We start from the raw sequence: 1073092 nt of genomic DNA, 5'->3' as shown, positions 1-1073092 counted from the left end.
CCTTGCTCGGGGCCCATCGAGCACCCAGACAGCTCGGAGCTACCCTGCCGGGGCGCACAGGCCAAGGGGACTTATATTCTGGTCTCTTCTTACCTTCTGTTTCCCCGGTGCCCTGGAAAAGCCATGTGTATACCGAAGCAGCTCAATAAATGTGTGTTGAATAAATGAGTGATTGAGATCTATGTGTTTTAAGCTTTAGAATTGATCCTGGCATCTTGGTGGCACTACGCATGTTCTTTAAGAGACCACGGAGGTTAAGCGTGCTGACTCAAACCAGTGAGCCTGTGCTTCACATCCTGCCACTTTCTTTGCTGTGTGACCTTGGACAAATTACTTCACCTCTCCGTGCCTCCATTTCCAAGAGGAAATAATTAATAGGCCTCATTTCATAAGGTCATTAGGAGAAAATGTTCTCATGGAGAGCAGCATCGGACAGGAAGTGCCAGATAAGTGCTGTTATTCTTGACTATTATAGAAAAAGGAAACTTGATCAATTCCAGAAGTGAACACGTGTTGCCCCAAACATAAGACAGTGGTCAGTCTATAACTCATATAGTTATAGTAGTCATCCATGGCCCACTGAGGTATGTGACCCTTCCAGGAACAGCAACATACAAGGACATTATTTTTGTGCAGCTTGCCCTTCCATTTGCTAAGATTGAGCCACTGGGCTACACCTTGGGTATTCATTTACCTGGATGCCATTTTTCCAGTCTTCACCAAGAACAGACCTCCAGGAACTGCCATCTAGAGACCTTTAGCTATTCCCACCTTGCAGTGTAGAAAACTAAATTGGCTCAGAGAGGGGGAGCGTTTTGCCCAAGGTCACACAACTGGGAAGTGGGACCTGATCTGAGCTGGGTGGCACTGATGTCTCTTTGTTATAACTGCCAACCCTGGGGGACTCGGAACTAGGGAACTGACTGGGGTTCAAAGGTAGCAGACCTGAGGCATTGCGGGGGGGTGACTGTCCAAGTTTATTCATTCATACAGAAAGTATTGTTTATGGGTATCCAGTGTGTGCCAGGAATATAGCAGTGACCAAGAACACCCTGTTTCCTGCCCCATCGCTACCCCCCACCCCCATTCCGCAGCTCACAGTCGATTAGGGGACACAGACAATGAGCAAGTAAGCAAATCAGTTTCCCCTGCCCTCTGTAGCAGGTTCCAGGTTTCTTAGGTGCATTATGGTATCTACCCCCCCCACCCCCCCAACACACAGCCCAGAACAGTGCTTGGCACTTAATAAGGGCTCAAGAAAGATCTGCTGAGCAATGAGATAACACCCACCTTTCCACAGGCATACCTGACCTCTTAGGAGATGGTCTTGAGGCCAGGCGGCCTGGAATGGGCATGGGTGTGAAAGAAGCCCCCAATCTAGCCATGGCTGGCAAAGGCCTGGGAGGTCAAATGTCCAAGGCCAGAGGAGGGGTCTATATGGGCCCAAATGGGAAGAGACCTGCTATTCTTTAGGGGGTGACACACCCCTGCCCTTTGAAAATCAGATGTAAGTTGTAAGTTCCAGGTTCAGAATCGGGTTGGCAGTGAGACCCAGATAGGTTCAGCAACTTGCCCCAGGGATACCCAGCCAGGGGAGGGACTAATCCCAGATGTTCTGTTACGAGTCACCACATGAACCTGGGGCAAGTCACTTCTCCAGCTCCTCCATTTTCTCATCTGTAAAATGGGACCGTATAGTCAGACACCAAAATCCATCGCCCCCCAACATTTTATTCTGAACATTTTCAAATACGGAAAAGTGGAAGAAATAGGATAAATACCCACCACCTAGATTCAACCATCAGCATCCTACTCTACTAGCTTAATCACACATCTGTGCATCTAGCCATCCATCAAATCCATCTCAGTTTTTGATGCATTGCAGCCATCTGTTTATCTCCCCCGAACACACCATTAAGCTGGTAATCCTAACTAACTCTTCGCTTTGATAAACACTCTGACAACTGTTAATACCAACCCCTGGGCCAGCCGCTGACTCTCATTTAAACCTCAATTCTAACTTTTTTGTGTGGAGAAACCGGTATGGGGAGGGTAAGAAACCGGATCAATGTCACACAGCCCGGGAGTCAAACCCGGCTCTGTTTGTCCCGAGTCCAGACGTTATGAAGGCCATGGAAAGGATGAAATGGGACGAGGCACATAGAAGCTCTTATGGGACAGGGACAGAGCAGCATCCAGATGCAAGAAATTAGGACGGGAGAAGATGCACCCACCTTTTCTCATCTACCAAATACGCTACACCTCTGTGCTCAGCTGGGCTCTGGACACAGGGTCCTTGCCTGCCAATAGGGAACTTAATCCCATATAGGTCATGATATTTTCTCTCTCCTAACATAGGTCTGGGCAGGAGACAGACACCTCACAAATATTTGCTGAATGAGCTTGGATTTCTGGACCCCTCATCTCAACGTTTAATGGACTGTTTTAATTATAACCGTGCAGCTGAAAAGGAACAGCAGGAAACCCATTTGCTGTGGAAAGTCCAGGACACTGGAGAATTAACCTGCCCTCTCCCAGGGGCTGTGATACCTTGTTCCACTTTTAGCCCACCGGCTCCAAGTCCCCCTGGTCCTCCCAACCCTCCAGCCCAGAAACCTCCCCTCTCCCACCCCCAGTACCAGCGCATTTTCTAACCCCTCAAATTTCTAGTCCCCTCCAATTTCTAGTCCTTCCCCACCCCACCCTCAGCTCTCCCAACCAGATCCTAATACCCTTTATCTCTGACTCCTACACCTCCTACCCGTCCAACAGCCCAGTTCCTACCCTGAGGGAGCCTGGCCTGATTCCCGGTTCTCTACAGAGGCGTGGTTTTCCTTTTGCTCCCTCCCTCCCTCCCTCCCTCCCTTTCTTTCTTAACAAGTCGTTTGTGCCTCTGAAAGTCAAAAGAACGGCCTTCGCGGCTCCTCCCTCGCACCCGCAACTGCAAAGTCTAAAACTTGGCCAACCCAAGTTCTGTTTCTTGATCTGGCAAGCTGTTTCCACGGGTGTTTTTCGTTTTCAGTTGAGCAGCACGCTTAGGATCCGTGCACTTTTCTGGAGGCATGTAACACTTCAATAACAAGAAGGAACAAAGCAAGAAAAAGCCTTGCCCAAAACACCCCTGCTGGTCCCTCCACTTCTCGTTCAATCCGACTTCAGGGGAAAGTTTTCATCAAAGACCTCTCCAGGATCCGAATTCTAGCCGCCAGGAGGGGAAAAATAGGAGGACTAGGAGAGCACTGCCTCCGGAGCGACCTGCGCCCTCTGACCGCGCCCTTTAACTATGGCTCGTACAGCGGGACAGTGCTACTCCAGCACGCAGCTACGCTGGCTCGCCTGGAGCGCCAAGACCGCGAGCGGCGGCAAATCAGACAGCTACAAGCCCACCCGGACCTTGGGTCCTCAGAGCGGCAGGGGCGGGGGGCGGGGCCTAGTCGCCCGTTGGCCCACGCCGGGGGGCGGGGCCACATCTCCGTCCCGCCCCCATCCCCCGCCTAGTTAAATAGGCTTCGCGCCGGCCCGGGGAATTATTCATCGTGGGGCGGGCCTGGGTTTGTTTACACGCTGCCATTGGCTGGATTTGAATCGGCCCGACTGCGGGCCGGCCGCGGGGCGGGGCGCCAGAGGGCCCCGGCCTGCGCCTGACAGCTTCAGCTAGGCAACCCACGTAAGACGCGCCGCCCAAGCACTGGAACCCTGGAGATGGGGATACTCTAAGTGGAGGCTGGCAGTGGGGGCGGGCAGGTTGAGGCTTCCGCAGGTTTCTTGATAAATGCTAACCAAGGGGGTAGGGAACATTGTTTCTGTTTTCATAAAAAAGTGGTAAGGATAAACAAACCCGAAAACAACCTAGCTGTCCATGGATAGGGGACTCACTAAATGAGCTGTGGTCTGGCCCACAGGGGGACATGAACTAACCGTAAAATGAGGAAGTAATACATGAACCGACGCGGAATAAGCTATGAATTCAGTTAAGGGGGAAAGGCAATGAAGGAAGAAGAGTGTATAATAATTTAAGGGGGAGGTGAGAAAATCTAAGCTGCTGCTTGCTAAATGCACAGAATATCTTCGAAAGCAGAAACAAACTGGTAACTGCAGCGTCTGTGGGGAGGGAGACCGGGGTGCGTGGAGGGTAGATCTATTTGGACCTTTGTAAAGTTAGAAACTTGTAAACAAATAGTAAGTTCTGAGAACTCTCCCTTTTCATCCACGTACCTCGAAGCAACGGCCCCTAGGAAAATTCTTGAGTTGGCTATAGAGGCCATGGACCCCCGACCTGCGCCCCCTACAACCCACAATGGTATTTGGGGAATTGAGCTGCTTCACGTACTCAGGACCAACAGAAATCCAGATTCAATGAAGAGTGGCTTTATTTATTAGTAATCACTGCAGGATTTAACATCCCAACGGAGAGGGAGGGGCCGCTTCCTGAGAGATGCTAAGTGGGGGATGAGGAAGAGAAACCAGCCAGGCCCTCTTAGGAGAGAGAAGAGAAAGTCAAAACTAGGAGAGGCCCCTTTAAGAAGGGAAGCCTGCCTCCTCCGGACAGCGACGCTGGCGGAATTGACCTGCAGAAGGGAGAGTTGTCCGGGTTTTGACTTTTATTATTCCTCTGTGTTCCGGGAGATCTGGAGCAGAGAATGAGAACGACTTCCTGCAGCTGAGATTTGACCTGTTATGGATCTTACTTGTTAAGAATTCCTGTGTATAAGTTCGCTACAGGGTTTGTGAAACATTGTTTTTAGATGGCTGGGAAAGTCACCCAGGCCTGGAGTGAAAACTTGACCTGCTACGAGATGTTCTAAGTTAACGCCTACCAGCCAGAGCTGGAGCTGCCAACCCAGGTACATAGATAAACTCGGTGAATGCCCAGAAAGATCCTAGCAGCTTCTACCAGACTCCCGTTTTACGCCTGTGGAAACTGAGGCACAGAGAGTTATAGAATTGCCCACATCAGGCGTCACAGGGATTCGGACCCAGGCAGCCCTTCTCCAAAGTTCATACTTTTTTTTTTTTTTGCGGTACGCGGGCCTCTCACTGTTGTGGCCTCTCCCGCCGCGGAGCACAGGCTCTGGACGCGCAGGCTCAGCTGCCATGGCTCACGGGCCTAACCGCTCCGAGGCATGTGGGATCTTCCGAGACCGGGGCACGAACCCGTGTCCCCTGCATCGGCAGGCAGACTCTCAACCACTGCGCCACCAGGGAAGCCCCAAAGTTCATACTTTTAACCACCATATGACACTTGCCCCTAAAAACTTTTTTGTCTTTTGATGCATTGTTTTAAAAGCTATAAGAAGCTTAATGCAGATTTTTTTTTGAATCTTTGAATTTTATTTATTTTTTTATACAACAGGTTCTTATTAGTTATCTATTTTATATATAGTAGTGTGTATATGTTAATCTCAGACTACTAATTTATCCCTACCCCCCTCCCCTTTCTCCTTTGGTAACCATAAGTTTGTTTTCTATGTCCGTGAATCTCTTTCTGTTTTGTAAATAAGTTCATTTGTATTTCTTTTTTTCTTTTTAGATTCCACATATAAGCGATATCATATGATATTTGTCTTTGTCTGACTTACTTCACTTCGTATGATAATCTCCTGGTCCATCCATGTTGCTGCAAATGGCATTATTTCATTCTTTTTTATGGCTGAGTAATATTCTTGTGGGGGTTTTTTTAATAAAAGAATTTCTGATGGTGTTTCCTAAAATTCTGTATCAGGGCAAGCTTTTAAATTTTATTTTATTTTTTCACCCTCCAGCTTTTTAATTTTTTTAAGTACCTTTCACGAGGAAATGTTCTGCCCTCAGCCCTCCTACTCCTCTCACCATTAAATAATTCCCTGATCGTTACTAGGTAATCATCAGGCACACTTCTAAGCTCATTGAATTGTTACAACAACCAAGAAGTCGAAATAGTTAGTGGTCTCATTTCACAGATGAAAAAACCGAGGCACAGAGAAGTTAAATAACTGGCCCAAGGTCCCACATCTCTCTCCAGAAAAAGAAGAGGAAGACCAAGAATGGGTAGGTCATGGTGGGAGAGAGAGGAAGGCCTCCAGAGTTGCTGAGAGACAGGAAAAAATGGGAATTAAGATAAGCCAGTGGATAAACAACAAGGTCCTACTGTATAGCCGAAGAAACTATATCCAATATTGTGTAATAAGCCATAATGGAAACAAGTATGAAAAAGAGTATATATATATAGATACATATATAGATATAGATATATATATATATGAATCACTTTATCACTTTGCTGTACAGCAGAAATTAATACAACATTGTAAATCAACTATTCTTCAATAAAATAAATTTTAAAAAAAATTTTTAAAAAGGGAAGCCAGTGGACTGGTGAATATGGGGAAAATGGCTTTAGCAAGGTGGTAGGAGCTGAGGTCAGTTTGCAAAAGGTAGTGAGAAAATGACCAAGAAGCACATAAAAAGATGTTCAAGGTTATTAGTTATTCGTGAAATGCAAGTCAAAACCATGAGAGGCCACTTCGCCCTTGCTAGAATGGCCATAATCCAAAAAAGGGACAATACCAAGTGTTAGGAAGGATGTGGGGAGATCAGAATCCTCACACACTGCTGCTGGGTAAAGGGGCCACCAATACGGACAACAGTTTGCTGTTTCCTCCATAAGTTGCACCTGGAATTACTACATGGCCACACCTATGTGTATACCCAGAATAGTTGAAAACAGGTGTTCAAACAATAACTTGTACATGAATGTTCCCAGCAGCATTATTCACAATAGCCAGAAGGTGGAAACAACCCAGATGTCCACCAGCAGATGAATGAATCAACAAAATGTGGTCTATCCACACAATGGAATATTATTCAGCCACAAAACGGAACGGATCCGTGCTATGACATGGAACCTCGAAAACATGATGCTAAGTGTAAGAAACTAGATCCAAAAGGCCACATATTGGGTGAGTCCATTATATGAACTGTCCAGAAGAGGCAAATCCATAGAGACAGAACGCAGAGGTGGCCAGGGCCTGGGGGGAGGGGGGAGTGGCTAGTAACTGCTACATGGGCATAGGGTTTCCTTTGGGGGTGATGGGAAATTTCGAGAATTAGATAGTGGTGATGGTGGTACAACACTGTGAATGTGCTTAATGCCACTGAATTGTACATTTTAAATGGTGACAACAGTCAATTTCAGGACACAAAAATTGTTTTTAAATTTTAAATGGTGAGAAAGCAGTGGTGTTAAGCACACGATTTTAAAAATAATACACAGGGCAGTGTATACGAGGAGAGGATCCAAATACAGCTAGGGAGGGACTGGTGGAGGAAAATAATGGAGGGAGATCTGGGGACATGGCAGTGGAGAGGGGTCCAGTCAATGCACCTGCTCTGGAGTGGTTCCTGAGAGCCTAGGGCAGAACTGGTGGAGATCTCACAAGTCTCTGGAGGATACAGACCCACCCCCAGGGTAGACAGGGCTGTGATGGGGGAAGGTGGGGGATTGTGGAAGCCCAGAGCAGGCACCTGACCCAGCCTGCAGTTCAGGAAGGCTTCCTGGAGGAGGAGAAGGGTAAAGAGGAGTCTGATAGGAAAGGTCAGACGGGGAGGCATGTGGATTTTCCGGGTGCAAAGTAGAAAGGGGGCCTGGAATTTGTAAAGCACAGATCAACCTGGACACTCCCCTGATTGAAACCCTCCTAAGGCTCCCTAGTGCCCTTGGGGGTAGTCCACAGTCCGGAACAGCTTGGCCTCAGTTTATTCAGCACACCCTGTCTGAGCACCTGCTCCATGCCCCGCCCTGCGCGGGCAGTGCTAGGGAAACAGCGGGGAAGAGCCAGGCCCAGCCCTGCCTTCATGGGACTCACACCCCAGTGCGGGAGACAGACATAAAACAAATCATTTCGCGGTGTGACAGATATTAGCCTGACGGCTGCTATGGGAGGTCAGGTGGAGTTAACTCAGCCCCCCGGGGTTTCCCCACTTCTATTATTCCTAAAGGTCTATTTCACAACTTTTGCCGAGTACTGCCTCTATTGTCTGTACCTTGAGAATGTGTTCTCTCATAAACAACAAGGTCCTCCTGTATAGCACAGGGAACTATATTCAGTATCCTGTGATAAACCATAATGGAAAAGAATATGAAAAAATATATATGTATCACCAAATCACTTTGCTGTACAGTAGAAATCAACACAACATTGTAAATCAACTATACTTCAATAAAATAAAATAAAATTTGTTCCTTGTTCATTCAACCAACTTTTTTTCTTCCTTTGATGGGTTCCCCTGGGGCTACCTTAGGCTGATCCCAGGGAACAATAGTCATGAAGTCACAGGTGTGAAGGGCCAGTTCCTTTTTTCCCCAACGTGCTTTAAAATACATGCATAACAATTAAAATGTCACCTGGAGGGCTTCCCTGGTGGCACAGTGGTTGAGAGTCCGCCTGCCGATGCAGGGGACATGGGTTCGTGCCCCGGTCTGGGAAGATCCCACATGCCACGGAGCGGCTGGGCCCATGAGCCATGGCCGCTGAGCCTGCACGTCCGGAGCCTGTGCTCCGCAATGGGAGAGGCCACAACAGTGAGAGGCCCGTGTACAGCAAAAGAAAAAAAAAAAAAAAAGTCACCTGGAAATCATCCCAAATGCTACTTTGGGAACCCGGTGACTTAGACTCTGGGGATTAAGGGGCAACATCGTGAAGGAAGTCAGTTGTAAGCTAAGACTTGCAAGATAAATAGAGTTAGTCAGACAAGGTTGGAGGGGAAGGGCAGGTGCAAAGCCCCAGAGGTGGCAGCGGCAGGGAAAGAAGGCAGGTTGGGCTGCTGGAGTCTTGAGAGCTTGGCTGAGAGAGGCTTAGGGACTGGGTGACCTTACACCGGGGATTTGGGGTTTGATCCCAAAAGCCATACACAGTCATTGAAGGGTTTGTTGTCACTGTCGTTATTACTTTTAACTGCTATGCAATTCACATACCATAAAACTTATTCATGTAAAGTGGACCATTCCATGGTTTATTGTATATTCACAAGGCTGTGCAACCATCACCACTATCTAGTTCCAGAACATTTTCATCACCCCAAGAAGAAATCCTGTACCATTAGCAGTCCTTCCTATGTCCCCCTCCCCACCAACCCTAGGCAACCACGAATCTGCTTTCTATCTCTATGGATTTGTCTATTCCAGACGTTTCATATAACTGGAATCCTACAATATATGGCCTCTGTGTCTGGCTTCTTTCACTTAGCATGATGTTTTCTTTTTGGCCACCCCTCATGGCTTGTGGGATCTTAGTTCCCCAACCAGGGATTGATCCCAGGCCCTTGGCAGTGAAAGCGCAGAGTCCTAACTATTGGACTGCCAGGGAATTCCCAGCACAATGTTTTCAAAGTTCACCCATGCTGTAGCATGAATCAGAACTTCATTCCTTTTTATGGCGGAATAATATTCCCCTGTTGGGTCTCCCAAGGCAATAGAGATAAAAGCAAAAATAAACAAATGGAACCTAATCAAACTTATGAGCTTTTGCACAGCAAAGGAAACCATAAGCAAAACAAAAAGACAACCTATGGATTGGGAGAAAATATTTGTAAATGGTGCAATTGACAAGGGCTTAATTTCCAAAATATACAAATAGCTCATACAACTTGATAACAAAAAAACAAACAACCCAATCAAAAAATGGACAGAAGGCCTAAATAGACATTTCTCCAGAGAAGACATACATATGGCCAATAGGCACATGAAATGATGCTCAACATTGCTCATTATTAGTGAAATACAAATCAAAACTACAGTGAGGTAGGGGACTTTCCTGGCAGTCCAGTGGTTAAGACTCCACACTTCCAATGCAGGGGGTGTAGGTTCGACCCCTGGTTGGGGAAGTAAGATCCCACATGCCACATGGTGCAGCCAAAAAAAAAAAACAACAACAACAACTACGATGAGGTATGACTTCACACTGGTCAGAATGGCCGACATTAAAAAGTCCACAAATAATAAGTGCTGGAGAGGGTGTGGAGAAAAGGGAATCCTTCTACACTCTTGGTGGAAATGTAAATTGGGACAAGCACTATGGAGAACAGTATGGCAGTTCCATAAAAAACTAAAAATAGAGCTACCATATGATCCAGCAATCCCACTCCTGGGCATATATCCAGAGAAAACTGTTCATTGCAGTGCTGTTTACAATAGCCAGGACATGGAAGCAACCTAAATGTCCATTGACAGAGGAAAGAATAAAGAAGATGTGGTACACATATACAATGGAATATTACTCAGCCATAAAAAAGAATGAAATAATGCCATTTGCAGCAACGTGGCTGGACCTAGAGATTGTCATACTGAGTGAAGTAAGTCAGACAGAGAAGGACAAATATCGTATGATATTGCTTATACGTGGAATCTAAAAAAATGGTACAAATGAACTTATTCACAAAACACAAATGGGGTCGGAGATGTAGAAAACAATCTTATGGTTACAAGGGGGGAGGTATAAAACGGGAGATTGGGATTGATATATACACACTACTATATATAAAATAGATAACTAATAAAGGCCTACTGTATAGCACAGGGGACTCTACTCAATACTCTGTAATGACCTATATGGGAAAAGAATCTTAAAAAGAGTGGCATATGTATATGTATAACTGGTTCACTTTGCTGTACAGCAGAAAGTAACATAACATTGTAAATCAACTATACGGCAATAAAAAATTTTTAAACATAAAATAGATAAACAACAAGGTCCTACTGTATAGCACAGGGAACTATATTCAATATCTTGTAATAACCTATGATGGAAAAGGATATATATATATATATATATATATATATATATATATATATATATATATATATACATAAAACTGAATCACTTTGCTGTGCACCTGGAACTGACACAACATTGTAAATCAACTATACTTCAATAAAACAATATTTCTACTGTTGGGATACACCACATTTGGTTTATCCAGTCATCAGTTGATAGACATTTGGGTTGTTTCTGCTTTTTGGTTGCTGTGAATAATGCTGCTTTGAACCTTCGGGTACAAGTGTCTGTGTGGACATAGATTTTCCTTTCTCATGGGTACCTACTGAGGAGCAGAATGAAGAGTGTGTTTTTGCTGATTTGTTTTTCACCTGAAATAAGATCAAACTACAGAACTCTTTGACAGTTTACTCTTCTCAAACAAGAAGAGTAAAAAGAACCCCATCCTCCTAGGTTCATCAGTCAATAATACTTAACCACATGTGTTTTATCTCACTCTTTTTGGAACATTTGAGAGGCAGCGGCAGACATCCTGTCCCTTGATCCCTATAAATACTTCAGCATGGAGCTACAGAACAAAGACATTCTCTTCAAAAACCCCAGGACAGTTATCAAAATCAGGAACTGTAACACTGATACAGTAATACTGTTGTTTAATCCACAAATTCAAATCTCTCGCTTCCCTTCAGTAACGTCCTTTATAGCCATGTTTTCGCCAGTATAGGATCCAATCTTGGATCATGCATTGGACTGAGTCATGTTGCTGAAAAATCTTAGGAAGGGGGAGACTTGATTAGCTTGACCCCTTCTTTGCCTCCCTTTGGCGGACTGGGGAGCAGAGACTGGGGGGTCAGAGGGGAAGCGGGGAGACAAGGGAGAAGCCGGTGCTCACAGTCAGAAAGAGAAACTTAGGAATCAGATGGATCTCAGTTCAAATCGTGGCCCAGTTATTCAGTAACCGTGACCTTGGGCAACCGTGACCTTGAGGCTCTCTGCGCCTCAGTTGTCTCATCGGGAAAATGGAACTGACCCCTAGGCTCACTGGGAGGACCAGTGACATACTGAGCACAGACCTAGTACATCGGATGGAATGAATCCCCCCACCCCCATCCTATCATCGCCATTTATCCCTGTCAATTTCCAGGACCAGAAGAGTCCCAAGTGCTTCAGATCTTCAGATGAGGTTGCTGTTCGGATCCTTACAGCAAACAACCTTATAAGCAGATACTATTATCATCACTAATCTGTAGAAGTGAGGTGTCTTATAGAAGAGGTATTTTAGTCTGTTCAGGCTGCTGGAACACAATACCATAGACTGGGTGGCTTGTAAACAACAGAAATTTATTTCTTACTGTTCTAGAGGCTGGGAAGTCCAAGATCAAGGTGCTTCCTGGTTCACAGACAGCCATCTTCTTGCACGTCCTCGCGTGGCAGAAAGGGTGAGGGAGCTCTCTGGGGTCTCTTTTCTAAGGGAACTAATCTCATACATGAGAATGCCACCCTCATGACCTAATCACCTCCTAAAGGCCCCATCTACAAATACCATCACATTGGGGATTAGGTTTCAACATATAGAGTTTGAGGGCTGGGGGGGAAATAAACATTCAGTCTCCAGCAGGAGGAAACTGAAGCACAGAGAGGCAAAGTCAGGTCCCTGAGGTCACCCAGCAGATCAACAGCAGAACCAGGATTAAAAAGCAGACACCGGGCTTCCCTGGTGGCGCAGTGGTTGCGAGTCCGCCTGCCGATGCAGGGGACACGGGTCCGTGCCCGGGTCCGGGAAGATCCCACGTGCCACAGAGCGGCTGGGCCCTTGAACCGTGGCCGCTGAGCCTGCGCATGCGGAGCCTGTGCTCCGCAACGGGAGAGGCCGCAACAGTGATGTTAGTCTAGGGCAAGAGATAATGGTGGGGCCTGGACCGGGATGGAAACGTGGGGATGGAAACAAGAGGACTGACCCACAGGGAGGTAGAAGGGTGACTAACTTGGGGCTGTTGGGGGGGGAATCTGAGAAAGTGGGAGGAGTCCAGTTTGAACCCCTCCCTCATGAGCATTCAAGAACAAACACCTCCCACAGGAGATGGAAGAAATAAACAAAAGGCAGGGAAGCTGGAATCGGCCTTATCCTGAAGTAGGAGGGGGATTCATCAGCCTCCAATGATGGGTGGAGGTGGGGTTGGGGGCTTGGAGAGTAAGGAATGGGATAGAGCTGCCCCAAAAGAGACCTAAGGGACTCACAGAAAGAAGTGAAGGTTAAAGTCAGATAATAGGACTGTGGGGCAGATGAGGCAACTGTGGACAATGGGAATCAGACTTTCATTGGCTCATGGGAGAAGCAGAAATAAGAAGGACCACTCTTCCCTGCCTTGAGGCTGCCCTTCTCCACCCCTCCCTTTATCCGGGCGCTTTGCGGTGTGCTTTCGCAGCTCCTCCCATCAAGACATGGAGTCTCTTGGGACTCCCCTTGTGGTCCAGTGGGCAGGACTTCGCGCCCTCAATGCAGGGAGCCCAGGTCCGATCCCTGATGGGGGAACTAGATCCCAAATGCATGCCGCAACTAAAGATCCCGCATGCTGCAGCGAAGATCCTGCATGCCGCAATTAAGACCCAGCAGGGCCAAAATAAATAAATAAATATTTTTTAAAAATTAAAAAAAAGAGAGATGGAGTCTCTTTTCCCGTCCCCTGAACTGAAATTTACAACTTGCTTTAGCCGGTAGAATACAGCAGGAGTGCACAAATTCCAAGGCTAAGCCTTAAGAGGCTCAGAGTATTTCTCTTCTCTCTCTTCTTCTCCACCTTTGCCATGAGAACATGCCTGGGCTAGCTTGCTGGAGGGATGTGGGGGAGAGGTAAAGAAGAACTGAGTCATCCCAGCTGAAGTAATTCGAAACCAGCCAGCCTCTAGTTAACCTGCCAGAGGATGATGGCAGGTTCACGAGTGAAACCAGCCAAGGTCAGCCAAGCCTGGCCCAGATTAGCAGAACTGTCTAGACGACCCAAATACACGTGAGAGAAAAAGAAAAAGTTGTTGTGTTAAGCTACTAAATTTCAAGATGGTTTCTTACACAGCTGTAGCTAACTGATACAAAGGAGAGGCTAAGCACTAGGATGAACGTGTGGGCATCCCCAACACCCAGTATTTTAGTATTTATTGAATGGCAAAAGAAATCCAAAATTATCTCTCACCTTTCCCTCAACAACTTCCTCTTGAAACTCTTATTCTGATATTCAGCTTGTAGCTTGCTGCTAATAATACAAAATATGTCCCTTCCAGGGATGCTGAATTAACATTTCAAGAGAGAATGGCAGGGACAAAGAACAACAGCTTTGAAACTTGGACCATGTTTTGGTGAGAGCTATGATTATCATTGCAATCAAGGAACAATGGTCTTGATTTCAGAGCAGTTGATGATCTTGCTGAATCTCAGGAAATAAGGTGAGAGGTACTAGTGGAAGGGAGAGAAGCACACTTCCTCCTCAGCCACCCACATCACCTGCGCAAAGATGGCTTTGGCCAAATTGCCTTTGTTACACCCTTTCCTCTTTTCTGGACCCCACACAGGGAAACTTCAACGACTTTGGTTAAGGAAGGGACAGTATCTGTGAATCTGGAGTTTTCTGTTAGGAAAATGAATATCCTGGGTGGCCTCAGACATAGGACACACTTGAATTTTTTTCTTCATGGAAGGAGCTGCACTTTGGAATCTTGGAGCCTTGTGCCCTAAAGGACCTGGCATGGCAGAGCAGGGACCCATCTGCCAGGCTGGCCCAGTGCTACTCGTGCTCAGAAAACGCATTCTGTGAAGGCTGGACGTTTCCCATCATTGAAAAAAAGCCCAGCAAACGAGACAAGAGTCCCCCTTTAAAGGATTTGAAGTAGAGGGAGCTGAAATGACCTGGAACACATTTCCCAAACTCCCCACCCCCCATCCTCTCCACACCCTGCAGCGTTAACTCATTCAATAAATTTTTACTGCAGTTTCTTCTGTTATTTGCTTTGTTTTGTTTAAGGAGAATATCTTTATTATTATAGTCTCAAAGGATTTCTGTTTTTATTGAAGTATAGTTGATTTACAGTGTTGTGTTAATTTCTGCTGTACAGCAAAGTGATTCAGTCATATATACATTCTTTTGCACATTCTTTTGTGATAAACTCTCATGGTTTATCACAGGGTATTGACTATAGCTCCCTGTGCTCTACAGTAGGGCCTTGTTGTTTATCCATCCCCTATATAATAGTTTGCATCTGCTAATTCCAAACTCCCAATCCTTCCATCCCCCACTCCCCCTCCCCTTTGGTGATCACAGGTCTGTTCTCTATGTCTGTGCATCTGTTTCTGTTTTGTTGATAGGTTCATTTGGGTCATATTTTAGATTCCACACATAAGTGATATCTTATGGTATTTGCCTTTCTCTGTCTGACTTCATTTGGTATGATCACTTTTAGGTCCATCCATGTTGCTGCAAATGGCATTATTTCATTCTTTTTATGGCTGAGTAGTACTCCATCGTGTATATGTATTGACACCACCTCTTCTTTATCCATTCATCTGTCGATGGACATTTAGGTTGCTTCCATGTCTTGGCTATTATAAATAGTGCTGCTATGAACACTGGGGTGCATGTATCTTCTCGATTATGGTTTTCTCCAAATATATGCCCAGGAAAGAGATTGCAGGAACATACGGCAATTCTACTTTTAGTTTTCTGAGGAACCTCCATACTGTTTTCCAGAGTGGCACTGCAGCTTCTTTCTTTCTTCTTTTTGAATTTATTTATTTTATTTCTATTTTTTTGGTTGCATTGGGTCTTTGCTGCTGTGCGCGGGCTTTCTCTAGTTGCAGCGAGCAGGGGCTACTCCTCGTTGTGGTGAACAGCCCTGTGGTGGCTTCTCTTGTTGCAGAGCACGGGCTCTAAGCACGTGGTCTTCAGTAGTTGTGGCTCGTGGGCTCTAGAGCGCAGGCCCCGCAGTTGTGGCGCACGGGCTTAGTTGCCCTGTGGTATGTGGGATCTTCCCAGACCAGGGCTCGAACCCGTGTCCTCTGCATTGGCAGGCAGATTCTTAACCACTGCGCCCCCAGGGAAGCCCTGCAGCTTCATTCTGAAGCCAGAGAGTATGATATCGAAGAGTGCAGGCTCTGGAATGAGGCTTCCAGGTTCATACCCCAGCTCTGCCACCTACTGGCTCTGTGCCTTGAGCAAGTTAGTCTCCTCTCTGTGCCTCATTTTCCTCATCTGTACAATGGGCATAGCAGCAACCCTCCTTGCTCAAAGAGGGAGTGGATGTGAAGTGCTAGAACACTACCTGGTGCTTTTATATTATTGTTACTGGAAGGTCCTCTTAGGTACTGGAGACGCAGTGACCAAGACCTGCATGGCCCCCATCCTCATGGAATGAGCAAAAGAGATGCGTACTTAGTCATTAGTTACACAGTGAGGGATTGATTTCATTGCAATTAAACCGAGAGTCATCATCTTTGTCCATCTCCATTCTGACTACTTGACTTCAGGCTGCTATCATCTCTGACGTGGTCAACTGCTGGGAAACGTTGTTCCAGGCGAAAGGCAGAATGACATGCCAACATCCCTGGGGAAAGGTTGGTGGGGTGCAGGATGCTCACACGGTCTCAAAGCATCACGTCTCAGATTGCTGTTCGCCAAGGAGAAGAGATTCCTTTACTACGGAGGGAGCTAACAGTCACCACCTAAACACATTTAGACAAGACAGTAGCGGCTAAATCTGTCCGCAGTACTGTGACCCTTCTTCCCGCCAAGAGGTGGAGGGTCCCCATCTGCCTTTTAGAAAGGATTGCAGCAGCTGGCATGGGGCCAGATTGTACAGGAAGCGGGGAGGAGGAGGAGAGTTAGAAGGAGGAGAAGTAGAAGCAGCAGCAGAAGAGGAAATGGGGAAGGAAGGAAAGAAGGGAAAGAAGAAAGGAAATAACCTCAGTCCTTGAGAAACAGGATGGACCCCAAGGGTTGCGGGACTGGTAACCAACGGGAAAATGAGGGGGCTTGGGCTCTCGGGCTAGGCAATGAGGGGGTTCCCTACTGTCGGGTTCAGTTTGCACAGAGAAGCACGGGACATGGCCATCAGCTGGATGGCAGGGGTGGGTGGGTGGGAGGCCTGGAAGGAAAGAGTCTTATTGTGATGGAGCGAAAGCAAGCTCCCCAGAGACACAGAGAGAGTGCCCTGTGCCCCCTTGAGGTCTGTGATTTCTGTGATTCAGGTAAAACATGCCAGGCTGGCTGGGTGGTTTCCTTTCGCTGTGTTCAGCTGGCTTGGGGGGCAGATGGCGGAGTTTGGCAACGTGCCTACTGCAGATTGTGAGGGGCATGGGCTTTGAGGATGCTTGAAGGAAGTGACTCAAGGGATGAATGTGAGGAAAGGAAAGCAGGGTGGAGAGCAGAAACCGGTGGCCAGGGTGGACCCCTCATTCCTTCTGGAGAGCATCTTTTTCCTTCGCTTCACCAGGGCTTACTTTTTCATGGTTTTCCTTCCACTTCTCTGGTTCTTCTTTTGCAGTGTCCTCACTGATTGACTTCTCCTCAAATGCCTGCACTTTTCCGAGTGCAAATCCGGGCACCCCACCCTCATCCCCACCCCCCCGACCCCTTGACTCTCCTTTTCTGCCTGGGCTTCCTAAGCATTCTCACGCCTTCCAAAGTTTCGGTGACCAGATGACCTTCCTGATCCCAGTATCAGAAGCACTGTCATGACCTGTTGAAAAAAGCAGGTGGTCTGCATGCAGGTCAGGCAGTGGTGGGAGGCGGAGAGGACCCCAGGGGCAGCTTTATCCACCAACATGCCAGGGAGAGCATGGTGAGGATTTGACTTCTGAGACAGGCAGGTTTTCCTGCAGCCACAGCAGTGATTCCCAAACCAGGATGCACGCTGGGACCACCTGGGGAAGCTTTCAAACCAAACAATGCCCTTGTCATGGGCTTGTCAATTCATTCACAATCTCCAGGCATGCATGAGATGTGCATTTCCCATCACACCATTCTGTGTAGGGCTGGTTGTGTAAAATCGGGTCACTCCAAGGGGAGAAACCATTGGAAGATGCTGTTTGCCACCCCTAACAAATTTTTTTTTTTGCCATTATGTATGATCAACCTTAGGACAGCTCTAATTGTCACGTGGAATATTATTCATCTTAATATTATTAAGGTGAGATATTTGGACGATGATTGGGAAATCTGAACATGGATTAACATTAGATAAAAGTCACTGAATGAGAGGCTTCCCTGGTGGCGCAGTGGTTGAGAGTCCACCTGCCGATGCATGGGACACGGGTTCGTGCCCCGGTCCGGGAAGATCCCACATGCCGCGGAGCAGCTGGGCCCGTGAGCCATGGCTGTTGTGCCTGCGCGTCCGGAGCCTGTGCTCCGCAACGGGAGAGGCCACAACAGTGAGAGGCCCGCGTACCGAAAAAAAAATAAAAATAAAAAATCACTGAATGAATCTTAATGTTGTGTGGATTTCTCCTCTGGCCAAGCCTAACCCAGACCACATATGGAAGGGAATCCTGAGAACTGTGGTTCCAGCTTAGATAACTTGTCACAGTATGAGGTCCCTCAGGCCCAGAGGGACATTTTTGTAAATGCCCATCAGATTGTGTCTCTCTTCGCATATAGCTCTTCAGTGGATTCTGTTGATTTCACATGCTATCCAAACTCCTTCCCAGGGCCCACCAGGCTCTGGTTGGCCCTCAGCCACTTCTTTAACCACATCAGTATCCTCAACTTGCTTGCCATAGCCACACGGGTCCTCTTTGAGCTCCTCAGACCTCTACTTGGTATAATGACCTTTGTACTTGAAGTTCCCTTTGCCTGGAATTCTTGCTCCAGACCTCTGCTTGACAGCCTGACTCTTAACCTTCAGGTCTCCATTCAAATGCCACCTCCCCTGAAAAGTCTTCGTGGATCATGTGTCTAAGGCAGTTCTTTTCAAAATTCAAGGTACACATGAATCCCATGGGAATGTTGCTAAAATGCAACAATTCCTGCCTTAGGAGGTCTGGGATAGGGCCTGAGCTTCTGCATTTCTAACAAGCTGTTGATGCTGCTGGTCTGGGTACCGTGCTTTGAACAGACAGGTTCTAAAGCACCCAGACCCTCTCTATCACACTGTCGTGTTCATTTCTTTCATAGCTCTCATCTCATTTTGGAGTTAAGTTGTTATCTCTTTCCTTGTTTATTGCTTGTCTTCTGCACAAGAACATAAATTCCATGAGACCAGGGAGATTGTCTGATTGTTTACTGCGGTATTCTGGCACAGAGCAGGTGTTCAATATTTGTTAAATGTTTGACTGCAGGAGACTCAAAGATAAAAAGAAATGGTGTCCATCTAGAAGATACTGAAGGGCAAATGCACTTATAAGATGATGGAGGTGTGGCAGAGTACAGCAAAGACTTGCCTAGTGTTATTTTTAATCATGGCCAATCCTAACCTTGATCATTGTTCTTTATTATTTTATGTGGCTCTTTTTACTTCTCCAACCTTATCTGACAACAATTGTGAAGCTGGAAAGGGTGGGTCTTAGTCCATTCAGGCTGCTATAGCAAATATACTACAAACTGGTGGCTTATAAACAATAAACATGTATTTCTCATAGTTCTAGAGGCTGGAAAGTCCAAGATCATGGTGCCGCCAGATTCAATGTCTGGTGATATTGCTTCCTCATGGACAGCTGGTTTTTTTTTTTTTTGCTATAACATCACATGGCGGAAGGGGTGAGGGAGCTCTCTAGGGTCTCTTTTAAAACGGTACTAATCCCATTCATGAGGGCTCCACCCCCATGATCTAATCGCGTCCAAACATGGATGAGCCTAGAGATTATCATACTAAGTGAAGTAAGCCAGACAGAGAAAGACAAATATACGATACTGCTTATATGTGGAGTCAATAAAAAGATACAAATGAACTTACATACAAAACAGAAAGAGACCCACAGACATAGAAAACAAACTTATGGTTACCAAAAGGGAAAGGAGAGGGATAAATCAGGAGTTTGGGATTAACATGTACACACTACTATATATAAAATAGATAATGAACAAGGACCTACTGTATAGCACAGGGAGCTATACTCAATATTTTGTAATAACCTACAAGGGAAAAGAATCTGAAGAAGAACATTTTATATATATATATATATATATATATATATATATCTGAATCATTTTGTTGTACACCTGAAACTAACACAACATTGTAAATCAACTATACTTCAATAAAAAAAATTTAATAAAAAATAAATTAAAAGGGCACTAATCCCATTCATGAGGGCTCTACCCCCATGATCTAATCATATCTCAAAGGCCCACCTCCTAATACCATCACATTGGGAGTTAGGTTTCAGCATATGAATTTAGGGGGGGGACAAAAACATTAAGACCTAACAAGGTGGGACAATTTCTTGGGTCTTTGTCTATAATCTCCTTTGGTGCTTAGCTTACTGGAGATATAGTAGAGACTTAGGAAATACTTGGTTGAATCATTTATTCAGTAAAATGGCTGAATGTCAAACTTAAAAATAATTTAATAGCATGGCGGTTGTTGTTTACTGTCAAGGCAAGCACCACCCAATTCTCCTTTAGTGCAATATGGCTGGCAGCTCCCCTCCCCTGCTCCCATCTGTTCAATTCATGTGAATACCCAGATACTCCCATACACAAACCTGGGGGAGAGGAAAAAGCACAGGTCCAGGAGTCAACATAGCTGCATCTGGCCCTGTTTCTGCCACTGACTTGCTGTGTAAATTTAGGCAAGTCCCTTGCCCTCTCTGGGCCTCAGTCTCCTGATCTGCGTATATTGAAAGGGTTGGACCAGATGACATCTCTGGTCCTTTCCAGTTCTACAACCTATTTCGCTTTCCTAAATTGAGGTGAGTTTTCTCTGGGGGTTTGGGGGGAATTCTGAGACTCCACCGGAGATAATGGGACATGTCTTCAGGGTGGGAGGCCCTGACCCAAGGAGCTGACCCCCCTCAGAGTCACACTGCCCCCACCCATGGGAACCAGCATTACCAGAAGAGTGCCCTGCCCTGTGGCCACCAAGTGGCACACTCACTAAGCACCAGAAGGAAGAAGGCTGCTCCAGGAGGCATCCAGGATTCAGGCACAAACACACCTCACTCCCCATCTCCTGTAGCAACTTCCACACAGCCATACTGGCCCGGCCTTCAAGGTGAGGCCTCAGTACCTTTGCTCCTGCCTTCTTCCCTGCCAGGACTGCCAGCCTCCCTCCTGGCTCTTTAACCATTCACATATGTTCAGCATATGTTAGGATTCAGTGAGGGCTTTCTTCCAAGTATTCCCATTTTCTCTTTGTGACCTCCAACACAGTGGGTCGCTGTCCTCAATCTGTGGGGCAGAAACTGAGGTTCGACTGAGGCCATATAGCTTGTGGGTTAGGCTGGGTTCAAATCCAGGTCTTTGGATCCTGACTCCTCCATTGATTCGATGAGTGTCTCTGTGCCTCAGTTTACTCATCTGGAAAACGGGGATAAGAATACTATCTGCCTCATAGGGTGCTTATAAGGATTCAAGTGAGTTAATATATGTAAAGGGCTTCAAACAGTGCCTGGCACATGGCAGAGATGCTGCTGCTTCTGATAAATATTTGATTCAGAGCTCATGCTCCTTCCACCATGGCGTGTGGTCTCTGGCAAGAGGTTAGCATCCCCAGCTTCTAAGCCTGAGCTCACGTCCTACCTCGAAACTCACCCATCAGAGCATCTCCCATGCACCAGGCCCTGCATTTGGTACCTTCACACACATGTTGCATGAATTCCTTTCATTGTAGAATTAAAATTGTAAAACATCATCTGCAGAAAATGTAATTTTATAATTTAAAATTTAATTTTAATTCACTGTTTACTTTTATTTACTACATTTTAATCAAAATTTAGTAAAAAAGGATAATCTAATCACTAACATTTAAGTTTAATGTGACTACCGAATTTTAGTTTAACTTTCATCAATAATTTAATTTTTTTTTTCTTTTTTGCCTGCGTTGAGTCTTCGTCGCTGCACGCGGACTTTTCTCTCGCTGTAGCGAGCGGGGGCTGCTCTTGGTTGCGGCGCGCAGGCTTCTCATTGCGGTGGCTTCTCTTGTTGCAGAGCACAGTCTCTAGGTGCGTGGGCTTCAGTAGTTGTGGCACGTGGGCTCAGTAGTTGTGGCTCGCGGACTCTAGAGCGCAGGCTCAGTAGTTGTGGCACACGGGCTTAGTTGCTCCGCGGCATGTGGGATCCTCCCAGACCAGGGCTCAAACCCGTGTCCCCTGCATTGAATTTCAGTCTTTAAGATATCACTAGTTTTTCGACTAATGTCCTTTTTCTGTTCCAGAATCATCCAATCCAAGTTGGTTTTTTTGTTTGTTTTTATTACAAACCTTGCTGCTTATGACTATTCTTGTGCACATCTCCTAGTGCATATGAGCAAGTTTCTCTACTGTCAATCCCTGGATTGCTGGGGCATGGGACACATCACATCTTTTATTTTATTCAATATCTTCAATTTGTACTCCACTGTGATTGTACCAAGTTTACCCATGACCAGTACTGTGAGTTCCCCTTGCTCTGCGTGATAGAAAAAAGGTACAAATTTGCCAAACTGGTGGGTGTGACCTAATATCTGTGGTTTTAATTTGCATTAAAATCTTGCTACAATTAGGCCCCTTTTCCTATGTTTCCTCTTGTAGGAAGTGCCTCTTCATATCTTTTATTTGTTCATTGGGCTGTCGCATTAACTTGTAGTCTTCTAAAATAATTTCTGAATGCTACTTTGTGTTAGGTGTTGCAAGGATCTTGTCTCTGTCCCTAAAGTGAGCAATGTTTGTCAAAGGACAGGAAAATGTCAGTGTCCTTCAGGAGCTTAAGTCCTGTTCTTTAAACTCTCATCTACCCATTGGCCAGGGTTCTCATTTCTTCCACCAAGAGATCACACTGCTGAAACTCAGTATTTTTTAGTGTTTGCTATATAAATGAAGAATCCCTCCTAAAACGAAGGCAGGTTTTTAATCCCTGTCTTTGCATAACCTACAAGGCCCTACATAATATGCCCCTAGTTTACGCTTTCCTTTACTCACATCGTTCTAACCACACTGGTCACTGCTGTTCAAATGGATCCCACCTCTTCCTGCCTCAGGGCCTTTGCACTTGCTCCTCCCCCAGATATTTTTATAGCTCCCTTCCTCATGGCTTTCCAGTCTCTGCTCAGTGTAACTTTGCCAGAGAGGCTTTTATTGACCTATATAAAATAGAATCCTCGGACAGTCTCTACCTTCTTTCCTTACATTTTCCAAAAAGGATAACCACATTGCATTCTAAATGTATTTGCCTGTCCCCCACTAAAGGTATGCTTGCTGTTCAGTACAAAAGCCATTAGCTGCATTGGGCTATGGAGCCTTTGAAATGTGGCTGGTCTGAACTGAGATGTCCTGTAAATGTAAAATATACACCAGATTGTAAAGTCTCCCCCAAAGTAAATTATCTCATTAAAAATTTTTGTATTGATTACCTGTTGAAATAACATTTAGGGTTAAATTGTATTATTAAAGTTAATTTCACTTTTTTTTAACCTTTAAAAAATATGCCTACCAGGAAATGTAAAACTTTGTGACTGGCACTTGGGGCTTGTATTCTATTTCTACCAGACAGCGTTGCTCTAGAACATAAACCAGAGCAGGGATGTTTGACTCATATACTGCGGTATTTCAGAACAAAACGGAAACTCCATAAACAATATTTGTTGAATGAAGGAATCCAAAAGTGGAATGCCAGTCCTTTTCCTCTCCTCTCTGCTCTACCTACTCCAGGGATCAATTTTTTAAAACATCAAAACTTTATTGGGATAGAAGTTACATGAAAGTCACCCATTTGAAGTGTAAAATACAAGGATTTTTAGTAAAGTCACCACGTTGTGCGGCCATTGCTACAACCCACTTTCAGAATATTTCCATCACCCCAATCAGATCCCCTCGAGTTTGTTTACTAGTCGATACCCATTCCCGCCCCCAGGCAACCACAAATCTGCTGTCTCCATAGGTTTTCAGTGCGCAATTTCTAAGGAATGAATTCCCTTTCTAAGTCATTCCACGGTTCAGACTTCTTGGCCGATCAGCACGCCCCCAACTTCCACCCCGGGCCATTGCTCTTCCCGGTTTCCCTCTGTCCGGCGGCACAGCTCAGGACATAGCCGGACCCACAGGTGGTTCAGGGTTTGCTTAAAGAAAGGCGGAGCAGATCGCGTCCCGCTTTGTGCTTCTGCAGCCCCACATCTTCCCAACCCACTGCCAGGAAGGCCTCGGTGGCCCCTCGGGAGCACGGGGGACTGCCTCGCTCGGCCCCACGACAATGCGAGGGCGGCCCCTACTCTCAACACCCTCCTCTGCATCGCGGGAGGTTGCAGCTCAGAGCGGCCCGCGGGGAGCCGCAGCTCCCCATGCTGCGTCTCAAGGAACAATGGCCGGAGCTGCCCGGCTCTCGGCCTCGGTGTGTGGGTCGTGGGGGGCCGGCCCCGCCCCACGCAGCTCCTTTCCCGCTGCCCCTTCACACTCTCCCGCCTTCAACCGCCCTCCTTCCAAAATGGCGACCAACCGCCTCCTTTCCCGCCCGCCACTGGTCACCTGACCACGCCAAGACCCGCCCCCCGCGGGGCCCCGCCCCTCGGCGCCGGCCTAATAGCCTCAGAGCATGCGCGGCCGGGCGGCACGCGCCGGAAGCTCGGGCGCTGCGAGGCGGCGAGCGGCCACGCACGCGCGCCTGCGCTGCGGGTGAGCGGGCAGCCCCAGGAGCGGGCCCGGCTGCGGCCGGCCGGCGGGCGGCGAAGGGGAGGCGGCGGCTGCCGGCAGGCCCGCAAGGCACGAGGCCCGGCGCGCGAGACCCCAGGGTCGGGTAAAACCCGGTTGCTGCTGCCCCTGCCCCCCTCCCCTTCCTCCCTACCCCGTCCTTTCCCGCCCCTTCCTCATTCTTCAACCCCTCCCCCCTTTTAAAATCGAATGCGTTTATATTTCTTCTTCAGGGGGGCCCAATCTCCCTTTCGAGGGGCGCAGCAGGCGCGGCGGGTGCCCCTCGCACCGCGTCACGCACCTTCTGCATCCCCGCAGCCCCTTCCCCCTTGGAGAAGACTCTCCTTAGAGGCCCGGGCCGACTTTTCTTTCCTATCCCGCCCCGCCCCCGAGGCCCCAACTGCCCCCTCACAGCTCCCCAGCTCGCGCCGCGGGCCCTACCCGACCTCCGCACTTTCTGCATGTCGGCCTTGCATTCGCCCTCTGCTTTCTAGGCCCCTGGTGCTAAAATCTCCTTTCCTTCTGAAGAGACCCCCTCCCTTTAGGGGACCCAGATTTGTTTCCTTTTAGGATCTTCCAGCAAAACCAAAGAGCCCTCCCAGACTCCTTGATTACGCCCCTCCCGCTCCTTTTAGGAGCTTCCTCTAGCAAAGAAATTATTTTTTCTTTCCCAGATTTCTCCTGCATTGAGGATCACTTTCCAGCAAAAATTCTTTCTTCCCACCAAGAGTCCCCCTGTTTGGAAGATGTTTCCACTGATAACCAACCAGCTCAGTCCTTCCATTTTCTCTCTCGTCTAGTATTTATTTTTCCAACCGCCTTCCCCAACTCTCCATCGAAAACCCCTTTTCCTCACCAGTTCCACCCCTATTAGGCTTCTCCCAGCAAAGCTCTCCAGGTTCCTTCCCAAGGGAGGAAAAATACGGAAAGAAAGAAGATAACTCCTCTAACAACAAAATCCCTTTTCCTACCTAGATCTCCCCAGTTCAGTATTGCTTTCTTCTTTCTTCCCCAAATTGCCAATCTCCCCCAGTTTTACACCTGTGCCCTTGCTTTGGCGACCCAAGTTCTGATTGCCCCTGCCTTTCCACCACCTGCTTTCAGGGCAAAAGAAGTTGGATGAGTGTCCCGAATTGATTATCCAGCATTCCAGGAGGAAATATCTAATGGTCTGTCACCTGAACCCCCTTCACTGTGCGACCTAAACTGGGCCCTCCTGTTCCCTCGAGGTTCTTTCATTCACTCGCACTTCTCCTGGTGAGTTTCCTCCCTTTGCATTTGTCTGAGGACATCCACTTTGTCAGATGGATTCCTTTCTTTCGCAGAAGGGTTTCTCATCAATGCAAGGGTCTCTGTACCAATGGTGAAACCATTAGAAGTTGCTGCTTTGGGAGGTCAGATGAGGGAAAGGGTTATTTCTCGTACATGTTGACTGCTCTGTAGGAATGCAGACATTTATTCGATTGGTGTATGTTTTATCATTTATTGCAAAGAAACCCTTTTTTCCCCTCTAGCTCAGCAACTTAGATACCTGCAGGGGATGGGCAGGTAAAGGCCCAGACTGGCAAACCTAAGATTGTGTTCCCCATCTAAGCGATGCCAGCCAGTGGAAATGGCCAAGTGGAAATGTCGGGGCAGTGTTGCCAGAACTTTTACTTTCTTTTTTTTTTTTTTTCCAGAAGAAACCAGAACACTGTCTTTATGTGAAGCTTTTTGATCTTTAAATGTTGACAACCAATTTAATAAGTATTTAAAGACCTTTATTTAAATATTTAATATATTTATTAAAATTATTAAATTTTAAATTATTAAAGTATTTAAATATAAGTATTTAAAGACCTTATTAAAGACCACACCAAGGTGTGGGAGCTTGCAAAACATGTTACTGGCCACCAGTTTGGAATTTTGGTTTTAGGTTAGACACATATACACACCTATTTGGACCCATGCGGCCATGCTGGACTTTTTCTCTTCAGAGCAGCAGTTCTCAGACTTTTTTATCTTAGGACCCCTTTACACTTAAAAATTATTGAAGACCTCAGGGTATTTTTGTGCATGTGAACTGTATCTGCTGATATTTGCTGTATTAAAAGTTTAAACATAAATTTTTAAAAATTAATTCATTTAAAAATAGCAATAGTAAACCCATTATATATTAACATAATTGACATTTTAATTAAAAAACTATATTTCAGAAGATAAAAAATTTAGCAAGAATAGTGGCATCGTTTTGGGGGGTGCTGCGTTCGGTCTTTGTTGCTGTGCGCAGGCTTTTCTCTAGTTATGGTGAGCGGGGGCTGCTCTTCATTGCAGTGAACAGGCTTCTCATTGCAGTGGCTTCTCTTGTTGCAGAGCACGGGCTCTAGGCACATGGGCTTCAGTTGTTGTGGTTCACGGGTTTAGTTGCTCTGTGGCATGTGAGATCTTCCCGTACCAGGGCTCGAACCTGTGTCCCCTGCATTGTTAGGTGGATTCTTAACCACTGTGCCACCAGGGAAGTCCCGTTTTACATTTTTAGAGTGATCTGGAGTCTTATATCTGCTTCTGCATTCAGCCTTTTGAGATAAGTCCTGTAGCCCCTGGAAAGTTTCACTGAATGGGAAGGGCAGATAACATCTAAATATTGTTATGAAAATAATTTTGACCTCAGAGACTCCGTGAAAGACTCTCGAGGACCCCGGGGGTCCTCTCATTGTCCTCACTACGAAAATGTCTATTCTAGATTTTAACGATTGTCTGCATTTTCTGGTAGGAAGAGCTTGTGGAGTGAGAAACTTTGATGTCTCTTTTCCTCGTTTAGTTAATTCTATGTAAGAAGTCTCTCTGGCAAGTGCAGTCATAGCCTTCTGATTCCTCTATGTCGTTCTGTTTTCCAGCATAAGCTTTATATCTGCTTTTTAAATGAGCGATCAGAGGAAATGAGTGAAACTTACGGTTAAAATTATATATTGGTTCCATGGCTAGAGGAGGAGTTTTCCTTGGTTGTTCAACTGAAGAATGTAAGTGCAGAGTATAGGGCAGGAATCCCAGCGTCAAGCGTGGAATCACAGCACAGTGAGTGGTTAAGGGTGAGGGCTTTGAAGTCAGACTTCCCAGGGTTGAATGCTAAGCTTGATTTGGGACAAGTTACTTAACTTGTGTGGACTTTATTCACCTCATCCATAAAATCGGGTCAATAATACAGTTTATGCCTCAAAGGGATGTTGTGGGAATTAAATGAAGTGATATATAAGTGATTGCAGTGATGCTTGAAACATGATAACGCTTTGGTAAATGTTTGCTGCTATTCTTAGTCTTATGATGGTGGTTATTATGGGGGCCAGGCTGGAAGGTAAGTGGGGACTGTGGGACCTGGAGGCCATTGCCCCATCCAGAGATGGCCGTTGTCCCTCACTCTATCCTATTATTACCTATCCGGGAATATCAAATCTAATCATTTTCAAGAGAAGCCAGAAAGCCATATCTCTAGGTGTAATCTCCCCATTAAAAAAAATGTTGGTGGCTGATCCAATTTTTATTTATTTTTTATTTTTGGGGTATTCAGGCAATCTGATCCAATTTTTTTTTCTTTTCTTTTTTTTTTGATCCAATTTTTTAAAACCCTGTGTAGGTTAAACAAAAGAAGCCTGTAGTTTACAACAATGTTTGGAGTGGGAAAATAAGGAAAGAATTGGCATCGGCGGGGTAAAAGCTGCAAGTCTCTCCTACCTCCCAGCTCCCAACAACCTGATGTTACTGAGACATGATCACTGTCTCCCTGGTAACACTGATGCACAGAGAGGAAGAGAAGGTGGCTCTTGGTGGGGAGGGGGAGGTGGCAAAGCTGACACACCAACAGGTTAGGGCTGCTCAAAGAGGAAGAGAGGTGGCCCAATGGAATCCTGTCACTCATAAGGAAAGGGATGCTGAGAGCCTTCTTTGATCAGAGTGCTGTGACCAGCAAGATGCTATAAGAAGTATAGACACATAAGGTAGAGTCAAAGTCATCCTAGAGCTTATAGTCCGGGGGAAAATAGAAGAACCTGAAAGATAATTAAAATTTGAAGCCATTCAGGATGAGTGTTACATGGATTTTCAGACAAGTGCTTATCAGAGTTCAGAGGAGGGGGAAATAATCTCAGACTTAGTTATGTTGGGAGTATTCTCTGCAGTAGAGGGGGCGTTTCGGTCTTATTTGGAAGCGTTTCATTTGGTAAAGCCGAGTGAAGAGAAGGTGGTCAAGGGCAACGGCACAAATGAGTGTCATAAATTCAGATGTCTCGAGGGGCTGGGCAGGGCATATAGATGAGCTTTATGGCCAGGTGTGAGAGGTTAGGGAGTGGTGAGGACTGTGGCAAACTGGAGAGTGCATGCTGTGTCTAAAGGCAGCTGTGGCTTCTCAGCTCCAGCCAGTTGTTGCTTTGTGGACTCAGTGTTGACAGAGCATCAGATATTTTTCCCCAGGTTTTTAAATAGAATTTGGATAACCTTATTTTCAATGCAGTGTCCCAGGTGGTAGCCACAAGCCATTTGTAGCTAACTTAATTAAAATTCAATAAAATAAAGAACTTAGTCAGTTCTTGTCAGTTGCACTAGCTGCATTTCTAGCTGCTCATTAACTGCACGTGCTGAGTGGCTGTCATTGGACAATGCAGATTTAGAACATTTCCAGCAGCTCAGAAAGTTCTTTTGGACGGTGATACTCTGTCCAAAGAAACTCTGACAGATTTTTCAACTTGGTAACTAATTGAAAAATATTGAAATTTACTGCAGGCTGAGTAAAACATTTTTATAGAACAGGTAGATATTGAAATTGTTCTCTCCCTTCCCTCCAAACAAGGCCTCAGTAAATATTATTTACCTAATTGTGGATTTATGGCTGCGGTCTAGAATCTATGGTGGGTTACTTTCCCACGAGGTTGTAGCATTTCACAGGAGAATCTCTTTCTCCTCCTACCCCACCAGTCGTGGAATGATAGGCCTTTTTATTATTTTTATTTTTATTTATTTTATTTTATTATTTTGTAGTACGCAGGCCTCTCACCGCTGTGGCCTCTTCCGTTGCGGAGCACAGGCTCGGGACGCACAGGCTCAGCGGCCATGGCTCATGTGCCCAGCCGCTCCGTGGCATGTGGGATCCTCCCGGACTGGGGCACGAACCCGTGTCCCCTGCCTCGGCAGGCAGACTGTCAACCACTGTGCCACCAGGGAAGCCCCGATAGGCCTTTTTCAAAAGAAAAAAAAAATTTCTTTGGATCCTCAGTGTTGACTTAAACTGTTTTTTAAACAATTAAACAAGGCCTAAATGATGCTAAAATGAGGCACAAGTTCCTAAAGCTTACAGCTCTCATGCCACCATAAAGCCAGTCAATTTGCCAATCAAATAGAAACAAAGCAACCAAACTAATGTAACTCAAATTACAAACATTAATTTAATGAGAGGGCTGCTATTTTGCTGGAATTTAACGGCTTCCTTGAAACAAATACTTTGCAGACTGCCACACCGGGCCCTTTTGGGTTTAACAGGCCCTGTGGTATCTCAGATCTCCCATCCCTTTTTCAGTTTGAACTGCAGCAAAACCTCCACTTGTACCATGATGTCCACTGGCTTTAGTTGAGCCCAAAAGCATTATCATGAGCTCAGTCCACCTCTGTCCCCTTCTCATTAGCCTGCGGCAATTAAAGTAGTCCTAGTCAGCGTCAGTGGCATTAGTGCAATCACAAACAAAGCCCGGGCATTGAAACCAAATGGTCGTATTACTGGGTTACAAAGTGGTAATCCAGTAATCCAGATCTACAGATTTTCTTGTTTAGATTGTTCTCAAAACGAAAGCACAAAATTACAAAATTCTTGTAAAGAGTAGTTGGACGCTTGGGAATGTCTCCCGGGGACCAGAAACCCTGCCCTACAGGGAGTAGCGGGGAGCTCTGTGCATAGAAGGTGCTAAAACTTGTTGAATTGAATGTATCTGTTGACAGAACAAGAGCAAGTTCAGTACTGGTTGAGCGGGGGGGGCGGGGGGGGTGTTGTTTTACTATCTGGAAAAGGATGTAAATGTCAAAGCCCAGCCTTTGGACTTCTGGCGTGCCTGCCTGAGGTTGTAACCGGACCAGTTTGTTCTATGGACTGTAGGAGTATGTTGGAAGGAAGGCGATTTCGGCATTGGGGAAATCCCGAGACATAATCCTGTGTTCCACCCCGCCCCCACTGGCACCTTTTGTGTTTTCTAGTATAATTGGTGCAGTGCGGTCTACAGATTAATTTATAGGGAGTCAGTATTGTGCAGCGGGTAAGAACACAAGCTCTAAAGTCAAGATATCTGGGTTTGGGCTTCCCTGGTGGCGCAGTGGTTGAGCGTCCGCCTGCCGATGCAGGGGACACGGGTTCGTGCCCCGGTCCGGGAAGATCCCACATGCAGTGGAGTGTCTGGGCCCGTGAGCCATGGCCGCTGAGCCTGTACGTCCAGAACCTGTGCTCCGCAACGGGAGAGGCCACAACAGTGAGAGGCCCGCGTACCGCAAAAAAAATATATACAAAAAAAATAATAATCTGGGTTTAAGATCTGGTTCAACTACCTGTTAGTTGTGTGGCTGTGGACAAATGATTTACCCTCTCAGAGTCCCTTTTCTTCTCTGCAAAGTGGGAGTAATGATAGAACCGACCTCGGGGTCGTTGCGAGGGGTGAGTGAATTAAGGCCCGAAGAGCACTTGGTGTGCTGCCTGACCAGGAGAAAACGCTTACAGCTTTACTTTAGAAGACGTTGCTTTATGTTCCTTTTAAGTAATGCTTTATGTTTTATATTATTTGCTTGTTTTTATAGTCGGGAGGTGAAGGAGATGGGCTCTTTTCCCCTTGGAGTGCTGGGAACACTTTAGAGCAGCACTGTAGAAGAAACTTTGGAATTGGCAGAGAAATTCACTTTGCCTTAAAATATAAACTTCTGTCATCCACATTCCCTTGTCTGCAATTTAGAATTCCCAGAAGCTCTGAAAATGCTGAGGTGGCTCAGACCTCTTTGTGGCCACACCTGAACTCACATATTGCTCGTTCCTGTCTTTATTTATTCTGTTTACTCTGAGCTGTCAGGGTTTCAATGCAGAAAGAATGATTTGGTCACCAGGTGCTGCCCTGGACCCACTGGCGGTTACTTACAGTGTGGCGTATGCATTGATTTACCTTTCTGAATCCCTCAGATTGTGAATTCTGAAACTCACTTGGGTCCCGGAGTTCTGGTACAGGATTTCAGACCTGCACTGAACTTTAATTTGAGCCCCCTCAGTAGGCTACTTAACACAGACACACAGGTGGACACATAATGTGACACTCAGACGTTACACTTGCAGCTAGTCTATTCCATTGCAACATGAAAGGTTTAAAAACAGTCGAAACCTATGGTCTAGGAAACTAGCCCAAACTCCAGTTATTCTAGGATCCACTCGATTTATCAGTGAGTCGTCAAGCGTTTATTAAATGTCTCGCTGTGGACAGAATTACGCGTGATAGCCCAGAATGGAAACAACCCGAATACTCATCAGCAGATGAATGGATGAAGAAAATGTGTTCTATCCACACAGTGGAATAGTGTTCATCCATAAAAGGGAATAAAGTGATGATATGTGCCCCAAGGGGGGGATCAAACTCGAAAATGCTATGCTTAGTGAAAGCAGCCGGACAGAAAAGGCTGCATATTGTTTGATGCCATTTATGTGAAATGGATGGCCCTCTCCATACTTTGCATATGTCATAACTTTTTGTTGAAAAACTGGACATTTTGAATATTATAATATGGTACCTCTGGGAATCAGATCTCCCCCGCACCTCCACCCCAGGCTTTGCTGTTGTCCAGTGTGGGTTCTAATTGTTTGTTCGTTTAGTGACTTCTCTAGGCTATTTTTAGAAAGACTGTATTTTTTGTCATGTGTGGTCAGTGAAGTCTCTCTTCTGAGATTTGACAGAGATTTCCTTAAGTGTCCAAAGAGACATTTGACAGAGATTTCCTTAAATATTCAAAGCAAAACAAACAAACCCCACATCAAACAACTCACAGTCTCTGCAGTTGACATCTGGGTGAGTGTTGGGACAGGCCTTCAACATTCAGCAGGCAGCTTACAGCTTACATCGGGTCTTCATTGCTGTGCGCAGGCTTTCTCTAGTTGCGGCGAGCGGGGGCTACTCTTCATTGCGGTGCACGGGCTTCTCATTGCGGTGGCTTCTCTTGTTGCGGAGTGTGGGCTGCAGGCATGCGGGCTTCAGTAGTTGTGGCACGTGGGCTCAGTAGTTGTGGCGCACGGGCTTAGTTGCTCCGTGACATGTGAGATCTTCCCGGATCAGGGATCGAACCCGTGTCCCCTGCAGCGGCAGGCGGACTCCTAACCACTGCACCACCAGGGAAGTCCAATAGCTCTTTGTTTTTTATTACTGGATAATATCCCATTATATGATGTACCGCAGTTCGTTTATGCATTCTTCTGTTGAGAGACATCTTGGTTGCTTCCAGTTTTTGGCAGTTACGAATAAAGCTGCTATAAACATTTGTATGGACATAAGTTTTCAGCTTATTGGGGTGGATACCTAGAAGTGCGATGGCTGGATGGTATGGTAAGGCCCTGTTTATGTTTAGCTTTGTAAGAAACTGCCAGTGTGGAGCCCTTTCAGAGCCCTTGTTCCCCAAAGCATCTCACTCTCCAGCTTTTCTCCCTGGCTTTCAGTGCTGTCTGTTGTCGGCCTCAGTTAATATCCTTTGCCCCAGGCTGCAGTGACTGGTTGACTGCCTTGAATGTTTTTGACAAATGCCTTCCCCATGGCCACTCTCTGCTCTGAGCAAATTCTGAGTTAGACACAACTCAGAAGGCAACTCCCAAAGGCAACACCTTTTCATTAGACCTTCAGCAGCTATTTGACAGGTCAGGACAGACAGCCTCAGTTCTTTGAGAACAAGGTCCCGTCTGCTGCCTCCCACACCAGGAACCCACAAGAGAAGGGGGGTGCTGTCTTCAGAATCACTGCTGAGCTGGAGAGTGGGGAAGCGGGGGTGGTTCATTCACCTTTCTCTTGATAAGTGTTTGCTTGGTTGCTGTAAACCTTACTATTTTCCACAGTTCAGACAAGGTAGATTGTTTTCACTGTTTCTATGCTGGCATGGGTGGGAAGTTTTTCAATTAGTAATTCAAGCTTTTTACCCTTATAGGTCTTTTCAGATAGTCTGTTTCCTCGAGTCAGTTTTGGTAATTTCTATCTTTCTAGAAATCTGTCCGTTTTTCTCTGAGTTGCCTAATTTGTTGGCATGCAGTTGTTTATAGTATTCCTTTACAATCCTTTTAATTTTGTAAGATCATGAGTGATGTCCCTTCTTTAATTTCTGATTTTAATATTTTGACTCTTTTCTCTCTTTTTCTTTTTAGGATCAGTTCTACTAGTTTACATGTTACATAGTTTATTCCTTTTGTCTGGCGGTTACGGTTAGATTCTTTGAGTGTGAATACTTAAAGTATGAAGTTGATCTTCATCTTTCTTTTTGTTTTTACTAAATGATTCAAAACCTGTGGTAGTGTTTGAGCCAAAGTCTACAAGGTACAGTCTTATGCCTTGTCTGGAAAAGTCTGTGTAGACTCTTGAATACTGGTTTTCCTGTGCATTGAGTTCTGCGCTGACTCCTGCCTTTCCTCACTCTGCAGGTGGTGGTAGTCCTTGTCTTCTAGCCTCGTTTCTGTTGAGAAGTTGTAAATGCTCTGCCTGGTCTTCCTGGTAGTCTTTAGGGTTTTCTCTTGGTCTTTAGGGTTCTGCAGTTCTGCTTGTGTGTCGAGGAGTGAATTCATTTTTTTTTTGTCCTGCTCTGGCCTTGCAGTGCTTGTTCATGATTAACCATATACCTTCAAGAATCATATCTTTAAGTCTGGAGCCCTGTGTTTCCGCAGTTCTGGAAATCCCTCCGCCATCCTGAGGTACCATGTCTTCTCCATCCTCTCCTCTTCCCTTTCAGGACCCCGTTTAGGCATATGTTGGGCTTTTGCATTTGCTTCTTCATTTGTATTTTCCATTTGTTTCTCTCTCTGCACTGAATTCTGGGGGAGAATTATCTTCAGATTGCTCTGCCCGTTCATTATTTGTCTCTTCAGCACTGTTTATCTGCTGTTTAACCCTCCCAGTGAGTTTTAAATTTAAAAGTCTTTCATTTCTAGAAGTTTCATTTGTTTCTTTTAAAAAAGTCTTTGCCCCTTGTGTCTTCTTCTTTTCTCTGCTAGGTTTTGTTGTCTCTCGTCCTGTTTTGAACTAGTTCTTGTGATGCTTTTCAAGGCTTGTGTGCGGTGTTTTTCTTTCATTTATTTAGTTTTCCTGTGGATGGCTTGGCTCTTCCAGGGTCCCAGGTCTCCCTTGCCTGTGAACTCAAGTCCCTGTTTCCTTTTCCATGTGTTTGTTACAACCTCAGGTCCCAGCCTCCAGGGTAGTGCCCTTTAAGAGAAATATAATATGAGCCATGTATATAATTTAAAATTTGCAAATAGCCACATTAAAAAATAAAGAGGTAGATGAAATTAATTTTAATAACATATTACGTTTAAGCCAGTAGATCCGAAATATTCTCATTTCAACATGTAATCAATATGAGAATGAATTATTTGGGGTACTAAGTCTTCCAAATCCAGTGTATTTGACACTCACAGCAGGTCTCAATTCGGGGCCACATTTCAAGTGTGTCATCACCACATGTGACTGGTGGCCACCATATTGGATGACAGTTCCAGGCCCTGTATTGGAGTCTGACTTTCCCCTTGGGCCAACTTGTGCTCGCACCTGTGGCTTTGAGTTTCCTCATTGTTGCTGGCACTTGGGGTCTTACCTGTCTCTTGAGCTTGACTCTGTATTAAAAATGGTCTTTTCTCATATCTCTATGTGTTTATAGTTGGAGAAAGAGGTCAGTTTAGTCCACCATGTTGCCAAAATCCTTTCATTTATTCCTTACAACAATCTTTTTTTTCTTCTTCTTCTTTTTTTTTTAATTTTTATAGGAGTATAGTTGATTTACAATGTTGTGTTAGTTTCAGATGTACAGCAAAGTGAATCAGTTATACATATACATATATCAACTCTTTTTTGAGATTCGTTTCCCATATAGGCCATTACAGAGTATTGAGTAGAGTTACCTGTACTATACAGTAGGTTCTTATTAGTTATCTGTTTTATATATAGTAGTGTGTATGTCAATCCCAATCTCACAATTTATCCCTTCCCCCCACCATCCCCTGGTAAACATAAATTTGTTTTCTACATCCATGACTCTACTTCCGTTTTATAAATAAGTTCATTTGTATCCCCCTTTTTTTAGATTCCACATATAAGTGATATCATATGATATTTGTCTTTCTGTGTCTGACTTACTTCACTCAGTATGACAATCTCTAGGTCCATCCATGTTGCTGCAGATGGCATTAGTTTGTTCTCTTTTATTGCTGAGTAATATTGCATTGTATATATGTACCACATCTTCTTTATCCATTCGTCTGTTGATGGACATTTCGGTTGCTATTTCCTTACAACACTCTTATGATGGAGGTACTCTTACGCTCAGTTTACAGATGAGGAAACGAGGGCTCATGGACCTTAAGTGACTTGCCCAAGGTCATGTGGCTGTTAAGTGGCCTAGAACAAACCCCCATACAGGTCTGTTTGAATTCCAAGTCCACGCTCTATCCACCATGTGTGTTGCCATCTCATAATTGTGATTCCTCCTCGTTCATTCTCAGGAAATAAACACCACCAAGAGCTCTCTCCTCCCTGACTCCTTACACAGCCTTGCTTGTCTAGAGAGTAGCTGTTGGCTGAGACCTGGTAGTGGAGAGCCATGGACCAGTGCAGCCTGGGGGACAAGGGCACCCTTCCATCTGAGATGCACCTCCCTTCGTTTCCCGAGAGCCAGGCACTCAAATGCAGTGACACCCTCAACCGGGATCTGGGGCCTGGCTCACGAGACCTGCTGTACGACGGCCTGAGCCACTTGGACCTGGAGCCCAGCCTCCTGATGCCTGACGCGCCCAGCGAGATGCTGGAGGACAACTTGGATGCCCTGTCCGTGTATTCAGGGAAGGACAGTGACTCCATGAAGCCGCTGGTGGAGTATGCAGATCCGGAATCTCAGACTGCCTTACAATAATACCCACTCTGCTTTCCCCCCAGAGTGCCAGCGGTAAGAAGCAAAAGAAGAAATGAAAGTAAAAGCGCTTTGCAGGCTGGGAAGCACTGGACAGATGGTAGTGATTTTTACCAATACTGTTAGAATACCTTCCCACAGTCCATTGATGCAGTTCTAAGTCTTTCTCTTCCGCAGCGGAGGAGCAAAGGGAGAACTAGTGGAACAGTCAGAGACGTTGGTTACATCACCTTTTGGTTTACCTTTGTTTTTAACCCACTTCATGGGTTCTTGGGTAAGTTGCTTAGAGCTCCTTCGTATTTATAATCACACCACACGCATGGAAGGCCACATCCGGAACAGCCCTGCAGAACAAATGTCAATGTTAATTGGGATCAGCAGCTCAAGAACTGTCCTGCATACTCGCTAGAATGAAAGACTGCCGAGGCCCGCACTCCACACAATGTAGACAGGCCGTTAGCCTTGTCCCCGTGTTGGAACCATGGCTAAATGTGAAATCCTAGAAACCAAGGCCATCCTTGGTATTGCAGGTGCTGGGCCAGGCCTGGTTACAGTAATTCAGGTTCTCAACCTGAACCACAGAAATTACCTAAAAATGCTGCTAGGGTGAGTACGTGTGCGTTTTGCTGGGCAGAGAAACTGTGATATTTCACCAGATTTTCATATGGGTCTGTGCCCCCCAGTGAATGTTACAAAGCATTAATCTAGTTCAATTTTTCCTAATTTGTTTTAAACTTGAGGATTGTTTTTTTGGTTACCTTATTTAAAAAAATCCACTGAACGTTAAATTTTAACTCTTTACACTTCTCTAACTTAAATTCAGATTCATACAAATGGACATGCTTATATATTTTAATTAGAAAGTGATATATATTTGTATAGAAAAGTTAGAAAATAAAGAAAAGTAATAACAATTAAAATCCCCACCATGGCTCCCACACGTGGATTTTTAAAAAACGTAGGTGAGGCCACTAGGGTACACATGGTTTTGCAGAGATGTATTAAGTGTCTAATTCATTTGAAGTTTCTAAAACTTAGTGAGTCTGCTTTCTTATATGAAGGTAGACTATTCGGTTGTCATTGTAATGGTTATTCCATTGTATTGTCGGACCATATTCTTGCCTGATAGACTGTTAGAGTGGATCTGTGAATAACTTGTCCATTGACTTTTCTCTTGGATGAGTTCTTCGCACATATTCCTCCCTGTAGGCTTGCTGGTCGGAGAACACACACAGTTTTAGAGCTTGTGCACATGCTTTCTGGGAAGAGCAAGTGGCTTCCCGGGCCAGTGACTCAATGTGCCTGTTTTTCAGTGTCCCTGCCAATTTTTTTGAAACCACATTTTGTTCTCTAGTTTAACAGTTGCTTTAATAAGCATTTAATTAATTTATTTATTTTTAGAGAAAACCTTCTGTTTGTTTATTTAGGCTGCGTTGGGTCTTCGTTGCTGCACGCGGGCTTTCTCTATTTGTGGCGAGCGGGGGCTACTCTTCTTTGCGGTGTACGGGCTCTTCACCGCGGTGGCTTCTCGTTGCAGAGCACGGGCTCTAGGTGCACGGGCTTCAGTAATTGTGGCACGTGGGCTCAGTAGTTGTGGCTTGCGGGCTGTAGAGTGCAGGCTCAGTAGTTGTGGCGCACGGGCTTAGTTGCTCCGCAGCATGTGGGATCTTCCCAGACCAGGGCTCGAACCCGTGTCCCCTGCATTGGCAGGCGGATTCTTAACCACTGTGCCACCAGGGAGGTCCTAATGAGCATTTGATTTGATTTGATTTGATTTTTATTTATTTATTTTAAATACTCATCTTTTTAAAAAATAATACTTATTATTTATTTATTTGGTTGCACCAGGTGTTAGTTGTGGCAGGCGGGCTCCCTAGTTGTGGTATGCGAACTCTTAGTTGCCACATGCATATGGGATCTAGTTCCCTGGCCAGGGATCGAACCCGGGCCCCCTGCATTGGGAGCGCGGAGTCTTATCCACTGTGCCACCAGGGAAGTCCTCTAATGAACATTTTAAAAGTAAGTTATCAAGGCAAGGACTTTCCTACATGGGAGTCCTATTTTCCCTCATTTAAACTGTTAGAATCATTCGACCACTCAACACAGCAGCTTTTCGTATGAAGAAGATGTAGACCAGACAGGTTAAGTGACAAATGGCCAGAGACAGAGTTGGGATGAGAGTCAAGGTTCCTTTCTGCTGTGTCTCTCAAGCTACATCTCAGCCACAGAGAATTAGCATTTGGGGTCCTTTAGTGCAGTATGCACGCCCTGACCTGTTGGATTCTTGGGTCCAGCCTCTGCTGCATCCTAGATGAAGGGCAGTTTTTAAACTTGCTATCACGTGAGGCAGTCTAATCCATCTTAAGGGGTAGAAAACTCTTCCATGATTCATCCATCCAATAGTTACTGTGTGCCTACGAGTACAGGAATGGGAATCCCAGGAGCTAGGAACACAGCAGCAAGCCTGCAGAGTTCTTAGGTCTTGTATCCACTGTCCTTACGTCTCTAGTGATTTAAAATCAGCTTCCCTATACTTTTTTTTACACATCTTTTTAATATAAATTTATTTATTTATTTTTGGCTGCATTGGGTCTTCGTTGCTGCATGTGGGCTTTCCCTAGTTGCAGCAAGCGGGGGCTACTTTTCGTTGCGGTTCACGGGCTTGTCATTGAGGTGGCTTCTCTTGTTGCGGAGCACGGACTCTGGGCGCGTGGGCTTCAGTAGTTGTGGCTCGTGGGCTCTAGAGCGCAGGCTCAGTAGTTGTGGCGCACGGGCTTTGCTGCTCCGCAGCATGTGGGATCTTCCTGGACCAGGGCCCGACCCCATGTCCCTTGCATTGGCAGGCGGATTCTTAATCACTGCGCCACCAGGGAAGTCCCTCTCTTTACCTTTTATTCATCAAATCTAGCTCTGCCCCTTGTAGCAAGACAGAAGCAGTGTGCTCCCTCCTCCACATCCTGGCCCTTCAGCTACTTGAAGACATCTCCCTCTCCCACATGGACATTCCCAGCCTCTTCACCTGTTCCTCTGATGAGGTGATTCGTGGAAATACCTTTTATCATTTACCCAAGAAGTACATAAACATGGAAAATTCAGATATACAGGAAAAGGAAAATTAAGTTGATCCATGATGCTACCAATGAATCCCATTCTGTTTGTTTGTATTCAAATTTATTTGTCCCTTCTAAAGACTAGATCATTCCGTTTTTCAGCAATCCTCTTGTTAGTGGCACAGCACTTAGTGGTATGGCATGAACATCCTTTCACGTCATCAGATATTTTCCTACAGTTGTATCTTAAATGCCTGAGCCATAGACCATTGAGACCAGAATACAGTCACCCACCTGCCCTCGTGTCAGTTATTAGGTGGTTTCTCACATTTCACCAGGAAAAACAATGCTGCAGTTAACTCGCTTGCAGTTCACTGCAAGATCTCCGTTAATTTGTACAGATCTGCCTTAATTTCCTTAATTAAAAACCCAGAGTGGAATTGGCTGGGAGAAAGGACTTAAACTTTTCTAAGATTTTGCATTGTGCATTTCTGGATTGCACTTGCAAGTGTGCTGTTGATGTTACTGTCATGAAGTCCTGCCTGTCGAGTCACTCTGTCCTGGAAGCACTCAGACTGTTGCTGTCCCCTCCCTTACGCCCCAAGTGTGGCTTGAAGCTTGGGTGCTGCCCTGGAGGAGTGGCCTGACCAGGGTCCCTTCTCCCCCTCACCTGGTGCTAAGCCTGGTCTTCTCTGCGAGTGAAGCTGCTGAAGTTGGGGTTCTTGGCCAACTCCCTGAGTTGGACTCGGCTGCTGAAGTTGGTGCGAGGGTGGTAGAGTGCTTCCGCCTGGGCTCCGATGTCCCCGGATGTCATAACCTGTGCTTTCTCCCTCTGTCTAGACCTGGGGCTAGGCGTGTTCAAGGTGCCCAAAGAGGCTAACGAAGGAGACAGGGCCACGTCTGGGAGCACAAGGAAAGGAAAGCGGCAGCACAGGTCCCCTCAGAACCCACTCCTGGACTGCAGCCTCTGCGGGAAGGTGTTCAGCAGCGCCAGTCCTCTCAGCAAGCACTACCTGACCCACAGCCAGGAGAGGAGACACGTGTGCAAAATGTTCAGCAAGGCCTTTAAGCGTCAGGACCACCTGTATGTAGGAGTCTGGTCGGGACGTCTATTCAGGGGGTTGCTGGGGGCTGGGCGTGTTCCTGGTTCTTTTGCATCCCCTCCCATCCACCTGCACCGCCCCCCACCGTCAGGTGTCCCAGGTGTGTGCAACCTGTTCTCCTCCCACGGCCAGTGTTTGTGGGGGGCAGGGCCTACACTGCCCTGGACAGCCCGCCCTCCCCAGCCTCCAGATTCACTCCAGTGAGGAGAATGCTGCTGCGATTTGCAGACAGGACCCTTGTGCTTTAAAAACACACTCCAGAGGCTATTTTGTCATGGAGGGAGTTTGGCTAACTCTGTAGAGAACTTTTCAGAGTCCCTGGTAGGTGTCTGAGCAGAACAGATATGCACTCCATGAGGAATATATGTTGGGATAACACCAGGGCATAAGGGGTTCTGAGATGCCTGTTTCTAGAACATGGCAATGGAGTGTTCACTCTTTTTTTTTCCGTTTTTAATTCCCCCTTTTATTAACTCAGTTTTTGTTTAAACTTGACTTTACAAAGCAGGATCAGTGCAAGAGGAGCAGAATTCCATTTGTTCTTCATGTCTTAGAAATGATAAGCTTTTCTTGCTGCCGAGGGAGGAGAGACAGACTTTCAAACTGAGAGACTGGTACGTGGGAGAGGTCGATCCCTTGCATGTTTACAGCTCGCCCAGCCTTTACTGACGCTTCGATGGATCCCGCTTTCATTGTATCCTCTCCCCTCTCGCCATTAAGGATGGGAAATGATTTACTCCTGTCACAAGCTGGTAACAGGGCTAGAAAGTGGGTCTCCAGATGCCCTCTCTGCTGCTTCCTTCAGATGGAGGCCAAGGGTCCACGTTTGGGAAAGGGTTTCATTATTTACTGGGTCCCATTGATTAGAACCATCCGGAGTAGGATTGTTGGGAACCCAGAGGGTGATTTACCCATTTGTTTATATTTATAATATATTAATGCAGATATAAGTATGATGTAAATATAATACATACTTGCATTCGTTTATGTTTGCAGAAATTATAGGCAAATTTGGCTTTTTCTTTTTCTTTTTTTTTTTTTCTGCTGTGGGGCTCCCAGGTCACTGTCTAGAGGACTCCTGTGGGAAGGCAAAGACTCTTTGTTCAAGGAAGGATCATCCCCAAGTTAGCATTTCCTCAAGTGCGTTCTCAGAACTCTGGTTCTCTGGTTCTCGGGGATGCTAAACGGGTCTATTTAAAAAAATGGTTTTGTGGGCAAATAAGTTTGAGAGACATGGAAAGTTCAACAGATCTCTCCTTATCTGCTCTGTGGCTTTTCAGTTTGCTCCTAGGAACCTCCAAGAAGTAAAGAGTGTTTTTCCCAAACTTATTTGCCAGCTGAGCCCAAGTCCTCAGGGAGCAACTCTGGAGACTGGTGTTCCTTAGGAACCCACTTTGGGGAACTCTGACTTGGCTCCCACTGATTTTTTTAATCTCAGATTAGGGGTTTGCTTAGGGGTGAGGGCAAGAGCTCCCCCTTCCAGAGGGCTTTGGCCGTAGCAGGGGTCTTTCCTCATAGGGTCTGAGCACAGTTTCTGAGTTGCGATGCTACTGCCCCCTGGGGACACACCTGGGTTCCTGCAGTTAGTGACCCTCGCCAAGACACCCACTAACTTTCTCCTCATGTGATTCCAGGACTGGGCACACGCTCACTCACCAGAAGACCAAGCCCTTTGTGTGCATTGAGCAGGGCTGCAGCAAGAGCTACTGCGACTACCGCTCCGTGCGCCGGCACTACGAGGTCCAGCACGGCCTGTGCATCCTCAAGGAGCCCCCCCCCCGGAGGAGGAGCCCTGCGGGAACTCACCCCATACGCACGAGGTGGCAAGCCAGCCCGCACCCGCGAGCCTGTGGTCCCTGGTGCCCCCGGAAACCCCATTCCCCAGCTCCCTCTTGCCCAACCGAGACCTCCTGTCCTGTATCATGAGCAGCATCGTCTGCCAGAAGATCCCTTCTCCCGGGCCAGCCCCGGGAGGGCCTTCAGACAGCGGCGAAGGGAGGAACACGGCCTGTTCCTCCCTTCCCTCGTCAGGGTCCTCCTTCTGGGGCCCAGCCAGCACCCCGGCGGCCCCAGGAGCCCTGGGCACTGAGGTTCCCTAGGAGCCCCGTCCCCCACGGAAGGAGCCGGGCACGGACGTGTTCACAGCCATCCACTCGTGGGCAGCGGAGAACAGCGGCCCAACCCAGCTGAGCCGGAGCTGCCCCTGCTCCAGCCCCCATCATCCCTGGAGAGCTGGCCCGAGGGCGCTCCCCTGCCCGCCTGCCTGCCTCTGTTCCATAGCCAGACTGTCCCCGCCAGTTCCCAGCCATCAAGCCACAGTTTCCAGTGGCTCTGAAACCTGTCGGGCTGCCCTAAGAGCAAAGGAAACAGTATGTTTGTCGTCCACAAGCCCTCGGCAGTGTCGTCCCGGGAGGGCTCCGAGCCTGGCCCCGGGCTCAGCAGCGACTCCCCTGCGGGGGAGCCCTCACCCAGTCGGGGCACCTGTCTGGAGGCCATGCCGCCCTTCCCTCTCACGCTCCTGAAGGCACCAGGGGAGGCCGCCCTTCCCTCTCACGCTCCTGAAGGAACCAGGGGAGGCCTGGGCTTCCAAGAGGCGCAAGTTCGACTGCGACTCCTCGCGGCAGAACCCTGGTGAGCCTGTCCCCCAGGGCAGCCCAAAGTCCAGCGGCCTCCCGTCCGATGCCACTCCGCTCTTCCGGCAGCTGTTCCTGAGGTCTCAGGAGTCTCTGGTGAGCCACGAGCAGATGCAGGTGTTCCAGATGATCACCAAATCCCAGCGGATCTCCTCCCACACCCAGGTGCCGCCGCCTCCTCCCAGCTTCCCACACCCGACGGCAAGCAAATTGCCCTGAAGTCACTGCAGGGGCCGTGGCCACATTAGCCCCCGCCTATGGCGCCCACTGTTGACTTTCTCCATGCTGGCCCCGTGAACCCTGAGCCAGAGGGATCCCTAACCCGCAGTAGAAAATCCAAACCTGCTTTCCCCACAGAAGCCTCCCCCAGCAGCGTGAGCCAGGACACAAAGGGAAGACCAAAAGTGGCTGCTGCTCCACCTGCCCTCACAGTGTCGTCCCTGGACCCTCCTGGGAAGCCAGACATCTCTCTGGCCAAGCAGTTGAGATCCTCGAAAGGGACCTTGGGCCCGTGGGACATCTTCTCCCCCGGGGCCCTGCGTCAGACCCAGTTAGGAGGAGAGGAGCCATCCAGAGCCCACCTCACAGGGAAGCAGGCCCAGGCTGAGAATTGCATGGCTTCCAGGGCCACAAAAGGTGAAGAGGGCCCGGCCTGCTCCAAGGGCCGAGGATATAGGCTCATCTCTGGCAACTCCAGGGCCCAGCACTTTTCAGGCTTCCGGAAGGAGAAGGTGAAAATGGATATGTGCTGTGCGGCTTCTCCAAGCCAGGTAGCCATGGCCTCATTCTCATCGTCGGCCGGGCCTCCAGCGGATCCTCCCTGGGACTCCAAGTCCAAGCTGACGATATTCAACAGGATCCAGGTACCAGGGCCCTCTCACGGGAGCTGACCATGCGGGAGGCAGAGTCTCGTCCTTACCTGTGTCCGTGTTTCTGACTTGTCCAGGCACTGTATTTAACCTCAGCAAATCCTCAGATGCAGTTTGTTTACAGAGGGGGGAATGAAGGTCCAGAGAAGTGATGGTTCCTCCCATCACCCTCCACCCTGCAACACACACACACAAAACAGAACAGGGCTTTAGAGTTGTCAGAGACACTTTGCATCATGTTTCTTCACTAACCTTTTTCTATTTGCTTTCTTTCTGCCTTTCGCTTCCTTTTGGATTTGCCTCCTTCACTTCTTCAGAGAATGTAAAGGCAGAGCTCCTTTGCCCTTGATATTTGTACGTGAAATGCTGTGTCTATTCTGGTTGTGAATCACAGGTCCATAAGTCCGACTTGGCCCTTGCTGCAGGCCTGGCGCCGGTCCGCCCTTGTGGAGCAGCTTGGGTCCTCCCACATCGTGCCCATGAGGTCCTGGTCGCAGAGAGCTCGGCCACGTCTCTTCGTGATGTTCCGAGGTCCAGCATCCTTCCTGTCGCACCACAGCTACCTCCTCCTCTTTTTTTTTTCACAGCTTTAATATTCACGTGCCATCTAATTCGCCATCTTGAAGTGCACCATCCAGTTTGTTTACGAGGTTGTGCACCCATTGCCACTCTTTGCCAAAACACTTTCATCACCGCAGAAAGAAACCCGACACCCTTGGTTGTCACCCACAATCTCTCCATCCCTCCCAGCCCCTGGTAACCATGCATCTACCTTCTGTCTCCATGGATTTGCCTATTCTGGACACTTCATGTGATTGGAATCATAATGCTGCGTGGCCTTTTGTGTCTTTTGCTTCTTTCACTTCACATGATGTTCTCAGAGTTCCTCTGTGCTGTAGCATGGGTCAGAACTTCAGTCCTTTTTATCGCTGGTAAGTTGTTCATTGTATGGATACACCGTATTTTATTTATCCATTCATCAGCTGATAGATATGTGGGTTGTTTTCACTTCTTGGCCATTGTGATAACGCTGCTATGAACATTTGTGTACAGATTATTGTTTACACATATGTTTTCATTTCTCTTTGGAAATACCTAGGAGCGGAATTGCTGGGCTCTAGGGTAATTCTATTGGAGGAAGTGCCAGACTTTTCCAAAAAGCTGTGCTGTTTTATATCCCTACCCAGAGTGTATGAGGCCTGCAGTTTCTCTGCATCCTCACCAACACTTGTTATTGTCCAGTTGGTTCTTTTGATTACAGCCACCTTAGTGGGTGGGAAATGATAATCTTATTATGGTTTAATTTGCATTTCCCCGATGGCAAATAATCCTGAGCATCTTTTAATGTGTTTATTGGCCATTTGTATATCCTCTTTGGATAAGTGTCTCTTCAGAGTCTTTGCCCATTTTTAAATTGGGTTGTGATTTTATTTTTGAGCTGTGAGAGTTCATTATGTATCACAGATACAGAAATATACAGTCCCTTATCAGATACATGATTTGCAACTTCTTTCTCTTATTCTGTTCTTTCACTTCTTGATGATGTCCTTTGAAGCACAGAAGTTGTAAGTTTTGATGAACTCCAATACGTTTGTCTTTTGTTTGGTTTTGGAGTCATCCGAGAAACCACTGCTTACTCCAGGGTCACCAAGAATTATACCTGTGTTTTCTTCCAAGTCTTATAGTTTTCACTCTTGCATCTCATTTCTTTTATGTTGGCTCAGATGTATTTTCGTCTTCAGGGCGGAAATATCTACCGGCTCCCGCACCGGATGAAGGAGGAGAACGTGGAGGGTGGCTGGTAAGTTCCGAAGCCCCTCGGGAATCCTCTGGTGGCTTTGTTGTGCTAGCCCTGGGTGAGCGAGCTCTGGATGCTTCACTGCTGAAGGGGCGAGCACCAGGTCACAGAGAATCGGGGGCATCATCTCCATTTCTTTAGGGTTCGTCCAAATCTGTCAGAGGATCAGTGTTTGGGGACAGAGTCCCATTCTCCCTTTCTTCCCCACAGTAACCAGCACAATGGTGTTCCCACAGACTGGGCAGAGCCAAGGAGCATTTACGTCTGCAAGAATTGTAGCCAGATATTTTATACCGAGAAAGGGCTGAGCAGCCACATGTGTTTTCACAGCGACCAGTGGCCGTCACCTCGAGGGAAGCAGGAGCCGCAGGTGAAGGGGCTCGAAGCTGCCATTCATCTCAGGATGGAGCCGTCCTCCTGCGGGGAGCCTGGCTGGGGGCCGGGAGTCAGGGCTGTGCTGCTCTGGAGAGGCCCCTTTCTCCCTACGTACTGTGTCTCTTAAAGGGCTGGCTCTTCTCTGTGTGTAGGTGTGTGGCATGGAGTTTTGCAAGCCACGAAGACAGGTGCTGAGGCCGGAGGGGGACAGGCAGAGTTCCCCGAGAGCCAGGAAGTCCTTGGACAACATGACCGCCGCCCCTTTGGTGGTCCCTGTGTCGGTGCCTGTGGCTCCAGCGAACCATCCCCCGGGGAGCAAGGTGGGTGCACTTCCTTCCAGCTGCTTTCCAGCTGCCAGTGGGAGCTGTGAGAAAAGCCCCCAAATCCTGACTCCATAAGAGCTTGATTTGCGTGTTCATTCATCCATTCAACCTCCAGTGAACTTCTTTTGTGCCTGGCCCTGTGCTGGGCAGGGCTGGGGACACTGCAGCGACCACAACAGGCCTGCCTCCGTCTCCTGGGGCTCCCAGCCCAGCGGGGTAGATAGACCCATCCCCGGACACTGACGACCCAGAACGGGCCGGGCTGGGAGAGGGAGCTGTAGGAGCCCCGAGGGCACCAGAGACCCTGCCTGAGGAAGGGGGTGTTGCAGCTGAGAGCTGGAGGGTGAGGAGGGGTAAGATGGGCAGAGAGGAGGGGAGATTGCGTGGAGGTAAGAGAGAGTGTAGCAAGCTCAAGCCGTCGTCTCTTCAGCCTGTGCTGGAAGACCCCACCTGGAGAAGTCCATGCTGGACTCGGGTACGGGGTGCATGGAGCCCACTGTTTGTCTCCCAGGAGCTGCTGTCATTTTGAGGGCAACAGGTTTTCCTTTTGTCATGCTGTTGCATCCGTCTGGCCCCCACACTTTAAGTGCCAGTCACTTTAACAACGGACATGAGTTTCCAAAATGGTCTGAGTGAGGGCCTCTCCTTGCGGGGTGTGGGTGCCTGAGAAGGCCCCAGCCTCAAACATCGCCCGGCTTAGGGTCTGGAGTCTGGCTCAGGCGTGGTGGCCCTGCCCGGCTTCCTGTGCTGAGGACTCTTTGCACGGCCATGCTGGGTGTGCGTCTGGCTGGTCAGTACCCTTTCCCACTCTCAGGCCATCTTGAGGACTGAGCTGTGGGGCCGGTGGCCTCAGGTGACCCCTGTGGTTCTGAAGTCTCTTCTTCTCCAGGGACAGGAGAAGGACGGGGAAGAGAGAGACAGGAGAGCAGCCAACACAGGAAGCGGAAGAAGCTCCCACGGCCCAAGGCACTGCTCATCCCTCCTCCGCCCTCCATGTCTGGGGAGCCGGGCCCGGGAGGATGCCGCCAGAGCTGCCTGTGCTCGCCCGTGTTCCTGGTGGACCGTCTCCTGAAGGGAGTGTCCCAGTGCCCTGCCTACACGCCGCCCCCGATGCTCAGCCCCATCCGGGAGGGCTCTGGGCTGTATTTCAACACTCTGTGTTCCACATCTGCCCGGGCCCGTCCCGACAGGCTCATCAGCGCCATGCTTGGTGAGTGAGCTTGATCACCCCATGATAGGCCTGTGGGGGGCCAGACCCCCGCCCCCTGTAGAATTCGGTCCAGCCATTCCCTCTGGCCTACGCTTGGGTCTGGTCTGGGTGTCCTGTTGCTGTTCAGAACTATCCCAGGACCATCTGGGACCAGCAGCCTTCTAGGTGCTTATAATTTTGTAGCCAGAAAGAAAATAGACGCAATTTAGCCTAACCACCATTCTGCCTGCCCTTTCGAGTAATTGTTTAAACAGCTTTATTGAGGTATAATTCACATGCCATATGAATCACCCATTTAAAGTGTACAGTGATTTTTTAGTGTATTCTTAGGATTGTACACCCATCCCACAATCTAGTTCTAGAGCATTTTCATCACCCCAGAAGATTATATCCACGAGCGGTGACACACAGGCCCTGTAGCCCCCAGCTCCTCTGCCCTGGGCAACCACCAGTCTACCAACCTACTTTTTCTATGGGTCTCCCTATTCTGGACATTTCATATACTTGGGATCATACAATATGTGCCATTCTGTGTCTAGTTTGTTCACTTAGAATAATGTTGTCAAGGTTCATCCATGTTGTACCATGCATCAGTGCTTCATTTCTTTTTATGGATGAATGATATTCCATTCTCTGGAGAGACAACATTTTATTTATCCATTCATCAGTTGAGGGGCATTTGGGTTGTTTTCGTCCTTTGGCTATTGCAAATAGTGCTGTTAAGAACATTTATGTATAAGTTGTTTTTGGACATAAGTCCTCATTTCTCTTGGGTATACAGCTCAGAGTGGAATTGCTGGGTCAAAGGGTAACTATGTCTAACCGTTTAAGGAACTGCCGGACTGTTTTCCAAAATGGCCGGGTCATTTTAAATTTCCACCAGCATTGTATGAAAGTTCCAGTTTCTCCACATCCTTGCTAAACACTTCTTATCTGTCTTTTTCATTATAACCATCCTAGTGGGTGTAAAGTGGTAGCTCGTTGTGGGGTGTTTGTTTATTTGTTTGTTTGTTTGTTTTGCGGTACGTGGGCCTCTCAGTGTTTGTGGCCTCGCCCGTTGTGGAGCACAGGCTCCGGATGCGCAGGCTCAGCGACCATGGCTCTCGGGCCCAGCCGCACCGCAGCAAGCGGGATCCTCCCGGACCGGGGCACGAACCTGCGTCCCCTGCATCGGCAGGCGGACTCTCAACCACTGCGCCACCAGGGAAGCCCCCTCATTGTGGTTTTGATTTACATTTCCCTGATGGCTAACGATGTTGAGCATCTTTCCATGTGCTTATTATCCATTTGTATATCTTCTCGGGAGAAATGTCTGCTCAGATCCTTTGCCCATTTTTTAAATTGAATTCTTATCTTTTTATCATTGAGTTGTCTCAGTTCCTTATATAGTCTGGATGCAAGCCCCTTATCAGATATATGATTTGCAAATTCTCTCCAATTTTGTGGGTTGTCCTTTCATTTTATTTATGATATGGTTTGCAGTACACAAGTTTTTAATTTTGATGAAGTCCAACTTATTCTTAGGCCTGCGATCAATCTTTAGTGAACTTTTATATACTGTATGAGGTAGGAGTCCAAATTTATTCTTTTGCATGTATGTATCAGTTCTTCCAGCACTTGAAAATACTGTTCTTTTCTCATTGAATAGTCTTGGTACTTTGTTTTGTTTTGTTTTCTTTTGCGGTACACGGGCCTCTCACTGTTGTGGCACTCCCGTTGCGGGGCACAGGCTCCGGACGCGCAGGCTCAGTGGCCATGGCTCACGGACCCAGCTGCTCCGCGGCACGTGGGATCTTCCCAGACCGGGGCACAAACCCATGTCCCCTGCATCGCCAGGCAGACTCTCAACCACTGCGCCACCAGGGAAGCCCTGTCTTGGTACCTTTGTGGAAAATCAGTTGACCATAAATGATTTGAGATTTTTCTTCTTTTTTAATACAGGCATTTTACAGCTATAGATTTCCTTCTGAACATTGCTTTAGCTACATTTTGTAAGTTTTAGTATGTTGTGTTTTTATATTCATTCAGCTAAAGTATTTTCTAATTTATCATTCCACTTCTTGTTTAACACACTGACTATTAAAGAGTGTGTTGCTTAATTTTCACATATTTGTGAATTTTCCAAATTGCTGCCTTTTATTGATTTGTAATCTAATTCTCTTGTGGTCAGAGAACATACTTTGTTTCTTTTTCAATTGAATTTATTAAATTTTTTTTAATTTGTTTGGCTGTGCTGTGTGGTTTGCAGGATCTTAGTTCCCCCACCAGGGATCGAACCCATGCCCCCTGCAGCGGAAGCGTGGAGTCCTAATGACTGGACCGCCAGGGAATTCCCTTAAATTTATTTTAAAATTTAAAACTTATTGAGGCATGTTATATGGGCTAGAATCCGGTCTGTCTTGAAGAATGTTCCATGTGAATTTGAGAAGAATGTATTCTACTGATGTTTGGTGGAATGCTGTATTTTGTCTGTTTTGTCTAGTTAGTTTCAATTTCCTTGTTGATCTTCTGCCTAGCTGCCCTATCCACTGTTGAAAGTATTGAAATCTCCAACTATTATTTTGTAATGGTTTATTTCATCCTTCAGTTCTGTCGTTTGTTGCTTGGTGTATTTTGGGGTTCTGTTTTTAGGTGTGTATATGTTTGTAATTGTCACATCTTCCTCACGGCTTGACCTTTTACCATTATGATGTGATTGTGACTTCATTTGTCATTACTACAATAATTTTATCATTATCTCTGGTAATATTTTTTTGTTTTAAAGTCTAATGTGCCTGACATCAGTATAGTCATTCCATTCTCTTTTTTGGTTGTTGTTTTCTTGGTATATATTTTTCTCTTCTTTTACTTTCAGCCTATTTGTGTCTTTGAAAATAAAGCATGTTACCTCTAGACACCATTAGTTGGATCATGTGTTTTTTTATCCAGTCTTAGAAACTCTGCCTTTTGGCTTGGTTTGTTTAATCCATTCTTGTTTACTGTTATATTGATATGGTTGCATTTACATCTGCCATTTTGCTTTCTATTTTCTATATGTTACATGTCTTTTTCTCCCTCTGTTCCTCCTTTCCTGCTTTCTTTTGTATTGTGTAACATTTTAATTCTGTTAATTTTTCACTTTTTCTTAGTCATTTCTTAGTGGTTGCTCTAGGACTTAAAATATATGTCTTATCAGAATCTGTTAGGATGTGTAATAACTCACTAACAATGAAATATAGAAACACTGCTCCTATCTAGCTCTCTTCCTTCTAACTCTTTTGCTATTATATGTGAGAGACCCAGTAATACCTTACTGGTCATGTTTCTTGCTTTATATACTTTTATTTCGTGTAAAAACACTGAGAGAATAAAGGAAAACAAGCATGATTTATAGAGGTTGTTATATTAACCTTCTTATTGACCATTTCTGATCTCTTCATTTATTCTTGTGGATTTGAGTTACTGTCTGAGGTGATATTCCTTTACTCCAATGCAGCTGTGCTCCTTGTGCAGTTACTGTCACATATATTATATTTCTATATGTTAGAGGCCCACAATACATATTGTTTTATGCAGTTATTTTTTAAGGCACTTAAGAAAAGAAAAGAAATATGTAATCATACTGATTTTTATAGTTACCCATATTTACTAGCGCTTCGCTTTTTTTTTTTTTTTTTTGGTTTGGATTCAAGTTACCATCTGATGTCATTTGCTTTCAATCTGAAGGACTTTCTTTACTATTTATTTTTATTAGGCATGTATAATTCACATACCATACAATTCATCCCTTTAAAGTATAGAATTCAATGGTTTTTAGTATATTCACAGAGCTGTGCAACCATCACTACCATCAGTTTTCAGAAATTTTCATCATCCCCAAAAGAAGCCCTGTACTTATTAGCAGTCCCTCCTTTCCATCCTCCCCATCCCCAGCCATGGGTAACGACTAATCTACTTTGTCTCTATCGATGTGGCTATCCTGCATATTTCATATGAGTGGAATCATACAGTATGTGGTCCTTTATGAATGCCTTCTTTTAGTTAGCATGATGTTTTTACGTTTCATCCACGTTGCACTATGTATCAGTACTTTGTTCCATTTTGCGGGCTGAATAATATTTCACCTTTAATATTTCTTGTAAGAGAGGTCTGCCAGCAACAGGTATTCTCAGTTTTTATTTATCTGGGAATGTCTTTATTTTACCTTCATTTTTGCAAGATAATTTGCTGAATATAAGATACTTGGTTGACACTCTTTTACTTTCAGTAATTTGAATATATTATGCCATTGCCTTGTAACCTACATCGTTTCTGTTAAGAAGTTAGCTGTTAATTTTACTGTAGTGCCCTTGTATGTAACAAATTGTTTTTCCCTTTTTGCTTTCAAGATCTTATCTTTATTTTTGCTTTCCAGATTTTGCCTATGTTATGTCTGGATGTAGATCTCTTTGTGTTCATCTTTCTTGGAGTTTATAGAGTTTGCTGGATATACATATTGTTTTTCATCAACTTTGGGAAATTTTCAGCCATTAATACTTTAAATATTCTGTCCCTTTCTCCCCTCTTTCTGGTACTCCCACTACATATATATTGTTGCATGTAATGACATCTCACATTTCTCTGAGGCTCTCTTCACTTTCCTACATTGTTTTTCTCTCTGTTCTTCAGATTTCATAGTCTCCATTGTTCTATCTTCAGGTTTGCTGATCGTTTCTTCTGCCAGCTCAGATGTACTGTTGAGCCTTATTTTGGTTATTGTACTTTTTAAACCCCTGAATTATTTCCATTTGGTTCTTCTTTTTTTTTCTTTTTTGACTACATCACACAGCATGCAGGATCTTAGTTCCTCGACTAGGGATCAAACCCATGCCCCCTGCAGTGGAGGCACGGAGTCTTAACCACTGGACCCCCAGGGAAGTCCACATTTGTTTCTTTTTAAAAAAATAATTTCCATCTCTTGACGGCATTTTCTCTTTGATGAGAAATTTTTATTTTATCTTACTTTAATTCTTTAAGCATGGGAGCCAGGGGAAGAAGAAGCCCCCATCTCCTTGGCTGCACCTACCTGGGTAGAGCTTCCATTACAAAGAGCTGGGGGCTAGGTGGGTAAGGGAGTGGGCCATGGCTCCAGTGCCACAGACTCTCACTGTTCTTCCCAAGATTTAGTGGATTTTCTTGAATGAGTATTTCTTAAAATGCTGTATGCCTTTAGGACAACTTGCAGAGACTTTGGCTTACTGTCCTTTTTTTTTTTTTTTAATGATTTTTATCAGTAAATGTGTTGTTTTGCCGAGTTCCTTACTCTACTTTTTCAGAAGTCTTATCCCCCTTCCATGCAATCTCTTTTTTATGCAGATATTTTAACAGCTTTATTGAGATATAACTAGCATACAAGAAACTGCACATCTATAAAGTATAGTATTTTTTTTCTTTATAACAGATTTAATCAGCTATACATATACATATGTTCCCATATCCCCTCCCTTTTGCGTCTCCCTCCCACCCTCCCTATCCCACCCCTCCAGGCGGTCACAAAGCACCGAGCTGATCTCCCTGTGCTATGCGGCTGCTTCCCACTAGCTATCTACCTTACGTTTGGTAGTGTATATATGTCCATGCCGCTCTTTCACTTTGTCACAGCTTACCCTTCCCCCTCCCCATATCCTCAAGTCCATTCTCTGGTAGGTCTGTGTCTTTATTCCTGTCTTACCCCTATGTTCTTCATGACATTTTTTTTCTTAAATTCCATATATATGTGTCAGCATACAGTATTTCTCTTTCTCTTTCTGACTTACTTCACTCTGTATGACAGACTCTAGGTCCATCCACCTCATTACAAATAGCTCAATTTCATTTCTTTTTATGGCTGAGTAATATTCCATTGTATATATGTGCCACATCTTCTTTACCCATTCATCCGATGATGGACACTTAGGTTGTTTCCATCTCCGGGCTATTGTAAATAGGGCTGCTATGAACATTTTGGTACATGTCTCTTTTTGAATTATGGTTTTCTCAGGGTATATGCCCAGTAGTGGGATTGCTGGGTCGTATGGTAGTTCTATTTGTAGTTTTTTAAGGAACCTCCATACCGTTCTCCATAGTGGCTGTACCAATTCACATTCCCACCAGCAGTGCAAGAGTGTTCCCTTTTTTCCACACCCTCTCCAGCATTTATTGTTTCTAGATGTTTTGATGATGGCCATTCTGACTGGTGTGAGATGATATCTCATTGTAGTTTTGATTTGCATTTCTCTAATGAGTAAAGATGTTGAGCATCCTTTCATGTGTTTGTTGGCAGTCTGTATATCTTCTGTGGAGAAATGTCTATTTAGGTCTTCTGCCCATTTTTGGATTGGGTTGTTTGTTTTTTTGTTATTGAGCTGCATGAGCTGCTTATAAATTGTGGAGATTAATCCTTTGTCAGTTGCTTCATTTGCAAATATTTTCTCCCATTCTGAGGGTTGTCTTTTGGTCTTGTTTATGGTTTCCTTTGCTGTGCCAAAGCTTTGAAGTGTCATTAGGTCCCATGTGTTTATTTTTGTCTTTATTTCCATTTCTCTAGGAGGTGGGTCAAAAAGGATCTTGCTGTGATTTATGTCATAGAGTGTTCTGCCTATGTTTTCCTCTAAGAGTTTGATAGTGTCTGGCCTTACATTTAGGTCTTTAATCCATTCTGAGCTTATTTTTGTGTATGGTGTTAGGGAGTGATCTAATCTCATACTTTTACATGTCCCTGTCCAGTTTTCCCAGCACCACTTATTGAAGAGACTGTCCTTTCTCCACTGTACATTCCTGGCTCCTTTATCAAAGATAAGGTGACCATATGTCCGTGGGTTTATCTCTGGGCTTTCTATCCTGTCCCATTGATCTATCCTTCTGTTTTTGTGCCAGTACCATACTGTCTTGATTACTGTAGCTTTGTAGTATAGTCTGAAGTCAGGGAGCCTGAGTCCTCCAGCTCCATTTTTCGTTCTCAAGATTGCTTTGGCTATTCGGGGTCTTTTGTGTTTCCATACAAATTGTGAAATTTTTTGTTCTAGTTCTGTGAAAAATGCCAGTGGTAGTTTGATAGGGATTGCATTGAATCTGTAGATTGCTTTGGGTAGTAGAGTCATTTTCACAATGTCGATTCTTCCAATCCAAGAACATGGTACATCTCTCCATCTATTTGTATCATCTTTAATTTCTTTCATCAGTGTCTTATAATTTTCTGCATACAGGTCTTTTGTCTCCTTAGGTAGGTTTATTCCTAGATATTTTATTCTTTTTGTTGCGATGGTAAATGGGAGTGTTTCCTTGATTTCACTTTCAGATTTTTCATCATTAGTATATAGGAATGCCAGAGATTTCTGTGCATTAATTTTGTATCCTGCAACTTTACCAAATTCATTGATGAGCTCTAGTAGTTTTCTGGTAGCATCTTTAGGATTCTCTATGTATAGTATCATGTCATCTGCAAACAGTGACAGCTTTACTTCTTCTTTTCCGATTTGGATTCCTTTTATTTCCTTTTCTTCTCTGATTGCTGTGGCTAAACCTTCCAAAACTATGTTGACTAAGAGTGGTGAGAGTGGGCAACCTTGTCTTGTTCCTGATCTTAGTGGAAATGGTTTCAGTTTTTCACCATTGAGGACGATGCTGGCTGTGGGTTTGTCATATATGGCCTTTATTATGTTGAGGAAAGTTCCCTCTATGCCTACTTTCTGCAGGGTTTTTATCCTAAATGGGTGTTGAATTTTGTCGAAAGCTTTCTCTGCACCTATTGAGATGATCGTATGGTTTTTCTCCTTCAATTTGTTAATATGGTGTATCACGTTGATTGATTTGCGTATATTGAAGAATCCTTGCATTCCTGGAATAAACCCCACTTGATCATGGTGTATGATCCTTTTAATGTGCTGTTGGATTCTGTTTGCTAGTATTTTGTTGAGGATTTTTGCATCTATGTTCATCAGTGATATTGGCCTGTAGTTTTCTTTCTTTGTGACATCCTTGTCTGGTTTTGGTATCAAGGTGACGGTGGCCTCGTAGAATGAGTTTGGGAGTGTTCCTCCCTCTGCTCTATTTTGGAAGAGTTTGAGAAGGATAGGTGTTAGCTCTTCTCTAAATGCTTGATAGAATTCGCCTGTGAAGCCATCTGGTCCTGGGCTTTTGTTTGTTGGAAGATTTTTTATCACAGTTTCAATTTCAGTGCTTGTGATTGGTCTGTTCATATTTTCTATTTCTTCCTGATTCAGCCTTGGCAGGTTGTGCATTTCTAAGAGTTTGTCCATTTCTTCCAGGTTGTCCATTTTATTGGCATAGAGTTGCTTATAGTCATCTCTCATGATCTTTTGTATTTCTGCAGTGTCAGCTGTTACTTCTCCTTTTTCATTTCTAATTCTATTGATTTGAGTCTTCTCCCTTTTTTTCTTGATGAGTCTGGCTAATGGTTTATCAATTTGGTTTACCTTCTCAAAGAACCAGCTTTTAGTTTTATTGATCTTTGCTATCGTTTCCTTCATTTCTTTTTCATTTATTTCTGATCTGATTTTTATGATTTCTTTCCTTCTGCTAACTTTGGGATGTTTTTGTTCTTCTTTCTCTAATTGCGTTAGGTGCAAGGTTAGGTTGTTTATTCGAGATGTTTCCTGTTTCTTAAGGTGGGATTGTATTGCTATAAACTTCCCTCTTAGAACTGCTTTTGCTGCATCCCATAGGTTTTGGGTCGTCGTGTCTCCATTGTCATTTGTTTCTAGGTATTTTTTAATTTCCTCTTTGATTTCTTCAGTGATCACTTCGTTATTAAGTAGTGTATTGTTTAGCCTCCATGTGTTTGTATTTTTTACAGCTCTTTTCCTGTGATTGACATCTAGTCTCATAGCATTGTGGTCGGAAAAGATACTTGATACAATTTCAATTTTCTTAAATTTACCAAGGCTTGATTTGTGACCCAAGATATGATCTATCCTGGAGAATGTTCCATGAGCACTTGAGAAAAATGTGTATTCTGTTGTTTTTGGATGGAATGTCCTATAAATATCAATTAAGTCCATCTTGTTTAATGTATCATTTAAAGCTTGTGTTTCCTTATGTATTTTCATTTTGGATGATCTGTCCATTGGTGAAAGTGGGGTGTTAAAGTCCCCTACTATGAGTGTGTTACTGTCGATGTCTCCTTTTATGGCTGTTAGTATTTGCCTTATGTATTGAGGTGCTCCTATGTTGGGTGCATAAATATTTACAATTGTTATATCTTCTTCTTGGATCGATCCCTTGATCATTATGTAGTGTCCTTCTTTGTCTCTTGTAGTAGTCTTTATTTTAAAGTCTATTTTGTCTGATACGAGAATTGCTACTCCAGCTTTCTTTTGGTTTCCATTTGCATGGAATATCTTTTTCCATCCCCTTACTTTCAGTCTGTATGTGTCTCTAGGTCTGAAGTGGGTCTCTTGTAGGCAGCATATATATGGGTCTTGTTTTTGTATCCATTCAGCCAATCTGTGTCTTTTGGTGGGAGCATTTAGTCCATTTACATTTAAGGTAATTATCGATATGTATGTTCCTATTCCCATTTTCTTAATTGTTTTGGGTTCGTTATTGTAGGTCTTTTCCTTCTGTTGTGTTTCTTGCCTAGAGAAGTTCCTTTAGCATTTGTTGTAAAGCTGGTTTGGTGGTGCTGAACTCTCTCAGCTTTTGCTTGTCTGTAACCGTTTTAATTTCTCCATCCAATCTGAATGAGATCCTTGCTGGGTAGGGTAATCTTGGTTGCAGGTTTTTCTCCTTCATCACTTTAATTATGTCCTGCCACTCCGTTCTGGCTTGTAGAGTTTCTGCTGAGAGATCAGCTGTTATCCTGATGGGAATTCCCTTGTGTGTTATTTGTTGTTTTTGCCTTGCTGCTTTTCATATGATTTCTTTGTGTTTAATTTTTGACAGTTTGATTAATATGTGTCTTGGCGTATTTCTCCTTGGATTTATTCTGTATGGGACTCTCTGTGCCTCCTGGACTTGATTAACTATTTCCTTTCCCATATTAGGGAAGTTTTCAACTAGAATCTCTTCAAATATTTTCTCAGTCCCTTTCTTTTTCTCTTCTTCTTCTGGAACCCCTATAATTCGAATGTTGGTGCGTTTAATGTTGTCCCAGAGGTCTCTGAGACTGTCCTCTGTTCTTTTCATTCTTTTTTCTTTATTTTGCTCTGCAGCAATTATTTCCACTATTTTATCTTCCACCTCACTTATCCGTTCTTCTGCCTCAGTTATTCTGCTATTGATCCCATCTAGAGTATTTTTCATTTCACTTATTGTGTTTTTAATCGATGCTTGATTCATCTTTAGTTCTTCTAGGTCCTTGTTAACTGTTTCTTGCATTTTGTCTATTCTATTTCCAAGATTTTGGATCTTGGAAATAGAATCTTGGATCATCTTTACCATCATTATTGTGAATTCTTTTTCAGGTAGACTGCCTATTACCTCTTCATTTGTTAGGTCTGGTGGGTTTTTATCTTGCTCCTTCTCGTGCTGTGTGTTTTTCTGTCTTCTCATTTTGCTTATGTTACTGTGTTTGGGGTCTCCTTTTTGCAGGCTGCAGGTTCGTAGTTCCCGTTGTTTTTGGTGTCTGTCCCCAGTGGCTAAGGTTGGTTTAGTGGGTTGTGTAGGCTTCCTGGTGGAGGGGACTAGTGCCTGTGTTCTGGTGGATGAGGCTGGATCTTGTCTTTCTGGTGGGCAGGTCCAGGTCTGGTGGTGTGTTTTGGGGTGTCTGTGGACGTTTTATGATTTTAGGCCACCTCTCTGCTAATGGGTGGCATTGTGTTCCTGTGTTGCTAGTTGTTTGGCATAGGGTGTCCAGCACTGTAGCTTGCTGGTCGTTGAGTGAAGCTGGGTGCTGGTGTTGAGATGGAGAGAGACCTCTGGAAGATTTTCGCCGTTTGATATTATGTGGAGCTGGGAGGTCTCTTGTGGACCAGTGTCCTGAAGTTGGCTCTCCCACCTCAGAGGCACAGCAGTGACTCCTGGCTCCTCAATCTGGGATGATTTGTTGTCTATTCATGTATTCCACAGATGCAGGGTACATCAAGTTGATTGTGGAGCTTTAATCTGCTGCTTCTGAGGCTGCTGGGAGAGGTTTCCCTTTCTCTTCTTTGTTCTCACAGCTCCTGGGTCTCAGCTTTGGATTTGGCCCCGCCTCTGCGTGTAGGTCGCCGGAGGGCGTCTGTTCTTCGCTCAGACAGGACAGGGTTAAAGGAGCAGCCTCTTCGGGGACTGTGGCTCACTCAGGCCGGGCGGGAGGGAGGGGCACGGAGTGCGGGGCGAGCCTGCAGCGGCAGAGGCCCGCGTGACGTTGCACCAGCCCGAGGCGCGCCGTGCGTTCTCCCAGGGAAGCCGCCCCTGGATCCCGGGACCCCGGTAGTGGCGGGCTGCACAGGCTCCCGGCAGGGCGGTGTGGACAGTGACCTGCGCTCGCACACAGGCCTCTTGGCGGCGGCAGCAGCGGCCCCAGCGTCCCACGCCCGTCACTGGGCTCCGCGCTTTCAGCCGTCTGTGGAGCTCCTTTAAGCAGCGCTCTTAATCCCCTCTCCTCGCGCACCAGGAAACCAAGAGGGAAGAAAAAGTCTCTTGCCTCTTCGGCAGCTCCAGAGTTTTCCCGGACTCCCTCTCGGCTAGCTGTGGCACATTAGCCCCCTTCAGGCTGAGTTCTCGCCGCCAGCCCCAGTCCTCTCCCTGCGCTCTGCCCGAAGCCCGAGCCTCAGCTTCCAGCGCCGCCCGCCCCAGCGGGCGAGCAGACAAGCCTCTCGGGCTGGTGAGTGCCGCTCGGCACCGATCCTCTGTGCGGGAATCTCTCCGCTTTGCCCTACCCAGGTATGTGGGGAGTTTCTTGCCTTTTGGGAGGTCTGGGATCTTCTGCCAGCGTTCAGTAGGTGTTCTGTAGGAGTTGTTCCACGTGTAGCTGCATTTCTGGTGTATCCGTCAGAAGTTGTAAGTTTTGATGAAGTCCAACATGTCTGTCTTTTGTTTGGTTTTGGAGTCATCCAAGAAACCACTGCTTACTCCCGGGTCACCAAGAATTATACCTGTGTTTTCTTCCAAGTCTTATAGTTTTCACTCTTGCATCTCATTTCTGATATGTTGGCTCAGATGTATTTTCGTCTTCAGGGTGGAAATATCTACCGGGTCCCCCACCCGATGAAGGAGGAGAACATGGCGTGTGGCTGGTAAGTTCCGAAGCCCCTCGGGAATCCTCTGGTGGCTTTGATGTGCTGGGCCTGGGTGAGCGAGCTCTGGATGCTTCACTCCTGAAGGGGTGAGCACCAGGCCACGGGGAATCGGGGGCATCATCCCCATTTCTTTAGGGTTCGTCCAAAGCTGTCAGAGGATCAGTGTTTGGGGACAGAGTCCCATTCTCCCTTTCTTCCCCACAGTAACCAGCACAATGGTGGTCCCACAGACTGGGCAGAGCCAAGGAGCACTTACGTCTGCAAGAATTGCAGCCAGATGTTTTATACAGAGAGAGGGCTGAGCAGCCACATGTGTTTTCACAGCGACCAGTGGCCGTCACCTCGAGGGAAGCAGGAGCCGCAGGTGAAGGGGCTCGAAGCTGCCATTCATCTCAGGATGGAGCCGTCCTCCTGCGGGGAGCCTGGCTGGGGGCCGGGAGTCAGGGCTGTGCTGCTCTGGAGAGGCCCCTTTCTCCCTACGTACTGTGTCTCTTAAAGGGCTGGCTCTTCTCTGTGTGTAGGTGTGTGGCATGGAGTTTTGCAAGCCACGAAGACAGGTGCTGAGGCCGGAGGGGGACAGGCAGAGTTCCCCGAGAGCCAGGAAGTCCTTGGACAACATGACCACCGCCCCTTTGGTGGTCCCTGTGTCGGTGCCTGTGGCTCCAGCGAACCATCCCCCGGGGAGCAAGGTGGGTGCACTTCCTTCCAGCTGCTTTCCAGCTGCCAGTGGGAGCTGTGAGAAAAGCCCCCAAATCCTGACTCCATAAGAGCTTGATTTGCGTGTTCATTCATCCATTCAACCTCCAGTGAACTTCTTTTGTGTCTGGGCAGGGCTGGGGACACTGCAGCGACCACAACAGGCCTGCCCCCGTCTCCTGGGGCTCCCAGCCCAGCGGAGTAGATAGACCCATCCCCGGACACTGACGACCCAGAACGGGCTGGGCTGGGAGAGGGAGCTGTAGGAGCCCCGAGGGCACCAGAGACCCTGCCTGAGGAAGGGGGTGTTGCAGCTGAGAGCTGGAGGATGAGGAGGGGTAAGATGGGCAGAGAGGAGGGGAGATTGCGTGGAGGTAAGAGCGAGTGTAGCAAGGTCAAGCCGTCGTCTCTTCAGCCTGTGCTGGAAGACCCCACCTGGAGACGTTCATGCTGGACTCGGGTACGGGGTGCATGGAGCCCACTGTTTGTCTCCCAGGAGCTGCTGTCATTTTGAGGGCAACAGGTTTTCCTTTTGTCATGCTGTTGCATCCGTCTGGCCCCCACTCTTTAAGTGCCAGTCACTTTAACAACGGACATGAGTTTCCAAAATGGTCTGAGTGAGGGCCTCTCCTTGGGGGGTGTGGGTGCCTGAGAAGGCCCCAGCCTCAAACATCGCCCGGCTTAGGGTCTGGAGTCTGGCTCAGGCGTGGTGGCCCTGCCCGGCTTCCTGTGCTGAGGACTCTTTGCACGGCCATGCTGGGTGTGCGTCTGGCTGGTCAGTACCCTTTCCCACTCTCAGGCCATCTTGAGGACTGAGCTGTGGGGCCGGTGGCCTCAGGTGACCCCTGTGGTTCTGAAGTCTCTTCTTCTCCAGGGACAGGAGAAGGACGGGGAAGAGAGAGACAGCAAGGAGAGCAGCCAACACAGGAAGCGGAAGAAGCTCCCACGGCCCAAGGCACTGCTCATCCCTCCTCCGCCCTCCATGTCTGGGGAGCCGGGCCCGGGAGGATGCCGCCAGAGCTGCCTGTGCTCGCCCGTGTTCCTGGTGGACCGTCTCCTGAAGGGACTGTCCCAGTGCCCTGCCTACACGCCGCCCCCGATGCTCAGCCCCATCCGGGAGGGCTCTGGGCTGTATTTCAACACTCTGTGTTCCACATCTGCCCGGGCCCGTCCCGACAGGCTCATCAGCGCCATGCTTGGTGAGTGAGCTTGATCACCCCATGATAGGCCTGTGGGGGGCCAGACCCCCGCCCCCTGTAGAATTCGGTCCAGCCATTCCCTCTGGCCTACGCTTGGGTCTGGTCTGGGGGTCCTGTTGCTGTTCAGAACTATCCCAGGACCATCTGGGACCAGCAGCCTTCTAGGTGCTTATAACTTTGTAGCCAGAAAGAAAATAGACGCAATTTAGCCTAACCACCATTCTGCCTGCCCTTTCGAGTAATTGTTTAAACAGCTTTATTGAGGTATAATTCACATGCCATATGAATCACCCATTTAAAGTGTACAGTGATTTTTTAGTGTATTCTTAGGATTGTACACCCATCCCACAATCTAATTCTAGAGCATTTTCATCACCCCAGAAGATTATATCCACGAGCGGTGACACACAGGCCCTGTAGCCCCCAGCTCCTCTGCCCTGGGCAACCACCAGTCTACCAACCTACTTTTTCTATGGGTCTCCCTATTCTGGACATTTCATATACTTGGGGTCATACAATATGTGACATTCTGTGTCTAGTTTGTTCACTTAGAATAATGTTGTCAAGGTTCATCCATGTTGTACTATGCATCAGTGCTTCATTTCTTTTTATGGGTGAATGATATTCCATTCTCTGGAGAGACAACATTTTATTTATCCATTCATCAGTTGAGGGGCATTTGGGTTGTTTTCGTCCTTTGGCTATTGCAAATAGTGCTGTTAAGAACATTTATGTATAAGTTGTTTTTGGACATAAGTCCTCATTTCTCTTGGGTATACAGCTCAGAGTGGAATTGCTGGGTCAAAGGGTAACTATGTCTAACCGTTTAAGGAACTGCCGGACTGTTTTCCAAAATGGCCGGGTCATTTTAAATTTCCACCAGCATTGTATGAAAGTTCCAGTTTCTCCACATCCTTGCTAAACACTTCTTATCTGTCTTTTTCATTATAACCATCCTAGTGGGTGTAAAGTGGTAGCTCTTTGTGGGGTGTTTGTTTATTTGTTTGTTTGTTTGTTTTGCGGTACGTGGGCCTCTCAGTGTTTGTGGCCTCGCCCGTTGTGGAGCACAGGCTCCGGATGCGCAGGCTCAGCGACCATGGCTCTCGGGCCCAGCCGCACCGCAGCAAGCGGGATCCTCCCGGACCGGGGCACGAACCTGCGTCCCCTGCATCGGCAGGCGGACTCTCAACCACTGCGCCACCAGGGAAGCCCCCTCATTGTGGTTTTGATTTACATTTCCCTGATGACTAACGATGTTGAGCATCTTTCCACGTGCTTATTATCCATTTGTATATCTTCTCGGGAGAAATGTCTGCTCAGATCCTTTGCCCATTTTTTAAATTGAATTCTTATCTTTTTATCATTGAGTTGTCTCAGTTCCTTATATAGTCTGGATGCAAGCCCCTTATCAGATATATGATTTGCAAATTCTCTCCAATTTTGTGGGTTGTCCTTTCATTTTATTTATGATATGGTTTGCGGTACACAAGTTTTTAATTTTGATGAAGTCCAACTTATTCTTAGGCCTGCGATCAATCTTTAGTTAACTTTTATATACTGTATGAGGTAGGAGTCCAAATTTATTCTTTTGCATGTATGTATCAGTTCTTCCAGCACTTGAAAATACCGTTCTTTTCTCATTGAATAGTCTTGGTACTTTGTTTTGTTTTGTTTTCTTTTGCGGTACACGGGCCTCTCACTGTTGTGGCCTCTCCCTTTGTGGGGCACAGGCTCCGGACGCGCAGGCTCAGTGGCCATGGCTCACGGACCCAGCTGCTCCGCGGCACGTGGGATCTTCCCAGACCGGGGCACAAACCCATGTCCCCTGCATCGCCAGGCAGACTCTCAACCACTGCGCCACCAGGGAAGCCCTGCCTTGGTACCTTTGTGGAAAATCAGTTGACCATAAATGATTTGAGATTTTTCTTCTTTTTTAATACAGGCATTTTACAGCTCTAGATTTCCTTCTGAACATTGCTTTAGCTACATTTTGTAAGTTTTAGTATGTTGTGTTTTTATATTCATTCAGCTAAAGTGTTTTCTAATTTATCATTCCACTTCTTGTTTAATACACTGAGTATTAAAGAGTGTGTTGCTTAATTTTCACATATTTGTGAATTTTCCAAATTGCTGCCTTTTATTGATTTGTAATCTAATTCTCTTGTGGTCAGAGAACATACTTTGTTTCTTTTTCAATTTAATTTATTAATTTTTTTTTTATTTGTTTGGCTGTGCTGTGTGGTTTGCAGGATCTTAGTTGCCCCACCAGGGATCGAACCCATGCCCCCTGCAGCGGAAGCGTGGAGTCCTAATGACTGGACCGCCAGGGAATTCCCTTAAATTTATTTTAAAATTTAAAACTTATTGAGGCATGTTATATGGGCTAGAATCCGGTCTGTCTTGAAGAATGTTCCATGTGAATTTGAGAAGAATGTATTCTACTGATGTTTGGTGGAATGCTGTATTTTGTCTGTTTTGTCTAGTTAGTTTCAATTTCCTTGTTGATCTTCTGCCTAGCTGCCCTATCCACTGTTGAAAGTATTGAAATCTCCAACTAATATTATTATTATTTTTTTTTTTTTCTTTTTGCGGTATGCGGGCCTCTCACTGTTGTGGCCTCTCCCGTTGCGGAGCACAGGCTCCGGATGCGCAGGCCCAGCGGCCATGGCTCACAGGCCCAGCCGCTCCGCGGCATATGGGATCCTCCCAGACCGGGGCACGAACCCGTATCCCCTGCATCGGCAGGCGGACTCTCAACCACTGCGCCACCAGGGAGGCCCCAACTATTATTTTTTAATGGTTTATTTCATCCTTCAGTTCTGTCGTTTGTTGCTTGGTGTATTTTGGGGTTCTGTTTTTAGGTGTGTATATGTTTGTAATTGTCACATCTTCCTCACGGCTTGACCTTTTACCATTATGATGTGATTGTGACTTCATTTGTCATTACTACAATAATTTTATCATTATCTCTGGTAATATTTTTTTGTTTTAAAGTCTAATGTGCCTGACATTAGTATAGTCATTCCATTCTCTTTTTTGGTTGTTGTTTTCTTGGTATATATTTTTCTCTTCTTTTACTTTCAGCCTATTTGTGTCTTTGAAAATAAAGCATGTTACCTCTAGACACCATTAGTTGGATCATGTGTTTTTTTATCCAGTCTTAGAAACTCTGCCTTTTGGCTTGGTTTGTTTAATCCATTCTTGTTTACTGTTATATTGATATGGTTGCATTTACATCTGCCATTTTGCTTTCTATTTTCTATATGTTACATGTCTTTTTCTCCCTCTGTTCCTCCTTTCCTGCTTTCTTTTGTATTGTGTAACATTTTAATTCTGTTAATTTTTCACTTTTTCTTAGTCATTTCTTAGTGGTTGCTCTAGGACTTAAAATATATGTCTTATCAGAATCTGTTAGGATGTGTAATAACTCACTAACAATGAAATATAGAAACACTGCTCCTATCTAGCTCTCTTCCTTCTAACTCTTTTGCTATTATATGTGAGAGACCCAGTAATACCTTACTGGTCATGTTTCTTGCTTTATATACTTTTATTTCGTGTAAAAACACTGAGAGAATAAAGGAAAACAAGCATGATTTATAGAGGTTGTTATATTAACCTTCTTATTGACCATTTCTGATCTCTTCATTTATTCTTGTGGATTTGAGTTACTGTCTGAGGTGATATTCCTTTACTCCAATGCAGCTGTGCTCCTTGTGCAGTTACTGTCACATATATTATATTTCTATATGTTAGAGGCCCACAATACATATTGTTTTATGCAGTTATTTTTTAAGGCACTTAAGAAAAGAAAAGAAATATGTAATCATACTGATTTTTATAGTTACCCATATTTACTAGCGCTTCGCTTTTTTTTTTTTTTTTGGTTTGAATTCAAGTTACCATCTGATGTCATTTGCTTTCAATCTGAAGGACTTCCTTTACTATTTATTTTTATTAGGGATATATAATTCACATACCATACAATTCATCCCTTTAAAGTATAGAATTCAATGGTTTTTAGTATATTCACAGAGCTGTGCAACCATCACTACCATCCGTTTTCAGAAATTTTCATCATCCCCAAAAGAAGCCCTGTACTTATTAGCAGTCCCTCCTTTCCATCCTCCCCGTCCCCAGCCATGGGTAACGACTAATCTACTTTGTCTCTATCGATGTGGCTATTCTGCATATTTCATATGAGTGGAATCATACAGTATGTGGTCCTTTATGAATGCCTTCTTTTAGTTAGCATGATGTTTTTAGGTTTCATCCAAGTTGCAGTATGTATCAGTACTTTGTTCCTTTTTGCGGGCTGAATAATATTTCACCTTTAATATTTCTTGTAAGACAGGTCTGCCAGCAACAGGTAGCCTCAGTTTTTATTTATCTGGGAGTGTCTTTATTTTACCTTCATTTTTGCAAGATAATTTGCTGAATATAAGATACTTGGTTAACACTTTTTTACTTTCAGTAATTTGAATATATTATCCCATTGCCTTGTAACCTACATCGTTTCTCTTAAAAAGTTAGCTGTTAATTTTACTGTAGTGCCCTTGTATGTAACAAATTGTTTTTCCCTTTTTGCTTTCAAGATCTTATCTTTATTTTTGCTTTCCACATTTTGCCTATGTTATGTCTGGATGTAGAGCTCTTTGTGTTTAATCTTTCTTGGAGTTTGTAGAGTTTGCTGGATATACATATTGTTTTTCATCAACGTTGGGAAATTTTCAGCCATTAATACTTTAAATATTCTGTCCCTTTCTCCCCTCTTTCTGGTACTCCCACTACATATATATTGTTGCATTTAATGACATCTCACATTTCTCTGAGGCTCTCTTCACTTTCCTATATTTTTTTCTCTCTGTTCTTCAGATTTCATAGTCTCCATTGTTCTATCTTCAGGTTTGCTGATCATTTCATCTGCCAGCTCAGATCTACTGTTGAGCCTTATTTTGGTTATTGTACTTTTTTAACCCCTGAACTATTTCCATTTGGTTCTTCTGTTTTTTGGCTGCATCGCACAGCATGCAGGATCTTACTTCCTCTACTAGGGATCACAGCCATGCCCCCTGCAGTGGAAGCGTGGAGTCTTAACCACTGGACCGCCAGGGAAGTCCACATTTGTATCTTTTTAAAAAATAATTTCCATCTCTTGATGGCATTTTCTCTTTGATGAGAAATTTTTATTTTATCTTACTTTAATTCTTTAAGCATGGGAGCCAGGGGAAGAAGAAGCCCCCATCTCCTTGGCTGCACCTACCTGGGTAGAGCTTCCTTTACAAAGAGCTGGGGGCTAGGTGGGTAAGGGAGTGGGCCATGGCTCCAGTGCCACAGACTCTCACTGTTCTTCCCGAGATTTAGTAGATTTTCTTGAATGAGTATTTCTTAAAATGCTGTATGCCTTTAGGACAACTTGCAGACTTTAGCTTACTGTTCTTTTTTTTTTAATGATTTTTGTCAGTAAATCTGTTGTTTTGCCGAGTTCCTTACTCTACTTTTTCAGAAGTCTTATCCCACTTCCATGCAATCTTTTTATTTTATTGTGATGTGAACAGTTAATCTGTGATCTGCCCTTTTAACAAATATTTAAGTGTGCAATACAGTATTGTTGACTATAGGTACAATGTTATACAGCAGATTTCTAGAGCTTGATTAATTGAAACTTTATGCCCATTGATTAGTAACCTCCCATTTCCCACTGCCCCAACCCCTGGTAACCCCTATTCCACTCTTTGATTCTATCAATATGAATTCAACTACTTTAGATACGTTATATAAGTGGAGTCATGCAGTATTTCTCTTTCTGTGACTGGCTTATGTCACTTAGTATAATGTCCTCAATGGTCATCCATGTTGTTGCATATTGCAGAATTTCTTTTTAAGGCTAAATGGTATTTCATTGTATGTTTATGTCACATTACCTTTATGTGCTCATCTGTCAGTGGACATTTAGGTTGTTTCCACATCTTGGCTATTATGAATGGTGCTGGAGTGAACATGGGAGTTCAGATATCTTTTTGAGGTCTTGACTGCAGTTCTTTTGGATGAATACCCAGAAGTGGGTTTGCTGCATGATATGGTAGTCCTACTTTTAATTTTTGAGGAAACTCCATACCATGCAATCTTTTTTTTCCAATTTTCAATTTTATATTGGATTAGAGTTGATTTACAATGTGTTAGTTTCAGGTATACAGCAAAGTGATTTTGTTATACATAATCACATATCTATTGTTTTTTAGATTCTTTTCCCATATAGGTTATTACAGAGTATTGAGTATAGTTCCCTGTGCTATACAGTAGGTCCTTTTTGATTATCTATTTTATATACAGTAGTGTGTGTATACCATGCAATCTTGAAGAGCCTGCTTTTAGCTGCTCTGGAAAGGCAGGCAAAAAGGGCCTCATGGGTCAGTTGTAGCCAGTCTCCTTGAGCCTCTTCTTTGGGCGTTTTCCAGATCACATGGACGGCTCTTTTGGCATCAGTGTGGTGAAGGACAACAGCAAGATCAGCACTGAACCGTGAGTTGGAACAGACTTAGAACCTGAGGGTCCTTGCAATGTGGGGATGCTTTTACCCTCCTTGCATTCCAGTGTCGGTTTTTCCCAAGGGAGCCTTCATCACGGGAAAGTCAGGTCTAGACCCAGAACCTCTCTAGGAGAGAAGTGGTGGATTTCTCCAGGTGTTTCCCCAATATTCCTTCTGTCCAGACATACCATAGTTGGATGTCTGCAGACAGAATGCCCAGCACCCTGGGGTTCTAGATAGAATTGGTGATGGCGCAGTGAGATACTGTTTTGTAGCTTGGATGTTACCTTGGATACAGCAGAATGCCAGGTATCAGCACATACCTCCCCTGTCCTAGACCCCAAACGCCTGAAGCCAGAAATCTGGCGATAAAGCAAATTGGAGGAAGGAAGGAAGTATCCCTCAAGAGGTCTCTGGAATACCAGAGCGTGTCTACTGGGCTGATGAGCACTCCCTGTGTCTGAGAGATGGCCAAAAGGTGGGTTCCACAGCCCTGGTGAGCAGGGCTCACCGCACATCTCTCTTGTATTTCCCATCTTGGTCACACACATATGCCTTTTATGTCCGTGTGTGTGGCCTCATTTCAGACACATCAACATAGGGAGCCAGTTTCAGGCTGAGATCCCAGAGCTCCAGGACAGATCACTGGCTGGAAGTGACGAGCATGTAGCTACTCTGGTCTGGAAGCCATGGGGAGATGTGATGACCAACCCGAAGACGCAGGATAGAGGTGACTGAGACTTTGGGGCCAGGTTCCTGAGAGCCCTCCTCCATGTCCAAGGGGTTTCTCCTCCCAGTTCTCACCTTGACCAAGAAGCAGTGATCCCCAGGCGGGGGTGGGGTGGGCAGAGCTGGCCTTCAGCGCAGGACTGCTTTGCTGTGCTGCAGTCCCTTGCCCCACCTCTCCTCTCACCCAGTAGCTGGCCAGGCCATCCAGAGCAGGTGCCAGGAGCAGGGTTTCTGCCCATCCTCCTTGTCCCTCCCTTCCCTCAGCCTGCTTGTAACAGAGAGGTGAGGGAGATGGTGACAGGAGCCCCCCACCCCATCTGTGCTGTTGGGGAGGTTTCCTCTCTGGCACTTGCTGACCCTCTGTGTCTCCTCTCCTTCTCGCTGCCGGGCTGCCTGCTGGAAACAGTGACCGAACTCTGCAACCTGGCCTGCTCCAACGTGATGCCGGGCGGGGGCACCAACCTGGAGCTCGCTCTGCACTGCCTGCATGAAGCCCAGGGCAACATCCAGGTGCGGTGCAGGCGAGGGGGGTGCTCAGAGGAGCTGTGGGAAGCTCCCTGCTCTCTTAGGGCCAGGGGCTCTAGGCGCAAGACACGTGCCTTCTACCTGGGGCTTTGCAGCTCACGAGAACCAAAGGCTGGCCACCCACCCTTCTCCCTGGTCGCTTTGGGACTGGTGGTGTCCTTTTGAACGTAGGGGAAATGCACACATACGGGCTCAATCAGTTATTTCTCTGGGGTGACAGCAGAGCACCAGGGTTCCTCCAGCGTTACCTCATCTCAGCGCAGCACTGGGGAGGCGGTGCCTAGCAGAACCAACTCAGGGCCTGCATTAATCTGGTTTATTTACTGAACATTGACTTTTGGATTAAAAATGGTGTATGCAAACCTCTGATGCAACAGAAATGCCTCTGCCTCCTCCAAGGACCCTCCTCACAACCCTGAAGTTTAGACAATGAAGAAGTCCAACTGTGTGTAGTGGGAGAGGAAGTCACGTCACCCGAGTTGGAGACCCAAGAGTCAGGGCTACATGGTGCTTTTTCTCAAGCTGAGAGGCAGTGGCTGGCACGTGGTGGGTGCTCAGCAGAGTAATCAGCACACGTTTACTGGGTCCTCCTGATACCTGGTGATGTCATGGTATCAGGCTGGGGCCAGCTCAGGGGCCCATTCTTGGTTTAATGCTCTGCTGCCACCATCTTGAAATTCTTAATAGTTTCTGAGCACAGGGCCCCGTGTTTCCATTTTGCGCGGGGTCCTGCAAACTGCATAGCGAGTCCTGACCGGGGTTATGCTGTTGAGCAAGACAAATGCCCCCTCTTTGCAGGGCTTACATTTTAGGAGAGTGAGCACATGAAATACATTTTTTAAAAGTGATAGATAATGATGAGTGCTATGAGGACCATAACATGGGGTAGGGCGGGGGCAGTGCCGCTCCAAATGCTGCTCCCTGAAGAAATAAGGAGCTTGTGCCAGAATAAGTCCACACACTGTTTCGTCATCAAGTAAATCTTGCTATGAAAAAGGTAACGTCAGCTGCACTCAACAGTCCGCTTAGTGCTGTAGGCAATGTGTCCCAAGTGGTTCACAGCTGGTGGCCAGTCCACAGACCGACCACACTTTGAGTCGCCCTGGGGTAGGGGTGGCTTTAGGGAGGGCTGCACATATTTTCTGAATGGATGAAAGAATGAAGGCGGGCCTCTACCTCACCTTCCCTCCCTCAGAGAGTTGCCCACCACTCCTCTCGTTCCAGGTTGCCCTGGAGACCCTGTTACTGAGAGGACCCCAGAAGCCACGGACTCACCCTCTCGCCAACTATCACTACACAGGTAACGAGCGTGGCTGCCCGCGTGGTTTTGGCCTGGCTGAGGCCCCTGCGAGCCAGTCACTTTCCATGGCAAGCTCTGCACGTGCCTCCCGGAGTTCTCTTGGGGCCTACACCTGCCCTCCCAGAAGGGCCCGTCCTCTCTGGGGGACTCAGTGGGTGCTGTTCTCTAGTTGGATCCAACCTTCCCCTTTCCACTGGTTCCCTCGTGGGCTCTTCCTGGCCAGAAGGGGGGTGCCAGGTTGGGGTGGGCTCAGGTTTCCCAGTTGAGCACTCCAGCCTTGGAGTCAGGCAACCAGGGGCCCACGGCTGCCCTTGGCAAGTCTCTTAACCAGAGGAAGCCTCAAGTTGCTGCACCTGTCAAGTGGGGATGGTAATAGCCCCTACCTGCTAAGGTTTTTGTGAGGATTGTGTGAGATAAAGCAAGTAAGGGGCTTAGCAGAAATCTTGGCATATAAGTGGCGCTCAGTGGCCTGAAAAAGGAGGGGAGTCTGCACTTCAGCCGTGGCTGTGGTCCCAGAAGGAGAAACAGCCTTCCTCCTCTTGGCTGTTTCTCCAATAGGTTCGGACATCTGGACCTCCATGGAGAAGAGGCTCTTTAAGAAGGCGTTCTGTGCCTACAAGAAGGACTTCTACTTGATACACAAGATGGTAAGGCGAACATGGCAGGCTGGTGTAGACAAGGCTCCTTCACACGGCCGAGGCGCTAGAACTGCAGGGCCTGTCAGGGGCGATACTCTGCTCATGCTGTGAACAGTTGACAACTGAAATGCCATTGCTTGGAACAACCTGAAACGGTACAGAAATGAATCCCATGTTCCAAATAAAGCCCTCCAGACCCCTCCCCACAATCCTACTTCTGATTGATAACCTGACAGGTATTTACTGCCCATACGGATTTTACACACCTATATGCACTTTCTCAAAAAAGGATGACATCATATACTTAATATCCTGCTGATTAATTTGTTTTTTAACTTGATGTACGCAAAATTGCACATAATCGAAGTGTAAGATTTAATGTTTTTGACATAGTTATACACTTGTAAGACCACCACCATGATCAAGATAATGAGAGTATCCTTCACCCCCAAAAGTTCCCTCCTGCCCCTTTGCAACCCTTCCTTCCTGCCACCCGGGTCCCTAGTCAACTCTTGTCTACTTTCTGTCACTCTAAATGAGTTTGCATTTTCTAGAGGTTTATATAAATGGAATAATCATACAGCATGTGATCTGCTTTGTCTGGCTTCTTACACTCAACCTAATGATTTTGAGATTCATCCATGTTGTCGTGTGTACCCATAGTTCATCCCTTTACTGTTGAGGAGTATACCACTGTGTGGACGGACCACCGTTCATTTAATCATCCACCTGTTGGTGGTTTCCCGTTACTGATGACTACAGATAAAGCTGCTCTGCACATTTACATACAAGTCTTTGTACGGACATGTACTGGGTTTTTTTTTTTGTTTTTTTTTTTTTGCGGACACGGGGTTGGGATTATAAATACCTAGGAGGGGAATGAGGGTAACTTATAGTAGATGTATGTTTAACTTTTTAAGAAACTGCCAAACTGTTTTCCAAAGTGGCTCTACCACTTCCCATTCCCACCAGCAGGTTATGAAAGGTCCAGTTGCTCCACACCCTCGTCGACACGTGGTATGCTAAGTCTCTTTAATTTTAGCCATTCTAATGAGTGTACAGTAGCATCTGACTCCATTTTCCTAATGACTAATGATGCTGAGCATCTTTGTGTTTTTTTGCTCTATGTGCACCTTCTCTGGTGAGCTGTCTGTTCATATCTTTTGCCTCTGTTTTTATTGGAGTGTCTGTGTTTTTATTGAGCTGTAGGAGTTCTTATTTTGTTCTGAACACCAGTCCTTTATCCAGATATATGCTTTGGAAATATTTTCTCCCAATATGCCATTTGTCAGTCTTCTAACAGTGTCTTTTGAAGAAAAGTTTTAAATTTTGCTTAAGCATAACTTACTAGTTTCTCTTTTATAGACTGTGCTTTTCGTGTTGTATCTAAGAAATCTTTGCCTAACCCAAAGTCACAAAGATTTCCCCCTATGTTTTCTTCTGGAGGTTTTACAGTTTTAGGTTTTATTTCTAGATTTATGATCCATTGTAAGTTTATTTTTGTATGGGGTGCGAGGTGAGTTCATTTTTGCATATGGATATTTATTCCAATACCTTTTGATGGAAAGACCATACTTTCTCCACTCAGTTGCTTTTGTACCTTTGTTAAGTATCAGTTGGCCATATATATATGCATCTACTTCTGGACCCTGTATTCTGTTCCATTGATCTGTTTGTCTTTTATTAAGCTATTCCCATACTGTCTTTATTACTGTAGCTTTATTCTAAGTCTTGAAATTAGAAAATGTTAGTCCTTCAACTTTGTTATTCTTTTTCAAAGTTATTTTTTGTATTCTACATCCTTTTTAATTCCCTATGAATTTTAGAAATAACTTGTCAATTTGAAAATAAACATTCCTGCTAGGAACTTGATTGGTACTGTTTTTGACTCTCTACGTCAACTGGGGAGAGTTGTTACCTTAACAATATTGAGTCTTCTGACTCGTGAACAGGGTATATCTCTCTATTTCAATCTTTAATTTTTCAGCAATGTTTTGAAGTTTTCAGTGTACAGTTGTTGCATACATTTTGTCAGATTTATTCCTAAGCGCTTGGTTTTTTTCTGTTTTGTTTTTGTTTTTTCTTTTGCGGTATGCGGGCCTCTCACCATTGTGGCCTCTCCCGCCGCGGAGCACAGGCTCCGGACGCGCAGGCCCAGCGGCCATGGCTCACGGGCCCCACCGCTCCATGGCACGTGGGATCCCTCCAGGACCATTGCACGAACTCGTGTCCCTTGCATCGGCAGGCGGACTCTCAACCACTGCGCCACCAGGGAAGCCCAGTACTTGTGTTTTTTATGATGTTATAGAGTTCTTTTTTATTTCAGTTTCCAATGGTTTGTTGCTACTATGTATAGAAATAAAATTGATTTTTATATTGATCTTGTGTTCTGAAATGTTGCCAAACTAACTTACTAGTTTTGGTAACTTTTTTGTGGATTCCACTGAATTTTCTACATAGACAGTCATATCATCTGTAAATAAAGACACTTTTCTTTCTTCCTTTCCAACCTGGATGCCTTTACTTTTTTTCTTGCCTTTTTGCACTCTAGAACCACCAGTACAGTATTGAGTAGAAGTGGTGAGAGTGGAAATCCTTGTGTTGTTCATGATATTTGAGGGGAAAACACTCCACCGTTAGCTGTAGGGATTTTGTAGGTATCATTTATCAGGTTGAAGAGAAGTTCCTTCTATTCCTATTGTGCTGAGAGTTTCCATCAGGAATGGACATTGGATTGTATCAAATGCTTTTTCTGCACCTATCAAGATGCTCATATGATTTCTCTTTTTTAAGTTTAATATGATGAATTACATTGATTTTCGATTGTTAAACCAACCTCACGTTTCTGGGATGAGCTCCACTTAGTCATGGTATATTCTCCTTTATATATATATATATATATATATATATATATATATATATATATATATATAGTTGGATTCTGTTCGTTAAAGTTTTGTTTAAAAATTTTCATCTATGTTCATGAGGGACATTGGTCTGTAGCCTTCTTTCCTTGTAATATCTTTGTCTGGCTTTGGTATCAGAGAAATGTTGAACTTACGGACTGAGTTGGGAAGTATTCCTTCCTCTTCAGTTTTTTGGAGGGCTCTGCCTAGCTGTCGCATAAGGCTATGAGGTATCCAACACGTAAGGACACTCTGGTTTAATTAGTCCCAGTCGGTAGTCATGTGGCTCCACATGTCGTCACAGTGAGCGTCCTCGTGTGTACCTTTGTGTGCGTTTTCCTGGAGAGAAGCCTTCTTGGGCCAGCCTTGTTGCTCAGAGCGTGCAGAGCTTAGATGGTGTTGACTCTGGTGGCTTCTCTCTGAACTCCTTCATCCCCAGGAGGACTTTGTGATTCTCTGTCTCCCGTAGCAGTGGAGCATACCAAGCCGTAGGGGAGACACGTTTCAGGAGGGCTTTCAAAAAGTGGCGGCTGGCCCCATGGGGAGGGGATTTAGGGCGTCAAGGCCATTCTCACTGCTACTCCTGAGGCACTGTCCTTAGTCGGCTTCTGTCTTCCTCCACTAGGTCCAGACAAAAACAGTAGCCCAGTGTGTCGAGTTCTACTACACGCAGAAGAAAATGATCAAGTTTGACTGCGGCCGAGCCCCAGTGCCGGAAAAGAGGGTCAAGAGAGAGCTGGGTGAAGCAGACAGGACAGAAGCGAAGGTAGAGGGTCTCGGGATAGGGCTTCAGGAGTTCAGCACGGATCTGGATGCCCGGTGCCCATCCAAGCTGGGTGGCGGTGGGGGGGTGCACCCCGCGACGTCTGGACGCTCTGGACACCTGCTTCTCCCTTAGAAGGGCGGCGGGGCGGTCAGCACCCTTTCATCACCTCTGCCCCCTGTGCAGGTCACTCGTAGCCCTTGGAGGAAACCCAGCCACCGCCCAACCCCCGAATTACAGAGGACTACTGAGAGTTACAGGAGGGAGTCCATCCCCAACTCCAGCCCAAACACCGGCTCGAAGCGGACCCCTGAGCTGCCGGGGAGCAGCAAGGGCCAGGGCTTCTTTCCCTGCCAGAAGTGTGAGAGGTACCGCCCTTTCCTTAGATGCTCCCACACCGCCTGCCCTCAGCCCTCTGGGGTGCCCCCCTCAGGGCTACCCGCCTCCCCCTGCTCTGACCCCTGTGTCCTCTGGTGCCTCCTCAGGGTGTTTGGCAAGATCAAGGGTCGGAATGCCCACATGAAGTGGCACCGGCTTCAGGACCACGTGGATCCCACCGCCAGGGCAAGGGGGCCCATGGAGCCCTTCCAACTGTAGGAGGAGGAGGGCGAGCTAGGGGCTGGCATCGGCCCTCTGCGTGGGCAGCTAGTTGGGATGGGCACCTCCAGCCCTGTTGCGTCTCCTTTGTTGTTTCTGTACGTTTTCCCTTGTATATAGTATTAAATTTGTTTCTTAAGAAGCTGTCTTCTGGCTTCCCTGCCTGTTGATCCAGCGAAGGCTTTTGAGCCCCTGCTGCTCCCAGAAGCCACAGTGACTGAGTCCCTGCTCTGGAGGACCCTCATACATTAATGCAGCCAGCATTTATCAAGCACCTGCTGTAGCTGTGCCAGACAATGCCCAGTCCACGTGATGGGGACATAGTGATGGAGGGACAGGCCCCTCCCCTCACAGAGCTTACATTTTAGGAGCGGGAAGGTAGGAGTGATAAAGCAGCAAAAAGGTGAGTTTAGATATCTATAGTGCATATGCTTTGGGCCGTAATAACAGAGGAGTCAGCGTAGGTTTAAGCTCTCAGGACACGTGGTGGTGCCAGTGGCTCCACGGTGAAGTCCAGGCCTGCCAGCAGTGGCCAGCGTCTGCAAGTCGGCTGCAGCAGCAGCAGCAAGAATCCCCTCTTGTACACAGAGCACCCAAACCTTCGGAGGGTGCAGGGCAGAGAGCAGCTCCCTCCCTTCCTTGTTCCCCTTTTTAAAAGTGAGGAAAGCTTGTAGCAGCGCCCAACAGAACGCCCCTCACGTCTCCTCGGCCAGAACTGTAGCCCGTGCTCTTTCTAAACTGATCCGTGGCAGTGGAAAGGGAAGTGGCCACCGTTATCCCGGACCCTCAAGATTTGTCTCCAGGGCAAAAGCGTAAGTTGTGTTCCCCCCTGGTTTTCCCCAGTTCCAGGACTGGGGAGAACCAGTGTGTTCCCTCAAATTTGTTGTCACCCGATCCAAACTGGAATCCCATTTGCCAGGAAAAGAAGAGGAAGCAGAAACAGCCACTGGGGAGTCAGACCTTGTGTCTACCACAAAGCGACATGAGGAAAGTACAGCAGGGGGCCAAGTCCGAGGGAGTGACAGGGAGTGGCAGACGCTGGCAGGTGGATGGCGCGGGGGTGGGAAGCCACACTGAGGAGGCTGCTGAGGCTGAGACCCACTTCCAGGCCACGGTGCGGCAAAGCACAGACTCTGCCACGGGAACCAGGGGAGGTTGTGCAAAGCTCTAGCTGCTGTGAGGGTGCCGTGGGCGGCAAGACAGGAATCCTGGAGAGTAGCTGGAAGGCTCTCAGCGGAGATGGTGGCCTGGGCTGGAGTAGCAGTGAAGAGGCCAGAAGCGCAAGGATTAGGGATCATGTTAGAAGTAGATTCAGACATGCTGATGGGTCACACATCACAGGGAGAGCTGGTAAGGAAAAGGACAGATCGAGGTTGGCAGGGCAGGTTGGGGTTTGAGCAACTGAGTAGATGCTGTTAACTGAGATGAGGAAGAGGGACACCTCAGAGGATTGATGGCTTAAAGGCGTGACTGTGTCTGTAACTGTGTGCTGCCTTCGGAGGGACTGGCTAGGGGAGCAGGGCAAACGCTGGTGTCAGGAGGCTTCACAGAAGGGCCAGGTTTCAGCTCAGTCCATCTGAAAAGACGGGGAGGGAGGAGGAGCAGAGGAGGAAGTTGAGTTGGAAGCGGTGCGGGCACTTTGGTTGGGGAAAGGACTCTGGCATCAGATGAACCAGAATCTACAGCCTGGCTCTTCTTCCTTCTTTGCCACCTTGGGCAAGTCATTTGCCCTGTTTGAGTCTCAGTTTTCTCATTCTGTAACTGGGATGGAAAATGCCTACCCACATATATCTGGTTGGTTTGTTTTTAATGCCCTTTAACTTTTTCTTGTTGTTGTTGTTTTGCTGTGTTGGGTCTTCGTTTCTGTGCGATTGCTTTCTTTAGTTGCGGCGAGCGGGGGCCACTCTTCATTGCGGTGCGCGGACCTCTCACCGTCACGGCCTCTCGTTGCGGAGCACAAGCTCCAGACGCGCAGGCTCAGTAGTTGTGGCTCACGGGCCTAGTTGCTCTGCGACATGTGGGATCTTCCCAGACCAGGGCCCTGCATCGGCAGGCAGACTCCCAACCACTGCACCACCAAGGAAGTCCCGAACCTGATGTTTCTTAAATGCTTTCCGGGATGGCAATCCAGGACACGAGTGTGTAATCTATACATGCATTTTAGAGCAAATATTCCACAAGTAATAATTATGCCAAGGGCATGGAAAACCCACTGATACTTGACCAGGCGATGGATCAAAACCTGTAGTTCGGGGGCTTCCCTGGTGGCACAGTGGTTAAGAATTGCCTGCCAATGCAGGGGACACGGGTTCGAGCCCTGGTCCGGGAAGATCCCACATGCCGCGGAGCAACTAAGCCCATGCGCCACTAGTGAGCCTGCGCTCTAGCGCCCGCAAGCCACAACTACTGAAGCCCGCACGCCTAGAGCCCATGCTCTGCAACAAGAGAAGCCACTGCAACCAGAAGCCCGCGCACTGCAACGAAGAGTAGCCCCCACTCGCCGCAACTAGAGAAAGCCCACGCACAGCAATGAAGACCCAGCGCAGCCAAAAATAAATAAATAAAATAAATAAAATTTAAAAAAAATAACACCACCTGTAGTTTGAAGGATTCCGAGTTAATCCTAGTGGAGGGCTCAGAGCAGTACGTGGCTCTTGGCTGGCACGCGAGAAACATCATCTATCGTTGTTACCGTCATTATTACTGTCCATGTTGTCGTTAATAACAGCTCAGTGAGGTGGGCACTGCTCCCTCCTTGCCTCCCAGACCGGGGAAAGGGGTCACCCTGCTGCTGAGTGGAGGGCAGTGCCTGGCAGGATGGGGCTCCGGCTCAGCCCCCAACCAAGGACCAGGCAGTTCTGAGTTCCTAACCGCTAAATGGCCATAACCAAACCCGCCTCCTAGGACAGTCGTGACGTTCACTGACGTCACGTACAGGAGGTGCCGAGAACCTGACCAGGGACGTTATGGGCATTAAGAGGACGGCACGGGTAAGAATAATACACATTGTTACTCTTCCGTAAATGTAATAACATGAACATAATGTGTATTTGTTGGGTTCTGGATTTAGTCATTTATATTATGCCAGATAAATTATTTGGAATGTTACTGTGGTTGTTGTGAGGACTAAATGAAAATTACTGTAAAGGGCCTGGCATATGATAGGTATTTGGTAACTGATAGTTATGTTAATGAAGACGGAGGAGGGGGGAGTGGGAGGGAGAGAGAAGAGGGGGGAGGAGGAAAAAGGAGGGGGAGGGATGGGGAGCGAAGCGGGGAGGGGAGAGGCCACACAAGAGGAAGAAGAGGGAGGGACGACTGGCACTGAGTAATGGGCCCGGCACACAGTAGGTGCTCAATAAAAGTCCACTGTGTTCCCCGCTCTGGGCTTTGCTCATCACCCCTGCCTTCATCTTCCAGGTGGACACTGAGGTCCACAACAGTCGATCCCCTTCCCCCAGGTCACACACCCCACCCATGGCTGGGCCGGGACAGGACCCCCCAGCGCCCCCGCCCTGCCCACTGTGAACTCCAGAGCCAGCCTCTGCCTCTGTTCCAGCTCTGTAGCAGCTGCCCTCCAAGGCCAGGGACTCAGGACCACACCTCCTTCTCTGAGGGGCCGGAGGGCACAGCTGGGGGTCCAGCAGCTCCGGCCTCACCTCCACCCCACACTGCTCCTCAGTGACTGCCCCCTGCCCCCCTCCCGGCAAAGTGCCTCAGGGGACGAGTGCGACCCCTTCTCCCCTCCCCCACTGGCTGCCACCACAGGCGACTTGGGTGATGCCTGGAGCCCACGGCCTTCCCCGAGCCCCCGGGCCACTTACCCCAGGACCTTCATAGAAGGCACTTCGACGGGCCTCCCCGGGATTATCCAGGAGCTCATCACTGTCAAGCTGCACCAAGACCCGCCCCCACCCAAGGTCAAAGGTCAGCTGGGCAGTGGGCCGGCCCACCTCTAGAACAAAAACCAATTGAGGGTTACATGGGACAAAAAGACAAAGACGAGGTGGGGGGGTTGCGGGGGGAGATTCGAGGGGTACAGGAAACTCCGCCTCCAGAAAAGTCGCCCCAAAGAAAGGGGCTTGGCTGCAAGATTAAAATGTGAGGCAACCCCAGCACTGAGTCCGAGCCTCTCCTGACATGCCTGCCTTGAACTCTAGAATCCTGCCTCCGTGGCTTTGCTCAAGCGTCTTTGGTAACACATCTGGCAGGGCCTGTCACATTTGTCACCTCCTCCCGACAACTGTCCGTCCCTTCCTACTAAGTCACTCCTTCCACTGCCCAGCCCAAGCACCCGGCACGCCCTGCCACCCGGGCGCCTAACGTGCGTGCTGTTCCCGTGTCTGGGAGCACAGGGACCTGTCTCGTTCCTGCAGACATAGGCAATGTCTACAACAGGCCCTAAGCGCCCAATGAATGGCTGTCCACAGCCAAGCCTCCCCAGTTTCTCTGTCCAGCTGATCTTTTTCCAGAACCCCAGACTGCTATATCCAATAGCCGCCCTTGGACTTCTGGCATCCACCTCGAACTCCCAGTCTCAGAGAACGGTACCACCACCCACTCAGCTGCTCAGGTCAAGTCCAGGAGGCATTCTGGATGCTCTTTCTTCCTCACCGTCTAAGCCACCAGCAAGTCTAGTGATCCTGCCTCCCAGACAGATCCCAGAGCCAGCGTCTGGTACCTCCTCCCGTGCCTGCCCTGGGGCCCAGGCCACCAACTTCTGCTCCGCACTCGCCTCCGCTCCACAGATTATTTGATACATCCCCTCTCAAGGAGCTGAGCTCCGTCCCCTCCCTGTGAGTGTGGGCGGGCTTAGTGACTCGCTTCTAGCAAATGCAGTATGACGGAAGTAACAGTGTGCGACTTTGGAGACTAGGTCATAAAAGGCACTGAGCTTCCTCCTGGCTCTCTCCCTTGGGCCACTTGCTCTGGGGGAACCAGCTGCCATGCTGTGAGGACACTCAAGCAATCCTAGGGGGAGGCCCACATGGTGAGGAGCTGAGGCCTCCAGCCAACTGCCACGGCAGTGAGTCACTGTGGAGGCACATCCTCCAGCCCCAGACAAGCCCTCAGATGACAGTGGCTCCAGGCAACATCCTGACTGCTACTCAGGGGAGACACTGAGCTAGACACCCAGCTAAGCACTCCCCAGTTCCTGACCCTCAGAAACTGAGAGCTCTAACAAATGTTGTTTTAAGTCACTAAGTGATGGGATAACTTGTTATGCAGCTGTGGGTGACTGATACAGCTCCTCATGGCTCAACAGACATCCACTCTCCCCCACTTTGTTCCATTCCCTGGAGGGCAAACGGAATGTGGCATTCTCCTGCTTAATAACCCGTCAGAACTGCCTGTCACGTTCAGAATAAAGTCTGAACTCCTCGATCAAGTCCTCCAAGCCCTTCATGACCTGGTGATTTTTGTCCACTCCAGTCTTACCACCTTCTAGTTTCCCCTTCATTCCGGCCCCACTGGCCTTCTTTCTCAAACTTTCCAACCTTCCTACCTGTCCTTCCCCTGCCCAGAGCGCCATGGGCACCTCCCTTTGATCCTTCAGCTTCACACCAGCTAGAGAAGAAGCCCCTGCTTCCGCCTCCCATTCATTTTCTTTTAAACCTCTTTTGTTGTGCAAGTGACATTATTATTTCTTATGCTGCTCTGCATGGTGCTTTCCACCATCACCTTTATTAGCTCTCGGTTGCTTTGTTTACCAAGGAAATGTGTATGGAGTGAGGGCAGGGATTTGCCATCTCTTTCACTCTCTGCCATAACCCTGGGGCCTGGCTCATGGAAGGCAAGGGGCAGATGTCTACTGAATCAGCGGGGAGTGTCTCTCAGCTCCCAATTCCACAGGCCCCTGCCCTGGGGATGCTTCTCCCTGCCCCAGCACTCACCTTCTCAGATCCATGTAAGAAGTCACTGAGGGCCTGAGGGTCACTGAAAGAGAGAAGGGGAGAGACATTTGAGGACATGAGGGACAGGGGAGGGGAGGGAGAGGGTGGGGGAGGGTGGGGTGGGGTGGGGTGGGGAGCCCATTACTCACCAAATCACGTCTAGTAAGCATCTCCCATCCTCATCATCCATCGCCACTGGACGGGGCAGGGCGGGAAGAGGGCAAGGGAGACAAGTTAGATGTCGGCAGCGTGCCAGGACCCTCCCTGCAAGGACCATTCCCTGGGGCCAAGACCCCTGGAGGGGTCAGGCTTTCTGTCCCCTTAAGTCTAGGGGCATGGGTAGGGGTGGGGCAGGTGCCCTCCGTACCAGAGCCTCCTGATCAGAGACAGACAGCTGCCTTTTCCTCCTCCCTCTCTCTCCCCAGCGTCTGATGACGATGGTGATGACATCAACCCAGACTGAGTCCTGATCACATGCAGGCCCCGTGCTAAGTGCTTCACACACATGTATCTCATTTAATCCCCACAGTATCCCTCGAGGTGGGTCCTGCCACCCCCGCTTTGCAGATGAGTAAAAGGAAGAGCTGAGACCATGGTTCTCTGTCTCCCAGCTAGCAGGTGGCAGAGCCAGCCCTGAACCCACAAGTCTGGCCCCAAGCCTGTGCTCCTGTCCTACACGTGACTGGGTGAAAGAGGGAGGGAGGGGAGGCGGCATGAAGGGGCCCAGGCTCTGGGTCCCCCTGGAAGACACATGCAGCGTGGTTCTCAAGGAAGGGAACAGAGAGGGAGAGGGGCCAGGAGGGCAGGCGCTCTGAGTCAGAGGAACCGCCAGAGCCGGGCCGAGCCTGTCAGAATGATGAGGATGAGGACGGCTAACATTTGGCTCCTGCTTACCATGTGCCAGGCACTGTCCCAAGCGTTTCACAAATGTTAGCTTGTTCAGCCCCCATGGGAAAGGGATGCCGTGTGCCCCAGTTTACAAGTGAGAAAACAAGTTCTCTGTTTGCCCATCCACCCCCGCGCCAACCACCACTGCTCCAGACATCCTACCAAGCTTCCACGCACCCATCTTTACAAACTTCCACCCAACCGCCCATCTTTCTTGTCTTCCAAACACACAAACTGACGCGTCCTTCCATCCGCTCCTCCTTTTTACTGTTTTGGGCCGCACTGAGAGGCTTGCGGGATCTCAGTTCTCCGATCAGGGACTGAACCCGGGCCCGGGCAGGGAAAGCACTGAGTCCTAACCACTGGACCGCCAGGGAAGTCCCCATCCGCCTATCCTTCCATCAGCCCACGCATCCTTCCCTCCCAACCACGCAGACAGAACACGATGAGAAATCACACACAATCCCGGTCCAGGGCCATGGAGTTGTTACCCTCTCTTTTTCTTCTTGGTAGGGGGAGGGGGATGGTCCCGAACTCACTGAGGACATGGTGACTGTCGTGCCCCCCCCCCCCAGCTGGGTCACCATCCCTAACCCTCAATAGCATTCTCTGAACTTCCTGATCACCACTACAGCCCCTATTACCCTCGACGGCTCTGTGACGTAAAGAATCTCAGGGAGGGAACCCATATGGTTATTTCAGGGGCTCCTCTGGACAGTACCCTGGAGAGTCTGATGAAAACAAAGGACCCTCTTGCCAGAAACATGCATGTGGGCCAGAAATGTTACACGTTCTTTCCCAGGGGAAGTGTGTCATGGGACACACACACACACACACGTATGCACACACGTACACACTTCACGGGCCCTGGGTTAACAAGCCCAGTCTAGAACAGAAACACATGGCTCCGGAGCCTCACACACCCATCACGCTCGCCTCTAGAGCTGGCCCCGGGGACTGTCCCCAGAGAGGCCCTTCCAAGGCTCTTGCTGCATCCGTGCGGCAAGATAACACACTCTCTCTGGCTTCATATCTCCGCCCACACCCACTGTCTTCCCATGTCACCAGCTCTGTGGCCTACGAGCCCCTGCCCTTCCCAACCAGCCTAAGGTGGGCAAGGCCTGGCCAGGGAATGACAAGGCAGGATCTGCAGAGAATCTGGAGAAGACGGAAAGGGGGGAGGGAGATCCTGCCTGCAGATGGCATGGAGGTTGGGGGGGAATGGCCCGAAGGACCCAGGGGGCCCAGGCTGGAGAGGGCGGGGCTGAAGGATGTGGCTGAGCCAGGCTCTTCCAAGAAGGAACGTCCCTTCCGGGGAGGTGGACGGGAGACCACGGCCCCTCCGGGAATGAGCAGGATGCTTGGCTGGTTACCTGCGCTACAAACGAATCATGAAGGGAAGGAGGGGGCGTCCACTCCAGCTCTACGCAGGGCCCCCAGCTGGGGATGTGGGGAGGGTCCTTTTGGGGGCCAGCTGTGGAGAGAGAATGAGAGAGAGGCTGTGAGTGAGACAGTCAGTGAAAGGGAGAAAGATGTAGCCAGAGAGACGAGAGGTCAAATACCAGTTTAAAACCACAGGAAAGGGGCTTCCCTGGTGGTGCAGTGGTTGAGAGTCCGCCTGCCGATGCAGGGCACGTGGGTTCGTGCCCCGGTCTGGGAAGATCCCACATGCCGTGGAACGGCTGGGCCCATGAACCATGGCCGCTGAGCCTGCGCGTCCGGAGCCTGTGCTCTGCAAGGGGAGAGGCCACAACAGTGGGAGGCCCGCATACCGCAAAAAAAAAAACAACAAAACAAAAACCCACAGGAAACAACACTGTACATTATCACATATATATATGCAGACACACTGCACTATATCTACATACAGTGTGTGTACATATATATATATATATTCACACACACACACATCATGCAATAGTATATAACATTATATGATATAATCCATCAGCACTTCAATCTAGCAAACTACAGTCAGGTCTCATCATCTGAGGTGCTTATGTCCTATAAGGTCACCGTGAATTTGCGATTATGGCCGCTGAGCCGCAGCCCCTGGGGAAAGACAGGGTTAGCTTCCTGCCAGCCTCTGGTCCCATTCTCATCAACCCATCAATATATCCCCTTGGCTTATGTGTGTTTCTGTTTAAAGGCACCTTGTTTGGGACTTCCCTGGTGGCGCAGTGGTTGAGAGTCCGCCTGCCAATGCAGGGGACACGGGTTTGAGCCCTGGTCCGGGAAGATCCCGCATGCCGTGGAGCAACAGAGCCCGTGCGCTACAACTACTGAGCCTGCGCGCCTAGAGCCCGTGCTCCGCAACAGGAGAAGCCACCGCAATGAGAAGCCCGCGCACCACGAGAGTAGCCCCTGCTCGTCGCAACTAGAGAAATCCCACGCACAGCAACGAAGACCCAACTCAGCCATAAATAATAAATAAATAAATAAATTTATTTTAAAAATAATTTAAAAAAACAATAAAGACACCCTGTTTAACATAAACGGTTGATTCGCTCACACCGAGCTCAAGGCCCACAGCGCTGTAACTCATGCCTGAGGGCAGGTCACCTCACACGCGCGATCTCTCCAGAGCACATCGCAGCCTTCCTGTGCTTATGGACAGTGGGCGGCCCTTCAGCCCTACACGGGAGGGGCCGGGTTTAACAGCAAAACCACCCACAAAAAGCACAAAAGTGCAAAACAACAGGGCGCTAAAGAGGATGCTTCTTTATAGCTCTCGAGCTGAACAGAGAGGCAGAGGGTCGCCGCGTTCAACCTCAGCTGGTAGCACGTGCATCGGGAGACTCAAGATAGACTCACGGCTCTGCACACGTCTGCAAGTGACCAGGAAAGCGCCGTGAGTACTGATTTGGGGGTTAACAATGTTAGCAAACAGGCGGATTCACAAATATGGAATCCACGAATAACAAGGATTGACCTGATGACAGTAATGATGGTGGCTGTGATGACGATGATGATGGCTGCTGGTTTGAAGTACTCTGCACGTATCAGCCTGTTCACCGTCTTTGAATCCCTATGAAGCAGGTGCTTTTCGCAGCCCCATTCCACAGATGAGGAAGGCGAGGCTCAGAACGGTGAGCCATACGCCCTATATCCCTCCAGTGGTCAGTGGTCAGGCTGGGGTCTGAGCCAAGGTCGGCTGACTCCAGAGTCCCCGCCCTTAACCACTATCCCACAGACGGTCCTCTCGTCATATTGTTTCTCTTTTAAATGTGAAGCCAACACGCCACAGGGTCAAGATAAGACGAAGCTGGGTGACAGCCTTTGTTAGCATTTTGTGAATGCCTGGGATAGCTCAGATCCAAAAAAGCGATAAAGCGAGCAGATGGAAGAGAGAGCAGGAACGAGAGCTGCTTCTCCTTTTTATGGAGAGCCCCAGGCCCTGGAAAGAGCTAGAAAGCATCTGTCACAAGACCCTGGAACACGGGATCCTGGCCCATCTAGATTCCAGGTGCACTGCCCTGGACCAGGGTGATCACAAGCGCCCAAGGTGGCTTTGGGAGCGCCGCCAGCTCCATGTGGGTTCCCCCCTCCTCCATGCCCCAAGCTTTGGGTGTGGCCCAAGTTCTGTAAACGTCGGACCAGAAGTAGAGCCAGGAGGTGGGTGTCTCCTGAACAGGGCTCTCCAAAGGGGATCTGCGGGTGAATGTCCAGTGGGAGGCTCCAGCCTGTGAGAATCTGTTATCCATGTGTTTTCATTCAGATGCTAACAGCAGAGCAATGGACGAGGGGGACTTTCCGGGGAGAGGGCAAGGTTCTGCATGGTGATGGGGTGTCTGTTACATGGGGGTTTAAAAATTCACAGCTCAGGTTTCTGTATGTCAACACATATCAATTCAACCATGTTAATTTTACCTTTAAAAAACTGTACAAAACAGGGCTTCCCTGGTGGCGCAGAGAGTCCGCCTGTCGATGCACGGGACGCGGGTTCGTGCCCCGGGCCGGGAAGATCCCACATACCGCGGAGCGCCTAGGCCTGTGAGCCATGGCCGCTGAGCCTGTGCTCCGCAACGGGAGAGGCCACAACAGTGAGAGGCCCGCGTACCGCAAAAAAAAAAAAAAAAAAAAAAACCAAAACCGTACAAAATAAATAATCAGCATAGAGTTGTAGTGGGGGAGGAGAGCTAACAGACATGGCAAATGTTGGTAACTGTTAGAGCTGGATGATGGCTACCTGGGGGCTCAGTACACCGTTCTAGTTAATGTACATCTTCTCGAAAGTTTCCATAATAAAAAGAAAACCATTTGTCAATGATCAGCAGGTCCGGGGTTCCTCTGAGATGGGTCCCCTGTTCAGGTGCCAGGGTTGGCATCTATGTCGCCTATCAGGTTGATGCCAAGAGGCCCAGCATGGGGTTACAGTTTGGGGTTGGAGTCAGCAGTTCAAATCTCCACTTCCCCACACGTGGGCTGAAGTCGGGCAAGTGACTTCACCGCTCTAGGCTTCAGTGCCCTCATCTGTAAAATGGGCACAATCATAGTCCTTATTTTCACGTATGGCAGTGGAGAGGCTCTTAGGCCTTTAATCCTCTGGTGTAGTAAAGTATTTTGTAAGCGATAGATACTGTTACACAATCATTTTAGCTGCCATTGTGAATCTTACCTAGTGGGGCAACTCCCAAAGCTTTCTGGCCACAGCACAGTCAGGTTGGACAAAAGTCCCCAGGCCCCAGCTTTTCCACCTGGTGCCTTTTGTCACATTTGGCCCTTGAGCACATTTTGAAGGGTTTACACCCAAGGCAATAGAAATGAAAGCAAAAATAAACAAATGGGACCTAATCAAACTTATATGCTTTTGCACAGTAAGGGAAACCAGAAACAAAAGGAAAAGACAACCTATAGCCTGGGAGAAGATACTTGCAAATGATGTGACTGACAAGGGCTTAATTTCCAAAATATACAGACAGCTCATACAACTCAATAACAACAAAACAAACAACCCAATCAAAAAGTGGGCAGAACACCTGAATAGTCATTTCTCCAAAGAAGACATACAAATGGTCAACAGGCACATGAAAAGATGCTCAACATTGCTAATTATCAGAGAAATGCAAATCAAAACTACAATGAGGTATCACCTCACACCAGTCAGAATGCCATCATCAAAAAGTCTACAAATAATAAATGCTGGAGACAGTGTGGAGAAAGGGGAACCTTCCTGCACTGTTGGTGGGAATGGAAATTGGTGCAGCCAATATGGAGAACAGCATGGAGGCTCCTTAAAAAACTAAAAATGGAGTTACCATATGGAAGGGTTTACATATCATTTGATTATGCACGTGGTCCGACTTCAACTGCCAGGTACCAGGTCTCCTTGGGTCCTTCCAAACCCCTGTTGTTACCCCATTTGTCAGGTGAGATAAACGAGGCTAAATAGAGTGGTGAATGGGAAACCATGCGCCACACACAACCAGTGATACGTGCCCCCTACCCACTCATGCACAGGGCTACCCAGGAGCCTGCAGCTCTCAACCCGGCAGACAGAGGGAGCCTTGAAAGACACAAATGAACCCACTGAGAGTGGAAAGACAGAATTTGAATGCTGTCTGGATATCTGATGATACTAAGAAATTGTGATGAAGATTCTAGGTATAACAATGGCATAGTGTTTTTGTTTTTCTGCTTTTTTTCCTTTAGAGTTCTTACCTTTTAGTAATACATCCTAAAATACATAGGGGTGAAGTGATCAAATGTCTGTGATTTACTGCAAAATAATCCAGTTCTGGGAGGTCAGGGGCATACTGACCTGCGCTGTCCAATACGGAAGCCACTAGCCATGTGTGACTACGCGCATTTAAGTTCAAGCTAATGAAATGAAATTAGGGCAAATGACTTGAGTAGCTATTTGTCCAAAGAAGATATACAAATGGCCATAAGCACAGGAAAAGATGATCCACACCACCAATCATTAGGGAAATGCAATCAAAACCACAGATGCCGCCCCACCCCCATTAGAAGGGCTACTATCAAAAAACCAAAAATTAACAAGTCTTGCCGAGGACCTGGAGAAACTGGAACCCTGGTGCTCTGTTAGTTAGTGGAAATGTAAAATGTTGCAGCTGCTGTGAAAAACACTTGGGCGGTTCCTCAAAAAATTAAAAATAGAATTAGCATATGACCCAGCAAGTCCACTTCTGGATATATACACAAAAGAATTGAAAGCAGGCTCTTGAAGACAGATTTATACACCCACGATCACAGCAACACTATTCACAAGAGCCAAAAGGTAGAAACAACCCAAGTGTCCATCAACAGATGACTGGATAAGCCAAATGTGCTGTCTATTTACAATGGAATAGCATTCAGGGAGGAAATTCTGAAACACGCAACAGCATGGATGACCTTAAGCTAGGTGAAGTGAGCCAGTGACAAAAAGACAAAGATACCATCTGATGCCACTTATGACGGAGAGACAGGAAGTAGAATGGCAGCTGCCAGGGACTGGGGGCAGGGGAGGAGAAACCGGGAGTTATTGTTTAGTGGGTGCAGAGTTTCAGTTCTGCAAGATGCTACAAGTTCTGGAGAAGGATGGGGGTGAAGGTTGCACAACTATGCAAACGCACTTACTGTCGCTGAATCGTACACTTCGAAATGGCTGAGATGGTAGGTTGTGTTATGTATATTTTACTGCAATAAACACATGGGAAAAAAAGGGGGACAAGGAGGAATGTGAAAGTTTTAAATAAAAAAGATTTACCTTAAGAGTGTAAAGGAAATTAAACATTTAGTTTGCGGTCACGGTGGCGACATTTCGTGGGCTTGACAGCCACACGTGGCTGCTGGCTACCACACAGGACACCGCAGATCTAGAATATTCCCACGGTGGCAGAAAGCTCTCTTGGACAGCGCTGGTCTGTCAGAGTGGCGGAAAACTGAAAATTGGCAAAGAGTTGGTTGATGGGGTCCATGTTTTACTATTCTACTTTGTGCACGTTTGCAGTTTTCCAAATTGAAAATTTTTTATTTTGAAAATACTTGAACATCAAAAAATCATACGTCTCTCTGATTTTTTGTCGTCTGTCTCCCCCACCAAAATGTCAACCCCCCCCCCGCCCCGAGGACAGGGATTTTGTCTGTTTTGTTCCCTGTGGGACACCCAGAGCCTGCACAGAGCATGGCACATGGTAGGGGGTCACTAAATATTTGTGGGGTGAACAAATGAATTTGCACAGGTGGTTAAACAAACCCAATCATTCGTTCAAAGAGCAGCCTGGTGAGAAGGGCATTTACTAATTGCCCGCTCTGTGTCCAGCATGGGGGAGAGCTGAGGATACCGTAACGAACAAAAGCAGACCCAGTCCTTGACTTTGGGCAAGATCAGGACTAGTGGTTCTCAACCAGGGGTGACATTAGACGCCCCTCTCCTTCCTCGACACACACATACTCAAAAAGCTTTTGAAAAAGTGACCGGGGAGGTGGGGGACACACAATTAGCATGCAAAGCTGCAACCCCAAATTACGCACAGGGGAGCGGACGCCTTGCGCTCCTTCAGAGCAGAAGCTTTAAAAGCCATCGCACGGTTCTGCCCAAGTCCTGGCATGACAATGGGTACGTGGACGGAGCCACAGCCAATGCACGAAGCTCGGACACACGAGCGAGAGAGGAGCCTTTGCTGCTGTCAGCTGCTGAGATCTAGGGCTCACTCATTACTGCAAAGCACTCAGCCGAAGCTGGCTGATACATCTAGGAAGAGCCTACCCTGCCCCAGTGCTTCCTTGGTATCAGGCCCTGTGCTAACCCCACACCTATTGATTCCTCCCAGGCCCCGGGGAGGCAGGAGGAACATTTCCCACAGCGCAGGAAACTGAGGCTCCCAGGGGTCAGGACACTTGCCCCAAACCACACTGTGAGGCCAGAATTTGAACTCAGACCCTGTGATTCTGAAGAACCTCCTTCTCCACCACTGGGCTATCAAAAGCACGAAAAGATGGGCTTGCGAAACCACAACCAGCTCAAGAGAACAGCCAGGATGCAACAATGACCAAGTGTCCTTCCAGAAAATCCTGTGAATTCCTCCGGCACTTGGAATGCCATCGGAGTTTTGCGTTGTCATCAGGAGTTGTGCAGAAGCCAGGCTGCTGAGCAGGATACAGAATTAAAAGTCCCCGCAAAGCCCCAGAAACAGGCTAATTTTAATTTAGATTTAATTTAATGCTAGTAACCCTCAGGTTATTTGCAAGTCATAAAAATCAAAGTCGACGGGACACTACCATTTGCTCATGGGAAGTGATAGGTGAAGAGGATGTGGCAAAGTCTAGCTGTTGCTTTTCCAAACACCATTTCCCCACCCCTCCTCGCCTTGCTCACAGAAGCCTGATGCTGCTCGGGGTAACCCCTGCCAATTCCAAGATGTAAACAAACGCTGTTCTGAGTCAGTCAGTCTTTTTCCAACTATGGGTCATGCCTTTGAGGGTTGTGAAATCCAATTAGCAGGTTGTGACAAGGAATTTTGTTTTAAGTTAAAGAGTATGGGGTCAAATGGAATGGGATAGAATAGGAAATATTCAAAGGCATCACACAGGGTAAGCAAAAGGATCAGTTTGTGATACTCGTTTCAATTTTGTGTGTCTCTGTGTGTACATATTTCCGACTGTGGGTTGTGGCCAAAATAGCTTTAAAATAATTGGACGAGGCCAGTGGCACTGCTCTCCCCTTTATCAGCCATTCACTTTCCCAGGCTTCCTAGCAGCTAGGCTAGCCATAGTTTTGCAAATAAGTAAAAGCCAAAGTGTACAGAGTTGGGTTCTGCTCAATGAATCTTTTGGGGAAGACAGAATTTGGGAAAGGTTTTCTTCCAGAATATAAAGACAGAGCTTCTCTAGGGAGAAAGTCTTTTGCTTCCTGCTTCCAGCTTTGAATACAGTTGAGAAGACTGGAGCTGTGGCAGCTATTTTGCAATCATGAGGCAATAAATCTGAGGCTGGTAAGCCCACCTACGGAGGATAACTGATGAGAGGAGAGAAAAAGACTAGGTTCTTAACACTCCTCATGGGTTGCCTGCCTCCAGACTTCTTAATCCTTACAGTTTAAGCCACTGTTAGGTTTTCCGTTATTTGCAGTCAAACACAACCTGACACAAACGAGTTGGCATTTCTACACATCTTTGCAGCCCATCACAAGGACTCTCAAAGCCTTCCGTGGGTCAAGGACTGTACTCTGTGAATCCGCTGATTGAGAAGAGAGGCCCAGCAAAATGGGAGAGGGCTGATGGCAAGGGGATCTGGAAAAAAGACCACTGGGGCCAAAAACTCTTCTTCTCCCTAGTCCCACTGTTTACAGCTCCTCCTATTTATTATCCAACCCTTGAACTTGGGCTGGCCTTCTGACTGGCCTTGGCCAACAGAATGTGGTGGAAGTGATGGTGTGCGTTTCTGAGCCTACTCTTTGCCCAGCTGCCATGTGACAAAGTCCAGGCTAGCCTTTCGGAGGACAAGAGACACATGCCCATCACCTCTATCATCCCAGCTCACAGCCAGCCAAGCCCTAGAAGCAGAGCTGCCTAGCTGACCTACAGCTGACCACACCCAGGTAAGACAGAAGTAACCAGAGGTACCCAAGGCCAAATTCTAACCAGTGGAACCACCGTTTTGTTTTAATCCACTGTGGCGCATCGTGTTTTCCAAACATGGCTGAAATAATGTCTACAACCTCCCATGATCTACCAAGGTGGGATCTTGCCAGTCCCCTTGAATTGAGGAAACTTTGTGACTACTTCAACCAGGACAAGGCAACAGAAGTGCCACTATGTGACTTCTGAAGCTAGGTCATAAAAGTCAACTCAGTTTCTGCCATGTCCACCAGGACATTGACCCTGGAAGCCCTAAGCCACCTTAATAGAATTCTTACCGCTCTGAGGCCACCATGCTATGGGGAAGCCTAAGCTAGACACATGGAGAGACCATGAGTAGATGCTCTGGTTGATGGTCTTATCTTCAAGTCATCCCAGCCCAGGTGCCATGCATGGCATATGAACAAGCCCTCAGCCCCCAGCCTGCGAGTCTTCCCAGCCAAGACTGCAGACATCATGGAGCAGAGACCCACTATGTCAAATTCCATGTCAAATTCTTGGCCCATAAAACCTGTGAGCATAATACAGTTGTTCCATTAAGCTGCTACATTTTGGGGTAATCTGTTAAACAGCAACAGTAACCAGAACAGCCTCTCAACTTGGGGGTTATTTGTTATGTGGCAGCAGCTAGCTGATACAGCCCTCTCTAGAGACTAAGTACCAACTTTGACCTCACACCTCTGACTCACCCAACTCTTTCTTTTTTTTTTTTTTTTAATTAATTCATTTATTTTTGGCTGCATTGGGTCTTCATTGCTGCGTGCAGGCATTCTCTAGTTGCGGCGACGGGGGCTCTTCTTTGTTGTGGTGCACGTGCTTCTCACTGTGGTGGCTTCTCTTGTTGCGGGGCATGGGCTCTAGGTGCATGGGCTTCAGTAGTTGTGGCATGCAGGCTCAGTAGTTGTGGCTCACGGGCTCTAGAGCGCAGGCTCATTAGTTGTGGCACATGGGTTTAGCTGCTCCGCAGCATGTGGGATCTTCCCGGACCGGGGATTGAACCCATGTTCCCTGCATTGGCAGGTGGATTCTTAACCACTGTGCCACCAGGGAAGTCCCTCACCCAAGTCTTACCCATTCCACCTCCCAAATCTCTCCACTTTATCTCTTCCTCTCCATGACCACTATTCCTGCCCAGATCCAGGCCTCACCATCTCTCTTTTCATCTATCCATCCACCCAGACTTTTGGGGAGAGAGAAAGAAAGAGCTCTTTGGAGAGCAATTAAAATCGACACCACCTTTATGTTCAGCGACCTTTAGAGTTCTAAAATCACTGAATTAGTTTAACAACATAAAAGCGTGCCCTATAAAACTTGGATTGCTCATAAAGCAACTGGTGTCTAGCTCCTAAAAGCCTTGTTTACACAGGTAGTCACACACTAGAAATGTTTGGTATGTTCTCTCTTTCCCTTTTTGCCATTCACCGCTGTTCTAAATGAAGCTATAAAGCCACAGACTTGCCAAGAAAATCAGGCATCTGAAAAGGTTTTTGAATTTTTTCTTAATACTAGTGTGTAAAAAACAGGGGGGAAACTCTGAGGAGTGAAACAGGTAACGGGGTGGGGTGAAGGGAACAAAAGCAGCGATTACACTGACCAGACACAGGGCTGCCCAGGGCATCAAGCAGAAGAGAACACTTCAAGTTCAGGAAAAAATGGAGTTAAGAGAAGCGAAGGGGAAAGAAAAGCCCCTACAACATTCCACACATGCTTTAGACCACTTGTTCCTAAACGTGGGCAGGCACCAGAATCACCTGGAAGGCTTTTAAAAGAAAGAATGAAAGAATGGACTTCAGAATCAGCAGGTTGGGGGCAGGGGCGGGGGGTGCTGAAAATTTGCATTTCTAACAAGTTCCCAGGTGATGCTGATGCTGCTGGTCCAAGGACCACTGCTCTAGAAGCTTTTGTCTCTTTAGTTTTCCTTCTGGGGCTCTTGCTCTTGCATAGAACACAAGCCACCAGTTCCTAGCCAGTGCCCAGGCCCCTGACAATGTGGCCTCGCAGGGTCCCCTCCGAGGCTCAGGAGGGTCCAACAGCCAGTCTCAGTCTGATATCCTTTTAAACAGAACTTGGATTTGGTTCCATTCAGCAATGTACCCTCCTAAGAGGACGACTCACAGTGAGTACAGGCCTTTTGCCCCTTTGCCAGAGACTTCCTTTCTCAGCCTCCTTTGCAGCCAAGTGTGGACATGGGAAGATGTTTACATTTGGATAAAAAAGACAGAACCTTACATTGGGAAGATTATTTGCCCCTACTCTTTCCTGCTTGAGAGAATGATGTGAAGCATGGTGACAATGGCCAGTGCTACAGCAGCCATTTTGCACTCCTGAGGGGGAAGGCCCAGTGAATCAGAGACAGACCCAGCATCCTGGCAATATTGAGCTGCCAAATATGCCTGGAATGGCCTTCAACTAGATGTGTTGTTCCAGAAGAGAACTAAAAGCCTGAATTAACTAAGGTTAAACATACACCTACTCTATGACCCAGAAATTCCACTTCAAGGAATTGACTTAATGGATGTGAAAAGTATGTCTACAAAAACATTTGTACAGAAGTTTTCATAGCAGCATTATTCACAAAAGCCCCAAATTGGAAACAGCACAGTGTCCATCGACTGGTAGATGGAGAAACAAACTATGTTATATCCACGCACTTGAATACAGCTTGATAATGAAAGGGAATAAACTACTGATACACGCAAGGTCATGGATGAATCTCAAATCCACCATGCTGAGGAAAGGAAGCCAGACACAAAAGACCATTCACTGTGCGATCCCCTTGAAGTAAAGTTCTAGTGAAAAAAATCGGAGGTGTGATTGCCTTAAGCGAGCAGCAGGAGGGGGAGAGGGCTAAGTACTGACTAGGAAGGTCCACGAGGAAATCTTCTGGGATGATGGAAATGGTCTGTAGCTAGATCTGGGTGATGGTTACATAGGTAATATTGGCCAAAATTCATCAAGCAGTGCACTTAAGGTTTGTGCCTTTTATTATACTTACTTTGTATCCCAGTAAAGCACAGCTTAAAAAAACAAAAAACAAAAAAACCCTACACAATCCATTCTTGTTATTCGTGGTAGTTATGTTCGACAAAGTTGCCACAAACACTGAATTAGAGAATAAGGAACTATTGCTCCTGGGGGAAATACAGGTTCTTATGAGCCTCTGGTCCCAACATTTTCATCAACTGATCAATACATAACCTTGTTTTTACATGTGTTTCTGTTTAAAGACGCCTGATTTAATATATACGGCTGATTCATTCGCAGTAAACCCATAACCAACGGCGCTGTAACTCACACCTGAACGAAGCTCATCTGAGACACATCACAGCCTTCTGGAACTTAGGAACACTAGCCAACACTTCAGCACAATGTTTGCGGGGCATTTTAAACAGCTAAACCAGCAACCAAAAGCCCCCAAATGTGAAAAACGTGGCACTAAACAGACCAAGAAAAAGCCACTTGGCTACAGTAAGAACTGAAACAAGAAGACAGAGGGTCGCCCTGGTTGATCTCAGCTGGGAACAGGCACACAGCACAACTCAAATTTTTCACTTGCTCTGCACATGTCTGTAAATGACTGGGAAAGCACCCGGTGTGCTGATCTGGGGGTTACAAAGAAATTTTAGCAGGTAGATGAATTCACAAATATGGCATGTGGGAATGAGAATCAACAGTACAGGGAAATATTGGTCAAGATTATAGCACACTTATTTACCCTTTACCTGGAGATTTCACTCATGGTCTGATCCTACAGGTACAACCTGATATATCCAAAATTATACATTTAGGAGGTTTTTAGGGCAAGGTGTGTGTCTACCAGCGAGATATTGGAAGTAATCCACTGGCCATCACTGGAAAACAGGTTAAATAAACTGGGTCCATCTAAATGGGAATACTATGCAGCTGTAAAAAAGAATGAAGAATACAAATGGCCACCTATATGGGAAAAGAATCTGAAAAACAATACATATATGTACATATATAACTGAATCACTTTGCTGTATACCTGAAATTAACACAACATTGTAAATCAACTATACTCCAACGTAAAATTTAAAAAAAAATTTTTTTTAAAGAATACAAACGGCCAACAAGCCCATGAAGAGATGCTCAACATCAATAGCCACCAGGGAAATGCAAATCAAAACCACAAGTGGATGGGCTTCCCTGGTGGCGCAGTGGTTGAGAGTCCGCCTGCTGATGCAGGGGACACGGGTTCGTGCCCCGGTCTGGGAAGACCCCACATGTCACGGAGCGGCTGGGCCTGTGAACCATGGCCGCTGCGCCTGCACGTCCACAACGGGAGAGGTCACAACAGTGAGAGGCCCGTGTACCGCAAAAAAAAAAAAAAAAAAAAAAAAAAAAAACCCACAAGTGGAGACTGCTTCACCCACTAGGATGGCTACAATCAAAAAGACAGACAATAATCAGTGCTGGTGAGGATGTGTAGAAATCAGAACACTCATACACTGCTGGTGGGAATGGAAAATGGCGGGGCCTCAGTGGAAAGTAGTCTGGGAAACTCCCCAAACAGTTAAACACTGTTACCATGTGACCCAGCAATATCACTCCTACATATAGACCCAAGAGAAATGAATACATGCATTCACACAAAAACCTGTATACAAATGTCCATAGCAGCATTATTCATAATAGCCAAAAGGTTGAAATAACCCAAATGTCCACCAACGGATGCATGGATCCACAAAACGTGGTCTCTCAATTTGGTGGGATATTACTCAGACATCAAAAGGAATGAGGTACTGATATACCACAGTACAACATGGATGATCCTTGAAAGCATCATGCTGAGTGAACGAAGCCAGACACAAAGGACCATATATTGTATGATCCCATTTTATGAACTGTCCAGAATAGACAAATCCACAGAGACAGAAAGATTAGTGGTTGCCAGAGGCTGTGGAGAGGGAGGAATTTGAAGTGGCTGTTCTTGGGCACAAAATTTTGGGGGGGGGGTGATAAAATTGTTCTGAAACTAGATAGTGGTGATGGTTGCACATTATAGAATCTTGAATATATAACCTGTGAATCTACTAGAAAGTGCTGAATTGTACACTTTAGATGGGTGAATTTCATGGTATGTGAATTATATGTTAATAAAGATGCTATTTTTTAAAAAGGAACAAGGATGTTCTCCATATACTGACAGAGAAAGTTCTCCACGACTATTGTTCTGTGCGAAAGTAAAATGCAGAACAGTGTATAAAACGTTACCATCTGCTTAAAGACAGTAGGGAGGAGATACAAGAATATATATTCTAGTAAATCAACTATACATCTACTTAAAAAAAAAAGACTATATATCCTAAATGCCTTTCTAGGTCTAAAGAACTTCCAGAAGGATCTCTACAGCACTAAACCCACTTATGAACTAGGAGGGGGACCCAGCAGATGGGACAAAGATGGGACGGAGACACTCCGCTGCAAATGTTTCAAAAATAGCTTTTGGTTTTTTATAATTTGTTTTTTGTTTTGGGGGGTTTTTTTTTGGCCATGCCCCGAGGCTTGTGGGATCTTTGTTCCCTGACCAGGGATTGAACACGGGCCACAGCAGTGAAGGCTCCAAGTCCTAACCACTGGACCACCAGGGAATTCCCCAAAAAGTACATTTTAAAAAATGTGTTAAAAAAAATAAGAGGACAGTTTCCACCATCACTCATCAGCGTAAACTGTTACTTGCAGCCGAATGCACACAAACTAAAAAGCTATTCAGTGGTAAAAGGAAGAACTGGGATTTGAACCCAGACTTCGGGACACCAAATCCTTGGACAGCCTTCCAGGACTCCCCACTGCCTCAACTCCAGTGTCCATGAAAATGCTGGGAAACTGGGCATCTGCTGGCACGACCTCCCTTCCCTCTACCCTTCCCCGGCAGAAATTCTTTTCTTCCTGAACTTGTCAGGAGCCTTCCCTAATCATGGCCCGATTTCTCTCACATGATGCTTGAGGCAGAACCACTGGGGAGTCCTGAGAAGTGGGAGCCTGAGGTCTACCCCACGAGGGCCAGGGAGCTGGGTGGGCAGGTCCTGAGCCAGCCATGGGTTTGTGGTCCTGGTTTCAAGATGTCACACTTCATCCTGTTTCTTAACAAATGCCCCCCACCCTCCTCCAGGGCTTACTTACAAGCAGCAACGTCCGTCTAACCCTGTCTGTGCTCACCGTCTGGAGGGCTGCAGGGGAGTGGCTAACCGGCCTCCAGCTTCCTCTCGGGTCCCTTCTAAACTCAGCTCCCCACTCGGGCCAAAGAGGTCCATTTGATTTGAGGTCACGTGGTTTCCCCTTCCCAGGACTCTCCACTGCCCCACTCAACAAAACAGTGCTGGGGAGACAGCGGCAAGGACAACAGACATCCCTACTCTTCCTGGTGACGTTCTAGGGCAGGAGTCAGATGACAAACAGAGAACAGAGACATGGTGCCGAGAGGAGGAAAGCAAGAAGGCGGGAGAAAGGTGCTGTGGGGAGGGGGCAGGGAGGGCTGCGGGTGCATTTTTAGTGAAAGTGGTTGGGGCGGCCTCATAGAGAAAGGGGAGTCTGAGTTGATGTGCAGGAGGTAAGGGAAGGAGTGATTCAGACACCCAGGGAAGGGTGGTCCAGGAAGAAGGAACAGCAGATGCAAAGGTCCTGTGGCAGAAACATGCTGGGGTTGCTTGAGCAACAGCAAGGAGGTGAAGCGGGGTTGAGGAGACGATCAGGGTCAGCCACAGAGGGCCTGGTGGGCCGTGGTGAGGACTCGGGCTTTTATTCTGGGTGAGTCCAGGGACGTGACCTGACTTGGGTTTTCACAGGATCCCTCCGGCTGCTGAGTGGAGAAAGAATTGCACGAGGCAAGGATGGGAGCAGGGAGCCCAGAGAGGTGGCAATGGTGGCAGGGGAAGAGGCGAAAAGTGGTTGGAGTCTGGATTTAATGGCAAAGCAATAGGGTCTGCAGACGGATTGACCAGGAGGTAGGAGGTGTAGGGGAAAGAGCAGAGTCAAGGGCCCGCTGGAATTTGAGCCGGACAGCAGGGCAGAGCAGCTAAAAGTGGGCAGCCAGGCAGGATGTGAAGTGCACACGCACCCTTACACCAGCTCTCCTGGTTGATCAAGCAGCTGCTCCAGCTAAGGCCATTTCTCGCTAAGGTATTCTGATGGTCCCAAAGCTACTAATTATGTTATTAGAAGAGGGGTTGGCCTCCCACCCAGGACAAAGCAGGGAGGGCTGCTGCTCAGAGCCTCAGAGACAGAGAAAACTAGCTGAGATATGCAAGGCCTTCAAATCTTCCTCACCCAGCAGCTCTTTGTGTGTCTTGTTTCAGAATCTGGCCTTTCCCCAAAGTCTAAACTGAGATCGGCAGTTTACATCTGACTTTGAATCCTTAAACCATCTGGGGCTATATGGTGTAAGGTAGGGATCCCATTTCATCTCTTTCCAAATGAATGACTGGTTTTTGGTCCCCAGCTTGGTTTATTAAGTCTCTCCCTTCCCCATCAATGTGACCACTGGCCACTTTGGCCTCAGACCACATGTCCGTATCTTGCCTGGCTCTCATCCTGGGCTCTCTGTTCTTTTCCATTGGTAAAATGTCAATTTCTATTTATTCCCTAATCTTGGAGATAAAACATATTCAGCTGGACGGGTAATCAATATATGCATTGATGCTGGGCAGAAGGTGATGGATAGTCCAGGCAGCAAGGTGCCTCAGAAGGGTACAAGGTCCCCAAAGCAGAGACCGTGATGTCCCTTTGCTTAACAATACATTCTCGAGTAACTTGACTTATATATCACGTTATCAACTTTTAATGAAACTATCCTCACAAGAAGAGACAGAAGGCATAAGTACTCACAAAGAAACCAAAAGGTTACAAATCATAATCTACAGACACAAAAGGTCACATATCGTATGATGCCATTTCTAAGAAATGTCCAGAAAAGGTAAATCCATAGAGACAGAAAGCAAATTAGTGGTTGCCAGGGGCTGGGGGGAGGAGAAATGAAGAGAAACTGCTTAATGGGTATAGGGTTTCCTTTTGGGCAAACGAAATTATCCCAGATAGGTGGGTTGGCAGGAAACTAGATAGAGGTGATGGTTGCATAACATTATTAGCGTACTAAAAGCCACTGAAAAAGTGATTCAGATATATATATATATATATATATATATATAATTTTTCAGTTGCTTTTCCCCTTATAGGTTATTATAAAATATTGAGTATAATTCCCTGTGCTACAAAGTAGGTCCTTGTTGTTTATCTCTTTTATATATAGTAGTGTGTATCTGTTAATCCCAAACTCCTAATTTATCCCTTCCCCCTCAAAATGGTTAATTTTTATGCTATGTGAATGTTATCTCAAAAAAAGAAAACACAGTTAATGTAAGCAGAAAATAAAGACGATGGTCCCATTCCTATTGTAAGCTGTTCCTATTGTAAGCTCTTTTTAAGCCACATTAAAAAGTAAAGTCAGGGACTTCCCTGGTGGCGCAGTGGTTAAGAATCTGCCTGCCAATGCAGGGGACTCGGGTTTGAGCCCTGGTCTGGGAAGATCCCACATGCCACGGAGCAACTAAGCCTGTGTGCCACAACTACTGAGCCTGCGCTCTAGAGCCTGCGAGCCGCAACCACTGAGCCCATGTGCCACAACCACTGAAGCCCGTGTGCCTAGAGCCTGTGCTCCGCAGCAAGAGAAGCCACTGCAATGAGAAGCCCGCGCACTGCAAGGAAGAGTAGCCCCCGCTCGCCGCAACTAGAGAAAGCCTGCGCAGCAACGAAGACCCAACGCAGCCAAAAATAAAGAAAAAAGAAAAGAAAAAAAAAAAAGGAAAATCAGTGATGTTTTCAGCAGAACTGGCAAAAAGCTGACTGAAACTTTAATTATCAAGAACATCATTCAAAATAGAGCCTTTAGGTTTTATCATTAGTAATGACTATTGATAAATATAATGCTATGTAAAATGTTTGATTTTTAAAAATCTTCCTCACCTGTTTTTAATCTACTTTTTATGTATTTTTTTATAATGTACCAAAGTGGAGTCATGTACGTATACAGTTTATAAAAAACAGGTGACGGTTAAGGCCTGGACTTTGGAGCCAGACCTTCTGGGTTCAAATGCCACTTAATTGATGTGTGACCTCAGGCGAGTCACTTCAGTCTCCCTTTCCCTATAGTTTCTTTCTCTATAAAATGGGATTAAAAGTAGTGCCCACCTCAGAGGGTTGTGAGGATTAAAACGAATGGATGCATGTAAATAGATATGCATTAGGCACATGCTTACCATTTTTACTGCCATGAGTGTAGAGTCACAAGTATTGTGGCCTCCGCCAGGCGATCAAGGTCAACATCAGCCATAAGTCAAGGGCATAGTATGTACCTTTGATGTGATAAGATGGGAAGGGCACTTTATCTCTGTGGTCTTCCTCCCAAACCCCCTAACCCCTTATCGAATCACGAGAAAGACATCAGACTAATCCCGAGAGAGGCACATTCTCCAAAATCCCTGGCCAGTTGTGCCCCAAAATGTCGAGGTCATCAGCAGTAAGGAAAGTCTGAGAAACTGTCACAGCCAAGAGAGGTCTAAGGAGACATGAGGACGCAGTGTAATGTGGTGTGCTGGGTGGAGTCCTGGAACAGAAAAAGGACATTAGGGGGAAACTAAGGAAATCTGAATCAATTCTGGAGTTGGGTTCATAGTGATGTTGGTTTTTCGCTGTGACAAACATCAACCAGGTTCTGTCCCCTCTGTCCCCCTGATTCTGCCCTGGTTCTCCTACAATCTCATCCCCACATGGTGACCAAAGGGATCATGTTAGAATGCAAGTCCGCTCACACGTCCCTCCTCTGCTCGGAGCTCTCCCATGGCTCCTGCCTCACTCTGAATCAAAGTCCAAGTTCTTACTGTGACCATCTGCCCCCATCCCACCTCTGCCCTCACCTCTCACCCTCTCTCCCTCCTTCACTCCCCTCCACCCACACCAGCCTGCTCCACATTCCTCCAATGCACCAGGCACACACCTGCCTCAGGACCTTGGCACCAGATCGGCGAGGCTCAACCTGATTCTGTTGGCAGTCGTGATCCCCACCCCCTCACCCAGCACTTCCACCTCCCTCTCCTGCTTTGCTTTACTTCAAAGCTCCGATTACTAGCTCACGTGTGACTCTGATTTGTCTTATCTATTGCCTGGCTCTGCAAGGAGGAGCGGGTGAGCCCAGGTTTCGGTCTGTTTTGTTCCCTCTGTGTAAACATGGACTGAATGACAGAGGGGGACCGTTCTCCGTGGTCACAGCTGATTCTGAACAGAGTAGGTGTGGGACCAGGTTTGGGGGTGGGCGTGGTGGGCAGGGGGGGCACATCACAGGCTGACCAGGGAACCATCGGGCAGGGCTCACAATGGGGGACCGGCCACTGGGATGAGAGCAAGGCCCAGGGGCCCAGAGGGAACCTGTCAGGGGCAGATGGGAGAGGAGGTGAAAGGTCACAGGTGGGGGAGGGGTGGAATTGGGCCCCACCACAGAAAGCTGCTCAGAGAAGGGAGAACTGAGCAGAGGTGCTGATGGGGCCGATGCCATAGAGAACGTCTCAGAGACAGACTCGGAGAGAGAGAGGAGGTGGGCGCATCTTCCCAGGACAGTGGGGGGATGCTCCACAGGACTTACCCACCCGCCCCACCCTGCACACCAACCCAGGAGGCAAATTAAGCCAATCAGTCTACACCAGTGGCTCCTGCCCCAAATGCCAGGAGCCACCCCAATATGGAAGACGAGAAAAACTCCAGGCAAGTGTGCAGAATGTGTACAGACACCACCACCCGGATGAACCCTGTCAAGCTGGTTAGGAACCCTCCACAGGGACAGGACGCCCAGACAACACCCGCATCCCCACCGACATCGTGGACGGCTCGTTCACAGGTGCTGTGGAAGAGAACATCTCTCAAGTCCACAGAGCAAGAGCTAAAGAACCAACAACAGCAGCAGGGACTGCCATGATGGCTTTCAACCCTCACTCAGAAAGGAAGGTTCTAGAACATGCGATGGGGGGGCACACCTCCGTCAAGAAGGGAGGGGAGTCTACAGATAATTTCTACCTGGCATCACACAGAGCCTGCGGCTACTCTAAGTCCACCCTTATGAATAATGGGGCAGATGTAGAACATTCTAGAATGTTCACAGCACCCTTGAACTGGAAACAACCCAGATGTCCATCAACGGAAGAATGCACGAATACGCTGCGGTCCATCACATAATGGAATACTACACAGCAACGAAAAAGGAACAAACTACTGGTATGTACAACATGGAATCATCACACCAACATCGTGTTGAGTGAAAGAAAACACCACTGTACGGTTTCATGTGTAAAGTACACACCCACTTTTAACTATGGAGTTAGAATCAGGATGGCGGTTCCCTGGGGGTCGGAGGGGCGGGGGGCAGATGGAGGGGCCAGAAAGGTTTGGGGCATCTTTTGGCAGGAGGTCATGTTCTGGGCGTTTTTTGTGTGTTTTGTTTTTAAATCTGGGAGCCAGTTACATGGGTGTGGCCAATGTGCAAAAAATTCATCCAACTGGACATTTATGATGTGTGCTCTTTTCTCCATGTTGTAATTCAACAACAAGTTCCCCCAAAGGGGGAGAAGACAGAAGAATACAAAAGAATAACTGTCTTCCTCATCTACTACTGGTAGAATGTAACATGGTGTGATCGCGTGGGAAACAGTCTGGCAGCTCCTCGAAGGGTTAAACAGAGTTACCCTATGACCCAGCAATTCCACTCCTGGGTACATTACCCAGGAAACATGAAAATATGTATGCACTGAAAAACATGTACACAAATGTTCACAGCAGCATTATTCATAATGGCCAAAAGGTAAAAGCAATCCAAATGCCCATTAACTGATGGATGGAGAAACAAAATGTGGTCCATCCACACAACGGAATATTACTCAGCCACGAAAAGGAATGAAGCACTGACACATGCTACAGCATGGATGAACAGAGAAACCATCATGCCAAGTGAAAGAAGCCAGGCACAAAAGACCACATATTATATGATTCTCTTTATATGAAATGCCCAGAATAGACAAATCCAGAGACAGAAAGTACATCAGTGGTTGCCAGGCCTGGGATGGATGGGAGTGGCGGGGGTGGGTGATGGCTCAGGGGCACAGTGTTTATTTTGGGGGTGATGAAAATGTTTTAAATTGAAATGGTGATGGTTACACATCTCTGCGAATGTACCATAAACCAGAGTCGTACATTTTATTTTATTTTATTTTATTTTTTTTCTTTTTGCGGTATGCGGGCCTCTCACTGTTGTGGCCTCTCCCGTCGGAGCACAGGCTCCGGATGCGCAGGCCCAGCGGCCATGGCTCACGGGCCCAGCCGCTCCGCGGCATATGGGATCCTCCCAGACCGGGGCACGAACCCGCATCCCCTGCATCGGCAGGCGGACTCTCAACCACTGCGCCACCAGGGAGGCCCGAGTCGTACATTTTAAATGGCTGAATTGTATGATACGTGAACTGAAGCTCAATAAAGCTGTTTAAAAACAAAGTAACTGTGAGAGCGTTAGTTGATCATTGCTAGGCGGAAGACACGTTTTCTACTCTTCTGTATGAACCCTCTATTTCAAAATTTAAAAAAAAAGAAAACTAGCAAACATGTACTGACCACACCCAGGCACCTGATTATTCCCATTTTACAGAATGAAAATTGAGGCAACACCCCCCGAGCATGCCCCAGGTCAGAGTAGGTCTGCCTGGAAGCCGGGCTTTTGGTTGTTAAGTGGCTGGGTCCTCCCGATACCCTGCTGGTTCTAGGGGGCAGAAGCATGAGAGACTGCTTTTGGGGTGTGGCTGGGACAGACCTTCCAGCCCTCTCCCCTGCGCATTTGCTTCAGCAAATGCCTCCTACTGCTTTGCTGAAATCATTCCTTCCTTCAATTCAAAAATCAATAAATATTTCCCGAACCCACATTATGCCTGAATTTCTTCAGCGGCCTCCTCAACAGTCTCCCCACCCCCACTCCCAGTCTAGAGATCTGGTTTGATCCTGAGTCACCTCCTGTCCCTCCTCTGCCCTGAATCCGAGCAGAGTTCTTGTTTCACTCGGAGTCAAAGCAAACTCCTCACTGAGGCCCACCAGGCCACATAGGAACTGGCCCTGCTCCCACTGCCCCCATTCCCTGCCCTCCCTCCTTTTTCCACTCAGCTCCAGCGACATGGGCCTCCTCAACTTTCTTCTCCCTTGCCTGTCTGTCCAGGGCCACCTGGCAGGGGACTGTTCCCAGTTTCTTTTGGGGGGGAATGAAAATGTTCAAGAATTGATTGTGGTGATGGTCGTACAACTCTGTGAATATACGAAGAGCCACTGGTGAAATGGAGGGTATACGAATTACATCCCATAAAGCCATTTAAAGAGAAGCACCAGAGGAGGCATAAGGTGGGAACGGGGATGCCTGGGTGCTTGCAGAAGAGACAGGGTGGTCTTGAGAGGTATCTGAATTGGGATGTAGGCTGGTGGGGGGAGTCACCACAGCGGCACATCAGCTGGGGGGCCTCAGTTAGCTGCCCGCCACTTGGAAAGCCAGCAGGATCTCTGAAAAGACCCCAGTGTGGTGACTTTGTCAACTTTACAGAACACACCTACTGCAAATAACAAGAATGGACTCACATGTTGTGAGAAAATGTTCACAACACATATATCAGACCAGGACATATATTCAGAAATACTACAACACAATAAGAAGACCAACAACCCAATTTAAAAATGAGCGAAAGGAGACCTACAAATGGCGCATAAGCCAATGAGATATTCGACATCTTTAGTCAGGAGGGAAATTTCAATTAAGACCATAGTGACACCACTACATACCCATCTGAAAATTTATAAGACTGATAACAGCAAGTGGTGGTGAGGATGTGGAGCAACTGGAACTCTTATGCACGGCTGGGGGTGATGTTAAATGTTCCGGGCACTTTGGAAAATGGCTTGACAGTTTCTAATAAAGTTAAACGTATCCTCATCCAACCCAGCCATTCCACGCCTAGGTCTTTACCCGAGAGAAAGGATGGCATATGTCACACAATGATTAGTACCCGAATGTTCACAGCAGCTTCATGTGTGATGGCCAAACACTGGCAACAGCCCAAAGGTGCACCCACAGCCGAAAGGATAAACACATCGCAATGTATTATATCTGCACAATGGAATTGCTGCACAGCAACAAACAAAAAGGAACGAACCACTAAGATGTGCAACATAGATGAACCTCAAAATCACTGTGCTGGGTGGCAGGAGCCAGACACCACAGAATACAGGCTGTGTGATTCTACTTACATCAAACGCTAGAAAATGTTCTGTGCCTTGACTGGGAAGGCGGTTACACAATAGTACTGATTTGTCAAAATGCAACCAATAAGTACCCTTAAAATGGATGCATCACTTGGGGGGAGGGATAAATTAGGAATTTGGGATTAACAGATACACACTACTATATACAAAATAGATACACAAGAAGGACCTACCGTATAGCACAGGGAACTACACTCAATATCTTGTAAGAATCTATAATGGAAAAGAATCTGAAAAAGAATATATATATATGGGGCTTCCCTGGTGGCGCAGTGGTGAAGAATCCACCTGCCAATGCAGGGGACACAGGTCGAGCCCTGGTCTGGGAAGATCCCACATGCCACGAAGCAACTAAGCCTGTGTGGCACAACTTCTGAACCTGTGGTCTAGAGCCCACGAGGCACAACTACTGAAGCCAGTGAGCCACAACTACTGAAGCCCGCGCGCCTAGAGCCTGTGCCCCGCAACAAGAGAAGTCACCACAATGAGAAGCCCGCGCGCAGCAACGAAGACCCAATGCGGCCAAAAATAAATAAACAAATGAATGAATGAATGAATAAATAAATAAAAGAATATACATATGTACAACTGAATCACTTTGCTGTACACCTGAAACATGGTAAATCAACTACACTTCAATTTGAAAAATTAAATTAAAAACATTTTTAAATGGATGTATCACATTAAATATAAATTATATCTTAATGAAGTTCATTACAAAACAAAAACAAAAACAGGCTCCAACTCCAGACTGCCTGGTTCAAACTGTGGCTCCACAAGTTACCAGCTGTGAATTGGGGCAAGTATCTTCACTTCCCTGCCTCAGGACCTTTGCACTTGCTGTTCTCTGTCAGGAACACCCTTCCTGCAGATAGCTACGGGGCTTCCAGCTCACCTTCTTCAGGTCTTTGCTCAAATGTCACATTTTCAGCGAGGGCAGGTTAAAATGACCACTCGCACCACCAGCCCTCTCCACCCACTTTCCCTTTTGCTCCACTGCATTCAGTACCTTCTGATGAGTCCTATCATGGGTCTCCCCCACCAGCCAGCCAGTCCCCAGACAGCGGGGATTTTTGTCTTGTTCATGCTATATCCCCCCTCCTAGAATAGTGCCTGGCACACAATAGGCACTTAGTAAATAACTGCTGAATAAGTGAGCTAAGGGATACATGCTACTCCCATTTGGGGATGTGAATTGCAAAATGCCCAATAAGTATCTAGTCAAGGAAAGAAGGAGAAAGCACAAGGGAAGATGGAAAGAAATGGGCTTCACCACTAACCTCAAGGATCTGAATGAAGCTCAGAGAGGCAAAGGCACTGGCCCCAAGTCACACAGCAAGGAAGGGGTGGAGCTTGGGTCCCCACTGGGCAGGCTGACACCACCAACTACCTACACTGCACACTGCACGCTGCCCCAGAGAAGGGCATGAGCCCAGACTACCATGAAGCCCAGATTTCCTCCCCTGAATGACAGGCAGCAAGAAGGACTGGCGGTCTCTGTACACAAAGACTACTCAGTCAAGACAGAGAAAGCAGGGGCAGAGAAAACAGGCAGGGAAGAGGGAAGGAGAGTGTTTCGGGGAAAATTAAAGACAAGCCAGTGAAAACCAGTGGTCCCATCCGCCAAGTGGAAACAGAGATGAGAATTTAGATGCACACCCCCACCCCATTTAAAGATGTTCAACATCATTAGCCATTAGAGAAATGCAAGTCAAAACCATAATGGGGGGTTTCCCTGGTGGCGCACTGGTTAAGAATCCACCTGCCAATGCAGGGGACACGGGCTCGAGCCCTGGTCCAGGAAGATCCCACATACCGCGGAGCTACTGAGCCTGTGCGCCACGACTACTGAGTTTGCACTCTAGAGCCCACGTGCCACAACTACTGAAGCCCACGTACCTAGAGCCCGTGCTCCGCAATAAGAGAAGCCACCGCAGTGAGAAGACTGCGCACCGCGACGCAGAGTAGCCCCCGCTCACCGCAACTAGAGAAAGCCCATGCGCAGCGACAAAGACCCAATGCAGCCAGAAATACATTTAAAAAATTTTAAAAACAAAACATAATGGGATACCACCTCACACCCAGTAGGATGGTTATGTTAGAAAAGAGATATTGGAATCCTCATGCATTACTGGTGGGAAAGTAAACTGGTGCAGCCGCTGGGGGAAAAGGTCTGGCAGTACCTCAATACCTGAACACAGAATTATCATTTAACCCAGGAATTCCACTCCTAGGTATAGACCCAAGAGAATTAACATACATCCACACAAAGACTTGTGCACAAATGCCCATACCAGCGTATTCACAAGAGACAAAAAAGTGGCAACAACCCAAATGTCTATCAATGGATAAATAAAACCTGGTATAGTCATATAATAGAACATTAATCAGCCAGGAAAAAGAATGAAGCACCGATCCATGCTACGACATGGACGAACCTTGAAAACATTATACTCAGTGAAAGATGCCAAGTACAAAAGGCCACACACATACTGGATGATTCCATTCATGTGAAATGTCCAGACAGGCAAATCTATGGAAACAGAAAGTAGATTAATGGTGATCACGGGCTTGTAGTGGGGAAGGAGGGCTGGGGGAAATGAGGAGATTTCTCATGGAAATGGGATTTCTTTTGAGGGTGATGAAAATATTCTAGAATCAGATAACGGTGATGGTTGTACAACCTTGTAAATATACTAAAAACCACTGAACTGTATACTTTCAAACAGTGAATTTTATGGCATGTGAATTACATCTCCATAAAAAAAAGTAATTAAAAAAAGCACATCCCTTGATGATACCAAATGACCGTAATTTTTACTAGGTTTGACAATGTCATTGTGGCTATGTAAGAAAATGCTTAGTTTTGCTTTTTAAATACACACTTGAGTTTGTAGAATTAAAATGACAGGAGATCTGGGATTTGCTTTAAAATATTGATACTTCAACGGCAACAAAAAAGATATCGATACAAGCAAGTGTGGCCAGATCTCCATCTATGGAACCTGGGGATAAGTAAGGAGGGTTCATTATGCAGTTCTCTCTAATTTTGTATACAGTTGGAATTTTTCATTAATAAATTTTATTTTCTTCTGCACACCCTTTGCCCCAGCAATTCCACCTCTGGGCTTTTAACTTACACGGTACTCACGTTGCTTGCATTCATGCAAATCAACAGTGGTACACACGGTACCTCACTGTAGTCTTGTTTGTGATAGCCTAGAACTAACCTAAGTGTCCAGCAGATGGGGACTGCTTCAGCAAGCTAGGGCCCTCCAATGGAATAAATACCATGCAGCTGAGAAAGACACAGAACTTGACAAGTTAGAACCTCCAGGATATATCATTAAAAGCTAAAGGCAAAGGGCAGAACGGTGTTAGAATAACTTGTCATTAGTGCCTTAAAAAATGGGGGGAGGTGGGGCATGAAGAGAGACGGAGGGAGGGAAGGAGGGGGAAGGAGAGAGAGAGAGAGAGAGAGAGAGGGAGAGATGCTTACACATGCACAGAATGTCTGTTTGAAAAGAGGCCCCCAAACAATAACCATTTACCTCTGGGAAGAGGATATGGGTACAGATAGCTGGGAGGTGGGAGAGGGAGGGAGACTCTTGACTAGAAATCTCTGATATTATTCGAGTTTTCTACTTGGGTGCGTTGTTCCTATTTAAAAAAAAGAAAAAAAAATTTTTTTAAGCCCCAAAGAAAAGCTGTTTCCTACATGTGGCCCTGTCCCCACACATCTCCCCTGGGGCTGGATTAGAAGGATCAGGTTGTCCCCTCTGTTCCCTCCCAGGGGTGGGAGGCCAGGCAGGGCTGAGGCGTTCCTGCTGGGAGAGCAGAACCGCCCTGTGGGACTGCCCAGGGCTCCCTGGAAAAGATTTCCAGACTCCTAAGCCCTGGGCTGAGGCTGGGGGAGGAGGAGATACAACACAAGAAGAACAGGAAGACTAGGAAGAGAAAGGAAAAGAGGAAGGGGAGGCGGGGAGGGAGAGAGGGAAAGGGAAGCCTGTGTACCTGTAAGCACACAAAGGAAGAACAGGCCTGGGCAGGGGGTGGCTGGAAATGCCATCTTCCACCTCAACTGAAGAAACAGCCACCAAGTAGCTTTATTCATAGTTGACAAAAAGTGGAAACAACCCAAATGTCCACCAATTGACAAGCGGATAAACCAGATGCGGTACATTTGTACAACAGAATATTATTCAGCCATAAAAAGGAATGAAGCACTGATCCATGCTACAACATGGATGAACCTTGGAAACAATACATGAAATGAAAGCAGCCAGACGCAAAAGACCACATCTTGCACGATTCCATTTGTACGAATGTTCAGAAAAGGCAAATGCCCAAAGACAAAGTAAATTAATGGTTGCCAGGGATTAGAGGAAAATATACAGGGTTTCCTTTTGAGTGAAATTGTTCTAGAACTAGATTGTGAGGATGGTTGCACAACTCTGTAAATGTACTAAAACCCACTGAGTTGTACGCTTAAAGGGGAGAAATTAATGGCATGCAAATATCTCAATGTTTAAAAAGAAAGAAAAAAAGGAATGAAGCTCTGACACATGCTACAACATGGATGAACCTTGAAAACACACTGCATGAAAGCCAGACCCAAAAGGCCGCATAGTGTAGGGTTCTATTTATAGAAAATGTCCACAACAGGCAAATTCATGAGACAGAAAGCAGGTTAGGGGTTGCCAGGGGCTGGATGGAAGGGGGAATGGGGAGCAACTGTTAAGGAGACAGGGTTTCCATTTGGGGGGATGAAAATGTCCTGGAACTAGACTGTGGGGATGGCTGCACAACTCTGCGAATGTACCAGAAAACCACTGAACTGTATGCTTTAAATGGGGGAATTTTATGGTATGTGAATTATATCTCAATAAAGCTGCTCAAGATTTTAAGCAAGCAAAAACGGAAGGAAGGGAGGAAGGGAGGGAGGGAGGGAGAGAGGGAGGGAGGGAGGGAGGAAGGAACTGGTCACATGGCCCATCCCCACCCCCACCCCCACCCCCACCTGGACCATGACTCCCAACCTGCACTTACCAGGCTGCACATCCTCCCAGAACATGTTCCCTCAGCACGGCCCCCGCCCCTCAAACGCATGGGGCAGCGCCGGGACCCCCGCCTCCAGCCCTGGATGAATTTCCTGGGTGCCCTCCATGACCCAGGTGGGACACCCCCAGCACGGCCCTGGGTCACCTCCCTCGGTACCCACTACTGGCCCTGGGATGGGGGCGCCACGTGTGAGAGAGGTGAGTATGAAGCTTTAGCCTCTCATTCCATCCACCACACCCCGCCCCCCAACCCCACCAAAGCCAAAAATGGGCAAGAAAACACAGAAACCACAGAGGCATGTGAAATGTGCTGGGTTTGTAGAATTTTCTAAGTGTGACAAGTGCTGATTTCGGAGGCAGAAATACCTTTATACTTCAAAACACAGAACCAAGCAAACATAGAAACCTTTAGACTTCAACAAAAAGTGAAAACACACACACACATAGCAAGTCAGGCCAGAGGGACCTGAGGGAACCCCCCCTCTGCCCCGCCACGCTCTGCGGTGCCTTGGGAGATTAAGTTGGTTAGGAGGTGAGATTTAGCACTGTTATTTCAGCAGGGGGGACAGAAAAACCCACACAGTTCCTAAGCGATTCTTTTTTTTTTTTTCTAAGCGATTCTTTTATGAAATAATAATCTATAGACATATGTTCTCACGTCAAGCAACCAAGCTATTGATTCCACAGAATTCCTGGGAACAGCTTTCCCAGCTCGGTTCTCTCCCTCCCACCCGACCCCCACCCAGACCCTCTCTTACAACACCTGGTGGACAATTCACCTTCCCAAAATGCTGATGAGCGGAAGCTGCTTTCCCACTGGGCAGGGAGAAAAAACCACAAAACCAAAACATGTGCATTCATTCACTCAACAAATATTCAGTGAACACCCACTATGCCCCAGGCCCTGGGAGACCCCTCATAGAGCTAAATTCTCCTGGAAGAAGCAAACCATAAATTGGTAAACAAAGTCATCTACGACGTGATATTGGCTAGTGGCAAGTGGCCAGAAGGAGCTCAAAAAGCAGGCATGATGGGGAAGGGGAGGCTTTAGTTTTAAAACAGGGTGGTCAATACATGTGACACTGAAGCAGAGACTGAAATGAAGGGAGCCGTGCAAATAGATGCGGGAAAAGCATCCCAGGCTGAGGGAACAGTGAGTGCAAAGGCCCCAAGGCAGGAATGTGCCTGACAGGCACCAAGAACAACTAGATCACTGTGAGGTGGGGGGAGGGCGCTGGGAAGGACATCAGAGAAGTAGCTGGGGCGGGGGGGTCGGGGGGGCAGTAAGCACGGGAAGCCAGTAGATTTTGTCCTAAGTGTTCTAACCTTCCAGAGTTGCCCCAATGCCTCCAACACGCTTCTGGAACTGGGCTTGGGACACATGGGGAACTGAGGTGGTACGCTCTCAGGAGCGTAGAAGTTGCCCATAGGGTTCCTCACATTTCTACTTTCATTTTCAGCGCTTTTCAAATTGTGAGTTGGAAAATTTGAGCAGTGATGAAATCAGTATAGTGAGTCTCAACCATCACTGAAACAAATGAAGGAAAAAGAACAGAGTAAAATTGAAAAAACAGATTGAATGACTCAAAGGTGGTTTAGCTAAGTATTCCACAAAACTTTGTTTCAGGTGTGTGTGTGTGTGTGTGTGTGTATCTCTCCTGGATCATGGTGTGAAATATATATGTCTTATCAGAGACTGCAGGTCCAAAGGTCAGGAAAACAGCTAATCCAGATGCCTCCTCCCATAGATCTGAGACCTTCCCACTCATTCCACTGGCCACCCAGGGCATCTACAAATACACACCCACTATGGTGAAGACTGCTCTATGTTTCTCCCAACCATTCTCTTTCCCTGGACTACATTTCCCAGCATCCCTTGTAGCTGGGTGTGGTCACATGACTGAATTCTGGCCAACAGAATGTACTTGGAAGTGACATTCACATTCCTACTTTCCAGGCCTGGCACAAAAGACATCCCTCCACACTTCTTCATCTAAAGTGGACTCCACAGACTTAGGGAGGGCAAAGACACTCTAGGGAAGAAGTCTGGTTCTCTCAATGAGTTCACATGAGGCTGCCCCACCAGAAACACCCTCACTGGTCTATAACACGTGTGAGAAAAATGCTTGGAAGCCATTTAGTACACTGAAGCCACTCAGAAGAAAGGGCTTATTTGTTACAGCAGCTAGCATGACCTGTGCTAACTTACACACCCCCCAAACGAAGGTTGGTTAACTCAGCAGCCTGCTGAACGCAGAATCTTTTGCTGAAGTTCCAGAGAGGAGAGGAGAGGAAACTGAGTCTCTGGACGCCTCACAGTACAACAGGTGTGCCCAACTCAGAAAAGCCTAGTGAAGCATCAGGGTCACGTCCAAGGCCAGAGATTTAGCATCCACAAAATGTGTTCTAAGCCACGCCAAGTTCATATTTTGAAAAGAAACATAAGCTCCATGGGAATTCCCTGGCGGTCCAGTGGTTAGGACTCAGCGCTTTCACTGCCTGGGGGGCCCAGGTTCAATCCCTGGTCGGGGAACTAAAATCCCGCAAGCTGCGTGGCGTGGTCCAGAAAAAAAAAGAAAAGAAAAGAAACATAAGCTCAATGATGAAGGATCCAAGTTGCATCTCGAGCCCAAGACCACACCAATAACAAAGCCCCCATTTAGAAATCGCCATTACCATACACGGGGTACCGGGCTTCCATGACAACCACGCACGGTGGGTACCTCTATCCCTACCTTACCGATGAGGAAAGCTGAAGCCTACAGCTAACCTGACGACAGGAACTGCGGTTCACCACAGGCCACCACAGTGCTTAATTCTACATGACCCTGGAGGTGGGGGCCTGGAATAGATCAATGAGGGTGAGGACGCTGCCTGCCTCATCTACCACAGTGCCCGGCACATGGCAGGAATGCAGGAAATATGTATGTTCATGTCGCATTCATGAACGAACAGCTGCTCTTCTCCCCTTTTACAGATGAGGCAATGAGGCCCAGAGAGGACAAGTCACTGACTCAAGGTTACCCAGCAAATGAGGGAACCACATTTCGGGCAAAGCTCAGACCTCCACCACCCCCAAAGCACGCACTGTGTCTCTTCTGCCGGCCTGTTCCCTAGTGTCCCTCACACTCACCCAGGGCCTGATCACACCAGCTTTTAAGCCTCGGGGCCCTTTTGCTGCTCTTCCCAACTTCCTCTCCTCTCCCCGATTAACACACTTTCTTTTGGCTCATTCACATCCTCCCGGGTTCCTCATTCACGAAATATCCAGCCATTCAGCAATTAAGGCTTGGGATATGTGCTGCGTGCCAGGCTCTGTGCTAGAAGCTGGAGGGATGGCTGTGAACAAAACAAAGATCCCTGTTCACGTGGAGCTTACATTTTTGAGGAGAGTAAGGAGGGAAACAAAGAAAGAACAATATAACAGATTATACTAAGTATTTACAAATATTTAATTTACATGTATTTAGCTTTTATTTATTGAATAAATATTTAATAGATATTAGAATATATGTCATGTATAGAATTATCTATCATATTTAAAATACAAATGTTATAAAAGATTAGGACATGTAAAATCAATATAAATGTAAAATAAATATTATGTCAGAAGTTGCTAAGTGCTGTGGAGGAAAAGCAACGAAAAGGAAGGACAAGGTATTTGTAATTTTAACTAGAGTAATAAAGGCAGGCTTGATTGAGGAGGGGAGGGAGGGAATCATGGAGCAGAGGAATAGCAAGTGCAAAGGCCCTGAGGTGGATACGTGTCTGAGTCAAGGAAGGAGGCCAGTGAGGCTGAAGCGGAGTGAGTAAGGGGGAGAGTAGTTAGTGGGAGATGAGGTTAGATAGATAGATAGAAAGCCAGGGGTCAGATCATGAACTAAAAATAATATCAGTTAAAAGGCAGAAACGACCCACGTGCCCATCACCTGAGGGGTGTAGAAACAAAATGCGGTACAGCCACACACTGGATGTATTATTCAGTCTTGGAAAGGAATGAAATTCTGATACATGCTACATTAGCAATGAACCTTGGCAACATTATGCTAAGTGAAATAACTCAGACTCAAAAGGACAAATATGGTATGATTCCATTTACATGAGACCATACGGGACCTCCCTGGCGGTCCAGTGGATAAGACTCTGTGCTTCCACTGCAGGGGGCACGGGTTCCATCCCTGGCCGGGAAGCTAAGATCCCACATGCCGCAGGGTGCAGCCAAAAGATTAAAAAAATTTAAAAAATTTTTAAATGAGGTGCATAAAATAGGCAAATTCATGGAAACAGAAAGTAGATGAGAGGTTACGAGGGGCTGGTGGGAGGGGAGAACAGGGAGTTATTGTTCCATGGGTACTGAGTTTCTGTTTGGAATGACGAAAAAGTTCTGGAAATGGATACAGATGATGGCTGCACAACACCATAAACGTACTTAGTGCCACTGAACTGGACACTTAAAAATGGTGAAAATGGTCAATGTTATTATGGTATGCACATTTTCCCACAATTAAAAAGCAATAACAGGACTTCCCTAGTGGCGCAGTGGTTAAGAATCCGCCTGCCAATGCAGGGGACACGGGTTTGAGCCCTGGTCCAGCAAGATCCCACATGCCGCGGAGCAACTAAGCCCGTGTGCCACAACTACTGAGCCTGTGCTCTAGAGCCCATAAGCCACAACTACTGAGCCCGTGTGCCGCAACTACTGAAGCCCGTGCGCCTAGAGCCCGTGCTCCACAACAGAAGCCACCGCAATGAGAAGCCTGTGCACCGCAACAAAGAGTGGCCCCCGCTCGCTGCAACTAGAGAAAGCCCACACGCAGCAACAAAGACCCAACACAGCCAAAAATAAATGAATAAAATAAAAAAATAATAAAAAAATATCCTAGCAGTTAAATATCTATTTAAAAAAAAAAGCAACAGCTAACATGTTGCATTAGACGTATCAGGCACTGTCCTCAAAGCTTTACGTATGTTCATTCATTCACCCCTCCGACAGCCCAATAGGGGAGGTGCCTTCTAAACCAGTGCTGCCCCCCAGAAAGGCAATGCAAGCCACATATGTCATTCTAAATTTTCTAGTGGAAAGAAGAGGTGAATTTAACGTATGTTAATTTCAAGAATACATTTTATGTAATATGATATATACAAACACGATCATTTCAACGTGTCATCAACATAAAAATAGTATTAATGGGGAACTGACTTTTTCCCCCTTCCTTCGAAGTCTTTGAAATCCAGTGTGTTTGTTTTTTTTTTTTTAACACTTACACTCACCCAGTGGTTAGTGCATTGGTGAGCGGAGTTCTTGGGCGAGCACGGGAGGGCTCTGAGCAGAGAAGGGCCCTGAGCTGACTCAGGTTACAACAGGGTCTGGTTGGCTGAGTGAGGGAAATAGCCGGTGGGGGGCAGGGGATGGAGGGAGCCCCAGGAGGAGGAGACTGAGATGGTCCAGGCAGGAGGTGATGGTGGCTGGACCGGGGTGGGCGCAGCCGGGGTGGGGAGACAGGCCAGACGGTGGAGATCTTCCACAAGCAGAGCTCACAGGCTACACTGCTGGACTGACGGGGTGCAGAAGACAGAAGGATAAGGGGCATCCACACAGCAATGTGACTAAACAGGGCTTAAGATGGTAAGTTTTATGTCATGCGTTGTTTATCACAATAAGAAAAATTAAAATCGGGAGTTCCCTGGCGGTCCAGTGCTTAGGACTTGGCGTTTTCACTGCTGCAGCCTGGGTCTGATCCCAGGTTGGGGAACTAAGATCCCGCAAGCTGAGCAGCACCCATAAATAAATAAGTCAATAAAATTTAAAAAGAGAGAGGAAAAAAAAGAGTCAAGGATGATGCCAAAGTACCTGACCCAGGCCACTGGGAGGATGAACCGAGATGGTGACAAACTGGAGGGGGCAGGCTTTACTTTTGTTTGTTTGCTTGGGGGGTGGGGGTGAGGGGTCCGATGTGTTAAGTTTGAGGTGCCTCTGAGACAACCCAGTGGAGGGCTCGGCAGAGCGGGACGGGCTGGAGACAAAAGTGAATAAAATCTGCCCTTAATTCCACTCCTGCCCATTTCTAGGGCCTGGCTTCTCTCTTGGTTCCCTTGACACAGTGTCCAGCTGCGCAGGAGCATCCTGTCACAGGGCAGGCCCCAGTCTGGCCCATCATCACGTTCCCCCTTCCTCCCTCATCACCAGTCACAGCGCAACACAGCCTCCAGGCTCCCAGCTTTCAGGGAACAGGCTTCCAGAAACCTCCCTGCCCACTCCTACCACCCACCCGGCTTCCTCGCCTTTGGAGCCCATGAAGGCCCGATGCGGCTGCTTGTTCCGCATCATCTAGCAAGGAGCGCGGAATCTGAATAGTAAACAACATCCAACGTCGCCAAACAGTACAGGCAACACGCACCCTGGGGGGTGGGCAAGCGCGAGACAGAATATATATTCTAAGGGGTCCAAGAGCCTTTATTCGAAACCTTTGAGGGGAGATGCTTTCCGAAAAGCAGATTCTTTTCCAGACTTTGCCAGGTGCTGGGATGCGCACCTGTCTATGGCGGAACACCCACAGCCAGCTCTGAGACGCCACCCAGTAATCAAACACTAATATTTCTGCAGCCAAATGTATGAATATTCACATGGAGAGCAAAGAGAGACTACGAATAGCTTGGCTTCGGGTCAGGTCCTGCTGCCTGTTGAGTCACAGCGGGCGAGCTGCCCTCATCATCACTGATGGAGGTGGTGTCACTGTGATAGCACGCCTTGCTCGCTGGTTGATCTAAGAAGGGAAGAGTCTTTGTGCTAAGCCCAAGGCTCCCCCAAGGCCTGCAAGCAGGGAGCCCCTGAGCTCAGGTCAGACACACCTGGCTTCAAATCCCTGCTCTGCGATTTCCTGACCCTGAGCAACCGACCTCATTTCTCCAGGGGTCTCAGTCCTGGGGGGGCAGGTCTGGAAGGATCTGGCTGTCGCCTGTAAGCCTTAAATCAACAACAATGACAACAGCAGCAGCAGCAATAATAATAATAGTGGCTAACCTTCATGGAACCCTACTCTGGTCCAGGAGGCCCCTGCGCTCCATGTGGTGACCGTCTCATTGCCTGACCCTCATCACTCTCCTGAGAAGCAGCTTCTACTGTTATGTATCCTCTTTTAACAGAGGCCTGGCGCAGCTGGCCTGAAGAAGGAGACAGCTGGGACTCCAAGTCCAAGTCTATCTGCCACAGGGCCTAAACATGTCCAAAGCATGGATCATGCCTGTCCCTAGGTCAGGCCGCCCCGTCCCTGATACTGATCCCCTCCCAGGGGGGATAAGTTAGCCAAACAACAACCGTGTGCTGTCTGCTTCCTGCTGAACCCTCCCAGACAAGCCCCAAGGAGGAGGTGCTATTATTTTACTCCTTAGCTGTACCTCGCTATGTCCCACATGGATGGGGGGCCCACACACGCAGTCTCTCCAGGCCAATACACTCCACTTCTTGGTCCAGCCAGAGCTCACACCAGGGCTGTGCCAGGCCTCCTTCTGCCACCTAGAATAGCCTCTGGCCTCTCCTTTTTTGGTTCCTCCGAAAGCTTCACCTTCCTTTGAGCTCAGAGGCCACTCCAGAGACTGCCCTGCGTTTCCAGGACCAAGAGTTATTTAAGCAGCAGGACTTGGGCTGATTCTCGCCAGCATCTCTAGGGCCTGGCACCAAGCAGTCACTCGGTAAATTCTGGCTGCTCTTTGCAAGGGATGAGAACAGTGAGGCCTTTCTGGAATGCCATTTGCCAGGGCCTCCTCAAACCTCAGCACACGCTTCCCTTGGCCTTAGCAAGTCCTCTTCCAGGAATCTGGCCAGCAGAAACGCTCCTGCACAAGCAACTGCAGATGTGGATACAAAAATGCCAGGTCGGGTCACTCCCCTGCTCAAAAGCCTGCCATGGCTCCCATCTCACTCAGGAGCAGAGCCCAGGTCCTGGTCAAAGACGCAGAATGGAAACTCCAGAGTAGTAAAGAGGTAGCATGAATCAGCTCCTAATGGAGATAAGATGGAAGGCCAAATTACTCAATTAATCTAAAGGAGGCAGGAAACGAGAGAATAAGGAACAAAGAACACCAGAGATAAACCAAAAATGAACAGTAAGATAGAAGATTTCAATGCAGCCACATCAGTAATGAGGGCAAATACGAACGGTCTAACCCTGCACCGTCCACTCAGAGAGGCCTCATGTGACTGCCCAGCCCTGGGAACGGAGCTAGTCCAATAAGATGTTCTGAGTGGAAAACACACACTGGATTTCAAAAACTCAGTGCGGGATGGAAGGCGGAAAACAGTGTACAACACGTGTTGGCGAGGATGTGGAGAAATCGGAACCCTTGTGCATTACTCGTGGGAATGTGAAATGGTGCAGCCACCGTGGACAACAGTGATTCCTCAAAAAGTTAAAAAGAGGGCTTCCCTGGTGGCGCAGTGGTTGAGAGCCGCCTGCCAATGCAGGAGACACGGGTTTGCGTCCCGGTCCGGGAAGATCCCACATGCCGCGGGGCAGCTGGGCCCGTGAGCCATGGCCGCTGGGCCTGCGCGTCCGGAGCCTGTGCTCCGCAACCGGAGAGGCCACAACAGTGAGAGGCCCGTGTACCGCAAAACAAACAAACAAACAAAAGTTAAAAAGAGAATTACCAGATGACCAAGCGACTCCATTCCTAGGTGTATATCCAAAAGCACTGAAGGCAGACTCAGATTCTTGTATGCCAATGTTTATAGCAGCGCTATTCACAATATCCAAAAGGTGGAAATAACCCAAGTGTCTGTCTATTATTGGATGGATAAACACGGTGTGGGCTATTCAGACAATGGAATAGTATTCGGCCTTAAAAAGGAAGGAAATTCTGATAGATGCTACGAATGTGATGACTATCCTTGAAGACATTACGGTAAGTGAAATAAGCCAGACACAGAAGGATAAATACTGTATGATTCCACTTATATGAGGAAGAAGTGGTCAAATTCATAGAGAAAGAAAGTAGAATGGAGGTTACCAGTAGGTGGTGGGAGAGGGGGATGGGGAATTATTGTTTAAGGGGCACAGAGTTTCTGTATGGAAGGATGAACAAGTTCTGGAAATGGAGAGTGGTGACGGTTACACAACATTGCAAATATACATAATGCCACTGAATTGTGCACTTAAGAATGGTGAAAATGGGAAATTTTAGGTCACGTGCATTTTACCACAATAAAAAAGACTGTAAAATATCTCATTAGTGACTTCTAGACTGATTACGTGTTGAAATAATAGTATTCTGTATATAACAGGTTGCATAAAATATATTCACATTAATTTTCCCTATTTCTTTCTCCTGTGGCTACTAGAAAATTTTAAGTAACGTATAAGTGGCTAGGGTTTTCTTACTGGACAGCACTGGTCTCGACATTCCAATCATCAAAAGGACATAGACTATTTGCTGTCTGCAAGAGACACACTTTAAATGTAAGCACACTTTAAATATAAAGACATATATAGGCTCACAGTCAAAGTTCGAACCAAAAAAAAAAAAATCCATAGAGTAGAGGTTAAATAAGTTATGGAATACTACTCCTCCTTTAGTTTGCTAAAAGAACGGATTCTGGGGGGGAGGGGTGGGGGACGGACGAATTGGGAGTTTGGGATTAGCAGATGCAAACTATTATATACAGAATGGATAAACAACAAGGTCCTGGGACTTCCCTGGCGGTCCAGTGGTTAAGACTCTGTGCTTCCAATGCAGGGGATGTGGGTTTGATCCCGGGTTGGGGAACTAAGATCCCACGTGCGGCACAGTGCAGCCACACACACACAAAAAACTTAAAAAACAAATGAACAAACAAACAAAAACAACAACAACAAAAAAAACAAGCTCTTGGGGACTTCCCTAGTGGTCCAGTGGTTAAGAATCTGCTGTCCAGTGCAGAGGACGTGGGTTCGATCCCTGGTCAGGGAGCTAGGATCCCACATGCCTTGGGGCAACTAAGCCCGCACACCACACCTAAGCCCGCGTGCGCGGCAACTACTGAGCCCACGTGCTCTGGAGCCCACGTGCCACAACTGGAGAGAGAGGCCCATGCACCACAGTGAAGAGCTCATGTGCCACAACTAAGACCCGACAAAGCCAAAAAGTAATTAATTAATTAATTAATTAAATATTAAAAAAAAAACAAGGTCCTACTGTATAGCACAAGGAACTGTATTCAATATTCTGTAATAAACCACAATGGAAAAGACTATGAAAAAGAATGTAAATATATATGTATAACTGAATCACTTTGCTGTACAGCAGAAATTAACACAACATTGTAAATCAACTATACTTCAATTAAAAAAAAAAGAGTGGAGCTCTAGATTGCTGCCATGGAAATAATTCTAAGACACTTGTTCAAGTTAAAAAGCAAGCTGTAGAATAATTCATATGGTACGTGTGAGCAAGAGGAAAAAAATGTATGCACAGAATAGAGGGGTAGAAAGAATGCACCCAAACTCCTCACATAGGGCTCCTCTGGAGAGGGCAGGACAAGGGGACAGTGAAAAGACTTTCATAGTGTTATATATGACTTTTTTCCGTGTCGAATTAATTCATACAGATCTGCCCTCAAACTGGCAAACCCCAAAGAGTTAAGGAACCTGATCTTAGCCTCCGCATCCAGTGCAGGGCCCTTGAAGCAACTCGGAAATCGTCCGGAAACCACTCTACCCCTTGCTACTCAAAGGAGCGGCCTCAGTGTCCCCTGGGAGCCTGCTAGAAATGCAGAGTCTCACGCCTGCCACAGACCCGCTGAATCAGACCCCGCATTTGAACAGGCTCCCCAAGGGATTCGTGTGCACGTTCAAGTTTGAGAAACTGTTGATCTGCAACACAGCCCAATCTGTCTGCACAGACTTAGTAGGTACAGACTAAAGGCTGGTCAGTGATAATAATAGCAGCCAGCACTTACAACGGGCTTATTAAGTGCCAGGCGGTACCTTATCTCAATGAAACGCCACAGACATCCCACCATGTCCCAGATCATCTCGATCTACAACCCCATATCTGCAATTCCAACCTCCAAAAATCTCTAAAAACCATCCCTTTGTTTTCCCCTTTACTCACTGTGGGGCAAAAGCTAACCTGCAATGACTATCCTTATGTATCCTTCTTAGTGTAGAACAGCCACAGATATATTAGCAGCAGGAATAGTATTTGCTGCAGAAATCTTTAGCCTATTTGGGGAAGGGGAGCTGCCCTGCCTGGCTGAGGGCTGTTCCACCTCACTGCAGCCTGCGCTGTGGTCTGAAATATTCTGAATGTTGACACACCTCGGAAGCTGCTTACTGCCATAAATTTGCAGCACATCTGTTGACATGTGACGTCATCTATGAAACCTCCGAGAGGAAGGCATCAGGCCCCCCCCCTCGCTGATGGGGAAACTGAGGCTGCGAGAGGTGGTGGGCCCCTGCTCCAAGTCCCGCAGCTGCCTCCAGGCCAGATCTGCCTCCGGGGTCCTGACCCCTTCCTTGCAGGTCTCCCTGTCAGTCACCCACCGGGGTTCCCTCACAAACTCACAAACACATCCGAGGAAGCTGGGGGCGCCACAGTTATGTTAATGAAGACACCACGGAGGGTAAAAAGGGAAAGAGGAGGGTGGGACGGCACCCTGCTGAGCCGGGGCCTCCACTGGCTAAGCTGAGACCCAAGCTGGATCCCAGGGCAAAAAGCGGAGTGGAGGGGGGCGGGGCAAAGGCAACTTCCTGACTGTGGGCTTTCAGTCCTGGTCCCTGTAACAAGCAAACAGTGAGGCTTTATGGCTAAAAGCCTGGGCTTTGGGGCCAGACTGCGACCCCCAGGGTGGGGTGGGGGATCCCCAGTATACCCTTTAGCAGATGTGTGACTCTGGGCAAGTCACTTAACCGCCCAGTGCCTCAGTTTCCTCATCTGTAAAATGGGGATGCTCACCGCACCTACCTCCTAAGGTCCTAACGTAACTGAGTCAGGACTTGTGAGGGCCCTAGACTGGTGCCCATGGCCGTGTGGGCTGTTATTATTATTCTTGCTACGGTCATGAGCTGTGGAAAGCTCCTAACTGGATCCACAACACCCCTGAAATCCTCCGCCAAAGGTTGCGATGTAGAGTCAAGCATGCGTTTCTCTGGGGGAAAGGTCGGAGGCCTCCGAGCAGGTTCCCCAAAGGACCTGAGCCCTCCTTCCCCCCAACTAAGGACCACCTCGTGCTCTTAAGACCTTGTCCTGGAAAAGATAAAAGGCGGCTGCCTCTCCCAGCTGGGGCAGGACGGCCAAAGCTCTCGCCCTCCCAACAGCTGGCAATACCACCGGCCTCCCCCGCTCCCGCCCCCCACCTCCTGCCACCCCCTCCTGTCTCCAAGCAGCTTTGCACTGGCCTCCTGAACTCCTTCCCAACTGCACAAACATCTTTCTTCTGCCTTCACACCCCTCTCTTCCTCACCTCCTGACCTGTAAGGAAGCTTCACTCTTGAGCCCAACCCACCACCCCCCTTCCTCCCTCTTCTTCTAGAATCTTCCTTTGCTCCTTTCCTTTTCTCTAAGCCTGCTCAGATCCTAAAACTCTCTAAGCCTGGTCCCTCACTCATGCAGTGAATACTGAGTCTGGACGCATTCCCAGTCAGGTCCGGGGGATGAATCCTCACACAGAAGCAAACCGCATGACATGGAGAAAGTTGGACAGGGGCGTCAAGGAAGGCTTCCCAGAGGAGGCGGTATTTAAGCAGAGGCCTGCAGGACAGGACGAGGAGCCCAGAGACAGGAAGGAATGGGAGAAGGTCATGGCAAGTAGAGGCAAGGGCAAAGGTGGGGAGGCAGGAACAAGCTGGGTGTGGGAAGAAAGCAAGGTGAAAGGGCAGGAGATGAGGTCAGGGAGATAAGCCCAGGCCAGACTAATGGGGCTCTGTGGGGGGAGGTGAGATTAGACTTTCACCTGAGGGCACTAGGGAGCCATAAAGGGTAGCAGGATTTTTTTTTCCAATCTCTGGCTGCCAAGAGCTCCATCTGCCTGCCTTCCGTCCGTCCATCCGTCCATCCATCCATCCATCCATCCACGAAGCCATCCTTCTCTCATGACTCCTCACCATATTCCAGTCTGGCTTCTGCCCCTACATACCCATCAAACCCAGGAAACCTTTGCTTCCACAACAGCCTCATCCAACCCAGGAAGCCTGTCCTCAGGTCCATGGAAGTTAAACCTTTCTAAAAACTCTCCCCCTTTGTTCCTGAGAAGCTGATCCTGCCTTATCCTGCTCCTCCTCCCTTTCTCTGTTTTGGCCAGAGAAGCTCCCACCCCTCCCTACACGTGGGTGGCCCGCCTAAGCTGACTCTCCACCCTCTCCTGTCCTCTCCCTGGGGAATCATCCCCATCCCTGGGACTTCAGTGATCACTCCATGTCACCGTCTCTCACTCATGATGCCTCCAGCTCATTCATTCATTCCGTCTGCACCTCACCACCAGCCGAGAGGGTGCTGGAGCTTTACTCTCTGGGGTTTGTGTTCCCCAAACTATAGACACCACTACAGCATCTCAAGAAAGGGCACCTGCATCCACTCAGTTGCTCAGGCCAGTGACTTTGGATCATCCTGGACTCCCTCCTTCCCTTACCTCCCATCAACAAAACCAAAGCACCCCAGATCTCAGCCCCAGTGTCCTGGGTCCTCTTTCCCCGTGAAGCTTCAACTGGCCTTTGTGCAAAGTATCCCAGGTTTCTCTCTGCTAGAAATGGCATGGAGCCCAAAGCCTGCCCCCAGAAGCCCTCTCCTCCAGGAAGCCTGCCCTGATGCACCAACATACCCCACAAGCAATGCCTCCTCCTGGCCTTCACCAGCCCGGCTGACACTCCTGAGACACTGATCTCACCTTGCAGGGAGGATGGGTGTGTTTTGGGTTTACCCCCCTCCTCTGTCCCGAGTGCAGAGCTCTGAGGCCCGGCACAAGAGAGGCCTGCTATGTGGGTCTGAATTAACCAGTACAATGCGCCTGGATTCACATCCCTGCTGTGCCAGCAGCTAGCTGTGTAACCTTGGACAAGGCACCTCACCTCTCACTGTAACTGGGAAAGGAAGGCAACCCAGGGGTCTGGCCCTTGGGAAAATTCTAAGCAAACCATGAAAACTGCACCGCACGGAGTCCCACAGCCAGGAGAAGCAACAGACAAGATGCACAAGTAGCAACACAGGAGGCCTGAGAGTGGGTGTTGGGCGACAAAGACTCAGAAAGAGAAATACAGCAGGATCCTCTGTAGAAAGCAAAAATCCACCACACAAAGCAAACAATTTGCCAGGGCACAGAACAATTTGCCAGGGCACTGGGCCAGGGAAGGAAATGAGAATACAAGGGAATCTTATACAGATAGATATATATAGATATATATATATACACATATGCACTTGCATATATGTGTATATAATATACACATTTACTACATGCCTATTATACTGCTAAGTTTAAATTTACCACTAAATTATTACATAAAGTATAATAATATGTAACATATATTAATGTATGTGTGTGGGTATATATAGTTTACTGTTCATTTGCTTAAAGCAGACTTCTGTTAGGAACTCCCTTAAATAAATCTCCCTATTCTGCTACAGAGTCTGGCCGGGGGCTCTTCAGGCCCAGAAGTTGGCTCAGTGTCCCCTGTGACCAATGCACACACGACTCCCTGCCCCTTAAAGGTCGCAAAGAAAAAATAGGACTGTGGAAGGGGGACGGGCTCGGGGACGGGCAAGGGCTGGGCAGATGTCAGGGAATTCTGCTGGTCCAACTAAGGAGACAGAAATCTGACAAAGGAAAACAGCTCCTCACGGAACAGCTTTGAGACTTTAGGTGGCAAAGCACAGGCAGCCCGGAAGGGCCGCAGAAACCAGAGGCAAAGACGGAGCAGAAGTTTCCCGGACATTTTTATCAACTTCGAGACCTGAGTCTTTGCCCATTTTAGCATCTCTGTAAAAGGAGGCGTAACTTACAGCAAATGGCTTGTGTGAACACAGCATGTGTGGCTTCCAGTCCTGGCTGAACTGAGGAGGGCAGCACCTGAGCGCCCCCCTCCAGCCTCAGTCTCCCTGCTGAGCAGTGGGCAGTCCTGACCTGTCCCATGGGCCGATTCACTCCGTCTCTGAAGACACTGAGGGAGCGAGTACTGGGCAGTGGGGAGGTGGCTAGGGCAGGATGGGCAATGTCCATGGACCAAGTGTCAAGTGCAGTTGGGAGACCCATGGCTGCCTGTCCTGGGTGAGGGGCCTGCCGGTGGAGCTTTGCCACTGCAGGCAGAGCCCTGCAGCTTTGAGGGCTGGGCTTCCTGAGCCAAGGAGCCACTCAGGGGTCGGGCTTCATAAAAGTGGTGGGGGGATGGGCCCGGGGGGGGGCGGGCAATGAAGGCAGCTGAGCCTGGCTGGGGGCCTCTCGGGCCCTACCCACCAGGACTCCCAGGAGATGCGTGGCACCCCGAGATTGGCATTTTTGGTGCTTTGGAAGCAGGTGGGTCACACTTTTTAAGAAACAGAATAGCGACCGCAAGCACAGGCTCTCTGCTCCCTTTCTCCATGCCTGTGACATGTCCATCCTTCAGTCAGTCAGTGAGTCAGGCAACAAACATTACACGATTCCTACTGCACACCAGGAGCTGAGAACACGGGGCACATCATTTCCCTCCTTCTGTAGTTTATAGAATCTAGTGAGAAAGCCAGGCCTGAAGAAAAGCTCACGGGACACCTACATCCCAATGGGCCTACGAGGGGTGGAGCAGTGAAATGGGAGAGCGTCCCTAGGCCGGAGGCTGAGGCTGGGAAGGGCACCCAGGGGAGGGACAAATGGGATGATGAGACTTCAAGGGGGGGCGGGGGGTCAGATTTCTCTCTCCCGAGAGAAAGGAGGTAAAGCCTTCCCAAGGACTCCTGCTCAGTGATAAAAAGGCTAAATCTCGAAACAGTGATGCTGAGCTGAGGTGCTCAACCCAAAGGACCACACACGTCTGCGAGATTCAAGAAGAGGCAAGGCAGATCCACAACAGGATAAACGAGCAGAGGGCCAGTGACCCGCTGCTCTGGGAGGGGGTGTTGACGGTGAAGGGGCACAAAGGAACTTTTTGGCTGTGATGCGAATGCTCTGGATCTCGATGGGGTGTGGATTACACACGCTGCTATGGTTTGGCAACACTCATGGAGAAGCACCCTTAATCTGTGTATTTCATTGTATGCCAATTACACTCAATGAGAGGTTGGGGGAGAAATACATACACACATACACACACACACACAAAACTTTCTGTGAAAGGGGATGCATGGGGGCTTCCCTGGTGGCGCAGTGGTTGAGAGTCTGCCTGCCGATGCAGGGGATGCGGGTTTGTGCCTCGGTCCGGGAGGATCCCATGTGCCACGGAGCGCCTGGGCCTGTGAGCCATGGCCGCTGAGCCGGCGCGTCCGGAGCCTGTGCTCTGCAACGGGAGAGGCCGCAGCAGTGAGAGGCCCATGTACCGCCAAAAAAAAACAAAAAAAAAAAAAACAAAAAAAAAAACGGGGGATGCATGTCCACAAAAGCGGGAGGGCACTGGGCATGTTCTGGGGAGAGAAGTGAGGCCACCGTGGCCAGAGCCTGCTAGGCCGAGGGGAGCCTGGCCTGAGAGGGTAAAGAGCTGAGAACTCTTCTGGGGGCCCCCGTCACCTAGCCTGGAGGGCTTGGTGTTCGAAGATGGGTGAGGTGCCTTGAAGGACAGGAGGGAGGTTACAATCTAGCCACCCGCCACAATCATCCCGTGAGCATCTGCGAGCAACAGCCTGCCCAGTACCACATAGTGGACGAGAGGCAGGGCGGCATCCATCCTCTGGAAAGGGGGCTCCAGGCACCTTCGATCTGCAGGTGTCCTGGAGGAATGGACCGCCCTTCACCTCCAAGCTGCGGAGGCCACCGGGGCTCCCTCCAGGGCCCCAGGGGTCATTAACGAGAGTCCCACAGCCATAGAGATGGTCCTCCCTCACTCTGCACCCAAGACTGCCAGGATGGGACATAGGGGACACAGGAGGCTGGGGCGGGGGTGGTTACCTAGAAGCCAACAGCCCCCTCCAGCCCCTCGAAGGACAAGAAACACTTTGAAGGAGAATTATAGAGGATGGAGTGAGCAAAAGCGGGGGATTAAGGCAGCCAGGCCTGGTCAGGGGCTCCAGGGATATAACCCTTCCTCTGACCCTCTTACCCCTGGAAGGAGCGTTTGGTTACAGCCTCCATGGAACTGATAACTAACTACAGTGACAATGGTGACTGCTACCTTCTGCAGAGCGCTTACTCTGAGCCAGGCACTTGCAAAACACTTTTCCACTCAGGACCTGATTTAACTGATGCAAAAGCTCTTGAAAGAAGCATCGATTTATTATTCCTGTACTTCTGGTTCTCTAATCTGGAATTAGAGAAAGGAAGTAACTTGCCCCCAAGTCACAAGGTTAGAAGGGGCAGAAAGAGGACTCGAACCCGGGCGGCTGACCCAGTAACCCCTCATCTGCCGGGGTCATCTGTCCATCCCCCTGCCACTGGCCCACCTTCTCTGACTGTGATTTCTGCACAGAATATCAGAACCCACATCTAGGCATAAATCCCCAAGCCCGTGTGATCAGAAACAGCCACCAAGGTGCAAAGCCTGGGCTGGCCAAGACAGGATGGGAACACAGATCAAGGACAACCTGACCAAAGTTTACGGCCTGCAGCCTCGATTTCCCCAATCTATGAAATGGGCCTAATGTCTCTTCCAGCACAGAACAGGATAGAACCCGGAGGTGATGAAACAGATTCTGGATACCAAAAATAATAACACCATTAGTAACGATAATGATACAATTGAACTGATATGCTATCTGGAATTTGCTTAAATGTACTCCAGCAGAAAAGGGAAAAGAAAGTGCAGGGTGGCGCGGGGGTGGGGGGGGGCGGGAGGAGGGATCAGCGGAAAATTGGTGAAGCTGGCGATGGGTACACAGGGGGTGATTATTTTATTCTCTCAACTCTTGGTAGGTACTTTAAAATTTCCATGATAAAAAATTTAAATAATAACAAGCAAAGTGAATTTTCACCGCACTCCTGCAAGCCGGGGCCTGTCTTAAAAGCTTTCTACATCTTCACTCATTTAAGCTTCACAAAGACCCCATGAGTTCTGTTACAGATGAGGAAACTGAGGCCCAAAGGGTATTTGATTGCCTTGGAACCTTCCCTCTGATTGAAATGCCAACATTGACTGCCCGGGGTTTTAGGGGAAGGAGGCAAGGACGCAGGTATCTAATTCCACAGGAGATTTCTCTCCATCATCATCATCATCATCATCACCACCATCATGACCATCATCACCACCAACACCATCACCACCACCACCACCACCACCATCACAGCCACGGACATTTTCTGAGCACTTGTGACATGTCAGGCACTGTGTTAAGCACTGAACATCCGTGAGCACACAGGTAGGTCTCCCATCACAGCCGTTCTTCCAGATGAGGAAAGCGAGACCCAGAGCAGGACAGCCCTGTCTGTCCCCAGGGCCATGCCGCCGCAGCAGCCTGCCCTGTGCCCTCCGCTGCTGTGCGGTTTAGAATGCCAACAGTGTTCCCTATGTGCCTTTCAGGAAGACAATGGAGAGCTTTCAGAGTGGCGAAGTCAGCGTGGGGCCCACAGGAGAACAGTAACCATAGTGAAAATAACAGCAACATCAGATGCTCCTTCCCGAACAGCTACTGCACGCCCGGCTGGGGAGGGCGGTGCCTCCTTCGGCCCTCACAGCCCACCTGCCAGGGAGCCATCATGGGCCCATTTTACAGACAAGGAAATCGAGACCCAGAAAAGGATCGCTTGCCCAAGGTCACGCTGCAGGTAAGTGCAAAAGCCAGCATTCCCTCCCCTGCCTGCCAGTAAGGGGGCTCACAGCCCAGAATTAAGGGGCTCCTCACCCCAGGAGACAGAACTGCCATAGAATGACAGATGACACCTCCACCGAATGACTCAGCTAGGCTACCCATGCACCTTGATGGGTATTATTTAATCCTCACGACAACCTTTCCAAAAGTAGGTACTGAGGTGAACCCATTTAACAGAGGGGACAACTCAGGCCCAGAGCCAGCAAGCCCCCTGCCTGCATCCATTCAGCCAGCAAGCGGCAGAGCCGGGATTCGAATCAACAGCGCCCCCACCCTTGACCTCTACACCAAGTGGCAAGCACAGGGTGCAGGCCACAGGCAGGAAGGAAGGGGCAAGGAGGTCACAAGAGGCAAAGACAATGGATGGATGGGTGGGATGACTTGAACAGGAGGGGAAACGATTTCCTTCAAGATACAGCTCCACAGGTGCCTCCCAAGAGTGACCGAATGACAAACCACAGGCTCTTGACCCAGCAATCCCGCCTCCAGGAGTTCACCCCGCTGGCATACCCACTTCCCAGTAAGACAAATGGATGCATGCCCTCTGGCTCTGCACGCTGAAACTTTAGGAAACACCTCCATATCCGTGTTGAGTCAAGGAGGATTTGCCCACACTGAGGAATACAATGCAGCTGAGAAAAAGCCAAAGAAACGCCTCCATGTATTGTGCACATCTCCCAGGGAGATGAAGTGAAAAAAGCAACGTGCACAACGACGGGAAGAGGGGGCTACCATCTGTGCAAAATAAATATTTTTTAAGACATACACAGGTATATAAATGTGTGCGCACAGAACATCAGGATTGAGGAGGTGCTCTGGGGAGGCGAGTTGGGGGACCAGGGATGCCCCGGAGGGTAAAGGGGGAGACTTACTATGTTTGAGGTTTTGAATTTGTCCCATGTGGATGTATCACTTAGAAAAAAAGAGAAAGAGAGAAAGAAGCTGCTTCCCCCTTGGAGCCTTTGCAAACCACCCAGACAGAAGGCATCAAAGTCCCCCAGCAGCCTTGAAGACAACACTTCTCTCGAGCCTTCTCCCGGATCGGGTCCCAGTATCATAACTGGGCCCCAGGTCCGTGGCACACAGTAGGCCCTCAGGAAGTTTAATCGGGAACAATTACAGACAGACAGGCCCTCTCTCCAGCTTCTCCTGCCAACAGATCCCCCGCCACCATGAATACCTGCAAACTCAGGACACAAAACTGTCGCCAAACGAGAAATGTCTTAGAAAACCTTCTCTTTTCCCGTTGGGGGATCTTGCATGCCACTGAGACACAAAGGCTTCAGTCAATCGGGATAAAACTCTATTGGTGGTACCCCAGGCAGGGGAGAAGTCTAGGGAAGGAAGGAGGAGGGAATCCTTGGGGACCAGTCAACCAAACATTTCCCATGTGTCTCTAGTGTGACACAGCCTACGCTGGGGAGCCAACTGAGACGGGCCCTCCGCCCTCAGAGAGCGGGGACAAACTTGGATATGACCTGGTGAAAAAGGGGGGCAAGTCATTCTGATTGGTGGGAGAACATTTTACATCATGGACGTAAAACAGGCAACTTGCTGTTTCCACTAAGAGTCAGGGAGCCTGGTGGGGGAAAGACCCCGAAGAGACAGAGGTGAGAGAACCATGCTCCCCCCCAACCTCTCCCCTGCAGGGCGGGAGAGGGAGAAAGGCAGCCCCTCACTGCTTTCCAGGCCCAGGCCAGCTAGAAAGGAATGTCATGTTTTCCTGTTTCCTATTAACTTCCCCCCACCAGCAGCCCTCCGCATTCTTGAGACCAGGAATCAAGACAGCCACGGGGGGGCTTCCCTGGTGGCGCAGTGGTTGAGAGTCTGCCTGCCGATGCAGGGGACACTGGTTCATGCCCCGGTCTGGGAAGATCCCACATGCCGCGGAGCGGCTGGGCCCGTGAGCCATGGCCGCTGAGCCTGAGCGTCCGGAGCCTGTGCTCCGCAACGGGAGAGGCCACAACAGTGAGAGGCCCATGTACTGCAAAAAAAAAAAAAAAAAAAAAAAAAGACAGCCACGGGGGAATGCTGGGAGAGCAGGCAGGAACTCTGAGGGTGGCTGGGCCTGGGGCTCAAAGGTGACCCCCCCAGGACCCCGGGGTACCCACACCACACCCCAGGACCCTCCTGCCAGGCCCCCTAGCCTTGGTGCTGACCCCTGGACCCTTTCACAGCCTCTCAGAGGGGAGAGGGGCAAGACCCCACATCCCCAGGGAAGGTTGGGGAAGGCCCCTGAGGCCTCTGGGAAGGAAGCGGGCAAAAAAGGGGGGCGGAGCATAGGCCTGTCACTCTTGGGCCTCACATTTCCCCCCTTTTCCACTGCCACCCTGCCCCCCCAAAATCAGTTCCAACTTTCAGGAAGCACTCACCCTAGAGAGACCTACAGCCCCTCCCCTCCTGCCCCCACCCCACAGGAATTATGATTACTTATGATGCCTGTCACCTCAGGAAGGTATTTGCAGGGTGTCCCTCAAAGTGTTAGCTTCTCTCCAATCACACCCCGGTCCCTGAAGTCTGGGCTGGAGTCCCCTCTCAGCCATGGAACAGGTTTCCGCTGGACTCAGTTTCCTCATCTGTAAAATGACAAGATCGCCCGTATTGCCCCCCTCACTGGGTAAGCTGGGCCCTCCCCAGCCCTTCCTCCTCCTCCCCCCCGCCCCCCCCCCCGCCACCAAATGTGTATTTGGCACCAGTAAGTGCTGAAGGGGCGGGGTCCCAGAGAGCTGGAGGCTGCTGAAGGGGTGGGGTCCCAGAGAGCTGGAGATGGAGGGTCACCAAAGCAGAACTCCTTACTTACTGCCTGCCCTCACCCACCACCACAGGGAATTCCTCCAAGGCAGATGCCTTTTGCCATTCACCCGAAAATACCCAGCACCCAACTTTCCTCCCCACCCTACAGGCCTGCCATATCCCCGTATGCTGAAGGAGAAATAAAAATAACACGCTTGGATAAAACTTTCAGTCACCGCAAGGTCAGCTAAGGAAGCTCTACTGATCCCCACCTGCAGATGAGGAAACTGAGGACTAGTGAGTTGAATCTAGTGCCTGAGGTTACAGAGTGGGACAGGGAGTCTGCCACCCAGGCCCAGGGGAGAACGGACAGGGGAGTTCTCTGCCAGCTACATCACGGCGCCACGGAGGGTCACAGGGCAGAGCGACGACGAAGGTCCCTGGCAGCTCAGATTCCCTCCCAGCGGGGCTGAGTCCCAGCTCAGATGGAAGAGGAAGAGGATGACAGAGGGGCCACCGACCAAGTGCCCCCCAAACCCCAGACAGCGAGGCCTGGGGCCCCCCTTCTCCTGACTCCACACCTCCAATCCTCAGCTTCTGCAGGCAAACGCTCTGCTCCAGCCACAGGTGAAAGCATCCTGCCCTCAGCCCAGCTTCCAGATGCTCCTTACTCCTTCCCCAAACGATCACTCGGGGGGCTGGGGGCTGGGGGGGATTCGGAGGCTCCTTCCTGGTATTATCTACATTTGAGACTCAACTGAAGTCACAGGGACAAATTGCCAAAGAGGGGTACAGGAGAACCTAAGAGTTTTGAGCTGAGTTGGAAAAACTTGAGACGGTTACAGATTGGGGCTGTGTGACCCCGGGCAAGTCACTTAGCTTCTCTGAGCCTCCATTAGCTTGTCTGCAAAATGGGAATCACATAACTGACCCAACTTCCTCCTCGGGTGGGGGCCAGTGGGTAGCGCACCTAACAGTAGCCAATCCCTAATGCTCTCTGGGTAGGAGATGTTATTTCCACCTTCCAGGAGTGGGGGAGCTCTGGGGGAGGGGGGCTGTAGCTAAGCACACCCCTTAAGTCTCACTGGACGCTGGCACATGGGAAGGGGGTGACTCCTCAGCTGTCCTCCTCCCCTGTTCTCCCACCACCCTAGCAGGTCGGCGTTGACTGAGGCCCCCATCCCCACCCCAGGCGAGGGGAGAGGTGTGAAAGCACAGAGCACTTCTCAGAAATCTCAGGCGTGAAGTCTGGGGGTGTTTCTAAAAACTGTTTCCCTGACAAGCGCCCTGGGAAAGGAGGTGTGAGGGAAAAGCAAACCCTCAATACATCCCCAGATCTAGACTATCGGAGGGCTGTGTGACAAAAGGGGCTGCCTGTCCGGGCAGAAGGCCGAGCACGGGCAGGAGCCCCGGTCCGGGTACACCAGAGGGCTGGGACCTGTCACCCCGGCCTCCGGGGAGAGCTGACACAGCGGCCTCTGACCCCACCTCCCGGGAAGTTCAGCTGCTCAGAACCACAAAGCAAAACAAAGGCGTGCGGAGAGGAAGGAGCCGCCGTGCCTTCCAATCACCGCTGCCTCCCGAGCCCGCCCGCGGCTGCTCGCCCCGCTCGCCGCTGGCCTCGGACCAAGGCCTGGGCAGACCGCGGTCCCTGCTCTCCCCGCGGCCGCCCGTGACAGGAGCCGGAGAAGCAGCCGAGGGGCAGCGAGGGATGGGAAAACCAGATGGCTCCATCCCTCCGCCCTCCTGCTCCATCCCTCCCTCCGGGGGCCCGCGGCCCGGCCGCCCTCCGCAGGGGTCCGGGGAGGCCTCAGGCCCGGCTCGTCCGGGCTCACCACAGGGAAAGGGCTGCCTTTGGCTAAAGGTCAACACCCGAGCGCGGTGCCCGGGCTGGGCCTGGTGCCTCCCATTGCTAGGCCGAGGGGGTGGAGATGGGGGGCCGCCCCAAATCTCGCAGGTGACAGGGGTAAGCCTCACCTCCCTCTCCCCCCACCCCCCGTAGCGGCCCCCTCCGGGAACAACCAGCTAGCGGGGGTGGGGGACCAAGTCAACTCCTTTCATTGTTTCGGGGCAGTGGGGAGGAGGAGACCCAGTGGCTTCCTTCCGCATCCATCCCTCCCCAGCAGGCCGGAGGCCCCGTTTCTCTCCGGCACCCCCGGAGGGATCTGAGAAGGGAGCGCAGGGGACGGGCGAGAGGGGGAGACGAAGGCTCGCCAGCTCCAGCCGGGAAACCACCATCCGCTGCCCCATTGCCCTCTTCTTCCCCAAAAGGCAGGGAGCAGGGCGAGGGGAGGGGAGGGGAGGCCCCCCCGCACGGGGGTCTCCCCACCCCTCCCCCCGTGGGACGTTAGGTCTCGTTTTTCCGCCGCTCCATTGTATCCCCGGCAGCCGGCGGGAGGGCCGGGGAGGCACCGGGCGCCGGGTTTGGGCAGGGGAGCCCGGGGTGGGGGGGGGTCCCCGCAGAATCGGGGCGGCGCTGATGGAGAGACGCGCGGGGTGAGGGGGGGCTGCCGGGGGTGGTGGGCGCCGAACAGAAAAACAGGCAGCGGGCGATGCGCCCCGGTTGGGGGGCTAAGTGTGTGAGTGTCGGGGGAGTGGGTTCGGCCCCGGCTCCGGCTCCTCGCCGCCAACCCCCACTCCCCCCTCGCTTTTGCGCCCTGTCACAGCCCCGACTCGCAGATAGAGAGAGTTAAGAGATTTAAAGAGAAATTGCTACATTGTGAGAAACTCACCCTGATGTTTGAGCAGCCGTCGACGCGGGCTCTCCGAGACGGCCCCGCACGGGCTGCAAAGGGAGGACCCAGAAGGGGCCGAACGGCCGGGCCGGTCAGCGCACTGCCTGATCGCATGGCGGCCGCCCGGCAGCCTCCGCCAGGCCCCTGCCGCCGCCCCGCGCCGCGGACCGGGCGCCCCGGACAGGCGCCCGCTCCGGGCGGGACCCCTCGGGTTTGCACAAAAAAAAAAAAAAAAAAAAGAAAAATATTTTTTAATTACGTGCAAAAGAAAAAAAAAACCTTGCAGGTTTTGTGTTCCGCACCCCCCTTTCCTCCTCCTCCTCCTCCTCCTCCTCCTCCCTCCGCCCTCGCCGAGGGACGGGCTTGGGGGAGGCCCCGCCCCGCGACTCAGCAAACCAGCTTCGGCTCTGGGCTTCGAGCTGCGGGCCCGCGAACGAATGGGAGGCTACGAACGCCCCGGGAGGGTGACCTCCGCACCGGCACCGCCCCCTCCCCAGCCCTAGTCCCGGGGGTTCGGGGGCGTGCCTTCCCAGGCTACTGTGGAGTCTGCCGACTGCATCGAGCGATGCTCCGGATTAGGGGGAAAGGCTAAAGGGATTCGCCCTCCCGTATCCCGGGCGCCCAGCCCGTCTGGGGAGCGGGCGCGGTGCGCGCTGGGCGCGCCCCGACGCGGGGGATGGTCGCCGGGCGGGAGGACGCGACCAGGGGGAGCGCCGAAGGTTCGAAAAGGTAGCGAGAGTCGTGGCTGGAGGAGAGGGGAGGCCCCGCAGGTGGAATCGCGAAGGAGCCGGGAGTCGGAGCCAAAAGGGTGGAAGGCGCGGGGGATGGGGGTGCTTTGGGGCTACTGGCCGGGACTCCGAACGCGGCTCGCTCACTCACCTCAATCGGTCTTTTGAGCTGCTACGCCCCGGGGAGGGCGCCGGGGACGTGGGTCCGACCTGTCTTAGAGCCTCCTCGAGGCCTCTGGGGCCGCGCAGATGGGACTCCCAGAAGCCCCGGGACGCCTCGGTGGTGTTGGGTCTGTTTCCGCCCCGCGGGGCCGTGTACGCCTTGCGGGCGTGACACTTCGATTAGCGCGTTCGTTCAGGGAACGCTTGCTGAGCGCCTGCTGTGTGCCCTGCGCCTTGCTCGGGGCCCATCGAGCACCCAGACAGCTCGGAGCTACCCTGCCGGGGCGCACAGGCCAAGGGGACTTATATTCTGGTCTCTTCTTACCTTCTGTTTCCCCGGTGCCCTGGAAAAGCCATGTGTATACCGAAGCAGCTCAATAAATGTGTGTTGAATAAATGAGTGATTGAGATCTATGTGTTTTAAGCTTTAGAATTGATCCTGGCATCTTGGTGGCACTACGCATGTTCTTTAAGAGACCACGGAGGTTAAGCGTGCTGACTCAAACCAGTGAGCCTGTGCTTCACATCCTGCCACTTTCTTTGCTGTGTGACCTTGGACAAATTACTTCACCTCTCCGCGCCTCCATTTCCAAGAGGAAATAATTAATAGGCCTCATTTCATAAGGTCATTAGGAGAAAATGTTCTCATGGAGAGCAGCATCGGACAGGAAGTGCCAGATAAGTGCTGTTATTCTTGACTATTATAGAAAAAGGAAACTTGATCAATTCCAGAAGTGAACACGTGTTGCCCCAAACATAAGACAGTGGTCAGTCTATAACTCATATAGTTATAGTAGTCATCCATGGCCCACTGAGGTATGTGACCCTTCCAGGAACAGCAACATACAAGGACATTATTTTTGTGCAGCTTGCCCTTCCATTTGCTAAGATTGAGCCACTGGGCTACACCTTGGGTATTCATTTACCTGGATGCCATTTTTCCAGTCTTCACCAAGAAGAGACCTCCAGGAACTCCCATCTAGAGACCTTTAGCTATTCCCACCTTGCAGTGTAGAAAACTAAATTGGCTCAGAGAGGAGGAGCGTTTTGCCCAAGGTCACACAACTGGGAAGTGGGACCTGATCTGAGCTGGGTGGCACTGATGTCTCTTTGTTATAGCTGCCAACCCTGGGGGACTCGGAACTAGGGAACTGACTGGGGTTCAAAGGTAGCAGACCTGAGGCATTGCGGGGGGGTGACTGTCCAAGTTTATTCATTCATACAGGAAGTATTGTTTATGGGTATCCAGTGTGTGCCAGGAATATAGCAGTGACCAAGAACACCCTGTTTCCTGCCCCATCGCTACCCCCCACCCCCATTCCACAGCTCACAGTCGATTAGGGGACACAGACAATGAGCAAGTAAGCAAATCAGTTTCCCCTGCCCTCTGTAGCAGGTTCCAGGCTTCTTAGGTGCATTATGGTATCTAACCCCCCCAACCTCCCCAACACACACCCCAGAACAGTGCTTGGCACTTAATAAGGGCTCAAGAAAGATCTGCTGAGCAATGAGATAACACCCACCTTTCCACAGGCATACCTGACCTCTTAGGAGATGGTCTTGAGGCCAGGCGGCCTGGAATGGGCATGGGTGTGAAAGAAGCCCCCAATCTAGCCATGGCTGGCAAAGGCCTGGGAGGTCAAATGTCCAAGGCCAGAGGAGGGGTCTATATGGGCCCAAATGGGAAGAGACCTGCTATTCTTTAGGGGGTGACACACCCCTGCCCTTTGAAAATCAGATGTAAGTTGTAAGTTCCAGGTTCAGAATCGGGTTGGCAGTGAGACCCAGATAGGTTCAGCAACTTGCCCCAGGGATACCCAGCCAGGGGAGGGACTAATCCCAGATGTTCTGTTACCAGTCACCACATGAACCTGGGGCAAGTCACTTCTCCAGCTCCTCCATTTTCTCATCTGTAAAATGGGACCGTATAGTCAGACACCAAAATCCATCGCCCCGCAACATTTTATTCTGAACATTTTCAAATACGGAAAAGAGGAAGAAATAGCATAAATACCCACCACCTAGATTCAACCATCAGCATCCTACTCTACTAGCTTAATCACACATCTGTGCATCTAGCCATCCATCAAATCCATCTCAGTTTTTGATGCATTGCAGCCATCTGTTTATCTCCCCCGAACACATCATTAAGCTGGTAATCCTAACTAACTCTTCGCTTTGATAAACACTCTGACAACTGTTAATACCAACCCCTGGGCCAGCCGCTGACTCTCATTTAAACCTCAATTCTAACTTTTTTGTGTGGAGAAACCGGTACGGGGAGGGTAAGAAACCGGATCAATGTCACACAGACGGGGAGTCAAACCCAGCTCTGTTTGTCCCGAGTTCAGACGTTATGAAGGCCATGGAAAGGATGAAATGGGACGAGGCACATAGAAGCTCTTATGGGACAGGGACAGAGCAGCATCCAGATGCAAGAAATTAGGACGGGAGAAGATGCACCCACCTTTTCTCATCTACCAAATACGCTACACCTCTGTGCTCAGCTGGGCTCTGGACACAGGGTCCTTGCCTGCCAATATGGAACTTAATCCCATATAGGTCATGATATTTTCTCTCTCCTAACATAGGTCTGGGCAGGAGACAGACACCTCACAAATATTTGCTGAATGAGCTTGGATTTCTGGACCCCTCATCTCAACGTTTAATGGACTGTTTTAATTATAACCGTGCAGCTGAAAAGGAACAGCAGGAAACCCATTTGCTGTGGAAAGTCCAGGACACTGGAGAATTAACCTGCCCTCTCCCAGGGGCTGTGATGCCTTGTTCCACTTTTAGCCCACCGGCTCCAAGTCCCCCTGGTCCTCCCAACCCTCCAGCTCAGAAACCTCCCCTCTCCCACCCCCAGTACCAGCGCATTTTCTAACCCCTCAAATTTCTAGTCCCCTCCAATTTCTAGTCCTTCCCCACCCCACCCTCAGCTCTCCCAACCAGATCCTAATACCCTTTATCTCTGACTCCTACACCTCCTACCCGTCCAACAGCCCAGTTCCTACCCTGAGGGAGCCTGACCAGAGCCTGGCCTGATTCCCGGTTCTCTACAGAGGCGTGGTTTTCCTTTTGCTCCCTCCCTCCCTCCCTCCCTTTCTTTCTTAACAAGTCGTTTGTGCCTCTGAAAGTCAAAAGAACGGCCTTCGCGGCTCCTCCCTCGCACCCGCAACTGCAAAGTCTAAAACTTGGCCAACCCAAGTTCTGTTTCTTGATCTGGCAAGATGTTTCCACGGGTGATTTTCGTTTTCAGTTGAGCAGCACGCTTAGGATCCGTGCACTTTTCTGGAGGCATGTAACACTTCAATAACAAGAAGGAACAAAGCAAGAAAAAGCCTTGCCCAAAACACCCCTGCTGGTCCCTCCACTTCTCGTTCAATCCGACTTCAGGGGAAAGTTTTCATCAAAGACCTCTCCAGGATCCGAATTCTAGCCGCCAGGAGGGGAAAAATAGGAGGACTAGGAGAGCACTGCCTCCGGAGCGACCTGCGCCCTCTGACCGCGCCCTTTAACGATGGCTCGTACAGCGGGACAGTGCTACTCCAGCACGCAGCTACACTGGCTCTCCTGGAGCGCCAAGACCGCGAGCGGCGGCAAATCAGACAGCTACAAGCCCACCCGGACCTTGGGTCCTCAGAGCGGCAGGGGCGGGGGGCGGGGCCTAGTCGCCCGTTGGCCCACGCCGGGGGGCGGGGCCACATCTCCGTCCCGCCCCCATCCCCCGCCTAGTTAAATAGGCTTCGCGCCGGCCCGGGGAATTATTCATCGTGGGGCGGGCCTGGGTTTGTTTACACGCTGCCATTGGCTAGATTTGAATCGGCCCGACTGCGGGCCGGCCGCGGGGCGGGGCGCCAGAGGGCCCCGGCCTGCGCCTGACAGCTTCAGCTAGGCAACCCACGTAAGACGCGCCGCCCAAGCACTGGAACCCTGGAGATGGGGATACTCTAAGTGGAGGCTGGCAGTGGGGGCGGGCAGGTTGAGGCTTCCGCAGGTTTCTTGATAAATGCTAACCAAGGGGGTAGGGAACATTGTTTCTGTTTTCATAAAAAAGTGGTAAGGATAAACAAACCCGAAAACAACCTAGCTGTCCATGGATAGGGGACTCATTAAATAAGCTGTGGTCTGGCCCACAGGGGGACATGACCTAACCGTAAAATGAGGAAGTAATACATGAACCGACGCGGAATAAGCTATGAATTCAGTTAAGGGGGAAAGGCAATGAAGGAAGAAGAGTGTATAATAATTTAAGGGGGAGGTGAGAATATCTAAGCTGCTGCTCGCTAAACGCACAGAATATCTTCGAAAGCAGAAACAAACTGGTAACTGCAGCGTCTGTGGGGAGGGAGACCGGGGTGCGTGGAGGGTAGATCTATTTGGACCTTTGTAAAGTTAGAAACTTGTAAACAAATAGTAAGTTCTGAGAACTCTCCCTTTTCATCCACGTACCTCGAAGCAACGGCCCCTAGGAAAATTCTTGACTTGGCTATAGAGGCCATGGACCCCCGACCTGCGCCCCCTACAACCCACAATGGTATTTGGGGAATTGAGCTGCTTCACGTACTCAGGACCAACAGAAATCCAGATTCAATGAAGAGTGGCTTTATTTATTAGTAATCACTGCAGGATTTAACATCCCAACGGAGAGGGAGGGGCCGCTTCCTGAGAGATGCTAAGTGGGGGATGAGGAGGAGAAACCAGCCAGGCCCTCTTAGGAGAGAGAAGAGAAAGTCAAAACTAGGAGAGGCCCCTTTAAGAAGGGAAGCCTGCCTCCTCCGGACAACGACGCTGGCGGAATTGACCTGCAGAAGGGAGAGTTGTCCGGGTTTTGACTTTTATTATTCCTCTGTGTTCCGGGAGATCTGGAGCAGAGAATGAGAACGACTTCCTGCAGCTGAGATTTGACCTGTTATGGATCTTACTTGTTAAGACTTCCTGTGTATAAGTTCGCTACAGGGTTTGTGAAACATTGTTTTTAGATGGCTGGGAAAGTCACCCAGGCCTGGAGTGAAAACTTGACCGGCTATGAGATGTTCTAAGTTAACGCCTACCAGCCAGAGCTGGAGCTGCCAACCCAGGTACATAGATAAACTCGGTGAATGCCCAGAAAGATCCTAGCAGCTTCTACCAGCCTCCCGTTTTACGCCTGTGGAAACTGAGGCACAGAGAGTTATAGAATTGCCCACATCAGGCGTCACAGGGATTCGGACCCAGGCAGCCCTTCTCCAAAGTTCATACTTTTTTTTTTTTTTTTTTTTTTGCGGTACGCGGGCCTCTCACTGTTGTGGCCTCTCCCGCCGCGGAGCACAGGCTCTGGACGCGCAGGCTCAGCTGCCATGGCTCACGGGCCTAACCGCTCCGAGGCATGTGGGATCTTCCGAGACCGGGGCACGAACCCGTGTCCCCTGCATCGGCAGGCAGACTCTCAACCACTGCGCCACCAGGGAAGCCCCAAAGTTCATACTTTTAACCACCATATGACACTTGCCCCTAAAAACTTTTTTGTCTTTTGATGCATTGTTTTAAAAGCTATAAGAAGCTTAATGCAGATTTTTTTTTGAATCTTTGAATTTTATTTATTTTTTTATACAGCAGGTTCTTATTAGTTATCTATTTTATATATAGTAGTGTGTATATGTTAATCCCAGACTACTAATTTATCCCTACCCCCCTCCCCTTTCTCCTTTGGTAACCATAAGTTTGTTTTCTATGTCCGTGAATCTCTTTCTGTTTTGTAAATAAGTTCATTTGTATTTCTTTTTTTCTTTTTAGATTCCACATATAAGCGATATCATATGATATTTGTCTTTGTCTGACTTACTTCACTTCGTATGATAATCTCCTGGTCCATCCATGTTGCTGCAAATGGCATTATTTCATTCTTTTTTATGGCTGAGTAATATTCTTGTGGGGGTTTTTTTAATAAAAGAATTTCTGATGGTGTTTCCTAAAATTCTGTATCAGGGCAAGCTTTTAAATTTTATTTTATTTTTTCACCCTCCAGCTTTTTAATTTTTTTAAGTACCTTTCACGAGGAAATGTTCTGTCCTCAGCCCTCCTACTCCTCTCACCATTAAATAATTCCCTGATCGTTACTAGGTAATCATCAGGCACACTTCTAAGCTCATTGAATTGTTACAACAACCAAGAAGTCGAAATAGTTAGCGGTCTCATTTCACAGATGAAAAAACCGAGGCAAAGAGAAGTTAAATAACTGGCCCAAGGTCCCCCATCTCTCTCCAGAAAAAGAAGAGGAAGACCAAGAATGGGTAGGTCATGGTGGGAGAGAGAGGAAGGCCTCCAGAGTTGCTGAGAGACGGGAAAAAATGGGAATTAAGATAAGCCAGTGGATAAACAACAAGGTCCTACTGTATAGCCGAAGGAACTATATTCAATATTGTGTAATAAGCCATAACGGAAACAAGTATGAAAAAGAGTATATATATATATATATGAATAACTTTATCACTTTGCTGTACAGCAGAAATTAATACAACATTGTAAATCAACTATTCTTCCATAAACTAAATTTTAAAAAAATTTTTTAAAAAGGGAAGCCAGTGGACTGGTGAATATTGGGAAAATGGCTTTAGCAAGGTGGTAGGAGCTGAGGTCAGTTTGCAAAAGGTAGTGAGAAAATGACCAAGAAGCACATAAAAAGATGTTCAAGGTTATTAGTTATTCGTGAAATGCAAGTCAAAACCATGAGAGGCCACTTCGCCCTTGCTAGAATGGCCATAATCCAGAAAAGGGACAATACCAAGTGTTAGGAAGGATGTGGGGAAATCAGAATCCTCACACACTGCTGGTGGGTAAAGGGGCCACCAATATGGACAACAGTTTGCTGTTTCCTCCATAAGTTGCACCTGGAATTACTACATGGCCACACCTATGTGTATACCCAGAATAGTTGAAAACAGGTGTTCAAACAATAACTTGTACATGAATGTTCCCAGCAGCATTATTCACAATAGCCAGAAGGTGGAAACGACCCAGATGTCCACCAGCAGATGAATGAATCAACAAAATGTGGCCTACACACACAATGGAATATTATTCAGCCACAAAAAGGAACGGATCCGTGCTATGACATGGAACCTCGAAAACATGATGCTAAGTGTAAGAAACTAGATCCAAAAGGCCACATATTGGGTGAGTCCATTATATGAACTGTCCAGAAGAGGCAAATCCATAGAGACAGAACGCAGAGGTGGCCAGGGCCTGGGGGGAGGGGGGAGTGGCTAGTAACTGCTACATGGGCATAGGGTTTCCTTTGGGGGTGATGGGAAATTTCGAGAATTAGATAGTGGTGATGGTGGTACAACACTGTGAATGTGCTTAATGCCACTGAATTGTACATTTTAAATGGTGACAACAGTCAATTTCAGGACACAAAAATTGTTTTTAAATTTTAAATGGTGAGAAAGCAGTGGTGTTAAGCACACGATTTTAAAAATAATACACGTGGCAGTGTATACGAGGAGAGGATCCAAATACAGCTAGGGAGGGACTGGTGGAGGAAAATAATGGAGGGAGATCTGGGGACATGGCAGTGGAGAGGGGTCCAGTCAATGCACCTGCTCTGGAGTGGGTCCTGAGAGCCTAGGGCAGAACTTGTGGAGATCTCACAAGTCTCTGGAGGATACAGACCCACCCCCAGGGTAGACAGGGCTGTGATGGGGGAAGGTGGGGGATTGTGGAAGCCCAGAGCAGGCACCTGACCCAGCCTGCAGTTCAGGAAGGCTTCCTGGAGGAGGAGAAGGGTAAAGAGGAGTCTGATAGGAAAGGTCAGACGGGGAGGCATGTGGATTTTCCGGGTGCAAAGTAGAAAGGGGGCCTGGAATTTGTAAAGCACAGATCAACCTTGACACTCCCCTGATTGAAACCCTCCTAAGGCTCCCTAGTGCCCTTGGGGGTAGTCCACAGTCCGGAACAGCTTGGCCTCAGTTTATTCAGCACACCCTGTCTGAGCACCTGCTCCATGCCCCGCCCTGCGCGGGCAGTGCTAGGGAAACAGCGGGGAAGAGCCAGGCCCAGCCCTGCCTTCATGGGACTCACACCCCAGTGCGGGAGACAGACATAAAACAAATCACTTCGCAGTGTGACAGATACTAGCGTGACGGCTGCTATGGGAGGTCAGGTGGAGTTAACTCAGCCCCCCGGGGTTTCCCCACTTCTATTATTCCTAAAGGTCTATTTCACAACTTTTGCCGAGTACTGCCTCTATTGTCTGTACCTTGAGAATGTGTTCTCTCATAAACAACAAGGTCCTCCTGTATAGCACAGGGAACTATATTCAGTATCCTGTGATAAACCATAATGGAAAAGAATATGAAAAAATATATATGTATCACCAAATCACTTTGCTGTACAGTAGAAATCAACACAACATTGTAAATCAACTATACTTCAATAAAATAAAATAAAATTTGTTCCTTGTTCATTCAACCAACTTTTTTTCTTCCTTTGATGGGTTCCCCTGGGGCTACCTTAGGCTGATCCCAGGGAACAATTGTCATGAAGTCACAGGTGTGAAGGGCCAGTTCCTTTTTTCCCCAACGTGCTTTAAAATAAATGCATAACAATTAAAATGTCACCTGGAGGGCTTCCCTGGTGGCACAGTGGTTGAGAGTCCGCCTGCCGATGCAGGGGACATGGGTTCGTGCCCCGGTCTGGGAAGATCCCACATGCCACGGAGCGGCTGGGCCCATGAGCCATGGCCGCTGAGCCTGCACGTCCGGAGCCTGTGCTCCGCAATGGGAGAGGCCACAACAGTGAGAGGCCCGTGTACAGCAAAAGAAAAAAAAAAAAATAAGTCACCTGGAAATCATCCCAAATGCTACTTTGGGAACCCGGTGACTTAGACTCTGGGGATTAAGGGGCAACATCGTGAAGGAAGTCAGTTGTAAGCTAAGACTTGCAAGATAAGTAGAGTTAGTCAGACAAGGTTGGAGGGGAAGGGCAGGTGCAAAGCCCCAGAGGTGGCAGCGGCAGGGAAAGAAGGCAGGTTGGGCTGCTGGAGTCTTGAGAGCTTGGCTGAGAGAGGCTTAGGGACTGGGTGACCTTACACCGGGGATTTGGGGTTTGATCCCAAAAGCCATACACAGTCATTGAAGGGTTTGTTGTCACTGTCGTTATTACTTTTAACTGCTATGCAATTCACATACCATAAAACTTATTCATGTAAAGTGGACCATTCCATGGTTTATTGTATATTCACAAGGCTGTGCAACCATCACCACTATTTAGTTCCAGAACATTTTCATCACCCCAAGAAGAAATCCTGTACCATTAGCAGTCCTTCCTATGTCCCCCTCCCCACCAACCCTAGGCAACCACGAATCTGCTTTCTATCTCTATGGATTTGTCTATTCCAGACGTTTCATATAAATGGAATCCTACAATATATGGCCTCTGTGTCTGGCTTCTTTCACTTAGCATGATGTTTTCTTTTTGGCCACCCCTCATGGCTTGTGGGATCTTAGTTCCCCAACCAGGGATTGATCCCAGGCCCTTGGCAGTGAAAGCGCAGAGTCCTAACTATTGGACTGCCAGCGAATTCCCAGCACAATGTTTGCAAAGTTCACCAATGCTGTAGCATGAATCAGAACTTCATTCCTTTTTATGGCTGAATAATATTCCCCGTTGGGTCTCCCAAGGCAATAGAGATAAAAGAAAAAATAAATAAATGGAACCTAATCAAACTTATGAGCTTTTGCACAGCAAAGGAAACCATAAGCAAAACAAAAAGACAACCTATGGATTGGGAGAAAATATTTATAAATGATGCAACTGACAAGGGCTTAATTTCCAAAATATACAAATAGCTCATACAACTTGATAACAAAAAAACAAACAACCCAATCAAAAAATGGACAGAAGGCCTAAACAGACATTTCTCCAGAGAAGACATACATATGGTCAATAGGCACATGAAATGGTGCTCAACATTGCTCATTATTAGTGAAATACAAATCAAAACTACAGTGAGGTAGGGGACTTTCCTGGCAGTCCAGTGGTTAAGACTCCACACTTCCAATGCAGGGGGCGTAGGTTCGACCCCTGGTTGGGGAACTAAGATCCCACATGCCACATGGTGCAGCCAAAAAAAAAAAACAACAACAACAACTACGATGAGGTATCACTTCACACTGGTCAGAATGGCCGACATTAAAAAGTCCACAAATAATAAGTGCTGGAGAGGGTGTGGAGAAAAGGGAATCCTTCTACACTCTTGGTGGAAATGTAAATTGGGACAAGCACTATGGAGAACAGTATGGCAGTTCCATAAAAAACTAAAAATAGAGCTACCATATGATCCAGCAATCCCACTCCTGGGCATATATCCAGAGAAAACTGTAATTCGAAAAGATACATACACCCCAATGTTCATTGCAGTGCTGTTTACAATAGCCAGGACATGGAAGCAACCTAAATGTCCATTGATAGAGGAATGAATAAAGAAGATGTGGTACATATATACAATGGAATATTACTCAGCCATAAAAAAGAATGAAATAATGCCATTTGCAGCAACGTGGATGGACCTAGAGATTGTCATACTGAGTGAAGTAAGTCAGACAGAGAAGGACAAATATCGTATGATATTGCTTATACGTGGAATCTAAAAAAATGGTACAAATGAACTTGTTCACAAAACACAAATAGGGTCGCAGATGTAGAAAACAATCTTATGGTTACAAGGGGGGAGGTATAAAACGGGAGATTGGGATTGATATATACACACTACTATATATAAAATAGATAACTAATAAAGGCCTACTGTATAGCACAGGGAACTCTACTCAATACTCTGTAATGACCTATATGGGAAAAGAATCTTAAAAAGAGTGGCATATGTATATGTATAACTGGTTCACTTTGCTGTACAGCAGAAAGTAACATAACATTGTAAATCAACTATACGGCAATAAAAAAATTTTAAACATAAAATAGATAAACAACAAGGTCCTACTGTATAGCACAGGGAACTATATTCAATATCTTGTAATAACCTATGATGGAAAAGGATATATATATATATATATATATATATATATATATATATATATACATAAAACTGAATCACTTTGCTGTGCACCTGGAACTGACACAACATTGTAAATCAACTATACTTCAATAAAACAATATTTCTACTGTTGGGATACACCACATTTGGTTTATCCAGTCATCAGTTGATAGACATTTGGGTTGTTTCTGCTTTTTGGTTGCTGTGAATAATGCTGCTTTGAACCTTCGGGTACAAGTGTCTGTGTGGACATAGATTTTCCTTTCTCATGGGTACCTACTGAGGAGCAGAATGAAGAGTGTGTTTTTGCTGATTTGTTTTTCACCTGAAATAAGATCAAACTACAGAACTCTTTGACAGTTTACTCTTCTCAAACAAGAAGAGTAAAAAGAACCCCATCCTCCTAGGTTCATCAGTCAATAATACTTAACCACATGTGTTTTATCTCACTCTTTTTGGAACATTTGAGAGGCAGCGGCAGACATCCTGTCCCTTGATCCCTATAAATACTTCAGCATGGAGCTACAGAACAAAGACATTCTCTTCAAAAACCCCAGGACAGTTATCAAAATCAGGAACTGTAACACTGATACAGTAATACTGTTGTTTAATCCACAAATTCAAATCTCTCGCTTCCCTTCAGTAACGTCCTTTATAGCCATGTTTTCGCCAGTATAGGATCCAATCTTGGATCATGCATTGGACTGAGTCATGTTGCTGAAAAATCTTAGGAAGGGGGAGACTTGATTAGCTTGACCCCTTCTTTGCCTCCCTTTGGCGGACTGGGGAGCAGAGACTGGGGGGTCAGAGGGGAAGCGGGGAGACAAGGGAGAAGCCGGTGCTCACAGTCAGAAAGAGAAACTTAGGAATCAGATGGATCTCAGTTCAAATCGTGGTCCAGTTATTCAGTAACCGTGACCTTGGGCAACCGTGACCTTGAGGCTCTCTGCGCCTCAGTTGTCTCATCGGGAAAATGGAACTGACCCCTAGGCTCACTGGGAGGACCAGTGACATACTGAGCACAGACCTAGTACATCGGATGGAATGAATCCCCCCACCCCCATCCTATCATCGCCATTTATCCCTGTCAATTTCCAGGACCAGAAGAGTCCCAAGTGCTTCAGATCTTCAGATGAGGTTGCTGTTCGGATCCTTACAGCAAACAACCTTATAAGCAGATACTATTATCATCACTAATCTGTAGAAGTGAGGTGTCTTATAGAAGAGGTATTTTAGTCTGTTCAGGCTGCTGGAACACAATACCATAGACTGGGTGGCTTGTAAACAACAGAAATTTATTTCTTACTGTTCTAGAGGCTGGGAAGTCCACAATCAAGGTGCTTCCTGGTTCACAGACAGCCATCTTCTTGCACGTCCTCGCGTGGCAGAAAGGGTGAGGGAGCTCTCTGGGGTCTCTTTTCTAAGGGAACTAATCTCATACACGAGAATGCCACCCTCATGACCTAATCACCTCCTAAAGGCCCCATCTACAAATACCATCACATTGGGGATTAAGTTTCAACATACAGAGTTTGAGGGCTGGGGGGGAAATAAACATTCAGTCTCCAGCAGGAGGAAACTGAAGCACAGAGAGGCAAAGTCAGGTCCCTGAGGTCACCCAGCAGATCAACAGCAGAACCAGGATTAAAAACCAGACACCGGGCTTCCCTGGTGGCGCAGTGGTTGCGAGTCCGCCTGCCGATGCAGGGGACACGGGTTCGTGCCCAGGTCCGGGAAGATCCCACGTGCCACAGAGCGGCTGGGCCCTTGAGCCATGGCCGCTGAGCCTGCGCATCTGGAGCCTGTGCTCCGCAACGGGAGAGGCCGCAACGGTGATGTTAGTCTAGGGCAAGAGATAATGGTGGGGCCTGGACCGGGATGGAAACGTGGGGATGGAAACAAGAGGACTGACCCACAGGGAGGTAGAAGGGTGACTAACTTGGGGCTGTGGGGAGGGGGGAATCTGAGAAAGTGGGAGGAGTCCAGTTTGAACCCCTCCCTCATGAGCATTCAAGAACAAACACCTCCCACAGGAGATGGAAGAAATAAACAAAAGGCAGGGAAGCTGGAATCGGCCTTATCCTGAAGTAGGAGGGGGATTCATCAGCCTCCAATGATGGGTGGAGGTGGGGTTGGGGGCTTGGAGAGTAAGGAATGGGATAGAGCTGCCCCAAAAGAGACCTAAGGGACTCACAGAAAGAAGTGAAGGTTAAAGTCAGATAACAGGACTGTGGGGCAGATGAGGCAACTGTGGACAATGGGAATCAGACTTTCATTGGCTCATGGGAGAAGCAGAAATAAGAAGGACCACTCTTCCCTGCCTTGAGGCTGCCCTTCTCCACCCCTCCCTTTATCCGGGCGCTTTGCGGTGTGCTTTCGCAGCTCCTCCCATCAAGACATGGAGTCTCTTGGGACTCCCCTTGTGGTCCAGTGGGCAGGACTTCACGCTCCCAATGCAGGGAGCCCAGGTTTCACCCCTGATGGGGGAACTAGATCCCAAATGCATGCCGCAACTAAAGATCCCGCATGCTGCAGCGAAGATCCTGCATGCCGCAATTAAGACCCAGCAGGGCCAAAATAAATAAATAAATATTTTTTAAAAATTAAAAAAAAGAGAGACGGAGTCTCTTTTCCCATCCCCTGAACTGAAATTTACAACTTGCTTTAGCCGGTAGAATACAGCAGGAGTGCACAAATTCCAAGGCTAAGCCTTAAGAGGCTCAGAGTATTTCTCTTCTCTCTCTTCTTCTCCACCTTTGCCATGAGAACATGCCTGGGCTAGCTTGCTGGAGGGATGTGGGGGAGAGGTAAAGAAGAACTGAGTCATCCCAGCTGAAGTAATTCGAAACCAGCCAGCCTCTAGTTAACCTGCCAGAGGATGATGGCAGGTTCACGAGTGAAACCAGCCAAGGTCAGCCAAGCCTGACCCAGATTAGCAGAACTGTCTAGACGACCCAAATACACGTGAGAGAAAAAGAAAAAGTTGTTGTGTTAAGCTACTAAATTTCAAGATGGTTTCTTACACAGCTGTAGCTAACTGATACAAAGGAGAGGCTAAGCACTAGGATGAACGTGTGGGCATCCCCAACACCCAGTATTTTAGTATTTATTGAATGACAAAAGAAATCCAAAATTATCTCTCACCTTTCCCTCAACAACTTCCTCTTGAAACTCTTATTCTGATATTCAGCTTGTAGCTTGCTGCTAATAATACAAAATATGTCCCTTCCAGGGATGCTGAATTAACATTTCAAGAGAGAATGGCAGGGACAAAGAACAACAGCTTTGAAACTTGGACCATGTTTTGGTGAGAGCTATGATTATCATTGCAATCAAGGAACAATGGTCTTGATTTCAGAGCAGTTGATGATCTTGCTGAATCTCAGGAAATAAGGTGAGAGGTACTAGTGGAAGGGAGAGAAGCACACTTCCTCCTCAGCCACCCACGTCACCTGCGCAAAGATGGCTTTGGCCAAATTGCCTTTGTTACACCCTTTCCTCTTTTCTGGACCCCACACAGGGAAACTTCAACGACTTTGGTTAAGGAAGGGACAGTATCTGTGAATCTGGAGTTTTCTGTTAGGAAAATGAATATCCTGGGTGGCCTCAGACATAGGACACACTTGAATTTTTTTCTTCATGGAAGGAGCTGCACTTTGGAATCTTGGAGCCTTGTGCCCTAAAGGACCTGGCATGGCAGAGCAGGGACCCATCTGCCAGGCTGGCCCAGTGCTACTCGTGCTCAGAAAACGCATTCTGTGAAGGCTGGACGTTTCCCATCGTTGAAAAAAAACCCAGCAAACGAGATAAAAGTCCCCCTTTAAAGGATTTGAAGTAGAGGGAGCTGAAATGACCTGGAACACATTTCCCAAACTCCCCACCCCCCATCCTCTCCACACCCTGCAGAGTTAACTCATTCAATAAATTTTTACTGCAGTTTCTTCTGTTATTTGCTTTGTTTTGTTTAAGGAGAATATCTTTATTATTATAGTCTCAAAGGATTTCTTTTTTTATTGAAGTATAGTTGATTTACAGTGTTGTGTTAATTTCTGCTGTACAGCAAAGTGATTCAGTCATATATACATTCTTTTGCACATTCTTTTGTGATAAACTCTCATGGTTTATCACAGGGTATTGACTATAGCTCCCTGTGCTCTACAGTAGGGCCTTGTTGTTTATCCATCCCCTATATAATAGTTTGCATCTGCTAATTCCAAACTCCCAATCCTTCCGTCCCCCACTCCCCCTCCCCTTTGGTGACCACAGGTCTGTTCTCTATGTCTGTGCATCTGTTTCTGTTTTGTTGATAGGTTCATTTGGGTCATATTTTAGATTCCACACATAAGTGATATCTTATGGTATTTGCCTTTCTCTGTCTGACTTCATTTGGTATGATCACTTTTAGGTCCATCCATGTTGCTGCAAATGGCATTATTTCATTCTTTTTATGGCTGAGTAGTACTCCATCGTGTATATGTATTGACACCACCTCTTCTTTATCCATTCATCTGTCGATGGACATTTAGGTTGCTTCCATGTCTTGGCTATTATAAATAGTGCTGCTATGAACACTGGGGTGCATGTATCTTCTCGATTATGGTTTTCTCCAAATATATGCCCAGGAAAGAGATTGCAGGAACATACGGCAATTCTACTTTTAGTTTTCTGAGGAACCTCCATACTGTTTTCCAGAGTGGCACTGCAGCTTCTTTCTTTCTTCTTTTTGAATTTATTTATTTTATTTCTATTTTTTTGGTTGCATTGGGTCTTTGCTGCTGTGCGCGGGCTTTCTCTAGTTGCAGCGAGCAGGGGCTACTCCTCGTTGTGGTGAACAGCCCTGTGGTGGCTTCTCTTGTTGCAGAGCACGGGCTCTAAGCACGTGGTCTTCAGTAGTTGTGGCTCGTGGGCTCTAGAGCGCAGGCCCCGCAGTTGTGGCGCACGGGCTTAGTTGCCCTGTGGTATGTGGGCTCTTCCCAGACCAGGGCTCGAACCCGTGTCCTCTGCATTGGCAGGCAGATTCTTAACCACTGCGCCACCAGGGAAGCCCTGCAGCTTCATTCTGAAGCCAGAGAGTATGATATCGAAGAGTGCAGGCTCTGGAATGAGGCTTCCAGGTTCATATCCCAGCTCTGCCACCTACTGGCTCTGTGCCTTGAGCAAGTTAGTCTCCTCTCTGTGCCTCATTTTCCTCATCTGTACAATGGGCATAGCAGCAACCCTCCTTGCTCAAAGAGGGAGTGGATGTGAAGTGCTAGAACACTACCTGGTGCTTTTATATTATTGTTACTGGAAGGTCCTCTTAGGTACTGGAGACGCAGTGACCAAGACCTGCATGGCCCCCATCCTCATGGAATGAGCAAAAGAGATGCGTACTTAGTCATTAGTTACACAGTGAGGGATTGATTTCATTGCAATTAAACCGAGAGTCATCATCTTTGTCCATCTCCATTCTGACTACTTGACGTCAGGCTGCTATCATCTCTGACGTGGTCAACTGCTGGGAAACGTTGTTCCAGGCGAAAGGCAGAATGACATGCCAACATCCCTGGGGAAAGGTTGGTGGGGTGCAGGATGCTCACACGGTCTCAAAGCATCACGTCTCAGATTGCTGTTCGCCAAGGAGAAGAGATTCCTTTACTACGGAGGGAGCTAACAGTCACCACCTAAACACATTCAGACAAGACAGTAGCAGCTAAATCTGTCCTCAGTACTGTGACCCTTCTTCCCGCCAAGAGGTGGAGGGTCCCCATCTGCCTTTTAGAAAGGATTGCAGCAGCTGGCATGGGGCCAGATTGTACAGGAAGCGGGGAGGAGGAGGAGAGTTAGAAGGAGGAGAAGTAGAAGCAGCAGCAGAAGAGGAAATGGGGAAGGAAGGAAAGAAGGGAAAGAAGAAAGGAAATAACTTCAGTCCTTGAGAAACAGGATGGAACCCAAGGGTTGCGGGACTGGTAACCAACGGGAAAATGAGGGGGCTTGGGCTCTCGGGCTAGGCAATGAGGGGGTTCCCTACTGTCGGGTTCAGTTTGCACAGAGAAGCACGGGACATGGCCATCAGCTGGATGGCAGGGGTGGGTGGGTGGGAGGCCTGGAAGGAAACAGTCCTATTGTGATGGAGTGAAAGCAAGCTCCCCAGAGACACAGAGAGAGTGCCCTGTGCCCCCTTGAGGTCTGTGATTTCTGTGATTCAGGTAAAACATGCCAGGCTGGCTGGGTGGTTTCCTTTGGCTGTGTTCAGCTGGCTTGGGGGGCAGATGGCGGAGTTTGGCAACGTGCCTACTGCAGATTGTGAGGGGCATGGGCTTTGAGGATGCTTGAAGGAAGTGACTCAAGGGATGAATGTGAGGAAAGGAAAGCAGGGTGGAGAGCAGAAACCGGTGGCCAGGGTGGACCCCTCATTCCTTCTGGAGAGCATCTTTTTCCTTCGCTTCACCAGGGCTTAATTTTTCATGGTTTTCCTTCCACTTCTCTGGTTCTTCTTTTGCAGTGTCCTCACTGATTGACTTCTCCTCAAATGCCTGCACTTTTCCGAGTGCAAATCCGGGCACCCCACCCTCATCCCACCCCCCCGACCCCTTGACTCTCCTTTTCTGCCTGGGCTTCCTAAGCATTCTCACGCCTTCCAAAGTTTCGGTGACCAGATGACCTTCCTGATCCCAGTATCAGAAGCACTGTCATGACCTGTTGAAAAAAGCAGGTGGTCTGCATGCAGGTCAGGCAGTGGTGGGAGGCGGAGAGGACCCCAGGGGCAGCTTTATCCACCAACATGCCAGGGAGAGCATGGTGAGGATTTGACTTCTGAGACAGGCAGGTTTTCCTGCAGCCACAGCAGTGATTCCCAAACCAGGATGCATGCTGGGACCACCTGGGGAAGCTTTCAAACCAAACAATGCCCTTGTCATGGGCTTGTCAATTCATTCACAATCTCCAGGCATGAGATGTGCATTTCCCATCACACCATTCCGTTTAGGGCTGGTTGTGTAAAATCTGGTCACTCCAAGGGGAGAAACCACTGGAAGATGCTGTTTGCCATCCCTAACAATTTTTTTTTTTTGCAATTATGTATGATCAACCTTAGGACAGCTCTAATTGTCACGTGGAATATTATTCATCTTAATATTATTAAGGTGAGATATTTGCACGATGATTGGGAAATCTGAACATGGATTAACATTAGATAAAAGTCACTGAATGAGGGGCTTCCCTGGAGGCGCAGTAGTTGAGAGTCCACCTGCCGATGCAGGGGACACGGGTTCGTGCCCCGGTCCGGGAAGATCCCACATGCCGCGGAGCAGCTGGGCCCGTGAGCCATGGCTGTTGAGCCTGCGCATCCGGAGCCTGTGCTCCGCAACGGGACAGGCCACAACAGTGAGAGGCCCGCGTACCGAAAAAAAAATAAAAATAAAAAATCACTGAATGAATCTTAATGTTGTGTGGATTTCTCCTCTGGCCAAGCCTAACCCAGACCATATATGGAAGGGAATTCTGAGAAATGTGGTTCCAGCTTAGCTAAGTTGTCACAGTATGAAGTCCCTCAGGCCCAGAGGGACATTTTTGTAAATGCCCATCAGATTGTGTCTCTCTTCGCATATAGCTCTTCAGTGGATTCTGTTGATTTCACATGCTATCCAAACTCCTTTCTAGGGCCCACCAGGCTCTGGTTGGCCCTCAGCCACTTCTTTAACCACATCAGTATCCTCAACTTGCTTGCCATAGCCACACGGGTCCTCTTTGAGCTCCTCAGACCTCTACTTGGTATAATGACCTTTGTACTTGAAGTTCCCTTTGCCTGGAATTCTTGCTCCAGACCTCTGCTTGACAGCCTGATTCTTAACCTTCAGGTCTCCATTCAAATGCCACCTCCTCTGAAAAGTCTTCGTGGATCATGCGTCTAAGGCAGTTCTTTTCAAAATTCAAGGTACACATGAATCCCATGGGAATGTTGCTAAAATGCAACAATTCCTGCCTTAGGAGGTCTGGGATAGGGCCTGAGCTTCTGCATTTCTAACGAGCTGTTGATGCTGCTGGTCTGGGTACCGTGCTTTGAACAGCCAGGTTCTAAAGCACCCAGACCCTCTCTATCACACTGTCGTGTTCATTTCTTTCATAGCTCTCACCTCATTTTGGAGTTAACTTGTTATCTCTTTCCTTGTTTATTGCTTGTCTTCTGCACAAGAACATAAATTCCATGAGACCAGGGAGATTGTCTGATTGTTTACTGCGGTATTCTGGCACAGAGCAGGTGTTCAATATTTGTTAAATGTTTGACTGCAGGAGACTCAAAGATAAAAAGAGATGGTGTCCATCTAGAAGATACTGAAGGACAAATGCACTTATAAGATGATGGAGGTGTGGCAGAGTACAGCAAAGACTTGCCTAGTGTTATTTTTAATCATGGCCAATCCTAACCTTGATCATTGTTCTTTATTATTTTATGTGGCTCTTTTTACTTCTCCAACCTTATCTGACAACAATTGTGAAGCTGGAAAGGGTGTGTCTTAGTCCATTCAGGCTGCTATAGCAAATATACTACAAACTGGTGGCTTATAAACAATAAACATGTATTTCTCATAGTTCTAGAGGCTGGAAAGTCCAAGATCATGGTGCCGGCAGATTCAATGTCTGGTGATATTGCTTCCTCATGGACAGCTGGGTTTTTTTTTTTTTGCTATAACATCGCATGGCGGAAGGGGTGAGGGAGCTCTCTAGGGTCTCTTTTAAAACGGTACTAATCCCATTCATGAGGGCTCCACCCCCATGATCTAATCGCCTCCAAACATGGATGAGCCTAGAGATTATCATACTAAGTGAAGTAAGCCAGACAGAGAAAGACAAATATACGATACTGCTTATATGTGGAGTCAATAAAAAGATACAAATGAACTTACATACAAAACAGAAAGAGACCCACAGACGTAGAAAACGAACTTATGGTTACCAAAGGGGAAAGGAGAGGGATAAATCAGGAGTTTGGGATTAACATGTACACACTACTATATATAAAATAGATAATGAACAAGGACCTACTGTATAGCACAGGGAGCTATACTCAATATTTTGTAATAACCTACAAGGGAAAAGAATCTGAAGAAGAACATTATATATATATATATATATATATATATATATATACATATATATATATATATATGAATCATTTTGTTGTACACCTGAAACTAACACAACATTGTAAATCAACTATACTTCAATAAAAAAATTTTAATAAAAAATAAATTAAAAGGGCACTAATCCCATTCATGAGGGCTCTACCCCCATGATCTAATCATATCTCAAAGGCCCACCTCCTAATACCATCACATTGGGAGTTAGGTTTCAGCATATGAATTTAGGGGGGGGACAAAAACATTAAGACCTAACAAGGTGGGACAATTTCTTGGGTCTTTGTCTATAATCTCCTTTGGTGCTTAGCTTACTGGAGATATAGTAGAGACTTAGGAAATACTTGGTTGAATCATTTATTCAGTAAAATGGCTGAATGTCAAACTTAAAAATAATTTAATAGCATGGCGGTTGTTGTTTACTGTCAAGGCAAGCACAACCCAATTCTCCTTTAGTGCAATATGGCTGGCAGCTCCCCTCCCCTGCTCCCATCTGTTCAATTCATGTGAATACCCAGATACTCCCATACACAAACCTGGGGGAGAGGAAAAAGCACAGGTCCAGGAGTCAAGATAGCTGCATCGGGCCCTGTTTCTGCCACTGACTTGCTGTGTAACTTTAGGCAAGTCCCTTGCCCTCTCTGGGCCTCAGTCTCCTGATCTGCGTATATTGAAAGGGTTGGACCAGATGACATCTCTGGTCCTTTCCAGTTCTACAACCTATTTCGCTTTCCTAAATTGAGGTGAGTTTTCTCTGGGGGTTTGGGGGGAGTTCTGAGACTCCACCGGAGATAATGGGACATGTCTTCAGGGTGGGAGGCCCTGACCCAAGGAGCTGACCCCCCTCAGAGTCACACTGCCCCCACCCATGGGAACCAGCATTACCAGAAGAGTGCCCTGCCCTGTGGCCACCAAGTGGCACACTCACTAAGCACCAGAAGGAAGAAGGCTGCTCCAGGAGGCATCCAGGATTCAGGCACAAACACACCTCACTCCCCATCTCCTGTAGCAACTTCCACACAGCCATACTGGCCCGGCCTTCAAGGTGAGGCCTCAGTACCTTTGCTCCTGCCTTCTTCCCTGCCAGGACTGCCAGCCTCCCTCCTGGCTCTTTAACCATTCACATATGTTCAGCATATGTTAGGATTCAGTGAGGGCTTTCTTCCAAGTATTCCCATTTTCTCTTTGTGACCTCCAACACAGTGGGTCGCTGTCCTCAATCTGTGGGGCAGAAACTGAGGTTCGACTGAGGCCATATAGCTTGTGGGTTAGGCTGGGTTCAAATCCAGGTCTTTGGATCCTGACTCCTCCATTGATTCGATGAGTGTCTCTGTGCCTCAGTTTACTCATCTGGAAAACGGGGATAAGAATACTATCTGCCTCATAGGGTGCTTATAAGGATTCAAGTGAGTTAATATATGTAAAGGGCTTCAAACAGTGCCTGGCACATGGCAGGGATGCTGCTGCTTCTGATAAATATTTGATTCAGAGCTCATGCTCCTTCCACCATGGCGTGTGGTCTCTGGCAAGAGGTTAGCATCCCCAGCTTCTAAGCCTGAGCTCACGTCCTACCTCGAAACTCACCCATCAGAGCATCTCCCATGCACCAGGCCCTGCATTTGGTACCTTCACACACATGTTGCATGAATTCCTTTCATTGTAGAATTAAAATTGTAAAACATCATCTGCAGAAAATGTAATTTTATAATTTAAAATTTAATTTTAATTCACTGTTTACTTTTATTTACTACATTTTAATCAAAATTTAGTAAAAAAGGATAATCTAATCACTAACATTTAAGTTTAATGTGACTACCGAATTTTAGTTTAACTTTCATCAATAATTTAATTTTTTTTTTCTTTTTTGCCTGCGTTGAGTCTTCGTCGCTGCACGCGGACTTTTCTCTCGCTGTAGCGAGCGGGGGCTGCTCTTGGTTGCGGCGCTCAGGCTTCTCATTGCGGTGGCTTCTCTTGTTGCAGAGCACAGTCTCTAGGTGCGTGGGCTTCAGTAGTTGTGGCACGTGGGCTCAGTAGTTGTGGCTCGCGGACTCTAGAGCGCAGGCTCAGTAGTTGTGGCACACGGGCTTAGTTGCTCCGCGGCATGTGGGATCCTCCCAGACCAGGGCTCAAACCCGTGTCCCCTGCATTGAATTTCAGTCTTTAAGATATCACTAGTTTTTCCACTAATGTCCTTTTTCTGTTCCAGAATCATCCAATCCAAGTTGGTTTTTTTGTTTGTTTTTATTACAAACCTTGCTGCTTATGACTATTCTTGTGCACATCTCCTAGTGCATATGAGCAAGTTTCTCTACTGTCAATCCCTGGATTGCTGGGGCATGGGACACATCACATCTTTTATTTTATTCAATATCTTCAATTTGTACTCCACTGTGATTGTACCAAGTTTACCCATGACCAGTACTGTGAGTTCCCCTTGCTCTGCGTGATAGAAAAAAGGTACAAATTTGCCAAACTGGTGGGTGTGACCTAATATCTGTGGTTTTAATTTGCATTAAAATCTTGCTACAATTAGGCCCCTTTTCCTATGTTTCCTCTTGTAGGAAGTGCCTCTTCATATCTTTTATTTGTTCATTGGGCTGTCGCATTAACTTGTAGTCTTCTAAAATAATTTCTGAATGCTACTTTGTGTTAGGTGTTGCAAGGATCTTGTCTCTGTCCCTAAAGTGATCAATGTTTGTCAAAGGACAGGAAAATGTCAGTGTCCTTCAGGAGCTTAAGTCCTGTTCTTTAAACTCTCATCTACCCATTGGCCAGGGTCCTCATTTCTTCCACCAAGAGATCACACTGCTGAAACTCAGTATTTTTTAGTGTTTGCTATATAAATGAAGAATCCCTCCTAAAACGAAGGCAGGTTTTTAATCCCTGTCTTTGCATAACCTACAAGGCCCTACATAATATGCCCCTAGTTTACGCTTTCCTTTACTCACATCGTTCTAACCACACTGGTCACTGCTGTTCAAATGGATCCCACCTCTTCCTGCCTCAGGGCCTTTGCACTTGCTCCTCCCCCAGATATTTTTATAGCTCCCTTCCTCATGGCTTTCCAGTCTCTGCTCAGTGTAACTTTGCCAGAGAGGCTTTTATTGACCTATATAAAATAGAATCCTCGGACAGTCTCTACCTTCTTTCCTTACATTTTCCAAAAAGGATAACCACATTGCATTCTAAATGTATTTGCCTGTCCCCCACTAAAGGTATGCTTGCTCTTCAGTACCAAAGCCATTAGCTGCATTGGGCTATGGAGCCTTTGAAATGTGGCTGGTCTGAACTGACATGTCCTGTAAATGTAAAATATACACCAGATTGTAAAGTCTCCCCCAAAGTAAATTATCTCATTAAAAATTTTTGTATTGATTACCTGTTGAAATAACATTTAGGGTTAAATTGTATTATTAAAGTTAATTTCACTTTTTTTTAACCTTTAAAAAATATGCCTACCAGGAAATGTAAAACTTTGTGACTGGCACTTGGGGCTTGTATTCTATTTCTACCAGACAGCGTTGCTCTAGAACATAAACCAGAGCAGGGATGTTTGACTCATATACTGCGGTATTTCAGAACAAAACGGAAACTCCATAAACAATATTTGTTGAATGAAGGAATCCAAAAGTGGAATGCCAGTCCTTTTCCTCTCCTCTCTGCTCTACCTACCCCAGGGATCAATTTTTTCAAACATCAAAACTTTATTGGGATAGAAGTTACATGAAAGTCACCCATTTGAAGTGTAAAATACAAGGATTTTTAGTAAAGTCACCACGTTGTGCGGCCATTGCTACAACCCACTTTCAGAATATTTCCATCACCCCAATCAGATCCCCTCGAGTTTGTTTACTAGTCGATACCCATTCCCGCCCCCAGGCAACCACAAATCTGCTGTCTCCATAGGTTTTCAGTGCGCAATTTCTAAGGAATGAATTCCCTTTCTAAGTCATTCCACGGTTCAGACTTCTTGGCCGATCAGCACGCCCCCACCTTCCACCCCGGACCATTGCTCTTCCCGGTTTCCCTCTGTCCGGCGGCACAGCTCAGGACATAGCCGGACCCACAGGTGGTTCAGGGTTTGCTTAAAGAAAGGCGGAGCAGATCGCGTCCCGCTTTGTGCTTCTGCAGCCCCACATCTTCCCAACCCACTGCCAGGAAGGCCTCGGTGGCCCCTCGGGAGCACGGGGGACTGCCTCGCTCGGCCCCACGACAATGCGAGGGCGGCCCCTACTCTCAACACCCTCCTCTGCATCGCGGGAGGTTGCAGCTCAGAGCGGCCCGCGGGGAGCCGCAGCTCCCCATGCTGCGTCTCAAGGAACAATGGCCGGAGCTGCCCGGCTCTCGGCCTCGGTGTGTGGGTCGTGGGGGGCCGGCCCCGCCCCACGCAGCTCCTTTCCCGCTGCCCCTTCACACTCTCCCGCCTTCAACCGCCCTCCTTCCAAAATGGCGACCAACCGCCTCCTTTCCCGCCCGCCACTGGTCACCTGACCACGCCAAGACCCGCCCCCCGCGGGGCCCCGCCCCTCGGCGCCGGCCTAATAGCCTCAGAGCATGCGCGGCCGGGCGGCACGCGCCGGAAGCTCGGGCGCTGCGAGGCGGCGAGCGGCCACGCACGCGCGCCTGCGCTGCGGGTGAGCGGGCAGCCCCAGGAGCGGGCCCGGCTGCGGCCGGCCGGCGGGCGGCGAAGGGGAGGCGGCGGCTGCCGGCAGGCCCGCAAGGCACGAGGCCCGGCGCGCGAGACCCCAGGGTCGGGTAAAACCCGGTTGCTGCTGCCCCTGCCCCCCTCCCCTTCCTCCCTACCCCGTCCTTTCCCGCCCCTTCCTCATTCTTCAACCCCTCCCCCCTTTTAAAATCGAATGCGTTTATATTTCTTCTTCAGGGGGGCCCAATCTCCCTTTCGAGGGGCGCAGCAGGCGCGGCGGGTGCCCCTCGCACCGCGTCACGCACCGTCTGCATCCCCGCAGCCCCTTCCCCCTTGGAGAAGACTCTCCTTAGAGGCCCGGGCCGACTTTTCTTTCCTATCCCGCCCCGCCCCCGAGGCCCCAACTGCCCCCTCACAGCTCCCCAGCTCGCGCCGCGGGCCCTACCCGACCTCCGCACTTTCCGCATGTCGGCCTTGCATTCGCCCTCTGCTTTCTAGGCCCCTGGTGCTAAAATCTCCTTTCCTTCTGAAGAGACCCCCTTCCTTTAGGGGACCCAGATTTGTTTCCTTTTAGGATCTTCCAGCAAAACCAAAGAGCCCTCCCAGACTCCTTGATTACGCCCCTCCCGCTCCTTTTAGGAGCTTCCTCTAGCAAAGAAATTATTTTTTCTTTCCCAGATTTCTCCTGCATTGAGGATCACTTTCCAGCAAAAATTCTTTCTTCCCACCAAGAGTCCCCCTGTTTGGAAGATGTTTCCACTGATAACCAACCAGCTCAGTCCTTCCATTTTCTCTCTCGTCTAATACTTATTTTTCCAACCGCCTTCCCCAACTCTCCATCGAAAACCCCTTTTCCTCACCAGTTCCACCCCTATTAGGCTTCTCCCAGCAAAGCTCTCCAGGTTCCTTCCCGAGGGAGGAAAAATACGGAAAGAAAGAAGATAACTCCTCTAACAACAAAATCCCTTTTCCTACCTAGATCTCCCCAGTTCAGTATTGCTTTCTTCTTTCTTCCCCAAATTGCCAATCTCCCCCAGTTTTACACCTGTGCCCTTGCTTTGGCGACCCAAGTTCTGATTGCCCCTGCCTTTCCACCACCTGCTTTCAGGGCAAAAGAAGTTGGATGAGTGTCCCGAATTGATTATCCAGCATTCCAGGAGGAAATATCTAATGGTCTGTCACCTGAACCCCCTTCACTGTGCGACCTAAACTGGGCCCTCCTGTTCCCTCGAGGTTCTTTCATTCACTCGCACTTCTCCTGGTGAGTTTCCTCCCTTTGCATTTGTCTGAGGACATCCACTTTGTCAGATGGATTCCTTTCTTTCGCAGAAGGGTTTCTCATCAATGCAAGGGTCTCTGTACCAATGGTGAAACCATTAGAAGTTGCTGCTTTGGGAGGTCAGATGAGGGAAAGGGTTATTTCTCGTACATGTTGACTGCTCTGTAGGAATGCAGACATTTATTCGATTGGTGTATGTTTTATCATTTATTGCAAAGAAACCCTTTTTTTCCCTCTAGCTCAGCAACTTAGATACCTGCAGGGGATGGGCAGGTAAAGGCCCAGACTGGCAAACCTAAGATTGTGTTCCCTATCTAAGCGATGCCAGCCAGTGGAAATGGCCAAGTGGAAATGTCGGGGCAGTGTTGCCAGAACTTTTACTTTCTTTTTTTTTTTTTTTTTCCAGAAGAAACCAGAACACTGTCTTTATGTGAAGCTTTTTGATCTTTAAATGTTGACAACCGGGCCTCCCTGGTGGCGCAGTGGTTGAGGGTCTGCCTGCCGATGCAGGGGATGCGGGTTCGTGCCCCGGTCTGGGAGGATCCCATATTGCCGCGGAGCGGCTGGGCCCGTGAGCCATGGCCGCTGGGCCTGCGCATCCGGAGCCTGTGCTCCGCAATGGGAGAGGCCACAACAGTGAGAGGCCCGCATACCGCAAAAAAAAAAAAAAAAAAAAAAAAAAATGTTGACAACCAATTTAATAAGTATTTAAAGACCTTTATTTAAATATTTAATATATTTATTAAAATTATTAAATTTTAAATTATTAAAGTATTTAAATATAAGTATTTAAAGACCTTATTAAAGACCACACCAAGGTGTGGGAGCTTGCAAAACATGTTACTGGCCACCAGTTTGGAATTTTGGTTTTAGGTTAGACACATATACACACCTATTTGGACCCATGCGGCCATGCTGGACTTTTTCTCTTCAGAGCAGCAGTTCTCAGACTTTTTTATCTTAGGACCCGTTTACACTTAAAAATTATTGAAGACCTCAGGGTATTTTTGTGCATGTGAACTGTATCTGCTGATATTTGCTGTATTAAAAGTTTAAACATAAATTTTTAAAAATTAATTCATTTAAAAATAGCAATAGTAAACCCATTATATATTAACATAATTGACATTTTAATTAAAAAACTATATTTCAGAAGATAAAAAATTTAGCAAGAATAGTGGCATCGTTTTGGGGGGTGCTGCGTTCGGTCTTTGTTGCTGTGCGCAGGCTTTTCTCTAGTTATGGTGAGCGGGGGCTGCTCTTCATTGCAGTGAACAGGCTTCTCATTGCAGTGGCTTCTCTTGTTGCAGAGCACGGGCTCTAGGCACATGGGCTTCAGTAGTTGTGGTTCACGGGTTTAGTTGCTCTGTGGCATGTGAGATCTTCCCGTACCAGGGCTCGAACCTGTGTCCCCTGCATTGTTAGGCGGATTCTTAACCACTGTGCCACCAGGGAAGTCCCGTTTTACATTTTTAGAGTGATCTGGAGTCTTATATCTGCTTCTGCATTCAGCCTTTTGAGATAAGTCCTGTAGCCCCTGGAAAGTTTCACTGAATGGGAAGGGCAGATAACATCTAAATATTGTTATGAAAATAATTTTGACCTCAGAGACTCCGTGAAAGACTCTCGAGGACCCCGGGGGTCCTCTCATTGTCCTCACTACGAAAATGTCTATTCTAGATTTTAACGATTGTCTGCATTTTCTGGTAGGAAGAGCTTGTGGAGTGAGAAACTTTGATGTCTCTTTTCCTCGTTTAGTTAATTCTATGTAAGAAGTCTCTCTGGCAAGTGCAATCATAGCCTTCTGATTCCTCTATGTCGTTCTGTTTTCCAGCATAAGCTTTATATCTGCTTTTTAAATGAGCGATCAGAGGAAATGAGTGAAACTTACGGTTAAAATTATATATTGGTTCCATGGCTAGAGGAGGAGTTTTCCTTGGTTGTTCAACTGAAGAATGTAAGTGCAGAGTATAGGGCAGGAATCCCAGCGTCAAGCGTGGAATCACAGCAGAGTGAGTGGTTAAGGGTGAGGGCTTTGAAGTCAGACTTCCCAGGGTTGAATGCTAAGCTTGATTTGGGACAAGTTACTTAACTTGTGTGGACTTTATTCACCTCATCCATAAAATCGGGTCAATAATACAGTTTATGCCTCAAAGGGATGTTGTGGGAATTAAATGAAGTGATATATAAGTGATTGCAGTGATGCTTGAAACATGATAACGCTTTGGTAAATCTTTGCTGCTATTCTTAGTCTTATGATGGTGGTTATTATGGGGGCCAGGCTGGAAGGTAAGTGGGGACTGTGGGACCTGGAGGCCATTGCCCCATCCAGAGATGGCCGTTGTCCCTCACTCTATCCTATTATTACCTATCCGGGAATATCAAATCTAATCATTTTCAAGAGAAGCCAGAAAGCCATATCTCTAGGTGTAATCTCCCCATTAAAAAAAATGTTGGTGGCTGATCCAATTTTTATTTATTTTTTATTTTTGGGGTATTCAGGCAATCTGATCCAATTTTTTTTTCTTTTCTTTTTTTTTTGATCCAATTTTTTAAAACCCTGTGTAGGTTAAACAAAAGAAGCCTGTAGTTTACAACAATGTTTGGAGTGGGAAAATAAGGAAAGAATTGGCATCGGCGGGGTAAAAGCTGCAAGTCTCTCCTACCTCCCAGCTCCCAACAACCTGATGTTACTGAGACATGATCACTGTCTCCCTGGTAACACTGATGCACAGAGAGGAAGAGAAGGTGGCTCTTGGTGGGGAGGGGGAGGTGGCAAAGCTGACACACCAACAGGTTAGGGCTGCTCAAAGAGGAAGAGAGGTGGCCCAATGGAATCCTGTCACTCATAAGGAAAGGGATGCTGAGAGCCTTCTTTGATCAGAGTGCTGTGACCAGCAAGATGCTATAAGAAGTATAGACACATAAGGTAGAGTCAAAGTCATCCTAGAGCTTATAGTCCGTGGGAAAATAGAAGAACCTGAAAGATAATTAAAATTTGAAGCCATTCAGGATGAGTGTTACATGGATTTTCAGACAAGTGCTTATCAGAGTTCAGAGGAGGGGGAAATAATCTCAGACTTAGTTATGTTGGGAGTATTCTCTGCAGTAGAGGGGGCGTTTCGGTCTTATTTGGAAGCGTTTCATTTGGTAAAGCCGAGTGAAGAGAAGGTGGTCCAGGGCAACGGCACAAATCCGTGTCATAAATTCAGATGTCTCGAGGGGCTGGGCAGGGCATATAGATGAGCGGTATGGCCAGGTGTGAGAGGTTAGGGAGTGGTGAGGACTGTGGCAAACTGGAGAGTGCATGCTGTGTCTAAAGGCAGCTGTGGCTTCTCAGCTCCAGCCAGTTGTTGCTTTGTGGACTCAGTGTTGACAGAGCATCAGATATTTTTCCCCAGGTTTTTAAATAGAATTTGGATAACCTTATTTTCAATGCAGTGTCCCAGGTGGTAGCCACAAGCCATTTGTAGCTAACTTAATTAAAATTCAATAAAATAAAGAACTTAGTCAGTTCTTGTCAGTTGCACTAGCTGCATTTCTAGCTGCTCATTAACTGCACGTGCTGAGTGGCTGTCATTGGACAATGCAGATTTAGAACATTTCCAGCAGCTCAGAAAGTTCTTTTGGACGGTGATACTCTGTCCAAAGAAACTCTGACAGATTTTTCAACTTGGTAACTAATTGAAAAATATTGAAATTTACTGCAGGCTGAGTAAAACATTTTTATAGAACAGGTAGATATTGAAATTGTTCTCTCCCTTCCCTCCAAACAAGGCCTCAGTAAATATTATTTACCTAATTGTGGATTTATGGCTGCGGTCTAGAATCTATGGTGGGTTACTTTCCCACGAGGTTGTAGCATTTCACAGGAGAATCTCTTTCTCCTCCTACCCCACCAGTCGTGGAATGATAGGCCTTTTTATTATTTTTATTTTTATTTATTTTATTTTATTATTTTGTAGTACGCAGGCCTCTCACCGCTGTGGCCTCTTCCGTTGCGGAGCACAGGCTCGGGACGCACAGGCTCAGCGGCCATGGCTCATGTGCCCAGCCGCTCCGTGGCATGTGGGATCCTCCCGGACTGGGGCACGAACCCGTGTCCCCTGCCTCGGCAGGCAGACTGTCAACCACTGTGCCACCATGGAAGCCCCGATAGGCCTTTTTCAAAAGAAAAAAAAAATTTCTTTGGATCCTCAGTGTTGACTTAAACTGTTTTTTAAACAATTAAACAAGGCCTAAATGATGCTAAAATGAGGCACAAGTTCCTAAAGCTTACAGCTCTCATGCCACCATAAAGCCAGTCAATTTGCCAATCAAATAGAAACAAAGCAACCAAACTAATGTAACTCAAATTACAAACATTAATTTAATGAGAGGGCTGCTATTTTGCTGGAATTTAACGGCTTCCTTGAAACAAATACTTTGCAGACTGCCACACCGGGCCCTTTTGGGTTTAACAGCCCCTGTGGTATCTCAGATCTCCCATCCCTTTTTCAGTTTGAACTGCAGCAAAACCTCCACTTGTACCATGATGTCCACTGGCTTTAGTTGAGCCCAAAAGCATTATCATGAGCTCAGTCCACCTCTGTCCCCTTCTCATTAGCCTGCGGCAATTAAAGTAGTCCTAGTCAGCGTCAGTGGCATTAGTGCAATCACAAACAAAGCCCGGGCATTGAAACCAAATGGTCGTATTACTGGGTTACAAAGTGGTAATCCAGTAATCCAGATCTACAGATTTTCTTGTTTAGATTGTTCTCAAAACGAAAGCACAAAATTACAAAATTCTTGTAAAGAGTAGTTGGACGCTTGGGAATGTCTCCCGGGGACCAGAAACCCTGCCCTACAGGGAGTAGCCGGGAGCTCTGTGCATAGAAGGTGCTAAAACTTGTTGAATTGAATTTATCTGTTGACAGAACAAGAGCAAGTTCAGTACTGGTTGAGCGGGGGGGGCGGGGGGGGTGTTGTTTTACTATCTGGAAAAGGATGTAAATGTCAAAGCCCAGCCTTTGGACTTCTGGCGTGCCTGCCTGAGGTTGTAACCGGACCTGTTTGTTCTATGGACTGTAGGAGTATGTTGGAAGGAAGGCGATTTCGGCATTGGGGAAATCCCGAGACATAATCCTGTGTTCCACCCCGCCCCCACTGGCACCGTTTGTGTTTTCTAGTGTAATTGGTGCAGTGCGGTCTACAGATTAATTTATAGGGAGTCAGTATTGTGCAGCGGGTAAGAACACAAGCTCTAAAGTCAAGATATCTGGGTTTGGGCTTCCCTGGTGGCGCAGTGGTTGAGCGTCCGCCTGCCGATGCAGGGGACACGGGTTCGTGCCCCGGTCCGGGAAGATCCCACATGCAGTGGAGTGTCTGGGCCCGTGAGCCATGGCCGCTGAGCCTGTGCGTCCAGAGCCTGTGCTCCACAACGGGAGAGGCCACAACAGTGAGAGGCCCGCGTACCGCAAAAAAAAATATATACAAAAAAAATAATAATCTGGGTTTAAGATCTGGTTCAACTACCTGTTAGTTGTGTGGCTGTGGACAAATGATTTACCCTCTCAGAGTCCCTTTTCTTCTCTGCAAAGTGGGAGTAATGATAGAACCGACCTCGGGGTCGTTGCGAGGGGTGAGTGAATTAAGGCCCGAAGAGCACTTGGTGTGCTGCCTGACCAGGAGAAAACGCTTACAGCTTTACTTTAGAAGACGTTGCTTTATGTTCCTTTTAAGTAATGCTTTATGTTTTATATTATTTGCTTGTTTTTATAGTCGGGAGGTGAAGGAGATGGGCTCTTTTCCCCTTGGAGTGCTGGGAACACTTTAGAGCAGCACTGTAGAAGAAACTTTGGAATTGGCAGAGAAATTCACTTTGCCTTAAAATATAAACTTCTGTCATCCACATTCCCTTGTCTGCAATTTAGAATTCCCAGAAGCTCTGAAAATGCTGAGGTGGCTCAGACCTCTTTGTGGCCACACCTGAACTCACATATTGCTCGTTCCTGTCTTTATTTATTCTGTTTACTCTGAGCTGTCAGGGTTTCAATGCAGAAAGAATGACTTGGTCACCAGGTGCTGCCCTGGACCCACTGGCGGTTACTTACAGTGTGGCGTGTGCATTGATTTACCTTTCTGAATCCCTCAGATTGTGAATTCTGAAACTCACTTGGGTCCCGGAGTTCTGGTACAGGATTTCAGACCTGCACTGAACTTTAATTTGAGCCCCCTCAGTAGGCTACTTAACACAGACACACAGGTGGACACATAATGTGACACTCAGACGTTACACTTGCAGCTAGTCTATTCCATTGCAACATGAAAGGTTTAAAAACAGTCGAAACCTATGGCCTAGGAAACTAGCCCAAACTCCAGTTATTCTAGGATCCACTCGATTTATCAGTGAGTCGTCAAGCGTTTATTAAATGTCTCGCTATGGACAGAATTACGCGTGATAGCCCAGAATGGAAACAACCCGAATACTCATCAGCAGATGAATGGATGAAGAAAATGTGTTCTATCCACACAGTGGAATAGTGTTCATCCATAAAAGGGAATAAAGTGATGATATGTGCCCCAAGGGAGGGGATCAAACTCGAAAATGCTATGCTTAGGGAAAGCAGCCAGACAGAAAAGTCTGCATATTGTTTGATGCCATTTATGTGAAATGGATGGCCCTCTCCATACTTTGCATACGTCATAACTTTTTGTTGAAAAGCTGGACATTTTGAATATTATAATATGGTACCTCTGGGAATCAGATTCTCCCCCGCACCTCCACCCCAGGCTTTGCTGTTGTCCAGTGTGGGTTCTAATTGTTTGTTCGTTTAGTGACTTCTCTAGGCTATTTTTAGAAAGACTGTATTTTTTGTCACGCGTGGTCAGTGAAGTCTCTCTTCTGAGATTTGACAGAGATTTCCTTAAGTGTCCAAAGAGACATTTGACAGAGATTTCCTTAAATGTTCAAAGCAAAACAAACAAACCCCACATCAGACAACTCACAGTCTCTGCAGTTGACCTCTGGGTGAGTGTTGGGACAGGCCTTCAACATTCAGCAGGCAGCTTACAGCTTACATCGGGTCTTCATTGCTGTGCGCAGGCCTTCTCTAGTTGCGGCGAGCGGGGGCTACTCTTCATTGCGGTGCACGGGCTTCTCATTGCGGTGGCTTCTCTTGTTGCGGAGCGTGGGCTCCAGGCACGCGGGCTTCAGTAGTTGTGGCACGTGGGCTCAGTAGTTGTGGCGCACGGGCTTAGTTGCTCCGCGACGTGTGAGATCTTCCCGGACCAGGGATCGAACCCGTGTCCCCTGCAGCGGCAGGCGGACTCCTAACCACTGCGCCACCAGGGAAGTCCAATAGCTCTTTGCTTTTTATTGCTGGATAATATCCCATTATATGATGTACCGCAGTTCGTTTATCCATTCTTCTGTTGAGAGACATCTTGGTTGCTTCCAGTTTTTGGCAGTTATGAATAAAGCTGCTATAAACATTTGTATGGACATAAGTTTTCAGCTTATTGGGGTGGATACCTAGAAGTGCGATGGCTGGATGGTATGGTAAGGCCCTGTTTATGTTTAGCTTTGTAAGAAACTGCCAGTGTGGAGCCCTTTCAGAGCCCTTGTTCCCCAAAGCATCTCACTCTCCAGCTTTTCTCCCTGGCTTTCAGTGCTGTCTGTTGTCGGCCTCAGTTAATATCCTTTGCCCCAGGCTGCAGTGACTGGTTGACTGCCTTGAATGTTTTTGACAAATGCCTTCCCCATGGCCACTCTCTGCTCTGAGCAAATTCTGAGTTAGACACAACTCAGAAGGCAACTCCCAAAGGCAACACCTTTTCATTAGACCTTCAGCAGCTATTTGACAGGTCAGGACAGACAGCCTCAGTTCTTTGAGAACAAGGTCCTGTCTGCTGCCTCCCACACCAGGAACCCACAAGAGAAGGGGGGTGCTGTCTTCAGAATCACTGCTGAGCTGGAGAGTGGGGAAGCGGGGGTGGTTCATTCACCTTTCTCTTGATAAGTGTTTGCTTGGTTGCTGTAAACCTTACTATTTTCCACAGTTCAGACAAGGTAGATTGTTTTCACTGTTTCTATGCTGGCATGGGTGGGAAGTTTTTCAATTAGTAATTCAAGCTTTTTACCCTTATAGGTCTTTTCAGATAGTCTGTTTCCTCGAGTCAGTTTTGGTAATTTCTATCTTTTCTAGAAATCTGTCCGTTTTTCTCTGAGTTGCCTAATTTGTTGGCATGCAGTTGTTTATAGTATTCCTTTACAATCCTTTTAATTTTGTAAGATCATGAGTGATGTCCCTTCTTTAATTTCTGATTTTAATATTTTGACTCTTTTCTCTCTTTTTCTTTTTAGGATCAATTCTACTAGTTTACATGTTACATAGTTTATTCCTTTTGTCTGGCGGTTACGGTTAGATTCTTTGAGTGTGAATACTTAAAGTATGAAGTTAATCTTCATCTTTCTTTTTGTTTTTACTAAATGATTCAAAACCTGTGGTAGTGTTTGAGCCAAAGTCTACAAGGTACAGTCTTATGCCTTGTCTGGAAAAGTCTGTGTAGACTCTTGAATACTGGTTTTCCTGTGCATTGAGTTCTGCGCTGACTCCTGCCTTTCCTCAGTCTGCAGGTGGTGGTAGTCCTTGTCTTCTAGCCTCGTTTCTGTTGAGAAGTTGTAAATGCTCTGCCTGGTCTTCCTGGTAGTCTTTAGGGTTTTCTCTTGGTCTTTAGGGTTCTGCAGTTCTGCTTGTGTGTCGAGGAGTGAATTCATTTTTTTTTTTGTCCTGCTCTGGCCTTGCAGTGCTTGTTCATGATTAACCATATACCTTCAAGAATCATATCTTTAAGTCTGGAGCCCTGTGTTTCCGCAGTTCTGGAAATCCCTCCGCCATCCTGAGGTACCATGTCTTCTCCATCCTCTCCTCTTCCCTTTCAGGACCCCGTTTAGGCATATGTTGGGCTTTTGCATTTGCTTCTTCATTTGTATTTTCCATTTGTTTCTCTCTCTGCACTGAATTCTGGGGGAGAATTATCTTCAGATTGCTCTGCCCGTTCATTATTTGTCTCTTCAGCACTGTTTATCTGCTGTTTAACCCTCCCAGTGAGTTTTAAATTTAAAAGTCTTTCATTTCTAGAAGTTTCATTTGTTTCTTTTAAAAAAGTCCTTGCCCCTTGTGTCTTCTTTTCTCTGCTAGGTTTTGTTGTCTCTCGTCCTGTTTTGAACTAGTTCTTGTGATGCTTTTCAAGGCTTGTGTGCGGTGTTTTTCTTTCATTTATTTAGTTTTCCTGTGGATGGCTTGGCTCTTCCAGGGTCCCAGGTCTCCCTTGCCTGTGAACTCAAGTCCCTGTTTCCTTTTCCATGTGTTTGTTACAACCTCAGGTCCCAGCCTCCAGGGTAGTGCCCTTTAAGAGAAATATAATATGAGCCATGTATATAATTTAAAATTTGCAGATAGCCACATTAAAAAATAAAGAGGTAGATGAAATTAATTTTAATAACATATTACATTTAAGCCAGTAGATCCGAAATATTCTCATTTCAACATGTAATCAATATGAAAATGAATTATTTGGGGTACTAAGTCTTCCAAATCCAGTGTATTTGACACTCACAGCAGGTCTCAATTCGGGGCCACATTTCAAGTGTGTCATCACCACATGTGACTGGTGGCCACCGTATTGGATGACAGTTCCAGGCCCTGTATTGGAGTCTGACTTTCCCCTTGGGCCAACTTGTGCTCGCACCTGTGGCTTTGAGTTTCCTCATTGTTGCTGGCACTTGGGGTCTTACCTGTCTCTTGAGCTTGACTCTGTATTAAAAATGGTCTTTTCTCATATCTCTATGTGTTTATAGTTGGAGAAAGAGGTCAGTTTAGTCCACCATGTTGCCAAAATCCTTTCATTTATTCCTCACAACAATCTTTTTTTTTCTTCTTCTTCTTTTTTAAAAATTTTTGTAGGGGTATAGTTGATTTACAATGTTGTGTTGGTTTCAGGTGTACAGCAAAGTGAATCAGTTATACATATACATATATCAACTCTTTTTTGAGATTCGTTTCCCATAGAGGCCATTACAGAGTATTGAGTAGAGTTACCTGTACTATACAGTAGGTTCTTATTAGTTATCTGTTTTATATATAGTAGTGTGTATGTCAATCCCAATCTCACAATTTATCCCTTCCCCCCACCATCCCCTGGTAAACATAAATTTGTTTTCTACATCCATGACTCTACTTCCGTTTTATAAATAAGTTCATTTGTATCCCCCTTTTTTTAGATTCCACATATAAGTGATATCATATGATATTTGTCTTTCTGTGTCTGACTTACTTCACTCAGTATGACAATCTCTAGGTCTATCCATGTTGCTGCAGATGGCATTAGTTTGTTCTCTTTTATTGCTGAGTAATATTGCATTGTATATATGTACCACATCTTCTTTATCCATTCGTCTGTTGATGGACATTTCGGTTGCTTTTTCCTTACAACACTCTTATGATGGAGGTACTCTTATGCTCAGTTTAAAGATGAGGAAACTAGGGCTCATGGACCTTAAGTGACTTGCCCAAGGTCATGTGGCTGTTAAGTGGCCGAGAACAAACCCCCATACAGGTCTGTTTGAATTCCAAGTCCACGCTCTATCCACCATGTGTGTTGCCATCTCATAATTGTGATTCCTCCTCGTTCATTCTCAGGAAATAAACACCACCAAGAGCTCTCTCCTCCCTGACTCCTTACACAGCCTTGCTTGTCTAGAGAGTAGCTGTTGGCTGAGACCTGGTAGTGGAGAGCCATGGACCAGTGCAGCCTGGGGGACAAGGGCACCCTTCCATCCGAGATGCACCTCCCTTCGTTTCCCGAGAGCCAGGCGCTCAAATGCAGCGACACCCTCAACCGGGATCTGGGGCCTGGCTCACGAGACCTGCTGTACGACGGCCTGAGCCACTTGGACCTGGAGCCCAGCCTCCTGATGCCTGACGCGCCCAGCGAGATGCTGGAGGACAACTTGGATGCCCTGTCCGTGTATTCAGGGAAGGACAGTGACTCCATGAAGCCGCTGGTGGAGTATGCAGATCCGGAATCTCAGACTGCCTTACAATAATACCCACTCTGCTTTCCCCCCAGAGTGCCAGCGGTAAGAAGCAAAAGAAGAAATGAAAGTAAAAGCGCTTTGCAGGCTGGGAAGCACTGGACAGATGGTAGTGATTTTTACCACTACTGTTAGAATACCTTCCCACAGTCCATTGATGCAGTTCTAAGTCTTTCTCTTCCGCAGCGGAGGAGCAAAGGGAGAACTAGTGGAACAGTCAGAGACGTTGGTTACATCACCTTTTGGTTTACCTTCAGACTTCCGCCAGAGGATAAATTTGATTTTTGTTTTTAACCCACTTCATGGGTTCTTGGGTAAGTTGCTTAGAGCTCCTTCGTATTTATAATCACACCACACGCATGGAAGGCCACATCCGGAACAGCCCTGCAGAACAAATGTCAATGTTAATTGGGATCAGCAGCTCAAGAACTGTCCTGCATACTCGCTAGAATGAAAGACTGCCGAGGCCCGCACTCCACACAATGTAGACAAGCCGTTAGCCTTGTCCCCGTGTTGGAACCATGGCTAAATGTGAAATCCTAGAAACCAAGGCCATCCTTGGTATTGCAGGTGCTGGGCCAGGCCTGGTTACAGTAATTCAGGTTCTCAACCTGAACCACAGAAATTACCTAAAAATGCTGCTAGGGTGAGTACGTGTGCGTTTTGCTGGGCAGAGAAACTGTGATATTTCACCAGATTTTCATATGGGTCTGTGCCCCCCAGTGAATGTTACAAAGCATTAATCTAGTTCAATTTTTCCTAATTTGTTTTAAACTTGAGGATTTTTTTTTTTTGGTTACCTTGTTAAAAAACATCCACTGAACGTTAAATTTTAACTCTTTACACTTCTCTAACTTAAATTCAGATTCATAGAAATAGATATGCTTATATATTTTAATTAGAAAGTGATATATATTTATATAGAAAAGTTAGAAAATAAAGAAAAGTAATAACAATTAAAATCCCCACCATGGCTCCCACACGTGGATTTTTAAAAAACGTAGGTGAGGCCACTAGGGTACACATGGTTTTGCAGAGATGTATTAAGTGTCTAATTCATTTGAAGTTTCTAAAACTTAGTGAGTCTGCTTTCTTATATGAAGGTAGACTATTCGGTTGTCATTGTAATGGTTATTCCATTGTATTGTCGGACCATATTCTTGCCTGATAGACTGTTAGAGTGGATCTGTGAATAACTTTTCCATTGACTTTTTCTCTTGGATGAGTTCTTCGCACATATTCCTCCCTGTAGGCTTGCTGGTCGGAGAACACACACAGTTTTAGAGCTTGTGCACATGCTTTCTGGGAAGAGCAAGTGGCTTCCCGGGCCAGTGACTCAGTGTGCCTGTTTTTCAGTGTCCCTGCCAATTTTTTTGAAACCACATTTTGTTCTCTAGTTTAACAGTTGCTTTAATAAGCATTTAATTTATTTATTTATTTTTAGAGAAAACCTTCTGTTTGTTTATTTAGGCTGCGTTGGGTCTTCGTTGCTGCACGCGGGCTTTCTCTATTTGTGGCGAGCGGGGGCTACTCTTCTTTGCGGTGTACGGGCTCTTCACCGCGGTGGCTTCTCGTTGCAGAGCACGGGCTCTAGGTGCACGGGCTTCAGTAATTGTGGCACGTGGGCTCAGTAGTTGTGGCTTGCGGGCTGTAGAGTGCAGGCTCAGTAGTTGTGTCGCAGGGGCTTAGTTGCTCCGCGGCATGTGGGATCTTCCCGGACCAGGGCTCGAACCCGTGTCCCCTGCATTGGCAGGCGGATTCTTAACCACTGTGCCACCAGGGAGGTCCTAATGAGCATTTGATTTGATTTGATTTGATTTTTATTTATTTATTTTAAATACTCATCTTTTTTAAAAAAAATTATTATTATTTATTTATTTGGTTGCACCAGGTGTTAGTTGTGGCAGGCGGGCTCCCTAGTTGTGGTATGCGAACTCTTAGTTGCCACATGCATATGGGATCTAGTTCCCTGGCCAGGGATCGAACCCGGGCCCCCTGCATTGGGAGCGCGGAGTCTTATCCACTGTGCCACCAGGGAAGTCCTCTAATGAACATTTTAAAAGTAAGTTATCAAGGCAAGGACTTTCCCACATGGGAGTCCTATTTTCCCTCATTTAAACTGTTAGAATCATTCGACCACTCAACACAGCAGCTTTTCGTATGAAGAAGATGTAGACCAGACAGGTTAAGTGACAAATGGCCAGAGACAGAGTTGGGATGAGAGTCGAGGTTCCTTTCTGCTGTGTCTCTCAAGCTACATCTCAGCCACAGAGAATTAGCATTTGGGGTCCTTTAGTGCAGTATGCACGCCCTGACCTGTTGGATTCTTGGGTCCAGCCTCTGCTGCATCCTAGATGAAGGGCAGTTTTTAAACTTGCTATCACGTGAGGCAGTCTAATCCATCTTAAGGGGTAGAAAACTCTTCCATGATTCATCCATCCAATAGTTACTGTGTGCCTACGAGTACAGGAATGGGAATCCCAGGAGCTAGGAACACAGCAGCAAGCCTGCAGAGTTCTTAGGTCTTGTATCCACTGTCCTTACGTCTCTAGTGATTTAAAATCAGCTTCCCTATACTTTTTTTTACACATCTTTTTAATATAAATTTATTTATTTATTTTTGGCTGCATTGGGTCTTCGTTGCTGCATGTGGGCTTTCCCTAGTTGCAGCAAGCGGGGGCTACTTTTCGTTGCGGTTCACGGGCTTGTCATTGAGGTGGCTTCTCTTGTTGCGGAGCACGGGCTCTGGGCGCGTGGGCTTCAGTAGTTGTGGCTCGTGGGCTCTAGAGCGCAGGCTCAGTAGTTGTGGCGCACGGGCTTTGCTGCTCCGCAGCATGTGGGATCTTCCTGGACCAGGGCTCGACCCCATGTCCCTTGCATTGGCAGGCGGATTCTTAATCACTGCGCCACCAGGGAAGTCCCTCTCTTTACCTTTTATTCATCAAATCTAGCTCTGCCCCTTGTAGCAAGACAGAAGCAGTGTGCTCCCTCCTCCACATCCTGGCCCTTCAGCTACTTGAAGACATCTCCCTCTCCCACATGGACATTCCCAGCCTCTTCACCTGTTCCTCTGATGAGGTGATTCGTGGAAATACCTTTTATCATTTACCCAAGAAGTACATAAACATGGAAAATTCAGATATACAGGAAAAGGAAAATTAAGTTGATCCATGATGCTACCAATGAATCCCATTCTGTTTGTTTGTATTCAAATTTATTTGTCCCTTCTAAAGACTAGATCATTCCGTTTTTCAGCAATCCTCTTGTTAGTGGCACAGCACTTAGTGGTACAGCATGAACATCCTTTCACGTCATCAGATATTTTCCTACAGTTGTATCTTAAATGCCTGAGCCATAGACCACTGAGACCAGAATGCAGTCACCCACCTTCCCTTGTGTCAGTTATTAGGTGGTTTCTCACATTTCACCAGGAAAAACAATGCTGCAGTTAACTCGCTTGCAGTTAACTGCAAGATCTCCGTTAATTTGTACAGATCTGCCTTAATTTCCTTAATTAAAAAACCAGAGTGGAATTGGCTGGGAGAAAGGACTTAAACTTTTCTAAGATTTTGCATTGTGCATTTCTGGATTGCACTTGCAAGTGTGCTGTTGATGTTACCGTCATGAAGTCCTGCCTGTCGAGTCACTCTGTCCTGGAAGCTCTCAGACTGTTGCTGTCCCCTCCCTTACCCCCCAAGTGTGGCTTGAAGATTGGGTGCCGCCCTGGAGGTGTGGCCTGACCAGGGTCCCTTCTCCCCCTCACCTGGTGCTAAGCCTGGTCTTCTCTGCAAGTGAAGCTGCTGAAGTTGGGGTTCTCGGCCAACTCCCTGAGTTGGACTCAGCTGCTGAAGTTGGTCCGAGGGTGGTAGAGTGCTTCCGCCCGGGCTCCGATGTTCCCGGATGTCATAACCTGTGCTTTCTCCCTCTGTCTAGACCTGGGGCTAGGCGTGCTCAAGGTGCCCAAAGAGGCTAACGAAGGAGGCAGGGCCACGTCTGGGAGCACAAGGAAAGGAAAGCGGCAGCACAGGTCCCCTCAGAACCCACTCCTGGACTGCAGCCTCTGCGGGAAGGTGTTCAGCAGCGCCAGTCTTCTCAGCAAGCACTACCTGACGCACAGCCAGGAGAGGAGACACGTGTGCAAAATCTGCAGCAAGGCCTTTAAGCGTCAGGACCACCTGTATGTAGGAGTCTGGTCGGGACATCTGTTCAGGGGGCTGCTGGGGGCTGGGCGTGTTCCTGGTTCTTTGGCATCCCATCCCATCCACCTGCACCGCCCCCCACCGTCGAGTGTCCCAGGTGTGTGCGACCTGTGCTCGTACCACGGTCAGTATTTGTCGGGGCAGGGCCTACACTGCCCCGGACAGCCCGCCCTCCCCAGCCTCCAGATTCACTGCAGTGAGGAGAGCGCCGCTGCGATTTGCAGGCAGGACCCATGTGCTTTCAAAACACACTCCAGAGGCAATTTTGTCATGGAGGGAGTTGGGCTAACTGTGTAGAGAAAGTTTCAGAGTCCTTGGTAGGTGTCTGAGCAGAACAGATATGCACTCCATGAGGAATATATGTTGGCATAACACCAGGGCGTGAGGGGTTCTGAAATGCCTGTTTCTAGAACATGGCAATGCAGTGTTCACTCTCTTTTTTCCTCTTTTAATTCCACCTTTTATTAACTCGATTTTTTTTAAACTTGACTTTCAAAAGCAAGCTCAGTGTAAGAGGAGCAGAATTCCGTTTCTTCTTCATGTCTTAGAAATGATAAGCTTTTCTTGCTGCCGAGGGAGGAGAGACAGACTTTCAAACTGAGAGACTCGTAAGTGGGAGAGGACGATCCCTTGCATGTTTACAGCTCCCCCAGCCTTTACTGAGCCTTCGATGAATCCCGCTTTCATTGTATCCTCTCCCCTCTCGCCATTAAGGATGGGAAATGATTTACTCCTGTCACAAGCTGGTAACAGGGCTAGAAAGTGGGTCTCCGGATGCCCTCTCTGCTGCTTCCCTCAGATGGAGGCCAAGGGTCCACGTTTGGGAAAGGGTTTCATTATTTACTTGGTTCCATTGATTAGAACCATCCGGAGTAGGATTGTTGGGAACCCAGAGGGTGATTTACCCATTTGTTTATATTTATAATATATTAATGCAGGTATAAGTATGATGTAAATATAATACATACTTGCATTCGTTTATATTTGCAGAAATTATAGGCACATTTGGCTTTTTGTTGTTGTTGCTGTGGGGCTCCCAGGTAGCTGTCTAGAGGACTCCTGTGGGAAGGCGAAGACTCCTTTGTTCAAGGAAGGATCATCCCCAAGTTAGCGTTTCCTTAAGTTTGTTCTCAGAACTCTGGTTCTCTGCTTCTCGGGGATGCTAAAAGGGTCTATTTTAAAAACATGGTTTTGTGGGCAAATAAGTTTGAGAGACATGGAAAGTTCAACAAATATCTCTTTATCTGCTCTGTGGCTTTTCAGTTTGCTCCTAGGAACCTCCAAGAAGTAAAGAGTGTTTTTCCCAAACTTATTTGCCAGCTGAGCCCAAGTCCTCAGGGAGCAACTCTGGAGACTGGTGTTCCTTAGGAACCCACTTTGGGGAACTCTGACTTGGCTCCCACTGATTTTTTTAATCTCAGGTTAGGGGTTTGCTTAGGGGTGAGGGCAAGAGCTCCCCCTTCCAGACGGCTTTGGCCGTAGCAGGGGTCTTTCCTCATAGGGTCTGAGCACAGTTTCTGAGTTGCGATGCTGCTGCCCCCTGGGGACACGCCTGGGCTCCTGCAGTGGGTGACCCACGCCGAGACACCCACTAACTTTCTCATGTGATTCCAGGACTGGGCACACGCTCACCCACCAGAAGTCCAAGCCCTTTGTGTGCATTGAGCAGGGCTGCAGCAAGAGCTACAGCGACTACCGCTCCGTGCGCCGGCACTACGAGGTCCAGCACGGCCTGTGCATCCTCAAGGAGGCCCCTCCGGAGGAGGAGCCCTGCGGGAACTCACCCGCACGAGGTGGCCTGCCAGCCCGCACCCGCGAGCCTGTGGTCCCTGGTGCCCCCGGAAGCCCCATCCCCCATCTCCCTCTTGTCCAACCGAGACCTCCTGCGCTGTATCGTGAGCAGCATCATCTGCCAGAAGATCCCTTCTCCCGGGCCAGCCCTGGGAGGGCCTTCAGACAGCGGCGAAGGGAGGATCACGGCCTGTTCCTCCCTGCCCTCGTCAGGGTCCTCCTCCTGCGGCCCAGCCAGCACCCCGGCGGCCCCAGGAGCCCTGGGCACTGAGGTTCCCGAGGAGCCCCGGCCCCCACGGAAGGAGCCTGCCATGGACGTGTTCACAGCCGTCCACTCACGGGCAGCGGAGAACAGCGGCCCCGACCCAGCCGAGCCGGAGCTGCCGCTGCTCCAGCCCCCATCATCCCTGGAGGGCTGGCCCGAGGGCGCTCCCTGCCCGCCTGCCTGCCTCTGTTCCATGGCCAGACTGTCCCCGCCAGTTCCCAGCCATCAAGCCACAGTTTCCAGTGGCTCTGAAACCTGTCGGGCTGCCCTAAGAGCAAAGGAAACAGTATGTTTGTCGTCCACAAGCCCTCTGCAGTGCCGTCCCGGGAGGGTTCCGAGCCGGGCCCTGGGCTCAGCAGCGACTCCCCTGCTGGGGAGCCCTCACCCAGCCAGTGCACCGGTCTGGAGGACACGCCGTCTTTCCCTCCCACTCTCCTGAAGGCCCAGGGGGAGGCCTCGGGCGACCCCAGATATGTCAGCACCAGCGGGGAAGACGATTCCTGGGCTTCCAAGAAGAGCAAGTTCGACTGCGACTCCTTCTCGTGGCAGAACCCTGGTGAGCCTGGCACCCAGGACGGCCAGAAGTCCAGTGGCCTCCCGTCGGATGCCACACCGCTCTTCCAGCAGCTGGTCCTGAAGTCTCAGGAGTCTCTGGTGAGCCACGAGCAGATGCAGGTGTTCCAGATGATCACCAAGTCCCAGCGGATCTTCTCCCACACCCAGGTGGCCGCCGCCTCCTCCCAGCTTCCCACACCCGACGGCAATCGAGTTGCCCTGAAGTCACTGCAGGGGCCGTGGCCACAGCAACCCCCACCTGTGGCACCCACTGTTGACTCTCTCCATGCTGGCCCCGTGAACCCTGATCCAGAGGGATCCCTAGCCCGCAGGAGAAAATCCACACCCGCTTTACCCACAGAGCCCTCCCCCAGCAGTGTGAGCCAGGACACAAAGGGAAGACCAAAAGTGGCTGCTGCTCCACCTGCCCCCACGGCGGCGTCCCTGGACCCTCCTGGAAACCCAGACATCTCCTCTCTGGCCAAGCAGTTGAGATCCTCGAAAGGGACCTTGGACCTAGGGACATCTTCTCCCTCGGGGCCTGCATCAGACCCAGTTAGGAGGGGAGGAGCCATCCAGAGCCCACCTCCCAGGGAAGCAGGCCCAGGCTGAGAATGGCACGGCTTCCGGGGCCACAAAAGGTGGAGAGGGCCCGGCCTGCTCCTGGGGCGGAGGCTACAGGCTCTTCTCTGGCAACTCCGGGGCCCAGCACTTCCGGAAGGAGAAAGTGAAAATGGATATTTGCTGTGCAGCTTCTCCAAGCCAGGTAGCCATGGCCTCCTTCTCGTCGTTGGCCGGACCTCCAGCGGATCCCCCCTGGGACTCCAAGTCCAAGCTGATGATACTCAACAGGATCCAGGTACCAGGGCCCTCTCACGGGACCTGACCATGCGGGGGGCAGAGTCTCGTCCTTACCTGTGTCCGTGTTTCTGACTTGTCCAGGCACTGTATTTAACCTCAGCAAATCCTCAGATGCAGTTTGTTTACAGAGGGGGGAATGAAGGTCCAGAGAAATGATGGTTCCTCCCATCACCCTCCGCCCTGCAACACACACACACAAAACAGAACAGGGCTTTAGAGTTGTCAGAGACACTTTGCGTCATGTTTCTTCACTAAACTTTTTCTGTTTGCTTTCTTTCTGCCTTTCGCTTCCTTTTGGATTTGCCTCCTTCACTTCTTCAGAGAATGTAAAGGCAGAGCTCCTTTACCCTTGATATTTGTACGGGAAATGCTGTGTCTATTCTGGTTGTGAATCACAGGTCCACAAGTCCGACTAGCCCCTACTGCAGGCCTGGCACTGGTCCGCCCTTTTGGAGCAGCTTGGGTCCTCCCACATCGTGCCCACGAGGTCCTGGGCACAGAGAGCTTGGCCACGTCTCTTCGTGATGTTCCGAGGTCCAGCATCCTTCCTGTCGCACCTCAGCTACCTCCTCCTCTTTTTTTTTCCACAGCTTTAATATTCACGTGCCATCTAATTCGCCATCTTGAAGTGCACCATCCAGTAGTTTTTAGTTTGTTTACGAGGTCGTGCTCGCATCGCCACTCTTTGCCAATACACTTTCATCACCGCAAAAAGAAACCCCACACCGTTGGTTGTCACCCGCAATCTCTCCATCCCTCCCAGCCCCTGGCAACCATGCATCTACTTTCTGTCTCCATGGATTTGCCTATTCTGGACACTTCATGTGACTGGAATCCTAACGCTGCGTGGCCTTTTGTGTCTTTTGCTTCTTTCACTTCACATGATGTTCTCAGAGTTCCTCTGTGCTGTAGCACGGGTCAGAACTTCACTCCTTTTTATTGCTGGTAACTTGTGCATTGTTTGGAAACACCATATTTTATTTATCCATTCATCAGCTGATAGATATTTGGGTTGTTTTCCCTTCTTGGCCATTGTGATAACGGTGCTATGAACATTTGTGTACAGATTATTGTTTAGACATATGTTTTCATTTCTCTTGGGAAATACCTTGGAGGGGAATTGCTGGGCTCTAGGGTAATTCTATTGGAGGAAGTGCCAGACTTTTCCAAAAAGCTGTGCTGTTTTATATCCCTACCCAGAGTGTATGAGGCCTGCAGTTTCTCTGCATCCTCACCAACACTTGTTACTGTCCAGTTGGTTCACCTTAGTGGGTGGGAAATGATAATCTCATTATAGTTTAATTTGCATTTCCCCGATGGCTAATAATCCTGAGCATCTTTTAATGGCCATTTGTATATCCTCTTTGGGTAAGTGTCTACTCAGACTCTTTGCCCATTTTTAAATTGGGTTGTGATTTTATTTTTGAGCTGTGAGAGTTCATTATGTATCACTGATACAGAAATATACATAGTCCCTTATCAGATACATGATTTGCAACTTCTTTCTCTTATTCTGTCTTTTCACTTCTTGATGATGTCCTTTGAAGCACAGAAGTTGTAAGTTTTGATGAAGTCCAATACGTCTGTCTTTTGTTTGGTTTTGGAGTCATCCAAGAAACCACTGCTTACTCCAGGGTCACCAAGAATTATACCTGTGTTTTCTTCCAAGTCTTACAGTTTTCACTCTTGCATCTCATTTCTGATATGTTGGCTCAGATGTATTTTCGTCTTCAGGGTGGAAATATCTACCGGCTCCCCAACCCGATGAAGGAGGAGAACATGGCGGGTGGCTGGTAAGTTCAGAAGCCCCTCGGGAGAACTATGGTGGCTTTGATGTGCTGGCCCTGGGTGAGCGAGCTCTGGATGCTTCACTCCTGAAGGGGTAAGCACCAGGCCACGGAGAATCGGGGGCATCATGTCCATTTCTTTAGGGTTCGTCCAAAGCTGTCTGTCAGAGGATCAGTGTTTGGGGACGGAGTCCCATTCTCCCTTTCTTCCCCACAGGAACCAGCACAGTGGTGGTCCCACAGACTGGGCAGAGCCAAGGAGCACTTACGTCTGCAAGAATTGCAGCCAGATGTTTTATACAGAGAGAGGGCTGAGCAAGCCACGTGTTTTCACAGCGACCAGTGGCCGTCACCTCGAGGGAAGCAGGAGCCCCAGGTGAAGGGGCTCGAAGCTGCCATTCATCTCAGGATGGAGCCGTCCTCCTGCAGGGAGCCTGGCTGGGGGCCGGGAGTCAGGGCTGTGCTGCTCTGGAGGGGCCCCTTGCTCCCTACGTACTGTGTCTCTTAAAGGGCTGGCTCTTCTCTGTGTGTAGGTGTGTGGCATGGAGTTTTGCAAGCCACCAAGACAGGTGCTGAGGCCAGAGGGGGACAGGCAGAGTTCCCCGGGAGGCAGGAAGTCCTTGGACAACATGACCGCAGCCCCTTTGGTGGTCCCAGTGTCGGTGCCAGTGGCTCCAGCAAACCATCCCCCGGGGAGCAAGGTGGGTGCACTTCCTTCCGGCTGCTTTCCAGCTGCCAGTGGGAGCTGTGAGAAAAGCCCCCAAATCCTGACTCCAGAAGAGCTTGATTTGCGTGTTCCTTCATCCCTTCAACCTCCAGTGAACTTCCTTTGTGTCTGGCCCTGTGCTGGGCAGGGCTGGGGACACCGCAGTGACCACAACAGGCCTGCCCCCGTCTCCTGGGGCTCCCAGCCCAGCGGAGTAGATAGACCCATCCCCGGACACTGACGACCCAGAACGGGCCGGGCTGGGAGAGGGAGCTGTAGGAGCCCCGAGGGCACCAGAGACCCTGCCTGAGGAAGGGGGTGTTGCAGCTGAGAGCTGGAGGATGAGGAGGGGTAAGATGGGCAGAGAGGAGGGGAGATTGCGTGGAGGTAAGAGAGAGTGTAGCAAGGTCAAGCCGTCGTCTCTTCAGCCTGTGCTGGAAGACCCCACCTGGAGAAGTCCATGCTGGACTCGGGTACGGGGTGCATGGAGCCCACTGTTTGTCTCGCAGGACCTGCTGTCGTTTTGAGGGCAACAGGTTTTCCTTTTGTCATGCTGTTGCATCCGTCTGGCCCCCACACTTTAAGTGCCAGTCACTTTAACAACGGACATGAGTTTCCAAAATGGTCTGAGTGAGGGCCTCTCCTTGGGGGGGGGGTGGTTGCCTGAGAAGGCCCCAGCGTCAAATGTCGCCCGGCTTAGGGTCTGGAGTCTGGCTCAGGCGTGGTGGCCCTGCCCGGCTTCCTGCGCTGAGGACTCTGGGCATGGCCATGCTGGGTGTGCATTTGGCTGGTCAGTACCCTTTCCCACTCTCAGGCCATCTTGAGGTCTGAGCTTTGGGGCCGGTGGCCTCAGGTGACCCCCGTGGTTCTGAAGTCTCTTCTTCTCCAGGGACAGGAGAAGGACGGGGAAGAGAGAGACTGCAAGGAGAGCAGCCAACACAAGAAGCGGATGAAGCTCCTCCGGCCCAAGGCACTGCTCATCCCTCCTCCGCCCTCCATGTCTGGGGAGCCGGGCCCGGGAGGATGCCGCCAGAGCTGCCTGCGCTCGCCCGTGTTCCTGATGGACCACCTCCTGAAGGGACTGTCCCAGTGACGTCCCTACACACCGCCCCCCGATGCTCAGCCCCATCCGGGAGGGCTCTGGGCTGTATTTCAACACTCTCTGTTCCACATTCTGCCCGGGCCCGTCCCGACAGGCTCATCAGCGCCATGCTTGGTGAGTGAGCTTGATCACCCCATGATGGGCCTGCGGGGGGCCAGACCCCCGCCCCCTGTAGAATTTGGTCCATCCATTCTCTCTGGCCTACGCCTGGGTCTGCTCTGGGGGTCCCGTTGCTGTTCAGAACTATCCCAGGACCATCTGGGACCAGCAGCCTTCTAGGTGCTTATAACTTTGTAGCCAGAAAGAAAATAGACGCCATTTAGCCTAACCACCCTTCTGCCTGCCCTTTCGAGTAATTGTTTAAACAGCTTTATTGAGGTATAATTCACATGCCATATGAATCACCCATTTAAAGTGTACAGTGATTTTTTAGTGTATTCTTAGGATTGGACACCCATCCCACAATCTAATTCTAGAGCATTTTCATCACCCCAGAAGATTATATCCACGAGCGGTGACACACAGGCCCTGTAGCCCCCAACTCCTCAGCCCTGGGCAACCACCAGTCTACCAACCTACTTTTTCTACGGGTCTCCCTATTCTGGACATTTCATGTAATTGGAATCATAAAATACGTGACATTCTGTGTCTAGTTTGTTCACTTAGAATAATGTTGTCAAGGTTCATGTTGTAGTATGCATCAGTGCTTCATTTCTTTCTATGGATGAATGATATTGAATTCTCTGGATAGACAACATTTTATTTATCCATTCATCAGTTGACGAGCATTTGGGTTGTTTGTGTCCTTTGGCTATTGCAAACAGTGCTGTTAAGAACATTTATGTGTAAGTTTTTGTTGGACATAAGTCCTCATTTCTCTTGGGTATATAACTCAGAGTGGAATTGCTGGGTCAAAGGGTAACTATGTCTAACCATTTAAGGAACTGCCAGACTGCTTTGCAAAATGGCCGGGTCATATTAAATTTCCACCAGCATTGTATGAAAGTTCTAGTTTCTCCACATCCTTGCTCACACTTCTTAGCTGTCTTTTTTATTACACCCATCCTAGTGGGTGTAAAGTGGTAGCTCATTGTGAGGTGTTTGTTTGTTTGTTTGTTTTGTGGTACGTGGGCCTCTCACTGTTTGTGGCCTCACCCGTTGTGGAGCACAGGCTCCGGATACTCAGGCTCAGCAGCCATGGCTCACGGGCCCAGCCGCTCCGCGGCATGTGGGATCTTCCCAGACCGGGGCACGAACCCATGTCCCCTGCATCGCCAGGCAGACTCTCAACCACTGCGCCACCAGGGAAGCCCTGTCTTGCTACCTTTGTGGAAAGTCAGTTGACCATAAATGATTTGAGATGTTTCTTCTTTTTTAATACAGATATTTTACAGCTATAGATTTCCTTCTGAACATTGCTTTAGCTACATTTTGTAAGTTTTAGTATGTTGTGTTTTTATATTCATTCACCTAAAGTATTTTCTAATTTATCATTCCACTTCTTATTTAATACACTGACTATTAAAGAGTGTGTTGCTTAATTTTCACATATTTGTGAATTTTCCAAATTGCTGCCTTTTATTGATTTGTACTCTAATTCTCTTTTGGTCAGAGTACATACTTTGTTTCTTTTTCAATTTAATTTATTTAATTAATTTATTTTTTTTTGGCTGTGCTGTGTGGTTTGCAGGATCTTAGTTCCCCCACCAGGGGTCGAACCCATGCCCCCTGCAGCGGAAGCGTGGAGTCCTAATGACTGGACCGCCAGGGAATTCCCTTAAATTTATTTTAAAATTTAAAATTTATTGAGGCATGTTATATGGGCTAGAATCCAGTCTGTCTTGAAGAATGTTCCATGTGAATTTGAGAAGAATGTATTCTACTGATGTTTGGTGGAATGCTGTATTTTGTCTGTTTTGTCTAGTTAGTTTCAATTTCCTTGTTGATCTTCTGCCTAGTTGCCCTATCCACTGTTGAAAGTATTGAAATCTCCAACTATTATTTTTTAATGGTTTATTTCATCCTTCAGTTCTGTCGTTTGTTGCTTGGTGTATTTTGGGGGTCTGTTTTTAGGTGTGTATATGTTTGTAATTGTCACATCCTCCTCACGGCTTGACCTTTTATCATTAGGATGTGATTGTGACATCATTTGTCATTATTACAATAATTTTATCATTATCTCTAGTAATATTTTTGGTTTTAAAGTCTAATGTGCCTGACATTCATATAGCCATTCCATTCTCTTTTTTGGTTGTTGTTTGCTTGGTCTGTATTTTTCTCTTCTTTTACTTTCAGCCTATTTGTGTCTTTGAAAATAAAGCATGTTACCTCTAGACACCATTAGGTGGATCATGTGTTTTTTATCCAGTCTTAGAAACTCTGCCTTTTGATTGGTTTGTTTAATCCCTTCTTGTTTAGTGTTATATTGATATGGTTGGATTTACATCTGCCATTTTGCTTTTTATTTTCTATACGTTACATGTCTTTTTCTCCCTCTGTTCCTCCTTTCCTGCTTTCTTTTGTATTAAGTGAGTATTTTCTAGTGTGACATTTTAATTCCATTAATTTTTCACTGTGTCTTAGTCATTTCTTAGTGGTTGCTCTAGGACTTAAAATATATGTCTTATCAGAATCTGTTAGGATGTGTAATAACTCATTAACAGTGAAATATAGAAACACTGCTCCTATCTAGCTCTCTTCCTTCTAACTCTTTTGCTATTACATGTGAGAGACCCAGTAATACCTTACTGGTCATGTTTATTGCTTTATATATTATTATTTTGTGTAAAAACACTGAGCGGATAAAGGAAAGCAAGCATGATTTATAGAGGTTGTTATATTAACCTTCTTACTGACCATTTCTGATCTCTTCATTTATTCTTGTGGATTTGAGTTACTGTCTGAGGTGATATTCCTTTACTCCAATGCAGCTGTGCTCCTTGTGCAGTTACTGTCACATATATTATATTTCTATATGTTAGAGGCCCACAATACATATTGTTTTATGCAGTTATTTTTAAGGCCATTAAAAAAAGAAAAGAAATATGTAATCATAGTGATTTTTATAGTTACCCATATTTACTAGCGCTTCGCTTTTTTTTTTGGTTTGGATTCAAGTTACCATCTGATGTCATTTGCTTTCAATCTGAAGGACTTTCTTTACTATTTATTTTTATTAGGGATATATAATTCACATACCATACAATTCATCCCTTTAAAGTATAGAATTCAATGGTTTTTAGTATATTCACAGAGCTGTGCAACCATCACTACCATCCGTTTTCAGAAATTTTCATCATCCCCAAAAGAAGCCCTGTACTTATTAGCAGTCCCTCCTTTCCATCCTCCCCGTCCCCAGCCATGGGTAACGACTAATCTACTTTGTCTCTATCGATGTGGCTATTCTGCATATTTCATATGAGTGGAATCATACAGTATGTGGTCCTTTATGAATGCCTTCTTTTAGTTAGCATGATGTTTTTAGGTTTCATCCAAGTTGCAGTATGTATCAGTACTTTGTTCCTTTTTGCGGGCTGAATAATATTTCACCTTTAATATTTCTTGTAAGACAGGTCTGCCAGCAACAGGTAGCCTCAGTTTTTATTTATCTGGGAGTGTCTTTATTTTACCTTCATTTTTGCAAGATAATTTGCTGAATATAAGATACTTGGTTAACACTTTTTTACTTTCAGTAATTTGAATATATTATCCCATTGCCTTGTAACCTACATCGTTTCTCTTAAAAAGTTAGCTGTTAATTTTACTGTAGTGCCCTTGTATGTAACAAATTGTTTTTCCCTTTTTGCTTTCAAGATCTTATCTTTATTTTTGCTTTCCACATTTTGCCTATGTTATGTCTGGATGTAGAGCTCTTTGTGTTGAATCTTTCTTGGAGTTTGTAGAGTTTGCTGGATATACATATTGTTTTTCATCAACGTTGGGAAATTTTCAGCCATTAATACTTTAAATATTCTGTCCCTTTCTCCCCTCTTTCTGGTACTCCCACTACATATATATTGTTGCATTTAATGACATCTCACATTTCTCTGAGGCTCTCTTCACTTTCCTATATTTTTTTCTCTCTGTTCTTCAGATTTCATAGTCTCCATTGTTCTATCTTCAGGTTTGCTGATCATTTCATCTGCCAGCTCAGATCTACTGTTGAGCCTTATTTTGGTTATTGTACTTTTTTAACCCCTGAACTATTTCCATTTGGTTCTTCTGTTTTTTGGCTGCATCGCACAGCATGCAGGATCTTACTTCCTCTACTAGGGATCACACCCATGCCCCCTGCAGTGGAAGCGTGGAGTCTTAACCACTGGACCGCCAGGGAAGTCCACATTTGTATCTTTTTAAAAAATAATTTCCATCTCTTGATGGCATTTTCTCTTTGATGAGAAATTTTTATTTTATCTTACTTTAATTCTTTAAGCATGGGAGCCAGGGGAAGAAGAAGCCCCCATCTCCTTGGCTGCACCTACCTGGGTAGAGCTTCCTTTACAAAGAGCTGGGGGCTAGGTGGGTAAGGGAGTGGGCCATGGCTCCAGTGCCACAGACTCTCACTGTTCTTCCCGAGATTTAGTAGATTTTCTTGAATGAGTATTTCTTAAAATGCTGTATGCCTTTAGGACAACTTGCAGACTTTAGCTTACTGTTCTTTTTTTTTTAATGATTTTTGTCAGTAAATCTGTTGTTTTGCCGAGTTCCTTACTCTACTTTTTCAGAAGTCTTATCCCACTTCCATGCAATCTTTTTATTTTATTGTGATGTGAACAGTTAATCTGTGATCTGCCCTTTTAACAAATATTTAAGTGTGCAATACAGTATTGTTGACTATAGGTACAATGTTATACAGCAGATTTCTAGAGCTTGATTAATTGAAACTTTATGCCCATTGATTAGTAACCTCCCATTTCCCACTGCCCCAACCCCTGGTAACCCCTATTCCACTCTTTGATTCTATCAATATGAATTCAACTACTTTAGATACGTTATATAAGTGGAGTCATGCAGTATTTCTCTTTCTGTGACTGGCTTATGTCACTTAGTATAATGTCCTCAATGGTCATCCATGTTGCATATTGCAGAATTTCTTTTTAAGGCTAAATGGTATTTCATTGTATGTTTATGTCACATTACCTTTATGTGCTCATCTGTCAGTGGACATTTAGGTTGTTTCCACATCTTGGCTATTATGAATGGTGCTGGAGTGAACATGGGAGTTCAGATATCTTTTTGAGGTCTTGACTGCAGTTCTTTTGGATGAATACCCAGAAGTGGGTTTGCTGCATGATATGGTAGTCCTACTTTTAATTTTTGAGGAAACTCCATACCATGCAATCTTTTTTTTCCAATTTTCACTTTTATATTGGATTAGAGTTGATTTACAATGTGTTAGTTTCAGGTATACAGCAAAGTGATTTTGTTATACATAATCACATATCTATTGTTTTTTAGATTCTTTTTCCATATAGGTTATTACAGAGTATTGAGTATAGTTCCCTGTGCTATACAGTAGGTCCTTTTTGATTATCTATTTTATATACAGTAGTGTGTGTATACCATGCAATCTTGAAGAGCCTGCTTTTAGCTGCTCTGGAAAGGCAGGCAAAAAGGGCCTCATGGGTCAGTTGTAGCCAGTCTCCTTGAGCCTCTTCTTTGGGCGTTTTCCAGATCACATGGATGGCTCTTTTGGCATCAGTGTGGTGAAGGACAACAGCAAGATCAGCACTGAACCGTGAGTTGGAACAGACTTAGAACCTGAGGGTCCTTGCAATGTGGGGATGCTTTTACCCTCCTTGCATTCCAGTGTCGGTTTTTCCCAAGGGAGCCTTCATCACGGGAAAGTCAGGTCTAGACCCAGAACCTCTCTAGGAGAGAAGTGGTGGATTTCTCCAGGTGTTTCCCCAATATTCCTTCTGTCCAGACATACCATAGTTGGATGTCTGCAGACAGAATGCCCAGCACCCTGGGGTTCTAGATAGAATTGGTGATGGCGCAGTGAGATACTGTTTTGTAGCTTGGATGTTACCTTGGATACAGCAGAATGCCAGGTATCAGCACATACCTCCCCTGTCCTAGACCCCAAACGCCTGAAGCCAGAAATCTGGCGAAAAAGCAAATTGGAGGAAGGAAGGAAGTATCCCTCAAGAGGTCTCTGGAATACCAGAGCGTGTCTACTGGGCTGATGAGCACTCCCTGTGTCTGAGAGATGGCCAAAAGGTGGGTTCCACAGCCCTGGTGAGCAGGGCTCACCGCACATCTCTCTTGTATTTCCCATCTTGGTCACACACATATGCCTTTTATGTCCGTGTGTGTGGCCTCATTTCAGACACATCAACATAGGGAGCCAGTTTCAGGCTGAGATCCCAGAGCTCCAGGACAGATCACTGGCTGGAAGTGACGAGCATGTAGCTACTCTGGTCTGGAAGCCATGGGGAGATGTGATGACCAACCCGAAGACGCAGGATAGAGGTGGCTGAGACTTTGGGGCCAGGTTCCTGAGAGCCCTCCTCCATGTCCAAGGGGTTTCTCCTCCCAGTTCTCACCTTGACCAAGAAGCAGTGATCCCCAGGCGGGGGTGGGGTGGGCAGAGCTGGCCTTCAGCGCAGGACTGCTTTGCTGTGCTGCAGTCCCTTGCCCCACCTCTCCTCTCACCCAGTAGCTGGCCAGGCCATCCAGAGCAGGTGCCAGGAGCAGGGTTTCTGCCCATCCTCCTTGTCCCTCCCTTCCCTCAGCCTGCTTGTAACAGAGAGGTGAGGGAGATGGTGACAGGAGCCCCCCACCCCATCTGTGCTGTTGGGGAGGTTTCCTCTCTGGCACTTGCTGACCCTCTGTGTCTCCTCTCCTTCTCGCTGCCGGGCTGCCTGCTGGAAACAGTGACCGAACTCTGCAACCTGGCCTGCTCCAACGTGATGCCGGGCGGGGGCACCAACCTGGAGCTCGCTCTGCACTGCCTGCATGAAGCCCAGGGCAACATCCAGGTGCGGTGCAGGCGAGGGGGGTGCTCAGAGGAGCTGTGGGAAGCTCCCTGCTCTCTTAGGGCCAGGGGCTCTAGGCGCAAGACACGTGCCTTCTACCTGGGGCTTTGCAGCTCACGAGAACCAAAGGCTGGCCACCCACCCTTCTCCCTGGTCGCTTTGGGACTGGTGGTGTCCTTTTGAACGTAGGGGAAATGCACACATACGGGCTCAATCAGTTATTTCTCTGGGGTGACAGCAGAGCACCAGGGTTCCTCCAGCGTTACCTCATCTCAGCGCAGCACTGGGGAGGCGGTGCCTAGCAGAACCAACTCAGGGCCTGCATTAATCTGGTTTATTTACTGAACATTGACTTTTGGATTAAAAATGGTGTATGCAAACCTCTGATGCAACAGAAATGCCTCTGCCTCCTCCAAGGACCCTCCTCACAACCCTGAAGTTTAGACAATGAAGAAGTCCAACTGTGTGTAGTGGGAGAGGAAGTCACGTCACCCGAGTTGGAGACCCAAGAGTCAGGGCTACATGGTGCTTTTTCTCAAGCTGAGAGGCAGTGGCTGGCACGTGGTGGGTGCTCAGCAGAGTAATCAGCACACGTTTACTGGGTCCTCCTGATACCTGGTGATGTCATGGTATCAGGCTGGGGCCAGCTCAGGGGCCCATTCTTGGTTTAATGCTCTGCTGCCACCATCTTGAAATTCTTAATAGTTTCTGAGCACAGGGCCCCGTGTTTCCATTTTGCGCGGGGTCCTGCAAACTGCATAGCGAGTCCTGACCGGGGTTACGCTGTTGAGCAAGACAAATGCCCCCTCTTTGCAGGGCTTACATTTTAGGAGAGTGAGCACATGAAATACATTTTTTAAAAGTGATAGATAATGATGAGTGCTATGAGGACCATAACATGGGGTAGGGCGGGGGCAGTGCCGCTCCAAATGCTGCTCCCTGAAGAAATAAGGAGCTTGTGCCAGAATAAGTCCACACACTGTTTCGTCATCAAGTAAATCTTGCTATGAAAAAGGTAACGTCAGCTGCACTCAACAGTCCGCTTAGTGCTGTAGGCAATGTGTCCCAAGTGGTTCACAGCTGGTGGCCAGTCCACAGACCGACCACACTTTGAGTCGCCCTGGGGTAGGGGTGGCTTTAGGGAGGGCTGCACATATTTTCTGAATGGATGAAAGAATGAAGGTGGGCCTCTACCTCACCTTCCCTCCCTCAGAGAGTTGCCCACCACTCCTCTCGTTCCAGGTTGCCCTGGAGACCCTGTTACTGAGAGGACCCCAGAAGCCACGGACTCACCCTCTCGCCAACTATCACTACACAGGTAACAAGCGTGGCTGCCCGCGTGGTTTTGGCCTGGCTGAGGCCCCTGCGAGCCAGTCACTTTCCATGGCAAGCTCTGCACGTGCCTCCCGGAGTTCTCTTGGGGCCTACACCTGCCCTCCCAGAAGGGCCCGTCCTCTCTGGGGGACTCAGTGGGTGCTGTTCTCTAGTTGGATCCAACCTTCCCCTTTCCACTGGTTCCCTCGTGGGCTCTTCCTGGCCAGAAGGGGGGTGCCAGGTTGGGGTGGGCTCAGGTTTCCCAGTTGAGCACTCCAGCCTTGGAGTCAGGCAACCAGGGGCCCACGGCTGCCCTTGGCAAGTCTCTTAACCAGAGGAAGCCTCAAGTTGCTGCACCTGTCAAGTGGGGATGGTAATAGCCCCTACCTGCTAAGGTTTTTGTGAGGATTGTGTGAGATAAAGCAAGTAAGGGGCTTAGCAGAAATCTTGGCATATAAGTGGCGCTCAGTGGCCTGAAAAAGGAGGGGAGTCTGCACTTCAGCCGTGGCTGTGGTCCCAGAAGGAGAAACAGCCTTCCTCCTCTTGGCTGTTTCTCCAATAGGTTCGGACATCTGGACCTCCATGGAGAAGAGGCTCTTTAAGAAGGCGTTCTGTGCCTACAAGAAGGACTTCTACTTGATACACAAGATGGTAAGGCGAACATGGCAGGCTGGTGTAGACAAGGCTCCTTCACACGGCCGAGGCGCTAGAACTGCAGGGCCTGTCAGGGGCGATACTCTGCTCATGCTGTGAACAGTTGACAACTGAAATGCCATTGCTTGGAACAACCTGAAACGGTACAGAAATGAATCCCATGTTCCAAATAAAGCCCTCCAGACCCCTCCCCACAATCCTACTTCTGATTGATAACCTGACAGGTATTTACTGCCCATACGGATTTTACACACCTATATGCACTTTCTCAAAAAAGGATGACATCATATACTTAATATCCTGCTGATTAATTTGCTTTTTTTTAACTTGATGTACGCAAAATTGCACATAATCGAAGTGTAAGATTTAATGTTTTTGACATAGTTATACACTTGTAAGACCACCACCATGATCAAGATAATGAGAGTATCCTTCACCCCCAAAAGTTCCCTCCTGCCCCTTTGCAACCCTTCCTTCCTGCCACCCGGGTCCCTAGTCAACTCTTGTCTACTTTCTGTCACTCTAAATGAGTTTGCATTTTCTAGAGGTTTATATAAATGGAATAATCATACAGCATGTGATCTGCTTTGTCTGGCTTCTTACACTCAACCTAATGATTTTGAGATTCATCCATGTTGTCATGTGTACCCATAGTTCATCCCTTTACTGTTGAGGAGTATACCACTGTGTGGACGGACCACCGTTCATTTAATCATCCACCTGTTGGTGGTTTCCCGTTACTGATGACTACAGATAAAGCTGCTCTGCACATTTACATACAAGTCTTTGTACGGACATGTACTGGGGTTTTTTTTTTGTTTTTTTTTTTTTGCGGACACGGGGTTGGGATTATAAATACCTAGGAGGGGAATGAGGGTAACTTATAGTAGATGTATGTTTAACTTTTTAAGAAACTGCCAAACTGTTTTCCAAAGTGGCTCTACCACTTCCCATTCCCACCAGCAGGTTATGAAAGGTCCAGTTGCTCCACACCCTCGTCGACACGTGGTATGCTAAGTCTCTTTAATTTTAGCCATTCTAATGAGTGTACAGTAGCATCTGACTCCATTTTCCTAATGACTAATGATGCTGAGCATCTTTGTGTTTTTTTGCTCTATGTGCACCTTCTCTGGTGAGCTGTCTGTTCATATCTTTTGCCTCTGTTTTATTGGAGTGTCTGTGTTTTTATTGAGCTGTAGGAGTTCTTATTTTGTTCTGAACACCAGTCCTTTATCCAGATATATGCTTTGGAAATATTTTCTCCCAATATGCCATTTGTCAGTCTTCTAACAGTGTCTTTTGAAGAAAAGTTTTAAATTTTGCTTAAGCATAACTTACTAGTTTCTCTTTTATAGACTGTGCTTTTCGTGTTGTATCTAAGAAATCTTTGCCTAACCCAAAGTCACAAAGATTTCCCCCTATGTTTTCTTCTGGAGGTTTTACAGTTTTAGGTTTTATTTCTAGATTTATGATCCATTGTAAGTTTATTTTTGTATGGGGTGCGAGGTGAGTTCATTTTTGCATATGGATATTTATTCCAATACCTTTTGTTGGAAAGACCATACTTTCTCCACTCAGTTGCTTTTGTACCTTTGTTAAGTATCAGTTGGCCATATATATATGCATCTACTTCTGGACCCTGTATTCTGTTCCATTGATCTGTTTGTCTTTTATTAAGCTATTCCCATACTGTCTTTATTACTGTAGCTTTATTCTAAGTCTTGAAATTAGAAAATGTTAGTCCTTCAACTTTGTTATTCTTTTTCAAAGTTATTTTTTGTATTCTACATCCTTTTTAATTCCCTATGAATTTTAGAAATAACTTGTCAATTTCAAAATAAAAATTCCTGCTAGAAACTTGATTGGTACTGTTTTTGACTCTCTACGTCAACTGGGGAGAGTTGTTACCTTAACAATATTGAGTCTTCTGACTCGTGAACAGGGTATATCTCTCTATTTCAATCTTTAATTTTTCAGCAATGTTTTGAAGTTTTTAGTGTACAGTTGTTGCATACTTTTTGTCAGATTTATTCCTAAGAGCTTGTTTTTTTTGTTTTGTTTTTTCTTTTTGCGGTATGCGGGCCTCTCACCATTGTGGCCTCTCCCGCCGCGGAGCACAGGCTCCGGACGCGCAGGCCCAGCGGCCATGGCTCACGGGCCCCACCGCTCCATGGCACGTGGGATCCCTCCAGGACCATTGCACGAACTCGTGTCCCTTGCATCGGCAGGCGGACTCTCAACCACTGCGCCACCAGGGAAGCCCAGTACTTGTGTTTTTTATGATGTTATAGAGTTCTTTTTTATTTCAGTTTCCAATGGTTTGTTGCTACTATGTATAGAAATAAAATTGATTTTTATATTGATCTTGTGTTCTGAAATGTTGCCAAACTAACTTACTAGTTTTGGTAACTTTTTTGTGGATTCCACTGAATTTTCTACATAGACAGTCATATCATCTGTAAATAAAGACACTTTTCTTTCTTCCTTTCCAACCTGGATGCCTTTACTTTTTTTCTTGCCTTTTTGCACTCTAGAACCACCAGTACAGTATTGAGTAGAAGTGGTGAGAGTGGAAATCCTTGTGTTGTTCATGATATTTGAGGGGAAACCACTCCACCGTTAGCTGTAGGGATTTTGTAGGTATCATTTATCAGGTTGAAGAGATCCTTCTATTCCTATTGTGCTGAGAGTTTCCATCAGGAATGGACATTGGATTGTATCAAATGCTTTTTCTGCACCTATCAAGATGCTCATATGATTTTTCCTTTTTAAGTTTAATATGACGAATTACATTGATTTTAGATTGTTAAACCAACCTCACGTTTCTGGGATGAGCTCCACTTAGTCATGGTATATTGTCCTTTATATATATATATATATATATATATATATATACATATATATATTGTTGGATTCTGTTCGTTAAAGTTTTGTTTAAAAATTTTCATCTATGTTCATGAGGGACATTGGTCTGTAGCCTTCTTTCCTTGTAATATCTTTGTCTGGCTTTGGTATCAGAGAAATGTTGAACTTACGGACTGAGTTGGGAAGTATTCCTTCCTCTTCAGTTTTTTGGAGGGCTCTGCCTAGCTGTCGCATAAGGCTATGAGGTATCCAACACGTAAGGACACTCTGGTTTAATTAGTCCCAGTCGGTAGTCATGTGGCTCCACATGTCGTCACAGTGAGCGTCCTCGTGTGTACCTTTGTGTGCGTTTTCCTGGAGAGAAGCCTTCTTGGGCCAGCCTTGTTGCTCAGAGCGTGCAGAGCTTAGATGGTGTTGACTCTGGTGGCTTCTCTCTGAACTCCTTCATCCCCAGGAGGACTTTGTGATTCTCTGTCTCCCGTAGCAGTGGAGCACAGCAAGCCGTAGGGGAGACACGTTTCAGGAGGGCTTTCAAAAAGTGGCAGCTGGCCCCATGGGGAGGGGATTTAGGGCGTCAAGGCCATTCTCACTGCTACTCCTGAGGCACTGTCCTTAGTCGGCTTCTGTCTTCCTCCACTAGGTCCAGACAAAAACAGTAGCCCAGTGTGTCGAGTTCTACTACACGCAGAAGAAAATGATCAAGTTTGACTGCGGCCGAGCCCCAGTGCCGGAAAAGAGGGTCAAGAGAGAGCTGGGTGAAGCAGACAGGACAGAAGCGAAGGTAGAGGGTCTCGGGATAGGGCTTCAGGAGTTCAGCACGGATCTGGATGCCCGGTGCCCATCCAAGCTGGGTGGCGGTGGGGGGGTGCACCCCGCGACGTCTGGACGCTCTGGACACCTGCTTCTCTCTTAGAAGGGCGGCGGGGCGGTCAGCACCCTTTCATCACCTCTGCCCCCTGTGCAGGTCACTCGTAGCCCTCGGAGGAAACCCAGCCACCGCCCAACCCCCGAATTACAGAGGACCACTGAGAGTTACAGGAGGGAGTCCATCCCCAACTCCAGCCCAAACACCGGCTCGAAGCGGACCCCTGAGCTGCCGGGGAGCAGCAAGGGCCAGGGCTTCTTTCCCTGCCAGAAGTGTGAGAGGTACCGCCCTTTCCCTAGATGCTCCCACACCGCCTGCCCTCAGCCCTCTGGGGTGCCCCCCTCAGGGCTACCCGCCTCCCCCTGCTCTGACCCCTGTGTCCTCTGGTGCCTCCTCAGGGTGTTTGGCAAGATCAAGGGTCGGAATGCCCACATGAAGTGGCACCGGCTTCAGGACCACGTGGATCCCACCGCCAGGGCAAGGGGGCCCGTGGAGCCCTTCCAACTGTAGGAGGAGGAGGGCGAGCTAGGGGCTGGCATCGGCCCTCTGCATGGGCAGCTAGTTGGGATGGGCACCTCCAGCCCTGTTGCGTCTCCTTTGTTGTTTCTGTACGTTTTCCCTTGTATATAGTATTAAATTTGTTTCTTAAGAAGCTGTCTTCTGGCTTCCCTGCCTGTTGATCCAGCGAAGGCTTTTGAGCCCCTGCTGCTCCCAGAAGCCACAGTGACTGAGTCCCTGCCCTGGAGGACCCTCATACATTAATGCAGCCAGCATTTATCAAGCACCTGCTGTAGCTGTGCCAGACAATGCCCAGTCCACGTGATGGGGACATAGTGATGGAGGGACAGGCCCCTCCCCTCACAGAGCTTACATTTTAGGAGCGGGAAGGTAGGAGTGATAAAGCAGCAAAAAGGTGAGTTTAGATATCTATAGTGCATATGCTTTGGGCCGTAATAACAGAGGAGTCAGCGTAGGTTTAAGCTCTCAGGACACGTGGTGGTGCCAGTGGCTCCACGGTGAAGTCCAGGCCTGCCAGCAGTGGCCAGCGTCTGCAAGTCGGCTGCAGCAGCAGCAGCAAGAATCCCCTCTTGTACGCGGAGCACCCAAACCTTCGGAGGGTGCAGGGCAGAGAGCAGCTCCCTCCCTTCCTTGTTCCCCTTTTTAAAAGTGAGGAAAGCTTGTAGCAGCGCCCAACGGAACGCCCCTCACGTCTCCTCGGCCAGAACTGTAGCCCGTGCTCTTTCTAAACTGATCCGTGGCAGTGGAAAGGGAAGTGGCCACCGTTATCCCGGACCCTCAAGATTTGTCTCCAGGGCAAAAGCGTAAGTTGTGTTCCCCCCTGGTTCTCCCCAGTTCCAGGACTGGGGAGAACTGTTCCCTCAAATTTGTTGTCACCCGATCCAAACTGGAATCCCATTTGCCAGGAAAAGAAGAGGAAGCAGAAACAGCCACTGGGGAGTCAGACCTTGTGTCCACCACAAAGCGACATGAGGAAAGTACAGCAGGGGGCCAAGTCCGAGGGAGTGACAGGGAGTGGCAGACGCTGGCAGGTGGATGGCGCGGGGGTGGGAAGCCACACTGAGGAGGCTGCTGAGGCTGAGACCCACTTCCAGGCCACGGTGCGGCAAAGCACAGACTCTGCCACGGGAACCAGGGGAGGCTGTGCAAAGCTCTAGCTGCTGTGAGGGTGCCGTGGGCGGCAAGACGGGAATCCTGGAGAGTAGCTGGAAGGCTCTCAGCGGAGATGGTGGCCTGGGCTGGAGTAGCAGTGAAGAGGCCAGAAGCGCAAGGATTAGGGATCACGTTAGAAGTAGATTCAGACATGCTGACGGGTCACACATCACAGGGAGAGCTGGTAAGGAAAAGGACAGATCGAGGTTGGCAGGGCAGGTTGGGGTTTGAGCAACTGAGTAGATGCTGTTAACTGAGATGAGGAAGAGGGACACCTCAGAGGATTGATGGCTTAAAGGCGTGACTGTGTCTGTAACTGTGTGCTGCCTTCGGAGGGACTGGCTAGGGGAGCAGGGCAAACGCTGGTGTCAGGAGGCTTCACAGAAGGGCCAGGTTTCAGCTCAGTCCATCTGAAAAGACGGGGAGGGAGGAGGAGCAGAGGAGGAAGTTGAGTTGGAAGCGGTGCGGGCACTGTGGTTGGGGAAAGGACTCTGGCATCAGATGAACCAGAATCTACAGCCTGGCTCTTCTTCCTTCTTTGCCACCTTGGGCAAGTCATTTGCCCTGTTTGAGTCTCAGTTTTCTCATTCTGTAACTGGGATGGAAAATGCCTACCCACATATATCTGGTTGGTTTGTTTTTAATGCCCTTTAACTTTTTCTTGTTGTTGTTGTTTTGCTGTGTTGGGTCTTCGTTTCTGTGCGATTGCTTTCTTTAGTTGCGGCGAGCGGGGGCCACTCTTCATGGCGGTGCGCGGACCTCTCACCGTCACGGCCTCTCGTTGCGGAGCACAAGCTCCAGACGCGCAGGCTCAGTAGTTGTGGCTCACGGGCCTAGTTGCTCTGCGACATGTGGGATCTTCCCAGACCAGGGCCCTGCATCGGCAGGCAGACTCCCAACCACTGCACCACCAAGGAAGTCCCGAACCTGATGTTTCTTAAATGCTTTCCGGGATGGCAATCCAGGACACGAGTGTGTAATCTATACATGCATTTTAGAGCAAATATTCCACAAGTAATAATTATGCCAAGGGCATGGAAAACCCACTGATACTTGACCAGGCGATGGATCAAAACCTGTAGTTCGGGGGCTTCCCTGGTGGCACAGTGGTTAAGAATTGCCTGCCAATGCAGGGGACACGGGTTCGAGCCCTGGTCCGGGAAGATCCCACATGCCGCGGAGCAACTAAGCCCATGCGCCACTAGTGAGCCTGCGCTCTAGCGCCCGCAAGCCACAACTACTGAAGCCCGCACGCCTAGAGCCCATGCTCTGCAACAAGAGAAGCCACTGCAACCAGAAGCCCGCGCACTGCAACGAAGAGTAGCCCCCACTCGCCGCAACTAGAGAAAGCCCACGCACAGCAATGAAGACCCAGCGCAGCCAAAAATAAATAAATAAAATAAATAAAATTAAAAAAAAAATAACACCACCTGTTATTAATCCTAGTGGAGGGCTCAGAGCAGTACGTGGCTCTTGGCTGGCACGCGAGAAACATCATCTATCGTTGTTACCGTCATTATTACTGTCCATGTTGTCGTTAATAACAGCTCAGTGAGGTGGGCACTGCTCCCTCCTTGCCTCCCAGACCGGGGAAAGGGGTCACCCTGCTGCTGAGTGGAGGGCAGTGCCTGGCAGGATGGGGCTCCGGCTCAGCCCCCAACCAAGGACCAGGCAGTTCTGAGTTCCTAACCGCTAAATGGCCATAACCAAACCCGCCTCCTAGGACAGTCGTGACGTTCACTGACGTCACGTACAGGAGGTGCCGAGAACCTGACCAGGGACGTTATGGGCATTAAGAAGACGGCACGGGTAAGAATAATACACATTGTTACTCTTCCGTAAATGTAATAACATGAACATAATGTGTATTTGTTGGGTTCTGGATTTAGTCATTTATATTATGCCAGATAAATTATTTGGAATGTTACTGTGGTTGTTGTGAGGACTAAATGAAAATTACTGTAAAGGGCCTGGCATATGATAGGTATTTGGTAACTGATAGTTATGTTAATGAAGACGGAGGAGGGGGGAGTGGGAGGGAGAGAGAAGAGGGGGGAGGAGGAAAAAGGAGGGGGAGGGATGGGGAGCAAAGCGGGGAGGGGAGAGGCCACAGAAGAGGAAGAAGAGGGAGGGACGACTGGCACTGAGTAATGGGCCCGGCACACAGTAGGTGCTCAATAAAAGTCCACTGTGTTCCCCGCTCTGGGCTTTGCTCATCACCCCTGCCTTCATCTTCCAGGTGGAGACTGAGGTCCACAACAGTCGATCCCCTTCCCCCAGGTCACACACCCCACCCATGGCTGGGCCGGGACAGGACCCCCCAGCGCCCCCGCCCTGCCCACTGTGAACTCCAGAGCCAGCCTCTGCCTCTGTTCCAGCTCTGTAGCAGCTGCCCTCCAAGGCCAGGGACTCAGGACCACACCTCCTTCTCTGAGGGGCCGGAGGGCACAGCTGGGGGTCCAGCAGCTCCGGCCTCACCTCCACCCCACACTGCTCCTCAGTGACTGCCCCCTGCCCCCCTCCCGGCAAAGTGCCTCAGGGGACGAGTGCGACCCCTTCTCCCCTCCCCCACTGGCTGCCACCACAGGCGACTTGGGTGATGCCTGGAGCCCACGGCCTTCCCCGAGCCCCCGGGCCACTTACCCCAGGACCTTCATAGAAGGCACTTCGACGGGCCTCCCCGGGATTATCCAGGAGCTCATCACTGTCAAGCTGCACCAAGACCCGCCCCCACCCAAGGTCAAAGGTCAGCTGGGCAGTGGGCCAGCCCACCTCTAGAACAAAAACCAATTGAGGGTTACATGGGACAAAAAGACAAAGACGAGGTGGGGGGGTTGCGGGGGGAGATTCGAGGGGTACAGGAAACTCCGCCTCCAGAAAAGTCGCCCCAAAGAAAGGGGCTTGGCTGCAAGATTAAAATGCGAGGCAACCCCAGCACTGAGTCCGAGCCTCTCCTGACATGCCTGCCTTGAACTCTAGAATCCTGCCTCCGTGGCTTTGCTCAAGCGTCTTTGGTAACACATCTGGCAGGGCCTGTCACATTTGTCACCTCCTCCCGACAACTGTCCGTCCCTTCCTACTAAGTCACTCCTTCCACTGCCCAGCCCAAGCACCCGGCACGCCCTGCCACCCGGGCGCCTAACGTGCGTGCTGTTCCCGTGTCTGGGAGCACAGGGACCTGTCTCGTTCCTGCAGACATAGGCAATGTCTACAACAGGCCCTAAGCGCCCAATGAATGGCTGTCCACAGCCAAGCCTCCCCAGTTTCTCTGTCCAGCTGATCTTTTTCCAGAACCCCAGACTGCTATATCCAATAGCCGCCCTTGGACTTCTGGCATCCACCTCGAACTCCCAGTCTCAGAGAACGGTACCACCACCCACTCAGCTGCTCAGGTCAAGTCCAGGAGGCATTCTGGATGCTCTTTCTTCCTCACCGTCTAAGCCACCAGCAAGTCTAGTGATCCTGCCTCCCAGACAGATCCCAGAGCCAGCGTCTGGTACCTCCTCCCGTGCCTGCCCTGGGGCCCAGGCCACCAACTTCTGCTCCGCACTCGCCTCCGCTCCACAGATTATTTGATACATCCCCTCTCAAGGAGCTGAGCTCCGTCCCCTCCCTGTGAGTGTGGGCGGGCTTAGTGACTCGCTTCTAGCAAATGCAGTATGACGGAAGTGACAGTGTGCGACTTTGGAGACTAGGTCATAAAAGGCACTGAGCTTCCTCCTGGCTCTCTCCCTTGGGTCACTTGCTCTGGGGGAACCAGCTGCCATGCTGTGAGGACACTCAAGCAATCCTAGGGGGAGGCCCACATGGTGAGGAGCTGAGGCCTCCAGCCAACTGCCACGGCAGTGAGTCACTGTGGAGGCACATCCTCCAGCCCCAGACAAGCCCTCAGATGACAGTGGCTCCAGGCAACATCCTGACTGCTACTCAGGGGAGACACTGAGCTAGACACCCAGATAAGCACTCCCCAGTTCCTGACCCTCAGAAACTGAGAGCTCTAACAAATGTTGTTTTAAGTCACTAAGTGATGGGATAACTTGTTATGCAGCTGTGGGTGACTGATACAGCTCCTCATGGCTCAACAGACATCCACTCTCCCCCACTTTGTTCCATTCTCTGGAGGGCAAACGGAATGTGGCATTCTCCTGCTTAATAACCCGTCAGAACTGCCTGTCACGTTCAGAATAAAGTCTGAACTCCTCGATCAAGTCCTCCAAGCCCTTCATGACCTGGTGATTTTTGTCCACTCCAGTCTTACCACCTTCTAGTTTCCCCTTCATTCCGGCCCCACTGGCCTTCTTTCTCAAACTTTCCAACCTTCCTACCTGTCCTTCCCCTGCCCAGAGCGCCGTGGGCACCTCCCTTTGATCCTTCAGCTTCACACCAGCTAGAGAAGAAGCCCCTGCTTCCGCCTCCCATTCATTTTCTTTTAAACCTCTTTTGTTGTGCAAGTGACATTATTATTTCTTATGCTGCTCTGCATGGTGCTTTCCACCATCACCTTTATTAGCTCTCGGTTGCTTTGTTTACCAAGGAAATGTGTATGGAGTGAGGGCAGGGATTTGCCATCTCTTTCACTCTCTGCCATAACCCTGGGGCCTGGCTCATGGAAGGCAAGGGGCAGATGTCTACTGAATCAGCGGGGAGTGTCTCTCAGCTCCCAATTCCACAGGCCCCTGCCCTGGGGATGCTTCTCCCTGCCCCAGCACTCACCTTCTCAGATCCATGTAAGAAGTCACTGAGGGCCTGAGGGTCACTGAAAGAGAGAAGGGGAGAGACATTTGAGGACATGAGGGACAGGGGAGGGGAGGGAGAGGGTGGGGGAGGGTGGGGTGGGGTGGGGTGGGGAGCCCATTACTCACCAAATCACGTCTAGTAAGCATCTCCCATCCTCATCATCCATCGCCACTGGACGGGGCGGGGCGGGAAGAGGGCAAGGGAGACAAGTTAGATGTCGGCAGCGTGCCAGGACCCTCCCTGCAAGGACCATTCCCTGGGGCCAAGACCCCTGGAGGGGTCAGGCTTTCTGTCCCCTTAAGTCTAGGGGCATGGGTAGGGGTGGGGCAGGTGCCCTCCGTACCAGAGCCTCCTGATCAGAGACAGACAGCTGCCTTTTCCTCCTCCCTCTCTCTCCCCAGCGTCTGATGACGATGGTGATGACATCAACCCAGACTGAGTCCTGATCACATGCAGGCCCCGTGCTAAGTGCTTCACACACATGTATCTCATTTAATCCCCACAGTATCCCTCGAGGTGGGTCCTGCCACCCCCGCTTTGCAGATGAGTAAAAGGAAGAGCTGAGACCATGGTTCTCTGTCTCCCAGCTAGCAGGTGGCAGAGCCAGCCCTGAACCCACAAGTCTGGCCCCAAGCCTGTGCTCCTGTCCTACACGTGACTGGGTGAAGGAGGGAGGGAGGGGAGGCGGCATGAAGGGGCCCAGGCTCTGGGTCCCCCTGGAAGACACATGCAGCGTGGTTCTCAAGGAAGGGAACAGAGAGGGAGAGGGGCCAGGAGGGCAGGCGCTCTGAGTCAGAGGAACCGCCAGAGCCGGGCCGAGCCTGTCAGAATGATGAGGATGAGGACGGCTAACATTTGGCTCCTGCTTACCATGTGCCAGGCACTGTCCCAAGCGTTTCACAAATGTTAGCTTGTTCAGCCCCCATGGGAAAGGGATGCCGTGTGCCCCAGTTTACAAGTGAGAAAACAAGTTCTCTGTTTGCCCATCCACCCCCGCGCCAACCACCACTGCTCCAGACATCCTACCAAGCTTCCACGCACCCATCTTTACAAACTTCCACCCAACCGCCCATCTTTCTTGTCTTCCAAACACACAAACTGACCCGTCCTTCCATCCGCTCCTCCTTTTTACTGTTTTGGGCCGCACTGAGAGGCTTGCGGGATCTCAGTTCTCCGATCAGGGACTGAACCCGGGCCCGGGCAGGGAAAGCACTGAGTCCTAACCACTGGACCGCCAGGGAAGTCCCCATCCGCCTATCCTTCCATCAGCCCACGCATCCTTCCCTCCCAACCACGCAGACAGAACACGATGAGAAATCACACACAATCCCAGTCCAGGGCCATGGAGTTGTTACCCTCTCTTTTTCTTCTTGGTAGGGGGAGGGGGATGGTCCCGAACTCACTGAGGACATGGTGACTGTCGTGCCCCCCCCCCCAGCTGGGTCACCATCCCTAACCCTCAATAGCATTCTCTGAACTTCCTGATCACCACTACAGCCCCTATTACCCTCGACGGCTCTGTGACGTAAAGAATCTCAGGGAGGGAACCCATATGGTTATTTCAGGGGCTCCTCTGGACAGTACCCTGGAGAGTCTGATGAAAACAAAGGACCCTCTTGCCAGAAACATGCATGTGGGCCAGAAATGTTACACGTTCTTTCCCAGGGGAAGTGTGTCATGGGACACACACACACACACACGTATGCACACACGTACACACTTCACGGGCCCTGGGTTAACAAGCCCAGTCTAGAACAGAAACACATGGCTCCGGAGCCTCACACACCCATCACGCTCGCCTCTAGAGCTGGCCCTGGGGACTGTCCCCAGAGAGGCCCTTCCAAGGCTCTTGCTGCATCCGTGCGGCAAGATAACACACTCTCTCTGGCTTCATATCTCCGCCCACACCCACTGTCTTCCCATGTCACCAGCTCTGTGGCCTACGAGCCCCTGCCCTTCCCAACCAGCCTAAGGTGGGCAAGGCCTGGCCAGGGAATGACAAGGCAGGATCTGCAGAGAATCTGGAGAAGACGGAAAGGGGGGAGGGAGATCCTGCCTGCAGATGGCATGGAGGTTGGGGGGGAATGGCCCGAATGACCCAGGGGGCCCAGGCTGGAGAGGGCGGGGCTGAAGGATGTGGCTGAGCCAGGCTCTTCCAAGAAGGAACGTCCCTTCCGGGGAGGTGGACGGGAGACCACGGCCCCTCCGGGAATGAGCGGGATGCTTGGCTGGTTACCTGCGCTACAAACGAATCATGAAGGGAAGGAGGGGGCGTCCACTCCAGCTCTACGCAGGGCCCCCAGCTGGGGATGTGGGGAGGGTCCTTTTGGGGGCCAGCTGTGGAGAGAGAATGAGAGAGAGGCTGTGAGTGAGACAGTCAGTGAAAGGGAGAAAGATGTAGCCAGAGAGACGAGAGGTCAAATACCAGTTTAAAACCACAGGAAAGGGGCTTCCCTGGTGGTGCAGTGGTTGAGAGTCCGCCTGCCGATGCAGGGCACGTGGGTTCGTGCCCCGGTCTGGGAAGATCCCACATGCCGTGGAACGGCTGGGCCCATGAACCATGGCCGCTGAGCCTGCACGTCCGGAGCCTGTGCTCTGCAAGGGGAGAGGCCACAACAGTGGGAGGCCCGCATACCGCAAAAAAAAAAACAACAAAACAAAAACCCACAGGAAACAACACTGTACATTATCACATATATATATGCAGACACACTGCACTATATCTACATACAGTGTGTGTACATATATATATATATATTCACACACACACACATCATGCAATAGTATATAACATTATATGATATAATCCATCAGCACTTCAATCTAGCAAACTACAGTCAGGTCTCATCATCTGAGGTGCTTATGTCCTATAAGGTCACCGTGAATTTGCGATTATGGCCGCTGAGCCGCAGCCCCTGGGGAAAGACAGGGTTAGCTTCCTGCCAGCCTCTGGTCCCATTCTCATCAACCCATCAATATATCCCCTTGGCTTATGTGTGTTTCTGTTTAAAGGCACCTTGTTTGGGACTTCCCTGGTGGCGCAGTGGTTGAGAGTCCGCCTGCCAATGCAGGGGACACGGGTTTGAGCCCTGGTCCGGGAAGATCCCGCATGCCGTGGAGCAACAGAGCCCGTGCGCTACAACTACTGAGCCTGCGCGCCTAGAGCCCGTGCTCCGCAACAGGAGAAGCCACCGCAATGAGAAGCCCGCGCACCACGAGAGTAGCCCCTGCTCGTCGCAACTAGAGAAATCCCACGCACAGCAACGAAGACCCAACTCAGCCATAAATAATAAATAAATAAATAAATTTATTTTAAAAATAATTTAAAAAAACAATAAAGACACCCTGTTTAACATAAACGGTTGATTCGCTCACACCGAGCTCAAGGCCCACAGCGCTGTAACTCATGCCTGAGGGCAGGTCACCTCACACGCGCGATCTCTCCAGAGCACATCGCAGCCTTCCTGTGCTTATGGACAGTGGGCGGCCCTTCAGCCCTACACGGGAGGGGCCGGGTTTAACAGCAAAACCACCCACAAAAAGCACAAAAGTGCAAAACAACAGGGCGCTAAAGAGGATGCTTCTTTATAGCTCTCGAGCTGAACAGAGAGGCAGAGGGTCGCCGCGTTCAACCTCAGCTGGTAGCACGTGCATCGGGAGACTCAAGATAGACTCACGGCTCTGCACACGTCTGCAAGTGACCAGGAAAGCGCCGTGAGTACTGATTTGGGGGTTAACAATGTTAGCAAACAGGCGGATTCACAAATATGGAATCCACGAATAACAAGGATTGACCTGATGACAGTAATGATGGTGGCTGTGATGACGATGATGATGGCTGCTGGTTTGAAGTACTCTGCACGTATCAGCCTGTTCACCGTCTTTGAATCCCTATGAAGCAGGTGCTTTTCGCAGCCCCATTCCACAGATGAGGAAGGCGAGGCTCAGAACGGTGAGCCATACGCCCTATATCCCTCCAGTGGTCAGTGGTCAGGCTGGGGTCTGAGCCAAGGTCGGCTGACTCCAGAGTCCCCGCCCTTAACCACTATCCCACAGACGGTCCTCTCGTCATATTGTTTCTCTTTTAAATGTGAAGCCAACACGCCACAGGGTCAAGATAAGACGAAGCTGGGTGACAGCCTTTGTTAGCATTTTGTGAATGCCTGGGATAGCTCAGATCCAAAAAAGCGATAAAGCGAGCAGATGGAAGAGAGAGCAGGAACGAGAGCTGCTTCTCCTTTTTATGGAGAGCCCCAGGCCCTGGAAAGAGCTAGAAAGCATCTGTCACAAGACCCTGGAACACGGGATCCTGGCCCATCTAGATTCCAGGTGCACTGCCCTGGACCAGGGTGATCACAAGCGCCCAAGGTGGCTTTGGGAGCGCCGCCAGCTCCATGTGGGTTCCCCCCTCCTCCATGCCCCAAGCTTTGGGTGTGGCCCAAGTTCTGTAAACGTCGGACCAGAAGTAGAGCCAGGAGGTGGGTGTCTCCTGAACAGGGCTCTCCAAAGGGGATCTGCGGGTGAATGTCCAGTGGGAGGCTCCAGCCTGTGAGAATCTGTTATCCATGTGTTTTCATTCAGATGCTAACAGCAGAGCAATGGACGAGGGGGACTTTCCGGGGAGAGGGCAAGGTTCTGCATGGTGATGGGGTGTCTGTTACATGGGGGTTTAAAAATTCACAGCTCAGGTTTCTGTATGTCAACACATATCAATTCAACCATGTTAATTTTACCTTTAAAAAACTGTACAAAACAGGGCTTCCCTGGTGGCGCAGTGGTTGAGAGTCCGCCTGTCGATGCACGGGACGCGGGTTCGTGCCCCGGGCCGGGAAGATCCCACATACCGCGGAGCGCCTAGGCCTGTGAGCCATGGCAGCTGAGCCTGTGCTCCGCAACGGGAGAGGCCACAACAGTGAGAGGCCCGTGTACCGCAAAAAAAAAAACAAAACAAAACCAAAACTGTACAAAATAAATAATCAGCATAGAGTTGTAGTGGGGGAGGAGAGCTAACAGACATGGCAAATGTTGGTAACTGTTAGAGCTGGATGATGGCTACCTGGGGGCTCGGTACACCGTTCTAGTTAATGTACATCTTCTCGAAAGTTTCCATAATAAAAAGAAAACCATTTGTCAATGATCAGCAGGTCCGGGGTTCCTCTGAGATGGGTCCCCTGTTCAGGTGCCAGGGTTGGCATCTATGTCGCCTATCAGGTTGATGCCAAGAGGCCCAGCATGGGGTTACAGTTTGGGGTTGGAGTCAGCAGTTCAAATCTCCACTTCCCCACACATGGGCTGAAGTCGGGCAAGTGACTTCACCGCTCTAGGCTTCAGTGCCCTCATCTGTAAAATGGGCACAATCATAGTCCTTATTTTCACGTATGGCAGTGGAGAGGCTCTTAGGCCTTTAATCCTCTGGTGTAGTAAAGTATTTTGTAAGCGATAGATACTGTTACACAATCATTTTAGCTGCCATTGTGAATCTTACCTAGTGGGGCAACTCCCAAAGCTTTCTGGCCACAGCACAGTCGGGTTGGACAAAAGTCCCCAGGCCCCAGCTTTTCCACCTGGTGCCTTTTGTCACATTTGGCCCTTGAGCACATTTTGAAGGGTTTACACCCAAGGCAATAGAAATGAAAGCAAAAATAAACAAATGGGACCTAATCAAACTTACATGCTTTTGCACAGTAAAGGAAACCAGAAACAAAAGGAAAAGACAACCTATAGCCTGGGAGAAGATACTTGCAAATGATGTGACTGACAAGGGCTTAATTTCCAAAATATACAGACAGCTCATACAACTCAATAACAACAAAACAAACAACCCAATCAAAAAGTGGGCAGAACACCTGAATAGTCATTTCTCCAAAGAAGACATACAAATGGTCAACAGGCACATGAAAAGATGCTCAACATTGCTAATTATCAGAGAAATGCAAATCAAAACTACAATGAGGTATCACCTCACACCAGTCAGAATGCCATCATCAAAAAGTCTACAAGTAATAAATGCTGGAGACGGTGTGGAGAAAGGGGAACCTTCCTGCACTGTTGGTGGGAATGGAAATTGGTGCAGCCAATATGGAGAACAGCATGGAGGCTCCTTAAAAGACTAAAAATGGAGTTACCATATGGAAGGGTTTACATATCATTTGATTATGCACGTGGTCCGACTTCAACTGCCAGGTACCAGGTCTCCTTGGGTCCTTCCAAACCCCTGTTGTTACCCCATTTGTCAGGTGAGATAAACGAGGCTAAATAGAGTGGTGAAGGGGAAACCATGGGCCACACACAACCAGTGATACGTGCCCCCTACCCACTCATGCACAGGGCTACCCAGGAGTCTGCAGCTCTCAACCCGGCAGACAGAGGGAGCCTTGAAAGACACAAATGAACCCACTGAGAGTGGAAAGACAGAATTTGAATGCTGTCTGGATATCTGATGATACTAAGAAATTGTGATGAAGATTCTAGGTATAACAATGGCATAGTGTTTTTGTTTTTCTGCTTTTTTTCCTTTAGAGTTCTTACCTTTTAGTAATACATCCTAAAATACATAGGGGTGAAGTGATCAAATGTCTGTGATTTACTGCAAAATAATCCAGTTCTGGGAGGTCAGGGGCATACTGACCTGCGCTGTCCAATACGGAAGCCACTAGCCATGTGTGACTACGCGCATTTAAGTTCAAGCTAATGAAATGAAATTAGGGCAAATGACTTGAGTAGCTATTTGTCCAAAGAAGATATACAAATGGCCATAAGCACAGGAAAAGATGATCCACACCACCAATCATTAGGGAAATGCAATCAAAACCACAGATGCCGCCCCACCCCCATTAGAAGGGCTACTATCAAAAAACCAAAAATTAACAAGTCTTGCCGAGGACCTGGAGAAACTGGAACCCTGGTGCTCTGTTAGTTAGTGGAAATGTAAAATGTTGCAGCTGCTGTGAAAAACACTTGGGCGGTTCCTCAAAAAATTAAAAATAGAATTAGCATATGACCCAGCAAGTCCACTTCTGGATATATACACAAAAGAATTGAAAGCAGGGTCTTGAAGACAGATTTATACACCCACGATCACAGCAACACTATTCACAAGAGCCAAAAGGTAGAAACAACCCAAGTGTCCATCAACAGATGAATGGATAAGCCAAATGTGCTGTCTATTTACAATGGAATAGCATTCAGGGAGGAAATTCTGATACACGCAACGGCATGGATGACCTTAAGCTAGGTGAAGTGAGCCAGTGACAAAAAGACAAAGATACCATCTGATGCCACTTATGACGGAGAGACAGGAAGTAGAATGGCAGCTGCCAGGGACTGGGGGCAGGGGAGGAGAAACCGGGAGTTATTGTTTAGTGGGTGCAGAGTTTCAGTTCTGCAAGATGCTACAAGTTCTGGAGAAGGATGGGGGTGAAGGTTGCACAACTATGCAAACGCACTTACTGTCGCTGAATCGTACACTTCGAAATGGCTGAGATGGTAGGTTGTGTTATGTATATTTTACTGCAATAAACACATGGGGAAAAAAGGGGGACAAGGAGGAATGTGAAAGTTTTAAATAAAAAAGATTTACCTTAAGAGTGTAAAGGAAATTAAACATTTAGTTTGTGGTCACGGTGGCGACATTTCGTGGGCTTGACAGCCACACGTGGCTGCTGGCTACCACACAGGACACCGCAGATCTAGAATATTCCCACGGTGGCAGAAAGCTCTCTTGGACAGTGCTGGTCTGTCAGAGTGGCGGAAAACTGAAAATTGGCAAAGAGTTGGTTGATGGGCTCCATGTTTTACTATTCTACTTTGTGCACATTTGCAGTTTTCCAAAATGAAAATTTTTTATTTTGAAAATACTTGAACATCAAAAAATCATACGTCTCTCTGATTTTTTGTCGTCTGTCTCCCCCACCAAAATGTCAACCCCCCCCCCCGAGGACAGGGATTTTGTCTGTTTTGTTCCCTGTGGGACACCCAGAGCCTGCACAGAGCATGGCACATGGTAGGGGGTCACTAAATATTTGTGGGGTGAACAAATGAATTTGCACAGGTGGTTAAACAAACCCAATCATTCGTTCAAAGAGCAGCCTGGTGAGAAAGGCATTTACTAATTGCCCGCTCTGTGTCCAGCATGGGGGAGAGCTGAGGATACCGTAACGAACAAAAGCAGACCCAGTCCTTGACTTTGGGCAAGATCAGGACTAGTGGTTCTCAACCAGGGGTGACATTAGACGCCCCTCTCCTTCCTCGACACACACATACTCAAAAAGCTTTTGAAAAAGTGACCGGGGAGGTGGGGGACACACAATTAGCATGCAAAGCTGCAACCCCAAATTACGCACAGGGAAGCGGACGCCTTGCGCTCCTTCAGAGCAGAAGCTTTAAAAGCCATCGCACGGTTCTGCCCAAGTCCTGGCATGACAATGGGTACGTGGACGGAGCCACAGCCAATGCACGAAGCTCGGACACACGAGCGAGAGAGGAGCCTTTGCTGCTGTCAGCTGCTGAGATCTAGGGCTCACTCATTACTGCAAAGCACTCAGCCGAAGCTGGCTGATACATCTAGGAAGAGCCTACCCTGCCCCAGTGCTTCCTTGGTATCAGGCCCTGTGCTAACCCCACACCTATTGATTCCTCCCAGGCCCCGGGGAGGCAGGAGGAACATTTCCCACAGCGCAGGAAACTGAGGCTCCCAGGGGTCAGGACACTTGCCCCAAACCACACTGTGAGGCCAGAATTTGAACTCAGACCCTGTGATTCTGAAGAACCTCCTTCTCCACCACTGGGCTATCAAAAGCACGAAAAGATGGGCTTGCGAAACCACAACCAGCTCAAGAGAACAGCCAGGATGCAACAATGACCAAGTGTCCTTCCAGAAAATCCTGTGAATTCCTCCGGCACTTGGAATGCCATCGGAGTTTTGCGTTGTCATCAGGAGTTGTGCAGAAGCCAGGCTGCTGAGCAGGATACAGAATTAAAAGTCCCCGCAAAGCTCCAGAAACAGGCTAATTTTAATTTAGATTTAATTTAATGCTAGTAACCCTCAGGTTATTTGCAAGTCATAAAAATCAAAGTCGACGGGACACTACCATTTGCTCATGGGAAGTGATAGGTGAAGAGGATGTGGCAAAGTCTAGCTGTTGCTTTTCCAAACACCATTTCCCCACCCCTCCTCGCCTTGCTCACAGAAGCCTGATGCTGCTCGGGGTAACCCCTGCCAATTCCAAGATGTAAACAAACGCTGTTCTGAGTCAGTCAGTCTTTTTCCAACTATGGGTCATGCCTTTGAGGGTTGTGAAATCCAATTAGCAGGTTGTGACAAGGAATTTTGTTTTAAGTTAAAGAGTATGGGGTCAAATGGAATGGGATAGAATAGGAAATATTCAAAGGCATCACACAGGGTAAGCAAAAGGATCAGTTTGTGATACTCGTTTCAATTTTGTGTGTCTCTGTGTGTACATATTTCCGACTGTGGGTTGTGGCCAAAATAGCTTTAAAATAATTGGACGAGGCCAGTGGCACTGCTCTCCCCTTTATCAGCCATTCACTTTCCCAGGCTTCCTAGCAGCTAGGCTAGCCATAGTTTTGCAAATAAGTAAAAGCCAAAGTGTACAGAGTTGGGTTCTGCTCAATGAATCTTTTGGGGAAGACAGAATTTGGGAAAGGTTTTCTTCCAGAATATAAAGACAGAGCTTCTCTAGGGAGAAAGTCTTTTGCTTCCTGCTTCCAGCTTTGAATACAGTTGAGAAGACTGGAGCTGTGGCAGCTATTTTGCAATCATGAGGCAATAAATCTGAGGCTGGTAAGCCCACCTACGGAGGATAACTGATGAGAGGAGAGAAAAAGACTAGGTTCTTAACACTCCTCATGGGTTGCCTGCCTCCAGACTTCTTAATCCTTACAGTTTAAGCCACTGTTAGGTTTTCCGTTATTTGCAGTCAAACACAACCTGACACAAACGAGTTGGCATTTCTACACATCTTTGCAGCCCATCACAAGGACTCTCAAAGCCTTCCGTGGGTCAAGGACTGTACTCTGTGAATCCGCTGATTGAGAAGAGAGGCCCAGCAAAATGGGAGAGGGCTGATGGCAAGGGGATCTGGAAAAAAGACCACTGGGGCCAAAAACTCTTCTTCTCCCTAGTCCCACTGTTTACAGCTCCTCCTATTTATTATCCAACCCTTGAACTTGGGCTGGCCTTCTGACTGGCCTTGGCCAACAGAATGTGGTGGAAGTGATGGTGTGCGTTTCTGAGCCTACTCTTTGCCCAGCTGCCATGTGACAAAGTCCAGGCTAGCCTTTCGGAGGACAAGAGACACATGCCCATCACCTCTATCATCCCAGCTCACAGCCAGCCAAGCCCTAGAAGCAGAGCTGCCTAGCTGACCTACAGCTGACCACACCCAGGTAAGACAGAAGTAACCAGAGGTACCCAAGGCCAAATTCTAACCAGTGGAACCACCGTTTTGTTTTAATCCACTGTGGCGCATCGTGTTTTCCAAACATGGCTGAAATAATGTCTACAACCTCCCATGATCTACCAAGGTGGGATCTTGCCAGTCCCCTTGAATTGAGGAAACTTTGTGACTACTTCAACCAGGACAAGGCAACAGAAGTGCCACTATGTGACTTCTGAAGCTAGGTCATAAAAGTCAACTCAGTTTCTGCCATGTCCACCAGGACATTGACCCTGGAAGCCCTAAGCCACCTTAATAGAATTCTTACCGCTCTGAGGCCACCATGCTATGGGGAAGCCTAAGCTAGACACATGGAGAGACCATGAGTAGATGCTCTGGTTGATGGTCTTATCTTCAAGTCATCCCAGCCCAGGTGCCATGCATGGCATATGAACAAGCCCTCAGCCCCCAGCCTGCGAGTCTTCCCAGCCAAGACTGCAGACATCATGGAGCAGAGACCCACTATGTCAAATTCCATGTCAAATTCTTGGCCCATAAAACCTGTGAGCATAATACAGTTGTTCCATTAAGCTGCTACATTTTGGGGTAATCTGTTAAACAGCAACAGTAACCAGAACAGCCTCTCAACTTGGGGGTTATTTGTTATGTGGCAGCAGCTAGCTGATACAGCCCTCTCTAGAGACTAAGTACCAACTTTGACCTCACACCTCTGACTCACCCAACTCTTTCTTTTTTTTTTTTTTTTTTAATTAATTCATTTATTTTTGGCTGCATTGGGTCTTCATTGCTGCGTGCAGGCATTCTCTAGTTGCGGCGACGGGGGCTCTTCTTTGTTGTGGTGCACGTGCTTCTCACTGTGGTGGCTTCTCTTGTTGCGGGGCATGGGCTCTAGGTGCATGGGCTTCAGTAGTTGTGGCATGCAGGCTCAGTAGTTGTGGCTCACGGGCTCTAGAGCGCAGGCTCATTAGTTGTGGCACATGGGTTTAGCTGCTCCGCAGCATGTGGGATCTTCCCGGACCGGGGATTGAACCCATGTTCCCTGCATTGGCAGGTGGATTCTTAACCACTGTGCCACCAGGGAAGTCCCTCACCCAAGTCTTACCCATTCCACCTCCCAAATCTCTCCACTTTATCTCTTCCTCTCCATGACCACTATTCCTGCCCAGATCCAGGCCTCACCATCTCTCTTTTCATCTATCCATCCACCCAGACTTTTGGGGAGAGAGAAAGAAAGAGCTCTTTGGAGAGCAATTAAAATCGACACCACCTTTATGTTCAGCGACCTTTAGAGTTCTAAAATCACTGAATTAGTTTAACAACATAAAAGCGTGCCCTATAAAACTTGGATTGCTCATAAAGCAACTGGTGTCTAGCTCCTAAAAGCCTTGTTTACACAGGTAGTCACACACTAGAAATGTTTGGTATGTTCTCTCTTTCCCTTTTTGCCATTCACCGCTGTTCTAAATGAAGCTATAAAGCCACAGACTTGCCAAGAAAATCAGGCATCTGAAAAGGTTTTTGAATTTTTTCTTAATACTAGTGTGTAAAAAACAGGGGGGAAACTCTGAGGAGTGAAACAGGTAACGGGGTGGGGTGAAGGGAACAAAAGCAGCGATTACACTGACCAGACACAGGGCTGCCCAGGGCATCAAGCAGAAGAGAACACTTCAAGTTCAGGAAAAAATGGAGTTAAGAGAAGCGAAGGGGAAAGAAAAGCCCCTACAACATTCCACACATGCTTTAGACCACTTGTTCCTAAACGTGGGCAGGCACCAGAATCACCTGGAAGGCTTTTAAAAGAAAGAATGAAAGAATGGACTTCAGAATCAGCAGGTTGGGGGCAGGGGCGGGGGGTGCTGAAAATTTGCATTTCTAACAAGTTCCCAGGTGATGCTGATGCTGCTGGTCCAAGGACCACTGCTCTAGAAGCTTTTGTCTCTTTAGTTTTCCTTCTGGGGCTCTTGCTCTTGCATAGAACACAAGCCACCAGTTCCTAGCCAGTGCCCAGGCCCCTGACAATGTGGCCTCGCAGGGTCCCCTCCGAGGCTCAGGAGGGTCCAACAGCCAGTCTCAGTCTGATATCCTTTTAAACAGAACTTGGATTTGGTTCCATTCAGCAATGTACCCTCCTAAGAGGACGACTCACAGTGAGTACAGGCCTTTTGCCCCTTTGCCAGAGACTTCCTTTCTCAGCCTCCTTTGCAGCCAAGTGTGGACATGGGAAGATGTTTACATTTGGATAAAAAAGACAGAACCTTACATTGGGAAGATTATTTGCCCCTACTCTTTCCTGCTTGAGAGAATGATGTGAAGCATGGTGACAATGGCCAGTGCTACAGCAGCCATTTTGCACTCCTGAGGGGGAAGGCCCAGTGAATCAGAGACAGACCCAGCATCCTGGCAATATTGAGCTGCCAACTATGCCTGGAATGGCCTTCAACTAGATGTGTTGTTCCAGAAGAGAACTAAAAGCCTGAATTAACTAAGGTTAAACATACACCTACTCTATGACCCAGAAATTCCACTTCAAGGAATTGACTTAATGGATGTGAAAAGTATGTCTACAAAAACATTTGTACAGAAATTTTCATAGCAGCATTATTCACAAAAGCCCCAAATTGGAAACAGCACAGTGTCCATCGACTGGTAGATGGAGAAACAAACTATGCTATATCCACGCACTTGAATACAGTTTGATAATGAAAGGGAATAAACTACTGATACACGCAAGGTCATGGATGAATCTCAAATCCACCATGCTGAGGAAAGGAAGCCAGACACAAAAGACCATTCACTGTGCGATCCCCTTGAAGTAAAGTTCTAGTGAAAAAAATCGGAGGTGTGATTGCCTTAAGCGAGCAGCAGGAGGGGGAGAGGGCTAAGTACTGACTAGGAAGGTCCATGAGGAAATCTTCTGGGATGATGGAAATGGTCTGTAGCTAGATCTGGGTGATGGTTACATAGGTAATATTGGCCAAAATTCATCAAGCAGTGCACTTAAGGTTTGTGCCTTTTATTATACTTACTTTGTATCCCAGTAAAGCACAGCTTAAAAAAACAAAAAACAAAAAAACCCTACACAATCCATTCTTGTTATTCGTGGTAGTTATGTTCGACAAAGTTGCCACAAACACTGAATTAGAGAATAAGGAACTATTGCTCCTGGGGGAAATACAGGTTCTTATGAGCCTCTGGTCCCAACATTTTCATCAACTGATCAATACATAACCTTGTTTTTACATGTGTTTCTGTTTAAAGACGCCCGATTTAATATATACGGCTGATTCATTCGCAGTAAACCCATAACCAACGGCGCTGTAACTCACACCTGAACGAAGCTCATCTGAGACACATCACAGCCTTCTGGAACTTAGGAACACTAGCCAACACTTCAGCACAATGTTTGCGGGGCATTTTAAACAGCTAAACCAGCAACCAAAAGCCCCCAAATGTGAAAAACGTGGCACTAAACAGACCAAGAAAAAGCCACTTGGCTACAGTAAGAACTGAAACAAGAAGACAGAGGGTCGCCCTGGTTGATCTCAGCTGGGAACAGGCACACAGCACAACTCAAATTTTTCACTTGCTCTGCACATGTCTGTAAATGACTGGGAAAGCACCCGGTGTGCTGATCTGGGGGTTACAAAGAAATTTTAGCAGGTAGATGAATTCACAAATATGGCATGTGGGAATGAGAATCAACAGTACAGGGAAATATTGGTCAAGATTATAGCACACTTATTTACCCTTTACCTGGAGATTTCACTCATGGTCTGATCCTACAGGTACAACCTGATATATCCAAAATTATACATTTAGGAGGTTTTTAGGGCAAGGTGTGTGTCTACCAGCGAGATATTGGAAGTAATCCACTGGCCATCACTGGAAAACAGGTTAAATAAACTGGGTCCATCTAAATGGGAATACTATGCAGCTGTAAAAAAGAATGAAGAATACAAATGGCCACCTATATGGGAAAAGAATCTGAAAAACAATACATATATAACTGAATCACTTTGCTGTATACCTGAAATTAACACAACATTGTAAATCAACTATACTCCAACGTAAAATTAAAAAAAAATTTTTTTTTAAAGAATACAAACGGCCAACAAGCCCATGAAGAGATGCTCAACATCAATAGCCACCAGGGAAATGCAAATCAAAACCACAAGTGGATGGGCTTCCCTGGTGGCGCAGTGGTTGAGAGTCCGCCTGCTGATGCAGGGGACACGGGTTCGTGCCCCGGTCTGGGAAGACCCCACATGTCACGGAGCGGCTGGGCCTGTGAACCATGGCCGCTGCGCCTGCACGTCTGCAACGGGAGAGGTCACAACAGTGAGAGGCCCGTGTACCGCAAAAAAAAAAAAAAAAAAAAAAAAAAAACCCACAAGTGGAGACTGCTTCACCCACTAGGATGGCTACAATCAAAAAGACAGACAATAATCAGTGCTGGTGAGGATGTGTAGAAATCAGAACACTCATACACTGCTGGTGGGAATGGAAAATGGCGGGGCCTCAGTGGAAAGTAGTCTGGGAAACTCCCCAAACAGTTAAACACTGTTACCATGTGACCCAGCAATATCACTCCTACATATAGACCCAAGAGAAATGAATACATGCATTCACACAAAAACCTGTATACAAATGTCCATAGCAGCATTATTCATAATAGCCAAAAGGTTGAAATAACCCAAATGTCCACCAACGGATGCATGGATCCACAAAACGTGGTCTCTCAATTTGGTGGGATATTACTCAGACATCAAAAGGAATGAGGTACTGATATACCACAGTACAACATGGATGATCCTTGAAAGCATCATGCTGAGTGAAAGAAGCCAGACACAAAGGACCATATATTGTATGATCCCATTTTATGAACTGTCCAGAATAGACAAATCCACAGAGACAGAAAGATTAGTGGTTGCCAGAGGCTGTGGAGAGGGAGGAATTTGAAGTGGCTGTTCTTGGGCACAAAATTTTGGGGGGGGGGTGATAAAATTGTTCTGAAACTAGATAGTGGTGATGGTTGCACATTATAGAATCTTGAATATATAACCTGTGAATCTACTAGAAAGTGAATTGTACACTTTAGATGGGTGAATTTCATGGTATGTGAATTATATGTTAATAAAGATGCTATTTTTTAAAAAGGAACAAGGATGTTCTCCATATACTGACAGAGAAAGTTCTCCACGACTATTGTTCTGTGCGAAAGTAAAATGCAGAACAGTGTATAAAACGTTACCATCTGCTTAAAGACAGTAGGGAGGAGATACAAGAATATATATTCTAGTAAATCAACTATACATCTACTTAAAAAAAAAAGACTATATATCCTAAATGCCTTTCTAGGTCTAAAGAACTTCCAGAAGGATCTCTACAGCACTAAACCCACTTATGAACTAGGAGGGGGACCCAGCAGATGGGACAAAGATGGGACGGAGACACTCCGCTGCAAATGTTTCAAAAATAGCTTTTGGTTTTTTATAATTTGTTTTTTGTTTTGGGGGGTTTTTTTTTGGCCATGCCCCGAGGCTTGTGGGATCTTTGTTCCCTGACCAGGGATTGAACACGGGCCACAGCAGTGAAGGCTCCAAGTCCTAACCACTGGACCACCAGGGAATTCCCCAAAAAGTACATTTTAAAAAATGTGTTAAAAAAAATAAGAGGACAGTTTCCACCATCACTCATCAGCGTAAACTGTTACTTGCAGCCGAATGCACACAAACTAAAAAGCTATTCAGTGGTAAAAGGAAGAACTGGGATTTGAACCCAGACTTTGGGACACCAAATCCTTGGACAGCCTTCCAGGACTCCCCACTGCCTCAACTCCAGTGTCCATGAAAATGCTGGGAAACTGGGCATCTGCTGGCACGACCTCCCTTCCCTCTACCCTTCCCCGGCAGAAATTCTTTTCTTCCTGAACTTGTCAGGAGCCTTCCCTAATCATGGCCCGATTTCTCTCACATGATGCTTGAGGCAGAACCACTGGGGAGTCCTGAGAAGTGGGAGCCTGAGGTCTACCCCACGAGGGCCAGGGAGCTGGGTGGGCAGGTCCTGAGCCAGCCATGGGTTTGTGGTCCTGGTTTCAAGATGTCACACTTCATCCTGTTTCTTAACAAATGCCCCCCCACCCTCCTCCAGGGCTTACTTACAAGCAGCAACGTCCGTCTAACCCTGTCTGTGCTCACCGTCTGGAGGGCTGCAGGGGAGTGGCTAACCGGCCTCCAGCTTCCTCTCGGGTCCCTTCTAAACTCAGCTCCCCACTCGGGCCAAAGAGGTCCATTTGATTTGAGGTCACGTGGTTTCCCCTTCCCAGGACTCTCCACTGCCCCACTCAACAAAACAGTGCTGGGGAGACAGCGGCAAGGACAACAGACATCCCTACTCTTCCTGGTGACGTTCTAGGGCAGGAGTCAGATGACAAACAGAGAACAGAGACATGGTGCCGAGAGGAGGAAAGCAAGAAGGCGGGAGAAAGGTGCTGTGGGGAGGGGGCGGGGAGGGCTGCGGGTGCATTTTTAGTGAAAGTGGTTGGGGCGGCCTCATAGAGAAAGGGGAGTCTGAGTTGATGTGCAGGAGGTAAGGGAAGGAGTGATTCAGACACCCAGGGAAGGGTGGTCCAGGAAGAAGGAACAGCAGATGCAAAGGTCCTGTGGCAGAAACATGCTGGGGTTGCTTGAGCAACAGCAAGGAGGTGAAGCGGGGTTGAGGAGACGATCAGGGTCAGCCACAGAGGGCCTGGTGGGCCGTGGTGAGGACTCGGGCTTTTATTCTGGGTGAGTCCAGGGACGTGACCTGACTTGGGTTTTCACAGGATCCCTCCGGCTGCTGAGTGGAGAAAGAATTGCACGAGGCAAGGATGGGAGCAGGGAGCCCAGAGAGGTGGCAATGGTGGCAGGGGAAGAGGCGAAAAGTGGTTGGAGTCTGGATTTGATGGCAAAGCAATAGGGTCTGCAGACGGATTGACCAGGAGGTAGGAGGTGTAGGGGAAAGAGCAGAGTCAAGGGCCCGCTGGAATTTGAGCCGGACAGCAGGGCAGAGCAGCTATAAGTGGGCAGCCAGGCAGGATGTGAAGTGCACATGCACCCTTACACCAGCTCTCCTGGTTGATCAAGCAGCTGCTCCAGCTAAGGCCATTTCTCGCTAAGGTATTCTGATGGTCCCAAAGCTACTAATTATGTTATTAGGAGAGGGGTTGGCCTCCCACCCAGGACAAAGCAGGGAGGGCTGCTGCTCAGAGCCTCAGAGACAGAGAAAACTAGCTGAGATATGCAAGGCCTTCAAATCTTCCTCACCCAGCAGCTCTTTGTGTGTCTTGTTTCAGAATCTGGCCTTTCCCCAAAGTCTAAACTGAGATTGGCAGTTTACATCTGACTTTGAATCCTTAAACCATCTGGGGCTATATGGTGTAAGGTAGGGATCCCATTTCATCTCTTTCCAAATGAATGACTGGTTTTTGGTCCCCAGCTTGGTTTATTAAGTCTCTCCCTTCCCCATCAATGTGACCACTGGCCACTTTGGCCTCAGACCACATGTCCGTATCTTGCCTGGCTCTCATCCTGGACTCTCTGTCCTTTTCCATTGGTAAAATGTCAATTTCTATTTATTCCCTAATCTTGGAGATAAAACATATTCAGCTGGACGGGTAATCAATATATGCATTGATGCTGGGCAGAAGGTGATGGATAGTCCAGGCAGCAAGGTGCCTCAGAAGGGTACAAGGTCCCCAAAGCAGAGACCGTGATGTCCCTTTGCTTGACAATACATTCTCGAGTAACTTGACTTATATATCACGTTATCAACTTTTAATGAAACTATCCTCACAAGAAGAGACAGAAGGCATAAGTACTCACAAAGAAACCAAAAGGTTACAAATCATAATCTACAGACACAAAAGGTCACATATCGTATGATGCCATTTCTAAGAAATGTCCAGAAAAGGTAAATCCATAGAGACAGAAAGCAAATTAGTGGTTGCCAGGGGCTGGGGGGAGGAGAAACGAAGAGAAACTGCTTAATGGGTATAGGGTTTCCTTTTGGGCAAACGAAATTATCCCAGATAGGTGGGTTGGCAGGAAACTAGATAGAGGTGATGGTTGCATAACATTATTAGCGTACTAAAAGCCACTGAACTGTGCACTTTAAAATGGTTAACTTTTTAAAATTGAAGTATAGTTGATTTACAATGTTGTGTTAGCTTCAGGTGTACAGCAAAGTGATTCAGATATATATATATATATATATATATATATATATATATATATATATATATATATATAATTTTTCAGTTGCTTTTTCCCTTATAGGTTATTATAAAATATTGAGTATAGTTCCCTGTGCTACAAAGTAGGTCCTTGTTGTTTATCTCTTTTATATATAGTAGTGTGTATCTGTTAATCCCAAACTCCTAATTTATCCCTTCCCCCTCAAAATGGTTAATTTTTATGCTATGTGAATGTTATCTCAAAAAAAGAAAACACAGTTAATGTAAGCAGAAAATAAAGACGATGGTCCCATTCCTATTGTAAGCTGTTCCTATTGTAAGCTCTTTTTAAGCCACATTAAAAAGTAAAGTCAGGGACTTCCCTGGTGGCGCAGTGGTTAAGAATCCGCCTGCCAATGCAGGGGACTCGGGTTTGAGCCCTGGTCTGGGAAGATCCCACATGCCACGGAGCAACTAAGCCTGTGTGCCACAACTACTGAGCCTGCGCTCTAGAGCCTGCGAGCCGCAACCACTGAGCCCATGTGCCACAACCACTGAAGCCCGTGTGCCTAGAGCCTGTGCTCCGCAGCAAGAGAAGCCACTGCAATGAGAAGCCCGCGCACTGCAAGGAAGAGTAGCCCCCGCTCGCCGCAACTAGAGAAAGCCTGCGCAGCAACGAAGACCCAACGCAGCCAAAAATAAAGAAAAAAGAAAAAAAAAAAAAAAAGGAAAATCAGTGATGTTTTCAGCAGAACTGGCAAAAAGCTGACTGAAACTTTAATTATCAAGAACATCATTCAAAATAGAGCCTTTAGGTTTTATCATTAGTAATGACTATTGATAAATATAATGCTATGTAAAATGTTTGATTTTTAAAAATCTTCCTCACCTGTTTTTAATCTACTTTTTATGTATTTTTTTATAATGTACCAAAGTGGAGTCATGTACGTATACAGTTTATAAAAAACAGGTGACGGTTAAGGCCTGGACTTTGGAGCCAGACCTTCTGGGTTCAAATGCCACTTAATTGATGTGTGACCTCAGGCGAGTCACTTCAGTCTCCCTTTCCCTATAGTTTCTTTCTCTATAAAATGGGATTAAAAGTAGTGCCCACCTCAGAGGGTTGTGAGGATTAAAACGAATGGATGCATGTAAATAGATATGCATTAGGCACATGCTTACCATTTTTACTGCCACGAGTGTAGAATCACAAGTATTGTGGCCTCCGCCAGGCAATCAAGGTCAACATCAGCCATAAGTCAAGGGCATAGTATGTACCTTTGATGTGATAAGATGGGAAGGGCACTTTATCTCTGTGGTCTTCCTCCCAAACCCCCTAACCCCTTATCGAATCACGAGAAAGACATCAGACTAATCCCGAGAGAGGCACATTCTCCAAAATCCCTGGCCAGTTGTGCCCCAAAATGTCGAGGTCATCAGCAGTAAGGAAAGTCTGAGAAACTGTCACAGCCAAGAGAGGTCTAAGGAGACATGAGGACGCAGTGTAATGTGGTGTGCTGGGTGGAGTCCTGGAACAGAAAAAGGACATTAGGGGGAAACTAAGGAAATCTGAATCAATTCTGGAGTTGGGTTCATAGTGATGTTGGTTTTTCGCTGTGACAAACATCAACCAGGTTCTGTCCCCTCTGTCCCCCTGATTCTGCCCTGGTTCTCCTACAATCTCATCCCCACATGGTGACCAAAGGGATCATGTTAGAATGCAAGTCCGCTCACACGTCCCTCCTCTGCTCGGAGCTCTCCCATGGCTCCTGCCTCACTCTGAATCAAAGTCCAAGTTCTTACTGTGACCATCTGCCCCCATCCCACCTCTGCCCTCACCTCTCACCCTCTCTCCCTCCTTCACTCCCCTCCACCCACACCAGCCTGCTCCACATTCCTCCAATGCACCAGGCACACACCTGCCTCAGGACCTTGGCACCAGATCGGTGAGGCTCAACCTGATTCTGTTGGCAGTCGTGATCCCCACCCCCTCACCCAGCACTTCCACCTCCCTCTCCTGCTTTGCTTTACTTCAAAGCTCCGATTACTAGCTCACGTGTGACTCTGATTTGTCTTATCTATTGCCTGGCTCTGCAAGGAGGAGCGGGTGAGCCCAGGTTTCGGTCTGTTTTGTTCCCTCTGTGTAAACATGGACTGAATGACAGAGGGGGACCGTTCTCCGTGGTCACAGCTGATTCTGAACAGAGTAGGTGTGTGACCAGGTTTGGGGGTGGGCGTGGTGGGCAGGGGGGGCACATCACAGGCTGACCAGGGAACCATCGGGCAGGGCTCACAATGGGGGACCGGCCACTGGGATGAGAGCAAGGCCCAGGGGCCCAGAGGGAACCTGTCAGGGGCAGATGGGAGAGGAGGTGAAAGGTCACAGGTGGGGGAGGGGTGGAATTGGGCCCCACCACAGAAAGCTGCTCAGAGAAGGGAGAACTGAGCAGAGGTGCTGATGGGGCCGATGCCATAGAGAACGTCTCAGAGACAGACTCGGAGAGAGAGAGGAGGTGGGCGCATCTTCCCAGGACAGTGGGGGGATGCTCCACAGGACTTACCCACCCGCCCCACCCTGCACACCAACCCAGGAGGCAAATTAAGCCAATCAGTCTACACCAGTGGCTCCTGCCCCAAATGCCAGGAGCCACCCCAATATGGAAGACGAGAAAAACTCCAGGCAAGTGTGCAGAATGTGTACAGACACCACCCGGATGAACCCTGTCAAGCTGGTTAGGAACCCTCCACAGGGACAGGACGCCCAGACAACACCCGCATCCCCACCGACATCGTGGACGGCTCGTTCACAGGTGCTGTGGAAGAAGACATCTCTCAAGTCCACAGAGCAAGAGTTAAAGAACCAACAACAGCAGCAGGGACTGCCATGATGGCTTTCAACCCTCACTCAGAAAGGAAGGTTCTAGAACATGCGATGGGGGGGCACACCTCCGTCAAGAAGGGAGGGGAGTCTACAGATAATTTCTACCTGGCATCACACAGAGCCTGCGGCTACTCTAAGTCCACCCTTATGAATAATGGGGCAGATGTAGAACATTCTAGAATGTTCACAGCACCCTTGAACTGGAAACAACCCAGATGTCCATCAACGGAAGAATGCACGAATACGCTGCGGTCCATCACATAATGGAATACTACACAGCAACGAAAAAGGAACAAACTACTGGTATGTACAACATGGAATCATCACACCAACATCGTGTTGAGTGAAAGAAAACACCACTGTACGGTTTCATGTGTAAAGTACACACCCACTTTTAACTATGGAGTTAGAATCAGGATGGTGGTTCCCTGGGGGTCGGAGGGGCGGGGGGCAGATGGAGGGGCCAGAAAGGGTTGGGGCATCTTTTGGGAGGAGGTCATGTTCTGGGCGTTTTTTGTGTGTTTTGTTTTTAAATCTGGGAGCCAGTTACATGGGTGTGGCCAATGTGCAAAAAATTCATCCAACTGGACATTTATGATGTGTGCTCTTTTCTCCATGTTGTAATTCAACAACAAGTTCCCCCAAAGGGGGAGAAGACAGAAGAATACAAAAGAATAACTGTCTTCCTCATCTACTACTGGTAGAATGTAACATGGTGTGATCGCGTGGGAAACAGTCTGGCAGCTCCTCGAAGGGTTAAACAGAGTTACCCTATGACCCAGCAATTCCACTCCTGGGTACATTACCCAGGAAACATGAAAATATGTATGCACTGAAAAACATGTACACAAATGTTCACAGCAGCATTATTCATAATGGCCAAAAGGTAAAAGCAATCCAAATGCCCATTAACTGATGGATGGAGAAACAAAATGTGGTCCATCCACACAACGGAATATTACTCAGCCACGAAAAGGAATGAAGCACTGACACATGCTACAGCATGGATGAACAGAGAAACCATCATGCCAAGTGAAAGAAGCCAGGCACAAAAGACCACATATTATATGATTCTCTTTATATGAAATGTCCAGAATAGACAAATCCATAGAGACAGAAAGTACATCAGTGGTTGCCAGGCCTGGGATGGATGGGAGTGGCGGGGGAGGGTGATGGCTCAGGGGCACAGTGTTTATTTTGGGGGTGATGAAAATGTTTTAAATTGAAATGGTGATGGTTACACATCTCTGCGAATGTACCATAAACCAGAGTCGTACATTTTAAATGGCTGAATTGTATGATACGTGAACTGAAGCTCAATAAAGCTGTTTAAAAACAAAGTAACTGTGAGAGCGTTAGTTGATCATTGCTAGGCGGAAGACACGTTTTCTACTCTTCTGTATGAACCCTCTATTTCAAAATTAAAAAAAAAAGAAAACTAGCAAACGTACTGACCACACCCAGGCACCTGATTATTCCCATTTTACAGAATGAAAATTGAGGCAACACCCCCCTGAGCATGCCCCAGGTCACAGAGTAGGTCTGCCTGGAAGCCGGGCTTTGGGTTGTTAAGTGGCTGGGTCCTCCCGATACCCTGCTGGTTCTAGGGGGCAGAAGCATGAGAGACTGCTTTTGGGGTGTGGCTGGGACAGACCTTCCAGCCCTCTCCCCTGCGCATTTGCTTCAGCAAATGCCTCCTACTGCTTTGCTGAAATCATTCCTTCCTTCAATTCAAAAATCAATAAATATTTCCCGAACCCACATTATGCCTGAATTTCTTCAGCAGCCTCCTCAACAGTCTCCCCACCTCCACTCCCAGTCTAGGGATCTGGTTTGATCCTGAGTCACCTCCTGTCCCTCCTCTGCCCCGAATCCGAGCAGAGTTCTTGTTTCACTCGGAGTCAAAGCAAACTCCTCACTGAGGCCCACCAGGCCACATAGGAACTGGCCCTGCTCCCACTGCCCCCATTCCCTGCCCTCCCTCCTTTTTCCACTCAGCTCCAGCGACATGGGCCTCCTCAACTTTCTTCTCCCTTGCCTGTCTGTCCAGGGCCACCTGGCAGGGGACTGTTCCCAGTTTCTTTTGGGGGGGAATGAAAATGTTCAAGAATTGATTGTGGTGATGGTCGTACAACTCTGTGAATATACGAAGAGCCACTGGTGAAATGCAGGGTATACGAATTACATCCCATAAAGCCATTTAAAGAGAAGCACCAGAGGAGGCATAAGGTGGGAACGGGGATGCCTGGGTGCTTGCAGAGAGACAGGGTGGTCTTGAGAGGTATCTGAATTGGGATGTAGGCTGGTGGGGGGAGTCACCACAGCGGCACATCAGCTGGGGGGCCTCAGTTAGCTGCCCGCCACTTGGAAAGCCAGCAGGATCTCTGAAAAGACCCCAGTGTGGTGACTTTGTCAACTTTACAGAACACACCTACTGCAAATAACAAGAATGGACTCACATGTTGTGAGAAAATGTTCACAACACATATATCAGACCAGGACATATATTCAGAAATACTACAACACAATAAGAAGACCAACAACCCAATTTAAAAATGAGCGAAAGGAGACCTGCAAATGGCGCATAAGCCAATGAGATATTCGACATCTTTAGTCAGGAGGGAAATTTCAATTAAGACCATAGTGACACCACTACATACCCATCTGAAAATTTATAAGACTGATAACAGCAAGTGGTGGTGAGGATGTGGAGCAACTGGAACTCTTATGCACGGCTGGGGGTGATGTTAAATGTTCCGGGCACTTTGGAAAATGGCTTGACAGTTTCTAATAAAGTTAAACGTATCCTCATCCAACCCAGCCATTCCACGCCTAGGTCTTTACCCGAGAGAAAGGATGGCATATGTCACACAATGATTAGTACCCGAATGTTCACAGCAGCTTCATGTGTGATGGCCAAACACTGGCAACAGCCCAAAGGTGCACCCACAGCCGAAAGGATAAACACATCGCAATGTATTATGTCTGCACAATGGAATTACTGCACAGCAACAAAAAGGAACGAACCACTAAGATGTGCAACATAGATGAACCTCAGAATCACTGTGCTGGGTGGCAGGAGCCAGACACCACAGAATACAGGCTGTGTGATTCTATTTACATCAAACGCTAGAAAATGTTCTGTGCCTTGACTGGGAAGGCGGTTACACAATAGTACTGATTTGTCAAAACGCATCCAATAAGTACCCTTAAAATGGATGCATCACTTGGGGGGAGGGACAAATTAGGAATTTGGGATTAACAGATACACACTACTATATATAAAATAGATACACAAGAAGGACCTACCGTATAGCACAGGGAACTACGCTCAGTATCTTGTAAGAATCTATAATGGAAAAGAATCTGAAAAAGAATATATATATATGGGGCTTCCCTGGTGGCGCAGTGGTGAAGAATCCGCCTGCCAATGCAGGGGACACAGGTCGAGCCCTGGTCTGGGAAGATCCCACATGCCACGAAGCAACTAAGCCTGTGTGGCACAACTTCTGAACCTGTGGTCTAGAGCCCACGAGGCACAACTACTGAAGCCAGTGAGCCACAACTACTGAAGCCCGCGCGCCTAGAGCCTGTGCCCCGCAACAAGAGAAGTCACCACAATGAGAAGCCCGCGCGCAGCAACAAAGACCCAATGCGGCCAAAAATAAATAAACAAATGAATGAATGAATGAATAAATAAATAAAAGAATATACATATGTACAACTGAATCACTTTGCTGTACACCTGAAACATGGTAAATCAACTACACTTCAATTTGAAAAATTAAATTAAAAACATACCGCGGAGCTGCTGAGCCCGTGCGCCACAACTACTGAGTTTGCACTCTAGAGCCCACGTGCCACAGCTACTGAAGCCCACGTACCTAGAGCCCGTGCTCCGCAATAAGAGAAGCCACCGCAGTGAGAAGACTGCGCACCGCGACGAAGAGTAGCCCCCGCTCACCGCAACTAGAGAAAGCCCATGCGCAGCGACAAAGACCCAATGCAGCCAGAAATACATTTAAAAAATTTTAAAAACAAAACATAATGGGATACCACCTCACACCCAGTAGGATGGTTATGTTAGAAAAGAGATATTGGAATCCTCATGCATTACTGGTGGGAAAGTAAACTGGTGCAGCCGCTGGGGGAAAAGGTCTGGCAGTACCTCAATACCTGAACACAGAATTATCATTTAACCCAGGAATTCCACTCCTAGGTATAGACCCAAGAGAATTAACATACATCCACACAAAGACTTGTGCACAAATGCCCATACCAGCATATTCACAAGAGACAAAAAAGTGGCAACAACCCAAATGTCTATCAATGGATAAATAAAACCTGGTATAGTCATATAATAGAACATTAATCAGCCAGGAAAAAGAATGAAGCACCGATCCATGCTACGACATGGACGAACCTTGAAAACATTATACTCAGTGAAAGATGCCAAGTACAAAAGGCCACACACATACTGGATGATTCCATTCATGTGAAATGTCCAGACAGGCAAATCTATGGAAACAGAAAGTAGATTAATGGTGATCACGGGCTTGTAGTGGGGAAGGAGGGCTGGGGGAAATGAGGAGATTTCTCATGGAAATGGGATTTCTTTTGAGGGTGATGAAAATATTCTAGAATCAGATAACGGTGATGGTTGTACAACCTTGTAAATATACTAAAAACCACTGAACTGTATACTTTCAAACAGTGAATTTTATGGCATGTGAATTACATCTCCATAAAAAAAAGTAATTAAAAAAAGCACATCCCTTGATGATACCAAATGACCGTAATTTTTACTAGGTTTGACAATGTCATCGTGGCTATGTAAGAAAATGCTTAGTTTTGCTTTTTAAATACACACTTGAGTTTGTAGAATTAAAATGACAGGAGATCTGGGATTTGCTTTAAAATATTGATACTTCAACAGCAACAAAAAAGATATCGATACAAGCAAGTGTGGCCAGATCTCCATCTATGGAACCTGGGGATAAGTAAGGAGGGTTCATTATGCAGTTCTCTCTAATTTTGTATACAGTTGGAATTTTTCATTAATAAATTTTATTTTCTTCTGCACACCCTTTGCCCCAGCAATTCCACCTCTGGGCTTTTAACTTACACGGTACTCACGTTGCTTGCATTCATGCAAATCAACAGTGGTACACACGGTACCTCACTGTAGTCTTGTTTGTGATAGCCTAGAACTAACCTAAGTGTCCAGCAGATGGGGACTGCTTCAGCAAGCTAGGGCCCTCCAATGGAATAAATACCATGCAGCTGAGAAAGACACAGAACTTGACAAGTTAGAACCTCCAGGATATATCATTAAAAGCTAAAGGCAAAGGGCAGAACGGTGTTAGAATAACTTGTCATTAGTGCCTTAAAAAATGGGGGGAGGTGGGGCATGAAGAGAGACGGAGGGAGGGAAGGAGGGGGAAGGAGAGAGAGAGAGAGAGAGAGAGGGAGAGATGCTTACACATGCACAGAATGTCTGTTTGAAAAGAGGCCCCCAAACAATAACCATTTACCTCTGGGAAGAGGATATGGGTACAGATAGCTGGGAGGTGGGAGAGGGAGGGAGACTCTTGACTAGAAATCTCTGATATTATTCGAGTTTTCTACTTGGGTGCGTTGTTCCTATTTAAAAAAAAGAAAAAAAAATTTTTTTAAGCCCCAAAGAAAAGCTGTTTCCTACATGTGGCCCTGTCCCCACACATCTCCCCTGGGGCTGGATTAGAAGGATCAGGTTGTCCCCTCTGTTCCCTCCCAGGGGTGGGAGGCCAGGCAGGGCTGAGGCGTTCCTGCTGGGAGAGCAGAACCGCCCTGTGGGACTGCCCAGGGCTCCCTGGAAAAGATTTCCAGACTCCTAAGCCCTGGGCTGAGGCTGGGGGAGGAGGAGATACAACACAAGAAGAACAGGAAGACTAGGAAGAGAAAGGAAAAGAGGAAGGGGAGGCGGGGAGGGAGAGAGGGAAAGGGAAGCCTGTGTACCTGTAAGCACACAAAGGAAGAACAGGCCTGGGCAGGGGGTGGCTGGAAATGCCATCTTCCACCTCAACTGAAGAAACAGCCACCAAGTAGCTTTATTCATAGTTGACAAAAAGTGGAAACAACCCAAATGTCCACCAATTGACAAGCGGATAAACCAGATGCGGTACATTTGTACAACAGAATATTATTCAGCCATAAAAAGGAATGAAGCACTGATCCATGCTACAACATGGATGAACCTTGGAAACAATACATGAAATGAAAGCAGCCAGACGCAAAAGACCACATCTTGCACGATTCCATTTGTACGAATGTTCAGAAAAGGCAAATCCCCAAAGACAAAGTAAATTAATGGTTGCCAGGGATTAGAGGAAAATATACAGGGTTTCCTTTTGAGTGAAATTGTTCTAGAACTAGATTGTGAGGATGGTTGCACAACTCTGTAAATGTACTAAAACCCACTGAGTTGTACGCTTAAAGGGGAGAAATTAATGGCATGCAAATATCTCAATGTTTAAAAAGAAAGAAAAAAAGGAATGAAGCTCTGACACATGCTACAACATGGATGAACCTTGAAAACACACTGCATGAAAGCCAGACCCAAAAGGCCGCATAGTGTAGGGTTCTATTTATAGAAAATGTCCACAACAGGCAAATTCATGAGACAGAAAGCAGGTTAGGGGTTGCCAGGGGCTGGATGGAAGGGGGAATGGGGAGCAACTGTTAAGGAGACGGGGTTTCCATTTGGGGGGATGAAAATGTCCTGGAACTAGACTGTGGGGATGGCTGCACAACTCTGCGAATGTACCAGAAAACCACTGAACTGTATGCTTTAAATGGGGGAATTTTATGGTATGTGAATTATATCTCAATAAAGCTGCTCAAGATTTTAAGCAAGCAAAAACGGAAGGAAGGGAGGGAGGGAGGGAGGGAGGAAGGAACTGGTCACATGGCCCATCCCCACCCCCACCCCCACCCCCACCTGGACCATGACTCCCAACCTGCACTTACCAGGCTGCACATCCTCCCAGAACATGTTCCCTCAGCACGGCCCCCGCCCCTCAAACGCATGGGGCAGCGCCGGGACCCCCGCCTCCAGCCCTGGATGAATTTCCTGGGTGCCCTCCATGACCCAGGTGGGACACCCCCAGCACGGCCCTGGGTCACCTCCCTCGGTACCCACTACTGGCCCTGGGATGGGGGCGCCACGTGTGAGAGAGGTGAGTATGAAGCTTTAGCCTCTCATTCCATCCACCACACCCCGCCCCCCAACCCCACCAAAGCCAAAAATGGGCAAGAAAACACAGAAACCACAGAGGCATGTGAAATGTGCTGGGTTTGTAGAATTTTCTAAGTGTGTCAAGTGCTGATTTCGGAGGCAGAAATACCTTTATACTTCAAAACACAAAACCAAGCAAACATAGAAACCTTTAGACTTCAACAAAAAGTGAAAACACACACACACATAGCAAGTCAGGCCAGAGGGACCTGAGGGAACCCCCCCTCTGCCCCGCCACGCTCTGTGGTGCCTTGGGAGATTAAGTTGGTTAGGAGGTGAGATTTAGCACTGTTATTTCAGCAGGGAGGACAGAAAAACCCACACAGTTCCTAAGCGATTCTTTTATGAAATAATAATCTATAGACATATGTTCTCACATCAAGCAACCAAGCTATTGATTCCACAGAATTCCTGGGAACTGCTTTCCCAGCTCGGTTCTCTCCCTCCCACCCGACCCCCACCCAGACCCTCTCTTACAACACCTGGTGGACAATTCACCTTCCCAAAATGCTGATGAGCGGAAGCTGCTTTCCCACTGGGCAGGGAGAAAAAACCACAAAACCAAAACATTTGCATTCATTCACTCAACAAATATTCAGTGAACACCCACTATGCCCCAGGCCCTGGGAGACCCCTCATAGAGCTAAATTCTCCTGGAAGAAGCAAACCATAAATTGGTAAACAAAGTCATCTACGATGTGATATTGGCTAGTGGCAAGTGGCCAGAAGGAGCTCAAAAAGCAGGATAAGGGAATGATGGGGAAGGGGAGGCTTTACTTTTAAAACAGGGTGGTCAATACATGTGACACTGAAGCAGAGACTGAAATGAAGGGAGCCGTGCAAATAGATGCGGGAAAAGCATCCCAGGCTGAGGGAACAGTGAGTGCAAAGGCCCTAAGGCAGGAATGTGCCTGACAGGCACCAAGAACAACTAGATCACTGTGAGGTGGGGGGAGGGCGCTGGGAAGGACATCAGAGAAGTAGCTGGGGCGGGCGGGGGGGTGGGCAGTAAGCACGGGAAGCCAGTGGATTTTGTCCTAAATGTTCTAACCTTCCAGAGTTGCCCCAATGCCTCCAACGCGCTTCTGGAACTGGGCTTGGGACACATGGGGAACTGAGGTGGTATGCTCTCAGGAGCGTAGAAGTTGCCCATAGGGTTCCTCACATTTCTACTTTCATTTTCAGCGCTTTTCAAATTGTGAGTTGGAAAATTTGAGCAGTGATGAAATCAGTATAGTGAGTCTCAACCATCACTGAAACAAATGAAGGAAAAAGAACAGAGTAAAATTGAAAAAACAGATTGAATGACTCAAAGGTGGTTTAGCTAAGTATTCCACAAAACTTTGTTTCAGGTGTGTGTGTGTGTGTGTGTGTGTATCTCTCCTGGATCATGGTGTGAAATATATATGTCTTATCAGAGACTGCAGGTCCAAAGGTCAGGAAAACAGCTAATCCAGATGCCTCCTCCCATAGATCTGAGACCTTCCCACTCATTCCACTGGCCACCCAGGGCATCTACAAATACACACCCACTATGGTGAAGACTGCTCTATGTTTCTCCCAACCATTCTCTTTCCCTGGACTACATTTCCCAGCATCCCTTGTAGCTGGGTGTGGTCACATGACTGAATTCTGGCCAACAGAATGTACTTGGAAGTGACATTCATATTCCTACTTTCCAGGCCTGGCACAAAAGACATCCCTCCACACTTCTTCATCTAAAGTGGACTCCACAGACTTAGGGAGGGCAAAGACACTCTAGGGAAGAAGTCTGGTTCTCTCAATGAGTTCACATGAGGCTGCCCCACCAGAAACACCCTCACTGGTCTATAACACGTGTGAGAAAAATGCTTGGAAGCCATTTAGTACACTGAAGCCACTCAGAAGAAAGGGCTTATTTGTTACAGCAGCTAGCATGACCTGTGCTAACTTACACACCCCCCAAACGAAGGTTGGTTAACTCAGCAGCCTGCTGAACGCAGAATCTTTTGCTGAAGTTCCAGAGAGGAGAGGAGAGGAAACTGAGTCTCTGGACGCCTCACAGTACAACAGGTGTGCCCAACTCAGAAAAGCCTAGTGAAGCATCAGGGTCACGTCCAAGGCCAGAGATTTAGCATCCACAAAATGTGTTCTAAGCCACGCCAAGTTCATATTTTGAAAAGAAACATAAGCTCCATGGGAATTCCCTGGCGGTCCAGTGGTTAGGACTCAGCGCTTTCACTGCCTGGGGGGGCCCAGGTTCAATCCCTGGTCGGGGAACTAAAATCCCGCAAGCTGCGTGGCGTGGTCCAGAAAAAAAAAGAAAAGAAAAGAAACATAAGCTCAATGATGAAGGATCCAAGTTGCATCTCGAGCCCAAGACCACACCAATAACAAAGCCCTCATTTAGAAATCGCCATTACCATACACGGGGTACCGGGCTTCCATGACAACCACGCACGGTGGGTACCTCTATCCCTACCTTACCGATGAGGAAAGCTGAAGCCTACAGCTAACCTGACGACAGGAACTGCGGTTCACCACAGGCCACCACAGTGCTTAATTCTACATGACCCTGGAGGTGGGGGCCTGGAATAGATCAATGAGGGTGAGGACGCTGCCTGCCTCATCTACCACAGTGCCCGGCACATGGCAGGAATGCAGGAAATATGTATGTTCATGTCGCATTCATGAACGAACAGCTGCTCTTCTCCCCTTTTACAGATGAGGCAATGAGGCCCAGAGAGGACAAGTCACTGACTCAAGGTTACCCAGCAAATGAGGGAACCACATTTCGGGCAAAGCTCAGACCTCCACCACCCCCAAAGCACGCACTGTGTCTCTTCTGCCGGCCTGTTCCCTAGTGTCCCTCACACTCACCCAGGGCCTGATCACACCAGCTTTTAAGCCTCGGGGCCCTTTTGCTGCTCTTCCCAACTTCCTCTCCTCTCCCCGATTAACACACTTTCTTTTGGCTCATTCACATCCTCCCGGGTTCCTCATTCACGAAATATCCAGCCATTCAGCAATTAAGGCTTGGGATATGTGCTGCGTGCCAGGCTCTGTTCTAGACGCTGGAGGGATGGCTGTGAACAAAACAAAGATCCCTGTTCACGTGGAGCTTACATTTTTGAGGAGAGTAAGGAGGGAAACAAAGAAAGAACAATATAACAGATTATACTAAGTATTTACAAATATTTAATTTACATGTATTTAGCTTTTATTTATTGAATAAATATTTAATAGATATTAGAATATATGTCATGTATAGAATTATCTATCATATTTAAAATACAAATGTTATAAAAGATTAGGACATGTAAAATCAATATAAATGTAAAATAAATATTATGTCAGAAGTTGCTAAGTGCTGTGGAGGAAAAGCAACGAAAAAGAAGGACAAGGTATTTGTAATTTTAACTAGAGTAATAAAGGCAGGCTTGATTGAGGAGGGGAGGGAGGGAATCATGGAGCAGAGGAATAGCAAGTGCAAAGGCCCTGAGGTGGATACGTGTCTGAGTCAAGGAAGGAGGCCAGTGAGGCTGAAGCGGAGTGAGTAAGGGGGAGAGTAGTTAGTGGGAGATGAGGTTAGATAGATAGATAGAAAGCCAGGGGTCAGATCATGAACTAAAAATAATATCAGTTAAAAGGCAGAAACGACCCACGTGCCCATCACCTGAGGGGTGTAGAAACAAAATGCGGTACAGCCACACACTGGATGTATTATTCAGTCTTGGAAAGGAATGAAATTCTGATACATGCTACATTAGCAATGAACCTTGGCAACATTATGCTAAGTGAAATAACTCAGACTCAAAAGGACAAATATGGTATGATTCCATTTACATGAGACCATACGGGACCTCCCTGGCGGTCCAGTGGATAAGACTCTGTGCTTCCACTGCAGGGGGCACGGGTTCCATCCCTGGCCGGGAAGCTAAGATCCCACATGCCGCAGGGTGCAGCCAAAAGATTAAAAAAATTTAAAAAATTTTTAAATGAGGTGCATAAAATAGGCAAATTCATGGAAACAGAAAGTAGATGAGAGGTTACGAGGGGCTGGTGGGAGGGGAGAACAGGGAGTTATTGTTCCATGGGTACTGAGTTTCTGTTTGGAATGACGAAAAAGTTCTGGAAGTGGATACAGATGATGGCTGCACAACACCATAAACGTACTTAGTGCCACTGAACTGGACACTTAAAAATGGTGAAAATGGTCAATGTTATTATGGTATGCACATTTTCCCACAATTAAAAAGCAATAACAGGACTTCCCTAGTGGCGCAGTGGTTAAGAATCCGCCTGCCAATGCAGGGGACACGGGTTTGAGCCCTGGTCCAGCAAGATCCCACATGCCGCGGAGCAACTAAGCCCGTGTGCCACAACTACTGAGCCTGTGCTCTAGAGCCCATAAGCCACAACTACTGAGCCCGTGTGCCGCAACTACTGAAGCCCGTGCGCCTAGAGCCCGTGCTCCACAACAGAAGCCACCGCAATGAGAAGCCTGTGCACCGCAACAAAGAGTGGCCCCCGCTCGCTGCAACTAGAGAAAGCCCACACGCAGCAACAAAGACCCAACACAGCCAAAAATAAATGAATAAAATAAAAAAAAAATAATAAAATATCCTAGCAGTTAAATATCTATTAAAAAAAAAAAGCAACAGCTAACATGTTGCATTAGACGTATCAGGCACTGTCCTCAAAGCTTTACGTATGTTCATTCATTCACCCCTCCGACAGCCCAATAGGGGAGGTGCCTTCTAAACCAGTGCTGCCCCCCAGAAAGGCAATGCAAGCCACATATGTCATTCTAAATTTTCTAGTGGAAAGAAGAGGTGAATTTAACGTATGTTAATTTCAAGAATACATTTTATGTAATATGATATATACAAACACGATCATTTCAACGTGTCATCAACATAAAAATAGTATTAATGGGGAACTGACTTTTTCCCCCTTCCTTCGAAGTCTTTGAAATCCAGTGTGTTTGTTTTTTTTTTTTTAACACTTACACTCACCCAGTGGTTAGTGCATTGGTGAGCGGAGTTCTTGGGCGAGCACGGGAGGGCTCTGAGCAGAGAAGGGCCCTGAGCTGACTCAGGTTACAACAGGGTCTGGTTGGCTGAGTGAGGGAAATAGCCGGTGGGGGGCAGGGGATGGAGGGAGCCCCAGGAGGAGGAGACTGAGATGGTCCAGGCAGGAGGTGATGGTGGCTGGACCGGGGTGGGCGCAGCCGGGGTGGGGAGACAGGCCAGACGGTGGAGATCTTCCACAAGCAGAGCTCACAGGCTACACTGCTGGACTGACGGGGTGCAGAAGACAGAAGGATAAGGGGCATCCACACAGCAATGTGACTAAACAGGGCTTAAGATGGTAAGTTTTATGTCATGCGTTGTTTATCACAATAAGAAAAATTAAAATCGGGAGTTCCCTGGCGGTCCAGTGCTTAGGACTTGGCGTTTTCACTGCTGCAGCCTGGGTCTGATCCCAGGTTGGGGAACTAAGATCCCGCAAGCTGAGCAGCACCCATAAATAAATAAGTCAATAAAATTTAAAAAGAGAGAGGAAAAAAAAGAGTCAAGGATGATGCCAAAGTACCTGACCCAGGCCACTGGGAGGATGAACCGAGATGGTGACAAACTGGAGGGGGCAGGCTTTACTTTTGTTTGTTTGCTTGGGGGGTGGGGGTGAGGGGTCCGATGTGTTAAGTTTGAGGTGCCTCTGAGACAACCCAGTGGAGGGCTCGGCAGAGCGGGACGGGCTGGAGACAAAAGTGAATAAAATCTGCCCTTAATTCCACTCCTGCCCATTTCTAGGGCCTGGCTTCTCTCTTGGTTCCCTTGACACAGTGTCCAGCTGCGCAGGAGCATCCTGTCACAGGGCAGGCCCCAGTCTGGCCCATCATCACGTTCCCCCTTCCTCCCTCATCACCAGTCACAGCGCAACACAGCCTCCAGGCTCCCAGCTTTCAGGGAACAGGCTTCCAGAAACCTCCCTGCCCACTCCTACCACCCACCCGGCTTCCTCGCCTTTGGAGCCCATGAAGGCCCGATGCGGCTGCTTGTTCCGCATCGTCTAGCAAGGAGCGCGGAATCTGAATAGTAAACACCATCCAACGTCGCCAAACAGTACAGGCAACACGCACCCTGGGGGGTGGGCAAGCGCGAGACAGAATATATATTCTAAGGGGTCCAAGAGCCTTTATTCGAAACCTTTGAGGGGAGATGCTTTCCGAAAAGCAGATTCTTTTCCAGACTTTGCCAGGTGCTGGGATGCGCAGCTGTCTATGGCGGAACACCCACAACCAGCTCTGAGACGCCACCCAGTAATCAAACACTAATATTTCTGCAGCCAAATGTATGAATATTCACATGGAGAGCAAAGACAGACTACGAATAGCTTGGCTTCGGGTCAGGTCCTGCTGCCTGTTGAGTCACAGCGGGCGAGCTGCCCTCATCATCACTGATGGAGGTGGTGTCACTGTGATAGCACGCCTTGCTCCCTGGTTGATCTAAGAAGGGAAGAGTCTTTGTGCTAAGCCCAAGGCTCCCCCAAGGCCTGGAAGCAGGGAGCCCCTGAGCTCAGGTCAGACACACCTGGCTTCAAATCCCTGCTCTGCGATTTCCTGACCCTGAGCAACCGACCTCATTTCTCCAGGGGTCTCAGTCCTGGGGGGGCAGGTCTGGAAGGATCTGGCTGTCGCCTGTAAGCCTTAAATCAACAACAATGACAACAGCAGCAGCAGCAATAATAATAATAGTGGCTAACCTTCATGGAACCCTACTCTGGTCCAGGAGGCCCCTGCGCTCCATGTGATGACCGTCTCATTGCCTGACCCTCATCACTCTCCTGAGAAGCAGCTTCTACTGTTATGTATCCTCTTTTAACAGAGGCCTGGCGCAGCTGGCCTGAAGAAGGAGACAGCTGGGGCTCCAAGTCCAAGTCTATCTGCCACAGGGCCTAAACATGTCCAAAGCATGGATCATGCCTGTCCCTAGGTCAGGCCGCCCCGTCCGATACTGATCCCCTCCCAGGGGGGATAAGTTAGCCAAACAACAACCGTGTGCTGTCTGCTTCCTGCTGAACCCTCCCAGACAAGCCCCAAGGGGGAGGTGCTATTATTTTACTCCTTAGCTGTACCTCGCTATGTCCCACATGGATGGGGGGCCCACACACGCAGTCTCTCCAGGCCAATACACTCCACTTCTTGGTCCAGCCAGAGCTCACACCAGGGCTGTGCCAGGCCTCCTTCTGCCACCTAGAATAGCCTCTGGCCTCTCCTTTTTTGGTTCCTCTGAAAGCTTCACCTTCCTTTGAGCTCAGAGGCCACTCCAGAGACTGCCCTGCGTTTCCAGGACCAAGAGTTATTTAAGTAGCAGGACTTGGGCTGATTCTCGCCAGCATCTCTAGGGCCTGGCACCAAGCAGTCACTCGGTAAATTCTGGCTGCTCTTTGCAAGGGATGAGAACAGTGAGGCCTTTCTGGAATGCCATTTGCCAGGGCCTCCTCAAACCTCAGCACACGCTTCCCTTGGCCTTAGCAAGTCCTCTTCCAGGAATCTGGCCAGTAGAAACGCTCCTGCACAAGCAACTGCAGATGTGGATACAAAAATGCCAGGTCGGGTCACTCCCCTGCTCAAAAGCCTGCCATGGCTCCCATCTCACTCAGGAGCAGAGCCCAGGTCCTGGTCAAAGACGCAGAATGGAAACTCCAGAGTAATAAAGAGGTAGCATGAATCAGCTCCTAATGGAGATAAGATGGAAGGCCAAATTACTCAATTAATCTAAAGGAGGCAGGAAACGAGAGAATAAGGAACAAAGAACACCAGAGATAAACCAAAAATGAACAGTAAGATAGAAGATTTCAATGCAGCCACATCAGTAATGAGGGCAAATACGAACGGTCTAACCCTGCACCGTCCACTCAGAGAGGCCTCATGTGACTGCCCAGCCCTGGGAACGGAGCTAGTCCAATAAGATGTTCTGAGTGGAAAATACACACTGGATTTCAAAAACTCAGTGCGGGATGGAAGGCGGAAAACACGTGTTGGCGAGGATGTGGAGAAATCGGAACCCTTGTGCATTACTCGTGGGAATGTGAAATGGTGCAGCCACCGTGGACAACAGTGATTCCTCAAAAAGTTAAAAAGAGGGCTTCCCTGGTGGCGCAGTGGTTGAGAGCCGCCTGCCAATGCAGGAGACACGGGTTTGTGTCCCGGTCCGGGAAGATCCCACATGCCGCGGGGCGGCTGGGCCCGTGAGCCATGGCCGCTGGGCCTGCGCGTCCGGAGCCTGTGCTCCGCAACCGGAGAGGCCACAACAGTGAGAGGCCCGTGTACCGCAAAACAAACAAACAAACAAAAGTTAAAAAGAGAATTACCAGATGACCAAGCGACTCCATTCCTAGGTGTATATCCAAAAGCACTGAAGGCAGACTCAGATTCTTGTATGCCAATGTTTATAGCAGCGCTATTCACAATATCCAAAAGGTGGAAATAACCCAAGTGTCTGTCTATTATTGGATGGATAAACACGGTGTGGGCTATTCAGACAATGGAATAGTATTCGGCCTTAAAAAGGAAGGAAATTCTGATAGATGCTACGAATGTGATGACTATCCTTGAAGACATTACGGTAAGTGAAATAAGCCAGACACAGAAGGATAAATACTGTATGATTCCACTTATATGAGGAAGAAGTGGTCAAATTCATAGAGAAAGAAAGTAGAATGGAGGTTACCAGTAGGTGGTGGGAGAGGGGGATGGGGAATTATTGTTTAAGGGGCACAGAGTTTCTGTATGGAAGGATGAACAAGTTCTGGAAATGGAGAGTGGTGACGGTTACACAACATTGCAAATATACATAATGCCACTGAATTGTGCACTTAAGAATGGTGAAAATGGGAAATTTTAGGTCACGTGCATTTTACCACAATAAAAAAGACTGTAAAATATCTCATTAGTGACTTCTAGACTGATTACGTGTTGAAATAATAGTATTCTGTATATAACAGGTTGCATAAAATATATTCACATTAATTTTCCCTATTTCTTTCTCCTGTGGCTACTAGAAAATTTTAAGTAACGTATAAGTGGCTAGGGTTTTCTTACTGGACAGCACTGGTCTCGACATTCCAATCATCAAAAGGACATAGACTATTTGCTGTCTGCAAGAGACACACTTTAAATGTAAGCACACTTTAAATATAAAGACATATATAGGCTCACAGTCAAAGTTGGAACCAAAAAAAAAAAATCCATAGAGTAGAGGTTAAATAAATTATGGAATACTCCTCCTCCTTTAGTTTGCTAAAAGAACGGGTTCTGGGGGGAGGGGTGGGGGACGGACGAATTGGGAGTTTGGGATTAGCAGATGCAAACTATTATATACAGAATGGATAAACAACAAGGTCCTGGGACTTCCCCGGCGGTCCAGTGGTTAAGACTCTGTGCTTCCAATGCAGGGGATGTGGGTTTGATCCCGGGTTGGGGAACTAAGATCCCACGTGCGGCACAGTGCAGCCACACACACAAAAAAAACTTAAAAAACAAATGAACAAACAAACAAAAACAACAACAAAAAAAAAAACAAGCTCTTGGGGACTTCCCTAGTGGTCCAGTGGTTAAGAATCTGCTGTCCAGTGCAGAGGACGTGGGTTCGATCCCTGGTCAGGGAGCTAGGATCCCACATGCCTTGGGGCAACTAAGCCCGCACACCACACCTAAGCCCGCGTGCGCGGCAACTACTGAGCCCACGTGCTCTGGAGCCCGCGTGCCACAACTGGAGAGAGAGGCCCATGCACCACAGTGAAGAGCTCATGTGCCACAACTAAGACCCGACAAAGCCAAAAATTAATTAATTAATTAATTAATTAAATATTTAAAAAAAAAACAAGGTCCTACTGTATAGCACAAGGAACTGTATTCAATATTCTGTAATAAACCACAATGGAAAAGACTATGAAAAAGAATGTAAATATATATGTATAACTGAATCACTTTGCTGTACAGCAGAAATTAACACAACATTGTAAATCAACTATACTTCAATTTAAAAAAAAGAGTGGAGCTCTAGATTGCTGCCATGGAAATAATTCTAAGACACTTGTTCAAGTTAAAAAGCAAGCTGTAGAATAATTCATATGGTACGTGTGAGCAAGAGGAAAAAAATGTATGCACAGAATAGAGGGGTAGAAAGAATGCACCCAAACTCCTCACATAGGGCTCCTCTGGAGAGGGCAGGACAAGGGGACAGTGAAAAGACTTTCATAGTGTTATATATGACTTTTTTCCGTGTCGAATTAATTCATACAGATCTGCCCTCAAACTGGCAAACCCCAAAGAGTTAAGGAATCTGATCTTAGCCTCCGCATCCAGTGCAGGGCCCTTGAAGCAACTCGGAAATCGTCCGGAAACCACTCTACCCCTTGCTACTCAAAGGAGCGGCCTCAGTGTCCCCTGGGAGCCTGCTAGAAATGCAGAGTCTCACGCCTGCCACAGACCCGCTGAATCAGACCCCGCATTTGAACAGGCTCCCCAAGGGATTCGTGTGCACGTTCAAGTTTGAGAAACTGTTGATCTGCAACACAGCCCAATCTGTCTGCACAGACTTAGTAGGTACAGACTAAAGGCTGGTCAGTGATAATAATAGCAGCCAGCACTTACAACGGGCTTATTAAGTGCCAGGCGGTACCTTATCTCAATGAAACGCCACAGACATCCCACCATGTCCCAGATCATCTCGATCTACAACCCCATATCTGCAATTCCAACCTCCAAAAATCTCTAAAAACCATCCCTTTGTTTTCCCCTTTACTCACTGTGGGGCAAAAGCTAACCTGCAATGACTATCCTTATGTATCCTTCTTAGTGTAGAACAGCCACAGATATATTAGCAGCAGGAATAGTATTTGCTGCAGAAATCTTTAGCCTATTTGGGGAAGGGGAGCTGCCCTGCCTGGCTGAGGGCTGTTCCACCTCACTGCAGCCTGCGCTGTGGTCTGAAATATTCTGAATGTTGACACACCTCGGAAGCTGCTTACTGCCATAAATTTGCAGCACATCTGTTGACATGTGACGTCATCTATGAAACCTCCGAGAGGAAGGCATCAGGCCCCCGCCCTCGCTGATGGGGAAACTGAGGCTGCGAGAGGTGGTGGGCCCCTGCTCCAAGTCCCGCAGCTGCCTCCAGGCCAGATCTGCCTCCGGGGTCCTGACCCCTTCCTTGCAGGTCTCCCTGTCAGTCACCCACCGGGGTTCCCTCACAAACTCACAAACACATCCGAGGAAGCTGGGGGCGCCACAGTTATGTTAATGAAGACACCACGGAGGGTAAAAAGGGAAAGAGGAGGGTGGGACGGCACCCTGCTGAGCCGGGGCCTCCACTGGCTAAGCTGAGACCCAAGCTGGATCCCAGGGCAAAAAGCGGAGTGGAGGGGAGCGGGGCAAAGGCAACTTCCTGACTGTGGGCTTTCAGTCCTGGTCCCTGTAACAAGCAAACAGTGAGGCTTTATGGCTAAAAGCCTGGGCTTTGGGGCCAGACTGCGACCCCCAGGGTGGGGTGGGGGATCCCCAGTATACCCTTTAGCAGATGTGTGACTCTGGGCAAGTCACTTAACCGCCCAGTGCCTCAGTTTCCTCATCTGTAAAATGGGGATGCTCACTGCACCTACCTCCTAAGGTCCTAACGTGAGTAACTGAGTCAGGACTTGTGAGGGCCCTAGACTGGTGCCCATGGCCGTGTGGGCTGTTATTATTATTGTTGCTACGGTCATGAGCTGTGGAAAGCTCCTAACTGGATCCACAACACCCCTGAAATCCTCCGCCAAAGGTTGCGATGTAGAGTCAAGCATGCGTTTCTCTGGGGGAAAGGTCGGAGGCCTCCGAGCAGGTTCCCCAAAGGACCTGAGCCCTCCTTCCCCCACACTAAGGACCACCTCGTGCTCTTAAGACCTTGTCCTGGAAAAGATAAAAGGCGGCTGCCTCTCCCAGCTGGGGCAGGACGGCCAAAGCTCTCGCCCTCCCAACAGCTGGCAATACCACCGGCCTCCCCCGCTCCCGCCCCCCACCTCCTGCCACCCCCTCCTGTCTCCAAGCAGCTTTGCACTGGCCTCCTGAACTCCTTCCCAACTGCACAAACATCTTTCTTCTGCCTTCACACCCCTCTCTTCCTCACCTCCTGACCTGTAAGGAAGCTTCACTCTTGAGCCCAACCCACCACCCCCCTTCCTCCCTCTTCTTCTAGAATCTTCCTTTGCTCCTTTCCTTTTCTCTAAGCCTGCTCAGATCCTAAAACTCTCTAAGCCTGGTCCCTCACTCATGCAGTGAATACTGAGTCTGGACGCATTCCCAGTCAGGTCCGGGGGATGAATCCTCACACAGAAGCAAACCGCATGACATGGAGAAAGTTGGACAGGGGCGTCAAGGAAGGCTTCCCAGAGGAGGCGGTATTTAAGCAGAGGCCTGCAGGACAGGACGAGGAGCCCAGAGACAGGAAGGAATGGGAGAAGGTCATGGCAAGTAGAGGCAAGGGCAAAGGTGGGGAGGCAGGAACAAGCTGGGTGTGGGAAGAAAGCAAGGTGAAAGGGCAGGAGATGAGGTCAGGGAGATAAGCCCAGGCCAGACTAATGGGGCTCTGTGGGGGGAGGTGAGATTAGACTTTCACCTGAGGGCACTAGGGAGCCATAAAGGGTAGCAGGATTTTTTTTTCCAATCTCTGGCTGCCAAGAGCTCCATCTGCCTGCCTTCCGTCCGTCCGTCCGTCCATCCGTCCATCCATCCATCCATCCATCCACGAAGCCATCCTTCTCTCATGACTCCTCACCATATTCCAGTCTGGCTTCTGCCCCTACATACCCATCAAACCCAGGAAACCTTTGCTTCCACAACAGCCTCATCCAACCCAGGAAGCCTGTCCTCAGGTCCATGGAAGTTAAACCTTTCTAAAAACTCTCCCCCTTTGTTCCTGAGAAGCTGATCCTGCCTTATCCTGCTCCTCCTCCCTTTCTCTGTTTTGGCCAGAGAAGCTCCCACCCCTCCCTACACGTGGGTGGCCCGCCTAAGCTGACTCTCCACCCTCTCCTGTCCTCTCCCTGGGGAATCATCCCCATCCCTGGGACTTCAGTGATCACTCCATGTCACCGTCTCTCACTCATGATGCCTCCAGCTCATTCATTCATTCCGTCTGCACCTCACCACCAGCCGAGAGGGTGCTGGAGCTTTACTCTCTGGGGTTTGTGTTCCCCAAACTATAGACACCACTACAGCATCTCAAGAAAGGGCACCTGCATCCACTCAGTTGCTCAGGCCAGTGACTTTGGATCATCCTGGACTCCCTCCTTCCCTTACCTCCCATCAACAAAACCAAAGCACCCCAGATCTCAGCCCCAGTGTCCTGGGTCCTCTTTCCCCGTGAAGCTTCAACTGGCCTTTGTGCAAAGCATCCCAGGTTTCTCTCTGCTAGAAATGGCATGGAGCCCAAAGCCTGCCCCCAGAAGCCCTCTCCTCCAGGAAGCCTGCCCTGATGCACCAACATACCCCACAAGCAATGCCTCCTCCTGGCCTTCACCAGCCCGGCTGACACTCCTGAGACACTGATCTCACCTTGCAGGGAGGATGGGTGTGTTTTGGGTTTACCCCCCTCCCCTGTCCCGAGTGCAGAGCTCTGAGGCCCGGCACAAGGGAGGCCTGCTATGTGGGTCTGGATTAACCAGTACAATGCGCCTGGATTCACATCCCTGCTCTGCCAGCAGCTAGCTGTGTAACCTTGGACAAGGCACCTCACCTCCCACTGTAACTGGGAAAGGAAGGCAACCCAGGGGTCTGGCCCTTGGGAAAATTCTAAGCAAACCATGAAAACTGCACCGCACGGAGTCCCACAGCCAGGAGAAGCAACAGACAAGATGCACAGGTAGCAACACAGGAGGCCTGAGAGTGGGTGTTGGGCGACAAAGACTCAGAAAGAGAAATGCAGCAGGATCCTCTGTAGAAAGCAAAAATCCACCACACAAAGCAAACAATTTGCCAGGGCACAGAACAATTTGCCAGGGCACTGGGCCAGGGAAGGAAATGAGAATACAAGGGAATCTTATACAGATAGATATATATAGATATATATATATACACATATGCACTTGCATATATGTGTATATAATATACACATTTACTACATGCCTATTATACTGCTAAGTTTAAATTTACCACTAAATTATTACATAAAGTATAATAATATGTAACATACATTAATGTATGTGTGTGGGTATATATAGTTTACTGTTCATTTGCTTAAAGCAGACTTCTGTTAGGAACTCCCTTAAATAAATCTCCCTATTCTGCTACAGAGTCTGGCCGGGGGCTCTTCAGGCCCAGAAGTTGGCTCAGTGTCCCCTGTGACCAATGCACACACGACTCCCTGCCCCTTAAAGGTCGCAAAGAAAAAATAGGACTGTGGAAGGGGGACGGGCTCGGGGACGGGCAAGGGCTGGGCAGATGTCAGGGAATTCTGCTGGTCCAGCTAAGGAGACAGAAATCTGACAAAGGAAAACAGCTCCTCACGGAACAGCTTTGAGACTTTAGGTGGCAAAGCACAGGCAGCCCGGAAGGGCCACAGAAACCAGAGGCAAAGACGGAGCAGAAGTTTCCTGGACATTTTTATCAACTTCGAGACCTGAGTCTTTGCCCATTTTAGCATCTCTGTAAAAGGAGGCGTAACTTACAGCAAATGGCTTGTGTGAACACAGCATGTGTGGCTTCCAGTCCTGGCTGAACTGAGGAGGGCAGCACCTGAGCGCCCCCCTCCAGCCTCAGTCTCCCTGCTGAGCAGTGGGCAGTCCTGACCTGTCCCATGGGCCCTGATTCACTCCGTCTCTGAAGACACTGAGGGAGCGAGTACTGGGCAGTGGGGAGGTGGCTAGGGCAGGATGGGCAATGTCCATGGACCAAGTGTCAAGTGCAGTTGGGAGACCCATGGCTGCCTGTCCTGGGTGAGGGGCCTGCCGGTGGAGCTTTGCCACTGCAGGCAGAGCCCTGCAGCTTTAAGGGCTGGGCTTCCTGAGCCAAGGAACCACTCAGGGGTCGGGCTTCATAAAAGTGGTGGGGGGAAGGGCCCGGGGGGGGGCGGGCAATGAAGGCAGCTGAGCCTGGCTGGGGGCCTCTCGGGCCCTACCCACCAGGACTCCCAGGAGATGTGTGGCACCCCGAGATTGGCATTTTTGGTGCTTTGGAAGCAGGTGGGTCACACTTTTTAAGAAACAGAATAGCGACCGCAAGCACAGGCTCTCTGCTCCCTTTCTCCATGCCTGTGACATGTCCATCCTGCAGTCAGTCAGTGAGTCAGGCAACAAACATTACACGATTCCTACTGCACACCAGGAGCTGAGAACACGGGGCACATCATTTCCCTCCTTCTGTAGTTTATAGAATCTAGTGAGAAAGCCAGGCCTGAAGAAAAACTCACGGGACACCTACATCCCAATGGGGCTACGAGGGGTGGAGCAGTGAAATGGGATAGCGTCCCTAGGCCGGAGGCTGAGGCTGGGAAGGGCACCCAGGGGAGGGACAAATGGGATGATGAGACTTCAAGGGGGGCGGGGGGGCAGATTTCTCTCTCCCGAGAGAAAGGAGGTAAAGCCTTCCCAAGGACTCCTGCTCAGTGATAAAAAGGCTAAATCTCGAAACAGTGATGCTGAGCTGAGGTGCTCAACCCAAAGGACCACACACGTCTGCGAGATTCAAGAAGAGGCAAGGCAGATCCACAACAGGATAAACGAGCAGCGGGCCAGTGACCCGCTGCTCTGGGAGGGGGTGTTGACGGTGAAGGGGCACAAAGGAACTTTTTGGCTGCGATGCGAACGCTCTGGATCTCGATGGGGTGTGGATTACACACGCTGCTATGGTTTGGCAACACTCATGGAGAAGCACCCTTAATCTGTGTATTTCATTGTATGCCAATTACACTCAATGAGAGGTTGGGGGAGAAATACATACACACATACACACACACACACAAAACTTTCTGTGAAAGGGGATGCATGGGGGCTTCCCTGGTGGCGCAGTGGTTGAGAGTCTGCCTGCCGATGCAGGGGATGCGGGTTCGTGCCTCGGTCCGGGAGGATCCCATGTGCCACGGAGCGGCTGAGCCTGTGAGCCATGGCCGCTGAGCCTGCGCGTCCGGAGCCTGTGCTCCGCAACGGGAGAGGCCGCAACAGTGAGAGGCCCATGTACCGCCAAAAAAAAAAAAAAAAAAAAAACGGGGGATGCATGTCCACAAAAGCGGGAGGGCACTGGGCATGTTCTGGGGAGAGAAGTGAGGCCACCGTGGCCAGAGCCTGCTAGGCCGAGGGGAGCCTGGCCTGAGAGGGTAAAGAGCTGAGAACTCTGCCGGGGGCCCCCGTCACCTAGCCTGGAGGGCTTGGTGTTCGAAGATGGGTGAGGTGCCTTGAAGGACAGGAGGGAGGTTACAATCTAGCCAACTGCCACCATCATCCCGTGAGCATCTGCGAGCAACAGCCTGCCCAGTACCACATAGTGGACGAGAGGCAGGGCGGCATCCATCCTCTGGAAAGGGGGCTCCAGGCACCTTCGATCTGCAGGTGTCCTGGAGGAATGGACCGCCCTTCACCTCCAAGCTGCGGAGGCCACCGGGGCTCCCTGCAGGGCCCCAGGGGTCATTAACGAGGGTCCCACAGCCATAGAGATGGTCCTCCCTCACTCCGCACACAAGGCTGCCAGGATGGGACATAGGGGACACAGGAGGCTGGCGGGGGGGGGGTTACCTAGAAGTCAACAGCCCCCTCCAGCCCCTCGAAGGACAAGAAACACTTTGAAGGAGAATTATAGAGGATGGAGTGAGCAAAAGCGGGGGATTAAGGCAGCCAGGCCTGGTCAGGGGCTCCAGGGATATAACCCTTCCTCTGACCCTCTTACCTCTGGAAGGAGCGTTTGGTTACAGCCTCCACGGAACTGATAACTAACTACAGTGACAATGGTGACTGCTACCTTCTGCAGAGCGCTTACTCTGAGCCAGGCACTTGCAAAACACTTTTCCACTCAGGACCTGATTTAACTGATGCAAAAGCTCTTGAAAGAAGCATCGATTTATTATTCCTGTACTTCTGGTTCTCTAATCTGGAATTAGAGAAAGGAAGTAACTTGCCCCCAAGTCACAAGGTTAGAAGGGGCAGAAAGAGGACTCGAACCCGGGCGGCTGACCCAGTAACCCCTCACTGCCGGGGTCATCTGTCCATCCCCCTGCCACTGGCCCACCTTCTCTGACTGTGATTTCTGCACAGAATATCAGAACCCACATCCAGGCATAAATCCCCAAGCCCGTGTGATCAGAAACAGCCACCAAGGTGCAAAGCCTGGGCTGGCCAAGACAGGATGGGAACACAGATCAAGGACAACCTGACCAAAGTTTACGGCCTGCAGCCTCGATTTCCCCAATCTATGAAATGGGCCTAATGTCTCTTCCAGCACAGAACAGGATAGAACCCGGAGGTGATGAAACAGATTCTGGATACCAAAAATAATAACACCATTAGTAACGATAATGATACAATTGAACTGATATGCTATCTGGAATTTGCTTAAATGTACTCCAGCAGAAAAGGGAAAAGAAAGTGCAGGGTGGCGCGGGGGGTGGGGGTGGGGGCGGGAGGAGGGATCAGCGGAAAATTGGTGAAGCTGGCGATGGGTACACAGGGGGTGATTATTTTATTCTCTCAACTCTTGGTAGGTACTTTAAAATTTCCATGATAAAAAATTTAAATAATAACAAGCAAAGTGAATTTTCACCGCACTCCTGCAAGCCGGGGTCTGTCTTAAAAGCTTTCTACATCTTCACTCATTTAAGCTTCACAAAGACCCCATGAGTTCTGTTACAGATGAGGAAACTGAGGCCCAAAGGGTATTTGATTGCCTTGGAACCTTCCCTCTGATTAAAATGCCAACATTGACTGCCCGGGGTTTTAGGGGAAGGAGGCAAGGACGCAGGTATCTAATTCCACAGGAGATTTCTCTCCATCATCATCATCATCATCATCACCACCATCATGACCATCATCACCACCAACACCATCACCACCACCACCACCATCACAGCCACGGACATTTTCTGAGCACTTGTGACATGTCAGGCACTGTGTTAAGCACTGAACATCTGTGAGCACACAGGTAGGTCTCCCATCACAGCCGTTCTTCCAGATGAGGAAAGCGAGACCCAGAGCAGGACAGCCCTGTCTGTCCCCAGGGCCATGCCGCCGCAGCAGCCTGCCCTGTGCCCTCCGCTGCTGTGCGGTTTAGAATGCCAACAGTGTTCCCTATGTGCCTTTCAGGAAGACAATGGAGAGCTTTCAGAGTGGCGAAGTCAGCGTGGGGCCCACAGGAGAACAGTAACCATAGTGAAAATAACAGCAACATCAGATGCTCCTTCCCGAACAGCTACTGCACGCCCGGCTGGGGAGGGCGGTGCCTCCTTCGGCCCTCACAGCCCACCTGCCAGGGAGCCATCATGGGCCCATTTTACAGACAAGGAAATCGAGACCCAGAAAAGGATCGCTTGCCCAAGGTCACGCTGCAGGTAAGTGCAAAAGCCAGCATTCCCTCCCCTGCCTGCCAGTAAGGGGGCTCACAGCCCAGAATTAAGGGGCTCCTCACCCCAGGAGACAGAACTGCCATAGAATGACAGATGACACCTCCACCGAATGACTCAGCTAGGCTACCCATGCACCTTGATGGGTATTATTTAATCCTCACGACAACCTTTCCAAAAGTAGGTACTGAGGTGAACCCATTTAACAGAGGGGACAACTCAGGCCCAGAGCCAGCAAGCCCCCTGCCTGCATCCATTCAGCCAGCAAGCGGCAGAGCCGGGATTCGAATCAACAGCGCCCCCACCCTTGACCTCTACACCAAGTGGCAAGCACAGGGTGCAGGCCACAGGCAGGAAGGAAGGGGCAAGGAGGTCACAAGAGGCAAAGACAATGGATGGATGGGTGGGATGACTTGAACAGGAGGGGAAACGATTTCCTTCAAGATACAGCTCCACAGGTGCCTCCCAAGAGTGACCGAATGACAAACCACAGGCTCTTGACCCAGCAATCCCGCCTCCAGGAGTTCACCCCGCTGGCATACCCACTTCCCAGTAAGACAAATGGATGCATGCCCTCTGGCTCTGCACGCTGAAACTTTAGGAAACACCTCCATATCCGTGTTGAGTCAAGGAGGATTTGCCCACACTGAGGAATACAATGCAGCTGAGAAAAAGCCAAAGAAACGCCTCCATGTATTGTGCACATCTCCCAGGGAGATGAAGTGAAAAAAGCAACGTGCACAACGACGGGAAGAGGGGGCTACCATCTGTGCAAAATAAATATTTTTTAAGACATACACAGGTATATAAATGTGTGCGCACAGAACATCAGGATTGAGGAGGTGCTCTGGGGAGGCGAGTTGGGGGACCAGGGATGCCCCGGAGGGTAAAGGGGGAGACTTACTATGTTTGAGGTTTTGAATTTGTCCCATGTGGATGTATCACTTAGAAAAAAAGAGAAAGAGAGAAAGAAGCTGCTTCCCCCTTGGAGCCTTTGCAAACCACCCAGACAGAAGGCATCAAAGTCCCCCAGCAGCCTTGAAGACAACACTTCTCTCGAGCCTTCTCCCGGATCGGGTCCCAGTATCATAACTGGGCCCCAGGTCTGTGGCACACAGTAGGCCCTCAGGAAGTTTAATCGGGAACAATTACAGACAGACAGGCCCTCTCTCCAGCTTCTCCTGCCAACAGATCCCCCGCCACCATGAATACCTGCAAACTCAGGACACAAAACTGTCGCCAAACGAGAAATGTCTTAGAAAACCTTCTCTTTTCCCGTTGGGGGATCTTGCATGCCACTGAGACACAAAGGCTTCAGTCAATCGGGATAAAACTCTATTGGTGGTACCCCAGGCAGGGGAGAAGTCTAGGGAAGGAAGGAGGAGGGAATCCTTGGGGACCAGTCAACCAAACATTTCCCATGTGTCTCTAGTGTGACACAGCCTACGCTGGGGAGCCAACTGAGACGGGCCCTCCGCCCTCAGAGAGCGGGGACAAACTTGGATATGACCTGGTGAAAAAGGGGGGCAAGTCATTCTGATTGGTGGGAGAGCATTTTACATCATGGACGTAAAACAGGCAACTTGCTGTTTCCACTAAGAGTCAGGGAGCCTGGTGGGGGAAAGACCCCGAAGAGACAGAGGTGAGAGAACCATGCTCCCCCCCCACCTCATCCCTGCAGGGCGGGAGAGGGAGAAAGGCAGCCCCTCACTGCTTTCCAGGCCCAGGCCAGCTAGAAAGGAATGCCATGTTTTCCTGTTTCCAATTAACTTCCCCCCACCAGCAGCCCTCCGCATTCTTGAGACCAGGAATCAAGACAGCCACGGGGGAGAGCTGGGAGAGCAGGCAGGAACTCTGAGGGTGGCTGGGCCTGGGGCTCAAAGGTGACCCCCCCAGGACCCCGGGGTACCCACACCACACCCCAGGACCCTCCTGCCAGGCCCCCTAGCCTTGGTGCTGACCCCTGGACCCTTTCACAGCCTCTCAGAGGGGAGAGGGGGAAGACCCCACATCCCCAGGGAAGGTTGGGGAAGGCCCCTGAGGCCTCTGGGAAGGAAGCGGGCAAAAAAGGGGGGCGGAGCATAGGCCTGTCACTCTTGGGCCTCACATTTCCCCCCTTTTCCACTGCCACCCTGCCCCCCCAAAATCAGTTCCAACTTTCAGGAAGCACTCACCCTAGAGAGACCTACAGCCCCTCCCCTCCTGCCCCCACCCCACAGGAATTATGATTACTTATGATGCCTGTCACCTCAGGAAGGTATTTGCAGGGTGTCCCTCAAAGTGTCAGCTTCTCTCCAATCACACCCCGGTCCCTGAAGTCTGGGCTGGAGTCCCCTCTCAGCCATGGAACAGGTTTCCGCTGGACTCAGTTTCCTCATCTGTAAAATAACAAGATCGCCCGTATTGCCCCCCTCACTGGGTAAGCTGGGCCCTCCCCAGCCCTTCCTCCTCCTCCCCCCCGCCCCCCCCCCGCCACCAAATGTGTATTTGGCACCAGTAAGTGCTGAAGGGGTGGGGTCCCAGAGAGCTGGAGATGGAGGGTCACCAAAGCAGAACTCCTTACTTACTGCCTGCCCTCACCCACCACCACAGGGAATTCCTCCAAGGCAGATGCCTTTTGCCATTCACCCTAAAATACCCAGCACCCAACTTTCCTCCCCACCCTACAGGCCTGCCATATCCCCGTATGCTGAAGGAGAAATAAAAATAACACGCTTGGATAAAACTTTCAGTCACCGCAAGGTCAGTTAAGGAAGCTCTACTGATCCCCACCTGCAGATGAGGAAACTGAGGACTAGTGAGTTGAATCTAGTGCCTGAGGTTACAGAGTGGGACAGGGAGTCTGCCACCCAGGCCCAGGGGAGAACGGACAGGGGAGTTCTCTGCCAGCTACATCACGGCGCCACGGAGGGTCACAGGGCAGAGCGACGACGAACGTCCCTGGCAGCTCAGATTCCCGCCCAGCGGGGCTGAGTCCCAGCTCAGATGGAAGAGGAAGAGGATGACAGAGGGGCCACCGACCAAGTGCCCCCCAAACCCCAGACAGCGAGGCCTGGGGCCCCCCTTCTCCTGACTCCACACCTCCAATCCTCAGCTCCTGCAGGCAAACGCTCTGCTCCAGCCACAGGTGAAAGCATCCTGCCCTCAGCCCAGCTTCCAGATGCTCCTTACTCCTTCCCCAAACGATCACTCGGGGGGGCTGGGGGGTGGGGGGGATTCGGCGGCTCCTTCCTGGTATTATCTACATTTGAGACTCAACTGAAGTCAAAGGGACAAATTGCCAAAGAGGGGTACAGGAGAACCTAAGAGTTTTGAGCTGAGTTGGAAAAACTTGAGACGGTTACAGATTGGGGCTGTGTGACCCCGGGCAAGTCACTTAGCTTCTCTGAGCCTCCATTAGCTTGTCTGCAAAATGGGAATCACATAACTGACCCAACTTCCTCCTCGGGTGGGGGCCAGTGGGTAGCGCACCTAACAGTAGCCAATCCCTAATGCTCTCTGGGTAGGAGATGTTATTTCCACCTTCCAGGAGTGGGGGAGCTCTGGGGGAGGGGGGCTGTAGCTAAGCACACCCCTTAAGTCTCACTGGACGCTGGCACATGGGAAGGGGGTGACTCCTCAGCTGTCCTCCTCCCCTGTTCTCCCACCACCCTAGCAGGTCGGCGTTGACTGAGGCCCCCATCCCCACCCCAGGCGAGGGGAGAGGTGTGAAAGCACAGAGCACTTCTCAGAAATCTCAGGCCGTGAAGTCTGGGGGTGTTTCTAAAAACTGTTTCCCCGACAAGCGCCCTGGGAAAGGAGGTGTGAGGGAAAAGCAAACCCTCAATACATCCCCAGATCTAGACTATCGGAGGGCTGTGTGACAAAAGGGGCTGCCTGTCCGGGCAGAAGGCCGAGCACGGGCAGGAGCCCCGGTCCGCGTACACCAGAGGGCTGGGACCTGTCACCCCGGCCTCCGGGGAGAGCTGACACAGCGGCCTCTGACCCCACCTCCCGGGAAGTTCAGCTGCTCAGAACCACAAAGCAAAACAAAGGCGTGCGGAGAGGAAGGAGCCGCCGTGCCTTCCAATCACCGCTGCCTCCCGAGCCCGCCCGCGGCTGCTCGCCCCGCTCGCCGCTGGCCTCGGACCAAGGCCTGGGCAGACCGCGGTCCCTGCTCTCCCCGCGGCCGCCCGTGACAGGAGCCGGAGAAGCAGCCGAGGGGCAGCGAGGGATGGGAAAACCAGATGGCTCCATCCCTCCGCCCTCCTGCTCCATCCCTCCCTCCGGGGGCCCGCGGCCCGGCCGCCCTCCGCAGGGGTCCGGGGAGGCCTCAGGCCCGGCTCGTCCGGGCTCACCACAGGGAAAGGGCTGCCTTTGGCTAAAGGTCAACACCCGAGCGCGGTGCCCGGGCTGGGCCTGGTGCCTCCCATTGCTAGGCCGAGGGGGTGGAGATGGGGGGCCGCCCCAAATCTCGCAGGTGACAGGGGTAAGCCTCACCTCCCTCTCCCCCCACCCCCCGTAGCGGCCCCCTCCGGGAACAACCAGCTAGCGGGGGCGGGGGTCAACTCCTTTCATTGCTGGGGGGTGGGGGACCAAGTCAACTCCTTTCATTGTTTCGGGGCAGTGGGGAGGAGGAGACCCAGTGGCTTCCTTCCGCATCCATCCCTCCCCAGCAGGCCGGAGGCCCCGTTTCTCTCCGGCACCCCCGGAGGGATCTGAGAAGGGAGCGCAGGGGACGGGCGAGAGGGGGAGACGAAGGCTCGCCAGCTCCAGCCGGGAAACCACCATCCGCTGCCCCATTGCCCTCTTCTTCCCCAAAAGGCAGGGAGCAGGGCGAGGGGAGGGGAGGGGAGGGGAGGCCCCCCCGCCGGGGGGAGGGGGTCTCCCCACCCCTCCCTCCGTGGGACGTTAGGTCTCGTTTTTCCGCCGCTCCATTGTATCCCCGGCAGCCGGCGGGAGGGCCGGGGAGGCACCGGGCGCCGGGTTTGGGCAGGGGAGCCCGGGGTGGGGGGGGGGTCCCCGCAGAATCGGGGCGGCGCTGATGGAGAGACGCGCGGGGTGAGGGGGGGCTGCCGGGGGTGGTGGGCGCCGAACAGAAAAACAGGCAGCGGGCGATGCGCCCCGGTTGGGGGGCTAAGTGTGTGAGTGTCGGGGGAGTGGGTTCGGCCCCGGCTCCGGCTCCTCGCCGCCAACCCCCACTCCCCCCTCGCTTTTGCGCCCTGTCACAGCCCCGACTCGCAGATAGAGAGAGTTAAGAGATTTAAAGAGAAATTGCTACATTGTGAGAAACTCACCCTGATGTTTGAGCAGCCGTCGACGCGGGCTCTCCGAGACGGCCCCGCACGGGCTGCAAAGGGAGGACCCAGAAGGGGCCGAACGGCCGGGCCGGTCAGCGCACTGCCTGATCGCATGGCGGCCGCCCGGCAGCCTCCGCCAGGCCCCTGCCGCCGCCCCGCGCCGCGGACCGGGCGCCCCGGACAGGCGCCCGCTCCGGGCGGGACCCCTCGGGTTTGCAAAAAAAAAAAAAAAAAAAAAAGAAAAATATTTTTTAATTACGTGCAAAAGAAAAAAAAACCTTACAGGTTTTGTGTTCCGCACCCCCCTTTCCTCCTCCTCCTCCTCCTCCTCCCTCCGACCTCGCCGAGGGACGGGCTTGGGGGAGGCCCCGCCCCACGACTCAGCAAACCAGCTTCGGCTCTGGGCTTCGAGCTGCGGGCCCGCGAACGAATGGGAGGCTACGAACGCCCCGGGAGGGTGACCTCCGCTCCGGCACCGCCCCCTCCCCAGCCCTAGTCCCGGGGGTTCGGGGGCGTGCTTTCCCAGGCTACTGTGGAGTCTGCCGGCTGCGTCGAGCGATGCTCCGGATTAGGGGGAAAGGCTAAAGGGATTCGCCCTCCCGTATCCCGGGCGCCCAGCCCGTCTGGGGAGCGGGCGCGGTGCGCGCTGGGCGCGCCCCGACGCGGGGGATGGTCGCCGGGCGGGAGGACGCGACCAGGGGGAGCGCCGAAGGTTCGAAAAGGTAGCGAGAGTCGCGGCTGGAGGAGAGGGGAGGCCCCGCAGGTGGAATCGCGAAGGAGCCGGGAGTCGGAGCCAAAAGGGTGGAAGGCGCGGGGGCGGGGGGTGCTTTGGGGCTACTGGCCGGGACTCCGAACGCGGCTCGCTCACTCACCTCAGTCGGTCTTTTGAGCTGCTACGCCCTGGGGAGGGCGCCGGGGACGTGGGTCCGACCTGTCTTAGAGCCTCCTCGAGGCCTCTGGGGCCGCGCAGATGGGACTCCCAGAAGCCCCGGGACGCCTCGGTGGTGTTGGGTCTGTTTCCGCCCCGCGGGGCCGTGTACGCCTTGCGGGCGTGACACTTCGATTAGCGCGTTCGTTCAGGGAACGCTTGCTGAGCGCCTGCTGTGTGCCCTGCGCCTTGCTCGGGGCCCATCGAGCACCCAGACAGCTCGGAGCTACCCTGCCGGGGCGCACAGGCCAAGGGGACTTATATTCTGGTCTCTTCTTACCTTCTGTTTCCCCGGTGCCCTGGAAAAGCCATGTGTATACCGAAGCAGCTCAATAAATGTGTGTTGAATAAATGAGTGATTGAGATCTATGTGTTTTAAGCTTTAGAATTGATCCTGGCATCTTGGTGGCACTACGCATGTTCTTTAAGAGACCACGGAGGTTAAGCGTGCTGACTCAAACCAGTGAGCCTGTGCTTCACATCCTGCCACTTTCTTTGCTGTGTGACCTTGGACAAATTACTTCACCTCTCCGCGCCTCCATTTCCAAGAGGAAATAATTAATAGGCCTCATTTCATAAGGTCATTAGGAGAAAATGTTCTCATGGAGAGCAGCATCGGACAGGAAGTGCCAGATAAGTGCTGTTATTCTTGACTATTATAGAAAAAGGAAACTTGATCAATTCCAGAAGTGAACACGTGTTGCCCCAAACATAAGACAGTGGTCAGTCTATAACTCATATAGTTATAGTAGTCATCCATGGCCCACTGAGGTATGTGACCCTTCCAGGAACAGCAACATACAAGGACATTATTTTTGTGCAGCTTGCCCTTCCATTTGCTAAGATTGAGCCACTGGGCTACACCTTGGGTATTCATTTACCTGGATGCCATTTTTCCAGTCTTCACCAAGAACAGACCTCCAGGAACTGCCATCTAGAGACCTTTAGCTATTCCCACCTTGCAGTGTAGAAAACTAAATTGGCTCAGAGAGGGGGAGCGTTTTGCCCAAGGTCACACAACTGGGAAGTGGGACCTGATCTGAGCTGGGTGGCACTGATGTCTCTTTGTTATAACTGCCAACCCTGGGGGACTCGGAACTAGGGAACTGACTGGGGTTCAAAGGTAGCAGACCTGAGGCATTGCGGGGGGGTGACTGTCCAAGTTTATTCATTCATACAGAAAGTATTGTTTATGGGTATCCAGTGTGTGCCAGGAATATAGCAGTGACCAAGAACACCCTGTTTCCTGCCCCATCGCTACCCCCCACCCCCATTCCGCAGCTCACAGTCGATTAGGGGACACAGACAATGAGCAAGTAAGCAAATCAGTTTCCCCTGCCCTCTGTAGCAGGTTCCAGGCTTCTTAGGTGCATTATGGTATCTACCCCCCCCAACCCCCCCAACACACACCCCAGAACAGTGCTTGGCACTTAATAAGGGCTCAAGAAAGATCTGCTGAGCAATGAGATAACACCCACCTTTCCACAGGCATACCTGACCTCTTAGGAGATGGTCTTGAGGCCAGGCGGCCTGGAATGGGCATGGGTGTGAAAGAAGCCCCCAATCTAGCCATGGCTGGCAAAGGCCTGGGAGGTCAAATGTCCTAGGCCAGAGGAGGGGTCTATATGGGCCCAAATGGGAAGAGACCTGCTATTCTTTAGGGGGTGACACACCCCTGCCCTTTGAAAATCAGATGTAAGTTGTAAGTTCCAGGTTCAGAATCGGGTTGGCAGTGAGACCCAGATAGGTTCAGCAACTTGCCCCAGGGATACCCAGCCAGGGGAGGGACTAATCCCAGATGTTCTGTTACCAGTCACCACATGAACCTGGGGCAAGTCACTTCTCCAGCTCCTCCATTTTCTCATCTGTAAAATGGGACCGTATAGTCAGACACCAAAATCCATCGCCCCCCAACATTTTATTCTGAACATTTTCAAATACGGAAAAGTGGAAGAAATAGGATAAATACCCACCACCTAGATTCAACCATCAGCATCCTACTCTACTAGCTTAATCACACATCTGTGCATCTAGCCATCCATCAAATCCATCTCAGTTTTTGATGCATTGCAGCCATCTGTTTATCTCTCCCGAACACACCATTAAGCTGGTAATCCTAACTAACTCTTCGCTTTGATAAACACTCTGACAACTGTTAATACCAACCCCTGGGCCAGCCGCTGACTCTCATTTAAACCTCAATTCTAACTTTTTTGTGTGGAGAAACCGGTACGGGGAGGGTAAGAAACCGGATCAATGTCACACAGCCGGGGAGTCAAACCCAGCTCTGTTTGTCCCGAGTCCAGACGTTATGAAGGCCATGGAAAGGATGAAATGGGACGAGGCACATAGAAGCTCTTATGGGACAGGGACAGAGCAGCATCCAGATGCAAGAAATTAGGACGGGAGAAGATGCACCCACCTTTTCTCATCTACCAAATACGCTACACCTCTGTGCTCAGCTGGACTCTGGACACAGGGTCCTTGCCTGCCAATAGGGAACTTAATCCCATATAGGTCATGATATTTTCTCTCTCCTAACATAGGTCTGGGCAGGAGACAGACACCTCACAAATATTTGCTGAATGAGCTTGGATTTCTGGACCCCTCATCTCAACGTTTAATGGACTGTTTTAATTATAACCGTGCAGCTGAAAAGGAACAGCAGGAAACCCATTTGCTGTGGAAAGTCCAGGACACTGGAGAATTAACCTGCCCTCTCCCAGGGGCTGTGATACCTTGTTCCACTTTTAGCCCACCGGCTCCAAGTCCCCCTGGTCCTCCCAACCCTCCAGCCCAGAAACCTCCCCTCTCCCACCCCCAGTACCAGCGCATTTTCTAACCCCTCAAATTTCTAGTCCCCTCCAATTTCTAGTCCTTCCCCACCCCACCCTCAGCTCTCCCAACCAGATCCTAATACCCTTTATCTCTGACTCCTACACCTCCTACCCGTCCAACAGCCCAGTTCCTACCCTGAGGGAGCCCGACCAGAGCCTGGCCTGATTCCCGGTTCTCTACAGAGGTGTGGTTTTCCTTTTGCTCCCTCCCTCCCTTTCTTTCTTAACAAGTTGTTTGTGCCTCTGAAAGTCAAAAGAACGGCCTTCGCGGCTCCTCCCTCGCACCCGCAACTGCAAAGTCTAAAACTTGGCCAACCCAAGTTCTGTTTCTTGATCTGGCAAGCTGTTTCCACGGGTGTTTTTCGTTTTCAGTTGAGCAGCACGCTTAGGATCCGTGCACTTTTCTGGAGGCATGTAACACTTCAATAACAAGAAGGAACAAAGCAAGAAAAAGCCTTGCCCAAAACACCCCTGCTGGTCCCTCCACTTCTCGTTCAATCCGACTTCAGGGGAAAGTTTTCATCAAAGACCTCTCCAGGATCCGAATTCTAGCCGCCAGGAGGGGAAAAATAGGAGGACTAGGAGAGCACTGCCTCCGGAGCGACCTGCGCCCTCTGACCGCGCCCTTTAACTATGGCTCGTACAGCGGGACAGTGCTACTCCAGCACGCAGCTACGCTGGCTCGCCTGGAGCGCCAAGACCGCGAGCGGCGGCAAATCAGACAGCTACAAGCCCACCCGGACCTTGGGTCCTCAGAGCGGCAGGGGCGGGGGGCGGGGCCTAGTCGCCCGTTGGCCCACGCCGGGGGGCGGGGCCACATCTCCGTCCCGCCCCCATCCCCCGCCTAGTTAAATAGGCTTCGCGCCGGCCCGGGGAATTATTCATCGTGGGGCGGGCCTGGGTTTGTTTACACGCTGCCATTGGCTGGATTTGAATCGGCCCGACTGCGGGCCGGCCGCGGGGCGGGGCGCCAGAGGGCCCCGGCCTGCGCCTGACAGCTTCAGCTAGGCAACCCACGTAAGACGCGCCGCCCAAGCACTGGAACCCTGGAGATGGGGATACTCTAAGTGGAGGCTGGCAGTGGGGGCGGGCAGGTTGAGGCTTCCGCAGGTTTCTTGATAAATGCTAACCAAGGGGGTAGGGAACATTGTTTCTGTTTTCATAAAAAAGTGGTAAGGATAAACAAACCCGAAAACAACCTAGCTGTCCATGGATAGGGGACTCACTAAATGAGCTGTGGTCTGGCCCACAGGGGGACATGAACTAACCGTAAAATGAGGAAGTAATACATGAACCGACGCGGAATAAGCTATGAATTCAGTTAAGGGGGAAAGGCAATGAAGGAAGAAGAGTGTATAATAATTTAAGGGGGAGGTGAGAAAATCTAAGCTGCTGCTTGCTAAATGCACAGAATATCTTCGAAAGCAGAAACAAACTGGTAACTGCAGCGTCTGTGGGGAGGGAGACCGGGGTGCGTGGAGGGTAGATCTATTTGGACCTTTGTAAAGTTAGAAACTTGTAAACAAATAGTAAGTTCTGAGAACTCTCCCTTTTCATCCACGTACCTCGAAGCAACGGCCCCTAGGAAAATTCTTGACTTGGCTATAGAGGCCATGGACCCCCGACCTGCGCCCCCTACAACCCACAATGGTATTTGGGGAATTGAGCTGCTTCACGTACTCAGGACCAACAGAAATCCAGATTCAATGAAGAGTGGCTTTATTTATTAGTAATCACTGCAGGATTTAACATCCCAACGGAGAGGGAGGGGCCGCTTCCTGAGAGATGCTAAGTGGGGGATGAGGAGGAGAAACCAGCCAGGCCCTCTTAGGAGAGAGAAGAGAAAGTCAAAACTAGGAGAGGCCCCTTTAAGAAGGGAAGCCTGCCTCCTCCGGACAACGACGCTGGCGGAATTGACCTGGAGAAGGGAGAGTTGTCCGGGTTTTGACTTTTATTATTCCTCTGTGTTCCGGGAGATCTGGAGCAGAGAATGAGAACGACTTCCTGCAGCTGAGATTTGACCTGTTATGGATCTTACTTGTTAAGAATTCCTGCGTATAAGTTCGCTACAGGGTTTGTGAAACATTGTTTTTAGATGGCTGGGAAAGTCACCCAGGCCTGGAGTGAAAACTTGACCGGCTACGAGATGTTCTAAGTTAACGCCTACCAGCCAGAGCTGGAGCTGCCAACCCAGGTACATAGATAAACTCGGTGAATGCCCAGAAAGATCCTAGCAGCTTCTACCAGCCTCCCGTTTTACGCCTGTGGAAACTGAGGCACAGAGAGTTATAGAATTGCCCACATCAGGCGTCACAGGGATTCGGACCCAGGCAGCCCTTCTCCAAAGTTCATACTTTTTTTTTTTTTTTTTTTTTTTTGCGGTACGCGGGCCTCTCGCTGTTGTGGCCTCTCCCGCCGCGGAGCACAGGCTCTGGACGCGCAGGCTCAGCTGCCATGGCTCACGGGCCTAACCGCTCCGAGGCATGTGGGATCTTCCGAGACCGGGGCACGAACCCGTGTCCCCTGCATCGGCAGGCAGACTCTCAACCACTGCGCCACCAGGGAAGCCCCAAAGTTCATACTTTTAACCACCATATGACACTTGCCCCTAAAAACTTTTTTGTCTTTTGATGCATTGTTTTAAAAGCTATAAGAAGCTTAATGCAGATTTTTTTTTGAATCTTTGAATTTTATTTATTTTTTTATACAGCAGGTTCTTATTAGTTATCTATTTTATATATAGTAGTGTGTATATGTTAATCCCAGACTACTAATTTATCCCTACCCCCCTCCCCTTTCTCCTTTGGTAACCATAAGTTTGTTTTCTATGTCCGTGAATCTCTTTCTGTTTTGTAAATAAGTTCATTTGTATTTCTTTTTTTCTTTTTAGATTCCACATATAAGCGATATCATATGATATTTGTCTTTGTCTGACTTACTTCACTTCGTATGATAATCTCCTGGTCCATCCATGTTGCTGCAAATGGCATTATTTCATTCTTTTTTATGGCTGAGTAATATTCTTGTGGGGGTTTTTTTAATAAAAGAATTTCTGATGGTGTTTCCTAAAATTCTGTATCAGGGCAAGCTTTTAAATTTTATTTCATTTTTTCACCCTCCAGCTTTTTAATTTTTTTAAGTACCTTTCACGAGGAAATGTTCTGCCCTCAGCCCTCCTACTCCTCTCACCATTAAATAATTCCCTGATCGTTACTAGGTAATCATCAGGCACACTTCTAAGCTCATTGAATTGTTACAACAACCAAGAAGTCGAAATAGTTAGTGGTCTCATTTCACAGATGAAAAAACCGAGGCACAGAGAAGTTAAATAACTGGCCCAAGGTCCCACATCTCTCTCCAGAAAAAGAAGAGGAAGACCAAGAATGGGTAGGTCATGGTGGGAGAGAGAGGAAGGCCTCCAGAGTTGCTGAGAGACAGGAAAAAATGGGAATTAAGATAAGCCAGTGGATAAACAACAAGGTCCTACTGTATAGCCGAAGAAACTATATCCAATATTGTGTAATAAGCCATAATGGAAACAAGTATGAAAAAGAGTATATATATATAGATACATATATAGATATAGATATATATATATATGAATCACTTTATCACTTTGCTGTACAGCAGAAATTAATACAACATTGTAAATCAACTATTCTTCAATAAACTAAATTTTAAAAAAAATTTTTAAAAAGGGAAGCCAGTGGACTGGTGAATATGGGGAAAATGGCTTTAGCAAGGTGGTAGGAGCTGAGGTCAGTTTGCAAAAGGTAGTGAGAAAATGACCAAGAAGCACATAAAAAGATGTTCAAGGTTATTAGTTATTCGTGAAATGCAAGTCAAAACCATGAGAGGCCACTTCGCCCTTGCTAGAATGGCCATAATCCAAAAAAGGGACAATACCAAGTGTTAGGAAGGATGTGGGGAAATCAGAATCCTCACACACTGCTGGTGGGTAAAGGGGCCACCAATATGGACAACAGTTTGCTGTTTCCTCCATAAGTTGCACCTGGAATTACTACATGGCCACACCTATGTGTATACCCAGAATAGTTGAAAACAGGTGTTCAAACAATAACTTGTACATGAATGTTCCCAGCAGCATTATTCACAATAGCCAGAAGGTGGAAACAACCCAGATGTCCACCAGCAGATGAATGAATCAACAAAATGTGGCCTACACACACAATGGAATATTATTCAGCCACAAAAAGGAACGGATCCATGCTATGTCATGGAACCTCGAAAACATGATGCTAAGTGTAAGAAACTAGATCCAAAAGGCCACATATTGGGTGAGTCCATTATATGAACTGTCCTAAAGAGGCAAATCCACAGAGACAGAACGCAGAGGTGGCCAGGGCCTGGGGGGAGGGGGGAGTGGCTAGTAACTGCTACATGGGCATAGGGTTTCCTTTGGGGGTGATGGGAAATTTCGAGAATTAGATAGTGGTGATGGTGGTACAACACTGTGAATGTGCTTAATGCCACTGAATTGTACATTTTAAATGGTGACAACAGTCAATTTCAGGACGCAAAAATTGTTTTTAAATTTTAAATGGTGAGAAAGCAGTGGTGTTAAGCACACGATTTTAAAAATAATACACAGGGCAGTGTATACGAGGAGAGGATCCAAATACAGCTAGGGAGGGACTGGTGGAGGAAAATAATGGAGGGAGATCTGGGGACATGGCAGTGGAGAGGGGTCCAGTCAATGCACCTGCTCTGGAGTGGTTCCTGAGAGCCTAGGGCAGAACTGGTGGAGATCTCACAAGTCTCTGGAGGATACAGACCCACCCCCAGGGTAGACAGGGCTGTGATGGGGGAAGGTGGGGGATTGTGGAAGCCCAGAGCAGGCACCTGACCCAGCCTGCAGTTCAGGAAGGCTTCCTGGAGGAGGAGAAGGGTAAAGAGGAGTCTGATAGGAAAGGTCAGACGGGGAGGCATGTGGATTTTCCGGGTGCAAAGTAGAAAGGGGGCCTGGAATTTGTAAAGCACAGATCAACCTGGACACTCCCCTGATTGAAACCCTCCTAAGGCTCCCTAGTGCCCTTGGGGGTAGTCCACAGTCCGGAACAGCTTGGCCTCAGTTTATTCAGCACACCCTGTCTGAGCACCTGCTCCATGCCCCGCCCTGCGTGGGCAGTGCTAGGGAAACAGCGGGGAAGAGCCAGGCCCAGCCCTGCCTTCATGGGACTCACACCCCAGTGCGGGAGACAGACATAAAACAAATCATTTCGCGGTGTGACAGATATTAGCCTGACGGCTGCTATGGGAGGTCAGGTGGAGTTAACTCAGCCCCCCGGGGTTTCCCCACTTCTATTATTCCTAAAGGTCTATTTCACAACTTTTGCCGAGTACTGCCTCTATTGTCTGTACCTTGAGAATGTGTTCTCTCATAAACAACAAGGTCCTCCTGTATAGCACAGGGAACTATATTCAGTATCCTGTGATAAACCATAATGGAAAAGAATATGAAAAAATATATATGTATCACCAAATCACTTTGCTGTACAGTAGAAATCAACACAACATTGTAAATCAACTATACTTCAATAAAATAAAATAAAATTTGTTCCTTGTTCATTCAACCAACTTTTTTTCTTCCTTTGATGGGTTCCCCTGGGGCTACCTTAGGCTGATCCCAGGGAACAATAGTCATGAAGTCACAGGTGTGAAGGGCCAGTTCCTTTTTTCCCCAACGTGCTTTAAAATAAATGCATAACAATTAAAATGTCACCTGGAGGGCTTCCCTGGTGGCACAGTGGTTGAGAGTCCGCCTGCCGATGCAGGGGACATGGGTTCGTGCCCCGGTCTGGGAAGATCCCACATGCCACGGAGCGGCTGGGCCCATGAGCCATGGCCGCTGAGCCTGCACGTCCGGAGCCTGTGCTCCGCAACGGGAGAGGCCACAACAGTGAGAGGCCCGTGTACAGCAAAAGAAAAAAAAAAAAAATAAGTCACCTGGAAATCATCCCAAATGCTACTTTGGGAACCCGGTGACTTAGACTCTGGGGATTAAGGGGCAACATCGTGAAGGAAGTCAGTTGTAAGCTAAGACTTGCAAGATAAATAGAGTTAGTCAGACAAGGTTGGACGGGAAGGGCAGGTGCAAAGCCCCAGAGGTGGCAGCGGCAGGGAAAGAAGGGAGGTTGGGCTGCTGGAGTCTTGAGAGCTTGGCTGAGAGAGGCTTAGGGACTGGGTGACCTTACACCGGGGATTTGGGGTTTGATCCCAAAAGCCATACACAGTCATTGAAGGGTTTGTTGTCACTGTCGTTATTACTTTTAACTGCTATGCAATTCACATACCATAAAACTTATTCATGTAAAGTGGACCATTCCATGGTTTATTGTATATTCACAAGGCTGTGCAACCATCACCACTATCTAGTTCCAGAACATTTTCATCACCCCAAGAAGAAATCCTGTACCATTAGCAGTCCTTCCTATGTCCCCCTCCCCACCAACCCTAGGCAACCACGAATCTGCTTTCTATCTCTATGGATTTGTCTATTCCAGACGTTTCATATAAATGGAATCCTACAATATATGGCCTCTGTGTCTGGCTTCTTTCACTTAGCATGATGTTTTCTTTTTGGCCACCCCTCATGGCTTGTGGGATCTTAGTTCCCCAACCAGGGATTGATCCCAGGCCCTTGGCAGTGAAAGCGCAGAGTCCTAACTATTGGACTGCCAGGGAATTCCCAGCACAATGTTTTCAAAGTTCACCCATGCTGTAGCATGAATCAGAACTTCATTCCTTTTTATGGCGGAATAATATTCCCCTGTTGGGTCTCCCAAGGCAATAGAGATAAAAGCAAAAATAAACAAATGGAACCTAATCAAACTTATGAGCTTTTGCACAGCAAAGGAAACCATAAGCAAAACAAAAAGACAACCTATGGATTGGGAGAAAATATTTGTAAATGATGCAACTGACAAGGGCTTAATTTCCAAAATATACAAATAGCTCATACAACTTGATAACAAAAAAACAAACAACCCAATCAAAAAATGGACAGAAGGCCTAAATAGACATTTCTCCAGAGAAGACATACATATGGCCAATAGGCACATGAAATGATGCTCAACATTGCTCATTATTAGTGAAATACAAATCAAAACTACAGTGAGGTAGGGGACTTTCCTGGCAGTCCAGTGGTTAAGACTCCACACTTCCAATGCAGGGGGCGTAGGTTCGACCCCTGGTTGGGGAAGTAAGATCCCACATGCCACATGGTGCAGCCAAAAAAAAAAAAAACACAACAACAACAACTACGATGAGGTATCACTTCACACTGGTCAGAATGGCCGACATTAAAAAGTCCACAAATAATAAGTGCTGGAGGGGTTGTGGAGAAAATGGAATCCTTCTACACTCTTGGTGGAAATGTAAATTGGGACAAGCACTATGGAGAACAGTATGGCAGTTCCATAAAAAACTAAAAATAGAGCTACCATATGATCCAGCAATCCCACTCCTGGGCATATATCCAGAGAAAACTGTTCATTGCAGTGCTGTTTACAATAGCCAGGACATGGAAGCAACCTAAATGTCCATTGACAGAGGAATGAATAAAGAAGATGTGGTACACATATACAATGGAATATTACTCAGCCATAAAAAAGAATGAAATAATGCCATTTGCAGCAACGTGGATGGACCTAGAGATTGTCATACTGAGTGAAGTAAGTCAGACAGAGAAGGACAAATATCGTATGATATTGCTTATACGTGGAATCTTAAAAAATGGTACAAATGAACTTATTCACAAAACACAAATAGGGTCGCAGATGTAGAAAACAATCTTTTGGTTACAAGGGGGGAGGTATAAAACGGGAGATTGGGATTGATATATACACACTACTATATATAAAATAGATAACTAATAAAGGCCTACTGTATAGCACAGGGAACTCTACTCAATACTCTGTAATGACCTATATGGGAAAAGAATCTTAAAAAGAGTGGCATATGTATATGTATAACTGGTTCACTTTGCTGTACAGCAGAAAGTAACATAACATTGTAAATCAACTATATGGCAATAAAAAATTTTTAAACATAAAATAGATAAACAACAAGGTCCTACTATATAGCACAGGGAACTATATTCAATATCTTGTAATAACCTATGATGGAAAAGGATATATATATATATATATAAAACTGAATCACTTTGCTGTGCACCTGGAACTGACACAACATTGTAAACGAACTATACTTCAATAAAACAATATTTCTACTGTTGGGATACACCACATTTGGTTTATCCAGTCATCAGTTGATAGACATTTGGGTTGTTTCTGCTTTTTGGTTGCTGTGAATAATGCTGCTTTGAACCTTCGGGTACAAGTGTCTGTGTGGACATAGATTTTCCTTTCTCATGGGTACCTACTGAGGAGGAGAATGAAGAGTGTGTTTTTGCTGATTTGTTTTTCACCTGAAATAAGATCAAACTACAGAACTCTTTGACAGTTTACTCTTCTCAAACAAGAAGAGTAAAAAGAACCCCATCCTCCTAGGTTCATCAGTCAATAATACTTAACCACATGTGTTTTATCTCACTCTTTTCAGAACATTTGAGAGGCAGCGGCAGACATCCTGTCCCTTGATCCCTATAAATACTTCAGCATGGAGCTACAGAACAAAGACATTCTCTTCAAAAACCCCAGGACAGTTATCAAAATCAGGAACTGTAACACTGATACAGTAATACTGTTGTTTAATCCACAAATTCAAATCTCTCGCTTCCCTTCAGTAACGTCCTTTATAGCCATGTTTTCGCCAGTATAGGATCCAATCTTGGATCATGCATTGGACTGAGTCATGTTGCTGAAAAATCTTAGGAAGGGGGAGACTTGATTAGCTTGACCCCTTCTTTGCCTCCCTTTGGTGGACTGGGGAGCAGAGACTGGGGGGTCAGAGGGGAAGCGGGGAGACAAGGGAGAAGCCGGTGCTCACAGTCAGAAAGAGAAACTTAGGAATCAGATGGATCTCAGTTCAAATCGTGGCCCAGTTATTCAGTAACCATGACCTTGGGCAACCGTGACCTTGAGGCTCTCTGCGCCTTAGTTGTCTCATCGGGAAAATGGAACTGACCCCTAGGCTCACTGGGAGGACCAGTGACATACTGAGCACAGACCTAGTACATCGGATGGAATGAATCCCCCCACCCCCATCCTATCATCGCCATTTATCCCTGTCAATTTCCAGGACCAGAAGAGTCCCAAGTGCTTCAGATCTTCAGATGAGGTTGCTGTTCGGATCCTTACAGCAAACAACCTTATAAGCAGATACTATTATCATCACTAATCTGTAGAAGTGAGGTGTCTTATAGAAGAGGTATTTTAGTCTGTTCAGGCTGCTGGAACACAATACCATAGACTGGGTGGCTTGTAAACAACAGAAATTTATTTCTTACTGTTCTAGAGGCTGGGAAGTCCAAGATCAAGGTGCTTCCTGGTTCACAGACAGCCATCTTCTTGCACGTCCTCGCGTGGCAGAAAGGGTGAGGGAGCTCTCTGGGGTCTCTTTTCTAAGGGAACTAATCTCATACATGAGAATGCCACCCTCATGACCTAATCACCTCCTAAAGGCCCCATCTACAAATACCATCACATTGGGGATTAGGGTTCAACAGATAGAGTTTGAGGGCTGGGGGGGAAATAAACATTCAGTCTCCAGCAGGAGGAAACTGAAGCACAGAGAGGCAAAGTCAGGTCCCTGAGGTCACCCAGCAGATCAACAGCAGAACCAGGATTAAAAACCAGACACCGGGCTTCCCTGGTGGCGCAGTGGTTGCGAGTCCGCCTGCCGATGCAGGGGACACGGGTCCGTGCCCGGGTCCGGGAAGATCCCACGTGCCGCAGAGCGGCTGGGCCCTTGAACCGTGGCTGCTGAGCCTGCGCATCCGGAGCCTGTGCTCCGCAACGGGAGAGGCCGCAACAGTGATGTTAGTCTAGGGCAAGAGATAATGGTGGGGCCTGGACCGGGATGGAAACAAGAGGACTGACCCACAGGGAGGTAGAAGGGTGACTAACTTGGGGCTGTGGGGAGGGGGGATCTGAGAAAGTGGGAGGAGTCCAGTTTGAACCCCTCCCTCATGAGCATTCAAGAACAAACACCTCCCACAGGAGATGGAAGAAATAAACAAAAGGCAGGGAAGCTGGAATCGGCCTTATCCTGAAGTAGGAGGGGGATTCATCAGCCTCCAATGATGGGTGGAGGTGGGGTTGGGGGCTTGGAGAGTAAGGAATGGGATAGAGCTGCCCCAAAAGAGACCTAAGGGACTCACAGAAAGAAGTGAAGGTTAAAGTCAGATAATAGGACTGTGGGGCAGATGAGGCAACTGTGGACAATGGGAATCAGACTTTCATTGGCTCATGGGAGAAGCAGAAATAAGAAGGACCACTCTTCCCTGCCTTGAGGCTGCCCTTCTCCACCCCTCCCTTTATCCGGGCGCTTTGCGGTGTGCTTTCGCAGCTCCTCCCATCAAGACATGGAGTCTCTTGGGACTCCCCTTGTGGTCCAGTGGGCAGGACTTCGCGCCCCCAATGCAGGGAGCCCAGGTTCGATCCCTGATGGGGGAACTAGATCCCAAATGCATGCCGCAACTAAAGATCCCGCATGCTGCAGCGAAGATCCTGCATGCCGCAATTAAGACCCAGCAGGGCCAAAATAAATAAATAAATATTTTTTAAAAATTAAAAAAAAGAGAGACGGAGTCTCTTTTCCCGTCCCCTGAACTGAAATTTACAACTTGCTTTAGCCGGTAGAATACAGCAGGAGTGCACAAATTCCAAGGCTAAGCCTTAAGAGGCTCAGAGTATTTCTCTTCTCTCTCTTCTTCTCCACCTTTGCCATGAGAACATGCCTGGGCTAGCTTGCTGGAGGGATGTGGGGGAGAGGTAAAGAAGAACTGAGTCATCCCAGCTGAAGTAATTCGAAACCAGCCAGCCTCTAGTTAACCTGCCAGAGGATGATGGCAGCTTCACGAGTGAAACCAGCCAAGGTCAGCCAAGCCTGACCCAGATTAGCAGAACTGTCTAGACGACCCAAATACACGTGAGAGAAAAAGAAAAAGTTGTTGTGTTAAGCTACTAAATTTCAAGATGGTTTCTTACACAGCTGTAGCTAACTGATACAAAGGAGAGGCTAAGCACTAGGATGAACGTGTGGGCATCCCCAACACCCAGTATTTTAGTATTTATTGAATGACAAAAGAAATCCAAAATTATCTGTCACCTTTCCCTCAACAACTTCCTCTTGAAACTCTTATTCTGATATTCAGCTTGTAGCTTGCTGCTAATAATACAAAATATGTCCCTTCCAGGGATGCTGAATTAACATTTCAAGAGAGAATGGCAGGGACAAAGAACAACAGCTTTGAAACTTGGACCATGGTTTGGTGAGAGCTATGATTATCATTGCAATCAAGGAACAATGGTCTTGATTTCAGAGCAGTTGATGATCTTGCTGAATCTCAGGAAATAAGGTGAGAGGTACTAGTGGAAGGGAGAGAAGCACACTTCCTCCTCAGCCACCCACATCACCTGCGCAAAGATGGCTTTGGCCAAATTGCCTTTGTTACACCCTTTCCTCTTTTCTGGACCCCACACAGGGAAACTTCAACGACTTTGGTTAAGGAAGGGACAGTATCTGTGAATCTGGAGTTTTCTGTTAGGAAAATGAATATCCTGGGTGGCCTCAGACATAGGACACACTTGAATTTTTTTCTTCATGGAAGGAGCTGCACTTTGGAATCTTGGAGCCTTGTGCCCTAAAGGACCTGGCATGGCAGAGCAGGGACCCATCTGCCAGGCTGGCCCAGTGCTACTCGTGCTCAGAAAACGCATTCTGTGAAGGCTGGACGTTTCCCATCATTGAAAAAAAACCCAGCAAACGAGACAAGAGTCCCCCTTTAAAGGGTTTTAAGTAGAGGGAGCTGAAATGACCTGGAACACATTTCCCAAACTCCCCACCCCCCATCCTCTCCACACCCTGCAGCGTTAACTCATTCAACAAATTTTTACTGCAGTTTCTTCTGTTATTTGCTTTGTTTTGTTTAAGGAGAATATCTTTATTATTATAGACTCAAAGGATTTCTGTTTTTATTGAAGTATAGTTGATTTACAGTGTTGTGTTAATTTCTGCTGTACAGCAAAGTGATTCAGTCATATATACATTCTTTTGCACATTCTTTTGTGATAAACTCTCATGGTTTATCACAGGGTATTGACTATAGCTCCCTGTGCTCTACAGTAGGGCCTTGTTGTTTATCCATCCCCTATATAATAGTTTGCATCTGCTAATTCCAAACTCCCAATCCTTCCGTCCCCCACTCCCCCTCCCCTTTGGTGACCACAAGTCTGTTCTCTATGTCTGTGCATCTGTTTCTGTTTTGTTGATAGGTTCATTTGTGTCATATTTTAGATTCCACACATAAGTGATATCTTATGGTATTTGCCTTTCTCTGTCTGACTTCATTTGGTATGATCACTTTTAGGTCCATCCATGTTGCTGCAAATGGCATTATTTCATTCTTTTTATGGCTGAGTAGTACTCCATCGTGTATATGTATTGACACCACCTCTTCTTTATCCATTCACCTGTCGATGGACATTTAGGTTGCTTCCATGTCTTGGCTATTATAAATAGTGCTGCTATGAACACTGGGGTGCATGTATCTTCTCGATTATGGTTTTCTCCAAATATATGCCCAGGAAAGAGATTGCAGGAACACATGGCAATTCTACTTTTAGTTTTCTGAGGAACCTCCATACTGTTTTCCAGAGTGGCACTGCAGCTTCTTTCTTTCTTCTTTTTGAATTTATTTATTTTATTTCTATTTTTTTGGTTGCATTGGGTCTTTGCTGCTGTGCGCGGGCTTTCTCTAGTTGCAGCGAGCAGGGGCTACTCCTCGTTGTGGTGAACAGCCCTGTGGTGGCTTCTCTTGTTGCAGAGCACGGGCTCTAAGCACGTGGTCTTCAGTAGTTGTGGCTCGTGGGCTCTAGAGCGCAGGCCCCGCAGTTGTGGCGCACGGGCTTAGTTGCCCTGTGGTATGTGGGATCTTCCCAGACCAGGGCTCGAACCCGTGTCCTCTGCATTGGCAGGCAGATTCTTAACCACTGCGCCCCCAGGGAAGCCCTGCAGCTTCATTCTGAAGCCAGAGAGTATGATATCGAAGAGTGCAGGCTCTGGAATGAGGCTTCCAGGTTCATACCCCAGCTCTGCCACCTACTGGCTCTGTGCCTTGAGCAAGTTAGTCTCCTCTCTGTGCCTCATTTTCCTCATCTGTACAATGGGCATAGCAGCAACCCTCCTTGCTCAAAGAGGGAGTGGATGTGAAGTGCTAGAACACTACCTGGTGCTTTTATATTATTGTTACTGGAAGGTCCTCTTAGGTACTGGAGACGCAGTGACCAAGACCTGCATGGCCCCCATCCTCATGGAATGAGCAAAAGAGATGCGTACTTAGTCATTAGTTACACAGTGAGGGATTGATTTCATTGCAATTAAACCGAGAGTCATCATCTTTGTCCATCTCCATTCTGACTACTTGACTTCAGGCTGCTATCATCTCTGACGTGGTCAACTGCTGGGAAACGTTGTTCCAGGCGAAAGGCAGAATGATATGCCAACATCCCTGGGGAAAGGTTGGTGGGGTGCAGGATGCTCACACGGTCTCAAAGCATCACGTCTCAGATTGCTGTTCGCCAAGGAGAAGAGATTCCTTTACTACGGAGGGAGCTAACAGTCACCACCTAAACACATTTAGACAAGAGAGTAGCGGCTAAATCTGTCCGCAGTACTGTGACCCTTCTTCCCGCCAAGAGGTGGAGGGTCCCCATCTGCCTTTTAGAAAGGATTGCAGCAGCTGGCATGGGGCCAGATTGTACAGGAAGCGGGGAGGAGGAGGAGAGTTAGAAGGAGGAGAAGTAGAAGCAGCAGCAGAAGAGGAAATGGGGAAGGAAGGAAAGAAGGGAAAGAAGAAAGGAAATAACCTCAGTTCTTGAGAAACAGGATGGAACCCAAGGGTTGCGGGACTGGTAACCAACAGGAAAATGAGGGGGCTTGGGCTCTCGGGCTAGGCAATGAGGGGGTTCCCTACTGTCGGGTTCAGTTTGCACAGAGAAGCACGGGACATGGCCATCAGCTGGATGGCAGGGGTGGGTGGGTGGGAGGCCTGGAAGGAAGAGTCTTATTGTGATGGAGCGAAAGCAAGCTCCCCAGAGACACAGAGAGAGTGCCCTGTGCCCCCTTGAGGTCTGTGATTTCTGTGATTCAGGTAAAACATGCCAGGCTGGCTGGGTGGTTTCCTTTGGCTGTGTTCAGCTGGCTTGGGGGGCAGATGGCGGAGTTTGGCAACGTGCCTACTGCAGATTGTGAGGGGCATGGGCTTTGAGGATGCTTGAAGGAAGTGACTCAAGGGATGAATGTGAGGAAAGGAAAGCAGGGTGGAGAGCAGAAACCGGTGGCCAGGGTGGACCCCTCATTCCTTCTGGAGAGCATCTTTTTCCTTCGCTTCACCAGGGCTTAATTTTTCATGGTTTTCCTTCCACTTCTCTGGTTCTTCTTTTGCAGTGTCCTCACTGATTGACTTCTCCTCAAATGCCTGCACTTTTACGAGTGCAAATCCGGGCACCCCACCCTCATCCCCCCCCCCCGACCCCTTGACTCTCCTTTTCTGCCTGGGCTTCCTAAGCATTCTCACGCCTTCCAAAGTTTCGGTGACCAGATGACCTTCCTGATCCCAGTATCAGAAGCACTGTCATGACCTGTTGAAAAAAGCAGGTGGTCTGCATGCAGGTCAGGCAGGGGTGGGAGGCGGAGAGGACCCCAGGGGCAGCTTTATCCACCAACATGCCAGGGAGAGCATGGTGAGGATTTGACTTCTGAGACAGGCAGGTTTTCCTGCAGCCACAGCAGTGATTCCCAAACCAGGATGCACGCTGGGACCACCTGGGGAAGCTTTCAAACCAAACAATGCCCTTGTCATGGGCTTGTCAATTCATTCACAATCTCCAGGCATGAGATGTGCATTTCCCATCACACCATTCCGTTTAGGGCTGGTTGTGTAAAATCGGGTCACTCCAAGGGGAGAAACCATTGGAAGATGCTGTTTGCCACCCCTAACAAATTTTTTTTTTTGCCATTATGTATGATCAACCTTAGGACAGCTCTAATTGTCACGTGGAATATTATTCATCTTAATATTATTAAGGTGAGATATTTGGACGATGATTGGGAAATCTGAACATGGATTAACATTAGATAAAAGTCACTGAATGAGAGGCTTCCCTGGTGGCGCAGTGGTTGAGAGTCCACCTGCCGATGCATGGGACACGGGTTCGTGCCCCGGTCCGGGAAGATCCCACATGCCGCGGAGCAGCTGGGCCCGTGAGCCATGGCTGTTGTGCCTGCGCGTCCGGAGCCTGTGCTCCGCAACGGGAGAGGCCACAACAGTGAGAGGCCCGCGTACCGAAAAAAAAATAAAAATAAAAAATCACTGAATGAATCTTAATGTTGTGTGGATTTCTCCTCTGGCCAAGCCTAACCCAGACCACATATGGAAGGGAATCCTGAGAACTGTGGTTCCAGCTTAGATAACTTGTCACAGTATGAGGTCCCTCAGGCCCAGAGGGACATTTTTGTAAATGCCCATCAGATTGTGTCTCTCTTCGCATGTAGCTCTTCAGTGGATTCTGTTGATTTCACATGCTATCCAAACTCCTTCCCAGGGCCCACCAGGCTCTGGTTGGCCCTCAGCCACTTCTTTAACCACATCAGTATCCTCAACTTGCTTGCCATAGCCACACGGGTCCTCTTTGAGCTCCTCAGACCTCTACTTGGTATAATGACCTTTGTACTTGAAGTTCCCTTTGCCTGGAATTCTTGCTCCAGACCTCTGCTTGACAGCCTGACTCTTAACCTTCAGGTCTCCATTCAAATGCCACCTCCCCTGAAAAGTCTTCGTGGATCATGTGTCTAAGGCAGTTCTTTTCAAAATTCAAGGTACACATGAATCCCATGGGAATGTTGCTAAAATGCAACAATTCCTGCCTTAGGAGGCCTGGGATAGGGCCTGAGCTTCTGCATTTCTAACAAGCTGTTGATGCTGCTGGTCTGGGTACCGTGCTTTGAACAGACAGGTTCTAAAGCACCCAGACCCTCTCTATCACACTGTCGTGTTCATTTCTTTCATAGCTCTCATCTCATTTTGGAGTTAAGTTGTTATCTCTTTCCTTGTTTATTGCTTGTCTTCTGCACAAGAACATAAATTCCATGAGACCAGGGAGATTGTCTGATTGTTTACTGCGGTATTCTGGCACAGAGCAGGTGTTCAATATTTGTTAAATGTTTGACTGCAGGAGACTCAAAGATAAAAAGAGATGGTGTCCATCTAGAAGATACTGAAGGACAAATGCACTTATAAGATGATGGAGGTGTGGCAGAGTACAGCAAAGACTTGCCTAGTGTTATTTTTAATCATGGCCAATCCTAACCTTGATCATTGTTCTTTATTATTTTATGTGGCTCTTTTTACTTCTCCAACCTTATCTGACAACAATTGTGAAGCTGGAAAGGGTGTGTCTTAGTCCATTCAGGCTGCTATAGCAAATATACTACAAACTGGTGGCTTATAAACAATAAACATGTATTTCTCATAGTTCTAGAGGCTGGAAAGTCCAAGATCATGGTGCCGCCAGATTCAATGTCTGGTGATATTGCTTCCTCATGGACAGCTGGGTTTGTTTTTGTTTTTTTTTTTTTTTTTTTTTTGCTATAACATCACATGGCGGAAGGGGTGAGGGAGCTCTCTAGGGTCTCTTTTAAAACGGTACTAATCCCATTCATGAGGGCTCCACCCCCATGATCTAATCGCGTCCAAACATGGATGAGCCTAGAGATTATCATACTAAGTGAAGTAAGCCAGACAGAGAAAGACAAATATACGATACTGCTTATATGTGGAGTCAATAAAAAGATACAAATGAACTTACATACAAAACAGAAAGAGACCCACAGACATAGAAAACAAACTTATGGTTACCAAAAGGGAAAGGAGAGGGATAAATCAGGAGTTTGGGATTAACATGTACACACTACTATATATAAAATAGATAATGAACAAGGACCTACTGTATAGCACAGGGAGCTATACTCAATATTTTGTAATAACCTACAAGGGAAAAGAATCTGAAGAAGAACATTATATATATATATATATATATATATATATATATATCTGAATCATTTTGTTGTACACCTGAAACTAACACAACATTGTAAATCAACTATACTTCAATAAAAAAATTTAATAAAAAATAAATTAAAAGGGCACTAATCCCATTCATGAGGGCTCTACCCCCATGATCTAATCATATCTCAAAGGCCCACCTCCTAATACCATCACATTGGGAGTTAGGTTTCAACATATGAATTTAGGGGGGGGACAAAAACATTAAGACCTAACAAGGTGGGACAATTTCTTGGGTCTTTGTCTATAATCTCCTTTGGTGCTTAGCTTACTGGAGATATAGTAGAGACTTAGGAAATACTTGGTTGAATCATTTATTCAGTAAAATGGCTGAATGTCAAACTTAAAAATAATTTAATAGCATGGCGGTTGTTGTTTACTGTCAAGGCAAGCACCACCCAATTCTCCTTTAGTGCAATATGGCTGGCAGCTCCCCTCCCCTGCTCCCATCTGTTCAATTCATGTGAATACCCAGATACTCCCATACACAAACCTGGGGGAGAGGAAAAAGCACAGGTCCAGGAGTCAAGATAGCTGCATCGGGCCCTGTTTCTGCCACTGACTTGCTGTGTAACTTTAGCCAAGTCCCTTGCCCTCTTTGGGCCTCAGTCTCCTGATCTGCGTATATTGAAAGGGTTGGACCAGATGACATCTCTGGTCCTTTCCAGTTCTACAACCTATTTCGCTTTCCTAAATTGAGGTGAGTTTTCTCTGGGGGTTTGGGGGGAGTTCTGAGACTCCACCGGAGATAATGGGACATGTCTTCAGGGTGGGAGGCCCTGACCCAAGGAGCTGACCCCCCTCAGAGTCACACTGCCCCCACCCATGGGAACCAGCATTACCAGAAGAGTGCCCTGCCCTGTGGCCACCAAGTGGCACACTCACTAAGCACCAGAAGGAAGAAGGCTGCTCCAGGAGGCATCCAGGATTCAGGCACAAACACACCTCACTCCCCATCTCCTGTAGCAACTTCCACACAGCCATACTGGCCCGGCCTTCAAGGTGAGGCCTCAGTACCTTTGCTCCTGCCTTCTTCCCTGCCAGGACTGCCAGCCTCCCTCCTGGCTCTTTAACCATTCACATATGTTCAGCATATGTTAGGATTCAGTGAGGGCTTTCTTCCAAGTATTCCCATTTTCTCTTTGTGACCTCCAACACAGTGGGTCGCTGTCCTCAATCTGTGGGGCAGAAACTGAGGTTCGACTGAGGCCATATAGCTTGTGGGTTAGGCTGGGTTCAAATCCAGGTCTTTGGATCCTGACTCCTCCATTGATTCGATGAGTGTCTCTGTGCCTCAGTTTACTCATCTGGAAAACGGGGATAAGAATACTATCTGCCTCATAGGGTGCTTATAAGGATTCAAGTGAGTTAATATATGTAAAGGGCTTCAAACAGTGCCTGGCACATGGCAGGGATGCTGCTGCTTCTGATAAATATTTGATTCAGAGCTCATGCTCCTTCCACCATGGCGTGTGGTCTCTGGCAAGAGGTTAGCATCCCCAGCTTCTAAGCCTGAGCTCACGTCCTACCTCGAAACTCACCCATCAGAGCATCTCCCATGCACCAGGCCCTGCATTTGGTACCTTCACACACATGTTGCATGAATTCCTTTCATTGTAGAATTAAAATTGTAAAACATCATCTGCAGAAAATGTAATTTTATAATTTAAAATTTAATTTTAATTCACTGTTTACTTTTATTTACTACATTTTAATCAAAATTTAGTAAAAAAGGATAATCTAATCACTAACATTTAAGTTTAATGTGACTACCGAATTTTAGTTTAACTTTCATCAATAATTTAATTTTTTTTTTCTTTTTTGCCTGCGTTGAGTCTTCGTCGCTGCACGCGGACTTTTCTCTCGCTGTAGCGAGCGGGGGCTGCTCTTGGTTGCGGCGCTCAGGCTTCTCATTGCGGTGGCTTCTCTTGTTGCAGAGCACAGTCTCTAGGTGCGTGGGCTTCAGTAGTTGTGGCACGTGGGCTCAGTAGTTGTGGCTCGCGGACTCTAGAGCGCAGGCTCAGTAGTTGTGGCACACGGGCTTAGTTGCTCCGCGGCATGTGGGATCCTCCCAGACCAGGGCTCAAACCCGTGTCCCCTGCATTGAATTTCAGTCTTTAAGATATCACTAGTTTTTCCACTAATGTCCTTTTTCTGTTCCAGAATCATCCAATCCAAGTTGGTTTTTTTGTTTGTTTTTATTACAAACCTTGCTGCTTATGACTATTCTTGTGCACATCTCCTAGTGCATATGAGCAAGTTTCTCTACTGTCAATCCCTGGATTGCTGGGGCATGGGACACATCACATCTTTTATTTTATTCAATATCTTCAATTTGTACTCCACTGTGATTGTACCAAGTTTACCCATGACCAGTACTGTGAGTTCCCCTTGCTCTGCGTGATAGAAAAAAGGTACAAATTTGCCAAACTGGTGGGTGTGACCTAATATCTGTGGTTTTAATTTGCATTAAAATCTTGCTACAATTAGGCCCCTTTTCCTATGTTTCCTCTTGTAGGAAGTGCCTCTTCATATCTTTTATTTGTTCATTGGGCTGTCGCATTAACTTGTAGTCTTCTAAAATAATTTCTGAATGCTACTTTGTGTTAGGTGTTGCAAGGATCTTGTCTCTGTCCCTAAAGTGAGCAATGTTTGTCAAAGGACAGGAAAATGTCAGTGTCCTTCAGGAGCTTAAGTCCTGTTCTTTAAACTCTCATCTACCCATTGGCCAGGGTTCTCATTTCTTCCACCAAGAGATCACACTGCTGAAACTCAGTATTTTTTAGTGTTTGCTATATAAATGAAGAATCCCTCCTAAAACGAAGGCAGGTTTTTAATCCCTGTCTTTGCATAACCTACAAGGCCCTACATAATATGCCCCTAGTTTACGCTTTCCTTTACTCACATCGTTCTAACCACACTGGTCACTGCTGTTCAAATGGATCCCACCTCTTCCTGCCTCAGGGCCTTTGCACTTGCTCCTCCCCCAGATATTTTTATAGCTCCCTTCCTCATGGCTTTCCAGTCTCTGCTCAGTGTAACTTTGCCAGAGAGGCTTTTATTGACCTATATAAAATAGAATCCTCGGACAGTCTCTACCTTCTTTCCTTACATTTTCCAAAAAGGATAACCACATTGCATTCTAAATGTATTTGCCTGTCCCCCACTAAAGGTATGCTTGCTCTTCAGTACCAAAGCCATTAGCTGCATTGGGCTATGGAGCCTTTGAAATGTGGCTGGTCTGAACTGACATGTCCTGTAAATGTAAAATATACACCAGATTGTAAAGTCTCCCCCAAAGTAAATTATCTCATTAAAAATTTTTGTATTGATTACCTGTTGAAATAACATTTAGGGTTAAATTGTATTATTAAAGTTAATTTCACTTTTTTTTAACCTTTAAAAAATATGCCTACCAGGAAATGTAAAACTTTGTGACTGGCACTTGGGGCTTTCTACCAGACAGCGTTGCTCTAGAACATAAACCAGAGCAGGGATGTTTGACTCATATACTGCGGTATTTCAGAACAAAACGGAAACTCCATAAACAATATTTGTTGAATGAAGGAATCCAAAAGTGGAATGCCAGTCCTTTTCCTCTCCTCTCTGCTCTACCTACTCCAGGGATCAATTTTTTAAAACATCAAAACTTTATTGGGATAGAAGTTACATGAAAGTCACCCATTTGAAGTGTAAAATACAAGGATTTTTAGTAAAGTCACCACGTTGTGCGGCCATTGCTACAACCCACTTTCAGAATATTTCCATCACCCCAATCAGATCCCCTCGAGTTTGTTTACTAGTCGATACCCATTCCCGCCCCCAGGCAACCACAAATCTGCTGTCTCCATAGGTTTTCAGTGCGCAATTTCTAAGGAATGAATTCCCTTTCTAAGTCATTCCACGGTTCAGACTTCTTGGCCGATCAGCACGCCCCCACCTTCCACCCCGGACCATTGCTCTTCCCGGTTTCCCTCTGTCCGGCGGCACAGCTCAGGACATAGCCGGACCCACAGGTGGTTCAGGGTTTGCTTAAAGAAAGGCGGAGCAGATCGCGTCCCGCTTTGTGCTTCTGCAGCCCCACATCTTCCCAACCCACTGCCAGGAAGGCCTCGGTGGCCCCTCGGGAGCACGGGGGACTGCCTCGCTCGGCCCCACGACAATGCGAGGGCGGCCCCTACTCTCAACACCCTCCTCTGCATCGCGGGAGGTTGCAGCTCAGAGCGGCCCGCGGGGAGCCGCAGCTCCCCATGCTGCGTCTCAAGGAACAATGGCCGGAGCTGCCCGGCTCTCGGCCTCGGTGTGTGGGTCGTGGGGGGCCGGCCCCGCCCCACGCAGCTCCTTTCCCGCTGCCCCTTCACACTCTCCCGCCTTCAACCGCCCTCCTTCCAAAATGGCGACCAACCGCCTCCTTTCCCGCCCGCCACTGGTCACCTGACCACGCCAAGACCCGCCCCCCGCGGGGCCCCGCCCCTCGGCGCCGGCCTAATAGCCTCAGAGCATGCGCGGCCGGGCGGCACGCGCCGGAAGCTCGGGCGCTGCGAGGCGGCGAGCGGCCACGCACGCGCGCCTGCGCTGCGGGTGAGCGGGCAGCCCCAGGAGCGGGCCCGGCTGCGGCCGGCCGGCGGGCGGCGAAGGGGAGGCGGCGGCTGCCGGCAGGCCCGCAAGGCACGAGGCCCGGCGCGCGAGACCCCAGGGTCGGGTAAAACCCGGTTGCTGCTGCCCCTGCCCCCCTCCCCTTCCTCCCTACCCCGTCCTTTCCCGCCCCTTCCTCATTCTTCAACCCCTCCCCCCTTTTAAAATCGAATGCGTTTATATTTCTTCTTCAGGGGGGCCCAATCTCCCTTTCGAGGGGCGCAGCAGGCGCGGCGGGTGCCCCTCGCACCGCGTCACGCACCGTCTGCATCCCCGCAGCCCCTTCCCCCTTGGAGAAGACTCTCCTTAGAGGCCCGGGCCGACTTTTCTTTCCTATCCCGCCCCGCCCCCGAGGCCCCAACTGCCCCCTCACAGCTCCCCAGCTCGCGCCGCGGGCCCTACCCGACCTCCGCACTTTCTGCATGTCGGCCTTGCATTCGCCCTCTGCTTTCTAGGCCCCTGGTGCTAAAATCTCCTTTCCTTCTGAAGAGACCCCCTCCCTTTAGGGGACCCAGATTTGTTTCCTTGTAGGATCTTCCAGCAAAACCAAAGAGCCCTCCCAGACTCCTTGATTACGCCCCTCCCGCTCCTTTTAGGAGCTTCCTCTAGCAAAGAAATTATTTTTTCTTTCCCAGATTTCTCCTGCATTGAGGATCACTTTCCAGCAAAAATTCTTTCTTCCCACCAAGAGTCCCCCTGTTTGGAAGATGTTTCCACTGATAACCAACCAGCTCAGTCCTTCCATTTTCTCTCTCGTCTAGTATTTATTTTTCCAACCGCCTTCCCCAACTCTCCATCGAAAACCCCTTTTCCTCACCAGTTCCACCCCTATTAGGCTTCTCCCAGCAAAGCTCTCCAGGTTCCTTCCCAAGGGAGGAAAAATACGGAAAGAAAGAAGATAACTCCTCTAACAACAAAATCCCTTTTCCTACCTAGATCTCCCCAGTTCAGTATTGCTTTCTTCTTTCTTCCCCAAATTGCCAATCTCCCCCAGTTTTACACCTGTGCCCTTGCTTTGGCGACCCAAGTTCTGATTGCCCCTGCCTTTCCACCACCTGCTTTCAGGGCAAAAGAAGTTGGATGAGTGTCCCGAATTGATTATCCAGCATTCCAGGAGGAAATATCTAATGGTCTGTCACCTGAACCCCCTTCACTGTGCGACCTAAACTGGGCCCTCCTGTTCCCTCGAGGTTCTTTCATTCACTCGCACTTCTCCTGGTGAGTTTCCTCCCTTTGCATTTGTCTGAGGACATCCACTTTGTCAGATGGATTCCTTTCTTTCGCAGAAGGGTTTCTCATCAATGCAAGGGTCTCTGTACCAATGGTGAAACCATTAGAAGTTGCTGCTTTGGGAGGTCAGATGAGGGAAAGGGTTATTTCTCGTACATGTTGACTGCTCTGTAGGAATGCAGACATTTATTCGATTGGTGTATGTTTTATCATTTATTGCAAAGAAACCCTTTTTTTCCCTCTAGCTCAGCAACTTAGATACCTGCAGGGGATGGGCAGGTAAAGGCCCAGACTGGCAAACCTAAGATTGTGTTCCCCATCTAAGCGATGCCAGCCAGTGGAAATGGCCAAGTGGAAATGTCGGGGCAGTGTTGCCAGAACTTTTACTTTCTTTTTTTTTTTTTTTCCAGAAGAAACCAGAACACTGTCTTTATGTGAAGCTTTTTGATCTTTAAATGTTGACAACCAATTTAATAAGTATTTAAAGACCTTTATTTAAATATTTAATATATTTATTAAAATTATTAAATTTTAAATTATTAAAGTATTTAAATATAAGTATTTAAAGACCTTATTAAAGACCACACCAAGGTGTGGGAGCTTGCAAAACACGTTACTGGCCACCAGTTTGGAATTTTGGTTTTAGGTTAGACACATATACACACCTATTTGGACCCATGCGGCCATGCTGGACTTTTTCTCTTCAGAGCAGCAGTTCTCAGACTTTTTTATCTTAGGACCCGTTTACACTTAAAAATTATTGAAGACCTCAGGGTATTTTTGTGCATGTGAACTGTATCTGCTGATATTTGCTGTATTAAAAGTTTAAACATAAATTTTTAAAAATTAATTCATTTAAAAATAGCAATAGTAAACCCATTATATATTAACATAATTGACATTTTAATTAAAAAACTATATTTCAGAAGATAAAAAATTTAGCAAGAATAGTGGCATCGTTTTGGGGGGTGCTGCGTTCGGTCTTTGTTGCTGTGCGCAGGCTTTTCTCTAGTTATGGTGAGCGGGGGCTGCTCTTCATTGCAGTGAACAGGCTTCTCATTGCAGTGGCTTCTCTTGTTGCAGAGCACGGGCTCTAGGCACATGGGCTTCAGTTGTTGTGGTTCACGGGTTTAGTTGCTCTGTGGCATGTGAGATCTTCCCGTACCAGGGCTCGAACCTGTGTCCCCTGCATTGTTAGGTGGATTCTTAACCACTGTGCCACCAGGGAAGTCCCGTTTTACATTTTTAGAGTGATCTGGAGTCTTATATCTGCTTCTGCATTCAGCCTTTTGAGATAAGTCCTGTAGCCCCTGGAAAGTTTCACTGAATGGGAAGGGCAGATAACATCTAAATATTGTTATGAAAATAATTTTGACCTCAGAGACTCCGTGAAAGACTCTCGAGGACCCCGGGGGTCCTCTCATTGTCCTCACTACGAAAATGTCTATTCTAGATTTTAACGATTGTCTGCATTTTCTGGTAGGAAGAGCTTGTGGAGTGAGAAACTTTGATGTCTCTTTTCCTCGTTTAGTTAATTCTATGTAAGAAGTCTCTCTGGCAAGTGCAGTCATAGCCTTCTGATTCCTCTATGTCGTTCTGTTTTCCAGCATAAGCTTTATATCTGCTTTTTAAATGAGCGATCAGAGGAAATGAGTGAAACTTACGGTTAAAATTATATATTGGTTCCATGGCTAGAGAAGGAGTTTTCCTTGGTTGTTCAACTGAAGAATGTAAGTGCAGAGTATAGGGCAGGAATCCCAGCGTCAAGCGTGGAATCACAGCACAGTGAGTGGTTAAGGGTGAGGGCTTTGAAGTCAGACTTCCCAGGGTTGAATGCTAAGCTTGATTTGGGACAAGTTACTTGTGTGGACTTTATTCACCTCATCCATAAAATCGGGTCAATAATACAGTTTATGCCTCAAAGGGATGTTGTGGGAATTAAATGAAGTGATATATAAGTGATTGCAGTGATGCTTGAAACATGATAACGCTTTGGTAAATGTTTGCTGCTATTCTTAGTCTTATGATGGTGGTTATTATGGGGGCCAGGCTGGAAGGTAAGTGGGGACTGTGGGACCTGGAGGCCATTGCCCCATCCAGAGATGGCCGTTGTCCCTCACTCTATCCTATTATTACCTATCCGGGAATATCAAATCTAATCATTTTCAAGAGAAGCCAGAAAGCCATATCTCTAGGTGTAATCTCCCCATTAAAAAAAATGTTGGTGGCTGATCCAATTTTTATTTATTTTTTATTTTTGGGGTATTCAGGCAATCTGATCCAATTTTTTTTTCTTTTCTTTTTTTTTTGATCCAATTTTTTAAAACCCTGTGTAGGTTAAACAAAAGAAGCCTGTAGTTTACAACAATGTTTGGAGTGGGAAAATAAGGAAAGAATTGGCATCGGCGGGGTAAAAGCTGCAAGTCTCTCCTACCTCCCAGCTCCCAACAACCTGATGTTACTGAGACATGATCACTGTCTCCCTGGTAACACTGATGCACAGAGAGGAAGAGAAGGTGGCTCTTGGTGGGGAGGGGGAGGTGGCAAAGCTGACACACCAACAGGTTAGGGCTGCTCAAAGAGGAAGAGAGGTGGCCCAATGGAATCCTGTCACTCATAAGGAAAGGGATGCTGAGAGCCTTCTTTGATCAGAGTGCTGTGACCAGCAAGATGCTATAAGAAGTATAGACACATAAGGTAGAGTCAAAGTCATCCTAGAGCTTATAGTCCGGGGGAAAATAGAAGAACCTGAAAGATAATTAAAATTTGAAGCCATTCAGGATGAGTGTTACATGGATTTTCAGACAAGTGCTTATCAGAGTTCAGAGGAGGGGGAAATAATCTCAGACTTAGTTATGTTGGGAGTATTCTCTGCAGTAGAGGGGGCGTTTCGGTCTTATTTGGAAGCGTTTCATTTGGTAAAGCCGAGTGAAGAGAAGGTGGTCCAGGGCAACGGCACAAATCCGTGTCATAAATTCAGATGTCTCGAGGGGCTGGGCAGGGCATATAGATGAGCGGTATGGCCAGGTGTGAGAGGTTAGGGAGTGGTGAGGACTGTGGCAAACTGGAGAGTGCATGCTGTGTCTAAAGGCAGCTGTGGCTTCTCAGCTCCAGCCAGTTGTTGCTTTGTGGACTCAGTGTTGACAGAGCATCAGATATTTTTCCCCAGGTTTTTAAATAGAATTTGGATAACCTTATTTTCAATGCAGTGTCCCAGGTGGTAGCCACAAGCCATTTGTAGCTAACTTAATTAAAATTCAATAAAATAAAGAACTTAGTCAGTTCTTGTCAGTTGCACTAGCTGCATTTCTAGCTGCTCATTAACTGCACGTGCTGAGTGGCTGTCATTGGACAATGCAGATTTAGAACATTTCCAGCAGCTCAGAAAGTTCTTTTGGACAGTGATACTCTGTCCAAAGAAACTCTGACAGATTTTTCAACTTGGTAACTAATTGAAAAATATTGAAATTTACTGCAGGCTGAGTAAAACATTTCTATAGAACAGGTAGATATTGAAATTGTTCTCTCCCTTCCCTCCAAACAAGGCCTCAGTAAATATTATTTACCTAATTGTGGATTTATGGCTGCGGTCTAGAATCTATGGTGGGTTACTTTCCCACGAGGTTGTAGCATTTCACAGGAGAATCTCTTTCTCCTCCTACCCCACCAGTCGTGGAATGATAGGCCTTTTTATTATTTTTATTTTTATTTATTTTATTTTATTATTTTGTAGTACGCAGGCCTCTCACCGCTGTGGCCTCTTCCGTTGCGGAGCACAGGCTCGGGACGCACAGGCTCAGCGGCCATGGCTCATGTGCCCAGCCGCTCCGTGGCATGTGGGATCCTCCCGGACTGGGGCACGAACCCGTGTCCCCTGCCTCGGCAGGCAGACTGTCAACCACTGTGCCACCAGGGAAGCCCCGATAGGCCTTTTTCAAAAGAAAAAAAAAATTTCTTTGGATCCTCAGTGTTGACTTAAACTGTTTTTTAAACAATTAAACAAGGCCTAAATGATGCTAAAATGAGGCACAAGTTCCTAAAGCTTACAGCTCTCATGCCACCATAAAGCCAGTCAATTTGCCAATCAAATAGAAACAAAGCAACCAAACTAATGTAACTCAAATTACAAACATTAATTTAATGAGAGGGCTGCTATTTTGCTGGAATTTAACGGCTTCCTTGAAACAAATACTTTGCAGACTGCCACACCGGGCCCTTTTGGGTTTAACAGGCCCTGTGGTATCTCAGATCTCCCATCCCTTTTTCAGTTTGAACTGCAGCAAAACCTCCACTTGTACCATGATGTCCACTGGCTTTAGTTGAGCCCAAAAGCATTATCATGAGCTCAGTCCACCTCTGTCCCCTTCTCATTAGCCTGCGGCAATTAAAGTAGTCCTAGTCAGCGTCAGTGGCATTAGTGCAATCATAAACAAAGCCCGGGCATTGAAACCAAATGGTCGTATTACTGGGTTACAAAGTGGTAATCCAGTAATCCAGATCTACAGATTTTCTTGTTTAGATTGTTCTCAAAACGAAAGCACAAAATTACAAAATTCTTGTAAAGAGTAGTTGGACGCTTGGGAATGTCTCCCGGGGACCAGAAACCCTGCCCTACAGGGAGTAGCGGGGAGCTCTGTGCATAGAAGGTGCTAAAACTTGTTGAACTGAATGTATCTGTTGACAGAACAAGAGCAAGTTCAGTACTGGTTGAGCGTGGGTGGGGGGTGCTTTACTATCTGGAAAAGGATGTAAATGTCAAAGCCCAGCCTTTGGACTTCTGGAGTGCCTGCCTGAGGTTGTAACCGGACCAGTTTGTTCTATGGACTGTAGGAGTATGTTGGAAGGAAGGCGATTTCGGCATTGGGGAAATCCCGAGACATAATCCTGTGTTCCACCCCGCCCCCACTGGCACCTTTTGTGTTTTCTAGTATAATTGGTGCAGTGCGGTCTACAGATTAATTTATAGGGAGTCAGTATTGTGCAGCGGGTAAGAACACAAGCTCTAAAGTCAAGATATCTGGGTTTGGGCTTCCCTGGTGGCGCAGTGGTTGAGCGTCCGCCTGCCGATGCAGGGGACACGGGTTCGTGCCCCGGTCCGGGAAGATCCCACATGCCGTGGAGTGTCTGGGCCCGTGAGCCATGGCCGCTGAGCCTGTGCGTCCAGAGCCTGTGCTCCGCAACGGGAGAGGCCACAACAGTGAGAGGCCCGTGTACCGCAAAAAATATATATATACAAAAAAAATAATAATCTGGGTTTAAGATCTGGTTCAACTACCTGTTAGTTGTGTGGCTGTGGACAAATGATTTACCCTCTCAGAGTCCCTTTTCTTCTCTGCAAAGTGGGAGTAATGATAGAACCGACCTCGGGGTCGTTGCGAGGGGTGAGTGAATTAAGGCCCGAAGAGCACTTGGTGTGCTGCCTGACCAGGAGAAAACGCTTACAGCTTTACTTTAGAAGACGTTGCTTTATGTTCCTTTTAAGTAATGCTTTATGTTTTATATTATTTGCTTGTTTTTATAGTCGGGAGGTGAAGGAGATGGGCTCTTTTCCCCTTGGAGTGCTGGGAACACTTTAGAGCAGCACTGTAGAAGAAACTTTGGAATTGGCAGAGAAATTCACTTTGCCTTAAAATATAAACTTCTGTCATCCACATTCCCTTGTCTGCAATTTAGAATTCCCAGAAGCTCTGAAAATGCTGAGGTGGCTCAGACCTCTTTGTGGCCACACCTGAACTCACATATTGCTCGTTCCTGTCTTTATTTATTCTGTTTACTCTGAGCTGTCAGGGTTTCAATGCAGAAAGAATGACTTGGTCACCAGGTGCTGCCCTGGACCCACTGGCGGTTACTTACAGTGTGGCGTGTGCATTGATTTACCTTTCTGAATCCCTCAGATTGTGAATTCTGAAACTCACTTGGGTCCCGGAGTTCTGGTACAGGATTTCAGACCTGCACTGAACTTTAATTTGAGCCCCCTCAGTAGGCTACTTAACACAGACACACAGGTGGACACATAATGTGACACTCAGACGTTACACTTGCAGCTAGTCTATTCCATTGCAACATGAAAGGTTTAAAAACAGTCGAAACCTATGGCCTAGGAAACTAGCCCAAACTCCAGTTATTCTAGGATCCACTCGATTTATCAGTGAGTCGTCAAGCGTTTATTAAATGTCTCGCTATGGACAGAATTACGCGTGATAGCCCAGAATGGAAACAACCCGAATACTCATCAGCAGATGAATGGATGAAGAAAATGTGTTCTATCCACACAGTGGAATAGTGTTCATCCATAAAAGGGAATAAAGTGATGATATGTGCCCCAAGGGAGGGGATCAAACTCGAAAATGCTATGCTTAGGGAAAGCAGCCAGACAGAAAAGGCTGCATATTGTTTGATGCCATTTATGTGAAATGGATGGCCCTCTCCATACTTTGCATACGTCATAACTTTTTGTTGAAAAACTGGACATTTTGAATATTATAATATGGTACCTCTGGGAATCAGATTCTCCCCCGCACCTCCACCCCAGGCTTTGCTGTTGTCCAGTGTGGGTTCTAATTGTTTGTTCGTTTAGTGACTTCTCTAGGCTATTTTTAGAAAGACTGTATTTTTTGTCACGCGTGGTCAGTGAAGTCTCTCTTCTGAGATTTGACAGAGATTTCCTTAAGTGTCCAAAGAGACATTTGACAGAGATTTCCTTAAATGTTCAAAGCAAAACAAACAAACCCCACATCAGACAACTCACAGTCTCTGCAGTTGACCTCTGGGTGAGTGTTGGGACAGGCCTTCAACATTCAGCAGGCAGCTTACAGCTTACATCGGGTCTTCATTGCTGTGCGCAGGCCTTCTCTAGTTGCGGCGAGCGGGGGCTACTCTTCATTGCGGTGCACGGGCTTCTCATTGCGGTGGCTTCTCTTGTTGCGGAGCGTGGGCTCCAGGCACGCGGGCTTCAGTAGTTGTGGCACGTGGGCTCAGTAGTTGTGGCGCACGGGCTTAGTTGCTCCGCGACGTGTGAGATCTTCCCGGACCAGGGATCGAACCCGTGTCCCCTGCAGCGGCAGGCGGACTCCTAACCACTGCGCCACCAGGGAAGTCCAATAGCTCTTTGCTTTTTATTGCTGGATAATATCCCATTATATGATGTACCGCAGTTCGTTTATCCATTCTTCTGTTGAGAGACATCTTGGTTGCTTCCAGTTTTTGGCAGTTATGAATAAAGCTGCTATAAACATTTGTATGGACATAAGTTTTCAGCTTATTGGGGTGGATACCTAGAAGTGCGATGGCTGGATGGTATGGTAAGGCCCTGTTTATGTTTAGCTTTGTAAGAAACTGCCAGTGTGGAGCCCTTTCAGAGCCCTTGTTCCCCAAAGCATCTCACTCTCCAGCTTTTCTCCCTGTCTTTCAGTGCTGTCTGTTGTCGGCCTCAGTTAATATCCTTTGCCCCAGGCTGCAGTGACTGGTTGACTGCCTTGAATGTTTTTGACAAATGCCTTCCCCATGGCCACTCTCTGCTCTGAGCAAATTCTGAGTTAGACACAACTCAGAAGGCAACTCCCAAAGGCAACACCTTTTCATTAGACCTTCAGCAGCTATTTGACAGGTCAGGACAGACAGCCTCAGTTCTTTGAGAACAAGGTCCTGTCTGCTGCCTCCCACACCAGGAACCCACAAGAGAAGGGGGGTGCTGTCTTCAGAATCACTGCTGAGCTGGAGAGTGGGGAAGCGGGGGTGGTTCATTCACCTTTCTCTTGATAAGTGTTTGCTTGGTTGCTGTAAACCTTACTATTTTCCACAGTTCAGACAAGGTAGATTGTTTTCACTGTTTCTAGGCTGGCATGGGTGGGAAGTTTTTCAATTAGTAATTCAAGCTTTTTACCCTTATAGGTCTTTTCAGATAGTCTGTTTCCTCGAGTCAGTTTTGGTAATTTCTATCTTTCTAGAAATCTGTCCGTTTTTCTCTGAGTTGCCTAATTTGTTGGCATGCAGTTGTTTATAGTATTCCTTTACAATCCTTTTAATTTTGTAAGATCATGAGTGATGTCCCTTCTTTAATTTCTGATTTTAATATTTTGACTCTTTTCTCTCTTTTTCTTTTTAGGATCAATTCTACTAGTTTACATGTTACATAGTTTATTCCTTTTGTCTGGCGGTTACGGTTAGATTCTTTGAGTGTGAATACTTAAAGTATGAAGTTAATCTTCATCTTTCTTTTTGTTTTTACTAAATGATTCAAAACCTGTGGTAGTGTTTGAGCCAAAGTCTACAAGGTACAGTCTTATGCCTTGTCTGGAAAAGTCTGTGTAGACTCTTGAATACTGGTTTTCCTGTGCATTGAGTTCTGCGCTGACTCCTGCCTTTCCTCAGTCTGCAGGTGGTGGTAGTCCTTGTCTTCTAGCCTCGTTTCTGTTGAGAAGTTGTAAAGGATCTGCCTGGTCTTCGTGGTAGTCTTTAGGGTTTTCTCTTGGTCTTTAGGGTTCTGCAGTTCTGCTTGTGTGTCGAGGAGTGAATTCATTTTTTTTTTGTCCTGCTCTGGCCTTGCAGTGCTTGTTCATGATTAACCATATACCTTCAAGAATCATATCTTTAAGTCTGGAGCCCTGTGTTTCCGCAGTTCTGGAAATCCCTCCGCCATCCTGAGGTACCATGTCTTCTCCATCCTCTCCTCTTCCCTTTCAGGACCCCTTTTAGGCATATGTTGGACTTTTGCATTTGCTTCTTCATTTGTATTTTCCATTTGTTTCTCTTTCTGCACTGAATTCTGGGGGAGAATTATCTTCAGATTGCTCTGCCCGTTCATTATTTGTCTCTTCAGCACTGTTTATCTGCTGTTTAACCCTCCCAGTGAGTTTTAAATTTAAAAGTCTTTCATTTCTAGAAGTTTCATTTGTTTCTTTTAAAAAAGTCCTTGCCCCTTGTGTCTTCTTTTCTCTGCTAGGTTTTGTTGTCTCTCGTCCTGTTTTGAACTAGTTCTTGTGATGCTTTTCAAGGCTTGTGTGCGGTGTTTTTCTTTCATTTATTTAGTTTTCCTGTGGATGGCTTGGCTCTTCCAGGGTCCCAGGTCTCCCTTGCCTGTGAACTCAAGTCCCTGTTTCCTTTTCCATGTGTTTGTTACAACCTCAGGTCCCAGCCTCCAGGGTAGTGCCCTTTAAGAGAAATATAATATGAGCCATGTATATAATTTAAAATTTGCAGATAGCCACATTAAAAAATAAAGAGGTAGATGAAATTAATTTTAATAACATATTACATTTAAGCCAGTAGATCCGAAATATTCTCATTTCAACATGTAATCAATATGAAAATGAATTATTTGGGGTACTAAGTCTTCCAAATCCAGTGTATTTGACACTCACAGCAGGTCTCAATTCGGGGCCACATTTCAAGTGTGTCATCACCACATGTGACTGGTGGCCACCGTATTGGATGACAGTTCCAGGCCCTGTATTGGAGTCTGACTTTCCCCTTGGGCCAACTTGTGCTCGCACCTGTGGCTTTGAGTTTCCTCATTGTTGCTGGCACTTGGGGTCTTACCTGTCTCTTGAGCTTGACTCTGTATTAAAAATGGTCTTTTCTCATATCTCTATGTGTTTATAGTTGGAGAAAGAGGTCAGTTTAGTCCACCATGTTGCCAAAATCCTTTCATTTATTCCTCACAACAATCTTTTTTTTTCTTCTTCTTCTTTTTTAAAAATTTTTGTAGGGGTATAGTTGATTTACAATGTTGTGTTGGTTTCAGGTGTACAGCAAAGTGAATCAGTTATACATATACATATATCAACTCTTTTTTGAGATTCGTTTCCCATAGAGGCCATTACAGAGTATTGAGTAGAGTTACCTGTACTATACAGTAGGTTCTTATTAGTTATCTGTTTTATATATAGTAGTGTGTATGTCAATCCCAATCTCACAATTTATCCCTTCCCCCCACCATCCCCTGGTAAACATAAATTTGTTTTCTACATCCATGACTCTACTTCCGTTTTATAAATAAGTTCATTTGTATCCCCCTTTTTTTAGATTCCACATATAAGTGATATCATATGATATTTGTCTTTCTGTGTCTGACTTACTTCACTCAGTATGACAATCTCTAGGTCTATCCATGTTGCTGCAGATGGCATTAGTTTGTTCTCTTTTATTGCTGAGTAATATTGCATTGTATATATGTACCACATCTTCTTTATCCATTCGTCTGTTGATGGACATTTCGGTTGCTTTTTCCTTACAACACTCTTATGATGGAGGTACTCTTATGCTCAGTTTAAAGATGAGGAAACTAGGGCTCATGGACCTTAAGTGACTTGCCCAAGGTCATGTGGCTGTTAAGTGGCCGAGAACAAACCCCCATACAGGTCTGTTTGAATTCCAAGTCCACGCTCTATCCACCATGTGTGTTGCCATCTCATAATTGTGATTCCTCCTCGTTCATTCTCAGGAAATAAACACCACCAAGAGCTCTCTCCTCCCTGACTCCTTACACAGCCTTGCTTGTCTAGAGAGTAGCTGTTGGCTGAGACCTGGTAGTGGAGAGCCATGGACCAGTGCAGCCTGGGGGACAAGGGCACCCTTCCATCCGAGATGCACCTCCCTTCGTTTCCCGAGAGCCAGGCGCTCAAATGCAGCGACACCCTCAACCGGGATCTGGGGCCTGGCTCACGAGACCTGCTGTACGACGGCCTGAGCCACTTGGACCTGGAGCCCAGCCTCCTGATGCCTGACGCGCCCAGCGAGATGCTGGAGGACAACTTGGATGCCCTGTCCGTGTATTCAGGGAAGGACAGTGACTCCATGAAGCCGCTGGTGGAGTATGCAGATCCGGAATCTCAGACTGCCTTACAATAATACCCACTCTGCTTTCCCCCCAGAGTGCCAGCGGTAAGAAGCAAAAGAAGAAATGAAAGTAAAAGCGCTTTGCAGGCTGGGAAGCACTGGACAGATGGTAGTGATTTTTACCACTACTGTTAGAATACCTTCCCACAGTCCATTGATGCAGTTCTAAGTCTTTCTCTTCCGCAGCGGAGGAGCAAAGGGAGAACTAGTGGAACAGTCAGAGACGTTGGTTACATCACCTTTTGGTTTACCTTCAGACTTCCGCCAGAGGATAAATTTGATTTTTGTTTTTAACCCACTTCATGGGTTCTTGGGTAAGTTGCTTAGAGCTCCTTCGTATTTATAATCACACCACACGCATGGAAGGCCACATCCGGAACAGCCCTGCAGAACAAATGTCAATGTTAATTGGGATCAGCAGCTCAAGAACTGTCCTGCATACTCGCTAGAATGAAAGACTGCCGAGGCCCGCACTCCACACAATGTAGACAAGCCGTTAGCCTTGTCCCCGTGTTGGAACCATGGCTAAATGTGAAATCCTAGAAACCAAGGCCATCCTTGGTATTGCAGGTGCTGGGCCAGGCCTGGTTACAGTAATTCAGGTTCTCAACCTGAACCACAGAAATTACCTAAAAATGCTGCTAGGGTGAGTACGTGTGCGTTTTGCTGGGCAGAGAAACTGTGATATTTCACCAGATTTTCATATGGGTCTGTGCCCCCCAGTGAATGTTACAAAGCATTAATCTAGTTCAATTTTTCCTAATTTGTTTTAAACTTGAGGATTTTTTTTTTTTGGTTACCTTGTTAAAAAACATCCACTGAACGTTAAATTTTAACTCTTTACACTTCTCTAACTTAAATTCAGATTCATAGAAATAGATATGCTTATATATTTTAATTAGAAAGTGATATATATTTATATAGAAAAGTTAGAAAATAAAGAAAAGTAATAACAATTAAAATCCCCACCATGGCTCCCACACGTGGATTTTTAAAAAACGTAGGTGAGGCCACTAGGGTACACATGGTTTTGCAGAGATGTATTAAGTGTCTAATTCATTTGAAGTTTCTAAAACTTAGTGAGTCTGCTTTCTTATATGAAGGTAGACTATTCGGTTGTCATTGTAATGGTTATTCCATTGTATTGTCGGACCATATTCTTGCCTGATAGACTGTTAGAGTGGATCTGTGAATAACTTTTCCATTGACTTTTTCTCTTGGATGAGTTCTTCGCACATATTCCTCCCTGTAGGCTTGCTGGTCGGAGAACACACACAGTTTTAGAGCTTGTGCACATGCTTTCTGGGAAGAGCAAGTGGCTTCCCGGGCCAGTGACTCAGTGTGCCTGTTTTTCAGTGTCCCTGCCAATTTTTTTGAAACCACATTTTGTTCTCTAGTTTAACAGTTGCTTTAATAAGCATTTAATTTATTTATTTATTTTTAGAGAAAACCTTCTGTTTGTTTATTTAGGCTGCGTTGGGTCTTCGTTGCTGCACGCGGGCTTTCTCTATTTGTGGCGAGCGGGGGCTACTCTTCTTTGCGGTGTACGGGCTCTTCACCGCGGTGGCTTCTCGTTGCAGAGCACGGGCTCTAGGTGCACGGGCTTCAGTAATTGTGGCACGTGGGCTCAGTAGTTGTGGCTTGCGGGCTGTAGAGTGCAGGCTCAGTAGTTGTGTCGCAGGGGCTTAGTTGCTCCGCGGCATGTGGGATCTTCCCGGACCAGGGCTCGAACCCGTGTCCCCTGCATTGGCAGGCGGATTCTTAACCACTGTGCCACCAGGGAGGTCCTAATGAGCATTTGATTTGATTTGATTTGATTTTTATTTATTTATTTTAAATACTCATCTTTTTTAAAAAAAATTATTATTATTTATTTATTTGGTTGCACCAGGTGTTAGTTGTGGCAGGCGGGCTCCCTAGTTGTGGTATGCGAACTCTTAGTTGCCACATGCATATGGGATCTAGTTCCCTGGCCAGGGATCGAACCCGGGCCCCCTGCATTGGGAGCGCGGAGTCTTATCCACTGTGCCACCAGGGAAGTCCTCTAATGAACATTTTAAAAGTAAGTTATCAAGGCAAGGACTTTCCCACATGGGAGTCCTATTTTCCCTCATTTAAACTGTTAGAATCATTCGACCACTCAACACAGCAGCTTTTCGTATGAAGAAGATGTAGACCAGACAGGTTAAGTGACAAATGGCCAGAGACAGAGTTGGGATGAGAGTCGAGGTTCCTTTCTGCTGTGTCTCTCAAGCTACATCTCAGCCACAGAGAATTAGCATTTGGGGTCCTTTAGTGCAGTATGCACGCCCTGACCTGTTGGATTCTTGGGTCCAGCCTCTGCTGCATCCTAGATGAAGGGCAGTTTTTAAACTTGCTATCACGTGAGGCAGTCTAATCCATCTTAAGGGGTAGAAAACTCTTCCATGATTCATCCATCCAATAGTTACTGTGTGCCTACGAGTACAGGAATGGGAATCCCAGGAGCTAGGAACACAGCAGCAAGCCTGCAGAGTTCTTAGGTCTTGTATCCACTGTCCTTACGTCTCTAGTGATTTAAAATCAGCTTCCCTATACTTTTTTTTACACATCTTTTTAATATAAATTTATTTATTTATTTTTGGCTGCATTGGGTCTTCGTTGCTGCATGTGGGCTTTCCCTAGTTGCAGCAAGCGGGGGCTACTTTTCGTTGCGGTTCACGGGCTTGTCATTGAGGTGGCTTCTCTTGTTGCGGAGCACGGGCTCTGGGCGCGTGGGCTTCAGTAGTTGTGGCTCGTGGGCTCTAGAGCGCAGGCTCAGTAGTTGTGGCGCACGGGCTTTGCTGCTCCGCAGCATGTGGGATCTTCCTGGACCAGGGCTCGACCCCATGTCCCTTGCATTGGCAGGCGGATTCTTAATCACTGCGCCACCAGGGAAGTCCCTCTCTTTACCTTTTATTCATCAAATCTAGCTCTGCCCCTTGTAGCAAGACAGAAGCAGTGTGCTCCCTCCTCCACATCCTGGCCCTTCAGCTACTTGAAGACATCTCCCTCTCCCACATGGACATTCCCAGCCTCTTCACCTGTTCCTCTGATGAGGTGATTCGTGGAAATACCTTTTATCATTTACCCAAGAAGTACATAAACATGGAAAATTCAGATATACAGGAAAAGGAAAATTAAGTTGATCCATGATGCTACCAATGAATCCCATTCTGTTTGTTTGTATTCAAATTTATTTGTCCCTTCTAAAGACTAGATCATTCCGTTTTTCAGCAATCCTCTTGTTAGTGGCACAGCACTTAGTGGTACAGCATGAACATCCTTTCACGTCATCAGATATTTTCCTACAGTTGTATCTTAAATGCCTGAGCCATAGACCACTGAGACCAGAATGCAGTCACCCACCTTCCCTTGTGTCAGTTATTAGGTGGTTTCTCACATTTCACCAGGAAAAACAATGCTGCAGTTAACTCGCTTGCAGTTAACTGCAAGATCTCCGTTAATTTGTACAGATCTGCCTTAATTTCCTTAATTAAAAAACCAGAGTGGAATTGGCTGGGAGAAAGGACTTAAACTTTTCTAAGATTTTGCATTGTGCATTTCTGGATTGCACTTGCAAGTGTGCTGTTGATGTTACCGTCATGAAGTCCTGCCTGTCGAGTCACTCTGTCCTGGAAGCTCTCAGACTGTTGCTGTCCCCTCCCTTACCCCCCAAGTGTGGCTTGAAGATTGGGTGCCGCCCTGGAGGTGTGGCCTGACCAGGGTCCCTTCTCCCCCTCACCTGGTGCTAAGCCTGGTCTTCTCTGCAAGTGAAGCTGCTGAAGTTGGGGTTCTCGGCCAACTCCCTGAGTTGGACTCAGCTGCTGAAGTTGGTCCGAGGGTGGTAGAGTGCTTCCGCCCGGGCTCCGATGTTCCCGGATGTCATAACCTGTGCTTTCTCCCTCTGTCTAGACCTGGGGCTAGGCGTGCTCAAGGTGCCCAAAGAGGCTAACGAAGGAGGCAGGGCCACGTCTGGGAGCACAAGGAAAGGAAAGCGGCAGCACAGGTCCCCTCAGAACCCACTCCTGGACTGCAGCCTCTGCGGGAAGGTGTTCAGCAGCGCCAGTCTTCTCAGCAAGCACTACCTGACGCACAGCCAGGAGAGGAGACACGTGTGCAAAATCTGCAGCAAGGCCTTTAAGCGTCAGGACCACCTGTATGTAGGAGTCTGGTCGGGACATCTGTTCAGGGGGCTGCTGGGGGCTGGGCGTGTTCCTGGTTCTTTTGCATCCCATCCCATCCACCTGCACCGCCCCCCACCGTCGAGTGTCCCAGGTGTGTGCGACCTGTGCTCGTACCACGGTCAGTATTTGTCGGGGCAGGGCCTACACTGCCCCGGACAGCCCGCCCTCCCCAGCCTCCAGATTCACTGCAGTGAGGAGAGCGCCGCTGCGATTTGCAGGCAGGACCCATGTGCTTTCAAAACACACTCCAGAGGCAATTTTGTCATGGAGGGAGTTGGGCTAACTGTGTAGAGAAAGTTTCAGAGTCCTTGGTAGGTGTCTGAGCAGAACAGATATGCACTCCATGAGGAATATATGTTGGCATAACACCAGGGCGTGAGGGGTTCTGAAATGCCTGTTTCTAGAACATGGCAATGCAGTGTTCACTCTCTTTTTTCCTCTTTTAATTCCACCTTTTATTAACTCGATTTTTTTTAAACTTGACTTTCAAAAGCAAGCTCAGTGTAAGAGGAGCAGAATTCCGTTTCTTCTTCATGTCTTAGAAATGATAAGCTTTTCTTGCTGCCGAGGGAGGAGAGACAGACTTTCAAACTGAGAGACTCGTAAGTGGGAGAGGACGATCCCTTGCATGTTTACAGCTCCCCCAGCCTTTACTGAGCCTTCGATGAATCCCGCTTTCATTGTATCCTCTCCCCTCTCGCCATTAAGGATGGGAAATGATTTACTCCTGTCACAAGCTGGTAACAGGGCTAGAAAGTGGGTCTCCGGATGCCCTCTCTGCTGCTTCCCTCAGATGGAGGCCAAGGGTCCACGTTTGGGAAAGGGTTTCATTATTTACTTGGTTCCATTGATTAGAACCATCCGGAGTAGGATTGTTGGGAACCCAGAGGGTGATTTACCCATTTGTTTATATTTATAATATATTAATGCAGGTATAAGTATGATGTAAATATAATACATACTTGCATTCGTTTATATTTGCAGAAATTATAGGCACATTTGGCTTTTTGTTGTTGTTGCTGTGGGGCTCCCAGGTAGCTGTCTAGAGGACTCCTGTGGGAAGGCGAAGACTCCTTTGTTCAAGGAAGGATCATCCCCAAGTTAGCGTTTCCTTAAGTTTGTTCTCAGAACTCTGGTTCTCTGCTTCTCGGGGATGCTAAAAGGGTCTATTTTAAAAACATGGTTTTGTGGGCAAATAAGTTTGAGAGACATGGAAAGTTCAACAAATATCTCTTTATCTGCTCTGTGGCTTTTCAGTTTGCTCCTAGGAACCTCCAAGAAGTAAAGAGTGTTTTTCCCAAACTTATTTGCCAGCTGAGCCCAAGTCCTCAGGGAGCAACTCTGGAGACTGGTGTTCCTTAGGAACCCACTTTGGGGAACTCTGACTTGGCTCCCACTGATTTTTTTAATCTCAGGTTAGGGGTTTGCTTAGGGGTGAGGGCAAGAGCTCCCCCTTCCAGACGGCTTTGGCCGTAGCAGGGGTCTTTCCTCATAGGGTCTGAGCACAGTTTCTGAGTTGCGATGCTGCTGCCCCCTGGGGACACGCCTGGGCTCCTGCAGTGGGTGACCCACGCCGAGACACCCACTAACTTTCTCATGTGATTCCAGGACTGGGCACACGCTCACCCACCAGAAGTCCAAGCCCTTTGTGTGCATTGAGCAGGGCTGCAGCAAGAGCTACAGCGACTACCGCTCCGTGCGCCGGCACTACGAGGTCCAGCACGGCCTGTGCATCCTCAAGGAGGCCCCTCCGGAGGAGGAGCCCTGCGGGAACTCACCCGCACGAGGTGGCCTGCCAGCCCGCACCCGCGAGCCTGTGGTCCCTGGTGCCCCCGGAAGCCCCATCCCCCATCTCCCTCTTGTCCAACCGAGACCTCCTGCGCTGTATCGTGAGCAGCATCATCTGCCAGAAGATCCCTTCTCCCGGGCCAGCCCTGGGAGGGCCTTCAGACAGCGGCGAAGGGAGGATCACGGCCTGTTCCTCCCTGCCCTCGTCAGGGTCCTCCTCCTGCGGCCCAGCCAGCACCCCGGCGGCCCCAGGAGCCCTGGGCACTGAGGTTCCCGAGGAGCCCCGGCCCCCACGGAAGGAGCCTGCCATGGACGTGTTCACAGCCGTCCACTCACGGGCAGCGGAGAACAGCGGCCCCGACCCAGCCGAGCCGGAGCTGCCGCTGCTCCAGCCCCCATCATCCCTGGAGGGCTGGCCCGAGGGCGCTCCCTGCCCGCCTGCCTGCCTCTGTTCCATGGCCAGACTGTCCCCGCCAGTTCCCAGCCATCAAGCCACAGTTTCCAGTGGCTCTGAAACCTGTCGGGCTGCCCTAAGAGCAAAGGAAACAGTATGTTTGTCGTCCACAAGCCCTCTGCAGTGCCGTCCCGGGAGGGTTCCGAGCCGGGCCCCGGGCTCAGCAGCGACTCCCCTGCTGGGGAGCCCTCACCCAGCCAGTGCACCGGTCTGGAGGACACGCCGTCTTTCCCTCCCACGCTCCTGAAGGCCCAGGGGGAGGCCTCGGGCGACCCCAGATATGTCAGCACCAGCGGGGAAGACGACTCCTGGGCTTCCAAGAAGAGCAAGTTCGACTGCGACTCCTCGTGGCAGAACCCTGGTAAGCCTGGCACCCAGGACGGCCAGAAGTCCAGCGGCCTCCCGTCGGATGCCACACCGCTCTTCCAGCAGCTGGTCCTGAAGTCTCAGGAGTCTCTGGTGAGCCACGAGCAGATGCAGGTGTTCCAGGTGATCACCAAGTCCCAGCGGATCTTCTCCCACACCCAGGTGGCCGCCGCCTCCTCCCAGCTTCCCACACCCGACGGCAATCGAGTTGCCCTGAAGTCACTGCAGGGGCCGTGGCCACAGCAACCCCCACCTGTGGCACCCACTGTTGACTCTCTCCATGCTGGCCCCGTGAACCCTGATCCAGAGGGATCCCTAGCCCGCAGGAGAAAATCCACACCCGCTTTACCCACAGAGCCCTCCCCCAGCAGCGTGAGCCAGGACACAAAGGGAAGACCAAAAGTGGCTGCTGCTCCACCTGCCCCCACGGCGGCGTCCCTGGACCCTCCTGGAAACCCAGACATCTCCTCTCTGGCCAAGCAGTTGAGATCCTCGAAAGGGACCTTGGACCTAGGGACATCTTCTCCCTCGGGGCCTGCATCAGACCCAGTTAGGAGGGGAGGAGCCATCCAGAGCCCACCTCCCAGGGAAGCAGGCCCAGGCTGAGAATGGCACGGCTTCCGGGGCCACAAAAGGTGGAGAGGGCCCGGTCTGCTCCTGGGGCGGAGGCTACAGGCTCTTCTCTGGCAACTCCGGGGCCCAGCACTTCCGGAAGGAGAAAGTGAAAATGGATATTTGCTGTGCAGCTTCTCCAAGCCAGGTAGCCATGGCCTCCTTCTCGTCGTTGGCCGGACCTCCAGCGGATCCCCCCTGGGACTCCAAGTCCAAGCTGATGATACTCAACAGGATCCAGGTACCAGGGCCCTCTCACGGGACCTGACCATGCGGGGGGCAGAGTCTCGTCCTTACCTGAGTCCGTGTTTCTGACTTGTCCAGGCACTGTATTTAACCTCAGCAAATCCTCAGATGCAGTTTGTTTACAGAGGGGGGAATGAAGGTCCAGAGAAATGATGGTTCCTCCCATCACCCTCCGCCCTGCAACACACACACACAAAACAGAACAGGGCTTTAGAGTTGTCAGAGACACTTTGCGTCATGTTTCTTCACTAAACTTTTTCTGTTTGCTTTCTTTCTGCCTTTCGCTTCCTTTTGGATTTGCCTCCTTCACTTCTTCAGAGAATGTAAAGGCAGAGCTCCTTTACCCTTGATATTTGTACGTGAAATGCTGTGTCTATTCTGGTTGTGAATCACAGGTCCACAAGTCCGACTAGCCCCTACTGCAGGCCTGGCACTGGTCCGCCCTTTTGGAGCAGCTTGGGTCCTCCCACATCGTGCCCACGAGGTCCTGGGCACAGAGAGCTTGGCCACGTCTCTTCGTGATGTTCCGAGGTCCAGCATCCTTCCTGTCGCACCTCAGCTACCTCCTCCTCTTTTTTTTTCCACAGCTTTAATATTCACGTGCCATCTAATTCGCCATCTTGAAGTGCAACATCCAGTAGTTTTTAGTTTGTTTACGAGGTCGTGCTCGCATCGCCACTCTTTGCCAATACACTTTCATCACCGCAAAAAGAAACCCCACACCGTTGGTTGTCACCCGCAATCTCTCCATCCCTCCCAGCCCCTGGCAACCATGCATCTACTTTCTGTCTCCATGGATTTGCCTATTCTGGACACTTCATGTGATTGGAATCCTAACGCTGCGTGGCCTTTTGTGTCTTTTGCTTCTTTCACTTAACCTGATGTTCTCAGAGTTCCTCTGTGCTGTAGCACGGGTCAGAACTTCACTCCTTTTTATCGCTGGTAACTTGTGCATTGTTTGGAAACACCATATTTTATTTATCCATTCATCAGCTGATAGATATTTGGGTTGTTTTCCCTTCTTGGCCATTGTGATAACGGTGCTATGAACATTTGTGTACAGATTATTGTTTAGACATATGTTTTCATTTCTCTTGGGAAATACCTTGGAGGGGAATTGCTGGGCTCTAGGGTAATTCTATTGGAGGAAGTGCCAGACTTTTCCAAAAAGCTGTGCTGTTTTATATCCCTACCCAGAGTGTATGAGGCCTGCAGTTTCTCTGCATCCTCACCAACACTTGTTACTGTCCAGTTGGTTCACCTTAGTGGGTGGGAAATGATAATCTCATTATAGTTTAATTTGCATTTCCCCGATGGCTAATAATCCTGAGCATCTTTTAATGGCCATTTGTATATCCTCTTTGGGTAAGTGTCTACTCAGACTCTTTGCCCATTTTTAAATTGGGTTGTGATTTTATTTTTGAGCTGTGAGAGTTCATTATGTATCACTGATACAGAAATATACATAGTCCCTTATCAGATACATGATTTGCAACTTCTTTCTCTTATTCTGTCTTTTCACTTCTTGATGATGTCCTTTGAAGCACAGAAGTTGTAAGTTTTGATGAAGTCCAATACGTCTGTCTTTTGTTTGGTTTTGGAGTCATCCAAGAAACCACTGCTTACTCCAGGGTCACCAAGAATTATACCTGTGTTTTCTTCCAAGTCTTACAGTTTTCACTCTTGCATCTCATTTCTGATATGTTGGCTCAGATGTATTTTCGTCTTCAGGGTGGAAATATCTACCGGCTCCCCAACCCGATGAAGGAGGAGAACATGGCGGGTGGCTGGTAAGTTCAGAAGCCCCTCGGGAGAACTCTGGTGGCTTTGATGTGCTGGGCCTGGGTGAGCGAGCTCTGGATGCTTCACTCCTGAAGGGGTAAGCACCAGGCCACGGAGAATCGGGGGCATCATGTCCATTTCTTTAGGGTTCGTCCAAAGCTGTCTGTCAGAGGATCAGTGTTTGGGGACGGAGTCCCATTCTCCCTTTCTTCCCCACAGGAACCAGCACAGTGGTGGTCCCACAGACTGGGCAGAGCCAAGGAGCACTTACGTCTGCAAGAATTGCAGCCAGATGTTTTATACAGAGAGAGGGCTGAGCAAGCCACGTGTTTTCACAGCGACCAGTGGCCGTCACCTCGAGGGAAGCAGGAGCCCCAGGTGAAGGGGCTTGAAGCTGCCATTCATCTCAGGATGGAGCCGTCCTCCTGCAGGGAGCCTGGCTGGGGGCCGGGAGTCAGGGCTGTGCTGCTCTGGAGGGGCCCCTTGCTCCCTACGTACTGTGTCTCTTAAAGGGCTGGCTCTTCTCTGTGTGTAGGTGTGTGGCATGGAGTTTTGCAAGCCACCAAGACAGGTGCTGAGGCCAGAGGGGGACAGGCAGAGTTCCCCGGGAGGCAGGAAGTCCTTGGACAACATGACCGCAGCCCCTTTGGTGGTCCCAGTGTCGGTGCCAGTGGCTCCAGCAAACCATCCCCCGGGGAGCAAGGTGGGTGCACTTCCTTCCGGCTGCTTTCCAGCTGCCAGTGGGAGCTGTGAGAAAAGCCCCCAAATCCTGACTCCAGAAGAGCTTGATTTGCGTGTTCCTTCATCCCTTCAACCTCCAGTGAACTTCCTTTGTGCCTGGCCCTGTGCTGGGCAGGGCTGGGGACACCGCAGCGACCACAACAGGCCTGCCCCCGTCTCCTGGGGCTCCCAGCCCAGCGGAGTAGATAGACCCATCCCCGGACACTGACGACCCAGAACGGGCCGGGCTGGGAGAGGGAGCTGTAGGAGCCCCGAGGGCACCAGAGACCCTGCCTGAGGAAGGGGGTGTTGCAGCTGAGAGCTGGAGGATGAGGAGGGGTAAGATGGGCAGAGAGGAGGGGAGATTGCGTGGAGGTAAGAGCGAGTGTAGCAAGGTCAAGCCGTCGTCTCTTCAGCCTGTGCTGGAAGACCCCACCTGGAGAAGTCCATGCTGGACTCGGGTACGGGGTGCATGGAGCCCACTGTTTGTCTCGCAGGAGCTGCTGTCGTTTTGAGGGCAACAGGTTTTCCTTTTGTCATGCTGTTGCATCCGTCTGGCCCCCACACTTTAAGTGCCAGTCACTTTAACAACGGACATGAGTTTCCAAAATGGTCTGAGTGAGGGCCTCTCCTTGGGGGGGGGTGGTTGCCTGAGAAGGCCCCAGCGTCAAATGTCGCCCGGCTTAGGGTCTGGAGTCTGGCTCAGGCGTGGTGGCCCTGCCCGGCTTCCTGCGCTGAGGACTCTGGGCATGGCCATGCTGGGTGTGCATTTGGCTGGTCAGTACCCTTTCCCACTCTCAGGCCATCTTGAGGTCTGAGCTTTGGGGCCGGTGGCCTCAGGTGACCCCCGTGGTTCTGAAGTCTCTTCTTCTCCAGGGACAGGAGAAGGACGGGGAAGAGAGAGACTGCAAGGAGAGCAGCCAACACAAGAAGCGGATGAAGCTCCTCCGGCCCAAGGCACTGCTCATCCCTCCTCCGCCCTCCATGTCTGGGGAGCCGGGCCCGGGAGGATGCCGCCAGAGCTGCCTGCGCTTGCCCGTGTTCCTGATGGACCACCTCCTGAAGGGACTGTCCCAGTGACGTCCCTACACACCGCCCCCGATGCTCAGCCCCATCCGGGAGGGCTCTGGGCTGTATTTCAACACTCTCTGTTCCACATTCTGCCCGGGCCCGTCCCGACAGGCTCATCAGCGCCATGCTTGGTGAGTGAGCTTGATCACCCCATGATGGGCCTGCGGGGGGCCAGACCCCCGCCCCCTGTAGAATTTGGTCCATCCATTCTCTCTGGCCTACGCCTGGGTCTGCTCTGGGGGTCCCGTTGCTGTTCAGAACTATCCCAGGACCATCTGGGACCAGCAGCCTTCTAGGTGCTTATAACTTTGTAGCCAGAAAGAAAATAGACGCCATTTAGCCTAACCACCCTTCTGCCTGCCCTTTCGAGTAATTGTTTAAACAGCTTTATTGAGGTATAATTCACATGCCATATGAATCACCCATTTAAAGTGTACAGTGATTTTTTAGTGTATTCTTAGGATTGGACACCCATCCCACAATCTAATTCTAGAGCATTTTCATCACCCCAGAAGATTATATCCACGAGCGGTGACACACAGGCCCTGTAGCCCCCAACTCCTCAGCCCTGGGCAACCACCAGTCTACCAACCTACTTTTTCTACGGGTCTCCCTATTCTGGACATTTCATGTAATTGGAATCATAAAATACGTGACATTCTGTGTCTAGTTTGTTCACTTAGAATAATGTTGTCAAGGTTCATGTTGTAGTATGCATCAGTGCTTCATTTCTTTCTATGGATGAATGATATTGAATTCTCTGGATAGACAACATTTTATTTATCCATTCATCAGTTGACGAGCATTTGGGTTGTTTGTGTCCTTTGGCTATTGCAAACAGTGCTGTTAAGAACATTTATGTGTAAGTTTTTGTTGGACATAAGTCCTCATTTCTCTTGGGTATATAACTCAGAGTGGAATTGCTGGGTCAAAGGGTAACTATGTCTAACCATTTAAGGAACTGCCAGACTGCTTTGCAAAATGGCCGGGTCATATTAAATTTCCACCAGCATTGTATGAAAGTTCTAGTTTCTCCACATCCTTGCTCACACTTCTTAGCTGTCTTTTTTATTACACCCATCCTAGTGGGTGTAAAGTGGTAGCTCATTGTGAGGTGTTTGTTTGTTTGTTTGTTTTGTGGTACGTGGGCCTCTCACTGTTTGTGGCCTCACCCGTTGTGGAGCACAGGCTCCGGATACTCAGGCTCAGCAGCCATGGCTCACGGGCCCAGCCGCTCCGCGGCATGTGGGATCTTCCCAGACCGGGGCACGAACCCATGTCCCCTGCATCGCCAGGCAGACTCTCAACCACTGCGCCACCAGGGAAGCCCTGTCTTGCTACCTTTGTGGAAAGTCAGTTGACCATAAATGATTTGAGATGTTTCTTCTTTTTTAATACAGATATTTTACACCTATAGATTTCCTTCTGAACATTGCTTTAGCTACATTTTGTAAGTTTTAGTATGTTGTGTTTTTATATTCATTCACCTAAAGTATTTTCTAATTTATCATTCCACTTCTTATTTAATACACTGACTATTAAAGAGTGTGTTGCTTAATTTTCACATATTTGTGAATTTTCCAAATTGCTGCCTTTTATTGATTTGTACTCTAATTCTCTTTTGGTCAGAGTACATACTTTGTTTCTTTTTCAATTTAATTTATTTAATTTATTTATTTTTTTTTTGGCTGTGCTGTGTGGTTTGCAGGATCTTAGTTCCCCCACCAGGGGTCGAACCCATGCCCCCTGCAGCGGAAGCGTGGAGTCCTAATGACTGGACCGCCAGGGAATTCCCTTAAATTTATTTTAAAATTTAAAATTTATTGAGGCATGTTATATGGGCTAGAATCCAGTCTGTCTTGAACAATGTTCCAGGTGAATTTGAGAAGAATGTATTCTACTGATGTTTGGTGGAATGCTGTATTTTGTCTGTTTTGTCTAGTTAGTTTCAATTTCCTTGTTGATCTTCTGCCTAGTTGCCCTATCCACTGTTGAAAGTATTGAAATCTCCAACTATTATTTTGTAATGGTTTATTTCATCCTTCAGTTCTGTCGTTTGTTGCTTGGTGTATTTTGGGGGTCTGTTTTTAGGTGTGTATATGTTTGTAATTGTCACATCCTCCTCACGGCTTGACCTTTTATCATTAGGATGTGATTGTGACATCATTTGTCATTATTACAATAATTTTATCATTATCTCTAGTAATATTTTTGGTTTTAAAGTCTAATGTGCCTGACATTCATATAGCCATTCCATTCTCTTTTTTGGTTGTTGTTTCCTTGGTCTATATTTTTCTCTTCTTTTACTTTCAGCCTATTTGTGTCTTTGAAAATAAAGCATGTTACCTCTAGACACCATTAGGTGGATCATGTGTTTTTTATCCAGTCTTACAAACTCTGCCTTTTGATTGGTTTGTTTAATCCCTTCTTGTTTAATGTTATATTGATATGGTTGGATTTACATCTGCCATTTTGCTTTTTATTTTCTATACGTTACATGTCTTTTTCTCCCTCTGTTCCTCCTTTCCTGCTTTCTTTTGTATTAAGTGAGTATTTTCTAGTGTGACATTTTAATTCCATTAATTTTTCACTGTGTCTTAGTCATTTCTTAGTGGTTGCTCTAGGACTTAAAATATATGTCTTATCAGAATCTGTTAGGATGTGTAATAACTCATTAACAGTGAAATATAGAAACACTGCTCCTATCTAGCTCTCTTCCTTCTAACTCTTTTGCTATTACATGTGAGAGACCCAGTAATACCTTACTGGTCATGTTTATTGCTTTATATATTATTATTTTGTGTAAAAACACTGAGCGGATAAAGGAAAGCAAGCATGATTTATAGAGGTTGTTATATTAACCTTCTTATTGACCATTTCTGATCTCTTCATTTATTCTTGTGGATTTGAGCTACTGTCTGAGGTGATATTCCTTTACTCCAATGCAGCTGTGCTCCTTGTGCAGTTACTGTCACATATATTATATTTCTATATGTTAGAGGCCCACAATACATATTGTTTTATGCAGTTATTTTTAAGGCCATTAAAAAAAGAAAAGAAATATGTAATCATAGTGATTTTTATAGTTACCCATATTTACTAGCGCTTCGCTTTTTTTTTTGGTTTGGATTCAAGTTACCATCTGATGTCATTTGCTTTCAATCTGAAGGACTTTCTTTACTATTTATTTTTATTAGGGATATATAATTCACATACCATACAATTCATCCCTTTAAAGTATAGAATTCAATGGTTTTTAGTATATTCACAGAGCTGTGCAACCATCACTACCATCCGTTTTCAGAAATTTTCATCATCCCCAAAAGAAGCCCTGTACTTATTAGCAGTCCCTCCTTTCCATCCTCCCCGTCCCCAGCCATGGGTAACGACTAATCTACTTTGTCTCTATCGATGTGGCTATTCTGCATATTTCATATGAGTGGAATCATACAGTATGTGGTCCTTTATGAATGCCTTCTTTTAGTTAGCATGATGTTTTTAGGTTTCATCCAAGTTGCAGTATGTATCAGTACTTTGTTCCTTTTTGCGGGCTGAATAATATTTCACCTTTAATATTTCTTGTAAGACAGGTCTGCCAGCAACAGGTAGCCTCAGTTTTTATTTATCTGGGAGTGTCTTTATTTTACCTTCATTTTTGCAAGATAATTTGCTGAATATAAGATACTTGGTTAACACTTTTTTACTTTCAGTAATTTGAATATATTATCCCATTGCCTTGTAACCTACATCGTTTCTCTTAAAAAGTTAGCTGTTAATTTTACTGTAGTGCCCTTGTATGTAACAAATTGTTTTTCCCTTTTTGCTTTCAAGATCTTATCTTTATTTTTGCTTTCCACATTTTGCCTATGTTATGTCTGGATGTAGAGCTCTTTGTGTTGAATCTTTCTTGGAGTTTGTAGAGTTTGCTGGATATACATATTGTTTTTCATCAACGTTGGGAAATTTTCAGCCATTAATACTTTAAATATTCTGTCCCTTTCTCCCCTCTTTCTGGTACTCCCACTACATATATATTGTTGCATTTAATGACATCTCACATTTCTCTGAGGCTCTCTTCACTTTCCTATATTTTTTTCTCTCTGTTCTTCAGATTTCATAGTCTCCATTGTTCTATCTTCAGGTTTGCTGATCATTTCATCTGCCAGCTCAGATCTACTGTTGAGCCTTATTTTGGTTATTGTACTTTTTTAACCCCTGAACTATTTCCATTTGGTTCTTCTGTTTTTTGGCTGCATCGCACAGCATGCAGGATCTTACTTCCTCTACTAGGGATCACAGCCATGCCCCCTGCAGTGGAAGCGTGGAGTCTTAACCACTGGACCGCCAGGGAAGTCCACATTTGTATCTTTTTAAAAAATAATTTCCATCTCTTGATGGCATTTTCTCTTTGATGAGAAATTTTTATTTTATCTTACTTTAATTCTTTAAGCATGGGAGCCAGGGGAAGAAGAAGCCCCCATCTCCTTGGCTGCACCTACCTGGGTAGAGCTTCCTTTACAAAGAGCTGGGGGCTAGGTGGGTAAGGGAGTGGGCCATGGCTCCAGTGCCACAGACTCTCACTGTTCTTCCCGAGATTTAGTAGATTTTCTTGAATGAGTATTTCTTAAAATGCTGTATGCCTTTAGGACAACTTGCAGACTTTAGCTTACTGTTCTTTTTTTTTTAATGATTTTTGTCAGTAAATCTGTTGTTTTGCCGAGTTCCTTACTCTACTTTTTCAGAAGTCTTATCCCACTTCCATGCAATCTTTTTATTTTATTGTGATGTGAACAGTTAATCTGTGATCTGCCCTTTTAACAAATATTTAAGTGTGCAATACAGTATTGTTGACTATAGGTACAATGTTATACAGCAGATTTCTAGAGCTTGATTAATTGAAACTTTATGCCCATTGATTAGTAACCTCCCATTTCCCACTGCCCCAACCCCTGGTAACCCCTATTCCACTCTTTGATTCTATCAATATGAATTCAACTACTTTAGATACGTTATATAAGTGGAGTCATGCAGTATTTCTCTTTCTGTGACTGGCTTATGTCACTTAGTATAATGTCCTCAATGGTCATCCATGTTGCATATTGCAGAATTTCTTTTTAAGGCTAAATGGTATTTCATTGTATGTTTATGTCACATTACCTTTATGTGCTCATCTGTCAGTGGACATTTAGGTTGTTTCCACATCTTGGCTATTATGAATGGTGCTGGAGTGAACATGGGAGTTCAGATATCTTTTTGAGGTCTTGACTGCAGTTCTTTTGGATGAATACCCAGAAGTGGGTTTGCTGCATGATATGGTAGTCCTACTTTTAATTTTTGAGGAAACTCCATACCATGCAATCTTTTTTTTCCAATTTTCACTTTTATATTGGATTAGAGTTGATTTACAATGTGTTAGTTTCAGGTATACAGCAAAGTGATTTTGTTATACATAATCACATATCTATTGTTTTTTAGATTCTTTTTCCATATAGGTTATTACAGAGTATTGAGTATAGTTCCCTGTGCTATACAGTAGGTCCTTTTTGATTATCTATTTTATATACAGTAGTGTGTGTATACCATGCAATCTTGAAGAGCCTGCTTTTAGCTGCTCTGGAAAGGCAGGCAAAAAGGGCCTCATGGGTCAGTTGTAGCCAGTCTCCTTGAGCCTCTTCTTTGGGCGTTTTCCAGATCACATGGACGGCTCTTTTGGCATCAGTGTGGTGAAGGACAACAGCAAGATCAGCACTGAACCGTGAGTTGGAACAGACTTAGAACCTGAGGGTCCTTGCAATGTGGGGATGCTTTTACCCTCCTTGCATTCCAGTGTCGGTTTTTCCCAAGGGAGCCTTCATCACGGGAAAGTCAGGTCTAGACCCAGAACCTCTCTAGGAGAGAAGTGGTGGATTTCTCCAGGTGTTTCCCCAATATTCCTTCTGTCCAGACATACCATAGTTGGATGTCTGCAGACAGAATGCCCAGCACCCTGGGGTTCTAGATAGAATTGGTGATGGCGCAGTGAGATACTGTTTTGTAGCTTGGATGTTACCTTGGATACAGCAGAATGCCAGGTATCAGCACATACCTCCCGTGTCCTAGACCCCAAACGCCTGAAGCCAGAAATCTGGCGATAAAGCAAATTGGAGGAAGGAAGGAAGTATCCCTCAAGAGGTCTCTGGAATACCAGAGCGTGTCTACTGGGCTGATGAGCACTCCCTGTGTCTGAGAGATGGCCAAAAGGTGGGTTCCACAGCCCTGGTGAGCAGGGCTCACCGCACATCTCTCTTGTATTTCCCATCTTGGTCACACACATATGCCTTTTATGTCCGTGTGTGTGGCCTCATTTCAGACACATCAACATAGGGAGCCAGTTTCAGGCTGAGATCCCAGAGCTCCAGGACAGATCACTGGCTGGAAGTGACGAGCATGTAGCTACTCTGGTCTGGAAGCCATGGGGAGATGTGATGACCAACCCGAAGACGCAGGATAGAGGTGACTGAGACTTTGGGGCCAGGTTCCTGAGAGCCCTCCTCCATGTCCAAGGGGTTTCTCCTCCCAGTTCTCACCTTGACCAAGAAGCAGTGATCCCCAGGCGGGGGTGGGGTGGGCAGAGCTGGCCTTCAGCGCAGGACTGCTTTGCTGTGCTGCAGTCCCTTGCCCCACCTCTCCTCTCACCCAGTAGCTGGCCAGGCCATCCAGAGCAGGTGCCAGGAGCAGGGTTTCTGCCCATCCTCCTTGTCCCTCCCTTCCCTCAGCCTGCTTGTAACAGAGAGGTGAGGGAGATGGTGACAGGAGCCCCCCACCCCATCTGTGCTGTTGGGGAGGTTTCCTCTCTGGCACTTGCTGACCCTCTGTGTCTCCTCTCCTTCTCGCTGCCGGGCTGCCTGCTGGAAACAGTGACCGAACTCTGCAACCTGGCCTGCTCCAACGTGATGCCGGGCGGGGGCACCAACCTGGAGCTCGCTCTGCACTGCCTGCATGAAGCCCAGGGCAACATCCAGGTGCGGTGCAGGCGAGGGGGGTGCTCAGAGGAGCTGTGGGAAGCTCCCTGCTCTCTTAGGGCCAGGGGCTCTAGGCGCAAGACACGTGCCTTCTACCTGGGGCTTTGCAGCTCACGAGAACCAAAGGCTGGCCACCCACCCTTCTCCCTGGTCGCTTTGGGACTGGTGGTGTCCTTTTGAACGTAGGGGAAATGCACACATACGGGCTCAATCAGTTATTTCTCTGGGGTGACAGCAGAGCACCAGGGTTCCTCCAGCGTTACCTCATCTCAGCGCAGCACTGGGGAGGCGGTGCCTAGCAGAACCAACTCAGGGCCTGCATTAATCTGGTTTATTTACTGAACATTGACTTTTGGATTAAAAATGGTGTATGCAAACCTCTGATGCAACAGAAATGCCTCTGCCTCCTCCAAGGACCCTCCTCACAATCCTGAAGTTTAGACAATGAAGAAGTCCAACTGTGTGTAGTGGGAGAGGAAGTCACGTCACCCAAGTTGGAGACCCAAGAGTCAGGGCTACATGGTGCTTTTTCTCAAGCTGAGAGGCAGTGGCTGGCACGTGGTGGGTGCTCAGCAGGGTAATCAGCACACGTTTACTGGGTCCTCCTGATACCTGGTGATGTCATGGTATCAGGCTGGGGCCAGCTCAGGGGCCCATTCTTGGTTTAATGCTCTGCTGCCACCATCTTGAAATTCTTAATAGTTTCTGAGCACAGGGCCCCGTGTTTCCATTTTGCGCGGGGTCCTGCAAACTGCATAGCGAGTCCTGACCGGGGTTACGCTGTTGAGCAAGACAAATGCCCCCTCTTTGCAGGGCTTACATTTTAGGAGAGTGAGCACATGAAATACATTTTTTTAAAGTGATAGATAATGATGAGTGCTATGAGGACCATAACATGGGTTAGGGCGGGGGCAGTGCCGCTCCAAATGCTGCTCCCTGAAGAAATAAGGAGCTTGTGCCAGAATAAGTCCACACACTGTTTCGTCATCAAGTAAATCTTGCTATGAAAAAGGTAACGTCAGCTGCACTCAACAGTCCGCTTAGTGCTGTAGGCAATGTGTCCCAAGTGGTTCACAGCTGGTGGCCAGTCCACAGACCGACCACACTTTGAGTCGCCCTGGGGTAGGGGTGGCTTTAGGGAGGGCTGCACATATTTTCTGAATGGATGAAAGAATGAAGGTGGGCCTCTACCTCACCTTCCCTCCCTCAGAGAGTTGCCCACCACTCCTCTCGTTCCAGGTTGCCCTGGAGACCCTGTTACTGAGAGGACCCCAGAAGCCACGGACTCACCCTCTCGCCAACTATCACTACACAGGTAACGAGCGTGGCTGCCCGCGTGGTTTTGGCCTGGCTGAGGCCCCTGCGAGCCAGTCACTTTCCATGGCAAGCTCTGCACGTGCCTCCCGGAGTTCTCTTGGGGCCTACACCTGCCCTCCCAGAAGGGCCCGTCCTCTCTGGGGGACTCAGTGGGTGCTGTTCTCTAGTTGGATCCAACTTTCCCCTTTCCACTGGTTCCCTCGTGGGCTCTTCCTGGCCAGAAGGGGGGTGCCAGGTTGGGGTGGGCTCAGGTTTCCCAGTTGAGCACTCCAGCCTTGGAGTCAGGCAACCAGGGGCCCACGGCTGCCCTTGGCAAGTCTCTTAACCAGAGGAAGCCTCAAGTTGCTGCACCTGTCAAGTGGGGATGGTAATAGCCCCTACCTGCTAAGGTTTTTGTGAGGATTGTGTGAGATAAAGCAAGTAAGGGGCTTAGCAGAAATCTTGGCATATAAGTGGCGCTCAGTGGCCTGAAAAAGGAGGGGAGTCTGCACTTCAGCCGTGGCTGTGGTCCCAGAAGGAGAAACAGCCTTCCTCCTCTTGGCTGTTTCTCCAATAGGTTCGGACATCTGGACCTCCATGGAGAAGAGGCTCTTTAAGAAGGCGTTCTGTGCCTACAAGAAGGACTTCTACTTGATACACAAGATGGTAAGGCGAACATGGCAGGCTGGTGTAGACAAGGCTCCTTCACACGGCCGAGGCGCTAGAACTGCAGGGCCTGTCAGGGGCGATACTCTGCTCATGCTGTGAACAGTTGACAACTACAATGCCATTGCTTGGAACAACCTGAAACGGTACAGAAATGAATCCCATGTTCCAAATAAAGCCCTCCAGACCCCTCCCCACAATCCTACTTCTGATTGATAACCTGACAGGTATTTACTGCCCATACGGATTTTACACACCTATATGCACTTTCTCAAAAAAGGATGACATCATATACTTAATATCCTGCTGATTAATTTGCTTTTTTTTAACTTGATGTACGCAAAATTGCACATAATCGAAGTGTAAGATTTAATGTTTTTGACATAGTTATACACTTGTAAGACCACCACCATGATCAAGATAATGAGAGTATCCTTCACCCCCAAAAGTTCCCTCCTGCCCCTTTGCAACCCTTCCTTCCTGCCACCCGGGTCCCTAGTCAACTCTTGTCTACTTTCTGTCACTCTAAATGAGTTTGCATTTTCTAGAGGTTTATATAAATGGAATAATCATACAGCATGTGATCTGCTTTGTCTGGCTTCTTACACTCAACCTAATGATTTTGAGATTCATCCATGTTGTCATGTGTACCCATAGTTCATCCCTTTACTGTTGAGGAGTATACCACTGTGTGGACGGACCACCGTTCATTTAATCATCCACCTGTTGGTGGTTTCCCGTTACTGATGACTACAGATAAAGCTGCTCTGCACATTTACATACAAGTCTTTGTACGGACATGTACTGGGTTTTTTTTTTTGTTTTTTTTTTTTTGCGGACACGGGGTTGGGATTATAAATACCTAGGAGGGGAATGAGGGTAACTTATAGTAGATGTATGTTTAACTTTTTAAGAAACTGCCAAACTGTTTTCCAAAGTGGCTCTACCACTTCCCATTCCCACCAGCAGGTTATGAAAGGTCCAGTTGCTCCACACCCTCGTCGACACGTGGTATGCTAAGTCTCTTTAATTTTAGCCATTCTAATGAGTGTACAGTAGCATCTGACTCCATTTTCCTAATGACTAATGATGCTGAGCATCTTTGTGTTTTTTTGCTCTATGTGCACCTTCTCTGGTGAGCTGTCTGTTCATATCTTTTGCCTCTGTTTTTATTGGAGTGTCTGTGTTTTTATTGAGCTGTAGGAGTTCTTATTTTGTTCTGAACACCAGTCCTTTATCCAGATGTATGCTTTGGAAATATTTTCTCCCAATATGCCATTTGTCAGTCTTCTAACAGTGTCTTTTGAAGAAAAGTTTTAAATTTTGCTTAAGCATAACTTACTAGTTTCTCTTTTATAGACTGTGCTTTTCGTGTTGTATCTAAGAAATCTTTGCCTAACCCAAAGTCACAAAGATTTCCCCCTATGTTTTCTTCTGGAGGTTTTACAGTTTTAGGTTTTATTTCTAGATTTATGATCCATTGTAAGTTTATTTTTGTATGGGGTGCGAGGTGAGTTCATTTTTGCATATGGATATTTATTCCAATACCTTTTGTTGGAAAGACCATACTTTCTCCACTCAGTTGCTTTTGTACCTTTGTTAAGTATCAGTTGGCCATATATATATGCATCTACTTCTGGACCCTGTATTCTGTTCCATTGATCTGTTTGTCTTTTATTAAGCTACTCCCATACTGTCTTTATTACTGTAGCTTTATTCTAAGTCTTGAAATTAGAAAATGTTAGTCCTTCAACTTTGTTATTCTTTTTCAAAGTTATTTTTTGTATTCTACATCCTTTTTAATTCCCTATGAATTTTAGAAATAACTTGTCAATTTCAAAATAAAAATTCCTGCTAGAAACTTGATTGGTACTGTTTTTGACTCTCTACGTCAACTGGGGAGAGTTGTTACCTTAACAATATTGAGTCTTCTGACTCGTGAACAGGGTATATCTCTCTATTTCAATCTTTAATTTTTCAGCAATGTTTTGAAGTTTTTAGTGTACAGTTGTTGCATACTTTTTGTCAGATTTATTCCTAAGAGCTTGTTTTTTTTGTTTTGTTTTTTTTTTTTGCGGTATGCGGGCCTCTCACCATTGTGGCCTCTCCCGCCGCGGAGCACAGGCTCCGGACGCGCAGGCCCAGCGGCCATGGCTCACGGGCCCCACCGCTCCATGGCACGTGGGATCCCTCCAGGACCATTGCACGAACTCGTGTCCCTTGCATCGGCAGGCGGACTCTCAACCACTGCGCCACCAGGGAAGCCCAGTACTTGTGTTTTTTATGATGTTATAGAGTTCTTTTTTATTTCAGTTTCCAATGGTTTGTTGCTACTATGTATAGGAATAAAATTGATTTTTATATTGATCTTGTGTTCTGAAATGTTGCCAAACTAACTTACTAGTTTTGGTAACTTTTTTGTGGATTCCACTGAATTTTCTACATAGACAGTCATATCATCTGTAAATAAAGACACTTTTCTTTCTTCCTTTCCAACCTGGATGCCTTTACTTTTTTTCTTGCCTTTTTGCACTCTAGAACCACCAGTACAGTATTGAGTAGAAGTGGTGAGAGTGGAAATCCTTGTGTTGTTCATGATATTTGAGGGGAAACCACTCCACCGTTAGCTGTAGGGATTTTGTAGGTATCATTTATCAGGTTGAAGAGAAGTTCCTTCTATTCCTATTGTGCTGAGAGTTTCCATCAGGAATGGACATTGGATTGTATCAAATGCTTTTTCTGCACCTATCAAGATGCTCATATGATTTTTCCTTTTTAAGTTTAATATGACGAATTACATTGATTTTAGATTGTTAAACCAACCTCACGTTTCTGGGATGAGCTCCACTTAGTCATGGTATATTGTCCTTTATATATATATATATATATATATATATATATATATACATATATATATTGTTGGATTCTGTTCGTTAAAGTTTTGTTTAAAAATTTTCATCTATGTTCATGAGGGACATTGGTCTGTAGCCTTCTTTCCTTGTAATATCTTTGTCTGGCTTTGGTATCAGAGAAATGTTGAACTTACGGACTGAGTTGGGAAGTATTCCTTCCTCTTCAGTTTTTTGGAGGGCTCTGCCTAGCTGTCGCATAAGGCTATGAGGTATCCAACACGTAAGGACACTCTGGTTTAATTAGTCCCAGTCGGTAGTCATGTGGCTCCACATGATGTCACAGTGAGCGTCCTCGTGTGTACCTTTGTGTGCGTTTTCCTGGAGAGAAGCCTTCTTGGGCCAGCCTTGTTGCTCAGAGCGTGCAGAGCTTAGATGGTGTTGACTCTGGTGGCTTCTCTCTGAACTCCTTCATCCCCAGGAGGACTTTGTGATTCTCTGTCTCCCGTAGCAGTGGAGCACAGCAAGCCGTAGGGGAGACACGTTTCAGGAGGGCTTTCAAAAAGTGGCAGCTGGCCCCATGGGGAGGGGATTTAGGGCGTCAAGGCCATTCTCACTGCTACTCCTGAGGCACTGTCCTTAGTCGGCTTCTGTCTTCCTCCACTAGGTCCAGACAAAAACAGTAGCCCAGTGTGTCGAGTTCTACTACACGCAGAAGAAAATGATCAAGTTTGACTGCGGCCGAGCCCCAGTGCCGGAAAAGAGGGTCAAGAGAGAGCTGGGTGAAGCAGACAGGACAGAAGCGAAGGTAGAGGGTCTCGGGATAGGGCTTCAGGAGTTCAGCACGGATCTGGATGCCCGGTGCCCATCCAAGCTGGGTGGCGGTGGGGGGGTGCACCCCGCGACGTCTGGACGCTCTGGACACCTGCTTCTCTCTTAGAAGGGCGGCGGGGCGGTCAGCACCCTTTCATCACCTCTGCCCCCTGTGCAGGTCACTCGTAGCCCTCGGAGGAAACCCAGCCACCGCCCAACCCCCGAATTACAGAGGACCACTGAGAGTTCCAGGAGGGAGTCCATCCCCAACTCCAGCCCAAACACCGGCTCGAAGCGGACCCCTGAGCTGCCGGGGAGCAGCAAGGGCCAGGGCTTCTTTCCCTGCCAGAAGTGTGAGAGGTACCGCCCTTTCCCTAGATGCTCCCACACCGCCTGCCCTCAGCCCTCTGGGGTGCCCCCCTCAGGGCTACCCGCCTCCCCCTGCTCTGACCCCTGTGTCCTCTGGTGCCTCCTCAGGGTGTTTGGCAAGATCAAGGGTCGGAATGCCCACATGAAGTGGCACCGGCTTCAGGACCACGTGGATCCCACCGCCAGGGCAAGGGGGCCCGTGGAGCCCTTCCAACTGTAGGAGGAGGAGGGCGAGCTAGGGGCTGGCATCGGCCCTCTGCGTGGGCAGCTAGTTGGGATGGGCACCTCCAGCCCTGTTGCGTCTCCTTTGTTGTTTCTGTACGTTTTCCCTTGTATATAGTATTAAATTTGTTTCTTAAGAAGCTGTCTTCTGGCTTCCCTGCCTGTTGATCCAGCGAAGGCTTTTGAGCCCCTGCTGCTCCCAGAAGCCACAGTGACTGAGTCCCTGCCCTGGAGGACCCTCATACATTAATGCAGCCAGCATTTATCAAGCACCTGCTGTAGCTGTGCCAGACAATGCCCAGTCCACGTGATGGGGACATAGTGATGGAGGGACAGGCCCCTCCCCTCACAGAGCTTACATTTTAGGAGCGGGAAGGTAGGAGTGATAAAGCAGCAAAAAGGTGAGTTTAGATATCTATAGTGCATATGCTTTGGGCCGTAATAACAGAGGAGTCAGCGTAGGTTTAAGCTCTCAGGACACGTGGTGGTGCCAGTGGCTCCACGGTGAAGTCCAGGCCTGCCAGCAGTGGCCAGCGTCTGCAAGTCGGCTGCAGCAGCAGCAGCAAGAATCCCCTCTTGTACGCCGAGCACCCAAACCTTCGGAGGGTGCAGGGCAGAGAGCAGCTCCCTCCCTTCCTTGTTCCCCTTTTTAAAAGTGAGGAAAGCTTGTAGCAGCGCCCAACGGAACGCCCCTCACGTCTCCTCGGCCAGAACTGTAGCCCGTGCTCTTTCTAAACTGATCCGTGGCAGTGGAAAGGGAAGTGGCCACCGTTATCCCGGACCCTCAAGATTTGTCTCCAGGGCAAAAGCGTAAGTTGTGTTCCCCCCTGGTTCTCCCCAGTTCCAGGACTGGGGAGAACTGTTCCCTCAAATTTGTTGTCACCCGATCCAAACTGGAATCCCATTTGCCAGGAAAAGAAGAGGAAGCAGAAACAGCCACTGGGGAGTCAGACCTTGTGTCCACCACAAAGCGACATGAGGAAAGTACAGCAGGGGGCCAAGTCCGAGGGAGTGACAGGGAGTGGCAGACGCTGGCAGGTGGATGGCGCGGGGGTGGGAAGCCACACTGAGGAGGCTGCTGAGGCTGAGACCCACTTCCAGGCCACGGTGCGGCAAAGCACAGACTCTGCCACGGGAACCAGGGGAGGCTGTGCAAAGCTCTAGCTGCTGTGAGGGTGCCGTGGGCGGCAAGACGGGAATCCTGGAGAGTAGCTGGAAGGCTCTCAGCGGAGATGGTGGCCTGGGCTGGAGTAGCAGTGAAGAGGCCAGAAGCGCAAGGATTAGGGATCATGGTAGAAGTAGATTCAGACATGCTGACAGGTCACACATCACAGGGAGAGCTGGTAAGGAAAAGGACAGATCGAGGTTGGCAGGGCAGGTTGGGGTTTGAGCAACTGAGTAGATGCTGTTAACTGAGATGAGGAAGAGGGACACCTCAGAGGATTGATGGCTTAAAGGCGTGACTGTGTCTGTAACTGTGTGCTGCCTTCGGAGGGACTGGCTAGGGGAGCAGGGCAAACGCTGGTGTCAGGAGGCTTCACAGAAGGGCCAGGTTGCAGCTCAGTCCATCTGAAAAGACGGGGAGGGAGGAGGAGCAGAGGAGGAAGTTGAGTTGGAAGCGGTGCGGGCACTGTGGTTGGGGAAAGGACTCTGGCATCAGATGAACCAGAATCTACAGCCTGGCTCTTCTTCCTTCTTTGCCACCTTGGGCAAGTCATTTGCCCTGTTTGAGTCTCAGTTTTCTCATTCTGTAACTGGGATGGAAAATGCCTACCCACATATATCTGGTTGGTTTGTTTTTAATGCCCTTTAACTTTTTCTTGTTGTTGTTGTTTTGCTGTGTTGGGTCTTCGTTTCTGTGCGATTGCTTTCTTTAGTTGCGGCGAGCGGGGGCCACTCTTCATCGCGGTGCGCGGACCTCTCACCGTCACGGCCTCTCGTTGCGGAGCACAAGCTCCAGACGCCCAGGCTCAGTAGTTGTGGCTCACGGGCCTAGTTGCTCTGCGACATGTGGGATCTTCCCAGACCAGGGCCCTGCATCGGCAGGCAGACTCCCAACCACTGCACCACCAAGGAAGTCCCGAACCTGATGTTTCTTAAATGCTTTCCGGGATGGCAATCCAGGACACGAGTGTGTAATCTATACATGCATTTTAGAGCAAATATTCCACAAGTAATAATTATGCCAAGGGCATGGAAAACCCACTGATACTTGACCAGGCGATGGATCAAAACCTGTAGTTCGGGGGCTTCCCTGGTGGCACAGTGGTTAAGAATTGCCTGCCAATGCAGGGGACACGGGTTCGAGCCCTGGTCCGGGAAGATCCCACATGCCGCGGAGCAACTAAGCCCATGCGCCACTAGTGAGCCTGCGCTCTAGCGCCCGCAAGCCACAACTACTGAAGCCCGCACGCCTAGAGCCCATGCTCTGCAACAAGAGAAGCCACTGCAACCAGAAGCCCGCGCACTGCAACGAAGAGTAGCCCCCACTCGCCGCAACTAGAGAAAGCCCACGCACAGCAATGAAGACCCAGCGCAGCCAAAAATAAATAAATAAAATAAATAAAATTTAAAAAAAAATAACACCACCTGTAGTTTGAAGGATTCTGAGTTAATCCTAGTGGAGGGCTCAGAGCAGTACGTGGCTCTTGGCTGGCACGCGAGAAACATCATCTATCGTTGTTACCGTCATTATTACTGTCCATGTTGTCGTTAATAACAGCTCAGTGAGGTGGGCACTGCTCCCTCCTTGCCTCCCAGACCGGGGAAAGGGGTCACCCTGCTGCTGAGTGGAGGGCAGTGCCTGGCAGGATGGGGCTCCGGCTCAGCCCCCAACCAAGGACCAGGCAGTTCTGAGTTCCTAACCGCTAAATGGCCATAACCAAACCCGCCTCCTAGGACAGTCGTGACGTTCACTGACGTCACGTACAGGAGGTGCTGAGAACCTGACCAGGGACGTTGTGGGCATTAAGAGGACGGCACGGGTAAGAATAATACACATTGTTACTCTTCCGTAAATGTAATAACATGAACATAATGTGTATTTGTTGGGTTCTGGATTTAGTCATTTATATTATGCCAGATAAATTATTTGGAATGTTACTGTGGTTGTTGTGAGGACTAAATGAAAATTACTGTAAAGGGCCTGGCATATGATAGGTATTTGGTAACTGATAGTTATGTTAATGAAGACGGAGGAGGGGGGAGTGGGAGGGAGAGAGAAGAGGGGGGAGGAGGAAAAAGGAGGGGGAGGGATGGGGAGCAAAGCGGGGAGGGGAGAGGCCACAGAAGAGGAAGAAGAGGGAGGGACGACTGGCACTGAGTAATGGGCCCGGCACACAGTAGGTGCTCAATAAAAGTCCACTGTGTTCCCCGCTCTGGGCTTTGCTCATCACCCCTGCCTTCATCTTCCAGGTGGACACTGAGGTCCACAACAGTCGATCCCCTTCCCCCAGGTCACACACCCCACCCATGGCTGGGCCGGGACAGGACCCCCCAGCGCCCCCGCCCTGCCCACTGTGAACTCCAGAGCCAGCCTCTGCCTCTGTTCCAGCTCTGTAGCAGCTGCCCTCCAAGGCCAGGGACTCAGGACCACACCTCCTTCTCTGAGGGGCCGGAGGGCACAGCTGGGGGTCCAGCAGCTCCGGCCTCACCTCCACCCCACACTGCTCCTCAGTGACTGCCCCCTGCCCCCCTCCCGGCAAAGTGCCTCAGGGGACGAGTGCGACCCCTTCTCCCCTCCCCCACTGGCTGCCACCACAGGCGACTTGGGTGATGCCTGGAGCCCACGGCCTTCCCCGAGCCCCCGGGCCACTTACCCCAGGACCTTCATAGAAGGCACTTCGACGGGCCTCCCCGGGATTATCCAGGAGCTCATCACTGTCAAGCTGCACCAAGACCCGCCCCCACCCAAGGTCAAAGGTCAGCTGGGCAGTGGGCCGGCCCACCTCTAGAACAAAAACCAATTGAGGGTTACATGGGACAAAAAGACAAAGACGAGGTGGGGGGGTTGCGGGGGGAGATTCGAGGGGTACAGGAAACTCCGCCTCCAGAAAAGTCGCCCCAAAGAAAGGGGCTTGGCTGCAAGATTAAAATGCGAGGCAACCCCAGCACTGAGTCCGAGCCTCTCCTGACATGCCTGCCTTGAACTCTAGAATCCTGCCTCCGTGGCTTTGCTCAAGCGTCTTTGGTAACACATCTGGCAGGGCCTGTCACATTTGTCACCTCCTCCCGACAACTGTCCGTCCCTTCCTACTAAGTCACTCCTTCCACTGCCCAGCCCAAGCACCCGGCACGCCCTGCCACCCGGGCGCCTAACGTGCGTGCTGTTCCCGTGTCTGGGAGCACAGGGACCTGTCTCGTTCCTGCAGACATAGGCAATGTCTACAACAGGCCCTAAGCGCCCAATGAATGGCTGTCCACAGCCAAGCCTCCCCAGTTTCTCTGTCCAGCTGATCTTTTTCCAGAACCCCAGACTGCTATATCCAATAGCCGCCCTTGGACTTCTGGCATCCACCTCGAACTCCCAGTCTCAGAGAACGGTACCACCACCCACTCAGCTGCTCAGGTCAAGTCCAGGAGGCATTCTGGATGCTCTTTCTTCCTCACTGTCTAAGCCACCAGCAAGTCTAGTGATCCTGCCTCCCAGACAGATCCCAGAGCCAGCGTCTGGTACCTCCTCCCGTGCCTGCCCTGGGGCCCAGGCCACCAACTTCTGCTCCGCACTCGCCTCCGCTCCACAGATTATTTGATACATCCCCTCTCAAGGAGCTGAGCTCCGTCCCCTCCCTGTGAGTGTGGGCGGGCTTAGTGACTCGCTTCTAGCAAATGCAGTATGACGGAAGTGACAGTGTGCGACTTTGGAGACTAGGTCATAAAAGGCACTGAGCTTCCTCCTGGCTCTCTCCCTTGGGTCACTTGCTCTGGGGGAACCAGCTGCCATGCTGTGAGGACACTCAAGCAATCCTAGGGGGAGGCCCACATGGTGAGGAGCTGAGGCCTCCAGCCAACTGCCACGGCAGTGAGTCACTGTGGAGGCACATCCTCCAGCCCCAGACAAGCCCTCAGATGACAGTGGCTCCAGGCAACATCCTGACTGCTACTCAGGGGAGACACTGAGCTAGACACCCAGCTAAGCACTCCCCAGTTCCTGACCCTCAGAAACTGAGAGCTCTAACAAATGTTGTTTTAAGTCACTAAGTGATGGGATAACTTGTTATGCAGCTGTGGGTGACTGATACAGCTCCTCATGGCTCAACAGACATCCACTCTCCCCCACTTTGTTCCATTCCCTGGAGGGCAAACGGAATGTGGCATTCTCCTGCTTAATAACCCGTCAGAACTGCCTGTCACGTTCAGAATAAAGTCTGAACTCCTCGATCAAGTCCTCCAAGCCCTTCATGACCTGGTGATTTTTGTCCACTCCAGTCTTACCACCTTCTAGTTTCCCCTTCATTCCGGCCCCACTGGCCTTCTTTCTCAAACTTTCCAACCTTCCTACCTGTCCTTCCCCTGCCCAGAGCGCCATGGGCACCTCCCTTTGATCCTTCAGCTTCACACCAGCTAGAGAAGAAGCCCCTGCTTCCGCCTCCCATTCATTTTCTTTTAAACCTCTTTTGTTGTGCAAGTGACATTATTATTTCTTATGCTGCTCTGCATGGTGCTTTCCACCATCACCTTTATTAGCTCTCGGTTGCTTTGTTTACCAAGGAAATGTGTATGGAGTGAGGGCAGGGATTTGCCATCTCTTTCACTCTCTGCCATAACCCTGGGGCCTGGCTCATGGAAGGCAAGGGGCAGATGTCTACTGAATCAGCGGGGAGTGTCTCTCAGCTCCCAATTCCACAGGCCCCTGCCCTGGGGATGCTTCTCCCTGCCCCAGCACTCACCTTCTCAGATCCATGTAAGAAGTCACTGAGGGCCTGAGGGTCACTGAAAGAGAGAAGGGGAGAGACATTTGAGGACATGAGGGACAGGGGAGGGGAGGGAGAGGGTGGGGGAGGGTGGGGTGGGGTGGGGTGGGGTGGGGTGGGGAGCCCATTACTCACCAAATCACGTCTAGTAAGCATCTCCCATCCTCATCATCCATCGCCACTGGACGGGGCGGGGCGGGAAGAGGGCAAGGGAGACAAGTTAGATGTCGGCAGCGTGCCAGGACCCTCCCTGCAAGGACCATTCCCTGGGGCCAAGACCCCTGGAGGGGTCAGGCTTTCTGTCCCCTTAAGTCTAGGGGCATGGGTAGGGGTGGGGCAGGTGCCCTCCGTACCAGAGCCTCCTGATCAGAGACAGACAGCTGCCTTTTCCTCCTCCCTCTCTCTCCCCAGCGTCTGATGACGATGGTGATGACATCAACCCAGACTGAGTCCTGATCACATGCAGGCCCCGTGCTAAGTGCTTCACACACATGTATCTCATTTAATCCCCACAGTATCCCTCGAGGTGGGTCCTGCCACCCCCGCTTTGCAGATGAGTAAAAGGAAGAGCTGAGACCATGGTTCTCTGTCTCCCAGCTAGCAGGTGGCAGAGCCAGCCCTGAACCCACAAGTCTGGCCCCAAGCCTGTGCTCCTGTCCTACACGTGACTGGGTGAAGGAGGGAGGGAGGGGAGGCGGCATGAAGGGGCCCAGGCTCTGGGTCCCCCTGGAAGACACATGCAGCGTGGTTCTCAAGGAAGGGAACAGAGAGGGAGAGGGGCCAGGAGGGCAGGCGCTCTGAGTCAGAGGAACCGCCAGAGCCGGGCTGAGCCTGTCAGAATGATGAGGATGAGGACGGCTAACATTTGGCTCCTGCTTACCATGTGCCAGGCACTGTCCCAAGCGTTTCACAAATGTTAGCTTGTTCAGCCCCCATGGGAAAGGGATGCCGTGTGCCCCAGTTTACAAGTGAGAAAACAAGTTCTCTGTTTGCCCATCCACCCCCGCGCCAACCACCACTGCTCCAGACATCCTACCAAGCTTCCACGCACCCATCTTTACAAACTTCCACCCAACCGCCCATCTTTCTTGTCTTCCAAACACACAAACTGACGCGTCCTTCCATCCGCTCCTCCTTTTTACTGTTTTGGGCCGCACTGAGAGGCTTGCGGGATCTCAGTTCTCCGATCAGGGACTGAACCCGGGCCCGGGCAGGGAAAGCACTGAGTCCTAACCACTGGACCGCCAGGGAAGTCCCCATCCGCCTATCCTTCCATCAGCCCACGCATCCTTCCCTCCCAACCACGCAGACAGAACACGATGAGAAATCACACACAATCCCAGTCCAGGGCCATGGAGTTGTTACCCTCTCTTTTTCTTCTTGGTAGGGGGAGGGGGATGGTCCCGAACTCACTGAGGACATGGTGACTGTCGTGCCCCCCCCCCCAGCTGGGTCACCATCCCTAACCCTCAATAGCATTCTCTGAACTTCCTGATCACCACTACAGCCCATTACCCTCGACGGCTCTGTGACGTAAAGAATCTCAGGGAGAGAATCCATATGGTTATTTCAGGGGCTTCTCTGGACAGTACCCTGGAGAGTCTGATGAAAACAAAGGACCCTCTTGCCAGAAACATGCATGTGGGCCAGAAATGTTACACGTTCTTTCCCAGGGGGAAGTGTGTCATGGGACACACACACACACACGTATGCACACACGTACACACTTCACGGGCCCTGGGTTAACAAGCCCAGTCTAGAACAGAAACACTTGGCTCCGGAGCCTCACACACCCATCACGCTCGCCTCTAGAGCTGGCCCCGGGGACTGTCCCCAGAGAGGCCCTTCCAAGGCTCTTGCTGCATCCGTGCGGCAAGATAACACACTCTCTCTGGCTTCGTATCTCCGCCCACACCCACTGTCTTCCCATGTCACCAGCTCTGTGGCCTACGAGCCCCTGCCCTTCCCAACCAGCCTAAGGTGGGCAAGGCCTGGCCAGGGAATGACAAGGCAGGATCTGCAGAGAATCTGGAGAAGACGGAAAGGGGGGAGGGAGATCCTGCCTGCAGATGGCATGGAGGTTGGGGGGGAATGGCCCGAATGACCCAGGGGGCCCAGGCTGGAGAGGGCGGGGCTGAAGGATGTGGCTGAGCCAGGCTCTTCCAAGAAGGAACGTCCCTTCCGGGGAGGTGGACGGGAGACCACGGCCCCTCCGGGAATGAGCGGGATGCTTGGCTGGTTACCTGCGCTACAAACGAATCATGAAGGGAAGGAGGGGGCGTCCACTCCAGCTCTACGCAGGGCCCCCAGCTGGGGATGTGGGGAGGGTCCTTTTGGGGGCCAGCTGTGGAGAGAGAATGAGAGAGAGGCTGTGAGTGAGACAGTCAGTGAAAAGGAGAAAGATGTAGCCAGAGAGACGAGAGGTCAAATACCAGTTTAAAACCACAGGAAAGGGGCTTCCCTGGTGGTGCAGTGGTTGAGAGTCCGCCTGCCGATGCAGGGCACGTGGGTTCGTGCCCCGGTCTGGGAAGATCCCACATGCCGTGGAACGGCTGGGCCCATGAACCATGGCCGCTGAGCCTGCGCGTCCGGAGCCTGTGCTCTGCAAGAGGAGAGGCCACAACAGTGGGAGGCCCGCATACCGCAAAAAAAAAAAAAAAAAAAAAAAAAACCCACAGGAAACAACACTGTACATTATCACATATATATATGCAGACACACTGCACTATATCTACATACAGTGTGTGTACATATATATATATATATTCACACACACACATATCATGCAATAGTATATAACATTATATGATATAATCCATCAGCACTTCAATCTAGCAAACTACAGTCAGGTCTCATCATCTGAGGTGCTTATGTCCTATAAGGTCACCGTGAATTTGCGATTATGGCCGCTGAGCCGCAGCCCCTGGGGAAAGACAGGGTTAGCTTCCTGCCAGCCTCTGGTCCCATTCTCATCAACCCATCAATATATCCCCTTGGCTTATGTGTGTTTCTGTTTAAAGGCACCTTGTTTGGGACTTCCCTGGTGGCGCAGTGGTTGAGAGTCCGCCTGCCAATGCAGGGGACACGGGTTTGAGCCCTGGTCCGGGAAGATCCCGCATGCCGTGGAGCAACAGAGCCCGTGCGCTACAACTACTGAGCCTGCGCGCCTAGAGCCCGTGCTCCGCAACAGGAGAAGCCACCGCAATGAGAAGCCCGCGCACCACGAGAGTAGCCCCTGCTCGTCGCAACTAGAGAAATCCCGCGCACAGCAACGAAGACCCAACTCAGCCATAAATAATAAATAAATAAATAAATTTATTTTAAAAATAATTTAAAAAAACAATAAAGACACCCTGTTTAACATAAACGGTTGATTCGCTCACACCGAGCTCAAGGCCCACAGCGCTGTAACTCATGCCTGAGGGCAGGTCACCTCACACGCGCGATCTCTCCAGAGCACATCGCAGCCTTCCTGTGCTTATGGACAGTGGGCGGCCCTTCAGCCCTACACGGGAGGGGCCGGGTTTAACAGCAAAACCACCCACAAAAAGCACAAAAGTGCAAAACAACAGGGCGCTAAAGAGGATGCTTCTTTATAGCTCTCGAGCTGAACAGAGAGGCAGAGGGTCGCCGCGTTCAACCTCAGCTGGTAGCACGTGCATCGGGAGACTCAAGATAGACTCACGGCTCTGCACACGTCTGCAAGTGACCAGGAAAGCGCCGTGAGTACTGATTTGGGGGTTAACAATGTTAGCAAACAGGCGGATTCACAAATATGGAATCCACGAATAACAAGGATTGACCTGATGACAGTAATGATGGTGGCTGTGATGACGATGATGATGGCTGCTGGTCTGAAGTACTCTGCACGTATCAGCCTGTTCACCGTCTTTGAATCCCTATGAAGCAGGTGCTTTTCGCAGCCCCATTCCACAGATGAGGAAGGCGAGGCTCAGAACGGTGAGCCATACGCCCTATATCCCTCCAGTGGTCAGTGGTCAGGCTGGGGTCTGAGCCAAGGTCGGCTGACTCCAGAGTCCCCGCCCTTAACCACTATCCCACAGACGGTCCTCTCGTCATATTGTTTCTCTTTTAAATGTGAAGCCAACACACCACAGGGTCAAGATAAGACGAAGCTGGGTGACAGCCTTTGTTAGCATTTTGTGAATGCCTGGGATAGCTCAGATCCAAAAAAGCGATAAAGCGAGCAGATGGAAGAGAGAGCAGGAACGAGAGCTGCTTCTCCTTTTTATGGAGAGCCCCAGGCCCTGGAAAGAGCTAGAAAGCATCTGTCACAAGACCCTGGAACACGGGATCCTGGCCCATCTAGATTCCAGGTGCACTGCCCTGGACCAGGGTGATCACAAGCGCCCAAGGTGGCTTTGGGAGCGCCGCCAGCTCCATGTGGGTTCCCCCCTCCTCCATGCCCCAAGCTTTGGGTGTGGCCCAAGTTCTGTAAACGTCGTCGGACCAGAAGTAGAGCCAGGAGGTGGGTGTCTCCTGAACAGGGCTCTCCAAAGGGGATCTGCGGGTGAATGTCCAGTGGGAGGCTCCAGCCTGTGAGAATCTGTTATCCATGTGTTTTCATTCAGATGCTAACAGCAGAGCAATGGACGAGGGGGACTTTCCGGGGAGAGGGCAAGGTTCTGCATGGTGATGGGGTGTCTGTTACATGGGGGTTTAAAAATTCACAGCTCAGGTTTCTGTATGTCAACACATATCAATTCAACCATGTTAATTTTACCTTTAAAAAACTGTACAAAACAGGGCTTCCCTGGTGGCGCAGTGGTTGAGAGTCCGCCTGTCGATGCACAGGACGCGGGTTCGTGCCCCGGGCCGGGAAGATCCCACATACCGCGGAGCGCCTAGGCCTGTGAGCCATGGCCGCTGAGCCTGTGCTCCGCAACGGGAGAGGCCACAACAGTGAGAGGCCCGCGTACCGCAAAAGAAAAAAAAAAAAAAAAACCAAAACTGTACAAAATAAATAATCAGCATAGAGTTGTAGTGGGGGAGGAGAGCTAACAGACATGGCAAATGTTGGTAACTGTTAGAGCTGGATGATGGCTACCTGGGGGCTCAGTACACCGTTCTAGTTAATGTACATCTTCTCGAAAGTTTCCATAATAAAAAGAAAACCATTTGTCAATGATCAGCAGGTCCGGGGTTCCTCTGAGATGGGTCCCCTGTTCAGGTGCCAGGGTTGGCATCTATGTCGCCTATCAGGTTGATGCCAAGAGGCCCAGCATGGGGTTACAGTTTGGGGTTGGAGTCAGCAGTTCAAATCTCCACTTCCCCACACATGGGCTGAAGTCGGGCAAGTGACTTCACCGCTCTAGGCTTCAGTGCCCTCATCTGTAAAATGGGCACAATCATAGTCCTTATTTTCACGTATGGCAGTGGAGAGGCTCTTAGGCCTTTAATCCTCTGGTGTAGTAAAGTATTTTGTAAGCGATAGATACTGTTACACAATCATTTTAGCTGCCATTGTGAATCTTACCTAGTGGGGCAACTCCCAAAGCTTTCTGGCCACAGCACAGTCGGGTTGGACAAAAGTCCCCAGGCCCCAGCTTTTCCACCTGGTGCCTTTTGTCACATTTGGCCCTTGAGCACATTTTGAAGGGTTTACACCCAAGGCAATAGAAATGAAAGCAAAAATAAACAAATGGGACCTAATCAAACTTACATGCTTTTGCACAGTAAAGGAAACCAGAAACAAAAGGAAAAGACAACCTACAGCCTGGGAGAAGATACTTGCAAATGATGTGACTGACAAGGGCTTAATTTCCAAAATATACAGACAGCTCATACAACTCAATAACAACAAAACAAACAACCCAATTAAAAAGTGGGCAGAACACCTGAATAGTCATTTCTCCAAAGAAGACATACAAATGGTCAACAGGCACATGAAAAGATGCTCAACATTGCTAATTATCAGAGAAATGCAAATCAAAACTACAATGAGGTATCACCTCACACCAGTCAGAATGCCATCATCAAAAAGTCTACAAGTAATAAATGCTGGAGACGGTGTGGAGAAAGGGGAACCTTCCTGCACTGTTGGTGGGAATGGAAATTGGTGCAGCCAATATGGAGAACAGCATGGAGGCTCCTTAAAAGACTAAAAATGGAGTTACCATATGGAAGGGTTTACATATCATTTGATTATGCACGTGGTCCGACTTCAGCTGCCAGGTACCAGGTCTCCTTGGGTCCTTCCAAACCCCTGTTGTTACCCCATTTGTCAGGTGAGATAAACGAGGCTAAATAGAGTGGTGAAGGGGAAACCATGGGCCACACACAACCAGTGATACGTGCCCCCTACCCACTCATGCACAGGGCTACCCAGGAGCCTGCAGCTCTCAACCCGGCAGACAGAGGGAGCCTTGAAAGACACAAATGAACCCACTGAGAGTGGAAAGACAGAATTTGAATGCTGTCTGGATATCTGATGATACTAAGAAATTGTGATGAAGATTCTAGGTATAACAATGGCATAGTGTTTTTGTTTTTCTGCTTTTTTTCCTTTAGAGTTCTTACCTTTTAGTAATACATCCTAAAATACATAGGGGTGAAGTGATCAAATGTCTGTGATTTACTGCAAAATAATCCAGTTCTGGGAGGTCAGGGGCATACTGACCTGCGCTGTCCAATACGGAAGCCACTAGCCATGTGTGACTACGCGCATTTAAGTTCAAGCTAATGAAATGAAATTAGGGCAAATGACTTGAGTAGCTATTTGTCCAAAGAAGATATACAAATGGCCATAAGCACAGGAAAAGATGATCCACACCACCAATCATTAGGGAAATGCAATCAAAACCACAGATGCCGCCCCACCCCCATTAGAAGGGCTACTATCAAAAAACCAAAAATTAACAAGTCTTGCCGAGGACCTGGAGAAACTGGAACCCTGGTGCTCTGTTAGTTAGTGGAAATGTAAAATGTTGCAGCTGCTGTGAAAAACACTTGGGCGGTTCCTCAAAAAATTAAAAATAGAATTAGCATATGACCCAGCAAGTCCACTTCTGGATATATACACAAAAGAATTGAAAGCAGGGTCTTGAAGACAGATTTATACACCCACGATCACAGCAACACTATTCACAAGAGCCAAAAGGTAGAAACAACCCAAGTGTCCATCAACAGATGAATGGATAAGCCAAATGTGCTGTCTATTTACAATGGAATAGCATTCAGGGAGGAAATTCTGATACACGCAACGGCATGGATGACCTTAAGCTAGGTGAAGTGAGCCAGTGACAAAAAGACAAAGATACCATCTGATGCCACTTATGACGGAGAGACAGGAAGTAGAATGGCAGCTGCCAGGGACTGGGGGCAGGGGAGGAGAAACCGGGAGTTATTGTTTAGTGGGTGCAGAGTTTCAGTTCTGCAAGATGCTACAAGTTCTGGAGAAGGATGGGGGTGAAGGTTGCACAACTATGCAAACGCACTTACTGTCGCTGAATCGTACACTTCGAAATGGCTGAGATGGTAGGTTGTGTTATGTATATTTTACTGCAATAAACACATGGGAAAAAAAGGGGGACAAGGAGGAATGTGAAAGTTTTAAATAAAAAAGATTTACCTTAAGAGTGTAAAGGAAATTAAACATTTAGTTTGTGGTCACGGTGGCGACATTTCGTGGGCTTGACAGCCACACGTGGCTGCTGGCTACCACACAGGACACCGCAGATCTAGAATATTCCCACGGTGGCAGAAAGCTCTCTTGGACAGCGCTGGTCTGTCAGAGTGGCGGAAAACTGAAAATTGGCAAAGAGTTGGTTGATGGGGTCCATGTTTTACTATTCTACTTTGTGCACATTTGCAGTTTTCCAAAATGAAAATTTTTTATTTTGAAAATACTTGAACATCAAAAAATCATACGTCTCTCTGATTTTTTGTCGTCTGTCTCCCCCACCAAAATGTCAACCCCCCCCCCCGAGGACAGGGATTTTGTCTGTTTTGTTCCCTGTGGGACACCCAGAGCCTGCACAGAGCATGGCACATGGTAGGGGGTCACTAAATATTTGTGGGGTGAACAAATGAATTTGCACAGGTGGTTAAACAAACCCAATCATTCGTTCAAAGAGCAGCCTGGTGAGAAAGGCATTTACTAATTGCCCGCTCTGTGTCCAGCATGGGGGAGAGCTGAGGATACCGTAACGAACAAAAGCAGACCCAGTCCTTGACTTTGGGCAAGATCAGGACTAGTGGTTCTCAACCAGGGGTGACATTAGACGCCCCTCTCCTTCCTCGACACACACATACTCAAAAAGCTTTTGAAAAAGTGACCGGGGAGGTGGGGGACACACAATTAGCATGCAAAGCTGCAACCCCAAATTACGCACAGGGGAGCGGACGCCTTGCGCTCCTTCAGAGCAGAAGCTTTAAAAGCCATCGCACGGGGTTCTGCCCAAGTCCTGGCATGACAATGGGTACGTGGACGGAGCCACAGCCAATGCACGAAGCTCGGACACACGAGCGAGAGAGGAGTCTTTGCTGCTGTCAGCTGCTGAGATCTAGGGCTCACTCATTACTGCAAAGCACTCAGCCGAAGCTGGCTGATACATCTAGGAAGAGCCTACCCTGCCCCAGTGCTTCCTTGGTATCAGGCCCTGTGCTAACCCCACACCTATTGATTCCTCCCAGGCCCCGGGGAGGCAGGAGGAACATTTCCCACAGCGCAGGAAACTGAGGCTCCCAGGGGTCAGGACACTTGCCCCAAACCACACTGTGAGGCCAGAATTTGAACTCAGACCCTGTGATTCTGAAGAACCTCTTTCTCCACCACTGGGCTATCAAAAGCACGAAAAGATGGGCTTGCGAAACCACAACCAGCTCAAGAGAACAGCCACGATGCAACAATGACCAAGTGTCCTTCCAGAAAATCCTGTGAATTCCTCCGGCACTTGGAATGCCATCGGAGTTTTGCGTTGTCATCAGGAGTTGTGCAGAAGCCAGGCTGCTGAGCAGGATACAGAATTAAAAGTCCCCGCAGGGCCTCCCTGGTGGCGAAGTGGTTGAGAGTCCGCCTGCCGATGCAGGGGATACGGGTTCGTGCCCCGGTCTGGGAGGATCCCATATGCCGCGGAGCGGCTGGGCCCGTGAGCCATGGCCGCTGGGCCTGCGCATCCGGAGCCTGTGCTCCGCAACGGGGGAGGCCACAACAGTGAGAGGCCCGCATACCGCAAAAAAAAAAAAAAAAAAAAAAAAAAAAAAAAAAAGTTCCCGCAAAGCTCCAGAAACAGGCTAATTTTAATTTAGATTTAATTTAATGCTAGTAACCCTCAGGTTATTTGCAAGTCATAAAAATCAAAGTCGACGGGACACTACCATTTGCTCATGGGAAGTGATAGGCGAAGAGGATGTGGCAAAGTCTAGCTGTTGCTTTTCCAAACACCATTTCCCCACCCCTCCTCGCCTTGCTCACAGAAGCCTGATGCTGCTCGGGGTAACCCCTGCCAATTCCAAGATGTAAACAAACGCTGTTCTGAGTCAGTCAGTCTTTTTCCAACTATGGGTCATGCCTTTGAGGGTTGTGAAATCCAATTAGCAGGTTGTGACAAGGAATTTTGTTTTAAGTTAAAGAGTATGGGGTCAAATGGAATGGGATAGAATAGGAAATATTCAAAGGCATCACACAGGGTAAGCAAAAGGATCAGTTTGTGATACTCGTTTCAATTTTGTGTGTCTCTGTGTGTACATATTTCCGACTGTGGGTTGTGGCCAAAATAGCTTTAAAATAATTGGACGAGGCCAGTGGCACTGCTCTCCCCTTTATCAGCCATTCACTTTCCCAGGCTTCCTAGCAGCTAGGCTAGCCATAGTTTTGCAAATAAGTAAAAGCCAAAGTGTACAGAGTTGGGTTCTGCTCAATGAATCTTTTGGGGAAGACAGAATTTGGGAAAGGTTTTCTTCCAGAATATAAAGACAGAGCTTCTCTAGGGAGAAAGTCTTTTGCTTCCTGCTTCCAGCTTTGAATACAGTTGAGAAGACTGGAGCTGTGGCAGCTATTTTGCAATCATGAGGCAATAAATCTGAGGCTGGTAAGCCCACCTACGGAGGATAACTGATGAGAGGAGAGAAAAAGACTAGGTTCTTAACACTCCTCATGGGTTGCCTGCCTCCAGACTTCTTAATCCTTACAGTTTAAGCCACTGTTAGGTTTTCCGTTATTTGCAGTCAAACACAACCTGACACAAACGAGTTGGCATTTCTACACATCTTTGCAGCCCATCACTAGGACTCTCAAAGCCTTCCGTGGGTCAAGGACTGTACTCTGTGAATCCGCTGATTGAGAAGAGAGGCCCAGCAAAATGGGAGAGGGCTGATGGCAAGGGGATCTGGAAAAAAGACCACTGGGGCCAAAAACTCTTCTTCTCCCTAGTCCCACTGTTTACAGCTCCTCCTATTTATTATCCAACCCTTGAACTTGGGCTGGCCTTCTGACTGGCCTTGGCCAACAGAATGTGGTGGAAGTGATGGTGTGCGTTTCTGAGCCTACTCTTTGCCCAGCTGCCATGTGACAAAGTCCAGGCTAGCCTTTCGGAGGACAAGAGACACATGCCCATCACCTCTATCATCCCAGCTCACAGCCAGCCAAGCCCTAGAAGCAGAGCTGCCTAGCTGACCTACAGCTGACCACACCCAGGTAAGACAGAAGTAACCAGAGGTACCCAAGGCCAAATTCTAACCAGTGGAACCACAGTTTTGTTTTAATCCACTGTGGCGCATCGTGTTTTCCAAACATGGCTGAAATAATGTCTACAACCTCCCATGATCTACCAAGGTGGGATCTTGCCAGTCCCCTTGAATTGAGGAAACTTTGTGACTACTTCAACCAGGACAGTGCAACAGAAGTGCCACTATGTGACTTCTGAAGCTAGGTCATAAAAGTCAACTCAGTTTCTGCCATGTCCACCAGGACATTGACCCTGGAAGCCCTAAGCCACCTTAATAGAATTCTTACCGCTCTGAGGCCACCATGCTATGGGGAAGCCTAAGCTAGACACATGGAGAGACCATGAGTAGATGCTCTGGTTGATGGTCTTATCTTCAAGTCATCCCAGCCCAGGTGCCATGCATGGCATATGAACAAGCCCTCAGCCCCCAGCCTGCGAGTCTTCCCAGCCAAGACTGCAGACATCATGGAGCAGAGACCCACTATGTCAAATTCCATGTCAAATTCTTGGCCCATAAAACCTGTGAGCATAATACAGTTGTTCCATTAAGCTGCTACATTTTGGGGTAATCTGTTAAACAGCAACAGTAACCAGAACAGCCTCTAAACTTGGGGGTTATTTGTTATGTGGCAGCAGCTAGCTGATACAGCCCTCTCTAGAGACTAAGTACCAACTTTGACCTCACACCTCTGACTCACCCAACTCTTTCTTTTTTTTTTTTTTTAATTAATTCATTTATTTTTGGCTGCATTGGGTCTTCATTGCTGCGTGCAGGCATTCTCTAGTTGCGGCGACGGGGGCTCTTCTTTGTTGTGGTGCACGTGCTTCTCACTGTGGTGGCTTCTCTTGTTGCGGGGCATGGGCTCTAGGTGCATGGGCTTCAGTAGTTGTGGCATGCAGGCTCAGTAGTTGTGGCTCACGGGCTCTAGAGCGCAGGCTCATTAGTTGTGGCACATGGGTTTAGCTGCTCCGCAGCATGTGGGATCTTCCCGGACCGGGGATTGAACCCATGTTCCCTGCATTGGCAGGTGGATTCTTAACCACTGTGCCACCAGGGAAGCCCCTCACCCAAGTCTTACCCATTCCACCTCCCAAATCTCTCCACTTTATCTCTTCCTCTCCATGACCACTATTCCTGCCCAGATCCAGGCCTCACCATCTCTCTTTTCATCTATCCATCCACCCAGACTTTTGGGGAGAGAGAAAGAAAGAGCTCTTTGGAGAGCAATTAAAATCGACACCACCTTTATGTTCAGCGACCTTTAGAGTTCTAAAATCACTGAATTAGTTTAACAACATAAAAGCGTGCCCTATAAAACTTGGATTGCTCATAAAGCAACTGGTGTCTAGCTCCTAAAAGCCTTGTTTACACAGGTAGTCACACACTAGAAATGTTTGGTATGTTCTCTCTTTCCCTTTTTGCCATTCACCGCTGTTCTAAATGAAGCTATAAAGCCACAGACTTGCCAAGAAAATCAGGCATCTGAAAAGGTTTTTGAATTTTTTCTTAATACTAGTGTGTAAAAAACAGGGGGGAAACTCTGAGGAGTGAAACAGGTAACGGGGTGGGGTGAAGGGAACAAAAGCAGCGATTACACTGACCAGACACAGGGCTGCCCAGGGCATCAAGCAGAAGAGAACACTTCAAGTTCAGGAAAAAATGGAGTTAAGAGAAGCGAAGGGGAAAGAAAAGCCCCTACAACATTCCACACATGCTTTAGACCACTTGTTCCTAAACGTGGGCAGGCACCAGAATCACCTGGAAGGCTTTTAAAAGAAAGAATGAAAGAATGGACTTCAGAATCAGCAGGTTGGGGGCAGGGGCGGGGGGTGCTGAAAATTTGCATTTCTAACAAGTTCCCAGGTGATGCTGATGCTGCTGGTCCAAGGACCACTGCTCTAGAAGCTTTTGTCTCTTTAGTTTTCCTTCTGGGGCTCTTGCTCTTGCATAGAACACAAGCCACCAGTTCCTAGCCAGTGCCCAGGCCCCTGACAATGTGGCCTCGCAGGGTCCCCTCCGAGGCTCAGGAGGGTCCAACAGCCAGTCTCAGTCTGATATCCTTTTAAACAGAACTTGGATTTGGTTCCATTCAGCAATGTACCCTCCTAAGAGGACGACTCACAGTGAGTATAGGCCTTTTGCCCCTTTGCCAGAGACTTCCTTTCTCAGCCTCCTTTGCAGCCAAGTGTGGACATGGGAAGATGTTTACATTTGGATAAAAAAGACAGAACCTTACATTGGGAAGATTATTTGCCCCTACTCTTTCCTGCTTGAGAGAATGATGTGAAGCATGGTGACAATGGCCAGTGCTACAGCAGCCATTTTGCACTCCTGAGGGGGAAGGCCCAGTGAATCAGAGACAGACCCAGCATCCTGGCAATATTGAGCTGCCAACTATGCCTGGAATGGCCTTCAACTAGATGTGTTGTTCCAGAAGAGAACTAAAAGCCTGAATTAACTAAGGTTAAACATACACCTACTCTATGACCCAGAAATTCCACTTCAAGGAATTGACTTAATGGATGTGAAAAGTATGTCTACAAAAACATTTGTACAGAAGTTTTCATAGCAGCATTATTCACAAAAGCCCCAAATTGGAAACAGCACAGTGTCCATCGACTGGTAGATGGAGAAACAAACTATGCTATATCCACGCACTTGAATACAGCTTGATAATGAAAGGGAATAAACTACTGATACACGCAAGGTCATGGATGAATCTCAAATCCACCATGCTGAGGAAAGGAAGCCAGACACAAAAGACCATTCACTGTGCGATCCCCTTGAAGTAAAGTTCTAGTGAAAGTGATGGGGAAAAAAATCGGAGGTGTGATTGCCTTAAGCGAGCAGCAGGAGGGGGAGAGGGCTAAGTACTGACTAGGAAGGTCCACGAGGAAATCTTCTGGGATGATGGAAATGGTCTGTAGCTAGATCTGGGTGATGGTTACATAGGTAATATTGGCCAAAATTCATCAAGCAGTGCACTTAAGGTTTGTGCCTTTTATTATACTTACTTTGTATCCCAGTAAAGCACAGCTTAAAAAAACAAAAAACAAAAAAACCCTACACAATCCATTCTTGTTATTCGTGGTAGTTATGTTCGACAAAGTTGCCACAAACACTGAATTAGAGAATAAGGAACTATTGCTCCTGGGGGAAATACAGGTTCTTATGAGCCTCTGGTCCCAACATTTTCATCAACTGATCAATACATAACCTTGTTTTTACATGTGTTTCTGTTTAAAGACGCCTGATTTAATATATACGGCTGATTCATTCGCAGTAAACCCATAACCAACGGCGCTGTAACTCACACCTGAACGAAGCTCATCTGAGACACATCACAGCCTTCTGGAACTTAGGAACACTAGCCAACACTTCAGCACAATGTTTGCGGGGCATTTTAAACAGCTAAACCAGCAACCAAAAGCCCCCAAATGTGAAAAACGTGGCACTAAACAGACCAAGAAAAAGCCACTTGGCTACAGTAAGAGCTGAAACAAGAAGACAGAGGGTCGCCCTGGTTGATCTCAGCTGGGAACAGGCACACAGCACAACTCAAATTTTTCACTTGCTCTGCACATGTCTGTAAATGACTGGGAAAGCACCCGGTGTGCTGATCTGGGGGTTACAAAGAAATTTTACCAGGTAGATGAATTCACAAATATGGCATGTGGGAATGAGAATCAACAGTACAGGGAAATATTGGTCAAGATTATAGCACACTTATTTACCCTTTACCTGGAGATTTCACTCATGGTCTGATCCTACAGGTACAACCTGATATATCCAAAATTATACATTTAGGAGGTTTTTAGGGCAAGGTGTGTGTCTACCAGCGAGATATTGGAAGTAATCCACTGGCCATCACTGGAAAACAGGTTAAATAAACTGGGTCCATCTAAATGGGAATACTATGCAGCTGTAAAAAAGAATGAAGAATACAAATGGCCACCTATATGGGAAAAGAATCTGAAAAACAATACATATATGTACATATATAACTGAATCACTTTGCTGTATACCTGAAATTAACACAACATTGTAAATCAACTATACTCCAACGTAAAATTTTAAAAAAAAATTTTTTTAAAGAATACAAACGGCCAACAAGCCCATGAAGAGATGCTCAACATCAATAGCCACCAGGGAAATGCAAATCAAAACCACAAGTGGATGGGCTTCCCTGGTGGCGCAGTGGTTGAGAGTCTGCCTGCTGATGCAGGGGACACGGGTTCGTGCCCCGGTCTGGGAAGACCCCACATGTCACGGAGCGGCTGGGCCTGTGAACCATGGCCGCTGCGCCTGCACGTCCGCAACGGGAGAGGTCACAACAGTGAGAGGCCCGTGTACCGCAAAAAAAAAAAAAAAAAAAAAAAAAAAAAACCCACAAGTGGAGACTGCTTCACCCACTAGGATGGCTACAATCAAAAAGACAGACAATAATCAGTGCTGGTGAGGATGTGTAGAAATCAGAACACTCATACACTGCTGGTGGGAATGGAAAATGGCGGGGCCTCAGTGGAAAGTAGTCTGGGAAACTCCCCAAACAGTTAAACACTGTTACCATGTGACCCAGCAATATCACTCCTACATATAGACCCAAGAGAAATGAATACATGCATTCACACAAAAACCTGTATACAAATGTCCATAGCAGCATTATTCATAATAGCCAAAAGGTTGAAATAACCCAAATGTCCACCAACGGATGCATGGATCCACAAAACGTGGTCTCTCAATTTGGTGGGATATTACTCAGACATCAAAAGGAATGAGGTACTGATATACCACAGTACAACATGGATGATCCTTGAAAGCATCATGCTGAGTGAACGAAGCCAGACACAAAGGACCATATATTGTATGATCCCATTTTATGAACTGTCCAGAATAGACAAATCCACAGAGACAGAAAGATTAGTGGTTGCCAGAGGCTGTGGAGAGGGAGGAATTTGAAGTGGCTGTTCTTGGGCACAAAATTTTGGGGGGGGGGTGATAAAATTGTTCTGAAACTAGATAGTGGTGATGGTTGCACATTATAGAATCTTGAATATATAACCTGTGAATCTACTAGAAAGTGCTGAATTGTACACTTTAGATGGGTGAATTTCATGGTATGTGAATTATATGTTAATAAAGATGCTATTTTTTAAAAAGGAACAAGGATGTTCTCCATATACTGACAGAGAAAGTTCTCCACGACTATTGTTCTGTGCGAAAGTAAAATGCAGAACAGTGTATAAAACGTTACCATCTGCTTAAAGACAGTAGGGAGGAGATACAAGAATATATATTCTAGTAAATCAACTATACATCTACTTAAAAAAAAAAGACTATATATCCTAAATGCCTTTCTAGGTCTAAAGAACTTCCAGAAGGATCTCTACAGCACTAAACCCACTTATGAACTAGGAGGGGGACCCAGCAGATGGGACAAAGATGGGACGGAGACACTCCGCTGCAAATGTTTCAAAAATAGCTTTTGGTTTTTTATAATTTGTTTTTTGTTTTGGGGGGTTTTTTTTTGGCCATGCCCCGAGGCTTGTGGGATCTTTGTTCCCTGACCAGGGATTGAACACGGGCCACAGCAGTGAAGGCTCCAAGTCCTAACCACTGGACCACCAGGGAATTCCCCAAAAAGTACATTTTAAAAAATGTGTTAAAAAAAATAAGAGGACAGTTTCCACCATCACTCATCAGCGTAAACTGTTACTTGCAGCCGAATGCACACAAACTAAAAAGCTATTCAGTGGTAAAAGGAAGAACTGGGATTTGAACCCAGACTTCGGGACACCAAATCCTTGGACAGCCTTCCAGGACTCCCCACTGCCTCAACTCCAGTGTCCATGAAAATGCTGGGAAACTGGGCATCTGCTGGCACGACCTCCCTTCCCTCTACCCTTCCCCGGCAGAAATTCTTTTCTTCCTGAACTTGTCAGGAGCCTTCCCTAATCATGGCCCGATTTCTCTCACATGATGCTTGAGGCAGAACCACTGGGGAGTCCTGAGAAGTGGGAGCCTGAGGTCTACCCCACGAGGGCCAGGGAGCTGGGTGGGCAGGTCCTGAGCCAGCCATGGGTTTGTGGTCCTGGTTTCAAGATGTCACACTTCATCCTGTTTCTTAACAAATGCCCCCCCACCCTCCTCCAGGGCTTACTTACAAGCAGCAACGTCCGTCTAACCCTGTCTGTGCTCACCGTCTGGAGGGCTGCAGGGGAGTGGCTAACCGGCCTCCAGCTTCCTCTCGGGTCCCTTCTAAACTCAGCTCCCCACTCGGGCCAAAGAGGTCCATTTGATTTGAGGTCACGTGGTTTCCCCTTCCCAGGACTCTCCACTGCCCCACTCAACAAAACAGTGCTGGGGAGACAGCGGCAAGGACAACAGACATCCCTACTCTTCCTGGTGACGTTCTAGGGCAGGAGTCAGATGACAAACAGAGAACAGAGACATGGTGCCGAGAGGAGGAAAGCAAGAAGGCGGGAGAAAGGTGCTGTGGGGAGGGGGCGGGGAGGGCTCCGGGTGCATTTTTAGTGAAAGTGGTTGGGGCGGCCTCATAGAGAAAGGGGAGTCTGAGTTGATGTGCAGGAGGTAAGGGAAGGAGTGATTCAGACACCCAGGGAAGGGTGGTCCAGGAAGAAGGAACAGCAGATGCAAAGGTCCTGTGGCAGAAACATGCTGGGGTTGCTTGAGCAACAGCAAGGAGGTGAAGCGGGGTTGAGGAGACGATCAGGGTCAGCCACAGAGGGCCTGGTGGGCCGTGGTGAGGACTCGGGCTTTTATTCTGGGTGAGTCCAGGGACGTGACCTGACTTGGGTTTTCACAGGATCCCTCCGGCTGCTGAGTGGAGAAAGAATTGCACGAGGCAAGGATGGGAGCAGGGAGCCCAGAGAGGTGGCAATGGTGGCAGGGGAAGAGGCGAAAAGTGGTTGGAGTCTGGATTTGATGGCAAAGCAATAGGGCCTGCAGACGGATTGACCAGGAGGTAGGAGGTGTAGGGGAAAGAGCAGAGTCAAGGGCCCGCTGGAATTTGAGCCGGACAGCAGGGCAGAGCAGCTAAAAGTGGGCAGCCAGGCAGGATGTGAAGTGCACACGCACCCTTACACCAGCTCTCCTGGTTGATCAAGCAGCTGCTCCAGCTAAGGCCATTTCTCGCTAAGGTATTCTGATGGTCCCAAAGCTACTAATTATGTTATTAGGAGAGGGGTTGGCCTCCCACCCAGGACAAAGCAGGGAGGGCTGCTGCTCAGAGCCTCAGAGACAGAGAAAACTAGCTGAGATATGCAAGGCCTTCAAATCTTCCTCACCCAGCAGCTCTTTGTGTGTCTTGTTTCAGAATCTGGCCTTTCCCCAAAGTCTAAACTGAGATTGGCAGTTTACATCTGACTTTGAATCCTTAAACCATCTGGGGCTATATGGTGTAAGGTAGGGATCCCATTTCATCTCTTTCCAAATGAATGACTGGTTTTTGGTCCCCAGCTTGGTTTATTAAGTCTCTCCCTTCCCCATCAATGTGACCACTGGCCACTTTGGCCTCAGACCACATGTCCATATCTTGCCTGGCTCTCATCCTGGGCTCTCTGTTCTTTTCCATTGGTAAAATGTCAATTTCTATTTATTCCCTAATCTCGGAGATGAAACATATTCAGCTGGACGGGTAATCAATATATGCATTGATGCTGGGCAGAAGGTGATGGATAGTCCAGGCAGCAAGGTGCCTCAGAAGGGTACAAGGTCCCCAAAGCAGAGACCGTGATGTCCCTTTGCTTGACAATACATTCTCGAGTAACTTCACTTATATATCACGTTATCAACTTTTAATGAAACTATCTTCACAAGAAGAGACAGAAGGCATAAGAAAGTACTAACAAAGAAACCAAAACGTTACAAATCATAATCTACAGACACAAAAGGTCACATATCGTATGATGCCATTTCTAAGAAATGTCCAGAAAAGGTAAATCCATAGAGACAGAAAGCAAATTAGTGGTTGCCAGGGGCTGGGGGGAGGAGAAACAAAGAGAAACTGCTTAATGGGTATAGGGTTTCCTTTTGGGCAAACGAAATTATCCTAGATAGGTGGGTTGGCAGGAAACTAGATAGAGGTGATGGTTGCATAACATTATTAGCGTACTAAAAGCCACTGAACTGTGCACTTTAAAATGGTTAACTTTTTAAAATTGAAGTATAGTTGATTTACAATGTTGTGTTAGTTGCAGGTGTACAGCAAAGTGATTCAGATATATATATATATATATATATACATATAATTTTTCAGTTGCTTTTTCCCTTATAGGTTATTACAAAATATTGAGTATAGTTCCCTGTGCTACAAAGTAGGTCCTTGTTGTTTATCTCTTTTATATATAGTAGTGTGTATCTGTTAATCCCAAACTCCTAATTTATCCCTTCCCCCTCAAAATGGTTAATTTTTATGCTATGTGAATGTTATCTCAAAGAAAGAAAACACAGTTAATGTAAGCAGAAAATAAAGACGATGGTCCCATTCCTATTGTAAGCTGTTCCTATTGTAAGCTCTTTTTAAGCCACATTAAAAAGTAAAGTCAGGGACTTCCCTGGTGGCGCAGTGGTTAAGAATCCGCCTGCCAATGCAGGGGACTCGGGTTTGAGCCCTGGTCTGGGAAGATCCCACATGCCACGGAGCAACTAAGCCTGTGTGCCACAACTACTGAGCCTGCGCTCTAGAGCCTGCGAGCCGCAACTACTGAGCCCACGTGCCACAACCACTGAAGCCCGTGTGCCTAGAGCCCGTGCTCCGCAGCAAGAGAAGCCACTGCAATGAGAAGCCCGCGCACTGCAAGGAAGAGTAGCCCCCGCTCGCCGCAACTAGAGAAAGCCTGCGCAGCAACGAAGACCCAACGCAGCCAAAAATAAAGAAAAAAGAAAAAAAAAAAAAAGGAAAATCAGTGATGTTTTCAACAGAACTGGCAAAAAGCTGACTGAAACTTTAATTATCAAGAACATCATTCAAAATAGAGCCTTTAGGTTTTATCATTAGTAATGACTATTGATAAATATAATGCTATGTAAAATGTTTGATTTTTAAAAATCTTCCTCACCTGTTTTTAATCTACTTTTTATGTATTTTTTTATAATGTACCAAAGTGGAGTCATGTACGTATACAGTTTATAAAAAACAGGTGACGGTTAAGGCCTGGACTTTGGAGCCAGACCTTCTGGGTTCAAATGCCACTTAATTGATGTGTGACCTCAGGCGAGTCACTTCAGTCTCCCTTTCCCTATAGTTTCTTTCTCTATAAAATGGGATTAAAAGTAGTGCCCACCTCAGAGGGTTGTGAGGATCAAAACGAATGGATGCATGTAAATAGATATGCATTAGGCACATGCTTACCATTTTTACTGCCATGAGTGTAGAGTCACAAGTATTGTGGCCTCCGCCAGGCGATCAAGGTCAACATCAGCCATAAGTCAAGGGCATAGTATGTACCTTTGATGTGATAAGATGGGAAGGGCACTTTATCTCTGTGGTCTTCCTCCCAAACCCCCTAACCCCTTATCGAATCACGAGAAAGACATCAGACTAATCCCGAGAGAGGCACATTCTCCAAAATCCCTGGCCAGTTGTGCCCCAAAATGTCGAGGTCATCAGCAGTAAGGAAAGTCTGAGAAACTGTCACAGCCAAGAGAGGTCTAAGGAGACATGAGGACGCAGTGTAATGTGGTGTGCTGGGTGGAGTCCTGGAACAGAAAAAGGACATTAGGGGGAAACTAAGGAAATCTGAATCAATTCTGGAGTTGGGTTCATAGTGATGTTGGTTTTTCGCTGTGACAAACATCAACCAGGTTCTGTCCCCTCTGTCCCCGATTCTGCCCTGGTTCTCCTACAATCTCATCCCCACATGGTGACCAAAGGGATCATGTTAGAATGCAAGTCCGCTCACACGTCCCTCCTCTGCTCGGAGCTCTCCCATGGCTCCTGCCTCACTCTGAATCAAAGTCCAAGTTCTTACTGTGACCATCTGCCCCCATCCCACCTCTGCCCTCACCTCTCACCCTCTCTCCCTCCTTCACTCCCCTCCACCCACACCAGCCTGCTCCACATTCCTCCAATGCACCAGGCACACACCTGCCTCAGGACCTTGGCACCAGATCGGTGAGGCTCAACCTGATTCTGTTGGCAGTCGTGATCCCCACCCCCTCACCCAGCACTTCCACCTCCCTCTCCTGCTTTGCTTTACTTCAAAGCTCCGATTACTAGCTCACGTGTGACTCTGATTTGTCTTATCTATTGCCTGGCTCTGCAAGGAGGAGCGGGTGAGCCCAGGTTTCGGTCTGTTTTGTTCCCTCTGTGTAAACATGGACTGAATGACAGAGGGGGACCGTTCTCCGTGGTCACAGCTGATTCTGAACAGAGTAGGTGTGTGACCAGGTTTGGGGGTGGGCGTGGTGGGCAGGGGGGGCACATCACAGGCTGACCAGGGAACCATCGGGCAGGGCTCACAGTGGGGGACCGGCCACTGGGATGAGAGCAAGGCCCAGGGGCCCAGAGGGAACCTGTCAGGGGCAGATGGGAGAGGAGGTGAAAGGTCACAGGTGGGGGAGGGGTGGAATTGGGCCCCACCACAGAAAGCTGCTCAGAGAAGGGAGAACTGAGCAGAGGTGCTGATGGGGCCGATGCCATAGAGAACGTCTCAGAGACAGACACGGAGAGAGAGAGGAGGTGGGCGCATCTTCCCAGGACAGTGGGGGGATGCTCCACAGGACTTACCCACCCGCCCCACCCTGCACACCAACCCAGGAGGCAAATTAAGCCAATCAGTCTACACCAGTGGCTCCTGCCCCAAATGCCAGGAGCCACCCCAATATGGAAGACAATAAAAACTCCAGGCAAGTGTGCAGAATGTGTACAGACACCACCCGGATGAACCCTGTCAAGCTGGTTAGGAACCCTCCACAGGGACAGGATGCCCAGACAACACCCGCATCCCCACCGACATCGTGGACGGCTCGTTCACAGGTGCTGTGGAAGAGAACATCTCTCAAGTCCACAGAGCAAGAGCTAAAGAACCAACAACAGCAGCAGGGACTGCCATGATGGCTTTCAGCCCTCACTCAGAAAGGAGGGTTCTAGAACATGCGATGGGGGGGCACACCTCCGTCAAGAAGGGAGGGGAGTCTACAGACAATTTCTACCTGGCATCACACAGAGCCTGCGGCTACTCTAAGTCCACCCTTATGAATAATGGGGCAGATGTAGAACATTCTAGAATGTTCACAGCACCCTTGAACTGGAAACAACCCAGATGTCCATCAACGGAAGAATGCACGAATACGCTGCGGTCCATCACATAATGGAATACTACACAGCAACGAAAAAGGAACAAACTACTGGTATGTACAACATGGAATCATCACACCAACATCGTGTTGAGTGAAAGAAAACACCACTGTACGGTTTCATGTGTAAAGTACACACCCACTTTTAACTATGGAGTTAGAATCAGGATGGTGGTTCCCTGGGGGTCAGAGGGGCGGGGGGCAGATGGAGGGGCCAGAAAGGTTTGGGGCATCTTTTGGCAGGAGGTCATGTTCTGGGCGTTTTTTGTGTGTTTTGTTTTTAAATCTGGGAGCCAGTTACATGGGTGTGGCCAATGTGCAAAAAATTCATCCAACTGGACATTTATGATGTGTGCTCTTTTCTCCATGTTGTAATTCAACAACAAGTTCCCCCAAAGGGGGAGAAGACAGAAGAATACAAAAGAATAACTGTCTTCCTCATCTACTACTGGTAGAATGTAACATGGTGTGATCGCGTGGGAAACAGTCTGGCAGCTCCTCGAAGGGTTAAACAGAGTTACCCTATGACCCAGCAATTCCACTCCTGGGTACATTACCCAGGAAACATGAAAATATGTATGCACTGAAAAACATGTACACAAATGTTCACAGCAGCATTATTCATAATGGCCAAAAGGTAAAAGCAATCCAAATGCCCATTAACTGATGGATGGAGAAACAAAATGTGGTCCATCCACACAACGGAATATTACTCAGCCACGAAAAGGAATGAAGCACTGACACATGCTACAGCATGGATGAACAGAGAAACCATCATGCCAAGTGAAAGAAGCCAGGCACAAAAGACCACATATTATATGATTCTCTTTATATGAAATGCCCAGAATAGACAAATCCATAGAGACAGAAAGTACATCAGTGGTTGCCAGGCCTGGGATGGATGGGAGTGGCGGGGGTGGGTGATGGCTCAGGGGCACAGTGTTTATTTTGGGGGTGATGAAAATGTTTTAAATTGAAATGGTGATGGTTACACATCTCTGCGAATGTACCATAAACCAGAGTCGTACATTTTAAATGGCTGAATTGTATGATACGTGAACTGAAGCTCAATAAAGCTGTTTAAAAACAAAGTAACTGTGAGAGCGTTAGTTGATCATTGCTAGGCGGAAGACACGTTTTCTACTCTTCTGTATGAACCCTCTATTTCAAAATTTAAAAAAAAAGAAAACTAGCAAACATGTACTGACCACACCCAGGCACCTGATTATTCCCATTTTACAGAATGAAAATTGAGGCAACACCCCCCGAGCATGCCCCAGGTCACAGAGTAGGTCTGCCTGGAAGCCGGGCTTTTGGTTGTTAAGTGGCTGGGTCCTCCCGATACCCTGCTGGTTCTAGGGGGCAGAAGCATGAGAGACTGCTTTTGGGGTGTGGCTGGGACAGACCTTCCAGCCCTCTCCCCTGCGCATTTGCTTCAGCAAATGCCTCCTACTGCTTTGCTGAAATCATTCCTTCCTTCAATTCAAAAATCAATAAATATTTCCCGAACCCACATTATGCCTGAATTTCTTCAGCGGCCTCCTCAACAGTCTCCCCACCCCCACTCCCAGTCTAGAGATCTGGTTTGATCCTGAGTCACCTCCTGTCCCTCCTCTGCCCTGAATCCGAGCAGAGTTCTTGTTTCACTCGGAGTCAAAGCAAACTCCTCACTGAGGCCCACCAGGCCACATAGGAACTGGCCCTGCTTCCACTGCCCCCATTCCCTGCCCTCCCTCCTTTTTCCACTCAGCTCCAGCGACATGGGCCTCCTCAACTTTCTTCTCCCTTGCCTGTCTGTCCAGGGCCACCTGGCAGGGGACTGTTCCCAGTTTCTTTTGGGGGGGAATGAAAATGTTCAAGAATTGATTGTGGTGATGGTCGTACAACTCTGTGAATGTACGAAGAGCCACTGGTGAAATGGAGGGTATACGAATTACATCCCATAAAGCCATTTAAAGAGAAGCACCAGAGGAGGCATAAGGTGGGAACGGGGATGCCTGGGTGCTTGCAGAAGAGACAGGGTGGTCTTGAGAGGTATCTGAATTGGGATGTAGGCTGGTGGGGGGAGTCACCACAGCGGCACATCAGCTGGGGGGCCTCAGTTAGCTGCCCGCCACTTGGAAAGCCAGCAGGATCTCTGAAAAGACCCCAGTGTGGTGACTTTGTCAACTTTACAGAACACACCTACTGCAAATAACAAGAATGGACTCACATGTTGTGAGAAAATGTTCACAACACATATATCAGACCAGGACATATATTCAGAAATACTACAACACAATAAGAAGACCAACAACCCAATTTAAAAATGAGCGAAAGGAGACCTGCAAATGGCGCATAAGCCAATGAGATATTCGACATCTTTAGTCAGGAGGGAAATTTCAATTAAGACCATAGTGACACCACTACATACCCATCTGAAAATTTATAAGACTGATAACAGCAAGTGGTGGTGAGGATGTGGAGCAACTGGAACTCTTATGCACGGCTGGGGGTGATGTTAAATGTTCCGGGCACTTTGGAAAATGGCTTGACAGTTTCTAATAAAGTTAAACGTATCCTCATCCAACCCAGCCATTCCACGCCTAGGTCTTTACCCGAGAGAAAGGATGGCATATGTCACACAATGATTAGTACCCGAATGTTCACAGCAGCTTCATGTGTGATGGCCAAACACTGGCAACAGCCCAAAGGTGCACCCACAGCCGAAAGGATAAACACATCGCAATGTATTATATCTGCACAATGGAATTGCTGCACAGCAACAAACAAAAAGGAACGAACCACTAAGATGTGCAACATAGATGAACCTCAAAATCACTGTGCTGGGTGGCAGGAGCCAGACACCACAGAATACAGGCTGTGTGATTCTACTTACATCAAACGCTAGAAAATGTTCTGTGCCTTGACTGGGAAGGCGGTTACACAATAGTACTGATTTGTCAAAATGCAACCAATAAGTACCCTTAAAATGGATGCATCACTTGGGGGGAGGGATAAATTAGGAATTTGGGATTAACAGATACACACTACTATATATAAAATAGATACACAAGAAGGACCTACCGTATAGCACAGGGAACTACACTCAATATCTTGTAAGAATCTATAATGGAAAAGAATCTGAAAAAGAATATATATATATGGGGCTTCCCTGGTGGCGCAGTGGTGAAGAATCCACCTGCCAATGCAGGGGACACAGGTCGAGCCCTGGTCTGGGAAGATCCCACATGCCACGAAGCAACTAAGCCTGTGTGGCACAACTTCTGAACCTGTGGTCTAGAGCCCACGAGGCACAACTACTGAAGCCAGTGAGCCACAACTACTGAAGCCCGCGCACCTAGAGCCTGTGCCCCGCAACAAGAGAAGTCACCACAATGAGAAGCCCGCGCGCAGCAACAAAGACCCAATGCGGCCAAAAATAAATAAACAAATGAATGAATGAATGAATAAATAAATAAAAGAATATACATATGTACAACTGAATCACTTTGCTGTACACCTGAAACATGGTAAATCAACTACACTTCAATTTGAAAAATTAAATTAAAAACATTTTTAAGTGGATGTATCACATTAAATATAAATTATATCTTAATGAAGTTCATTACAAAACAAAAACAAAAACAGGCTCCAACTCCAGACTGCCTGGTTCAAACTGTGGCTCCACAAGTTACCAGCTGTGAATTGGGGCAAGTATCTTCACTTCCCTGCCTCAGGACCTTTGCACTTGCTGTTCTCTGTCAGGAACACCCTTCCTGCAGATAGCTACGGGGCTTCCAGCTCACCTTCTTCAGGTCTTTGCTCAAATGTCACATTTTCAGCGAGGGCAGGTTAAAATGACCACTCGCACCACCAGCCCTCTCCACCCACTTTCCCTTTTGCTCCACTGCATTCAGTACCTTCTGATGAGTCCTATCATGGGTCTCCCCCACCAGCCAGCCAGTCCCCAGACAGCGGGGATTTTTGTCTTGTTCATGCTATATCCCCCCTCCTAGAATAGTGCCTGGCACACAATAGGCACTTAGTAAATAACTGCTGAATAAGTGAGCTAAGGGATACATGCTACTCCCATTTGGGGATGTGAATTGCAAAATGCCCAATAAGTATCTAGTCAAGGAAAGAAGGAGAAAGCACAAGGGAAGATGGAAAGAAATGGGCTTCACCACTAACCTCAAGGATCTGAATGAAGCTCAGAGAGGCAAAGGCACTGGCCCCAAGTCACACAGCAAGGAAGGGGTGGAGCTTGGGTCCCCACTGGGCAGGCTGACACCACCAACTACCTACACTGCACACTGCACGCTGCCCCAGAGAAGGGCATGAGCCCAGACTACCATGAAGCCCAGATTTCCTCCCCTGAATGACAGGCAGCAAGAAGGACTGGCGGTCTCTGTACACAAAGACTACTCAGTCAAGACAGAGAAAGCAGGGGCAGAGAAAACAGGCAGGGAAGAGGGAAGGAGAGTGTTTCGGGGAAAATTAAAGACAAGCCAGTGAAAACCAGTGGTCCCATCCGCCAAGTGGAAACAGAGATGAGAATTTAGATGCACACCCCCACCCCATTTAAAGATGTTCAACATCATTAGCCATTAGAGAAATGCAAGTCAAAACCATAATGGGGGGTTTCCCTGGTGGCGCACTGGTTAAGAATCCACCTGCCAATGCAGGGGACACGGGCTCGAGCCCTGGTCCAGGAAGATCCCACATACCGCGGAGCTACTGAGCCTGTGCGCCACGACTACTGAGTTTGCACTCTAGAGCCCACGTGCCACAACTACTGAAGCCCACGTACCTAGAGCCCGTGCTCCGCAATAAGAGAAGCCACCGCAGTGAGAAGACTGCGCACCGCGACGCAGAGTAGCCCCCGCTCACCGCAACTAGAGAAAGCCCATGCGCAGCGACAAAGACCCAATGCAGCCAGAAATACATTTAAAAAATTTTAAAAACAAAACATAATGGGATACCACCTCACACCCAGTAGGATGGTTATGTTAGAAAAGAGATATTGGAATCCTCATGCATTACTGGTGGGAAAGTAAACTGGTGCAGCCGCTGGGGGAAAAGGTCTGGCAGTACCTCAATACCTGAACACAGAATTATCATTTAACCCAGGAATTCCACTCCTAGGTATAGACCCAAGAGAATTAACATACATCCACACAAAGACTTGTGCACAAATGCCCATACCAGCGTATTCACAAGAGACAAAAAAGTGGCAACAACCCAAATGTCTATCAATGGATAAATAAAACCTGGTATAGTCATATAATAGAACATTAATCAGCCAGGAAAAAGAATGAAGCACCGATCCATGCTACGACATGGACGAACCTTGAAAACATTATACTCAGTGAAAGATGCCAAGTACAAAAGGCCACACACATACTGGATGATTCCATTCATGTGAAATGTCCAGACAGGCAAATCTATGGAAACAGAAAGTAGATTAATGGTGATCACGGGCTTGTAGTGGGGAAGGAGGGCTGGGGGAAATGAGGAGATTTCTCATGGAAATGGGATTTCTTTTGAGGGTGATGAAAATATTCTAGAATCAGATAACGGTGATGGTTGTACAACCTTGTAAATATACTAAAAACCACTGAACTGTATACTTTCAAACAGTGAATTTTATGGCATGTGAATTACATCTCCATAAAAAAAAGTAATTAAAAAAAGCACATCCCTTGATGATACCAAATGACCGTAATTTTTACTAGGTTTGACAATGTCATTGTGGCTATGTAAGAAAATGCTTAGTTTTGCTTTTTAAATACACACTTGAGTTTGTAGAATTAAAATGACAGGAGATCTGGGATTTGCTTTAAAATATTGATACTTCAACGGCAACAAAAAAGATATCGATACAAGCAAGTGTGGCCAGATCTCCATCTATGGAACCTGGGGATAAGTAAGGAGGGTTCATTATGCAGTTCTCTCTAATTTTGTATACAGTTGGAATTTTTCATTAATAAATTTTATTTTCTTCTGCACACCCTTTGCCCCAGCAATTCCACCTCTGGGCTTTTAACTTACACGGTACTCACGTTGCTTGCATTCATGCAAATCAACAGTGGTACACACGGTACCTCACTGTAGTCTTGTTTGTGATAGCCTAGAACTAACCTAAGTGTCCAGCAGATGGGGACTGCTTCAGCAAGCTAGGGCCCTCCAATGGAATAAATACCATGCAGCTGAGAAAGACACAGAACTTGACAAGTTAGAACCTCCAGGATATATCATTAAAAGCTAAAGGCAAAGGGCAGAACGGTGTTAGAATAACTTGTCATTAGTGCCTTAAAAAATGGGGGGAGGTGGGGCATGAAGAGAGACGGAGGGAGGGAAGGAGGGGGAAGGAGAGAGAGAGAGAGAGAGAGAGAGAGGGAGAGATGCTTACACATGCACAGAATGTCTGTTTGAAAAGAGGCCCCCAAACAATAACCATTTACCTCTGGGAAGAGGATATGGGTACAGATAGCTGGGAGGTGGGAGAGGGAGGGAGACTCTTGACTAGAAATCTCTGATATTATTCGAGTTTTCTACTTGGGTGCGTTGTTCCTATTTAAAAAAAAGAAAAAAAAATTTTTTAAGCCCCAAAGAAAAGCTGTTTCCTACATGTGGCCCTGTCCCCACACATCTCCCCTGGGGCTGGATTAGAAGGATCAGGTTGTCCCCTCTGTTCCCTCCCAGGGGTGGGAGGCCAGGCAGGGCTGAGGCGTTCCTGCTGGGAGAGCAGAACCGCCCTGTGGGACTGCCCAGGGCTCCCTGGAAAAGATTTCCAGACTCCTAAGCCCTGGGCTGAGGCTGGGGGAGGAGGAGATACAACACAAGAAGAACAGGAAGACTAGGAAGAGAAAGGAAAAGAGGAAGGGGAGGCGGGGAGGGAGAGAGGGAAAGGGAAGCCTGTGTACCTGTAAGCACACAAAGGAAGAACAGGCCTGGGCAGGGGGTGGCTGGAAATGCCATCTTCCACCTCAACTGAAGAAACAGCCACCAAGTAGCTTTATTCATAGTTGACAAAAAGTGGAAACAACCCAAATGTCCACCAATTGACAAGCGGATAAACCAGATGCGGTACATTTGTACAACAGAATATTATTCAGCCATAAAAAGGAATGAAGCACTGATCCATGCTACAACATGGATGAACCTTGGAAACAATACATGAAATGAAAGCAGCCAGACGCAAAAGACCACATCTTGCACGATTCCATTTGTACGAATGTTCAGAAAAGGCAAATGCCCAAAGACAAAGTAAATTAATGGTTGCCAGGGATTAGAGGAAAATATACAGGGTTTCCTTTTGAGTGAAATTGTTCTAGAACTAGATTGTGAGGATGGTTGCACAACTCTGTAAATGTACTAAAACCCACTGAGTTGTACGCTTAAAGGGGAGAAATTAATGGCATGCAAATATCTCAATGTTTAAAAAGAAAGAAAAAAAGGAATGAAGCTCTGACACATGCTACAACATGGATGAACCTTGAAAACACACTGCATGAAAGCCAGACCCAAAAGGCCGCATAGTGTAGGGTTCTATTTATAGAAAATGTCCACAACAGGCAAATTCATGAGACAGAAAGCAGGTTAGGGGTTGCCAGGGGCTGGATGGAAGGGGGAATGGGGAGCAACTGTTAAGGAGACGGGGTTTCCATTTGGGGGGATGAAAATGTCCTGGAACTAGACTGTGGGGATGGCTGCACAACTCTGCGAATGTACCAGAAAACCACTGAACTGTATGCTTTAAATGGGGGAATTTTATGGTATGTGAATTATATCTCAATAAAGCTGCTCAAGATTTTAAGCAAGCAAAAACGGAAGGAAGGGAGGAAGGGAGGGAGGGAGGGAGAGAGGGAGGGAGGGAGGGAGGAAGGAACTGGTCACATGGCCCATCCCCACCCCCACCCCCACCCCCACCTGGACCATGACTCCCAACCTGCACTTACCAGGCTGCACATCCTCCCAGAACATGTTCCCTCAGCACGGCCCCCGCCCCTCAAACGCATGGGGCAGCGCCGGGACCCCCGCCTCCAGCCCTGGATGAATTTCCTGGGTGCCCTCCATGACCCAGGTGGGACACCCCCAGCACGGCCCTGGGTCACCTCCCTCGGTACCCACTACTGGCCCTGGGATGGGGGCGCCACGTGTGAGAGAGGTGAGTATGAAGCTTTAGCCTCTCATTCCATCCACCACACCCCGCCCCCCAACCCCACCAAAGCCAAAAATGGGCAAGAAAACACAGAAACCACAGAGGCATGTGAAATGTGCTGGGTTTGTAGAATTTTCTAAGTGTGACAAGTGCTGATTTCGGAGGCAGAAATACCTTTATACTTCAAAACACAGAACCAAGCAAACATAGAAACCTTTAGACTTCAACAAAAAGTGAAAACACACACACACATAGCAAGTCAGGCCAGAGGGACCTGAGGGAACCCCCCCTCTGCCCCGCCACGCTCTGCGGTGCCTTGGGAGATTAAGTTGGTTAGGAGGTGAGATTTAGCACTGTTATTTCAGCAGGGGGGACAGAAAAACCCACACAGTTCCTAAGCGATTCTTTTTTTTTTTTTCTAAGCGATTCTTTTATGAAATAATAATCTATAGACATATGTTCTCACGTCAAGCAACCAAGCTATTGATTCCACAGAATTCCTGGGAACAGCTTTCCCAGCTCGGTTCTCTCCCTCCCACCCGACCCCCACCCAGACCCTCTCTTACAACACCTGGTGGACAATTCACCTTCCCAAAATGCTGATGAGCGGAAGCTGCTTTCCCACTGGGCAGGGAGAAAAAACCACAAAACCAAAACATGTGCATTCATTCACTCAACAAATATTCAGTGAACACCCACTATGCCCCAGGCCCTGGGAGACCCCTCATAGAGCTAAATTCTCCTGGAAGAAGCAAACCATAAATTGGTAAACAAAGTCATCTACGACGTGATATTGGCTAGTGGCAAGTGGCCAGAAGGAGCTCAAAAAGCAGGCATGATGGGGAAGGGGAGGCTTTAGTTTTAAAACAGGGTGGTCAATACATGTGACACTGAAGCAGAGACTGAAATGAAGGGAGCCGTGCAAATAGATGCGGGAAAAGCATCCCAGGCTGAGGGAACAGTGAGTGCAAAGGCCCCAAGGCAGGAATGTGCCTGACAGGCACCAAGAACAACTAGATCACTGTGAGGTGGGGGGAGGGCGCTGGGAAGGACATCAGAGAAGTAGCTGGGGCGGGGGGGGGTCGGGGGGGCAGTAAGCACGGGAAGCCAGTAGATTTTGTCCTAAGTGTTCTAACCTTCCAGAGTTGCCCCAATGCCTCCAACACGCTTCTGGAACTGGGCTTGGGACACATGGGGAACTGAGGTGGTACGCTCTCAGGAGCGTAGAAGTTGCCCATAGGGTTCCTCACATTTCTACTTTCATTTTCAGCGCTTTTCAAATTGTGAGTTGGAAAATTTGAGCAGTGATGAAATCAGTATAGTGAGTCTCAACCATCACTGAAACAAATGAAGGAAAAAGAACAGAGTAAAATTGAAAAAACAGATTGAATGACTCAAAGGTGGTTTAGCTAAGTATTCCACAAAACTTTGTTTCAGGTGTGTGTGTGTGTGTGTGTGTGTATCTCTCCTGGATCATGGTGTGAAATATATATGTCTTATCAGAGACTGCAGGTCCAAAGGTCAGGAAAACAGCTAATCCAGATGCCTCCTCCCATAGATCTGAGACCTTCCCACTCATTCCACTGGCCACCCAGGGCATCTACAAATACACACCCACTATGGTGAAGACTGCTCTATGTTTCTCCCAACCATTTTCTTTCCCTGGACTACATTTCCCAGCATCCCTTGTAGCTGGGTGTGGTCACATGACTGAATTCTGGCCAACAGAATGTACTTGGAAGTGACATTCACATTCCTACTTTCCAGGCCTGGCACAAAAGACATCCCTCCACACTTCTTCATCTAAAGTGGACTCCACAGACTTAGGGAGGGCAAAGACACTCTAGGGAAGAAGTCTGGTTCTCTCAATGAGTTCACATGAGGCTGCCCCACCAGAAACACCCTCACTGGTCTATAACACGTGTGAGAAAAATGCTTGGAAGCCATTTAGTACACTGAAGCCACTCAGAAGAAAGGGCTTATTTGTTACAGCAGCTAGCATGACCTGTGCTAACTTACACACCCCCCAAACGAAGGTTGGTTAACTCAGCAGCCTGCTGAACGCAGAATCTTTTGCTGAAGTTCCAGAGAGGAGAGGAGAGGAAACTGAGTCTCTGGACGCCTCACAGTACAACAGGTGTGCCCAACTCAGAAAAGCCTAGTGAAGCATCAGGGTCACGTCCAAGGCCAGAGATTTAGCATCCACAAAATGTGTTCTAAGCCACGCCAAGTTCATATTTTGAAAAGAAACATAAGCTCCATGGGAATTCCCTGGCGGTCCAGTGGTTAGGACTCAGCGCTTTCACTGCCTGGGGGGGCCCAAGTTCAATCCCTGGTCGGGGAACTAAAATCCCGCAAGCTGCGTGGCGTGGTCCAGAAAAAAAAAGAAAAGAAAAGAAACATAAGCTCAATGATGAAGGATCCAAGTTGCATCTCGAGCCCAAGACCACACCAATAACAAAGCCCCCATTTAGAAATCGCCATTACCATACACGGGGTACCGGGCTTCCATGACAACCACGCACGGTGGGTACCTCTATCCCTACCTTACCGATGAGGAAAGCTGAAGCCTACAGCTAACCTGACGACAGGAACTGCGGTTCACCACAGGCCACCACAGTGCTTAATTCTACATGACCCTGGAGGTGGGGGCCTGGAATAGATCAATGAGGGTGAGGACGCTGCCTGCCTCATCTACCACAGTGCCCGGCACATGGCAGGAATGCAGGAAATATGTATGTTCATGTCGCATTCATGAACGAACAGCTGCTCTTCTCCCCTTTTACAGATGAGGCAATGAGGCCCAGAGAGGACAAGTCACTGACTCAAGGTTACCCAGCAAATGAGGGAACCACATTTCGGGCAAAGCTCAGACCTCCACCACCCCCAAAGCACGCACTGTGTCTCTTCTGCCGGCCTGTTCCCTAGTGTCCCTCACACTCACCCAGGGCCTGATCACACCAGCTTTTAAGCCTCGGGGCCCTTTTGCTGCTCTTCCCAACTTCCTCTCCTCTCCCCGATTAACACACTTTCTTTTGGCTCATTCACATCCTCCCGGGTTCCTCATTCACGAAATATCCAGCCATTCAGCAATTAAGGCTTGGGATATGTGCTGCGTGCCAGGCTCTGTTCTAGAAGCTGGAGGGATGGCTGTGAACAAAACAAAGATCCCTGTTCACGTGGAGCTTACATTTTTGAGGAGAGTAAGGAGGGAAACAAAGAAAGAACAATATAACAGATTATACTAAGTATTTACAAATATTTAATTTACATGTATTTAGCTTTTATTTATTGAATAAATATTTAATAGATATTAGAATATATGTCATGTATAGAATTATCTATCATATTTAAAATACAAATGTTATAAAAGATTAGGACAGGGCCTCCCTGGTGGCGCAGTGGTTGAGAGTCCGCCTGCCGATGCAGGGGATGCGGGTTCGTGCCCCGGTCTGGGAGGATCCCATATGCCGCGGAGCGGCTGGGCCCGTGAGCCATGGCCGCTGGGCCTGCGCGTCCGGAGCCTGTGCTCCGCAACGGGGGAGGCCACAACAGTGAGAGGCCCGCATACCGAAAAAAAAAAAAAAAAAAAAAAAAAAAAGATTAGGACATGTAAAATCAATATAAATGTAAAATAAATATTATGTCAGAAGTTGCTAAGTGCTGTGGAGGAAAAGCAACGAAAAGGAAGGACAAGGTATTTGTAATTTTAACTAGAGTAATAAAGGCAGGCTTGATTGAGGAGGGGAGGGAGGGAATCATGGAGCAGAGGAATAGCAAGTGCAAAGGCCCTGAGGTGGATACGTGTCTGAGTCAAGGAAGGAGGCCAGTGAGGCTGAAGCGGAGTGAGTAAGGGGGAGAGTAGTTAGTGGGAGATGAGGTTAGATAGATAGATAGAAAGCCAGGGGTCAGATCATGAACTAAAAATAATATCAGTTAAAAGGCAGAAACGACCCACGTGCCCATCACCTGAGGGGTGTAGAAACAAAATGCGGTACAGCCACACACTGGATGTATTATTCAGTCTTGGAAAGGAATGAAATTCTGATACATGCTACATTAGCAATGAACCTTGGCAACATTATGCTAAGTGAAATAACTCAGACTCAAAAGGACAAATATGGTATGATTCCATTTACATGAGACCATACGGGACCTCCCTGGCGGTCCAGTGGATAAGACTCTGTGCTTCCACTGCAGGGGGCACGGGTTCCATCCCTGGCCGGGAAGCTAAGATCCCACATGCCGCAGGGTGCAGCCAAAAGATTAAAAAAATTTAAAAAATTTTTAAATGAGGTGCATAAAATAGGCAAATTCATGGAAACAGAAAGTAGATGAGAGGTTACGAGGGGCTGGTGGGAGGGGAGAACAGGGAGTTATTGTTCCATGGGTACTGAGTTTCTGTTTGGAATGACGAAAAAGTTCTGGAAGTGGATACAGATGATGGCTGCACAACACCATAAACGTACTTAGTGCCACTGAACTGGACACTTAAAAATGGTGAAAATGGTCAATGTTATTATGGTATGCACATTTTCCCACAATTAAAAAGCAATAACAGGACTTCCCTAGTGGCGCAGTGGTTAAGAATCCGCCTGCCAATGCAGGGGACACGGGTTTGAGCCCTGGTCCAGCAAGATCCCACATGCCGCGGAGCAACTAAGCCCGTGTGCCACAACTACTGAGCCTGTGCTCTAGAGCTCATAAGCCACAACTACTGAGCCCGTGTGCCGCAACTACTGAAGCCCGTGCGCCTAGAGCCCGTGCTCCACAACAGAAGCCACCGCAATGAGAAGCCTGTGCACCGCAACAAAGAGTGGCCCCCGCTAGCTGCAACTAGAGAAAGCCCACACGCAGCAACAAAGACCCAACACAGCCAAAAATAAATGAATAAAATAAAAAAATAATAAAAAAATATCCTAGCAGTTAAATATCTATTTAAAAAAAAAAGCAACAGCTAACATGTTGCATTAGACGTATCAGGCACTGTCCTCAAAGCTTTACGTATGTTCATTCATTCACCCCTCCGACAGCCCAATAGGGGAGGTGCCTTCTAAACCAGTGCTGCCCCCCAGAAAGGCAATGCAAGCCACATATGTCATTCTAAATTTTCTAGTGGAAAGAAGAGGTGAATTTAACGTATGTTAATTTCAAGAATACATTTTATGTAATATGATATATACAAACACGATCATTTCAACGTGTCATCAACATAAAAATAGTATTAATGGGGAACTGACTTTTTCCCCCTTCCTTCGAAGTCTTTGAAATCCAGTGTGTTTGTTTTTTTTTTTTTAACACTTACACTCACCCAGTGGTTAGTGCATTGGTGAGCGGAGTTCTTGGGCGAGCACGGGAGGGCTCTGAGCAGAGAAGGGCCCTGAGCTGACTCAGGTTACAACAGGGTCTGGTTGGCTGAGTGAGGGAAATAGCCGGTGGGGGGCAGGGGATGGAGGGAGCCCCAGGAGGAGGAGACTGAGATGGTCCAGGCAGGAGGTGATGGTGGCTGGACCGGGGTGGGCGCAGCCGGGGTGGGGAGACAGGCCAGACGGTGGAGATCTTCCACAAGCAGAGCTCACAGGCTACACTGCTGGACTGACGGGGTGCAGAAGACAGAAGGATAAGGGGCATCCACACAGCAATGTGACTAAACAGGGCTTAAGATGGTAAGTTTTATGTCATGCGTTGTTTATCACAATAAGAAAAATTAAAATCGGGAGTTCCCTGGCGGTCCAGTGCTTAGGACTTGGCGTTTTCACTGCTGCAGCCTGGGTCTGATCCCAGGTTGGGGAACTAAGATCCCGCAAGCTGAGCAGCACCCATAAATAAATAAGTCAATAAAATTTAAAAAGAGAGAGGAAAAAAAAGAGTCAAGGATGATGCCAAAGTACCTGACCCAGGCCACTGGGAGGATGAACCGAGATGGTGACAAACTGGAGGGGGCAGGCTTTACTTTTGTTTGTTTGCTTGGGGGGTGGGGGTGAGGGGTCCGATGTGTTAAGTTTGAGGTGCCTCTGAGACAACCCAGTGGAGGGCTCGGCAGAGCGGGACGGGCTGGAGACAAAAGTGAATAAAATCTGCCCTTAATTCCACTCCTGCCCATTTCTAGGGCCTGGCTTCTCTCTTGGTTCCCTTGACACAGTGTCCAGCTGCGCAGGAGCATCCTGTCACAGGGCAGGCCCCAGTCTGGCCCATCATCACGTTCCCCCTTCCTCCCTCATCACCAGTCACAGCGCAACACAGCCTCCAGGCTCCCAGCTTTCAGGGAACAGGCTTCCAGAAACCTCCCTGCCCACTCCTACCACCCACCCGGCTTCCTCGCCTTTGGAGCCCATGAAGGCCCGATGCGGCTGCTTGTTCCGCATCGTCTAGCAAGGAGCGCGGAATCTGAATAGTAAACACCATCCAACGTCGCCAAACAGTACAGGCAACACGCACCCTGGGGGGTGGGCAAGCGCGAGACAGAATATATATTCTAAGGGGTCCAAGAGCCTTTATTCGAAACCTTTGAGGGGAGATGCTTTCCGAAAAGCAGATTCTTTTCCAGACTTTGCCAGGTGCTGGGATGCGCAGCTGTCTATGGCGGAACACCCACAACCAGCTCTGAGACGCCACCCAGTAATCAAACACTAATATTTCTGCAGCCAAATGTATGAATATTCACATGGAGAGCAAAGACAGACTACGAATAGCTTGGCTTCGGGTCAGGTCCTGCTGCCTGTTGAGTCACAGCGGGCGAGCTGCCCTCATCATCACTGATGGAGGTGGTGTCACTGTGATAGCACGCCTTGCTCCCTGGTTGATCTAAGAAGGGAAGAGTCTTTGTGCTAAGCCCAAGGCTCCCCCAAGGCCTGGAAGCAGGGAGCCCCTGAGCTCAGGTCAGACACACCTGGCTTCAAATCCCTGCTCTGCGATTTCCTGACCCTGAGCAACCGACCTCATTTCTCCAGGGGTCTCAGTCCTGGGGGGGCAGGTCTGGAAGGATCTGGCTGTCGCCTGTAAGCCTTAAATCAACAACAATGACAACAGCAGCAGCAGCAATAATAATAATAGTGGCTAACCTTCATGGAACCCTACTCTGGTCCAGGAGGCCCCTGCGCTCCATGTGATGACCGTCTCATTGCCTGACCCTCATCACTCTCCTGAGAAGCAGCTTCTACTGTTATGTATCCTCTTTTAACAGAGGCCTGGCGCAGCTGGCCTGAAGAAGGAGACAGCTGGGGCTCCAAGTCCAAGTCTATCTGCCACAGGGCCTAAACATGTCCAAAGCATGGATCATGCCTGTCCCTAGGTCAGGCCGCCCCGTCCGATACTGATCCCCTCCCAGGGGGGATAAGTTAGCCAAACAACAACCGTGTGCTGTCTGCTTCCTGCTGAACCCTCCCAGACAAGCCCCAAGGGGGAGGTGCTATTATTTTACTCCTTAGCTGTACCTCGCTATGTCCCACATGGATGGGGGGCCCACACACGCAGTCTCTCCAGGCCAATACACTCCACTTCTTGGTCCAGCCAGAGCTCACACCAGGGCTGTGCCAGGCCTCCTTCTGCCACCTAGAATAGCCTCTGGCCTCTCCTTTTTTGGTTCCTCTGAAAGCTTCACCTTCCTTTGAGCTCAGAGGCCACTCCAGAGACTGCCCTGCGTTTCCAGGACCAAGAGTTATTTAAGTAGCAGGACTTGGGCTGATTCTCGCCAGCATCTCTAGGGCCTGGCACCAAGCAGTCACTCGGTAAATTCTGGCTGCTCTTTGCAAGGGATGAGAACAGTGAGGCCTTTCTGGAATGCCATTTGCCAGGGCCTCCTCAAACCTCAGCACACGCTTCCCTTGGCCTTAGCAAGTCCTCTTCCAGGAATCTGGCCAGTAGAAACGCTCCTGCACAAGCAACTGCAGATGTGGATACAAAAATGCCAGGTCGGGTCACTCCCCTGCTCAAAAGCCTGCCATGGCTCCCATCTCACTCAGGAGCAGAGCCCAGGTCCTGGTCAAAGACGCAGAATGGAAACTCCAGAGTAGTAAAGAGGTAGCATGAATCAGCTCCTAATGGAGATAAGATGGAAGGCCAAATTACTCAATTAATCTAAAGGAGGCAGGAAACGAGAGAATAAGGAACAAAGAACACCAGAGATAAACCAAAAATGAACAGTAAGATAGAAGATTTCAATGCAGCCACATCAGTAATGAGGGCAAATACGAACGGTCTAACCCTGCACCGTCCACTCAGAGAGGCCTCATGTGACTGCCCAGCCCTGGGAACGGAGCTAGTCCAATAAGATGTTCTGAGTGGAAAACACACACTGGATTTCAAAAACTCAGTGCGGGATGGAAGGCGGAAAACAGTGTACAACACGTGTTGGCGAGGATGTGGAGAAATCGGAACCCTTGTGCATTACTCGTGGGAATGTGAAATGGTGCAGCCACCGTGGACAACAGTGATTCCTCAAAAAGTTAAAAACAGGGCTTCCCTGGTGGCGCAGTGGTTGAGAGCCGCCTGCCAATGCAGGAGACACGGGTTTGTGTCCCGGTCCGGGAAGATCCCACATGCCGCGGGGCGGCTGGGCCCGTGAGCCATGGCCGCTGGGCCTGCGCGTCCGGAGCCTGTGCTCCGCAACCGGAGAGGCCACAACAGTGAGAGGCCCGTGTACCGCAAAACAAACAAACAAACAAAAGTTAAAAAGAGAATTACCAGATGACCAAGCGACTCCATTCCTAGGTGTATATCCAAAAGCACTGAAGGCAGACTCAGATTCTTGTATGCCAATGTTTATAGCAGCGCTATTCACAATATCCAAAAGGTGGAAATAACCCAAGTGTCTGTCTATTATTGGATGGATAAACACGGTGTGGGCTATTCAGACAATGGAATAGTATTCGGCCTTAAAAAGGAAGGAGATTCTGATAGATGCTACGAATGTGATGACTATCCTTGAAGACATTACGGTAAGTGAAATAAGCCAGACACAGAAGGATAAATACTGTATGATTCCACTTATATGAGGAAGAAGTGGTCAAATTCATAGAGAAAGAAAGTAGAATGGAGGTTACCAGTAGGTGGTGGGAGAGGGGGATGGGGAATTATTGTTTAAGGGGCACAGAGTTTCTGTATGGAAGGATGAACAAGTTCTGGAAATGGAGAGTGGTGACGGTTACACAACATTGCAAATATACATAATGCCACTGAATTGTGCACTTAAGAATGGTGAAAATGGGAAATTTTAGGTCACGTGCATTTTACCACAATAAAAAAGACTGTAAAATATCTTATTAGTGACTTCTAGACTGATTACGTGTTGAAATAATAGTATTCTGTATATAACAGGTTGCATAAAATATATTCACATTAATTTTCCCTATTTCTTTCTCCTGTGGCTACTAGAAAATTTTAAGTAACGTATAAGTGGCTAGGGTTTTCTTACTGGACAGCACTGGTCTCGACATTCCAATCATCAAAAGGACATAGACTATTTGCTGTCTGCAAGAGACACACTTTAAATGTAAGCACACTTTAAATATAAAGACATATATAGGCTCACAGTCAAAGTTCGAACCAAAAAAAAAAAAATCCATAGAGTAGAGGTTAAATAAATTATGGAATACTCCTCCTCCTTTAGTTTGCTAAAAGAACGGGTTCTGGGGGGAGGGGTGGGGGACGGACGAATTGGGAGTTTGGGATTAGCAGATGCAAACTATTATATACAGAATGGATAAACAACAAGGTCCTGGGACTTCCCTGGCGGTCCAGTGGTTAAGACTCTGTGCTTCCAATGCAGGGGATGTGGGTTTGATCCCGGGTTGGGGAACTAAGATCCCACGTGCGGCACAGTGCAGCCACACACACAAAAAAAACTTAAAAAACAAATGAACAAACAAACAAAAACAACAACAACAAAAAAAAAACAAGCTCTTGGGGACTTCCCTAGTGGTCCAGTGGTTAAGAATCTGCTGTCCAGTGCAGAGGACGTGGGTTCGATCCCTGGTCAGGGAGCTAGGATCCCACATGCCTTGGGGCAACTAAGCCCGCACACCACACCTAAGCCCGCGTGCGCGGCAACTACTGAGCCCACGTGCTCTGGAGCCCACGTGCCACAACTGGAGAGAGAGGCCCATGCACCACAGTGAAGAGCTCATGTGCCACAACTAAGACCCGACAAAGCCAAAAATTAATTAATTAATTAATTAATTAAATATTAAAAAAAACACAAGGTCCTACTGTATAGCACAAGGAACTGTATTCAATATTCTGTAATAAACCACAATGGAAAAGACTATGAAAAAGAATGTAAATATATATGTATAACTGAATCACTTTGCTGTACAGCAGAAATTAACACAACATTGTAAATCAACTATACTTCAATTAAAAAAAAAAGAGTGGAGCTCTAGATTGCTGCCATGGAAATAATTCTAAGACACTTGTTCAAGTTAAAAAGCAAGCTGTAGAATAATTCATATGGTACGTGTGAGCAAGAGGAAAAAAATGTATGCACAGAATAGAGGGGTAGAAAGAATGCACCCAAACTCCTCACATAGGGCTCCTCTGGAGAGGGCAGGACAAGGGGACAGTGAAAAGACTTTCATAGTGTTATATATGACTTTTTTCCGTGTCGAATTAATTCATACAGATCTGCCCTCAAACTGGCAAACCCCAAAGAGTTAAGGAATCTGATCTTAGCCTCCGCATCCAGTGCAGGGCCCTTGAAGCAACTCGGAAATCGTCCGGAAACCACTCTACCCCTTGCTACTCAAAGGAGCGGCCTCAGTGTCCCCTGGGAGCCTGCTAGAAATGCAGAGTCTCACGCCTGCCACAGACCCGCTGAATCAGACCCCGCATTTGAACAGGCTCCCCAAGGGATTCGTGTGCACGTTCAAGTTTGAGAAACTGTTGATCTGCAACACAGCCCAATCTGTCTGCACAGACTTAGTAGGTACAGACTAAAGGCTGGTCAGTGATAATAATAGCAGCCAGCACTTACAACGGGCTTATTAAGTGCCAGGTGGTGGTACCTTATCTCAATGAAACGCCACAGACATCCCACCATGTCCCAGATCATCTCGATCTACAACCCCATATCTGCAATTCCAACCTCCAAAAATCTCTAAAAACCATCCCTTTGTTTTCCCCTTTACTCACTGTGGGGCAAAAGCTAACCTGCAATGACTATCCTTATGTATCCTTCTTAGTGTAGAACAGCCACAGATATATTAGCAGCAGGAATAGTATTTGCTGCAGAAATCTTTAGCCTATTTGGGGAAGGGGAGCTGCCCTGCCTGGCTGAGGGCTGTTCCACCTCACTGCAGCCTGCGCTGTGGTCTGAAATATTCTGAATGTTGACACACCTCGGAAGCTGCTTACTGCCATAAATTTGCAGCACATCTGTTGACATGTGACGTCATCTATGAAACCTCCGAGAGGAAGGCATCAGGCCCCCCCCCCTCGCTGATGGGGAAACTGAGGCTGCGAGAGGTGGTGGGCCCCTGCTCCAAGTCCCGCAGCTGCCTCCAGGCCAGATCTGCCTCCGGGGTCCTGACCCCTTCCTTGCAGGTCTCCCTGTCAGTCACCCACCGGGGTTCCCTCACAAACTCACAAACACATCCGAGGAAGCTGGGGGCGCCACAGTTATGTTAATGAAGACACCACGGAGGGTAAAAAGGGAAAGAGGAGGGTGGGACGGCACCCTGCTGAGCCGGGGCCTCCACTGGCTAAGCTGAGACCCAAGCTGGATCCCAGGGCAAAAAGCGGAGTGGAGGGGGGCGGGGCAAAGGCAACTTCCTGACTGTGGGCTTTCAGTCCTGGTCCCTGTAACAAGCAAACAGTGAGGCTTTATGGCTAAAAGCCTGGGCTTTGGGGCCAGACTGCGACCCCCAGGGTGGGGTGGGGGATCCCCAGTATACCCTTTAGCAGATGTGTGACTCTGGGCAAGTCACTTAACCGCCCAGTGCCTCAGTTTCCTCATCTGTAAAATGGGGATGCTCACTGCACCTACCTCCTAAGGTCCTAACGTGAGTAACTGAGTCAGGACTTGTGAGGGCCCTAGACTGGTGCCCATGGCCGTGTGGGCTGTTATTATTATTCTTGCTACGGTCATGAGCTGTGGAAAGCTCCTAACTGGATCCACAACACCCCTGAAATCCTCCGCCAAAGGTTGCGATGTAGAGTCAAGCATGCGTTTCTCTGGGGGAAAGGTCGGAGGCCTCCGAGCAGGTTCCCCAAAGGACCTGAGCCCTCCTTCCCCCACACTAAGGACCACCTCGTGCTCTTAAGACCTTGTCCTGGAAAAGATAAAAGGCGGCTGCCTCTCCCAGCTGGGGCAGGACGGCCAAAGCTCTCGCCCTCCCAACAGCTGGCAATACCACCGGCCTCCCCCGCTCCCGCCCCCCACCTCCTGCCACCCCCTCCTGTCTCCAAGCAGCTTTGCACTGGCCTCCTGAACTCCTTCCCAACTGCACAAACATCTTTCTTCTGCCTTCACACCCCTCTCTTCCTCACCTCCTGACCTGTAAGGAAGCTTCACTCTTGAGCCCAACCCACCACCCCCCTTCCTCCCTCTTCTTCTAGAATCTTCCTTTGCTCCTTTCCTTTTCTCTAAGCCTGCTCAGATCCTAAAACTCTCTAAGCCTGGTCCCTCACTCATGCAGTGAATACTGAGTCTGGACGCATTCCCAGTCAGGTCCGGGGGATGAATCCGCACACAGAAGCAAACCGCATGACATGGAGAAAGTTGGACAGGGGCGTCAAGGAAGGCTTCCCAGAGGAGGCGGTATTTAAGCAGAGGCCTGCAGGACAGGACGAGGAGCCCAGAGACAGGAAGGAATGGGAGAAGGTCATGGCAAGTAGAGGCAAGGGCAAAGGTGGGGAGGCAGGAACAAGCTGGGTGTGGGAAGAAAGCAAGGTGAAAGGGCAGGAGATGAGGTCAGGGAGATAAGCCCAGGCCAGACTAATGGGGCTCTGTGGGGGGAGGTGAGATTAGACTTTCACCTGAGGGCACTAGGGAGCCATAAAGGGTAGCAGGATTTTTTTTTCCAATCTCTGGCTGCCAAGAGCTCCATCTGCCTGCCTTCCGTCCGTCCGTCCGTCCATCCGTCCATCCATCCATCCATCCATCCACGAAGCCATCCTTCTCTCATGACTCCTCACCATATTCCAGTCTGGCTTCTGCCCCTACATACCCATCAAACCCAGGAAACCTTTGCTTCCACAACAGCCTCATCCAACCCAGGAAGCCTGTCCTCAGGTCCATGGAAGTTAAACCTTTCTAAAAACTCTCCCCCTTTGTTCCTGAGAAGCTGATCCTGCCTTATCCTGCTCCTCCTCCCTTTCTCTGTTTTGGCCAGAGAAGCTCCCACCCCTCCCTACACGTGGGTGGCCCGCCTAAGCTGACTCTCCACCCTCTCCTGTCCTCTCCCTGGGGAATCATCCCCATCCCTGGGACTTCAGTGATCACTCCATGTCACCGTCTCTCACTCATGATGCCTCCAGCTCATTCATTCATTCCGTCTGCACCTCACCACCAGCCGAGAGGGTGCTGGAGCTTTACTCTCTGGGGTTTGTGTTCCCCAAACTATAGACACCACTACAGCATCTCAAGAAAGGGCACCTGCATCCACTCAGTTGCTCAGGCCAGTGACTTTGGATCATCCTGGACTCCCTCCTTCCCTTACCTCCCATCAACAAAACCAAAGCACCCCAGATCTCAGCCCCAGTGTCCTGGGTCCTCTTTCCCCGTGAAGCTTCAACTGGCCTTTGTGCAAAGCATCCCAGGTTTCTCTCTGCTAGAAATGGCATGGAGCCCAAAGCCTGCCCCCAGAAGCCCTCTCCTCCAGGAAGCCTGCCCTGATGCACCAACATACCCCACAAGCAATGCCTCCTCCTGGCCTTCACCAGCCCGGCTGACACTCCTGAGACACTGATCTCACCTTGCAGGGAGGATGGGTGTGTTTAGGGTTTACCCCCCTCCCCTGTCCCGAGTGCAGAGCTCTGAGGCCCGGCACAAGGGAGGCCTGCTATGTGGGTCTGGATTAACCAGTACAATGCGCCTGGATTCACATCCCTGCTCTGCCAGCAGCTAGCTGTGTAACCTTGGACAAGGCACCTCACCTCCCACTGTAACTGGGAAAGGAAGGCAACCCAGGGGTCTGGCCCTTGGGAAAATTCTAAGCAAACCATGAAAACTGCACCGCACGGAGTCCCACAGCCAGGAGAAGCAACAGACAAGATGCACAAGTAGCAACACAGGAGGCCTGAGAGTGGGTGTTGGGCGACAAAGACTCAGAAAGAGAAATGCAGCAGGATCCTCTGTAGAAAGCAAAAATCCACCACACAAAGCAAACAATTTGCCAGGGCACAGAACAATTTGCCAGGGCACTGGGCCAGGGAAGGAAATGAGAATACAAGGGAATCTTATACAGATAGATATATATAGATATATATATATACACATATGCACTTGCATATATGTGTATATAATATATACATTTACTACATGCCTATTATACTGCTAAGTTTAAATTTACCACTAAATTATTACATAAAGTATAATAATATGTAACATATATTAATGTATGTGTGTGGGTATATATAGTTTACTGTTCATTTGCTTAAAGCAGACTTCTGTTAGGAACTCCCTTAAATAAATCTCCCTATTCTGCTACAGAGTCTGGCCGGGGGCTCTTCAGGCCCAGAAGTTGGCTCAGTGTCCCCTGTGACCAATGCACACACGACTCCCTGCCCCTTAAAGGTCGCAAAGAAAAAATAGGACTGTGGAAAGGGGACGGGCTCGGGGACGGGCAAGGGCTGGGCAGATGTCAGGGAATTCTGCTGGTCCAGCTAAGGAGACAGAAATCTGACAAAGGAAAACAGCTCCTCACGGAACAGCTTTGAGACTTTAGGTGGCAAAGCACAGGCAGCCCGGAAGGGCCACAGAAACCAGAGGCAAAGACGGAGCAGAAGTTTCCCGGACATTTTTATCAACTTCGAGACCTGAGTCTTTGCCCATTTTAGCATCTCTGTAAAAGGAGGCGTAACTTACAGCAAATGGCTTGTGTGAACACAGCATGTGTGGCTTCCAGTCCTGGCGGAACTGAGGAGGGCAGCACCTGAGCGCCCCCCTCCAGCCTCAGTCTCCCTGCTGAGCAGTGGGCAGTCCTGACCTGTCCCATGGGCCCTGATTCACTCCGTCTCTGAAGACACTGAGGGAGCGAGTACTGGGCAGTGGGGAGGTGGCTAGGGCAGGATGGGCAATGTCCATGGACCAAGTGTCAAGTGCAGTTGGGAGACCCATGGCTGCCTGTCCTGGGTGAGGGGCCTGCCGGTGGAGCTTTGCCACTGCAGGCAGAGCCCTGCAGCTTTGAGGGCTGGGCTTCCTGAGCCAAGGAGCCACTCAGGGGTCGGGCTTCATAAAAGTGGTGGGGGGATGGGCCCGGGGGGGGGGCGGGCAATGAAGGCAGCTGAGCCTGGCTGGGGGCCTCTCGGGCCCTACCCACCAGGACTCCCAGGAGATGCGTGGCACCCCGAGATTGGCATTTTTGGTGCTTTGGAAGCAGGTGGGTCACACTTTTTAAGAAACAGAATAGCGACCGCAAGCACAGGCTCTCTGCTCCCTTTCTCCATGCCTGTGACATGTCCATCCTGCAGTCAGTCAGTGAGTCAGGCAACAAACATTACACGATTCCTACTGCACACCAAGAGCTGAGAACACGGGGCACATCATTTCCCTCCTTCTGTAGTTTATAGAATCTAGTGAGAAAGCCAGGCCTGAAGAAAAACTCACGGGACACCTACATCCCAATGGGGCTACGAGGGGTGGAGCAGTGAAATGGGAGAGCGTCCCTAGGCCGGAGGCTGAGGCTGGGAAGGGCACCCAGGGGAGGGACAAATGGGATGATGAGACTTCAAGGGGGGCGGGGGGGCAGATTTCTCTCTCCCGAGAGAAAGGAGGTAAAGCCTTCCCAAGGACTCCTGCTCAGTGATAAAAAGGCTAAATCTCGAAACAGTGATGCTGAGCTGAGGTGCTCAACCCAAAGGACCACACACGTCTGCGAGATTCAAGAAGAGGCAAGGCAGATCCACAACAGGATAAACGAGCAGCGGGCCAGTGACCCGCTGCTCTGGGAGGGGGTGTTGACGGTGAAGGGGCACAAAGGAACTTTTTGGCTGCGATGCGAACGCTCTGGATCTCGATGGGGTGTGGATTACACACGCTGCTATGGTTTGGCAACACTCATGGAGAAGCACCCTTAATCTGTGTATTTCATTGTATGCCAATTACACTCAATGAGAGGTTGGGGGAGAAATACATACACACATACACACACACACACAAAACTTTCTGTGAAAGGGGATGCATGGGGGCTTCCCTGGTGGCGCAGTGGTTGAGAGTCTGCCTGCCGATGCAGGGGATGCGGGTTCGTGCCTCGGTCCGGGAGGATCCCATGTGCCACGGAGCGGCTGAGCCTGTGAGCCATGGCCGCTGAGCCTGCGCGTCCGGAGCCTGTGCTCCGCAACGGGAGAGGCCGCAACAGTGAGAGGCCCATGTACCGCCAAAAAAAAAAAAAAAAAAAACGGGGGATGCATGTCCACAAAAGCGGGAGGGCACTGGGCATGTTCTGGGGAGAGAAGTGAGGCCACCGTGGCCAGAGCCTGCTAGGCCGAGGGGAGCCTGGCCTGAGAGGGTAAAGAGCTGAGAACTCTTCCGGGAGCCCCCGTCACCTAGCCTGGAGGGCTTGGTGTTCGAAGATGGGTGAGGTGCCTTGAAGGACAGGAGGGAGGTTACAATCTAGCCAACTGCCACAATCATCCCGTGAGCATCTGCGAGCAACAGCCTGCCCAGTACCACATAGTGGACGAGAGGCAGGGCGGCATCCATCCTCTGGAAAGGGGGCTCCAGGCACCTTCGATCTGCAGGTGTCCTGGAGGAATGGACCGCCCTTCACCTCCAAGCTGCGGAGGCCACCGGGGCTCCCTCCAGGGCCCCAGGGGTCATTAACGAGGGTCCCACAGCCATAGAGATGGTCCTCCCTCACTCCGCACACAAGGCTGCCAGGATGGGACATAGGGGACACAGGAGGCTGGCGGGGGGGGGGGTTACCTAGAAGTCAACAGCCCCCTCCAGCCCCTCGAAGGACAAGAAACACTTTGAAGGAGAATTATAGAGGATGGAGTGAGCAAAAGCGGGGGATTAAGGCAGCCAGGCCTGGTCAGGGGCTCCAGGGATATAACCCTTCCTCTGACCCTCTTACCTCTGGAAGGAGCATTTGGTTACAGCCTCCACGGAAGTGATAACTAACTACAGTGACAATGGTGACTGCTACCTTCTGCAGAGCGCTTACTCTGAGCCAGGCACTTGCAAAACACTTTTCCACTCAGGACCTGATTTAACTGATGCAAAAGCTCTTGAAAGAAGCATCGATTTATTATTCCTGTACTTCTGGTTCTCTAATCTGGAATTAGAGAAAGGAAGTAACTTGCCCCCAGGTCACAAGGTTAGAAGGGGCAGAAAGAGGACTCGAACCCGGGCGGCTGACCCAGTAACCCCTCACTGCCGGGGTCATCTGTCCATCCCCCTGCCACTGGCCCACCTTCTCTGACTGTGATTTCTGCACAGAATATCAGAACCCACATCCAGGCATAAATCCCCAAGCCCGTGTGATCAGAAACAGCCACCAAGGTGCAAAGCCTGGGCTGGCCAAGACAGGATGGGAACACAGATCAAGGACAACCTGACCAAAGTTTACGGCCTGCAGCCTCGATTTCCCCAATCTATGAAATGGGCCTAATGTCTCTTCCAGCACAGAACAGGATAGAACCCGGAGGTGATGAAACAGATTCTGGATACCAAAAATAATAACACCATTAGTAACGATAATGATACAATTGAACTGATATGCTATCTGGAATTTGCTTAAATGTACTCCAGCAGAAAAGGGAAAAGAAAGTGCAGGGTGGCGCGGGGGGTGGGGGTGGGGGCGGGAGGAGGGATCAGCGGAAAATTGGTGAAGCTGGCGATGGGTACACAGGGGGTGATTATTTTATTCTCTCAACTCTTGGTAGGTACTTTAAAATTTCCATGATAAAAAATTTAACTAATAACAAGCAAAGTGAATTTTCACCGCACTCCTGCAAGCCGGGGTCTGTCTTAAAAGCTTTCTACATCTTCACTCATTTAAGCTTCACAAAGACCCCATGAGTTCTGTTACAGATGAGGAAACTGAGGCCCAAAGGGTATTTGATTGCCTTGGAACCTTCCCTCTGATTAAAATGCCAACATTGACTGCCCGGGGTTTTAGGGGAAGGAGGCAAGGACGCAGGTATCTAATTCCACAGGAGATTTCTCTCCATCATCATCATCATCATCATCACCACCATCATGACCATCATCACCACCAACACCATCACCACCACCACCACCATCACAGCCACGGACATTTTCTGAGCACTTGTGACATGTCAGGCACTGTGTTAAGCACTGAACATCTGTGAGCACACAGGTAGGTCTCCCATCACAGCCGTTCTTCCAGATGAGGAAAGCGAGACCCAGAGCAGGACAGCCCTGTCTGTCCCCAGGGCCATGCCGCCGCAGCAGCCTGCCCTGTGCCCTCCGCTGCTGTGCGGTTTAGAATGCCAACAGTGTTCCCTATGTGCCTTTCAGGAAGACAATGGAGAGCTTTCAGAGTGGCGAAGTCAGCGTGGGGCCCACAGGAGAACAGTAACCATAGTGAAAATAACAGCAACATCAGATGCTCCTTCCCGAACAGCTACTGCACGCCCGGCTGGGGAGGGCGGTGCCTCCTTCGGCCCTCACAGCCCACCTGCCAGGGAGCCATCATGGGCCCATTTTACAGACAAGGAAATCGAGACCCAGAAAAGGATCGCTTGCCCAAGGTCACGCTGCAGGTAAGTGCAAAAGCCAGCATTCCCTCCCCTGCCTGCCAGTAAGGGGGCTCACAGCCCAGAATTAAGGGGCTCCTCACCCCAGGAGACAGAACTGCCATAGAATGACAGATGACACCTCCACCGAATGACTCAGCTAGGCTACCCATGCACCTTGATGGGTATTATTTAATCCTCACGACAACCTTTCCAAAAGTAGGTACTGAGGTGAACCCATTTAACAGAGGGGACAACTCAGGCCCAGAGCCAGCAAGCCCCCTGCCTGCATCCATTCAGCCAGCAAGCGGCAGAGCCGGGATTCGAATCAACAGCGCCCCCACCCTTGACCTCTACACCAAGTGGCAAGCACAGGGTGCAGGCCACAGGCAGGAAGGAAGGGGCAAGGAGGTCACAAGAGGCAAAGACAATGGATGGATGGGTGGGATGACTTGAACAGGAGGGGAAACGATTTCCTTCAAGATACAGCTCCACAGGTGCCTCCCAAGAGTGACCGAATGACAAACCGCAGGCTCTTGACCCAGCAATCCCGCCTCCAGGAGTTCACCCCGCTGGCATACCCACTTCCCAGTAAGACAAATGGATGCATGCCCTCTGGCTCTGCACGCTGAAACTTTAGGAAACACCTCCATATCCGTGTTGAGTCAAGGAGGATTTGCCCACACTGAGGAATACAATGCACCTGAGAAAAAGCCAAAGAAACGCCTCCATGTATTGTGCACATCTCCCAGGGAGATGAAGTGAAAAAAGCAACGTGCACAACGACGGGAAGAGGGGGCTACCATCTGTGCAAAATAAATATTTTTTAAGACATACACAGGTATATAAATGTGTGCGCACAGAACATCAGGATTGAGGAGGTGCTCTGGGGAGGCGAGTTGGGGGACCAGGGATGCCCCGGAGGGTAAAGGGGGAGACTTACTATGTTTGAGGTTTTGAATTTGTCCCATGTGGATGTATCACTTAGAAAAAAAGAGAAAGAGAGAAAGAAGCTGCTTCCCCCTTGGAGCCTTTGCAAACCACCCAGACAGAAGGCATCAAAGTCCCCCAGCAGCCTTGAAGACAACACTTCTCTCGAGCCTTCTCCCGGATCGGGTCCCAGTATCATAACTGGGCCCCAGGTCTGTGGCACACAGTAGGCCCTCAGGAAGTTTAATCGGGAACAATTACAGACAGACAGGCCCTCTCTCCAGCTTCTCCTGCCAACAGATCCCCCGCCACCATGAATACCTGCAAACTCAGGACACAAAACTGTCGCCAAACGAGAAATGTCTTAGAAAACCTTCTCTTTTCCCGTTGGGGGATCTTGCATGCCACTGAGACACAAAGGCTTCAGTCAATGGGGATAAAACTCTATTGGTGGTACCCCAGGCAGGGGAGAAGTCTAGGGAAGGAAGGAGGAGGGAATCCTTGGGGACCAGTCAACCAAACATTTCCCATGTGTCTCTAGTGTGACACAGCCTACGCTGGGGAGCCAACTGAGACGGGCCCTCCGCCCTCAGAGAGTGGGGACAAACTTGGATATGACCTGGTGAAAAAGGGGGGCAAGTCATTCTGATTGGTGGGAGAGCATTTTACATCATGGACGTAAAACAGGCAACTTGCTGTTTCCACTAAGAGTCAGGGAGCCTGGTGGGGGAAAGACCCCGAAGAGACAGAGGTGAGAGAACCATGCTCCCCCCCCACCTCATCCCTGCAGGGCGGGAGAGGGAGAAAGGCAGCCCCTCACTGCTTTCCAGGCCCAGGCCAGCTAGAAAGGAATGCCATGTTTTCCTGTTTCCAATTAACTTCCCCCCACCAGCAGCCCTCCGCATTCTTGAGACCAGGAATCAAGACAGCCACGGGGGAGAGCTGGGAGAGCAGGCAGGAACTCTGAGGGTGGCTGGGCCTGGGGCTCAAAGGTGACCCCCCCAGGACCCCGGGGTACCCACACCACACCCCAGGACCCTCCTGCCAGGCCCCCTAGCCTTGGTGCTGACCCCTGGACCCTTTCACAGCCTCTCAGAGGGGAGAGGGGGAAGACCCCACATCCCCAGGGAAGGTTGGGGAAGGCCCCTGAGGCCTCTGGGAAGGAAGCGGGCAAAAAAGGGGGGCGGAGCATAGGCCTGTCACTCTTGGGCCTCACATTTCCCCCCTTTTCCACTGCCACCCTGCCCCCCCAAAATCAGTTCCAACTTTCAGGAAGCACTCACCCTAGAGAGACCTACAGCCCCTCCCCTCCTGCCCCCACCCCACAGGAATTATGATTACTTATGATGCCTGTCACCTCAGGAAGGTATTTGCAGGGTGTCCCTCAAAGTGTCAGCTTCTCTCCAATCACACCCCGGTCCCTGAAGTCTGGGCTGGAGTCCCCTCTCAGCCATGGAACAGGTTTCCGCTGGACTCAGTTTCCTCATCTGTAAAATAACAAGATCGCCCGTATTGCCCCCCTCACTGGGTAAGCTGGGCCCTCCCCAGCCCTTCCTCCTCCTCCCCCCCGCCCCCCCCCCCCGCCACCAAATGTGTATTTGGCACCAGTAAGTGCTGAAGGGGTGGGGTCCCAGAGAGCTGGAGATGGAGGGTCACCAAAGCAGAACTCCTTACTTACTGCCTGCCCTCACCCACCACCACAGGGAATTCCTCCAAGGCAGATGCCTTTTGCCATTCACCCTAAAATACCCAGCACCCAACTTTCCTCCCCACCCTACAGGCCTGCCATATCCCCGTATGCTGAAGGAGAAATAAAAATAACACGCTTGGATAAAACTTTCAGTCACCGCAAGGTCAGTTAAGGAAGCTCTACTGATCCCCACCTGCAGATGAGGAAACTGAGGACTAGTGAGTTGAATCTAGTGCCTGAGGTTACAGAGTGGGACAGGGAGTCTGCCACCCAGGCCCAGGGGAGAACGGACAGGGGAGTTCTCTGCCAGCTACATCACGGCGCCACGGAGGGTCACAGGGCAGAGCGACGACGAAGGTCCCTGGCAGCTCAGATTCCCGCCCAGCGGGGCTGAGTCCCAGCTCAGATGGAAGAGGAAGAGGATGACAGAGGGGCCACCGACCAAGTGCCCCCCAAACCCCAGACAGCGAGGCCTGGGGCCCCCCTTCTCCTGACTCCACACCTCCAATCCTCAGCTCCTGCAGGCAAACGCTCTGCTCCAGCCACAGGTGAAAGCATCCTGCCCTCAGCCCAGCTTCCAGATGCTCCTTACTCCTTCCCCAAACGATCACTCGGGGGGGCTGGGGGGTGGGGGGGATTCGGCGGCTCCTTCCTGGTATTATCTACATTTGAGACTCAACTGAAGTCAAAGGGACAAATTGCCAAAGAGGGGTACAGGAGAACCTAAGAGTTTTGAGTTGAGTTGGAAAAACTTGAGACGGTTACAGATTGGGGCTGTGTGACCCCGGGCAAGTCACTTAGCTTCTCTGAGCCTCCATTAGCTTGTCTGCAAAATGGGAATCACATAACTGACCCAACTTCCTCCTCGGGTGGGGGCCAGTGGGTAGCGCACCTAACAGTAGCCAATCCCTAATGCTCTCTGGGTAGGAGATGTTATTTCCACCTTCCAGGAGTGGGGGAGCTCTGGGGGAGGGGGGCTGTAGCTAAGCACACCCCTTAAGTCTCACTGGACGCTGGCACATGGGAAGGGGGTGACTCCTCAGCTGTCCTCCTCCCCTGTTCTCCCACCACCCTAGCAGGTCGGCGTTGACTGAGGCCCCCATCCCCACCCCAGGCGAGGGGAGAGGTGTGAAAGCACAGAGCACTTCTCAGAAATCTCAGGCCGTGAAGTCTGGGGGTGTTTCTAAAAACTGTTTCCCCGACAAGCGCCCTGGGAAAGGAGGTGTGAGGGAAAAGCAAACCCTCAATACATCCCCAGATCTAGACTATCGGAGGGCTGTGTGACAAAAGGGGCTGCCTGTCCGGGCAGAAGGCCGAGCACGGGCAGGAGCCCCGGTCCGCGTACACCAGAGGGCTGGGACCTGTCACCCCGGCCTCCGGGGACAGCTGACACAGCGGCCTCTGACCCCACCTCCCGGGAAGTTCAGCTGCTCAGAACCACAAAGCAAAACAAAGGCGTGCGGAGAGGAAGGAGCCGCCGTGCCTTCCAATCACCGCTGCCTCCCGAGCCCGCCCGCGGCTGCTCGCCCCGCTCGCCGCTGGCCTCGGACCAAGGCCTGGGCAGACCGCGGTCCCTGCTCTCCCCGCGGCCGCCCGTGACAGGAGCCGGAGAAGCAGCCGAGGGGCAGCGAGGGATGGGAAAACCAGATGGCTCCATCCCTCCGCCCTCCTGCTCCATCCCTCCCTCCGGGGGCCCGCGGCCCGGCCGCCCTCCGCAGGGGTCCGGGGAGGCCTCAGGCCCGGCTCGTCCGGGCTCACCACAGGGAAAGGGCTGCCTTTGGCTAAAGGTCAACACCCGAGCGCGGTGCCCGGGCTGGGCCTGGTGCCTCCCATTGCTAGGCCGAGGGGGTGGAGATGGGGGGCCGCCCCAAATCTCGCAGGTGACAGGGGTAAGCCTCACCTCCCTCTCCCCCCACCCCCCGTAGCGGCCCCCTCCGGGAACAACCAGCTAGCGGGGGCGGGGGTCAACTCCTTTCATTGCTGGGGGGTGGGGGACCAAGTCAACTCCTTTCATTGTTTCGGGGCAGTGGGGAGGAGGAGACCCAGTGGCTTCCTTCCGCATCCATCCCTCCCCAGCAGGCCGGAGGCCCCGTTTCTCTCCGGCACCCCCGGAGGGATCTGAGAAGGGAGCGCAGGGGACGGGCGAGAGGGGGAGACGAAGGCTCGCCAGCTCCAGCCGGGAAACCACCATCCGCTGCCCCATTGCCCTCTTCTTCCCCAAAAGGCAGGGAGCAGGGCGAGGGGAGGGGAGGGGAGGGGAGGCCCCCCGCCGGGGGGAGGAGGTCTCCCCACCCCTCCCCCCGTGGGACGTTAGGTCTCGTTTTTCCGCCGCTCCATTGTATCCCCGGCAGCCGGCGGGAGGGCCGGGGAGGCACCGGGCGCCGGGTTTGGGCAGGGGAGCCCGGGGTGGGGGGGGGGGTCCCCGCAGAATCGGGGCGGCGCTGATGGAGAGACGCGCGGGGTGAGGGGGGGCTGCCGGGGGTGGTGGGCGCCGAACAGAAAAACAGGCAGCGGGCGATGCGCCCCGGTTGGGGGGCTAAGTGTGTGAGTGTCGGGGGAGTGGGTTCGGCCCCGGCTCCGGCTCCTCGCCGCCAACCCCCACTCCCCCCTCGCTTTTGCGCCCTGTCACAGCCCCGACTCGCAGATAGAGAGAGTTAAGAGATTTAAAGAGAAATTGCTACATTGTGAGAAACTCACCCTGATGTTTGAGCAGCCGTCGACGCGGGCTCTCCGAGACGGCCCCGCACGGGCTGCAAAGGGAGGACCCAGAAGGGGCCGAACGGCCGGGCCGGTCAGCGCACTGCCTGATCGCATGGCGGCCGCCCGGCAGCCTCCGCCAGGCCCCTGCCGCCGCCCCGCGCCGCGGACTGGGCGCCCCGGACAGGCGCCCGCTCCGGGCGGGACCCCTCGGGTTTGCAAAAAAAAAAAAAAAAAAAAAAGAAAAATATTTTTTAATTACGTGCAAAAGAAAAAAAAACCTTACAGGTTTTGTGTTCCGCACCCCCCTTTCCTCCTCCTCCTCCTCCTCCTCCTCCCTCCGCCCTCGCCGAGGGACGGGCTTGGGGGAGGCCCCGCCCCGCGACTCAGCAAACCAGCTTCGGCTCTGGGCTTCGAGCTGCGGGCCCGCGAACGAATGGGAGGCTACGAACGTCCCGGGAGGGTGACCTCCGCTCCGGCACCGCCCCCTCCCCAGCCCTAGTCCCGGGGGTTCGGGGGCGTGCCTTCCCAGGCTACTGTGGAGTCTGCCGGCTGCGTCGAGCGATGCTCCGGATTAGGGGGAAAGGCTAAAGGGATTCGCCCTCCCGTATCCCGGGCGCCCAGCCCGTCTGGGGAGCGGGCGCGGTGCGCGCTGGGCGCGCCCCGACGCGGGGGATGGTCGCCGGGCGGGAGGACGCGACCAGGGGGAGCGCCGAAGGTTCGAAAAGGTAGCGAGAGTCGCGGCTGGAGGAGAGGGGAGGCCCCGCAGGTGGAATCGCGAAGGAGCCGGGAGTCGGAGCCAAAAGGGTGGAAGGCGCGGGGGCGGGGGGTGCTTTGGGGCTACTGGCCGGGACTCCGAACGCGGCTCGCTCACTCACCTCAGTCGGTCTTTTGAGCTGCTACGCCCCGGGGAGGGCGCCGGGGACGTGGGTCCGACCTGTCTTAGAGCCTCCTCGAGGCCTCTCGGGCCGCGCAGATGGGACTCCCAGAAGCCCCGGGACGCCTCGCTGGTGTTGGGTCTGTTTCCGCCCCGCGGGGCCGTGTACGCCTTGCGGGCGTGACACTTCGATTAGCGCGTTCGTTCAGGGAACGCTTGCTGAGCGCCTGCTGTGTGCCCTGCGCCTTGCTCGGGGCCCATCGAGCACCCAGACAGCTCGGAGCTACCCTGCCGGGGCGCACAGGCCAAGGGGACTTATATTCTGGTCTCTTCTTACCTTCTGTTTCCCCGGTGCCCTGGAAAAGCCATGTGTATACCGAAGCAGCTCAATAAATGTGTGTTGAATAAATGAGTGATTGAGATCTATGTGTTTTAAGCTTTAGAATTGATCCTGGCATCTTGGTGGCACTACGCATGTTCTTTAAGAGACCACGGAGGTTAAGCGTGCTGACTCAAACCAGTGAGCCTGTGCTTCACATCCTGCCACTTTCTTTGCTGTGTGACCTTGGACAAATTACTTCACCTCTCCGCGCCTCCATTTCCAAGAGGAAATAATTAATAGGCCTCATTTCATAAGGTCATTAGGAGAAAATGTTCTCATGGAGAGCAGCATCGGACAGGAAGTGCCAGATAAGTGCTGTTATTCTTGACTATTATAGAAAAAGGAAACTTGATCAATTCCAGAAGTGAACACGTGTTGCCCCAAACATAAGACAGTGGTCAGTCTATAACTCATATAGTTATAGTAGTCATCCATGGCCCACTGAGGTATGTGACCCTTCCAGGAACAGCAACATACAAGGACATTATTTTTGTGCAGCTTGCCCTTCCATTTGCTAAGATTGAGCCACTGGGCTACACCTTGGGTATTCATTTACCTGGATGCCATTTTTCCAGTCTTCACCAAGAACAGACCTCCAGGAACTGCCATCTAGAGACCTTTAGCTATTCCCACCTTGCAGTGTAGAAAACTAAATTGGCTCAGAGAGGGGGAGCGTTTTGCCCAAGGTCACACAACTGGGAAGTGGGACCTGATCTGAGCTGGGTGGCACTGATGTCTCTTTGTTATAACTGCCAACCCTGGGGGACTCGGAACTAGGGAACTGACTGGGGTTCAAAGGTAGCAGACCTGAGGCATTGCGGGGGGGTGACTGTCCAAGTTTATTCATTCATACAGAAAGTATTGTTTATGGGTATCCAGTGTGTGCCAGGAATATAGCAGTGACCAAGAACACCCTGTTTCCTGCCCCATCGCTACCCCCCACCCCCATTCCGCAGCTCACAGTCGATTAGGGGACACAGACAATGAGCAAGTAAGCAAATCAGTTTCCCCTGCCCTCTGTAGCAGGTTCCAGGCTTCTTAGGTGCATTATGGTATCTACCCCCCCCAACCCCCCCAACACACACCCCAGAACAGTGCTTGGCACTTAATAAGGGCTCAAGAAAGATCTGCTGAGCAATGAGATAACACCCACCTTTCCACAGGCATACCTGACCTCTTAGGAGATGGTCTTGAGGCCAGGCGGCCTGGAATGGGCATGGGTGTGAAAGAAGCCCCCAATCTAGCCATGGCTGGCAAAGGCCTGGGAGGTCAAATGTCCAAGGCCAGAGGAGGGGTCTATATGGGCCCAAATGGGAAGAGACCTGCTATTCTTTAGGGGGTGACACACCCCTGCCCTTTGAAAATCAGATGTAAGTTGTAAGTTCCAGGTTCAGAATCGGGTTGGCAGTGAGACCCAGATAGGTTCAGCAACTTGCCCCAGGGATACCCAGCCAGGGGAGGGACTAATCCCAGATGTTCTGTTACCAGTCACCACATGAACCTGGGGCAAGTCACTTCTCCAGCTCCTCCATTTTCTCATCTGTAAAATGGGACCGTATAGTCAGACACCAAAATCCATCGCCCCCCAACATTTTATTCTGAACATTTTCAAATACGGAAAAGTGGAAGAAATAGGATAAATACCCACCACCTAGATTCAACCATCAGCATCCTACTCTACTAGCTTAATCACACATCTGTGCATCTAGCCATCCATCAAATCCATCTCAGTTTTTGATGCATTGCAGCCATCTGTTTATCTCTCCCGAACACACCATTAAGCTGGTAATCCTAACTAACTCTTCGCTTTGATAAACACTCTGACAACTGTTAATACCAACCCCTGGGCCAGCCGCTGACTCTCATTTAAACCTCAATTCTAACTTTTTTGTGTGGAGAAACCGGTACGGGGAGGGTAAGAAACCGGATCAATGTCACACAGCCGGGGAGTCAAACCCAGCTCTGTTTGTCCCGAGTCCAGACGTTATGAAGGCCATGGAAAGGATGAAATGGGACGAGGCACATAGAAGCTCTTATGGGACAGGGACAGAGCAGCATCCAGATGCAAGAAATTAGGACGGGAGAAGATGCACCCACCTTTTCTCATCTACCAAATACGCTACACCTCTGTGCTCAGCTGGACTCTGGACACAGGGTCCTTGCCTGCCAATAGGGAACTTAATCCCATATAGGTCATGATATTTTCTCTCTCCTAACATAGGTCTGGGCAGGAGACAGACACCTCACAAATATTTGCTGAATGAGCTTGGATTTCTGGACCCCTCATCTCAACGTTTAATGGACTGTTTTAATTATAACCGTGCAGCTGAAAAGGAACAGCAGGAAACCCATTTGCTGTGGAAAGTCCAGGACACTGGAGAATTAACCTGCCCTCTCCCAGGGGCTGTGATACCTTGTTCCACTTTTAGCCCACCGGCTCCAAGTCCCCCTGGTCCTCCCAACCCTCCAGCCCAGAAACCTCCCCTCTCCCACCCCCAGTACCAGCGCATTTTCTAACCCCTCAAATTTCTAGTCCCCTCCAATTTCTAGTCCTTCCCCACCCCACCCTCAGCTCTCCCAACCAGATCCTAATACCCTTTATCTCTGACTCCTACACCTCCTACCCGTCCAACAGCCCAGTTCCTACCCTGAGGGAGCCCGACCAGAGCCTGGCCTGATTCCCGGTTCTCTACAGAGGTGTGGTTTTCCTTTTGCTCCCTCCCTCCCTTTCTTTCTTAACAAGTTGTTTGTGCCTCTGAAAGTCAAAAGAACGGCCTTCGCGGCTCCTCCCTCGCACCCGCAACTGCAAAGTCTAAAACTTGGCCAACCCAAGTTCTGTTTCTTGATCTGGCAAGCTGTTTCCACGGGTGTTTTTCGTTTTCAGTTGAGCAGCACGCTTAGGATCCGTGCACTTTTCTGGAGGCATGTAACACTTCAATAACAAGAAGGAACAAAGCAAGAAAAAGCCTTGCCCAAAACACCCCTGCTGGTCCCTCCACTTCTCGTTCAATCCGACTTCAGGGGAAAGTTTTCATCAAAGACCTCTCCAGGATCCGAATTCTAGCCGCCAGGAGGGGAAAAATAGGAGGACTAGGAGAGCACTGCCTCCGGAGCGACCTGCGCCCTCTGACCGCGCCCTTTAACTATGGCTCGTACAGCGGGACAGTGCTACTCCAGCACGCAGCTACGCTGGCTCGCCTGGAGCGCCAAGACCGCGAGCGGCGGCAAATCAGACAGCTACAAGCCCACCCGGACCTTGGGTCCTCAGAGCGGCAGGGGCGGGGGGCGGGGCCTAGTCGCCCGTTGGCCCACGCCGGGGGGCGGGGCCACATCTCCGTCCCGCCCCCATCCCCCGCCTAGTTAAATAGGCTTCGCGCCGGCCCGGGGAATTATTCATCGTGGGGCGGGCCTGGGTTTGTTTACACGCTGCCATTGGCTGGATTTGAATCGGCCCGACTGCGGGCCGGCCGCGGGGCGGGGCGCCAGAGGGCCCCGGCCTGCGCCTGACAGCTTCAGCTAGGCAACCCACGTAAGACGCGCCGCCCAAGCACTGGAACCCTGGAGATGGGGATACTCTAAGTGGAGGCTGGCAGTGGGGGCGGGCAGGTTGAGGCTTCCGCAGGTTTCTTGATAAATGCTAACCAAGGGGGTAGGGAACATTGTTTCTGTTTTCATAAAAAAGTGGTAAGGATAAACAAACCCGAAAACAACCTAGCTGTCCATGGATAGGGGACTCACTAAATGAGCTGTGGTCTGGCCCACAGGGGGACATGAACTAACCGTAAAATGAGGAAGTAATACATGAACCGACGCGGAATAAGCTATGAATTCAGTTAAGGGGGAAAGGCAATGAAGGAAGAAGAGTGTATAATAATTTAAGGGGGAGGTGAGAAAATCTAAGCTGCTGCTTGCTAAATGCACAGAATATCTTCGAAAGCAGAAACAAACTGGTAACTGCAGCGTCTGTGGGGAGGGAGACCGGGGTGCGTGGAGGGTAGATCTATTTGGACCTTTGTAAAGTTAGAAACTTGTAAACAAATAGTAAGTTCTGAGAACTCTCCCTTTTCATCCACGTACCTCGAAGCAACGGCCCCTAGGAAAATTCTTGACTTGGCTATAGAGGCCATGGACCCCCGACCTGCGCCCCCTACAACCCACAATGGTATTTGGGGAATTGAGCTGCTTCACGTACTCAGGACCAACAGAAATCCAGATTCAATGAAGAGTGGCTTTATTTATTAGTAATCACTGCAGGATTTAACATCCCAACGGAGAGGGAGGGGCCGCTTCCTGAGAGATGCTAAGTGGGAGATGAGGAGGAGAAACCAGCCAGGCCCTCTTAGGAGAGAGAAGAGAAAGTCAAAACTAGGAGAGGCCCCTTTAAGAAGGGAAGCCTGCCTCCTCCGGACAACGACGCTGGCGGAATTGACCTGGAGAAGGGAGAGTTGTCCGGGTTTTGACTTTTATTATTCCTCTCTGTTCCGGGAGATCTGGAGCAGAGAATGAGAACGACTTCCTGCAGCTGAGATTTGACCTGTTATGGATCTTACTTGTTAAGAATTCCTGCGTATAAGTTCGCTACAGGGTTTGTGAAACATTGTTTTTAGATGGCTGGGAAAGTCACCCAGGCCTGGAGTGAAAACTTGACCGGCTACGAGATGTTCTAAGTTAACGCCTACCAGCCAGAGCTGGAGCTGCCAACCCAGGTACATAGATAAACTCGGTGAATGCCCAGAAAGATCCTAGCAGCTTCTACCAGCCTCCCGTTTTACGCCTGTGGAAACTGAGGCACAGAGAGTTATAGAATTGCCCACATCAGGCGTCACAGGGATTCGGACCCAGGCAGCCCTTCTCCAAAGTTCATACTTTTTTTTTTTTTTTTTTTTTTTGCGGTACGCGGGCCTCTCGCTGTTGTGGCCTCTCCCGCCGCGGAGCACAGGCTCTGGACGCGCAGGCTCAGCTGCCATGGCTCACGGGCCTAACCGCTCCGAGGCATGTGGGATCTTCCGAGACCGGGGCACGAACCCGTGTCCCCTGCATCGGCAGGCAGACTCTCAACCACTGCGCCACCAGGGAAGCCCCAAAGTTCATACTTTTAACCACCATATGACACTTGCCCCTAAAAACTTTTTTGTCTTTTGATGCATTGTTTTAAAAGCTATAAGAAGCTTAATGCAGATTTTTTTTTGAATCTTTGAATTTTATTTATTTTTTTATACAGCAGGTTCTTATTAGTTATCTATTTTATATATAGTAGTGTGTATATGTTAATCCCAGACTACTAATTTATCCCTACCCCCCTCCCCTTTCTCCTTTGGTAACCATAAGTTTGTTTTCTATGTCCGTGAATCTCTTTCTGTTTTGTAAATAAGTTCATTTGTATTTCTTTTTTTCTTTTTAGATTCCACATATAAGCGATATCATATGATATTTGTCTTTGTCTGACTTACTTCACTTCGTATGATAATCTCCTGGTCCATCCATGTTGCTGCAAATGGCATTATTTCATTCTTTTTTATGGCTGAGTAATAGTCTTGTGGGTTTTTTTTTTAATAAAAGAATTTCTGATGGTGTTTCCTAAAATTCTGTATCAGGGCAAGCTTTTAAATTTTATTTTATTTTTTCACCCTCCAGCTTTTTAATTTTTTTAAGTACCTTTCACGAGGAAATGTTCTGCCCTCAGCCCTCCTACTCCTCTCACCATTAAATAATTCCCTGATCGTTACTAGGTAATCATCAGGCACACTTCTAAGCTCATTGAATTGTTACAACAACCAAGAAGTCAAAATAGTTAGTGGCCTCATTTCACAGATGAAAAAACCGAGGCACAGAGAAGTTAAATAACTGGCCCAAGGTCCCACATCTCTCTCCAGAAAAAGAAGAGGAAGACCAAGAATGGGTAGGTCATGGTGGGAGAGAGAGGAAGGCCTCCAGAGTTGCTGAGAGACAGGAAAAAATGGGAATTAAGATAAGCCAGTGGATAAACAACAAGGTCCTACTGTATAGCCGAAGAAACTATATCCAATATTGTGTAATAAGCCATAATGGAAACAAGTATGAAAAAGAGTATATATATATAGATACATATATAGATATATATATATATATATATGAATCACTTTATCACTTTGCTGTACAGCAGAAATTAATACAACATTGTAAATCAACTATTCTTCAATAAAATAAATTTTTAAAAAAATTTTTAAAAAGGGAAGCCAGTGGACTGGTGAATATTGGGAAAATGGCTTTAGCAAGGTGGTAGGAGCTGAGGTCAGTTTGCAAAAGGTAGTGAGAAAATGACCAAGAAGCACATAAAAAGATGTTCAAGGTTATTAGTTATTCGTGAAATGCAAGTCAAAACTATGAGAGGCCACTTCGCCCTTGCTAGAATGGCCATAATCCAAAAAAGGGACAATACCAAGTGTTAGGAAGGATGTGGGGAAATCAGAATCCTCACACACTGCTGCTGGGTAAAGGGGCCACCAATATGGACAACAGTTTGCTGTTTCCTCCATAAGTTGCACCTGGAATTACTACATGGCCACACCTATGTGTATACCCAGAATAGTTGAAAACAGGTGTTCAAACAATAACTTGTACATGAATGATCCCAGCAGCATTATTCACAATAGCCAGAAGGTGGAAACAACCCAGATGTCCACCAGCAGATGAATGAATCAACAAAATGTGGCCTACACACACAATGGAATATTATTCAGCCACAAAAAGGAACGGATCCATGCTATGTCATGGAACCTCGAAAACATGATGCTAAGTGTAAGAAACTAGATCCAAAAGGCCACATATTGGGTGAGTCCATTATATGAACTGTCCTAAAGAGGCAAATCCACAGAGACAGAACGCAGAGGTGGCCAGGGCCTGGGGGGAGGGGGGAGTGGCTAGTAACTGCTACATGGGCATAGGGTTTCCTTTGGGGGTGATGGGAAATTTCGAGAATTAGATAGTGGTGATGGTGGTACAACGCTGTGAATGTGCTTAATGCCACTGAATTGTACATTTTAAATGGTGACAACAGTCAATTTCAGGACGCAAAAATTGTTTTTAAATTTTAAATGGTGAGAAAGCAGTGGTGTTAAGCACACGATTTTAAAAATAATACACAGGGCAGTGTATACGAGGAGAGGATCCAAATACAGCTAGGGAGGGACTGGTGGAGGAAAATAATGGAGGGAGATCTGGGGACATGGCAGTGGAGAGGGGTCCAGTCAATGCACCTGCTCTGGAGTGGTTCCTGAGAGCCTAGGGCAGAACTTGTGGAGATCTCACAAGTCTCTGGAGGATACAGACCCACCCCCAGAGTAGACAGGGCTGTGATGGGGGAAGGTGGGGGATTGTGGAAGCCCAGAGCAGGCACCTGACCCAGCCTGCAGTTCAGGAAGGCTTCCTGGAGGAGGAGAAGGGTAAAGAGGAGTCTGATAGGAAAGGTCAGACGGGGAGGCATGTGGATTTTCCGGGTGCAAAGTAGAAAGGGGGCCTGGAATTTGTAAAGCACAGATCAACCTGGACACTCCCCTGATTGAAACCCTCCTAAGGCTCCCTAGTGCCCTTGGGGGTAGTCCACAGTCCGGAACAGCTTGGCCTCAGTTTATTCAGCACACCCTGTCTGAGCACCTGCTCCATGCCCCGCCCTGCGCGGGCAGTGCTAGGGAAACAGCGGGGAAGAGCCAGGCCCAGCCCTGCCTTCATGGGACTCACACCCCAGTGCGGGAGACAGACATAAAACAAATCACTTCGCGGTGTGACAGATATTAGCCTGATGGCTGCTATGGGAGGTCAGGTGGAGTTAACTCAGCCCCCCGGGGTTTCCCCACTTCTATTATTCCTAAAGGTCTATTTCACAACTTTTGCCGAGTACTGCCTCTATTGTCTGTACCTTGAGAATGTGTTCTCTCATAAACAACAAGGTCCTCCTGTATAGCACAGGGAACTATATTCAGTATCCTGTGATAAACCATAATGGAAAAGAATATGAAAAAATATATATGTATCACCAAATCACTTTGCTGTACAGTAGAAATCAACACAACATTGTAAATCAACTATACTTCAATAAAATAAAATAAAATTTGTTCCTTCAACCAACTTTTTTTCTTCCTTTGATGGGTTCCCCTGGGGCTACCTTAGGCTGATCCCAGGGAACAATAGTCATGAAGTCACAGGTGTGAAGGGCCAGTTCCTTTTTTCCCCAACGTGCTTTAAAATAAATGCATAACAATTAAAATGTCACCTGGAGGGCTTCCCTGGTGGCACAGTGGTTGAGAGTCCGCCTGCCGATGCAGGGGACATGGGTTCGTGCCCCGGTCTGGGAAGATCCCACATGCCACGGAGCGGCTGGGCCCATGAGCCATGGCCGCTGAGCCTGCACGTCCGGAGCCTGTGCTCCGCAACGGGAGAGGCCACAACAGTGAGAGGCCCGTGTACAGCAAAAAAAAAAAAAAAAAAAAAGTCACCTGGAAATCATCCCAAATGCTACTTTGGGAACCCGGTGACTTAGACTCTGGGGATTAAGGGACAACATCGTGAAGGAAGTCAGTTGTAAGCTAAGACTTGCAAGATAAATAGAGTTAGTCAGACAAGGTTGGAGGGGAAGGGCAGGTGCAAAGCCCCAGAGGTGGCAGCGGCAGGGAAAGAAGGCAGGTTGGGCTGCTGGAGTCTTGAGAGCTTGGCTGAGAGAGGCTTAGGGACTGGGTGACCTTACACCGGGGATTTGGGGTTTGATCCCAAAAGCCATACACAGTCATTGAAGGGTTTGTTGTCACTGTCGTTATTACTTTTAACTGCTATGCAATTCACATACCATAAAACTTATTCATGTAAAGTGGACCATTCCATGGTTTATTGTATATTCACAAGGCTGTGCAACCATCACCACTATCTAGTTCCAGAACATTTTCATCACCCCAAGAAGAAATCCTGTACCATTAGCAGTCCTTCCTATGTCCCCCTCCCCACCAACCCTAGGCAACCACGAATCTGCTTTCTATCTCTATGGATTTGTCTATTCCAGACGTTTCATATAAATGGAATCCTACAATATATGGCCTCTGTGTCTGGCTTCTTTCACTTAGCATGATGTTTTCTTTTTGGCCACCCCTCATGGCTTGTGGGATCTTAGTTCCCCAACCAGGGATTGATCCCAGGCCCTTGGCAGTGAAAGCGCAGAGTCCTAACTATTGGACTGCCAGGGAATTCCCAGCACAATGTTTTCAAAGTTCACCCATGCTGTAGCATGAATCAGAACTTCATTCCTTTTTATGGCTGAATAATATTCCCCTGTTGGGTCTCCCAAGGCAATAGAGATAAAAGCAAAAATAAACAAATGGAACCTAATCAAACTTATGAGCTTTTGCACAGCAAAGGAAACCATAAGCAAAACAAAAAGACAACCTATGGATTGGGAGAAAATATTTGTAAATGATGCAACTGACAAGGGCTTAATTTCCAAAATATACAAATAGCTCATACAACTTGATAACAAAAAAACAAACAACCCAATCAAAAAATGGACAGAAGGCCTAAATAGACATTTCTCCAAAGAAGACATACATATGGCCAATAGGCACATGAAATGATGCTCAACATTGCTCATTATTAGTGAAATACAAATCAAAACTACAGTGAGGTAGGGGACTTTCCTGGCAGTCCAGTGGTTAAGACTCCACACTTCCAATGCAGGGGGTGTAGGTTCGACCCCTGGTTGGGGAAGTAAGATCCCACATGCCACATGGTGCAGCCAAAAAAAAAAAACACACAACAACAACAACTACGATGAGGTATCACTTCACACTGGTCAGAATGGCCGACATTAAAAAGTCCACAAATAATAAGTGCTGTAGAGGGTGTGGAGAAAAGGGAATCCTTCTACACTCTTGGTGGAAATGTAAATTGGGACAAGCACTATGGAGAACAGTATGGCAGTTCCATAAGAAACTAAAAATAGAGCTACCATATGATCCAGCAATCCCACTCCTGGGCATATATCCAGAGAAAACTGTTCATTGCAGTGCTGTTTACAATAGCCAGGACATGGAAGCAACCTAAATGTCCATTGACAGAGGAATGAATAAAGAAGATGTGGTACACATATACAATGGAATATTACTCAGCCATAAAAAAGAATGAAATAATGCCATTTGCAGCAACGTGGATGGACCTAGAGATTGTCATACTGAGTGAAGTAAGTCAGACAGAGAAGGACAAATATCGTATGATATTGCTTATACGTGGAATCTTAAAAAATGGTACAAATGAACTTATTCACAAAACACAAATAGGGTCGCAGATGTAGAAAACAATCTTTTGGTTACAAGGGGGGAGGTATAAAACGGGAGATTGGGATTGATATATACACACTACTATATATAAAATAGATAACTAATAAAGGCCTACTGTATAGCACAGGGAACTCTACTCAATACTCTGTAATGACCTATATGGGAAAAGAATCTTAAAAAGAGTGGCATATGTATATGTATAACTGGTTCACTTTGCTGTACAGCAGAAAGTAACATAACATTGTAAATCAACTATATGGCAATAAAAAATTTTTAAACATAAATTAGATAAACAACAAGGTCCTACTATATAGCACAGGGAACTATATTCAATATCTTGTAATAACCTATGATGGAAAAGGATATATATATATATATATAAAACTGAATCACTTTGCTGTGCACCTGGAACTGACACAACATTGTAAATCAACTATACTTCAATAAAACAATATTTCTACTGTTGGGATACACCACATTTGGTTTATCCAGTCATCAGTTGATAGACATTTGGGTTGTTTCTGCTTTTTGGTTGCTGTGAATAATGCTGCTTTGAACCTTCGGGTACAAGTGTCTGTGTGGACATAGATTTTCCTTTCTCATGGGTACCTACTGAGGAGGAGAATGAAGAGTGTGTTTTTGCTGATTTGTTTTTCACCTGAAATAAGATCAAACTACAGAACTCTTTGACAGTTTACTCTTCTCAAACAAGAAGAGTAAAAAGAACCCCATCCTCCTAGGTTCATCAGTCAATAATACTTAACCACATGTGTTTTATCTCACTCTTTTCAGAACATTTGAGAGGCAGCGGCAGACATCCTGTCCCTTGATCCCTATAAATACTTCAGCATGGAGCTACAGAACAAAGACATTCTCTTCAAAAACCCCAGGACAGTTATCAAAATCAGGAACTGTAACACTGATACAGTAATACTGTTGTTTAATCCACAAATTCAAATCTCTCGCTTCCCTTCAGTAACGTCCTTTATAGCCATGTTTTCGCCAGTATAGGATCCAATCTTGGATCATGCATTGGACTGAGTCATGTTGCTGAAAAATCTTAGGAAGGGGGAGACTTGATTAGCTTGACCCCTTCTTTGCCTCCCTTTGGTGGACTGGGGAGCAGAGACTGGGGGGTCAGAGGGGAAGCGGGGAGACAAGGGAGAAGCCGGTGCTCACAGTCAGAAAGAGAAACTTAGGAATCAGATGGATCTCAGTTCAAATCGTGGCCCAGTTATTCAGTAACCATGACCTTGGGCAACCGTGACCTTGAGGCTCTCTGCGCCTTAGTTGTCTCATCGGGAAAATGGAACTGACCCCTAGGCTCACTGGGAGGACCAGTGACATACTGAGCACAGACCTAGTACATCGGATGGAATGAATCCCCCCACCCCCATCCTATCATCGCCATTTATCCCTGTCAATTTCCAGGACCAGAAGAGTCCCAAGTGCTTCAGATCTTCAGATGAGGTTGCTGTTCGGATCCTTACAGCAAACAACCTTATAAGCAGATACTATTATCATCACTAATCTGTAGAAGTGAGGTGTCTTATAGAAGAGGTATTTTAGTCTGTTCAGGCTGCTGGAACACAATACCATAGACTGGGTGGCTTGTAAACAACAGAAATTTATTTCTTACTGTTCTAGAGGCTGGGAAGTCCAAGATCAAGGTGCTTCCTGGTTCACAGACAGCCATCTTCTTGCACGTCCTCGCGTGGCAGAAAGGGTGAGGGAGCTCTCTGGGGTCTCTTTTCTAAGGGAACTAATCTCATACATGAGAATGCCACCCTCATGACCTAATCACCTCCTAAAGGCCCCATCTACAAATACCATCACATTGGGGATTAGGGTTCAACAGATAGAGTTTGAGGGCTGGGGGGGAAATAAACATTCAGTCTCCAGCAGGAGGAAACTGAAGCACAGAGAGGCAAAGTCAGGTCCCTGAGGTCACCCAGCAGATCAACAGCAGAACCAGGATTAAAAACCAGACACCGGGCTTCCATGGTGGCGCAGTGGTTGCGAGTCCGCCTGCCGATGCAGGGGACACGGGTCCGTGCCCGGGTCCGGGAAGATCCCACGTGCCGCAGAGCGGCTGGGCCCTTGAACCGTGGCTGCTGAGCCTGCGCATCCGGAGCCTGTGCTCCGCAACGGGAGAGGCCGCAACAGTGATGTTAGTCTAGGGCAAGAGATAATGGTGGGGCCTGGACCGGGATGGAAACAAGAGGACTGACCCACAGGGAGGTAGAAGGGTGACTAACTTGGGGCTGTGGGGAGGGGGGATCTGAGAAAGTGGGAGGAGTCCAGTTTGAACCCCTCCCTCATGAGCATTCAAGAACAAACACCTCCCACAGGAGATGGAAGAAATAAACAAAAGGCAGGGAAGCTGGAATCGGCCTTATCCTGAAGTAGGAGGGGGATTCATCAGCCTCCAATGATGGGTGGAGGTGGGGTTGGGGGCTTGGAGAGTAAGGAATGGGATAGAGCTGCCCCAAAAGAGACCTAAGGGACTCACAGAAAGAAGTGAAGGTTAAAGTCAGATAATAGGACTGTGGGGCAGATGAGGCAACTGTGGACAATGGGAATCAGACTTTCATTGGCTCATGGGAGAAGCAGAGATAAGAAGGACCACTCTTCCCTGCCTTGAGGCTGCCCTTCTCCACCCCTCCCTTTATCCGGGCGCTTTGCGGTGTGCTTTCGCAGCTCCTCCCATCAAGACATGGAGTCTCTTGGGACTCCCCTTGTGGTCCAGTGGGCAGGACTTCGCGCCCCCAATGCAGGGAGCCCAGGTTCGATCCCTGATGGGGGAACTAGATCCCAAATGCATGCCGCAACTAAAGATCCCGCATGCTGCAGCGAAGATCCTGCATGCCGCAATTAAGACCCAGCAGGGCCAAAATAAATAAATAAATATTTTTTAAAAATTAAAAAAAAGAGAGACGGAGTCTCTTTTCCCGTCCCCTGAACTGAAATTTACAACTTGCTTTAGCCGGTAGAATACAGCAGGAGTGCACAAATTCCAAGGCTAAGCCTTAAGAGGCTCAGAGTATTTCTCTTCTCTCTCTTCTTCTCCACCTTTGCCATGAGAACATGCCTGGGCTAGCTTGCTGGAGGGATGTGGGGGAGAGGTAAAGAAGAACTGAGTCATCCCAGCTGAAGTAATTCGAAACCAGCCAGCCTCTAGTTAACCTGCCAGAGGATGATGGCAGCTTCACGAGTGAAACCAGCCAAGGTCAGCCAAGCCTGGCCCAGATTAGCAGAACTGTCTAGACGACCCAAATACACGTGAGAGAAAAAGAAAAAGTTGTTGTGTTAAGCTACTAAATTTCAAGATGGTTTCTTACACAGCTGTAGCTAACTGATACAAAGGAGAGGCTAAGCACTAGGATGAACGTGTGGGCATCCCCAACACCCAGTATTTTAGTATTTATTGAATGACAAAAGAAATCCAAAATTATCTCTCACCTTTCCCTCAACAACTTCCTCTTGAAACTCTTATTCTGATATTCAGCTTGTAGCTTGCTGCTAATAATACAAAATATGTCCCTTCCAGGGATGCTGAATTAACATTTCAAGAGAGAATGGCAGGGACAAAGAACAACAGCTTTGAAACTTGGACCATGGTTTGGTGAGAGCTATGATTATCATTGCAATCAAGGAACAATGGTCTTGATTTCAGAGCAGTTGATGATCTTGCTGAATCTCAGGAAATAAGGTGAGAGGTACTAGTGGAAGGGAGAGAAGCACACTTCCTCCTCAGCCACCCACGTCACCTGCGCAAAGATGGCTTTGGCCAAATTGCCTTTGTTACACCCTTTCCTCTTTTCTGGACCCCACACAGGGAAACTTCAACGACTTTGGTTAAGGAAGGGACAGTATCTGTGAATCTGGAGTTTTCTGTTAGGAAAATGAATATCCTGGGTGGCCTCAGACATAGGACACACTTGAATTTTTTTCTTCATGGAAGGAGCTGCACTTTGGAATCTTGGAGCCTTGTGCCCTAAAGGACCTGGCATGGCAGAGCAGGGACCCATCTGCCAGGCTGGCCCAGTGCTACTCGTGCTCAGAAAACGCATTCTGTGAAGGCTGGACGTTTCCCATCATTGAAAAAAAACCCAGCAAACGAGACAAGAGTCCCCCTTTAAAGGGTTTTAAGTAGAGGGAGCTGAAATGACCTGGAACACATTTCCCAAACTCCCCACCCCCCATCCTCTCCACACCCTGCAGCGTTAACTCATTCAACAAATTTTTACTGCAGTTTCTTCTGTTATTTGCTTTGTTTTGTTTAAGGAGAATATCTTTATTATTATAGTCTCAAAGGATTTCTTTTTTTATTGAAGTATAGTTGATTTACAGTGTTGTGTTAATTTCTGCTGTACAGCAAAGTGATTCAGTCATATATACATTCTTTTGCACATTCTTTTGTGATAAACTCTCATGGTTTATCACAGGGTATTGACTATAGCTCCCTGTGCTCTACAGTAGGGCCTTGTTGTTTATCCATCCCCTATATAATAGTTTGCATCTGCTAATTCCAAACTCCCAATCCTTCCATCCCCCACTCCCCCTCCCCTTTGGTGACCACAGGTCTGTTCTCTATGTCTGTGCATCTGTTTCTGTTTTGTTGATAGGTTCATTTGGGTCATATTTTAGATTCCACACATAAGTGATATCTTATGGTATTTGCCTTTCTCTGTCTGACTTCATTTGGTATGATCACTTTTAGGTCCATCCATGTTGCTGCAAATGGCATTATTTCATTCTTTTTATGGCTGAGTAGTACTCCATCGTGTATATGTATTGACACCACCTCTTCTTTATCCATTCATCTGTCGATGGACATTTAGGTTGCTTCCATGTCTTGGCTATTATAAATAGTGCTGCTATGAACACTGGGGTGCATGTATCTTCTCGATTATGGTTTTCTCCAAATATATGCCCAGGAAAGAGATTGCAGGAACATACGGCAATTCTACTTTTAGTTTTCTGAGGAACCTCCATACTGTTTTCCAGAGTGGCACTGCAGCTTCTTTCTTTCTTCTTTTTGAATTTATTTATTTTATTTCTATTTTTTTGGTTGCATTGGGTCTTTGCTGCTGTGCGCGGGCTTTCTCTAGTTGCAGCGAGCAGGGGCTACTCCTCGTTGTGGTGAACAGCCCTGTGGTGGCTTCTCTTGTTGCAGAGCACGGGCTCTAAGCACGTGGTCTTCAGTAGTTGTGGCTCGTGGGCTCTAGAGCGCAGGCCCCGCAGTTGTGGCGCACGGGCTTAGTTGCCCTGTGGTATGTGGGATCTTCCCAGACCAGGGCCCGAACCCGTGTCCTCTGCATTGGCAGGCAGATTCTTAACCACTGCGCCACCAGGGAAGCCCTGCAGCTTCATTCTGAAGCCAGAGAGTATGATATCGAAGAGTGCAGGCTCTGGAATGAGGCTTCCAGGTTCATATCCCAGCTCTGCCACCTACTGGCTCTGTGCCTTGAGCAAGTTAGTCTCCTCTCTGTGCCTCAGTTTCCTTATCTGTACAATGGGCATAGCAGCAACCCCCCTTGCTCAAAGAGGGAGTGGATGTGAAGTGCTAGAACACTACCTGGTGCTTTTTTTTTTTTTTTTTTTTTTTTGCGGTACGCCGGCCTCTCACTGTTGTGGCCTCTCCCATTGCGGAGCACAGGCTCTGGACGCGCAGGCTCAGCAGCCATGGCTCACAGGCCCAGCCGCTCCGCGGCATGTGGGATCCTCCCAGACCGGGGCACGAACCCGTGTCCCCTGCAACGGCAGGCGGATTCTCTACCACTGCGCCACCAGGGAAGCCCTACCTGGTGCTTTTATATTATTGTTACTGGAAGGTCCTCTTAGGTACTGGAGACACAGTGACCAAGACCTGCATGGCCCCCATCCTCATGGAATGAGCAAAAGAGATGCGTACTTAGTCATTAGTTACACAGTGAGGGATTGATTTCATTGCAATTAAACCGAGAGTCATCATCTTTGTCCATCTCCATTCTGACTACTTGACTTCAGGCTGCTATCATCTCTGACGTGGTCAACTGCTGGGAAACGTTGTTCCAGGCGAAAGGCAGAATGACATGCCAACATCCCTGGGGAAAGGTTGGTGGGGTGCAGGATGCTCACACGGTCTCAAAGCATCACGTCTCAGATTGCTGTTCGCCAAGGAGAAGAGATTCCTTTACTACGGAGGGAGCTAACAGTCACCACCTAAACACATTTAGACAAGACAGTAGCAGGTAAATCTGTCCACAGTACTGTGACCCTTCTTCCCGCCAAGAGGTGGAGGGTCCCCATCTGCCTTTTAGAAAGGATTGCAGCAGCTGGCATGGGGCCAGATTGTACAGGAAGCGGGGAGGAGGAGGAGAGTTAGAAGGAGGAGAAGTAGAAGCAGCAGCAGAAGAGGAAATGGGGAAGGAAGGAAAGAAGGGAAAGAAGAAAGGAAATAACCTCAGTCCTTGAGAAACAGGATGGACCCCAAGGGTTGCGCGACTGGTAACCAACGGGAAAATGAGGGGGCTTGGGCTCTCGGGCTAGGCAATGAGGGGGTTCCCTACTGTCGGGTTCAGTTTGCACAGAGAAGCACGGGACATGGCCACCAGCTGGATGGCAGGGGTGGGTGGGTGGGAGGCCTGGAAGGAATCAGTCCTATTGTGATGGAGTGAAAGCAAGCTCCCCAGAGACACAGAGAGAGTGCCCTGTGCCCCCTTGAGGTCTGTGATTTCTGTGATTCAGGTAAAACATGCCAGGCTGGCTGGGTGGTTTCCTTTTGCTGTGTTCAGCTGGCTTGGGGGGCAGATGGCGGAGTTTGGCAACGTGCCTACTGCAGATTGTGAGGGGCATGGGCTTTGAGGATGCTTGAAGGAAGTGACTCAAGGGATGAATGTGAGGAAAGGAAAGCAGGGTGGAGAGCAGAAACCGGTGGCCAGGGTGGACCCCTCATTCCTTCTGGAGAGCATCTTTTTCCTTCGCTTCACCAGGGCTTAATTTTTCATGGTTTTCCTTCCACTTCTCTGGTTCTTCTTTTGCAGTGTCCTCACTGATTGACTTCTCCTCAAATGCCTGCACTTTTCCGAGTGCAAATCCGGGCACCCCACCCTCATCCCCCCCCCCCGACCCCTTGACTCTCCTTTTCTGCCTGGGCTTCCTAAGCATTCTCACGCCTTCCAAAGTTTCGGTGACCAGATAACCTTCCTGATCCCAGTATCAGAAGCACTGTCATGACCTGTTGAAAAAAGCAGGTGGTCTGCATGCAGGTCAGGCAGGGGTGGGAGGCGGAGAGGACCCCAGGGGCAGCTTTATCCACCAACATGCCAGGGAGAGCATGGTGAGGATTTGACTTCTGAGACAGGCAGGTTTTCCTGCAGCCACAGCAGTGATTCCCAAACCAGGATGCACGCTGGGACCACCTGGGGAAGCTTTCAAACCAAACAATGCCCTTGTCATGGGCTTGTCAATTCATTCACAATCTCCAGGCATGAGATGTGCATTTCCCATCACACCATTCCGTTTAGGGCTGGTTGTGTAAAATCTGGTCACTCCAAGGGGAGAAACCATTGGAAGATGCTGTTTGCCAACCCTAACAATTTTTTTTTTTTGCAATTATGTATGATCAACCTTAGGACAGCTCTAATTGTCACGTGGAATATTATTCATCTTAATATTATTAAGGTGAGATATTTGGACGATGAGTGGGAAATCTGAACATGGATTAACATTAGATAAAAGTCACTGAATGAGGGGCTTCCCTGGTGGCGCAGTAGTTGAGAGTCCACCTGCCGATGCAGGGGACACGGGTTCGTGCCCCGGTCCGGGAAGATCCCACATGCCGCGGAGCAGCTGGGCCCGTGAGCCATGGCTGTTGAGCCTGCGCATCCGGAGCCTGTGCTCCGCAACGGGAGAGGCCACAACAGTGAGAGGCCCGCGTACCGAAAAAAAAATAAAAATAAAAAATCACTGAATGAATCTTAATGTTGTGTGGATTTCTCCTCTGGCCAAGCCTAACCCAGACCATATATGGAAGGGAATTCTGAGAAATGTGGTTCCAGCTTAGCTAAGTTGTCACAGTATGAAGTCCCTCAGGCCCAGAGGGACATTTTTGTAAATGCCCATCAGATTGTGTCTCTCTTCGCATATAGCTCTTCAGTGGATTCTGTTGATTTCACATGCTATCCAAACTCCTTTCTAGGGCCCACCAGGCTCTGGTTGGCCCTCAGCCACTTCTTTAACCACATCAGTATCCTCAACTTGCTTGCCATAGCCACACGGGTCCTCTTTGAGCTCCTCAGACCTCTACTTGGTATAATGACCTTTGTACTTGAAGTTCCCTTTGCCTGGAATTCTTGCTCCAGACCTCTGCTTGACAGCCTGATTCTTAACCTTCAGGTCTCCATTCAAATGCCACCTCCTCTGAAAAGTCTTCGTGGATCATGCGTCTAAGGCAGTTCTTTTCAAAATTCAAGGTACACATGAATCCCATGGGAATGTTGCTAAAATGCAACAATTCCTGCCTTAGGAGGTCTGGGATAGGGCCTGAGCTTCTGCATTTCTAACGAGCTGTTGATGCTGCTGGTCTGGGTACCGTGCTTTGAACAGCCAGGTTCTAAAGCACCCAGACCCTCTCTATCACACTGTCGTGTTCATTTCTTTCATAGCTCTCACCTCATTTTGGAGTTAACTTGTTATCTCTTTCCTTGTTTATTGCTTGTCTTCTGCACAAGAACATAAATTCCATGAGACCAGGGAGATTGTCTGATTGTTTACTGCGGTATTCTGGCACAGAGCAGGTGTTCAATATTTGTTAAATGTTTGACTGCAGGAGACTCAAAGATAAAAAGAGATGGTGTCCATCTAGAAGATACTGAAGGACAAATGCACTTATAAGATGATGGAGGTGTGGCAGAGTACAGCAAAGACTTGCCTAGTGTTATTTTTAATCATGGCCAATCCTAACCTTGATCATTGTTCTTTATTATTTTATGTGGCTCTTTTTACTTCTCCAACCTTATCTGACAACAATTGTGAAGCTGGAAAGGGTGGGTCTTAGTCCATTCAGGCTGCTATAGCAAATATACTACAAACTGGTGGCTTATAAACAATAAACATGTATTTCTCATAGTTCTAGAGGCTGGAAAGTCCAAGATCATGGTGCCAGCAGATTCAATGTCTGGTGATATTGCTTCCTCATGGACAGCTGGGTTTTTTTTTTTTTGCTATAACATCGCATGGCGGAAGGGGTGAGGGAGCTCTCTAGGGTCTCTTTTAAAACGGTACTAATCCCATTCATGAGGGCTCCACCCCCATGATCTAATCGCCTCCAAACATGGATGAGCCTAGAGATTATCATACTAAGTGAAGTAAGCCAGACAGAGAAAGACAAATATACGATACTGCTTATATGTGGAGTCAATAAAAAGATACAAATGAACTTACATACAAAACAGAAAGAGACCCACAGACGTAGAAAACGAACTTATGGTTACCAAAGGGGAAAGGAGAGGGATAAATCAGGAGTTTGGGATTAACATGTACACACTACTATATATAAAATAGATAATGAACAAGGACCTACTGTATAGCACAGGGAGCTATACTCAATATTTTGTAATAACCTACAAGGGAAAAGAATCTGAAGAAGAACATTTTATATATATATATATATATATATATATATATATATATATATATATATATATATATATATCTGAATCATTTTGTTGTACACCTGAAACTAACACAACATTGTAAATCAACTATACTTCAATAAAAAAAATTTAATAAAAAATAAATTAAAAGGGCACTAATCCCATTCATGAGGGCTCTACCCCCATGATCTAATCATATCTCAAAGGCCCACCTCCTAACACCATCACATTGGGAGTTAAGTTTCAGCATATGAATTTAGGGGGGGACAAAAACATTAAGACCTAACAAGGTGGGACAATTTCTTGGGTCTTTGTCTATAATCTCCTTTGGTGCTTAGCTTACTGGAGATATAGTAGAGACTTAGGAAATACTTGGTTGAATCATTTATTCAGTAAAATGGCTGAATGTCAAACTTAAAAATAATTTAATAGCATGGCGGTTGTTGTTTACTGTCAAGGCAAGCACCACCCAATTCTCCTTTAGTGCAATATGGCTGGCAGCTCCCCTCCCCTGCTCCCATCTGTTCAATTCATGTGAATACCCAGATACTCCCATACACAAACCTGGGGGAGAGGAAAAAGCACAGGTCCAGGAGTCAAGATAGCTGCATCGGGCCCTGTTTCTGCCACTGACTTGCTGTGTAACTTTAGCCAAGTCCCTTGCCCTCTCTGGGCCTCAGTCTCCTGATCTGCGTATATTGAAAGGGTTGGACCAGATGACATCTCTGGTCCTTTCCAGTTCTACAACCTATTTCGCTTTCCTAAATTGAGGTGAGTTTTCTCTGGGGGTTTGGGGGGAATTCTGAGACTCCACCGGAGATAATGGGACATGTCTTCAGGGTGGGAGGCCCTGACCCAAGGAGCTGACCCCCCTCAGAGTCACACTGCCCCCACCCATGGGAACCAGCATTACCAGAAGAGTGCCCTGCCCTGTGGCCACCAAGTGGCACACTCACTAAGCACCAGAAGGAAGAAGGCTGCTCCAGGAGGCATCCAGGATTCAGGCACAAACACACCTCACTCCCCATCTCCTGTAGCAACTTCCACACAGCCATACTGGCCCGGCCTTCAAGGTGAGGCCTCAGTACCTTTGCTCCTGCCTTCTTCCCTGCCAGGACTGCCAGCCTCCCTCCTGGCTCTTTAACCATTCACATATGTTCAGCATATGTTAGGATTCAGTGAGGGCTTTCTTCCAAGTATTCCCATTTTCTCTTTGTGACCTCCAACACAGTGGGTCTCTGTCCTCAATCTGTGGGGCAGAAACTGAGGTTCGACTGAGGCCATATAGCTTGTGGGTTAGGCTGGGTTCAAATCCAGGTCTTTGGATCCTGACTCCTCCATTGATTCGATGAGTGTCTCTGTGCCTCAGTTTACTCATCTGGAAAACGGGGATAAGAATACTATCTGCCTCATAGGGTGCTTATAAGGATTCAAGTGAGTTAATATATGTAAAGGGCTTCAAACAGTGCCTGGCACATGGCAGGGATGCTGCTGCTTCTGATAAATATTTGATTCAGAGCTCATGCTCCTTCCACCATGGCGTGTGGTCTCTGGCAAGAGGTTAGCATCCCCAGCTTCTAAGCCTGAGCTCACGTCCTACCTCGACACTCACCCATCAGAGCATCTCCCATGCACCAGGCCCTGCGTTTGGTACCTCCATACACATGTTGCATGAATTCCTTTCATTGTAGAATTAAAATTGTAAAACATCATCTACGGAAAATGTAATTTTATAATTTAAAATTTAATTTTAATTCACTGTTTACTTTTATTTACTACATTTTAATCAAAATTTAGTAAAAAAGGATAATCTAATCACTAACATTTAAGTTTAATGTGACTACCGAATTTTAGTTTAACTTTCATCAATAATTTAATTTTTTTTTTTCTTGTTTGCCTGCGTTGAGTCTTCGTCGCTGCACGTGGACTTTTCTCTCGCTGTAGCGAGCGGGGGCTACTCTTGGTTGCGGCGCGCAGGCTTCTCATTGCGGTGGCTTCTCTTGTTGCAGAGCACAGTCTCTAGGTGCGTGGGCTTCAGTAGTTGTGGCACGTGGGCTCAGTAGTTGTGGCTCGCGGGCTCTAGAGCGCAGGCTCAGTAGTTGTGGCACACGGGCTTAGTTGGTCCGCGGCATGTGGGATCCTCCCAGACCAGGGCTCAAACCCGTGTCCCCTGCATTGAATTTCAGTCTTTAAGATTTCACTAGTTTTTCCACTAATGTCCTTTTTCTGTTCCAGAATCATCCAATCCAAGTTGGTTTTTTTGTTTGTTTTTATTACAAACCTGCTGCTTATGACTATTCTTGTGCACATCTCCTAGTGCATATGAGCAAGTTTCTCTACCGTCAATCCCTGGATTGCTGGGGCATGGGACACATCACATCTTTTATTTTATTCAATATATTCAATTTGTACTCTACTGTGATTGTACCAAGTTTACCCATGACCAGTACTGTGAGTTCCCCTTGCTCTGCGTGATAGAAAAAAATGTAAAAATTTGCCAAACTGGTGGGTGTGACCTAATATCTGTGGTTTTAATTTGCATTAAAATCTTGCTACAATTAGGCCCCTTTCCCTATGTTTCCTCTTGTACGAAGTGCCTCTTCATATCTTTTATTTGTTCATTGGGCTGTCGCATTAACTTGTAGTCTTCTAAAATAATTTCTGAATGCTACTTCTTTGTGTTATGTGTTGCAAGGATCTTGTCTCTGTCCATAAAGTGATCAATGTTTGTCAAAGGACAGGAAAATGTCAGTTTCCTTCAGGAGCTTAAGTCCTGTTCTTTAAACTCTCATCTACCCATTGGCCAGGGTCCTCATTTCTTCCACCAAGAGATCACACTGCTGAAACTCAGTATTTTTTAGTGTTTGCTATATAAATGAAGAATCCCTCCTAAAACGAAGGCAGGTTTTTAATCCCTGTCTTTGCATAACCTACAAGGCCCTACATAATATGCCCCTAGTTTACGCTTTCCTTTACTCACATCGTTCTAACCACACTGGTCACTGCTGTTCAAATGGATCCCACCTCTTCCTGCCTCAGGGCCTTTGCACTTGCTCCTCCCCCAGATATTTTTATAGCTCCCTTCCTCATGGCTTTCCAGTCTCTGCTCAGTGTAACTTTGCCAGAGAGGCTTTTATTGACCTATATAAAATAGAATCCTCGGACAGTCTCTACCTTCTTTCCTTACATTTTTCAAAAAGGATAACCACATTGCATTCTAAAAGTATTTGCCTGTCCCCCACTAAAGGTATGCTTGCTGTTCATTACCAAAGCCGTTAGCCGCATTGGGCTATGGAGCCTTTGAAATGTGGCTGGTCTGAACTGAGATGTCCTGTAAATGTAAAATATACACCAGATTGTAAAGTCTCCCCCAAAGTAAATTATCTCATTAAAAATTTTTGTATTGATTACCTGTTGAAATAACATTTAGGGTTAAATTGTATTATTAAAGTTAATTTCACTTTTTTTTAACCTTTAAAAAATATGCCTACCAGGAAATGTAAAACTTTGTGACTGGCACTTGGGGCTTGTATTCTATCTCTACCAGACAGCGTTGCTCTAGAACATAAACCAGAGCAGGGATGTTTGACTCATATACTGCGGTATTTCAGAACAAAACGGAAACTCCATAAACAATATTTGTTGAATGAAGGAATCCAAAAGTGGAATGCCAGTCCTTTTCCTCTCCTCTCTGCTCTACCTACCCCAGGGATCAATTTTTTCAAACATCAAAACTTTATTGGGATAGAAGTTACATGAAAGTCACCCATTTGAAGTGTAAAATACAAGGATTTTTAGTAAAGTCACCACGTTGTGCGGCCATTGCTACAACCCACTTTCAGAATAGGTCCATCACCCCAATCAGATCCCCTCGAGTTTGTTTACTAGTCGATACCCATTCCCGCCCCCAGGCAACCACAAATCTGCTGTCTCCATAGGTTTTCAGTGCGCAATTTCTAAGGAATGAATTCCCCTTCGAAGTCGTTCCACGGTTCAGACTTCTTGGCCGATCAGCACGCCCCCACCTTCCACCCGGGCCATTGCTCTTCCCGGTTTCCTTCTGTCCGGCAGCACAGCTCAGGACATAGCCGGACCCACAGGTGGCTCAGGGAGGGTTTGCTTAAAGAAAGGCGGAGCAGATCGCGTCCCGCTTTGTGCTTCTGCAGCCCCACATCTTCCCAACCCACTGCCAGGAAGGCCTCGGTGGCCCCTCGGGAGCACGGGGGACTGCCTCGCTCGGCCCCACGACAATGCGAGGGCGGCCCCTACTCTCAACCCCCTCCCCTGCATCGCGGGAGGCTGCAGCTCAGAGCGGCCCGCGGGGAGCCGCAGCTCCCCATGCTGCGTCCGAACGACGCTCTCAAGGAACAATGGCTGGAGCTGCCCGACTCTTTGCCTCGGTGTGTGGGTCGTGGGGGGCCGGCCCCTCCCCACGCAGCTCCTTTCCCGCTGCCCCTTCACACTCTCCCGCCTTCAACCGCCCTCCTTCCAAAATGGCGACCAACCGCCTCCTTTCCCGCCCGCCACTGGTCACCTGACCACGCCAAGACCCGCCCCCCGCTGGGCCCCGCCCCTCGGCGCCGGCCTAATAGCCTCAGAGCATGCGCGGACGGCCGGCACGCGCCGGAAGCTCGGGCGCCGCGAGGCGGCTAGCGGCCACGCACGCGCGCCTGCGCTGCGGGTGAGCGGGCAGCCCCAGGAGCGGGCCCGGCTGCGCGTGCGCGCCCGGCCGGCCGGCCGGCGGGCGGGCGGGCGGCGAAGGGGAGGCGGCGGCTGCCGGCAGGCCCGCAAGGCACGAGGCCCGGCGCGCGAGACCCCAGGGTCGGGTAAAACCCGGTTGCTGCTGCCCCTGCCCCCCCTCCCCTTCCTCCCTACCCCGTCCTTTCCCACCCCTTCCTCATTCTTCAACCCCTCCCCCCTTTTAAAATCGAATTCGTTTATATTTCTTCTTCAGGGGGGCCCAATCTCCCTTTCGAGGGGCGCAGCAGGCGCGGCGGGTGCCCCTCGCACCGCGTCACGCACCTTCTGCATCCCCGCAGCCCCTTCCCCCTTGGAGAAGACTCTCCTTAGAGGCCCGGGCCGACTTTTCTTTCCTATCCCGCCCCGCCCCCGAGGCCCCAACTGCCCCCTCACAGCTCCCCAGCTCGCGCCGCGGGCCCTACCCGACCTCCGCACTTTCTGCATCTTGGCCTTGCATTCGCCCTCTGCTTTCTAGGCCCCTGGTGCTAAAATCTCCTTTCCTTCTGAAGAGACCCCCTCCCTTTAGGGGACGCAGATTTGTTTCCTTTTAGGATCTTCCAGCAAAACCAAAGAGCCCTCCCAGACTCCTTGATTACGCCCCTCCCGCTCCTTTTTAGGAGCTTCCTCTAGCAAAGAAATTATTTTTTCTTTCCCAGATTTCTCCTGCATTGAGGATCACTTTCCAGCAAAAATTCTTTCTTCCCACCAAGAGTCCCCCTGTTTGGAAGATGTTTCCACTGATAACCAACCAGCTCAGTCCTTCCATTTTCTCTCTCGTCTAATACTTATTTTTCCAACCGCCTTCCCCAACTCTCCATCGAAAACCCCTTTTCCTCACCAGTTCCACCCCTATTAGGCTTCTCCCAGCAAAGCTCTCCAGGTTCCTTCCCAAGAGAGGAAAAATACGGAAAGAAAGAAGATAACTCCTCTAACAACAAAATCCCTTTTCCTACCTAGATCTCCCCAGTTCAGTATTGCTTTCTTCTTTCTTCCCCAAATTGCCAATCTCCCCCAGTTTTACACCTGTGCCCTTGCTTTGGCGACCCAAGTTCTGATTGCCCCTGCCTTTCCACCACCTGCTTTCAGGGCAAAAGAAGTTGGATGAGTGTCCCGAATTGATTATCCAGCATTCCAGGAGGAAATATCTAATGGTCTGTCACCTGAACCCCCTTCACTGTGCGACCTAAACTGGGCCCTCCTGTTCCCTCGAGGTTCTTTCATTCACTCGCACTTCTCCTGGTGAGTTTCCTCCCTTTGCATTTGTCTGAGGACATCCACTTTGTCAGATGGATTCCTTTCTTTCGCAGAAGGGTTTCTCATCAATGCAAGGGTCTCTGTACCAATGGTGAAACCATTAGAAGTTGCTGCTTTGGGAGGTCAGATGAGGGAAAGGGTTATTTCTCATACATGTTGACTGCTCTGTAGGAATGCAGACATTTATTCGATTGGTGTATGTTTTATCATTTATTGCAAAGAAACCCTTTTTTTCCCTCTAGCTCAGCAACTTAGATACCTGCAGGGGATGGGCAGGTAAAGGCCCAGACTGGCAAACCTAAGATTGTGTTCCCCATCTAAGCGATGCCAGCCAGTGGAAATGGCCAAGTGGAAGTGTCGGGGCAGTGTTGCCAGAACTTTTACTTTCTTTTTTTTTTTTTCCAGAAGAAACCAGAACACTGTCTTTATGTGAAGCTTTTTGATCTTTAAATGTTGACAACCAATTTAATAAGTATTTAAAGACCTTTATTTAAATATTTATTTATTAAAATTATTAAATTTTAAATTATTAAAGTATTTAAATATAAGTATTTAAAGACCTTATTAAAGGCCACACCAAGGTGTTGGAGCTTGCAAAACACGTTACTGGCCACCAGTTTGGAATTTTGGGTTTAGGTTAGACACATATACACACCTAGTTGGGCCCATGCGTCCGTGCTGGACTTTTTCTCTTCAGAGCAGCAGTTCTCAGACTTTTTTATCTGAGGACCCCTTTACACTTAAAAATTATTGAAGACCTCAGGGTATTTTTGTGCATGTGAACTGTATCTGCTGATATTTGCTGTATTAAAAGTTTAAACATAAATTTTTAAAAATTAATTCATTTAAAAATAGCAATAGTAAACCCATTATATATTAACATAATTGACATTTTAATTAAAAAACTATATTTCAGAAGATAAAAAATTTAGCAAGAATAGTGGCATCGTTTTGGGGGGTGCTGCGTTCGGTCTTTGTTGCTGTGCGCAGGCTTTTCTCTAGTTATGGTGAGCGGGGGCTGCTCTTCATTGCAGTGGCTTCTCTTGTTGCAGAGCACGGGCTCTAGGCACATGGACTTCAGTAGTTGTGGTTCACGGGTTTAGTTGCTCTGCAGCATGTGAGATCTTCCCGTACCAGGGCTCGAACCTGTGTCCCCTGCATTGTTAGGCGGATTCTTAACCACTGTGCCACCAGGGAAGTCCCGTTTTACATTTTTAGAGTGATCTGGAGTCTTATATCTGCTTCTGCATTCAGCCTTTTGAGATAAGTCCTGTAGCCCCTGGAAAGTTTCACTGAATGGGAAGGGCAGATAACATCTAAATATTGTTATGAAAATAATTTTGACCTCAGAGACTCCGTGAAAGACTCTTGAGGACCCCGGGGGTCCTCTCATTGTCCTCACTACGAAAATGTCTATTCTAGATTTTAACGATTGTCTGCATTTTCTGGTAGGAAGAGCTTGTGGAGTGAGAAACTTTGATGTCTCTTTTCCTCGTTTAGTTAATTCTATGTAAGAAGTCTCTCTGGCAAGTGCAGTCATAGCCTTCTGATTCCTCTATGTCGTTCTGTTTTCCAGCATAAGCTTTATATCTGCTTTTTAAATGAGCGATCAGAGGAAATGAGTGAAACTTACGGTTAAAATTATATATTGGTTCCATGGCTAGAGAAGGAGTTTTCCTTGGTTGTTCAACTGAAGAATGTAAGTGCAGAGTATAGGGCAGGAATCCCAGCGTCAAGCGTGGAATCACAGCAGAGTGAGTGGTTAAGGGTGAGGGCTTTGAAGTCAGACTTCCCAGGGTTGAATGCTAAGCTTGATTTGGGACAAGTTACTTAACTTGTGTGGACTTTATTCACCTCATCCATAAAATCGGGTCAATAATACAGTTTATGCCTCAAAGGGATGTTGTGGGGATTAAATGAAGTGATATATAAGTGATTGCAGTGATGCTTGAAACATGATAACGCTTTGGTAAATGTTTGCTGCTATTCTTAGTCTTATGATGGTGGTTATTATGGGGGCCAGGCCGGAAGGTAAGTGGGGACTGTGGGACCTGGAGGCCATTGCCCCATCCAGAGATGGCCGTTGTCCCTCACTCTATCCTATTATTACCTATCCGGGAATATCAAATCTAATCATTTTCAAGAGAAGCCAGAAAGTCATATCTCTAAGTGTAATCTCCCCATTAAAAAAAATGTTGGTGGCTGATCCAATTTTTATTTATTTTTTATTTTGGGGGTATTCAGGCAATCTTATCCAGTTTTTTTTTCTTTTCTTTTTTTTTTTTTTGATCCAATTTTTAAAAACACTGTGTAGGTTAAACAAAAGAAGCCTGTAGTTTACAACAATGTTTGGAGTGGGAAAATAAGGAAAGAATTGGCATCGGCGGGGTAAAAGCTGCAAGTCTCTCCTACCTCCCAGCTCCCAACAACCTGATGTTACTGAGACATGATCACTGTCTCCCTGGTAACACTGATGCACAGAGAGGAAGAGAAGGTGGCTCTTGGTGGGGAGGGGGAGGTGGCAAAGCTGACACACCAACAGGTTAGGGCTGCTCAAAGAGGAAGAGAGGTGGCCCAATGGAATCCTGTCACTCATAAGGAAAGGGATGCTGAGAGCCTTCTTTGATCAGAGTGCTGTGACCAGCAAGATGCTATAAGAAGTATAGACACATAAGGTAGAGTCAAAGTCATCCTAGAGCTTATAGTCCGGGGGAAAATAGAAGAACCTGAAAGATAATTAAAATTTGAAGCCATTCAGGATGAGTGTTACATGGATTTTCAGACAAGTGCTTATCAGAGTTCAGAGGAGGGGGAAATAATCTCAGACTTAGTTATGTTGGGAGTATTCTCTGCAGTAGAGGGGGCGTTTCGGTCTTATTTGGAAGCGTTTCATTTGGTAAAGCCGAGTGAAGAGAAGGTGGTCCAGGGCAACGGCACAAATCCGTGTCATAAATTCAGATGTCTCGAGGGGCTGGGCAGGGCATATAGATGAGCGGTATGGCCAGGTGTGAGAGGTTAGGGAGTGGTGAGGACTGTGGCAAACTGGAGAGTGCATGCTGTGTCTAAAGGCAGCTGTGGCTTCTCAGCTCCAGCCAGTTGTTGCTTTGTGGACTCAGTGTTGACAGAGCATCAGATATTTTTCCCCAGGTTTTTAAATAGAATTTGGATAACCTTATTTTCAATGCAGTGTCCCAGGTGGTAGCCACAAGCCATTTGTAGCTAACTTAATTAAAATTCAATAAAATAAAGAACTTAGTCAGTTCTTGTCAGTTGCACTAGCTGCATTTCTAGCTGCTCATTAACTGCACGTGCTGAGTGGCTGTCATTGGACAATGCAGATTTAGAACATTTCCAGCAGCTCAGAAAGTTCTTTTGGACGGTGACACTCTGTCCAAAGAAACTCTGACAGATTTTTCAACTTGGTAACTAATTGAAAAATATTGAAATTTACTGCAGGCTGAGTAAAACATTTCTATAGAACAGGTAGATATTGAAATTGTTCTCTCCCTTCCCTCCAAACAAGGCCTCAGTAAATATTATTTACCTAATTGTGGATTTATGGCTGCGGTCTAGAATCTATGGTGGGTTACTTTCCCACGAGGTTGTAGCATTTCACAGGAGAATCTCTTTCTCCTCCTACCCCACCAGTCGTGGAATGATAGGCCTTTTTATTATTTTTATTTTTATTTATTTTATTTTATTATTTTGTAGTACGCAGGCCTCTCACCGCTGTGGCCTCTTCCGTTGCGGAGCACAGGCTCGGGACGCACAGGCTCAGCGGCCATGGCTCATGTGCCCAGCCGCTCCGTGGCATGTGGGATCCTCCCGGACTGGGGCACGAACCCGTGTCCCCTGCCTCGGCAGGCAGACTGTCAACCACTGTGCCACCAGGGAAGCCCCGATAGGCGTTTTTCAAAAGAAAAAAAAAATTGCTTTGGATCCTCAGTGTTGACTTAAACTGTTTTTTAAACTATTAAACAAGGCTTAAATGATGCTAAAATGAGGCACAAGTTCCTAAAGCTTACAGCTCTCATGCCACCATAAAGCCAGTCAATTTGCCAATCAAATAGAAACAAAGCAACCAAACTAATGTAACTCAAATTACAAACATTAATTTAATGAGAGGGCTGCTATTTTGCTGGAATTTAACGGCTTCCTTGAAACAAATACTTTGCAGACTGCCACACCGGGCCCTTTTGGGTTTAACAGGCCCTGTGGTATCTCAGATCTCCCATCCCTTTTTCAGTTTGAACTGCAGCAAAACCTCCACTTGTACCATGATGTCCACTGGCTTTAGTTGAGCCCAAAAGCATTATCATGAGCTCAGTCCACCTCTGTCCCCTTCTCATTAGCCTGCGGCAATTAAAGTAGTCCTAGTCAGCGTCAGTGGCATTAGTGCAATCATAAACAAAGCCCGGGCATTGAAACCAAATGGTCGTATTACTGGGTTACAAAGTGGTAATCCAGTAATCCAGATCTACAGATTTTCTTGTTTAGATTGTTCTCAAAACGAAAGCACAAAATTACAAAATTCTTGTAAAGAGTAGTTGGACGCTTGGGAATGTCTCCCGGGGACCAGAAACCCTGCCCTACAGGGAGTAGCGGGGAGCTCTGTGCATAGAAGGTGCTAAAACTTGTTGAATTGAATGTATCTGTTGACAGAACAAGAGCAAGTTCAGTACTGGTTGAGCGGGGGGGCGGGGGGGCGGTTGCTTTACTATCTGGAAAAGGATGTAAATGTCAAAGCCCAGCCTTTGGACTTCTGGCGTGCCTGCCTGAGGTTGTAACCGGACCAGTTTGTTCTATGGACTGTAGGAGTATGTTGGAAGGAAGGCGATTTCGGCATTGGGGAAATCCCGAGACATAATCCTGTGTTCCACCCCGCCCCCACTGGCACCTTTTGTGTTTTCTAGTATAATTGGTGCAGTGCGGTCTACAGATTAATTTATAGGGAGTCAGTATTGTGCAGCGGGTAAGAACACAAGCTCTAAAGTCAAGATATCTGGGTTTGGGCTTCCCTGGTGGCGCAGTGGTTGAGCGTCCGCCTGCCGATGCAGGGGACACGGGTTCGTGCCCCGGTCCGGGAAGATCCCACATGCAGTGGAGTGTCTGGGCCCGTGAGCCATGGCCGCTGAGCCTGTGCGTCCAGAACCTGTGCTCCGCAACGGGAGAGGCCACAACAGTGAGAGGCCCGCGTACCGCAAAAAAAATATATACAAAAAAAATAATAATCTGGGTTTAAGATCTGGTTCAACTACCTGTTAGTTGTGTGGCTGTGGACAAATGATTTACCCTCTCAGAGTCCCTTTTCTTCTCTGCAAAGTGGGAGTAATGATAGAACCGACCTCGGGGTCGTTGCGAGGGGTGAGTGAATTAAGGCCCGAAGAGCACTTGGTGTGCTGCCTGACCAGGAGAAAACGCTTACAGCTTTACTTTAGAAGACGTTGCTTTATGTTCCTTTTAAGTAATGCTTTATGTTTTATATTATTTGCTTGTTTTTATAGTCGGGAGGTGAAGGAGATGGGCTCTTTTCCCCTTGGAGTGCTGGGAACACTTTAGAGCAGCACTGTAGAAGAAACTTTGGAATTGGCAGAGAAATTCACTTTGCCTTAAAATATAAACTTCTGTCATCCACATTCCCTTGTCTGCAATTTAGAATTCCCAGAAGCTCTGAAAATGCTGAGGTGGCTCAGACCTCTTTGTGGCCACACCTGAACTCACATATTGCTCGTTCCTGTCTTTATTTATTCTGTTTACTCTGAGCTGTCAGGGTTTCAATGCAGAAAGAATGACTTGGTCACCAGGTGCTGCCCTGGACCCACTGGCGGTTACTTACAGTGTGGCGTGTGCATTGATTTACCTTTCTGAATCCCTCAGATTGTGAATTCTGAAACTCACTTGGGTCCCGGAGTTCTGGTACAGGATTTCAGACCTGCACTGAACTTTAATTTGAGCCCCCTCAGTAGGCTACTTAACACAGACACACAGGTGGACACATAATGTGACACTCAGACGTTACACTTGCAGCTAGTCTATTCCATTGCAACATGAAAGGTTTAAAAACAGTCGAAACCTATGGCCTAGGAAACTAGCCCAAACTCCAGTTATTCTAGGATCCACTCGATTTATCAGTGAGTCGTCAAGCGTTTATTAAATGTCTCGCTATGGACAGAATTACGCGTGATAGCCCAGAATGGAAACAACCCGAATACTCATCAGCAGATGAATGGATGAAGAAAATGTGTTCTATCCACACAGTGGAATAGTGTTCATCCATAAAAGGGAATAAAGTGATGATATGTACCCCAAGGGGGGGATCAAACTCGAAAATGCTATGCTTAGTGAAAGCAGCCAGACAGAAAAGGCTGCATATTGTTTGATGCCATTTATGTGAAATGGATGGCCCTCTCCATACTTTGCATACGTCATAACTTTTTGTTGAAAAACTGGACATTTTGAATATTATAATATGGTACCTCTGGGAATCAGATTCTCCCCCGCACCTCCACCCCAGGCTTTGCTGTTGTCCAGTGTGGGTTCTAATTGTTTGTTCGTTTAGTGACTTCTCTAGGCTATTTTTAGAAAGACTGTATTTTTTGTCACGTGTGGTCAGTGAAGTCTCTCTTCTGAGATTTGACAGAGATTTCCTTCAGTGTCCAAAGAGACATTTGACAGAGATTTCCTTAAATGTTCAAAGCAAAACAAACAAACCCCACATCAGACAACTCAGTCTCTGCAGTTGACCTCTGGGTGAGTGTTGGGACAGGCCTTCAACATTCAGCAGGCAGCTTACAGCTTACATCGGGTCTTCATTGCTGTGCGCAGGCTTTCTCTAGTTGCGGCGAGCGGGGGCTACTCTTCATTGCGGTGCACGGGCTTCTCATTGCGGTGGCTTCTCTTGTTGCGGAGCGTGGGCTCCAGGCACGCGGGCTTCAGTAGTTGTGGCACGTGGGCTCAGTAGTTGTGGCGCACGGGCTTAGTTGCTCCGCGACGTGTGAGATCTTCCCGGACCAGGGATCGAACCCGTGTCCCCTGCAGCGGCAGGCGGACTCCTAACCACTGCGCCACCAGGGAAGTCCAATAGCTCTTTGCTTTTTATTGCTGGATAATATCCCATTATATGATGTACCGCAGTTCGTTTATCCATTCTTCTGTTGAGAGACATCTTGGTTGCTTCCAGTTTTTGGCAGTTATGAATAAAGCTGCTATAAACATTTGTATGGACATAAGTTTTCAGCTTATTGGGGTGGATACCTAGAAGTGCGATGGCTGGATGGTATGGTAAGGCCCTGTTTATGTTTAGCTTTGTAAGAAACTGCCAGTGTGGAGCCCTTTCAGAGCCCTTGTTCCCCAAAGCATCTCACTCTCCAGCTTTTCTCCCTGTCTTTCAGTGCTGTCTGTTGTCGGCCTCAGTTAATATCCTTTGCCCCAGGCTGCAGTGACTGGTTGGCTGCCTTGAATGTTTTTGACAAATGCCTTCCCCATGGCCACTCTCTGCTCTGAGCAAATTCTGAGTTAGACACAACTCAGAAGGCAACTCCCAAAGGCAACACCTTTTCATTAGACCTTCAGCAGCTATTTGACAGGTCAGGACAGACAGCCTCAGTTCTTTGAGAACAAGGTCCTGTCTGCTGCCTCCCACACCAGGAACCCACAAGAGAAGGGGGGTGCTGTCTTCAGAATCACTGCTGAGCTGGAGAGTGGGGAAGCGGGGGTGGTTCATTCACCTTTCTCTTGATAAGTGTTTGCTTGGTTGCTGTAAACCTTACTATTTTCCACAGTTCAGACAAGGTAGATTGTTTTCACTGTTTCTAGGCTGGCATGGGTGGGAAGTTTTTCAATTAGTAATTCAAGCTTTTTACCCTTATAGGTCTTTTCAGATAGTCTGTTTCCTCGAGTCAGTTTTGGTAATTTCTATCTTTTCTAGAAATCTGTCCGTTTTTCTCTGAGTTGCCTAATTTGTTGGCATGCAGTTGTTTATAGTATTCCTTTACAATCCTTTTAATTTTGTAGGATCATGAGTGATGTCCCTTCTTTAATTTCTGATTTTAATATTTTGACTCTTTTCTCTCTTTTTCTTTTTAGGATCAATTCTACTAGTTTACATGTTACATAGTTTATTCCTTTTGTCTGGCGGTTACGGTTAGATTCTTTGAGTGTGAATACTTAAAGTATGAAGTTAATCTTCATCTTTCTTTTTGTTTTTACTAAATGATTCAAAACCTGTGGTAGTGTTTGAGCCAAAGTCTACAAGGTACAGTCTTATGCCTTGTCTGGAAAAGTCTGTGTAGACTCTTGAATACTGGTTTTCCTGTGCATTGAGTTCTGCGCTGACTCCTGCCTTTCCTCAGTCTGCAGGTGGTGGTAGTCCTTGTCTTCTAGCCTCGTTTCTGTTGAGAAGTTGTAAATGCTCTGCCTGGTCTTCCTGGTAGTCTTTAGGGTTTTCTCTTGGTCTTTAGGGTTCTGCAGTTCTGCTTGTGTGTCAAGGAGTGAATTCATTTTTTTTTTGTCCTGCTCTGGCCTTGCAGTGCTTGTTCATGATTAACCATATACCTTCAAGAATCATATCTTTAAGTCTGGAGCCCTGTGTTTCCGCAGTTCTGGAAATCCCTCCGCCATCCTGAGGTACCATGTCTTCTCCATCCTCTCCTCTTCCCTTTCAGGACCCCGTTTAGGCATATGTTGGGCTTTTGCATTTGCTTCTTCATTTGTATTTTCCATTTGTTTCTCTCTCTGCACTGAATTCTGGGGGAGAATTATCTTCAGATTGCTCTGCCCGTTCATTATTTGTCTCTTCAGCACTGTTTATCTGCTGTTTAACCCTCCCAGTGAGTTTTAAATTTAAAAGTCTTTCATTTCTAGAAGTTTCATTTGTTTCTTTTAAAAAATGTCCTTGCCCCTTGTGTCTTCTTCTTTTCTCTGCTAGGTTTTGTTGTCTCTCGTCCTGTTTTGAACTAGTTCTTGTGATGCTTTTCAAGGCTTGTGTGCGGTGTTTTTCTTTCATTTATTTAGTTTTCCTGTGGATGGCTTGGCTCTTCCAGGGTCCCAGGTCTCCCTTGCCTGTGAACTCAAGTCCCTGTTTCCTTTTCCATGTGTTTGTTACAACCTCAGGTCCCAGCCTCCAGGGTAGTGCCCTTTAAGAGAAATATAATATGAGCCATGTATATAATTTAAAATTTGCAGATAGCCACATTAAAAAATAAAGAGGTAGATGAAATTAATTTTAATAACATATTACATTTAAGCCAGTAGATCCGAAATATTCTCATTTCAACATGTAATCAATATGAAAATGAATTATTTGGGGTACTAAGTCTTCCAAATCCAGTGTATTTGACACTCACAGCAGGTCTCAATTCGGGGCCACATTTCAAGTGTGTCATCACCACATGTGACTGGTGGCCGCCATATTGGATGACAGTTCCAGGCCCTGTATTGGAGTCTGACTTTCCCCTTGGGCCAACTTGTGCTCGCACCTGTGGCTTTGAGTTTCCTCATTGTTGCTGGCACTTGGGGTCTTACCTGTCTCTTGAGCTTGACTCTGTATTAAAAATGGTCTTTTCTCATATCTCTATGTGTTTATAGTTGGAGAAAGAGGTCATTTTAGTTCACCATGTTGCCAAAATCCTTTCATTTATTCCTTACAACAATCTTTTTTTTTTGTTCTTCTTTTTTTTTTTAATTTTTATAGGGGTATAGTTGATTTACAATGTTGTGTTAGTTTCAGGTGTACAGCAAAGTGAATCAGTTATACATATACATACATCAACTCTTTTTTGAGATTCGTTTCCCATATAGGCCATTACAGAGTATTGAGTAGTTACCTGTACTATACAGTAGGTTCTTATTAGTTATCTGTTTTATATATAGTAGTGTGTATGTCAATCCCAATCTCACAATTTATCCCTTCCCCCCACCATCCCCTGGTAAACATAAATTTGTTTTCTACATCCATGACTCTACTTCCGTTTTATAAATAAGTTCATTTGTATCCCCCTTTTTTTAGATTCCACATATAAGTGATATCATATGATATTTGTCTTCCTGTGTCTGACTTACTTCACTCAGTATGACAATCTCTAGGTCCATCCATGTTGCTGCAGATGGCATTAGTTTGTTCTCTTTTATTGCTGAGTAATATTGCATTGTATATATGTACCACATCTTCTTTATCCATTCGTCTGTTGATGGACATTTCGGTTGCTTTTTCCTTACAACACTCTTATGATGGAGGTACTCTTACGCTCAGTTTACAGATGAGGAAACTAGGGCTCATGGACCTTAAGTGACTTGCCCAAGGTCATGTGGCTGTTAAGTGGCCGAGAACAAACCCCCATACAGGTCTGTTTGAATTCCAAGTCCACGCTCTATCCACCATGTGTGTTGCCATCTCATAATTGTGATTCCTCCTCGTTCATTCTCAGGAAATAAACACCACCAAGAGCTCTCTCCTCCCTGACTCCTTACACAGCCTTGCTTGTCTAGAGAGTAGCTGTTGGCTGAGACCTGGTAGTGGAGAGCCATGGACCAGTGCAGCCTGGGGGACAAGGGCACCCTTCCATCCGAGATGCACCTCCCTTCGTTTCCCGAGAGCCAGGCGCTCAAATGCAGCGACACCCTCAACCGGGATCTGGGGCCTGGCTCACGAGACCTGCTGTACGACGGCCTGAGCCACTTGGACCTGGAGCCCAGCCTCCTGATGCCTGACGCGCCCAGCGAGATGCTGGAGGACAACTTGGATGCCCTGTCCGTGTATTCAGGGAAGGACAGTGACTCCATGAAGCCGCTGGTGGAGTATGCAGATCCGGAATCTCAGACTGCCTTACAATAATACCCACTCTGCTTTCCCCCCAGAGTGCCAGCGGTAAGAAGCAAAAGAAGAAATGAAAGTAAAAGCGCTTTGCAGGCTGGGAAGCACTGGACAGATGGTAGTGATTTTTACCACTACTGTTAGAATACCTTCCCACAGTCCATTGATGCAGTTCTAAGTCTTTCTCTTCCGCAGCGGAGGAGCAAAGGGAGAACTAGTGGAACAGTCAGAGACGTTGGTTACATCACCTTTTGGTTTACCTTCAGACTTCCGCCATAGGATAAATTTGATTTTTGTTTTTAACCCACTTCATGGGTTCTTGGGTAAGTTGCTTAGAGCTCCTTCGTATTTATAATCACACCACACGCATGGAAGGCCACATCCGGAACAGCCCTGCAGAACAAATGTCAATGTTAATTGGGATCAGCAGCTCAAGAACTGTCCTGCATACTCGCTAGAATGAAAGACTGCCGAGGCCCGCACTCCACACAATGTAGACAAGCCGTTAGCCTTGTCCCCGTGTTGGAACCATGGCTAAATGTGAAATCCTAGAAACCAAGGCCATCCTTGGTATTGCAGGTGCTGGGCCAGGCCTGGTTACAGTAATTCAGGTTCTCAACCTGAACCACAGAAATTACCTAAAAATGCTGCTAGGGTGAGTACGTGTGCGTTTTGCTGGGCAGAGAAACTGTGATATTTCACCAGATTTTCATATGGGTCTGTGCCCCCCAGTGAATGTTACAAAGCATTAATCTAGTTCAATTTTTCCTAATTTGTTTTAAACTTGAGGATTTTTTTTTTGGTTACCTTATTAAAAAAAATCCACTGAACGTTAAATTTTAACTCTTTACACTTCTCTAACTTAAATTCAGATTCATACAAATGGATATGCTTATATATTTTAATTAGAAAGTGATATATATTTGTATAGAAAAGTTAGAAAATAAAGAAAAGTAATAACAATTAAAATCCCCACCATGGCTCCCACACGTGGATTTTTAAAAAACGTAGGTGAGGCCACTAGGGTACACATGGTTTTGCAGAGATGTATTAAGTGTCTAATTCATTTGAAGTTTCTAAAACTTAGTGAGTCTGCTTTCTTATATGAAGGTAGACTATTTGGTTGTCATTGTAATGGTTATTCCATTGTATTGTCGGACCATATTCTTGCCTGATAGACTGTTAGAGTGGATCTGTGAATAACTTGTCCATTGACTTTTCTCTTGGATGAGTTCTTCGCACATATTCCTCCCTGTAGGCTTGCTGGTCGGAGAACACACACAGTTTTAGAGCTTGTGCACATGCTTTCTGGGAAGAGCAAGTGGCTTCCCGGGCCAGTGACTCAATGTGCCTGTTTTTCAGTGTCCCTGCCAATTTTTTTGAAACCACATTTTGCTCTCTAGTTTAACAGTTGCTTTAATAAGCATTTAATTAATTTATTTATTTTTAGAGAAAACCTTCTGTTTGTTTATTTAGGCTGCGTTGGGTCTTCGTTGCTGCACGCGGGCTTTCTCTATTTGTGGCGAGCGGGGGTTACTCTTCTTTGCGGTGTACGGGCTCTTCATCGCGGTGGCTTCTCGTTGCAGAGCACGGGCTCTAGGTGCACGGGCTTCAGTAATTGTGGCACGTGGGCTCAGTAGTTGTGGCTTGTGGGCTGTGGAGTGCAGGCTCAGTAGTTGTGGCGCATGGGCTTAGTTGCTCCGCGGCATGTGGGATCTTCCCGGACCAGGGCTCGAACCCGTATCCCCTGCATTGGCAGGCGGATTCTTAACCACTGTGCCACCAGGGAGGTCCTAATGAGCATTTTATTGTATTTTATTTTATTTTTATTTATTTATTTTAAATACTCATCTTTTTAAAAAATTATTATTATTTATTTATTTGGTTGCACCAGGTGTTAGTTGTGGCAGGCGGGCTCCCTAGTTGTGGTATGCGAACTCTTAGTTGCCACATGCATATGGGATCTAGTTCACTGACCAGGGATCGAACCCGGGCCCCCTGCATTGGGAGCGCGGAGTCTTATCCACTGTGCCACCAGGGAAGCCCTCTAATGAACATTTTAAAAGTAAGTTATCAAGGCAAGAACTTTCCCACATGGGAGTCCTATTTTCCCTCATTTAAACTGTTAGAATCATTCGACCACTCAACACAGCAGCTTTTCATATGAAGAAGATGTAGACCAGACAGGTTAAGTGACAAATGGCCAGAGACAGAGTTGGGATGAGAGTCGAGGTTCCTTTCTGCTGTGTCTCTCAAGCTACATCTCAGCCACAGAGAATTAGCATTTGGGGTCCTTTAGTGCAGTATGCACGCCCTGACCTGTTGGATTCTTGGGTCCAGCCTCTGCTGCATCCTAGATGAAGGGCAGTTTTTAAACTTGCTATCACGTGAGGCAGTCTAATCCATCTTAAGGGGTAGAAAACTCTTCCATGATTCATCCATCCAACAGTTACTGTGTGCCTACGAGTACAGGAATGGGAATCCCAGGAGCTAGGAACACAGCAGCAAGCCTGCAGAGTTCTTAGGTCTTGTATCCACTGTCCTTATGTCTCTAGTGATTTAAAATCAGCTTCCCTATACTTTTTTTTACACATCTTTTTAATATAAATTTATTTATATATTTTTGGTTGCATTGGGTCTTCGTTGCTGCTGCATGTGGGCTTTCCCTAGTTGCAGCAAGCGGGGGCTACTTTTCGTTGCGGTTCACGGGCTTGTCATTGCGGTGTCTTCTCTTGTTGCGGAGCACAGGCTCTGGGCGCGTGGGCTTCAGTAGTTGTGGCTCGTGGGCTCTAGAGCGCAGGCTCAGTAGTTGTGGCGCACGGGCTTTGCTGCTCCGCAGCATGTGGGATCTTCCTGGACCAGGGCCCGACCCCATGTCCCTTGCATTGGCAGGCGGATTCTTAATCACTGCGCCACCAGGGAAGTCCCTCTCTTTACCTTTTATTCATCAAATCTAGCTCTGCCCCTTGTAGCAAGACAGAAGCAGTGTGCTCCCTCCTCCACATCCTGGCCCTTCAGCTACTTGAAGACATCTCCCTCTCCCACATGGACATTCCCAGCCTCTTCACCTGTTCCTCTGATGAGGTGATTCGTGGAAATACCTTTTATCATTTACCCAAGAAGTACATAAACATGGAAAATTCAGATATACAGGAAAAGGAAAATTAAGTTGATCCATGATGCTACCAATGAATCCCATTCTGTTTGTTTGTATTCAAATTTATTTGTCCCTTCTAAAGACTAGATCATTCCGTTTTTCAGCAATCCTCTTGTTAGTGGCACAGCACTTAGTGGTACAGCATGAACATCCTTTCACGTCATCAGATATTTTCCTACAGTTGTATCTTAAATGCCTGAGCCATAGACCATTGAGACCAGAATGCAGTCACCCACCTGCCCTCGTGTCAGTTATTAGGTGGTTTCTCACATTTCACCAGGAAAAACAATGCTGCAGTTAACTCGCTTGCAGTTCACTGCAAGATCTCCGTTAATTTGTACAGATCGGCCTTAATTTCCTTAATTAAAAAACCCAGAGTGGAATTGGCTGGGAGAAAGGACTTAAACTTTTCTAAGATTTTGCATTGTGCATTTCTGGATTGCACTTGCAAGTGTGCTGTTGATGTTACCGTCATGAAGTCCTGCCTGTCGAGTCACTCTGTCCTGGAAGCACTCAGACTGTTGCTGTCCCCTCCCTTACCCCCCAAGTGTGGCTTGAAGATTGGGTGCTGCCCTGGAGGGGTGGCCTGACCAGGGTCCCTTCTCCCCCTCACCTGGTGCTAAGCCTGGTCTTCTCTGCGAGTGAAGCTGCTGAAGTTGGGCTTCTCGGCCAACTCCCTGAGTTGGACTCAGCTGCTGAAGTTGGTCCGAGGGTGGTAGAGTGCTTCCTCCCGGGCTCCGATGTCCCCGGATGTCATAACCTGTGCTTTCTCCCTCTGTCTAGACCTGGGGCTAGGCGTGTTCAAGGTGCCCAAAGAGGCTAACGAAGGAGACAGGGCCACGTCTGGGAGCACAAGGAAAGGAAAGCGGCAGCACAGGTCCCCTCAGAACCCACTCCTGGACTGCAGCCTCTGCGGGAAGGTGTTCAGCAGCGCCAGTCCTCTCAGCAAGCACTACCTGACCCACAGCCAGGAGAGGAGACACGTGTGCAAAATGTTCAGCAAGGCCTTTAAGCGTCAGGACCACCTGTATGTAGGAGTCTGGTCGGGACGTCTGTTCAGGGGGTTGCTGGGGGCTGGGCGTGTTCCTGGTTCTTTTGCATCCCCTCCTATCCACCTGCACCGCCCCCCACCGTCAGGCGTCCCAGGTGTGTGCAACCTGTTCTCCTCCCACGGCCAGTGTTTGTGGGGGGCAGGGCCTACACTGCCCCGGACAGCCCGCCCTCCCCAGCCTCCAGATTCACTCCAGTGAGGAGAGTGCCGCTGCGATTTGCAGACAGGACCCTTGTGCTTTAAAAACACACTCCAGAGGCTATTTTGTCATGGAGGGAGTTTAGCTAACTCTGTAGAGAACTTTTCCGAGTCCCTGGTAGGTGTCTGAGCAGAACAGATATGCACTCCATGAGGAATATATGTTGGGATAACACCAGGGCATAAGGGGTTCTGAGATGCCTGTTTCTAGAACATGGCAATGGAGAGTTCACTCTTTTTTTTTCCGTTTTTAATTCCCCCTTTTATTAACTCAGTTTTTGTTTAAACTTGACTTTACAAAGCAAGATCAGTGCAAGAGGAGCAGAATTCCATTTGTTCTTCATGTCTTAGAAATGATAAGCTTTTCTTGCTGCCGAGGGAGGAGAGACAGACTTTCAAACTGAGAGACTGGTACGTGGGAGAGGACGATCCCTTGCATGTTTACAGCTCGCCCAACCTTTACTGACGCTTCGATGGATCCCGCTTTCATTGTATCCTCTCCCCTCTCGCCATTAAGGATGGGAAATGATTTACTCCTGTCACAAGCTGGTAACAGTTAGGGCTAGAAAGTGGGTCTCCAGATGCCCTCTCTGCTGCTTCCCTCAGATGGAGGCCAAGGGTCCACGTTTGGGAAAGGGTTTCATTATTTACTGGGTCCCATTGATTAGAACCATCTGGAGTAGGATTGTTGGGAACCCAGAGGGTGATTTACACATTTGTTTATATTTATAATATATTAATGCAGGTATAAGTATGATGTAAATATAATACATACTTGCATTCGTTTATATTTGCAGAAATTATAGGCACATTTGGCTTTTTCTTTTCCTTTTTTTTTTTTTTGCTGTGGGGCTCCCAGGTCACTGTCTAGAGGACTCCTGTGGGAAGGCAAAGACTCTTTGTTCAAGGAAGGATCATCCCCAAGTTAGCATTTCCTCAAGTGCGTTCTCAGAACTCTGGTTCTCTGGTTCTCGGGGATGCTAAAAGGGTCTATTTAAAAAAATGGTTTTGTGGGCAAATAAGTTTGAGAGACATGGAAAGTTCAACAGATCTTCTCTTTATCTGCTGTGTGGCTTTTCAGTTTGCTCCTAGGAACCTCCAAGAAGTAAAGAGTGTTTTTCCCAAACTTATTTGCCAGCTGAGCCCAAGTCCTCAGGGAGGAACTCTGGAGACTGGTGTTCCTTAGGAACCCACTTTGGGGAACTCTGACTTGGCTCCTACTGATTTTTTTAATCTCAGATTAGGGGTTTGCTTAGGGGTGAGGGCAAGAGCTCCCCCTTCCAGACGGCTTTGGCCGTAGCAGGGGTCTTTCCTCATAGGGTCTGAGCACAGTTTCTGAGTTGCGATGCTACTGCCCCCTGGGGACACACCTGGGTTCCTGCAGTTAGTGACCCACGCCAAGACACCCACTAACTTTCTCCTCATGTGATTCCAGGACTGGGCACACTCACCAGAAGTCCAAGCCCTGAGCAGGGCTGCAGCAAGAGCTACTGCGACTACCACTCCCTGCACTGGCACTACGAGGTCCAGCACGGCCTGTGCATCCTCAAGGAGGCCCCCCACCTGGAGGAGCCCTACGGGAACTCACCCCACGCGCACGAGTTTGCCAAGCAGCCCACACCCACGAGCCTGTGGTCCCTGGTGCCCCCGGAAGCCCCATTCCCCAGCTCCCTCTTGCCCAACCGAGACCTCCTGTCCTGTATCATGAGCAGCATCGTCTGACAGAAGATCCCTTCTCCCGGGCCAGCCCTGGGAGGGCCTTCAGACAGCGGCGAAGGGAGGATCACGGCCTGTTCCTCCCTGCCCTCGTCAGGGTCCTCCTTCTGTGGCCCAGCCAGCACCCCGGCGGCCCCAGGAGCCCTGGGCACTGAGGTTCCCTAGGAGCCCCGGCCCCCCCGGAAGGAGCCGGGCATGGACGTGTTCACAGCCATCCACTCGTGGGCAGCGGAGAACAGCGACCCAACCCAGCTGAGCCGGAGCTGCCCCTGCTCCAGCCCCCATCATCCCTGGAGGGCTGGCCCGAGGGCGCTCCCCTGCCCGCCTGCCTGCCTCTGTTCCGTGGCCAGACTGTCCCCGCCAGTTCCCAGCCATCAAGCCACAGTTTCAAGTGGCTCTGAAACCTGTCGGGCTGCCCTAAGAGCAAAGGAAACAGTATGTTTGTCGTCCACAAGCCCTGTGCAGTGCCGTCCCGGGAGGGCTCCGAGCCTGGCCCCGGGCTCAGCAGCGACTCCCCTGCGGGGGAGCCCTCACCCAGCCGGGGCACCTGTCTGGAGGCCATGCCGCCCTTCCCTCTCACGCTCCTGAAGGCACCAGGGGAGGCCGCCCTTCCCTCTCACGCTCCTGAAGGTACCAGGGGAGGCCTGGGCTTCCAAGAGGCGCAAGTTCGACTGCGACTCCTCGTGGCAGAACCCTGGTGAGCCTGGCCCCCAGGGCAGCCCAAAGTCCAGCGGCCTCCAGTCCGATGCCAGGCCGCTCTTCCGGCAGCTGTTCCTGAGGTCTCAGGAGTCTCTGGTGAGCCACGAGCAGATGCAGGTGTTCCGGATGGTCACCAAATCCCAGCGGATCTCCTCCCACACCCAGGTGCCGCCGCCTCCTCCCAGCTTCCCACACCCGACGGCAAGCAAATTGCCCTGAAGTCACTGCAGGGGCCGTGGCCACATTAGCCCCCGCCTATGGCGCCCACTCTTGACTCTCTCCATGCTGGCCCCGTGAACCCTGAGCCAGAGGGATCCCTAACCCGCAGGAGAAAATCCAAACCTGCTTTCCCCACAGAGGCCTCCCCCAGCAGAGTGAGCCAGGACACAAAGGGAAGACCAAAAGTGGCTGCTGCTCCACCTGCCCTCACAGTGTCGTCCCTGGAGCCTCCTGGGAAGCCAGACATCTATCTCCTCTCTGGCCAAGCAGTTGAGATCCTCGAAAGGGACCTTGGGCCTGTGGGACATCTTCTCCCCCGGGGCCCTGCGTCAGACCCAGTTAGGAGGAGAGGAGCCATCCAGAGCCCACCTCCCAGGGAAGCAGTCCCAGGCTGAGAATGGCATGGCTTCCGGGGCGACAAAAGGTGAAGAGGGCCCGGCCTGCTCCAAGGGCCGAGGATATAGGCTCATCTCTGGCAACTCCAGGGCCCAGCACTTTTCAGGCTTCCGGAAGGAGAAGGTGAAAATGGATATGTGCTGTGCGGCTTCTCCAAGCCAGGTAGCCATGGCCTCGTTCTCGTCGTCGGCCGGGCCTCCAGTGGATCCCCCCTGGGACTCCAAGTCCAAGCTGATGATACTCAACAGGATCCAGGTACCAGGGCCCTCTCACGGGAGCTGACCATGCAGGAGGCAGAGTCTCGTCCTTACCTGTGTCCGTGTTTCTGACTTGTCCAGGCACTGTATTTAACCTCAGCAAATCCTCAGATGCAGTTTGTTTACACAGGGGGGAATGAAGGTCCAGAGAAATGATGGTTCCTCCCATCACCCTCCGCCCTGCAACACACACACACAAAACAGAACAGGGCTTTAGAGTTGTCAGAGACACTTTGCGTCGTGTTTCTTCACTAAACTTTTTCTATTTGCTTTCTTTCTGCCTTTCGCTTCCTTTTGGATTTGCCTCCTTCACTTCTTCAGAGCATGTAAAGGCAGAGCTCCTTTGCCCTTGATATTTGTACGTGAAATGCTGTGTCTATTCTGGTTGTGAATCACAGGTCCACAAGTCCGACTTGGCCCCTACTGCAGGCCTGGCACTGGTCCGCCCTTTTGGAGCAGCTTGGGTCCTCCCACATCGTGCCCATGAGGTCCTGGGTGCAGAGAGCTTGGCCACGTCTCTTCGTGATGTTCCGAGGTCCAGCATCCTTCCTGTCACACCACAGCTACCTCCTCCTCTTTTTTTTTTCACAGCTTTAATATTCACGTGCCATCTAATTCTCCATCTTGAAGTGCACCATCCAGTAGTTTTTAGTTTGTTTACGAGGTCGTGCACGTATCGCCACTCTTTGCCAAAACACTTTCATCACTGCAAAAAGAATCCCCACACCATTGGTTGTCACCCGCAATCTCTCCATCCCTCCCAGCCCCTGGCAACCATGCATCTACCTTCTGTCTCCATGGATTTGCCTATTCTGGACACTTCATGTGATTGGAATCCTAACGCTGCGTGGCCTTTTGTGTCTTTTGCTTCTTTCACTTAACCTGATGTTCTCAGAGTTCCTCTGTGCTGTAGCACGGGTCAAAACTTCACTCCTTTTTATCGCTGGTAACTTGTCCATTGTATGGATACACCATATTTTATTTATCCATTCATCAGCTGATAGATATGTGGGTTGTTTTCCCTTCTTGGCCATTGTGATAACGGTGCTATGAACATTTGTGTACAGATTATTGTTTAGACATATGTTTTCATTTCTCTTGGGAAATACCTTGGAGGGGAATTGGTGGGCTCTAGGGTAATTCTATTGGAGGAAGTGCCAGACTTTTCCAAAATGCTGTGCTGTTTTATATCCCTACCCAGAGTGTATGAGGCCTCCAGTTTCTCTGCATCCTCACCAACACTTGTTATTGTCCAGTTGGTTCACCTTAGTGGGTGGGAAATGATAATCTCATTATAGTTTAATTTGCATTTCCCCGATGGCTAATAATCCTGAGCATCTTTTAATGGCCACTTGTATATCCTCTTTGGGTAAGTGTCTATTCAGACCCTTTGCCCATTTTTAAATTGGGTTGTGATTTTACTTTTGAGCTTGTGAGAGTTCATTATGTATCACAGATACATAAATCTACATAGTCCCTTATCAGATACGTGATTTGCAACTTCTTTCTCTTATTCTGTCTTTTCACTTCTTGATGATGTCCTTTGAAGCACAGAAGTTGTAAGTTTTGATGAAGTCCAATACGTCTGTCTTTTGTTTGGTTTTGGAGTCATCCAAGAAACCACTGCTTACTCCAGGGTCACCAAGAATTATACCTGTGTTTTCTTCCAAGTCTTATAGTTTTCACTCTTGCATCTCATTTCTGATATGTTGGCTCAGATGTATTTTCGTCTTCAGGGTGGAAATATCTACCAGCTCCCCCACCCGATGAAGGAGGAGAACATGGCGTGTGGCTGGTAAGTTCCGAAGCCCCTCGGGAATCCTCTGGTGGCTTTGTTGTGCTGGCCCTGGGTGAGAGAGCTCTGGATGCTTCACTCCTGAAGGGGCGAGCACCAGGTCACAGAGAATCGGGGGCATCATCTCCATTTCTTTAGGGTTCGTCCAAATCTGTCAGAGGATCAGTGTTTGGGGATGGATTCCCATTCTCCCTTTTCTTCCCCACAGTAACCAGCACAATGGTGGTCCCACAGACTGGGCAGAGCCAAAGAGCACTTACGTCTGCAAGAATTGCAGCCAGATGTTTTATACAGAGAGAGGGCTGAGCAGCCACATGTGTTTTCACAGCGACCAGTGGCCGTCACCTCGAGGGAAGCAGGAGCCGCAGGTGAAGGGGCTCGAAGCTGCCATTCATCTCAGGATGGAGCTGTGCTCCTGCGGGGAGCCTGGCTGGGGGCCGGGAGTCAGGGCTGTGCTGCTCTGGAGGGGCCCCTTGCTCCCTACGTACTGTGTCTCTTAAAGGGCTGGCTCTTCTCTGTGTGTAGGTGTGTGGCATGGAGTTTTGCAAGCCACCAAGACAGGTGCTGAGGCCAGAGGGGGACAGGCAGAGTTCCCCGGGAGGCAGGAAGTCCTTGGACAACATGACCGCAGCCCCTTTGGTGGTCCCAGTGTCGTTGCCAGTGGCTGCAGCGAACCATCCCCCGGGGAGCAAGGTGGGTGCACTTCCTTCCAGCTGCTTTCCAGCTTCCAGTGGGAGCTGTGAGAAAAGCCCCCAAATCCTGACTCCAGAAGAGGTTGATTTGCGTGTTCCTTCATCCCTTCAACCTCCAGTGAACTTCGTTTGTGTCTGGCCCTGTGCTGGGCAGGGCTGGGGACACTGCAGCGACCACAACAGGCCTGCCCCCGTCTCCTGGGGCTCCCAGCCCAGCGGAGTAGATAGACCCATCCCCCGGACACTGACGACCCAGAACGGGCCGGGCTGGGAGAGTGAGCTGTGGGAGCCCCGAGGGCACCAGAGACCCTGCCTGAGGAAGGGGGCGTTGCAGCTGAGAGCTGCAGGATGAGGAGGGGTAAGATGGGCAGAGAGGAGGGGAGATTGTGTGGAGGTAAGAGAGAGTGTAGCAAGGTCAAGCCGTCGTCTCTTCAGCCTGTGCTGGAAGACCCCACCTGGAGAAGTCCATGCTGGACTCGGAGACGGGGTGCATGGAGCCCACTGTTTGTCTCGCAGGAGATGCTGTCCTTTTGAGGGCAACAGGTTTTCCTTTTGTCATGCTGTTGCATCCGTCTGGCCCCCACTCTTTAAGTGCCAGTCACTTTAACAACGGACATGAGTTTCCAAAATGGTCTGAGTGATGGCCTCTCCTTGGGAGGTGTGGGTGCCTGAGAAGGCCCCAGCCTCTACCATCGCCCGGCTTAGGGTCTGGAGTCTGGCTCCGGCGTGGTGGCCCTGCCTGGCTTCCTGCACTGAGGACTCTTTGCACGGCCATGCTGGGTGTGCGTCTGGCTGGTCAGTACCCTTTCCCACTCTCAGGCCATCTTGAGGACTGAGCTGTGGGGCCGGTGGCCTCAGGTGACCCCTGTGGTTCTGAAGTCTCTTCTTCTCCAGGGACAGGAGAAGGACGGGGAAGAGAGAGACAGCAAGGAGAGCAGCCAACACAGGAAGCGGAAGAAGCTCCCACGGCCCAAGGCACTGCTCATCCCTCCTCCGCCCTCCATGTCTGGGGAGCCGGGCCCGGGAGGATGCCGCCAGAGCTGCCTGTGCTCGCCCGTGTTCCTGGTGGACCATCTCCTGAAGGGACTGTTCCAGTGCTCTGCCAACACGCCGCCCCCGATGCTCAGCCCCATCCGGGAGGGCTCTGGGCTGTATTTCAACACTCTGTGTTCCACATCTGCCCGGGCCCGTCCCGACAGGCTCATCAGTGCCATGCTTGGTGAGTGAGCTTGATCACCCCATGATAGGCCTGCGGGGGGCCAGACCCCCGCCCCCTGTAGAATTCGGTCCAGCCATTCCCTCTGGCCTACGCTTGGGTCTGGTCTGGGGGTCCTGTTGCTGTTCAGAACTATCCCAGGACCATCTGGGACCAGCAGCCTTCTAGGTGCTTATAACTTTGTAGCCAGAAAGAAAATAGATGCCATTTAGCCTAACCACCCTTCTGCCTGCCCTTTCGAGTAATTGTTTAAACAGCTTTATTGAGATATAATTCACATGCCATATGAATCACCCATTTAAAGTGTACAGTGATTTTTTAGTGTATGCTTAGGATTGTACACCCATCCCACAATCTAATTCTAGAGCATTTTCATCACCCCAGAAGATTATATCCACGAGCGGTGACACACAGGCCCTGTAGCCCCCAGCTCCTCTGCCCTGGGCAACCACCAGTCTACCAACCTACTTTTTCTATGGGTCTCCCTATTCTGGACATTTCATATACTTGGGATCATACAATATGTGACATTCTGTGTCTAGTTTGTTCACTTAGAATAATGTTGTCAAGGTTCATCCATGTTGTACTATGCCTCAGTGCTTCATTTCTTTTTATAGATGAATGATATTCCATTCTCTGGAGAGACAACATTTTATTTATCCATTCATCAGTTGAGGGGCATTTGGGTTGTTTTCGTCCTTTGGCTATTGCAAATAGTGCTGTTAAGAACATTTATGTATAAGTTGTTTTTGGACATAAGTCCTCATTTCTCTTGGGTATACAGCTCAGAGTGGAATTGCTGGGTCAAAGGGTAACTATGTCTAACCGTTTAAGGAACTGCCGGACTGTTTTCCAAAATGGCCGGGTCATTTTAAATTTCCACCAGCATTGTATGAAAGTTCCAGTTTCTCCACATCCTTGCTAACACTTCTTATCCGTCTTTTTCATTATAACCAACCTAGTGGGTGTAAAGTGGTAGCTCATTGTGGGGTGTTTGTTTGTTTGTTGGTTTGTTTTGCGGTACGTGGGCCTCTCAGTGTTTGTGGCCTCGCCCGTTGTGGAGCACAGGCTCCGGATGCGCAGGCTCAGCGACCATGGCTCTCGGGCCCAGCCGTACCGCAGCAAGCGGGATCCTCCCGGACCGGGGCACGAACCTGCGTCCCCTGCATCGGCAGGCGGACTCTCAACCACTGCGCCACCAGGGAAGCCCCCTCATTGTGGTTATGATTTACATTTCCCTGATGGCTAACGATGTTGAGCATCTTTCCATGTGCTTATTATCCATTTGTATATCTTCTCGGGAGAAATGTCTGTTCAGATCCTTTGCCCATTTTTTAAATTGAATTCTTATCTTTTTATCATTGAGTTGTCTCAGTTCCTTATATAGTCTGGATGCAAGCCCCTTATCAGATATATGATTTGCAAATTCTCTCCAATTTTGTGGGTTGTCCTTTCATTTTATTTATGATATGGTTTGCAGTACACAAGTTTTTAATTTTGATGAAGTCCAACTTATTCTTAGGCCTGCGATCAATCTTTCGTTAACTTTTATATACTGTATGAGGTAGGAATCCAAATTTATTCTTTGGCATGTATGTATCAGTTCTTCCAGCACTTGAAAATACTGTTCTTTTCTCATTGAATAGTCTTGGTACTTTGTTTTGTTTTGTTTTCTTTTGCGGTACACGGGCCTCTCACTGTTGTGGCACTCCCGTTGCGGGGCACAGGCTCCGGACGCGCAGGCTCAGTGGCCATGGTTCACGGACCCAGCTGCTCCGTGGCATGTGGGATCTTCCCAGAACGGGGCACGAACCCATGTCCCCTGCATCGCCAGGCAGACTCTCAACCACTGCGCCACCAGGGAAGCCCTGTCTTGGTACCTTTGTGGAAAATCAGTTGACCATAAATGATTTGAGATTTTTCTTCTTTTTTAATACAGGCATTTTACAGCTATAGATTTCCTTCTGAACATTGCTTTAGCTACATTTTGTAAGTTTTAGTATGTTGTGTTTTTATATTCATTCAGGTAAAGTATTTTCTAATTTATCATTCCACTTCTTGTTTAATACACTGACTATTAAAGAGTGTGTTGCTTAATTTTCACATATTTGTGAATTTTCCAAATTGCTGCCTTTTATTGATTTGTCATCTAATTCTCTTGTGGTCAGAGAACATACTTTGTTTCTTTTTCAATTGAATTTATTTTATTTTTTTTAAATTTGTTTGGCTGTGCTGTGTGGTTTGCAGGATCTTAGTTGCCCCACCAGGGATCGAACCCATCCCCCCTGCAGCGGAAGCATGGAGTCCTAATGACTGGACCGCCAGGGAATTCCCTTAAATTTATTTTAAAATTTAAAATTTATTGAGGCATGTTATATGGGCTAGAATCCGGTCTGTCTTGAAGAATGTTCCATGTGAGTTTGAGAAGAATGTATTCTACTGATGTTTGGTGGAATGCTGTATTTTGTCTGTTTTGTCTAGTTAGTTTCAATTTCCTTGTTGATCTTCTGCCTAGCTGCCTTATCCACTGTTGAAAGTATTGAAATCTCCAACTATTATTTTTTAATGGTTTATTTCATCCTTCAGTTCTGTCGTTTGTTGCTTGGTGTATTTTGGGGTTCTGTTTTTAGGTGTGTATATGTTTGTAATTATCACATCTTCCTCACGGCTTGACCTTTTACCATTATGATGTGATTGTGACTTCATTTGTCATTACTACAATAATTTTATCATTATCTCTGGTAATATTTTTTTGTTTTAAAGTCTAATGTGCCTGACATCAGTATAGTCATTCCATTCTCTTTTTTGGTTGTTGTTTTCTTGGTATATATTTTTCTCTTCTTTTACTTTCAGCCTATTTGTGTCTTTGAAAATAAAGCATGTTACCTCTAGACACCATTAGTTGGATCATGTGTTTTTTTATCCAGTCTTAGAAACTCTGCCTTTTGGCTTGGTTTGTTTAATCCATTCTTGTTTACTGTTATATTGATATGGTTGCATTTACATCTGCCATTTTGCTTTCTATTTTCTATATGTTACATGTCTTTTTCTCCCTCTGTTCCTCCTTTCCTGCTTTCTTTTGTATTGTGTAACATTTTAATTCTGTTAATTTTTCACTTTTTCTTAGTCATTTCTTAGTGGTTGCTCTAGGACTTAAAATATATGTCTTATCAGAATCTGTTAGGATGTGTAATAACTCACTAACAATGAAATATAGAAACACTGCTCCTATCTAGCTCTCTTCCTTCTAACTCTTTTGCTATTATATGTGAGAGACCCAGTAATACCTTACTGGTCATGTTTCTTGCTTTATATACTTTTATTTCGTGTAAAAACACTGAGAGAATAAAGGAAAACAAGCATGATTTATAGAGGTTGTTATATTAACCTTCTTATTGACCATTTCTGATCTCTTCATTTATTCTTGTGGATTTGAGTTACTGTCTGAGGTGATATTCCTTTACTCCAATGCAGCTGTGCTCCTTGTGCAGTTACTGTCACATATATTATATTTCTATATGTTAGAGGCCCACGTTTTATGCAGTTATTTTTTAAGGCACTTAAGAAAAGAAAAGAAATATGTAATCATACTGATTTTTATAGTTACCCATATTTACTAGCGCTTCGCTTTTTTTTTTTTTTTTTGGTTTGGATTCAAGTTACCATCTGATGTCATTTGCTTTCAATCTGAAGGACTTTCTTTACTATTTATTTTTATTAGGCATGTATAATTCACATACCATACAATTCATCCCTTTAAAGTATAGAATTCAATGGTTTTTAGTATATTCACAGAGCTGTGCAACCATCACTACCATCAGCTTTCAGAAATTTTCATCATCCCCAAAGGAAGCCCTGTACTTATTAGCAGTCCCTCCTTTCCATCCTCCCCATCCCCAGCCATGGGTAACGACTAATCTACTTTGTCTCTATCGATGTGGCTATCCTGCATATTTCATATGAGTGGAATCATACAGTATGTGGTCCTTTATGAATGCCTTCTTTTAGTTAGCATGATGTTTTTACGTTTCATCCACGTTGCACTATGTATCAGTACTTTGTTCCATTTTGCGGGCTGAATAATATTTCACCTTTAATATTTCTTGTAAGAGAGGTCTGCCAGCAACAGGTATTCTCAGTTTTTATTTATCTGGGAATGTCTTTATTTTACCTTCATTTTTGCAAGATAATTTGCTGAATATAAGATACTTGGTTGACACTCTTTTACTTTCAGTAATTTGAATATATTATGCCATTGCCTTGTAACCTACATCGTTTCTGTTAAGAAGTTAGCTGTTAATTTTACTGTAGTGCCCTTGTATGTAACAAATTGTTTTTCCCTTTTTGCTTTCAAGATCTTATCTTTATTTTTGCTTTCCAGATTTTGCCTATGTTATGTCTGGATGTAGATCTCTTTGTGTTCATCTTTCTTGGAGTTTATAGAGTTTGCTGGATATACATATTGTTTTTCATCAACTTTGGGAAATTTTCAGCCATTAATACTTTAAATATTCTGTCCCTTTCTCCCCTCTTTCTGGTACTCCCACTACATATATATTGTTGCATGTAATGACATCTCACATTTGTCTGAGGCTCTCTTCACTTTCCTACATTGTTTTTCTCTCTGTTCTTCAGATTTCATAGTCTCCATTGTTCTATCTTCAGGTTTGCTGATCGTTTCTTCTGCCAGCTCAGATGTACTGTTGAGCCTTATTTTGGTTATTGTACTTTTTTAACCCCTGAATTATTTCCATTTGGTTCTTCTTTTTTTTTCTTTTTTGACTACATCACACAGCATGCAGGATCTTAGTTCCTCGACTAGGGATCAAACCCATGCCCCCTGCAGTGGAGGCGCGGAGTCTTAACCACTGGACCCCCAGGGAAGTCCACATTTGTTTCTTTTTAAAAAAATAATTTCCATCTCTTGATGGCATTTTCTCTTTGATGAGAAAATTTTATTTTATCTTACTTTAATTCTTTAAGCATGGGAGCCAGGGGAAGAAGAAGCCCCCATCTCCTTGGCTGCACCTACCTGGGTAGAGCTTCCATTACAAAGAGCTGGGGGCTAGGTGGGTAAGGGAGTGGGCCATGGCTCCAGTGCCACAGACTCTCACTGTTCTTCCCAAGATTTAGTGGATTTTCTTGAATGAGTATTTCTTAAAATGCTGTATGCCTTTAGGACAACTTGCAGAGACTTTGGCTTACTGTCCTTTTTTTTTTTTAATGATTTTTATCAGTAAATGTGTTGTTTTGCCGAGTTCCTTACTGTACTTTTCCAGAAGTCTTATCCCCCTTCCATGCAATCTCTTTTTTATGCAGATATTTTAACAGCTTTATTGAGATATAACTAGCGTACAAGAAACTGCACATCTATAAAGTATAGTATTTTTTTTCTTTACAACAAATTTAATCAGCTATACATATACATATGTTCCCATATCCCCTCCCTTTTGCGTCTCCCTCCCACCCTCCCTATCCCACCCCTCCAGGCGGTCACAAAGCACCGAGCTGATCTCCCTGTGCTATGCGGCTGCTTCCCACTAGCTATCTACCTTACGTTTGGTAGTGTATATATGTCCATGCCGCTCTTTCACTTTGTCACAGCTTACCCTTCCCCCTCCCCATATCCTCAAGTCCATTCTCTAGTAGGTCTGTGTCTTTATTCCTGTCTTACCCCTATGTTCTTCATGACATTTTTTTTTCTTAAACTCCATATATATGTGTCAGCATACAGTATTTGTCTTTCTCTTTCTGACTTACTTCACTCTGTATGACAGACTCTAGGTCCATCCACCTCATTACAAATAGCTCAATTTCATTTCTTTTTATGGCTGAGTAATATTCCATTGTATATATGTGCCACATCTTCTTTACCCATTCATCCGATGATGGACACTTAGGTTGTTTCCATCTCCGGGCTATTGTAAATAGGGCTGCTATGAACATTTTGGTACATGTCTCTTTTTGAATTATGGTTTTCTCAGGGTATATGCCCAGTAGTGGGATTGCTGGGTCGTATGGTAGTTCTATTTGTAGTTTTTTAAGGAACCTCCATACCGTTCTCCATAGTGGCTGTACCAATTCACATTCCCACCAGCAGTGCAAGAGTGTTCCCTTTTTTCCACACCCTCTCCAGCATTTATTGTTTCTAGATGTTTTGATGATGGCCATTCTGACTGGTGTGAGATGATATCTCATTGTAGTTTTGATTTGCATTTCTCTAATGAGTAAAGATGTTGAGCATCCTTTCATGTGTTTGTTGGCAGTCTGTATATCTTCTGTGGAGAAATGTCTATTTAGGTCTTCTGCCCATTTTTGGATTGGGTTGTTTGTTTTTTTGTTATTGAGCTGCATGAGCTGCTTATAAATTGTGGAGATTAATCCTTTGTCAGTTGCTTCATTTGCAAATATTTTCTCCCATTCTGAGGGTTGTCTTTTGGTCTTGTTTATGGTTTCCTTTGCTGTGCCAAAGCTTTGAAGTGTCATTAGGTCCCATGTGTTTATTTTTGTCTTTATTTCCATTTCTCTAGGAGGTGGGTCAAAAAGGATCTTGCTGTGATTTATGTCATAGAGTGTTCTGCCTATGTTTTCCTCTAAGAGTTTGATAGTGTCTGGCCTTACATTTAGGTCTTTAATCCATTCTGAGCTTATTTTTGTGTATGGTGTTAGGGAGTGATCTAATCTCATACTTTTACATGTCCCTGTCCAGTTTTCCCAGCACCACTTATTGAAGAGACTGTCCTTTCTCCACTGTACATTCCTGGCTCCTTTATCAAAGATAAGGTGACCATATGTCCGTGGGTTTATCTCTGGGCTTTCTATCCTGTCCCATTGATCTATCCTTCTGTTTTTGTGCCAGTACCATACTGTCTTGATTACTGTAGCTTTGTAGTATAGTCTGAAGTCAGGGAGCCTGAGTCCTCCAGCTCCATTTTTCGTTCTCAAGATTGCTTTGGCTATTCGGGGTCTTTTGTGTTTCCATACAAATTGTGAAATTTTTTGTTCTAGTTCTGTGAAAAATGCCAGTGGTAGTTTGATAGGGATTGCATTGAATCTGTAGATTGCTTTGGGTAGTAGAGTCATTTTCACAATGTCGATTCTTCCAATCCAAGAACATGGTACATCTCTCCATCTATTTGTATCATCTTTAATTTCTTTCATCAGTGTCTTATAATTTTCTGCATACAGGTCTTTTGTCTCCTTAGGTAGGTTTATTCCTAGATATTTTATTCTTTTTGTTGCGATGGTAAATGGGAGTGTTTCCTTGATTTCACTTTCAGATTTTTCATCATTAGTATATAGGAATGCCAGAGATTTCTGTGCATTAATTTTGTATCCTGCAACTTTACCAACTTCATTGATGAGCTCTAGTAGTTTTCTGGTAGCATCTTTAGGATTCTCTATGTATAGTATCATGTCATCTGCAAACAGTGACAGCTTTACTTCTTCTTTTCCGATTTGGATTCCTTTTATTTCCTTTTCTTCTCTGATTGCTGTGGCTAAACCTTCCAAAACTATGTTGACTAAGAGTGGTGAGAGTGGGCAAGCTTGTCTTGTTCCTGATCTTAGTGGAAATGGTTTCAGTTTTTCACCATTGAGGACGATGCTGGCTGTGGGTTTGTCATATATGGCCTTTATTATGTTGAGGAAAGTTCCCTCTATGCCTACTTTCTGCAGGGTTTTTATCCTAAATGGGTGTTGAATTTTGTCGAAAGCTTTCTCTGCACCTATTGAGATGATCGTATGGTTTTTCTCCTTCAATTTGTTAATATGGTGTATCACGTTGATTGATTTGCGTATATTGAAGAATCCTTGCATTCCTGGAATAAACCCCACTTGATCATGGTGTATGATCCTTTTAATGTGCTGTTGGATTCTGTTTGCTAGTATTTTGTTGAGGATTTTTGCATCTATGTTCATCAGTGATATTGGCCTGTAGTTTTCTTTCTTTGTGACATCCTTGTCTGGTTTTGGTATCAAGGTGATGGTGGCCTCGTAGAATGAGTTTGGGAGTGTTCCTCCCTCTGCTCTATTTTGGAAGAGTTTGAGAAGGATAGGTGTTAGCTCTTCTCTAAATGCTTGATAGAATTCGCCTGTGAAGCCATCTGGTCCTGGGCTTTTTTGTTTGTTGGAAGATTTTTTATCACAGTTTCAATTTCAGTGCTTGTGATTGGTCTGTTCATATTTTCTATTTCTTCCTGATTCAGTCTTGGCAGGTTGTGCATTTCTAAGAGTTTGTCCATTTCTTCCAGGTTGTCCATTTTATTGGCATAGAGTTGCTTATAGTCATCTCTCATGATCTTTTTTGTATTTCTGCAGTGTCAGTTGTTACTTCTCCTTTTTCATTTCTAATTCTATTGATTTGAGTCTTCTCCCTTTTTTTCTTGATGAGTCTGGCTAATGGTTTATCAATTTTGTTTACCTTCTCAAAGAACCAGCTTTTAGTTTTATTGATCTTTGCTATCGTTTCCTTCATTTCTTTTTCAGTTATTTCTGATCTGATTTCTATGATTTCTCTCCTTCTGCTAACTTTGGGATGTTTTTGTTCTTCTTTCTCTAATTGCTTTAGGTGCAAGGTTAGGTTGTTTATTCGAGATGTTTCCTGTTTCTTAAGGTGGGATTGTATTGCTATAAACTTCCCTCTTAGAACTGCTTTTGCTGCATCCCATAGGTTTTGGGTCGTCGTGTCTCCATTGTCATTTGTTTCTAGGTATTTTTAAATTTCCTCTTTGATTTCTTCAGTGATCACTTCGTTATTAAGTAGTGTATTGTTTAGCCTCCATGTGTTTGTATTTTTTACAGCTCTTTTCCTGTGATTGACATCTAGTCTCATAGCATTGTGGTCGGAAAAGATACTTGATACAATTTCAATTTTCTTAAATGTACCAAGGCTTGATTTGTGACCCAAGATATGATCTATCCTGGAGAATGTTCCATGAGCACTTGAGGAAAATGTGTATTCTGTTGTTTTTGGATGGAATGTGCTATAAATATCAATTAAGTCCATCTTGTTTAATGTATCATTTAAAGCTTGTGTTTCCTTATTTATTTTCATTTTGGATGATCTGTCCATTGGTGAAAGTGGGGTGTTAAAGTCCCCTACTATGAGTGTGTTACTGTCGATGTCTCCTTTTATGGCTGTTAGTATTTGCCTTATGTATTGAGGTGCTCCTATGTTGGGTGCATAAATATTTACAATTGTTATATCTTCTTCTTGGATCGATCCCTTGATCATTATGTAGTGTCCTTCTTTGTCTCTTGTAGTAGTCTTTATTTTAAAGTCTATTTTGTCTGATATGAGAATTGCTACTCCAGCTTTCCTTTGGTTTCCATTTGCATGGAATATCTTTTTCCATCCCCTTACTTTCAGTCTGTATGTGTCTCTAGGTCTGAAGTGGGTCTCTCGTAGACAGCATATATATGGGTCTTGTTTTTGTATGAATTCAGCCAATCTGTGTCTTTTGGTGGGAGCATTTAGTCCATTTACATTTAAGGTAATTATCGATATGTATGTTCCTATTCCCATTTTCTTAATTGTTTTGGGTTCGTTATTGTAGGTCTTTTCCTTCTGTTGTGTTTCTTGCCTAGAGAAGTTCCTTTAGCATTTGTTGTAAAGCTGGTTTGGTGGTGCTGAACTCTCTCAGCTTTTGCTTGTCTGTAACCGTTTTAATTTCTCCATCCAATCTGAATGAGATCCTTGCTGGGTAGGGTAATCTTGGTTGCAGGTTTTTCTCCTTCATCACTTTAATTATGTCCTGCCACTCCCTTCTGGCTTGTAGAGTTTCTGCTGAGAGATCAGCTGTTATCCTGATGGGGATTCCCTTGTGTGTTATTTGTTGTTTTTGCCTTGCTGCTTTTCATATGATTTCTTTGTGTTTAATTTTTGACAGTTTGATTAATATGTGTCTTGGCGTATTTCTCCTTGGATTTATTCTGTATGGGACTCTCTGTGCCTCCTGGACTTGATTAACTCTTTCCTTTCCCATATTAGGGAAGTTTTCAACTAGAATCTCTTCAAATATTTTCTCAGTCCCTTTCTTTTTCTCTTCTTCTTCTGGAACCCCTATAATTCGAATGTTGGTGCGTTTAATGTTGTCCCAGAGGTCTCTGAGACTGTCCTCTGTTCTTTTCATTCTTTTTTCTGTATTTTGCTCTGCAGCAGTTATTTCCACTATTTTATCTTCCACCTCACTTATCCGTTCTTCTGCCTCAGTTATTCTGCTATTGATCCCATCTAGAGTATTTTTCATTTCACTTATTGTGTTTTTAATCGATGCTTGATTCATCTTTAGTTCTTCTAGGTCCTTGTTAACTGTTTCTTGCATTTTGTCTATTCTATTTCCAAGATTTTGGATCTTGGAAATAGAATCTTGGATCATCTTTACCATCATTATTGTGAATTCTTTTTCAGGTAGACTGCCTATTACCTCTTCATTTGTTAGGTCTGGTGGGTTTTTATGTTGCTCCTTCTCCTGCTGTGTGTTTTTCTGTCTTCTCATTTTGCTTATGTTACTGTGTTTGGGGTCTCCTTTTTGCAGGCTGCAGGTTTGTAGTTCCCGTTGTTTTTGGTGTCTGTCCCCAGTGGCTAAGGTTGGTTTAATGGGTTGTGTAGGCTTCCTGGTGGAGGGGACTAGTGCCTGTGTTCTGGTGGATGAGGCTGGATCTTGTCTTTCTGGTGGGCAGGTCCAGGTCTGGTGGTGTGTTTTGGGGTGTCTGCGGACTTTTTATGATTTTAGGCCACCTCTCTGCTAATGGGTGGCGTTGTGTTCCTGTCTTGCTAGTTGTTTGGCATAGGGTGTCCAGCACTGTAGCTTGCTGGTCGTTGAGTGAAGCTGGGTGCTGGTGTTGAGATGGAGAGAGATCTCTGGAAGATTTTCGCCGTTTGATATTATGTGGAGCTGGGAGGTCTCTTGTGGACCAGTGTCCTGAAGTTGGCTCTCCCACCTCAGAGGCACAGCAGTGACTCCTGGCTCCTCAATCTGGGATGATTTGTTGTCTATTCATGTATTCCACAGATGCAGGGTACATCAAGTTGATTGTGGAGCTTTAATCTGCTGCTTCTGAGGCTGCTGGGAGAGGTTTCCCTTTCTCTTCTTTGTTCTCACAGCTCCTGGGTCTCAGCTTTGGATTTGGCCCCGCCTCTGCGTGTAGGTCGCCGGAGGGCGTCTGTTCTTCGCTCAGACAGGACAGGGTTAAAGGAGCAGCCTCCTCGGGGACTGTGGCTCACTCAGGCCGGGCGGGAGGGAGGGGCACGGAGTGCGGGGCGAGCCTGCAGCGGCAGAGGGCGGCGTGACGTTGCACCAGCCCGAGGCGCGCCGTGCGTTCTTCCAGGGAAGCCGCCCCTGGATCCCGGGACCCCGGTAGTGGCGGGCTGCACAGGCTCCCGGAAGGGCGGTGTGGACAGTGACCTGCGCTCGCACACAGGCCTCTTGGCGGCGGCAGCAGCGGCCCCAGCGTCCCACGCCCGTCACTGGGCTCCGCGCTTTCAGCCGTCTGTGGAGCTCCTTTAAGCAGCGCTCTTAATCCCCTCCCCTCGCGCACCAGGAAACCAAGAGGGAAGAAAAAGTCTCTTGCCTCTTCGGCAGCTCCAGAGTTTTCCCGGACTCCCTCTCGGCTAGCTGTGGCACATTAGCCCCCTTCAGGCTGAGTTCTCGCCGCCAGCCCCAGTCCTCTCCCTGTGCTCTGCCCGAAGCCCGAGCCTCAGCTTCCAGCGCCGCCCGCCCCAGCGGGCGAGCAGACAAGCCTCTCGGGCTGGAGAGTGCCGCTCGGCACCGATCCTCTGTGCGCGAATCTCTCCGCTTTGCCCTACCCAGGTATGTGGGGAGTTTCTTGCCTTTTGGGAGGTCTGGGATCTTCTGTCAGCGTTCAGTAGGTGTTCTGTAGGAGGTGTTCCACGTGTAGCTGTATTTCTGGTGTATCCGTCAGAAGTTGTAAGTTTTGATGAAGTCCAACATGTCTGTCTTTTGTTTGGTTTTGGAGTCATCCAAGAAACCACTGCTTACTCCCGGGTCACCAAGAATTACACCTGTGTTTTCTTCCAAGTCTTATAGTTTTCACTCTTGCATCTCATTTCTGATATGTTGGCTCAGATGTATTTTCGTCTTCAGGGTGGAAATATCTACCGGGTCCCCCACCCGATGAAGGAGGAGAACATGGCGTGTGGCTGGTAAGTTCCGAAGCCCCTCGGGAATCCTCTGGTGGCTTTGATGTGCTGGCCCTGGGTGAGCGAGCTCTGGATGCTTCACTCCTGAAGGGGTGAGCACCAGGCCACGGGGAATCGGGGGCATCATCTCCATTTCTTTAGGGTTCGTCCAAAGCTGTCAGAGGATCAGTGTTTGGGGACAGAGTCCCATTCTCCCTTTCTTCCCCACAGTAACCAGCACAATGGTGGTCCCACAGACTGGGCAGAGCCAAGGAGCACTTACGTCTGCAAGAATTGCAGCCAGATGTTATATACAGAGAGAGGGCTGAGCAGCCACGTGTGTTTTCACAGCGACCAGTGGCCGTCACCTCGAGGGAAGCAGGAGCCGCAGGTGAAGGGGCTCGAAGCTGCCATTCATCTCAGGATGGAGCCGTCCTCCTGCGGGGAGCCTGGCTGGGGGCCGGGAGTCAGGGCTGTGCTGCTCTGGAGAGGCCCCTTTCTCCCTACGTACTGTGTCTCTTAAAGGGCTGGCTCTTCTCTGTGTGTAGGTGTGTGGCATGGAGTTTTGCAAGCCACGAAGACAGGTGCTGAGGCCGGAGGGGGACAGGCAGAGTTCCCTGAGAGCCAGGAAGTCCTTGGACAACATGACCGCCGCCCCTTTGGTGGTCCCTGTGTCAGTGCCTGTGGCTCCAGCGAACCATCCCCCGGGGAGCAAGGTGGGTGCACTTCCTTCCAGCTGCTTTCCAGCTGCCAGTGGGAGCTGTGAGAAAAGCCCCCAAATCCTGACTCCATAAGAGCTTGATTTGCGTGTTCATTCATCCATTCAACCTCCAGTGAACTTCTTTTGTGCCTGGCCCTGTGCTGGGCAGGGCTGGGGACACTGCAGCGACCACAACAGGCCTGCCCCCGTCTCCTGGGGCTCCCAGCCCAGCGGAGTAGATAGACCCATCCCCGGACACTGACGACCCAGAACGGGCTGGGCTGGGAGAGGGAGCTGTAGGAGCCCCGAGGGCACCAGAGACCCTGCCTGAGGAAGGGGGTGTTGCAGCTGAGAGCTGGAGGGTGAGGAGGGGTAAGATGGGCAGAGAGGAGGGGAGATTGCGTGGAGGTAAGAGCGAGTGTAGCAAGGTCAAGCCGTCGTCTCTTCAGCCTGTGCTGGAAGACCCCACCTGGAGACGTTCATGCTGGACTCGGGTACGGGGTGCATGGAGCCCACTGTTTGTCTCCCAGGAGCTGCTGTCATTTTGAGGGCAACAGGTTTTCCTTTTGTCATGCTGTTGCATCCGTATGGCCCCCACTCTTTAAGTGCCAGTCACTTTAACAACGGACATGAGTTTCCAAAATGGTCTGAGTGAGGGCCTCTCCTTGCGGGGTGTGGGTGCCTGAGAAGGCCCCAGCCTCAAACATCGCCCGGCTTAGGGTCTGGAGTCTGGCTCAGGCGTGGTGGCCCTGCCCGGCTTCCTGTGCTGAGGACTCTTTGCACGGCCATGCTGGGTGTGCGTCTGGCTGGTCAGTACCCTTTCCCAGTCTCAGGCCATCTTGAGGACTGAGCTGTGGGGCCGGTGGCCTCAGGTGACCCCTATGGTTCTGAAGTCTCTTCTTCTCCAGGGACAGGAGAAGGACGGGGAAGAGAGAGACAGCAAGGAGAGCAGCCAACACAGGAAGCGGAAGAAGCTCCCACGGCCCAAGGCACTGCTCATCCCTCCTCCGCCCTCCATGTCTGGGGAGCCGGGCCCGGGAGGATGCCGCCAGAGCTGCCTGTGCTCGCCCGTGTTCCTGGTGGACCGTCTCCTGAAGGGACTGTCCCAGTGCCCTGCCTACACGCCGCCCCCGATGCTCAGCCCCATCCGGGAGGGCTCTGGGCTGTATTTCAACACTCTGTGTTCCACATCTGCCCGGGCCCGTCCCGACAGGCTCATCAGCGCCATGCTTGGTGAGTGAGCTTGATCACCCCATGATAGGCCTGTGGGGGGCCAGACCCCCGCCCCCTGTAGAATTCGGTCCAGCCATTCCCTCTGGCCTACGCTTGGGTCTGGTCTGGGGGTCCTGTTGCTGTTCAGAACTATCCCAGGACCATCTGGGACCAGCAGCCTTCTAGGTGCTTATAACTTTGTAGCCAGAAAGAAAATAGACGCAATTTAGCCTAACCACCATTCTGCCTGCCCTTTCGAGTAATTGTTTAAACAGCTTTATTGAGGTATAATTCACATGCCATATGAATCACCCATTTAAAGTGTACAGTGATTTTTTAGTGTATTCTTAGGATTGTACACCCATCCCACAATCTAATTCTAGAGCATTTTCATCACCCCAGAAGATTATATCCACGAGCGGTGACACACAGGCCCTGTAGCCCCCAGCTCCTCTGCCCTGGGCAACCACCAGTCTACCAACCTACTTTTTCTATGGGTCTCCCTATTCTGGACATTTCATATACTTGGGATCATACAATATGTGCCATTCTGTGTCTAGTTTGTTCACTTAGAATAATGTTGTCAAGGTTCATCCATGTTGTACTATGCCTCAGTGCTTCATTTCTTTTTATGGGTGAATGATATTCCATTCTCTGGAGAGACAACATTTTATTTATCCATTCATCAGTTGAGGGGCATTTGGGTTGTTTTCGTCCTTTGGCTATTGCAAATAGTGCTGTTAAGAACATTTATGTATAAGTTGTTTTTGGACATAAGTCCTCATTTCTCTTGGGTATACAGCTCAGAGTGGAATTGCTGGGTCAAAGGGTAACTATGTCTAACCGTTTAAGGAACTGCCGGACTGTTTTCCAAAATGGCCGGGTCATTTTAAATTTCCACCAGCATTGTATGAAAGTTCCAGTTTCTCCACATCCTTGCTAAACACTTCTTATCTGTCTTTTTCATTATAACCATCCTAGTGGGTGTAAAGTGGTAGCTCGTTGTGGGGTGTTTGTTTATTTGTTTGTTTGTTTGTTTTGCGGTACGTGGGCCTCTCAGTGTTTGTGGCCTCGCCCGTTGTGGAGCACAGGCTCCGGATGCGCAGGCTCAGCGACCATGGCTCTCGGGCCCAGCCGTACCGCAGCAAGCGGGATCCTCCCGGACCGGGGCACGAACCTGCGTCCCCTGCATCGGCAGGCGGACTCTCAACCACTGCGCCACCAGGGAAGCCCCCTCATTGTGGTTTTGATTTACATTTCCCTGATGACTAACGATGTTGAGCATCTTTCCACGTGCTTATTATCCATTTGTATATCTTCTCGGGAGAAATGTCTGTTCAGATCCTTTGCCCATTTTTTAAATTGAATTCTTATCTTTTTATCATTGAGTTGTCTCAGTTCCTTATATAGTCTGGATGCAAGCCCCTTATCAGATATATGATTTGCAAATTCTCTCCAATTTTGTGGGTTGTCCTTTCATTTTATTTATGATATGGTTTGCGGTACAGAAGTTTTTAATTTTGATGAAGTCCAACTTATTCTTAGGCCTGCGATCAATCTTTAGTGAACTTTTATATACTGTATGAGGTAGGAGTCCAAATTTATTCTTTGGCATGTATGTATCAGTTCTTCCAGCACTTGAAAATACTGTTCTTTTCTCATTGAATAGTCTTGGTACTTTGTTTTGTTTTGTTTTCTTTTGCGGTACACGGGCCTCTCACTGTTGTGGCCTCTCCCTTTGTGGGGCACAGGCTCCGGACGCGCAGGCTCAGTGGCCATGGCTCACGGACCCAGCTGCTCCGCGGCACGTGGGATCTTCCCAGACCGGGGCACAAACCCATGTCCCCTGCATCGCCAGGCAGACTCTCAACCACTGCGCCACCAGGGAAGCCCTGCCTTGGTACCTTTGTGGAAAATCAGTTGACCATAAATGATTTGAGATTTTTCTTCTTTTTTAATACAGGCATTTTACAGCTCTAGATTTCCTTCTGAACATTGCTTTAGCTACATTTTGTAAGTTTTAGTATGTTGTGTTTTTATATTCATTCAGCTAAAGTGTTTTCTAATTTATCATTCCACTTCTTGTTTAATACACTGAGTATTAAAGAGTGTGTTGCTTAATTTTCACATATTTGTGAATTTTCCAAATTGCTGCCTTTTATTGATTTGTAATCTAATTCTCTTGTGGTCAGAGAACATACTTTGTTTCTTTTTCAATTTAATTTATTAAATTTTTTTTTATTTGTTTGGCTGTGCTGTGTGGTTTGCAGGATCTTAGTTGCCCCACCAGGGATCGAACCCATGCCCCCTGCAGCGGAAGCGTGGAGTCCTAATGACTGGACCGCCAGGGAATTCCCTTAAATTTATTTTAAAATTTAAAACTTATTGAGGCATGTTGTATGGGCTAGAATCCGGTCTGTCTTGAAGAATGTTCCATGTGAATTTGAGAAGAATGTATTCTACTGATGTTTGGTGGAATGCTGTATTTTGTCTGTTTTGTCTAGTTAGTTTCAATTTCCTTGTTGATCTTCTGCCTAGCTGCCCTATCCACTGTTGAAAGTATTGAAATCTCCAACTATTATTTTGTAATGGTTTATTTCATCCTTCAGTTCTGTCGTTTGTTGCTTGGTGTATTTTGGGGTTCTGTTTTTAGGTGTGTATATGTTTGTAATTGTCACATCTTCCTCACGGCTTGACCTTTTACCATTATGATGTGATTGTGACTTCATTTGTCATTACTACAATAATTTTATCATTATCTCTGGTAATATTTTTTTGTTTTAAAGTCTAATGTGCCTGACATCAGTATAGTCATTCCATTCTCTTTTTTGGTTGTTGTTTTCTTGGTATATATTTTTCTCTTCTTTTACTTTCAGCCTATTTGTGTCTTTGAAAATAAAGCATGTTACCTCTAGACACCATTAGTTGGATCATGTGTTTTTTTATCCAGTCTTAGAAACTCTGCCTTTTGGCTTGGTTTGTTTAATCCATTCTTGTTTACTGTTATATTGATATGGTTGCATTTACATCTGCCATTTTGCTTTCTATTTTCTATATGTTACATGTCTTTTTCTCCCTCTGTTCCTCCTTTCCTGCTTTCTTTTGTATTGTGTAACATTTTAATTCTGTTAATTTTTCACTTTTTCTTAGTCATTTCTTAGTGGTTGCTCTAGGACTTAAAATATATGTCTTATCAGAATCTGTTAGGATGTGTAATAACTCACTAACAATGAAATATAGAAACACTGCTCCTATCTAGCTCTCTTCCTTCTAACTCTTTTGCTATTATATGTGAGAGACCCAGTAATACCTTACTGGTCATGTTTCTTGCTTTATATACTTTTATTTCGTGTAAAAACACTGAGAGAATAAAGGAAAACAAGCATGATTTATAGAGGTTGTTATATTAACCTTCTTATTGACCATTTCTGATCTCTTCATTTATTCTTGTGGATTTGAGTTACTGTCTGAGGTGATATTCCTTTACTCCAATGCAGCTGTGCTCCTTGTGCAGTTACTGTCACATATATTATATTTCTATATGTTAGAGGCCCACAATACATATTGTTTTATGCAGTTATTTTTTAAGGCACTTAAGAAAAGAAAAGAAATATGTAATCATACTGATTTTTATAGTTACCCATATTTACTAGCGCTTCGCTTTTTTTTTTTTTTTTTGGTTTGGATTCAAGTTACCATCTGATGTCATTTGCTTTCAATCTGAAGGACTTTCTTTACTATTTATTTTTATTAGGCATGTATAATTCACATACCATACAATTCATCCCTTTAAAGTATAGAATTCAATGGTTTTTAGTATATTCACAGAGCTGTGCAACCATCACTACCATCAGTTTTCAGAAATTTTCATCATCCCCAAAAGAAGCCCTGTACTTATTAGCAGTCCCTCCTTTCCATCCTCCCCATCCCCAGCCATGGGTAACGACTAATCTACTTTGTCTCTATCGATGTGGCTATCCTGCATATTTCATATGAGTGGAATCATACAGTATGTGGTCCTTTATGAATGCCTTCTTTTAGTTAGCATGATGTTTTTACGTTTCATCCACGTTGCACTATGTATCAGTACTTTGTTCCATTTTGCGGGCTGAATAATATTTCACCTTTAATATTTCTTGTAAGAGAGGTCTGCCAGCAACAGGTATTCTCAGTTTTTATTTATCTGGGAATGTCTTTATTTTACCTTCATTTTTGCAAGATAATTTGCTGAATATAAGATACTTGGTTGACACTCTTTTACTTTCAGTAATTTGAATATATTATGCCATTGCCTTGTAACCTACATCGTTTCTGTTAAGAAGTTAGCTGTTAATTTTACTGTAGTGCCCTTGTATGTAACAAATTGTTTTTCCCTTTTTGCTTTCAAGATCTTATCTTTATTTTTGCTTTCCAGATTTTGCCTATGTTATGTCTGGATGTAGATCTCTTTGTGTTCATCTTTCTTGGAGTTTATAGAGTTTGCTGGATATACATATTGTTTTTCATCAACTTTGGGAAATTTTCAGCCATTAATACTTTAAATATTCTGTCCCTTTCTCCCCTCTTTCTGGTACTCCCACTACATATATATTGTTGCATGTAATGACATCTCACATTTCTCTGAGGCTCTCTTCACTTTCCTACATTGTTTTTCTCTCTGTTCTTCAGATTTCATAGTCTCCATTGTTCTATCTTCAGGTTTGCTGATCGTTTCTTCTGCCAGCTCAGATGTACTGTTGAGCCTTATTTTGGTTATTGTACTTTTTTAACCCCTGAATTATTTCCATTTGGTTCTTCTTTTTTTTTCTTTTTTGACTACATCACACAGCATGCAGGATCTTAGTTCCTCGACTAGGGATCAAACCCATGCCCCCTGCAGTGGAGGCGCGGAGTCTTAACCACTGGACCCCCAGGGAAGTCCACATTTGTTTCTTTTTAAAAAAATAATTTCCATCTCTTGATGGCATTTTCTCTTTGATGAGAAAATTTTATTTTATCTTACTTTAATTCTTTAAGCATGGGAGCCAGGGGAAGAAGAAGCCCCCATCTCCTTGGCTGCACCTACCTGGGTAGAGCTTCCATTACAAAGAGCTGGGGGCTAGGTGGGTAAGGGAGTGGGCCATGGCTCCAGTGCCACAGACTCTCACTGTTCTTCCCAAGATTTAGTGGATTTTCTTGAATGAGTATTTCTTAAAATGCTGTATGCCTTTAGGACAACTTGCAGAGACTTTGGCTTACTGTCCTTTTTTTTTTTTAATGATTTTTATCAGTAAATGTGTTGTTTTGCCGAGTTCCTTACTGTACTTTTTCAGAAGTCTTATCCCCCTTCCATGCAATCTCTTTTTTATGCAGATATTTTAACAGCTTTATTGAGATATAACTAGCGTACAAGAAACTGCACATCTATAAAGTATAGTATTTTTTTTCTTTACAACAAATTTAATCAGCTATACATATACATATGTTCCCATATCCCCTCCCTTTTGCGTCTCCCTCCCACCCTCCCTATCCCACCCCTCCAGGCGGTCACAAAGCACCGAGCTGATCTCCCTGTGCTATGCGGCTGCTTCCCACTAGCTATCTACCTTACGTTTGGTAGTGTATATATGTCCATGCCGCTCTTTCACTTTGTCACAGCTTACCCTTCCCCCTCCCCATATCCTCAAGTCCATTCTCTAGTAGGTCTGTGTCTTTATTCCTGTCTTACCCCTATGTTCTTCATGACATTTTTTTTTCTTAAACTCCATATATATGTGTCAGCATACAGTATTTGTCTTTCTCTTTCTGACTTACTTCACTCTGTATGACAGACTCTAGGTCCATCCACCTCATTACAAATAGCTCAATTTCATTTCTTTTTATGGCTGAGTAATATTCCATTGTATATATGTGCCACATCTTCTTTACCCATTCATCCGATGATGGACACTTAGGTTGTTTCCATCTCCGGGCTATTGTAAATAGGGCTGCTATGAACATTTTGGTACATGTCTCTTTTTGAATTATGGTTTTCTCAGGGTATATGCCCAGTAGTGGGATTGCTGGGTCGTATGGTAGTTCTATTTGTAGTTTTTTAAGGAACCTCCATACCGTTCTCCATAGTGGCTGTACCAATTCACATTCCCACCAGCAGTGCAAGAGTGTTCCCTTTTTTCCACACCCTCTCCAGCATTTATTGTTTCTAGATGTTTTGATGATGGCCATTCTGACTGGTGTGAGATGATATCTCATTGTAGTTTTGATTTGCATTTCTCTAATGAGTAAAGATGTTGAGCATCCTTTCATGTGTTTGTTGGCAGTCTGTATATCTTCTGTGGAGAAATGTCTATTTAGGTCTTCTGCCCATTTTTGGATTGGGTTGTTTGTTTTTTTGTTATTGAGCTGCATGAGCTGCTTATAAATTGTGGAGATTAATCCTTTGTCAGTTGCTTCATTTGCAAATATTTTCTCCCATTCTGAGGGTTGTCTTTTGGTCTTGTTTATGGTTTCCTTTGCTGTGCCAAAGCTTTGAAGTTTCATTAGGTCCCATGTGTTTATTTTTGTCTTTATTTCCATTTCTCTAGGAGGTGGGTCAAAAAGGATCTTGCTGTGATTTATGTCATAGAGTGTTCTGCCTATGTTTTCCTCTAAGAGTTTGATAGTGTCTGGCCTTACATTTAGGTCTTTAATCCATTCTGAGCTTATTTTTGTGTATGGTGTTAGGGAGTGATCTAATCTCATACTTTTACATGTCCCTGTCCAGTTTTCCCAGCACCACTTATTGAAGAGACTGTCCTTTCTCCACTGTACATTCCTGGCTCCTTTATCAAAGATAAGGTGACCATATGTCCGTGGGTTTATCTCTGGGCTTTCTATCCTGTCCCATTGATCTATCCTTCTGTTTTTGTGCCAGTACCATACTGTCTTGATTACTGTAGCTTTGTAGTATAGTCTGAAGTCAGGGAGCCTGAGTCCTCCAGCTCCATTTTTCGTTCTCAAGATTGCTTTGGCTATTCGGGGTCTTTTGTGTTTCCATACAAATTGTGAAATTTTTTGTTCTAGTTCTGTGAAAAATGCCAGTGGTAGTTTGATAGGGATTGCATTGAATCTGTAGATTGCTTTGGGTAGTAGAGTCATTTTCACAATGTCGATTCTTCCAATCCAAGAACATGGTACATCTCTCCATCTATTTGTATCATCTTTAATTTCTTTCATCAGTGTCTTATAATTTTCTGCATACAGGTCTTTTGTCTCCTTAGGTAGGTTTATTCCTAGATATTTTATTCTTTTTGTTGCGATGGTAAATGGGAGTGTTTCCTTGATTTCACTTTCAGATTTTTCATCATTAGTATATAGGAATGCCAGAGATTTCTGTGCATTAATTTTGTATCCTGCAACTTTACCAACTTCATTGATGAGCTCTAGTAGTTTTCTGGTAGCATCTTTAGGATTCTCTATGTATAGTATCATGTCATCTGCAAACAGTGACAGCTTTACTTCTTCTTTTCCGATTTGGATTCCTTTTATTTCCTTTTCTTCTCTGATTGCTGTGGCTAAACCTTCCAAAACTATGTTGACTAAGAGTGGTGAGAGTGGGCAAGCTTGTCTTGTTCCTGATCTTAGTGGAAATGGTTTCAGTTTTTCACCATTGAGGACGATGCTGGCTGTGGGTTTGTCATATATGGCCTTTATTATGTTGAGGAAAGTTCCCTCTATGCCTACTTTCTGCAGGGTTTTTATCCTAAATGGGTGTTGAATTTTGTCGAAAGCTTTCTCTGCACCTATTGAGATGATCGTATGGTTTTTCTCCTTCAATTTGTTAATATGGTGTATCACGTTGATTGATTTGCGTATATTGAAGAATCCTTGCATTCCTGGAATAAACCCCACTTGATCATGGTGTATGATCCTTTTAATGTGCTGTTGGATTCTGTTTGCTAGTATTTTGTTGAGGATTTTTGCATCTATGTTCATCAGTGATATTGGCCTGTAGTTTTCTTTCTTTGTGACATCCTTGTCTGGTTTTGGTATCAAGGTGATGGTGGCCTCGTAGAATGAGTTTGGGAGTGTTCCTCCCTCTGCTCTATTTTGGAAGAGTTTGAGAAGGATAGGTGTTAGCTCTTCTCTAAATGCTTGATAGAATTCGCCTGTGAAGCCATCTGGTCCTGGGCTTTTTTGTTTGTTGGAAGATTTTTTATCACAGTTTCAATTTCAGTGCTTGTGATTGGTCTGTTCATATTTTCTATTTCTTCCTGATTCAGTCTTGGCAGGTTGTGCATTTCTAAGAGTTTGTCCATTTCTTCCAGGTTGTCCATTTTATTGGCATAGAGTTGCTTATAGTCATCTCTCATGATCTTTTTTGTATTTCTGCAGTGTCAGTTGTTACTTCTCCTTTTTCATTTCTAATTCTATTGATTTGAGTCTTCTCCCTTTTTTTCTTGATGAGTCTGGCTAATGGTTTATCAATTTTGTTTACCTTCTCAAAGAACCAGCTTTTAGTTTTATTGATCTTTGCTATCGTTTCCTTCATTTCTTTTTCAGTTATTTCTGATCTGATTTCTATGATTTCTCTCCTTCTGCTAACTTTGGGATGTTTTTGTTCTTCTTTCTCTAATTGCTTTAGGTGCAAGGTTAGGTTGTTTATTCGAGATGTTTCCTGTTTCTTAAGGTGGGATTGTATTGCTATAAACTTCCCTCTTAGAACTGCTTTTGCTGCATCCCATAGGTTTTGGGTCGTCGTGTCTCCATTGTCATTTGTTTCTAGGTATTTTTAAATTTCCTCTTTGATTTCTTCAGTGATCACTTCGTTATTAAGTAGTGTATTGTTTAGCCTCCATGTGTTTGTATTTTTTACAGCTCTTTTCCTGTGATTGACATCTAGTCTCATAGCATTGTGGTCGGAAAAGATACTTGATACAATTTCAATTTTCTTAAATGTACCAAGGCTTGATTTGTGACCCAAGATATGATCTATCCTGGAGAATGTTCCATGAGCACTTGAGGAAAATGTGTATTCTGTTGTTTTTGGATGGAATGTGCTATAAATATCAATTAAGTCCATCTTGTTTAATGTATCATTTAAAGCTTGTGTTTCCTTATTTATTTTCATTTTGGATGATCTGTCCATTGGTGAAAGTGGGGTGTTAAAGTCCCCTACTATGAGTGTGTTACTGTCGATGTCTCCTTTTATGGCTGTTAGTATTTGCCTTATGTATTGAGGTGCTCCTATGTTGGGTGCATAAATATTTACAATTGTTATATCTTCTTCTTGGATCGATCCCTTGATCATTATGTAGTGTCCTTCTTTGTCTCTTGTAGTAGTCTTTATTTTAAAGTCTATTTTGTCTGATATGAGACTTGCTACTCCAGCTTTCCTTTGGTTTCCATTTGCATGGAATATCTTTTTCCATCCCCTTACTTTCAGTCTGTATGTGTTTCTAGGTCTGAAGTGGGTCTCTTGTAGACAGCATATATATGGGTCTTGTTTTTGTATCCATTCAGCCAATCTGTGTCTTTTGGTGGGAGCATTTAGTCCATTTACATTTAAGGTAATTATCGATATGTATGTTCCTATTCCCATTTTCTTAATTGTTTTGGGTTCGTTATTGTAGGTCTTTTCCTTCTGTTGTGTTTCTTGCCTAGAGAAGTTCCTTTAGCATTTGTTGTAAAGCTGGTTTGGTGGTGCTGAACTCTCTCAGCTTTTGCTTGTCTGTAACCGTTTTAATTTCTCCATCCAATCTGAATGAGATCCTTGCTGGGTAGGGTAATCTTGGTTGCAGGTTTTTCTCCTTCATCACTTTAATTATGTCCTGCCACTCCCTTCTGGCTTGTAGAGTTTCTGCTGAGAGATCAGCTGTTATCCTGATGGGGATTCCCTTGTGTGTTATTTGTTGTTTTTGCCTTGCTGCTTTTCATATGATTTCTTTGTGTTTAATTTTTGACAGTTTGATTAATATGTGTCTTGGCGTATTTCTCCTTGGATTTATTCTGTATGGGACTCTCTGTGCCTCCTGGACTTGATTAACTCTTTCCTTTCCCATATTAGGGAAGTTTTCAACTAGAATCTCTTCAAATATTTTCTCAGTCCCTTTCTTTTTCTCTTCTTCTTCTGGAACCCCTATAATTCGAATGTTGGTGCGTTTAATGTTGTCCCAGAGGTCTCTGAGACTGTCCTCTGTTCTTTTCATTCTTTTTTCTGTATTTTGCTCTGCAGCAGTTATTTCCACTATTTTATCTTCCACCTCACTTATCCGTTCTTCTGCCTCAGTTATTCTGCTATTGATCCCATCTAGAGTATTTTTCATTTCACTTATTGTGTTTTTAATCGATGCTTGATTCATCTTTAGTTCTTCTAGGTCCTTGTTAACTGTTTCTTGCATTTTGTCTATTCTATTTCCAAGATTTTGGATCTTGGAAATAGAATCTTGGATCATCTTTACCATCATTATTGTGAATTCTTTTTCAGGTAGACTGCCTATTACCTCTTCATTTGTTAGGTCTGGTGGGTTTTTATGTTGCTCCTTCTCCTGCTGTGTGTTTTTCTGTCTTCTCATTTTGCTTATGTTACTGTGTTTGGGGTCTCCTTTTTGCAGGCTGCAGGTTTGTAGTTCCCGTTGTTTTTGGTGTCTGTCCCCAGTGGCTAAGGTTGGTTTAATGGGTTGTGTAGGCTTCCTGGTGGAGGGGACTAGTGCCTGTGTTCTGGTGGATGAGGCTGGATCTTGTCTTTCTGGTGGGCAGGTCCAGGTCTGGTGGTGTGTTTTGGGGTGTCTGCGGACTTTTTATGATTTTAGGCCACCTCTCTGCTAATGGGTGGCGTTGTGTTCCTGTCTTGCTAGTTGTTTGGCATAGGGTGTCCAGCACTGTAGCTTGCTGGTCGTTGAGTGAAGCTGGGTGCTGGTGTTGAGATGGAGAGAGATCTCTGGAAGATTTTCGCCGTTTGATATTATGTGGAGCTGGGAGGTCTCTTGTGGACCAGTGTCCTGAAGTTGGCTCTCCCACCTCAGAGGCACAGCAGTGACTCCTGGCTCCTCAATCTGGGATGATTTGTTGTCTATTCATGTATTCCACAGATGCAGGGTACATCAAGTTGATTGTGGAGCTTTAATCTGCTGCTTCTGAGGCTGCTGGGAGAGGTTTCCCTTTCTCTTCTTTGTTCTCACAGCTCCTGGGTCTCAGCTTTGGATTTGGCTCCGCCTCTGCGTGTAGGTCGCCGGAGGGCGTCTGTTCTTCGCTCAGACAGGACAGGGTTAAAGGAGCAGCCTCTTCGGGGACTGTGGCTCACTCAGGCCGGGCGGGAGGGAGGGGCACGGAGTGCGGGGCGAGCCTGCAGCGGCAGAGGCCGGCGTGACGTTGCACCAGCCCGAGGCGCGCTGTGCGGTCTCCCAGGGAAGCCGCCCCTGGATCCCGGGACCCCGGTAGTGGCGGGCTGCACAGGCTCCCGGAAGGGCGGTGTGGACAGTGACCTGCGCTCGTACACAGGCCTCTTGGCGGCGGCAGCAGCGGCCCCAGCGTCCCACGCCCGTCACTGGGCTCCGCGCTTTCAGCCGTCTGTGGAGCTCCTTTAAGCAGCGCTCTTAATCCCCTCCCCTCGCGCACCAGGAAACCAAGAGGGAAGAAAAAGTCTCTTGCCTCTTCGGCAGCTCCAGAGTTTTCCCGGACTCCCTCTCGGCTAGCTGTGGCACATTAGCCCCGTTCAGGCTGAGTTCTCGCCGCCAGCCCCAGTCCTCTCCCTGCGCTCTGCCCGAAGCCCGAGCCTCAGCTTCCAGCGCCGCCCGCCCCAGCGGGCGAGCAGACAAGCCTCTCGGGCTGGAGAGTGCCGCTCGGCACCGATCCTCTGTGCGGGAATCTCTCCGCTTTGCCCTACCCAGGTATGTGGGGAGTTTCTTGCCTTTTGGGAGGTCTGGGATCTTCTGCCAGCGTTCAGTAGGTGTTCTGTAGGAGGTGTTCCACGTGTAGCTGTATTTCTGGTGTATCCGTCAGAAGTTGTAAGTTTTGATGAAGTCCAACATGTCTGTCTTTTGTTTGGTTTTGGAGTCATCCAAGAAACCACTGCTTACTCCCGGGTCACCAAGAATTATACCTGTGTTTTCTTCCAAGTCTTATAGTTTTCACTCTTGCATCTCATTTCTGATATGTTGGCTCAGATGTATTTTCGTCTTCAGGGTGGAAATATCTACCGGGTCCCCCACCCGATGAAGGAGGAGAACATGGCGTGTGGCTGGTAAGTTCCGAAGCCCCTCGGGAATCCTCTGGTGGCTTTGATGTGCTGGGCCTGGGTGAGCGAGCTCTGGATGCTTCACTCCTGAAGGGGTGAGCACCAGGCCACGGGGAATCGGGGGCATCATCTCCATTTCTTTAGGGTTCGTCCAAAGCTGTCAGAGGATCAGTGTTTGGGGACAGAGTCCCATTCTCCCTTTCTTCCCCACAGTAACCAGCACAATGGTGGTCCCACAGACTGGGCAGAGCCAAGGAGCACTTACGTCTGCAAGAATTGCAGCCAGATGTTTTATACAGAGAGAGGGCTGAGCAGCCACATGTGTTTTCACAGCGACCAGTGGCCGTCACCTCGAGGGAAGCAGGAGCCGCAGGTGAAGGGGCTCGAAGCTGCCATTCATCTCAGGATGGAGCCGTCCTCCTGCGGGGAGCCTGGCTGGGGGCCGGGAGTCAGGGCTGTGCTGCTCTGGAGAGGCCCCTTTCTCCCTACGTACTGTGTCTCTTAAAGGGCTGGCTCTTCTCTGTGTGTAGGTGTGTGGCATGGAGTTTTGCAAGCCACGAAGACAGGTGCTGAGGCCGGAGGGGGACAGGCAGAGTTCCCCGAGAGCCAGGAAGTCCTTGGACAACATGACCGCCGCCCCTTTGGTGGTCCCTGTGTCGGTGCCTGTGGCTCCAGCGAACCATCCCCCGGGGAGTAAGGTGGGTGCACTTCCAGCTGCTTTCCAGCTGCCAGTGGGAGCTGTGAGAAAAGCCCCCAAATCCTGACTCCATAAGAGCTTGATTTGCGTGTTCATTCATCCATTCAACCTCCAGTGAACTTCTTTTGTGCCTGGCCCTGTGCTGGGCAGGGCTGGGGACACTGCAGCGACCACAACAGGCCTGCCCCCGTCTCCTGGGGCTCCCAGCCCAGCGGGGTAGATAGACCCATCCCCGGACACTGACGACCCAGAACGGGCCGGGCTGGGAGAGGGAGCTGTAGGAGCCCCGAGGGCACCAGAGACCCTGCCTGAGGAAGGGGGTGTTGCAGCTGAGAGCTGGAGGGTGAGGAGGGGTAAGATGGGCAGAGAGGAGGGGAGATTGCGTGGAGGTAAGAGCGAGTGTAGCAAGCTCAAGCCGTCGTCTCTTCAGCCTGTGCTGGAAGACCCCACCTGGAGAAGTCCATGCTGGACTCGGGTACGGGGTGCATGGAGCCCACTGTTTGTCTCCCAGGAGCTGCTGTCATTTTGAGGGCAACAGGTTTTCCTTTTGTCATGCTGTTGCATCCGTCTGGCCCCCACACTTTAAGTGCCAGTCACTTTAACAACGGACATGAGTTTCCAAAATGGTCTGAGTGAGGGCCTCTCCTTGCGGGGTGTGGGTGCCTGAGAAGGCCCCAGCCTCAAACATCGCCCGGCTTAGGGTCTGGAGTCTGGCTCAGGCGTGGTGGCCCTGCCCGGCTTCCTGTGCTGAGGACTCTTTGCACGGCCATGCTGGGTGTGCGTCTGGCTGGTCAGTACCCTTTCCCAGTCTCAGGCCATCTTGAGGACTGAGCTGTGGGGCCGGTGGCCTCAGGTGACCCCTGTGGTTCTGAAGTCTCTTCTTCTCCAGGGACAGGAGAAGGACGGGGAAGAGAGAGACAGGAGAGCAGCCAACACAGGAAGCGGAAGAAGCTCCCACGGCCCAAGGCACTGCTCATCCCTCCTCCGCCCTCCATGTCTGGGGAGCCGGGCCCGGGAGGATGCCGCCAGAGCTGCCTGTGCTCGCCCGTGTTCCTGGTGGACCGTCTCCTGAAGGGAGTGTCCCAGTGCCCTGCCTACACGCCACCCCCGATGCTCAGCCCCATCCGGGAGGGCTCTGGGCTGTATTTCAACACTCTGTGTTCCACATCTGCCCGGGCCCGTCCCGACAGGCTCATCAGCGCCATGCTTGGTGAGTGAGCTTGATCACCCCATGATAGGCCTGTGGGGGGCCAGACCCCCGCCCCCTGTAGAATTCGGTCCAGCCATTCCCTCTGGCCTACGCTTGGGTCTGGTCTGGGTGTCCTGTTGCTGTTCAGAACTATCCCAGGACCATCTGGGACCAGCAGCCTTCTAGGTGCTTATAATTTTGTAGCCAGAAAGAAAATAGACGCAATTTAGCCTAACCACCATTCTGCCTGCCCTTTCGAGTAATTGTTTAAACAGCTTTATTGAGGTATAATTCACATGCCATATGAATCACCCATTTAAAGTGTACAGTGATTTTTTAGTGTATTCTTAGGATTGTACACCCATCCCACAATCTAGTTCTAGAGCATTTTCATCACCCCAGAAGATTATATCCACGAGCGGTGACACACAGGCCCTGTAGCCCCCAGCTCCTCTGCCCTGGGCAACCACCAGTCTACCAACCTACTTTTTCTATGGGTCTCCCTATTCTGGACATTTCATATACTTGGGATCATACAATATGTGCCATTCTGTGTCTAGTTTGTTCACTTAGAATAATGTTGTCAAGGTTCATCCATGTTGTACCATGCATCAGTGCTTCATTTCTTTTTATGGATGAATGATATTCCATTCTCTGGAGAGACAACATTTTATTTATCCATTCATCAGTTGAGGGGCATTTGGGTTGTTTTCGTCCTTTGGCTATTGCAAATAGTGCTGTTAAGAACATTTATGTATAAGTTGTTTTTGGACATAAGTCCTCATTTCTCTTGGGTATACAGCTCAGAGTGGAATTGCTGGGTCAAAGGGTAACTATGTCTAACCGTTTAAGGAACTGCCGGACTGTTTTCCAAAATGGCCGGGTCATTTTAAATTTCCACCAGCATTGTATGAAAGTTCCAGTTTCTCCACATCCTTGCTAAACACTTCTTATCTGTCTTTTTCATTATAACCATCCTAGTGGGTGTAAAGTGGTAGCTCGTTGTGGGGTGTTTGTTTATTTGTTTGTTTGTTTGTTTTGCGGTACGTGGGCCTCTCAGTGTTTGTGGCCTCGCCCGTTGTGGAGCACAGGCTCCGGATGCGCAGGCTCAGCGACCATGGCTCTCGGGCCCAGCCGCACCGCAGCAAGCGGGATCCTCCCGGACCGGGGCACGAACCTGCGTCCCCTGCATCGGCAGGCGGACTCTCAACCACTGCGCCACCAGGGAAGCCCCCTCATTGTGGTTTTGATTTACATTTCCCTGATGGCTAACGATGTTGAGCATCTTTCCATGTGCTTATTATCCATTTGTATATCTTCTCGGGAGAAATGTCTGCTCAGATCCTTTGCCCATTTTTTAAATTGAATTCTTATCTTTTTATCATTGAGTTGTCTCAGTTCCTTATATAGTCTGGATGCAAGCCCCTTATCAGATATATGATTTGCAAATTCTCTCCAATTTTGTGGGTTGTCCTTTCATTTTATTTATGATATGGTTTGCAGTACACAAGTTTTTAATTTTGATGAAGTCCAACTTATTCTTAGGCCTGCGATCAATCTTTAGTGAACTTTTATATACTGTATGAGGTAGGAGTCCAAATTTATTCTTTTGCATGTATGTATCAGTTCTTCCAGCACTTGAAAATACTGTTCTTTTCTCATTGAATAGTCTTGGTACTTTGTTTTGTTTTGTTTTCTTTTGCGGTACACGGGCCTCTCACTGTTGTGGCACTCCCGTTGCGGGGCACAGGCTCCGGACGCGCAGGCTCAGTGGCCATGGCTCACGGACCCAGCTGCTCCGCGGCACGTGGGATCTTCCCAGACCGGGGCACAAACCCATGTCCCCTGCATCGCCAGGCAGACTCTCAACCACTGCACCACCAGGGAAGCCCTGTCTTGGTACCTTTGTGGAAAATCAGTTGACCATAAATGATTTGAGATTTTTCTTCTTTTTTAATACAGGCATTTTACAGCTATAGATTTCCTTCTGAACATTGCTTTAGCTACATTTTGTAAGTTTTAGTATGTTGTGTTTTTATATTCATTCAGCTAAAGTATTTTCTAATTTATCATTCCACTTCTTGTTTAACACACTGACTATTAAAGAGTGTGTTGCTTAATTTTCACATATTTGTGAATTTTCCAAATTGCTGCCTTTTATTGATTTGTAATCTAATTCTCTTGTGGTCAGAGAACATACTTTGTTTCTTTTTCAATTGAATTTATTAAATTTTTTTTTATTTGTTTGGCTGTGCTGTGTGGTTTGCAGGATCTTAGTTCCCCCACCAGGGATCGAACCCATGCCCCCTGCAGCGGAAGCGTGGAGTCCTAATGACTGGGCCGCCAGGGAATTCCCTTAAATTTATTTTAAAATTTAAAATTTATTGAGGCATGTTATATGGGCTAGAATCCGGTCTGTCTTGAAGAATGTTCCATGTGAATTTGAGAAGAATGTATTCTACTGATGTTTGGTGGAATGCTGTATTTTGTCTGTTTTGTCTAGTTAGTTTCAATTTCCTTGTTGATCTTCTGCCTAGCTGCCCTATCCACTGTTGAAAGTATTGAAATCTCCAACTATTATTTTGTAATGGTTTATTTCATCCTTCAGTTCTGTCGTTTGTTGCTTGGTGTATTTTGGGGTTCTGTTTTTAGGTGTGTATATGTTTGTAATTGTCACATCTTCCTCACGGCTTGACCTTTTACCATTATGATGTGATTGTGACTTCATTTGTCATTACTACAATAATTTTATCATTATCTCTGGTAATATTTTTTTGTTTTAACGTCTAATGTGCCTGACATCAGTATAGTCATTCCATTCTCTTTTTTGGTTGTTGTTTTCTTGGTATATATTTTTCTCTTCTTTTACTTTCAGCCTATTTGTGTCTTTGAAAATAAAGCATGTTACCTCTAGACACCATTAGTTGGATCATGTGTTTTTTTATCCAGTCTTAGAAACTCTGCCTTTTGGCTTGGTTTGTTTAATCCATTCTTGTTTACTGTTATATTGATATGGTTGCATTTACATCTGCCATTTTGCTTTCTATTTTCTATATGTTACATGTCTTTTTCTCCCTCTGTTCCTCCTTTCCTGCTTTCTTTTGTATTGTGTAACATTTTAATTCTGTTAATTTTTCACTTTTTCTTAGTCATTTCTTAGTGGTTGCTCTAGGACTTAAAATATATGTCTTATCAGAATCTGTTAGGATGTGTAATAACTCACTAACAATGAAATATAGAAACACTGCTCCTATCTAGCTCTCTTCTTTCTAACTCTTTTGCTATTATATGTGAGAGACCCAGTAATACCTTACTGGTCATGTTTCTTGCTTTATATACTTTTATTTCGTGTAAAAACACTGAGAGAATAAAGGAAAACAAGCATGATTTATAGAGGTTGTTATATTAACCTTCTTATTGACCATTTCTGATCTCTTCATTTATTCTTGTGGATTTGAGTTACTGTCTGAGGTGATATTCCTTTACTCCAATGCAGCTGTGCTCCTTGTGCAGTTACTGTCACATATATTATATTTCTATATGTTAGAGGCCCACAATACATATTGTTTTATGCAGTTATTTTTTAAGGCACTTAAGAAAAGAAAAGAAATATGTAATCATACTGATTTTTATAGTTACCCATATTTACTAGCGCTTCGCTTTTTTTTTTTTTTTTTTGGTTTGGATTCAAGTTACCATCTGATGTCATTTGCTTTCAATCTGAAGGACTTTCTTTACTATTTATTTTTATTAGGCATGTATAATTCACATACCATACAATTCATCCCTTTAAAGTATAGAATTCAATGGTTTTTAGTATATTCACAGAGCTGTGCAACCATCACTACCATCAGTTTTCAGAAATTTTCATCATCCCCAAAAGAAGCCCTGTACTTATTAGCAGTCCCTCCTTTCCATCCTCCCCATCCCCAGCCATGGGTAACGACTAATCTACTTTGTCTCTATCGATGTGGCTATCCTGCATATTTCATATGAGTGGAATCATACAGTATGTGGTCCTTTATGAATGCCTTCTTTTAGTTAGCATGATGTTTTTACGTTTCATCCACGTTGCACTATGTATCAGTACTTTGTTCCATTTTGCGGGCTGAATAATATTTCACCTTTAATATTTCTTGTAAGAGAGGTCTGCCAGCAACAGGTATTCTCAGTTTTTATTTATCTGGGAATGTCTTTATTTTACCTTCATTTTTGCAAGATAATTTGCTGAATATAAGATACTTGGTTGACACTCTTTTACTTTCAGTAATTTGAATATATTATGCCATTGCCTTGTAACCTACATCGTTTCTGTTAAGAAGTTAGCTGTTAATTTTACTGTAGTGCCCTTGTATGTAACAAATTGTTTTTCCCTTTTTGCTTTCAAGATCTTATCTTTATTTTTGCTTTCCAGATTTTGCCTATGTTATGTCTGGATGTAGATCTCTTTGTGTTCATCTTTCTTGGAGTTTATAGAGTTTGCTGGATATACATATTGTTTTTCATCAACTTTGGGAAATTTTCAGCCATTAATACTTTAAATATTCTGTCCCTTTCTCCCCTCTTTCTGGTACTCCCACTACATATATATTGTTGCATGTAATGACATCTCACATTTCTCTGAGGCTCTCTTCACTTTCCTACATTGTTTTTCTCTCTGTTCTTCAGATTTCATAGTCTCCATTGTTCTATCTTCAGGTTTGCTGATCGTTTCTTCTGCCAGCTCAGATGTACTGTTGAGCCTTATTTTGGTTATTGTACTTTTTTAACCCCTGAATTATTTCCATTTGGTTCTTCTTTTTTTTTCTTTTTTGACTACATCACACAGCATGCAGGATCTTAGTTCCTCGACTAGGGATCAAACCCATGCCCCCTGCAGTGGAGGCGCGGAGTCTTAACCACTGGACCCCCAGGGAAGTCCACATTTGTTTCTTTTTAAAAAAATAATTTCCATCTCTTGATGGCATTTTCTCTTTGATGAGAAAATTTTATTTTATCTTACTTTAATTCTTTAAGCATGGGAGCCAGGGGAAGAAGAAGCCCCCATCTCCTTGGCTGCACCTACCTGGGTAGAGCTTCCATTACAAAGAGCTGGGGGCTAGGTGGGTAAGGGAGTGGGCCATGGCTCCAGTGCCACAGACTCTCACTGTTCTTCCCAAGATTTAGTGGATTTTCTTGAATGAGTATTTCTTAAAATGCTGTATGCCTTTAGGACAACTTGCAGAGACTTTGGCTTACTGTCCTTTTTTTTTTTAATGATTTTTATCAGTAAATGTGTTGTTTTGCCGAGTTCCTTACTGTACTTTTTCAGAAGTCTTATCCCCCTTCCATGCAATCTCTTTTTTATGCAGATATTTTAACAGCTTTATTGAGATATAACTAGCGTACAAGAAACTGCACATCTATAAAGTATAGTATTTTTTTTCTTTACAACAAATTTAATCAGCTATACATATACATATGTTCCCATATCCCCTCCCTTTTGCGTCTCCCTCCCACCCTCCCTATCCCACCCCTCCAGGCGGTCACAAAGCACCGAGCTGATCTCCCTGTGCTATGCGGCTGCTTCCCACTAGCTATCTACCTTACGTTTGGTAGTGTATATATGTCCATGCCGCTCTTTCACTTTGTCACAGCTTACCCTTCCCCCTCCCCATATCCTCAAGTCCATTCTCTAGTAGGTCTGTGTCTTTATTCCTGTCTTACCCCTATGTTCTTCATGACATTTTTTTTTCTTAAACTCCATATATATGTGTCAGCATACAGTATTTGTCTTTCTCTTTCTGACTTACTTCACTCTGTATGACAGACTCTAGGTCCATCCACCTCATTACAAATAGCTCAATTTCATTTCTTTTTATGGCTGAGTAATATTCCATTGTATATATGTGCCACATCTTCTTTACCCATTCATCCGATGATGGACACTTAGGTTGTTTCCATCTCCGGGCTATTGTAAATAGGGCTGCTATGAACATTTTGGTACATGTCTCTTTTTGAATTATGGTTTTCTCAGGGTATATGCCCAGTAGTGGGATTGCTGGGTCGTATGGTAGTTCTATTTGTAGTTTTTTAAGGAACCTCCATACCGTTCTCCATAGTGGCTGTACCAATTCACATTCCCACCAGCAGTGCAAGAGTGTTCCCTTTTTTCCACACCCTCTCCAGCATTTATTGTTTCTAGATGTTTTGATGATGGCCATTCTGACTGGTGTGAGATGATATCTCATTGTAGTTTTGATTTGCATTTCTCTAATGAGTAAAGATGTTGAGCATCCTTTCATGTGTTTGTTGGCAGTCTGTATATCTTCTGTGGAGAAATGTCTATTTAGGTCTTCTGCCCATTTTTGGATTGGGTTGTTTGTTTTTTTGTTATTGAGCTGCATGAGCTGCTTATAAATTGTGGAGATTAATCCTTTGTCAGTTGCTTCATTTGCAAATATTTTCTCCCATTCTGAGGGTTGTCTTTTGGTCTTGTTTATGGTTTCCTTTGCTGTGCCAAAGCTTTGAAGTTTCATTAGGTCCCATGTGTTTATTTTTGTCTTTATTTCCATTTCTCTAGGAGGTGGGTCAAAAAGGATCTTGCTGTGATTTATGTCATAGAGTGTTCTGCCTATGTTTTCCTCTAAGAGTTTGATAGTGTCTGGCCTTACATTTAGGTCTTTAATCCATTCTGAGCTTATTTTTGTGTATGGTGTTAGGGAGTGATCTAATCTCATACTTTTACATGTCCCTGTCCAGTTTTCCCAGCACCACTTATTGAAGAGACTGTCCTTTCTCCACTGTACATTCCTGGCTCCTTTATCAAAGATAAGGTGACCATATGTCCGTGGGTTTATCTCTGGGCTTTCTATCCTGTCCCATTGATCTATCCTTCTGTTTTTGTGCCAGTACCATACTGTCTTGATTACTGTAGCTTTGTAGTATAGTCTGAAGTCAGGGAGCCTGAGTCCTCCAGCTCCATTTTTCGTTCTCAAGATTGCTTTGGCTATTCGGGGTCTTTTGTGTTTCCATACAAATTGTGAAATTTTTTGTTCTAGTTCTGTGAAAAATGCCAGTGGTAGTTTGATAGGGATTGCATTGAATCTGTAGATTGCTTTGGGTAGTAGAGTCATTTTCACAATGTCGATTCTTCCAATCCAAGAACATGGTACATCTCTCCATCTATTTGTATCATCTTTAATTTCTTTCATCAGTGTCTTATAATTTTCTGCATACAGGTCTTTTGTCTCCTTAGGTAGGTTTATTCCTAGATATTTTATTCTTTTTGTTGCGATGGTAAATGGGAGTGTTTCCTTGATTTCACTTTCAGATTTTTCATCATTAGTATATAGGAATGCCAGAGATTTCTGTGCATTAATTTTGTATCCTGCAACTTTACCAACTTCATTGATGAGCTCTAGTAGTTTTCTGGTAGCATCTTTAGGATTCTCTATGTATAGTATCATGTCATCTGCAAACAGTGACAGCTTTACTTCTTCTTTTCCGATTTGGATTCCTTTTATTTCCTTTTCTTCTCTGATTGCTGTGGCTAAACCTTCCAAAACTATGTTGACTAAGAGTGGTGAGAGTGGGCAAGCTTGTCTTGTTCCTGATCTTAGTGGAAATGGTTTCAGTTTTTCACCATTGAGGACGATGCTGGCTGTGGGTTTGTCATATATGGCCTTTATTATGTTGAGGAAAGTTCCCTCTATGCCTACTTTCTGCAGGGTTTTTATCCTAAATGGGTGTTGAATTTTGTCGAAAGCTTTCTCTGCACCTATTGAGATGATCGTATGGTTTTTCTCCTTCAATTTGTTAATATGGTGTATCACGTTGATTGATTTGCGTATATTGAAGAATCCTTGCATTCCTGGAATAAACCCCACTTGATCATGGTGTATGATCCTTTTAATGTGCTGTTGGATTCTGTTTGCTAGTATTTTGTTGAGGATTTTTGCATCTATGTTCATCAGTGATATTGGCCTGTAGTTTTCTTTCTTTGTGACATCCTTGTCTGGTTTTGGTATCAAGGTGATGGTGGCCTCGTAGAATGAGTTTGGGAGTGTTCCTCCCTCTGCTCTATTTTGGAAGAGTTTGAGAAGGATAGGTGTTAGCTCTTCTCTAAATGCTTGATAGAATTCGCCTGTGAAGCCATCTGGTCCTGGGCTTTTTTGTTTGTTGGAAGATTTTTTATCACAGTTTCAATTTCAGTGCTTGTGATTGGTCTGTTCATATTTTCTATTTCTTCCTGATTCAGTCTTGGCAGGTTGTGCATTTCTAAGAGTTTGTCCATTTCTTCCAGGTTGTCCATTTTATTGGCATAGAGTTGCTTATAGTCATCTCTCATGATCTTTTTTGTATTTCTGCAGTGTCAGTTGTTACTTCTCCTTTTTCATTTCTAATTCTATTGATTTGAGTCTTCTCCCTTTTTTTCTTGATGAGTCTGGCTAATGGTTTATCAATTTTGTTTACCTTCTCAAAGAACCAGCTTTTAGTTTTATTGATCTTTGCTATCGTTTCCTTCATTTCTTTTTCAGTTATTTCTGATCTGATTTCTATGATTTCTCTCCTTCTGCTAACTTTGGGATGTTTTTGTTCTTCTTTCTCTAATTGCTTTAGGTGCAAGGTTAGGTTGTTTATTCGAGATGTTTCCTGTTTCTTAAGGTGGGATTGTATTGCTATAAACTTCCCTCTTAGAACTGCTTTTGCTGCATCCCATAGGTTTTGGGTCGTCGTGTCTCCATTGTCATTTGTTTCTAGGTATTTTTAAATTTCCTCTTTGATTTCTTCAGTGATCACTTCGTTATTAAGTAGTGTATTGTTTAGCCTCCATGTGTTTGTATTTTTTACAGCTCTTTTCCTGTGATTGACATCTAGTCTCATAGCATTGTGGTCGGAAAAGATACTTGATACAATTTCAATTTTCTTAAATGTACCAAGGCTTGATTTGTGACCCAAGATATGATCTATCCTGGAGAATGTTCCATGAGCACTTGAGGAAAATGTGTATTCTGTTGTTTTTGGATGGAATGTGCTATAAATATCAATTAAGTCCATCTTGTTTAATGTATCATTTAAAGCTTGTGTTTCCTTATTTATTTTCATTTTGGATGATCTGTCCATTGGTGAAAGTGGGGTGTTAAAGTCCCCTACTATGAGTGTGTTACTGTCGATGTCTCCTTTTATGGCTGTTAGTATTTGCCTTATGTATTGAGGTGCTCCTATGTTGGGTGCATAAATATTTACAATTGTTATATCTTCTTCTTGGATCGATCCCTTGATCATTATGTAGTGTCCTTCTTTGTCTCTTGTAGTAGTCTTTATTTTAAAGTCTATTTTGTCTGATATGAGACTTGCTACTCCAGCTTTCCTTTGGTTTCCATTTGCATGGAATATCTTTTTCCATCCCCTTACTTTCAGTCTGTATGTGTTTCTAGGTCTGAAGTGGGTCTCTTGTAGACAGCATATATATGGGTCTTGTTTTTGTATCCATTCAGCCAATCTGTGTCTTTTGGTGGGAGCATTTAGTCCATTTACATTTAAGGTAATTATCGATATGTATGTTCCTATTCCCATTTTCTTAATTGTTTTGGGTTCGTTATTGTAGGTCTTTTCCTTCTGTTGTGTTTCTTGCCTAGAGAAGTTCCTTTAGCATTTGTTGTAAAGCTGGTTTGGTGGTGCTGAACTCTCTCAGCTTTTGCTTGTCTGTAACCGTTTTAATTTCTCCATCCAATCTGAATGAGATCCTTGCTGGGTAGGGTAATCTTGGTTGCAGGTTTTTCTCCTTCATCACTTTAATTATGTCCTGCCACTCCCTTCTGGCTTGTAGAGTTTCTGCTGAGAGATCAGCTGTTATCCTGATGGGGATTCCCTTGTGTGTTATTTGTTGTTTTTGCCTTGCTGCTTTTCATATGATTTCTTTGTGTTTAATTTTTGACAGTTTGATTAATATGTGTCTTGGCGTATTTCTCCTTGGATTTATTCTGTATGGGACTCTCTGTGCCTCCTGGACTTGATTAACTCTTTCCTTTCCCATATTAGGGAAGTTTTCAACTAGAATCTCTTCAAATATTTTCTCAGTCCCTTTCTTTTTCTCTTCTTCTTCTGGAACCCCTATAATTCGAATGTTGGTGCGTTTAATGTTGTCCCAGAGGTCTCTGAGACTGTCCTCTGTTCTTTTCATTCTTTTTTCTGTATTTTGCTCTGCAGCAGTTATTTCCACTATTTTATCTTCCACCTCACTTATCCGTTCTTCTGCCTCAGTTATTCTGCTATTGATCCCATCTAGAGTCTTTTTCATTTCACTTATTGTGTTTTTAATCGATGCTTGATTCATCTTTAGTTCTTCTAGGTCCTTGTTAACTGTTTCTTGCATTTTGTCTATTCTATTTCCAAGATTTTGGATCTTGGAAATAGAATCTTGGATCATCTTTACCATCATTATTGTGAATTCTTTTTCAGGTAGACTGCCTATTACCTCTTCATTTGTTAGGTCTGGTGGGTTTTTATGTTGCTCCTTCTCCTGCTGTGTGTTTTTCTGTCTTCTCATTTTGCTTATGTTACTGTGTTTGGGGTCTCCTTTTTGCAGGCTGCAGGTTTGTAGTTCCCGTTGTTTTTGGTGTCTGTCCCCAGTGGCTAAGGTTGGTTTAATGGGTTGTGTAGGCTTCCTGGTGGAGGGGACTAGTGCCTGTGTTCTGGTGGATGAGGCTGGATCTTGTCTTTCTGGTGGGCAGGTCCAGGTCTGGTGGTGTGTTTTGGGGTGTCTGCGGACTTTTTATGATTTTAGGCCACCTCTCTGCTAATGGGTGGCGTTGTGTTCCTGTCTTGCTAGTTGTTTGGCATAGGGTGTCCAGCACTGTAGCTTGCTGGTCGTTGAGTGAAGCTGGGTGCTGGTGTTGAGATGGAGAGAGATCTCTGGAAGATTTTCGCCGTTTGATATTATGTGGAGCTGGGAGGTCTCTTGTGGACCAGTGTCCTGAAGTTGGCTCTCCCACCTCAGAGGCACAGCAGTGACTCCTGGCTCCTCAATCTGGGATGATTTGTTGTCTATTCATGTATTCCACAGATGCAGGGTACATCAAGTTGATTGTGGAGCTTTAATCTGCTGCTTCTGAGGCTGCTGGGAGAGGTTTCCCTTTCTCTTCTTTGTTCTCACAGCTCCTGGGTCTCAGCTTTGGATTTGGCTCCGCCTCTGCGTGTAGGTCGCCGGAGGGCGTCTGTTCTTCGCTCAGACAGGACAGGGTTAAAGGAGCAGCCTCTTCGGGGACTGTGGCTCACTCAGGCCGGGCGGGAGGGAGGGGCACGGAGTGCGGGGCGAGCCTGCAGCGGCAGAGGCCGGCGTGACGTTGCACCAGCCCGAGGCGCGCTGTGCGGTCTCCCAGGGAAGCCGCCCCTGGATCCCGGGACCCCGGTAGTGGCGGGCTGCACAGGCTCCCGGAAGGGCGGTGTGGACAGTGACCTGCGCTCGTACACAGGCCTCTTGGCGGCGGCAGCAGCGGCCCCAGCGTCCCACGCCCGTCACTGGGCTCCGCGCTTTCAGCCGTCTGTGGAGCTCCTTTAAGCAGCGCTCTTAATCCCCTCCCCTCGCGCACCAGGAAACCAAGAGGGAAGAAAAAGTCTCTTGCCTCTTCGGCAGCTCCAGAGTTTTCCCGGACTCCCTCTCGGCTAGCTGTGGCACATTAGCCCCGTTCAGGCTGAGTTCTCGCCGCCAGCCCCAGTCCTCTCCCTGCGCTCTGCCCGAAGCCCGAGCCTCAGCTTCCAGCGCCGCCCGCCCCAGCGGGCGAGCAGACAAGCCTCTCGGGCTGGAGAGTGCCGCTCGGCACCGATCCTCTGTGCGGGAATCTCTCCGCTTTGCCCTACCCAGGTATGTGGGGAGTTTCTTGCCTTTTGGGAGGTCTGGGATCTTCTGCCAGCGTTCAGTAGGTGTTCTGTAGGAGGTGTTCCACGTGTAGCTGTATTTCTGGTGTATCCGTCAGAAGTTGTAAGTTTTGATGAAGTCCAACATGTCTGTCTTTTGTTTGGTTTTGGAGTCATCCAAGAAACCACTGCTTACTCCCGGGTCACCAAGAATTATACCTGTGTTTTCTTCCAAGTCTTATAGTTTTCACTCTTGCATCTCATTTCTGATATGTTGGCTCAGATGTATTTTCGTCTTCAGGGTGGAAATATCTACCGGGTCCCCCACCCGATGAAGGAGGAGAACATGGCGTGTGGCTGGTAAGTTCCGAAGCCCCTCGGGAATCCTCTGGTGGCTTTGATGTGCTGGGCCTGGGTGAGCGAGCTCTGGATGCTTCACTCCTGAAGGGGTGAGCACCAGGCCACGGGGAATCGGGGGCATCATCTCCATTTCTTTAGGGTTCGTCCAAAGCTGTCAGAGGATCAGTGTTTGGGGACAGAGTCCCATTCTCCCTTTCTTCCCCACAGTAACCAGCACAATGGTGGTCCCACAGACTGGGCAGAGCCAAGGAGCACTTACGTCTGCAAGAATTGCAGCCAGATGTTTTATACAGAGAGAGGGCTGAGCAGCCACATGTGTTTTCACAGCGACCAGTGGCCGTCACCTCGAGGGAAGCAGGAGCCGCAGGTGAAGGGGCTCGAAGCTGCCATTCATCTCAGGATGGAGCCGTCCTCCTGCGGGGAGCCTGGCTGGGGGCCGGGAGTCAGGGCTGTGCTGCTCTGGAGAGGCCCCTTTCTCCCTACGTACTGTGTCTCTTAAAGGGCTGGCTCTTCTCTGTGTGTAGGTGTGTGGCATGGAGTTTTGCAAGCCACGAAGACAGGTGCTGAGGCCGGAGGGGGACAGGCAGAGTTCCCCGAGAGCCAGGAAGTCCTTGGACAACATGACCGCCGCCCCTTTGGTGGTCCCTGTGTCGGTGCCTGTGGCTCCAGCGAACCATCCCCCGGGGAGTAAGGTGGGTGCACTTCCAGCTGCTTTCCAGCTGCCAGTGGGAGCTGTGAGAAAAGCCCCCAAATCCTGACTCCATAAGAGCTTGATTTGCGTGTTCATTCATCCATTCAACCTCCAGTGAACTTCTTTTGTGCCTGGCCCTGTGCTGGGCAGGGCTGGGGACACTGCAGCGACCACAACAGGCCTGCCCCCGTCTCCTGGGGCTCCCAGCCCAGCGGGGTAGATAGACCCATCCCCGGACACTGACGACCCAGAACGGGCCGGGCTGGGAGAGGGAGCTGTAGGAGCCCCGAGGGCACCAGAGACCCTGCCTGAGGAAGGGGGTGTTGCAGCTGAGAGCTGGAGGGTGAGGAGGGGTAAGATGGGCAGAGAGGAGGGGAGATTGCGTGGAGGTAAGAGCGAGTGTAGCAAGCTCAAGCCGTCGTCTCTTCAGCCTGTGCTGGAAGACCCCACCTGGAGAAGTCCATGCTGGACTCGGGTACGGGGTGCATGGAGCCCACTGTTTGTCTCCCAGGAGCTGCTGTCATTTTGAGGGCAACAGGTTTTCCTTTTGTCATGCTGTTGCATCCGTCTGGCCCCCACACTTTAAGTGCCAGTCACTTTAACAACGGACATGAGTTTCCAAAATGGTCTGAGTGAGGGCCTCTCCTTGCGGGGTGTGGGTGCCTGAGAAGGCCCCAGCCTCAAACATCGCCCGGCTTAGGGTCTGGAGTCTGGCTCAGGCGTGGTGGCCCTGCCCGGCTTCCTGTGCTGAGGACTCTTTGCACGGCCATGCTGGGTGTGCGTCTGGCTGGTCAGTACCCTTTCCCAGTCTCAGGCCATCTTGAGGACTGAGCTGTGGGGCCGGTGGCCTCAGGTGACCCCTGTGGTTCTGAAGTCTCTTCTTCTCCAGGGACAGGAGAAGGACGGGGAAGAGAGAGACAGGAGAGCAGCCAACACAGGAAGCGGAAGAAGCTCCCACGGCCCAAGGCACTGCTCATCCCTCCTCCGCCCTCCATGTCTGGGGAGCCGGGCCCGGGAGGATGCCGCCAGAGCTGCCTGTGCTCGCCCGTGTTCCTGGTGGACCGTCTCCTGAAGGGAGTGTCCCAGTGCCCTGCCTACACGCCACCCCCGATGCTCAGCCCCATCCGGGAGGGCTCTGGGCTGTATTTCAACACTCTGTGTTCCACATCTGCCCGGGCCCGTCCCGACAGGCTCATCAGCGCCATGCTTGGTGAGTGAGCTTGATCACCCCATGATAGGCCTGTGGGGGGCCAGACCCCCGCCCCCTGTAGAATTCGGTCCAGCCATTCCCTCTGGCCTACGCTTGGGTCTGGTCTGGGTGTCCTGTTGCTGTTCAGAACTATCCCAGGACCATCTGGGACCAGCAGCCTTCTAGGTGCTTATAATTTTGTAGCCAGAAAGAAAATAGACGCAATTTAGCCTAACCACCATTCTGCCTGCCCTTTCGAGTAATTGTTTAAACAGCTTTATTGAGGTATAATTCACATGCCATATGAATCACCCATTTAAAGTGTACAGTGATTTTTTAGTGTATTCTTAGGATTGTACACCCATCCCACAATCTAGTTCTAGAGCATTTTCATCACCCCAGAAGATTATATCCACGAGCGGTGACACACAGGCCCTGTAGCCCCCAGCTCCTCTGCCCTGGGCAACCACCAGTCTACCAACCTACTTTTTCTATGGGTCTCCCTATTCTGGACATTTCATATACTTGGGATCATACAATATGTGCCATTCTGTGTCTAGTTTGTTCACTTAGAATAATGTTGTCAAGGTTCATCCATGTTGTACCATGCATCAGTGCTTCATTTCTTTTTATGGATGAATGATATTCCATTCTCTGGAGAGACAACATTTTATTTATCCATTCATCAGTTGAGGGGCATTTGGGTTGTTTTCGTCCTTTGGCTATTGCAAATAGTGCTGTTAAGAACATTTATGTATAAGTTGTTTTTGGACATAAGTCCTCATTTCTCTTGGGTATACAGCTCAGAGTGGAATTGCTGGGTCAAAGGGTAACTATGTCTAACCGTTTAAGGAACTGCCGGACTGTTTTCCAAAATGGCCGGGTCATTTTAAATTTCCACCAGCATTGTATGAAAGTTCCAGTTTCTCCACATCCTTGCTAAACACTTCTTATCTGTCTTTTTCATTATAACCATCCTAGTGGGTGTAAAGTGGTAGCTCGTTGTGGGGTGTTTGTTTATTTGTTTGTTTGTTTGTTTTGCGGTACGTGGGCCTCTCAGTGTTTGTGGCCTCGCCCGTTGTGGAGCACAGGCTCCGGATGCGCAGGCTCAGCGACCATGGCTCTCGGGCCCAGCCGCACCGCAGCAAGCGGGATCCTCCCGGACCGGGGCACGAACCTGCGTCCCCTGCATCGGCAGGCGGACTCTCAACCACTGCGCCACCAGGGAAGCCCCCTCATTGTGGTTTTGATTTACATTTCCCTGATGGCTAACGATGTTGAGCATCTTTCCATGTGCTTATTATCCATTTGTATATCTTCTCGGGAGAAATGTCTGCTCAGATCCTTTGCCCATTTTTTAAATTGAATTCTTATCTTTTTATCATTGAGTTGTCTCAGTTCCTTATATAGTCTGGATGCAAGCCCCTTATCAGATATATGATTTGCAAATTCTCTCCAATTTTGTGGGTTGTCCTTTCATTTTATTTATGATATGGTTTGCAGTACACAAGTTTTTAATTTTGATGAAGTCCAACTTATTCTTAGGCCTGCGATCAATCTTTAGTGAACTTTTATATACTGTATGAGGTAGGAGTCCAAATTTATTCTTTTGCATGTATGTATCAGTTCTTCCAGCACTTGAAAATACTGTTCTTTTCTCATTGAATAGTCTTGGTACTTTGTTTTGTTTTGTTTTCTTTTGCGGTACACGGGCCTCTCACTGTTGTGGCACTCCCGTTGCGGGGCACAGGCTCCGGACGCGCAGGCTCAGTGGCCATGGCTCACGGACCCAGCTGCTCCGCGGCACGTGGGATCTTCCCAGACCGGGGCACAAACCCATGTCCCCTGCATCGCCAGGCAGACTCTCAACCACTGCACCACCAGGGAAGCCCTGTCTTGGTACCTTTGTGGAAAATCAGTTGACCATAAATGATTTGAGATTTTTCTTCTTTTTTAATACAGGCATTTTACAGCTATAGATTTCCTTCTGAACATTGCTTTAGCTACATTTTGTAAGTTTTAGTATGTTGTGTTTTTATATTCATTCAGCTAAAGTATTTTCTAATTTATCATTCCACTTCTTGTTTAACACACTGACTATTAAAGAGTGTGTTGCTTAATTTTCACATATTTGTGAATTTTCCAAATTGCTGCCTTTTATTGATTTGTAATCTAATTCTCTTGTGGTCAGAGAACATACTTTGTTTCTTTTTCAATTGAATTTATTAAATTTTTTTTTATTTGTTTGGCTGTGCTGTGTGGTTTGCAGGATCTTAGTTCCCCCACCAGGGATCGAACCCATGCCCCCTGCAGCGGAAGCGTGGAGTCCTAATGACTGGGCCGCCAGGGAATTCCCTTAAATTTATTTTAAAATTTAAAATTTATTGAGGCATGTTATATGGGCTAGAATCCGGTCTGTCTTGAAGAATGTTCCATGTGAATTTGAGAAGAATGTATTCTACTGATGTTTGGTGGAATGCTGTATTTTGTCTGTTTTGTCTAGTTAGTTTCAATTTCCTTGTTGATCTTCTGCCTAGCTGCCCTATCCACTGTTGAAAGTATTGAAATCTCCAACTATTATTTTGTAATGGTTTATTTCATCCTTCAGTTCTGTCGTTTGTTGCTTGGTGTATTTTGGGGTTCTGTTTTTAGGTGTGTATATGTTTGTAATTGTCACATCTTCCTCACGGCTTGACCTTTTACCATTATGATGTGATTGTGACTTCATTTGTCATTACTACAATAATTTTATCATTATCTCTGGTAATATTTTTTTGTTTTAACGTCTAATGTGCCTGACATCAGTATAGTCATTCCATTCTCTTTTTTGGTTGTTGTTTTCTTGGTATATATTTTTCTCTTCTTTTACTTTCAGCCTATTTGTGTCTTTGAAAATAAAGCATGTTACCTCTAGACACCATTAGTTGGATCATGTGTTTTTTTATCCAGTCTTAGAAACTCTGCCTTTTGGCTTGGTTTGTTTAATCCATTCTTGTTTACTGTTATATTGATATGGTTGCATTTACATCTGCCATTTTGCTTTCTATTTTCTATATGTTACATGTCTTTTTCTCCCTCTGTTCCTCCTTTCCTGCTTTCTTTTGTATTGTGTAACATTTTAATTCTGTTAATTTTTCACTTTTTCTTAGTCATTTCTTAGTGGTTGCTCTAGGACTTAAAATATATGTCTTATCAGAATCTGTTAGGATGTGTAATAACTCACTAACAATGAAATATAGAAACACTGCTCCTATCTAGCTCTCTTCTTTCTAACTCTTTTGCTATTATATGTGAGAGACCCAGTAATACCTTACTGGTCATGTTTCTTGCTTTATATACTTTTATTTCGTGTAAAAACACTGAGAGAATAAAGGAAAACAAGCATGATTTATAGAGGTTGTTATATTAACCTTCTTATTGACCATTTCTGATCTCTTCATTTATTCTTGTGGATTTGAGTTACTGTCTGAGGTGATATTCCTTTACTCCAATGCAGCTGTGCTCCTTGTGCAGTTACTGTCACATATATTATATTTCTATATGTTAGAGGCCCACAATACATATTGTTTTATGCAGTTATTTTTTAAGGCACTTAAGAAAAGAAAAGAAATATGTAATCATACTGATTTTTATAGTTACCCATATTTACTAGCGCTTCGCTTTTTTTTTTTTTTTTTTGGTTTGGATTCAAGTTACCATCTGATGTCATTTGCTTTCAATCTGAAGGACTTTCTTTACTATTTATTTTTATTAGGCATGTATAATTCACATACCATACAATTCATCCCTTTAAAGTATAGAATTCAATGGTTTTTAGTATATTCACAGAGCTGTGCAACCATCACTACCATCAGTTTTCAGAAATTTTCATCATCCCCAAAAGAAGCCCTGTACTTATTAGCAGTCCCTCCTTTCCATCCTCCCCATCCCCAGCCATGGGTAACGACTAATCTACTTTGTCTCTATCGATGTGGCTATCCTGCATATTTCATATGAGTGGAATCATACAGTATGTGGTCCTTTATGAATGCCTTCTTTTAGTTAGCATGATGTTTTTACGTTTCATCCACGTTGCACTATGTATCAGTACTTTGTTCCATTTTGCGGGCTGAATAATATTTCACCTTTAATATTTCTTGTAAGAGAGGTCTGCCAGCAACAGGTATTCTCAGTTTTTATTTATCTGGGAATGTCTTTATTTTACCTTCATTTTTGCAAGATAATTTGCTGAATATAAGATACTTGGTTGACACTCTTTTACTTTCAGTAATTTGAATATATTATGCCATTGCCTTGTAACCTACATCGTTTCTGTTAAGAAGTTAGCTGTTAATTTTACTGTAGTGCCCTTGTATGTAACAAATTGTTTTTCCCTTTTTGCTTTCAAGATCTTATCTTTATTTTTGCTTTCCAGATTTTGCCTATGTTATGTCTGGATGTAGATCTCTTTGTGTTCATCTTTCTTGGAGTTTATAGAGTTTGCTGGATATACATATTGTTTTTCATCAACTTTGGGAAATTTTCAGCCATTAATACTTTAAATATTCTGTCCCTTTCTCCCCTCTTTCTGGTACTCCCACTACATATATATTGTTGCATGTAATGACATCTCACATTTCTCTGAGGCTCTCTTCACTTTCCTACATTGTTTTTCTCTCTGTTCTTCAGATTTCATAGTCTCCATTGTTCTATCTTCAGGTTTGCTGATCGTTTCTTCTGCCAGCTCAGATGTACTGTTGAGCCTTATTTTGGTTATTGTACTTTTTTAACCCCTGAATTATTTCCATTTGGTTCTTCTTTTTTTTTCTTTTTTGACTACATCACACAGCATGCAGGATCTTAGTTCCTCGACTAGGGATCAAACCCATGCCCCCTGCAGTGGAGGCGCGGAGTCTTAACCACTGGACCCCCAGGGAAGTCCACATTTGTTTCTTTTTAAAAAAATAATTTCCATCTCTTGATGGCATTTTCTCTTTGATGAGAAAATTTTATTTTATCTTACTTTAATTCTTTAAGCATGGGAGCCAGGGGAAGAAGAAGCCCCCATCTCCTTGGCTGCACCTACCTGGGTAGAGCTTCCATTACAAAGAGCTGGGGGCTAGGTGGGTAAGGGAGTGGGCCATGGCTCCAGTGCCACAGACTCTCACTGTTCTTCCCAAGATTTAGTGGATTTTCTTGAATGAGTATTTCTTAAAATGCTGTATGCCTTTAGGACAACTTGCAGAGACTTTGGCTTACTGTCCTTTTTTTTTTTAATGATTTTTATCAGTAAATGTGTTGTTTTGCCGAGTTCCTTACTGTACTTTTTCAGAAGTCTTATCCCCCTTCCATGCAATCTCTTTTTTATGCAGATATTTTAACAGCTTTATTGAGATATAACTAGCGTACAAGAAACTGCACATCTATAAAGTATAGTATTTTTTTTCTTTACAACAAATTTAATCAGCTATACATATACATATGTTCCCATATCCCCTCCCTTTTGCGTCTCCCTCCCACCCTCCCTATCCCACCCCTCCAGGCGGTCACAAAGCACCGAGCTGATCTCCCTGTGCTATGCGGCTGCTTCCCACTAGCTATCTACCTTACGTTTGGTAGTGTATATATGTCCATGCCGCTCTTTCACTTTGTCACAGCTTACCCTTCCCCCTCCCCATATCCTCAAGTCCATTCTCTAGTAGGTCTGTGTCTTTATTCCTGTCTTACCCCTATGTTCTTCATGACATTTTTTTTTCTTAAACTCCATATATATGTGTCAGCATACAGTATTTGTCTTTCTCTTTCTGACTTACTTCACTCTGTATGACAGACTCTAGGTCCATCCACCTCATTACAAATAGCTCAATTTCATTTCTTTTTATGGCTGAGTAATATTCCATTGTATATATGTGCCACATCTTCTTTACCCATTCATCCGATGATGGACACTTAGGTTGTTTCCATCTCCGGGCTATTGTAAATAGGGCTGCTATGAACATTTTGGTACATGTCTCTTTTTGAATTATGGTTTTCTCAGGGTATATGCCCAGTAGTGGGATTGCTGGGTCGTATGGTAGTTCTATTTGTAGTTTTTTAAGGAACCTCCATACCGTTCTCCATAGTGGCTGTACCAATTCACATTCCCACCAGCAGTGCAAGAGTGTTCCCTTTTTTCCACACCCTCTCCAGCATTTATTGTTTCTAGATGTTTTGATGATGGCCATTCTGACTGGTGTGAGATGATATCTCATTGTAGTTTTGATTTGCATTTCTCTAATGAGTAAAGATGTTGAGCATCCTTTCATGTGTTTGTTGGCAGTCTGTATATCTTCTGTGGAGAAATGTCTATTTAGGTCTTCTGCCCATTTTTGGATTGGGTTGTTTGTTTTTTTGTTATTGAGCTGCATGAGCTGCTTATAAATTGTGGAGATTAATCCTTTGTCAGTTGCTTCATTTGCAAATATTTTCTCCCATTCTGAGGGTTGTCTTTTGGTCTTGTTTATGGTTTCCTTTGCTGTGCCAAAGCTTTGAAGTTTCATTAGGTCCCATGTGTTTATTTTTGTCTTTATTTCCATTTCTCTAGGAGGTGGGTCAAAAAGGATCTTGCTGTGATTTATGTCATAGAGTGTTCTGCCTATGTTTTCCTCTAAGAGTTTGATAGTGTCTGGCCTTACATTTAGGTCTTTAATCCATTCTGAGCTTATTTTTGTGTATGGTGTTAGGGAGTGATCTAATCTCATACTTTTACATGTCCCTGTCCAGTTTTCCCAGCACCACTTATTGAAGAGACTGTCCTTTCTCCACTGTACATTCCTGGCTCCTTTATCAAAGATAAGGTGACCATATGTCCGTGGGTTTATCTCTGGGCTTTCTATCCTGTCCCATTGATCTATCCTTCTGTTTTTGTGCCAGTACCATACTGTCTTGATTACTGTAGCTTTGTAGTATAGTCTGAAGTCAGGGAGCCTGAGTCCTCCAGCTCCATTTTTCGTTCTCAAGATTGCTTTGGCTATTCGGGGTCTTTTGTGTTTCCATACAAATTGTGAAATTTTTTGTTCTAGTTCTGTGAAAAATGCCAGTGGTAGTTTGATAGGGATTGCATTGAATCTGTAGATTGCTTTGGGTAGTAGAGTCATTTTCACAATGTCGATTCTTCCAATCCAAGAACATGGTACATCTCTCCATCTATTTGTATCATCTTTAATTTCTTTCATCAGTGTCTTATAATTTTCTGCATACAGGTCTTTTGTCTCCTTAGGTAGGTTTATTCCTAGATATTTTATTCTTTTTGTTGCGATGGTAAATGGGAGTGTTTCCTTGATTTCACTTTCAGATTTTTCATCATTAGTATATAGGAATGCCAGAGATTTCTGTGCATTAATTTTGTATCCTGCAACTTTACCAACTTCATTGATGAGCTCTAGTAGTTTTCTGGTAGCATCTTTAGGATTCTCTATGTATAGTATCATGTCATCTGCAAACAGTGACAGCTTTACTTCTTCTTTTCCGATTTGGATTCCTTTTATTTCCTTTTCTTCTCTGATTGCTGTGGCTAAACCTTCCAAAACTATGTTGACTAAGAGTGGTGAGAGTGGGCAAGCTTGTCTTGTTCCTGATCTTAGTGGAAATGGTTTCAGTTTTTCACCATTGAGGACGATGCTGGCTGTGGGTTTGTCATATATGGCCTTTATTATGTTGAGGAAAGTTCCCTCTATGCCTACTTTCTGCAGGGTTTTTATCCTAAATGGGTGTTGAATTTTGTCGAAAGCTTTCTCTGCACCTATTGAGATGATCGTATGGTTTTTCTCCTTCAATTTGTTAATATGGTGTATCACGTTGATTGATTTGCGTATATTGAAGAATCCTTGCATTCCTGGAATAAACCCCACTTGATCATGGTGTATGATCCTTTTAATGTGCTGTTGGATTCTGTTTGCTAGTATTTTGTTGAGGATTTTTGCATCTATGTTCATCAGTGATATTGGCCTGTAGTTTTCTTTCTTTGTGACATCCTTGTCTGGTTTTGGTATCAAGGTGATGGTGGCCTCGTAGAATGAGTTTGGGAGTGTTCCTCCCTCTGCTCTATTTTGGAAGAGTTTGAGAAGGATAGGTGTTAGCTCTTCTCTAAATGCTTGATAGAATTCGCCTGTGAAGCCATCTGGTCCTGGGCTTTTTTGTTTGTTGGAAGATTTTTTATCACAGTTTCAATTTCAGTGCTTGTGATTGGTCTGTTCATATTTTCTATTTCTTCCTGATTCAGTCTTGGCAGGTTGTGCATTTCTAAGAGTTTGTCCATTTCTTCCAGGTTGTCCATTTTATTGGCATAGAGTTGCTTATAGTCATCTCTCATGATCTTTTTTGTATTTCTGCAGTGTCAGTTGTTACTTCTCCTTTTTCATTTCTAATTCTATTGATTTGAGTCTTCTCCCTTTTTTTCTTGATGAGTCTGGCTAATGGTTTATCAATTTTGTTTACCTTCTCAAAGAACCAGCTTTTAGTTTTATTGATCTTTGCTATCGTTTCCTTCATTTCTTTTTCAGTTATTTCTGATCTGATTTCTATGATTTCTCTCCTTCTGCTAACTTTGGGATGTTTTTGTTCTTCTTTCTCTAATTGCTTTAGGTGCAAGGTTAGGTTGTTTATTCGAGATGTTTCCTGTTTCTTAAGGTGGGATTGTATTGCTATAAACTTCCCTCTTAGAACTGCTTTTGCTGCATCCCATAGGTTTTGGGTCGTCGTGTCTCCATTGTCATTTGTTTCTAGGTATTTTTAAATTTCCTCTTTGATTTCTTCAGTGATCACTTCGTTATTAAGTAGTGTATTGTTTAGCCTCCATGTGTTTGTATTTTTTACAGCTCTTTTCCTGTGATTGACATCTAGTCTCATAGCATTGTGGTCGGAAAAGATACTTGATACAATTTCAATTTTCTTAAATGTACCAAGGCTTGATTTGTGACCCAAGATATGATCTATCCTGGAGAATGTTCCATGAGCACTTGAGGAAAATGTGTATTCTGTTGTTTTTGGATGGAATGTGCTATAAATATCAATTAAGTCCATCTTGTTTAATGTATCATTTAAAGCTTGTGTTTCCTTATTTATTTTCATTTTGGATGATCTGTCCATTGGTGAAAGTGGGGTGTTAAAGTCCCCTACTATGAGTGTGTTACTGTCGATGTCTCCTTTTATGGCTGTTAGTATTTGCCTTATGTATTGAGGTGCTCCTATGTTGGGTGCATAAATATTTACAATTGTTATATCTTCTTCTTGGATCGATCCCTTGATCATTATGTAGTGTCCTTCTTTGTCTCTTGTAGTAGTCTTTATTTTAAAGTCTATTTTGTCTGATATGAGACTTGCTACTCCAGCTTTCCTTTGGTTTCCATTTGCATGGAATATCTTTTTCCATCCCCTTACTTTCAGTCTGTATGTGTCTCTAGGTCTGAAGTGGGTCTCTTGTAGACAGCATATATATGGGTCTTGTTTTTGTATCCATTCAGCCAATCTGTGTCTTTTGGTGGGAGCATTTAGTCCATTTACATTTAAGGTAATTATCGATATGTATGTTCCTATTCCCATTTTCTTAATTGTTTTGGGTTCGTTATTGTAGGTCTTTTCCTTCTGTTGTGTTTCTTGCCTAGAGAAGTTCCTTTAGCATTTGTTGTAAAGCTGGTTTGGTGGTGCTGAACTCTCTCAGCTTTTGCTTGTCTGTAACCGTTTTAATTTCTCCATCCAATCTGAATGAGATCCTTGCTGGGTAGGGTAATCTTGGTTGCAGGTTTTTCTCCTTCATCACTTTAATTATGTCCTGCCACTCCCTTCTGGCTTGTAGAGTTTCTGCTGAGAGATCAGCTGTTATCCTGATGGGGATTCCCTTGTGTGTTATTTGTTGTTTTTGCCTTGCTGCTTTTCATATGATTTCTTTGTGTTTAATTTTTGACAGTTTGATTAATATGTGTCTTGGCGTATTTCTCCTTGGATTTATTCTGTATGGGACTCTCTGTGCCTCCTGGACTTGATTAACTCTTTCCTTTCCCATATTAGGGAAGTTTTCAACTAGAATCTCTTCAAATATTTTCTCAGTCCCTTTCTTTTCCTCTTCTTCTTCTGGAACCCCTATAATTCGAATGTTGGTGCGTTTAATGTTGTCCCAGAGGTCTCTGAGACTGTCCTCTGTTCTTTTCATTCTTTTTTCTGTATTTTGCTCTGCAGCAGTTATTTCCACTATTTTATCTTCCACCTCACTTATCCGTTCTTCTGCCTCAGTTATTCTGCTATTGATCCCATCTAGAGTATTTTTCATTTCACTTATTGTGTTTTTAATCGATGCTTGATTCATCTTTAGTTCTTCTAGGTCCTTGTTAACTGTTTCTTGCATTTTGTCTATTCTATTTCCAAGATTTTGGATCTTGGAAATAGAATCTTGGATCATCTTTACCATCATTATTGTGAATTCTTTTTCAGGTAGACTGCCTATTACCTCTTCATTTGTTAGGTCTGGTGGGTTTTTATGTTGCTCCTTCTCCTGCTGTGTGTTTTTCTGTCTTCTCATTTTGCTTATGTTACTGTGTTTGGGGTCTCCTTTTTGCAGGCTGCAGGTTTGTAGTTCCCGTTGTTTTTGGTGTCTGTCCCCAGTGGCTAAGGTTGGTTTAATGGGTTGTGTAGGCTTCCTGGTGGAGGGGACTAGTGCCTGTGTTCTGGTGGATGAGGCTGGATCTTGTCTTTCTGGTGGGCAGGTCCAGGTCTGGTGGTGTGTTTTGGGGTGTCTGCGGACTTTTTATGATTTTAGGCCACCTCTCTGCTAATGGGTGGCGTTGTGTTCCTGTCTTGCTAGTTGTTTGGCATAGGGTGTCCAGCACTGTAGCTTGCTGGTCGTTGAGTGAAGCTGGGTGCTGGTGTTGAGATGGAGAGAGATCTCTGGAAGATTTTCGCCGTTTGATATTATGTGGAGCTGGGAGGTCTCTTGTGGACCAGTGTCCTGAAGTTGGCTCTCCCACCTCAGAGGCACAGCAGTGACTCCTGGCTCCTCAATCTGGGATGATTTGTTGTCTATTCATGTATTCCACAGATGCAGGGTACATCAAGTTGATTGTGGAGCTTTAATCTGCTGCTTCTGAGGCTGCTGGGAGAGGTTTCCCTTTCTCTTCTTTGTTCTCACAGCTCCTGGGTCTCAGCTTTGGATTTGGCCCCGCCTCTGCGTGTAGGTCGCCGGAGGGCGTCTGTTCTTCGCTCAGACAGGACAGGGTTAAAGGAGCAGCCTCTTCGGGGACTGTGGCTCACTCAGGCCGGGCGGGAGGGAGGGGCACGGAGTGCGGGGCGAGCCTGCAGCGGCAGAGGCCGGCGTGACGTTGCACCAGCACGAGGCGCGCCGTGCGGTCTCCCAGGGAAGCCGCCCCTGGATCCCGGGACCCCGGTAGTGGCGGGCTGCACAGGCTCCCGGAAGGGCGGTGTGGACAGTGACCTGCGCTCGTACACAGGCCTCTTGGCGGCGGCAGCAGCGGCCCCAGCGTCCCACGCCCGTCACTGGGCTCCGCGCTTTCAGCCGTCTGTGGAGCTCCTTTAAGCAGCGCTCTTAATCCCCTCCCCTCGCGCACCAGGAAACCAAGAGGGAAGAAAAAGTCTCTTGCCTCTTCGGCAGCTCCAGAGTTTTCCCGGACTCCCTCTCGGCTAGCTGTGGCACATTAGCCCCGTTCAGGCTGAGTTCTCGCCGCCAGCCCCAGTCCTCTCCCTGCGCTCTGCCCGAAGCCCGAGCCTCAGCTTCCAGCGCCGCCCGCCCCAGCGGGCGAGCAGACAAGCCTCTCGGGCTGGAGAGTGCCGCTCGGCACCGATCCTCTGTGCGGGAATCTCTCCGCTTTGCCCTACCCAGGTATGTGGGGAGTTTCTTGCCTTTTGGGAGGTCTGGGATCTTCTGCCAGCGTTCAGTAGGTGTTCTGTAGGAGGTGTTCCACGTGTAGCTGTATTTCTGGTGTATCCGTCAGAAGTTGTAAGTTTTGATGAAGTCCAACATGTCTGTCTTTTGTTTGGTTTTGGAGTCATCCAAGAAACCACTGCTTACTCCCGGGTCACCAAGAATTATACCTGTGTTTTCTTCCAAGTCTTATAGTTTTCACTCTTGCATCTCATTTCTGATATGTTGGCTCAGATGTATTTTCGTCTTCAGGGTGGAAATATCTACCGGGTCCCCCACCCGATGAAGGAGGAGAACATGGCGTGTGGCTGGTAAGTTCCGAAGCCCCTCGGGAATCCTCTGGTGGCTTTGATGTGCTGGGCCTGGGTGAGCGAGCTCTGGATGCTTCACTCCTGAAGGGGTGAGCACCAGGCCACGGGGAATCGGGGGCATCATCTCCATTTCTTTAGGGTTCGTCCAAAGCTGTCAGAGGATCAGTGTTTGGGGACAGAGTCCCATTCTCCCTTTCTTCCCCACAGTAACCAGCACAATGGTGGTCCCACAGACTGGGCAGAGCCAAGGAGCACTTACGTCTGCAAGAATTGCAGCCAGATGTTTTATACAGAGAGAGGGCTGAGCAGCCACATGTGTTTTCACAGCGACCAGTGGCCGTCACCTCGAGGGAAGCAGGAGCCGCAGGTGAAGGGGCTCGAAGCTGCCATTCATCTCAGGATGGAGCCGTCCTCCTGCGGGGAGCCTGGCTGGGGGCCGGGAGTCAGGGCTGTGCTGCTCTGGAGAGGCCCCTTTCTCCCTACGTACTGTGTCTCTTAAAGGGCTGGCTCTTCTCTGTGTGTAGGTGTGTGGCATGGAGTTTTGCAAGCCACGAAGACAGGTGCTGAGGCCGGAGGGGGACAGGCAGAGTTCCCCGAGAGCCAGGAAGTCCTTGGACAACATGACCGCCGCCCCTTTGGTGGTCCCTGTGTCGGTGCCTGTGGCTCCAGCGAACCATCCCCCGGGGAGCAAGGTGGGTGCACTTCCTTCCAGCTGCTTTCCAGCTGCCAGTGGGAGCTGTGAGAAAAGCCCCCAAATCCTGACTCCATAAGAGCTTGATTTGCGTGTTCATTCATCCATTCAACCTCCAGTGAACTTCTTTTGTGCCTGGCCCTGTGCTGGGCAGGGCTGGGGACACTGCAGCGACCACAACAGGCCTGCCCCCGTCTCCTGGGGCTCCCAGCCCAGCGGGGTAGATAGACCCATCCCCGGACACTGACGACCCAGAACGGGCCGGGCTGGGAGAGGGAGCTGTAGGAGCCCCGAGGGCACCAGAGACCCTGCCTGAGGAAGGGGGTGTTGCAGCTGAGAGCTGGAGGGTGAGGAGGGGTAAGATGGGCAGAGAGGAGGGGAGATTGCGTGGAGGTAAGAGCGAGTGTAGCAAGCTCAAGCCGTCGTCTCTTCAGCCTGTGCTGGAAGACCCCACCTGGAGAAGTCCATGCTGGACTCGGGTACGGGGTGCATGGAGCCCACTGTTTGTCTCCCAGGAGCTGCTGTCATTTTGAGGGCAACAGGTTTTCCTTTTGTCATGCTGTTGCATCCGTCTGGCCCCCACACTTTAAGTGCCAGTCACTTTAACAACGGACATGAGTTTCCAAAATGGTCTGAGTGAGGGCCTCTCCTTGCGGGGTGTGGGTGCCTGAGAAGGCCCCAGCCTCAAACATCGCCCGGCTTAGGGTCTGGAGTCTGGCTCAGGCGTGGTGGCCCTGCCCGGCTTCCTGTGCTGAGGACTCTTTGCACGGCCATGCTGGGTGTGCGTCTGGCTGGTCAGTACCCTTTCCCACTCTCAGGCCATCTTGAGGACTGAGCTGTGGGGCCGGTGGCCTCAGGTGACCCCTGTGGTTCTGAAGTCTCTTCTTCTCCAGGGACAGGAGAAGGACGGGGAAGAGAGAGACAGGAGAGCAGCCAACACAGGAAGCGGAAGAAGCTCCCACGGCCCAAGGCACTGCTCATCCCTCCTCCGCCCTCCATGTCTGGGGAGCTGGGCCCGGGAGGATGCCGCCAGAGCTGCCTGTGCTCGCCCGTGTTCCTGGTGGACCGTCTCCTGAAGGGAGTGTCCCAGTGCCCTGCCTACACGCCGCCCCCGATGCTCAGCCCCATCCGGGAGGGCTCTGGGCTGTATTTCAACACTCTGTGTTCCACATCTGCCCGGGCCCGTCCCGACAGGCTCATCAGCGCCATGCTTGGTGAGTGAGCTTGATCACCCCATGATAGGCCTGTGGGGGGCCAGACCCCCGCCCCCTGTAGAATTCGGTCCAGCCATTCCCTCTGGCCTACGCTTGGGTCTGGTCTGGGTGTCCTGTTGCTGTTCAGAACTATCCCAGGACCATCTGGGACCAGCAGCCTTCTAGGTGCTTATAATTTTGTAGCCAGAAAGAAAATAGACGCAATTTAGCCTAACCACCATTCTGCCTGCCCTTTCGAGTAATTGTTTAAACAGCTTTATTGAGGTATAATTCACATGCCATATGAATCACCCATTTAAAGTGTACAGTGATTTTTTAGTGTATTCTTAGGATTGTACACCCATCCCACAATCTAGTTCTAGAGCATTTTCATCACCCCAGAAGATTATATCCACGAGCGGTGACACACAGGCCCTGTAGCCCCCAGCTCCTCTGCCCTGGGCAACCACCAGTCTACCAACCTACTTTTTCTATGGGTCTCCCTATTCTGGACATTTCATATACTTGGGATCATACAATATGTGCCATTCTGTGTCTAGTTTGTTCACTTAGAATAATGTTGTCAAGGTTCATCCATGTTGTACCATGCATCAGTGCTTCATTTCTTTTTATGGATGAATGATATTCCATTCTCTGGAGAGACAACATTTTATTTATCCATTCATCAGTTGAGGGGCATTTGGGTTGTTTTCGTCCTTTGGCTATTGCAAATAGTGCTGTTAAGAACATTTATGTATAAGTTGTTTTTGGACATAAGTCCTCATTTCTCTTGGGTATACAGCTCAGAGTGGAATTGCTGGGTCAAAGGGTAACTATGTCTAACCGTTTAAGGAACTGCCGGACTGTTTTCCAAAATGGCCGGGTCATTTTAAATTTCCACCAGCATTGTATGAAAGTTCCAGTTTCTCCACATCCTTGCTAAACACTTCTTATCTGTCTTTTTCATTATAACCATCCTAGTGGGTGTAAAGTGGTAGCTCGTTGTGGGGTGTTTGTTTATTTGTTTGTTTGTTTGTTTTGCGGTACGTGGGCCTCTCAGTGTTTGTGGCCTCGCCCGTTGTGGAGCACAGGCTCCGGATGCGCAGGCTCAGCGACCATGGCTCTCGGGCCCAGCCGCACCGCAGCAAGCGGGATCCTCCCGGACCGGGGCACGAACCTGCGTCCCCTGCATCGGCAGGCGGACTCTCAACCACTGCGCCACCAGGGAAGCCCCCTCATTGTGGTTTTGATTTACATTTCCCTGATGGCTAACGATGTTGAGCATCTTTCCATGTGCTTATTATCCATTTGTATATCTTCTCGGGAGAAATGTCTGCTCAGATCCTTTGCCCATTTTTTAAATTGAATTCTTATCTTTTTATCATTGAGTTGTCTCAGTTCCTTATATAGTCTGGATGCAAGCCCCTTATCAGATATATGATTTGCAAATTCTCTCCAATTTTGTGGGTTGTCCTTTCATTTTATTTATGATATGGTTTGCAGTACACAAGTTTTTAATTTTGATGAAGTCCAACTTATTCTTAGGCCTGCGATCAATCTTTAGTGAACTTTTATATACTGTATGAGGTAGGAGTCCAAATTTATTCTTTTGCATGTATGTATCAGTTCTTCCAGCACTTGAAAATACTGTTCTTTTCTCATTGAATAGTCTTGGTACTTTGTTTTGTTTTGTTTTCTTTTGCGGTACACGGGCCTCTCACTGTTGTGGCACTCCCGTTGCGGGGCACAGGCTCCGGACGCGCAGGCTCAGTGGCCATGGCTCACGGACCCAGCTGCTCCGCGGCACGTGGGATCTTCCCAGACCGGGGCACAAACCCATGTCCCCTGCATCGCCAGGCAGACTCTCAACCACTGCGCCACCAGGGAAGCCCTGTCTTGGTACCTTTGTGGAAAATCAGTTGACCATAAATGATTTGAGATTTTTCTTCTTTTTTAATACAGGCATTTTACAGCTATAGATTTCCTTCTGAACATTGCTTTAGCTACATTTTGTAAGTTTTAGTATGTTGTGTTTTTATATTCATTCAGCTAAAGTATTTTCTAATTTATCATTCCACTTCTTGTTTAACACACTGACTATTAAAGAGTGTGTTGCTTAATTTTCACATATTTGTGAATTTTCCAAATTGCTGCCTTTTATTGATTTGTAATCTAATTCTCTTGTGGTCAGAGAACATACTTTGTTTCTTTTTCAATTGAATTTATTAAATTTTTTTTTATTTGTTTGGCTGTGCTGTGTGGTTTGCAGGATCTTAGTTGCCCCACCAGGGATCGAACCCATGCCCCCTGCAGCGGAAGCGTGGAGTCCTAATGACTGGACCGCCAGGGAATTCCCTTAAATTTATTTTAAAATTTAAAATTTATTGAGGCATGTTATATGGGCTAGAATCCGGTCTGTCTTGAAGAATGTTCCATGTGAATTTGAGAAGAATGTATTCTACTGATGTTTGGTGGAATGCTGTATTTTGTCTGTTTTGTCTAGTTAGTTTCAATTTCCTTGTTGATCTTCTGCCTAGCTGCCCTATCCACTGTTGAAAGTATTGAAATCTCCAACTATTATTTTGTAATGGTTTATTTCATCCTTCAGTTCTGTCGTTTGTTGCTTGGTGTATTTTTGGGTTCTGTTTTTAGGTGTGTATATGTTTGTAATTGTCACATCTTCCTCACGGCTTGACCTTTTACCATTATGATGTGATTGTGACTTCATTTGTCATTACTACAATAATTTTATCATTATCTCTGGTAATATTTTTTTGTTTTAACGTCTAATGTGCCTGACATCAGTATAGTCATTCCATTCTCTTTTTTGGTTGTTGTTTTCTTGGTATATATTTTTCTCTTCTTTTACTTTCAGCCTATTTGTGTCTTTGAAAATAAAGCATGTTACCTCTAGACACCATTAGTTGGATCATGTGTTTTTTTATCCAGTCTTAGAAACTCTGCCTTTTGGCTTGGTTTGTTTAATCCATTCTTGTTTACTGTTATATTGATATGGTTGCATTTACATCTGCCATTTTGCTTTCTATTTTCTATATGTTACATGTCTTTTTCTCCCTCTGTTCCTCCTTTCCTGCTTTCTTTTGTATTGTGTAACATTTTAATTCTGTTAATTTTTCACTTTTTCTTAGTCATTTCTTAGTGGTTGCTCTAGGACTTAAAATATATGTCTTATCAGAATCTGTTAGGATGTGTAATAACTCACTAACAATGAAATATAGAAACACTGCTCCTATCTAGCTCTCTTCCTTCTAACTCTTTTGCTATTATATGTGAGAGACCCAGTAATACCTTACTGGTCATGTTTCTTGCTTTATATACTTTTATTTCGTGTAAAAACACTGAGAGAATAAAGGAAAACAAGCATGATTTATAGAGGTTGTTATATTAACCTTCTTATTGACCATTTCTGATCTCTTCATTTATTCTTGTGGATTTGAGTTACTGTCTGAGGTGATATTCCTTTACTCCAATGCAGCTGTGCTCCTTGTGCAGTTACTGTCACATATATTATATTTCTATATGTTAGAGGCCCACAATACATATTGTTTTATGCAGTTATTTTTTAAGGCACTTAAGAAAAGAAAAGAAATATGTAATCATACTGATTTTTATAGTTACCCATATTTACTAGCGCTTCGCTTTTTTTTTTTTTTTTTGGTTTGGATTCAAGTTACCATCTGATGTCATTTGCTTTCAATCTGAAGGACTTTCTTTACTATTTATTTTTATTAGGCATGTATAATTCACATACCATACAATTCATCCCTTTAAAGTATAGAATTCAATGGTTCTTAGTATATTCACAGAGCTGTGCAACCATCACTACCATCAGTTTTCAGAAATTTTCATCATCCCCAAAAGAAGCCCTGTACTTATTAGCAGTCCCTCCTTTCCATCCTCCCCATCCCCAGCCATGGGTAACGACTAATCTACTTTGTCTCTATCGATGTGGCTATCCTGCATATTTCATATGAGTGGAATCATACAGTATGTGGTCCTTTATGAATGCCTTCTTTTAGTTAGCATGATGTTTTTACGTTTCATCCACGTTGCACTATGTATCAGTACTTTGTTCCATTTTGCGGGCTGAATAATATTTCACCTTTAATATTTCTTGTAAGAGAGGTCTGCCAGCAACAGGTATTCTCAGTTTTTATTTATCTGGGAATGTCTTTATTTTACCTTCATTTTTGCAAGATAATTTGCTGAATATAAGATACTTGGTTGACACTCTTTTACTTTCAGTAATTTGAATATATTATGCCATTGCCTTGTAACCTACATCGTTTCTGTTAAGAAGTTAGCTGTTAATTTTACTGTAGTGCCCTTGTATGTAACAAATTGTTTTTCCCTTTTTGCTTTCAAGATCTTATCTTTATTTTTGCTTTCCAGATTTTGCCTATGTTATGTCTGGATGTAGATCTCTTTGTGTTCATCTTTCTTGGAGTTTATAGAGTTTGCTGGATATACATATTGTTTTTCATCAACTTTGGGAAATTTTCAGCCATTAATACTTTAAATATTCTGTCCCTTTCTCCCCTCTTTCTGGTACTCCCACTACATATATATTGTTGCATGTAATGACATCTCACATTTCTCTGAGGCTCTCTTCACTTTCCTACATTGTTTTTCTCTCTGTTCTTCAGATTTCATAGTCTCCATTGTTCTATCTTCAGGTTTGCTGATCGTTTCTTCTGCCAGCTCAGATGTACTGTTGAGCCTTATTTTGGTTATTGTACTTTTTTAACCCCTGAATTATTTCCATTTGGTTCTTCTTTTTTTTTCTTTTTTGACTACATCACACAGCATGCAGGATCTTAGTTCCTCGACTAGGGATCAAACCCATGCCCCCTGCAGTGGAGGCGCGGAGTCTTAACCACTGGACCCCCAGGGAAGTCCACATTTGTTTCTTTTTAAAAAAATAATTTCCATCTCTTGATGGCATTTTCTCTTTGATGAGAAAATTTTATTTTATCTTACTTTAATTCTTTAAGCATGGGAGCCAGGGGAAGAAGAAGCCCCCATCTCCTTGGCTGCACCTACCTGGGTAGAGCTTCCATTACAAAGAGCTGGGGGCTAGGTGGGTCAGGGAGTGGGCCATGGCTCCAGTGCCACAGACTCTCACTGTTCTTCCCAAGATTTAGTGGATTTTCTTGAATGAGTATTTCTTAAAATGCTGTATGCCTTTAGGACAACTTGCAGAGACTTTGGCTTACTGTCCTTTTTTTTTTTTTAATGATTTTTATCAGTAAATGTGTTGTTTTGCCGAGTTCCTTACTCTACTTTTTCAGAAGTCTTATCCCCCTTCCATGCAATCTCTTTTTTATGCAGATATTTTAACAGCTTTATTGAGATATAACTAGCATACAAGAAACTGCACATCTATAAAGTATAGTATTTTTTTTCTTTATAACAGATTTAATCAGCTATACATATACATATGTTCCCATATCCCCTCCCTTTTGCGTCTCCCTCCCACCCTCCCTATCCCACCCCTCCAGGCGGTCACAAAGCACCGAGCTGATCTCCCTGTGCTATGCGGCTGCTTCCCACTAGCTATCTACCTTACGTTTGGTAGTGTATATATGTCCATGCCGCTCTTTCACTTTGTCACAGCTTACCCTTCCCCCTCCCCATATCCTCAAGTCCATTCTCTGGTAGGTCTGTGTCTTTATTCCTGTCTTACCCCTATGTTCTTCATGACATTTTTTTTCTTAAATTCCATATATATGTGTCAGCATACAGTATTTGTCTTTCTCTTTCTGACTTACTTCACTCTGTATGACAGACTCTAGGTCCATCCACCTCATTACAAATAGCTCAATTTCATTTCTTTTTATGGCTGAGTAATATTCCATTGTATATATGTGCTACATCTTCTTTACCCATTCATCCGATGATGGACACTTAGGTTGTTTCCATCTCCGGGCTATTGTAAATAGGGCTGCTATGAACATTTTGGTACATGTCTCTTTTTGAATTATGGTTTTCTCAGGGTATATGCCCAGTAGTGGGATTGCTGGGTCGTATGGTAGTTCTATTTGTAGTTTTTTAAGGAACCTCCATACCGTTCTCCATAGTGGCTGTACCAATTCACATTCCCACCAGCAGTGCAAGAGTGTTCCCTTTTTTCCACACCCTCTCCAGCATTTATTGTTTCTAGATGTTTTGATGATGGCCATTCTGACTGGTGTGAGATGATATCTCATTGTAGTTTTGATTTGCATTTCTCTAATGAGTAAAGATGTTGAGCATCCTTTCATGTGTTTGTTGGCAGTCTGTATATCTTCTGTGGAGAAATGTCTATTTAGGTCTTCTGCCCATTTTTGGATTGGGTTGTTTGTTTTTTTGTTATTGAGCTGCATGAGCTGCTTATAAATTGTGGAGATTAATCCTTTGTCAGTTGCTTCATTTGCAAATATTTTCTCCCATTCTGAGGGTTGTCTGTTGGTCTTGTTTATGGTTTCCTTTGCTGTGCCAAAGCTTTGAAGTGTCATTAGGTCCCATGTGTTTATTTTTGTCTTTATTTCCATTTCTCTAGGAGGTGGGTCAAAAAGGATCTTGCTGTGATTTATGTCATAGAGTGTTCTGCCTATGTTTTCCTCTAAGAGTTTGATAGTGTCTGGCCTTACATTTAGGTCTTTAATCCATTCTGAGCTTATTTTTGTGTATGGTGTTAGGGAGTGATCTAATCTCATACTTTTACATGTCCCTGTCCAGTTTTCCCAGCACCACTTATTGAAGAGACTGTCCTTTCTCCACTGTACATTCCTGGCTCCTTTATCAAAGATAAGGTGACCATATGTCCGTGGGTTTATCTCTGGGCTTTCTATCCTGTCCCATTGATCTATCCTTCTGTTTTTGTGCCAGTACCATACTGTCTTGATTACTGTAGCTTTGTAGTATAGTCTGAAGTCAGGGAGCCTGAGTCCTCCAGCTCCATTTTTCGTTCTCAAGATTGCTTTGGCTATTCGGGGTCTTTTGTGTTTCCATACAAATTGTGAAATTTTTTGTTCTAGTTCTGTGAAAAATGCCAGTGGTAGTTTGATAGGGATTGCATTGAATCTGTAGATTGCTTTGGGTAGTAGAGTCATTTTCACAATGTCGATTCTCCCAATCCAAGAACATGGTACATCTCTCCATCTATTTGTATCATCTTTAATTTCTTTCATCAGTGTCTTATAATTTTCTGCATACAGGTCTTTTGTCTCCTTAGGTAGGTTTATTCCTAGATATTTTATTCTTTTTGTTGCGATGGTAAATGGGAGTGTTTCCTTGATTTCACTTTCAGATTTTTCATCATTAGTATATAGGAATGCCAGAGATTTCTGTGCATTAATTTTGTATCCTGCAACTTTACCAACTTCATTGATGAGCTCTAGTAGTTTTCTGGTAGCATCTTTAGGATTCTCTATGTATAGTATCATGTCATCTGCAAACAGTGACAGCTTTACTTCTTCTTTTCCGATTTGGATTCCTTTTATTTCCTTTTCTTCTCTGATTGCTGTGGCTAAACCTTCCAAAACTATGTTGACTAAGAGTGGTGAGAGTGGGCAAGCTTGTCTTGTTCCTGATCTTAGTGGAAATGGTTTCAGTTTTTCACCATTGAGGACGATGCTGGCTGTGGGTTTGTCATATATGGCCTTTATTATGTTGAGGAAAGTTCCCTCTATGCCTACTTTCTGCAGGGTTTTTATCCTAAATGGGTGTTGAATTTTGTCGAAAGCTTTCTCTGCACCTATTGAGATGATCGTATGGTTTTTCTCCTTCAATTTGTTAATATGGTGTATCACGTTGATTGATTTGCGTATATTGAAGAATCCTTGCATTCCTGGAATAAACCCCACTTGATCATGGTGTATGATCCTTTTAATGTGCTGTTGGATTCTGTTTGCTAGTATTTTGTTGAGGATTTTTGCATCTATGTTCATCAGTGATATTGGCCTGTAGTTTTCTTTCTTTGTGACATCCTTGTCTGGTTTTGGTATCAAGGTGATGGTGGCCTCGTAGAATGAGTTTGGGAGTGTTCCTCCCTCTGCTCTATTTTGGAAGAGTTTGAGAAGGATAGGTGTTAGCTCTTCTCTAAATGCTTGATAGAATTCGCCTGTGAAGCCATCTGGTCCTGGGCTTTTTTGTTTGTTGGAAGATTTTTTATCACAGTTTCAATTTCAGTGCTTGTGATTGGTCTGTTCATATTTTCTATTTCTTCCTGATTCAGTCTTGGCAGGTTGTGCATTTCTAAGAGTTTGTCCATTTCTTCCAGGTTGTCCATTTTATTGGCATAGAGTTGCTTATAGTCATCTCTCATGATCTTTTTTGTATTTCTGCAGTGTCAGTTGTTACTTCTCCTTTTTCATTTCTAATTCTATTGATTTGAGTCTTCTCCCTTTTTTTCTTGATGAGTCTGGCTAATGGTTTATCAATTTTGTTTACCTTCTCAAAGAACCAGCTTTTAGTTTTATTGATCTTTGCTATCGTTTCCTTCATTTCTTTTTCAGTTATTTCTGATCTGATTTCTATGATTTCTCTCCTTCTGCTAACTTTGGGATGTTTTTGTTCTTCTTTCTCTAATTGCTTTAGGTGCAAGGTTAGGTTGTTTATTCGAGATGTTTCCTGTTTCTTAAGGTGGGATTGTATTGCTATAAACTTCCCTCTTAGAACTGCTTTTGCTGCATCCCATAGGTTTTGGGTCGTCGTGTCTCCATTGTCATTTGTTTCTAGGTATTTTTAAATTTCCTCTTTGATTTCTTCAGTGATCACTTCGTTATTAAGTAGTGTATTGTTTAGCCTCCATGTGTTTGTATTTTTTACAGCTCTTTTCCTGTGATTGACATCTAGTCTCATAGCATTGTGGTCGGAAAAGATACTTGATACAATTTCAATTTTCTTAAATGTACCAAGGCTTGATTTGTGACCCAAGATATGATCTATCCTGGAGAATGTTCCATGAGCACTTGAGGAAAATGTGTATTCTGTTGTTTTTGGATGGAATGTGCTATAAATATCAATTAAGTCCATCTTGTTTAATGTATCATTTAAAGCTTGTGTTTCCTTATTTATTTTCATTTTGGATGATCTGTCCATTGGTGAAAGTGGGGTGTTAAAGTCCCCTACTATGAGTGTGTTACTGTCGATGTCTCCTTTTATGGCTGTTAGTATTTGCCTTATGTATTGAGGTGCTCCTATGTTGGGTGCATAAATATTTACAATTGTTATATCTTCTTCTTGGATCGATCCCTTGATCATTATGTAGTGTCCTTCTTTGTCTCTTGTAGTAGTCTTTATTTTAAAGTCTATTTTGTCTGATATGAGACTTGCTACTCCAGCTTTCCTTTGGTTTCCATTTGCATGGAATATCTTTTTCCATCCCCTTACTTTCAGTCTGTATGTGTCTCTAGGTCTGAAGTGGGTCTCTTGTAGACAGCATATATATGGGTCTTGTTTTTGTGTCCATTCAGCCAATCTGTGTCTTTTGGTGGGAGCATTTAGTCCATTTACATTTAAGGTAATTATCGATATGTATGTTCCTATTCCCATTTTCTTAATTGTTTTGGGTTCGTTATTGTAGGTCTTTTCCTTCTGTTGTGTTTCTTGCCTAGAGAAGTTCCTTTAGCATTTGTTGTAAAGCTGGTTTGGTGGTGCTGAACTCTCTCAGCTTTTGCTTGTCTGTAACCGTTTTAATTTCTCCATCCAATCTGAATGAGATCCTTGCTGGGTAGGGTAATCTTGGTTGCAGGTTTTTCTCCTTCATCACTTTAATTATGTCCTGCCACTCCCTTCTGGCTTGTAGAGTTTCTGCTGAGAGATCAGCTGTTATCCTGATGGGGATTCCCTTGTGTGTTATTTGTTGTTTTTGCCTTGCTGCTTTTCATATGATTTCTTTGTGTTTAATTTTTGACAGTTTGATTAATATGTGTCTTGGCGTATTTCTCCTTGGATTTATTCTGTATGGGACTTTGTGTGCCTCCTGGACTTGATTAACTATTTCCTTTCCCATATTAGGGAAGTTTTCAACTAGAATCTCTTCAAATATTTTCTCAGTCCCTTTCTTTTTCTCTTCTTCTTCTGGAACCCCTATAATTCGAATGTTGGTGCGTTTAATGTTGTCCCAGAGGTCTCTGAGACTGTCCTCTGTTCTTTTCATTCTTTTTTCTTTATTTTGCTCTGCAGCAGTTATTTCCACTATTTTATCTTCCACCTCACTTATCCGTTCTTCTGCCTCAGTTATTCTGCTATTGATCCCATCTAGAGTATTTTTCATTTCACTTATTGTGTTTTTAATCGATGCTTGATTCATCTTTAGTTCTTCCAGGTCCTTGTTAACTGTTTCTTGCATTTTGTCTATTCTATTTCCAAGATTTTGGATCTTGGAAATAGAATCTTGGATCATCTTTACCATCATTATTGTGAATTCTTTTTCAGGTAGACTGCCTATTACCTCTTCATTTGTTAGGTCTGGTGGGTTTTTATGTTGCTCCTTCTCCTGCTGTGTGTTTTTCTGTCTTCTCATTTTGCTTATGTTACTGTGTTTGGGGTCTCCTTTTTGCAGGCTGCAGGTTCGTAGTTCCCGTTGTTTTTGGTGTCTGTCCCCAGTGGCTAAGGTTGGTTTAGTGGGTTGTGTAGGCTTCCTGGTGGAGGGGACTAGTGCCTGTGTTCTGGTGGATGAGGCTGGATCTTGTCTTTCTGGTGGGCAGGTCCAGGTCTGGTGGTGTGTTTTGGGGTGTCTGCGGGCTTTTTATGATTTTAGGCCACCTCTCTGCTAATGGGTGGCGTTGTGTTCCTGTGTTGCTAGTTGTTTGGCATAGGGTGTCCAGCACTGTAGCTTGCTGGTCGTTGAGTGAAGCTGGGTGCTGGTGTTGAGATGGAGAGAGATCTCTGGAAGATTTTCGCCGTTTGATATTATGTGGAGCTGGGAGGTCTCTTGTGGACCAGTGTCCTGAAGTTGGCTCTCCCACCTCAGAGGCACAGCAGTGACTCCTGGCTCCTCAATCTGGGATGATTTGTTGTCTATTCATGTATTCCACAGATGCAGGGTACATCAAGTTGTTTGTGGAGCTTTAATCCGCTGCTTCTGAGGCTGCTGGGAGAGGTTTCCCTTTCTCTTCTTTGTTCTCACAGCTCCTGGGTCTCAGCTTTGGATTTGGCCCCGCCTCTGCGTGTAGGTCGCCGGAGGGCGTCTGTTCTTCGCTCAGACAGGACAGGGTTAAAGGAGCAGCCTCTTCGGGGACTGTGGCTCACTCAGGCCGGGCGGGAGGGAGGGGCACGGAGTGCGGGGCGAGCCTGCAGCGGCAGAGGCCGGCGTGACGTTGCACCAGCCCGAGGCGCGCCGTGCGTTCTCCCAGGGAAGCCGCCCCTGGATCCCGGGACCCCGGTAGTGGCGGGCTGCACAGGCTCCCGGAAGGGCGGTGTGGACAGTGACCTGCGCTCGCACACAGGCCTCTTGGCGGCGGCAGCAGCGGCCCCAGCGTCCCACGCCCGTCACTGGGCTCCGCGCTTTCAGCCGTCTGTGGAGCTCCTTTAAGCAGCGCTCTTAATCCCCTCCCCTCGCGCACCAGGAAACCAAGAGGGAAGAAAAAGTCTCTTGCCTCTTCGGCAGCTCCAGAGTTTTCCCGGACTCCCTCTCGGCTAGCTGTGGCACATTAGCCCCCTTCAGGCTGAGTTCTCGCCGCCAGCCCCAGTCCTCTCCCTGCGCTCTGCCCGAAGCCCGAGCCTCAGCTTCCAGCGCCGCCCGCCCCAACGGGCGAGCAGACAAGCCTCTCGGGCTGGAGAGTGCCGCTCGGCACCGATCCTCTGTGCGGGAATCTCTCCGCTTTGCCCTACCCAGGTATGTGGGGAGTTTCTTGCCTTTTGGGAGGTCTGGGATCTTCTGCCAGCGTTCAGTAGGTGTTCTGTAGGAGGTGTTCCACGTGTAGCTGTATTTCTGGTGTATCCGTCAGAAGTTGTAAGTTTTGATGAAGTCCAACATGTCTGTCTTTTGTTTGGTTTTGGAGTCATCCAAGAAACCACTGCTTACTCCCGGGTCACCAAGAATTATACCTGTGTTTTCTTCCAAGTCTTATAGTTTTCACTCTTGCATCTCATTTCTGATATGTTGGCTCAGATGTATTTTCGTCTTCAGGGTGGAAATATCTACCGGGTCCCCCACCCGATGAAGGAGGAGAACATGGCGTGTGGCTGGTAAGTTCCGAAGCCCCTCGGGAATCCTCTGGTGGCTTTGATGTGCTGGGCCTGGGTGAGCGAGCTCTGGATGCTTCACTCCTGAAGGGGTGAGCACCAGGCCACGGGGAATCGGGGGCATCATCTCCATTTCTTTAGGGTTCGTCCAAAGCTGTCAGAGGATCAGTGTTTGGGGACAGAGTCCCATTCTCCCTTTCTTCCCCACAGTAACCAGCACAATGGTGGTCCCACAGACTGGGCAGAGCCAAGGAGCACTTACGTCTGCAAGAATTGCAGCCAGATGTTTTATACAGAGAGAGGGCTGAGCAGCCACATGTGTTTTCACAGCGACCAGTGGCCGTCACCTCGAGGGAAGCAGGAGCCGCAGGTGAAGGGGCTCGAAGCTGCCATTCATCTCAGGATGGAGCCGTCCTCCTGCGGGGAGCCTGGCTGGGGGCCGGGAGTCAGGGCTGTGCTGCTCTGGAGAGGCCCCTTTCTCCCTACGTACTGTGTCTCTTAAAGGGCTGGCTCTTCTCTGTGTGTAGGTGTGTGGCATGGAGTTTTGCAAGCCACGAAGACAGGTGCTGAGGCCGGAGGGGGACAGGCAGAGTTCCCCGAGAGCCAGGAAGTCCTTGGACAACATGACCGCCGCCCCTTTGGTGGTCCCTGTGTCGGTGCCTGTGGCTCCAGCGAACCATCCCCCGGGGAGCAAGGTGGGTGCACTTCCTTCCAGCTGCTTTCCAGCTGCCAGTGGGAGCTGTGAGAAAAGCCCCCAAATCCTGACTCCATAAGAGCTTGATTTGCGTGTTCATTCATCCATTCAACCTCCAGTGAACTTCTTTTGTGCCTGGCCCTGTGCTGGGCAGGGCTGGGGACACTGCAGCGACCACAACAGGCCTGCCCCCGTCTCCTGGGGCTCCCAGCCCAGCGGGGTAGATAGACCCATCCCCGGACACTGACGACCCAGAACGGGCCGGGCTGGGAGAGGGAGCTGTAGGAGCCCCGAGGGCACCAGAGACCCTGCCTGAGGAAGGGGGTGTTGCAGCTGAGAGCTGGAGGGTGAGGAGGGGTAAGATGGGCAGAGAGGAGGGGAGATTGCGTGGAGGTAAGAGCGAGTGTAGCAAGCTCAAGCCGTCGTCTCTTCAGCCTGTGCTGGAAGACCCCACCTGGAGAAGTCCATGCTGGACTCGGGTACGGGGTGCATGGAGCCCACTGTTTGTCTCCCAGGAGCTGCTGTCATTTTGAGGGCAACAGGTTTTCCTTTTGTCATGCTGTTGCATCCGTCTGGCCCCCACACTTTAAGTGCCAGTCACTTTAACAACGGACATGAGTTTCCAAAATGGTCTGAGTGAGGGCCTCTCCTTGCGGGGTGTGGGTGCCTGAGAAGGCCCCAGCCTCAAACATCGCCCGGCTTAGGGTCTGGAGTCTGGCTCAGGCGTGGTGGCCCTGCCCGGCTTCCTGTGCTGAGGACTCTTTGCACGGCCATGCTGGGTGTGCGTCTGGCTGGTCAGTACCCTTTCCCAGTCTCAGGCCATCTTGAGGACTGAGCTGTGGGGCCGGTGGCCTCAGGTGACCCCTGTGGTTCTGAAGTCTCTTCTTCTCCAGGGACAGGAGAAGGACGGGGAAGAGAGAGACAGGAGAGCAGCCAACACAGGAAGCGGAAGAAGCTCCCACGGCCCAAGGCACTGCTCATCCCTCCTCCGCCCTCCATGTCTGGGGAGCTGGGCCCGGGAGGATGCCGCCAGAGCTGCCTGTGCTCGCCCGTGTTCCTGGTGGACCGTCTCCTGAAGGGAGTGTCCCAGTGCCCTGCCTACACGCCGCCCCCGATGCTCAGCCCCATCCGGGAGGGCTCTGGGCTGTATTTCAACACTCTGTGTTCCACATCTGCCCGGGCCCGTCCCGACAGGCTCATCAGCGCCATGCTTGGTGAGTGAGCTTGATCACCCCATGATAGGCCTGTGGGGGGCCAGACCCCCGCCCCCTGTAGAATTCGGTCCAGCCATTCCCTCTGGCCTACGCTTGGGTCTGGTCTGGGTGTCCTGTTGCTGTTCAGAACTATCCCAGGACCATCTGGGACCAGCAGCCTTCTAGGTGCTTATAATTTTGTAGCCAGAAAGAAAATAGACGCAATTTAGCCTAACCACCATTCTGCCTGCCCTTTCGAGTAATTGTTTAAACAGCTTTATTGAGGTATAATTCACATGCCATATGAATCACCCATTTAAAGTGTACAGTGATTTTTTAGTGTATTCTTAGGATTGTACACCCATCCCACAATCTAGTTCTAGAGCATTTTCATCACCCCAGAAGATTATATCCACGAGCGGTGACACACAGGCCCTGTAGCCCCCAGCTCCTCTGCCCTGGGCAACCACCAGTCTACCAACCTACTTTTTCTATGGGTCTCCCTATTCTGGACATTTCATATACTTGGGATCATACAATATGTGCCATTCTGTGTCTAGTTTGTTCACTTAGAATAATGTTGTCAAGGTTCATCCATGTTGTACCATGCATCAGTGCTTCATTTCTTTTTATGGATGAATGATATTCCATTCTCTGGAGAGACAACATTTTATTTATCCATTCATCAGTTGAGGGGCATTTGGGTTGTTTTCGTCCTTTGGCTATTGCAAATAGTGCTGTTAAGAACATTTATGTATAAGTTGTTTTTGGACATAAGTCCTCATTTCTCTTGGGTATACAGCTCAGAGTGGAATTGCTGGGTCAAAGGGTAACTATGTCTAACCGTTTAAGGAACTGCCGGACTGTTTTCCAAAATGGCCGGGTCATTTTAAATTTCCACCAGCATTGTATGAAAGTTCCAGTTTCTCCACATCCTTGCTAAACACTTCTTATCTGTCTTTTTCATTATAACCATCCTAGTGGGTGTAAAGTGGTAGCTCGTTGTGGGGTGTTTGTTTATTTGTTTGTTTGTTTGTTTTGCGGTACGTGGGCCTCTCAGTGTTTGTGGCCTCGCCCGTTGTGGAGCACAGGCTCCGGATGCGCAGGCTCAGCGACCATGGCTCTCGGGCCCAGCCGCACCGCAGCAAGCGGGATCCTCCCGGACCGGGGCACGAACCTGCGTCCCCTGCATCGGCAGGCGGACTCTCAACCACTGCGCCACCAGGGAAGCCCCCTCATTGTGGTTTTGATTTACATTTCCCTGATGGCTAACGATGTTGAGCATCTTTCCATGTGCTTATTATCCATTTGTATATCTTCTCGGGAGAAATGTCTGCTCAGATCCTTTGCCCATTTTTTAAATTGAATTCTTATCTTTTTATCATTGAGTTGTCTCAGTTCCTTATATAGTCTGGATGCAAGCCCCTTATCAGATATATGATTTGCAAATTCTCTCCAATTTTGTGGGTTGTCCTTTCATTTTATTTATGATATGGTTTGCAGTACACAAGTTTTTAATTTTGATGAAGTCCAACTTATTCTTAGGCCTGCGATCAATCTTTAGTGAACTTTTATATACTGTATGAGGTAGGAGTCCAAATTTATTCTTTTGCATGTATGTATCAGTTCTTCCAGCACTTGAAAATACTGTTCTTTTCTCATTGAATAGTCTTGGTACTTTGTTTTGTTTTGTTTTCTTTTGCGGTACACGGGCCTCTCACTGTTGTGGCACTCCCGTTGCGGGGCACAGGCTCCGGACGCGCAGGCTCAGTGGCCATGGCTCACGGACCCAGCTGCTCCGCGGCACGTGGGATCTTCCCAGACCGGGGCACAAACCCATGTCCCCTGCATCGCCAGGCAGACTCTCAACCACTGCGCCACCAGGGAAGCCCTGTCTTGGTACCTTTGTGGAAAATCAGTTGACCATAAATGATTTGAGATTTTTCTTCTTTTTTAATACAGGCATTTTACAGCTATAGATTTCCTTCTGAACATTGCTTTAGCTACATTTTGTAAGTTTTAGTATGTTGTGTTTTTATATTCATTCAGCTAAAGTATTTTCTAATTTATCATTCCACTTCTTGTTTAACACACTGACTATTAAAGAGTGTGTTGCTTAATTTTCACATATTTGTGAATTTTCCAAATTGCTGCCTTTTATTGATTTGTAATCTAATTCTCTTGTGGTCAGAGAACATACTTTGTTTCTTTTTCAATTGAATTTATTAAATTTTTTTTTATTTGTTTGGCTGTGCTGTGTGGTTTGCAGGATCTTAGTTGCCCCACCAGGGATCGAACCCATGCCCCCTGCAGCGGAAGCGTGGAGTCCTAATGACTGGACCGCCAGGGAATTCCCTTAAATTTATTTTAAAATTTAAAATTTATTGAGGCATGTTATATGGGCTAGAATCCGGTCTGTCTTGAAGAATGTTCCATGTGAATTTGAGAAGAATGTATTCTACTGATGTTTGGTGGAATGCTGTATTTTGTCTGTTTTGTCTAGTTAGTTTCAATTTCCTTGTTGATCTTCTGCCTAGCTGCCCTATCCACTGTTGAAAGTATTGAAATCTCCAACTATTATTTTGTAATGGTTTATTTCATCCTTCAGTTCTGTCGTTTGTTGCTTGGTGTATTTTTGGGTTCTGTTTTTAGGTGTGTATATGTTTGTAATTGTCACATCTTCCTCACGGCTTGACCTTTTACCATTATGATGTGATTGTGACTTCATTTGTCATTACTACAATAATTTTATCATTATCTCTGGTAATATTTTTTTGTTTTAACGTCTAATGTGCCTGACATCAGTATAGTCATTCCATTCTCTTTTTTGGTTGTTGTTTTCTTGGTATATATTTTTCTCTTCTTTTACTTTCAGCCTATTTGTGTCTTTGAAAATAAAGCATGTTACCTCTAGACACCATTAGTTGGATCATGTGTTTTTTTATCCAGTCTTAGAAACTCTGCCTTTTGGCTTGGTTTGTTTAATCCATTCTTGTTTACTGTTATATTGATATGGTTGCATTTACATCTGCCATTTTGCTTTCTATTTTCTATATGTTACATGTCTTTTTCTCCCTCTGTTCCTCCTTTCCTGCTTTCTTTTGTATTGTGTAACATTTTAATTCTGTTAATTTTTCACTTTTTCTTAGTCATTTCTTAGTGGTTGCTCTAGGACTTAAAATATATGTCTTATCAGAATCTGTTAGGATGTGTAATAACTCACTAACAATGAAATATAGAAACACTGCTCCTATCTAGCTCTCTTCCTTCTAACTCTTTTGCTATTATATGTGAGAGACCCAGTAATACCTTACTGGTCATGTTTCTTGCTTTATATACTTTTATTTCGTGTAAAAACACTGAGAGAATAAAGGAAAACAAGCATGATTTATAGAGGTTGTTATATTAACCTTCTTATTGACCATTTCTGATCTCTTCATTTATTCTTGTGGATTTGAGTTACTGTCTGAGGTGATATTCCTTTACTCCAATGCAGCTGTGCTCCTTGTGCAGTTACTGTCACATATATTATATTTCTATATGTTAGAGGCCCACAATACATATTGTTTTATGCAGTTATTTTTTAAGGCACTTAAGAAAAGAAAAGAAATATGTAATCATACTGATTTTTATAGTTACCCATATTTACTAGCGCTTCGCTTTTTTTTTTTTTTTTTGGTTTGGATTCAAGTTACCATCTGATGTCATTTGCTTTCAATCTGAAGGACTTTCTTTACTATTTATTTTTATTAGGCATGTATAATTCACATACCATACAATTCATCCCTTTAAAGTATAGAATTCAATGGTTCTTAGTATATTCACAGAGCTGTGCAACCATCACTACCATCAGTTTTCAGAAATTTTCATCATCCCCAAAAGAAGCCCTGTACTTATTAGCAGTCCCTCCTTTCCATCCTCCCCATCCCCAGCCATGGGTAACGACTAATCTACTTTGTCTCTATCGATGTGGCTATCCTGCATATTTCATATGAGTGGAATCATACAGTATGTGGTCCTTTATGAATGCCTTCTTTTAGTTAGCATGATGTTTTTACGTTTCATCCACGTTGCACTATGTATCAGTACTTTGTTCCATTTTGCGGGCTGAATAATATTTCACCTTTAATATTTCTTGTAAGAGAGGTCTGCCAGCAACAGGTATTCTCAGTTTTTATTTATCTGGGAATGTCTTTATTTTACCTTCATTTTTGCAAGATAATTTGCTGAATATAAGATACTTGGTTGACACTCTTTTACTTTCAGTAATTTGAATATATTATGCCATTGCCTTGTAACCTACATCGTTTCTGTTAAGAAGTTAGCTGTTAATTTTACTGTAGTGCCCTTGTATGTAACAAATTGTTTTTCCCTTTTTGCTTTCAAGATCTTATCTTTATTTTTGCTTTCCAGATTTTGCCTATGTTATGTCTGGATGTAGATCTCTTTGTGTTCATCTTTCTTGGAGTTTATAGAGTTTGCTGGATATACATATTGTTTTTCATCAACTTTGGGAAATTTTCAGCCATTAATACTTTAAATATTCTGTCCCTTTCTCCCCTCTTTCTGGTACTCCCACTACATATATATTGTTGCATGTAATGACATCTCACATTTCTCTGAGGCTCTCTTCACTTTCCTACATTGTTTTTCTCTCTGTTCTTCAGATTTCATAGTCTCCATTGTTCTATCTTCAGGTTTGCTGATCGTTTCTTCTGCCAGCTCAGATGTACTGTTGAGCCTTATTTTGGTTATTGTACTTTTTTAACCCCTGAATTATTTCCATTTGGTTCTTCTTTTTTTTTCTTTTTTGACTACATCACACAGCATGCAGGATCTTAGTTCCTCGACTAGGGATCAAACCCATGCCCCCTGCAGTGGAGGCGCGGAGTCTTAACCACTGGACCCCCAGGGAAGTCCACATTTGTTTCTTTTTAAAAAAATAATTTCCATCTCTTGATGGCATTTTCTCTTTGATGAGAAAATTTTATTTTATCTTACTTTAATTCTTTAAGCATGGGAGCCAGGGGAAGAAGAAGCCCCCATCTCCTTGGCTGCACCTACCTGGGTAGAGCTTCCATTACAAAGAGCTGGGGGCTAGGTGGGTCAGGGAGTGGGCCATGGCTCCAGTGCCACAGACTCTCACTGTTCTTCCCAAGATTTAGTGGATTTTCTTGAATGAGTATTTCTTAAAATGCTGTATGCCTTTAGGACAACTTGCAGAGACTTTGGCTTACTGTCCTTTTTTTTTTTTTAATGATTTTTATCAGTAAATGTGTTGTTTTGCCGAGTTCCTTACTCTACTTTTTCAGAAGTCTTATCCCCCTTCCATGCAATCTCTTTTTTATGCAGATATTTTAACAGCTTTATTGAGATATAACTAGCATACAAGAAACTGCACATCTATAAAGTATAGTATTTTTTTTCTTTATAACAGATTTAATCAGCTATACATATACATATGTTCCCATATCCCCTCCCTTTTGCGTCTCCCTCCCACCCTCCCTATCCCACCCCTCCAGGCGGTCACAAAGCACCGAGCTGATCTCCCTGTGCTATGCGGCTGCTTCCCACTAGCTATCTACCTTACGTTTGGTAGTGTATATATGTCCATGCCGCTCTTTCACTTTGTCACAGCTTACCCTTCCCCCTCCCCATATCCTCAAGTCCATTCTCTGGTAGGTCTGTGTCTTTATTCCTGTCTTACCCCTATGTTCTTCATGACATTTTTTTTCTTAAATTCCATATATATGTGTCAGCATACAGTATTTGTCTTTCTCTTTCTGACTTACTTCACTCTGTATGACAGACTCTAGGTCCATCCACCTCATTACAAATAGCTCAATTTCATTTCTTTTTATGGCTGAGTAATATTCCATTGTATATATGTGCTACATCTTCTTTACCCATTCATCCGATGATGGACACTTAGGTTGTTTCCATCTCCGGGCTATTGTAAATAGGGCTGCTATGAACATTTTGGTACATGTCTCTTTTTGAATTATGGTTTTCTCAGGGTATATGCCCAGTAGTGGGATTGCTGGGTCGTATGGTAGTTCTATTTGTAGTTTTTTAAGGAACCTCCATACCGTTCTCCATAGTGGCTGTACCAATTCACATTCCCACCAGCAGTGCAAGAGTGTTCCCTTTTTTCCACACCCTCTCCAGCATTTATTGTTTCTAGATGTTTTGATGATGGCCATTCTGACTGGTGTGAGATGATATCTCATTGTAGTTTTGATTTGCATTTCTCTAATGAGTAAAGATGTTGAGCATCCTTTCATGTGTTTGTTGGCAGTCTGTATATCTTCTGTGGAGAAATGTCTATTTAGGTCTTCTGCCCATTTTTGGATTGGGTTGTTTGTTTTTTTGTTATTGAGCTGCATGAGCTGCTTATAAATTGTGGAGATTAATCCTTTGTCAGTTGCTTCATTTGCAAATATTTTCTCCCATTCTGAGGGTTGTCTGTTGGTCTTGTTTATGGTTTCCTTTGCTGTGCCAAAGCTTTGAAGTGTCATTAGGTCCCATGTGTTTATTTTTGTCTTTATTTCCATTTCTCTAGGAGGTGGGTCAAAAAGGATCTTGCTGTGATTTATGTCATAGAGTGTTCTGCCTATGTTTTCCTCTAAGAGTTTGATAGTGTCTGGCCTTACATTTAGGTCTTTAATCCATTCTGAGCTTATTTTTGTGTATGGTGTTAGGGAGTGATCTAATCTCATACTTTTACATGTCCCTGTCCAGTTTTCCCAGCACCACTTATTGAAGAGACTGTCCTTTCTCCACTGTACATTCCTGGCTCCTTTATCAAAGATAAGGTGACCATATGTCCGTGGGTTTATCTCTGGGCTTTCTATCCTGTCCCATTGATCTATCCTTCTGTTTTTGTGCCAGTACCATACTGTCTTGATTACTGTAGCTTTGTAGTATAGTCTGAAGTCAGGGAGCCTGAGTCCTCCAGCTCCATTTTTCGTTCTCAAGATTGCTTTGGCTATTCGGGGTCTTTTGTGTTTCCATACAAATTGTGAAATTTTTTGTTCTAGTTCTGTGAAAAATGCCAGTGGTAGTTTGATAGGGATTGCATTGAATCTGTAGATTGCTTTGGGTAGTAGAGTCATTTTCACAATGTCGATTCTCCCAATCCAAGAACATGGTACATCTCTCCATCTATTTGTATCATCTTTAATTTCTTTCATCAGTGTCTTATAATTTTCTGCATACAGGTCTTTTGTCTCCTTAGGTAGGTTTATTCCTAGATATTTTATTCTTTTTGTTGCGATGGTAAATGGGAGTGTTTCCTTGATTTCACTTTCAGATTTTTCATCATTAGTATATAGGAATGCCAGAGATTTCTGTGCATTAATTTTGTATCCTGCAACTTTACCAACTTCATTGATGAGCTCTAGTAGTTTTCTGGTAGCATCTTTAGGATTCTCTATGTATAGTATCATGTCATCTGCAAACAGTGACAGCTTTACTTCTTCTTTTCCGATTTGGATTCCTTTTATTTCCTTTTCTTCTCTGATTGCTGTGGCTAAACCTTCCAAAACTATGTTGACTAAGAGTGGTGAGAGTGGGCAAGCTTGTCTTGTTCCTGATCTTAGTGGAAATGGTTTCAGTTTTTCACCATTGAGGACGATGCTGGCTGTGGGTTTGTCATATATGGCCTTTATTATGTTGAGGAAAGTTCCCTCTATGCCTACTTTCTGCAGGGTTTTTATCCTAAATGGGTGTTGAATTTTGTCGAAAGCTTTCTCTGCACCTATTGAGATGATCGTATGGTTTTTCTCCTTCAATTTGTTAATATGGTGTATCACGTTGATTGATTTGCGTATATTGAAGAATCCTTGCATTCCTGGAATAAACCCCACTTGATCATGGTGTATGATCCTTTTAATGTGCTGTTGGATTCTGTTTGCTAGTATTTTGTTGAGGATTTTTGCATCTATGTTCATCAGTGATATTGGCCTGTAGTTTTCTTTCTTTGTGACATCCTTGTCTGGTTTTGGTATCAAGGTGATGGTGGCCTCGTAGAATGAGTTTGGGAGTGTTCCTCCCTCTGCTCTATTTTGGAAGAGTTTGAGAAGGATAGGTGTTAGCTCTTCTCTAAATGCTTGATAGAATTCGCCTGTGAAGCCATCTGGTCCTGGGCTTTTTTGTTTGTTGGAAGATTTTTTATCACAGTTTCAATTTCAGTGCTTGTGATTGGTCTGTTCATATTTTCTATTTCTTCCTGATTCAGTCTTGGCAGGTTGTGCATTTCTAAGAGTTTGTCCATTTCTTCCAGGTTGTCCATTTTATTGGCATAGAGTTGCTTATAGTCATCTCTCATGATCTTTTTTGTATTTCTGCAGTGTCAGTTGTTACTTCTCCTTTTTCATTTCTAATTCTATTGATTTGAGTCTTCTCCCTTTTTTTCTTGATGAGTCTGGCTAATGGTTTATCAATTTTGTTTACCTTCTCAAAGAACCAGCTTTTAGTTTTATTGATCTTTGCTATCGTTTCCTTCATTTCTTTTTCAGTTATTTCTGATCTGATTTCTATGATTTCTCTCCTTCTGCTAACTTTGGGATGTTTTTGTTCTTCTTTCTCTAATTGCTTTAGGTGCAAGGTTAGGTTGTTTATTCGAGATGTTTCCTGTTTCTTAAGGTGGGATTGTATTGCTATAAACTTCCCTCTTAGAACTGCTTTTGCTGCATCCCATAGGTTTTGGGTCGTCGTGTCTCCATTGTCATTTGTTTCTAGGTATTTTTAAATTTCCTCTTTGATTTCTTCAGTGATCACTTCGTTATTAAGTAGTGTATTGTTTAGCCTCCATGTGTTTGTATTTTTTACAGCTCTTTTCCTGTGATTGACATCTAGTCTCATAGCATTGTGGTCGGAAAAGATACTTGATACAATTTCAATTTTCTTAAATGTACCAAGGCTTGATTTGTGACCCAAGATATGATCTATCCTGGAGAATGTTCCATGAGCACTTGAGGAAAATGTGTATTCTGTTGTTTTTGGATGGAATGTGCTATAAATATCAATTAAGTCCATCTTGTTTAATGTATCATTTAAAGCTTGTGTTTCCTTATTTATTTTCATTTTGGATGATCTGTCCATTGGTGAAAGTGGGGTGTTAAAGTCCCCTACTATGAGTGTGTTACTGTCGATGTCTCCTTTTATGGCTGTTAGTATTTGCCTTATGTATTGAGGTGCTCCTATGTTGGGTGCATAAATATTTACAATTGTTATATCTTCTTCTTGGATCGATCCCTTGATCATTATGTAGTGTCCTTCTTTGTCTCTTGTAGTAGTCTTTATTTTAAAGTCTATTTTGTCTGATATGAGACTTGCTACTCCAGCTTTCCTTTGGTTTCCATTTGCATGGAATATCTTTTTCCATCCCCTTACTTTCAGTCTGTATGTGTCTCTAGGTCTGAAGTGGGTCTCTTGTAGACAGCATATATATGGGTCTTGTTTTTGTGTCCATTCAGCCAATCTGTGTCTTTTGGTGGGAGCATTTAGTCCATTTACATTTAAGGTAATTATCGATATGTATGTTCCTATTCCCATTTTCTTAATTGTTTTGGGTTCGTTATTGTAGGTCTTTTCCTTCTGTTGTGTTTCTTGCCTAGAGAAGTTCCTTTAGCATTTGTTGTAAAGCTGGTTTGGTGGTGCTGAACTCTCTCAGCTTTTGCTTGTCTGTAACCGTTTTAATTTCTCCATCCAATCTGAATGAGATCCTTGCTGGGTAGGGTAATCTTGGTTGCAGGTTTTTCTCCTTCATCACTTTAATTATGTCCTGCCACTCCCTTCTGGCTTGTAGAGTTTCTGCTGAGAGATCAGCTGTTATCCTGATGGGGATTCCCTTGTGTGTTATTTGTTGTTTTTGCCTTGCTGCTTTTCATATGATTTCTTTGTGTTTAATTTTTGACAGTTTGATTAATATGTGTCTTGGCGTATTTCTCCTTGGATTTATTCTGTATGGGACTTTGTGTGCCTCCTGGACTTGATTAACTATTTCCTTTCCCATATTAGGGAAGTTTTCAACTAGAATCTCTTCAAATATTTTCTCAGTCCCTTTCTTTTTCTCTTCTTCTTCTGGAACCCCTATAATTCGAATGTTGGTGCGTTTAATGTTGTCCCAGAGGTCTCTGAGACTGTCCTCTGTTCTTTTCATTCTTTTTTCTTTATTTTGCTCTGCAGCAGTTATTTCCACTATTTTATCTTCCACCTCACTTATCCGTTCTTCTGCCTCAGTTATTCTGCTATTGATCCCATCTAGAGTATTTTTCATTTCACTTATTGTGTTTTTAATCGATGCTTGATTCATCTTTAGTTCTTCCAGGTCCTTGTTAACTGTTTCTTGCATTTTGTCTATTCTATTTCCAAGATTTTGGATCTTGGAAATAGAATCTTGGATCATCTTTACCATCATTATTGTGAATTCTTTTTCAGGTAGACTGCCTATTACCTCTTCATTTGTTAGGTCTGGTGGGTTTTTATGTTGCTCCTTCTCCTGCTGTGTGTTTTTCTGTCTTCTCATTTTGCTTATGTTACTGTGTTTGGGGTCTCCTTTTTGCAGGCTGCAGGTTCGTAGTTCCCGTTGTTTTTGGTGTCTGTCCCCAGTGGCTAAGGTTGGTTTAGTGGGTTGTGTAGGCTTCCTGGTGGAGGGGACTAGTGCCTGTGTTCTGGTGGATGAGGCTGGATCTTGTCTTTCTGGTGGGCAGGTCCAGGTCTGGTGGTGTGTTTTGGGGTGTCTGCGGGCTTTTTATGATTTTAGGCCACCTCTCTGCTAATGGGTGGCGTTGTGTTCCTGTGTTGCTAGTTGTTTGGCATAGGGTGTCCAGCACTGTAGCTTGCTGGTCGTTGAGTGAAGCTGGGTGCTGGTGTTGAGATGGAGAGAGATCTCTGGAAGATTTTCGCCGTTTGATATTATGTGGAGCTGGGAGGTCTCTTGTGGACCAGTGTCCTGAAGTTGGCTCTCCCACCTCAGAGGCACAGCAGTGACTCCTGGCTCCTCAATCTGGGATGATTTGTTGTCTATTCATGTATTCCACAGATGCAGGGTACATCAAGTTGTTTGTGGAGCTTTAATCCGCTGCTTCTGAGGCTGCTGGGAGAGGTTTCCCTTTCTCTTCTTTGTTCTCACAGCTCCTGGGTCTCAGCTTTGGATTTGGCCCCGCCTCTGCGTGTAGGTCGCCGGAGGGCGTCTGTTCTTCGCTCAGACAGGACAGGGTTAAAGGAGCAGCCTCTTCGGGGACTGTGGCTCACTCAGGCCGGGCGGGAGGGAGGGGCACGGAGTGCGGGGCGAGCCTGCAGCGGCAGAGGCCGGCGTGACGTTGCACCAGCCCGAGGCGCGCCGTGCGTTCTCCCAGGGAAGCCGCCCCTGGATCCCGGGACCCCGGTAGTGGCGGGCTGCACAGGCTCCCGGAAGGGCGGTGTGGACAGTGACCTGCGCTCGCACACAGGCCTCTTGGCGGCGGCAGCAGCGGCCCCAGCGTCCCACGCCCGTCACTGGGCTCCGCGCTTTCAGCCGTCTGTGGAGCTCCTTTAAGCAGCGCTCTTAATCCCCTCCCCTCGCGCACCAGGAAACCAAGAGGGAAGAAAAAGTCTCTTGCCTCTTCGGCAGCTCCAGAGTTTTCCCGGACTCCCTCTCGGCTAGCTGTGGCACATTAGCCCCCTTCAGGCTGAGTTCTCGCCGCCAGCCCCAGTCCTCTCCCTGCGCTCTGCCCGAAGCCCGAGCCTCAGCTTCCAGCGCCGCCCGCCCCAACGGGCGAGCAGACAAGCCTCTCGGGCTGGAGAGTGCCGCTCGGCACCGATCCTCTGTGCGGGAATCTCTCCGCTTTGCCCTACCCAGGTATGTGGGGAGTTTCTTGCCTTTTGGGAGGTCTGGGATCTTCTGCCAGCGTTCAGTAGGTGTTCTGTAGGAGGTGTTCCACGTGTAGCTGTATTTCTGGTGTATCCGTCAGAAGTTGTAAGTTTTGATGAAGTCCAACATGTCTGTCTTTTGTTTGGTTTTGGAGTCATCCAAGAAACCACTGCTTACTCCCGGGTCACCAAGAATTATACCTGTGTTTTCTTCCAAGTCTTATAGTTTTCACTCTTGCATCTCATTTCTGATATGTTGGCTCAGATGTATTTTCGTCTTCAGGGTGGAAATATCTACCGGGTCCCCCACCCGATGAAGGAGGAGAACATGGCGTGTGGCTGGTAAGTTCCGAAGCCCCTCGGGAATCCTCTGGTGGCTTTGATGTGCTGGGCCTGGGTGAGCGAGCTCTGGATGCTTCACTCCTGAAGGGGTGAGCACCAGGCCACGGGGAATCGGGGGCATCATCTCCATTTCTTTAGGGTTCGTCCAAAGCTGTCAGAGGATCAGTGTTTGGGGACAGAGTCCCATTCTCCCTTTCTTCCCCACAGTAACCAGCACAATGGTGGTCCCACAGACTGGGCAGAGCCAAGGAGCACTTACGTCTGCAAGAATTGCAGCCAGATGTTTTATACAGAGAGAGGGCTGAGCAGCCACATGTGTTTTCACAGCGACCAGTGGCCGTCACCTCGAGGGAAGCAGGAGCCGCAGGTGAAGGGGCTCGAAGCTGCCATTCATCTCAGGATGGAGCCGTCCTCCTGCGGGGAGCCTGGCTGGGGGCCGGGAGTCAGGGCTGTGCTGCTCTGGAGAGGCCCCTTTCTCCCTACGTACTGTGTCTCTTAAAGGGCTGGCTCTTCTCTGTGTGTAGGTGTGTGGCATGGAGTTTTGCAAGCCACGAAGACAGGTGCTGAGGCCGGAGGGGGACAGGCAGAGTTCCCCGAGAGCCAGGAAGTCCTTGGACAACATGACCGCCGCCCCTTTGGTGGTCCCTGTGTCGGTGCCTGTGGCTCCAGCGAACCATCCCCCGGGGAGCAAGGTGGGTGCACTTCCTTCCAGCTGCTTTCCAGCTGCCAGTGGGAGCTGTGAGAAAAGCCCCCAAATCCTGACTCCATAAGAGCTTGATTTGCGTGTTCATTCATCCATTCAACCTCCAGTGAACTTCTTTTGTGCCTGGCCCTGTGCTGGGCAGGGCTGGGGACACTGCAGCGACCACAACAGGCCTGCCTCCGTCTCCTGGGGCTCCCAGCCCAGCGGGGTAGATAGACCCATCCCCGGACACTGACGACCCAGAACGGGCCGGGCTGGGAGAGGGAGCTGTAGGAGCCCCGAGGGCACCAGAGACCCTGCCTGAGGAAGGGGGTGTTGCAGCTGAGAGCTGGAGGGTGAGGAGGGGTAAGATGGGCAGAGAGGAGGGGAGATTGCGTGGAGGTAAGAGAGAGTGTAGCAAGCTCAAGCCGTCGTCTCTTCAGCCTGTGCTGGAAGACCCCACCTGGAGAAGTCCATGCTGGACTCGGGTACGGGGTGCATGGAGCCCACTGTTTGTCTCCCAGGAGCTGCTGTCATTTTGAGGGCAACAGGTTTTCCTTTTGTCATGCTGTTGCATCCGTCTGGCCCCCACACTTTAAGTGCCAGTCACTTTAACAACGGACATGAGTTTCCAAAATGGTCTGAGTGAGGGCCTCTCCTTGCAGGGTGTGGGTGCCTGAGAAGGCCCCAGCCTCAAACATCGCCCGGCTTAGGGTCTGGAGTCTGGCTCAGGCGTGGTGGCCCTGCCCGGCTTCCTGTGCTGAGGACTCTTTGCACGGCCATGCTGGGTGTGCGTCTGGCTGGTCAGTACCCTTTCCCAGTCTCAGGCCATCTTGAGGACTGAGCTGTGGGGCCGGTGGCCTCAGGTGACCCCTGTGGTTCTGAAGTCTCTTCTTCTCCAGGGACAGGAGAAGGACGGGGAAGAGAGAGACAGGAGAGCAGCCAACACAGGAAGCGGAAGAAGCTCCCACGGCCCAAGGCACTGCTCATCCCTCCTCCGCCCTCCATGTCTGGGGAGCCGGGCCCGGGAGGATGCCGCCAGAGCTGCCTGTGCTCGCCCGTGTTCCTGGTGGACCGTCTCCTGAAGGGAGTGTCCCAGTGCCCTGCCTACACGCCGCCCCCGATGCTCAGCCCCATCCGGGAGGGCTCTGGGCTGTATTTCAACACTCTGTGTTCCACATCTGCCCGGGCCCGTCCCGACAGGCTCATCAGCGCCATGCTTGGTGAGTGAGCTTGATCACCCCATGATAGGCCTGTGGGGGGCCAGACCCCCGCCCCCTGTAGAATTCGGTCCAGCCATTCCCTCTGGCCTACGCTTGGGTCTGGTCTGGGTGTCCTGTTGCTGTTCAGAACTATCCCAGGACCATCTGGGACCAGCAGCCTTCTAGGTGCTTATAATTTTGTAGCCAGAAAGAAAATAGACGCAATTTAGCCTAACCACCATTCTGCCTGCCCTTTCGAGTAATTGTTTAAACAGCTTTATTGAGGTATAATTCACATGCCATATGAATCACCCATTTAAAGTGTACAGTGATTTTTTAGTGTATTCTTAGGATTGTACACCCATCCCACAATCTAGTTCTAGAGCATTTTCATCACCCCAGAAGATTATATCCACGAGCGGTGACACACAGGCCCTGTAGCCCCCAGCTCCTCTGCCCTGGGCAACCACCAGTCTACCAACCTACTTTTTCTATGGGTCTCCCTATTCTGGACATTTCATATACTTGGGATCATACAATATGTGCCATTCTGTGTCTAGTTTGTTCACTTAGAATAATGTTGTCAAGGTTCATCCATGTTGTACCATGCATCAGTGCTTCATTTCTTTTTATGGATGAATGATATTCCATTCTCTGGAGAGACAACATTTTATTTATCCATTCATCAGTTGAGGGGCATTTGGGTTGTTTTCGTCCTTTGGCTATTGCAAATAGTGCTGTTAAGAACATTTATGTATAAGTTGTTTTTGGACATAAGTCCTCATTTCTCTTGGGTATACAGCTCAGAGTGGAATTGCTGGGTCAAAGGGTAACTATGTCTAACCGTTTAAGGAACTGCCGGACTGTTTTCCAAAATGGCCGGGTCATTTTAAATTTCCACCAGCATTGTATGAAAGTTCCAGTTTCTCCACATCCTTGCTAAACACTTCTTATCTGTCTTTTTCATTATAACCATCCTAGTGGGTGTAAAGTGGTAGCTCGTTGTGGGGTGTTTGTTTATTTGTTTGTTTGTTTGTTTTGCGGTACGTGGGCCTCTCAGTGTTTGTGGCCTCGCCCGTTGTGGAGCACAGGCTCCGGATGCGCAGGCTCAGCGACCATGGCTCTCGGGCCCAGCCGCACCGCAGCAAGCGGGATCCTCCCGGACCGGGGCACGAACCTGCGTCCCCTGCATCGGCAGGCGGACTCTCAACCACTGCGCCACCAGGGAAGCCCCCTCATTGTGGTTTTGATTTACATTTCCCTGATGGCTAACGATGTTGAGCATCTTTCCATGTGCTTATTATCCATTTGTATATCTTCTCGGGAGAAATGTCTGCTCAGATCCTTTGCCCATTTTTTAAATTGAATTCTTATCTTTTTATCATTGAGTTGTCTCAGTTCCTTATATAGTCTGGATGCAAGCCCCTTATCAGATATATGATTTGCAAATTCTCTCCAATTTTGTGGGTTGTCCTTTCATTTTATTTATGATATGGTTTGCAGTACACAAGTTTTTAATTTTGATGAAGTCCAACTTATTCTTAGGCCTGCGATCAATCTTTGGTGAACTTTTATATACTGTATGAGGTAGGAGTCCAAATTTATTCTTTTGCATGTATGTATCAGTTCTTCCAGCACTTGAAAATACTGTTCTTTTCTCATTGAATAGTCTTGGTACTTTGTTTTGTTTTGTTTTCTTTTGCGGTACACGGGCCTCTCACTGTTGTGGCACTCCCGTTGCGGGGCACAGGCTCCGGACGCGCAGGCTCAGTGGCCATGGCTCACGGACCCAGCTGCTCCGCGGCACGTGGGATCTTCCCAGACCGGGGCACAAACCCATGTCCCCTGCATCGCCAGGCAGACTCTCAACCACTGCGCCACCAGGGAAGCCCTGTCTTGGTACCTTTGTGGAAAATCGGTTGACCATAAATGATTTGAGATTTTTCTTCTTTTTTAATACAGGCATTTTACAGCTATAGATTTCCTTCTGAACATTGCTTTAGCTACATTTTGTAAGTTTTAGTATGTTGTGTTTTTATATTCATTCAGCTAAAGTATTTTCTAATTTATCATTCCACTTCTTGTTTAACACACTGACTATTAAAGAGTGTGTTGCTTAATTTTCACATATTTGTGAATTTTCCAAATTGCTGCCTTTTATTGATTTGTAATCTAATTCTCTTGTGGTCAGAGAACATACTTTGTTTCTTTTTCAATTGAATTTATTAAATTTTTTTTTATTTGTTTGGCTGTGCTGTGTGGTTTGCAGGATCTTAGTTCCCCCACCAGGGATCGAACCCATGCCCCCTGCAGCGGAAGCGTGGAGTCCTAATGACTGGACCGCCAGGGAATTCCCTTAAATTTATTTTAAAATTTAAAATTTATTGAGGCATGTTATATGGGCTAGAATCCGGTCTGTCTTGAAGAATGTTCCATGTGAATTTGAGAAGAATGTATTCTACTGATGTTTGGTGGAATGCTGTATTTTGTCTGTTTTGTCTAGTTAGTTTCAATTTCCTTGTTGATCCTCTGCCTAGCTGCCCTATCCACTGTTGAAAGTATTGAAATCTCCAACTATTATTTTGTAATGGTTTATTTCATCCTTCAGTTCTGTCGTTTGTTGCTTGGTGTATTTTTGGGTTCTGTTTTTAGGTGTGTATATGTTTGTAATTGTCACATCTTCCTCACGGCTTGACCTTTTACCATTATGATGTGATTGTGACTTCATTTGTCATTACTACAATAATTTTATCATTATCTCTGGTAATATTTTTTTGTTTTAAAGTCTAATGTGCCTGACATCAGTATAGTCATTCCATTCTCTTTTTTGGTTGTTGTTTTCTTGGTATATATTTTTCTCTTCTTTTACTTTCAGCCTATTTGTGTCTTTGAAAATAAAGCATGTTACCTCTAGACACCATTAGTTGGATCATGTGTTTTTTTATCCAGTCTTAGAAACTCTGCCTTTTGGCTTGGTTTGTTTAATCCATTCTTGTTTACTGTTATATTGATATGGTTGCATTTACATCTGCCATTTTGCTTTCTATTTTCTATATGTTACATGTCTTTTTCTCCCTCTGTTCCTCCTTTCCTGCTTTCTTTTGTATTGTGTAACATTTTAATTCTGTTAATTTTTCACTTTTTCTTAGTCATTTCTTAGTGGTTGCTCTAGGACTTAAAATATATGTCTTATCAGAATCTGTTAGGATGTGTAATAACTCACTAACAATGAAATATAGAAACACTGCTCCTATCTAGCTCTCTTCCTTCTAACTCTTTTGCTATTATATGTGAGAGACCCAGTAATACCTTACTGGTCATGTTTCTTGCTTTATATACTTTTATTTCGTGTAAAAACACTGAGAGAATAAAGGAAAACAAGCATGATTTATAGAGGTTGTTATATTAACCTTCTTATTGACCATTTCTGATCTCTTCATTTATTCTTGTGGATTTGAGTTACTGTCTGAGGTGATATTCCTTTACTCCAATGCAGCTGTGCTCCTTGTGCAGTTACTGTCACATATATTATATTTCTATATGTTAGAGGCCCACAATACATATTGTTTTATGCAGTTATTTTTTAAGGCACTTAAGAAAAGAAAAGAAATATGTAATCATACTGATTTTTATAGTTACCCATATTTACTAGCGCTTCGCTTTTTTTTTTTTTTTTTGGTTTGGATTCAAGTTACCATCTGATGTCATTTGCTTTCAATCTGAAGGACTTTCTTTACTATTTATTTTTATTAGGCATGTATAATTCACATACCATACAATTCATCCCTTTAAAGTATAGAATTCAATGGTTTTTAGTATATTCACAGAGCTGTGCAACCATCACTACCATCAGTTTTCAGAAATTTTCATCATCCCCAAAAGAAGCCCTGTACTTATTAGCAGTCCCTCCTTTCCATCCTCCCCATCCCCAGCCATGGGTAACGACTAATCTACTTTGTCTCTATCGATGTGGCTATCCTGCATATTTCATATGAGTGGAATCATACAGTATGTGGTCCTTTATGAATGCCTTCTTTTAGTTAGCATGATGTTTTTACGTTTCATCCACGTTGCACTATGTATCAGTACTTTGTTCCATTTTGCGGGCTGAATAATATTTCACCTTTAATATTTCTTGTAAGAGAGGTCTGCCAGCAACAGGTATTCTCAGTTTTTATTTATCTGGGAATGTCTTTATTTTACCTTCATTTTTGCAAGATAATTTGCTGAATATAAGATACTTGGTTGACACTCTTTTACTTTCAGTAATTTGAATATATTATGCCATTGCCTTGTAACCTACATCGTTTCTGTTAAGAAGTTAGCTGTTAATTTTACTGTAGTGCCCTTGTATGTAACAAATTGTTTTTCCCTTTTTGCTTTCAAGATCTTATCTTTATTTTTGCTTTCCAGATTTTGCCTATGTTGTGTCTGGATGTAGATCTCTTTGTGTTCATCTTTCTTGGAGTTTATAGAGTTTGCTGGATATACATATTGTTTTTCATCAACTTTGGGAAATTTTCAGCCATTAATACTTTAAATATTCTGTCCCTTTCTCCCCTCTTTCTGGTACTCCCACTACATATATATTGTTGCATGTAATGACATCTCACATTTCTCTGAGGCTCTCTTCACTTTCCTACATTGTTTTTCTCTCTGTTCTTCAGATTTCATAGTCTCCATTGTTCTATCTTCAGGTTTGCTGATCGTTTCTTCTGCCAGCTCAGATGTACTGTTGAGCCTTATTTTGGTTATTGTACTTTTTTAACCCCTGAATTATTTCCATTTGGTTCTTCTTTTTTTTTCTTTTTTGACTACATCACACAGCATGCAGGATCTTAGTTCCTCGACTAGGGATCAAACCCATGCCCCCTGCAGTGGAGGCACGGAGTCTTAACCACTGGACCCCCAGGGAAGTCCACATTTGTTTCTTTTTAAAAAAATAATTTCCATCTCTTGATGGCATTTTCTCTTTGATGAGAAATTTTTATTTTATCTTACTTTAATTCTTTAAGCATGGGAGCCAGGGGAAGAAGAAGCCCCCATCTCCTTGGCTGCACCTACCTGGGTAGAGCTTCCATTACAAAGAGCTGGGGGCTAGGTGGGTAAGGGAGTGGGCCATGGCTCCAGTGCCACAGACTCTCACTGTTCTTCCCAAGATTTAGTGGATTTTCTTGAATGAGTATTTCTTAAAATGCTGTATGCCTTTAGGACAACTTGCAGAGACTTTGGCTTACTGTCCTTTTTTTTTTTAATGATTTTTATCAGTAAATGTGTTGTTTTGCCGAGTTCCTTACTGTACTTTTTCAGAAGTCTTATCCCCCTTCCATGCAATCTCTTTTTTATGCAGATATTTTAACAGCTTTATTGAGATATAACTAGCGTACAAGAAACTGCACATCTATAAAGTATAGTATTTTTTTTCTTTACAACAAATTTAATCAGCTATACATATACATATGTTCCCATATCCCCTCCCTTTTGCGTCTCCCTCCCACCCTCCCTATCCCACCCCTCCAGGCGGTCACAAAGCACCGAGCTGATCTCCCTGTGCTATGCGGCTGCTTCCCACTAGCTATCTACCTTACGTTTGGTAGTGTATATATGTCCATGCCGCTCTTTCACTTTGTCACAGCTTACCCTTCCCCCTCCCCATATCCTCAAGTCCATTCTCTAGTAGGTCTGTGTCTTTATTCCTGTCTTACCCCTATGTTCTTCATGACATTTTTTTTTCTTAAACTCCATATATATGTGTCAGCATACAGTATTTGTCTTTCTCTTTCTGACTTACTTCACTCTGTATGACAGACTCTAGGTCCATCCACCTCATTACAAATAGCTCAATTTCATTTCTTTTTATGGCTGAGTAATATTCCATTGTATATATGTGCCACATCTTCTTTACCCATTCATCCGATGATGGACACTTAGGTTGTTTCCATCTCCGGGCTATTGTAAATAGGGCTGCTATGAACATTTTGGTACATGTCTCTTTTTGAATTATGGTTTTCTCAGGGTATATGCCCAGTAGTGGGATTGCTGGGTCGTATGGTAGTTCTATTTGTAGTTTTTTAAGGAACCTCCATACCGTTCTCCATAGTGGCTGTACCAATTCACATTCCCACCAGCAGTGCAAGAGTGTTCCCTTTTTTCCACACCCTCTCCAGCATTTATTGTTTCTAGATGTTTTGATGATGGCCATTCTGACTGGTGTGAGATGATATCTCATTGTAGTTTTGATTTGCATTTCTCTAATGAGTAAAGATGTTGAGCATCCTTTCATGTGTTTGTTGGCAGTCTGTATATCTTCTGTGGAGAAATGTCTATTTAGGTCTTCTGCCCATTTTTGGATTGGGTTGTTTGTTTTTTTGTTATTGAGCTGCATGAGCTGCTTATAAATTGTGGAGATTAATCCTTTGTCAGTTGCTTCATTTGCAAATATTTTCTCCCATTCTGAGGGTTGTCTTTTGGTCTTGTTTATGGTTTCCTTTGCTGTGCCAAAGCTTTGAAGTTTCATTAGGTCCCATGTGTTTATTTTTGTCTTTATTTCCATTTCTCCAGGAGGTGGGTCAAAAAGGATCTTGCTGTGATTTATGTCATAGAGTGTTCTGCCTATGTTTTCCTCTAAGAGTTTGATAGTGTCTGGCCTTACATTTAGGTCTTTAATCCATTCTGAGCTTATTTTTGTGTATGGTGTTAGGGAGTGATCTAATCTCATACTTTTACATGTCCCTGTCCAGTTTTCCCAGCACCACTTATTGAAGAGACTGTCCTTTCTCCACTGTACATTCCTGGCTCCTTTATCAAAGATAAGGTGACCATATGTCCGTGGGTTTATCTCTGGGCTTTCTATCCTGTCCCATTGATCTATCCTTCTGTTTTTGTGCCAGTACCATACTGTCTTGATTACTGTAGCTTTGTAGTATAGTCTGAAGTCAGGGAGCCTGAGTCCTCCAGCTCCATTTTTCGTTCTCAAGATTGCTTTGGCTATTCGGGGTCTTTTGTGTTTCCATACAAATTGTGAAATTTTTTGTTCTAGTTCTGTGAAAAATGCCAGTGGTAGTTTGATAGGGATTGCATTGAATCTGTAGATTGCTTTGGGTAGTAGAGTCATTTTCACAATGTCGATTCTTCCAATCCAAGAACATGGTACATCTCTCCATCTATTTGTATCATCTTTAATTTCTTTCATCAGTGTCTTATAATTTTCTGCATACAGGTCTTTTGTCTCCTTAGGTAGGTTTATTCCTAGATATTTTATTCTTTTTGTTGCGATGGTAAATGGGAGTGTTTCCTTGATTTCACTTTCAGATTTTTCATCATTAGTATATAGGAATGCCAGAGATTTCTGTGCATTAATTTTGTATCCTGCAACTTTACCAACTTCATTGATGAGCTCTAGTAGTTTTCTGGTAGCATCTTTAGGATTCTCTATGTATAATATCATGTCATCTGCAAACAGTGACAGCTTTACTTCTTCTTTTCCGATTTGGATTCCTTTTATTTCCTTTTCTTCTCTGATTGCTGTGGCTAAACCTTCCAAAACTATGTTGACTAAGAGTGGTGAGAGTGGGCAAGCTTGTCTTGTTCCTGATCTTAGTGGAAATGGTTTCAGTTTTTCACCATTGAGGACGATGCTGGCTGTGGGTTTGTCATATATGGCCTTTATTATGTTGAGGAAAGTTCCCTCTATGCCTACTTTCTGCAGGGTTTTTATCCTAAATGGGTGTTGAATTTTGTCGAAAGCTTTCTCTGCACCTATTGAGATGATCGTATGGTTTTTCTCCTTCAATTTGTTAATATGGTGTATCACGTTGATTGATTTGCGTATATTGAAGAATCCTTGCATTCCTGGAATAAACCCCACTTGATCATGGTGTATGATCCTTTTAATGTGCTGTTGGATTCTGTTTGCTAGTATTTTGTTGAGGATTTTTGCATCTATGTTCATCAGTGATATTGGCCTGTAGTTTTCTTTCTTTGTGACATCCTTGTCTGGTTTTGGTATCAAGGTGATGGTGGCCTCGTAGAATGAGTTTGGGAGTGTTCCTCCCTCTGCTCTATTTTGGAAGAGTTTGAGAAGGATAGGTGTTAGCTCTTCTCTAAATGCTTGATAGAATTCGCCTGTGAAGCCATCTGGTCCTGGGCTTTTTTGTTTGTTGGAAGATTTTTTATCACAGTTTCAATTTCAGTGCTTGTGATTGGTCTGTTCATATTTTCTATTTCTTCCTGATTCAGTCTTGGCAGGTTGTGCATTTCTAAGAGTTTGTCCATTTCTTCCAGGTTGTCCATTTTATTGGCATAGAGTTGCTTATAGTCATCTCTCATGATCTTTTTTGTATTTCTGCAGTGTCAGTTGTTACTTCTCCTTTTTCATTTCTAATTCTATTGATTTGAGTCTTCTCCCTTTTTTTCTTGATGAGTCTGGCTAATGGTTTATCAATTTTGTTTACCTTCTCAAAGAACCAGCTTTTAGTTTTATTGATCTTTGCTATCGTTTCCTTCATTTCTTTTTCAGTTATTTCTGATCTGATTTCTATGATTTCTCTCCTTCTGCTAACTTTGGGATGTTTTTGTTCTTCTTTCTCTAATTGCTTTAGGTGCAAGGTTAGGTTGTTTATTCGAGATGTTTCCTGTTTCTTAAGGTGGGATTGTATTGCTATAAACTTCCCTCTTAGAACTGCTTTTGCTGCATCCCATAGGTTTTGGGTCGTCGTGTCTCCATTGTCATTTGTTTCTAGGTATTTTTAAATTTCCTCTTTGATTTCTTCAGTGATCACTTCGTTATTAAGTAGTGTATTGTTTAGCCTCCATGTGTTTGTATTTTTTACAGCTCTTTTCCTGTGATTGACATCTAGTCTCATAGCATTGTGGTCGGAAAAGATACTTGATACAATTTCAATTTTCTTAAATGTACCAAGGCTTGATTTGTGACCCAAGATATGATCTATCCTGGAGAATGTTCCATGAGCACTTGAGGAAAATGTGTATTCTGTTGTTTTTGGATGGAATGTGCTATAAATATCAATTAAGTCCATCTTGTTTAATGTATCATTTAAAGCTTGTGTTTCCTTATTTATTTTCATTTTGGATGATCTGTCCATTGGTGAAAGTGGGGTGTTAAAGTCCCCTACTATGAGTGTGTTACTGTCGATGTCTCCTTTTATGGCTGTTAGTATTTGCCTTATGTATTGAGGTGCTCCTATGTTGGGTGCATAAATATTTACAATTGTTATATCTTCTTCTTGGATCGATCCCTTGATCATTATGTAGTGTCCTTCTTTGTCTCTTGTAGTAGTCTTTATTTTAAAGTCTATTTTGTCTGATATGAGACTTGCTACTCCAGCTTTCCTTTGGTTTCCATTTGCATGGAATATCTTTTTCCATCCCCTTACTTTCAGTCTGTATGTGTCTCTAGGTCTGAAGTGGGTCTCTTGTAGACAGCATATATATGGGTCTTGTTTTTGTGTCCATTCAGCCAATCTGTGTCTTTTGGTGGGAGCATTTAGTCCATTTACATTTAAGGTAATTATCGATATGTATGTTCCTATTCCCATTTTCTTAATTGTTTTGGGTTCGTTATTGTAGGTCTTTTCCTTCTGTTGTGTTTCTTGCCTAGAGAAGTTCCTTTAGCATTTGTTGTAAAGCTGGTTTGGTGGTGCTGAACTCTCTCAGCTTTTGCTTGTCTGTAACCGTTTTAATTTCTCCATCCAATCTGAATGAGATCCTTGCTGGGTAGGGTAATCTTGGTTGCAGGTTTTTCTCCTTCATCACTTTAATTATGTCCTGCCACTCCCTTCTGGCTTGTAGAGTTTCTGCTGAGAGATCAGCTGTTATCCTGATGGGGATTCCCTTGTGTGTTATTTGTTGTTTTTGCCTTGCTGCTTTTCATATGATTTCTTTGTGTTTAATTTTTGACAGTTTGATTAATATGTGTCTTGGCGTATTTCTCCTTGGATTTATTCTGTATGGGACTCTCTGTGCCTCCTGGACTTGATTAACTATTTCCTTTCCCGTATTAGGGAAGTTTTCAACTAGAATCTCTTCAAATATTTTCTCAGTCCCTTTCTTTTTCTCTTCTTCTTCTGGAACCCCTATAATTCGAATGTTGGTGCGTTTAATGTTGTCCCAGAGGTCTCTGAGACTGTCCTCTGTTCTTTTCATTCTTTTTTCTGTATTTTGCTCTGCAGCAGTTATTTCTACTATTTTATCTTCCACCTCACTTATCCGTTCTTCTGCCTCAGTTATTCTGCTATTGATCCCATCTAGAGTATTTTTCATTTCACTTATTGTGTTTTTAATCGATGCTTGATTCATCTTTAGTTCTTCTAGGTCCTTGTTAACTGTTTCTTGCATTTTGTCTATTCTATTTCCAAGATTTTGGATCTTGGAAATAGAATCTTGGATCATCTTTACCATCATTATTGTGAATTCTTTTTCAGGTAGACTGCCTATTACCTCTTCATTTGTTAGGTCTGGTGGGTTTTTATGTTGCTCCTTCTCCTGCTGTGTGTTTTTCTGTCTTCTCATTTTGCTTATGTTACTGTGTTTGGGGTCTCCTTTTTGCAGGCTGCAGGTTTGTAGTTCCCGTTGTTTTTGGTGTCTGTCCCCAGTGGCTAAGGTTGGTTTAATGGGTTGTGTAGGCTTCCTGGTGGAGGGGACTAGTGCCTGTGTTCTGGTGGATGAGGCTGGATCTTGTCTTTCTGGTGGGCAGGTCCAGGTCTGGTGGTGTGTTTTGGGGTGTCTGCGGACTTTTTATGATTTTAGGCCATCTCTCTGCTAATGGGTGGCGTTGTGTTCCTGTCTTGCTAGTTGTTTGGCATAGGGTGTCCAGCACTGTAGCTTGCTGGTCGTTGAGTGAAGCTGGGTGCTGGTGTTGAGATGGAGAGAGATCTCTGGAAGATTTTCGCCGTTTGATATTATGTGGAGCTGGGAGGTCTCTTGTGGACCAGTGTCCTGAAGTTGGCTCTCCCACCTCAGAGGCACAGCAGTGACTCCTGGCTCCTCAATCTGGGATGATTTGTTGTCTATTCATGTATTCCACAGATGCAGGGTACATCAAGTTGATTGTGGAGCTTTAATCTGCTGCTTCTGAGGCTGCTGGGAGAGGTTTCCCTTTCTCTTCTTTGTTCTCACAGCTCCTGGGTCTCAGCTTTGGATTTGGCCCCGCCTCTGCGTGTAGGTCGCCGGAGGGCGTCTGTTCTTCGCTCAGACAGGACAGGGTTAAAGGAGCAGCCTCTTCGGGGACTGTGGCTCACTCAGGCCGGGCGGGAGGGAGGGGCACGGAGTGCGGGGCGAGCCTGCAGCGGCAGAGGCCGGCGTGACGTTGCACCAGCCCGAGGCGCGCCGTGCGTTCTCCCAGGGAAGCCGCCCCTGGATCCCGGGACCCCGGTAGTGGCGGGCTGCACAGGCTCCCGGAAGGGCGGTGTGGACAGTGACCTGCGCTCGTACACAGGCCTCTTGGTGGCGGCAGCAGCGGCCCCAGCGTCCCACGCCCGTCACTGGGCTCCGCGCTTTCAGCCGTCTGTGGAGCTCCTTTAAGCAGCGCTCTTAATCCCCTCCCCTCGCGCACCAGGAAACCAAGAGGGAAGAAAAAGTCTCTTGCCTCTTCGGCAGCTCCAGAGTTTTCCCGGACTCCCTCTCGGCTAGCTGTGGCACATTAGCCCCGTTCAGGCTGAGTTCTCGCCGCCAGCCCCAGTCCTCTCCCTGCGCTCTGCCCGAAGCCCGAGCCTCAGCTTCCAGCGCCGCCTGCCCCAGCGGGCGAGCAGACAAGCCTCTCGGGCTGGTGAGTGCCGCTCGGCACCGATCCTCTGTGCGGGAATCTCTCCGCTTTGCCCTACCCAGGTATGTGGGGAGTTTCTTGCCTTTTGGGAGGTCTGGGATCTTCTGCCAGCGTTCAGTAGGTGTTCTGTAGGAGGTGTTCCACGTGTAGCTGTATTTCTGGTGTATCCGTCAGAAGTTGTAAGTTTTGATGAAGTCCAACATGTCTGTCTTTTGTTTGGTTTTGGAGTCATCCAAGAAACCACTGCTTACTCCCGGGTCACCAAGAATTATACCTGTGTTTTCTTCCAAGTCTTATAGTTTTCACTCTTGCATCTCATTTCTGATATGTTGGCTCAGATGTATTTTCGTCTTCAGGGTGGAAATATCTACCGGGTCCCCCACCCGATGAAGGAGGAGAACATGGCGTGTGGCTGGTAAGTTCCGAAGCCCCTCGGGAATCCTCTGGTGGCTTTGATGTGCTGGGCCTGGGTGAGCGAGCTCTGGATGCTTCACTCCTGAAGGGGTGAGCACCAGGCCACGGGGAATCGGGGGCATCATCTCCATTTCTTTAGGGTTCGTCCAAAGCTGTCAGAGGATCAGTGTTTGGGGACAGAGTCCCATTCTCCCTTTCTTCCCCACAGTAACCAGCACAATGGTGGTCCCACAGACTGGGCAGAGCCAAGGAGCACTTACGTCTGCAAGAATTGCAGCCAGATGTTTTATACAGAGAGAGGGCTGAGCAGCCACATGTGTTTTCACAGCGACCAGTGGCCGTCACCTCGAGGGAAGCAGGAGCCGCAGGTGAAGGGGCTCGAAGCTGCCATTCATCTCAGGATGGAGCCGTCCTCCTGCGGGGAGCCTGGCTGGGGGCCGGGAGTCAGGGCTGTGCTGCTCTGGAGAGGCCCCTTTCTCCCTACGTACTGTGTCTCTTAAAGGGCTGGCTCTTCTCTGTGTGTAGGTGTGTGGCATGGAGTTTTGCAAGCCACGAAGACAGGTGCTGAGGCCGGAGGGGGACAGGCAGAGTTCCCCGAGAGCCAGGAAGTCCTTGGACAACATGACCGCCGCCCCTTTGGTGGTCCCTGTGTCGGTGCCTGTGGCTCCAGCGAACCATCCCCCGGGGAGCAAGGTGGGTGCACTTCCTTCCAGCTGCTTTCCAGCTGCCAGTGGGAGCTGTGAGAAAAGCCCCCAAATCCTGACTCCATAAGAGCTTGATTTGCGTGTTCATTCATCCATTCAACCTCCAGTGAACTTCTTTTGTGCCTGGCCCTGTGCTGGGCAGGGCTGGGGACACTGCAGCGACCACAACAGGCCTGCCCCCGTCTCCTGGGGCTCCCAGCCCAGCGGGGTAGATAGACCCATCCCCGGACACTGACGACCCAGAACGGGCCGGGCTGGGAGAGGGAGCTGTAGGAGCCCCGAGGGCACCAGAGACCCTGCCTGAGGAAGGGGGTGTTGCAGCTGAGAGCTGGAGGGTGAGGAGGGGTAAGATGGGCAGAGAGGAGGGGAGATTGCGTGGAGGTAAGAGAGAGTGTAGCAAGCTCAAGCCGTCGTCTCTTCAGCCTGTGCTGGAAGACCCCACCTGGAGAAGTCCATGCTGGACTCGGGTACGGGGTGCATGGAGCCCACTGTTTGTCTCCCAGGAGCTGCTGTCATTTTGAGGGCAACAGGTTTTCCTTTTGTCATGCTGTTGCATCCGTCTGGCCCCCACACTTTAAGTGCCAGTCACTTTAACAACGGACATGAGTTTCCAAAATGGTCTGAGTGAGGGCCTCTCCTTGCGGGGTGTGGGTGCCTGAGAAGGCCCCAGCCTGAAACATCGCCCGGCTTAGGGTCTGGAGTCTGGCTCAGGCGTGGTGGCCCTGCCCGGCTTCCTGTGCTGAGGACTCTTTGCACGGCCATGCTGGGTGTGCGTCTGGCTGGTCAGTACCCTTTCCCAGTCTCAGGCCATCTTGAGGACTGAGCTGTGGGGCCGGTGGCCTCAGGTGACCCCTGTGGTTCTGAAGTCTCTTCTTCTCCAGGGACAGGAGAAGGACGGGGAAGAGAGAGACAGGAGAGCAGCCAACACAGGAAGCGGAAGAAGCTCCCACGGCCCAAGGCACTGCTCATCCCTCCTCCGCCCTCCATGTCTGGGGAGCTGGGCCCGGGAGGATGCCGCCAGAGCTGCCTGTGCTCGCCCGTGTTCCTGGTGGACCGTCTCCTGAAGGGAGTGTCCCAGTGCCCTGCCTACACGCCGCCCCCGATGCTCAGCCCCATCCGGGAGGGCTCTGGGCTGTATTTCAACACTCTGTGTTCCACATCTGCCCGGGCCCGTCCCGACAGGCTCATCAGCGCCATGCTTGGTGAGTGAGCTTGATCACCCCATGATAGGCCTGTGGGGGGCCAGACCCCCGCCCCCTGTAGAATTCGGTCCAGCCATTCCCTCTGGCCTACGCTTGGGTCTGGTCTGGGTGTCCTGTTGCTGTTCAGAACTATCCCAGGACCATCTGGGACCAGCAGCCTTCTAGGTGCTTATAATTTTGTAGCCAGAAAGAAAATAGACGCAATTTAGCCTAACCACCATTCTGCCTGCCCTTTCGAGTAATTGTTTAAACAGCTTTATTGAGGTATAATTCACATGCCATATGAATCACCCATTTAAAGTGTACAGTGATTTTTTAGTGTATTCTTAGGATTGTACACCCATCCCACAATCTAGTTCTAGAGCATTTTCATCACCCCAGAAGATTATATCCACGAGCGGTGACACACAGGCCCTGTAGCCCCCAGCTCCTCTGCCCTGGGCAACCACCAGTCTACCAACCTACTTTTTCTATGGGTCTCCCTATTCTGGACATTTCATATACTTGGGATCATACAATATGTGCCATTCTGTGTCTAGTTTGTTCACTTAGAATAATGTTGTCAAGGTTCATCCATGTTGTACCATGCATCAGTGCTTCATTTCTTTTTATGGATGAATGATATTCCATTCTCTGGAGAGACAACATTTTATTTATCCATTCATCAGTTGAGGGGCATTTGGGTTGTTTTCGTCCTTTGGCTATTGCAAATAGTGCTGTTAAGAACATTTATGTATAAGTTGTTTTTGGACATAAGTCCTCATTTCTCTTGGGTATACAGCTCAGAGTGGAATTGCTGGGTCAAAGGGTAACTATGTCTAACCGTTTAAGGAACTGCCGGACTGTTTTCCAAAATGGCCGGGTCATTTTAAATTTCCACCAGCATTGTATGAAAGTTCCAGTTTCTCCACATCCTTGCTAAACACTTCTTATCTGTCTTTTTCATTATAACCATCCTAGTGGGTGTAAAGTGGTAGCTCGTTGTGGGGTGTTTGTTTATTTGTTTGTTTGTTTGTTTTGCGGTACGTGGGCCTCTCAGTGTTTGTGGCCTCGCCCGTTGTGGAGCACAGGCTCCGGATGCGCAGGCTCAGCGACCATGGCTCTCGGGCCCAGCCGCACCGCAGCAAGCGGGATCCTCCCGGACCGGGGCACGAACCTGCGTCCCCTGCATCGGCAGGCGGACTCTCAACCACTGCGCCACCAGGGAAGCCCCCTCATTGTGGTTTTGATTTACATTTCCCTGATGGCTAACGATGTTGAGCATCTTTCCATGTGCTTATTATCCATTTGTATATCTTCTCGGGAGAAATGTCTGCTCAGATCCTTTGCCCATTTTTTAAATTGAATTCTTATCTTTTTATCATTGAGTTGTCTCAGTTCCTTATATAGTCTGGATGCAAGCCCCTTATCAGATATATGATTTGCAAATTCTCTCCAATTTTGTGGGTTGTCCTTTCATTTTATTTATGATATGGTTTGCAGTACACAAGTTTTTAATTTTGATGAAGTCCAACTTATTCTTAGGCCTGCGATCAATCTTTAGTGAACTTTTATATACTGTATGAGGTAGGAGTCCAAATTTATTCTTTTGCATGTATGTATCAGTTCTTCCAGCACTTGAAAATACTGTTCTTTTCTCATTGAATAGTCTTGGTACTTTGTTTTGTTTTGTTTTCTTTTGCGGTACACGGGCCTCTCACTGTTGTGGCACTCCCGTTGCGGGGCACAGGCTCCGGACGCGCAGGCTCAGTGGCCATGGCTCACGGACCCAGCTGCTCCGCGGCACGTGGGATCTTCCCAGACCGGGGCACAAACCCATGTCCCCTGCATCGCCAGGCAGACTCTCAACCACTGCGCCACCAGGGAAGCCCTGCCTTGGTACCTTTGTGGAAAATCAGTTGACCATAAATGATTTGAGATTTTTCTTCTTTTTTAATACAGGCATTTTACAGCTCTAGATTTCCTTCTGAACATTGCTTTAGCTACATTTTGTAAGTTTTAGTATGTTGTGTTTTTATATTCATTCAGCTAAAGTGTTTTCTAATTTATCATTCCACTTCTTGTTTAACACACTGACTATTAAAGAGTGTGTTGCTTAATTTTCACATATTTGTGAATTTTCCAAATTGCTGCCTTTTATTGATTTGTAATCTAATTCTCTTGTGGTCAGAGAACATACTTTGTTTCTTTTTCAATTGAATTTATTAAATTTTTTTTTATTTGTTTGGCTGTGCTGTGTGGTTTGCAGGATCTTAGTTGCCCCACCAGGGATCGAACCCATGCCCCCTGCAGCGGAAGCGTGGAGTCCTAATGACTGGACCGCCAGGGAATTCCCTTAAATTTATTTTAAAATTTAAAACTTATTGAGGCATGTTATATGGGCTAGAATCCGGTCTGTCTTGAAGAATGTTCCATGTGAATTTGAGAAGAATGTATTCTACTGATGTTTGGTGGAATGCTGTATTTTGTCTGTTTTGTCTAGTTAGTTTCAATTTCCTTGTTGATCTTCTGCCTAGCTGCCCTATCCACTGTTGAAAGTATTGAAATCTCCAACTATTATTTTGTAATGGTTTATTTCATCCTTCAGTTCTGTCGTTTGTTGCTTGGTGTATTTTTGGGTTCTGTTTTTAGGTGTGTATATGTTTGTAATTGTCACATCTTCCTCACGGCTTGACCTTTTACCATTATGATGTGATTGTGACTTCATTTGTCATTACTACAATAATTTTATCATTATCTCTGGTAATATTTTTTTGTTTTAAAGTCTAATGTGCCTGACATCAGTATAGTCATTCCATTCTCTTTTTTGGTTGTTGTTTTCTTGGTATATATTTTTCTCTTCTTTTACTTTCAGCCTATTTGTGTCTTTGAAAATAAAGCATGTTACCTCTAGACACCATTAGTTGGATCATGTGTTTTTTTATCCAGTCTTAGAAACTCTGCCTTTTGGCTTGGTTTGTTTAATCCATTCTTGTTTACTGTTATATTGATATGGTTGCATTTACATCTGCCATTTTGCTTTCTATTTTCTATATGTTACATGTCTTTTTCTCCCTCTGTTCCTCCTTTCCTGCTTTCTTTTGTATTGTGTAACATTTTAATTCTGTTAATTTTTCACTTTTTCTTAGTCATTTCTTAGTGGTTGCTCTAGGACTTAAAATATATGTCTTATCAGAATCTGTTAGGATGTGTAATAACTCACTAACAATGAAATATAGAAACACTGCTCCTATCTAGCTCTCTTCCTTCTAACTCTTTTGCTATTATATGTGAGAGACCCAGTAATACCTTACTGGTCATGTTTCTTGCTTTATATACTTTTATTTCGTGTAAAAACACTGAGAGAATAAAGGAAAACAAGCATGATTTATAGAGGTTGTTATATTAACCTTCTTATTGACCATTTCTGATCTCTTCATTTATTCTTGTGGATTTGAGTTACTGTCTGAGGTGATATTCCTTTACTCCAATGCAGCTGTGCTCCTTGTGCAGTTACTGTCACATATATTATATTTCTATATGTTAGAGGCCCACAATACATATTGTTTTATGCAGTTATTTTTTAAGGCACTTAAGAAAAGAAAAGAAATATGTAATCATACTGATTTTTATAGTTACCCATATTTACTAGCGCTTCGCTTTTTTTTTTTTTTTTTGGTTTGGATTCAAGTTACCATCTGATGTCATTTGCTTTCAATCTGAAGGACTTTCTTTACTATTTATTTTTATTAGGCATGTATAATTCACATACCATACAATTCATCCCTTTAAAGTATAGAATTCAATGGTTTTTAGTATATTCACAGAGCTGTGCAACCATCACTACCATCAGCTTTCAGAAATTTTCATCATCCCCAAAGGAAGCCCTGTACTTATTAGCAGTCCCTCCTTTCCATCCTCCCCATCCCCAGCCATGGGTAACGACTAATCTACTTTGTCTCTATCGATGTGGCTATCCTGCATATTTCATATGAGTGGAATCATACAGTATGTGGTCCTTTATGAATGCCTTCTTTTAGTTAGCATGATGTTTTTACGTTTCATCCACGTTGCACTATGTATCAGTACTTTGTTCCATTTTGCGGGCTGAATAATATTTCACCTTTAATATTTCTTGTAAGAGAGGTCTGCCAGCAACAGGTATTCTCAGTTTTTATTTATCTGGGAATGTCTTTATTTTACCTTCATTTTTGCAAGATAATTTGCTGAATATAAGATACTTGGTTGACACTCTTTTACTTTCAGTAATTTGAATATATTATGCCATTGCCTTGTAACCTACATCGTTTCTGTTAAGAAGTTAGCTGTTAATTTTACTGTAGTGCCCTTGTATGTAACAAATTGTTTTTCCCTTTTTGCTTTCAAGATCTTATCTTTATTTTTGCTTTCCAGATTTTGCCTATGTTGTGTCTGGATGTAGATCTCTTTGTGTTCATCTTTCTTGGAGTTTATAGAGTTTGCTGGATATACATATTGTTTTTCATCAACTTTGGGAAATTTTCAGCCATTAATACTTTAAATATTCTGTCCCTTTCTCCCCTCTTTCTGGTACTCCCACTACATATATATTGTTGCATTTAATGACATCTCACATTTGTCTGAGGCTCTCTTCACTTTCCTACATTTTTTTTCTCTCTGTTCTTCAGATTTCATAGTCTCCATTGTTCTATCTTCAGGTTTGCTGATCGTTTCTTCTGCCAGCTCAGATGTACTGTTGAGCCTTATTTTGGTTATTGTACTTTTTTAACCCCTGAATTATTTCCATTTGGTTCTTCTTTTTTTTTCTTTTTTGACTACATCACACAGCATGCAGGATCTTAGTTCCTCGACTAGGGATCAAACCCATGCCCCCTGCAGTGGAGGCGCGGAGTCTTAACCACTGGACCCCCAGGGAAGTCCACATTTGTTTCTTTTTAAAAAAATAATTTCCATCTCTTGATGGCATTTTCTCTTTGATGAGAAATTTTTATTTTATCTTACTTTAATTCTTTAAGCATGGGAGCCAGGGGAAGAAGAAGCCCCCATCTCCTTGGCTGCACCTACCTGGGTAGAGCTTCCGTTACAAAGAGCTGGGGGATAGGTGGGTCAGGGAGTGGGCCATGGCTCCAGTGCCACAGACTCTCACTGTTCTTCCCAAGATTTAGTGGATTTTCTTGAATGAGTATTTCTTAAAATGCTGTATGCCTTTAGGACAACTTGCAGAGACTTTGGCTTACTGTTCTTTTTTTTTTTTTTTAATGATTTTTATCAGTAAATGTGTTGTTTTGCCGAGTTCCTTACTGTACTTTTTCAGAAGTCTTATCCCCCTTCCATGCAATCTCTTTTTTATGCAGATATTTTAACAGCTTTATTGAGATATAGCTAGCATACAAGAAACTGCACATCTATAAAGTATAGTATTTTTTTTCTTTATAACAAATTTAATCAGCTATACATATACATATGTTCCCATATCCCCTCCCTTTTGCGTCTCCCTCCCACCCTCCCTATCCCACCCCTCCAGGCGGTCACAAAGCACCGAGCTGATCTCCCTGTGCTATGCGGCTGCTTCCCACTAGCTATCTACCTTACGTTTGGTAGTGTATATATGTCCATGCCGCTCTTTCACTTTGTCACAGCTTACCCTTCCCCCTCCCCATATCCTCAAGTCCATTCTTTGGTAGGTCTGTGTCTTTATTCCTGTCTTACCCCTATGTTCTTCATGACATTTTTTTTTCTTAAACTCCATATATATGTGTCAGCATACAGTATTTGTCTTTCTCTTTCTGACTTACTTCACTCTGTATGACAGACTCTAGGTCCATCCACCTCATTACAAATAGCTCAATTTCATTTCTTTTTATGGCTGAGTAATATTCCATTGTATATATGTGCCACATCTTCTTTACCCATTCATCCGATGATGGACACTTAGGTTGTTTCCATCTCCGGGCTATTGTAAATAGGGCTGCTATGAACATTTTGGTACATGTCTCTTTTTGAATTATGGTTTTCTCAGGGTATATGCCCAGTAGTGGGATTGCTGGGTCGTATGGTAGTTCTATTTGTAGTTTTTTAAGGAACCTCCATACCGTTCTCCATAGTGGCTGTACCAATTCACATTCCCACCAGCAGTGCAAGAGTGTTCCCTTTTTTCCACACCCTCTCCAGCATTTATTGTTTCTAGATGTTTTGATGATGGCCATTCTGACTGGTGTGAGATGATATCTCATTGTAGTTTTGATTTGCATTTCTCTAATGAGTAAAGATGTTGAGCATCCTTTCATGTGTTTGTTGGCAGTCTGTATATCTTCTGTGGAGAAATGTCTATTTAGGTCTTCTGCCCATTTTTGGATTGGGTTGTTTGTTTTTTTGTTATTGAGCTGCATGAGCTGCTTATAAATTGTGGAGATTAATCCTTTGTCAGTTGCTTCATTTGCAAATATTTTCTCCCATTCTGAGGGTTGTCTTTTGGTCTTGTTTATGGTTTCCTTTGCTGTGCCAAAGCTTTGAAGTTTCATTAGGTCCCATGTGTTTATTTTTGTCTTTATTTCCATTTCTCTAGGAGGTGGGTCAAAAAGGATCTTGCTGTGATTTATGTCATAGAGTGTTCTGCCTATGTTTTCCTCTAAGAGTTTGATAGTGTCTGGCCTTACATTTAGGTCTTTAATCCATTCTGAGCTTATTTCTGTGTATGGTGTTAGGGAGTGATCTAATCTCATACTTTTACATGTCCCTGTCCAGTTTTCCCAGCACCACTTATTGAAGAGACTGTCCTTTCTCCACTGTACATTCCTGGCTCCTTTATCAAAGATAAGGTGACCATATGTCCGTGGGTTTATCTCTGGGCTTTCTATCCTGTCCCATTGATCTATCCTTCTGTTTTTGTGCCAGTACCATACTGTCTTGATTACTGTAGCTTTGTAGTATAGTCTGAAGTCAGGGAGCCTGAGTCCTCCAGCTCCATTTTTCGTTCTCAAGATTGCTTTGGCTATTCGGGGTCTTTTGTGTTTCCATACAAATTGTGAAATTTTTTGTTCTAGTTCTGTGAAAAATGCCAGTGGTAGTTTGATAGGGATTGCATTGAATCTGTAGATTGCTTTGGGTAGTAGAGTCATTTTCACAATGTCGATTCTCCCAATCCAAGAACATGGTACATCTCTCCATCTATTTGTATCATCTTTAATTTCTTTCATCAGTGTCTTATAATTTTCTGCATACAGGTCTTTTGTCTCCTTAGGTAGGTTTATTCCTAGATACTTTATTCTTTTTGTTGCGATGGTAAATGGGAGTGTTTCCTTGATTTCACTTTCAGATTTTTCATCATTAGTATATAGGAATGCCAGAGATTTCTGTGCATTAATTTTGTATCCTGCAACTTTACCAACTTCATTGATGAGCTCTAGTAGTTTTCTGGTAGCATCTTTAGGATTCTCTATGTATAGTATCATGTCATCTGCAAACAGTGACAGCTTTACTTCTTCTTTTCCGATTTGGATTCCTTTTATTTCCTTTTCTTCTCTGATTGCTGTGGCTAAACCTTCCAAAACTATGTTGACTAAGAGTGGTGAGAGTGGGCAACCTTGTCTTGTTCCTGATCTTAGTGGAAATGGTTTCAGTTTTTCACCATTGAGGACGATGCTGGCTGTGGGTTTGTCATATATGGCCTTTATTATGTTGAGGAAAGTTCCCTCTATGCCTACTTTCTGCAGGGTTTTTATCCTAAATGGGTGTTGAATTTTGTCGAAAGCTTTCTCTGCATCTATTGAGATGATCGTATGGTTTTTCTCCTTCAATTTGTTAATATGGTGTATCACGTTGATTGATTTGCGTATATTGAAGAATCCTTGCATTCCTGGAATAAACCCCACTTGATCATGGTGTATGATCCTTTTAATGTGCTGTTGGATTCTGTTTGCTAGTATTTTGTTGAGGATTTTTGCATCTATGTTCATCAGTGATATTGGCCTGTAGTTTTCTTTCTTTGTGACATCCTTGTCTGGTTTTGGTATCAAGGTGATGGTGGCCTCGTAGAATGAGTTTGGGAGTGTTCCTCCCTCTGCTCTATTTTGGAAGAGTTTGAGAAGGATAGGTGTTAGCTCTTCTCTAAATGCTTGATAGAATTCGCCTGTGAAGCCATCTGGTCCTGGGCTTTTTTGTTTGTTGGAAGATTTTTTATCACAGTTTCAATTTCAGTGCTTGTGATTGGTCTGTTCATATTTTCTATTTCTTCCTGATTCAGTCTTGGCAGGTTGTGCATTTCTAAGAGTTTGTCCATTTCTTCCAGGTTGTCCATTTTATTGGCATAGAGTTGCTTATAGTCATCTCTCATGATCTTTTTTGTATTTCTGCAGTGTCAGTTGTTACTTCTCCTTTTTCATTTCTAATTCTATTGATTTGAGTCTTCTCCCTTTTTTTCTTGATGAGTCTGGCTAATGGTTTATCAATTTTGTTTACCTTCTCAAAGAACCAGCTTTTAGTTTTATTGATCTTTGCTATCGTTTCCTTCATTTCTTTTTCAGTTATTTCTGATCTGATTTCTATGATTTCTCTCCTTCTGCTAACTTTGGGATGTTTTTGTTCTTCTTTCTCTAATTGCTTTAGGTGCAAGGTTAGGTTGTTTATTCGAGATGTTTCCTGTTTCTTAAGGTGGGATTGTATTGCTATAAACTTCCCTCTTAGAACTGCTTTTGCTGCATCCCATAGGTTTTGGGTCGTCGTGTCTCCATTGTCATTTGTTTCTAGGTATTTTTAAATTTCCTCTTTGATTTCTTCAGTGATCACTTCGTTATTAAGTAGTGTATTGTTTAGCCTCCATGTGTTTGTATTTTTTACAGCTCTTTTCCTGTGATTGACATCTAGTCTCATAGCATTGTGGTCGGAAAAGATACTTGATACAATTTCAATTTTCTTAAATGTACCAAGGCTTGATTTGTGACCCAAGATATGATCTATCCTGGAGAATGTTCCATGAGCACTTGAGGAAAATGTGTATTCTGTTGTTTTTGGATGGAATGTGCTATAAATATCAATTAAGTCCATCTTGTTTAATGTATCATTTAAAGCTTGTGTTTCCTTATTTATTTTCATTTTGGATGATCTGTCCATTGGTGAAAGTGGGGTGTTAAAGTCCCCTACTATGAGTGTGTTACTGTCGATGTCTCCTTTTATGGCTGTTAGTATTTGCCTTATGTATTGAGGTGCTCCTATGTTGGGTGCATAAATATTTACAATTGTTATATCTTCTTCTTGGATCGATCCCTTGATCATTATGTAGTGTCCTTCTTTGTCTCTTGTAGTAGTCTTTATTTTAAAGTCTATTTTGTCTGATATGAGACTTGCTACTCCAGCTTTCCTTTGGTTTCCATTTGCATGGAATATCTTTTTCCATCCCCTTACTTTCAGTCTGTATGTGTCTCTAGGTCTGAAGTGGGTCTCTTGTAGACAGCATATATATGGGTCTTGTTTTTGTGTCCATTCAGCCAATCTGTGTCTTTTGGTGGGAGCATTTAGTCCATTTCCATTTAAGGTAATTATCGATATGTATGTTCCTATTCCCATTTTCTTAATTGTTTTGGGTTCGTTATTGTAGGTCTTTTCCTTCTGTTGTGTTTCTTGCCTAGAGAAGTTCCTTTAGCATTTGTTGTAAAGCTGGTTTGGTGGTGCTGAACTCTCTCAGCTTTTGCTTGTCTGTAACCGTTTTAATTTCTCCATCCAATCTGAATGAGATCCTTGCTGGGTAGGGTAATCTTGGTTGCAGGTTTTTCTCCTTCATCACTTTAATTATGTCCTGCCACTCCCTTCTGGCTTGTAGAGTTTCTGCTGAGAGATCAGCTGTTATCCTGATGGGGATTCCCTTGTGTGTTATTTGTTGTTTTTGCCTTGCTGCTTTTCATATGATTTCTTTGTGTTTAATTTTTGACAGTTTGATTAATATGTGTCTTGGCGTATTTCTCCTTGGATTTATTCTGTATGGGACTCTCTGTGCCTCCTGGACTTGATTAACTCTTTCCTTTCCCATATTAGGGAAGTTTTCAACTAGAATCTCTTCAAATATTTTCTCAGTCCCTTTCTTTTTCTCTTCTTCTTCTGGAACCCCTATAATTCGAATGTTGGTGCGTTTAATGTTGTCCCAGAGGTCTCTGAGACTGTCCTCTGTTCTTTTCATTCTTTTTTCTGTATTTTGCTCTGCAGCAGTTATTTCCACTATTTTATCTTCCACCTCACTTATCCGTTCTTCTGCCTCAGTTATTCTGCTATTGATCCCATCTAGAGTATTTTTCATTTCACTTATTGTGTTTTTAATCGATGCTTGATTCATCTTTAGTTCTTCTAGGTCCTTGTTAACTGTTTCTTGCATTTTGTCTATTCTATTTCCAAGATTTTGGATCTTGGAAATAGAATCTTGGATCATCTTTACCATCATTATTGTGAATTCTTTTTCAGGTAGACTGCCTATTACCTCTTCATTTGTTAGGTCTGGTGGGTTTTTATGTTGCTCCTTCTCCTGCTGTGTGTTTTTCTGTCTTCTCATTTTGCTTATGTTACTGTGTTTGGGGTCTCCTTTTTGCAGGCTGCAGGTTTGTAGTTCCCGTTGTTTTTGGTGTCTGTCCCCAGTGGCTAAGGTTGGTTTAATGGGTTGTGTAGGCTTCCTGGTGGAGGGGACTAGTGCCTGTGTTCTGGTGGATGAGGCTGGATCTTGTCTTTCTGGTGGGCAGGTCCAGGTCTGGTGGTGTGTTTTGGGGTGTCTGCGGACTTTTTATGATTTTAGGCCACCTCTCTGCTAATGGGTGGCGTTGTGTTCCTGTCTTGCTAGTTGTTTGGCATAGGGTGTCCAGCACTGTAGCTTGCTGGTCGTTGAGTGAAGCTGGGTGCTGGTGTTGAGATGGAGAGAGATCTCTGGAAGATTTTCGCCGTTTGATATTATGTGGAGCTGGGAGGTCTCTTGTGGACCAGTGTCCTGAAGTTGGCTCTCCCACCTCAGAGGCACAGCAGTGACTCCTGGCTCCTCAATCTGGGATGATTTGTTGTCTATTCATGTATTCCACAGATGCAGGGTACATCAAGTTGATTGTGGAGCTTTAATCTGCTGCTTCTGAGGCTGCTGGGAGAGGTTTCCCTTTCTCTTCTTTGTTCTCACAGCTCCTGGGTCTCAGCTTTGGATTTGGCCCCGCCTCTGCGTGTAGGTCGCCGGAGGGCGTCTGTTCTTCGCTCAGACAGGACAGGGTTAAAGGAGCAGCCTCCTCGGGGACTGTGGCTCACTCAGGCCGGGCGGGAGGGAGGGGCACGGAGTGCGGGGCGAGCCTGCAGCGGCAGAGGGCGGCGTGACGTTGCACCAGCCCGAGGCGCGCCGTGCGTTCTTCCAGGGAAGCCGCCCCTGGATCCCGGGACCCCGGTAGTGGCGGGCTGCACAGGCTCCCGGAAGGGCGGTGTGGACAGTGACCTGCGCTCGCACACAGGCCTCTTGGCGGCGGCAGCAGCGGCCCCAGCGTCCCACGCCCGTCACTGGGCTCCGCGCTTTCAGCCGTCTGTGGAGCTCCTTTAAGCAGCGCTCTTAATCCCCTCCCCTCGCGCACCAGGAAACCAAGAGGGAAGAAAAAGTCTCTTGCCTCTTCGGCAGCTCCAGAGTTTTCCCGGACTCCCTCTCGGCTAGCTGTGGCACATTAGCCCCCTTCAGGCTGAGTTCTCGCCGCCAGCCCCAGTCCTCTCCCTGCGCTCTGCCCGAAGCCCGAGCCTCAGCTTCCAGCGCCGCCCGCCCCAGCGGGCGAGCAGACAAGCCTCTCGGGCTGGAGAGTGCCGCTCGGCACCGATCCTCTGTGCGCGAATCTCTCCGCTTTGCCCTACCCAGGTATGTGGGGAGTTTCTTGCCTTTTGGGAGGTCTGGGATCTTCTGTCAGCGTTCAGTAGGTGTTCTGTAGGAGGTGTTCCACGTGTAGCTGTATTTCTGGTGTATCCGTCAGAAGTTGTAAGTTTTGATGAAGTCCAACATGTCTGTCTTTTGTTTGGTTTTGGAGTCATCCAAGAAACCACTGCTTACTCCCGGGTCACCAAGAATTACACCTGTGTTTTCTTCCAAGTCTTATAGTTTTCACTCTTGCATCTCATTTCTGATATGTTGGCTCAGATGTATTTTCGTCTTCAGGGTGGAAATATCTACCGGGTCCCCCACCCGATGAAGGAGGAGAACATGGCGTGTGGCTGGTAAGTTCCGAAGCCCCTCGGGAATCCTCTGGTGGCTTTGATGTGCTGGCCCTGGGTGAGCGAGCTCTGGATGCTTCACTCCTGAAGGGGTGAGCACCAGGCCACGGGGAATCGGGGGCATCATCTCCATTTCTTTAGGGTTCGTCCAAAGCTGTCAGAGGATCAGTGTTTGGGGACAGAGTCCCATTCTCCCTTTCTTCCCCACAGTAACCAGCACAATGGTGGTCCCACAGACTGGGCAGAGCCAAGGAGCACTTACGTCTGCAAGAATTGCAGCCAGATGTTATATACAGAGAGAGGGCTGAGCAGCCACGTGTGTTTTCACAGCGACCAGTGGCCGTCACCTCGAGGGAAGCAGGAGCCGCAGGTGAAGGGGCTCGAAGCTGCCATTCATCTCAGGATGGAGCCGTCCTCCTGCGGGGAGCCTGGCTGGGGGCCGGGAGTCAGGGCTGTGCTGCTCTGGAGAGGCCCCTTTCTCCCTACGTACTGTGTCTCTTAAAGGGCTGGCTCTTCTCTGTGTGTAGGTGTGTGGCATGGAGTTTTGCAAGCCACAAAGACAGGTGCTGAGGCCGGAGGGGGACAGGCAGAGTTCCCTGAGAGCCAGGAAGTCCTTGGACAACATGACCGCCGCCCCTTTGGTGGTCCCTGTGTCAGTGCCTGTGGCTCCAGCGAACCATCCCCCGGGGAGCAAGGTGGGTGCACTTCCTTCCAGCTGCTTTCCAGCTGCCAGTGGGAGCTGTGAGAAAAGCCCCCAAATCCTGACTCCATAAGAGCTTGATTTGCGTGTTCATTCATCCATTCAACCTCCAGTGAACTTCTTTTGTGCCTGGCCCTGTGCTGGGCAGGGCTGGGGACACTGCAGCGACCACAACAGGCCTGCCCCCGTCTCCTGGGGCTCCCAGCCCAGCGGAGTAGATAGACCCATCCCCGGACACTGACGACCCAGAACGGGCTGGGCTGGGAGAGGGAGCTGTAGGAGCCCCGAGGGCACCAGAGACCCTGCCTGAGGAAGGGGGTGTTGCAGCTGAGAGCTGGAGGGTGAGGAGGGGTAAGATGGGCAGAGAGGAGGGGAGATTGCGTGGAGGTAAGAGCGAGTGTAGCAAGGTCAAGCCGTCGTCTCTTCAGCCTGTGCTGGAAGACCCCACCTGGAGACGTTCATGCTGGACTCGGGTACGGGGTGCATGGAGCCCACTGTTTGTCTCCCAGGAGCTGCTGTCATTTTGAGGGCAACAGGTTTTCCTTTTGTCATGCTGTTGCATCCGTATGGCCCCCACTCTTTAAGTGCCAGTCACTTTAACAACGGACATGAGTTTCCAAAATGGTCTGAGTGAGGGCCTCTCCTTGCGGGGTGTGGGTGCCTGAGAAGGCCCCAGCCTCAAACATCGCCCGGCTTAGGGTCTGGAGTCTGGCTCAGGCGTGGTGGCCCTGCCCGGCTTCCTGTGCTGAGGACTCTTTGCACGGCCATGCTGGGTGTGCGTCTGGCTGGTCAGTACCCTTTCCCAGTCTCAGGCCATCTTGAGGACTGAGCTGTGGGGCCGGTGGCCTCAGGTGACCCCTATGGTTCTGAAGTCTCTTCTTCTCCAGGGACAGGAGAAGGACGGGGAAGAGAGAGACAGCAAGGAGAGCAGCCAACACAGGAAGCGGAAGAAGCTCCCACGGCCCAAGGCACTGCTCATCCCTCCTCCGCCCTCCATGTCTGGGGAGCCGGGCCCGGGAGGATGCCGCCAGAGCTGCCTGTGCTCGCCCGTGTTCCTGGTGGACCGTCTCCTGAAGGGACTGTCCCAGTGCCCTGCCTACACGCCGCCCCCGATGCTCAGCCCCATCCGGGAGGGCTCTGGGCTGTATTTCAACACTCTGTGTTCCACATCTGCCCGGGCCCGTCCCGACAGGCTCATCAGCGCCATGCTTGGTGAGTGAGCTTGATCACCCCATGATAGGCCTGTGGGGGGCCAGACCCCCGCCCCCTGTAGAATTCGGTCCAGCCATTCCCTCTGGCCTACGCTTGGGTCTGGTCTGGGTGTCCTGTTGCTGTTCAGAACTATCCCAGGACCATCTGGGACCAGCAGCCTTCTAGGTGCTTATAACTTTGTAGCCAGAAAGAAAATAGACGCAATTTAGCCTAACCACCATTCTGCCTGCCCTTTCGAGTAATTGTTTAAACAGCTTTATTGAGGTATAATTCACATGCCATATGAATCACCCATTTAAAGTGTACAGTGATTTTTTAGTGTATTCTTAGGATTGTACACCCATCCCACAATCTAATTCTAGAGCATTTTCATCACCCCAGAAGATTATATCCACGAGCGGTGACACACAGGCCCTGTAGCCCCCAGCTCCTCTGCCCTGGGCAACCACCAGTCTACCAACCTACTTTTTCTATGGGTCTCCCTATTCTGGACATTTCATATACTTGGGATCATACAATATGTGACATTCTGTGTCTAGTTTGTTCACTTAGAATAATGTTGTCAAGGTTCATCCATGTTGTACTATGCCTCAGTGCTTCATTTCTTTTTATGGGTGAATGATATTCCATTCTCTGGAGAGACAACATTTTATTTATCCATTCATCAGTTGAGGGGCATTTGGGTTGTTTTCGTCCTTTGGCTATTGCAAATAGTGCTGTTAAGAACATTTATGTATAAGTTGTTTTTGGACATAAGTCCTCATTTCTCTTGGGTATACAGCTCAGAGTGGAATTGCTGGGTCAAAGGGTAACTATGTCTAACCGTTTAAGGAACTGCCGGACTGTTTTCCAAAATGGCCGGGTCATTTTAAATTTCCACCAGCATTGTATGAAAGTTCCAGTTTCTCCACATCCTTGCTAAACACTTCTTATCTGTCTTTTTCATTATAACCATCCTAGTGGGTGTAAAGTGGTAGCTCGTTGTGGGGTGTTTGTTTATTTGTTTGTTTGTTTGTTTTGCGGTACGTGGGCCTCTCAGTGTTTGTGGCCTCGCCCGTTGTGGAGCACAGGCTCCGGATGCGCAGGCTCAGCGACCATGGCTCTCGGGCCCAGCCGTACCGCAGCAAGCGGGATCCTCCCGGACCGGGGCACGAACCTGCGTCCCCTGCATCGGCAGGCGGACTCTCAACCACTGCGCCACCAGGGAAGCCCCCTCATTGTGGTTTTGATTTACATTTCCCTGATGACTAACGATGTTGAGCATCTTTCCACGTGCTTATTATCCATTTGTATATCTTCTCGGGAGAAATGTCTGTTCAGATCCTTTGCCCATTTTTTAAATTGAATTCTTATCTTTTTATCATTGAGTTGTCTCAGTTCCTTATATAGTCTGGATGCAAGCCCCTTATCAGATATATGATTTGCAAATTCTCTCCAATTTTGTGGGTTGTCCTTTCATTTTATTTATGATATGGTTTGCGGTACAGAAGTTTTTAATTTTGATGAAGTCCAACTTATTCTTAGGCCTGCGATCAATCTTTAGTGAACTTTTATATACTGTATGAGGTAGGAGTCCAAATTTATTCTTTGGCATGTATGTATCAGTTCTTCCAGCACTTGAAAATACTGTTCTTTTCTCATTGAATAGTCTTGGTACTTTGTTTTGTTTTGTTTTCTTTTGCGGTACACGGGCCTCTCACTGTTGTGGCCTCTCCCTTTGTGGGGCACAGGCTCCGGACGCGCAGGCTCAGTGGCCATGGCTCACGGACCCAGCTGCTCCGCGGCACGTGGGATCTTCCCAGACCGGGGCACAAACCCATGTCCCCTGCATCGCCAGGCAGACTCTCAACCACTGCGCCACCAGGGAAGCCCTGCCTTGGTACCTTTGTGGAAAATCAGTTGACCATAAATGATTTGAGATTTTTCTTCTTTTTTAATACAGGCATTTTACAGCTCTAGATTTCCTTCTGAACATTGCTTTAGCTACATTTTGTAAGTTTTAGTATGTTGTGTTTTTATATTCATTCAGCTAAAGTGTTTTCTAATTTATCATTCCACTTCTTGTTTAATACACTGAGTATTAAAGAGTGTGTTGCTTAATTTTCACATATTTGTGAATTTTCCAAATTGCTGCCTTTTATTGATTTGTAATCTAATTCTCTTGTGGTCAGAGAACATACTTTGTTTCTTTTTCAATTTAATTTATTAAATTTTTTTTTATTTGTTTGGCTGTGCTGTGTGGTTTGCAGGATCTTAGTTGCCCCACCAGGGATCGAACCCATGCCCCCTGCAGCGGAAGCGTGGAGTCCTAATGACTGGACCGCCAGGGAATTCCCTTAAATTTATTTTAAAATTTAAAACTTATTGAGGCATGTTGTATGGGCTAGAATCCGGTCTGTCTTGAAGAATGTTCCATGTGAATTTGAGAAGAATGTATTCTACTGATGTTTGGTGGAATGCTGTATTTTGTCTGTTTTGTCTAGTTAGTTTCAATTTCCTTGTTGATCTTCTGCCTAGCTGCCCTATCCACTGTTGAAAGTATTGAAATCTCCAACTATTATTTTGTAATGGTTTATTTCATCCTTCAGTTCTGTCGTTTGTTGCTTGGTGTATTTTGGGGTTCTGTTTTTAGGTGTGTATATGTTTGTAATTGTCACATCTTCCTCACGGCTTGACCTTTTACCATTATGATGTGATTGTGACTTCATTTGTCATTACTACAATAATTTTATCATTATCTCTGGTAATATTTTTTTGTTTTAAAGTCTAATGTGCCTGACATCAGTATAGTCATTCCATTCTCTTTTTTGGTTGTTGTTTTCTTGGTATATATTTTTCTCTTCTTTTACTTTCAGCCTATTTGTGTCTTTGAAAATAAAGCATGTTACCTCTAGACACCATTAGTTGGATCATGTGTTTTTTTATCCAGTCTTAGAAACTCTGCCTTTTGGCTTGGTTTGTTTAATCCATTCTTGTTTACTGTTATATTGATATGGTTGCATTTACATCTGCCATTTTGCTTTCTATTTTCTATATGTTACATGTCTTTTTCTCCCTCTGTTCCTCCTTTCCTGCTTTCTTTTGTATTGTGTAACATTTTAATTCTGTTAATTTTTCACTTTTTCTTAGTCATTTCTTAGTGGTTGCTCTAGGACTTAAAATATATGTCTTATCAGAATCTGTTAGGATGTGTAATAACTCACTAACAATGAAATATAGAAACACTGCTCCTATCTAGCTCTCTTCCTTCTAACTCTTTTGCTATTATATGTGAGAGACCCAGTAATACCTTACTGGTCATGTTTCTTGCTTTATATACTTTTATTTCGTGTAAAAACACTGAGAGAATAAAGGAAAACAAGCATGATTTATAGAGGTTGTTATATTAACCTTCTTATTGACCATTTCTGATCTCTTCATTTATTCTTGTGGATTTGAGTTACTGTCTGAGGTGATATTCCTTTACTCCAATGCAGCTGTGCTCCTTGTGCAGTTACTGTCACATATATTATATTTCTATATGTTAGAGGCCCACAATACATATTGTTTTATGCAGTTATTTTTTAAGGCACTTAAGAAAAGAAAAGAAATATGTAATCATACTGATTTTTATAGTTACCCATATTTACTAGTGCTTCGCTTTTTTTTTTTTTTTTTTTGGTTTGGATTCAAGTTACCATCTGATGTCATTTGCTTTCAATCTGAAGGACTTTCTTTACTATTTATTTTTATTAGGCATGTATAATTCACATACCATACAATTCATCCCTTTAAAGTATAGAATTCAATGGTTTTTAGTATATTCACAGAGCTGTGCAACCATCACTACCATCAGTTTTCAGAAATTTTCATCATCCCCAAAAGAAGCCCTGTACTTATTAGCAGTCCCTCCTTTCCATCCTCCCCATCCCCAGCCATGGGTAACGACTAATCTACTTTGTCTCTATCGATGTGGCTATCCTGCATATTTCATATGAGTGGAATCATACAGTATGTGGTCCTTTATGAATGCCTTCTTTTAGTTAGCATGATGTTTTTACGTTTCATCCACGTTGCACTATGTATCAGTACTTTGTTCCATTTTGCGGGCTGAATAATATTTCACCTTTAATATTTCTTGTAAGAGAGGTCTGCCAGCAACAGGTATTCTCAGTTTTTATTTATCTGGGAATGTCTTTATTTTACCTTCATTTTTGCAAGATAATTTGCTGAATATAAGATACTTGGTTGACACTCTTTTACTTTCAGTAATTTGAATATATTATGCCATTGCCTTGTAACCTACATCGTTTCTGTTAAGAAGTTAGCTGTTAATTTTACTGTAGTGCCCTTGTATGTAACAAATTGTTTTTCCCTTTTTGCTTTCAAGATCTTATCTTTATTTTTGCTTTCCAGATTTTGCCTATGTTATGTCTGGATGTAGATCTCTTTGTGTTCATCTTTCTTGGAGTTTATAGAGTTTGCTGGATATACATATTGTTTTTCATCAACTTTGGGAAATTTTCAGCCATTAATACTTTAAATATTCTGTCCCTTTCTCCCCTCTTTCTGGTACTCCCACTACATATATATTGTTGCATGTAATGACATCTCACATTTGTCTGAGGCTCTCTTCACTTTCCTACATTGTTTTTCTCTCTGTTCTTCAGATTTCATAGTCTCCATTGTTCTATCTTCAGGTTTGCTGATCGTTTCTTCTGCCAGCTCAGATGTACTGTTGAGCCTTATTTTGGTTATTGTACTTTTTTAACCCCTGAATTATTTCCATTTGGTTCTTCTTTTTTTTTCTTTTTTGACTACATCACACAGCATGCAGGATCTTAGTTCCTCGACTAGGGATCAAACCCATGCCCCCTGCAGTGGAGGCGCGGAGTCTTAACCACTGGACCCCCAGGGAAGTCCACATTTGTTTCTTTTTAAAAAAATAATTTCCATCTCTTGATGGCATTTTCTCTTTGATGAGAAAATTTTATTTTATCTTACTTTAATTCTTTAAGCATGGGAGCCAGGGGAAGAAGAAGCCCCCATCTCCTTGGCTGCACCTACCTGGGTAGAGCTTCCATTACAAAGAGCTGGGGGCTAGGTGGGTAAGGGAGTGGGCCATGGCTCCAGTGCCACAGACTCTCACTGTTCTTCCCAAGATTTAGTGGATTTTCTTGAATGAGTATTTCTTAAAATGCTGTATGCCTTTAGGACAACTTGCAGAGACTTTGGCTTACTGTCCTTTTTTTTTTTAATGATTTTTATCAGTAAATGTGTTGTTTTGCCGAGTTCCTTACTGTACTTTTTCAGAAGTCTTATCCCCCTTCCATGCAATCTCTTTTTTATGCAGATATTTTAACAGCTTTATTGAGATATAACTAGCGTACAAGAAACTGCACATCTATAAAGTATAGTATTTTTTTTCTTTACAACAAATTTAATCAGCTATACATATACATATGTTCCCATATCCCCTCCCTTTTGCGTCTCCCTCCCACCCTCCCTATCCCACCCCTCCAGGCGGTCACAAAGCACCGAGCTGATCTCCCTGTGCTATGCGGCTGCTTCCCACTAGCTATCTACCTTACGTTTGGTAGTGTATATATGTCCATGCCGCTCTTTCACTTTGTCACAGCTTACCCTTCCCCCTCCCCATATCCTCAAGTCCATTCTCTGGTAGGTCTGTGTCTTTATTCCTGTCTTACCCCTATGTTCTTCATGACATTTTTTTTTCTTAAACTCCATATATATGTGTCAGCATACAGTATTTGTCTTTCTCTTTCTGACTTACTTCACTCTGTATGACAGACTCTAGGTCCATCCACCTCATTACAAATAGCTCAATTTCATTTCTTTTTATGGCTGAGTAATATTCCATTGTATATATGTGCCACATCTTCTTTACCCATTCATCCGATGATGGACACTTAGGTTGTTTCCATCTCCGGGCTATTGTAAATAGGGCTGCTATGAACATTTTGGTACATGTCTCTTTTTGAATTATGGTTTTCTCAGGGTATATGCCCAGTAGTGGGATTGCTGGGTCGTATGGTAGTTCTATTTGTAGTTTTTTAAGGAACCTCCATACCGTTCTCCATAGTGGCTGTACCAATTCACATTCCCACCAGCAGTGCAAGAGTGTTCCCTTTTTTCCACACCCTCTCCAGCATTTATTGTTTCTAGATGTTTTGATGATGGCCATTCTGACTGGTGTGAGATGATATCTCATTGTAGTTTTGATTTGCATTTCTCTAATGAGTAAAGATGTTGAGCATCCTTTCATGTGTTTGTTGGCAGTCTGTATATCTTCTGTGGAGAAATGTCTATTTAGGTCTTCTGCCCATTTTTGGATTGGGTTGTTTGTTTTTTTGTTATTGAGCTGCATGAGCTGCTTATAAATTGTGGAGATTAATCCTTTGTCAGTTGCTTCATTTGCAAATATTTTCTCCCATTCTGAGGGTTGTCTTTTGGTCTTGTTTATGGTTTCCTTTGCTGTGCCAAAGCTTTGAAGTTTCATTAGGTCCCATGTGTTTATTTTTGTCTTTATTTCCATTTCTCTAGGAGGTGGGTCAAAAAGGATCTTGCTGTGATTTATGTCATAGAGTGTTCTGCCTATGTTTTCCTCTAAGAGTTTGATAGTGTCTGGCCTTACATTTAGGTCTTTAATCCATTCTGAGCTTATTTTTGTGTATGGTGTTAGGGAGTGATCTAATCTCATACTTTTACATGTCCCTGTCCAGTTTTCCCAGCACCACTTATTGAAGAGACTGTCCTTTCTCCACTGTACATTCCTGGCTCCTTTATCAAAGATAAGGTGACCATATGTCCGTGGGTTTATCTCTGGGCTTTCTATCCTGTCCCATTGATCTATCCTTCTGTTTTTGTGCCAGTACCATACTGTCTTGATTACTGTAGCTTTGTAGTATAGTCTGAAGTCAGGGAGCCTGAGTCCTCCAGCTCCATTTTTCGTTCTCAAGATTGCTTTGGCTATTCGGGGTCTTTTGTGTTTCCATACAAATTGTGAAATTTTTTGTTCTAGTTCTGTGAAAAATGCCAGTGGTAGTTTGATAGGGATTGCATTGAATCTGTAGATTGCTTTGGGTAGTAGAGTCATTTTCACAATGTCGATTCTTCCAATCCAAGAACATGGTACATCTCTCCATCTATTTGTATCATCTTTAATTTCTTTCATCAGTGTCTTATAATTTTCTGCATACAGGTCTTTTGTCTCCTTAGGTAGGTTTATTCCTAGATATTTTATTCTTTTTGTTGCGATGGTAAATGGGAGTGTTTCCTTGATTTCACTTTCAGATTTTTCATCATTAGTATATAGGAATGCCAGAGATTTCTGTGCATTAATTTTGTATCCTGCAACTTTACCAACTTCATTGATGAGCTCTAGTAGTTTTCTGGTAGCATCTTTAGGATTCTCTATGTATAGTATCATGTCATCTGCAAACAGTGACAGCTTTACTTCTTCTTTTCCGATTTGGATTCCTTTTATTTCCTTTTCTTCTCTGATTGCTGTGGCTAAACCTTCCAAAACTATGTTGACTAAGAGTGGTGAGAGTGGGCAACCTTGTCTTGTTCCTGATCTTAGTGGAAATGGTTTCAGTTTTTCACCATTGAGGACGATGCTGGCTGTGGGTTTGTCATATATGGCCTTTATTATGTTGAGGAAAGTTCCCTCTATGCCTACTTTCTGCAGGGTTTTTATCCTAAATGGGTGTTGAATTTTGTCGAAAGCTTTCTCTGCATCTATTGAGATGATCGTATGGTTTTTCTCCTTCTATTTGTTAATATGGTGTATCACGTTGATTGATTTGCGTATATTGAAGAATCCTTGCATTCCTGGAATAAACCCCACTTGATCATGGTGTATGATCCTTTTAATGTGCTGTTGGATTCTGTTTGCTAGTATTTTGTTGAGGATTTTTGCATCTATGTTCATCAGTGATATTGGCCTGTAGTTTTCTTTCTTTGTGACATCCTTGTCTGGTTTTGGTATCAAGGTGATGGTGGCCTCGTAGAATGAGTTTGGGAGTGTTCCTCCCTCTGCTCTATTTTGGAAGAGTTTGAGAAGGATAGGTGTTAGCTCTTCTCTAAATGCTTGATAGAATTCGCCTGTGAAGCCATCTGGTCCTGGGCTTTTTTGTTTGTTGGAAGATTTTTTATCACAGTTTCAATTTCAGTGCTTGTGATTGGTCTGTTCATATTTTCTATTTCTTCCTGATTCAGTCTTGGCAGGTTGTGCATTTCTAAGAGTTTGTCCATTTCTTCCAGGTTGTCCATTTTATTGGCATAGAGTTGCTTATAGTCATCTCTCATGATCTTTTTTGTATTTCTGCAGTGTCAGTTGTTACTTCTCCTTTTTCATTTCTAATTCTATTGATTTGAGTCTTCTCCCTTTTTTTCTTGATGAGTCTGGCTAATGGTTTATCAATTTTGTTTACCTTCTCAAAGAACCAGCTTTTAGTTTTATTGATCTTTGCTATCGTTTCCTTCATTTCTTTTTCAGTTATTTCTGATCTGATTTCTATGATTTCTCTCCTTCTGCTAACTTTGGGATGTTTTTGTTCTTCTTTCTCTAATTGCTTTAGGTGCAAGGTTAGGTTGTTTATTCGAGATGTTTCCTGTTTCTTAAGGTGGGATTGTATTGCTATAAACTTCCCTCTTAGAACTGCTTTTGCTGCATCCCATAGGTTTTGGGTCGTCGTGTCTCCATTGTCATTTGTTTCTAGGTATTTTTAAATTTCCTCTTTGATTTCTTCAGTGATCACTTCGTTATTAAGTAGTGTATTGTTTAGCCTCCATGTGTTTGTATTTTTTACAGCTCTTTTCCTGTGATTGACATCTAGTCTCATAGCATTGTGGTCGGAAAAGATACTTGATACAATTTCAATTTTCTTAAATGTACCAAGGCTTGATTTGTGACCCAAGATATGATCTATCCTGGAGAATGTTCCATGAGCACTTGAGGAAAATGTGTATTCTGTTGTTTTTGGATGGAATGTGCTATAAATATCAATTAAGTCCATCTTGTTTAATGTATCATTTAAAGCTTGTGTTTCCTTATTTATTTTCATTTTGGATGATCTGTCCATTGGTGAAAGTGGGGTGTTAAAGTCCCCTACTATGAGTGTGTTACTGTCGATGTCTCCTTTTATGGCTGTTAGTATTTGCCTTATGTATTGAGGTGCTCCTATGTTGGGTGCATAAATATTTACAATTGTTATATCTTCTTCTTGGATCGATCCCTTGATCATTATGTAGTGTCCTTCTTTGTCTCTTGTAGTAGTCTTTATTTTAAAGTCTATTTTGTCTGATATGAGACTTGCTACTCCAGCTTTCCTTTGGTTTCCATTTGCATGGAATATCTTTTTCCATCCCCTTACTTTCAGTCTGTATGTGTCTCTAGGTCTGAAGTGGGTCTCTTGTAGACAGCATATATATGGGTCTTGTTTTTGTGTCCATTCAGCCAATCTGTGTCTTTTGGTGGGAGCATTTAGTCCATTTACATTTAAGGTAATTATCGATATGTATGTTCCTATTCCCATTTTCTTAATTGTTTTGGGTTCGTTATTGTAGGTCTTTTCCTTCTGTTGTGTTTCTTGCCTAGAGAAGTTCCTTTAGCATTTGTTGTAAAGCTGGTTTGGTGGTGCTGAACTCTCTCAGCTTTTGCTTGTCTGTAACCGTTTTAATTTCTCCATCCAATCTGAATGAGATCCTTGCTGGGTAGGGTAATCTTGGTTGCAGGTTTTTCTCCTTCATCACTTTAATTATGTCCTGCCACTCCCTTCTGGCTTGTAGAGTTTCTGCTGAGAGATCAGCTGTTATCCTGATGGGGATTCCCTTGTGTGTTATTTGTTGTTTTTGCCTTGCTGCTTTTCATATGATTTCTTTGTGTTTAATTTTTGACAGTTTGATTAATATGTGTCTTGGCGTATTTCTCCTTGGATTTATTCTGTATGGGACTCTCTGTGCCTCCTGGACTTGATTAACTCTTTCCTTTCCCATATTAGGGAAGTTTTCAACTAGAATCTCTTCAAATATTTTCTCAGTCCCTTTCTTTTTCTCTTCTTCTTCTGGAACCCCTATAATTCGAATGTTGGTGCGTTTAATGTTGTCCCAGAGGTCTCTGAGACTGTCCTCTGTTCTTTTCATTCTTTTTTCTGTATTTTGCTCTGCAGCAGTTATTTCCACTATTTTATCTTCCACCTCACTTATCCGTTCTTCTGCCTCAGTTATTCTGCTATTGATCCCATCTAGAGTATTTTTCATTTCACTTATTGTGTTTTTAATCGATGCTTGATTCATCTTTAGTTCTTCTAGGTCCTTGTTAACTGTTTCTTGCATTTTGTCTATTCTATTTCCAAGATTTTGGATCTTGGAAATAGAATCTTGGATCATCTTTACCATCATTATTGTGAATTCTTTTTCAGGTAGACTGCCTATTACCTCTTCATTTGTTAGGTCTGGTGGGTTTTTATGTTGCTCCTTCTCCTGCTGTGTGTTTTTCTGTCTTCTCATTTTGCTTATGTTACTGTGTTTGGGGTCTCCTTTTTGCAGGCTGCAGGTTTGTAGTTCCCGTTGTTTTTGGTGTCTGTCCCCAGTGGCTAAGGTTGGTTTAATGGGTTGTGTAGGCTTCCTGGTGGAGGGGACTAGTGCCTGTGTTCTGGTGGATGAGGCTGGATCTTGTCTTTCTGGTGGGCAGGTCCAGGTCTGGTGGTGTGTTTTGGGGTGTCTGCGGACTTTTTATGATTTTAGGCCACCTCTCTGCTAATGGGTGGCGTTGTGTTCCTGTCTTGCTAGTTGTTTGGCATAGGGTGTCCAGCACTGTAGCTTGCTGGTCGTTGAGTGAAGCTGGGTGCTGGTGTTGAGATGGAGAGAGATCTCTGGAAGATTTTCGCCGTTTGATATTATGTGGAGCTGGGAGGTCTCTTGTGGACCAGTGTCCTGAAGTTGGCTCTCCCACCTCAGAGGCACAGCACTGACTCCTGGCTCCTCAATCTGGGATGATTTGTTGTCTATTCATGTATTCCACAGATGCAGGGTACATCAAGTTGATTGTGGAGCTTTAATCTGCTGCTTCTGAGGCTGCTGGGAGAGGTTTCCCTTTCTCTTCTTTGTTCTCACAGCTCCTGGGTCTCAGCTTTGGATTTGGCCCCGCCTCTGCGTGTAGGTCGCCGGAGGGCGTCTGTTCTTCGCTCAGACAGGACAGGGTTAAAGGAGCAGCCTCCTCGGGGACTGTGGCTCACTCAGGCCGGGCGGGAGGGAGGGGCACGGAGTGCGGGGCGAGCCTGCAGCGGCAGAGGGCGGCGTGACGTTGCACCAGCCCGAGGCGCGCCGTGCGTTCTTCCAGGGAAGCCGCCCCTGGATCCCGGGACCCCGGTAGTGGCGGGCTGCACAGGCTCCCGGAAGGGCGGTGTGGACAGTGACCTGCGCTCGCACACAGGCCTCTTGGCGGCGGCAGCAGCGGCCCCAGCGTCCCACGCCCGTCACTGGGCTCCGCGCTTTCAGCCGTCTGTGGAGCTCCTTTAAGCAGCGCTCTTAATCCCCTCCCCTCGCGCACCAGGAAACCAAGAGGGAAGAAAAAGTCTCTTGCCTCTTCGGCAGCTCCAGAGTTTTCCCGGACTCCCTCTCGGCTAGCTGTGGCACATTAGCCCCGTTCAGGCTGAGTTCTCGCCGCCAGCCCCAGTCCTCTCCCTGCGCTCTGCCCGAAGCCCGAGCCTCAGCTTCCAGCGCCGCCCGCCCCAGCGGGCGAGCAGACAAGCCTCTCGGGCTGGAGAGTGCCGCTCGGCACCGATCCTCTGTGCGCGAATCTCTCCGCTTTGCCCTACCCAGGTATGTGGGGAGTTTCTTGCCTTTTGGGAGGTCTGGGATCTTCTGTCAGCGTTCAGTAGGTGTTCTGTAGGAGGTGTTCCACGTGTAGCTGTATTTCTGGTGTATCCGTCAGAAGTTGTAAGTTTTGATGAAGTCCAACATGTCTGTCTTTTGTTTGGTTTTGGAGTCATCCAAGAAACCACTGCTTACTCCCGGGTCACCAAGAATTACACCTGTGTTTTCTTCCAAGTCTTATAGTTTTCACTCTTGCATCTCATTTCTGATATGTTGGCTCAGATGTATTTTCGTCTTCAGGGTGGAAATATCTACCGGGTCCCCCACCCGATGAAGGAGGAGAACATGGCGTGTGGCTGGTAAGTTCCGAAGCCCCTCGGGAATCCTCTGGTGGCTTTGATGTGCTGGCCCTGGGTGAGCGAGCTCTGGATGCTTCACTCCTGAAGGGGTGAGCACCAGGCCACGGGGAATCGGGGGCATCATCTCCATTTCTTTAGGGTTCGTCCAAAGCTGTCAGAGGATCAGTGTTTGGGGACAGAGTCCCATTCTCCCTTTCTTCCCCACAGTAACCAGCACAATGGTGGTCCCACAGACTGGGCAGAGCCAAGGAGCACTTACGTCTGCAAGAATTGCAGCCAGATGTTATATACAGAGAGAGGGCTGAGCAGCCACGTGTGTTTTCACAGCGACCAGTGGCCGTCACCTCGAGGGAAGCAGGAGCCGCAGGTGAAGGGGCTCGAAGCTGCCATTCATCTCAGGATGGAGCCGTCCTCCTGCGGGGAGCCTGGCTGGGGGCCGGGAGTCAGGGCTGTGCTGCTCTGGAGAGGCCCCTTTCTCCCTACGTACTGTGTCTCTTAAAGGGCTGGCTCTTCTCTGTGTGTAGGTGTGTGGCATGGAGTTTTGCAAGCCACAAAGACAGGTGCTGAGGCCGGAGGGGGACAGGCAGAGTTCCCTGAGAGCCAGGAAGTCCTTGGACAACATGACCGCCGCCCCTTTGGTGGTCCCTGTGTCAGTGCCTGTGGCTCCAGCGAACCATCCCCCGGGGAGCAAGGTGGGTGCACTTCCTTCCAGCTGCTTTCCAGCTGCCAGTGGGAGCTGTGAGAAAAGCCCCCAAATCCTGACTCCATAAGAGCTTGATTTGCGTGTTCATTCATCCATTCAACCTCCAGTGAACTTCTTTTGTGCCTGGCCCTGTGCTGGGCAGGGCTGGGGACACTGCAGCGACCACAACAGGCCTGCCCCCGTCTCCTGGGGCTCCCAGCCCAGCGGAGTAGATAGACCCATCCCCGGACACTGACGACCCAGAACGGGCTGGGCTGGGAGAGGGAGCTGTAGGAGCCCCGAGGGCACCAGAGACCCTGCCTGAGGAAGGGGGTGTTGCAGCTGAGAGCTGGAGGGTGAGGAGGGGTAAGATGGGCAGAGAGGAGGGGAGATTGCGTGGAGGTAAGAGCGAGTGTAGCAAGGTCAAGCCGTCGTCTCTTCAGCCTGTGCTGGAAGACCCCACCTGGAGACGTTCATGCTGGACTCGGGTACGGGGTGCATGGAGCCCACTGTTTGTCTCCCAGGAGCTGCTGTCATTTTGAGGGCAACAGGTTTTCCTTTTGTCATGCTGTTGCATCCGTATGGCCCCCACTCTTTAAGTGCCAGTCACTTTAACAACGGACATGAGTTTCCAAAATGGTCTGAGTGAGGGCCTCTCCTTGCGGGGTGTGGGTGCCTGAGAAGGCCCCAGCCTCAAACATCGCCCGGCTTAGGGTCTGGAGTCTGGCTCAGGCGTGGTGGCCCTGCCCGGCTTCCTGTGCTGAGGACTCTTTGCACGGCCATGCTGGGTGTGCGTCTGGCTGGTCAGTACCCTTTCCCAGTCTCAGGCCATCTTGAGGACTGAGCTGTGGGGCCGGTGGCCTCAGGTGACCCCTATGGTTCTGAAGTCTCTTCTTCTCCAGGGACAGGAGAAGGACGGGGAAGAGAGAGACAGCAAGGAGAGCAGCCAACACAGGAAGCGGAAGAAGCTCCCACGGCCCAAGGCACTGCTCATCCCTCCTCCGCCCTCCATGTCTGGGGAGCCGGGCCCGGGAGGATGCCGCCAGAGCTGCCTGTGCTCGCCCGTGTTCCTGGTGGACCGTCTCCTGAAGGGACTGTCCCAGTGCCCTGCCTACACGCCGCCCCCGATGCTCAGCCCCATCCGGGAGGGCTCTGGGCTGTATTTCAACACTCTGTGTTCCACATCTGCCCGGGCCCGTCCCGACAGGCTCATCAGCGCCATGCTTGGTGAGTGAGCTTGATCACCCCATGATAGGCCTGTGGGGGGCCAGACCCCCGCCCCCTGTAGAATTCGGTCCAGCCATTCCCTCTGGCCTACGCTTGGGTCTGGTCTGGGTGTCCTGTTGCTGTTCAGAACTATCCCAGGACCATCTGGGACCAGCAGCCTTCTAGGTGCTTATAACTTTGTAGCCAGAAAGAAAATAGACGCAATTTAGCCTAACCACCATTCTGCCTGCCCTTTCGAGTAATTGTTTAAACAGCTTTATTGAGGTATAATTCACATGCCATATGAATCACCCATTTAAAGTGTACAGTGATTTTTTAGTGTATTCTTAGGATTGTACACCCATCCCACAATCTAATTCTAGAGCATTTTCATCACCCCAGAAGATTATATCCACGAGCGGTGACACACAGGCCCTGTAGCCCCCAGCTCCTCTGCCCTGGGCAACCACCAGTCTACCAACCTACTTTTTCTATGGGTCTCCCTATTCTGGACATTTCATATACTTGGGATCATACAATATGTGACATTCTGTGTCTAGTTTGTTCACTTAGAATAATGTTGTCAAGGTTCATCCATGTTGTACTATGCCTCAGTGCTTCATTTCTTTTTATGGGTGAATGATATTCCATTCTCTGGAGAGACAACATTTTATTTATCCATTCATCAGTTGAGGGGCATTTGGGTTGTTTTCGTCCTTTGGCTATTGCAAATAGTGCTGTTAAGAACATTTATGTATAAGTTGTTTTTGGACATAAGTCCTCATTTCTCTTGGGTATACAGCTCAGAGTGGAATTGCTGGGTCAAAGGGTAACTATGTCTAACCGTTTAAGGAACTGCCGGACTGTTTTCCAAAATGGCCGGGTCATTTTAAATTTCCACCAGCATTGTATGAAAGTTCCAGTTTCTCCACATCCTTGCTAAACACTTCTTATCTGTCTTTTTCATTATAACCATCCTAGTGGGTGTAAAGTGGTAGCTCGTTGTGGGGTGTTTGTTTATTTGTTTGTTTGTTTGTTTTGCGGTACGTGGGCCTCTCAGTGTTTGTGGCCTCGCCCGTTGTGGAGCACAGGCTCCGGATGCGCAGGCTCAGCGACCATGGCTCTCGGGCCCAGCCGTACCGCAGCAAGCGGGATCCTCCCGGACCGGGGCACGAACCTGCGTCCCCTGCATCGGCAGGCGGACTCTCAACCACTGCGCCACCAGGGAAGCCCCCTCATTGTGGTTTTGATTTACATTTCCCTGATGACTAACGATGTTGAGCATCTTTCCACGTGCTTATTATCCATTTGTATATCTTCTCGGGAGAAATGTCTGTTCAGATCCTTTGCCCATTTTTTAAATTGAATTCTTATCTTTTTATCATTGAGTTGTCTCAGTTCCTTATATAGTCTGGATGCAAGCCCCTTATCAGATATATGATTTGCAAATTCTCTCCAATTTTGTGGGTTGTCCTTTCATTTTATTTATGATATGGTTTGCGGTACAGAAGTTTTTAATTTTGATGAAGTCCAACTTATTCTTAGGCCTGCGATCAATCTTTAGTGAACTTTTATATACTGTATGAGGTAGGAGTCCAAATTTATTCTTTGGCATGTATGTATCAGTTCTTCCAGCACTTGAAAATACTGTTCTTTTCTCATTGAATAGTCTTGGTACTTTGTTTTGTTTTGTTTTCTTTTGCGGTACACGGGCCTCTCACTGTTGTGGCCTCTCCCTTTGTGGGGCACAGGCTCCGGACGCGCAGGCTCAGTGGCCATGGCTCACGGACCCAGCTGCTCCGCGGCACGTGGGATCTTCCCAGACCGGGGCACAAACCCATGTCCCCTGCATCGCCAGGCAGACTCTCAACCACTGCGCCACCAGGGAAGCCCTGCCTTGGTACCTTTGTGGAAAATCAGTTGACCATAAATGATTTGAGATTTTTCTTCTTTTTTAATACAGGCATTTTACAGCTCTAGATTTCCTTCTGAACATTGCTTTAGCTACATTTTGTAAGTTTTAGTATGTTGTGTTTTTATATTCATTCAGCTAAAGTGTTTTCTAATTTATCATTCCACTTCTTGTTTAATACACTGAGTATTAAAGAGTGTGTTGCTTAATTTTCACATATTTGTGAATTTTCCAAATTGCTGCCTTTTATTGATTTGTAATCTAATTCTCTTGTGGTCAGAGAACATACTTTGTTTCTTTTTCAATTTAATTTATTAAATTTTTTTTTATTTGTTTGGCTGTGCTGTGTGGTTTGCAGGATCTTAGTTGCCCCACCAGGGATCGAACCCATGCCCCCTGCAGCGGAAGCGTGGAGTCCTAATGACTGGACCGCCAGGGAATTCCCTTAAATTTATTTTAAAATTTAAAACTTATTGAGGCATGTTGTATGGGCTAGAATCCGGTCTGTCTTGAAGAATGTTCCATGTGAATTTGAGAAGAATGTATTCTACTGATGTTTGGTGGAATGCTGTATTTTGTCTGTTTTGTCTAGTTAGTTTCAATTTCCTTGTTGATCTTCTGCCTAGCTGCCCTATCCACTGTTGAAAGTATTGAAATCTCCAACTATTATTTTGTAATGGTTTATTTCATCCTTCAGTTCTGTCGTTTGTTGCTTGGTGTATTTTGGGGTTCTGTTTTTAGGTGTGTATATGTTTGTAATTGTCACATCTTCCTCACGGCTTGACCTTTTACCATTATGATGTGATTGTGACTTCATTTGTCATTACTACAATAATTTTATCATTATCTCTGGTAATATTTTTTTGTTTTAAAGTCTAATGTGCCTGACATCAGTATAGTCATTCCATTCTCTTTTTTGGTTGTTGTTTTCTTGGTATATATTTTTCTCTTCTTTTACTTTCAGCCTATTTGTGTCTTTGAAAATAAAGCATGTTACCTCTAGACACCATTAGTTGGATCATGTGTTTTTTTATCCAGTCTTAGAAACTCTGCCTTTTGGCTTGGTTTGTTTAATCCATTCTTGTTTACTGTTATATTGATATGGTTGCATTTACATCTGCCATTTTGCTTTCTATTTTCTATATGTTACATGTCTTTTTCTCCCTCTGTTCCTCCTTTCCTGCTTTCTTTTGTATTGTGTAACATTTTAATTCTGTTAATTTTTCACTTTTTCTTAGTCATTTCTTAGTGGTTGCTCTAGGACTTAAAATATATGTCTTATCAGAATCTGTTAGGATGTGTAATAACTCACTAACAATGAAATATAGAAACACTGCTCCTATCTAGCTCTCTTCCTTCTAACTCTTTTGCTATTATATGTGAGAGACCCAGTAATACCTTACTGGTCATGTTTCTTGCTTTATATACTTTTATTTCGTGTAAAAACACTGAGAGAATAAAGGAAAACAAGCATGATTTATAGAGGTTGTTATATTAACCTTCTTATTGACCATTTCTGATCTCTTCATTTATTCTTGTGGATTTGAGTTACTGTCTGAGGTGATATTCCTTTACTCCAATGCAGCTGTGCTCCTTGTGCAGTTACTGTCACATATATTATATTTCTATATGTTAGAGGCCCACAATACATATTGTTTTATGCAGTTATTTTTTAAGGCACTTAAGAAAAGAAAAGAAATATGTAATCATACTGATTTTTATAGTTACCCATATTTACTAGCGCTTCGCTTTTTTTTTTTTTTTTTTTGGTTTGGATTCAAGTTACCATCTGATGTCATTTGCTTTCAATCTGAAGGACTTTCTTTACTATTTATTTTTATTAGGCATGTATAATTCACATACCATACAATTCATCCCTTTAAAGTATAGAATTCAATGGTTTTTAGTATATTCACAGAGCTGTGCAACCATCACTACCATCAGTTTTCAGAAATTTTCATCATCCCCAAAAGAAGCCCTGTACTTATTAGCAGTCCCTCCTTTCCATCCTCCCCATCCCCAGCCATGGGTAACGACTAATCTACTTTGTCTCTATCGATGTGGCTATCCTGCATATTTCATATGAGTGGAATCATACAGTATGTGGTCCTTTATGAATGCCTTCTTTTAGTTAGCATGATGTTTTTACGTTTCATCCACGTTGCACTATGTATCAGTACTTTGTTCCATTTTGCGGGCTGAATAATATTTCACCTTTAATATTTCTTGTAAGAGAGGTCTGCCAGCAACAGGTATTCTCAGTTTTTATTTATCTGGGAATGTCTTTATTTTACCTTCATTTTTGCAAGATAATTTGCTGAATATAAGATACTTGGTTGACACTCTTTTACTTTCAGTAATTTGAATATATTATGCCATTGCCTTGTAACCTACATCGTTTCTGTTAAGAAGTTAGCTGTTAATTTTACTGTAGTGCCCTTGTATGTAACAAATTGTTTTTCCCTTTTTGCTTTCAAGATCTTATCTTTATTTTTGCTTTCCAGATTTTGCCTATGTTATGTCTGGATGTAGATCTCTTTGTGTTCATCTTTCTTGGAGTTTATAGAGTTTGCTGGATATACATATTGTTTTTCATCAACTTTGGGAAATTTTCAGCCATTAATACTTTAAATATTCTGTCCCTTTCTCCCCTCTTTCTGGTACTCCCACTACATATATATTGTTGCATGTAATGACATCTCACATTTGTCTGAGGCTCTCTTCACTTTCCTACATTGTTTTTCTCTCTGTTCTTCAGATTTCATAGTCTCCATTGTTCTATCTTCAGGTTTGCTGATCGTTTCTTCTGCCAGCTCAGATGTACTGTTGAGCCTTATTTTGGTTATTGTACTTTTTTAACCCCTGAATTATTTCCATTTGGTTCTTCTTTTTTTTTCTTTTTTGACTACATCACACAGCATGCAGGATCTTAGTTCCTCGACTAGGGATCAAACCCATGCCCCCTGCAGTGGAGGCGCGGAGTCTTAACCACTGGACCCCCAGGGAAGTCCACATTTGTTTCTTTTTAAAAAAATAATTTCCATCTCTTGATGGCATTTTCTCTTTGATGAGAAAATTTTATTTTATCTTACTTTAATTCTTTAAGCATGGGAGCCAGGGGAAGAAGAAGCCCCCATCTCCTTGGCTGCACCTACCTGGGTAGAGCTTCCATTACAAAGAGCTGGGGGCTAGGTGGGTAAGGGAGTGGGCCATGGCTCCAGTGCCACAGACTCTCACTGTTCTTCCCAAGATTTAGTGGATTTTCTTGAATGAGTATTTCTTAAAATGCTGTATGCCTTTAGGACAACTTGCAGAGACTTTGGCTTACTGTCCTTTTTTTTTTTAATGATTTTTATCAGTAAATGTGTTGTTTTGCCGAGTTCCTTACTGTACTTTTTCAGAAGTCTTATCCCCCTTCCATGCAATCTCTTTTTTATGCAGATATTTTAACAGCTTTATTGAGATATAACTAGCGTACAAGAAACTGCACATCTATAAAGTATAGTATTTTTTTTCTTTACAACAAATTTAATCAGCTATACATATACATATGTTCCCATATCCCCTCCCTTTTGCGTCTCCCTCCCACCCTCCCTATCCCACCCCTCCAGGCGGTCACAAAGCACCGAGCTGATCTCCCTGTGCTATGCGGCTGCTTCCCACTAGCTATCTACCTTACGTTTGGTAGTGTATATATGTCCATGCCGCTCTTTCACTTTGTCACAGCTTACCCTTCCCCCTCCCCATATCCTCAAGTCCATTCTCTGGTAGGTCTGTGTCTTTATTCCTGTCTTACCCCTATGTTCTTCATGACATTTTTTTTTCTTAAACTCCATATATATGTGTCAGCATACAGTATTTGTCTTTCTCTTTCTGACTTACTTCACTCTGTATGACAGACTCTAGGTCCATCCACCTCATTACAAATAGCTCAATTTCATTTCTTTTTATGGCTGAGTAATATTCCATTGTATATATGTGCCACATCTTCTTTACCCATTCATCCGATGATGGACACTTAGGTTGTTTCCATCTCCGGGCTATTGTAAATAGGGCTGCTATGAACATTTTGGTACATGTCTCTTTTTGAATTATGGTTTTCTCAGGGTATATGCCCAGTAGTGGGATTGCTGGGTCGTATGGTAGTTCTATTTGTAGTTTTTTAAGGAACCTCCATACCGTTCTCCATAGTGGCTGTACCAATTCACATTCCCACCAGCAGTGCAAGAGTGTTCCCTTTTTTCCACACCCTCTCCAGCATTTATTGTTTCTAGATGTTTTGATGATGGCCATTCTGACTGGTGTGAGATGATATCTCATTGTAGTTTTGATTTGCATTTCTCTAATGAGTAAAGATGTTGAGCATCCTTTCATGTGTTTGTTGGCAGTCTGTATATCTTCTGTGGAGAAATGTCTATTTAGGTCTTCTGCCCATTTTTGGATTGGGTTGTTTGTTTTTTTGTTATTGAGCTGCATGAGCTGCTTATAAATTGTGGAGATTAATCCTTTGTCAGTTGCTTCATTTGCAAATATTTTCTCCCATTCTGAGGGTTGTCTTTTGGTCTTGTTTATGGTTTCCTTTGCTGTGCCAAAGCTTTGAAGTTTCATTAGGTCCCATGTGTTTATTTTTGTCTTTATTTCCATTTCTCTAGGAGGTGGGTCAAAAAGGATCTTGCTGTGATTTATGTCATAGAGTGTTCTGCCTATGTTTTCCTCTAAGAGTTTGATAGTGTCTGGCCTTACATTTAGGTCTTTAATCCATTCTGAGCTTATTTTTGTGTATGGTGTTAGGGAGTGATCTAATCTCATACTTTTACATGTCCCTGTCCAGTTTTCCCAGCACCACTTATTGAAGAGACTGTCCTTTCTCCACTGTACATTCCTGGCTCCTTTATCAAAGATAAGGTGACCATATGTCCGTGGGTTTATCTCTGGGCTTTCTATCCTGTCCCATTGATCTATCCTTCTGTTTTTGTGCCAGTACCATACTGTCTTGATTACTGTAGCTTTGTAGTATAGTCTGAAGTCAGGGAGCCTGAGTCCTCCAGCTCCATTTTTCGTTCTCAAGATTGCTTTGGCTATTCGGGGTCTTTTGTGTTTCCATACAAATTGTGAAATTTTTTGTTCTAGTTCTGTGAAAAATGCCAGTGGTAGTTTGATAGGGATTGCATTGAATCTGTAGATTGCTTTGGGTAGTAGAGTCATTTTCACAATGTCGATTCTTCCAATCCAAGAACATGGTACATCTCTCCATCTATTTGTATCATCTTTAATTTCTTTCATCAGTGTCTTATAATTTTCTGCATACAGGTCTTTTGTCTCCTTAGGTAGGTTTATTCCTAGATATTTTATTCTTTTTGTTGCGATGGTAAATGGGAGTGTTTCCTTGATTTCACTTTCAGATTTTTCATCATTAGTATATAGGAATGCCAGAGATTTCTGTGCATTAATTTTGTATCCTGCAACTTTACCAACTTCATTGATGAGCTCTAGTAGTTTTCTGGTAGCATCTTTAGGATTCTCTATGTATAGTATCATGTCATCTGCAAACAGTGACAGCTTTACTTCTTCTTTTCCGATTTGGATTCCTTTTATTTCCTTTTCTTCTCTGATTGCTGTGGCTAAACCTTCCAAAACTATGTTGACTAAGAGTGGTGAGAGTGGGCAACCTTGTCTTGTTCCTGATCTTAGTGGAAATGGTTTCAGTTTTTCACCATTGAGGACGATGCTGGCTGTGGGTTTGTCATATATGGCCTTTATTATGTTGAGGAAAGTTCCCTCTATGCCTACTTTCTGCAGGGTTTTTATCCTAAATGGGTGTTGAATTTTGTCGAAAGCTTTCTCTGCATCTATTGAGATGATCGTATGGTTTTTCTCCTTCAATTTGTTAATATGGTGTATCACGTTGATTGATTTGCGTATATTGAAGAATCCTTGCATTCCTGGAATAAACCCCACTTGATCATGGTGTATGATCCTTTTAATGTGCTGTTGGATTCTGTTTGCTAGTATTTTGTTGAGGATTTTTGCATCTATGTTCATCAGTGATATTGGCCTGTAGTTTTCTTTCTTTGTGACATCCTTGTCTGGTTTTGGTATCAAGGTGATGGTGGCCTCGTAGAATGAGTTTGGGAGTGTTCCTCCCTCTGCTCTATTTTGGAAGAGTTTGAGAAGGATAGGTGTTAGCTCTTCTCTAAATGCTTGATAGAATTCGCCTGTGAAGCCATCTGGTCCTGGGCTTTTTTGTTTGTTGGAAGATTTTTTATCACAGTTTCAATTTCAGTGCTTGTGATTGGTCTGTTCATATTTTCTATTTCTTCCTGATTCAGTCTTGGCAGGTTGTGCATTTCTAAGAGTTTGTCCATTTCTTCCAGGTTGTCCATTTTATTGGCATAGAGTTGCTTATAGTCATCTCTCATGATCTTTTTTGTATTTCTGCAGTGTCAGTTGTTACTTCTCCTTTTTCATTTCTAATTCTATTGATTTGAGTCTTCTCCCTTTTTTTCTTGATGAGTCTGGCTAATGGTTTATCAATTTTGTTTACCTTCTCAAAGAACCAGCTTTTAGTTTTATTGATCTTTGCTATCGTTTCCTTCATTTCTTTTTCAGTTATTTCTGATCTGATTTCTATGATTTCTCTCCTTCTGCTAACTTTGGGATGTTTTTGTTCTTCTTTCTCTAATTGCTTTAGGTGCAAGGTTAGGTTGTTTATTCGAGATGTTTCCTGTTTCTTAAGGTGGGATTGTATTGCTATAAACTTCCCTCTTAGAACTGCTTTTGCTGCATCCCATAGGTTTTGGGTCGTCGTGTCTCCATTGTCATTTGTTTCTAGGTATTTTTAAATTTCCTCTTTGATTTCTTCAGTGATCACTTCGTTATTAAGTAGTGTATTGTTTAGCCTCCATGTGTTTGTATTTTTTACAGCTCTTTTCCTGTGATTGACATCTAGTCTCATAGCATTGTGGTCGGAAAAGATACTTGATACAATTTCAATTTTCTTAAATGTACCAAGGCTTGATTTGTGACCCAAGATATGATCTATCCTGGAGAATGTTCCATGAGCACTTGAGGAAAATGTGTATTCTGTTGTTTTTGGATGGAATGTGCTATAAATATCAATTAAGTCCATCTTGTTTAATGTATCATTTAAAGCTTGTGTTTCCTTATTTATTTTCATTTTGGATGATCTGTCCATTGGTGAAAGTGGGGTGTTAAAGTCCCCTACTATGAGTGTGTTACTGTCGATGTCTCCTTTTATGGCTGTTAGTATTTGCCTTATGTATTGAGGTGCTCCTATGTTGGGTGCATAAATATTTACAATTGTTATATCTTCTTCTTGGATCGATCCCTTGATCATTATGTAGTGTCCTTCTTTGTCTCTTGTAGTAGTCTTTATTTTAAAGTCTATTTTGTCTGATATGAGACTTGCTACTCCAGCTTTCCTTTGGTTTCCATTTGCATGGAATATCTTTTTCCATCCCCTTACTTTCAGTCTGTATGTGTCTCTAGGTCTGAAGTGGGTCTCTTGTAGACAGCATATATATGGGTCTTGTTTTTGTGTCCATTCAGCCAATCTGTGTCTTTTGGTGGGAGCATTTAGTCCATTTCCATTTAAGGTAATTATCGATATGTATGTTCCTATTCCCATTTTCTTAATTGTTTTGGGTTCGTTATTGTAGGTCTTTTCCTTCTGTTGTGTTTCTTGCCTAGAGAAGTTCCTTTAGCATTTGTTGTAAAGCTGGTTTGGTGGTGCTGAACTCTCTCAGCTTTTGCTTGTCTGTAACCGTTTTAATTTCTCCATCCAATCTGAATGAGATCCTTGCTGGGTAGGGTAATCTTGGTTGCAGGTTTTTCTCCTTCATCACTTTAATTATGTCCTGCCACTCCCTTCTGGCTTGTAGAGTTTCTGCTGAGAGATCAGCTGTTATCCTGATGGGGATTCCCTTGTGTGTTATTTGTTGTTTTTGCCTTGCTGCTTTTCATATGATTTCTTTGTGTTTAATTTTTGACAGTTTGATTAATATGTGTCTTGGCGTATTTCTCCTTGGATTTATTCTGTATGGGACTCTCTGTGCCTCCTGGACTTGATTAACTCTTTCCTTTCCCATATTAGGGAAGTTTTCAACTAGAATCTCTTCAAATATTTTCTCAGTCCCTTTCTTTTTCTCTTCTTCTTCTGGAACCCCTATAATTCGAATGTTGGTGCGTTTAATGTTGTCCCAGAGGTCTCTGAGACTGTCCTCTGTTCTTTTCATTCTTTTTTCTGTATTTTGCTCTGCAGCAGTTATTTCCACTATTTTATCTTCCACCTCACTTATCCGTTCTTCTGCCTCAGTTATTCTGCTATTGATCCCATCTAGAGTATTTTTCATTTCACTTATTGTGTTTTTAATCGATGCTTGATTCATCTTTAGTTCTTCTAGGTCCTTGTTAACTGTTTCTTGCATTTTGTCTATTCTATTTCCAAGATTTTGGATCTTGGAAATAGAATCTTGGATCATCTTTACCATCATTATTGTGAATTCTTTTTCAGGTAGACTGCCTATTACCTCTTCATTTGTTAGGTCTGGTGGGTTTTTATGTTGCTCCTTCTCCTGCTGTGTGTTTTTCTGTCTTCTCATTTTGCTTATGTTACTGTGTTTGGGGTCTCCTTTTTGCAGGCTGCAGGTTTGTAGTTCCCGTTGTTTTTGGTGTCTGTCCCCAGTGGCTAAGGTTGGTTTAATGGGTTGTGTAGGCTTCCTGGTGGAGGGGACTAGTGCCTGTGTTCTGGTGGATGAGGCTGGATCTTGTCTTTCTGGTGGGCAGGTCCAGGTCTGGTGGTGTGTTTTGGGGTGTCTGCGGACTTTTTATGATTTTAGGCCACCTCTCTGCTAATGGGTGGCGTTGTGTTCCTGTCTTGCTAGTTGTTTGGCATAGGGTGTCCAGCACTGTAGCTTGCTGGTCGTTGAGTGAAGCTGGGTGCTGGTGTTGAGATGGAGAGAGATCTCTGGAAGATTTTCGCCGTTTGATATTATGTGGAGCTGGGAGGTCTCTTGTGGACCAGTGTCCTGAAGTTGGCTCTCCCACCTCAGAGGCACAGCACTGACTCCTGGCTCCTCAATCTGGGATGATTTGTTGTCTATTCATGTATTCCACAGATGCAGGGTACATCAAGTTGATTGTGGAGCTTTAATCTGCTGCTTCTGAGGCTGCTGGGAGAGGTTTCCCTTTCTCTTCTTTGTTCTCACAGCTCCTGGGTCTCAGCTTTGGATTTGGCCCCGCCTCTGCGTGTAGGTCGCCGGAGGGCGTCTGTTCTTCGCTCAGACAGGACAGGGTTAAAGGAGCAGCCTCCTCGGGGACTGTGGCTCACTCAGGCCGGGCGGGAGGGAGGGGCACGGAGTGCGGGGCGAGCCTGCAGCGGCAGAGGGCGGCGTGACGTTGCACCAGCCCGAGGCGCGCCGTGCGTTCTTCCAGGGAAGCCGCCCCTGGATCCCGGGACCCCGGTAGTGGCGGGCTGCACAGGCTCCCGGAAGGGCGGTGTGGACAGTGACCTGCGCTCGCACACAGGCCTCTTGGCGGCGGCAGCAGCGGCCCCAGCGTCCCACGCCCGTCACTGGGCTCCGCGCTTTCAGCCGTCTGTGGAGCTCCTTTAAGCAGCGCTCTTAATCCCCTCCCCTCGCGCACCAGGAAACCAAGAGGGAAGAAAAAGTCTCTTGCCTCTTCGGCAGCTCCAGAGTTTTCCCGGACTCCCTCTCGGCTAGCTGTGGCACATTAGCCCCCTTCAGGCTGAGTTCTCGCCGCCAGCCCCAGTCCTCTCCCTGCGCTCTGCCCGAAGCCCGAGCCTCAGCTTCCAGCGCCGCCCGCCCCAGCGGGCGAGCAGACAAGCCTCTCGGGCTGGAGAGTGCCGCTCGGCACCGATCCTCTGTGCGCGAATCTCTCCGCTTTGCCCTACCCAGGTATGTGGGGAGTTTCTTGCCTTTTGGGAGGTCTGGGATCTTCTGTCAGCGTTCAGTAGGTGTTCTGTAGGAGGTGTTCCACGTGTAGCTGTATTTCTGGTGTATCCGTCAGAAGTTGTAAGTTTTGATGAAGTCCAACATGTCTGTCTTTTGTTTGGTTTTGGAGTCATCCAAGAAACCACTGCTTACTCCCGGGTCACCAAGAATTACACCTGTGTTTTCTTCCAAGTCTTATAGTTTTCACTCTTGCATCTCATTTCTGATATGTTGGCTCAGATGTATTTTCGTCTTCAGGGTGGAAATATCTACCGGGTCCCCCACCCGATGAAGGAGGAGAACATGGCGTGTGGCTGGTAAGTTCCGAAGCCCCTCGGGAATCCTCTGGTGGCTTTGATGTGCTGGCCCTGGGTGAGCGAGCTCTGGATGCTTCACTCCTGAAGGGGTGAGCACCAGGCCACGGGGAATCGGGGGCATCATCTCCATTTCTTTAGGGTTCGTCCAAAGCTGTCAGAGGATCAGTGTTTGGGGACAGAGTCCCATTCTCCCTTTCTTCCCCACAGTAACCAGCACAATGGTGGTCCCACAGACTGGGCAGAGCCAAGGAGCACTTACGTCTGCAAGAATTGCAGCCAGATGTTATATACAGAGAGAGGGCTGAGCAGCCACGTGTGTTTTCACAGCGACCAGTGGCCGTCACCTCGAGGGAAGCAGGAGCCGCAGGTGAAGGGGCTCGAAGCTGCCATTCATCTCAGGATGGAGCCGTCCTCCTGCGGGGAGCCTGGCTGGGGGCCGGGAGTCAGGGCTGTGCTGCTCTGGAGAGGCCCCTTTCTCCCTACGTACTGTGTCTCTTAAAGGGCTGGCTCTTCTCTGTGTGTAGGTGTGTGGCATGGAGTTTTGCAAGCCACGAAGACAGGTGCTGAGGCCGGAGGGGGACAGGCAGAGTTCCCTGAGAGCCAGGAAGTCCTTGGACAACATGACCGCCGCCCCTTTGGTGGTCCCTGTGTCAGTGCCTGTGGCTCCAGCGAACCATCCCCCGGGGAGCAAGGTGGGTGCACTTCCTTCCAGCTGCTTTCCAGCTGCCAGTGGGAGCTGTGAGAAAAGCCCCCAAATCCTGACTCCATAAGAGCTTGATTTGCGTGTTCATTCATCCATTCAACCTCCAGTGAACTTCTTTTGTGCCTGGCCCTGTGCTGGGCAGGGCTGGGGACACTGCAGCGACCACAACAGGCCTGCCTCCGTCTCCTGGGGCTCCCAGCCCAGCGGGGTAGATAGACCCATCCCCGGACACTGACGACCCAGAACGGGCCGGGCTGGGAGAGGGAGCTGTAGGAGCCCCGAGGGCACCAGAGACCCTGCCTGAGGAAGGGGGTGTTGCAGCTGAGAGCTGGAGGGTGAGGAGGGGTAAGATGGGCAGAGAGGAGGGGAGATTGCGTGGAGGTAAGAGCGAGTGTAGCAAGGTCAAGCCGTCGTCTCTTCAGCCTGTGCTGGAAGACCCCACCTGGAGACGTTCATGCTGGACTCGGGTACGGGGTGCATGGAGCCCACTGTTTGTCTCCCAGGAGCTGCTGTCATTTTGAGGGCAACAGGTTTTCCTTTTGTCATGCTGTTGCATCCGTATGGCCCCCACTCTTTAAGTGCCAGTCACTTTAACAACGGACATGAGTTTCCAAAATGGTCTGAGTGAGGGCCTCTCCTTGCGGGGTGTGGGTGCCTGAGAAGGCCCCAGCCTCAAACATCGCCCGGCTTAGGGTCTGGAGTCTGGCTCAGGCGTGGTGGCCCTGCCCGGCTTCCTGTGCTGAGGACTCTTTGCACGGCCATGCTGGGTGTGCGTCTGGCTGGTCAGTACCCTTTCCCAGTCTCAGGCCATCTTGAGGACTGAGCTGTGGGGCCGGTGGCCTCAGGTGACCCCTATGGTTCTGAAGTCTCTTCTTCTCCAGGGACAGGAGAAGGACGGGGAAGAGAGAGACAGCAAGGAGAGCAGCCAACACAGGAAGCGGAAGAAGCTCCCACGGCCCAAGGCACTGCTCATCCCTCCTCCGCCCTCCATGTCTGGGGAGCCGGGCCCGGGAGGATGCCGCCAGAGCTGCCTGTGCTCGCCCGTGTTCCTGGTGGACCGTCTCCTGAAGGGACTGTCCCAGTGCCCTGCCTACACGCCGCCCCCGATGCTCAGCCCCATCCGGGAGGGCTCTGGGCTGTATTTCAACACTCTGTGTTCCACATCTGCCCGGGCCCGTCCCGACAGGCTCATCAGCGCCATGCTTGGTGAGTGAGCTTGATCACCCCATGATAGGCCTGTGGGGGGCCAGACCCCCGCCCCCTGTAGAATTCGGTCCAGCCATTCCCTCTGGCCTACGCTTGGGTCTGGTCTGGGTGTCCTGTTGCTGTTCAGAACTATCCCAGGACCATCTGGGACCAGCAGCCTTCTAGGTGCTTATAACTTTGTAGCCAGAAAGAAAATAGACGCAATTTAGCCTAACCACCATTCTGCCTGCCCTTTCGAGTAATTGTTTAAACAGCTTTATTGAGGTATAATTCACATGCCATATGAATCACCCATTTAAAGTGTACAGTGATTTTTTAGTGTATTCTTAGGATTGTACACCCATCCCACAATCTAATTCTAGAGCATTTTCATCACCCCAGAAGATTATATCCACGAGCGGTGACACACAGGCCCTGTAGCCCCCAGCTCCTCTGCCCTGGGCAACCACCAGTCTACCAACCTACTTTTTCTATGGGTCTCCCTATTCTGGACATTTCATATACTTGGGATCATACAATATGTGCCATTCTGTGTCTAGTTTGTTCACTTAGAATAATGTTGTCAAGGTTCATCCATGTTGTACTATGCCTCAGTGCTTCATTTCTTTTTATGGGTGAATGATATTCCATTCTCTGGAGAGACAACATTTTATTTATCCATTCATCAGTTGAGGGGCATTTGGGTTGTTTTCGTCCTTTGGCTATTGCAAATAGTGCTGTTAAGAACATTTATGTATAAGTTGTTTTTGGACATAAGTCCTCATTTCTCTTGGGTATACAGCTCAGAGTGGAATTGCTGGGTCAAAGGGTAACTATGTCTAACCGTTTAAGGAACTGCCGGACTGTTTTCCAAAATGGCCGGGTCATTTTAAATTTCCACCAGCATTGTATGAAAGTTCCAGTTTCTCCACATCCTTGCTAAACACTTCTTATCTGTCTTTTTCATTATAACCATCCTAGTGGGTGTAAAGTGGTAGCTCGTTGTGGGGTGTTTGTTTATTTGTTTGTTTGTTTGTTTTGCGGTACGTGGGCCTCTCAGTGTTTGTGGCCTCGCCCGTTGTGGAGCACAGGCTCCGGATGCGCAGGCTCAGCGACCATGGCTCTCGGGCCCAGCCGTACCGCAGCAAGCGGGATCCTCCCGGACCGGGGCACGAACCTGCGTCCCCTGCATCGGCAGGCGGACTCTCAACCACTGCGCCACCAGGGAAGCCCCCTCATTGTGGTTTTGATTTACATTTCCCTGATGACTAACGATGTTGAGCATCTTTCCACGTGCTTATTATCCATTTGTATATCTTCTCGGGAGAAATGTCTGTTCAGATCCTTTGCCCATTTTTTAAATTGAATTCTTATCTTTTTATCATTGAGTTGTCTCAGTTCCTTATATAGTCTGGATGCAAGCCCCTTATCAGATATATGATTTGCAAATTCTCTCCAATTTTGTGGGTTGTCCTTTCATTTTATTTATGATATGGTTTGCGGTACAGAAGTTTTTAATTTTGATGAAGTCCAACTTATTCTTAGGCCTGCGATCAATCTTTAGTGAACTTTTATATACTGTATGAGGTAGGAGTCCAAATTTATTCTTTGGCATGTATGTATCAGTTCTTCCAGCACTTGAAAATACTGTTCTTTTCTCATTGAATAGTCTTGGTACTTTGTTTTGTTTTGTTTTCTTTTGCGGTACACGGGCCTCTCACTGTTGTGGCCTCTCCCTTTGTGGGGCACAGGCTCCGGACGCGCAGGCTCAGTGGCCATGGCTCACGGACCCAGCTGCTCCGCGGCACGTGGGATCTTCCCAGACCGGGGCACAAACCCATGTCCCCTGCATCGCCAGGCAGACTCTCAACCACTGCGCCACCAGGGAAGCCCTGCCTTGGTACCTTTGTGGAAAATCAGTTGACCATAAATGATTTGAGATTTTTCTTCTTTTTTAATACAGGCATTTTACAGCTCTAGATTTCCTTCTGAACATTGCTTTAGCTACATTTTGTAAGTTTTAGTATGTTGTGTTTTTATATTCATTCAGCTAAAGTGTTTTCTAATTTATCATTCCACTTCTTGTTTAATACACTGAGTATTAAAGAGTGTGTTGCTTAATTTTCACATATTTGTGAATTTTCCAAATTGCTGCCTTTTATTGATTTGTAATCTAATTCTCTTGTGGTCAGAGAACATACTTTGTTTCTTTTTCAATTTAATTTATTAAATTTTTTTTTATTTGTTTGGCTGTGCTGTGTGGTTTGCAGGATCTTAGTTGCCCCACCAGGGATCGAACCCATGCCCCCTGCAGCGGAAGCGTGGAGTCCTAATGACTGGACCGCCAGGGAATTCCCTTAAATTTATTTTAAAATTTAAAACTTATTGAGGCATGTTGTATGGGCTAGAATCCGGTCTGTCTTGAAGAATGTTCCATGTGAATTTGAGAAGAATGTATTCTACTGATGTTTGGTGGAATGCTGTATTTTGTCTGTTTTGTCTAGTTAGTTTCAATTTCCTTGTTGATCTTCTGCCTAGCTGCCCTATCCACTGTTGAAAGTATTGAAATCTCCAACTATTATTTTGTAATGGTTTATTTCATCCTTCAGTTCTGTCGTTTGTTGCTTGGTGTATTTTTGGGTTCTGTTTTTAGGTGTGTATATGTTTGTAATTGTCACATCTTCCTCACGGCTTGACCTTTTACCATTATGATGTGATTGTGACTTCATTTGTCATTACTACAATAATTTTATCATTATCTCTGGTAATATTTTTTTGTTTTAAAGTCTAATGTGCCTGACATCAGTATAGTCATTCCATTCTCTTTTTTGGTTGTTGTTTTCTTGGTATATATTTTTCTCTTCTTTTACTTTCAGCCTATTTGTGTCTTTGAAAATAAAGCATGTTACCTCTAGACACCATTAGTTGGATCATGTGTTTTTTTATCCAGTCTTAGAAACTCTGCCTTTTGGCTTGGTTTGTTTAATCCATTCTTGTTTACTGTTATATTGATATGGTTGCATTTACATCTGCCATTTTGCTTTCTATTTTCTATATGTTACATGTCTTTTTCTCCCTCTGTTCCTCCTTTCCTGCTTTCTTTTGTATTGTGTAACATTTTAATTCTGTTAATTTTTCACTTTTTCTTAGTCATTTCTTAGTGGTTGCTCTAGGACTTAAAATATATGTCTTATCAGAATCTGTTAGGATGTGTAATAACTCACTAACAATGAAATATAGAAACACTGCTCCTATCTAGCTCTCTTCCTTCTAACTCTTTTGCTATTATATGTGAGAGACCCAGTAATACCTTACTGGTCATGTTTCTTGCTTTATATACTTTTATTTCGTGTAAAAACACTGAGAGAATAAAGGAAAACAAGCATGATTTATAGAGGTTGTTATATTAACCTTCTTATTGACCATTTCTGATCTCTTCATTTATTCTTGTGGATTTGAGTTACTGTCTGAGGTGATATTCCTTTACTCCAATGCAGCTGTGCTCCTTGTGCAGTTACTGTCACATATATTATATTTCTATATGTTAGAGGCCCACAATACATATTGTTTTATGCAGTTATTTTTTAAGGCACTTAAGAAAAGAAAAGAAATATGTAATCATACTGATTTTTATAGTTACCCATATTTACTAGCGCTTCGCTTTTTTTTTTTTTTTTTGGTTTGGATTCAAGTTACCATCTGATGTCATTTGCTTTCAATCTGAAGGACTTTCTTTACTATTTATTTTTATTAGGCATGTATAATTCACATACCATACAATTCATCCCTTTAAAGTATAGAATTCAATGGTTTTTAGTATATTCACAGAGCTGTGCAACCATCACTACCATCAGTTTTCAGAAATTTTCATCATCCCCAAAAGAAGCCCTGTACTTATTAGCAGTCCCTCCTTTCCATCCTCCCCATCCCCAGCCATGGGTAACGACTAATCTACTTTGTCTCTATCGATGTGGCTATCCTGCATATTTCATATGAGTGGAATCATACAGTATGTGGTCCTTTATGAATGCCTTCTTTTAGTTAGCATGATGTTTTTACGTTTCATCCACGTTGCACTATGTATCAGTACTTTGTTCCATTTTGCGGGCTGAATAATATTTCACCTTTAATATTTCTTGTAAGAGAGGTCTGCCAGCAACAGGTATTCTCAGTTTTTATTTATCTGGGAATGTCTTTATTTTACCTTCATTTTTGCAAGATAATTTGCTGAATATAAGATACTTGGTTGACACTCTTTTACTTTCAGTAATTTGAATATATTATGCCATTGCCTTGTAACCTACATCGTTTCTGTTAAGAAGTTAGCTGTTAATTTTACTGTAGTGCCCTTGTATGTAACAAATTGTTTTTCCCTTTTTGCTTTCAAGATCTTATCTTTATTTTTGCTTTCCAGATTTTGCCTATGTTATGTCTGGATGTAGATCTCTTTGTGTTCATCTTTCTTGGAGTTTATAGAGTTTGCTGGATATACATATTGTTTTTCATCAACTTTGGGAAATTTTCAGCCATTAATACTTTAAATATTCTGTCCCTTTCTCCCCTCTTTCTGGTACTCCCACTACATATATATTGTTGCATGTAATGACATCTCACATTTCTCTGAGGCTCTCTTCACTTTCCTACATTGTTTTTCTCTCTGTTCTTCAGATTTCATAGTCTCCATTGTTCTATCTTCAGGTTTGCTGATCGTTTCTTCTGCCAGCTCAGATGTACTGTTGAGCCTTATTTTGGTTATTGTACTTTTTTAACCCCTGAATTATTTCCATTTGGTTCTTCTTTTTTTTTCTTTTTTGACTACATCACACAGCATGCAGGATCTTAGTTCCTCGACTAGGGATCAAACCCATGCCCCCTGCAGTGGAGGCGCGGAGTCTTAACCACTGGACCCCCAGGGAAGTCCACATTTGTTTCTTTTTAAAAAAATAATTTCCATCTCTTGATGGCATTTTCTCTTTGATGAGAAAATTTTATTTTATCTTACTTTAATTCTTTAAGCATGGGAGCCAGGGGAAGAAGAAGCCCCCATCTCCTTGGCTGCACCTACCTGGGTAGAGCTTCCATTACAAAGAGCTGGGGGCTAGGTGGGTAAGGGAGTGGGCCATGGCTCCAGTGCCACAGACTCTCACTGTTCTTCCCAAGATTTAGTGGATTTTCTTGAATGAGTATTTCTTAAAATGCTGTATGCCTTTAGGACAACTTGCAGAGACTTTGGCTTACTGTCCTTTTTTTTTTTTAATGATTTTTATCAGTAAATGTGTTGTTTTGCCGAGTTCCTTACTGTACTTTTTCAGAAGTCTTATCCCCCTTCCATGCAATCTCTTTTTTATGCAGATATTTTAACAGCTTTATTGAGATATAACTAGCGTACAAGAAACTGCACATCTATAAAGTATAGTATTTTTTTTCTTTACAACAAATTTAATCAGCTATACATATACATATGTTCCCATATCCCCTCCCTTTTGCGTCTCCCTCCCACCCTCCCTATCCCACCCCTCCAGGCGGTCACAAAGCACCGAGCTGATCTCCCTGTGCTATGCGGCTGCTTCCCACTAGCTATCTACCTTACGTTTGGTAGTGTATATATGTCCATGCCGCTCTTTCACTTTGTCACAGCTTACCCTTCCCCCTCCCCATATCCTCAAGTCCATTCTCTAGTAGGTCTGTGTCTTTATTCCTGTCTTACCCCTATGTTCTTCATGACATTTTTTTTTCTTAAACTCCATATATATGTGTCAGCATACAGTATTTGTCTTTCTCTTTCTGACTTACTTCACTCTGTATGACAGACTCTAGGTCCATCCACCTCATTACAAATAGCTCAATTTCATTTCTTTTTATGGCTGAGTAATATTCCATTGTATATATGTGCCACATCTTCTTTACCCATTCATCCGATGATGGACACTTAGGTTGTTTCCATCTCCGGGCTATTGTAAATAGGGCTGCTATGAACATTTTGGTACATGTCTCTTTTTGAATTATGGTTTTCTCAGGGTATATGCCCAGTAGTGGGATTGCTGGGTCGTATGGTAGTTCTATTTGTAGTTTTTTAAGGAACCTCCATACCGTTCTCCATAGTGGCTGTACCAATTCACATTCCCACCAGCAGTGCAAGAGTGTTCCCTTTTTTCCACACCCTCTCCAGCATTTATTGTTTCTAGATGTTTTGATGATGGCCATTCTGACTGGTGTGAGATGATATCTCATTGTAGTTTTGATTTGCATTTCTCTAATGAGTAAAGATGTTGAGCATCCTTTCATGTGTTTGTTGGCAGTCTGTATATCTTCTGTGGAGAAATGTCTATTTAGGTCTTCTGCCCATTTTTGGATTGGGTTGTTTGTTTTTTTGTTATTGAGCTGCATGAGCTGCTTATAAATTGTGGAGATTAATCCTTTGTCAGTTGCTTCATTTGCAAATATTTTCTCCCATTCTGAGGGTTGTCTTTTGGTCTTGTTTATGGTTTCCTTTGCTGTGCCAAAGCTTTGAAGTTTCATTAGGTCCCATGTGTTTATTTTTGTCTTTATTTCCATTTCTCTAGGAGGTGGGTCAAAAAGGATCTTGCTGTGATTTATGTCATAGAGTGTTCTGCCTATGTTTTCCTCTAAGAGTTTGATAGTGTCTGGCCTTACATTTAGGTCTTTAATCCATTCTGAGCTTATTTTTGTGTATGGTGTTAGGGAGTGATCTAATCTCATACTTTTACATGTCCCTGTCCAGTTTTCCCAGCACCACTTATTGAAGAGACTGTCCTTTCTCCACTGTACATTCCTGGCTCCTTTATCAAAGATAAGGTGACCATATGTCCGTGGGTTTATCTCTGGGCTTTCTATCCTGTCCCATTGATCTATCCTTCTGTTTTTGTGCCAGTACCATACTGTCTTGATTACTGTAGCTTTGTAGTATAGTCTGAAGTCAGGGAGCCTGAGTCCTCCAGCTCCATTTTTCGTTCTCAAGATTGCTTTGGCTATTCGGGGTCTTTTGTGTTTCCATACAAATTGTGAAATTTTTTGTTCTAGTTCTGTGAAAAATGCCAGTGGTAGTTTGATAGGGATTGCATTGAATCTGTAGATTGCTTTGGGTAGTAGAGTCATTTTCACAATGTCGATTCTTCCAATCCAAGAACATGGTACATCTCTCCATCTATTTGTATCATCTTTAATTTCTTTCATCAGTGTCTTATAATTTTCTGCATACAGGTCTTTTGTCTCCTTAGGTAGGTTTATTCCTAGATATTTTATTCTTTTTGTTGCGATGGTAAATGGGAGTGTTTCCTTGATTTCACTTTCAGATTTTTCATCATTAGTATATAGGAATGCCAGAGATTTCTGTGCATTAATTTTGTATCCTGCAACTTTACCAACTTCATTGATGAGCTCTAGTAGTTTTCTGGTAGCATCTTTAGGATTCTCTATGTATAGTATCATGTCATCTGCAAACAGTGACAGCTTTACTTCTTCTTTTCCGATTTGGATTCCTTTTATTTCCTTTTCTTCTCTGATTGCTGTGGCTAAACCTTCCAAAACTATGTTGACTAAGAGTGGTGAGAGTGGGCAACCTTGTCTTGTTCCTGATCTTAGTGGAAATGGTTTCAGTTTTTCACCATTGAGGACGATGCTGGCTGTGGGTTTGTCATATATGGCCTTTATTATGTTGAGGAAAGTTCCCTCTATGCCTACTTTCTGCAGGGTTTTTATCCTAAATGGGTGTTGAATTTTGTCGAAAGCTTTCTCTGCATCTATTGAGATGATCGTATGGTTTTTCTCCTTCAATTTGTTAATATGGTGTATCACGTTGATTGATTTGCGTATATTGAAGAATCCTTGCATTCCTGGAATAAACCCCACTTGATCATGGTGTATGATCCTTTTAATGTGCTGTTGGATTCTGTTTGCTAGTATTTTGTTGAGGATTTTTGCATCTATGTTCATCAGTGATATTGGCCTGTAGTTTTCTTTCTTTGTGACATCCTTGTCTGGTTTTGGTATCAAGGTGATGGTGGCCTCGTAGAATGAGTTTGGGAGTGTTCCTCCCTCTGCTCTATTTTGGAAGAGTTTGAGAAGGATAGGTGTTAGCTCTTCTCTAAATGCTTGATAGAATTCGCCTGTGAAGCCATCTGGTCCTGGGCTTTTTTGTTTGTTGGAAGATTTTTTATCACAGTTTCAATTTCAGTGCTTGTGATTGGTCTGTTCATATTTTCTATTTCTTCCTGATTCAGTCTTGGCAGGTTGTGCATTTCTAAGAGTTTGTCCATTTCTTCCAGGTTGTCCATTTTATTGGCATAGAGTTGCTTATAGTCATCTCTCATGATCTTTTTTGTATTTCTGCAGTGTCAGTTGTTACTTCTCCTTTTTCATTTCTAATTCTATTGATTTGAGTCTTCTCCCTTTTTTTCTTGATGAGTCTGGCTAATGGTTTATCAATTTTGTTTACCTTCTCAAAGAACCAGCTTTTAGTTTTATTGATCTTTGCTATCGTTTCCTTCATTTCTTTTTCAGTTATTTCTGATCTGATTTCTATGATTTCTCTCCTTCTGCTAACTTTGGGATGTTTTTGTTCTTCTTTCTCTAATTGCTTTAGGTGCAAGGTTAGGTTGTTTATTCGAGATGTTTCCTGTTTCTTAAGGTGGGATTGTATTGCTATAAACTTCCCTCTTAGAACTGCTTTTGCTGCATCCCATAGGTTTTGGGTCGTCGTGTCTCCATTGTCATTTGTTTCTAGGTATTTTTAAATTTCCTCTTTGATTTCTTCAGTGATCACTTCGTTATTAAGTAGTGTATTGTTTAGCCTCCATGTGTTTGTATTTTTTACAGCTCTTTTCCTGTGATTGACATCTAGTCTCATAGCATTGTGGTCGGAAAAGATACTTGATACAATTTCAATTTTCTTAAATGTACCAAGGCTTGATTTGTGACCCAAGATATGATCTATCCTGGAGAATGTTCCATGAGCACTTGAGGAAAATGTGTATTCTGTTGTTTTTGGATGGAATGTGCTATAAATATCAATTAAGTCCATCTTGTTTAATGTATCATTTAAAGCTTGTGTTTCCTTATTTATTTTCATTTTGGATGATCTGTCCATTGGTGAAAGTGGGGTGTTAAAGTCCCCTACTATGAGTGTGTTACTGTCGATGTCTCCTTTTATGGCTGTTAGTATTTGCCTTATGTATTGAGGTGCTCCTATGTTGGGTGCATAAATATTTACAATTGTTATATCTTCTTCTTGGATCGATCCCTTGATCATTATGTAGTGTCCTTCTTTGTCTCTTGTAGTAGTCTTTATTTTAAAGTCTATTTTGTCTGATATGAGACTTGCTACTCCAGCTTTCCTTTGGTTTCCATTTGCATGGAATATCTTTTTCCATCCCCTTACTTTCAGTCTGTATGTGTCTCTAGGTCTGAAGTGGGTCTCTTGTAGACAGCATATATATGGGTCTTGTTTTTGTGTCCATTCAGCCAATCTGTGTCTTTTGGTGGGAGCATTTAGTCCATTTACATTTAAGGTAATTATCGATATGTATGTTCCTATTCCCATTTTCTTAATTGTTTTGGGTTCGTTATTGTAGGTCTTTTCCTTCTGTTGTGTTTCTTGCCTAGAGAAGTTCCTTTAGCATTTGTTGTAAAGCTGGTTTGGTGGTGCTGAACTCTCTCAGCTTTTGCTTGTCTGTAACCGTTTTAATTTCTCCATCCAATCTGAATGAGATCCTTGCTGGGTAGGGTAATCTTGGTTGCAGGTTTTTCTCCTTCATCACTTTAATTATGTCCTGCCACTCCCTTCTGGCTTGTAGAGTTTCTGCTGAGAGATCAGCTGTTATCCTGATGGGGATTCCCTTGTGTGTTATTTGTTGTTTTTGCCTTGCTGCTTTTCATATGATTTCTTTGTGTTTAATTTTTGACAGTTTGATTAATATGTGTCTTGGCGTATTTCTCCTTGGATTTATTCTGTATGGGACTCTCTGTGCCTCCTGGACTTGATTAACTCTTTCCTTTCCCATATTAGGGAAGTTTTCAACTAGAATCTCTTCAAATATTTTCTCAGTCCCTTTCTTTTTCTCTTCTTCTTCTGGAACCCCTATAATTCGAATGTTGGTGCGTTTAATGTTGTCCCAGAGGTCTCTGAGACTGTCCTCTGTTCTTTTCATTCTTTTTTCTGTATTTTGCTCTGCAGCAGTTATTTCCACTATTTTATCTTCCACCTCACTTATCCGTTCTTCTGCCTCAGTTATTCTGCTATTGATCCCATCTAGAGTATTTTTCATTTCACTTATTGTGTTTTTAATCGATGCTTGATTCATCTTTAGTTCTTCTAGGTCCTTGTTAACTGTTTCTTGCATTTTGTCTATTCTATTTCCAAGATTTTGGATCTTGGAAATAGAATCTTGGATCATCTTTACCATCATTATTGTGAATTCTTTTTCAGGTAGACTGCCTATTACCTCTTCATTTGTTAGGTCTGGTGGGTTTTTATGTTGCTCCTTCTCCTGCTGTGTGTTTTTCTGTCTTCTCATTTTGCTTATGTTACTGTGTTTGGGGTCTCCTTTTTGCAGGCTGCAGGTTTGTAGTTCCCGTTGTTTTTGGTGTCTGTCCCCAGTGGCTAAGGTTGGTTTAATGGGTTGTGTAGGCTTCCTGGTGGAGGGGACTAGTGCCTGTGTTCTGGTGGATGAGGCTGGATCTTGTCTTTCTGGTGGGCAGGTCCAGGTCTGGTGGTGTGTTTTGGGGTGTCTGCGGACTTTTTATGATTTTAGGCCACCTCTCTGCTAATGGGTGGCGTTGTGTTCCTGTCTTGCTAGTTGTTTGGCATAGGGTGTCCAGCACTGTAGCTTGCTGGTCGTTGAGTGAAGCTGGGTGCTGGTGTTGAGATGGAGAGGGATCTCTGGAAGATTTTCGCCGTTTGATATTATGTGGAGCTGGGAGGTCTCTTGTGGACCAGTGTCCTGAAGTTGGCTCTCCCACCTCAGAGGCACAGCACTGACTCCTGGCTCCTCAATCTGGGATGATTTGTTGTCTATTCATGTATTCCACAGATGCAGGGTACATCAAGTTGATTGTGGAGCTTTAATCTGCTGCTTCTGAGGCTGCTGGGAGAGGTTTCCCTTTCTCTTCTTTGTTCTCACAGCTCCTGGGTCTCAGCTTTGGATTTGGCCCCGCCTCTGCGTGTAGGTCGCCGGAGGGCGTCTGTTCTTCGCTCAGACAGGACAGGGTTAAAGGAGCAGCCTCCTCGGGGACTGTGGCTCACTCAGGCCGGGCGGGAGGGAGGGGCACGGAGTGCGGGGCGAGCCTGCAGCGGCAGAGGGCGGCGTGACGTTGCACCAGCCCGAGGCGCGCCGTGCGTTCTTCCAGGGAAGCCGCCCCTGGATCCCGGGACCCCGGTAGTGGCGGGCTGCACAGGCTCCCGGAAGGGCGGTGTGGACAGTGACCTGCGCTCGCACACAGGCCTCTTGGCGGCGGCAGCAGCGGCCCCAGCGTCCCACGCCCGTCACTGGGCTCCGCGCTTTCAGCCGTCTGTGGAGCTCCTTTAAGCAGCGCTCTTAATCCCCTCCCCTCGCGCACCAGGAAACCAAGAGGGAAGAAAAAGTCTCTTGCCTCTTCGGCAGCTCCAGAGTTTTCCCGGACTCCCTCTCGGCTAGCTGTGGCACATTAGCCCCCTTCAGGCTGAGTTCTCGCCGCCAGCCCCAGTCCTCTCCCTGCGCTCTGCCCGAAGCCCGAGCCTCAGCTTCCAGCGCCGCCCGCCCCAGCGGGCGAGCAGACAAGCCTCTCGGGCTGGAGAGTGCCGCTCGGCACCGATCCTCTGTGCGCGAATCTCTCCGCTTTGCCCTACCCAGGTATGTGGGGAGTTTCTTGCCTTTTGGGAGGTCTGGGATCTTCTGTCAGCGTTCAGTAGGTGTTCTGTAGGAGGTGTTCCACGTGTAGCTGTATTTCTGGTGTATCCGTCAGAAGTTGTAAGTTTTGATGAAGTCCAACATGTCTGTCTTTTGTTTGGTTTTGGAGTCATCCAAGAAACCACTGCTTACTCCCGGGTCACCAAGAATTACACCTGTGTTTTCTTCCAAGTCTTATAGTTTTCACTCTTGCATCTCATTTCTGATATGTTGGCTCAGATGTATTTTCGTCTTCAGGGTGGAAATATCTACCGGGTCCCCCACCCGATGAAGGAGGAGAACATGGCGTGTGGCTGGTAAGTTCCGAAGCCCCTCGGGAATCCTCTGGTGGCTTTGATGTGCTGGCCCTGGGTGAGCGAGCTCTGGATGCTTCACTCCTGAAGGGGTGAGCACCAGGCCACGGGGAATCGGGGGCATCATCTCCATTTCTTTAGGGTTCGTCCAAAGCTGTCAGAGGATCAGTGTTTGGGGACAGAGTCCCATTCTCCCTTTCTTCCCCACAGTAACCAGCACAATGGTGGTCCCACAGACTGGGCAGAGCCAAGGAGCACTTACGTCTGCAAGAATTGCAGCCAGATGTTATATACAGAGAGAGGGCTGAGCAGCCACGTGTGTTTTCACAGCGACCAGTGGCCGTCACCTCGAGGGAAGCAGGAGCCGCAGGTGAAGGGGCTCGAAGCTGCCATTCATCTCAGGATGGAGCCGTCCTCCTGCGGGGAGCCTGGCTGGGGGCCGGGAGTCAGGGCTGTGCTGCTCTGGAGAGGCCCCTTTCTCCCTACGTACTGTGTCTCTTAAAGGGCTGGCTCTTCTCTGTGTGTAGGTGTGTGGCATGGAGTTTTGCAAGCCACAAAGACAGGTGCTGAGGCCGGAGGGGGACAGGCAGAGTTCCCTGAGAGCCAGGAAGTCCTTGGACAACATGACCGCCGCCCCTTTGGTGGTCCCTGTGTCAGTGCCTGTGGCTCCAGCGAACCATCCCCCGGGGAGCAAGGTGGGTGCACTTCCTTCCAGCTGCTTTCCAGCTGCCAGTGGGAGCTGTGAGAAAAGCCCCCAAATCCTGACTCCATAAGAGCTTGATTTGCGTGTTCATTCATCCATTCAACCTCCAGTGAACTTCTTTTGTGCCTGGCCCTGTGCTGGGCAGGGCTGGGGACACTGCAGCGACCACAACAGGCCTGCCCCCGTCTCCTGGGGCTCCCAGCCCAGCGGAGTAGATAGACCCATCCCCGGACACTGACGACCCAGAACGGGCTGGGCTGGGAGAGGGAGCTGTAGGAGCCCCGAGGGCACCAGAGACCCTGCCTGAGGAAGGGGGTGTTGCAGCTGAGAGCTGGAGGGTGAGGAGGGGTAAGATGGGCAGAGAGGAGGGGAGATTGCGTGGAGGTAAGAGCGAGTGTAGCAAGGTCAAGCCGTCGTCTCTTCAGCCTGTGCTGGAAGACCCCACCTGGAGACGTTCATGCTGGACTCGGGTACGGGGTGCATGGAGCCCACTGTTTGTCTCCCAGGAGCTGCTGTCATTTTGAGGGCAACAGGTTTTCCTTTTGTCATGCTGTTGCATCCGTATGGCCCCCACTCTTTAAGTGCCAGTCACTTTAACAACGGACATGAGTTTCCAAAATGGTCTGAGTGAGGGCCTCTCCTTGCGGGGTGTGGGTGCCTGAGAAGGCCCCAGCCTCAAACATCGCCCGGCTTAGGGTCTGGAGTCTGGCTCAGGCGTGGTGGCCCTGCCCGGCTTCCTGTGCTGAGGACTCTTTGCACGGCCATGCTGGGTGTGCGTCTGGCTGGTCAGTACCCTTTCCCAGTCTCAGGCCATCTTGAGGACTGAGCTGTGGGGCCGGTGGCCTCAGGTGACCCCTATGGTTCTGAAGTCTCTTCTTCTCCAGGGACAGGAGAAGGACGGGGAAGAGAGAGACAGCAAGGAGAGCAGCCAACACAGGAAGCGGAAGAAGCTCCCACGGCCCAAGGCACTGCTCATCCCTCCTCCGCCCTCCATGTCTGGGGAGCCGGGCCCGGGAGGATGCCGCCAGAGCTGCCTGTGCTCGCCCGTGTTCCTGGTGGACCGTCTCCTGAAGGGACTGTCCCAGTGCCCTGCCTACACGCCGCCCCCGATGCTCAGCCCCATCCGGGAGGGCTCTGGGCTGTATTTCAACACTCTGTGTTCCACATCTGCCCGGGCCCGTCCCGACAGGCTCATCAGCGCCATGCTTGGTGAGTGAGCTTGATCACCCCATGATAGGCCTGTGGGGGGCCAGACCCCCGCCCCCTGTAGAATTCGGTCCAGCCATTCCCTCTGGCCTACGCTTGGGTCTGGTCTGGGTGTCCTGTTGCTGTTCAGAACTATCCCAGGACCATCTGGGACCAGCAGCCTTCTAGGTGCTTATAACTTTGTAGCCAGAAAGAAAATAGACGCAATTTAGCCTAACCACCATTCTGCCTGCCCTTTCGAGTAATTGTTTAAACAGCTTTATTGAGGTATAATTCACATGCCATATGAATCACCCATTTAAAGTGTACAGTGATTTTTTAGTGTATTCTTAGGATTGTACACCCATCCCACAATCTAATTCTAGAGCATTTTCATCACCCCAGAAGATTATATCCACGAGCGGTGACACACAGGCCCTGTAGCCCCCAGCTCCTCTGCCCTGGGCAACCACCAGTCTACCAACCTACTTTTTCTATGGGTCTCCCTATTCTGGACATTTCATATACTTGGGATCATACAATATGTGACATTCTGTGTCTAGTTTGTTCACTTAGAATAATGTTGTCAAGGTTCATCCATGTTGTACTATGCCTCAGTGCTTCATTTCTTTTTATGGGTGAATGATATTCCATTCTCTGGAGAGACAACATTTTATTTATCCATTCATCAGTTGAGGGGCATTTGGGTTGTTTTCGTCCTTTGGCTATTGCAAATAGTGCTGTTAAGAACATTTATGTATAAGTTGTTTTTGGACATAAGTCCTCATTTCTCTTGGGTATACAGCTCAGAGTGGAATTGCTGGGTCAAAGGGTAACTATGTCTAACCGTTTAAGGAACTGCCGGACTGTTTTCCAAAATGGCCGGGTCATTTTAAATTTCCACCAGCATTGTATGAAAGTTCCAGTTTCTCCACATCCTTGCTAAACACTTCTTATCTGTCTTTTTCATTATAACCATCCTAGTGGGTGTAAAGTGGTAGCTCGTTGTGGGGTGTTTGTTTATTTGTTTGTTTGTTTTGCGGTACGTGGGCCTCTCAGTGTTTGTGGCCTCGCCCGTTGTGGAGCACAGGCTCCGGATGCGCAGGCTCAGCGACCATGGCTCTCGGGCCCAGCCGTACCGCAGCAAGCGGGATCCTCCCGGACCGGGGCACGAACCTGCGTCCCCTGCATCGGCAGGCGGACTCTCAACCACTGCGCCACCAGGGAAGCCCCCTCATTGTGGTTTTGATTTACATTTCCCTGATGACTAACGATGTTGAGCATCTTTCCACGTGCTTATTATCCATTTGTATATCTTCTCGGGAGAAATGTCTGTTCAGATCCTTTGCCCATTTTTTAAATTGAATTCTTATCTTTTTATCATTGAGTTGTCTCAGTTCCTTATATAGTCTGGATGCAAGCCCCTTATCAGATATATGATTTGCAAATTCTCTCCAATTTTGTGGGTTGTCCTTTCATTTTATTTATGATATGGTTTGCGGTACAGAAGTTTTTAATTTTGATGAAGTCCAACTTATTCTTAGGCCTGCGATCAATCTTTAGTGAACTTTTATATACTGTATGAGGTAGGAGTCCAAATTTATTCTTTGGCATGTATGTATCAGTTCTTCCAGCACTTGAAAATACTGTTCTTTTCTCATTGAATAGTCTTGGTACTTTGTTTTGTTTTGTTTTCTTTTGCGGTACACGGGCCTCTCACTGTTGTGGCCTCTCCCTTTGTGGGGCACAGGCTCCGGACGCGCAGGCTCAGTGGCCATGGCTCACGGACCCAGCTGCTCCGCGGCACGTGGGATCTTCCCAGACCGGGGCACAAACCCATGTCCCCTGCATCGCCAGGCAGACTCTCAACCACTGCGCCACCAGGGAAGCCCTGCCTTGGTACCTTTGTGGAAAATCAGTTGACCATAAATGATTTGAGATTTTTCTTCTTTTTTAATACAGGCATTTTACAGCTCTAGATTTCCTTCTGAACATTGCTTTAGCTACATTTTGTAAGTTTTAGTATGTTGTGTTTTTATATTCATTCAGCTAAAGTGTTTTCTAATTTATCATTCCACTTCTTGTTTAATACACTGAGTATTAAAGAGTGTGTTGCTTAATTTTCACATATTTGTGAATTTTCCAAATTGCTGCCTTTTATTGATTTGTAATCTAATTCTCTTGTGGTCAGAGAACATACTTTGTTTCTTTTTCAATTTAATTTATTAAATTTTTTTTATTTGTTTGGCTGTGCTGTGTGGTTTGCAGGATCTTAGTTGCCCCACCAGGGATCGAACCCATGCCCCCTGCAGCGGAAGCGTGGAGTCCTAATGACTGGACCGCCAGGGAATTCCCTTAAATTTATTTTAAAATTTAAAACTTATTGAGGCATGTTGTATGGGCTAGAATCCGGTCTGTCTTGAAGAATGTTCCATGTGAATTTGAGAAGAATGTATTCTACTGATGTTTGGTGGAATGCTGTATTTTGTCTGTTTTGTCTAGTTAGTTTCAATTTCCTTGTTGATCTTCTGCCTAGCTGCCCTATCCACTGTTGAAAGTATTGAAATCTCCAACTATTATTTTGTAATGGTTTATTTCATCCTTCAGTTCTGTCGTTTGTTGCTTGGTGTATTTTGGGGTTCTGTTTTTAGGTGTGTATATGTTTGTAATTGTCACATCTTCCTCACGGCTTGACCTTTTACCATTATGATGTGATTGTGACTTCATTTGTCATTACTACAATAATTTTATCATTATCTCTGGTAATATTTTTTTGTTTTAAAGTCTAATGTGCCTGACATCAGTATAGTCATTCCATTCTCTTTTTTGGTTGTTGTTTTCTTGGTATATATTTTTCTCTTCTTTTACTTTCAGCCTATTTGTGTCTTTGAAAATAAAGCATGTTACCTCTAGACACCATTAGTTGGATCATGTGTTTTTTTATCCAGTCTTAGAAACTCTGCCTTTTGGCTTGGTTTGTTTAATCCATTCTTGTTTACTGTTATATTGATATGGTTGCATTTACATCTGCCATTTTGCTTTCTATTTTCTATATGTTACATGTCTTTTTCTCCCTCTGTTCCTCCTTTTCTGCTTTCTTTTGTATTGTGTAACATTTTAATTCTGTTAATTTTTCACTTTTTCTTAGTCATTTCTTAGTGGTTGCTCTAGGACTTAAAATATATGTCTTATCAGAATCTGTTAGGATGTGTAATAACTCACTAACAATGAAATATAGAAACACTGCTCCTATCTAGCTCTCTTCCTTCTAACTCTTTTGCTATTATATGTGAGAGACCCAGTAATACCTTACTGGTCATGTTTCTTGCTTTATATACTTTTATTTCGTGTAAAAACACTGAGAGAATAAAGGAAAACAAGCATGATTTATAGAGGTTGTTATATTAACCTTCTTATTGACCATTTCTGATCTCTTCATTTATTCTTGTGGATTTGAGTTACTGTCTGAGGTGATATTCCTTTACTCCAATGCAGCTGTGCTCCTTGTGCAGTTACTGTCACATATATTATATTTCTATATGTTAGAGGCCCACAATACATATTGTTTTATGCAGTTATTTTTTAAGGCACTTAAGAAAAGAAAAGAAATATGTAATCATACTGATTTTTATAGTTACCCATATTTACTAGCGCTTCGCTTTTTTTTTTTTTTTTTTTGGTTTGGATTCAAGTTACCATCTGATGTCATTTGCTTTCAATCTGAAGGACTTTCTTTACTATTTATTTTTATTAGGCATGTATAATTCACATACCATACAATTCATCCCTTTAAAGTATAGAATTCAATGGTTTTTAGTATATTCACAGAGCTGTGCAACCATCACTACCATCAGTTTTCAGAAATTTTCATCATCCCCAAAAGAAGCCCTGTACTTATTAGCAGTCCCTCCTTTCCATCCTCCCCATCCCCAGCCATGGGTAACGACTAATCTACTTTGTCTCTATCGATGTGGCTATCCTGCATATTTCATATGAGTGGAATCATACAGTATGTGGTCCTTTATGAATGCCTTCTTTTAGTTAGCATGATGTTTTTACGTTTCATCCACGTTGCACTATGTATCAGTACTTTGTTCCATTTTGCGGGCTGAATAATATTTCACCTTTAATATTTCTTGTAAGAGAGGTCTGCCAGCAACAGGTATTCTCAGTTTTTATTTATCTGGGAATGTCTTTATTTTACCTTCATTTTTGCAAGATAATTTGCTGAATATAAGATACTTGGTTGACACTCTTTTACTTTCAGTAATTTGAATATATTATGCCATTGCCTTGTAACCTACATCGTTTCTGTTAAGAAGTTAGCTGTTAATTTTACTGTAGTGCCCTTGTATGTAACAAATTGTTTTTCCCTTTTTGCTTTCAAGATCTTATCTTTATTTTTGCTTTCCAGATTTTGCCTATGTTATGTCTGGATGTAGATCTCTTTGTGTTCATCTTTCTTGGAGTTTATAGAGTTTGCTGGATATACATATTGTTTTTCATCAACTTTGGGAAATTTTCAGCCATTAATACTTTAAATATTCTGTCCCTTTCTCCCCTCTTTCTGGTACTCCCACTACATATATATTGTTGCATGTAATGACATCTCACATTTCTCTGAGGCTCTCTTCACTTTCCTACATTGTTTTTCTCTCTGTTCTTCAGATTTCATAGTCTCCATTGTTCTATCTTCAGGTTTGCTGATCGTTTCTTCTGCCAGCTCAGATGTACTGTTGAGCCTTATTTTGGTTATTGTACTTTTTTAACCCCTGAATTATTTCCATTTGGTTCTTCTTTTTTTTTCTTTTTTGACTACATCACACAGCATGCAGGATCTTAGTTCCTCGACTAGGGATCAAACCCATGCCCCCTGCAGTGGAGGCGCGGAGTCTTAACCACTGGACCCCCAGGGAAGTCCACATTTGTTTCTTTTTAAAAAAATAATTTCCATCTCTTGATGGCATTTTCTCTTTGATGAGAAAATTTTATTTTATCTTACTTTAATTCTTTAAGCATGGGAGCCAGGGGAAGAAGAAGCCCCCATCTCCTTGGCTGCACCTACCTGGGTAGAGCTTCCATTACAAAGAGCTGGGGGCTAGGTGGGTAAGGGAGTGGGCCATGGCTCCAGTGCCACAGACTCTCACTGTTCTTCCCAAGATTTAGTGGATTTTCTTGAATGAGTATTTCTTAAAATGCTGTATGCCTTTAGGACAACTTGCAGAGACTTTGGCTTACTGTCCTTTTTTTTTTTAATGATTTTTATCAGTAAATGTGTTGTTTTGCCGAGTTCCTTACTGTACTTTTTCAGAAGTCTTATCCCCCTTCCATGCAATCTCTTTTTTATGCAGATATTTTAACAGCTTTATTGAGATATAACTAGCGTACAAGAAACTGCACATCTATAAAGTATAGTATTTTTTTTCTTTACAACAAATTTAATCAGCTATACATATACATATGTTCCCATATCCCCTCCCTTTTGCGTCTCCCTCCCACCCTCCCTATCCCACCCCTCCAGGCGGTCACAAAGCACCGAGCTGATCTCCCTGTGCTATGCGGCTGCTTCCCACTAGCTATCTACCTTACGTTTGGTAGTGTATATATGTCCATGCCGCTCTTTCACTTTGTCACAGCTTACCCTTCCCCCTCCCCATATCCTCAAGTCCATTCTCTAGTAGGTCTGTGTCTTTATTCCTGTCTTACCCCTATGTTCTTCATGACATTTTTTTTTCTTAAACTCCATATATATGTGTCAGCATACAGTATTTGTCTTTCTCTTTCTGACTTACTTCACTCTGTATGACAGACTCTAGGTCCATCCACCTCATTACAAATAGCTCAATTTCATTTCTTTTTATGGCTGAGTAATATTCCATTGTATATATGTGCCACATCTTCTTTACCCATTCATCCGATGATGGACACTTAGGTTGTTTCCATCTCCGGGCTATTGTAAATAGGGCTGCTATGAACATTTTGGTACATGTCTCTTTTTGAATTATGGTTTTCTCAGGGTATATGCCCAGTAGTGGGATTGCTGGGTCGTATGGTAGTTCTATTTGTAGTTTTTTAAGGAACCTCCATACCGTTCTCCATAGTGGCTGTACCAATTCACATTCCCACCAGCAGTGCAAGAGTGTTCCCTTTTTTCCACACCCTCTCCAGCATTTATTGTTTCTAGATGTTTTGATGATGGCCATTCTGACTGGTGTGAGATGATATCTCATTGTAGTTTTGATTTGCATTTCTCTAATGAGTAAAGATGTTGAGCATCCTTTCATGTGTTTGTTGGCAGTCTGTATATCTTCTGTGGAGAAATGTCTATTTAGGTCTTCTGCCCATTTTTGGATTGGGTTGTTTGTTTTTTTGTTATTGAGCTGCATGAGCTGCTTATAAATTGTGGAGATTAATCCTTTGTCAGTTGCTTCATTTGCAAATATTTTCTCCCATTCTGAGGGTTGTCTTTTGGTCTTGTTTATGGTTTCCTTTGCTGTGCCAAAGCTTTGAAGTTTCATTAGGTCCCATGTGTTTATTTTTGTCTTTATTTCCATTTCTCTAGGAGGTGGGTCAAAAAGGATCTTGCTGTGATTTATGTCATAGAGTGTTCTGCCTATGTTTTCCTCTAAGAGTTTGATAGTGTCTGGCCTTACATTTAGGTCTTTAATCCATTCTGAGCTTATTTTTGTGTATGGTGTTAGGGAGTGATCTAATCTCATACTTTTACATGTCCCTGTCCAGTTTTCCCAGCACCACTTATTGAAGAGACTGTCCTTTCTCCACTGTACATTCCTGGCTCCTTTATCAAAGATAAGGTGACCATATGTCCGTGGGTTTATCTCTGGGCTTTCTATCCTGTCCCATTGATCTATCCTTCTGTTTTTGTGCCAGTACCATACTGTCTTGATTACTGTAGCTTTGTAGTATAGTCTGAAGTCAGGGAGCCTGAGTCCTCCAGCTCCATTTTTCGTTCTCAAGATTGCTTTGGCTATTCGGGGTCTTTTGTGTTTCCATACAAATTGTGAAATTTTTTGTTCTAGTTCTGTGAAAAATGCCAGTGGTAGTTTGATAGGGATTGCATTGAATCTGTAGATTGCTTTGGGTAGTAGAGTCATTTTCACAATGTCGATTCTTCCAATCCAAGAACATGGTACATCTCTCCATCTATTTGTATCATCTTTAATTTCTTTCATCAGTGTCTTATAATTTTCTGCATACAGGTCTTTTGTCTCCTTAGGTAGGTTTATTCCTAGATATTTTATTCTTTTTGTTGCGATGGTAAATGGGAGTGTTTCCTTGATTTCACTTTCAGATTTTTCATCATTAGTATATAGGAATGCCAGAGATTTCTGTGCATTAATTTTGTATCCTGCAACTTTACCAACTTCATTGATGAGCTCTAGTAGTTTTCTGGTAGCATCTTTAGGATTCTCTATGTATAGTATCATGTCATCTGCAAACAGTGACAGCTTTACTTCTTCTTTTCCGATTTGGATTCCTTTTATTTCCTTTTCTTCTCTGATTGCTGTGGCTAAACCTTCCAAAACTATGTTGACTAAGAGTGGTGAGAGTGGGCAAGCTTGTCTTGTTCCTGATCTTAGTGGAAATGGTTTCAGTTTTTCACCATTGAGGACGATGCTGGCTGTGGGTTTGTCATATATGGCCTTTATTATGTTGAGGAAAGTTCCCTCTATGCCTACTTTCTGCAGGGTTTTTATCCTAAATGGGTGTTGAATTTTGTCGAAAGCTTTCTCTGCACCTATTGAGATGATCGTATGGTTTTTCTCCTTCAATTTGTTAATATGGTGTATCACGTTGATTGATTTGCGTATATTGAAGAATCCTTGCATTCCTGGAATAAACCCCACTTGATCATGGTGTATGATCCTTTTAATGTGCTGTTGGATTCTGTTTGCTAGTATTTTGTTGAGGATTTTTGCATCTATGTTCATCAGTGATATTGGCCTGTAGTTTTCTTTCTTTGTGACATCCTTGTCTGGTTTTGGTATCAAGGTGATGGTGGCCTCGTAGAATGAGTTTGGGAGTGTTCCTCCCTCTGCTCTATTTTGGAAGAGTTTGAGAAGGATAGGTGTTAGCTCTTCTCTAAATGCTTGATAGAATTCGCCTGTGAAGCCATCTGGTCCTGGGCTTTTTTGTTTGTTGGAAGATTTTTTATCACAGTTTCAATTTCAGTGCTTGTGATTGGTCTGTTCATATTTTCTATTTCTTCCTGATTCAGTCTTGGCAGGTTGTGCATTTCTAAGAGTTTGTCCATTTCTTCCAGGTTGTCCATTTTATTGGCATAGAGTTGCTTATAGTCATCTCTCATGATCTTTTTTGTATTTCTGCAGTGTCAGTTGTTACTTCTCCTTTTTCATTTCTAATTCTATTGATTTGAGTCTTCTCCCTTTTTTTCTTGATGAGTCTGGCTAATGGTTTATCAATTTTGTTTACCTTCTCAAAGAACCAGCTTTTAGTTTTATTGATCTTTGCTATCGTTTCCTTCATTTCTTTTTCAGTTATTTCTGATCTGATTTCTATGATTTCTCTCCTTCTGCTAACTTTGGGATGTTTTTGTTCTTCTTTCTCTAATTGCTTTAGGTGCAAGGTTAGGTTGTTTATTCGAGATGTTTCCTGTTTCTTAAGGTGGGATTGTATTGCTATAAACTTCCCTCTTAGAACTGCTTTTGCTGCATCCCATAGGTTTTGGGTCGTCGTGTCTCCATTGTCATTTGTTTCTAGGTATTTTTAAATTTCCTCTTTGATTTCTTCAGTGATCACTTCGTTATTAAGTAGTGTATTGTTTAGCCTCCATGTGTTTGTATTTTTTACAGCTCTTTTCCTGTGATTGACATCTAGTCTCATAGCATTGTGGTCGGAAAAGATACTTGATACAATTTCAATTTTCTTAAATGTACCAAGGCTTGATTTGTGACCCAAGATATGATCTATCCTGGAGAATGTTCCATGAGCACTTGAGGAAAATGTGTATTCTGTTGTTTTTGGATGGAATGTGCTATAAATATCAATTAAGTCCATCTTGTTTAATGTATCATTTAAAGCTTGTGTTTCCTTATTTATTTTCATTTTGGATGATCTGTCCATTGGTGAAAGTGGGGTGTTAAAGTCCCCTACTATGAGTGTGTTACTGTCGATGTCTCCTTTTATGGCTGTTAGTATTTGCCTTATGTATTGAGGTGCTCCTATGTTGGGTGCATAAATATTTACAATTGTTATATCTTCTTCTTGGATCGATCCCTTGATCATTATGTAGTGTCCTTCTTTGTCTCTTGTAGTAGTCTTTATTTTAAAGTCTATTTTGTCTGATATGAGACTTGCTACTCCAGCTTTCCTTTGGTTTCCATTTGCATGGAATATCTTTTTCCATCCCCTTACTTTCAGTCTGTATGTGTCTCTAGGTCTGAAGTGGGTCTCTTGTAGACAGCATATATATGGGTCTTGTTTTTGTATCCATTCAGCCAATCTGTGTCTTTTGGTGGGAGCATTTAGTCCATTTACATTTAAGGTAATTATCGATATGTATGTTCCTATTCCCATTTTCTTAATTGTTTTGGGTTCGTTATTGTAGGTCTTTTCCTTCTGTTGTGTTTCTTGCCTAGAGAAGTTCCTTTAGCATTTGTTGTAAAGCTGGTTTGGTGGTGCTGAACTCTCTCAGCTTTTGCTTGTCTGTAACCGTTTTAATTTCTCCATCCAATCTGAATGAGATCCTTGCTGGGTAGGGTAATCTTGGTTGCAGGTTTTTCTCCTTCATCACTTTAATTATGTCCTGCCACTCCCTTCTGGCTTGTAGAGTTTCTGCTGAGAGATCAGCTGTTATCCTGATGGGGATTCCCTTGTGTGTTATTTGTTGTTTTTGCCTTGCTGCTTTTCATATGATTTCTTTGTGTTTAATTTTTGACAGTTTGATTAATATGTGTCTTGGCGTATTTCTCCTTGGATTTATTCTGTATGGGACTCTCTGTGCCTCCTGGACTTGATTAACTCTTTCCTTTCCCATATTAGGGAAGTTTTCAACTAGAATCTCTTCAAATATTTTCTCAGTCCCTTTCTTTTTCTCTTCTTCTTCTGGAACCCCTATAATTCGAATGTTGGTGCGTTTAATGTTGTCCCAGAGGTCTCTGAGACTGTCCTCTGTTCTTTTCATTCTTTTTTCTGTATTTTGCTCTGCAGCAGTTATTTCCACTATTTTATCTTCCACCTCACTTATCCGTTCTTCTGCCTCAGTTATTCTGCTATTGATCCCATCTAGAGTATTTTTCATTTCACTTATTGTGTTTTTAATCGATGCTTGATTCATCTTTAGTTCTTCTAGGTCCTTGTTAACTGTTTCTTGCATTTTGTCTATTCTATTTCCAAGATTTTGGATCTTGGAAATAGAATCTTGGATCATCTTTACCATCATTATTGTGAATTCTTTTTCAGGTAGACTGCCTATTACCTCTTCATTTGTTAGGTCTGGTGGGTTTTTATGTTGCTCCTTCTCCTGCTGTGTGTTTTTCTGTCTTCTCATTTTGCTTATGTTACTGTGTTTGGGGTCTCCTTTTTGCAGGCTGCAGGTTTGTAGTTCCCGTTGTTTTTGGTGTCTGTCCCCAGTGGCTAAGGTTGGTTTAATGGGTTGTGTAGGCTTCCTGGTGGAGGGGACTAGTGCCTGTGTTCTGGTGGATGAGGCTGGATCTTGTCTTTCTGGTGGGCAGGTCCAGGTCTGGTGGTGTGTTTTGGGGTGTCTGCGGACTTTTTATGATTTTAGGCCACCTCTCTGCTAATGGGTGGCGTTGTGTTCCTGTCTTGCTAGTTGTTTGGCATAGGGTGTCCAGCACTGTAGCTTGCTGGTCGTTGAGTGAAGCTGGGTGCTGGTGTTGAGATGGAGAGAGATCTCTGGAAGATTTTCGCCGTTTGATATTATGTGGAGCTGGGAGGTCTCTTGTGGACCAGTGTCCTGAAGTTGGCTCTCCCACCTCAGAGGCACAGCAGTGACTCCTGGCTCCTCAATCTGGGATGATTTGTTGTCTATTCATGTATTCCACAGATGCAGGGTACATCAAGTTGATTGTGGAGCTTTAATCTGCTGCTTCTGAGGCTGCTGGGAGAGGTTTCCCTTTCTCTTCTTTGTTCTCACAGCTCCTGGGTCTCAGCTTTGGATTTGGCCCCGCCTCTGCGTGTAGGTCGCCGGAGGGCGTCTGTTCTTCGCTCAGACAGGACAGGGTTAAAGGAGCAGCCTCTTCGGGGACTGTGGCTCACTCAGGCCGGGCGGGAGGGAGGGGCACGGAGTGCGGGGCGAGCCTGCAGCGGCAGAGGCCGGCGTGACGTTGCACCAGCCCGAGGCGCGCCGTGCGGTCTCCCAGGGAAGCCGCCCCTGGATCCCGGGACCCCGGTAGTGGCGGGCTGCACAGGCTCCCGGAAGGGCGGTGTGGACAGTGACCTGCGCTCGTACACAGGCCTCTTGGCGGCGGCAGCAGCGGCCCCAGCGTCCCACGCCCGTCACTGGGCTCCGCGCTTTCAGCCGTCTGTGGAGCTCCTTTAAGCAGCGCTCTTAATCCCCTCCCCTCGCGCACCAGGAAACCAAGAGGGAAGAAAAAGTCTCTTGCCTCTTCGGCAGCTCCAGAGTTTTCCCGGACTCCCTCTCGGCTAGCTGTGGCACATTAGCCCCGTTCAGGCTGAGTTCTCGCCGCCAGCCCCAGTCCTCTCCCTGCGCTCTGCCCGAAGCCCGAGCCTCAGCTTCCAGCGCCGCCCGCCCCAGCGGGCGAGCAGACAAGCCTCTCGGGCTGGAGAGTGCCGCTCGGCACCGATCCTCTGTGCGGGAATCTCTCCGCTTTGCCCTACCCAGGTATGTGGGGAGTTTCTTGCCTTTTGGGAGGTCTGGGATCTTCTGCCAGCGTTCAGTAGGTGTTCTGTAGGAGGTGTTCCACGTGTAGCTGTATTTCTGGTGTATCCGTCAGAAGTTGTAAGTTTTGATGAAGTCCAACATGTCTGTCTTTTGTTTGGTTTTGGAGTCATCCAAGAAACCACTGCTTACTCCCGGGTCACCAAGAATTATACCTGTGTTTTCTTCCAAGTCTTATAGTTTTCACTCTTGCATCTCATTTCTGATATGTTGGCTCAGATGTATTTTCGTCTTCAGGGTGGAAATATCTACCGGGTCCCCCACCCGATGAAGGAGGAGAACATGGCGTGTGGCTGGTAAGTTCCGAAGCCCCTCGGGAATCCTCTGGTGGCTTTGATGTGCTGGGCCTGGGTGAGCGAGCTCTGGATGCTTCACTCCTGAAGGGGTGAGCACCAGGCCACGGGGAATCGGGGGCATCATCTCCATTTCTTTAGGGTTCGTCCAAAGCTGTCAGAGGATCAGTGTTTGGGGACAGAGTCCCATTCTCCCTTTCTTCCCCACAGTAACCAGCACAATGGTGGTCCCACAGACTGGGCAGAGCCAAGGAGCACTTACGTCTGCAAGAATTGCAGCCAGATGTTTTATACAGAGAGAGGGCTGAGCAGCCACATGTGTTTTCACAGCGACCAGTGGCCGTCACCTCGAGGGAAGCAGGAGCCGCAGGTGAAGGGGCTCGAAGCTGCCATTCATCTCAGGATGGAGCCGTCCTCCTGCGGGGAGCCTGGCTGGGGGCCGGGAGTCAGGGCTGTGCTGCTCTGGAGAGGCCCCTTTCTCCCTACGTACTGTGTCTCTTAAAGGGCTGGCTCTTCTCTGTGTGTAGGTGTGTGGCATGGAGTTTTGCAAGCCACGAAGACAGGTGCTGAGGCCGGAGGGGGACAGGCAGAGTTCCCCGAGAGCCAGGAAGTCCTTGGACAACATGACCGCCGCCCCTTTGGTGGTCCCTGTGTCGGTGCCTGTGGCTCCAGCGAACCATCCCCCGGGGAGTAAGGTGGGTGCACTTCCAGCTGCTTTCCAGCTGCCAGTGGGAGCTGTGAGAAAAGCCCCCAAATCCTGACTCCATAAGAGCTTGATTTGCGTGTTCATTCATCCATTCAACCTCCAGTGAACTTCTTTTGTGCCTGGCCCTGTGCTGGGCAGGGCTGGGGACACTGCAGCGACCACAACAGGCCTGCCCCCGTCTCCTGGGGCTCCCAGCCCAGCGGGGTAGATAGACCCATCCCCGGACACTGACGACCCAGAACGGGCCGGGCTGGGAGAGGGAGCTGTAGGAGCCCCGAGGGCACCAGAGACCCTGCCTGAGGAAGGGGGTGTTGCAGCTGAGAGCTGGAGGGTGAGGAGGGGTAAGATGGGCAGAGAGGAGGGGAGATTGCGTGGAGGTAAGAGCGAGTGTAGCAAGCTCAAGCCGTCGTCTCTTCAGCCTGTGCTGGAAGACCCCACCTGGAGAAGTCCATGCTGGACTCGGGTACGGGGTGCATGGAGCCCACTGTTTGTCTCCCAGGAGCTGCTGTCATTTTGAGGGCAACAGGTTTTCCTTTTGTCATGCTGTTGCATCCGTCTGGCCCCCACACTTTAAGTGCCAGTCACTTTAACAACGGACATGAGTTTCCAAAATGGTCTGAGTGAGGGCCTCTCCTTGCGGGGTGTGGGTGCCTGAGAAGGCCCCAGCCTCAAACATCGCCCGGCTTAGGGTCTGGAGTCTGGCTCAGGCGTGGTGGCCCTGCCCGGCTTCCTGTGCTGAGGACTCTTTGCACGGCCATGCTGGGTGTGCGTCTGGCTGGTCAGTACCCTTTCCCAGTCTCAGGCCATCTTGAGGACTGAGCTGTGGGGCCGGTGGCCTCAGGTGACCCCTGTGGTTCTGAAGTCTCTTCTTCTCCAGGGACAGGAGAAGGACGGGGAAGAGAGAGACAGGAGAGCAGCCAACACAGGAAGCGGAAGAAGCTCCCACGGCCCAAGGCACTGCTCATCCCTCCTCCGCCCTCCATGTCTGGGGAGCTGGGCCCGGGAGGATGCCGCCAGAGCTGCCTGTGCTCGCCCGTGTTCCTGGTGGACCGTCTCCTGAAGGGAGTGTCCCAGTGCCCTGCCTACACGCCGCCCCCGATGCTCAGCCCCATCCGGGAGGGCTCTGGGCTGTATTTCAACACTCTGTGTTCCACATCTGCCCGGGCCCGTCCCGACAGGCTCATCAGCGCCATGCTTGGTGAGTGAGCTTGATCACCCCATGATAGGCCTGTGGGGGGCCAGACCCCCGCCCCCTGTAGAATTCGGTCCAGCCATTCCCTCTGGCCTACGCTTGGGTCTGGTCTGGGTGTCCTGTTGCTGTTCAGAAGTATCCCAGGACCATCTGGGACCAGCAGCCTTCTAGGTGCTTATAATTTTGTAGCCAGAAAGAAAATAGACGCAATTTAGCCTAACCACCATTCTGCCTGCCCTTTCGAGTAATTGTTTAAACAGCTTTATTGAGGTATAATTCACATGCCATATGAATCACCCATTTAAAGTGTACAGTGATTTTTTAGTGTATTCTTAGGATTGTACACCCATCCCACAATCTAGTTCTAGAGCATTTTCATCACCCCAGAAGATTATATCCACGAGCGGTGACACACAGGCCCTGTAGCCCCCAGCTCCTCTGCCCTGGGCAACCACCAGTCTACCAACCTACTTTTTCTATGGGTCTCCCTATTCTGGACATTTCATATACTTGGGATCATACAATATGTGCCATTCTGTGTCTAGTTTGTTCACTTAGAATAATGTTGTCAAGGTTCATCCATGTTGTACCATGCATCAGTGCTTCATTTCTTTTTATGGATGAATGATATTCCATTCTCTGGAGAGACAACATTTTATTTATCCATTCATCAGTTGAGGGGCATTTGGGTTGTTTTCGTCCTTTGGCTATTGCAAATAGTGCTGTTAAGAACATTTATGTATAAGTTGTTTTTGGACATAAGTCCTCATTTCTCTTGGGTATACAGCTCAGAGTGGAATTGCTGGGTCAAAGGGTAACTATGTCTAACCGTTTAAGGAACTGCCGGACTGTTTTCCAAAATGGCCGGGTCATTTTAAATTTCCACCAGCATTGTATGAAAGTTCCAGTTTCTCCACATCCTTGCTAAACACTTCTTATCTGTCTTTTTCATTATAACCATCCTAGTGGGTGTAAAGTGGTAGCTCGTTGTGGGGTGTTTGTTTATTTGTTTGTTTGTTTGTTTTGCGGTACGTGGGCCTCTCAGTGTTTGTGGCCTCGCCCGTTGTGGAGCACAGGCTCCGGATGCGCAGGCTCAGCGACCATGGCTCTCGGGCCCAGCCGCACCGCAGCAAGCGGGATCCTCCCGGACCGGGGCACGAACCTGCGTCCCCTGCATCGGCAGGCGGACTCTCAACCACTGCGCCACCAGGGAAGCCCCCTCATTGTGGTTTTGATTTACATTTCCCTGATGGCTAACGATGTTGAGCATCTTTCCATGTGCTTATTATCCATTTGTATATCTTCTCGGGAGAAATGTCTGCTCAGATCCTTTGCCCATTTTTTAAATTGAATTCTTATCTTTTTATCATTGAGTTGTCTCAGTTCCTTATATAGTCTGGATGCAAGCCCCTTATCAGATATATGATTTGCAAATTCTCTCCAATTTTGTGGGTTGTCCTTTCATTTTATTTATGATATGGTTTGCAGTACACAAGTTTTTAATTTTGATGAAGTCCAACTTATTCTTAGGCCTGCGATCAATCTTTAGTGAACTTTTATATACTGTATGAGGTAGGAGTCCAAATTTATTCTTTTGCATGTATGTATCAGTTCTTCCAGCACTTGAAAATACTGTTCTTTTCTCATTGAATAGTCTTGGTACTTTGTTTTGTTTTGTTTTCTTTTGCGGTACACGGGCCTCTCACTGTTGTGGCACTCCCGTTGCGGGGCACAGGCTCCGGACGCGCAGGCTCAGTGGCCATGGCTCACGGACCCAGCTGCTCCGCGGCACGTGGGATCTTCCCAGACCGGGGCACAAACCCATGTCCCCTGCATCGCCAGGCAGACTCTCAACCACTGCACCACCAGGGAAGCCCTGTCTTGGTACCTTTGTGGAAAATCAGTTGACCATAAATGATTTGAGATTTTTCTTCTTTTTTAATATAGGCATTTTACAGCTATAGATTTCCTTCTGAACATTGCTTTAGCTACATTTTGTAAGTTTTAGTATGTTGTGTTTTTATATTCATTCAGCTAAAGTATTTTCTAATTTATCATTCCACTTCTTGTTTAACACACTGACTATTAAAGAGTGTGTTGCTTAATTTTCACATATTTGTGAATTTTCCAAATTGCTGCCTTTTATTGATTTGTAATCTAATTCTCTTGTGGTCAGAGAACATACTTTGTTTCTTTTTCAATTGAATTTATTAAATTTTTTTTTATTTGTTTGGCTGTGCTGTGTGGTTTGCAGGATCTTATTTCCCCCACCAGGGATCGAACCCATGCCCCCTGCAGCGGAAGCGTGGAGTCCTAATGACTGGGCCGCCAGGGAATTCCCTTAAATTTATTTTAAAATTTAAAATTTATTGAGGCATGTTATATGGGCTAGAATCCGGTCTGTCTTGAAGAATGTTCCATGTGAATTTGAGAAGAATGTATTCTACTGATGTTTGGTGGAATGCTGTATTTTGTCTGTTTTGTCTAGTTAGTTTCAATTTCCTTGTTGATCTTCTGCCTAGCTGCCCTATCCACTGTTGAAAGTATTGAAATCTCCAACTATTATTTTGTAATGGTTTATTTCATCCTTCAGTTCTGTCGTTTGTTGCTTGGTGTATTTTTGGGTTCTGTTTTTAGGTGTGTATATGTTTGTAATTGTCACATCTTCCTCACGGCTTGACCTTTTACCATTATGATGTGATTGTGACTTCATTTGTCATTACTACAATAATTTTATCATTATCTCTGGTAATATTTTTTTGTTTTAAAGTCTAATGTGCCTGACATCAGTATAGTCATTCCATTCTCTTTTTTGGTTGTTGTTTTCTTGGTATATATTTTTCTCTTCTTTTACTTTCAGCCTATTTGTGTCTTTGAAAATAAAGCATGTTACCTCTAGACACCATTAGTTGGATCATGTGTTTTTTTATCCAGTCTTAGAAACTCTGCCTTTTGGCTTGGTTTGTTTAATCCATTCTTGTTTACTGTTATATTGATATGGTTGCATTTACATCTGCCATTTTGCTTTCTATTTTCTATATGTTACATGTCTTTTTCTCCCTCTGTTCCTCCTTTCCTGCTTTCTTTTGTATTGTGTAACATTTTAATTCTGTTAATTTTTCACTTTTTCTTAGTCATTTCTTAGTGGTTGCTCTAGGACTTAAAATATATGTCTTATCAGAATCTGTTAGGATGTGTAATAACTCACTAACAATGAAATATAGAAACACTGCTCCTATCTAGCTCTCTTCTTTCTAACTCTTTTGCTATTATATGTGAGAGACCCAGTAATACCTTACTGGTCATGTTTCTTGCTTTATATACTTTTATTTCGTGTAAAAACACTGAGAGAATAAAGGAAAACAAGCATGATTTATAGAGGTTGTTATATTAACCTTCTTATTGACCATTTCTGATCTCTTCATTTATTCTTGTGGATTTGAGTTACTGTCTGAGGTGATATTCCTTTACTCCAATGCAGCTGTGCTCCTTGTGCAGTTACTGTCACATATATTATATTTCTATATGTTAGAGGCCCACAATACATATTGTTTTATGCAGTTATTTTTTAAGGCACTTAAGAAAAGAAAAGAAATATGTAATCATACTGATTTTTATAGTTACCCATATTTACTAGCGCTTCGCTTTTTTTTTTTTTTTTGGTTTGGATTCAAGTTACCATCTGATGTCATTTGCTTTCAATCTGAAGGACTTTCTTTACTATTTATTTTTATTAGGCATGTATAATTCACATACCATACAATTCATCCCTTTAAAGTATAGAATTCAATGGTTTTTAGTATATTCACAGAGCTGTGCAACCATCACTACCATCAGTTTTCAGAAATTTTCATCATCCCCAAAAGAAGCCCTGTACTTATTAGCAGTCCCTCCTTTCCATCCTCCCCATCCCCAGCCATGGGTAACGACTAATCTACTTTGTCTCTATCGATGTGGCTATCCTGCATATTTCATATGAGTGGAATCATACAGTATGTGGTCCTTTATGAATGCCTTCTTTTAGTTAGCATGATGTTTTTACGTTTCATCCACGTTGCACTATGTATCAGTACTTTGTTCCATTTTGCGGGCTGAATAATATTTCACCTTTAATATTTCTTGTAAGAGAGGTCTGCCAGCAACAGGTATTCTCAGTTTTTATTTATCTGGGAATGTCTTTATTTTACCTTCATTTTTGCAAGATAATTTGCTGAATATAAGATACTTGGTTGACACTCTTTTACTTTCAGTAATTTGAATATATTATGCCATTGCCTTGTAACCTACATCGTTTCTGTTAAGAAGTTAGCTGTTAATTTTACTGTAGTGCCCTTGTATGTAACAAATTGTTTTTCCCTTTTTGCTTTCAAGATCTTATCTTTATTTTTGCTTTCCAGATTTTGCCTATGTTATGTCTGGATGTAGATCTCTTTGTGTTCATCTTTCTTGGAGTTTATAGAGTTTGCTGGATATACATATTGTTTTTCATCAACTTTGGGAAATTTTCAGCCATTAATACTTTAAATATTCTGTCCCTTTCTCCCCTCTTTCTGGTACTCCCACTACATATATATTGTTGCATGTAATGACATCTCACATTTCTCTGAGGCTCTCTTCACTTTCCTACATTGTTTTTCTCTCTGTTCTTCAGATTTCACAGTCTCCATTGTTCTATCTTCAGGTTTGCTGATCGTTTCTTCTGCCAGCTCAGATGTACTGTTGAGCCTTATTTTGGTTATTGTACTTTTTTAACCCCTGAATTATTTCCATTTGGTTCTTCTTTTTTTTTCTTTTTTGACTACATCACACAGCATGCAGGATCTTAGTTCCTCGACTAGGGATCAAACCCATGCCCCCTGCAGTGGAGGCGCGGAGTCTTAACCACTGGACCCCCAGGGAAGTCCACATTTGTTTCTTTTTAAAAAAATAATTTCCATCTCTTGATGGCATTTTCTCTTTGATGAGAAAATTTTATTTTATCTTACTTTAATTCTTTAAGCATGGGAGCCAGGGGAAGAAGAAGCCCCCATCTCCTTGGCTGCACCTACCTGGGTAGAGCTTCCATTACAAAGAGCTGGGGGCTAGGTGGGTAAGGGAGTGGGCCATGGCTCCAGTGCCACAGACTCTCACTGTTCTTCCCAAGATTTAGTGGATTTTCTTGAATGAGTATTTCTTAAAATGCTGTATGCCTTTAGGACAACTTGCAGAGACTTTGGCTTACTGTCCTTTTTTTTTTTTAATGATTTTTATCAGTAAATGTGTTGTTTTGCCGAGTTCCTTACTGTACTTTTTCAGAAGTCTTATCCCCCTTCCATGCAATCTCTTTTTTATGCAGATATTTTAACAGCTTTATTGAGATATAACTAGCGTACAAGAAACTGCACATCTATAAAGTATAGTATTTTTTTTCTTTACAACAAATTTAATCAGCTATACATATACATATGTTCCCATATCCCCTCCCTTTTGCGTCTCCCTCCCACCCTCCCTATCCCACCCCTCCAGGCGGTCACAAAGCACCGAGCTGATCTCCCTGTGCTATGCGGCTGCTTCCCACTAGCTATCTACCTTACGTTTGGTAGTGTATATATGTCCATGCCGCTCTTTCACTTTGTCACAGCTTACCCTTCCCCCTCCCCATATCCTCAAGTCCATTCTCTAGTAGGTCTGTGTCTTTATTCCTGTCTTACCCCTATGTTCTTCATGACATTTTTTTTTCTTAAACTCCATATATATGTGTCAGCATACAGTATTTGTCTTTCTCTTTCTGACTTACTTCACTCTGTATGACAGACTCTAGGTCCATCCACCTCATTACAAATAGCTCAATTTCATTTCTTTTTATGGCTGAGTAATATTCCATTGTATATATGTGCCACATCTTCTTTACCCATTCATCCGATGATGGACACTTAGGTTGTTTCCATCTCCGGGCTATTGTAAATAGGGCTGCTATGAACATTTTGGTACATGTCTCTTTTTGAATTATGGTTTTCTCAGGGTATATGCCCAGTAGTGGGATTGCTGGGTCGTATGGTAGTTCTATTTGTAGTTTTTTAAGGAACCTCCATACCGTTCTCCATAGTGGCTGTACCAATTCACATTCCCACCAGCAGTGCAAGAGTGTTCCCTTTTTTCCACACCCTCTCCAGCATTTATTGTTTCTAGATGTTTTGATGATGGCCATTCTGACTGGTGTGAGATGATATCTCATTGTAGTTTTGATTTGCATTTCTCTAATGAGTAAAGATGTTGAGCATCCTTTCATGTGTTTGTTGGCAGTCTGTATATCTTCTGTGGAGAAATGTCTATTTAGGTCTTCTGCCCATTTTTGGATTGGGTTGTTTGTTTTTTTGTTATTGAGCTGCATGAGCTGCTTATAAATTGTGGAGATTAATCCTTTGTCAGTTGCTTCATTTGCAAATATTTTCTCCCATTCTGAGGGTTGTCTTTTGGTCTTGTTTATGGTTTCCTTTGCTGTGCCAAAGCTTTGAAGTTTCATTAGGTCCCATGTGTTTATTTTTGTCTTTATTTCCATTTCTCTAGGAGGTGGGTCAAAAAGGATCTTGCTGTGATTTATGTCATAGAGTGTTCTGCCTATGTTTTCCTCTAAGAGTTTGATAGTGTCTGGCCTTACATTTAGGTCTTTAATCCATTCTGAGCTTATTTTTGTGTATGGTGTTAGGGAGTGATCTAATCTCATACTTTTACATGTCCCTGTCCAGTTTTCCCAGCACCACTTATTGAAGAGACTGTCCTTTCTCCACTGTACATTCCTGGCTCCTTTATCAAAGATAAGGTGACCATATGTCCGTGGGTTTATCTCTGGGCTTTCTATCCTGTCCCATTGATCTATCCTTCTGTTTTTGTGCCAGTACCATACTGTCTTGATTACTGTAGCTTTGTAGTATAGTCTGAAGTCAGGGAGCCTGAGTCCTCCAGCTCCATTTTTCGTTCTCAAGATTGCTTTGGCTATTCGGGGTCTTTTGTGTTTCCATACAAATTGTGAAATTTTTTGTTCTAGTTCTGTGAAAAATGCCAGTGGTAGTTTGATAGGGATTGCATTGAATCTGTAGATTGCTTTGGGTAGTAGAGTCATTTTCACAATGTCGATTCTTCCAATCCAAGAACATGGTACATCTCTCCATCTATTTGTATCATCTTTAATTTCTTTCATCAGTGTCTTATAATTTTCTGCATACAGGTCTTTTGTCTCCTTAGGTAGGTTTATTCCTAGATATTTTATTCTTTTTGTTGCGATGGTAAATGGGAGTGTTTCCTTGATTTCACTTTCAGATTTTTCATCATTAGTATATAGGAATGCCAGAGATTTCTGTGCATTAATTTTGTATCCTGCAACTTTACCAACTTCATTGATGAGCTCTAGTAGTTTTCTGGTAGCATCTTTAGGATTCTCTATGTATAGTATCATGTCATCTGCAAACAGTGACAGCTTTACTTCTTCTTTTCCGATTTGGATTCCTTTTATTTCCTTTTCTTCTCTGATTGCTGTGGCTAAACCTTCCAAAACTATGTTGACTAAGAGTGGTGAGAGTGGGCAAGCTTGTCTTGTTCCTGATCTTAGTGGAAATGGTTTCAGTTTTTCACCATTGAGGACGATGCTGGCTGTGGGTTTGTCATATATGGCCTTTATTATGTTGAGGAAAGTTCCCTCTATGCCTACTTTCTGCAGGGTTTTTATCCTAAATGGGTGTTGAATTTTGTCGAAAGCTTTCTCTGCACCTATTGAGATGATCGTATGGTTTTTCTCCTTCAATTTGTTAATATGGTGTATCACGTTGATTGATTTGCGTATATTGAAGAATCCTTGCATTCCTGGAATAAACCCCACTTGATCATGGTGTATGATCCTTTTAATGTGCTGTTGGATTCTGTTTGCTAGTATTTTGTTGAGGATTTTTGCATCTATGTTCATCAGTGATATTGGCCTGTAGTTTTCTTTCTTTGTGACATCCTTGTCTGGTTTTGGTATCAAGGTGATGGTGGCCTCGTAGAATGAGTTTGGGAGTGTTCCTCCCTCTGCTCTATTTTGGAAGAGTTTGAGAAGGATAGGTGTTAGCTCTTCTCTAAATGCTTGATAGAATTCGCCTGTGAAGCCATCTGGTCCTGGGCTTTTTTGTTTGTTGGAAGATTTTTTATCACAGTTTCAATTTCAGTGCTTGTGATTGGTCTGTTCATATTTTCTATTTCTTCCTGATTCAGTCTTGGCAGGTTGTGCATTTCTAAGAGTTTGTCCATTTCTTCCAGGTTGTCCATTTTATTGGCATAGAGTTGCTTATAGTCATCTCTCATGATCTTTTTTGTATTTCTGCAGTGTCAGTTGTTACTTCTCCTTTTTCATTTCTAATTCTATTGATTTGAGTCTTCTCCCTTTTTTTCTTGATGAGTCTGGCTAATGGTTTATCAATTTTGTTTACCTTCTCAAAGAACCAGCTTTTAGTTTTATTGATCTTTGCTATCGTTTCCTTCATTTCTTTTTCAGTTATTTCTGATCTGATTTCTATGATTTCTCTCCTTCTGCTAACTTTGGGATGTTTTTGTTCTTCTTTCTCTAATTGCTTTAGGTGCAAGGTTAGGTTGTTTATTCGAGATGTTTCCTGTTTCTTAAGGTGGGATTGTATTGCTATAAACTTCCCTCTTAGAACTGCTTTTGCTGCATCCCATAGGTTTTGGGTCGTCGTGTCTCCATTGTCATTTGTTTCTAGGTATTTTTAAATTTCCTCTTTGATTTCTTCAGTGATCACTTCGTTATTAAGTAGTGTATTGTTTAGCCTCCATGTGTTTGTATTTTTTACAGCTCTTTTCCTGTGATTGACATCTAGTCTCATAGCATTGTGGTCGGAAAAGATACTTGATACAATTTCAATTTTCTTAAATGTACCAAGGCTTGATTTGTGACCCAAGATATGATCTATCCTGGAGAATGTTCCATGAGCACTTGAGGAAAATGTGTATTCTGTTGTTTTTGGATGGAATGTGCTATAAATATCAATTAAGTCCATCTTGTTTAATGTATCATTTAAAGCTTGTGTTTCCTTATTTATTTTCATTTTGGATGATCTGTCCATTGGTGAAAGTGGGGTGTTAAAGTCCCCTACTATGAGTGTGTTACTGTCGATGTCTCCTTTTATGGCTGTTAGTATTTGCCTTATGTATTGAGGTGCTCCTATGTTGGGTGCATAAATATTTACAATTGTTATATCTTCTTCTTGGATCGATCCCTTGATCATTATGTAGTGTCCTTCTTTGTCTCTTGTAGTAGTCTTTATTTTAAAGTCTATTTTGTCTGATATGAGACTTGCTACTCCAGCTTTCCTTTGGTTTCCATTTGCATGGAATATCTTTTTCCATCCCCTTACTTTCAGTCTGTATGTGTCTCTAGGTCTGAAGTGGGTCTCTTGTAGACAGCATATATATGGGTCTTGTTTTTGTATCCATTCAGCCAATCTGTGTCTTTTGGTGGGAGCATTTAGTCCATTTACATTTAAGGTAATTATCGATATGTATGTTCCTATTCCCATTTTCTTAATTGTTTTGGGTTCGTTATTGTAGGTCTTTTCCTTCTGTTGTGTTTCTTGCCTAGAGAAGTTCCTTTAGCATTTGTTGTAAAGCTGGTTTGGTGGTGCTGAACTCTCTCAGCTTTTGCTTGTCTGTAACCGTTTTAATTTCTCCATCCAATCTGAATGAGATCCTTGCTGGGTAGGGTAATCTTGGTTGCAGGTTTTTCTCCTTCATCACTTTAATTATGTCCTGCCACTCCCTTCTGGCTTGTAGAGTTTCTGCTGAGAGATCAGCTGTTATCCTGATGGGGATTCCCTTGTGTGTTATTTGTTGTTTTTGCCTTGCTGCTTTTCATATGATTTCTTTGTGTTTAATTTTTGACAGTTTGATTAATATGTGTCTTGGCGTATTTCTCCTTGGATTTATTCTGTATGGGACTCTCTGTGCCTCCTGGACTTGATTAACTCTTTCCTTTCCCATATTAGGGAAGTTTTCAACTAGAATCTCTTCAAATATTTTCTCAGTCCCTTTCTTTTTCTCTTCTTCTTCTGGAACCCCTATAATTCGAATGTTGGTGCGTTTAATGTTGTCCCAGAGGTCTCTGAGACTGTCCTCTGTTCTTTTCATTCTTTTTTCTGTATTTTGCTCTGCAGCAGTTATTTCCACTATTTTATCTTCCACCTCACTTATCCGTTCTTCTGCCTCAGTTATTCTGCTATTGATCCCATCTAGAGTATTTTTCATTTCACTTATTGTGTTTTTAATCGATGCTTGATTCATCTTTAGTTCTTCTAGGTCCTTGTTAACTGTTTCTTGCATTTTGTCTATTCTATTTCCAAGATTTTGGATCTTGGAAATAGAATCTTGGATCATCTTTACCATCATTATTGTGAATTCTTTTTCAGGTAGACTGCCTATTACCTCTTCATTTGTTAGGTCTGGTGGGTTTTTATGTTGCTCCTTCTCCTGCTGTGTGTTTTTCTGTCTTCTCATTTTGCTTATGTTACTGTGTTTGGGGTCTCCTTTTTGCAGGCTGCAGGTTTGTAGTTCCCGTTGTTTTTGGTGTCTGTCCCCAGTGGCTAAGGTTGGTTTAATGGGTTGTGTAGGCTTCCTGGTGGAGGGGACTAGTGCCTGTGTTCTGGTGGATGAGGCTGGATCTTGTCTTTCTGGTGGGCAGGTCCAGGTCTGGTGGTGTGTTTTGGGGTGTCTGCGGACTTTTTATGATTTTAGGCCACCTCTCTGCTAATGGGTGGCGTTGTGTTCCTGTCTTGCTAGTTGTTTGGCATAGGGTGTCCAGCACTGTAGCTTGCTGGTCGTTGAGTGAAGCTGGGTGCTGGTGTTGAGATGGAGAGAGATCTCTGGAAGATTTTCGCCGTTTGATATTATGTGGAGCTGGGAGGTCTCTTGTGGACCAGTGTCCTGAAGTTGGCTCTCCCACCTCAGAGGCACAGCAGTGACTCCTGGCTCCTCAATCTGGGATGATTTGTTGTCTATTCATGTATTCCACAGATGCAGGGTACATCAAGTTGATTGTGGAGCTTTAATCTGCTGCTTCTGAGGCTGCTGGGAGAGGTTTCCCTTTCTCTTCTTTGTTCTCACAGCTCCTGGGTCTCAGCTTTGGATTTGGCCCCGCCTCTGCGTGTAGGTCGCCGGAGGGCGTCTGTTCTTCGCTCAGACAGGACAGGGTTAAAGGAGCAGCCTCTTCGGGGACTGTGGCTCACTCAGGCCGGGCGGGAGGGAGGGGCACGGAGTGCGGGGCGAGCCTGCAGCGGCAGAGGCCGGCGTGACGTTGCACCAGCCCGAGGCGCGCCGTGCGGTCTCCCAGGGAAGCCGCCCCTGGATCCCGGGACCCCGGTAGTGGCGGGCTGCACAGGCTCCCGGAAGGGCGGTGTGGACAGTGACCTGCGCTCGTACACAGGCCTCTTGGCGGCGGCAGCAGCGGCCCCAGCGTCCCACGCCCGTCACTGGGCTCCGCGCTTTCAGCCGTCTGTGGAGCTCCTTTAAGCAGCGCTCTTAATCCCCTCCCCTCGCGCACCAGGAAACCAAGAGGGAAGAAAAAGTCTCTTGCCTCTTCGGCAGCTCCAGAGTTTTCCCGGACTCCCTCTCGGCTAGCTGTGGCACATTAGCCCCGTTCAGGCTGAGTTCTCGCCGCCAGCCCCAGTCCTCTCCCTGCGCTCTGCCCGAAGCCCGAGCCTCAGCTTCCAGCGCCGCCCGCCCCAGCGGGCGAGCAGACAAGCCTCTCGGGCTGGAGAGTGCCGCTCGGCACCGATCCTCTGTGCGGGAATCTCTCCGCTTTGCCCTACCCAGGTATGTGGGGAGTTTCTTGCCTTTTGGGAGGTCTGGGATCTTCTGCCAGCGTTCAGTAGGTGTTCTGTAGGAGGTGTTCCACGTGTAGCTGTATTTCTGGTGTATCCGTCAGAAGTTGTAAGTTTTGATGAAGTCCAACATGTCTGTCTTTTGTTTGGTTTTGGAGTCATCCAAGAAACCACTGCTTACTCCCGGGTCACCAAGAATTATACCTGTGTTTTCTTCCAAGTCTTATAGTTTTCACTCTTGCATCTCATTTCTGATATGTTGGCTCAGATGTATTTTCGTCTTCAGGGTGGAAATATCTACCGGGTCCCCCACCCGATGAAGGAGGAGAACATGGCGTGTGGCTGGTAAGTTCCGAAGCCCCTCGGGAATCCTCTGGTGGCTTTGATGTGCTGGGCCTGGGTGAGCGAGCTCTGGATGCTTCACTCCTGAAGGGGTGAGCACCAGGCCACGGGGAATCGGGGGCATCATCTCCATTTCTTTAGGGTTCGTCCAAAGCTGTCAGAGGATCAGTGTTTGGGGACAGAGTCCCATTCTCCCTTTCTTCCCCACAGTAACCAGCACAATGGTGGTCCCACAGACTGGGCAGAGCCAAGGAGCACTTACGTCTGCAAGAATTGCAGCCAGATGTTTTATACAGAGAGAGGGCTGAGCAGCCACATGTGTTTTCACAGCGACCAGTGGCCGTCACCTCGAGGGAAGCAGGAGCCGCAGGTGAAGGGGCTCGAAGCTGCCATTCATCTCAGGATGGAGCCGTCCTCCTGCGGGGAGCCTGGCTGGGGGCCGGGAGTCAGGGCTGTGCTGCTCTGGAGAGGCCCCTTTCTCCCTACGTACTGTGTCTCTTAAAGGGCTGGCTCTTCTCTGTGTGTAGGTGTGTGGCATGGAGTTTTGCAAGCCACGAAGACAGGTGCTGAGGCCGGAGGGGGACAGGCAGAGTTCCCCGAGAGCCAGGAAGTCCTTGGACAACATGACCGCCGCCCCTTTGGTGGTCCCTGTGTCGGTGCCTGTGGCTCCAGCGAACCATCCCCCGGGGAGCAAGGTGGGTGCACTTCCTTCCAGCTGCTTTCCAGCTGCCAGTGGGAGCTGTGAGAAAAGCCCCCAAATCCTGACTCCATAAGAGCTTGATTTGCGTGTTCATTCATCCATTCAACCTCCAGTGAACTTCTTTTGTGCCTGGCCCTGTGCTGGGCAGGGCTGGGGACACTGCAGCGACCACAACAGGCCTGCCCCCGTCTCCTGGGGCTCCCAGCCCAGCGGGGTAGATAGACCCATCCCCGGACACTGACGACCCAGAACGGGCCGGGCTGGGAGAGGGAGCTGTAGGAGCCCCGAGGGCACCAGAGACCCTGCCTGAGGAAGGGGGTGTTGCAGCTGAGAGCTGGAGGGTGAGGAGGGGTAAGATGGGCAGAGAGGAGGGGAGATTGCGTGGAGGTAAGAGCGAGTGTAGCAAGCTCAAGCCGTCGTCTCTTCAGCCTGTGCTGGAAGACCCCACCTGGAGAAGTCCATGCTGGACTCGGGTACGGGGTGCATGGAGCCCACTGTTTGTCTCCCAGGAGCTGCTGTCATTTTGAGGGCAACAGGTTTTCCTTTTGTCATGCTGTTGCATCCGTCTGGCCCCCACACTTTAAGTGCCAGTCACTTTAACAACGGACATGAGTTTCCAATATGGTCTGAGTGAGGGCCTCTCCTTGCGGGGTGTGGGTGCCTGAGAAGGCCCCAGCCTCAAACATCGCCCGGCTTAGGGTCTGGAGTCTGGCTCAGGCGTGGTGGCCCTGCCCGGCTTCCTGTGCTGAGGACTCTGCACGGCCATGCTGGGTGTGCGTCTGGCTGGTCAGTACCCTTTCCCAGTCTCAGGCCATCTTGAGGACTGAGCTGTGGGGCCGGTGGCCTCAGGTGACCCCTGTGGTTCTGAAGTCTCTTCTTCTCCAGGGACAGGAGAAGGACGGGGAAGAGAGAGACAGGAGAGCAGCCAACACAGGAAGCGGAAGAAGCTCCCACGGCCCAAGGCACTGCTCATCCCTCCTCCGCCCTCCATGTCTGGGGAGCTGGGCCCGGGAGGATGCCGCCAGAGCTGCCTGTGCTCGCCCGTGTTCCTGGTGGACCGTCTCCTGAAGGGAGTGTCCCAGTGCCCTGCCTACACGCCGCCCCCGATGCTCAGCCCCATCCGGGAGGGCTCTGGGCTGTATTTCAACACTCTGTGTTCCACATCTGCCCGGGCCCGTCCCGACAGGCTCATCAGCGCCATGCTTGGTGAGTGAGCTTGATCACCCCATGATAGGCCTGTGGGGGGCCAGACCCCCGCCCCCTGTAGAATTCGGTCCAGCCATTCCCTCTGGCCTACGCTTGGGTCTGGTCTGGGTGTCCTGTTGCTGTTCAGAAGTATCCCAGGACCATCTGGGACCAGCAGCCTTCTAGGTGCTTATAATTTTGTAGCCAGAAAGAAAATAGACGCAATTTAGCCTAACCACCATTCTGCCTGCCCTTTCGAGTAATTGTTTAAACAGCTTTATTGAGGTATAATTCACATGCCATATGAATCACCCATTTAAAGTGTACAGTGATTTTTTAGTGTATTCTTAGGATTGTACACCCATCCCACAATCTAGTTCTAGAGCATTTTCATCACCCCAGAAGATTATATCCACGAGCGGTGACACACAGGCCCTGTAGCCCCCAGCTCCTCTGCCCTGGGCAACCACCAGTCTACCAACCTACTTTTTCTATGGGTCTCCCTATTCTGGACATTTCATATACTTGGGATCATACAATATGTGCCATTCTGTGTCTAGTTTGTTCACTTAGAATAATGTTGTCAAGGTTCATCCATGTTGTACCATGCATCAGTGCTTCATTTCTTTTTATGGATGAATGATATTCCATTCTCTGGAGAGACAACATTTTATTTATCCATTCATCAGTTGAGGGGCATTTGGGTTGTTTTCGTCCTTTGGCTATTGCAAATAGTGCTGTTAAGAACATTTATGTATAAGTTGTTTTTGGACATAAGTCCTCATTTCTCTTGGGTATACAGCTCAGAGTGGAATTGCTGGGTCAAAGGGTAACTATGTCTAACCGTTTAAGGAACTGCCGGACTGTTTTCCAAAATGGCCGGGTCATTTTAAATTTCCACCAGCATTGTATGAAAGTTCCAGTTTCTCCACATCCTTGCTAAACACTTCTTATCTGTCTTTTTCATTATAACCATCCTAGTGGGTGTAAAGTGGTAGCTCGTTGTGGGGTGTTTGTTTATTTGTTTGTTTGTTTGTTTTGCGGTACGTGGGCCTCTCAGTGTTTGTGGCCTCGCCCGTTGTGGAGCACAGGCTCCGGATGCGCAGGCTCAGCGACCATGGCTCTCGGGCCCAGCCGCACCGCAGCAAGCGGGATCCTCCCGGACCGGGGCACGAACCTGCGTCCCCTGCATCGGCAGGCGGACTCTCAACCACTGCGCCACCAGGGAAGCCCCCTCATTGTGGTTTTGATTTACATTTCCCTGATGGCTAACGATGTTGAGCATCTTTCCATGTGCTTATTATCCATTTGTATATCTTCTCGGGAGAAATGTCTGCTCAGATCCTTTGCCCATTTTTTAAATTGAATTCTTATCTTTTTATCATTGAGTTGTCTCAGTTCCTTATATAGTCTGGATGCAAGCCCCTTATCAGATATATGATTTGCAAATTCTCTCCAATTTTGTGGGTTGTCCTTTCATTTTATTTATGATATGGTTTGCAGTACACAAGTTTTTAATTTTGATGAAGTCCAACTTATTCTTAGGCCTGCGATCAATCTTTAGTGAACTTTTATATACTGTATGAGGTAGGAGTCCAAATTTATTCTTTTGCATGTATGTATCAGTTCTTCCAGCACTTGAAAATACTGTTCTTTTCTCATTGAATAGTCTTGGTACTTTGTTTTGTTTTGTTTTCTTTTGCGGTACACGGGCCTCTCACTGTTGTGGCACTCCCGTTGCGGGGCACAGGCTCCGGACGCGCAGGCTCAGTGGCCATGGCTCACGGACCCAGCTGCTCCGCGGCACGTGGGATCTTCCCAGACCGGGGCACAAACCCATGTCCCCTGCATCGCCAGGCAGACTCTCAACCACTGCGCCACCAGGGAAGCCCTGTCTTGGTACCTTTGTGGAAAATCAGTTGACCATAAATGATTTGAGATTTTTCTTCTTTTTTAATACAGGCATTTTACAGCTATAGATTTCCTTCTGAACATTGCTTTAGCTACATTTTGTAAGTTTTAGTATGTTGTGTTTTTATATTCATTCAGCTAAAGTATTTTCTAATTTATCATTCCACTTCTTGTTTAACACACTGACTATTAAAGAGTGTGTTGCTTAATTTTCACATATTTGTGAATTTTCCAAATTGCTGCCTTTTATTGATTTGTAATCTAATTCTCTTGTGGTCAGAGAACATACTTTGTTTCTTTTTCAATTGAATTTATTTAATTTTTTTTTATTTGTTTGGCTGTGCTGTGTGGTTTGCAGGATCTTAGTTGCCCCACCAGGGATCGAACCCATGCCCCCTGCAGCGGAAGCGTGGAGTCCTAATGACTGGACCGCCAGGGAATTCCCTTAAATTTATTTTAAAATTTAAAATTTATTGAGGCATGTTATATGGGCTAGAATCCGGTCTGTCTTGAAGAATGTTCCATGTGAATTTGAGAAGAATGTATTCTACTGATGTTTGGTGGAATGCTGTATTTTGTCTGTTTTGTCTAGTTAGTTTCAATTTCCTTGTTGATCTTCTGCCTAGCTGCCCTATCCACTGTTGAAAGTATTGAAATCTCCAACTATTATTTTGTAATGGTTTATTTCATCCTTCAGTTCTGTCGTTTGTTGCTTGGTGTATTTTTGGGTTCTGTTTTTAGGTGTGTATATGTTTGTAATTGTCACATCTTCCTCACGGCTTGACCTTTTACCATTATGATGTGATTGTGACTTCATTTGTCATTACTACAATAATTTTATCATTATCTCTGGTAATATTTTTTTGTTTTAACGTCTAATGTGCCTGACATCAGTATAGTCATTCCATTCTCTTTTTTGGTTGTTGTTTTCTTGGTATATATTTTTCTCTTCTTTTACTTTCAGCCTATTTGTGTCTTTGAAAATAAAGCATGTTACCTCTAGACACCATTAGTTGGATCATGTGTTTTTTTATCCAGTCTTAGAAACTCTGCCTTTTGGCTTGGTTTGTTTAATCCATTCTTGTTTACTGTTATATTGATATGGTTGCATTTACATCTGCCATTTTGCTTTCTATTTTCTATATGTTACATGTCTTTTTCTCCCTCTGTTCCTCCTTTCCTGCTTTCTTTTGTATTGTGTAACATTTTAATTCTGTTAATTTTTCACTTTTTCTTAGTCATTTCTTAGTGGTTGCTCTAGGACTTAAAATATATGTCTTATCAGAATCTGTTAGGATGTGTAATAACTCACTAACAATGAAATATAGAAACACTGCTCCTATCTAGCTCTCTTCCTTCTAACTCTTTTGCTATTATATGTGAGAGACCCAGTAATACCTTACTGGTCATGTTTCTTGCTTTATATACTTTTATTTCGTGTAAAAACACTGAGAGAATAAAGGAAAACAAGCATGATTTATAGAGGTTGTTATATTAACCTTCTTATTGACCATTTCTGATCTCTTCATTTATTCTTGTGGATTTGAGTTACTGTCTGAGGTGATATTCCTTTACTCCAATGCAGCTGTGCTCCTTGTGCAGTTACTGTCACATATATTATATTTCTATATGTTAGAGGCCCACAATACATATTGTTTTATGCAGTTATTTTTTAAGGCACTTAAGAAAAGAAAAGAAATATGTAATCATACTGATTTTTATAGTTACCCATATTTACTAGCGCTTCGCTTTTTTTTTTTTTTTTTGGTTTGGATTCAAGTTACCATCTGATGTCATTTGCTTTCAATCTGAAGGACTTTCTTTACTATTTATTTTTATTAGGCATGTATAATTCACATACCATACAATTCATCCCTTTAAAGTATAGAATTCAATGGTTTTTAGTATATTCACAGAGCTGTGCAACCATCACTACCATCAGTTTTCAGAAATTTTCATCATCCCCAAAAGAAGCCCTGTACTTATTAGCAGTCCCTCCTTTCCATCCTCCCCATCCCCAGCCATGGGTAACGACTAATCTACTTTGTCTCTATCGATGTGGCTATCCTGCATATTTCATATGAGTGGAATCATACAGTATGTGGTCCTTTATGAATGCCTTCTTTTAGTTAGCATGATGTTTTTACGTTTCATCCACGTTGCACTATGTATCAGTACTTTGTTCCATTTTGCGGGCTGAATAATATTTCACCTTTAATATTTCTTGTAAGAGAGGTCTGCCAGCAACAGGTATTCTCAGTTTTTATTTATCTGGGAATGTCTTTATTTTACCTTCATTTTTGCAAGATAATTTGCTGAATATAAGATACTTGGTTGACACTCTTTTACTTTCAGTAATTTGAATATATTATGCCATTGCCTTGTAACCTACATCGTTTCTGTTAAGAAGTTAGCTGTTAATTTTACTGTAGTGCCCTTGTATGTAACAAATTGTTTTTCCCTTTTTGCTTTCAAGATCTTATCTTTATTTTTGCTTTCCAGATTTTGCCTATGTTATGTCTGGATGTAGATCTCTTTGTGTTAATCTTTCTTGGAGTTTATAGAGTTTGCTGGATATACATATTGTTTTTCATCAACTTTGGGAAATTTTCAGCCATTAATACTTTAAATATTCTGTCCCTTTCTCCCCTCTTTCTGGTACTCCCACTACATATATATTGTTGCATGTAATGACATCTCACATTTCTCTGAGGCTCTCTTCACTTTCCTACATTGTTTTTCTCTCTGTTCTTCAGATTTCATAGTCTCCATTGTTCTATCTTCAGGTTTGCTGATCGTTTCTTCTGCCAGCTCAGATGTACTGTTGAGCCTTATTTTGGTTATTGTACTTTTTTAACCCCTGAATTATTTCCATTTGGTTCTTCTTTTTTTTTCTTTTTTGACTACATCACACAGCATGCAGGATCTTAGTTCCTCGACTAGGGATCAAACCCATGCCCCCTGCAGTGGAGGCGCGGAGTCTTAACCACTGGACCCCCAGGGAAGTCCACATTTGTTTCTTTTTAAAAAAATAATTTCCATCTCTTGATGGCATTTTCTCTTTGATGAGAAAATTTTATTTTATCTTACTTTAATTCTTTAAGCATGGGAGCCAGGGGAAGAAGAAGCCCCCATCTCCTTGGCTGCACCTACCTGGGTAGAGCTTCCATTACAAAGAGCTGGGGGCTAGGTGGGTAAGGGAGTGGGCCATGGCTCCAGTGCCACAGACTCTCACTGTTCTTCCCAAGATTTAGTGGATTTTCTTGAATGAGTATTTCTTAAAATGCTGTATGCCTTTAGGACAACTTGCAGAGACTTTGGCTTACTGTCCTTTTTTTTTTTTAATGATTTTTATCAGTAAATGTGTTGTTTTGCCGAGTTCCTTACTGTACTTTTTCAGAAGTCTTATCCCCCTTCCATGCAATCTCTTTTTTATGCAGATATTTTAACAGCTTTATTGAGATATAACTAGCGTACAAGAAACTGCACATCTATAAAGTATAGTATTTTTTTTCTTTACAACAAATTTAATCAGCTATACATATACATATGTTCCCATATCCCCTCCCTTTTGCGTCTCCCTCCCACCCTCCCTATCCCACCCCTCCAGGCGGTCACAAAGCACCGAGCTGATCTCCCTGTGCTATGCGGCTGCTTCCCACTAGCTATCTACCTTACGTTTGGTAGTGTATATATGTCCATGCCGCTCTTTCACTTTGTCACAGCTTACCCTTCCCCCTCCCCATATCCTCAAGTCCATTCTCTAGTAGGTCTGTGTCTTTATTCCTGTCTTACCCCTATGTTCTTCATGACATTTTTTTTTCTTAAACTCCATATATATGTGTCAGCATACAGTATTTGTCTTTCTCTTTCTGACTTACTTCACTCTGTATGACAGACTCTAGGTCCATCCACCTCATTACAAATAGCTCAATTTCATTTCTTTTTATGGCTGAGTAATATTCCATTGTATATATGTGCCACATCTTCTTTACCCATTCATCCGATGATGGACACTTAGGTTGTTTCCATCTCCGGGCTATTGTAAATAGGGCTGCTATGAACATTTTGGTACATGTCTCTTTTTGAATTATGGTTTTCTCAGGGTATATGCCCAGTAGTGGGATTGCTGGGTCGTATGGTAGTTCTATTTGTAGTTTTTTAAGGAACCTCCATACCGTTCTCCATAGTGGCTGTACCAATTCACATTCCCACCAGCAGTGCAAGAGTGTTCCCTTTTTTCCACACCCTCTCCAGCATTTATTGTTTCTAGATGTTTTGATGATGGCCATTCTGACTGGTGTGAGATGATATCTCATTGTAGTTTTGATTTGCATTTCTCTAATGAGTAAAGATGTTGAGCATCCTTTCATGTGTTTGTTGGCAGTCTGTATATCTTCTGTGGAGAAATGTCTATTTAGGTCTTCTGCCCATTTTTGGATTGGGTTGTTTGTTTTTTTGTTATTGAGCTGCATGAGCTGCTTATAAATTGTGGAGATTAATCCTTTGTCAGTTGCTTCATTTGCAAATATTTTCTCCCATTCTGAGGGTTGTCTTTTGGTCTTGTTTATGGTTTCCTTTGCTGTGCCAAAGCTTTGAAGTGTCATTAGGTCCCATGTGTTTATTTTTGTCTTTATTTCCATTTCTCTAGGAGGTGGGTCAAAAAGGATCTTGCTGTGATTTATGTCATAGAGTGTTCTGCCTATGTTTTCCTCTAAGAGTTTGATAGTGTCTGGCCTTACATTTAGGTCTTTAATCCATTCTGAGCTTATTTTTGTGTATGGTGTTAGGGAGTGATCTAATCTCATACTTTTACATGTCCCTGTCCAGTTTTCCCAGCACCACTTATTGAAGAGACTGTCCTTTCTCCACTGTACATTCCTGGCTCCTTTATCAAAGATAAGGTGACCATATGTCCGTGGGTTTATCTCTGGGCTTTCTATCCTGTCCCATTGATCTATCCTTCTGTTTTTGTGCCAGTACCATACTGTCTTGATTACTGTAGCTTTGTAGTATAGTCTGAAGTCAGGGAGCCTGAGTCCTCCAGCTCCATTTTTCGTTCTCAAGATTGCTTTGGCTATTCGGGGTCTTTTGTGTTTCCATACAAATTGTGAAATTTTTTGTTCTAGTTCTGTGAAAAATGCCAGTGGTAGTTTGATAGGGATTGCATTGAATCTGTAGATTGCTTTGGGTAGTAGAGTCATTTTCACAATGTCGATTCTTCCAATCCAAGAACATGGTACATCTCTCCATCTATTTGTATCATCTTTAATTTCTTTCATCAGTGTCTTATAATTTTCTGCATACAGGTCTTTTGTCTCCTTAGGTAGGTTTATTCCTAGATATTTTATTCTTTTTGTTGCGATGGTAAATGGGAGTGTTTCCTTGATTTCACTTTCAGATTTTTCATCATTAGTATATAGGAATGCCAGAGATTTCTGTGCATTAATTTTGTATCCTGCAACTTTACCAACTTCATTGATGAGCTCTAGTAGTTTTCTGGTAGCATCTTTAGGATTCTCTATGTATAGTATCATGTCATCTGCAAACAGTGACAGCTTTACTTCTTCTTTTCCGATTTGGATTCCTTTTATTTCCTTTTCTTCTCTGATTGCTGTGGCTAAACCTTCCAAAACTATGTTGACTAAGAGTGGTGAGAGTGGGCAAGCTTGTCTTGTTCCTGATCTTAGTGGAAATGGTTTCAGTTTTTCACCATTGAGGACGATGCTGGCTGTGGGTTTGTCATATATGGCCTTTATTATGTTGAGGAAAGTTCCCTCTATGCCTACTTTCTGCAGGGTTTTTATCCTAAATGGGTGTTGAATTTTGTCGAAAGCTTTCTCTGCACCTATTGAGATGATCGTATGGTTTTTCTCCTTCAATTTGTTAATATGGTGTATCACGTTGATTGATTTGCGTATATTGAAGAATCCTTGCATTCCTGGAATAAACCCCACTTGATCATGGTGTATGATCCTTTTAATGTGCTGTTGGATTCTGTTTGCTAGTATTTTGTTGAGGATTTTTGCATCTATGTTCATCAGTGATATTGGCCTGTAGTTTTCTTTCTTTGTGACATCCTTGTCTGGTTTTGGTATCAAGGTGATGGTGGCCTCGTAGAATGAGTTTGGGAGTGTTCCTCCCTCTGCTCTATTTTGGAAGAGTTTGAGAAGGATAGGTGTTAGCTCTTCTCTAAATGCTTGATAGAATTCGCCTGTGAAGCCATCTGGTCCTGGGCTTTTTTGTTTGTTGGAAGATTTTTTATCACAGTTTCAATTTCAGTGCTTGTGATTGGTCTGTTCATATTTTCTATTTCTTCCTGATTCAGTCTTGGCAGGTTGTGCATTTCTAAGAGTTTGTCCATTTCTTCCAGGTTGTCCATTTTATTGGCATAGAGTTGCTTATAGTCATCTCTCATGATCTTTTTTGTATTTCTGCAGTGTCAGTTGTTACTTCTCCTTTTTCATTTCTAATTCTATTGATTTGAGTCTTCTCCCTTTTTTTCTTGATGAGTCTGGCTAATGGTTTATCAATTTTGTTTACCTTCTCAAAGAACCAGCTTTTAGTTTTATTGATCTTTGCTATCGTTTCCTTCATTTCTTTTTCAGTTATTTCTGATCTGATTTCTATGATTTCTCTCCTTCTGCTAACTTTGGGATGTTTTTGTTCTTCTTTCTCTAATTGCTTTAGGTGCAAGGTTAGGTTGTTTATTCGAGATGTTTCCTGTTTCTTAAGGTGGGATTGTATTGCTATAAACTTCCCTCTTAGAACTGCTTTTGCTGCATCCCATAGGTTTTGGGTCGTCGTGTCTCCATTGTCATTTGTTTCTAGGTATTTTTAAATTTCCTCTTTGATTTCTTCAGTGATCACTTCGTTATTAAGTAGTGTATTGTTTAGCCTCCATGTGTTTGTATTTTTTACAGCTCTTTTCCTGTGATTGACATCTAGTCTCATAGCATTGTGGTCGGAAAAGATACTTGATACAATTTCAATTTTCTTAAATGTACCAAGGCTTGATTTGTGACCCAAGATATGATCTATCCTGGAGAATGTTCCATGAGCACTTGAGGAAAATGTGTATTCTGTTGTTTTTGGATGGAATGTGCTATAAATATCAATTAAGTCCATCTTGTTTAATGTATCATTTAAAGCTTGTGTTTCCTTATTTATTTTCATTTTGGATGATCTGTCCATTGGTGAAAGTGGGGTGTTAAAGTCCCCTACTATGAGTGTGTTACTGTCGATGTCTCCTTTTATGGCTGTTAGTATTTGCCTTATGTATTGAGGTGCTCCTATGTTGGGTGCATAAATATTTACAATTGTTATATCTTCTTCTTGGATCGATCCCTTGATCATTATGTAGTGTCCTTCTTTGTCTCTTGTAGTAGTCTTTATTTTAAAGTCTATTTTGTCTGATATGAGACTTGCTACTCCAGCTTTCCTTTGGTTTCCATTTGCATGGAATATCTTTTTCCATCCCCTTACTTTCAGTCTGTATGTGTCTCTAGGTCTGAAGTGGGTCTCTTGTAGGCAGCATATATATGGGTCTTGTTTTTGTATCCATTCAGCCAATCTGTGTCTTTTGGTGGGAGCATTTAGTCCATTTACATTTAAGGTAATTATCGATATGTATGTTCCTATTCCCATTTTCTTAATTGTTTTGGGTTCGTTATTGTAGGTCTTTTCCTTCTGTTGTGTTTCTTGCCTAGAGAAGTTCCTTTAGCATTTGTTGTAAAGCTGGTTTGGTGGTGCTGAACTCTCTCAGCTTTTGCTTGTCTGTAACCGTTTTAATTTCTCCATCCAATCTGAATGAGATCCTTGCTGGGTAGGGTAATCTTGGTTGCAGGTTTTTCTCCTTCATCACTTTAATTATGTCCTGCCACTCCCTTCTGGCTTGTAGAGTTTCTGCTGAGAGATCAGCTGTTATCCTGATGGGGATTCCCTTGTGTGTTATTTGTTGTTTTTGCCTTGCTGCTTTTCATATGATTTCTTTGTGTTTAATTTTTGACAGTTTGATTAATATGTGTCTTGGCGTATTTCTCCTTGGATTTATTCTGTATGGGACTTTGTGTGCCTCCTGGACTTGATTAACTATTTCCTTTCCCATATTAGGGAAGTTTTCAACTAGAATCTCTTCAAATATTTTCTCAGTCCCTTTCTTTTTCTCTTCTTCTTCTGGAACCCCTATAATTCGAATGTTGGTGCGTTTAATGTTGTCCCAGAGGTCTCTGAGACTGTCCTCTGTTCTTTTCATTCTTTTTTCTTTATTTTGCTCTGCAGCAGTTATTTCCACTATTTTATCTTCCACCTCACTTATCCGTTCTTCTGCCTCAGTTATTCTGCTATTGATCCCATCTAGAGTATTTTTCATTTCACTTATTGTGTTTTTAATCGATGCTTGATTCATCTTTAGTTCTTCCAGGTCCTTGTTAACTGTTTCTTGCATTTTGTCTATTCTATTTCCAAGATTTTGGATCTTGGAAATAGAATCTTGGATCATCTTTACCATCATTATTGTGAATTCTTTTTCAGGTAGACTGCCTATTACCTCTTCATTTGTTAGGTCTGGTGGGTTTTTATGTTGCTCCTTCTCCTGCTGTGTGTTTTTCTGTCTTCTCATTTTGCTTATGTTACTGTGTTTGGGGTCTCCTTTTTGCAGGCTGCAGGTTCGTAGTTCCCGTTGTTTTTGGTGTCTGTCCCCAGTGGCTAAGGTTGGTTTAGTGGGTTGTGTAGGCTTCCTGGTGGAGGGGACTAGTGCCTGTGTTCTGGTGGATGAGGCTGGATCTTGTCTTTCTGGTGGGCAGGTCCAGGTCTGGTGGTGTGTTTTGGGGTGTCTGCGGGCTTTTTATGATTTTAGGCCACCTCTCTGCTAATGGGTGGCGTTGTGTTCCTGTGTTGCTAGTTGTTTGGCATAGGGTGTCCAGCACTGTAGCTTGCTGGTCGTTGAGTGAAGCTGGGTGCTGGTGTTGAGATGGAGAGAGATCTCTGGAAGATTTTCGCCGTTTGATATTATGTGGAGCTGGGAGGTCTCTTGTGGACCAGTGTCCTGAAGTTGGCTCTCCCACCTCAGAGGCACAGCAGTGACTCCTGGCTCCTCAATCTGGGATGATTTGTTGTCTATTCATGTATTCCACAGATGCAGGGTACATCAAGTTGTTTGTGGAGCTTTAATCCGCTGCTTCTGAGGCTGCTGGGAGAGGTTTCCCTTTCTCTTCTTTGTTCTCACAGCTCCTGGGTCTCAGCTTTGGATTTGGCCCCGCCTCTGCGTGTAGGTCGCCGGAGGGCGTCTGTTCTTCGCTCAGACAGGACAGGGTTAAAGGAGCAGCCTCTTCGGGGACTGTGGCTCACTCAGGCCGGGCGGGAGGGAGGGGCACGGAGTGCGGGGCGAGCCTGCAGCGGCAGAGGCCGGCGTGACGTTGCACCAGCCCGAGGCGCGCCGTGCGTTCTCCCAGGGAAGCCGCCCCTGGATCCCGGGACCCCGGTAGTGGCGGGCTGCACAGGCTCCCGGAAGGGCGGTGTGGACAGTGACCTGCGCTCGCACACAGGCCTCTTGGCGGCGGCAGCAGCGGCCCCAGCGTCCCACGCCCGTCACTGGGCTCCGCGCTTTCAGCCGTCTGTGGAGCTCCTTTAAGCAGCGCTCTTAATCCCCTCCCCTCGCGCACCAGGAAACCAAGAGGGAAGAAAAAGTCTCTTGCCTCTTCGGCAGCTCCAGAGTTTTCCCGGACTCCCTCTCGGCTAGCTGTGGCACATTAGCCCCCTTCAGGCTGAGTTCTCGCCGCCAGCCCCAGTCCTCTCCCTGCGCTCTGCCCGAAGCCCGAGCCTCAGCTTCCAGCGCCGCCCGCCCCAGCGGGCGAGCAGACAAGCCTCTCGGGCTGGAGAGTGCCGCTCGGCACCGATCCTCTGTGCGGGAATCTCTCCGCTTTGCCCTACCCAGGTATGTGGGGAGTTTCTTGCCTTTTGGGAGGTCTGGGATCTTCTGCCAGCGTTCAGTAGGTGTTCTGTAGGAGGTGTTCCACGTGTAGCTGTATTTCTGGTGTATCCGTCAGAAGTTGTAAGTTTTGATGAAGTCCAACATGTCTGTCTTTTGTTTGGTTTTGGAGTCATCCAAGAAACCACTGCTTACTCCCGGGTCACCAAGAATTATACCTGTGTTTTCTTCCAAGTCTTATAGTTTTCACTCTTGCATCTCATTTCTGATATGTTGGCTCAGATGTATTTTCGTCTTCAGGGTGGAAATATCTACCGGGTCCCCCACCCGATGAAGGAGGAGAACATGGCGTGTGGCTGGTAAGTTCCGAAGCCCCTCGGGAATCCTCTGGTGGCTTTGATGTGCTGGGCCTGGGTGAGCGAGCTCTGGATGCTTCACTCCTGAAGGGGTGAGCACCAGGCCACGGGGAATCGGGGGCATCATCTCCATTTCTTTAGGGTTCGTCCAAAGCTGTCAGAGGATCAGTGTTTGGGGACAGAGTCCCATTCTCCCTTTCTTCCCCACAGTAACCAGCACAATGGTGGTCCCACAGACTGGGCAGAGCCAAGGAGCACTTACGTCTGCAAGAATTGCAGCCAGATGTTTTATACAGAGAGAGGGCTGAGCAGCCACATGTGTTTTCACAGCGACCAGTGGCCGTCACCTCGAGGGAAGCAGGAGCCGCAGGTGAAGGGGCTCGAAGCTGCCATTCATCTCAGGATGGAGCCGTCCTCCTGCGGGGAGCCTGGCTGGGGGCCGGGAGTCAGGGCTGTGCTGCTCTGGAGAGGCCCCTTTCTCCCTACGTACTGTGTCTCTTAAAGGGCTGGCTCTTCTCTGTGTGTAGGTGTGTGGCATGGAGTTTTGCAAGCCACGAAGACAGGTGCTGAGGCCGGAGGGGGACAGGCAGAGTTCCCCGAGAGCCAGGAAGTCCTTGGACAACATGACCGCCGCCCCTTTGGTGGTCCCTGTGTCGGTGCCTGTGGCTCCAGCGAACCATCCCCCGGGGAGCAAGGTGGGTGCACTTCCTTCCAGCTGCTTTCCAGCTGCCAGTGGGAGCTGTGAGAAAAGCCCCCAAATCCTGACTCCATAAGAGCTTGATTTGCGTGTTCATTCATCCATTCAACCTCCAGTGAACTTCTTTTGTGCCTGGCCCTGTGCTGGGCAGGGCTGGGGACACTGCAGCGACCACAACAGGCCTGCCTCCGTCTCCTGGGGCTCCCAGCCCAGCGGGGTAGATAGACCCATCCCCGGACACTGACGACCCAGAACGGGCCGGGCTGGGAGAGGGAGCTGTAGGAGCCCCGAGGGCACCAGAGACCCTGCCTGAGGAAGGGGGTGTTGCAGCTGAGAGCTGGAGGGTGAGGAGGGGTAAGATGGGCAGAGAGGAGGGGAGATTGCGTGGAGGTAAGAGAGAGTGTAGCAAGCTCAAGCCGTCGTCTCTTCAGCCTGTGCTGGAAGACCCCACCTGGAGAAGTCCATGCTGGACTCGGGTACGGGGTGCATGGAGCCCACTGTTTGTCTCCCAGGAGCTGCTGTCATTTTGAGGGCAACAGGTTTTCCTTTTGTCATGCTGTTGCATCCGTCTGGCCCCCACACTTTAAGTGCCAGTCACTTTAACAACGGACATGAGTTTCCAAAATGGTCTGAGTGAGGGCCTCTCCTTGCGGGGTGTGGGTGCCTGAGAAGGCCCCAGCCTGAAACATCGCCCGGCTTAGGGTCTGGAGTCTGGCTCAGGCGTGGTGGCCCTGCCCGGCTTCCTGTGCTGAGGACTCTTTGCACGGCCATGCTGGGTGTGCGTCTGGCTGGTCAGTACCCTTTCCCACTCTCAGGCCATCTTGAGGACTGAGCTGTGGGGCCGGTGGCCTCAGGTGACCCCTGTGGTTCTGAAGTCTCTTCTTCTCCAGGGACAGGAGAAGGACGGGGAAGAGAGAGACAGGAGAGCAGCCAACACAGGAAGCGGAAGAAGCTCCCACGGCCCAAGGCACTGCTCATCCCTCCTCCGCCCTCCATGTCTGGGGAGCCGGGCCCGGGAGGATGCCGCCAGAGCTGCCTGTGCTCGCCCGTGTTCCTGGTGGACCGTCTCCTGAAGGGAGTGTCCCAGTGCCCTGCCTACACGCCGCCCCCGATGCTCAGCCCCATCCGGGAGGGCTCTGGGCTGTATTTCAACACTCTGTGTTCCACATCTGCCCGGGCCCGTCCCGACAGGCTCATCAGCGCCATGCTTGGTGAGTGAGCTTGATCACCCCATGATAGGCCTGTGGGGGGCCAGACCCCCGCCCCCTGTAGAATTCGGTCCAGCCATTCCCTCTGGCCTACGCTTGGGTCTGGTCTGGGTGTCCTGTTGCTGTTCAGAACTATCCCAGGACCATCTGGGACCAGCAGCCTTCTAGGTGCTTATAATTTTGTAGCCAGAAAGAAAATAGACGCAATTTAGCCTAACCACCATTCTGCCTGCCCTTTCGAGTAATTGTTTAAACAGCTTTATTGAGGTATAATTCACATGCCATATGAATCACCCATTTAAAGTGTACAGTGATTTTTTAGTGTATTCTTAGGATTGTACACCCATCCCACAATCTAGTTCTAGAGCATTTTCATCACCCCAGAAGATTATATCCACGAGCGGTGACACACAGGCCCTGTAGCCCCCAGCTCCTCTGCCCTGGGCAACCACCAGTCTACCAACCTACTTTTTCTATGGGTCTCCCTATTCTGGACATTTCATATACTTGGGATCATACAATATGTGACATTCTGTGTCTAGTTTGTTCACTTAGAATAATGTTGTCAAGGTTCATCCATGTTGTACCATGCATCAGTGCTTCATTTCTTTTTATGGATGAATGATATTCCATTCTCTGGAGAGACAACATTTTATTTATCCATTCATCAGTTGAGGGGCATTTGGGTTGTTTTCGTCCTTTGGCTATTGCAAATAGTGCTGTTAAGAACATTTATGTATAAGTTGTTTTTGGACATAAGTCCTCATTTCTCTTGGGTATACAGCTCAGAGTGGAATTGCTGGGTCAAAGGGTAACTATGTCTAACCGTTTAAGGAACTGCCGGACTGTTTTCCAAAATGGCCGGGTCATTTTAAATTTCCACCAGCATTGTATGAAAGTTCCAGTTTCTCCACATCCTTGCTAAACACTTCTTATCTGTCTTTTTCATTATAACCATCCTAGTGGGTGTAAAGTGGTAGCTCGTTGTGGGGTGTTTGTTTATTTGTTTGTTTGTTTGTTTTGCGGTACGTGGGCCTCTCAGTGTTTGTGGCCTCGCCCGTTGTGGAGCACAGGCTCCGGATGCGCAGGCTCAGCGACCATGGCTCTCGGGCCCAGCCGCACCGCAGCAAGCGGGATCCTCCCGGACCGGGGCACGAACCTGCGTCCCCTGCATCGGCAGGCGGACTCTCAACCACTGCGCCACCAGGGAAGCCCCCTCATTGTGGTTTTGATTTACATTTCCCTGATGGCTAACGATGTTGAGCATCTTTCCATGTGCTTATTATCCATTTGTATATCTTCTCGGGAGAAATGTCTGCTCAGATCCTTTGCCCATTTTTTAAATTGAATTCTTATCTTTTTATCATTGAGTTGTCTCAGTTCCTTATATAGTCTGGATGCAAGCCCCTTATCAGATATATGATTTGCAAATTCTCTCCAATTTTGTGGGTTGTCCTTTCATTTTATTTATGATATGGTTTGCAGTACACAAGTTTTTAATTTTGATGAAGTCCAACTTATTCTTAGGCCTGCGATCAATCTTTAGTGAACTTTTATATACTGTATGAGGTAGGAGTCCAAATTTATTCTTTTGCATGTATGTATCAGTTCTTCCAGCACTTGAAAATACTGTTCTTTTCTCATTGAATAGTCTTGGTACTTTGTTTTGTTTTGTTTTCTTTTGCGGTACACGGGCCTCTCACTGTTGTGGCACTCCCGTTGCGGGGCACAGGCTCCGGACGCGCAGGCTCAGTGGCCATGGCTCACGGACCCAGCTGCTCCGCGGCACGTGGGATCTTCCCAGACCGGGGCACAAACCCATGTCCCCTGCATCGCCAGGCAGACTCTCAACCACTGCGCCACCAGGGAAGCCCTGTCTTGGTACCTTTGTGGAAAATCAGTTGACCATAAATGATTTGAGATTTTTCTTCTTTTTTAATACAGGCATTTTACAGCTATAGATTTCCTTCTGAACATTGCTTTAGCTACATTTTGTAAGTTTTAGTATGTTGTGTTTTTATATTCATTCAGCTAAAGTATTTTCTAATTTATCATTCCACTTCTTGTTTAACACACTGACTATTAAAGAGTGTGTTGCTTAATTTTCACATATTTGTGAATTTTCCAAATTGCTGCCTTTTATTGATTTGTAATCTAATTCTCTTGTGGTCAGAGAACATACTTTGTTTCTTTTTCAATTGAATTTATTAAATTTTTTTTTATTTGTTTGGCTGTGCTGTGTGGTTTGCAGGATCTTAGTTCCCCCACCAGGGATCGAACCCATGCCCCCTGCAGCGGAAGCGTGGAGTCCTAATGACTGGACCGCCAGGGAATTCCCTTAAATTTATTTTAAAATTTAAAATTTATTGAGGCATGTTATATGGGCTAGAATCCGGTCTGTCTTGAAGAATGTTCCATGTGAATTTGAGAAGAATGTATTCTACTGATGTTTGGTGGAATGCTGTATTTTGTCTGTTTTGTCTAGTTAGTTTCAATTTCCTTGTTGATCCTCTGCCTAGCTGCCCTATCCACTGTTGAAAGTATTGAAATCTCCAACTATTATTTTGTAATGGTTTATTTCATCCTTCAGTTCTGTCGTTTGTTGCTTGGTGTATTTTTGGGTTCTGTTTTTAGGTGTGTATATGTTTGTAATTGTCACATCTTCCTCACGGCTTGACCTTTTACCATTATGATGTGATTGTGACTTCATTTGTCATTACTACAATAATTTTATCATTATCTCTGGTAATATTTTTTTGTTTTAAAGTCTAATGTGCCTGACATCAGTATAGTCATTCCATTCTCTTTTTTGGTTGTTGTTTTCTTGGTATATATTTTTCTCTTCTTTTACTTTCAGCCTATTTGTGTCTTTGAAAATAAAGCATGTTACCTCTAGACACCATTAGTTGGATCATGTGTTTTTTTATCCAGTCTTAGAAACTCTGCCTTTTGGCTTGGTTTGTTTAATCCATTCTTGTTTACTGTTATATTGATATGGTTGCATTTACATCTGCCATTTTGCTTTCTATTTTCTATATGTTACATGTCTTTTTCTCCCTCTGTTCCTCCTTTCCTGCTTTCTTTTGTATTGTGTAACATTTTAATTCTGTTAATTTTTCACTTTTTCTTAGTCATTTCTTAGTGGTTGCTCTAGGACTTAAAATATATGTCTTATCAGAATCTGTTAGGATGTGTAATAACTCACTAACAATGAAATATAGAAACACTGCTCCTATCTAGCTCTCTTCCTTCTAACTCTTTTGCTATTATATGTGAGAGACCCAGTAATACCTTACTGGTCATGTTTCTTGCTTTATATACTTTTATTTCGTGTAAAAACACTGAGAGAATAAAGGAAAACAAGCATGATTTATAGAGGTTGTTATATTAACCTTCTTATTGACCATTTCTGATCTCTTCATTTATTCTTGTGGATTTGAGTTACTGTCTGAGGTGATATTCCTTTACTCCAATGCAGCTGTGCTCCTTGTGCAGTTACTGTCACATATATTATATTTCTATATGTTAGAGGCCCACAATACATATTGTTTTATGCAGTTATTTTTTAAGGCACTTAAGAAAAGAAAAGAAATATGTAATCATACTGATTTTTATAGTTACCCATATTTACTAGCGCTTCGCTTTTTTTTTTTTTTTTTTGGTTTGGATTCAAGTTACCATCTGATGTCATTTGCTTTCAATCTGAAGGACTTTCTTTACTATTTATTTTTATTAGGCATGTATAATTCACATACCATACAATTCATCCCTTTAAAGTATAGAATTCAATGGTTTTTAGTATATTCACAGAGCTGTGCAACCATCACTACCATCAGTTTTCAGAAATTTTCATCATCCCCAAAAGAAGCCCTGTACTTATTAGCAGTCCCTCCTTTCCATCCTCCCCATCCCCAGCCATGGGTAACGACTAATCTACTTTGTCTCTATCGATGTGGCTATCCTGCATATTTCATATGAGTGGAATCATACAGTATGTGGTCCTTTATGAATGCCTTCTTTTAGTTAGCATGATGTTTTTACGTTTCATCCACGTTGCACTATGTATCAGTACTTTGTTCCATTTTGCGGGCTGAATAATATTTCACCTTTAATATTTCTTGTAAGAGAGGTCTGCCAGCAACAGGTATTCTCAGTTTTTATTTATCTGGGAATGTCTTTATTTTACCTTCATTTTTGCAAGATAATTTGCTGAATATAAGATACTTGGTTGACACTCTTTTACTTTCAGTAATTTGAATATATTATGCCATTGCCTTGTAACCTACATCGTTTCTGTTAAGAAGTTAGCTGTTAATTTTACTGTAGTGCCCTTGTATGTAACAAATTGTTTTTCCCTTTTTGCTTTCAAGATCTTATCTTTATTTTTGCTTTCCAGATTTTGCCTATGTTATGTCTGGATGTAGATCTCTTTGTGTTCATCTTTCTTGGAGTTTATAGAGTTTGCTGGATATACATATTGTTTTTCATCAACTTTGGGAAATTTTCAGCCATTAATACTTTAAATATTCTGTCCCTTTCTCCCCTCTTTCTGGTACTCCCACTACATATATATTGTTGCATGTAATGACATCTCACATTTCTCTGAGGCTCTCTTCACTTTCCTACATTGTTTTTCTCTCTGTTCTTCAGATTTCATAGTCTCCATTGTTCTATCTTCAGGTTTGCTGATCGTTTCTTCTGCCAGCTCAGATGTACTGTTGAGCCTTATTTTGGTTATTGTACTTTTTTAACCCCTGAATTATTTCCATTTGGTTCTTCTTTTTTTTTCTTTTTTGACTACATCACACAGCATGCAGGATCTTAGTTCCTCGACTAGGGATCAAACCCATGCCCCCTGCAGTGGAGGCACGGAGTCTTAACCACTGGACCCCCAGGGAAGTCCACATTTGTTTCTTTTTAAAAAAATAATTTCCATCTCTTGATGGCATTTTCTCTTTGATGAGAAATTTTTATTTTATCTTACTTTAATTCTTTAAGCATGGGAGCCAGGGGAAGAAGAAGCCCCCATCTCCTTGGCTGCACCTACCTGGGTAGAGCTTCCATTACAAAGAGCTGGGGGCTAGGTGGGTAAGGGAGTGGGCCATGGCTCCAGTGCCACAGACTCTCACTGTTCTTCCCAAGATTTAGTGGATTTTCTTGAATGAGTATTTCTTAAAATGCTGTATGCCTTTAGGACAACTTGCAGAGACTTTGGCTTACTGTCCTTTTTTTTTTTTAATGATTTTTATCAGTAAATGTGTTGTTTTGCCGAGTTCCTTACTGTACTTTTTCAGAAGTCTTATCCCCCTTCCATGCAATCTCTTTTTTATGCAGATATTTTAACAGCTTTATTGAGATATAACTAGCGTACAAGAAACTGCACATCTATAAAGTATAGTATTTTTTTTCTTTACAACAAATTTAATCAGCTATACATATACATATGTTCCCATATCCCCTCCCTTTTGCGTCTCCCTCCCACCCTCCCTATCCCACCCCTCCAGGCGGTCACAAAGCACCGAGCTGATCTCCCTGTGCTATGCGGCTGCTTCCCACTAGCTATCTACCTTACGTTTGGTAGTGTATATATGTCCATGCCGCTCTTTCACTTTGTCACAGCTTACCCTTCCCCCTCCCCATATCCTCAAGTCCATTCTCTAGTAGGTCTGTGTCTTTATTCCTGTCTTACCCCTATGTTCTTCATGACATTTTTTTTTCTTAAACTCCATATATATGTGTCAGCATACAGTATTTGTCTTTCTCTTTCTGACTTACTTCACTCTGTATGACAGACTCTAGGTCCATCCACCTCATTACAAATAGCTCAATTTCATTTCTTTTTATGGCTGAGTAATATTCCATTGTATATATGTGCCACATCTTCTTTACCCATTCATCCGATGATGGACACTTAGGTTGTTTCCATCTCCGGGCTATTGTAAATAGGGCTGCTATGAACATTTTGGTACATGTCTCCTTTTGAATTATGGTTTTCTCAGGGTATATGCCCAGTAGTGGGATTGCTGGGTCGTATGGTAGTTCTATTTGTAGTTTTTTAAGGAACCTCCATACCGTTCTCCATAGTGGCTGTACCAATTCACATTCCCACCAGCAGTGCAAGAGTGTTCCCTTTTTTCCACACCCTCTCCAGCATTTATTGTTTCTAGATGTTTTGATGATGGCCATTCTGACTGGTGTGAGATGATATCTCATTGTAGTTTTGATTTGCATTTCTCTAATGAGTAAAGATGTTGAGCATCCTTTCATGTGTTTGTTGGCAGTCTGTATATCTTCTGTGGAGAAATGTCTATTTAGGTCTTCTGCCCATTTTTGGATTGGGTTGTTTGTTTTTTTGTTATTGAGCTGCATGAGCTGCTTATAAATTGTGGAGATTAATCCTTTGTCAGTTGCTTCATTTGCAAATATTTTCTCCCATTCTGAGGGTTGTCTTTTGGTCTTGTTTATGGTTTCCTTTGCTGTGCCAAAGCTTTGAAGTTTCATTAGGTCCCATGTGTTTATTTTTGTCTTTATTTCCATTTCTCCAGGAGGTGGGTCAAAAAGGATCTTGCTGTGATTTATGTCATAGAGTGTTCTGCCTATGTTTTCCTCTAAGAGTTTGATAGTGTCTGGCCTTACATTTAGGTCTTTAATCCATTCTGAGCTTATTTTTGTGTATGGTGTTAGGGAGTGATCTAATCTCATACTTTTACATGTCCCTGTCCAGTTTTCCCAGCACCACTTATTGAAGAGACTGTCCTTTCTCCACTGTACATTCCTGGCTCCTTTATCAAAGATAAGGTGACCATATGTCCGTGGGTTTATCTCTGGGCTTTCTATCCTGTCCCATTGATCTATCCTTCTGTTTTTGTGCCAGTACCATACTGTCTTGATTACTGTAGCTTTGTAGTATAGTCTGAAGTCAGGGAGCCTGAGTCCTCCAGCTCCATTTTTCGTTCTCAAGATTGCTTTGGCTATTCGGGGTCTTTTGTGTTTCCATACAAATTGTGAAATTTTTTGTTCTAGTTCTGTGAAAAATGCCAGTGGTAGTTTGATAGGGATTGCATTGAATCTGTAGATTGCTTTGGGTAGTAGAGTCATTTTCACAATGTCGATTCTTCCAATCCAAGAACATGGTACATCTCTCCATCTATTTGTATCATCTTTAATTTCTTTCATCAGTGTCTTATAATTTTCTGCATACAGGTCTTTTGTCTCCTTAGGTAGGTTTATTCCTAGATATTTTATTCTTTTTGTTGCGATGGTAAATGGGAGTGTTTCCTTGATTTCACTTTCAGATTTTTCATCATTAGTATATAGGAATGCCAGAGATTTCTGTGCATTAATTTTGTATCCTGCAACTTTACCAACTTCATTGATGAGCTCTAGTAGTTTTCTGGTAGCATCTTTAGGATTCTCTATGTATAGTATCATGTCATCTGCAAACAGTGACAGCTTTACTTCTTCTTTTCCGATTTGGATTCCTTTTATTTCCTTTTCTTCTCTGATTGCTGTGGCTAAACCTTCCAAAACTATGTTGACTAAGAGTGGTGAGAGTGGGCAAGCTTGTCTTGTTCCTGATCTTAGTGGAAATGGTTTCAGTTTTTCACCATTGAGGACGATGCTGGCTGTGGGTTTGTCATATATGGCCTTTATTATGTTGAGGAAAGTTCCCTCTATGCCTACTTTCTGCAGGGTTTTTATCCTAAATGGGTGTTGAATTTTGTCGAAAGCTTTCTCTGCACCTATTGAGATGATCGTATGGTTTTTCTCCTTCAATTTGTTAATATGGTGTATCACGTTGATTGATTTGCGTATATTGAAGAATCCTTGCATTCCTGGAATAAACCCCACTTGATCATGGTGTATGATCCTTTTAATGTGCTGTTGGATTCTGTTTGCTAGTATTTTGTTGAGGATTTTTGCATCTATGTTCATCAGTGATATTGGCCTGTAGTTTTCTTTCTTTGTGACATCCTTGTCTGGTTTTGGTATCAAGGTGATGGTGGCCTCGTAGAATGAGTTTGGGAGTGTTCCTCCCTCTGCTCTATTTTGGAAGAGTTTGAGAAGGATAGGTGTTAGCTCTTCTCTAAATGCTTGATAGAATTCGCCTGTGAAGCCATCTGGTCCTGGGCTTTTTTGTTTGTTGGAAGATTTTTTATCACAGTTTCAATTTCAGTGCTTGTGATTGGTCTGTTCATATTTTCTATTTCTTCCTGATTCAGTCTTGGCAGGTTGTGCATTTCTAAGAGTTTGTCCATTTCTTCCAGGTTGTCCATTTTATTGGCATAGAGTTGCTTATAGTCATCTCTCATGATCTTTTTTGTATTTCTGCAGTGTCAGTTGTTACTTCTCCTTTTTCATTTCTAATTCTATTGATTTGAGTCTTCTCCCTTTTTTTCTTGATGAGTCTGGCTAATGGTTTATCAATTTTGTTTACCTTCTCAAAGAACCAGCTTTTAGTTTTATTGATCTTTGCTATCGTTTCCTTCATTTCTTTTTCAGTTATTTCTGATCTGATTTCTATGATTTCTCTCCTTCTGCTAACTTTGGGATGTTTTTGTTCTTCTTTCTCTAATTGCTTTAGGTGCAAGGTTAGGTTGTTTATTCGAGATGTTTCCTGTTTCTTAAGGTGGGATTGTATTGCTATAAACTTCCCTCTTAGAACTGCTTTTGCTGCATCCCATAGGTTTTGGGTCGTCGTGTCTCCATTGTCATTTGTTTCTAGGTATTTTTAAATTTCCTCTTTGATTTCTTCAGTGATCACTTCGTTATTAAGTAGTGTATTGTTTAGCCTCCATGTGTTTGTATTTTTTACAGCTCTTTTCCTGTGATTGACATCTAGTCTCATAGCATTGTGGTCGGAAAAGATACTTGATACAATTTCAATTTTCTTAAATGTACCAAGGCTTGATTTGTGACCCAAGATATGATCTATCCTGGAGAATGTTCCATGAGCACTTGAGGAAAATGTGTATTCTGTTGTTTTTGGATGGAATGTGCTATAAATATCAATTAAGTCCATCTTGTTTAATGTATCATTTAAAGCTTGTGTTTCCTTATTTATTTTCATTTTGGATGATCTGTCCATTGGTGAAAGTGGGGTGTTAAAGTCCCCTACTATGAGTGTGTTACTGTCGATGTCTCCTTTTATGGCTGTTAGTATTTGCCTTATGTATTGAGGTGCTCCTATGTTGGGTGCATAAATATTTACAATTGTTATATCTTCTTCTTGGATCGATCCCTTGATCATTATGTAGTGTCCTTCTTTGTCTCTTGTAGTAGTCTTTATTTTAAAGTCTATTTTGTCTGATATGAGACTTGCTACTCCAGCTTTCCTTTGGTTTCCATTTGCATGGAATATCTTTTTCCATCCCCTTACTTTCAGTCTGTATGTGTCTCTAGGTCTGAAGTGGGTCTCTTGTAGACAGCATATATATGGGTCTTGTTTTTGTATCCATTCAGCCAATCTGTGTCTTTTGGTGGGAGCATTTAGTCCATTTACATTTAAGGTAATTATCGATATGTATGTTCCTATTCCCATTTTCTTAATTGTTTTGGGTTCGTTATTGTAGGTCTTTTCCTTCTGTTGTGTTTCTTGCCTAGAGAAGTTCCTTTAGCATTTGTTGTAAAGCTGGTTTGGTGGTGCTGAACTCTCTCAGCTTTTGCTTGTCTGTAACCGTTTTAATTTCTCCATCCAATCTGAATGAGATCCTTGCTGGGTAGGGTAATCTTGGTTGCAGGTTTTTCTCCTTCATCACTTTAATTATGTCCTGCCACTCCGTTCTGGCTTGTAGAGTTTCTGCTGAGAGATCAGCTGTTATCCTGATGGGGATTCCCTTGTGTGTTATTTGTTGTTTTTGCCTTGCTGCTTTTCATATGATTTCTTTGTGTTTAATTTTTGACAGTTTGATTAATATGTGTCTTGGCGTATTTCTCCTTGGATTTATTCTGTATGGGACTTTGTGTGCCTCCTGGACTTGATTAACTATTTCCTTTCCCATATTAGGGAAGTTTTCAACTAGAATCTCTTCAAATATTTTCTCAGTCCCTTTCTTTTTCTCTTCTTCTTCTGGAACCCCTATAATTCGAATGTTGGTGCGTTTAATGTTGTCCCAGAGGTCTCTGAGACTGTCCTCTGTTCTTTTCATTCTTTTTTCTTTATTTTGCTCTGCAGCAGTTATTTCCACTATTTTATCTTCCACCTCACTTATCCGTTCTTCTGCCTCAGTTATTCTGCTATTGATCCCATCTAGAGTATTTTTCATTTCACTTATTGTGTTTTTAATCGATGCTTGATTCATCTTTAGTTCTTCCAGGTCCTTGTTAACTGTTTCTTGCATTTTGTCTATTCTATTTCCAAGATTTTGGATCTTGGAAATAGAATCTTGGATCATCTTTACCATCATTATTGTGAATTCTTTTTCAGGTAGACTGCCTATTACCTCTTCATTTGTTAGGTCTGGTGGGTTTTTATGTTGCTCCTTCTCCTGCTGTGTGTTTTTCTGTCTTCTCATTTTGCTTATGTTACTGTGTTTGGGGTCTCCTTTTTGCAGGCTGCAGGTTCGTAGTTCCCGTTGTTTTTGGTGTCTGTCCCCAGTGGCTAAGGTTGGTTTAGTGGGTTGTGTAGGCTTCCTGGTGGAGGGGACTAGTGCCTGTGTTCTGGTGGATGAGGCTGGATCTTGTCTTTCTGGTGGGCAGGTCCAGGTCTGGTGGTGTGTTTTGGGGTGTCTGCGGGCTTTTTATGATTTTAGGCCACCTCTCTGCTAATGGGTGGCGTTGTGTTCCTGTGTTGCTAGTTGTTTGGCATAGGGTGTCCAGCACTGTAGCTTGCTGGTCGTTGAGTGAAGCTGGGTGCTGGTGTTGAGATGGAGAGAGATCTCTGGAAGATTTTCGCCGTTTGATATTATGTGGAGCTGGGAGGTCTCTTGTGGACCAGTGTCCTGAAGTTGGCTCTCCCACCTCAGAGGCACAGCAGTGACTCCTGGCTCCTCAATCTGGGATGATTTGTTGTCTATTCATGTATTCCACAGATGCAGGGTACATCAAGTTGTTTGTGGAGCTTTAATCCGCTGCTTCTGAGGCTGCTGGGAGAGGTTTCCCTTTCTCTTCTTTGTTCTCACAGCTCCTGGGTCTCAGCTTTGGATTTGGCCCCGCCTCTGCGTGTAGGTCGCCGGAGGGCGTCTGTTCTTCGCTCAGACAGGACAGGGTTAAAGGAGCAGCCTCTTCGGGGACTGTGGCTCACTCAGGCCGGGCGGGAGGGAGGGGCACGGAGTGCGGGGCGAGCCTGCAGCGGCAGAGGCCGGCGTGACGTTGCACCAGCCCGAGGCGCGCCGTGCGTTCTCCCAGGGAAGCCGCCCCTGGATCCCGGGACCCCGGTAGTGGCGGGCTGCACAGGCTCCCGGAAGGGCGGTGTGGACAGTGACCTGCGCTCGCACACAGGCCTCTTGGCGGTGGCAGCAGCGGCCCCAGCGTCCCACGCCCGTCACTGGGCTCCGCGCTTTCAGCCGTCTGTGGAGCTCCTTTAAGCAGCGCTCTTAATCCCCTCCCCTCGCGCACCAGGAAACCAAGAGGGAAGAAAAAGTCTCTTGCCTCTTCGGCAGCTCCAGAGTTTTCCCGGACTCCCTCTCGGCTAGCTGTGGCACATTAGCCCCCTTCAGGCTGAGTTCTCGCCGCCAGCCCCAGTCCTCTCCCTGCGCTCTGCCCGAAGCCCGAGCCTCAGCTTCCAGCGCCGCCCGCCCCAGCGGGCGAGCAGACAAGCCTCTCGGGCTGGAGAGTGCCGCTCGGCACCGATCCTCTGTGCGGGAATCTCTCCGCTTTGCCCTACCCAGGTATGTGGGGAGTTTCTTGCCTTTTGGGAGGTCTGGGATCTTCTGCCAGCGTTCAGTAGGTGTTCTGTAGGAGGTGTTCCACGTGTAGCTGTATTTCTGGTGTATCCGTCAGAAGTTGTAAGTTTTGATGAAGTCCAACATGTCTGTCTTTTGTTTGGTTTTGGAGTCATCCAAGAAACCACTGCTTACTCCCGGGTCACCAAGAATTATACCTGTGTTTTCTTCCAAGTCTTATAGTTTTCACTCTTGCATCTCATTTCTGATATGTTGGCTCAGATGTATTTTCGTCTTCAGGGTGGAAATATCTACCGGGTCCCCCACCCGATGAAGGAGGAGAACATGGCGTGTGGCTGGTAAGTTCCGAAGCCCCTCGGGAATCCTCTGGTGGCTTTGATGTGCTGGGCCTGGGTGAGCGAGCTCTGGATGCTTCACTCCTGAAGGGGTGAGCACCAGGCCACGGGGAATCGGGGGCATCATCTCCATTTCTTTAGGGTTCGTCCAAAGCTGTCAGAGGATCAGTGTTTGGGGACAGAGTCCCATTCTCCCTTTCTTCCCCACAGTAACCAGCACAATGGTGGTCCCACAGACTGGGCAGAGCCAAGGAGCACTTACGTCTGCAAGAATTGCAGCCAGATGTTTTATACAGAGAGAGGGCTGAGCAGCCACATGTGTTTTCACAGCGACCAGTGGCCGTCACCTCGAGGGAAGCAGGAGCCGCAGGTGAAGGGGCTCGAAGCTGCCATTCATCTCAGGATGGAGCCGTCCTCCTGCGGGGAGCCTGGCTGGGGGCCGGGAGTCAGGGCTGTGCTGCTCTGGAGAGGCCCCTTTCTCCCTACGTACTGTGTCTCTTAAAGGGCTGGCTCTTCTCTGTGTGTAGGTGTGTGGCATGGAGTTTTGCAAGCCACGAAGACAGGTGCTGAGGCCGGAGGGGGACAGGCAGAGTTCCCCGAGAGCCAGGAAGTCCTTGGACAACATGACCGCCGCCCCTTTGGTGGTCCCTGTGTCGGTGCCTGTGGCTCCAGCGAACCATCCCCCGGGGAGCAAGGTGGGTGCACTTCCTTCCAGCTGCTTTCCAGCTGCCAGTGGGAGCTGTGAGAAAAGCCCCCAAATCCTGACTCCATAAGAGCTTGATTTGCGTGTTCATTCATCCATTCAACCTCCAGTGAACTTCTTTTGTGCCTGGCCCTGTGCTGGGCAGGGCTGGGGACACTGCAGCGACCACAACAGGCCTGCCTCCGTCTCCTGGGGCTCCCAGCCCAGCGGGGTAGATAGACCCATCCCCGGACACTGACGACCCAGAACGGGCCGGGCTGGGAGAGGGAGCTGTAGGAGCCCCGAGGGCACCAGAGACCCTGCCTGAGGAAGGGGGTGTTGCAGCTGAGAGCTGGAGGGTGAGGAGGGGTAAGATGGGCAGAGAGGAGGGGAGATTGCGTGGAGGTAAGAGAGAGTGTAGCAAGCTCAAGCCGTCGTCTCTTCAGCCTGTGCTGGAAGACCCCACCTGGAGAAGTCCATGCTGGACTCGGGTACGGGGTGCATGGAGCCCACTGTTTGTCTCCCAGGAGCTGCTGTCATTTTGAGGGCAACAGGTTTTCCTTTTGTCATGCTGTTGCATCCGTCTGGCCCCCACACTTTAAGTGCCAGTCACTTTAACAACGGACATGAGTTTCCAAAATGGTCTGAGTGAGGGCCTCTCCTTGCGGGGTGTGGGTGCCTGAGAAGGCCCCAGCCTCAAACATCGCCCGGCTTAGGGTCTGGAGTCTGGCTCAGGCGTGGTGGCCCTGCCCGGCTTCCTGTGCTGAGGACTCTTTGCACGGCCATGCTGGGTGTGCGTCTGGCTGGTCAGTACCCTTTCCCACTCTCAGGCCATCTTGAGGACTGAGCTGTGGGGCCGGTGGCCTCAGGTGACCCCTGTGGTTCTGAAGTCTCTTCTTCTCCAGGGACAGGAGAAGGACGGGGAAGAGAGAGACAGGAGAGCAGCCAACACAGGAAGCGGAAGAAGCTCCCACGGCCCAAGGCACTGCTCATCCCTCCTCCGCCCTCCATGTCTGGGGAGCCGGGCCCGGGAGGATGCCGCCAGAGCTGCCTGTGCTCACCCGTGTTCCTGGTGGACCGTCTCCTGAAGGGAGTGTCCCAGTGCCCTGCCTACACGCCGCCCCCGATGCTCAGCCCCATCCGGGAGGGCTCTGGGCTGTATTTCAACACTCTGTGTTCCACATCTGCCCGGGCCCGTCCCGACAGGCTCATCAGCGCCATGCTTGGTGAGTGAGCTTGATCACCCCATGATAGGCCTGTGGGGGGCCAGACCCCCGCCCCCTGTAGAATTCGGTCCAGCCATTCCCTCTGGCCTACGCTTGGGTCTGGTCTGGGTGTCCTGTTGCTGTTCAGAACTATCCCAGGACCATCTGGGACCAGCAGCCTTCTAGGTGCTTATAATTTTGTAGCCAGAAAGAAAATAGACGCAATTTAGCCTAACCACCATTCTGCCTGCCCTTTCGAGTAATTGTTTAAACAGCTTTATTGAGGTATAATTCACATGCCATATGAATCACCCATTTAAAGTGTACAGTGATTTTTTAGTGTATTCTTAGGATTGTACACCCATCCCACAATCTAGTTCTAGAGCATTTTCATCACCCCAGAAGATTATATCCACGAGCGGTGACACACAGGCCCTGTAGCCCCCAGCTCCTCTGTCCTGGGCAACCACCAGTCTACCAACCTACTTTTTCTATGGGTCTCCCTATTCTGGACATTTCATATACTTGGGATCATACAATATGTGCCATTCTGTGTCTAGTTTGTTCACTTAGAATAATGTTGTCAAGGTTCATCCATGTTGTACCATGCATCAGTGCTTCATTTCTTTTTATGGATGAATGATATTCCATTCTCTGGAGAGACAACATTTTATTTATCCATTCATCAGTTGAGGGGCATTTGGGTTGTTTTCGTCCTTTGGCTATTGCAAATAGTGCTGTTAAGAACATTTATGTATAAGTTGTTTTTGGACATAAGTCCTCATTTCTCTTGGGTATACAGCTCAGAGTGGAATTGCTGGGTCAAAGGGTAACTATGTCTAACCGTTTAAGGAACTGCCGGACTGTTTTCCAAAATGGCCGGGTCATTTTAAATTTCCACCAGCATTGTATGAAAGTTCCAGTTTCTCCACATCCTTGCTAAACACTTCTTATCTGTCTTTTTCATTATAACCATCCTAGTGGGTGTAAAGTGGTAGCTCGTTGTGGGGTGTTTGTTTATTTGTTTGTTTGTTTGTTTTGCGGTACGTGGGCCTCTCAGTGTTTGTGGCCTCGCCCGTTGTGGAGCACAGGCTCCGGATGCGCAGGCTCAGCGACCATGGCTCTTGGGCCCAGCCACACCGCAGCAAGCGGGATCCTCCCGGACCGGGGCACGAACCTGCGTCCCCTGCATCGGCAGGCGGACTCTCAACCACTGCGCCACCAGGGAAGCCCCCTCATTGTGGTTTTGATTTACATTTCCCTGATGGCTAACGATGTTGAGCATCTTTCCATGTGCTTATTATCCATTTGTATATCTTCTCGGGAGAAATGTCTGCTCAGATCCTTTGCCCATTTTTTAAATTGAATTCTTATCTTTTTATCATTGAGTTGTCTCAGTTCCTTATATAGTCTGGATGCAAGCCCCTTATCAGATATATGATTTGCAAATTCTCTCCAATTTTGTGGGTTGTCCTTTCATTTTATTTATGATATGGTTTGCAGTACACAAGTTTTTAATTTTGATGAAGTCCAACTTATTCTTAGGCCTGCGATCAATCTTTAGTGAACTTTTATATACTGTATGAGGTAGGAGTCCAAATTTATTCTTTTGCATGTATGTATCAGTTCTTCCAGCACTTGAAAATACTGTTCTTTTCTCATTGAATAGTCTTGGTACTTTGTTTTGTTTTGTTTTCTTTTGCGGTACACGGGCCTCTCACTGTTGTGGCACTCCCGTTGCGGGGCACAGGCTCCGGACGCGCAGGCTCAGTGGCCATGGCTCACGGACCCAGCTGCTCCGCGGCACGTGGGATCTTCCCAGACCGGGGCACAAACCCATGTCCCCTGCATCGCCAGGCAGACTCTCAACCACTGCGCCACCAGGGAAGCCCTGTCTTGGTACCTTTGTGGAAAATCAGTTGACCATAAATGATTTGAGATTTTTCTTCTTTTTTAATACAGGCATTTTACAGCTCTAGATTTCCTTCTGAACATTGCTTTAGCTACATTTTGTAAGTTTTAGTATGTTGTGTTTTTATATTCATTCAGCTAAAGTATTTTCTAATTTATCATTCCACTTCTTGTTTAACACACTGACTATTAAAGAGTGTGTTGCTTAATTTTCACATATTTGTGAATTTTCCAAATTGCTGCCTTTTATTGATTTGTAATCTAATTCTCTTGTGGTCAGAGAACATACTTTGTTTCTTTTTCAATTGAATTTATTAAATTTTTTTTTATTTGTTTGGCTGTGCTGTGTGGTTTGCAGGATCTTAGTTGCCCCACCAGGGATCGAACCCATGCCCCCTGCAGCGGAAGCGTGGAGTCCTAATGACTGGACCGCCAGGGAATTCCCTTAAATTTATTTTAAAATTTAAAACTTATTGAGGCATGTTATATGGGCTAGAATCCGGTCTGTCTTGAAGAATGTTCCATGTGAATTTGAGAAGAATGTATTCTACTGATGTTTGGTGGAATGCTGTATTTTGTCTGTTTTGTCTAGTTAGTTTCAATTTCCTTGTTGATCTTCTGCCTAGCTGCCCTATCCACTGTTGAAAGTATTGAAATCTCCAACTATTATTTTGTAATGGTTTATTTCATCCTTCAGTTCTGTCGTTTGTTGCTTGGTGTATTTTGGGGTTCTGTTTTTAGGTGTGTATATGTTTGTAATTGTCACATCTTCCTCACGGCTTGACCTTTTACCATTATGATGTGATTGTGACTTCATTTGTCATTACTACAATAATTTTATCATTATCTCTGGTAATATTTTTTTGTTTTAAAGTCTAATGTGCCTGACATCAGTATAGTCATTCCATTCTCTTTTTTGGTTGTTGTTTTCTTGGTATATATTTTTCTCTTCTTTTACTTTCAGCCTATTTGTGTCTTTGAAAATAAAGCATGTTACCTCTAGACACCATTAGTTGGATCATGTGTTTTTTTATCCAGTCTTAGAAACTCTGCCTTTTGGCTTGGTTTGTTTAATCCATTCTTGTTTACTGTTATATTGATATGGTTGCATTTACATCTGCCATTTTGCTTTCTATTTTCTATATGTTACATGTCTTTTTCTCCCTCTGTTCCTCCTTTCCTGCTTTCTTTTGTATTGTGTAACATTTTAATTCTGTTAATTTTTCACTTTTTCTTAGTCATTTCTTAGTGGTTGCTCTAGGACTTAAAATATATGTCTTATCAGAATCTGTTAGGATGTGTAATAACTCACTAACAATGAAATATAGAAACACTGCTCCTATCTAGCTCTCTTCCTTCTAACTCTTTTGCTATTATATGTGAGAGACCCAGTAATACCTTACTGGTCATGTTTCTTGCTTTATATACTTTTATTTCGTGTAAAAACACTGAGAGAATAAAGGAAAACAAGCATGATTTATAGAGGTTGTTATATTAACCTTCTTATTGACCATTTCTGATCTCTTCATTTATTCTTGTGGATTTGAGTTACTGTCTGAGGTGATATTCCTTTACTCCAATGCAGCTGTGCTCCTTGTGCAGTTACTGTCACATATATTATATTTCTATATGTTAGAGGCCCACAATACATATTGTTTTATGCAGTTATTTTTTAAGGCACTTAAGAAAAGAAAAGAAATATGTAATCATACTGATTTTTATAGTTACCCATATTTACTAGCGCTTCGCTTTTTTTTTTTTTTTTTTGGTTTGGATTCAAGTTACCATCTGATGTCATTTGCTTTCAATCTGAAGGACTTTCTTTACTATTTATTTTTATTAGGCATGTATAATTCACATACCATACAATTCATCCCTTTAAAGTATAGAATTCAATGGTTTTTAGTATATTCACAGAGCTGTGCAACCATCACTACCATCAGTTTTCAGAAATTTTCATCATCCCCAAAAGAAGCCCTGTACTTATTAGCAGTCCCTCCTTTCCATCCTCCCCATCCCCAGCCATGGGTAACGACTAATCTACTTTGTCTCTATCGATGTGGCTATCCTGCATATTTCATATGAGTGGAATCATACAGTATGTGGTCCTTTATGAATGCCTTCTTTTAGTTAGCATGATGTTTTTACGTTTCATCCACGTTGCACTATGTATCAGTACTTTGTTCCATTTTGCGGGCTGAATAATATTTCACCTTTAATATTTCTTGTAAGAGAGGTCTGCCAGCAACAGGTATTCTCAGTTTTTATTTATCTGGGAATGTCTTTATTTTACCTTCATTTTTGCAAGATAATTTGCTGAATATAAGATACTTGGTTGACACTCTTTTACTTTCAGTAATTTGAATATATTATGCCATTGCCTTGTAACCTACATCGTTTCTGTTAAGAAGTTAGCTGTTAATTTTACTGTAGTGCCCTTGTATGTAACAAATTGTTTTTCCCTTTTTGCTTTCAAGATCTTATCTTTATTTTTGCTTTCCAGATTTTGCCTATGTTATGTCTGGATGTAGATCTCTTTGTGTTCATCTTTCTTGGAGTTTATAGAGTTTGCTGGATATACATATTGTTTTTCATCAACTTTGGGAAATTTTCAGCCATTAATACTTTAAATATTCTGTCCCTTTCTCCCCTCTTTCTGGTACTCCCACTACATATATATTGTTGCATGTAATGACATCTCACATTTCTCTGAGGCTCTCTTCACTTTCCTACATTGTTTTTCTCTCTGTTCTTCAGATTTCATAGTCTCCATTGTTCTATCTTCAGGTTTGCTGATCGTTTCTTCTGCCAGCTCAGATGTACTGTTGAGCCTTATTTTGGTTATTGTACTTTTTTAACCCCTGAATTATTTCCATTTGGTTCTTCTTTTTTTTTCTTTTTTGACTACATCACACAGCATGCAGGATCTTAGTTCCTCGACTAGGGATCAAACCCATGCCCCCTGCAGTGGAGGCACGGAGTCTTAACCACTGGACCCCCAGGGAAGTCCACATTTGTTTCTTTTTAAAAAAATAATTTCCATCTCTTGATGGCATTTTCTCTTTGATGAGAAATTTTTATTTTATCTTACTTTAATTCTTTAAGCATGGGAGCCAGGGGAAGAAGAAGCCCCCATCTCCTTGGCTGCACCTACCTGGGTAGAGCTTCCATTACAAAGAGCTGGGGGCTAGGTGGGTAAGGGAGTGGGCCATGGCTCCAGTGCCACAGACTCTCACTGTTCTTCCCAAGATTTAGTGGATTTTCTTGAATGAGTATTTCTTAAAATGCTGTATGCCTTTAGGACAACTTGCAGAGACTTTGGCTTACTGTCCTTTTTTTTTTTTTAATGATTTTTATCAGTAAATGTGTTGTTTTGCCGAGTTCCTTACTGTACTTTTTCAGAAGTCTTATCCCCCTTCCATGCAATCTCTTTTTTATGCAGATATTTTAACAGCTTTATTGAGATATAACTAGCGTACAAGAAACTGCACATCTATAAAGTATAGTATTTTTTTTCTTTACAACAAATTTAATCAGCTATACATATACATATGTTCCCATATCCCCTCCCTTTTGCGTCTCCCTCCCACCCTCCCTATCCCACCCCTCCAGGCGGTCACAAAGCACCGAGCTGATCTCCCTGTGCTATGCGGCTGCTTCCCACTAGCTATCTACCTTACGTTTGGTAGTGTATATATGTCCATGCCGCTCTTTCACTTTGTCACAGCTTACCCTTCCCCCTCCCCATATCCTCAAGTCCATTCTCTAGTAGGTCTGTGTCTTTATTCCTGTCTTACCCCTATGTTCTTCATGACATTTTTTTTTCTTAAACTCCATATATATGTGTCAGCATACAGTATTTGTCTTTCTCTTTCTGACTTACTTCACTCTGTATGACAGACTCTAGGTCCATCCACCTCATTACAAATAGCTCAATTTCATTTCTTTTTATGGCTGAGTAATATTCCATTGTATATATGTGCCACATCTTCTTTACCCATTCATCCGATGATGGACACTTAGGTTGTTTCCATCTCCGGGCTATTGTAAATAGGGCTGCTATGAACATTTTGGTACATGTCTCCTTTTGAATTATGGTTTTCTCAGGGTATATGCCCAGTAGTGGGATTGCTGGGTCGTATGGTAGTTCTATTTGTAGTTTTTTAAGGAACCTCCATACCGTTCTCCATAGTGGCTGTACCAATTCACATTCCCACCAGCAGTGCAAGAGTGTTCCCTTTTTTCCACACCCTCTCCAGCATTTATTGTTTCTAGATGTTTTGATGATGGCCATTCTGACTGGTGTGAGATGATATCTCATTGTAGTTTTGATTTGCATTTCTCTAATGAGTAAAGATGTTGAGCATCCTTTCATGTGTTTGTTGGCAGTCTGTATATCTTCTGTGGAGAAATGTCTATTTAGGTCTTCTGCCCATTTTTGGATTGGGTTGTTTGTTTTTTTGTTATTGAGCTGCATGAGCTGCTTATAAATTGTGGAGATTAATCCTTTGTCAGTTGCTTCATTTGCAAATATTTTCTCCCATTCTGAGGGTTGTCTTTTGGTCTTGTTTATGGTTTCCTTTGCTGTGCCAAAGCTTTGAAGTTTCATTAGGTCCCATGTGTTTATTTTTGTCTTTATTTCCATTTCTCCAGGAGGTGGGTCAAAAAGGATCTTGCTGTGATTTATGTCATAGAGTGTTCTGCCTATGTTTTCCTCTAAGAGTTTGATAGTGTCTGGCCTTACATTTAGGTCTTTAATCCATTCTGAGCTTATTTTTGTGTATGGTGTTAGGGAGTGATCTAATCTCATACTTTTACATGTCCCTGTCCAGTTTTCCCAGCACCACTTATTGAAGAGACTGTCCTTTCTCCACTGTACATTCCTGGCTCCTTTATCAAAGATAAGGTGACCATATGTCCGTGGGTTTATCTCTGGGCTTTCTATCCTGTCCCATTGATCTATCCTTCTGTTTTTGTGCCAGTACCATACTGTCTTGATTACTGTAGCTTTGTAGTATAGTCTGAAGTCAGGGAGCCTGAGTCCTCCAGCTCCATTTTTCGTTCTCAAGATTGCTTTGGCTATTCGGGGTCTTTTGTGTTTCCATACAAATTGTGAAATTTTTTGTTCTAGTTCTGTGAAAAATGCCAGTGGTAGTTTGATAGGGATTGCATTGAATCTGTAGATTGCTTTGGGTAGTAGAGTCATTTTCACAATGTCGATTCTCCCAATCCAAGAACATGGTACATCTCTCCATCTATTTGTATCATCTTTAATTTCTTTCATCAGTGTCTTATAATTTTTTGCATACAAGTCTTTTGTCTCCTTAGGTAGGTTTATTCCTAGATATTTTATTCTTTTTGTTGCGATGGTAAATGGGAGTGTTTCCTTGATTTCACTTTCAGATTTTTCATCATTAGTATATAGGAATGCCAGAGATTTCTGTGCATTAATTTTGTATCCTGCAACTTTACCAACTTCATTGATGAGCTCTAGTAGTTTTCTGGTAGCATCTTTAGGATTCTCTATGTATAGTATCATGTCATCTGCAAACAGTGACAGCTTTACTTCTTCTTTTCCGATTTGGATTCCTTTTATTTCCTTTTCTTCTCTGATTGCTGTGGCTAAACCTTCCAAAACTATGTTGACTAAGAGTGGTGAGAGTGGGCAACCTTGTCTTGTTCCTGATCTTAGTGGAAATGGTTTCAGTTTTTCACCATTGAGGACGATGCTGGCTGTGGGTTTGTCATATATGGCCTTTATTATGTTGAGGAAAGTTCCCTCTATGCCTACTTTCTGCAGGGTTTTTATCCTAAATGGGTGTTGAATTTTGTCGAAAGCTTTCTCTGCATCTATTGAGATGATCGTATGGTTTTTCTCCTTCAATTTGTTAATATGGTGTATCACGTTGATTGATTTGCGTATATTGAAGAATCCTTGCATTCCTGGAATAAACCCCACTTGATCATGGTGTATGATCCTTTTAATGTGCTGTTGGATTCTGTTTGCTAGTATTTTGTTGAGGATTTTTGCATCTATGTTCATCAGTGATATTGGCCTGTAGTTTTCTTTCTTTGTGACATCCTTGTCTGGTTTTGGTATCAAGGTGATGGTGGCCTCGTAGAATGAGTTTGGGAGTGTTCCTCCCTCTGCTCTATTTTGGAAGAGTTTGAGAAGGATAGGTGTTAGCTCTTCTCTAAATGCTTGATAGAATTCGCCTGTGAAGCCATCTGGTCCTGGGCTTTTTTGTTTGTTGGAAGATTTTTTATCACAGTTTCAATTTCAGTGCTTGTGATTGGTCTGTTCATATTTTCTATTTCTTCCTGATTCAGTCTTGGCAGGTTGTGCATTTCTAAGAGTTTGTCCATTTCTTCCAGGTTGTCCATTTTATTGGCATAGAGTTGCTTATAGTCATCTCTCATGATCTTTTTTGTATTTCTGCAGTGTCAGTTGTTACTTCTCCTTTTTCATTTCTAATTCTATTGATTTGAGTCTTCTCCCTTTTTTTCTTGATGAGTCTGGCTAATGGTTTATCAATTTTGTTTACCTTCTCAAAGAACCAGCTTTTAGTTTTATTGATCTTTGCTATCGTTTCCTTCATTTCTTTTTCAGTTATTTCTGATCTGATTTCTATGATTTCTCTCCTTCTGCTAACTTTGGGATGTTTTTGTTCTTCTTTCTCTAATTGCTTTAGGTGCAAGGTTAGGTTGTTTATTCGAGATGTTTCCTGTTTCTTAAGGTGGGATTGTATTGCTATAAACTTCCCTCTTAGAACTGCTTTTGCTGCATCCCATAGGTTTTGGGTCGTCGTGTCTCCATTGTCATTTGTTTCTAGGTATTTTTAAATTTCCTCTTTGATTTCTTCAGTGATCACTTCGTTATTAAGTAGTGTATTGTTTAGCCTCCATGTGTTTGTATTTTTTACAGCTCTTTTCCTGTGATTGACATCTAGTCTCATAGCATTGTGGTCGGAAAAGATACTTGATACAATTTCAATTTTCTTAAATGTACCAAGGCTTGATTTGTGACCCAAGATATGATCTATCCTGGAGAATGTTCCATGAGCACTTGAGGAAAATGTGTATTCTGTTGTTTTTGGATGGAATGTGCTATAAATATCAATTAAGTCCATCTTGTTTAATGTATCATTTAAAGCTTGTGTTTCCTTATTTATTTTCATTTTGGATGATCTGTCCATTGGTGAAAGTGGGGTGTTAAAGTCCCCTACTATGAGTGTGTTACTGTCGATGTCTCCTTTTATGGCTGTTAGTATTTGCCTTATGTATTGAGGTGCTCCTATGTTGGGTGCATAAATATTTACAATTGTTATATCTTCTTCTTGGATCGATCCCTTGATCATTATGTAGTGTCCTTCTTTGTCTCTTGTAGTAGTCTTTATTTTAAAGTCTATTTTGTCTGATATGAGACTTGCTACTCCAGCTTTCCTTTGGTTTCCATTTGCATGGAATATCTTTTTCCATCCCCTTACTTTCAGTCTGTATGTGTCTCTAGGTCTGAAGTGGGTCTCTTGTAGACAGCATATATATGGGTCTTGTTTTTGTATCCATTCAGCCAATCTGTGTCTTTTGGTGGGAGCATTTAGTCCATTTACATTTAAGGTAATTATCGATATGTATGTTCCTATTCCCATTTTCTTAATTGTTTTGGGTTCGTTATTGTAGGTCTTTTCCTTCTGTTGTGTTTCTTGCCTAGAGAAGTTCCTTTAGCATTTGTTGTAAAGCTGGTTTGGTGGTGCTGAACTCTCTCAGCTTTTGCTTGTCTGTAAACGTTTTAATTTCTCCATCAAATCTGAATGAGATCCTTGCTGGGTAGGGTAATCTTGGTTGCAGGTTTTTCTCCTTCATCACTTTAATTATGTCCTGCCACTCCGTTCTGGCTTGTAGAGTTTCTGCTGAGAGATCAGCTGTTATCCTGATGGGAATTCCCTTGTGTGTTATTTGTTGTTTTTGCCTTGCTGCTTTTCATATGATTTCTTTGTGTTTAATTTTTGACAGTTTGATTAATATGTGTCTTGGCGTATTTCTCCTTGGATTTATTCTGTATGGGACTCTCTGTGCCTCCTGGACTTGATTAACTATTTCCTTTCCCATATTAGGGAAGTTTTCAACTAGAATCTCTTCAAATATTTTCTCAGTCCCTTTCTTTTTCTCTTCTTCTTCTGGAACCCCTATAATTCGAATGTTGGTGCGTTTAATGTTGTCCCAGAGGTCTCTGAGACTGTCCTCTGTTCTTTTCATTCTTTTTTCTTTATTTTGCTCTGCAGCAGTTATTTCCACTATTTTATCTTCCACCTCACTTATCCGTTCTTCTGCCTCAGTTATTCTGCTATTGATCCCATCTAGAGTATTTTTCATTTCACTTATTGTGTTTTTAATCGATGCTTGATTCATCTTTAGTTCTTCTAGGTCCTTGTTAACTGTTTCTTGCATTTTGTCTATTCTATTTCCAAGATTTTGGATCTTGGAAATAGAATCTTGGATCATCTTTACCATCATTATTGTGAATTCTTTTTCAGGTAGACTGCCTATTACCTCTTCATTTGTTAGGTCTGGTGGGTTTTTATCTTGCTCCTTCTCCTGCTGTGTGTTTTTCTGTCTTCTCATTTTGCTTATGTTACCGTGTTTGGGGTCTCCTTTTTGCAAGCTGCAGGTTCGTAGTTCCCGTTGTTTTTGGTGTCTGTCCCCAGTGGCTAAGGTTGGTTTAGTGGGTTGTGTAGGCTTCCTGGTGGAGGGGACTAGTGCCTGTGTTCTGGTGGATGAGGCTGGATCTTGTCTTTCTGGTGGGCAGGTCCAGGTCTGGTGGTGTGTTTTGGGGTGTCTGCGGACTTTTTATGATTTTAGGCCACCTCTCTGCTAATGGGTGGCATTGTGTTCCTGTCTTGCTAGTTGTTTGGCATAGGGTGTCCAGCACTGTAGCTTGCTGGTCGTTGAGTGAAGCTGGGTGCTGGTGTTGAGATGGAGAGAGATCTCTGGAAGATTTTCGCCGTTTGATATTATGTGGAGCTGGGAGGTCTCTTGTGGACCAGTGTCCTGAAGTTGGCTCTCCCACCTCAGAGGCACAGCAGTGACTCCTGGCTCCTCAATCTGGGATGATTTGTTGTCTATTCATGTATTCCACAGATGCAGGGTACATCAAGTTGATTGTGGAGCTTTAATCTGCTGCTTCTGAGGCTGCTGGGAGAGGTTTCCCTTTCTCTTCTTTGTTCTCACAGCTCCTGGGTCTCAGCTTTGGATTTGGCCCCGCCTCTGCGTGTAGGTCACCGGAGGGCGTCTGTTCTTCGCTCAGACAGGACAGGGTTAAAGGAGCAGCCTCTTCGGGAACTCTGGCTCACTCAGGCCGGGCGGGAGGGAGGGGCACGGAGTGCGGGGCGAGCCTGCAGCGGCAGAGGCCCGCGTGACGTTGCACCAGCCCGAGGCGCGCCGTGCGTTCTCCCAGGGAAGCCGCCCCTGGATCCCGGGACCCCGGTAGTGGCGGGCTGCACAGGCTCCCGGAAGGGCGGTGTGGACAGTGACCTGCGCTCGCACACAGGCCTCTTGGCGGCGGCAGCAGCGGCCCCAGCGTCCCACGCCCGTCACTGGGCTCCGCGCTTTCAGCCGTCTGTGGAGCTCTTTTAATCAGCGCTCTTAATCCCCTCTCCTCGCGCACCAGGAAACCAAGAGGGAAGAAAAAGTCTCTTGCCTCTTCGGCAGCTCCAGAGTTTTCCCGGACTCCCTCTCGGCTAGCTGTGGCACATTAGCCCCCTTCAGGCTGAGTTCTCGCCGCCAGCCCCAGTCCTCTCCCTGCGCTCTGCCCGAAGCCCGAGCCTCAGCTTCCAGCGCCGCCCGCCCCAGCGGGCGAGCAGACAAGCCTCTCGGGCTGGTGAGTGCCGCTCGGCACCGATCCTCTGTGCGGGAATCTCTCCGCTTTGCCCTACCCAGGTATGTGGGGAGTTTCTTGCCTTTTGGGAGGTCTGGGATCTTCTGCCAGCGTTCAGTAGGTGTTCTGTAGGAGTTGTTCCACGTGTAGCTGTATTTCTGGTGTATCCGTCAGAAGTTGTAAGTTTTGATGAAGTCCAATACGTCTGTCTTTTGTTTGGTTTTGGAGTCATCCAAGAAACCACTGCTTACTCCCGGGTCACCAAGAATTATACCTGTGTTTTCTTCCAAGTCTTATAGTTTTCACTCTTGCATCTCATTTCTGATATGTTGGCTCAGATGTATTTTCGTCTTCAGGGTGGAAATATCTACCGGGTCCCCCACCCGATGAAGGAGGAGAACATGGCGTGTGGCTGGTAAGTTCCAAAGCCCCTCGGGAATCCTCTGGTGGCTTTGATGTGCTGGGCCTGGGTGAGCGAGCTCTGGATGCTTCACTCCTGAAGGGGTGAGCACCAGGCCACGGGGAATCGGGGGCATCATCTCCATTTCTTTAGGGTTCGTCCAAAGCTGTCAGAGGATCAGTGTTTGGGGACAGAGTCCCATTCTCCCTTTCTTCCCCACAGTAACCAGCACAATGGTGGTCCCACAGACTGGGCAGAGCCAAGGAGCACTTACGTCTGCAAGAATTGCAGCCAGATGTTTTATACAGAGAGAGGGCTGAGCAGCCACATGTGTTTTCACAGCGACCAGTGGCCGTCACCTCGAGGGAAGCAGGAGCCGCAGGTGAAGGGGCTCGAAGCTGCCATTCATCTCAGGATGGAGCCGTCCTCCTGCGGGGAGCCTGGCTGGGGGCCGGGAGTCAGGGCTGTGCTGCTCTGGAGAGGCCCCTTTCTCCCTACGTACTGTGTCTCTTAAAGGGCTGGCTCTTCTCTGTGTGTAGGTGTGTGGCATGGAGTTTTGCAAGCCACGAAGACAGGTGCTGAGGCCGGAGGGGGACAGGCAGAGTTCCCCGAGAGCCAGGAAGTCCTTGGACAACATGACCGCCGCCCCTTTGGTGGTCCCTGTGTCGGTGCCTGTGGCTCCAGCGAACCATCCCCCGGGGAGCAAGGTGGGTGCACTTCCTTCCAGCTGCTTTCCAGCTGCCAGTGGGAGCTGTGAGAAAAGCCCCCAAATCCTGACTCCATAAGAGCTTGATTTGCGTGTTCATTCATCCATTCAACCTCCAGTGAACTTCTTTTGTGCCTGGCCCTGTGCTGGGCAGGGCTGGGGACACTGCAGCGACCACAACAGGCCTGCCTCCGTCTCCTGGGGCTCCCAGCCCAGCGGGGTAGATAGACCCATCCCCGGACACTGACGACCCAGAACGGGCCGGGCTGGGAGAGGGAGCTGTAGGAGCCCCGAGGGCACCAGAGACCCTGCCTGAGGAAGGGGGTGTTGCAGCTGAGAGCTGGAGGGTGAGGAGGGGTAAGATGGGCAGAGAGGAGGGGAGATTGCGTGGAGGTAAGAGCGAGTGTAGCAAGCTCAAGCCGTCGTCTCTTCAGCCTGTGCTGGAAGACCCCACCTGGAGAAGTCCATGCTGGACTCGGGTACGGGGTGCATGGAGCCCACTGTTTGTCTCCCAGGAGCTGCTGTCATTTTGAGGGCAACAGGTTTTCCTTTTGTCATGCTGTTGCATCCGTCTGGCCCCCACACTTTAAGTGCCAGTCACTTTAACAACGGACATGAGTTTCCAAAATGGTCTGAGTGAGGGCCTCTCCTTGCGGGGTGTGGGTGCCTGAGAAGGCCCCAGCCTCAAACATCGCCCGGCTTAGGGTCTGGAGTCTGGCTCAGGCGTGGTGGCCCTGCCCGGCTTCCTGTGCTGAGGACTCTTTGCACGGCCATGCTGGGTGTGCGTCTGGCTGGTCAGTACCCTTTCCCAGTCTCAGGCCATCTTGAGGACTGAGCTGTGGGGCCGGTGGCCTCAGGTGACCCCTGTGGTTCTGAAGTCTCTTCTTCTCCAGGGACAGGAGAAGGACGGGGAAGAGAGAGACAGGAGAGCAGCCAACACAGGAAGCGGAAGAAGCTCCCACGGCCCAAGGCACTGCTCATCCCTCCTCCGCCCTCCATGTCTGGGGAGCCGGGCCCGGGAGGATGCCGCCAGAGCTGCCTGTGCTCGCCCGTGTTCCTGGTGGACCGTCTCCTGAAGGGAGTGTCCCAGTGCCCTGCCTACACGCCACCCCCGATGCTCAGCCCCATCCGGGAGGGCTCTGGGCTGTATTTCAACATTCTGTGTTCCACATCTGCCCGGGCCCGTCCCGACAGGCTCATCAGCGCCATGCTTGGTGAGTGAGCTTGATCACCCCATGATAGGCCTGTGGGGGGCCAGACCCCCGCCCCCTGTAGAATTCGGTCCAGCCATTCCCTCTGGCCTACGCTTGGGTCTGGTCTGGGTGTCCTGTTGCTGTTCAGAACTATCCCAGGACCATCTGGGACCAGCAGCCTTCTAGGTGCTTATAATTTTGTAGCCAGAAAGAAAATAGACGCAATTTAGCCTAACCACCATTCTGCCTGCCCTTTCGAGTAATTGTTTAAACAGCTTTATTGAGGTATAATTCACATGCCATATGAATCACCCATTTAAAGTGTACAGTGATTTTTTAGTGTATTCTTAGGATTGTACACCCATCCCACAATCTAGTTCTAGAGCATTTTCATCACCCCAGAAGATTATATCCACGAGCGGTGACACACAGGCCCTGTAGCCCCCAGCTCCTCTGCCCTGGGCAACCACCAGTCTACCAACCTACTTTTTCTATGGGTCTCCCTATTCTGGACATTTCATATACTTGGGATCATACAATATGTGCCATTCTGTGTCTAGTTTGTTCACTTAGAATAATGTTGTCAAGGTTCATCCATGTTGTACCATGCATCAGTGCTTCATTTCTTTTTATGGATGAATGATATTCCATTCTCTGGAGAGACAACATTTTATTTATCCATTCATCAGTTGAGGGGCATTTGGGTTGTTTTCGTCCTTTGGCTATTGCAAATAGTGCTGTTAAGAACATTTATGTATAAGTTGTTTTTGGACATAAGTCCTCATTTCTCTTGGGTATACAGCTCAGAGTGGAATTGCTGGGTCAAAGGGTAACTATGTCTAACCGTTTAAGGAACTGCCGGACTGTTTTCCAAAATGGCCGGGTCATTTTAAATTTCCACCAGCATTGTATGAAAGTTCCAGTTTCTCCACATCCTTGCTAAACACTTCTTATCTGTCTTTTTCATTATAACCATCCTAGTGGGTGTAAAGTGGTAGCTCGTTGTGGGGTGTTTGTTTATTTGTTTGTTTGTTTGTTTTGCGGTACGTGGGCCTCTCAGTGTTTGTGGCCTCGCCCGTTGTGGAGCACAGGCTCCGGATGCGCAGGCTCAGCGACCATGGCTCTCGGGCCCAGCCGCACCGCAGCAAGCGGGATCCTCCCGGACCGGGGCACGAACCTGCGTCCCCTGCATCGGCAGGCGGACTCTCAACCACTGCGCCACCAGGGAAGCCCCCTCATTGTGGTTTTGATTTACATTTCCCTGATGGCTAACGATGTTGAGCATCTTTCCATGTGCTTATTATCCATTTGTATATCTTCTCGGGAGAAATGTCTGCTCAGATCCTTTGCCCATTTTTTAAATTGAATTCTTATCTTTTTATCATTGAGTTGTCTCAGTTCCTTATATAGTCTGGATGCAAGCCCCTTATCAGATATATGATTTGCAAATTCTCTCCAATTTTGTGGGTTGTCCTTTCATTTTATTTATGATATGGTTTGCAGTACACAAGTTTTTAATTTTGATGAAGTCCAACTTATTCTTAGGCCTGCGATCAATCTTTGGTGAACTTTTATATACTGTATGAGGTAGGAGTCCAAATTTATTCTTTTGCATGTATGTATCAGTTCTTCCAGCACTTGAAAATACTGTTCTTTTCTCATTGAATAGTCTTGGTACTTTGTTTTGTTTTGTTTTCTTTTGCGGTACACGGGCCTCTCACTGTTGTGGCACTCCCGTTGCGGGGCACAGGCTCCGGACGCGCAGGCTCAGTGGCCATGGCTCACGGACCCAGCTGCTCCGCGGCACGTGGGATCTTCCCAGACCGGGGCACAAACCCATGTCCCCTGCATCGCCAGGCAGACTCTCAACCACTGCGCCACCAGGGAAGCCCTGTCTTGGTACCTTTGTGGAAAATCAGTTGACCATAAATGATTTGAGATTTTTCTTCTTTTTTAATACAGGCATTTTAGAGCTATAGATTTCCTTCTGAACATTGCTTTAGCTACATTTTGTAAGTTTTAGTATGTTGTGTTTTTATATTCATTCAGCTAAAGTATTTTCTAATTTATCATTCCACTTCTTGTTTAACACACTGACTATTAAAGAGTGTGTTGCTTAATTTTCACATATTTGTGAATTTTCCAAATTGCTGCCTTTTATTGATTTGTAATCTAATTCTCTTGTGGTCAGAGAACATACTTTGTTTCTTTTTCAATTGAATTTATTAAATTTTTTTTTATTTGTTTGGCTGTGCTGTGTGGTTTGCAGGATCTTAGTTCCCCCACCAGGGATCGAACCCATGCCCCCTGCAGCGGAAGCGTGGAGTCCTAATGACTGGGCCGCCAGGGAATTCCCTTAAATTTATTTTAAAATTTAAAATTTATTGAGGCATGTTATATGGGCTAGAATCCGGTCTGTCTTGAAGAATGTTCCATGTGAATTTGAGAAGAATGTATTCTACTGATGTTTGGTGGAATGCTGTATTTTGTCTGTTTTGTCTAGTTAGTTTCAATTTCCTTGTTGATCTTCTGCCTAGCTGCCCTATCCACTGTTGAAAGTATTGAAATCTCCAACTATTATTTTGTAATGGTTTATTTCATCCTTCAGTTCTGTCGTTTGTTGCTTGGTGTATTTTTGGGTTCTGTTTTTAGGTGTGTATATGTTTGTAATTGTCACATCTTCCTCACGGCTTGACCTTTTACCATTATGATGTGATTGTGACTTCATTTGTCATTACTACAATAATTTTATCATTATCTCTGGTAATATTTTTTTGTTTTAAAGTCTAATGTGCCTGACATCAGTATAGTCATTCCATTCTCTTTTTTGGTTGTTGTTTTCTTGGTATATATTTTTCTCTTCTTTTACTTTCAGCCTATTTGTGTCTTTGAAAATAAAGCATGTTACCTCTAGACACCATTAGTTGGATCATGTGTTTTTTTATCCAGTCTTAGAAACTCTGCCTTTTGGCTTGGTTTGTTTAATCCATTCTTGTTTACTGTTATATTGATATGGTTGCATTTACATCTGCCATTTTGCTTTCTATTTTCTATATGTTACATGTCTTTTTCTCCCTCTGTTCCTCCTTTCCTGCTTTCTTTTGTATTGTGTAACATTTTAATTCTGTTAATTTTTCACTTTTTCTTAGTCATTTCTTAGTGGTTGCTCTAGGACTTAAAATATATGTCTTATCAGAATCTGTTAGGATGTGTAATAACTCACTAACAATGAAATATAGAAACACTGCTCCTATCTAGCTCTCTTCCTTCTAACTCTTTTGCTATTATATGTGAGAGACCCAGTAATACCTTACTGGTCATGTTTCTTGCTTTATATACTTTTATTTCGTGTAAAAACACTGAGAGAATAAAGGAAAACAAGCATGATTTATAGAGGTTGTTATATTAACCTTCTTATTGACCATTTCTGATCTCTTCATTTATTCTTGTGGATTTGAGTTACTGTCTGAGGTGATATTCCTTTACTCCAATGCAGCTGTGCTCCTTGTGCAGTTACTGTCACATATATTATATTTCTATATGTTAGAGGCCCACAATACATATTGTTTTATGCAGTTATTTTTTAAGGCACTTAAGAAAAGAAAAGAAATATGTAATCATACTGATTTTTATAGTTACCCATATTTACTAGCGCTTCGCTTTTTTTTTTTTTTTTTGGTTTGGATTCAAGTTACCATCTGATGTCATTTGCTTTCAATCTGAAGGACTTTCTTTACTATTTATTTTTATTAGGCATGTATAATTCACATACCATACAATTCATCCCTTTAAAGTATAGAATTCAATGGTTTTTAGTATATTCACAGAGCTGTGCAACCATCACTACCATCAGTTTTCAGAAATTTTCATCATCCCCAAAAGAAGCCCTGTACTTATTAGCAGTCCCTCCTTTCCATCCTCCCCATCCCCAGCCATGGGTAACGACTAATCTACTTTGTCTCTATCGATGTGGCTATCCTGCATATTTCATATGAGTGGAATCATACAGTATGTGGTCCTTTATGAATGCCTTCTTTTAGTTAGCATGATGTTTTTACGTTTCATCCACGTTGCACTATGTATCAGTACTTTGTTCCATTTTGCGGGCTGAATAATATTTCACCTTTAATATTTCTTGTAAGAGAGGTCTGCCAGCAACAGGTATTCTCAGTTTTTATTTATCTGGGAATGTCTTTATTTTACCTTCATTTTTTCAAGATAATTTGCTGAATATAAGATACTTGGTTGACACTCTTTTACTTTCAGGAATTTGAATATATTATGCCATTGCCTTGTAACCTACATCGTTTCTGTTAAGAAGTTAGCTGTTAATTTTACTGTAGTGCCCTTGTATGTAACAAATTGTTTTTCCCTTTTTGCTTTCAAGATCTTATCTTTATTTTTGCTTTCCAGATTTTGCCTATGTTATGTCTGGATGTAGATCTCTTTGTGTTAATCTTTCTTGGAGTTTATAGAGTTTACTGGATATACATATTGTTTTTCATCAACTTTGGGAAATTTTCAGCCATTAATACTTTAAATATTCTGTCCCTTTCTCCCCTCTTTCTGGTACTCCCACTACATATATATTGTTGCATGTAATGACATCTCACATTTCTCTGAGGCTCTCTTCACTTTCCTACATTGTTTTTCTCTCTGTTCTTCAGATTTCATAGTCTCCATTGTTCTATCTTCAGGTTTGCTGATCGTTTCTTCTGCCAGCTCAGATGTACTGTTGAGCCTTATTTTGGTTATTGTACTTTTTTAACCCCTGAATTATTTCCATTTGGTTCTTCTTTTTTTTTCTTTTTTGACTACATCACACAGCATGCAGGATCTTAGTTCCTCGACTAGGGATCAAACCCATGCCCCCTGCAGTGGAGGCGCGGAGTCTTAACCACTGGACCCCCAGGGAAGTCCACATTTGTTTCTTTTTAAAAAAATAATTTCCATCTCTTGATGGCATTTTCTCTTTGATGAGAAAATTTTATTTTATCTTACTTTAATTCTTTAAGCATGGGAGCCAGGGGAAGAAGAAGCCCCCATCTCCTTGGCTGCACCTACCTGGGTAGAGCTTCCATTACAAAGAGCTGGGGGCTAGGTGGGTAAGGGAGTGGGCCATGGCTCCAGTGCCACAGACTCTCACTGTTCTTCCCAAGATTTAGTGGATTTTCTTGAATGAGTATTTCTTAAAATGCTGTATGCCTTTAGGACAACTTGCAGAGACTTTGGCTTACTGTCCTTTTTTTTTTTTTAATGATTTTTATCAGTAAATGTGTTGTTTTGCCGAGTTCCTTACTCTACTTTTTCAGAAGTCTTATCCCCCTTCCATGCAATCTCTTTTTTATGCAGATATTTTAACAGCTTTATTGAGATATAACTAGCATACAAGAAACTGCACATCTATAAAGTATAGTATTTTTTTTCTTTATAACAGATTTAATCAGCTATACATATACATATGTTCCCATATCCCCTCCCTTTTGCGTCTCCCTCCCACCCTCCCTATCCCACCCCTCCAGGCGGTCACAAAGCACCGAGCTGATCTCCCTGTGCTATGCGGCTGCTTCCCACTAGCTATCTACCTTACGTTTGGTAGTGTATATATGTCCATGCCGCTCTTTCACTTTGTCACAGCTTACCCTTCCCCCTCCCCATATCCTCAAGTCCATTCTCTGGTAGGTCTGTGTCTTTATTCCTGTCTTACCCCTATGTTCTTCATGACATTTTTTTTCTTAAATTCCATATATATGTGTCAGCATACAGTATTTGTCTTTCTCTTTCTGACTTACTTCACTCTGTATGACAGACTCTAGGTCCATCCACCTCATTACAAATAGCTCAATTTCATTTCTTTTTATGGCTGAGTAATATTCCATTGTATATATGTGCCACATCTTCTTTACCCATTCATCCGATGATGGACACTTAGGTTGTTTCCATCTCCGGGCTATTGTAAATAGGGCTGCTATGAACATTTTGGTACATGTCTCTTTTTGAATTATGGTTTTCTCAGGGTATATGCCCAGTAGTGGGATTGCTGGGTCGTATGGTAGTTCTATTTGTAGTTTTTTAAGGAACCTCCATACCGTTCTCCATAGTGGCTGTACCAATTCACATTCCCACCAGCAGTGCAAGAGTGTTCCCTTTTTTCCACACCCTCTCCAGCATTTATTGTTTCTAGATGTTTTGATGATGGCCATTCTGACTGGTGTGAGATGATATCTCATTGTAGTTTTGATTTGCATTTCTCTAATGAGTAAAGATGTTGAGCATCCTTTCATGTGTTTGTTGGCAGTCTGTATATCTTCTGTGGAGAAATGTCTATTTAGGTCTTCTGCCCATTTTTGGATTGGGTTGTTTGTTTTTTTGTTATTGAGCTGCATGAGCTGCTTATAAATTGTGGAGATTAATCCTTTGTCAGTTGCTTCATTTGCAAATATTTTCTCCCATTCTGAGGGTTGTCTGTTGGTCTTGTTTATGGTTTCCTTTGCTGTGCCAAAGCTTTGAAGTTTCATTAGGTCCCATGTGTTTATTTTTGTCTTTATTTCCATTTCTCTAGGAGGTGGGTCAAAAAGGATCTTGCTGTGATTTATGTCATAGAGTGTTCTGCCTATGTTTTCCTCTAAGAGTTTGATAGTGTCTGGCCTTACATTTAGGTCTTTAATCCATTCTGAGCTTATTTTTGTGTATGGTGTTAGGGAGTGATCTAATCTCATACTTTTACATGTCCCTGTCCAGTTTTCCCAGCACCACTTATTGAAGAGACTGTCCTTTCTCCACTGTACATTCCTGGCTCCTTTATCAAAGATAAGGTGACCATATGTCCGTGGGTTTATCTCTGGGCTTTCTATCCTGTCCCATTGATCTATCCTTCTGTTTTTGTGCCAGTACCATACTGTCTTGATTACTGTAGCTTTGTAGTATAGTCTGAAGTCAGGGAGCCTGAGTCCTCCAGCTCCATTTTTCGTTCTCAAGATTGCTTTGGCTATTCGGGGTCTTTTGTGTTTCCATACAAATTGTGAAATTTTTTGTTCTAGTTCTGTGAAAAATGCCAGTGGTAGTTTGATAGGGATTGCATTGAATCTGTAGATTGCTTTGGGTAGTAGAGTCATTTTCACAATGTCGATTCTCCCAATCCAAGAACATGGTACATCTCTCCATCTATTTGTATCATCTTTAATTTCTTTCATCAGTGTCTTATAATTTTCTGCATACAGGTCTTTTGTCTCCTTAGGTAGGTTTATTCCTAGATATTTTATTCTTTTTGTTGCGATGGTAAATGGGAGTGTTTCCTTGATTTCACTTTCAGATTTTTCATCATTAGTATATAGGAATGCCAGAGATTTCTGTGCATTAATTTTGTATCCTGCAACTTTACCAACTTCATTGATGAGCTCTAGTAGTTTTCTGGTAGCATCTTTAGGATTCTCTATGTATAGTATCATGTCATCTGCAAACAGTGACAGCTTTACTTCTTCTTTTCCGATTTGGATTCCTTTTATTTCCTTTTCTTCTCTGATTGCTGTGGCTAAACCTTCCAAAACTATGTTGACTAAGAGTGGTGAGAGTGGGCAACCTTGTCTTGTTCCTGATCTTAGTGGAAATGGTTTCAGTTTTTCACCATTGAGGACGATGCTGGCTGTGGGTTTGTCATATATGGCCTTTATTATGTTGAGGAAAGTTCCCTCTATGCCTACTTTCTGCAGGGTTTTTATCCTAAATGGGTGTTGAATTTTGTCGAAAGCTTTCTCTGCATCTATTGAGATGATCGTATGGTTTTTCTCCTTCAATTTGTTAATATGGTGTATCACGTTGATTGATTTGCGTATATTGAAGAATCCTTGCATTCCTGGAATAAACCCCACTTGATCATGGTGTATGATCCTTTTAATGTGCTGTTGGATTCTGTTTGCTAGTATTTTGTTGAGGATTTTTGCATCTATGTTCATCAGTGATATTGGCCTGTAGTTTTCTTTCTTTGTGACATCCTTGTCTGGTTTTGGTATCAAGGTGATGGTGGCCTCGTAGAATGAGTTTGGGAGTGTTCCTCCCTCTGCTCTATTTTGGAAGAGTTTGAGAAGGATAGGTGTTAGCTCTTCTCTAAATGCTTGATAGAATTCGCCTGTGAAGCCATCTGGTCCTGGGCTTTTTTGTTTGTTGGAAGATTTTTTATCACAGTTTCAATTTCAGTGCTTGTGATTGGTCTGTTCATATTTTCTATTTCTTCCTGATTCAGTCTTGGCAGGTTGTGCATTTCTAAGAGTTTGTCCATTTCTTCCAGGTTGTCCATTTTATTGGCATAGAGTTGCTTATAGTCATCTCTCATGATCTTTTTTGTATTTCTGCAGTGTCAGTTGTTACTTCTCCTTTTTCATTTCTAATTCTATTGATTTGAGTCTTCTCCCTTTTTTTCTTGATGAGTCTGGCTAATGGTTTATCAATTTTGTTTACCTTCTCAAAGAACCAGCTTTTAGTTTTATTGATCTTTGCTATCGTTTCCTTCATTTCTTTTTCAGTTATTTCTGATCTGATTTCTATGATTTCTCTCCTTCTGCTAACTTTGGGATGTTTTTGTTCTTCTTTCTCTAATTGCTTTAGGTGCAAGGTTAGGTTGTTTATTCGAGATGTTTCCTGTTTCTTAAGGTGGGATTGTATTGCTATAAACTTCCCTCTTAGAACTGCTTTTGCTGCATCCCATAGGTTTTGGGTCGTCGTGTCTCCATTGTCATTTGTTTCTAGGTATTTTTTAATTTCCTCTTTGATTTCTTCAGTGATCACTTCGTTATTAAGTAGTGTATTGTTTAGCCTCCATGTGTTTGTATTTTTTACAGCTCTTTTCCTGTGATTGACATCTAGTCTCATAGCATTGTGGTCGGAAAAGATACTTGATACAATTTCAATTTTCTTAAATGTACCAAGGCTTGATTTGTGACCCAAGATATGATCTATCCTGGAGAATGTTCCATGAGCACTTGAGGAAAATGTGTATTCTGTTGTTTTTGGATGGAATGTGCTATAAATATCAATTAAGTCCATCTTGTTTAATGTATCATTTAAAGCTTGTGTTTCCTTATTTATTTTCATTTTGGATGATCTGTCCATTGGTGAAAGTGGGGTGTTAAAGTCCCCTACTATGAGTGTGTTACTGTCGATGTCTCCTTTTATGGCTGTTAGTATTTGCCTTATGTATTGAGGTGCTCCTATGTTGGGTGCATAAATATTTACAATTGTTATATCTTCTTCTTGGATCGATCCCTTGATCATTATGTAGTGTCCTTCTTTGTCTCTTGTAGTAGTCTTTATTTTAAAGTCTATTTTGTCTGATATGAGACTTGCTACTCCAGCTTTCCTTTGGTTTCCATTTGCATGGAATATCTTTTTCCATCCCCTTACTTTCAGTCTGTATGTGTCTCTAGGTCTGAAGTGGGTCTCTTGTAGACAGCATATATATGGGTCTTGTTTTTGTGTCCATTCAGCCAATCTGTGTCTTTTGGTGGGAGCATTTAGTCCATTTACATTTAAGGTAATTATCGATATGTATGTTCCTATTCCCATTTTCTTAATTGTTTTGGGTTCGTTATTGTAGGTCTTTTCCTTCTGTTGTGTTTCTTGCCTAGAGAAGTTCCTTTAGCATTTGTTGTAAAGCTGGTTTGGTGGTGCTGAACTCTCTCAGCTTTTGCTTGTCTGTAACCGTTTTAATTTCTCCATCCAATCTGAATGAGATCCTTGCTGGGTAGGGTAATCTTGGTTGCAGGTTTTTCTCCTTCATCACTTTAATTATGTCCTGCCACTCCCTTCTGGCTTGTAGAGTTTCTGCTGAGAGATCAGCTGTTATCCTGATGGGGATTCCCTTGTGTGTTATTTGTTGTTTTTGCCTTGCTGCTTTTCATATGATTTCTTTGTGTTTAATTTTTGACAGTTTGATTAATATGTGTCTTGGCGTATTTCTCCTTGGATTTATTCTGTATGGGACTCTCTGTGCCTCCTGGACTTGATTAACTATTTCCTTTCCCATATTAGGGAAGTTTTCAACTAGAATCTCTTCAAATATTTTCTCAGTCCCTTTCTTTTTCTCTTCTTCTTCTGGAACCCCTATAATTCGAATGTTGGTGCGTTTAATGTTGTCCCAGAGGTCTCTGAGACTGTCCTCTGTTCTTTTCATTCTTTTTTCTTTATTTTGCTCTGCAGCAGTTATTTCCACTATTTTATCTTCCACCTCACTTATCCGTTCTTCTGCCTCAGTTATTCTGCTATTGATCCCATCTAGAGTATTTTTCATTTCACTTATTGTGTTTTTAATCGATGCTTGATTCATCTTTAGTTCTTCTAGGTCCTTGTTAACTGTTTCTTGCATTTTGTCTATTCTATTTCCAAGATTTTGGATCTTGGAAATAGAATCTTGGATCATCTTTACCATCATTATTGTGAATTCTTTTTCAGGTAGACTGCCTATTACCTCTTCATTTGTTAGGTCTGGTGGGTTTTTATGTTGCTCCTTCTCCTGCTGTGTGTTTTTCTGTCTTCTCATTTTGCTTATGTTACTGTGTTTGGGGTCTCCTTTTTGCAGGCTGCAGGTTCGTAGTTCCCGTTGTTTTTGGTGTCTGTCCCCAGTGGCTAAGGTTGGTTTAGTGGGTTGTGTAGGCTTCCTGGTGGAGGGGACTAGTGCCTGTGTTCTGGTGGATGAGGCTGGATCTTGTCTTTCTGGTGGGCAGGTCCAGGTCTGGTGGTGTGTTTTGGGGTGTCTGCAGGCTTTTTATGATTTTAGGCCACCTCTCTGCTAATGGGTGGCGTTGTGTTCCTGTGTTGCTAGTTGTTTGGCATAGGGTGTCCAGCACTGTAGCTTGCTGGTCGTTGAGTGAAGCTGGGTGCTGGTGTTGAGATGGAGAGAGATCTCTGGAAGATTTTCGCTGTTTGATATTATGTGGAGCTGGGAGGTCTCTTGTGGACCAGTGTCCTGAAGTTGGCTCTCCCACCTCAGAGGCACAGCAGTGACTCCTGGCTCCTCAATCTGGGATGATTTGTTGTCTATTCATGTATTCCACAGATGCAGGGTACATCAAGTTGATTGTGGAGCTTTAATCCGCTGCTTCTGAGGCTGCTGGGAGAGGTTTCCCTTTCTCTTCTTTGTTCTCACAGCTCCTGGGTCTCAGCTTTGGATTTGGCCCCGCCTCTGCGTGTAGGTCGCCGGAGGGCGTCTGTTCTTCGCTCAGACAGGACAGGGTTAAAGGAGCAGCCTCTTCGGGGACTGTGGCTCACTCAGGCCGGGCGGGAGGGAGGGGCACGGAGTGCGGGGCGAGCCTGCAGCGGCAGAGGCCGGCGTGACGTTGCACCAGCCCGAGGCGCGCCGTGCGTTCTCCCAGGGAAGCCGCCCCTGGATCCCGGGACCCCGGTAGTGGCGGGCTGCACAGGCTCCCGGAAGGGCGGTGTGGACAGTGACCTGCGCTCGCACACAGGCCTCTTGGCGGCGGCAGCAGCGGCCCCAGCGTCCCACGCCCGTCACTGGGCTCCGCGCTTTCAGCCATCTGTGGAGCTCCTTTAAGCAGCGCTCTTAATCCCCTCCCCTCGCGCACCAGGAAACCAAGAGGGAAGAAAAAGTCTCTTGCCTCTTCGGCAGCTCCAGAGTTTTCCCGGACTCCCTCTCGGCTAGCTGTGGCACATTAGCCCCCTTCAGGCTGAGTTCTCGCCGCCAGCCCCAGTCCTCTCCCTGCGCTCTGCCCGAAGCCCGAGCCTCAGCTTCCAGCGCCGCCTGCCCCAGCGGGCGAGCAGACAAGCCTCTCGGGCTGGAGAGTGCCGCTCGGCACCGATCCTCTGTGCGGGAATCTCTCCGCTTTGCCCTACCCAGGTATGTGGGGAGTTTCTTGCCTTTTCGGAGGTCTGGGATCTTCTGCCAGCGTTCAGTAGGTGTTCTGTAGGAGGTGTTCCACGTGTAGCTGTATTTCTGGTGTATCCGTCAGAAGTTGTAAGTTTTGATGAAGTCCAACATGTCTGTCTTTTGTTTGGTTTTGGAGTCATCCAAGAAACCACTGCTTACTCCCGGGTCACCAAGAATTATACCTGTGTTTTCTTCCAAGTCTTATAGTTTTCACTCTTGCATCTCATTTCTGATATGTTGGCTCAGATGTATTTTCGTCTTCAGGGTGGAAATATCTACCGGGTCCCCCACCCGATGAAGGAGGAGAACATGGCGTGTGGCTGGTAAGTTCCGAAGCCCCTCGGGAATCCTCTGGTGGCTTTGATGTGCTGGGCCTGGGTGAGCGAGCTCTGGATGCTTCACTCCTGAAGGGGTGAGCACCAGGCCACGGGGAATCGGGGGCATCATCTCCATTTCTTTAGGGTTCGTCCAAAGCTGTCAGAGGATCAGTGTTTGGGGACAGAGTCCCATTCTCCCTTTCTTCCCCACAGTAACCAGCACAATGGTGGTCCCACAGACTGGGCAGAGCCAAGGAGCACTTACGTCTGCAAGAATTGCAGCCAGATGTTTTATACAGAGAGAGGGCTGAGCAGCCACATGTGTTTTCACAGCGACCAGTGGCCGTCACCTCGAGGGAAGCAGGAGCCGCAGGTGAAGGGGCTCGAAGCTGCCATTCATCTCAGGATGGAGCCGTCCTCCTGCGGGGAGCCTGGCTGGGGGCCGGGAGTCAGGGCTGTGCTGCTCTGGAGAGGCCCCTTTCTCCCTACGTACTGTGTCTCTTAAAGGGCTGGCTCTTCTCTGTGTGTAGGTGTGTGGCATGGAGTTTTGCAAGCCACGAAGACAGGTGCTGAGGCCGGAGGGGGACAGGCAGAGTTCCCCGAGAGCCAGGAAGTCCTTGGACAACATGACCGCCGCCCCTTTGGTGGTCCCTGTGTCGGTGCCTGTGGCTCCAGCGAACCATCCCCCGGGGAGCAAGGTGGGTGCACTTCCTTCCAGCTGCTTTCCAGCTGCCAGTGGGAGCTGTGAGAAAAGCCCCCAAATCCTGACTCCATAAGAGCTTGATTTGCGTGTTCATTCATCCATTCAACCTCCAGTGAACTTCTTTTGTGCCTGGCCCTGTGCTGGGCAGGGCTGGGGACACTGCAGCGACCACAACAGGCCTGCCTCCGTCTCCTGGGGCTCCCAGCCCAGCGGGGTAGATAGACCCATCCCCGGACACTGACGACCCAGAACGGGCCGGGCTGGGAGAGGGAGCTGTAGGAGCCCCGAGGGCACCAGAGACCCTGCCTGAGGAAGGGGGTGTTGCAGCTGAGAGCTGGAGGGTGAGGAGGGGTAAGATGGGCAGAGAGGAGGGGAGATTGCGTGGAGGTAAGAGAGAGTGTAGCAAGCTCAAGCCGTCGTCTCTTCAGCCTGTGCTGGAAGACCCCACCTGGAGAAGTCCATGCTGGACTCGGGTACGGGGTGCATGGAGCCCACTGTTTGTCTCCCAGGAGCTGCTGTCATTTTGAGGGCAACAGGTTTTCCTTTTGTCATGCTGTTGCATCCGTCTGGCCCCCACACTTTAAGTGCCAGTCACTTTAACAACGGACATGAGTTTCCAAAATGGTCTGAGTGAGGGCCTCTCCTTGCGGGGTGTGGGTGCCTGAGAAGGCCCCAGCCTCAAACATCGCCCGGCTTAGGGTCTGGAGTCTGGCTCAGGCGTGGTGGCCCTGCCCGGCTTCCTGTGCTGAGGACTCTTTGCACGGCCATGCTGGGTGTGCGTCTGGCTGGTCAGTACCCTTTCCCAGTCTCAGGCCATCTTGAGGACTGAGCTGTGGGGCCGGTGGCCTCAGGTGACCCCTGTGGTTCTGAAGTCTCTTCTTCTCCAGGGACAGGAGAAGGACGGGGAAGAGAGAGACAGGAGAGCAGCCAACACAGGAAGCGGAAGAAGCTCCCACGGCCCAAGGCACTGCTCATCCCTCCTCCGCCCTCCATGTCTGGGGAGCCGGGCCCGGGAGGATGCCGCCAGAGCTGCCTGTGCTCACCCGTGTTCCTGGTGGACCGTCTCCTGAAGGGAGTGTCCCAGTGCCCTGCCTACACGCCACCCCCGATGCTCAGCCCCATCCGGGAGGGCTCTGGGCTGTATTTCAACACTCTGTGTTCCACATCTGCCCGGGCCCGTCCCGACAGGCTCATCAGCGCCATGCTTGGTGAGTGAGCTTGATCACCCCATGATAGGCCTGTGGGGGGCCAGACCCCCGCCCCCTGTAGAATTCGGTCCAGCCATTCCCTCTGGCCTACGCTTGGGTCTGGTCTGGGTGTCCTGTTGCTGTTCAGAACTATCCCAGGACCATCTGGGACCAGCAGCCTTCTAGGTGCTTATAATTTTGTAGCCAGAAAGAAAATAGACGCAATTTAGCCTAACCACCATTCTGCCTGCCCTTTCGAGTAATTGTTTAAACAGCTTTATTGAGGTATAATTCACATGCCATATGAATCACCCATTTAAAGTGTACAGTGATTTTTTAGTGTATTCTTAGGATTGTACACCCATCCCACAATCTAGTTCTAGAGCATTTTCATCACCCCAGAAGATTATATCCACGAGCGGTGACACACAGGCCCTGTAGCCCCCAGCTCCTCTGCCCTGGGCAACCACCAGTCTACCAACCTACTTTTTCTATGGGTCTCCCTATTCTGGACATTTCATATACTTGGGATCATACAATATGTGCCATTCTGTGTCTAGTTTGTTCACTTAGAATAATGTTGTCAAGGTTCATCCATGTTGTACCATGCATCAGTGCTTCATTTCTTTTTATGGATGAATGATATTCCATTCTCTGGAGAGACAACATTTTATTTATCCATTCATCAGTTGAGGGGCATTTGGGTTGTTTTCGTCCTTTGGCTATTGCAAATAGTGCTGTTAAGAACATTTATGTATAAGTTGTTTTTGGACATAAGTCCTCATTTCTCTTGGGTATACAGCTCAGAGTGGAATTGCTGGGTCAAAGGGTAACTATGTCTAACCGTTTAAGGAACTGCCGGACTGTTTTCCAAAATGGCCGGGTCATTTTAAATTTCCACCAGCATTGTATGAAAGTTCCAGTTTCTCCACATCCTTGCTAAACACTTCTTATCTGTCTTTTTCATTATAACCATCCTAGTGGGTGTAAAGTGGTAGCTCGTTGTGGGGTGTTTGTTTATTTGTTTGTTTGTTTGTTTTGCGGTACGTGGGCCTCTCAGTGTTTGTGGCCTCGCCCGTTGTGGAGCACAGGCTCCGGATGCGCAGGCTCAGCGACCATGGCTCTCGGGCCCAGCCGCACCGCAGCAAGCGGGATCCTCCCGGACCGGGGCACGAACCTGCGTCCCCTGCATCGGCAGGCGGACTCTCAACCACTGCGCCACCAGGGAAGCCCCCTCATTGTGGTTTTGATTTACATTTCCCTGATGGCTAACGATGTTGAGCATCTTTCCATGTGCTTATTATCCATTTGTATATCTTCTCGGGAGAAATGTCTGCTCAGATCCTTTGCCCATTTTTTAAATTGAATTCTTATCTTTTTATCATTGAGTTGTCTCAGTTCCTTATATAGTCTGGATGCAAGCCCCTTATCAGATATATGATTTGCAAATTCTCTCCAATTTTGTGGGTTGTCCTTTCATTTTATTTATGATATGGTTTGCAGTACACAAGTTTTTAATTTTGATGAAGTCCAACTTATTCTTAGGCCTGCGATCAATCTTTAGTGAACTTTTATATACTGTATGAGGTAGGAGTCCAAATTTATTCTTTTGCATGTATGTATCAGTTCTTCCAGCACTTGAAAATACTGTTCTTTTCTCATTGAATAGTCTTGGTACTTTGTTTTGTTTTGTTTTCTTTTGCGGTACACGGGCCTCTCACTGTTGTGGCACTCCCGTTGCGGGGCACAGGCTCCGGACGCGCAGGCTCAGTGGCCATGGCTCACGGACCCAGCTGCTCCGCGGCACGTGGGATCTTCCCAGACCGGGGCACAAACCCATGTCCCCTGCATCGCCAGGCAGACTCTCAACCACTGCGCCACCAGGGAAGCCCTGTCTTGGTACCTTTGTGGAAAATCAGTTGACCATAAATGATTTGAGATTTTTCTTCTTTTTTAATACAGGCATTTTACAGCTATAGATTTCCTTCTGAACATTGCTTTAGCTACATTTTGTAAGTTTTAGTATGTTGTGTTTTTATATTCATTCAGCTAAAGTATTTTCTAATTTATCATTCCACTTCTTGTTTAACACACTGACTATTAAAGAGTGTGTTGCTTAATTTTCACATATTTGTGAATTTTCCAAATTGCTGCCTTTTATTGATTTGTAATCTAATTCTCTTGTGGTCAGAGAACATACTTTGTTTCTTTTTCAATTGAATTTATTAAATTTTTTTTTATTTGTTTGGCTGTGCTGTGTGGTTTGCAGGATCTTAGTTCCCCCACCAGGGATCGAACCCATGCCCCCTGCAGCGGAAGCGTGGAGTCCTAATGACTGGACCGCCAGGGAATTCCCTTAAATTTATTTTAAAATTTAAAATTTATTGAGGCATGTTATATGGGCTAGAATCCGGTCTGTCTTGAAGAATGTTCCATGTGAATTTGAGAAGAATGTATTCTACTGATGTTTGGTGGAATGCTGTATTTTGTCTGTTTTGTCTAGTTAGTTTCAATTTCCTTGTTGATCCTCTGCCTAGCTGCCCTATCCACTGTTGAAAGTATTGAAATCTCCAACTATTATTTTGTAATGGTTTATTTCATCCTTCAGTTCTGTCGTTTGTTGCTTGGTGTATTTTTGGGTTCTGTTTTTAGGTGTGTATATGTTTGTAATTGTCACATCTTCCTCACGGCTTGACCTTTTACCATTATGATGTGATTGTGACTTCATTTGTCATTACTACAATAATTTTATCATTATCTCTGGTAATATTTTTTTGTTTTAAAGTCTAATGTGCCTGACATCAGTATAGTCATTCCATTCTCTTTTTTGGTTGTTGTTTTCTTGGTATATATTTTTCTCTTCTTTTACTTTCAGCCTATTTGTGTCTTTGAAAATAAAGCATGTTACCTCTAGACACCATTAGTTGGATCATGTGTTTTTTTATCGAGTCTTAGAAACTCTGCCTTTTGGCTTGGTTTGTTTAATCCATTCTTGTTTACTGTTATATTGATATGGTTGCATTTACATCTGCCATTTTGCTTTCTATTTTCTATATGTTACATGTCTTTTTCTCCCTCTGTTCCTCCTTTCCTGCTTTCTTTTGTATTGTGTAACATTTTAATTCTGTTAATTTTTCACTTTTTCTTAGTCATTTCTTAGTGGTTGCTCTAGGACTTAAAATATATGTCTTATCAGAATCTGTTAGGATGTGTAATAACTCACTAACAATGAAATATAGAAACACTGCTCCTATCTAGCTCTCTTCCTTCTAACTCTTTTGCTATTATATGTGAGAGACCCAGTAATACCTTACTGGTCATGTTTCTTGCTTTATATACTTTATTTCGTGTAAAAACACTGAGAGAATAAAGGAAAACAAGCATGATTTATAGAGGTTGTTATATTAACCTTCTTATTGACCATTTCTGATCTCTTCATTTATTCTTGTGGATTTGAGTTACTGTCTGAGGTGATATTCCTTTACTCCAATGCAGCTGTGCTCCTTGTGCAGTTACTGTCACATATATTATATTTCTATATGTTAGAGGCCCACAATACATATTGTTTTATGCAGTTATTTTTTAAGGCACTTAAGAAAAGAAAAGAAATATGTAATCATACTGATTTTTATAGTTACCCATATTTACTAGCGCTTCGCTTTTTTTTTTTTTTTTTTGGTTTGGATTCAAGTTACCATCTGATGTCATTTGCTTTCAATCTGAAGGACTTTCTTTACTATTTATTTTTATTAGGCATGTATAATTCACATACCATACAATTCATCCCTTTAAAGTATAGAATTCAATGGTTTTTAGTATATTCACAGAGCTGTGCAACCATCACTACCATCAGTTTTCAGAAATTTTCATCATCCCCAAAAGAAGCCCTGTACTTATTAGCAGTCCCTCCTTTCCATCCTCCCCATCCCCAGCCATGGGTAACGACTAATCTACTTTGTCTCTATCGATGTGGCTATCCTGCATATTTCATATGAGTGGAATCATACAGTATGTGGTCCTTTATGAATGCCTTCTTTTAGTTAGCATGATGTTTTTACGTTTCATCCACGTTGCACTATGTATCAGTACTTTGTTCCATTTTGCGGGCTGAATAATATTTCACCTTTAATATTTCTTGTAAGAGAGGTCTGCCAGCAACAGGTATTCTCAGTTTTTATTTATCTGGGAATGTCTTTATTTTACCTTCATTTTTGCAAGATAATTTGCTGAATATAAGATACTTGGTTGACACTCTTTTACTTTCAGTAATTTGAATATATTATGCCATTGCCTTGTAACCTACATCGTTTCTGTTAAGAAGTTAGCTGTTAATTTTACTGTAGTGCCCTTGTATGTAACAAATTGTTTTTCCCTTTTTGCTTTCAAGATCTTATCTTTATTTTTGCTTTCCAGATTTTGCCTATGTTATGTCTGGATGTAGATCTCTTTGTGTTCATCTTTCTTGGAGTTTATAGAGTTTGCTGGATATACATATTGTTTTTCATCAACTTTGGGAAATTTTCAGCCATTAATACTTTAAATATTCTGTCCCTTTCTCCCCTCTTTCTGGTACTCCCACTACATATATATTGTTGCATGTAATGACATCTCACATTTCTCTGAGGCTCTCTTCACTTTCCTACATTGTTTTTCTCTCTGTTCTTCAGATTTCATAGTCTCCATTGTTCTATCTTCAGGTTTGCTGATCGTTTCTTCTGCCAGCTCAGATGTACTGTTGAGCCTTATTTTGGTTATTGTACTTTTTTAACCCCTGAATTATTTCCATTTGGTTCTTCTTTTTTTTTCTTTTTTGACTACATCACACAGCATGCAGGATCTTAGTTCCTCGACTAGGGATCAAACCCATGTCCCCTGCAGTGGAGGCACGGAGTCTTAACCACTGGACCCCCAGGGAAGTCCACATTTGTTTCTTTTTAAAAAAATAATTTCCATCTCTTGATGGCATTTTCTCTTTGATGAGAAATTTTTATTTTATCTTACTTTAATTCTTTAAGCATGGGAGCCAGGGGAAGAAGAAGCCCCCATCTCCTTGGCTGCACCTACCTGGGTAGAGCTTCCATTACAAAGAGCTGGGGGCTAGGTGGGTAAGGGAGTGGGCCATGGCTCCAGTGCCACAGACTCTCACTGTTCTTCCCAAGATTTAGTGGATTTTCTTGAATGAGTATTTCTTAAAATGCTGTATGCCTTTAGGACAACTTGCAGAGACTTTGGCTTACTGTCCTTTTTTTTTTTTAATGATTTTTATCAGTAAATGTGTTGTTTTGCCGAGTTCCTTACTGTACTTTTTCAGAAGTCTTATCCCCCTTCCATGCAATCTCTTTTTTATGCAGATATTTTAACAGCTTTATTGAGATATAACTAGCGTACAAGAAACTGCACATCTATAAAGTATAGTATTTTTTTTCTTTACAACAAATTTAATCAGCTATACATATACATATGTTCCCATATCCCCTCCCTTTTGCGTCTCCCTCCCACCCTCCCTATCCCACCCCTCCAGGCGGTCACAAAGCACCGAGCTGATCTCCCTGTGCTATGCGGCTGCTTCCCACTAGCTATCTACCTTACGTTTGGTAGTGTATATATGTCCATGCCGCTCTTTCACTTTGTCACAGCTTACCCTTCCCCCTCCCCATATCCTCAAGTCCATTCTCTAGTAGGTCTGTGTCTTTATTCCTGTCTTACCCCTATGTTCTTCATGACATTTTTTTTTCTTAAACTCCATATATATGTGTCAGCATACAGTATTTGTCTTTCTCTTTCTGACTTACTTCACTCTGTATGACAGACTCTAGGTCCATCCACCTCATTACAAATAGCTCAATTTCATTTCTTTTTATGGCTGAGTAATATTCCATTGTATATATGTGCCACATCTTCTTTACCCATTCATCCGATGATGGACACTTAGGTTGTTTCCATCTCCGGGCTATTGTAAATAGGGCTGCTATGAACATTTTGGTACATGTCTCTTTTTGAATTATGGTTTTCTCAGGGTATATGCCCAGTAGTGGGATTGCTGGGTCGTATGGTAGTTCTATTTGTAGTTTTTTAAGGAACCTCCATACCGTTCTCCATAGTGGCTGTACCAATTCACATTCCCACCAGCAGTGCAAGAGTGTTCCCTTTTTTCCACACCCTCTCCAGCATTTATTGTTTCTAGATGTTTTGATGATGGCCATTCTGACTGGTGTGAGATGATATCTCATTGTAGTTTTGATTTGCATTTCTCTAATGAGTAAAGATGTTGAGCATCCTTTCATGTGTTTGTTGGCAGTCTGTATATCTTCTGTGGAGAAATGTCTATTTAGGTCTTCTGCCCATTTTTGGATTGGGTTGTTTGTTTTTTTGTTATTGAGCTGCATGAGCTGCTTATAAATTTTGGAGATTAATCCTTTGTCAGTTGCTTCATTTGCAAATATTTTCTCCCATTCTGAGGGTTGTCTGTTGGTCTTGTTTATGGTTTCCTTTGCTGTGCCAAAGCTTTGAAGTTTCATTAGGTCCCATGTGTTTATTTTTGTCTTTATTTCCATTTCTCTAGGAGGTGGGTCAAAAAGGATCTTGCTGTGATTTATGTCATAGAGTGTTCTGCCTATGTTTTCCTCTAAGAGTTTGATAGTGTCTGGCCTTACATTTAGGTCTTTAATCCATTCTGAGCTTATTTTTGTGTATGGTGTTAGGGAGTGATCTAATCTCATACTTTTACATGTCCCTGTCCAGTTTTCCCAGCACCACTTATTGAAGAGACTGTCCTTTCTCCACTGTACATTCCTGGCTCCTTTATCAAAGATAAGGTGACCATATGTCCGTGGGTTTATCTCTGGGCTTTCTATCCTGTCCCATTGATCTATCCTTCTGTTTTTGTGCCAGTACCATACTGTCTTGATTACTGTAGCTTTGTAGTATAGTCTGAAGTCAGGGAGCCTGAGTCCTCCAGCTCCATTTTTCGTTCTCAAGATTGCTTTGGCTATTCGGGGTCTTTTGTGTTTCCATACAAATTGTGAAATTTTTTGTTCTAGTTCTGTGAAAAATGCCAGTGGTAGTTTGATAGGGATTGCATTGAATCTGTAGATTGCTTTGGGTAGTAGAGTCATTTTCACAATGTCGATTCTTCCAATCCAAGAACATGGTACATCTCTCCATCTATTTGTATCATCTTTAATTTCTTTCATCAGTGTCTTATAATTTTCTGCATACAGGTCTTTTGTCTCCTTAGGTAGGTTTATTCCTAGATATTTTATTCTTTTTGTTGCGATGGTAAATGGGAGTGTTTCCTTGATTTCACTTTCAGATTTTTCATCATTAGTATATAGGAATGCCAGAGATTTCTGTGCATTAATTTTGTATCCTGCAACTTTACCAACTTCATTGATGAGCTCTAGTAGTTTTCTGGTAGCATCTTTAGGATTCTCTATGTATAGTATCATGTCATCTGCAAACAGTGACAGCTTTACTTCTTCTTTTCCGATTTGGATTCCTTTTATTTCCTTTTCTTCTCTGATTGCTGTGGCTAAACCTTCCAAAACTATGTTGACTAAGAGTGGTGAGAGTGGGCAAGCTTGTCTTGTTCCTGATCTTAGTGGAAATGGTTTCAGTTTTTCACCATTGAGGACGATGCTGGCTGTGGGTTTGTCATATATGGCCTTTATTATGTTGAGGAAAGTTCCCTCTATGCCTACTTTCTGCAGGGTTTTTATCCTAAATGGGTGTTGAATTTTGTCGAAAGCTTTCTCTGCACCTATTGAGATGATCGTATGGTTTTTCTCCTTCAATTTGTTAATATGGTGTATCACGTTGATTGATTTGCGTATATTGAAGAATCCTTGCATTCCTGGAATAAACCCCACTTGATCATGGTGTATGATCCTTTTAATGTGCTGTTGGATTCTGTTTGCTAGTATTTTGTTGAGGATTTTTGCATCTATGTTCATCAGTGATATTGGCCTGTAGTTTTCTTTCTTTGTGACATCCTTGTCTGGTTTTGGTATCAAGGTGATGGTGGCCTCGTAGAATGAGTTTGGGAGTGTTCCTCCCTCTGCTCTATTTTGGAAGAGTTTGAGAAGGATAGGTGTTAGCTCTTCTCTAAATGCTTGATAGAATTCGCCTGTGAAGCCATCTGGTCCTGGGCTTTTTTGTTTGTTGGAAGATTTTTTATCACAGTTTCAATTTCAGTGCTTGTGATTGGTCTGTTCATATTTTCTATTTCTTCCTGATTCAGTCTTGGCAGGTTGTGCATTTCTAAGAGTTTGTCCATTTCTTCCAGGTTGTCCATTTTATTGGCATAGAGTTGCTTATAGTCATCTCTCATGATCTTTTTTGTATTTCTGCAGTGTCAGTTGTTACTTCTCCTTTTTCATTTCTAATTCTATTGATTTGAGTCTTCTCCCTTTTTTTCTTGATGAGTCTGGCTAATGGTTTATCAATTTTGTTTACCTTCTCAAAGAACCAGCTTTTAGTTTTATTGATCTTTGCTATCGTTTCCTTCATTTCTTTTTCAGTTATTTCTGATCTGATTTCTATGATTTCTCTCCTTCTGCTAACTTTGGGATGTTTTTGTTCTTCTTTCTCTAATTGCTTTAGGTGCAAGGTTAGGTTGTTTATTCGAGATGTTTCCTGTTTCTTAAGGTGGGATTGTATTGCTATAAACTTCCCTCTTAGAACTGCTTTTGCTGCATCCCATAGGTTTTGGGTCGTCGTGTCTCCATTGTCATTTGTTTCTAGGTATTTTTAAATTTCCTCTTTGATTTCTTCAGTGATCACTTCGTTATTAAGTAGTGTATTGTTTAGCCTCCATGTGTTTGTATTTTTTACAGCTCTTTTCCTGTGATTGACATCTAGTCTCATAGCATTGTGGTCGGAAAAGATACTTGATACAATTTCAATTTTCTTAAATGTACCAAGGCTTGATTTGTGACCCAAGATATGATCTATCCTGGAGAATGTTCCATGAGCACTTGAGGAAAATGTGTATTCTGTTGTTTTTGGATGGAATGTGCTATAAATATCAATTAAGTCCATCTTGTTTAATGTATCATTTAAAGCTTGTGTTTCCTTATTTATTTTCATTTTGGATGATCTGTCCATTGGTGAAAGTGGGGTGTTAAAGTCCCCTACTATGAGTGTGTTACTGTCGATGTCTCCTTTTATGGCTGTTAGTATTTGCCTTATGTATTGAGGTGCTCCTATGTTGGGTGCATAAATATTTACAATTGTTATATCTTCTTCTTGGATCGATCCCTTGATCATTATGTAGTGTCCTTCTTTGTCTCTTGTAGTAGTCTTTATTTTAAAGTCTATTTTGTCTGATATGAGACTTGCTACTCCAGCTTTCCTTTGGTTTCCATTTGCATGGAATATCTTTTTCCATCCCCTTACTTTCAGTCTGTATGTGTCTCTAGGTCTGAAGTGGGTCTCTTGTAGACAGCATATATATGGGTCTTGTTTTTGTATCCATTCAGCCAATCTGTGTCTTTTGGTGGGAGCATTTAGTCCATTTCCATTTAAGGTAATTATCGTTATGTATGTTCCTATTCCCATTTTCTTAATTGTTTTGGGTTCGTTATTGTAGGTCTTTTCCTTCTGTTGTGTTTCTTGCCTAGAGAAGTTCCTTTAGCATTTGTTGTAAAGCTGGTTTGGTGGTGCTGAACTCTCTCAGCTTTTGCTTGTCTGTAACCGTTTTAATTTCTCCATCCAATCTGAATGAGATCCTTGCTGGGTAGGGTAATCTTGGTTGCAGGTTTTTCTCCTTCATCACTTTAATTATGTCCTGCCACTCCGTTCTGGCTTGTAGAGTTTCTGCTGAGAGATCAGCTGTTATCCTGATGGGGATTCCCTTGTGTGTTATTTGTTGTTTTTGCCTTGCTGCTTTTCATATGATTTCTTTGTGTTTAATTTTTGACAGTTTGATTAATATGTGTCTTGGCGTATTTCTCCTTGGATTTATTCTGTATGGGACTCTCTGTGCCTCCTGGACTTGATTAACTATTTCCTTTCCCGTATTAGGGAAGTTTTCAACTAGAATCTCTTCAAATATTTTCTCAGTCCCTTTCTTTTTCTCTTCTTCTTCTGGAACCCCTATAATTCGAATGTTGGTGCGTTTAATGTTGTCCCAGAGGTCTCTGAGACTGTCCTCTGTTCTTTTCATTCTTTTTTCTGTATTTTGCTCTGCAGCAGTTATTTCCACTATTTTATCTTCCACCTCACTTATCCGTTCTTCTGCCTCAGTTATTCTGCTATTGATCCCATCTAGAGTATTTTTCATTTCACTTATTGTGTTTTTAATCGATGCTTGATTCATCTTTAGTTCTTCTAGGTCCTTGTTAACTGTTTCTTGCATTTTGTCTATTCTATTTCCAAGATTTTGGATCTTGGAAATAGAATCTTGGATCATCTTTACCATCATTATTGTGAATTCTTTTTCAGGTAGACTGCCTATTACCTCTTCATTTGTTAGGTCTGGTGGGTTTTTATCTTGCTCCTTCTCCTGCTGTGTGTTTTTCTGTCTTCTCATTTTGCTTATGTTACTGTGTTTGGGGTCTCCTTTTTGCAGGCTGCAGGTTTGTAGTTCCCGTTGTTTTTGGTGTCTGTCCCCAGTGGCTAAGGTTGGTTTAATGGGTTGTGTAGGCTTCCTGGTGGAGGGGACTAGTGCCTGTGTTCTGGTGGATGAGGCTGGATCTTGTCTTTCTGGTGGGCAGGTCCAGGTCTGGTGGTGTGTTTTGGGGTGTCTGCGGACTTTTTATGATTTTAGGCCACCTCTCTGCTAATGGGTGGCGTTGTGTTCCTGTCTTGCTAGTTGTTTGGCATAGGGTGTCCAGCACTGTAGCTTGCTGGTCGTTGAGTGAAGCTGGGTGCTGGTGTTGAGATGGAGAGAGATCTCTGGAAGATTTTCGCCGTTTGATATTATGTGGAGCTGGGAGGTCTCTTGTGGACCAGTGTCCTGAAGTTGGCTCTCCCACCTCAGAGGCACAGCAGTGACTCCTGGCTCCTCAATCTGGGATGATTTGTTGTCTATTCATGTATTCCACAGATGCAGGGTACATCAAGTTGATTGTGGAGCTTTAATCTGCTGCTTCTGAGGCTGCTGGGAGAGGTTTCCCTTTCTCTTCTTTGTTCTCACAGCTCCTGGGTCTCAGCTTTGGATTTGGCCCCGCCTCTGCGTGTAGGTCGCCGGAGGGCGTCTGTTCTTCGCTCAGACAGGACAGGGTTAAAGGAGCAGCCTCTTCGGGGACTGTGGCTCACTCAGGCCGGGCGGGAGGGAGGGGCACGGAGTGCGGGGCGAGCCTGCAGCGGCAGAGGCCGGCGTGACGTTGCACCAGCCCGAGGCGCGCCGTGCGGTCTCCCAGGGAAGCCGCCCCTGGATCCCGGGACCCCGGTAGTGGCGGGCTGCACAGGCTCCCGGAAGGGCGGTGTGGACAGTGACCTGCGCTCGTACACAGGCCTCTTGGCGGCGGCAGCAGCGGCCCCAGCGTCCCACGCCCGTCACTGGGCTCCGCGCTTTCAGCCGTCTGTGGAGCTCCTTTAAGCAGCGCTCTTAATCCCCTCCCCTCGCGCACCAGGAAACCAAGAGGGAAGAAAAAGTCTCTTGCCTCTTCGGCAGCTCCAGAGTTTTCCCGGACTCCCTCTCGGCTAGCTGTGGCACATTAGCCCCGTTCAGGCTGAGTTCTCGCCGCCAGCCCCAGTCCTCTCCCTGCGCTCTGCCCGAAGCCCGAGCCTCAGCTTCCAGCGCCGCCCGCCCCAGCGGGCGAGCAGACAAGCCTCTCGGGCTGGAGAGTGCCGCTCGGCACCGATCCTCTGTGCGGGAATCTCTCCGCTTTGCCCTACCCAGGTATGTGGGGAGTTTCTTGCCTTTTGGGAGGTCTGGGATCTTCTGCCAGCGTTCAGTAGGTGTTCTGTAGGAGGTGTTCCACGTGTAGCTGTATTTCTGGTGTATCCGTCAGAAGTTGTAAGTTTTGATGAAGTCCAACATGTCTGTCTTTTGTTTGGTTTTGGAGTCATCCAAGAAACCACTGCTTACTCCCGGGTCACCAAGAATTATACCTGTGTTTTCTTCCAAGTCTTATAGTTTTCACTCTTGCATCTCATTTCTGATATGTTGGCTCAGATGTATTTTCGTCTTCAGGGTGGAAATATCTACCGGGTCCCCCACCCGATGAAGGAGGAGAACATGGCGTGTGGCTGGTAAGTTCCAAAGCCCCTCGGGAATCCTCTGGTGGCTTTGATGTGCTGGGCCTGGGTGAGCGAGCTCTGGATGCTTCACTCCTGAAGGGGTGAGCACCAGGCCACGGGGAATCGGGGGCATCATCTCCATTTCTTTAGGGTTCGTCCAAAGCTGTCAGAGGATCAGTGTTTGGGGACAGAGTCCCATTCTCCCTTTCTTCCCCACAGTAACCAGCACAATGGTGGTCCCACAGACTGGGCAGAGCCAAGGAGCACTTACGTCTGCAAGAATTGCAGCCAGATGTTTTATACAGAGAGAGGGCTGAGCAGCCACATGTGTTTTCACAGCGACCAGTGGCCGTCACCTCGAGGGAAGCAGGAGCCGCAGGTGAAGGGGCTCGAAGCTGCCATTCATCTCAGGATGGAGCCGTCCTCCTGCGGGGAGCCTGGCTGGGGGCCGGGAGTCAGGGCTGTGCTGCTCTGGAGAGGCCCCTTTCTCCCTACGTACTGTGTCTCTTAAAGGGCTGGCTCTTCTCTGTGTGTAGGTGTGTGGCATGGAGTTTTGCAAGCCACGAAGACAGGTGCTGAGGCCGGAGGGGGACAGGCAGAGTTCCCCGAGAGCCAGGAAGTCCTTGGACAACATGACCGCCGCCCCTTTGGTGGTCCCTGTGTCGGTGCCTGTGGCTCCAGCGAACCATCCCCTGGGGAGCAAGGTGGGTGCACTTCCTTCCAGCTGCCAGTGGGAGCTGTGAGAAAAGCCCCCAAATCCTGACTCCATAAGAGCTTGATTTGCGTGTTCATTCATCCATTCAACCTCCAGTGAACTTCTTTTGTGCCTGGCCCTGTGCTGGGCAGGGCTGGGGACACTGCAGCGACCACAACAGGCCTGCCCCCGTCTCCTGGGGCTCCCAGCCCAGCGGGGTAGATAGACCCATCCCCGGACACTGACGACCCAGAACGGGCCGGGCTGGGAGAGGGAGCTGTAGGAGCCCCGAGGGCACCAGAGACCCTGCCTGAGGAAGGGGGTGTTGCAGCTGAGAGCTGGAGGGTGAGGAGGGGTAAGATGGGCAGAGAGGAGGGGAGATTGCGTGGAGGTAAGAGCGAGTGTAGCAAGCTCAAGCCGTCGTCTCTTCAGCCTGTGCTGGAAGACCCCACCTGGAGAAGTCCATGCTGGACTCGGGTACGGGGTGCATGGAGCCCACTGTTTGTCTCCCAGGAGCTGCTGTCATTTTGAGGGCAACAGGTTTTCCTTTTGTCATGCTGTTGCATCCGTCTGGCCCCCACACTTTAAGTGCCAGTCACTTTAACAACGGACATGAGTTTCCAAAATGGTCTGAGTGAGGGCCTCTCCTTGCGGGGTGTGGGTGCCTGAGAAGGCCCCAGCCTCAAACATCGCCCGGCTTAGGGTCTGGAGTCTGGCTCAGGCGTGGTGGCCCTGCCCGGCTTCCTGTGCTGAGGACTCTTTGCACGGCCATGCTGGGTGTGCGTCTGGCTGGTCAGTACCCTTTCCCAGTCTCAGGCCATCTTGAGGACTGAGCTGTGGGGCCGGTGGCCTCAGGTGACCCCTGTGGTTCTGAAGTCTCTTCTTCTCCAGGGACAGGAGAAGGACGGGGAAGAGAGAGACAGGAGAGCAGCCAACACAGGAAGCGGAAGAAGCTCCCACGGCCCAAGGCACTGCTCATCCCTCCTCCGCCCTCCATGTCTGGGGAGCCGGGCCCGGGAGGATGCCGCCAGAGCTGCCTGTGCTCACCCGTGTTCCTGGTGGACCGTCTCCTGAAGGGAGTGTCCCAGTGCCCTGCCTACACGCCGCCCCCGATGCTCAGCCCCATCCGGGAGGGCTCTGGGCTGTATTTCAACACTCTGTGTTCCACATCTGCCCGGGCCCGTCCCGACAGGCTCATCAGCGCCATGCTTGGTGAGTGAGCTTGATCACCCCATGATAGGCCTGTGGGGGGCCAGACCCCCGCCCCCTGTAGAATTCGGTCCAGCCATTCCCTCTGGCCTACGCTTGGGTCTGGTCTGGGTGTCCTGTTGCTGTTCAGAACTATCCCAGGACCATCTGGGACCAGCAGCCTTCTAGGTGCTTATAATTTTGTAGCCAGAAAGAAAATAGACGCAATTTAGCCTAACCACCATTCTGCCTGCCCTTTCGAGTAATTGTTTAAACAGCTTTATTGAGGTATAATTCACATGCCATATGAATCACCCATTTAAAGTGTACAGTGATTTTTTAGTGTATTCTTAGGATTGTACACCCATCCCACAATCTAGTTCTAGAGCATTTTCATCACCCCAGAAGATTATATCCACGAGCGGTGACACACAGGCCCTGTAGCCCCCAGCTCCTCTGCCCTGGGCAACCACCAGTCTACCAACCTACTTTTTCTATGGGTCTCCCTATTCTGGACATTTCATATACTTGGGATCATACAATATGTGACATTCTGTGTCTAGTTTGTTCACTTAGAATAATGTTGTCAAGGTTCATCCATGTTGTACCATGCATCAGTGCTTCATTTCTTTTTATGGATGAATGATATTCCATTCTCTGGAGAGACAACATTTTATTTATCCATTCATCAGTTGAGGGGCATTTGGGTTGTTTTCGTCCTTTGGCTATTGCAAATAGTGCTGTTAAGAACATTTATGTATAAGTTGTTTTTGGACATAAGTCCTCATTTCTCTTGGGTATACAGCTCAGAGTGGAATTGCTGGGTCAAAGGGTAACTATGTCTAACCGTTTAAGGAACTGCCGGACTGTTTTCCAAAATGGCCGGGTCATTTTAAATTTCCACCAGCATTGTATGAAAGTTCCAGTTTCTCCACATCCTTGCTAAACACTTCTTATCTGTCTTTTTCATTATAACCATCCTAGTGGGTGTAAAGTGGTAGCTCGTTGTGGGGTGTTTGTTTATTTGTTTGTTTGTTTGTTTTGCGGTACGTGGGCCTCTCAGTGTTTGTGGCCTCGCCCGTTGTGGAGCACAGGCTCCGGATGCGCAGGCTCAGCGACCATGGCTCTCGGGCCCAGCCGCACCGCAGCAAGCGGGATCCTCCCGGACCGGGGCACGAACCTGCGTCCCCTGCATCGGCAGGCGGACTCTCAACCACTGCGCCACCAGGGAAGCCCCCTCATTGTGGTTTTGATTTACATTTCCCTGATGGCTAACGATGTTGAGCATCTTTCCATGTGCTTATTATCCATTTGTATATCTTCTCGGGAGAAATGTCTGCTCAGATCCTTTGCCCATTTTTTAAATTGAATTCTTATCTTTTTATCATTGAGTTGTCTCAGTTCCTTATATAGTCTGGATGCAAGCCCCTTATCAGATATATGATTTGCAAATTCTCTCCAATTTTGTGGGTTGTCCTTTCATTTTATTTATGATATGGTTTGCAGTACACAAGTTTTTAATTTTGATGAAGTCCAACTTATTCTTAGGCCTGCGATCAATCTTTGGTGAACTTTTATATACTGTATGAGGTAGGAGTCCAAATTTATTCTTTTGCATGTATGTATCAGTTCTTCCAGCACTTGAAAATACTGTTCTTTTCTCATTGAATAGTCTTGGTACTTTGTTTTGTTTTGTTTTCTTTTGCGGTACACGGGCCTCTCACTGTTGTGGCACTCCCGTTGCGGGGCACAGGCTCCGGACGCGCAGGCTCAGTGGCCATGGCTCACGGACCCAGCTGCTCCGCGGCACGTGGGATCTTCCCAGACCGGGGCACAAACCCATGTCCCCTGCATCGCCAGGCAGACTCTCAACCACTGCGCCACCAGGGAAGCCCTGTCTTGGTACCTTTGTGGAAAATCAGTTGACCATAAATGATTTGAGATTTTTCTTCTTTTTTAATACAGGCATTTTACAGCTATAGATTTCCTTCTGAACATTGCTTTAGCTACATTTTGTAAGTTTTAGTATGTTGTGTTTTTATATTCATTCAGCTAAAGTATTTTCTAATTTATCATTCCACTTCTTGTTTAACACACTGACTATTAAAGAGTGTGTTGCTTAATTTTCACATATTTGTGAATTTTCCAAATTGCTGCCTTTTATTGATTTGTAATCTAATTCTCTTGTGGTCAGAGAACATACTTTGTTTCTTTTTCAATTGAATTTATTAAATTTTTTTTTATTTGTTTGGCTGTGCTGTGTGGTTTGCAGGATCTTAGTTCCCCCACCAGGGATCGAACCCATGCCCCCTGCAGCGGAAGCGTGGAGTCCTAATGACTGGGCCGCCAGGGAATTCCCTTAAATTTATTTTAAAATTTAAAATTTATTGAGGCATGTTATATGGGCTAGAATCCGGTCTGTCTTGAAGAATGTTCCATGTGAATTTGAGAAGAATGTATTCTACTGATGTTTGGTGGAATGCTGTATTTTGTCTGTTTTGTCTAGTTAGTTTCAATTTCCTTGTTGATCTTCTGCCTAGCTGCCCTATCCACTGTTGAAAGTATTGAAATCTCCAACTATTATTTTGTAATGGTTTATTTCATCCTTCAGTTCTGTCGTTTGTTGCTTGGTGTATTTTGGGGTTCTGTTTTTAGGTGTGTATATGTTTGTAATTGTCACATCTTCCTCACGGCTTGACCTTTTACCATTATGATGTGATTGTGACTTCATTTGTCATTACTACAATAATTTTATCATTATCTCTGGTAATATTTTTTTGTTTTAAAGTCTAATGTGCCTGACATCAGTATAGTCATTCCATTCTCTTTTTTGGTTGTTGTTTTCTTGGTATATATTTTTCTCTTCTTTTACTTTCAGCCTATTTGTGTCTTTGAAAATAAAGCATGTTACCTCTAGACACCATTAGTTGGATCATGTGTTTTTTTATCGAGTCTTAGAAACTCTGCCTTTTGGCTTGGTTTGTTTAATCCATTCTTGTTTACTGTTATATTGATATGGTTGCATTTACATCTGCCATTTTGCTTTCTATTTTCTATATGTTACATGTCTTTTTCTCCCTCTGTTCCTCCTTTCCTGCTTTCTTTTGTATTGTGTAACATTTTAATTCTGTTAATTTTTCACTTTTTCTTAGTCATTTCTTAGTGGTTGCTCTAGGACTTAAAATATATGTCTTATCAGAATCTGTTAGGATGTGTAATAACTCACTAACAATGAAATATAGAAACACTGCTCCTATCTAGCTCTCTTCCTTCTAACTCTTTTGCTATTATATGTGAGAGACCCAGTAATACCTTACTGGTCATGTTTCTTGCTTTATATACTTTTATTTCGTGTAAAAACACTGAGAGAATAAAGGAAAACAAGCATGATTTATAGAGGTTGTTATATTAACCTTCTTATTGACCATTTCTGATCTCTTCATTTATTCTTGTGGATTTGAGTTACTGTCTGAGGTGATATTCCTTTACTCCAATGCAGCTGTGCTCCTTGTGCAGTTACTGTCACATATATTATATTTCTATATGTTAGAGGCCCACAATACATATTGTTTTATGCAGTTATTTTTTAAGGCACTTAAGAAAAGAAAAGAAAAATGTAATCATACTGATTTTTATAGTTACCCATATTTACTAGCGCTTCGCTTTTTTTTTTTTTTTTTGGTTTGGATTCAAGTTACCATCTGATGTCATTTGCTTTCAATCTGAAGGACTTTCTTTACTATTTATTTTTATTAGGCATGTATAATTCACATACCATACAATTCATCCCTTTAAAGTATAGAATTCAATGGTTTTTAGTATATTCACAGAGCTGTGCAACCATCACTACCATCAGCTTTCAGAAATTTTCATCATCCCCAAAGGAAGCCCTGTACTTATTAGCAGTCCCTCCTTTCCATCCTCCCCATCCCCAGCCATGGGTAACGACTAATCTACTTTGTCTCTATCGATGTGGCTATCCTGCATATTTCATATGAGTGGAATCATACAGTATGTGGTCCTTTATGAATGCCTTCTTTTAGTTAGCATGATGTTTTTACGTTTCATCCACGTTGCACTATGTATCAGTACTTTGTTCCATTTTGCGGGCTGAATAATATTTCACCTTTAATATTTCTTGTAAGAGAGGTCTGCCAGCAACAGGTATTCTCAGTTTTTATTTATCTGGGAATGTCTTTATTTTACCTTCATTTTTGCAAGATAATTTGCTGAATATAAGATACTTGGTTGACACTCTTTTACTTTCAGTAATTTGAATATATTATGCCATTGCCTTGTAACCTACATCGTTTCTGTTAAGAAGTTAGCTGTTAATTTTACTGTAGTGCCCTTGTATGTAACAAATTGTTTTTCCCTTTTTGCTTTCAAGATCTTATCTTTATTTTTGCTTTCCAGATTTTGCCTATGTTGTGTCTGGATGTAGATCTCTTTGTGTTAATCTTTCTTGGAGTTTATAGAGTTTGCTGGATATACATATTGTTTTTCATCAACTTTGGGAAATTTTCAGCCATTAATACTTTAAATATTCTGTCCCTTTCTCCCCTCTTTCTGGTACTCCCACTACATATATATTGTTGCATTTAATGACATCTCACATTTGTCTGAGGCTCTCTTCACTTTCCTACATTTTTTTTCTCTCTGTTCTTCAGATTTCATAGTCTCCATTGTTCTATCTTCAGGTTTGCTGATCGTTTCTTCTGCCAGCTCAGATGTACTGTTGAGCCTTATTTTGGTTATTGTACTTTTTTAACCCCTGAATTATTTCCATTTGGTTCTTCTTTTTTTTTCTTTTTTGACTACATCACACAGCATGCAGGATCTTAGTTCCTCGACTAGGGATCAAACCCATGCCCCCTGCAGTGGAGGCGCGGAGTCTTAACCACTGGACCCCCAGGGAAGTCCACATTTGTTTCTTTTTAAAAAAATAATTTCCATCTCTTGATGGCATTTTCTCTTTGATGAGAAATTTTTATTTTATCTTACTTTAATTCTTTAAGCATGGGAGCCAGGGGAAGAAGAAGCCCCCATCTCCTTGGCTGCACCTACCTGGGTAGAGCTTCCGTTACAAAGAGCTGGGGGATAGGTGGGTCAGGGAGTGGGCCATGGCTCCAGTGCCACAGACTCTCACTGTTCTTCCCAAGATTTAGTGGATTTTCTTGAATGAGTATTTCTTAAAATGCTGTATGCCTTTAGGACAACTTGCAGAGACTTTGGCTTACTGTTCTTTTTTTTTTTTTTTTAATGATTTTTATCAGTAAATGTGTTGTTTTGCCGAGTTCCTTACTGTACTTTTTCAGAAGTCTTATCCCCCTTCCATGCAATCTCTTTTTTATGCAGATATTTTAACAGCTTTATTGAGATATAGCTAGCATACAAGAAACTGCACATCTATAAAGTATAGTATTTTTTTTCTTTATAACAAATTTAATCAGCTATACATATACATATGTTCCCATATCCCCTCCCTTTTGCGTCTCCCTCCCACCCTCCCTATCCCACCCCTCCAGGCGGTCACAAAGCACCGAGCTGATCTCCCTGTGCTATGCGGCTGCTTCCCACTAGCTATCTACCTTACGTTTGGTAGTGTATATATGTCCATGCCGCTCTTTCACTTTGTCACAGCTTACCCTTCCCCCTCCCCATATCCTCAAGTCCATTCTCTGGTAGGTCTGTGTCTTTATTCCTGTCTTACCCCTATGTTCTTCATGACATTTTTTTTTCTTAAACTCCATATATATGTGTCAGCATACAGTATTTGTCTTTCTCTTTCTGACTTACTTCACTCTGTATGACAGACTCTAGGTCCATCCACCTCATTACAAATAGCTCAATTTCATTTCTTTTTATGGCTGAGTAATATTCCATTGTATATATGTGCCACATCTTCTTTACCCATTCATCCGATGATGGACACTTAGGTTGTTTCCATCTCCGGGCTATTGTAAATAGGGCTGCTATGAACATTTTGGTACATGTCTCTTTTTGAATTATGGTTTTCTCAGGGTATATGCCCAGTAGTGGGATTGCTGGGTCGTATGGTAGTTCTATTTGTAGTTTTTTAAGGAACCTCCATACCGTTCTCCATAGTGGCTGTACCAATTCACATTCCCACCAGCAGTGCAAGAGTGTTCCCTTTTTTCCACACCCTCTCCAGCATTTATTGTTTCTAGATGTTTTGATGATGGCCATTCTGACTGGTGTGAGATGATATCTCATTGTAGTTTTGATTTGCATTTCTCTAATGAGTAAAGATGTTGAGCATCCTTTCATGTGTTTGTTGGCAGTCTGTATATCTTCTGTGGAGAAATGTCTATTTAGGTCTTCTGCCCATTTTTGGATTGGGTTGTTTGTTTTTTTGTTATTGAGCTGCATGAGCTGCTTATAAATTGTGGAGATTAATCCTTTGTCAGTTGCTTCATTTGCAAATATTTTCTCCCATTCTGAGGGTTGTCTGTTGGTCTTGTTTATGGTTTCCTTTGCTGTGCCAAAGCTTTGAAGTTTCATTAGGTCCCATGTGTTTATTTTTGTCTTTATTTCCATTTCTCTAGGAGGTGGGTCAAAAAGGATCTTGCTGTGATTTATGTCATAGAGTGTTCTGCCTATGTTTTCCTCTAAGAGTTTGATAGTGTCTGGCCTTACATTTAGGTCTTTAATCCATTCTGAGCTTATTTTTGTGTATGGTGTTAGGGAGTGATCTAATCTCATACTTTTACATGTCCCTGTCCAGTTTTCCCAGCACCACTTATTGAAGAGACTGTCCTTTCTCCACTGTACATTCCTGGCTCCTTTATCAAAGATAAGGTGACCATATGTCCGTGGGTTTATCTCTGGGCTTTCTATCCTGTCCCATTGATCTATCCTTCTGTTTTTGTGCCAGTACCATACTGTCTTGATTACTGTAGCTTTGTAGTATAGTCTGAAGTCAGGGAGCCTGAGTCCTCCAGCTCCATTTTTCGTTCTCAAGATTGCTTTGGCTATTCGGGGTCTTTTGTGTTTCCATACAAATTGTGAAATTTTTTGTTCTAGTTCTGTGAAAAATGCCAGTGGTAGTTTGATAGGGATTGCATTGAATCTGTAGATTGCTTTGGGTAGTAGAGTCATTTTCACAATGTCGATTCTTCCAATCCAAGAACATGGTACATCTCTCCATCTATTTGTATCATCTTTAATTTCTTTCATCAGTGTCTTATAATTTTCTGCATACAGGTCTTTTGTCTCCTTAGGTAGGTTTATTCCTAGATATTTTATTCTTTTTGTTGCGATGGTAAATGGGAGTGTTTCCTTGATTTCACTTTCAGATTTTTCATCATTAGTATATAGGAATGCCAGAGATTTCTGTGCATTAATTTTGTATCCTGCAACTTTACCAACTTCATTGATGAGCTCTAGTAGTTTTCTGGTAGCATCTTTAGGATTCTCTATGTATAGTATCATGTCATCTGCAAACAGTGACAGCTTTACTTCTTCTTTTCCGATTTGGATTCCTTTTATTTCCTTTTCTTCTCTGATTGCTGTGGCTAAACCTTCCAAAACTATGTTGACTAAGAGTGGTGAGAGTGGGCAAGCTTGTCTTGTTCCTGATCTTAGTGGAAATGGTTTCAGTTTTTCACCATTGAGGACGATGCTGGCTGTGGGTTTGTCATATATGGCCTTTATTATGTTGAGGAAAGTTCCCTCTATGCCTACTTTCTGCAGGGTTTTTATCCTAAATGGGTGTTGAATTTTGTCGAAAGCTTTCTCTGCACCTATTGAGATGATCGTATGGTTTTTCTCCTTCAATTTGTTAATATGGTGTATCACGTTGATTGATTTGCGTATATTGAAGAATCCTTGCATTCCTGGAATAAACCCCACTTGATCATGGTGTATGATCCTTTTAATGTGCTGTTGGATTCTGTTTGCTAGTATTTTGTTGAGGATTTTTGCATCTATGTTCATCAGTGATATTGGCCTGTAGTTTTCTTTCTTTGTGACATCCTTGTCTGGTTTTGGTATCAAGGTGACGGTGGCCTCGTAGAATGAGTTTGGGAGTGTTCCTCCCTCTGCTCTATTTTGGAAGAGTTTGAGAAGGATAGGTGTTAGCTCTTCTCTAAATGCTTGATAGAATTCGCCTGTGAAGCCATCTGGTCCTGGGCTTTTGTTTGTTGGAAGATTTTTTATCACAGTTTCAATTTCAGTGCTTGTGATTGGTCTGTTCATATTTTCTATTTCTTCCTGATTCAGCCTTGGCAGGTTGTGCATTTCTAAGAGTTTGTCCATTTCTTCCAGGTTGTCCATTTTATTGGCATAGAGTTGCTTATAGTCATCTCTCATGATCTTTTGTATTTCTGCAGTGTCAGCTGTTACTTCTCCTTTTTCATTTCTAATTCTATTGATTTGAGTCTTCTCCCTTTTTTTCTTGATGAGTCTGGCTAATGGTTTATCAATTTGGTTTACCTTCTCAAAGAACCAGCTTTTAGTTTTATTGATCTTTGCTATCGTTTCCTTCATTTCTTTTTCATTTATTTCTGATCTGATTTTTATGATTTCTGTCCTTCTGCTAACTTTGGGATGTTTTTGTTCTTCTTTCTCTAATTGCGTTAGGTGCAAGGTTAGGTTGTTTATTCGAGATGTTTCCTGTTTCTTAAGGTGGGATTGTATTGCTATAAACTTCCCTCTTAGAACTGCTTTTGCTGCATCCCATAGGTTTTGGGTCGTCGTGTCTCCATTGTCATTTGTTTCTAGGTATTTTTTAATTTCCTCTTTGATTTCTTCAGTGATCACTTCGTTATTAAGTAGTGTATTGTTTAGCCTCCATGTGTTTGTATTTTTTACAGCTCTTTTCCTGTGATTGACATCTAGTCTCATAGCATTGTGGTCGGAAAAGATACTTGATACAATTTCAATTTTCTTAAATGTACCAAGGCTTGATTTGTGACCCAAGATATGATCTATCCTGGAGAATGTTCCATGAGCACTTGAGAAAAATGTGTATTCTGTTGTTTTTGGATGGAATGTCCTATAAATATCAATTAAGTCCATCTTGTTTAATGTATCATTTAAAGCTTGTGTTTCCTTATTTATTTTCATTTTGGATGATCTGTCCATTGGTGAAAGTGGGGTGTTAAAGTCCCCTACTATGAGTGTGTTACTGTCGATGTCTCCTTTTATGGCTGTTAGTATTTGCCTTATGTATTGAGGTGCTCCTATGTTGGGTGCATAAATATTTACAATTGTTATATCTTCTTCTTGGATCGATCCCTTGATCATTATGTAGTGTCCTTCTTTGTCTCTTGTAGTAGTCTTTATTTTAAAGTCTATTTTGTCTGATATGAGAATTGCTACTCCAGCTTTCTTTTGGTTTCCATTTGCATGGAATATCTTTTTCCATCCCCTTACTTTCAGTCTGTATGTGTCTCTAGGTCTGAAGTGGGTCTCTTGTAGGCAGCATATATATGGGTCTTGTTTTTGTATCCATTCAGCCAATCTGTGTCTTTTGGTGGGAGCATTTAGTCCATTTACATTTAAGGTAATTATCGATATGTATGTTCCTATTCCCATTTTCTTAATTGTTTTGGGTTCGTTATTGTAGGTCTTTTCCTTCTGTTGTGTTTCTTGCCTAGAGAAGTTCCTTTAGCATTTGTTGTAAAGCTGGTTTGGTGGTGCTGAACTCTCTCAGCTTTTGCTTGTCTGTAAACGTTTTAATTTCTCCATCAAATCTGAATGAGATCCTTGCTGGGTAGGGTAATCTTGGTTGCAGGTTTTTCTCCTTCATCACTTTAATTATGTCCTGCCACTCCGTTCTGGCTTGTAGAGTTTCTGCTGAGAGATCAGCTGTTATCCTGATGGGGATTCCCTTGTGTGTTATTTGTTGTTTTTGCCTTGCTGCTTTTCATATGATTTCTTTGTGTTTAATTTTTGACAGTTTGATTAATATGTGTCTTGGCGTATTTCTCCTTGGATTTATTCTGTATGGGACTTTGTGTGCCTCCTGGACTTGATTAACTATTTCCTTTCCCATATTAGGGAAGTTTTCAACTAGAATCTCTTCAAATATTTTCTCAGTCCCTTTCTTTTTCTCTTCTTCTTCTGGAACCCCTATAATTCGAATGTTGGTGCGTTTAATGTTGTCCCAGAGGTCTCTGAGACTGTCCTCTGTTCTTTTCATTCTTTTTTCTTTATTTTGCTCTGCAGCAGTTATTTCCACTATTTTATCTTCCACCTCACTTATCCGTTCTTCTGCCTCAGTTATTCTGCTATTGATCCCATCTAGAGTATTTTTCATTTCACTTATTGTGTTTTTAATCGATGCTTGATTCATCTTTAGTTCTTCTAGGTCCTTGTTAACTGTTTCTTGCATTTTGTCTATTCTATTTCCAAGATTTTGGATCTTGGAAATAGAATCTTGGATCATCTTTACCATCATTATTGTGAATTCTTTTTCAGGTAGACTGCCTATTACCTCTTCATTTGTTAGGTCTGGTGGGTTTTTATGTTGCTCCTTCTCCTGCTGTGTGTTTTTCTGTCTTCTCATTTTGCTTATGTTACCGTGTTTGGGGTCTCCTTTTTGCAAGCTGCAGGTTCGTAGTTCCCGTTGTTTTTGGTGTCTGTCCCCAGTGGCTAAGGTTGGTTTAGTGGGTTGTGTAGGCTTCCTGGTGGAGGGGACTAGTGCCTGTGTTCTGGTGGATGAGGCTGGATCTTGTCTTTCTGGTGGGCAGGTCCAGGTCTGGTGGTGTGTTTTGGGGTGTCTGCGGACTTTTTATGATTTTAGGCCACCTCTCTGCTAATGGGTGGCATTGTGTTCCTGTCTTGCTAGTTGTTTGGCATAGGGTGTCCAGCACTGTAGCTTGCTGGTCGTTGAGTGAAGCTGGGTGCTGGTGTTGAGATGGAGAGAGATCTCTGGAAGATTTTCGCCGTTTGATATTATGTGGAGCTGGGAGGTCTCTTGTGGACCAGTGTCCTGAAGTTGGCTCTCCCACCTCAGAGGCACAGCAGTGACTCCTGGCTCCTCAATCTGGGATGATTTGTTGTCTATTCATGTATTCCACAGATGCAGGGTACATCAAGTTGATTGTGGAGCTTTAATCTGCTGCTTCTGAGGCTGCTGGGAGAGGTTTCCCTTTCTCTTCTTTGTTCTCACAGCTCCTGGGTCTCAGCTTTGGATTTGGCCCCGCCTCTGCGTGTAGGTCACCGGAGGGCGTCTGTTCTTCGCTCAGACAGGACAGGGTTAAAGGAGCAGCCTCTTCGGGAACTCTGGCTCACTCAGGCCGGGCGGGAGGGAGGGGCACGGAGTGCGGGGCGAGCCTGCAGCGGCAGAGGCCCGCGTGACGTTGCACCAGCCCGAGGCGCGCCGTGCGTTCTCCCAGGGAAGCCGCCCCTGGATCCCGGGACCCCGGTAGTGGCGGGCTGCACAGGCTCCCGGAAGGGCGGTGTGGACAGTGACCTGCGCTCGCACACAGGCCTCTTGGCGGCGGCAGCAGCGGCCCCAGCGTCCCACGCCCGTCACTGGGCTCCGGCTTTCAGCCGTCTGTGGAGCTCTTTTAATCAGCACTCTTAATCCCCTCTCCTCGCGCACCAGGAAACCAAGAGGGAAGAAAAAGTCTCTTGCCTCTTCGGCAGCTCCAGAGTTTTCCCGGACTCCCTCTCGGCTAGCTGTGGCACATTAGCCCCCTTCAGGCTGAGTTCTCGCCGCCAGCCCCAGTCCTCTCCCTGCGCTCTGCCCGAAGCCCGAGCCTCAGCTTCCAGCGCCGCCCGCCCCAGCGGGCGAGCAGACAAGCCTCTCGGGCTGGTGAGTGCCGCTCGGCACCGATCCTCTGTGCGGGAATCTCTCCGCTTTGCCCTACCCAGGTATGTGGGGAGTTTCTTGCCTTTTGGGAGGTCTGGGATCTTCTGCCAGCGTTCAGTAGGTGTTCTGTAGGAGTTGTTCCACGTGTAGCTGTATTTCTGGTGTATCCGTCAGAAGTTGTAAGTTTTGATGAAGTCCAATACGTCTGTCTTTTGTTTGGTTTTGGAGTCATCCAAGAAACCACTGCTTACTCCCGGGTCACCAAGAATTATACCTGTGTTTTCTTCCAAGTCTTATAGTTTTCACTCTTGCATCTCATTTCTGATATGTTGGCTCAGATGTATTTTCGTCTTCAGGGTGGAAATATCTACCGGGTCCCCCACCTGATGAAGGAGGAGAACATGGCGTGTGGCTGGTAAGTTCCGAAGCCCCTCGGGAATCCTCTGGTGGCTTTGATGTGCTGGGCCTGGGTGAGCGAGCTCTGGATGCTTCACTCCTGAAGGGGTGAGCACCAGGCCACGGGGAATCGGGGGCATCATCTCCATTTCTTTAGGGTTCGTCCAAAGCTGTCAGAGGATCAGTGTTTGGGGACAGAGTCCCATTCTCCCTTTCTTCCCCACAGTAACCAGCACAATGGTGGTCCCACAGACTGGGCAGAGCCAAGGAGCACTTACGTCTGCAAGAATTGCAGCCAGATGTTTTATACAGAGAGAGGGCTGAGCAGCCACATGTGTTTTCACAGCGACCAGTGGCCGTCACCTCGAGGGAAGCAGGAGCCGCAGGTGAAGGGGCTCGAAGCTGCCATTCATCTCAGGATGGAGCCGTCCTCCTGCGGGGAGCCTGGCTGGGGGCCGGGAGTCAGGGCTGTGCTGCTCTGGAGAGGCCCCTTTCTCCCTACGTACTGTGTCTCTTAAAGGGCTGGCTCTTCTCTGTGTGTAGGTGTGTGGCATGGAGTTTTGCAAGCCACGAAGACAGGTGCTGAGGCCGGAGGGGGACAGGCAGAGTTCCCCGAGAGCCAGGAAGTCCTTGGACAACATGACCGCCGCCCCTTTGGTGGTCCCTGTGTCGGTGCCTGTGGCTCCAGCGAACCATCCCCCGGGGAGCAAGGTGGGTGCACTTCCTTCCAGCTGCTTTCCAGCTGCCAGTGGGAGCTGTGAGAAAAGCCCCCAAATCCTGACTCCATAAGAGCTTGATTTGCGTGTTCATTCATCCATTCAACCTCCAGTGAACTTCTTTTGTGCCTGGCCCTGTGCTGGGCAGGGCTGGGGACACTGCAGCGACCACAACAGGCCTGCCTCCGTCTCCTGGGGCTCCCAGCCCAGCGGGGTAGATAGACCCATCCCCGGACACTGACGACCCAGAACGGGCCGGGCTGGGAGAGGGAGCTGTAGGAGCCCCGAGGGCACCAGAGACCCCGCCTGAGGAAGGGGGTGTTGCAGCTGAGAGCTGGAGGGTGAGGAGGGGTAAGATGGGCAGAGAGGAGGGGAGATTGCGTGGAGGTAAGAGAGAGTGTAGCAAGCTCAAGCCGTCGTCTCTTCAGCCTGTGCTGGAAGACCCCACCTGGAGAAGTCCATGCTGGACTCGGGTACGGGGTGCATGGAGCCCACTGTTTGTCTCCCAGGAGCTGCTGTCATTTTGAGGGCAACAGGTTTTCCTTTTGTCATGCTGTTGCATCCGTCTGGCCCCCACACTTTAAGTGCCAGTCACTTTAACAACGGACATGAGTTTCCAAAATGGTCTGAGTGAGGGCCTCTCCTTGCGGGGTGTGGGTGCCTGAGAAGGCCCCAGCCTCAAACATCGCCCGGCTTAGGGTCTGGAGTCTGGCTCAGGCGTGGTGGCCCTGCCCGGCTTCCTGTGCTGAGGACTCTTTGCACGGCCATGCTGGGTGTGCGTCTGGCTGGTCAGTACCCTTTCCCAGTCTCAGGCCATCTTGAGGACTGAGCTGTGGGGCCGGTGGCCTCAGGTGACCCCTGTGGTTCTGAAGTCTCTTCTTCTCCAGGGACAGGAGAAGGACGGGGAAGAGAGAGACAGGAGAGCAGCCAACACAGGAAGCGGAAGAAGCTCCCACGGCCCAAGGCACTGCTCATCCCTCCTCCGCCCTCCATGTCTGGGGAGCCGGGCCCGGGAGGATGCCGCCAGAGCTGCCTGTGCTCACCCGTGTTCCTGGTGGACCGTCTCCTGAAGGGAGTGTCCCAGTGCCCTGCCTACACGCCGCCCCCGATGCTCAGCCCCATCCGGGAGGGCTCTGGGCTGTATTTCAACACTCTGTGTTCCACATCTGCCCGGGCCCGTCCCGACAGGCTCATCAGCGCCATGCTTGGTGAGTGAGCTTGATCACCCCATGATAGGCCTGTGGGGGGCCAGACCCCCGCCCCCTGTAGAATTCGGTCCAGCCATTCCCTCTGGCCTACGCTTGGGTCTGGTCTGGGTGTCCTGTTGCTGTTCAGAACTATCCCAGGACCATCTGGGACCAGCAGCCTTCTAGGTGCTTATAATTTTGTAGCCAGAAAGAAAATAGACGCAATTTAGCCTAACCACCATTCTGCCTGCCCTTTCGAGTAATTGTTTAAACAGCTTTATTGAGGTATAATTCACATGCCATATGAATCACCCATTTAAAGTGTACAGTGATTTTTTAGTGTATTCTTAGGATTGTACACCCATCCCACAATCTAGTTCTAGAGCATTTTCATCACCCCAGAAGATTATATCCACGAGCGGTGACACACAGGCCCTGTAGCCCCCAGCTCCTCTGCCCTGGGCAACCACCAGTCTACCAACCTACTTTTTCTATGGGTCTCCCTATTCTGGACATTTCATATACTTGGGATCATACAATATGTGCCATTCTGTGTCTAGTTTGTTCACTTAGAATAATGTTGTCAAGGTTCATCCATGTTGTACCATGCATCAGTGCTTCATTTCTTTTTATGGATGAATGATATTCCATTCTCTGGAGAGACAACATTTTATTTATCCATTCATCAGTTGAGGGGCATTTGGGTTGTTTTCGTCCTTTGGCTATTGCAAATAGTGCTGTTAAGAACATTTATGTATAAGTTGTTTTTGGACATAAGTCCTCATTTCTCTTGGGTATACAGCTCAGAGTGGAATTGCTGGGTCAAAGGGTAACTATGTCTAACCGTTTAAGGAACTGCCGGACTGTTTTCCAAAATGGCCGGGTCATTTTAAATTTCCACCAGCATTGTATGAAAGTTCCAGTTTCTCCACATCCTTGCTAAACACTTCTTATCTGTCTTTTTCATTATAACCATCCTAGTGGGTGTAAAGTGGTAGCTCGTTGTGGGGTGTTTGTTTATTTGTTTGTTTGTTTGTTTTGCGGTACGTGGGCCTCTCAGTGTTTGTGGCCTCGCCCGTTGTGGAGCACAGGCTCCGGATGCGCAGGCTCAGCGACCATGGCTCTCGGGCCCAGCCGCACCGCAGCAAGCGGGATCCTCCCGGACCGGGGCACGAACCTGCGTCCCCTGCATCGGCAGGCGGACTCTCAACCACTGCGCCACCAGGGAAGCCCCCTCATTGTGGTTTTGATTTACATTTCCCTGATGGCTAACGATGTTGAGCATCTTTCCACGTGCTTATTATCCATTTGTATATCTTCTCGGGAGAAATGTCTGCTCAGATCCTTTGCCCATTTTTTAAATTGAATTCTTATCTTTTTATCATTGAGTTGTCTCAGTTCCTTATATAGTCTGGATGCAAGCCCCTTATCAGATATATGATTTGCAAATTCTCTCCAATTTTGTGGGTTGTCCTTTCATTTTATTTATGATATGGTTTGCAGTACACAAGTTTTTAATTTTGATGAAGTCCAACTTATTCTTAGGCCTGCGATCAATCTTTAGTGAACTTTTATATACTGTATGAGGTAGGAGTCCAAATTTATTCTTTTGCATGTATGTATCAGTTCTTCCAGCACTTGAAAATACTGTTCTTTTCTCATTGAATAGTCTTGGTACTTTGTTTTGTTTTGTTTTCTTTTGCGGTACACGGGCCTCTCACTGTTGTGGCACTCCCGTTGCGGGGCACAGGCTCCGGACGCGCAGGCTCAGTGGCCATGGCTCACGGACCCAGCTGCTCCGCGGCACGTGGGATCTTCCCAGACCGGGGCACAAACCCATGTCCCCTGCATCGCCAGGCAGACTCTCAACCACTGCGCCACCAGGGAAGCCCTGTCTTGGTACCTTTGTGGAAAATCAGTTGACCATAAATGATTTGAGATTTTTCTTCTTTTTTAATACAGGCATTTTACAGCTCTAGATTTCCTTCTGAACATTGCTTTAGCTACATTTTGTAAGTTTTAGTATGTTGTGTTTTTATATTCATTCAGCTAAAGTATTTTCTAATTTATCATTCCACTTCTTGTTTAACACACTGACTATTAAAGAGTGTGTTGCTTAATTTTCACATATTTGTGAATTTTCCAAATTTCTGCCTTTTATTGATTTGTAATCTAATTCTCTTGTGGTCAGAGAACATACTTTGTTTCTTTTTCAATTGAATTTATTAAATTTTTTTTTATTTGTTTGGCTGTGCTGTGTGGTTTGCAGGATCTTAGTTGCCCCACCAGGGATCGAACCCATGCCCCCTGCAGCGGAAGCGTGGAGTCCTAATGACTGGACCGCCAGGGAATTCCCTTAAATTTATTTTAAAATTTAAAACTTATTGAGGCATGTTATATGGGCTAGAATCCGGTCTGTCTTGAAGAATGTTCCATGTGAATTTGAGAAGAATGTATTCTACTGATGTTTGGTGGAATGCTGTATTTTGTCTGTTTTGTCTAGTTAGTTTCAATTTCCTTGTTGATCTTCTGCCTAGCTGCCCTATCCACTGTTGAAAGTATTGAAATCTCCAACTATTATTTTGTAATGGTTTATTTCATCCTTCAGTTCTGTCGTTTGTTGCTTGGTGTATTTTGGGGTTCTGTTTTTAGGTGTGTATATGTTTGTAATTGTCACATCTTCCTCACGGCTTGACCTTTTACCATTATGATGTGATTGTGACTTCATTTGTCATTACTACAATAATTTTATCATTATCTCTGGTAATATTTTTTTGTTTTAAAGTCTAATGTGCCTGACATCAGTATAGTCATTCCATTCTCTTTTTTGGTTGTTGTTTTCTTGGTATATATTTTTCTCTTCTTTTACTTTCAGCCTATTTGTGTCTTTGAAAATAAAGCATGTTACCTCTAGACACCATTAGTTGGATCATGTGTTTTTTTATCCAGTCTTAGAAACTCTGCCTTTTGGCTTGGTTTGTTTAATCCATTCTTGTTTACTGTTATATTGATATGGTTGCATTTACATCTGCCATTTTGCTTTCTATTTTCTATATGTTACATGTCTTTTTCTCCCTCTGTTCCTCCTTTCCTGCTTTCTTTTGTATTGTGTAACATTTTAATTCTGTTAATTTTTCACTTTTTCTTAGTCATTTCTTAGTGGTTGCTCTAGGACTTAAAATATATGTCTTATCAGAATCTGTTAGGATGTGTAATAACTCACTAACAATGAAATATAGAAACACTGCTCCTATCTAGCTCTCTTCCTTCTAACTCTTTTGCTATTATATGTGAGAGACCCAGTAATACCTTACTGGTCATGTTTCTTGCTTTATATACTTTTATTTCGTGTAAAAACACTGAGAGAATAAAGGAAAACAAGCATGATTTATAGAGGTTGTTATATTAACCTTCTTATTGACCATTTCTGATCTCTTCATTTATTCTTGTGGATTTGAGTTACTGTCTGAGGTGATATTCCTTTACTCCAATGCAGCTGTGCTCCTTGTGCAGTTACTGTCACATATATTATATTTCTATATGTTAGAGGCCCACAATACATATTGTTTTATGCAGTTATTTTTTAAGGCACTTAAGAAAAGAAAAGAAATATGTAATCATACTGATTTTTATAGTTACCCATATTTACTAGCGCTTCGCTTTTTTTTTTTTTTTTTTTGGTTTGGATTCAAGTTACCATCTGATGTCATTTGCTTTCAATCTGAAGGACTTTCTTTACTATTTATTTTTATTAGGCATGTATAATTCACATACCATACAATTCATCCCTTTAAAGTATAGAATTCAATGGTTTTTAGTATATTCACAGAGCTGTGCAACCATCACTACCATCAGCTTTCAGAAATTTTCATCATCCCCAAAGGAAGCCCTGTACTTATTAGCAGTCCCTCCTTTCCATCCTCCCCATCCCCAGCCATGGGTAACGACTAATCTACTTTGTCTCTATCGATGTGGCTATCCTGCATATTTCATATGAGTGGAATCATACAGTATGTGGTCCTTTATGAATGCCTTCTTTTAGTTAGCATGATGTTTTTACGTTTCATCCACGTTGCACTATGTATCAGTACTTTGTTCCATTTTGCGGGCTGAATAATATTTCACCTTTAATATTTCTTGTAAGAGAGGTCTGCCAGCAACAGGTATTCTCAGTTTTTATTTATCTGGGAATGTCTTTATTTTACCTTCATTTTTGCAAGATAATTTGCTGAATATAAGATACTTGGTTGACACTCTTTTACTTTCAGTAATTTGAATATATTATGCCATTGCCTTGTAACCTACATCGTTTCTGTTAAGAAGTTAGCTGTTAATTTTACTGTAGTGCCCTTGTATGTAACAAATTGTTTTTCCCTTTTTGCTTTCAAGATCTTATCTTTATTTTTGCTTTCCAGATTTTGCCTATGTTGTGTCTGGATGTAGATCTCTTTGTGTTAATCTTTCTTGGAGTTTATAGAGTTTGCTGGATATACATATTGTTTTTCATCAACTTTGGGAAATTTTCAGCCATTAATACTTTAAATATTCTGTCCCTTTCTCCCCTCTTTCTGGTACTCCCACTACATATATATTGTTGCATTTAATGACATCTCACATTTGTCTGAGGCTCTCTTCACTTTCCTACATTTTTTTTCTCTCTGTTCTTCAGATTTCATAGTCTCCATTGTTCTATCTTCAGGTTTGCTGATCGTTTCTTCTGCCAGCTCAGATGTACTGTTGAGCCTTATTTTGGTTATTGTACTTTTTTAACCCCTGAATTATTTCCATTTGGTTCTTCTTTTTTTTTCTTTTTTGACTACATCACACAGCATGCAGGATCTTAGTTCCTCGACTAGGGATCAAACCCATGCCCCCTGCAGTGGAGGCGCGGAGTCTTAACCACTGGACCCCCAGGGAAGTCCACATTTGTTTCTTTTTAAAAAAATAATTTCCATCTCTTGATGGCATTTTCTCTTTGATGAGAAATTTTTATTTTATCTTACTTTAATTCTTTAAGCATGGGAGCCAGGGGAAGAAGAAGCCCCCATCTCCTTGGCTGCACCTACCTGGGTAGAGCTTCCGTTACAAAGAGCTGGGGGATAGGTGGGTCAGGGAGTGGGCCATGGCTCCAGTGCCACAGACTCTCACTGTTCTTCCCAAGATTTAGTGGATTTTCTTGAATGAGTATTTCTTAAAATGCTGTATGCCTTTAGGACAACTTGCAGAGACTTTGGCTTACTGTTCTTTTTTTTTTTTTTTTAATGATTTTTATCAGTAAATGTGTTGTTTTGCCGAGTTCCTTACTGTACTTTTTCAGAAGTCTTATCCCCCTTCCATGCAATCTCTTTTTTATGCAGATATTTTAACAGCTTTATTGAGATATAGCTAGCATACAAGAAACTGCACATCTATAAAGTATAGTATTTTTTTTCTTTATAACAAATTTAATCAGCTATACATATACATATGTTCCCATATCCCCTCCCTTTTGCGTCTCCCTCCCACCCTCCCTATCCCACCCCTCCAGGCGGTCACAAAGCACCGAGCTGATCTCCCTGTGCTATGCGGCTGCTTCCCACTAGCTATCTACCTTACGTTTGGTAGTGTATATATGTCCATGCCGCTCTTTCACTTTGTCACAGCTTACCCTTCCCCCTCCCCATATCCTCAAGTCCATTCTCTGGTAGGTCTGTGTCTTTATTCCTGTCTTACCCCTATGTTCTTCATGACATTTTTTTTTCTTAAACTCCATATATATGTGTCAGCATACAGTATTTGTCTTTCTCTTTCTGACTTACTTCACTCTGTATGACAGACTCTAGGTCCATCCACCTCATTACAAATAGCTCAATTTCATTTCTTTTTATGGCTGAGTAATATTCCATTGTATATATGTGCCACATCTTCTTTACCCATTCATCCGATGATGGACACTTAGGTTGTTTCCATCTCCGGGCTATTGTAAATAGGGCTGCTATGAACATTTTGGTACATGTCTCTTTTTGAATTATGGTTTTCTCAGGGTATATGCCCAGTAGTGGGATTGCTGGGTCGTATGGTAGTTCTATTTGTAGTTTTTTAAGGAACCTCCATACCGTTCTCCATAGTGGCTGTACCAATTCACATTCCCACCAGCAGTGCAAGAGTGTTCCCTTTTTTCCACACCCTCTCCAGCATTTATTGTTTCTAGATGTTTTGATGATGGCCATTCTGACTGGTGTGAGATGATATCTCATTGTAGTTTTGATTTGCATTTCTCTAATGAGTAAAGATGTTGAGCATCCTTTCATGTGTTTGTTGGCAGTCTGTATATCTTCTGTGGAGAAATGTCTATTTAGGTCTTCTGCCCATTTTTGGATTGGGTTGTTTGTTTTTTTGTTATTGAGCTGCATGAGCTGCTTATAAATTGTGGAGATTAATCCTTTGTCAGTTGCTTCATTTGCAAATATTTTCTCCCATTCTGAGGGTTGTCTGTTGGTCTTGTTTATGGTTTCCTTTGCTGTGCCAAAGCTTTGAAGTTTCATTAGGTCCCATGTGTTTATTTTTGTCTTTATTTCCATTTCTCTAGGAGGTGGGTCAAAAAGGATCTTGCTGTGATTTATGTCATAGAGTGTTCTGCCTATGTTTTCCTCTAAGAGTTTGATAGTGTCTGGCCTTACATTTAGGTCTTTAATCCATTCTGAGCTTATTTTTGTGTATGGTGTTAGGGAGTGATCTAATCTCATACTTTTACATGTCCCTGTCCAGTTTTCCCAGCACCACTTATTGAAGAGACTGTCCTTTCTCCACTGTACATTCCTGGCTCCTTTATCAAAGATAAGGTGACCATATGTCCGTGGGTTTATCTCTGGGCTTTCTATCCTGTCCCATTGATCTATCCTTCTGTTTTTGTGCCAGTACCATACTGTCTTGATTACTGTAGCTTTGTAGTATAGTCTGAAGTCAGGGAGCCTGAGTCCTCCAGCTCCATTTTTCGTTCTCAAGATTGCTTTGGCTATTCGGGGTCTTTTGTGTTTCCATACAAATTGTGAAATTTTTTGTTCTAGTTCTGTGAAAAATGCCAGTGGTAGTTTGATAGGGATTGCATTGAATCTGTAGATTGCTTTGGGTAGTAGAGTCATTTTCACAATGTCGATTCTTCCAATCCAAGAACATGGTACATCTCTCCATCTATTTGTATCATCTTTAATTTCTTTCATCAGTGTCTTATAATTTTCTGCATACAGGTCTTTTGTCTCCTTAGGTAGGTTTATTCCTAGATATTTTATTCTTTTTGTTGCGATGGTAAATGGGAGTGTTTCCTTGATTTCACTTTCAGATTTTTCATCATTAGTATATAGGAATGCCAGAGATTTCTGTGCATTAATTTTGTATCCTGCAACTTTACCAACTTCATTGATGAGCTCTAGTAGTTTTCTGGTAGCATCTTTAGGATTCTCTATGTATAGTATCATGTCATCTGCAAACAGTGACAGCTTTACTTCTTCTTTTCCGATTTGGATTCCTTTTATTTCCTTTTCTTCTCTGATTGCTGTGGCTAAACCTTCCAAAACTATGTTGACTAAGAGTGGTGAGAGTGGGCAAGCTTGTCTTGTTCCTGATCTTAGTGGAAATGGTTTCAGTTTTTCACCATTGAGGACGATGCTGGCTGTGGGTTTGTCATATATGGCCTTTATTATGTTGAGGAAAGTTCCCTCTATGCCTACTTTCTGCAGGGTTTTTATCCTAAATGGGTGTTGAATTTTGTCGAAAGCTTTCTCTGCACCTATTGAGATGATCGTATGGTTTTTCTCCTTCAATTTGTTAATATGGTGTATCACGTTGATTGATTTGCGTATATTGAAGAATCCTTGCATTCCTGGAATAAACCCCACTTGATCATGGTGTATGATCCTTTTAATGTGCTGTTGGATTCTGTTTGCTAGTATTTTGTTGAGGATTTTTGCATCTATGTTCATCAGTGATATTGGCCTGTAGTTTTCTTTCTTTGTGACATCCTTGTCTGGTTTTGGTATCAAGGTGACGGTGGCCTCGTAGAATGAGTTTGGGAGTGTTCCTCCCTCTGCTCTATTTTGGAAGAGTTTGAGAAGGATAGGTGTTAGCTCTTCTCTAAATGCTTGATAGAATTCGCCTGTGAAGCCATCTGGTCCTGGGCTTTTGTTTGTTGGAAGATTTTTTATCACAGTTTCAATTTCAGTGCTTGTGATTGGTCTGTTCATATTTTCTATTTCTTCCTGATTCAGCCTTGGCAGGTTGTGCATTTCTAAGAGTTTGTCCATTTCTTCCAGGTTGTCCATTTTATTGGCATAGAGTTGCTTATAGTCATCTCTCATGATCTTTTGTATTTCTGCAGTGTCAGCTGTTACTTCTCCTTTTTCATTTCTAATTCTATTGATTTGAGTCTTCTCCCTTTTTTTCTTGATGAGTCTGGCTAATGGTTTATCAATTTGGTTTACCTTCTCAAAGAACCAGCTTTTAGTTTTATTGATCTTTGCTATCGTTTCCTTCATTTCTTTTTCATTTATTTCTGATCTGATTTTTATGATTTCTGTCCTTCTGCTAACTTTGGGATGTTTTTGTTCTTCTTTCTCTAATTGCGTTAGGTGCAAGGTTAGGTTGTTTATTCGAGATGTTTCCTGTTTCTTAAGGTGGGATTGTATTGCTATAAACTTCCCTCTTAGAACTGCTTTTGCTGCATCCCATAGGTTTTGGGTCGTCGTGTCTCCATTGTCATTTGTTTCTAGGTATTTTTTAATTTCCTCTTTGATTTCTTCAGTGATCACTTCGTTATTAAGTAGTGTATTGTTTAGCCTCCATGTGTTTGTATTTTTTACAGCTCTTTTCCTGTGATTGACATCTAGTCTCATAGCATTGTGGTCGGAAAAGATACTTGATACAATTTCAATTTTCTTAAATTTACCAAGGCTTGATTTGTGACCCAAGATATGATCTATCCTGGAGAATGTTCCATGAGCACTTGAGAAAAATGTGTATTCTGTTGTTTTTGGATGGAATGTCCTATAAATATCAATTAAGTCCATCTTGTTTAATGTATCATTTAAAGCTTGTGTTTCCTTATTTATTTTCATTTTGGATGATCTGTCCATTGGTGAAAGTGGGGTGTTAAAGTCCCCTACTATGAGTGTGTTACTGTCGATGTCTCCTTTTATGGCTGTTAGTATTTGCCTTATGTATTGAGGTGCTCCTATGTTGGGTGCATAAATATTTACAATTGTTATATCTTCTTCTTGGATCGATCCCTTGATCATTATGTAGTGTCCTTCTTTGTCTCTTGTAGTAGTCTTTATTTTAAAGTCTATTTTGTCTGATATGAGAATTGCTACTCCAGCTTTCTTTTGGTTTCCATTTGCATGGAATATCTTTTTCCATCCCCTTACTTTCAGTCTGTATGTGTCTCTAGGTCTGAAGTGGGTCTCTTGTAGGCAGCATATATATGGGTCTTGTTTTTGTATCCATTCAGCCAATCTGTGTCTTTTGGTGGGAGCATTTAGTCCATTTACATTTAAGGTAATTATCGATATGTATGTTCCTATTCCCATTTTCTTAATTGTTTTGGGTTCGTTATTGTAGGTCTTTTCCTTCTGTTGTGTTTCTTGCCTAGAGAAGTTCCTTTAGCATTTGTTGTAAAGCTGGTTTGGTGGTGCTGAACTCTCTCAGCTTTTGCTTGTCTGTAAACGTTTTAATTTCTCCATCAAATCTGAATGAGATCCTTGCTGGGTAGGGTAATCTTGGTTGCAGGTTTTTCTCCTTCATCACTTTAATTATGTCCTGCCACTCCGTTCTGGCTTGTAGAGTTTCTGCTGAGAGATCAGCTGTTATCCTGATGGGGATTCCCTTGTGTGTTATTTGTTGTTTTTGCCTTGCTGCTTTTCATATGATTTCTTTGTGTTTAATTTTTGACAGTTTGATTAATATGTGTCTTGGCGTATTTCTCCTTGGATTTATTCTGTATGGGACTTTGTGTGCCTCCTGGACTTGATTAACTATTTCCTTTCCCATATTAGGGAAGTTTTCAACTAGAATCTCTTCAAATATTTTCTCAGTCCCTTTCTTTTTCTCTTCTTCTTCTGGAACCCCTATAATTCGAATGTTGGTGCGTTTAATGTTGTCCCAGAGGTCTCTGAGACTGTCCTCTGTTCTTTTCATTCTTTTTTCTTTATTTTGCTCTGCAGCAGTTATTTCCACTATTTTATCTTCCACCTCACTTATCCGTTCTTCTGCCTCAGTTATTCTGCTATTGATCCCATCTAGAGTATTTTTCATTTCACTTATTGTGTTTTTAATCGATGCTTGATTCATCTTTAGTTCTTCTAGGTCCTTGTTAACTGTTTCTTGCATTTTGTCTATTCTATTTCCAAGATTTTGGATCTTGGAAATAGAATCTTGGATCATCTTTACCATCATTATTGTGAATTCTTTTTCAGGTAGACTGCCTATTACCTCTTCATTTGTTAGGTCTGGTGGGTTTTTATCTTGCTCCTTCTCCTGCTGTGTGTTTTTCTGTCTTCTCATTTTGCTTATGTTACCGTGTTTGGGGTCTCCTTTTTGCAAGCTGCAGGTTCGTAGTTCCCGTTGTTTTTGGTGTCTGTCCCCAGTGGCTAAGGTTGGTTTAGTGGGTTGTGTAGGCTTCCTGGTGGAGGGGACTAGTGCCTGTGTTCTGGTGGATGAGGCTGGATCTTGTCTTTCTGGTGGGCAGGTCCAGGTCTGGTGGTGTGTTTTGGGGTGTCTGCGGACTTTTTATGATTTTAGGCCACCTCTCTGCTAATGGGTGGCATTGTGTTCCTGTCTTGCTAGTTGTTTGGCATAGGGTGTCCAGCACTGTAGCTTGCTGGTCGTTGAGTGAAGCTGGGTGCTGGTGTTGAGATGGAGAGAGATCTCTGGAAGATTTTCGCCGTTTGATATTATGTGGAGCTGGGAGGTCTCTTGTGGACCAGTGTCCTGAAGTTGGCTCTCCCACCTCAGAGGCACAGCAGTGACTCCTGGCTCCTCAATCTGGGATGATTTGTTGTCTATTCATGTATTCCACAGATGCAGGGTACATCAAGTTGATTGTGGAGCTTTAATCTGCTGCTTCTGAGGCTGCTGGGAGAGGTTTCCCTTTCTCTTCTTTGTTCTCACAGCTCCTGGGTCTCAGCTTTGGATTTGGCCCCGCCTCTGCGTGTAGGTCACCGGAGGGCGTCTGTTCTTCGCTCAGACAGGACAGGGTTAAAGGAGCAGCCTCTTCGGGAACTCTGGCTCACTCAGGCCGGGCGGGAGGGAGGGGCACGGAGTGCGGGGCGAGCCTGCAGCGGCAGAGGCCCGCGTGACGTTGCACCAGCCCGAGGCGCGCCGTGCGTTCTCCCAGGGAAGCCGCCCCTGGATCCCGGGACCCCGGTAGTGGCGGGCTGCACAGGCTCCCGGAAGGGCGGTGTGGACAGTGACCTGCGCTCGCACACAGGCCTCTTGGCGGCGGCAGCAGCGGCCCCAGCGTCCCACGCCCGTCACTGGGCTCCGGCTTTCAGCCGTCTGTGGAGCTCTTTTAATCAGCGCTCTTAATCCCCTCTCCTCGCGCACCAGGAAACCAAGAGGGAAGAAAAAGTCTCTTGCCTCTTCGGCAGCTCCAGAGTTTTCCCGGACTCCCTCTCGGCTAGCTGTGGCACATTAGCCCCCTTCAGGCTGAGTTCTCGCCGCCAGCCCCAGTCCTCTCCCTGCGCTCTGCCCGAAGCCCGAGCCTCAGCTTCCAGCGCCGCCCGCCCCAGCGGGCGAGCAGACAAGCCTCTCGGGCTGGTGAGTGCCGCTCGGCACCGATCCTCTGTGCGGGAATCTCTCCGCTTTGCCCTACCCAGGTATGTGGGGAGTTTCTTGCCTTTTGGGAGGTCTGGGATCTTCTGCCAGCGTTCAGTAGGTGTTCTGTAGGAGTTGTTCCACGTGTAGCTGTATTTCTGGTGTATCCGTCAGAAGTTGTAAGTTTTGATGAAGTCCAATACGTCTGTCTTTTGTTTGGTTTTGGAGTCATCCAAGAAACCACTGCTTACTCCCGGGTCACCAAGAATTATACCTGTGTTTTCTTCCAAGTCTTATAGTTTTCACTCTTGCATCTCATTTCTGATATGTTGGCTCAGATGTATTTTCGTCTTCAGGGTGGAAATATCTACCGGGTCCCCCACCTGGTGAAGGAGGAGAACATGGCGTGTGGCTGGTAAGTTCCGAAGCCCCTCGGGAATCCTCTGGTGGCTTTGATGTGCTGGGCCTGGGTGAGCGAGCTCTGGATGCTTCACTCCTGAAGGGGTGAGCACCAGGCCACGGGGAATCGGGGGCATCATCTCCATTTCTTTAGGGTTCGTCCAAAGCTGTCAGAGGATCAGTGTTTGGGGACAGAGTCCCATTCTCCCTTTCTTCCCCACAGTAACCAGCACAATGGTGGTCCCACAGACTGGGCAGAGCCAAGGAGCACTTACGTCTGCAAGAATTGCAGCCAGATGTTTTATACAGAGAGAGGGCTGAGCAGCCACATGTGTTTTCACAGCGACCAGTGGCCGTCACCTCGAGGGAAGCAGGAGCCGCAGGTGAAGGGGCTCGAAGCTGCCATTCATCTCAGGATGGAGCCGTCCTCCTGCGGGGAGCCTGGCTGGGGGCCGGGAGTCAGGGCTGTGCTGCTCTGGAGAGGCCCCTTTCTCCCTACGTACTGTGTCTCTTAAAGGGCTGGCTCTTCTCTGTGTGTAGGTGTGTGGCATGGAGTTTTGCAAGCCACGAAGACAGGTGCTGAGGCCGGAGGGGGACAGGCAGAGTTCCCCGAGAGCCAGGAAGTCCTTGGACAACATGACCGCCGCCCCTTTGGTGGTCCCTGTGTCGGTGCCTGTGGCTCCAGCGAACCATCCCCCGGGGAGCAAGGTGGGTGCACTTCCTTCCAGCTGCTTTCCAGCTGCCAGTGGGAGCTGTGAGAAAAGCCCCCAAATCCTGACTCCATAAGAGCTTGATTTGCGTGTTCATTCATCCATTCAACCTCCAGTGAACTTCTTTTGTGCCTGGCCCTGTGCTGGGCAGGGCTGGGGACACTGCAGCGACCACAACAGGCCTGCCTCCGTCTCCTGGGGCTCCCAGCCCAGCGGGGTAGATAGACCCATCCCCGGACACTGACGACCCAGAACGGGCCGGGCTGGGAGAGGGAGCTGTAGGAGCCCCGAGGGCACCAGAGACCCCGCCTGAGGAAGGGGGTGTTGCAGCTGAGAGCTGGAGGGTGAGGAGGGGTAAGATGGGCAGAGAGGAGGGGAGATTGCGTGGAGGTAAGAGAGAGTGTAGCAAGCTCAAGCCGTCGTCTCTTCAGCCTGTGCTGGAAGACCCCACCTGGAGAAGTCCATGCTGGACTCGGGTACGGGGTGCATGGAGCCCACTGTTTGTCTCCCAGGAGCTGCTGTCATTTTGAGGGCAACAGGTTTTCCTTTTGTCATGCTGTTGCATCCGTCTGGCCCCCACACTTTAAGTGCCAGTCACTTTAACAACGGACATGAGTTTCCAAAATGGTCTGAGTGAGGGCCTCTCCTTGCGGGGTGTGGGTGCCTGAGAAGGCCCCAGCCTCAAACATCGCCCGGCTTAGGGTCTGGAGTCTGGCTCAGGCGTGGTGGCCCTGCCCGGCTTCCTGTGCTGAGGACTCTTTGCACGGCCATGCTGGGTGTGCGTCTGGCTGGTCAGTACCCTTTCCCAGTCTCAGGCCATCTTGAGGACTGAGCTGTGGGGCCGGTGGCCTCAGGTGACCCCTGTGGTTCTGAAGTCTCTTCTTCTCCAGGGACAGGAGAAGGACGGGGAAGAGAGAGACAGGAGAGCAGCCAACACAGGAAGCGGAAGAAGCTCCCACGGCCCAAGGCACTGCTCATCCCTCCTCCGCCCTCCATGTCTGGGGAGCCGGGCCCGGGAGGATGCCGCCAGAGCTGCCTGTGCTCACCCGTGTTCCTGGTGGACCGTCTCCTGAAGGGAGTGTCCCAGTGCCCTGCCTACACGCCGCCCCCGATGCTCAGCCCCATCCGGGAGGGCTCTGGGCTGTATTTCAACACTCTGTGTTCCACATCTGCCCGGGCCCGTCCCGACAGGCTCATCAGCGCCATGCTTGGTGAGTGAGCTTGATCACCCCATGATAGGCCTGTGGGGGGCCAGACCCCCGCCCCCTGTAGAATTCGGTCCAGCCATTCCCTCTGGCCTACGCTTGGGTCTGGTCTGGGTGTCCTGTTGCTGTTCAGAACTATCCCAGGACCATCTGGGACCAGCAGCCTTCTAGGTGCTTATAATTTTGTAGCCAGAAAGAAAATAGACGCAATTTAGCCTAACCACCATTCTGCCTGCCCTTTCGAGTAATTGTTTAAACAGCTTTATTGAGGTATAATTCACATGCCATATGAATCACCCATTTAAAGTGTACAGTGATTTTTTAGTGTATTCTTAGGATTGTACACCCATCCCACAATCTAGTTCTAGAGCATTTTCATCACCCCAGAAGATTATATCCACGAGCGGTGACACACAGGCCCTGTAGCCCCCAGCTCCTCTGCCCTGGGCAACCACCAGTCTACCAACCTACTTTTTCTATGGGTCTCCCTATTCTGGACATTTCATATACTTGGGATCATACAATATGTGCCATTCTGTGTCTAGTTTGTTCACTTAGAATAATGTTGTCAAGGTTCATCCATGTTGTACCATGCATCAGTGCTTCATTTCTTTTTATGGATGAATGATATTCCATTCTCTGGAGAGACAACATTTTATTTATCCATTCATCAGTTGAGGGGCATTTGGGTTGTTTTCGTCCTTTGGCTATTGCAAATAGTGCTGTTAAGAACATTTATGTATAAGTTGTTTTTGGACATAAGTCCTCATTTCTCTTGGGTATACAGCTCAGAGTGGAATTGCTGGGTCAAAGGGTAACTATGTCTAACCGTTTAAGGAACTGCCGGACTGTTTTCCAAAATGGCCGGGTCATTTTAAATTTCCACCAGCATTGTATGAAAGTTCCAGTTTCTCCACATCCTTGCTAAACACTTCTTATCTGTCTTTTTCATTATAACCATCCTAGTGGGTGTAAAGTGGTAGCTCTTTGTGGGGTGTTTGTTTATTTGTTTGTTTGTTTGTTTTGCGGTACGTGGGCCTCTCAGTGTTTGTGGCCTCGCCCGTTGTGGAGCACAGGCTCCGGATGCGCAGGCTCAGCGACCATGGCTCTCGGGCCCAGCCGCACCGCAGCAAGCGGGATCCTCCCGGACCGGGGCACGAACCTGCGTCCCCTGCATCGGCAGGCGGACTCTCAACCACTGCGCCACCAGGGAAGCCCCCTCATTGTGGTTTTGATTTACATTTCCCTGATGGCTAACGATGTTGAGCATCTTTCCACGTGCTTATTATCCATTTGTATATCTTCTCGGGAGAAATGTCTGCTCAGATCCTTTGCCCATTTTTTAAATTGAATTCTTATCTTTTTATCATTGAGTTGTCTCAGTTCCTTATATAGTCTGGATGCAAGCCCCTTATCAGATATATGATTTGCAAATTCTCTCCAATTTTGTGGGTTGTCCTTTCATTTTATTTATGATATGGTTTGCAGTACACAAGTTTTTAATTTTGATGAAGTCCAACTTATTCTTAGGCCTGCGATCAATCTTTAGTGAACTTTTATATACTGTATGAGGTAGGAGTCCAAATTTATTCTTTTGCATGTATGTATCAGTTCTTCCAGCACTTGAAAATACTGTTCTTTTCTCATTGAATAGTCTTGGTACTTTGTTTTGTTTTGTTTTCTTTTGCGGTACACGGGCCTCTCACTGTTGTGGCACTCCCGTTGCGGGGCACAGGCTCCGGACGCGCAGGCTCAGTGGCCATGGCTCACGGACCCAGCTGCTCCGCGGCACGTGGGATCTTCCCAGACCGGGGCACAAACCCATGTCCCCTGCATCGCCAGGCAGACTCTCAACCACTGCGCCACCAGGGAAGCCCTGCCTTGGTACCTTTGTGGAAAATCAGTTGACCATAAATGATTTGAGATTTTTCTTCTTTTTTAATACAGGCATTTTACAGCTCTAGATTTCCTTCTGAACATTGCTTTAGCTACATTTTGTAAGTTTTAGTATGTTGTGTTTTTATATTCATTCAGCTAAAGTGTTTTCTAATTTATCATTCCACTTCTTGTTTAACACACTGACTATTAAAGAGTGTGTTGCTTAATTTTCACATATTTGTGAATTTTCCAAATTGCTGCCTTTTATTGATTTGTAATCTAATTCTCTTGTGGTCAGAGAACATACTTTGTTTCTTTTTCAATTGAATTTATTAAATTTTTTTTTATTTGTTTGGCTGTGCTGTGTGGTTTGCAGGATCTTAGTTGCCCCACCAGGGATCGAACCCATGCCCCCTGCAGCGGAAGCGTGGAGTCCTAATGACTGGACCGCCAGGGAATTCCCTTAAATTTATTTTAAAATTTAAAACTTATTGAGGCATGTTGTATGGGCTAGAATCCGGTCTGTCTTGAAGAATGTTCCATGTGAATTTGAGAAGAATGTATTCTACTGATGTTTGGTGGAATGCTGTATTTTGTCTGTTTTGTCTAGTTAGTTTCAATTTCCTTGTTGATCTTCTGCCTAGCTGCCCTATCCACTGTTGAAAGTATTGAAATCTCCAACTATTATTTTGTAATGGTTTATTTCATCCTTCAGTTCTGTCGTTTGTTGCTTGGTGTATTTTGGGGTTCTGTTTTTAGGTGTGTATATGTTTGTAATTGTCACATCTTCCTCACGGCTTGACCTTTTACCATTATGATGTGATTGTGACTTCATTTGTCATTACTACAATAATTTTATCATTATCTCTGGTAATATTTTTTTGTTTTAAAGTCTAATGTGCCTGACATCAGTATAGTCATTCCATTCTCTTTTTTGGTTGTTGTTTTCTTGGTATATATTTTTCTCTTCTTTTACTTTCAGCCTATTTGTGTCTTTGAAAATAAAGCATGTTACCTCTAGACACCATTAGTTGGATCATGTGTTTTTTTATCCAGTCTTAGAAACTCTGCCTTTTGGCTTGGTTTGTTTAATCCATTCTTGTTTACTGTTATATTGATATGGTTGCATTTACATCTGCCATTTTGCTTTCTATTTTCTATATGTTACATGTCTTTTTCTCCCTCTGTTCCTCCTTTCCTGCTTTCTTTTGTATTGTGTAACATTTTAATTCTGTTAATTTTTCACTTTTTCTTAGTCATTTCTTAGTGGTTGCTCTAGGACTTAAAATATATGTCTTATCAGAATCTGTTAGGATGTGTAATAACTCACTAACAATGAAATATAGAAACACTGCTCCTATCTAGCTCTCTTCCTTCTAACTCTTTTGCTATTATATGTGAGAGACCCAGTAATACCTTACTGGTCATGTTTCTTGCTTTATATACTTTTATTTCGTGTAAAAACACTGAGAGAATAAAGGAAAACAAGCATGATTTATAGAGGTTGTTATATTAACCTTCTTATTGACCATTTCTGATCTCTTCATTTATTCTTGTGGATTTGAGTTACTGTCTGAGGTGATATTCCTTTACTCCAATGCAGCTGTGCTCCTTGTGCAGTTACTGTCACATATATTATATTTCTATATGTTAGAGGCCCACAATACATATTGTTTTATGCAGTTATTTTTTAAGGCACTTAAGAAAAGAAAAGAAATATGTAATCATACTGATTTTTATAGTTACCCATATTTACTAGCGCTTCGCTTTTTTTTTTTTTTTTTTTTGGTTTGGATTCAAGTTACCATCTGATGTCATTTGCTTTCAATCTGAAGGACTTTCTTTACTATTTATTTTTATTAGGCATGTATAATTCACATACCATACAATTCATCCCTTTAAAGTATAGAATTCAATGGTTTTTAGTATATTCACAGAGCTGTGCAACCATCACTACCATCAGCTTTCAGAAATTTTCATCATCCCCAAAGGAAGCCCTGTACTTATTAGCAGTCCCTCCTTTCCATCCTCCCCATCCCCAGCCATGGGTAACGACTAATCTACTTTGTCTCTATCGATGTGGCTATCCTGCATATTTCATATGAGTGGAATCATACAGTATGTGGTCCTTTATGAATGCCTTCTTTTAGTTAGCATGATGTTTTTACGTTTCATCCACGTTGCACTATGTATCAGTACTTTGTTCCATTTTGCGGGCTGAATAATATTTCACCTTTAATATTTCTTGTAAGAGAGGTCTGCCAGCAACAGGTATTCTCAGTTTTTATTTATCTGGGAATGTCTTTATTTTACCTTCATTTTTGCAAGATAATTTGCTGAATATAAGATACTTGGTTGACACTCTTTTACTTTCAGTAATTTGAATATATTATGCCATTGCCTTGTAACCTACATCGTTTCTGTTAAGAAGTTAGCTGTTAATTTTACTGTAGTGCCCTTGTATGTAACAAATTGTTTTTCCCTTTTTGCTTTCAAGATCTTATCTTTATTTTTGCTTTCCAGATTTTGCCTATGTTGTGTCTGGATGTAGATCTCTTTGTGTTCATCTTTCTTGGAGTTTATAGAGTTTGCTGGATATACATATTGTTTTTCATCAACTTTGGGAAATTTTCAGCCATTAATACTTTAAATATTCTGTCCCTTTCTCCCCTCTTTCTGGTACTCCCACTACATATATATTGTTGCATTTAATGACATCTCACATTTGTCTGAGGCTCTCTTCACTTTCCTACATTTTTTTTCTCTCTGTTCTTCAGATTTCATAGTCTCCATTGTTCTATCTTCAGGTTTGCTGATCGTTTCTTCTGCCAGCTCAGATGTACTGTTGAGCCTTATTTTGGTTATTGTACTTTTTTAACCCCTGAATTATTTCCATTTGGTTCTTCTTTTTTTTTCTTTTTTGACTACATCACACAGCATGCAGGATCTTAGTTCCTCGACTAGGGATCAAACCCATGCCCCCTGCAGTGGAGGCGCGGAGTCTTAACCACTGGACCCCCAGGGAAGTCCACATTTGTTTCTTTTTAAAAAAATAATTTCCATCTCTTGATGGCATTTTCTCTTTGATGAGAAATTTTTATTTTATCTTACTTTAATTCTTTAAGCATGGGAGCCAGGGGAAGAAGAAGCCCCCATCTCCTTGGCTGCACCTACCTGGGTAGAGCTTCCGTTACAAAGAGCTGGGGGATAGGTGGGTCAGGGAGTGGGCCATGGCTCCAGTGCCACAGACTCTCACTGTTCTTCCCAAGATTTAGTGGATTTTCTTGAATGAGTATTTCTTAAAATGCTGTATGCCTTTAGGACAACTTGCAGAGACTTTGGCTTACTGTTCTTTTTTTTTTTTTTTAATGATTTTTATCAGTAAATGTGTTGTTTTGCCGAGTTCCTTACTGTACTTTTTCAGAAGTCTTATCCCCCTTCCATGCAATCTCTTTTTTATGCAGATATTTTAACAGCTTTATTGAGATATAGCTAGCATACAAGAAACTGCACATCTATAAAGTATAGTATTTTTTTTCTTTATAACAAATTTAATCAGCTATACATATACATATGTTCCCATATCCCCTCCCTTTTGCGTCTCCCTCCCACCCTCCCTATCCCACCCCTCCAGGCGGTCACAAAGCACCGAGCTGATCTCCCTGTGCTATGCGGCTGCTTCCCACTAGCTATCTACCTTACGTTTGGTAGTGTATATATGTCCATGCCGCTCTTTCACTTTGTCACAGCTTACCCTTCCCCCTCCCCATATCCTCAAGTCCATTCTCTGGTAGGTCTGTGTCTTTATTCCTGTCTTACCCCTATGTTCTTCATGACATTTTTTTTTCTTAAACTCCATATATATGTGTCAGCATACAGTATTTGTCTTTCTCTTTCTGACTTACTTCACTCTGTATGACAGACTCTAGGTCCATCCACCTCATTACAAATAGCTCAATTTCATTTCTTTTTATGGCTGAGTAATATTCCATTGTATATATGTGCCACATCTTCTTTACCCATTCATCCGATGATGGACACTTAGGTTGTTTCCATCTCCGGGCTATTGTAAATAGGGCTGCTATGAACATTTTGGTACATGTCTCTTTTTGAATTATGGTTTTCTCAGGGTATATGCCCAGTAGTGGGATTGCTGGGTCGTATGGTAGTTCTATTTGTAGTTTTTTAAGGAACCTCCATACCGTTCTCCATAGTGGCTGTACCAATTCACATTCCCACCAGCAGTGCAAGAGTGTTCCCTTTTTTCCACACCCTCTCCAGCATTTATTGTTTCTAGATGTTTTGATGATGGCCATTCTGACTGGTGTGAGATGATATCTCATTGTAGTTTTGATTTGCATTTCTCTAATGAGTAAAGATGTTGAGCATCCTTTCATGTGTTTGTTGGCAGTCTGTATATCTTCTGTGGAGAAATGTCTATTTAGGTCTTCTGCCCATTTTTGGATTGGGTTGTTTGTTTTTTTGTTATTGAGCTGCATGAGCTGCTTATAAATTTTGGAGATTAATCCTTTGTCAGTTGCTTCATTTGCAAATATTTTCTCCCATTCTGAGGGTTGTCTGTTGGTCTTGTTTATGGTTTCCTTTGCTGTGCCAAAGCTTTGAAGTTTCATTAGGTCCCATGTGTTTATTTTTGTCTTTATTTCCATTTCTCTAGGAGGTGGGTCAAAAAGGATCTTGCTGTGATTTATGTCATAGAGTGTTCTGCCTATGTTTTCCTCTAAGAGTTTGATAGTGTCTGGCCTTACATTTAGGTCTTTAATCCATTCTGAGCTTATTTTTGTGTATGGTGTTAGGGAGTGATCTAATCTCATACTTTTACATGTCCCTGTCCAGTTTTCCCAGCACCACTTATTGAAGAGACTGTCCTTTCTCCACTGTACATTCCTGGCTCCTTTATCAAAGATAAGGTGACCATATGTCCGTGGGTTTATCTCTGGGCTTTCTATCCTGTCCCATTGATCTATCCTTCTGTTTTTGTGCCAGTACCATACTGTCTTGATTACTGTAGCTTTGTAGTATAGTCTGAAGTCAGGGAGCCTGAGTCCTCCAGCTCCATTTTTCGTTCTCAAGATTGCTTTGGCTATTCGGGGTCTTTTGTGTTTCCATACAAATTGTGAAATTTTTTGTTCTAGTTCTGTGAAAAATGCCAGTGGTAGTTTGATAGGGATTGCATTGAATCTGTAGATTGCTTTGGGTAGTAGAGTCATTTTCACAATGTCGATTCTTCCAATCCAAGAACATGGTACATCTCTCCATCTATTTGTATCATCTTTAATTTCTTTCATCAGTGTCTTATAATTTTCTGCATACAGGTCTTTTGTCTCCTTAGGTAGGTTTATTCCTAGATATTTTATTCTTTTTGTTGCGATGGTAAATGGGAGTGTTTCCTTGATTTCACTTTCAGATTTTTCATCATTAGTATATAGGAATGCCAGAGATTTCTGTGCATTAATTTTGTATCCTGCAACTTTACCAACTTCATTGATGAGCTCTAGTAGTTTTCTGGTAGCATCTTTAGGATTCTCTATGTATAGTATCATGTCATCTGCAAACAGTGACAGCTTTACTTCTTCTTTTCCGATTTGGATTCCTTTTATTTCCTTTTCTTCTCTGATTGCTGTGGCTAAACCTTCCAAAACTATGTTGACTAAGAGTGGTGAGAGTGGGCAAGCTTGTCTTGTTCCTGATCTTAGTGGAAATGGTTTCAGTTTTTCACCACTGAGGACGATGCTGGCTGTGGGTTTGTCATATATGGCCTTTATTATGTTGAGGAAAGTTCCCTCTATGCCTACTTTCTGCAGGGTTTTTATCCTAAATGGGTGTTGAATTTTGTCGAAAGCTTTCTCTGCACCTATTGAGATGATCGTATGGTTTTTCTCCTTCAATTTGTTAATATGGTGTATCACGTTGATTGATTTGCGTATATTGAAGAATCCTTGCATTCCTGGAATAAACCCCACTTGATCATGGTGTATGATCCTTTTAATGTGCTGTTGGATTCTGTTTGCTAGTATTTTGTTGAGGATTTTTGCATCTATGTTCATCAGTGATATTGGCCTGTAGTTTTCTTTCTTTGTGACATCCTTGTCTGGTTTTGGTATCAAGGTGACGGTGGCCTCGTAGAATGAGTTTGGGAGTGTTCCTCCCTCTGCTCTATTTTGGAAGAGTTTGAGAAGGATAGGTGTTAGCTCTTCTCTAAATGCTTGATAGAATTCGCCTGTGAAGCCATCTGGTCCTGGGCTTTTGTTTGTTGGAAGATTTTTTATCACAGTTTCAATTTCAGTGCTTGTGATTGGTCTGTTCATATTTTCTATTTCTTCCTGATTCAGCCTTGGCAGGTTGTGCATTTCTAAGAGTTTGTCCATTTCTTCCAGGTTGTCCATTTTATTGGCATAGAGTTGCTTATAGTCATCTCTCATGATCTTTTGTATTTCTGCAGTGTCAGCTGTTACTTCTCCTTTTTCATTTCTAATTCTATTGATTTGAGTCTTCTCCCTTTTTTTCTTGATGAGTCTGGCTAATGGTTTATCAATTTGGTTTACCTTCTCAAAGAACCAGCTTTTAGTTTTATTGATCTTTGCTATCGTTTCCTTCATTTCTTTTTCATTTATTTCTGATCTGATTTTTATGATTTCTTTCCTTCTGCTAACTTTGGGATGTTTTTGTTCTTCTTTCTCTAATTGCGTTAGGTGCAAGGTTAGGTTGTTTATTCGAGATGTTTCCTGTTTCTTAAGGTGGGATTGTATTGCTATAAACTTCCCTCTTAGAACTGCTTTTGCTGCATCCCATAGGTTTTGGGTCGTCGTGTCTCCATTGTCATTTGTTTCTAGGTATTTTTTAATTTCCTCTTTGATTTCTTCAGTGATCACTTCGTTATTAAGTAGTGTATTGTTTAGCCTCCATGTGTTTGTATTTTTTACAGCTCTTTTCCTGTGATTGACATCTAGTCTCATAGCATTGTGGTCGGAAAAGATACTTGATACAATTTCAATTTTCTTAAATGTACCAAGGCTTGATTTGTGACCCAAGATATGATCTATCCTGGAGAATGTTCCATGAGCACTTGAGAAAAATGTGTATTCTGTTGTTTTTGGATGGAATGTGCTATAAATATCAATTAAGTCCATCTTGTTTAATGTATCATTTAAAGCTTGTGTTTCCTTATTTATTTTCATTTTGGATGATCTGTCCATTGGTGAAAGTGGGGTGTTAAAGTCCCCTACTATGAGTGTGTTACTGTCGATGTCTCCTTTTATGGCTGTTAGTATTTGCCTTATGTATTGAGGTGCTCCTATGTTGGGTGCATAAATATTTACAATTGTTATATCTTCTTCTTGGATCGATCCCTTGATCATTATGTAGTGTCCTTCTTTGTCTCTTGTAGTAGTCTTTATTTTAAAGTCTATTTTGTCTGATATGAGAATTGCTACTCCAGCTTTCTTTTGGTTTCCATTTGCATGGAATATCTTTTTCCATCCCCTTACTTTCAGTCTGTATGTGTCTCTAGGTCTGAAGTGGGTCTCTTGTAGGCAGCATATATATGGGTCTTGTTTTTGTATCCATTCAGCCAATCTGTGTCTTTTGGTGGGAGCATTTAGTCCATTTACATTTAAGGTAATTATCGATATGTATGTTCCTATTCCCATTTTCTTAATTGTTTTGGGTTCGTTATTGTAGGTCTTTTCCTTCTGTTGTGTTTCTTGCCTAGAGAAGTTCCTTTAGCATTTGTTGTAAAGCTGGTTTGGTGGTGCTGAACTCTCTCAGCTTTTGCTTGTCTGTAAACGTTTTAATTTCTCCATCGAATCTGAATGAGATCCTTGCTGGGTAGGGTAATCTTGGTTGCAGGTTTTTCTCCTTCATCACTTTAATTATGTCCTGCCACTCCGTTCTTGCTTGTAGAGTTTCTGCTGAGAGATCAGCTGTTATCCTGATGGGGATTCCCTTGTGTGTTATTTGTTGTTTTTGCCTTGCTGCTTTTCATATGATTTCTTTGTGTTTAATTTTTGACAGTTTGATTAATATGTGTCTTGGCGTATTTCTCCTTGGATTTATTCTGTATGGGACTTTGTGTGCCTCCTGGACTTGATTAACTATTTCCTTTCCCATATTAGGGAAGTTTTCAACTAGAATCTCTTCAAATATTTTCTCAGTCCCTTTCTTTTTCTCTTCTTCTTCTGGAACCCCTATAATTCGAATGTTGGTGCGTTTAATGTTGTCCCAGAGGTCTCTGAGACTGTCCTCTGTTCTTTTCATTCTTTTTTCTTTATTTTGCTCTGCAGCAGTTATTTCCACTATTTTATCTTCCACCTCACTTATCCGTTCTTCTGCCTCAGTTGTTCTGCTATTGATCCCATCTAGAGTATTTTTCATTTCACTTATTGTGTTTTTAATCGATGCTTGATTCATCTTTAGTTCTTCTAGGTCCTTGTTAACTGTTTCTTGCATTTTGTCTATTCTATTTCCAAGATTTTGGATCTTGGAAATAGAATCTTGGATCATCTTTACCATCATTATTGTGAATTCTTTTTCAGGTAGACTGCCTATTACCTCTTCATTTGTTAGGTCTGGTGGGTTTTTATCTTGCTCCTTCTCCTGCTGTGTGTTTTTCTGTCTTCTCATTTTGCTTATGTTACCGTGTTTGGGGTCTCCTTTTTGCAAGCTGCAGGTTCGTAGTTCCCGTTGTTTTTGGTGTCTGTCCCCAGTGGCTAAGGTTGGTTTAGTGGGTTGTGTAGGCTTCCTGGTGGAGGGGACTAGTGCCTGTGTTCTGGTGGATGAGGCTGGATCTTGTCTTTCTGGTGGGCAGGTCCAGGTCTGGTGGTGTGTTTTGGGGTGTCTGCGGACTTTTTATGATTTTAGGCCACCTCTCTGCTAATGGGTGGCATTGTGTTCCTGTCTTGCTAGTTGTTTGGCATAGGGTGTCCAGCACTGTAGCTTGCTGGTCGTTGAGTGAAGCTGGGTGCTGGTGTTGAGATGGAGAGAGATCTCTGGAAGATTTTCGCCGTTTGATATTATGTGGAGCTGGGAGGTCTCTTGTGGACCAGTGTCCTGAAGTTGGCTCTCCCACCTCAGAGGCACAGCAGTGACTCCTGGCTCCTCAATCTGGGATGATTTGTTGTCTATTCATGTATTCCACAGATGCAGGGTACATCAAGTTGATTGTGGAGCTTTAATCTGCTGCTTCTGAGGCTGCTGGGAGAGGTTTCCCTTTCTCTTCTTTGTTCTCACAGCTCCTGGGTCTCAGCTTTGGATTTGGCCCCGCCTCTGCGTGTAGGTCACCGGAGGGCGTCTGTTCTTCGCTCAGACAGGACAGGGTTAAAGGAGCAGCCTCTTCGGGAACTCTGGCTCACTCAGGCCGGGCGGGAGGGAGGGGCACGGAGTGCGGGGCGAGCCTGCAGCGGCAGAGGCCCGCGTGACGTTGCACCAGCCCGAGGCGCGCCGTGCGTTCTCCCAGGGAAGCCGCCCCTGGATCCCGGGACCCCGGTAGTGGCGGGCTGCACAGGCTCCCGGAAGGGCGGTGTGGACAGTGACCTGCGCTCGCACACAGGCCTCTTGGCGGCGGCAGCAGCGGCCCCAGCGTCCCACGCCCGTCACTGGGCTCCGGCTTTCAGCCGTCTGTGGAGCTCTTTTAAGCAGCGCTCTTAATCCCCTCTCCTCGCGCACCAGGAAACCAAGAGGGAAGAAAAAGTCTCTTGCCTCTTCGGCAGCTCCAGAGTTTTCCCGGACTCCCTCTCGGCTAGCTGTGGCACATTAGCCCCCTTCAGGCTGAGTTCTCGCCGCCAGCCCCAGTCCTCTCCCTGCGCTCTGCCCGAAGCCCGAGCCTCAGCTTCCAGCGCCGCCCGCCCCAGCGGGCGAGCAGACAAGCCTCTCGGGCTGGTGAGTGCCGCTCGGCACCGATCCTCTGTGCGGGAATCTCTCCGCTTTGCCCTACCCAGGTATGTGGGGAGTTTCTTGCCTTTTGGGAGGTCTGGGATCTTCTGCCAGCGTTCAGTAGGTGTTCTGTAGGAGTTGTTCCACGTGTAGCTGTATTTCTGGTGTATCCGTCAGAAGTTGTAAGTTTTGATGAAGTCCAATACGTCTGTCTTTTGTTTGGTTTTGGAGTCATCCAAGAAACCACTGCTTACTCCCGGGTCACCAAGAATTATACCTGTGTTTTCTTCCAAGTCTTATAGTTTTCACTCTTGCATCTCATTTCTGATATGTTGGCTCAGATGTATTTTCGTCTTCAGGGTGGAAATATCTACCGGGTCCCCCACCTGGTGAAGGAGGAGAACATGGCGTGTGGCTGGTAAGTTCCGAAGCCCCTCGGGAATCCTCTGGTGGCTTTGATGTGCTGGGCCTGGGTGAGCGAGCTCTGGATGCTTCACTCCTGAAGGGGTGAGCACCAGGCCACGGGGAATCGGGGGCATCATCTCCATTTCTTTAGGGTTCGTCCAAAGCTGTCAGAGGATCAGTGTTTGGGGACAGAGTCCCATTCTCCCTTTCTTCCCCACAGTAACCAGCACAATGGTGGTCCCACAGACTGGGCAGAGCCAAGGAGCACTTACGTCTGCAAGAATTGCAGCCAGATGTTTTATACAGAGAGAGGGCTGAGCAGCCACATGTGTTTTCACAGCGACCAGTGGCCGTCACCTCGAGGGAAGCAGGAGCCGCAGGTGAAGGGGCTCGAAGCTGCCATTCATCTCAGGATGGAGCCGTCCTCCTGCGGGGAGCCTGGCTGGGGGCCGGGAGTCAGGGCTGTGCTGCTCTGGAGAGGCCCCTTTCTCCCTACGTACTGTGTCTCTTAAAGGGCTGGCTCTTCTCTGTGTGTAGGTGTGTGGCATGGAGTTTTGCAAGCCACGAAGACAGGTGCTGAGGCCGGAGGGGGACAGGCAGAGTTCCCCGAGAGCCAGGAAGTCCTTGGACAACATGACCGCCGCCCCTTTGGTGGTCCCTGTGTCGGTGCCTGTGGCTCCAGCGAACCATCCCCCGGGGAGCAAGGTGGGTGCACTTCCTTCCAGCTGCTTTCCAGCTGCCAGTGGGAGCTGTGAGAAAAGCCCCCAAATCCTGACTCCATAAGAGCTTGATTTGCGTGTTCATTCATCCATTCAACCTCCAGTGAACTTCTTTTGTGCCTGGCCCTGTGCTGGGCAGGGCTGGGGACACTGCAGCGACCACAACAGGCCTGCCTCCGTCTCCTGGGGCTCCCAGCCCAGCGGGGTAGATAGACCCATCCCCGGACACTGACGACCCAGAACGGGCCGGGCTGGGAGAGGGAGCTGTAGGAGCCCCGAGGGCACCAGAGACCCTGCCTGAGGAAGGGGGTGTTGCAGCTGAGAGCTGGAGGGTGAGGAGGGGTAAGATGGGCAGAGAGGAGGGGAGATTGCGTGGAGGTAAGAGCGAGTGTAGCAAGCTCAAGCCGTCGTCTCTTCAGCCTGTGCTGGAAGACCCCACCTGGAGAAGTCCATGCTGGACTCGGGTACGGGGTGCATGGAGCCCACTGTTTGTCTCCCAGGAGCTGCTGTCATTTTGAGGGCAACAGGTTTTCCTTTTGTCATGCTGTTGCATCCGTCTGGCCCCCACACTTTAAGTGCCAGTCACTTTAACAACGGACATGAGTTTCCAAAATGGTCTGAGTGAGGGCCTCTCCTTGCGGGGTGTGGGTGCCTGAGAAGGCCCCAGCCTCAAACATCGCCCGGCTTAGGGTCTGGAGTCTGGCTCAGGTGTGGTGGCCCTGCCCGGCTTCCTGTGCTGAGGACTCTTTGCACGGCCATGCTGGGTGTGCGTCTGGCTGGTCAGTACCCTTTCCCAGTCTCAGGCCATCTTGAGGACTGAGCTGTGGGGCCGGTGGCCTCAGGTGACCCCTGTGGTTCTGAAGTCTCTTCTTCTCCAGGGACAGGAGAAGGACGGGGAAGAGAGAGACAGGAGAGCAGCCAACACAGGAAGCGGAAGAAGCTCCCACGGCCCAAGGCACTGCTCATCCCTCCTCCGCCCTCCATGTCTGGGGAGCCGGGCCCGGGAGGATGCCGCCAGAGCTGCCTGTGCTCACCCGTGTTCCTGGTGGACCGTCTCCTGAAGGGAGTGTCCCAGTGCCCTGCCTACACGCCGCCCCCGATGCTCAGCCCCATCCGGGAGGGCTCTGGGCTGTATTTCAACACTCTGTGTTCCACATCTGCCCGGGCCCGTCCCGACAGGCTCATCAGCGCCATGCTTGGTGAGTGAGCTTGATCACCCCATGATAGGCCTGTGGGGGGCCAGACCCCCGCCCCCTGTAGAATTCGGTCCAGCCATTCCCTCTGGCCTACGCTTGGGTCTGGTCTGGGTGTCCTGTTGCTGTTCAGAACTATCCCAGGACCATCTGGGACCAGCAGCCTTCTAGGTGCTTATAATTTTGTAGCCAGAAAGAAAATAGACGCAATTTAGCCTAACCACCATTCTGCCTGCCCTTTCGAGTAATTGTTTAAACAGCTTTATTGAGGTATAATTCACATGCCATATGAATCACCCATTTAAAGTGTACAGTGATTTTTTAGTGTATTCTTAGGATTGTACACCCATCCCACAATCTAGTTCTAGAGCATTTTCATCACCCCAGAAGATTATATCCACGAGCGGTGACACACAGGCCCTGTAGCCCCCAGCTCCTCTGCCCTGGGCAACCACCAGTCTACCAACCTACTTTTTCTATGGGTCTCCCTATTCTGGACATTTCATATACTTGGGATCATACAATATGTGCCATTCTGTGTCTAGTTTGTTCACTTAGAATAATGTTGTCAAGGTTCATCCATGTTGTACCATGCATCAGTGCTTCATTTCTTTTTATGGATGAATGATATTCCATTCTCTGGAGAGACAACATTTTATTTATCCATTCATCAGTTGAGGGGCATTTGGGTTGTTTTCGTCCTTTGGCTATTGCAAATAGTGCTGTTAAGAACATTTATGTATAAGTTGTTTTTGGACATAAGTCCTCATTTCTCTTGGGTATACAGCTCAGAGTGGAATTGCTGGGTCAAAGGGTAACTATGTCTAACCGTTTAAGGAACTGCCGGACTGTTTTCCAAAATGGCCGGGTCATTTTAAATTTCCACCAGCATTGTATGAAAGTTCCAGTTTCTCCACATCCTTGCTAAACACTTCTTATCTGTCTTTTTCATTATAACCATCCTAGTGGGTGTAAAGTGGTAGCTCTTTGTGGGGTGTTTGTTTATTTGTTTGTTTGTTTGTTTTGCGGTACGTGGGCCTCTCAGTGTTTGTGGCCTCGCCCGTTGTGGAGCACAGGCTCCGGATGCGCAGGCTCAGCGACCATGGCTCTCGGGCCCAGCCGCACCGCAGCAAGCGGGATCCTCCCGGACCGGGGCACGAACCTGCGTCCCCTGCATCGGCAGGCGGACTCTCAACCACTGCGCCACCAGGGAAGCCCCCTCATTGTGGTTTTGATTTACATTTCCCTGATGGCTAACGATGTTGAGCATCTTTCCATGTGCTTATTATCCATTTGTATATCTTCTCGGGAGAAATGTCTGCTCAGATCCTTTGCCCATTTTTTAAATTGAATTCTTATCTTTTTATCATTGAGTTGTCTCAGTTCCTTATATAGTCTGGATGCAAGCCCCTTATCAGATATATGATTTGCAAATTCTCTCCAATTTTGTGGGTTGTCCTTTCATTTTATTTATGATATGGTTTGCAGTACACAAGTTTTTAATTTTGATGAAGTCCAACTTATTCTTAGGCCTGCGATCAATCTTTAGTGAACTTTTATATACTGTATGAGGTAGGAGTCCAAATTTATTCTTTTGCATGTATGTATCAGTTCTTCCAGCACTTGAAAATACTGTTCTTTTCTCATTGAATAGTCTTGGTACTTTGTTTTGTTTTGTTTTCTTTTGCGGTACACGGGCCTCTCACTGTTGTGGCACTCCCGTTGCGGGGCACAGGCTCCGGACGCGCAGGCTCAGTGGCCATGGCTCACGGACCCAGCTGCTCCGCGGCACGTGGGATCTTCCCAGACCGGGGCACAAACCCATGTCCCCTGCATCGCCAGGCAGACTCTCAACCACTGCGCCACCAGGGAAGCCCTGCCTTGGTACCTTTGTGGAAAATCAGTTGACCATAAATGATTTGAGATTTTTCTTCTTTTTTAATACAGGCATTTTACAGCTCTAGATTTCCTTCTGAACATTGCTTTAGCTACATTTTGTAAGTTTTAGTATGTTGTGTTTTTATATTCATTCAGCTAAAGTGTTTTCTAATTTATCATTCCACTTCTTGTTTAACACACTGACTATTAAAGAGTGTGTTGCTTAATTTTCACATATTTGTGAATTTTCCAAATTGCTGCCTTTTATTGATTTGTAATCTAATTCTCTTGTGGTCAGAGAACATACTTTGTTTCTTTTTCAATTGAATTTATTAAATTTTTTTTTATTTGTTTGGCTGTGCTGTGTGGTTTGCAGGATCTTAGTTGCCCCACCAGGGATCGAACCCATGCCCCCTGCAGCGGAAGCGTGGAGTCCTAATGACTGGACCGCCAGGGAATTCCCTTAAATTTATTTTAAAATTTAAAACTTATTGAGGCATGTTATATGGACTAGAATCCGGTCTGTCTTGAAGAATGTTCCATGTGAATTTGAGAAGAATGTATTCTACTGATGTTTGGTGGAATGCTGTATTTTGTCTGTTTTGTCTAGTTAGTTTCAATTTCCTTGTTGATCTTCTGCCTAGCTGCCCTATCCACTGTTGAAAGTATTGAAATCTCCAACTATTATTTTGTAATGGTTTATTTCATCCTTCAGTTCTGTCGTTTGTTGCTTGGTGTATTTTGGGGTTCTGTTTTTAGGTGTGTATATGTTTGTAATTGTCACATCTTCCTCACGGCTTGACCTTTTACCATTATGATGTGATTGTGACTTCATTTGTCATTACTACAATAATTTTATCATTATCTCTGGTAATATTTTTTTGTTTTAAAGTCTAATGTGCCTGACATCAGTATAGTCATTCCATTCTCTTTTTTGGTTGTTGTTTTCTTGGTATATATTTTTCTCTTCTTTTACTTTCAGCCTATTTGTGTCTTTGAAAATAAAGCATGTTACCTCTAGACACCATTAGTTGGATCATGTGTTTTTTTATCGAGTCTTAGAAACTCTGCCTTTTGGCTTGGTTTGTTTAATCCATTCTTGTTTACTGTTATATTGATATGGTTGCATTTACATCTGCCATTTTGCTTTCTATTTTCTATATGTTACATGTCTTTTTCTCCCTCTGTTCCTCCTTTCCTGCTTTCTTTTGTATTGTGTAACATTTTAATTCTGTTAATTTTTCACTTTTTCTTAGTCATTTCTTAGTGGTTGCTCTAGGACTTAAAATATATGTCTTATCAGAATCTGTTAGGATGTGTAATAACTCACTAACAATGAAATATAGAAACACTGCTCCTATCTAGCTCTCTTCCTTCTAACTCTTTTGCTATTATATGTGAGAGACCCAGTAATACCTTACTGGTCATGTTTCTTGCTTTATATACTTTTATTTCGTGTAAAAACACTGAGAGAATAAAGGAAAACAAGCATGATTTATAGAGGTTGTTATATTAACCTTCTTATTGACCATTTCTGATCTCTTCATTTATTCTTGTGGATTTGAGTTACTGTCTGAGGTGATATTCCTTTACTCCAATGCAGCTGTGCTCCTTGTGCAGTTACTGTCACATATATTATATTTCTATATGTTAGAGGCCCACAATACATATTGTTTTATGCAGTTATTTTTTAAGGCACTTAAGAAAAGAAAAGAAATATGTAATCATACTGATTTTTATAGTTACCCATATTTACTAGCGCTTCGCTTTTTTTTTTTTTTTTTGGTTTGGATTCAAGTTACCATCTGATGTCATTTGCTTTCAATCTGAAGGACTTTCTTTACTATTTATTTTTATTAGGCATGTATAATTCACATACCATACAATTCATCCCTTTAAAGTATAGAATTCAATGGTTTTTAGTATATTCACAGAGCTGTGCAACCATCACTACCATCAGCTTTCAGAAATTTTCATCATCCCCAAAGGAAGCCCTGTACTTTTTAGCAGTCCCTCCTTTCCATCCTCCCCATCCCCAGCCATGGGTAACGACTAATCTACTTTGTCTCTATCGATGTGGCTATCCTGCATATTTCATATGAGTGGAATCATACAGTATGTGGTCCTTTATGAATGCCTTCTTTTAGTTAGCATGATGTTTTTACGTTTCATCCACGTTGCACTATGTATCAGTACTTTGTTCCATTTTGCGGGCTGAATAATATTTCACCTTTAATATTTCTTGTAAGAGAGGTCTGCCAGCAACAGGTATTCTCAGTTTTTATTTATCTGGGAATGTCTTTATTTTACCTTCATTTTTGCAAGATAATTTGCTGAATATAAGATACTTGGTTGACACTCTTTTACTTTCAGTAATTTGAATATATTATGCCATTGCCTTGTAACCTACATCGTTTCTGTTAAGAAGTTAGCTGTTAATTTTACTGTAGTGCCCTTGTATGTAACAAATTGTTTTTCCCTTTTTGCTTTCAAGATCTTATCTTTATTTTTGCTTTCCAGATTTTGCCTATGTTATGTCTGGATGTAGATCTCTTTGTGTTCATCTTTCTTGGAGTTTATAGAGTTTGCTGGATATACATATTGTTTTTCATCAACTTTGGGAAATTTTCAGCCATTAATACTTTAAATATTCTGTCCCTTTCTCCCCTCTTTCTGGTACTCCCACTACATATATATTGTTGCATGTAATGACATCTCACATTTCTCTGAGGCTCTCTTCACTTTCCTACATTGTTTTTCTCTCTGTTCTTCAGATTTCATAGTCTCCATTGTTCTATCTTCAGGTTTGCTGATCGTTTCTTCTGCCAGCTCAGATGTACTGTTGAGCTTTATTTTGGTTATTGTACTTTTTAAACCCCTGAATTATTTCCATTTGGTTCTTCTTTTTTTTTCTTTTTTGACTACATCACACAGCATGCAGGATCTTAGTTCCTCGACTAGGGATCAAACCCATGCCCCCTGCAGTGGAGGCGCGGAGTCTTAACCACTGGACCCCCAGGGAAGTCCACATTTGTTTCTTTTTAAAAAAATAATTTCCATCTCTTGATGGCATTTTCTCTTTGATGAGAAATTTTTATTTTATCTTACTTTAATTCTTTAAGCATGGGAGCCAGGGGAAGAAGAAGCCCCCATCTCCTTGGCTGCACCTACCTGGGTAGAGCTTCCATTACAAAGAGCTGGGGGCTAGGTGGGTAAGGGAGTGGGCCATGGCTCCAGTGCCACAGACTCTCACTGTTCTTCCCAAGATTTAGTGGATTTTCTTGAATGAGTATTTCTTAAAATGCTGTATGCCTTTAGGACAACTTGCAGAGACTTTGGCTTACTGTCCTTTTTTTTTTTTTTAATGATTTTTATCAGTAAATGTGTTGTTTTGCCGAGTTCCTTACTGTACTTTTTCAGAAGTCTTATCCCCCTTCCATGCAATCTCTTTTTTATGCAGATATTTTAACAGCTTTATTGAGATATAACTAGCATACAAGAAACTGCACATCTATAAAGTATAGTATTTTTTTTCTTTATAACAGATTTAATCAGCTATACATATACATATGTTCCCATATCCCCTCCCTTTTGCGTCTCCCTCCCACCCTCCCTATCCCACCCCTCCAGGCGGTCACAAAGCACCGAGCTGATCTCCCTGTGCTATGCGGCTGCTTCCCACTAGCTATCTACCTTACGTTTGGTAGTGTATATATGTCCATGCCGCTCTTTCACTTTGTCACAGCTTACCCTTCCCCCTCCCCATATCCTCAAGTCCATTCTCTGGTAGGTCTGTGTCTTTATTCCTGTCTTACCCCTATGTTCTTCATGACATTTTTTTTCTTAAATTCCATATATATGTGTCAGCATACAGTATTTGTCTTTCTCTTTCTGACTTACTTCACTCTGTATGACAGACTCTAGGTCCATCCACCTCATTACAAATAGCTCAATTTCATTTCTTTTTATGGCTGAGTAATATTCCATTGTATATATGTGCCACATCTTCTTTACCCATTCATCCGATGATGGACACTTAGGTTGTTTCCATCTCCGGGCTATTGTAAATAGGGCTGCTATGAACATTTTGGTACATGTCTCTTTTTGAATTATGGTTTTCTCAGGGTATATGCCCAGTAGTGGGATTGCTGGGTCATATGGTAGTTCTATTTGTAGTTTTTTAAGGAACCTCCATACCGTTCTCCATAGTGGCTGTACCAATTCACATTCCCACCAGCAGTGCAAGAGTGTTCCCTTTTTTCCACACCCTCTCCAGCATTTATTGTTTCTAGATGTTTTGATGATGGCCATTCTGACTGGTGTGAGATGATATCTCATTGTAGTTTTGATTTGCATTTCTCTAATGAGTAAAGATGTTGAGCATCCTTTCATGTGTTTGTTGGCAGTCTGTATATCTTCTGTGGAGAAATGTCTATTTAGGTCTTCTGCCCATTTTTGGATTGGGTTGTTTGTTTTTTTGTTATTGAGCTGCATGAGCTGCTTATAAATTGTGGAGATTAATCCTTTGTCAGTTGCTTCATTTGCAAATATTTTCTCCCATTCTGAGGGTTGTCTTTTGGTCTTGTTTATGGTTTCCTTTGCTGTGCCAAAGCTTTGAAGTTTCATTAGGTCCCATGTGTTTATTTTTGTCTTTATTTCCATTTCTCTAGGAGGTGGGTCAAAAAGGATCTTGCTGTGATTTATGTCATAGAGTGTTCTGCCTATGTTTTCCTCTAAGAGTTTGATAGTGTCTGGCCTTACATTTAGGTCTTTAATCCATTCTGAGCTTATTTTTGTGTATGGTGTTAGGGAGTGATCTAATCTCATACTTTTACATGTCCCTGTCCAGTTTTCCCAGCACCACTTATTGAAGAGACTGTCCTTTCTCCACTGTACATTCCTGGCTCCTTTATCAAAGATAAGGTGACCATATGTCCGTGGGTTTATCTCTGGGCTTTCTATCTGTCCCATTGATCTATCCTTCTGTTTTTGTGCCAGTACCATACTGTCTTGATTACTGTAGCTTTGTAGTATAGTCTGAAGTCAGGGAGCCTGAGTCCTCCAGCTCCATTTTTCGTTCTCAAGATTGCTTTGGCTCTTCGGGGTCTTTTGTGTTTCCATACAAATTGTGAAATTTTTTGTTCTAGTTCTGTGAAAAATGCCAGTGGTAGTTTGATAGGGATTGCATTGAATCTGTAGATTGCTTTGGGTAGTAGAGTCATTTTCACAATGTCGATTCTTCCAATCCAAGAACATGGTACATCTCTCCATCTATTTGTATCATCTTTAATTTCTTTCATCAGTGTCTTATAATTTTCTGCATACAGGTCTTTTGTCTCCTTAGGTAGGTTTATTCCTAGATATTTTATTCTTTTTGTTGCGATGGTAAATGGGAGTGTTTCCTTGATTTCACTTTCAGATTTTTCATCATTAGTATATAGGAATGCCAGAGATTTCTGTGCATTAATTTTGTATCCTGCAACTTTACCAACTTCATTGATGAGCTCTAGTAGTTTTCTGGTAGCATCTTTAGGATTCTCTATGTATAGTATCATGTCATCTGCAAACAGTGACAGCTTTACTTCTTCTTTTCCGATTTGGATTCCTTTTATTTCCTTTTCTTCTCTGATTGCTGTGGCTAAACCTTCCAAAACTATGTTGACTAAGAGTGGTGAGAGTGGGCAACCTTGTCTTGTTCCTGATCTTAGTGGAAATGGTTTCAGTTTTTCACCATTGAGGACGATGCTGGCTGTGGGTTTGTCATATATGGCCTTTATTATGTTGAGGAAAGTTCCCTCTATGCCTACTTTCTGCAGGGTTTTTATCCTAAATGGGTGTTGAATTTTGTCGAAAGCTTTCTCTGCACCTATTGAGATGATCGTATGGTTTTTCTCCTTCAATTTGTTAATATGGTGTATCATGTTGATTGATTTGCGTATATTGAAGAATCCTTGCATTCCTGGAATAAACCCCACTTGATCATGGTGTATGATCCTTTTAATGTGCTGTTGGATTCTGTTTGCTAGTATTTTGTTGAGGATTTTTGCATCTATGTTCATCAGTGATATTGGCCTGTAGTTTTCTTTCTTTGTGACATCCTTGTCTGGTTTTGGTATCAAGGTGACGGTGGCCTCGTAGAATGAGTTTGGGAGTGTTCCTCCCTCTGCTCTATTTTGGAAGAGTTTGAGAAGGATAGGTGTTAGCTCTTCTCTAAATGCTTGATAGAATTCGCCTGTGAAGCCATCTGGTCCTGGGCTTTTTTGTTTGTTGGAAGATTTTTTATCACAGTTTCAATTTCAGTGCTTGTGATTGGTCTGTTCATATTTTCTATTTCTTCCTGATTCAGTCTTGGCAGGTTGTGCATTTCTAAGAGTTTGTCCATTTCTTCCAGGTTGTCCATTTTATTGGCATAGAGTTGCTTATAGTCATCTCTCATGATCTTTTTTGTATTTCTGCAGTGTCAGTTGTTACTTCTCCTTTTTCATCTCTAATTCTATTGATTTGAGTCTTCTCCCTTTTTTTCTTGATGAGTCTGGCTAATGGTTTATCAATTTTGTTTACCTTCTCAAAGAACCAGCTTTTAGTTTTATTGATCTTTGCTATCGTTTCCTTCATTTCTTTTTCAGTTATTTCTGATCTGATTTCTATGATTTCTCTCCTTCTGCTAACTTTGGGATGTTTTTGTTCTTCTTTCTCTAATTGCTTTAGGTGCAAGGTTAGGTTGTTTATTCGAGATGTTTCCTGTTTCTTAAGGTGGGATTGTATTGCTATAAACTTCCCTCTTAGAACTGCTTTTGCTGCATCCCATAGGTTTTGGGTCGTCGTGTCTCCATTGTCATTTGTTTCTAGGTATTTTTAAATTTCCTCTTTGATTTCTTCAGTGATCACTTCGTTATTAAGTAGTGTATTGTTTAGCCTCCATGTGTTTGTATTTTTTACAGCTCTTTTCCTGTGATTGACATCTAGTCTCATAGCATTGTGGTCGGAAAAGATACTTGATACAATTTCAATTTTCTTAAATGTACCAAGGCTTGATTTGTGACCCAAGATATGATCTATCCTGGAGAATGTTCCATGAGCACTTGAGAAAAATGTGTATTCTGTTGTTTTTGGATGGAATGTGCTATAAATATCAATTAAGTCCATCTTGTTTAATGTATCATTTAAAGCTTGTGTTTCCTTATTTATTTTCATTTTGGATGATCTGTCCATTGGTGAAAGTGGGATGTTAAAGTCCCCTACTATGAGTGTGTTACTGTCGATGTCTCCTTTTATGGCTGTTAGTATTTGCCTTATGTATTGAGGTGCTCCTATGTTGGGTGCATAAATATTTACAATTGTTATATCTTCTTCTTGGATCGATCCCTTGATCATTATGTAGTGTCCTTCTTTGTCTCTTGTAGTAGTCTTTATTTTAAAGTCTATTTTGTCTGATATGAGACTTGCTACTCCAGCTTTCCTTTGGTTTCCATTTGCATGGAATATCTTTTTCCATCCCCTTACTTTCAGTCTGTATGTGTCTCTAGGTCTGAAGTGGGTCTCTTGTAGACAGCATATATATGGGTCTTGTTTTTGTATCCATTCAGCCAATCTGTGTCTTTTGGTGGGAGCATTTAGTCCATTTACATTTAAGGTAATTATCGATATGTATGTTCCTATTCCCATTTTCTTAATTGTTTTGGGTTCGTTATTGTAGGTCTTTTCCTTCTGTTGTGTTTCTTGCCTAGAGAAGTTCCTTTAGCATTTGTTGTAAAGCTGGTTTGGTGGTGCTGAACTCTCTCAGCTTTTGCTTGTCTGTAACCGTTTTAATTTCTCCATCAAATCTGAATGAGATCCTTGCTGGGTAGGGTAATCTTGGTTGCAGGTTTTTCTCCTTCATCACTTTAATTATGTCCTGCCACTCCCTTCTGGCTTGTAGAGTTTCTGCTGAGAGATCAGCTGTTATCCTGATGGGGATTCCCTTGTGTGTTATTTGTTGTTTTTGCCTTGCTGCTTTTCATATGATTTCTTTGTGTTTAATTTTTGACAGTTTGATTAATATGTGTCTTGGCGTATTTCTCCTTGGATTTATTCTGTATGGGACTCTCTGTGCCTCCTGGACTTGATTAACTATTTCCTTTCCCATATTAGGGAAGTTTTCAACTAGAATCTCTTCAAATATTTTCTCAGTCCCTTTCTTTTTCTCTTCTTCTTCTGGAACCCCTATAATTCGAATGTTGGTGCGTCTAATGTTGTCCCAGAGGTCTCTGAGACTGTCCTCTGTTCTTTTCATTCTTTTTTCTTTATTTTGCTCTGCAGCAGTTATTTCCACTATTTTATCTTCCACCTCACTTATCCGTTCTTCTGCCTCAGTTATTCTGCTATTGATCCCATCTAGAGTATTTTTCATTTCACTTATTGTGTTTTTAATCGATGCTTGATTCATCTTTAGTTCTTCTAGGTCCTTGTTAACTGTTTCTTGCATTTTGTCTATTCTATTTCCAAGATTTTGGATCTTGGAAATAGAATCTTGGATCATCTTTACCATCATTATTGTGAATTCTTTTTCAGGTAGACTGCCTATTACCTCTTCATTTGTTAGGTCTGGTGGGTTTTTATCTTGCTCCTTCTCCTGCTGTGTGTTTTTCTGTCTTCTCATTTTGCTTATGTTACTGTGTTTGGGGTCTCCTTTTTGCAGGCTGCAGGTTCGTAGTTCCCGTTGTTTTTGGTGTCTGTCCCCAGTGGCTAAGGTTGGTTTAGTGGGTTGTGTAGGCTTCCTGGTGGAGGGGACTAGTGCCTGTGTTCTGGTGGATGAGGCTGGATCTTGTCTTTCTGGTGGGCAGGTCCAGGTCTGGTGGTGTGTTTTGGGGTGTCTGCGGACGTTTTATGATTTTAGGCCACCTCTCTGCTAATGGGTGGCATTGTGTTCCTGTGTTGCTAGTTGTTTGGCATAGGGTGTCCAGCACTGTAGCTTGCTGGTCGTTGAGTGAAGCTGGGTGCTGGTGTTGAGATGGAGAGAGACCTCTGGAAGATTTTCGCCGTTTGATATTATGTGGAGCTGGGAGGTCTCTTGTGGACCAGTGTCCTGAAGTTGGCTCTCCCACCTCAGAGGCACAGCAGTGACTCCTGGCTCCTCAATCTGGGATGATTTGTTGTCTATTCATGTATTCCACAGATGCAGGGTACATCAAGTTGATTGTGGAGCTTTAATCTGCTGCTTCTGAGGCTGCTGGGAGAGGTTTCCCTTTCTCTTCTTTGTTCTCACAGCTCCTGGGTCTCAGCTTTGGATTTGGCCCCGCCTCTGCGTGTAGGTCGCCGGAGGGCGTCTGTTCTTCGCTCAGACAGGACAGGGTTAAAGGAGCAGCCTCTTCGGGGACTGTGGCTCACTCAGGCCGGGCGGGAGGGAGGGGCACGGAGTGCGGGGCGAGCCTGCAGCGGCAGAGGCCTGCGTGACGTTGCACCAGCCCGAGGCGCGCCGTGCGTTCTCCCAGGGAAGCCGCCCCTGGATCCCGGGACCCCGGTAGTGGCGGGCTGCACAGGCTCCCGGCAGGGCGGTGTGGACAGTGACCTGCGCTCGCACACAGGCCTCTTGGCGGCGGCAGCAGCGGCCCCAGCGTCCCACGCCCGTCACTGGGCTCCGCGCTTTCAGCCGTCTGTGGAGCTCCTTTAAGCAGCGCTCTTAATCCCCTCTCCTCGCGCACCAGGAAACCAAGAGGGAAGAAAAAGTCTCTTGCCTCTTCGGCAGCTCCAGAGTTTTCCCGGACTCCCTCTCGGCTAGCTGTGGCACATTAGCCCCCTTCAGGCTGAGTTCTCGCCGCCAGCCCCAGTCCTCTCCCTGCGCTCTGCCCGAAGCCCGAGCCTCAGCTTCCAGCGCCGCCCGCCCCAGCGGGCGAGCAGACAAGCCTCTCGGGCTGGAGAGTGCCGCTCGGCACCGATCCTCTGTGCGGGAATCTCTCCGCTTTGCCCTACCCAGGTATGTGGGGAGTTTCTTGCCTTTTGGGAGGTCTGGGATCTTCTGCCAGCGTTCAGTAGGTGTTCTGTAGGAGGTGTTCCACGTGTAGCTGTATTTCTGGTGTATCCGTCAGAAGTTGTAAGTTTTGATGAAGTCCAACATGTCTGTCTTTTGTTTGGTTTTGGAGTCATCCAAGAAACCACTGCTTACTCCCGGGTCACCAAGAATTATACCTGTGTTTTCTTCCAAGTCTTATAGTTTTCACTCTTGCATCTCATTTCTGATATGTTGGCTCAGATGTATTTTCGTCTTCAGGGTGGAAATATCTACCGGGTCCCCCACCCGATGAAGGAGGAGAACATGGCGTGTGGCTGGTAAGTTCCGAAGCCCCTCGGGAATCCTCTGGTGGCTTTGATGTGCTGGGCCTGGGTGAGCGAGCTCTGGATGCTTCACTCCTGAAGGGGTGAGCACCAGGCCACGGGGAATCGGGGGCATCATCCCCATTTCTTTAGGGTTCGTCCAAAGCTGTCAGAGGATCAGTGTTTGGGGACAGAGTCCCATTCTCCCTTTCTTCCCCACAGTAACCAGCACAATGGTGGTCCCACAGACTGGGCAGAGCCAAGGAGCACTTACGTCTGCAAGAATTGCAGCCAGATGTTTTATACAGAGAGAGGGCTGAGCAGCCACATGTGTTTTCACAGCGACCAGTGGCCGTCACCTCGAGGGAAGCAGGAGCCGCAGGTGAAGGGGCTCGAAGCTGCCATTCATCTCAGGATGGAGCCGTCCTCCTGCGGGGAGCCTGGCTGGGGGCCGGGAGTCAGGGCTGTGCTGCTCTGGAGAGGCCCCTTTCTCCCTACGTACTGTGTCTCTTAAAGGGCTGGCTCTTCTCTGTGTGTAGGTGTGTGGCATGGAGTTTTGCAAGCCACGAAGACAGGTGCTGAGGCCGGAGGGGGACAGGCAGAGTTCCCCGAGAGCCAGGAAGTCCTTGGACAACATGACCACCGCCCCTTTGGTGGTCCCTGTGTCGGTGCCTGTGGCTCCAGCGAACCATCCCCCGGGGAGCAAGGTGGGTGCACTTCCTTCCAGCTGCTTTCCAGCTGCCAGTGGGAGCTGTGAGAAAAGCCCCCAAATCCTGACTCCATAAGAGCGTGATTTGCGTGTTCATTCGTCCATTCAACCTCCAGTGAACTTCTTTTGTGTCTGGGCAGGGCTGGGGACACTGCAGCGACCACAACAGGCCTGCCCCCGTCTCCTGGGGCTCCCAGCCCAGCGGAGTAGATAGACCCATCCCCGGACACTGACGACCCAGAACGGGCCGGGCTGGGAGAGGGAGCTGTAGGAGCCCCGAGGGCACCAGAGACCCTGCCTGAGGAAGGGGGTGTTGCAGCTGAGAGCTGGAGGATGAGGAGGGGTAAGATGGGCAGAGAGGAGGGGAGATTGCGTGGAGGTAAGAGCGAGTGTAGCAAGGTCAAGCCGTCGTCTCTTCAGCCTGTGCTGGAAGACCCCACCTGGAGACGTTCATGCTGGACTCGGGTACGGGGTGCATGGAGCCCACTGTTTGTCTCCCAGGAGCTGCTGTCCTTTTGAGGGCAACAGGTTTTCCTTTTGTCATGCTGTTGCATCCGTCTGGCCCCCACTCTTTAAGTGCCAGTCACTTTAACAACGGACATGAGTTTCCAAAATGGTCTGAGTGAGGGCCTCTCCTTGGGGGGTGTGGGTGCCTGAGAAGGCCCCAGCCTCAAACATCGCCCGGCTTAGGGTCTGGAGTCTGGCTCAGGCGTGGTGGCCCTGCCCGGCTTCCTGTGCTGAGGACTCTTTGCACGGCCATGCTGGGTGTGCGTCTGGCTGGTCAGTACCCTTTCCCAGTCTCAGGCCATCTTGAGGACTGAGCTGTGGGGCCGGTGGCCTCAGGTGACCCCTATGGTTCTGAAGTCTCTTCTTCTCCAGGGACAGGAGAAGGACGGGGAAGAGAGAGACAGCAAGGAGAGCAGCCAACACAGGAAGCGGAAGAAGCTCCCACGGCCCAAGGCACTGCTCATCCCTCCTCCGCCCTCCATGTCTGGGGAGCCGGGCCCGGGAGGATGCCGCCAGAGCTGCCTGTGCTCGCCCGTGTTCCTGGTGGACCGTCTCCTGAAGGGAGTGTCCCAGTGCCCTGCCTACACGCCGCCCCCGATGCTCAGCCCCATCCGGGAGGGCTCTGGGCTGTATTTCAACACTCTGTGTTCCACATCTGCCCGGGCCCGTCCCGACAGGCTCATCAGCGCCATGCTTGGTGAGTGAGCTTGATCACCCCATGATAGGCCTGTGGGGGGCCAGACCCCCGCCCCCTGTAGAATTCGGTCCAGCCATTCCCTCTGGCCTACGCTTGGGTCTGGTCTGGGTGTCCTGTTGCTGTTCAGAACTATCCCAGGACCATCTGGGACCAGCAGCCTTCTAGGTGCTTATAACTTTGTAGCCAGAAAGAAAATAGACGCAATTTAGCCTAACCACCATTCTGCCTGCCCTTTCGAGTAATTGTTTAAACAGCTTTATTGAGGTATAATTCACATGCCATATGAATCACCCATTTAAAGTGTACAGTGATTTTTTAGTGTATTCTTAGGATTGTACACCCATCCCACAATCTAATTCTAGAGCATTTTCATCACCCCAGAAGATTATATCCACGAGCGGTGACACACAGGCCCTGTAGCCCCCAGCTCCTCTGCCCTGGGCAACCACCAGTCTACCAACCTACTTTTTCTATGGGTCTCCCTATTCTGGACATTTCATATACTTGGGATCATACAATATGTGACATTCTGTGTCTAGTTTGTTCACTTAGAATAATGTTGTCAAGGTTCATCCATGTTGTACTATGCCTCAGTGCTTCATTTCTTTTTATGGGTGAATGATATTCCATTCTCTGGAGAGACAACATTTTATTTATCCATTCATCAGTTGAGGGGCATTTGGGTTGTTTTCGTCCTTTGGCTATTGCAAATAGTGCTGTTAAGAACATTTATGTATAAGTTGTTTTTGGACATAAGTCCTCATTTCTCTTGGGTATACAGCTCAGAGTGGAATTGCTGGGTCAAAGGGTAACTATGTCTAACCGTTTAAGGAACTGCCGGACTGTTTTCCAAAATGGCCGGGTCATTTTAAATTTCCACCAGCATTGTATGAAAGTTCCAGTTTCTCCACATCCTTGCTAAACACTTCTTATCTGTCTTTTTCATTATAACCATCCTAGTGGGTGTAAAGTGGTAGCTCTTTGTGGGGTGTTTGTTTATTTGTTTGTTTGTTTGTTTTGCGGTACGTGGGCCTCTCAGTGTTTGTGGCCTCGCCCGTTGTGGAGCACAGGCTCCGGATGCGCAGGCTCAGCGACCATGGCTCTCGGGCCCAGCCGCACCGCAGCAAGCGGGATCCTCCCGGACCGGGGCACGAACCTGCGTCCCCTGCATCGGCAGGCGGACTCTCAACCACTGCGCCACCAGGGAAGCCCCCTCATTGTGGTTTTGATTTACATTTCCCTGATGACTAACGATGTTGAGCATCTTTCCACGTGCTTATTATCCATTTGTATATCTTCTCGGGAGAAATGTCTGTTCAGATCCTTTGCCCATTTTTTAACTTGAATTCTTATCTTTTTATCATTGAGTTGTCTCAGTTCCTTATATAGTCTGGATGCAAGCCCCTTATCAGATATATGATTTGCAAATTCTCTCCAATTTTGTGGGTTGTCCTTTCATTTTATTTATTATATGGTTTGCGGTACACAAGTTTTTAATTTTGATGAAGTCCAACTTATTCTTAGGCCTGCGATCAATCTTTAGTTAACTTTTATATACTGTATGAGGTAGGAGTCCAAATTTATTCTTTTGCATGTATGTATCAGTTCTTCCAGCACTTGAAAATACCGTTCTTTTCTCATTGAATAGTCTTGGTACTTTGTTTTGTTTTGTTTTCTTTTGCGGTACACGGGCCTCTCACTGTTGTGGCACTCCCGTTGCGGGGCACAGGCTCCGGACGCGCAGGCTCAGTGGCCATGGCTCACGGACCCAGCTGCTCCGCGGCACGTGGGATCTTCCCAGACCGGGGCACAAACCCATGTCCCCTGCATCGCCAGGCAGACTCTCAACCACTGCGCCACCAGGGAAGCCCTGCCTTGGTACCTTTGTGGAAAATCAGTTGACCATAAATGATTTGAGATTTTTCTTCTTTTTTAATACAGGCATTTTACAGCTCTAGATTTCCTTCTGAACATTGCTTTAGCTACATTTTGTAAGTTTTAGTATGTTGTGTTTTTATATTCATTCAGCTAAAGTGTTTTCTAATTTATCATTCCACTTCTTGTTTAATACACTGAGTATTAAAGAGTGTGTTGCTTAATTTTCACATATTTGTGAATTTTCCAAATTGCTGCCTTTTATTGATTTGTAATCTAATTCTCTTGTGGTCAGAGAACATACTTTGTTTCTTTTTCAATTTAATTTATTAAATTTTTTTTTATTTGTTTGGCTGTGCTGTGTGGTTTGCAGGATCTTAGTTGCCCCACCAGGGATCGAACCCATGCCCCCTGCAGCGGAAGCGTGGAGTCCTAATGACTGGACCGCCAGGGAATTCCCTTAAATTTATTTTAAAATTTAAAACTTATTGAGGCATGTTATATGGGCTAGAATCCGGTCTGTCTTGAAGAATGTTCCATGTGAATTTGAGAAGAATGTATTCTACTGATGTTTGGTGGAATGCTGTATTTTGTCTGTTTTGTCTAGTTAGTTTCAATTTCCTTGTTGATCTTCTGCCTAGCTGCCCTATCCACTGTTGAAAGTATTGAAATCTCCAACTATTATTTTGTAATGGTTTATTTCATCCTTCAGTTCTGTCGTTTGTTGCTTGGTGTATTTTGGGGTTCTGTTTTTAGGTGTGTATATGTTTGTAATTGTCACATCTTCCTCACGGCTTGACCTTTTACCATTATGATGTGATTGTGACTTCATTTGTCATTACTACAATAATTTTATCATTATCTCTGGTAATATTTTTTTGTTTTAAAGTCTAATGTGCCTGACATCAGTATAGTCATTCCATTCTCTTTTTTGGTTGTTGTTTTCTTGGTATATATTTTTCTCTTCTTTTACTTTCAGCCTATTTGTGTCTTTGAAAATAAAGCATGTTACCTCTAGACACCATTAGTTGGATCATGTGTTTTTTTATCCAGTCTTAGAAACTCTGCCTTTTGGCTTGGTTTGTTTAATCCATTCTTGTTTACTGTTATATTGATATGGTTGCATTTACATCTGCCATTTTGCTTTCTATTTTCTATATGTTACATGTCTTTTTCTCCCTCTGTTCCTCCTTTCCTGCTTTCTTTTGTATTGTGTAACATTTTAATTCTGTTAATTTTTCACTTTTTCTTAGTCATTTCTTAGTGGTTGCTCTAGGACTTAAAATATATGTCTTATCAGAATCTGTTAGGATGTGTAATAACTCACTAACAATGAAATATAGAAACACTGCTCCTATCTAGCTCTCTTCCTTCTAACTCTTTTGCTATTATATGTGAGAGACCCAGTAATACCTTACTGGTCATGTTTCTTGCTTTATATACTTTTATTTCGTGTAAAAACACTGAGAGAATAAAGGAAAACAAGCATGATTTATAGAGGTTGTTATATTAACCTTCTTATTGACCATTTCTGATCTCTTCATTTATTCTTGTGGATTTGAGTTACTGTCTGAGGTGATATTCCTTTACTCCAATGCAGCTGTGCTCCTTGTGCAGTTACTGTCACATATATTATATTTCTATATGTTAGAGGCCCACAATACATATTGTTTTATGCAGTTATTTTTTAAGGCACTTAAGAAAAGAAAAGAAATATGTAATCATACTGATTTTTATAGTTACCCATATTTACTAGCGCTTCGCTTTTTTTTTTTTTTTTTGGTTTGGATTCAAGTTACCATCTGATGTCATTTGCTTTCAATCTGAAGGACTTTCTTTACTATTTATTTTTATTAGGCATGTATAATTCACATACCATACAATTCATCCCTTTAAAGTATAGAATTCAATGGTTTTTAGTATATTCACAGAGCTGTGCAACCATCACTACCATCAGCTTTCAGAAATTTTCATCATCCCCAAAGGAAGCCCTGTACTTTTTAGCAGTCCCTCCTTTCCATCCTCCCCATCCCCAGCCATGGGTAACGACTAATCTACTTTGTCTCTATCGATGTGGCTATCCTGCATATTTCATATGAGTGGAATCATACAGTATGTGGTCCTTTATGAATGCCTTCTTTTAGTTAGCATGATGTTTTTACGTTTCATCCACGTTGCACTATGTATCAGTACTTTGTTCCATTTTGCGGGCTGAATAATATTTCACCTTTAATATTTCTTGTAAGAGAGGTCTGCCAGCAACAGGTATTCTCAGTTTTTATTTATCTGGGAATGTCTTTATTTTACCTTCATTTTTGCAAGATAATTTGCTGAATATAAGATACTTGGTTGACACTCTTTTACTTTCAGTAATTTGAATATATTATGCCATTGCCTTGTAACCTACATCGTTTCTGTTAAGAAGTTAGCTGTTAATTTTACTGTAGTGCCCTTGTATGTAACAAATTGTTTTTCCCTTTTTGCTTTCAAGATCTTATCTTTATTTTTGCTTTCCAGATTTTGCCTATGTTATGTCTGGATGTAGATCTCTTTGTGTTCATCTTTCTTGGAGTTTATAGAGTTTGCTGGATATACATATTGTTTTTCATCAACTTTGGGAAATTTTCAGCCATTAATACTTTAAATATTCTGTCCCTTTCTCCCCTCTTTCTGGTACTCCCACTACATATATATTGTTGCATGTAATGACATCTCACATTTCTCTGAGGCTCTCTTCACTTTCCTACATTGTTTTTCTCTCTGTTCTTCAGATTTCATAGTCTCCATTGTTCTATCTTCAGGTTTGCTGATCGTTTCTTCTGCCAGCTCAGATGTACTGTTGAGCTTTATTTTGGTTATTGTACTTTTTAAACCCCTGAATTATTTCCATTTGGTTCTTCTTTTTTTTTCTTTTTTGACTACATCACACAGCATGCAGGATCTTAGTTCCTCGACTAGGGATCAAACCCATGCCCCCTGCAGTGGAGGCGCGGAGTCTTAACCACTGGACCCCCAGGGAAGTCCACATTTGTTTCTTTTTAAAAAAATAATTTCCATCTCTTGATGGCATTTTCTCTTTGATGAGAAATTTTTATTTTATCTTACTTTAATTCTTTAAGCATGGGAGCCAGGGGAAGAAGAAGCCCCCATCTCCTTGGCTGCACCTACCTGGGTAGAGCTTCCATTACAAAGAGCTGGGGGCTAGGTGGGTAAGGGAGTGGGCCATGGCTCCAGTGCCACAGACTCTCACTGTTCTTCCCAAGATTTAGTGGATTTTCTTGAATGAGTATTTCTTAAAATGCTGTATGCCTTTAGGACAACTTGCAGAGACTTTGGCTTACTGTCCTTTTTTTTTTTTTAATGATTTTTATCAGTAAATGTGTTGTTTTGCCGAGTTCCTTACTGTACTTTTTCAGAAGTCTTATCCCCCTTCCATGCAATCTCTTTTTTATGCAGATATTTTAACAGCTTTATTGAGATATAACTAGCATACAAGAAACTGCACATCTATAAAGTATAGTATTTTTTTTCTTTATAACAGATTTAATCAGCTATACATATACATATGTTCCCATATCCCCTCCCTTTTGCGTCTCCCTCCCACCCTCCCTATCCCACCCCTCCAGGCGGTCACAAAGCACCGAGCTGATCTCCCTGTGCTATGCGGCTGCTTCCCACTAGCTATCTACCTTACGTTTGGTAGTGTATATATGTCCATGCCGCTCTTTCACTTTGTCACAGCTTACCCTTCCCCCTCCCCATATCCTCAAGTCCATTCTCTGGTAGGTCTGTGTCTTTATTCCTGTCTTACCCCTATGTTCTTCATGACATTTTTTTTCTTAAATTCCATATATATGTGTCAGCATACAGTATTTGTCTTTCTCTTTCTGACTTACTTCACTCTGTATGACAGACTCTAGGTCCATCCACCTCATTACAAATAGCTCAATTTCATTTCTTTTTATGGCTGAGTAATATTCCATTGTATATATGTGCCACATCTTCTTTACCCATTCATCCGATGATGGACACTTAGGTTGTTTCCATCTCCGGGCTATTGTAAATAGGGCTGCTATGAACATTTTGGTACATGTCTCTTTTTGAATTATGGTTTTCTCAGGGTATATGCCCAGTAGTGGGATTGCTGGGTCATATGGTAGTTCTATTTGTAGTTTTTTAAGGAACCTCCATACCGTTCTCCATAGTGGCTGTACCAATTCACATTCCCACCAGCAGTGCAAGAGTGTTCCCTTTTTTCCACACCCTCTCCAGCATTTATTGTTTCTAGATGTTTTGATGATGGCCATTCTGACTGGTGTGAGATGATATCTCATTGTAGTTTTGATTTGCATTTCTCTAATGAGTAAAGATGTTGAGCATCCTTTCATGTGTTTGTTGGCAGTCTGTATATCTTCTGTGGAGAAATGTCTATTTAGGTCTTCTGCCCATTTTTGGATTGGGTTGTTTGTTTTTTTGTTATTGAGCTGCATGAGCTGCTTATAAATTGTGGAGATTAATCCTTTGTCAGTTGCTTCATTTGCAAATATTTTCTCCCATTCTGAGGGTTGTCTGTTGGTCTTGTTTATGGTTTCCTTTGCTGTGCCAAAGCTTTGAAGTTTCATTAGGTCCCATGTGTTTATTTTTGTCTTTATTTCCATTTCTCTAGGAGGTGGGTCAAAAAGGATCTTGCTGTGATTTATGTCATAGAGTGTTCTGCCTATGTTTTCCTCTAAGAGTTTGATAGTGTCTGGCCTTACATTTAGGTCTTTAATCCATTCTGAGCTTATTTTTGTGTATGGTGTTAGGGAGTGATCTAATCTCATACTTTTACATGTCCCTGTCCAGTTTTCCCAGCACCACTTATTGAAGAGACTGTCCTTTCTCCACTGTACATTCCTGGCTCCTTTATCAAAGATAAGGTGACCATATGTCCGTGGGTTTATCTCTGGGCTTTCTATCTGTCCCATTGATCTATCCTTCTGTTTTTGTGCCAGTACCATACTGTCTTGATTACTGTAGCTTTGTAGTATAGTCTGAAGTCAGGGAGCCTGAGTCCTCCAGCTCCATTTTTCGTTCTCAAGATTGCTTTGGCTATTCGGGGTCTTTTGTGTTTCCATACAAATTGTGAAATTTTTTGTTCTAGTTCTGTGAAAAATGCCAGTGGTAGTTTGATAGGGATTGCATTGAATCTGTAGATTGCTTTGGGTAGTAGAGTCATTTTCACAATGTCGATTCTTCCAATCCAAGAACATGGTACATCTCTCCATCTATTTGTATCATCTTTAATTTCTTTCATCAGTGTCTTATAATTTTCTGCATACAGGTCTTTTGTCTCCTTAGGTAGGTTTATTCCTAGATATTTTATTCTTTTTGTTGCGATGGTAAATGGGAGTGTTTCCTTGATTTCACTTTCAGATTTTTCATCATTAGTATATAGGAATGCCAGAGATTTCTGTGCATTAATTTTGTATCCTGCAACTTTACCAACTTCATTGATGAGCTCTAGTAGTTTTCTGGTAGCATCTTTAGGATTCTCTATGTATAGTATCATGTCATCTGCAAACAGTGACAGCTTTACTTCTTCTTTTCCGATTTGGATTCCTTTTATTTCCTTTTCTTCTCTGATTGCTGTGGCTAAACCTTCCAAAACTATGTTGACTAAGAGTGGTGAGAGTGGGCAACCTTGTCTTGTTCCTGATCTTAGTGGAAATGGTTTCAGTTTTTCACCATTGAGGACGATGCTGGCTGTGGGTTTGTCATATATGGCCTTTATTATGTTGAGGAAAGTTCCCTCTATGCCTACTTTCTGCAGGGTTTTTATCCTAAATGGGTGTTGAATTTTGTCGAAAGCTTTCTCTGCACCTATTGAGATGATCGTATGGTTTTTCTCCTTCAATTTGTTAATATGGTGTATCATGTTGATTGATTTGCGTATATTGAAGAATCCTTGCATTCCTGGAATAAACCCCACTTGATCATGGTGTATGATCCTTTTAATGTGCTGTTGGATTCTGTTTGCTAGTATTTTGTTGAGGATTTTTGCATCTATGTTCATCAGTGATATTGGCCTGTAGTTTTCTTTCTTTGTGACATCCTTGTCTGGTTTTGGTATCAAGGTGACGGTGGCCTCGTAGAATGAGTTTGGGAGTGTTCCTCCCTCTGCTCTATTTTGGAAGAGTTTGAGAAGGATAGGTGTTAGCTCTTCTCTAAATGCTTGATAGAATTCGCCTGTGAAGCCATCTGGTCCTGGGCTTTTTTGTTTGTTGGAAGATTTTTTATCACAGTTTCAATTTCAGTGCTTGTGATTGGTCTGTTCATATTTTCTATTTCTTCCTGATTCAGTCTTGGCAGGTTGTGCATTTCTAAGAGTTTGTCCATTTCTTCCAGGTTGTCCATTTTATTGGCATAGAGTTGCTTATAGTCATCTCTCATGATCTTTTTTGTATTTCTGCAGTGTCAGTTGTTACTTCTCCTTTTTCATCTCTAATTCTATTGATTTGAGTCTTCTCCCTTTTTTTCTTGATGAGTCTGGCTAATGGTTTATCAATTTTGTTTACCTTCTCAAAGAACCAGCTTTTAGTTTTATTGATCTTTGCTATCGTTTCCTTCATTTCTTTTTCAGTTATTTCTGATCTGATTTCTATGATTTCTCTCCTTCTGCTAACTTTGGGATGTTTTTGTTCTTCTTTCTCTAATTGCTTTAGGTGCAAGGTTAGGTTGTTTATTCGAGATGTTTCCTGTTTCTTAAGGTGGGATTGTATTGCTATAAACTTCCCTCTTAGAACTGCTTTTGCTGCATCCCATAGGTTTTGGGTCGTCGTGTCTCCATTGTCATTTGTTTCTAGGTATTTTTAAATTTCCTCTTTGATTTCTTCAGTGATCACTTCGTTATTAAGTAGTGTATTGTTTAGCCTCCATGTGTTTGTATTTTTTACAGCTCTTTTCCTGTGATTGACATCTAGTCTCATAGCATTGTGGTCGGAAAAGATACTTGATACAATTTCAATTTTCTTAAATGTACCAAGGCTTGATTTGTGACCCAAGATATGATCTATCCTGGAGAATGTTCCATGAGCACTTGAGAAAAATGTGTATTCTGTTGTTTTTGGATGGAATGTGCTATAAATATCAATTAAGTCCATCTTGTTTAATGTATCATTTAAAGCTTGTGTTTCCTTATTTATTTTCATTTTGGATGATCTGTCCATTGGTGAAAGTGGGATGTTAAAGTCCCCTACTATGAGTGTGTTACTGTCGATGTCTCCTTTTATGGCTGTTAGTATTTGCCTTATGTATTGAGGTGCTCCTATGTTGGGTGCATAAATATTTACAATTGTTATATCTTCTTCTTGGATCGATCCCTTGATCATTATGTAGTGTCCTTCTTTGTCTCTTGTAGTAGTCTTTATTTTAAAGTCTATTTTGTCTGATATGAGACTTGCTACTCCAGCTTTCCTTTGGTTTCCATTTGCATGGAATATCTTTTTCCATCCCCTTACTTTCAGTCTGTATGTGTCTCTAGGTCTGAAGTGGGTCTCTTGTAGACAGCATATATATGGGTCTTGTTTTTGTATCCATTCAGCCAATCTGTGTCTTTTGGTGGGAGCATTTAGTCCATTTACATTTAAGGTAATTATCGATATGTATGTTCCTATTCCCATTTTCTTAATTGTTTTGGGTTCGTTATTGTAGGTCTTTTCCTTCTGTTGTGTTTCTTGCCTAGAGAAGTTCCTTTAGCATTTGTTGTAAAGCTGGTTTGGTGGTGCTGAACTCTCTCAGCTTTTGCTTGTCTGTAACCGTTTTAATTTCTCCATCAAATCTGAATGAGATCCTTGCTGGGTAGGGTAATCTTGGTTGCAGGTTTTTCTCCTTCATCACTTTAATTATGTCCTGCCACTCCCTTCTGGCTTGTAGAGTTTCTGCTGAGAGATCAGCTGTTATCCTGATGGGGATTCCCTTGTGTGTTATTTGTTGTTTTTGCCTTGCTGCTTTTCATATGATTTCTTTGTGTTTAATTTTTGACAGTTTGATTAATATGTGTCTTGGCGTATTTCTCCTTGGATTTATTCTGTATGGGACTCTCTGTGCCTCCTGGACTTGATTAACTATTTCCTTTCCCATATTAGGGAAGTTTTCAACTAGAATCTCTTCAAATATTTTCTCAGTCCCTTTCTTTTTCTCTTCTTCTTCTGGAACCCCTATAATTCGAATGTTGGTGCGTCTAATGTTGTTCCAGAGGTCTCTGAGACTGTCCTCTGTTCTTTTCATTCTTTTTTCTTTATTTTGCTCTGCAGCAGTTATTTCCACTATTTTATCTTCCACCTCACTTATCCGTTCTTCTGCCTCAGTTATTCTGCTATTGATCCCATCTAGAGTATTTTTCATTTCACTTATTGTGTTTTTAATCGATGCTTGATTCATCTTTAGTTCTTCTAGGTCCTTGTTAACTGTTTCTTGCATTTTGTCTATTCTATTTCCAAGATTTTGGATCTTGGAAATAGAATCTTGGATCATCTTTACCATCATTATTGTGAATTCTTTTTCAGGTAGACTGCCTATTACCTCTTCATTTGTTAGGTCTGGTGGGTTTTTATCTTGCTCCTTCTCCTGCTGTGTGTTTTTCTGTCTTCTCATTTTGCTTATGTTACTGTGTTTGGGGTCTCCTTTTTGCAGGCTGCAGGTTCGTAGTTCCCGTTGTTTTTGGTGTCTGTCCCCAGTGGCTAAGGTTGGTTTAGTGGGTTGTGTAGGCTTCCTGGTGGAGGGGACTAGTGCCTGTGTTCTGGTGGATGAGGCTGGATCTTGTCTTTCTGGTGGGCAGGTCCAGGTCTGGTGGTGTGTTTTGGGGTGTCTGCGGACGTTTTATGATTTTAGGCCACCTCTCTGCTAATGGGTGGCATTGTGTTCCTGTGTTGCTAGTTGTTTGGCATAGGGTGTCCAGCACTGTAGCTTGCTGGTCGTTGAGTGAAGCTGGGTGCTGGTGTTGAGATGGAGAGAGACCTCTGGAAGATTTTCGCCGTTTGATATTATGTGGAGCTGGGAGGTCTCTTGTGGACCAGTGTCCTGAAGTTGGCTCTCCCACCTCAGAGGCACAGCAGTGACTCCTGGCTCCTCAATCTGGGATGATTTGTTGTCTATTCATGTATTCCACAGATGCAGGGTACATCAAGTTGATTGTGGAGCTTTAATCTGCTGCTTCTGAGGCTGCTGGGAGAGGTTTCCCTTTCTCTTCTTTGTTCTCACAGCTCCTGGGTCTCAGCTTTGGATTTGGCCCCGCCTCTGCGTGTAGGTCGCCGGAGGGCGTCTGTTCTTCGCTCAGACAGGACAGGGTTAAAGGAGCAGCCTCTTCGGGGACTGTGGCTCACTCAGGCCGGGCGGGAGGGAGGGGCACGGAGTGCGGGGCGAGCCTGCAGCGGCAGAGGCCTGCGTGACGTTGCACCAGCCCGAGGCGCGCCGTGCGTTCTCCCAGGGAAGCCGCCCCTGGATCCCGGGACCCCGGTAGTGGCGGGCTGCACAGGCTCCCGGCAGGGCGGTGTGGACAGTGACCTGCGCTCGCACACAGGCCTCTTGGCGGCGGCAGCAGCGGCCCCAGCGTCCCACGCCCGTCACTGGGCTCCGCGCTTTCAGCCGTCTGTGGAGCTCCTTTAAGCAGCGCTCTTAATCCCCTCTCCTCGCGCACCAGGAAACCAAGAGGGAAGAAAAAGTCTCTTGCCTCTTCGGCAGCTCCAGAGTTTTCCCGGACTCCCTCTCGGCTAGCTGTGGCACATTAGCCCCCTTCAGGCTGAGTTCTCGCCGCCAGCCCCAGTCCTCTCCCTGCGCTCTGCCCGAAGCCCGAGCCTCAGCTTCCAGCGCCGCCCGCCCCAGCGGGCGAGCAGACAAGCCTCTCGGGCTGGAGAGTGCCGCTCGGCACCGATCCTCTGTGCGGGAATCTCTCCGCTTTGCCCTACCCAGGTATGTGGGGAGTTTCTTGCCTTTTGGGAGGTCTGGGATCTTCTGCCAGCGTTCAGTAGGTGTTCTGTAGGAGGTGTTCCACGTGTAGCTGTATTTCTGGTGTATCCGTCAGAAGTTGTAAGTTTTGATGAAGTCCAACATGTCTGTCTTTTGTTTGGTTTTGGAGTCATCCAAGAAACCACTGCTTACTCCCGGGTCACCAAGAATTATACCTGTGTTTTCTTCCAAGTCTTATAGTTTTCACTCTTGCATCTCATTTCTGATATGTTGGCTCAGATGTATTTTCGTCTTCAGGGTGGAAATATCTACCGGGTCCCCCACCCGATGAAGGAGGAGAACATGGCGTGTGGCTGGTAAGTTCCGAAGCCCCTCGGGAATCCTCTGGTGGCTTTGATGTGCTGGGCCTGGGTGAGCGAGCTCTGGATGCTTCACTCCTGAAGGGGTGAGCACCAGGCCACGGGGAATCGGGGGCATCATCCCCATTTCTTTAGGGTTCGTCCAAAGCTGTCAGAGGATCAGTGTTTGGGGACAGAGTCCCATTCTCCCTTTCTTCCCCACAGTAACCAGCACAATGGTGGTCCCACAGACTGGGCAGAGCCAAGGAGCACTTACGTCTGCAAGAATTGCAGCCAGATGTTTTATACAGAGAGAGGGCTGAGCAGCCACATGTGTTTTCACAGCGACCAGTGGCCGTCACCTCGAGGGAAGCAGGAGCCGCAGGTGAAGGGGCTCGAAGCTGCCATTCATCTCAGGATGGAGCCGTCCTCCTGCGGGGAGCCTGGCTGGGGGCCGGGAGTCAGGGCTGTGCTGCTCTGGAGAGGCCCCTTTCTCCCTACGTACTGTGTCTCTTAAAGGGCTGGCTCTTCTCTGTGTGTAGGTGTGTGGCATGGAGTTTTGCAAGCCACGAAGACAGGTGCTGAGGCCGGAGGGGGACAGGCAGAGTTCCCCGAGAGCCAGGAAGTCCTTGGACAACATGACCACCGCCCCTTTGGTGGTCCCTGTGTCGGTGCCTGTGGCTCCAGCGAACCATCCCCCGGGGAGCAAGGTGGGTGCACTTCCTTCCAGCTGCTTTCCAGCTGCCAGTGGGAGCTGTGAGAAAAGCCCCCAAATCCTGACTCCATAAGAGCGTGATTTGCGTGTTCATTCGTCCATTCAACCTCCAGTGAACTTCTTTTGTGTCTGGGCAGGGCTGGGGACACTGCAGCGACCACAACAGGCCTGCCCCCGTCTCCTGGGGCTCCCAGCCCAGCGGAGTAGATAGACCCATCCCCGGACACTGACGACCCAGAACGGGCCGGGCTGGGAGAGGGAGCTGTAGGAGCCCCGAGGGCACCAGAGACCCTGCCTGAGGAAGGGGGTGTTGCAGCTGAGAGCTGGAGGATGAGGAGGGGTAAGATGGGCAGAGAGGAGGGGAGATTGCGTGGAGGTAAGAGCGAGTGTAGCAAGGTCAAGCCGTCGTCTCTTCAGCCTGTGCTGGAAGACCCCACCTGGAGACGTTCATGCTGGACTTGGGTACGGGGTGCATGGAGCCCACTGTTTGTCTCCCAGGAGCTGCTGTCCTTTTGAGGGCAACAGGTTTTCCTTTTGTCATGCTGTTGCATCCGTCTGGCCCCCACTCTTTAAGTGCCAGTCACTTTAACAACGGACATGAGTTTCCAAAATGGTCTGAGTGAGGGCCTCTCCTTGGGGGGTGTGGGTGCCTGAGAAGGCCCCAGCCTCAAACATCGCCCGGCTTAGGGTCTGGAGTCTGGCTCAGGCGTGGTGGCCCTGCCCGGCTTCCTGTGCTGAGGACTCTTTGCACGGCCATGCTGGGTGTGCGTCTGGCTGGTCAGTACCCTTTCCCAGTCTCAGGCCATCTTGAGGACTGAGCTGTGGGGCCGGTGGCCTCAGGTGACCCCTATGGTTCTGAAGTCTCTTCTTCTCCAGGGACAGGAGAAGGACGGGGAAGAGAGAGACAGCAAGGAGAGCAGCCAACACAGGAAGCGGAAGAAGCTCCCACGGCCCAAGGCACTGCTCATCCCTCCTCCGCCCTCCATGTCTGGGGAGCCGGGCCCGGGAGGATGCCGCCAGAGCTGCCTGTGCTCGCCCGTGTTCCTGGTGGACCGTCTCCTGAAGGGAGTGTCCCAGTGCCCTGCCTACACGCCGCCCCCGATGCTCAGCCCCATCCGGGAGGGCTCTGGGCTGTATTTCAACACTCTGTGTTCCACATCTGCCCGGGCCCGTCCCGACAGGCTCATCAGCGCCATGCTTGGTGAGTGAGCTTGATCACCCCATGATAGGCCTGTGGGGGGCCAGACCCCCGCCCCCTGTAGAATTCGGTCCAGCCATTCCCTCTGGCCTACGCTTGGGTCTGGTCTGGGTGTCCTGTTGCTGTTCAGAACTATCCCAGGACCATCTGGGACCAGCAGCCTTCTAGGTGCTTATAACTTTGTAGCCAGAAAGAAAATAGACGCAATTTAGCCTAACCACCATTCTGCCTGCCCTTTCGAGTAATTGTTTAAACAGCTTTATTGAGGTATAATTCACATGCCATATGAATCACCCATTTAAAGTGTACAGTGATTTTTTAGTGTATTCTTAGGATTGTACACCCATCCCACAATCTAATTCTAGAGCATTTTCATCACCCCAGAAGATTATATCCACGAGCGGTGACACACAGGCCCTGTAGCCCCCAGCTCCTCTGCCCTGGGCAACCACCAGTCTACCAACCTACTTTTTCTATGGGTCTCCCTATTCTGGACATTTCATATACTTGGGATCATACAATATGTGACATTCTGTGTCTAGTTTGTTCACTTAGAATAATGTTGTCAAGGTTCATCCATGTTGTACTATGCCTCAGTGCTTCATTTCTTTTTATGGGTGAATGATATTCCATTCTCTGGAGAGACAACATTTTATTTATCCATTCATCAGTTGAGGGGCATTTGGGTTGTTTTCGTCCTTTGGCTATTGCAAATAGTGCTGTTAAGAACATTTATGTATAAGTTGTTTTTGGACATAAGTCCTCATTTCTCTTGGGTATACAGCTCAGAGTGGAATTGCTGGGTCAAAGGGTAACTATGTCTAACCGTTTAAGGAACTGCCGGACTGTTTTCCAAAATGGCCGGGTCATTTTAAATTTCCACCAGCATTGTATGAAAGTTCCAGTTTCTCCACATCCTTGCTAAACACTTCTTATCTGTCTTTTTCATTATAACCATCCTAGTGGGTGTAAAGTGGTAGCTCTTTGTGGGGTGTTTGTTTATTTGTTTGTTTGTTTGTTTTGCGGTACGTGGGCCTCTCAGTGTTTGTGGCCTCGCCCGTTGTGGAGCACAGGCTCCGGATGCGCAGGCTCAGCGACCATGGCTCTCGGGCCCAGCCGCACCGCAGCAAGCGGGATCCTCCCGGACCGGGGCACGAACCTGCGTCCCCTGCATCGGCAGGCGGACTCTCAACCACTGCGCCACCAGGGAAGCCCCCTCATTGTGGTTTTGATTTACATTTCCCTGATGACTAACGATGTTGAGCATCTTTCCACGTGCTTATTATCCATTTGTATATCTTCTCGGGAGAAATGTCTGTTCAGATCCTTTGCCCATTTTTTAACTTGAATTCTTATCTTTTTATCATTGAGTTGTCTCAGTTCCTTATATAGTCTGGATGCAAGCCCCTTATCAGATATATGATTTGCAAATTCTCTCCAATTTTGTGGGTTGTCCTTTCATTTTATTTATTATATGGTTTGCGGTACACAAGTTTTTAATTTTGATGAAGTCCAACTTATTCTTAGGCCTGCGATCAATCTTTAGTTAACTTTTATATACTGTATGAGGTAGGAGTCCAAATTTATTCTTTTGCATGTATGTATCAGTTCTTCCAGCACTTGAAAATACCGTTCTTTTCTCATTGAATAGTCTTGGTACTTTGTTTTGTTTTGTTTTCTTTTGCGGTACACGGGCCTCTCACTGTTGTGGCACTCCCGTTGCGGGGCACAGGCTCCGGACGCGCAGGCTCAGTGGCCATGGCTCACGGACCCAGCTGCTCCGCGGCACGTGGGATCTTCCCAGACCGGGGCACAAACCCATGTCCCCTGCATCGCCAGGCAGACTCTCAACCACTGCGCCACCAGGGAAGCCCTGCCTTGGTACCTTTGTGGAAAATCAGTTGACCATAAATGATTTGAGATTTTTCTTCTTTTTTAATACAGGCATTTTACAGCTCTAGATTTCCTTCTGAACATTGCTTTAGCTACATTTTGTAAGTTTTAGTATGTTGTGTTTTTATATTCATTCAGCTAAAGTGTTTTCTAATTTATCATTCCACTTCTTGTTTAATACACTGAGTATTAAAGAGTGTGTTGCTTAATTTTCACATATTTGTGAATTTTCCAAATTGCTGCCTTTTATTGATTTGTAATCTAATTCTCTTGTGGTCAGAGAACATACTTTGTTTCTTTTTCAATTTAATTTATTAAATTTTTTTTAATTTGTTTGGCTGTGCTGTGTGGTTTGCAGGATCTTAGTTGCCCCACCAGGGATCGAACCCATGCCCCCTGCAGCGGAAGCGTGGAGTCCTAATGACTGGACCGCCAGGGAATTCCCTTAAATTTATTTTAAAATTTAAAACTTATTGAGGCATGTTATATGGGCTAGAATCCGGTCTGTCTTGAAGAATGTTCCATGTGAATTTGAGAAGAATGTATTCTACTGATGTTTGGTGGAATGCTGTATTTTGTCTGTTTTGTCTAGTTAGTTTCAATTTCCTTGTTGATCTTCTGCCTAGCTGCCCTATCCACTGTTGAAAGTATTGAAATCTCCAACTATTATTTTGTAATGGTTTATTTCATCCTTCAGTTCTGTCGTTTGTTGCTTGGTGTATTTTGGGGTTCTGTTTTTAGGTGTGTATATGTTTGTAATTGTCACATCTTCCTCACGGCTTGACCTTTTACCATTATGATGTGATTGTGACTTCATTTGTCATTACTACAATAATTTTATCATTATCTCTGGTAATATTTTTTTGTTTTAAAGTCTAATGTGCCTGACATTAGTATAGTCATTCCATTCTCTTTTTTGGTTGTTGTTTTCTTGGTATATATTTTTCTCTTCTTTTACTTTCAGCCTATTTGTGTCTTTGAAAATAAAGCATGTTACCTCTAGACACCATTAGTTGGATCATGTGTTTTTTTATCCAGTCTTAGAAACTCTGCCTTTTGGCTTGGTTTGTTTAATCCATTCTTGTTTACTGTTATATTGATATGGTTGCATTTACATCTGCCATTTTGCTTTCTATTTTCTATATGTTACATGTCTTTTTCTCCCTCTGTTCCTCCTTTCCTGCTTTCTTTTGTATTGTGTAACATTTTAATTCTGTTAATTTTTCACTTTTTCTTAGTCATTTCTTAGTGGTTGCTCTAGGACTTAAAATATATGTCTTATCAGAATCTGTTAGGATGTGTAATAACTCACTAACAATGAAATATAGAAACACTGCTCCTATCTAGCTCTCTTCCTTCTAACTCTTTTGCTATTATATGTGAGAGACCCAGTAATACCTTACTGGTCATGTTTCTTGCTTTATATACTTTTATTTCGTGTAAAAACACTGAGAGAATAAAGGAAAACAAGCATGATTTATAGAGGTTGTTATATTAACCTTCTTATTGACCATTTCTGATCTCTTCATTTATTCTTGTGGATTTGAGTTACTGTCTGAGGTGATATTCCTTTACTCCAATGCAGCTGTGCTCCTTGTGCAGTTACTGTCACATATATTATATTTCTATATGTTAGAGGCCCACAATACATATTGTTTTATGCAGTTATTTTTTAAGGCACTTAAGAAAAGAAAAGAAATATGTAATCATACTGATTTTTATAGTTACCCATATTCACTAGCGCTTCGCTTTTTTTTTTTTTTTTTTTTGGTTTGGATTCAAGTTACCATCTGATGTCATTTGCTTTCAATCTGAAGGACTTTCTTTACTATTTATTTTTATTAGGCATGTATAATTCACATACCATACAATTCATCCCTTTAAAGTATAGAATTCAATGGTTTTTAGTATATTCACAGAGCTGTGCAACCATCACTACCATCAGTTTTCAGAAATTTTCATCATCCCCAAAGGAAGCCCTGTACTTATTAGCAGTCCCTCCTTTCCATCCTCCCCATCCCCAGCCATGGGTAACGACTAATCTACTTTGTCTCTATCGATGTGGCTATCCTGCATATTTCATATGAGTGGAATCATACAGTATGTGGTCCTTTATGAATGCCTTCTTTTAGTTAGCATGATGTTTTTACGTTTCATCCACGTTGCACTATGTATCAGTACTTTGTTCCATTTTGCGGGCTGAATAATATTTCACCTTTAATATTTCTTGTAAGAGAGGTCTGCCAGCAACAGGTATTCTCAGTTTTTATTTATCTGGGAATGTCTTTATTTTACCTTCATTTTTGCAAGATAATTTGCTGAATATAAGATACTTGGTTGACACTCTTTTACTTTCAGTAATTTGAATATATTATGCCATTGCCTTGTAACCTACATCGTTTCTGTTAAGAAGTTAGCTGTTAATTTTACTGTAGTGCCCTTGTATGTAACAAATTGTTTTTCCCTTTTTGCTTTCAAGATCTTATCTTTATTTTTGCTTTCCAGATTTTGCCTATGTTGTGTCTGGATGTAGATCTCTTTGTGTTCATCTTTCTTGGAGTTTATAGAGTTTGCTGGATATACATATTGTTTTTCATCAACTTTGGGAAATTTTCAGCCATTAATACTTTAAATATTCTGTCCCTTTCTCCCCTCTTTCTGGTACTCCCACTACATATATATTGTTGCATGTAATGACATCTCACATTTCTCTGAGGCTCTCTTCACTTTCCTACATTGTTTTTCTCTCTGTTCTTCAGATTTCATAGTCTCCATTGTTCTATCTTCAGGTTTGCTGATCGTTTCTTCTGCCAGCTCAGATGTACTGTTGAGCTTTATTTTGGTTATTGTACTTTTTAAACCCCTGAATTATTTCCATTTGGTTCTTCTTTTTTTTTCTTTTTTGACTACATCACACAGCATGCAGGATCTTAGTTCCTCGACTAGGGATCAAACCCATGCCCCCTGCAGTGGAGGCGCGGAGTCTTAACCACTGGACCCCCAGGGAAGTCCACATTTGTTTCTTTTTAAAAAAATAATTTCCATCTCTTGATGGCATTTTCTCTTTGATGAGAAATTTTTATTTTATCTTACTTTAATTCTTTAAGCATGGGAGCCAGGGGAAGAAGAAGCCCCCATCTCCTTGGCTGCACCTACCTGGGTAGAGCTTCCATTACAAAGAGCTGGGGGCTAGGTGGGTAAGGGAGTGGGCCATGGCTCCAGTGCCACAGACTCTCACTGTTCTTCCCAAGATTTAGTGGATTTTCTTGAATGAGTATTTCTTAAAATGCTGTATGCCTTTAGGACAACTTGCAGAGACTTTGGCTTACTGTCCTTTTTTTTTTTTTTAATGATTTTTATCAGTAAATGTGTTGTTTTGCCGAGTTCCTTACTGTACTTTTTCAGAAGTCTTATCCCCCTTCCATGCAATCTCTTTTTTATGCAGATATTTTAACAGCTTTATTGAGATATAACTAGCATACAAGAAACTGCACATCTATAAAGTATAGTATTTTTTTTCTTTATAACAGATTTAATCAGCTATACATATACATATGTTCCCATATCCCCTCCCTTTTGCGTCTCCCTCCCACCCTCCCTATCCCACCCCTCCAGGCGGTCACAAAGCACCGAGCTGATCTCCCTGTGCTATGCGGCTGCTTCCCACTAGCTATCTACCTTACGTTTGGTAGTGTATATATGTCCATGCCGCTCTTTCACTTTGTCACAGCTTACCCTTCCCCCTCCCCATATCCTCAAGTCCATTCTCTGGTAGGTCTGTGTCTTTATTCCTGTCTTACCCCTATGTTCTTCATGACATTTTTTTTCTTAAATTCCATATATATGTGTCAGCATACAGTATTTGTCTTTCTCTTTCTGACTTACTTCACTCTGTATGACAGACTCTAGGTCCATCCACCTCATTACAAATAGCTCAATTTCATTTCTTTTTATGGCTGAGTAATATTCCATTGTATATATGTGCCACATCTTCTTTACCCATTCATCCGATGATGGACACTTAGGTTGTTTCCATCTCCGGGCTATTGTAAATAGGGCTGCTATGAACATTTTGGTACATGTCTCTTTTTGAATTATGGTTTTCTCAGGGTATATGCCCAGTAGTGGGATTGCTGGGTCATATGGTAGTTCTATTTGTAGTTTTTTAAGGAACCTCCATACCGTTCTCCATAGTGGCTGTACCAATTCACATTCCCACCAGCAGTGCAAGAGTGTTCCCTTTTTTCCACACCCTCTCCAGCATTTATTGTTTCTAGATGTTTTGATGATGGCCATTCTGACTGGTGTGAGATGATATCTCATTGTAGTTTTGATTTGCATTTCTCTAATGAGTAAAGATGTTGAGCATCCTTTCATGTGTTTGTTGGCAGTCTGTATATCTTCTGTGGAGAAATGTCTATTTAGGTCTTCTGCCCATTTTTGGATTGGGTTGTTTGTTTTTTTGTTATTGAGCTGCATGAGCTGCTTATAAATTGTGGAGATTAATCCTTTGTCAGTTGCTTCATTTGCAAATATTTTCTCCCATTCTGAGGGTTGTCTTTTGGTCTTGTTTATGGTTTCCTTTGCTGTGCCAAAGCTTTGAAGTTTCATTAGGTCCCATGTGTTTATTTTTGTCTTTATTTCCATTTCTCTAGGAGGTGGGTCAAAAAGGATCTTGCTGTGATTTATGTCATAGAGTGTTCTGCCTATGTTTTCCTCTAAGAGTTTGATAGTGTCTGGCCTTACATTTAGGTCTTTAATCCATTCTGAGCTTATTTTTGTGTATGGTGTTAGGGAGTGATCTAATCTCATACTTTTACATGTCCCTGTCCAGTTTTCCCAGCACCACTTATTGAAGAGACTGTCCTTTCTCCACTGTACATTCCTGGCTCCTTTATCAAAGATAAGGTGACCATATGTCCGTGGGTTTATCTCTGGGCTTTCTATCCTGTTCCATTGATCTATCCTTCTGTTTTTGTGCCAGTACCATACTGTCTTGATTACTGTAGCTTTGTAGTATAGTCTGAAGTCAGGGAGCCTGAGTCCTCCAGCTCCATTTTTCGTTCTCAAGATTGCTTTGGCTCTTCGGGGTCTTTTGTGTTTCCATACAAATTGTGAAATTTTTTGTTCTAGTTCTGTGAAAAATGCCAGTGGTAGTTTGATAGGGATTGCATTGAATCTGTAGATTGCTTTGGGTAGTAGAGTCATTTTCACAATGTCGATTCTTCCAATCCAAGAACATGGTACATCTCTCCATCTATTTGTATCATCTTTAATTTCTTTCATCAGTGTCTTATAATTTTCTGCATACAGGTCTTTTGTCTCCTTAGGTAGGTTTATTCCTAGATATTTTATTCTTTTTGTTGCGATGGTAAATGGGAGTGTTTCCTTGATTTCACTTTCAGATTTTTCATCATTAGTATATAGGAATGCCAGAGATTTCTGTGCATTAATTTTGTATCCTGCAACTTTACCAACTTCATTGATGAGCTCTAGTAGTTTTCTGGTAGCATCTTTAGGATTCTCTATGTATAGTATCATGTCATCTGCAAACAGTGACAGCTTTACTTCTTCTTTTCCGATTTGGATTCCTTTTATTTCCTTTTCTTCTCTGATTGCTGTGGCTAAACCTTCCAAAACTATGTTGACTAAGAGTGGTGAGAGTGGGCAACCTTGTCTTGTTCCTGATCTTAGTGGAAATGGTTTCAGTTTTTCACCATTGAGGACGATGCTGGCTGTGGGTTTGTCATATATGGCCTTTATTATGTTGAGGAAAGTTCCCTCTATGCCTACTTTCTGCAGGGTTTTTATCCTAAATGGGTGTTGAATTTTGTCGAAAGCTTTCTCTGCACCTATTGAGATGATCGTATGGTTTTTCTCCTTCAATTTGTTAATATGGTGTATCATGTTGATTGATTTGCGTATATTGAAGAATCCTTGCATTCCTGGAATAAACCCCACTTGATCATGGTGTATGATCCTTTTAATGTGCTGTTGGATTCTGTTTGCTAGTATTTTGTTGAGGATTTTTGCATCTATGTTCATCAGTGATATTGGCCTGTAGTTTTCTTTCTTTGTGACATCCTTGTCTGGTTTTGGTATCAAGGTGACGGTGGCCTCGTAGAATGAGTTTGGGAGTGTTCCTCCCTCTGCTCTATTTTGGAAGAGTTTGAGAAGGATAGGTGTTAGCTCTTCTCTAAATGCTTGATAGAATTCGCCTGTGAAGCCATCTGGTCCTGGGCTTTTTTGTTTGTTGGAAGATTTTTTATCACAGTTTCAATTTCAGTGCTTGTGATTGGTCTGTTCATATTTTCTATTTCTTCCTGATTCAGTCTTGGCAGGTTGTGCATTTCTAAGAGTTTGTCCATTTCTTCCAGGTTGTCCATTTTATTGGCATAGAGTTGCTTATAGTCATCTCTCATGATCTTTTTTGTATTTCTGCAGTGTCAGTTGTTACTTCTCCTTTTTCATCTCTAATTCTATTGATTTGAGTCTTCTCCCTTTTTTTCTTGATGAGTCTGGCTAATGGTTTATCAATTTTGTTTACCTTCTCAAAGAACCAGCTTTTAGTTTTATTGATCTTTGCTATCGTTTCCTTCATTTCTTTTTCAGTTATTTCTGATCTGATTTCTATGATTTCTCTCCTTCTGCTAACTTTGGGATGTTTTTGTTCTTCTTTCTCTAATTGCTTTAGGTGCAAGGTTAGGTTGTTTATTCGAGATGTTTCCTGTTTCTTAAGGTGGGATTGTATTGCTATAAACTTCCCTCTTAGAACTGCTTTTGCTGCATCCCATAGGTTTTGGGTCGTCGTGTCTCCATTGTCATTTGTTTCTAGGTATTTTTAAATTTCCTCTTTGATTTCTTCAGTGATCACTTCGTTATTAAGTAGTGTATTGTTTAGCCTCCATGTGTTTGTATTTTTTACAGCTCTTTTCCTGTGATTGACATCTAGTCTCATAGCATTGTGGTCGGAAAAGATACTTGATACAATTTCAATTTTCTTAAATGTACCAAGGCTTGATTTGTGACCCAAGATATGATCTATCCTGGAGAATGTTCCATGAGCACTTGAGAAAAATGTGTATTCTGTTGTTTTTGGATGGAATGTGCTATAAATATCAATTAAGTCCATCTTGTTTAATGTATCATTTAAAGCTTGTGTTTCCTTATTTATTTTCATTTTGGATGATCTGTCCATTGGTGAAAGTGGGATGTTAAAGTCCCCTACTATGAGTGTGTTACTGTCGATGTCTCCTTTTATGGCTGTTAGTATTTGCCTTATGTATTGAGGTGCTCCTATGTTGGGTGCATAAATATTTACAATTGTTATATCTTCTTCTTGGATCGATCCCTTGATCATTATGTAGTGTCCTTCTTTGTCTCTTGTAGTAGTCTTTATTTTAAAGTCTATTTTGTCTGATATGAGACTTGCTACTCCAGCTTTCCTTTGGTTTCCATTTGCATGGAATATCTTTTTCCATCCCCTTACTTTCAGTCTGTATGTGTCTCTAGGTCTGAAGTGGGTCTCTTGTAGACAGCATATATATGGGTCTTGTTTTTGTATCCATTCAGCCAATCTGTGTCTTTTGGTGGGAGCATTTAGTCCATTTACATTTAAGGTAATTATCGATATGTATGTTCCTATTCCCATTTTCTTAATTGTTTTGGGTTCGTTATTGTAGGTCTTTTCCTTCTGTTGTGTTTCTTGCCTAGAGAAGTTCCTTTAGCATTTGTTGTAAAGCTGGTTTGGTGGTGCTGAACTCTCTCAGCTTTTGCTTGTCTGTAACCGTTTTAATTTCTCCATCAAATCTGAATGAGATCCTTGCTGGGTAGGGTAATCTTGGTTGCAGGTTTTTCTCCTTCATCACTTTAATTATGTCCTGCCACTCCCTTCTGGCTTGTAGAGTTTCTGCTGAGAGATCAGCTGTTATCCTGATGGGGATTCCCTTGTGTGTTATTTGTTGTTTTTGCCTTGCTGCTTTTCATATGATTTCTTTGTGTTTAATTTTTGACAGTTTGATTAATATGTGTCTTGGCGTATTTCTCCTTGGATTTATTCTGTATGGGACTCTCTGTGCCTCCTGGACTTGATTAACTATTTCCTTTCCCATATTAGGGAAGTTTTCAACTAGAATCTCTTCAAATATTTTCTCAGTCCCTTTCTTTTTCTCTTCTTCTTCTGGAACCCCTATAATTCGAATGTTGGTGCGTCTAATGTTGTCCCAGAGGTCTCTGAGACTGTCCTCTGTTCTTTTCATTCTTTTTTCTTTATTTTGCTCTGCAGCAGTTATTTCCACTATTTTATCTTCCACCTCACTTATCCGTTCTTCTGCCTCAGTTATTCTGCTATTGATCCCATCTAGAGTATTTTTCATTTCACTTATTGTGTTTTTAATCGATGCTTGATTCATCTTTAGTTCTTCTAGGTCCTTGTTAACTGTTTCTTGCATTTTGTCTATTCTATTTCCAAGATTTTGGATCTTGGAAATAGAATCTTGGATCATCTTTACCATCATTATTGTGAATTCTTTTTCAGGTAGACTGCCTATTACCTCTTCATTTGTTAGGTCTGGTGGGTTTTTATCTTGCTCCTTCTCCTGCTGTGTGTTTTTCTGTCTTCTCATTTTGCTTATGTTACTGTGTTTGGGGTCTCCTTTTTGCAGGCTGCAGGTTCGTAGTTCCCGTTGTTTTTGGTGTCTGTCCCCAGTGGCTAAGGTTGGTTTAGTGGGTTGTGTAGGCTTCCTGGTGGAGGGGACTAGTGCCTGTGTTCTGGTGGATGAGGCTGGATCTTGTCTTTCTGGTGGGCAGGTCCAGGTCTGGTGGTGTGTTTTGGGGTGTCTGCGGACGTTTTATGATTTTAGGCCACCTCTCTGCTAATGGGTGGCATTGTGTTCCTGTGTTGCTAGTTGTTTGGCATAGGGTGTCCAGCACTGTAGCTTGCTGGTCGTTGAGTGAAGCTGGGTGCTGGTGTTGAGATGGAGAGAGACCTCTGGAAGATTTTCGCCGTTTGATATTATGTGGAGCTGGGAGGTCTCTTGTGGACCAGTGTCCTGAAGTTGGCTCTCCCACCTCAGAGGCACAGCAGTGACTCCTGGCTCCTCAATCTGGGATGATTTGTTGTCTATTCATGTATTCCACAGATGCAGGGTACATCAAGTTGATTGTGGAGCTTTAATCTGCTGCTTCTGAGGCTGCTGGGAGAGGTTTCCCTTTCTCTTCTTTGTTCTCACAGCTCCTGGGTCTCAGCTTTGGATTTGGCCCCGCCTCTGCGTGTAGGTCGCCGGAGGGCGTCTGTTCTTCGCTCAGACAGGACAGGGTTAAAGGAGCAGCCTCTTCGGGGACTGTGGCTCACTCAGGCCGGGCGGGAGGGAGGGGCACGGAGTGCGGGGCGAGCCTGCAGCGGCAGAGGCCTGCGTGACGTTGCACCAGCCCGAGGCGCGCCGTGCGTTCTCCCAGGGAAGCCGCCCCTGGATCCCGGGACCCCGGTAGTGGCGGGCTGCACAGGCTCCCGGCAGGGCGGTGTGGACAGTGACCTGCGCTCGCACACAGGCCTCTTGGCGGCGGCAGCAGCGGCCCCAGCGTCCCACGCCCGTCACTGGGCTCCGCGCTTTCAGCCGTCTGTGGAGCTCCTTTAAGCAGCGCTCTTAATCCCCTCTCCTCGCGCACCAGGAAACCAAGAGGGAAGAAAAAGTCTCTTGCCTCTTCGGCAGCTCCAGAGTTTTCCCGGACTCCCTCTCGGCTAGCTGTGGCACATTAGCCCCCTTCAGGCTGAGTTCTCGCCGCCAGCCCCAGTCCTCTCCCTGCGCTCTGCCCGAAGCCCGAGCCTCAGCTTCCAGCGCCGCCCGCCCCAGCGGGCGAGCAGACAAGCCTCTCGGGCTGGAGAGTGCCGCTCGGCACCGATCCTCTGTGCGGGAATCTCTCCGCTTTGCCCTACCCAGGTATGTGGGGAGTTTCTTGCCTTTTGGGAGGTCTGGGATCTTCTGCCAGCGTTCAGTAGGTGTTCTGTAGGAGGTGTTCCACGTGTAGCTGTATTTCTGGTGTATCCGTCAGAAGTTGTAAGTTTTGATGAAGTCCAACATGTCTGTCTTTTGTTTGGTTTTGGAGTCATCCAAGAAACCACTGCTTACTCCCGGGTCACCAAGAATTATACCTGTGTTTTCTTCCAAGTCTTATAGTTTTCACTCTTGCATCTCATTTCTGATATGTTGGCTCAGATGTATTTTCGTCTTCAGGGTGGAAATATCTACCGGGTCCCCCACCCGATGAAGGAGGAGAACATGGCGTGTGGCTGGTAAGTTCCGAAGCCCCTCGGGAATCCTCTGGTGGCTTTGATGTGCTGGGCCTGGGTGAGCGAGCTCTGGATGCTTCACTCCTGAAGGGGTGAGCACCAGGCCACGGGGAATCGGGGGCATCATCCCCATTTCTTTAGGGTTCGTCCAAAGCTGTCAGAGGATCAGTGTTTGGGGACAGAGTCCCATTCTCCCTTTCTTCCCCACAGTAACCAGCACAATGGTGGTCCCACAGACTGGGCAGAGCCAAGGAGCACTTACGTCTGCAAGAATTGCAGCCAGATGTTTTATACAGAGAGAGGGCTGAGCAGCCACATGTGTTTTCACAGCGACCAGTGGCCGTCACCTCGAGGGAAGCAGGAGCCGCAGGTGAAGGGGCTCGAAGCTGCCATTCATCTCAGGATGGAGCCGTCCTCCTGCGGGGAGCCTGGCTGGGGGCCGGGAGTCAGGGCTGTGCTGCTCTGGAGAGGCCCCTTTCTCCCTACATACTGTGTCTCTTAAAGGGCTGGCTCTTCTCTGTGTGTAGGTGTGTGGCATGGAGTTTTGCAAGCCACGAAGACAGGTGCTGAGGCCGGAGGGGGACAGGCAGAGTTCCCCGAGAGCCAGGAAGTCCTTGGACAACATGACCACCGCCCCTTTGGTGGTCCCTGTGTCGGTGCCTGTGGCTCCAGCGAACCATCCCCCGGGGAGCAAGGTGGGTGCACTTCCTTCCAGCTGCTTTCCAGCTGCCAGTGGGAGCTGTGAGAAAAGCCCCCAAATCCTGACTCCATAAGAGCGTGATTTGCGTGTTCATTCGTCCATTCAACCTCCAGTGAACTTCTTTTGTGTCTGGGCAGGGCTGGGGACACTGCAGCGACCACAACAGGCCTGCCCCCGTCTCCTGGGGCTCCCAGCCCAGCGGAGTAGATAGACCCATCCCCGGACACTGACGACCCAGAACGGGCCGGGCTGGGAGAGGGAGCTGTAGGAGCCCCGAGGGCACCAGAGACCCTGCCTGAGGAAGGGGGTGTTGCAGCTGAGAGCTGGAGGGTGAGGAGGGGTAAGATGGGCAGAGAGGAGGGGAGATTGCGTGGAGGTAAGAGCGAGTGTAGCAAGGTCAAGCCGTCGTCTCTTCAGCCTGTGCTGGAAGACCCCACCTGGAGACGTTCATGCTGGACTCGGGTACGGGGTGCATGGAGCCCACTGTTTGTCTCCCAGGAGCTGCTGTCCTTTTGAGGGCAACAGGTTTTCCTTTTGTCATGCTGTTGCATCCGTCTGGCCCCCACTCTTTAAGTGCCAGTCACTTTAACAACGGACATGAGTTTCCAAAATGGTCTGAGTGAGGGCCTCTCCTTGGGGGGTGTGGGTGCCTGAGAAGGCCCCAGCCTCAAACATCGCCCGGCTTAGGGTCTGGAGTCTGGCTCAGGCGTGGTGGCCCTGCCCGGCTTCCTGTGCTGAGGACTCTTTGCACGGCCATGCTGGGTGTGCGTCTGGCTGGTCAGTACCCTTTCCCAGTCTCAGGCCATCTTGAGGACTGAGCTGTGGGGCCGGTGGCCTCAGGTGACCCCTATGGTTCTGAAGTCTCTTCTTCTCCAGGGACAGGAGAAGGACGGGGAAGAGAGAGACAGCAAGGAGAGCAGCCAACACAGGAAGCGGAAGAAGCTCCCACGGCCCAAGGCACTGCTCATCCCTCCTCCGCCCTCCATGTCTGGGGAGCCGGGCCCGGGAGGATGCCGCCAGAGCTGCCTGTGCTCGCCCGTGTTCCTGGTGGACCGTCTCCTGAAGGGACTGTCCCAGTGCCCTGCCTACACGCCGCCCCCGATGCTCAGCCCCATCCGGGAGGGCTCTGGGCTGTATTTCAACACTCTGTGTTCCACATCTGCCCGGGCCCGTCCCGACAGGCTCATCAGCGCCATGCTTGGTGAGTGAGCTTGATCACCCCATGATAGGCCTGTGGGGGGCCAGACCCCCGCCCCCTGTAGAATTCGGTCCAGCCATTCCCTCTGGCCTACGCTTGGGTCTGGTCTGGGTGTCCTGTTGCTGTTCAGAACTATCCCAGGACCATCTGGGACCAGCAGCCTTCTAGGTGCTTATAACTTTGTAGCCAGAAAGAAAATAGACGCAATTTAGCCTAACCACCCTTCTGCCTGCCCTTTCGAGTAATTGTTTAAACAGCTTTATTGAGGTATAATTCACATGCCATATGAATCACCCATTTAAAGTGTACAGTGATTTTTTAGTGTATTCTTAGGATTGTACACCCATCCCACAATCTAATTCTAGAGCATTTTCATCACCCCAGAAGATTATATCCACGAGCGGTGACACACAGGCCCTGTAGCCCCCAGCTCCTCTGCCCTGGGCAACCACCAGTCTACCAACCTACTTTTTCTATGGGTCTCCCTATTCTGGACATTTCATATACTTGGGATCATACAATATGTGCCATTCTGTGTCTAGTTTGTTCACTTAGAATAATGTTGTCAAGGTTCATCCATGTTGTACTATGCATCAGTGCTTCATTTCTTTTTATGGGTGAATGATATTCCATTCTCTGGAGAGACAACATTTTATTTATCCATTCATCAGTTGAGGGGCATTTGGGTTGTTTTCGTCCTTTGGCTATTGCAAATAGTGCTGTTAAGAACATTTATGTATAAGTTGTTTTTGGACATAAGTCCTCATTTCTCTTGGGTATACAGCTCAGAGTGGAATTGCTGGGTCAAAGGGTAACTATGTCTAACCGTTTAAGGAACTGCCGGACTGTTTTCCAAAATGGCCGGGTCATTTTAAATTTCCACCAGCATTGTATGAAAGTTCCAGTTTCTCCACATCCTTGCTAAACACTTCTTATCTGTCTTTTTCATTATAACCATCCTAGTGGGTGTAAAGTGGTAGCTCGTTGTGGGGTGTTTGTTTATTTGTTTGTTTGTTTGTTTTGCGGTACGTGGGCCTCTCAGTGTTTGTGGCCTCGCCCGTTGTGGAGCACAGGCTCCGGATGCGCAGGCTCAGCGACCATGGCTCTCGGGCCCAGCCGCACCGCAGCAAGCGGGATCCTCCCGGACCGGGGCACGAACCTGCGTCCCCTGCATCGGCAGGCGGACTCTCAACCACTGCGCCACCAGGGAAGCCCCCTCATTGTGGTTTTGATTTACATTTCCCTGATGACTAACGATGTTGAGCATCTTTCCACGTGCTTATTATCCATTTGTATATCTTCTCGGGAGAAATGTCTGTTCAGATCCTTTGCCCATTTTTTAAATTGAATTCTTATCTTTTTATCATTGAGTTGTCTCAGTTCCTTATATAGTCTGGATGCAAGCCCCTTATCAGATATATGATTTGCAAATTCTCTCCAATTTTGTGGGTTGTCCTTTCATTTTATTTATGATATGGTTTGCGGTACACAAGTTTTTAATTTTGATGAAGTCCAACTTATTCTTAGGCCTGCGATCAATCTTTAGTTAACTTTTATATACTGTATGAGGTAGGAGTCCAAATTTATTCTTTTGCATGTATGTATCAGTTCTTCCAGCACTTGAAAATACCGTTCTTTTCTCATTGAATAGTCTTGGTACTTTGTTTTGTTTTGTTTTCTTTTGCGGTACACGGGCCTCTCACTGTTGTGGCCTCTCCCTTTGTGGGGCACAGGCTCCGGACGCGCAGGCTCAGTGGCCATGGCTCACGGACCCAGCTGCTCCGCGGCACGTGGGATCTTCCCAGACCGGGGCACAAACCCATGTCCCCTGCATCGCCAGGCAGACTCTCAACCGCTGCGCCACCAGGGAAGCCCTGCCTTGGTACCTTTGTGGAAAATCAGTTGACCATAAATGATTTGAGATTTTTCTTCTTTTTTAATACAGGCATTTTACAGCTCTAGATTTCCTTCTGAACATTGCTTTAGCTACATTTTGTAAGTTTTAGTATGTTGTGTTTTTATATTCATTCAGCTAAAGTGTTTTCTAATTTATCATTCCACTTCTTGTTTAATACACTGAGTATTAAAGAGTGTGTTGCTTAATTTTCACATATTTGTGAATTTTCCAAATTGCTGCCTTTTATTGATTTGTAATCTAATTCTCTTGTGGTCAGAGAACATACTTTGTTTCTTTTTCAATTTAATTTATTAAATTTTTTTTAATTTGTTTGGCTGTGCTGTGTGGTTTGCAGGATCTTAGTTGCCCCACCAGGGATCGAACCCATGCCCCCTGCAGCGGAAGCGTGGAGTCCTAATGACTGGACCGCCAGGGAATTCCCTTAAATTTATTTTAAAATTTAAAACTTATTGAGGCATGTTATATGGGCTAGAATCCGGTCTGTCTTGAAGAATGTTCCATGTGAATTTGAGAAGAATGTATTCTACTGATGTTTGGTGGAATGCTGTATTTTGTCTGTTTTGTCTAGTTAGTTTCAATTTCCTTGTTGATCTTCTGCCTAGCTGCCCTATCCACTGTTGAAAGTATTGAAATCTCCAACTATTATTTTTTAATGGTTTATTTCATCCTTCAGTTCTGTCGTTTGTTGCTTGGTGTATTTTGGGGTTCTGTTTTTAGGTGTGTATATGTTTGTAATTGTCACATCTTCCTCACGGCTTGACCTTTTACCATTATGATGTGATTGTGACTTCATTTGTCATTACTACAATAATTTTATCATTATCTCTGGTAATATTTTTTTGTTTTAAAGTCTAATGTGCCTGACATTAGTATAGTCATTCCATTCTCTTTTTTGGTTGTTGTTTTCTTGGTATATATTTTTCTCTTCTTTTACTTTCAGCCTATTTGTGTCTTTGAAAATAAAGCATGTTACCTCTAGACACCATTAGTTGGATCATGTGTTTTTTTATCCAGTCTTAGAAACTCTGCCTTTTGGCTTGGTTTGTTTAATCCATTCTTGTTTACTGTTATATTGATATGGTTGCATTTACATCTGCCATTTTGCTTTCTATTTTCTATATGTTACATGTCTTTTTCTCCCTCTGTTCCTCCTTTCCTGCTTTCTTTTGTATTGTGTAACATTTTAATTCTGTTAATTTTTCACTTTTTCTTAGTCATTTCTTAGTGGTTGCTCTAGGACTTAAAATATATGTCTTATCAGAATCTGTTAGGATGTGTAATAACTCACTAACAATGAAATATAGAAACACTGCTCCTATCTAGCTCTCTTCCTTCTAACTCTTTTGCTATTATATGTGAGAGACCCAGTAATACCTTACTGGTCATGTTTCTTGCTTTATATACTTTTATTTCGTGTAAAAACACTGAGAGAATAAAGGAAAACAAGCATGATTTATAGAGGTTGTTATATTAACCTTCTTATTGACCATTTCTGATCTCTTCATTTATTCTTGTGGATTTGAGTTACTGTCTGAGGTGATATTCCTTTACTCCAATGCAGCTGTGCTCCTTGTGCAGTTACTGTCACATATATTATATTTCTATATGTTAGAGGCCCACAATACATATTGTTTTATGCAGTTATTTTTTAAGGCACTTAAGAAAAGAAAAGAAATATGTAATCATACTGATTTTTATAGTTACCCATATTCACTAGCGCTTCGCTTTTTTTTTTTTTTTTTTGGTTTGGATTCAAGTTACCATCTGATGTCATTTGCTTTCAATCTGAAGGACTTTCTTTACTATTTATTTTTATTAGGCATGTATAATTCACATACCATACAATTCATCCCTTTAAAGTATAGAATTCAATGGTTTTTAGTATATTCACAGAGCTGTGCAACCATCACTACCATCAGTTTTCAGAAATTTTCATCATCCCCAAAGGAAGCCCTGTACTTATTAGCAGTCCCTCCTTTCCATCCTCCCCATCCCCAGCCATGGGTAACGACTAATCTACTTTGTCTCTATCGATGTGGCTATCCTGCATATTTCATATGAGTGGAATCATACAGTATGTGGTCCTTTATGAATGCCTTCTTTTAGTTAGCATGATGTTTTTACGTTTCATCCACGTTGCACTATGTATCAGTACTTTGTTCCATTTTGCGGGCTGAATAATATTTCACCTTTAATATTTCTTGTAAGAGAGGTCTGCCAGCAACAGGTATTCTCAGTTTTTATTTATCTGGGAATGTCTTTATTTTACCTTCATTTTTGCAAGATAATTTGCTGAATATAAGATACTTGGTTGACACTCTTTTACTTTCAGTAATTTGAATATATTATGCCATTGCCTTGTAACCTACATCGTTTCTGTTAAGAAGTTAGCTGTTAATTTTACTGTAGTGCCCTTGTATGTAACAAATTGTTTTTCCCTTTTTGCTTTCAAGATCTTATCTTTATTTTTGCTTTCCAGATTTTGCCTATGTTGTGTCTGGATGTAGATCTCTTTGTGTTCATCTTTCTTGGAGTTTATAGAGTTTGCTGGATATACATATTGTTTTTCATCAACTTTGGGAAATTTTCAGCCATTAATACTTTAAATATTCTGTCCCTTTCTCCCCTCTTTCTGGTACTCCCACTACATATATATTGTTGCATTTAATGACATCTCACATTTGTCTGAGGCTCTCTTCACTTTCCTACATTTTTTTTCTCTCTGTTCTTCAGATTTCATAGTCTCCATTGTTCTATCTTCAGGTTTGCTGATCGTTTCTTCTGCCAGCTCAGATGTACTGTTGAGCCTTATTTTGGTTATTGTACTTTTTTAACCCCTGAATTATTTCCATTTGGTTCTTCTTTTTTTTTCTTTTTTGACTACATCACACAGCATGCAGGATCTTAGTTCCTCGACTAGGGATCAAACCCATGCCCCCTGCAGTGGAGGCGCGGAGTCTTAACCACTGGACCCCCAGGGAAGTCCACATTTGTTTCTTTTTAAAAAAATAATTTCCATCTCTTGATGGCATTTTCTCTTTGATGAGAAATTTTTATTTTATCTTACTTTAATTCTTTAAGCATGGGAGCCAGGGGAAGAAGAAGCCCCCATCTCCTTGGCTGCACCTACCTGGGTAGAGCTTCCATTACAAAGAGCTGGGGGATAGGTGGGTCAGGGAGTGGGCCATGGCTCCAGTGCCACAGACTCTCACTGTTCTTCCCAAGATTTAGTGGATTTTCTTGAATGAGTATTTCTTAAAATGCTGTATGCCTTTAGGACAACTTGCAGAGACTTTGGCTTACTGTTCTTTTTTTTTTTTTTTTAATGATTTTTATCAGTAAATGTGTTGTTTTGCCGAGTTCCTTACTGTACTTTTTCAGAAGTCTTATCCCCCTTCCATGCAATCTCTTTTTTATGCAGATATTTTAACAGCTTTATTGAGATATAGCTAGCATACAAGAAACTGCACATCTATAAAGTATAGTATTTTTTTTCTTTATAACAAATTTAATCAGCTATACATATACATATGTTCCCATATCCCCTCCCTTTTGCGTCTCCCTCCCACCCTCCCTATCCCACCCCTCCAGGCGGTCACAAAGCACCGAGCTGATCTCCCTGTGCTATGCGGCTGCTTCCCACTAGCTATCTACCTTACGTTTGCTAGTGTATATATGTCCATGCCGCTCTTTCACTTTGTCACAGCTTACCCTTCCCCCTCCCCATATCCTCAAGTCCATTCTCTGGTAGGTCTGTGTCTTTATTCCTGTCTTACCCCTATGTTCTTCATGACATTTTTTTTTCTTAAACTCCATATATATGTGTCAGCATACAGTATTTCTCTTTCTCTTTCTGACTTACTTCACTCTGTATGACAGACTCTAGGTCCATCCACCTCATTACAAATAGCTCAATTTCATTTCTTTTTATGGCTGAGTAATATTCCATTGTATATATGTGCCACATCTTCTTTACCCATTCATCCGATGATGGACACTTAGGTTGTTTCCATCTCCGGGCTATTGTAAATAGGGCTGCTATGAACATTTTGGTACATGTCTCTTTTTGAATTATGGTTTTCTCAGGGTATATGCCCAGTAGTGGGATTGCTGGGTCGTATGGTAGTTCTATTTGTAGTTTTTTAAGGAACCTCCATACCGTTCTCCATAGTGGCTGTACCAATTCACATTCCCACCAGCAGTGCAAGAGTGTTCCCTTTTTTCCACACCCTCTCCAGCATTTATTGTTTCTAGATGTTTTGATGATGGCCATTCTGACTGGTGTGAGATGATATCTCATTGTAGTTTTGATTTGCATTTCTCTAATGAGTAAAGATGTTGAGCATCCTTTCATGTGTTTGTTGGCAGTCTGTATATCTTCTGTGGAGAAATGTCTATTTAGGTCTTCTGCCCATTTTTGGATTGGGTTGTTTGTTTTTTTGTTATTGAGCTGCATGAGCTGCTTATAAATTGTGGAGATTAATCCTTTGTCAGTTGCTTCATTTGCAAATATTTTCTCCCATTCTGAGGGTTGTCTGTTGGTCTTGTTTATGGTTTCCTTTGCTGTGCCAAAGCTTTGAAGTGTCATTAGGTCCCATGTGTTTATTTTTGTCTTTATTTCCATTTCTCTAGGAGGTGGGTCAAAAAGGATCTTGCTGTGATTTATGTCATAGAGTGTTCTGCCTATGTTTTCCTCTAAGAGTTTGATAGTGTCTGGCCTTACATTTAGGTCTTTAATCCATTCTGAGCTTATTTTTGTGTATGGTGTTAGGGAGTGATCTAATCTCATACTTTTACATGTCCCTGTCCAGTTTTCCCAGCACCACTTATTGAAGAGACTGTCCTTTCTCCACTGTACATTCCTGGCTCCTTTATCAAAGATAAGGTGACCATATGTCCGTGGGTTTATCTCTGGGCTTTCTATCCTGTCCCATTGATCTATCCTTCTGTTTTTGTGCCAGTACCATACTGTCTTGATTACTGTAGCTTTGTAGTATAGTCTGAAGTCAGGGAGCCTGAGTCCTCCAGCTCCATTTTTCGTTCTCAAGATTGCTTTGGCTATTCGGGGTCTTTTGTGTTTCCATACAAATTGTGAAATTTTTTGTTCTAGTTCTGTGAAAAATGCCAGTGGTAGTTTGATAGGGATTGCATTGAATCTGTAGATTGCTTTGGGTAGTAGAGTCATTTTCACAATGTCGATTCTTCCAATCCAAGAACATGGTACATCTCTCCATCTATTTGTATCATCTTTAATTTCTTTCATCAGTGTCTTATAATTTTCTGCATACAGGTCTTTTGTCTCCTTAGGTAGGTTTATTCCTAGATATTTTATTCTTTTTGTTGCGATGGTAAATGGGAGTGTTTCCTTGATTTCACTTTCAGATTTTTCATCATTAGTATATAGGAATGCCAGAGATTTCTGTGCATTAATTTTGTATCCTGCAACTTTACCAACTTCATTGATGAGCTCTAGTAGTTTTCTGGTAGCATCTTTAGGATTCTCTATGTATAGTATCATGTCATCTGCAAACAGTGACAGCTTTACTTCTTCTTTTCCGATTTGGATTCCTTTTATTTCCTTTTCTTCTCTGATTGCTGTGGCTAAACCTTCCAAAACTATGTTGACTAAGAGTGGTGAGAGTGGGCAAGCTTGTCTTGTTCCTGATCTTAGTGGAAATGGTTTCAGTTTTTCACCATTGAGGACGATGCTGGCTGTGGGTTTGTCATATATGGCCTTTATTATGTTGAGGAAAGTTCCCTCTATGCCTACTTTCTGCAGGGTTTTTATCCTAAATGGGTGTTGAATTTTGTCGAAAGCTTTCTCTGCACCTATTGAGATGATCGTATGGTTTTTCTCCTTCAATTTGTTAATATGGTGTATCACGTTGATTGATTTGCGTATATTGAAGAATCCTTGCATTCCTGGAATAAACCCCACTTGATCATGGTGTATGATCCTTTTAATGTGCTGTTGGATTCTGTTTGCTAGTATTTTGTTGAGGATTTTTGCATCTATGTTCATCAGTGATATTGGCCTGTAGTTTTCTTTCTTTGTGACATCCTTGTCTGGTTTTGGTATCAAGGTGATGGTGGCCTCGTAGAATGAGTTTGGGAGTGTTCCTCCCTCTGCTCTATTTTGGAAGAGTTTGAGAAGGATAGGTGTTAGCTCTTCTCTAAATGCTTGATAGAATTCGCCTGTGAAGCCATCTGGTCCTGGGCTTTTTTGTTTGTTGGAAGATTTTTTATCACAGTTTCAATTTCAGTGCTTGTGATTGGTCTGTTCATATTTTCTATTTCTTCCTGATTCAGTCTTGGCAGGTTGTGCATTTCTAAGAGTTTGTCCATTTCTTCCAGGTTGTCCATTTTATTGGCATAGAGTTGCTTATAGTCATCTCTCATGATCTTTTTTGTATTTCTGCAGTGTCAGTTGTTACTTCTCCTTTTTCATTTCTAATTCTATTGATTTGAGTCTTCTCCCTTTTTTTCTTGATGAGTCTGGCTAATGGTTTATCAATTTTGTTTACCTTCTCAAAGAACCAGCTTTTAGTTTTATTGATCTTTGCTATCGTTTCCTTCATTTCTTTTTCAGTTATTTCTGATCTGATTTCTATGATTTCTCTCCTTCTGCTAACTTTGGGATGTTTTTGTTCTTCTTTCTCTAATTGCTTTAGGTGCAAGGTTAGGTTGTTTATTCGAGATGTTTCCTGTTTCTTAAGGTGGGATTGTATTGCTATAAACTTCCCTCTTAGAACTGCTTTTGCTGCATCCCATAGGTTTTGGGTCGTCGTGTCTCCATTGTCATTTGTTTCTAGGTATTTTTAAATTTCCTCTTTGATTTCTTCAGTGATCACTTCGTTATTAAGTAGTGTATTGTTTAGCCTCCATGTGTTTGTATTTTTTACAGCTCTTTTCCTGTGATTGACATCTAGTCTCATAGCATTGTGGTCGGAAAAGATACTTGATACAATTTCAATTTTCTTAAATGTACCAAGGCTTGATTTGTGACCCAAGATATGATCTATCCTGGAGAATGTTCCATGAGCACTTGAGAAAAATGTGTATTCTGTTGTTTTTGGATGGAATGTGCTATAAATATCAATTAAGTCCATCTTGTTTAATGTATCATTTAAAGCTTGTGTTTCCTTATTTATTTTCATTTTGGATGATCTGTCCATTGGTGAAAGTGGGATGTTAAAGTCCCCTACTATGAGTGTGTTACTGTCGATGTCTCCTTTTATGGCTGTTAGTATTTGCCTTATGTATTGAGGTGCTCCTATGTTGGGTGCATAAATATTTACAATTGTTATATCTTCTTCTTGGATCGATCCCTTGATCATTATGTAGTGTCCTTCTTTGTCTCTTGTAGTAGTCTTTATTTTAAAGTCTATTTTGTCTGATATGAGACTTGCTACTCCAGCTTTCCTTTGGTTTCCATTTGCATGGAATATCTTTTTCCATCCCCTTACTTTCAGTCTGTATGTGTCTCTAGGTCTGAAGTGGGTCTCTTGTAGACAGCATATATATGGGTCTTGTTTTTGTATCCATTCAGCCAATCTGTGTCTTTTGGTGGGAGCATTTAGTCCATTTACATTTAAGGTAATTATCGATATGTATGTTCCTATTCCCATTTTCTTAATTGTTTTGGGTTCGTTATTGTAGGTCTTTTCCTTCTGTTGTGTTTCTTGCCTAGAGAAGTTCCTTTAGCATTTGTTGTAAAGCTGGTTTGGTGGTGCTGAACTCTCTCAGCTTTTGCTTGTCTGTAACCGTTTTAATTTCTCCATCAAATCTGAATGAGATCCTTGCTGGGTAGGGTAATCTTGGTTGCAGGTTTTTCTCCTTCATCACTTTAATTATGTCCTGCCACTCCCTTCTGGCTTGTAGAGTTTCTGCTGAGAGATCAGCTGTTATCCTGATGGGGATTCCCTTGTGTGTTATTTGTTGTTTTTGCCTTGCTGCTTTTCATATGATTTCTTTGTGTTTAATTTTTGACAGTTTGATTAATATGTGTCTTGGCGTATTTCTCCTTGGATTTATTCTGTATGGGACTCTCTGTGCCTCCTGGACTTGATTAACTATTTCCTTTCCCATATTAGGGAAGTTTTCAACTAGAATCTCTTCAAATATTTTCTCAGTCCCTTTCTTTTTCTCTTCTTCTTCTGGAACCCCTATAATTCGAATGTTGGTGCGTCTAATGTTGTCCCAGAGGTCTCTGAGACTGTCCTCTGTTCTTTTCATTCTTTTTTCTTTATTTTGCTCTGCAGCAGTTATTTCCACTATTTTATCTTCCACCTCACTTATCCGTTCTTCTGCCTCAGTTATTCTGCTATTGATCCCATCTAGAGTATTTTTCATTTCACTTATTGTGTTTTTAATCGATGCTTGATTCATCTTTAGTTCTTCTAGGTCCTTGTTAACTGTTTCTTGCATTTTGTCTATTCTATTTCCAAGATTTTGGATCTTGGAAATAGAATCTTGGATCATCTTTACCATCATTATTGTGAATTCTTTTTCAGGTAGACTGCCTATTACCTCTTCATTTGTTAGGTCTGGTGGGTTTTTATCTTGCTCCTTCTCCTGCTGTGTGTTTTTCTGTCTTCTCATTTTGCTTATGTTACTGTGTTTGGGGTCTCCTTTTTGCAGGCTGCAGGTTCGTAGTTCCCGTTGTTTTTGGTGTCTGTCCCCAGTGGCTAAGGTTGGTTTAGTGGGTTGTGTAGGCTTCCTGGTGGAGGGGACTAGTGCCTGTGTTCTGGTGGATGAGGCTGGATCTTGTCTTTCTGGTGGGCAGGTCCAGGTCTGGTGGTGTGTTTTGGGGTGTCTGCGGACGTTTTATGATTTTAGGCCACCTCTCTGCTAATGGGTGGCATTGTGTTCCTGTGTTGCTAGTTGTTTGGCATAGGGTGTCCAGCACTGTAGCTTGCTGGTCGTTGAGTGAAGCTGGGTGCTGGTGTTGAGATGGAGAGAGACCTCTGGAAGATTTTCGCCGTTTGATATTATGTGGAGCTGGGAGGTCTCTTGTGGACCAGTGTCCTGAAGTTGGCTCTCCCACCTCAGAGGCACAGCAGTGACTCCTGGCTCCTCAATCTGGGATGATTTGTTGTCTATTCATGTATTCCACAGATGCAGGGTACATCAAGTTGATTGTGGAGCTTTAATCTGCTGCTTCTGAGGCTGCTGGGAGAGGTTTCCCTTTCTCTTCTTTGTTCTCACAGCTCCTGGGTCTCAGCTTTGGATTTGGCCCCGCCTCTGCGTGTAGGTCGCCGGAGGGCGTCTGTTCTTCGCTCAGACAGGACAGGGTTAAAGGAGCAGCCTCTTCGGGGACTGTGGCTCACTCAGGCCGGGCGGGAGGGAGGGGCACGGAGTGCGGGGCGAGCCTGCAGCGGCAGAGGCCCGCGTGACGTTGCACCAGCCCGAGGCGCGCCGTGCGTTCTCCCAGGGAAGCCGCCCCTGGATCCCGGGACCCCGGTAGTGGCGGGCTGCACAGGCTCCCGGCAGGGCGGTGTGGACAGTGACCTGCGCTCGCACACAGGCCTCTTGGCGGCGGCAGCAGCGGCCCCAGCGTCCCACGCCCGTCACTGGGCTCCGCGCTTTCAGCCGTCTGTGGAGCTCCTTTAAGCAGCGCTCTTAATCCCCTCTCCTCACGCACCAGGAAACCAAGAGGGAAGAAAAAGTCTCTTGCCTCTTCGGCAGCTCCAGAGTTTTCCCGGACTCCCTCTCGGCTAGCTGTGGCACATTAGCCCCCTTCAGGCTGAGTTCTCGCCGCCAGCCCCAGTCCTCTCCCTGCGCTCTGCCCGAAGCCCGAGCCTCAGCTTCCAGCGCCGCCCGCCCCAGCGGGCGAGCAGACAAGCCTCTCGGGCTGGAGAGTGCCGCTCGGCACCGATCCTCTGTGCGGGAATCTCTCCGCTTTGCCCTACCCAGGTATGTGGGGAGTTTCTTGCCTTTTGGGAGGTCTGGGATCTTCTGCCAGCGTTCAGTAGGTGTTCTGTAGGAGTTGTTCCACGTGTAGCTGTATTTCTGGTGTATCCGTCAGAAGTTGTAAGTTTTGATGAAGTCCAACATGTCTGTCTTTTGTTTGGTTTTGGAGTCATCCAAGAAACCACTGCTTACTCCCGGGTCACCAAGAATTATACCTGTGTTTTCTTCCAAGTCTTATAGTTTTCACTCTTGCATCTCATTTCTGATATGTTGGCTCAGATGTATTTTCGTCTTCAGGGTGGAAATATCTACCGGGTCCCCCACCCGATGAAGGAGGAGAACATGGCGTGTGGCTGGTAAGTTCCGAAGCCCCTCGGGAATCCTCTGGTGGCTTTGATGTGCTGGGCCTGGGTGAGCGAGCTCTGGATGCTTCACTCCTGAAGGGGTGAGCACCAGGCCACGGGGAATCGGGGGCATCATCCCCATTTCTTTAGGGTTCGTCCAAAGCTGTCAGAGGATCAGTGTTTGGGGACAGAGTCCCATTCTCCCTTTCTTCCCCACAGTAACCAGCACAATGGTGGTCCCACAGACTGGGCAGAGCCAAGGAGCACTTACGTCTGCAAGAATTGCAGCCAGATGTTTTATACAGAGAGAGGGCTGAGCAGCCACATGTGTTTTCACAGCGACCAGTGGCCGTCACCTCGAGGGAAGCAGGAGCCGCAGGTGAAGGGGCTCGAAGCTGCCATTCATCTCAGGATGGAGCCGTCCTCCTGCGGGGAGCCTGGCTGGGGGCCGGGAGTCAGGGCTGTGCTGCTCTGGAGAGGCCCCTTTCTCCCTACGTACTGTGTCTCTTAAAGGGCTGGCTCTTCTCTGTGTGTAGGTGTGTGGCATGGAGTTTTGCAAGCCACGAAGACAGGTGCTGAGGCCGGAGGGGGACAGGCAGAGTTCCCCGAGAGCCAGGAAGTCCTTGGACAACATGACCACCGCCCCTTTGGTGGTCCCTGTGTCGGTGCCTGTGGCTCCAGCGAACCATCCCCCGGGGAGCAAGGTGGGTGCACTTCCTTCCAGCTGCTTTCCAGCTGCCAGTGGGAGCTGTGAGAAAAGCCCCCAAATCCTGACTCCATAAGAGCGTGATTTGCGTGTTCATTCGTCCATTCAACCTCCAGTGAACTTCTTTTGTGTCTGGGCAGGGCTGGGGACACTGCAGCGACCACAACAGGCCTGCCCCCGTCTCCTGGGGCTCCCAGCCCAGCGGAGTAGATAGACCCATCCCCGGACACTGACGACCCAGAACGGGCCGGGCTGGGAGAGGGAGCTGTAGGAGCCCCGAGGGCACCAGAGACCCTGCCTGAGGAAGGGGGTGTTGCAGCTGAGAGCTGGAGGATGAGGAGGGGTAAGATGGGCAGAGAGGAGGGGAGATTGCGTGGAGGTAAGAGCGAGTGTAGCAAGGTCAAGCCGTCGTCTCTTCAGCCTGTGCTGGAAGACCCCACCTGGAGACGTTCATGCTGGACTCGGGTACAGGGTGCATGGAGCCCACTGTTTGTCTCCCAGGAGCTGCTGTCCTTTTGAGGGCAACAGGTTTTCCTTTTGTCATGCTGTTGCATCCGTCTGGCCCCCACTCTTTAAGTGCCAGTCACTTTAACAACGGACATGAGTTTCCAAAATGGTCTGAGTGAGGGCCTCTCCTTGGGGGGTGTGGGTGCCTGAGAAGGCCCCAGCCTCAAACATCGCCCGGCTTAGGGTCTGGAGTCTGGCTCAGGCGTGGTGGCCCTGCCCGGCTTCCTGTGCTGAGGACTCTTTGCACGGCCATGCTGGGTGTGCGTCTGGCTGGTCAGTACCCTTTCCCAGTCTCAGGCCATCTTGAGGACTGAGCTGTGGGGCCGGTGGCCTCAGGTGACCCCTATGGTTCTGAAGTCTCTTCTTCTCCAGGGACAGGAGAAGGACGGGGAAGAGAGAGACAGCAAGGAGAGCAGCCAACACAGGAAGCGGAAGAAGCTCCCACGGCCCAAGGCACTGCTCATCCCTCCTCCGCCCTCCATGTCTGGGGAGCCGGGCCCGGGAGGATGCCGCCAGAGCTGCCTGTGCTCGCCCGTGTTCCTGGTGGACCGTCTCCTGAAGGGACTGTCCCAGTGCCCTGCCTACACGCCGCCCCCGATGCTCAGCCCCATCCGGGAGGGCTCTGGGCTGTATTTCAACACTCTGTGTTCCACATCTGCCCGGGCCCGTCCCGACAGGCTCATCAGCGCCATGCTTGGTGAGTGAGCTTGATCACCCCATGATAGGCCTGTGGGGGGCCAGACCCCCGCCCCCTGTAGAATTCGGTCCAGCCATTCCCTCTGGCCTACGCTTGGGTCTGGTCTGGGTGTCCTGTTGCTGTTCAGAACTATCCCAGGACCATCTGGGACCAGCAGCCTTCTAGGTGCTTATAACTTTGTAGCCAGAAAGAAAATAGACGCAATTTAGCCTAACCACCCTTCTGCCTGCCCTTTCGAGTAATTGTTTAAACAGCTTTATTGAGGTATAATTCACATGCCATATGAATCACCCATTTAAAGTGTACAGTGATTTTTTAGTGTATTCTTAGGATTGTACACCCATCCCACAATCTAATTCTAGAGCATTTTCATCACCCCAGAAGATTATATCCACGAGCGGTGACACACAGGCCCTGTAGCCCCCAGCTCCTCTGCCCTGGGCAACCACCAGTCTACCAACCTACTTTTTCTATGGGTCTCCCTATTCTGGACATTTCATATACTTGGGATCATACAATATGTGACATTCTGTGTCTAGTTTGTTCACTTAGAATAATGTTGTCAAGGTTCATCCATGTTGTACTATGCCTCAGTGCTTCATTTCTTTTTATGGGTGAATGATATTCCATTCTCTGGAGAGACAACATTTTATTTATCCATTCATCAGTTGAGGGGCATTTGGGTTGTTTTCGTCCTTTGGCTATTGCAAATAGTGCTGTTAAGAACATTTATGTATAAGTTGTTTTTGGACATAAGTCCTCATTTCTCTTGGGTATACAGCTCAGAGTGGAATTGCTGGGTCAAAGGGTAACTATGTCTAACCGTTTAAGGAACTGCCGGACTGTTTTCCAAAATGGCCGGGTCATTTTAAATTTCCACCAGCATTGTATGAAAGTTCCAGTTTCTCCACATCCTTGCTAAACACTTCTTATCTGTCTTTTTCATTATAACCATCCTAGTGGGTGTAAAGTGGTAGCTCTTTGTGGGGTGTTTGTTTATTTGTTTGTTTGTTTGTTTTGCGGTACGTGGGCCTCTCAGTGTTTGTGGCCTCGCCCGTTGTGGAGCACAGGCTCCGGATGCGCAGGCTCAGCGACCATGGCTCTCGGGCCCAGCCGCACCGCAGCAAGCGGGATCCTCCCGGACCGGGGCACGAACCTGCGTCCCCTGCATCGGCAGGCGGACTCTCAACCACTGCGCCACCAGGGAAGCCCCCTCATTGTGGTTTTGATTTACATTTCCCTGATGACTAACGATGTTGAGCATCTTTCCACGTGCTTATTATCCATTTGTATATCTTCTCGGGAGAAATGTCTGTTCAGATCCTTTGCCCATTTTTTAACTTGAATTCTTATCTTTTTATCATTGAGTTGTCTCAGTTCCTTATATAGTCTGGATGCAAGCCCCTTATCAGATATATGATTTGCAAATTCTCTCCAATTTTGTGGGTTGTCCTTTCATTTTATTTATTATATGGTTTGCGGTACACAAGTTTTTAATTTTGATGAAGTCCAACTTATTCTTAGGCCTGCGATCAATCTTTAGTTAACTTTTATATACTGTATGAGGTAGGAGTCCAAATTTATTCTTTTGCATGTATGTATCAGTTCTTCCAGCACTTGAAAATACCGTTCTTTTCTCATTGAATAGTCTTGGTACTTTGTTTTGTTTTGTTTTCTTTTGCGGTACACGGGCCTCTCACTGTTGTGGCACTCCCGTTGCGGGGCACAGGCTCCGGACGCGCAGGCTCAGTGGCCATGGCTCACGGACCCAGCTGCTCCGCGGCACGTGGGATCTTCCCAGACCGGGGCACAAACCCATGTCCCCTGCATCGCCAGGCAGACTCTCAACCACTGCGCCACCAGGGAAGCCCTGCCTTGGTACCTTTGTGGAAAATCAGTTGACCATAAATGATTTGAGATTTTTCTTCTTTTTTAATACAGGCATTTTACAGCTCTAGATTTCCTTCTGAACATTGCTTTAGCTACATTTTGTAAGTTTTAGTATGTTGTGTTTTTATATTCATTCAGCTAAAGTGTTTTCTAATTTATCATTCCACTTCTTGTTTAATACACTGAGTATTAAAGAGTGTGTTGCTTAATTTTCACATATTTGTGAATTTTCCAAATTGCTGCCTTTTATTGATTTGTAATCTAATTCTCTTGTGGTCAGAGAACATACTTTGTTTCTTTTTCAATTTAATTTATTAAATTTTTTTAAATTTGTTTGGCTGTGCTGTGTGGTTTGCAGGATCTTAGTTGCCCCACCAGGGATCGAACCCATGCCCCCTGCAGCGGAAGCGTGGAGTCCTAATGACTGGACCGCCAGGGAATTCCCTTAAATTTATTTTAAAATTTAAAACTTATTGAGGCATGTTATATGGGCTAGAATCCGGTCTGTCTTGAAGAATGTTCCATGTGAATTTGAGAAGAATGTATTCTACTGATGTTTGGTGGAATGCTGTATTTTGTCTGTTTTGTCTAGTTAGTTTCAATTTCCTTGTTGATCTTCTGCCTAGCTGCCCTATCCACTGTTGAAAGTATTGAAATCTCCAACTATTATTTTGTAATGGTTTATTTCATCCTTCAGTTCTGTCGTTTGTTGCTTGGTGTATTTTTGGGTTCTGTTTTTAGGTGTGTATATGTTTGTAATTGTCACATCTTCCTCACGGCTTGACCTTTTACCATTATGATGTGATTGTGACTTCATTTGTCATTACTACAATAATTTTATCATTATCTCTGGTAATATTTTTTTGTTTTAAAGTCTAATGTGCCTGACATCAGTATAGTCATTCCATTCTCTTTTTTGGTTGTTGTTTTCTTGGTATATATTTTTCTCTTCTTTTACTTTCAGCCTATTTGTGTCTTTGAAAATAAAGCATGTTACCTCTAGACACCATTAGTTGGATCATGTGTTTTTTTATCCAGTCTTAGAAACTCTGCCTTTTGGCTTGGTTTGTTTAATCCATTCTTGTTTACTGTTATATTGATATGGTTGCATTTACATCTGCCATTTTGCTTTCTATTTTCTATATGTTACATGTCTTTTTCTCCCTCTGTTCCTCCTTTCCTGCTTTCTTTTGTATTAAGAGAGTATTTTCTAGTGTAACATTTTAATTCTGTTAATTTTTCACTTTTTCTTAGTCATTTCTTAGTGGTTGCTCTAGGACTTAAAATATATGTCTTATCAGAATCTGTTAGGATGTGTAATAACTCACTAACAATGAAATATAGAAACACTGCTCCTATCTAGCTCTCTTCCTTCTAACTCTTTTGCTATTATATGTGAGAGACCCAGTAATACCTTACTGGTCATGTTTCTTGCTTTATATACTTTTATTTCGTGTAAAAACACTGAGAGAATAAAGGAAAACAAGCATGATTTATAGAGGTTGTTATATTAACCTTCTTATTGACCATTTCTGATCTCTTCATTTATTCTTGTGGATTTGAGTTACTGTCTGAGGTGATATTCCTTTACTCCAATGCAGCTGTGCTCCTTGTGCAGTTACTGTCACATATATTATATTTCTATATGTTAGAGGCCCACAATACATATTGTTTTATGCAGTTATTTTTTAAGGCACTTAAGAAAAGAAAAGAAATATGTAATCATACTGATTTTTATAGTTACCCATATTTACTAGCGCTTCGCTTTTTTTTTTTTTTTTTTTTGGTTTGAATTCAAGTTACCATCTGATGTCATTTGCTTTCAATCTGCAGGACTTCCTTTACTTTTTATTTTTATTAGGGATATATAATTCACATACCATACAATTCATCCCTTTAAAGTATAGAATTCAATGGTTTTTAGTATATTCACAGAGCTGTGCAACCATCACTACCATCCGTTTTCAGAAATTTTCATCATCCCCAAAAGAAGCCCTGTACTTATTAGCAGTCCCTCCTTTCCATCCTCCCCGTCCCCAGCCATGGGTAACAACTAATCTACTTTGTCTCTATCGATGTGGCTATTCTGCATATTTCATATGAGTGGAATCATACAGTATGTGGTCCTTTATGAATGCCTTCTTTTAGTTAGCATGATGTTTTTAGGTTTCATCCAAGTTGCAGTATGTATCAGTACTTTGTTCCTTTTTGCGGGCTGAATAATATTTCACCTTTAATATTTCTTGTAAGACAGGTCTGCCAGCAACAGGTAGCCTCAGTTTTTATTTATCTGGGAGTGTCTTTATTTTACCTTCATTTTTGCAAGATAATTTGCTGAATATAAGATACTTGGTTAACACTTTTTTACTTTCAGTAATTTGAATATATTATCCCATTGCCTTGTAACCTACATCGTTTCTCTTAAAAAGTTAGCTGTTAATTTTACTGTAGTGCCCTTGTATGTAACAAATTGTTTTTCCCTTTTTGCTTTCAAGATCTTATCTTTATTTTTGCTTTCCACATTTTGCCTATGTTATGTCTGGATGTAGAGCTCTTTGTGTTTAATCTTTCTTGGAGTTTGTAGAGTTTGCTGGGTATACATATTGTTTTTCATCAACGTTGGGAAATTTTCAGCCATTAATACTTTAAATATTCTGTCCCTTTCTCCCCTCTTTCTGGTACTCCCACTACATATATATTGTTGCATTTAATGACATCTCACATTTCTCTGAGGCTCTCTTCACTCTCCTATATTTTTTTCTCTGTTCTTCAGATTTCATAGTCTCCATTGTTCTATCTTCAGGTTTGCTGATCATTTCATCTGCCAGCTCAGATCTACTGTTTAGCCTTATTTTGGTTATTGTACTTTTTTAACCCCTGAACTATTTCCATTTGGTTCTTCTGTTTTTTGGCTGCATCGCACAGCATGCAGGATCTTACTTCCTCTACTAGGGATCACACCCATGCCCCCTGCAGTGGAAGCGTGGAGTCTTAACCACTGGACCGCCAGGGAAGTCCACATTTGTATCTTTTTAAAAAATAATTTCCATCTCTTGATGGCATTTTCTCTTTGATGAGAAATTTTTATTTTATCTTACTTTAATTCTTTAAGCATGGGAGCCAGGGGAAGAAGAAGCCCCCATCTCCTTGGCTGCACCTACCTGGGTAGAGCTTCCTTTACAAAGAGCTGGGGGCTAGGTGGGTAAGGGAGTGGGCCATGGCTCCAGTGCCACAGACTCTCACTGTTCTTCCCGAGATTTAGTAGATTTTCTTGAATGAGTATTTCTTAAAATGCTGTATGCCTTTAGGACAACTTGCAGACTTTAGCTTACTGTTCTTTTTTTTTTAATGATTTTTGTCAGTAAATCTGTTGTTTTGCCGAGTTCCTTACTCTACTTTTTCAGAAGTCTTATCCCACTTCCATGCAATCTTTTTATTTTATTGTGATGTGAACAGTTAATCTGTGATCTGCCCTTTTAACAAATATTTAAGTGTGCAATACAGTATTGTTGACTATAGGTACAATGTTATACAGCAGATTTCTAGAGCTTGATTAATTGAAACTTTATGCCCATTGATTAGTAACCTCCCATTTCCCACTGCCCCAACCCCTGGTGACCCCTATTCCACTCTTTGATTCTATCAATATGAATTCAACTACTTTAGATACGTTATATAAGTGGAGTCATGCAGTATTTCTCTTTCTGTGACTGGCTTATGTCACTTAGTATAATGTCCTCAATGGTCATCCATGTTGTTGCATATTGCAGAATTTCTTTTTAAGGCTAAATGGTATTTCATTGTATGTTTATGTCACATTACCTTTATGTGCTCATCTGTCAGTGGACATTTAGGTTGTTTCCACATCTTGGCTATTATGAATGGTGCTGGAGTGAACATGGGAGTTCAGATATCTTTTTGAGGTCTTGACTGCAGTTCTTTTGGATGAATACCCAGAAGTGGGTTTGCTGCATGATATGGTAGTCCTACTTTTAATTTTTGAGGAAACTCCATACCATGCAATCTTTTTTTTCCAATTTTCAATTTTATATTGGATTAGAGTTGATTTACAATGTGTTAGTTTCAGGTATACAGCAAAGTGATTTTGTTATACATAATCACATATCTATTGTTTTTTAGATTCTTTTTCCATATAGGTTATTACAGAGTATTGAGTATAGTTCCCTGTGCTATACAGTAGGTCCTTTTTGATTATCTATTTTATATACAGTAGTGTGTGTATACCATGCAATCTTGAAGAGCCTGCTTTTAGCTGCTCTGGAAAGGCAGGCAAAAAGGGCCTCATGGGTCAGTTGTAGCCAGTCTCCTTGAGCCTCTTCTTTGGGCGTTTTCCAGATCACATGGACGGCTCTTTTGGCATCAGTGTGGTGAAGGACAACAGCAAGATCAGCACTGAACCGTGAGTTGGAACAGACTTAGAACCTGAGGGTCCTTGCAATGTGGGGATGCTTTTACCCTCCTTGCATTCCAGTGTCGGTTTTTCCCAAGGGAGCCTTCATCACGGGAAAGTCAGGTCTAGACCCAGAACCTCTCTAGGAGAGAAGTGGTGGATTTCTCCAGGTGTTTCCCCAATATTCCTTCTGTCCAGACATACCATAGTTGGATGTCTGCAGACAGAATGCCCAGCACCCTGGGGTTCTAGATAGAATTGGTGATGGCGCAGTGAGATACTGTTTTGTAGCTTGGATGTTACCTTGGATACAGCAGAATGCCAGGTATCAGCACATACCTCCCGTGTCCTAGACCCCAAACGCCTGAAGCCAGAAATCTGGCGATAAAGCAAATTGGAGGAAGGAAGGAAGTATCCCTCAAGAGGTCTCTGGAATACCAGAGCGTGTCTACTGGGCTGATGAGCACTCCCTGTGTCTGAGAGATGGCCAAAAGGTGGGTTCCACAGCCCTGGTGAGCAGGGCTCACCGCACATCTCTCTTGTATTTCCCATCTTGGTCACACACATATGCCTTTTATGTCCGTGTGTGTGGCCTCATTTCAGACACATCAACATAGGGAGCCAGTTTCAGGCTGAGATCCCAGAGCTCCAGGACAGATCACTGGCTGGAAGTGACGAGCATGTAGCTACTCTGGTCTGGAAGCCATGGGGAGATGTGATGACCAACCCGAAGACGCAGGATAGAGGTGACTGAGACTTTGGGGCCAGGTTCCTGAGAGCCCTCCTCCATGTCCAAGGGGTTTCTCCTCCCAGTTCTCACCTTGACCAAGAAGCAGTGATCCCCAGGCGGGGGTGGGGTGGGCAGAGCTGGCCTTCAGCGCAGGACTGCTTTGCTGTGCTGCAGTCCCTTGCCCCACCTCTCCTCTCACCCAGTAGCTGGCCAGGCCATCCAGAGCAGGTGCCAGGAGCAGGGTTTCTGCCCATCCTCCTTGTCCCTCCCTTCCCTCAGCCTGCTTGTAACAGAGAGGTGAGGGAGATGGTGACAGGAGCCCCCCACCCCATCTGTGCTGTTGGGGAGGTTTCCTCTCTGGCACTTGCTGACCCTCTGTGTCTCCTCTCCTTCTCGCTGCCGGGCTGCCTGCTGGAAACAGTGACCGAACTCTGCAACCTGGCCTGCTCCAACGTGATGCCGGGCGGGGGCACCAACCTGGAGCTCGCTCTGCACTGCCTGCATGAAGCCCAGGGCAACATCCAGGTGCGGTGCAGGCGAGGGGGGTGCTCAGAGGAGCTGTGGGAAGCTCCCTGCTCTCTTAGGGCCAGGGGCTCTAGGCGCAAGACACGTGCCTTCTACCTGGGGCTTTGCAGCTCACGAGAACCAAAGGCTGGCCACCCACCCTTCTCCCTGGTCGCTTTGGGACTGGTGGTGTCCTTTTGAACGTAGGGGAAATGCACACATACGGGCTCAATCAGTTATTTCTCTGGGGTGACAGCAGAGCACCAGGGTTCCTCCAGCGTTACCTCATCTCAGCGCAGCACTGGGGAGGCGGTGCCTAGCAGAACCAACTCAGGGCCTGCATTAATCTGGTTTATTTACTGAACATTGACTTTTGGATTAAAAATGGTGTATGCAAACCTCTGATGCAACAGAAATGCCTCTGCCTCCTCCAAGGACCCTCCTCACAATCCTGAAGTTTAGACAATGAAGAAGTCCAACTGTGTGTAGTGGGAGAGGAAGTCACGTCACCCGAGTTGGAGACCCAAGAGTCAGGGCTACATGGTGCTTTTTCTCAAGCTGAGAGGCAGTGGCTGGCACGTGGTGGGTGCTCAGCAGAGTAATCAGCACACGTTTACTGGGTCCTCCTGATACCTGGTGATGTCATGGTATCAGGCTGGGGCCAGCTCAGGGGCCCATTCTTGGTTTAATGCTCTGCTGCCACCATCTTGAAATTCTTAATAGTTTCTGAGCACAGGGCCCCGTGTTTCCATTTTGCGCTGGGTCCTGCAAACTGCATAGCGAGTCCTGACCGGGGTTATGCTGTTGAGCAAGACAAATGCCCCCTCTTTGCAGGGCTTACATTTTAGGAGAGTGAGCACATGAAATACATTTTTTAAAAGTGATAGATAATGATGAGTGCTATGAGGACCATAACATGGGGTAGGGCGGGGGCAGTGCCGCTCCAAATGCTGCTCCCTGAAGAAATAAGGAGCTTGTGCCAGAATAAGTCCACACACTGTTTCGTCATCAAGTAAATCTTGCTATGAAAAAGGTAACGTCAGCTGCACTCAACAGTCCGCTTAGTGCTGTAGGCAATGTGTCCCAAGTGGTTCACAGCTGGTGGCCAGTCCACAGACCGACCACACTTTGAGTCGCCCTGGGGTAGGGGTGGCTTTAGGGAGGGCTGCACATATTTTCTGAATGGATGAAAGAATGAAGGTGGGCCTCTACCTCACCTTCCCTCCCTCAGAGAGTTGCCCACCACTCCTCTCGTTCCAGGTTGCCCTGGAGACCCTGTTACTGAGAGGACCCCAGAAGCCACGGACTCACCCTCTCGCCAACTATCACTACACAGGTAACGAGCGTGGCTGCCCGCGTGGTTTTGGCCTGGCTGAGGCCCCTGCGAGCCAGTCACTTTCCATGGCAAGCTCTGCACGTGCCTCCCGGAGTTCTCTTGGGGCCTACACCTGCCCTCCCAGAAGGGCCCGTCCTCTCTGGGGGACTCAGTGGGTGCTGTTCTCTAGTTGGATCCAACCTTCCCCTTTCCACTGGTTCCCTCGTGGGCTCTTCCTGGCCAGAAGGGGGGTGCCAGGTTGGGGTGGGCTCAGGTTTCCCAGTTGAGCACTCCAGCCTTGGAGTCAGGCAACCAGGGGCCCACGGCTGCCCTTGGCAAGTCTCTTAACCAGAGGAAGCCTCAAGTTGCTGCACCTGTCAAGTGGGGATGGTAATAGCCCCTACCTGCTAAGGTTTTTGTGAGGATTGTGTGAGATAAAGCAAGTAAGGGGCTTAGCAGAAATCTTGGCATATAAGTGGCGCTCAGTGGCCTGAAAAAGGAGGGGAGTCTGCACTTCAGCCGTGGCTGTGGTCCCAGAAGGAGAAACAGCCTTCCTCCTCTTGGCTGTTTCTCCAATAGGTTCGGACATCTGGACCTCCATGGAGAAGAGGCTCTTTAAGAAGGCGTTCTGTGCCTACAAGAAGGACTTCTACTTGATACACAAGATGGTAAGGCGAACATGGCAGGCTGGTGTAGACAAGGCTCCTTCACACGGCCGAGGCGCTAGAACTGCAGGGCCTGTCAGGGGCGATACTCTGCTCATGCTGTGAACAGTTGACAACTGAAATGCCATTGCTTGGAACAACCTGAAACGGTACAGAAATGAATCCCATGTTCCAAATAAAGCCCTCCAGACCCCTCCCCACAATCCTACTTCTGATTGATAACCTGACAGGTATTTACTGCCCATACGGATTTTACACACCTATATGCACTTTCTCAAAAAAGGATGACATCATATACTTAATATCCTGCTGATTAATTTGTTTTTTAACTTGATGTACGCAAAATTGCACATAATCGAAGTGTAAGATTTAATGTTTTTGACATAGTTATACACTTGTAAGACCACCACCATGATCAAGATAATGAGAGTATCCTTCACCCCCAAAAGTTCCCTCCTGCCCCTTTGCAACCCTTCCTTCCTGCCACCCGGGTCCCTAGTCAACTCTTGTCTACTTTCTGTCACTCTAAATGAGTTTGCATTTTCTAGAGGTTTATATAAATGGAATAATCATACAGCATGTGATCTGCTTTGTCTGGCTTCTTACACTCAACCTAATGATTTTGAGATTCATCCATGTTGTCGTGTGTACCCATAGTTCATCCCTTTACTGTTGAGGAGTATACCACTGTGTGGACGGACCACCGTTCATTTAATCATCCACCTGTTGGTGGTTTCCAGTTACTGATGACTACAGATAAAGCTGCTCTGCACATTTACATACAAGTCTTTGTACGGACATGTACTGGGTTTTTTTTTTTTTTTTTTTTTTTTTTTTGCGGACACGGGGTTGGGATTATAAATACCTAGGAGGGGAATGAGGGTAACTTATAGTAGATGTATGTTTAACTTTTTAAGAAACTGCCAAACTGTTTTCCAAAGTGGCTCTACCACTTCCCATTCCCACCAGCAGGTTATGAAAGGTCCAGTTGCTCCACACCCTCGTCGACACGTGGTATGCTAAGTCTCTTTAATTTTAGCCATTCTAATGAGTGTACAGTAGCATCTGACTCCATTTTCCTAATGACTAATGATGCTGAGCATCTTTGTGTTTTTTTGCTCTATGTGCACCTTCTCTGGTGAGCTGTCTGTTCATATCTTTTGCCTCTGTTTTTATTGGAGTGTCTGTGTTTTTATTGAGCTGTAGGAGTTCTTATTTTGTTCTGAACACCAGTCCTTTATCCAGATATATGCTTTGGAAATATTTTCTCCCAATATGCCATTTGTCAGTCTTCTAACAGTGTCTTTTGAAGAAAGTTTTAAATTTTGCTTAAGCATAACTTACTAGTTTCTCTTTTATAGACTGTGCTTTTCGTGTTGTATCTAAGAAATCTTTGCCTAACCCAAAGTCACAAAAATTTTCCCCTATGTTTTCTTCTGGAGGTTTTATAGTTTTAGGTTTTATTTCTAGATTTGTGATCCATTTTAAGTTTATTTTTGTATGGGGTGCGAGGTGAGTTCATTTTTGCATATGGATATTTATTCCAATACCTTTTGTTGGAAAGACCATACTTTCTCCACTCAGTTGCTTTTGTACCTTTGTTAAATATCAGTTGGCCATATATATATGCATCTACTTCTGGACCCTGTATTCTGTTCCATTGATCTGTTTGTCTTTTATTAAGCTATTCCCATACTGTCTTTATTACTGTAGCTTTATTCTAAGTCTTGAAATTAGAAAATGTTAGTCCTTCAACTTTGTTATTCTTTTTCAAAGTTATTTTTTGTATTCTACATCCTTTTTAATTCCCTATGAATTTTAGAAATAACTTGTCAATTTCAAAATAAAAATTCCTACTAGGAACTTGATTGGTACTGTTTTTGACTCTATAGGTCAACTGGGGAGAGTTGTTACCTTAACAATATTGAGTCTTCTGACTCGTGAACAGGGTATATCTCTCTATTTCAATCTTTAATTTTTCAGCAATGTTTTGAAGTTTTCAGTGTACAGTTGTTGCATACTTTTTGTCAGATTTATTCCTAAGCGCTTGGTTTTTCTCTGTTTTGTTTTTGGGTTTTTTTTTGCGGTACACGGGCCTCTCCCCATTGTGGCCTCTCCCGCCGCAGAGCACAGGCTCCGGACGTGCAGGCCCAGCGGCCATGGCTCACGGGCCCCGCCGCTCCATGGCACGTGGGATCCCTCCAGGACCATTGCACGAACTCGTGTCCCTTGCATCGGCAGGCGGACTCTCAACCACTGTGCCACCAGGGAAGCCCAGTACTTGTGTTTTTTATGATGTTATAGAGTTCTTTTTTATTTCAGTTTCCAATGGTTTGTTGCTACTATGTATAGAAATAAAATTGATTTTTATATTGATCTTGTGTTCTGAAATGTTGCCAAACTAACTTACTAGTTTTGGTAACTTTTTTGTGGATTCCACTGAATTTTCTACATAGACAGTCATATCATCTGCAAATAAAGACACTTTTCTTTCTTCCTTTCCAACCTGGATGCCTTTACTTTTTTTCTTGTCTTTTTGCACTCTAGAACCACCAGTACAGTACTGAGTAGAAGTGGTGAGAGTGGAAATCCTTGTGTTGTTCATGATATTTGAGGGGAAACCACTCCACCGTTAGCTGTAGGGATTTTGTAGGTATCATTTATCAGGTTGAAGAGAAGTTCCTTCTATTCCTATTGTGCTGAGAGTTTCCATCAGGAATGGACATTGGATTGTATCAAATGCTTTTTCTGCACCTATCAAGATGCTCATATGATTTTTCTTTTAAGTTTAATATGATGAATTACATTGATTTTCGATTGTTAAACCAACCTCACGTTTCTGGGATGAGCTCCACTTAGTCATGGTATATTGTCCTTTATATATATATATATATATATATATATATATATATATATATATATATATATGTATATATATGTGTGTATATATATATATATATATATATACACATATATATACATATACATATATATATTGTTGGATTCTGTTCGTTAAAGTTTTGTTTAAAAATTTTCATCTATGTTCATGAGGGACATTGGTCTGTAGCCTTCTTTCCTTGTAATATCTTTGTCTGGCTTTGGTGTCAGAGAAATGTTGAACTTATGGACTGAGTTGGGAAGTATTCCTCCCTCTTCAGTTTTTTGGAGGGCTCTGCCTAGCTGTCGCATAAGGCTATGAGGTATCCACCACGTAAGGACACTCTGCTTTAATTAGTCCCTGTCGGTAGACATGTGGCTCCACATGATGTCACAGTGAGCGTCCTCGTGTGTACCTTTGTGTGCGTTTTCCTGGAGAGAAGCCTTCCTGGTCCAGCCTTGTTGCTCAGAGCGTGCAGAGCTTAGATGGTTTTGACTCTGGTGGCTTCTCTCTGAACTCCTTCATCCCCAGGAGGACTTTGTGATTCTCTGTCCCCCGTAGCAGAGGAGCATACGAAGCCGTAGGGGAGAGACGTTTCAGGAGGGCTTTCAAAAAGTGGCGGCTGGCCCCATGGGGAGGGGATTTAGGGCGTCAAGGCCATACTCACTGCTACTCCTGAGGCACTGTCCTTAGCCAGCTTCTGTCTTCCTCCACTAGGTCCAGACAAAAACAGTAGCCCAGTGTGTCGAGTTCTACTACATGCAGAAGAAAATGATCGATTTTGACTGTGGCCGAGCCCCAGTGCCGGAAAAGAGGGTCAAGAGAGAGCTGGGTGAAGCAGACAGGACAGAAGCAAAGGTAGAGGGTCTCGCGGTAGGGCTTCAGGAGTTCAGCACGGATCTGGATGCCCGGTGCTCATCCAAGCTGGGTGGCGGTGGGGGGGTGCACCCCGCGACGTCTGGATGCTCTGGACACCTGCTTCTCCCTTAGAAGGGCGGCGGGGCGGTCAGCACCCTTTCATCACCTCTGCCCCCTCTGCAGGTCACTCGTAGCCCTCGGAGGAAACCCAGCCACCGTCCAACCCCCGAATTACAGAGGCCTACTGAGAGTTCCAGGAGGGAGTCCATCCCCAACTCCAGCCCAAACACCAGCTCGAAGCGGACCCCTGAGCTGCCGGGGAGCAGCAAGGGCCAGGGCTTCTTTCCCTGCCAGAAGTGTGAGAGGTACCGCCCTTTCCCTAGATGCTCCCACACCGCCTGCCCTCAGCCCTCTGGGGTGCCCCCCTCAGGGCTACCCGCCTCCCCCTGCTCTGACCCCTGTGTCCTCTGGTGCCTCCTCAGGGTGTTTGGCAAGATCAAGGGTCGGAATGCCCACATGAAGTGGCACCGGCTTCAGGACCACGTGGATCCCACCGTCAGGGCAAGGTGGCCCGTGGAGCCCTTCCAACTGTAGGAGGAGGAGGGCGAGCTAGGGGCTGGCATCGGCCCTCTGCGTGGGCAGCTAGTTGGGATGGGCACCTCCAGCCCTGTTGCGTCTCCTTTGTTGTTTCTGTACGTTTTCCCTTGTATATAGTATTAAATTTGTTTCTTAAGAAGCTGTCTTCTGGCTTCCCTGCCTGTTGATCCAGCGAAGGCTTTTGAGCCCCTGCTGCTCCCAGAAGCCACAGTGACTGAGTCCCTGCCCTGGAGGACCCTCATACATTAATGCAGCCAGCATTTATCAAGCACCTGCTGTAGCTGTGCCAGACAATGCCCAGTCCACGTGATGGGGACATAGTGATGGAGGGACAGGCCCCTCCCCTCACAGAGCTTACATTTTAGGAGCGGGAAGGTAGGAGTGATAAAGCAGCAAAAAGGTGAGTTTAGATATCTATAGTGCATATGCTTTGGGCCGTAATAACAGAGGAGTCAGCGTAGGTTTAAGCTCTCAGGACACGTGGTGGTGCCAGTGGCTCCACGGTGAAGTCCAGGCCTGCCAGCAGTGGCCAGCGTCTGCAAGTCGGCTGCAGCAGCAGCAGCAAGAATCCCCTCTTGTACGCGGAGCACCCAAACCTTCGGAGGGTGCAGGGCAGAGAGCAGCTCCCTCCCTTCCTTGTTCCCCTTTTTAAAAGTGAGGAAAGCTTGTAGCAGCGCCCAACGGAACGCCCCTCACGTCTCCTCGGCCAGAACTGTAGCCCGTGCTCTTTCTGAACTGATCCGTGGCAGTGGAAAGGCAAGTGGCCACCGTTATCCCAGACCCTCAAGATTTGTCTCCAGGACAAAAGCATAAGTTGTGTTCCCCCCAGTTCCAGGAGTGGGGAGAACCAGTGTGTTCCCTCAAATTTGTTGTCACCCGATCCAAACTGGAATCCCATTTGCCAGGAAAAGAAGAGGAAGCAGAAACGGCCACTGGGGAGTCAGACCTTGTGTCCACCACAAAGTGACGAGGAAAGTACAGCAGCGGGCCAAGTCCGAGGGAGTGACGGAGTGGCAGACGCTGGCAGGTGGATGGCACGGGAGTGGGAAGCCACACTGAGGATGCTGCTGAGGCTGAGACCCACTTCCAGGCCCCGGTGAGGCAAAGCACAGACTCTGCCACGGGAACCAGGGGAGGCTGTGCAAAGCTCTAGCTGCTGTGTGGGGGCCGTGGGCGGCAAGACGGGAATCCTGGAGAGTAGCTGGAAGGCTCTCAGCGGAGATGGTGGCCTGGGCTGGAGTAGCAGTGAAGAGGCCAGAAGCGCAAGGATTAGAGATCATGTTCGAAGTAGATTCAGACTTGCTGATGGGTCTCACGTCACAGGGAGAGCTGGTAAGGAAAAGGACAGATGGAGGTTGGCAGGGCAGGTTGGGGTTTGAGCAACTGAGTAGATGCTGTTAACTGAGATGAGGAAGAGGGACACCTCAGAGGATTGATGGCTTAAGACGTGATTGTGTCTGTAACTATGTGCTGCCTTCGGAGGGACTGGCTAGGGGAGCAGGGCAAACGCTGGTGTCAGGAGGCTTCACAGAAGGGCCAGGTTTCAGCTCAGTCCATCTGAAAAGACGGGGAGGGAGGAGGAGCAGAGGAGGAAGTTGAGTTGGAAGCGGTGCGGGCACTGTGGTTGGGGAAAGGACTCTGGCATCAGATGAACCAGAATCTACAGCCTGGCTCTTCTTCCTTCTTTGCCACCTTGGGCAAGTCATTTTCCCTGTTTGAGTCTCAGTTTTCTCATTCTGTAACTGGGATGGAAAATGCCTACCCACATATATCTGGCTTGTTTGTTTGTTTTTAATACCCTTTAACTTTTTGTTGTTGTTTTGCTGTGTTGGGTCTTCGTTTCTGTGCGAGGGCTTTCTCTAGTTGCGGGAAGCGGGGGCCACTCTTCATCGCGGTGCGCGGGCCTCTCACCGTCACGGCCTCTCGTTGCGGAGCACAAGCTCCAGACGCGCAGGCTCAGTAGTTGTGGCTCACGGGCCTAGTTGCTCCGCGGCATGTGGGATCTCCCCAGACCAGGGCTCGAACCCGTGTCCCCTGCATTGGCAGGCAGATTCTCAACCACTGCACCACCAGGGAAGCCTTGATGAGAAAAATGTAAATCGGATATTGGCAGGTGCCCCGTATGACCTGAGCACTCATGCTGTTGCTGTCACCGTGTGGGTCCCATGCTCCATAACAAGTGAAGCCCGATGACACTGGAAATGAAAGTCTCTGGCTTCATGGTCGGGTGGTATATTAGTTATCTATTGCTGCATAAGAAATTAAGCTGAAACTTAACAGCTTTAAACAAATGGAAACTTTTACAATAGTGCTGCTTAGAGGGGCAGGGAACCCAAACTGTTTGTGGTTATCCAAACTCACCCCCATCTTATCTGGCAACCACAAGTGGGTGGTCCAGAAGAATTTCTGAATGTAAGAAGAGAGTTGGGCAAAGGTTTCTTGTGAATTACCTCCCTCCAGACAAACTCCACCCCCAGAAAACTGTTTTCTCAACCCCAAATTATCTGCATCGTAATCATCTAGGGGTCCTGTAAAAAATGCAAATTCCTGTACCCCACCACAGACTTTCCTAATCTGAATCATTGGAGGTAGCGCCCTGGAACTTAAATTTTTTAAAGAAACTTTCTTAGAAGACTAGTTTTTAGATATGCATAAAAGTTGGGAAGATGGTACAGAGAATTTCCATATACCCCACACTCAGTTTCCCCTATTCTTATCTTACATTAGTATGGTACATTTGTTACCATTAATGAACCAATATTGCTATATTATTATTAACTAAAGTCCATCCCTCATTCAGATTTCATTAGTTTTTACCTCATGTCCCTCTTCTGTGCCAGGATCCTCCCAGGACACCACATTACATGTAGTTGTCACATCTCCTTAGGCTCCTCATGGCTGTGACAGTTTCCCAGACTTTCCTTGTTTTTGATGACAGCTGTGAGAAGTCGTGGTCAGGTATTTTGGAGAATGTGCCTCAGCTGGGGTTTGTCTTATGTTTCTTATGATCCGAGGGGGAGGAAGACCACAGAAGTGAAGTGCCACTGTCCTCACATGGTATTCAGGGTGCACAGTATCAGTGTGACTTGTCACTGTTGACGTTAACCTCCACCACCTGGCTGACAATGTTTGTCATGTTTCTACGCTGTAAACTTAGTCCCCGCCCCCAATACTGTCATCTGTGGAAGGAAGTCACTGTGCACAGTTCATGCGTAAGGTGTGAAGAGTCATGCTTCAACTTCTTGAGGGCAGAATAGCCACATAAATTATTTGGAATCATGCACGGCCATTTATTTCTTTGTTCAGTCATTCATTTATATCAGCATGGGCTCACGGAGATTTTATAGACTGGGTTATTATCCAGTGCTACTTTGTTGCTCAGATTGTTCCAGCTTTGACTATCGGGAGCTCTTTCAGTTGGCTCCTGTGTCTCTTTGACATACCCCGTGTGTGTGTGTGTGTCTATGAAGGAGAGAGACAACGAGATGGAGGCTGAGAGACTTCTGTTCTGGAACTACAAGATACTCTAAGCACATCCTGTATAATTTCCTGCCCAGTCCTAGAACCAGCCGTTTATCCAAGGAGCCCTTGTTACTTTTATTGGAGAACAGTATTAAAAACTAAGATCTGGGCACTAGGTGTGTTTGAACCTGAATTTTTAACAGTCTCACCAGCTATTTAATGAAACCAGAGTTAGAGAACCTCTGCTCTCAGTTTTGACTCCCGTCGCTCAAGTATCAGCATACCTCAGAGGTACTGCAGGTCCGATTCCAGACCACCACAATAAGGCCAATCATAGGAGTTTTGTTTCTTTCCCAGTGCCCATAAGTTATGTTTACACTATACTATAGTCTATTCAGTGTGGAGTAGCATAATGTGTTTAAAAAAAAAAATGGGGCTTCCCTGTTGGCGAAGTAGTTGAGAGTCTGCCTGCCGATGCAGGGGACACGGGTTCGTGCCCCAGTCCGGGAAGATCGCACATGCCGCGGAGCGGTTGGCCCGTGAGCCGTGGCCACTGAGCCTGCGCGTCCGGAGCCTGTGCTCCGCAATGGGAGAGGCCACAACAGTGAGAGGCCCGCGTACCACACACACACACACACAAAAGTACATATGTTAATTTAAGAATACTTTATTGCAGACTTCCCTGGTGGCGCAGTGATTAAGAATCCGCCTGCCAATGCAGGGGACACAGGTTCGAGCTCTGGTCCAGGAAGCTCCCACATGCCGTGGAGCAACTAAGCTCATGCGCCCCAACTACTGAGCTTGCGGTCTAGAGCCTGCAAGCCACACGTACTGAGCCCGCGTGCCACAACTACTGAAGCACGCGAGCCTAGAGCCCATGCTCCGCAATAAGAGAAGCCACTGCAGTGAGAAGCCCACGCACCGCAACAAAGAGTAGCCCCCACTCGCCACAACTAGAGAAAACTCGCGCAGCAATGAAGACCCAATGCAGCCAAAAATAAATAAATAAATAAAAGAAATAAGAGAAAAAAGTCTTCAAGTATTGGGAAACTACAGAACACTCTTCTAAAATAACTCATGGGTCAAAGAAAAAAATCAAAAATGAAATTATAAAAAACAACTGCTGGGCTTCCCTGGTGGCGCAGTGGTCGGGAGTCTGCCTGCGAATGCAGGGGACACGGGTTCGAGCCCTGGTCTGGGAGGATCCCACATGCCGTGGAGCAGGTGGACCCGTGGGCCACGGCTGCTGAGCCTGTGCGTCTGGAGCCTGTGCTCCACAACAAGAGGGGCCGCGATGGTGGGAGGCCCGCGCACCACGATGAAGAGTGGCCCCCGCTTGCCGCAACTAGAGAAAGCCCTCGTACAGAAACGAAGACCCAACACAGCAAAAATAAATAATAAATAAATTACTAAAAACTCCTACCCCCAACATCTTAAAAAAAAAAAAAAAAAAAAAAAACTGCTACTCATTTACCCAAGGAGTACAGAAACATGGAAAATTCAGATATACAGGAAAAGGAAAATTAAGTTGATCCATGATCCTACCAATCAATCCCATTCTGTTTGTTTCTATTCAAATTTATTTTTCCCTTTTAAAGATTAGATCATTCCGTTTTTCAACAATCCTCTTGTTGGTGGCACAGCACTTAGTGGTACGGCATGAACATCCATTCACGTCAACGGATATTTTCCTACAGTTGTATCTTAAATGCCTGCGCCATAGACCATTGAGACCAGAATGCAGTCACCCACCTGCCCTGGTGTCGGTTATTAGGTGGTTTCTCACATTTCACCAGGAAAAACAATGCTGCAGTTAACTCGCTTGCAGTTCACTGCAAGATCTCCGTTAATTTGTACAGATCGGCCTTAATTTCCTTAATTAAAAAACCCAGAGTGGAATTGGCTGGGAGAAAGGACTTAAACTTTTCTAAGATTTTGCATTGTGCATTTCTGGATTGCACTTGCAAGTGTGCTGTTGATGTTACCGTCATGAAGTCCTGCCTGTCGAGTCACTCTGTCCTGGAAGCTCTCAGACTGTTGCTGTCCCCTCCCTTACCCCCCAAGTGTGGCTTCAAGATTGGGTGCCGCCCTGGAGGTGTGGCCTGACCAGGGTCCCTTCTCCCCCTCACCTGGTGCTAAGCCTGGTCTTCTCTGCGAGTGAAGCTGCTGAAGTTGGGGTTCTCGGCCAACTCCCTGAGTTGGACTCAGCTGCTGAAGTTGGTCCGAGGGTGGTAGAGTGCTTCCGCCCGGGCTCCGATGTCCCCGGATGTCATAACCTGTGCTTTCTCCCTCTGTCTAGACCTGGGGCTAGGCGTGCTCAAGGTGCCCAAAGAGGCTAACGAAGGAGGCAGGGCCACGTCTGGGAGCACAAGGAAAGGAAAGCGGCAGCACAGGTCCCCTCAGAACCCACTCCTGGACTGCAGCCTCTGCGGGAAGGTGTTCAGCAGCGCCAGTCCTCTCAGCAAGCACTACCTGACCCACAGCCAGGAGAGGAGACACGTGTGCAAAATCTTCAGCAAGGCCTTTAAGCGTCAGGACCACCTGTATGTAGGAGTCTGGTCGGGACGTCTGTTCAGGGGGCTGCTGGGGGCTGGGCGTGCTCCTGGTTCTTTTGCATCCCATCCCATCCACCTGCACCGCCCCCCACCGTCGGGTGTCCCAGATGTGTGCGACCTGTGCTCCTACCACGGTCAGTGTTTGTCGGGGCAGGGCCTACACTGCCCCGGACAGCCCGCCCTCCCCAGCCTCCAGATTCACTGCAGTGAGGAGAGCGCCGCTGCGATTTGCAGACAGGACCCATGTGCTTTAAAAACACACTCCAGAGGCAATTTTGTCATGGAGGGAGTTGGGCTAACTGTGTAGAGAAAGTTTCAGAGTCCTTGGTAGGTGTCTGAGCAGAACAGATATGCACTCCATGAGGAATATATGTTGGCATAACACCAGGGCGTGAGGGGTTCTGAAATGCCTGTTTCTAGAACATGGCAATGCAGTGTTCACTCTCTTTTTTCCTCTTTTAATTCCACCTTTTATTAACTCGATTTTTTTTAAACTTGACTTTCAAAAGCAAGCTCAGTGTAAGAGGAGCAGAATTCCGTTTCTTCTTCATGTCTTAGAAATGATAAGCTTTTCTTGCTGCCGAGGGAGGAGAGACAGACTTTCAAACTGAGAGACTCGTAAGTGGGAGAGGACGATCCCTTGCATGTTTACAGCTCCCCCAGCCTTTACTGAGCCTTCGATGAATCCCGCTTTCATTGTATCCTCTCCCCTCTCGCCATTAAGGATGGGAAATGATTTACTCCTGTCACAAGCTGGTAACAGTTAGGGCTAGAAAGTGGGTCTCCGGATGCCCTCTCTGCTGCTTCCCTCAGATGGAGGCCAAGGGTCCACGTTTGGGAAAGGGTTTCATTATTTACTTGGTTCCATTGATTAGAACCATCCGGAGTAGGATTGTTGGGAACCCAGAGGGTGATTTACCCATTTGTTTATATTTATAATATATTAATGCAGGTATAAGTATGATGTAAATATAATACATACTTGCATTCGTTTATATTTGCAGAAATTATAGGCACATTTGGCTTTTTGTTGTTGTTGCTGTGGGGCTCCCAGGTAGCTGTCTAGAGGACTCCTGTGGGAAGGCGAAGACTCCTTTGTTCAAGGAAGGATCATCCCCAAGTTAGCGTTTCCTTAAGTTTGTTCTCAGAACTCTGGTTCTCTGCTTCTCGGGGATGCTAAAAGGGTCTATTTTAAAAACATGGTTTTGTGGGCAAATAAGTTTGAGAGACATGGAAAGTTCAACAGATATCTCTTTATCTGCTCTGTGGCTTTTCAGTTTGCTCCTAGGAACCTCCAAGAAGTAAAGAGTGTTTTTCCCAAACTTATTTGCCAGCTGAGCCCAAGTCCTCAGGGAGCAACTCTGGAGACTGGTGTTCCTTAGGAACCCACTTTGGGGAACTCTGACTTGGCTCCCACTGATTTTTTTAATCTCAGATTAGGGGTTTGCTTAGGGGTGAGGGCAAGAGCTCCCCCTTCCAGACGGCTTTGGCCGTAGCAGGGGTCTTTCCTCATAGGGTCTGAGCACAGTTTCTGAGTTGCGATGCTGCTGCCCCCTGGGGACACGCCTGGGCTCCTGCAGTGGGTGACCCACGCCGAGACACCCACTAACTTTCTCCTCATGTGATTCCAGGACTGGGCACACGCTCACCCACCAGAAGTCCAAGCCCTTTGTGTGCATTGAGCAGGGCTGCAGCAAGAGCTACAGCGACTACCGCTCCGTGCGCCGGCACTACGAGGTCCAGCACGGCCTGTGCATCCTCAAGGAGGCCCCTCCGGAGGAGGAGCCCTGCGGGAACTCACCCCATGTGCACGAGGTGGCCTGCCAGCCCGCACCCGCGAGCCTGTGGTCCCTGGTGCCCCCGGAAGCCCCATCCCCCATCTCCCTCTTGTCCAACCGAGACCTCCTGCGCTGTATCGTGAGCAGCATCATCTGCCAGAAGATCCCTTCTCCCGGGCCAGCCCTGGGAGGGCCTTCAGACAGCGGCGAAGGGAGGATCACGGCCTGTTCCTCCCTGCCCTCGTCAGGGTCCTCCTCCTGCGGCCCAGCCAGCACCCCGGCGGCCCCAGGAGCCCTGGGCACTGAGGTTCCCGAGGAGCCCCGGCCCCCACGGAAGGAGCCTGCCATGGACGTGTTCACAGCCGTCCACTCACGGGCAGCGGAGAACAGCGGCCCCGACCCAGCCGAGCCGGAGCTGCCGCTGCTCCAGCCCCCATCATCCCTGGAGGGCTGGCCCGAGGGCGCTCCCTGCCCGCCTGCCTGCCTCTGTTCCATGGCCAGACTGTCCCCGCCAGTTCCCAGCCATCAAGCCACAGTTTCCAGTGGCTCTGAAACCTGTCGGGCTGCCCTAAGAGCAAAGGAAACAGTATGTCTGTCGTCCACAAGCCCTCTGCAGTGCCGTCCCGGGAGGGTTCCGAGCCGGGCCCCGGGCTCAGCAGCGACTCCCCTGCTGGGGAGCCCTCACCCAGCCAGTGCACCGGTCTGGAGGACACGCCGTCTTTCCCTCCCACGCTCCTGAAGGCCCAGGGGGAGGCCTCGGGCGACCCCAGATATGTCAGCACCAGCGGGGAAGACGACTCCTGGGCTTCCAAGAAGAGCAAGTTCGACTGCGACTCCTTCTCGTGGCAGAACCCTGGTGAGCCTGGCACCCAGGACGGCCAGAAGTCCAGCGGCCTCCCGTCGGATGCCACACCGCTCTTCCAGCACCTGGTCCTGAAGTCTCAGGAGTCTCTGGTGAGCCACGAGCAGATGCAGGTGTTCCAGATGATCACCAAGTCCCAGCGGATCTTCTCCCACACCCAGGTGGCCGCCGCCTCCTCCCAGCTTCCCACACCCGACGGCAATCGAGTTGCCCTGAAGTCACTGCAGGGGCCGTGGCCACAGCAACCCCCACCTGTGGCACCCACTGTTGACTCTCTCCATGCTGGCCCCGTGAACCCTGATCCAGAGGGATCCCTAGCCCGCAGGAGAAAATCCACACCCGCTTTACCCACAGAGCCCTCCCCCAGCAGCGTGAGCCAGGACACAAAGGGAAGACCAAAAGTGGCTGCTGCTCCACCTGCCCCCACGGCGGCGTCCCTGGACCCTCCTGGAAACCCAGACATCTCCTCTCTGGCCAAGCAGTTGAGATCCTCGAAAGGGACCTTGGACCTAGGGACATCTTCTCCCTCGGGGCCTGCATCAGACCCAGTTAGGAGGGGAGGAGCCATCCAGAGCCCACCTCCCAGGGAAGCAGGCCCAGGCTGAGAATGGCACGGCTTCCGGGGCCACAAAAGGTGGAGAGGGCCCGGCCTGCTCCTGGGGCGGAGGCTACAGGCTCTTCTCTGGCAACTCCGGGGCCCAGCACTTCCGGAAGGAGAAAGTGAAAATGGATATTTGCTGTGCAGCTTCTCCAAGCCAGGTAGCCATGGCCTCCTTCTCGTCGTTGGCCGGGCCTCCAGCGGATCCCCCCTGGGACTCCAAGTCCAAGCTGATGATACTCAACAGGATCCAGGTACCAGGGCCCTCTCACGGGACCTGACCATGCGGGGGGCAGAGTCTCGTCCTTACCTGAGTCCGTGTTTCTGACTTGTCCAGGCACTGTATTTAACCTCAGCAAATCCTCAGATGCAGTTTGTTTACAGAGGGGGGAATGAAGGTCCAGAGAAATGATGGTTCCTCCCATCACCCTCCGCCCTGCAACACACACACACAAAACAGAACAGGGCTTTAGAGTTGTCAGAGACACTTTGCATCATGTTTCTTCACTGAACTTTTTCTGTTTGCTTTCTTTCTGCCTTTCGCTTCCTTTTGGATTTGCCTCCTTCACTTCTTCAGAGAATGTAAAGGCAGAGCTCCTTTACCCTTGATATTTGTACGTGAAATGCTGTGTCTATTCTGGTTGTGAATCACAGGTCCACAAGTCCGACTTGGCCCCTACTGCAGGCCTGGCACTGGTCCGCCCTTTTGGAGCAGCTTGGGTCCTCCCACATAGTGCCCACGAGGTCCTGGGCGCAGAGAGCTTGGCCACGTCTCTTCGTGATGTTCCGAGGTCCAGCATCCTTCCTGTCGCACCACAGCTACCTCCTCCTCTTTTTTTTCCCCACAGCTTTAATATTCACGTGCCATCTAATTCGCCATCTTGAAGTGCACCATCCAGTAGTTTTTAGTTTGTTTACGAGGTCGTGCTCGCATCGCCACTCTTTGCCAATACACTTTCATCACCGCAAAAAGAAACCCCACACTGTTGGTTGTCACCCGCAATCTCTCCATCCCTCCCAGCCCCTGGCAACCATGCATCTACTTTCTGTCTCCATGGATTTGCCTATTCTGGACACTTCATGTGATTGGAATCCTAACGCTGCGTGGCCTTTTGTGTCTTTTGCTTCTTTCACTTAACCTGATGTTCTCAGAGTTCCTCTGTGCTGTAGCACGGGTCAGAACTTCACTCCTTTTTATCGCTGGTAACTTGTGCATTGTTTGGAAACACCATATTTTATTTATCCATTCATCAGCTGATAGATATTTGGGTTGTTTTCCCTTCTTGGCCATTGTGATAACGGTGCTATGAACATTTGTGTACAGATTATTGTTTAGACATATGTTTTCATTTCTCTTGGGAAATACCTTGGAGGGGAATTGGTGGGCTCTAGGGTAATTCTATTGGAGGAAGTGCCAGACTTTTCCAAAAAGCTGTGCTGTTTTATATCCCTACCCAGAGTGTATGAGGCCTGCAGTTTCTCTGCATCCTCACCAACACTTGTTACTGTCCAGTTGGTTCACCTTAGTGGGTGGGAAATGATAATCTCATTATAGTTTAATTTGCATTTCCCCGATGGCTAATAATCCTGAGCATCTTTTAATGGCCATTTGTATATCCTCTTTGGGTAAGTGTCTATTCAGACTCTTTGCCCATTTTTAAATTGGGTTGTGATTTTATTTTTGAGCTGTGAGAGTTCATTATGTATCACTGATACAGAAATATACATAGTCCCTTATCAGATACATGATTTGCAACTTCTTTCTCTTATTCTGTCTTTTCACTTCTTGATGATGTCCTTTGAAGCACAGAAGTTGTAAGTTTTGATGAAGTCCAATACGTCTGTCTTTTGTTTGGTTTTGGAGTCATCCAAGAAACCACTGCTTACTCCAGGGTCACCAAGAATTATACCTGTGTTTTCTTCCAAGTCTTATAGTTTTCACTCTTGCATCTCATTTCTGATATGTTGGCTCAGATGTATTTTCGTCTTCAGGGTGGAAATATCTACCGGCTCCCCAACCCGATGAAGGAGGAGAACATGGCGGGTGGCTGGTAAGTTCCGAAGCCCCTCGGGAGAACTCTGGTGGCTTTGATGTGCTGGCCCTGGGTGAGCGAGCTCTGGATGCTTCACTCCTGAAGGGGTGAGCACCAGGCCACGGAGAATCGGGGGCATCATGTCCATTTCTTTAGGGTTCGTCCAAAGCTGTCAGAGGATCAGTGTTTGGGGACGGAGTCCCATTCTCCCTTTCTTCCCCACAGGAACCAGCACAGTGGTGGTCCCACAGACTGGGCAGAGCCAAGGAGCACTTACGTCTGCAAGAATTGCAGCCAGATGTTTTATACAGAGAGAGGGCTGAGCAGCCACGTGTTTTCACAGCGACCAGTGGCCGTCACCTCGAGGGAAGCAGGAGCCCCAGGTGAAGGGGCTTGAAGCTGCCATTCATCTCAGGATGGAGCCGTCCTCCTGCAGGGAGCCTGGCTGGGGGCCGGGAGTCAGGGCTGTGCTGCTCTGGAGGGGCCCCTTGCTCCCTACGTACTGTGTCTCTTAAAGGGCTGGCTCTTCTCTGTGTGTAGGTGTGTGGCATGGTGTTTTGCAAGCCACCAAGACAGGTGCTGAGGCCAGAGGGGGACAGGCAGAGTTCCCCGGGAGGCAGGAAGTCCTTGGACAACATGACCGCAGCCCCTTTGGTGGTCCCAGTGTCGGTGCCAGTGGCTCCAGCAAACCATCCCCCGGGGAGCAAGGTGGGTGCACTTCCTTCCGGCTGCTTTCCAGCTGCCAGTGGGAGCTGTGAGAAAAGCCCCCAAATCCTGACTCCAGAAGAGCTTGATTTGCGTGTTCCTTCATCCCTTCAACCTCCAGTGAACTTCCTTTGTGTCTGGCCCTGTGCTGGGCAGGGCTGGGGACACCGCAGCGACCACAACAGGCCTGCCCCCGTCTCCTGGGGCTCCCAGCCCAGCGGAGTAGATAGACCCATCCCCGGACACTGACGACCCAGAACGGGCCGGGCTGGGAGAGGGAGCTGTAGGAGCCCCGAGGGCACCAGAGACCCTGCCTGAGGAAGGGGGTGTTGCAGCTGAGAGCTGGAGGATGAGGAGGGGTAAGATGGGCAGAGAGGAGGGGAGATTGCGTGGAGGTAAGAGAGAGTGTAGCAAGGTCAAGCCGTCGTCTCTTCAGCCTGTGCTGGAAGACCCCACCTGGAGAAGTCCATGCTGGACTCGGGTACGGGGTGCATGGAGCCCACTGTTTGTCTCGCAGGAGCTGCTGTCGTTTTGAGGGCAACAGGTTTTCCTTTTGTCATGCTGTTGCATCCGTCTGGCCCCCACACTTTAAGTGCCAGTCACTTTAACAACGGACATGAGTTTCCAAAATGGTCTGAGTGAGGGCCTCTCCTTGGGGGGGGGGGGTTGCCTGAGAAGGCCCCAGCGTCAAATGTCGCCCGGCTTAGGGTCTGGAGTCTGGCTCAGGCGTGGTGGCCCTGCCCGGCTTCCTGCACTGAGGACTCTGGGCATGGCCATGCTGGGTGTGCATTTGGCTGGTCAGTACCCTTTCCCACTCTCAGGCCATCTTGAGGTCTGAGCTTTGGGGCCGGTGGCCTCAGGTGACCCCCGTGGTTCTGAAGTCTCTTCTTCTCCAGGGACAGGAGAAGGACGGGGAAGAGAGAGACTGCAAGGAGAGCAGCCAACACAAGAAGCGGATGAAGCTCCTCCGGCCCAAGGCACTGCTCATCCCTCCTCCGCCCTCCATGTCTGGGGAGCCGGGCCCGGGAGGATGCCGCCAGAGCTGCCTGCGCTCGCCCGTGTTCCTGATGGACCACCTCCTGAAGGGACTGTCCCAGTGACGTCCCTACACACCGCCCCCGATGCTCAGCCCCATCCGGGAGGGCTCTGGGCTGTATTTCAACACTCTCTGTTCCACATTCTGCCCGGGCCCGTCCCGACAGGCTCATCAGCGCCATGCTTGGTGAGTGAGCTTGATCACCCCATGATGGGCCTGCGGGGGGCCAGACCCCCGCCCCCTGTAGAATTTGGTCCATCCATTCTCTCTGGCCTACGCCTGGGTCTGCTCTGGGGGTCCCGTTGCTGTTCAGAACTATCCCAGGACCATCTGGGACCAGCAGCCTTCTAGGTGCTTATAACTTTGTAGCCAGAAAGAAAATAGACGCAATTTAGCCTAACCACCCTTCTGCCTGCCCTTTCGAGTAATTGTTTAAACAGCTTTATTGAGGTATAATTCACATGCCATATGAATCACCCATTTAAAGTGTACAGTGATTTTTTAGTGTATTCTTAGGATTGGACACCCATCCCACAATCTAATTCTAGAGCATTTTCATCACCCCAGAAGATTATATCCACGAGCGGTGACACACAGGCCCTGTAGCCCCCAACTCCTCAGCCCTGGGCAACCACCAGTCTACCAACCTACTTTTTCTACGGGTCTCCCTATTCTGGACATTTCATGTAATTGGAATCATAAAATACGTGACATTCTGTGTCTAGTTTGTTCACTTAGAATAATGTTGTCAAGGTTCATGTTGTAGTATGCATCAGTGCTTCATTTCTTTCTATGGATGAATGATATTGAATTCTCTGGATAGACAACATTTTATTTATCCATTCATCAGTTGACGAGCATTTGGGTTGTTTGTGTCCTTTGGCTATTGCAAACAGTGCTGTTAAGAACATTTATGTGTAAGTTTTTGTTGGACATAAGTCCTCATTTCTCTTGGGTATATAACTCAGAGTGGAATTGCTGGGTCAAAGGGTAACTATGTCTAACCATTTAAGGAACTGCCAGACTGCTTTGCAAAATGGCCGGGTCATATTAAATTTCCACCAGCATTGTATGAAAGTTCCAGTTTCTCCACATCCTTGCTCACACTTCTTAGCTGTCTTTTTTATTACACCCATCCTAGTGGGTGTAAAGTGGTAGCTCATTGTGAGGTGTTTGTTTGTTTGTTTGTTTTGTGGTACGTGGGCCTCTCACTGTTTGTGGCCTCACCCGTTGTGGAGCACAGGCTCCGGATACTCAGGCTCAGCAGCCATGGCTCACGGGCCCAGCCGCTCCGCGGCATGTGGGATCTTCCCAGACCGGGGCACGAACCCATGTCCCCTGCATCGGCAGGCAGACTCTCAACCACTGCGCCACCAGGGAAGCCCTGTCTTGCTACCTTTGTGGAAAGTCAGTTGACCATAAATAATTTGAGATGTTTCTTCTTTTTTAATACAGATATTTTACAGCTATAGATTTCCTTCTGAACATTGCTTTAGCTACATTTTGTAAGTTTTAGTATGTTGTGTTTTTATATTCATTCACCTAAAGTATTTTCTAATTTATCATTCCACTTCTTATTTAATACACTGACTATTAAAGAGTGTGTTGCTTAATTTTCACATATTTGTGAATTTTCCAAATTGCTGCCTTTTATTGATTTGTACTCTAATTCTCTTTTGGTCAGAGTACATACTTTGTTTCTTTTTCAATTTAATTTATTTAATTTATTTATTTTTTTTTGGCTGTGCTGTGCGGTTTGCAGGATCTTAGTTCCCCCACCAGGGGTCGAACCCATGCCCCCTGCAGCGGAAGCGTGGAGTCCTAATGACTGGACCGCCAGGGAATTCCCTTAAATTTATTTTAAAATTTAAAATTTATTGAGGCATGTTATATGGGCTAGAATCCAGTCTGTCTTGAAGAATGTTCCATGTGAATCTGAGAAGAATGTATTCTACTGATGTTTGGTGGAATGCTGTATTTTGTCTGTTTTGTCTAGTTAGTTTCAATTTCCTTGTTGATCTTCTGCCTAGTTGCCCTATCCACTGTTGAAAGTATTGAAATCTCCAACTATTATTTTTTAATGGTTTATTTCATCCTTCAGTTCTGTCGTTTGTTGCTTGGTGTATTTTGGGGGTCTGTTTTTAGGTGTGTATATGTTTGTAATTGTCACATCCTCCTCACGGCTTGACCTTTTATCATTAGGATGTGATTGTGACATCATTTGTCATTATTACAATAATTTTATCATTATCTCTAGTAATATATTTGGTTTTTAAGTCTAATGTGCCTGACATTCATATAGCCATTCCATTCTCTTTTTTGGTTGTTGTTTGCTTGGTATATATTTTTCTCTTCTTTTACTTTCAGCCTATTTGTGTCTTTGAAAATAAAGCATGTTACCTCTAGACACCATTAGGTGGATCATGTGTTTTTTATCCAGTCTTACAAACTCTGCCTTTTGATTGGTTTGTTGAATCCCTTCTTGTTTAATGTTATATTGATATGGTTGGATTTACATCTGCCATTTTGCTTTTTATTTTCTATATGTTACATGTCTTTTTCTCCCTCTGTTCCTCCTTTCCTGCTTTCTTTTGTATTAAGTGAGTATTTTCTAGTGTGACATTTTAATTCCGTTAATTTTTCACTGTGTCTTAGTCATTTCTTAGTGGTTGCTCTAGGACTTAAAATATATGTCTTATCAGAATCTGTTAGGATGTGTAATAACTCATTAACAGTGAAATATAGAAACACTGCTCCTATCTAGCTCTATTCCTTCTAACTCTTTTGCTATTATATGTGAGAGACCCAGTAATACCTTACTGGTCATGTTTCTTGCTTTATATACTTTTATTTCGTGTAAAAACACAGAATAAAGGAAAACAAGCATGATTTATAGAGGTTGTTATATTAACCTTCTTATTGACCATTTCTGATCTCTTCATTTATTCTTGTGGATTTGAGTTACTGTCTGAGGTGATATTCCTTTACTCCAATGCAGCTGTGCTCCTTGTGCAGTTACTGTCACATATATTATATTTCTATATGTTAGAGGCCCACAATACATATTGTTTTATGCAGTTATTTTTAAGGCCATTAAAAAAAGAAAAGAAATATGTAATCATAGTGATTTTTATAGTTACCCATATTTACTAGCGCTTCGCTTTTTTTTTTTGGTTTGGATTCAAGTTACCATCTGATGTCATTTGCTTTCAATCTGAAGGACTTTCTTTACTATTTATTTTTATTAGGGATATATAATTCACATACCATACAATTCATCCCTTTAAAGTATAGAATTCAATGGTTTTTAGTATATTCACAGAGCTGTGCAACCATCACTACCATCCGTTTTCAGAAATTTTCATCATCCCCAAAAGAAGCCCTGTACTTATTAGCAGTCCCTCCTTTCCATCCTCCCCGTCCCCAGCCATGGGTAACGACTAATCTACTTTGTCTCTATCGATGTGGCTATTCTGCATATTTCATATGAGTGGAATCATACAGTATGTGGTCCTTTATGAATGCCTTCTTTTAGTTAGCATGATGTTTTTAGGTTTCATCCAAGTTGCAGTATGTATCAGTACTTTGTTCCTTTTTGCGGGCTGAATAATATTTCACCTTTAATATTTCTTGTAAGACAGGTCTGCCAGCAACAGGTAGCCTCAGTTTTTATTTATCTGGGAGTGTCTTTATTTTACCTTCATTTTTGCAAGATAATTTGCTGAATATAAGATACTTGGTTAACACTTTTTTACTTTCAGTAATTTGAATATATTATCCCATTGCCTTGTAACCTACATCGTTTCTCTTAAAAAGTTAGCTGTTAATTTTACTGTAGTGCCCTTGTATGTAACAAATTGTTTTTCCCTTTTTGCTTTCAAGATCTTATCTTTATTTTTGCTTTCCACATTTTGCCTATGTTATGTCTGGATGTAGAGCTCTTTGTGTTTAATCTTTCTTGGAGTTTGTAGAGTTTGCTGGATATACATATTGTTTTTCATCAACGTTGGGAAATTTTCAGCCATTAATACTTTAAATATTCTGTCCCTTTCTCCCCTCTTTCTGGTACTCCCACTACATATATATTGTTGCATTTAATGACATCTCACATTTCTCTGAGGCTCTCTTCACTTTCCTATATTTTTTTCTCTCTGTTCTTCAGATTTCATAGTCTCCATTGTTCTATCTTCAGGTTTGCTGATCATTTCATCTGCCAGCTCAGATCTACTGTTGAGCCTTATTTTGGTTATTGTACTTTTGTAACCCCTGAACTATTTCCATTTGGTTCTTCTGTTTTTTGGCTGCATCGCACAGCATGCAGGATCTTACTTCCTCTACTAGGGATCACACCCATGCCCCCTGCAGTGGAAGCGTGGAGTCTTAACCACTGGACCGCCAGGGAAGTCCACATTTGTATCTTTTTAAAAAATAATTTCCATCTCTTGATGGCATTTTCTCTTTGATGAGAAATTTTTATTTTATCTTACTTTAATTCTTTAAGCATGGGAGCCAGGGGAAGAAGAAGCCCCCATCTCCTTGGCTGCACCTACCTGGGTAGAGCTTCCTTTACAAAGAGCTGGGGGCTAGGTGGGTAAGGGAGTGGGCCATGGCTCCAGTGCCACAGACTCTCACTGTTCTTCCCGAGATTTAGTAGATTTTCTTGAATGAGTATTTCTTAAAATGCTGTATGCCTTTAGGACAACTTGCAGACTTTAGCTTACTGTTCTTTTTTTTTTTAATGATTTTTGTCAGTAAATCTGTTGTTTTGCCGAGTTCCTTACTCTACTTTTTCAGAAGTCTTATCCCACTTCCATGCAATCTTTTTATTTTATTGTGATGTGAACAGTTAATCTGTGATCTGCCCTTTTAACAAATATTTAAGTGTGCAATACAGTATTGTTGACTATAGGTACAATGTTATACAGCAGATTTCTAGAGCTTGATTAATTGAAACTTTATGCCCATTGATTAGTAACCTCCCATTTCCCACTGCCCCAACCCCTGGTGACCCCTATTCCACTCTTTGATTCTATCAATATGAATTCAACTACTTTAGATACGTTATATAAGTGGAGTCATGCAGTATTTCTCTTTCTGTGACTGGCTTATGTCACTTAGTATAATGTCCTCAATGGTCATCCATGTTGTTGCATATTGCAGAATTTCTTTTTAAGGCTAAATGGTATTTCATTGTATGTTTATGTCACATTACCTTTATGTGCTCATCTGTCAGTGGACATTTAGGTTGTTTCCACATCTTGGCTATTATGAATGGTGCTGGAGTGAACATGGGAGTTCAGATATCTTTTTGAGGTCTTGACTGCAGTTCTTTTGGATGAATACCCAGAAGTGGGTTTGCTGCATGATATGGTAGTCCTACTTTTAATTTTTGAGGAAACTCCATACCATGCAATCTTTTTTTTCCAATTTTCAATTTTATATTGGATTAGAGTTGATTTACAATGTGTTAGTTTCAGGTATACAGCAAAGTGATTTTGTTATACATAATCACATATCTATTGTTTTTTAGATTCTTTTTCCATATAGGTTATTACAGAGTATTGAGTATAGTTCCCTGTGCTATACAGTAGGTCCTTTTTGATTATCTATTTTATATACAGTAGTGTGTGTATACCATGCAATCTTGAAGAGCCTGCTTTTAGCTGCTCTGGAAAGGCAGGCAAAAAGGGCCTCATGGGTCAGTTGTAGCCAGTCTCCTTGAGCCTCTTCTTTGGGCGTTTTCCAGATCACATGGACGGCTCTTTTGGCATCAGTGTGGTGAAGGACAACAGCAAGATCAGCACTGAACCGTGAGTTGGAACAGACTTAGAACCTGAGGGTCCTTGCAATGTGGGGATGCTTTTACCCTCCTTGCATTCCAGTGTCGGTTTTTCCCAAGGGAGCCTTCATCACGGGAAAGTCAGGTCTAGACCCAGAACCTCTCTAGGAGAGAAGTGGTGGATTTCTCCAGGTGTTTCCCCAATATTCCTTCTGTCCAGACATACCATAGTTGGATGTCTGCAGACAGAATGCCCAGCACCCTGGGGTTCTAGATAGAATTGGTGATGGCGCAGTGAGATACTGTTTTGTAGCTTGGATGTTACCTTGGATACAGCAGAATGCCAGGTATCAGCACATACCTCCCCTGTCCTAGACCCCAAACGCCTGAAGCCAGAAATCTGGCGAAAAAGCAAATTGGAGGAAGGAAGGAAGTATCCCTCAAGAGGTCTCTGGAATACCAGAGCGTGTCTACTGGGCTGATGAGCACTCCCTGTGTCTGAGAGATGGCCAAAAGGTGGGTTCCACAGCCCTGGTGAGCAGGGCTCACCGCACATCTCTCTTGTATTTCCCATCTTGGTCACACACATATGCCTTTTATGTCCGTGTGTGTGGCCTCATTTCAGACACATCAACATAGGGAGCCAGTTTCAGGCTGAGATCCCAGAGCTCCAGGACAGATCACTGGCTGGAAGTGACGAGCATGTAGCTACTCTGGTCTGGAAGCCATGGGGAGATGTGATGACCAACCCGAAGACGCAGGATAGAGGTGACTGAGACTTTGGGGCCAGGTTCCTGAGAGCCCTCCTCCATGTCCAAGGGGTTTCTCCTCCCAGTTCTCACCTTGACCAAGAAGCAGTGATCCCCAGGCGGGGGTGGGGTGGGCAGAGCTGGCCTTCAGCGCAGGACTGCTTTGCTGTGCTGCAGTCCCTTGCCCCACCTCTCCTCTCACCCAGTAGCTGGCCAGGCCATCCAGAGCAGGTGCCAGGAGCAGGGTTTCTGCCCATCCTCCTTGTCCCTCCCTTCCCTCAGCCTGCTTGTAACAGAGAGGTGAGGGAGATGGTGACAGGAGCCCCCCACCCCATCTGTGCTGTTGGGGAGGTTTCCTCTCTGGCACTTGCTGACCCTCTGTGTCTCCTCTCCTTCTCGCTGCCGGGCTGCCTGCTGGAAACAGTGACCGAACTCTGCAACCTGGCCTGCTCCAACGTGATGCCGGGCGGGGGCACCAACCTGGAGCTCGCTCTGCACTGCCTGCATGAAGCCCAGGGCAACATCCAGGTGCGGTGCAGGCGAGGGGGGTGCTCAGAGGAGCTGTGGGAAGCTCCCTGCTCTCTTAGGGCCAGGGGCTCTAGGCGCAAGACACGTGCCTTCTACCTGGGGCTTTGCAGCTCACGAGAACCAAAGGCTGGCCACCCACCCTTCTCCCTGGTCGCTTTGGGACTGGTGGTGTCCTTTTGAACGTAGGGGAAATGCACACATACGGGCTCAATCAGTTATTTCTCTGGGGTGACAGCAGAGCACCAGGGTTCCTCCAGCGTTACCTCATCTCAGCGCAGCACTGGGGAGGCGGTGCCTAGCAGAACCAACTCAGGGCCTGCATTAATCTGGTTTATTTACTGAACATTGACTTTTGGATTAAAAATGGTGTATGCAAACCTCTGATGCAACAGAAATGCCTCTGCCTCCTCCAAGGACCCTCCTCACAACCCTGAAGTTTAGACAATGAAGAAGTCCAACTGTGTGTAGTGGGAGAGGAAGTCACGTCACCCGAGTTGGAGACCCAAGAGTCAGGGCTACATGGTGCTTTTTCTCAAGCTGAGAGGCAGTGGCTGGCACGTGGTGGGTGCTCAGCAGAGTAATCAGCACACGTTTACTGGGTCCTCCTGATACCTGGTGATGTCATGGTATCAGGCTGGGGCCAGCTCAGGGGCCCATTCTTGGTTTAATGCTCTGCTGCCACCATCTTGAAATTCTTAATAGTTTCTGAGCACAGGGCCCCGTGTTTCCATTTTGCGCTGGGTCCTGCAAACTGCATAGCGAGTCCTGACCGGGGTTATGCTGTTGAGCAAGACAAATGCCCCCTCTTTGCAGGGCTTACATTTTAGGAGAGTGAGCACATGAAATACATTTTTTAAAAGTGATAGATAATGATGAGTGCTATGAGGACCATAACATGGGGTAGGGCGGGGGCAGTGCCGCTCCAAATGCTGCTCCCTGAAGAAATAAGGAGCTTGTGCCAGAATAAGTCCACACACTGTTTCGTCATCAAGTAAATCTTGCTATGAAAAAGGTAACGTCAGCTGCACTCAACAGTCCGCTTAGTGCTGTAGGCAATGTGTCCCAAGTGGTTCACAGCTGGTGGCCAGTCCACAGACCGACCACACTTTGAGTCGCCCTGGGGTAGGGGTGGCTTTAGGGAGGGCTGCACATATTTTCTGAATGGATGAAAGAATGAAGGTGGGCCTCTACCTCACCTTCCCTCCCTCAGAGAGTTGCCCACCACTCCTCTCGTTCCAGGTTGCCCTGGAGACCCTGTTACTGAGAGGACCCCAGAAGCCACGGACTCACCCTCTCGCCAACTATCACTACACAGGTAACGAGCGTGGCTGCCCGCGTGGTTTTGGCCTGGCTGAGGCCCCTGCGAGCCAGTCACTTTCCATGGCAAGCTCTGCACGTGCCTCCCGGAGTTCTCTTGGGGCCTACACCTGCCCTCCCAGAAGGGCCCGTCCTCTCTGGGGGACTCAGTGGGTGCTGTTCTCTAGTTGGATCCAACCTTCCCCTTTCCACTGGTTCCCTCGTGGGCTCTTCCTGGCCAGAAGGGGGGTGCCAGGTTGGGGTGGGCTCAGGTTTCCCAGTTGAGCACTCCAGCCTTGGAGTCAGGCAACCAGGGGCCCACGGCTGCCCTTGGCAAGTCTCTTAACCAGAGGAAGCCTCAAGTTGCTGCACCTGTCAAGTGGGGATGGTAATAGCCCCTACCTGCTAAGGTTTTTGTGAGGATTGTGTGAGATAAAGCAAGTAAGGGGCTTAGCAGAAATCTTGGCATATAAGTGGCGCTCAGTGGCCTGAAAAAGGAGGGGAGTCTGCACTTCAGCCGTGGCTGTGGTCCCAGAAGGAGAAACAGCCTTCCTCCTCTTGGCTGTTTCTCCAATAGGTTCGGACATCTGGACCTCCATGGAGAAGAGGCTCTTTAAGAAGGCGTTCTGTGCCTACAAGAAGGACTTCTACTTGATACACAAGATGGTAAGGCGAACATGGCAGGCTGGTGTAGACAAGGCTCCTTCACACGGCCGAGGCGCTAGAACTGCAGGGCCTGTCAGGGGCGATACTCTGCTCATGCTGTGAACAGTTGACAACTGAAATGCCATTGCTTGGAACAACCTGAAACGGTACAGAAATGAATCCCATGTTCCAAATAAAGCCCTCCAGACCCCTCCCCACAATCCTACTTCTGATTGATAACCTGACAGGTATTTACTGCCCATACGGATTTTACACACCTATATGCACTTTCTCAAAAAAGGATGACATCATATACTTAATATCCTGCTGATTAATTTGTTTTTTAACTTGATGTACGCAAAATTGCACATAATCGAAGTGTAAGATTTAATGTTTTTGACATAGTTATACACTTGTAAGACCACCACCATGATCAAGATAATGAGAGTATCCTTCACCCCCAAAAGTTCCCTCCTGCCCCTTTGCAACCCTTCCTTCCTGCCACCCGGGTCCCTAGTCAACTCTTGTCTACTTTCTGTCACTCTAAATGAGTTTGCATTTTCTAGAGGTTTATATAAATGGAATAATCATACAGCATGTGATCTGCTTTGTCTGGCTTCTTACACTCAACCTAATGATTTTGAGATTCATCCATGTTGTCATGTGTACCCATAGTTCATCCCTTTACTGTTGAGGAGTATACCACTGTGTGGACGGACCACCGTTCATTTAATCATCCACCTGTTGGTGGTTTCCCGTTACTGATGACTACAGATAAAGCTGCTCTGCACATTTACATACAAGTCTTTGTACGGACATGTACTGGGTTTTTTTTTGTTTGTTTTTGTTTTTTGCGGACACGGGGTTGGGATTATAAATACCTAGGAGGGGAATGAGGGTAACTTATAGTAGATGTATGTTTAACTTTTTAAGAAACTGCCAAACTGTTTTCCAAAGTGGCTCTACCACTTCCCATTCCCACCAGCAGGTTATGAAAGGTCCAGTTGCTCCACACCCTCGTCGACACGTGGTATGCTAAGTCTCTTTAATTTTAGCCATTCTAATGAGTGTACAGTAGCATCTGACTCCATTTTCCTAATGACTAATGATGCTGAGCATCTTTGTGTTTTTTTGCTCTATGTGCACCTTCTCTGGTGAGCTGTCTGTTCATATCTTTTGCCTCTGTTTTTATTGGAGTGTCTGTGTTTTTATTGAGCTGTAGGAGTTCTTATTTTGTTCTGAACACCAGTCCTTTATCCAGATATATGCTTTGGAAATATTTTCTCCCAATATGCCATTTGTCAGTCTTCTAACAGTGTCTTTTGAAGAAAAGTTTTAAATTTTGCTTAAGCATAACTTACTAGTTTCTCTTTTATAGACTGTGCTTTTCGTGTTGTATCTAAGAAATCTTTGCCTAACCCAAAGTCACAAAGATTTCCCCCTATGTTTTCTTCTGGAGGTTTTACAGTTTTAGGTTTTATTTCTAGATTTATGATCCATTGTAAGTTTATTTTTGTATGGGGTGCGAGGTGAGTTCATTTTTGCATATGGATATTTATTCCAATACCTTTTGTTGGAAAGACCATACTTTCTCCACTCAGTTGCTTTTGTACCTTTGTTAAGTATCAGTTGGCCATATATATATGCATCTACTTCTGGACCCTGTATTCTGTTCCATTGATCTGTTTGTCTTTTATTAAGCTATTCCCATACTGTCTTTATTACTGTAGCTTTATTCTAAGTCTTGAAATTAGAAAATGTTAGTCCTTCAACTTTGTTATTCTTTTTCAAAGTTATTTTTTGTATTCTACATCCTTTTTAATTCCCTATGAATTTTAGAAATAACTTGTCAATTTCAAAATAAAAATTCCTGCTAGGAACTTGATTGGTACTGTTTTTGACTCTCTACGTCAACTGGGGAGAGTTGTTACCTTAACAATATTGAGTCTTCTGACTCGTGAACAGGGTATATCTATTTCAATCTTTAATTTTTCAGCAATGTTTTGAAGTTTTTAGTGTACAGTTGTTGCATACTTTTTGTCAGATTTATTCCTAAGCGCTTGGTTTTTTTCTGTTTTGTTTTTGTTTTTTTTTTTGCGGTATGCGGGCCTCTCACCATTGTGGCCTCTCCCGCCGCGGAGCACAGGCTCCGGACGCGCAGGCCCAGCGGCCATGGCTCACGGGCCCCACCGCTCCATGGCACGTGGGATCCCTCCAGGACCATTGCACGAACTCGTGTCCCTTGCATCGGCAGGCGGACTCTCAACCACTGCGCCACCAGGGAAGCCCAGTACTTGTGTTTTTTATGATGTTATAGAGTTCTTTTTTATTTCAGTTTCCAATGGTTTGTTGCTACTATGTATAGAAATAAAATTGATTTTTATATTGATCTTGTGTTCTGAAATGTTGCCAAACTAACTTACTAGTTTTGGTAACTTTTTTGTGGATTCCACTGAATTTTCTACATAGACAGTCATATCATCTGTAAATAAAGACACTTTTCTTTCTTCCTTTCCAACCTGGATGCCTTTACTTTTTTTCTTGCCTTTTTGCACTCTAGAACCACCAGTACAGTATTGAGTAGAAGTGGTGAGAGTGGAAATCCTTGTGTTGTTCATGATATTTGAGGGGAAACCACTCCACCGTTAGCTGTAGGGATTTTGTAGGTATCATTTATCAGGTTGAAGAGAAGTTCCTTCTATTCCTATTGTGCTGAGAGTTTCCATCAGGAATGGACATTGGATTGTATCAAATGCTTTTTCTGCACCTATCAAGATGCTCATATGATTTTTCCTTTTTAAGTTTAATATGACGAATTACATTGATTTTAGATTGTTAAACCAACCCCACGTTTCTGGGATGAGCTCCACTTAGTCATGGTATATTGTCCTTTATATATATATATATATATATATATATATATATGTATATATATGTATATATATATATATATATATATACACATATATATACATATACATATATATATTGTTGGATTCTGTTCGTTAAAGTTTTGTTTAAAAATTTTCATCTATGTTCATGAGGGACATTGGTCTGTAGCCTTCTTTCCTTGTAATATCTTTGTCTGGCTTTGGTATCAGAGAAATGTTGAACTTACGGACTGAGTTGGGAAGTATTCCTTCCTCTTCAGTTTTTTGGAGGGCTCTGCCTAGCTGTCGCATAAGGCTATGAGGTATCCAACACGTAAGGACACTCTGGTTTAATTAGTCCCAGTCGGTAGTCATGTGGCTCCACATGATGTCACAGTGAGCGTCCTCGTGTGTACCTTTGTGTGCCTTTTCCTGGAGAGAAGCCTTCTTGGGCCAGCCTTGTTGCTCAGAGCGTGCAGAGCTTAGATGGTGTTGACTCTGGTGGCTTCTCTCTGAACTCCTTCATCCCCAGGAGGACTTTGTGATTCTCTGTCTCCCGTAGCAGTGGAGCATACCAAGCCGTAGGGGAGAAACGTTTCAGGAGGGCTTTCAAAAAGTGGCGGCTGGCCCCATGGGGAGGGGATTTAGGGCGTCAAGGCCATACTCACTGCTCCTCCTGAGGCACTGTCCTTAGTCGGCTTCTGTCTTCCTCCACTAGGTCCAGACAAAAACAGTAGCCCAGTGTGTCGAGTTCTACTACACGCAGAAGAAAATGATCAAGTTTGACTGCGGCCGAGCCCCAGTGCCGGAAAAGAGGGTCAAGAGAGAGCTGGGTGAAGCAGACAGGACAGAAGCGAAGGTAGAGGGTCTCGGGATAGGGCTTCAGGAGTTCAGCACGGATCTGGATGCCCGGTGCCCATCCAAGCTGGGTGGCGGTGGGGGGGTGCACCCCGCGACGTCTGGACGCTCTGGACACCTGCTTCTCCCTTAGAAGGGCGGCGGGGCGGTCAGCACCCTTTCATCACCTCTGCCCCCTCTGCAGGTCACTCGTAGCCCTCGGAGGAAACCCAGCCACCGTCCAACCCCCGAATTACAGAGGACTACTGAGAGTTACAGGAGGGAGTCCATCCCCAACTCCAGCCCAAACACCGGCTCGAAGCGGACCCCTGAGCTGCCGGGGAGCAGCAAGGGCCAGGGCTTCTTTCCCTGCCAGAAGTGTGAGAGGTACCGCCCTTTCCCTAGATGCTCCCACACCGCCTGCCCTCAGCCCTCTGGGGTGCCCCCCTCAGGGCTACCCGCCTCCCCCTGCTCTGACCCCTGTGTCCTCTGGTGCCTCCTCAGGGTGTTTGGCAAGATCAAGGGTCGGAATGCCCACATGAAGTGGCACCGGCTTCAGGACCACGTGGATCCCACCGCCAGGGCAAGGGGGCCCATGGAGCCCTTCCAACTGTAGGAGGAGGAGGGCGAGCTAGGGGCTGGCATCGGCCCTCTGCGTGGGCAGCTAGTTGGGATGGGCACCTCCAGCCCTGTTGCGTCTCCTTTGTTGTTTCTGTACGTTTTCCCTTGTATATAGTATTAAATTTGTTTTTTAAGAAGCTGTCTTCTGGCTTCCCTGCCTGTTGATCCAGCGAAGGCTTTTGAGCCCCTGCTGCTCCCAGAAGCCACAGTGACTGAGTCCCTGCCCTGGAGGACCCTCATACATTAATGCAGCCAGCATTTATCAAGCACCTGCTGTAGCTGTGCCAGACAATGCCCAGTCCACGTGATGGGGACATAGTGATGGAGGGACAGGCCCCTCCCCTCACAGAGCTTACATTTTAGGAGCGGGAAGGTAGGAGTGATAAAGCAGCAAAAAGGTGAGTTTAGATATCTATAGTGCATATGCTTTGGGCCGTAATAACAGAGGAGTCAGCGTAGGTTTAAGCTCTCAGGACACGTGGTGGTGCCAGTGGCTCCACGGTGAAGTCCAGGCCTGCCAGCAGTGGCCAGCGTCTGCAAGTCGGCTGCAGCAGCAGCAGCAAGAATCCCCTCTTGTACGCGGAGCACCCAAACCTTCGGAGGGTGCAGGGCAGAGAGCAGCTCCCTCCCTTCCTTGTTCCCCTTTTTAAAAGTGAGGAAAGCTTGTAGCAGCGCCCAACGGAACGCCCCTCACGTCTCCTCGGCCAGAACTGTAGCCCGTGCTCTTTCTAAACTGATCCGTGGCAGTGGAAAGGGAAGTGGCCACCGTTATCCCGGACCCTCAAGATTTGTCTCCAGGGCAAAAGCGTAAGTTGTGTTCCCCCCTGGTTTTCCCCAGTTCCAGGACTGGGGAGAACCAGTGTGTTCCCTCAAATTTGTTGTCACCCGATCCAAACTGGAATCCCATTTGCCAGGAAAAGAAGAGGAAGCAGAAACAGCCACTGGGGAGTCAGACCTTGTGTCTACCACAAAGCGACATGAGGAAAGTACAGCAGGGGGCCAAGTCCGAGGGAGTGACAGGGAGTGGCAGACGCTGGCAGGTGGATGGCGCGGGGGTGGGAAGCCACACTGAGGAGGCTGCTGAGGCTGAGACCCACTTCCAGGCCACGGTGCGGCAAAGCACAGACTCTGCCACGGGAACCAGGGGAGGCTGTGCAAAGCTCTAGCTGCTGTGAGGGTGCCGTGGGCGGCAAGACGGGAATCCTGGAGAGTAGCTGGAAGGCTCTCAGCGGAGATGGTGGCCTGGGCTGGAGTAGCAGTGAAGAGGCCAGAAGCGCAAGGATTAGGGATCACGTTAGAAGTAGATTCAGACATGCTGACGGGTCACACATCACAGGGAGAGCTGGTAAGGAAAAGGACAGATCGAGGTTGGCAGGGCAGGTTGGGGTTTGAGCAACTGAGTAGATGCTGTTAACTGAGATGAGGAAGAGGGACACCTCAGAGGATTGATGGCTTAAAGGCGTGACTGTGTCTGTAACTGTGTGCTGCCTTCGGAGGGACTGGCTAGGGGAGCAGGGCAAACGCTGGTGTCAGGAGGCTTCACAGAAGGGCCAGGTTTCAGCTCAGTCCATCTGAAAAGACGGGGAGGGAGGAGGAGCAGAGGAGGAAGTTGAGTTGGAAGCGGTGCGGGCACTGTGGTTGGGGAAAGGACTCTGGCATCAGATGAACCAGAATCTACAGCCTGGCTCTTCTTCCTTCTTTGCCACCTTGGGCAAGTCATTTTCCCTGTTTGAGTCTCAGTTTTCTCATTCTGTAACTGGGATGGAAAATGCCTACCCACATATATCTGGTTGGTTTGTTTTTAATGCCCTTTAACTTTTTCTTGTTGTTGTTGTTTTGCTGTGTTGGGTCTTCGTTTCTGTGCGATTGCTTTCTTTAGTTGCGGCGAGCGGGGGCCACTCTTCATCGCGGTGCGCGGACCTCTCACCGTCACGGCCTCTCGTTGCGGAGCACAAGCTCCAGACGCCCAGGCTCAGTAGTTGTGGCTCACGGGCCTAGTTGCTCTGCGACATGTGGGATCTTCCCAGACCAGGGCCCTGCATCGGCAGGCAGACTCCCAACCACTGCACCACCAAGGAAGTCCCGAACCTGATGTTTCTTAAATGCTTTCCGGGATGGCAATCCAGGACACGAGTGTGTAATCTATACATGCATTTTAGAGCAAATATTCCACAAGTAATAATTATGCCAAGGGCATGGAAAACCCACTGATACTTGACCAGGCGACGGATCAAAACCTGTAGTTCGGGGGCTTCCCTGGTGGCACAGTGGTTAAGAATTGCCTGCCAATGCAGGGGACACGGGTTCGAGCCCTGGTCCGGGAAGATCCCACATGCCGCGGAGCAACTAAGCCCATGCGCCACTAGTGAGCCTGCGCTCTAGCGCCCGCAAGCCACAACTACTGAAGCCCGCACGCCTAGAGCCCATGCTCTGCAACAAGAGAAGCCACTGCAACCAGAAGCCCGCGCACTGCAACGAAGAGTAGCCCCCACTCGCCGCAACTAGAGAAAGCCCACGCACAGCAATGAAGACCCAGCGCAGCCAAAAATAAATAAATAAAATAAATAAAATTTTAAAAAAAATAACACCACCTGTTATTAATCCTAGTGGAGGGCTCAGAGCAGTACGTGGCTCTTGGCTGGCACGCGAGAAACATCATCTATCGTTGTTACCGTCATTATTACTGTCCATGTTGTCGTTAATAACAGCTCAGTGAGGTGGGCACTGCTCCCTCCTTGCCTCCCAGACCGGGGAAAGGGGTCACCCTGCTGCTGAGTGGAGGGCAGTGCCTGGCAGGATGGGGCTCCGGCTCAGCCCCCAACCAAGGACCAGGCAGTTCTGAGTTCCTAACCGCTAAATGGCCATAACCAAACCCGCCTCCTAGGACAGTCGTGACGTTCACTGATGTCACGTACAGGAGGTGCCGAGAACCTGACCAGGGACGTTATGGGCATTAAGAGGACGGCACGGGTAAGAATAATGCACATTGTTACTCTTCCGTAAATGTAATAACATGAACATAATGTGTATTTGTTGGGTTCTGGATTTAGTCATTTATATTATGCCAGATAAATTATTTGGAATGTTACTGTGGTTGTTGTGAGGACTAAATGAAAATTACTGTAAAGGGCCTGGCATATGATAGGTATTTGGTAACTGATAGTTATGTTAATGAAGACGGAGGAGGGGGGAGTGGGAGGGAGAGAGAAGAGAGGGGAGGAGGAAAAAGGAGGGGGAGGGATGGGGAGCGAAGCGGGGAGGGGAGAGGCCACACAAGAGGAAGAAGAGGGAGGGACGACTGGCACTGAGTAATGGGCCCGGCACACAGTAGGTGCTCAATAAAAGTCCACTGTGTTCCCCGCTCTGGGCTTTGCTCATCACCCCTGCCTTCATCTTCCAGGTGGACACTGAGGTCCACAACAGTCGATCCCCTTCCCCCAGGTCACACACCCCACCCATGGCTGGGCCGGGACAGGACCCCCCAGCGCCCCCGCCCTGCCCACTGTGAACTCCAGAGCCAGCCTCTGCCTCTGTTCCAGCTCTGTAGCAGCTGCCCTCCAAGGCCAGGGACTCAGGACCACACCTCCTTCTCTGAGGGGTCGGAGGGCACAGCTGGGGGCCCAGCAGCTCCGGCCTCACCTCCACCCCACACTGCTCCTCAGTGACTGCCCCCTGCCCCCCTCCCGGCAAAGTGCCTCAGGGGACGAGTGCGACCCCTTCTCCCCTCCCCCACTGGCTGCCACCACAGGCGACTTGGGTGATGCCTGGAGCCCACGGCCTTCCCCGAGCCCCCGGGCCACTTACCCCAGGACCTTCATAGAAGGCACTTCGACGGGCCTCCCCGGGATTATCCAGGAGCTCATCACTGTCAAGCTGCACCAAGACCCGCCCCCACCCAAGGTCAAAGGTCAGCTGGGCAGTGGGCCGGCCCACCTCTAGAACAAAAACCAATTGAGGGTTACATGGGACAAAAAGACAAAGACGAGGTGGGGGTGTTGCGGGGGGAGATTCGAGGGGTACAGGAAACTCCGCCTCCAGAAAAGTCGCCCCAAAGAAAGGGGCTTGGCTGCAAGATTAAAATGCGAGGCAACCCCAGCACTGAGTCCGAGCCTCTCCTGACATGCCTGCCTTGAACTCTAGAATCCTGCCTCCGTGGCTTTGCTCAAGCGTCTTTGGTAACACATCTGGCAGGGCCTGTCACATTTGTCACCTCCTCCCGACAACTGTCCGTCCCTTCCTACTAAGTCACTCCTTCCACTGCCCAGCCCAAGCACCCGGCACGCCCTGCCACCCGGGCGCCTAACGTGCGTGCTGTTCCCGTTGTCTGGGAGCACAGGGACCTGTCTCGTTCCTGCAGACATAGGCAATGTCTACAACAGGCCCTAAGCGCCCAATGAATGGCTGTCCACAGCCAAGCCTCCCCAGTTTCTCTGTCCAGCTGATCTTTTTCCAGAACCCCAGACTGCTATATCCAATAGCCGCCCTTGGACTTCTGGCATCCACCTCGAACTCCCAGTCTCAGAGAACGGTACCACCACCCACTCAGCTGCTCAGGTCAAGTCCAGGAGGCATTCTGGTTGCTCTTTCTTCCTCACCGTCTAAGCCACCAGCAAGTCTAGTGATCCTGCCTCCCAGACAGATCCCAGAGCCAGCGTCTGGTACCTCCTCCCGTGCCTGCCCTGGGGCCCAGGCCACCAACTCCTGCTCCGCACTCGCCTCCGCTCCACAGATTATTTGATACATCCCCTCTCAAGGAGCTGAGCTCCGTCCCCTCCCTGTGAGTGTGGGCGGGCTTAGTGACTCGCTTCTAGCAAATGCAGTATGACGGAAGTGACAGTGTGCGACTTTGGAGACTAGGTCATAAAAGGCACTGAGCTTCCTCCTGGCTCTCTCCCTTGGGTCACTTGCTCTGGGGGAACCAGCTGCCATGCTGTGAGGACACTCAAGCAATCCTAGGGGGAGGCCCACATGGTGAGGAGCTGAGGCCTCCAGCCAACTGCCACGGCAGTGAGTCACTGTGGAGGCACATCCTCCAGCCCCAGACAAGCCCTCAGATGACAGTGGCTCCAGGCAACATCCTGACTGCTACTCAGGGGAGACACTGAGCTAGACACCCAGCTAAGCACTCCCCAGTTCCTGACCCTCAGAAACTGAGAGCTCTAACAAATGTTGTTTTAAGTCACTAAGTGATGGGATAACTTGTTATGCAGCTGTGGGTGACTGATACAGCTCCTCATGGCTCAACAGACATCCACTCTCCCCCACTTTGTTCCATTCCCTGGAGGGCAAACGGAATGTGGCATTCTCCTGCTTAATAACCCGTCAGAACTGCCTGTCACGTTCAGAATAAAGTCTGAACTCCTCGATCAAGTCCTCCAAGCCCTTCATGACCTGGTGATTTTTGTCCACTCCAGTCTTACCACCTTCTAGTTTCCCCTTCATTCCGGCCCCACTGGCCTTCTTTCTCAAACTTTCCAACCTTCCTACCTGTCCTTCCCCTGCCCAGAGCGCCATGGGCACCTCCCTTTGATCCTTCAGCTTCACACCAGCTAGAGAAGAAGCCCCTGCTTCCGCCTCCCATTCATTTTCTTTTAAACCTCTTTTGTTGTGCAAGTGACATTATTATTTCTTATGCTGCTCTGCATGGTGCTTTCCACCATCACCTTTATTAGCTCTCGGTTGCTTTGTTTACCAAGGAAATGTGTATGGAGTGAGGGCAGGGATTTGCCATCTCTTTCACTCTCTGCCATAACCCTGGGGCCTGGCTCATGGAAGGCAAGGGGCAGATGTCTACTGAATCAGCGGGGAGTGTCTCTCAGCTCCCAATTCCACAGGCCCCTGCCCTGGGGATGCTTCTCCCTGCCCCAGCACTCACCTTCTCAGATCCATGTAAGAAGTCACTGAGGGCCTGAGGGTCACTGAAAGAGAGAAGGGGAGAGACATTTGAGGACATGAGGGACAGGGGAGGGGAGGGAGAGGGTGGGGGAGGGTGGGGTGGGGTGGGGTGGGGAGCCCATTACTCACCAAATCACGTCTAGTAAGCATCTCCCATCCTCATCATCCATCGCCACTGGACGGGGCGGGGCGGGAAGAGGGCAAGGGAGACAAGTTAGATGTCGGCAGCGTGCCAGGACCCTCCCTGCAAGGACCATTCCCTGGGGCCAAGACCCCTGGAGGGGTCAGGCTTTCTGTCCCCTTAAGTCTAGGGGCATGGGTAGGGGTGGGGCAGGTGCCCTCCGTACCAGAGCCTCCTGATCAGAGACAGACAGCTGCCTTTTCCTCCTCCCTCTCTCTCCCCAGCGTCTGATGACGATGGTGATGACATCAACCCAGACTGAGTCCTGATCACATGCAGGCCCCGTGCTAAGTGCTTCACACACATGTATCTCATTTAATCCCCACAGTATCCCTCGAGGTGGGTCCTGCCACCCCCGCTTTGCAGATGAGTAAAAGGAAGAGCTGAGACCATGGTTCTCTGTCTCCCAGCTAGCAGGTGGCAGAGCCAGCCCTGAACCCACAAGTCTGGCCCCAAGCCTGTGCTCCTGTCCTACACGTGACTGGGTGAAGGAGGGAGGGAGGGGAGGCGGCATGAAGGGGCCCAGGCTCTGGGTCTCCCTGGAAGACACATGCAGCGTGGTTCTCAAGGAAGGGAACAGAGAGGGAGAGGGGCCAGGAGGGCAGGCGCTCTGAGTCAGAGGAACCGCCAGAGCCGGGCCGAGCCTGTCAGAATGATGAGGATGAGGACGGCTAACATTTGGCTCCTGCTTACCATGTGCCAGGCACTGTCCCAAGCGTTTCACAAATGTTAGCTTGTTCAGCCCCCATGGGAAAGGGATGCCGTGTGCCCCAGTTTACAAGTGAGAAAACAAGTTCTCTGTTTGCCCATCCACCCCCGCGCCAACCACCACTGCTCCAGACATCCTACCAAGCTTCCACGCACCCATCTTTACAAACTTCCACCCAACCGCCCATCTTTCTTGTCTTCCAAACACACAAACTGACCCGTCCTTCCATCCGCTCCTCCTTTTTACTGTTTTGGGCCGCACTGAGAGGCTTGCGGGATCTCAGTTCTCCGATCAGGGACTGAACCCGGGCCCGGGCAGGGAAAGCACTGAGTCCTAACCACTGGACCGCCAGGGAAGTCCCCATCCGCCTATCCTTCCATCAGCCCACGCATCCTTCCCTCCCAACCACGCAGACAGAACACGATGAGAAATCACACACAATCCCAGTCCAGGGCCATGGAGTTGTTACCCTCTCTTTTTCTTCTTGGTAGGGGGAGGGGGATGGTCCCGAACTCACTGAGGACATGGTGACTGTCGTGCCCCCCCCCCCAGCTGGGTCACCATCCCTAACCCTCAATAGCATTCTCTGAACTTCCTGATCACCACTACAGCCCCTATTACCCTCGACGGCTCTGTGACGTAAAGAATCTCAGGGAGGGAACCCATATGGTTATTTCAGGGGCTCCTCTGGACAGTACCCTGGAGAGTCTGATGAAAACAAAGGACCCTCTTGCCAGAAACATGCATGTGGGCCAGAAATGTTACACGTTCTTTCCCAGGGGAAGTGTGTCATGGGACACACACACACACACACACGTATGCACACACGTACACACTTCACGGGCCCTGGGTTAACAAGCCCAGTCTAGAACAGAAACACTTGGCTCCGGAGCCTCACACACCCATCACGCTCGCCTCTAGAGCTGGCCCCGGGGACTGTCCCCAGAGAGGCCCTTCCAAGGCTCTTGCTGCATCCGTGCGGCAAGATAACACACTCTCTCTGGCTTCATATCTCCGCCCACACCCACTGTCTTCCCATGTCACCAGCTCTGTGGCCTACGAGCCCCTGCCCTTCCCAACCAGCCTAAGGTGGGCAAGGCCTGGCCAGGGAATGACAAGGCAGGATCTGCAGAGAATCTGGAGAAGACGGAAAGGGGGGAGGGAGATCCTGCCTGCAGATGGCATGGAGGTTGGGGGGGAATGGCCCGAATGACCCAGGGGGCCCAGGCTGGAGAGGGCGGGGCTGAAGGATGTGGCTGAGCCAGGCTCTTCCAAGAAGGAACGTCCCTTCCGGGGAGGTGGACGGGAGACCACGGCCCCTCCGGGAATGAGCGGGATGCTTGGCTGGTTACCTGCGCTACAAACGAATCATGAAGGGAAGGAGGGGGCGTCCACTCCAGCTCTACGCAGGGCCCCCAGCTGGGGATGTGGGGAGGGTCCTTTTGGGGGCCAGCTGTGGAGAGAGAATGAGAGAGAGGCTGTGAGTGAGACAGTCAGTGAAAGGGAGAAAGATGTAGCCAGAGAGACGAGAGGTCAAATACCAGTTTAAAACCACAGGAAAGGGGCTTCCCTGGTGGTGCAGTGGTTGAGAGTCCGCCTGCCGATGCAGGGCACGTGGGTTCGTGCCCCGGTCTGGGAAGATCCCACATGCCGTGGAACGGCTGGGCCCATGAACCATGGCCGCTGAGCCTGCACGTCCGGAGCCTGTGCTCTGCAAGGGGAGAGGCCACAACAGTGGGAGGCCCGCATACCGCAAAAAAAAAAAAAAAACAAAACAAAAACCCACAGGAAACAACACTGTACATTATCACATATATATATGCAGACACACTGCACTATATCTACATACAGTGTGTGTACATATATATATATATTCACACACACACACACATCATGCAATAGTATATAACATTATATGATATAATCCATCAGCACTTCAATCTAGCAAACTACAGTCAGGTCTCATCATCTGAGGTGCTTATGTCCTATAAGGTCACCGTGAATTTGCGATTATGGCCGCTGAGCCGCAGCCCCTGGGGAAAGACAGGGTTAGCTTCCTGCCAGCCTCTGGTCCCATTCTCATCAACCCATCAATATATCCCCTTGGCTTATGTGTGTTTCTGTTTAAAGGCACCTTGTTTGGGACTTCCCTGGTGGCGCAGTGGTTGAGAGTCCGCCTGCCAATGCAGGGGACACGGGTTTGAGCCCTGGTCCGGGAAGATCCCGCATGCCGTGGAGCAACAGAGCCCGTGCGCTACAACTACTGAGCCTGCGCGCCTAGAGCCCATGCTCCGCAACAGGAGAAGCCACCGCAATGAGAAGCCCGCGCACCACGAGAGTAGCCCCTGCTCGTCGCAACTAGAGAAATCCCACGCACAGCAACGAAGACCCAACTCAGCCATAAATAATAAATAAATAAATAATTTTATTTTAAAAATAATTTAAAAAAACAATAAAGACACCCTGTTTAACATAAACGGTTGATTCGCTCACACCGAGCTCAAGGCCCACAGCGCTGTAACTCATGCCTGAGGGCAGGTCACCTCACACGCGCGATCTCTCCAGAGCACATCGCAGCCTTCCTGTGCTTATGGACAGTGGGCGGCCCTTCAGCCCTACACGGGAGGGGCCGGGTTTAACAGCAAAACCACCCACAAAAAGCACAAAAGTGCAAAACAACAGGGCGCTAAAGAGGATGCTTCTTTATAGCTCTCGAGCTGAACAGAGAGGCAGAGGGTCGCCGCATTCAACCTCAGCTGGTAGCACGTGCATCGGGAGACTCAAGATAGACTCACGGCTCTGCACACGTCTGCAAGTGACCAGGAAAGCGCCGTGAGTACTGATTTGGGGGTTAACAATGTTAGCAAACAGGCGGATTCACAAATATGGAATCCACGAATAACAAGGATTGACCTGATGACAGTAATGATGGTGGCTGTGATGACGATGATGATGGCTGCTGGTCTGAAGTACTCTGCACGTATCAGCCTGTTCACCGTCTTTGAATCCCTATGAAGCAGGTGCTTTTCGCAGCCCCATTCCACAGATGAGGAAGGCGAGGCTCAGAACGGTGAGCCATACGCCCTATATCCCTCCAGTGGTCAGTGGTCAGGCTGGGGTCTGAGCCAAGGTCGGCTGACTCCAGAGTCCCCGCCCTTAACCACTATCCCACAGACGGTCCTCTCGTCATATTGTTTCTCTTTTAAATGTGAAGCCAACACGCCACAGGGTCAAGATAAGACGAAGCTGGGTGACAGCCTTTGTTAGCATTTTGTGAATGCCTGGGATAGCTCAGATCCAAAAAAGCGATAAAGCGAGCAGATGGAAGAGAGAGCAGGAACGAGAGCTGCTTCTCCTTTTTATGGAGAGCCCCAGGCCCTGGAAAGAGCTAGAAAGCATCTGTCACAAGACCCTGGAACACGGGATCCTGGCCCATCTAGATTCCAGGTGCACTGCCCTGGACCAGGGTGATCACAAGCGCCCAAGGTGGCTTTGGGAGCGCCGCCAGCTCCATGTGGGTTCCCCCCTCCTCCATGCCCCAAGCTTTGGGTGTGGCCCAAGTTCTGTAAACGTCGGACCAGAAGTAGAGCCAGGAGGTGGGTGTCTCCTGAACAGGGCTCTCCAAAGGGGATCTGCGGGTGAATGTCCAGTGGGAGGCTCCAGCCTGTGAGAATCTGTTATCCATGTGTTTTCATTCAGATGCTAACAGCAGAGCAATGGACGAGGGGGACTTTCCGGGGAGAGGGCAAGGTTCTGCATGGTGATGGGGTGTCTGTTACATGGGGGTTTAAAAATTCACAGCTCAGGTTTCTGTATGTCAACACATATCAATTCAACCATGTTAACTTTACCTTTAAAAAACTGTACAAAACAGGGCTTCCCTGGTGGCGCAGTGGTTGAGAGTCCGCCTGTCGATGCACGGGACGCGGGTTCGTGCCCCGGGCCGGGAAGATCCCACATACCGCGGAGCGCCTAGGCCTGTGAGCCATGGCCGCTGAGCCTGTGCTCCGCAACGGGAGAGGCCACAACAGTGAGAGGCCCGCGTACCGCAAAAAAAAAAAAAAAAAAAAAACCAAAACTGTACAAAATAAATAATCAGCATAGAGTTGTAGTGGGGGAGGAGAGCTAACAGACATGGCAAATGTTGGTAACTGTTAGAGCTGGATGATGGCTACCTGGGGGCTCAGTACACCGTTCTAGTTAATGTACATCTTCTCGAAAGTTTCCATAATAAAAAGAAAACCATTTGTCAATGATCAGCAGGTCCGGGGTTCCTCTGAGATGGGTCCCCTGTTCAGGTGCCAGGGTTGGCATCTATGTCGCCTATCAGGTTGATGCCAAGAGGCCCAGCATGGGGTTACAGTTTGGGGTTGGAGTCAGCAGTTCAAATCTCCACTTCCCCACACGTGGGCTGAAGTCGGGCAAGTGACTTCACCGCTCTAGGCTTCAGTGCCCTCATCTGTAAAATGGGCACAATCATAGTCCTTATTTTCACGTATGGCAGTGGAGAGGCTCTTAGGCCTTTAATCCTCTGGTGTAGTAAAGTATTTTGTAAGCGATAGATACTGTTACACAATCATTTTAGCTGCCATTGTGAATCTTACCTAGTGGGGCAACTCCCAAAGCTTTCTGGCCACAGCACAGTCAGGTTGGACAAAAGTCCCCAGGCCCCAGCTTTTCCACCTGGTGCCTTTTGTCACATTTGGCCCTTGAGCACATTTTGAAGGGTTTACACCCAAGGCAATAGAAATGAAAGCAAAAATAAACAAATGGGACCTAATCAAACTTATATGCTTTTGCACAGTAAGGGAAACCAGAAACAAAAGGAAAAGACAACCTATAGCCTGGGAGAAGATACTTGCAAATGATGTGACTGACAAGGGCTTAATTTCCAAAATATACAGACAGCTCATACAACTCAATAACAACAAAACAAACAACCCAATCAAAAAGTGGGCAGAACACCTGAATAGTCATTTCTCCAAAGAAGACATACAAATGGTCAACAGGCACATGAAAAGATGCTCAACATTGCTAATTATCAGAGAAATGCAAATCAAAACTACAATGAGGTATCACCTCACACCAGTCAGAATGCCATCATCAAAAAGTCTACAAATAATAAATGCTGGAGACAGTGTGGAGAAAGGGGAACCTTCCTGCACTGTTGGTGGGAATGGAAATTGGTGCAGCCAATATGGAGAACAGCATGGAGGCTCCTTAAAAAACTAAAAATGGAGTTACCATATGGAAGGGTTTACATATCATTTGATTATGCACGTGGTCCGACTTCAACTGCCAGGTACCAGGTCTCCTTGGGTCCTTCCAAACCCCTGTTGTTACCCCATTTGTCAGGTGAGATAAACGAGGCTAAATAGAGTGGTGAATGGGAAACCATGGGCCACACACAACCAGTGATACGTGCCCCCTACCCACTCATGCACAGGGCTACCCAGGAGCCTGCAGCTCTCAACCCGGCAGACAGAGGGAGCCTTGAAAGACACAAATGAACCCACTGAGAGTGGAAAGACAGAATTTGAATGCTGTCTGGATATCTGATGATACTAAGAAATTGTGATGAAGATTCTAGGTATAACAATGGCATAGTGTTTTTGTTTTTCTGCTTTTTTTCCTTTAGAGTTCTTACCTTTTAGTAATACATCCTAAAATACATAGGGGTGAAGTGATCAAATGTCTGTGATTTACTGCAAAATAATCCAGTTCTGGGAGGTCAGGGGCATACTGACCTGCGCTGTCCAATACGGAAGCCACTAGCCATGTGTGACTACGCGCATTTAAGTTCAAGCTAATGAAATGAAATTAGGGCAAATGACTTGAGTAGCTATTTGTCCAAAGAAGATATACAAATGGCCATAAGCACAGGAAAAGATGATCCACACCACCAATCATTAGGGAAATGCAATCAAAACCACAGATGCCGCCCCACCCCCATTAGAAGGGCTACTATCAAAAAACCAAAAATTAACAAGTCTTGCCGAGGACCTGGAGAAACTGGAACCCTGGTGCTCTGTTAGTTAGTGGAAATGTAAAATGTTGCAGCTGCTGTGAAAAACACTTGGGCGGTTCCTCAAAAAATTAAAAATAGAATTAGCATATGACCCAGCAAGTCCACTTCTGGATATATACACAAAAGAATTGAAAGCAGGGTCTTGAAGACAGATTTATACACCCACGATCACAGCAACACTATTCACAAGAGCCAAAAGGTAGAAACAACCCAAGTGTCCATCAACAGATGAATGGATAAGCCAAATGTGCTGTCTATTTACAATGGAATAGCATTCAGGGAGGAAATTCTGATACACGCAACAGCATGGATGACCTTAAGCTAGGTGAAGTGAGCCAGTGACAAAAAGACAAAGATACCATCTGATGCCACTTATGACGGAGAGACAGGAAGTAGAATGGCAGCTGCCAGGGACTGGGGGCAGGGGAGGAGAAACCGGGAGTTATTGTTTAGTGGGTGCAGAGTTTCAGTTCTGCAAGATGCTACAAGTTCTGGAGAAGGATGGGGGTGAAGGTTGCACAACTATGCAAACGCACTTACTGTCGCTGAATCGTACACTTCGAAATGGCTGAGATGGTAGGTTGTGTTATGTATATTTTACTGCAATAAACACATGGGAAAAAAAGGGGGACAAGGAGGAATGTGAAAGTTTTAAATAAAAAAGATTTACCTTAAGAGTGTAAAGGAAATTAAACATTTAGTTTGCGGTCACGGTGGCGACATTTCGTGGGCTTGACAGCCACACGTGGCTGCTGGCTACCACACAGGACACCGCAGATCTAGAATATTCCCACGGTGGCAGAAAGCTCTCTTGGACAGCGCTGGTCTGTCAGAGTGGCGGAAAACTGAAAATTGGCAAAGAGTTGGTTGATGGGGTCCATGTTTTACTATTCTACTTTGTGCACATTTGCAGTTTTCCAAAATGAAAATTTTTTATTTTGAAAATACTTGAACATCAAAAAATCATACGTCTCTCTGATTTTTTGTTGTCTGTCTCCCCCACCAAAATGTCAACCCCCCCCCCGAGGACAGGGATTTTGTCTGTTTTGTTCCCTGTGGGACACCCAGAGCCTGCACAGAGCATGGCACATGGTAGGGGGTCACTAAATATTTGTGGGGTGAACAAATGAATTTGCACAGGTGGTTAAACAAACCCAATCATTCGTTCAAAGAGCAGCCTGGTGAGAAAGGCATTTACTAATTGCCCGCTCTGTGTCCAGCATGGGGGAGAGCTGAGGATACCGTAACGAACAAAAGCAGACCCAGTCCTTGACTTTGGGCAAGATCAGGACTAGTGGTTCTCAACCAGGGGTGACATTAGACGCCCCTCTCCTTCCTCGACACACACATACTCAAAAAGCTTTTGAAAAAGTGACCGGGGAGGTGGGGGACACACAATTAGCATGCAAAGCTGCAACCCCAAATTACGCACAGGGGAGCGGACGCCTTGCGCTCCTTCAGAGCAGAAGCTTTAAAAGCCATCGCACGGTTCTGCCCAAGTCCTGGCATGACAATGGGTACGTGGACGGAGCCACAGCCAATGCACGAAGCTCGGACACACGAGCGAGAGAGGAGCCTTTGCTGCTGTCAGCTGCTGAGATCTAGGGCTCACTCATTACTGCAAAGCACTCAGCCGAAGCTGGCTGATACATCTAGGAAGAGCCTACCCTGCCCCAGTGCTTCCTTGCTATCAGGCCCTGTGCTAACCCCACACCTATTGATTCCTCCCAGGCCCCGGGGAGGCAGGAGGAACATTTCCCACAGCGCAGGAAACTGAGGCTCCCAGGGGTCAGGACACTTGCCCCAAACCACACTGTGAGGCCAGAATTTGAACTCAGACCCTGTGATTCTGAAGAACCTCCTTCTCCACCACTGGGCTATCAAAAGCACGAAAAGATGGGCTTGCGAAACCACAACCAGCTCAAGAGAACAGCCACGATGCAACAATGACCAAGTGTCCTTCCAGAAAATCCTGTGAATTCCTCCGGCACTTGGAATGCCATCGGAGTTTTGCGTTGTCATCAGGAGTTGTGCAGAAGCCAGGCTGCTGAGCAGGATACAGAATTAAAAGTCCCCGCAAAGCCCCAGAAACAGGCTAATTTTAATTTAGATTTAAGTTAATGCTAGTAACCCTCAGGTTATTTGCAAGTCATAAAAATCAAAGTCGACGGGACACTACCATTTGCTCATGGGAAGTGATAGGTGAAGAGGATGTGGCAAAGTCTAGCTGTTGCTTTTCCAAACACCATTTCCCCACCCCTCCTCGCCTTGCTCACAGAAGCCTGATGCTGCTCGGGGTAACCCCTGCCAATTCCAAGATGTAAACAAACGCTGTTCTGAGTCAGTCAGTCTTTTTCCAACTATGGGTCATGCCTTTGAGGGTTGTGAAATCCAATTAGCAGGTTGTGACAAGGAATTTTGTTTTAAGTTAAAGAGTATGGGGTCAAATGGAATGGGATAGAATAGGAAATATTCAAAGGCATCACACAGGGTAAGCAAAAGGATCAGTTTGTGATACTCGTTTCAATTTTGTGTGTCTCTGTGTGTACATATTTCCGACTGTGGGTTGTGGCCAAAATAGCTTTAAAATAATTGGACGAGGCCAGTGGCACTGCTCTCCCCTTTATCAGCCATTCACTTTCCCAGGCTTCCTAGCAGCTAGGCTAGCCATAGTTTTGCAAATAAGTAAAAGCCAAAGTGTACAGAGTTGGGTTCTGCTCAATGAATCTTTTGGGGAAGACAGAATTTGGGAAAGGTTTTCTTCCAGAATATAAAGACAGAGCTTCTCTAGGGAGAAAGTCTTTTGCTTCCTGCTTCCAGCTTTGAATACAGTTGAGAAGACTGGAGCTGTGGCAGCTATTTTGCAATCATGAGGCAATAAATCTGAGGCTGGTAAGCCCACCTACGGAGGATAACTGATGAGAGGAGAGAAAAAGACTAGGTTCTTAACACTCCTCATGGGTTGCCTGCCTCCAGACTTCTTAATCCTTACAGTTTAAGCCACTGTTAGGTTTTCCGTTATTTGCAGTCAAACACAACCTGACACAAACGAGTTGGCATTTCTACACATCTTTGCAGCCCATCACAAGGACTCTCAAAGCCTTCCGTGGGTCAAGGACTGTACTCTGTGAATCCGCTGATTGAGAAGAGAGGCCCAGCAAAATGGGAGAGGGCTGATGGCAAGGGGATCTGGAAAAAAGACCACTGGGGCCAAAAACTCTTCTTCTCCCTAGTCCCACTGTTTACAGCTCCTCCTATTTATTATCCAACCCTTGAACTTGGGCTGGCCTTCTGACTGGCCTTGGCCAACAGAATGTGGTGGAAGTGATGGTGTGCGTTTCTGAGCCTACTCTTTGCCCAGCTGCCATGTGACAAAGTCCAGGCTAGCCTTTCGGAGGACAAGAGACACATGCCCATCACCTCTATCATCCCAGCTCACAGCCAGCCAAGCCCTAGAAGCAGAGCTGCCTAGCTGACCTACAGCTGACCACACCCAGGTAAGACAGAAGTAACCAGAGGTACCCAAGGCCAAATTCTAACCAGTGGAACCACCGTTTTGTTTTAATCCACTGTGGCGCATCGCGTTTTCCAAACATGGCTGAAATAATGTCTACAACCTCCCATGATCTACCAAGGTGGGATCTTGCCAGTCCCCTTGAATTGAGGAAACTTTGTGACTACTTCAACCAGGACAGTGCAACAGAAGTGCCACTATGTGACTTCTGAAGCTAGGTCATAAAAGTCAACTCAGTTTCTGCCATGTCCACCAGGACATTGACCCTGGAAGCCCTAAGCCACCTTAATAGAATTCTTACCGCTCTGAGGCCACCATGCTATGGGGAAGCCTAAGCTAGACACATGGAGAGACCATGAGTAGATGCTCTGGTTGATGGTCTTACCTTCAAGTCATCCCAGCCCAGGTGCCATGCATGGCATATGAACAAGCCCTCAGCCCCCAGCCTGCGAGTCTTCCCAGCCAAGACTGCAGACATCATGGAGCAGAGACCCACTATGTCAAATTCCATGTCAAATTCTTGGCCCATAAAACCTGTGAGCATAATACAGTTGTTCCATTAAGCTGCTACATTTTGGGGTAATCTGTTAAACAGCAACAGTAACCAGAACAGCCTCTAAACTTGGGGGTTATTTGTTATGTGGCAGCAGCTAGCTGATACAGCCCTCTCTAGAGACTAAGTACCAACTTTGACCTCACACCTCTGACTCACCCAACTCTTTCTTTTTTTTTTTTTTTTAATTAATTCATTTATTTTTGGCTGCATTGGGTCTTCATTGCTGCGTGCAGGCATTCTCTAGTTGCGGCGACGGGGGCTCTTCTTTGTTGTGGTGCACGTGCTTCTCACTGTGGTGGCTTCTCTTGTTGCGGGGCATGGGCTCTAGGTGCATGGGCTTCAGTAGTTGTGGCATGCAGGCTCAGTAGTTGTGGCTCACGGGCTCTAGAGCGCAGGCTCATTAGTTGTGGCACATGGGTTTAGCTGCTCCGCAGCATGTGGGATCTTCCCGGACCGGGGATTGAACCCATGTTCCCTGCATTGGCAGGTGGATTCTTAACCACTGTGCCACCAGGGAAGCCCCTCACCCAAGTCTTACCCATTCCACCTCCCAAATCTCTCCACTTTATCTCTTCCTCTCCATGACCACTATTCCTGCCCAGATCCAGGCCTCACCATCTCTCTTTTCATCTATCCATCCACCCAGACTTTTGGGGAGAGAGAAAGAAAGAGCTCTTTGGAGAGCAATTAAAATCGACACCACCTTTATGTTCAGCGACCTTTAGAGTTCTAAAATCACTGAATTAGTTTAACAACATAAAAGCGTGCCCTATAAAACTTGGATTGCTCATAAAGCAACTGGTGTCTAGCTCCTAAAAGCCTTGTTTACACAGGTAGTCACACACTAGAAATGTTCGGTATGTTCTCTCTTTCCCTTTTTGCCATTCACCGCTGTTCTAAATGAAGCTATAAAGCCACAGACTTGCCAAGAAAATCAGGCATCTGAAAAGGTTTTTGAATTTTTTCTTAATACTAGTGTGTAAAAAACAGGGGGGAAACTCTGAGGAGTGAAACAGGTAACGGGGTGGGGTGAAGGGAACAAAAGCAGCGATTACACTGACCAGACACAGGGCTGCCCAGGGCATCGAGCAGAAGAGAACACTTCAAGTTCAGGAAAAAATGGAGTTAAGAGAAGCGAAGGGGAAAGAAAAGCCCCTACAACATTCCACACATGCTTTAGACCACTTGTTCCTAAACGTGGGCAGGCACCAGAATCACCTGGAAGGCTTTTAAAAGAAAGAATGAAAGAATGGACTTCAGAATCAGCAGGTTGGGGGCAGGGGCGGGGGGTGCTGAAAATTTGCATTTCTAACAAGTTCCCAGGTGATGCTGATGCTGCTGGTCCAAGGACCACTGCTCTAGAAGCTTTTGTCTCTTTAGTTTTCCTTCTGGGGCTCTTGCTCTTGCATAGAACACAAGCCACCAGTTCCTAGCCAGTGCCCAGGCCCCTGACAATGTGGCCTCGCAGGGTCCCCTCCGAGGCTCAGGAGGGTCCAACAGCCAGTCTCAGTCTGATATCCTTTTAAACAGAACTTGGATTTGGTTCCATTCAGCAATGTACCCTCCTAAGAGGACGACTCACAGTGAGTATAGGCCTTTTGCCCCTTTGCCAGAGACTTCCTTTCTCAGCCTCCTTTGCAGCCAAGTGTGGACATGGGAAGATGTTTACATTTGGATAAAAAAGACAGAACCTTACATTGGGAAGATTATTTGCCCCTACTCTTTCCTGCTTGAGAGAATGATGTGAAGCATGGTGACAATGGCCAGTGCTACAGCAGCCATTTTGCACTCCTGAGGGGGAAGGCCCAGTGAATCAGAGACAGACCCAGCATCCTGGCAATATTGAGCTGCCAACTATGCCTGGAATGGCCTTCAACTAGATGTGTTGTTCCAGAAGAGAACTAAAAGCCTGAATTAACTAAGGTTAAACATACACCTACTCTATGACCCAGAAATTCCACTTCAAGGAATTGACTTAATGGATGTGAAAAGTATGTCTACAAAAACATTTGTACAGAAGTTTTCATAGCAGCATTATTCACAAAAGCCCCAAATTGGAAACAGCACAGTGTCCATCGACTGGTAGATGGAGAAACAAACTATGCTATATCCACGCACTTGAATACAGCTTGATAATGAAAGGGAATAAACTACTGATACACGCAAGGTCATGGATGAATCTCAAATCCACCATGCTGAGGAAAGGAAGCCAGACACAAAAGACCATTCACTGTGCGATCCCCTTGAAGTAAAGTTCTAGTGAAAGTGATGGGGAAAAAAATCGGAGGTGTGATTGCCTTAAGCGAGCAGCAGGAGGGGGAGAGGGCTAAGTACTGACTAGGAAGGTCCACGAGGAAATCTTCTGGGATGATGGAAATGGTCTGTAGCTAGATCTGGGTGATGGTTACATAGGTAATATTGGCCAAAATTCATCAAGCAGTGCACTTAAGGTTTGTGCCTTTTATTATACTTACTTTGTATCCCAGTAAAGCACAGCTTAAAAAAACAAAAAACAAAAAAACCCTACACAATCCATTCTTGTTATTCGTGGTAGTTATGTTCGACAAAGTTGCCACAAACACTGAATTAGAGAATAAGGAACTATTGCTCCTGGGGGAAATACAGGTTCTTATGAGCCTCTGGTCCCAACATTTTCATCAACTGATCAATACATAACCTTGTTTTTACATGTGTTTCTGTTTAAAGACGCCTGATTTAATATATACGGCTGATTCATTCGCAGTAAACCCATAACCAACGGCGCTGTAACTCACACCTGAACGAAGCTCATCTGAGACACATCACAGCCTTCTGGAACTTAGGAACACTAGCCAACACTTCAGCACAATGTTTGCGGGGCATTTTAAACAGCTAAACCAGCAACCAAAAGCCCCCAAATGTGAAAAACGTGGCACTAAACAGACCAAGAAAAAGCCACTTGGCTACAGTAAGAGCTGAAACAAGAAGACAGAGGGTCGCCCTGGTTGATCTCAGCTGGGAACAGGCACACAGCACAACTCAAATTTTTCACTTGCTCTGCACATGTCTGTAAATGACTGGGAAAGCACCCGGTGTGCTGATCTGGGGGTTACAAAGAAATTTTACCAGGTAGATGAATTCACAAATATGGCATGTGGGAATGAGAATCAACAGTACAGGGAAATATTGGTCAAGATTATAGCACACTTATTTACCCTTTACCTGGAGATTTCACTCATGGTCTGATCCTACAGGTACAACCTGATATATCCAAAATTATACATTTAGGAGGTTTTTAGGGCAAGGTGTGTGTCTACCAGCGAGATATTGGAAGTAATCCACTGGCCATCACTGGAAAACAGGTTAAATAAACTGGGTCCATCTAAATGGGAATACTATGCAGCTGTAAAAAAGAATGAAGAATACAAATGGCCAGCTATATGGGAAAAGAATCTGAAAAACAATACATATATGTACATATATAACTGAATCACTTTGCTGTATACCTGAAATTAACACAACATTGTAAATCAACTATACTCCAACGTAAAATTTTTAAAAAAAATTTTTTTAAAGAATACAAACGGCCAACAAGCCCATGAAGAGATGCTCAACATCAATAGCCACCAGGGAAATGCAAATCAAAACCACAAGTGGATGGGCTTCCCTGGTGGCGCAGTGGTTGAGAGTCTGCCTGCTGATGCAGGGGACACGGGTTCGTGCCCCGGTCTGGGAAGACCCCACATGTCACGGAGCGGCTGGGCCTGTGAACCATGGCCGCTGCGCCTGCACGTCCGCAACGGGAGAGGTCACAACAGTGAGAGGCCCGTGTACCGCAAAAAAAAAAAAACCCACAAGTGGAGACTGCTTCACCCACTAGGATGGCTACAATCAAAAAGACAGACAATAATCAGTGCTGGTGAGGATGTGTAGAAATCAGAACACTCATACACTGCTGGTGGGAATGGAAAATGGCGGGGCCTCAGTGGAAAGTAGTCTGGGAAACTCCCCAAACAGTTAAACACTGTTACCATGTGACCCAGCAATATCACTCCTACATATAGACCCAAGAGAAATGAATACATGCATTCACACAAAAACCTGTATACAAATGTCCATAGCAGCATTATTCATAATAGCCAAAAGGTTGAAATAACCCAAATGTCCACCAACGGATGCATGGATCCACAAAACGTGGTCTCTCAATTTGGTGGGATATTACTCAGACATCAAAAGGAATGAGGTACTGATATACCACAGTACAACATGGATGATCCTTGAAAGCATCATGCTGAGTGAACGAAGCCAGACACAAAGGACCATATATTGTATGATCCCATTTTATGAACTGTCCAGAATAGACAAATCCACAGAGACAGAAAGATTAGTGGTTGCCAGAGGCTGTGGAGAGGGAGGAATTTGAAGTGGCTGTTCTTGGGCACAAAATTTTGGGGGGGGGGTGTGATAAAATTGTTCTGAAACTAGATAGTGGTGATGGTTGCACATTATAGAATCTTGAATATATAACCTGTGAATCTACTAGAAAGTGCTGAATTGTACACTTTAGATGGGTGAATTTCATGGTATGTGAATTATATGTTAATAAAGATGCTATTTTTTAAAAAGGAACAAGGATGTTCTCCATATACTGACAGAGAAAGTTCTCCACGACTATTGTTCTGTGCGAAAGTAAAATGCAGAACAGTGTATAAAACGTTACCATCTGCTTAAAGACAGTAGGGAGGAGATACAAGAATATATATTCTAGTAAATCAACTATACATCTACTTAAAAAAAAAAGACTATATATCCTAAATGGCTTTCTAGGTCTAAAGAACTTCCAGAAGGATCTCTACAGCACTAAACCCACTTATGAACTAGGAGGGGGACCCAGCAGATGGGACAAAGATGGGACGGAGACACTCCGCTGCAAATGTTTCAAAAATAGCTTTTGGTTTTTTATAATTTGTTTTTTGTTTTGGGGGGTTTTTTTTTGGCCATGCCCCGAGGCTTGTGGGATCTTTGTTCCCTGACCAGGGATTGAACACGGGCCACAGCAGTGAAGGCTCCAAGTCCTAACCACTGGACCACCAGGGAATTCCCCAAAAAGTACATTTTAAAAAATGTGTTAAAAAAAATAAGAGGACAGTTTCCACCATCACTCATCAGCGTAAACTGTTACTTGCAGCCGAATGCACACAAACTAAAAAGCTATTCAGTGGTAAAAGGAAGAACTGGGATTTGAACCCAGACTTCGGGACACCAAATCCTTGGACAGCCTTCCAGGACTCCCCACTGCCTCAACTCCAGTGTCCATGAAAATGCTGGGAAACTGGGCATCTGCTGGCACGACCTCCCTTCCCTCTACCCTTCCCCGGCAGAAATTCTTTTCTTCCTGAACTTGTCAGGAGCCTTCCCTAATCATGGCCCGATTTCTCTCACATGATGCTTGAGGCAGAACCACTGGGGAGTCCTGAGAAGTGGGAGCCTGAGGTCTACCCCACGAGGGCCAGGGAGCTGGGTGGGCAGGTCCTGAGCCAGCCATGGGTTTGTGGTCCTGGTTTCAAGATGTCACACTTCATCCTGTTTCTTAACAAATGCCCCCCCACCCTCCTCCAGGGCTTACTTACAAGCAGCAACGTCCGTCTAACCCTGTCTGTGCTCACCGTCTGGAGGGCTGCAGGGGAGTGGCTAACCGGCCTCCAGCTTCCTCTCGGGTCCCTTCTAAACTCAGCTCCCCACTCGGGCCAAAGAGGTCCATTTGATTTGAGGTCACGTGGTTTCCCCTTCCCAGGACTCTCCACTGCCCCACTCAACAAAACAGTGCTGGGGAGACAGCGGCAAGGACAACAGACATCCCTACTCTTCCTGGTGACGTTCTAGGGCAGGAGTCAGATGACAAACAGAGAACAGAGACATGGTGCGGAGAGGAGGAAAGCAAGAAGGCGGGAGAAAGGTGCTGTGGGGAGGGGGCGGGGAGGGCTGCGGGTGCATTTTTAGTGAAAGTGGTTGGGGCGGCCTCATAGAGAAAGGGGAGTCTGAGTTGATGTGCAGGAGGTAAGGGAAGGAGTGATTCAGACACCCAGGGAAGGGTGGTCCAGGAAGAAGGAACAGCAGATGCAAAGGTCCTGTGGCAGAAACATGCTGGGGTTGCTTGAGCAACAGCAAGGAGGTGAAGCGGGGTTGAGGAGACGATCAGGGTCAGCCACAGAGGGCCTGGTGGGCCGTGGTGAGGACTCGGGCTTTTATTCTGGGTGAGTCCAGGGACGTGACCTGACTTGGGTTTTCACAGGATCCCTCCGGCTGCTGAGTGGAGAAAGAATTGCACGAGGCAAGGATGGGAGCAGGGAGCCCAGAGAGGTGGCAATGGTGGCAGGGGAAGAGGCGAAAAGTGGTTGGAGTCTGGATTTGATGGCAAAGCAATAGGGCCTGCAGACGGATTGACCAGGAGGTAGGAGGTGTAGGGGAAAGAGCAGAGTCAAGGGCCCGCTGGAATTTGAGCCGGACAGCAGGGCAGAGCAGCTAAAAGTGGGCAGCCAGGCAGGATGTGAAGTGCACACGCACCCTTACACCAGCTCTCCTGGTTGATCAAGCAGCTGCTCCAGCTAAGGCCATTTCTCGCTAAGGTATTCTGATGGTCCCAAAGCTACTAATTATGTTATTAGGAGAGGGGTTGGCCTCCCACCCAGGACAAAGCAGGGAGGGCTGCTGCTCAGAGCCTCAGAGACAGAGAAAAATAGCTGAGATATGCAAGGCCTTCAAATCTCCTCACCCAGCAGCTCTTTGTGTGTCTTGTTTCAGAATCTGGCCTTTCCCCAAAGTCTAAACTGAGATTGGCAGTTTACATCTGACTTTGAATCCTTAAACCATCTGGGGCTATATGGTGTAAGGTAGGGATCCCATTTCATCTCTTTCCAAATGAATGACTGGTTTTTGGTCCCCAGCTTGGTTTATTAAGTCTCTCCCTTCCCCATCAATGTGACCACTGGCCACTTTGGCCTCAGACCACATGTCCATATCTTGCCTGGCTCTCATCCTGGGCTCTCTGTTCTTTTCCATTGGTAAAATGTCAATTTCTATTTATTCCCTAATCTCGGAGATAAAACATATTCAGCTGGACGGGTAATCAATATATGCATTGATGCTGGGCAGAAGGTGATGGATAGTCCAGGCAGCAAGGTGCCTCAGAAGGGTACAAGGTCCCCAAAGCAGAGACCGTGATGTCCCTTTGCTTGACAATACATTCTCGAGTAACTTCACTTATATATCACGTTATCAACTTTTAATGAAACTATCTTCACAAGAAGAGACAGAAGGCATAAGAAAGTACTAACAAAGAAACCAAAACGTTACAAATCATAATCTACAGACACAAAAGGTCACATATCGTATGATGCCATTTCTAAGAAATGTCCAGAAAAGGTAAATCCATAGAGACAGAAAGCAAATTAGTGGTTGCCAGGGGCTGGGGGGAGGAGAAACAAAGAGAAACTGCTTAATGGGTATAGGGTTTCCTTTTGGGCAAACGAAATTATCCTAGATAGGTGGGTTGGCAGGAAACTAGATAGAGGTGATGGTTGCATAACATTATTAGCGTACTAAAAGCCACTGAACTGTGCACTTTAAAATGGTTAACTTTTTAAAATTGAAGTATAGTTGATTTACAATGTTGTGTTAGTTGCAGGTGTACAGCAAAGTGATTCAGATATATATATATATATATATATACATATAATTTTTCAGTTGCTTTTTCCCTTATAGGTTATTACAAAATATTGAGTATAGTTCCCTGTGCTACAAAGTAGGTCCTTGTTGTTTATCTCTTTTATATATAGTAGTGTGTATCTGTTAATCCCAAACTCCTAATTTATCCCTTCCCCCTCAAAATGGTTAATTTTTATGCTATGTGAATGTTATCTCAAAGAAAGAAAACACAGTTAATGTAAGCAGAAAATAAAGACGATGGTCCCATTCCTATTGTAAGCTGTTCCTATTGTAAGCTCTTTTTAAGCCACATTAAAAAGTAAAGTCAGGGACTTCCCTGGTGGCGCAGTGGTTAAGAATCCGCCTGCCAATGCAGGGGACTCGGGTTTGAGCCCTGGTCTGGGAAGATCCCACATGCCACGGAGCAACTAAGCCTGTGTGCCACAACTACTGAGCCTGCGCTCTAGAGCCTGCGAGCCGCAACTACTGAGCCCACGTGCCACAACCACTGAAGCCCGTGTGCCTAGAGCCCGTGCTCCGCAGCAAGAGAAGCCACTGCAATGAGAAGCCCGCGCACTGCAAGGAAGAGTAGCCCCCGCTCGCCGCAACTAGAGAAAGCCTGCGCAGCAACGAAGACCCAACGCAGCCAAAAATAAAGAAAAAAGAAAAAAAAAAAAAAGGAAAATCAGTGATGTTTTCAACAGAACTGGCAAAAAGCTGACTGAAACTTTAATTATCAAGAACATCATTCAAAATAGAGCCTTTAGGTTTTATCATTAGTAATGACTATTGATAAATATAATGCTATGTAAAATGTTTGATTTTTAAAAATCTTCCTCACCTGTTTTTAATCTACTTTTTATGTATTTTTTTATAATGTACCAAAGTGGAGTCATGTACGTATACAGTTTATAAAAAACAGGTGACGGTTAAGGCCTGGACTTTGGAGCCAGACCTTCTGGGTTCAAATGCCACTTAATTGATGTGTGACCTCAGGCGAGTCACTTCAGTCTCCCTTTCCCTATAGTTTCTTTCTCTATAAAATGGGATTAAAAGTAGTGCCCACCTCAGAGGGTTGTGAGGATTAAAACGAATGGATGCATGTAAATAGATATGCATTAGGCACATGCTTACCATTTTTACTGCCACGAGTGTAGAATCACAAGTATTATGGCCTCCGCCAGGCGATCAAGGTCAACATCAGCCATGATAAGTCAAGGGCATAGTATGTACCTTTGATGTGATAAGATGGGAAGGGCACTTTATCTCTGTGGTCTTCCTCCCAAACCCCCTAACCCCTTATCGAATCACGAGAAAGACATCAGACTAATCCCGAGAGAGGCACATTCTCCAAAATCCCTGGCCAGTTGTGCCCCAAAATGTCGAGGTCATCAGCAGTAAGGAAAGTCTGAGAAACTGTCACAGCCAAGAGAGGTCTAAGGAGACATGAGGACGCAGTGTAATGTGGTGTGCTGGGTGGAGTCCTGGAACAGAAAAAGGACATTAGGGGGAAACTAAGGAAATCTGAATCAATTCTGGAGTTGGGTTCATAGTGATGTTGGTTTTTCGCTGTGACAAACATCAACCAGGTTCTGTCCCCTCTGTCCCCCTGATTCTGCCCTGGTTCTCCTACAATCTCATCCCCACATGGTGACCAAAGGGATCATGTTAGAATGCAAGTCCGCTCACACGTCCCTCCTCTGCTCGGAGCTCTCCCATGGCTCCTGCCTCACTCTGAATCAAAGTCCAAGTTCTTACTGTGACCATCTGCCCCCATCCCACCTCTGCCCTCACCTCTCACCCTCTCTCCCTCCTTCACTCCCCTCCACCCACACCAGCCTGCTCCACATTCCTCCAATGCACCAGGCACACACCTGCCTCAGGACCTTGGCACCAGATCGGTGAGGCTCAACCTGATTCTGTTGGCAGTCGTGATCCCCACCCCCTCACCCAGCACTTCCACCTCCCTCTCCTGCTTTGCTTTACTTCAAAGCTCCGATTACTAGCTCACGTGTGACTCTGATTTGTCTTATCTATTGCCTGGCTCTGCAAGGAGGAGCGGGTGAGCCCAGGTTTCGGTCTGTTTTGTTCCCTCTGTGTAAACATGGACTGAATGACAAGGGGGACCGTTCTCCGTGGTCACAGCTGCTTCTGAACAGAGTAGGTGTGTGACCAGGTTTGGGGGTGGGCGTGGTGGGCAGGGGGGGCACATCACAGGCTGACCAGGGAACCATCGGGCAGGGCTCACAGTGGGGGACCGGCCACTGGGATGAGAGCAAGGCCCAGGGGCCCAGAGGGAACCTGTCAGGGGCAGATGGGAGAGGAGGTGAAAGGTCACAGGTGGGGGAGGGGTGGAATTGGGCCCCACCACAGAAAGCTGCTCAGAGAAGGGAGAACTGAGCAGAGGTGCTGATGGGGCCGATGCCATAGAGAACGTCTCAGAGACAGACACGGAGAGAGAGAGGAGGTGGGCGCATCTTCCCAGGACAGTGGGGGGATGCTCCACAGGACTTACCCACCCGCCCCACCCTGCACACCAACCCAGGAGGCAAATTAAGCCAATCAGTCTACACCAGTGGCTCCTGCCCCAAATGCCAGGAGCCACCCCAATATGGAAGACAATAAAAACTCCAGGCAAGTGTGCAGAATGTGTACAGACACCACCCGGATGAACCCTGTCAAGCTGGTTAGGAACCCTCCACAGGGACAGGATGCCCAGACAACACCCGCATCCCCACCGACATCGTGGATGGCTCGTTCACAGGTGCTGTGGAAGAGAACATCTCTCAAGTCCACAGAGCAAGAGCTAAAGAACCAACAACAGCAGCAGGGACTGCCATGATGGCTTTCAGCCCTCACTCAGAAAGGAGGGTTCTAGAACATGCGATGGGGGGGCACACCTCCGTCAAGAAGGGAGGGGAGTCTACAGACAATTTCTACCTGGCATCACACAGAGCCTGCGGCTACTCTAAGTCCACCCTTATGAATAATGGGGCAGATGTAGAACATTCTAGAATGTTCACAGCACCCTTGAACTGGAAACAACCCAGATGTCCATCAACGGAAGAATGCACGAATACGCTGCGGTCCATCACATAATGGAATACTACACAGCAACGAAAAAGGAACAAACTACTGGTATGTACAACATGGAATCATCACACCAACATCGTGTTGAGTGAAAGAAAACACCACTGTACGGTTTCATGTGTAAAGTACACACCCACTTTTAACTATGGAGTTAGAATCAGGATGGCGGTTCCCTGGGGGTCGGAGGGGTGGGGGGCAGATGGAGGGGCCAGAAAGGGTTGGGGCATCTTTTGGCAGGAGGTCATGTTCTGGGCGTTTTTTGTGTGTTTTGTTTTTAAATCTGGGAGCCAGTTACATGGGTGTGGCCAATGTGCAAAAAATTCATCCAACTGGACATTTATGATGTGTGCTCTTTTCTCCATGTTGTAATTCAACAACAAGTTCCCCCAAAGGGGGAGAAGACAGAAGAATACAAAAGAATAACTGTCTTCCTCATCTACTACTGGTAGAATGTAACATGGTGTGATCGCGTGGGAAACAGTCTGGCAGCTCCTCGAAGGGTTAAACAGAGTTACCCTATGACCCAGCAATTCCACTCCTGGGTACATTACCCAGGAAACATGAAAATATGTATGCACTGAAAAACATGTACACAAATGTTCACAGCAGCATTATTCATAATGGCCAAAAGGTAAAAGCAATCCAAATGCCCATTAACTGATGGATGGAGAAACAAAATGTGGTCCATCCACACAACGGAATATTACTCAGCCACGAAAAGGAATGAAGCACTGACACATGCTACAGCATGGATGAACAGAGAAACCATCATGCCAAGTGAAAGAAGCCAGGCACAAAAGACCACATATTATATGATTCTCTTTATATGAAATGCCCAGAATAGACAAATCCATAGAGACAGAAAGTACATCAGTGGTTGCCAGGCCTGGGATGGATGGGAGTGGCGGGGGTGGGTGATGGCTCAGGGGCACAGTGTTTATTTTGGGGGTGATGAAAATGTTTTAAATTGAAATGGTGATGGTTACACATCTCTGCGAATGTACCATAAACCAGAGTCGTACATTTTAAATGGCTGAATTGTATGATACGTGAACTGAAGCTCAATAAAGCTATTTAAAAACAAAGTAACTGTGAGAGCGTTAGTTGATCATTGCTAGGCGGAAGACACGTTTTCTACTCTTCTGTATGAACCCTCTATTTCAAAATTAAAAAAAAAAGAAAACTAGCAAACATGTACTGACCACACCCAGGCACCTGATTATTCCCATTTTACAGAATGAAAATTGAGGCAACACCCCCCGAGCATGCCCCAGGTCACAGAGTAGGTCTGCCTGGAAGCCGGGCTTTTGGTTGTTAAGTGGCTGGGTCCTCCCGATACCCTGCTGGTTCTAGGGGGCAGAAGCATGAGAGACTGCTTTTGGGGTGTGGCTGGGACAGACCTTCCAGCCCTCTCCCCTGTGCATTTGCTTCAGCAAATGCCTCCTACTGCTTTGCTGAAATCATTCCTTCCTTCAATTCAAAAATCAATAAATATTTCCCGAACCCACATTATGCCTGAATTTCTTCAGCGGCCTCCTCAACAGTCTCCCCACCCCCACTCCCAGTCTAGAGATCTGGTTTGATCCTGAGTCACCTCCTGTCCCTCCTCTGCCCTGAATCCGAGCAGAGTTCTTGTTTCACTCGGAGTCAAAGCAAACTCCTCACTGAGGCCCACCAGGCCACATAGGAACTGGCCCTGCTCCCACTGCCCCCATTCCCTGCCCTCCCTCCTTTTTCCACTCAGCTCCAGCGACATGGGCCTCCTCAACTTTCTTCTCCCTTGCCTGTCTGTCCAGGGCCACCTGGCAGGGGACTGTTCCCAGTTTCTTTTGGGGGGGAATGAAAATGTTCAAAAATTGATTGTGGTGATGGTCGTACAACTCTGTGAATATACGAAGAGCCACTGGTGAAATGGAGGGTATACGAATTACATCCCATAAAGCCATTTAAAGAGAAGCACCAGAGGAGGCATAAGGTGGGAACGGGGATGCCTGGGTGCTTGCAGAAGAGACAGGGTGGTCTTGAGAGGTATCTGAATTGGGATGTAGGCTGGTGGGGGGAGTCACCACAGCGGCACATCAGCTGGGGGGCCTCAGTTAGCTGCCCGCCACTTGGAAAGCCAGCAGGATCTCTGAAAAGACCCCAGTGTAGTGACTTTGTCAACTTTACAGAACACACCTACTGCAAATAACAAGAATGGACTCACATGTTGTGAGAAAATGTTCACAACACATATATCAGACCAGGACATATATTCAGAAATACTACAACACAATAAGAAGACCAACAACCCAATTTAAAAATGAGCGAAAGGAGACCTACAAATGGCGCATAAGCCAATGAGATATTCGACATCTTTAGTCAGGAGGGAAATTTCAATTAAGACCATAGTGACACCACTACATACCCATCTGAAAATTTATAAGACTGATAACAGCAAGTGGTGGTGAGGATGTGGAGCAACTGGAACTCTTATGCACGGCTGGGGGTGATGTTAAATGTTCCGGGCACTTTGGAAAATGGCTTGACAGTTTCTAATAAAGTTAAACGTATCCTCATCCAACCCAGCCATTCCACGCCTAGGTCTCTACCCAAGAGAAAGGATGGCATATGTCACACAATGATTAGTACCCGAATGTTCACAGCAGCTTCATGTGTGATGGCCAAACACTGGCAACAGCCCAAAGGTGCACCCACAGCCGAAAGGATAAACACATCGCAATGTATTATATCTGCACAATGGAATTACTGCACAGCAACAAACAAAAAGGAACGTACCACTAAGATGTGCAACATAGATGAACCTCAAAATCACTGTGCTGGGTGGCAGGAGCCAGACACCAAAGAATACAGGCTGTGTGATTCTACTTACATCAAACGCTAGAAAATGTTCTGTGCCTTGACTGGGAAGGCAGTTACACAATAGTACTGATTTGTCAAAATGCAACCAATAAGTACCCTTAAAATGGATGCATCACTTGGGGGGAGGGATAAATTAGGAATTTGGGATTAACAGATACACACTACTATATATAAAATAGATACACAAGAAGGACCTACCGTATAGCACAGGGAACTACGCTCAGTATCTTGTAAGAATCTATAATGGAAAAGAATCTGAAAAAGAATATATATATATGGGGCTTCCCTGGTGGCGCAGTGGTGAAGAATCCACCTGCCAATGCAGGGGACACAGGTCGAGCCCTGGTCTGGGAAGATCCCACATGCCACGAAGCAACTAAGCCTGTGTGGCACAACTTCTGAACCTGTGGTCTAGAGCCCACGAGGCACAACTACTGAAGCCAGTGAGCCACAACTACTGAAGCCCGCGCGCCTAGAGCCTGTGCCCCGCAACAAGAGAAGTCACCACAATGAGAAGCCCGCGCGCAGCAACAAAGACCCAATGCGGCCAAAAATAAATAAACAAATGAATGAATGAATGAATAAATAAATAAAAGAATATACATATGTACAACTGAATCACTTTGCTGTACACCTGAAACATGGTAAATCAACTACACTTCAATTTGAAAAATTAAATTAAAAACATTTTTAAATGGATGTATCACATTAAATATAAATTATATCTTAATGAAGTTCATTACAAAACAAAAACAAAAACAGGCTCCAACTCCAGACTGCCTGGTTCAAACTGTGGCTCCACAAGTTACCAGCTGTGAATTGGGGCAAGTATCTTCACTTCCCTGCCTCAGGACCTTTGCACTTGCTGTTCTCTGTCAGGAACACCCTTCCTGCAGATAGCTACGGGGCTTCCAGCTCACCTTCTTCAGGTCTTTGCTCAAATGTCACATTTTCAGCGAGGGCAGGTTAAAATGACCACTCGCACCACCAGCCCTCTCCACCCACTTTCCCTTTTGCTCCACTGCATTCAGTACCTTCTGATGAGTCCTATCATGGGTCTCCCCCACCAGCCAGCCAGTCCCCAGACAGCGGGGATTTTTGTCTTGTTCATGCTATATCCTCCCTCCTAGAATAGTGCCTGGCACACAATAGGCACTTAGTAAATAACTGCTGAATAAGTGAGCTAAGGGATACATGCTACTCCCATTTGGGGATGTGAATTGCAAAATGCCCAATAAGTATCTAGTCAAGGAAAGAAGGAGAAAGCACAAGGGAAGATGGAAAGAAATGGGCTTCACCACTAACCTCAAGGATCTGAAGCTCAGAGAGGCAAAGGCACTGGCCCCAAGTCACACAGCAAGGAAGGGGTGGAGCTTGGGTCCCCACTGGGCAGGCTGACACCACCAACTACCTACACTGCACACTGCACGCTGCCCCAGAGAAGGGCATGAGCCCAGACTACCATGAAGCCCAGATTTCCTCCCCTGAATGACAGGCAGCAAGAAGGACTGGCGGTCTCTGTACACAAAGACTACTCAGTCAAGACAGAGAAAGCAGGGGCAGAGAAAACAGGCAGGGAAGAGGGAAGGAGAGTGTTTCGGGGAAAATTAAAGACAAGCCAGTGAAAACCAGTGGTCCCATCCGCCAAGTGGAAACAGAGATGAGAATTTAGATGCACACCCCCACCCCATTTAAAGATGTTCAACATCATTAGCCATTAGAGAAATGCAAGTCAAAACCATAATGGGGGGTTTCCCTGGTGGCGCACTGGTTAAGAATCCACCTGCCAATGCAGGGGACACGGGCTCGAGCCCTGGTCCAGGAAGATCCCACATACCGCGGAGCTACTGAGCCTGTGCGCCACGACTACTGAGTTTGCACTCTGAGCCCACGTGCCACAACTACTGAAGCCCACGTACCTAGAGCCCGTGCTCCGCAATAAGAGAAGCCACCGCAGTGAGAAGACTGCGCACCGCGACGAAGAGTAGCCCCCGCTCACCGCAACTAGAGAAAGCCCATGCGCAGCGACAAAGACCCAATGCAGCCAAAAATACATTTAAAAAATTTTAAAAACAAAACATAATGGGATACCACCTCACACCCAGTAGGATGGTTATGTTAGAAAAGAGATATTGGAATCCTCATGCATTACTGGTGGGAAAGTAAACTGGTGCAGCCGCTGGGGGAAAAGGTCTGGCAGTACCTCAATACCTGAACACAGAATTATCATTTAACCCAGGAATTCCACTCCTAGGTATAGACCCAAGAGAATTAACATACATCCACACAAAGACTTGTGCACAAATGCCCATACCAGCGTATTCACAAGAGACAAAAAAGTGGCAACAACCCAAATGTCTATCAATGGATAAATAAAACCTGGTATATTCATATAATAGAACATTAATCAGCCAGGAAAAAGAATGAAGCACTGATCCATGCTACGACATGGACGAACCTTGAAAACATTATACTCAGTGAAAGATGCCAAGTACAAAAGGCCACACACATACTGGATGATTCCATTCATGTGAAATGTCCAGACAGGCAAATCTATGGAAACAGAAAGTAGATTAATGGTGATCACGGGCTTGTAGTGGGGAAGGAGGGCTGGGGGAAATGAGGAGATTTCTCATGGAAATGGGATTTCTTTTGAGGGTGATGAAAATATTCTAGAATCAGATAACGGTGATGGTTGTACAACCTTGTAAATATACTAAAAACCACTGAACTGTATACTTTCAAACTGAATTTTATGGCATGTGAATTACATCTCCATAAAAAAAAGTAATTAAAAAAAGCACATCCCTTGATGATACCAAATGACCGTAATTTTTACTAGGTTTGACAATGTCATTGTGGCTATGTAAGAAAATGCTTAGTTTTGCTTTTTAAATACACACTTGAGTTTGTAGAATTAAAATGACAGGAGATCTGGGATTTGCTTTAAAATATTGATACTTCAACAGCAACAAAAAAGATATCGATACAAGCAAGTGTGGCCAGATCTCCATCTATGGAACCTGGGGATAAGTAAGGAGGGTTCATTATGCAGTTCTCTCTAATTTTGTATACAGTTGGAATTTTTCATTAATAAATTTTATTTTCTTCTGCACACCCTTTGCCCCAGCAATTCCACCTCTGGGCTTTTAACTTACACGGTACGCACATTGCTTGCATTCATGCAAATCAACAGTGGTACACACGGTACCTCACTGTAGTCTTGTTTGTGATAGCCTAGAACTAACCTAAGTGTCCAGCAGATGGGGACTGCTTCAGCAAGCTAGGGCCCTCCAATGGAATAAATACCATGCAGCTGAGAAAGACACAGAACTTGACAAGTTAGAACCTCCAGGATATATCATTAAAAGCTAAAGGCAAAGGGCAGAACAGTGTTAGAATAACTTGTCATTAGTGCCTTAAAAAATGGGGGGAGGTGGGGCATGAAGAGAGACGGAGGGAGGGAAGGAGGGGGAAGGAGAGAGAGAGAGAGAGAGAGAGAGAGAGAGAGAGAGAGAGAGAGAGGGAGAGATGCTTACACATGCACAGAATGTCTGTTTGAAAAGAGGCCCCCAAACAATAACCATTTACCTCTGGGAAGAGGATATGGGTACAGATAGCTGGGAGGTGGGAGAGGGAGGGAGACTCTTGACTAGAAATCTCTGATATTATTCGAGTTTTCTACTTGGGTGCGTTGTTCCTATTTAAAAAAAAAGAAAAAAAAATTTTTTTAAGCCCCAAAGAAAAGCTGTTTCCTACATGTGGCCCTGTCCCCACACATCTCCCCTGGGGCTGGATTAGAAGGATCAGGTTGTCCCCTCTGTTCCCTCCCAGGGGTGGGAGGCCAGGCAGGGCTGAGGCGTTCCTGCTGGGAGAGCAGAACCGCCCTGTGGGACTGCCCAGGGCTCCCTGGAAAAGATTTCCAGACTCCTAAGCCCTGGGCTGAGGCCGGGGGAGGAGGAGATACAACACAAGAAGAACAGGAAGACTAGGAAGAGAAAGGAAAAGAGGAAGGGGAGGCGGGGAGGGAGAGAGGGAAAGGGAAGCCTGTGTACCTGTAAGCACACAAAGGAAGAACAGGCCTGGGCAGGGGGTGGCTGGAAATGCCATCTTCCACCTCAACTGAAGAAATAGCCACCAAGTAGCTTTATTCATAGTTGACAAAAAGTGGAAACAACCCAAATGTCCACCAATTGACAAGCGGATAAACCAGATGCGGTACATTTGTACAACAGAATATTATTCAGCCATGAAAAGGAATGAAGCACTGATCCATGCTACAACATGGATGAACCTTGGAAACAATACATGAAATGAAAGCAGCCAGACGCAAAAGACCACATCTTGCACGATTCCATTTGTACGAATGTTCAGAAAAGGCAAATCCCCAAAGACAAAGTAAATTAATGGTTGCCAGGGATTAGAGGAAAATATACAGGGTTTCCTTTTGAGTGAAATTGTTCTAGAACTAGATTGTGAGGATGGTTGCACAACTCTGTAAATGTACTAAAACCCACTGAGTTGTACGCTTAAAGGGGAGAAATTAATGGCATGCAAATATCTCAATGTTTAAAAAGAAAGAAAAAAAGGAATGAAGCTCTGACACATGCTACAACATGGATGAACCTTGAAAACACACTGCATGAAAGCCAGACCCAAAAGGCCGCATAGTGTAGGGTTCTATTTATAGAAAATGTCCACAACAGGCAAATTCATGAGACAGAAAGCAGGTTAGGGGTTGCCAGGGGCTGGATGGAAGGGGGAATGGGGAGCAACTGTTAAGGAGACGGGGTTTCCATTTGGGGGGATGAAAATGTCCTGGAACTAGATTGTGGGGATGGCTGCACAACTCTGCGGATGTACCAGAAAACCACTGAACTGTATGCTTTAAATGGGGGAATTTTATGGTATGTGAATTATATCTCAGTAAAGCTGCTCAAAATTTTAAGCAAGCAAAAACGGAAGGAAGGGAGGAAGGGAGGGAGGGAGAGAGGGAGGGAGGGAGGGAGGAAGGAACTGGTCACATGGCCCATCCCCACCCCCACCCCCACCTGGACCATGACTCCCAACCTGTACTTACCAGGCTGCACATCCTCCCAGAACATGTTCCCTCAGCACGGCCCCAGCCCCTCAAACGCATGGGGCAGCGCCGGGACCCCCGCCTCCAGCCCTGGATGAATTTCCTGGGTGCCCTCCATGACCCAGGTGGGACACCCCCAGCACGGCCCTGGGTCACTTCCCTCTGTACCCACTACTGGCCCTGGGATGGGGGCGCCACGTGTGAGAGGTGAGTGTGAAGCTTTAGCCTCTCATTCCATCCACCACACCCCGCCCCCCAACCCCACCAAAGCCAAAAATGGGCAAGAAAACACAGAAACCACAGAGGCATGTGAAATGTGCTGGGTTTGTAGAATTTTCTAAGTGTGACAAGTGCTGATTTCGGAGGCAGAAATACCTTTATACTTCAAAACACAGAACCAAGCAAACATAGAAACCTTTAGACTTCAACAAAAAGTGAAAACACACACACACATAGCAAGTCAGGCCAGAGGGACCTGAGGGAACCCCCCCTCTGCCCCGCCACGCTCTGCGGTGCCTTGGGAGATTAAGTTGGTTAGGAGGTGAGATTTAGCACTGTTATTTCAGCAGGGGGGACAGAAAAACCCACACAGTTCCTAAGCGATTCTTTTTTTTTTTTTCTAAGCGATTCTTTTATGAAATAATAATCTATAGACATATGTTCTCACGTCAAGCAACCAAGCTATTGATTCCACAGAATTCCTGGGAACAGCTTTCCCAGCTCGGTTCTCTCCCTCCCACCCGACCCCCACCCAGACCCTCTCTTACAACACCTGGTGGACAATTCACCTTCCCAAAATGCTGATGAGCGGAAGCTGCTTTCCCACTGGGCAGGGAGAAAAAACCACAAAACCAAAACATGTGCATTCATTCACTCAACAAATATTCAGTGAACACCCACTATGCCCCAGGCCCTGGGAGACCCCTCATAGAGCTAAATTCTCCTGGAAGAAGCAAACCATAAATTGGTAAACAAAGTCATCTACGACGTGATATTGGCTAGTGGCAAGTGGCCAGAAGGAGCTCAAAAAGCAGGCATGATGGGGAAGGGGAGGCTTTAGTTTTAAAACAGGGTGGTCAATACATGTGACACTGAAGCAGAGACTGAAATGAAGGGAGCCGTGCAAATAGATGCGGGAAAAGCATCCCAGGCTGAGGGAACAGTGAGTGCAAAGGCCCCAAGGCAGGAATGTGCCTGACAGGCACCAAGAACAACTAGATCACTGTGAGGTGGGGGGAGGGCGCTGGGAAGGACATCAGAGAAGTAGCTGGGGCGGGGGGGTCGGGGGGGCAGTAAGCACGGGAAGCCAGTAGATTTTGTCCTAAGTGTTCTAACCTTCCAGAGTTGCCCCAATGCCTCCAACACGCTTCTGGAACTGGGCTTGGGACACATGGGGAACTGAGGTGGTACGCTCTCAGGAGCGTAGAAGTTGCCCATAGGGTTCCTCACATTTCTACTTTCATTTTCAGCGCTTTTCAAATTGTGAGTTGGAAAAATTGAGCAGTGATGAAATCAGTATAGTGAGTCTCAACCATCACTGAAACAAATGAAGGAAAAAGAACAGAGTAAAATTGAAAAAACAGATTGAATGACTCAAAGGTGGTTTAGCTAAGTATTCCACAAAACTTTGTTTCAGGTGTGTGTGTGTGTGTGTGTGTATCTCTCCTGGATCATGGTGTGAAATATATATGTCTTATCAGAGACTGCAGGTCCAAAGGTCAGGAAAACAGCTAATCCAGATGCCTCCTCCCATAGATCTGAGACCTTCCCACTCATTCCACTGGCCACCCAGGGCATCTACAAATACACACCCACTATGGTGAAGACTGCTCTATGTTTCTCCCAACCATTTTCTTTCCCTGGACTACATTTCCCAGCATCCCTTGTAGCTGGGTGTGGTCACATGACTGAATTCTGGCCAACAGAATGTACTTGGAAGTGACATTCACATTCCTACTTTCCAGGCCTGGCACAAAAGACATCCCTCCACACTTCTTCATCTAAAGTGGACTCCACAGACTTAGGGAGGGCAAAGACACTCTAGGGAAGAAGTCTGGTTCTCTCAATGAGTTCACATGAGGCTGCCCCACCAGAAACACCCTCACTGGTCTATAACACGTGTGAGAAAAATGCTTGGAAGCCATTTAGTACACTGAAGCCACTCAGAAGAAAGGGCTTATTTGTTACAGCAGCTAGCATGACCTGTGCTAACTTACACACCCCCCAAACGAAGGTTGGTTAACTCAGCAGCCTGCTGAACGCAGAATCTTTTGCTGAAGTTCCAGAGAGGAGAGGAGAGGAAACTGAGTCTCTGGACGCCTCACAGTACAACAGGTGTGCCCAACTCAGAAAAGCCTAGTGAAGCATCAGGGTCACGTCCAAGGCCAGAGATTTAGCATCCACAAAATGTGTTCTAAGCCACGCCAAGTTCATATTTTGAAAAGAAACATAAGCTCCATGGGAATTCCCTGGCGGTCCAGTGGTTAGGACTCAGCGCTTTCACTGCCTGGGGGGGCCCAGGTTCAATCCCTGGTCGGGGAACTAAAATCCCGCAAGCTGCGTGGCGTGGTCCAGAAAAAAAAAGAAAAGAAAAGAAACATAAGCTCAATGATGAAGGATCCAAGTTGCATCTCGAGCCCAAGACCACACCAATAACAAAGCCCCCATTTAGAAATCGCCATTACCATACACGGGGTACCGGGCTTCCATGACAACCACGCACGGTGGGTACCTCTATCCCTACCTTACCGATGAGGAAAGCTGAAGCCTACAGCTAACCTGACGACAGGAACTGCGGTTCACCACAGGCCACCACAGTGCTTAATTCTACATGACCCTGGAGGTGGGGGCCTGGAATAGATCAATGAGGGTGAGGACGCTGCCTGCCTCATCTACCACAGTGCCCGGCACATGGCAGGAATGCAGGAAATATGTATGTTCATGTCGCATTCATGAACGAACAGCTGCTCTTCTCCCCTTTTACAGATGAGGCAATGAGGCCCAGAGAGGACAAGTCACTGACTCAAGGTTACCCAGCAAATGAGGGAACCACATTTCGGGCAAAGCTCAGACCTCCACCACCCCCAAAGCACGCACTGTGTCTCTTCTGCCGGCCTGTTCCCTAGTGTCCCTCACACTCACCCAGGGCCTGATCACACCAGCTTTTAAGCCTCGGGGCCCTTTTGCTGCTCTTCCCAACTTCCTCTCCTCTCCCCGATTAACACACTTTCTTTTGGCTCATTCACATCCTCCCGGGTTCCTCATTCACGAAATATCCAGCCATTCAGCAATTAAGGCTTGGGATATGTGCTGCGTGCCAGGCTCTGTTCTAGACGCTGGAGGGATGGCTGTGAACAAAACAAAGATCCCTGTTCACGTGGAGCTTACATTTTTGAGGAGAGTAAGGAGGGAAACAAAGAAAGAACAATATAACAGATTATACTAAGTATTTACAAATATTTAATTTACATGTATTTAGCTTTTATTTATTGAATAAATATTTAATAGATATTAGAATATATGTCATGTATAGAATTATCTATCATATTTAAAATACAAATGTTATAAAAGATTAGGACATGTAAAATCAATATAAATGTAAAATAAATATTATGTCAGAAGTTGCTAAGTGCTGTGGAGGAAAAGCAACGAAAAAGAAGGACAAGGTATTTGTAATTTTAACTAGAGTAATAAAGGCAGGCTTGATTGAGGAGGGGAGGGAGGGAATCATGGAGCAGAGGAATAGCAAGTGCAAAGGCCCTGAGGTGGATACGTGTCTGAGTCAAGGAAGGAGGCCAGTGAGGCTGAAGCGGAGTGAGTAAGGGGGAGAGTAGTTAGTGGGAGATGAGGTTAGATAGATAGATAGAAAGCCAGGGGTCAGATCATGAACTAAAAATAATATCAGTTAAAAGGCAGAAACGACCCACGTGCCCATCACCTGAGGGGTGTAGAAACAAAATGCGGTACAGCCACACACTGGATGTATTATTCAGTCTTGGAAAGGAATGAAATTCTGATACATGCTACATTAGCAATGAACCTTGGCAACATTATGCTAAGTGAAATAACTCAGACTCAAAAGGACAAATATGGTATGATTCCATTTACATGAGACCATACGGGACCTCCCTGGCGGTCCAGTGGATAAGACTCTGTGCTTCCACTGCAGGGGGCACGGGTTCCATCCCTGGCCGGGAAGCTAAGATCCCACATGCCGCAGGGTGCAGCCAAAAGATTAAAAAAATTTTAAAAATTTTTAAATGAGGTGCATAAAATAGGCAAATTCATGGAAACAGAAAGTAGATGAGAGGTTACGAGGGGCTGGTGGGAGGGGAGAACAGGGAGTTATTGTTCCATGGGTACTGAGTTTCTGTTTGGAATGACGAAAAAGTTCTGGAAGTGGATACAGATGATGGCTGCACAACACCATAAACGTACTTAGTGCCACTGAACTGGACACTTAAAAATGGTGAAAATGGTCAATGTTATTATGGTATGCACATTTTCCCACAATTAAAAAGCAATAACAGGACTTCCCTAGTGGCGCAGTGGTTAAGAATCCGCCTGCCAATGCAGGGGACACGGGTTTGAGCCCTGGTCCAGCAAGATCCCACATGCCGCGGAGCAACTAAGCCCGTGTGCCACAACTACTGAGCCTGTGCTCTAGAGCCCGTAAGACACAACTACTGAGCCCGTGTGCCGCAACTACCGAAGCCCGTGCGCCTAGAGCCCGTGCTCCACAACAGAAGCCACCGCAATGAGAAGCCTGTGCACCGCAACAAAGAGTGGCCCCCGCTCGCTGCAACTAGAGAAAGCCCACACGCAGCAACAAAGACCCAACACAGCCAAAAATAAATGAATAAAATAAAAAAATAATAAAAAAAATCCTAGCAGTTAAATATCTATTTAAAAAAAAAAGCAACAGCTAACATGTTGCATTAGACGTATCAGGCACTGTCCTCAAAGCTTTACGTATGTTCATTCATTCACCCCTCCGACAGCCCAATAGGGGAGGTGCCTTCTAAACCAGTGCTGCCCCCCAGAAAGGCAATGCAAGCCACATATGTCATTCTAAATTTTCTAGTGGAAAGAAGAGGTGAATTTAACGTATGTTAATTTCAAGAATACATTTTATGTAATATGATATATACAAACACGATCATTTCAACGTGTCATCAACATAAAAATAGTATTAATGGGGAACTGACTTTTTCCCCCTTCCTTCGAAGTCTTTGAAATCCAGTGTGTTTGTTTTTTTTTTTTTAACACTTACACTCACCCAGTGGTTAGTGCATTGGTGAGCGGAGTTCTTGGGCGAGCACGGGAGGGCTCTGAGCAGAGAAGGGCCCTGAGCTGACTCAGGTTACAACAGGGTCTGGTTGGCTGAGTGAGGGAAATAGCCGGTGGGGGGCAGGGGATGGAGGGAGCCCCAGGAGGAGGAGACTGAGATGGTCCAGGCAGGAGGTGATGGTGGCTGGACCGGGGTGGGCGCAGCCGGGGTGGGGAGACAGGCCAGACGGTGGAGATCTTCCACAAGCAGAGCTCACAGGCTACACTGCTGGACTGACGGGGTGCAGAAGACAGAAGGATAAGGGGCATCCACACAGCAATGTGACTAAAAAGGGCTTAAGATGGTAAGTTTTATGTCATGCGTTGTTTATCACAATAAGAAAAATTAAAATCGGGAGTTCCCTGGCGGTCCAGTGCTTAGGACTTGGCGTTTTCACTGCTGCAGCCTGGGTCTGATCCCAGGTTGGGGAACTAAGATCCCGCAAGCTGAGCAGCACCCATAAATAAATAAGTCAATAAAATTTAAAAAGAGAGAGGAAAAAAAAGAGTCAAGGATGATGCCAAAGTACCTGACCCAGGCCACTGGGAGGATGAACCGAGATGGTGACAAACTGGAGGGGGCAGGCTTTACTTTTGTTTGTTTGCTTGGGGGGTGGGGGTGAGGGGTCCGATGTGTTAAGTTTGAGGTGCCTCTGAGACAACCCAGTGGAGGGCTCGGCAGAGCGGGACGGGCTGGAGACAAAAGTGAATAAAATCTGCCCTTAATTCCACTCCTGCCCATTTCTAGGGCCTGGCTTCTCTCTTGGTTCCCTTGACACAGTGTCCAGCTGCGCAGGAGCATCCTGTCACAGGGCAGGCCCCAGTCTGGCCCATCATCACGTTCCCCCTTCCTCCCTCATCACCAGTCACAGCGCAACACAGCCTCCAGGCTCCCAGCTTTCAGGGAACAGGCTTCCAGAAACCTCCCTGCCCACTCCTACCACCCACCCGGCTTCCTCGCCTTTGGAGCCCATGAAGGCCCGATGCGGCTGCTTGTTCCGCATCGTCTAGCAAGGAGCGCGGAATCTGAATAGTAAACACCATCCAACGTCGCCAAACAGTACAGGCAACACGCACCCTGGGGGGTGGGCAAGCGCGAGACAGAATATATATTCTAAGGGGTCCAAGAGCCTTTATTCGAAACCTTTGAGGGGAGATGCTTTCCGAAAAGCAGATTCTTTTCCAGACTTTGCCAGGTGCTGGGATGCGCAGCTGTCTATGGCGGAACACCCACAACCAGCTCTGAGACGCCACCCAGTAATCAAACACTAATATTTCTGCAGCCAAATGTATGAATATTCACATGGAGAGCAAAGACAGACTACGAATAGCTTGGCTTCGGGTCAGGTCCTGCTGCCTGTTGAGTCACAGCGGGCGAGCTGCCCTCATCATCACTGATGGAGGTGGTGTCACTGTGATAGCACGCCTTGCTCCCGGGTTGATCTAAGAAGGGAAGAGTCTTTGTGCTAAGCCCAAGGCTCCCCCAAGGCCTGGAAGCAGGGAGCCCCTGAGCTCAGGTCAGACACACCTGGCTTCAAATCCCTGCTCTGCGATTTCCTGACCCTGAGCAACCGACCTCATTTCTCCAGGGGTCTCAGTCCTGGGGGGGCAGGTCTGGAAGGATCTGGCTGTCGCCTGTAAGCCTTAAATCAACAACAATGACAACAGCAGCAGCAGCAATAATAATAATAGTGGCTAACCTTCATGGAACCCTACTCTGGTCCAGGAGGCCCCTGCGCTCCATGTGGTGACCGTCTCATTGCCTGACCCTCATCACTCTCCTGAGAAGCAGCTTCTACTGTTATGTATCCTCTTTTAACAGAGGCCTGGCGCAGCTGGCCTGAAGAAGGAGACAGCTGGGGCTCCAAGTCCAAGTCTATCTGCCACAGGGCCTAAACATGTCCAAAGCATGGATCATGCCTGTCCCTAGGTCAGGCCGCCCCGTCCGATACTGATCCCCTCCCAGGGGGGATAAGTTAGCCAAACAACAACCGTGTGCTGTCTGCTTCCTGCTGAACCCTCCCAGACAAGCCCCAAGGGGGAGGTGCTATTATTTTACTCCTTAGCTGTACCTCGCTATGTCCCACATGGATGGGGGGCCCACACACGCAGTCTCTCCAGGCCAATACACTCCACTTCTTGGTCCAGCCAGAGCTCACACCAGGGCTGTGCCAGGCCTCCTTCTGCCACCTAGAATAGCCTCTGGCCTCTCCTTTTTTGGTTCCTCTGAAAGCTTCACCTTCCTTTGAGCTCAGAGGCCACTCCAGAGACTGCCCTGCGTTTCCAGGACCAAGAGTTATTTAAGTAGCAGGACTTGGGCTGATTCTCGCCAGCATCTCTAGGGCCTGGCACCAAGCAGTCACTCGGTAAATTCTGGCTGCTCTTTGCAAGGGATGAGAACAGTGAGGCCTTTCTGGAATGCCATTTGCCAGGGCCTCCTCAAACCTCAGCACACGCTTCCCTTGGCCTTAGCAAGTCCTCTTCCAGGAATCTGGCCAGTAGAAACGCTCCTGCACAAGCAACTGCAGATGTGGATACAAAAATGCCAGGTCGGGTCACTCCCCTGCTCAAAAGCCTGCCATGGCTCCCATCTCACTCAGGAGCAGAGCCCAGGTCCTGGTCAAAGACGCAGAATGGAAACTCCAGAGTAGTAAAGAGGTAGCATGAATCAGCTCCTAATGGAGATAAGATGGAAGGCCAAATTACTCAATTAATCTAAAGGAGGCAGGAAACGAGAGAATAAGGAACAAAGAACACCAGAGATAAACCAAAAATGAACAGTAAGATAGAAGATTTCAATGCAGCCACATCAGTAATGAGGGCAAATACGAACGGTCTAACCCTGCACCGTCCACTCAGAGAGGCCTCATGTGACTGCCCAGCCCTGGGAACGGAGCTAGTCCAATAAGATGTTCTGAGTGGAAAATACACACTGGATTTCAAAAACTCAGTGCGGGATGGAAGGCGGAAAACACGTGTTGGCGAGGATGTGGAGAAATCGGAACCCTTGTGCATTACTCGTGGGAATGTGAAATGGTGCAGCCACCGTGGACAACAGTGATTCCTCAAAAAGTTAAAAAGAGGGCTTCCCTGGTGGCACAGTGGTTGAGAGCCGCCTGCCAATGCAGGAGACACGGGTTTGTGTCCCGGTCCGGGAAGATCCCACATGCCGCGGGGCGGCTGGGCCCGTGAGCCATGGCCGCTGGGCCTGCGCGTCCGGAGCCTGTGCTCCGCAACCGGAGAGGCCACAACAGTGAGAGGCCCGTGTACCGCAAAACAAACAAACAAAAAAAAGTTAAAAAGAGAATTACCAGATGACCAAGCGACTCCATTCCTAGGTGTATATCCAAAAGCACTGAAGGCAGACTCAGATTCTTGTATGCCAATGTTTATAGCAGCACTATTCACAATATCCAAAAGGTGGAAATAACCCAAGTGTCTGTCTATTATTGGATGGATAAACACAGTGTGGGCTATTCAGACAATGGAATAGTATTCGGCCTTAAAAAGGAAGGAAATTCTGATAGATGCTACGAATGTGATGACTATCCTTGAAGACATTACGGTAAGTGAAATAAGCCAGACACAGAAGGATAAATACTGTATGATTCCACTTATATGAGGAAGAAGTGGTCAAATTCATAGAGAAAGAAAGTAGAATGGAGGTTACCAGTAGGTGGTGGGAGAGGGGGATGGGGAATTATTGTTTAAGGGGCACAGAGTTTCTGTATGCAAGGATGAACAAGTTCTGGAAATGGAGAGTGGTGACGGTTACACAACATTGCAAATATACATAATGCCACTGAATTGTGCACTTAAGAATGGTGAAAATGGGAAATTTTAGGTCACGTGCATTTTACCACAATAAAAAAGACTGTAAAATATCTCATTAGTGACTTCTAGACTGATTACGTGTTGAAGTAATAGTATTCTGTATATAACAGGTTGCATAAAATATATTCACATTAATTTTCCCTATTTCTTTCTCCTGTGGCTACTAGAAAATTTTAAGTAACGTATAAGTGGCTAGGGTTTTCTTACTGGACAGCACTGGTCTCGACATTCCAATCATCAAAAGGACATAGACTATTTGCTGTCTGCAAGAGACACACTTTAAATGTAAGCACACTTTAAATATAAAGACATATATAGGCTCACAGTCAAAGTTCGAACCAAAAAAAAAAAAAATCCATAGAGTAGAGGTTAAATAAATTATGGAATACTCCTCCTCCTTTAGTTTGCTAAAAGAACGGATTCTGGGGGGAGGGGTGGGGGACGGACGAATTGGGAGTTTGGGATTAGCAGATGCAAACTATTATATACAGAATGGATAAACAACAAGGTCCTGGGACTTCCCTGGCGGTCCAGTGGTTAAGACTCTGTGCTTCCAATGCAGGGGATGTGGGTTTGATCCCGGGTTGGGGAACTAAGATCCCACGTGCGGCACAGTGCAGCCACACACACACAAAAAACTTAAAAAACAAATGAACAAACAAACAAAAACAACAACAAAAAAAAAAACAAGCTCTTGGGGACTTCCCTAGTGGTCCAGTGGTTAAGAATCTGCTGTCCAGTGCAGAGGACGTGGGTTCGATCCCTGGTCAGGGAGCTAGGATCCCACATGCCTTGGGGCAACTAAGCCCGCACACCACACCTAAGCCCGCGTGCGCGGCAACTACTGAGCCCACGTGCTCTGGAGCCCACGTGCCACAACTGGAGAGAGAGGCCCATGCACCACAGTGAAGAGCTCATGTGCCACAACTAAGACCCGACAAAGCCAAAAATTAATTAATTAATTAATTAATTAAATATTAAAAAAAAAACAAGGTCCTACTGTATAGCACAAGGAACTGTATTCAATATTCTGTAATAAACCACAATGGAAAAGACTATGAAAAAGAATGTAAATATATATGTATAACTGAATCACTTTGCTGTACAGCAGAAATTAACACAACATTGTAAATCAACTATACTTCAATTAAAAAAAAAAGAGTGGAGCTCTAGATTGCTGCCATGGAAATAATTCTAAGACACTTGTTCAAGTTAAAAAGCAAGCTGTAGAATAATTCATATGGTACGTGTGAGCAAGAGGAAAAAAATGTATGCACAGAATAGAGGGGTAGAAAGAATGCACCCAAACTCCTCACATAGGGCTCCTCTGGAGAGGGCAGGACAAGGGGACAGTGAAAAGACTTTCATAGTGTTATATATGACTTTTTTCCGTGTCGAATTAATTCATACAGATCTGCCCTCAAACTGGCAAACCCCAAAGAGTTAAGGAACCTGATCTTAGCCTCCGCATCCAGTGCAGGGCCCTTGAAGCAACTCGGAAATCGTCCGGAAACCACTCTACCCCTTGCTACTCAAAGGAGCGGCCTCAGTGTCCCCTGGGAGCCTGCTAGAAATGCAGAGTCTCACGCCTGCCACAGACCCGCTGAATCAGACCCCGCATTTGAACAGGCTCCCCAAGGGATTCGTGTGCACGTTCAAGTTTGAGAAACTGTTGATCTGCAACACAGCCCAATCCGTCTGCACAGACTTAGTAGGTACAGACTAAAGGCTGGTCAGTGATAATAATAGCAGCCAGCACTTACAACGGGCTTATTAAGTGCCAGGTGGTGGTACCTTATCTCAATGAAACGCCACAGACATCCCACCATGTCCCAGATCATCTCGATCTACAACCCCATATCTGCAATTCCAACCTCCAAAAATCTCTAAAAACCATCCCTTTGTTTTCCCCTTTACTCACTGTGGGGCAAAAGCTAACCTGCAATGACTATCCTTATGTATCCTTCTTAGTGTAGAACAGCCACAGATATATTAGCAGCAGGAATAGTATTTGCTGCAGAAATCTTTAGCCTATTTGGGGAAGGGGAGCTGCCCTGCCTGGCTGAGGGCTGTTCCACCTCACTGCAGCCTGCGCTGTGGTCTGAAATATTCTGAATGTTGACACACCTCGGAAGCTGCTTACTGCCATAAATTTGCAGCACATCTGTTGACATGTGACGTCATCTATGAAACCTCCGAGAGGAAGGCATCAGGCCCCCCCCCCTCGCTGATGGGGAAACTGAGGCTGCGAGAGGTGGTGGGCCCCTGCTCCAAGTCCCGCAGCTGCCTCCAGGCCAGATCTGCCTCCGGGGTCCTGACCCCTTCCTTGCAGGTCTCCCTGTCAGTCACCCACCGGGGTTCCCTCACAAACTCACAAACACATCCGAGGAAGCTGGGGGCGCCACAGTTATGTTAATGAAGACACCACGGAGGGTAAAAAGGGAAAGAGGAGGGTGGGACGGCACCCTGCTGAGCCGGGGCCTCCACTGGCTAAGCTGAGACCCAAGCTGGATCCCAGGGCAAAAAGCGGAGTGGAGGGGGGCGGGGCAAAGGCAACTTCCTGACTGTGGGCTTTCAGTCCTGGTCCCTGTAACAAGCAAACAGTGAGGCTTTATGGCTAAAAGCCTGGGCTTTGGGGCCAGACTGCGACCCCCAGGGTGGGGTGGGGGATCCCCAGTATACCCTTTAGCAGATGTGTGACTCTGGGCAAGTCACTTAACCGCCCAGTGCCTCAGTTTCCTCATCTGTAAAATGGGGATGCTCACTGCACCTACCTCCTAAGGTCCTAACGTGAGTAACTGAGTCAGGACTTGTGAGGGCCCTAGACTGGTGCCCATGGCCGTGTGGGCTGTTATTATTATTCTTGCTACGGTCATGAGCTGTGGAAAGCTCCTAACTGGATCCACAACACCCCTGAAATCCTCCGCCAAAGGTTGCGATGTAGAGTCAAGCATGCGTTTCTCTGGGGGAAAGGTCGGAGGCCTCCGAGCAGGTTCCCCAAAGGACCTGAGCCCTCCTTCCCCCACACTAAGGACCACCTCGTGCTCTTAAGACCTTGTCCTGGAAAAGATAAAAGGCGGCTGCCTCTCCCAGCTGGGGCAGGACGGCCAAAGCTCTCGCCCTCCCAACAGCTGGCAATACCACCGGCCTCCCCCGCTCCCGCCCCCCACCTCCTGCCACCCCCTCCTGTCTCCAAGCAGCTTTGCACTGGCCTCCTGAACTCCTTCCCAACTGCACAAACATCTTTCTTCTGCCTTCACACCCCTCTCTTCCTCACCTCCTGACCTGTAAGGAAGCTTCACTCTTGAGCCCAACCCACCACCCCACCTCCTCCCTCTTCTTCTAGAATCTTCCTTTGCTCCTTTCCTTTTCTCTAAGCCTGCTCAGATCCTAAAACTCTCTAAGCCTGGTCCCTCACTCATGCAGTGAATACTGAGTCTGGATGCATTCCCAGTCAGGTCCGGGGGATGAATCCTCACACAGAAGCAAACCGCATGACATGGAGAAAGTTGGACAGGGTCGTCAAGGAAGGCTTCCCAGAGGAGGCGGTATTTAAGCAGAGGCCTGCAGGACAGGACGAGGAGCCCAGAGACAGGAAGGAATGGGAGAAGGTCATGGCAAGTAGAGGCAAGGGCAAAGGTGGGGAGGCAGGAACAAGCTGGGTGTGGGAAGAAAGCAAGGTGAAAGGGCAGGAGATGAGGTCAGGGAGATAAGCCCAGGCCAGACTAATGGGGCTCTGTGGGGGGAGGTGAGATTAGACTTTCACCTGAGGGCACTAGGGAGCCATGAAGGGTAGCAGGATTTTTTTTTCCAATCTCTGGCTGCCAAGAGCTCCATCTGCCTGCCTTCTGTCCGTCCATCTGTCCATCCATCCATCCATCCACGAAGCCATCCTTCTCTCATGACTCCTCACCATATTCCAGTCTGGCTTCCGCCCCTACATACCCATCAAACCCAGGAAACCTTTGCTTCCACAACAGCCTCATCCAACCCAGGAAGCCTGTCCTCAGGTCCATGGAAGTTAAACCTTTCTAAAAACTCTCCCCCTTTGTTCCTGAGAAGCTGATCCTGCCTTATCCTGCTCCTCCTCCCTTTCTCTGTTTTGGCCAAAGAAGCTCCCACCCCTCCCTACACGTGGGTGGCCCGCCTAAGCTGACTCTCCACCCTCTCCTGTCCTCTCCCTGGGGAATCATCCCCATCCCTGGGACTTCAGTGATCACTCCATGTCACCGTCTCTCACTCATGATGCCTCCAGTTCATTCATTCATTCCGTCTGCACCTCACCACCAGCCGAGAGGGTGCTGGAGCTTTACTCTCTGGGGTTTGTGTTCCCCAAACTATAGACACCACTACAGCATCTCAAGAAAGGGCACCTGCATCCACTCAGTTGCTCAGGCCAGTGACTTTGGATCATCCTGGACTCCCTCCTTCCCTTATCTCCCATCAACAAAACCACAGCACCCCAGATCTCAGCCCCAGTGTCCTGGGTCCTCTTTCCCCGTGAAGCTTCAACTGGCCTTTGTGCAAAGCATCCCAGGTTTCTCTCTGCTAGAAATGGCATGGAGCCCAAAGCCTGCCCCCAGAAGCCCTCTCCTCCAGGAAGCCTGCCCTGATGCACCAACATACCCCACAAGCAATGCCTCCTCCTGGCCTTCACCAGCCCGGCTGACACTCCTGAGACACTGATCTCACCTTGCAGGGAGGATGGGTGTGTTTTGGGTTTACCCCCCTCCCCTGTCCCGAGTGCAGAGCTCTGAGGCCCGGCACAAGGGAGGCCTGCTATGTGGGTCTGAATTAACCAGTACAATGCGCCTGGATTCACATCCCTGCTCTGCCAGCAGCTAGCTGTGTAACCTTGGACAAGGCACCTCACCTCCCACTGTAACTGGGAAAGGAAGGCAACCCAGGGGTCTGGCCCTTGGGAAAATTCTAAGCAAACCATGAAAACTGCACCGCACGGAGTCCCACAGCCAGGAGAAGCAACAGACAAGATGCACAAGTAGCAACACAGGAGGCCTGAGAGTGGGTGTTGGGCGACAAAGACTCAGAAAGAGAAATACAGCAGGATCCTCTGTAGAAAGCAAAAATCCACCACACAAAGCAAACAATTTGCCAGGGCACAGAACAATTTGCCAGGGCACTGGGCCAGGGAAGGAAATGAGAATACAAGGGAATCTTATACAGATAGATATATATAGATATATATATATACACATATGCACTTGCATATATGTGTATATAATATATACATTTACTACATGCCTATTATACTGCTAAGTTTAAATTTACCACTAAATTATTACATAAAGTATAATAATATGTAACATATATTAATGTATGTGTGTGGGTATATATAGTTTACTGTTCATTTGCTTAAAGCAGACTTCTGTTAGGAACTCCCTTAAATAAATCTCCCTATTCTGCTACAGAGTCTGGCCGGGGGCTCTTCAGGCCCAGAAGTTGGCTCAGTGTCCCCTGTGACCAATGCACACACGACTCCCTGCCCCTTAAAGGTCGCAAAGAAAAAATAGGACTGTGGAAGGGGGACGGGCTCGGGGACGGGCAAGGGCTGGGCAGATGTCAGGGAATTCTGCTGGTCCAGCTAAGGAGACAGAAATCTGACAAAGGAAAACAGCTCCTCACGGAACAGCTTTGAGACTTTAGGTGGCAAAGCACAGGCAGCCCGGAAGGGCCACAGAAACCAGAGGCAAAGACGGAGCAGAAGTTTCCCGGACATTTTTATCAACTTCGAGACCTGAGTCTTTGCCCATTTTAGCATCTCTGTAAAAGGAGGCGTAACTTACAGCAAATGGCTTGTGTGAACACAGCATGTGTGGCTTCCAGTCCTGGCGGAACTGAGGAGGGCAGCACCTGAGCGCCCCCCTCCAGCCTCAGTCTCCCTGCTGAGCAGTGGGCAGTCCTGACCTGTCCCATGGGCCCTGATTCACTCCGTCTCTGAAGACACTGAGGGAGCGAGTACTGGGCAGTGGGGAGGTGGCTAGGGCAGGATGGGCAATGTCCATGGACCAAGTGTCAAGTGCAGTTGGGAGACCCATGGCTGCCTGTCCTGGGTGAGGGGCCTGCCGGTGGAGCTTTGCCACTGCAGGCAGAGCCCTGCAGCTTTGAGGGCTGGGCTTCCTGAGCCAAGGAGCCACTCAGGGGTCGGGCTTCATAAAAGTGGTGGGGGGAAGGGCCCGGGGGGGGCGGGCAATGAAGGCAGCTGAGCCTGGCTGGGGGCCTCTCGGGCCCTACCCACCAGGACTCCCAGGAGATGCGTGGCACCCCGAGATTGGCATTTTTGGTGCTTTGGAAGCAGGTGGGTCACACTTTTTAAGAAACAGAATAGCGACCGCAAGCACAGGCTCTCTGCTCCCTTTCTCCATGCCTGTGACATGTCCATCCTGCAGTCAGTCAGTGAGTCAGGCAACAAACATTACACGATTCCTACTGCACACCAGGAGCTGAGAACACGGGGCACATCATTTCCCTCCTTCTGTAGTTTATAGAATCTAGTGAGAAAGCCAGGCCTGAAGAAAAACTCACGGGACACCTACATCCCAATGGGGCTACGAGGGGTGGAGCAGTGAAATGGGAGAGCGTCCCTAGGCCGGAGGCTGAGGCTGGGAAGGGCACCCAGGGGAGGGACAAATGGGATGATGAGACTTCAAGGGGGGCGGGGGGGCAGATTTCTCTCTCCCGAGAGAAAGGAGGTAAAGCCTTCCCAAGGACTCCTGCTCAGTGATAAAAAGGCTAAATCTCGAAACAGTGATGCTGAGCTGAGGTGCTCAACCCAAAGGACCACACACGTCTGCGAGATTCAAGAAGAGGCAAGGGGGCTTCCCTGGTGGCGCAGTGGTTGAGAGTCCGCCTGCCAATGCAGGGTACAAGGGTTCATGCCCCGGTCCGGGAAGATCCCACATGCCGCGGAGCGGCTGGGCCCGTGAGCCACAACTACTGAGCCTGTGCGTCTGGAGCCTTGCTCTGCAACAAGAGAGGCCGCGATAGTGAGAGGCCCGCACACCGCGATGAAGAGTGGCCCCCGCTCGCCACAACTAGAGAAAGCCCTCGCGCAGAAACGAAGACCCAACACAGGCAAAAATAAATAAATAAATAAATAAATTAAAAAAAAAAAAAAAAAAAAAGAAGAGGCAAGGCAGATCCACAACAGGATAAACGAGCAGCGGGCCAGTGACCCGCTGCTCTGGGAGGGGGTGTTGACGGTGAAGGGGCACAAAGGAACTTTTTGGCTGCGATGCGAACGCTCTGGATCTCGATGGGGTGTGGATTACACACGCTGCTATGGTTTGGCAACACTCATGGAGAAGCACCCTTAATCTGTGTATTTCATTGTATGCCAATTACACTCAATGAGAGGTTGGGGGAGAAATACATACACACATACACACACACACACAAAACTTTCTGTGAAAGGGGATGCATGGGGGCTTCCCTGGTGGCGCAGTGGTTGAGAGTCTGCCTGCCGATGCAGGGGATGCGGGTTCGTGCCTCGGTCCGGGAGGATCCCATGTGCCACGGAGCGGCTGAGCCTGTGAGCCATGGCCGCTGAGCCTGCGCGTCCGGAGCCTGTGCTCCGCAACGGGAGAGGCCGCAACAGTGAGAGGCCCATGTACCGCCAAAAAAAAAAACAAAAAAAAAACGGGGGATGCATGTCCACAAAAGCGGGAGGGCACTGGGCATGTTCTGGGGAGAGAAGTGAGGCCACCGTGGCCAGAGCCTGCTAGGCCGAGGGGAGCCTGGCCTGAGAGGGTAAAGAGCTGAGAACTCTGCCGGGGGCCCCCGTCACCTAGCCTGGAGGGCTTGGTGTTCGAAGATGGGTGAGGTGCCTTGAAGGACAGGAGGGAGGTTACAATCTAGCCAACTGCCACCATCATCCCGTGAGCATCTGCGAGCAACAGCCTGCCCAGTACCACATATTGGACGAGAGGCAGGGCGGCATCCATCCTCTGGAAAGGGGGCTCCAGGCACCTTCGATCTGCAGGTGTCCTGGAGGAATGGACCGCCCTTCACCTCCAAGCTGCGGAGGCCACCGGGGCTCCCTCCAGGGCCCCAGGGGTCATTAACGAGGGTCCCACAGCCATAGAGATGGTCCTCCCTCACTCCGCACACAAGGCTGCCAGGATGGGACATAGGGGACACAGGAGGCTGGCGGGGGGGGGTTAACTAGAAGTCAACAGCCCCCTCCAGCCCCTCGAAGGACAAGAAACACTTTGAAGGAGAATTATAGAGGATGGAGTGAGCAAAAGCGGGGGATTAAGGCAGCCAGGCCTGGTCAGGGGCTCCAGGGATATAACCCTTCCTCTGACCCTCTTACCTCTGGAAGGAGCATTTGGTTACAGCCTCCACGGAAGTGATAACTAACTACAGTGACAATGGTGACTGCTACCTTCTGCAGAGCGCTTACTCTGAGCCAGGCACTTGCAAAACACTTTTCCACTCAGGACCTGATTTAACTGATGCAAAAGCTCTTGAAAGAAGCATCGATTTATTATTCCTGTACTTCTGGTTCTCTAATCTGGAATTAGAGAAAGGAAGTAACTTGCCCCCAGGTCACAAGGTTAGAAGGGGCAGAAAGAGGACTCGAACCCGGGCGGCTGACCCAGTAACCCCTCACTGCCGGGGTCATCTGTCCATCCCCCTGCCACTGGCCCACCTTCTCTGACTGTGATTTCTGCACAGAATATCAGAACCCACATCCAGGCATAAATCCCCAAGCCCGTGTGATCAGAAACAGCCACCAAGGTGCAAAGCCTGGGCTGGCCAAGACAGGATGGGAACACAGATCAAGGACAACCTGACCAAAGTTTACGGCCTGCAGCCTCGATTTCCCCAATCTATGAAATGGGCCTAATGTCTCTTCCAGCACAGAACAGGATAGAACCCGGAGGTGATGAAACAGATTCTGGATACCAAAAATAATAACACCATTAGTAACGATAATGATACAATTGAACTGATATGCTATCTGGAATTTGCTTAAATGTACTCCAGCAGAAAAGGGAAAAGAAAGTGCAGGGTGGCGCGGGGGTGGGGGAGGGGGGCGGGAGGAGGGATCAGCGGAAAATTGGTGAAGCTGGCGATGGGTACACAGGGGTTGATTATTTTATTCTCTCAACTCTTGGTAGGTACTTTAAAATTTCCATGATAAAAAATTTAACTAATAACAAGCAAAGTGAATTTTCACCGCACTCCTGCAAGCCGGGGTCTGTCTTAAAAGCTTTCTACATCTTCACTCATTTAAGCTTCACAAAGACCCCATGAGTTCTGTTACAGATGAGGAAACTGAGGCCCAAAGGGTATTTGATTGCCTTGGAACCTTCCCTCTGATTAAAATGCCAACATTGACTGCCCGGGGTTTTAGGGGAAGGAGGCAAGGACGCAGGTATCTAATTCCACAGGAGATTTCTCTCCATCATCATCATCATCATCATCACCACCATCATGACCATCATCACCACCAACACCATCACCACCACCACCACCACCACCACCACCATCACAGCCACGGACATTTTCTGAGCACTTGTGACATGTCAGGCACTGTGTTAAGCACTGAACATCCGTGAGCACACAGGTAGGTCTCCCATCACAGCCGTTCTTCCAGATGAGGAAAGCGAGACCCAGAGCAGGACAGCCCTGTCTGTCCCCAGGGCCATGCCGCCGCAGCAGCCTGCCCTGTGCCCTCCGCTGCTGTGCGGTTTAGAATGCCAACAGTGTTCCCTATGTGCCTTTCAGGAAGACAATGGAGAGCTTTCAGAGTGGCGAAGTCAGCGTGGGGCCCACAGGAGAACAGTAACCATAGTGAAAATAACAGCAACATCAGATGCTCCTTCCCGAACAGCTACTGCACGCCCGGCTGGGGAGGGCGGTGCCTCCTTCGGCCCTCACAGCCCACCTGCCAGGGAGCCATCATGGGCCCATTTTACAGACAAGGAAATCGAGACCCAGAAAAGGATCGCTTGCCCAAGGTCACGCTGCAGGTAAGTGCAAAAGCCAGCATTCCCTCCCCTGCCTGCCAGTAAGGGGGCTCACAGCCCAGAATTAAGGGGCTCCTCACCCCAGGAGACAGAACTGCCATAGAATGACAGATGACACCTCCACCGAATGACTCAGCTAGGCTACCCATGCACCTTGATGGGTATTATTTAATCCTCACGACAACCTTTCCAAAAGTAGGTACTGAGGTGAACCCATTTAACAGAGGGGACAACTCAGGCCCAGAGCCAGCAAGCCCCCTGCCTGCATCCATTCAGCCAGCAAGCGGCAGAGCCGGGATTCGAATCAACAGAGCCCCCACCCTTGACCTCTACACCAAGTGGCAAGCACAGGGTGCAGGCCACAGGCAGGAAGGAAGGGGCAAGGAGGTCACAAGAGGCAAAGACAATGGATGGATGGGTGGGATGACTTGAACAGGAGGGGAAACGATTTCCTTCAAGATACAGCTCCACAGGTGCCTCCCAAGAGTGACCGAATGACAAACCGCAGGCTCTTGACCCAGCAATCCCGCCTCCAGGAGTTCACCCCGCTGGCATACCCACTTCCCAGTAAGACAAATGGATGCATGCCCTCTGGCTCTGCACGCTGAAACTTTAGGAAACACCTCCATATCCGTGTTGAGTCAAGGAGGATTTGCCCACACTGAGGAATACAATGCACCTGAGAAAAAGCCAAAGAAACGCCTCCATGTATTGTGCACATCTCCCAGGGAGATGAAGTGAAAAAAGCAACGTGCACAACGACAGGAAGAGGGGGCTACCATCTGTGCAAAATAAATATTTTTTAAGACATACACAGGTATATAAATGTGTGCGCACAGAACATCAGGATTGAGGAGGTGCTCTGGGGAGGCGAGTTGGGGGACCAGGGATGCCCCGGAGGGTAAAGGGGGAGACTTACTATGTTTGAGGTTTTGAATTTGTCCCATGTGGATGTATCACTTAGAAAAAAAGAGAAAGAGAGAAAGAAGCTGCTTCCCCCTTGGAGCCTTTGCAAACCACCCAGACAGAAGGCATCAAAGTCCCCCAGCAGCCTTGAAGACAACACTTCTCTCGAGCCTTCTCCCGGATCGGGTCCCAGTATCATAACTGGGCCCCAGGTCTGTGGCACACAGTAGGCCCTCAGGAAGTTTAATCGGGAACAATTACAGACAGACAGGCCCTCTCTCCAGCTTCTCCTGCCAACAGATCCCCCGCCACCATGAATACCTGCAAACTCAGGACACAAAACTGTCGCCAAACGAGAAATGTCTTAGAAAACCTTCTCTTTTCCCGTTGGGGGATCTTGCATGCCACTGAGACACAAAGGCTTCAGTCAATGGGGATAAAACTCTATTGGTGGTACCCCAGGCAGGGGAGAAGTCTAGGGAAGGAAGGAGGAGGGAATCCTTGGGGACCAGTCAACCAAACATTTCCCATGTGTCTCTAGTGTGACACAGCCTACGCTGGGGAGCCAACTGAGACGGGCCCTCCGCCCTCAGAGAGCGGGGACAAACTTGGATATGACCTGGTGAAAAAGGGGGGCAAGTCATTCTGATTGGTGGGAGAGCATTTTACATCATGGACGTAAAACAGGCAACTTGCTGTTTCCACTAAGAGTCAGGGAGCCTGGTGGGGGAAAGACCCCGAAGAGACAGAGGTGAGAGAACCATGCTCCCCCCCCCACCTCATCCCTGCAGGGCGGGAGAGGGAGAAAGGCAGCCCCTCACTGCTTTCCAGGCCCAGGCCAGCTAGAAAGGAATGCCATGTTTTCCTGTTTCCAATTAACTTCCCCCCACCAGCAGCCCTCCGCATTCTTGAGACCAGGAATCAAGACAGCCACGGGGGAGAGCTGGGAGAGCAGGCAGGAACTCTGAGGGTGGCTGGGCCTGGGGCTCAAAGGTGACCCCCCCAGGACCCCGGGGTACCCACACCACACCCCAGGACCCTCCTGCCAGGCCCCCTGGCCTTGGTGCTGACCCCTGGACCCTTTCACAGCCTCTCAGAGGGGAGAGGGGCAAGACCCCACATCCCCAGGGAAGGTTGGGGAAGGCCCCTGAGGCCTCTGGGAAGGAAGCGGGCAAAAAAGGGGGGCGGAGCATAGGCCTGTCACTCTTGGGCCTCACATTTCCCCCCTTTTCCACTGCCACCCTGCCCCCCCAAAATCAGTTCCAACTTTCAGGAAGCACTCACCCTAGAGAGACCTACAGCCCCTCCCCTCCTGCCCCCACCCCACAGGAATTATGATTACTTATGATGCCTGTCACCTCAGGAAGGTATTTGCAGGGTGTCCCTCAAAGTGTTAGCTTCTCTCCAATCACACCCCGGTCCCTGAAGTCTGGGCTGGAGTCCCCTCTCAGCTATGGAACAGGTTTCCGCTGGACTCAGTTTCCTCATCTGTAAAATGACAAGATCGCCCGTATTGCCCCCCTCACTGGGTAAGCTGGGCCCTCCCCAGCCCTTCCTCCTCCTCCCCACACCCCCCCCCCGCCACCAAATGTGTATTTGGCACCAGTAAGTGCTGAAGGGGCGGGGTCCCAGAGAGCTGGAGGCTGCTGAAGGGGTGGGGTCCCAGAGAGCTGGAGATGGAGGGTCACCAAAGCAGAACTCCTTACTTACTGCCTGCCCTCACCCACCACCACAGGGAATTCCTCCAAGGCAGATGCCTTTTGCCATTCACCCGAAAATACCCAGCACCCAACTTTCCTCCCCACCCTACAGGCCTGCCATATCCCCGTATGCTGAAGGAGAAATAAAAATAACACGCTTGGATAAAACTTTCAGTCACCGCAAGGTCAGTTAAGGAAGCTCTACTGATCCCCACCTGCAGATGAGGAAACTGAGGACTAGTGAGTTGAATCTAGTGCCTGAGGTTACAGAGTGGGACAGGGAGTCTGCCACCCAGGCCCAGGGGAGAACGGACAGGGGAGTTCTCTGCCAGCTACATCACGGCGCCACGGAGGGTCACAGGGCAGAGCGATGACGAAGGTCCCTGGCAGCTCAGATTCCCGCCCAGCGGGGCTGAGTCCCAGCTCAGATGGAAGAGGAAGAGGATGACAGAGGGGCCACCGACCAAGTGCCCCCCAAACCCCAGACAGCGAGGCCTGGGGCCCCCCTTCTCCTGACTCCACACCTCCAATCCTCAGCTTCTGCAGGCAAACGCTCTGCTCCAGCCACAGGTGAAAGCATCCTGCCCTCAGCCCAGCTTCCAGATGCTCCTTACTCCTTCCCCAAACGATCACTCGGGGGGCTGGGGGCTGGGGGGGATTCGGCGGCTCCTTCCTGGTATTATCTACATTTGAGACTCAACTGAAGTCAAAGGGACAAATTGCCAAAGAGGGGTACAGGAGAACCTAAGAGTTTTGAGCTGAGTTGGAAAAACTTGAGACGGTTACAGATTGGGGCTGTGTGACCCCGGGCAAGTCACTTAGCTTCTCTGAGCCTCCATTAGCTTGTCTGCAAAATGGGAATCACATAACTGACCCAACTTCCTCCTCGGGTGGGGGCCAGTGGGTAGTGCACCTAACAGTAGCCAATCCCTAATGCTCTCTGGGTAGGAGATGTTATTTCCACCTTCCAGGAGTGGGGGAGCTCTGGGGGAGGGGGGCTGTAGCTAAGCACACCCCTTAAGTCTCACTGGACGCTGGCACATGGGAAGGGGGTGACTCCTCAGCTGTCCTCCTCCCCTGTTCTCCCACCACCCTAGCAGGTCGGCGTTGACTGAGGCCCCCATCCCCACCCCAGGCGAGGGGAGAGGTGTGAAAGCACAGAGCACTTCTCAGAAATCTCAGGCGTGAAGTCTGGGGGTGTTTCTAAAAACTGTTTCCCTGACAAGCGCCCTGGGAAAGGAGGTGTGAGGGAAAAGCAAACCCTCAATACATCCCCAGATCTAGACTATCGGAGGGCTGTGTGACAAAAGGGGCTGCCTGTCCGGGCAGAAGGCCGAGCACGGGCAGGAGCCCCGGTCCGCGTACACCAGAGGGCTGGGACCTGTCACCCCGGCCTCCGGGGAGAGCTGACACAGCGGCCTCTGACCCCACCTCCCGGGAAGTTCAGCTGCTCAGAACCACAAAGCAAAACAAAGGCGTGCGGAGAGGAAGGAGCCGCCGTGCCTTCCAATCACCGCTGCCTCCCGAGCCCGCCCGCGGCTGCTCGCCCCGCTCGCCGCTGGCCTCGGACCAAGGCCTGGGCAGACCGCGGTCCCTGCTCTCCCCGCGGCCGCCCGTGACAGGAGCCGGAGAAGCAGCCGAGGGGCAGCGAGGGATGGGAAAACCAGATGGCTCCATCCCTCCGCCCTCCTGCTCCATCTCTCCCTCCGGGGGCCCGCGGCCCGGCCGCCCTCCGCAGGGGTCCGGGGAGGCCTCAGGCCCGGCTCGTCCGGGCTCACCACAGGGAAAGGGCTGCCTTTGGCTAAAGGTCAACACCCGAGCGCGGTGCCCGGGCTGGGCCTGGTGCCTCCCATTGCTAGGCCGAGGGGGTGGAGATGGGGGGCCGCCCCAAATCTCGCAGGTGACAGGGGTAAGCCTCACCTCCCTCTCCCCCCACCCCCCGTAGCGGCCCCCTCCGGGAACAACCAGCTAGCGGGGGCGGGGGTCAACTTTCATTGCTGGGGGGTGGGGGACCAAGTCAACTCCTTTCATTGTTTCGGGGCAGTGGGGAGGAGGAGACCCAGTGGCTTCCTTCCGCATCCATCCCTCCCCAGCAGGCCGGAGGCCCCGTTTCTCTCCGGCACCCCCGGAGGGATCTGAGAAGGGAGCGCAGGGGACGGGCGAGAGGGGGAGACGAAGGCTCGCCAGCTCCAGCCGGGAAACCACCATCCGCTGCCCCATTGCCCTCTTCTTCCCCAAAAGGCAGGGAGCAGGGCGAGGGGAGGGGAGGGGAGGCCCCCCCGCACGGGGGTCTCCCCACCCCTCCCCCCGTGGGACGTTAGGTCTCGTTTTTCCGCCGCTCCATTGTATCCCCGGCAGCCGGCGGGAGGGCCGGGGAGGCACCGGGCGCCGGGTTTGGGCAGTGGAGCCCGGGGTGGGGGGGGGGTCCCCGCAGAATCGGGGCGGCGCTGATGGAGAGACGCGCGGGGTGAGGGGGGGCTGCCGGGGGTGGTGGGCGCCGAACAGAAAAACAGGCAGCGGGCGATGCGCCCCGGTTGGGGGGCTAAGTGTGTGAGTGTCGGGGGAGTGGGTTCGGCCCCGGCTCCGGCTCCTCGCCGCCAACCCCCACTCCCCCCTCGCTTTTGCGCCCTGTCACAGCCCCGACTCGCAGATAGAGAGAGTTAAGAGATTTAAAGAGAAATTGCTACATTGTGAGAAACTCACCCTGATGTTTGAGCAGCCGTCGACGCGGGCTCTCCGAGACGGCCCCGCACGGGCTGCAAAGGGAGGACCCAGAAGGGGCCGAACGGCCGGGCCGGTCAGCGCACTGCCTGATCGCATGGCGGCCGCCCGGCAGCCTCCGCCAGGCCCCTGCCGCCGCCCCGCGCCGCGGACCGGGCGCCCCGGACAGGCGCCCGCTCCGGGCGGGACCCCTCGGGTTTGCACAAAAAAAAAAAAAAAAAAAAAAAAAATTTTAATTACGTGCAAAAGAAAAAAAAAACCTTGCAGGTTTTGTGTTCCGCACCCCCCTTTCCTCCTCCTCCTCCTCCTCCTCCCTCCGCCCTCGCCGAGGGACGGGCTTGGGGGAGGCCCCGCCCCGCGACTCAGCAAACCAGCTTCGGCTCTGGGCTTCGAGCTGCGGGCCCGCGAACGAATGGGAGGCTACGAACGCCCCGGGAGGGTGACCTCCGCACCGGCACCGCCCCCTCCCCAGCCCTAGTCCCGGGGGTTCGGGGGCGTGCCTTCCCAGGCTACTGTGGAGTCTGCCGACTGCATCGAGCGATGCTCCGGATTAGGGGGAAAGGCTAAAGGGATTCGCCCTCCCGTATCCCGGGCGCCCAGCCCGTCTGGGGAGCGGGCGCGGTGCGCGCTGGGCGCGCCCCGACGCGGGGGATGGTCGCCGGGCGGGAGGACGCGACCAGGGGGAGCGCCGAAGGTTCGAAAAGGTAGCGAGAGTCGTGGCTGGAGGAGAGGGGAGGCCCCGCAGGTGGAATCGCGAAGGAGCCGGGAGTCGGAGCCAAAAGGGTGGAAGGCGCGGGGGATGGGGGTGCTTTGGGGCTACTGGCCGGGACTCCGAACGCGGCTCGCTCACTCACCTCAATCGGTCTTTTGAGCTGCTACGCCCCGGGGAGGGCGCCGGGGACGTGGGTCCGACCTGTCTTAGAGCCTCCTCGAGGCCTCTGGGGCCGCGCAGATGGGACTCCCAGAAGCCCCGGGACGCCTCGGTGGTGTTGGGTCTGTTTCCGCCCCGCGGGGCCGTGTACGCCTTGCGGGCGTGACACTTCGATTAGCGCGTTCGTTCAGGGAACGCTTGCTGAGCGCCTGCTGTGTGCCCTGCGCCTTGCTCGGGGCCCATCGAGCACCCAGACAGCTCGGAGCTACCCTGCCGGGGCGCACAGGCCAAGGGGACTTATATTCTGGTCTCTTCTTACCTTCTGTTTCCCCGGTGCCCTGGAAAAGCCATGTGTATACCGAAGCAGCTCAATAAATGTGTGTTGAATAAATGAGTGATTGAGATCTATGTGTTTTAAGCTTTAGAATTGATCCTGGCATCTTGGTGGCACTACGCATGTTCTTTAAGAGACCACGGAGGTTAAGCGTGCTGACTCAAACCAGTGAGCCTGTGCTTCACATCCTGCCACTTTCTTTGCTGTGTGACCTTGGACAAATTACTTCACCTCTCCGCGCCTCCATTTCCAAGAGGAAATAATTAATAGGCCTCATTTCATAAGGTCATTAGGAGAAAATGTTCTCATGGAGAGCAGCATCGGACAGGAAGTGCCAGATAAGTGCTGTTATTCTTGACTATTATAGAAAAAGGAAACTTGATCAATTCCAGAAGTGAACACGTGTTGCCCCAAACATAAGACAGTGGTCAGTCTATAACTCATATAGTTATAGTAGTCATCCATGGCCCACTGAGGTATGTGACCCTTCCAGGAACAGCAACATACAAGGACATTATTTTTGTGCAGCTTGCCCTTCCATTTGCTAAGATTGAGCCACTGGGCTACACCTTGGGTATTCATTTACCTGGATGCCATTTTTCCAGTCTTCACCAAGAAGAGACCTCCAGGAACTCCCATCTAGAGACCTTTAGCTATTCCCACCTTGCAGTGTAGAAAACTAAATTGGCTCAGAGAGGAGGAGCGTTTTGCCCAAGGTCACACAACTGGGAAGTGGGACCTGATCTGAGCTGGGTGGCACTGATGTCTCTTTGTTATAGCTGCCAACCCTGGGGGACTCGGAACTAGGGAACTGACTGGGGTTCAAAGGTAGCAGACCTGAGGCATTGCGGGGGGGTGACTGTCCAAGTTTATTCATTCATACAGGAAGTATTGTTTATGGGTATCCAGTGTGTGCCAGGAATATAGCAGTGACCAAGAACACCCTGTTTCCTGCCCCATCGCTACCCCCCACCCCCATTCCGCAGCTCACAGTCGATTAGGGGACACAGACAATGAGCAAGTAAGCAAATCAGTTTCCCCTGCCCTCTGTAGCAGGTTCCAGGCTTCTTAGGTGCATTATGGTATCTAACCCCCCCAACCCCCCCAACACACACCCCAGAACAGTGCTTGGCACTTAATAAGGGCTCAAGAAAGATCTGCTGAGCAATGAGATAACACCCACCTTTCCACAGGCATACCTGACCTCTTAGGAGATGGTCTTGAGGCCAGGCGGCCTGGAATGGGCATGGGTGTGAAAGAAGCCCCCAATCTAGCCATGGCTGGCAAAGGCCTGGGAGGTCAAATGTCCAGGGCCAGAGGAGGGGTCTATATGGGCCCAAATGGGAAGAGACCTGCTATTCTTTAGGGGGTGACACACCCCTGCCCTTTGAAACTCAGATGTAAGTTGTAAGTTCCAGGTTCAGAATCGGGTTGGCAGTGAGACCCAGATAGGTTCAGCAACTTGCCCCAGGGATACCCAGCCAGGGGAGGGACTAATCCCAGATGTTCTGTTACGAGTCACCACATGAACCTGGGGCAAGTCACTTCTCCAGCTCCTCCATTTTCTCATCTGTAAAATGGGACCGTATAGTCAGACACCAAAATCCATCGCCCCGCAACATTTTATTCTGAACATTTTCAAATACGGAAAAGAGGAAGAAATAGGATAAATACCCACCACCTAGATTCAACCATCAGCATCCTACTCTACTAGCTTAATCACACATCTGTGCATCTATCCATCCATCAAATCCATCTGTTTTTGATGCATTGCAGCCATCTGTTTATCTCCCCCGAACACATCATTAAGCTGGTAATCCTAACTAACTCTTCGCTTTGATAAACACTCTGACAACTCTTAATACCAACCCCTGGGCCAGCCGCTGACTCTCATTTAAACCTCAATTCTAACTTTTTTGTGTGGAGAAACCGGTACGGGGAGGGTAAGAAACCGGATCAATGTCACAGAGCCGGGGAGTCAAACCCAGCTCTGTTTGTCCCGAGTTCAGACGTTATGAAGGCCATGGAAAGGATGAAATGGGACGAGGCACATAGAAGCTCTTATGGGACAGGGACAGAGCAGCATCCAGATGCAAGAAATTAGGACGGGAGAAGATGCACCCACCTTTTCTCATCTACCAAATACGCTACACCTCTGTGCTCAGCTGGGCTCTGGACACAGGGTCCTTGCCTGCCAATAGGGAACTTAATCCCATATAGGTCATGATATTTTCTCTCTCCTAACATAGGTCTGGGCAGGAGACAGACACCTCACAAATATTTGCTGAATGAGCTTGGATTTCTGGACCCCTCATCTCAACGTTTAATGGACTGTTTTAATTATAACCGTGCAGCTGAAAAGGAACAGCAGGAAACCCATTTGCTGTGGAAAGTCCAGGACACTGGAGAATTAACCTGCCCTCTCCCAGGGGCTGTGATGCCTTGTTCCACTTTTAGCCCACCGGCTCCAAGTCCCCCTGGTCCTCCCAACCCTCCAGCTCAGAAACCTCCCCTCTCCCACCCCCAGTACCAGCGCATTTTCTAACCCCTCAAATTTCTAGTCCCCTCCAATTTCTAGTCCTTCCCCACCCCACCCTCAGCTCTCCCAACCAGATCCTAATACCCTTTATCTCTGACTCCTACACCTCCTACCCGTCCAACAGCCCAGTTCCTACCCTGAGGGAGCCTGACCAGAGCCTGGCCTGATTCCCGGTTCTCTACAGAGGCGTGGTTTTCCTTTTGCTCCCTCCCTCCCTCCCTCCCTTTCTTTCTTAACAAGTCGTTTGTGCCTCTGAAAGTCAAAAGAACGGCCTTCGCGGCTCCTCCCTCGCACCCGCAACTGCAAAGTCTAAAACTTGGCCAACCCAAGTTCTGTTTCTTGATCTGGCAAGCTGTTTCCACGGGTGATTTTCGTTTTCAGTTGAGCAGCACGCTTAGGATCCGTGCACTTTTCTGGAGGCATGTAACACTTCAATAACAAGAAGGAACAAAGCAAGAAAAAGCCTTGCCCAAAACACCCCTGCTGGTCCCTCCACTTCTCGTTCAATCCGACTTCAGGGGAAAGTTTTCATCAAAGACCTCTCCAGGATCCGAATTCTAGCCGCCAGGAGGGGAAAAATAGGAGGACTAGGAGAGCACTGCCTCCGGAGCGACCTGCGCCCTCTGACCGCGCCCTTTAAAGATGGCTCGTACAGCGGGACAGTGCTACTCCAGCACGCAGCTACACTGGCTCTCCTGGAGCGCCAAGACCGCGAGCGGCGGCAAATCAGACAGCTACAAGCCCACCCGGACCTTGGGTCCTCAGAGCGGCAGGGGCGGGGGGCGGGGCCTAGTCGCCCGTTGGCCCACGCCGGGGGGCGGGGCCACATCTCCGTCCCGCCCCCATCCCCCGCCTAGTTAAATAGGCTTCGCGCTGGCCCGGGGAATTATTCATCGTGGGGCGGGCCTGGGTTTGTTTACACGCTGCCATTGGCTAGATTTGAATCGGCCCGACTGCGGGCCGGCCGCGGGGCGGGGCGCCAGAGGGCCCCGGCCTGCGCCTGACAGCTTCAGCTAGGCAACCCACGTAAGACGCGCCGCCCAAGCACTGGAACCCTGGAGATGGGGATACTCTAAGTGGAGGCTGGCAGTGGGGGCGGGCAGGTTGAGGCTTCCGCAGGTTTCTTGATAAATGCTAACCAAGGGGGTAGGGAACATTGTTTCTGTTTTCATAAAAAAGTGGTAAGGATAAACAAACCCGAAAACAACCTAGCTGTCCATGGATAGGGGACTCATTAAATAAGCTGTGGTCTGGCCCACAGGGGGACATGACCTAACCGTAAAATGAGGAAGTAATACATGAACCGACGCGGAATAAGCTATGAATTCAGTTAAGGGGGAAAGGCAATGAAGGAAGAAGAGTGTATAATAATTTAAGGGGGAGGTGAGAATATCTAAGCTGCTGCTCGCTAAACGCACAGAATATCTTCGAAAGCAGAAACAAACTGGTAACTGCAGCGTCTGTGGGGAGGGAGACCGGGGTGCGTGGAGGGTAGATCTATTTGGACCTTTGTAAAGTTAGAAACTTGTAAACAAATAGTAAGTTCTGAGAACTCTCCCTTTTCATCCACGTACCTCGAAGCAACGGCCCCTAGGAAAATTCTTGACTTGGCTATAGAGGCCATGGACCCCCGACCTGCGCCCCCTACAACCCACAATGGTATTTGGGGAATTGAGCTGCTTCACGTACTCAGGACCAACAGAAATCCAGATTCAATGAAGAGTGGCTTTATTTATTAGTAATCACTGCAGGATTTAACATCCCAACGGAGAGGGAGGGGCCGCTTCCTGAGAGATGCTAAGTGGGGGATGAGGAGGAGAAACCAGCCAGGCCCTCTTAGGAGAGAGAAGAGAAAGTCAAAACTAGGAGAGGCCCCTTTAAGAAGGGAAGCCTGCCTCCTCCGGACAACGACGCTGGCGGAATTGACCTGCAGAAGGGAGAGTTGTCCGGGTTTTGACTTTTATTATTCCTCTGTGTTCCGGGAGATCTGGAGCAGAGAATGAGAACGACTTCCTGCAGCTGAGATTTGACCTGTTATGGATCTTACTTGTTAAGACTTCCTGTGTATAAGTTCGCTACAGGGTTTGTGAAACATTGTTTTTAGATGGCTGGGAAAGTCACCCAGGCCTGGAGTGAAAACTTGACCGGCTATGAGATGTTCTAAGTTAACGCCTACCAGCCAGAGCTGGAGCTGCCAACCCAGGTACATAGATAAACTCGGTGAATGCCCAGAAAGATCCTAGCAGCTTCTACCAGCCTCCCGTTTTACGCCTGTGGAAACTGAGGCACAGAGAGTTATAGAATTGCCCACATCAGGCGTCACAGGGATTCGGACCCAGGCAGCCCTTCTCCAAAGTTCATACTTTTTTTTTTTTTTTTTTTTTTTTTTGCGGTACGCGGGCCTCTCACTGTTGTGGCCTCTCCCGCCGCGGAGCACAGGCTCTGGACGCGCAGGCTCAGCTGCCATGGCTCACGGGCCTAACCGCTCCGAGGCATGTGGGATCTTCCGAGACCGGGGCACGAACCCGTGTCCCCTGCATCGGCAGGCAGACTCTCAACCACTGCGCCACCAGGGAAGCCCCAAAGTTCATACTTTTAACCACCATATGACACTTGCCCCTAAAAACTTTTTTGTCTTTTGATGCATTGTTTTAAAAGCTATAAGAAGCTTAATGCAGATTTTTTTTTGAATCTTTGAATTTTATTTATTTTTTTATACAGCAGGTTCTTATTAGTTATCTATTTTATATATAGTAGTGTGTATATGTTAATCCCAGACTACTAATTTATCCCTACCCCCCTCCCCTTTCTCCTTTGGTAACCATAAGTTTGTTTTCTATGTCCGTGAATCTCTTTCTGTTTTGTAAATAAGTTCATTTGTATTTCTTTTTTTCTTTTTAGATTCCACATATAAGCGATATCATATGATATTTGTCTTTGTCTGACTTACTTCACTTCGTATGATAATCTCCTGGTCCATCCATGTTGCTGCAAATGGCATTATTTCATTCTTTTTTATGGCTGAGTAATATTCTTGTGGGGGTTTTTTTAATAAAAGAATTTCTGATGGTGTTTCCTAAAATTCTGTATCAGGGCAAGCTTTTAAATTTTATTTTATTTTTTCACCCTCCAGCTTTTTAATTTTTTTAAGTACCTTTCACGAGGAAATGTTCTGCCCTCAGCCCTCCTACTCCTCTCACCATTAAATAATTCCCTGATCGTTACTAGGTAATCATCAGGCACACTTCTAAGCTCATTGAATTGTTACAACAACCAAGAAGTCGAAATAGTTAGCGGTCTCATTTCACAGATGAAAAAACCGAGGCAAAGAGAAGTTAAATAACTGGCCCAAGGTCCCCCATCTCTCTCCAGAAAAAGAAGAGGAAGACCAAGAATGGGTAGGTCATGGTGGGAGAGAGAGGAAGGCCTCCAGAGTTGCTGAGAGACGGGAAAAAATGGGAATTAAGATAAGCCAGTGGATAAACAACAAGGTCCTACTGTATAGCCGAAGGAACTATATTCAATATTGTGTAATAAGCCATAACGGAAACAAGTATGAAAAAGAGTATATATATATATATATATGAATAACTTTATCACTTTGCTGTACAGCAGAAATTAATACAACATTGTAAATCAACTATTCTTCCATAAACTAAATTTTAAAAAAATTTTTTAAAAAGGGAAGCCAGTGGACTGGTGAATATTGGGAAAATGGCTTTAGCAAGGTGGTAGGAGCTGAGGTCAGTTTGCAAAAGGTAGTGAGAAAATGACCAAGAAGCACATAAAAAGATGTTCAAGGTTATTAGTTATTCGTGAAATGCAAGTCAAAACCATGAGAGGCCACTTCGCCCTTGCTAGAATGGCCATAATCCAAAAAAGGGACAATACCAAGTGTTAGGAAGGATGTGGGGAAATCAGAATCCTCACACACTGCTGGTGGGTAAAGGGGCCACCAATATGGACAACAGTTTGCTGTTTCCTCCATAAGTTGCACCTGGAATTACTACATGGCCACACCTATGTGTATACCCAGAATAGTTGAAAACAGGTGTTCAAACAATAACTTGTACATGAATGTTCCCAGCAGCATTATTCACAATAGCCAGAAGGTAGAAACAACCCAGATGTCCACCAGCAGATGAATGAATCAACAAAATGTGGTCTATCCACACAATGGAATATTATTCAGCCACAAAAAGGAACAGATCCATGCTATGACATGGAACCTCGAAAACATGATGCTAAGTGTAAGAAACTAGATCCAAAAGGCCACATATTGGGTGAGTCTATTATATGAACTGTCCAGAAGAGGCAAATCCATAGAGACAGAACGCAGAGGTGGCCAGGGCCTGGGGGGAGGGGGGAGTGGCTAGTAACTGCTACATGGGCATAGGGTTTCCTTTGGGGGTGATGGGAAATTTCGAGAATTAGATAGTGGTGATGGTGGTACAACACTGTGAATGTGCTTAATGCCACTGAATTGTACATTTTAAATGGTGACAACAGTCAATTTCAGGACGCAAAAATTGTTTTTAAATTTTAAATGGTGAGAAAGCAGTGGTGTTAAGCACACGATTTTAAAAATAATACACATGGCAGTGTATACGAGGAGAGGATCCAAATACAGCTAGGGAGGGACTGGTGGAGGAAAATAATGGAGGGAGATCTGGGGACATGGCAGTGGAGAGGGGTCCAGTCAATGCACCTGCTCTGGAGTGGGTCCTGAGAGCCTAGGGCAGAACTTGTGGAGATCTCACAAGTCTCTGGAGGATACAGACCCACCCCCAGAGTAGACAGGGCTGTGATGGGGGAAGGTGGGGGATTGTGGAAGCCCAGAGCAGGCACCTGACCCAGCCTGCAGTTCAGGAAGGCTTCCTGGAGGAGGAGAAGGGTAAAGAGGAGTCTGATAGGAAAGGTCAGACGGGGAGGCATGTGGATTTTCCGGGTGCAAAGTAGAAAGGGGGCCTGGAATTTGTAAAGCACAGATCAACCTGGACACTCCCCTGATTGAAACCCTCCTAAGGCTCCCTAGTGCCCTTGGGGGTAGTCCACAGTCCGGAACAGCTTGGCCTCAGTTTATTCAGCACACCCTGTCTGAGCACCTGCTCCATGCCCCGCCCTGCGCGGGCAGTGCTAGGGAAACAGCGGGGAAGAGCCAGGCCCAGCCCTGCCTTCATGGGACTCACACCCCAGTGCGGGAGACAGACATAAAACAAATCATTTCGCAGTGTGACAGATACTAGCGTGACGGCTGCTATGGGAGGTCAGGTGGAGTTAACTCAGGCCCCCGGGGTTTCCCCACTTCTATTATTCCTAAAGGTCTATTTCACAACTTTTGCCGAGTACTGCCTCTATTGTCTGTACCTTGAGAATGTGTTCTCTCATAAACAACAAGGTCCTCCTGTATAGCACAGGGAACTATATTCAGTATCCTGTGATAAACCATAATGGAAAAGAATATGAAAAAATATATATGTATCACCAAATCACTTTGCTGTACAGTAGAAATCAACACAACATTGTAAATCAACTATACTTCAATAAAATAAAATAAAATTTGTTCCTTGTTCATTCAACCAACTTTTTTTCTTCCTTTGATGGGTTCCCCTGGGGCTACCTTAGGCTGATCCCAGGGAACAATAGTCATGAAGTCACAGGTGTGAAGGGCCAGTTCCTTTTTTCCCCAACGTGCTTTAAAATACATGCATAACAATTAAAATGTCACCTGGAGGGCTTCCCTGGTGGCACAGTGGTTGAGAGTCCGCCTGCCGATGCAGGGGACATGGGTTCGTGCCCCGGTCTGGGAAGATCCCACATGCCACGGAGCGGCTGGGCCCATGAGCCATGGCCGCTGAGCCTGCACGTCCGGAGCCTGTGCTCCGCAATGGGAGAGGCCACAACAGTGAGAGGCCCGTGTACAGCAAAAGAAAAAAAAAAAAATAAGTCACCTGGAAATCATCCCAAATGCTACTTTGGGAACCCGGTGACTTAGACTCTGGGGATTAAGGGGCAACATCGTGAAGGAAGTCAGTTGTAAGCTAAGACTTGCAAGATAAGTAGAGTTAGTCAGACAAGGTTGGAGGGGAAGGGCAGGTGCAAAGCCCCAGAGGTGGCAGCGGCAGGGAAAGAAGGCAGGTTGGGCTGCTGGAGTCTTGAGAGCTTGGCTGAGAGAGGCTTAGGGACTGGGTGACCTTACACCGGGGATTTGGGGTTTGATCCCAAAAGCCATACACAGTCATTGAAGGGTTTGTTGTCACTGTCGTTATTACTTTTAACTGCTATGCAATTCACATACCATAAAACTTATTCATGTAAAGTGGACCATTCCATGGTTTATTGTATATTCACAAGGCTGTGCAACCATCACCACTATCTAGTTCCAGAACATTTTCATCACCCCAAGAAGAAATCCTGTACCATTAGCAGTCCTTCCTATGTCCCCCTCCCCACCAACCCTAGGCAACCACGAATCTGCTTTCTATCTCTATGGATTTGTCTATTCCAGACGTTTCATATAAATGGAATCCTACAATATATGGCCTCTGTGTCTGGCTTCTTTCACTTAGCATGATGTTTTCTTTTTGGCCACCCCTCATGGCTTGTGGGATCTTAGTTCCCCAACCAGGGATTGATCCCAGGCCCTTGGCAGTGAAAGCGCAGAGTCCTAACTATTGGACTGCCAGCGAATTCCCAGCACAATGTTTTCAAAGTTCACCAATGCTGTAGCATGAATCAGAACTTCATTCCTTTTTATGGCTGAATAATATTCCCCGTTGGGTCTCCCAAGGCAATAGAGATAAAAGCAAAAATAAATAAATGGAACCTAATCAAACTTATGAGCTTTTGCACAGCAAAGGAAACCATAAGCAAAACAAAAAGACAACCTATGGATTGGGAGAAAATATTTATAAATGATGCAACTGACAAGGGCTTAATTTCCAAAATATACAAATAGCTCATACAACTTGATAACAAAAAAACAAACAACCCAATCAAAAAATGGACAGAAGGCCTAAACAGACATTTCTCCAGAGAAGACATACATATGGTCAATAGGCACATGAAATGGTGCTCAACATTGCTCATTATTAGTGAAATACAAATCAAAACTACAGTGAGGTAGGGGACTTTCCTGGCAGTCCAGTGGTTAAGACTCCACACTTCCAATGCAGGGGGCGTAGGTTCGACCCCTGGTTGGGGAACTAAGATCCCACATGCCACATGGTGCAGCCAAAAAAAAAAAACAACAACAACAACTACGATGAGGTATCACTTCACACTGGTCAGAATGGCCGACATTAAAAAGTCCACAAATAATAAGTGCTGGAGGGGTTGTGGAGAAAAGGGAATCCTTCTACACTCTTGGTGGAAATGTAAATTGGGACAAGCACTATGGAGAACAGTATGGCAGTTCCATAAAAAACTAAAAATAGAGCTACCATATGATCCAGCAATCCCACTCCTGGGCATATATCCAGAGAAAACTGTAATTCGAAAAGATACATACACCCCAATGTTCATTGCAGTGCTGTTTACAATAGCCAGGACATGGAAGCAACCTAAATGTCCATTGATAGAGGAATGAATAAAGAAGATGTGGTACATATATACAATGGAATATTACTCAGCCATAAAAAAGAATGAAATAATGCCATTTGCAGCAACGTGGATGGACCTAGAGATTGTCATACTGAGTGAAGTAAGTCAGACAGAGAAGGACAAATATCGTATGATATTGCTTATACGTGGAATCTAAAAAAATGGTACAAATGAACTTGTTCACAAAACACAAATAGGGTCGCAGATGTAGAAAACAATCTTATGGTTACAAGGGGGGAGGTATAAAACGGGAGATTGGGATTGATATATACACACTACTATATATAAAATAGATAACTAATAAAGGCCTACTGTATAGCACAGGGAACTCTACTCAATACTCTGTAATGACCTATATGGGAAAAGAATCTTAAAAAGAGTGGCATATGTATATGTATAACTGGTTCACTTTGCTGTACAGCAGAAAGTAACATAACATTGTAAATCAACTATATGGCAATAAAAAATTTTTAAACATAAAATAGATAAACAACAAGGTCCTACTGTATAGCACAGGGAACTATATTCAATATCTTGTAATAACCTATGATGGAAAAGGATATATATATATATATATATATATATATATATATATATATATATATATATATATACATAAAACTGAATCACTTTGCTGTGCACCTGGAACTGACACAACATTGTAAATCAACTATACTTCAATAAAACAATATTTCTACTGTTGGGATACACCACATTTGGTTTATCCAGTCATCAGTTGATAGACATTTGGGTTGTTTCTGCTTTTTGGTTGCTGTGAATAATGCTGCTTTGAACCTTCGGGTACAAGTGTCTGTGTGGACATAGATTTTCCTTTCTCATGGGTACCTACTGAGGAGCAGAATGAAGAGTGTGTTTTTGCTGATTTGTTTTTCACCTGAAATAAGATCAAACTACAGAACTCTTTGACAGTTTACTCTTCTCAAACAAGAAGAGTAAAAAGAACCCCATCCTCCTAGGTTCATCAGTCAATAATACTTAACCACATGTGTTTTATCTCACTCTTTTCGGAACATTTGAGAGGCAGCGGCAGACATCCTGTCCCTTGATCCCTATAAATACTTCAGCATGGAGCTACAGAACAAAGACATTCTCTTCAAAAACCCCAGGACAGTTATCAAAATCAGGAACTGTAACACTGATACAGTAATACTGTTGTTTAATCCACAAATTCAAATCTCTCGCTTCCCTTCAGTAACGTCCTTTATAGCCATGTTTTCGCCAGTATAGGATCCAATCTTGGATCATGCATTGGACTGAGTCATGTTGCTGAAAAATCTTAGGAAGGGGGAGACTTGATTAGCTTGACCCCTTCTTTGCCTCCCTTTGGCGGACTGGGGAGCAGAGACTGGGGGGTCAGAGGGGAAGCGGGGAGACAAGGGAGAAGCCGGTGCTCACAGTCAGAAAGAGAAACTTAGGAATCAGATGGATCTCAGTTCAAATCGTGGCCCAGTTATTCAGTAACCGTGACCTTGGGCAACCGTGACCTTGAGGCTCTCTGCGCCTCAGTTGTCTCATCGGGAAAATGGAACTGACCCCTAGGCTCACTGGGAGGACCAGTGACATACTGAGCACAGACCTAGTACATCGGATGGAATGAATCCCCCCACCCCCATCCTATCATCGCCATTTATCCCTGTCAATTTCCAGGACCAGAAGAGTCCCAAGTGCTTCAGATCTTCAGATGAGGTTGCTTTTCGGATCCTTACAGCAAACAACCTTATAAGCAGATACTATTATCATCACTAATCTGTAGAAGTGAGGTGTCTTATAGAAGAGGTATTTTAGTCTGTTCAGGCTGCTGGAACACAATACCATAGACTGGGTGGCTTGTAAACAACAGAAATTTATTTCTTACTGTTCTAGAGGCTGGGAAGTCCACGATCAAGGTGCTTCCTGGTTCACAGACAGCCATCTTCTTGCACGTCCTCGTGTGGCAGAAAGGGTGAGGGAGCTCTCTGGGGTCTCTTTTCTAAGGGAACTAATCTCATACATGAGAATGCCACCCTCATGACCTAATCACCTCCTAAAGGCCCCATCTACAAATACCATCACATTGGGGATTAGGTTTCAACATACAGAGTTTGAGGGCTGGGGGGGAAATAAACATTCAGTCTCCAGCAGGAGGAAACTGAAGCACAGAGAGGCAAAGTCAGGTCCCTGAGGTCACCCAGCAGATCAACAGCAGAACCAGGATTAAAAACCAGACACCGGGCTTCCCTGGTGGCGCAGTGGTTGCGAGTCCGCCTGCCGATGCAGGGGACACGGGTTCGTGCCCAGGTCCGGGAAGATCCCACGTGCCACAGAGCGGCTGGGCCCTTGAGCCATGGCCACTGAGCCTGCGCATCTGGAGCCTGTGCTCCGCAACGGGAGAGGCCGCAACGGTGATGTTAGTCTAGGGCAAGAGATAATGGTGGGACCTGGACCGGGATGGAAACGTGGGGATGGAAACAAGAGGACTGACCCACAGGGAGGTAGAAGGGTGACTAACTTGGGGCTGTGGGGAGGGGGGAATCTGAGAAAGTGGGAGGAGTCCAGTTTGAACCCCTCCCTCATGAGCATTCAAGAACAAACACCTCCCACAGGAGATGGAAGAAATAAACAAAAGGCAGGGAAGCTGGAATCGGCCTTATCCTGAAGTAGGAGGGGGATTCATCAGCCTCCAATGATGGGTGGAGGTGGGGTTGGGGGCTTGGAGAGTAAGGAATGGGATAGAGCTGCCCCAAAAGAGACCTAAGGGACTGACAGAAAGAAGTGAAGGTTAAAGTCAGATAACAGGACTGTGGGGCAGATGAGGCAACTGTGGACAATGGGAATCAGACTTTCATTGGCTCATGGGAGAAGCAGAAATAAGAAGGACCACTCTTCCCTGCCTTGAGGCTGCCCTTCTCCACCCCTCCCTTTATCCGGGTGCTTTGCGGTGTGCTTTCGCAGCTCCTCCCATCAAGACATGGAGTCTCTTGGGACTCCCCTTGTGGTCCAGTGGGCAGGACTTCACGCTCCCAATGCAGGGAGCCCAGGTTTCATCCCTGATGGGGGAACTAGATCCCAAATGCATGCCGCAACTAAAGATCCCGCATGCTGCAGCGAAGATCCTGCATGCCGCAATTAAGACCCAGCAGGGCCAAAATAAATAAATAAATATTTTTTAAAAATTAAAAAAAAGAGAGACGGAGTCTCTTTTCCCGTCCCCTGAACTGAAATTTACAACTTGCTTTAGCCGGTAGAATACAGCAGGAGTGCACAAATTCCAAGGCTAAGCCTTAAGAGGCTCAGAGTATTTCTCTTCTCTCTCTTCTTCTCCACCTTTGCCATGAGAACATGCCTGGGCTAGCTTGCTGGAGGGATGTGGGGGAGAGGTAAAGAAGAACTGAGTCATCCCAGCTGAAGTAATTCGAAACCAGCCAGCCTCTAGTTAACCTGCCAGAGGATGATGGCAGCTTCACGAGTGAAACCAGCCAAGGTCAGCCAAGCCTGGCCCAGATTAGCAGAACTGTCTAGACGACCCAAATACACGTGAGAGAAAAAGAAAAAGTTGTTGTGTTAAGCTACTAAATTTCAAGATGGTTTCTTACACAGCTGTAGCTAACTGATACAAAGGAGAGGCTAAGCACTAGGATGAACGTGTGGGCATCCCCAACACCCAGTATTTTAGTATTTATTGAATGACAAAAGAAATCCAAAATTATCTCTCACCTTTCCCTCAACAACTTCCTCTTGAAACTCTTATTCTGATATTCAGCTTGTAGCTTGCTGCTAATAATACAAAATATGTCCCTTCCAGGGATGCTGAATTAACATTTCAAGAGAGAATGGCAGGGACAAAGAACAACAGCTTTGAAACTTGGACCATGTTTTGGTGAGAGCTATGATTATCATTGCAATCAAGGAACAATGGTCTTGATTTCAGAGCAGTTGATGATCTTGCTGAATCTCAGGAAATAAGGTGAGAGGTACTAGTGGAAGGGAGAGAAGCACACTTCCTCCTCAGCCGCCCACGTCACCTGCGCAAAGATGGCTTTGGCCAAATTGCCTTTGTTACACCCTTTCCTCTTTTCTGGACCCCACACAGGGAAACTTCAACGACTTTGGTTAAGGAAGGGACAGTATCTGTGAATCTGGAGTTTTCTGTTAGGAAAATGAATATCCTGGGTGGCCTCAGACATAGGACACACTTGAATTTTTTTCTTCATGGAAGGAGCTGCACTTTGGAATCTTGGAGCCTTGTGCCCTAAAGGACCTGGCATGGCAGAGCAGGGACCCATCTGCCAGGCTGGCCCAGTGCTACTCGTGCTCAGAAAACGCATTCTGTGAAGGCTGGACGTTTCCCATCATTGAAAAAAAACCCAGCAAACGAGACAAGAGTCCCCCTTTAAAGGATTTGAAGTAGAGGGAGCTGAAATGACCTGGAACACATTTCCCAAACTCCCCACCCCCCATCCTCTCCACACCCTGCAGCGTTAACTCATTCAATAAATTTTTACTGCAGTTTCTTCTGTTATTTGCTTTGTTTTGTTTAAGGAGAATATCTTTATTATTATAGTCTCAAAGGATTTCTGTTTTTATTGAAGTATAGTTGATTTACAGTGTTGTGTTAATTTCTGCTGTACAGCAAAGTGATTCAGTCATATATACATTCTTTTGCACATTCTTTTGTGATAAACTCTCATGGTTTATCACAGGGTATTGACTATAGCTCCCTGTGCTCTACAGTAGGGCCTTGTTGTTTATCCATCCCCTATATAATAGTTTGCATCTGCTAATTCCAAACTCCCAATCCTTCCATCCCCCACTCCCCCTCCCCTTTGGTGACCACAGGTCTGTTCTCTATGTCTGTGCATCTGTTTCTGTTTTGTTGATAGGTTCATTTGGGTCATATTTTAGATTCCACACATAAGTGATATCTTATGGTATTTGCCTTTCTCTGTCTGACTTCATTTGGTATGATCACTTTTAGGTCCATCCATGTTGCTGCAAATGGCATTATTTCATTCTTTTTATGGCTGAGTAGTACTCCATCGTGTATATGTATTGACACCACCTCTTCTTTATCCATTCACCTGTCGATGGACATTTAGGTTGCTTCCATGTCTTGGCTATTATAAATAGTGCTGCTATGAACACTGGGGTGCATGTATCTTCTCGATTATGGTTTTCTCCAAATATATGCCCAGGAAAGAGATTGCAGGAACATACGGCAATTCTACTTTTAGTTTTCTGAGGAACCTCCATACTGTTTTCCAGAGTGGCACTGCAGCTTCTTTCTTTCTTCTTTTTGAATTTATTTATTTTATTTCTATTTTTTTGGTTGCATTGGGTCTTTGCTGCTGTGCGCGGGCTTTCTCTAGTTGCAGCGAGCAGGGGCTACTCCTCGTTGTGGTGAACAGCCCTGTGGTGGCTTCTCTTGTTGCAGAGCACGGGCTCTAAGCACGTGGTCTTCAGTAGTTGTGGCTCGTGGGCTCTAGAGCGCAGGCCCCGCAGTTGTGGCGCACGGGCTTAGTTGCCCTGTGGTATGTGGGATCTTCCCAGACCAGGGCTCGAACCCGTGTCCTCTGCATTGGCAGGCAGATTCTTAACCACTGCGCCCCCAGGGAAGCCCTGCAGCTTCATTCTGAAGCCAGAGAGTATGATATCGAAGAGTGCAGGCTCTGGAATGAGGCTTCCAGGTTCATACCCCAGCTCTGCCACCTACTGGCTCTGTGCCTTGAGCAAGTTAGTCTCCTCTCTGTGCCTCATTTTCCTCATCTGTACAATGGGCATAGCAGCAACCCTCCTTGCTCAAAGAGGGAGTGGATGTGAAGTGCTAGAACACTACCTGGTGCTTTTATATTATTGTTACTGGAAGGTCCTCTTAGGTACTGGAGACGCAGTGACCAAGACCTGCATGGCCCCCATCCTCATGGAATGAGCAAAAGAGATGCGTACTTAGTCATTAGTTACACAGTGAGGGATTGATTTCATTGCAATTAAACCGAGAGTCATCATCTTTGTCCATCTCCATTCTGACTACTTGACTTCAGGCTGCTATCATCTCTGACGTGGTCAACTGCTGGGAAACGTTGTTCCAGGCGAAAGGCAGAATGACATGCCAACATCCCTGGGGAAAGGTTGGTGGGGTGCAGGATGCTCACACGGTCTCAAAGCATCACGTCTCAGATTGCTGTTCGCCAAGGAGAAGAGATTCCTTTACTACGGAGGGAGCTAACAGTCACCACCTAAACACATTTAGACAAGACAGTAGCGGCTAAATCTGTCCGCAGTACTGTGACCCTTCTTCCCGCCAAGAGGTGGAGGGTCCCCATCTGCGTTTTAGAAAGGATTGCAGCAGCTGGCATGGGGCCAGATTGTACAGGAAGCGGGGAGGAGGAGGAGAGTTAGAAGGAGGAGAAGTAGAAGCAGCAGCAGAAGAGGAAATGGGGAAGGAAGGAAAGAAGGGAAAGAAGAAAGGAAATAACCTCAGTCCTTGAGAAACAGGATGGAACCCAAGGGTTGCGGGACTGGTAACCAACGGGAAAATGAGGGGGCTTGGGCTCTCGGGCTAGGCAACGAGGGGGTTCCCTACTGTCGGGTTCAGTTTGCACAGAGAAGCACGGGACATGGCCATCAGCTGGATGGCAGGGGTGGGTGGGTGGGAGGCCTGGAAGGAAAGAGTCTTATTGTGATGGAGCGAAAGCAAGCTCCCCAGAGACACAGAGAGAGTGCCCTGTGCCCCCTTGAGGTCTGTGATTTCTGTGATTCAGGTAAAACATGCCAGGCTGGCTGGGTGGTTTCCTTTCGCTGTGTTCAGCTGGCTTGGGGGGCAGATGGCGGAGTTTGGCAACGTGCCTACTGCAGATTGTGAGGGGCATGGGCTTTGAGGATGCTTGAAGGAAGTGACTCAAGGGATGAATGTGAGGAAAGGAAAGCAGGGTGGAGAGCAGAAACCGGTGGCCAGGGTGGACCCCTCATTCCTTCTGGAGAGCATCTTTTTCCTTCGCTTCACCAGGGCTTAATTTTTCATGGTTTTCCTTCCACTTCTCTGGTTCTTCTTTTGCAGTGTCCTCACTGATTGACTTCTCCTCAAATGCCTGCACTTTTCCGAGTGCAAATCCGGGCACCCCACCCTCATCCCCCCCCCCCGACCCCTTGACTCTCCTTTTCTGCCTGGGCTTCCTAAGCATTCTCACGCCTTCCAAAGTTTCGGTGACCAGATGACCTTCCTGATCCCAGTATCAGAAGCACTGTCATGACCTGTTGAAAAAAGCAGGTGGTCTGCATGCAGGTCAGGCAGTGGTGGGAGGCGGAGAGGACCCCAGGGGCAGCTTTATCCACCAACATGCCAGGGAGAGCATGGTGAGGATTTGACTTCTGAGACAGGCAGGTTTTCCTGCAGCCACAGCAGTGATTCCCAAACCAGGATGCACGCTGGGACCACCTGGGGAAGCTTTCAAACCAAACAATGCCCTTGTCATGGGCTTGTCAATTCATTCACAATCTCCAGGCATGCATGAGATGTGCATTTCCCATCACACCATTCTGTGTAGGGCTGGTTGTGTAAAATCGGGTCACTCCAAGGGGAGAAACCATTGGAAGATGCTGTTTGCCACCCCTAACAAATTTTTTTTTTTTGCCATTATGTATGATCAACCTTAGGACAGCTCTAATTGTCACGTGGAATATTATTCATCTTAATATTATTAAGGTGAGATATTTGGACGATGATTGGGAAATCTGAACATGGATTAACATTAGATAAAAGTCACTGAATGAGAGGCTTCCCTGGTGGCGCAGTGGTTGAGAGTCCACCTGCCGATGCATGGGACACGGGTTCGTGCCCCGGTCCGGGAAGATCCCACATGCCGCGGAGCAGCTGGGCCTGTGAGCCATGGCTGTTGTGCCTGCGCGTCCGGAGCCTGTGCTCCGCAACGGGAGAGGCCACAACAGTGAGAGGCCCGCGTACCGAAAAAAAAATAAAAATAAAAAATCACTGAATGAATCTTAATGTTGTGTGGATTTCTCCTCTGGCCAAGCCTAACCCAGACCACATATGGAAGGGAATCCTGAGAACTGTGGTTCCAGCTTAGATAACTTGTCACAGTATGAGGTCCCTCAGGCCCAGAGGGACATTTTTGTAAATGCCCATCAGATTGTGTCTCTCTTCGCATATAGCTCTTCAGTGGATTCTGTTGATTTCACATGCTATCCAAACTCCTTCCCAGGGCCCACCAGGCTCTGGTTGGCCCTCAGCCACTTCTTTAACCACATCAGTATCCTCAACTTGCTTGCCATAGCCACACGGGTCCTCTTTGAGCTCCTCAGACCTCTACTTGGTATAATGACCTTTGTACTTGAAGTTCCCTTTGCCTGGAATTCTTGCTCCAGACCTCTGCTTGACAGCCTGACTCTTAACCTTCAGGTCTCCATTCAAATGCCACCTCCCCTGAAAAGTCTTCGTGGATCATGCGTCTAAGGCAGTTCTTTTCAAAATTCAAGGTACACATGAATCCCATGGGAATGTTGCTAAAATGCAACAATTCCTGCCTTAGGAGGTCTGGGATAGGGCCTGAGCTTCTGCATTTCTAACAAGCTGTTGATGCTGCTGGTCTGGGTACCGTGCTTTGAACAGACAGGTTCTAAAGCACCCAGACCCTCTCTATCACACTGTCGTGTTCATTTCTTTCATAGCTCTCATCTCATTTTGGAGTTAAGTTGTTATCTCTTTCCTTGTTTATTGCTTGTCTTCTGCACAAGAACATAAATTCCATGAGACCAGGGAGATTGTCTGATTGTTTACTGCGGTATTCTGGCACAGAGCAGGTGTTCAATATTTGTTAAATGTTTGACTGCAGGAGACTCAAAGATAAAAAGAAATGGTGTCCATCTAGAAGATACTGAAGGGCAAATGCACTTATAAGATGATGGAGGTGTGGCAGAGTACAGCAAAGACTTGCCTAGTGTTATTTTTAATCATGGCCATTCCTAACCTTGATCATTGTTCTTTATTATTTTATGTGGCTCTTTTTACTTCTCCAACCTTATCTGACAACAATTGTGAAGCTGGAAAGGGTGTGTCTTAGTCCATTCAGGCTGCTATAGCAAATATACTACAAACTGGTGGCTTATAAACAATAAACATGTATTTCTCATAGTTCTAGAGGCTGGAAAGTCCAAGATCATGGTGCCGCCAGATTCAATGTCTGGTGATATTGCTTCCTCATGGACAGCTGGTTTTTTTTTTTTTTTTTTTTTTTGCTATAACATCACATGGCGGAAGGGGTGAGGGAGCTCTCTAGGGTCTCTTTTAAAACGGTACTAATCCCATTCATGAGGGCTCCACCCCCATGATCTAATCGCGTCCAAACATGGATGAGCCTAGAGATTATCATACTAAGTGAAGTAAGCCAGACAGAGAAAGACAAATATACGATACTGCTTATATGTGGAGTCAATAAAAAGATACAAATGAACTTACATACAAAACAGAAAGAGACCCACAGACATAGAAAACAAACTTATGGTTACCAAAAGGGAAAGGAGAGGGATAAATCAGGAGTTTGGGATTAACATGTACACACTACTATATATAAAATAGATAATGAACAAGGACCTACTGTATAGCACAGGGAGCTATACTCAATATTTTGTAATAACCTACAAGGGAAAAGAATCTGAAGAAGAACATTATATCTATCTATCTATCTATCTATCTATCTATCTATCTATATATATATATATCTGAATCATTTTGTTGTACACCTGAAACTAACACAACATTGTAAATCAACTATACTTCAATAAAAAAAATTTAATAAAAAATAAATTAAAAGGGCACTAATCCCATTCATGAGGGCTCTACCCCCATGATCTAATCATATCTCAAAGGCCCACCTCCTAATACCATCACATTGGGAGTTAGGTTTCAGCATATGAATTTAGGGGGGGGACAAAAACATTAAGACCTAACAAGGTGGGACAATTTCTTGGGTCTTTGTCTATAATCTCCTTTGGTGCTTAGCTTACTGGAGATATAGTAGAGACTTAGGAAATACTTGGTTGAATCATTTATTCAGTAAAATGGCTGAATGTCAAACTTAAAAATAATTTAATAGCATGGCGGTTGTTGTTTACTGTCAAGGCAAGCACCACCCAATTCTCCTTTAGTGCAATATGGCTGGCAGCTCCCCTCCCCTGCTCCCATCTGTTCAATTCATGTGAATACCCAGATACTCCCATACACAAACCTGGGGGAGAGGAAAAAGCACAGGTCCAGGAGTCAACATAGCTGCATCTGGCCCTGTTTCTGCCACTGACTTGCTGTGTAACTTTAGGCAAGTCCCTTGCCCTCTCTGGGCCTCAGTCTCCTGATCTGCGTATATTGAAAGGGTTGGACCAGATGACATCTCTGGTCCTTTCCAGTTCTACAACCTATTTCGCTTTCCTAAATTGAGGTGAGTTTTCTCTGGGGGTTTGGGGGGAGTTCTGAGACTCCACCGGAGATAATGGGACATGTCTTCAGGGTGGGAGGCCCTGACCCAAGGAGCTGACCCCCCTCAGAGTCACACTGCCCCCACCCATGGGAACCAGCATTACCAGAAGAGTGCCCTGCCCTGTGGCCACCAAGTGGCACACTCACTAAGCACCAGAAGGAAGAAGGCTGCTCCAGGAGGCATCCAGGATTCAGGCACAAACACACCTCACTCCCCATCTCCTGTAGCAACTTCCACACAGCCATACTGGCCCGGCCTTCAAGGTGAGGCCTCAGTACCTTTGCTCCTGCCTTCTTCCCTGCCAGGACTGCCAGCCTCCCTCCTGGCTCTTTAACCATTCACATATGTTCAGCATATGTTAGGATTCAGTGAGGGCTTTCTTACAAGTATTCCCATTTTCTCTTTGTGACCTCCAACACAGTGGGTCGCTGTCCTCAATCTGTGGGGCAGAAACTGAGGTTCGACTGAGGCCATATAGCTTGTGGGTTAGGCTGGGTTCAAATCCAGGTCTTTGGATCCTGACTCCTCCATTGATTCGATGAGTGTCTCTGTGCCTCAGTTTACTCATCTGGAAAACGGGGATAAGAATACTATCTGCCTCATAGGGTGCTTATAAGGATTCAAGTGAGTTAATATATGTAAAGGGCTTCAAACAGTGCCTGGCACATGGCAGAGATGCTGCTGCTTCTGATAAATATTTGATTCAGAGCTCATGCTCCTTCCACCATGGCGTGTGGTCTCTGGCAAGAGGTTAGCATCCCCAGCTTCTAAGCCTGAGCTCACGTCCTACCTCGAAACTCACCCATCAGAGCATCTCCCATGCACCAGGCCCTGCATTTGGTACCTTCACACACATGTTGCATGAATTCCTTTCATTGTAGAATTAAAATTGTAAAACATCATCTGCAGAAAATGTAATTTTATAATTTAAAATTTAATTTTAATTCACTGTTTACTTTTATTTACTACATTTTAATCAAAATTTAGTAAAAAAGGATAATCTAATCACTAACATTTAAGTTTAATGTGACTACCGAATTTTAGTTTAACTTTCATCAATAATTTAATTTTTTTTTTCTTTTTTGCCTGCGTTGAGTCTTCGTCGCTGCACGCGGACTTTTCTCTCGCTGTAGCGAGCGGGGGCTGCTCTTGGTTGCGGCGCGCAGGCTTCTCATTGCGGTGGCTTCTCTTGTTGCAGAGCACAGTCTCTAGGTGCGTGGGCTTCAGTAGTTGTGGCACGTGGGCTCAGTAGTTGTGGCTCGCGGACTCTAGAGCGCAGGCTCAGTAGTTGTGGCACACGGGCTTAGTTGCTCCGCGGCATGTGGGATCCTCCCAGACCAGGGCTCAAACCCGTGTCCCCTGCATTGAATTTCAGTCTTTAAGATATCACTAGTTTTTCCACTAATGTCCTTTTTCTGTTCCAGAATCATCCAATCCAAGTTGGTTTTTTTGTTTGTTTTTATTACAAACCTTGCTGCTTATGACTATTCTTGTGCACATCTCCTAGTGCATATGAGCAAGTTTCTCTACCGTCAATCCCTGGATTGCTGGGGCATGGGACACATCACATCTTTTATTTTATTCAATATCTTCAATTTGTACTCCACTGTGATTGTACCAAGTTTACCCATGACCAGTACTGTGAGTTCCCCTTGCTCTGCGTGATAGAAAAAAGGTACAAATTTGCCAAACTGGTGGGTGTGACCTAATATCTGTGGTTTTAATTTGCATTAAAATCTTGCTACAATTAGGCCCCTTTTCCTATGTTTCCTCTTGTAGGAAGTGCCTCTTCATATCTTTTATTTGTTCATTGGGCTGTCGCATTAACTTGTAGTCTTCTAAAATAATTTCTGAATGCTACTTTGTGTTAGGTGTTGCAAGGATCTTGTCTCTGTCCATAAAGTGATCAATGTTTGTCAAAGGACAGGAAAATGTCAGTGTCCTTCAGGAGCTTAAGTCCTGTTCTTTAAACTCTCATCTACCCATTGGCCAGGGTTCTCATTTCTTCCACCAAGAGATCACACTGCTGAAACTCAGTATTTTTTAGTGTTTGCTATATAAATGAAGAATCCCTCCTAAAACGAAGGCAGGTTTTTAATCCCTGTCTTTGCATAACCTACAAGGCCCTACATAATATGCCCCTAGTTTACGCTTTCCTTTACTCACATCGTTCTAACCACACTGGTCACTGCTGTTCAAATGGATCCCACCTCTTCCTGCCTCAGGGCCTTTGCACTTGCTCCTCCCCCAGATATTTTTATAGCTCCCTTCCTCATGGCTTTCCAGTCTCTGCTCAGTGTAACTTTGCCAGAGAGGCTTTTATTGACCTATATAAAATAGAATCCTCGGACAGTCTCTACCTTCTTTCCTTACATTTTCCAAAAAGGATAACCACATTGCATTCTAAATGTATTTGCCTGTCCCCCACTAAAGGTATGCTTGCTCTTCAGTACCAAAGCCATTAGCTGCATTGGGCTATGGAGCCTTTGAAATGTGGCTGGTCTGAACTGACATGTCCTGTAAATGTAAAATATACACCAGATTGTAAAGTCTCCCCCAAAGTAAATTATCTCATTAAAAATTTTTGTATTGATTACCTGTTGAAATACCATTTAGGGTTAAATTGTATTATTAAAGTTAATTTCACTTTTTTTTAACCTTTAAAAAATATGCCTACCAGGAAATGTAAAACTTTGTGACTGGCACTTGGGGCTTGTATTCTATTTCTACCAGACAGCGTTGCTCTAGAACATAAACCAGAGCAGGGATGTTTGACTCGTATACTGCGGTATTTCAGAACAAAACGGAAACTCCATAAACAATATTTGTTGAATGAAGGAATCCAAAAGTGGAATGCCAGTCCTGTTCCTCTCCTCTCTGCTCTACCTACCCCAGGGATCAATTTTTTCAAACATCAAAACTTTATTGGGATAGAAGTTACATGAAAGTCACCCATTTGAAGTGTAAAATACAAGGATTTTTAGTAAAGTCACCACGTTGTGCGGCCATTGCTACAACCCACTTTCAGAATATTTCCATCACCCCAATCAGATCCCCTCGAGTTTGTTTACTAGTCGATACCCATTCCCGCCCCCAGGCAACCACAAATCTGCTGTCTCCATAGGTTTTCAGTGCGCAATTTCTAAGGAATGAATTCCCTTTCTAAGTCATTCCACGGTTCAGACTTCTTGGCCGATCAGCACGCCCCCAACTTCCACCCCGGGCCATTGCTCTTCCCGGTTTCCCTCTGTCCGGCGGCACAGCTCAGGACATAGCCGGACCCACAGGTGGTTCAGGGTTTGCTTAAAGAAAGGCGGAGCAGATCGCGTCCCGCTTTGTGCTTCTGCAGCCCCACATCTTCCCAACCCACTGCCAGGAAGGCCTCGGTGGCCCCTCGGGAGCACGGGGGACTGCCTCGCTCGGCCCCACGACAATGCGAGGGCGGCCCCTACTCTCAACACCCTCCTCTGCATCGCGGGAGGTTGCAGCTCAGAGCGGCCCGCGGGGAGCCGCAGCTCCCCATGCTGCGTCTCAAGGAACAATGGCCGGAGCTGCCCGGCTCTCGGCCTCGGTGTGTGGGTCGTGGGGGGCCGGCCCCGCCCCACGCAGCTCCTTTCCCGCTGCCCCTTCACACTCTCCCGCCTTCAACCGCCCTCCTTCCAAAATGGCGACCAACCGCCTCCTTTCCCGCCCGCCACTGGTCACCTGACCACGCCAAGACCCGCCCCCCGCGGGGCCCCGCCCCTCGGCGCCGGCCTAATAGCCTCAGAGCATGCGCGGCCGGGCGGCACGCGCCGGAAGCTCGGGCGCTGCGAGGCGGCCAGCGGCCACGCACGCGCGCCTGCGCTGCGGGTGAGCGGGCAGCCCCAGGAGCGGGCCCGGCTGCGGCCGGCCGGCGGGCGGCGAAGGGGAGGCGGCGGCTGCCGGCAGGCCCGCAAGGCACGAGGCCCGGCGCGCGAGACCCCAGGGTCGGGTAAAACCCGGTTGCTGCTGCCCCTGCCCCCCTCCCCTTCCTCCCTACCCCGTCCTTTCCCGCCCCTTCCTCATTCTTCAACCCCTCCCCCCTTTTAAAATCGAATGCGTTTATATTTCTTCTTCAGGGGGGCCCAATCTCCCTTTCGAGGGGCGCAGCAGGCGCGGCGGGTGCCCCTCGCACCGCGTCACGCACCTTCTGCATCCCCGCAGCCCCTTCCCCCTTGGAGAAGACTCTCCTTAGAGGCCTGGGCCGACTTTTCTTTCCTATCCCGCCCCGCCCCCGAGGCCCCAACTGCCCCCTCACAGCTCCCCATCTCGCGCCGCGGGCCCTACCCGACCTCCGCACTTTCTGCATGTCGGCCTTGCATTCGCCCTCTGCTTTCTAGGCCCCTGGTGCTAAAATCTCCTTTCCTTCTGAAGAGACCCCCTCCCTTTAGGGGACCCAGATTTGTTTCCTTGTAGGATCTTCCAGCAAAACCAAAGAGCCCTCCCAGACTCCTTGATTACGCCCCTCCCGCTCCTTTTAGGAGCTTCCTCTAGCAAAGAAATTATTTTTTCTTTCCCAGATTCCTCCTGCATTGAGGATCACTTTCCAGCAAAAATTCTTTCTTCCCACCAAGAGTCCCCCTGTTTGGAAGATGTTTCCACTGATAACCAACCAGCTCAGTCCTTCCATTTTCTCTCTCGTCTAATATTTATTTTTCCAACCGCCTTCCCCAACTCTCCATCGAAAACCCCTTTTCCTCACCAGTTCCACCCCTATTAGGCTTCTCCCAGCAAAGCTCTCCAGGTTCCTTCCCAAGGGAGGAAAAATACGGAAAGAAAGAAGATAAGTCCTCTAACAACAAAATCCCTTTTCCTACCTAGATCTCCCCAGTTCAGTATTGCTTTCTTCTTTCTTCCCCAAATTGCCAATCTCCCCCAGTTTTACACCTGTGCCCTTGCTTTGGCGACCCAAGTTCTGATTGCCCCTGCCTTTCCACCACCTGCTTTCAGGGCAAAAGAAGTTGGATGAGTGTCCCGAATTGATTATCCAGCATTCCAGGAGGAAATATCTAATGGTCTGTCACCTGAACCCCCTTCACTGTGCGACCTAAACTGGGCCCTCCTGTTCCCTCGAGGTTCTTTCATTCACTCGCACTTCTCCTGGTGAGTTTCCTCCCTTTGCATTTGTCTGAGGACATCCACTTTGTCAGATGGATTCCTTTCTTTCGCAGAAGGGTTTCTCATCAATGCAAGGGTCTCTGTACCAATGGTGAAACCATTAGAAGTTGCTGCTTTGGGAGGTCAGATGAGGGAAAGGGTTATTTCTCGTACATGTTGACTGCTCTGTAGGAATGCAGACATTTATTCGATTGGTGTATGTTTTATCATTTATTGCAAAGAAACCCTTTTTTTCCCTCTAGCTCAGCAACTTAGATACCTGCAGGGGATGGGCAGGTAAAGGCCCAGACTGGCAAACCTAAGATTGTGTTCCCCATCTAAGCGATGCCAGCCAGTGGAAATGGCCAAGTGGAAATGTCGGGGCAGTGTTGCCAGAACTTTTACTTTCTTTTTTTTTTTTTTTCCAGAAGAAACCAGAACACTGTCTTTATGTGAAGCTTTTTGATCTTTAAATGTTGACAACCAATTTAATAAGTATTTAAAGACCTTTATTTAAATATTTAATATATTTATTAAAATTATTAAATTTTAAATTATTAAAGTATTTAAATATAAGTATTTAAAGACCTTATTAAAGACCACACCAAGGTGTGGGAGCTTGCAAAACACGTTACTGGCCACCAGTTTGGAATTTTGGTTTTAGGTTAGACACATATACACACCTATTTGGACCCATGCGGCCATGCTGGACTTTTTCTCTTCAGAGCAGCAGTTCTCAGACTTTTTTATCTTAGGACCCGTTTACACTTAAAAATTATTGAAGACCTCAGGGTATTTTTGTGCATGTGAACTGTATCTGCTGATATTTGCTGTATTAAAAGTTTAAACATAAATTTTTAAAAATTAATTCATTTAAAAATAGCAATAGTAAACCCATTATATATTAACATAATTGACATTTTAATTAAAAAACTATATTTCAGAAGATAAAAAATTTAGCAAGAATAGTGGCATCGTTTTGGGGGGTGCTGCGTTCGGTCTTTGTTGCTGTGCGCAGGCTTTTCTCTAGTTATGGTGAGCGGGGGCTGCTCTTCATTGCAGTGAACAGGCTTCTCATTGCAGTGGCTTCTCTTGTTGCAGAGCACGGGCTCTAGGCACATGGGCTTCAGTAGTTGTGGTTCACGGGTTTAGTTGCTCTGTGGCATGTGAGATCTTCCCGTACCAGGGCTCGAACCTGTGTCCCCTGCATTGTTAGGCGGATTCTTAACCACTGTGCCACCAGGGAAGTCCCGTTTTACATTTTTAGAGTGATCTGGAGTCTTATATCTGCTTCTGCATTCAGCCTTTTGAGATAAGTCCTGTAGCCCCTGGAAAGTTTCACTGAATGGGAAGGGCAGATAACATCTAAATATTGTTATGAAAATAATTTTGACCTCAGAGACTCCGTGAAAGACTTTCGAGGACCCCGGGGGTCCTCTCATTGTCCTCACTACGAAAATGTCTATTCTAGATTTTAACGATTGTCTGCATTTTCTGGTAGGAAGAGCTTGTGGAGTGAGAAACTTTGATGTCTCTCTTCCTCGTTTAGTTAATTCTATGTAAGAAGTCTCTCTGGCAAGTGCAATCATAGCCTTCTGATTCCTCTATGTCGTTCTGTTTTCCAGCATAAGCTTTATATCTGCTTTTTAAATGAGCGATCAGAGGAAATGAGTGAAACTTACGGTTAAAATTATATATTGGTTCCATGGCTAGAGGAGGAGTTTTCCTTGGTTGTTCAACTGAAGAATGTAAGTGCAGAGTATAGGGCAGGAATCCCAGCGTCAAGCGTGGAATCACAGCACAGTGAGTGGTTAAGGGTGAGGGCTTTGAAGTCAGACTTCCCAGGGTTGAATGCTAAGCTTGATTTGGGACAAGTTACTTAACTTGTGTGGACTTTATTCACCTCATCCATAAAATCGGGTCAATAATACAGTTTATGCCTCAAAGGGATGTTGTGGGAATTAAATGAAGTGATATATAAGTGATTGCAGTGATGCTTGAAACATGATAACGCTTTGGTAAATGTTTGCTGCTATTCTTAGTCTTATGATGGTGGTTATTATGGGGGCCAGGCTGGAAGGTAAGTGGGGACTGTGGGACCTGGAGGCCATTGCCCCATCCAGAGATGGCCGTTGTCCCTCACTCTATCCTATTATTACCTATCCGGGAATATCAAATCTAATCATTTTCAAGAGAAGCCAGAAAGCCATATCTCTAGGTGTAATCTCCCCATTAAAAAAAATGTTGGTGGCTGATCCAATTTTTATTTATTTTTTATTTTTGGGGTATTCAGGCAATCTGATCCAATTTTTTTTTCTTTTCTTTTTTTTTTGATCCAATTTTTTAAAACCCTGTGTAGGTTAAACAAAAGAAGCCTGTAGTTTACAACAATGTTTGGAGTGGGAAAATAAGGAAAGAATTGGCATCGGCGGGGTAAAAGCTGCAAGTCTCTCCTACCTCCCAGCTCCCAACAACCTGATGTTACTGAGACATGATCACTGTCTCCCTGGTAACACTGATGCACAGAGAGGAAGAGAAGGTGGCTCTTGGTGGGGAGGGGGAGGTGGCAAAGCTGACACACCAACAGGTTAGGGCTGCTCAAAGAGGAAGAGAGGTGGCCCAATGGAATCCTGTCACTCATAAGGAAAGGGATGCTGAGAGCCTTCTTTGATCAGAGTGCTGTGACCAGCAAGATGCTATAAGAAGTATAGACACATAAGGTAGAGTCAAAGTCATCCTAGAGCTTATAGTCCGTGGGAAAATAGAAGAACCTGAAAGATAATTAAAATTTGAAGCCATTCAGGATGAGTGTTACATGGATTTTCAGACAAGTGCTTATCAGAGTTCAGAGGAGGGGGAAATAATCTCAGACTTAGTTATGTTGGGAGTATTCTCTGCAGTAGAGGGGGCGTTTCGGTCTTATTTGGAAGCGTTTCATTTGGTAAAGCCGAGTGAAGAGAAGGTGGTCCAGGGCAACGGCACAAATCCGTGTCATAAATTCAGATGTCTCGAGGGGCTGGGCAGGGCATATAGATGAGCGGTATGGCCAGGTGTGAGAGGTTAGGGAGTGGTGAGGACTGTGGCAAACTGGAGAGTGCATGCTGTGTCTAAAGGCAGCTGTGGCTTCTCAGCTCCAGCCAGTTGTTGCTTTGTGGACTCAGTGTTGACAGAGCATCAGATATTTTTCCCCAGGTTTTTAAATAGAATTTGGATAACCTTATTTTCAATGCAGTGTCCCAGGTGGTAGCCACAAGCCATTTGTAGCTAACTTAATTAAAATTCAATAAAATAAAGAACTTAGTCAGTTCTTGTCAGTTGCACTAGCTGCATTTCTAGCTGCTCATTAACTGCACGTGCTGAGTGGCTGTCATTGGACAATGCAGATTTAGAACATTTCCAGCAGCTCAGAAAGTTCTTTTGGACAGTGATACTCTGTCCAAAGAAACTCTGACAGATTTTTCAACTTGGTAACTAATTGAAAAATATTGAAATTTACTGCAGGCTGAGTAAAACATTTTTATAGAACAGGTAGATATTGAAATTGTTCTCTCCCTTCCCTCCAAACAAGGCCTCAGTAAATATTATTTACCTAATTGTGGATTTATGGCTGCGGTCTAGAATCTATGGTGGGTTACTTTCCCACGAGGTTGTAGCATTTCACAGGAGAATCTCTTTCTCCTCCTACCCCACCAGTCGTGGAATGATAGGCCTTTTTATTATTTTTATTTTTATTTATTTTATTTTATTATTTTGTAGTACGCAGGCCTCTCACCGCTGTGGCCTCTTCCGTTGCGGAGCACAGGCTCGGGACGCACAGGCCCAGCGGCCATGGCTCGTGTGCCCAGCCGCTCCGTGGCATGTGGGATCCTCCCGGACTGGGGCACGAACCCGTGTCCCCTGCCTCGGCAGGCGGACTGTCAACCACTGTGCCACCAGGGAAGCCCCGATAGGCCTTTTTCAAAAGAAAAAAAATATTTCTTTGGATCCTCAGTGTTGACTTAAACTGTTTTTTAAACAATTAAACAAGGCCTAAATGATGCTAAAATGAGGCACAAGTTCCTAAAGCTTACAGCTCTCATGCCACCATAAAGCCAGTCAATTTGCCAATCAAATAGAAACAAAGCAACCAAACTAATGTAACTCAAATTACAAACATTAATTTAATGAGAGGGCTGCTATTTTGCTGGAATTTAACGGCTTCCTTGAAACAAATACTTTGCAGACTGCCACACCGGGCCCTTTTGGGTTTAACAGGCCCTGTGGTATCTCAGATCTCCCATCCCTTTTTCAGTTTGAACTGCAGCAAAACCTCCACTTGTACCATGATGTCCACTGGCTTTAGTTGAGCCCAAAAGCATTATCATGAGCTCAATCCACCTCTATCCCCTTCTCATTAGCCTGCGGCAATTAAAGTAGTCCTAGTCAGCGTCAGTGGCATTAGTGCAATCATAAACAAAGCCCGGGCATTGAAACCAAATGGTCGTATTACTGGGTTACAAAGTGGTAATCCAGTAATCCAGATCTACAGATTTTCTTGTTTAGATTGTTCTCAAAACGAAAGCACAAAATTACAAAATTCTTGTAAAGAGTAGTTGGACGCTTGGGAATGTCTCCCGGGGACCAGAAACCCTGCCCTACAGGGAGTAGCGGGGAGCTCTGTGCATAGAAGGTGCTAAAACTTGTTGAATTGAATGTATCTGTTGACAGAACAAGAGCAAGTTCAGTACTGGTTGAGCAGGGGGGGCGGGGGGGTGTTGTTTTACTATCTGGAAAAGGATGTAAATGTCAAAGCCCAGCCTTTGGACTTCTGGCGTGCCTGCCTGAGGTTGTAACCGGACCAGTTTGTTCTATGGACTGTAGGAGTATGTTGGAAGGAAGGCGATTTCGGCATTGGGGAAATCCCGAGACATAATCCTGTGTTCCACCCCGCCCCCACTGGCACCTTTTGTGTTTTCTAGTATAATTGGTGCAGTGCGGTCTACAGATTAATTTATAGGGAGTCAGTATTGTGCAGCGGGTAAGAACACAAGCTCTAAAGTCAAGATATCTGGGTTTGGGCTTCCCTGGTGGCGCAGTGGTTGAGCGTCCGCCTGCCGATGCAGGGGACACGGGTTCGTGCCCCGGTCCGGGAAGATCCCACATGCAGTGGAGTGTCTGGGCCCGTGAGCCATGGCCGCTGAGCCTGTGCGTCCAGAGCCTGTGCTCCGCAACGGGAGAGGCCACAACAGTGAGAGGCCCGCGTACCGCAAAAAAAATATATACAAAAAAAATAATAATCTGGGTTTAAGATCTGGTTCAACTACCTGTTAGTTGTGTGGCTGTGGACAAATGATTTACCCTCTCAGAGTCCCTTTTCTTCTCTGCAAAGTGGGAGTAATGATAGAACCGACCTCGGGGTCGTTGCGAGGGGTGAGTGAATTAAGGCCCGAAGAGCACTTGGTGTGCTGCCTGACCAGGAGAAAACGCTTACAGCTTTACTTTAGAAGACGTTGCTTTATGTTCCTTTTAAGTAATGCTTTATGTTTTATATTATTTGCTTGTTTTTATAGTCGGGAGGTGAAGGAGATGGGCTCTTTTCCCCTTGGAGTGCTGGGAACACTTTAGAGCAGCACTGTAGAAGAAACTTTGGAATTGGCAGAGAAATTCACTTTGCCTTAAAATATAAACTTCTGTCATCCACATTCCCTTGTCTGCAATTTAGAATTCCCAGAAGCTCTGAAAATGCTGAGGTGGCTCAGACCTCTTTGTGGCCACACCTGAACTCACATATTGCTCGTTCCTGTCTTTATTTATTCTGTTTACTCTGAGCTGTCAGGGTTTCAATGCAGAAAGAATGACTTGGTCACCAGGTGCTGCCCTGGACCCACTGGCGGTTACTTACAGTGTGGCGTGTGCATTGATTTACCTTTCTGAATCCCTCAGATTGTGAATTCTGAAACTCACTTGGGTCCCGGAGTTCTGGTACAGGATTTCAGACCTGCACTGAACTTTAATTTGAGCCCCCTCAGTAGGCTACTTAACACAGACACACAGGTGGACACATAATGTGACACTCAGACGTTACACTTGCAGCTAGTCTATTCCATTGCAACATGAAAGGTTTAAAAACAGTCGAAACCTATGGTCTAGGAAACTAGCCCAAACTCCAGTTATTCTAGGATCCACTCGATTTATCAGTGAGTCGTCAAGCGTTTATTAAATGTCTCGCTGTGGACAGAATTACGCGTGATAGCCCAGAATGGAAACAACCCGAATACTCATCAGCAGATGAATGGATGAAGAAAATGTGTTCTATCCACACAGTGGAATAGTGTTCATCCATAAAAGGGAATAAAGTGATGATATGTGCCCCAAGGGGGGGATCAAACTCGAAAATGCTATGCTTAGTGAAAGCAGCCGGACAGAAAAGGCTGCATATTGTTTGATGCCATTTATGTGAAATGGATGGCCCTCTCCATACTTTGCATATGTCATAACTTTTTGTTGAAAAACTGGACATTTTGAATATTATAATATGGTACCTCTGGGAATCAGATCTCCCCCGCACCTCCACCCCAGGCTTTGCTGTTGTCCAGTGTGGGTTCTAATTGTTTGTTCGTTTAGTGACTTCTCTAGGCTATTTTTAGAAAGACTGTATTTTTTGTCATGTGTGGTCAGTGAAGTCTCTCTTCTGAGATTTGACAGAGATTTCCTTAAGTGTCCAAAGAGACATTTGACAGAGATTTCCTTAAATATTCAAAGCAAAACAAACAAACCCCACATCAAACAACTCACAGTCTCTGCAGTTGACATCTGGGTGAGTGTTGGGACAGGCCTTCAACATTCAGCAGGCAGCTTACAGCTTACATCGGGTCTTCATTGCTGTGCGCAGGCTTTCTCTAGTTGCGGCGAGCGGGGGCTACTCTTCATTGCGGTGCACGGGCTTCTCATTGCGGTGGCTTCTCTTGTTGCGGAGTGTGGGCTCCAGGCATGCGGGCTTCAGTAGTTGTGGCACGTGGGCTCAGTAGTTGTGGCGCACGGGCTTAGTTGCTCCGTGACGTGTGAGATCTTCCCGGATCAGGGATCGAACCCGTGTCCCCTGCAGCGGCAGGCGGACTCCTAACCACTGCACCACCAGGGAAGTCCAATAGCTCTTTGTTTTTTATTACTGGATAATATCCCATTATATGATGTACCGCAGTTCGTTTATGCATTCTTCTGTTGAGAGACATCTTGGTTGCTTCCAGTTTTTGGCAGTTACGAATAAAGCTGCTATAAACATTTGTATGGACATAAGTTTTCAGCTTATTGGGGTGGATACCTAGAAGTGCGATGGCTGGATGGTATGGTAAGGCCCTGTTTATGTTTAGCTTTGTAAGAAACTGCCAGTGTGGAGCCCTTTCAGAGCCCTTGTTCCCCAAAGCATCTCACTCTCCAGCTTTTCTCCCTGGCTTTCAGTGCTGTCTGTTGTCGGCCTCAGTTAATATCCTTTGCCCCAGGCTGCAGTGACTGGTTGACTGCCTTGAATGTTTTTGACAAATGCCTTCCCCATGGCCACTCTCTGCTCTGAGCAAATTCTGAGTTAGACACAACTCAGAAGGCAACTCCCAAAGGCAACACCTTTTCATTAGACCTTCAGCAGCTATTTGACAGGTCAGGACAGACAGCCTCAGTTCTTTGAGAACAAGGTCCCGTCTGCTGCCTCCCACACCAGGAACCCACAAGAGAAGGGGGGTGCTGTCTTCAGAATCACTGCTGAGCTGGAGAGTGGGGAAGCGGGGGTGGTTCATTCACCTTTCTCTTGATAAGTGTTTGCTTGGTTGCTGTAAACCTTACTATTTTCCACAGTTCAGACAAGGTAGATTGTTTTCACTGTTTCTATGCTGGCATGGGTGGGAAGTTTTTCAATTAGTAATTCAAGCTTTTTACCCTTATAGGTCTTTTCAGATAGTCTGTTTCCTCGAGTCAGTTTTGGTAATTTCTATCTTTCTAGAAATCTGTCCGTTTTTCTCTGAGTTGCCTAATTTGTTGGCATGCAGTTGTTTATAGTATTCCTTTACAATCCTTTTAATTTTGTAAGATCATGAGTGATGTCCCTTCTTTAATTTCTGATTTTAATATTTTGACTCTTTTCTCTCTTTTTCTTTTTAGGATCAGTTCTACTAGTTTACATGTTACATAGTTTATTCCTTTTGTCTGGCGGTTACGGTTAGATTCTTTGAGTGTGAATACTTAAAGTATGAAGTTAATCTTCATCTTTCTTTTTGTTTTTACTAAATGATTCAAAACCTGTGGTAGTGTTTGAGCCAAAGTCTACAAGGTACAGTCTTATGCCTTGTCTGGAAAAGTCTGTGTAGACTCTTGAATACTGGTTTTCCTGTGCATTGAGTTCTGCGCTGACTCCTGCCTTTCCTCACTCTGCAGGTGGTGGTAGTCCTTGTCTTCTAGCCTCGTTTCTGTTGAGAAGTTGTAAATGCTCTGCCTGGTCTTCCTGGTAGTCTTTAGGGTTTTCTCTTGGTCTTTAGGGTTCTGCAGTTCTGCTTGTGTGTCGAGGAGTGAATTCATTTTTTTTTTTGTCCTGCTCTGGCCTTGCAGTGCTTGTTCATGATTAACCATATACCTTCAAGAATCATATCTTTAAGTCTGGAGCCCTGTGTTTCCGCAGTTCTGGAAATCCCTCCGCCATCCTGAGGTACCATGTCTTCTCCATCCTCTCCTCTTCCCTTTCAGGACCCCGTTTAGGCATATGTTGGGCTTTTGCATTTGCTTCTTCATTTGTATTTTCCATTTGTTTCTCTCTCTGCACTGAATTCTGGGGGAGAATTATCTTCAGATTGCTCTGCCCGTTCATTATTTGTCTCTTCAGCACTGTTTATCTGCTGTTTAACCCTCCCAGTGAGTTTTAAATTTAAAAGTCTTTCATTTCTAGAAGTTTCATTTGTTTCTTTTAAAAAAGTCTTTGCCCCTTGTGTCTTCTTCTTTTCTCTGCTAGGTTTTGTTGTCTCTCGTCCTGTTTTGAACTAGTTCTTGTGATGCTTTTCAAGGCTTGTGTGCGGTGTTTTTCTTTCATTTATTTAGTTTTCCTGTGGATGGCTTGGCTCTTCCAGGGTCCCAGGTCTCCCTTGCCTGTGAACTCAAGTCCCTGTTTCCTTTTCCATGTGTTTGTTACAACCTCAGGTCCCAGCCTCCAGGGTAGTGCCCTTTAAGAGAAATATAATATGAGCCATGTATATAATTTAAAATTTGCAAATAGCCACATTAAAAAATAAAGAGGTAGATGAAATTAATTTTAATAACATATTACGTTTAAGCCAGTAGATCCGAAATATTCTCATTTCAACATGTAATCAATATGAGAATGAATTATTTGGGGTACTAAGTCTTCCAAATCCAGTGTATTTGACACTCACAGCAGGTCTCAATTCGGGGCCACATTTCAAGTGTGTCATCACCACATGTGACTGGTGGCCACCATATTGGATGACAGTTCCAGGCCCTGTATTGGAGTCTGACTTTCCCCTTGGGCCAACTTGTGCTCGCACCTGTGGCTTTGAGTTTCCTCATTGTTGCTGGCACTTGGGGTCTTACCTGTCTCTTGAGCTTGACTCTGTATTAAAAATGGTCTTTTCTCATATCTCTATGTGTTTATAGTTGGAGAAAGAGGTCAGTTTAGTCCACCATGTTGCCAAAATCCTTTCATTTATTCCTTACAACAATCTTTTTTTTCTTCTTCTTCTTTTTTTTTTAATTTTTATAGGAGTATAGTTGATTTACAATGTTGTGTTAGTTTCAGATGTACAGCAAAGTGAATCAGTTATACATATACATATATCAACTCTTTTTTGAGATTCGTTTCCCATATAGGCCATTACAGAGTATTGAGTAGAGTTACCTGTACTATACAGTAGGTTCTTATTAGTTATCTGTTTTATATATAGTAGTGTGTATATCAATCCCAATCTCACAATTTATCCCTTCCCCCCACCATCCCCTGGTAAACATAAATTTGTTTTCTACATCCATGACTCTACTTCCGTTTTATAAATAAGTTCATTTGTATCCCCCTTTTTTTAGATTCCACATATAAGTGATATCATATGATATTTGTCTTTCTGTGTCTGACTTACTTCACTCAGTATGACAATCTCTAGGTCCATCCATGTTGCTGCAGATGGCATTAGTTTGTTCTCTTTTATTGCTGAGTAATATTGCATTGTATATATGTACCACATCTTCTTTATCCATTCGTCTGTTGATGGACATTTCGGTTGCTATTTCCTTACAACACTCTTATGATGGAGGTACTCTTACGCTCAGTTTACAGATGAGGAAACGAGGGCTCATGGACCTTAAGTGACTTGCCCAAGGTCATGTGGCTGTTAAGTGGCCTAGAACAAACCCCCATACAGGTCTGTTTGAATTCCAAGTCCACGCTCTATCCACCATGTGTGTTGCCATCTCATAATTGTGATTCCTCCTCGTTCATTCTCAGGAAATAAACACCACCAAGAGCTCTCTCCTCCCTGACTCCTTACACAGCCTTGCTTGTCTAGAGAGTAGCTGTTGGCTGAGACCTGGTAGTGGAGAGCCATGGACCAGTGCAGCCTGGGGGACAAGGGCACCCTTCCATCCGAGATGCACCTCCCTTCGTTTCCCGAGAGCCAGGCACTCAAATGCAGTGACACCCTCAACCGGGATCTGGGGCCTGGCTCACGAGACCTGCTGTACGACGGCCTGAGCCACTTGGACCTGGAGCCCAGCCTCCTGATGCCTGACGCGCCCAGCGAGATGCTGGAGGACAACTTGGATGCCCTGTCCGTGTATTCAGGGAAGGACAGTGACTCCATGAAGCCGCTGGTGGAGTATGCAGATCCGGAATCTCAGACTGCCTTACAATAATACCCACTCTGCTTTCCCCCCAGAGTGCCAGCGGTAAGAAGCAAAAGAAGAAATGAAAGTAAAAGTGCTTTGCAGGCTGGGAAGCACTGGACAGATGGTAGTGATTTTTACCACTACTGTTAGAATACCTTCCCACAGTCCATTGATGCAGTTCTAAGTCTTTCTCTTCCGCAGCGGAGGAGCAAAGGGAGAACTAGTGGAACAGTCAGAGACGTTGGTTACATCACCTTTTGGTTTACCTTTGTTTTTAACCCACTTCATGGGTTCTTGGGTAAGTTGCTTAGAGCTCCTTCGTATTTATAATCACACCACACGCATGGAAGGCCACATCCGGAACAGCCCTGCAGAACAAATGTCAATGTTAATTGGGATCAGCAGCTCAAGAACTGTCCTGCATACTCGCTAGAATGAAAGACTGCCGAGGCCCGCACTCCACACAATGTAGACAGGCCGTTAGCCTTGTCCCCGTGTTGGAACCATGGCTAAATGTGAAATCCTAGAAACCAAGGCCATCCTTGGTATTGCAGGTGCTGGGCCAGGCCTGGTTACAGTAATTAAGGTTCTCAACCTGAACCACAGAAATTACCTAAAAATGCTGCTAGGGTGAGTACGTGTGCGTTTTGCTGGGCAGAGAAACTGTGATATTTCACCAGATTTTCATATGGGTCTGTGCCCCCCAGTGAATGTTACAAAGCATTAATCTAGTTCAATTTTTCCTAATTTGTTTTAAACTTGAGGATTTTTTTTTTGGTTACCTTATTTAAAAAAATCCACTGAACGTTAAATTTTAACTCTTTACACTTTTCTAACTTAAATTCAGATTCATACAAATGGACATGCTTATATATTTTAATTAGAAAGTGATATATATTTGTATAGAAAAGTTAGAAAATAAAGAAAAGTAATAACAATTAAAATCCCCACCATGGCTCCCACACGTGGATTTTTAAAAAACGTAGGTGAGGCCACTAGGGTACACATGGTTTTGCAGAGATGTATTAAGTGTCTAATTCATTTGAAGTTTCTAAAACTTAGTGAGTCTGCTTTCTTATATGAAGGTAGACTATTCGGTTGTCATTGTAATGGTTATTCCATTGTATTGCCGGACCATATTCTTGCCTGATAGACTGTTAGAGTGGATCTGTGAATAACTTGTCCATTGACTTTTCTCTTGGATGAGTTCTTCGCACATATTCCTCCCTGTAGGCTTGCTGGTCGGAGAACACACACAGTTTTAGAGCTTGTGCACATGCTTTCTGGGAAGAGCAAGTGGCTTCCCGGGCCAGTGACTCAATGTGCCTGTTTTTCAGTGTCCCTGCCAATTTTTTGGAAACCACATTTTGTTCTCTAGTTTAACAGTTGCTTTAATAAGCATTTAATTAATTTATTTATTTTTAGAGAAAACCTTCTGTTTGTTTATTTAGGCTGCGTTGGGTCTTCGTTGCTGCACGCGGGCTTTCTCTATTTGTGGCGAGCGGGGGCTACTCTTCTTTGCGGTGTACGGGCTCTTCACCGCGGTGGCTTCTCGTTGCAGAGCACGGGCTCTAGGTGCACGGGCTTCAGTAATTGTGGCACGTGGGCTCAGTAGTTGTGGCTTGCGGGCTGTAGAGTGCAGGCTCAGTAGTTGTGGCGCACGGGCTTAGTTGCTCCGCAGCATGTGGGATCTTCCCAGACCAGGGCTCGAACCCGTGTCCCCTGCATTGGCAGGCGGATTCTTAACCACTGTGCCACCAGGGAGGTCCTAATGAGCATTTGATTTGATTTGATTTGATTTTTATTTATTTATTTTAAATACTCATCTTTTTAAAAAATAATACTTATTATTTATTTATTTGGTTGCACCAGGTGTTAGTTGTGGCAGGCGGGCTCCCTAGTTGTGGTATGCGAACTCTTAGTTGCCACATGCATATGGGATCTAGTTCCCTGGCCAGGGATCGAACCCGGACCCCCTGCATTGGGAGCGCGGAGTCTTATCCACTGTGCCACCAGGGAAGTCCTCTAATGAACATTTTAAAAGTAAGTTATCAAGGCAAGGACTTTCCTACATGGGAGTCCTATTTTCCCTCATTTAAACTGTTAGAATCATTCGACCACTCAACACAGCAGCTTTTCGTATGAAGAAGATGTAGACCAGACAGGTTAAGTGACAAATGGCCAGAGACAGAGTTGGGATGAGAGTCAAGGTTCCTTTCTGCTGTGTCTCTCAAGCTACATCTCAGCCACAGAGAATTAGCATTTGGGGTCCTTTAGTGCAGTATGCACGCCCTGACCTGTTGGATTCTTGGGTCCAGCCTCTGCTGCATCCTAGATGAAGGGCAGTTTTTAAACTTGCTATCACGTGAGGCAGTCTAATCCATCTTAAGGGGTAGAAAACTCTTCCATGATTCATCCATCCAACAGTTACTGTGTGCCTACGAGTACAGGAATGGGAATCCCAGGAGCTAGGAACACAGCAGCAAGCCTGCAGAGTTCTTAGGTCTTGTATCCACTGTCCTTACGTCTCTAGTGATTTAAAATCAGCTTCCCTATACTTTTTTTTACACATCTTTTTAATATAAATTTATTTATTTATTTTTGGCTGCATTGGGTCTTCGTTGCTGCATGTGGGCTTTCCCTAGTTGCAGCAAGCGGGGGCTACTTTTCGTTGCGGTTCACGGGCTTGTCATTGAGGTGTCTTCTCTTGTTGCGGAGCACGGACTCTGGGCGCGTGGGCTTCAGTAGTTGTGGCTCGTGGGCTCTAGAGCGCAGGCTCAGTAGTTGTGGCGCACGGGCTTTGCTGCTCCGCAGCATGTGGGATCTTCCTGGACCAGGGCCCGACCCCATGTCCCTTGCATTGGCAGGCGGATTCTTAATCACTGCGCCACCAGGGAAGTCCCTCTCTTTACCTTTTATTCATCAAATCTAGCTCTGCCCCTTGTAGCAAGACAGAAGCAGTGTGCTCCCTCCTCCACATCCTGGCCCTTCAGCTACTTGAAGACATCTCCCTCTCCCACATGGACATTCCCAGCCTCTTCACCTGTTCCTCTGATGAGGTGATTCGTGGAAATACCTTTTATCATTTACCCAAGAAGTACATAAACATGGAAAATTCAGATATACAGGAAAAGGAAAATTAAGTTGATCCATGATGCTACCAATGAATCCCATTCTGTTTGTTTGTATTCAAATTTATTTGTCCCTTCTAAAGACTAGATCATTCCGTTTTTCAGCAATCCTCTTGTTAGTGGCACAGCACTTAGTGGTACAGCATGAACATCCTTTCACGTCATCAGATATTTTCCTACAGTTGTATCTTAAATGCCTGAGCCATAGACCATTGAGACCAGAATACAGTCACCCACCTGCCCTCGTGTCAGTTATTAGGTGGTTTCTCACATTTCACCAGGAAAAACAATGCTGCAGTTAACTCGCTTGCAGTTCACTGCAAGATCTCCGTTAATTTGTACAGATCTGCCTTAATTTCCTTAATTAAAAACCCAGAGTGGAATTGGCTGGGAGAAAGGACTTAAACTTTTCTAAGATTTTGCATTGTGCATTTCTGGATTGCACTTGCAAGTGTGCTGTTGATGTTACTGTCATGAAGTCCTGCCTGTCCAGTCACTCTGTCCTGGAAGCACTCAGACTGTTGCTGTCCCCTCCCTTACGCCCCAAGTGTGGCTTGAAGCTTGGGTGCTGCCCTGGAGGAGTGGCCTGACCAGGGTCCCTTCTCCCCCTCACCTGGTGCTAAGCCTGGTCTTCTCTGCGAGTGAAGCTGCTGAAGTTGGGGTTCTTGGCCAACTCCCTGAGTTGGACTCGGCTGCTGAAGTTGGTGCGAGGGTGGTAGAGTGCTTCCGCCTGGGCTCCGATGTCCCCGGATGTCATAACCTGTGCTTTCTCCCTCTGTCTAGACCTGGGGCTAGGCGTGGCCAAGGTGCCCAAAGAGGCTAACGAAGGAGTCAGGGCCACGTCTGGGAGCACAAGGAAAGGAAAGCGGCAGCACAGGTCCCCTCAGAACCCACTCCTGGACTGCAGCCTCTGCGGGAAGGTGTTCAGCAGCGCCAGTCCTCTCAGCAAGCACTACCTGACCCACAGCCAGGAGAGGAGACACGTGTGCAAAATGTTCAGCAAGGCCTTTAAGCGTCAGGACCACCTGTATGTAGGAGTCTGGTCGGGACGTCTATTCAGGGGGTTGCTGGGGGCTGGGCGTGTTCCTGGTTCTTTTGCATCCCCTCCCATCCACCTGCACCGCCCCCCACCGTCAGGTGTCCCAGGTGTGTGCAACCTGTTCTCCTCCCACGGCCAGTGTTTGTGGGGGGCAGGGCCTACACTGCCCTGGACAGCCCGCCCTCCCCAGCCTCCAGATTCACTCCAGTGAGGAGAATGCTGCTGCGATTTGCAGACAGGACCCTTGTGCTTTAAAAACACACTCCAGAGGCTATTTTGTCATGGAGGGAGTTTGGCTAACTCTGTAGAGAACTTTTCAGAGTCCCTGGTAGGTGTCTGAGCAGAACAGATATGCACTCCATGAGGAATATATGTTGGGATAACACCAGGGCATAAGGGGTTCTGAGATGCCTGTTTCTAGAACATGGCAATGGAGTGTTCACTCTTTTTTTTTCCGTTTTTAATTCCCCCTTTTATTAACTCAGTTTTTGTTTAAACTTGACTTTACAAAGCAGGATCAGTGCAAGAGGAGCAGAATTCCATTTGTTCTTCATGTCTTAGAAATGATAAGCTTTTCTTGCTGCCGAGGGAGGAGAGACAGACTTTCAAACTGAGAGACTGGTACGTGGGAGAGGTCGATCCCTTGCATGTTTACAGCTCGCCCAGCCTTTACTGACGCTTCGATGGATCCCGCTTTCATTGTATCCTCTCCCCTCTCGCCATTAAGGATGGGAAATGATTTACTCCTGTCACAAGCTGGTAACAGGGCTAGAAAGTGGGTCTCCAGATGCCCTCTCTGCTGCTTCCTTCAGATGGAGGCCAAGGGTCCACGTTTGGGAAAGGGTTTCATTATTTACTGGGTCCCATTGATTAGAACCATCCGGAGTAGGATTGTTGGGAACCCAGAGGGTGATTTACCCATTTGTTTATATTTATAATATATTAATGCAGATATAAGTATGATGTAAATATAATACATACTTGCATTCGTTTATGTTTGCAGAAATTATAGGCAAATTTGGCTTTTTCTTTTTCTTTTTTTTTTTTTTTGCTGTGGGGCTCCCAGGTCACTGTCTAGAGGACTCCTGTGGGAAGGCAAAGACTCTTTGTTCAAGGAAGGATCATCCCCAAGTTAGCATTTCCTCAAGTGCGTTCTCAGAACTCTGGTTCTCTGGTTCTCGGGGATGCTAAACGGGTCTATTTAAAAAAATGGTTTTGTGGGCAAATAAGTTTGAGAGACATGGAAAGTTCAACAGATCTCTCCTTATCTGCTCTGTGGCTTTTCAGTTTGCTCCTAGGAACCTCCAAGAAGTAAAGAGTGTTTTTCCCAAACTTATTTGCCAGCTGAGCCCAAGTCCTCAGGGAGCAACTCTGGAGACTGGTGTTCCTTAGGAACCCACTTTGGGGAACTCTGACTTGGCTCCCACTGATTTTTTTAATCTCAGATTAGGGGTTTGCTTAGGGGTGAGGGCAAGAGCTCCCCCTTCCAGAGGGCTTTGGCCGTAGCAGGGGTCTTTCCTCATAGGGTCTGAGCACAGTTTCTGAGTTGCGATGCTACTGCCCCCTGGGGACACACCTGGGTTCCTGCAGTTAGTGACCCTCGCCAAGACACCCACTAACTTTCTCCTCATGTGATTCCAGGACTGGGCACACGCTCACTCACCAGAAGACCAAGCCCTTTGTGTGCATTGAGCAGGGCTGCAGCAAGAGCTACTGCGACTACCGCTCCCTGCACTGGCACTACGAGGTCCAGCACGGCCTGTGCATCCTCAAGGAGCCCCCCCCCCCGGAGGAGGAGACCTGCGGGAACTCACCCCATACGCACGAGGTGGCAAGCCAGCCCGCACCCGCGAGCCTGTGGTCCCTGGTGCCCCCGGAAACCCCATTCCCCAGCTCCCTCTTGCCCAACCGAGACCTCCTGTCCTGTATCATGAGCAGCATCGTCTGCCAGAAGATCCCTTCTCCCGGGCCAGCCCCGGGAGGGCCTTCAGACAGCGGCGAAGGGAGGAACACGGCCTGTTCCTCCCTGCCCTCGTCAGGGTCCTCCTTCTGGGGCCCAGCCAGCACCCCGGCAGCCCCAGGAGCCCTGGGCACTGAGGTTCCCTAGGAGCCCCGTCCCCCACGGAAGGAGCCGGGCACGGACGTGTTCACAGCCATCCACTCGTGGGCAGCGGAGAACAGCGGCCCAACCCAGCTGAGCCGGAGCTGCCCCTGCTCCAGCCCCCATCATCCCTGGAGAGCTGGCCCGAGGGCGCTCCCCTGCCCGCCTGCCTGCCTCTGTTCCATAGCCAGACTGTCCCCGCCAGTTCCCAGCCATCAAGCCACAGTTTCCAGTGGCTCTGAAACCTGTCGGGCTGCCCTAAGAGCAAAGGAAACAGTATGTTTGTCGTCCACAAGCCCTCGGCAGTGTCGTCCCGGGAGGGCTCCGAGCCTGGCCCCGGGCTCAGCAGCGACTCCCCTGCGGGGGAGCCCTCACCCAGTCGGGGCACCTGTCTGGAGGCCATGCCGCCCTTCCCTCTCACGCTCCTGAAGGCACCAGGGGAGGCCGCCCTTCCCTCACGCTCCTGAAGGAACCAGGGGAGGCCTGGGCTTCCAAGAGGCGCAAGTTCGACTGCGACTCCTTGCGGCAGAACCCTGGTGAGCCTGTCCCCCAGGGCAGCCCAAAGTCCAGCGGCCTCCCGTCCGATGCCACTCCGCTCTTCCGGCAGCTGTTCCTGAGGTCTCAGGAGTCTCTGGTGAGCCACGAGCAGATGCAGGTGTTCCAGATGATCACCAAATCCCAGCGGATCTCCTCCCACACCCAGGTGCCGCCGCCTCCTCCCAGCTTCCCACACCCGACGGCAAGCAAATTGCCCTGAAGTCACTGCAGGGGCCGTGGCCACATTAGCCCCCGCCTATGGCGCCCACTGTTGACTTTCTCCATGCTGGCCCCGTGAACCCTGAGCCAGAGGGATCCCTAACCCGCAGTAGAAAATCCAAACCTGCTTTCCCCACAGAAGCCTCCCCCAGCAGCGTGAGCCAGGACACAAAGGGAAGACCAAAAGTGGCTGCTGCTCCACCTGCCCTCACAGTGTCGTCCCTGGACCCTCCTGGGAAGCCAGACATCTCTCTGGCCAAGCAGTTGAGATCCTCGAAAGGGACCTTGGGCCCGTGGGACATCTTCTCCCCCGGGGCCCTGCGTCAGACCCAGTTAGGAGGAGAGGAGCCATCCAGAGCCCACCTCACAGGGAAGCAGGCCCAGGCTGAGAATTGCATGGCTTCCAGGGCCACAAAAGGTGAAGAGGGCCCGGCCTGCTCCAAGGGCCGAGGATACAGGCTCATCTCTGGCAACTCCAGGGCCCAGCACTTTTCAGGCTTCCGGAAGGAGAAGGTGAAAATGGATATGTGCTGTGCGGCTTCTCCAAGCCAGGTAGCCATGGCCTCATTCTCATCGTCGGCCGGGCCTCCAGCGGATCCTCCCTGGGACTCCAAGTCCAAGCTGACGATATTCAACAGGATCCAGGTACCAGGGCCCTCTCACGGGAGCTGACCATGCGGGAGGCAGAGTCTCGTCCTTACCTGTGTCCGTGTTTCTGACTTGTCCAGGCACTGTATTTAACCTCAGCAAATCCTCAGATGCAGTTTGTTTACAGAGGGGGGAATGAAGGTCCAGAGAAGTGATGGTTCCTCCCATCACCCTCCACCCTGCAACACACACACACAAAACAGAACAGGGCTTTAGAGTTGTCAGAGACACTTTGCATCATGTTTCTTCACTAACCTTTTTCTATTTGCTTTCTTTCTGCCTTTCGCTTCCTTTTGGATTTGCCTCCTTCACTTCTTCAGAGAATGTAAAGGCAGAGCTCCTTTGCCCTTGATATTTGTACGTGAAATGCTGTGTCTATTCTGGTTGTGAATCACAGGTCCATAAGTCCGACTTGGCCCTTGCTGCAGGCCTGGCGCCGGTCCGCCCTTGTGGAGCAGCTTGGGTCCTCCCACATCGTGCCCATGAGGTCCTGGTCGCAGAGAGCTCGGCCACGTCTCTTCGTGATGTTCCGAGGTCCAGCATCCTTCCTGTCGCACCACAGCTACCTCCTCCTCTTTTTTTTTTCACAGCTTTAATATTCACGTGCCATCTAATTCGCCATCTTGAAGTGCACCATCCAGTTTGTTTACGAGGTTGTGCACCCATTGCCACTCTTTGCCAAAACACTTTCATCACCGCAGAAAGAAACCCGACACCCTTGGTTGTCACCCACAATCTCTCCATCCCTCCCAGCCCCTGGTAACCATGCATCTACCTTCTGTCTCCATGGATTTGCCTATTCTGGACACTTCATGTGATTGGAATCATAATGCTGCGTGGCCTTTTGTGTCTTTTGCTTCTTTCACTTCACATGATGTTCTCAGAGTTCCTCTGTGCTGTAGCATGGGTCAGAACTTCAGTCCTTTTTATCGCTGGTAAGTTGTTCATTGTATGGATACACCGTATTTTATTTATCCATTCATCAGCTGATAGATATGTGGGTTGTTTTCACTTCTTGGCCATTGTGATAACGCTGCTATGAACATTTGTGTACAGATTATTGTTTACACATATGTTTTCATTTCTCTTTGGAAATACCTAGGAGCGGAATTGCTGGGCTCTAGGGTAATTCTATTGGAGGAAGTGCCAGACTTTTCCAAAAAGCTGTGCTGTTTTATATCCCTACCCAGAGTGTATGAGGCCTGCAGTTTCTCTGCATCCTCACCAACACTTGTTATTGTCCAGTTGGTTCTTTTGATTACAGCCACCTTAGTGGGTGGGAAATGATAATCTTATTATGGTTTAATTTGCATTTCCCCGATGGCAAATAATCCTGAGCATCTTTTAATGTGTTTATTGGCCATTTGTATATCCTCTTTGGATAAGTGTCTCTTCAGAGTCTTTGCCCATTTTTAAATTGGGTTGTGATTTTATTTTTGAGCTGTGAGAGTTCATTATGTATCACAGATACAGAAATATACAGTCCCTTATCAGATACATGATTTGCAACTTCTTTCTCTTATTCTGTTCTTTCACTTCTTGATGATGTCCTTTGAAGCACAGAAGTTGTAAGTTTTGATGAACTCCAATACGTTTGTCTTTTGTTTGGTTTTGGAGTCATCCAAGAAACCACTGCTTACTCCAGGGTCACCAAGAATTATACCTGTGTTTTCTTCCAAGTCTTATAGTTTTCACTCTTGCATCTCATTTCTTTTATGTTGGCTCAGATGTATTTTCGTCTTCAGGGCGGAAATATCTACCGGCTCCCGCACCGGATGAAGGAGGAGAACGTGGAGGGTGGCTGGTAAGTTCCGAAGCCCCTCGGGAATCCTCTGGTGGCTTTGTTGTGCTAGCCCTGGGTGAGCGAGCTCTGGATGCTTCACTGCTGAAGGGGCGAGCACCAGGTCACAGAGAATCGGGGGCATCATCTCCATTTCTTTAGGGTTCGTCCAAATCTGTCAGAGGATCAGTGTTTGGGGACAGAGTCCCATTCTCCCTTTCTTCCCCACAGTAACCAGCACAATGGTGTTCCCACAGACTGGGCAGAGCCAAGGAGCATTTACGTCTGCAAGAATTGTAGCCAGATATTTTATACCGAGAAAGGGCTGAGCAGCCACATGTGTTTTCACAGCGACCAGTGGCCGTCACCTCGAGGGAAGCAGGAGCCGCAGGTGAAGGGGCTCGAAGCTGCCATTCATCTCAGGATGGAGCCGTCCTCCTGCGGGGAGCCTGGCTGGGGGCCGGGAGTCAGGGCTGTGCTGCTCTGGAGAGGCCCCTTTCTCCCTACGTACTGTGTCTCTTAAAGGGCTGGCTCTTCTCTGTGTGTAGGTGTGTGGCATGGAGTTTTGCAAGCCACGAAGACAGGTGCTGAGGCCGGAGGGGGACAGGCAGAGTTCCCCGAGAGCCAGGAAGTCCTTGGACAACATGACCGCCGCCCCTTTGGTGGTCCCTGTGTCGGTGCCTGTGGCTCCAGCGAACCATCCCCCGGGGAGCAAGGTGGGTGCACTTCCTTCCAGCTGCTTTCCAGCTGCCAGTGGGAGCTGTGAGAAAAGCCCCCAAATCCTGACTCCATAAGAGCTTGATTTGCGTGTTCATTCATCCATTCAACCTCCAGTGAACTTCTTTTGTGCCTGGCCCTGTGCTGGGCAGGGCTGGGGACACTGCAGCGACCACAACAGGCCTGCCCCCGTCTCCTGGGGCTCCCAGCCCAGCGGAGTAGATAGACCCATCCCCGGACACTGACGACCCAGAACGGGCCGGGCTGGGAGAGGGAGCTGTAGGAGCCCCGAGGGCACCAGAGACCCTGCCTGAGGAAGGGGGTGTTGCAGCTGAGAGCTGGAGGGTGAGGAGGGGTAAGATGGGCAGAGAGGAGGGGAGATTGCGTGGAGGTAAGAGCGAGTGTAGCAAGCTCAAGCCGTCGTCTCTTCAGCCTGTGCTGGAAGACCCCACCTGGAGAAGTCCATGCTGGACTCGGGTACGGGGTGCATGGAGCCCACTGTTTGTCTCCCAGGAGCTGCTGTCATTTTGAGGGCAACAGGTTTTCCTTTTGTCATGCTGTTGCATCCGTCTGGCCCCCACACTTTAAGTGCCAGTCACTTTAACAACGGACATGAGTTTCCAAAATGGTCTGAGTGAGGGCCTCTCCTTGCGGGGTGCGGGTGCCTGAGAAGGCCCCAGCCTCAAACATCGCCCGGCTTAGGGTCTGGAGTCTGGCTCAGGCGTGGTGGCCCTGCCCGGCTTCCTGTGCTGAGGACTCTTTGCACGGCCATGCTGGGTGTGCGTCTGGCTGGTCAGTACCCTTTCCCAGTCTCAGGCCATCTTGAGGACTGAGCTGTGGGGCCGGTGGCCTCAGGTGACCCCTGTGGTTCTGAAGTCTCTTCTTCTCCAGGGACAGGAGAAGGACGGGGAAGAGAGAGACAGGAGAGCAGCCAACACAGGAAGCGGAAGAAGCTCCCACGGCCCAAGGCACTGCTCATCCCTCCTCCGCCCTCCATGTCTGGGGAGCCGGGCCCGGGAGGATGCCGCCAGAGCTGCCTGTGCTCACCCGTGTTCCTGGTGGACCGTCTCCTGAAGGGAGTGTCCCAGTGCCCTGCCTACACGCCGCCCCCGATGCTCAGCCCCATCCGGGAGGGCTCTGGGCTGTATTTCAACACTCTGTGTTCCACATCTGCCCGGGCCCGTCCCGACAGGCTCATCAGCGCCATGCTTGGTGAGTGAGCTTGATCACCCCATGATAGGCCTGTGGGGGGCCAGACCCCCGCCCCCTGTAGAATTCGGTCCAGCCATTCCCTCTGGCCTACGCTTGGGTCTGGTCTGGGGGTCCTGTTGCTGTTCAGAACTATCCCAGGACCATCTGGGACCAGCAGCCTTCTAGGTGCTTATAATTTTGTAGCCAGAAAGAAAATAGACGCAATTTAGCCTAACCACCATTCTGCCTGCCCTTTCGAGTAATTGTTTAAACAGCTTTATTGAGGTATAATTCACATGCCATATGAATCACCCATTTAAAGTGTACAGTGATTTTTTAGTGTATTCTTAGGATTGTACACCCATCCCACAATCTAGTTCTAGAGCATTTTCATCACCCCAGAAGATTATATCCACGAGCGGTGACACACAGGCCCTGTAGCCCCCAGCTCCTCTGCCCTGGGCAACCACCAGTCTACCAACCTACTTTTTCTATGGGTCTCCCTATTCTGGACATTTCATATACTTGGGATCATACAATATGTGCCATTCTGTGTCTAGTTTGTTCACTTAGAATAATGTTGTCAAGGTTCATCCATGTTGTACCATGCATCAGTGCTTCATTTCTTTTTATGGATGAATGATATTCCATTCTCTGGAGAGACAACATTTTATTTATCCATTCATCAGTTGAGGGGCATTTGGGTTGTTTTCGTCCTTTGGCTATTGCAAATAGTGCTGTTAAGAACATTTATGTATAAGTTGTTTTTGGACATAAGTCCTCATTTCTCTTGGGTATACAGCTCAGAGTGGAATTGCTGGGTCAAAGGGTAACTATGTCTAACCGTTTAAGGAACTGCCGGACTGTTTTCCAAAATGGCCGGGTCATTTTAAATTTCCACCAGCATTGTATGAAAGTTCCAGTTTCTCCACATCCTTGCTAAACACTTCTTATCTGTCTTTTTCATTATAACCATCCTAGTGGGTGTAAAGTGGTAGCTCTTTGTGGGGTGTTTGTTTATTTGTTTGTTTGTTTGTTTTGCGGTACGTGGGCCTCTCAGTGTTTGTGGCCTCGCCCGTTGTGGAGCACAGGCTCCGGATGCGCAGGCTCAGCGACCATGGCTCTCGGGCCCAGCCGCACCGCAGCAAGCGGGATCCTCCCGGACCGGGGCACGAACCTGCGTCCCCTGCATCGGCAGGCGGACTCTCAACCACTGCGCCACCAGGGAAGCCCCCTCATTGTGGTTTTGATTTACATTTCCCTGATGGCTAACGATGTTGAGCATCTTTCCATGTGCTTATTATCCATTTGTATATCTTCTCGGGAGAAATGTCTGCTCAGATCCTTTGCCCATTTTTTAAATTGAATTCTTATCTTTTTATCATTGAGTTGTCTCAGTTCCTTATATAGTCTGGATGCAAGCCCCTTATCAGATATATGATTTGCAAATTCTCTCCAATTTTGTGGGTTGTCCTTTCATTTTATTTATGATATGGTTTGCAGTACACAAGTTTTTAATTTTGATGAAGTCCAACTTATTCTTAGGCCTGCGATCAATCTTTAGTGAACTTTTATATACTGTATGAGGTAGGAGTCCAAATTTATTCTTTTGCATGTATGTATCAGTTCTTCCAGCACTTGAAAATACTGTTCTTTTCTCATTGAATAGTCTTGGTACTTTGTTTTGTTTTGTTTTCTTTTGCGGTACACGGGCCTCTCACTGTTGTGGCACTCCCGTTGCGGGGCACAGGCTCCGGACGTGCAGGCTCAGTGGCCATGGCTCACGGACCCAGCTGCTCCGCGGCACGTGGGATCTTCCCAGACCGGGGCACAAACCCATGTCCCCTGCATCGCCAGGCAGACTCTCAACCACTGCGCCACCAGGGAAGCCCTGTCTTGGTACCTTTGTGGAAAATCAGTTGACCATAAATGATTTGAGATTTTTCTTCTTTTTTAATACAGGCATTTTACAGCTATAGATTTCCTTCTGAACATTGCTTTAGCTACATTTTGTAAGTTTTAGTATGTTGTGTTTTTATATTCATTCAGCTAAAGTATTTTCTAATTTATCATTCCACTTCTTGTTTAACACACTGACTATTAAAGAGTGTGTTGCTTAATTTTCACATATTTGTGAATTTTCCAAATTGCTGCCTTTTATTGATTTGTAATCTAATTCTCTTGTGGTCAGAGAACATACTTTGTTTCTTTTTCAATTTAATTTATTTAATTTTTTTTTATTTGTTTGGCTGTGCTGTGTGGTTTGCAGGATCTTAGTTCCCCCACCAGGGATCGAACCCATGCCCCCTGCAGCGGAAGCGTGGAGTCCTAATGACTGGACCGCCAGGGAATTCCCTTAAATTTATTTTAAAATTTAAAACTTATTGAGGCATGTTATATGGGCTAGAATCCGGTCTGTCTTGAAGAATGTTCCATGTGAATTTGAGAAGAATGTATTCTACTGATGTTTGGTGGAATGCTGTATTTTGTCTGTTTTGTCTAGTTAGTTTCAATTTCCTTGTTGATCTTCTGCCTAGCTGCCCTATCCACTGTTGAAAGTATTGAAATCTCCAACTATTATTTTGTAATGGTTTATTTCATCCTTCAGTTCTGTCGTTTGTTGCTTGGTGTATTTGAGGGTTGTGTTTTAAGGTGTGTATATGTTTGTAATTGTCACATCTTCCTCACGGCTTGACCTTTTACCATTATGATGTGATTGTGACTTCATTTGTCATTACTACAATAATTTTATCATTATCTCTGGTAATATTTTTTTGTTTTAAAGTCTAATGTGCCTGACATCAGTATAGTCATTCCATTCTCTTTTTTGGTTGTTGTTTTCTTGGTATATATTTTTCTCTTCTTTTACTTTCAGCCTATTTGTGTCTTTGAAAATAAAGCATGTTACCTCTAGACACCATTAGTTGGATCATGTGTTTTTTTATCCAGTCTTAGAAACTCTGCCTTTTGGCTTGGTTTGTTTAATCCATTCTTGTTTACTGTTATATTGATATGGTTGCATTTACATCTGCCATTTTGCTTTCTATTTTCTATATGTTACATGTCTTTTTCTCCCTCTGTTCCTCCTTTCCTGCTTTCTTTTGTATTAAGAGAGTATTTTCTAGTGTAACATTTTAATTCTGTTAATTTTTCACTTTTTCTTAGTCATTTCTTAGTGGTTGCTCTAGGACTTAAAATATATGTCTTATCAGAATCTGTTAGGATGTGTAATAACTCACTAACAATGAAATATAGAAACACTGCTCCTATCTAGCTCTCTTCCTTCTAACTCTTTTGCTATTATATGTGAGAGACCCAGTAATACCTTACTGGTCATGTTTCTTGCTTTATATACTTTTATTTCGTGTAAAAACACTGAGAGAATAAAGGAAAACAAGCATGATTTATAGAGGTTGTTATATTAACCTTCTTATTGACCATTTCTGATCTCTTCATTTATTCTTGTGGATTTGAGTTACTGTCTGAGGTGATATTCCTTTACTCCAATGCAGCTGTGCTCCTTGTGCAGTTACTGTCACATATATTATATTTCTATATGTTAGAGGCCCACAATACATATTGTTTTATGCAGTTATTTTTTAAGGCACTTAAGAAAAGAAAAGAAATATGTAATCATACTGATTTTTATAGTTACCCATATTTACTAGCGCTTCGCTTTTTTTTTTTTTTTTTTGGTTTGGATTCAAGTTACCATCTGATGTCATTTGCTTTCAATCTGAAGGACTTTCTTTACTATTTATTTTTATTAGGCATGTATAATTCACATACCATACAATTCATCCCTTTAAAGTATAGAATTCAATGGTTTTTAGTATATTCACAGAGCTGTGCAACCATCACTACCATCAGTTTTCAGAAATTTTCATCATCCCCAAAAGAAGCCCTGTACTTATTAGCAGTCCCTCCTTTCCATCCTCCCCATCCCCAGCCATGGGTAACGACTAATCTACTTTGTCTCTATCGATGTGGCTATCCTGCATATTTCATATGAGTGGAATCATACAGTATGTGGTCCTTTATGAATGCCTTCTTTTAGTTAGCATGATGTTTTTACGTTTCATCCACGTTGCACTATGTATCAGTACTTTGTTCCATTTTGCGGGCTGAATAATATTTCACCTTTAATATTTCTTGTAAGAGAGGTCTGCCAGCAACAGGTATTCTCAGTTTTTATTTATCTGGGAATGTCTTTATTTTACCTTCATTTTTGCAAGATAATTTGCTGAATATAAGATACTTGGTTGACACTCTTTTACTTTCAGTAATTTGAATATATTATGCCATTGCCTTGTAACCTACATCGTTTCTGTTAAGAAGTTAGCTGTTAATTTTACTGTAGTGCCCTTGTATGTAACAAATTGTTTTTCCCTTTTTGCTTTCAAGATCTTATCTTTATTTTTGCTTTCCAGATTTTGCCTATGTTGTGTCTGGATGTAGATCTCTTTGTGTTCATCTTTCTTGGAGTTTATAGAGTTTGCTGGATATACATATTGTTTTTCATCAACTTTGGGAAATTTTCAGCCATTAATACTTTAAATATTCTGTCCCTTTCTCCCCTCTTTCTGGTACTCCCACTACATATATATTGTTGCATTTAATGACATCTCACATTTGTCTGAGGCTCTCTTCACTTTCCTACATTTTTTTTCTCTCTGTTCTTCAGATTTCATAGTCTCCATTGTTCTATCTTCAGGTTTGCTGATCGTTTCTTCTGCCAGCTCAGATGTACTGTTGAGCCTTATTTTGGTTATTGTACTTTTTTAACCCCTGAATTATTTCCATTTGGTTCTTCTTTTTTTTTCTTTTTTGACTACATCACACAGCATGCAGGATCTTAGTTCCTCGACTAGGGATCAAACCCATGCCCCCTGCAGTGGAGGCGTGGAGTCTTAACCACTGGACCCCCAGGGAAGTCCACATTTGTTTCTTTTTAAAAAAATAATTTCCATCTCTTGATGGCATTTTCTCTTTGATGAGAAAATTTTATTTTATCTTACTTTAATTCTTTAAGCATGGGAGCCAGGGGAAGAAGAAGCCCCCATCTCCTTGGCTGCACCTACCTGGGTAGAGCTTCCGTTACAAAGAGCTGGGGGCTAGGTGGGTAAGGGAGTGGGCCATGGCTCCAGTGCCACAGACTCTCACTGTTCTTCCCAAGATTTAGTGGATTTTCTTGAATGAGTATTTCTTAAAATGCTGTATGCCTTTAGGACAACTTGCAGAGACTTTGGCTTACTGTTCTTTTTTTTTTTTTTAATGATTTTTATCAGTAAATGTGTTGTTTTGCCGAGTTCCTTACTGTACTTTTTCAGAAGTCTTATCCCCCTTCCATGCAATCTCTTTTTTATGCAGATATTTTAACAGCTTTATTGAGATATAACTAGCATACAAGAAACTGCACATCTATAAAGTATAGTATTTTTTTTCTTTACAACAAATTTAATCAGCTATACATATACATATGTTCCCATATCCCCTCCCTTTTGCGTCTCCCTCCCACCCTCCCTATCCCACCCCTCCAGGCGGTCACAAAGCACCGAGCTGATCTCCCTGTGCTATGCGGCTGCTTCCCACTAGCTATCTACCTTACGTTTGGTAGTGTATATATGTCCATGCCGCTCTTTCACTTTGTCACAGCTTACCCTTCCCCCTCCCCATATCCTGAAGTCCATTCTCTAGTAGGTCTGTGTCTTTATTCCTGTCTTACCCCTATGTTCTTCATGACATTTTTTTTTCTTAAACTCCATATATATGTGTCAGCATACAGTATTTCTCTTTCTCTTTCTGACTTACTTCACTCTGTATGACAGACTCTAGGTCCATCCACCTCATTACAAATAGCTCAATTTCATTTCTTTTTATGGCTGAGTAATATTCCATTGTATATATGTGCCACATCTTCTTTACCCATTCATCCGATGATGGACACTTAGGTTGTTTCCATCTCCGGGCTATTGTAAATAGGGCTGCTATGAACATTTTGGTACATGTCTCTTTTTGAATTATGGTTTTCTCAGGGTATATGCCCAGTAGTGGGATTGCTGGGTCGTATGGTAGTTCTATTTGTAGTTTTTTAAGGAACCTCCATACCGTTCTCCATAGTGGCTGTACCAATTCACATTCCCACCAGCAGTGCAAGAGTGTTCCCTTTTTTCCACACCCTCTCCAGCATTTATTGTTTCTAGATGTTTTGATGATGGCCATTCTGACTGGTGTGAGATGATATCTCATTGTAGTTTTGATTTGCATTTCTCTAATGAGTAAAGATGTTGAGCATCCTTTCATGTGTTTGTTGGCAGTCTGTATATCTTCTGTGGAGAAATGTCTATTTAGGTCTTCTGCCCATTTTTGGATTGGGTTGTTTGTTTTTTTGTTATTGAGCTGCATGAGCTGCTTATAAATTGTGGAGATTAATCCTTTGTCAGTTGCTTCATTTGCAAATATTTTCTCCCATTCTGAGGGTTGTCTGTTGGTCTTGTTTATGGTTTCCTTTGCTGTGCCAAAGCTTTGAAGTGTCATTAGGTCCCATGTGTTTATTTTTGTCTTTATTTCCATTTCTCTAGGAGGTGGGTCAAAAAGGATCTTGCTGTGATTTATGTCATAGAGTGTTCTGCCTATGTTTTCCTCTAAGAGTTTGATAGTGTCTGGCCTTACATTTAGGTCTTTAATCCATTTTGAGCTTATTTTTGTGTATGGTGTTAGGGAGTGATCTAATCTCATACTTTTACATGTCCCTGTCCAGTTTTCCCAGCACCACTTATTGAAGAGACTGTCCTTTCTCCACTGTACATTCCTGGCTCCTTTATCAAAGATAAGGTGACCATATGTCCGTGGGTTTATCTCTGGGCTTTCTATCCTGTTCCATTGATCTATCCTTCTGTTTTTGTGCCAGTACCATACTGTCTTGATTACTGTAGCTTTGTAGTATAGTCTGAAGTCAGGGAGCCTGAGTCCTCCAGCTCCATTTTTCGTTCTCAAGATTGCTTTGGCTATTCGGGGTCTTTTGTGTTTCCATACAAATTGTGAAATTTTTTGTTCTAGTTCTGTGAAAAATGCCAGTGGTAGTTTGATAGGGATTGCATTGAATCTGTAGATTGCTTTGGGTAGTAGAGTCACTTTCACAATGTCGATTCTTCCAATCCAAGAACATGGTACATCTCTCCATCTATTTGTATCATCTTTAATTTCTTTCATCAGTGTCTTATAATTTTCTGCATACAGGTCTTTTGTCTCCTTAGGTAGGTTTATTCCTAGATATTTTATTCTTTTTGTTGCGATGGTAAATGGGAGTGTTTCCTTGATTTCACTTTCAGATTTTTCATCATTAGTATATAGGAATGCCAGAGATTTCTGTGCATTAATTTTGTATCCTGCAACTTTACCAACTTCATTGATGAGCTCTAGTAGTTTTCTGGTAGCATCTTTAGGATTCTCTATGTATAGTATCATGTCATCTGCAAACAGTGACAGCTTTACTTCTTCTTTTCCGATTTGGATTCCTTTTATTTCCTTTTCTTCTCTGATTGCTGTGGCTAAACCTTCCAAAACTATGTTGACTAAGAGTGGTGAGAGTGGGCAAGCTTGTCTTGTTCCTGATCTTAGTGGAAATGGTTTCAGTTTTTCACCATTGAGGACGATGCTGGCTGTGGGTTTGTCATATATGGCCTTTATTATGTTGAGGAAAGTTCCCTCTATGCCTACTTTCTGCAGGGTTTTTATCCTAAATGGGTGTTGAATTTTGTCGAAAGCTTTCTCTGCACCTATTGAGATGATCGTATGGTTTTTCTCCTTCAATTTGTTAATATGGTGTATCACGTTGATTGATTTGCGTATATTGAAGAATCCTTGCATTCCTGGAATAAACCCCACTTGATCATGGTGTATGATCCTTTTAATGTGCTGTTGGATTCTGTTTGCTAGTATTTTGTTGAGGATTTTTGCATCTATGTTCATCAGTGATATTGGCCTGTAGTTTTCTTTCTTTGTGACATCCTTGTCTGGTTTTGGTATCAAGGTGATGGTGGCCTCGTAGAATGAGTTTGGGAGTGTTCCTCCCTCTGCTCTATTTTGGAAGAGTTTGAGAAGGATAGGTGTTAGCTCTTCTCTAAATGCTTGATAGAATTCGCCTGTGAAGCCATCTGGTCCTGGGCTTTTTTGTTTGTTGGAAGATTTTTTATCACAGTTTCAATTTCAGTGCTTGTGATTGGTCTGTTCATATTTTCTATTTCTTCCTGATTCAGTCTTGGCAGGTTGTGCATTTCTAAGAGTTTGTCCATTTCTTCCAGGTTGTCCATTTTATTGGCATAGAGTTGCTTATAGTCATCTCTCATGATCTTTTTTGTATTTCTGCAGTGTCAGTTGTTACTTCTCCTTTTTCATTTCTAATTCTATTGATTTGAGTCTTGTCCCTTTTTTTCTTGATGAGTCTGGCTAATGGTTTATCAATTTTGTTTACCTTCTCAAAGAACCAGCTTTTAGTTTTATTGATCTTTGCTATCGTTTCCTTCATTTCTTTTTCAGTTATTTCTGATCTGATTTCTATGATTTCTCTCCTTCTGCTAACTTTGGGATGTTTTTGTTCTTCTTTCTCTAATTGCTTTAGGTGCAAGGTTAGGTTGTTTATTCGAGATGTTTCCTGTTTCTTAAGGTGGGATTGTATTGCTATAAACTTCCCTCTTAGAACTGCTTTTGCTGCATCCCATAGGTTTTGGGTCGTCGTGTCTCCATTGTCATTTGTTTCTAGGTATTTTTAAATTTCCTCTTTGATTTCTTCAGTGATCACTTCGTTATTAAGTAGTGTATTGTTTAGCCTCCATGTGTTTGTATTTTTTACAGCTCTTTTCCTGTGATTGACATCTAGTCTCATAGCATTGTGGTCGGAAAAGATACTTGATACAATTTCAATTTTCTTAAATGTACCAAGGCTTGATTTGTGACCCAAGATATGATCTATCCTGGAGAATGTTCCATGAGCACTTGAGGAAAATGTGTATTCTGTTGTTTTTGGATGGAATGTCCTATAAATATCAATTAAGTCCATCTTGTTTAATGTATCATTTAAAGCTTGTGTTTCCTTATTTATTTTCATTTTGGATGATCTGTCCATTGGTGAAAGTGGGGTGTTAAAGTCCCCTACTATGAGTGTGTTACTGTCGATGTCTCCTTTTATGGCTGTTAGTATTTGCCTTATGTATTGAGGTGCTCCTATGTTGGGTGCATAAATATTTACAATTGTTATATCTTCTTCTTGGATCGATCCCTTGATCATTATGTAGTGTCCTTCTTTGTCTCTTGTAGTAGTCTTTATTTTAAAGTCTATTTTGTCTGATATGAGACTTGCTACTCCAGCTTTCCTTTGGTTTCCATTTGCATGGAATATCTTTTTCCATCCCCTTACTTTCAGTCTGTATGTGTCTCTAGGTCTGAAGTGGGTCTCTTGTAGACAGCATATATATGGGTCTTGTTTTTGTATCCATTCAGCCAATCTGTGTCTTTTGGTGGGAGCATTTAGTCCATTTCCATTTAAGGTAATTATCGATATGTATGTTCCTATTCCCATTTTCTTAATTGTTTTGGGTTCGTTATTGTAGGTCTTTTCCTTCTGTTGTGTTTCTTGCCTAGAGAAGTTCCTTTAGCATTTGTTGTAAAGCTGGTTTGGTGGTGCTGAACTCTCTCAGCTTTTGCTTGTCTGTAACCGTTTTAATTTCTCCATCCAATCTGAATGAGATCCTTGCTGGGTAGGGTAATCTTGGTTGCAGGTTTTTCTCCTTCATCACTTTAATTATGTCCTGCCACTCCCTTCTGGCTTGTAGAGTTTCTGCTGAGAGATCAGCTGTTATCCTGATGGGGATTCCCTTGTGTGTTATTTGTTGTTTTTGCCTTGCTGCTTTTCATATGATTTCTTTGTGTTTAATTTTTGACAGTTTGATTAATATGTGTCTTGGCGTATTTCTCCTTGGATTTATTCTGTATGGGACTCTCTGTGCCTCCTGGACTTGATTAACTATTTCCTTTCCCGTATTAGGGAAGTTTTCAACTAGAATCTCTTCAAATATTTTCTCAGTCCCTTTCTTTTTCTCTTCTTCTTCTGGAACCCCTATAATTCGAATGTTGGTGCGTTTAATGTTGTCGCAGAGGTCTCTGAGACTGTCCTCTGTTCTTTTCATTCTTTTTTCTTTATTTTGCTCTGCAGCAGTTATTTCCACTATTTTATCTTCCACCTCACTTACCCGTTCTTCTGCCTCAGTTATTCTGCTATTGATCCCATCTAGAGTATTTTTCATTTCACTTATTGTGTTTTTAATCGATGCTTGATTCATCTTTAGTTCTTCTAGGTCCTTGTTAACTGTTTCTTGCATTTTGTCTATTCTATTTCCAAGATTTTGGATCTTGGAAATAGAATCTTGGATCATCTTTACCATCATTATTGTGAATTCTTTTTCAGGTAGACTGCCTATTACCTCTTCATTTGTTAGGTCTGGTGGGTTTTTATGTTGCTCCTTCTCCTGCTGTGTGTTTTTCTGTCTTCTCATTTTGCTTATGTTACTGTGTTTGGGGTCTCCTTTTTGCAGGCTGCAGGTTCGTAGTTCCCGTTGTTTTTGGTGTCTGTCCCCAGTGGCTAAGGTTGGTTTAGTGGGTTGTGTAGGCTTCCTGGTGGAGGGGACTAGTGCCTGTGTTCTGGTGGATGAGGCTGGATCTTGTCTTTCTGGTGGGCAGGTCCAGGTCTGGTGGTGTGTTTTGGGGTGTCTGTGGACGTTTTATGATTTTAGGCCACCTCTCTGCTAATGGGTGGCATTGTGTTCCTGTGTTGCTAGTTGTTTGGCATAGGGTGTCCAGCACTGTAGCTTGCTGGTCGTTGAGTGAAGCTGGGTGCTGGTGTTGAGATGGAGAGAGATCTCTGGAAGATTTTCGCCGTTTGATATTATGTGGAGCTGGGAGGTCTCTTGTGGACCAGTGTCCTGAAGTTGGCTCTCCCACCTCAGAGGCACAGCAGTGACTCCTGGCTCCTCAATCTGGGATGATTTGTTGTCTATTCATGTATTCCACAGATGCAGGGTACATCAAGTTGATTGTGGAGCTTTAATCTGCTGCTTCTGAGGCTGCTGGGAGAGGTTTCCCTTTCTCTTCTTTGTTCTCACAGCTCCTGGGTCTCAGCTTTGGATTTGGCCCCGCCTCTGCGTGTAGGTCGCCGGAGGGCGTCTGTTCTTCGCTCAGACAGGACAGGGTTAAAGGAGCAGCCTCTTCGGGGACTGTGGCTCACTCAGGCCGGGCGGGAGGGAGGGGCACGGAGTGCGGGGCGATCCTGCAGCGGCAGAGGCCCGCGTGACGTTGCACCAGCCCGAGGCGCGCCGTGTGTTCTCCCAGGGAAGCCGCCCCTGGATCCCGGGACCCCGGTAGTGGCGGGCTGCACAGGCTCCCGGCAGGGCGGTGTGGACAGTGACCTGCGCTCGCACACAGGCCTCTTGGCGGCGGCAGCAGCGGCCCCAGCGTCCCACGCCCGTCACTGGGCTCCGCGCTTTCAGCCGTCTGTGGAGCTCCTTTAAGCAGCGCTCTTAATCCCCTCTCCTCGCGCACCAGGAAACCAAGAGGGAAGAAAAAGTCTCTTGCCTCTTCGGCAGCTCCAGAGTTTTCCCGGACTCCCTCTCGGCTAGCTGTGGCACATTAGCCCCCTTCAGGCTGAGTTCTCGCCGCCAGCCCCAGTCCTCTCCCTGCGCTCTGCCCGAAGCCCGAGCCTCAGCTTCCAGCGCCGCCCGCCCCAGCGGGCGAGCAGACAAGCCTCTCGGGCTGGAGAGTGCCGCTCGGCACCGATCCTCTGTGCGGGAATCTCTCCGCTTTGCCCTCCCCAGGTATGTGGGGAGTTTCTTGCCTTTTGGGAGGTCTGGGATCTTCTGCCAGCGTTCAGTAGGTGTTCTGTAGGAGTTGTTCCACGTGTAGCTGTATTTCTGGTGTATCCGTCAGAAGTTGTAAGTTTTGATGAAGTCCAACATGTCTGTCTTTTGTTTGGTTTTGGAGTCATCCAAGAAACCACTGCTTACTCCCGGGTCACCAAGAATTATACCTGTGTTTTCTTCCAAGTCTTATAGTTTTCACTCTTGCATCTCATTTCTGATATGTTGGCTCAGATGTATTTTCGTCTTCAGGGTGGAAATATCTACCGGGTCCCCCACCCGATGAAGGAGGAGAACATGGCGTGTGGCTGGTAAGTTCCGAAGCCCCTCGGGAATCCTCTGGTGGCTTTGATGTGCTGGGCCTGGGTGAGCGAGCTCTGGATGCTTCACTCCTGAAGGGGTGAGCACCAGGCCACGGGGAATCGGGGGCATCATCCCCATTTCTTTAGGGTTCGTCCAAAGCTGTCAGAGGATCAGTGTTTGGGGACAGAGTCCCATTCTCCCTTTCTTCCCCACAGTAACCAGCACAATGGTGGTCCCACAGACTGGGCAGAGCCAAGGAGCACTTACGTCTGCAAGAATTGCAGCCAGATGTTTTATACAGAGAGAGGGCTGAGCAGCCACATGTGTTTTCACAGCGACCAGTGGCCGTCACCTCGAGGGAAGCAGGAGCCGCAGGTGAAGGGGCTCGAAGCTGCCATTCATCTCAGGATGGAGCCGTCCTCCTGCGGGGAGCCTGGCTGGGGGCCGGGAGTCAGGGCTGTGCTGCTCTGGAGAGGCCCCTTTCTCCCTACGTACTCTGTCTCTTAAAGGGCTGCCTCTTCTCTGTGTGTAGGTGTGTGGCATGGAGTTTTGCAAGCCACGAAGACAGGTGCTGAGGCCGGAGGGGGACAGGCAGAGTTCCCCGAGAGCCAGGAAGTCCTTGGACAACATGACCGCCGCCCCTTTGGTGGTCCCTGTGTCGGTGCCTGTGGCTCCAGCGAACCATCCCCCGGGGAGCAAGGTGGGTGCACTTCCTTCCAGCTGCTTTCCAGCTGCCAGTGGGAGCTGTGAGAAAAGCCCCCAAATCCTGACTCCATAAGAGCTTGATTTGCGTGTTCATTCATCCATTCAACCTCCAGTGAGCTTCTTTTGTGCCTGGCCCTGTGCTGGGCAGGGCTGGGGACACTGCAGCGACCACAACAGGCCTGCCCCCGTCTCCTGGGGCTCCCAGCCCAGCGGAGTAGATAGACCCATCCCCGGACACTGACGACCCAGAACGGGCTGGGCTGGGAGAGGGAGCTGTAGGAGCCCCGAGGGCACCAGAGACCCTGCCTGAGGAAGGGGGTGTTGCAGCTGAGAGCTGGAGGATGAGGAGGGGTAAGATGGGCAGAGAGGAGGGGAGATTGCGTGGAGGTAAGAGCGAGTGTAGCAAGGTCAAGCCGTCGTCTCTTCAGCCTGTGCTGGAAGACCCCACCTGGAGACGTTCATGCTGGACTCGGGTACGGGGTGCATGGAGCCCACTGTTTGTCTCCCAGGAGCTGCTGTCATTTTGAGGGCAACAGGTTTTCCTTTTGTCGTGCTGTTGCATCCGTCTGGCCCCCACTCTTTAAGTGCCAGTCACTTTAACAACGGACATGAGTTTCCAAAATGGTCTGAGTGAGGGCCTCTCCTTGGGGGGTGTGGGTGCCTGAGAAGGCCCCAGCCTCAAACATCGCCCGGCTTAGGGTCTGGAGTCTGGCTCAGGCGTGGTGGCCCTGCCCGGCTTCCTGTGCTGAGGACTCTTTGCACGGCCATGCTGGGTGTGCGTCTGGCTGGTCAGTACCCTTTCCCAGTCTCAGGCCATCTTGAGGACTGAGCTGTGGGGCCGGTGGCCTCAGGTGACCCCTATGGTTCTGAAGTCTCTTCTTCTCCAGGGACAGGAGAAGGACGGGGAAGAGAGAGACAGCAAGGAGAGCAGCCAACACAGGAAGCGGAAGAAGCTCCCACGGCCCAAGGCACTGCTCATCCCTCCTCCGCCCTCCATGTCTGGGGAGCCGGGCCCGGGAGGATGCCACCAGAGCTGCCTGTGCTCGCCCGTGTTCCTGGTGGACCGTCTCCTGAAGGGACTGTCCCAGTGCCCTGCCTACACGCCACCCCCGATGCTCAGCCCCATCCAGGAGGGCTCTGGGCTGTATTTCAACACTCTGTGTTCCACATCTGCCCGGGCCCGTCCCGACAGGCTCATCAGCGCCATGCTTGGTGAGTGAGCTTGATCACCCCATGATAGGCCTGTGGGGGGCCAGACCCCCGCCCCCTGTATAATTCGGTCCAGCCATTCCCTCTGGCCTACGCTTGGGTCTGGTCTGGGTGTCCTGTTGCTGTTCAGAACTATCCCAGGACCATCTGGGACCAGCAGCCTTCTAGGTGCTTATAACTTTGTAGCCAGAAAGAAAATAGACGCAATTTAGCCTAACCACCATTCTGCCTGCCCTTTCGAGTAATTGTTTAAACAGCTTTATTGAGGTATAATTCACATGCCATATGAATCACCCATTTAAAGTGTACAGTGATTTTTTAGTGTATTCTTAGGATTGTACACCCATCCCACAATCTAATTCTAGAGCATTTTCATCACCCCAGAAGATTATATCCACGAGCGGTGACACACAGGCCCTGTAGCCCCCAGCTCCTCTGCCCTGGGCAACCACCAGTCTACCAACCTACTTTTTCTATGGGTCTCCCTATTCTGGACATTTCATATACTTGGGATCATACAATATGTGCCATTCTGTGTCTAGTTTGTTCACTTAGAATAATGTTGTCAAGGTTCATCCATGTTGTACTATGCATCAGTGCTTCATTTCTTTTTATGGGTGAATGATATTCCATTCTCTGGAGAGACAACATTTTATTTATCCATTCATCAGTTGAGGGGCATTTGGGTTGTTTTCGTCCTTTGGCTATTGCAAATAGTGCTGTTAAGAACATTTATGTATAAGTTGTTTTTGGACATAAGTCCTCATTTCTCTTGGGTATACAGCTCAGAGTGGAATTGCTGGGTCAAAGGGTAACTATGTCTAACCGTTTAAGGAACTGCCGGACTGTTTTCCAAAATGGCCGGGTCATTTTAAATTTCCACCAGCATTGTATGAAAGTTCCAGTTTCTCCACATCCTTGCTAAACACTTCTTATCTGTCTTTTTCATTATAACCATCCTAGTGGGTGTAAAGTGGTAGCTCTTTGTGGGGTGTTTGTTTATTTGTTTGTTTGTTTGTTTTGCGGTACGTGGGCCTCTCAGTGTTTGTGGCCTCGCCCGTTGTGGAGCACAGGCTCCGGATGCGCAGGCTCAGCGACCATGGCTCTCGGGCCCAGCCGCACCGCAGCAAGCGGGATCCTCCCGGACCGGGGCACGAACCTGCGTCCCCTGCATCGGCAGGCGGACTCTCAACCACTGCGCCACCAGGGAAGCCCCCTCATTGTGGTTTTGATTTACATTTCCCTGATGACTAACGATGTTGAGCATCTTTCCACGTGCTTATTATCCATTTGTATATCTTCTCGGGAGAAATGTCTGTTCAGATCCTTTGCCCATTTTTTAAATTGAATTCTTATCTTTTTATCATTGAGTTGTCTCAGTTCCTTATATAGTCTGGATGCAAGCCCCTTATCAGATATATGATTTGCAAATTCTCTCCAATTTTGTGGGTTGTCCTTTCATTTTATTTATGATATGGTTTGCGGTACACAAGTTTTTAATTTTGATGAAGTCCAACTTATTCTTAGGCCTGCGATCAATCTTTAGTTAACTTTTATATACTGTATGAGGTAGGAGTCCAAATTTATTCTTTTGCATGTATGTATCAGTTCTTCCAGCACTTGAAAATACTGTTCTTTTCTCATTGAATAGTCTTGGTACTTTGTTTTGTTTTGTTTTCTTTTGCGGTACACGGGCCTCTCACTGTTGTGGCACTCCCGTTGCGGGGCACAGGCTCCGGACGCGCAGGCTCAGTGGCCATGGCTCACGGACCCAGCTGCTCCGCGGCACGTGGGATCTTCCCAGACCGGGGCACAAACCCATGTCCCCTGCATCGCCAGGCAGACTCTCAACCACTGCGCCACCAGGGAAGCCCTGCCTTGGTACCTTTGTGGAAAATCAGTTGACCATAAATGATTTGAGATTTTTCTTCTTTTTTAATACAGGCATTTTACAGCTCTAGATTTCCTTCTGAACATTGCTTTAGCTACATTTTGTAAGTTTTAGTATGTTGTGTTTTTATATTCATTCAGCTAAAGTGTTTTCTAATTTATCATTCCACTTCTTGTTTAATACACTGAGTATTAAAGAGTGTGTTGCTTAATTTTCACATATTTGTGAATTTTCCAAATTGCTGCCTTTTATTGATTTGTAATCTAATTCTCTTGTGGTCAGAGAACATACTTTGTTTCTTTTTCAATTTAATTTATTAAATTTTTTTAAATTTGTTTGGCTGTGCTGTGTGGTTTGCAGGATCTTAGTTGCCCCACCAGGGATCGAACCCATGCCCCCTGCAGCGGAAGCGTGGAGTCCTAATGACTGGACCGCCAGGGAATTCCCTTAAATTTATTTTAAAATTTAAAACTTATTGAGGCATGTTATATGGGCTAGAATCCGGTCTGTCTTGAAGAATGTTCCATGTGAATTTGAGAAGAATGTATTCTACTGATGTTTGGTGGAATGCTGTATTTTGTCTGTTTTGTCTAGTTAGTTTCAATTTCCTTGTTGATCTTCTGCCTAGCTGCCCTATCGACTGTTGAAAGTATTGAAATCTCCAACTATTATTTTGTAATGGTTTATTTCATCCTTCAGTTCTGTCGTTTGTTGCTTGGTGTATTTTGGGGTTCTGTTTTTAGGTGTGTATATGTTTGTAATTGTCACATCTTCCTCACGGCTTGACCTTTTACCATTATGATGTGATTGTGACTTCATTTGTCATTACTACAATAATTTTATCATTATCTCTGGTAATATTTTTTTGTTTTAAAGTCTAATGTGCCTGACATCAGTATAGTCATTCCATTCTCTTTTTTGGTTGTTGTTTTCTTGGTATATATTTTTCTCTTCTTTTACTTTCAGCCTATTTGTGTCTTTGAAAATAAAGCATGTTACCTCTAGACACCATTAGTTGGATCATGTGTTTTTTTATCGAGTCTTAGAAACTCTGCCTTTTGGCTTGGTTTGTTTAATCCATTCTTGTTTACTGTTATATTGATATGGTTGCATTTACATCTGCCATTTTGCTTTCTATTTTCTATATGTTACATGTCTTTTTCTCCCTCTGTTCCTCCTTTCCTGCTTTCTTTTGTATTGTGTAACATTTTAATTCTGTTAATTTTTCACTTTTTCTTAGTCATTTCTTAGTGGTTGCTCTAGGACTTAAAATATATGTCTTATCAGAATCTGTTAGGATGTGTAATAACTCACTAACAATGAAATATAGAAACACTGCTCCTATCTAGCTCTCTTCCTTCTAACTCTTTTGCTATTATATGTGAGAGACCCAGTAATACCTTACTGGTCATGTTTCTTGCTTTATATACTTTTATTTCGTGTAAAAACACTGAGAGAATAAAGGAAAACAAGCATGATTTATAGAGGTTGTTATATTAACCTTCTTATTGACCATTTCTGATCTCTTCATTTATTCTTGTGGATTTGAGTTACTGTCTGAGGTGATATTCCTTTACTCCAATGCAGCTGTGCTCCTTGTGCAGTTACTGTCACATATATTATATTTCTATATGTTAGAGGCCCACAATACATATTGTTTTATGCAGTTATTTTTTAAGGCACTTAAGAAAAGAAAAGAAATATGTAATCATACTGATTTTTATAGTTACCCATATTTACTAGCGCTTCGCTTTTTTTTTTTTTTTTTTTGGTTTGGATTCAAGTTACCATCTGATGTCATTTGCTTTCAATCTGAAGGACTTCCTTTACTTTTTATTTTTATTAGGCATGTATAATTCACATACCATACAATTCATCCCTTTAAAGTATAGAATTCAATGGTTTTTAGTATATTCACAGAGCTGTGCAACCATCACTACCATCAGTTTTCAGAAATTTTCATCATCCCCAAAAGAAGCCCTGTACTTATTAGCAGTCCCTCCTTTCCATCCTCCCCATCCCCAGCCATGGGTAACGACTAATCTACTTTGTCTCTATCGATGTGGCTATCCTGCATATTTCATATGAGTGGAATCATACAGTATGTGGTCCTTTATGAATGCCTTCTTTTAGTTAGCATGATGTTTTTACGTTTCATCCACGTTGCACTATGTATCAGTACTTTGTTCCATTTTGCGGGCTGAATAATATTTCACCTTTAATATTTCTTGTAAGAGAGGTCTGCCAGCAACAGGTATTCTCAGTTTTTATTTATCTGGGAATGTCTTTATTTTACCTTCATTTTTGCAAGATAATTTGCTGAATATAAGATACTTGGTTGACACTCTTTTACTTTCAGTAATTTGAATATATTATGCCATTGCCTTGTAACCTACATCGTTCCTGTTAAGAAGTTAGCTGTTAATTTTACTGTAGTGCCCTTGTATGTAACAAATTGTTTTTCCCTTTTTGCTTTCAAGATCTTATCTTTATTTTTGCTTTCCAGATTTTGCCTATGTTATGTCTGGATGTAGATCTCTTTGTGTTCATCTTTCTTGGAGTTTATAGAGTTTGCTGGATATACATATTGTTTTTCATCAACTTTGGGAAATTTTCAGCCATTAATACTTTAAATATTCTGTCCCTTTCTCCCCTCTTTCTGGTACTCCCACTACATATATATTGTTGCATGTAATGACATCTCACATTTCTCTGAGGCTCTCTTCACTTTCCTACATTGTTTTTCTCTCTGTTCTTCAGATTTCATAGTCTCCATTGTTCTATCTTCAGGTTTGCTGATCGTTTCTTCTGCCAGCTCAGATGTACTGTTGAGCCTTATTTTGGTTATTGTACTTTTTTAACCCCTGAATTATTTCCATTTGGTTCTTCTTTTTTTTTCTTTTTTGACTACATCACACAGCATGCAGGATCTTAGTTCCTCGACTAGGGATCAAACCCATGCCCCCTGCAGTGGAGGCGCGGAGTCTTAACCACTGGACCCCCAGGGAAGTCCACATTTGTTTCTTTTTAAAAAAATAATTTCCATCTCTTGATGGCATTTTCTCTTTGATGAGAAAATTTTATTTTATCTTACTTTAATTCTTTAAGCATGGGAGCCAGGGGAAGAAGAAGCCCCCATCTCCTTGGCTGCACCTACCTGGGTAGAGCTTCCATTACAAAGAGCTGGGGGCTAGGTGGGTAAGGGAGTGGGCCATGGCTCCAGTGCCACAGACTCTCACTGTTCTTCCCAAGATTTAGTGGATTTTCTTGAATGAGTATTTCTTAAAATGCTGTATGCCTTTAGGACAACTTGCAGAGACTTTGGCTTACTGTCCTTTTTTTTTTTTTAATGATTTTTATCAGTAAATGTGTTGTTTTGCCGAGTTCCTTACTGTACTTTTTCAGAAGTCTTATCCCCCTTCCATGCAATCTCTTTTTTATGCAGATATTTTAACAGCTTTATTGAGATATAACTAGCGTACAAGAAACTGCACATCTATAAAGTATAGTATTTTTTTTCTTTACAACAAATTTAATCAGCTATACATATACATATGTTCCCATATCCCCTCCCTTTTGCGTCTCCCTCCCACCCTCCCTATCCCACCCCTCCAGGCGGTCACAAAGCACCGAGCTGATCTCCCTGTGCTATGCGGCTGCTTCCCACTAGCTATCTACCTTACGTTTGGTAGTGTATATATGTCCATGCCGCTCTTTCACTTTGTCACAGCTTACCCTTCCCCCTCCCCATATCCTGAAGTCCATTCTCTAGTAGGTCTGTGTCTTTATTCCTGTCTTACCCCTATGTTCTTCATGACATTTTTTTTTCTTAAACTCCATATATATGTGTCAGCATACAGTATTTCTCTTTCTCTTTCTGACTTACTTCACTCTGTATGACAGACTCTAGGTCCATCCACCTCATTACAAATAGCTCAATTTCATTTCTTTTTATGGCTGAGTAATATTCCATTGTATATATGTGCCACATCTTCTTTACCCATTCATCCGATGATGGACACTTAGGTTGTTTCCATCTCCGGGCTATTGTAAATAGGGCTGCTATGAACATTTTGGTACATGTCTCTTTTTGAATTATGGTTTTCTCAGGGTATATGCCCAGTAGTGGGATTGCTGGGTCGTATGGTAGTTCTATTTGTAGTTTTTTAAGGAACCTCCATACCGTTCTCCATAGTGGCTGTACCAATTCACATTCCCACCAGCAGTGCAAGAGTGTTCCCTTTTTTCCACACCCTCTCCAGCATTTATTGTTTCTAGATGTTTTGATGATGGCCATTCTGACTGGTGTGAGATGATATCTCATTGTAGTTTTGATTTGCATTTCTCTAATGAGTAAAGATGTTGAGCATCCTTTCATGTGTTTGTTGGCAGTCTGTATATCTTCTGTGGAGAAATGTCTATTTAGGTCTTCTGCCCATTTTTGGATTGGGTTGTTTGTTTTTTTGTTATTGAGCTGCATGAGCTGCTTATAAATTGTGGAGATTAATCCTTTGTCAGTTGCTTCATTTGCAAATATTTTCTCCCATTCTGAGGGTTGTCTGTTGGTCTTGTTTATGGTTTCCTTTGCTGTGCCAAAGCTTTGAAGTGTCATTAGGTCCCATGTGTTTATTTTTGTCTTTATTTCCATTTCTCTAGGAGGTGGGTCAAAAAGGATCTTGCTGTGATTTATGTCATAGAGTGTTCTGCCTATGTTTTCCTCTAAGAGTTTGATAGTGTCTGGCCTTACATTTAGGTCTTTAATCCATTTTGAGCTTATTTTTGTGTATGGTGTTAGGGAGTGATCTAATCTCATACTTTTACATGTCCCTGTCCAGTTTTCCCAGCACCACTTATTGAAGAGACTGTCCTTTCTCCACTGTACATTCCTGGCTCCTTTATCAAAGATAAGGTGACCATATGTCCGTGGGTTTATCTCTGGGCTTTCTATCCTGTTCCATTGATCTATCCTTCTGTTTTTGTGCCAGTACCATACTGTCTTGATTACTGTAGCTTTGTAGTATAGTCTGAAGTCAGGGAGCCTGAGTCCTCCAGCTCCATTTTTCGTTCTCAAGATTGCTTTGGCTATTCGGGGTCTTTTGTGTTTCCATACAAATTGTGAAATTTTTTGTTCTAGTTCTGTGAAAAATGCCAGTGGTAGTTTGATAGGGATTGCATTGAATCTGTAGATTGCTTTGGGTAGTAGAGTCATTTTCACAATGTCGATTCTTCCAATCCAAGAACATGGTACATCTCTCCATCTATTTGTATCATCTTTAATTTCTTTCATCAGTGTCTTATAATTTTCTGCATACAGGTCTTTTGTCTCCTTAGGTAGGTTTATTCCTAGATATTTTATTCTTTTTGTTGCGATGGTAAATGGGAGTGTTTCCTTGATTTCACTTTCAGATTTTTCATCATTAGTATATAGGAATGCCAGAGATTTCTGTGCATTAATTTTGTATCCTGCAACTTTACCAACTTCATTGATGAGCTCTAGTAGTTTTCTGGTAGCATCTTTAGGATTCTCTATGTATAGTATCATGTCATCTGCAAACAGTGACAGCTTTACTTCTTCTTTTCCGATTTGGATTCCTTTTATTTCCTTTTCTTCTCTGATTGCTGTGGCTAAACCTTCCAAAACTATGTTGACTAAGAGTGGTGAGAGTGGGCAAGCTTGTCTTGTTCCTGATCTTAGTGGAAATGGTTTCAGTTTTTCACCATTGAGGACGATGCTGGCTGTGGGTTTGTCATATATGGCCTTTATTATGTTGAGGAAAGTTCCCTCTATGCCTACTTTCTGCAGGGTTTTTACCCTAAATGGGTGTTGAATTTTGTCGAAAGCTTTCTCTGCACCTATTGAGATGATCGTATGGTTTTTCTCCTTCAATTTGTTAATATGGTGTATCACGTTGATTGATTTGCGTATATTGAAGAATCCTTGCATTCCTGGAATAAACCCCACTTGATCATGGTGTATGATCCTTTTAATGTGCTGTTGGATTCTGTTTGCTAGTATTTTGTTGAGGATTTTTGCATCTATGTTCATCAGTGATATTGGCCTGTAGTTTTCTTTCTTTGTGACATCCTTGTCTGGTTTTGGTATCAAGGTGATGGTGGCCTCGTAGAATGAGTTTGGGAGTGTTCCTCCCTCTGCTCTATTTTGGAAGAGTTTGAGAAGGATAGGTGTTAGCTCTTCTCTAAATGCTTGATAGAATTCGCCTGTGAAGCCATCTGGTCCTGGGCTTTTTTGTTTGTTGGAAGATTTTTTATCACAGTTTCAATTTCAGTGCTTGTGATTGGTCTGTTCATATTTTCTATTTCTTCCTGATTCAGTCTTGGCAGGTTGTGCATTTCTAAGAGTTTGTCCATTTCTTCCAGGTTGTCCATTTTATTGGCATAGAGTTGCTTATAGTCATCTCTCATGATCTTTTTTGTATTTCTGCAGTGTCAGTTGTTACTTCTCCTTTTTCATTTCTAATTCTATTGATTTGAGTCTTGTCCCTTTTTTTCTTGATGAGTCTGGCTAATGGTTTATCAATTTTGTTTACCTTCTCAAAGAACCAGCTTTTAGTTTTATTGATCTTTGCTATCGTTTCCTTCATTTCTTTTTCAGTTATTTCTGATCTGATTTCTATGATTTCTCTCCTTCTGCTAACTTTGGGATGTTTTTGTTCTTCTTTCTCTAATTGCTTTAGGTGCAAGGTTAGGTTGTTTATTCGAGATGTTTCCTGTTTCTTAAGGTGGGATTGTATTGCTATAAACTTCCCTCTTAGAACTGCTTTTGCTGCATCCCATAGGTTTTGGGTCGTCGTGTCTCCATTGTCATTTGTTTCTAGGTATTTTTAAATTTCCTCTTTGATTTCTTCAGTGATCACTTCGTTATTAAGTAGTGTATTGTTTAGCCTCCATGTGTTTGTATTTTTTACAGCTCTTTTCCTGTGATTGACATCTAGTCTCATAGCATTGTGGTCGGAAAAGATACTTGATACAATTTCAATTTTCTTAAATGTACCAAGGCTTGATTTGTGACCCAAGATATGATCTATCCTGGAGAATGTTCCATGAGCACTTGAGGAAAATGTGTATTCTGTTGTTTTTGGATGGAATGTCCTATAAATATCAATTAAGTCCATCTTGTTTAATGTATCATTTAAAGCTTGTGTTTCCTTATTTATTTTCATTTTGGATGATCTGTCCATTGGTGAAAGTGGGGTGTTAAAGTCCCCTACTATGAGTGTGTTACTGTCGATGTCTCCTTTTATGGCTGTTAGTATTTGCCTTATGTATTGAGGTGCTCCTATGTTGGGTGCATAAATATTTACAATTGTTATATCTTCTTCTTGGATCGATCCCTTGATCATTATGTAGTGTCCTTCTTTGTCTCTTGTAGTAGTCTTTATTTTAAAGTCTATTTTGTCTGATATGAGACTTGCTACTCCAGCTTTCCTTTGGTTTCCATTTGCATGGAATATCTTTTTCCATCCCCTTACTTTCAGTCTGTATGTGTCTCTAGGTCTGAAGTGGGTCTCTTGTAGACAGCATATATATGGGTCTTGTTTTTGTATCCATTCAGCCAATCTGTGTCTTTTGGTGGGAGCATTTAGTCCATTTCCATTTAAGGTAATTATCGATATGTATGTTCCTATTCCCATTTTCTTAATTGTTTTGGGTTCGTTATTGTAGGTCTTTTCCTTCTGTTGTGTTTCTTGCCTAGAGAAGTTCCTTTAGCATTTGTTGTAAAGCTGGTTTGGTGGTGCTGAACTCTCTCAGCTTTTGCTTGTCTGTAACCGTTTTAATTTCTCCATCCAATCTGAATGAGATCCTTGCTGGGTAGGGTAATCTTGGTTGCAGGTTTTTCTCCTTCATCACTTTAATTATGTCCTGCCACTCCCTTCTGGCTTGTAGAGTTTCTGCTGAGAGATCAGCTGTTATCCTGATGGGGATTCCCTTGTGTGTTATTTGTTGTTTTTGCCTTGCTGCTTTTCATATGATTTCTTTGTGTTTAATTTTTGACAGTTTGATTAATATGTGTCTTGGCGTATTTCTCCTTGGATTTATTCTGTATGGGACTCTCTGTGCCTCCTGGACTTGATTAACTATTTCCTTTCCCGTATTAGGGAAGTTTTCAACTAGAATCTCTTCAAATATTTTCTCAGTCCCTTTCTTTTTCTCTTCTTCTTCTGGAACCCCTATAATTCGAATGTTGGTGCGTTTAATGTTGTCGCAGAGGTCTCTGAGACTGTCCTCTGTTCTTTTCATTCTTTTTTCTTTATTTTGCTCTGCAGCAGTTATTTCCACTATTTTATCTTCCACCTCACTTATCCGTTCTTCTGCCTCAGTTATTCTGCTATTGATCCCATCTAGAGTATTTTTCATTTCACTTATTGTGTTTTTAATCGATGCTTGATTCATCTTTAGTTCTTCTAGGTCCTTGTTAACTGTTTCTTGCATTTTGTCTATTCTATTTCCAAGATTTTGGATCTTGGAAATAGAATCTTGGATCATCTTTACCACCATTATTGTGAATTCTTTTTCAGGTAGACTGCCTATTACCTCTTCATTTGTTAGGTCTGGTGGGTTTTTATGTTGCTCCTTCTCCTGCTGTGTGTTTTTCTGTCTTCTCATTTTGCTTATGTTACTGTGTTTGGGGTCTCCTTTTTGCAGGCTGCAGGTTCGTAGTTCCCGTTGTTTTTGGTGTCTGCCCCCAGTGGCTAAGGTTGGTTTAGTGGGTTGTGTAGGCTTCCTGGTGGAGGGGACTAGTGCCTGTGTTCTGGTGGATGAGGCTGGATCTTGTCTTTCTGGTGGGCAGGTCCAGGTCTGGTGGTGTGTTTTGGGGTGTCTGTGGACGTTTTATGATTTTAGGCCACCTCTCTGCTAATGGGTGGCATTGTGTTCCTGTGTTGCTAGTTGTTTGGCATAGGGTGTCCAGCACTGTAGCTTGCTGGTCGTTGAGTGAAGCTGGGTGCTGGTGTTGAGATGGAGAGAGATCTCTGGAAGATTTTCGCCGTTTGATATTATGTGGAGCTGGGAGGTCTCTTGTGGACCAGTGTCCTGAAGTTGGCTCTCCCACCTCAGAGGCACAGCAGTGACTCCTGGCTCCTCAATCTGGGATGATTTGTTGTCTATTCATGTATTCCACAGATGCAGGGTACATCAAGTTGATTGTGGAGCTTTAATCTGCTGCTTCTGAGGCTGCTGGGAGAGGTTTCCCTTTCTCTTCTTTGTTCTCACAGCTCCTGGGTCTCAGCTTTGGATTTGGCCCCGCCTCTGCGTGTAGGTCGCCGGAGGGCGTCTGTTCTTCGCTCAGACAGGACAGGGTTAAAGGAGCAGCCTCTTCGGGGACTGTGGCTCACTCAGGCCGGGCGGCAGGGAGGGGCACGGAGTGCGGGGCGAGCCTGCAGCGGCAGAGGCCCGCGTGACGTTGCACCAGCCCGAGGCGCGCCGTGCGTTCTCCCAGGGAAGCCGCCCCTGGATCCCGGGACCCCGGTAGTGGCGGGCTGCACAGGCTCCCGGCAGGGCGGTGTGGACAGTGACCTGCGCTCGCACACAGGCCTCTTGGCGGCGGCAGCAGCGGCCCCAGCGTCCCACGCCCGTCACTGGGCTCCGCGCTTTCAGCCGTCTGTGGAGCTCCTTTAAGCAGCGCTCTTAATCCCCTCTCCTCGCGCACCAGGAAACCAAGAGGGAAGAAAAAGTCTCTTGCCTCTTCGGCAGCTCCAGAGTTTTCCGGGACTCCCTCTCGGCTAGCTGTGGCACATTAGCCCCCTTCAGGCTGAGTTCTCGCCGCCAGCCCCAGTCCTCTCCCTGCGCTCTGCCCGAAGCCCGAGCCTCAGCTTCCAGCGCCGCCCGCCCCAGCGGGCGAGCAGACAAGCCTCTCGGACTGGTGAGTGCCGCTCGGCACCGATCCTCTGTGCGGGAATCTCTCCGCTTTGCCCTCCCCAGGTATGTGGGGAGTTTCTTGCCTTTTGGGAGGTCTGGGATCTTCTGCCAGCGTTCAGTAGGTGTTCTGTAGGAGTTGTTCCACGTGTAGCTGTATTTCTGGTGTATCCGTCAGAAGTTGTAAGTTTTGATGAAGTCCAACATGTCTGTCTATTGTTTGGTTTTGGAGTCATCCAAGAAACCACTGCTTACTCCCGGGTCACCAAGAATTATGCCTGTGTTTTCTTCCAAGTCTTATAGTTTTCACTCTTGCATCTCATTTCTGATATGTTGGCTCAGATGTATTTTCGTCTTCAGGGTGGAAATATCTACCGGGTCCCCCACCCGATGAAGGAGGAGAACATGGCGTGTGGCTGGTAAGTTCCGAAGCCCCTCGGGAATCCTCTGGTGGCTTTGATGTGCTGGGCCTGGGTGAGCGAGCTCTGGATGCTTCACTCCTGAAGGGGTGAGCACCAGGCCACGGGGAATCGGGGGCATCATCCCCATTTCTTTAGGGTTCGTCCAAAGCTGTCAGAGGATCAGTGTTTGGGGACAGAGTCCCATTCTCCCTTTCTTCCCCACAGTAACCAGCACAATGGTGGTCCCACAGACTGGGCAGAGCCAAGGAGCACTTACGTCTGCAAGAATTGCAGCCAGATGTTTTATACAGAGAGAGGGCTGAGCAGCCACATGTGTTTTCACAGCGACCAGTGGCCGTCACCTCGAGGGAAGCAGGAGCCGCAGGTGAAGGGGCTCGAAGCTGCCATTCATCTCAGGATGGAGCCGTCCTCCTGCGGGGAGCCTGGCTGGGGGCCGGGAGTCAGGGCTGTGCTGCTCTGGAGAGGCCCCTTTCTCCCTACGTACTGTGTCTCTTAAAGGGCTGGCTCTTCTCTGTGTGTAGGTGTGTGGCATGGAGTTTTGCAAGCCACGAAGACAGGTGCTGAGGCCGGAGGGGGACAGGCAGAGTTCCCCGAGAGCCAGGAAGTCCTTGGACAACATGACCACCGCCCCTTTGGTGGTCCCTGTGTCGGTGCCTGTGGCTCCAGCGAACCATCCCCCGGGGAGCAAGGTGGGTGCACTTCCTTCCAGCTGCTTTCCAGCTGCCAGTGGGAGCTGTGAGAAAAGCCCCCAAATCCTGACTCCATAAGAGCTTGATTTGCGTGTTCATTCATCCATTCAACCTCCAGTGAGCTTCTTTTGTGCCTGGCCCTGTGCTGGGCAGGGCTGGGGACACTGCAGCGACCACAACAGGCCTGCCCCCGTCTCCTGGGGCTCCCAGCCCAGCGGAGTAGATAGACCCATCCCCGGACACTGACGACCCAGAACGGGCCGGGCTGGGAGAGGGAGCTGTAGGAGCCCCGAGGGCACCAGAGACCCTGCCTGAGGAAGGGGGTGTTGCAGCTGAGAGCTGGAGGATGAGGAGGGGTAAGATGGGCAGAGAGGAGGGGAGATTGCGTGGAGGTAAGAGCGAGTGTAGCAAGGTCAAGCCGTCGTCTCTTCAGCCTGTGCTGGAAGACCCCACCTGGAGACGTTCATGCTGGACTCGGGTACGGGGTGCATGGAGCCCACTGTTTGTCTCCCAGGAGCTGCTGTCCTTTTGAGGGCAACAGGTTTTCCTTTTGTCATGCTGTTGCATCCGTCTGGCCCCCACTCTTTAAGTGCCAGTCACTTTAACAACGGACATGAGTTTCCAAAATGGTCTGAGTGAGGGCCTCTCCTTGGGGGGTGTGGGTGCCTGAGAAGGCCCCAGCCTCAAACATCGCCCGGCTTAGGGTCTGGAGTCTGGCTCAGGCGTGGTGGCCCTGCCCGGCTTCCTGTGCTGAGGACTCTTTGCACGGCCATGCTGGGTGTGCGTCTGGCTGGTCAGTACCCTTTCCCAGTCTCAGGCCATCTTGAGGACTGAGCTGTGGGGCCGGTGGCCTCAGGTGACCCCTGTGGTTCTGAAGTCTCTTCTTCTCCAGGGACAGGAGAAGGACGGGGAAGAGAGAGACAGGAGAGCAGCCAACACAGGAAGCGGAAGAAGCTCCCACGGCCCAAGGCACTGCTCATCCCTCCTCCGCCCTCCATGTCTGGGGAGCCGGGCCCGGGAGGATGCCGCCAGAGCTGCCTGTGCTCGCCCGTGTTCCTGGTGGACCGTCTCCTGAAGGGAGTGTCCCAGTGCCCTGCCTACACGCCGCCCCCGATGCTCAGCCCCATCCGGGAGGGCTCTGGGCTGTATTTCAACACTCTGTGTTCCACATCTGCCCGGGCCCGTCCCGACAGGCTCATCAGCGCCATGCTTGGTGAGTGAGCTTGATCACCCCATGATAGGCCTGTGGGGGGCCAGACCCCCGCCCCCTGTAGAATTCGGTCCAGCCATTCCCTCTGGCCTACGCTTGGGTCTGGTCTGGGGGTCCTGTTGCTGTTCAGAACTATCCCAGGACCATCTGGGACCAGCAGCCTTCTAGGTGCTTATAATTTTGTAGCCAGAAAGAAAATAGACGCAATTTAGCCTAACCACCATTCTGCCTGCCCTTTCGAGTAATTGTTTAAACAGCTTTATTGAGGTATAATTCACATGCCATATGAATCACCCATTTAAAGTGTACAGTGATTTTTTAGTGTATTCTTAGGATTGTACACCCATCCCACAATCTAGTTCTAGAGCATTTTCATCACCCCAGAAGATTATATCCACGAGCGGTGACACACAGGCCCTGTAGCCCCCAGCTCCTCTGCCCTGGGCAACCACCAGTCTACCAACCTACTTTTTCTATGGGTCTCCCTATTCTGGACATTTCATATACTTGGGATCATACAATATGTGCCATTCTGTGTCTAGTTTGTTCACTTAGAATAATGTTGTCAAGGTTCATCCATGTTGTACCATGCATCAGTGCTTCATTTCTTTTTATGGATGAATGATATTCCATTCTCTGGAGAGACAACATTTTATTTATCCATTCATCAGTTGAGGGGCATTTGGGTTGTTTTCGTCCTTTGGCTATTGCAAATAGTGCTGTTAAGAACATTTATGTATAAGTTGTTTTTGGACATAAGTCCTCATTTCTCTTGGGTATACAGCTCAGAGTGGAATTGCTGGGTCAAAGGGTAACTATGTCTAACCGTTTAAGGAACTGCCGGACTGTTTTCCAAAATGGCCGGGTCATTTTAAATTTCCACCAGCATTGTATGAAAGTTCCAGTTTCTCCACATCCTTGCTAAACACTTCTTATCTGTCTTTTTCATTATAACCATCCTAGTGGGTGTAAAGTGGTAGCTCTTTGTGGGGTGTTTGTTTATTTGTTTGTTTGTTTGTTTTGCGGTACGTGGGCCTCTCAGTGTTTGTGGCCTCGCCCGTTGTGGAGCACAGGCTCCGGATGCGCAGGCTCAGCGACCATGGCTCTCGGGCCCAGCCGCACCGCAGCAAGCGGGATCCTCCCGGACCGGGGCACGAACCTGCGTCCCCTGCATCGGCAGGCGGACTCTCAACCACTGCGCCACCAGGGAAGCCCCCTCATTGTGGTTTTGATTTACATTTCCCTGATGACTAACGATGTTGAGCATCTTTCCACGTGCTTATTATCCATTTGTATATCTTCTCGGGAGAAATGTCTGTTTAGATCCTTTGCCCATTTTTTAAATTGAATTCTTATCTTTTTATCATTGAGTTGTCTCAGTTCCTTATATAGTCTGGATGCAAGCCCCTTATCAGATATATGATTTGCAAATTCTCTCCAATTTTGTGGGTTGTCCTTTCATTTTATTTATGATATGGTTTGCGGTACACAAGTTTTTAATTTTGATGAAGTCCAACTTATTCTTAGGCCTGCGATCAATCTTTAGTTAACTTTTATATACTGTATGAGGTAGGAGTCCAAATTTATTCTTTTGCATGTATGTATCAGTTCTTCCAGCACTTGAAAATACTGTTCTTTTCTCATTGAATAGTCTTGGTACTTTGTTTTGTTTTGTTTTCTTTTGCGGTACACGGGCCTCTCACTGTTGTGGCCTCTCCCTTTGTGGGGCACAGGCTCCGGACGCGCAGGCTCAGTGGCCATGGCTCACGGACCCAGCTGCTCCGCGGCACGTGGGATCTTCCCAGACCGGGGCACAAACCCATGTCCCCTGCATCGCCAGGCAGACTCTCAACCACTGCGCCACCAGGGAAGCCCTGCCTTGGTACCTTTGTGGAAAATCAGTTGACCATAAATGATTTGAGATTTTTCTTCTTTTTTAATACAGGCATTTTACAGCTATAGATTTCCTTCTGAACATTGCTTTAGCTACATTTTGTAAGTTTTAGTATGTTGTGTTTTTATATTCATTCAGCTAAAGTGTTTTCTAATTTATCATTCCACTTCTTGTTTAATACACTGAGTATTAAAGAGTGTGTTGCTTAATTTTCACATATTTGTGAATTTTCCAAATTGCTGCCTTTTATTGATTTGTAATCTAATTCTCTTGTGGTCAGAGAACATACTTTGTTTCTTTTTCAATTTAATTTATTAAATTTTTTTTTATTTGTTTGGCTGTGCTGTGTGGTTTGCAGGATCTTAGTTGCCCCACCAGGGATCGAACCCATGCCCCCTGCAGCGGAAGCGTGGAGTCCTAATGACTGGACCGCCAGGGAATTCCCTTAAATTTATTTTAAAATTTAAAACTTATTGAGGCATGTTATATGGGCTAGAATCCGGTCTGTCTTGAAGAATGTTCCATGTGAATTTGAGAAGAATGTATTCTACTGATGTTTGGTGGAATGCTGTATTTTGTCTGTTTTGTCTAGTTAGTTTCAATTTCCTTGTTGATCTTCTGCCTAGCTGCCCTATCCACTGTTGAAAGTATTGAAATCTCCAACTATTATTTTGTAATGGTTTATTTCATCCTTCAGTTCTGTCGTTTGTTGCTTGGTGTATTTTGGGGTTCTGTTTTTAGGTGTGTATATGTTTGTAATTGTCACATCTTCCTCACGGCTTGACCTTTTACCATTATGATGTGATTGTGACTTCATTTGTCATTACTACAATAATTTTATCATTATCTCTGGTAATATTTTTTTGTTTTAAAGTCTAATGTGCCTGACATCAGTATAGTCATTCCATTCTCTTTTTTGGTTGTTGTTTTCTTGGTATATATTTTTCTCTTCTTTTACTTTCAGCCTATTTGTGTCTTTGAAAATAAAGCATGTTACCTCTAGACACCATTAGTTGGATCATGTGTTTTTTTATCGAGTCTTAGAAACTCTGCCTTTTGGCTTGGTTTGTTTAATCCATTCTTGTTTACTGTTATATTGATATGGTTGCATTTACATCTGCCATTTTGCTTTCTATTTTCTATATGTTACATGTCTTTTTCTCCCTCTGTTCCTCCTTTCCTGCTTTCTTTTGTATTGTGTAACATTTTAATTCTGTTAATTTTTCACTTTTTCTTAGTCATTTCTTAGTGGTTGCTCTAGGACTTAAAATATATGTCTTATCAGAATCTGTTAGGATGTGTAATAACTCACTAACAATGAAATATAGAAACACTGCTCCTATCTAGCTCTCTTCCTTCTAACTCTTTTGCTATTATATGTGAGAGACCCAGTAATACCTTACTGGTCATGTTTCTTGCTTTATATACTTTTATTTCGTGTAAAAACACTGAGAGAATAAAGGAAAACAAGCATGATTTATAGAGGTTGTTATATTAACCTTCTTATTGACCATTTCTGATCTCTTCATTTATTCTTGTGGATTTGAGTTACTGTCTGAGGTGATATTCCTTTACTCCAATGCAGCTGTGCTCCTTGTGCAGTTACTGTCACATATATTATATTTCTATATGTTAGAGGCCCACAATACATATTGTTTTATGCAGTTATTTTTTAAGGCACTTAAGAAAAGAAATATGTAATCATACTGATTTTTATAGTTACCCATATTTACTAGCGCTTCGCTTTTTTTTTTTTTTTTTTTTGGTTTGGATTCAAGTTACCATCTGATGTCATTTGCTTTCAATCTGAAGGACTTTCTTTACTATTTATTTTTATTAGGCATGTATAATTCACATACCATACAATTCATCCCTTTAAAGTATAGAATTCAATGGTTTTTAGTATATTCACAGAGCTGTGCAACCATCACTACCATCAGTTTTCAGAAATTTTCATCATCCCCAAAAGAAGCCCTGTACTTATTAGCAGTCCCTCCTTTCCATCCTCCCCATCCCCAGCCATGGGTAACGACTAATCTACTTTGTCTCTATCGATGTGGCTATCCTGCATATTTCATATGAGTGGAATCATACAGTATGTGGTCCTTTATGAATGCCTTCTTTTAGTTAGCATGACGTTTTTACGTTTCATCCACGTTGCACTATGTATCAGTACTTTGTTCCATTTTGCGGGCTGAATAATATTTCACCTTTAATATTTCTTGTAAGAGAGGTCTGCCAGCAACAGGTATTCTCAGTTTTTATTTATCTGGGAATGTCTTTATTTTACCTTCATTTTTGCAAGATAATTTGCTGAATATAAGATACTTGGTTGACACTCTTTTACTTTCAGTAATTTGAATATATTATGCCATTGCCTTGTAACCTACATCGTTTCTGTTAAGAAGTTAGCTGTTAATTTTACTGTAGTGCCCTTGTATGTAACAAATTGTTTTTCCCTTTTTGCTTTCAAGATCTTATCTTTATTTTTGCTTTCCAGATTTTGCCTATGTTGTGTCTGGATGTAGATCTCTTTGTGTTCATCTTTCTTGGAGTTTATAGAGTTTGCTGGATATACATATTGTTTTTCATCAACTTTGGGAAATTTTCAGCCATTAATACTTTAAATATTCTGTCCCTTTCTCCCCTCTTTCTGGTACTCCCACTACATATATATTGTTGCATTTAATGACATCTCACATTTCTCTGAGGCTCTCTTCACTTTCCTACATTTTTTTTCTCTCTGTTCTTCAGATTTCATAGTCTCCATTGTTCTATCTTCAGGTTTGCTGATCGTTTCTTCTGCCAGCTCAGATGTACTGTTGAGCCTTATTTTGGTTATTGTACTTTTTAAACCCCTGAATTATTTCCATTTGGTTCTTCTTTTTTTTTCTTTTTTGACTACATCACACAGCATGCAGGATCTTAGTTCCTCGACTAGGGATCAAACCCATGCCCCCTGCAGTGGAGGCACGGAGTCTTAACCACTGGACCCCCAGGGAAGTCCACATTTGTTTCTTTTTAAAAAAATAATTTCCATCTCTTGATGGCATTTTCTCTTTGATGAGAAATTTTTATTTTATCTTACTTTAATTCTTTAAGCATGGGAGCCAGGGGAAGAAGAAGCCCCCATCTCCTTGGCTGCACCTACCTGGGTAGAGCTTCCATTACAAAGAGCTGGGGGCTAGGTGGGTAAGGGAGTGGGCCATGGCTCCAGTGCCACAGACTCTCACTGTTCTTCCCAAGATTTAGTGGATTTTCTTGAATGAGTATTTCTTAAAATGCTGTATGCCTTTAGGACAACTTGCAGAGACTTTGGCTTACTGTTCTTTTTTTTTTTAAATGATTTTTATCAGTAAATGTGTTGTTTTGCCGAGTTCCTTACTGTACTTTTTCAGAAGTCTTATCCCCCTTCCATGCAATCTCTTTTTTATGCAGATATTTTAACACCTTTATTGAGATATAACTAGCGTACAAGAAACTGCACATCTATAAAGTATAGTATTTTTTTTCTTTACAACAAATTTAATCAGCTATACATATACATATGTTCCCATATCCCCTCCCTTTTGCGTCTCCCTCCCACCCTCCCTATCCCACCCCTCCAGGCGGTCACAAAGCACCGAGCTGATCTCCCTGTGCTATGCGGCTGCTTCCCACTAGCTATCTACCTTACGTTTGGTAGTGTATATATGTCCATGCCGCTCTTTCACTTTGTCACAGCTTACCCTTCCCCCTCCCCATATCCTCAAGTCCATTCTCTGGTAGGTCTGTGTCTTTATTCCTGTCTTACCCCTATGTTCTTCATGACATTTTTTTTTCTTAAACTCCATATATATGTGTCAGCATACAGTATTTCTCTTTCTCTTTCTGACTTACTTCACTCTGTATGACAGACTCTAGGTCCATCCACCTCATTACAAATAGCTCAATTTCATTTCTTTTTATGGCTGAGTAATATTCCATTGTATATATGTGCCACATCTTCTTTACCCATTCATCCGATGATGGACACTTAGGTTGTTTCCATCTCCGGGCTATTGTAAATAGGGCTGCTATGAACATTTTGGTACATGTCTCTTTTTGAATTATGGTTTTCTCAGGGTATATGCCCAGTAGTGGGATTGCTGGGTCGTATGGTAGTTCTATTTGTAGTTTTTTAAGGAACCTCCATACCGTTCTCCATAGTGGCTGTACCAATTCACATTCCCACCAGCAGTGCAAGAGTGTTCCCTTTTTTCCACACCCTCTCCAGCATTTATTGTTTCTAGATGTTTTGATGATGGCCATTCTGACTGGTGTGAGATGATATCTCATTGTAGTTTTGATTTGCATTTCTCTAATGAGTAAAGATGTTGAGCATCCTTTCATGTGTTTGTTGGCAGTCTGTATATCTTCTGTGGAGAAATGTCTATTTAGGTCTTCTGCCCATTTTTGGATTGGGTTGTTTGTTTTTTTGTTATTGAGCTGCATGAGCTGCTTATAAATTGTGGAGATTAATCCTTTGTCAGTTGCTTCATTTGCAAATATTTTCTCCCATTCTGAGGGTTGTCTGTTGGTCTTGTTTATGGTTTCCTTTGCTGTGCCAAAGCTTTGAAGTGTCATTAGGTCCCATGTGTTTATTTTTGTCTTTATTTCCATTTCTCTAGGAGGTGGGTCAAAAAGGATCTTGCTGTGATTTATGTCATAGAGTGTTCTGCCTATGTTTTCCTCTAAGAGTTTGATAGTGTCTGGCCTTACATTTAGGTCTTTAATCCATTTTGAGCTTATTTTTGTGTATGGTGTTAGGGAGTGATCTAATCTCATACTTTTACATGTCCCTGTCCAGTTTTCCCAGCACCACTTATTGAAGAGACTGTCCTTTCTCCACTGTACATTCCTGGCTCCTTTATCAAAGATAAGGTGACCATATGTCCGTGGGTTTATCTCTGGGCTTTCTATCCTGTTCCATTGATCTATCCTTCTGTTTTTGTGCCAGTACCATACTGTCTTGATTACTGTAGCTTTGTAGTATAGTCTGAAGTCAGGGAGCCTGAGTCCTCCAGCTCCATTTTTCGTTCTCAAGATTGCTTTGGCTATTCGGGGTCTTTTGTGTTTCCATACAAATTGTGAAATTTTTTGTTCTAGTTCTGTGAAAAATGCCAGTGGTAGTTTGATAGGGATTGCATTGAATCTGTAGATTGCTTTGGGTAGTAGAGTCATTTTCACAATGTCGATTCTTCCAATCCAAGAACATGGTACATCTCTCCATCTATTTGTATCATCTTTAATTTCTTTCATCAGTGTCTTATAATTTTCTGCATACAGGTCTTTTGTCTCCTTAGGTAGGTTTATTCCTAGATATTTTATTCTTTTTGTTGCGATGGTAAATGGGAGTGTTTCCTTGATTTCACTTTCAGATTTTTCATCATTAGTATATAGGAATGCCAGAGATTTCTGTGCATTAATTTTGTATCCTGCAACTTTACCAACTTCATTGATGAGCTCTAGTAGTTTTCTGGTAGCATCTTTAGGATTCTCTATGTATAGTATCATGTCATCTGCAAACAGTGACAGCTTTACTTCTTCTTTTCCGATTTGGATTCCTTTTATTTCCTTTTCTTCTCTGATTGCTGTGGCTAAACCTTCCAAAACTATGTTGACTAAGAGTGGTGAGAGTGGGCAAGCTTGTCTTGTTCCTGATCTTAGTGGAAATGGTTTCAGTTTTTCACCATTGAGGACGATGCTGGCTGTGGGTTTGTCATATATGGCCTTTATTATGTTGAGGAAAGTTCCCTCTATGCCTACTTTCTGCAGGGTTTTTATCCTAAATGGGTGTTGAATTTTGTCGAAAGCTTTCTCTGCACCTATTGAGATGATCGTATGGTTTTTCTCCTTCAATTTGTTAATATGGTGTATCACGTTGATTGATTTGCGTATATTGAAGAATCCTTGCATTCCTGGAATAAACCCCACTTGATCATGGTGTATGATCCTTTTAATGTGCTGTTGGATTCTGTTTGCTAGTATTTTGTTGAGGATTTTTGCATCTATGTTCATCAGTGATATTGGCCTGTAGTTTTCTTTCTTTGTGACATCCTTGTCTGGTTTTGGTATCAAGGTGATGGTGGCCTCGTAGAATGAGTTTGGGAGTGTTCCTCCCTCTGCTCTATTTTGGAAGAGTTTGAGAAGGATAGGTGTTAGCTCTTCTCTAAATGCTTGATAGAATTCGCCTGTGAAGCCATCTGGTCCTGGGCTTTTTTGTTTGTTGGAAGATTTTTTATCACAGTTTCAATTTCAGTGCTTGTGATTGGTCTGTTCATATTTTCTATTTCTTCCTGATTCAGTCTTGGCAGGTTGTGCATTTCTAAGAGTTTGTCCATTTCTTCCAGGTTGTCCATTTTATTGGCATAGAGTTGCTTATAGTCATCTCTCATGATCTTTTTTGTATTTCTGCAGTGTCAGTTGTTACTTCTCCTTTTCCATTTCTAATTCTATTGATTTGAGTCTTCTCCGTTTTTTTCTTGATGAGTCTGGCTAATGGTTTATCAATTTTGTTTACCTTCTCAAAGAACCAGCTTTTAGTTTTATTGATCTTTGCTATCGTTTCCTTCATTTCTTTTTCATTTATTTCTGATCTGATTTCTATGATTTCTCTCCTTCTGCTAACTTTGGGATGTTTTTGTTCTTCTTTCTCTAATTGCTTTAGGTGCAAGGTTAGGTTGTTTATTCGAGATGTTTCCTGTTTCTTAAGGTGGGATTGTATTGCTATAAACTTCCCTCTTAGAACTGCTTTTGCTGCATCCCATAGGTTTTGGGTCGTCGTGTCTCCATTGTCATTTGTTTCTAGGTATTTTTAAATTTCCTCTTTGATTTCTTCAGTGATCACTTCGTTATTAAGTAGTGTATTGTTTAGCCTCCATGTGTTTGTATTTTTTACAGCTCTTTTCCTGTGATTGACATCTAGTCTCATAGCATTGTGGTCGGAAAAGATACTTGATACAATTTCAATTTTCTTAAATGTACCAAGGCTTGATTTGTGACCCAAGATATGATCTATCCTGGAGAATGTTCCATGAGCACTTGAGGAAAATGTGTATTCTGTTGTTTTTGGATGGAATGTCCTATAAATATCAATTAAGTCCATCTTGTTTAATGTATCATTTAAAGCTTGTGTTTCCTTATTTATTTTCATTTTGGATGATCTGTCCATTGGTGAAAGTGGGGTGTTAAAGTCCCCTACTATGAGTGTGTTACTGTCGATGTCTCCTTTTATGGCTGTTAGTATTTGCCTTATGTATTGAGGTGCTCCTATGTTGGGTGCATAAATATTTACAATTGTTATATCTTCTTCTTGGATCGATCCCTTGATCATTATGTAGTGTCCTTCTTTGTCTCTTGTAGTAGTCTTTATTTTAAAGTCTATTTTGTCTGATATGAGACTTGCTACTCCAGCTTTCCTTTGGTTTCCATTTGCATGGAATATCTTTTTCCATCCCCTTACTTTCAGTCTGTATGTGTCTCTAGGTCTGAAGTGGGTCTCTTGTAGACAGCATATATATGGGTCTTGTTCTTGTATCCATTCAGCCAATCTGTGTCTTTTGGTGGGAGCATTTAGTCCATTTACATTTAAGGTAATTATCGATATGTATGTTCCTATTCCCATTTTCTTAATTGTTTTGGGTTCATTATTGTAGGTCTTTTCCTTCTGTTGTGTTTCTTGCCTAGAGAAGTTCCTTTAGCATTTGTTGTAAAGCTGGTTTGGTGGTGCTGAACTCTCTCAGCTTTTGCTTGTCTGTAACCGTTTTAATTTCTCCATCCAATCTGAATGAGATCCTTGCTGGGTAGGGTAATCTTGGTTGCAGGTTTTTCTCCTTCATCACTTTAATTATGTCCTGCCACTCCCTTCTGGCTTGTAGAGTTTCTGCTGAGAGATCAGCTGTTATCCTGATGGGGATTCCCTTGTGTGTTATTTGTTGTTTTTGCCTTGCTGCTTTTCATATGATTTCTTTGTGTTTAATTTTTGACAGTTTGATTAATATGTGTCTTGGCGTATTTCTCCTTGGATTTATTCTGTATGGGACTCTCTGTGCCTCCTGGACTTGATTAACTCTTTCCTTTCCCATATTAGGGAAGTTTTCAACTAGAATCTCTTCAAATATTGTCTCAGTCCCTTTCTTTTTCTCTTCTTCTTCTGGAACCCCTATAATTCGAATGTTGGTGCGTTTAATGTTGTCCCAGAGGTCTCTGAGACTGTCCTCTGTTCTTTTCATTCTTTTTTCTTTATTTTGCTCTGCAGCAGTTATTTCCACTATTTTATCTTCCACCTCACTTATCCGTTCTTCTGCCTCAGTTATTCTGCTATTGATCCCATCTAGAGTATTTTTCATTTCACTTATTGTGTTTTTAATCGATGCTTGATTCATCTTTAGTTCTTCTAGGTCCTTGTTAACTGTTTCTTGCATTTTGTCTATTCTATTTCCAAGATTTTGGATCTTGGAAATAGAATCTTGGATCATCTTTACCATCATTATTGTGAATTCTTTTTCAGGTAGACTGCCTATTACCTCTTCATTTGTTAGGTCTGGTGGGTTTTTATCTTGCTCCTTCTCCTGCTGTGTGTTTTTCTGTCTTCTCATTTTGCTTATGTTACTGTGTTTGGGGTCTCCTTTTTGCAGGCTGCAGGTTCGTAGTTCCCGTTGTTTTTGGTGTCTGTCCCCAGTGGCTAAGGTTGGTTTAGTGGGTTGTGTAGGCTTCCTGGTGGAGGGGACTAGTGCCTGTGTTCTGGTGGATGAGGCTGGATCTTGTCTTTCTGGTGGGCAGGTCCAGGTCTGGTGGTGTGTTTTGGGGTGTCTGTGGACGTTTTATGATTTTAGGCCACCTCTCTGCTAATGGGTGGCATTGTGTTCCTGTGTTGCTAGTTGTTTGGCATAGGGTGTCCAGCACTGTAGCTTGCTGGTCGTTGAGTGAAGCTGGGTGCTGGTGTTGAGATGGAGAGAGATCTCTGGAAGATTTTCGCCGTTTGATATTATGTGGAGCTGGGAGGTCTCTTGTGGACCAGTGTCCTGAAGTTGGCTCTCCCACCTCAGAGGCACAGCAGTGACTCCTGGCTCCTCAATCTGGGATGATTTGTTGTCTATTCATGTATTCCACAGATGCAGGGTACATCAAGTTGATTGTGGAGCTTTAATCTGCTGCTTCTGAGGCTGCTGGGAGAGGTTTCCCTTTCTCTTCTTTGTTCTCACAGCTCCTGGGTCTCAGCTTTGGATTTGGCCCCGCCTCTGCGTGTAGGTCGCCGGAGGGCGTCTGTTCTTCGCTCAGACAGGACAGGGTTAAAGGAGCAGCCTCTTCGGGGACTGTGGCTCACTCAGGCCGGGCGGCAGGGAGGGGCACGGAGTGCGGGGCGAGCCTGCAGCGGCAGAGGCCCGCGTGACGTTGCACCAGCCCGAGGCGCGCCGTGCGTTCTCCCAGGGAAGCCGCCCCTGGATCCCGGGACCCCGGTAGTGGCGGGCTGCACAGGCTCCCGGCAGGGCGGTGTGGACAGTGACCTGCGCTCGCACACAGGCCTCTTGGCGGCGGCAGCAGCGGCCCCAGCGTCCCACGCCCGTCACTGGGCTCCGCGCTTTCAGCCGTCTGTGGAGCTCCTTTAAGCAGCGCTCTTAATCCCCTCTCCTCGCGCACCAGGAAACCAAGAGGGAAGAAAAAGTCTCTTGCCTCTTCGGCAGCTCCAGAGTTTTCCGGGACTCCCTCTCGGCTAGCTGTGGCACATTAGCCCCCTTCAGGCTGAGTTCTCGCCGCCAGCCCCAGTCCTCTCCCTGCGCTCTGCCCGAAGCCCGAGCCTCAGCTTCCAGCGCCGCCCGCCCCAGCGGGCGAGCAGACAAGCCTCTCGGGCTGGTGAGTGCCGCTCGGCACCGATCCTCTGTGCGGGAATCTCTCCGCTTTGCCCTCCCCAGGTATGTGGGGAGTTTCTTGCCTTTTGGGAGGTCTGGGATCTTCTGCCAGCGTTCAGTAGGTGTTCTGTAGGAGTTGTTCCACGTGTAGCTGTATTTCTGGTGTATCCGTCAGAAGTTGTAAGTTTTGATGAAGTCCAACATGTCTGTCTATTGTTTGGTTTTGGAGTCATCCAAGAAACCACTGCTTACTCCCGGGTCACCAAGAATTATGCCTGTGTTTTCTTCCAAGTCTTATAGTTTTCACTCTTGCATCTCATTTCTGATATGTTGGCTCAGATGTATTTTCGTCTTCAGGGTGGAAATATCTACCGGGTCCCCCACCCGATGAAGGAGGAGAACATGGCGTGTGGCTGGTAAGTTCCGAAGCCCCTCGGGAATCCTCTGGTGGCTTTGATGTGCTGGGCCTGGGTGAGCGAGCTCTGGATGCTTCACTCCTGAAGGGGTGAGCACCAGGCCACGGGGAATCGGGGGCATCATCCCCATTTCTTTAGGGTTCGTCCAAAGCTGTCAGAGGATCAGTGTTTGGGGACAGAGTCCCATTCTCCCTTTCTTCCCCACAGTAACCAGCACAATGGTGGTCCCACAGACTGGGCAGAGCCAAGGAGCACTTACGTCTGCAAGAATTGCAGCCAGATGTTTTATACAGAGAGAGGGCTGAGCAGCCACATGTGTTTTCACAGCGACCAGTGGCCGTCACCTCGAGGGAAGCAGGAGCCGCAGGTGAAGGGGCTCGAAGCTGCCATTCATCTCAGGATGGAGCCGTCCTCCTGCGGGGAGCCTGGCTGGGGGCCGGGAGTCAGGGCTGTGCTGCTCTGGAGAGGCCCCTTTCTCCCTACGTACTGTGTCTCTTAAAGGGCTGGCTCTTCTCTGTGTGTAGGTGTGTGGCATGGAGTTTTGCAAGCCACGAAGACAGGTGCTGAGGCCGGAGGGGGACAGGCAGAGTTCCCCGAGAGCCAGGAAGTCCTTGGACAACATGACCACCGCCCCTTTGGTGGTCCCTGTGTCGGTGCCTGTGGCTCCAGCGAACCATCCCCCGGGGAGCAAGGTGGGTGCACTTCCTTCCAGCTGCTTTCCAGCTGCCAGTGGGAGCTGTGAGAAAAGCCCCCAAATCCTGACTCCATAAGAGCTTGATTTGCGTGTTCATTCATCCATTCAACCTCCAGTGAGCTTCTTTTGTGCCTGGCCCTGTGCTGGGCAGGGCTGGGGACACTGCAGCGACCACAACAGGCCTGCCCCCGTCTCCTGGGGCTCCCAGCCCAGCGGAGTAGATAGACCCATCCCCGGACACTGACGACCCAGAACGGGCTGGGCTGGGAGAGGGAGCTGTAGGAGCCCCGAGGGCACCAGAGACCCTGCCTGAGGAAGGGGGTGTTGCAGCTGAGAGCTGGAGGATGAGGAGGGGTAAGATGGGCAGAGAGGAGGGGAGATTGCGTGGAGGTAAGAGCGAGTGTAGCAAGGTCAAGCCGTCGTCTCTTCAGCCTGTGCTGGAAGACCCCACCTGGAGACGTTCATGCTGGACTCGGATACGGGGTGCATGGAGCCCACTGTTTGTCTCCCAGGAGCTGCTGTCATTTTGAGGGCAACAGGTTTTCCTTTTGTCGTGCTGTTGCATCCGTCTGGCCCCCACTCTTTAAGTGCCAGTCACTTTAACAACGGACATGAGTTTCCAAAATGGTCTGAGTGAGGGCCTCTCCTTGGGGGGTGTGGGTGCCTGAGAAGGCCCCAGCCTCAAACATCGCCCGGCTTAGGGTCTGGAGTCTGGCTCAGGCGTGGTGGCCCTGCCCGGCTTCCTGTGCTGAGGACTCTTTGCACGGCCATGCTGGGTGTGCGTCTGGCTGGTCAGTACCCTTTCCCAGTCTCAGGCCATCTTGAGGACTGAGCTGTGGGGCCGGTGGCCTCAGGTGACCCCTATGGTTCTGAAGTCTCTTCTTCTCCAGGGACAGGAGAAGGACGGGGAAGAGAGAGACAGCAAGGAGAGCAGCCAACACAGGAAGCGGAAGAAGCTCCCACGGCCCAAGGCACTGCTCATCCCTCCTCCGCCCTCCATGTCTGGGGAGCCGGGCCCGGGAGGATGCCACCAGAGCTGCCTGTGCTCGCCCGTGTTCCTGGTGGACCGTCTCCTGAAGGGACTGTCCCAGTGCCCTGCCTACACGCCACCCCCGATGCTCAGCCCCATCCAGGAGGGCTCTGGGCTGTATTTCAACACTCTGTGTTCCACATCTGCCCGGGCCCGTCCCGACAGGCTCATCAGCGCCATGCTTGGTGAGTGAGCTTGATCACCCCATGATAGGCCTGTGGGGGGCCAGACCCCCGCCCCCTGTATAATTCGGTCCAGCCATTCCCTCTGGCCTACGCTTGGGTCTGGTCTGGGTGTCCTGTTGCTGTTCAGAACTATCCCAGGACCATCTGGGACCAGCAGCCTTCTAGGTGCTTATAACTTTGTAGCCAGAAAGAAAATAGACGCAATTTAGCCTAACCACCATTCTGCCTGCCCTTTCGAGTAATTGTTTAAACAGCTTTATTGAGGTATAATTCACATGCCATATGAATCACCCATTTAAAGTGTACAGTGATTTTTTAGTGTATTCTTAGGATTGTACACCCATCCCACAATCTAATTCTAGAGCATTTTCATCACCCCAGAAGATTATATCCACGAGCGGTGACACACAGGCCCTGTAGCCCCCAGCTCCTCTGCCCTGGGCAACCACCAGTCTACCAACCTACTTTTTCTATGGGTCTCCCTATTCTGGACATTTCATATACTTGGGATCATACAATATGTGACATTCTGTGTCTAGTTTGTTCACTTAGAATAATGTTGTCAAGGTTCATCCATGTTGTACTATGCATCAGTGCTTCATTTCTTTTTATGGGTGAATGATATTCCATTCTCTGGAGAGACAACATTTTATTTATCCATTCATCAGTTGAGGGGCATTTGGGTTGTTTTCGTCCTTTGGCTATTGCAAATAGTGCTGTTAAGAACATTTATGTATAAGTTGTTTTTGGACATAAGTCCTCATTTCTCTTGGGTATACAGCTCAGAGTGGAATTGCTGGGTCAAAGGGTAACTATGTCTAACCGTTTAAGGAACTGCCGGACTGTTTTCCAAAATGGCCGGGTCATTTTAAATTTCCACCAGCATTGTATGAAAGTTCCAGTTTCTCCACATCCTTGCTAAACACTTCTTATCTGTCTTTTTCATTATAACCATCCTAGTGGGTGTAAAGTGGTAGCTCTTTGTGGGGTGTTTGTTTATTTGTTTGTTTGTTTTGCGGTACGTGGGCCTCTCAGTGTTTGTGGCCTCGCCCGTTGTGGAGCACAGGCTCCGGATGCGCAGGCTCAGCGACCATGGCTCTCGGGCCCAGCCGCACCGCAGCAAGCGGGATCCTCCCGGACCGGGGCACGAACCTGCGTCCCCTGCATCGGCAGGCAGACTCTCAACCACTGCGCCACCAGGGAAGCCCCCTCATTGTGGTTTTGATTTACATTTCCCTGATGACTAACGATGTTGAGCATCTTTCCACGTGCTTATTATCCATTTGTATATCTTCTCGGGAGAAATGTCTGTTCAGATCCTTTGCCCATTTTTTAAATTGAATTCTTATCTTTTTATCATTGAGTTGTCTCAGTTCCTTATATAGTCTGGATGCAAGCCCCTTATCAGATATATGATTTGCAAATTCTCTCCAATTTTGTGGGTTGTCCTTTCATTTTATTTATGATATGGTTTGCGGTACACAAGTTTTTAATTTTGATGAAGTCCAACTTATTCTTAGGCCTGCGATCAATCTTTAGTTAACTTTTATATACTGTATGAGGTAGGAGTCCAAATTTATTCTTTTGCATGTATGTATCAGTTCTTCCAGCACTTGAAAATACTGTTCTTTTCTCATTGAATAGTCTTGGTACTTTGTTTTGTTTTGTTTTCTTTTGCGGTACACGGGCCTCTCACTGTTGTGGCCTCTCCCTTTGTGGGGCACAGGCTCCGGACGCGCAGGCTCAGTGGCCATGGCTCACGGACCCAGCTGCTCCGCGGCACGTGGGATCTTCCCAGACCGGGGCACAAACCCATGTCCCCTGCATCGCCAGGCAGACTCTCAACCACTGCGCCACCAGGGAAGCCCTGCCTTGGTACCTTTGTGGAAAATCAGTTGACCATAAATGATTTGAGATTTTTCTTCTTTTTTAATACAGGCATTTTACAGCTATAGATTTCCTTCTGAACATTGCTTTAGCTACATTTTGTAAGTTTTAGTATGTTGTGTTTTTATATTCATTCAGCTAAAGTGTTTTCTAATTTATCATTCCACTTCTTGTTTAATACACTGAGTATTAAAGAGTGTGTTGCTTAATTTTCACATATTTGTGAATTTTCCAAATTGCTGCCTTTTATTGATTTGTAATCTAATTCTCTTGTGGTCAGAGAACATACTTTGTTTCTTTTTCAATTTAATTTATTAAATTTTTTTTAATTTGTTTGGCTGTGCTGTGTGGTTTGCAGGATCTTAGTTGCCCCACCAGGGATCGAACCCATGCCCCCTGCAGCGGAAGCGTGGAGTCCTAATGACTGGACCGCCAGGGAATTCCCTTAAATTTATTTTAAAATTTAAAACTTATTGAGGCATGTTATATGGGCTAGAATCCGGTCTGTCTTGAAGAATGTTCCATGTGAATTTGAGAAGAATGTATTCTACTGATGTTTGGTGGAATGCTGTATTTTGTCTGTTTTGTCTAGTTAGTTTCAATTTCCTTGTTGATCTTCTGCCTAGCTGCCCTATCCACTGTTGAAAGTATTGAAATCTCCAACTATTATTTTGTAATGGTTTATTTCATCCTTCAGTTCTGTCGTTTGTTGCTTGGTGTATTTTGGGGTTCTGTTTTTAGGTGTGTATATGTTTGTAATTGTCACATCTTCCTCACGGCTTGACCTTTTACCATTATGATGTGATTGTGACTTCATTTGTCATTACTACAATAATTTTATCATTATCTCTGGTAATATTTTTTTGTTTTAAAGTCTAATGTGCCTGACATCAGTATAGTCATTCCATTCTCTTTTTTGATTGTTGTTTTCTTGGTATATATTTTTCTCTTCTTTTACTTTCAGCCTATTTGTGTCTTTGAAAATAAAGCATGTTACCTCTAGACACCATTAGTTGGATCATGTGTTTTTTTATCGAGTCTTAGAAACTCTGCCTTTTGCTTGGTTTGTTTAATCCATTCTTGTTTACTGTTATATTGATATGGTTGCATTTACATCTGCCATTTTGCTTTCTATTTTCTATATGTTACATGTCTTTTTCTCCCTCTGTTCCTCCTTTCCTGCTTTCTTTTGTATTAAGAGAGTATTTTCTAGTGTAACATTTTAATTCTGTTAATTTTTCACTTTTTCTTAGTCATTTCTTAGTGGTTGCTCTAGGACTTAAAATATATGTCTTATCAGAATCTGTTAGGATGTGTAATAACTCACTAACAATGAAATATAGAAACACTGCTCCTATCTAGCTCTCTTCCTTCTAACTCTTTTGCTATTATATGTGAGAGACCCAGTAATACCTTACTCGTCATGTTTCTTGCTTTATATACTTTTATTTCATGTAAAAACACTGAGAGAATAAAGGAAAACAAGCATGATTTATAGAGGTTGTTATATTAACCTTCTTATTGACCATTTCTGATCTCTTCATTTATTCTTGTGGATTTGAGTTACTGTCTGAGGTGATATTCCTTTACTCCAATGCAGCTGTGCTCCTTGTGCAGTTACTGTCACATATATTATATTTCTATATGTTAGAGGCCCACAATACATATTGTTTTATGCAGTTATTTTTTAAGGCACTTAAGAAAAGAAAAGAAATATGTAATCATACTGATTTTTATAGTTACCCATATTTACTAGCGCTTCGCTTTTTTTTTTTTTTTTTTGGTTTGGATTCAAGTTACCATCTGATGTCATTTGCTTTCAATCTGAAGGACTTTCTTTACTATTTATTTTTATTAGGCATGTATAATTCACATACCATACAATTCATCCCTTTAAAGTATAGAATTCAATGGTTTTTAGTATATTCACAGAGCTGTGCAACCATCACTACCATCAGTTTTCAGAAATTTTCATCATCCCCAAAAGAAGCCCTGTACTTATTAGCAGTCCCTCCTTTCCATCCTCCCCATCCCCAGCCATGGGTAACGACTAATCTACTTTGTCTCTATCGATGTGGCTATCCTGCATATTTCATATGAGTGGAATCATACAGTATGTGGTCCTTTATGAATGCCTTCTTTTAGTTAGCATGATGTTTTTACGTTTCATCCACGTTGCACTATGTATCAGTACTTTGTTCCATTTTGTGGGCTGAATAATATTTCACCTTTAATATTTCTTGTAAGAGAGGTCTGCCAGCAACAGGTATTCTCAGTTTTTATTTATCTGGGAATGTCTTTATTTTACCTTCATTTTTTCAAGATAATTTGCTGAATATAAGATACTTGGTTGACACTCTTTTACTTTCAGTAATTTGAATATACTATGCCATTGCCTTGTAACCTACATCGTTTCTGTTAAGAAGTTAGCTGTTAATTTTACTGTAGTGCCCTTGTATGTAACAAATTGTTTTTCCCTTTTTGCTTTCAAGATCTTATCTTTATTTTTGCTTTCCAGATTTTGCCTATGTTGTGTCTGGATGTAGATCTCTTTGTGTTCATCTTTCTTGGAGTTTATAGAGTTTGCTGGATATACATATTGTTTTTCATCAACTTTGGGAAATTTTCAGCCATTAATACTTTAAATATTCTGTCCCTTTCTCCCCTCTTTCTGGTACTCCCACTACATATATATTGTTGCATTTAATGACATCTCACATTTCTCTGAGGCTCTCTTCACTTTCCTACATTTTTTTTCTCTCTGTTCTTCAGATTTCATAGTCTCCATTGTTCTATCTTCAGGTTTGCTGATCGTTTCTTCTGCCAGCTCAGATGTACTGTTGAGCCTTATTTTGGTTATTGTACTTTTTTAACCCCTGAATTATTTCCATTTGGTTCTTCTTTTTTTTTCTTTTTTGACTACATCACACAGCATGCAGGATCTTAGTTCCTCGACTAGGGATCAAACCCATGCCCCCTGCAGTGGAGGCGTGGAGTCTTAACCACTGGACCCCCAGGGAAGTCCACATTTGTTTCTTTTTAAAAAAATAATTTCCATCTCTTGATGGCATTTTCTCTTTGATGAGAAATTTTTATTTTATCTTACTTTAATTCTTTAAGCATGGGAGCCAGGGGAAGAAGAAGCCCCCATCTCCTTGGCTGCACCTACCTGGGTAGAGCTTCCATTACAAAGAGCTGGGGGCTAGGTGGGTAAGGGAGTGGGCCATGGCTCCAGTGCCACAGACTCTCACTGTTCTTCCCAAGATTTAGTGGATTTTCTTGAATGAGTATTTCTTAAAATGCTGTATGCCTTTAGGACAACTTGCAGAGACTTTGGCTTACTGTTCTTTTTTTTTTTAAATGATTTTTATCAGTAAATGTGTTGTTTTGCCGAGTTCCTTACTGTACTTTTTCAGAAGTCTTATCCCCCTTCCATGCAATCTCTTTTTTATGCAGATATTTTAACACCTTTATTGAGATATAACTAGCGTACAAGAAACTGCACATCTATAAAGTATAGTATTTTTTTTCTTTACAACAAATTTAATCAGCTATACATATACATATGTTCCCATATCCCCTCCCTTTTGCGTCTCCCTCCCACCCTCCCTATCCCACCCCTCCAGGCGGTCACAAAGCACCGAGCTGATCTCCCTGTGCTATGCGGCTGCTTCCCACTAGCTATCTACCTTACGTTTGGTAGTGTATATATGTCCATGCCGCTCTTTCACTTTGTCACAGCTTACCCTTCCCCCTCCCCATATCCTCAAGTCCATTCTCTGGTAGGTCTGTGTCTTTATTCCTGTCTTACCCCTATGTTCTTCATGACATTTTTTTTTCTTAAACTCCATATATATGTGTCAGCATACAGTATTTCTCTTTCTCTTTCTGACTTACTTCACTCTGTATGACAGACTCTAGGTCCATCCACCTCATTACAAATAGCTCAATTTCATTTCTTTTTATGGCTGAGTAATATTCCATTGTATATATGTGCCACATCTTCTTTACCCATTCATCCGATGATGGACACTTAGGTTGTTTCCATCTCCGGGCTATTGTAAATAGGGCTGCTATGAACATTTTGGTACATGTCTCTTTTTGAATTATGGTTTTCTCAGGGTATATGCCCAGTAGTGGGATTGCTGGGTCGTATGGTAGTTCTATTTGTAGTTTTTTAAGGAACCTCCATACCGTTCTCCATAGTGGCTGTACCAATTCACATTCCCACCAGCAGTGCAAGAGTGTTCCCTTTTTTCCACACCCTCTCCAGCATTTATTGTTTCTAGATGTTTTGATGATGGCCATTCTGACTGGTGTGAGATGATATCTCATTGTAGTTTTGATTTGCATTTCTCTAATGAGTAAAGATGTTGAGCATCCTTTCATGTGTTTGTTGGCAGTCTGTATATCTTCTGTGGAGAAATGTCTATTTAGGTCTTCTGCCCATTTTTGGATTGGGTTGTTTGTTTTTTTGTTATTGAGCTGCATGAGCTGCTTATAAATTGTGGAGATTAATCCTTTGTCAGTTGCTTCATTTGCAAATATTTTCTCCCATTCTGAGGGTTGTCTGTTGGTCTTGTTTATGGTTTCCTTTGCTGTGCCAAAGCTTTGAAGTGTCATTAGGTCCCATGTGTTTATTTTTGTCTTTATTTCCATTTCTCTAGGAGGTGGGTCAAAAAGGATCTTGCTGTGATTTATGTCATAGAGTGTTCTGCCTATGTTTTCCTCTAAGAGTTTGATAGTGTCTGGCCTTACATTTAGGTCTTTAATCCATTTTGAGCTTATTTTTGTGTATGGTGTTAGGGAGTGATCTAATCTCATACTTTTACATGTCCCTGTCCAGTTTTCCCAGCACCACTTATTGAAGAGACTGTCCTTTCTCCACTGTACATTCCTGGCTCCTTTATCAAAGATAAGGTGACCATATGTCCGTGGGTTTATCTCTGGGCTTTCTATCCTGTCCCATTGATCTATCCTTCTGTTTTTGTGCCAGTACCATACTGTCTTGATTACTGTAGCTTTGTAGTATAGTCTGAAGTCAGGGAGCCTGAGTCCTCCAGCTCCATTTTTCGTTCTCAAGATTGCTTTGGCTATTCGGGGTCTTTTGTGTTTCCATACAAATTGTGAAATTTTTTGTTCTAGTTCTGTGAAAAATGCCAGTGGTAGTTTGATAGGGATTGCATTGAATCTGTAGATTGCTTTGGGTAGTAGAGTCACTTTCACAATGTCGATTCTTCCAATCCAAGAACATGGTACATCTCTCCATCTATTTGTATCATCTTTAATTTCTTTCATCAGCGTCTTATAATTTTCTGCATACAGGTCTTTTGTCTCCTTAGGTAGGTTTATTCCTAGATATTTTATTCTTTTTGTTGCGATGGTAAATGGGAGTGTTTCCTTGATTTCACTTTCAGATTTTTCATCATTAGTATATAGGAATGCCAGAGATTTCTGTGCATTAATTTTGTATCCTGCAACTTTACCAACTTCATTGATGAGCTCTAGTAGTTTTCTGGTAGCATCTTTAGGATTCTCTATGTATAGTATCATGTCATCTGCAAACAGTGACAGCTTTACTTCTTCTTTTCCGATTTGGATTCCTTTTATTTCCTTTTCTTCTCTGATTGCTGTGGCTAAACCTTCCAAAACTATGTTGACTAAGAGTGGTGAGAGTGGGCAACCTTGTCTTGTTCCTGATCTTAGTGGAAATGGTTTCAGTTTTTCACCATTGAGGACGATGCTGGCTGTGGGTTTGTCATATATGGCCTTTATTATGTTGAGGAAAGTTCCCTCTATGCCTACTTTCTGCAGGGTTTTTATCCTAAATGGGTGTTGAATTTTGTCGAAAGCTTTCTCTGCATCTATTGAGATGATCGTATGGTTTTTCTCCTTCAATTTGTTAATATGGTGTATCACGTTGATTGATTTGCGTATATTGAAGAATCCTTGCATTCCTGGAATAAACCCCACTTGATCATGGTGTATGATCCTTTTAATGTGCTGTTGGATTCTGTTTGCTAGTATTTTGTTGAGGATTTTTGCATCTATGTTCATCAGTGATATTGGCCTGTAGTTTTCTTTCTTTGTGACATCCTTGTCTGGTTTTGGTATCAAGGTGATGGTGGCCTCGTAGAATGAGTTTGGGAGTGTTCCTCCCTCTGCTCTATTTTGGAAGAGTTTGAGAAGGATAGGTGTTAGCTCTTCTCTAAATGCTTGATAGAATTCGCCTGTGAAGCCATCTGGTCCTGGGCTTTTGTTTGTTGGAAGATTTTTTATCACAGTTTCAATTTCAGTGCTTGTGATTGGTCTGTTCATATTTTCTATTTCTTCCTGATTCAGTCTTGGCAGGTTGTGCATTTCTAAGAGTTTGTCCATTTCTTCCAGGTTGTCCATTTTATTGGCATAGAGTTGCTTATAGTCATCTCTCATGATCTTTTGTATTTCTGCAGTGTCAGTTGTTACTTCTCCTTTTTCATTTCTAATTCTATTGATTTGAGTCTTCTCCCTTTTTTTCTTGATGAGTCTGGCTAATGGTTTATCAATTTTGTTTACCTTCTCAAAGAACCAGCTTTTAGTTTTATTGATCTTTGCTATCGTTTCCTTCATTTCTTTTTCATTTATTTCTGATCTGATTTCTATGATTTCTCTCCTTCTGCTAACTTTGGGATGTTTTTGTTCTTCTTTCTCTAATTGCTTTAGGTGCAAGGTTAGGTTGTTTATTCGAGATGTTTCCTGTTTCTTAAGGTGGGATTGTATTGCTATAAACTTCCCTCTTAGAACTGCTTTTGCTGCATCCCATAGGTTTTGGGTCGTCGTGTCTCCATTGTCATTTGTTTCTAGGTATTTTTAAATTTCCTCTTTGATTTCTTCAGTGATCACTTCGTTATTAAGTAGTGTATTGTTTAGCCTCCATGTGTTTGTATTTTTTACAGCTCTTTTCCTGTGATTGACATCTAGTCTCATAGCATTGTGGTCGGAAAAGATACTTGATACAATTTCAATTTTCTTAAATGTACCAAGGCTTGATTTGTGACCCAAGATATGATCTATCCTGGAGAATGTTCCATGAGCACTTGAGGAAAATGTGTATTCTGTTGTTTTTGGATGGAATGTCCTATAAATATCAATTAAGTCCATCTTGTTTAATGTATCATTTAAAGCTTGTGTTTCCTTATTTATTTTCATTTTGGATGATCTGTCCATTGGTGAAAGTGGGGTGTTAAAGTCCCCTACTATGAGTGTGTTACTGTCGATGTCTCCTTTTATGGCTGTTAGTATTTGCCTTATGTATTGAGGTGCTCCTATGTTGGGTGCATAAATATTTACAATTGTTATATCTTCTTCTTGGATCGATCCCTTGATCATTATGTAGTGTCCTTCTTTGTCTCTTGTAGTAGTCTTTATTTTAAAGTCTATTTTGTCTGATATGAGACTTGCTACTCCAGCTTTCCTTTGGTTTCCATTTGCATGGAATATCTTTTTCCATCCCCTTACTTTCAGTCTGTATGTGTCTCTAGGTCTGAAGTGGGTCTCTTGTAGACAGCATATATATGGGTCTTGTTCTTGTATCCATTCAGCCAATCTGTGTCTTTTGGTGGGAGCATTTAGTCCATTTACATTTAAGGTAATTATCGATATGTATGTTCCTATTCCCATTTTCTTAATTGTTTTGGGTTCATTATTGTAGGTCTTTTCCTTCTGTTGTGTTTCTTGCCTAGAGAAGTTCCTTTAGCATTTGTTGTAAAGCTGGTTTGGTGGTGCTGAACTCTCTCAGCTTTTGCTTGTCTGTAACCGTTTTAATTTCTCCATCCAATCTGAATGAGATCCTTGCTGGGTAGGGTAATCTTGGTTGCAGGTTTTTCTCCTTCATCACTTTAATTATGTCCTGCCACTCCCTTCTGGCTTGTAGAGTTTCTGCTGAGAGATCAGCTGTTATCCTGATGGGGATTCCCTTGTGTGTTATTTGTTGTTTTTGCCTTGCTGCTTTTCATATGATTTCTTTGTGTTTAATTTTTGACAGTTTGATTAATATGTGTCTTGGCGTATTTCTCCTTGGATTTATTCTGTATGGGACTCTCTGTGCCTCCTGGACTTGATTAACTCTTTCCTTTCCCATATTAGGGAAGTTTTCAACTAGAATCTCTTCAAATATTGTCTCAGTCCCTTTCTTTTTCTCTTCTTCTTCTGGAACCCCTATAATTCGAATGTTGGTGCGTTTAATGTTGTCCCAGAGGTCTCTGAGACTGTCCTCTGTTCTTTTCATTCTTTTTTCTTTATTTTGCTCTGCAGCAGTTATTTCCACTATTTTATCTTCCACCTCACTTATCCGTTCTTCTGCCTCAGTTATTCTGCTATTGATCCCATCTAGAGTATTTTTCATTTCACTTATTGTGTTTTTAATCGATGCTTGATTCATCTTTAGTTCTTCTAGGTCCTTGTTAACTGTTTCTTGCATTTTGTCTATTCTATTTCCAAGATTTTGGATCTTGGAAATAGAATCTTGGATCATCTTTACCATCATTATTGTGAATTCTTTTTCAGGTAGACTGCCTATTACCTCTTCATTTGTTAGGTCTGGTGGGTTTTTATGTTGCTCCTTCTCCTGCTGTGTGTTTTTCTGTCTTCTCATTTTGCTTATGTTACTGTGTTTGGGGTCTCCTTTTTGCAGGCTGCAGGTTCGTAGTTCCCGTTGTTTTTGGTGTCTGTCCCCAGTGGCTAAGGTTGGTTTAGTGGGTTGTGTAGGCTTCCTGGTGGAGGGGACTAGTGCCTGTGTTCTGGTGGATGAGGCTGGATCTTGTCTTTCTGGTGGGCAGGACCAGGACTGGTGGTGTGTTTTGGGGTGTCTGCGGACTTTTTATGATTTTAGGCCACCTCTCTGCTAATGGGTGGCGTTGTGTTCCTGTGTTGCTAGTTGTTTGGCATAGGGTGTCCAGCACTGTAGCTTGCTGGTCGTTGAGTGAAGCTGGGTGCTGGTGTTGAGATGGAGAGAGATCTCTGGAAGATTTTCGCCGTTTGATATTATGTGGAGCTGGGAGGTCTCTTGTGGACCAGTGTCCTGAAGTTGGCTCTCCCACCTCAGAGGCACAGCACTGACTCCTGGCTCCTCAATCTGGGATGATTTGTTGTCTATTCATGTATTCCACAGATGCAGGGTACATCAAGTTGATTGTGGAGCTTTAATCCGCTGCTTCTGAGGCTGCTGGGAGAGGTTTCCCTTTCTCTTCTTTGTTCTCACAGCTCCTGGGTCTCAGCTTTGGATTTGGCCCCGCCTCTGCGTGTAGGTCGCCGGAGGGCGTCTGTTCTTCGCTCAGACAGGACAGGGTTAAAGGAGCAGCCTCTTCGGGGACTCTGGCACACTCAGGCTGGGCGGGAGGGAGGGGCACGGAGTGCGGGGCGAGCCTGCAGCGGCAGAGGCCGGCGTGACGTGGCACCAGCCCGAGGCGCGCCGTGCGTTCTCCCAGGGAAGCCGCCCCTGGATCCCGGGACCCCGGTAGTGGCGGGCTGCACAGGCTCCCGGAAGGGCGGTGTGGACAGTGACCTGCGCTCGCACACAGGCCTCTTGGCGGCGGCAGCAGCGGCCCCAGCGTCCCACGCCCGTCACTGGGCTCCGCGCTTTCAGCCGTCTGTGGAGCTCCTTTAAGCAGCGCTCTTAATCCCCTCTCCTCGCGCACCAGGAAACCAAGAGGGAAGAAAAAGTCTCTTGCCTCTTCGGCAGCTCCAGAGTTTTCCGGGACTCCCTCTCGGCTAGCTGTGGCACATTAGCCCCCTTCAGGCTGAGTTCTCGCCGCCAGCCCCAGTCCTCTCCCTGCGCTCTGCCCGAAGCCCGAGCCTCAGCTTCCAGCGCCGCCCGCCCCAGCGGGCGAGCAGACAAGCCTCTCGGGCTGGTGAGTGCTGCTCGGCACCGATCCTCTGTGCGGGAATCTCTCTGCTTTGCCCTACCCAGGTATGTGGGGAGTTTCTTGCCTTTTGGGAGGTCTGGGATCTTCTGCCAGCGTTCAGTAGGTGTTCTGTAGGAGTTGTTCCACGTGTAGCTGTATTTCTGGTGTATCCGTCAGAAGTTGTAAGTTTTGATGAAGTCCAATATGTCTGTCTTTTGTTTGGTTTTGGAGTCATCCAAGAAACCACTGCTTACTCCCGGGTCACCAAGAATTATACCTGTGTTTTCTTCCAAGTCTTATAGTTTTCACTCTTGCATCTCATTTCTGATATGTTGGCTCAGATGTATTTTCGTCTTCAGGGTGGAAATATCTACCGGGTCCCCCACCCGATGAAGGAGGAGAACATGGCGTGTGGCTGGTAAGTTCCGAAGCCCCTCGGGAATCCTCTGGTGGCTTTGATGTGCTGGGCCTGGGTGAGCGAGCTCTGGATGCTTCACTCCTGAAGGGGTGAGCACCAGGCCACGGGGAATCGGGGGCATCATCTCCATTTCTTTAGGGTTCGTCCAAAGCTGTCAGAGGATCAGTGTTTGGGGACAGAGTCCCATTCTCCCTTTCTTCCCCACAGTAACCAGCACAATGGTGGTCCCACAGACTGGGCAGAGCCAAGGAGCACTTACGTCTGCAAGAATTGCAGCCAGATGTTTTATACAGAGAGAGGGCTGAGCAGCCACATGTGTTTTCACAGCGACCAGTGGCCGTCACCTCGAGGGAAGCAGGAGCCGCAGGTGAAGGGGCTCGAAGCTGCCATTCATCTCAGGATGGAGCCGTCCTCCTGCGGGGAGCCTGGCTGGGGGCCGGGAGTCAGGGCTGTGCTGCTCTGGAGAGGCCCCTTTCTCCCTACGTACTCTGTCTCTTAAAGGGCTGCCTCTTCTCTGTGTGTAGGTGTGTGGCATGGAGTTTTGCAAGCCACGAAGACAGGTGCTGAGGCCGGAGGGGGACAGGCAGAGTTCCCCGAGAGCCAGGAAGTCCTTGGACAACATGACCGCCGCCCCTTTGGTGGTCCCTGTGTCGGTGCCTGTGGCTCCAGCGAACCATCCCCCGGGGAGCAAGGTGGGTGCACTTCCTTCCAGCTGCTTTCCAGCTGCCAGTGGGAGCTGTGAGAAAAGCCCCCAAATCCTGACTCCATAAGAGCTTGATTTGCGTGTTCATTCATCCATTCAACCTCCAGTGAGCTTCTTTTGTGCCTGGCCCTGTGTTGGGCAGGGCTGGGGACACTGCAGCGACCACAACAGGCCTGCCCCCGTCTCCTGGGGCTCCCAGCCCAGCGGAGTAGATAGACCCATCCCCGGACACTGACGACCCAGAACGGGCCGGGCTGGGAGAGGGAGCTGTAGGAGCCCCGAGGGCACCAGAGACCCTGCCTGAGGAAGGGGGTGTTGCAGCTGAGAGCTGGAGGATGAGGAGGGGTAAGATGGGCAGAGAGGAGGGGAGATTGCGTGGAGGTAAGAGAGAGTGTAGCAAGCTCAAGCCGTCGTCTCTTCAGCCTGTGCTGGAAGACCCCACCTGGAGAAGTCCATGCTGGACTCGGGTACGGGGTGCATGGAGCCCACTGTTTGTCTCCCAGGAGCTGCTGTCATTTTGAGGGCAACAGGTTTTCCTTTTGTCGTGCTGTTGCATCCGTCTGGCCCCCACTCTTTAAGTGCCAGTCACTTTAACAACGGACATGAGTTTCCAAAATGGTCTGAGTGAGGGCCTCTCCTTGGGGGGTGTGGGTGCCTGAGAAGGCCCCAACCTCAAACATCGCCCGGCTTAGGGTCTGGAGTCTGGCTCAGGCGTGGTGGCCCTGCCCGGCTTCCTGTGCTGAGGACTCTTTGCACGGCCATGCTGGGTGTGCGTCTGGCTGGTCAGTACCCTTTCCCAGTCTCAGGCCATCTTGAGGACTGAGCTGTGGGGCCGGTGGCCTCAGGTGACCCCTATGGTTCTGAAGTCTCTTCTTCTCCAGGGACAGGAGAAGGACGGGGAAGAGAGAGACAGGAGAGCAGCCAACACAGGAAGCGGAAGAAGCTCCCACGGCCCAAGGCACTGCTCATCCCTCCTCCGCCCTCCATGTCTGGGGAGCCGGGCCCGGGAGGATGCCGCCAGAGCTGCCTGTGCTTGCCCGTGTTCCTGGTGGACCGTCTCCTGAAGGGAGTGTCCCAGTGCCCTGCCTACACGCCGCCCCCGATGCTCAGCCCCATCCGGGAGGGCTCTGGGCTGTATTTCAACACTCTGTGTTCCACATCTGCCCGGGCCCGTCCCGACAGGCTCATCAGCGCCATGCTTGGTGAGTGAGCTTGATCACCCCATGATAGGCCTGTGGGGGGCCAGACCCCCGCCCCCTGTAGAATTCGGTCCAGCCATTCCCTCTGGCCTACGCTTGGGTCTGGTCTGGGGGTCCTGTTGCTGTTCAGAACTATCCCAGGACCATCTGGGACCAGCAGCCTTCCAGGTGCTTATAACTTTGTAGCCAGAAAGAAAATAGACGCAATTTAGCCTAACCACCATTCTGCCTGCCCTTTCGAGTAATTGTTTAAACAGCTTTATTGAGGTATAATTCACATGCCATATGAATCACCCATTTAAAGTGTACAGTGATTTTTTAGTGTATTCTTAGGATTGTACACCCATCCCACAATCTAGTTCTAGAGCATTTTCATCACCCCAGAAGATTATATCCACGAGCGGTGACACACAGGCCCTGTAGCCCCCAGCTCCTCTGCCCTGGGCAACCACCAGTCTACCAACCTACTTTTTCTATGGGTCTCCCTATTCTGGACATTTCATATACTTGGGATCATACAATATGTGCCATTCTGTGTCTAGTTTGTTCACTTAGAATAATGTTGTCAAGGTTCATCCATGTTGTACCATGCATCAGTGCTTCATTTCTTTTTATGGATGAATGATATTCCATTCTCTGGAGAGACAACATTTTATTTATCCATTCATCAGTTGAGGGGCATTTGGGTTGTTTTCGTCCTTTGGCTCTTGCAAATAGTGCTGTTAAGAACATTTATGTATAAGTTGTTTTTGGACATAAGTCCTCATTTCTCTTGGGTATACAGCTCAGAGTGGAATTGCTGGGTCAAAGGGTAACTATGTCTAACCGTTTAAGGAACTGCCGGACTGTTTTCCAAAATGGCCGGGTCATTTTAAATTTCCACCAGCATTGTATGAAAGTTCCAGTTTCTCCACATCCTTGCTAAACACTTCTTATCTGTCTTTTTCATTATAACCATCCTAGTGGGTGTAAAGTGGTAGCTCGTTGTGGGGTGTTTGTTTATTTGTTTGTTTGTTTGTTTTGCGGTACGTGGGCCTCTCAGTGTTTGTGGCCTCGCCCGTTGTGGAGCACAGGCTCCGGATGCGCAGGCTCAGCGACCATGGCTCTCGGGCCCAGCCGCACCGCAGCAAGCGGGATCCTCCCGGACCGGGGCACGAACCTGCGTCCCCTGCATCGGCAGGCGGACTCTCAACCACTGCGCCACCAGGGAAGCCCCCTCATTGTGGTTTTGATTTACATTTCCCTGATGGCTAACGATGTTGAGCATCTTTCCATGTGCTTATTATCCATTTGTATATCTTCTCGGGAGAAATGTCTGCTCAGATCCTTTGCCCATTTTTTAAATTGAATTCTTATCTTTTTATCATTGAGTTGTCTCAGTTCCTTATATAGTCTGGATGCAAGCCCCTTATCAGATATATGATTTGCAAATTCTCTCCAATTTTGTGGGTTGTCCTTTCATTTTATTTATGATATGGTTTGCAGTACACAAGTTTTTAATTTTGATGAAGTCCAACTTATTCTTAGGCCTGCGATCAATCTTTAGTGAACTTTTATATACTGTATGAGGTAGGAGTCCAAATTTATTCTTTTGCATGTATGTATCAGTTCTTCCAGCACTTGAAAATACTGTTCTTTTCTCATTGAATAGTCTTGGTACTTTGTTTTGTTTTGTTTTCTTTTGCGGTACACGGGCCTCTCACTGTTGTGGCCTCTCCCTTTGTGGGGCACAGGCTCCGGACGCGCAGGCTCAGTGGCCATGGCTCACGGACCCAGCTGCTCCGCGGCACGTGGGATCTTCCCAGACCGGGGCACAAATCCATGTCCCCTGCATCGCCAGGCAGACTCTCAGCCACTGCGCCACCAGGGAAGCCCTGTCTTGGTACCTTTGTGGAAAATCAGTTGACCATAAATGATTTGAGATTTTTCTTCTTTTTTAATACAGGCATTTTACAGCTATAGATTTCCTTCTGAACATTGCTTTAGCTACATTTTGTAAGTTTTAGTATGTTGTGTTTTTATATTCATTCAGCTAAAGTGTTTTCTAATTTATCATTCCACTTCTTGTTTAATACACTGACTATTAAAGAGTGTGTTGCTTAATTTTCACATATTTGTGAATTTTCCAAATTGCTGCCTTTTATTGATTTGTAATCTAATTCTCTTGTGGTCAGAGAACATACTTTGTTTCTTTTTCAATTTAATTTATTAAATTTTTTTTAATTTGTTTGGCTGTGCTGTGTGGTTTGCAGGATCTTAGTTGCCCCACCAGGGATCGAACCCATGCCCCCTGCAGCGGAAGCGTGGAGTCCTAATGACTGGACCGCCAGGGAATTCCCTTAAATTTATTTTAAAATTTAAAACTTATTGAGGCATGTTATATGGGCTAGAATCCGGTCTGTCTTGAAGAATGTTCCATGTGAATTTGAGAAGAATGTATTCTACTGATGTTTGGTGGAATGCTGTATTTTGTCTGTTTTGTCTAGTTAGTTTCAATTTCCTTGTTGATCTTCTGCCTAGCTGCCCTATCCACTGTTGAAAGTATTGAAATCTCCAACTATTATTTTGTAATGGTTTATTTCATCCTTCAGTTCTGTCGTTTGTTGCTTGGTGTATTTTGGGGTTCTGTTTTTAGGTGTGTATATGTTTGTAATTGTCACATCTTCCTCACGGCTTGACCTTTTACCATTATGATGTGATTGTGACTTCATTTGTCATTACTACAATAATTTTATCATTATCTCTGGTAATATTTTTTTGTTTTAAAGTCTAATGTGCCTGACATTAGTATAGTCATTCCATTCTCTTTTTTGGTTGTTGTTTTCTTGGTATATATTTTTCTCTTCTTTTACTTTCAGCCTATTTGTGTCTTTGAAAATAAAGCATGTTACCTCTAGACACCATTAGTTGGATCATGTGTTTTTTTATCCAGTCTTAGAAACTCTGCCTTTTGGCTTGGTTTGTTTAATCCATTCTTGTTTACTGTTATATTGATATGGTTGCATTTACATCTGCCATTTTGCTTTCTATTTTCTATATGTTACATGTCTTTTTCTCCCTCTGTTCCTCCTTTCCTGCTTTCTTTTGTATTGTGTAACATTTTAATTCTGTTAATTTTTCACTTTTTCTTAGTCATTTCTTAGTGGTTGCTCTAGGACTTAAAATATATGTCTTATCAGAATCTGTTAGGATGTGTAATAACTCACTAACAATGAAATATAGAAACACTGCTCCTATCTAGCTCTCTTCCTTCTAACTCTTTTGCTATTATATGTGAGAGACCCAGTAATACCTTACTGGTCATGTTTCTTGCTTTATATACTTTTATTTCGTGTAAAAACACTGAGAGAATAAAGGAAAACAAGCATGATTTATAGAGGTTGTTATATCAACCTTCTTATTGACCATTTCTGATCTCTTCATTTATTCTTGTGGATTTGAGTTACTGTCTGAGGTGATATTCCTTTACTCCAATGCAGCTGTGCTCCTTGTGCAGTTACTGTCACATATATTATATTTCTATATGTTAGAGGCCCACAATACATATTGTTTTATGCAGTTATTTTTTAAGGCACTTAAGAAAAGAAAAGAAATATGTAATCATACTGATTTTTATAGTTACCCATATTTACTAGCGCTTCGCTTTTTTTTTTTTTTTTGGTTTGGATTCAAGTTACCATCTGATGTCATTTGCTTTCAATCTGAAGGACTTTCTTTACTATTTATTTTTATTAGGCATGTATAATTCACATACCATACAATTCATCCCTTTAAAGTATAGAATTCAATGGTTTTTAGTATATTCACAGAGCTGTGCAACCATCACTACCATCAGTTTTCAGAAATTTTCATCATCCCCAAAAGAAGCCCTGTACTTATTAGCAGTCCCTCCTTTCCATCCTCCCCATCCCCAGCCATGGGTAACGACTAATCTACTTTGTCTCTATCGATGTGGCTATCCTGCATATTTCATATGAGTGGAATCATACAGTATGTGGTCCTTTATGAATGCCTTCTTTTAGTTAGCATGATGTTTTTACGTTTCATCCACGTTGCACTATGTATCAGTACTTTGTTCCATTTTGCGGGCTGAATAATATTTCACCTTTAATATTTCTTGTAAGAGAGGTCTGCCAGCAACAGGTATTCTCAGTTTTTATTTATCTGGGAATGTCTTTATTTTACCTTCATTTTTGCAAGATAATTTGCTGAATATAAGATACTTGGTTGACACTCTTTTACTTTCAGTAATTTGAATATACTATGCCATTGCCTTGTAACCTACATCGTTTCTGTTAAGAAGTTAGCTGTTAATTTTACTGTAGTGCCCTTGTATGTAACAAATTGTTTTTCCCTTTTTGCTTTCAAGATCTTATCTTTATTTTTGCTTTCCAGATTTTGCCTATGTTATGTCTGGATGTAGATCTCTTTGTGTTCATCTTTCTTGGAGTTTATAGAGTTTGCTGGATATACATATTGTTTTTCATCAACTTTGGGAAATTTTCAGCCATTAATACTTTAAATATTCTGTCCCTTTCTCCCCTCTTTCTGGTACTCCCACTACATATATATTGTTGCATTTCATGACATCTCACATTTCTCTGAGGCTCTCTTCACTTTCCTACATTGTTTTTCTCTCTGTTCTTCAGATTTCATAGTCTCCATTGTTCTATCTTCAGGTTTGCTGATCGTTTCTTCTGCCAGCTCAGATGTACTGTTGAGCCTTATTTTGGTTATTGTACTTTTTTAACCCCTGAATTATTTCCATTTGGTTCTTCTTTTTTTTTCTTTTTTGACTACATCACACAGCATGCAGGATCTTAGTTCCTCGACTAGGGATCAAACCCATGCCCCCTGCAGTGGAGGCGCGGAGTCTTAACCACTGGACCCCCAGGGAAGTCCACATTTGTTTCTTTTTAAAAAAATAATTTCCATCTCTTGATGGCATTTTCTCTTTGATGAGAAATTTTTATTTTATCTTACTTTAATTCTTTAAGCATGGAAGCCAGGGGAAGAAGAAGCCCCCATCTCCTTGGCTGCACCTACCTGGGTAGAGCTTCCATTACAAAGAGCTGGGGGCTAGGTGGGTAAGGGAGTGGGCCATGGCTCCAGTGCCACAGACTCTCACTGTTCTTCCCAAGATTTAGTGGATTTTCTTGAATGAGTATTTCTTAAAATGCTGTATGCCTTTAGGACAACTTGCAGAGACTTTGGCTTACTGTTCTTTTTTTTTTTAATGATTTTTATCAGTAAATGTGTTGTTTTGCCGAGTTCCTTACTGTACTTTTTCAGAAGTCTTATCCCCCTTCCATGCAATCTCTTTTTTATGCAGATATTTTAACAGCTTTATTGAGATATAACTAGCATACAAGAAACTGCACATCTATAAAGTATAGTATTTTTTTTTCTTTATAACAGATTTAATCAGCTATACATATACATATGTTCCCATATCCCCTCCCTTTTGCGTCTCCCTCCCACCCTCCCTATCCCACCCCTCCAGGCGGTCACAAAGCACCGAGCTGATCTCCCTGTGCTATGCGGCTGCTTCCCACTAGCTATCTACCTTACGTTTGGTAGTGTATATATGTCCATGCCGCTCTTTCACTTTGTCACAGCTTACCCTTCCCCCTCCCCATATCCTCAAGTCCATTCTCTGGTAGGTCTGTGTCTTTATTCCTGTCTTACCCCTATGTTCTTCATGACATTTTTTTTCTTAAATTCCATATATATGTGTCAGCATACAGTATTTGTCTTTCTCTTTCTGACTTACTTCACTCTGTATGACAGACTCTAGGTCCATCCACCTCATTACAAATAGCTCAATTTCATTTCTTTTTATGGCTGAGTAATATTCCATTGTATATATGTGCCACATCTTCTTTACCCATTCATCCGATGATGGACACTTAGGTTGTTTCCATCTCCGGGCTATTGTAAATAGGGCTGCTATGAACATTTTGGTACATGTCTCTTTTTGAATTATGGTTTTCTCAGGGTATATGCCCAGTAGTGGGATTGCTGGGTCGTATGGTAGTTCTATTTGTAGTTTTTTAAGGAACCTCCATACCGTTCTCCATAGTGGCTGTACCAATTCACATTCCCACCAGCAGTGCCAGAGTGTTCCCTTTTTTCCACACCCTCTCCAGCATTTATTGTTTCTAGATGTTTTGATGATGGCCATTCTGACTGGTGTGAGATGATATCTCATTGTAGTTTTGATTTGCATTTCTCTAATGAGTAAAGATGTTGAGCATCCTTTCATGTGTTTGTTGGCAGTCTGTATATCTTCTGTGGAGAAATGTCTATTTAGGTCTTCTGCCCATTTTTGGATTGGGTTGTTTGTTTTTTTGTTATTGAGCTGCATGAGCTGCTTATAAATTGTGGAGATTAATCCTTTGTCAGTTGCTTCATTTGCAAATATTTTCTCCCATTCTGAGGGTTGTCTGTTGGTCTTGTTTATGGTTTCCTTTGCTGTGCCAAAGCTTTGAAGTGTCATTAGGTCCCATGTGTTTATTTTTGTCTTTATTTCCATTTCTCTAGGAGGTGGGTCAAAAAGGATCTTGCTGTGATTTATGTCATAGAGTGTTCTGCCTATGTTTTCCTCTAAGAGTTTGATAGTGTCTGGCCTTACATTTAGGTCTTTAATCCATTTTGAGCTTATTTTTGTGTATGGTGTTAGGGAGTGATCTAATCTCATACTTTTACATGTCCCTGTCCAGTTTTCCCAGCACCACTTATTGAAGAGACTGTCCTTTCTCCACTGTACATTCCTGGCTCCTTTATCAAAGATAAGGTGACCATATGTCCGTGGGTTTATCTCTGGGCTTTCTATCCTGTTCCATTGATCTATCCTTCTGTTTTTGTGCCAGTACCATACTGTCTTGATTACTGTAGCTTTGTAGTATAGTCTGAAGTCAGGGAGCCTGAGTCCTCCAGCTCCATTTTTCGTTCTCAAGATTGCTTTGGCTATTCGGGGTCTTTTGTGTTTCCATACAAATTGTGAAATTTTTTGTTCTAGTTCTGTGAAAAATGCCAGTGGTAGTTTGATAGGGATTGCATTGAATCTGTAGATTGCTTTGGGTAGTAGAGTCACTTTCACAATGTCGATTCTTCCAATCCAAGAACATGGTACATCTCTCCATCTATTTGTATCATCTTTAATTTCTTTCATCAGTGTCTTATAATTTTCTGCATACAGGTCTTTTGTCTCCTTAGGTAGGTTTATTCCTAGATATTTTATTCTTTTTGTTGCGATGGTAAATGGGATTGTTTCCTTGATTTCACTTTCAGATTTTTCATCATTAGTATATAGGAATGCCAGAGATTTCTGTGCATTAATTTTGTATCCTGCAACTTTACCAACTTCATTGATGAGCTCTAGTAGTTTTCTGGTAGCATCTTTAGGATTCTCTATGTATAGTATCATGTCATCTGCAAACAGTGACAGCTTTACTTCTTCTTTTCCGATTTGGATTCCTTTTATTTCCTTTTCTTCTCTGATTGCTGTGGCTAAACCTTCCAAAACTATGTTGACTAAGAGTGGTGAGAGTGGGCAACCTTGTCTTGTTCCTGATCTTAGTGGAAATGGTTTCAGTTTTTCACCATTGAGGACGATGCTGGCTGTGGGTTTGTCATATATGGCTTTTATTATGTTGAGGAAAGTTCCCTCTATGCCTACTTTCTGCAGGGTTTTTATCCTAAATGGGTGTTGAATTTTGTCGAAAGCTTTCTCTGCATCTATTGAGATGATCGTATGGTTTTTCTCCTTCAATTTGTTAATATGGTGTATCACGTTGATTGATTTGCGTATATTGAAGAATCCTTGCATTCCTGGAATAAACCCCACTTGATCATGGTGTATGATCCTTTTAATGTGCTGTTGGATTCTGTTTGCTAGTATTTTGTTGAGGATTTTTGCATCTATGTTCATCAGTGATATTGGCCTGTAGTTTTCTTTCTTTGTGACATCCTTGTCTGGTTTTGGTATCAAGGTGATGGTGGCCTCGTAGAATGAGTTTGGGAGTGTTCCTCCCTCTGCTCTATTTTGGAAGAGTTTGAGAAGGATAGGTGTTAGCTCTTCTCTAAATGCTTGATAGAATTCGCCTGTGAAGCCATCTGGTCCTGGGCTTTTGTTTGTTGGAGGATTTTTTATCACAGTTTCAATTTCAGTGCTTGTGATTGGTCTGTTCATATTTTCTATTTCTTCCTGATTCAGTCTTGGCAGGTTGTGCATTTCTAAGAGTTTGTCCATTTCTTCCAGGTTGTCCATTTTATTGGCATAGAGTTGCTTATAGTCATCTCTCATGATCTTTTGTATTTCTGCAGTGTCAGTTGTTACTTCTCCTTTTTCATTTCTAATTCTATTGATTTGAGTCTTCTCCCTTTTTTTCTTGATGAGTCTGGCTAATGGTTTATCAATTTTGTTTACCTTCTCAAAGAACCAGCTTTTAGTTTTATTGATCTTTGCTATCGTTTCCTTCATTTCTTTTTCAGTTATTTCTGATCTGATTTTTATGATTTCTTTCCTTCTGCTAACTTTGGGATGTTTTTGTTTTCTTCCTCTAATTGCGTTAGGTGCAAGGTTAGGTTGTTTATTCGAGATGTTTCCTGTTTCTTAAGGTGGGGTTGTATTGCTATAAACTTCCCTCTTAGAACTGCTTTTGCTGCATCCCATAGGTTTTGGGTCGTCGTGTCTCCATTGTCATTTGTTTCTAGGTATTTTTAAATTTCCTCTTTGATTTCTTCAGTGATCACTTCGTTATTAAGTAGTGTACTGTTTAGCCTCCATGTGTTTGTATTTTTTACAGCTCTTTTCCTGTGATTGACATCTAGTCTCATAGCACTGTGGTCGGAAAAGATACTTGATACAATTTCAATTTTCTTAAATGTACCAAGGCTTGATTTGTGACCCAAGATATGATCTATCCTGGAGAATGTTCCATGAATACTTGAGGAAAATGTGTATTCTGTTGTTTTTGGATGGAATGTCCTATAAATATCAATTAAGTCCATCTTGTTTAATGTATCATTTAAAGCTTGTGTTTCCTTATTTATTTTCATTTTGGATGATCTGTCCATTGGTGAAAGTGGGGTGTTAAAGTCCCCTACTATGAGTGTGTTACTGTCGATGTCTCCTTTTATGGCTGTTAGTATTTGCCTTATGTATTGAGGTGCTCCTATGTTGGGTGCATAAATATTTACAATTGTTATATCTTCTTCTTGGATCGATCCCTTGATCATTATGTAGTGTCCTTCTTTGTCTCTTGTAGTAGTCTTTATTTTAAAGTCTAGTTTGTCTGATATGAGAATTGCTACTCCAGCTTTCCTTTGGTTTCCATTTGCATGGAATATCTTTTTCCATCCCCTTACTTTCAGTCTGTATGTGTCTCTAGGTCTGAAGTGGGTCTCTTGTAGACAGCATATATATGGGTCTTGTTCTTGTATCCATTCAGCCAATCTGTGTCTTTTGGTGGGAGCATTTAGTCCATTTCCATTTAAGGTAATTATCGATATGTATGTTCCTATTCCCATTTTCTTAATTGTTTTGGGTTCGTTATTGTAGGTCTTTTCCTTCTGTTGTGTTTCTTGCCTAGAGAAGTTCCTTTAGCATTTGTTGTAAAGCTGGTTTGGTGGTGCTGAACTCTCTCAGCTTTTGCTTGTCTGTAACCGTTTTAATTTCTCCATCCAATCTGAATGAGATCCTTGCTGGGTAGGGTAATCTTGGTTGCAGGTTTTTCTCCTTCATCACTTTAATTATGTCCTGCCACTCCCTTCTGGCTTGTAGAGTTTCTGCTGAGAGATCAGCTGTTATCCTGATGGGGATTCCCTTGTGTGTTATTTGTTGTTTTTGCCTTGCTGCTTTTCATATGATTTCTTTGTGTTTAATTTTTGACAGTTTGATTAATATGTGTCTTGGCGTATTTCTCCTTGGATTTATTCTGTATGGGACTCTCTGTGCCTCCTGGACTTGATTAACTCTTTCCTTTCCCATATTAGGGAAGTTTTCAACTAGAATCTCTTCAAATATTGTCTCAGTCCCTTTCTTTTTCTCTTCTTCTTCTGGAACCCCTATAATTCGAATGTTGGTGCGTTTAATGTTGTCCCAGAGGTCTCTGAGACTGTCCTCTGTTCTTTTCATTCTTTTTTCTTTATTTTGCTCTGCAGCAGTTATTTCCACTATTTTATCTTCCACCTCACTTATCCGTTCTTCTGCCTCAGTTATTCTGCTATTGATCCCATCTAGAGTATTTTTCATTTCACTTATTGTGTTTTTAATCGATGCTTGATTCACCTTTAGTTCTTCTAGGTCCTTGTTAACTGTTTCTTGCATTTTGTCTATTCTATTTCCAAGATTTTGGATCTTGGAAATAGAATCTTGGATCATCTTTACCATCATTATTGTGAATTCTTTTTCAGGTAGACTGCCTATTACCTCTTCATTTGTTAGGTCTGGTGGGTTTTTATCTTGCTCCTTCTCCTGCTGTGTGTTTTTCTGTCTTCTCATTTTGCTTATGTTACTGTGTTTGGGGTCTCCTTTTTGCAGGCTGCAGGTTCGTAGTTCCCGTTGTTTTTGGTGTCTGTCCCCAGTGGCTAAGGTTGGTTTAGTGGGTTGTGTAGGCTTCCTGGTGGAGGGGACTAGTGCCTGTGTTCTGGTGGATGAGGCTGGATCTTGTCTTTCTGGTGGGCAGGTCCAGGTCTGGTGGTGTGTTTTGGGGTGTCTGCGGACTTTTTATGATTTTAGGCCACCTCTCTGCTAATGGGTGGCGTTGTGTTCCTGTGTTGCTAGTTGTTTGGCATAGGGTGTCCAGCACTGTAGCTTGCTGGTCGTTGAGTGAAGCTGGGTGCTGGTGTTGAGATGGAGAGAGATCTCTGGAAGATTTTCGCCGTTTGATATTATGTGGAGCTGGGAGGTCTCTTGTGGACCAGTGTCCTGAAGTTGGCTCTCCCACCTCAGAGGCACAGCAGTGACTCCTGGCTCCTCAATCTGGGATGATTTGTTGTCTATTCATGTATTCCACAGATGCAGGGTACATCAAGTTGATTGTGGAGCTTTAATCCGCTGCTTCTGAGGCTGCTGGGAGAGGTTTCCCTTTCTCTTCTTTGTTCTCACAGCTCCTGGGTCTCAGCTTTGGATTTGGCCCCGCCTCTGCGTGTAGGTCGCCGGAGGGCGTCTGTTCTTCGCTCAGACAGGACAGGGTTAAAGGAGCAGCCTCTTCGGGGACTCTGGCTCATTCAGGCCGGGCGGGAGGGAGGGGCACGGAGTGCGGGGCGAGCCTGCAGCGGCAGAGGCCGGCATGACGTTGCACCAGCCCGAGGCGCGCCGTGCGTTCTCCCAGGGAAGCCGCCCCTGGATCCTGGGACCCCGGTAGTGGCGGGCTGCACAGGCTCCCGGAAGGGCGGTGTGGACAGTGACCTGCGCTCGCACACAGGCCTCTTGGCGGCGGCAGCAGCGGCCCCAGCGTCCCACGCCCGTCACTGGGCTCCGCGCTTTCAGTCGTCTGTGGAGCTCCTTTAAGCAGCGCTCTTAATTCCCTCTCCTCGCGCACCAGGAAACCAAGAGGGAAGAAAAAGTCTCTTGCCTCTTCGGCAGCTCCAGAGTTTTCCCGGACTCCCTCTCGGCTAGCTGTGGCACATTAGCCCCCTTCAGGCTGAGTTCTCGCCGCCAGCCCCAGTCCTCTCCCTGCGCTCTGCCCGAAGCCCGAGCCTCAGCTTCCAGCGCCGCCCGCCCCAGCGGGCGAGCAGACAAGCCTCTCGGGCTGGAGAGTGCCGCTCGGCACCGATCCTCTGTGCGGGAATCTCTCTGCTTTGCCCTACCCAGGTATGTGGGGAGTTTCTTGCCTTTTGGGAGGTCTGGGATCTTCTGCCAGCGTTCAGTAGGTGTTCTGTAGGAGTTGTTCCACGTGTAGCTGTATTTCTGGTGTATCCGTCAGAAGTTGTAAGTTTTGATGAAGTCCAATATGTCTGTCTTTTGTTTGGTTTTGGAGTCATCCAAGAAACCACTGCTTACTCCCGGGTCACCAAGAATTATACCTGTGTTTTCTTCCAAGTCTTATAGTTTTCACTCTTGCATCTCATTTCTGATATGTTGGCTCAGATGTATTTTCGTCTTCAGGGTGGAAATATCTACCGGGTCCCCCACCCGATGAAGGAGGAGAACATGGCGTGTGGCTGGTAAGTTCCGAAGCCCCTCGGGAATCCTCTGGTGGCTTTGATGTGCTGGGCCTGGGTGAGCGAGCTCTGGATGCTTCACTCCTGAAGGGGTGAGCACCAGGCCACGGGGAATCGGGGGCATCATCTCCATTTCTTTAGGGTTCGTCCAAAGCTGTCAGAGGATCAGTGTTTGGGGACAGAGTCCCATTCTCCCTTTCTTCCCCACAGTAACCAGCACAATGGTGGTCCCACAGACTGGGCAGAGCCAAGGAGCACTTACGTCTGCAAGAATTGCAGCCAGATGTTTTATACAGAGAGAGGGCTGAGCAGCCACATGTGTTTTCACAGCGACCAGTGGCCGTCACCTCGAGGGAAGCAGGAGCCGCAGGTGAAGGGGCTCGAAGCTGCCATTCATCTCAGGATGGAGCCGTCCTCCTGCGGGGAGCCTGGCTGGGGGCCGGGAGTCAGGGCTGTGCTGCTCTGGAGAGGCCCCTTTCTCCCTACGTACTCTGTCTCTTAAAGGGCTGCCTCTTCTCTGTGTGTAGGTGTGTGGCATGGAGTTTTGCAAGCCACGAAGACAGGTGCTGAGGCCGGAGGGGGACAGGCAGAGTTCCCCGAGAGCCAGGAAGTCCTTGGACAACATGACCACCGCCCCTTTGGTGGTCCCTGTGTCGGTGCCTGTGGCTCCAGCGAACCATCCCCCGGGGAGCAAGGTGGGTGCACTTCCTTCCAGCTGCTTTCCAGCTGCCAGTGGGAGCTGTGAGAAAAGCCCCCAAATCCTGACTCCAGAAGAGCTTGATTTGCGTGTTCATTCATCCATTCAACCTCCAGTGAGCTTATTTTGTGCCTGGCCCTGTGCTGGGCAGGGCTGGGGACACTGCAGCGACCACAACAGGCCTGCCCCCGTCTCCTGGGGCTCCCAGCCCAGCGGAGTAGATAGACCCATCCCCGGACACTGACGACCCAGAACGGGCCGGGCTGGGAGAGGGAGCTGTAGGAGCCCCGAGGGCACCAGAGACCCTGCCTGAGGAAGGGGGTGTTGCAGCTGAGAGCTGGAGGATGAGGAGGGGTAAGATGGGCAGAGAGGAGGGGAGATTGCGTGGAGGTAAGAGAGAGTGTAGCAAGCTCAAGCCGTCGTCTCTTCAGCCTGTGCTGGAAGACCCCACCTGGAGAAGTCCATGCTGGACTCGGGTACGGGGTGCATGGAGCCCACTGTTTGTCTCCCAGGAGCTGCTGTCATTTTGAGGGCAACAGGTTTTCCTTTTGTCATGCTGTTGCATCCGTCTGGCCCCCACTCTTTAAGTGCCAGTCACTTTAACAACGGACATGAGTTTCCAAAATGGTCTGAGTGAGGGCCTCTCCTTGGGGGGTGTGGGTGCCTGAGAAGGCCCCAGCCTCAAACATCGCCCGGCTTAGGGTCTGGAGTCTGGCTCAGGCGTGGTGGCCCTGCCCGGCTTCCTGTGCTGAGGACTCTGCACGGCCATGCTGGGTGTGCGTCTGGCTGGTCAGTACCCTTTCCCAGTCTCAGGCCATCTTGAGGACTGAGCTGTGGGGCCGGTGGCCTCAGGTGACCCCTATGGTTCTGAAGTCTCTTCTTCTCCAGGGACAGGAGAAGGACGGGGAAGAGAGAGACAGGAGAGCAGCCAACACAGGAAGCGGAAGAAGCTCCCACGGCCCAAGGCACTGCTCATCCCTCCTCCGCCCTCCATGTCTGGGGAGCCGGGCCCGGGAGGATGCCGCCAGAGCTGCCTGTGCTTGCCCGTGTTCCTGGTGGACCGTCTCCTGAAGGGAGTGTCCCAGTGCCCTGCCTACACGCCGCCCCCGATGCTCAGCCCCATCCGGGAGGGCTCTGGGCTGTATTTCAACACTCTGTGTTCCACATCTGCCCGGGCCCGTCCCGACAGGCTCATCAGCGCCATGCTTGGTGAGTGAGCTTGATCACCCCATGATAGGCCTGTGGGGGGCCAGACCCCCGCCCCCTGTAGAATTCGGTCCAGCCATTCCCTCTGGCCTACGCTTGGGTCTGGTCTGGGGGTCCTGTTGCTGTTCAGAACTATCCCAGGACCATCTGGGACCAGCAGCCTTCTAGGTGCTTATAACTTTGTAGCCAGAAAGAAAATAGACGCAATTTAGCCTAACCACCATTCTGCCTGCCCTTTCGAGTAATTGTTTAAACAGCTTTATTGAGGTATAATTCACATGCCATATGAATCACCCATTTAAAGTGTACAGTGATTTTTTAGTGTATTCTTAGGATTGTACACCCATCCCACAATCTAATTCTAGAGCATTTTCATCACCCCAGAAGATTATATCCACGAGCGGTGACACACAGGCCCTGTAGCCCCCAGCTCCTCTGCCCTGGGCAACCACCAGTCTACCAACCTACTTTTTCTATGGGTCTCCCTATTCTGGACATTTCATATACTTGGGATCATACAATATGTGCCATTCTGTGTCTAGCTTGTTCACTTAGAATAATGTTGTCAAGGTTCATCCATGTTGTACTATGCATCAGTGCTTCATTTCTTTTTATGGATGAATGATATTCCATTCTCTGGAGAGACAACATTTTATTTATCCATTCATCAGTTGAGGGGCATTTGGGTTGTTTTCGTCCTTTGGCTCTTGCAAATAGTGCTGTTAAGAACATTTATGTATAAGTTGTTTTTGGACATAAGTCCTCATTTCTCTTGGGTATACAGCTCAGAGTGGAATTGCTGGGTCAAAGGGTAACTATGTCTAACCGTTTAAGGAACTGCCGGACTGTTTTCAAAATGGCCGGGTCATTTTAAATTTCCACCAGCATTGTATGAAAGTTCCAGTTTCTCCACATCCTTGCTAAACACTTCTTATCTGTCTTTTTCATTATAACCATCCTAGTGGGTGTAAAGTGGTAGCTCGTTGTGGGGTGTTTGTTTATTTGTTTGTTTGTTTGTTTTGCGGTACGTGGGCCTCTCAGTGTTTGTGGCCTCGCCCGTTGTGGAGCACAGGCTCCGGATGCGCAGGCTCAGCGACCATGGCTCTCGGGCCCAGCCGCACCGCAGCAAGCGGGATCCTCCCGGACCGGGGCACGAACCTGCGTCCCCTGCATCGGCAGGCGGACTCTCAACCACTGCGCCACCAGGGAAGCCCCCTCATTGTGGTTTTGATTTACATTTCCCTGATGGCTAACGATGTTGAGCATCTTTCCATGTGCTTATTATCCATTTGTATATCTTCTCGGGAGAAATGTCTGTTCAGATCCTTTGCCCATTTTTTAAATTGAATTCTTATCTTTTTATCATTGAGTTGTCTCAGTTCCTTATATAGTCTGGATGCAAGCCCCTTATCAGATATATGATTTGCAAATTCTCTCCAATTTTGTGGGTTGTCCTTTCATTTTATTTATGATATGGTTTGCAGTACACAAGTTTTTAATTTTGATGAAGTCCAACTTATTCTTAGGCCTGCGATCAATCTTTAGTGAACTTTTATATACTGTATGAGGTAGGAGTCCAAATTTATTCTTTTGCATGTATGTATCAGTTCTTCCAGCACTTGAAAATACTGTTCTTTTCTCATTGAATAGTCTTGGTACTTTGTTTTGTTTTGTTTTCTTTTGCGGTACACGGGCCTCTCACTGTTGTGGCCTCTCCCGTTGCGGGGCACAGGCTCCGGACGCGCAGGCTCAGTGGCCATGGCTCACGGACCCAGCTGCTCCGCGGCATGTGGGATCTTCCCAGACCGGGGCACAAACCCATGTCCCCTGCATCGCCAGGCAGACTCTCAGCCACTGCGCCACCAGGGAAGCCCTGTCTTGGTACCTTTGTGGAAAATCAGTTGACCATAAATGATTTGAGATTTTTCTTCTTTTTTAATACAGGCATTTTACAGCTATAGATTTCCTTCTGAACATTGCTTTAGCTACATTTTGTAAGTTTTAGTATGTTGTGTTTTTATATTCATTCAGCTAAAGTATTTTCTAATTTATCATTCCACTTCTTGTTTAATACACTGACTATTAAAGAGTGTGTTGCTTAATTTTCACATATTTGTGAATTTTCCAAATTGCTGCCTTTTATTGATTTGTAATCTAATTCTCTTGTGGTCAGAGAACATACTTTGTTTCTTTTTCAATTTAATTAATTTAATTTATTATTATTATTTTTTGGCTGTGCTGTGTGGTTTGCAGGATCTTAGTTGCCCCACCAGGGATCAAACCCATGCCCCCTGCAGCGGAAGCGTGGAGTCCTAATGACTGGACCGCCAGGGAATTCCCTTAAATTTATTTTAAAATTTAAAACTTATTGAGGCATGTTATATGGGCTAGAATCCGGTCTGTCTTGAAGAATGTTCCATGTGAATTTGAGAAGAATGTATTCTACTGATGTTTGGTGGAATGCTGTATTTTGTCTGTTTTGTCTAGTTAGTTTCAATTTCCTTGTTGATCTTCTGCCTAGCTGCCCTATCCACTGTTGAAAGTATTGAAATCTCCAACTATTATTTTGTAATGGTTTATTTCATCCTTCAGTTCTGTCATTTGTTGCTTGGTGTATTTTGGGGTTCTGTTTTTAGGTGTGTATATGTTTGTAATTGTCACATCTTCCTCACGGCTTGACCTTTTACCATTATGATGTGATTGTGACTTCATTTGTCATTACTACAATAATTTTATCATTATCTCTGGTAATATTTTTTTGTTTTAAAGTCTAATGTGCCTGACATTAGTATAGTCATTCCATTCTCTTTTTTGGTTGTTGTTTTCTTGGTATATATTTTTCTCTTCTTTTACTTTCAGCCTATTTGTGTCTTTGAAAATAAAGCATGTTACCTCTAGACACCATTAGTTGGATCATGTGTTTTTTTATCCAGTCTTAGAAACTCTGCCTTTTGGCTTGGTTTGTTTAATCCATTCTTGTTTACTGTTATATTGATATGGTTGCATTTACATCTGCCATTTTGCTTTCTATTTTCTATATGTTACATGTCTTTTTCTCCCTCTGTTCCTCCTTTCCTGCTTTCTTTTGTATTAAGAGAGTATTTTCTAGTGTAACATTTTAATTCTGTTAATTTTTCACTTTTTCTTAGTCATTTCTTAGTGGTTGCTCTAGGACTTAAAATATATGTCTTATCAGAATCTGTTAGGATGTGTAATAACTCACTAACAATGAAATATAGAAACACTGCTCCTATCTAGCTCTCTTCCTTCTAACTCTTTTGCTATTATATGTGAGAGACCCAGTAATACCTTACTGGTCATGTTTCTTGCTTTATATACTTTTATTTCGTGTAAAAACACTGAGAGAATAAAGGAAAACAAGCATGATTTATAGAGGTTGTTATATTAACCTTCTTATTGACCATTTCTGATCTCTTCATTTATTCTTGTGGATTTGAGTTACTGTCTGAGGTGATATTCCTTTACTCCAATGCAGCTGTGCTCCTTGTGCAGTTACTGTCACATATATTATATTTCTATATGTTAGAGGCCCACAATACATATTGTTTTATGCAGTTATTTTTTAAGGCACTTAAGAAAAGAAAAGAAATATGTAATCATGCTGATTTTTATAGTTACCCATATTTATTAGCGCTTCGCTTTTTTTTTTGGTTTGGATTCAAGTTACCATCTGATGTCATTTGCTTTCAATCTGAAGGACTTTCTTTACTATTTATTTTTATTAGGCATGTATAATTCACATACCATACAATTCATCCCTTTAAAGTATAGAATTCAATGGTTTTTAGTATATTCACAGAGCTGTGCAACCATCACTACCATCAGTTGTCAGAAATTTTCATCATCCCCAAAAGAAGCCCTGTACTTATTAGCAGTCCCTCCTTTCCATCCTCCCCATCCCCAGCCATGGGTAACGACTAATCTACTTTGTCTCTATCGATGTGGCTATTCTGCATATTTCATATGAGTGGAATCATACAGTATGTGGTCCTTTATGAATGCCTTCTTTTAGTTAGCATGATGTTTTTAGGTTTCATCCACGTTGCACTATGTATCAGTACTTTGTTCCATTTTGCGGGCAAAATAATATTTCACCTTTAATATTTCTTGTAGGACAGGTCTGCCAGCAACAGGTAGCCTCAGTTTTTATTTATCTGGGAGTGTCTTCATTTTACCTTCATTTTTGCAAGATAATTTGCTGAATATAAGATACTTGGTTGACACTCTTTTACTTTCAGGAATTTGAATATATTATGCCATTGCCTTGTAACCTACATCGTTTCTGTTAAGAAGTTAGCTGTTAATTTTACTGTAGTGCCCTTGTATGTAACAAATTGTTTTTCCCTTTTTGCTTTCAAGATCTTATCTTTATTTTTGCTTTCCACATTTTGCCTATGTTATGTCTGGATGTAGAGCTCTTTGTGTTTAATCTTTCTTGGAGTTTGTAGAGTTTGCTGGATATACATATTGTTTTTCATCAACGTTGGGAAATTTTCAGCCATTAATACTTTAAATATTCTGTCCCTGTCTCCCCTCTTTCTGGTACTCCCAATACATATATATTGTTGCATTTAATATCTCAAATTTCTCTGAGGCTCTCTTCACTTTTCTATATTTTTTCTCTCTGTTCTTCAGATTTCATAGTCTCCATTGTTCTATCTTCAGGTTTGCTGATCATTTCTTCTGCCAGCTCAGATCTACTGTTGAGCCTTATTTTGGTTATTGTACTTTTTTAACCCCTGAACTATTTCCATTTGGTTCTTCTTTTTTTTTGGCTGCATCGCACAGCATGCAGGATCTTACTTCCTCTACTAGGGATCACACCCATGCCCCCTGCAGTGGAAGCGTGGAGTCTTAACCACTGGACCCCCAGGGAAGTCCACATTTGTATCTTTTTAAAAAATAATTTCCATCTCTTGATTGCATTTTCTCTTTGATGAGAAATTTTTATTTTATCTTACTTTAATTCTTTAAGCATGGGAGCCAGGGGAAGAAGAAGCCCCCATCTCCTTGGCTGCACCTACCTGGGTAGAGCTTCCTTTACAAAGAGCTGGGGGCTAGGTGGGTAAGGGAGTGGGCCATGGCTCCAGTGCCACAGACTCTCACTGTTCTTCCCGAGATTTAGTAGATTTTCTTGAATGAGTATTTCTTAAAATGCTGTATGCCTTTAGGACAACTTGCAGACTTTAGCTTACTGTTCTTTTTTCTTAAAGATTTTTGTCAGTAAATCTGTTGTTTTGCCGAGTTCCTTACTCTACATTTTCAGAAGTCTTATCCCACTTCCATGCAAGCTTTTTATTTTATTCTGATGTGAACAGTTAATCTGTGATCTGCCCTTTTAACAAATATTTAAGTGTGCAATACAGTATTGTTGACTATAGGTACAGTGTTATACAGCAGATTTCTAGAGCTTGATTAATTGAAACTTTATGCCCATTGATTAGTAACCTCCCATTTCCCACTCCCCCAACCCCTGGTAACCCCTATTCCACTCTTTGATTCTATCAATATGAATTCAACTATTTTAGATACGTTATATAAGTGGAGTCATGCAGTATTTCTCTTTCTGTGACTGGCTTATGTCACTTAGTATAATGTCCTCAATGGTCATCCATGTTGTTGCATATTGCAGAATTTCTTTTTAAGGCTAAATGGTATTTCATTGTATGTTTATGTCACATTACCTTTATGTGCTCATCTGTCAGTGGACATTTAGGTTGTTTCCACATCTTGGCTATTATGAATGGTGCTGGAGTGAACATGGGAGTTCAGATATCTTTTTGAGGTCTTGACTGCAGTTCTTTTGGATGAATACCCAGAAGTGGGTTTGCTGCATGACATGGTAGTCCTACTTTTAATTTTTGAGGAAACTCCATACCATGCAATCTTTTTTTTCCAATTTTCAATTTTATATTGCATTAGAGTTGATTTACAATGTGTTCGTTTCAGGTATACAGCAAAGTGATTTTGTTATACATAATCACATATCTATTGTTTTTTAGATTCTTTTCCCATATAGGTTATTACAGAGTATTGAGTATAGTTCCCTGTGCTATACAGTAGGTCCTTTTTGATTATCTATTTTATATACAGTAGTGTGTGTATACCATGCAATCTTGAAGAGCCTGCTTTTAGCTGCTGTGGAAAGGCAGGCAAAAAGGGCCTCATGGGTCAGTTGTAGCCAGTCTCCTTGAGGCTCTTCTTTGGGTGTTTTCCAGATCACATGGATGGCTCTTTTGGCATCAATGTGGTGAAGGACAACAGCAAGATCAGCACTGAACCGTGAGTTGGAACAGACTTAGAACCTGAGGGTCCTTGCAATGTGGGGATGCTTTTACCCTCCTTGCATTCCAGTGTCGGTTTTTCCCAAGGGAGCCTTCATCACGGGAAAGTCAGGTCTAGACCCAGAACCTCTCTAGGAGAGAAGTGGTGGATTTCTCCAGGTGTTTCCCCAATATTCCTTCTGTCCAGACATACCATAGTTGGATGTCTGCAGACAGAATGCCCAGCACCCTGGGGTTCTAGATAGAATTGGTGATGGTGCAGTGAGATACTGTTTTGTAGCTTGGATGTTACCTTGGATACAGAAGAATGCCAGGTATCAGCACATACCTTCCCTGTCCTAGACCCCAAACGCCTGAAGCCAGAAATCTGGCGAAAAAGCAAATTGGAGGAAGGAAGGAAGTATCCCTCAAGAGGTCTCTGGTATACCAGTGCGTGTCTACTGGGCTGATGAGCACTCCCTGTGTCTGAGAGATGGCCAAAAGGTGGGTTCCACAGCCCTTCTGAGCAGGGCTCACCACACATCTCTCTTGTATTTCCCATCTTGGTCACACACATATGTCTCTATGTCCGTGTGTGTGGCCTCATTTCAGACACATCAACATAGGAAGCCAGTTTCAGGCTGAGATCCCAGAGCTCCAGGACAGATCACTGGCTGGAAGTGACGAGCATGTAGCTACTCTGGTCTGGAAGCCATGGGGAGATGTGATGACCAACCCGAAGACGCAGGATAGAGGTGACTGAGACTTTGGGGCCAGGTTCCTGAGAGCCCTCCTCCATGTCCAAGGGCTTTCTCCTCCCAGTTCTCACCTCGACCAAGAAGCAGTGATCCCCAGGCGGGGGTGGGGTGGGCAGAGCTGGCCTTCAGCGCAGGACTGCTTTGCTGTGCTGCAGTCCCTTGCCCCACCTCTCCTCTCACCCAGTAGCTGGCCAGGCCATCCAGAGCAGGTGCCAGGAGCAGGGTTTCTGCCCAACCTCCTTGTCGCTCCCTTCCCTCAGCCTGCTTGTAACAGAGAGGTGAGGGAGATGGTGACAGGAGCCCCCCACCCCATCTGTGCTGTTGGGGAGGTTTCCTCTCTGGCACTTGCTGACCCTCTGTGTCTCCTCTCCTTCTCGCTGCCGGGCTGCCTGCTGGAAACAGTGACCGAGCTCTGCAACGTGGCCTGCTCCAGCGTGATGCCGGGCGGGGGCACCAACCTGGAGCTCGCTCTGCACTGCCTGCATGAAGCCCAGGGCAACATCCAGGTGCGGTGCAGGCGAGGGGGGGGGGCTCAGAGGAGCTGTGGGAAGCTCCCTGCTCTCTTAGGGCCAGGGGCTCTAGGCGCAAGACACGTGCCTTCTACTTGGGGCTTTGCAGCTCACGAGAACCAAAGGCTGGCCACCCACCCTTCTCCCTGGTCGCTTTGGGACTGGTGGTGTCCTATTGAACGTAGGGGAAATGCACACATACGGGCTCAATCAGTTATTTCTCTGGGGTGACAGCAGAGCACCAGGGTTCCTCCAGCGTTACCTCATCTCAGCGCAGCACTGGGGAGGCGGTGCCTAGCAGAACCAACTCAGGGCCTGCATTAATGTGGTTTATTTACTGAACATTAAGTTTTGGATTAAAAATGGTGTATGCAAACCTCTGATGCAACAGAAATGCCTCTGCCTCCTCCAAGGACCCTCCTCACAATCCTGAAGTTTAGAAAATGAAGAAGTCCAACTGTGTGTAGTGGGAGAGGAAGTCACGTCACCCGAGTTGGAGACCCAAGAGTCAGGGCTACATGGTGCTTTTTCTCAAGCTGAGAGGCAGTGGCTGGCACGTGGTGGGTGCTCAGCAGAGTAATCAGCACACATTTACTGGGTCCTCCTGATACCTGGTGATGTCATGGTATCAGGCTGGGGCCAGCTCAGGGGCCCATTCTTGGTTTAATGCTCTGCTGCCACCATCTTGAAATTCTTAATAGTTTCTGAGCACAGGGCCCCGTGTTTCCATTTTGCGCTGGGTCCTGCAAACTGCATAGCGAGTCCTGACCGGGGTTATGCTGTTGAGCAAGACAAATGCCCCCTCTTTGCAGGGCTTACATTTTAGGAGAGTGAGCACATGAAATACATTTTTTAAAAGTGATAGATAATGATGAGTGCTATGAGGACCATAACATGGGGTAGGGCGGGGGCAGTGCCGCTCCAAATGCTGCTCCCTGAAGAAATAAGGAGCTTGTGCCAGAATAAGTCCACACACTGTTTCGTCATCAAGTAAATCTTGCTATGAAAAAGGTAACGTCAGCTGCACTCAACAGTCCGCTTAGTGCTGTAGGCAATGTGTCCCAAGTGGTTCACAGCTGGTGGCCAGTCCACAGACTGACCACACTTGGGTCGCCCTTGGGTATGGGTGGCTTTAGGGAGGGCTGCACATATTTTCTGAATGGATGAAAGAATGAAGGTGGGCCTCTACCTCACCTTCCCTCCCTCAGAGAGTTGCCCACCACTCCTGTCGTTCCAGGTTGCCCTGGAGACCCTGTTACTGAGAGGACCCCAGAAGCCACGGACACACCCTCTCGCCAACTATCACTACACAGGTAACGAGCGTGGCTGCCCGCGTGGTTTTGGCCTGGCTGAGGCCCCTGCGAGCCAGTCAGTTTCCATGGCAAGCTCTGCACGTGCCTCCCGGAGTTCTCTTGGGGCCTGCACCTGCACTCCCAGAAGGGCCCGTCCTCTCTGGGGGACTCAGTGGGTGCTGTTCTCTAGTTGGATCCAACCTTCCCCTTTCCACTGGTTCCCTCGTGGGCTCTTCCTGGCCAGAAGGGGGGTGCCAGGTTGGGGTGGGCTCAGGTTTCCCAGTTGAGCACTCCAGCCTTGGAGTCAGGCAACCAGGGGCCCACGGCTGCCCTTGGCAAGTCTCTTAACCAGAGGAAGCCTCAAGTTGCTGCACCTGTCAAGTGGGGATGGTAATAGCCCCTACCTGCTAAGGTTTTTGTGAGGATTGTGTGAGATAAAGCAAGTAAGGGGCTTAGCACAAATCTTGGCATATAATTGGCGCTCGGTGGCCTGAAAAAGGAGGGGAGTTTGCACTTCAGCCGTGGCTGTGGTCCCAGAAGGAGAAACAGCCTTCCTCCTCTTGGCTGTTTCTCCAATAGGTTCGGACATCTGGACCTCCATGGAGAAGAGGCTCTTTAAGAAGGCGTTCTGTGCCTACAAGAAGGACTTCTACTTGATACACAAGATGGTAAGGCGAACATGGCAGGCTGGTGTAGACAAGGCTCCTTCACACGGCCGAGGCGCTAGAACTGCAGGGCCTGTCAGGGGCGATACTCTGCTCATGCTGTGAACAGTTGACAACTGAAATGCCATTGCTTTGAACAACCCCAAACAGTACAGAAATGAATCCCATGTTCCAAATAAAGCCCTCCAGACCCCTCCCCACAATCCTACTTCTGATTGATAACCTGACAGGTATTTACTGCCCATACGGATTTTACACACCTATATGCACTTTCTCAAAAAAGGATGACATCATATACTTAATATCCTGCTGATTAGTTTGCTCTTTTTTTTAACTTGATGTACGCAAAATTGCACATAATCGAAGTGTAAGATTTAATGTTTTTGACATAGTTATACACTTGTAAGACCACCACCATGATCAAGATAATGAGAGTATCCTTCACCCCCAAAAGTTCCCTCCTGCCCCTTTGCAACCCTTCCTTCCTGCCACCCGGGTCCCTAGTCAACTCTTGTCTACTTTCTGTCACTCTAAATGAGTTTGCATTTTCTAGAGGTTTATATAAATGGAATAATCATACAGCATGTGATCTGCTTTGTCTGGCTTCTTACACTCAACCTAATGATTTTGAGATTCATCCATGTTGTCGTGTGTACCCATAGTTCATCCCTTTACTGTTGAGGAGTATACCACTGTGTGGACGGACCACCGTTCATTTAATCATCCACCGGTTGGTGGTTTCCAGTTACTGATGACTACAGATAAAGCTGCTCTGCACATTTACATACAAGTCTTTGTACGGACATGTACTGGGTTTTTTTTTTTTTTTTTTTTTTTTTTTTGCGGACACGGGGTTGGGATTATAAATACCTAGGAGGGGAATGAGGGTAACTTATAGTAGATGTATGTTTTTCTTTTTAAGAAACTGCCAAACTGTTTTCCAAAGTGGCTCTACCACTTCCCATTCCCACCAGCAGGTTATGAAAGGTCCAGTTGCTCCACACCCTCGTCGACACGTGGTATGCTAAGTCTCTTTAATTTTAGCCATTCTAATGAGTGTACAGTAGCATCTGACTCCATTTTCCTAATGACTAATGATGCTGAGCATCTTTGTGTTTTTTTGCTCTATGTGCACCTTCTCTGGTGAGCTGTCTGTTCATATCTTTTGCCTCTGTTTTTATTGGAGTGTCTGTGTTTTTATTGAGCTGTAGGAGTTCTTATTTTGTTCTGAACACCAGTCCTTTATCCACATATATGCTTTGGAAATATTTTCTCCCAATATGCCATTTGTCAGTCTTCTAACAGTGTCTTTTGAAGAAAAGTTTTAAATTTTGCTTAAGCATAACTTACTAGTTTCTCTTTTATAGACTGTGCTTTTCGTGTTGTATCTAAGAAATCTTTGCCTAACCCAAAGTCACAAAGATTTCCCCCTATGTTTTCTTCTGGAGGTTTTACAGTTTTAGGTTTTATTTCTAGATTTATGATCCATTGTAAGTTTATTTTTGTATGGGGTGCGAGGTGAGTTCATTTTTGCATATGGATATTTATTCCAATACCTTTAGTTGGAAAGACCATACTTTCTCCACTCAGTTGCTTTTGTACCTTTGTTAAATATCAGTTGGCCATATATATATGCATCTACTTCTGGACCCTGTATTCTGTTCCATTGATCTGTTTGTCTTTTATTAAGCTATTCCCATACTGTCTTTATTACTGTAGCTTTATTCTAACTCTTGAAATTAGAAAATGTTAGTCCTTCAACTTTGTTATTCTTTTTCAAAGTTATTTTTTGTATTCTAGATCCTTTTTAATTCCCTATGAATTTTAGAAATAACTTGTCAATTTCAAAATAAACATTCCTGCTAGGAACTTGATTGGTACTGTTTTTGACTCTATAGGTCAACTGGGGAGAGTTGTTACCTTAACAACATTGAGTCTTCTGTCTCGTGAACAGGGTATATCTCTCTATTTCAATCTTTAATTTTTCAGCAATGTTTTGAAGTTTTTAGTGTACAGTTGTTGCATACTTTTTGTCAGATTTATTCCTAAGCGCTTGGTTTTTTTCTGTTTTTTTTTGTGTGTGTGTGTGGTATGCGGGCCTCTCACCATTGTGGCCTCTCCCGCCGCAGAGCACAGGCTCCGGACGCGCAGGCCCAGCGGCCATGGCTCACGGGCCCCGCCGCTCCATGGCACGTGGGATCCCTCCAGGACCATTGCACGAACTCGTGTCCCTTGCATCGGCAGGCGGACTCTCAACCACTGTGCCACCAGGGAAGCCCAGTACTTGTGTTTTTTATGATGTTATAGAGTTGTTTTTTATTTCAGTTTCCAATGGTTTGTTGCTAGTATGTATAGAAATAAAATTGATTTTTACATTGATCTTGTGTTCTGAAATGTTGCCAAACTAACTTACTAGTTTTGGTAACTCTTTTGTGGATTCCACTGAATTTTCTACATAGACAGTCATATCATCTGCAAATAAAGACACTTTTATTTCTTCCTTTCCAACCTGGATGCCTTTACTTTTTTTCTTGCCTTTTTGCACTCTAGAACCACCAGTACAGTACTGAGTAGAAGTGGTGAGAGTGGAAATCCTTGTGTTGTTCATGATATTTGAGGGGAAACCACTCCACCGTTAGCTGTAGGGATTTTGTAGGTATCATTTTTCAGGTTGAAGAGAAGTTCCTTCTATTCTTATTGTGCTGAGAGTTTCCATCAGGAATGGACATTGGATTGTATCAAATGCTTTTTCTGCACCTATCAAGATGCTCATATGATTTCTCTTTTTTAAGTTTAATATGATGAATTACATTGATTTTCGATTGTTAAACCAACCTCACGTTTCTGGGATGAGCTCCACTTAGTCATGGTATATTGTCCTTTATATATATATATACATATATACATATATATAGATAGATAGATACACATATATATATATACACATATATATATTGTTGGATTCTGTTCGTTAAAGTTTTGTTTAAAAATTTTCATCTATGTTCATGAGGGACATTGGTCTGTAGCCTTCTTTCCGTGTAATATCTTTGTCTGGCTTTGGTATCAGAGAAATGTTGAACTTACGGACTGAGTTGGGAAGTATTCCTTCCTCTTCAGTTTTTTGGAGGGCTCTGCCTAGCTGTCGCATAAGGCTATGAGGTATCCAACACGGAAGGACACTCTGGTTTAATTAGTCCCAGTCGGTAGACATGTGGCTCCACATGATGTCACAGTGAGCGTCCTCGTGTGTACCTTTGTGTGCGTTTTCCTGGAGAGAAGCCTTCTTGGGCCAGCCTTGTTGCTCAGAGCGTGCAGGGCTTAGATGGTGTTGACTCTGGTGGCTTCTCTCTGAACTCCTTCATCCCCAGGAGGACTTTGTGATTCTCTATCCCCCGTAGCAGTGGAGCATACCAAGCCGTAGGGGAGAGACGTTTCAGGAGGGCTTTCAAAAAGTGGCGGCTGGCCCCATGGGGAGGGGATTTAGGGCGTCAAGGCCATACTCACTGCTACTCCTGAGGCACTGTCCTTAGCTGGCTTCTGTCTTCCTCCACTAGGTCCAGACAAAAACAGTAGCCCAGTGTGTCGAGTTCTACTACATGCAGAAGAAAATGATCAAGTTTGACTGCGGCCGAGCCCCAGTGCCGGAAAAGAGGGTCAAGAGAGAGCTGGGTGAAGCAGACAGGACAGAAGCGAAGGTAGAGGGTCTCGGGATAGGGCTTCAGGAGTTCAGCACGGATCTGGATGCCCGGTGCCCATCCAAGCTGGGTGGCGGTGGGGGGGTGCACCCCGCGACGTCTGGACGCTCTGGACACCTGCTTCTCCCTTAGAAGGGCGGCGGGGCGGTCAGCACCGTTTCATCACCTCTGCCCCCTGTGCAGGTCACTCGTAGCCCTCGGAGGAAACCCAGCCACCGCCCAACCCCCGAATTACAGAGGACTACTGAGAGTTACAGGAGGGAGTCCATCCCCAACTCCAGCCCAAACACCGGCTCGAAGCGGACCCCTGAGCTGCCGGGGAGCAGCAAGGGCCAGGGCTTCTTTCCCTGCCGGGAGTGTGTGAGGTACCACCCTTTCCCTGGATGCTCCCACACCGCCTGCCCTCAGCCCTCTGTGGTGCCCCCCTCAGGGCTACCCGCCTCCTCCTGCTCTGACCCCTGTGTCTTCTGGTGCCTCCTCAGGGTGTTTGGCAAGATCAAGGGTCGGAATGCCCACATGAAGTGGCACCGGCTTCAGGACCACGTGGATCCCACCGCCAGGGCAAGGTGGCCCGTGGAGCCCTTCCAACTGTAGGAGGAGGAGGGCGAGCTAGGGGCTGGCATCGGCCCTCTGCGTGGGCAGCTAGTTGGGATGGGCACCTCCAGCCCTGTTGCGTCTCCTTTGTTGTTTCTGTACGTTTTCCCTTGTATATAGTATTAAATTTGTTTCTTAAGAAGCTGTCTTCTGGCTTCCCTGCCTGTTGATCCAGCGAAGGCTTTTGAGCCCCTGCCGCTCCCAGAAGCCACAGTGACTGAGTCCCTGCCCTGGAGGACCCTCATACATGAATGCAGCCAGCATTTATCAAGCACCTGCTGTAGCTGTGCCAGACAATGCCCAGTCCACGTGATGGGGACATAGTGATGGAGGGACAGGCCCCTCCCCTCACAGAGCTTACATTTTAGGAGCGGGAAGGTAGGAGTGATAAAGCAGCAAAAAGGTGAGTTTAGATATCTATAGTGCATATGCTTTGGGCCGTAATAACAGAGGAGTCAGCGTAGGTTTAAGCTCTCAGGACACGTGGTGGTGCCAGTGGCTCCACGGTGAAGTCCAGGCCTGCCAGCAGTGGCCAGCGTCTGCAAGTCGGCTGCAGCAGCAGCAGCAAGAATCCCCTCTTGTACGCGGAGCACCCAAACCTTCGGAGGGTGCAGGGCAGAGAGCAGCTCCCTCCCTTCCTTGTTCCCCTTTTTAAAAGTGAGGAAAGCTTGTAGCAGCGCCCAACAGAACGCCCCTCACGTCTCCTCGGCCAGAACTGTAGCCCGTGCTCTTTCTAAACTGATCCGTGGCAGTGGAAAGGGAAGTGGCCACCGTTATCCCGGACCCTCAAGATTTGTCTCCAGGGCAAAAGCGTAAGTTGTGTTCCCCCCTGGTTCTCCCCAGTTCCAGGACTGGGGAGAACCAGTGTGTTCCCTCAAATTTGTTGTCACCCGATCCAAACTGGAATCTCATTTGCCAGGAAAAGAAGAGGAAGCAGAAACAGCCACCGGGGAGTCAGACCTTGTGTCCACCACAAAGGGACATGAGGAAAGTACAGCAGGGGGCCAAGTCCGAGGGAGTGACAGGGAGTGGCAGACGCTGGCAGGTGGATGGCGCGGGGGTGGGAAGCCACACTGAGGAGGCTGCTGAGGCTGAGACCCACTTCCAGGCCACGGTGAAGCAAAGCACAGACTCTACCACGGGAACCAGGGGAGGCTGTGCAAAGCTCTAGCTGCTGTGAGGGTGCCGTGGGCGGCAAGACGGGAATCCTGGAGAGTAGCTGGAAGGCTCTCAGCGGAGATGGTGGCCTGGGCTGGAGTAGCAGTGAAGAGGCCAGAAGCGCAAGGATTAGGGATCATGTTAGAAGTAGATTCAGACATGCTGACGGGTCACACATCACAGGGAGAGCTGGTAAGGAAAAGGACAGATCGAGGTTGGCAGGGCAGGTTGGGGTTTGAGCAACTGAGTAGATGCTGTTAACTGAGATGAGGAAGAGGGACACCTCAGAGGATTGATGGCTTAAAGGCGTGACTGTGTCTGTAACTGTGTGCTGCCTTCGGAGGGACTGGCTAGGGGAGCAGGGCAAACGCTGGTGTCAGGAGGCTTCACAGAAGGGCCAGGTTGCAGCTCAGTCCATCTGAAAAGACGGGGAGGGAGGAGGAGCAGAGGAGGAAATTGAGTTGGAAGCGGTGCGGGCACTGTGGTTGGGGAAAGGACTCTGGCATCAGATGAACCAGAATCTACAGCCTGGCTCTTCTTCCTTCTTTGCCACCTCGGGCAAGTCATTTGCCCTGTTTGAGTCTCAGTTTTCTCATTCTGTAACTGGGATGGAAAATGCCTACCCACATATATCTGGTTGGTTTGTTTTTAATGCCCTTTAACTTTTTCTTGTTGTTGTTTTGCTGTGTTGGGTCTTCGTTTCTGTGCGATTGCTTTCTTTAGTTGCGGCGAGCGGGGGCCACTCTTCATGGCGGTGCGCGGACCTCTCACCGTCACGGCCTCTCGTTGCGGAGCACAAGCTCCAGACGCCCAGGCTCAGTAGTTGTGGCTCACGGGCCTAGTTGCTCTGCGACATGTGGGATCTTCCCAGACCAGGGCCCTGCATCGGCAGGCAGACTCCCAACCACTGCACCACCAAGGAAGTCCCGAACCTGATGTTTCTTAAATGCTTTCCGGGATGGCAATCCAGGACACGAGTGTGTAATCTATACATGCATTTTAGAGCAAATATTCCACAAGTAATAATTATGCCAAGGGCATGGAAAACCCACTGATACTTGACCAGGCGATGGATCAAAACCTGTAGTTCGGGGGCTTCCCTGGTGGCACAGTGGTTAAGAATTGCCTGCCAATGCAGGGGACACGGGTTCGAGCCCTGGTCCGGGAAGATCCCACATGCCGCGGAGCAACTAAGCCCATGCGCCACTAGTGAGCCTGCGCTCTAGCGCCCGCAAGCCACAACTACTGAAGCCCGCACGCCTAGAGCCCATGCTCTGCAACAAGAGAAGCCACTGCAACCAGAAGCTCGCGCACTGCAACGAAGAGTAGCCCCCACTCGCCGCAACTAGAGAAAGCCCACGCACAGCAATGAAGACCCAGCGCAGCCAAAAATAAATAAATAAAATAAATAAAATTTTTTAAAAAATAACAACACCTGTTATTAATCCTAGTGGAGGGCTCAGAGCAGTACGTGGCTCTTGGCTGGCACGCGAGAAACATCATCTATCGTTGTTACCGTCATTATTACTGTCCATGTTGTCGTTAATAACAGCTCAGTGAGGTGGGCACTGCTCCCTCCTTGCCTCCCAGACCGGGGAAAGGGGTCACCCTGCTGCTGAGTGGAGGGCAGTGCCTGGCAGGATGGGGCTCCGGCTCAGCCCCCAACCAAGGACCAGGGAGTTCTGAGTTCCTAACCGCTAAATGGCCGTAACCAAACCCGCCTCCTAAGACAGTCGTGACGTTCACTGACGTCACGTACAGGAGGTGCTGAGAACCTGACCAGGGACGTTATGGGCATTAAGAGGACGGCACGGGTAAGAATAATGCACATTGTTACTCTTCCGTAAATGTAATAACATGAACATAATGTGTATTTGTTGGGTTCTGGATTTAGTCATTTATATTATGCCAGATAAATTATTTGGAATGTTACTGTGGTTGTTGTGAGGACTAAATGAAAATTACTGTAAAGGGCCTGGCATATGATAGGTATTTGGTAACTGATAGTTATGTTAATGAAGACGGAGGAGGGGGGAGTGGGAGGGAGAGAGAAGAGGGGGGAGGAGGAAAAAGGAGGGGGAGGGATGGGGAGCAAAGTGGGGAGGGGAGAGGCCACAGAAGAGGAAGAAGAGGGAGGGACGACTGGCACTGAGTAATGGGCCCGGCACACAGTAGGTGCTCAATAAAAGTCCACTGTGTTCCCCGCTCTGGGCTTTGCTCATCACCCCTGCCTTCATCTTCCAGGTGGAGACTGAGGTCCACAACAGTCGATCCCCTTCCCCCAGGTCACACACCCCACCCATGGCTGGGCCGGGACAGGACCCCCCAGCGCCCCCGCCCTGCCCACTGTGAACTCCAGAGCCAGCCTCTGCCTCTGTTCCAGCTCTGTAGCAGCTGCCCTCCAAGGCCAGGGACTCAGGACCACACCTCCTTCTCTGAGGGGCCGGAGGGCACAGCTGGGGGTCCAGCAGCTCCGGCCTCACCTCCACCCCACACTGCTCCTCAGTGACTGCCCCCTGCCCCACTCCCGGCAAAGTGCCTCAGGGGACGAGTGCGACCCCTTCTCCCCTCCCCCACTGGCTGCCACCACAGGCGACTTGGGTGATGCCTGGAGCCCACGGCCTTCCCCGATCCCCCGGGCCACTTACCCCAGGACCTTCATAGAAGGCACTTCGGGCCTCCCCGGGATTATCCAGGAGCTCATCACTGTCAAGCTGCACCAAGACCCGCCCCCACCCAAGGTCAAAGGTCAGCTGGGCAGTGGGCCAGGCCACCTCTAGAACAAAAACCAATTGAGGGTTACATGGGACAAAAAGACAAAGACGAGGTGGGGGGGTTGCGGGGGGAGATTCGAGGGGTACAGGAAACTCCGCCTCCAGAAAAGTCGCCCCAAAGAAAGGCGCTTGGCTGCAAGATTAAAATGCGAGGCAACCCCAGCACTGAGTCCGAGCCTCTCCTGACATGCCTGCCTTGAACTCTAGAATCCTGCCTCCGTGGCTTTGCTCAAGCGTCTTTGGTAACACATCTGGCAGGGCCTGTCACATTTGTCACCTCCTCCCGACAACTGTCCGTCCCTTCCTACTAAGTCACTCCTTCCACTGCCCAGCCCAAGCACCCGGCACGCCCTGCCACCCGGGCGCCTAACGTGCGTGCTGTTCCCGTGTCTGGGAGCACAGGGACCTGTCTCGTTCCTGCAGACATAGGCAATGTCTACAACAGGCCCTAAGCGCCCAATGAATGGCTGTCCACAGCCAAGCCTCCCCAGTTTCTCTGTCCAGCTGACCTTTTTCCAGAACCCCAGACTGCTATATCCAATAGCCGCCCTTGGACTTCTGGCATCCACCTCGAACTCCCAGTCTCAGAGAACGGTACCACCACCCACTCAGCTGCTCAGGTCAAGTCCAGGAGGCATTCTGGATGCTCTTTCTTCCTCACCGTCTAAGCCACCAGCAAGTCTAGTGATCCTGCCTCCCAGACAGATCCCAGAGCCAGCGTCTGGTACCTCCTCCCGTGCCTGCCCTGGGGCCCAGGCCACCAACTTCTGCTCCGCACTCGCCTCCGCTCCACAGATTATTTGATACATCCCCTCTCAAGGAGCTGAGCTCCGTCCCCTCCCTGTGAGTGTGGGCGGGCTTAGTGACTCGCTTCTAGCAAATGCAGTATGACGGAAGTGACAGTGTGCGACTTTGGAGACTAGGTCATAAAAGGCACTGAGCTTCCTCCTGGCTCTCTCCCTTGGGTCACTTGCTCTGGGGGAACCAGCTGCCATGCTGTGAGGACACTCAAGCAATCCTAGGGGGAGGCCCACATGGTGAGGAGCTGAGGCCTCCAGCCAACTGCCACGGCAGTGAGTCACTGTGGAGGCACATCCTCCAGCCCCAGACAAGCCCTCAGATGACAGTGGCTCCAGGCAACATCCTGACTGCTACTCAGGGGAGACACTGAGCTAGACACCCAGCTAAGCACTCCCCAGTTCCTGACCCTCAGAAACTGAGAGCTCTAACAAATGTTGTTTTAAGTCACTAAGTGATGGGATAACTTGTTATGCAGCTGTGGGTGACTGATACAGCTCCTCATGGCTCAACAGACATCCACTCTCCCCCACTTTGTTCCATTCCCTGGAGGGCAAACGGAATGTGGCATTCTCCTGCTTAATAACCCGTCAGAACTGCCTGTCACGTTCAGAATAAAGTCTGAACTCCTCGATCAAGTCCTCCAAGCCCTTCATGACCTGGTGATTTTTGTCCACTCCAGTCTTACCACCTTCTAGTTTCCCCTTCATTCCGGCCCCACTGGCCTTCTTTCTCAAACTTTCCAACCTTCCTACCTGTCCTTCCCCTGCCCAGAGCGCCATGGGCACCTCCCTTTGATCCTTCAGCTTCACACCAGCTAGAGAAGAAGCCCCTGCTTCCGCCTCCCATTCATTTTCTTTTAAACCTCTTTTGTTGTGCAAGTGACATTATTATTTCTTATGCTGCTCTGCATGGTGCTTTCCACCATCACCTTTATTAGCTCTCGGTTGCTTTGTTTACCAAGGAAATGTGTATGGAGTGAGGGCAGGGATTTGCCATCTCTTTCACTCTCTGCCATAACCCTGGGGCCTGGCTCATGGAAGGCAAGGGGCAGATGTCTACTGAATCAGCGGGGAGTGTCTCTCAGCTCCCAATTCCACAGGCCCCTGCCCTGGGGATGCTTCTCCCTGCCCCAGCACTCACCTTCTCAGATCCATGTAAGAAGTCACTGAGGGCCTGAGGGTCACTGAAAGAGAGAAGGGGAGAGACATTTGAGGACATGAGGGACAGGGGAGGGGAGGGAGAGGGTGGGGGAGGGTGGGGTGGGGTGGGGTGGGGAGCCCATTACTCACCAAATCACGTCTAGTAAGCATCTCCCATCCTCATCATCCATCGCCACTGGACGGGGCGGGGCGGGAAGAGGGCAAGGGAGACAAGTTAGATGTCGGCAGCGTGCCAGGACCCTCCCTGCAAGGACCATTCCCTGGGGCCAAGACCCCTGGAGGGGTCAGGCTTTCTGTCCCCTTAAGTCTAGGGGCATGGGTAGGGGTGGGGCAGGTGCCCTCCGTACCAGAGCCTCCTGATCAGAGACAGACAGCTGCCTTTTCCTCCTCCCTCTCTCTCCCCAGCGTCTGATGACGATGGTGATGACATCAACCCAGACTGAGTCCTGATCACATGCAGGCCCCGTGCTAAGTGCTTCACACACATGTATCTCATTTAATCCCCACAGTATCCCTCGAGGTGGGTCCTGCCACCCCCGCTTTGCAGATGAGTAAAAGGAAGAGCTGAGACCATGGTTCTCTGTCTCCCAGCTAGCAGGTGGCAGAGCCAGCCCTGAACCCACAAGTCTGGCCCCAAGCCTGTGCTCCTGTCCTACACGTGACTGGGTGAAGGAGGGAGGGAGGGGAGGCGGCATGAAGGGGCCCAGGCTCTGGGTCCCCCTGGAAGACACATGCAGCGTGGTTCTCAAGGAAGGGAACAGAGAGGGAGAGGGGCCAGGAGGGCAGGCGCTCTGAGTCAGAGGAACCGCCAGAGCCGGGCCGAGCCTGTCAGAATGATGAGGATGAGGACGGCTAACATTTGGCTCCTGCTTACCATGTGCCAGGCACTGTCCCAAGCGTTTCACAAATGTTAGCTTGTTCAGCCCCCATGGGAAAGGGATGCCGTGTGCCCCAGTTTACAAGTGAGAAAACAAGTTCTCTGTTTGCCCATCCACCCCCGCGCCAACCACCACTGCTCCAGACATCCTACCAAGCTTCCACGCACCCATCTTTACAAACTTCCACCCAACCGCCCATCTTTCTTGTCTTCCAAACACACAAACTGACCCGTCCTTCCATCCGCTCCTCCTTTTTACTGTTTTGGGCCGCACTGAGAGGCTTGCGGGATCTCAGTTCTCCGATCAGGGACTGAACCCGGGCCCGGGCAGGGAAAGCACTGAGTCCTAACCACTGGACCGCCAGGGAAGTCCCCATCCGCCTATCCTTCCATCAGCCCACGCATCCTTCCCTCCCAACCACGCAGACAGAACACGATGAGAAATCACACACAATCCCAGTCCAGGGCCATGGAGTTGTTACCCTCTCTTTTTCTTCTTGGTAGGGGGAGGGGGATGGTCCCGAACTCACTGAGGACATGGTGACTGTCGTGCCCCCCCCCCCAGCTGGGTCACCATCCCTAACCCTCAATAGCATTCTCTGAACTTCCTGATCACCACTACAGCCCCTATTACCCTCGACGGCTCTGTGACGTAAAGAATCTCAGGGAGGGAACCCATATGGTTATTTCAGGGGCTCCTCTGGACAGTACCCTGGAGAGTCTGATGAAAACAAAGGACCCTCTTGCCAGAAACATGCATGTGGGCCAGAAATGTTACACGTTCTTTCCCAGGGGAAGTGTGTCATGGGACACACACACACACACACGTATGCACACACGTACACACTTCACGGGCCCTGGGTTAACAAGCCCAGTCTAGAACAGAAACACATGGCTCCGGAGCCTCACACACCCATCACGCTCGCCTCTAGAGCTGGCCCCGGGGACTGTCCCCAGAGAGGCCCTTCCAAGGCTCTTGCTGCATCCGTGCGGCAAGATAACACACTCTCTCTGGCTTCATATCTCCGCCCACACCCACTGTCTTCCCATGTCACCAGCTCTGTGGCCTACGAGCCCCTGCCCTTCCCAACCAGCCTAAGGTGGGCAAGGCCTGGCCAGGGAATGACAAGGCAGGATCTGCAGAGAATCTGGAGAAGACGGAAAGCGGGGAGGGAGATCCTGCCTGCAGATGGCATGGAGGTTGGGGGGGAATGGCCCGAAGGACCCAGGGGGCCCAGGCTGGAGAGGGCGGGGCTGAAGGATGTGGCTGAGCCAGGCTCTTCCAAGAAGGAACGTCCCTTCCGGGGAGGTGGACGGGAGACCACGGCCCCTCCGGGAATGAGCGGGATGCTTGGCTGGTTACCTGCGCTACAAACGAATCATGAAGGGAAGGAGGGGGCGTCCACTCCAGCTCTACGCAGGGCCCCCAGCTGGGGATGTGGGGAGGGTCCTTTTGGGGGCCAGTTGTGGAGAGAGAATGAGAGAGAGGCTGTGAGTGAGACAGTCAGTGAAAAGGAGAAAGATGTAGCCAGAGAGACGAGAGGTCAAATACAAGTTTAAAACCACAGGAAAGGGGCTTCCCTGGTGGTGCAGTGGTTGAGAGTCCGCCTGCCGATGCAGGGCACGTGGGTTCGTGCCCCGGTCTGGGAAGATCCCACATGCCGTGGAACGGCTGGGCCCATGAACCATGGCCGCTGAGCCTGCGCGTCCGGAGCCTGTGCTCTGCAAGGGGAGAGGCCACAACAGTGGGAGGCCCGCGTACCGCAAAAAAAAAAACCCACAGGAAACAACACTGTACATTATCACATATATATATGCAGACACACTGCACTATATCTACATACAGTGTGTGTACATATATATATATATATTCACACACACACACATCATGCAATAGTATATAACATTATATGATATAATCCATCAGCACTTCAATCTAGCAAAATACAGTCAGGTCTCATCATCTGAGGTGCTTATGTCCTATAAGGTCACCGTGATTTTACGATTATGGCCGCTGAGCCGCAGCCCCTGGGGAAAGACAGGGTTAGCTTCCTGCCAGCCTCTGGTCCCATTCTCATCAACCCATCAATATATCCCCTTGGCTTATGTGTGTTTCTGTTTAAAGGCACCTTGTTTGGGACTTCCCTGGTGGCGCAGTGGTTGAGAGTCCGCCTGCCAATGCAGGGGACACGGGTTTGAGCCCTGGTCCGGGAAGATCCCGCATGCCGTGGAGCAACAGAGCCCGTGCGCTACAACTACTGAGCCTGCGCGCCTAGAGCCCGTGCTCCGCAACAGGAGAAGCCACCGCAATGAGAAGCCCGCGCACCACGAGAGTAGCCCCTGCTCGTCGCAACTAGAGAAATCCCGCGCACAGCAACGAAGACCCAACTCAGCCATAAATAATAAATAAATAAATAAATTTATTTTAAAAATAATTTAAAAAAACAATAAAGACACCTTGTTTAACATAAACGGTTGATTCGCTCACACCGAGCTCAAGGCCCACAGCGCTGTAACTCATGCCTGAGGGCAGGTCACCTCACACGCGCGATCTCTCCAGAGCACATCGCAGCCTTCCTGTGCTTATGGACAGTGGGCGGCCCTTCAGCCCTACACGGGAGGGGCCGGGTTTAACAGCAAAACCACCCACAAAAAGCACAAAAGTGCAAAACAACAGGGCGCTAAAGAGGATGCTTCTTTATAGCTCTCGAGCTGAACAGAGAGGCAGAGGGTCGCCGCGTTCAACCTCAGCTGGTAGCACGTGCATCGGGAGACTCAAGATAGACTCACGGCTCTGCACACGTCTGCAAGTGACCAGGAAAGCGCCGTGAGTACTGATTTGGGGGTTAACAATGTTAGCAAATAGGCAGATTCACAAATATGGAATCCACGAATAACAAGGATTGACCTGATGACAGTAATGATGGTGACTGTGATGACGATGATGATGGCTGCTGGTTTGAAGTACTCTGCACGTATCAGCCTGTTCACCGTCTTTGAATCCCTATGAAGCAGGTGCTTTTCGCAGCCCCATTCCACACATGAGGAAGGCGAGGCTCAGAACGGTGAGCCATACGCCCTATATCCCTCCAGTGGTCAGTGGTCAGGCTGGGGTCTGAGCCAAGGTCGGCTGACTCCAGAGTCCCCGCCCTTAACCACTATCCCACAGACGGTCCTCTCGTCATATTGTTTCTCTTTTAAATGTGAAGCCAGCACGCCACAGGGTCAAGATAAGACGAAGCTGGGTGACAGCCTTTGTTAGCATTTTGTGAATGCCTGGGATAGCTCAGATCCAAAATAGCGATAAAGCGAGCAGATGGAAGAGAGAGCAGGAACGAGAGCTGCTTCTCCTTTTTATGGAGAGCCCCAGGCCCTGGAAAGATCTAGAAAGCATCTGTCACAAGACCCTGGAACACGGGATCCTGGCCCATCTAGATTCCAGGTGCACTGCCCTGGACCAGGGTGATCACAAGCACCCAAGGTGGCTTTGGGAGCGCCGCCAGCTCCATGTGGGTTCCCCACTCCTCCATGCCCCAAGCTTTGGGTGTGGCCCAAGTTCTGTAAACGTCGGACCAGAAGTAGAGCCAGGAGGTGGGTGTCTCCTGAACAGGGCTCTCCAAAGGGGATCTGCGGGTGAATGTCCAGTGGGAGGCTCCAGCCTGTGAGAATCTGTTATCCATGTGTTTTCATTCAGATGCTAACAGCAGAGCAATGGACGAGGGGGACTTTCCGGGGAGAGGGCAAGGTTCTGCATGGTGATGGGGTGTCTGTTACATAGGGGTTTAAAAATTCACAGCTCAGGTTTCTGTATGTCAACACATATCAATTCAACCATGTTAACTTTACCTTTAAAAAACTGTACAAAACAGGGCTTCCCTGGTGGCGCAGTGGTTGAGAGTCCGCCTGTCGATGCACGGGACGCGGGTTCGTGCCCCGGGCCGGGAAGATCCCACATACCGCGGAGCGCCTAGGCCTGTGAGCCATGGCCGCTGAGCCTGTGCTCCGCAACGGGAGAGGCCACAACAGTGAGAGGCCCGCGTACCGCAAAAAAAAAAAAAAAAAAAAAAACCAAAACTGTACAAAATAAATAATCAGCACAGAGTTGTAGTGGGGGAGGAGAGCTAACAGACATGGCAAATGTTGGTAACTGTTAGAGCTGGATGATGGCTACCTGGGGGCTCAGTACACCGTTCTAGTTAATGTACATCTTCTCGAAAGTTTCCATAATAAAAAGAAAACCATTTGTCAATGATCAGCAGGTCCGGGGTTCCTCTGAGATGGGTCCCCTGTTCAGGTGCCAGGGTTGGCATCTATGTCGCCTATCAGGTTGATGCCAAGAGGCCCAGCATGGGGTTACAGTTTGGGGTTGGAGTCAGCAGTTCAAATCTCCACTTCCCCACACATGGGCTGAAGTCGGGCAAGTGACTTCACCGCTCTAGGCTTCAGTGCCCTCATCTGTAAAATGGGCACAATCATAGTCCTTATTTTCACGTATGGCAGTGGAGAGGCTCTTAGGCCTTTAATCCTCTGGTGTAGTAAAGTATTTTGTAAGCGATAGATACTGTTACACAATCATTTTAGCTGCCATTGTGAATCTTACCTAGTGGGGCAACTCCCAAAGCTTTCTGGCCACAGCACAGTCAGGTTGGACAAAAGTCCCCAGGCCCCAGCTTTTCCACCTGGTGCCTTTTGTCACATTTGGCCCTTGAGCACATTTTGAAGGGTTTACACGCAAGGCAATAGAAATGAAAGCAAAAATAAACAAATGGGACCTAATCAAACTTATATGCTTTTGCACAGTAAAGGAAACCAGAAACAAAAGGAAAAGACAACCTACAGCCTGGGAGAAGATACTTGCAAATGATGTGACTGACAAGGGCTTAATTTCCAAAATATACAAACAGCTCATACAACTCAATAACAACAAAACAAACAACCCAATCAAAAGGTGGGCAGAACACCTGAATAGTCATTTCTCCAAAGAAGACATACAAATGGTCAACAGGCACATGAAAAGATGCTCAACATTGCTAATTATCAGAGAAATGCAAATCAAAACTACAATGAGGTATCACCTCACACCAGTCAGAATGCCATCATCAAAAAGTCTACAAATAATAAATGCTGGAGACAGTGTGGAGAAAGGGGAACCTTCCTGCACTGTTGGTGGGAATGGAAATTGGTGCAGCCAATATGGAGAACAGCATGGAGGCTCCTTAAAAAACTAAAAATGGAGTTACCATATGGAAGGGTTTACATATCATTTGATTATGCACGTGGTCCGACTTCAACTGCCAGGTACCAGGTCTCCTTGGGTCCTTCCAAACCCCTGTTGTTACCCCATTTGTCAGGTGAGATAAACGAGGCTAAATAGAGTGGTGAATGGGAAACCATGGGCCACACACAACCAGTGATACGTGCCCCCTACCCACTCATGCACAGGGCTACCCAGGAGCCTGCAGCTCTCAACCCGGCAGACAGAGGGAGCCTTGAAAGACACAAATGAACCCACTGAGAGTGGAAAGACAGAATTTGAATGCTGTCTGGATATCTGATGATACTAAGAAATTGTGATGAAGATTCTAGGTATAACAATGGCATAGTGTTTTTGTTTTTCTGCTTTTTTTCCTTTAGAGTTCTTACCTTTTAGTAATACATCCTAAAATACATAGGGGTGAAGTGATCAAATGTCTGTGATTTACTGCAAAATAATCCAGTTCTGGGAGGTCAGGGGCATACTGACCTGCGCTGTCCAATACGGAAGCCACTAGCCATGTGTGACTACGCGCATTTAAGTTCAAGCTAATGAAATGAAATTAGGGCAAATGACTTGAGTAGTTATTTGTCCAAAGAAGATATACAAATGGCCATAAGCACAGGAAAAGATGATCCACACCACCAATCATTAGGGAAATGCAATCAAAACCACAGATGCCGCCCCACCCCCATTAGAAGGGCTACTATCAAAAAACCAAAAATTAACAAGTCTTGCCGAGGACCTGGAGAAACTGGAACCCTGGTGCTCTGTTAGTTAGTGGAAATGTAAAATGTTGCAGCTGCTGTGAAAAACACTTGGGCGGTTCCTCAAAAAATTAAAAATAGAATTAGCATATGACCCAGCAAGTCCACTTCTGGATATATACACAAAAGAATTGAAAGCAGGGTCTTGAAGACAGATTTATACACCCACGATCACAGCAACACTATTCACAAGAGCCAAAAGGTAGAAACAACCCAAGTGTCCATCAACAGATGAATGGATAAGCCAAATGTGGTGTCTATTTACAATGGAATAGCATTCAGGGAGGAAATTCTGATACACGCAACAGCATGGATGACCTTAAGCTAGGTGAAGTGAGCCAGTGACAAAAAGACAAAGATACCATCTGATGCCACTTATGACGGAGAGACAGGAAGTAGAATGGCAGCTGCCAGGGACTGGGGGCAGGGGAGGAGAAACCGGGAGTTATTGTTTAGTGGGTGCAGAGTTTCAGTTCTGCAAGATGCTACAAGTTCTGGAGAAGGATGGGGGTGAAGGTTGCACAACTATGCAAACGCACTTACTGTCGCTGAATCGTACACTTCGAAATGGCTGAGATGGTAGGTTGTGTTATGTATATTTTACTGCAATAAACACATGGGAAAAAAAGGGGGACAAGGAGGAATGTGAAAGTTTTAAATAAAAAAGATTTACCTTAAGAGTGTAAAGGAAATTAAACATTTAGTTTGCGGTCACGGTGGCGACATTTCGTGGGCTTGACAGCCACACGTGGCTGCTGGCTACCACACAGGACACCGCAGATCTAGAATATTCCCACGGTGGCAGAAAGCTCTCTTGGACAGCGCTGGTCTGTCAGAGTGGCGGAAAACTGAAAATTGGCAAAGAGTTGGTTGATGGGGTCCATGTTTTACTATTCTACTTTGTGCACATTTGCAGTTTTCCAAAATGAAAATTTTTTATTTTGAAAATACTTGAACATCAAAAAATCATACGTCTCTCTGATTTTTTGTCGTCTGTCTCCCCCACCAAAATGTCAACCCCCCCCCCGAGGACAGGGATTTTGTCTGTTTTGTTCCCTGTGGGACACCCAGAGCCTGCACAGAGCATGGCACATGGTAGGGGGTCACTAAATATTTGTGGGGTGAACAAATGAATTTGCACAGGTGGTTAAACAAACCCAATCATTCGTTCAAAGAGCAGCCTGGTGAGAAAGGCATTTACTAATTGCCCGCTCTGTGTCCAGCATGGGGGAGAGCTGAGGATACCGTAACGAACAAAAGCAGACCCAGTCCTTGACTTTGGGCAAGATCAGGACTAGTGGTTCTCAACCAGGGGTGACATTAGACGCCCCTCTCCTTCCTCGACACACACATACTCAAAAAGCTTTTGAAAAAGTGACCGGGGAGGTGGGGGACACACAATTAGCATGCAAAGCTGCAACCCCAAATTACGCACAGGGGAGCGGACGCCTTGCGCTCCTTCAGAGCAGAAGCTTTAAAAGCCATCGCACGGTTCTGCCCAAGTCCTGGCATGACAATGGGTACGTGGACGGAGCCACAGCCAATGCACGAAGCTCGGACACACGAGCGAGAGAGGAGCCTTTGCTGCTGTCAGCTGCTGAGATCTAGGGCTCACTCATTACTGCAAAGCACTCAGCCGAAGCTGGCTGATACATCTAGGAAGAGCCTACCCTGCCCCAGTGCTTCCTTGCTATCAGGCCCTGTGCTAACCCCACACCTATTGATTCCTCCCAGGCCCCGGGGAGGCAGGAGGAACATTTCCCACAGCGCAGGAAACTGAGGCTCCCAGGGGTCAGGACACTTGCCCCAAACCACACTGTGAGGCCAGAATTTGAACTCAGACCCTGTGATTCTGAAGAACCTCCTTCTCCACCACTGGGCTATCAAAAGCACGAAAAGATGGGCTTGCGAAACCACAACCAGCTCAAGAGAACAGCCACGATGCAACAATGACCAAGTGTCCTTCCAGAAAATCCTGTGAATTCCTCCGGCACTTGGAATGCCATCGGAGTTTTGCGTTGTCATCAGGAGTTGTGCAGAAGCCAGGCTGCTGAGCAGGATACAGAATTAAAAGTCCCCGCAAAGCTCCAGAAACAGGCTAATTTTAATTTAGATTTAAGTTAATGCTAGTAACCCTCAGGTTATTTGCAAGTCATAAAAATCAAAGTCGACGGGACACTACCATTTGCTCATGGGAAGTGATAGGTGAAGAGGATGTGGCAAAGTCTAGCTGTTGCTTTTCCAAACACCATTTCCCCACCCCTCCTCGCCTTGCTCACAGAAGCCTGATGCTGCTCGGGGTAACCCCTGCCAATTCCAAGATGTAAACAAACGCTGTTCTGAGTCAGTCAGTCTTTTTCCAACTATGGGTCATGCCTTTGAGGGTTGTGAAATCCAATTAGCAGGTTGTGACAAGGAATTTTGTTTTAAGTTAAAGAGTATGGGGTCAAATGGAATGGGATAGAATAGGAAATATTCAAAGGCATCACACAGGGTAAGCAAAAGGATCAGTTTGTGATACTCGTTTCAATTTTGTGTGTCTCTGTGTGTACATATTTCCGACTGTGGGTTGTGGCCAAAATAGCTTTAAAATAATTGGACGAGGCCAGTGGCACTGCTCTCCCCTTTATCAGCCATTCACTTTCCCAGGCTTCCTAGCAGCTAGGCTAGCCATAGTTTTGCAAATAAGTAAAAGCCAAAGTGTACAGAGTTGGGTTCTGCTCAATGAATCTTTTGGGGAAGACAGAATTTGGGAAAGGTTTTCTTCCAGAATATAAAGACAGAGCTTCTCTAGGGAGAAAGTCTTTTGCTTCCTGCTTCCAGCTTTGAATACAGTTGAGAAGACTGGAGCTGTGGCAGCTATTTTGCAATCATGAGGCAATAAATCTGAGGCTGGTAAGCCCACCTACGGAGGATAACTGATGAGAGGAGAGAAAAAGACTAGGTTCTTAACACTCCTCATGGGTTGCCTGCCTCCAGACTTCTTAATCCTTACAGTTTAAGCCACTGTTAGGTTTTCCGTTATTTGCAGTCAAACACAACCTGACACAAACGAGTTGGCATTTCTACACATCTTTGCAGCCCATCACAAGGACTCTCAAAGCCTTCCGTGGGTCAAGGACTGTACTCTGTGAATCCGCTGATTGAGAAGAGAGGCCCAGCAAAATGGGAGAGGGCTGATGGCAAGGGGATCTGGAAAAAAGACCACTGGGGCCAAAAACTCTTCTTCTCCCTAGTCCCACTGTTTACAGCTCCTCCTATTTATTATCCAACCCTTGAACTTGGGCTGGCCTTCTGACTGGCCTTGGCCAACAGAATGTGGTGGAAGTGATGGTGTGCGTTTCTGAGCCTACTCTTTGCCCAGCTGCCATGTGACAAAGTCCAGGCTAGCCTTTCGGAGGACAAGAGACACATGCCCATCACCTCTATCATCCCAGCTCACAGCCAGCCAAGCCCTAGAAGCAGAGCTGCCTAGCTGACCTACAGCTGACCACACCCAGGTAAGACAGAAGTAACCAGAGGTACCCAAGGCCAAATTCTAACCAGTGGAACCACAGTTTTGTTTTAATCCACTGTGGCGCATCGTGTTTTCCAAACATGGCTGAAATAATGTCTACAACCTCCCATGATCTACCAAGGTGGGATCTTGCCAGTCCCCTTGAATTGAGGAAACTTTGTGACTACTTCAACCAGGACAGTGCAACAGAAGTGCCACTATGTGACTTCTGAAGCTAGGTCATAAAAGTCAACTCAGTTTCTGCCATGTCCACCAGGACATTGACCCTGGAAGCCCTAAGCCACCTTAATAGAATTCTTACCGCTCTGAGGCCACCATGCTATGGGGAAGCCTAAGCTAGACACATGGAGAGACCATGAGTAGATGCTCTGGTTGATGGTCTTATCTTCAAGTCATCCCAGCCCAGGTGCCATGCATGGCATATGAACAAGCCCTCAGCCCCCAGCCTGCGAGTCTTCCCAGCCAAGACTGCAGACATCATGGAGCAGAGACCCACTATGTCAAATTCCATGTCAAATTCTTGGCCCATAAAACCTGTGAGCATAATACAGTTGTTCCATTAAGCTGCTACATTTTGGGGTAATCTGTTAAACAGCAACAGTAACCAGAACAGCCTCTAAACTTGGGGGTTATTTGTTATGTGGCAGCAGCTAGCTGATACAGCCCTCTCTAGAGACTAAGTACCAACTTTGACCTCACACCTCTGACTCACCCAACTCTTTCTTTTTTTTTTTTTTTAATTAATTCATTTATTTTTGGCTGCATTGGGTCTTCATTGCTGCGTGCAGGCATTCTCTAGTTGCGGCGACGGGGGCTCTTCTTTGTTGTGGTGCACGTGCTTCTCACTGTGGTGGCTTCTCTTGTTGCGGGGCATGGGCTCTAGGTGCATGGGCTTCAGTAGTTGTGGCATGCAGGCTCAGTAGTTGTGGCTCACGGGCTCTAGAGCGCAGGCTCATTAGTTGTGGCACATGGGTTTAGCTGCTCCGCAGCATGTGGGATCTTCCCGGACCGGGGATTGAACCCATGTTCCCTGCATTGGCAGGTGGATTCTTAACCACTGTGCCACCAAGGAAGTCCCTCACCCAAGTCTTACCCATTCCACCTCCCAAATCTCTCCACTTTATCTCTTCCTCTCCATGACCACTATTCCTGCCCAGATCCAGGCCTCACCATCTCTCTTTTCATCTATCCATCCACCCAGACTTTTGGGGAGAGAGAAAGAAAGAGCTCTTTGGAGAGCAATTAAAATCGACACCACCTTTATGTTCAGCGACCTTTAGAGTTCTAAAATCACTGAATTAGTTTAACAACATAAAAGCGTGCCCTATAAAACTTGGATTGCTCATAAAGCAACTGGTGTCTAGCTCCTAAAAGCCTTGTTTACACAGGTAGTCACACACTAGAAATGTTTGGTATGTTCTCTCTTTCCCTTTTTGCCATTCACCGCTGTTCTAAATGAAGCTATAAAGCCACAGACTTGCCAAGAAAATCAGGCATCTGAAAAGGTTTTTGAATTTTTTCTTAATACTAGTGTGTAAAAAACAGGGGGGAAACTCCGAGGAGTGAAACAGGTAACGGGGTGGGGTGAAGGGAACAAAAGCAGCGATTACACTGACCAGACACAGGGCTGCCCAGGGCATCGAGCAAAAGAGAACACTTCAAGTTCAGGAAAAAATGGAGTTAAGAGAAGCGAAGGGGAAAGAAAAGCCCCTACAACATTCCACACATGCTTTAGACCACTTGTTCCTAAACGTGGGCAGGCACCAGAATCACCTGGAAGGCTTTTAAAAGAAAGAATGAAAGAATGGACTTCAGAATCAGCAGGTTGGGGGCAGGGGCGGGGGGTGCTGAAAATTTGCATTTCTAACAAGTTCCCAGGTGATGCTGATGCTGCTGGTCCAAGGACCACTGCTCTAGAAGCTTTTGTCTCTTTAGTTTTCCTTCTGGGGCTCTTGCTCTTGCATAGAACACAAGCCACCAGTTCCTAGCCAGTGCCCAGGCCCCTGACAATGTGGCCTCGCAGGGTCCCCTCCGAGGCTCAGGAGGGGCCAACAGCCAGTCTCAGTCTGATATCCTTTTAAACAGAACTTGGATTTGGTTCCATTCAGCAATGTACCCTCTTAAGAGGACGACTCACAGTGAGTATAGGCCTTTTGCCCCTTTGCCAGAGACTTCCTTTCTCAGCCTCCTTTGCAGCCAAGTGTGGACATGGGAAGATGTTTACATTTGGATAAAAAAGACAGAACCTTACATTGGGAAGATTATTTGCCCCTACTCTTTCCTGCTTGAGAGAATGATGTGAAGCATGGTGACAATGGCCAGTGCTACAGCAGCCATTTTGCACTCCTGAGGGGGAAGGCCCAGTGAATCAGAGACAGACCCAGCATCCTGGCAATATTGAGCTGCCAAATATGCCTGGAATGGCCTTCAACTAGATGTGTTGTTCCAGAAGAGAACTAAAAGCCTGAATTAACTAAGGTTAAACATACACCTACTCTATGACCCAGAAATTCCACTTCAAGGAATTGACTTAATGGATGTGAAAAGTATGTCTACAAAAACATTTGTACAGAAGTTTTCATAGCAGCATTATTCACAAAAGCCCCAAATTGGAAACAGCACAGTGTCCATCGACTGGTAGATGGAGAAACAAACTATGTTATATCCACGCACTTGAATACAGCTTGATAATGAAAGGGAATAAACTACTGATACACGCAAGGTCATGGATGAATCTCAAATCCACCATGCTGAGGAAAGGAAGCCAGACACAAAAGACCATTCACTGTGCGATCCCCTTGAAGTAAAGTTCTAGTGAAAGTGATGGGGAAAAAAATCGGAGGTGTGATTGCCTTAAGCGAGCAGCAGGAGGGGGAGAGGGCTAAGTACTGACTAGGAAGGTCCACGAGGAAATCTTCTGGGATGATGGAAATGGTCTGTAGCTAGATCTGGGTGATGGTTACATAGGTAATATTGGCCAAAATTCATCAAGCAGTGCACTTAAGGTTTGTGCCTTTTATTATACTTACTTTGTATCCCAGTAAAGCACAGCTTAAAAAAACAAAAAACAAAAAAACCCTACACAATCCATTCTTGTTATTCGTGGTAGTTATGTTCGACAAAGTTGCCACAAACACTGAATTAGAGAATAAGGAACTATTGCTCCTGGGGGAAATACAGGTTCTTATGAGCCTCTGGTCCCAACATTTTCATCAACTGATCAATACATAACCTTGTTTTTACATGTGTTTCTGTTTAAAGACGCCTGATTTAATATATACGGCTGATTCATTCGCAGTAAACCCATAACCAACGGCGCTGTAACTCACACCTGAACGAAGCTCATCTGAGACACATCACAGCCTTCTGGAACTTAGGAACACTAGCCAACACTTCAGCACAATGTTTGCGGGGCATTTTAAACAGCTAAACCAGCAACCAAAAGCCCCCAAATGTGAAAAACGTGGCACTAAACAGACCAAGAAAAAGCCACTTGGCTACAGTAAGAGCTGAAACAAGAAGACAGAGGGTCGCCCTGGTTGATCTCAGCTGGGAACAGGCACACAGCACAACTCAAATTTTTCACTTGCTCTGCACATGTCTGTAAATGACTGGGAAAGCACCCGGTGTGCTGATCTGGGGGTTACAAAGAAATTTTAGCAGGTAGATGAATTCACAAATATGGCATGTGGGAATGAGAATCAACAGTACAGGGAAATATTGGTCAAGATTATAGCACATTTATTTACCCTTTACCTGGAGATTTCACTCATGGTCTGATCCTACAGGTACAACCTGATATATCCAAAATTATACATTTAGGAGGTTTTTAGGGCAAGGTGTGTGTCTACCAGCGAGATATTGGAAGTAATCCACTGGCCATCACTGGAAAACAGGTTAAATAAACTGGGTCCATCTAAATGGGAATACTATGCAGCTGTAAAAAAGAATGAAGAATACAAATGGCCACCTATATGGGAAAAGAATCTGAAAAACAATACATATATGTACATATATAACTGAATCACTTTGCTGTATACCTGAAATTAACACAACATTGTAAATCAACTATACTCCAATGTAAAATTTAAAAAAAAATTTTTTTTAAAGAATACAAACGGCCAACAAGCCCATGAAGAGATGCTCAACATCAATAGCCACCAGGGAAATGCAAATCAAAACCACAAGTGGATGGGCTTCCCTGGTGGCGCAGTGGTTGAGAGTCCGCCTGCTGATGCAGGGGACACGGGTTCGTGCCCCGGTCTGGGAAGACCCCACATGTCACGGAGCGGCTGGGCCTGTGAACCATGGCCGCTGCGCCTGCACGTCCGCAACGGGAGAGGTCACAACAGTGAGAGGCCCGTGTACCGCAAAAAAAAAAAAAAAAAAAACAACCCACAAGTGGAGACTGCTTCACCCACTAGGATGGCTACAATCAAAAAGACAGACAATAATCAGTGCTGGTGAGGATGTGTAGAAATCAGAACACTCATACACTGCTGGTGGGAATGGAAAATGGCGGGGCCTCAGTGGAAAGTAGTCTGGGAAACTCCCCAAACAGTTAAACACTGTTACCATGTGACCCAGCAATATCACTCCTACATATAGACCCAAGAAAAATGAATACATGCATTCACACAAAAACCTGTATACAAATGTCCATAGCAGCGTTATTCATAATAGCCAAAAGGTTGAAATAACCCAAATGTCCACCAACGGATGCATGGATCCACAAAACGTGGTCTCTCAATTTGGTGGGATATTACTCAGACATCAAAAGGAATGAGGTACTGATATACCACAGTACAACATGGATGATCCTTGAAAGCATCATGCTGAGTGAAAGAAGCCAGACACAAAGGACCATATATTGTATGATCCCATTTTATGAACTGTCCAGAATAGACAAATCCACAGAGACAGAAAGATTAGTGGTTGCCAGAGGCTGTGGAGAGGGAGGAATTTGAAGTGGCTGTTCTTGGGCACAAAATTTGGGGGGGGGGGTGATAAAATTGTTCTGAAACTAGATAGTGGTGATGGTTGCACATTATAGAATCTTGAATATATAACCTGTGAATCTACTAGAAAGTGCTGAATTGTACACTTTAGATGGGTGAATTTCATGGTATGTGAATTATATGTTAATAAAGATGCTATTTTTTAAAAAGGAACAAGGATGTTCTCCATATACTGACAGAGAAAGTTCTCCACGACTATTGTTCTGTGCGAAAGTAAAATGCAGAACAGTGTATAAAACGTTACCATCTGCTTAAAGACAGTAGGGAGGAGATACAACAATATATATTCTAGTAAATCAACTATACATCTACTTAAAAAAAAAAAGACTATATATCCTAAATGCCTTTCTAGGTCTAAAGAACTTCCAGAAGGATCTCTACAGCACTAAACCCACTTATGAACTAGGAGGGGGACCCAGCAGATGGGACAAAGATGGGACGGAGACACTCCGCTGCAAATGTTTCAAAAATAGCTTTTGGTTTTTTATAATTTGTTTTTTGTTTTGGGGGGTTTTTTTTTTGGCCATGCCCCGAGGCTTGTGGGATCTTTGTTCCCTGACCAGGGATTGAACACGGGCCACAGCAGTGAAGGCTCCAAGTCCTAACCACTGGACCACCAGGGAATTCCCCAAAAAGTACATTTTAAAAAATGTGTTAAAAAAAATAAGAGGACAGGGTCTTCCCTGGTGGCGCAGTGGTTGCGAGTCCGCCTGCCGATGCAGGGGACGTGGGTTCGTGCCCCGGTCTGGGAGGGTCCCACATGCCGCGGAGCGGCTGGGCCCGTGAGCCATGGCCGCTGAGCCTGCGCGTCCGGAGCCTGTGCTCCGCAACGGGAGAGGCCACAGCAGTGAGAAGCCCGCGTACCGCAAAAAAAAAAAAAAAATAAGAGGACAGTTTCCACCATCACTCATCAGCGTAAACTGTTACTTGCAGCCGAATGCACACAAACTAAAAAGCTATTCAGTGGTAAAAGGAAGAACTGGGATTTGAACCCAGACTTCGGGACACCAAATCCTTGGACAGCCTTCCAGGACTCCCCACTGCCTCAACTCCAGTGTCCATGAAAATGCTGGGAAACTGGGCATCTGCTGGCACGACCTCCCTTCCCTCTACCCTTCCCCGGCAGAAATTCTTTTCTTCCTGAACTTGTCAGGAGCCTTCCCTAATCATGGCCCGATTTCTCTCACATGATGCTTGAGGCAGAACCACTGGGGAGTCCTGAGAAGTGGGAGCCTGAGGTCTACCCCACGAGGGCCAGGGAGCTGGGTGGGCAGGTCCTGAGCCAGCCATGGGTTTGTGGTCCTGGTTTCAAGATGTCACACTTCATCCTGTTTCTTAACAAATGCCCCCCCACCCTCCTCCAGGGCTTACTTACAAGCAGCAACGTCCGTCTAACCCTGTCTGTGCTCACCGTCTGGAGGGCTGCAGGGGAGTGGCTAACCGGCCTCCAGCTTCCTCTCGGGTCCCTTCTAAACTCAGCTCCCCACTCGGGCCAAAGAGGTCCATTTGATTTGAGGTCACGTGGTTTCCCCTTCCCAGGACTCTCCACTGCCCCACTCAACAAAACAGTGCTGGGGAGACAGCGGCAAGGACAACAGACATCCCTACTCTTCCTGGTGACGTTCTAGGGCAGGAGTCAGATGACAAACAGAGAACAGAGACATGGTGCCGAGAGGAGGAAAGCAAGAAGGCGGGAGAAAGGTGCTGTGGGGAGGGGGCGGGGAGGGCTGCGGGTGCATTTTTAGTGAAAGTGGTTGGGGCGGCCTCATAGAGAAAGGGGAGTCTGAGTTGATGTGCAGGAGGTAAGGGAAGGAGTGATTCAGACACCCAGGGAAGGGTGGTCCAGGAAGAAGGAACAGCAGATGCAAAGGTCCTGTGGCAGAAACATGCTGGGGTTGCTTGAGCAACAGCAAGGAGGTGAAGCGGGGTTGAGGAGACGATCAGGGTCAGCCACAGAGGGCCTGGTGGGCCGTGGTGAGGACTCGGGCTTTTATTCTGGGTGAGTCCAGGGACGTGACCTGACTTGGGTTTTCACAGGATCCCTCCGGCTGCTGAGTGGAGAAAGAATTGCACGAGGCAAGGATGGGAGCAGGGAGCCCAGAGAGGTGGCAATGGTGGCAGGGGAAGAGGCGAAAAGTGGTTGGAGTCTGGATTTGATGGCAAAGCAATAGGGTCTGCAGACGGATTGACCAGGAGGTAGGAGGTGTAGGGGAAAGAGCAGAGTCAAGGGCCCGCTGGAATTTGAGCCGGACAGCAGGGCAGAGCAGCTAAAAGTGGGCAGCCAGGCAGGATGTGAAGTGCACACGCACCCTTACACCAGCTCTCCTGGTTGATCAAGCAGCTGCTCCAGCTAAGGCCATTTCTCGCTAAGGTACTCTGATGGTCCCAAAGCTACTAATTATGTTATTAGGAGAGGGGTTGGCCTCCCACCCAGGACAAAGCAGGGAGGGCTGCTGCTCAGAGCCTCAGAGACAGAGAAAAATAGCTGAGATATGCAAGGCCTTCAAATCTTCCTCACCCAGCAGCTCTTTGTGTGTCTTGTTTCAGAATCTGGCCTTTCCCCAAAGTCTAAACTGAGATTGGCAGTTTACATCTGACTTTGAATCCTTAAACCATCTGGGGCTATATGGTGTAAGGTAGGGATCCCATTTCATCTCTTTCCAAATGAATGACTGGTTTTTGGTCCCCAGCTTGGTGTATTAAGTCTCTCCCTTCCCCATCAATGTGACCACTGGCCACTTTGGCCTCAGACCACATGTCCATATCTTGCCTGGCTCTCATCCTGGGCTCTCTGTTCTTTTCCATTGGTAAAATGTCAATTTCTATTTATTCCCTAATCTCGGAGATAAAACATATTCAGCTGGACGGGTAATCAATATATGCATTGATGCTGGGCAGAAGGTGATGGATAGTCCAGGCAGCAAGGTGCCTCAGAAGGGTACAAGGTCCCCAAAGCAGAGACCGTGATGTCCCTTTGCTTGACAATACATTCTCGAGTAACTTCACTTATATATCACGTTATCAACTTTTAATGAAACTATCTTCACAAGAAGAGACAGAAGGCATAAGAAAGTACTAACAAAGAAACCAAAACGTTACAAATCATAATCTACAGACACAAAAGGTCACATATCGTATGATGCCATTTCTAAGAAATGTCCAGAAAAGGTAAATCCATAGAGACAGAAAGCAAATTAGTGGTTGCCAGGGGCTGGGGGGAGGAGAAACAAAGAGAAACTGCTTAATGGGTATAGGGTTTCCTTTTGGGCAAACGAAATTATCCTAGATAGGTGGGTTGGCAGGAAACTAGATAGAGGTGATGGTTGCATAACATTATTAGCGTACTAAAAGCCACTGAACTGTGCACTTTAAAATGGTTAACTTTTTAAAATTGAAGTATAGTTGATTTACAATGTTGTGTTAGTTGCAGGTGTACAGCAAAGTGATTCAGATATATATATATATATATATACATATAATTTTTCAGTTGCTTTTTCCCTTATAGGTTATTACAAAATATTGAGTATAGTTCCCTGTGCTACAAAGTAGGTCCTTGTTGTTTATCTCTTTTATATATAGTAGTGTGTATCTGTTAATCCCAAACTCCTAATTTATCCCTTCCCCCTCAAAATGGTTAATTTTTATGCTATGTGAATGTTATCTCAAAGAAAGAAAACACAGTTAATGTAAGCAGAAAATAAAGACGATGGTCCCATTCCTATTGTAAGCTGTTCCTATTGTAAGCTCTTTTTAAGCCACATTAAAAAGTAAAGTCAGGGACTTCCCTGGTGGCGCAGTGGTTAAGAATCCGCCTGCCAATGCAGGGGACTCGGGTTTGAGCCCTGGTCTGGGAAGATCCCACATGCCACGGAGCAACTAAGCCTGTGTGCCACAACTACTGAGCCTGCGCTCTAGAGCCTGCGAGCCGCAACTACTGAGCCCACGTGCCACAACCACTGAAGCCCGTGTGCCTAGAGCCCGTGCTCCGCAGCAAGAGAAGCCACTGCAATGAGAAGCCCGCGCACTGCAAGGAAGAGGAGCCCCCGCTCGCCACGACTAGAGAAAGCCTGCGCAGCAACGAAGACCCAACGCAGCCAAAAATAAAGAAAAAAGAAAAAAAAAAAAAAGGAAAATCAGTGATGTTTTCAACAGAACTGGCAAAAAGCTGACTGAAACTTTAATTATCAAGAACATCATTCAAAATAGAGCCTTTAGGTTTTATCATTAGTAATGACTATTGATAAATATAATGCTATGTAAAATGTTTGATTTTTTAAAATCTTCCTCACCTGTTTTTAATCTACTTTTTATGTATTTTTTTATAATGTACCAAAGTAGAGTCATGTACGTATACAGTTTATAAAAAACAGGTGACGGTTAAGGCCTGGACTTTGGAGCCAGACCTTCTGGGTTCAAATGCCACTTAATTGATGTGTGACCTCAGGCGAGTCACTTCAGTCTCCCTTTCCCTATAGTTTCTTTCTCTATAAAATGGGATTAAAAGTAGTGCCCACCTCAGAGGGTTGTGAGGATTAAAACGAATGGATGCATGTAAATAGATATGCATTAGGCACATGCTTACCATTTTTACTGCCACGAGTGTAGAATCACAAGTATTGTGGCCTCTGCCAGGTGATCAAGGTCAACATCAGCCATGATAAGTCAAGGGCATAGTATGTACCTTTGATGTGATAAGATGGGAAGGGCACTTTATCTCTGTGGTCTTCCTCCCAAACCCCCTAACCCCTTATCGAATCACGAGAAAGACATCAGACTAATCCCGAGAGAGGCACATTCTCCAAAATCCCTGGCCAGTTGTGCCCCAAAATGTCGAGGTCATCAGCAGTAAGGAAAGTCTGAGAAACTGTCACAGCCAAGAGAGGTCTAAGGAGACATGAGGACGCAATGTAATGTGGTGTGCTGGGTGGAGTCCTGGAACAGAAAAAGGACATTGGGGGAAACTAAGGAAATCTGAATCAATTCTGGAGTTGGGTTCATAGTGATGTTGGTTTTTCGCTGTGACAAACATCAACCAGGTTCTGTCCCCTCTGTCCCCCTCATTCTCCTACAATCTCATCCCCACATGGTGACCAAAGGGATCATGTTAGAATGCAAATCCGCTCACACGTCCCTCCTCTGCTCGGAGCTCTCCCATGGCTCCTGCCTCACTCTGAATCAAAGTCCAAGTTCTTACTGTGACCATCTGCCCCCATCCCACCTCTGCCCTCACCTCTCACCCTCTCTCCCTCCTTCACTCCCCTCCACCCACACCAGCCTGCTCCACATTCCTCCAATGCACCAGGCACACACCTGCCTCAGGACCTTGGCACCAGATCGGTGAGGCTCAACCTGATTCTGTTGGCAGTCGTGATCCCCACCCCCTCACCCAGCACTTCCACCTCCCTCTCCTGCTTTGCTTTACTTCAAAGCTCCGATTACTAGCTCACGTGTGACTCTGATTTGTCTTATCTATTGCCTGGCTCTGCAAGGAGGAGCAGGTGAGCCCAGGTTTCGGTCTGTTTTGTTCCCTCTGTGTAAACATGGACTGAATGACAGAGGGGGACCGTTCTCCGTGGTCACAGCTGATTCTGAACAGAGTAGGTGTGTGACCAGGTTTGGGGGTGGGCGTGGTGGGCAGGGGGGGCACATCACAGGCTGACCAGGGAACCATCGGGCAGGGCTCACAATGAGGGACCGGCCACTGGGATGAGAGCAAGGCCCAGGGGCCCAGAGGGAACCTATCAGGGGCAGATGGGAGAGGAGGTGAAAGGTCACAGGTGGGGGAGGGGTGGAATTGGGCCCCACCACAGAAAGCTGCTCAGAGAAGGGAGAACTGAGCAGAGGTGCTGATGGGGCCGATGCCATAGAGAACGTCTCAGAGACAGACACGGAGAGAGAGAGGAGGTGGGCGCATCTTCCCAGGACAGTGGGGGGATGCTCCACAGGACTTACCCACCCGCCCCACCCTGCACACCAACCCAGGAGGCAAATTAAGCCAATCAGTCTACACCAGTGGCTCCTGCCCCAAATGCCAGGAGCCACCCCAATATGGAAGACAATAAAAACTCCAGGCAAGTGTGCAGAATGTGTACAGACACCACCCGGATGAACCCTGTCAAGCTGGTTAGGAACCCTCCACAGGGACAGGACGCCCAGACAACACCCGCATCCCCACCGACATCGTGGACGGCTCGTTCACAGGTGCTGTGGAAGAGAACATCTCTCAGGTCCACAGAGCAAGAGTTAAAGAACCAACAACAGCAGCAGGGACTGCCATGATGGCTTTCAACCCTCACTAAGAAAGGAGGGTTCTAGAACATGCGATGGGGGGGGCACACCTCCATCAAGAAGGGAGGGGAGTCTACAGATAATTTCTACCTGGCATCACACAGAGCCTGGGGCTACTCTAAGTCCACCCTTATGAATAATGGGGCAGATGTAGAACATTCTAGAATGTTCACAGCACCCTTGAACTGGAAACAACCCAGATGTCCATCAACGGAAGAATGCACGAATACGCTGCGGTCCATCACATAATGGAATACTACACAGCAACGAAAAAGGAACAAACTACTGGTATGTACAACATGGAATCATCACACCAACATCGTGTTGAGTGAAAGAAAACACCACTGTACGGTTTCATGTGTAAAGTACACACCCACTTTTAACTATGGAGTTAGAATCAGGATGGCAGTTCCCTGGGGGTCGGAGGGGTGGGGGGCAGATGGAGGGGCCAGAAAGGGTTGGGGCATCTTTTGGCAGGAGGTCATGTTCTGGGCGTTTTTTGTGTGTTTTGTTTTTAAATCTGGGAGCCAGTTACATGGGTGTGGCCAATGTGCAAAAAATTCATCCAACTGGACATTTATGATGTGTGCTCTTTTCTCCATGTTGTAACTCAACAACAAGTTCCCCCAAAGGGGGAGAAGACAGAAGAATACAAAAGAATAACTGTCTTCCTCATCTACTACTGGTAGAATGTAACATGGTGTGATCGCGTGGGAAACAGTCTGGCAGCTCCTCGAAGGGTTAAACAGAGTTACCCTATGACCCAGCAATTCCACTCCTGGGTACATTACCCAGGAAACATGAAAATATGTATGCACTGAAAAACATGTACACAAATGTTCACAGCAGCATTATTCATAATGGCCAAAAGGTAAAAGCAATCCAAATGCCCATTAACTGATGGATGGAGAAACAAAATGTGGTCCATCCACACAATGGAATACTACTCAGCCACGAAAAGGAATGAAGCACTGACACATGCTACAGCATGGATGAACAGAGAAACCATCATGCCAAGTGAAAGAAGCCAGGCACAAAAGACCACATATTATATGATTCTCTTTATATGAAATGTCCAGAATAGACAAATCCATAGAGACAGAAAGTACATCAGTGGTTGCCAGGCCTGGGATGGATGGGAGTGGCGGGGGAGGGTGATGGCTCAGGGGCACAGTGTTTATTTTGGGGGTGATGAAAATGTTTTAAATTGAAATGGTGATGGTTACACATCTCTGCGAATGTACCATAAACCAGAGTCGTACATTTTAAATGGGTGAATTGTATGATACGTGAACTGAAGCTCAATAAAGCTGTTTAAAAACAAAGTAACTGTGAGAGCGTTAGTTGATCATTGCTAGGCGGAAGACACGTTTTCTACTCTTCTGTATGAACCCTCTATTTCAAAATTTAAAAAAAAAGAAAACTAGCAAACATGTACTGACCACACCCAGGCACCTGATTATTCCCATTTTACAGAATGAAAATTGAGGCAACACCCCCCTGAGCATGCCCCAGGTCACAGAGTAGGTCTGCCTGGAAGCCGGGCTTTGGGTTGTTAAGTGGCTGGGTCCTCCCGATACCCTGCTGGTTCTAGGGGGCAGAAGCATGAGAGACTGCTTTTGGGGTGTGGCTGGGACAGACCTTCCAGCCCTCTCCCCTGCGCATTTGCTTCAGCAAATGCCTCCTACTGCTTTGCTGAAATCATTCCTTCCTTCAATTCAAAAATCAATAAATATTTCCCGAACCCACATTATGCCTGAATTTCTTCAGCGGCCTCCTCAACAGTCTCCCCACCTCCACTCCCAGTCTAGGGATCTGGTTTGATCCTGAGTCACCTCCTGTCCCTCCTCTGCCCCGAATCCGAGCAGAGTTCTTGTTTCACTCGGAGTCAAAGCAAACTCCTCACTGAGGCCCACCAGGCCACATAGGAACTGGCCCTGCTCCCACTGCCCCCATTCCCTGCCCTCCCTCCTTTTTCCACTCAGCTCCAGCGACATGGGCCTCCTCAACTTTCTTCTCCCTTGCCTGTCTGTCCAGGGCCACCTGGCAGGGGACTGTTCCCAGTTTCTTTTGGGGGGGAATGAAAATGTTCAAGAATTGATTGTGGTGATGGTCGTACAACTCTGTGAATATACGAAGAGCCACTGGTGAAATGGAGGGTATACGAATTACATCCCATAAAGTCATTTAAAGAGAAGCACCAGAGGAGGCATAAGGTGGGAACGGGGATGCCTGGGTGCTTGCAGAAGAGACAGGGTGGTCTTGAGAGGTATCTGAATTGGGATGTAGGCTGGTGGGGGGAGTCACCACAGCGGCACATCAGCTGGGGGGCCTCAGTTAGCTGCCCGCCACTTGGAAAGCCAGCAGGATCTCTGAAAAGACCCCAGTGTGGTGACTTTGTCAACTTTACAGAACACACCTACTGCAAATAACAAGAATGGACTCACATGTTGTGAGAAAATGTTCACAACACATATATCAGACCAGGACATATATTCAGAAATACTACAACACAATAAGAAGACCAACAACCCAATTTAAAAATGAGCGAAAGGAGACCTACAAATGGCGCATAAGCCAACGAGATATTCGACATCTTTAGTCAGGAGGGAAATTTCAATTAAGACCATAGTGACACCACTACATACGCATTTGAAAATTTATAAGACTGATAACAGCAAGTGGTGGTGAGGATGTGGAGCAACTGGAACTCTTATGCACGGCTGGGGGTGATGTTAAATGTTCCGGGCACTTTGGAAAATGGCTTCACAGTTTCTAATAAAGTTAAACGTATCCTCATCCAACCCAGCCATTCCACGCCTAGGTCTTTACCCAAGAGAAAGGATGGCATATGTCACACAATGATTAGTACCCGAATGTTCACAGCAGCTTCATGTGTGATGGCCAAACACTGGCAACAGCCCAAAGGTGCACCCACAGCCGAAAGGATAAACACATCGCAATGTATTATATCTGCACAATGGAATTACTGCACAGCAACAAACAAAAAGGAACGAACCACTAAGATGTGCAACATAGATGAACCTCAAAATCACTGTGCTGGGTGGCAGGAGCCAGACACCAAAGAATACAGGCTGTGTGATTCTACTTACATCAAACGCTAGAAAATGTTCTGTGCCTTGACTGGGAAGGCGGTTACACAATAGTACTGATTTGTCAAAATGCAACCAATAAGTACCCTTAAAATGGATGCATCACTTGGGGGGAGGGATAAATTAGGAATTTGGGATTAACAGATACACACTACTATATATAAAATAGATACACAAGAAGGACCTACCGTATAGCACAGGGAACTACACTCAATATCTTGTAAGAATCTATAATGGAAAAGAATCTGAAAAAGAATATATATATATGGGGCTTCCCTGGTGGCGCAGTGGTGAAGAATCCGCCTGCCAATGCAGGGGACACAGGTCGAGCCCTGGTCTGGGAAGATCCCACATGCCACGAAGCAACTAAGCCTGTGTGGCACAACTTCTGAACCTGTGGTCTAGAGCCCACGAGGCACAACTACTGAAGCCAGTGAGCCACAACTACTGAAGCCCGCGCACCTAGAGCCTGTGCTCCGCAACAAGAGAAGTCACCACAATGAGAAGCCCGCGCGCAGCAACGAAGACCCAATGCAGCCAAAAATAAATAAATGAATGAATGAATGAATGAATAAATAAATAAAAGATATACATATGTATAACTGAATCACTTTGCTGTACACCTGAAACATGGTAAATCAACTACACTTCAATTTGAAAAATTAAATTAAAAACATTTTTAAATGGATGTATCACATTAAATATAAATTATATCTTAATGAAGTTCATTACAAAACAAAAACAAAAACAGACTCCAACTCCAGACTGCCTGGTTCAAACTGTGGCTCCACAAGTTACCAGCTGTGAATTGGGGCAAGTACCTTCACTTCCCTGCCTCAGGACCTTTGCACTTGCTGTTCTCTGTCAGGAACACCCTTCCTGCAGATAGCTACGGGGCTTCCAGCTCACCTTCTTCAGGTCTTTGCTCAAATGTCACATTTTCAGCGAGGGCAGGTTAAAATGACCACTCGCACCACCAGCCCTCTCCACCCACTTTCCCTTTTGCTCCACTGCATTCAGTACCTTCTGATGAGTCCTATCATGGGTCTCCCCCACCAGCCAGCCGGTCCCCAGACAGCGGGGATTTTTGTCTTGTCCATGCTATATCCCCCCTCCTAGAATGGTGCCTAGCACACAATAGGCACTTAGTAAATCACTGCTGAATAAGTGAGCTAAGGGATACATGTTACTCCCATTTGGGGATGTGAACTGCAAAATGCTCAATAAGTATCTAGTCAAGGAAAGAAGGAGAAAGCACAAGGGAAGATGGAAAGAAATGGGCTTCACCACTAACCTCAAGGATCTGAAGCTCAGAGAGGCGAACGCACTGGCCCCAAGTCACACAGCAAGGAAGGGGTGGAGCTTGGGTCCCCACTGGGCAGGCTGACACCACCAACTACCTACACTGCACACTGCACGCTGCCCCAGAGAAGGGCATGAGCCCAGACCACCATGAAGCCCAGATTTCCTCCCCTGAATGACAGGCAGCAAGAAGGATTGGCGGTCTCTGTACACAAAGACTACTCAGTCAAGACAGAGAAAGCAGGGGCAGAGAAAACAGGCAGGGAAGAGGGAAGGAGACTGTTTCAGGGAAAATTAAAGACAAGCCAGTGAAAACCAGTGGTCCCCATCCGCCAAGTGGAAACAGAGATGAGAATTTAGATGCACACCCCCACCCCATTTAAAGATGTTCAACATCATTAGCCATTAGAGAAATGCAAGTCAAAACCATAATGGGGGGTTTCCCTGGTGGCGCACTGGTTAAGAATCCACCTGCCAATGCAGGGGACATGGGGTCGAGCCCTGGTCCAGGAAGATCCCACATACCGCGGAGCTGCTGAGCCCGTGCGCCACAACTACTGAGTTTGCACTCTAGAGCCCACGTGCCACAACTACTGAAGCCCACGTACCTAGAGCCCGTGCTCCGCAATAAGAGAAGCCACCGCAGTGAGAAGACTGCGCACCGCGACGAAGAGTAGCCCCCGCTCACCGCAACTAGAGAAAGCCCATGCGCAGCGACAAAGACCCAATGCCGCCAAAAATACATTAAAAAAAATTTAAAAACAAAACATAATGGGATACCACCTCACACCCAGTAGGATGGTTATGTTAGAAAAGAGAAATTGGAATCCTCATGCATTACTGGTGGGAAAGTAAACTGGTGCAGCCGCTGGGGGAAAAGGTCTGGCAGTACCTCAATACCTGAACACAGAATTATCATTTAATCCAGGAATTCCACTCCTAGGTATACACCCAGGAGAATTAACATACACCCACACAAAGACTTGTGCACAAATGCCCATACCAGCATATTCACAAGAGACAAAAAAGTGGCAACAACCCAAATGTCTATCAATGGATAAATAAAACCTGGTATAGTCATATAATAGAACATTAATCAGCCAGGAAAAAGAATGAAGCACCGATCCATGCTACGACATGGACGAACCTTGAAAACATTACACTCAGTGAAAGATGCCAAGTACAAAAGGCCACACACATACTGGATGATTCCATTCATGTGAAATGTCCAGACAGGCAAATCTATGGAAACAGAAAGTAGATTAATGGTGATCACGGGCTTGTAGTGGGGAAGGAGGGCTGGGGGAAATGAGGAGATTTCTCATGGAAATGGGATTTCTTTTGAGGGTGATGAAAATATTCTAGAATCAGATAACGGTGATGGTTGTACAACCTTGTAAATATACTAAAAACCACTGAACTGTATACTTTCAAAAAGTGAATTTTATGGCATGTGAATTACATCTCCATAAAAAAAAGTAATTAAAAAAAGCACATCCCTTGATGATACCAAATGACCGTAATTTTTACTAGGTTTGACAATGTCATTGTGGCTATGTAAGAAAATGCTTAGTTTTGCTTTTTAAATACACACTTGAGTTTGTAGAATTAAAATGACAGGAGATCTGGGATTTGCTTTAAAATATTGATACTTCAACGGCAACAAAAAAGATATCGATACAAGCAAGTGTGGCCAGATCTCGATCTATGGAACCTGGGCATAAGTAAGGAGGGTTCATTATGCAGTTCTCTCTAATTTTGTATACAGTTGGAATTTTTCATTAATTAATTTTATTTTCTTCTGCACACCCTTTGCCCCAGCAATTCCACCTCTGGGCTTTTAACTTACACGGTACTCACATGGCTTGCATTCATGCAAATCAACAGTGGTACACACACGGTACCTCACTGTAGTCTTGTTTGTGATAGCCTAGAACTAACCTAAGTGTCCAGCAGATGGGGACTGCTTCAGCAAGCTAGGGCCCTCCAATGGAATAAATACCATGCAGCTGAGAAAGACACAGAACTTGACAAGTTAGAACCTCCAGGATGTATCATTAAAAGCTAAAGGCAAAGGGCAGAACGGTGTTAGAATAACTTGTCATTAGTGCCTTAAAAAATGGGGGGAGGTGGGGCATGAAGAGAGACGGAGGGAGGGAAGGAGGGGGAAGGAGAGAGAGAGAGAGAGAGAGAGAGAGAGAGAGAGAGAGAGGGAGAGATGCTTACACATGCACAGAATGTCTGTTTGAAAAGAGGCCCCCAAACAATAACCATTTACCTCTGGGAAGAGGATATGGGTACAGATAGCTGGGAGGTGGGAGAGGGAGGGAGACTTTTGACTAGAAATCTCTGATATTATTCGAGTTTTCTACTTGGGTGCGTTGTTCCTATTTAAAAAAAAGAAAAAAAAAATTTTTTAAGCCCCAAAGAAAAGCTGTTTCCTACATGTGGCCCTGTCCCCACACATCTCCCCTGGGGCTGGATTAGAAGGATCAGGTTGTCCCCTCTGTTCCCTCCCAGGGGTGGGAGGCCAGGCAGGGCTGAGGCGTTCCTGCTGGGAGAGCAGAACCGCCCTGTGGGACTGCCCAGGGCTCCCTGGAAAAGATTTCCAGACTCCTAAGCCCTGGGCTGAGGCTGGGGGAGGAGGAGATACAACACAAGAAGAACAGGAAGACTAGGAAGAGAAAGGAAAAGAGGGAGGGGAGGCGGGGAGGGAGAGAGGGAAAGGGAAGCCTGTGTACCTGTAAGCACACAAAGGAAGAACAGGCCTGGGCAGGGGGTGGCTGGAAATGCCATCTTCCACCTCAACTGAAGAAACAGCCACCAAGTAGCTTTATTCATAGTTGACAAAAAGTGGAAACAACCCAAATGTCCACCAATTGACAAGCGGATAAACCAGATGCGGTACATTTGTACAACAGAATATTATTCAGCCATAAAAAGGAATGAAGCACTGATCCATGCTACAACATGGATGAACCTTGGAAACAATACATGAAATGAAAGCAGCCAGACGCAAAAGACCACATCTTGCACGATTCCATTTGTACGAATGTTCAGAAAAGGCAAATCCCCAAAGACAAAGTAAATTAATGGTTGCCAGGGATTAGAGGAAAATATACAGGGTTTCCTTTTGAGTGAAATTGTTCTAGAACTAGATTGTGAGGATGGTTGCACAACTCTGTAAATGTACTAAAACCCACTGAATTGTACGCTTAAAGGGGAGAAATTAATGGCATGCAAATATCTCAATGTTTAAAAAGAAAAAAAAAAAGGAATGAAGCTCTGACACATGCTACAACATGGATGAACCTTGAAAACACACTGCATGAAAGCCAGACCCAAAAGGCCGCATAGTGTAGGGTTCTATTTATAGAAAATGTCCACAACAGGCAAATTCATGAGACAGAAAGCAGGCTAGGGGTTGCCAGGGGCTGGATGGAACGGGGAATGGGGAGCAACTGTTAAGGAGACGGGGTTTCCATTTGGGGGGATGAAAATGTTCTGGAACTAGATTGTGGGGATGGCTGCACAACTCTGCGAATGTACCAGAAAACCACTAAACTGTATGCTTTAAATGGGGGAATTTTATGGTATGTGAATTATATCTCAATAAAGCTGCTCAAAATTTTAAGCAAGCAAAAACGGAAGGAAGGGAGGAAGGGAGGGAGGAAGGAACTGGTCACATGGCCCATCCCCACCCCCACCCCCACCCGGACCATGACTCCCAACCTGCACTTACCAGGCTGCACATCCTCCCAGAACATGTTCCCTCAGCACGGCCCCCGCCCCTCAAACGCATGGGGCAGCGCCGGGACCCCCGCCTCCAGCCCTGGATGAATTTCCTGGGTGCCCTCCATGACCCAGGTGGGACACCCCCAGCACGTCCCTGGGTCACTTCCCTCTGTACCCACTACTGGCCCTGGGATGGGGGCGCCACGTGTGAGAGGTGAGTGTGAAGCTTTAGCCTCTCATTCCATCCACCACACCCCGCCCCCCAACCCCACCAAAGCCAAAAATGGGCAAGAAAACACAGAAACCACAGAGGCAAGTGAAATGTGCTGGGTTTGTAGAATTTTCTAAGTGTGTCAAGTGCTGATTTCGGAGGCAGAAATACCTTTATACTTCAAAACACAAAACCAAGCAAACATAGAAACCTTTAGACTTCAACAAAAAGTGAAAACACACACACACATAGCAAATCAGGCCAGAGGGACCTGAGGGAACCCCCCCTCTGCCCTGCCACGCTCTGCGGTGCCTTGGGAGATTAAGTTGGTTAGGAGGTGAGATTTAGCACTGTTATTTCAGCAGGGGGGACAGAAAAACCCACACAGTTCCTAAGCGATTCTTTTATGAAATAATAATCTATAGACATATGTTCTCACGTCAAGCAACCAAGCTATTGATTCCACAGAATTCCTGGGAACAGCTTTCCCAGCTTGGTTCTCTCCCTCCTACCCGACCCCCACCCAGACCCTCTCTTACAACACCCGGTGGACAATTCACCTTCCCAAAATGCTGATGAGCGGAAGCTGCTTTCCCACTGGGCAGGGAGAAAAAAACCACAAAACCAAAACATGTGCATTCATTCACTCAACAAATATTCAGTGAACACCCACTATGCCCCAGGCCCTGGGAGACCCCTCATAGAGCTAAATTCTCCTGGAAGAAGCAAACCATAAATTGGTAAACAAAGTCATCTACGACGTGATATTGGCTAGTGGCAAGTGGCCAGAAGGAGCTCAAAAAGCAGGATAAGGGAATGATGGGGAAGGGGAGGCTTTAGTTTTAAAACAGGGTGGTCAATACATGTGACACTGAAGCAGAGACTGAAATGAAGGGAGCCGTGCAAATAGATGCGGGAAAAGCATCCCAGGCTGAGGGAAGAGTGAGTGCAAAGGCCCTAAGGCAGGAATGTGCCTGACAGGCACCAAGAACAACTAGATCACTGTGAGGTGGGGGGAGGGCGCTGGGAAGGACATCAGAGAAGTAGCTGGGGTGGGGGGGCAGTAAGCACGGGAAGCCAGTAGATTTTGTCCTAAGTGTTCTAACCTTCCAGAGTTGCCCCAATGCCTCCAACACGCTTCTGGAACTGGGCTTGGGACACATGGGGAACTGAGGTGGTACGCTCTCAGGAGCGTAGAAGTTGCCCATAGGGTTCCTCACATTTCTACTTTCATTTTCAGCGCTTTTCAAATTGTGAGTTGGAAAATTTGAGCAGTGATGAAATCAGTATAGTGAGTCTCAACCATCACTGAAACAAATGAAGGAAAAAGAACAGACTAAAATTGAAAAAACAGATTGAATGACTCAAAGGTGGTTTAGCTAAGTATTCCACAAAACTTTGTTTCAGGGGTGTGTGTGTGTGTGTATCCCTCCTGGATCATGGTGTGAAATATATATGTCTTATCAGAGACTGCAGGTCCAAAGGTCAGGAAAACAGCTAATCCAGATGCCTCCTCCCATAGATCTGAGACCTTCCCACTCATTCCACTGGCCACCCAGGGCATCTACAAATACACACCCACTATGGTGAAGACTGCTCTATGTTTCTCCCAACCATTTTCTTTCCCTGGACTACATTTCCCAGCATCCCTTGTAGCTGGGTGTGGTCACATGACTGAATTCTGGCCAACAGAATGTACTTGGAAGTGACATTCACATTCCTACTTTCCAGGCCTGGCACAAAAGACATCCCTCCACACTTCTTCATCTAAAGTGGACTCCACAGACTTAGGGAGGGCAAAGACACTCTAGGGAAGGAGTCTGGTTCTCTCAATGAGTTCACATGAGGCTGCCCCACCAGAAACACCCTCACTGGTCTATAACACGTGTGAGAAAAATGCTTGGAAGCCATTTAGTACACTGAAGCCACTCAGAAGAAAGGGCTTATTTGTTACAGCAGCTAGCATGACCTGTGCTAACTTACACCCCACCCCCCAAACGAAGGTTGGTTAACTCAGCAGCCTGCTGAACGAAGAATCTTTTGCTGAAGTTCCAGAGAGGAGAGGAGAGGAAACTGAGTCTCTGGACGCCTCACAGTACAACAGGCGTGCCCAACTCAGAAAAGCCTAGTGAAGCATCAGGGTCACGTCCAAGGCCAGAGATTTAGCATCCACAAAATGCGTTCTAAGCCACGCCAAGTTCATATTTTGAAAAGAAACATAAGCTCCATGGGAATTCCCTGGCGGTCCAGTGGTTAGGACTCAGCGCTTTCACTGCCTGGGGGGGCCCAGGTTCAATCCCTGGTCGGGGAACTAAAATCCCGCAAGCTGCGTGGCGTGGTCCAGAAAAAAAAAGAAAAGAAAAGAAACATAAGCTCAATGATGAAGGATCCAAGTTGCATCTCGAGCCCAAGACCACACCAATAACAAAGCCCTCATTTAGAAATCGCCATTACCATACACGGGGCACCGGGCTTCCATGGCAACCACGCACGGTGGGTACGTCTATCCCTACCTTACCGATGAGGAAAGCTGAAGCCTACAGCTAACCTGACGACAGGAACTGCGGTTCACCACAGGCCACCACAGTGCTTAATTCTACATGACCCTGGAGGTGGGGGCCTGGAATAGATCAATGAGGGTGAGGACGCTGCCTGCCTCATCTACCACAGTGCCCGGCACATGGCAGGAATGCAGGAAATATGTATGTTCATGTCGCATTCATGAACGAACAGCTGCTCTTCTCCCCTTTTACAGATGAGGCAATGAGGCCCAGAGAGGACAAGTCACTGACTCAAGGTTACCCAGCAAATGAGGGAACCACATTTCAGGCAAAGCTCAGACCTCCACCACCCCCAAAGCACGCACTGTGTCTCTTCTGCCGGCCTGTTCCCTAGTGTCCCTCACACTCACCCAGGGCCTGATCACACCAGCTTTTAAGCCTCGGGGCCCTTTTGCTGCTCTTCCCAACTTCCTCTCCTCTCCCCGATTAACACACTTTCTTTTGGCTCATTCACATCCTCCCAGGTTCCTCATTCACGAAATATCCAGCCATTCAGCAATTAAGGCTTGGGATATGTGCTGCGTGCCAGGCTCTGTGCTAGAAGCTGGAGGGATGGCTGTGAACAAAACAAAGATCCCTGTTCACGTGGAGCTTACATTTTTGAGGAGAGTAAGGAGGGAAACAAAGAAAGAACAATATAACAGATTATACTAAGTATTTACAAATATTTAATTTACATGTATTTAGCTTTTATTTATTGAATAAATATTTAATAGATATTAGAATATATGTCATGTATAGAATTATCTATCATATTTAAAATACAAATGTTATAAAAGATTAGGACATGTAAAATCAATATAAATGTAAAATAAATATTATGTCAGAAGTTGCTAAGTGCTGTGGAGGAAAAGCAACGAAAAAGAAGGACAAGGTATTTGTAATTTTAACTAGAGTAATAAAGGCAGGCTTGATTGAGGAGGGGAGGGAGGGAATCATGGAGCAGAGGAATAGCAAGTGCAAAGGCCCTGAGGTGGATACGTGTCTGAGTCAAGGAAGGAGGCCAGTGAGGCTGAAGCGGAGTGAGTAAGGGGGAGAGTAGTTAGTGGGAGATGAGGTTAGATAGATAGATAGAAAGCCAGGGGTCAGATCATGAACTAAAAATAATATCAGTTAAAAGGCAGAAACGACCCACGTGCCCATCACCTGAGGGGTGTAGAAACAAAATGCGGTACAGCTACACACTGGATGTATTATTCGGTCTTGGAAAGGAATGAAATTCTGATACATGCTACATTAGCAATGAACCTTGGCAACATTTTGCTAAGTGAAATAACTCAGACTCAAAAGGACAAATATGGTATGATTCCATTTACATGAGACCATACGGGACCTCCCTGGCGGTCCAGTGGATAAGACTCTGTGCTTCCACTGCAGGGGGTACGGGTTCCATCCCTGGCCGGGAAGCTAAGATCCCACATGCTGCAGGGTGCAGCCAAAAGATTTAAAAAATTTAAAAAATTTTTAAATGAGGTGCATAATATAGGCAAATTCATGGAAACAGAAAGTAGATGAGAGGTTACGAGGGGCTGGTGGGAGGGGAGAACAGGGAGTTATTGTTTCATGGGTACTGAGTTTCTGTTTGGAATGACGAAAAAGTTCTGGAAATGGATACAGATGATGGCTGCACAACACCATAAACGTACTTAGTGCCACTGAACTGGACACTTAAAAATGGTGAAAATGGTCAATGTTATGGTATGCACATTTTCCCACAATTAAAAAGCAATAACAGGACTTCCCTAGTGGCGCAGTGGTTAAGAATCCGCCTGCCAATGCAGGGGACACGGGTTTGAGCCCTGGTCCAGCAAGATCCCACATGCCGCGGAGCAACTAAGCCCGTGTGCCACAACTACTGAGCCTGTGCTCTAGAGCCCGTAAGCCACAACCACTGAGCCCGTGTGCCGCAACTACTGAAGCCCGTGCGCCTAGAGCCCGTGCTCCACAACAGAAGCCACCGCAATGAGAAGCCTGTGCACCGCAACAAAGAGTGGCCCCCGCTCGCTGCAACTAGAGAAAGCCCACATGCAGCAACAAAGACCCAACACAGCCAAAAATAAATGAATAAAATAAAAAAATAATAATAAAATATCCTAGCAGTTAAATATCTATTAAAAAAAAAAGCAACAGTAACATGTTGCATTAGACGTATCAGGCACTGTCCTCAAAGCTTTACGTATGTTCATTCATTCACCCCTCCGACAACCCAATAGGGGAGGTGCCTTCTAAACCAGTGCTGCCCCCCAGAAAGGCAATGCAAGCCACATATGTCATTCTAAATTTTCTAGTGGAAAGAAGAGGTGAATCTAACGTATGTTAATTTCAAGAATACATTTTATGTAATATGATATATACAAACACGATCATTTCAACGTGTCATCAACATAAAAATAGTATTAATGGGGAACTGACTTTTTCCCCCTTCCTTCAAAGTCTTTGAAATCCAGTGTGTTTTTTTTTTTTTTTTTTTTTAACACTTACACTCACCCAGTGGTTAGTGCATTGGTGAGCGGAGTTCTTGGGCGAGCACGGGAGGGCTCTGAGCAGAGAAGGGCCCTGAGCTGACTCAGGTTACAACAGGGTCTGGTTGGCTGAGTGAGGGAAATAGCCGGTGGGGGGCAGGGGATGGAGGGAGCCCCAGGAGGAGGAGACTGAGATGGTCCAGGAGGGAGGTGATGGTGGCTGGACCGGGGTGGGCGCAGCCGGGGTGGGGAGACAGGCCAGACGGTGGAGATCTTCCACAAGCAGAGCTCACAGGCTACACTGCTGGACTGACGGGGTGCAGAAGACAGAAGGATAAGGGGCATCCACACAGCAATGTGACTAAAAAGGGCTTAAGATGGTAAGTTTTATGTCATGCGTTGTTTATCACAATAAGAAAAATTAAAATCGGGAGTTCCCTGGCGGTCCAGTGCTTAGGACTTGGCGTTTTCACTGCTGCAGCCTGGGTCTGATCCCAGGTTGGGGAACTAAGATCCCGCAAGCTGAGCAGCACCCATAAATAAATAAGTCAATAAAATTTAAAAAGAGAGAGGAAAAAAAAGAGTCAAGGATGATGCCAAAGTACCTGACCCAGGCCACTGGGAGGATGAACCGAGATGGTGACAAACTGGAGGGGGCAGGCTTTACTTTTGTTTGTTTGCTTGGGGGGTGGGGGTGAGGGGTCCGATGTGTTAAGTTTGAGGTGCCTCTGAGACAACCCAGTGGAGGGCTCGGCAGAGCGGGACGGGCTGGAGACAAAAGTGAATAAAATCTGCCCTTAATTCCACTCCTGCCCATTTCCAGGGCCTGGCTTCTCTCTTGGTTCCCTTGACACAGTGTCCAGCTGCGCAGGAGCATCCTGTCACAGGGCAGGCCCCAGTCTGGCCCATCATCACGTTCCCCCTTCCTCCCTCATCACCAGTCACAGCGCAACACAGACTCCAGGCTCCCAGCTTTCAGGGAACAGGCTTCCAGAAACCTCCCTGCCCACTCCTACCACCCACCCGGCTTCCTCGCCTTTGGAGCCCATGAAGGCCCGATGCGGCTGCTTGTTCCGCATCGTCTAGCAAGGAGCGCGGAATCTGAATAGTAAACACCATCCAACGTCGCCAAACAGTACAGGCAACACGCACCCTGGGGGGTGGGCAAGCGCGAGACAGAATATATATTCTAAGGGGTCCAAGAGCCTTTATTCGAAACCTTTGAGGGGAGATGCTTTCCGAAAAGCAGATTCTTTTCCAGACTTTGCCAGGTGCTGGGATGCGCACCTGTCTATGGCGGAACACCCACAGCCAGCTCTGAGACGCCACCCAGTAATCAAACACTAATATTTCTGCAGCCAAATGTATGAATATTCACATGGAGAGCAAAGACAGACTACGAATAGCTTGGCTTCGGGTCAGGTCCTGCTGCCTGTTGAGTCACAGCGGGCGAGCTGCCCTTATCATCACTGATGGAGGTGGTGTCACTGTGATAGCACGCCTTGCTCCCTGGTTGATCTAAGAAGGGAAGAGTCTTTGTGCTAAGCCCAAGGCTCCCCCAAGGCCTGGAAGCAGGGAGCCCCTGAGCTCAGGCCAGACACACCTGGCTTCAAATCCCTGCTCTGCGATTTCCTGACCCTGAGCAACCGACCTCATTTCTCCAGGGGTCTCAGTCCTGGGGGGGCGGGTCTGGAAGGATCTGGCTGGTGCCTGTAAGCCTTACATCAACAACAACGACGGCAGCAGCAGCAGCAATAATAATACTAGTGGCTAACCTTCACGGAACCCTACTCTGGTCCAGGAGGCCCCTGCGCTCCATGGGGTGGCCGTCTCATTGCCTGACCCTCATCACTCTCCTGAGAAGCAGCTTCTACTGTTATGTATCCTCTTTTAACAGAGGCCTGGCGCAGCTGGCCTGAAGAAGGAGACAGCTGGGGCTCCAAGTCCAAGTCTATCTGCCACAGGGCCTAAACATGTCCAAAGCATGGATCATGCCTGTCCCTAGGTCAGGCCGCCCCGTCCCTGATACTGATCCCCTCCCAGCGGGGATAAGTTAGCCAAACAACAACCGTGTGCTGTCTGCTTCCTGCTGAACCCTCCCAGACAAGCCCCAAGGGGGAGGTGCTATTATTTTACTCCTTAGCTGTACCTCGCTATGTCCCACATGGATGGGGGGCCCACACACGCAGTCTCCAGGCCAATACACTCCACTTCTTGGTCCAGCCAGAGCTCGCACCAGGGCTGTGCCAGGCCTCCTTCTGCCACCTAGAATAGCCTCTGGCCTCTCCTTTTTTGGTTCCTCCGAAAGCTTCACCTTCCTTTGAGCTCAGAGGCCACTCCAGAGACTGCCCTGCGTTTCCAGGACCAAGAGTTATTTAAGTAGCAGGACTTGGGCTGATTCTCGCCAGCATCTCTAGGGCCTGGCACCAAGCAGTCACTCGGTAAATTCTGGCTGCTCTTTGCAAGGGATGAGAACAGTGAGGCCTTTCTGGAATGCCATTTGCCAGGGCCTCCTCAAACCTCAGCACACGCTTCCCTTGGCCTTAGCAAGTCCTCTTCCAGGAATCTGGCCAGTAGAAACGCTCCTGCACAAGCAACTGCAGATGTGGATACAAAAATGCCAGGTCGGGTCACTCCCCTGCTCAAAAGCCTGCCATGGCTCCCATCTCACTCAGGAGCAGAGCCCAGGTCCTGGTCAAAGACGCAGAATGGAAACTCCAGAGTAATAAAGAGGTAGCATGAATCAGCTCCTAATGGAGATAAGATGGAAGGCCAAATTACTCAATTAATCTAAAGGAGGCAGGAAACGAGAGAATAAGGAACAAAGAACACCAGGGATAAACCAAAAATGAACAGTAAGATAGAAGATTTCAATGCAGCCACATCACTAATGAGGGCAAATACGAACGGTCTAACCCTGCACCGTCCACTCAGAGAGGCCTCATGTGACTGCCCAGCCCTGGGAACGGAGCTAGTCCAATAAGATGTTCTGAGTGGAAAACACACACTGGATTTCAAAAACTCAGTGCGGGATGGAAGGCGGGAAACAGTGTACAACACGTGTTGGCGAGGATGTGGAGAAATCGGAAGCCTTGTGCATTACTCGTGGGAATGTGAAATGGTGCAGCCACCGTGGACAACAGTGATTCCTCAAAAAGTTAAAAAGAGGGCTTCCCTGGTGGCGCAGTGGTTGAGAGCCGCCTGCCAATGCAGGAGACACGGGTTTGTGTCCCGGTCCGGGAAGATCCCACATGCCGCGGGGCGGCTGGGCCCGTGAGCCATGGCCGCTGGGCCTGCGCGTCCGGAGCCTGTGCTCCGCAACCGGAGAGGCCACAACAGTGAGAGGCCCGTGTACCGCAAAACAAACAAACAAACAAAGTTAAAAAGAGAATTACCAGATGACCAAGCGACTCCATTCCTAGGTGTATATCCAAAAGCACTGAAGGCAGACTCAGATTCTTGTATGCCAATGTTTATAGCAGCGCTATTCACAATATCCAAAAGGTGGAAATAACCCAAGTGTCTGTCTATTATTGGATGGATAAACACGGTGTGGTCTATTCAGACAATGGAATAGTATTCGGCCTTAAAAAGGAAGGAGATTCTGATAGATGCTACGAATGTGATGACTATCCTTGAAGACATTATGGTAAGTGAAATAAGCCAGACACAGAAGGATAAATACTGTATGATTCCACTTATATGAGGAAGAAGTGGTCAAATTCATAGAGAAAGAAAGTAGAATGGAGGTTACCAGTAGGTGGTCGGAGAGGGGGATGGGGAATTATTGTTTAAGGGGCACAGTTTCTGTATGGAAGGATGAACAAGTTCTGGAAATGGAGAGTGGTGACGGTTACACAACATTGCAAATATACATAATGCCACTGAATTGTGCACTTAAGAATGGTGAAAATGGGAAATTTTAGGTCACGTGCATTTTACCACAATAAAAAAGACTGTAAAATATCTCATTAGTGACTTCTAGACTGATTACGTGTTGAAATAATAGTATTCTGTATATAACAGGTTGCATAAAATATATTCACATTAATTTTCCCTATTTCTTTCTCCTGTGGCTACTAGAAAATTTTAAGTAACGTATAAGTGGCTAGGATTTTCTTACTGGACAGCACTGGTCTCGACATTCCAATCATCAAAAGGACATAGACTATTTGCTGTCTGCAAGAGACACACTTTAAATGTAAGCACACTTTAAATATAAAGACATATATAGGCTCACAGTCAAAGTTCGAACCAAAAAAAAAAAAAATCCATAGAGTAGAGGTTAAATAAATTATGGAATACTACTCCTCCTTTAGTTTGCTAGAAGAACGGGTTCTGGGGGGAGGGGTGGGGGACGGACGAATTGGGAGTTTAGGATTAGCAGATGCAAACTATTATATACAGAATGGATAAACAACAAGGTCCTGGGACTTCCCCAGCGGTCCAGTGGTTAAGACTCTGTGCTTCCAATGCAGGGGATGTGGGTTTGATCCCGGGTTGGGGAACTAAGATCCCACGTGCGGCACAGTGCAGCCACACACACAAAAAAAACTTAAAAAACAAATGAACAAACAAACAAAAACAACAACAACAAAAAAAACAAGCTCTTGGGGACTTCCCTAGTGGTCCAGTGGTTAAGAATCTGCTGTCCAGTGCAGAGGACGTGGGTTCGATCCCTGGTCGGGGAGCTAGGATCCCACATGCCTTGGGGCAACTAAGCCCGCACACCACACCTAAGCCCGTGTGCGCGGCAACTACTGAGCCCACGTGCTCTGGAGCCCGCGTGCCACAACTGGAGAGAGAGGCCCATGCACCACAGTGAAGAGCTCATGTGCCACAACTAAGACCTGACAAAGCCAAAAATTAATTAATTAATTAATTAATTAAATATTTAAAAAAAAAACAAGGTCCTACTGTATAGCACAAGGAACTGTATTCAATATTCTGTAATAAACCACAATGGAAAAGACTATGAAAAAGAATGTAAATATATATGTATAACTGAATCACTTTGCTGTACAGCAGAAATTAACACAACATTGTAAATCAACTATACTTCAATTTAAAAAAAAGAGTGGAGCTCTAGATTGCTGCCATGGAAATAATTCTAAGACACTTGTTCAAGTTAAAAAGCAAGCTGTAGAATAATTCATATGGTACGTGTGAGCAAGAGGAAAAAAATGTATGCACAGAATAGAGGGGTAGAAAGAATGCACCCAAACTCCTCACATAGGGCTCCTCTGGAGAGGGCAGGACAAGGGGACAGTGAAAAGACTTTCATAGTGTTATATATGACTTTTTTCCGTGTCGAATTAATTCATACAGATCTGCCCTCAAACTGGCAAACCCCAAAGAGTTAAGGAATCTGATCTTAGCCTCCGCATCCAGTGCAGGGCCCTTGAAGCAACTCGGAAATCGTCCGGAAGCCACTCTACCCCTTGCTACTCAAAGGAGCGGCCTCAGTGTCCCCTGGGAGCCTGCTAGAAATGCAGAGTCTCACGCCTGCCACAGACCCGCTGAATCAGACCCCGCATTTGAACAGGCTCCCCAAGGGATTCGTGTGCACGTTCAAGTTTGAGAAACTGTTGATCTGCAACACAGCCCAATCTGTCTGCACAGACTTAGTAGGTACAGACTAAAGGCTGGTCAGTGATAATAATAGCAGCCAGCACTTACAACGGGCTTATTAAGTGCCAGGCGGTACCTTATCTCAATGAAACGCCACAGACATCCCACCATGTCCCAGATCATCTCGATCTACAACCCCATATCTGCAATTCCAACCTCCAAAAATCTCTAAAAACCATCCCTTTGTTTTCCCCTTTACTCACTGTGGGGCAAAAGCTAACCTGCAATGACTATCCTTATGTATCCTTCTTAGTGTAGAACAGCCACAGATATATTAGCAGCAGGAATAGTATTTGCTGCAGAAATCTTTAGCCTATTTGGGGAAGGGGAGCTGCCCTGCCTGGCTGAGGGCTGTTCCACCTCACTGCAGCCTGCGCTGTGGTCTGAAATATTCTGAATGTTGACACACCTCGGAAGCTGCTTACTGCCATAAATTTGCAGCACATCTGTTGACATGTGACGTCATCTATGAAACCTCCGAGAGGAAGGCATCAGGCCCCCCCCCTCGCTGATGGGGAAACTGAGGCTGCGAGAGGTGGTGGGCCCCTGCTCCGAGTCCCGCAGCTGCCTCCAGGCCAGATCTGCCTCCGGGGTCCTGACCCCTTCCTTGCAGGTCTCCCTGTCAGTCACCCACCGGGGTTCCCTCACAAACTCACAAACACATCCGAGGAAGCTGGGGGCGCCACAGTTATGTTAATGAAGACACCACGGAGGGTAAAAAGGGAAAGAGGAGGGTGGGACGGCACCCTGCTGAGCCGGGGCCTCCACTGGCTAAGCTGAGACCCAAGCTGGATCCCAGGGCAAAAAGCGGAGTGGAGGGGGGCGGGGCAAAGGCAACTTCCTGACTGTGGGCTTTCAGTCCTGGTCCCTGTAACAAGCAAACAGTGAGGCTTTATGGCTAAAAGCCTGGGCTTTGGGGCCAGACTGCGACCCCCAGGGTGGGGTGGGGGATCCCCAGTATACCCTTTAGCAGATGTGTGACTCTGGGCAAGTCACTTAACCGCCCAGTGCCTCAGTTTCCTCATCTGTAAAATGGGGATGCTCACTGCACCTACCTCCTAAGGTCCTAACGTGAGTAACTGAGTCAGGACTTGTGAGGGCCCTAGACTGGTGCCCATGGCCGTGTGGGCTGTTATTATTATTCTTGCTACGGTCATGAGCTGTGGAAAGCTCCTAACTGGATCCACAACACCCCTGAAATCCTCCGCCAAAGGTTGCGATGTAGAGTCAAGCATGCGTTTCTCTGGGGGAAAGGTCGGAGGCCTCCGAGCAGGTTCCCCAAAGGACCTGAGCCCTCCTTCCCCCACACTAAGGACCACCTCGTGCTCTTAAGACCTTGTCCTGGAAAAGATAAAAGGCGGCTGCCTCTCCCAGCTGGGGCAGGACGGCCAAAGCTCTCGCCCTCCCAACAGCTGGCAATACCACCGGCCTCCCCCGCTCCCGCCCCCCACCTCCTGCCACCCCCTCCTGTCTCCAAGCAGCTTTGCACTGGCCTCCTGAACTCCTTCCCAACTGCACAAACATCTTTCTTCTGCCTTCACACCCCTCTCTTCCTCACCTCCTGACCTGTAAGGAAGCTTCACTCTTGAGCCCAACCCACCACCCCACCTCCTCCCTCTTCTTCTAGAATCTTCCTTTGCTCCTTTCCTTTTCTCTAAGCCTGCTCAGATCCTAAAACTCTCTAAGCCTGGTCCCTCACTCATGCAGTGAATACTGAGTCTGGACGCATTCCCAGTCAGGTCCGGGGGATGAATCCTCACACAGAAGCAAACCGCATGACATGGAGAAAGTTGGACAGGGTCGTCAAGGAAGGCTTCCCAGAGGAGGTGGTATTTAAGCAGAGGCCTGCAGGACAGGACGAGGAGCCCAAAGACAGGAAGGAATGGGAGAAGATCATGGCAAGTAGAGGCAAGGGCAAAGGTGGGGAGGCAGGAACAAGCTGGGTGTGGGAAGAAAGCAAGGTGAAAGGGCAGGAGATGAGGTCAAGGAGATAAGCCCAGGCCAGACTAATGGGGCTCTGTGGGGGGAGGTGAGATTAGACTTTCACCTGAGGGCACTAGGGAGCCATAAAGGGTAGCAGGATTTTTTTTTCCAATCTCTGGCTGCCAAGAGCTCCATCTGCCTGCCTTCTGTCCGTCCATCCGTCCATCCATCCATCCATCCATCCATCCACGAAGCCATCCTTCTCTCATGACTCCTCACCATATTCCAGTCTGGCTTCCGCCCCTACATACCCATCAAACCCAGGAAACCTTTGCTTCCACAACAGCCTCATCCAACCCAGGAAGCCTGTCCTCAGGTCCATGGAAGTTAAACCTTTCTAAAAACTCTCCCCCTTTGTTCCTGAGAAGCTGATCCTGCCTTATCCTGCTCCTCCTCCCTTTCTCTGTTTTGGCCAAAGAAGCTCCCACCCCTCCCTACACGTGGGTGGCCCGCCTAAGTTGACTCTCCACCCTCTCCTGTCCTCTCCCTGGGGAATCATCCCCATCCCTGGGACTTCAGTGATCACTCCATGTCACCGTCTCTCACTCATGATGCCTCCAGTTCATTCATTCATTCCGTCTGCACCTCACCACCAGCCGAGAGGGTGCTGGAGCTTTACTCTCTGGGGTTTGTGTTCCCCAAACTATAGACACCACTACAGCATCTCAAGAAAGGGCACCTGCATCCACTCAGTTGCTCAGGCCAGTGACTTTGGATCATCCTGGACTCCCTCCTTCCCTTATCTCCCATCAACAAAACCACAGCACCCCAGATCTCAGCCCCAGTGTCCTGGGTCCTCTTTCCCCGTGAAGCTTCAACTGGCCTTTGTGCAAAGCATCCCAGGTTTCTCTCTGCTAGAAATGGCATGGAGCCCAAAGCCTGCCCCCAGAAGCCCTCTCCTCCAGGAAGCCTGCCCTGATGCACCAACATACCCCACAAGCAATGCCTCCTCCTGGCCTTCACCAGCCCAGCTGACACTCCTGAGACACTGATCTCATCTTGCAGGGAGGATGGGTGTGTTTTGGGTTTACCCCCCTCCCCTGTCCCGAGTGCAGAGCTCTGAGGCCCGGCACAAGGGAGGCCTGCTATGTGGGTCTGAATTAACCAGTACAATGCGCCTGGATTCACATCCCTGCTCTGCCAGCAGCTAGCTGTGTAACCTTGGACAAGGCACTTCACCTCCCACTGTAACTGGGAAAGGAAGGCAACCCAGGGGTCTGGCCCTTGGGAAAATTCTAAGCAAACCATGAAAACTGCACCGCACGGAGTCCCACAGCCAGGAGAAGCAACAGACAAGATGCACAAGTAGCAACACAGGAGGCCTGAGAGTGGGTGTTGGGCGACAAAGACTCAGAAAGAGAAATACAGCAGGATCCTCTGTAGAAAGCAAAAATCCACCACACAAAGCAAACAATTTGCCAGGGCACAGAACAATTTGCCAGGGCACTGGGCCAGGGAAGGAAATGAGAATACAAGGGAATCTTATACAGATAGATATATATAGATATATATATATACACATATGCACTTGCATATATGTGTATATAATATACACATTTACTACATGCCTATTATACTGCTAAGTTTAAATTTACCACTAAATTATTACATAAAGTATAATAATATGTAACATATATTAATGTATGTGTGTGGGTATATATAGTTTACTGTTCATTTGCTTAAAGCAGACTTCTGTTAGGAACTCCCTTAAATAAATCTCCCTATTCTGCTACAGAGTCTGGCCGGGGGCTCTTCAGGCCCAGAAGTTGGCTCAGTGTCCCCTGTGACCAATGCACACACGACTCCCTGCCCCTTAAAGGTCGCAAAGAAAAAATAGGACTGTGGAAGGGGGACGGGCTCGGGGACGGGCAAGGGCTGGGCAGATGTCAGGGAATTCTGCTGGTCCAGCTAAGGAGACAGAAATCTGACAAAGGAAAACAGCTCCTCACGGAACAGCTTTGAGACTTTAGGTGGCAAAGCACAGGCAGCCCGGAAGGGCCACAGAAACCAGAGGCAAAGACGGAGCAGAAGTTTCCCGGACATTTTTATCAACTTCGAGACCTGAGTCTTTGCCCATTTTAGCATCTCTGTAAAAGGAGGCGTAACTTACAGCAAATGGCTTGTGTGAACACAGCATGTGTGGCTTCCAGTCCTGGCTGAACTGAGGAGGGCAGCACTTGAGCGCCCCCCTCCAGCCTCAGTCTCCCTGCTGAGCAGTGGGCAGTCCTGACCTGTCCCATGGGCCCTGATTCACTCCGTCTCTGAAGACACTGAGGGAGCGAGTACTGGGCAGTGGGGAGGTGGCTAGGGCAGGATGGGCAATGTCCATGGACCAAGTGTCAAGTGCAGTTGGGAGACCCATGGCTGCCTGTCCTGGGTGAGGGGCCTGCCGGTGGAGCTTTGCCACTGCAGGCAGAGCCCTGCAGCTTTGAGGGCTGGGCTTCCTGAGCCAAGGAACCACTCAGGGGTCGGGCTTGATAAAAGTGGTGGGGGGATGGGCCCGGGGGGGGGCAATGAAGGCAGCTGAGCCTGGCTGGGGGCCTCTCGGGCCCTACCCACCAGGACTCCCAGGAGATGCGTGGCACCCCGAGATTGGCATTTTTGGTGCTTTGGAAGTAGGTGGGTCACACTTTTTAAGAAACAGAATAGCGACCGCAAGCACAGGCTCTCTGCTCCCTTTCTCCATGCCTGTGACATGTCCATCCTTCAGTCAGTCAGTGAGTCAGGCAACAAACCTTACACGATTCCTACTGCACACCAGGAGCTGAGAACACGGGGCACATCATTTCCCTCCTTCTGTAGTTTATAGAATCTAGTGAGAAAGCCAGGCCTGAAGAAAAGCTCACGGGACACCTACATCCCAATGGGCCTACGAGGGGTGGAGCAGTGAAATGGGAGAGCGTCCCTAGGCCGGAAGCTGAGGCTGGGAAGGGCACCCAGGGGAGAGACAAATGGGATGATGAGACTTCAAGGGGGGGCGGGGGGGGCAGATTTCTCTCTCCCGAGAGAAAGGAGGTAAAGCCTTCCCAAGGACTCCTGCTCAGTGATAAAAAGGCTAAATCTCAAAACAGTGATGCTGAGCTGAGGTGCTCAACCCAAAGGACCACACACGTCTGCGAGATTCAAGAAGAGGCAAGGCAGATCCACAACAGGATAAACGAGCAGCGGGCCAGTGACCCGCTGCTCTGGGAGGGGGTGTTGACGGTGAAGGGGCACAAAGGAACTTTTTGGCTGCGATGCGAACGCTCTGGATCTCGATGGGGTGTGGATTACACACGCTGCTATGGTTTGGCAACACTCATGGAGAAGCACCCTTAATCTGTGTATTTCATTGTATGCCAATTACACTCAATGAGAGGTTGGGGGAGAAATACATACACACATACACACACACACACAAAACTTTCTGTGAAAGGGGATGCATGGGGGCTTCCCTGGTGGCGCAGTGGTTGAGAGTCTGCCTGCCGATGCAGGGGATGCGGGTTCGTGCCTCGGTCCGGGAGGATCCCATGTGCCACGGAGCGCCTGGGCCTGTGAGCCATGGCCACTGAGCCTGCGCGTCCGGAGCCTGTGCTCCGCAACGGGAGAGGCCGCAACAGTGAGAGGCCCATGTACCGCCAAAAAAAAAAAAAAAAAAACAAACCGGGGGATGCATGTCCACAAAAGCGGGAGGGCACTGGGCATGTTCTGGGGAGAGAAGTGAGGCCACCGTGGCCAGAGCCTGCTAGGCCGAGGGGAGCCTGGCCTGAGAGGGTAAAGAGCTGAGAACTCTGCCGGGGGCCCCCGTCACCTAGCCTGGAGGGCTTGGTGTTCGAAGATGGGTGAGGTGCCTTGAAGGACAGGAGGGAGGTTACAATCTAGCCACCCGCCACAATCATCCCGTGAGCAGCTGCGAGCAACAGCCTGCCCAGTACCACATAGTGGACGAGAGGCAGGGCGGCATCCATCCTCTGGAAAGGGGGCTCCAGGCACCTTCGATCTGCAGGTGTCCTGGAGGAATGGACCGCCCTTCACCTCCAAGCTGCGGAGGCCACCGGGGCTCCCTCCAGGGCCCCAGGGGTCATTAACGAGGGTCCCACAGCCATAGAGATGGTCCTCCCTCACTCTGCACCCAAGGCTGCCAGGATGGGACATAGGGGACACAGGAGGCTGGGGGGGGTGGTTACCTAGAAGCCAACAGCCCCCTCCAGCCCCTCGAAGGACAAGAAACACTTTGAAGGAGAATTATAGAGGATGGAGTGAGCAAAAGCGGGGGATTAAGGCAGCCAGGCCTGGTCAGGGGCTCCAGGGATATAACCCTTCCTCTGACCCTCTTACCCCTGGAAGGAGCGTTTGGTTACAGCCTCCACGGAACTGATAACTAACTACAGTGACAATGGTGACTGCTACCTTCTGCAGAGCGCTTACTCTGAGCCAGGCACTTGCAAAACACTTTTCCACTCAGGACCTGATTTAACTGATGCAAAAGCTCTTGAAAGAAGCATCGATTTATTATTCCTGTACTTCTGGTTCTCTAATCTGGAATTAGGGAAAGGAAGTAACTTGCCCCCAAGTCACAAGGTTAGAAGGGGCAGAAAGAGGACTCGAACCCGGGCGGCTGACCCAGTAACCCCTCACTGCCGGGGTCATCTGTCCATTCCCCTGCCACTGGCCCACCTTCTCTGACTGTGATTTCTGCACAGAATATCAGAACCCACATCCAGGCATAAATCCCCAAGCCCGTGTGATCAGAAACAGCCACCAAGGTGCAAAGCCTGGGCTGGCCAAGACAGGATGGGAACACAGATCAAGGACAAACTGACCAAAGTTTACGGCCTGCAGCCTCGATTTCCCCAATCTATGAAATGGGCCTAATGTCTCTTCCAGCACAGAACAGGATAGAACCCGGAGGTGATGAAACAGATTCTGGATACCAAAAATAATAACACCATTAGTAACGATAATGATACAATTGAACTGATATGCTATCTGGAATTTGCTTAAATGTACTCCAGCAGAAAAGGGAAAAGAAAGTGCAGGGTGGCGCGGGGGGTGGGGGGGGGAGGAGGGATCAGCGGAAAATTGGTGAAGCTGGCGATGGGTACACAGGGGTTGATTATTTTATTCTCTCAACTCTTGGTAGGTACTTTAAAATTTCCATGATAAAAAATTTAACTAATAACAAGCAAAGTGAATTTTCACCGCACTCCTGCAAGCCGGGGCCTGTCTTAAAAGCTTTCTACATCTTCACTCATTTAAGCTTCACAAAGACCCCATGAGTTCTGTTACAGATGAGGAAACTGAGGCCCAAAGGGTATTTGATTGCCTTGGAACCTTCCCTCTGATTAAAATGCCAACATTGACTGCCCGGGGTTTTAGGGGAAGGAGGCAAGGACGCAGGTATCTAATTCCACAGGAGATTTCTCTCCATCATCATCATCATCATCATCACCACCATCATGACCATCATCACCACCAACACCATCACCACCACCACCACCACCACCATCACAGCCACGGACATTTTCTGAGCACTTGTGATATGTCAGGCACTGTGTTAAGCACTGAACATCCGTGAGCACACAGGTAGGTCTCCCATCACAGCCGTTCTTCCAGATGAGGAAAGCGAGACCCAGAGCAGGACAGCCCTGTCTGTCCCCAGGGCCATGCCGCCGCAGCAGCCTGCCCTGTGCCCTCCGCTGCTGTGCGGTTTAGAATGCCAACAGTGTTCCCTATGTGCCTTTCAGGAAGACAATGGAGAGCTTTCAGAGTGGCGAAGTCAGCGTGGGGCCCACAGGAGAACAGTAACCATAGTGAAAATAACAGCAACATCAGATGCTCCTTCCCGAACAGCTACTGCACGCCCGGCTGGGGAGGGCGGTGCCTCCTTCGGCCCTCACAGCCCACCTGCCAGGGAGCCATCATGGGCCCATTTTACAGACAAGGAAATCGAGACCCAGAAAAGGATCGCTTGCCCAAGGTCACGCTGCAGGTAAGTGCAAAAGCCAGCATTCCCTCCCCTGCCTGCCAGTAAGGGGGCTCACAGCCCAGAATTAAGGGGCTCCTCACCCCAGGAGACAGAACTGCCATAGAATGACAGATGACACCTCCACCGAATGACTCAGCTAGGCTACCCATGCACCTTGATGGGTATTATTTAATCCTCACGACAACCTTTCCAAAAGTAGGTACTGAGGTGAACCCATTTAACAGAGGGGACAACTCAGGCCCAGAGCCAGCAAGCCCCCTGCCTGCATCCATTCAGCCAGCAAGCGGCAGAGCCGGGATTCGAATCAACAGAGCCCCCACCCTTGACCTCTACACCAAGTGGCAAGCACAGGGTGCAGGCCACAGGCAGGAAGGAAGGGGCAAGGAGGTCACAAGAGGCAAAGACAATGGATGGATGGGTGGGGTGACTTGAACAGGAGGGGAAACGATTTCCTTCAAGATACAGCTCCACAGGTGCCTCCCAAGAGTGACCGAATGACAAACCGCAGGCTCTTGACCCAGCAATCCCGCCTCCAGGAGTTCACCCCGCTGGCATACCCACTTCCCAGTAAGACAAATGGATGCATGCCCTCTGGCTCTGCACGCTGAAACTTTAGGAAACACCTCCATATCCGTGTTGAGTCAAGGAGGATTTGCCCACACTGAGGAATACAACGCAGCTGAGAAAAAGCCAAAGAAACGCCTCCATGTATTGTGCACATCTCCCAGGGAGATGAAGTGAAAAAAGCAACGTGCACAACGACGGGAAGAGGGGGCTACCATCTGTGCAAAATAAATATTTTTTAAGACATACACAGGTATATAAATGTGTGCGCACAGAACATCAGGATTGAGGAGGTGCTCTGGGGAGGCGAGTTGGGGGACCAGGGATGCCCCGGAGGGTAAAGGGGGAGACTTACTATGTTTGAGGTTTTGAATTTGTCCCATGTGGATGTATCACTTAGAAAAAAAGAGAAAGAGAGAAAGAAGCTGCTTCCCCCTTGGAGCCTTTGCAAACCACCCAGACAGAAGGCATCAAAGTCCCCCAGCAGCCTTGAAGACAACACTTCTCTCGAGCCTTCTCCCGGATCGGGTCCCAGTATCATAACTGGGCCCCAGGTCCGTGGCACACAGTAGGCCCTCAGGAAGTTTAATCGGGAACAATTACAGACAGACAGGCCCTCTCTCCAGCTTCTCCTGCCAACAGATCCCCCGCCACCATGAATACCTGCAAACTCAGGACACAAAACTGTCGCCAAACGAGAAATGTCTTAGAAAACCTCCTCTTTTCCCGTTGGGGGATCTTGCATGCCACTGAGACACAAAGGCTTCAGTCAATGGGGATAAAACTCTATTGGTGGTACCCCAGGCAGGGGAGAAGTCTAGGGAAGGAAGGAGGAGGGAATCCTTGGGGACCAGTCAACCAAACATTTCCCATGTGTCTCTAGTGTGACACAGCCTACGCTGGGGAGCCAACTGAGACGGGCCCTCCGCCCTCAGAGAGCGGGGACAAACTTGGATATGACCTGGTGAAAAAGGGGGGCAAGTCATTCTGATTGGTGGGAGAGCATTTTACATCATGGACGTAAAACAGGCAACTTGCTGTTTCCACTAAGAGTCAGGGAGCCTGGTGGGGGAAAGACCCCGAAGAGACAGAGGTGAGAGAACCATGCTCCCCCACCCACCTCTCCCCTGCAGGGCGGGAGAGGGAGAAAGGCAGCCCCTCACTGCTTTCCAGGCCCAGGCCGGCTAGAAAGGAATGCCATGTTCTCCTGTTTCCAATTAACTTCCCCCCACCAGCAGCCCTCCGCATTCTTGAGACCAGGAATCAAGACAGCCACGGGGGAGAGCTGGGAGAGCGGGCAGGAACTCTGAGGGTGGCTGGGCCTGGGGCTCAAAGGTGACCCCCCCAGGACCCCGGGGTACCCACACCACACCCCAGGACCCTCCTGCCAGGCCCCCTGGCCTTGGTGCTGACCCCTGGACCCTTTCACAGCCTCTCAGAGGGGAGAGGGGGAAGACCCCACATCCCCAGGGAAGGTTGGGGAAGGCCCCTGAGGCCTCTGGGAAGGAAGCGGGCAAAAAAGGGGGGCGGGGCATAGGCCTGTCACTCTTGGGCCTCACATTTCCCCCCTTTTCCACTGCCACCCTGCCCCCCCAAAATCAGTTCCAACTTTCAGGAAGCACTCACCCTAGAGAGACCTACAACCCCTCCCCTCCTGCCCCCACCCCACAGGAATTATGATTACTTATGATGCCTGTCACCTCAGGAAGGTATTTGCAGGGTGTCCCTCAAAGTGTTAGCTTCTCTCCAATCACACCCCCGTCCCTGAAGAATGGGCTGGAGTCCCCTCTCAGCCATGGAACAGGTTTCCGCTGGACTCAGTTTCCTCATCTGTAAAATGACAAGATCACCCGTATTGCCCCCCTCACTGGGTAAGCTGGGCCCTCCCCAGCCCTTCCTCCTCCTCCCCCCCAGCCCCCCCCCCCCCGCCACCAAATGTGTATTTGGCACCAGTAAGTGCTGAAGGGGCGGGGTCCCAGAGAGCTGGAGGCTGCTGAAGGGGTGGGGTCCCAGAGAGCTGGAGATGGAGGGTCACCAAAGCAGAACTCCTTACTTACTGCCTGCCCTCACCCACCACCACAGGGAATTCCTCCAAGGTAGATGCCTTTTGCCATTCACCCGAAAATACCCAGCACCCAACTTTCCTCCCCACCCTACAGGCCTGCCATATCCCCGTATGCTGAAGGAGAAATAAAAATAACACGCTTGGATAAAACTTTCAGTCACCGCAAGGTCAGTTAAGGAAGCTCTGCTGATCCCCACCTGCAGATGAGGAAACTAAGGACTAGTGAGTTGAATCTAGTGCCTGAGGTTACAGAGTGGGACAGGGAGTCTGCCACCCAGGCCCAGGGGAGAACGGACAGGGGAGTTCTCTGCCAGCTACATCACGGCGCCACGGAGGGTCACAGGGCAGAGCGACGACGAAGGTCCCTGGCAGCTCAGATTCCCTCCCAGCGGGGCTGAGTCCCAGCTCAGATGGAAGAGGAAGAGGATGACAGAGGGGCCACCGACCACGTGCCCCCCAAACCCCAGACAGCGAGGCCTGGGGCCCCCCTTCTCCTGACTCCACACCTCCAATCCTCAGCTCCTGCAGGCAAACGCTCTGCTCCAGCCACAGGTGAAAGCATCCTGCCCTCAGCCCAGCTTCCAGATGCTCCTTACTCCTTCCCCAAACGATCACTCGGGGGGGCTGGGGGGTGGGGGGGATTCGGCGGCTCCTTCCTGGTATTATCTACATTTGAGACTCAACTGAAGTCAAAGGGACAAATTGCCAAAGAGGGGTACAGGAGAACCTAAGAGTTTTGAGCTGAGTTGGAAAAACTTGAGACGGTTACAGATTGGGGCTGTGTGACCCCGGGCAAGTCACTTAGCTTCTCTGAGCCTCCATTAGCTTGTCTGCAAAATGGGAATCACATAACTGACCCAACTTCCTCCTCGGGTGGGGGCCAGTGGGTAGCGCACCTAACAGTAGCCAATCCCTAATGCTCTCTGGGTAGGAGATGTTATTTCCACCTTCCAGGAGTGGGGGAGCTCTGGGGGAGGGGGGCTGTAGCTAAGCACACCCCTTAAGTCTCACTGGACGCTGGCACATGGGAAGGGGGTGACTCCTCAGCTGTCCTCCTCCCCTGTTCTCCCACCA

The 1073092-nt window shown here is 46.4% G+C and overlaps 4 protein-coding genes, 1 long non-coding RNA gene and 6 pseudogenes across 66 annotated transcripts; 6 read left to right on the top strand and 5 right to left on the bottom strand.

The window, feature by feature from the left end:
* The first annotated feature begins 25472 nt into the window (after nt 1–25472).
* On the top strand, nt 25473–76237 carry LOC309794492 (zinc finger protein 541-like; annotated as a pseudogene). Its single transcript has 15 exons — nt 25473–25806; nt 36272–36676; nt 40566–40809; nt 42463–44324; nt 60154–60212; nt 60420–60579; nt 61786–62110; nt 68569–68632; nt 69227–69369; nt 69775–69878; nt 71118–71193; nt 71752–71840; nt 75363–75503; nt 75687–75868; nt 75986–76237. The product of its transcript is annotated as a zinc finger protein 541-like (transcript).
* On the bottom strand, nt 70195–136544 carry LOC309794495 (BRD4-interacting chromatin-remodeling complex-associated protein-like). 14 transcript variants are annotated; one of them, XM_082606055.1, is made up of 7 exons: nt 136226–136424; nt 133207–133336; nt 84253–84353; nt 82141–82186; nt 81992–82034; nt 79922–79990; nt 70195–71978 (listed from the first exon to the last, which is right to left on the bottom strand). In XM_082606055.1, exons 4-7 carry the CDS (start codon nt 82179–82181, stop codon nt 71880–71882), a joined length of 252 nt encoding a protein of 83 aa, XP_082462181.1. In that variant the 5' UTR covers nt 82182–82186; nt 84253–84353; nt 133207–133336; nt 136226–136424; the 3' UTR covers nt 70195–71879. The 14 variants fall into 14 exon arrangements, 4 of the variants coding, with proteins under 4 accessions (XP_082462181.1, XP_082462180.1, XP_082462182.1 ...); XR_014292068.1 differs by lacking the exon at nt 70195–71978 and adding exons at nt 74771–75400; nt 84442–84611 and having other exon boundaries at nt 79922–82034; nt 133191–133336; nt 136226–136544; XR_014292069.1 differs by lacking the exon at nt 70195–71978 and adding exons at nt 74771–75400; nt 84442–84611 and having other exon boundaries at nt 79922–82034; nt 136226–136544.
* Nucleotides 136545–169792: 33248 nt separating this feature from the next.
* On the top strand, nt 169793–198844 carry LOC309794498 (zinc finger protein 541-like; annotated as a pseudogene). The gene is made up of 15 exons: nt 169793–174280; nt 178204–178447; nt 180084–181939; nt 183676–183734; nt 183946–184104; nt 184262–184429; nt 185324–185650; nt 191210–191273; nt 191868–192010; nt 192416–192519; nt 193759–193834; nt 194393–194481; nt 197990–198130; nt 198314–198495; nt 198613–198844. The product of its transcript is annotated as a zinc finger protein 541-like (transcript).
* On the bottom strand, nt 174295–257578 carry LOC309794497 (BRD4-interacting chromatin-remodeling complex-associated protein-like). Of its 21 annotated transcripts, XM_082606063.1 has the most exons (7): nt 257252–257571; nt 254224–254353; nt 206859–206959; nt 204748–204793; nt 204599–204641; nt 202529–202597; nt 188691–194619 (listed from the first exon to the last, which is right to left on the bottom strand). In XM_082606063.1, exons 4-7 carry the CDS (start codon nt 204786–204788, stop codon nt 194521–194523), a joined length of 252 nt encoding a protein of 83 aa, XP_082462189.1. In that variant the 5' UTR covers nt 204789–204793; nt 206859–206959; nt 254224–254353; nt 257252–257571; the 3' UTR covers nt 188691–194520. The 21 variants fall into 21 exon arrangements, 4 of the variants coding, with proteins under 4 accessions (XP_082462189.1, XP_082462188.1, XP_082462190.1 ...); XM_082606062.1 differs by lacking the exon at nt 254224–254353 and having other exon boundaries at nt 257252–257563; XR_014292098.1 differs by lacking the exons at nt 188691–194619; nt 254224–254353 and adding an exon at nt 197397–197985 and having other exon boundaries at nt 257252–257558.
* Nucleotides 257579–292949: 35371 nt separating this feature from the next.
* LOC309794499 (zinc finger protein 541-like) lies at nt 292950–323255 on the top strand (annotated as a pseudogene). Its single transcript has 15 exons — nt 292950–294999; nt 298923–299166; nt 300803–302655; nt 304392–304450; nt 304662–304820; nt 304978–305145; nt 306039–306364; nt 311925–311988; nt 312583–312725; nt 313131–313234; nt 314474–314549; nt 315108–315196; nt 318713–318853; nt 319037–319218; nt 319336–323255. The product of its transcript is annotated as a zinc finger protein 541-like (transcript).
* LOC309794493 (BRD4-interacting chromatin-remodeling complex-associated protein-like) lies at nt 295015–380012 on the bottom strand. 18 transcript variants are annotated; one of them, XR_014292055.1, is made up of 7 exons: nt 379691–380003; nt 358460–358665; nt 356652–356853; nt 327605–327705; nt 325497–325542; nt 325338–325380; nt 309406–315334 (listed from the first exon to the last, which is right to left on the bottom strand). XR_014292055.1 is itself a non-coding variant. In XM_082606046.1 (7 exons), the coding sequence occupies exons 4-7, from the start codon at nt 325535–325537 to the stop codon at nt 315236–315238; spliced, it is 252 nt and encodes an 83-aa protein (XP_082462172.1). In that variant the 5' UTR covers nt 325538–325542; nt 327605–327705; nt 376661–376790; nt 379691–379984; the 3' UTR covers nt 309406–315235. The 18 variants fall into 18 exon arrangements, 4 of the variants coding, with proteins under 4 accessions (XP_082462172.1, XP_082462171.1, XP_082462173.1 ...); XM_082606046.1 differs by lacking the exons at nt 356652–356853; nt 358460–358665 and adding exons at nt 323268–323336; nt 376661–376790 and having other exon boundaries at nt 379691–379984; XR_014292056.1 differs by lacking the exon at nt 356652–356853 and having other exon boundaries at nt 379691–379992.
* Nucleotides 380013–406032: 26020 nt separating this feature from the next.
* LOC309795679 (zinc finger protein 541-like) lies at nt 406033–798329 on the top strand (annotated as a pseudogene). The gene is made up of 15 exons: nt 406033–406864; nt 417304–417708; nt 421630–421873; nt 423531–425380; nt 427119–427177; nt 427386–427545; nt 428764–429088; nt 787355–787418; nt 788013–788155; nt 788561–788664; nt 789904–789979; nt 790538–790626; nt 794219–794359; nt 794543–794724; nt 794842–798329. The product of its transcript is annotated as a zinc finger protein 541-like (transcript).
* A 120-nt stretch (nt 798330–798449) lies between these two features.
* On the top strand, nt 798450–824511 carry LOC309794759 (zinc finger protein 541-like; annotated as a pseudogene). The gene is made up of 13 exons: nt 798450–800961; nt 802605–804465; nt 806204–806262; nt 806470–806635; nt 806909–806952; nt 813732–813795; nt 814157–814280; nt 814796–815041; nt 816281–816356; nt 816915–817003; nt 820571–820711; nt 820895–821076; nt 821194–824511. The product of its transcript is annotated as a zinc finger protein 541-like (transcript).
* Nucleotides 824512–825230: 719 nt separating this feature from the next.
* On the bottom strand, nt 825231–881582 carry LOC309795685. Of its 3 annotated transcripts, XR_014292333.1 has the most exons (5): nt 881375–881582; nt 829448–829548; nt 827335–827380; nt 827186–827228; nt 825231–825245 (listed from the first exon to the last, which is right to left on the bottom strand). It is a non-coding gene; the product is annotated as an uncharacterized lncRNA (long non-coding RNA). The 3 variants fall into 3 exon arrangements; XR_014292334.1 differs by lacking the exon at nt 825231–825245 and having other exon boundaries at nt 825284–827228; nt 881375–881579; XR_014292335.1 differs by lacking the exons at nt 825231–825245; nt 881375–881582 and adding an exon at nt 831947–832130 and having other exon boundaries at nt 825284–827228.
* Nucleotides 881583–907893: 26311 nt separating this feature from the next.
* LOC309795678 (zinc finger protein 541-like) lies at nt 907894–1016503 on the top strand (annotated as a pseudogene). Its single transcript has 15 exons — nt 907894–908346; nt 918812–919216; nt 923106–923349; nt 925003–926863; nt 942713–942771; nt 942979–943138; nt 944356–944680; nt 1007252–1007315; nt 1007909–1008051; nt 1008457–1008560; nt 1009801–1009876; nt 1010435–1010523; nt 1014075–1014215; nt 1014399–1014580; nt 1014698–1016503. The product of its transcript is annotated as a zinc finger protein 541-like (transcript).
* LOC309795682 (BRD4-interacting chromatin-remodeling complex-associated protein-like) lies at nt 1012753–1071699 on the bottom strand. Of its 4 annotated transcripts, XM_082608282.1 has the most exons (6): nt 1025426–1025615; nt 1022943–1023301; nt 1020832–1020877; nt 1020683–1020725; nt 1018616–1018681; nt 1014194–1014342 (listed from the first exon to the last, which is right to left on the bottom strand). In XM_082608282.1, exons 3-6 carry the CDS (start codon nt 1020870–1020872, stop codon nt 1014247–1014249), a joined length of 246 nt encoding a protein of 81 aa, XP_082464408.1. In that variant the 5' UTR covers nt 1020873–1020877; nt 1022943–1023301; nt 1025426–1025615; the 3' UTR covers nt 1014194–1014246. The 4 variants fall into 4 exon arrangements, 1 of the variants encoding a protein (XP_082464408.1); XR_014292331.1 differs by lacking the exons at nt 1014194–1014342; nt 1018616–1018681 and adding an exon at nt 1012753–1014112; XR_014292332.1 differs by lacking the exons at nt 1014194–1014342; nt 1018616–1018681 and adding an exon at nt 1012753–1014109.
* Nucleotides 1071700–1073092: the final 1393 nt, after the last annotated feature.

Source organism: Mesoplodon mirus (assembly GCF_964341445.2).
Source record: "Mesoplodon mirus genome assembly, chromosome: 19".
NCBI classification, from domain to species: Eukaryota; Metazoa; Chordata; class Mammalia; order Artiodactyla; family Ziphiidae; genus Mesoplodon; species Mesoplodon mirus.
The sequence above is the reverse complement of the archived record's forward strand: the minus strand, read 5'-3'. Positions and strand labels throughout refer to the sequence as shown.

What these genes read in the sequence shown, in the direction of transcription:
- LOC309794495 (XM_082606056.1), bottom strand. Translation starts at nt 82,181, where the DNA reads ATGGATGATGAGGATGGGAGATGCTTACTAGACGTGATTTG. An exon ending in TGCTTACTAGACGTGATTTG is followed by an intron (nt 82,035 to 82,140) that starts GTGAGTAATGGG and finishes TCTCTCTTTCAG; the next exon opens with TGACCCTCAGGCCCTCAGTG. An exon ending in CCTTCTATGAAGGTCCTGGG is followed by an intron (nt 71,979 to 79,921) that starts GTAAGTGGCCCG and finishes GTACCGTTTCAG; the next exon opens with GTTGTTCCAAGCAATGGCAT.
- LOC309794497 (XM_082606064.1), bottom strand. Translation starts at nt 204,788, where the DNA reads ATGGATGATGAGGATGGGAGATGCTTACTAGACGTGATTTG. An exon ending in TGCTTACTAGACGTGATTTG is followed by an intron (nt 204,642 to 204,747) that starts GTGAGTAATGGG and finishes TCTCTCTTTCAG; the next exon opens with TGACCCTCAGGCCCTCAGTG. An exon ending in CCTTCTATGAAGGTCCTGGG is followed by an intron (nt 194,620 to 202,528) that starts GTAAGTGGCCCG and finishes GTACCGTTTCAG; the next exon opens with GTTGTTCCAAGCAATGGCAT.
- LOC309794493 (XM_082606047.1), bottom strand. Translation starts at nt 325,537, where the DNA reads ATGGATGATGAGGATGGGAGATGCTTACTAGACGTGATTTG. An exon ending in TCTTACATGGATCTGAGAAG is followed by an intron (nt 323,337 to 325,337) that starts GTGAGTGCTGGG and finishes GTCTTGGTGCAG; the next exon opens with CTTGACAGTGATGAGCTCCT. An exon ending in CCTTCTATGAAGGTCCTGGG is followed by an intron (nt 315,335 to 323,267) that starts GTAAGTGGCCCG and finishes GTACCGTTTCAG; the next exon opens with GTTGTTCCAAGCAATGGCAT.
- LOC309795682 (XM_082608282.1), bottom strand. Translation starts at nt 1,020,872, where the DNA reads ATGGATGATGAGGATGGGAGATGCTTACTAGACGTGATTTG. An exon ending in TGCTTACTAGACGTGATTTG is followed by an intron (nt 1,020,726 to 1,020,831) that starts GTGAGTAATGGG and finishes TCTCTCTTTCAG; the next exon opens with TGACCCTCAGGCCCTCAGTG. An exon ending in CCTTCTATGAAGGTCCTGGG is followed by an intron (nt 1,014,343 to 1,018,615) that starts GTAAGTGGCCCG and finishes CGCCCTTCTAAG; the next exon opens with GGAGAAGCAGGTGTCCAGAG.